The sequence below is a fragment of the Falco cherrug genome, chromosome 8 (genome assembly GCF_023634085.1).
Source record: "Falco cherrug isolate bFalChe1 chromosome 8, bFalChe1.pri, whole genome shotgun sequence".
NCBI classification, from domain to species: Eukaryota; Metazoa; Chordata; class Aves; order Falconiformes; family Falconidae; genus Falco; species Falco cherrug.
The window spans coordinates 24,009,536-25,090,692 of NC_073704.1; the positions used below are offsets into that span (position 1 = coordinate 24,009,536).

The 1,081,157-nt window shown below is 38.0% G+C and overlaps 10 protein-coding genes and 2 long non-coding RNA genes across 33 annotated transcripts; 6 read left to right on the top strand and 6 right to left on the bottom strand.

Annotated features, from left to right (window-relative positions):
* The first annotated feature begins 32,686 nt into the window (after positions 1 to 32,686).
* Positions 32,687 to 269,284, top strand: KCNH7 (potassium voltage-gated channel subfamily H member 7). Its single transcript, XM_027810781.2, has 16 exons — positions 32,687 to 33,538; positions 35,572 to 35,802; positions 170,765 to 170,920; positions 178,918 to 178,950; positions 185,049 to 185,477; positions 193,330 to 193,544; positions 213,715 to 214,140; positions 224,366 to 224,765; positions 225,482 to 225,681; positions 236,198 to 236,450; positions 239,909 to 240,114; positions 242,782 to 242,881; positions 254,086 to 254,349; positions 259,340 to 259,508; positions 262,718 to 262,910; positions 264,261 to 269,284. Exons 1-16 carry the CDS (start codon positions 33,463 to 33,465, stop codon positions 264,525 to 264,527), a joined length of 3,618 nt encoding a protein of 1,205 aa, XP_027666582.1. The 5' UTR covers positions 32,687 to 33,462; the 3' UTR covers positions 264,528 to 269,284.
* Positions 269,285 to 272,508: 3,224 nt separating this feature from the next.
* On the bottom strand, positions 272,509 to 280,870 carry LOC106631415 (uncharacterized). 4 transcript variants are annotated; one of them, XR_008733410.1, is made up of 6 exons: positions 280,731 to 280,870; positions 277,219 to 279,980; positions 275,666 to 275,744; positions 274,438 to 274,586; positions 273,289 to 273,391; positions 272,509 to 272,721 (listed from the first exon to the last, which is right to left on the bottom strand). It is a non-coding gene; the product is annotated as an uncharacterized LOC106631415 (long non-coding RNA). The 4 variants fall into 4 exon arrangements; XR_008733409.1 differs by having other exon boundaries at positions 275,645 to 275,744; XR_008733407.1 differs by having other exon boundaries at positions 275,590 to 275,744.
* Positions 280,421 to 309,253, top strand: IFIH1 (interferon induced with helicase C domain 1). Of its 3 annotated transcripts, none has more exons than XM_055717519.1 (16): positions 280,421 to 281,144; positions 282,941 to 283,097; positions 285,332 to 285,508; positions 290,777 to 290,857; positions 294,254 to 294,474; positions 295,322 to 295,532; positions 298,585 to 298,802; positions 300,352 to 300,468; positions 300,945 to 301,068; positions 301,158 to 301,391; positions 303,499 to 303,755; positions 305,197 to 305,346; positions 306,034 to 306,195; positions 306,521 to 306,711; positions 307,806 to 307,922; positions 308,130 to 308,223. In XM_055717519.1, the coding sequence occupies exons 1-15, from the start codon at positions 280,695 to 280,697 to the stop codon at positions 307,876 to 307,878; spliced, it is 2,823 nt and encodes a 940-aa protein (XP_055573494.1). In that variant the 5' UTR covers positions 280,421 to 280,694; the 3' UTR covers positions 307,879 to 307,922; positions 308,130 to 308,223. The 3 variants fall into 3 exon arrangements, with proteins under 3 accessions (XP_055573494.1, XP_055573493.1, XP_014138480.2); XM_055717518.1 differs by lacking the exon at positions 307,806 to 307,922 and adding an exon at positions 308,332 to 309,253 and having other exon boundaries at positions 280,427 to 281,144; XM_014283005.3 differs by lacking the exons at positions 280,421 to 281,144; positions 282,941 to 283,097; positions 307,806 to 307,922 and adding exons at positions 283,931 to 284,081; positions 308,332 to 309,253.
* A 145-nt stretch (positions 309,254 to 309,398) lies between these two features.
* Positions 309,399 to 354,544, top strand: FAP (fibroblast activation protein alpha). Of its 3 annotated transcripts, XM_027810675.2 has the most exons (28): positions 309,399 to 311,118; positions 312,230 to 312,891; positions 314,118 to 314,180; positions 314,453 to 314,537; positions 321,866 to 321,961; positions 323,820 to 323,914; positions 324,062 to 324,136; positions 324,321 to 324,373; positions 325,480 to 325,552; positions 327,146 to 327,266; positions 327,813 to 327,967; positions 329,067 to 329,170; positions 329,498 to 329,633; positions 333,104 to 333,148; positions 334,802 to 334,906; positions 334,997 to 335,067; positions 335,662 to 335,715; positions 336,050 to 336,174; positions 337,396 to 337,443; positions 340,315 to 340,413; positions 341,140 to 341,209; positions 342,408 to 342,602; positions 345,190 to 345,244; positions 348,395 to 348,494; positions 351,519 to 351,583; positions 352,461 to 352,533; positions 352,794 to 352,867; positions 354,213 to 354,544. In XM_027810675.2, exons 3-28 carry the CDS (start codon positions 314,175 to 314,177, stop codon positions 354,312 to 354,314), a joined length of 2,280 nt encoding a protein of 759 aa, XP_027666476.1. In that variant the 5' UTR covers positions 309,399 to 311,118; positions 312,230 to 312,891; positions 314,118 to 314,174; the 3' UTR covers positions 354,315 to 354,544. The 3 variants fall into 3 exon arrangements, with proteins under 3 accessions (XP_027666476.1, XP_027666475.1, XP_005442907.2); XM_005442850.4 differs by lacking the exons at positions 309,399 to 311,118; positions 312,230 to 312,891 and adding an exon at positions 313,865 to 314,026; XM_027810674.2 differs by lacking the exons at positions 309,399 to 311,118; positions 312,230 to 312,891; positions 333,104 to 333,148 and adding an exon at positions 313,863 to 314,026.
* A 140-nt stretch (positions 354,545 to 354,684) lies between these two features.
* GCG (glucagon) lies at positions 354,685 to 374,409 on the top strand. Of its 2 annotated transcripts, none has more exons than XM_055717520.1 (8): positions 354,685 to 358,139; positions 359,110 to 362,588; positions 367,517 to 367,617; positions 367,995 to 368,156; positions 368,981 to 369,034; positions 370,609 to 370,746; positions 372,810 to 372,953; positions 373,923 to 374,409. In XM_055717520.1, the coding sequence occupies exons 3-8, from the start codon at positions 367,526 to 367,528 to the stop codon at positions 373,945 to 373,947; spliced, it is 615 nt and encodes a 204-aa protein (XP_055573495.1). In that variant the 5' UTR covers positions 354,685 to 358,139; positions 359,110 to 362,588; positions 367,517 to 367,525; the 3' UTR covers positions 373,948 to 374,409. The 2 variants fall into 2 exon arrangements, with proteins under 2 accessions (XP_055573495.1, XP_027666479.2); XM_027810678.2 differs by having other exon boundaries at positions 359,110 to 359,254.
* Positions 374,410 to 380,156: 5,747 nt separating this feature from the next.
* Positions 380,157 to 421,194, top strand: DPP4 (dipeptidyl peptidase 4). Its single transcript, XM_055718251.1, has 26 exons — positions 380,157 to 380,632; positions 380,712 to 380,796; positions 387,936 to 388,034; positions 388,610 to 388,704; positions 388,823 to 388,897; positions 390,819 to 390,871; positions 390,967 to 391,039; positions 392,216 to 392,336; positions 392,758 to 392,918; positions 394,843 to 394,946; positions 398,444 to 398,579; positions 398,723 to 398,767; positions 401,888 to 401,992; positions 402,100 to 402,167; positions 402,363 to 402,416; positions 402,895 to 403,019; positions 403,967 to 404,014; positions 404,527 to 404,625; positions 406,660 to 406,729; positions 408,361 to 408,555; positions 409,478 to 409,532; positions 411,635 to 411,734; positions 413,445 to 413,509; positions 418,733 to 418,805; positions 419,055 to 419,128; positions 419,952 to 421,194. The coding sequence occupies exons 1-26, from the start codon at positions 380,627 to 380,629 to the stop codon at positions 420,048 to 420,050; spliced, it is 2,283 nt and encodes a 760-aa protein (XP_055574226.1). The 5' UTR covers positions 380,157 to 380,626; the 3' UTR covers positions 420,051 to 421,194.
* Positions 421,195 to 423,198: 2,004 nt separating this feature from the next.
* Positions 423,199 to 585,492, bottom strand: SLC4A10 (solute carrier family 4 member 10). 7 transcript variants are annotated; one of them, XR_008733516.1, is made up of 26 exons: positions 550,265 to 550,622; positions 526,283 to 526,364; positions 514,098 to 514,244; positions 504,364 to 504,502; positions 496,517 to 496,677; positions 485,654 to 485,842; positions 474,330 to 474,421; positions 469,769 to 469,926; positions 467,458 to 467,545; positions 466,797 to 466,943; positions 466,110 to 466,210; positions 464,553 to 464,727; positions 464,234 to 464,367; positions 462,846 to 463,091; positions 448,063 to 448,168; positions 445,038 to 445,199; positions 444,680 to 444,793; positions 444,025 to 444,186; positions 441,007 to 441,258; positions 439,029 to 439,097; positions 436,137 to 436,310; positions 435,364 to 435,486; positions 431,866 to 431,933; positions 430,128 to 430,244; positions 426,629 to 426,718; positions 423,199 to 425,514 (listed from the first exon to the last, which is right to left on the bottom strand). XR_008733516.1 is itself a non-coding variant. In XM_055718249.1 (26 exons), the coding sequence occupies exons 2-26, from the start codon at positions 529,216 to 529,218 to the stop codon at positions 425,448 to 425,450; spliced, it is 3,300 nt and encodes a 1,099-aa protein (XP_055574224.1). In that variant the 5' UTR covers positions 529,219 to 529,384; positions 585,269 to 585,492; the 3' UTR covers positions 423,199 to 425,447. The 7 variants fall into 7 exon arrangements, 6 of the variants coding, with proteins under 6 accessions (XP_055574224.1, XP_055574225.1, XP_055574223.1 ...); XM_055718249.1 differs by lacking the exons at positions 426,629 to 426,718; positions 550,265 to 550,622 and adding exons at positions 529,192 to 529,384; positions 585,269 to 585,492; XM_055718250.1 differs by lacking the exon at positions 426,629 to 426,718 and adding an exon at positions 426,442 to 426,467.
* A 40,065-nt stretch (positions 585,493 to 625,557) lies between these two features.
* On the bottom strand, positions 625,558 to 631,791 carry TBR1 (T-box brain transcription factor 1). The gene is made up of 6 exons (XM_055718973.1): positions 630,910 to 631,791; positions 630,357 to 630,511; positions 629,904 to 630,025; positions 629,368 to 629,526; positions 628,459 to 628,520; positions 625,558 to 626,410 (listed from the first exon to the last, which is right to left on the bottom strand). The coding sequence occupies exons 1-6, from the start codon at positions 631,599 to 631,601 to the stop codon at positions 625,567 to 625,569; spliced, it is 2,034 nt and encodes a 677-aa protein (XP_055574948.1). The 5' UTR covers positions 631,602 to 631,791; the 3' UTR covers positions 625,558 to 625,566.
* A 3,987-nt stretch (positions 631,792 to 635,778) lies between these two features.
* On the bottom strand, positions 635,779 to 684,747 carry PSMD14 (proteasome 26S subunit, non-ATPase 14). Of its 3 annotated transcripts, XM_055718006.1 has the most exons (12): positions 684,612 to 684,747; positions 679,601 to 679,688; positions 676,506 to 676,558; positions 661,112 to 661,183; positions 660,679 to 660,798; positions 659,510 to 659,580; positions 658,394 to 658,544; positions 645,561 to 645,668; positions 642,150 to 642,224; positions 639,727 to 639,852; positions 638,412 to 638,474; positions 635,779 to 636,200 (listed from the first exon to the last, which is right to left on the bottom strand). In XM_055718006.1, the coding sequence occupies exons 3-12, from the start codon at positions 676,551 to 676,553 to the stop codon at positions 636,102 to 636,104; spliced, it is 933 nt and encodes a 310-aa protein (XP_055573981.1). In that variant the 5' UTR covers positions 676,554 to 676,558; positions 679,601 to 679,688; positions 684,612 to 684,747; the 3' UTR covers positions 635,779 to 636,101. The 3 variants fall into 3 exon arrangements, with proteins under 3 accessions (XP_055573981.1, XP_055573983.1, XP_027666391.1); XM_055718008.1 differs by lacking the exons at positions 676,506 to 676,558; positions 679,601 to 679,688 and having other exon boundaries at positions 684,612 to 684,705; XM_027810590.2 differs by lacking the exons at positions 679,601 to 679,688; positions 684,612 to 684,747 and having other exon boundaries at positions 676,506 to 676,560.
* Positions 637,452 to 638,405, bottom strand: LOC129736614 (uncharacterized). The gene is made up of 2 exons (XR_008733492.1): positions 638,235 to 638,405; positions 637,452 to 638,140 (listed from the first exon to the last, which is right to left on the bottom strand). It is a non-coding gene; the product is annotated as an uncharacterized LOC129736614 (long non-coding RNA).
* A 31,300-nt stretch (positions 684,748 to 716,047) lies between the features above and the next one.
* TANK (TRAF family member associated NFKB activator) lies at positions 716,048 to 745,948 on the bottom strand. 3 transcript variants are annotated; one of them, XM_055718574.1, is made up of 10 exons: positions 745,712 to 745,944; positions 745,002 to 745,129; positions 740,996 to 741,142; positions 737,683 to 737,791; positions 736,725 to 736,837; positions 727,771 to 727,950; positions 726,426 to 726,502; positions 724,089 to 724,207; positions 721,883 to 722,466; positions 716,048 to 717,545 (listed from the first exon to the last, which is right to left on the bottom strand). In XM_055718574.1, the coding sequence occupies exons 3-10, from the start codon at positions 741,092 to 741,094 to the stop codon at positions 717,378 to 717,380; spliced, it is 1,449 nt and encodes a 482-aa protein (XP_055574549.1). In that variant the 5' UTR covers positions 741,095 to 741,142; positions 745,002 to 745,129; positions 745,712 to 745,944; the 3' UTR covers positions 716,048 to 717,377. The 3 variants fall into 3 exon arrangements, with proteins under 3 accessions (XP_055574549.1, XP_055574550.1, XP_027666481.1); XM_055718575.1 differs by lacking the exon at positions 745,002 to 745,129 and having other exon boundaries at positions 745,712 to 745,948; XM_027810680.2 differs by lacking the exons at positions 745,002 to 745,129; positions 745,712 to 745,944 and adding an exon at positions 741,303 to 741,388.
* Positions 745,949 to 902,293: 156,345 nt separating this feature from the next.
* RBMS1 (RNA binding motif single stranded interacting protein 1) lies at positions 902,294 to 1,051,278 on the top strand. Of its 4 annotated transcripts, none has more exons than XM_055717851.1 (14): positions 902,294 to 902,704; positions 983,116 to 983,291; positions 1,010,372 to 1,010,430; positions 1,013,305 to 1,013,396; positions 1,025,385 to 1,025,542; positions 1,028,768 to 1,028,847; positions 1,037,082 to 1,037,197; positions 1,038,068 to 1,038,117; positions 1,038,210 to 1,038,303; positions 1,041,528 to 1,041,578; positions 1,043,725 to 1,043,835; positions 1,044,509 to 1,044,589; positions 1,045,822 to 1,045,906; positions 1,048,763 to 1,051,278. In XM_055717851.1, the coding sequence occupies exons 1-13, from the start codon at positions 902,630 to 902,632 to the stop codon at positions 1,045,897 to 1,045,899; spliced, it is 1,221 nt and encodes a 406-aa protein (XP_055573826.1). In that variant the 5' UTR covers positions 902,294 to 902,629; the 3' UTR covers positions 1,045,900 to 1,045,906; positions 1,048,763 to 1,051,278. The 4 variants fall into 4 exon arrangements, with proteins under 4 accessions (XP_055573826.1, XP_055573827.1, XP_005442900.2 ...); XM_055717852.1 differs by having other exon boundaries at positions 902,309 to 902,704; positions 1,037,082 to 1,037,188; XM_005442843.4 differs by lacking the exon at positions 902,294 to 902,704 and adding an exon at positions 955,245 to 955,738.
* Positions 1,051,279 to 1,081,157: the final 29,879 nt, after the last annotated feature.

A 1,081,157-nucleotide genomic window follows, 5' to 3' on the forward strand; every position in this document is an offset into this window, starting at 1 on the left:
GTGAAAAAATAACTTTTTTTTAATGCTGCCTAATCTTAGCATATATGTGTTTTGCCTGGAGGTGAACGTGGCTTAGTCTCAGAGTCTAACTGGTAGAACACATACATAACACAAGCTTTTGGGAAAGGGAGAGGCAAAGAAGTCATCCAGAAGTTACACTGGGGCTTAACTTAAGCACAAAGCAAGTTGAATAGGAACCTTGGAGCTGGGTGTCCCTCTGGCAGCATACCAGGCACAGAAAACATTAATTCAGTGCCCTTTCACACTCACCTGGGAGTAGATTTTGAAGTGAAACAAAACCAGTGGTTTCATCTTCCTCCCTCCCACCCAGAAAAGGAGCCCAAATGATCTGTGTGGTCCATATTTGTGTGTAGTGATACCAATCTTCGGTATTGCTCAAAGTAGGCACCGGTGGGAAGCATGCATTCAGACTCAATGGAGAAACATTATCCCAGTAAAGGCTATCTGTAACCTCATTTCCAGGGAGTTATATTTTGTTTCAAATCTTTAAGCACGGGTGGGGGTGAGAACACCCAGAGTCAGGCAGAGGGATATGACACTTTTTTCAAATAAAGAGGTCAGAAATTCTTCAACATCAGTTTCTGTGTACTCAACACCCTCTTTTCTATTTTTAAGCACCAGCCAGGCAGGCACTTTTACTGGTAACACATCCACACAGGTTTCCTTGGCATCCCTCAAATCCTGGCAGCACTATTATATGTGAATGTTGCACTCTTCCATCAATGGACAAACTACTCTGTTTCCACTCCTTGTAATATTACACCCTCAGCCTCAGAAGACACCTTTGTTGACTGACAGACATCTCTTTCTTCTTCTCCTTCCTTTTTACTGCACTGCGATTAGAAGCCTGTGCCTCACGAGGGTTAACATTTCTGATTTTCCCACTTACACAATTAAAAAGCAGTTCCATGGAAGAACAACTTTATGCAAGGGAAGACTAGTTTAAAAATACAAAATCCCAGGAAAGAGGAATATGGAGAAATACTTCAGCACCTTAGTTTAAATTCAGCCCTGCAAAAAGCTCACATGAAATATTCATACTTTAATGTCCACAAAGTAGTTTAATCTGATCTGCAGAATCACAACTCTGGCAATATAATATGTCCCATGGCCATACAAAATGCTGAAGTGAGCAGAACATGTCCATATTCCTCTGCCACAAAAGTTCTGACCTGCAGGCTCTGGTGAAAGCACTCACTAAACGCCCTACATAACTATTTAATATATATGCCCTCTGGAAATGCTGAAGGCTTTTCTCCTTTGGTGTCTGCCTCTGATCCTAGCAATGGACACTGTTTCTTTGTTCAGTGACCTTATGAACAGAAGCGTTAAGATCCAGAAAAATTGCTAGAAGCATCACAGTCTTTCATGAAGGCCAGTGATTCTCCAGATTTCACCCTAAACACAACTGTGTGGAGAAATCCAACTACAGAACTTTTGAGTTCCTCAGAACACTTTGTCTGTCATCACTCCATTGAACCAACACTATTTATTTGCTTTTGAAAGCAACTGTAATTGATTTATCTGTTGCTTGGAATAACACAATGATAAATAAATTATCACTTAAACACGATGGATTACTAACATTTCCTTTTCTAATTATATTTATGACATATTACTAGGTCTTGCTTCGTTTAAAAGCTTACATATGTTTTCCTCATCCCTGTAATCTAATCTAAGGTGCAAAGCCTGGATCTGTGCCAGTGAACCCCTTTGTTAATATACTGCTGCACCAGCAGAGTCCATCTGGAGTTACTGTTCTGCTTGATGTCACATGGCAGATCCTACCTGCACAGAAGATGAAAGGACATTCAAAGCACATATCTAGGGATGACAGTTTTCTTTGTGATGAACCACAGAGTCACAGCTTGTTAAGTAAGGCTGCGACAGTGATAAAAGACAAAGCCATCATTTTATAGCAGAATATGGCCTATCTGTACATGACAAGCCATGCTATCTCTGCTCACACATGCTGACATCTCATAATGCATTCTCCCAAGTGCCGGACAGAAATAGTCCCTGAAGACAGCACCACTAGAGAGTAATAGCATACTGCTTATCTAGGAGCAAATGAATGGAAAAAACCTGAAGTGTACAATGTGTCCCTATTAACATCACAGATAAAGGCAGCTTGCAGTTTAAAGTATTTTCTATTTTCATTAGAGGTTCAATAGTTTAGAAACAAACAATAAGGACAATTAAGTTCCCTTCATTGCAAATTATTTTGGCTCTTTCGATTACTTTTTGGTTTTTTAAATGTTGATGGTAAATTTACAAAAACCTGCTGGTGACCCTCTTTTGGAGGGCTGTGCACCCATACTCTGCGTGCAGTCTTACACTGTACTTAACATTCTTCACACTTGACATCTTCCCAGACTGTCCAAACATCACTAGTTGGTGCTCACAGGCTCCCAAGCTGCCCTGCAGGGTGAAAGCCCATGGGAATATAGGTTATGGCAAGAAGTTAACTGCCAGCCACCTCCCAGAGCATGTGGCACAGGGGGACAGGGAGGGGACACTGTCGGCAGTGGTGGCAGTAGGGAACTTCAGGCTGGTACCTTGCTGGGAGGAATGGGAAGGCCTGGTGACTTCCTGAGAAGGAAACATCAGGGAAGAGACATTAAGAAAGCAAAGATTTAGCTTGAAAGAAGAGGGAAACATGTAAAAGGACTAAAAACCAGCAGGGGAGCACAGAGAAAATCCCTTTTGCCTCTTAGGGTACTTCTCAGTTAAGTCAGGCCCTTTTCTTGGATTTAGCCCAAGGTTTTTTATAGTCCACACACAAAATCCTAAATGATATATTGACCCTGCTATTGGCAGAAATCGCAACCCACCTGAATCTGGGCAGAAATTAACCCATCTGCTGCAGTGATCCATATGAAAATCTCTGGCTTCCTACACTCCCACAAGGACAGAATAGCTCTCCTGCAAGTACGGCTCACAGGGGGCAAAAACCCGTGTGACATCATAAAAGAATAGAGATAATCCCAGAGATAACCCTGGGTGGCTGTGAAATCAGTGATGATTCCATGATGCAAGTGCTGCCTATCAGCAAGATGCTGTAAATGGGGTTAATGTGGATGTTCAGGCTGAGTACCGATCACATGGGCTAACCTGAGAAGTGTGCCTAGTGCTGTCGTACATTTGAGATGCACTGGCCACCTTGGCCAAGGGTTGTAAGTCAGTGAAAGTGACAGTGAAAACCTGCCTGCCACTCTCAAGTTGCGTGGTGCACACATCTCCCTTTCCTACTGTACATGCAATCACCCCCCTCGCTGAATCCTTCCACCTAGCACAGCCAAACATCCTATTCTCACTTGCACTGTAACCCCCTGGGAAATACCTGCAAAAGTCACTGGCTAATCACCTTCAATATTTTCCTCAGTGACACCTACAAAATGTTGACAAAGGTTAAGTAGCTCGTGCCTTAAAACTGCTGCCTATCATACTGACCAGCATTTACTGTTTGCTTGTGCCCTCCCCATCTGTTGACTGAATGTCTCTTGTCTTCACATGTAAATACTAAATTTTTTGCTATAGTTGTAATATAAGTAAGCAGAATTAATAACAGCAACATTAACCAAAGTATTCAATAGTAAGCCTCTTGATGGCCATTTATATTGCTGATACAGTTGGCTCAGCATTTCTGATTTGTGTCAAAACTTTCATTATGTAGATTAATTGATTATTTTTTTCTCCCATAATTGACATAACTGAATAGACACTTTTTCAAATTTCCCCTCTTCTGGGCTCTGGACTTTAAAACCTGTATTGGCACTCAGGTCTCAGTGCCTTTACCTCCGTTTATGTATTTACAGTACCTTACTCACTTATCCTCCTGAACACTTCCTGAAGCATGCTCCTTCCATTCTCCTTTCTATGCCTTCCTTTATGGGGCTTCTCACTCCTGGAACCCTTCTGTCCCTCCTCTGATTTTGTTTTGCAGGAATCTCTCTCTGCTAAAGGAAGCACCAAAATTATATTCAAAACCTAAATGTTTCAGAAATAAACAACTCCTAAACCATTTTGGGCACCTCACTTGCTATTTGGACATCACAGAATCATAGAATAGCAAGCTGGAAGGGACCTTGAGGATCATCTGGTCCAACCTTTCTTGGCATAAGCACAGTCTAGACAAGGTGGTCCCAGCACCTTGTCCAGCCAAATCTTAAAAGTGTCCAGTATCAGGGAAGGTGTCTAATGCTGGCAAAAAAATGTATACTTGAGTCATAGAGAATACGTATACATGACGTAATGGATGTAGTACACAGAGTTGTCACGATAACAGATTAGAAAGCTCACATAATATAGTGCTGTTGCATCTGGAGTCCCACAGTATGCTACACCTCAAATAAATGCTGTGTCTCAGCTTCATATGAGCTTGGACAGACAGTTTCCAGTTCCAGACCTACCACCACTCACAACTGATTTGATACCTCAGCTCCTTCACTGGTGCAGGACAGATACAGCCATAGTCAGTCTGATGTACATCTCCATCCTGTAAAGCCTCAAGTATGCATTTACCTGGCTAGTAAGGCTATGCAATGTTTTATCTCTTCTAATTTTACTGTGGTTAATAACCACGTTTTTGGAAGTTCTTAATCCTAAAATTGTATGATTGTGTGAGAGGTAGTTTTCATTTGAAGAGAAACTCTTTAACCTTTAAAGAATGTTAAAAACCTGCATTCATATAGAGAGAACTCACTTTTTCTAGTTCTTGATTTTTTTCCTGACTTTTCAGCCATTTTAATGATTTTTTGATACCTTGGTCTTGATGTTTCACAATTGGAGTTAGCTTTACTGAAGTACTTTGTTGACTTCAAGCAGACTGAATTTTTAGCTTGTAAATTCATTACAAAGATCATTTTTTTTCACGCATTCTAAGCATAGATATAAATTGAAAAAAATGTCTTCCAAACATTAAATTCTCAAGAATATGAGGGGGTTTGATAATCCATTTTGAAATTTTATAGCTTATTTGTTTTCTTCTAGCCAAGCCATCATATGATTTTGAAATTGGAATGGACAAATTGTTTTATAAAGACATCCATAATTTCACCTGAAAAAGAACTTTTTTTGGAGATTCATAAAATATAGCTAGCTTTTCCCTGAAGTTTTTAAGCTTTCTGCACACCATGGTTCCAGTCTGGATAAGAAGTGCCAAATGCCACAAAAAAGACTATTCTCTCAGTATTTTTGGCATAGTGAAAGACAGAAAGTGCTGAAAAATCTGTAAGAAAAAAGCCATAGTGAGAATTCACACTCAGCTTTTAGACCAAAAAAGCTGATTAAGCACGGCGGGGGGGGGGGGGGGGGTGGGGGGGGGGGGGTGGGGTGGCGGGAGAGGTAGGGAAGTTTTTTGAACTGAACTGACCCTATTAGTCTTCTGAATTTTGCTGACGGGTTTAGTAAACTGATTGAATACTCTTTCACGTGTGAGCAGCTTTTGGGAGGGCTTTGCATGTATTTAGAATGGGATACCCTGAAGTCCAAATCTGTCCTCGGTGACCTTTGCTGTTCAGCAAGTAAGAACATGCGGAAAATATGCCTATTGATGACTGAACCTTGCAACTGCCATCGTTGTTAGCTATGCATTTGTTTATCTTTTTAAGAAGTTTCTGAAGTTACATGGGAGAGTGACACAAGTTAGGGATGTTTCCCATGCTGGGCAGGAGCTCCAGGCTGTTTCTGTGGTCCTTGGTGAGGCAGAGGTTGCCACGGCAGTCAGGTTTCACTCCGCCTGACACAGGATAGGATCTGGGGGTCTGAATTTGCCATACCTTCTATGGCAGGGCATGAGGAAGCAATCTGTAGCACCAGCCCACTTTGTTTAACAGAGACATAGGAGCAAAGAAAAGCATGTACTAGAAGCAGTGAAGGACTAGAGTTGGATGTCAAATCAGTCCAAAATTTCCCAGTTTTCTGTTTCTCTATACAAGGTGTTTGGGGTTCACTGCTGCCTTGGAGCAGGTACAACGTTGAATCTCAGGAAGACTTGCTGCATGCCTCAGGAGCAACCACTGGAATATTTTGAAGGCTACTCTCATCAGTCCTTTACCTTGACCCTGATCACACAGGTTTTCTTTCCAAAACATGTCTGAATACTCCAAAATGCACACAAGGAGTTTTTTTTATGCAGCAACATTGATCAGAGTGTGCATTTGCAACACACTAGTTACTCATGTAGGCACTCAATGCACAGAGAATATGAGAGAACCTCCTCCACGTCAAAGCTAAGAGGTGTGAACTTTCAAATGCTTTTCGGAAGTGGAGTAAATTACTTCACACATTGCTAGCTAAGAGGATCAGTAAAAGGGGTTAGTATGGAGTAGATTCTGAGCTTTGAATTCACACCTCATTTTTTTTCTTTATGGTAACTTTTCATTTAGAACAAGATTCAGACATTTTACTTTTGAGAGTCTTAGTTCACAAAGCGTTCAGTCTTTTAAAAAATGTAGTGTAGTGCTCTTGTATTTTCTTCTGCAATCCTGCTCCTCCATAAACCTAATTACACACTTTTCAGGTAGTTCTGATACTAAATAACAGATAGAAATAATACATCTATTCAGAGGTGATAAGATGAGACAGTTCTCTTGAAAATTAAATATAGTGTTAATATGGATCGTTAAGATATCTTACAGACAGTTGAAATATAAAGTTTAGTTTTAGTATATTAATAATACAGAAAGTCTTGTGAAACTTCTTATAGTTTAGGTCTTGCATCTTGCCTGGCTTCCAGCCTTTTAATAAGTTCAAAACTAAGGGAAACCTGCCCCTTGAAAAGCAGGAGCTTCTGAAGCCAGCCCTCCCTGGCACACTGGGAAGAACACAGCAAGAGAAGCAGTTCCCACCAAATCCTGCTGTCATCCTAGATGCATGAGAAGTTTTAAAAGCAAGAATCTTGAGCCACAGAACAATTCAGATCAGGATGGACCTCAGAAGGTCTTTGGTTGAATCTCTTGCTCAAAGCAGGGTCAACTGTGTGATCAGATCAGGTTTCTCAGGGCTTTATCCAGTCTGGTCCTGACACCCTCCTGGGATGGAGACTGCACAAAATCATCTGCAAAGAGGCAGGCTTGTAGCAATATTTTAAATTGGTTTTGTTCAAATTTCCACTTCATTTGAAGTGCTCAAGGAGATGGAGTGCCAGTGAACTTACCAATCTTTTTGATACAAAATGTGCTGAAGCACAGGGGAAATGAGGACGCTTACATAGAGAAAGTGTCCTGGGATAGAAAGCACAAATAATAGTAAACTAGGTAAAACAAAACTTTTTTAGAGTCTTCAAAGGATCGAGAAAAAGGTAGCTTCATCCCTTTCCACAAGGTCCCAATACAAAGCATTTTATCCAAAATTCCAGGCTTTTCATCTAGCAATAATCTTCCTGTAAAAACTAATTTCTATAGACACAGACTTTGGTTAAAGATAAAAGATCTGCCAATTGGATAGGCTGCAGTGACTCTAAGCAGAAAATAAGAAATAAAAGACTGTATTAAAAAATTACTTTGAATCTCTTGCAACACTTTCTTTCAATTACAGTGTTATATTGGGTTGGTGTAAGTATGAAGTCCTTTAAATATGATCACATACAGCACGATCTGAGGTGTTTAACTGAATATTAATTAACTGGTATTTCTTTAAAAAACATTCTTTGCAAGTTCAGCTTTGTTACTTGATACCTGATTTTCCAAAGCGCTGAGCACCTGCAGCTCCCACTGGCTTCATTTGCAGTTACCGAGGAAATCAGGTCAGATCACACTCGTACTCACATGGCAAGTCCACAGTTTTCAGTAGAAAACTATACATTTTGAAGACTAAGGTGTTTTTTACTTTGCTACACCTTCTGCTAAGAAGTGTCTATTTGCCCATAGCAGATGCTGGAGCCACGTCCTTTTAAGCTGCCAACATCCTAGATCAGTTCCCAAGGTCATCTAGTGAGAGAAGAATGAGGGCTGTCACGCAGGAAAGTACCTTAAAATAGGGGTCTGGTGCAGGGCCTCGCCCAGGCTCCCCATTTATTCCCTTCTGTAAGCTGGTAGCAAGGAAAATTAAAGTATGAACAGATGCTTGCTTCTGCCCTTCTGGCTTCTGGCCAGACAATCTGAGAAGGTGTAATATAAGCAACCACCCCTTTCTAGGGGTACAGACATACAGGAACAGGGGGAATGAAAGAAAGAGGTAAAAGAATTAGGACTCTGAAAAGTACAGTTTGTTAGAGCTGCCTACAAGGTGATGCAGCATCTCACCTATCCATATGAAGAGGCACCATCTAAAAACCCACAATTGTGCGACATAATCTAAGGCACTTGGGCAAACCAGGGAATTCACAGAGGTCCTTGTTTCAGAGGCTCTGCAGAGCGTAACTGGGGATTAGGAAAATAATTATACATTGTAAAAAGAGTGTATATGGCATAAATTGAGATTATAAAAAGCTAACTACATCTGGGGATAAAAAATGGTGTTATCCCAAAATCTCATTAATAGCATCCAATTACTGTCTGTGGTTATGTAACTGTTCATCTCACTATGTGGCCACTTATTGCTGAAGTCTGTTGTTGCTCAGCATAAATTGCGCAGAGCACAGTGTGTAAAGGCACTAATGGCATTTACTTTGCATTCTGCAGTACAAGGGTAAACAAAAGCATATTCTAAAACAAAATCAAAGATGGGGGAAGGGGTTATTCCAAGTGAGTTTTCTTAATTCTGTATGTTGTAAAATTTGTTCAGTTTTGTTTCTGTAGCAAAAACTTTTCACTGTCATGGGGTATAAAAGAAAGTAAATGTTTTATGTTTTAAATATGTAGTACAAACATTGCAGTGTCACATAAATCATATCAGTAATTTTAGAGGGTTTTTCCCCCCTGAATGCTGTACAAATCAGAAAACCTTACAGAGATCAAAGTTCCCATCACCAGAATACGGGAACTTTTACTGAGAAGTCTATGCGGGCATCGACCAAACAAAATCAAAATGTCAATGAGCCTCTGCTGATAAGGGCTAAAGTAGGCAGAAGGATCTGTGAGTCAGTAAATACTGCAAACAGTCATCATAGCAGGTCAGGCAATTACCAGAAGAAGAAAACACCAGTAAGTCCAGCAAATAAAATGTGATCCCCTCATAAGCCATGGACACGAGAGGCAATGGCAGTAGACTAAAGCTGGAGCTCACAGGATATTAACCTTCCTGAATGGAGGGCTGGCGATTGCTGTTGCACCAAATCCAACAAACAACCTGTCTGTACAGCAAAATGCCTATTTCCTTTGTAGAAAGGAAAAGAGTGTTTGAGTAGTAAAGCTACTGTGAGAACCAAGGAAGCAAAGTCAATGAGCCAAAACATGAGGGAACAGTGGCAAACTGAAACAATAAACAGAAGAGTTATGAAAGACCAAAAACATAAACTAAAGCAGCAGGAGAAAGGCTGTAATGATTTCTGAGGGCATGGTTTTTCATTTCCTTCATGGTTAATGGTAAGACTTCATTGACCCCTGCTGAAGGAGGATCAGGCTTCTTAAGATGGAAACAAAAACGGCTGAAAAGGGACAAAAAGTAGAACAAGCAGTGAAAGGATTCAGCATGAAAAAAGAGCTGATAAGGAACTCTAATTCTGCCACCATTATAGGTAGAATTTCTGCCTATGTTGGAATGGAGATTTCAATTTGCTGTTATTTACTGAAAAATAATAATTTAACAAGTAGACACCACAGTGATTTCTCTCATAAAGAACAAAACATCCAACTCATTCTCACAGTAAGAACAGTTCTTAAGCCACAACACACGGTCTGCAGTCTGAAGGTACATCGCTCGTTCTCACTCCTCTGAAGTGTTTATGAAACACAAACAACTCCTCAGGACGTAGTGCATAAAGGTGGTCCTAAGGAAATAGACACTATAATATAACACTGGTATTTGCTGGCACTAAGCTTAACTTCTGAAGTTATCTGCATCTGGAAAAATAAATGTCTTCTGCTTTATGAAAAATGAGTATATATAATGGGTAACAATAAATAGATAGTCAAACTAAGATTTCTGGAAATAACCCAGACACTCTATTTTAATTATTCAAAATCTTTGTTTGATGAGACCTGACAAAGTAATAGCATAGTTTACTGGGACAAAAGCAGTATTCTAAAATCAGAATTAAGCTTGTAACCTAGCTACTATTCTGCTTTTCCCAACAAAACCCCAATGCACGAGTCAGTCTTTTTCATCAAATATTCAGCACGTGTCTTTCAAAATGCATATTAGCTTAACAAGGATACTATGTTATGAGCCATATCCAACATGTGCTTGCAAACAACAGCTTTTATCAACATTGATTACTTTCTTGATTGAATTACAAAATCAATAGAGGGAAGTGAGGTAGTAGATTTAATATATTTAAATTTATAATATATTTCTATTTAATTTTTAGAAAGCCCTTTATAAAGTACTTCAGCATGTGTTACAAATAAAATGACCTAAAGTGGCTAGCATGAAAAGATTCTGACAGATTAAAGTCATAAGTGAGGGTTATCAATGTGTGTAAATGCATGAGAATAGCGTAAGAGGTTAGCCAGGAGAAGACTACATTTACTAATAAAACTATTATAAATAAATTTAAATATTACAAGTTAATAGTCTCAAGAAAAAATTTCAAAAATGTGCATGTCAGAAAAAGGAGAAATCTGTGAAGACAGGCATTTGGCAAGACAGTAGCAATTCAAACATAAATACTTAGTGTAATACAGGGATAAAATAAACAGGTACATACTGCTCAATTGCTGTTCAAACTCAGTACTAAATAGATGTAGAAAGGGAAGAAATGCCCCAGAAAAAGATATCTAAATGTGATCAAAGGCTCAAAAAGAAAAAACCTGCTGTGTAATGCTAGCTGAAATGTTCAGGAAAAAAACCTGAAACATAAATCCAGAGTAGAACTTAAAAAAATAAAAAAAAAATTAAAAAAAAAGAAAGAGAATGTTTCTTATATGAATTTCTCCCAACCCTACAGTTACCTTCATAAAATCTGAGGTATTTCCAGAGGAAAAATAAGTATGGGTAAGGAGCTAGAGTAGCTTGAGGACAGAGGCTAACCACACAGATATCACATACATTTTGGCTACCTGAAACTAACAATGGACCCCCAAGATCACAAATTGCTTTCCCAGGCTTCTGCAGGGAACAGGCTGGAATTATTTGCAGATGTTGGGTCTGGAACACTGCAGGCTACAACACGGCAGCGTCTCTCCTTGGGCAGCGACCCTGGCACACCTGGTCACGGGCGGCACAGCCGCTGCCGAAGTTACCAGGGTTTCTCCTCTCGCTCCTGACAATGCAGCTAATGGCCTGAAGAGTGGTGCAAGCACTTGAGGCAGAAGCTGTGTATTTCATGCTCTCTGACTGAGGAAGAAATTGAACTCAGACCCTAATTTGTGAGCTGCAGAATTCTAGAACCTGACAGAAAAAGTGAACAACATTGTTATTTTCTCCTTTAACGTAAAGAAAGGAAGACTGCAGAAAGAGTCAGCCTGTTCTGTAGACATGCTTTTGGCTTGCTGCAAAGAAACCTCTTAGGTTAAGTCTTGGAGTAGATTCAAGCAAAGGAATGTCTGCTGCTAAGGCTCCAGGTGTACTTAGAAGGAAAATAAGTAATAAAATGACTACATAGATGTCATTTGGCCTGAGCACCCATAGACGCACAAGCCTAGGTGCTTAGGGATTTTAAGATAGAATAGGGAGCTGCTTATCAGATTTAGGCTTCCCAAAGGTTAAATAGTGGCTGAACGAATTTAGATAATTTGTATCTACCCAGCTGTTGTCTTAGGTGTCTAAATCCTTTCCTGGATCTGGCCCAGGAGAGAGCAGAGTGTTGTGCAGTTAAGTGCTCTGCTTTTATGGAAAATCAATGCCGACCTCCCATATTTTCATTTAGAAGATCCTCCCCCAGTGTTTGTATAGCTTGCCATTATACAACTAATTGGACACATTACAAATGCTTGAAGATATCTAAGGGCGTTAAGGAGAAAAATGCAATTTAGTCTAGTACAAAAGAGTATGAAAATCAGAAGAAAGTTCATGTCTGTAGGAATTATTTGAAAGTGAACTGTATTCAGGTGAGGAACTGTCTCCTGACTAAAATGGCAGAAGCTTCGGCATTTCCATTATCTAAAATGAGAATAAACATGGCACAGGTAAGTAGAAGAAACATGGTATTGATGGGCAGGCTGATGCAGTGTGTCATCTCTTCCTCTAATTGATGTCAATCTATGAAATCAGCTCTGTTTTGAATATATGATTTTGGAGCAATTGGTGATTATCAGAGAAGCCTGTGGGAGCATGACCTGACATGGGGCTGCTGTTTGCTTGCCAACGACTTCTGAACTATCAGGTTTTACTCATTTGATTCAGGATGATAAATCCTGCCTAGGACCTTCTGAAGTTAATATTTTTCTCAGAAGTAAATAGAATAATGAACATAGAATTACATGAGGAAACGACATTTTGTAGAACAGTGATAAAGCTTACTGGACAATCAATAGCACAGATGCTTTAAAAGGGAACATCCATTATCCTGCCTGTAAGATCCAAGGGAGAGGAAATGTGGAGTTCCGGTGTTCTTCAGAAGCATCTCTTCATACCTTGGGAAGGTTTTACAGTGCTGCAGGTTGACCCCAGGCACCGAACTGTCCTTTGTTCACAAGTTTGCATTACACAGCTCAGGAACCTCTGTCCTTTCCACAGGGCCAGTGCTTTGTCCCATGGAACACAAATCACTGAGGTCTAGTTCACTGTGGAATTTCATTTCCCTTATTTCTTTGTGGGATGAAGGAGCAGAAGGACTTCTGGATTGGGGGTCCTGACTCTAGAAAACAGATGTAACAATTAAACACAGGACAGAAAAATTGTCATGCAGACAGGGAAAGTTACTCACCTCTGGAGGTACATACTCTTTTCTTCAGGGTAACTTATTCAAATTAAGAAAGTTATCCTACAGCCACTTCGTCCAGCAAAGTGAATTTTAGAATACATTCATATACTTAGGTACAAATACCAACAATAATGTAGGGAAAAACAATGGGCAGGTGTTACATACAAGGCTGACTGACCTGTTTCACTCACAATATTTCCCTAATTAATAACAATCTTATGAAAAAGAGAAAAGGTTCTAGAAGTTATTGATGTTATTAAGACTTCCTTTCTTCTCTTTTTTCCTGTATTTTCTTCAGTACATTTTACATATTTTTAAAATGTTTGCTTACTGAAATCTTATCTTTTTACTGAAATGCGTGGCTTTTCATTAAACAAAAATTAAAAATGTGGAATTGATATGGATAAAACAGAAAACAGAAGGAAAAATGGGAAATGGGTCAATCTTGAACTCCATGAAAAGCAAAGAGCTTTAAAATGTCAGAACACCAGATGCATTTTGACAGGTAAATGCAGTTAACTGTATCAGTAGTGAAAAGTTCATTGCATAGACTTCCAAAAAGATAAGCAAATAAAAGAAACATAAAGCTATTTTTCACTTAACTTCTCCTTTTTTTTAAGACAAACTTACCTTTTTTTGGACCCTGGCTTGGTCTTTTTGAATGCTTGGAGATGGGCAAGCTGTAATCAGTTTGCATTTCAGATGTAGAGTTCACTGTGACACTGATAATAAAATATTTAAATGAAAATTACTTCTCTTTCCAAGAGATCTTAGAAATGTGGTGAATACAAGTCTACACAGGAGTGTTTCAAAGTTTCTATTTATTCTCATCACAGCAAAGGCTTTAAAAAACATTGAATAATAATAGTCCAAAATGTTGATTCTCTGACCTTGTATAACTATTATATCAGTAGCTTATTAAGCAGTATAAAGGATGGTATTTCCTTTGTCACAGCTGCTAAAAGACATCAGAATCACTTCACGAAGGCAATACATATCACTTTCAGACAGGGAGTATTTCACTTGAAAGATGCTATATTAATTTTCCAGGTAATTACCAAGCTTTTAGAAAAAGAAAAATAAAATCAATCTCTAGGATTTGCATAGACCCTTTAACTGTGATATCTGAATGCCTCCTTATTTTTTAAATACATATTTTTTACTAATAGGAGAAAGAAACTCACAAAAACATAACTAGCCTTTGGTTTCACTGGCTGTGGACAACCAAATGCCAGTCTGTCAAATCCAGAGCCAGTGCCTTAAAAGGCCTGAACCCAGCCGCAATACAAATGAGAGGGTGCACAGCAGCACAGCCACCCCCCCACCCCCCATATTATATATTGCATGTGCTGCATCACAGAAGTTTAGGTGTGGTGGCCACATCTTCTTCACCTATTCCATTCCATCTTTCATCTAAAGGCAGAGTCTTCTCCTTAGAAGAGCATTTGACACAGAGGTGACTGGCAGACTACACTGTAATACATGCCTGTTTTTTGACCTCATCACATTTCTTCTTCACTATTAATGGGAGGAAGACTGAGGCCTGTGCCTACAAACAGTGCTGTTTTCTGCTCTGCCATTAAGGAATAAAGATTTCTCAACAAAACATTAGATGGGTAAATGCCTGGTATAGCCGACTTTTCGTTATCCCTCCTTCATTCTTGAAACGCAATAAAAAAGAGCAAGATGGACATGAGGCACCAGAGCATCTATGGCTGCAGAAGCTGTCTCAGATGCTCTTGTGCTCAGACAGCCGGTGCAGTTGGAGTTAAAAGTCCCAAGGGAATGAGAACATAAACTTCCACCTGGAGAACAGTCTATCTCTTGTCATCATAAGCACATGACATGTCCATACTTCTTTATTGCTGAATAAATGTGTTTCCTGATGAGTTTTGAATATATTACATAAATTTGTGTGAATTCTGCCAATTCTTAGGGCTTTGTGTTCACTGCATCATTGCACATCTTATGACAGATGTAAGATTGTGTGTAAAATACACATTATCTGAACTAATGTCCTCTAAAGAAAGAGTCAAGAAAAAACACCCACAGGATTCTTTGGATTAGAAACCAAATATTTTGGGGGTTATATATACACTTGTTTTTATTTATTTTTTTTTCATGGCTATACATAGTTTATTCTATGTTAGTGATAACCAAGACCTTTGAAAGATTATTCATTATCTGTCAGAGCTAGTTAAATAAAAATGTCCATTAATATAATCCGTAATTATATCTCCCACCAATCACTGGGTAAACTATTCGTAATTTCCCCTGTTCCATAAACTTGCTGTACATAATAATCATCAAATAAAAAAGGAATCAAGATCTTTTTCTAACAATCTCAGCTAAATTATCCACAAATATTTGTTTAATTAACCAACTTGACTACCTGTCATGTCTCCAAGCAGATGTTAAGAATTCCCCTGTCTCCTTTCCTAAGCAAATTAATATCTAGTTACACAATTTTTTTCTATGTGCCACAGTTAAATGATTTTAATCTCATTTTCTTACCTGAGGTCAGGTAGTGGTTCAGAGCAGGTGACCTGCAGTCACATTTCTTTATTCTTATCCAAATAAACTTGCTCCAACCAGGAACAAAGAATTATTCTTGCGCTTCCCTTAGTTCCTTTCTAGCTTAATTCCCATTAAAAATACCACCTGTAAACATATCTTGCAAGGCAAAAACAGCCAGACACCTGATCTGTTTAACTACTTTGTCAGATGAGTTATTCACTTTCTCTGCTGAAAGGTGATTAGTAGGTGTTTTCCAGCTTGCTGTATTGTTATCTTATATGCAGCTCTTTAAAGAGAACATCCTAAACTGTTTTCAAACCTAAGACAATCAAGGCTAGGTCAAGTTAGCTCAGGATATTCTGTGTTGTATTTCCAACTTCTAATGCAGGTAGCACCTCTTTGTTGTATTGGTGTAATAAAGACAGAAAGACTTCATCCTTTCCTGTAAATACATGGGCATTTTTATTCCTTTTATAATAATACAAACCCTTCTTCTCTGAGGAACTGGGGGAATAAACAAGGGTTTCTAGTTCTAAGCAGAACCAACTAGCTTACCCCAAGGAGATACTCAGGGAGTCAGGGAAACAGGACAGGCGATGAGGCTTTTCCTGGTCTTGTACCCTCCGCTGGGCTGGTAATAGCAGGGCTCCCCGGTGTCTTACATTTCTTCAGTAGCGTGGTTGGTTTAAGTGTACATAACCTGGCATTCCTGCTGAAAGAGAAAGTTTTGTCCTCCACCACCTCTGTTTTCTAGGTTGATTTCAACCTGGACTGTAAGAACATCAACACTTGTGCTGGCATACGGGAGTAGGCGGCACAGGAGCAAAACAAGGAGACAGAGATGGGAAAGGCTCGTTTTTTTGGAAGCAAATATACTTAGTGCCAGCTTCTGAAGATGTTAAAGTCAGCACGCCAAGGTAGTGGTGCCCTGGAATCATTTCTTAGAGCTACGACATAAAACTGTCATCAAACTCAAGGATTAAGCTTTGTTTGAGAATGAAATATTTATACGGATTTAATGAAGGAAGAGACAGTTAAGTACTCTTCGATGGTTCCCAAATCTGATGACTTTCAAGTCTGAAAATTGCTTTGCCTTAATCCAAAACTGGATATTATAAAGACACTGTTGTAATGATCTGACTGGAATCACTCATGTCGCAGTGTCAACAGAGAGATTTCCACCTTCTGATGCTTCATATGGCAGGTGTATGCCTATGTATCTTAGGCCACCAACTTGTTTCAGTCTCTTTGTGAAAGTCAATGTCAGCTTTCATGTGGCCACATTTCCAAAGTTTTATTTTTTAGTAAGGATTAAAAAACTGGGCCAGGTACATGAATAATACAAACTGGCACAGCCCTGTTCAAATTAGTGCACCCGTGATCTTTTATTCCAGACAAGAACACTCTTTATAAAATTATTCTTTAAGTATCTTGTGAAGTTTAGGGATTTAAAGTAGTAAGAAATGGATTTTCTGTCAAATTGGGTTGCCATAGAAGAAAGAAAAGCACGAATAATGATTATAATCCCTTTAAATTCCTAACTGGTCACGGTTTTCAATTGATTGTTATGGTCTTGGAGATTCCAGAGGTATCAGACACCACTGACTAACACAGAATTGCTTAGAACTTATGCCAGACTGATTCAAAAAGTCCCTTAATTTGTTTACCTGCCCATGTTCATAATGTTCTGTCTGGCAATATTATTCTTTTTCCCCTTATTCTTTTCACATAGCCAGGGAATTCCCATTTTGCCTATTTTCATCCAGTGTTTCTAAGCTTCCATTGTGTGAAATACTCTGACTGCACAGTTTGACTTTCACTTACTCAACAGCCACAATTCATTTCATGATCAAAGTTCAGGTCTATTTATTTTGCCTATATGTTTTAATCTCATGCTAGCTAATATTTAACTCTACAGGTCAGATAAAACTTTCCTGTTTAATGTTGTGTCACTATGAGAAATTCAGATGATAATTAGGGAACATGTATTTATAAGGAGCATCTTGTTTGTATTCTGCTCTGCTATTTACTATAGTATTTTCATTGTAGTTAGCATGATTGTGAACTCTTAATGCTCTTATTGAAAATTGAGTATTTGATCCATTTCTTTAAGACTGTTCATAGAATGAAATGTGATCAATGCCATAGAATAGCATTTTCATAGGCCCAAACGTTTGCACTTTATACATAGCGATGTATAATAATATCTTACAAATAATTTTCAAGTTCTTACCTACTTAAACACCAAATGATTTGTCTATTCAGAAATGAAGAAAAAAAATGGAGCAGAAATTATTTTTCAATTTGCTCTACACTGATATGAACCAAGAACCAAGGCAGTGCAGTACTGACATAAAAACAGAAGAAATCTGGGTCATACTTAAATACCTGGTGACAAATACCTGAAAGTTTTAACTTATGCTCGCCCAAGTAAGCGGTACAAATAACGTGGCCAGCCCTATCAGCTTGTTGGGGTTTTTTTCCTTGACAATTTAAATAACGAGAATAATGGCATGAAATCTAAAATATGCAAACCCTACATAGCAGTACTGTTCTTGTTGCTGCTACTTGTTTAGTGAGTCTATTCACAAGCAAGATGAGTATAAAAACTACATTCTTCACATTCGCCATTTACTCATTCCTCTTTATTTCTAATGGCTTTGGTTGGTTGCTGACTGAATTGGCAGTAGCCTTGCTTTTAAGTGCAGATTCTATGTCATTCATTCCGAAATGTTAAATTACCACCACCTAGTTTCTTTTTAGGTTCCTGGGTACATGCCATTTAAGAATGTAAATACCCAGCAGATATGATGTAGACATGCAAGGATTTTAGTCAACACGCTTTTCGGGATTCCCTTCACATTAGCAAGGACAGCACAGGCAACTGCCAGCTCCAGCTGTTTAGATCTTTCAAAATCTGTAATACATGCAAGAAAAATATGTTTCTCTCAAACTAAACATTTTGTATTAGAGCTTTCTTACCTAGACTTGCACAGCACATTTATTTCCCTGGGTCATTTTCCATTTCACAGTAAATAGATCATACCAACAGCATAGCAATCTGATAGCAGCTTTCCCCTCCATCAATAATATTTCTATTTAAAGATGAGGATTCAAAATCCATGTTGCAGGTACGTGCTCTCTCTTCTCAGGGGAGTCAGTGTACCTGGACATAACTCACCGCCTCTGTTGCTCTAGTGAGGCTGAGTCTAAAATTCAAGGAAAACTTGGTACTAAGTCTTTTAAACTAAATCTCTACTGCTCTGCGTGTGTGGCTCCAAAGGTGCACTTAAATCCTGCTCTACTGTCTGACCACTATCGTAAAATACACTGGAGTGCAATTTAATTTCCCTGATAAAACTTCATACTGTTTCCTGACATTCTTGATTGATTGATTTAAATTATGCAGCCTTTACATTATTTTAAGATATTAGAGATTATATTTTAGTATTGTAAAATACTGTATTTAGGTTTCAGAGCTGCAAAGATTTATGCACATACTGCAGTTCAAGTTGTGGTTTAAATCCAGGTTATTTAAAGTTAAATTTGGGTATGGGAAGTTGTAGGACTTGGTGAGAACTTGTAGTGTAATCTACATGAAATATCTGTGAGTAACACTTAAAAATGAACAGTTTATTTTAATATAGAAAACTGAAAAAAAATCAGCAAAGGGATGAATCGATGCAGCTGCTAGGCATTCGTAACCGGCAGAAACCCCTATAAATCAGTTATGACCTAAAGTAGTAAGACGGAGCAGGAGAATATTTATGTTGCTTCCCATCTTCTTCTGTTCTGCAAATAAAGAGGAATCACCAGCTTCTATCACTTCTCAAACTAGAACTATTATTTCAGAAAGAACAGGTATATATTGAGAAGACTGTAACTAAACTTGGCCGAACAGTTACACCACAGTATAGTATATGCAAGTATTATGCATTTATATAAACAAATATATTAGAGCGTGTAGTATAGACAGTAGATGCATGTGTATATACATATATATGCACACACATGTATATATAATGTGAACTGGAGCTCATAAGCTGTCCCTGAGATAGGTTATTTTGTCAGTGGGACACATTAGGGACTGTTGACTTAGGCAAAGGTTTGGATGGGAGACAGATGCCTTTACTGTGGCCAGGTGTACATGTTTAGCATGTGGCTGTGCAAAAGGTGAGGAAAAAAGATACAAAGCTGTCCAAGCTCAAATGAATAGCCTGTCCGAGCCATGATCCATGCCCTTCAGTAGCTGCCGTGGGCCTTCATGGATGATTTCTGAAGAACACAGCCTAGAGTAATCTCATTCTTGTAGATTACTTGTTCCTGTGCTCATAATTATAGGTATTCTGTAATCCAAGGTTTAATTACTGTGTAACTTGGACGGGTTTTGTTTTTATAATGTACTTAACTTGGAAGTAAATACAAATATAATAGTGACGTTGTGATTGTGAGGACACTGAATTAACCATGTGATTTTATGTCCAAAAGTAGGCAGAATTTACATGGAAAATACTGTCCTTGAGGCAGACATCTGTATCTAAATATAACCTTCAATGTTTGAGCTATGAAGGTAGAGGGCTGAGGCTGCTATTAATAAACTGCTATATGTTTCATGTAATTGTGAAAGAAAATACCACAACAGCAACAAGTTGAATACGTAGGTAACTGATAAGAAAAAAATTAATCAAAACAGAACCTTCAGGTCTTATTCAGCATTTTTATCAGCCTCTCACTGCCACTTCTGATACTTTAGTTCTTTTACTTTTTCCTCCACCTCATTTTAAAGAGAGAAATAGAATTCCCTTGGAACAGATAATGATTTTATTACACTTACTCAGCACCTAAAAAATAGGTATCCAAACATTGCTACCAAGATCCTCAGTAAAACTGGCTTGTGCTCCACTAAAAGGCAAAGTTTTTAGAAACAGGGCTAGATGTCAGAAATCTTACTTTTTGTAAACCCAGATGCCTAATAACTGCTGTAAGCTAAAAAAAAAAAAAAGCATTTGTGTATCTTTTTATTAATTTTGGTATGTATAATCCAGTTAATCTCTAATCCCACAGCATCTTTTCATTTCAACAGAGAATCAGGCAGCAATTGCTCCCCTTTATGACCCTAATTCTGTACTATATGGCAGTATTGACTTCAGTGGAATTACTCTTAATTCACAGAGCTCTCTAGAGAGAAAGAGTATAATCAGGTCCCTTACAAATTACTAGAAGTGGGAGAGTAATGTGAGCTTTTAAATAGAGCAAATCAGCAATTTTAATGTTTTAATAGCAGTAGGTGCAGGGAAGTCTATTGTCATGTGCTGCTTATGTTTTAGGCATTATTCTGCTTAAAGCATATTGGCTGAGGATTTTCTTAGTAGGGAAATAGAAGTTGCATTAATATATATAAAAAAGCAGGATAGTGTTTAGAAAAAAGAATGAGAATAAAAGAACTCCCTCCTAAAAATAAACAGTCTGCAAAAGGCTACATGAGCACAAGCTAGGCAAAAAGTGGAGTGGTGCTTGTTCGAATCCGACTGACCTATCAAATCCATGGGAAGAGAGGAAGAAGGGGGATATTTATCCATGGGAAATTAAGAGTTCTGGAGAGATTTATAAGAGGTTAAGAACCCCTAAGAAAAGTATATATCTTTCCTCTCTTTTTATGAAACTCCAGCCCTATAATTATCTTTTGTTTTACTGTATCAGTCTCACAATAATTTAGCTAATAGAAACAAAGGGGGGAAAAAATCAATCATTACAGACTGAATCTTTTGATATCTCTCAAAAATTTCCTACCATTGAAGAACATCCTAAAACTACATATCTGGATCCCAGCTATTCCATCATGTAAATGTAAAATGTGATTTACATAGGAAATAGAAACTATAGAGGGGCATTATATAGCATAGAGAATAAAAAGGCAAAATAAATTGGCTAGTAGTGTTAAAGACAGCAGACATTAAAAATGTCTTTTAATCACTAAACACAGAAGTGATTCCCAATTCTTTATTTATCCAGACATACAAAAGATCTAAAACTAAATAAGAAATAAAATGTAATTAATGACAAAACTGATCATATATAATGCTATACAGTTTTTTTAAAATTCAATATACTTTTAGGCAGAAATAATAATTATTATTTTCTCCCCTAATCTAACTTCTTCTTTTCCTTTTATGTTCTCAAATAATGTATTTCAGTTTGAACCAGATGTGTTGTTTGGCAGTGATTGTCATATATTATTATAATACTACCATCCTTCCCGAGGTATTTTTGCATAGGAAAAGCAGATGGTGTTATAGCCAGGGCTCCACTATCAGATTATCATATCCCATGATCCGTACAAGTGTGAACTATTTCAGAAGGATTTCAATGCTGTATACGTGCTTAGATTCATAAATTGATAAAGGTTCCCACGACCCACAGCTGTCCACTTTCTTGTGGGGTAAAAAAACTTGTAGTTTTTTTGGCTAAGAAGGTATGTTCTGCTAACTGTTATTAATTGGCTTGTCTGAAATTCACCCAGGAATGTGTGCATTCCAGCAGCAGCAGCTGTAAGCCTATCAATATTAATATAAAACAGAATATTGATAATTCTGTCTTCCTTTTTCACTTTCAGGGGTTCTTTCTGGCAGTAAAATGTCCATTACAAAACCAACAGGAAAGACCATAACATACAAAACACACTCCTGATGTTAATCAGGCCTAAAGCAAGTGACAAAAATGACACATCACAGAAAGTGCTGGATGACAGAGGCTGGATCTTAACTTAGTTCCTGAGAACAGATAGGAATAAATTGTTCCTTTATGACTATTTAGTCCTTTAAACATGACTATTCTAAAGTATTATGAAGTACACGCTTTGGCTACCACACGTCCACACACCCAACTCTTGAGCATTGGCTGGTGCATCCACCTTCACTGCCCAGCATAGCAACTGAACTAGAAATAAGTCAGTTTATGAACTAATTAACTCATCAAGAGCAACATTGCAATTTTTTTTTACTCTGAGATTAAGGAAGGCCAATTAAAACTATAGAAGGCAGACAGTGCTCAATTGATGCAGGTAATAATATCTGCCTAACACTTTCCATCTACATGGTGATTCTACTACTCCCTACAAAATTATATTTCATATAAAAAATTAAAACAAATTTGAATCAAACTCCTTCTGCCTTTATCTCTATAGCAGTTATTCAAACTACCTTGCTCACATGACTACTGGAAAGGAAAATGGGTCAGTGCTGAGAATAGAGAGACCCAATAAAAAGAAAGAGGGAATTCTGTTAACCAAGGAATGACGTCACAAGCTTCCACTTGTAAGAAGGATCAGTGAAGTTCCTGTGTTATGCTAGCACAAGGGAGCTATACAGGAAATAAAAGTCTTATCCCTGAATGTAAGGAAAGAATTATAGGACTGGAAATACTTTATGGCAGGTTAACAAATAACACTGTAAAACACATAACTCTCATTAGTAAAAACCAATGCTGACACAAAGGAGCTCTGAGATCCAGGAGAAATGAGGCTTCTGCCTAGATAGTTAAGAAAGAAGTACAAAGGGTACAATCAAAGGCTGCGGTTTTATATTTAATGTTTAGTCTGAAAAGGTTTCAGATATCACAGACAAAGTGTTGTGCTAGCATATACACGTATGACCGCCTTTTAATACGTCAATCAATAATGTATCACTTATGGAACATCTCAAGCCTCAGGAACTATGTTCATACAATTGGTAACTTGGTAGAAATGGATCCATGTGCTCCAGGGAGCCATAGGAGGCCAGCATGTAGATATTATAGGCAGAAAACAGAAGTAGCAGAATTTGTACTTCGTCTGCACATTCTGGACAGTCAGAAATCAAGTCTCGGTATATCTAAAAATATCAAACATACCATTATAGAATCATATGATAATACAGTTGTGAGCAACCTCAGGAGGTATCTGGTGTACCTTCCTGCCCAAAGCAGTGTCAGCGATGAGGAATGAGACCAGGTTGCTTAGGGCTTGATCCAGTTCAGTCTTGAGAACTTCCACAGGAGACTGCACAGCTTCTTTCAGCCATCATCATGTCTATAGGGAATTAGCAGAGAAATGACTACTGCAGCACCAAATGGGATTATATTTTTGTCCTAAACTGAAGATGTATTTGGCACCCCCTAGCCTCAAAGGATGTATACCCATAGACCGGGACCTTTGACATGGTCTGAAAATTGATGCTCACTTTCAAGTGAATCATAGCAGCTTTGAGTTTTCAGGAGCTAATGCAATGAAGTCATTATTTGAGATGATCACAATTTCTCCCTCAGAAGAGAAATCAACCCTCTCATTTCAAATGTCCACTTCCCAAAATGTCACTATTCCCCAGAATAAAAAACCAAAAACCTTTTAAAAAAACCCCAAACCCCACAGTATTACTAAGAAAAATCCAAAATGCCATTCAGAAATATTTCCTATTAATAGTTAATATAACTTCATTGTTTTGGGGTTTTTTTCATGATAAATTGGGACTGAAGAGAAAAACAAGGCCTATTTTTTCAGCAGTAGAGTTTCACTTCTGAATCTGGCCCTGGATCTGCCAGGATGTGGAAGTTCTGGAAGTCTGCGGGCCAGTTTGGATGGGCAGTCATCAGAGTTGCACATTACTGCCTTAATGACACAAGAACAAGGTGGGTTTTTTTTAAATCCCAGATGTGCTCTCTCTCCAGCTATCAACCCAGCACATGAGGAAAATAAGTAAATGAATATTTGTCTAGCTCAAATGGCATAAAAGTTAGTGCATGTTTGCACTGATATTTTTTTCCAAGAACTATGAAATTAGGCTTTCAAAACCACCTGTGAGCAGCCTGATTACCAAGCTAAAGCATAGTTTCTGAGTGACTGCTTTAGGTGCTAAAGAATGTACAGAAGATCTCTTTTAAAAAGCATACCAGAATAGTGGCTATTACACTGTGAAAATAAGTAATATATATATAATAAAAATGATCACCATTATCAACAGAATAAATCTCTGCTGTGATCTAATATGCACCTGTCTTAAATAACAAAGAATGATAAACAGAAAAGATGCAAAATAAAAAAATGTTTAATGATGAGGAAATCTTGCTACTTCTGAATATATCTTTGGGTATAGCACTGATTTTATTACTCCTTACAGCCAAAAATGTTTACTTTTGTCTGAAATTATTATTCATCCTGTCAAACAACTTGCACTGGATGGTAGACAAGAGCAGGAAGAACAAGAAGGGGGAGACTGACAACATATATCTTACTTGTATTGCAATGAAATAGACATAATGGGAGAGATAGGAAATCCAGGAGAGATTATTTAAATAAATTCCCTGTTAGGCAGCAAAAGACCCTTTCACAAAACAACATATGTCATTTGAGTACTCTTTCTGTCATCATAGATTATAAGCAGAACTCTCATTTGCCAAGTACCTGCAGTTCATATTGGCTTCAGCAGGGTTATTGAATACAGTCCTTAGCACTGATGAGAAATCCAGCCATTCATTTGCAGCTGCATCGATATAATTCTGGAGATGCAAGCTTCAGATAGGCACCTGGCTTTGAAAATGTGGCCCATATTACATGTATTTTATCTGCAGAGACAGCAGATCAGTTTATACACTAGCTTTGTGGTGGAAAATGCTGTTTCAGGATATGGGTATCTCTTGAAATGAATTAGCCAAACACCAATTTTTGTAACATAATTAGCCATGATCTCATGCTATGATACTATGAAAGAGAAGTGGGAATACCGAAAGAGGAATATGTGACCTGGATATTTGCAGATTATTGTTGACAGCAATGTGAACAACAGCACTGATAAGTACAGTGTCAGGAATAATTATTCTATAAGATTCTGGACTCTACACAGTTACAGAGAAGTATTATTACTGTGAGAATAATACTGAAAAATTAGATGTGGAAAAATACAGTTGTAGGGGGAAAATATACATGCCAGGTGGAGAAAGCTTCGCCTACAGAACTGAGTGTTGGAATATGCTAATAATAAAATTGTTAATGACTAAGTGAGCGCAGTGTAGAAACTGCAGTTACCTTATTTAGATGAAGTGACTGTGTAAAGTATGTTAACAGAATGCAGAAAGAGCAAAGAAGGTATAGAACACTAAAAATGAAAAAGCATACTCTGCTTGCCAGAGCTTTCTGATTAACATAGAAACACAATGTACTACTACTACGATATTTAGGGGGAAAAAAATAAATATCACCTTCATCAAGCCAGTACAGAGCCATTGGCACTAAAGGCTCACACTGTTTTCATGGGTTTTTCTCTTCTGAGCGAAATAGGAATGTTTTTGCTATGCTGCGTTCTGGGACACCATATCCAAATTCTTCAAGGTTACTGCTCTCTGATTGAGGTCTACAAGGTCTTTGGGGATATATAACAATCATTCTGGAATAGTGGAAACATCATTCTCAGGAGACACATAAGCTAGACTAAACATCTGAAACTGTATTTAGAGTTGGTGGAAGTAAATACCACCCCACCCCCCAAACTGTTTGAATTTATATTTAAGTTTGGCTACTAAAGTTTACTGCAAGTTATAATTTCTGGCAAGTTTCAGTCTTTTCTCTTGCATCCTTTGACCCTGGATTATGAAACTGTCTCTCCACATCTCTTCTGCATATCAGATGGTTAATTTCTAGTCCATTTCCATCTACCTGTTCTCTCTCCTTCTCCGAGGCTGAAAACCACAAATAACTAACCATAACCAGTAGGTAAGAGTCAAGCCGGGAAGACAGAAAGCTGAAATCAATGGGAAACATGGCACAAAGCGTTCAAGGTGGAAGGGAATGAAATTTAACCAAAACTATGAAAGATCAGGCCAAGGAAAGGAAGCAAAGAAAAATCCATATTTATCTATTAAAATAATAATAAAAAAAACCCTGCTTAGATTATTTGTACTACCAGGACACTGGTGCCCAAAAGTAACCACTTTATACACTTCAAACCTGCATTTTATTGATCTTAAAGTGAACCTGTGGTGGGAGAAAATGTATATACAATTACTGATTGAAAATAAATCTAATCTAATTTTCTCCAAAGGAAATAACAGTTCTTGCACTCTCAGGAAAAATGTCTCACATGAACCAAGCTCCTTCAGAGCAGCTGCTGTCCTTTTCGCCCCTACAGCTGTTCAGCAGTGCCTCACTGTCAGTTGCTGCAGGGCAAAGGGAAGGAAAAGAGATGCTCAGACTACCTACTGCTTGCTAAGCTGGAAGCATATGGAAGCGCTATCAGAGCAGGAATTCAGCTCCTATGGCCTGATACAAGGAGAAAGGCCAAGGAATAGAAATAACCTTCTTCGTCTTGTGACCTCTCTGAAGTTAGCCCCACCAGCAGGCAGGTACCATGTCTACAGAGCTGGTTGGGAACAGTGATTGCATTTTGGGAAAGACTGTGATATGGCACATTTTTATTTATTATTGCTTAGAAACAAAACAGTTTAAAATTCTCTGTGAAAGGAAACTTGCCTGCACAGAATTTGCTGGAGCTACACCCTGAAGATCCTAGTTCTGGCTAGCTCAGCTCATGGCTCTCTCTGAGGACACAAGCACTGGAACCCTGCTGCAGTTGAACTAGGAGAAACTTCAGCAAAACCAGAAACCTTGAAACCTCAGGAAGCTCTACACCACTGCTGTACCTTCATTGGCATCAAGATTAGAGCCAGAAATCACCATAAACCTGCTCCAAATACAAGGTGCAGGTTTTTGTTGTTTACTGATAAAGACACATGCAGAATGTGCAGATGTAGAAGAAATCCTAGCTACACAGTTTACTGAAGGGAGAAGCTAAGAAAAGGAATGAACTTCACCTGACAGATGGCAGTCCTATCACTTAATGTTTGAACACGCTGTGGAGAAGGCAGTGGGAACTTCGGTACAAAGAGAGTTAGTTTTAGAATTACATGGATCTAGTTAAATAAATAACTTACATGTAATAATTTACTTTGTTTTTATGCTCTAGCAATGAATTTACTCCTTTTTCCAGCTCACTCCATATTTGTTAGGCATATGCTTCTGAAGAGACCAAATTTAAGACATGTGATTCAGTCATAATAGCTCTTGCATGAACTATTATTCTAAAATATCATCACTGAATTTTTTTTATGATGGAAGGCGGATTACAGAGAATGCATATATTTATCTTCAATTACATTTCCGGCGTTACAGGATTACTCACAAATATATGGAGCAGGATGCTGCTTTTGTATATACCATAAAAGTCCTTCTATACATAGTATGAGGAAAAGAATTAATTAATAGGAGTATGTTTCATGTCTTGCCTAATTATAATCAACGTTCTTTCTGGAACGATGGCTGCCAGAATGACGGACATAGCACTGCAGTTTAGCTAGAAAAACTTCACGAGGCGCAGCACATGCTGGGGTCATTTCTGTCACTCTTAATTGGCCAGAGGGGGTCAGCACAGAGTAGTCTGAGCACCCATTACTGGCCGAGAACCCAGGGAAAAAAGATGTGCATCTAAATAATGTAAACCCCCAAAGCAAGAGCCCACACCAAAACTGTGGCTTAATATGAGGGAATTAAACCCTGTGGTGAGACTGAGAGATATTGAAAGACTCTCGCAGAGGAAGAAGTGGAAGCCTCATTGCTTGAATAATTTAAATCCTAAATGAATAATACAAACACAAATATACTGAAGGGAACAATCCACTGGCAGGTCATCGAGTAGATGGATATATTGATGTTTTTTGTAATTCTGTTTTCATGACCAGTACATACTACTTCCAAAATGATCCTAAGTCATGAGGATTTGAATCCCTAGGCATTCTAACATAGCATGTAATAAGAGTGATTATACTGTAGAATAATAAACTTAACTTTTTATGAATCCTTCCAGAAAAAGTTAAGTTGCCTGCTGTCTTACTGTTTTGCCACATGATGTTACCTTTATCAGCCTAGGAAATTTAGGTCACAGAAGTTCTGTAATTGTAGCTTTTGCATATATAATTCATATTCTTGTCATCAAATTACAGTCCCTCAAAAAGAATTACATGTAAACTATACAATGAACAAAATCCAAAATAAGTATAACATAATTTATTGTGAGTGTGTGTTACTGAAGAACTAAAATAGCTGTAAGATTAACTAGAAGTTTGTAATCACTTCTTAGAGCATAATTTAGTGCGGACACTTCTTTTGTAATACTAAAATCTTGATAGCCTTTCTCCCATTTGGATATCTGAAGTCCTGAATACTAATAAGACCCATATGCAGACACAATGAAGAAGTAAACCTTAAGGCCAAATACAATAATCACCTCTGTGCATTCTCATTGACATCAATGACCTTGCTCAAAACAGGAGCCTTTCTTTTTCCAAGAGCAACAGTGAAGCACAAAGTAACCATAATCAGACATAATTTGAGGTGAATTTTGCAGCCACAGTAACTAAGTATTCCCATTTTCCTATGTAGGAAGCTATGTAGACTATGTGGCTCTAGGATTAGGAAAGACTTACCAGGGCATCAAAGCAGTGCAAGCAAAAAGAAGTTCCTGCTAGAAGGAGCCAGCTCTGGCAACACTAACCCCCACACCTCTTTCAGTAGCATCAGCAGAGATTTGCTGTTTGGCTGCTCATGGTGTTCAAACAGCTGATTTCTATCTTCTCCAGCAGAGGTAATTTGGCAGTCTATTGTCCCAGGCAACTGCATACTTTGCCTATGCCTAAAGCCCAGCCAGTCATAATCTAATTGACGATCATTATTATTGTGAAGGATTAAAACAAAATCTGGATCTATACCTTGAAATTTTGGAAAGACATTAAACAGAATAAGGACAAGCAAGCAAGAGTGATAAAAACCAAAAGGTAATGAGAAGAGACATAAATCTGCCAAAAAATCGCAAATGCACACTGGTATTCAAAATAAAGTTTCAGTATTTTACTTGACAACTCTCAGGACACTCCCAGTCTTATTTAAAATTGGAAGCATATATACCATAGATGGGTGAATAAATGACAGGCCACACAGGATATATATGGTAAAAGCAACACAGAAATTCTATGCAGCTGGAACAATGTGGGGGTAGGGGGTGGGTTGCAGGGAAGAAAGAAGAAATAAGCTAAGAACTATCAAGACTTAAGAGTATCTTGTCCCAGTACAAAAAGATTTATTCAAATAGGAATGCACTAGCAAACTTCTGTCTACAGGAGAGCAAACCCTAGAATCAAGATAATTATGAAATGGAAAACATAACACTGTGAAAAATAACAACATATGGTTAAAGATTATTCAGGTTGGAAGACGAAAGTAATTTCTCTTAGGGAGAGTCTCCTGGAGCATCAAAGAGTAAAAGGCACAGCCAAGAGTGGTAAGAATGCTGGACTAAAACTGATTGTCTCCTTTATATATTTTTTTTCCACCAAAAATATGATGGGAAATTTGATTAGAGCCATTTCCCCAGAGTTATCTTTTCTTAACGATAACAAGTTTAATTGCTAAAGCCAAGATGTTGAAAGACATCAACAATGCATCTCTGGGCACATGTTCCTCTAAATTCTCTTAAGGAACTTGAGAAAGAAGTGGTTAAAATGCTGGGGAAAGCCCTAAAACCATTGTTTCAAAATCAGCGGCTGTCCTTGAGGCCAGGAAATGCCATCTATAATTTTGCTGTGGAGCCGCAGCGTTCACTGGGGAGCTGGGGCTCTGCTGTGGCCAGGGCAGTGACACGAGGGGCCAGGGGACAAGGGATCAGTTGTGCTGGATGGATTTGAGCTCTGAAGACACCCTACCTCAGTATTTTGGTCTCTTGCAGAGCTGGGAACTGTACAACTTTATAGATAAAACATCTATCTCCATAGAATTCTCCATTTCTTTCATCACATTAAAGAGGCACATTTATGATGAATTCAAACTTTCCCACTTGCCTGCATATTTTCTCAATGAAATGCAAATTCTTTCACATTACTTTCTCTGTATTAGTGGTAAATTGTCCGGGTTTAATATATTTTCCTCTTGCACTTCTCTCACTCTTGGCTTGCTACAGAAAATTATAAAGCATTATGCACAATTAGTATTAAGCACTTCAGGAGCAACAGATCATCAACAAGACTGCGGGGGTATAAATCAATGAGATAAAAGATCTTCTGAAGACACCTATTGCTCATGTAGTTATTAAATCCCATCATTCTTGTGAATTCATCCCCTGCTAAAAAACACATCTCACATTTTGACTTTCAGCAGCAGTTACCTTGTTTTGACTGGGGTTATCTTGATCAGGTTCTAAACTAACCAAGGTGGGGGGGGGGGGGGGGAAGTGGACTCTGTTTAATGTATATTCACATAATCAACATCAAACTTCAAACTACCATCATAAGACGGAACAGAAAAGGTCTTCCAGGGTCATGGAGTCCTAGCCCTTTGTATTTCGGTTTTCAGGCAAGCATAGTGTGCTTTCCAAACTTAACATGAAAAGATAGGGCTTCAGTGAGATTTGAATTCTTTAAATATTTTTTACCATTTTCTTTTCTTTCTAGCCAGGCACCTAAAGCACTGGACTCTGGACTCTACTGGCCTGTAGTTGATCCAGTTTGCTTATAACTGTGGAATACTAGAAACAAACACCTGTGGTTCAGTACAGGTCACAATTTTGTTGTGTTTGTTTTCTATTGCTGTTATAGAACCATCAAAGTGACATTATTAGTGTAAAAACGGGACCGAAGTCACTGCTGGCCATTATGACTTGACTAGATGTTAGGTATTATGTAAAGTGTTAAAATAAATAAGGTCCTCTCGTGTTGTGTACCCTAGTTCCACTGCTGTCCATGAGAACTTGAATACATTTTCAGGACAATATATGTTCTTGGTTAAGACAAAGAGCAGAAAGAGAAAAGTTCAACCTGCAGCCTTACCCACTGTCCAAACCACATGGAAAGTGGGTAAAAATATTGCAAGAGTTTTATTCTCTAGTATTGATTGAAGTCACAAAAATGTTATACTTCTCCAAATATTGTGATTGCAAAGAATATATGGCTGTTATTTTTTTGATTCATGCCTCTCAGTATAGATATTGAAACATTTGCTTCTGTAAATAAGCAACACTCGCTTCCTAAGATTGATTATGTACTATTATACATCACTTAATGTAGCTGAGGCTTCATAATTAGTATACAGTCAATTACCATGCAGCCTCCTAAATACAATTTATGCATATATATAAATGAAATTTTCAGACAACGTTTAAAGTGGTGTCAAGCCAGAACAATTCCACTGAGATCAAACGAAATTAGGCCAGAAACGTAGCCACACAGCCCACGGAGCATGTCCCCCCTTGATAAACACAGAGGATGACGCACAGTAACAGGGAAACAAAGGCCACACCTGAGAAAAGCCCACGGGAACAAGGGAACACCTGTTTGTGGTGCGGAAGAACAGGTGGGAGGCGGTGGTGTGCCGGCTCAATATCCTGCGTTTGCGATTACAAAGAACGGTGAGCAGGTGCTCCTCTCTTTTTTTCCCCCCTGTGAGTTTATTAAGAAGCTGCTGCTGCTTCGCGCTCCCCTGGAGACGCCTTTCCCGCACCGCATGGCTGCCCCCGGCTCCCTCCCCGTGTCACCCCCCGAGGTCCCCCGGCTCTCGCCGCGCCCGCTCTGCGCGCTGGGTGCTGCGGGAAGCCTTAATTACAGCGGGCCAGCAACGCCCGCTCCCCCGGGAGCTCTCCCGGCCGCTCCTGCGGGTGGCAGAAGCGGAGTGGGGCGGGGGCGGCGGGCGGGCGCTCGCCCGGCCCGACCGCGGGCGGCGGCGCCTCCGTGCGCGCCGGCGGGGCGGCTTCAGCACCGCGGCCAGCTCCGAGCGGGCGGCCCCGGCCCCGAGCGGCGGGGCGGAGCCGGCCCGGGGACGCGGCTCCCGCGGCGGGGCGGCCTCGGTGCCCGCCGGGTCCCCCCCCGGCCGGGCGGGGGCGGCCTCTGCCCGCTGCCGCTCGCATCCCCGCGCCCCCTCCCGGCCCCCGGGCGGAGGCTCGCACCTGCTCGGCACCCGGGGAGCAGCGCCCGGCACCGGGGGGAACCCCCTTCCCCGGCGGGAGGGGTGCGTGGGGCGGGGGAAGTCCTCGCAGGGCCACGCTGCGGGAGGAGGGGGCGATCCCTTCCGTCGGGGCGGGGAAGGATGCCGAGGGCTCCGGTGGTCCCTTCCCCGCCCATCGCTCAAAATCGCCCCCGCTCGCGCCTCCCCCCGCCGGACGGGGCGTGTACAAAACTGCCTCCCTCCCCCGGCCTCGCAGCGCTGGGGCTCCCCGGCGGGCCGCGCTCGGGGGCCGCGCAAGGGCCGGCGGTGCCGGGAGGACGGAGGAGCGGGGGCGGCCGGAGGTGGCGGGGCCCCCCCGCCGCTAGCGCCCTGGCTGCCCGCTGCCCCCCTGTAGCCGCAGCGCGGGGGATGTGGCACGTCGCGGTGCCGCCGGGGTGTAGCTCGTTCCTGATGCCGCTGCTTGTCGCCGAGTTTTGAAGAGATTTATTGGCTGGCTCCTGCTAAGCCACGCTTGAGTAATCCGAGCTGCCGCGCGCCGTGGTGAAGCCCGGAGGGGGGAACGTCACTCCCTCTGGCAGCGGAGCAACATTAGTCTTCCAGCCCTCTAACCATCACTACAGCGTCGGAAACTGCCGGGTCACAGCCATTTGCTTTGGAAAATTGGCGATGTTTGGTGGTAGAGATCGATTACCCTTGTAATCTTCCCCCCACCACCTCCTCCTGCTTACCCCACCCCTACCCACCCCAGACAATAGCATCCGAGCTCCTCCAGGAAAAAAAAAAAATAGAAAAGAAAGCAAGGAAAGAAAGAAAAAGAAAGAAACTGGGGGATGGATCTGACTCCGCTAGGAAAAGCGTGTGTCTAGAAGTGGTGCTAATGGGAAGAGATTTCCGAGCTCCAGAGGACGATGATTTGTCACAAAGGGTAGCGGGCTCGGTGCTTTGGGCTGGAGCCGTGTAGGAGATCCTTGGAGAAGTCATTGTGCACAGCAAACCGAAGACCTGTACAAACATGCCTGTTCGCAGAGGTCATGTGGCACCACAAAATACATTTTTGGGTACAATCATACGAAAATTTGAAGGGCAAAGTAAGTTCTCTCTTTCTCTCTATTTTGCTACAGTAGTTTGATTCTGCTTGTGACTAAATGGACAGCAGCTCCAGACTATTTTAAGTTTGTAGCTTGGAAAGAAAACCCCAGAGGTAAGGAGGGGATCCCTGGCAGGAGTAACATTGGGTTTCATCTAGAATACAGATTACCGACTTGAATTGTTGGGATTTTTTTTCCCCCACTATTTCAAGAGATAGTTTTTATCTTTGACTGTATCCGTGTTGTATAGCTATAGAAGTTATATCTCTTACCTTCTGAATTGGTGAGATGGCAGTGTGCGATCTTGCTGCCTGTGCATGTCTAAAAAATAAGCTAGATTTATTATTATTACTGTTACAATTGTTACTGTTATTATTAATTATAATTGTCTTTTCAAAATAAAGCAGAACTGTTCAGAGGAAACAGATTTAGAGGCAACAGATAATATGCAGAGGAGTTATTAAAGGGAAAATACTCTCTTACCTTGTTGTCATGACTGCATTTTAACATAGCTGTCAAATATTTCTGCTATGTTTGTGAAAGCCTAAAATATCTATCAAACCGGAGCAAATGCATCCTCGGGGAGAGTCTGTGAGATCTTTTCCAATGCAGCAGTTTACTACCTGTCGAGGAGGCTGAAGCTGAAGTGTTTTTCTGGCTGGAACACAGGTTTGCTGTTAACACTAAGAAGGAACACTTGATGCTTAAAATGAATTTCATTTAGAAACAGTAGTTTTGATATATGTACATTTATTTAAATATTTAGCATAGTTTTAGTATCAGTCGGGTGCAAACGCTTACAGCTAACTCCCTTTGATATACTTCCTTACACTTAAGCCCATGTTTAATATTTATAATATTTGAGGGGGGAAAAAATAAAGACAGTATTTGTAGTCCTAATTTATCTAAATGCTGAGTCAGTGTTGCTACTCAAGTAAAGTTTTTGTGCAGTAAAGTGTATATATTTTGAAGAGATAAAGCAGTATCTACTAAATAAGCAAGCAATAAGTTAAAGTTCAGCATGATTGAAAGACAGTAGAAAAAGCAAGAATGAAATCTATATTTTTCTCTCCAAATATTTCACTGTGTTCAAAGACAGGTTATCTTTAAAATTTTTAAGACTTGTACTGCAAACTTGGTGTCACGTAAAAAGTCTTTTATAAAGTAAGGGACATCCTAGTGTGATTAAGTAAGCAGAAATTCATGTTATTAACAGTAAATGTATCAAAGCTGCACATTTATAATTACAATACCAATAGTTTGTTATATATAGAAATAAATGAAGTAACAGTTGAAAACTTTTGAACCTTTCTGTCAGGTGAGCATTTGGGGAAGGATGATGGACTGAAGCACAGAATGTCAGTGCACTGCACAAAATGCTTCCATCATAGTCTTTAGTTTTCATGTACCTTTGTACCTTTATGGTCCTTTTTTTTTTTTTTTTCTTTTTCCCCTAAGGAATATTTTCCTTTACAAAAGTAACTTTTAAAACAATCACAGAGGGGAAAAAAATTATCATGTTCTATGTTCTTTTCTAGATACTGTTGTTGAAATACTGACTATAAACTTGCTGTTATTCACCTCAATGAAAATCCCTACAGATAGACTGGGCTGGTTGGACCGTATTCCAGGATGCTGTTCACTTGTGTAGAGCCCCCAGTTTCCCCCCAAAACAAGCTACTAACTTTTCAAGGACTTTCCTGGAGTTACGGCTGATGGGTTGGCACTCATCACCTGGGCTCCAGTGAAGCTAAAAAAGACAAAATTTTGAAGTCAAAAGGAGTTTTGCAGAAGACTTGCATAATCTGGGGGTTTTTATCCTTAAAACAAGTATCATAATCTTTAATGTATTCTAAATTGATTGAAGTTTCTTTAAAAGCTATGAATCAAATTAGCTGCATTAAATGACTGAAAAATCTCTGCATTTCAGGCATCCCAGTGAAAAGAAGGGCTGTTTAGCATCCATCCATGCAATCGTCACTTTATGAAATGTTGAAAGAGTACTAAAAAATGCATCACTTTCTTTATTGCAGATAAAAAATTCATCATTGCTAATGCTAGAGTGCAGAATTGTGCTATCATCTACTGCAATGATGGGTTCTGTGAGATGACTGGGTTCTCCAGGCCAGATGTCATGCAGAAACCTTGCACCTGTGACTTTCTTCATGGGCCAGAGACCAAAAGACATCATATTGCCCAAATAGCTCAAGCGCTGCTGGGATCAGAGGAGAGGAAAGTTGAAGTCACCTATTATCACAAAGACGGTAAAGTCTGGTTTTATTTTCAAGACTTTTTGTTTGTCTGGTTATCAGTTGATTGGTAAAGGAAGTGTTTAGCATCTGCTTGGCCAGACCCTTTGCTGGAGTAATATTGTAATTTTACTGAAGTCCAGTGAAGTACACTTATGTATACCAGTAGGGGAATCTGCTCTGAAAGTAGTGGGTGTATAGAGTATATCACTGTATGCTGACTCTAACAGCTGAATGAAGCTAGCACTGTGTTTGCAACTGTTGGAACAAAAGTTCCCCTCTCAGCTGGTTCAATCTCCTAAAGTAAACACTCCTACAACAATGAACAGATAACACAAGCACAGGGGGGTCATCCTGTGAATGTGATTTTTTTTTTTTTTTTAACTGTTTCATCTCACAGGACATAGGAATGGTGTATCATTTTCAGGGGCTTAACTCTGCCTGCCTCACACAATTGGAACCATGCCTTGACTTAAATACAGTATTTTCCTGGAAAAAGTACAACAAAGTTAAATGTAGCAAAAATTGGCCTGTCACGAAGAAAGCATTAGCTTGTAAAGAAAGGGAGGAGTCTCTTTCAGAGATGAGGTATTGTGAAGTTGGAGTACCTGCAACTGAGCCACAGAAGTTGTCTTAGAATTATGTTGTCAGAGTAAAAATTTTGGCATGGCAAAGCTATGAAGAGTTTCCCTGTTATTCGCTGAAAACTCAATATATGAAGAACGGCTAAATCTGCTATGCTGATGCATTTTTCCTGTTCAGAGCATAAAATGAATAAATGACTGTATTTGCAGATTAAAAAATGCATACCAAGAAAACTAAATATGATACATTATAGCAAAAAACCTAAATATGATACACCATAGTTATATGTAGAGATATGGGTTTGTGGTTTTATTTTTTAATTACCCAGGGTTATTTACAGAAACATCTGTCTCTCAGACAAATCCAAGTAATGGGTAAGTGTGGTGTACCTTATTCTCTCTCTTGCTGTGTAGACTCTTGGGAGAAGGAAAAGGAAATTTGTATTCAAATGCTGAGCTTAAATTAGTTCTGGAAGTGCCAGTGCGGTGTTTGCATCAATTTTAGAATCACATGCAATGGATGCTCTTGAATTTTAAAGTCACAGAGTTAAATCCTGTTCTCAATAATTCTGTTGTTATCTCAGGGAGACTTAAGTAATATTATTTTTAGCTGAGGCTGGTATAATTCAGATAGGACTCGGGCCAACCATTCTACCCACGCTACCAATATTTAAGCATGTTCTTAGCACGTTCTCAGTAGAGTTCTTTAATTTTAGATCTGGTTCAGTGGTCTGGAGCAGGTTTTGGTCAAGATTGTTGTTGTAGCTGTGCCTCAAACATAGATTTCTCAGAATACCTGACACCGTGTGTCTTTTGCACATCTAGCCTGTGTTTGGCGTGTGTTAAAAATAATATTGCAAAAGGAGAATGTCATTGCTAACTTTCACAGCCATCAGCCTCAAGCACTGTTTTGAGATCTGGGTTTTTAAAAGTGTTTCAGTTTCCCGAGACATTACGAGGGAGGGAAAGGTGCTTATCTAAAGTATTGCTGATCTGTCAATTACCTTAAGGATATATTTTTTCCAAAATGCTGAATTCTGGCATCATGCAACACACCATAATCTGTTTGAGGCAAGCCAAAGTAAAACTCTCCATAAAAATTGCCATATATTTTGAAAATAGTTTTGAATTTTGAAGTGCATTATAAATGAGAGTTATGGATTATTCAGTGTAAACAACCTTATGCATAAGGGTTCTCAGTAACTTCACTTCTGTGAACAGTTTCTTTAAATTACTAGACCATATGTTTGAAGGTTAAGGAATTTCAAAAGCTACAGACAACAGTTCTAGAGAAATCTGGGTTGAATTCCTTAGAATTATACTGGTCAAAATGTAAATAGGATTTACCATGTGCACTGATATGAACTGCTAAACTTAAAAAAATACAGATGAATTATTTTGAATTGTAAATATAATTTAAAATATCCTGTCACTGATTACAGGCAAAAATTGACGAAATACAAGATAGGTCTGACACTCGAATATGTAAATGTCTGACAGTTTGATCATTTGTATATGCAGACTTTTTTGTTTCTTTCCACATAATATTCAATTCCTTTACAAAATGTGATTAAAACATCTGTTTAAGTGGCATCATAAAATTGAAACTACCAATATGATGGATATAACAAATGTCAGCAAACATATTCTATAGTTATTCTAAATTACTAAAAACAAATATTACACTTTTCATCTTCACTTCTTCACTTACGCCACTTCTCAAAATTGCAAATTTGTTTTTGCAATATAGACAGCGTATATATATATACACCATATATAACATACTCTGCATATAATAACAATATACAGAGTGGTGATACTAACAAGGACTTCCACCAGGTTCTGAAAAAAAATTATTTTAAAGAATTTTCAAAAAATCTGAGAGTTTAGTGCCTGGTTAGTGGCTTATTTTTTACTGTGTGCTGTGGGTAAATATGAGAATATTTTCAGTCAATACAGTACAGTTAGAAATGTAACTTTCTCCATGTGAGTAACCCAAGTTACTAGAATGAACTATCAGTTGCTTAAAAATATGATTTTACAATACGTTTCATAGCTACTCATTGTATAATATTTAACATAATATTAAGCATATGGAGGAGGAAGACAGCTTAAAAACATGTGAATTGCTTGAGGTTCCACTGACAGAAGTTTCTGAGGACCATTTGTAAATAAAACCTTACTCCACATCATGCTATCATTTACTCTACATAAGGCACTGATTATATTAAAAATTTTAATATTTCAAAGTAAAGCAAATGTCAGTGGGATCATACATCCCCTCACTTATAAAGGTAATCTGTCATCGGATGTCCAGTAATGCAGATATCAGAAAGGGAATCACTCTACAACTAATGCTTTTTCTTTTTAATTCTAAATACCACCTCACACTTTTAAAATGTCACAGCCTTAAAGTTCAACTTAAAAGGAAAATCTTGTACTAGAAAAATGGTGTTGCATATGTACTAGGAATTAGGATTCTGATGTTCTCAACTGGTCTATAGTCTTTTTCTAGATGAAAGTGCAAGATCCTGAGTTTTAAACATCTTGTTGATGCAAGACTGAATGCTGCTGTTTGTTCACTGCTTTAATCTTTAGGCCAGATTACACACTTGAAGAAAAGGGGGCAGAAGGATGGGAGATATTTTGTAGCAGGTTGATTTTCAGAAAATGGCAGTTGCTTGAATCTACACTTCCCTAAACACAGCAGACAGAAGATACACTGGTCAAAGGAGAACACAAATTCTATGTAGTATGGTTTTATAAACGTGTTATCTAGACTGGGCATGTTTTCCTTTTCATTGTGCCATGTGTGGATGGGGTGGGGCGGGGGCGGGGGGAATACTTGTGATAGCTTTGTGTAATTGTTTAGATGGCATGGAGGTGGGATGCCAGCATTACTTACACACCCAGCAGGTCTTGTCCCAACCACACCAGTGCCCTGTCTTCGCAGTTTTTAACATTCACAGCTAAAAGCCTTACTCGCTCCTCTTGCAGTATTTGTATCAGAATAAGATTAATATAGCCTACATTTGGTTTTAATTTCTTCTCACTCCTTTTTCCTTTTAGAAGAGTATTTACACAATCCAGGCGAAGTTCTAGTCCTCTGGCCTGTTGTTAGTAGTGCCACAGTAGGCAATTACAGAGTTATCAATAGTAATTTATTCTTTTGAGAAAAATGGTTAATGGGAACAGATGGATGCCAAAACTAAGGGTTTGTATTTAGAGGTTCCCATCACACAAGAAGCTCCACAAATGTCACTGGATGTACTCACGGGATTACACTCAGTCAACTTCTTTTTAAATGTAAATATCCCTTTTTAAAAAGAATGATAGACAATACAGAAATCAACAATACAGACAAATCACAAGAACTATTATTTTGAAACAGTTTTTTTTAAAGTCTTGCCCATTAGGCATTAACATCTGCTTAATTAAAAAATTACACTCTGATATCAAAGTAGCAGCATAGTATACTCCTTGCTATCTCACAACTTCATTTTCACAAATCGTATATCTATTATGATCATTATTATAGTTGAAGGTAAGATATTGTTTATAGAGAATATAAATTCTTATTTTAATAAAATTATTTGTGGTGAAAATGTTTGACAGCTCTTCTTCTGAGGACTCCATTTTGCAGTTTAAGCTATTATTGCATAAATCATTCTTGACAGATGTAAAATATTGCTTGAGGTGGTAAAGCTGTAAAGCTTTTGACATAAAAAGTATAATTATTTTGGGATTGAGAATGGATATGTGATAATCTGAAAGGATTGTATCACACTGAATGCTTTTTTACTTCTTTACGCTTTGTGGACAACAATGGGCTACAGAGTATACCTGTTAAAGGGAGGTAAGGCGATCATTTAAGCTTGCACTGTATACATCGGATATTTTTTAGAGATAAGAAGCACTACAGAAGAGTATAGATTTGAGTAAAAATAAGATTAAGCAATTATTTGCAGAGTTTTTACAAGCCTCACAAATTACTTGTCACTTACCCAGTTTGAGAAATGTAATTTGCCACAATTCTTTCCAAATTAAACATATTTGTGTTTTCAAAACACACTAAGATTCCAAAATAATATTTTAAGGCCCTTTAAGCTCTTTTTTGAGGATAAGAAAATAAAAAAATGCGTAAACATATGTAAAACTACTGACAAAATAAAGTGAAAATTATATTAAATGTTCTTAAATAGAAATATCAGGGTGTCATTTAGAAGGTCAGCACCTAGACTTCAGTCAGCATAGGCATTTTATCACCTGTTTGTGTTCTGTAAATGCTGTGAACCTACCAATCAGTTAACAATACAGCTGAAAAGAAAGACCCTTGCATGTGTGTCAGGTCCCCTTAGATTAGGTCTAATGTGAGGGTCAGCAAGTACAGTCTTGACTGTAGATTCAGTGCCTTTACCAGAGCTGATGAGAAATGTCGATTAATCAAGTCACTCTCTAATACCCTGATACCGTAGGAGGTTTTGGTGTAAGAATACTATCTGACTGCATTTTGGCAAAGCAAGTGTTACCCCCCCACCAAAAAGCTGTCCAAGCCCTCTGTCTTAATGCAAACTTCTTTCAAACATCCTTATAAAAATCAAATTTGATCAACTCCAGAATGTGACTGAAGGTGTTGAGCTATTGGAAATGGAGGACTCTTTCTTATGCCTGTAGTGTCATGGTTTTACCTTAGCTTTTAACACTTGACCGAAGAGACAAGACCGTTCCTCATCCCAATCAGTATTGCTCTTTTTGCAATAGGGAGCACTATCAGCAGCGAGCTGATACCTCAATGGTAAGAATATCTCATTTAGCCATCCCTGCTTAGTTATGGCTCCTGTGCCTGCCTAGAGCCATGGGTCACTTATGCACGCTTCACATGGGATACCTAATAATTATTATAAAGCTGTTCTCAGATATACTAAGCATGTTTATTTATGGGCCAGTTTCAACAATATTTTTCAGTTCCTTGGCTTTCCAATGTATTCTTTTTTCTTCCCAGGTTAAGATGAATTTATTTTCAATAAGAAGAGGGCTTTCACAGAAGGTAATTTTTTTCCCATTCGCATATTCCTGCTAATGAGAGACGGTGTCTGAATAAAAAGGAACACCAATTAAATTGCCTTTAAAGTTATTCTCTTTGTCAGTGTTTAAGGTCCAAAAGGTATGATTAGATATGTCTAATTTCAACAAACAATGAAAAATACAACTGCTATTATTATAGCTGCTGCATCTTTAACAGAAAAAAAACCCCAACTTACTCAGTTTGGAAAAATCCCTTCTGACAGTTTTAAGTTCCTCCATGGCACAAATAAAAATACCTGCAGGCTAGGAGGAGTCTTTCATTTTCAGTAGTGTCCAGAGGGAACTTTTCTGCCATTGGACTCTCACAGTACAGTTTTACAGCAGGATTCAGAAATTCATAGGGTCAACTTACACTAAGCAAGGGACCCAAATTTCCCTTGTGACAGCTACAAAAAATCAATGACTACTGACTTTCAAAAAGAGTCCCACAGGGGTATGAAAGGTGTCACATTCTGGTGTCAAATGGGACTAGAAGTTTACAGTACAATACACGTGCTCAAAATTGAAGTTTTCTAAGCTGTTTAGAATGATAACATCATAGAATCATTTAGGTTGGAAAAGACCTTTAAGATCAAGTCCAACTGTTAACTCAGGACTGCCAAGTCCATTGCTAAACCATGTCCCTAAAGCACCACATCTACATGTGTTTTAAATGCCTCCAGGGATTCCACCACCTCCCTGGGCAGCCTGTTCCAATGCTTGACCATCCTTTCAGTGAAGAAATTTTTCCTAATATCCAATCTAAACCTCCCCTGGCACAACTTGAGGACGTTTCCTCTTGTTCTACTGCTAGTTATCTGTGAGAAGAGACCTACCTCCACGCACCTACAACCTCCTTTCAGGCAGTTGTAGAGAGCAATAAGGTTCCCCTCTGAGTTTCCTCTTCTCCAGACTAAACCACCCCAGTTCCCTCAGCCCCCTCTGATAAAACTTGTGATCCAGACCCTTCACCAGTTTTGTTGCCCTTCTCTGGACATGCACCAGCACCTCAATGTCCCTTTTGAGGTGAGGGGCACAAAACTGACGACAATATTCAAGGTGCAGCCTCACCAGTGCCGAGCAGAGTTTCATCTTTTAATTAGGCATTGCCTGACAAAGTTTTTTTATCTGTTTTGAATATGTTCCTTACAGTTTTAGTGAAAGCTATTTTGGTTTTGGGTTATGAGACAAAAAGAACAGAAGCTGTTAGTCTATTTTTTGGTATGGTTTCACATGATATTATTGTGTCCTCTTTCCATCTGCAGCGTGCATCCTTTCTAATGTTACAATCTGATAAGGGAGCTATTCCATACTCCTAATATGTGTTATTGATTTGTTCGTTCTTTTCTCCACCTAACTGGCCCGTATTTCAAGAGGAGATGCAGAGAGGAAATCAGACATCATACCTTGCAATAGACATGGGGGAAGAGCAACTGCTTTTCTAATAGCAGCCTTAGGCTTATTTGCTGTTATACAAACTTCAGAACATGGCACTGTGAATAGTCCCGATGTGGACATTGGTGCTGTTCCCTCTGGTTTCAAGCAATGGAAGACAATAGTGGTATGCATCAGATTTGATCTGAGTGGTTTCATGTCCAGTTTTAAAGGGTTCCCTAAATATTTAACTTAGTGTATGACTCAGTCTATGTGCTAGACAGTCCATATTCTTCTCAGCTTCCCAGCTAAGTATGGAAAAAGCTTAATCAAGCAGTATAGGATTCAGAGCAAGACCAAGCTGACTATGGAAATTGCTAACTGACTGTGGAAACCATTTCTATCTCAAAAGCAATCAGAACTGTAGCTGTGAACCTAGATCTAGGCAGAGCAGATGCATGACAATGACAGTGGGGTATCTTGGCTCTATAGTTACAGCTGGTTTCACACAGTCTGCATCTCTGAAAGTTCATCTCAGAGGTGAGAGGTATTGATGTTATAATTTTGTATACCTTGAACCTTTTAGTCTAGTATACTGTTTTTGTTTTAAGGAAATAACATTCACATTTGAATTATTTCTTAGAAATTAAATTAAAATTTCATTTGGAAAGCAGAATTACAGCCATAACTAGTCACAAAATGCTTTTTGACCTCCAGCATTTCCATAGATACGCCATTTTAAGCTGCCCCACCAGCTTTCTGGTACAGTATAGCATTTTAGTTTCTATTTTTCTTAATTCTTTAATTCTGTAATCACAGTGAAATCTCATGAGTAAAGATCACCATAAAGGATACCAAAATTCAATCTGAAATACAAAGTAAATAGTATACAGGGAAGGCCCTGTTTTCTTTTTCTGTTTCATTACCAGACTAGTTATACATTTAATTTTACCTAGTTTTGATAATGCCCTTGATTATAGCACGGAAGTGTTATCCACAAAAAGAATATATTCCAGCTTCATTCTTAACAAAGATCATCACAACCTAAAGGTGGTGTTTAAATGTAAACATTAGTAACTAATTAATTGCTATAGTTGAGTAGAAATGTCCAGAAGAAAGGTTAGGCCAGAAATCACAGCTGCCCTCAGTACTTCCTTACCTGCTGAAATTTTTTACATTCCTGTCCTTGTTCCTCCATAGTACCACAATCAATTAAAATCCTTTCTTTTACATGTTGCTATGACCTCATTTAATTCACTGATTTGCCACATGAGACTGCAGTGGAAACCAGAAAGTTTTGCCTAAACGTTCAATTCAGTTCAGAGAAACACAGCAAGAGTTTACTTCAAATACCGGGAAATCAGGATTTATCACAATACCCAAATATACTGATCTTGACAGTATCAACTTATGAAATGTTGGCATTTTTAGAGCAAATGCATGGGACTATATAGTAAATGATTGTTTCTGCTCCCAGAAACACTCTTAAAGGCCTGAGAGCAAGATATCAATACCTACAGACACAGGACTTGGCTTGTGCACCCACAGTTTTCACAGAATTAAACTGCAAAGTTTAATTTTTGCAGCACTAACAATCCTGATCTTTAGGTATTAGAGCACTGCTGGTAGAGGCATATTATGCCATTGCTAACTAGTATTAGCTGGATCTGAGATACTACATACAAAGACAGAAAGTTATAAAAGAAACATGCAAAACGCAGACAAAACCTTCCTCCATTTTAATCCACAGGGGACACAGAGATGACTTCAGAACAAGATGAGATTTCTATCAGATTTTTTGCCTTTGTATTATACCTAGGCTGCTTGAAAAGCAGCTAATCATCATGTAAATACATTTCATCACTAACACACATGTTCTAAAGCACTTATTCCCAGCTGTTCTCAGACTTTGGCATCTGTGCCCTTTTGCGATTGTTTCTTAGAGCATTCTCTGCTAATTTTCATTCAAATCAATGCAAGTGTATCTCTGAAAATAGCTTGCAAATTTCCTTCTTTCAAAACTCATTCGTGCCAATCTGCTTTACTCCCTCCTTTCTGGAAAAAATGCCAGATAATCTCATTAGTATTTTGCATGTTTATGGCTGTTGTTCAAGAAAGCATTTCTTTTTATACTTTCAAAAAACCATGAAACTCAGTAGTCCATATATCCTATTGTCATGGTATTTAAGGTAAAATACTGCTGCAGTTCTGTCTGCTTGCTTGGAAAATGGCTTTCAATTCACAAATGGAAAAAAGAAAGAAAACCTGAAGTCTATGTAATTTTAAATAATGGTAATAAAAGAAAGGAAAATGGGTTCTTTTTATTTTCCCCATGATAAGTGCCCAGCATTATTTTTGCATGATAGAATGTACCAGGAATCAATTTAACACCGAAGTCCAACAGCAGAAAAGTCAGCACTTCCCAAAAGGACTATTTCTGGAGTCATGGACAACATACCTTATTATTCAAGAGAATAACAGCCTTGAAGTACAAAACCAGGTACCTATGAATCAATATCTGAGCCTTTTTTGTGGCTTAATGGAGCAGCTCATGAACTGGTGTGAAAGACAGCCTATGGGTAATGTCAGTCCTGAGCCGGTCTGTGCTGCTGCACAGTTCAGAGCATCCTTAGTGCTTCTGTAAGTTATACTGATTGTTTATGGCAATGAGAATATGAGGTGGCACAGAAACAGCTTTTGTGTTTTACCCACAAAGAAAAGTTTTGTAGATGGATAAAGCAGAATTTGAGTCCTGTTTGTGGGTGACCACAAAATTGTACTAAGACGTTGTTTCTCTTTATCCTGAAACTTGCAAATCACTTCTCTCACTTCAGTAGAGCCGGGGTCTAAGGAGCTGCTCCTAAATGTTTAAAAAGTTAATTATAAACTATGCATTACTGCTGGAGCTACAAGCAGAGTTAGTTTCTGATATGTTTGTAGATGAGGCACTCAGTGCAGGTGACATCAGACTCCTCACTCCTCTGCTTATTTTTTATTTAAAGAGGAGGAAAAAGGAAGGAATACATGGTTTGCAGACAACTCTTCTTCCTAGCTGACAGGTATGAAATTTTGTTTTATAGAAACAACTACACAAACCAATAATATTACAGCTGAGGGAGCTTTTCAATAGACCATGCAGGCCTATTTACATTCATTTCTGGTTGTCTTTTGACTTCATTTATAAAGAAACAGATCCTGCAGAAGCAGAATTGCCAGTAGCATCACTGTCTCTGCAGAACCTGACAAATACAAAACATAATTATTAGCCAAATAAATACATTCTGTATGGCTGCTTGCATTTCAAACATGATTTCTCTCACATTTGAATGAACAAGAGCATTTGTCCCTGCTTTATGGGAACTGAGTGAATTGTTTTTCTTCTCACCTTGGGATCATCTTTCTGTACATAAAAAAAGTTGTGCATAAAGCACTTTATTTCCATTTTCTGATGAATTTAAGAAAATAGATCAACTGGTTTAGTCTTGATGTGTACCTGTGAAGTAGATTATCCAAACTATTTTTTGCCTCTTAGGGGCCACAGGCACTGAAATATCAGACATAATGGAAGTTTCATAGTCACAAAGATCACACTGAGGTTCAATTACTCCAAGGGAAACGACTGACCTGAACTTTTACATGTAAAAGCAATTTTTAGGACTAGATTTTAAAGTATATATATATATATGTATTATATAAAGGCATTTCTCTTCTCAAAAGGTTTAACAACCACTTTGAGGAGCTGCCAGAATTACCTCCTACCCCATCATAGACTATTGATGTTTTATAGTTCACAACAGTTTTACTAATAAAGCAAGATTTTTATAAAATACATTCAGTCACAGGAAGTCTGAACTGAACAGCAAATTAAAGTGACTCCTAATGAGCTGATAGACTAATGCAGTAAGACTCTTACCTTGAAAGACAGATTATTCTTGAAAAACTCACAGTTCCAAGCCTTCAGTCTCTACCATAATTTTTGCACTATCCTCTCTTTTCTAAGACTGTACCAAGTGCATTGTAACACTGTATAGACTAGAGCACTGTATATGTATAAATGCTACAAAAAACACCAACCCCAACATGATCCAAGAAATGGATAACAGAGTGAGAATATGAAACGATATTCAACAAGGAATAGTTCTATAAAACAATCTTCCGTAGGGATTGCACTGAATAGGAATTATTCTTAAATTAGTATCTCAGACCACAGGCCAAGTCCAAGAAAAGACACACCCTAGGATGATACAGATGTGTACATGTCTCTGTCCTGTCTGTAATAAAAAGATAATTTATAGGGAAACAACATCTTCTGATAGAGAGAATACATACTGTAATGACCCTCAAGTGCTAGAATGGGGTTAGAGACAGCTGGGGCTATTCTGAATGGCAGAAGGTGCCAAACTGTTTACTTCCCTTACCACAGGGTTAAAGAATGCAAGGGTGAAATCAAGTCCTGCTCATCTTTTTCCCATGTAAGCCCTGTATCAAGTTCAGCCTTCAGGTTTTCCAAATTTAATACAGAAAATAGAACTGCCAAATAAATGACAAAGAAAAAATATGAGGTGTGGTTAATAAAGTTCAGTGGCTGGTAAGCTCACGCTTTTTCCAAACAGAAAAAGTTTATCATTTGCAGTTCTCACAATGGACTTTTTTTGTGACAGTCATAGCACTTATTCAGGAGAACTGTGAATCAGTCATACAGAGCCTATGCATCATTCTTAAACCACATCAATATTTTAAAAGAAAGAAAATCTATATTTTATCTGAGCATTATTTGTCTTTAACTGGTGCTGCTTGTATTATAGAATGAACAAGGCTTTACTTCCTCCCCAAAATAAAAAACTCCCACTCTCCAAATAGTCAAATAACTGAAATTTCATCATTCTCTAGCTTGATTCAGCTTTTTAGGTGTGCATAATGGAGTCTGTCCACAATGATCCTGAATACTTGTGAGAATTATGTAAACTTACCAATAAGAAAATGGACATTTCTGCAGGATATAGTACATCTGTTTAGATTCAGCTGGCTCATCTCTAAACTTGATATATTAACCACAGATATCCTCATTTACATAGTTGAGATTGTAACTTTTTTCCTCTCTTGGATTTCACCCTTTGTTTGTATCTTGTTTTTTAGAAACTGGCACAATCTGTATAACAAGTAATGCTTTGTTTCACATAGGAATCTTTAAATAGCAATAACTCAGCCGTGTTTGCTTTCAGAAAGCATTCTGTTAGCATGGCACATATTCTAGCCAATATATAACATTTTACCATTCCGGTATTGCCAAGAAGTCCTTTTGTTAGATTGGTCTTTTATAGCCATCATAGTTTCACAGAATCAAGAAGAATTTAGGTCAGGAGGAGACTCAGGAGGTTGTCCACTCCAGCCTCCAGCTGAAAGCAGGAACAACACAAAATTCAGACTAGGTTGTTTAGGGCTTAGTCCAGCTGAGGCCACGATGGAGACCACACAGACTCTCTGGGCAACCTGTTCCAGTGCTCAGTTACCCTCATAGTGAAACTGGTTTCTCCTTACACCAGGTCAGGACCTCACCCATTTTAATTTAAAGCTTTGTCTATCATTCTTCTGCCATGCACCTCAGTAAAGAACCTGCCTCCATCTCCTAGTAATCTCATAGCTACTGAAAGGCTGTTATCGCATCCCTCAAAGCTGTCTCTTTAGGCTCCTGGCCAAGGCCAATTTCCTCAGCCTCTCCTCACAGGACATGTGCTCTAGGTTCATATCAATTTGGTGGCCTCTACTGGCCTCACTCAAGCTTATCAGCACCTCTCTTGTACTAGGGGTCCAAAGCTAGATGCACTACTCCAGGTGTGACCTAATGAGCACTGAGGAAAGAGGAAGTATCAAATTCCTCGATCTACTGGCTACGCTCCTGATGATACAGCCCAGTATGCTTTGTCCTGGACACAGCTGAACTCGAATTTCTCAAGGGATCCCTGACTCCATCCTCTTCTACTCCCTTGAACCCTGTCTCAAGATTCATATGGGTCCCAGACTGAGGCAGTGAATGTATAGAGTACCTCAGCCTTATCTGCATCCACTGTCACTAAATCACCCTCCCCGCTCAGCAGCAGGCTCATGTTTTGTTTATTCTTTTGCTGCTAACAGCTAGCAACAGAAGCTCTTCTTGTTGCTCTTGATGTCCCTAGAGTTTCAAGTCTAGCTCAGCCTTTCCTTTCCTAAAACCATCCTAGCACATCTGGACAGTGTTTCTGTATTCCTCCTTTGTAACCTGCCCTTGCTCCTTGCTCCCATGCCCTTTATATCCTGAAACCAGGACAATGTTTGGGCTTTTTTTATCACACTGGAGATCAGTCATGAGTTCCTTGCTAAGCCAGCTGGTATTCTGATACATCTTGTTAGTTACCTTTTTTTTCTTTCTCAATTCAGTAGCACATATATAGGTATTTTGCACATCTTTTATTGTACTAATTGGCATTCTGTACTACTTTTACAGATTCCTCTTCACTATTCACTATTATGGCAAGTTTTATACATGACATTTTATGTAACTTAGGTACACTTACACATACATTACAAAATCCTGTTTACATTGTGTATTAAAGACAGTTGAAATGGCGTAACCTAGATACTGTTCGCCAGAAGATCTTTTTCCAAGTGTCATTACTGATGTGCTACATGGTATAAATTCCATGTTGCTACCCATTTTATTATAAGGAACTATATGCTCAGCGTTTTTCCATCTTGGAGGCCAATCTGCCAGGCCTGTTAGGCATCTGCCCAGTTGTCTTTGGGAGATTTTTTATAATAACATGTTTGAATTAAGAAGAAAATAGACATTCTAATGCTTATTTTGCCATGGATTACAGTCATCCAAACAGCTTAATGCTAAAGATAATTGCAATGGAGTTCTTCTTGTAAGTTTTAGAAGCAGGTAATCAATTGCCTTTTATTGGGAGATAAATGCAACTGCCACTGGGAATTAAATGCAACTGTCACTAGCAAACAACTAGGGCATCCCTGGCACACATTATTCAGCACTCCATTTCTGTCATTAAAGATGTGAAAAAAACAGATCTTCTAAGGGAGAAATATTTTTCACATCGTGTGGAATTCTTGTAGTGACTTTCAGTAGTGAGGTAATCTCACTGAAACACTGTCTCATCACAGAAGAAAATGTTTGTTGCTAACATTTCCTTATATAGGTCATGGCAAAAGACAGCGCTTTCTTCTCCATTTATCTTCTGCCACTTTTTATTTCACATTTTCTTCAAGAAATGATAGATACAGTGATTTGTTGTATGCTCTTTCTTCTAGGTTAATCACTAGGGGAGACAGAAATCTGCTGTTTCCTTCAAGGGTTAATACTGCCCTTTTCCTTCAAGCCAATGCCAACTAGCCTTCCCCTACCCTGTCAAACAACACAATCAATATTGAAGTGTGCTTACCACCTCCTGAGAGGAGCTCAGCACATTCGGCTGCCAGCACTGGTGGTACTCAGCACCCTGCTGGAGCTGGCCCCTAACAGCTGGAGCACAATGTGTCAGCAGCAGAGCACCGGGAATCCTGCAGCTTTTGTGGTACTGCAGTGATGTCAGATCCATGGGTTTAAGCACTGTCCCTTCAAACACCCATCATTTAGGGATGTGATTCCATGTGAGGATATTAAAAAACACAACTGAGACATGATCTCACTGGTTTAAGTCACCCCAGCTGGGTGGCCTGACAGCCTATTCAGATTTGTAACCCATTCCATGTTTTCTTTCAGTTCTTTATAAATAGACAGGAACTGTTAAACAAACAGAATGTGGCAATTAAAGCATATTTAATGAATATTCTTAATGAGTTCAACTGCTGTTTGAAGGTGTTGATAAGCTCCATTAAATATACTTCCACTGACTAAAACAGCATTGACAATATTTGTAATGTTATTATTAAAATAATTTTTCTCCCTACTGCATGCATGTTTGACATATCTGTTTGTTTCATGCTGGATTTTATTTTTAATCATCCTAATGTGATGTTAAAAAGTTCATCAATAAAACCTGCTTTACTGATGGTCTAAAATAAACTGTCTTTCAGTGTTTCCCTGAGTGACAGATAAAAGAATCCTGGTGGTGTACAACAGCAGTTCCTGGCATTACACTACCGGTGCTGGTTGCCCTACAATCAATTTGATGATGCATACAAGTTACAATATAGTATTATGTAAGGATTTCTGATTTGGTAATTTTTTTCTTTGAAGCGTGTTTTTTATTTCAACTCAGATGCAAAGCCATTCCTACTTCTTGAGTAGTCAATGAGAGATTCACACATTGGCAGTATAATCGCAGTCATTTCTGCATGTAACAGATATAGCGTAGTATGCGGGGTAGCTACTTGTACGTGCTTCATTTCTGCATAGGGTTAATTTAGGGCACATAGCACTGTGACATATGTCTTATGTTTAATTTAAAGGAAAGAGGATATACAAATTATTTCTCATTCTCGGACTGGACCAAATTGTCATTGTCAGATTGCCCATTAATAGCCAATTACAACTGTTGACTTGTTTTTGTCACAGAGAGTGGTTAAAGATACTTGGCCATACAAGCTTCGTGTAAAGTCAGAATGTGACCAAGAGCCAAAAGGATGGCTTTTCTAAGCCTTGTTTCTGATATTGTGCTTTGCAGAGGAATACAGTTCTCTTTACAAGTAGGTATTACAAAACAACTTTCCCTTATGACTAACAACTTCAGAAATGGTGTTTACTTCCCAGTTATTTATGTTCTTTATGTAAAACTAAAGAAACAGAAACCCAACTTCCCAAACCAAATAGGTATAACTTCTAAGAAGGTTTTTGAATAACTGAAATCCTTGTGTGTTTCTATTTGGATGTGAAATTCTTGAAAATATTTGTTAATTACATATTTGATACTCAGATACTTGATAAAGGCTTTACAAGCATATGCTTTTTTGAGACCTTGTTGAAGAGATCACCCTTCTAATGATCAGTGAGTCATTCTTTTTTAGATACACATTATAACATACATTTTGCAAGCAATTATAAAAGCAAAATAACTTAAGAGATATTTTCAAATTGAAGTAATTTCATGCTAACTACAGCCCTAATCTGTAGGGTTATGGCATTTTTATTATTGCTTGAAATTACCATTTTCTCCCTGGAACCCAAGATAATAAAATGGAATATAATAGGAAATTTTAGAGATCAGGGCAGTAAGTTCACAACCATGGAACTGCCCAGGTCTATTGGCTGGGAAAAAGAATTATATTATTTTAAAGTGCTAATGGTAAATATAAACCCTTTTTTTGAGTACAGGGCTGGCAATTCCATTAAGCCTACCTAATTGGCCTTTCTGAAGTGCAGCAAAAAGCATAAGGAAAATGTCAGGCTAAAGGCTTCTGTGCATAGCTCCAAACCCTGCAATGGTAAATTCAGCTTTCCTTTCAATATCTTAGGTACTGTAGAGGCCCTCCTGCATACCTGTGTTGGAGGTTGATAGTATCTTATGTTTTATGGGAATAAAACCCAGGTCAGTGATAAAAGTTAACACACTATCTTTTAGATATTATCTGCAAAGGATCTCAGGGCTGCAATCTTAAGAGTCATTGAGGAGTTTCCATGTTTAAGCAAGCGGAAAAAAAGCATGCAAAATCCTGCTGGAGAAGTTCCTAGTTAGGTCCATACATAAAGCTCATTTCACCACTACAGCTTTCAGTGGGGAGAGGAACGGATGTGGATTCTTAAGCATACATAGAATTGTCTTTTTTCTTCCATTGAAATTCTCTTTCAGCTCAACATAAGCAAAGCAGCTGGTGTGGTCATACGCTGAACACGAATCAGCTGAGCACACCTGGCAAGTAGCTGTTTACTCAGTTCTGTAGTTTGCTAGGAATCATACTGTCTTTTTTTACAAAGGTGCCCACAATTTTAACCCTGTATTTTTTTTCGGATTATGAGATATGTTCACTTTTCCTTCAGGCCAGACATTACAATGCATGGTAAGATTTTTCAAGAAAAGTTAAGTGAACTAGAATACTCAGCTCTTCCTTTCGTGAAGATTTTAATTTTGGTTGTTTATGGGGTATGAAAACAATGGCCTGCATTCTATACCTAAATGAGATCTGATCTTTTCTCAAAATCTAGCCTAAGCTGCAAATTTAGGGAAGTTATACATCTGATTTGCTGAATAGTTCACTGTTATTTTTCTTTTCGTTATATCATAAAGGATCTATCTTCTGCAATATTAGAGCTCAGTAATAATATACCGTATCCATTAATATCTACAAATAATAATATGGAAATAAGTGTAGTAAAGTTGTCTTTTTCCTTGCTGCCACTTATGCTTATTTGCACATCTTTTTCATGTTATTTGTAAAATAAATATCACACAGTAAAACACAGAAGGGACAAATTACAAATTCACTAATATTCTACACATTACTTCTTCAGAGCAACTGGCAATATCCAGCAGTGTATACTCATTGGTTTGGGTACCAATGTGGATTTTTAGCTTTAATACAGTTTATGGGAAATATAGTAAATAGCTTCAGATATATTTACTATGGTAGTTTTAATTACTCCTAATTACATAATTATAATTAAATTGGGTACCTAACAGTATTTATCAAACAAGGATATAGTTGATATTACCATATTAAATTGGCTTGGCTCTGTATTAAATCAAAGTGCAAAAGTCAAGCAGAAAGCTTGATGTAGCACTTGAGTTGGAGCTCTTTTCAGACTTCAGGTGAGGATCCTCTGGAGAAGCTGGATATTACAGATCATTCCAAAAGGAAAGAAAGCATGTATAAGCACTGTAGGAAACATACAAGCACAATAAGAAAGCATGTGCATAAATGACTGTATGAGACTGTATGAAATATTTCAGTCCTTGGCAGAAGTGTGGGATAGCAACAACAGAAATATTTCCTTTCAGGCTCCACCCTGCTAACTTTTCATGTCATGTTTCAACTGAGTCATTTCTGCAAATGCTGAATTTCTCTGTACCCAGATTTAAAATAGCTGAATTTAAAAGCAGGAAGACTGGCTTGGACATTTTTACGCTACCGTGAGAAAACCACATCCGAGGTTTGTTGGAAATTCAAATACCTAACATCTCCGTAACTGAACTTTCAGGGTAGGTTTGGGCTTGTGCCAGTAAACAGCATCTTCATTACAATGAATATTCCAAACATACAAGGCTTATAACCTACTTACAAAATAGCCCAAAGTAGGCAGGAAACATGCCAAAGGGCCATACAAGCAAATCTTGGATTTCATGTATCCACCAGGTGGGAAGAGAGCATGAACAGGGCACAGCGACCTTACAGTAATATTAACACATTGATTCCACGGGAAGTGTTGCAAATGCCATAATTCAAGTTGGAGCTGGTTTTGGTTTTTGTCAGGCTTACAAGAAGAGTAGGAAGGTGAGCTAACACCCCTTTCCCTGATCTACCTTAACTGAAACAAGCAAACACTACACAGAGCAGAGGACTGAAAGTCAAGACTCTCTTGGAAGTGTTTTAAACTGTTTTTCTTTCTCTTTAACCTTGATAAAAGCATGGTTATTTATAGGATAGCAAAATGTCAATTGATTTTTTATGTAGCAGAGTAAAGATATAATGTAAGGCAGTGTGGTGAGAAGATGTTCTATGGAGATAATTTGAATGCTAGGTTTTCTTGGTGTGCTTTTGTTTCACTATATTTAATCTGTTTTCTAAAGTACTCAATTAGAAATAAATGTGATTAAAATAACAGAGAAATTATCCAGAACTTTTTGATGCTACCTATATATTTTTGAAGATCTGACTGATTATATGTACAGTGCAGAGATACTGTAATCTGGGCCAGGCCTCTTATTTACTCTGTTAACTACACTGCCAGGTCTGTATAGTTTTTATTGAATGCTCATGCATCTCATTCTGCATGAAAAGTTCACAAAACAGTAACAAGCACTTCTGCAGGAAGCCAGGGAGCTGTGCAGAAGGGTCTTTGTGGATAAGCATCCTCTTCCAGTCGTAAGAAGTAATCACCAAATAATGTCCAGGGATTTCTAGTGCCAAGAATGAAAAGCAGGGTAGTGAGTAACGCCTGAAAATTCAGTTCAATTCAGAGGACAGTTCGTGATCTTCTCTTTCCTCCTTCTTCTTCATCATGAGCAGGACACAATTCATCATCTTTGGTACGGGACGGGGACTTCCAGGAGAGGGTAAAGCAAGGTGTGCTGGAGAGCATGCTAACAGCTGGTTCAGGAATCAACTGTAATTTTCACAGCTGGTTTTTGTGAACCAGCCTGAACTACTTTGAGTGGTGCCCCTGGCTGTGCAGCTGTGTCCACAGCATACAGGTGCTAATATGACCCAGATTCCCAGCACAGATTCATACATGTAGATGTAATGTGAAGGACTATATCTGAGTTAATGCAGCTGGCAGTAAACTTAACTCCTAAGAACTCACCTTACTACTTAGAAAATTTTTAGAGTTCCAGTGTGTGGCAATGGAAAGAGGAACTTACAGCAGCCCGGGCCCAAGAAAACTCAGAGATTTCAAGGGTCTCAAACCTTGTGTTAAGCCTTGGGTCCTCTGAAACTGGAAGATGGTCAGAGACTCACACCACTTCTAAGAGCAGAAGCACTCTTGCTTCACTATTCCTGTCAGCCCAACTGGAGAATAAGTCTATGGAAAAACTCCAAGAGATCTTTTAACCCTTCTCACCATACCCATCTCAGGGGTATTTCATTGGAAAAGTTCTTTCCCTGAAAGACCATTTTATTTCTTCATATTAAAAATGAACTATATTTTACTGTCATCCCTCTGATGCATCAAGGTAATAAAGTTGTCCAATTGATGTAAATTGAAGAGCATCTCCTCCTTTGGATTGCTCCCAAGTGCAGAATAAATATTCTTAAAATCACCAACATAAACAAATTATTTCCAGATACTTGTTAAAATGTTGTTTTGACTATTGCCATTTAAAGGACTCATCTTTGCCTGTTTGTTAACGATACAGCTTTATTGGCCATACATTATTTACAAACTTATTTCAAATACAGGTATTACCTAACTGAGGTACATAATTCTATAGGGTACCTAAGGCAGTTTCTGCAAAGAGAGCTACAGAGAGGCACATGCCCTGCAATGGAAATGTAATAAAATAAACAGTTCAACTACCTGCATATAAAGTGAAGACCTCCTCCCACTAAACTGCTGCAAAAGCTTTCAAGCAAAGTATGGCCCTCTGCAAAAACATCTCTGAAGACAGTAAAAAGGGCAGAAGAAAACACAGGAGGCAAAATGCAAGCCTGGAAAAAAGCAAGCATTATTTCAGCACACAGAGAAGGCTGCTGTATCAACCAAGTGAAAACGCTGGGCTTCAAACTGCCAAAACAAGAACTGAATATGACTAAAATATCAAAAACTAAGGGTGAAAGTGATCTAAGGTCAGGTTTTACTTAAAAATGCTTGATCTTCTAGGGGAAAAAACAATCAGACAACAGAAGAAGGTGGGACACATGTATGATTACAATTTTATTTTAATTGCATTAATTCCTAATGGGAAAATGTGATTAGTCCCATTACATAATTCTCATTAATATCAGCAATTAATAAGGCTTTATGAAATGTGCAAAGAGGAGAACAAATAATGTCTGAACTCAAATACCGATCCCAAACATCTCATAATCCAGAAAAATATGGGCATAGAGTTTCTTCAACAAAACCTTCTTACAAATTCTCAAGTTTTAAACTTACAATAGTTTTGAAATCTGAAATGTTGTTAAAAGTGAGCTCACCCTTAGATCTGCATTATATTCTTAGAATGTTCACTCTGAACCAATTGGAGCATTTTTGTGGGTGACAAAGAAAAACAGGTAAAAAAAGGTTTTTAATATGTTTAACCTCTTAGATTCTCTGAAATTCAGTAATTATAATGGCTGATACAGAATTAAAGGAGAGTCAACATCTGCATATTTGGGCTGTATTTTATTATGCATAATATAATATCTTCATATGATTTTAATATATTTTATAAGGAATACTAAAAATACTTATAAAATAGGCCTACGATGTACTTACTGTAGGATGCTGTTGTAGCCCTTTGTGTTACATAAAAATCTAGAAAAAAATGTTTTCATTTAATACACATATTTATACAAGTTGACAGCCAAATAAAAATTTAAGAATTACCCATCATTATTTTATGGTTTAATTCTATAAATTTTATAATTACATCCATAAAATTTTACAAAACTGAAATATCTGCCTGGCTTCCTCAGAAACACCATTCTGTTTTTATAATTCCTCAATGCCTAGGCTGTATTTTTAAATTGCTCTTTATCTAAGTGAAGGTACTGATACTATTTCTAAAGGCATTGTTAGAGCTGCAAACAGGAGACTGATTCCCAACTAGCTTTTCTAGTTCCCTCTGCTCTGTTTAACGCTCTCCTCTCCAGTCTGTCTTTCATTCTTGTCATTTGTTTAGCTGTTTTTCATTTTAATCCTTGGCAGAAACACCAGCATTTTCCTAACTGTAGAGCCGTGCAAGCAAACACAGGGCAAATGTCAGACACTTGAAAGTTTCATGGAAAAATATTCCCATTGTGAAAGTGTTTTTTGTTGTTTAAAGGGCTGTTTCTGCCCCTGCCCCTTAACTGTATGCTCCCAAGCACAGTATAAATCAGTCTATCAGGGAAGCAGAAGCTCAGGACAAATCTCTGACTTTTCAATTAATACTGAAGATATCACTTAGTCCTCACACAGTTTTTAGCTATAAGCTGCAGAAACCAAATATGCCAAGACCAACAGTAAAGTCATGATCAGCTGCCATCCTTGTGTCAAGGTTATACACAGAAACCGAAGACTGAGCATAGGTTCCAATGGAGAAGCTTATAATCAGAACTTCAAAGAACAGTCATTTTTTTGGAAAAAACCACCAAAATAACTAACGTTTGCACATATCCTTGTTATTACAAAATTTCAGACACTTTTTCACTAACAACTAAAAATAGGTAAATTGTAGTTCCAAACGTAAATTTCCTTAGATACTAAGTTACCCATTATGCCCTGAATTATTTCACTGAATAAAAATATTTCACTTCATGCTTAGGCAAACAAGCAGGTGGTGGAAGTTGAGCAGAAAGCAGGCTGAGAAACAAGGTCTGTATGAAGCATTCAGATACGTCAGCGACCAGGGCGAAATCTAACTAGGTACCTATATTTATTTAATTAATTGCTTTTCCAGTCTTCTACTTGTGTAAAATGAGTAGATGGAAAATTCAAGAATCTTTATCCTTTGTAGCTTTATGCAAAGAGTTGGTGGATGGTAATACAAGCTTGCCTATTTGTTGGCACAGTGTTACATGTACCCATTTAAAAGATGGCAGGGCTTTTACTGCAGTGCCCCAGATCACCAGGATGCTAACAGTTGCTTCAGTACACATTTTTTCTTAAAAACTCTACAGCCCAAAGAGAGTGTTAGAAGTGCAAAACTAGAATGTGACCTGATACATTCATGCTCATCTCTAAGTGCTTCCCAAAATAGTGACATACCTATCAGATGTGTAAAAGAACAACTACTGTTTGCTCACTAACAGCTTGTAAGAGAATTTTTAAATATTGAGTAGGAGGAGAAATGACAGCTGACCAGGAAATAGGGTTATTATACATTCTTTTTTAAAAAGCAGCATTTTGAACCACTTCCACAAAACCACTACTCAAGGTTAATGAAGCAAACACAAGCTTAACGTTTTATCCTAAAGAATGGACATCAAAGGCAGTATTATCTCTAATACTGCATTGCGGTATCACTTCTGGGTTTCTGTCCAAGTCTTGGTGTGGGACTTGAACTCATGGCTTCCCAGCCAGCTTAGAAACTTAGTATGAACTCAACCATAAAGGCGTTCACTGTGCTTTGAATTATGCAGCAGAATACACACTGTTATAGCACAAATGATAGAAGTGTTAGGCAAATAATCAAGGGCCTAAATAGCACAGAAAGCCAATTTAAAGACTAAGATATACTGCATTAAGTATTTTTCATTTAAAAATATTTGTGGCATTGCTGCAACAATATACATAGATACTAAATTACAGTGGACCAGACTCTCATTTATCCTGTTTTTGCATCAATATAACACCTAAGCAATTTCTTCCAGCCTATTGCAGACATAGGATGACCCCACTAAGCTTAAGAGTTACTAATCATGTTATTGAAGTTGCATGACTAATATTTAATTTAATGTTTCTTTTAAAATGTAACAGCCCTCCTTCAAGAGCTAAATATTCATGTGGATGGCATAACTAATGTGTTAACCTAGGACTGCAGTTGTGGGGTGTGGCTAATAATGCTCTCTTTGCAGTAAAAGTGACTATTTTGAATTATACAGAGATTGTGACGACTGCTAACAGCTACTTAAATCCAGAGGTGTAATTTGGCTCTGCATCCCAGGATCCAAATGAAAATAAGAGATAAATCTGAGGAATGCACTTTTTACAAAGGCTACAGATGTCACAGTGGCTTATTTGAACGTGGTCTCAGAACGTATAGGGCCCAGTATAGCTGATGAAGGAGCAGCACAGACTAATGTCATCTTAGTGTGCTCTGTCTCACAAAAGCTAGCATTGGCAACTCTAATCATCACTCCTCTTTGAAGGCTGCCCCAGAAGTGCAAGCCACAGCCAAAAGCCCCATGATACACACAGCATTAGTAAGAAACACCCTGCTTCTACTGGATACCAGTTAAGCGCTAACCAGTCAAAACAGATGGAGTACAGGTCACAAGCTACAAAGGCATTGCAGAAGCAGCAGAAACAGGTTGATAATCAATTGCTAAACAGGTAAAAAGAGAACTTGTGGAGTTTTTATCTCGAAACCTTTTCTGCTCTTCCTAAGCTTTCTCAGGTAGAAGAGGATGGTGTAGCTTGCTTTCATTTGCATTCCTACCTGCTTTTCAGGCTCATGCATACAAGAATGGGAAGCATTTGGTTTGCGCTCAGGGAGTGAACCACTTGTTTTGCTTTTGGCTTTCATTATGAAAGAGTGTGAAGAATGGTGTGAACCAGAATTTGGTGTTTTTTTCTATTTGGTGAACTGAAAACTGGACAGAAAAAAAAGCTGCTCTGGGTCAAACCAAAACAGGACTGTTGGGCTGGAGGGTAAAGATTCAATAGAGTGAATGAGACAAAAAAATCCAAAACTACTGCTCCAAGATGGAAAAGTTGAAAACTTCTTTCTACTTTGAAACTGTCAAAAGAAATCTTTTCAGCCACAAAATACCTCATCAGTGGTGCAATTCACAATTGCACACCATGAAGCTGTCTGAAGAAAATGTACTAACCTTTTAAAATTTACATCTATTCTCTTTGATAGAAAATTTCCCCACATCAATCCAAAGTCATAGTTTCTGGTTTGCTTTTGCTTTTACTGCAAATTTACTTTTTTTTTTTTTTAATAATAGATTTCTCAAAGTTAATTTAAAAGCTTCTTACATTGATCCTTAGAAATACTGTTGGCTTAAGCAATATATATAATCACTGCTTGTTATTATATATGTCTATTTTATAATACCAAAACAGACAGCCTGATAGTCTTTCTGCTTTTGAAAGTCTAGGTGCAACAAAAATGAATAAAGAAGCCCTTTCCTACAATGTATTTGGCAAAAATTAAAATTACAAAGCTATTTGTAATGCTGCTATAATTGACAGGAATCCTTAGGACAAAACAGTTGGCCAGATTCTGTAGAAGCACCTTGCATTATGCATTATGCACGTAGAAAGTGCCAGCCAAAAAGGGGAGGTGGATAGAGCTTATACAGCTGGATACCAGGTTTCTGGCAGCTCTGAGAGTCAGAGCAGTCCCTGATATAACCCAATGTGATGGAGAAATCTGTAGGGATAACATTTTTGTACGCATGCATGAATTCATGTAGTTAAACTCCTGAATTAACTGTCTTTGTTTCCTTGCTAATCCTGACCAATACTTGTTAACTAGGTCTTTAGATACGAGGATTTAAAATGCGAAGTGTTAGGGATGTTATGCCAGCAGGGAGTCAGGAAGATCAGAGGAATAACAGCAAAAGTACTTCCATGTAGGAGTCTGGTTCCTTACTCATTAACTACAACTGTGATGAAAATAACTTGTCTTGAACAAATCTCTTCACATTTCTTCTTTCAAATTTCCTGGAAAACTTGTTTCATGACAGACTTTGTTAGCATGAAGAAACACACACAACTAGAGTCTAACTGCTAGGCTGATGAAAGGATTAGTCTCGTCCAACACAGATTCAAGTCATTCAGGCGAGTGACCTTTCACCACGACAGGATAAACCCGGAATAAAACTTTTAACACCTTTCAAGCTTTTAAGCAAGAGCTAAAAATCATTTTCTATCAGTTACAATCAAAGCCTGAAAAGTTCTGATTATTTTATTGCAAATGATAGAGTATATTTTAAAATAGTCTTCTGCAATCTAACCCCCAAACTAAAGTTATCCAGTTATAGGCCTATTTCAGTCAGCATTTCTCTGATTTGAATGTACTTTGCAATAACTCCACTAAAATTGTTTCAGATGTGTGCATCAGTTTAACTGGAATTAGAACTTGGGCTAAAACCTGCATACAAGTGCATTTTAAGTTAACCTGGCTTGGTATTTAAAAGTTGGAAAGAGAGGTCAGGAGAGGGCTTGCCACAACTGAGACTGACACATCTCTTCCTTTGTTTTAACTTTGGGATTAGAAGAATAAAGGAGATGCTTTGGTTTGGAATTCCCATATTTGGTTTTGCTTAGTGTGGTGAAGAGTCACTGATCAAAATGTAACTGAACTCTTACAATATCTAAGGTGCTATCCTTTGCTGATGTTGCCAGCAAGTTATTACTTGTATCTTTGTGGTACAGTTCACTACTGAAATACCTTTGCCCTGTATTCTGATTTTTAAAAGAATTCTGTTGTACTTTGCAGTGAAAGATTTGGGAGGCAATGAAAAGGAATTGCTATAGTAATCTTTACGCATCTAAAAATAAGAAAGAAAAGAAACATGTTGATGAAGCTATTCAAGTATTCAAGACAGCTTCAATTCAAGGAAACTGTGGCAAGTCATATACCACCTTCTCTTTTAGTGGTATAGGTTCCTAGCTGTATCATCTGTAATAGATTCTTGTGCTGTTATAATAAGCATAGCTGTATGTTTTCCTTTATTTATGTTGCTCGGTTACAGAAAAAATACTTTTTTTTTTTAAACTGCAGCATAATTGTATTGCCTAATGAATAAATTATATAACACATTTAATCCTGATTGATATTGCAGTAAAGCACAAATTATTCCTGCTACTAATTAATGAGCACTTCTGTATCTACAAAAGATGATTTAACTAATCCAATGTATAGATTTTCTGGAGGCTAATTGTTCAGTTTAATGAAGCAGATAGCTCCCACTGAAGCAAGTGTCATGTGCCCTTACACCAAGCAGCTAAAAGAGCTGTAAATCCCCTTGCACAACAGCAGTAGTTACGGGTCAAAGCCTGTTCTGAACTGTCTTCTGCTTGTGCAGTCTCCTTGACTTTAACAGGAAGGTGCATGCAGAACAGAGCACTTTTCTACTATGTTTTGACTTGAGATTTGATTTTTTTTTTTTCTGAATTTGTGCTTTGTTCAACTGTACATCACTTTCAGTACCATGAGGAAGATCAGCTATGAAAGAGTCTATCTCAAGAAAAGCCCCAGTTAGGAAGGCAGTAGTGAGGGTCTGTTACAAGGAATGCATGGATTACTGGCTAGCAAGCACGACTCACAATAAAAGCCGTCTGGATACACGGTATCTGTGGATCATTCCCATTTCGAGCCACTGACAAATTCAGCAGGAAAGAAATCCATTAGTGAAACAAAATATAGCAAAGCAACTGAATACAACTGAAGTCCCAGATAGACCTTCTATCAGTTTCTGTTATTGACGTGTGGGATGGGATAAGTTAAAGACAACTGATACTGAATTGTAATGACATGGTGGAATGGAGTAGAGGCACTCATCCATGAACAGCAGGGTGAAAACAAGATAAAAAGGGCAGTTATTTTGCTTAGTCATTTTCTGCTTCCCATTACTGATTGGAGTGCTAGATCATCCCATCCAGATGTTATTTATGACATTCAGGTTTTTTTCTATATCTTAGTCAAAATTTCATATATCTGGAAAAGAAAGAAAGAAAAAAAAAAAAAAAAAAAGAACAACCAAAAAACCCCCAAACAAGTAAGCAGACTAATTTGAAATAAAACTTCAAGTCTGGGAAAACTGGCAAGTTAGGAATTTGATGTTACCAAATTAGTGATTTATCATGACAGTTGTGTTTGGAGGATTCCCTGTCATATCTTTGCTCTTGTGCAGTAAAGATATTGCTGCATAACTTCTCATCTGTGTCACCATCATTAACAACAGCATTAATAAGAAGGGAATATAATGACCGTTTTTCTTAAGTCTTTGCCTAAAACCTGTTGAAATCTATGGATTTTTCCTCTTGGCATCAATAGATTAATGATTCAGGGCATTTATGCTTTTTAAACTGTAATTTGTTGTCGGATAAATTTTTATTTATATTCACTGCTCCTAATTTTTTAAAAGCATTCCCAGGTACCTTTGAAAGACATTTCTGTAACTATGAAATGCACCATGAGCTAAAAATTTGCCATGCTCTGTGGTATTAAACTTTCTACCAAAACCTTTCTCTCTAGGATTTTTATTATTAATATTATTGTTCATTATTTACCGTGAACCCACTCAAACTGGCTTAAATAAAGGAGGTAAAATTTTCTGTTAGATTTTACTGGCAACTTCTGTTTCTCCCTCGCAGTCTAATCCATGTGGAAAGTACTGAAAATATTTGAGTTGTGGAGTAAGAACTTTCTTTAAATAAGAATTTTAAAAAAGAAAAATTTTATTCCTCTGACTCTCAAGCAGTATTTCCTGAGTTAAACCAGAAAATGTATTTATTTAGCCAGCTTCTGTGAGACCTTGCTTTACCTTTGTTTTCTTCACTTGCCACCTCGATGCACCAGCTCATTTTCATCCTTTTTGAGGTTTAGACACTGAAACATTATTCTCTCATACCTTAACCTTGGCCATATCTCTGATCTTTTATATTTTCCCATTCACATTATGCAACATCAAGCAAAACATACACCAAATATTCTATGACAGCCAGAGGATTACTGTTTCCATGTCACATAAAAAATTATATAAAAAGCAAGCAGATTACTACCTAACTGTAAGTTTCATAACATAGCAATGTTGCCAGTATTCTTGTGCCTGGGTATTTAAGAGGCATCTGAATGATTTTTACAAGCTATTTCTATGTTTATGTCAAGGAACACATCCCTACTACAGGAAAGCTTAGAAAAAACTTTCTTTCAGTGTGTGGTTGGGCATAGCCAGGCTTGCGGATCAGTTGAGAAGAAATTAGAAATAAAGCACATCTGTTTTTTTCTGATATTTTGAGAGGCTAGCTCATAATTTTCTCTTTCAGTATCAGTGTCAATGATAATTAGCCCAAGACAGGGATCTTGGAAAGTAAGCCACAAATTTGTGGCAATCTAAGCACAATGAAACTCAGAAATGCAAAACCTAACTTTACTTCCAAAAGCTTTTACTTAGTGGACAGTAAGATAACCAAATGTGTTTTCTCAATAACAGCTGATTAATTTTAATAATCACGTACTCTGTCTGCTGCTTTCCTTCTCATCTGTGTATTTTCACATGCAATAGTTTGCCATAATATATAGCTTAACGCTGGTGAACTCAGCCCGTGTACCTTCTTCATCCTGAGTAACAGCCCTCCTGCATCATTGTCCAACTTCCCAAAAACTTGGCATATGATATAGTAAACTGAGATACCACAGTGTTAATGAAAGGTTTGAGCTCTGCCAGCACTCATGGTTACTACTGACTTATCAGAACAATGTAGGGCCACCCACTGGATTCTTCACAGATTTTAACTAGATTATTTTCATTCAATTCAGGAGGCCATTCTGAGCTGAGCAGCTGACCTTTTATTTCTATTTGGATATACTATTAACAGATTTTTAATGCAACCTGGCAATGCCACTTGTCTCTAGCAAAATACACATTTCCCGTGTCCTCTGTTATATTCAGATAACCATATTGCAGTGGGTGAATTGCTTGTAAATAGCACTTGAGGGTGGGTGTGAGAAGATTGGTTCCAGGCTGTCGTGCCATACTGTTTCCTTGCAAACAGCTTTTCAGTATCTATGTGTAGCAAACTTCACCTTTCAGATCCCAACGGCTTCATAGCAAGTGACTTTTCATAAACAAAGTGGTAGAAGAGCTATTCCTATGGTTCACTGGTTGTCATTGCTCTCCTGTCAATGATGCATACATTGCACTTTGAAAGTGTGCTGCTCTTCCTACAACTTCTGCAATGTGTTTGCTGCTCCCACATTACTGTTCCATTTTGTATGGAACAGTATTTTCCCATTTTCCCTTAGCAGGATCATAGGTATTCCTCCCATGGTCTCAATATTATCTGCCATAAATTGCAAAAATTATATTCTTGACCCATCATATTTATGGTTAAACTACCTACCAAGGGTCATTTGGGAGACATTAGAAATGTTTTGAATACTTATCCCCGAGTTCAGCATTAGTGGATGTTATTTTTGGTCACTAAGGCTGTTTTCTCTTTCCCTCTCCCACCTATTCTTCCCTGAACCTGCAGTCATAGTGCCAGCAGTTTCCCCGTTTCACCTCAATTTTCAGTACATTTGATTGTTGATCCAAGTGGGAAATAGGAGAGAAGGAGTTTTATTTAAAATACGTAAGATGTGATCTTTTCAATGAGCCACTAGTTTCTTTTACAACTACTGCAGTGAAGTATATTTCCATGCATAAAAATAAATTTAATTCAGAGAATTACTGCAGCAATTATAAATGTTTAATGAAACTCTAGAAAGCTCTTTCCTCTTTTATGTATTTGGGTTTGATGAAGTACAAACCAGAGTTCTTTTAGTGATGTTGTCACACTCTGAAACTAGGATCAGATATAAAAACAGAGCAAATTTTCAAGTTAAAACACACATCTGTTTCTGGGATATGTCAGAGGGAGAAAAAAAATGTTACAATTTTGTTTTGAAGTATTCTCTCCCCTACAACTTCAGTGCCTTAAAACAGAGTGACACAAAGATAAGATCAATCTTGGTACCTCCCCCAGATTTTTTTTCATACATTTCCTTATTTACCCTAAGAACAGCTTTTCAGACAGTGGTTGTTCTGCAGGCAGAATAAGAAAAAAGAAGAAAAAAAAATTGTTTTGACAGATTATCAAAGGGCGGTATATTTGGCATTCTTATCTGAAGTCTTCACTTTGAAGAAAGGCAGCAGGAGCAGGTGATTTCCCCTCACTGCTTCAAACACAAGCAAAACAAATTAAAATAGGTCAAAATACATACACTACTCACATCTATATACACTAGAAGTTTTTCAGTCAAACATCTAGTCTTTATGCCCCACCATCCTTTTTTAAGGATTGCTAGGACCAGTTACAACCAGCTGAGTAAAACAGTCCTCTGCCTATGTTAAGTGTTATTTAAGAGACCATTCACTGCAGGTGGAAATAACAACTGTATCTTCTGGGAATTGCACAGCAAATTATGTACACATGAAATTGGTTGGGTCCCCAACTAACTGTATCAAGTCCCAAATCAATTAGTGATTGTGGCATTCACGCATGGTTGTTTTTTTTTTTTTTTGCCAATACAAGTTTTCCTTGCTATCTATTGTGATACACTAGCTGATTTTTCCATCCAAGCATTAATTAGCATTACCTTAGCACATAAAGTAAGGAGATAAAGGTGAGAGAAATGACAGAGTCCTGATGTTCCTTCAGGATAAGAAATTCAACCTTTTAACCAATGAAATATGTATAAAACGCTCTTCAAACATTGTAACCTTCCCCTCGCGACATGATCACAACTGCATCGGATCTGTTGCCACTTTTTCCAGCCATCGCACCATTCAGAAAATTAGTTAGAACTAACCCTGTTTAGCAGTGGAGAAGCCACGTGGATTCCTAGAAGGTCACAGTACCCAGCACTGCCCTCTCTTCATCCTACACTAGAACTGCAAAACTCAAAACATCTTCACAAGAGGCATAGCCCAACATGCTGTTTCAAGCATACGCGCATGGGCTGCAGCACGCCAGGGGAATTGTATGCTTTATATGTCTTCATTATCTATTTTTGGATCCCTGTACGATTACTGCAAAGACCTCACAGTTTTTCCTTTTTAAATATTTGTTTATGCAACCTTCCCCCTGCAGGCAACTGGGTTCATGTGATCCTTACTTTATAAGGAATTTCAGTCCCATATGTTGCTCCTGGCGCTTTTTGCTGCTCTACTGGCACCTCTGCTGCTTGCCCTTTAACTCAAGTGGCAATTAAATCATAGAAAAACAAATCTTAAGCTGTAATAGCAATCTCTCCAAGCCTGAGGCTAAAGCAACCAAGACCCCTTGTAGATTGTATTTAAAAGTTATAGACTGCATCTGGCCATCTGACAATAATGACATAAATCCCAAAATTCCATCAGAATTTCAAGACTGACTTACTGCAGCTCAAGGAAAGCAGGTTTTGCCTGATGTACAGAATTGCTTTGATGTTAACAGAAGTGTAAAACCTTCAAGATTAATTAGAGCTCGAAGTATAAATGCAACAAAGGGAATTCCCTTCCCTTCTGTTCTTTCCCAATGGAGAGAGGGAATTCCCTTCCCCTTCTGTCTCCTCTCTGCGCAGGGAGGGAATCCCTTTGCTATTATTACTCATGATGAAACTTCTTTTCCCTCCCCAAAAACAATGGCAACTTCTTTTTTTCCCTTGTTTCCCCTTTTCCCATAAGGGGGTTGAGGACTCCCCTTTCTTCCCATCATCTTTCTCCCAGAGGTGAAGAGACATTCCTTTGCCTGCTATTTTCTGTGGACACTCACTGTACCAGTTTTGTGCTTTAATATTTCAGTATGGCAACTATTTATTTTTTTTAACTGTCTTTCTTTCACCTCTCTGAGTGCAGCATTTTATCCTACAAATATATGAAACCAGACACCCACTTCAAATTTGGTTACTGGCAGCTGTGATCTAAATATAACTGTATCCACTTAGTACTGGTCTCTCTACTTTTAAGTGCTAATTAATAATTAATACAGGGAATGGAGTTTTAAAACAAAGCAGAAAACCAGAACCTGTATTTCATTAAAGAGTTTTCTCTTCAATCTGAAGCACACCCTCTACAGCATTTAGGGCAAGAATTTAGCTTTTTGCTAGAACTGACTGGGATAATGTGCCCCCCAGGAATTACTGAATACTGTGAATTAGCAAATTATTTCAAGTTCGCTTTGATGGAGTTTGATGGCCCAAAGAAACCACCACTAATGTACAGATTAAATTCCATTTCAGTTGTATGCCACTGAAGCAAGCTTTTTGTTTCCCTTCACAGGGTAATGAGTTTCACCTGTGTGATTAAAACCAAAGAATAATGGATGATGACATGAACTTAGTTCATTTACTGTAGTACTTGTTGTTCAGTTTTAATAATTTAGAGTATTACAGATCATAGAGGTAACTGTTCTGTGTTACCTTTGGTAAAAAATAATGAGGTATTATTAATGTGAAACCTTATTGTCATGTATGTCCTGGGCTAATCTCTGTTAGGATGTGGCCAGTATAATCTCCCTAAGAATTCACTATTCTCCTTGCCAAAAAATGAAGTGAGCTGCCAAAGAATTGCTGAGCTTGTAACATAGAATGCATTTTCTCTGGTTTTAAATGAAACACATCTTTTTTTCCCTGACTGGTTTTCCATATCAAGGGCACAGTCAAGAAATGTTAAAAGGAAATTTCTAAAAACCAAAGAAAAGTGTAGTAATAATTAAAAGTAAAATAAATAAGGGAAATAATTTAAAACCCATAGAATATCAGTACTAATACAGCCTTTTCTCCTCAAAGTTTTCTTCTCCTGATTGACTGTTCACTGTTTCTTTCTGTAGCCATGGAAAAGACTGTGATATTACTAAAAATATCACTAATATTTCACTTTAAATGTTTACAAGAAAAGATGGTTTCATAGGAGAAAAACCTTGTTTAAATGAAATTACAAGCCTGTTGATTCCATCCACTTTCTGCCTGGATTAGTTAGTTAGGGTTTCCAGTCTCAGAGAGTAATCACCATTAGTGTCACAAAACCCCTGCTCCATAGTCCTCTTACTTTAAAGACTTCTATCAGAAAGAAAAAAAAATGAATTGTGACAATGTTGTCTTCAGATATGTTGACATCAGCTACTCATTCATCTTATATCTTTAGAAAGGCACTGTAGGAGGTGTATCACAAATACAGTAAAGAGCAGATTGATAAAACAAGTAGAGCGAGTGTGATCAGACTATTTTGAACAGTCTCATCTTAAAAATATATTTCATTTTGTGAAGGTAAATAGATAGGAATCTTGCGCTATTGAAACCTAGGATCCTCTGTGCAAAAAAACCCCATTTGTAACTCAACCAGGTTCAGAGAAACCAGTAATCTCAAAGTGACAGCAAGCACCATCAAAGAACTGGGAGCAAGGCAGAAGCCAGGTACATCTGAGTGCTAACTTCCTCCGGCAGTTTACTAATTTTGATTTTCACAGTTTCAGTTCCTCCACTTGAGACAGAGTTCACTGTGAGATCCTCAATACATTTTAAGCATCTGCCTGAGCCAGCCTCAGCTGGCTAGAATTTAAGGCTCAAATGATTTCAGTTCTGAGTAGGCTATCTGAGTCAATGTGTTACTCACAAAAGTTAGGATTTGCAGTGAAACCTAGGCTAAATTACCATCTTTCCCTGTGCTGTTACATTCACATTTGTGAGATCTCAAACATTTTTATAGCTGAAACAGTGTCACTTCAGTAAAGTGGTACACTATCCTCTACCGTAAGCGGTTGTAATGAAATCATAGTAGGAAACATTTAATGTAATTTTAACTTGGCTAAGTAGCTCTGTTTTTGAAAATGAGAAGAGTCTTAGAAGTTATTAGTTGGGCTTTCCATTTACTGTTAAGATACCATGGCTTTGAAAGGCTTTTATTTAAAGAAACATTCATAATCTGTATGTCTTTTGGTGTCAAGTCCTCAGACTTTCCCACTGCTGTCTCCAGCTTTTAAAACTGAGCAAAATCAACAATCATTCTTTTTTCTGGTGCATCATACAGTGAAGAAAGGTGAAAATATGTGAAGGTTTCATGGGTATTATGTCTCTAGGGAAACCCAGGATAAAGTTGTCCAAATATTGTACATGCAAGTATTCTGTAAATTTTCAGCAAACTGGGTATCATTGTCAGCCCTCTAAGGACTGCTGAACTAACCCTAATGCTTTGAGTCATTTACTAAGATCGTGCCATGAAAAAGGCAGTCCCAACCAGGAACTAATGTGCTATGCATTTGTAAATGGAAATATGTAAAAATACGCATATTTTTATGTATTCATTTTTTTTTTAACAGACTCTTAACAAGAGCATTCTGTCAACGGATACAGGTACCCACGTTATGCCAGGGCACTCAGCTCTGCTACCCTCAAGTCTGCCTTCAAGAACAGCTCTGTGAGGGCTCTGTGAATGAAAATTAGCTGAAAGTTCATCTTTTATGACCAAATATTACTGGGTTTTTTACTTATTAGTCAGCTGTTCTTAAATTATGTGAAGGTACAGGGAAAAGGGCCGAATTAAAGACACAGCGTCTTCAGAGCTATTTCCAGGATGAGGAAACTGGACATTAGGTTCTGCTAAGCCCAAGGGGTGAGCTGTGCCCGCAGGGATGCCCGAGGGGCGAGCGGGCGCTCTCGGGCGTCAGGCTGGTGACAGCGCTCCCTCGGCCGGGCAGCCAGGTGAGCGGCTAGCCCCGACTGCTGGGACACCGCCGCTGTCCCCACGGCCTGCGGTTTCCTTCAGCAGGACTCCGGTACCCCCAGGGATCAGCCGTATCCTTCCGAACCGACCTCCCGCTGCAGAAATCACACGCCCAAGGGCGAAACCCCCAGGAAGAAGGAGGCGAAGCGCACGCAAGCGGCAGGGCCCGCGCCGAGCGCAGCGGCGTCGGGTGAGGCCAGCGCTGCCCTCCCGCAGCCGCAGCCGCGCAGGGCCCGCAGGGGCGGCAGCTGCGCTCAGTATGTACAAACAAAGGCCCCGGTTCCCGTAGCAACCCGGCAGCCCGGCGAGCGCTGTCCGGCACGGCCCCCGGTCCCCCGCCCCGGCACCCCCTGGGGCCGCCACGCCGGTGCTGCCCACCCGGCGGGGGACGCCGCGGGGTCCCGCCCGGTGCCGCAGGCGCAGGGCCCCGCAGAGGTGCCAGCGGCGCCGCTTGCCGCGGAAGCCATCATAAAATACTGTCCTAGCGGTGGAACGTCCTTAAACGTATACATTTCACATGTACATTAGTAGGGTAAACAGTAATTTACGTGGTGATACAGAATAATAAAAAAAAATACAGAAAACTAAATACCCTTTGAAATCAGAGATGGACTGTAGATAACAGCATGCTGCAAATTTAAATCCTTTTTTTTTTTTTTTTTTTGGTCTTAATCCAGTGCCTGCAAATTAGATTTTGTCCCCAACCTTATTCCTATGCTCACTGGGGGGAGATGCAATATCAGTACAGCATCCCTGGACCCACAATAGCTAATATTGGTGTCAGCTTTTAGTGGTAAGAAGCCAAAAAGAGATGAATGTCACATTATCATTGACAAATACATAGGACCCATTAAAAAGATCCTCTTGGACTCAATTTCCAAAATGTGGAGGTTTTTTATTACAATTATAATCACATTATACAGATTATTATAATTAGCATTAGGTGTTTCATATATAAAAGATATGTTTCCATGAATCATATTAAAAAAAACCCAGAACAATGTGCTTCATTGTGATTAGCTCGGGAGATAATGCTTTCTGCAAGATGAAGAAGACAGATCTCACGTGCTCAATTGGATTCTCACAGCTAAGTGGAAACCCCACATTATACTCAATTCATTGTGAACAGATAATCATATCATGTCACTGGCAAGGACTTTTTTAATTCATTGTCCCCTTTCAATTGATAGTTCCTGTCAGTGACAAACTCATGTAAAAATATTCAGAACATGAGTTCACCACAAGTTACTTCACTATACTAGTGTTAGCACATGGGAGGAATCATAACTTTTACTGAACCATGTTTTTGCAGTGTAACAAGACATGAACATTGCACTGGAAAAAAAAAAAGAAGAAAAGAGTGGTAACATTTCCACTGATATTTAAAAGTTTGTCCAGCCCATCATGAGAGACCTATTGGTAGGAAGAGTGCTAATACCATGTCAAAACTTGGCATCTAGGAAAACTGATACTCTGAGCAGCATACATATTTTTCTTTATATTTCTTTGGACTGATGTCTGATGGCTGGCTCTGTTTATATCAGGAAGCACCGAAACAAAAATGGATATTATCGGTTGAGTATAAGTGAGTTCTCTGTACCATTGTTGCTCTACAAGTTCTCATGTACTCAGTCATGATATTTTTTTAGACATTCAATGTGTCTGATATCCTGAGCTAGAAATTAGATGCCTAGCCTCTAATGAAGGCAATAATACATGGATCCCTTACTTCTTAAGTACCAGCAAAAGCTGGTACTTATAAAAGACATCCTCAAATGTAGTTAGCTCCAGTTTGATTACACAGCATTAAGTTCAACAGTGTTTCCACAGTTAGACTTTTTTTAACATGGCTTACCCATCCAAATTTTCTTCAACCCTTTGGCATTTGTTCTCAACACACAGTAAGATAAAATTTAGATAATCAAATATATCCTTACCATCAGGATCAGTTTCAGCAATTGGAGCTGCTGTAACCAAAATGTTCTTGACTGTGCAACAAACAACATCGTAGCCTGGCTCCTTACACCACTAGAAAACACTCAGCTCTGCTAATGCCTTATGTTGAGGAGAAGAAGAGTTTGTTCTTAAAATCAAGATATCTAACACACATCCTGGCCACTGAAATACAGTATGAGGCACCATAAAAGCTTCACTTTATTATGCATCAGTATGTTTGATCTAAGGGATCGTTGACCTTTAAAAAGAAATTACAGTGCTTATGGAAAATGACACAGAGTTCAAATCCTTTTAGTGCATTTGAAGACCTGAGTGAAATGGATCTTGCAGGAACAGAGAAATCTTTAACTTACTTCACATAGACCGTCAAGTCTATGAGCACAATTGTAAGAAAAATGTGTTACTCCCATCCCACCCAGATGTAAACCAATGAACTAGAAGTGAACACTCCAATTTTCCATTACTATTCTCCTGAGCTACATGACCACCCTGTTAGTATATAAGACTGTTTAGGGATCTAATGAAATTAATTTCATTCTCATGCATTCCAATAGTGCCTTTTGTGAGAAATCTTTGTAGGCTGAAAAACTTCCAAAAGTTCACTCAGTAGGATTCAATGACAAAGTGGAATCAGAGCTAACGTTTGCATTCAGCTTTCAGCTGCCATTCCTAACATTTTCTTAGATAGTTTTACTGTGATACAGCTAAATACTACCATAGAGTAGCTTTACCTAGAAATAAAGTGATAAAAATTGACTTTGTACTGAGGTATACCTCATTTAAATAACTTATATACCTATATAGAAAAAAACAGAGAGCATGATTTTAGTAACCCTATTAATTAGCCGGTATTATTTTCTCTATTACCATCTTGAATTTAGAACAGATCTGGGTCATAGAAATGTAATTTTAGAGAGCACTAAGGTTATGGAGAGCACTAAGGTTATGGAGCCTCCTGAGCCCCACACCTCAAAAATAGTTACGAGATTCATATGTGCGGCTTCAGCTTTGCAATCTGTGAATACACAGTCACCAGTCATCCCTTCTAAGCATGCCATCAGTGATGGCATCTCTAGCTAGATATCAAAGCTTGCTTTTCAGTGAGATGCATTTCTAACTTTAGACTTTATCAGCAAGTTCTCTAAAAATATGACATATTTCAAACATATGCAGAATGAATACAGAAATATAGAGTGCACATGCAGAAATAGCATAAGCATAAAGGAAAAACCTTAAACCTTGCATCACTACTTTTGGTGCTGAAAACTGTACCCAATTTAGGGGGCTTACAGCCACTAAACAACATTTCACCTAAGGTAGCCCATTATGTTATTTATTCTTATTCATTATTCTAATACCTTCCTGTTCAGATTTACAAAATACACATCAGCTTCCTACAGTGAAGCTTACAGTGAATAGGTGACAGTCTCCCACTCACGCTCTGTTACTGGCCAACCAAACAGGTCACAGATGCTTTGATAGCACTTTAGCTGGACCAGAATTTTTGACTGTGACCAAGGATTCACTTAAAGTATAAAACTATCATGTGTACTCACCCATACCAGTAAGAGATTAATATTATTCCAAACCGGAAAGTCATATAGAGCCTCATAATCAAACTGATTCACCAAGGTTCAGAAGATCTTCCTAAGATTTCTCCTGTCATACTATAGCTGACTACAGTACCAAAGAAACACTTATTTTTGAAAAATCAAAAGATCTAGTACTTTTTACAGTTTACTTTCACATATTTTACTTCCATGGTAAGCATCATGAAGGATCCCCTCAGCTGAAAAGACAGGATGTCCCCTTGATATACTGATAGTCAGACAGAACAGCTTGAATTTGCACTCACTCCTATGAGCTCATGGGAACATTGCTCACAAGTATGCCTCTCTATCAAAGTAGGGAGAATCTCATGCATTTCTAGTTTTAAAGCACATTGATATAAAGAGATCAGGAGCCACATTCTACTCTTATTTACACTCTGCAGCTTCTTTTGGTGCTGGGTTCATATCAAAGTCACGGTGAGCACCATTTCCCTTGGTAAGGTAAATCAAACATTTTTAGTGAGTCTTATAATGCCACATGCTATGGAAGCTTCTCTCTCTGGAGACATTTTAAATGTGTTTAGTAGGAATACCATATTTATATCTTCAGGGAAGCCTGTATATAAAAGGGAAAAACCTTGTAGGGCAGATGTTGCAATTAGCTAAAAGATTGAAACTGAGCTTTGTTTTATGCAAACTAGAGCGTGAACATTTATCATGTAACTGGGATTTAAAGGAGCAGAATGAAAGAATAAAAGGATAAAATTTGAACACCTCTTTATGCCCCAGTACTACATTATGAAAGCATGGAGAATGTTTCAATTGACTATTTCCCAATATATTTTATTCTTGCTGGTCAATGATAGCTTTTAAAACCTTCTCCAAAGCTGGTTCAGTAAGCTATATTTAAACTTATTATTTAATGGCACACACCAACATTTCACCTACATTAAATGTCATGAAATTGTACTTTGTCCAATATAACTAATCAATCACATTCATTCAGCTAGCATGGCCTGCAGGACAATGGTGGCTGCTGTTGGAACTTCATGTACAGATGGATAAAAAGCAAAATTCTAGCATGTCACTAATGTGTTCTCCAGATAACCTAACGTTAATATCCCATGTTGTGTGAAAGACTTCTGGATCATTCACTCTTGGAAATAGTGATGACCCATTAAATTCCAAAGCCCTGGAAAAGAAATTTAATTGCTATATATGTGTATTTCCTTGTAGTTTAACATAACAGGACACCCAAGTTAACTCTGAATTTCATCTATCATTTTCCAGATATGCTGGACACCTATTTGCAATGGCTATGAAACAAACAGCTGTCCTATATTTGGGGTCTGTAGCATCCAAATAGCCTGTCATAGTACTTTTAGGCTCCAGTTCTGAGATCTGTTATCTTGTTGAGACCATTTTAGGGTGGGGGCAAGACTGAAGACAAAAACAAGGTGAAAAGAGGTATTTGCCATAAAATTGACCCCATGTCATCAGCAAGATTTTGCAGAGCTGCAGCCACCCAGCTTTCACTTCAGTGAAAGGAAAGTAAAATAAAACACAGGGTTCTCAATCTATAAGATCTGAGACAATAAGGCCCACACAGCCACCACCAGCTCAGGGTTTCATATTTACCCAGCGGAGGCAAACTGGTAAACATTAACAGCAATCAGCATAATATATTTGTCATTGAAAACCATGTACAGCTCTGTAGCTTCCTATTTAGGTCAGAAATGCACCTGCTCTTAACTTCCCTGTTCCAGACCTTTTGAAAGGGCCTTTTCTTCATCAGTGAGACAGAGCGAAAGGAGGTTGTTTTTATTGTTGTCATCATTTGTCACACCTTAGCTGTGTAGGCAGATGATGCTTGATTTCTTTAGTAATGTAAGCAAAGAAAAAAACCTGGTGTGTCTGCTTTTGATTTGCCCACAGGTGAGATACAAAGGGCCAAACTGACACTCAACATTTAAGTCAGTTATATTGCAAGAGTGTTTACAGTAGCAATGACAGCTGTGACCGCCAGCACTCAAAATCACAGCACTGGGAAGACTAGGTCATGCAAATGACATTTTTTGGCATATCAATATATCTCATTATCTCTCATGCACTACTTCAACTAGACATGAAGACAACTGTAGAATACATAGTTTTAATACATAAGCAGTTCAAACAGTTCAGTTTGTGGGCACACTGTTCATTATTTAAGAAAGTTTAAACTCCTCTGTCAAAATGTCTTACTCACTCTTCAGGGTGGAAGTCACTTGTGGTATTGTTATGATACAGCATGCAATGTAAGATTTGGGTTTCCCCCTTCTAAATGGCGATGCTGAGTAAGGAAATTAAGTCTGCAATCAGTATGCTTTAGCATTATGCTAACTGATGATTTGCTTTTGTTGGGTAACACAGCTAAAGTTTTAAATGGAACTATTTGTTTGGGAGTAGGATATGCGACACTGACAAAACCTGAAATGTTAAATTTGACAGTCAGGAAGATCTCAGTGAAATAAAAGAACTGCATTATATTCACTATATTCTACAACATACTAAATAGAGAGATTAATGGCTCGACATAGGCATTTTCAGTACTTATATTCCGATAAAAGGGTCATAATAAGGTCATTCTGGTTTCTAATAAAAAACCCATAAATATTAGAATAGTAACATAGATGACAGCAAAATGACTTTACGTGGCCTGTGAGACAATTTTGGTGTGTATTCAAGTCACCAAAACACACCTCAGGACATCACAGTGGGCACCTTTTAGCATGGCCATTGACCATTTTTAATGATATTCCAAACAATGAAATGGGTACTTCGGATGAATATTGAGGGACAAGGACCAAGTATATGACATTGACATATAAGTCCATAGTGCGGCTATTTATATTGGAACCCCTCTACCAAGAGTCAAGGCTGCCAAGCCTAACCAGTTCAACTAGTAGTATTCAGAAGCAATAAAATAAAACAAAAAAAGATGCAATCAGAAGGATGTATATGAAACATTAAATCATTATGTTTCCAAGTTTCTTGGCTTTCTAAACTGTGAAACACATCAAAGGATCTTTTACTTCAGTCTGGTTTCTTTTCTGTGATCACCACCTTCAACCCCATCATTACGACTATCTTGCAGAGAATTTCAGAATACCCAATGAGCATCACAGAAATTATTCTACCAGTGTAGAAACAGGTCTTCAAGCAGACAAAACCTCGGGGGAAAAAAAGAGAAGATATACCACTAATCATAAACTTATTTGGCCTTTGACATATTTTAATGCACCGAGTTGGACAGATGAGGGAGCTGTATTCCATAATGTAAAGCTGGGCAGTACTTTTAACATACAGTTTATATATAGAAGAAGTGTGAAGAACCATTACTCCACAGGAAAAATATTTGGCTGTATTAGAGAGAAGTAAATTGTTCCTTCCAATTTCAGCAATTTATATACATTTCTCACATGACCCTTCAGTTCTGCAAGCCTGAACGGGAGTAGAAAAGGAAGATAGACTTTAGCCAACTGTCCGTCATTCCTTGACTTGTTCCTGAAAGGACACGATGGCATATCACACTTGGAACAAAATGCACAGAAGAGCAGGGAGAAGGCATACACATACTCTACAGGACACTAATCTAGATCTTAAAGCCAAACTGTAGTCACATATAGAATGACCACTATAAAGAGTATTATGAGCTCATCTTTGCTTGAGGTAGTGGATGTTGCCTAGATTATAGCCTTACAGGTATGTATGTTTGCATATTTGCCCTCACCCAAAACTCTCTATCAATACCTCAATTTATTTATTTGTAAGTTCTATCAAAAGTTGCATTATCATTAAACAAATGCTCAGCTGCTTAATTATCACTAATTTCTCTGGTATTTGCTAGATTGCTAGTGCAAGTTCCTTAAAAACTTATTTAATACTAACTATAGAAAGGGGGCTTTGGTTGATTATGGGTTCACACCACACACACCCACACATGCTCCATTGTGAACAGAAACCATGTGCTGTATACTTCATATCAGATGCTGTTTTCAGTCCAAGTCAGTATGTTCTTACCCTTCTTTTTACCGAGGAAGTAGCAGCTAAGCTGTTCTGGTTCTGGCACTAAAAGCTCCAACTCCTTAGCTGAAATATTCTTTAGCAGTCTTGTGTTACCCCTAACAGAAATATATTTATATGTATCAGTCAATATTGTATTTAATGAGTACATTCATTTAATGTTTACATTCATTTAATGAGTACATATCAGTCAATATTGTACAAATGAGACTGACTTTGTTCTTTTCTCTGAGACTGTGTCCTGCTGCAAGTGTGCTCTAAGTTTGCCCCCCTTTTCCTTGCACTCAGTGGGATTCACTAGTCTGGGATTTTTGTTTTCTTTTAAGACATCTGAAGAGAAAGAGGACCTAGTCTCTTGAGCATTTATGACAGCAAGTTGGCATCCATGACAGGAAGCTTCAACCTCAGTATTATTGGAATCTAGAGAGAAGAGCGCTACTAAATCTGTCCATCCACTGTAACAGGAGTAACATTCAGAACATGCAGTGATTTGGTTTTCTTTTCTCCCAAAAGAAGAAAGCAAATTGTTAATAGTTTAGCTGGGTGATAAATGCACTTTTCTTATTATGCATTTTTCCCTTCCCTTTCATTTGTGTTTATTATCTGAGTACTCAGGTTATATTGCATTTGCCATTACTTTGGGAAAAGCTTCAAAGTAAAGGCAATGTCAGGTGCTTGCCTCATTATGAGTCATTATGATCCATACATTTTTTCATCTCAGATATTTTCTTCTACACACTGATCTTCTTTTCCATTGTATTGAAAAACAATATCAGCTTTTTAAATACTATCTTCAGGGAACCTTAACCCTTGAATGTATTGCATCTCTGCCTATCAGGACCTTTAACCAACTCAGAATCTCTTAGTGTACACAGGAGAAAATGAAACATAGAATATCTGATTAATACCAAAATTCTTATAATATAGATAAACAGCACCAGAATAACTCTCAGAAAATATACCCTTCTTTTTATACTGACACTCAAACATGTGTGGGAACGCTATTCTGTCTCTATCTGGACCCATATGTAGTCAAAGTGTCCTAAAGATTTCCTTCAAAGATCACTTTCCTGGGTCACTGACAGATTTATATTTCTTCTCATTCTCAACCCAGAGGTAACCCTGAGTTCAAGTTAAAATCTTACCAATTACAGCAGATGCCATCTGATCTCCCTACCAGTTTGTTACAGTCAATAGTCTTTATTCTAGGATTCAGTTCTGTATCTACAGAGTATAGCCAGTCCTGAGAGGTTATACAGCAAACTGCAAACCCCATTTTAAAGTGGCTTCAGGCTGCATTTCCAAGGTATGTGGCTGACTGACTTTTCTGCAAATCAATTTATTTAACTTTCTTGGAATAATTTCAATAATCCAATATTTTTATTCCAAATACATGATAGTTTTTTGTATTTATGTTTTATTTTCATTAGTATCTCCACTTGCCTTTTAAATGTGAATAAATAGAACAGAATGTGATTCAGAGGAAAACCAGTGATTTCATGAGTTCTTTCTGTTCTTTCCCCCATATATTTATCTTCATCTTTAAAAGCTTTCCCCAAAGCTGCTAAAGTAAATCTTCCAAGCTGCAGATTCTATCTATTAATTCTTATATTTTTGGACATAGGGACAAGTTTATTCCTTTCCTTTGTTCCATCATAGTTCATATACGTAAATAATTGGGTTTCCTGTTAGTTTTCCAGGTTAACAAACTCAGTTTGCTATTTCTTCAGAAGTCATGCTTCTCTACCACTAATTATCTTTAACCTGTCTCATCTAGACTACCTTCAGCTGATCCACATCTTTCTTGAAGTATATGAATTTGAACACTGCTTCCTACATCAGACTCACAGCACTGCAAGAGAGACCCTAAAAGTCCTATACGGAGCAGGCAAATCTCACGTTTTACAGTGATGCTCCCCCTCCCAACACACTGCTCCTAGGACAGACCTCTGTACTCATTCCCAGTGAACTGCACCCTATTTTGTCAGACCATTTTATATAATATTGCCAGGGTAATTTTTAAATTCTAATTCTGGTGTTCTGCAGCCCCTACCAGCCTAGTATTGTCTGCAAATTGAAGTGGACTTTTCAAACCATTAATTAATAAAGTTGGATAGATTATTCATATATTATTTACCATAAGGCATTTTGACTTCTGGTCTCACTAGATAAGAGAACATTATGCATTGACCAAACTTCTGCCCTGTAATTCATTTGAAAATTAGTGTAGTTTTCAATGACCTTGAGGTTGTGTGAATTCTAATGTTCTGTTGCAGTCTCAAATGCTGGTACAATCTACCATAATGCCTTTTTTTCCCCTTCTTGAGCCCTTGGATGCAAGTATAAGTTTAGAATCAAATGATAGCTTAGCTGAGTTTCCACATAATTGGACATTAATAAAAGTTTGTGAGACTTGGTAGTTTTTCTTCCTTATATACATGTTTACATATGTACTTCCAAGCCCTCCCTAAGACAATACATGTTTTCTAGAATAATCAAACTCCCAATGCCAGTTAAACTATTTGACCAATTTAAAGCATTTTTCTATATGCATTTTATTTTCTGCAAATGTTTCTTGGCTATCTATATATATTTCAATTGGTTTTCATTGTTTATTTGTTATTTAGTCTTGCTGTAAGTAATTGGTCTCATCAGTCACATGGCATAGCTCTTAGCTGCATGTCTTAATGACTGCAACTTTGCAAACAGGCAAGTAATGAATAACCAGTACTGAATGCTGATGAATGAAGACATGCTGAATCACTGCATAAATATTATGCATTTAAGACAAATACGGGAATTCCTAAGGGCTAGGTATTCTTGAAGCATTGCTGCAAGAAAACATCTTTAGGTGAATAATTGAAAATATCCAAACCCAGAGGAACAATATCATGACTGAGCCATCCAGCTATTTGCTTTTTGAATTCATGCTTGCAAATAGTAACCTTCAGCTTCCCCTAGCTCTAAAACATATCCCCTGTGTTATTAACATTTAAAAAGTTTAGTATACTAGAAATGTTGTAGCTTCTTTAGTAAATGAACAAGCAATTAATTAAAAAAATAAAATAATTTAGAAAGGTTCATCAGTAACAGTGTCATTAATCTGAAGCATACTACCAGAGCCTTGAGTTTCTGATGGAAGGCAAAATACCACTCTAGCCATCACAATCAAAACCAGGTTCTTCAAGTTTGGATAATTAAAAGGTTGACATGGGCATTTACTACTTAACTATCCAATTCGACCTTATTAGGAACAAGTGGCCAGTATGAAAACAAAAACAAAGGTGAAGTCTCCCAATAAGGCCTAAATTCTAAGTATGCTTTTCCCATTACTCATAGAATAAGGTTAAAACTAATATTCTAGCGTTCCAGACAAATATAATAAAGGATTTCACTTTTTTTTCTCTCCTATACCTTAGCTTGCCATCTACTCACTTCAGTGAAAGTGACAAAACTTTTGTCAACATTTACAGGTGCAGGAACAGACCCAAATTTTTGCAAATCTCAGTTAGACCAACAGAGGGGAAAAAAACACCCAAAAAAAGCTCAGTACTCAGTCATGTATTAAATAAATACCAGAACAAGTGATTCTTGGCTGGGGATTAAGTTGTAATTTTTGTCCCATGGTAAGCTTCTTTATTTCATGCCCTGTACGATACAGGTAAGCTAAACATTTTGTATTCCTGTCCTTGCTGTCAGACAGACAATAAGTGACATCTAAGGACAGAGGTGTACTGAGAAAAACCGAGAAGGCTTACCTTCTAATTTCATACCCAGAAAAAACAAAACAGATGTAACAGAAGAATTAAATATTCCTCTCTACTACAACCCTACTCCAGTAGATAAGTCAGTCATTCAAAAATTAACCAAAAAGTCAGTTCTAAAGGATTTCCAAAATTCTTAGATCCAGACCTTATTGATACGAGTGTTGCTCCATACACATGTTGTTTGTTTGTTTCGTCTTGTTTTAGATTTCTCAAGTAATGGGAGTTCCAGCTTGCCTAAAGCTGTTGTTCTGTGGTCTAGCAGATGTCAAAGAACACTTCTAGCTATGGGCACTGTTAGAATGAAGCGATGGGAAAAGAACATCCTAGAGCATGAGCTCTGAGAAAAGCAGATTAGAGTGAAGAAGAAAAGTGATGAAATATACTGTATGTTGGAAATAGAAACATGCACCAGGAAAAATGGAGATTAATGAAATATTCCAATAAACAAACATAATCTGTATAAACTACAAAAAGTCATGAGGAAGAACCTATACATGAGAAACAAGAAAGCTGTTCTTATGAAATCTTTGTTAAATATAAAATTAAATAGAAGATTCCATGCATTCATGAATTCTAAAGCATGGTATTCACCCCCTGGGAAGGGGGGGGGGGGGTGAAAAAAAAAAAATCACAGTTGCTCTGATCTCTCTTTGCTCCAGGTATGAACAGTTATTGTTCTGTCTGTTATACAACTTCATTCCTTTACAAATGAAGAAAAGATGACCCAATGCAAAGCAGGAATTAATCCCTATTTTCTAGCAAATATACTTTGGGTTTCCTTACTATGAGGTTTATTATCTGAGAAGTGGAATGTTTAAAACTTTTACTAGATAAAAAAAGCTGTCTCCACAGTTGGGTACTTCTTGATATTCAGTGCAAACTAGTACATTTTTCTTAAATTTTAAGTTTCAGTAATGTGTGAAATCATGTTTTAAATACAAAACAGTCTTCATGACTACATTTTCTCATCAAATAGAGCAAGAATGCTGCTCTATGCCAGCTTGTTATTTTTATGGTATGTATGTTTGCTCCATTGAAGACAAATCCAAAAATACAGTGTCTGTAAGAGGTAGCACAGAGAGATGTAAATATGTTAATTGAAAGGCAGAAACAATGCATGTATTTAGCATAAGTAATACATTTTCATGGATAATGTATTTCATTGTTGTAGTAATATATGCCAAAACACTGCTTTTGCTGCAAGTGTATTAGTTATTAGAGATATAAAGGCATCCTTAATCCATTTTAGCAGGGCTCTGTTGGAGAACTGGATTTTTAAAAAGGAAGCTAAGGTATTAGATCAAGGTACATGACATTCTGAAAGGAGAAAAAAAAATACAGCTGTGGCAGTGTAATTTAAGCTACTTTTGGGAATGGACCAGAAATGAGTTTCAAGTGGGATTATGTGAGTATCATGGGGTAGAAAGGAAGGTTGTCTCAAAGATTAGTCATTAGTTCAAAAGGCTTTTTGGAAGCTGGTGATGAAAAAATTATGCTTGTCTAACAGTCTAGATCATTCAACTTGTTAATGTGACTTAATTATCCAGTGGACAGCAATCCCCAAGAAAAAAGTAAACTATATTGCTGTCTGTATTAAGACTTTGTAGCTTGACTCAGAAAAAGGACAAAAGATCAATGAGGATTATGAACCTCCCCTGGCCCTTAAAATTATATGACAAAATTAAAGATACTCTCGGGTACATAACACTTGTGCATTACAGTCTTTTGAACATGGAATGACTGTGTCTGTCCCTGCAATACTGGCAGATCTAATTCCACATCTGTCAGCCCCTGGAGGGAGGATCACTGCTTTCCTCAGAGAAAAGAAAGTAAAATCGAAAATATTGCAAAATAACACTGACTTTTTTCAAAATTAAGGGATATTCTGTCTTTTGTTTACATTTCCTTCCCCCTTTTCCAACACAAACTTAGATTATTTTTAAAAAGGGAAGTTCTGTCCATATTTTAAAATATAGAGAATATTTTCACTTTAAACACTCTGTCAGGAAAAAATGGGAACATATGCCGATAACTTTAAATTGGTGTAACTTGGTTTCCCTTGTAGACTGAGGTAGAGCCAGTTCACATCAGTGGTCTTCATGATCTGTGCTTTGGAAAAGCTTGACTTCTGGCACGTAGAAAAGCTCTACTTTGTCTAGAACTGGGATATCACAAAACTGAATGTTGCAGAATAAATGCATAAATTTATTATCTACTTGGCACAGTTCCCATTGATCTTGGGAGGAGCAAAATATTGTGTTAATGAGTCACAGAAGGCACTGAAAACTACTGCTAGCTAAATAAGTTACTGCAGTTGCACTTACAAGTTCATGTTGCACATGTTCAAACTCATACTTAAAAATCCAACTTCAGCACTGTAAAGGCCTGCAAAAAGCACAGTATTTTGTATTTAAAGTGTATGATACTACTTATCCACAGGGATAAAATCAGTAGATTTTTAAAATAAAACTGAATAGGAACATTAACATGTTTCCTAGGCAGAAAAGTCACTGTCTCTAAGACAGCTTGAAACAATGAAATGCTGTTCAGATGCTCACATAAAAGAGTACACAGCAGGCTAGAAAGGTCAGAGGTAGAGTACAGTCCACAAATCGTAGTTTGTTTCAGCAAGATTTGATGTGTTTGTCTCAAATATTTGACTGGATCATTAGCATTACTGCAAATGCAAGGACAAGCCTTTGTGTTTAAATAACCAAGATGCACAGCCTAGTTTCTCATGTATTTTCCTGATTTATGTTATTATCCCAGACTTTCTGGTGCATTTTCTTAACAGGGTAACTTGCTGAGATCTCAAATTCTAAACATATACTCTAAGCACCTGAGCACAATTTATTTCCTTACATGATAATAAGGAAATGATATTCTTCTAGTGAAAGCATATATTCATGCATCAATGTATGCTTCAAGAGTGGAGTGATTTTCCATGCCATTTGACCTAAGGTTTTTAACCTACAGCCTATCTAGAAATGTGAAAAGGCAAAGTTTTTAAATCAAGAAGAAAACCCCAACAAAAAGTAAATAAAAAAATGTGAAAGGCAAGTCTATTGACAGTTATATTATTATAGAAGGCTAAAGTTTTCCACGGAGGGCTTCAAGTACAAATATTATTGACAATGAATGAAGTTTCTTACTCTATGTTTGACAACTCATTTTCTATCATAAAAAAAGAAATATTCTGACCATCCTCACAGGAAGTCCAGTGTATAGTGTCATTTTGAACTTGATGCTGTCATATGATGCACTCCAGTTCCCCTGTCCAGGGTACATCCTTCTTAAGAGGATTCCTGTGCTGCTCCACACTTTAGTCAAGTGACAATCCGTGGTATATTTTAGAAAACTTAACTCTTAAAGGTGATGGCTTCAGAAGTATAAAATGGAGTTCAACTCCTGTGAAGACCAGGAAATATGTGGCTTTCTTTTACTGAATGAAAAGCTATTTGTGGTGAACTTGGAGTGAAATGCAAAAGGAAGAGTTTGACTTTGGTCAGTATTGCAGTCACTACAATGGAAACAAATTCAGTAACCATTTATAACATCTAACCTTGCTCTCCCTGCAGTCTCTCTATCTAAACAATACAAGACGATATTTGAAGCTCCTTTTCTCATCAATTTGTATAATCCCACTGATTCCTTCACAATTAATTCTTAATTAAAAATATAAAAATCAGAAGAATCAAGATCCTCACTGAAATGTTTGAGAACCATCTGACAAGGATCATTTTTGACCATTAGACCCTCCATGGATTCCCCTCCCTCCCAGTTCCCTCTTCCCCCTTTAGCCAAAATGCTCATTTTATAGATGGGAATCCCAGGCTTCTAATTTCTGCCATGCTTAGCCTAGAAGAAAGTCTTTAATATGGTATTCAGTGCTAGTGAATAGCTTAACTACTGTTATTAGTTGTTCAGTGATGGGTTTCTCTTGCTTCATTTTGCATCTTGCTTGAATCCTTCCTCCACATTTTCTTTCAGAAACATCGACAACTTTCCAGCCCCTACTCTATAGAAAAGACCCTCTACAGGGAGCTTTCTGAAATAAGAACATTACAGGACAACTACATTGTTTTCATTGTTTTCTTCACTAACCAAATTATGTTTTTACCAAGAATATTTTCATTGAATTTTTGTTTTCCCCTTGATAATGTCTTCTCACATTGTAGCAGCTTTTCTGAGTCTAAGATTTTTGTCAGCTTGACCTTTCCAGCTTACTAGGCCCAAATGTTTTTGTAATAAATGACTTCGCTTCCATACTTCCAAGGCCTTTTACAGCCTTTATTAAAGTGGCAAAGGGTCAGTCTGAGCCATAGATTCCCAATACTAAATCACACATTTTAAAAAGACAAATATTTTACAATCAGCATTTGTAAGAGAAGAAAGTTTACTAAGGTTGTTCTCAAATTTCCACGTAACTCCAAAAATGTCAAACTTTGAAAACATATAATCAAATCATAAGGTTAATCAAAACATGGAAAACAATATAAGAAGTTCTAACAGTTCATGGTAGCATTGGTAAAATTCAGGTTTTCCTTACCTGAATGAGATAGACTACAAGTCCTTTGGTTTCTTATCAACATATATATGCTTAAGTATCACCGATAGAACTATTAAGAAGTGTATTATCTCAGTCTACAGCTTTTAAACAGTCACTGAGTCACTGGATTTACTGAACTGAATTAATCTTTGATGTATTCACACTATTTACAGAAGTATTCCAGCTTTTGATGCACCTGCTTGTGCAGCACATCTCTACTCCAGGTACTATACTAGAGAATCCTGCCTCACAGCAGAAAATACCCACAAGTATAGCTTTGGATCCTGAAGTGCAGATACCCTTTCTCCTGGCAAAGAGTGGATCCTTCAAAGTAGTTTTAACTAGTGCCAGAAGTAAACAAAAGTTATCACAGCAAAGCTCTTTTCAGCTCCTGTAGGTACAGCTATACTAGGCCTTCTGCCAGTAGGCAGTTATGTAATCAAAAGCCTAACCTAAAATTCTCCTGGCAAAAATTTAACACAATTTTGACCTAAGAAAAGCATCAAGTTCCTGTTCTCAAGAACAGAAGGCACAATGCTATAAAGTTTCTATAAAAAGGAAGGTCAGCTTCCAGTAAAAGGAGTCCCAGAATCTCAGCCAGGAGAATTGGTGCACAAAGACCCATTAAGGAAAAAGCGTTCTTCCCCAAACTCTTCTATATACGATCGTTAGAAGGGCACACTACCATATATTCTCCTGAACACGCATGAGATGAAAAGACCAGCCAGCAGAAGCTTGGGCCACTTAGCTGTGGTCCAAATGGGTGAAAGCAGGACACCTATGTCGGCATTCACTGCCTTCATGCCTTCACCACCGTTTTTGCCAGTTCTTGGCATACAGAGGAGAAATGGGCAGATGACACATTTCTAGCTGAGCCTTTGGGGATTCAGTTACTAAGGAAATGGTACAAGCAGCGACACAGTACAGACTTGGCCCTTGGTCCTTCCACATAGGCTCAGAAACACAAGACTGAAAATTTTCACCTAGTCAGTTTTCACTTAGCTGGCGACTTTGCTACTGGATTAGCTAGGCTGCTTTATCAGCTTCTGTCTGCTAGTTTATCAATGACAGTTTGAAAAGTCTATATTGCCAACATAACATTAGCATCCACAAGCCTCAGATTTATTTCAAGTTATTTAGATTAACATCCATGTGTCCTAGATGTGAGATTTCAGAATGGCAAGCCGATCTAAACCAGATTTCTCCCTGCCCCCAAATGTAAAGTGTAGATCTGTCAAAGAAATGAAGATAAAGAATGCAGGTCAGCACAGAGTGTTGATATATTAAGAAGCCTCAAAGAGTGTAAAATGCATATACATTTCCCTAAGGGAATTACAGAAAATAAAAATGCAGAAAAATTTATGCAGAGAGCCAACAAAAGCCATTGAGACTAAGAATAAATCTTAGACGCGCTGAACTTACATTGCATGCACCCAAAAATAAGTCAGAGTTCGTTCAAAAGAAAGGCTGAAGACTTACGCTTGCAGTGCTTACAACAGCGCATGTAAATATTAAAATCATATTAGCAGGAGTTGAAACAGTGAAAACTCTTAAAATCCATGTGCATGCTAGGTGCAGAAAGAAGAGTTGTCGGAAGAGGCAAGATAATTAACATGGTGTGAATTTCTGAATAACTGCCTCATATAGGAATACTGCTGACTTAGGGAGAACTTAATTCCAAAGTATGGGAAAATTAGGACAAGACACACATGCACACACCCCGCCATGGAAGTATTAGAGAAAGCAGAGTTGTTTCCTGTAACTCTAATGCTTCTCTGTAGGATCTTTCTTATAACCTGTTTTAAAGGTACACAGACTATCTGTTTAGACTCCAAAGGATATTGCTCACAAGCAAGGGTAACATGAATCCCAGGCAGTTACTATCTTGATGTGATGTTTTATGTACTAGAACAGAGCCAAACTGTAAAATTAATTTCAGTGTTAACTCCCAGTTCATGAACATTCAAATTGATTTTGAGGACTTCCAGAGCATAGCTATTTGGGGGTCCTACCCAATTTGATTATATCACCAGTGATATAGGCTACATGTATCTAAAATAGTTGTTCACATCTTTTCAAGAACTGAAAATACTGCAACATGCCCTACAACATTCTATCAATGTCAGAAACATGGTATGCCCTACAATATTCTATCAATGTCAGAAACATGGTAGTATACAAAGAAATTAGATTTATACACAAGGAATAAAAATGTAGCAAAGGTAATTGTCATGTAACAAGGTCCAAATATTCAGCAGTATTTCATTAACTTTCCAACTAGAAATGTGTCTGTAAATCCAGTTGTAATACTTGCACAAAACATAAGCTGCATTTAGTATCTGTGGATCACAAGAGCCATCCTGAAGATCTGGCCACAAATTCCTCCTCCTCTCTCTCCTCATTTCAAAATTTCAGTTATACTTTGATAGAAAACGCATATCGTCACCAAAAAAAAAAAAAAAGAGTATACAAACAGAAAAAAAGCATACACTAACAGGTAGACATACAAAAGCCATCACAAATGTTAGAGTTTAAGAGAAGCAATGAACAGGCAGACAGTTCCATGAGAACAACAACTCTGTAGATGGCTGACCAGCTGGAGGTCTGTTTAATTTATGACATACAGATGTTTGATTACACACTTGTTATGTAGGAGACCATTGTGTAACCCTGTGTTCACGGGGTCAGGTAATCAAGCATTCTTTGATTATGAAGAATTCATTAAGAGTTATCACAGTGCTAAAGCAAGTACTATTTTTCTTAGTTTTATTTGTCTGACTAATTGGAGCTCATTTCCCTTGAATTGCCACCATCACAACAATCAAAATCCTCTTTAAACATTGTGGCATAGGCATATTTCACACACTGAACTTACTATACATCCTTATTACATAATATTTATAATCACTATAGAAAAGACAAAGGAAGAATGTGAGTTAATGGCATTAAGTAGGATCTTTTGCTTTTCTTCAGCTGAGAACTGGGAGGTCACCTTGGTGGAGGTTTTTCTGCAGATGGCTTAATTCCTCAGGGACAACATATGTAATAGCATCTTACTTCATATCTCAGACCTTCACTGAAACAAAACTCACATTTCACTTGAATTCTAGACAATAAAATGGGCTACTGCAGTAAAATATGTTTAACAATAGGTAACTATAGAAATGTAACACAGCAGATGTAATGCTGCCTTATGACTAGGCATTGTATAACTACTGCAATGATAACACCAGTCTAAAGATCTATCACCTTTTCAGTTAACCGTCTTTTCTTAGGATTCAATCTTCCATAAAGGTTTGTGGATGCTATCTTAAAAAACAGCATTCAGGATTTTGTCCACAGCAAAGCTAAAAAAAAATAAAAATAAAAATACTGTAAACATTGTTGAACCCTAATTTTAAATATAAACCTTTTTTGCTATTTTAGATTCCATTTTCCCTTAAAACCTGTCATGATCTGCTGGGCCCTCTCCCTGAAACCACTTGCCACTTTTCTAATGTTAAGAATACAAAGAAAACGCTATTAACTCACAGGAATTTAACCTCCTGCTGATCTGACTTTTCATCTTCAGCCTGAGTTTTTCCCAGACTTGCTGACACTCCATAAGAACATGAAAGCTCACTCCCTTACACGCTGTCCTTTGCAGGAGGGTCCCACTAACCATACTCTCCCTCTGCAACCAAAACTTCTATTCCCTGCCCAAAAACCAGCTACCCTTCTGTGGTCTTTTAAAACAAAAGCCTGACTCTTTCCAGGTGGTCCTGATAACCAAATTTACTGGCACAGTTCCAGGTACACTTGTTAGGACTTACTAAGCCTTTTGGTTCCTTGCACTCTTTTTAAATGGAGATTTATTCACCTTACTACTGAAGTTACTAATTGGAAGTTACTGTTGGCTCACTAAGAATGTGAGACAGGAAAGAATTAGGAAAGGAATCAAGCAGCAAATAAAGCGGTAAAAATTATTGATCTCAATTTGTCAGTCTACACAAAATGCATAGAATAACTACATATATATATATATATATATTTAATTAGACCGTGATACAAGGACAATTATTGTCTTTTCTTTAAAAATTTCAGAAACCTTTAGACATCATGGAATACTGTGCACAGTTCTGGGCTCCTCAGTGCAGGAAAGATACAGGCATACTGAAGCTTGTCCAGAGAAGGGCCACAAAGATTAAGGATTGAAGGATCTGACATACAGGAGAGGCTGAGAAATCTGAAACCACTTAGCCTGAATAAAAGATCTTATCAACATGCATCTTATCAAATACCTGAGGGGTGGAGTAAAAGCAAGCTAGCCAAACTGTTCTCAGTGATGCCCAGTGATAAGACAAGAGGCAATAAACACAAATTGAAACACATTACATCCCATCTGAACTTTTCTACTGGGATGGAAATGAAGCACAGAGGGGGATGCCCAGAGGGACTGTGGGGTTTCCTTCATGTTTGGAGATATCCAAAACCAAAATCCAACTAGGTAATGTCCTGAGCAACCTGCTCTTGCTGATCCTGCTCGAGCAGAGGAGTTGGACTAGAGGATCTTGTGTGTTCCTTTCCAACCTTGTGTCCTGTAATTCTGTGGTTTTGTCATTCTCTGATCACGTACCACCAAACACTGAGAGGCTGTGGAGGTAATTCCCCGGAATCACCACCTATTTAATTAGTCCTTCCAAGTTCTTCCCCTAAATATACACACTTTTCACACAGTGACTAGGCACATTATCTAGTTCTCCACAGCAAGTATTTTTTCTGGCATTTCAAATCATGCTACAGGTCCACTGGAGCACCAGAGACTGGTGTGTAAAATCAGCTTGTGTGCTACTGTGCTGACAACAGTAAGAATAGTGACCAATGGGAAAATAATGTATTTATTCCATTGTCTTTTCCTTTCTTGTCATATCTATGCACATATGTGAATCTAAGTTAAAACACTGCATCCAACCAAAGAACACTCATATCCATAGAATAATATTTAATAAATATAAACATCTCACATGCAAATACAGCTTCAAGAACAAAAGCACGTTATGCTAAGGATTCAAAGGCATTTTGGTAATCCAGCTTGAACCAAAGTTTTTATCTCCCTATTCTTAATGACAAAGAGTCACTGGTCCAAAGTCCACTGAAGTCACTATCTTTTGATTTGACTCCAGCAAGTATTACAGAATTGAGAAAGATCTTTTAAAAAAACACCTAGCATACAAATGACTACCATAGACAACCAGAGAAAATGTTAAGTAGGTATCAAAAAAGGAATCAGAAATTCTGCAAACTCTCTGCAAGGAAGCCTTTGTAATCATTGTACTACTTCTGTTTCAAGGGTTGGTCTGTGACATGTATAAGACATAATTATGAAAGTAACAAAAATGCTCTCAAGTAAGTACTTTGGTAGGATTAAGTACATGAGGTAGAAAAACCTGGTACAAAATGGAACCATTAACAAGATCAGTGTAATAGCTTCTGTTGACGTAAAAGTCTGTCATTTCTTATGGCACCCAAATATTTTAATCATGTGTTAACTTACTGATCTCATAGCTTGTTGGTTCCCACCACTTCTGGAATCATGGAGGTGGGAGATAAGGTCTAAAAAGAAGTTGCCTAACAGGAAGACATAAAACCTATAAGTAGAGTGCTTATTACTAATGTAATAGTGTTCAGTTTAGATCCTAAACTTACTTAGTAAGTAACCCACCTAACTTAGTAACCTAAAAGTCACTACAAGTATCGAAGTTTGTTAAGTACTCAAGGCTGGATGGAGAATCTCATGAGATGGAATATTCTAGGAAAATCCTGATACTTCTGATTTCACTAAGAAAATGAACTATAAAGACATTTTTTCTTGACAGAACTGCTTTGCATTTTTCTGTCAGTTTATGGACCAAAATTAGAAGTGAAAATTAATTTACCAGATAGACAGATCATTGAAAGGTTTGATGTTCATGTTTTAAGAAAAAAAAAAAAAAAGAAAAAAAAGGTGATTCTTGCGACCCTCAAAGGGCAGTAATTTATAGTATGCTGTTTTCCCATGTCTCTAGTTCTATTTTTGTACTACAATACATTTTTGCTATTGAGATCAGAAGGCATTTGCTTTCAGATCTCTTTAACTTTGAAGAATATAGTCATGCTTCACTAATGAGCAGTAACTAGCTAACTGATTTGAAGTTAGCTAGTTGCAGCCTGGCATTTTATGTATCTTTGACAGTAGGATGATGTAGAAGCCAACTGCTTCCATGTAGTTTCCATACATTCTCAGTGTGGAATAAGGCTTGTCAGAACAGTCGCCTTCAAGGTACTCATAAGAAAAGGCTTTATCAGCATGCCAAGATTAGGGAATTGTTAGTGGGGTGTGAATGAATCGGTTTTGTGACCAAACTACTTAGTCATTTCTAAGGGCTGTTGGTCTATCAAAGTAAAATAGGCATGACTTTGCTGAGTTTTCATTCATTCACGGTTTATCATTCCAATACAGCAATTCTGTGCATCACAGAGAATTACCAGGTTACAGCTCACTTTTTCAATCACCTCTTATGAAACTAGAACAAGAATCAATTTTTACAGTTTCCTTCCAATCTATGAGCTTGAAATTTAAGCTCTGCATCCATTTTATTGTGGTGTTTGCTGGTATACAATCTGCCTCCTGTTATAACAAACTGTATTGACAGCCTTCAGATCACTTGAAACATCACCTGCACACCACTCCTTTTAGATTATATTCCTCCATGGACACTAGGGAAACTTTCTTCTTCTGCAGGATCTCTATTGGGCAGAACTGGGCTCCATGGGGAAACACTGAAGACAGTATGGGATATGCTGTTCTAATACTCCAAAAATGAGCAGCATATGCCTCTGGCAAGCTTGTGCTGCCAGTCTGGGGAGTGGATAGGTCTCATGGCCAAGAAAGCTGCTGTTATGTTTTATTTTTGAGCACTAAACAGTGTCTTCCCTGTAAGACAAAGGGAAATATGCTATACAGGCATAACTCTTGAGTAAGCAATAGCTTCAATTGCTCTAGGTTAGGTATGATTTTAAATTAGAAGCTGGAATAAAAAAATTGGCAGGATAATTTCTTCCATTTTTTGGAACCAGTGCTTATGGCTATGCTGTTATTAATACCATTTTTGATCCCCTTTTCTAAAATCGGTAGTACTGTTTCTACAGTAGTTATCCGTTCACTGTTCTGTAGTTTAGTTTTTGAGTAAGTGTAGAAAAGATTTCATAGCTTTACATATGAGCTTTTCTGAAGAGCCCAAACATTATGATTAGTGCAAAAGTGATTTAAATCTCCATTCTTTTGTCCTTTTTTATGCAAGTAATCTAAACTACATGACAACCCTCCTTATAGTTGTCAAGAGTAGCAGTGAAGCCCTGTCAATCAGTGCATGACTTGTGACTGTTTCCTAAGCAGCAACAGACAAAGCAAACCCTACAGTGACAGTATTCTCTGCTTACTTATCTTGGCAGTAGCCAACAGCCCTTAGTATTTTAAACACGACTAAAAATACCCACCAATTCAGAGAATGATATAAACGGCCTTGCAATAGACCACATAAGCTGACATTATTTATCACTAACAGATATAGAGAGGGGAAGCACTGAAAGCAGATTCAGGCAGGATGTATCTGTAAGCTTAGTTAAAAACAAGCAAATAATTAAAAGAAGTAGACTGCTTTAATGTTTTGTTACTAAGTGACTAACCTGCAGATTTCTATTTGAAAATAAACTGCAAACATTTGGTTAATGGCTGTCCTCTGGACAAATGTGCTTATATCTTTCAGGGGTATGCTGAGCTATAATTGTCATGAAAGATTTATTGTAAAAACCTTCACTACACCTTTATGTTCTCTAAATTAGAGAGAATTTATTCTCTGCTATAAATCAGAAAGAAAGCATGATCATATTCACCTCATTTGAAGATTTTACAAGGAAACAGGAAAAAGTTCTACATGACGAGTTTCATACTTGTTAACATTTTGCTTTCTGAAACCAGCCTTAGATTACAGTATCTCATTCACAAAGAGATTCCAGGAGCTTGCAATTAGGGCAAGAAAGATACATGTCTAATTTATATTCCTGAAAATGTGCTGCTTGGGAAGACTAAAATAACAATATTGCAGTATATAATGCAATCAAGAGTAAACAATATAAGATTCATTCCTGGTATTGGTATTGTAAAATATGTGAGACTATGCAGTCAAAAGTCAGTAAAAACCTCTTTTTGCTGCAGCCTCTGAGAAAAGACAAGCAGCAAAGGCAGTTCACTCTAAAAATTTTCTGTAAAGAGAAAGTAGGAATAAGGACATATCTGGACAAAAATATGCAGAAAGAAATTTTGGTTTCTGTATTGTTTTTAATTTATTCTCTACATAGCTTTTAAATAGTCTTCTACAACCAGAAAACGTAGGTATTTCATCAAAGTCACACCACTTCATAGTCACACCTTTCATATTCTATGCAGATACATTCAATATTGTCCCCATTTTAGAAGTGGAGAAATGAGACAAAAGGGTGAATATGGACATACTTATTTTAAAGACCTGATTTTTTAAAAGGACTGGCACCATACTTAATCACGAACATTTGTTGTGTTGCTTCATAAAAATCTGACTCTCTAGCTTTTGAACTGCTCTGAAAATCTAGCTCTTGTCAGGTCATAAAATGAGAGAAGAGTCCTGTAAGAAGCCTGACTTCAGTCTGGACACTTTCAGGACACTGTGGAAGGCTTGATTTAAAGTAATTGATCTAATCTCACACAAGAAACCTACTACAGTGACAGGAAGCTCCAATCACTGATTGCAGAAATGTAACTACAAGATCACTGCCTATATTGCTGTAATAACTTACCAGGGAGAGACCAAATTACCTTCCTGCTATCAGTATAGCTTACACAATGAAATACTTGCCATTTTCAGCTTCACCTAAAGAACTTGCTACAGAGCAGTAACACACATAAATTTGTAATGCTATAAAATATTATTTTTGCAAAGCAAAATGAAATACAGTAGAAAACTTCTGTTTATTGATCATCATGCACATTCGGAATACTATTGTTAGCATGGCTAGTATACACTGACTGTTCAGGGTAAGAGCTCTGTCCTACATCATTTTACAATACAGAACTCCCATTTTCAAGCTACTGTTTTAATTCAACCAGATTTTGCTTCTGGCTAAGCTATTATGTGACCAGTCATTGATGAAATGATGTATCTTATACCTTGAAAGATTAAAATTACAGGAGGAGTATAAACCAGAAATATTTTAATGATACTGTACTGAACACAGGTTTACAGTCTAAGCCTGCTGTCATTAAAGACCCCTTTTATTTTTTTAAGGTAATATTATTGTAAGGTTGAAGAGTCGAAGGCTGGAAACTTGCACTGTTTGTTGTTTTGAAAATAGAAGATATAAAAAGAACACAGCATTCTTTTTATACTGGCAACATCACTGCTTTGTGCAGTCAAGCCCACAATCAAAATGTTTGCTTTGCTTGTTGAATAAACTGTACATCTGTCAGTATTGCTGTTAAAACAGACTGTGAGGGAAAGGGTGGTATTTCAAATATACACCACCCTTTAGCCTTCAAAATTTCTGCTTTGAAACAGGAGAAAATAGTATTTTTATGACATGCTTAATTATTTTGCATCAGTACCTAAAGGATCTGTCATCTTTTTTCCGGTTACCATCTTTCATATTCCTCTGTTCACTCAAGAAGTATATCAGTGTAGTACTTGTTACAGATCATGCAATATCACTGAATGAGGCGCTTCTGTACTTTGGAGCAGGGTCACTCTTTTAGCGGGTTTCTCTGCCCCCACTTACTTACCTTGCTGAAAGACTAAGTGGGTGCATGCTCCTGACATAATCACAGTTGGATATATGTTTACCCTAATAAGTTTTCTTTCCATGGCTCTACTCATTTATTTATTTTTTTACCGGTTACTACCTTTGCTTGTTTCCTATTTATGCATTAATCTACTCTTCCAGTATCTTTCAGATTCTAAAGGTCTTCCTAGATTCTACTACCTTTAGTTCTTTTTTTTTTCATATTAATAACACTGTTACCATATGCTTATTTCAAACTGAAATTTTGAAATTGCTGTTTTATTATAAAGATTCAAGTCAGAATCTCCCAGTTATCTGCCAATTTCTCGCTTCAGTTCCAGACCCAAATCAAAATCTTACCGGTGTTTGTACACTCATTTTCATTTTTATATGCTCAGAAAATTAGGATAATGAGGTATATGTCCCTTGTGTATTCTTCTTTTATGCAGACTGTGTTTTTATAATAGTATAAGTTCACAGTCATCTTCCCTGCCTAGACTAACTGAAAAACATGAACCTCATTAAACTTTATTACAGACTAACTTCAGTTTTTCTGTCTGAATAACCGTACGCTGTCTGCAAATGGAGAATGACAGGGCTGTCTGAATCTCTTTCATTTGGTCTCCCATATTTAGGGTTTAAATTTGATCTCCCAGATTAAGAGTTTCTTGGAGTTTTTAGCTCTTCCATTCTTTCTTTCAGGTTATTTTCTTCAGCCTGGTTTTATTCCTGGTACTATGTGCTGTTATCAGGTTGCACCAAAGCGTACGGAAGACCGAAGCAGCTCTAATTGCTTCACCTTTCTATGGTCTCTGCAGTGTTCTTTCTGAGTCTGCCTGGATGTTGAACCGCCTGCAGGTTCAGATCCAGTACCCTACGTATGGAGTCACTCTCAGTATGACGTGTGTAGAAGACGCCTGACTACATTCCTACACTACCTACTTCAGTGTTGCTAAGATCATTAGAAAACTTAAACTCGTGGAGCTGAACTCCATGACTTGAATGAGACACAGTCAGACTGTGACTGGGTTCATAGGGCATGTTGTCTGTGTTTCCTATGTCAGTGTACTTGTAAAACAGAAGGGGAAGTACTCATCTGCAGGATAAAGCAAAGCTGCTGAATAAGTCAGCAAAAATGAACTTAGGCAACACACTGCTACTTTTAAATAATATGAATGCTCAAAAGCATCCTGCTAAGTTTCCCAAAGGGAATCATATCCTAAAGAGTCAATGTGCTATTAGATATGTTGTGGATTTGCAATGTTAATTAGAAAAATACAAATAATGAGCAAATCCCAGGCTCAGTATAAGAACTGGGAAACTGAGCTGAGCACATATAATTGTTCAAGGTTGAAGAACAGTGAGAAAGGACATAGCATTAAGAATTCATTTTGCATTTGAAGACTGTCTTTCCCAGTCTGTGAAGTGAATCACGCACCCAACCTGTCTACCTATCACCAGCTAACAAATAGGGCATCACAGAATCAGGCTAGTGCGCTATGTTCTTCCTGTTCTCAAATAAAAAAGCTAAGTCAATAATTACTCTGCCTCTGCTTCTACGTGTATTTTTTTCTTTCACAGCAAGCTGAATGCATGTAGCCGTGCTGATGTCAGTCCTACTGCTAAATGCTTAATCTCTGTGTACTCACTTTGTTTCATGCAGTGCCAAAGAGATCCACCCTGCAGCCAGTTCTGAGGCATATAGGTGGTACAGACTTGTGGTTAGGACCCTGGCCCTAGCCCTGGCTCTTCTGTCTTTTTCTGACAGAGCTGTACTCATTTGTTAGCTGTCAAAGTCCTCACCAGTGACAGAATCACAGAATCATAGAATCACAGAATGGTCAGGATCAGGTGGGACCTCTGGAGATCATATAGTCCAACTCCCCTACTAAAGTGGGTTCATGTTGAGCAGGTTGCACAGAATCACATTCAGGCGGGTTTTGAATATCTCCAGAGGAGACCTCACTGCCTCTTTGGGCAGTCTGTCCCAGTGCTCTGTCACACTAAAAGTAAAGAAGTTCTTCCTCATATTCAGATGGAACTTCTAGTGTTGCAGTTTGTGCCCATTGCCCCTTGTCCTGTCACTGGGCACTACTGAAAGGAGCCTGGCCCCATCCTCCTGACACTTACCATTCAGATATTTGTAGACATTGGTAAGATCCCCTCTCACTTTTATCCAGGCTGAACAGGCCCAGCTCCCTCAGCCTTTCCTCATCAGGGAGGTGCTCCAGCCCCCTAATCGCAGCCCTCTGCTGGGCCCTCTCCAGTAGTTCCCTGTCTCTTTTGAACTGGGGAGCCCAGAACTGGACACAGCACTCCAGATGCAGCCAGATGCAGTCCCAGTCAAAAAAAGCTGGGTTGGAACATTTCAAGTTACTCATGGTCTCTCTAAGGAATATTTTGCAGACCAGCAAATAAGATCTGCTTTTTTTTTTTTTTTTTTTTTTATAGTGGGGACTCTTCATAAGTGGTAAATGTCATTGTCATCTCAAAAAATCTTGTTTCTGCATTTCTAAAAACAGCTATGTAGTAAGTCAGCATCGGTCTCCATTCAGCAAGTACTCAGACTCACGAGTGTGACAGACACTGGGGAAATTTGCAAAGGGCGAACAGATTTGCAAAAGAATAGTTCTCCTTCCTTTGTATCAGTTTTTCAAAAGTTTGAATACACGCCAAACTCAACAAAAATGGTTTTTAGAGAATGCTCCATCTGATCTGTAGGAGGCTATATTGAAAGACATTATGTCTTTGTCAACATTCTATAAATGTTAGAAATGTTTTGGTCAAAACCTCTGTCCAGTTTTATCAGGAACATCTGATCTGTTTCTGCCCTTGTACTCACAGCAGTAAAAGTATGCCATGAAGCATCTGGGGAGGAATAACCCCAGGCACCAGTACATGCTGGGGACTGACCAGCTTGAAAGCAGCTCTGCAGTGAAGGACCTTGGGGTCTTAGTGGAGAATGAGCTGAACATGAGCCAACAACATATCCTCACAGCAAAAAAAGTCCAACTGCATTAGGAAGAAGACTGCTAACAGGTTGAGGCAGGTGATCCTTGCCCTCCACTCAGCACCGGTGAGACTCATGTGAAGTGCTGTGTTCAGTTCTGGGCTCCCCGATACAAGGAAGATATGGGCTTACTGGAGTCCAGCAAAGAGTCACAAAAATGATTAAGGGACTATAGCATCTGACATACAAGGAGAAAGTTGACTGTTCAGCCTTGAAGAGAGAAGGCTCAGTTGTGTCTTACAGCTGTGTATAAATACTCCATTGCAGATCGTGAAGAAGAGTTACCCGGGCTCTTCAGAGTGGTGCCCAGTGACAGGACAAGAGGCAATGGGCATAAATTTAAACACATTTACATCCCATCTGAACCGAAGAAAAAAACTTTTTTGCTGTGAGGATAGTTGAACAGATTTCCCAGAGAGTTTCCATCCATGGAGATATTCAAAATGTACCTGGACATTGTCCTTGGCAACCTGCTGTAGTTGACCCTGCTTGAGCAGAGGGCTTGGGCTAAATGACTTCATGAGGTCTTTTCCAAACTCAACAGTTCTGTGACTATGTAAAGCACACAAGTCTGTCTTCCAAAGCACCTTTGACTGGATACTCCCACCTATACCAGAATTCAAAAGGCAGTGGGAGCTTTGGGGAGCTCTCATGAAGCAGCGCTGCTTCCATATTTTTTTTGCCTAACTCCAGCCACATGACCTGAATGTTAAGAAGGCTAAACATCATCCGTAGGTGATGGGTGAAGACCTCTTGAGAAACTTAATTGTAATCTCTTGCTACAGCAAATGTTCCACTCCTCAGCCAAATCGTAACCTACAATATTGTTATCTGACTTATGGGTCCAGTTGTCAAACTAGAAATACCTACTTTACTAGGTGTCACTGAGAGCAGGATTTTGTTCTCTTCTTACATATTTGAAATTTTAAGAATTATACAAATGCCATGGTAGAGAATAACAAAAATGATTACTTTCTTCAAACACTGAATGGTGAATTTTACTAGAAGATGGAAATTGTTTTCTTTACTTCCCTATATCCCTGTTAAATTTTTTCCAGTAGTCATTCCAATTCCATTTTCTAATAGAGACTTAAAAAAAATATGCTTATATCCAAGCGCATAATATGTATTCTGAAATAGGTAACAGTGCAATTAAAGGCAGGTTTTAGAAACACACAGAATAGAGACTAAATTAAGAGAACAGACAAGAAAAGTGGTGAAGATATTAAAAAGTCTTTAGAATTGTTTTCTTTTAGGTGTTTTCTTCAATCTCTTTTTTAGAACCTCAGTATTTTTACCTAAAAAACCTTTCTTCGCAGATTATTTTACTCTAATTGTTCTCCATGTTTTTCTCATACCTCTGCTTTGTGTGTGTATATGTTTATAGCTTGATGACTTTTATTCATGTACAATAATTAATCTCTCAACTCTGTTATTGCCTCCAAGTGTTTAATTTCTGGCCTATCTTTAATGTACATAAGCATCAAGATCATAATTTTCTAACCGAAGTCCATTACTACATCATTAGTCTAAGGAAATTGCATTAATTTAGATACAGCAGCAAATCCTTACAGATTTATAGATTCATTTAAGTTCTGTGAGCATTAATGTGATTCTTTTTATGCAAAATTGCAAATGATCATGTTGAAATTTATATCTAGTTTCTGTTTTTCTTATAACTTGGCCCCAAACCCATCTTTGGTACTTCAGAATGTGATTCTCTTCCTCCTGTGAAAGGAATGACCTCTCCCTCCCCTACATTTGCCCACATTGAATATCTTGCAACTATTGTTAGAGGTGTATAGATGAGATGTTTCAAGGAGTTCTAGATGAGAGCTTAGAGGACATTCTAGATGTGGTGGCAAGCATAAGGAACCTCTGTCCAGACATGTGCTTAAAGATCACAAATGTGAAAGCAAGCAAGTCTTATCTATGCCCCTGCATGACACAGCTGCAGAGGAAGGTAGTGACAATGCAGGTCACATATAACTAGAAGAAAATGAGACTGGCTAGCACAGCAGAAAGCGTGGAGCAGGGTTCTGCCCCTATGTGGAAGGAGCTTCCCTAATGATGCTTTTACTACAAGAAGTAGAGTGTTTATCTAGGTTTCATTAAGAACTTTAGAAATTGCCATGTTTCATTAACTGAAAGGTATTTTTACCAACTGGCTCTAAGTTAGATAAAACAGATGATCAACTGAAATAAAGACTGTTAGTAGCTTTCAATAGGGTTTTCATGTGACAGCTGGAAAGAGATCTGTGCTGATCTTTGTGAAGCTTTCAAGACAGGCCAGAGGTGGAACCGCTTGCAATTAGAGTGCTCTGTACGGCACCTTCTGTCTTTCAGTCCTCCCTCTCTAAGCCGTAAATAAGACTTCTTCATGAGTATTATGAAAACTTAACTACACAGAGTAAGGAGAAAGAAATTAAAGTTATTAAGATTCTATCTTATTTTACTTTTTATGTTAAACTTTTTTTGTAAAAGTCACAGTCTGATAGTATGCTGGAACAGCACAACATACTTTCCTTGAGCCACATTTTTTCTTACAGTTTATACCACAATGAACAGTTTGATTCCATCAAGCTCTGTGAATTTATGGCTTTTTAAGAGCTCTTTTACTCTAGTCCCTCCATAATTGTGCCCCCACTTGTTTAAAGAACCACAACAATGTTGCATGAAAAGCTAAGTGGAAAGATAAAGTGAGGGAGAGTCTTCAAGATGGGATCATGTTTTTTCTTTCGGAAGTGGCAGAAGTTATAGCCAAGGCTGCGGTATGCTAACAGGGTACTTGCTCAGGAATAGTAAAACTTTCCTGCTAATATGGTAGTGGTCTAAGCTACAAAACAAAGTGCAGACTAGAATGTTCCCAAGCTCAGAAACTGTCCCAGACTTATGGTGCAGAAATTCTAGTAGTTACAAGAGAATATTGATCCAGAACTGATTCTCCATTCATTTGCTGTGTTTACACCAGCATAATTTACCTGACTACAACGTTAATATTTTTACTTTCACCATTACAAGTCAAGTGATTCTTGTATGGTGGCCTGAAGAATGAGATACCATAGATGAAAATACCTTTTCTTGATGAGCCACAATGAATGGAAACACATTGTCATCAGCTCTAGTCAAATAGGTGAGAAATATATATGAAAAGTAGATAATTTGTTGAGTTTGAAGACATTTATAAAGCGGTCCAGACTGCTGTTTGAGATCAACTTCAAAAGATGGAATTGCCTCAAAGTAGAAAAGTAGAAACAGTGGTTGATTGCAGTCTAATTTCTCCATATACACTGACCCTGTCAGGCATGCCACATGAATTGTTTTGTGTCAAGTTATTCTGGAGATATAAGCCCTGCAGTTTCATTCTCTGCACTGCTGAGAGTAACCCACTGTATGTATTAAAAATCATTACTTTCAGATAATATCATCATATTGTGCTAGAGCTCTGCCTTGCATATTTCCTGAAAGATTATTATTAATGGTTAAGTAATTTAATTTAGGGATTCATTTTTCCTTATCCATGCTGTCCTAAATGGCAGTAAAATCAGATTCTCTGTTGGTGATGCATAGTCAGAGAACTGTTCTTTTTAAAGCAGTTCTGGGCAAATAGTATGTAACGTTATTCCAATAATCTGAGTCAAAGACTAATGTTTGGTGCTTTGAGAGCTTCTGAGACAAACTTCAGAATTTTCTTTTGATCTGAAGATTTCTTACCAATGACCGTTGTCTGTACTCAGAAGCACAGACTCACACATAGATGTACCACAGTCTGTCTCTGTCTTTCCACAGCTGAACATTTGCAGGACTGATGAAAAAATAAGTCATGACAATTTTCAAAATTTGAAAGCATTTTTATACAACTTGTTTGTTGATTTTTAAATTGCAGAGTAGATTATGCAACACAGGTAGACACCACAGCAAAAGTTTGTAACACTCATAGGAATTGTAACATTCCTAGGAAACACCACAACACAATCTTGACATTCAGAACTATTTAAGCCTTAAAATCCTCCATAAATATTGTCCTTAAAATTTTTATGAGAACCTTGGCTGAGCAGGACTACAATTATTCTGTTCTGAGTTAAAAATAAAACAAGATTTCCTCAAATCAACTGTCAGACATTGCTTCCAGCTGGAGTATTCATGATGTGACAAAATTAGAATGCTAAGAAAACACACTCAACACAAATGGGATTGATTTAAAAGTCAGACTTCACATTTCAGCATCTCTGATGATATCAGCTGTTCTTCTGGTGTGTGATATCTGCATGCGGCAAAGCATGCTTGTCATAGTGGGACTATGTGCCAAGCAGAAAACCTTTCTGTGGAGCAGGACAGACCCCAGGACATATGCCTACAGATGAGTAAGCCTGGTGTTTCCTTAAGCTCTTTCAGTGTTCACTAGATTTGGACTAGGCTACAGGACATTGGGCAATTGTCAGTGGTGAAGCTTCAGTAGAGGGAAAAATGAATGCAGCAAGGAAAACAAACACTGGAATTAAACCATTAAATTCGCAAATTGATGCCCTCCTTAAGAAAGAAAAGGAGAGCTGATTCTTCTCCTCACTGACTCATAATCAATTATCTCAGTCTTCAAATGTATAAAAGGCTGTTACAAAAAGAAATGTAATAAACTATTCTCTGTGTAGACTAGAAATAGTATAACATGGAATAGCAGAATATATAATAGACTTCAACAATAGTAAGGAAGAACTAGACTAGATATTTAAAAAAAAAAAAGTCTAGCAATACATTTTGTGAGAGATTACCCTGGGAAAGAAACTCCTTGGGAGACTAAATCCCTCAGCACTGGAGAAGCTCACAAACAGGTTATACAAACAATTGTCAGGAATGATTTGATACAGCTGATCCTGCCCTCAGCAGGGAGCTGGACTAGACAAGCTCTTAAATACCCTCAGACTGTGCTTTTATGTATAACATACGGAAACCAGGGACAAACAAAATTATTTATCTAGCATTTGCTGGTCTAATATATAGGCATACAGACAAATAGGGTAAGTTTTTCAAAACATTTTTTCTCCTAGTAGAAATATAAACAGCTGGAATTTGATAGAACATGGCACACAGAGCAATAAACTTTTGCAAATCCAGTGCTAATTTATTGGTTATGAGACCTTGAAAATGGAGACTGACTCCATTCCAATGGAATGATGGTGATTGGACTTCCAGCACTAACATTTACCAACATGAAGCCCAAGCCTAGCAGGATCTTAGCACTGCTTATAAGGGTAAGTAACCTAAGTAATTTTAATCTCATAGGGTATGATTGTCAGCAATGTGTCTTAACTAATTTCAGGGGAAATCTCTGGGCTTTTCATGGTTTGCAGTAAGTCACTGTCATGTCAGGGTATAACAGATCAAAAATTATCACCTTCCACAAACAAGTTGAATTCAATAAAATATGACACAACCACAAAATGAGCAAAATTCCTACTCAATGCTGGGCAGACAGGGACACAGCTGTGGCAAGAAAAAGAGGCAGTATAAAAGTTTAGTTAGATTTTTAAAAGAATATGGTATATTTCTCATAGTATGCATTACTCACCAGTTATGCAGAATGCTAAAAATTCAGATTCACTGAGGAACCCTAAGAAGTGCATATCGGATTCTACATATATTTGAAGTTCTGCTATCTTGGGATTTTGCCATAATTACTTGCTCATTAACAAATGAAACTTCATAATAGGACTAAAGGAATAACCAAATCCCTTCATTAGTTTTTGTAAAAAATGTTTGACAACTGGCTAGTGCAATATTAAGAATGAAATCCATTCTTGAAGAGATGTCCAGGGCAGTGAGGCCCTGGTCCATGGCTAGGTCTCCTATTATACAACTTCTAGAGTATAGCGCTTTCAAAACTGTCACAGACTTTAGCATGACTGGCATTTAAATGTGGCTTCTTAAATCATTTTTCTCGAGTCCACTTTTCATTTGATATCAACGTTCTTCATAACATTAAAACCCTGCTCCAGGTAGCAGGCATGGTGATCAGTGAGACGGAACTAGCTTGTACACTGTGATCTTCACCCCTCCTGGAGCCTATCTTTGCCTCTGTCTCAGTAAGAAATGGGAGAGAGGCTCGTCCAGTCTGGTAGTCAAAGATTCTTGTATAATTTGTTCTGAGACCTAAGCATCCTTAGCTAAGTGAGACAATCCTCGCCAAGCATATTCTGAAAGAACATTTTTTTAGTGATCCAGTCTAGGTTTCCCTGGCGCACCACACATACATGCAAGAAAGTCAGGTACCCAGCACATTTTAGAACAGAAATTAGAAACAAATACAGGGGAAAAAAAAAAAAAAAAAAAAAAAAAAAAAAAAAGAGCTGTCACAGAAAGTGTGTGTTTGACAACCAGTCTTTCACATGGGTCTCATATGAATATACTTGGGTTTGTTCTATTGCCCAATTATCTGCAAGTTTCTTCTCCCAGTACAAGATTTTTCAGATAAATTCAACTGGAATACTTTATTCTTTACAAAGAGAGGAATTCTGAGCCTGCAAAAATTACCATGTGCACTAGCCAGCAGAATTAATCTTTTTATAGATGCTTTAATGTATTTATGAAATATATATTATTAAGATGATTCTGCTGACAAACAGAAGCCCAAAATCCTGTTAAAAATCGCTTCATGACACTTAAAAGCAAGTTCTAGATTAATGTTACTGCACTGGATTACTATTGCACAAATGCACTGAGTCATTTGTACTTTAAAAATGATTTTTGTTCAAACTCTGAATGTGCACGTGTGATGATCAGAGATGCATATATTATGATGAGATTTTTCTAAGAATTTTCTTACAGTGATTTTGTCTGATAAGGGAATTGTAATACCTTGGACCCCAAATTATAAGATTCATGTACCTTAGAAAAAATGTAGGTACTAATAGACAATCACACAGAGTTTTAAATCTTTTAAGTAATTTTCTCAGTGAGCTTAAAGAGAGCAACAGATCTTTGAGCATTTTGACAAGAAAACCCACCATGCTGAAAGAGAGGAACAGATTTGTTTGAATATATACAACCCATAAAAAATGAAACCTGCTTAGATGAGCAAGAGTTTAATTTATTTTTTCCCCCAAAGTCTTTGACAGAGTCAAAAAAGAAACAGGTTTTAAAATGTTACAAAAAAAATTGAGAGCAACAGTTTTCTTTTTTATGTTTAAATACTTCAGATACAAGGAAACAGATTTTGTTAGCTTAAAAAGAGAAGCTGGAAAGGTTTGTTTTCGCTCTCACACAGATACACAAGTAGACACCAACAACCAAAGGAGCCAGAGTTTGTGTTTAATTTTTTAAGTTCCCTAACCAAATTCTTTTATTCCTTAATTCTGCCATAACTCAATCTTTTCTGACCTTCTGGAGCAGATAGTGACAGTGGATCTGGACTGGACTGACACTTTCCAGAGTTGGAGGCACAAGAGCATTCTCTGTTTCATGCATCCCCTTTTTTAACCGCTCAGTTCCCACAACTACAGCCACAAAACCAGGAATAGCTACTGTAATGTAAGAGCCCCATTGTGTCTCAACGATACAACCTTGATTAAAAATGCTCAGCAACCAGCTACCTCTTCAATTTGCCAGTGACGTCACCATCTTCCTTCTGAAAACATTCTGTGCTCCCCACTGGGTGCAGGCAATTCCAAAATCTTCAGGGAGGGGCTAGGCTAGGGGTCTACTTTAACAGTCATTTTAGAAAATATCCAACTCAGTCTAAGGGGCAAAGTAACCTTCAGTCCTCTCTGGCTGATGGGGAACAATTCACTGACTGTGAGTTTATTCTATTCATATAGTTTTCTGGTGCACTTATACAAGACCCAGGCATTTTAAGAACTTGAGGTAGGTTACCCTGATTTAACTGTTGGCAAAGCACTCAGATACAGTAGGTTTGAAAGCACAGCCCACACAAACATGCTATTATTAGAACCAGGTGGGAAATAATTTTCCCAATTTGAGAACACTTTTAAAATTAGAAAACTTCTTTCCACTATAAATTGGGACAAAAAGTCAAAATATTCACAAAAGCTGCAAGTCGTAAATCAGTGGAAATTAGTGGAAACATTTTAGCTACATTTAAACTGCTTCAGTTTAACCTCAAGCTTTTGATTTACATATTCTTTACTATAATTCATTAAAAGTTTGAGATGAAAAGTAATTCTGGAATATTAGATGTAACATTTAGTTTAGAAAATATTGAAATGAGAAACTTTCTAATGGTTAATTTAACAAAACTTACTTCATCCTACTTGAAGAAAATTTCTAATTCAATTAAAATTTTTTCTCAATAGAAGTTTTACATCTGTAGATTCTGTTCAGCTCTTTTCACTGTTGCTATATTCTATTGAGGATGGAATGCCAAAAAATGGGACAAACAAACTGGGAAAAAGGATTCAGAAGATGTAGATGTGGTAAAAACACACTGTGAAAGAAAGGCTTTGGTGAAATCATTGTCCTTATAATGATAATAATAATTATTCCTCAGGATAGATAATGTATTAGTGAAGAGCTTCCACATTTTTTGAAAGCATCAGACTTCTGAAGTTCTCATTTACTTTTTCCTTTATCATTCATGTGCTTGCTTAGAGAAACAGGTCACAAGATGATATGCTTCTAACATGGCGTAGTTTTGATTTTAGAAATAGCAACAGCAGAATCTTCAGCATTTCAGACTCAAATTGTTTCATAAATCCCTGAACAAAGAGGGTGAAGCTGTATAGGTTCATGTGCTTACTTTTCAGTTTCAAAAAGTACAATATATCACAAAGCCTATGAGAGACTGTGGAAAGAAGTGTCACCCTTGAAATGTGCCTATAAATGCATGAATGTGAAGGAGAATTTCAGTTCAGAAAATCAGATATCAGGTTAATTCCATACTGCTGATGAGTGTGGAACTTTCCCCATGACCATCACCTTCTGCGCTAGTGAATTGAATAAATATCCATACAAATACAACAACTTCCATTAAAAAAAAAAATTCTGAAAGTTTTCCAGCAAAACCTCAACATGGCTATTTCATGAGCATCTTGTGATTATTTGCTTGGCTGCACAATGCCACATAGTGAATACAGGGTCAAATTCACCTGTGACTTTGGAGGAAAAACTTGACTGAGATCAATAGATTATGATCATCTGTTCTAGTGGTAAAGCTACACTCCCAGTTCATGCGCTTGTTATAGAAAAGACAGAGATACTGTAAAAATCAGGGGGGTTAGCTTCTCCAGCTTTTATGTTATTGTTCTTTCAAACACTCCACAGATATTTATGAGATGTATATTTAAAAATAGTATGTTTCACTGGGCAATGAAGTTTCATCGCCAAGACAGGATAGCCTTATGGCAGAAATTGTAACATGCTTTCAAGTCTGATGGTATATGATGAGGTCTTGTGATGAACCTTGTTTACATTTTTCTAGTTCTTCATAACACCACTACAAGAGCAGCAGAGCAGGATACCCTAACTCAGCTTTCAGTGGTACTAAGATCTAATGGGTGTGTGCTCCAGTATTAAATTGATTTTTGCCCCAGGGATATGGTTGCGATGTCAAGAATAGAGTTAGAACAAACAAGTTGGAATCAAGAGCATAATCAACCCCACAAATGCAAAGGTAGGTATTAACTAAACCAGCTAAAGTTAAATGTACTGTCTCATTATAAGCACTGTCTCTTTTCTTTCATGTTGAAGAAAGGAAGACAGAAGGGTTTAGTATAATACCAGGTTAAGAAAGCTGGCTTTAAAAAATCATTTTCTGAACATTTTTCCATCAGACATTTCTAGGAAGACAAAAGATTTCACAACAACAGTTGAAAAATAACAGATAGATATTTTTCATCATACTTATTTGGCACTTAAATACAGTGACTCCTGTCAATATATCTTAAAAAAGACAAATTAATCTGATATGCCATAAATACCACCATTTCTGTATTTTTAGGCAGTCACCTCAGTTCTGGAAAATCTACATCCTTTTAAGCAACAAAAGATTCTGGTTTTATATGCAGTAACTCTAATGTGGTTCTTTACTGTTATTCTGCTAACATCCTGATTTTTCTATGCTGCAATAATCAATCATTCCCTGCTAGATAGAAACGTGCTATTTCTAACATTTTATTTTTAACAGCATGTTTCATAATAGATCACATTCAATTCCATTTGTGAGCTCCCCAAAGCCCAAAATAGCTGTAAAAGATGGACAGTTTCTGGGTAAGAAAAATACTTTGGCTGAGCATGTTTACAACTTGGAAATATTAATCCTTAACAAAATAAAGGCTAACTGCTGTGAAACTGATTATTAGAGCTCAGAATCACTGAAGCTGCCTAAAAAATACTGGAATATAGGTACAGAAGTTCCTCTATTTTTTAACAAATCTTATTCAGTTCTCTGAATGATGATTTAAACTAGGAGGCTAGGACTGAAAGCATGAAAAGCTATTTTTAGCTCTCATTCCCTGGGTGAGGACCAAAGCAGGGGCTACATAGACCCCAGTAAACGGGCTTTATAAAAAATTAGGATTGGGATAGTCATGAAGTCCAGAAGTACATATCTAACATGGAAGCCTCTGCTCAGTAGACATATGGTTCTTAAATGGTCCTAAGCAGCTTAGATGGCTACTGCAATAATCTTAAATTACACTAAATGTATTGTGAGAACAAGAAAAAAGGATATAATACTATTTGAGTTCGCTGAAAGTTCATCAACATGACAGGCCATATTCATATTTTATATGTGTTTAATAACACCACAGAGATGATCCAATATAGCTGGACTATCTAAGATTCAATGAACCCTTGATTCACACGGTCATCCTGTATTTCAGTATGTTTTTTGACAAAATACAGAGGCCAAAGAACAATTCACTATTAGAACTTTAGAGTCAGTTTCAAGTCTCCATGCTTGAGCACATAAATCAGGTTCAGGTTTTCAAAAAGGCTCATTCTGTCTGGGAGCAGAATAGTTTTGAATTCTGATCACTTAATTTGGTGCTAAAAGTGAGCTTAGCTGAGTTTTATTGATCAGCAATGACCTTTTATTAGGGATTGAATGAGAAAAAGAAAAATGACAGTGTATGTGGAAAATTATACCTAAGTACTGGTAATCTAAAGGTCTGAAGTGTCCAAAGTAATGTGTGCTTCCACTGGAACATATTACAATTAAACAAAAGGTGATTAATTATATAGAAATGTTGAAATTAACATATCTGCCAGAATATTAGTTAATCAGAATAATAAAAAAGGGGGATGAAAACTTTAACCCTCTCTTAGAATTACATAATGCAATTGCACCCTGTACAGGCTTTTTAAAACTAAAATAAGCATGTGTCTGATAGAAGCAGGTGGAGTCTTGAATATTCATATTACAGCCCCACCAGATAAAAAAAATTGCACCATCTAAAATTAAACAGAAAAAAATTGTGTCATTTTAAATAAACTTGTAATGGGTAAATAGACTTTTTTTTTTTTTTTACTTTATTTTTTTACTTCTCCAAAGCTTTCTAAAGGATACTTGATAGCGACTGGCTCTATTTTCATTGGCGAGTCTATAGGTATACTTTTGGAACTTGTGTAACAGTATGAAGTACATTTGAAAATCCCATCTTCCAAATTTATAGTTATGGAGGTGAATTTTCTGTAGATGTTCAGCACTTACAGTATAAAAACGCTTTATTTCTACTTTTCAAGTTTTGTTTGTTTTTTTTTTTTTAGAAGTGATGAGGAAAGGAAAACGTAAAGCACACATTTCTGACTGATTTCTTTCGTGCCTCACTGCTCCACTCTCCCCCCTCTTATTTGCAGCTCTTTAAATGTGTATTTGGCCATATATTTTCCCACTGCTTAACACCCCTGCAATATTTTTTTCTTGATAGAGTGATCAGATATTTCACAAAAGTACTTCAGCAGAGTAAATAAAATTCTTTTCCCCAGAGCTGTCTGCAGGACTCGTCAATGGCAAAGCGTCATGTTGTTAGCAATTTTTCCATGTGATCGTAACAACTCTAAAGCACTTAGCAAACTAGTCTTCATTTACCAATGAAGCACTCAATGGAATGTTTTAGATGCATGCATGTCTTTGATAAAGATTTTGGATGATTACAGCAGTCTTAAAAGTTAAAAGTACTTCCATGTTTTTTATGGGACTTTACAGATCTAGAAAATCCTCCTGGAAAAGTCAGCTCTGAGCATTTTAATGAAACAGGAAAACTAGACTTTTTATTTCCCTCTGACAAAGAAGTAGTCCATGTCTCCCTGTTTTATACATACGAAATGACATAATAAATTGTATATATCAAACCAGCAGAGACTGACAGAGCACAGAGTAGGTTTATGAATGTAATATGCGAGTTGTAGGATATAATGAGCAGCCAAAAGCTCAGTGTATTCTGAAAACCAGAATATGTCAATTGGAGGTTATTGAAATGCGTCTGAGTGCAGACTATCTAATCTTTCTACTGTAATATCAAGGGATGTTAAGGCTTTTCTAGAAAGGACCTAGAACATATCTGCTTCTTTTTGCCCTTCTGAGCATTGTGGCAGGTAGGTTAGACAGGAGCTTGCATCATTTTACCAGTGGTGCAAGTGAAATTATACAGTTAATACATGATCCGGTTGGAGCCCCCTACATTGTGTCTCACTGTTTTCAAACACATCACACCTCTGCAGGAACAGGTAACATGTCCCTTTGAAAGTCAAGTTGACATACATTTGATTGAGTATGAACGTGTGTTTATGGCATGTTTCCCGTGTAGGAAAACACACTGGCCTCTTCTGAGAGGCACCTGACTCAGGACTCCTAATTCCAATATTTTGACAACAGTGGTCATACAGATCACACAGCCGCCTCATATTGATTCTATAATTTTTTTTTTTACATTTCCATGAATCCGTAATATTGTTTCAGGATTTCTCTTAAGCTTGCTTCAGATAAACTAATGAACTTGTTTTGGTTTTTTGCTAAGATTTTCTTTCCAGTGACCATAGTTAAACTCCTTCTAAGTTTACAAAGTGAGAATGAAAATCATACTTTAAATCCCCTTAGCCAGCACATCAAGTTAGTTTCAAATACAGTGCGCTGTTACATTACTTTGTTTCTTTTTTTTTTTTTAATGCTGTATAATGCTTTAACACAGACCTAAGGAAAATATTTTTATGGTCTTTAAAGATAAATTATGAAATCATGCATCAGAATGGTGCTCATACTCCCACAACATTGCAAACTATATGCACAACAGCAGTGCGTAGGTAAAAGCAGTTATTATACACTTTGTAACCTTTTCTCAGTTTAGAAAATAGAGATTAGCAAGTAAGGAAAAGAGCAAGCACAGCAGTTTCCTCTTCTGTTGATTCACTGTCATTACTGTGTCAGATTCTTTGTTTTTCAAGACTGCCTTATTTCAGCAAAGTGAAATGCCAAATTGCTCAAACCATGAAAAATAATCACAAAGAACTACATTAATTTTGAAGCACTGAATCAATTTGTAGTAGAAAGTGAGAAAAAAGGGCAACCTGTTCCCTCTCCAATGTAAATAATGTGACTGATTTTTATCTCAATTACATCACTAAGGGTAAGTTCTGCTGGAGTCTTCCACACCATCAGTAATGTGTCACTTTCTTGGGACTGAGAAGACAAAATGCAAACACGTTTTACTCTTGCATTAATCGAAGAATAAAGTTGTCTTCATGATTAGATATGTAGCAATAATCCAAAACTAAAGCATATCCTTATTGCTACCAAAGTTTCTATGAGATTAATGTCTTAATTTCCTTTTATATAGCAAGCAGTTAGGTACCTGTAGTGGATACAGATGACACACCATGCACAATGCTACTAGTAAGAAGCTTGATTATTAGAAACTATTATTACAGTTTCACTTTGAAAATCACAAGAAAAGACAAGTTCAAAATACACTTGACACTCAACCAATATAATTTTTTTCCAGGTTAGTTCATCCATACCGTTAAAATAAACTTGCTAGAACAAAGAGGCTATACGGGGAACTTAGGATATCATTCTCTGCAAAGCGAAGGGGAAACATATTTAAGAAGAAATTCTTCCTCGTAACGTATGCAACAAGAAGAGTAGCCACACAGACTTTGTGTCTCACCTAACACACGTGTGAAAATAGTTCTAACCAAGATTTTGGGGCAAGAGCTTTCTTCTGTGAGTATGAAATTATAAAGTGACAGGGCAGAAGACTCAAAATTAATGCCTTTTTATTCCCCACTACAGCATATTTGCAATTGTTTACAACCTAGTTAATGTCAATCTGATTAAATAAGAACATATCAATGACTCAGATGTACATAGCCTACATAACCTTGTCTGGAATGTTTACATTGTCACTGTTGCAGCTAAAGCATGAGCTACAAAAATTTGACTAATTAAAACCTTGGCTAAATCTATGTGTCTTTTAATGTCAACGAAGACTGTACCTTTTATATTTCTTTAAAGTGTCTCTATTATATCAATTAACCATAAGGATGTAATTCAGAATAAAATCTTACTGCAAGTGTAATCCTGCCAAATGTCAACTCTTTTCTTGGTTAAAGCTATTCCTTGTACTGGACTTGCCACTGTGCAAACAAAGTCTTGATCAATACCACAAGAAATCTTAGCCAGAGAGGTCAACCTGCCAAAGATAACACAGCATTAATTAGTGCTGTGAACATTTTTCCTTTAAATATTTTATTTCCATTCAGCTTGAAAATAATCTGATCCAAACTTGAAATTAATTTGGATAAACAACTGCTTACATCACCAAAGTATTATTGTTGGTTTGGAAATTATATTAGCAGAAATGTTAAGCTGAAAATCTTTTAGATGTTGGTGGAAGCAAGATTCCCTCCCCTTTAGATCAAGATGAAATTCAAGAACAGCTGTAAGTGAAATGCTATATTGCTGCTCTGTGATTCTCCTTCACTCCAAATATTCAGGTTGCTGATTTCACCATACATGATAAAATGTATATTTTTAAAATGTTAATTGCTTGGAAATTAAACTAGAATCTAAAATTTCAAAGCACTACAGATAGTACTGATGACCTAATATTTGTATAGTACCTCAGACCGAGATTAGTCTTGATGGTTTAAAAAACACTTTTTGATTTCTCTGTCCACAGTTTCAGGGCAGAGCCTTGATACTGAAAAAACCTAATGTTTTAGGCCATCCAAAATACAGATTAATTGTGTGGCTTTAACTGATTTACCTAGACCAAAAGAAGGTTAGATGAACTAGAAGTGTTTCTTCCAACCTGCCTAGCAATGAGAATAATTCCCATATAGTGTCACTATCCATCTTGATTGCATTCCTTCACATGAAATTAATATGCAGAGTGAGCGCTCATGTTCACTTCCTCAGTTTTAATGCCCATGATTGTTACTTGAAGAATTTTTGCCCAGCCTCTGGAAACCATACTGTGTCATTACGTGTTACAGCTGGCTACATCGTCATTATTTCTCACAGTAGTTTATGTTCATGCTGCACTTTTCCAAGCAGCTCCATCCACTCAGTTTTCTTGGGAAGCCTATTTTTGCTCTCTAGCTGTACAGGGACAGGAAAACAGCAGTCTCAAGATATTGCAGATAGCCTGCTTAATGTATTCCATGGGCACTGGTATAGTTGGTGAATAACCGGGAGCAAGTAGGTACCTTCCTGAATAATCAAGTTCAGTGATGGTGTCCTGTTTGGTGTTAGACCCAAAGGACTGAGCCAAACTAGCAGAGGAACTACTTTCACTACAGGAAAGTAAATTCTTGAATTGTCCATAAATCTCCAGAGAACACATATGCAATTATTTCAGTATTCACAGCCATATTCTGCCCTCAGAGTATGTGGGCAGCTCTATTCAATTACAAAGCATGCAGATGAAGGGTATGATGTGTCCTGAAGTGATGACAATTTGATGATTATTGTGTTTGATTTGTAACTCTAGCCTTATCATTGAACTTACATTTCTTTTATAAGGCCTATATTAATGTGGTTATAGAAAACTTTGCCTCATTTCACCAAAGGCAGAAAATAGTATGTAAACCTAAAAGCAGTATTTTCCTTTTTTTCCACCAAAATTAGAGGCAGCACATAAGAAAAACACAGACATGTCTATAGTCTGTCCTCCATTCCCTAGTAAGTCCTTATATTGTGAGATACTGAGACTGCAGTTTAGTAGGTCAGGAAATAAATATCATCATGTAATCCTCTTCAGCCTGAAAAGATATTTCATGAAGGTAGATTATTTTTCACATAAAAGTTTGGCCAGCAAAATATTTTAAATTCAGTTATGATGGAACGACATATCAGTTTGAAGAAAATCTGTTCATTTGAGGAAGAGCGAAACATCCTCCCTTTTCCTCCAAATCTGAAAGTTTTATTTTCAGCTTTGAAGGCAAATGATTGGTTCCTCCACTCTCAAATGGCATTTTATTTCAAATTTTTCACTGATTTAGCTTTAATAACTGAAATAGTCCCAAAACATTTTCTTAGGTTCAATCAAAAGTTTTGTTTCAATATTAAGACACAATCTTTCTTTTTCTGACTTTTTGAGATTACCAGTGATTGGTGCCCCTTTTTTCCCCAGACTGCTACAAAATATTCAGCAATTTAGCCAAATGTTGTCATAATTTCCAGCTGAATTTTTATTAACTTGAAATCAGCCTGATGGGGTTCCTGGGAAACTTTCTATCTGGAGTTCCTACTCCACAGTAGCTCAATGAAATAGAAATATGCTATTCTGGACATCAAGTGTCCCTGGAAAGCAGAGAGACAGAACTAGACAACTTTGTAAACATCTTTTCCCTCCTGAGCTTTCTGAAAAACTCAAGGGGTACCTCTATGGACTTTGGATGGGCTTGGTGACCCATCTTTGCTGAAAGGACTACATTATTTAAACAGAAAAATTAGAGGAAAGCAAACAAACCATAGGTGAAGCAGCCAAAAAAAGTGCTTAATATAAATACATGGTAAAAACTCTGTGGAATCTTCTCTCCCACAAGCATGACATTTGGGGCTCTATGAAGCATGTCTGCAAAACTGAAGTTCACTCATAGAACATTTACCTTTTAAAATTTTGTGGGGTTTTGTTTTCTAAAAAGCCAGCTGTTTTGCTTTACCATTTGAAAACAGCCAGCTACTTTTTACTTTTAATTTTGAAACCATATCTGTAGCTAACCATTTTAAATATTTCCAAACCCCATATACTTTGTTCTGAATTGAAAAACAATTTTTTTTGCCCAAAATTTTTATTGTTTTTAACATTAAAATTTCTCTGGAACTTTGGGGTAGATGCAGCACAACTCATCCTCACCCTTCATTCAGCCAAAGAACCACACACCAAAAAGTCAAGGTGTACCTTGTTGGTGAAATGTGTCTATCTCTGATCAGTGATGCTGATTTTTAATTTAATATGTACTTTTACCCATGAAAAGAAGAGCTTAATTGTTCTCATTATGCATGGAAAACATTTACTGAGTGTTATGCCTAAGCAGTGTTTTAAATGAAGTACACATAAAGGATCTGTCTCATATGGCAATTCCTATCTGAATATTTTAGTAGTTTGTAGCAAAATTTATGTCACACAATACAATAAATTTACAATTCCCATAAAAAAATGTAATTTAAACTGAATCAGAAGCTGTAGCTGATTTCCTGGCATGAATAGACTGGCATTAATGTGTTCTTTAAAACTAAAATAAATAAACCCCCTCAAACATATAAAACAAAGTAGCTGTAAAATTCAATCTTATCAGCACTGACTTATGAAATTAATTTCTTCCATCAAATTATGAGATAAATTTTGGATAACTGACCTTTGGTACTTTTGTACAGAAGAACATTGCAGTAAAAATAGAATAGTTAGACATTAAAAAAGGAAATATCCATATATTACATTTCATTGGGAAACTTCAATGACACGTACAGGACTGAGAAGAAAGCACTGTTAGGCTGTGTACGAAAAGGCATTCTGTCCTGCCGTTTCTTTCCAGAACCCTCACATGTACCTCTTTGGTTTACAGTAACCTTCTGATTTCATTACCAAGTTTGAGACTTTTCTTTGTATGATGCTTAGTTACATTACATGCAACAGACAAGATATTTTTAGCATATACAAATATAAAAGATAAACTGAGCAGACAGTACAATTCAAGCAATGTTTGATAAACTTCAATATAAATATACTGATCTTACCTCCGCAAAATTTCACACAGATTTGAATCCTAAAAAAATTGCACCTTCTCTTTGGTTAAGAAGCAGCTTTTATAGGTAATCAAGGCTTTTTAATAGAAACCACCATTCAGGCAGTGGTTTACCAGGAGAATTACATAAAACAGTAAACCTCTATGGGCATATGTAGGAAGTGTTGAAGGGAGAACCCTCTCCTTCACATATTTACAAACTCAAGGCCAAGAACTTGCCAGTTAGGAACACATTTTCAAAAGGAACTAACAGTTTGGGATTCTTCCATTTTTTCAACGTTCAATTTTAGAAACTGAAAGGCTCATTAAATCCCACAAAGTAGTAACTACTTATCTTGTGAAAATCCTTCACCAAGATACTCAAAATTTCATGTGCTTATAAGAATCGTTGCTCTATAAAATTTTGGGTCCTAAATTACAGGACATTTCTCAGTAAAGAGCAGATGTCTTGTATATGATGGCTTATTTTTTCTTCTGAAATTATAGTCCTTGTTACAGAGGTATACACAAATCCCTACCCAATTATGATTAAAGTAGATTAAGAATGTAAAGAATCATTAATTGTAAATCTCAAATGACAGGAAAATAACGGGCATGACTGGACTTTTTTTTATGCATCCACTTGACTTCAGAAGCAAAAATCTCAGGGATTATTTTGGGCCTTTCAGTTTCTCTAGCCTTTTGTTCCTGTATGTGTTTGCATAATTATAGGGAAATTTCCAATTGTTTTGTAGATTTAACTGCAGAACAAAAAATTGCTTGCATTTTGTTTTGCTTTTTCATTTCCTTGGAGCATTCATTTGACATTATTTTCTTGTCCCTATAATCTATTTTCATTTTCTTTAACATAGATAACATCCTGTTCCTGAATGATTTGCTTTGTTCAGTGGGTTCTCTGACAGATATGCATCCTAACATTCTTTTAATTTGCTTCACATTTTTATTCTGGCAATTGGTCTTTCACTACTCTTCAAGATTTTCCAAGTTGTGCAAATAATTTGCCACTTAACAGTGGAACTGCAGTACCTGATCTTTCCTTGTTTTCCTAAAGAGCAAAAGAATTACTCTTATAGTCAAAACTGCCTTCATTTATTAGAAACTGAAGTGATTTGCAATCAGAGAGGCGAGGATAAAGAATTGTAGAATAAAATGAGAGTTAAATTCCAGCTCATGAATCATTTAGAAACAATACATCTTTCCCAAATAATCAGCAATCTTCACTGTCAAAACATAGATTTGCCAGGCTTTCCATCTGAAATACTGTTTAAAATGAGACAAATTTTATGATCTCATTTTCTGGTTCCTTTGAAAACTCTTCATTTGAGTGAGACAAAATAAGTTATTCACACTTTCCTCATCTTCGTTTGGGAAGTAAAAATGAAAGTAGGCACTGTGTTGCTTGGTTATAACAATCACCAGTCTTTGTTCAGCGGCTAAGTGGCTGTTCTCCTGTTTTCACTTGGTATATACAGAATTTGATACAATGGAGCAGACCATTTCTATAGTTATCTCCTTTATAAACCAAAGCCAATTGCATTAAAAGTACAATAAACAGTGTCCCCTTTTGATATGTATTACCTTATTTTCTCCAACAGGTATCGTAGCCTGTTGAGACAATTTCAGAATTCAGCTCTTCTTCGTAAGCAGATAAGGTTAACCAAGGAGCTGCAGATGGCAAAAGCTATTACTTTTTAACAAAACCTGGTGAACTAAGTTCCACAGTGCTAAAAGACTACAGAGCTCAACTATAAATAATTTTCCTTGAGCAGTTGCTCTTGCTGTGTTTTCCTTTATGCAAGTGCACTGATTATTTAGCAGAGCTAGTATCTTTTTTTCCTACAGCGGGCTAAAGAGAAAAGTTTTCCTCACTTCAGTAAAACTACAAAAAAGAACCAATGCAGCTTTCTCCCAAGGCAAACTCATTACTCAAGGAGGTCTGGATGGAGGATAAGTCCAGAACAGAACAGATTTGACAGACAACAATCATACTCTGCCAAGTGGCACTAACATACTAACAGCAGATAACATATTAACAACAAGCAGCATGATGATGAAATGGGAGGAGCAGGGTAATTCACATCCAGTCAAATCAGCTAAAATGCTCCCAATGACTTCAGAGGTTACCATCATCATGAAGTGTCTGATGATTGTCATATTCCATCAGAGAGAAAAGAGGTGAGATCAAGACAAACTTCAGATGGTTTTGAGTCCATTCTTCCATAATCTAGCACCCCAAAGTAACATTACAATGGGCAGTGTTATAGAGGAAATTGAGTAGATATATAACAAGACTGTAAGTTCTTAAATGCTAGGAGGGATGTTATTACTAAATATAAGGCTTTACCCACTTGGAAAACAGGGATTTTAATTTTGAGGCTGAAGATATAAAACCATAGATCTTTGCCACATTAATTAATCACAATTCAGGATCTGCTGCAGCAATTCATTATAGTCCACATATATTAAAAACTTCAGCATGCTCCAAACTCATTTGAAAACTATCTGTAGATTATACAGGAATTCTTAAAAAAGGTAGTGTCATGGTTTAAACCCAGCTGGCAACTAAGCACCACACAGCCATTCACTCACTTCCAGGCCCAGCAGGACGAGGGGAAGAGAATTGGAAGGGTAAAAGTGAGAAAACTTGTGGGCTGGGTTAAGAAGAGTCTAATAATCAAAATATAATAGTGATAATGATGATAATAACAATGAAGAGTAAAATAACAGAGAGAATTAAAACCAAAAAAAAGACAAGTAATGCAAATGAAAACAATTTCTCACCACCAACCAACCAACACCCAGCCAGTTCCCAGGCAGCAAACCCCAGTTTAAAAAATAAAATTTAATAAAGAAATAGTTTTATTGCTGAGCATGGGGTCATACGGTACAGAATATCTCTCTGGTCTGTTGGGGTCAGCTGTCCTGGCTGTGTCCCCTCCCCACCTTTCATGCACCCCCAGTCTATTCACTTGTGGGGTGAGGTGAGGAGCAGAAAAGACCTTGACTCTTTGTAAGCGCCGCTCAGCAGTAATCAAAACATCCCTGTATTATCAATGCTGTTTCCAGAACAAATAAAAAAATGCAGCCCCATGCTAGCTACTAGGAAGAAAATTAACTCTATCCCAGCCAAAATCAGCACACAGAGTAGTAACACTGTAGTGCAGGGGTCCTCAAACTACGGTCCGCAGGCCGGATACGGCCCCCCAGGGTCCTCAATCCAGCCCCCGGTATTTACAGAACCCCCTGCTGAGGGCTGGGGGGGGGGGAACCGAGCAGCCACAGATGACTGCCTGCCACTTAATCTGCATGCCAGCCCCCTGTTTAAAAAGTTTGAGGACCCCTGCTGTAGTGCCTACATACCAGTCTAGACAGTTCACACAGAAATATTTGATTATTATATATAGAGCAATCCTATAAATGAAAGTCCCATCCATGTTGCTTCCAGCTGAAAAGATCCTCTATACAGCTGGTGAATATTTGCAAATATAGCTCTCCATCTATTGCCACAAATATTGTTTTGCAACTGCACAGATAGCTCAAAAGATTCTGCAGTCACAGGATTTCCCAATGGCTATTATAGGAACTTTTAACCCTTTAGTCCGGCAAGGTCAGAACAAAGTAAGTGGAGTCCTGCAAGACAAGAGTGGATGTATGAGCAGAGTTCTGTTCCTCATTCCAAATCAAACTATCCCTAGCTCCAGTTGATGTAGCCAGTGCCAGGTTTCTACTAGTGTCAGCCAATTGCTGTTTTAAGAGACAAAGCAAGGAAATAAATATCACAGGTGAAAGGTATGTATTATCTTAAGCATATGTAAATATGTTGAAGAAGGAAAAGCAAACTGTGTAGAGGAATGAGGGCAGTGGGTTGATTAGCATTGATAACATGCAGCTGTGGCCTTGACTGCATGAATCAGGTCATAGTTGAGAATCAGATGGCACCGAAGGTAACTTATTGGGCACCATCTCTGCAACCAGGGATGTGGCTATTTCAAGTGCAGCCTTTGTCTCCTTGTCTGCTTCTGATTGGTCTAGTAAATTGAAGGCCAATCTCCATGTTGTCAATGATGTTGTAGCGACTTTGTCCCCTCTCATGGCAACCCCAAAAAGTAACAATCCAGCACTTTGCCATATATGAATGCTGGAGACATTTTTTACTGTAATGGGCAAATTATTCCTTTTACACCACCCTAGCAGAGTTCTTATTGCCATTTCATCATACTTTATGCCTTTATTTTCAAATATTTCTATTAGCATCTTTAATATAGGGTTTATTTCTCTGTCCACATCTGATTGCTCTAGCAAATCTACGACCAATCTCCATGCTGTTAATGAAGCTGTGGCAATTTTGTCTCCTCTCAAGGCAGCCTCAAAAAGTACCTTTCCAATGCTTTGCCATGTCTGAATGCTGAAAACCTTTTTCACTGTAACTGGCAAACCATACTTTTTACACCACACTAGCAGAATTCTTATTGCCATTTTGTCATATTTTACACCTCTTTCTCAAATATATCCATAAGCATTGCAAATATAGAATTTGTCTCCCTGTCCACATTTAATTGTTCTAGTAGGTCTAAGACTAATCTCCATGTTGTTAGAGATGTTGCAATTTTATCACCCCTCAAGGCAGCCTCAAAAAGAAATTTTCCAGCATTTTGCCATGTCTGAACACTGGAGATATTTTTCAGCATAACTAGCACATCATTTACTTTGCACCATCCTAGCAAAGTTCTTATTGCCTTTTTGTTATACTTTACACTTCTTTTTTCACATATATCTAAAGCATTGTTAAAATGGAATTTTTCTTCTTCTGTACCCATATCAATTAGCCCCCATCTATGTTGGGTACCAAAATTTGCAAGTTGAGTCAAGATGGACAACAAATATTGCAATATACCCATATGGATTAGTTGCAACGGCTCACCTCTCATGGTGTCTGTTACAGGTCACAGGTTCTCCCACTTGTCTCAGCTATATTGGGCACCAGTTGTTGTAGTCTGAGTCCAACTCAGTCAGACTCACACATGGCACCAATTGCTGCTGCATAATCAAACTAGTAGACTGCAACAAGGCTTTACTGTTGGTCAGATTCTATCTGTGCTGTATCTCCTTCCCCCAGAGACCAAACCATACCACTCCCACTTCGCCTAACCCCTGCTCCCTCAATCCTCAGAGATATTTAACCACTTAGTGGGACGAGCTACACCTGCACATCATCCATGTCAATCAACCCACTGCCTCTGAGGCAAGGTCACAGCTGCATGTTATCAATGCTAATCAACCCACTGCCTTCATTCCTCTACAAAACTGGACGTTTCTTTTCCCATCTATGGCTGTTTCTCTAGATTGCACCTTAAAACTTCACTCCCAAATAGCAACAGTCTCAGTAGTATTAGTGACCTTTGGTAACAGCATTTCTGTCTTTTGGGGCTACATTGATTTTTCTCTGGCTTCCATGTAGCAGTTTGGCATCTTATTGACCCAGAGACACAAAGTAGGCAGTATCACTAGCAGCAGGGGACTTTGAGAGATTTTTTTTTAGGACAACTAACTAGAACATGAGCTAGTGCAGGCTACAGTGAAAAAAGCATCCATGTTACTCTCTGGGTACAGGCAGCTCTGTTGGACTGACAACCACATTTAGTGGATGGTAGCATTCGTTGACTTATCTCAAGGTCAGTTTTTTAGCCACAGACAGTACTTGGCTTGCTTGTCTTCAAGTGTGTGTCCAGGCTCCAAGGGCTTTTGTTTCAGTTTGCAAAAATCCAAATGAGTAAATGCACAGGTGTTTGCAGAGTGTATTTAACATGTTAACTCATAAGAGTACAGAAAGTAAGAGAACCCTCTCAGTTTAGCTTGTTTTCTAGTAATTGTTGAAACATTTCAGGGAATTCCTAGGATCTCCTTTGTACATGGACCATGTACACCCTATACATTTGCTGGAGTTTGTTTAGTAACTGTTAGTGTATATTCCTTTTTTCCTATGGAATACAATAATTTTCACAGCAGTACATGTTTGGAATTCTTGCATGGGTTTACTCTTATAGTGAATTTCTCCTATATTCCCATTTAAAACTGTGTGATGTACCAGCTTGCTAAAGACTTTAAATGGATTGTTTTGAAGGAGAGTATACAGTCATCCAGCCTAGCGCCTCAGCCTTGATGATTTTAATCCTGCTGATCTCTATAAGTCAGTAATTACAAATTAATACTGCTCTAAAACTGAATGGTTCTACAGCCTTCAGAAGACCTACACTGATACTTCCCAGGAGAACAGTGGAAACCAAAGCTGGTTTGTAGACTATTTGTGAGACAACTTTCTAACTGCTTACCTTTGCAGTGTTGTAAAGCACAGCATGAGTCAGGAGCAAATCACCTTGAGTTAACTCCCCTAGATATTTACCATCACAGCAGGTAATGGGTTCAGTCCTAGAGTACTGTTTCTTTCTTTCACAGCTGTTTTTTTAGTTACATTAGCTCTACAGCTGTTAGCTGACTGCATTAAGGGTTATAGCTGAGCACAATATTCAAAAACTGTGCTAAGAAGAAATAAATAAATTAAGAAATGGAATGACTAACCTCAATGAGAAAATAGCATGGAACAACATGAGCTCTCTTTCAAAAGAATGACTTATTCTAACTAAAAAAATCTAGGTATGAATATTTCAGTTGAGGGTAAATTTTTATCCTGAAATTTACTTATCATATAAGGCCTAGTTCTGAAGTCTTTTTGTATGGACTCAGGAAGACAGAAAGAAAAGGACATAGGGCCTGAGGGTTGCACAGAAAGCATCTGAAAGTTTCATTTTTGTGTTAATATTCTCCTTTCAATTAGGCAGTAAAATTGCTGGAACACCCAATATCAGAGAATGCTATATATTTAAATCCCCAATTTCATATCCCTTACTCAGTTGCACTTCTCTCAGATGTCTGCCTGGGTTTAAGAATTTGCCACTCCCCACTAACCATTTTGTAATTCTTTTTTGAATGTTTAATACAGTTTTGTATTCCTTTGACATCAGGCCATTCCTGAAAAGCACAAACACCTGACAGAATTTTAGTGAGGCACTCCAGGAAATCCCCAGAGCACAAAAGGGATATAATACATCTTATTTCCAAATCTGCTCATGCATAACAAGGGTTAGCAGACGCTTCCTCAGAGTATATTTGTCTTTAGTAAGGCAAGAAAGGAAAAGACTCCAGTGAGTTTATTTAATAATTGATAGTGGAAATAGACTCTAATGAAATTTCCATCATCCAGAAACATGAACTCTATATATACTGTCATTCATTTGTCTGCTAATAGCTGACTTGGCAGCTTCCTTGAATTCCCTACTTGGATATAAATGGCCGATCCACTCCTCCTGTGATAAAGCTCTGCAGATCCCAAGCGAACCAGAGAAGTGCTAGGGCTGTATGCATATGCATAGAGGCCATACCTCCACATCAGCACAAAGAAGAAGCTTCTGGAGAAGCCCCATTAGAGATGAAACCTGATGTGGAAGAAAAATCACAATGTTTCAAAGCATATTTATCTTTTTCTTTGTAAATCCTTTATGAGTTAGGGTTAGCAGAGGACTGTAGAAGCACTCCAGACAAGCATGGAACCTAGGTCTTCTGTCCAAACTCCCCACAGCCCTTTTACTCCCTGCCATTCACACTTGGAAGATTTGTGGGCTGGAAAGTGGATGTATTGAGAGAGAAGCTCATATGATGGCAAACTATGTTCTCCATAGTACCCATCCTTTACTCTTTGTATATCAAGTGGGAAGTGTCCTGTCACCTGCTGTTTCTTCTTAAGGCACTGACAGGCACCTGTAAGTACCTTGACTAAAAGTGCATGTATTGTGTAGATGCCATGACAAAGATGAAAAAAAAAATGCTTCTGACTGTCAACAATCAAATGTTTGGAGAAAATAGTAATAACCAATACTAGGCTGCTTAATGAAATACATTTTGCAAGAAAACTGCTCTTGAATCTCCTGTTTAACCATGTATAAAACTGTAAGACTTCCACTGCTTCTATGAGTGAAAAAGCAAAAGACATATAAAAGTCAGTGCATTATTAAAATAAAAATATATTTTTATTACCACTATAATAATTTCTTCTTTGAATCAGGTATTTCCTAACTCAACATTCCATTAGTATACCATCTTTCTAGAAATAAGTTAAGTGAGAAGAACAAAAGAGGAAAAGAAATCTGTTGTTTCCTTAAAAATTATCTGTTGTCTGATTTCAGGCCTCAGATATGTCATCATCTTACTAGATATACAGAATTTCTCTTTGATTTTAGTAGGATTAATATTATATTAATATTAATAAGGCTGTGTCCAGAACCAGGATCTTTTAAAGCAGTCACATCAAATACTTTCAGAAGACTTGTCGAATGATAACTTTTGTACCAGCTTTGTCATACAAAAAGTAGTTTCATGTGGTTTAAAGCAGTGCAGCTGTGACTACAGGTACGCGATTTATGGTGAATATTTTATTCTTTACCAGCAGGTGTTCAATCCAAACTTTATACGCTTAGACAGGGAGAGAGAGGGCTCAGTTTAATTTTCCATGACAGCTAAGCTCTTCCGTGGCTGACTACACAAGATTGCCATTGAAATAATTCTTCACCTGTTACCCTCAGTAATCAATAGTCTACTCTAATATTTCTGCTAAGTCAAACACCTCTTGCAGTTATTGTAGCTTTTATATTACCTGTATGTCAACAACATGTACATGTCCATGTATAAATGTCATAAAATAATAGTTTTTATAATCTCTGATCATTTGGTCTGTTTAAATAATTTATATTCCAAAATAGGGAAGAGGTTTTTTTCAATATCTGTTACTGCTTTTGAAGCACTTGTAAGAGCTCCTAAGATCAGAAGGCTCTGGGGAATATAAATATTTCTTAAGCTAGAATTAGGAACCCTAGAGGAGCATTCCATGTGGAAAATACACTGTGCAGCACTTGCATTTACTGCAGTACTGTAATGCAACACATTACTGTCAGGTTGGTAGCAAGTATTTTCAAGGTCAGAAGCAAAGTGAGCAAATTGGAAATGTGAGCTTTCTGAACACAAAAGCAAAGTGAAAACTTCAGTAACACTTAAAAGAAACAGAACTACAGCCAAAACCAAAGGAACTCAATCGCCTCCACATATTCATACAACACTATGTTGATTTGGTTGTCTCCCTGGGTTTTTTCTCAGAGTGAATAGAAGTCTACTAAGTCCAATTCTTTTAGACACAGGTCCACTGAAGTAAATTTAGAATAGCATTTCATATAAAACGTTAACACGAATAAAGGTCATTTTTCCTTCCTTGAATGATACACTAAATAAAATTCAATATCTAGTAAATGCTACAGAAGCAGCAGCACTGCTATCCTTACCCAGCATCATAAACTGGAAAAGAAAGAAGCGGTCTAGATTGAAATTGTCATTGAAACGACAAATCAAAAATGATAAGTGCATCTGATAAACTATTAATAGTAGGTGAAATATTTAATCAATTGCTGACTTTACATAAACAGCATGATAATTTTTTTTTCCACTGAAAGGCGCTCACTGTATTTATAAAGTATAGTTACAATATTTTCAGCAATACTTGAAAAAACTTAACTGCAATTTCTCATTTCAAGCCTTTGAGGAAAGCTTTAATTATTAAAAAATGTTACAGACTGAAAACAGAACTATCCTGGTGAGAATTCCTTTCCATTTTCCCCATTCCAAATCATTAATAAATGTCATCAGTTTAGGGTACCAAAAAGATCTTACTTTTACATATGCATGAAGATGATGTTTCATTGTGCCTAAGAAGGACTGACTTTACATGGCCTTGTTCAATTTACTTTGGCCAAGGTTCCTCTGATTTGACAATTACCTGGAGAAGTGGTAGTTCCAACTTCCTTAGCCAAAAATGGTGAATGTTTAAAAGGATGAGATGAGTGGGCAAATGATGAGATCACAAAACGGCAGAACAACCAAACATCATTTTTTTGATGCCTAGGTAGATTTTTCATGAGGAAGTTAAGTAAGCAATAGGGAATTTAAAGAAAAGCCAAACATGTTTAAAGTAATGTTTTAAGAGAACTAGAATATCTACTATGTGATCATAGCACATATCAAGACTCTGAATGAATTTATTTCAGAATAAACTTGTGATTTGCTACATTTATTGGTATGTTTACAGACCTGCAACTGTTCTGGTTACAGCTGAATTTTTACACTGCCCTTTGCAATGTAATCTGATAAACATATATGGAGAACTGGCAGGATACGTCTCAGCAAAGCAGCCTTGTACCAAAACCAGGGGAAATGGTCTTTATTTATTAAGGGTTTAGGTATGGAGCCCTCAATAATCATTTTTTCTTGGACTTATCAATCTTAAAAAAATTGAAACAAAAGGTGACTAGAATAATGGTACACTGTAGATTAGAATAGAAATCTTGTAGATTGGAACAATAGTTCTAATGTACAAGAAAAAAATTGTTAATTCTATTAACACTTACTGCACAGAGTAAAGGTGGGAGAGGACGTGAAGAAGCAAGCACTTTAGCTAATAGTATTATGCTTTTTCTCTAGTGAAAAGAGAAACCTTGCCCTATACAGATTTTTTTTTTACTTGTCTTCAGTGTGACAGTATCCTAGGTATATAGATTGTTACGATCATTTGTGATATATGCAATAGGTCTGAAATAGTTTAACAATCATAAAAAGACATATAATTCAGATATGACACTGGAAGGCCAGGATGTGCACAAAGCAAGCATGTAAGAGCTATGAGCTAGACACCATGAAGGTGGAATGTAAGACTCAACAAAGTGTGGTATCATGAAGACTGTGAGCAAACAGAGTGTCTGAGTGACAAAGACGACAACAGCCTTCAACATACAGGTGACTTTGCAAGTGACAGACACTTAGCAGGTGCAACAAATACCCTACAAGCAGGCAGTATTATCCAGCTGAAATTTTCAGCACTACAGTGAAACAATTGATTCAGTCAATGATCTCAGCAAAACAGCAGAAGAAAATCAGGACAGAAATAAAATACAGGAAATGAAGCACAAATAGAAGTGTTTACCTATTTATTTTCAGTGAATATTTCTAAATTATTCTGTAGCTAGTGGAAAATAAACTTCAGAATGCAGACCATAAACATTTTATTTTGCCACTATGCAAATACATTTTGGAGTCACTGAATATTTGCTCTGTAACTAAGAGGTAAGGGGACTCCAGCCACAAACCAGGTTCTGTCCCTTGCTGTCACTGCTAAATGGAAAGCTTTATCTAATCAGAAACTCCTCTGGTATAAACCAGAGTAGCCCCCTTTATTAATGGCATTATAATGATTTATTCCTCAACAGGTTGATGCACTGAATATTTGAAAATGCTAGACAAAGAATATCTTTTCCTAGGAATAAGCATGACTGAGTAGTTCAAGCACTTCCAGATCCTACAGATGAATCTGCATGTCTGCAGAGGCTTTAAAATACTTTGTACAGTGTAACAGGGGTAAAGAATTAAACACAGTGCAGAGCAGTGGCTGTGGTTATATATCTCTGGTTGGTGCATATACACTTTCAAGACTATATCTCTTTCTCTCTTCAATTCATAACCCAATCAGCTGACAAGGCATCTGTCAAGAATACATACAGCAAGTGGTGAATGCTGTGACATGCTCTCATGGAAATAAGATTAAGTTTCAGAATACAATCAATAGAAAAAAATAGAATAGAATACAGTCATTGTGCATGCTTCCTACCAGGATGTTTTGCCAGCCAGGTCTTTCCACTTGGCTTTGACCACCTCTGTGTAGCTGAATAGTGTCTCATAGCATGACAGCTGAGCTCTGAATATTACTGAGCAGAGGGGCACCATTACAGACACTTTCCTTCTGTTGGTAAGGTAATGGAAGTCCATAGACATCTGAAATACTTAGTACAGGATGGGCTTTTCAGTTTTGGGGACAAGGCAATAGAACGGGAATGGGCCAAATGTTCAGCGGCTGGTAAAAACAGACTTATTCACCCCATTTGGCCAAAGGTATAGCTGAGCAGGCTATATCTCTCAATACATGTAGCAGTTAAAAGTCCCGAGAAGATGAATAGGAAAGACTTCCCTCAAAAAAGGAAAAGAGAAGTGGGTACACTTTCCTCAAATAAAAACAAATCTTATACACTTAAAAGAGAAACAGTTAGAAAAGACCTAGTAATAACTCAGAGCTCTAACTGATGGTATCCTGACAAAGAAAACTGCAGAGCAGAGAGCCTATTCAGGGGCTATTTGGCTGCATTTCATTAGATCAGGAAAGGTAATGTTCTAAACAAAGCATCAAATCAATATAGATGTATCTCAATTTTATCCATAAAAGGATGAGTCACATTCAGCTACTTGAATGGGCTGGTAGAAGTTGGAGTTAACAGTTTCCAGACTGTGTTCAGGACTAACTGAAGGTCTGAAAGTGACAGTAGAATCTGCCAAGATTTCAGATTATCTAGGACAGGAACTGTAGTTCTGTGTGTAACACAGAGCCTAATCCTGCTGCTAAAACCAATGTGTTTGTGACTTTGGAAACTGCTCAGACTATAAATATGAAAGAAACTATATGAACTTAGAGGATCGATTTTCACCTAATTTCAATATAATTTTATGAACTCCTTTAAATATTAGAAAAAAACAGCCTAAAAAAATTCCTAATTGAAAGCTGGGAACAACAATGTTTAAGCAGAAATTATTTTTCAGTTAATAATCCCACTGGTTTGGGGGTTTTGTTTGTTTGTGGTGTTCTGATGAATGATGAAGAACAGGAGAATATCAGTGTTTGGCATTATTATTAGAGAGAGAAATAAGAAAAACAGCAACTGCAAGACTAATTTCTGCTATTGTTCCAAAAAAAATTTTAAATTATCACAGAACTAGTGATAGTTTAGTTGATTAGAATTATAGGTATTCTGACTTCTATTTCTAGCCATTATTTAGTAAAACTTCTGTCATTTTGTCTTTGTAAAGGAACAGATTTATAGTTTAGGAGAAGATAAATTGACATAAAGATTTGAGAAGTAAAATTTAAAAGAGGATTAATTCCATTGACATTTTCGGGTATGATAAGAGACAATGCTGTAAAATTTCAGACATAATTTTCATGACAGCAATTGGTGATGAAAATAAATAACAGTTAATGACCTCGAGAATATTCCACCCACAATTGTCTTTTTTAGAGCTTTTTCTATATGCTTTCTAATAGAATGTGCAATCAAATAATAAGCAACTGTTTACATATGGATCATTACTATGTACAAAAATGCATCTTAGGAAAAAAGTTATTGGAACTAGTATGCATACACCACATCATAGGCTATACAATGAAAAAATGCATGCTCTGAAAAACTTGAAAGGGTTAACCTTTGAGGGGGATGAATTTACTTGCAAAACTGAAATGATGACAATATTCTAACCATTATAAATTCTTTTAAAAACAGGTAATAAAAGATTTATTTTAATTGTAAATTTTATATTTTATGCAAATTTTAATTAACATTAATTATGGTTGTAAATTAAAATTGTAATGTGAACTATGAACTATAACAGGAAGGTATGGAGTAAAAATTAGAAAGTGTATGGTGGAAATCTTTAAGTTTCTCAGTGGAAACAACATTATGAGCAATGCTTTTATTATTGCCCTAACCAAATTCTGTAGCATTTCAATTTCAAAATAATAGTTTATATGGAAATTAAGTAAAACGATTTTTTTCATGTAAAAAAGTAAAGTTCAAAATTACAGTCTGGTATGTAAAAGGTATTTTAAAAGAATATTTAAGGACACATAATGGAAACTGTGGCAGAATCAATCAAAAATTGACATTTTCTGCCTTTGAAAATCTTGAAAGCTATTTTGGAATTAATTTGTTCATTTATTTCCCTTATCCATTTAAATAGTACGGCAGAGTGAGTATATTTATCATACTATATCATTCAGAAAATATTATTTGCACAGAAGTAATATCTGGCTGAGTAGTTAAGCATGTTAAATACTTCTGTGTTTATTATTTATTTATTATAATCTTTGAAGGATGATCATGAGATTCAGATTTCATAATCATTCTTCAAAGAGAGTAGTTAAGCAGAAGTACCCTTCAAATATCATAATATCATAATCATAAGAGCAGGCTTTGTACTTCCTAATAGTAAGCAAACTAGTTTTATTCACAACTAATGTTTGGAAAATTTATATTCTACAAAGGATTGCATCCATATAAGCCAGTATTGATATTTAGTTTCAAATAAGAACATTTATTATTCATTGCTCATTAATCTTTATTTGCTGTTTAAAATTCATTACTCTCCAAAGCTAATGATTACTTTCATCTGAGCAGGAAGGGAAAAAAATAATATCATACAACATCATTCAGTCATGAGAAATAAGAATTATTCAATACATTAAACAAGTAGTTCATCATCTATTAATTTATAGATAATTTACTTGTCAATATTGAAGCATTACACATCTTCCAAAAAATAAAACCGAAATAAAATAAAAATCAGAAGTTCATGTACTGAAAAAAGAGGGGAGTCAATTGTTTTGTAGTGATCTGCAGTGATACGAGCTGAGATGTCAAGGTGAGAAACTGGTTTTAATTTCACTCCCAAAGTGGTGGTAGGTAGTAGAGGTATAAAAAGGAAGCATTAAAAAATCAATTGTGTGGCAGAAATAACATTTGGGGAGGGGCAGGAAAGTTCCCTAATTTTTTTACAGTGGTTGGAACAGAATTTCTCAATATTTTAACTCAACTAGTTTAAACTCCATTCCAAATGGTTTAAAAAAGAAAAAAAAAATCTTATTTAATTTGATGGCTTCTATTCCAGATACTGGACAAAACCTAGCATTGAAATGTTCATTTGAAAGTATCTAAAATAGAGTTATATTTTCAAATCCTGCTTTGTCTGCCCAACAAGCCTTTTATAGTTCATGCATACATTTGTCTATACAAAGTCCTTTTCAGCAAATCAGAATGTAAGGTAATACACTGGGAAGAAAGAAACACAAATAATAAGTTGTCTACTCAAAACTTCTCTGTCCCCTGCTAGTCCACTCCTACTAAATATTTTTATTTTGGTTTCCCTGGTGGTCACGTGCCACTCAGCCAGCACTGAATGGCTTCATGGGTGTTTTGCTTATGAATTAACTGCAAAGAGACCCCCTCTGTGGAGACATGACTGATAGTCCATAATAGTTCCATAAGCAGAGATATATTAGACAACTACATTGGCTTGCTTTTGTGATACTCCATCTGTTCAGATCTGTTTATTTTGCTGACAGCAAAAAGCAATTTCCACCAGCATTGTGCTGTAACTTTGAGAAATAAATTGGAAGACCACAGTGGTAGGCAAAGGCAGCACATTACGATCTCCAAATTTGTTCCAACTTCATGACTGCATTCTGTTTAGATGTGGCATGGAAAAGATTTGGCAATTTAATAGGGAAATTGCTCTGTACATCTTCCTGAGGAGAGGAAATGGAGAGGGCAGTGTTGATGTCTTCTGCCTGGTATCCAGCAATAGGACATGTGGGAATGGTTCAAAGCTGTGCCAGGAGAGGTTTAGACTGGACATTAGGAAGCATTTCTTTACCAAGAGGGCTGTTAAACACTGGAACAGGCTTCCTAGAGCGGTGGCTGATGCCCCAAGCCTGTCAGTGTTTAATAAGCTATTCTATTCTATTCGATTCTGCCACTGTAGGACACATGCCCAGACACAATATTAATCAGCTCTTAAGCTTCTGCTGTAGAAACACAATCTTCCATTGTTAGAACTTACTTTTTTTTTTTTTTTTTTTTCTATGAGCTTTAGATCCTTAGTAAAAAACAGCTTTTCTTCAGCATTTCAACATGACTGGAGAGATGTCTACACTGCAGCACATCCTCTCTTACACATGCATTTCCCCACTGGAGCAAGGGTCTTCCTGAATTCTAATGAGAACTACATTTTAGAGTTTATCCACGTTATTTTCCATTATTGAGGATAACTCTGGACAATGAAAAGTCTTCTTAGTAGTTCCCATGACAACAGCCTTTCAGTTACTAATCCTGAACATACGGCTGGAGTAAAAGGATGTTTCAGGGAGGTGCAGCACCAGTTACAGGAAGCCAAACTCACCTTGGGGGTGGCCTGATAAAACTCCTCCAGTCAGTGGAGTGTCCCTAAAGTTGGGGGGGACTTCAAGCCTATTAATTAGTGCAAAACCTTTTCCCATTTAGTCTAGCTGACAGACTACTCCAAAACTATTTTCCGCATGCAAGAAATTGACATTGCTTCAGTAGTCTTCTAAAATAAATATACCAGAGAGTCCAGTGCAAGGAATTTTTGAGAAGAGGTTGGCCAAAAGAACATGTTTCAAGAATGACTAACATAATTGTTGTCACAGTTAGCTTCATCTAAAGATACAAGCAAATTATGGTTTGCATGGAACAGCAACGTTATGTATTAGAGCAACTACTACAGCTGGGGAAAAAAAAAAAAAAAGTAAGCTATTGGTGCACAAACTCTTTTAGAAGATTAAAGTGAGTCTGTCCTAAGTATGCAAAAGGTGTCCTGGCCCTGCCTGTGACTCTGCAGTTCAACTGCCTTAAGAAAACTCTTCATAAAGTTACACCTTTCTCATTATGAGTATAGAAGCTGTCACGTGGACTGCAAACTGAACAGAGCATTTATTAAAATACAAACTGTTAAGCCTGAAATAAAAAATCTTGGGTTTTAGCCAAAAATTGTAGCAGACCAGTATCCTCAGTGATTCAGGCATCTAACGCTGATCAAGGAGTTACATAAGCTTATCTTTATCTAGAGGATTTGATGATTTAATACGTGGGTGAAAGGGGATCTGAAGTTGAATGTTACCCAAAACAGTACTCTTAAAAAAACATTATATCCAATCTTTAAATGTGTATTGAGGGAACAGAAATACTTTCAACACACCCTCATTCCTACAAGGTTATTTTCTAATTGATGATCATCACCTGTAATTCACAGTGAGATCACTGTCAATAAAAATTTTTAGCATCTTGGGACTTACACCTGAAGTAGTGAAAAGTCTGAAATGTTATTGAATTAAATGATTGTCCTGGATTTCTCATGATCATCCAACCTTCCATTGTGATGGAATACCTGAATACATGAGACGTTCCTGCACTCAGCATTGCATTACATTTTTCAAACAGCAGACACAAGAGAGTTGTATACAGAAAACATTGGCTGAGAATACAATAAATTATATTAGTGGATTTGTACCTTTTATATTCTTTTTTATTATTATTTAAGAGGGAGCAAGCATAAAGCACAATATTCTTGCTTATATTTTTTGTTGCAGAAATAAAACTGCCACACATTTTTCTGAAAATGTTTGGAACCCTATTTGCAAAGGTGAGAATAAGCAATGAAAAGAACAATAGCGCATGACTGCCTGTGTAGCCAGACACTAGCTATGATGATGCAAGATGCCCTTCCAAAACTGTTTTAGATGTATTTATCCTAATTGAAACACCTTAATTGCATAACAGTACCTTTATTTCATTAAAAATAAGAAATAATGAGTAGCTACCTACATTAGTAGATATACTTTTTTGTACATATGAAATATAAAATGCTTTATCCTGTTGCTTTAATTATGACTTTCCTTAAGGAAAATAGAAGGTTCTTTTATCATTTTTTAATGTAGTATACTCAGTCCTTAAATATAATGAGCTAGTGCCAGTGGTACGGAGTTAATAACCCTGTTAACTTATACTAGCTTATTGCAGAATATTATCATGTTAAAATTCTGTGTAATATTAAGCCTATGGACTAAATCTATTCTTACGTTTTTATTTAATCAGCTCCAGCTCCAGACGGGTTAGATTGTCCTTACCACTTAGGTCAAACAGAAAAGGTAGAAGGTCTCTGTTAGCATCCAAAGCCAGCACATGTATATGCTTATCTACATCACTTGCCTACATCTGACTTTCAAGACAAACCTAACAACTCTGACAAAGTACTTGGTATAACTATAGCTAAATGGATCCATTATTTACAAAGCACTCATGGGATGTGATAATTAGAAACATAATTTATTTCTATACAAGCTCTTTGAAGTTACCTTATCTACAAGAAAATTTTGGAAACATTTTCCTGTGCAATGTCAATTCCAAAGTTTGAATACAGAAGACCATATGGTTGAGTAGATTGAAAAGAATGGTCCATCCTTTGCTTCCCAGACTCACAACAGTCTTTTCTTTTTTTAATCTTCAACAGTTTAGATTACAGGAAAATCTTGATGTAACCTGACTGTAAATTATGCAGCTGTGTCTTCCTGAATCCACAAAGAGTATAAAGCAATAGCCAAGAGAGTAAACTACTGTCATTTACTTCAACAGGTGCTGACACAGAGGCCAGTGATGGTAATTTAAATGTCATTATTCATCCAGGTACATATTGTGAAAAAGAGAAAATATTGCAGAGAACTACAGTAGAGAACTATACAAAAGCTAAAGATCATCCCAGATTAAAACAGAGAACATCAGATATGTTCTGAATATTGATTAATGTTATTCAATCACATTAAGCTAACTCAGATGAGCTATGATTGAAATATACATCCAATTCTAACTGTCAACACAAGAATACAGACAAGTTCATTGTGAGCGCTAATTCTGAGTAGCTTTTTGATATCAACTAATACGTTACACAGGCAGGAAAGGGGTATGATGGGTATGTTTTCCTGAAGGACAAAGTGGGTTGCCAGATTTGATGAAATGTTACTGTAATTGCCTTTGATGGAGTAGGTTTTTCACATTCCAGAATAAAAATCTGAATTTACACCATATTCTATCGAGCAATAGTGCCAAAATGGGTTTGCATTCAAGTTATCAGAAAGTGCATACAGAAACAAGATTTGTCAAAACATTTTGAAATGTGTGATGATGCCTTTAATACATGTCAAAGAGGTATTGAACTATGACAAATTAATTTAAAAAACATGGGCACTGTTTGATGTGCTAAAATGCTGCATACATATCTAAATGGATCTTTCTATTAAGCTGTTTCTCTGCATGACTGTCACAAGCAAATATAATGTAAATAGCAGTTGTAAAAATAAATCTTTAAAAATAAATAAAAGCCAAGATTTGTTAATAATAAAACCAGAATGTTGGGATTTAAAAGTATCTTTTCTTTTTATTCAGTCACAAAGATTCCCCATTTTAAAAGTTTAAAGTTAATAACAACTGTACTTTACAGAGTTAATTTGGAAACTAATGGACCGTCTTTGCCACTTATTCAACATTTCCCTGTTCATAGTGTTGTCTTTTTAAGGTGGCAAGATGTGGTAACAGTATCTGAATGCCTTGTCATTTACATCTGGTCTTGAGATACAATTACAAATAGTATTCTATGTCTATTTTAAAAGTGTGCATTTGGCACGTTTGACTAATCTTTCTCATACTCCTTTCTGGTCAGAAAGGTCACCAACATGTAATGATGTCTTTTTTCTACCATCAAGATAGAAAGCAGTTGGAAGAACTTTTTATTTTCTTCTGCAACTAAAAAAATACATCCAATTGCAAATTATTCTTTTTTATGATGCAGAATTTAGACTGTTTCTTACATACAAACAGTGAACCAATAATGTTAATATATGACATATCAGAGAAAAGTTTATATAACACCTGCATGGAAATTAGAAGTCTATAGAGGATCAGAATCCCTGAGGATATAATTCTAATTTTTCAATGGAAAAAGTAGAAAAAGAAAATTTGAGTCAAGACAGACTTGCATATGAAGACTAATGATCAGAGAAGGAATATATTTATAAACTGACAGAAAAATAAATTTGAGCCAAGTGCTGAATACCTACAAGAATGTACTGAGGCTATATTCCTAAAGAGACCCTCTAAGAGCAATGGTGCTTCTGATATCTTAGTGTTGGTCCCCAGGACCCAAGGGATCTGCTTGTTCTGTCCCAACATGATATAAACCTGATATAAAGTATTATTTTCCTGAAGATAATGACTCTTGCTATGGATATATTGGGCTAGATTGAACTCTGGTCTGATGTTTTGTGACTATCTCACACTATTTTCCTTATGTTCTCTATCTCTGCATCTCTCTTGGATGCATCCTGGCATAATATTGCGTCATGAATTCTTGAGGGCAGATCCTCAGCCACATGACATGTTTCTTATGCTCTTGCAGCTATCAAGAAGTAAATCACACTACCAGGGAAGCTATAGCTTCCTCTTGTACAAGAAATTCCTGAGTAGCGTAAAAGCCAGGCAAGTACCCACCCAACATGAATTCAAAATAAAGCACATGAATAGACTATTCTAAGAGCAAATGGAACTGATTGCACTTGCCAAGGGAAGTGTACGTTTGATTTCCAACACACAGCTGTTTTTCCATACTACTTTGTGCATGGAGGCTCCATAAACTGATTACATCTGTATTACCTATTACAGCCATAACAAACTGAGCCCAGATGAAAAAATATGTTTTGAAGCCTAAAGTAAAAATTTAATTCTAAATGTATCATTCTTCCTGGGATGTCACTGATGCAGATACACTGCACTGAATTTCTGGTATCAATAGTGACTTATAGTTCATGTTGAATCACTTCACTGAAACAGGATTTCATCAATAACAGACACAAGACTTTTGAACTGAAATTCTTCCTAATAACTGCTAGCATGAAAATTTGTCATTAAAGAAAACCTTAATTAAAATTTTCATTTTGTTCTACTTTTCATTTATTTTTACTCACATTTCATTTCATTTTACATTGTAGATGACATTTACTTGTCACCTACAACATCCCTAAATTTTTGGTTCATATATACTCATCAGTTTTTCAAAGACTGCCATTATAGAAGGCATTTGGTACTGGGTCTTTTTTAATTCTTCCACTTCAGCCAAAACCAGAAAAGGACAATATCAGAGGTCAAGATAAAATTCAAGAAAAAAAACAAAAGCCCAACAGAACTGTGAAGAGAAATCTGGCCCCACTGAGAAAAGTATCAAAATGTCTGCTTACCTGAATGAAGCCAGAATTTCATATTTTCTAACATGCATGTTCTGTTTTTGAACCTTGTTTGTCAGATACATAGAAAGCACATCTGGCTCTCTATTAACATCTTACAAAGGTGTGAATGGGAATGTGACAGATAGTAGGAATAGATTTTAAATTCCAGAAAAATTAGTCACCATATTCCTTAATGAACAAGACTTTCTGTACCTTTCTGGGATAAATATTTCACCAGTCTTTTGGAATGAGTTTGAATAAATCAAAGCAGACTTGTGAATAACTTGGGCAGAATGATTTGCTCAAGCCTGTCTACAGCATTGCTGGACAACCTGTAATTAAAACAAGGAATCTTCTGTTAAGTCCTTGATATTACTACTAGGAATATTGGGAAAACTTCAATGCAAATTTCACTTTAAAAATAAGATTCTTTAGGGCAGGGTGTTACTGAATATTCCATTTATCAATTAGAAGAGTAGTCAGACTTATCTCTATTGTTGGCATGGATCTTCAGAAAACAGACATTTCTGATTAAGATATCATTGTCTCTTGGAGGAGCTGGAGCAAGAGATGTTACCCCATAATGTGTTTCTTTCATATATATTAATGTTAAACTGCCATGTGTTTTCAAGATGAATAGACAGGAATTTCCCTGAAAACAAGTCTGCATTTGGTTAGATTGTGAAAATGTTTAATCACCTGTAAGTGTTTTCATTTCAAACTGCACTAGAATCTGGCCATAACTGTTATATGATTCTCCTTAAGGTCCAATTAGAACTTTGTACTGAAGCTGTCTGAAACCATTTGAGAACCACTGTAAATTATTAACAAAAGAAATTGCTGCCAAAGAACACACAAACCAGGTTCACCACAAAGGTAAATTCTCAGACTTTGAAGATGGCCATGCTTGTGAGCTGAGTCCCTTGAGTTATGTATTTTTAACGGAAATGCAAAATTCTTTTGTGTATGGGGTCAGGAAAGTGCAGTGTCTGCCTATCTTATTTACAAGTAATATCTTTTGTAAGAAAAGAGATTTTGCTTCAACAAGATATAACGTTTTCAGAAGATAGAGAAAATCTTTTTAGTATGCATGTGTATTTTTTGTTTCCTTATCTTTTCCACATGTAGACAGTTGTGAGCAACTGCTCTGTGTATAGTAAATATGTTTTATTGTTATAAAATACACAATCACAAGATAATTCAGCTTTGGAATTGGTTGTCAAAGCTTTGAAAGATTACAAGCGGTTATTTCTAATTTATAATTAATTAAATAATTCTATTTTATAATTTATTTTTTCTAAATTTATAAACTCTGGATCTAGAACCTGGCTCAGGGCTATCTTGTGCTTCTTCTCTGTCATCAATTCCAATCAAAATGCTACACCCTACAAAGCCATACGATATGATATACGATAGATGATTTTACTCAGAAAATTTCGCAAGACTTTTAAAGCAAGTATATTCTGTATTGGCTCACTTAAAAGTTTTAAAGGCTGTCACAAAATGATAACCGTGTGATGAGGCTACTGACGGACAAGAAGTATTCTTGAAAATTTGTATTCCACTCTAACACAGAGCTTTGTTTCTATTTTTTCTAAAGTTTTAAACAGTTATGGAGATATGACACATTTACAGCCAGCAAGCTTAGCACATAGGTCAAGTCAGCCCTAGAGGCAAGTATGTCTTGCTGTTTATGATGTACTAAATCTAAGAAAGTGAACATGTTGGGAGCCTTTTTGATGATTAATGAGCCTTGCCTTTCTCAATTAGAACAATACTGCATAGCTGAAGGAGAGTGGTATATTTTTATTTTCACAGGTCCTTCCAGTAAGAATAAGGTATTTCCTTTTCAAAAGAGGAGCAGCAGCCAGATACAAGCTGCAAATGTTTCACTTACCATAGAAAGAATAGGCAAAAAAGTATACACCCAAGCAGGCACATACCATTTTGAAACAACAAGCAAAATAGGCAATTATGTGACGATGCCTTCTTCCTAAATCCAGTAAAAGTATGGAATATGAGATTAGGAATAGATTACTTTTAGAATAACATTTACCACATCTGCTTGCAAACAAAGCATGCTTTTCCGTAACTGAAACCTTTTACTTCAATGAGCAGGATAGGGAGACCAAGGACCTGGAGCTCTTTTACAAAGGTCTGTCGGGTAAAACACTATATATAGGTCTGATTATTGAAGAGTAAAGGTCAGGCTTTGAAGTACCTTCTGGCTTTTCTCCCAAAGCTAAAAATACAACCTGTCCCAGGTGACAGAAGAGATTTTCAATTGTGATACTAATTTATTTCTTCTAAGCCTCTGATATTTTCTTCAAATCAATAAATCTAGATTTAGTGTCCTAAAGTAGAGAATATGTGTTCACTGGAAAATAGTTGCATTTAAATGCTTAACTAAAATTGGCAATCAGATACATTCAAGCTACCATAAAGATAGTACATACACAGGAGCATGAGCCTATTTCTGTGCAGAACAACCTTACCAGCTCCACTTAGCATTACAAGTAATTTAGGATATGACACTATGACTCTAATGACATAGGCATTGTTACATTCTTGACAAATTTCCAATGTATGAGACAATTAACAGTTAATGACTGTCTATCCCTTGCCCAGTAGCAACTGCTGCTAGAAAATATTCTTAGTTTATAGTGTAAAATGCAAAAGAAACATAATTTTTTTAAATTTAGCAGTGCTGTTTGTGACAGATTTGTTAATAATTTAGGCTGCAGTAGTTCCCAAGTACTGTATTACTCACTTGTTCACAGATTATTTTATTTACATATCTATCTATTACATAGTTATGATTATCTGACTGAGAAATCATTTATGAACTAAAAAGAGCAATTAAAAATCGTAAGTTGTGATTAATAATTTAAAATATACTGATGTATGTTTAAAATATTCTGATGAAAAATAAAACTAAAAAATCTGCAATAATTCTCCATATTCCAGAATTTCTAAGCATATTCACTTTAGATATCCCACAGACTGGGAGCTTCATACCATGGTATCTTGTAGTTCTGCAGACTGAGAGTACACTCTTCAATAAGGAATATATAATTCCTTGCTGTGCATCAAGAGAATTATTCTATAACTAGTCTGTGTCAGGCATAGCTTAGTTCTATTTATTCCATTCTAAATGGTGCCATGGCTTTAGCTACTCTTATGCCCTTATTTGTAGAAAGGGAAGCTCTGGATTTAAGAGAGGCTGGCCTTCTAACCATATATAATGTGTAGCTTCCAAATAACATCAGATTTTCCATGACACTCCCAAAGACTGTAGACATGAAAAGAAATTTCTTCTCAGTTTTTCAATTCTTTTAATTTTTTTAGTCAAATTGTTGCAGCAGAGAAGGATTCTCCAGTCTGAACAGCGATGATACTGCGTAATGCAATGCAGCTACATTTAATCATCATTGACATACTGATGAGGAGATTGATGGAAATAACCATTGACTTGCTATTAATACCATAGGGAAGGATAAAAATAATCCCTTGAGTTTATAAAATGTATTGGAAGGGATGGGAAACCTGACTGAAAAGCAGATTTTAGAAGGTAATTCAGTTGCAACAGAAAAGTTAAAGCTGAAAGAACTTCAATAACATCAAGTCCCATCTGCTTCTATTGCAATCACACCAAATAATCTGTTTACTAAACTTACTAAGTTCCAACCTAAATTCAATCAGGATTTTTGGACCAACTGCTTGAAAGGCTGGTTCAGAACCTGATTATTTCAAGATTATGTACATTTATTAAATTTCCAGCTGATGCATACACCTAAGCCATTAATAACGATTTCTTTCACTGCTGGTTTTGACTTTGGCTCAAATATTTCTTATCTCATCCCCATGTGTTTCCATACAGGACTTGTCTGTCCCCTTAACCTTCACTTTATAAGACTACATATCAGCTTTTCTTAGCAAGATAAGCCTCTAATTCTCTTAGCTACCCTTCTCTGTATCTATGATGATTTCAGTTAAATTTTCTTGAACTTGAGTGCCCAGAATGGTACTTAACATTTCAGATGAAGTGTCAACAGTGTCTTGTAAAGTGGCATTCATGTATACTTTATGAAATGCTTTTCAGGATCTCATTTGTCTTTTACCTAGCTTGTTTCCTAGTTAGCTGTCAGATTTGGTGTCACCATCATAAGTTTGTGTTGGAAGATATTATTTACTCTGGAGGAACTGATCAAAACTATTTTACAGATCTAAAAGCTGTTACAAGGTCACAAAATCCACTTTCAAACACCACTCATTCCATAGGTTAGTACTGCACCAGTGTATGTTTGTGAATAGATCTCCAGTGTTAGATACCCGTTTAACTGAAGGATTAGTAGTAGTAGCACTCCTCTTTACACTGCTATATCTACTTCATTGATCAATGCAGAAAGCTTCATAAATGTAGATAAGGTATTTTCCAGACATTTTGCAATTAGCATTGCAAGATGAGCTATCATAATTGCTTGCCTGACAGTAGTTTCTCATAATTTATAATGTCTTGATATATAATGCATATCTTGTAATGCATTTCAACCAATCTGTAACTATCACAGTCAATCATCTTGGAACAGTGTCACAGTATGAGCTGCTTTTAAGACTATAGTAAGTGTTTTATTTCAAAAATGTGTTGTATTACAGTAGGTAGGATTGTTACAACCAGACCTGATTAAACCCTACAGGATTTCGCTGAATAACCTGTTTGTCTCTGACAGGTTTCAGTCCTTAAAGGCTAGGCATCAATGAAAGTAATCACATAGTAATTTGAAGTATACACTTTTCTCCTGTTAGTGAAACATGACTGATGTCAACAGCTTTCTTATAAAATGAAAGTTCTACACTTGTCAAGTTCAGGTTTTCAGCTGAAACTTTCGGACACCTATGAATTGTATTATTCTGTCTTGGTGAAAAGATAACCATATTGTAAGCACACGTGATATACACAGCTGAGGCAAAATTTAAGTTGGAGCTTTCTATTGTTTGATACTGCCAAAGAAGTGCCCAGTGCTGGCAAAAGAATTGACGCTATATAATCTATTTAATAAGGTAATTAGGACTAACTGTTTCTGAAAATGAGTCTGTAACCATAAACAGCTTGTCATTGATGCTGAAAGAATGGGTCTTGTCTTCAGTTTGTTTCAAGTGCTTATTCTTGACCCTGTGTTACCTCCTTACACAAAGGGATATTTGTCTATAGTGAACTGGAATAGGAGGAGAACTGAGTTAATATTAGCCAGATAAAAACCAGTTTAATTTTAGTTCACTATGGTTTCACATAGTCACACAATCATTTGTACTTCCACAAAGGAAGGGGTTGCATAGCGTGAAAATTAGCAGTCCAAAACAGGCCAGGACTGCTTTTGTTTGCAGCAACATTGGATTATGCTGATGTATAGCTTCTGTGAAATTTAGCCTTTAGCTGCACTGCCTCAAACTGCTATTCATATAGATAGTGAGTGCTCTTTAAAACTGTTAACACTGTAAAGTAGACAAAAAAATTAATTATGAGAAAACTTTTAGTAATGAAGATACTTCTGAAGATGAAAAACTGTATTAACTACCAGCAATTTCTAAGCAAGTACTCACATGTAATGATTGTAATTATAGTATGCAATACTTTAAAAGCTTTTTACATATAATTTACAAAAACCTCACAAATGTGCAGAACTTACAAATTTCACCAAATGTAATTCCTTTCCTGTCAAATATTGTATAAATGTGACATAAAGAATTCTCTTATACCAACCACCAGAAAGAGCATGTGATACACATTTCTGCACTGCAAGAATAATTTATGTTCTGAGAAGCAGCAGCCTGAAGAACTCAGTGCTTACTTTCCTAGCCCAAAGGAAACACAGTCAGTCAAACACTCCAATGCTGCAACTCCCTGGAACATATTGCATACAACCTTTTTCTCATTACCAGAATTGTTGGGGAGAGAAATTCCATTCCAGTCAGGACTGTAAAGCTTTGGAATTTAAATTTATTCTGAAGGGGGAAAAAAAAAAAAAAAAAAAAAAAAAAAGCAGCAGCTTGAAAACATACTTTCTAGGAATAAAAGTAAAAAAGTGTCCCTCAAAATTTTCAGCAGTCTATCCAAAACTTTTTCCTTGCTTTGTAATGGTTTTCTATGGTGCATTCTATTGTATTTTGTATATGCTTCTCTTCCTTCTGAGTAGAAAAATTCTCATCATGGACCCAACAGTACCCACCTGTCATTAGAGAAAAACAACTTTATGATCTGATCTAGAAGGGATCTCGAAGGGAAATTTCCCTCACTGAAATTGACTGGACCAGGGCCTTCTAAAGTTGTAACTCTAAATAATTACAGTCTTAGATGCCTAATTATCTAAATAACAATATGAATCTGAGCTTTGAGAAGAACAGTTACAACTGTTGTGACTTCTTTCTCTGAAATCTTTTCTTATCTCTTTGTCCTATGCAATTCAACCTACTTCCATTATTTAATACCTTTTCAAGGTGAAGCATGGAACAAAAATATGGGATTGATCAAACTTTCAAATATTGGCTGCTATCTTCAAAATCTCCCAAACTTGCACTGAAACTAAACAAATCTGCACAGCTTTCACATGCCTCTGTTTCACAGACAGGCTCACGCAGTTGAGTGAATTTGATAACTGGGTATTCCTATGCTTTGCCAGTATATATAAACAGCTTGTGTAGACAGGCAACCTGAAGTTTCTCTCCTCCTTCTTTCACTATCACCAGTATGCCTAGTCCTGAATGGCTGCAATTTGTACTGGCTGACACTGTGTACTGGCTTCATCCATCTGTACCTAAAATTGTCCCTCCACTTTTAAATGTAGCAGAGGAGACAAACAGGCTGTCTAAGAGTTGCCCTGGCATTTTGTGGTACAAAATTGAAGCCAAAACATTTTTTAAAGAGAGCAAAAATGACACTGGATGGAAAAATGCAAATCCAAGCTAAGGTGTGGTGGTAATAACATAAGATAAAACAGTTATGGGTTAAAAATCTTGATTAAAAAAAAATAAATCCTTACAGTCTTAGTTTGTGCATCTCCGTCTATTTGCCTTACAAACAGACAACTCTCTCTCACACACAGTCCTGCAGTGTCAGTTTCAGCAGCAGCTCCTTCAATCACCGATTTTTCTCTGAAAATTCCCACCAATCTAGCACCTTGTCAGCTTTAGCTGGTGTAGCAATTGTAGCCATGGGGTTTCTCATTTTGCTATACAGAGTAGTTCTGAGTACTGAGATAAATCACAGTGATAAGCTGCAGGCTGCTGCTTTTCAGTAGCATCTCACTGATGGAGCTGCTCTGGCATTACAGCAAAGGTTAAACAGAAAAAAGTTAAAGAAACATCTTTCTCCCAACTATGCAGCCTGGGTTATTTTTATGTTTCGGCAGAAAAATCATTCATTTCCATTCCACACAGAAAACTACTGTGATTCATATTAAAACAACCAAAAAATATTTCAGTTTAAATAACTGACTTTATTCTTTCTTGCACAATATCCACAGTGTTTATTTTCAAATAAAACTTAATATATTTCAGTTGGGTCATTATTTTTCATTATTCTTCATTTGACAAGAAAATAAATGTTCTTACTCTGGTTTTGTGCAACATTTAAATAAAATAATGTCCATTTACGTTAATTTTCTTGTGACGAACTAGTGTATTGGTTTCTTCAGTATTGTGCTGCATTTTGTAAGCCTCTTCCCCCTAAATATCTCTGTAATTGCTGCTGTTGAAAATATTTTTTGTTTTAGTTGAAGTCATTATAACCAATTGTCTGTATATTAAATTGAGTAATCTTACGGTTTATAAAACTTTATTACAATAGGCTTTTTAACGCTACTATATGTTAAAGGAATTCTAGTGAAAATGTGGCATTTAATTTGTTAGCCTGATTGAGTTTGCGTTTTCACTGAAGCAGTATACTAATAGGCAGGAACAGCTATAAATACATAGTAGTTTGGCATCCAATTTTCTTCAGTTTCTATAGACAAATAATTGAGACTCAGATACTTAACTGCCATTTCTGTCATTTAATTTCTCATTGTATTTAGAAACCAGGGCAGGTGTGAAGGTGGACAGAGACAGGCAGATGTTAAATGGGATTTCCTTCTGTTATTCAGCACCAATGGTTTCTGAGTAGTAATATGGACAGCCTAAAAGGATTATAAATTCCACTTAGTTTACTAACACTACTAGAGTGAGTTTTTTTACACTCCTCTAGTGTTGTTCTCTTTCTGTACAGGCTTTTACAGTTAATGAATATGCAAACAAAGTCAGATATATTTCATAAAAAGTACAAAGCTGGGTTTTTTAAAAGCAGCAGCTCCTAGATGCAAGCAGCTAGTCATTCTGGTATTAAAAACCTTCCGTGTTTTTAATAACTGGCTACACTTCATCCATCATCAGTACTTTAGGGGCTAAAGATGATTGCTTTGGTGAAAGCTATTTGTATATTTTAACTATATTGCAAAACTAATATTTAGCAAGTAGTTATTACTTCCTCAAATATTGTAAACAAAACCAGCTAATGCAAACATATAGTTACAGAAAAACATACATTGGAAAGTAATTCCTAATGTACAAAACTGAAAAGAAAATGTCACAGATTAACAGCTGGACTCAGGGATCTTAAAGGTCTTTTCCAACTTAAATGATTCTGTGATTCTGTCATCACTGTGTAATGCAAGTCTTCCAGTGAGTTACTGCAAGTTTGAGCTGTTGCATTTGTAGACAGATCAGCTAACAGTGGATCTTTTTCCACATAAAATTGCATTTGCCTTTATTCCTACTCCACTAGGAGCTATTTAAATTCAGGCCCTAATCAGAGCCTCATCAGTTTTCATCTAGACTAAGTGACGTAATGGGTAGAAAGCAATACATTTTCTTGCTTGAACTATAGAAGCCAAAGCATTAATAAGGAGGTAGGACAAGCTACAGCATGTCTGGCTATCATCCCAAAATACAGGAGTAGGTTGCAATCAAGATAAGTATCTGCCTAGGAAGGCAGTGGTGATACCAAATACATTTTAGAAATGTTTTCAAGCCATGTGCTGATATGGCTTAAAAGCCTAGAGTTCAAGGAGAGAAGCAAAATTGCACATTCTAGTTTATACTGTAGTTAAAGATAGATCTACCCTAAGTTATGTCCCAACCTACTATGTCCCACATTGCATGAAAAGGGCTGTTGTGGAGCACCCCAACCACGGAAGCATCACAAGGCTTGGAGGCAATTCCTCTTCCATGCTCGTATCCTTTAGAGGAAATCTGGTCAGCTGCAATCTTCCTGAGAGGCAGAAAGCAGGTGCATATATACTCATATTTGTCACTAAGCACTCAGCTTCTGTAGGTCATGACTGTTTCTGACAATTTAAATAATTACATGAGACATGAAGCAATGTCAAAACCATCCAATAAAAGTCTTTTGATAAGAAGAATGTAGAACACTTCTATATTTCTAAGTAAAATGACTCAGAGCACACACACACACACAAAATTGCTAGTTAATCAACACCAGAACACTAGACTTTCCTGTTGTTGCATAAAACAGAAAGAGAAAATAAAAACAAACCAAAGTGTAATAGAATCCTAAAAATGAACAAAATTATGATTGGTAAGTGGCTGGAAGGAGTGTCTCACAAATTATGTGTTGCGTCTTTTACCAAATCATACTTTCCCATGTCTGTCTGCTGTTAAACACAGAGGAGCTGTAAGCAGATGAAAACTAAACAGACTTTCATCTCCACTGACCAGTCAAGCAGATTATTCTTATCTGTCACAATAATATAAAAATCACTAGTGTAAGCAGGAAAAAATATACATGTTTTCACAGTCTGAATTCCTTCCCATTTCCGAACTAGACTTAAAAATCAAAGGCCAAGAGCTGCTGAAGGGTTAAACAGAACTAAAGAATGGCAACATGCAGTCACATATGCTTATGTATACTCAGCTCAAATCATCTGCTGTTGATATGGGGAAGCTATTAAATATGATATTGCATCATAGCAGAAATTCTTGGGGGCAGGATATTGCCTGTTCAAGACCAATCTGTTAGAAGAGGGTCAAGCTGTATAACTAATAAGGAAAAAATATTCCACAGCACATTTAAGAATTTAAGACAACAGAAAGATGAAAAGGCAGTCAGATGATTTTATCAGTTAACTACCAGTCACTGAACTGTCATTACTCAATTGTAATGAGGTGTTCGAGCAAATTTTCCTTAGCTATTTACACCACTCATAAAAATACCACTTCTAATTAATTTCTAAGTTTTATACATCAGACTGTAATCCCTTTCACTGATATGATATTTTTTAACTTTCAAAATTATCTATACAGTTAGCAGTGATATGATTTTAAGTATTTTGCTAGTATCGTGTACTTTGTACATATAGGATTTTGAGAAACTAAGTACTGTTACTAGTTCTATGAATATTTTATTTCCTAACACGTCTCCAGCCTTTCTGGGAGAAGAACCAGTATCTACTTTTGTTCTAAAATTCTCCCTTCAGTCAAGGTCTAGGACTTAATCTGATAGCTGGAGAGCTATCAAGGAAATTGTTCCTAACTCCATCTCATCTAACAGATAAGAAAATCTGTTAGTGCAACTGATTTGCAAGATAATTTTCATTTCTTTGTTTAGCAGCAGGGAAAAGATTGAAGGACAAGGTAGACTCCCTGTGCCACCATTGTTGCTTTTCAGTAGCATGACCAGTTTTCTCACATTGGCAGAAAGCACAGATGTTATGCTGTCCCTTAGGGAATATTCTGTCCATATAAGAGGTAAAATTTCAATGTATCTTGACGGTATAGAAGAGTCTTCTTGTGTTTCCTGGGGGTGTGAATAAGGCTGAATATTTCTGGCAGATGAGAGTTGCAAAGGAAAAATAACATACAATGGTATATTAAATAGTGCTGGACAACATAAAATAGCCCTGTGCGATTCAGAAAAGGAATGTAGACGGTTATTCTCATTTTGTATTTTACTGCATGACAAGCACAGATATGCAGTATTCTGCTCTAATGCAGGCACAAAATTATGAAGAGCTCAAGACTAGAAGGAACTCTACATAATTGAATGTTTACTATGTAATGCAAAATTTAAAATGTAAAATGTAAATTTGTCCTTCTCTGCATTAAGTACCACACCAGCTCTCACAAAATTAGGTAGCTGTCTAAGCCATTTCAAGGGTGCATTTTAGTTTCACATCCACAATATTGTAAGAAAATAGAAAGAACTCTGCCTCTGCCATGTGAAAATAAATATACATCAGATGATATGAGTCCAAAGCATTCTACCCGCAAACTGGAACAGAGCCAATACACTGGAGCGGAGCTCTGACAGTAACACTGTATTTGTAACCAAAAACCAGTGATACTAACTCTTCATGTGGTTGGGAAATGTAAGCAACAGTGAAACAGAAAAAAATTACTTATGAATTTTGCAGGGAGTAGGATAGGATTAGTGAGATGGACAAAGTTTGCAAAAGCCCTTTAATGACATATTATTTTCCTGACTTCATTTCTTCATGTTCTAGAGTATTGCATCAAGACATAACCTATGTGAAATTTCTGTAAGAACAGGTCTGAAGATCACAGTCTAGCAAAATTAGTCATGTTACATACTGTTCTCAGCATTTCTGAACTGCAACAGTGCTGTATATCAGAGTTATAGGGCTCCTAGATCAGATCTGAAGCTATATAAATGTTTTCTCAAACAATACAATATTAATTTAATACACAATTTCACTAATAAATTATTGCCAGAGATGTTACAGAATGCTGTATATATGGCCTCCATTACAAAGTTTATATTTTCCAGTTTATAAATACATAAATATATAATAATCTGTAATGTACTAAAATAATCAATCTTGTATATAAATCTTACTGATAGTAACTTATAAATTATTAGAAAAAGTAATTTCTTTTATATTTTATAAGTTATTATAAATATTCCATTTAAATTGTTTTTAGATTTTCAAAATTTGCACTGACAATATATGCATGTATGTTAGTTTAGACCACACATTAATTTAGACTGTGCAAGAAATACAGCTCCTAATTTTCTAATTCATAGGTTTCTAATATTAGTCTTCAGCTTATGTCACTTGTTTTTATCAACTTCAGTATTTTATGGTATCCTTTCAACTGCAAGTGTGTTCCAACAGTGTAGTTCAGATAGAAAAAACAGTGGAATTAAAGAATCTTCCCCCCTTTCCCCTGCCCCAAGGTGAGTTTAGCTTTAATCTACACTGTGGACAACATATAGTGGTCCTGGTCTTCTGACATAGTTTGACTTCTAATGTTATATACCACTGTCTTTACAAGACATAAATACACACTCCCATCAAGTCAGGTAGACAGGTGAAAAGAATGAAGCTTTCATGACAATTTTCAGTATCAGTGCCAAAACCAGAACCATTCAATGGACTTCACCAGGCTTTGCTAATGGGGTCTAAGGGTCCATCTACATAGTCATTACGGTTTCAATGCTAAAAATTTGCCTTTAGTTTGCTTTCTATGTGCATGAAATTCATCCTTGTCCAGCTGTTCAAAACATAGATATCTCATCTGTACAGAGATGAATTTCACATATCATTTCAATGGTTATGGCTAAGATAAGAATTACCAAACAGTGATGTTTGTGTCCTGAGTAGAGAAACTGTGAAGGAAAATTGGGCAAGATGCAACTGAAGACCTCTACCATAAACCATTGGAAGAGAACAACTGTATAACAGTCTAATTAACGTGCTGATAATTAAAAACTTGCCATTAAACAAGAAAATTATTATTTTAAAATACTATTTAACAAGTGAATGCCAGCAAGTGCCTAAGTAAGGATTTTACTACCTGTTTTCTAACATCTTAAGGGAATAACATCTTAAGGGAAGCCTCACAGGCAAATAATATCCTTTTCAGATTCTCTCTTTAGAGAGGAGTAACCATGAAGGCATTGCTATGGTCTATTGTACCACCCCTCAAATACTTCTGTAATGGGAGTTTAAGCCGGGGGGGGGGGTGGGGGGGTGGGGAGCAGGGAGAAGCTACAAAATGCTGCATTAAAGTAACATTAATTTGGAATAGCAAATTCCAGCAAAGCATAGAAATTGAGGGTTGGCCATGCTAGCATGCTACCATGACTTATGAATGGGGTCGCAGAATATATTCCTAACTGGATATGAACTGACTTTTTTTTATTTTTCAAACACACTTTAATATTGATTAGTGCTTACCTTATTTCAGGCAATAGGTTTTAGCAGGGAAGCAAGAGAAATTTCTTTCCCACTGACTTTAACAGACATCTCAATCTGGAATGCTTGCTATACTTCCCTTCAAGCTTGAAAACTGCTGGCTTACAGGACATGTAGTGTTCCTACTCTTTTTTTCTCATGTCAGATTAATTTCTGCTTCCATCCACCTCTTCAGTTTCCTTGCCAGTTATGATTTAGTGAGGTTAGCTCCTCTGCTTTTCTTGGGTGTCAAACGTCAACACAAGGCTGAAAGCGAGGTTCAGAATTCCATTACATATAGCGCAAGATTAGCCAGAACACAAAACAAACCTGAACACAAGAACAATATTACACAACTTCAAAAGTACACGGACAAAGTGCATTCTCTGAAGTGAAAATAATTTGTTCCTTCCAAATCATATATGTGCTTATTCTAGAGGCATGCTGCAGTTGAGTCTTTCTGACTTCAGAGTTGCCTAAGAAAGGGGAACAGCCTGAGAGTTGTACAGTGAGAGAATTTTCACTGCCACCAAAACTGTTTCCGTAATTGACGGATGTGAATTTGGACACCTTTCTTACAACTGTACAGTACGGGTACAACCTATTAAAATTACTATCTTGTAGCTAGTCTCAGGTGTGCAAACTTAATAAACCTGAAGGAGACCCAAAGGCACGGTGCAACTGTGAAATATAGTCAATCTAAATCAATCTCATTTAAAACCTTTTTTGAGAGGAGAAAATTAATGGAAAAAATATTATTAATAAATAAACTCCAAACTATATCTTCCCTTTAACAATAAATGAAAACAAATCTTTAGATTCATAGCAAATTTATGTAGATGGAATGATTTTAGTTTTCTCAGCCATAGGAAGTTTGGTTGGCTTGGTATTTTTTTTGAAAGATTCCTACAGTACTTTGCCTATTCTAAGAGTTACTCACTTATAAGGTAACATGGGAGACACAACATGGCCAGAGAATCCAGCAAATACAGGGAAGATATGCTATAAATGAACTACGACTTACACCTTGCACTGTAGCCATTTAGTATTTCCCATGTGAAAGATCAAGCTTCCACAAAAAATATTTATATTTGTTATTTCATTTGGTTCTTTTTCGAAGAAAAAGTCAAAATTTCTCCCCAGATAACGTTATGAAAATTCTACATTAGTCAAAACTCTCACAGGAATGTATTTCTGTAACAATTTTTCAATCAGTCCTTAGCTCAATTTGGAATCTCCAAAGTGAGCTACAAAACAATTGTGAAATTGATTTTGAAAACGCACAGCATGGGTATAAAATCCTCTCTCACATTTACACAGGCCAAGAGCAACTCATTCAAGATCTGTTAGTGAAAAGAAAATCAAGCGTGTATTTTGGACACTGAAATTAATTTCAAAAGACCTTGAGCTGAATTAAATTTTCTGCCGCATAGACAGCAGCAGACTTGCTTTGATATCTCTTTGCCCAGGGGCACAAAGCCTGCTTTGCTTCTGAGTCAAGAGAACACTACAGTTTCCTTATACCCAGATTTATAGGGATATATCGAATGTCCTGTAAAAATAAGCAATAATCAAAGCACATGGAGCTGTATGCTGAAACACAAAGTACTCTGCTAATCAACATGACATAATGCCATTCAGAGGGGGTAAAGCCATGAGTGAGAGAGTGTGCCTCACAGGGCTACGGTGCTGCAACAAAAAGGTGGAGGGCTTCAGCTACCTTTCTCTGCCTCTCTCAGAGTCAATGCCTGATGTAAGTAGAAGTGAAATACGAGGAGACAGCTCCTGACAAGAAATTTTTCAAAAGCAGAAAAAAGCCAGGGCAGGAATTCAGATTTGACTTCAAATTACATGTTTCTGTGGATAGATTTTTTTCCTAAAAATTTTTTTTCAAGCTTTAGTTAATTTCTCTTACACACAAGAGGCTTAGTAAATATTTCGGTTCCTGTGCTGTCATTTCAGATACCTCTACAAAGCATAAGATTTTATCTGTAATTGCTAAGCAATATAAAGATAAATAAAGTAGTATGCAAAGTATACCTTACTGACAATACTCAGCAGGACACTTAAGTCAATGGGACTTCTCACAAGCTAAAAAATTGTCATCTACTTAAGTGTCTAGTTGAATCCTAGCCAATGGGCTTCATTATACTCTTTATGAGGTTTATCATTTTGACCTTTACCGCACAGTAAATTTTGCCCTTCTTGTGGTATTTATAACATGTTCTATGCCATACTTGCAAAGGAGATTATCACAGATTTATCCACTGCAATTAGAAAAGGGTGAGCTTACAGTGGACTGTAGTGGTTGCACTCTGCAGAAAAATGCATAGTGTATATATTAAAAAAAAATTAACTTTAAATAAATAGACTTAAAATTTGTGGTATTGTCATAAATGACATGAATAGAATGCAATTTACACATTTTAATTTCTTGAAGTAAAGGTCAATCAGCACGTAAAATCTGTAAGACTCATTAAGTCTTTCACAAAAATAATAACATACCAGGCATTTAAGAAAATAAAAGTGGATTTTTAGGTCTGATCATTCATTTTCCTTCTACCAAACTTTAATGTTATAACGAAGCTACAGTGTGCAGTTTTGAGTGTTATTTTCTGCACTCATGTTTCTTATTATTATTTTACTATTCTTCTTTTTTTTCAACTGCTCAGTCCCGCATAACATGAATGAATTATTCAAGAAACCATATAGCGTATTTAACTATTGCCTGTTAAGACCAGTTTCCCTAAGATGCATTTATAACCTGTAAAAGAAGATAACTCAGAACACTTGAAGTTAAGTTTCATTTCCAGTCCCTTGCCAGAAATATGCACTTGTCTTATTTTCATTAATAACTTATAGATTCTGTGCAAAATTCCCATAAAGTTATAGCTTTGGACGAAAACATTCAACACAAAAAATCAAGCTGAACAATTCAACTGTAAACTTTGGAAAAATACAGTTTTACAATAAAACATGTCAGACAAACTTGACCATTGATTACAGTGTTTCATGTATAGAACAGATATATAGATATATATATATATATATATATTCAGTATGTGTAAGTTCAAGTGGACCGTACAACTAAGACACCAAAGCACTTAATATTGCCAGGCACCAATTTACATGAGTAACTGGTCAACTAGTTACCTGTAAGTCACATATCCATACATTTTACACAGTTCCATAGAAGCAACAAATCTAAATGAAATGCTTGGATAATACTAGTAAGATGTATGTTACTCAGTTGCTGAGGGTCATTGATTTAGCAAGCTGAAAGATAATCAATGCCTAGAGTTATTAAACTTCAGAATCAATAAGGACTAAATGCAGCAAACAGATGATTATGAGAGAAATATGCTTTGACTTGTATTTGACAGGGTTCTGCTAATGGATGTTTTCAAGGCTGGATACATGATGACACAGCATCAACCCTTTTTATTCTTGATTATTACCCAGGATTTCATTGCAATTCAGCCCATACAAACAGAGCGAAATTATACGCAGAGTTTATTTCCCATATTGGTACCTAAATAATTTATTAAAGTTGTCTTAAGAAGCAGAACATGGAACATGCAGTTTGAAAGAGTAGGCTGTGGCTGTGAACACTGCATCATTTTGTATTATGAATTCCATTTTGCACTATGCCTGAAGCAGGTTATGTCTCAAACAGGTTACTGTAATGCATTTGAAACAGATGTCCAAGGAAGGGTGATGGACTATTGTAGGAAACTGAAAGCCAAGATGGCAAGTAAAAGGCCTTAAACTCAGAGCCTTATTCACTAGTTTTTCTACAAAAAGTGGGGTGAATGTGCCAAAGCCTCCCAGCAGAGCACATAAACCAGAACACAGTGTTTATCTGAGCGCACACCAAATTTTCATCTTCTAGGAAACATTAGGAAACATATTTCATTTGCAAAAGTACTCATTTGTTTTTGAAGTGATTTTGCCATAGAAATTCCTTTACTACATCTATATTTCTTCCTTTCCTATGTTGTCCTCAAGGAGTAAATCAGAAGCCAAGAGTATGAGTGCTTACTTTATAGTAACATTTGCCAAGAGATGCTAAGAGATCTGTAGCCTAACAGGAGCTCTAAGGAAGCACTCATAAGTGATAGAAAGGAAAAGCAGCAGGCGAAGCATTTCATGGGGGAGAGCCTTAGTCACTAGCTGTAGGGTCTGTAGCGACAGGACTTTGGAATTACCCGTTTTGATGAAGTGGATTGAGCCTGGATGTGTGCTCTGATTTAGATGCCACCCAGAAGCCGTTGATAAGAGAAGCACAATTTTATTTAGCTATTTAGTCAACAATTTTGTTCAACTTGAAAAACAAATCTGGCAAAATAAAATCACACTAAGCAAGCTGGAACACTATGTGAAGACTTTAAAAAATCTGGCCCTCTAGAAAGGATACCTTTCCTATCCTCTTCCATATAGTGTTTAGCACATGAAAACTTTATTTTGGGGTCTCATTAATATTACTCACCACTGACCCTTTTTTGTAGAATTTGCACTATTTCCTAACAAAAAAAAGCAATGTTTTGCTATTAAACTGTTCAGATTTAGATAGCTTAGAAAATCCAATTCACTCCATGGAATTGCTTGCCATCTTTCTAGCAAAACCCTGAAAAAATCAGAAGCTGAAGATGTTCTGATCTGCACATAGACTATTTTATCTGAAGTGATTCAGGCAAATACCTTCCACCCCATCCGTTACAGCCATGAGGGTTATAGCACACACATGCACATCCACAGTGACAGGAAGTCACATGAAGTATTAAGTAAGCATTCAGTCCTCAGCCATGTCCTAGGGCAAGAGTCCAGCAACTTGTGGGAGGGCACCATGCCAGCCTAACAGATGGACATACATATGGGTAGTCAGGACATCATGTGTAGCCATCAAGTATGGATACTAAGGGCATGATTCCAAGCTAAGAACATGAGCTTTCTGTGAAGGTTAAGGGGATGTTAAGCTGGATTTACTTTCAAAAATAAAGAATAAATTCCACTGCCATGTCTGGTAACAGTTACGCTCTTAGTTAATCAGGTGGAGTTGTTGGTAGCTAAAAAGAGCTTTTTTCTAACAGAATTATTATGAGGTAAAATTTTAACATTTCACAAGGAAGATTTCATTCTGACAAATAAACGTATTATTTGTGGGGAGATGTAGTTAATGATAATGATTTTGCACTGGCAGTGCTTTCACCCTGCATAACCATCTGGCCTGTGCCTTTTCCCTAGAGGAGACAGGATACAGCTATTTGAGCAGCGAACACAGCCCAAATAGCCAAATGCACCCTCCAGCAACCGTTACTGGTAGAGTCAGAGCTGGGAACCACTGCCCTTTCCTGATGAGGAGGCAATGAAAAGAACAGAGGCACAACACCTCCACACACGTTGCCCCGGAGAGTACCGAGCTAGCATGGCTGATGCATCTGAGTGCAAAACAGGCATGTGTATCCCACAGTCGTCTGCTGCTGTGTCCATCAGCAGGAGAGAGAAAGAGGTTAGGAGTCATGCCATGTGGATTTAATTCACTGCTACACCACCTTAACACAAGGATGGGCCAAAGCCTGCTGCTGAAATGTGATCCCACCGATTACTAAGGTCAGAATATTAAAACCTGACTAGGTCATGAAGGGCTTTTGACATTTTACCAGTTGACTCAGCAGAGCACATGAAATTTTGTTCCCTAGTACAGGGAAGAGCAGTTTATTGCTTCATGGAACACTGTGTATGCAGAGCAAAGTTGAACCAGGAAGCACTAAATTTTTCTATAATTGAAATGAGATATTCAGAAGAAACATTAGAACTTTATGAAGATGGGTAGTACATAGGTTTTGTTGATTAAAAAGATCTGTCTGCTTCTTCCAGTCTTGATCTAAAAACATAAAGAGAGGGAAAACAGAGTGGTTCATTCCAGAGGATATAGCTTGAATTATCTGCTTTCAGCTTCCAGACATTTACGTTCTTTCTTCTAGACTCAACAGCTCCTTAGTATTCAGCACTCTTTTCCATGAAGTTACTGCTTGCAATGCAAGTCACTTCTCAAACTACTTTTCTCTAAACAACAAAGATTGACATGTTTAAGATTCACACCAAAGGAATTTTCTGAGGAATGCTATTCCTCTGCTCTTTTTTATGCCTTCTCCAGTTTTTCAATGTCCTTTCAGAATTCTGATGTAGAGAAAGGTTGACTTCTTACTCTACCTCATTATGCAGGCTATGCTCGCCATTCTTACTTCTTATCCTATTATTTATTTTGTGAGACAGTGCATTTTAGGATATAGCTACCATTTTTTAGTTTCAGCCTACATGCCCTGGTTCTGTAACTGTATGGTTAGATTTATCACTTCAGAATGCATTTGTTTGCATTTAATGTCTCACTTACAGAATAATCCAAATTCTTCTATTTTGACTCATTACCATGTCATTAGCCACTTCACAACTAGTTTTTGAAGCATCCATATATTTCATAGAAGTGATCTGATATTTTCTCCAGATCTTTTCAAAACAAATTAATGCTATTGTGGTCATTTCTGTGGACTTTCACTAGAAACTGGCCCTGAATTGTGATCATTCATTAATTTTTTGGAAGTTTTCAGTCAAATTGTAAACCATGTAATGAGCTTTCTATAAGTATACTGTTTTTACTTTATTAGCATATTGTATAGCAATCAGTACAATACCTCACAAAAGCATATGTCTGTAGTGGCTACTTGCTTGGGTTATTATACAAAGAATATAATCACCAAATCAGATTTCTTGTCCATTAATATCTGCATTACCATACTGAGTGATAATTATTATGTTCCTTTCAGATATTCTTTATTAAATTAATCTAATATCACAAGTTCCATTATTTTGTTTAGAACTGATGTCAGGCTCGCTGCCATACATTCCAACCACTATATCCCTTCTATGAATGCTGGCACAATATTAGCATTGTTGCAACCTTCCGGAACTTTGCCCAGCAAGATTTGTTAAGAGGTTACATCAGAGTTGTAGACTGCTGAGTTGTAGACCTAGACCTTTGACTACAATTTTTCTAGCAAATTTGTATCTAGCAAAGACTAATCACAATTCAGAAATATTTCTTAAAGGATCCATCTGGTTGTTACATAATTATTATCCGTACATATTAACAATTATGCCACAACTGTTATTGGGATTTTTATGGATTTTCACTATATTATTGGAATTTTTTTTTTGCTTAATGCAGTTACATACTTACTTATTCTTCTTACTCTTGCATTGTTGTCACAGTCCTCTGTCAATTTTCTATATTTCATAGCTCTCGGCTTCCACAAATGTTTATTAACTCTCTTCTTTCTCCATTCACCATATGCCTGTTAATTCCTGTTTGTTACCTTTACTTACAGATGCACTTGCAGCTAAAATTTTGAGCATCCTGGAATCATCATTCTTTTTTTATCTAACAATTTCATTAAGAATTCCAATTTTTCATTGATATATTTCTCTGATTTCTTCTCCCACTTATTTCCACTTACATTTTTCTCAACCATAGAAAATTACCCATTTAGAAGAATCACCATTTTAATGCTTAGGATTGTTCTTTGTTTGTCTACATTGATTGCAATCAGGTCATGAAAAACACCCCTAGAACAGTCATGAACTTCTAATCCAGTAAGTTATTCATATTTATCAATTCTAATGAGATCTTAAATCAAAATTACATCATGTTGGGCATGGAGACTTTCCGTTAGAAAACTTTTTTTTCTTTTTACAAATATTTAGTATTTTACTAATGTGTTTGACGCACTCCCAGTACCTAGGCCTCCCACCACATTTATTAACATGCATTTAAGATCCCACAATTTTGTGTTATCAAGAGCTTCAGAATACATGTCTCTTTTAGCTACTTTGTTTGTCCTGGAAGGTTACACCCACTTGTTTTACATCCCAGTAGCCTGACTATTCCCATCAGCTTTCAGGATTGGCTTTCTCACTGATGAGGGCTTCCAGATTATCATCATTGTTACCAAGACCCCATGATGGCTACTGCATACAAGGCCCCCTTGTTTTGCATCTGTCTGTTCTCTCCCTTAAGATACATTTTGCTGGATTACAGTTAAGTACTTAAAAACATATACTCGGACTTTACACCTGACATTGTCTATGATGACTCTTAATTTTTTTCTACAAGTTTGGGGTTTGCGTATTTCTATGCAGTCATGATCAATTTTCTTATGGAACATCAGGAAGGATGTTTCCATGAGCATAATTTTCTAAGCTTATGATTTCCATATTTAGAAAATGGTACTCTTTCCACTTGGCCAACAGAGCTGGATGTACATTGCACCTGTGAAAGTTTGCAGCAATGACAGCATTTCTCTTTTACCTCAGGGGACCTACTGTTGATCTGTTTTCCTATATCACCTTTCACACTGTATGGTCATTTAGTGCCTTCTTTTTGACAGCTATTAAGAACTGTATCACCAAAAAAACCCTTAGTCTGCCTGAAATGGCACAGTGTGAGAACAGAATCTGGATCACTCTTTTACTTCATAGTATATTCTGGACCATGAAGGAATGAAACAAATTACTGAAATAGAGTCCAAGCTTTTTTTTTTTTTTGCTTTTTGCTTTTTTTTTTCCTTCCATTCTGCTTTGTGAGGTTATTCAATTAGTTCTTAAAATAGTTTATGCAGTTTAATTTGGAAAAATAAATGAGGCTACTTTCACCAAAATGTCTTAATCTGCACTTTTTCTGCAAGGTGGACAATATTCAACAAACCTGATATCCCTTTCTCATGAACATAATAAGACATTTCTCAGCTGAATGCCCAGAGTTGCATAGCTTCTAATGAGGGTTTAGAAAAGAATAGCTAGGGGGGGAAAAGAGAAAGAGAGAAAGAGAAAGAAGGTGGGGGTGGCGGGTGGGGGGGGGGTGGGAGAGAGAAAGGAAGAGAGAGGGAAAGAAGATGAAGGAAAAAGGCATCTTCAATTTTAGCACATACAATTAAATACATCTTGGCTCTTAGACAGCTAGCTAAAAAATAAGAAATTAGAACGATGATTTGTTAGCTATTGCGGTTTTTTAAAAGATTTGTGTTTAAGGCGTAATTAACTTTAAAATCATCATGTTTGTAAACAGACACTAAAGCTCTGTAGTTCTTAATTTTTCTGTTAAAAATATGTGAGAGAAAATGTTTCCAACCATTGTTTTTTGCCTTGAGCTATACATCTAGTATTTGCTGAGTGCTACACTTTAAATAAAATTGCTGAAAATGTGAATGAAAAGAGTCAAAGCATTTTCACAATGAAATCCAGTTGTTTTCAAAACTTCTAATTACATGTAATTCCACTGAATTAATGTAATCCCTACTGCTATGACCCTTCCTAATTCAAAATTCTCTTGACACAGCCTGAAAAATGAATGAAAATAATTTACCCTAATATGTAAATGTCTGTTGATACAGCTGAAAACATAGTATAACAAACTCCTTTTCATAGCTTTTCATTATTATTACTTGGGCTGTTACTACATTTTTTCCACCCAACTCTTCAATTTCAGCAAAGAATCTGATATTAATCACTGACCCTTCTCAAGTGGTATTGATCTGTGTCCAATGATATTGGACATTGGTAATTTTTTATTGTCTACTGCCACATATCGGGATATTGTGTTTTACAGCATTACATTCTGGGTTCTCTTTTGTTAGCAGACATAAAACTCTAGTCAATGATATCCACATTTTAGTATCTAATAAAAAGCTCTTATTTTAATATGTCCTCAGTTCAAGTGTATCATACAGCTGAGCAAACAATGGATTTTCTATTCGCTGTTAATCCTGACAATTATTTTTATATATTTTCAATTAAATTAACATTTCAAAATATTAATTTTGCCTCACAGGAATATCTTGTGCAGTGTAGAAAAAAATTACTTTTAAATATTGTCCTTTAAAAATAATAAAAATTTCAGTTTGAAAATGTTTAAGTGAAACATTTCAGTTTTTCTAAAATACCACTGCTGCTTGCAATGTTTCCCAGTTAAAAAGTTCAGTTATGATATTTGTCAAGTGTAGCGTATCCTGCATTCCCCACAACTACATTACAAGAGTTCATAAAATCAAGCATTTATGCTAAGAAAACAAGATGAAAATCATTGGGCTTGCCTCATTCACATAGTATGTAACATTTATAACACAAAAGCGTGAAAAATCCTCCTCAGTTATTTGTCAATTTGCAAAGAGTTTACAGACTTAACAGTTACTTTTTTTTTTCAGAGATGTAGCCCTTTGCGCAATCTGCACTGACCTTCCATGTGTGACTGCTTAGCATCTGGTAATATGCAGTGTGTGGTGCACTCAGAGGCTTTACATAGGTGTAAGGAACCAGGCACAAGATACTTAACCGCATATGAAGAGACAGAAATATTCTCATTAACAAGCCAGATACACTGCTTCTTAGAAGCAGCACTACTTGCTGAATTCATCTGGAAGAAAAAGACAATGTATAATAGAGATTTTAGACTAACCTTAGGACCTGAATGTTGCCAAGTAACACTCATGTTTGAATACACCAGCTTTGCAAAGTGCCAGCAATGAGAATCCATCCAGAAAACCATTTCATACCCAGCTTTCACCCCACTATGCATGTACCAGAGCACATCTCTCAGAAAGATCAGTTTGAGAGGATGTTCAAGACTGACTGTAGGAACTGGGCCTTCTGACTTCAGTCTGTGCTCTAGAAAAAAACCCTTTGACAAAACTCAAATATAGTTTTAAGTTGAACTGAAACAGAAAGGAAAAAGCCTATCTTGCAATTTCTCCGCCAGCTGGGGTTTCCTAAAAATCATTCTACGTGTAGCCTGGGAGCTACAGAAGTCTTTACCCTTCCATGTACAGTTTTTAAACATTTTTTCATGCTATACTCTTTTCTTGGTCTCTACTTCATAGACATATAGTATCACTGCTTGTTCAATTTTTTTTTCCTTGCCAAATATTTCATTGCTCTACATCTTCTGTACATGTTTATATATGCTTAAACAACAAAGCACTAGGAAACTCTCTTCCCATATAAAATGTGTTCGGCATTACAATTAATCACCATATTTCTATTACAGTAGGTATAGATATTATAATTAGGAGGTCAGCAATAATTGTGTCAATGCAGTAGCATAAGAAACAGTGGAGTGAGCAGTTAAATTGTATTTATTTAGCTATTCAATTATTTTATACCTGGGAATAAAGGGAGAGAAAATTAGATATTTATATAGGCAAGTCCAATAGTGAACTTGTCCACAGCCTCCAGAGGACAATTTTTTTCTTAGTTTGGTAGTTTAAAAATTCTTCCCTCAACTCTAAACACTGTAAGTTAATACATTACAAAACCTACATCAGTCCTATAAATCAACTCTTTAGTGTTCGGCAACCATTTCAGTGACAGACTGAATATCTATTTGATATGGAGGGTGGAGTGAAATGTCAAAGGAAACAGGTCCCAGTTAATCACTGTAAGATCCCTAATAAATATCAGCCAAATACACTCTTCTTGTCTCTACCCACCCCTCTTAAAAATAGCTATTCAATTGGAAAGGTACATAATACATTTCAACCTGCCATCTATTTTCAGTTGTTCTCTGCAATGAATCTTTTAAAAGAGACAGTCATAAAGATACATCTGCAGCATGTTTAATGGGAAGCTTGTGAATTCCCCATTCTTGCCACACAAGTAGCTCATTTTCAGTCAGACGGAATTGGAAAATAATGACATAAAAACACAGTTCAGAAGATACAGGTAAGAGGTGGAAGGAATTGTACAACTTATTGCTCAAAGTTCTGTGTGGATAAGTACTAGACACATTTTAATAGTTATCTATTAAGTTATTTACTAAGTCAATTGTGAAAATGGGATCAAGAGTTTCTTTGTGTTACCCTTAGTTTCTTCATTCATTTTTGATGCAGCTTTGGACAAAACACTTCTCCTCATTATGCCTTAGTCCTACCGCCTTTAGAAGAAAGTAAAGTAATACCTGTACATTTTGAAGGGCAGCAACAGGCAGCATTTATAATGCAGCCTGAGATTCCTGGAATAGATGCACTTTATGACTACAAACATTATCATCTTCAGTTTTAGCGTCAAGTTTCCTCCTATTCCTCATGTGTACAGCTACATAACAAATGGTAGGCTGGGAGAAATGGAACATCCAAGGGTAATTCTTTCCTTTAGAGCCAAAGTTTTGACAAAACTTAAATAGGTCTTTACAGATCAGATGTCTTCAAAGATCTGAATAAATGGCATCAAGTGCAAAGATGCAGAGCTGCAGGTAAAAACAGACAGAAATATTTGTCCGATATTTCTTTCATGGGGTTGTTACTGAACTGAGCAAGTAGCTATGTGGTACATGTCTCCACTGATCTGATTCTACGCCACTGAGGGCTGGGCAATTTTTTCAGGGCAGATTCAGTCACTTTTCCACTCGTTTTTATTATATAAGCAGGCAGACTAAGTTGTGAAAATCTGTTAGCAGTTAGTTTTAATTGACATATAAATGGGCTGGCAAAGACATTTTTAACATTCTGCAGGATCTTCACATGACTATTTTCAATATAACACTACAGGAACAGAGTTCTTAGTATGATTTGGGAAAGAAAGCAAACCTTTCTGATAAGTCCACTGAAGACTAGATTCCTTGTGACATGCTGCATTGTTCTGGCTTGTGCTTGAACAGAAACACAAAGCAATAGATTTTCAGCCCTTAACTTGTCATGGTGACTTCCCACATCACAATACAAAACATCGGTCAATATTTGGCAAACTGGTTTTCTCTTGAATATTCAACACACATCCATAGTGCAATTCTCCTTAAATGCCAACAAAGCTCAACTAAGTACCCTATTTGCTTAGAGTGGACCTGAAACCAGAGGTAAACTGGCTTCTGAATTTTAAGCGTAAAGAAAAAGGACTTTCTTCAGTGATAAGTCACAGAAATAACACAAGGAGAGCAAATATTCACTGGGTACTATTTTTCTTCCAATTTCCTTTTCTTTTTTTATAACTCTTCAAGGATACAAGATGCTTTGTTTTACAGGTTTCATTAGTAAATGACAACCAGACATTTTCAGGCTTCATTCTTCTGCACCATTCATAGTTTGATGAAAGCACTTGCTTGCTACAAGTTTTTAACCTGTTTGTTACCAGAATCTTGACAAGATATAGAAAAAAGTGTTGACTTGCTTCCTTTTTTTTTTTTTTTTTTTTTTTTTTTAAAGTTTGATTGAAAGCAGATAAGAACAACAGGGAATAAAGTCACAATTCCTGAAGATCACGTATGAAACTGCTTGGAGTAAGGGTATTCTGTTAATCCTTAGGGCATTTCAAGAATGCAAAAGTTTTATCAGCAGGGTGCAAGAGAGAGCCTTACGTCACAAGAAATTGTGTGCCTCTTCCCACATTGTCTTCCATGTAATTCATCTAACACACAGCCCCTGTGACCCTACCACACTGGTCCATACAAGGAGCATGTCCATGTCCTTTATCTGCCAGCATGTGGCAACAAAATAGATTATATACAGCAGTCCAGGCCAGAGAACAAGACTTGAGTTTTCAGCATTTCATATGTTCCTAAGTTACTCATATTTGCCATGCTGGGCATGTGGACAAGATCCGCAGCCTTAGCCTTCCAAAGGTCCACGCAAATTAGGGCAGCCTTTTTCTTTCTAAGACCAGGGCATACATTCCATGTAATTAAATTCCCTTTACTTTCTGCCTGCACAAGTATCATCCTGGACCTGAGTAAACAGAGTAACCAGCTTTCTGAGACTTGTCCCAGTCTGGAAGATGTAGAGAGAGATGTTTCTTTTGTCCGTTAGGGAGGAAGAGACTATTGAATTTGGAGAGTTAAGGAGTTAGTAGAAAGCCATGCCTTGGCTTCTCATCCCAAACAAAGACTCCGTGAAGGATGGGCAAAGTCAAGAGAAGGTGTTCTGATCTTCCACATTAATTGTCCCTTAGATTCTCTCTTTTCTTTCCCCAAAGAAGTTCTTATTAACATTGGCCAAACTCCATGAGTCATGATATGTTGAAAGGACAGATAAGACTGTAAATATGAACACAAGATAACAAAATGCCATTGGTTATGTTTTATGACATGATGTTCTTTGTACTTTGTGTTTGTGGAAGTCCACTTTTTCTGAACAGAGGAATATTAATTTTCTACTTATTGTAACAGTGATCAGAATCTAATGTCAGAGTAACTGGTCAAAAATGAACCTGTGAAAACAACACACATTTCACCTCATTACTAACAAAATGGGAACTATGCAGACTTTTCTGAGCTCCTTTTCTGTAAAATGCTGATAGAATTAAGACTAAGCTTAGGACATAATTTAATACGAAACATACTTAGTTGCCTTTCTAGTATAATTGATAGTTTCAGATTATAAATTAAAATGTAAGGTATAAACTCTGTGTTTGTAACTAATATGTTCTAAGTTTATGCCTCTGAGAGAAGGCATTTTGAGCATTTCTTAACATGACAAAATGTGAATCATATCAAGGGAAGTGATGGGTAGTTATCTCCACAATAAGTGCAGTGATTATTTAATAAAAGTGCAAAGAATACTCAGCTTCTTTCTCTTGTCCCTCTATTATCATAATATGGTCACATTGCAGAATTGTCTCATTTAGATATGTCTTTAAAGAAAAAACAGGATTGCCTAGCTCTCGAAACATGTACAGTATCTCTACGTCTAACTTTTAACTGCCCTTGGTCTTGTTCTAGTAGGCATGGGGTTGTTGGCTCTTCATTTGTTCTGTTTTGGTTTTGTTCCTTCTCACCTTCAATTTTAAATGAGCAGAAGTGGCTATGGATTGTACAGATATCTACACTGGAATACTTGTATGTTGCCATGGTGAAAAATTATCATAATCCTAGAAAACTCTTTTATGAGGTCAACCTGTCCAGAAATTTATATATGCACACAGATGACATACTCAACATCTTTCTTTCTACACCCTTAGTTAGTTGTCCACACCAGCACTAGCAACATCTGAGAAAATGTTGCTAGAATATCTAAGAAGTCATAAATGCATTGGTGCAGGGAGCCAAGACTGATACCAAAATATGTCTGAACAAGTCTCAGCCCCAGCAAAGGCAGTCCTCAAATTTGTATTGAGGTGGATGAGTTTGAATGTTTTAATGGTGAAATGCAGATAGCAACTGTCAGACTTATTCAGGGCAACAGGGCTGCAGAGCCATTCTGTAGAACCACAATGGATTTTCAAGTGTCACTGTTGTGTGAAACATGGGGCTTCTGAAGAATTAGGACAAATATCTAAATGCCACAGTGTCTCAGTTTTCAGAGATCCTCTGAGCTTGGCATATGTAATGGCCTCTGAAAATTTCTTCCAAGGAAGACTGAATCAACATAGTTGTTTGGAACGTGTCATTTTTCAAAGTTTGCTTGTCAGAGTTTTTCACAGGAGAATGGAGGCTCTTGTAATTTGGAGTGCCTTCACTGTTGTATTAAAATTAATGTCCTCTCCCAATTGCTCATAAACAGAGCTATTACAGTTCAAATAAGTGACTGCAGTTGTATCTAGGATGCAGCCTGATAAAAATCTGTCCTAAAATCCTCTCTAGAAAATCACTGAAAAGGTTAATAGATTTTATGAACCGAATTAATTGGTTTGATGTGCCTGCTTTGTGCTGGTCTCACGAAGACAGTAAACTGTAAATACTATGCAGCCAGATATTTAAATAGACTTTGCTTCACCAGGATTGCTCAAATGGTGCAATATAGCCTTACATAATCCTATTATATCCTAAAACTTTATTTCTTAAATATTTATTGTCATTTATGCATAGATTTTGGCAGTTATTTGTTTCACACCAGCCTGTCTCGTCTTGTGAAATCATACTGTTGAATACATAACCACAGAATTATACATCATATCCACACAGCATACAGGGGAGTAGAATTTTTTCACATATGGGTTTTTGCCACTAATTTAACTAGATGAAAAAGTAGGCTTTAAAATGCCATAGACAGAAGAAAACAAGCCCTTATAACTATGTAATTCAAGCTGAAAAGAAAATATCCAGGTTTTCCTCTTTATCACCTCCAATGATGATAACAAGAGAGCACAACAGGTATATTTCATGATTACTCCTCAATAGTAATCTTTATAAAATCCAGATATATCCCTGGATATTGCATCTATTAATTACAAAGGTATAATTTTCATAATTATTCTGATTATATCATCCACTTGCCTTGTGCTGTTAGATGAGAAATGTAAATTCCAGAAACCTCATTAGAATTTTTATTGCTCATGAGAAGCATTTCTTACTCTCAAAGTAAGAGAGACAGTATAGAGACAAAACAGGGAAAACGTTGAGTGCAATGAAGAGCAGTGGAATGCCAGAGTGCAAATACTGAAGAAGATTGTTTATAAACAAGCTACTTCTTAATATTTATTTATTTATTGCCATCAAATCCAACAACTGAATGCTTGATTTAGTTTTGCTAGTATTCTTTCTTTGTACCCAACTCTTATTTTCCAGTCACACTGGGGTCTTTCCTGTTATTTTGTATTTTGTATTTCCTTATGGCTGTTTCAATACAGATAGATACTGATAATTGTATAGCAGGTAACTCTTTCTGTATTAAAGACAGTGACAGTAACTGTGACAGGCATTATCTTTTGATCAAGTTGCAGAATTCCAATTCCAGTCATTCACATAAAGTAAAAATTCTATGCCTCTAAAATAAGCTCAGGTATCTTGGAAAAACTTCAAACTAAGGAACTACACTGGAGTCATTAGCCTGCTGGTGCAATTTGTCCTCAAAGGAACTATGATGAATTATATGAAATATGAATCTTTCCCATTTTTTATTCCCAAAATATTTCTACATACAGCTTAAATTTTTTAACCCTGTGCTCTCTTTGCCAGGTTTTTAATCTGTGGCCCGTTAAACATCTTCTGCATCTCCCAAGAGATGCAAATCCCTAGCTCCAGTACAAATGAGGTTTGTACGTGCTTGAGGGTGGAATGTTCCACATAAACGGGAGATAGTGTCATTACTTAACATTGTGGGAAGCATTTCAAAAGCTGAAACACCCTTGCCTTCAAAAACAGGAAAGTTTTTAAAGAAGTCAGGCTTCTTGTCATCCTTGTTTGCATAAACTGATAAATATTAGATCCACTGGAGTTCAGTGTTTTTCAAAGCCACGCACCCCTCAGCCTAGCCCCACTTCCAGTCCTCTGTGTTAAAGGTGTCTAGTTGGGGGATATCTGCTCAATCTAGAAATCTGCATGTCAAAGCATAGTCTATAGCATGAAATAGTAAGTCTTTTCTTCCAAACAAATCAATAAATATAATTCTGACCGTTTAAAATCAATATGTATTGTTATTAACTAAAAACACAAAGATTATTTCTAAATTATGTTCAGACCCTCTGTTTAACCGTCTAAGTTGCAATGCTTGGCCTGCAGCACTTCTATTTTTAGCTCTAATGGAACAGTCTTAAATTGCTTATTTTCTGTTTACTAAAGTCATTGAGCTTGTAACCATGGCAACTTTGGCAAGTGCCACAGCTTAACTGTTTTATTAAATGGATTGAAGGTACAGCTGCAAAACTTGAAAAGCCAGCATGTCAATTTTATACATAGCTCATACTGCCATATATACCACATTATAGAAAATACTACTTTAAATATGAGGATCCAGAATCTGATCTTGGTTATAATGATATCAATCTTTACTATCTCTGTCCTCAATGGAAAAAAAAAATAATCTTGTGTAACCTAGATCAGGATCTGTTTTTGTCAAATTGCACAGCCTGTCAAGTTTCAGTGATTACTGCATTTGAATGCATAAATTGCAGATGATGTACATTAAACCAGTCCCTAGCTATCATAGAAAGACACCATCTCACAGTTGTGTTTGCATGAAGCTTTTAGCACATTATTGTATTGTTTACAGCAATCACATAATTTTTTGGAACCACTAGAAGGAATTAAGTCAAAACTAATGACCTTGTCAATTTAAACTTCTTCAGAGTCATACTGGAACAATTAGCACAAAGAATTCTTTAAATCTGTAATTAGGCTTTGGAACAACACCCTGAGTACTAGAGGTGTTGTGGAATTACACCTTCTATATCAGTACAAGCTGGGTATGGCCCATATATATGAAAAACTAGGGTGCTTTTAAATTTATCCTTTAAATTGTATATATCAGTTAAGTCAAATACTGATTAAGATTATTGAAAAATATTACCACAGTTTATAAGTTCTTTTGTGATAGAATATAAAACTCCATAGGATCAGGTAACAAATATAATTTTAACACAAACCTAAACAATACTATATAGCCCCCAAAAGACTGAGAGCTAAAATAAGAATAGTCATATATTTACACCCATAAATATTTAATGCATGATTCATCCTGTTGTAATAGAACCAAAAGCTTGAAGAATGTTTGACATTTATAAGAATGGGGTTCTGCTTTCTTTGCTAGTGTTATGGTTGGAACAGTGTTCGCATTGCTGCTTTTGGTGCTAAATGTCTCCATATCACAAGTCTGTCTATATAGGTACTTCCAGTGAATAAAAACCAAAAAGTAAAATTGACATTTTAAAGGAGAGATCTTTTGGAAGAGGTAATAATCTAATAAATTATAAAAAGATGTATTTCTTTCTATGAAAATGTTCCTGTTTAAATTAAATAGTGTGTCTGAATGTTAAATCATTAAATTCAAAGAAATATGCTTCACTATCTGTTGGTATAACTGTAATTACTGGAGGGAAAAAATAATGACGTTTCCTTTCATTTATGTATTTCTTTTTTTCTCCATCTGCAGGATCTACCTTCATTTGCAACACCCACATAATTCCAGTAAAAAATCAAGAGGGAGTAGCAATGATGTTTATTATTAACTTTGAGTATGTAACAGATGAAGAGAATGTGGCATCTCCTGAGAAGTGCAAGCCAATACTGCCATCCAAACTTGTAAATCGTAAGTTACTCATTGAAAGTTCTCTGCTTACCTCTACTTTTAGCTGGGAGAGTAACTAACCTGTGCAATAATGATACCAAAGAACTGATGCAATCCCCATTGCCTGACTCACTTAAGATAGAGTTTAAAACAATAAGAAATTAAACATGGCAAACCTGTTACAATGTTGGCGAGATAATCTATCCGATCTCTGATAGTACTAATAGCGTAGATCTGCTAAGTACTGCTAGGAAATGTAAATTCATTAAAAGTAGAACATTTCACAGAAGTGCATTGCCTTGACAAAAATTGATTATGAACGAAAACCTGCAAAGTATTATGATATAGGCCTACTATTTCACCTTAACTAGTCAAAATTGAACATTTTTATTTCCTTTCCAAATGAAAAATTGTTGGTTGAAGGTTTGATTAAATTACACTAGAAAATACAAAACATGGGGGGAAAAGTTGAAGCATAATTAAACATCCTGGTTTTATCAAATTTTAGTACTTAGATTGGCTTGAAGGATGGGATTTGGGTTTTTTTGTTATACAGGAAATGCTTTTGTTTTCATCCCACTGGAACATAAGTATTGCCGAAATCAGAAAACTACACAGAAGTCCACTTCTTATACAGCTAGAATGTGTGGATTTCTGTCCTTCTACCTGCAGAATGTGTGCTCTTCTCCTGACCTTCACTCTGTGCAACAACAGCATCTTCTGTTTTTGCTGTTCTGTTTGCCAAATCCTTCTGCTTTGCTTCTGCACTCAGTAATCTGCTTTTACGACAAGATCTCCCAGAACACGTCCCCATTTGTACAAACTCTTAGTAAAGCACCGCATACTCTAACACTGAGCATTAACACTGTCCCCTCATTGGCTCAGCGACAGTTGGAAAATACCTTTCCACAGTGTAATAATCTTTAATGTTAGCACAATAAAGGGACCTGGAACCTAAGTTTTCTGACCATTAAATCAACACTTCAGCTTTCTTTAGATAGGAGATAAAGAAGGTATGATATCCACTGCCAGAAGCGGGGGAAGAACTTTCCCAATGTAAGCACCGTGCACTACCTGAAGTGATGACATGCTGCATTATTTTTTCTGCTAGTTATGTTGAGAAGATTGTAAGGAGCAAGTCTGTAACTATACATATAACGGCATTACCAGGCTCCTTCTGATGAAAGCAGTCTTTGCCATTCTTCATAATCTAGACTTTCTGCGCTGTATCTTCTTGACGAGATGCATAGGATCTCACCCAAAGCTCTGTGACTATCAAAAAATAAATACATAACCAACCCCCCCCCTTAATATTGCCAAACCATTCACATTTTTAAAAGATTGAAATTTATTTCTATAATTAATTGGGAAAATAAAAAATACTATTTTCATTAAGCATGGAGAAAGAGCTCTGACTGAATCATTCTAGATAGGCCAAAGTCTTTATACTTATGTCTGTATAACCCTACAATGGCAATAAATACAAGACTGTGGAAAGGAAAATTCCCATTGCTGGAAATTAGCAGTCTGCAGATAATTATTGTTCACCAAATATCACATTTTTTTAAAAATAACCTTTGTAAATATTCTTTACAATACATATTTTAAAACTTGTGCTTTTATACTTTCCTGTCTTATTCTGTTTTGCAGGGTTTTTTAAAAATAACTAATACAGCGGTATTTTTCATTTTTCTTGAGATACCAAGAAAACACTTTTATTTTTTTAGTAATGTTATGGTAAAAATACTGTTAAGGGATATCAGAAAAAAAATTTAAAATTGCATCAGAAAAAAATAAAATAATGTATTAAATTTACATCAAGTAAACCCCACTTACATTCTGTTTCAATTTCAGGATGACATGATTTTGTGAAATTTGAACATTTTACTTCCTGGCTTTAAAAACCAGTTTTATAACATAAGTAAATTTATTTAGCTGGTTCACGCTTAATGTGGTTTTATTGACAAAACAGAAGGTAAAATACTAACAGGGGGTGGGGGATGTGGAAGCTTCATGTCCTGAAAAAGAGCTTTTTGTTCTCATATCTGCAATCCATCACTGTATGTCTTGAAGTGTTGGCACCTGCCATATTTTAAAGTGAAAAGCCACTAAAGAGGAAATCTACAAAAAAATCACTTAGTCAAAACATCCTTCTTTTGTTTTACAGTATTTATGCCTGACATACACTGGGGATTTCCTTGCTGAGAGTTCTTGAAAAATGAATGTGTGGCTCCAAATTCATTACATAATAAAGAAAGATCAAGGTGAAAAGGAGACAGAGAAAGATGACTTGAAACATTTTTCAGCTAGTTGGTACAGCCAGATGCCAGAAACTGGCAGAAACTAGAGCAGGCACATGGCTGCTTTTACTCCTATCATTTCCACTGCTTGTGGTTTCAGAGTAGAGTGTTATGTGGGCAGGATGGGAAGAATGGTGATATAAAATATGCTACATAGCCAGAAAATTCCTCTTGGCAGAAAGAATTCTCAAGAAAGAGGCCAACCTCTGCAAAAAATCCAGAAATAACTACAAGATATTGTGTACAGTCCAGTGGTGGATTTGAATTAAAACAAACAAAAGCCTTGAAATTTAGAAAAGGCAGAAAGACACCAATAAGCAACAAAAGAAGTCACAGAAAAGGTCGAGTGTTTACCAGTAAAAATATCTTTTTTAAGTCATGTTACCATCATAATAAAGGCAAACAGCAGATTCTCTAAGAGGAAGTTATTTTTTCATCGTCTTACTCTATTTAGAACATACATCAACAGGTAAAGCAGCTGATCTATTTTCATTGGATCACACACATACTGGACAGTAAAGGGTACCGGTTCAGGAAAAAAAAAAAGCAAATAAACAAAATCCCCTCAAATCCAGTGACCAATTTAGAGAATGAAAGAGGAGGAACCAGCCATATAACAAGTGCAATACAATTCTGACAAACCACCAAGATAAGCAACAGCTAATGACAAAAGATTTCAGATTGCATTAACATCTACTACCCAGAAGTACACAGATCATGAGAGATTTCTTTCCAGAGCTCCTTAGATTGAGTTCTGTCATATTAGAATGTCTTTTCAACATGAGAGCAAAAAAAATGATTGAGTCAGGTTGTAGAAGAACTAAAAGTGAATAGGAAATAAAAGATTCTAGTTATTTTCCTGACCCTATAGAAAATAAGATAACACTTCCATACTATCATTTTTCCTCTAATTGATTTATTAGGAGTTGACATCAAATTTATTACCTGTGACTTTGTAAAACCTTTCCTTTTTCTAAAAGCATCTTTTCTGCTAGCTGCAGCCAACAGTTTTGAAGAAGACTGCTTACTACAGTGGCCCCCACAACTGTAATCTAACACAATATGAAAAAAAAGCATTTCATGCTGCACACACAGCCCATTGTGTTTTCAAAAGCTGTAGCAGGAAAGAAGGATTCCAATCTGTTAAAGGACTGAGGGCCTTCTGAAAAAATTAAAGACCTACGGAAGGCAACTGACATTTGCAAAGTTGAGCTTAGAGACTACATTTAGTTCTGGATAGGCAGAAAATTTTAAACTTTCCAGCTAAATACTGACAGAACTTGAACTTTTAAACAGTGTTTGTAAGCTATTTGACAGGGATCCTGTCTTTTGTACCCATTACGATGGTTAACGCAGGTTCTGATTCAGCATCGGGCTTGGCAGATTATGATAATAATAGATTATTTTTTTAAAAATACAGTATGTTGCCAGGAGATTGATGACCACATTTGAGTATAAATACAATTCTTTCTAGTCTGGTGCTCAAAAGCTTCTATCTCATATGCAGCAGAAAACTGAATAGGCACTAATGCGAAAAGTGAAGATACTGGCTTCACAATAGCAGTGTAAAAATCCTTTCAGCTGATCCTTTTGTTCCCTTTACTCTTCCTTGCAAGAATTTATCATCAGTTCTCTATGGCAGTCTGACCAGTGTTCGTGTAATCACATAGCTAATTTTTGGGAAATCCTAGCATGCACCAAATCTGTAAAGAACTACCAAATCATAGCCAACTGATTTTTCACTAGTTTCTGTTTCATTGCTTTTGTGTTTTGCCACAATTATATTTTTCAATATATGCCATTTCACTAGTGAAACAAAGGAAATCTTTGTTCATATATAACTCTTTCCATTTGGGAAAAAAAAGTAATCCCAAAACATTTGTCATATCTTTTTGTTTAAACTTCCAACCAAATTTATTTAATACTATATCTGTCCCATCTTTATATTCAGAAAGGTGAGGAAATTTCTTCTGTAAGCACTTATTTCATGACTGGGTCTCATCCTCCACTCCATTGAGAATGTCTTTGTACAATGTGCAGTTAAAGTGAGACATACAAACTGATTTCTGCTATAGATGTCCATTCATCATCCAATCACTCTTTCTAAACTTTGTCTCATTTCCAGATATGACAATTCTATTCATTCTTATTTCACATCTTTTCTGATTGTTTGCTTTTTGCATTGCCATTTCTTAGGTCATGTAAATGTTTTATAATTCCAGAAATTAACTTCTATACCCAAATATAAAAACACTTAATAACTTTATCCCATCTCACTTTATCTGAAATGCTTGAAGACATAAATACCTGCTTTTTAAGTGAAAGGATATTTGTTTAGGTTATTAAAGTGTTGAGATCAAAAGTTTTGAGCTATATAGGCCCTAAAAATGAATTTTACTCGTAATATAAAAGTTCCTATGGACTATTCTCTTACACATCTGATAAGACACTAACATTTGCTTGGTTGTCACTATGATGATAAAAAATTATTTCCAAAAGTCTTGTTCAGAAATTTTCATGAATCTAATCATTTGCCAAAGTTATATAAAATTTTCAAGTCCAACTGAAATAATGCATGAATAATGTATAGACAGATTAAGACAACTCCTTCCTGTTAGGCTCACCGTAAAAGAAAATCTTTATGTAGACTTCTACAATGAACTAAATTAAGAAGATATGTGATTTTATACCAGTTTCACAAAATAACTCTATGAACACTACTAAATTATTATTTAAATTTGTCTACTAGTAACAGTTGTAAACCAAAATAAAATAAGAATTCCTGTACATTGTGTTGTACAAAATTCATTGTATTCTTTATTATAAAGTGTTAAGGTACTATAACTTCTGTATATAAAAATGGCTTATAAATCATCTGTTGAGGAAAGGGAACGTATGTGTCCGGTTTTTCCCAGATCTGTCAAACATTCCAATCTAGCATGTTCATCCACTCCACCAAATCACTGAGAACTTTTTACAGAAATTTACAGAATTAGTGGCATAAATTAATATTTGATTCTGGCACCTGATTCTGTTCTTCAGAGCTGTCAAGTACTTTGTGTCTGTAAAGCTAGTACATGCAAATTATCAAAATAATCATGACACAGATTGAACACAGAGAAAATCAGCTGCCATTTCACACTAACAAAAGATCATAGATTTGACATTACTGACTGCACTATGAAGAATGTAGCTATAATTTTTCTACTCAAAGTAGACCATTTGTGGGATTGTAATGTACATGCATGCACAAAATGAGAAATACCTCTCAGAACTTTAATTCTGAGTTGTTTTCATTTTCTGCCCCACCTGCTGCTTTTTTATTGAATATAAGTGCTTTTTCTAATATTTACTCCAGTCCTGTCAAAAGCAAAACTCCTATTAATATGTAAGCTAAAATAGCTAAATCTTTCAAGCAAAGAGATTCTTCAGGGTGTTTACACTTCACTAAGTTTGCCTCCCTCCTGGTCCTAGCAATACAGTTACATCTCAGGAGCAGAGATCACTGCATCCACTGAAGTTAAAAATGAACCAAACATAACTGAAATTCAAATCAGGCCTTTTCTTTAAGTCAAAGAATTGACTCAAAAAACGGTATTTGTTTTCCTCTTTGCGGTACACTTTGCTATAAAGGTAAACATAGCAGTTAGTGAAAGGCAAGCATATATTTTTTTCTAAATATATCTGGACAACAAGATTGTCATGAAATATTGTAAACCATTTGAGGCACACAAGTTTGCCACATAGAACATGGCACTTAGAAGCAATAGCAACCCTCTGAATTTGCCCTAAATGTAATGAGAAATTTTTCCAAGGTCTTATTTTTAGCTGCAACACTAGGAGCAAATCCATCATAAGTGAGGGCTAGTCAAGAAAAATTGTGTCCAGGAGGACAAAGGTTTCTATCTAGTCAACCAGCAGCATAGTTCTGACAACCCTAATGTCAGTATGTGTACTTGTCTCCAAGGTAAATTACAGTGAATGTTAGGTAAACTGAGACAGCTTTGAACTCGTAGCAGAGGAATATAGCCAAACAGTGAAAGACAGAAGAACCTCTGTTACTTTCACCTTGAGTGCTCCACAAATACCTAGCTGCCTAATTAACAGAACAAAATTAAGATAAATAAATTCTACTACTCTTCTTTTACAGACAGAGAAATACAAGTGGGGTGGCTATACCTCTGTTTCCTCATGACAGTTATGGCTGGGGCTTAGATTAGAAAGGAAGCCTCCCTGGATTCTAGCCACTGTAATTAGCTGTTTGCATTACTGAGTCTCCCAGCTAGGATCACAGGGCTATTGTGCTATATCTTGTACAAACATTCAATAAAAAAGGCAATCTCTGCTTAAAGAGATTACAAACCAAACAGAGGGAATGACACAGCTTTCAGTAGCTTTCAGTGGAGGTGACTTGTGCACGCTGGACAGGAGAAGGAACACAAACTGACAATACTCGCTCTGCAGAGACCCTGCAAATTTTCCTTTTGCTATTTAAACAAATACACAGTATGAGAAATTAGTTTGAAAAGGATTCTTGGCTTGAACTAGATCCAGAAGTTTATTTCAGTCCTATATTTTTACTCATTTTTAACAGCTCTCCTATCTAATTGTTCTTTTCAGGACATTTAAAACAGATGGGTTCTGTGAGGTAACTTGAAGGCTAGGATAATGGTTTTGCAAAGTCATCCCACATTGTAATACTTATCACCAGGGAAGTATAAAGGCAGTGAGTTTTTCATCATTCTTTGATGGAAGACAGAGTCCTGTGCCTCTTATTCATAATAACAACTATCCCAGAGAACTTAACACATCTGTGCACTTGTTAAATTAAATTAGATTTTAACTTTAAGAGGGAGAAATCAAAACTTTCAGCATATCTCAAGCTTAGACAAAGAGGATTCTACTAGACATCAGGAAAAAAAATGGATTTGAGAAGCTTTGAGATGGACACTGGTCATAAGGAATATGTTTTGTTATTTATATCATTCAACATGGAGTAGGCATTATCTTAAGGTAAGCAAACAAAATAGATCTATAGATAAAAATAAGGAGATTTACCACAACTGTGTCCTACTTGACTATGTTAAGAAGCATAGCACCCAGGCAAGCTGGGCATTTCAAAGACCTGAAAGCAACTGGCAGAGACACATAACCTGAAGAGTTCTTCCCATGAAGACATGAGATAAGTGAGCTCTATCAGGAATATGAAACTTCTCTAATGTCATACTCTGAATAAGTGTCAGTGAATAAAGCCTATTCTTCCTAAGGAGATTATGAATTCTTCAACTTTTCAATAAGTTTCTTCCAGACAAAACTGGCATTTCCTAGCAAAGAAATGATCACTAAGAAATTAGAAGAGGTTCCATTTCATGAGAAATACCACATTAGTCTGCATCCACCTACTTTAGTTTTCTGTCTGAAACATTAGCCAACTTCAAAACTTGGTAATTGGAAACATATATTGATCTATGTGACAAATTTAGCAATTACCAAAGTACTTCTTAATGGAATAGTTCTGAAACTTTCCAAACAAAAAGGCAATGTACTTTTAAACAATTCTTCTGCAAATTATATATATTGTATATGAATTCAAGCTACCTTCTAAAACGTTTGGAAATTTGATATTTTACTTTCTTTTCTTAACAGTCTGTTTAATTTTTTTTAGCTATTTCTTTTTAAGCTAAAGCTTTTTGTAAATCCAGTTTAATTGTATTTCAGATGGTAACAACCTTTCCAGTGGCTCTGCTTCAGGTAAATCTATCTTCTAAAATTCTATCTACTAAAGTCCTTTAATTGCTTTGTTCTGATTCTATTATTTCAAGATATCATTACATTTTATATAATTCTAGACGAGTGCAAGTCAAAATAAGGATCTTGCTCCCACTCTCTGAATACTTATTTCTGCAAAACTGTAGATATAACAGCTAAACTATTAACTTTAGTATAATTATATGACATATAAAATCCAAATGTAATGATACTTTTCATCTTATTATCACTGGAAGTTCTCATATGCAGATCATAAAATATTCCAATTGCTATATGAGACAAAACACACCGTGTTTGATAGTAGTATATAAAATCAGTGTTAAAACATAAAGAGAAGTTCTTCAGCCTTTTTGTCTCAGACAAAAGAAAGATTTTTTTTATTCTATGGAGTCTGTCAACCAAGGTGATAAAGGGTTGAGAAATTCTTAGGAACTTGATTTAATAGATATAATTATTTTTTCTAGTTACTAAACAACCAACCATATTTGTCAGCAAGACAGCAAAATATTGTGCTAGTTGATTAATTCTTTGCAAATAATGTTTGTTGTGATGGTTGCTATGTTATTTCACTGAAGTTATTTACTGTTTTCTTCTTTTCCACTTTTAATTAAGTCTAAGAAATAAAACTACAAAAAGCAAAATCTCATTCTAAGAGGATCAAATATTTTTTTTCTTATGGCTTTTTCACAAAGACACTGTAACTCCTATAATGTTAACATAATGAAAAAGATCTAAAAAAAAGGACATCTCTATCAACAAATGGGAAGAAAACAAGACAGGTAAATGTACAAGTTCATATTAACATCCAAAGATATAACCATTCTGTCTTTTGAGGGAGACCCTGAGAACATTCTTCAGACTAAATTCCTGGTCAACCACACACAGCACAGCCCTACACGTAGGCAGAGATTTCATTTCCTTCCTTTCATGTTTTGACAGGCTACCTCAGAGGCCTATGTGTAGACAGGAGGATCTGGAACCGTATTATTCTCCTAGCCATTCTCAGTAGTACCTACTAGGAGAACTATAGACAACAATACGCCATCACCAGCAAAAAGATAAAACAACTTTCCCACTAACAAGGCAACATAAAGGAGATTGCTGTTACCAATACTGATGGAACTCAAGCGCAACCTTAATTTTAGAGAAAACTAAAAGAAGAACTGCCAAAATTAAAGTAGACCATACTAAAGCATTAAAAAAATGTGCGTATGCAGTATCTGAGAACTATACATTTGAACTTCTGAAGTTAATAATTGGATATGCCTTCTTTTCCTGCCTGAAAAGAAATTAAGATCATTTAATAAGCAGAGCAAGAAAATTATCCACTTATGTATACTTCTCTGTATTTGAGGGAAAAGGACTGAAAAAAACCCCATAATTGACACTTGCTGTAATTCTCTGTCTTAAGACCTACTGACCCCAGACTGAAAATGAGGCAGCATCACATGCCTCAGTGTTTGCATAGAGTACGTTCAAGTATTGGCCGCTATTTTAGACTGTCAGTGTTTAGGGATTCCTTTTCTCAAAAGCAATTGTATCCTTTAGTCTGTTGTGTGAGTTGTTAGATCGTTTTGAGCAGCAATTCAATAATTGCCTGTGTCTGTATTTCTGATAACCTAGATCCTGAAATTCATTGGTAGTAGACATTCAGTTATCAGAAAATCTTTCTGCAAAGAACCAACTTGTGCTCCTTTTGTGAAAGTAATTTTGCTTATTGTTTGGGGAAGTTTCAGAACAAAAGTATTGTTGAATTAACCCATGCTCTGGAAGATATCCTGTCATAATCAACCTACCTTACCTGCCCTTGTCGAGAAAGTCTCTCTCTGTTTGGAATAGGTCAACCTATATATATATACTGAAAAATGACATAGGTTTCATATTCTAGCCAGACCAGTCATCTACTACGATAAAACTATTCAAGATTTTATTTTCTTCAATACTCTAAGATAGTTAACAGGTTGTACTAGAACATGGGCAGTTCAGAGCTTGGTTTAACTTGTAGCCTAAGACAGGTTGGTATGTCACACCAGGAAACAGTTCTGACAGTTTCTACACCTCACTTAATTTCTCTCGTGCAAACTCCTTGTGCATTTGAGCTCCTTTGATTTGATTTTGCAGTCTAAATCTAGAGAAGATTGAGTGTAACAGAGTAAATCTAGCTCACAGCTAGGGAGCCTGAGAGCAGCTACCACTTTTTTTCTTTGGCTAATGCATCTTAAAGCAGCTTCAGATGCTGATTTCTGCATAACTACTTCATCAGCATGAAAGTGACAATGCTACCAGAGATGCTATAAAAACTGGCTAATCAATTCTTTGAGAAGCCATCATGACCTCCAAGTTGCTGTCTCTTAGGGTTGCCCTTCCACAGTGCTCAGGATAGGAAACTAGGAATCCCATGTGCATTGACATGGATAAATAAACTTCAGGATAGCACATAACACCTACCAGTAATCCCAAAGCCGCTAAAGAAATTGTAGTTAGAGTAAAGATCTCTCAGTTGTAGGCATTTCTCTGACTTTACCACTGTGTCTAGTATGTAAATATACCTTTTCATTACTAGATATATAAGAGTACGTTCACCGTGGCAAAGCAATATTCAAGCCAAATATCATTTCCCTTCCGTGTTATAGAATGCTTGCACAGAACAAATAGGGGAATTACTTGCCAGGCAAGTGTATTGGGTTATTAAATAAATCCTTATTCAGATATGTTTTTGCTGGAATACCCCATTTTCAAAATCAAATTTATATTGATGGGGCAGGAAATTTGCAACCATGATCGTAACTGTTAATAAAGTCTTTTTGGAACCATTCTTTTTGGGTATTTTTTCCCTGCCACAAAATTCTATATGATGGTACTTAGTGTTTGAGAATTGCAATTTTCTATTAAGATTTCCCATCTCAATACTTATAGAAAAGCAAGGCTATTAATTATTCTTACCAAGCAAGGCTATTAATTATTCTTACCAAGATAGGCTTTTTCCTATACTTTTTCCACAACACTATTAACCAAAACATTTAATTTTCATGAATTCTAAATATTTTCTTCTTTGATCTCTCAAAATATGAGACAGAATTTAAAAAGGCTTTCAGAGGGCAAGAACAGTCAATCTGAATTTGGGACTTTGAAGATAACTACATCTGCAAATAGTTTAGAAGTGTCCTTTCTCATCTGTAGTATATTTTTGGATGAGGGTTAGCTGAGATGGCACAGAGAATAAATGCAACCAACAGATTAACTCATTTGCAAATTACTTATTCAGTGAAGCAAGGCTTGAAAGGAGGAAACGGAATGTAAGCCTGGAATTGTGACTAAGACTCAACTGCTTTCCTCAGTTGCTCTTGGCAAGCCACAATCATACAAATCTCTGACTCAGCATTAAGAAGAATTTGGCAATGTAGTCTTCAAATTCAATAAACCATGAGTATTTTAATGTAACATTACCTGTATATTTATAGTAAATTGCTAGTTACATCTCTAAAAATGTTTTAGTATTATAAGCCAAGATAAATCTGCTCTAACATCGTACCTACACAAATCAGGGGTTGTTAATTTTCAAATAAACATAAATTTTCAAGTGTGTCAGGAAAGCTTCCACTGACCATTCTAGTCTATATCAGGACAGCAGGCCTGGGACCCTGAATTTTGCTTTATCACAAATGGTATTGTTACTGAGCTGAGTAAGGAAGTGTAATGTAAACCAGACAAATTCTGAATGGGTCTCCTGATAGCTTTAACTGTAGTACTGCAGGGGAGTGTTGAATGTCCAACACAACATATAGCTCATTATCTATACACTGAAGAAGAAAATATTGCTACTCTAAAGTATTCAAATTAAAAAGCAGGAAATAAGGATTCTAACTTTGAGTCCATTTATTGTATATTTATAGAAGAATAGCAAAAAGCTACTCATTTAAGTTTTCTAATTCATACCCAAGAGTCTTAGCAAGAAGCAAAATTCTGAGTATTCTTTCCAGCTGAACTGCAGTTAGACATCTAAATCAGTAATGCAGTGTAACATGGACATATTAAATTGGTGAAGCAGAAAAGACCATCTGGACCACCATGAATATGGCTAAAATAGAGTGCCAGCAAAAAGCCTTTAACAGTGTCTAATGCCAGAAAACCTTATGAATGGTATTTTTAAGTTCAATGTAATTTGTGAAAAATAAATTATAGTATGTTTCACTTTTGATGCAATAAGCTTTCAAAATTTATTTATAAACTGCTTTACAACCCAATTTATGTGCATTTAAAAAAAAATATTTTTTTATGTACATCACTAATTTCAACTGTAAGTAATGTGTTCAAATATAATGTTAGGCAAAACATGCATGTTCCCAAGGTGCACTCTGCTGAATATCACTATACAGATTGAAAACTGGCACCTCTAGCTGCTGTTTAGAACATGCATGACTCTGGTTTTATGTAATAGAGTTATCTGTCTACTGTACTGTTGTGTGCATATATGCATTAGAGCAATAGACTGAACACTAAATAGTTTGAATTCAACAAGCTTTTTCAGAAACTTTCAAGGAAAAATAAAGGAAGATCGTTACGTGGATTTATATTTCAAAGAAAGGAAAAAAAGGTTGAAACAAAGGGCCAGATTTCTAAATACTGAGATGTTATCAACAGTCTCACATTTACTTTATTATTTAATACATTTAAAATTAGTTGGATCAAAAAGGTGCAAAAGTGAGATGAGAATGTTTGCGGATGTCACAAAATTATTGAGAATATGATATGAGATTTACAGACATATGATACTGAGTGGCCACGTGATAAAACAACAAATAATTTTTTTTACAGAAATAACAATAGAGACTAAACTATCTGCTACCAACCAAGAAATCCCTCAGCTATTAAGAAAATATTTTAAGTATAGCACAGGCTAGGAATAGAACTCAAAAAGGCAATAAAATATAACAAGACATATCAAGATGACTTCTGAGAAATCATTTTGCTATTGATTCACTGTGGAAAACACGTAGCAAAGTGAAGGGTGACAAGGAGCTATTAGATAAATAGAACCATTTATGCAAGACATCTGATCTTTCAATTATTTTGTTAATTTTTTTTAAAAAAAAATCTTTTTCTAAACTATTTACTCTGTTTTCTGTATATCTGTCCCTGTGCCCCCACCTATGAGTTGTATTGCACAATACCTTAAAATATTTACTAACTGGATTTGGTTTTATTAGAAGGACAGTTTGTAAATTTTACAGTTCTTCCTCTGTTTTCTTTATTTGCACCACATTTTACACTTCCTCTCAGCTACTGGTATTTCTCACCATTACACAAAATTGTTAGTTTTACACACACTCAGAATAGCCTAACCAGCCACTCAATATACCAAGCCCAACTAAGCACACACCCATGCAACTGTACAAAAAATAATTGCATTGAAATAGGTGCAACTAAGGCTCAAGACCTGTGTTGCTGCTGCTGCTTCTGGCATGTTCTTTTACTTTTCATTTTAAACTCATTCAAAATAAGTGTTTCATTTAACAGTGAGATGTAAGTATTGGAAAGGATTTTGGAAAAACTGATACACAACTTATTTTTCTTTCCTGAATGATTAGCACTGGTATCTTCCTGTTTAATTTGTAGCCAATAAATCAATAAATCAGCAGCACACTTTTAAGCGTAAGGAGTTCCACTAATAATAGAATCCACAAATAGCTATTTCAGAATAACAGCTACAAAGCAGCTTGATGTGTTCTAGCAGTCTTTTATAGATGCATAAATTTTTTATTTAGAAAGGACCATCAGAACAGATAAACCTTAACTCTTTTAAGACAGACTGTAAAATCAATGCTGCTATCCCTATTCTGGGCTAAATAATTTATGTCTGACTGAAGTATGAAATCCTGAAACACCATAACTATAACAAACTTACAGCTATATAATATTTCCATATTTCCACATTCCATTGTTAAGTATTGCAGTTTATTGGGGATAGGTCAATTATTTACAGCTATTATTATGCCCTCTGACTGTGTGTGAAAAAGCAGGTTTTCATGACAAGAAACTAATATGTAATATTTTCTTCTTTTGTATGTATTTACCTGTAGGCAGACTTTTTGGGTTCCGGTTACCTGGATTGAGACTTTTAACATACAGAAAGCAGTCCTTACCACAGGAAGATCCTGATGCAGTGATAGTCGATTCATCTAAGCACAGCGATGACTCAGTGGCAATGAAGCACTTTAAATCACCTACAAAAGAAAGCTGTAGTCCTTCAGAAGTGGATGATACAAAAGCACTGATTCAACCCAGTAAATGTTCACCTTTGGTTAATATATCAGGACCTCTTGACCATTCATCACCTAAACAGCAATGGGACAGACTTTACCCTGACATGGTAGAGACAAGCAATCCACTAACCCATTCCAGATCAAAGGAAAGCATTTGTAGTATACGGAGAGCATCTTCAGTACATGACATAGAAGGCTTTAATGTCCATCCCAAGAACATTTTTAGGGACCGTCATGCAAGTGAAGGTATGGTAGAAAGTCAATCTGTATTCTCTGGTGTATTAAGAAAGGAATTATTGCAATTTTTCATAGTACTTATCATCTCTTTCTAAGCAAAACTAAATATAATGAGCTTTATAAATTCAAAGGCACACTAAAAATATTAAAGGCCCAAATACGTCAGGCTTATTTACACTAAATACTGCTTTGCATGTTTAAGCAAACCAATGAAATCATGAGGTTGCTTTTAGAGAAGATTATATAGAATAAGACAGAAAAATTGAGCCCAACATTCCTAAAGCTAATAAGTGAATATTAGTAGCGGGGGGTGGGGGTGGGGGTGGGGGGAAATCAGGTGATCAAGCTACAATTATGTGCACAATTTTGTCCCACACTCACATATATTATATTGTTTTTGACTGTATGAAATCCTACTTCAGAAATGGATCAGTTTATTTTTTTAAATCTGTAAAGTGTACATTGTATATTCACTGATCCAACACTGAGACATGCCTTTTTTCTCACACTGGAGAAAATATCCTCAGCAATTCCATTGAAATGCTTTCTGATTACTTAGTGAAATACTTGGTGAAATGGTGAAATGTTTAGTGTAAAATTCATTTAAGTGTGATTTTTTTCTTTGTGTTAGCATATTCTTGCAAACAGAAAAATTTAAGATGTTTTCTCTGTCTTCCTTTTCTACTGTCTCTCCTAATTACGCAAAGTCATGGGGTGTGGTCTATGATTTCCTGTTGAAGAAAGGGAGTTTGAGAAAACTGGGAAACAGCTTAGCAAACAGAGGTTTGAAAGCCCTGTGAATGGAAACTGGCTTTCAAAGAAAAGCACCACATACACAAAGCTTTTGCAGCTACTGATGATCTAATGCCTTGAATTGCATCCTTTTTATTCAAACAAGATGTCAAAGAATGTATGGGGAGTATGTTAAGATTTCAAGAACATATGTTATGTAAGACTGTACAGATTCATAAATTAGCAAAAAATTAATTTTCATTTTCAGTGATTGCCTGTTTTCCTGCTATTCATTGGCCACAAGTGTAAAATTCCTACAAGTTCTCCTGCCTTTTGGAAGGTCTATATCAAGGGCTCTTTGCTTCTGTACATGTCCTAAAATATAAATCTGTATGCTCTGTCACCCAGATTAACTCCTAGAATAGCAGAACTAATTGTTCCTTCCAGTTATTCTTCCTGTATTAAATACAATGGCTAAATACTTATTTTCTCATTTCTGTTTAGAATCATAGAATCATTTAGGTTGGAAAAGACCTTAATGACCATCAGGTCCAACTGTTAACCCAGCACTTCCAAGTTCACCACTAAACCAGGTCCCTAAGCACCACACCTCGTATTTTTTAAACACCTCCAGGGATGGTCATTCCACCACCTCCCTGAGCAGCCTATTCCAATGCTTGACCACCCTTTCAGTAAAGAATTTTTTCCTAGTATCCAGTGTAAACCTCCTCTGGTGCAACTTGAGGCCATTTCCTCTCTTGTTACCTGGGAGAAGACCTACCCCCACCTGCCTACAGTCTACTTTCAGATAGTTGTAAAGAGTGATAAGGTCTCCCCCTGAACCTCCTCCTCTCCAGGCTAAACAACCCCCGTTCCCTCAGGTACTCATCATAAAACTTGTGCTCCAGACCCTTCACCTTTCTCTGGACACGCTCCAACACCTCAACATCCCTCTTGGAGTGAGGGCCCCAAAACTGAACACAGGATTTGAGGTGCAGCCTCACCAGTGCCAAGTACAGGGGGACTATCACTTCCCTTGTCCTGCTGGTCACACTGTTTCCAATACACACCAAGATGCTATTGGCCTTCTGCTGGCTCATGTTCAGCCAGCTGTCAACCAGCACTCCCAGGTTGTTTTCCACCAGCCAGCTCTCCAGCCACTCTTTCCCAAGCCTGTAGCATTGTATGGGGTTGTTGTGATCCAAGTGCAGGACCCAGCACTTCTTGTTGAACCTCATAGAATTGGCCTCAGTCCATCTATCCAGCATATCCAGATCCCTCTACAGAGCCTTCCTGCCCTCAAGCAGATCAACACCCCTGGCCAGCTTGGTGGGAAACCAACTTGATTTCTTCTGGTTCTGATATTTTTCAGTTCAAATAAACCTGAAAAATCAATTAGATCCATCCTAAACCATACCATTTTGCTGTATTTCATGTTCACATTCAAGCCAAGATTTCAAGATCAGGATGTGGAGGCAAAAATGCTAGGGTTGAACATTGGCATGTCTTTTGGACCATTGCATAAGCTTCATCTTGATTTCAGCTTCCCTAGATATTTAAACTAACCTTTCAAATAAAACACATTTAAAGGTATCTGTTTTGTCAGTTTCTATTTTCAGAACTGATTTTCATTAAAGCACTTCCCAATTGGTGATTCTTCATATAGTTATATGATAAAAGTGTGTAAAAATGTTTGAATATTGTCTATAGTGATAGTGGTATAAAGCTCATGCAGAAATCACCTCATAATTTAATACTTGCTGTGTGAAGGAGCAAAGATTTCTAGCTCCATTTCACTAAATAATATTTTTCAGATGTTAAATACTAAGGAAAATGAATCTTACTCTGAGGATTTAATAAGCTATTTGAATTCCTATGGCCTCTCACATGATTTGATCATTTACAGTTTAAATAGATAAAACACTGCCAGTCTCATTTCATTCTGCATAAGCTACAAAATAGTAGGGAATCTAGCCTTAAGTTAGGTCATACATAGACATTCTAAAAAAGTACAGCAGAACAGAGGAAGGCTTTCAGAATTGCATTAGAATTAGTAACTATCCTTGATGCCATCTGCTTCCAAGCATATTAGAATTTGACACCTTATGCTGAAAAGATGTTTAAATTTAGCCAACAAGTCCTGCTTGCCTTACTCACTAGTGAGCCATAAAACCCTATTGTTGCTATAAAATTATCCATACAAGTTAGGCAACCAGAATTCAGCCTAAATCATCTTCTCTGGGCTCACAGATTCTGAGCAGAAGCTGTAGATACTGTAAAGCCCTATGTAAAAGTACAATAAGTAAAAGTAAATTAAGGTCTCAATGGTTAAATTATTACCCGAGGAAGCATAAGGTTTAATATATTTCTCAGTCCTTTTTTTTTTTTTGATCCTAATACTTCTGAATTTTTCTGAATCCACTAAAAAACTACCAGTGTCTGAAATGCAATTCAGTATTCAAACTTTATTTCTTTCCACTTCTTCCAGTCCAAATAATATTAATTGCATCAGCATAACAGAATTCTGACAGGCGAGAAGAGTATTATTTATACTAACTACAGTAATTCACCCACAGTGATTTTATTTTTTTTTTTGGAAGATAATACAATTGAGAATATAAATGATTTCATGTGTTAAATTAATTTATGCATCCTAGTTGCTTATAATTTTAAAATTATCATAGCTGTGGCCATTATATGCTGAAAGGCATTACAGTAGAAGTGACAATTTAGGATTTTAAATTAGTTTCAGTGTACTCTACTGAGCTCCATTCTAAATTTGCCTATTTGACAACAAAAGCAGCAGGGCAGGAGCTGTGTCTGCCACCCACACTCCAGCCAAGCCCTTCTCACCTGAAATGCCAGCAACCCAGACTTCGCAGGTGGGTACAGGTTCACAGGGACTCCAGCAATTTTACTGTCTTCAGAAAGTGACCTTAGCAACATCGCTGCAGTCTTCTGAAAAAACAGCAGGCTTTTTAGCCTAACCCAGCCTACAAAGTCTGCGTTACTGCTACAGAGGCCCAGCACAGAAAGGCCGAGAGGAACTAAACACTCCCCCACACCCACGGTCCTGAGGGCCCAGCTCAATGTCCTGTGCTCCCCAGTCCTCGGAAAGCTGAGAAAAAGCCGGAGAGGCAGCAGGTGTGACATGACACCATAGACAAGACCCAATGCCACCTCCCATTCCCCTCACAGTAGGAGACCAACGCCTTTCTCCAGAGTGGGGCTGGAGCAGGGCCCTCTGCAGCGACAGCTGCCACTGGGGCAGAGAGGGCACAGGCACCTCATCTTCAGAGGTGGTCTGTCAGCAGGAGACAACTGCAGGTGAATATCAGTTTGAGCCTAATGCTTCTTTGAAAGCTGATCATGGTGGCCAGCAGCACACAGGGGGCAGGGCTGCATCCTGAGCCTGGCCCCTCACCCCTTGCCTGCCCCGGGGCTGCTGCCCACCCTCATACCCCCTCCGAGCTGCCACAGATGGGCAGGGGCATGACACAAAGGGAGGGTGGCCTGTGGGTTGTGTTGTGCACCCATAAATAGGGGTGGCATCTACCTATCCACCCAAGTGGCTTCTTTAAAATAATACTAAATAATAATAAAACCAACAATACTAACAGCAACAATATAAATATTCTCCCTAAAGAAGTTTGACCTCATGAGGGGATTTGGGCTGGGTGTGCCTGAGAGGACAGAGAGCTTTGCCACTGTTACCTTGCAGAAAGGTACCTAAGAGATGAAGAAACATTTAAGGTATATCTTTGTCCTCAGTGTTTCTCTAGTACTCACTCAGAAAGGCGCTGCTCAGCTTGCTGCCGTAGTAAAAGCTTTTCCTCCTGTGAGGCCTGGGCAGGCACGGGAGTCCATGCAGGGCTGCCCGCGCAGCCCACACCCCCTGCAGCCGGCTGGCCCATGCCGCCACCCGCAGCTATGCACGCCTCGGCCTCAATTACATGTGACTAATTACTGCTTCATGGGTTACCACTTTTGACCTCCAACCCAGCACTGGACATGTTACTATTAAGGCAAGTTAGCTAAAGGCAGTCCTACTACCTGCTGATCCACTCCTAACAGTTTCACAGAGTCTCTCTCAATTGTCAAAGTGACTTCGTCTTTACTGAAAGTCTACATAATATAATCAAAGTGGTGCAAAAGTATTTTGATTCAAGCCACACGCATATTTTGAAGCAGTATTTTCTGCTTTTTCTGATGCAGATTTTAGTTGTCTTTTTTCTCTCTTTTTCTTCACTTTTACTATGCTGAAAACCAGACAATGGTCGCAATATCAAAGGTAAAGTATACATCTAGACTATACCTTCCAGTGTCTCAAACAGCCGCACTTTTTGGCATGTTACTTTGCCTGCTGTACGAAATGTTCAAATGCAACATTCTCATGCTGGCCTCTCTAGGGCCAGGTGCATTACTGAAATTATATTTGTTAAACACAGTTATTCCCTTAACTATTTTCTCAAAGCACTAACTACCAGTCCCTGGAAAAAGTGAAGGCATAGTTAAACAGTCTTTTTAGTTAATCATCTGTTAATTCAAAAAAAGAAGGGAGGGAGATAGAACATACCACAGTTATTTAACTCAGTCCTGTTGTCCCTAAGCAGGCAAAACTTCTACTGAAGCTACTACCAGGAGTTTTACCTGTGAAAGGTAGTATAATTGGGTGGGGCCACTAACAAACGATCTATTATTATAAGGTGCTTAGTTTTCAGTTAACTATCTCAAAAATAAAATAATTGGTAATCAGGAGCCTTGTGGAAGTATCTTCACTTATTCCTCTTTTGTCTCTTTAACACTAGTTTCACGTTCCTGGATGGCAGGGGGTATGGTTTCAAGCTTCCTGTAGTATTAAAATGTGCATGCATGAACTTCATTGCCAATTTCATCTTTAAATAACATTTAGTGCAGTTACAAAGTTGTTTCTATTCACCAGCACTGACCTACATCTTTTAAAAGCAATTTGGACATAATTCTTAAGTGACTTCCTCCATTTCTAGAAAAACAATTACTAAAGCGTTCAGTTTAATTACAACATTTCTCGCTATGTCTGAAAACTGGTTTGTGACTTCATGCATGATGCAAAAAGTGTGTGTACCTGGTAAAGTCTTCTCTCCAAACTGCATGCAGTGCATGACCTAAATTCTGTAAAGCGATCCATGGACTATGAAATCATTGCATTTGCGTCATGTGTATGTTGGCAAGATCTTGGCGGGGGGGGGGTGGGTGGGTGGGAAATGCAGTCTCTGGTCTCTGTACTGTAAACCAACTTTTATAAATGTATTTCCTGCTGGTGAAAGATGATGATTTGATAGCTCAGGAGAGTGAAATCATTTCTCAATGCATTATGTAAGCAGGGGCAATGGAATCCTACCATAAAAATGGGCAACTCAACCTTAAGGAATTTCCTTTGTAGGGTAGGCAGAAGTGTGTCATTCTCCCTGGTTATTCAGTTCTTGGCCACTCTGCTGAAACTGTCAATCATGGTGCCAATTAGTGTCAATTATGATTTTTTATGGCCCTGTTTTTCTGCTTCCTGCTATGAGAGTATAGCAAAGATCACCTAGCTGTCAAGTATCTGCTCAATTGCTGCCAGCCTAGGCTGTACTTAAGCTAATAATATCTTTCAATTAATTACCAATATCAATGAGGTACATACATACCTGCCAACACTTTTTAAAGCAAAAGAAAGTGGTTAAAAGAAGCAAGTTTGGTTTTTTTTCTCATGTGCAATTAACTTAAGCCAGGTGTGAGGGAAGACCAGGCCTCACTTCAAGAATTCTACAAACAACAACAACAAATAGAATTCAGCACTGTCTGAAGCATTTCCCCACAGCCACCTCCAGGCAGCCAGTTGCTTCAGGTTTCGCTCCTTCACACATTGCAAATACAATCCAGCTGTCCCACTGTTAACTCTGCAATTTACCCCATAGGCCTAATCCTGTCCCATTGGCTGTTCCTGAATCGTAGCACCCGTTCTTGTTCCCCTCCCAGGAAGACAACAAAAAAACCAACACAAAAAAACAGTAGAAGAAAAAACTTCAGAGTGTTCCCCATAATAGAATTAGGATGCAGTAAGGTTCTCATGTGGATCTGAGAAATACCTGTTGATGCCACACCTTAGATACATTGCAAGACTGGGATTTTGTCTTAAATCCATAACTGCATTTAGCTCTCACTGTCTAAACATCTTTAGAGTTCTGTTTTCCACTGTCATTCTCAAAAGCAAATTTTCCTTACCATGAATATTTTTGGTTTCTGAACTAACTATGATGACAGTACAAAACACATATACTAATCGTTTATATTGCTTTCTTGTTGTACAAAAAACTCTGTCCAATATTGAAAAGAATAATTGTAATGGATATGTACCTCATGAAGCATACAAACTCCGTATTTTTTATCTATTGTGGTTCACTGAAGTAGTACAAGATGTTTAAGTATAAATTCAATACTCCTTTAATATTCTACATATGTGTATCCCTATTGTTTTCAATATTTTGTGGTAATGACAACTGAAGAAATACATTTTTTAAGTTTGTGATACTCCAAAATTACAGGGTTTTAGGACAATGTTAGTTTAATATTTCCATTTATTAAGTATGGAGTTACTGGATAAATACACAGGGATAGAGCAGGGATCTACTCAATCTTGCATCTACCAGAAGGTGGTTTTGAACTATCATGTATGCATGGGCAATGGTATGGATGTGATAACAGCCTTTGCTCAGTCCAGTCAATCATGTAATTGTGCATCTTTTCTCCACTTTTATAAACAAATGAGTATATAGTCTTTATATTCAGCCAGAATTATAATGGCGAATACCAGCATACCCATTAACATGAAAACAAGAATGGATGCATTTTGTACTTTGCAATCCATTGACTTTATAAAAAACATTGGGGGCTATATGTAAAGGAAATTTCATGTTTACATCCAATAATAGATTTGATTCTCGTTAACACTAGAGTTATTTTTAAAATGTAGGTAATTTTTACTACTAACAAACAGTATAGTGAAAAATAGCTTTTAACTACCCCTTTAACATATCCTACTTTAACATTAATGATAACTTATTTCTCTGCATTTGTCAAATACTAAATATCTGTTCTGATTTTTCAGGGCCTTTTAATCATATCAAGTCAAGTCTGTTGGGATCCACATCGGATTCAAATCTCAACAAATACAGTACAATCAACAAAATTCCTCAACTCACACTGAACTTTTCAGATATCAAAAGTGAAAAAAAATCTTCATCTCCTCCTTCTTCGGAGAAAGCAATTATTGCACCTAAGGTGAAAGACCGAACGCACAATGTAACAGAGAAGGTTACCCAGGTAAGGTAATACCCATTATTCTGGTTCCTTTCCAGTTTTGTGGAGGCAACTATCAGTGCATTCAGTAGATTGTTACTCTTTTCATGAATGGTTTGGATATCTCCAAGACAATCTGAAGTATTTGAGCCATTAGATAATACTGCTAACAATTAAAATTTTTCAGTTCTCCCTTTTCCAATGGAAAAAAGCTGTAGTATGCACCAAGTGCACAAGTCAGTCCACTAGTTCCAGTGATTCCTGTCAGTTATAAATGTTAGTTTCATTTTCTTTTCTTTTTCTCAGCTTCATGAATTACTGATTAGTACAAGGCACAACATGATAACAAATGGTAGGTGATTGTGCCACTGGTAAAAATATCATAGTTACACGTTGTAATTTCTGTTCCAGTTTTTTGGGTTTTCATAATGCTCTTTCATGTGAGTATCTTTTTCATATGTGTATGTCAAAAAGGCTGTCAAAATGAACCAAAATGAAAAGCAGATACCTTTACACTGGATGCATGATATATTCTGTCATACTTGGGAATGAGGCATACAGTTGAAACAAAACTGAAAACAATTCAAGATAGCATATTTCTTCACTCTAAGACAGACACAATGTCCTCTGAAGACAACAGAATTTTTCAGCTAAATTCAGTATCATTGTTATTTGTGTTGTAATGTCAAATGGAGATTGGTGAGGACAGGTTACCTATGTGCAACATACTGAAAAAAATACTAAGACGTGACACTATCCCAAATATCTTCTATGATCTTAGTAAGCAGACCATTGGCCCTTAAATGCCAATCCACTGACAGATGGAAAGAGGTTAGAAGTGCTTTACATTAGACTGCAGAGATTCCGCAAGGAAGATACTGCCAAGAGTAGCCTTTGACTTACTGCTGACCTGCCTTCCATAGACTGGACTGCCGCTTCTCTGCCTTGGCACTATGCCAGACATTGACCATGCTCCTACTCCCTTTGACAGTTATAAAAAGGAAATGTACACCCTCCTAGAGAAACAGAGATAAAAGTTCTATCAGTTCTATCTTGAGATTAGTTAGTGCCTAAAGAGTAATTGGATTTTATCTTTCATATATTTTGTCTTTGATAGCTAACTTGAGTCTGCAACCATTGTACTTTCTTCCATGGTCAGTTGTGAAAGATTTAATCTCTTCCAGATCCATTTTGATATGTTCTAAATAATTCACAATAGTTATACATAGAAATCTTTTCACAGATAATATGGCAAAAATATGGCAAAAAGTCAAGTTACATTAAAAAGACTAATTTCTATAAGTTATGTAAGCATAAATCAAGCCTGATTGTGGTGGGTTTTTTTCCCCCGAGATTATGACTATTTAATGCCAGAGTGCCAAATTTCTATGTACTAATGACACTGTTACAGGGTGGGGGGGTGTGAGGGGTGGACAGGTTGTTGGTGGTGATGGTGGTGGTATGAATTTTAAAAAAATCTGTTTATTCTCTAAACAACTTAGATGTTATGAAAAGGTCCAATAGAAATGGCTTGGACCAGCTAAACCTTCCAGGAACATTGATACTAACGAAATTCAAAATTAAATTTGAACTGCTCTATAAAATCTTTACACTTCACAAAAGACTTCCAAATTAGTTCAACATTGGTTTATGTCCTTTTCTAGAACTATCTCAACCAATGTGCAGAATACATTTTGTTTAGCAAGTGCTGATAACATAGCATTCATCATAATTGGAAAGAATTCATCACAGCTGTTCCTTTTTCTCTTATATTCAGTTATCAATGTTTTTAGTTGCTGTTGCAGCCTAAACTCTAGGATTAGGAACAGGGAGAATCTCCTAGGAGGTATAAATGTAGGTCTACTGAATTTGATAGTCAAAGATCTAGTTAGCTAGTTATTCATGAATTAGATTAGAAACAGACGTTTAGAAGACAAAAGAGGCTAGTTTTAGTTCTGTTTATGTTTTTAATCCCCAGTGATTTCAATATGTTTTATAAGAGCAATTTGAAGGTTCCATTGCATGTCTGCCTGTAAGTACCTTTGTAAAGCTTTTCATAGGCCCATAGATCCATTTTGTATCTGCAGAATAGTGCAAACATGGTTATGGAAAGTTTGAACACAGTGTTTAGAATAGAATATGGCAGGAACATCAGATGAGCTAATTAGGATATGCTCATGCTGGCACAGTCCTCTGATACCTAAATCTGTGAAATAGCATTAAAAATGTACAGAGAGCAATATGACCTATTTAATCTATGGGACAATATAAGTAAAAGAGCAAATGAGTATAAAATGGGCATGGTAAGTTAAAAGGTCATCCTTAATCAGAGTAGTGACATTCTGAAATAGTCTTCTAATAAAAGAAGTTAGGGCAGGAATTCCAAATGTCATTAGACAGAGTGTGAGAAATGTAGTAAAGGGATAGATAACACAATGTGCTTTTCTGGGATTGCAGGATTTAGTGACATGGAAGGCCACTTCCACTCACATATTGCACCATTGAAACACCCATCCATCTCTTTCTTTTTATTCCTTATTGTGTATCTCTCTCCCTTTCCTTTCCTCAACTTTTATGACAAATGTGGTCATATAACTGCTATAACCTGACATCTTGCAACTCAAAATACAGAGACATGGGTTTTGCTATGCAGCACACTGAAGTATCAATATCAAACTATGTATCAGCGTCATAGCACGCAAGTTTTTCTTTCCAGAGATAACAGCTGTATGACTTCTATCATATCCACAAGCTGGAGAAGGAATTCTGGTAGTGCATACAGTAAAAGAGGATGGGATGGCACATAGGTAGAGGAATAATAATGAATAAAATGAAATTGCTGTGGCCATTGTGTTTAGAGGAAGTTATACAGTTTCAGAAAGCAGTTAAAGAGGAGTAAGATGCTTTAGAGTAAGATTTTAGTGGAATAAATTAGGAGCAGACAGGAGAATAAAGTTTAGAAAATAATTTCAGAAGGAACAGAAGATATTGTGGGACAGTGGTTGATACTTTGAATGAAAACTATGAACTTTGAAATACAGTGGAGAAAACAAGATTTCAGTGCAAAATTTAATAAATAAGCAAATAAATATACAAATTCAATCCTCAGCATGTTATTTTTTTAAGTATTACGAATAAATGGATCGTTTCAAAAAGTGCTAGGTTATACATTCTACTGCATAGTCCCTTCCAATATTGTCTTACTACTTAATAGGAGTGTTAGGACATTATGTAGAGAAGAAAATTGCCTTAAGATAAAGCTTGCAGTGAAGTGCTGCACATGTGTGGTCCTGAATAAGTAGATACTGCGATCGCTTGGCCTTTCACTTGGGTCTTTGGTGATCAAAACTCCTTGTGCAGGGTAGCATAACATCTTCTGGATGCCTGTTTCTGTATAAAATTGACTTTTACTCAGAGGAATACCTCAGTAGTATCCAGATAGTCCTTATTGAAAAAATGGCATTGTCAAGTTCCAATACTTTTTTTTTTGTCATTTGTCACTAGAATTAAATTTACATTTCCATTCCACTTTATTATTTTTTTTCCTTTTGATGTTTCACATTCTAATTTCCAGAGGTGCTAAGCTAGACTCTCTTCTAGAAGAGTCTCCACTTACTTTTTTTCTTATTCATTTTTTTGTCAGTCTGCTTAGGGGGACAGTCTGTTCAGGGGGACAGTCTACTTTCTGCACTCTTTTGCACTAATAGGTTTAGTTGGGGTCCTGCCACTGATCGTTAGGAAGAGACAAGTCTTCCCAGAGACACAAAAAGTAGACTTTTATTAAAGAAAGCAGTGGGGCAAAACTTTTACATCTGTCCCATAACATTTTTGATGAATTCATAAAGGAGAATTCCGGCCTTAAAATTACAGTAAGTAGAAAGCGTAACAGTAAGCAATTTCATCTTTTGTTTAAATACTGATTTATTTTAAATATTCTCACACATCCATTTCCCACTGATGCATGGCTCCAAAGCTCTAACCTCTGTTGTGAACAGACTCAGGGCAGTGTGAAGATTAGAATAGTCAGTTCCTATGCTTATTTTCAAATAAAAGAGAGAATTCCGGAATACTCACAGATTAACATTGGCAACAAACAATAGCTGGCCCCGTTAATAAACTTTTAAATTACTGGTCTTTTTATTGTATTGTTTAAGAAAAACTGTTTTGTGGCCCCTAATCTTTAATGTTCAGAGATTATTGATCCCTTGAAATTCTTCAGTCTGTTGAGATACATCATGTGGTTTCAAGACCGAACACATATCTGTTGTTTATGATTTGTCTCAATAACTAACTTACCAGAAAGTAAAACTCTATGACCTTTAAACTTCTCATAAATAATAGTTTTCACAACAGTTTCATCATCCACCCACCTGTAGGAAATATATACACCCAAACTGGTTATATGGCTGATCAAATGACAAATACACACTTCGATGGGCTACATTTTAATTGGGAGATTGTAATCTGATTTTCAGACCCACAGCTTTTTTGAAAGTGGAGCTCTCAGTGAAGGGGGGGTTCACATATGAAGTGATAAAGCTTGTAGTTTCACTGCACATTTTTGTAATCTGGCCAGACTCTATTCTGCTCCCCAAAAGATTAAGAAATAAGTAACAATATCCCCTAAAGCCAATCTCAGCTGTTGATATAAAAAGAACTATTATATGATCATGACTTCAAACTGACCTTCAGGTTTTCAGGCTAAAAGAAGACCAGCATGTAGGACAGAGAGGGGCCATATAAGACCTAAAAATAAACCAGATTATTGATCTATACATTTTCAGCAGTCTGATTCAGCTGACACACTGTGCTGTTTACAACTTACACACAAACAACATTTCAAGGCTGTTCATTTTGGAACACAAGCTGATATAAAGCAGCAAATTGTGAATTAAGGAGAAAAATCTTGATATGTCTTCCAATTACACAGCAAGGCATACATATAATAATGAAACTGGGGGATAAGCAGAGGCAATATTCCCTAGTTACTATACAGAAAGTTTAAGTTATTGGTTTCTGCTGATGTGAGAATCTTCTTTTTTTTATAATTTGCTATTCCTGTTCTCAATGATCAAATGACATAGCTCATACAGGAATTATTCCCTTTGTTTGCAGTCATACTTAGCACCCTCATGCAATAAAATTTCATCTTTTATTGTCATTATAATTAGGCTTCATAATTACTATAGACATAATTATAGAAATAGTATAAATGTGTTTATCATCATTTAGAAGTGTGACAACACACTGTATGTGAAAAGAAAAAAAGCAGAGAACATCATGGTGATGGCAAAAGCAGTAAAAATAACCATCTCAGGATTAATCATTTACACCTGTGCAAAGAGGTCACCAAAACTGGAGTAGGCTTCTTTGCACCAGAGCAAGTAGCTATACAAAGTGCATGGAAGCAGAAGAGAAAGTCCACTGTTTTGATCAGTTTCAGAAGAAAACATAGTATTTTCCTGGGAATTACCTGCTATTGCATCAAGTAATAAAATGGCCAATATAGTTACAGATTCACAACAATTTGGAAAGATAAAATATTCATTCCTTCCAGTAGAGCCTCTTCTCTTTGTGACAGCTGAATAGGCTAAGGCATCTGAACTGCTGCAGTGTTTTGGGAAGATTTCACAACATATGGTAGAAATGGAGCAGTCGGAAAGCCCAGCTGCTTTGAAGCATGTAACCTGGATGCATCCTTAATTAGTCCATGTCCTTCCTCCACGATCTATTCTTATGAAAAACATATTGCCTGATTTTGCTGAGTTGGGAAAAAGTATCCAGTATCTTCTATGAATAACACTTTTGAGTAACCAATGTTTTGTGTTATCTCTTTGTTGTTACTGTCTTGAACCAAATGATCAGTGATCTGTTGTGTGATGCTAACATGAAATGGGGAATGGAGGATATGATTTTTTTTTAATAACAGATCATTTTCCAAAGCAATATTCTTCTTTTGATACTAATAAGTGGAGGGTGATAGGCAGACACAGGCTTTTAGACTGCACTGTAGTTTGTTCTGAAAATAATGAATTTGATGAATATGTTGAGGGTGTAAAAACCAGTGCCCTACAAAGCAAGTAAAACTGATCAAAACCAAGCTGCAGGCAGCACTTAGGCAAACCTCATTTCTCTAGACCAGAGCTCTAAACCTCCAAACTTCCACCTCATGGTGCATTGACCTTGGTATTTTCTAAACTCGGCAGGTTACTCAGTTGAAACCAACAGTTCTGACACCCACCAGAACTGTCCCACTATGAACTACAAGAAGTCAAGACCCTGCTTAGCTCCTGTCATGCCCCACTGAGATCCAGAGAACTGGCAGAGTCTTCAGACCCACTTGGTGTTCACAGCCTGAAAGAATACCTTTCACACGTGCAGTTAGAGTTGCCTTAAAACAGCCATGAAAGAAGTCACAGGCTCTTTCACATAACCATAGAACCATACAAAAATGTAGTGTGGAAGAGACCTCTAGAGGCCATCTAGCCCAGCCTCCTACTCAAAACAGCATAACATCAGAGTTAGATCTGAGCCAGGTGATTAGTGTGTTAACTCAAGAAACAGTTTCTATGTTTAGGTCAGCATAAGCATATATTTTCCTGGAGAATATCACCCAGCAATAGAAAGCAATAGCAGCTAGTAAGCAGAAAGAGGGAGTGGAAAGGGCAGAAAGCTGTGGATATCATGGACCAGAGAGACCTGGCATTTTACAAGGAAGATTGCTGGTATAGCTAATGCTTAGAGTACTCACTTAGAAAGAAGCAGTCCTCAGTTGTGGTCCCAGAGTATTTTGCCTGATACTTATCTTGGATAAATGGCCATCTGTTAAAAAATCTACAAAAATAACCCTGGGTACCAGGGACTCAGACTCAGGATTCATTCCCTCCCTGTCTGAGTGCCCTTACCCTCAAACAGTCTGAATTCTGAACTCTGTTCTAATGCCAGACGCCTCACATCCTCACATGCACGCTCTGTAGTACCAAAGTTGGATATAGCCACAGATTGTCATAACCTGGACAGACAATATTTAGCATTTCCCTGAAATTACATATTTAACTATGTTAAGAATCATTTTCATTAGAAAGAAAATGCAGATATGTTCAGCTAGCAATTTAATATTAATTTCTTGCAAGTAACGAGTTTCCTTTTTAACATAATACTAGCTAATATGCAAAGTGAAAAACTGGTGGATAATTTGAAAGATTAACTTTTTCAATGAACGAATTAAATTCCCACACAATACTGAGTTAAACTGATGAATAAACTAAATATGAGAGCAGAAAGTTCCTGCAATTTGCAGCTAGTAATGCGACGATATAACTGGATAATTATAAAGCAGTTCTACTACTGATTAGAAACCAGATGGCCTCAAGCATATAAAGGAGAAACAGCAGCAAGACTATTATCTATTATTCTTTTGGCTTGGGCAGAGGATAGAAGAGAAGCATGTGGATTGGTTGGTTTTGATGTATTGACAGCTGAGGAAAATATTTTGTGGTTAGGGTTTGTTAGGGTTTGAGATTTTTTGCATAGGATTAGAAACAGAAAAAAAATGCAAAGACCATTAAACCCAGTCAGCACAGTACATTGTTTGATGAATTCTGAATGCCCTCAAAATTAATAAGCCAAACAAGGCCATTCTTCTCATCTATTATCTACCATGTGTTAGAACCTGGATGATGCTTTCAGCTTGTAACTGAGAAGTGCATACCCAGAACAGGTCAGAGATAATGCTTTTTTAAAAAAAAAACAACAACAACAACAACCAAAGAACGCTTCTTAAATTATATTGAAATATCAATAAAACCACAGTAAAGGAAAAATCAGGAACCAGTTGTATGAATAAAAACTCAAAGGGTCATTGAATCCCTAATACTATGTTTATGAAATAATGTGCTAATCAGTGTGGTAACATATAGTTTCAAAGCATTTATTGGGCTTTATAGGTGGTATAGGTGATAATAAGCACAAAAATAATGAGCATAGCACAATAAATTTCTCTAGAAAATATTTACTAAAAATGCCGAGGTCAGGCCCTCTAAGATGTAAAAATATACTATAAAATTCAAATCTATCTGAAATAAAATACTGAAATTGCATGAATATTTGGTTGATATTCGTAGTACATAGAGAATTCAAAAAGTTTCTTCTTCCTGATATTAGGGTGGCCTTGTATTAATTTATCATGGAAGCTGCCATGAGAAGGTATGTTCAGCTCCAGACAGGCTGTTCAGAATACTACTACTGCTAAATGAGAAACATTTATTACATAGGAAGAAAAGTTCTTCATTTCAGTTTTGCATTTTTTTCTAATCTAAGTATCCATCTTCTTTGAAAATACTTCCACTTTATAAATTAATTCTATTAATTATGAAGAAACCTACTTTCTTGTGAAACAAAAGAACTGCTGTATGGTATGATCTTACATCTGTACCAATCTGTTCTGTTCAGAGAAGTTTAGTTTCACTGGGTTTATAGGTGGGTTAACAATGGAAGACTATAAAAGTATGTTATGAACATTATGAGAGTAACAACTTTCACTGCAGCTTAGTCTCTAAACTTGTTAATTCCCAGGTTTGGAAGTGAACAAGAATCAGTGCCTGTGGCTCATGCTTATCCTGTAGAACTTGTTAGAGGCCTGTTAATATATTTTGATGGATTTTGTTAGGACAGGATGTAGACTGCAGCCTCCTTCCAGGTTTTCAAGCAAAGCTTGAAAAGTTTTGGATACGATAGTAATTTTGACATATATTATGCTGTTTTCTCTCTTCTTTACACCTATAATATCAAGTAAGCTAAGGAAACTGCAATAGTGAATGATCCATTCAGCAGTTTACACAGTGTGATAAATTAGTTGATATATCTAGAAAACAAAGAACATTAAGAACGTTAAGGCTTACACTCGGGCTTCTGTAACACTGGGTTGATATTTTGATGCCAGCAATCATACATGTGATAAACCATAGTACCAAAAAGATTCCCATATGTACCTGGTCAAATCCATAAATAAAAGGTCCTGTTCTCTCCTGAACACGAGCTTCATTTAGCATAACATAGGCGAGGTAGAGCTTTTCAAGGAGTTACATTTGGCTCACTTAATTCTGTGCTAGCACAAAAATTTTGTTAGAGTACCAGAGAAGCTCATGGAGAATCATCACGAACATCCTACCATGTCTTACCAGAAATCCCCAAAACCAATATGTGTTTTTACATCAGAAAAAAAGAAAAATGTCCAATGTAAGATCCAGCTACTGACCCAGGAAAGGCAGCTTTTTATTGCACAGTTCTCCATGGTTACAACTCCACTGTTTTTCTCTGCCTAACCAGTATGAATTGAATGGATAGCTCTAGAAATCTGGATTGTGCTTTAATAGGTTGGTTTTGCTAGTGAAATGTGATTTGTGTCATCATATTGTGTGTACACATGTATGCAATCTGTTCCACCTCCCCTTGCCAAATGGCTTTTTGGTTGGAATGTTACTGATCAAATGTGGTAGAAGAATGGGTAATGCACTAAACTTTACACTACAAGTGATGTGAAGAGAGGAACCTGAGCAGAATACTTAAGACTAAACGACTCCTTTAAGTGAACCAAGTTGGCATACGCTCATTAGGCATAAACACTGGAGAGCCACAGGGGAGATGGATGTTTCTAAATTAAGCTTTTCCCCAGCTACCAGAGCAGTTTCAATTGCAGTTTACACCTTTTTAAACACTAAGGGGTCTAATTAAAAAATGCAAGTCTTCTAGAAACTAAAGTTTGCTTATTTTGCTGTTTATGGAAAAAATATTTACCATGAAACTGAAGGTTAAACTTAAATATGAATGTATGCATAAGGATCTTTTCTCCTTTTCTCCTTTACTCCTGACAGTTACATCAGTAAGTACTGTAATCATAGAAGCAAACTATGAATCTAGCTGCTTCATTTTCACTCCACGCATTTCAGATATTCTTACAGCTTTTATGCTTTTCTTAAGCTGCATCAAAATGTTTGGCGCATAGTAAACCAGTCTAAATGGATCATAATGAAAGATACCTTTTTTATAAATATTGTGAGAAAGACAAGATAACATCAACAAGCACAAAATTTACTTTGTTTTGTTGTCATGCCATGAATAAATGATATAAAATCTTTTAAGTGACTGAAACCCAAAGCAATAATTTAAGCCATTATTACAAATGTGACCCTTTACGTTTTCTTGTCAGACATAAAAAATGCTTGTTAACAGCTTAGCATTGCCAGAAGAGCAACAAATAACTCACAATCTTTAGCATTTTGAGGGACAGCATTTTCTGTCTTCTTAAATAACACCTCATAGTGAACTTTAAGGAAGTAGGTTACACAACTTTTAATACTTATTCCGGCATTAACATTTGCTAAACATAGTCAGGTTTTAATATCTTCTTCTTTGATAATCTTTATATCACTAATTTAAAATTTAAAGTTCAATCAAGTGCATCTAATAAATCTGTATGCTTCTAAGTGTTGTTCTGATGATGCATTATCCACTAATATGAAAGTAATTACATACTGACTGGCAGAAAGAGGCTCCTGAGGTTTAGGATCTATAAGGCATTTCTTAATTTTATCTTGGAAAATAATGGATGGAATATGAACTATGAAAATGCTTCTTCTATATTAATATCTATCTTCATGAGAAACTAAATTATAGGTTAGAGATAGAGATTTTTCTAAATTAATACATGTATTCAAAATTGGTGAAGCAATTTTGTTTGACAGTACCATCCACATAAATATTATTTCCATGAAACCTGCAAAATTTCACTGAAATCAATCATGAGAAGGTTGTTTTATTGCTTTAATGCCATGGCATACATAATGTTTCTTGAAAATTTGAAGATTTTTGGTTACTGTGTATTTAAATATATTTAGCTGAATAGATTTACCTAATTATTTGATAGTCTTATGAAAAAGTGGTACTTCATGGCCTCAGTCCTGTAAGGTGCTCAGCACTCTCAGGAAGTCCCAGTGCTCTCAAATCCAAGTCAGATTTGAGAGCTTTTGTCATCAATGAGGAAGTGTGCTGCCCTATCAAATGGAGACTAATTGGATGACATTTCTTGAGGAATCTTTGTAAATCTGTAAGACGAGGAATAGTTTTGTAATTCTTTTCAAATGAAAGGTCAAATTACTTGATAATAAGGCCTGCCTCTTTGCTTTGTATTGCACTATTGCTCGAGTTCTCTGATGAACTATTACATTTCTGGAGTTTTCAGTGTGCAGGAAAATCATTATATTTATATAGTGCAAGCATTAGTGACAGTCCAGTAATTGTTCTGTACAGCTGCTACACTTTCAAGGCATCAACCCAGTCACTGTAGGCAGATGAGTCATGTCACTGATGGATACGTATACTGTGTGGGTGTGGGATTCAGCCATGGGACCAGATCTTAAACTGGTTCTCTGTTTCATCATATGTTTTAGATGACATGATGTAAGATATTATTATTGCTTATCTAAACACCACATTCATGAGAATAATGAAGACCTAAATAGAAAATATGGAGACCAGATGAGAAAGATAAACATAGATCTGTATTTTTAATTCTAAAAATACTGTGTGTGTGTGTGTGTGTGTGTGTGTGTGTGTATACACATATATATACACACACACAAATTTAAGATACATAGTAGGAGAAACATCAAGTAAAAGCTTTTCTGCTGTTCAGGCTGTTCCTTATATATCTACCCCAGTTTACAATTATACACTCCAATTCATATATTGGTATCACCTTTGAAAAGTGTCTTTTAAAAGACATTCCATTTCCAGCTTAAATGCAACTTGCTATCACAGTACCATTAACATTGAAGCTACAGAAGGCTTAAAAGTCAAAACTTCAGCCAACAAGGACAGCAAAGAGCTGTTGGCAACATATTATTTGCTCAATGTTATTCCCACAAGATTTCCCAACAAAGGCTGGAAAACAGCATTTCTTTCCTCTTTTGGACAAAACAAGCAATTTGAAACAGGTGTTTTGAGGTAGACTTGAGATGACAGTCTTTCCATCTAAAAAGGCTTGCAGTTTCAGCTACACAAATTGTACACATTACAGTGCAGGAGATTAAAGAGGAATCAGAGCACCAGAAAGCAGGCATGCAGACAGCAAAATATTCACCTGTACCAGTGAATACATATCAAAAACTTCAAAGATTAAATTGTAACTAAAGTACCAAAGCCAGAGATAGAATGATTCAACCAATGTAACTTGAACAGTGACAGCAGCAGTGTTACACTCATAGGCGCACAAGACCTTTATAAATCAAAGTTGGTCTTTATTGCTAGTGGATTTTCCAATATCAAACTAGCAATTTTATGACAATATATTAAGAAGTTATGTCTAGGTATCAGAAATTTTCTTTTTCTTAAATTTTACCATCAAACAATGTTAATGTTTAACTTCACTGAATTTTTTTGGATATTTATTATAAAAATTACTTAACATTAAATCAAATAGATTCCACATACCACTTGAAACTTACACCTTTTTTTTCTTTCGCGTTTCTCTTTGCCTACCAAATTGCAGCTTCTCCAGAATATTAATTTACTGAACACCCAAAAACCCTTCCACTGTTTCTGTGTTTCAGTTAGGTTGAGAGTGCCATGAAGTCTGTCTTGACTAACTTAAAAAAGCTTTATTTAGTGACAGATTGACTTCTAGAATAAAAATTATTAAAATATGCTTAGATAAGCTTTGAGTTTTTGAGATTCAGCCATTAATAACAAAAGTCCTGTTTCAATACCTACCTAACATTACACTTGGTGAATATTTGGGCATAGTCAAAAAAAAAAATAATCTATTGTGCTATTTCTGGCCCTGCAAACAAAGAAATATTGAGTCCGTTGTTTAAATAAGAAAGGTTTGTGTCCTTTTGTATCTAAAGTCCCAAATGGGAAACATACAGGACAGGCAAGGACAAGTCATATTTTAACACAGCAGCAGATTTTCTTTAACAAAAGCTTAAAAAATATGGAGGCCATTAAAACACTGCGTTATAAGACCTCATGATTATACTTCAAACTGTCTGATAGAGAAATTTCAGTATCAGCTTTATATACAAATTGTCATACTACATAATTTTAAAGCATTTAATACAGAAAAAAGAGTAAAATAAGTATTAACATTCCCCACTGTCAGTATTTCTTGGTTAAGAAGATGTTTTTAATAGCTATCCTTTGAAAAACTTGTAAAAATATCTTTTACATGAAAAAAGGCTTTTTAATGCTGATGTGTGAAAGCAGTATATAATGCTGTGTTTTAAGGATGCACTAACTCAAAAGCACTTCAGCTTTCTTCCATACTGGTGTAATTTTATTAGTTGTTCCTGTCAGCATCAAGGAAGACAATCACCAGGTTGACTGAAATATGTAAGACCATTATAGTCTTCTGGGAAATTAGGTAATGCCTACTCTCAGGGAGAAAATGTTGATTTAATTTCCATTTGCTCATTAGTATTTGTGTAATATTTCTTTTTAGGTCTTTTTAAATTCAGAGATCTCTTTAGCTGGTCCAGTCTGTAGGGGTCTCACAGTAATGGTATGAACAGAGAAGAAAAGGGAAGAGATGCCCTTGCTAGTTATAGTTTGGCAGCTCCAGTAGAGCTAATACACAGGAGGAAAAGAGAGCTAGGAGAGGCTACATCAAAAGAAGGAAGTTCCACAAATCTAATAAAATCTCCAATGCAAAATCATGTCTTCTTTTAAAGCTGAAGTAATACCGCTTCATTTTTTGAACTGTGCTATCATTCTGATTTAAGGTCTATGGTCATGATAAAAAGGGTTAATTATTAAAGGAATATGGCTTTAGCTTCTGTGTCTGCTTCACATTTCTCATTCTGTTGTCCCAGTTTTTTCTGTTCAATACTATTATTGGCCTTATTAATAAAGCTCTGAAAATGAGTTCAAAACTACCTGTTAAAAGGAAGGGACTGTACTGAATATCTAAGAGGTTTTGGATAATAGCGCCAATGTTCATTGTGCATCATGAGCTGCATCAAGGAGCAAACAGCAATAGTAATTTAGCTTTACTCAAACTTAGAAGATGCTACCTTCCAACCATAAACTTGTACAGAGTTTAAAATTCTGCTGCAAAATATTTTAAATCCAAATAGCTTTCCTTTTTTTGTGAAATTACTTAGAGGTCATTGAGATTAACCTAGCCTAATAACCTATGGAAACCTCCTATAAAAATTATAAGGATACAAATGTTCTCGTCACCTCTTGCTTATGTTCTTTGAGAACATAACGTGTTTTATATTTCATTAATGTAGTCACTTTCCAGTGTTACACTCAGATAATAAGTACAGCTGATTTTGGTTTTCTGATTCAATTTTGAAGCGTATTTGGATTAGAAACTCTGAACAGTCAAAAGCTCTTCTGATTTCCTCCCTTTATTTTCAGCTGGCTACAATAATGTCTATAATAGAGTTATCCTGGTTCAGTTACCATCTTGTTTGCATTTTCATGTAAATTTCATGTCTTGGCTGCTGAATACACTTTATGCAATGAGAAATTTTAAAGTTTCTTCAATCTCTACTCATAATAAACATATTCAATCTCTCAGCATACAAGAAGCTGACATGTTGCTAGATTTGCTACAGCTTCCCTGAATAAAGATGCAGGTCTGATCATCCATCTATGCCTAGCACTGGACTGAGCCCAGCAAGATATTGGCAAAATAATGTTTGTTCATGTCGTATAGTATTTCCTATAAATAACTAATTTTAACATTGTATTTCAATGAGTGGACTGGTAGTACCTTCCATAGCTTTACACAAGATGTTTTATGGGTAAGGTAAATGTTTATTTTAAAGTTCCCAAGTAATTTGGGACTATATTTATAGTTTGACATTTATTAAATGGTTATGAAATTCTCTTAACATGAAAGATGCTATGTAAGAACTAACCTTGTTAGTACAAGCTTTACTTGAATTCATCTGTGGCAAAAGCAGCAGTGATAAAACAGTATTCAGTACTCAATATGACTACATCATTTAAATATACAGTACATAGGAGATACACTTTCTCATAAGACATGAAAAAGTACCTTTCTGAAAAGCTAATTTATTAAGCTTTACACCCATCAAACTTCCACATCTACCTTTTGCACAGATATACTCAGTATCATCTACCTTACAACTGCTGCATTTTCCCCCAACCCGTATGACTCATTTTGCCAGCTGTAAGCATTGCACTTTGTTCAAATTTTCCAGATGTGCATTAGTTCTGTCCATGATGAAAGGACTTACCTAGACTGCGAATATGCTACATATTGTTTGTGTGAGTGTACATTATTCATGTATTTGCTGTGTGTTTGGAAATACACAGCACAAAAATATTGTGAATTCTTAGCAAACGTGCAAAAGGCCCAATGCTTTCTGAATAACTTGTTTATAGTGTCTGGTCCGTGCAATCACAATATGCTCATAGAATTTCAAATCTTTTTGAAAGCATCAGGCATGCTTTCTGGTTGTTCTCCATGTTCATGTGCTTTACGTAGCTCTACAGTTGCTTGAGGAGCCATAGTCCAGCATGTAACAATCCTACGCCACAACTGCTTTCATGCAGTTCTAGAATAGCTAGGAAACCATACTCCAAATAAATGCAGTGGTTTGACAGAAATATTTCTTTAACAGTTCATGGTGGTATTCATAACAGATGGTTTATCGCTTATTATTTCTGTTAAGATTTATTAACACACTATTATGCTTCTTTACTTTGTTTCTAGTTCTTTAGTTTTTACTGTATGCATTTGCATTCTTTAATAAATTTAGATTGAAAATGCCTCAGAACAAAACTTATGAATATACATGTGATACATAGCAATATCGGTCTCTCAGAGTCTCTTGAAACTGTACAGTTTGCATAATAGGTAACAAAAATAAAGTGTTTTCATGCAGGAAATAAAAATAATCTGGAAAGTGTCCCCATTAAGTTATAAATTCAAAATTAAAAGGAGAAGAGCACAAGTATTTGTGTGAATTAATCCTAAAAATAAAAAGAATCAACTAAATTTAGAGGAGTAAGAATGATGATAACTCATTGCTGTTGCATAACAGCTTCTATGTATGCTTTCCACTCATTATCCTTTGCAGGATGCTTTCAGATTAGTGGGTAAATATTATTCTCTCTACTTGACAGAAGTTAGAGAGGTTAAATGTCAGCTTGCCTAAGATCACCGAGAAACTCAATGGCAGAGACAAGCACATAATTCCCAGGTCATCCAACATTTCGCCTAGCATTTTGCCTACATATTCTATTTTATAAAAGAAGTTATACAGCGAAGAATCTTTGTGTTTCTCCAAGAAATGTCAAACATTGCTGCTGCATGTGGTGCTCCAGAGCCTATAACAAGAGTCCCCTACACAAACCAGTTTTCCCATGAAGCATATGGCCAATGTGCTGCAAAGCACATCAGCCCAGTTTGCCTCCTTGACACTTCACCAAGAAACACTGTGCAAAACATCTGTTGAACACAACACAAGGCAGAAATGTTATCCAGTACCAAGCAGGTTTTCTTGAGGAGAAAGATGTAAGAACTGTCAAAAAAGAGATAGCACCACAAACAGTTCAACCCAGTTTAAAATGATAAAGGCTTACTGAATCTCTCTCTCTCTTTTTTTTTTTTTTTTTTTTTTAATTAGTTGTTATCTGATAGTACCTCTGGTACATACAGTTCCTACTCCTTTTCCTTAACAGAACAGCAGCCATTGATAAATTTTCATTCTTCTTAAATATCTTTTCTTTCCATTTCAGTGAACTACTGTTATCTTTGAGAAACTAACAGCTACCAAACACTTCAGAAAGATAAATCTCTCTAAAACCGTGTGAATTTATGACAGCTACTTTGATCTCACTCCATATTTTTCCAGGTATCTGATGGCAGCCCTTCTATAATAAGTGCCCCCTTGAACTTGTGATCTTAGCAAGTGAACACATGAACCTAAAAAGAGCAAAAGATGTTCACCAGCCCTATCTGTGTGAAACACCTGAAGCAAGATTCTCAGAGTCAAAAAATGTGTTTGAACGGAGAGTCTTCAAGCTTGCAGCAGCACTGGTTTAACAGTAAATGGAATAAACAGGAACACACAGGAAAAGCTGAATTTTAGATCAAAATTCTTTATTCAAAGGCAAAATACAATACAGTTTATTTAAATTTGACATTTTCTCATTTTAAACAGAATAAATCTTATCACCTAATACTGCTTGTAAAACACACTAGTTAAAAATGCATTCCCACTTTCTTCAAGCAAAACCAGCATGAGATGGAATTTCATCGAGGATGAACAGCCTTCAATTATTTTTTTATCATTTTAATTGATTAATTGTAGCTAGTATGACTTTTGCTACTTAGTATTATAGTCTTCTCTTTAGTAAGATGGAAGGAAGCTTGGTTTCCCCATCATGTCATGTCCCAAGGTTCAGAAATTTTTTAAGTGTAAAGCTTTAGTCTTGTCCCAGTGGTGCTCCTTACTCTTAAACACATTTCATTCCCTAAGCCACCTATTTTACAATCCAAACTATAAGGAGAGTTTCACTGTCCAGAAGAGATAGGTTAATAAAATGACTTTGCACTAACAGTGTATTTGTCAACATCTATTTTAAGCAAGTGGAAGCAGTAAAGTTCTTCTGAGTGGATTGCTAAGTACACTGAAGTCTTCCATCTAGCCAAGATTGTGAAGATTGGCCAATGCCAACACTAAAGCCTTGCAAGGCGGTCACACAACAGGATAAAAAAAGGATAAATTCACATGTTCAGTCAGTCTCTATTGTAACTGCCAACATGAAACCAAATAATTTGTTTTCTCTTTTGTATCTATGTGCAACTCTACATAGTCCCATCTTTTTTCTCTTAATCCAGCCAACAAAAATAGTTAACAGTGTTTGTTTTCACTTCCTGTTACATGGGAATAAGCAATACAGCATATAAGTTCTTTATCACATTATGAGTATGAAACTCACAACCAACAGTCAGCCTCTCCTCTTGTGTGTGTCTAAGAAACTACCATTAAAATGTCGGTTCCATTTCTGCTATGATCACTTTGATACTTCTGTTCTCTCATCTTGCCTAATAGGCAGGGGTTTTTTTTACTCTTCAGTTTCACCTAACTTGGTCTAGACCAGCCTAGGAATAAATTTAACTGAAATGAGAATAGGAGCCAGATTTCAGGCAAAAGAAATCCAATTTACATTATGTGTTGCTCTAAGTGAAGCACACTGGCTGGAATTTTCAAGCAACTGCAAGAAACATGTAGAGTGAGCTTTGCTTTTCTTGTTGTCTAATCCATTTTCTTCATTGTCTGAAAATCCAGCAGAAAAACACTGATATAAATTTCACAAATAGCAGTTTTCTTGCCACATATAGCCACAGTGCTCTCATCTACTAGGAAAACATTCTTGTCAACTCACCAGGTGGGGGTCTGAAAGTATTAAGACTGCTTAAAAGACTAAGTAATGCCTATGCTTCAGCTTGCTGTCAGCTAGTGTGTTTAATGCACAAAAAATAGCTAGCATCATTACTTAACTGCAAGTCCTAGTTACAATACAAAAAATAGATGAACAGCCTCTACCATCACCTCAGTCTGGTGCTTAATGGCTGCTTGAAGGTACCATATAATCTTTTGGATGGCTTAATTGTTTCTTTCTTCATAGTTCAAAGAAGAGCAGTTATTAACCCTGGTGTTCTCACAACATTTTCAAAGTAGAACCTCACTGAATAAGAAGTGCCACTTAGATTACTAAGGATAGGATCTAAGGTTTATACACACTTGCTGCTGGAAAGTTAAACAGAAAGGAGTGTGCTGACCATTATAATCTTCTAAGATTATGTTCAAGGAGCATTAAATTCCTCGATCTTGAACAAGCTGAAAACTCAAATCCCTAACTACTTACTACCAAACAAAAAGGAAATAAAAGTTGGCAATGTTGCTGACAAGGTATTTCTCCTTCCAGGCATCATTTAATTTCAGTATAATTATTCATTTTTATTATTTTTGAAAGATCTGATTTTTTAAACAAACAGTTTTTAAGTACCAGGGGAATATGGAATAAGTAGAAGTAACTGGTGGAAAATGGGTAGAAGATTTCTTGAATATGTCACTTGCCCAAATAGGTAGTAACTGGAGGTAGTCACCATCTGATGTTTGTTCATTGGTCTGTGTAAAATGAAGTGGTGATCTGAGTCCCGTAGGATTTGGAGAGCACTTGCAGCACAGAAGGCAATAATTAACATCACTACTGACAGTCTTGTAACTATGCCAAGCATTGAATTGGGATGAAAATGTAATCTACCTTCATATCTTTAGAAGTTTTGTTCCTTCATATCAAATTGGAGGAGCAGCCAAAGGAAATTTGTTTTATCGGGTGCCCACACTATGCTTTTTCTTTGCAAGAAAGTAAATGTCAGCTTCTAGACCCAGCAAATCAAGCACTGCTTACAAACATAATCCCTTCCAAATAAAATTTAAATCCAACTTGGATAACACCAACAGATAACAAATCCATACTTTTAAAGGAAAGATAACAAGCTTTAGACATTGACAAAAGTAGCAGTGAAGCAAAAGGAAATATTTCTGTGATAAGCTTCTTTGTCACACCTTTAGCTGTACTATAGCCTCAGTGAAATTTGTCTGTGTGAAAGTTTTCCACACCACAAAACTGAAAGTGGCAATAGCTGTCAAGGACACTCATAGATCTTTCTCTAACTTTTTTTATTTCTGGTTGCCTAAACATCTTCTAAAGAGAGTAGACTCTTGTGCAGTGAACTTGAGCAGATGATAATAGATTTGCTTTGGGAGAAAAACACTGTATCACTGCATCACTGCAAAAAGTCATTCACTGGCCGTGAACAGGCTGGCAAGGTTACCATGTGGTAGATAAATGAATTTGATGACATGCTTAATTATGCAGATTTTATGGACCAGATATGCCACTTAAAGGTTGCTAGAGGGAACAAGAATCAACTAGCTGTGTAAAATTGTCAATGAATTTATTGGACCTGGCAGAGATTAGGAATTTCACAGAAGTTTATTTTGCCAAAACACCAAGTAATTGAAGCTTAATGCTCAAAATTACAATAAAGTATTCTTTAAGTTAGCTCTGTATTTGCTAAGTTTACTGAAAGTAGATATATATACACTGCCTGATTATTGACATGGTATATTTCTTATTCTAGGTTCTATCCTTAGGGGCTGACGTTCTACCAGAATATAAACTCCAGACACCTCGCATCAACAAGTTTACTATATTGCACTATAGTCCTTTCAAAGCCGTCTGGGACTGGCTCATTTTGTTGCTGGTAATATACACTGCCATATTCACCCCTTACTCTGCTGCCTTCCTTCTGAATGATAGTGAGGAACGGAAGAGGAGAGAATGTGGATATTCTTGCAGCCCACTGAATGTTGTAGACTTAATTGTGGATATTATGTTTATCATTGACATTCTAATAAACTTCAGAACAACATATGTAAACCAGAATGAAGAAGTGGTAAGTGACCCAGCAAAAATAGCAATTCACTACTTCAAAGGCTGGTTCCTAATTGACATGGTTGCTGCAATACCTTTTGACCTCCTGATTTTTGGCTCTGGCTCTGAAGAGGTAAGGTTAAATGAGTAAAAAATCTTAAATCTTAAGCTTTGACTTTACTATAATAATCTGTATATTCTAGTATATTTTTTGCTTGTCAGTTAATAGGCTATTTAGTAGTTCCACCCCATCTTCTCAAGTTAAACTAAAAATAAATCTTCCTTGGTAGAATAATGTAGAGTATTAGCTTTCATTGATAGGAGAACAAGCTGAATGATTCAGCTAGTATTTTTCAATTATACCATATATGATACTGCTTTTATAAATAATGAAATAAATATATCATGCATGAAGGATTTGTTCAAACACTTTTATTTAAGTTCTCCTTTGATTTGCTGCTTGCTTTGTAAAAACTGCTCTTAATGCATATAAGTGTTGTGTTGGCATGAAAGCATTAGAATAAATTTTCTCTGTACAAAATCTTCAGATCATATCTTTACTCAGTGTAAAACATTAGTTGTAGTGTGAACTATACCAGTTAACAAAAAAATTTGGCTGTTGCCTATTTTATCAAGAATATGGACTACCAAAAGAAAGGAAAAAATATTATATGGGGATAACCTTGCCAGACGTGACTAATGTCCTTACCCTATCTGTACAGTAGGTTACAAAAGAGTTCAATATATGCATCTGTAAATTGCCCCAAGGTGTACAAAATATACACTATGTTCTGGATGCCTGACCTAGTTCTATCTCCTTCCAAAGAATTTTATTTAATTTAAGAAATGCTAAAGTTATATTTGTTGATGAAAAGTGAACTGACAAGTAGAGATTGGGGGGGGGGGGGGCGGGGGGGGCGAGTGTGATGCATAGAATACAGCAGGGTTTGGTTTTTTTTCATTAAAAAAAGCAGCAAACCAAGCAAAATATGATTCATTCACTTTTCAAAGGACACAAATCCATTTATTAAAAATACCATTTTGCACATATTGACATAAGAGAAACAGACAGTTTTGTCAACCATATGTGCATCTCATTAATTGAGAAGAGAAAGGTGAAAACTGCATATTAATCAGCAACTTTTAGCATGAAAATTTACTGATCTGACTGTGTGTCTCCATGTTATGATACAGAGAATGCAAAAATGTTTTTGTTTTAAAATTATATCCTTTTTGTTAATTTGCTGTGACAGCAAAAATTGTTACGTCCACCCCAAAAGCCTGATCTGAATTCTGATACCCTAGCTATCCTCACAAATTACATGTAAACTTAATTAAGTATGCCTTTAAGGGTCAGTATAAAACAACTGGCACATACCTACATGGCCTTGAGAGTCTTGTGAGCATATTCAACCTTAAAACTTTCATAAGTAGGATGATTATAAGTCATCCTTTTCTTAAACTTATTTTCATACATTTTATGTAATGAGAAGGTTTCCTGTCTCGTACTTCTGAAAAATTATTATAATAATGTGGTCTTATTCAGCAGTCATAGAAATCAATGTAACATTCCTAATCCATAGTGATAGCCCTACTAATTTGAATATGAGCATACACACTCAAGGTACATAAGGAATCTGGAGAAACATGTAGGTAAGAGCATGCAGAAGAAATAAATTTTCTTAAAGGAATGCAGTAAGAAGAGAGTAAGAAAAAAGCACAGATGGAACGTGTTAATAGTTCTCTTACCAAAAGAAAGCTTTTCTACTCAGATTGTGACTAAAAAGCCCAGAAATTTAAGGAAACTTTAATCAACTTTTGCACTCATTATCGGTGGTAGGTCTCAGTCTTTCTGCAGATTTTTTTTCTGTAGTTTTGATAGTATAGACACATGAAAGACAAACATTTTGACAATGGCATTACTTCTAACTTGGACCACATCATTTCCCTTCAGGTGTGTCTGCATCCCTTTCCAATCACTGAGAACTAATCAATGTCAAAAATTATGTTCAGTGATTGGAAGCGTGGAACACCAAGAATTACAATGGGGACCAATTCCAGAGTTCATTAAAGGAGTGCTGTTTGGATTTGACCCTGAACATCATTCTTCCACACCTCCCCTATTACAGACGTTCTTAATAATAAAGTGCCAGGTGCTAAAGCGATATTAAAAGGATAACTTTAACATAAAATAATGGTACAAATTAGTAGCAAACAAGTGCATTGTGGCAGCTGAGTACACAAATACAAAAACACAGAACTTGGAACATAAATTATTGCACCATGTAATGACTTTTGCAGTGTTTCAGATATGAGTGAATTAATTCTTTATTCCCTCAAAACCTAGTAATTGAACAGTTTCATGATCTGTAAAAACTAGTTAGTTTACCTAAGCAGCAATGAAATATACAGATTATGACCCCTTCACCATGCCATCATGATTTCTCTCTCATTCGTGGTACTGAATATGTCAATCACTTTTTCTAAGCTGCTACTTACTGTAGTTTTGCTTCCTATGTTGCTAACTGTAATATTTCTCCAATGATCCCTTTTTCATAGTTTAGCAAGAAGCAGAAAAGGTATAACTGTTAGAATAGAGCACGTTTCATCTAATAGATTTTTTTCAGTCATAAGGGTTATCTTTTTTATGAAATGGTTCTTTTTTGTTATCTAGAGATTCTTTAAATAAGAACTCCTACAAACAATTGTATAGAATAGTCTTTTTATTAAACAACATAAGCTCCAAAGAGAGCTCCATGTGTGCTCACCCAGCTTTAAAACACCTTGATATCAAACCGAGTCTAGAAAGGGCAGCAGATAATAATCCAAATACCACATACAGCAATTTCTGAATGCTTCTGTTTGAGTCATTCTTTTCCAACCATAGGAAAGCAACAGAGTAAGACAGTTAACTTCCAAATTTCTAAAATAGGGAACTAATCTAATTTTAAATTATTGTTTCCTGTTTAAGCAGACTCAACACAAAATTATTATGGCTGGTAGTAAACTATTCTCTTTTTTTGGGTGTGTATCATAAATGTTAAGTGGCATCCCTGATACTTGGGAAGATAAAAATAATGAGTAGATGGACTTTTTACTTTCTATTCTTTTGATAGTTTTTAATCATTATGCTCAGCTGAGGAATCTGGTTTGGTTTTTAAACAAATAACAGTTGCAGTGGCACAGCTCCTTAAAGCACACTTATAGATGGTGTGCATATACAAGTAGAATGCTGCTTAAGATTACTAGATATTTATATATATATGCATTTAAAATAATGTGCCTTTTAATGTATTGATCAGCTTTTCACTTCAAAGACAGATATGTTGTAGGGAAAAATCACATGGATATATAGATAACCAAAGCTTCTTCCCTTTCATCTAGAACCTACTGCAATAAAACATACAAACAAGTGATGGTAACAGCTTCAGAAAGAATATTTTCATATTTATAGTTTTATTAAATTGACACCAAAGAGAACACTCAGCTGAAATATGCAGAAAAGCATGAAGGCTTTTCCTTTTACTGTTTACAAATAGTAGTGACCAGAGCTATTTTACAGAACATAATTTAATAGCATTATCAGCAGGAAAAATGCTGCCTTAGAGAATTAAAATAAATACACCATGATGTATGTATCCAGCATACTCACAAAACATAAGAGTGAATGTGTCTTCTATTTGTAGCAATAAATCAAGAAAATAGATGAGTTTGGGCTAAAATGAAGACATACAAGTAAAAGTACCCTTGTTCTCTTGGTTTTGATGTCTTCACTCTGTTACACAGCCTATCTGGTAAAGCAAACTGAAAAGAAGAATCTCACATTTCTAGAATTAGAGATTGAGTCTCGTAGTCCTGACTGCATCTCTGCTGATGGAATCAGTACTTTACCCTCTTCCAAATTAAAATATATTTCAAAATCAAGCTCAGAAAACATCTCAAGAAGAGAGTAATATAGTTTCCTGTACTCAATTTAGCAATTTACTTGGAAAACCTATTCCAATGAATTTCAAATCTTTTACACTGAAGACTGCATAGCTGATGGTACAGGCAGTCTGCCTTTGTATTAGCAGCTCTGTGAAATGAGTACAGACCAGGATGATACAGCATTAGGGTAAAGTCTCTGGAAATTATTTAGGTGGCTGGCTAATCTCAGAGAATCATTTAGTATCAAGTTTTTCTTCCTTTAATTGTTTTTCAAGATGAAGCAAAGAGGAACCCCAGCACTGCTTGAGCAGACATTTATCAACAGCAGTTGAAGTACCAGTACCCTGCTATAAATAAGATTTGGTTAGTTGAAGTATTTTTGTTTAATTGGTGTTTGTACTAACATTTTCAGCAGTATCATGATGCATACAGCATAAAGATCTTCAACAATGACACAGTGCTCAGAAGAGGCTATTAAGGTAATGGAGCATAGTCTGAAAGGCCAAATTCTGGCATGTATTGGAGATTTTTCTGAGAGAGAAAAGAGTTAACTGTGCTTGATGCTATAGTACTTGTATTTAATAGATTTACTTACAGGCTGCAAAAAAGGTTGATGATGGTTTTAACACAAAATGTAGGTGACAGGAAATTATTGAGAAACTGAGGGCTTTATAATACCAAGAAGCTGGAAAGGACCCTATAGTAAATGAAATACTGTGTAAGCAAGTGACATTAATGCACATTGGAAGAGACAGTTTGAGCTACTCGTACACATCAGTGGGTTATTTGGTTTAAAAAAGAGACAAATAAGAGATGGAAATATAGATTTATACATTAACAGTAATGGAAGTTATGAAGAAATAAAAAAAAAAGAAATTTAAAAAATATCTAGAGAAAACCTAAGGATTTGGCCATCAGTGACAAAGTCATGAGTTGTAAATGGCTTTTTACACAGGCAGAATACCCCTTATGCAGATAATGAATCAGTTGATACCAGCTTCCTCTTCCAGCATTATACAATAATAACTAATGAATGACACCCTCTTTAATCAGATAGACTGATGCCCTCCTCTTTCAAATCATGCTGTAATCAGTTGCTGTCCATCAAAATAGCTCCCTGCTGTGGTCATTTCAGCACCAGGGCTTGAGAAATTGAGGGTATAAACCAATCTCACTATTAAAGGAGAGGACTAATCAGAGTTAAGGATACCCCATTGTAATTATGTAAGGATTTGGTTAAAAAAAAAAATCAGCGGCCTGGCGAAAAAACAATTGACAAACATTACCCTTTCTCAAGCTTCTTACTAGAAGAACTGAATAATTATTCCAAAACAACTAAAAATGCCTTCTATGTGGTTCTATCCATCAGCTCATCGTCCTGAGGGATACGGGTCATGCAAGGAGTAAGGTCAGGACCCTGAATTTTAGAAAGCAAACTTCCAGCTCTTCAAGGAGTTACTAATACACCCTGGGAGACTGCCCTCAGAGACAAGGGAGCAGAAAAGAGCTGGCAGACCTTTAAGGATACTTTCCATAAAGTGCAAGAGCTCTCGATTCCCAGGTGTAAGAAATCTAGAAAGGAAGGCAAGATTGCAGCATGGATTAGCTGAGACTTGCTGGTCAAAGTGAAGGGCACAAAGGAGACGCACAGGCAGTGAAAACAGGGACAGGTATCTTGGGAAGAGTATAGGGATCCTACCCAGTTTTGTAGGGATGGGGTCATGAAGGCCAAGGTGCAGATGGAGCTGAACCTGGCAAGGGATGCAAAGAATAACAAGAAGGGCTTCCACAGGTATGTCAGCCAGAAAAGGAAGGTCAAAGAAAGTGTACCTCCCCAATGAGCAAGACTGGCAAATAGGTAACTCAACAGTACTTCAGTCTTCACTGGCAATCTCTCTTCCCACACCTCTCAAGTGGATGGACCACAAGATGGTGACTGGAGGAGCAAAGTTTCTCCCATTGTAAGAGATCATGTTTGTGACCACCTGAGGAACCTGAACATACATAAGTCTACGGGACCTGATGAGATGCATCCCAGAGTCCCAAGGGAATAGGCTGATGTAGTTGCCAAGCCACCCTCCATTTTTTGTTTTGAATTTTTGATATTTGAAAAGTCATGGCAGTCTTGTCAGCCTCACCTTTGGGCCTGGAAAGATCATGGAACAGATCCTCCTAGAAGTTATACTAAGCCACATGGAGAACAGGGAGGTGATTTGATATAGCCAGCATGGCTTCACCAAGGGCAAGTCCTGCCTGGCCAACCTGATGGCATTCTATGATGGAATGACTACATCAGTGGACAAGGTAAGAGCTACAGATGTCATCTATCTGGACTTCTGAAATGCCTTTGACACAGTCCCCCACATCATCCTTCTCTCTAAATTGGAGAGGTATTTATTTGATGGGTGGACTGTTTGGTGGATGAGGAACTGATTGGATGGTCACATCCAGGCAGTAGAGGTCAACAGCTCAATGTCCAGGTGGAGATCAGTGACAAGTGGTGTCCTTCAGGTGTTTGTATTGGGACCAGTACTGTTTAATATCTTCCTCAATGACATAGAGGGCTCAAGTGCACCGTCAACAAGTCTGTGGACAGCACCAAGCTAAGTGGTGCGGTTGACATGCCTGAAGGACAGGATGCCCTCTAGAGGAACCTGAACAAGCTCAAGAAAGGGGACCCACGGGAACCTTACAGGGTTCAACAAGGTCAAATGCAGGGTCCTGCATCTGGATTGTGGCAACCCCCAGTATCAATTCAGGCTGGGGGACGAAGGAATTGAGAGCAGTCCTGCTGAAAAGAACCTTGGGGTACTGGTGGACAAAAAGCTGGACATGGGCTGGCAATGTGCACTTGCAGCCCACAAGACCAACCATATCCTAGGCTGCATCAGAAGAAGAGTGGCCAGCAGGTCGAAGGAGGTGATTTTGCCGCTCTACTCCACTCTGGTGAGACCCTACCTGGAGTACTTTGGAGTAGCTTTGGAGCCCTCAGCACAGGAAAGACATGGACCTGTTGAAGCACATCCAGAGGAGGGCCAAAAAAAGGATGGAACACCTATCCCATGAAGAAAGGCTGAGAGAGTTGGAGCTGGCCAGTGTGGAGAACTGAAGGCTCTGGGGAGAGATTATTGCAGTACTTAGAAGGGGCATATGAGAAAGATGGGGACAAGCTTTTTAGCAGGGCCTGTTGCAATAGGACAAGGGGTAATGGTTTTAAACTGAAGGAGGTTAAATTTAGACTAGATACAAGGAAGAAATTTTTTACGGTGAGGGTGGTGAAACACTGGAACAGGTTGCCCAGAGAGGTGGTAGATGCCCCATCCCTGCAAACATACTAGGTCAGGTTGGACGGGGCTCTGAGCAACCTGATCTAGTTGAAGATGTCCCTGCTTATTGCGGGGGGCAGGGGGGTGGACTAGATGACCTTTAAGTTCCCTTCCAACCCAGACTGTGTGATTCTACAATTCTACTTAGCTCATGGAGAGAACCATGTAAGCAATAAAGAACCATTGTAGGCATGTATTGGTGAGGGGGTTTTGTGCTTTTACTAAAGTCAAAACTGAAGAAAATAATACACTTTTACTCCAAGCCCCCTCCTGTACTATAGCTAGAAAAAATCAAAAGGCTTTTTCAAAGGTCAAATTGCATAATAACCAAACAAGGCAAAAATATCAAAATTACATTGGCTATACTGGTTAGCAAAATGTTAGATTGGCAGATTGGAATATATAATAGTGCAATGGAGAAATCTAAGATAATCTATTTTACTTTTCTCTGTAACTTTGGTTTTGTGCAATGAACAAGTAAATTTGAAGAAATGGAATGTATGTTTTGGCAGAATCTATTTAAAATGGGTGTTAGCTTAAGACCTTTATCTTTTTAATAAATTTTACCAATTAAGACAGGTATCTTCAATGTATTGTAGAGATTTTAGATTCTGAAAGTACTTATGTGCTATGATCCTAATGAATTCCAGTTTAGGCAAACAGTTAAGTGTTTCATAAGTGTTTCATAAATGGAACACTTTGCACTTAATATACTGTAGTGAGGGAAAATGATCCTGTACCTATCTTCTGCTAATCCAGATTCACAGTTTCTGTAGCTATGAGATTCCTATGTGCTTCTGGCTCACAGTAAATGTTGCTACTGTTAAAAAAAAAAAATTAAAAAAAAAAATACTGATGTGAGTGTTCAGCAACTCTTGAACTTGTAGTCCAGCTGATAAAGCCAGGTATGATGAGTACAGAGCAGCAAGCAATTCAGAGAAAAGAGTAGTCTCTATCAGATTGCTATTTACAGACATTAATCATTGGCACCAGATGTGATAAGGTGGGTAACAGACAGAGTAGGACCTTTGCTTCCTTGGGTGCAGTGCTGAGCAGAGATAGTTCTGATCCCAGGTACTGTCCCTGGCCAAGTGACATATGGGAGGTGGACTGTTACTGTATGAAAGCTACATCTCCACTGAGAAGTGGACAACATGTAAAGCATACACATCATGCTTTTCACCACTACTGCTAACTATATTTTAGTGTCAAAGCCTCTAGCCTCTCCACTTTGTTAAAGAAAAATCAAACTCGGGATGAGTTTCTTGATGCTTTAAAGCTTATCTAAACTTACTCATGCTGATTCTACCCTGAAGAGATGGGGTCTGCTTGTATTATACACTTCCCGCATACTCCAGAGCTCACACTGATGCAGTATCTAAGCATGGGATTGGCACTGAGGATGCATAATATTAGCAAGTCTTATCTTAAGAATGGGGTGGAACACTGCTGACATATTTTGCAATCACAATGTACCTTCTGATCTATTTAAAGGGCACTGTAAGAATATGCTGCCTCTTGCATGGTGTACAGATATAACTACATCTCTAATAGAATGGTTTCGACACACCACTAAGAACAAATGTTAGCTTTTCTTAAGATTGCTCTTTTCCTTAAGTGATCAAAATATTTAAGCCTGATCTACCTTACCAGAAAAAGTACCTGATGGCAATAGTCATATGCTGAAGCTCAGCTTTTTGTAGTACATCATCTTTCAGAGTCTTGAGGTCACATTCAATGAAACAGCCTTCTTTATGTGGCAATAAGATTCACCTTGAAATTATTCTCTGTGATGTTAAGTTGAACCAAGGAGTGTTACCCACTGTTACCTTACATTATCTTGTTGTTCATTTACTCAGAAAATATGAACAATATATTGAGTTGTCCACTGACAACTGGGATTTTACTCAAAAACACGGTAAATGCAAGAATTTAATAAAACATAAGGACTAGTCTAGTACTTGTTGAAAGAAAGCTAACGTGACACATACTACCATCAGAGTGGTTTGTAGGGCTCAGAAAACTTTTCCAGTTAAGTGTTATGTAATATACATGCACATTAAAAAAAAAAGGAAGAAAAAATTATTGAAAACTTATTCAGGCTTGACATTTACTGAATACTTTTATATATGTTCAGACTTAATGGAGGAGAAAAGGTAGCTGAGTTGGTTTTGAAATTGAGTACTCACTATTTACAATCTTGTCAATCTCTTTAACAAGGAATGAACAAGTATGCAAACAATTTACATATTGAAAATTGTAAATTTACATTAATAAACTTTAGATTACTTTAAAAAGATCAGAGCCTCAAAAAGTCTGCAATGAATCATAGTGCAGGGATGCACTAAATATCTTGGAATAAATCCCTGGTTTATAACAGACCCTTTTTTTCTTTTAATGGTATAGTACCTTTATTAGTCACCTCTACCACTATGCCTGCAAAATTCAGGATGAAAGATGCAAAAAGAAGATTAATCTTGAGTCTGGCAAAAGGAACTTTTCCATGATTTTCTATTCTCAGTGGTTCATCTTCTTTTACCTGTATAGTGTTCTGGCCATTACAAACAGGAAGAATATTTGCAGAGTAAGTTACTTACTCTTTGAGACATTTTCTGCTTTATTCCTTCACACTTCACATATGTGCCAGAGCATTGCAAGGAGTCTCTAAGTTAAAGTCAAATATAGTCACACAGCTTTGTTCAAATGTCATAAATGCTTGTTAACTGCAAGGCCAGTCATATAATTATGTTCCAATAACTTACAGACTTTATCATGCCAAAACATCATGAATCTAATGGATCATTTAAGTCCATTAATGTGGAATGAAGAGTCCAGATAAAGAAGTATATTCAAAATGAAAGAGCATTCAGCAGAAAATGACAACTTCTGTATCTTAAGATGTGCATTTCTTATTGTTTTCTTCACTGTTTTTATAATAAAATTGATAGTTTAAAGAAAATTAGAATAAGGTTACATTGAAATGGGTTAATCTACTGGGTTTGTTGATTCCAGAAAATAATGGAATTTGCAGTGGTTTGTTCATGCTGACTATTATGACAGTACATTTGTTAACAGAGAAAATTAATTTCTATCTTATTTTTACAGACGACAACATTAATAGGTCTTCTGAAGACAGCTAGACTGCTGCGTTTGGTGAGGGTAGCACGGAAATTGGACAGATATTCAGAATATGGTGCTGCAGTTCTTATGCTCCTTATGTGCATATTTGCATTAATTGCGCACTGGCTTGCTTGCATTTGGTACGCCATTGGAAACGTAGAAAGACCTTACTTGTCTCAAAAGATTGGCTGGTTGGATTCTTTAGGAGAACAATTAGGAAAGCATTACAATAATAGTGATGCAAGTTCTGGACCATCCATCAAGGACAAATACGTCACTGCACTTTATTTTACCTTCAGCAGTCTAACAAGTGTAGGATTTGGAAATGTGTCTCCAAACACCAACTCAGAGAAGATCTTTTCCATCTGTGTCATGCTGATTGGCTGTAAGTAGTTCTACCATATTCTTTCTTTTTTTCTTCATTGTTTAAGCAAATGACTTAACAGTCTAAGCTAATAAGATTACAAGCATGCAGCCAGAAGGGCAGATTCCCAGGGAAAACAATGTTATATGCAAAAATATGTTGTGACTCGTGCAGTCAGGAAGTAAAGTTGCTTGACTACTCCAAATCTGTTATCCAAACTGTCAGAAATTTTGTGTTGTGTATCAGTGTCTGCAGTGTCCTGTAGGGTAGAAAGTCGAGTTTTGAGTGGATTTAGGAAACTATAGCCCATCATTTTTGGATAATCATAACTAAATTTAATTTGTTGATTTAAACCCCAAACCTATAAATGTATGTGTACCTCCTTAACTCTACCCTTTGTTCAGAACTTGTACATAACCTTAGTTCCTAGTTCTTAGTTCTACCAAAGTCCTTAAAATTAGATAAACCAAACTTAAAATGCTCAATTCAGGACTACAAACTCCAAAGATAAATATTACCAACTTGATTATAAATTAATATTTAAGCCTCATCTGCTAACTGAGTTGGAACTGATACAATCAAATCAATAAAAAGGTTCAGGTAAATCAATTTCACATCTCTGAAAATGTTACTAGTCTCACCTGAGCTCTTTAACATTAAAAGTACATTATAAGAACTGTTGCATCATCTGCAAAACCCAATATGACTTAAGTAAATTTTGTTTCTATTTAATCCAGCATTAATGTATGCTAGCATTTTTGGAAACGTATCTGCAATAATCCAAAGACTCTACTCAGGAACTGCACGGTATCACATGCAGATGCTGCGAGTAAAGGAGTTTATACGCTTTCATCAAATCCCCAACCCTCTGCGGCAGCGACTTGAGGAATATTTCCAGCATGCATGGACATACACCAACGGCATTGACATGAACATGGTATGTTGTTCAGTTTTTCAGGCACGGATGCTGGGGAATAGATAAATGCGTGAGAATTTAGAAACAGATTGTAAGTCTTCATTATTTATGAGCCATAAAAGTACAAGCTTAAGATGGTGGATATATAGCAATTATTGAAAACCAAGCCATTACAAGTTTGTCATCCAAACATTTAACTCCCTAGATTATTACCTATATATAATAAGCTATACCAGAAACCTGAACACTCACTGTGCATAGGAAAGCTTGAGAACTGCCGTTGACTACTATAAGCTTAAGCCAATTAAAAAAAAAAAAAGTGATGGGTTTCTTATTTCAGGCATAGCTGTTCCAGAGTTTTGTTTGTTCTTTGGCCTGATTTTCCACTTCCAGTATCAAACAAGAGTACCTTTTTTGGTGTCTATAGATTTACTTTTCTATAAAACCTGTGGAGATCAATTCTTTTTTAAAATCCTATCATGTAATCTAGAACAAGTACGTTGAGGGTGGGTGGAAGAGAGGACCAGGCAGGAGGATTAGCTGATCTTTTCAGAGTGAAATATTCTAATCATAACATAATCTGAACAATAGTTCACTTGCATTCGCAACTACATAATTCAGCACTGAAAGTCAACACAGTACTACCAACTGTTTAGCAGTCCACAAAATCTCATTTCTAGGAAATGACAAGGTACAACACTCATAATTTCTGTTTTTAATAAAAAAACTGTAAATGTTTCTTGTATAAAAATATATTCTGTGGCCAGCTAAAAAAGAATAACAATCTGCTAATGAGCAAAAATAAGCATTTATATTTCTGGCTTATTTTCTGGAGACAGAAACATTTTTTCTCAAAAGCTGACATAGGTTTGAAGACACTGAGAGCATTGTATATCTTAAGAATCTGTGAATCTGTGTCTCTAGAGAGATGTTTTCCAGAGCTATTCTGAGTTATAGATTAGAGACTGCAGAGGTCTCCATAAAGCTGGCAAGACAAGAAAATCTATACATTTTTGTAACAATTTAACTAGACATCAACATCAAAATTTGGACATAAATTCAAACATCTTCCATGTGGTATCTATACATATATTTGTGAATGACTGTCAGAGTGGTACACTTTTATGCAGTAAACAGAAACAACGGTCTCAATCAAAAGATTTTATAAAGCTGAATCACTGACAGCTTGACTTTATGGTTACCATTAAGTAAAGCAGATTTTAAAACTAAGACAGCAAATTAAATATACTGGGCTTCACCTGCCACTTCCACGCATCCCCTCCAGAGGGATACTTGTATAAACCTTTGCTGGGGATTACTGCAGTGGAAGGCAACATCAGTAGCTTCATCCTGCGTGGCACTGAATGGCCTTAATCCCCCTCTGATGGCAATGAGGTTGTGGGATACTCAGCACTTTGCGGGATCAGGCCCTTAAACTGCAGGTGGGTGGAGCCTAAGCCTAAAGTAACTCACTGAATTATTTCTGAAGATATTACAAAATCATGTACACCTTAACTAATTCATTACCACTAATGGATGTACTAAGAACACCTGTTTCACTTGAAATAACTTGAAGTAACTGAAACTGGATGTTGTCAGGTTAAATTTTGCATAATGCAGGAACTGCTGTACTGGAATTAGTCCTGGACTTGTCATTAATGTGAAATAATAAATAAATGGATTAAACAGCCCATATTCTGCAATATGATTGTGAGGCAGTTTGGAGGCTTTGTTTTAAATAAAATGTGGAAAAAAAAAATCAAGCTTAGTACCTTGTTTTGTTATATTTTATTTCTTATTCTGTTCACATTTTTATCCCTCAAATTTTATGGCAGTCGCTTAATTTTCTTAAAAAGGGAGTTTGAATATATTACACTTAGTGCAAGGATAATAAAAGAATTGTGTGATTTACGTTGTACTTATGAAAGATTTATCTCTTTCCTGTCTGCTTCATACCTAAATACATGGAATAACACCACCCACTGGTAAGAGCAGGAGGTATTTATATCAAATTTAATTCCAGTATAAAGTGTGGAGAATATCCATGTTATCTGTCGGGTTTAGAGCTTGTTCAATGCTTTCTAATTTTAATTGTAACTCTTTGCATGATGAAGGGGTAGATAGCAAACAGAAATAATCCAAGTAGAATCAGATGTGGGGCAAAATGGTTACTAAAAATTAGACATTAAAATTGCTAACCTAACCACATTTATTAATTGCTGTTTTACCCCACAACTTAAATCATGCTTCTCTGCCCAAAAAAGGTCATGTGCATATTGGTTTGCATTAGGTAGTTGCTCTGTAGGAATGTCACTCTGACAAAGTTGCCATGCTGATCATTCTGCATTTTCCCTTGCGTGAATGCTCTTGGTTCAAACCATATATGCATGTTAGCACAAGCACCAATGAAGTTTTCTTGGCTGTAAGCCATGTGCATATGAGATGGACTTGCATGTGGTATTAACTTAATTTTGCATGAAATATTTGCATTTACATACCAACAGGCTAATACTGTCCTCAGACAAATACGTTTGACTCCTGCCAATATTTACTGGGAGTTTTTTGCAAATATCTGAAGGCAGAATTTGATCCAATGTGTCTTTCTTTCTAATTTCATTACAGAAAACTGAATAAAATTCAAAACCTCAGTCTTCTTTCTCCTTTGCAATTTGAAATGCATGAAAAATTTACATTTATATATATATATGTACATGCATTGTATACACACACACATATATATATAAAAATAATATTAGACATATATTTCAAAAGATGCTTTTAATTATCATCAGTAATATACTTAAGAATTCAGGAACAGTAAAAAAAAATAAAAAACCAACCAACTTTTAACCTCAGGAATAATACTGTACTGAGACTAAATAAACTTGATTTCCTAAACAAAATCCTACACTTAATATTGTAAACCAGAATTTGGTACTTTACACTCATTTGAAATGGCTGAACTTAAAATTAGCTTTAAAGATCTGCAGGTGAAATATGCTGTGAACATTGTTCATTTGTTCCCTTCTGTTTCGTTTCTACATCTCTTTGATTATGTTTCATTGCATAATGTATTTTGGCAAAAACAGTTCCACATAATTACGCATGGACTGGATAAACAGGATTTGGGATTTATTTTAATCTGGATAAAAATATTGAGTCTATAGAATAAGCATAATTTAAATCATATCCCTGTGGTATACACTGGCAAAGTTAAATTACAAATATTTTACAATGTATATTGTTTCATGAAAGGTGTCACCAGTCCCAAAGATTCAGACATTATTTTAATTTTTTAAACTATCCTGTTCTGTTTTTCCTAAACTCTCTTTGCCTTCTTTTCCCCCTTCATTTCAATGTTATCAGTCCAGCGCTGATAATAGCATGTCTGTGATGCTTACCCCACAAAGATGACATATTTAGTGTTTGAGATCCTTTTTTAAGTTATGCATGTGTTTTTTACAATCCCCACCCCCTTCTTTCCATGGATCTTCTGTGCATCTGAACAGCTTTATTGGTTTATTTTATCTTTTAAAAGAGTTCTAAGAAGTAAATAAGTGGGACAAGCATTGGAAAGTGTTTTTAGTCAAATGTACACATTAATTAAAATTTTGGATATGGGAAAGATGTGTTTTTATCTTGCATTTTACTCAGTACCATGAAAGGAGAGAGCAAGTCAGAATTTTTATGCATAAATTTATGGAACCTTCTGCAAGTATCGAAGCAAATGGCCGGTTTTACACTTGTGATAAGTTGTCTTGGCTACAGTGATCATGCAAGTACAGCAGAGAACATAGCAATCTTGAAGGTTCAGAGCCAGTAATGCTACTGTATCAAATAAAAGGCAGGTTCACCATTGCTTTGGTAGGGCTTCCTTTGCGAGAAATTAGCCACTGGTCACGGGATGACAGCACTACATTTGTTATTCTTGTTTTTGCCCCCACGATGATCACTTCTCATGACTAAAATGATTCTGCCAATGGAACTAGTGCCAGCAATATCTTTGAACCAGAGAATTAGAAATGTAAATTAAAATTTAAAAAAAAGCAAGGAGAAGTTCCTTATACCATCAGAAGATTAATCCAAATTAGAAGCGTTTGGAGCAAAAACTATTAGTAATCAGTTAAACAGAGGGACTATGTAATCATGGTGGAAAGTGATACTGCTATTTGTCTATATTCACAATGGAAATCATAAGATGTATAAGCCTGTCAGAAAGTAGCTCAGATATGGTTAGCTGTAAAGCTGTTCTTTCATTTTCTGTAACAAGACCACTTAAAAACATGAATGCCTTTGTTTAATCAAGTTACAGAAAATAAGACATCATAGGAAAATAAAAAAAGAAATGTTTCTAGAATGTTAATCTATTTGCAAAGCGATCCTTTACAGTTTCTAACTGCAATGTATTTTGTGGTCTAACATCTCAAAAACAAGAGCAATTAACAGTTTTTCAACTATCATTATATTTTTGGAAAGACATGTATCAGGTCATCTTCCAGCTTCTACAGATATTAAACTTTTCTGTTGATGAAGGGGTCAACAGTCAAAGAAACTGCAATAATTTTCTGTCCTTCTCACCCAGCAATGTATCATTTCTCAGAGATCACCTTTCAGATGTATTCAGAAATTGTAATAAGATTATAGATGAAGAATGATCCACTGCAGTTCCAGTAATTTCAACATAAAAATGTCACATAAATCTGTGTCATGGCAATAATTCTTGATAAGGTTGTTAGACTTCAAATCTCACTGAAAGGTGAGTTAGCTCATCATCACACACTGATTCTCTTCTCTCTCAACTGTTGTAAGGAACTCCTTCATATCCTGGGGAAAAAAATAAAAATTAAATCTGACTTTGCAACATTTTCCTGTATGAAGATGAGGAATCAGCAGAAATAATGCTTATTCTGTGTGGACCCCAGGAGCTGCTGGAATAGAATTATTGCCACGTGTGACCTTGTTCATTCTTTTCTAACAGGTGAAACCTCTTTGAAAGGTTTTGGCCTTCTGCTTATAAAAATAGTTCCTCTGTAATTAACTATCACAGAAATAGTAAAGTCTAAATTCTTTCTAGAAATAGATACTAGGCTGAATTACAGAAATGTTTAGCTTAGATGAAGATGTTATTAAAATCAGATATTTGTGACAGAACTAAATCCCACACTACTCTTTCCGTCAGAGGGAACAGCTACTGGGAGACAGAGATCCTAATACAACATAAGCACGGTGCAATTTGTGCAGCTAAAGAGTCTCAGATTAGTGCTAAAATTATGTGGCAGAAAGATAAAAATTAAAGACATAGGTTATTTCACCAAACATATGAATTAATTTCACTCATTCCTACAGAACAAACAAAGACAAAATGTTAATTTTGAATATAAATTCCCACTAGACTGAACCCTTCAAGGCATGGGGGTGCTCCCTGTAATTAGTTCAAAACTTATTATTTTATAATATATATATTGTTCAAGAACTTTATTCAGCAATGTGAACATATCCTGAGATTACATAGATGAGATCCAAAGAGAGACTAAGTATGTGTAGTCTATGACACAAAGTATATTTATTCCCACTTCTTTGTAGCTTTAGCTGCTCAATATTTTTTGCTGGGTTAATTCTTGTGTGGATCAGTTTCTCAAACCATTTCACAAGGAGAGATCAAGACAGGGCAGGAATAAACAGATAATGCAGGAAGGACCAGAATTCCTCTTTCAGTTTATGCCATCTTAAATTGTCAGATGAACCTGAGAGTTTACCTTTATCTTTCCCTCTATAAGCTGGATACTTGCCACTCATAAAAAGTCTGACTGATTCTAGAACAAGAAAACCTTAGTCAAAATGAGTTTCAACACACTCCGAGAAGACCCAAAATACACCAGAGCCCTCTTCTGCTCTCTTCAGCTGCTGCCTGGCATTTAATGTTTGATCCCACTTATATTTCACAGAGCAAATGTATGACAGAGCATTATATGCAGAATTAAAGGAATATCTTTGCCAGACTGCAGGGACTGGAGCTTAGACTAGGAAAGGCTGAGAGAGCTGGGACTGTTCAGCCTGGAGAAGTGAAGGCTCACAGGGAATCTCATCAATGTGAAAAAATACTTGAAGGAAGACTGTAAAAAAGATGGAATCAGGTGCTTTTCAGGGGTGCCCAGTGACAGGACCAGAGACAATGAGCACAAACTGAAACAGGAGGTTCCATTCCAACATCAGGAGACACTTTTTTATGGTGAGGATGACTGAGCACTGGCACAAGCTGCCCAGAGAAGTTTTGGAGTTTCTGTCCTTGGAGATACTCAAAAGCCATCTGGACATCATCCTGGGCTACCAGCTCTAGGCAGCCCTGCTTGAGCAGGGAGGCTGGACAAGATGAACTCCAGAGATGCCTTCCAACCATTCTGTGATTCTGTTGGTGTAGAATGTGATATTTCTACATTTAATGACAATTATTGTCACTAATATCCTGATATCTTTCAGCTTCGATGCTTTCTAAATATTTTTTTTGTGGGATAGATGTTAATACTTGTTCCAGAGTATATAATACTGAGGGCAGAAAATCTAAACATTCTCATCAATCTTATCATGTCTCCAGACAAAAAAAAGTTATCATTGCCCCAAACATTTACTAGTTGTTGGAAGTTAGAGCACATAAATGTCTCCAATTCTGTTGTCACAAAGATGTCTGATACATGTATGACCGATACTTTGTTGTCATCTTGAAAAAGACAAATTAATGAAGCTGGACTTCCCCTCCACTTATGAAAGACCACATTCTTCAAGACAACATGAATCACGTCCCGCTATCCTCACCAGACTTCAGTCACTCATTCCACATTTATGCTTCACTTCTGTCTGAATGACACTTTCCTCCTCTCTAAGCATGCCAAGTAGATAAACCAACATTATTTGATGTGGAATAAGTTTTATTCCAGACAGGAAGAAACAACTGAACAACTTGGACTTGATCAGCTATCAATGGGAGACAACCGGAGTCTATGTCACAGAAGCATCACAATTGCTTTTCCTTTTTTTTTTTTTTTTGGTTTTTTGTTTGTTTTTTGTTTTGGGGAGGGTGCGGACACTGGTTTTATAACTTGTTACATGTGTTTTTTAGAAGATCTGTGTCTTTTGAAATATGCTTGAGTTCTGATTCCAAATATGAGAATCCAAGATTTTTCTCCCCAGAGCCCAGTGGAATCACTGTGGAGGAGATATTGAGTGTAATAGAAACATGTTAGGAAAGACAGAACAATTGAAATCCAAAATTGTACTCAATTGATTTATTAGTTTTGGATTTGTCATTGAAAATAATGCTATTTAAAGAGCAATTCTAGCTTTATCATTTTCAAAAAATTATTTTGAAATTTATTTTCACACTACCTAGCCCTGTATTCATGTAATTTCAATATTATGTTGGGTTTTAGTGGTTTAGAAAAGTGTATGTTAATTTTTTTTCTGTTACATTGGAGTGTGACTTCAATGTGTTTAAAGACTCCAAAAGCTCACAGCAAATGAAAAGAAGTGAAACGCAATATTTAGACTTTTATTATTTTAAGATAATCTCATGACTTTGAAGACTGCATGGATGATTTTCTAATATTTAGAATTGTCAGGACGCATACACGTAATGTATTGATGTTGATTGCCACATTGTAAGAATGTAATTTTCAACACAACTGTTCCTGCTCTACACAGACAATCAAAGGTCTCTGTGAAAACCAGATACTTCCTTATTAACACAAGCTAAAAACTGATGAATAAGAAATATTTTCTCAAAGTAATGAAACCCTGAATATTAGGAAGGTACATGTAAGCTTGGGTTGGCAAGATGTTGCCTGTACTGCACAACATAAAACTTAGTTTGAAAACATCAAATTCTGTATGGTGTCAGCTACTGGACTTGGATTAAATACTTCACTATATACAATGTGTGTGATATGGTAAGCTTCTTTTAGTAACGTAGTATATAGCAATATTTTAACAAATTTATCTTGAATGCAGCTTCTTTATTGCATTTCTAAACTTGTGTTAGTGGAGTAATCTCCAAAACTTTGTTGGAAAATAATGTTATTTGGGCACTTGTCTTCCTTCTAGACATTTGACAACTGTGGTGTTAAAGAGTGAGTGTTCTTCCTCTCTGATGTATAACAATTTTAGAGTGTAAGCTCCATGGGGCAGGGACTTTTTAATCACAGGCACTTGAACAGAGGCTAGTATCTTTCAGAGCTTATTGGCATATAAATAACTATTAACTAATATGCAAAGATTTTAGAACAGTTTCATGTAAGTATAAACAAATTATCAAAATAATGTTTTCTTTAAAGAAATACCCAAAGTATCTTCAGAAATATAAACCAACACACATGGTCTGCACGGTTTTTGCTTAATGGTAAAGTACAATCCCTTGATAAATGAGATAAGTGGAAGCTGATGTGAAAAATTAATACCATTTACACTAAGGCTGTGCTCCTGTCTTTCTAACAGTTCAAATACCTTTTCCTGTAAGTAACTCTGAATTGAAAATATATTTCCTCTTTTGCATTCTATAAAAAAATGGAGCTCTTTTATATTATAGATAGATACATAGCAAATTAATTCAAAATAGGTCTTTTTTACTCAAGTGACTAGAGAACAATTTCAGCATAAAGACTTGCACTTCTTCTGCACCTTTATCGCTGACCAGATTTATTTGGTTATCAGTATATCAATCTTTTTTCAACACAATTACATTAAAGTAAAAAGAGTAATTGCATACTAAGCTATTTCTAGTGGGGTGATAGATACTGGAAACAGACTGGCACCACAGAAATTTTTCATAAATCATATTTTCTTTTGCTTATTGTTAATGCTGGCTTTTTCTGAGGATGTATAACTTTCATGTGGTGATGCCCTATAGCTCATAAAATTTTTGTACCTATGTGTGTTAAAACATTGTTTGTTATTTCACAGCACTGATTTCCATTAGCAATCATAGAAACATTTCAACTCAGTTAAAGGTACTAATACTTCATTTGTAAATCATAGCCTGGCTTGTGTGGACAGAAGCTTCATATCAGATATGTGTTCATCTTCTCCATTAACAAGGGATTTGAGTTGTGAATATCTTTATGCAATAAGAGTAAGCGCACAGACCTTTATTGTGCTGAAGTAAGAATTAATATAGCAACAAGTGATGCATTTTGTATATATTTTTTTCTGTGCAGAAATATTTACTTGTTTGTAGAAAAACAGTGGAGAGGATAAATATGAATGAATGAATAGGCTGGTCCAATAATGAGAAGACACATCCTGATCACATATTCACAAGACTGGTAGAATCAGTTCCTGTTTTCTTCTTAGAAATATGCAACAGATGTAGGCAGTACCAGGGAAAGCACATGACCCAATAACATCACTGAGAGTAGATTTAAAGGATTTAAAGCAGGGGTCCTCAAACTTTTTAAACAGGGGGCCGACACACAGATGAAGTGGCAGGCAGTCATCTGCGGCTGCTTCATTTCCCCCCCCAACCCCTGCCGGGGGTGGGGGTGGGGGGGGTCTATAAATACCAGGGGCCGGATTGAGGACCCTGGGGGGCTGTATCTGGTCCGCGGGCCGTAGTTTGAGGACCCCTGATTTAAAGGGAAGAAAGGGTGGTGCACAATAATATATCACCCATTCCTTAACACAGCAGGCAGAGTCACAAGGTGGGCAGTACTCCCATAGAAGCCAGTAGCAGAAATATTTATAGATTCTAAAAGAATCAGAAATAATATGATCCTAAACAATTTAGAAAAGCTCACACATAATGACCATGTTGTAAGTAGCTCACTTTTCTTCTTCTAAACAAAATTAACATGTTACCATGGTACCCAAGAGGAATCCCATGGTTCTACTTCAGGCAAGCTCCCATTGTTCTGAGTAAGAAATGAGCAAGGACCATAGCAACTAGCCCTGTGGTTTGCTGAACTAATCATCTGCCTATGTAAATCTGCATAACATCATTGTTTCAGTAGCATGTGTTGCTTTTTCTGATAAAAATCTAAGTCCTACACTTATAAAGCAGAATAACATGAAAATCCCATTAAAATGCTGTCTTTTTGAAAAGTATCTGATCTTGTTCAGAAAGCTCTCATTTTACAAATGTCATGGTTATTTCAGCAAAAACTTCTTTTATATTAAATGTGGTACTTTTATGATTGATAAGAAGGAAATAGACATATTAGTCCAAATAGGTGAAACTCGGTCAAGACTCTCCCCTTACCTGCCTTGCTATTTTACTGCAGTATATTCATTCATATACCTTGGTACCATTTCTTGAAATGAAAGAAATCTTAATAATTAATTTTGTAACCACCACATACATTAGTATTCACATTGCATAAGCTTCACAATATAGATTACACTATGCACTTGTTGAATTGCAGTACTCCGACAGCTCTTAAGGCCACCTCTATTTCTATGCCACTTCTTTCTTTCCGTCCAGGAAGAAAACATAAAAATTATATAAAGCAACTTTCATAACATTCACATTAAATCTTTATGCTTGTATTTCCAGGTCTTGAAGGGGTTTCCAGAATGCTTACAAGCTGACATTTGTCTGCACCTCAACCAAAACTTGCTTCAGAATTGCAAAGCTTTCCGGGGGGCCAGCAAAGGCTGTCTTCGAGCTTTGGCTATGAAATTTAAGACAACACATGCACCTCCTGGAGATACTTTAGTGCACTGTGGAGATGTTCTCACTGCTCTTTACTTTGTGTCAAGAGGCTCCATTGAAATCCTTAAGAGTGACATTGTTGTAGCCATTCTTGGTAAGTAGATTACTACAAGGCATGTTAAAAGAGTCATGAGATAAAAAAGAAATATCCATTGTTGTTCCTGGGGAAGGAAATTTGTTAACATTTTGCTGACTGTTATTTAAAAGCAAGAAGAGAAATATTTGTTTAAGGAGCAAAGTCTACATTATTGCAATAATTGATGGGAAACAAAGAACCCATGTCCTTGGATACCTAAAATACAAGAGCAGCAGTGAGTCAGATTTATCCCTAGGAAAGTGGTAAAGCAGATATCCAATTACTCCAGTTCTTATTATGCTGCAAGAACCAAAGTCAAGGACACCCTTTTCTTGAAGAGTGTATGAGGGTACTGAGGCACACAGATGCCCTATATGCTAACCAGAGAAAAACGTATCTACTTTAGGCATTCGAAATGTCTCCCAGAGGTTTTCAGGAATGTCTGCTTCTGCCCACTGAACATATAGAAAAGGAAGGGAATAACAGATTAAACTGATCTAGATTGATATTTAAGTGTAATAACACCAGCGTTTCCTCTGTATTTCTTATAACTTGTTCATGTTTGCATAGTATGTGGAGTTACTTGTTTTCTTTCCCAGTGAACATGGCTCAGAGCAATGTTCAATCCAGCTGGGAGCTCACCTGCAGCTGGTGATGATTCTTCTGTGGAACTAACAAGACTGCATCAGCTACAGCAATTTTTAAAGTAAAATAACTAAAACCCTACCTAAACAAGCTACCGTTTTGTTTCTCCAATTTAATATCAGGTAACAAGAATGCAAAGAATAATTGAATAGATGAGTAAGGATTTTAGTGTATGGAAATGTACACCAGCTGTAACATCATTCATATGTTCTCCTTTATGTTTATGATCCACTGTAGGAACTTACAGCCAGAAAAGTAGCTGGAGCAAAATGTGGACAGATAGCATATGTTGCTATTAATCCACCTGTTACTGATTATTCTGCTAGTCCTTTGCAGGCTGGATACATGAGCAGAGGTACAAAGGTGTGCCTACAGAAATCCTTCCCCAGGTTAAGATGATGTTACCATGATGATTTGTCACCTCTTGCTGTTGCATCTCATCATCTGGGCCAGCTTTAGACTCAAGAAAAGTAGGGACCATGCAAGTATAACACTGAGATTTTTACTTGCCTGTGTGGAGTGTCTTCCCCTGATTATGAACAGTGTGGTTCATCGAGGATTTCATCTCTTACATCAAAAACACAAATTTCTGTAGCACTCACAATCAAGAAAAGCTGACAAATTTATGAACTCATTAATTTCTTCCTGAACCAAAGATGCAGACTGGTCTTTTGCAGCAGAAACCCAGGTATTTGCAGGACGATATCTCTATATTTCTTCCAGCCCGCGGCTCCTCACACCAGGTGCCACAGTCTGGAGTCCTGCTCTTCCAGGGAAAGGTGGTCCAGACAGAGAGAAAGAGACAGTTGGGCACAACTGCTTTGCGGGCCCACATCTGTTGCACAACCCATGAGGCAGGAGCCTGCCTGGTAGCTGGCTCCCGTTAGTGAGTCTGTGGTAGCTTGAAGAATCTGCTAAAAAAGAATAAAGGATGATAGAAATGAAAATTACTCTGCAATTAAATCACACAGACACCTAATAAAGAATATCAATACTTAGCAAAACATTTTTACTTAATTCCTCTTTCTGAAAAACCTACACACAGAGATTGACATAGAAAACACTCAGAGTTTTGTCTCTGGGGTTGAAAAGACTTCAGTCAGATAGATCTACAATGGATGAAGTTTCCACCCTTAGCAAGTATTGCAACTTCATCACAGAAATCAGAGAGTTCTGAGAAATGTTGGTTTTGTCCCCCAGTTTTCCTCAACTCATCAAGCACTGTCTGATGCTTCTGAGTAAGGTCTGATCAGTACTGACCTGACAACAGCAATTCTGGGCCAGATTCTTAGGAAATACAGTGCCTGTGGACCTCATAGAATCTACCACCTCTCTGAGCTTTGCAGGCAAGATACAATAATACTGTAATCGTGTCAACAGTTGTGTTGTGGAGAAGGTATTAATGTGCCTTGAATAGGAGCTCTGCATTCATAAGCATTAAGGCCAGAAGGACTATTAGATTATATGGGGTAACCTCTGTTACATCACTGATGCCTGTTACATTTCATACCTTTAACCATCTGTTGTGCTTAATGAACTGTGTTTGATGAAAGAAAAGGGTTTTGGTCTGAAGACGTAATGAGATGAAGAAGTCATCACTTTTCTTAGCAGTTTATTTCCATAGTTAATGATTTTTATTGTTAAAGATATGTACTTTATTTCCAGTATAAAATTATCTTGCTTCAGTTTCTTTCTATTGATTCTTACTATGCATTCCTTATCATATTCTAGAGGCTTTTAGTACCAAGTAATTTTTTCTCTATATAAGGATATATGCAATATGACCTTACCTCTTAATCTTCCCACTGATAAGCTAAACAGACAGTGTTCTTTAGGATTCTCACTGTAAACCAGCCCTTAAATTATTTTTTGCATCTTTTAGTTGTTTGCTTACTCAGTTTTCAGCTTCCTTTTCAGAAAATGGAGAAATCAGAAATACTTGTAGTAACCTAATGCAAAAGCCACAAATGTTTAACAGAGGCAAAATCACCCCTGTATTCTTTTTTACAAGTCTATCGTTTCTCAGTTGCTATGACCACTGTTCTTTTCCACACGTGTTTTCCTAGTTCCCCCACCAAACCCCATTTCACAGCTAAGCCCTGCAGCCCCTGGTTTGGAGCTTATTTTCACCAGTCTCTGGCTGCAGCTGTTCTGCATTTATGAAGGTTAGGTGCAGATTTGGGGAAAACAAGCAATTAAGTAGAGATAACAATTTTATAAAACAGGTACTGCGAATGTGTCAACATTGATGGAAAGAGTTGTAATAGTATCAAAACAGAGGCAGCTATATTTAAACAGCTTCTTCAAAATAAGTTCTGCATCTTGGAAGTTTTGCATTCTCCCTGCAAATATAAAAGCTAAGTCATTTTCTACTAAAATATATTTAAAGTATGTTCTGTTTCTTCATGCAATTCTTACAAAATGAGATTCCAGGCCAGACAGCTCCTGGACTCCAGTGAACAACAAAAATCACACCTTCATGATCATAACAACAGGATTTAAATCAGCAAATGTTTTTTACAAGAAAGGACAAAGGAAACTGCTCTAGTCATGCTGTTTTGATGGAACTGAAGAAAAACTGTGATGGAACTAGATTTTCTGTTCACTTAATTCTGTTTTATGCTTATGTAACTTCATTGGCTTACATAATTTTACTATTAATATTAATAATACTTTTGATTTACAATAACATGTGCAATGGTAATCTGATTGTGAAACTTCATGTAAAATCACATAGTGATATTATACACCATTATCATAAAGAAATATATCATTCAATTCAATGGCTTATGTTTAAAATAATAATATCCATCTATTTTTTTTTTCTGCAGGCAAAAATGATATTTTTGGAGAGATGGTACATCTTTATGCAAAACCAGGGAAGTCAAATGCCGATGTGCGAGCTTTAACTTACTGTGACTTACATAAGATCCAGCGAGAAGATCTACTGGAAGTTTTGGATATGTATCCTGAATTTTCTGATCTCTTTCTCACCAATCTAGAACTGACTTTTAATCTGAGAGATGAAACTGCGAAGGTATGTGCAATAACTGATTCTTTTCCTTACTATTGGGCTGAATCTGAATCCCACAGTAACAAAACTTGAAAATAGCAATCGAAAAAACAAGGTTAGCAAAATTAAAAGCTAAAAGCCTGAGGCTAAATCCTATTTTTAACAAATATACTCACCTGATTGCTCCTACTGAAGTCGGTTTAACTCAGCAGAAGTCAATGAAATTATTCAGATGATGTTAATCTAACAGGATTTGCTTCTATATTTAAATAGTATTAAAGTTTCAGCCAGGGGGATTTCAGATGTTTTGTTAAAGTCATGGAAAATATGTTTTTTTCAGATGACTGTAGCCTGGGTCACCACAAGGGGAACTTTTGATACTGAATTTAATTCTACACCCATAAAATAAAGACAAATCAGCTTATCCAGATTCATTCTGTGTCTAACAATAGAAAATATTTAATTGTCTTTCAAACACGAATTGCTAATTCTCTTATTTTGTACCCTACCTTGGAGGAGACTAAAAGCATACAAGGGACTTCTCAAATGTCATTCAGTCTTCAGATTTGCAGGGATTTCTTGGTCTCTTTTTCCCCCAGCAACTGTCCTAAGTGTCCCCTTTTGCACACATTGCATCTTCAGGAAATCAGAAAAATTACCAGCGTTTCCTTATTTCAGACTGCCCGGGTCTGTCTGAGTTGGAAAAGAAAGGGGAGGTTCAGCCAGAAGGGGAGAGGGGAAAGGCTATTGCCCAGCTGGTGCTACTGGGGTTAACGCTGTCCCTGGAAAGCTGCGGCGTACACCAGCACTAGCCATCAGACATGGACTGCACTGCCCACAGAATGACTAGTTTACATTTCATTATTTCTGAGATAGTGCTGTTCTGTGGGTTCTGTCTAAACTTTTAAGAAAAAATGGAGGTTCCGTGAGAAGGCACTAGCATAATTCGCCCTTCTGAGAAACAAGGAGACAAAGAAAATTAAGTTTGGGGCTGTAAATCATAGGGACATCTTTGCTAATCACATGTGGATCTTTAATTTAACAAATTAAAACAAATATAAATTCTGACAAGACATGTCACTTCCTTTTATACTGAGCTTTTTTTTTAATAAAAGAGCATTCTGAAAATAAAAGACCAATTACATTCCTTACTTTGAAAGTCATTCTTTTGTATTTATTGAAAAGGTCATCATTATTAATTGCATGTGAAATACAAAACAGTGACTTTATAGTCTAGTGATAAATTTAAAACTGAAAGTCCACATATTTGAAAAAATCCTTGAGGTTAAATTCACATTAATGATTTTAGTCTGAGCAGTTATTTCCTGCAATTATATTATCATCAATGTTTTATCATTATTTTTTCCTTACATCTGAGAAAATTGAAACAAATATCCATCTTCTGTGTGGTGGCGTAGAATACACAAAGCAAGTCCTCACTGTTCATGTTCCTTAGAAATTTTTCAGTTGTTACTTGTTACTGCTGTACCAGCCACTAAGAAAAAATCACTAGACTTCCCAGAGACAGGGAAGGGAGGATAGGCTCTCCCATGCCTCTGAGCTTACAAAATCACAGTTTTCTCTAGCAATTCCACTTGCTTTCCACTGTCTATTGCACTCCAGAAAATCATCCCCTAAAAGAAGTGATGAGCACATTCTGATCTTCAAAACATCACTCAGATCCACATTTCTTATCTGAATATGTGCTTCTGCCTCCACTTCTGCTCCTGTCCTCCTATTAATGTAAAAGTGCCTCTATCCTCCTGCAGTTGCTCTACCAGTGAGCCACCACTGAAGCACCTTAGCCACCAGGTTTACAATGAAGGGAATAGAGAAAACGTAAACACTTCCTCCTTCTTTCCCTCTGCCCTTCTCCCACATGCAAAACTGCTTACTTGAGTGGTATGGGAAACCTCACTAGCACAGGGAAGGGAAGTAGGTTGAAGCCAGTGCCATGGGTATGTACACCAAGAGCATAACTGGTTTTATATCTGCTTATTTGTAAATTTCTCAGTTTTAAATTAGTAGAAAGACAAGTTAAATGTATTATGTATTTATTACGGCAAAAAAAGCACATCCATCTTCTGTAAGATGGATAGAAAAAGACAACATTTTGTTCTGGTATGGAAATAAGTAACTGAATGAACAGAATCCTATAGAGAGGAAGGGAGGGTGTAGAAAGAGAAAATAATGAGGGGTAAAGTGTCTGTTGTTAGTCAGTCATATTTATTGTTGTAAAATGTAACCTTTATAACCATTACCATGTAGTTAAATATAAATGTAATTATAATCAGTTACCACATTACTTCTTGCAATACTATGCATTCTGTGCCAGAGGTTATTTAATATTTTTTTTCATTTATTTCTCTAAGATCACTTAAACCACATTTGTGCAAGTTCAGGAAGCTGATAACACATGAACCCATGTCTTTCTATGTAAACTTCTTATCAGGATACTTTTGTTTCATCATCAAGCTGTGACATTTTTGGGTTTGCTCAATCTGCATGAAGTTTTTAATGTTAGCATTGAACAATACCTTTAGCTGGGCATGGAGAGCTTGATGCAGACTGACTTGTGTAATATTGCCTTTCTTAAAGCTTGAACATGATTAACAGTCAATCATCTATTGAAAACCTGCTTTCTTCAGATGGGACTAATCTGTCATTATGTTTCATATTTCATTAATCAAGTCTGACCTCGTAATAAGATCACAAACTACTAATGACACAGATGGAGATAACTGCAAACTTCGAAGACGGAAATTGTCCTTTCAAAGCGAAATAGAGAAAGGTAATTAACTTCATTTCTTACATTAGGCAGCACTGCATTATTCATTGGTATTTCACTTTGTAATGTGGGCTACATTAGGGTCCCATGTTGGCTGTTACTGTAGCAGCTCTTGAGAACAGCTGAGCAGCAAAAACACTCTGTGCATTGTCCCCTAAATGGTTATGAGGATACTAGGTAATCTAGGATTATTGTGGTCCATTGTTATTAATGATTGTTGTTGTTGTTATGATTGATCAATTATTATTGATCTAGGATACTAGAGGATATGAGTTTCACCATTTCATGACTTCACACCTATCAGTGCAGAGCTGTTCAAACACTAAGCTACCTTATTGCCATTGGTATATATATGTATATTATCTCTTAAACAATATCTGTTTTCTGAGACACCATGTTTTAAGCTGTCTGGAGAAGCTAGTCTATTGGGTTCCTTATTAGCAGCATTGATTTTATTTTCTCAGCGAAGGTCTTTGTTGAGCTTGATGTGTTTCTCCCTAGAATAAAAATATTTTGTTTTCTGGACACAGTAGATTCATCGTAGTGAGATTTTGATTCATGTGGTAATGTGTAAATGGTTGTCCTGGCAACAGTTCAGGTAACATTTTCTGTGCTTATGTTTACCTTAGAGGCTTTGGGGAGTAATCCTAATGAAGGAAAATTCAGTGAAATATTAAACTATGTCACCAGTATTCAGTACTGCTAAATACCAGGAATATAGATAGTACCTGTGGTCAGACAGCAACAGTCATGAAGACAGCTAAACTGATACTCACAGGATTTTCATTTTTATGTAGGGAAAGCACAATTCCTTGAATAACATCACAGTTTTATGGTCCAGTGGTTTGTCTGACAAATTAATGCTTCTGGTATGCCTGTCTTTCACACTCCGCAGTAAAACACCACTCCTAAATACAGCATAATACCAATTTATAGGGTTGCAGAGTAGCTGATAATAAATGGGAACACTTTAAACTTACATAGGAGGCATAACGCTCCATGAAGGAATACTTTAATCCAGAGTGTGGCTACTCAGAACAATGACATTGCTGTTTGATCAAAGAAGCGTCTTTAGGGCAGGAAGCCAAGACTGACAACAAATCTGTCACGAAAATGTCCCAATGAAATATTCAATCTGCTCTTTACAAAGAACCTGTTGACAGAGGCACTTTGCCTGAATAACCTTATTTCTTATGAAAAAACATATGCTGCCACCTAAAAATTTACAGAATTTCAATGTAATTGAATGTAATTCAGAATTACAAATAGGCTTGTCAGGTGTCAATGTGGTACCAAGCCCCCTAGGTGTTTATGGTTCTTGCCCAGTAGATTACACTGAACATCCTGTTGGAGACATTTATTTGCATTACTTTTGAAAGAACATAATTTCCCACAGTTTTGTCTTTGAAAAGAAAAGACTTTGCACCATTGGGGAAGAAGAGACAAGACTGACAAAAGCTCCTTAGTCTTGGTAATGACTGGATAGTATGTGGTAATGTCTAAGTTAAACAGAATGCAGTACATTGGAAGTGCATCTGAAGAGAAGATGCAATCATAAGAGCCCTTTGCTGAGAACTGAGTACACTTTTGCCCCACTGGCTTACTGGCCCTCTCCGGTCTCTGTTCAGATTCTTTGTATGTCACCATAGCCGCAACAGACACCTCATAGTCACAGACCTTCAATTCACTTTTCTATGGCCCATCCTACATCCTGCATGAGGTTGTAGAGCACTAGAGGTTACTACTGGCTTGTAAAGTAATATTCTATTGATTTCAACACTACTTACAAGGGGGTGTGGCATCATATTTTGATTCAGCATAATTAATCTATAATCATAAATATTTGGGGATGATCCTGCAGGGTGCCTGAGAAGAACTGGAGTAGAAAAGACAGAGTTCCTGAACACACAGCTGGCAAATGCATTTCTGGTCGCTGTATTCTCACAGATAAAAAAAAAAAAATGTTTTAACCTTCATATTTTGATTTCAGGACTACATTTTGAACAGGATCGACACACACAGCTTTCTCACTCCTATATTTTGATATTTTGATATTTTAAATGTCTCTAAATTCTTACTGATTTGTAATTATTAAGAGGTGGGAATTGCTCATGAAATGGCCTTCTTGCTGGCATTCTTTACTTTCAGCTGTTGAACCACTAGCATATTATGCAGCTTGAAATTATATTGTTTCCATCTTTAGTGTGATCATCAGCGATTTTCTCCCTTTTGGAGTGCTAAAAATGGGATTGTGTTATCTCAGCCTTTAGTTCATGCTAGCCTGATTTGGACCTTGTTGCCATGGTAACTCTTCCTGCACGAGTTTTATCAGGGGTTAAACAAAATCAACACAGCTCTCCATTATGCATCTGCAGTTAGTACCACTAGTTTTCCAATTCCATGCAAGACCTTGTCACTCCACCTATTCATATTTTCACCATTTCTCACCTGTGTCAACAAAACTGATCTTAGCTATTACATTGGGATCTGCTATAATATGATTTTAAAGGGTACAAGGCTACTTGAGGGACCAGATGGTTCTCTGGTTTCCAGAAAGGACTGCAATACCACAAGAGGTCCCCTGCAAAAAAATAACACACACACACACTACGTAGATGCTTATTCTTGCTCTCGCCCAAAAGAAATTCATCACAAGTCTTTGAGAATACTGGATGATATACCTTGCACAGGGGCAGGTGCAGCCGTAGCCAGTTGCCATAGATGCTTGACAGTCAGCCAAGAAACATTCCATGACTGCTTAAAGCAAGCAGTATTCCTGCCTGGCGGCTCCAAACAAAGCTTTCAGCTGGGCTGGCAAGTTAGTCTCCTGCTGAAAAATGAGGGACAATGAGCTGCTGCATCTACATTCAATTGTCTCTTCCAGCAGTTCAGAATACAATCCTTTCTTGCCCATTTCTCCTTTTCCTCCAGTATTTCTGTGGAAGTTAGCTAATTTCAAGGGAAATACATATGAGCAAGAAGTTTCTTCTGCTCTGTTAGTTCTGAGTGCAGATCTATTATCCCATGGTGAATGGGGCATCACTAGAGTTGATTACATCCATCTGAAATCCATACACATGAAAAATACAAAAGTTACAGGCAGAATATAAGTAAGCTCACTGAGAGCTTCAAAACTTGAGGCTTTGAAAAGTCTTTTCTGGAGTTCAAGCGTTATTACTTTTGCTAGTATCTTGTTTAACTTTTTTTTAATGTTGGCTCTAAACCTTAACATTCTTGGGACTGTTCCTGTGTCCAATTATTCTCATTAAAAGATCTTCTTTGCATTTAACTCACGTAACCCATAGCTGAAGTTCTGGACCTGTTCTGGGTACTCACATATAATTTTCTTGAAGCCCTAGAAGCAATCAGGTATAAAACCTTTTCCAAGGAAAAAATTGATTTTGGGCCAAAACTGCATTTGTTACATAACCAAATCATAGCCACCCTTTCTTCTTTTGACAGGGTATATAGGATCTTTCCATCATTTCCAGGCTCATAAAATACTGGCTAAATAAACCAGCATGGACATAATAACTGGGAATGTAATGATGATGTCACTGAAATAAATCTTTATTCTGCATTTTTAGCTGTGATACAAAAACAATAACATCATCACGTGGACCCTGGCTTAGAAGATGATAAAAACTCCAACGGAGTTATATTTTTAAATTAATAACCAGAGATTCAGGCAGCTAGTGATACTTAATCTTTAACATTTTCCAGCTCTCATGTCAGTTTGTCAGAATTCATAACAATGAATTCTTATTTCCATGGATGTGATTTTAAAAGGCCACAAAATAAAGTTCTTATGAAATCTTGTTACACAATTATTGCATGCACTAACCCAGATTGACACAGACTGTAACAATCAAGTGGGATACAAAATGTGCTTTGCGGTGTTTCATTTTTAGGATATTGTTAACTAAGTAAACTTATATAGTTCTTAATTTTAATTTGAAGGGTCATGCTTTTTGACCAGACTTTTCCTAAAGTAGCTACTGATCTATTCTCAAAGCAAGCACAGAAGCCAGAGTTCTAATAAACTTTTAATTGAATCTTGATTAGTATAGCTACCTTAAGTATAGAGTGCTTGTCGTTACTATCCAGGCTAAGAAGCCAAACCATATTAACATAGCTTTATTACAAGGTACCCAGGGGCCATGGCTGGCAATTACAGAAGAACAGGAAATCTTTCAGGAACTGGTTCTCCTGCCTAAAAGTATAAGGTGAAGCAGTACTGAGAGAATGGGGAAACATCCCTCTGCCCCTGCTCTCTCCCATCCTTGTCCCCTTCCCTCAGCTTTATTTAAACAATTATTTTATAAATAGATGACTCAGCTGAGCACTGTGCTGTGTCCCCAGCAAGAAAGTAGGATAAGAGTCTGGACAAAACTTGAAGCTCTTACCTAACTGTGTTAAACTGTTAATATTATGCTGATGAAGTTTGCTTGGGCTTAATTAGAAAAGAGTTTCTAATATTCAGCCAGAGTGTCAGGTGGCTAAATGACCAGCAAACAACTAATATCTTGGCAGGCAGCATATGGCCTGAAACAAGACCTCATGTCTCCAAAATCTTAACCTTCAGCATGAAACCCCTAAGAGAAAGTACGTGGTCATCAGAGAGCCCATCACTGCCATGTTCCATCTGCTCCTATTATCATTATCGTTACTGCTGTTACACAGTGCCTAGGAGCCCCCTCAGTGCGTAGGAGCCCCCTCGGGGAGCTTCCAAAGAAGAGACTTGTTTCCAGAAGCTGCTCCTAGAGAGGCTGTTTCCAGAGGCCAAAACTGATTGAAACGTTGTATGCAGTCACACATACACATAGCTATCCTTTGGGGAAAAAAAAAAAAAAAAAGAAAAAAAAAAAAAGAAAAAAAAAAAAGTAGTAATAGTACTACAGTGAAAGCTGAATTCCTTGTAAAAGATAGGAGAATTCTAAATGTGATAGGAGAACTACTTTGGCCTTTTCCCTGAATCCCTTCTGAGATGCATGTTTATAATTCTTTGTTTCTGAGTTTTTAAGTATAGTATTATTTCCTGAAGTATAAATCAAGATTTGTCCTTCCATTATTATCTGATTAGCATTAAAGTTGATACGAAGCCAGACAGAGCAAAGAAAACTCAGAGATAAGTCTGTCACTCCACCCCTAACTTATGTCATTGTACTGAAGATGGCATAAAATAATTACAAATGAAGGACTGCATATTCACTTCAATTTTGAAATTCTTGGCTTTTAAAATATGTCTCAAATTTAGTTATTCAAAACTAGCTTCTTTCTTACTCCATTAAAAAAAAAAAGGAACATGGATCCTTACGGAAAAGTTACCCACTCTTTAGTCCAGGCTGGCAAGGGGAGGTTTCAGCATCTTCTGCTGTTCCCTATTTCCAGAATGATCCAAACCTTCACAGCTCAGAGAGGAAACACAGCAGAAGACACATTAACTTACCGAACTCTCATAAGCAGCACTGAGACAGAACAGTAATTCAAACAGGTCACTCCTTCATTTCCTCCACCATCACTACCCAACCTACCGGAACCTTTCCTCAAAATTACCAGGACTTGCTCTAACAATGCAGTTTGACTAGTTTGTAACTTTAGGTTCCCCAGTGATGACTTAGAACCTCCCAAATTCTGAATGAAATTGGAATTAAAGGAATCTTGTATCATTAAAAACAGTCACAGAAAAATAAGAACTTAAAACTTTTTTACTACAGAGAGGGGAAAATGTTTTAACTTCCCTAAAATACAACCAGTAACATACTTTTCCTAGGAACAGGAATCTTCCTGCATCAGGTTCTAGACAGACATTGTTTTTCCTGACTGCCCTGACAACGGACAATTTTCTCTTCAGCTGAAAAATGGTAGAATGTTTTGTTCAAGTTGTTCATCTTCTGGAATGGACTTTCAGAAGACCTTTCCTGGGACATGTTCCTTGTCAGGACATGAGTTGAGGCTGTTTTGATGAACATCCAGACATCACGATGCAGGGTCAGGACTCTGAGGCTAAGTGTAGGCCAGGTTGATTCTGAGAGACAAGAGTTCAAGCACTAAAATTCAAGATTCATAAATGTCTTAGCTTTGTTTAAATGAATTCATGTTAAGTTATAGTACTTTCTAATGTTTCATAATGGTTAAATATCTCTATAGACAAAGCCAAAATCACTCTTCAAATTTTCGGGTAGCAAAGGTGGAGGAGTAGCTCTCATTTTAAATGTTACATACCAAATGAAGTCCAGAATTTTACTATTGCTCATTATGAGTTTGTAAAGATTGTGGGGATCATATCCTTCTCCCATGAAAAATAAATCTACTAGTTCTTCTTACTGCTTCCCATAAGACTGTTTGAAAATCAGTACAGTTTTCTTTCTGAAGGTTTTAAATTCACTAAAATTAAGCAATTAAGAGTTAATAGAACTTACGAATTAAAAATCCACTCAAGTCTGTCATTGGAAGGTCCTATATGAATGTAATTTTCAAGTAACAATATTAATTGCAGACTGCATTAAGAGATCAAATCTAAAAGACCCAAGTCAAAGAAAGGATGGCAACAGGAATAAAGCTGTCAGGCATCTTGCCTGTGGATTTCATTGATATAGCAATATATCTTAAAGGAATAAAAATTACTTTAACTTTTTTCTTTTATTCTTAGATACATGAAAAATATGGCCAAAAGATGTATCTTCACCATAGCAACAGTTATCTACTGAATGACCGTCTGGGTTGCTTTTTATTTTCATGTTTACAAGCAGACAGATTCCTCCTTTTTGATATTCTTCTTTACCCAGTCCGTCAGAAGACACTCCTTTATATTTAGCAATGTACTCCATAACACTCACATTCAACTAAGTATGAAGCAAACCGCAAGGAGAAAGAATTAGAAGCATTTTAATTAGCAGTTTAATAATCTTAATGTTCCTGATTGGCATTCCGTAGAGCTGTTTAGCCTGCATAAAACTTGAGTAGACATCTCTGGAATCACCCCTCGTTATATATTTTTGATGTTACAGTTAATTTATATTACCAGTAATTTTTTATATTACAGAAATATTATGTATCAATTATATTGTTCTTACATGACTAAGTGAAAAAACAGCTTTTGATTTTTTTACATCTTTGAGATTTTGCACTTTTTCGACCCTTTTTGTGGTGTTATATATAACATACTATTTGAAATGCTTGGTCACTGACTTTTCATTCCAAATATTTGCTGCCTGTGGTGCACAGGTGGGCACATAAGGCATTTTTCTGCGCTCTGGCAAGGTAACTGATATTTTTCAATTAAACAACAGATAACAAGCAGTCACGATGACTAGCAAATATTTTGTTCATGTGTAGGAAGGACAGATTGACCACCGCAGGAATATTTGTGAATATCACTAAGAAAGAACTAATAACAGTTGAACCAAAATATTTGCTGGGGATCTGAAGATCTGCAGACCTTTTGAGCAATCAACCATCCCTCCTCCCAAGTTACAGTGTGCATTTCTCCTTACCAAGGGACATACTTGGTGTAGTGTAAAATAACATAGCAGGTTTTTTTAAAGGAGAGGGAAGATGTCATGTCTGCTGAACAGATCTATAGTTATGCAGATCATAATGATAAGGATTATCTGTTTAATAGTTTGGGATATAAATTGCTTTCTTCAGGGGTGAAGAAGACATTCACCTCATTTCCTGCACAAAATTGAATTTTTCTAGGCATATTATGAGACTTTATAGTGGATGGCTGAAAAAGGGAGTAAATATTTGCTACCTTCTGAAACACTAGGCTACATAGCTAGCCTAAGTATGACAAATTCCAGTTAATGAAATTACAGTAATATTAAACAATGCTGCTCCACATGTAATATATTACTGACACTTTCACCAATACTGTTTACAGCAGACTAATATGTTATTGAGAAAATATGCCTAGATCACGCTGGCTGCCACTGTCCGAATAACGGAAAACTTCAGCAATACAGGCTGACAATGGCACACAAAAGAAATTTGTTTGATCTCTGGTGACCATTCCACCAAGCTGGATTTTATGCAGTATTTCTGTGAGTCCCTGTCATAGCTATATTTCTTTGCCCTCAGGACAACCCCATTTCTTCCCTTCCTTTGCCAGTGCAATTGCGAAAAGCAGGACACAAACCTTCTGATAATTACTATGAAGGTTTTGGAATTTCCAGACAGCAAATGTCAGAGGACATTCCCTGTAAACTTGGCAGGCAACCAAAATACATAGTAGGCTAAAATGAGACTCATAAATAGTGTAAAAAATGTTTGTATGTGTTTGGTAAAGGAGGAAGTTACAAAACAATAGTCAGCAAAACAGTTTCTAACAGTCAGAATCAGAGTGTGAAACTTGTCTTACTGGAAAAGGAAGTAGGAAGCACTAAGATGAGGGTGGGTTTTTAATGATTACATTTATTTTGGAAACAGAAGAGAAAAGAGAAGAAAAGTCTATTGAAACCTGGAGTCTGTGTGATAGAAAGTGAACTCATCCATACACACACATACACAGAAAACTCTTCTGTTCTGGAAAATTCATTGCAAACCGGTGACTGGATTTCATTACAGAGGGAAGGACAAATTCATACTCTGAATAAGGCACTACCTAGATATTCTTTGTAATACATTTCCACTGAGCTACAGAGGCACTGCTAAGCCGTTGATCTGAGGTACAGAGCTTGCACCATTGTCAGGTCCTGCAGAGCCAAAAAAAAAAATGCAGTTTCCATTTAAATTCCTTCTTTAGGTGAAGGGTATCACAGGATTGTTCTCCAGACAGACGAATCTTTAGCATTACATGAGTCTCTTAAAAGGAAAACAACTTTGGACTCTCTGAATGTAGCCAGATGGCTAGCAAATAAAGCAACAGCAGTAAAGCCAAAGATGCATATTTTGAAATAGATCAGCTGATGAAAAAATCTTCCCAGATCTCAATAGGCAGAACCCTACATTCAACAGATCTCCACTTTCCTTCTAATGACAGTGAGTTCATTATACCAGGACAGCATTTGGAAAAGTGTTCTGTTATTCTGACGTAGATGGAGGGATATCGCTTGAATTACCCTGGTTTTACAGCAATGTAATTGTTAGCAGAATCTGGCTTCTGGTTCCTAGATGTTTTAGTATTCCATGATTATGACAGATAAGACAGTCTGCTATACTTCAGCTTCTATACAATTTTTTCATTAGTTTCAATGACCTCCTCTTAAAATTAGTCCACTGATTGATTTGTATTCCACAGGGTGCTCATTACAGTCACCGTTAGTGCACAAAATCCCATGAACATAAAAAATTACCCTAAAAAATGGCAATTTCAAGCTTTCATTAGAAGGTCTTTTTCACAGGTTGAAGTCAGCCAAGCAGTAAGTAATTAAGACAATTTGCTGTAGTGTGACTGTATGCATTTTACTGTATATTCCCACAAGAAAAGCCACAGGAGACATCCACATTAGAATTTTCTTATGAAGCTTTCTTTTGGTTTTGTACTATTTTGGAGATGGGATTGTAGACAACGTGGTACTTGACTATCCAGTCTGAGCATTCCTCACGCTTTACACTGCCAGTCCATTTGCATCTGTATTGATGCCTTTGCAGTGTTAGATATCCTCAGTATCACCCAAAACTAGCGATGCTGCTTACCAGGAGCCAAATAAAGTCACCTCAGTCCAGGGCTGTGTTAATTGCCCTGGGAGACTCTAGAGGGTACAGTTAGAGGGGGCAGTTACAGGAGACCTGCTTTGGCATTGGTGTTACTGTGGTCACCGTTACCTGCCTTCGCTGCTCAGGCTGCCTGGCCTCCTGTGCTCTGTATGGATGCTGCATTCTCTTTACATGCAGATCAAGAGGATTAGATGAGGCCACAGTTTCATTTCCTTATAGTGACCAGAAAACAGAGAAGAAATCTAGGGAATATACTAAATGTTGTATTAACCACTGCTCTAGGCTGTAAAGACTACAGACATTCCAGAGTTATGTTGATTAGTAATTAGCACAAAGCAGATGGGAAATCATGCTGTCTCCTCAGAAGTTAATGCAAACTAGTTACAGTATTTATATGTTGTTGAGACTACCCTGCTAAAACGTGTTTTAAATAAATAGCAGAACTGGAATTATCTTGACATTTCAGTTAAAAATAGGTAAAACCAAATACTGAATTGGAAATTGGCTTCAAGTTTATGTTGAAAAGAGATCAGGAGTTCTCTGTGTTTCATAAATGATCATTCTTGGGTTTAAAACCCATTTTATTTTTACAGTGTGTTTTTAAAGGCATCTAGTTTTTATGTGTCACTTCTTAAGAGGACTGAATCTGCTCACTTAGAGCTACAGGTCTCACTATAGACCCTGAATATGATTAATGAAAGAGTCATTCTCAACTCCATTGGTATTCTGCTGCCATATATATCACAGCATGTTGGGTACTTTTCTTATTTAAAAGATTGGATGTTCAGAGAATCACAATTAATTCTAAAAGCTAAGGAATTTAGGCTGCTTTGGAAAGTTGTTTTGAGATCATCCCTCAAAGACAGACAAGGAACTCACTTCTTTCTGTACCCAGGGCTTCTCTCTACTGTATCAATCCTAAATATAGGTTTGACAGTACTGACCATGGAGAAATATGCTCTCTGTTTCGGTGGGCATAGACATTTTGAGGTTGAGTGGTTGATTAATGCATTTGCCTTTTCTGGGAAAAGAATAATCAGCAAAAATGCTCTTATGTGGGCATAACTTAAATGAGTAGTTCTGATACTGACTCTGACATCCATGACTGTTAGCTTGTCAAGACTGTGAAAAATGCCCAAGAATGTGAGAAATTGGAATAGGGAACGAAATAATAAATTATTTTTTTAAAACTTTGGAATATAAGGCTTTCTCAAATCTCATCCTCACCTGAAAAAAACAGTGAGTAAACAGGAGGGCTATGTTGGATAAAACTTTGCTTATACCAAAACGGCAAATGTTTTCCATCATGAGTTATGTTTTAGGGACTATGAATCCTTGCTATATACATACAGATGTCTTCTAGGACTTCAAAAGAAATATAGATCTCCTCTGATACAGGAAAGAAAAAAGGCTTTACAGTAATTTATTCTAGTAGATGGTGAACTTCCTAACTGGTACAATAATCATCTCCGTCCTCAGACCAGAATAAACTAGAACATAATCTCATGAACTGCGCATTATTGTACACAATTATTTATGTTTAACAGATTATTTTAAAGAGGATGATCAGAGTGATCCTGAACCCTCAGAAGACACCACCAGATACTATCAATCTACTAAGAAACACTTTGAGGAGAAAAAAAGTGGCTCATCATCTTTTGTGTCCTCCATTGAAGATGAGCAAAAGCCGCTGTTCTCTGGGATAGCTGATTATCCATCTGTAACAGAGAAGACCACAGAAGTGGACTTTGAAGAAATGGTTCATGCCACAGAAGAAATTCTTCTTGACAAAAGAAGCAGTTCTTGCAAAGGTAATCTAGCTGTTACTGTTTTGTAAAGTTTGAGTAGACATCTATTTTAGCCTGACTATCAAAAATAATATTCTGAATGGCACTATTGATTCTTTAAATAATATTTACTTTTGTATTTCCTGAAATTTTAACAAGAAAAAATATTTTAGATCAAAAATTATTATTATTCAAGAAGATTAATGCAGTTTAATACCCTAGCTTTGGGACTGGATTACAGAATCTCCAAAAGGCTATGCCAGGTTTTATTCATAAATTATCTTGTAACTCAGCTGCGTTAGGAAAGTCATTTAAACTCTAAAATTGCCGATTAGACCTGGACTTCATTGAGTGACCATGGATGAAAACTGTACTCAAAGCAGAAAAGAATCTCTCAGAGGGTGTTTGATATACCAGGGTTGGGTGACAGTAAAAAATCCTAGACAGCGAGAGCTAGATAAACCTAGTGATGATTGCACATGACATGCACCAAAAAAAAATAAAAAATAATGTTGTCAGGGAACTAGTTTCATTCCTTGCATTGACAAGGCACAATGAATATTAAGTGACAAAAATCCATAATAGCTTGAAAGAATACTATCCCATTTTGCTGCATGTGTTGCTTAAAAGGAGTACCATTACCTCACACAGAACAAATCCTGACTTCCATAAGTAAAACACAAGAACAAAGATTTGAGCTTTTGTATATGACAAACGATCAGAAACTATTAAGTAATTGCAGTTACTTTTACATAAAGATAAATCACATAATTAAAGTTACATCTAATATACTAAAATATTAATTTTCTCAGTGATATCAAGGGAAATTAATGAAAAGCTCCAGATTAATATACAATTTAAATATTGCTGAAAGTTCATTTATAATTGGTTTAGTCTGAAGGGAAGAATTACGTATTTACTATTTAATGCTGTTTTCCCCAGCAGTTTGTTTTCATTTAGGCAATTTAACCTTTTAACCATCATTCAATAAATTTCAGGCTTTTAGGCTATAATTTTAAACAAATGTAATGACTAATCAGGCCAAACAATGTTATTTTTACATTTCAAAGGTATGAATATTTGAAGTTTGGGCTTCTCAGGTTGTCTATATAAATCCGCAGCACATAAACTTGTTGCATACATACTGCAATTTGAAAGCTTACCTTTCCCCTACCAATAGCCAGAAATGTGTCCTTGCAGCTATAGCAACGTTTTCCAAGGCAACCTATTGCAGATTTTATGTGAGCTAAATTTAGCATGTCTAAAGGTTATATATTTTGATTAAGACCACATTCCTTTTTTTCCACTTTGTAATCTAGCACTTCTGGTAATGTGTATGAAAGCTCATTACCTTTCTTGCAACTTTCATAAAAACTTCAAGGTCAATAGAATAAAATCAGCTTTGATTGATATGTGTTTAAAATGAAATTCTTACTCCTGCTATTAATTAGAGATTGATCATAACTTACGATAAATGTAGTTATAAGCATAATGAAATTTTGAAATAAACTCTGTTTGTATGTATGTATGTTTATAATCCTCATATAGTATGGTACCTTATAAATCTTGAATGCAAAAGCACTTTATAAAGCCACTGCAGTTCATTACCACTGTGACTGATACTTATTTAATTATCTTTAGTTCTGTCTTAAGTTTTGGTCATTACTGTCGATGAATGGAAAGACTATTAATAATAGATTGTATAATGTGGGCAGAAAATGCCTAAACTTCTTCCTCACAATCCTAAAATGCACCTTTTAATGTTAAAACATGACTCTCTTGAGAAGACCTAATATTTTTTCTGTAGCTGCTTAATCTATATATTGTGGAAAAATGCTATTTTTTATTTTCACTTGGTCATTAACTGGGCTATGAGACTGGTTCTTAAAGTGAACCTAGTTATACATTGGTTGATTTAGTTCCCAGTTTAGGATTCTTCAGCCCCTGGAAGACCATAGTTGGTTATAAAGTTGTAACTGCTGTTGGGCTTTTCTGGGGTTACTCGTGTATGTGGAAGTACCTGAAAAGATGATTAGAACAGTACAATACTGTATATTAACTTGCTTATAGTGTCTGAACTTATTTTATAAATCAAGAGCCAATTCATTGGCTTCGTCACAAATTAAATGTTTATTGTAATGGTCTACAAATACATATTCTGGGACAAGAAACAGCTGTGATTTCCCTAGGATAATCCACAGGATTGAAAAAATACATGATTTTATTTAATGATTTATTGTGTAAAATTATGAACAACTTGGTTTTTACAGGACATTAAAAAGCAGTGAAATGTATGGCCTATGTTTTCAGTTTCTACTCCTGAAATTCACTGCTTAAAAATAAGTCCACTGGATTTACAGCACCCACTGCACCCATACCCATAGTTTAAAATTTACACCTGAATTTGTCAGTCTGCTCCACTCACTTTCCTGAGAGCTTTCCAGCTTCCTGGGCACTGCAAATTGTGCCATGTGTGCCAACTAAAACCAAATTACATGTTTCTGTGACAGTTTTGCCTCTTTCCTTCTGTTGGCTTAAGTGGCTGAGGAGCTGAACAGGTTTCCGTGTGGCCAAGATGAAAACTCTTTCCCCTTCCTCTTCTGCCTGGTGCATAAAATCAGTTATAGGTCATGCCACATGAAATTCAGACACTCTCTACTGCTCCAGGAAACCTTCTACCACCTGCTAACCAAAGATCAGATAATGCAGTAAGCACCTTTCTGAGATAAAAAATGACAAGAAAGTCTCTTCCTCCACTTGAAGTCTTGTAGTGAGAGCTCCCCTTCCTGGCTAAATCTACTTGAAATATTAAATCTGAACAGGATTATTTTTTTTTTTAATTTCTTTAGTTGGACCAACACTGCTCAAAGATGTGTTTGAAAGGATTAGCTAATAGCATTTGGACAAACCTCTCACATGTCACCCACACTGTTTTTTTCTTTTCTTCGAAACGTGGCTCTGGCTGCTGTGGTTTCTTAGAAAAATGTCACAAGTGTGAAATGAATGTAACCTGTGCTGAGTTGTCAGCATGCAGTGCCAAGAGGAGTGTTAGGAGATGCTCTGAGCAAACCATTCAGGACTGCTGGGCGGTGTGGGATTCAAATCCAACTGCTCACACAGCAGAGGCTGACACCTTACAGACAGTCAAGGATTTTGTCCAGCTGCATGTTGAAGCAGCAGCCTGAATGCAGTAAGAACTTTTAATAAATTCTGCAACTTCACGTAGTTAAATAATTACAGATACAACCCTAATGGGAGTTGTATTGAGCAAGTGTTAAAGTTTTAACAGCCTTTTTTTAACACAGGAGAGGAGAATCTGAGCAGTACTGAGCAATTTTTGACTGCATAACAGGTTCACTCAGTAACAAAGGCTTGGGGCAGAGCAGGGGGGAGATGTGAGAGCACTGTCAACCTAAATGTGTCACCTGTAGGCGCTGCAAAACTCACAGCAAGATCTTCATTCTGTATCTAATAAGGATACATGCAACTAGTATATCCTGTGATAAATTATTTTTAAACTTTCACCAGCTTAGTGAACAGGAGAAACTCCCTGGAGCCAAGCATGTATACTAATTAACAAATCCAAAGAAGTGTAAATTAAGTAAATTGAAAAAGGAAGGAGAAATAGCTCAAACCAGAAATCCAAGCAAAAGGAAGGAAGACCCTTGAGTTCTGTTTCAGTGCTAAGGTGCAATGTCTGATCACAGAGATCCTAGAATCGGGAGGTACAAGAAGGATGGAATTTGGGCACAGCAGGTACAGAGCAGAACTGGAGAAATTATTTTTTTTTTTTTTTTTTCCACAAAGGACTGGGCATGAAGAAATAAGTATAAACAACTCATATAAAGAGTGTTTTTAAATACTTTAGTATTGTATATACCATACATGAGGATTAGAAGGGTAACTAAATTCAGCAAGATAGTTGAAACTCTGCAGTAAGATCCTAATAATGTAACTGGGCTATTTTTAGCTTGAAATAAAATTATTTTCTCTCTCTTAATCCAAAATTTTATCTGCAGCTCAAACAGGGGGGAAAAAAAGGGGGGGGGGGGGGGGGGGAGGGGGAGGAATAATTACCAATTATCATTAAAGTGATCTCTGACTGACCCAACAATGTTGAATATTTCATTCTTTTAGGACTCACAAATTATTAAACAAAATGAACTGGCACCTTTCACCCTACCGTACTGTAAATGTCTCTGAGACATGCTTTACATAATGATGTAAGGGTTGGGTTGGAGATTAGTGATGCTAAAAGGCACATCAATGAAAATCAATTTCCTTTTTGAAAATAATAACCAGTATCCTTTTTCAAGCAGTATGAGCTGCGTTAAACTGCCTCTGTCTCAGACAAAACACATTACACTCCACCAACCTTGTTAAGACAAGCAGTGTTAGAATTATTGGTAAGAAAGGCAGCTAGCTGAGGTCTGGCAGCTTTCTCTAGAGTGGATGTTCCAATGCACTGTAATGCATGCCTAGTGCTGTAAATGCAATGCATCTACTCCTCCTTTGCACCAAAAACCTAAACAGTAGATACACTTCAACAGCATGTTCAAGGGCAAGACGTCTTAGCCAGGTGTCTGAAACACACAAAGACAATCAAATACATCAATTAATGTTTTTAGCTTAGAAAAAATACATCTAATTTCAACGAATATTGGCTTGCTAAAAAAACACCTTGAGAAAATTGGAGGTTCATTAGTAAAATGATAGAAAGAAAATTGAAAAAATAGGAGCCATTTAGTGGCAGAACTCCGATGATTCTGAATAGACAAAGCTGCCTGTTTATCTACAGCTTCAAAATGTTAGCATGGATGGAGCCGCTTTTATCTTCTCTTAAATAGTAGTAAGGAGAGGAAGTAAGGAAAGTTGTTCAGGCAGTGTGCCCATGTACCAATTTGACTTTCAAGGTTTTGAGAAATATGAGTAAGTGGGAGGCTTGAGGGGTGCCAACCTCTCTCTAAAAGCATGTATATAAATCTATACTTTTATACGTTTTGTTTTTCAACAGATATCACTGATAAAAGAAACTGGAAGCAGGAGACTATCCAGGAGTACCAGGACTCCCCAATTCAGTCAGCGTTACCTCATGTTACATGGGGGATCTGTGAAACTGAAAGTGAGTTTATATATGGAGAAGTGGAGAATCGATTAGATTTACTTCAAGAACAACTCAACAGGTAAAAACAGATATGATCAGAAAAAACATATGTGTGAAAGTATACATAATACAACTGATATTAATGATGCTTACAGAAGGAATGAATTTGTGCAGGAAGTTTCCAAAAGCATCCAGATCTTCAGAAGCCCAAAATACACTTTAGGATTATCACTTTGTTTTCTACATGTATTCTGAGGAGCCTAAATATCACCTAAGTGCAGTCTTCCAGAATCTTGGAAAAACCTGTCCTGGGAATGCTGGGTACAAATTTTTTAATGCATTGCCATAATATTCACATCACTTACCCCTAGGTACCCACATTAGCTACTCTGAATTGCCTTGCAGAAGAGCCTTTCTCCTTGACTGTTTAGGAGACCAGCTATTTAACCAGGAAACTGTATTGAGGCACCTAAACTTATTAAATTTAAATCTCAGCTCACCCAGAATGCTATTCTTAGATATTTACATGCCCACAAAATCGCAGTTTTCAGTATCTTCAATATCTGAAGTACTTTTTCTTTCTTAGACACCCAAAGTAAATCAGCTGCCTTCTTTCAAAAAATATTGCAGAAAAATTCCCTTTTTGATGCATTAACTTATTCTGCAACTTTATCTATAATAAGACATGGGAGTATGCCAAGGCAAAACACTTATACCTGTTACAACAGAAAGCAGATGTTTTCTTTGTCAGAATCCATTATTACCTTTACTTAATAAAATGTCTCTTCCTTCTCTCTTTTGCTCTCTGATATGCTACTCTTTGCTGGCAGCTAAGCAGAATAGCTTACAGCATTTTAAAAATATGGTTACAGAATTTTGATCCATCCAACACTATAATTTACCATGTAATTTTACTTAATTTTAAATTGCCCTATGCTCAGGTCTGTGGCTTTTTTATTTTTTTCACTCTGCAGTTCCATTACTTTTAATATTTTCCATGACAAATACTATGACATGCACTCAGCCTTAATTATACTTTAGTAGCTCTTCATTGGCATTTTCTGCTGTATATTTTAGCAAGCAGTTTAAAGTCAGGTTAAATGCGTGTTGCTTCCTTCACCTACCATAAGCCAATCAAACCACAGTTTTTTTCATTTCTGAATACTATATGGTACATTTAAATGACATTTTTAACATGTAAGCCTAAATTGCTGTAATTTCTAATTGCAGTAGTCACATTCCATTCATTTCTTTTCCTGAAATCTCAAGTTCTTGAAACTGAAGTTATATCTCAAATTTACCCATAGTTTTATCAAATTCTTTTCCAAGTTCTCAGTATTTTCTTGAGTTAGAAACGATCATTGCTACTGATAATCTAAGATTTAAATTGTTATGGATTTTATTAGATCATTTTATTCTTTTACTTTTCTCATGGTTTTAAAGCTTTTCATGCTTTCGGACCTTGCTGGGTCTTCTATGAATGTAACAGCCAGTATTCTTTCCTGCTTATGTCAGACCTGACCTGCTGGACTAAAAAGCATGGTCAATTCTTCCTGAACTTTTCCATGCCATATTAGAGGCTCAGCATAACAACTCAAATTATTAAATGGATATAGAAGGCTGGAAAGCCACTGTATGAGGAATATGTCCCTAGAGCTCTCTCTCTTTCTCCTCTTCAAGCAATTGGAATTTCATGGAGGCTGTGGGCCAAGCATCTAAGGTTTTCCTGTTTGTTCCTCCTTGTGTGGCATGACATGGACTTGTTTTAAATTTTGGAGAAAGAAGGGAGAAGTTATATATGCAGTGATGATGAATAAAGACTACCAGAGGTACTGTTTGACTTGAAGTACCAGGAAACCCATCAAGCGCTAAAAAAGTAAGAAGGGAACAATTTTAGAGTTAATTCAAAGCCAAAGACAATCATTGATGCAAGTCCTCCAGTGCTAAATCCCTTTTATTGACTGAGATGTTAAAGTCCAGGTTTAGCAGATGGAGTCTCTCTGGATGGTGGCATGCTGCTGCTGCTGCAGTGTTTTCCCCTGTGGCGTCAGCATCACGTTTGTGTGAAATCAGCACATTTGCAAGTTGCAAAGAATCCAGGAAAGCTGAACAAGAGAGCAAGTAGGGCATGACTGACTGCAACATCCAAGTTTGGGCCTTTGTGAGACCTGATGCCACAAAACCAGCTTCTGCTGATAAAGGAAGAAACAGCATCCTAAATACCCTTTGAGCATACCTTCAGATTAATTTCATAGATGCATTTAGAAATAAATGACACGGGCAATGGACAACTCCAACATGACAAAAAATAATATCAGTGAAACACCTGGTAAAAGTGAAAATCTGTCAGCACAGGATCAATTCTGCTGCTGTAGGCAGCCCAGGTAGTAACATTCACAACATTAAAGGCTGCTGACAAGAATTTGTTTACTCTGTCAGAAGATGAGTTGCAATAGAGAAGGCTGCATGTCTGTATTACAGTCTGTCATAGCATGTCCCGTAACCTTCCAGCAGCTGGGGAGGCTCAGCAGGCACTGCCTATTCCTGAGTTTGTCATGGATCTTGGCAAAACCATTTGAAAAACATTTCAGTACAATGGAATTGTAAGTATAAACAACAGAAGCAGCTCAGGTGTTTCAGAAGTCATATACAAATTTATGAAAAGGGGAAAAAAAAGAGAAAAAAACTACTAATCTTGAGCATCAGAAATGTTGACTCTAATTCTGAGGCTCGATAAGCCTAATAAATTTTCACAGTAAGGAGACTTGGGCTGTTGGTTTTTTTAATGATCTTGAGAGCATCTTTCATTTTCTAACTGTGGAAAAACACAAACATGTTTTTCTCTTTATTTCAGTACATTGTATTAGCATTGGGAATGTCAGAATTGTCAGATGCATCAGAAATAGCATCCCATCCTCAGCCAGTACAAATCAATTTATTTACAACGAAAAGACTACTTTTATTCCAGTTCATTTCAACCAAAGACCGGTCCCCCGTGTTACTTTTTGTTGCAAACATAAGGAATAGCAATGAACACAATCTTAATGTAGCAAAAAGATCAGAGGCGAGCATACAGCTACCTTCTGCAAAGCAAAGGGAGCGCCAGCAAGCTTTGGAAGGGCTCACTACTCCCTCTTCTGTTCTTTCCCATTAAGACACGGTCATGTCAACAAGCAATAGTTCGCTTTATTAATAAGCTGCAGTCCCTCTTGATTGTATCTGCAAACAGTACGTTAAAATATACCTATTCCTGAACATGAGTTAACTTATTTTGTGTTACTTCCCTAGGCTTGAATCCCAAATGACTGCTGATATCCAAACCATCCTGCAGCTTCTGCAAAGGCAGTCAACACTCATTCCGCCTGCCTACAGCATGGTGACTGCAGGTGCAGAGTATCCACAGCCAGCAATCAGGGTGATACAAAAGCTTCAGCCCGCAGCATCCATTAAAACAGACAGAAGTTTCAGTCCTTCATCTCAGGTATGTACAGCTGCAATAAGATCATGAGAGATTTGCTAATCTTTTTAGCTAATGATAGAAGAAATGCATACCAATCTAGGTGCTTGTTAACAAGTTTAACAAATATGAAATTATGATTTTGGTTTAGCATCTCCACAGTGGACTTAGATATAGTAGATATCTTGGAGATCCATACAACGATCTTATAATCAGACTGATATACTTTGTCATCATGCTTTCAACAAAAGTTAGCAGAAATGACAAATACTAGACTGGGCTGTAAACCACAAACACTTTCCAAGCACGAGACCTGCCTGCACGGGTGCATCTGCCACAGGTCCCATTTATGAAGTCCTGAGAAGAACCATGACTATGTTTTCCTCAAGGTACAGGCCAGACAAGCCCAGCTGGTCATACACATATGGAAGTGGGGGGGGCTAAAACCTTTCTTATGTTCAGTCCCTTGTTACTGCTGGAAATATAAACATACAGAGCTGTGACATACCTGTGTCTCCCAACACACATCTTCTACCCCAGTTCTGTTCAGGCAAAATTGGATGACTTTCCAAATTTATTTGGGATCTCTGGAGTTTAACAGCTTGGGCAGGGATGTGGCATGTTATTTCCAAACAGGCTGCTGCATGTCTAGGAATCCCAAATCAGTTGTGCACCACACAATTAGTAAATCCAGCATGCTTGCCTGTGTCAGATCACTCATGTGTACGCTGGAACACATATGGGCACAGTAAGTCCAACACATCCGAAGGCATCAGTTTGCATGCATAAAGATTATCAGGACAGCAAATGTGCAGCCGTAGCTTTCAGAAGTGTAAGCCCACAGCGCATATATACCTGCATAAAACATACAAACACATCTCTGAACAGAAATATGGCCACTCCCTGAAAACATCAGCAGGTGCCCTGCAAACTTCACATGAACTCCGTGTTTAAAAGTAAGGAAGTGCTGCGTACTGAAACTGGAATCCAAATGGTTATAATGTACAGAATGATGCGCTTCCTCCAGAGTTATGTTCTGAAACAAAACTGTAAATTTGAGAATGTTGAAATGCGTACTCTTAGATCTTGAGAATATTCTGTCCTTCAGAAAGGGCTGTTCATATGTGTGTGTTGATGTCATATAAGCAAGTCCAAGGAGGGACAAGATATCCAGGCTTCTACTATTAATCAACAGAATTGCATTCAATTACATTAAATCAAGTGTAGTACCGTGTAAAAATATCTCAGTACACTGCTTAATTTTCAAACAAAATTTTCCAGCAGCTATCTGAATGTGCTAATTTTGGGCAGAACAAGAGTCTGGAAGAGAAAAATTTAATTATTTACCATCTTGTTTCTTCTCCTCCCTTCCAGTGTCCTGAATTTCTAGACCTTGAAAAATCAAAACTTAAATCCAAAGAATCCCTCTCAAGTGGAGTGCATCTTAACACAGCCTCAGAAGACAACCTGGCTTCTTTTTTAGATCAAGAAAGTGACCAGTCTGTAGAGTGTCCCCCACAGCGTTGTAAAACTTATCTCCAGCCTGTTCGGCACCCTTCCTTGCCAGAACCTTCACTAAGCACTGTAGGAATCTTGAGTCTTCATAGGCATGTTTCTGATCCCGGTCTTCCTGGGAAATAATACTTTTATACTATTACTTCACATAAAAATGTAAGTGCTTTTAATGGCTGAATTTCCCTTTTTTTGTATTTAAATCTCTATACTTGACTCAGGGGCTACAAGGAATATACCATTATATGCAAAAGTACTGTATATTTTCCTAAATATGAAGCTTGTAAGGTAAAGTTGAGATGTTCTGATGTAAATATATATATATATATATACACACACACACACTAACTGTATGTTCCAAATGTAAAACTGCCAGCATTCTCAAGGCACCTTATATTTTTATTTTTTTAAAAAAACATGCATGTTCTGAAGTTACAGTTAACGTTGCATGGAGATTACCATTTACCCATTTACTACTGTCATGGAAATAGTATTTTATTGTGGATATGTCTCCAGAGCAAAAAGGAGACCAATAATGATAATTGACATAGAAAAAACTCCTACCTGACCAAGCCAAAATTCAAGCGAAATCTTCTAGCTCACTTTTGAAAATTGATTTATCTTTCTTGTAGTGAGCTTTTTATGATAAATCACAATGATTCTGAATCTAGAGAAAGAATAAGGTAACAAAGTCTTCTGGATCTGAAACAATTCGGACAGAGAAACCAGCCTCCTTCTAAACCAGCTGAAGTAGGGCAGTATTTTAACAGGCAGGAAAACTGCCACATGGTGGAAAGTATCACCATAGGTTGCATCCACAAAACTGCATTAAATAAATAATTTGTTTCCACTACTTTAAAAAAAAAATAAAAATTGCATCATGGACGTTAGCTGTCATGAGCAGGCAGGCACCCTTCATCTGTCACACAAACATAATCAAATGCAATAAATCTGATTTCTATATAATACAGAAGACTGTGTTCCTTTTGTTCAATACAAATTATTAACAACCTGTTTAATTGAAAAATACTTTACACATTTTTGTTCTATAATTATTAGGATGGTTGTTTGCAGTTATCTGTTTTTACTGACTGGCCCCTCTACAATGATCCTAGATAGGGCACATATGTATGTAGACACACACACACACCACGCACACATTCCTGTATGTGTGCATGTGTGTATTTTATATATGTACATATGTGTGTATGTATGTGTGTATGTATTTATATACACACATACACACAAGTGTGTGTATATACCTACACTTACATGTAGGAGTATAGATATATATATAGATAGATATATATATGTATATATGTAAAATCACTTTCAGGAACAATTGTAAACTTTCTTATTACAAAACGAGTAAGCTTAGCTTGTGTCTAAAGCTGACTACATTAGAATAAAATGATTTAAGGTCTGTAGGCTTTAAATACAGTATGTACTGTATGTGCATAATGCTTTGTGAATACTTAGATTTAATTTTATTAAAATATTATTCTGCTTCCAATGTTGTGTTTATTTTAGAAGAAACTGACATTTTTATTACTGTTTTTAAATATTTAAAAATGTTCACATGATTTTCTAATCTTAAAGCTTTAATGTGAAATTCCTCTAGGAAGAGAACCGGTTTCAGAAAAGCACGTAACCCAGTTAGTGGGGGAGCAGTAAAATATTAACTAAAAACAAACTAAACCCTCTGTTCTAAACCAGTGCTACAGGGTAATGCAATAGTGGTAAAACCTCACATTAATAGATTTTATACCTATATATATATATATATATGTAGTATGTTGGGGTTAGAATGATGCACAACAGTTTTAGTCATACACTGCCAGCAGATAAACCCAAGGTGGCTGAATCTTCTCTCATTTAAAATTAGTGTGAGTGTTGAGCTGCTAAGCAAGGCTCTGCTTTACATTTGCATATAAAGATACAAAGATTAATTAACTGAATACCTTTGTAAGTGCAAAGAGAAACCAACCCTTCCCACACAAGATCAAATTTTCTTCTGCCTCATGCTACTGTTGATTGCTGAGAGGTCCAAATGCTACAACAGGCTGACTGTTCTTTCTTCTACCATGATGACAGGAGGTCTGCACTGCTTAGTGCCTTGCAGGATCAGGTCCTAGGTAACAGCATCATTGTGCCAGTCAGAATCTTTACCTGCATAAACTCCATTGAAACAGGAGTGCCGAGTAACAAAGTGAAATAGCTTCTGCTTTTATTTTTTTTTTTAAGTAGCAAGCATTAACAATTTCTGCTCTATCTCAGTCTAGTAACTAATATTGTCTGTTACAAAGAACAAGGTAGCACATTTTCTAAAAAAGTATTTGTGGTTATGCTACATTTAAAAAAGTCTGGTATAAATTAAAAATAAAATTAATTTTAAAAGTATAATGCATGAGCATTGCTTTACAAAATGCCTGTTGTCCAATTTCATCACTTCGTATTTCACATTACTGCAAAGAGACTGAGCAAAACAGGTGGACTGGGGAAGGAGTACTGGTGAAGAAGAAAAGCAACAACTATTTCAATTAGCCCAAGTGAAGGAAAAGCTCCATCTCTTTCTCCTTTTCCTGGCTCAGAGAGGCTTTGTTCCTTCCCTTCTCTTCATCTGTATTTGTCAAGAAGAAAAATCTCAAATGGGGGCAACTAAGATAAGACTTTGTGAAGTTATGGAGATTCTAAGCTCCCTAGACATCTGCCAATGAATGAAGACACAAAACGTGAAAGATGACAACATATCTGGCAATACTCTAGCTGCCCCTTCCCTGCCACAGAAAGATCTGCCTTCTCAGATACCTTCTTTTCTTGTTGACGTACACTGAAGCGCATGAAGATCCACTGCTTCAAGCTTTCTTCTTCCAAAGACAGGTACAAATCAATGTTTTTTGAAATGCATTAATTTTTTAAACAGCAAAAATTGTCTCTCATTTTGTTTTTTTTTTGGGGGGCACAGCTCCCTTTAAGCCCAGTCGGTTTTTGGCTTAATAGAAATGGGTCTGTGTTATCCAAATCAATCTGGGAAAACGTAGGGGTTGTGTACCCACACATCACAAAACACAGCTGCAACGTATCCACAGAGGCTTTCAGGACTTTGGGAGATAAGTTCTCATCTTGCTTGAGCTTAGTAACGCTCATCTTGGCTATTCACATTTAAAACTTGTGACTAAACATACCTATCAATTATAAGCTGCAGATACAGAGAAGTATCCTGGAAATTCAAGAACAGCTGATAGAGCTGAAGTATCAAAGCAACTGGGATAATCACTCCAAATATAAGAGGTGAGACAGTACAAATCAGCAGAGGTCTTCATGAAGTTCGTTAGCTTCCACCAGCTATGGGTCTAGTTCAGTGTTCAAAGCAAACAACAGATTTTGTTCAGATTAGATGCTTTTCGATATTTAAACCGTGCAGCAACCTGCACCTACATGTTCATGTACATGCACAAATTCACAGTAATACAGATAAGTCAGTGTCTTGACCTACTTCATTCTGCTGTTTCCAGGAAGCATGTGACCAAGCGCACATCTTTCTTTTCGCGTTCCCACACTGTTCACTCCCCAAACGCACGTTTTCTGGCCTCCCATCTCACAGTGGCTGCCCATGGATGACTCCATCTTCCCTTTTCCTGCTGCAGGAATTGTGCCCTAGAAATCTCCTCTCTCTGGTGAGCACAGGTCACTCATCAGAGCATCTGCGTGACCCACCAAACACACAAAATGCTGCAAAGCACTGCTTCGTATGGCCTCTGGCTGCCTGTTCAGGTGAAGCAACATGAGTTTTGCCCACAGACAAATTGTGTGTCTGTCCTCCCACCTGGGAGCTGCCAAGCTAACCTGGGCACAAACAGTCCTGGGAGGCTGCACCAGCAGCGCAGCGGAAGGCATGGTTCCTCACCTGAAAGTGGGGTGTGACATCACACGTGCAGATTAGCAGCTTTGGTGTTTCTATAGTCTTCTCTTAAATAGTCTCACACTGCAAACAGGTGTCTACGCCAGCATTTAAGGTTGGACTCTTCATCCCTTGGGTTAATTCCAATGGACCCAGCAGTTACATGTTATTGTATTTTTTCCTCAGATTGAGAATTGGGTCTAGTGGGCACCTCCTCCCCATTCATCTACAGGCTCTCTGTATTTACATACAGAAATTATGTGGCTTCAATAGTATAGTGGCATTTTCAATATCACTGAGAGACTGCAAAAATTGACTTTAATAAAGAAAACCTAAGAATTTTTCTCCACCAAAATATCTGCACAGACTCCTCAAATGCACCACAAGTGTAATACATTCCGCGCTAGTTGTTCCGAGAAATAACACATAGTAATTTGGAACATTGCCAACATTAAATAACTGTTGTTAAATACTTTTTACATTTTGGGGGTAGTATGATAGACGTCATTTTCCTCCCTCTTACATTTTTCAGAATCTCAAATTGATGGTATTTTGTCACAGCAAAAACAAATAGCTTCTAAAATGCTACAGTTCCCAGATTTCCTAGTTCCTGTAGAGCAATATAATTATATTGAGTCACCTGGAATTGACTAAAATCCATTACAATTTTGACAATGAGAGAAATGAAGGAAATGAACAGACAGTCTTTTTTGAAAAAGCATTATTAATTATGCTGGCATTGTACACAATTTTAGTATCCTGACTGTTCTATGTGAAGTTGTGCTGCGTTTTGTTAATTAAGATATTAGGCACAATTAATTTCTCAATAGCAAAGATTTAACTGATCAAAACCCAAAAAACTGAAAGCTGCCACTTCAAATCAAACTCACTGTTTCTAGGAACAGCAAAGCTATTGTAAGACAGTTGTCTTTGGAAAAAACTGTTAGATTAACTTCATCTATGGTCACTCCAAGCATGATTTGTGCTTTCTAGTTATTCAAGGTTAAAAAAAAAAAAAAAAAAGCCTGCATAGTTAAACTAACATCAAATGCTGATGCATGCAGCAGAAAAGTCTGTTCTGCTCAATGAAACCAGGTTTTTAGTTTTTTTCATTCAGACAGGCTTCTAGAACAGGGTAAATCTATTCTTTTAACAGTTCTTCAACCTACATGAAACCAAGCTATTTTAAAAGTTTTTAACAAAATGTAGGATATCCACAAGAGCTCAAGCATAAGCCTCATAGCCAGAATTAAACAGTAGGTATAAAAATTTAGTGTCTTTTTAACATCCTAATCCTTCTCAGAAGTTTCTCAGGGTTTAATCTTCTCTTTCACAGAGACTGCTGCGGCTCAGCACCCACAGCACTGAGCCCTTCTGAGAAGGAAGCAATGCTTTACCATGCCCCGCTACCACACAGCCTGTACACGCGCTGCACTACTCCTGTTGCAGAATAATGCACTTTGCTTGTAGGAAATGGCTGTCAAATTATTCTTGGCCAAGTCCAGGTGAATTCTGCTCAAGTCAAAGAGACAGCTGCCCTCCTCTTCTTTACAAACACAGGTTCCAGACATGGTATGAGCCAACACTCCGGCACTACGGACAGCAGCCAACAAAGCAGGAAACGCTGACCTGGTGCCTGTACTTATATTCACTAACAAGAGCAACTATAAAGTGAATTAAAATGGGTCTGATAAGCAAGGTCTGTGTGCTGAAGGTACTAGCTTGTCAGTTTGGTTGTTTTGATTTTCAGTTGTTTTTTTTAATTTTGGTTTGGTTTTAAGCTGTAATCTGTGATACCTTATTCAGACCCACACCATTACTTGCAGCTGTTCCAAATGGTTGCAGTCATGCATTTAGTAAAGTTACTAAAGAGCGGGGTGGCAACTTTTTCCCCCTCTTCTTTTGCACACAAATGAAAATGCAACCTCGATGCTCCCTGTTACGTTACACTTACCTCATTATCATAAATGCAAACCCCACTAAAATACAGGGGAAAGCACTTGTTTGATCTGCAGTATCTGGCAGCTGTGCACAAACAGCAAGGGACCTAGTCTCACTTCTAAATTTAACATCAAATTTTTAATGAAAATACTGGCAAATTGTAAAATTGGTTCAGATTGGAGACACATTTGGTTTGCAGCTATTGGCATATTTTCAACAGCTGTCCAGACACAGAAATAATCTTTAAGTAGCTTCTTTCTTACTTGGAATAAAAAGAGCATGTGGAAGGTCCATTAACATGATTACTCTGAACCTAACATTTTCTTCAGTTTTATTAGGAATGATATGTACTTATACAGCAGTCCTGGTGTCACTTATATACTACCATCTAATCTATACATCTTTTTTTTCTACACTTGAAAAACAGTATATTAGAAGCTAACCAGCAAATAGCTTAATGGGAAAAAAAACAAACCAGATCCACAGAATAGATGGCATATGAAAATCAAGACAACGCTGGGGTTTATCAATGCTACTAAAGGAGCATGTCCCAGAGTCTGTAACTGCATGAAGGCACTGCTATGTCAAGCTTACTTTTTCCTCACTGTATCTTTATGTATGAGTAGTAGATAGAGCTGCATTATTAATGAAGAAACATTTTTCTTCATCTAGCTATTTGGAGTTTTTTGAATACCCGCTTGGGAAGTTATTTGATTATTAATGAATGCAGAATACGGCTATTCTCTTTGAAATGGAAATTAGATGGACCAAATTAAAGCCTCCCACAGGAAGTACTTGCCCCTTTTATGCATTATTTACATTTTCTATACTGAAACTTTATGACAAAGTTGGAAAGGCAAAAGGAAGTTTTGGAAATTTAGTCTAGATATATACTTCACTACTATGAGCTCTAGCAAATCCTGTTTGTATAACAGTTTTTTGTATAATGATGTGGCTAAAGTAAGTTACTATTTTCCTTTCAGAAAAGATCTCTTGGAAAATGTTTTACTGTACAAATAAAAGCACTTGTACACTTCACATATTCAGTATTTTATATCAACATGAAAATGTATTTGCAAGAAATCTAAATATGCACAAATAAAGGCAATGCACTTATTTCGGTCATAAGAAACAGGATGTGAACATTTCATTTGTGGTTGACTTGAATTTAGTTACTAAAATGCAATCACTAACAGGGCTTCAAAAAGGATCTATACCAAAACATTGAGGGGGGAAAAAAATTGCATTTATTATACTCGTAGCACCATGGGAATAAACGTAAATGCACTGGATTACACAGGACACCACTCACTGGCTTGAAGCACACAGAACAGAGACACAAAATTAGAGCTTTTTGGAAAATCACACACACACAGCAATCTCCATGTATCATTTTGACCTCCATCCCTCAAGCAGAGCTGGAAGTAATATCCATGTCTACTCCTTCTAACTTCACTGACTAAGGAACTGAAAAATCTAAGATAACTTCTGGTTAGTAAATCCTAAGATAAATCTGGGTAATAAAGCTGGTCATTTCTCTCCATTGATGCCCAAGTTTTCACAAAATATTTTGATCAAAAGTGCTGTCTAAATATCTATCATCAAGCCAGACACTTCTTTGCTTGAATCATTTTCTTTTAGAGATTTTATAGTGAATCATGGAATCGGTTTATCACGTAAGACCTATTCAGCAAGTGATTTTACTGACCCAGATGAACAGCCATTGAAAACTTCTGCAACAAACTGAGCTCTTTAAAAGGAAATTAAAAATATCAAAAGAAAACAAACAAAAAAACCACACACAAAAAACAGAACACCACACCTGCAGATTCCCCTGGGGAAGAACCTTAGGTGAAATTTAAAAAAATGCAATCAGCTGAAAGCCATTCCAGCTTATTCAAATAATATTATCTGAGCTTGACTCACAAAAAGAACCACATTATACTGCAACAAGCTGGGGCAGTAAGGAAGTTTTACCTAGAACATTTTGGGTTTTTAATGGAATCCACTGATCTAGTTTCTCCAAACCAGCAGAATTTTTCAGAGTATGTCATCTGAACGTATGTTGTTACTAATGAAAACAATGTATATAGCATTTAAGGCATCTGATGTTTTATTTGTGTAGGCAAGCTACCCATTTATAAGGCACAACCTATTATGTGTGACCATAAGCTTTTCCTTTATGCTAAGCTCTTGAAAGAAATTTACATTTCTGGAACGATACATGTACAGATTAAAAAAAAAAAAAAAAAAGAAAAAGCTTCTAAATATGGTAACATGCAAAAAATATTTATTTCTGTGAATTGTGCCCTTAAAAATTGAAGTATTCATTCAGAGTGCATTGTCTTATCAAGTGGGAAGGTTAAAAACTACAACAGCTTCCATCCACAGCAGTTCTTCCAAACATGAACTTTGACAGGTCGGTGATCCTCTTTTCCTCCAGCAGTTCAGCACTCAGAACGCCATGGTGCACTGCAAGAACTAAAAGAGGAAGTAATAGGCAAGTCAGTTTAGAGATTTTGGAAGTGTGACAAGTACAGTTACACTAACCATCAGTGAGATTCAAGAGGAATGACCTACTTCCATCCTGACAGGTCAAAGGATCCATAAGTATAAATACTAGAAATAACTTATCTACTAGATGAACAGCACTCACAGAATTGAAGAGATAGTCAAGTATGTTTCTGCTTTTGGATTTTTAGCAACAAAACTGATTCCTCAATCTCATTTCATAGTCTTATTTTGAGCACATCCAAAAATTATTTAGTCAGCTGAACAGTTCACACCTTACTACCTGCATTCTACTGGTAACTAACTTTGCATAGCAATGAAGTAGTGACACCACTAACTAGCAGGACTATTCACAGTAATAACCTGCAGCAGAATAGAAGAGCAGTGGATATCAAGTAAAGAATTTTGCTTTCAATATTAAGATGCAAATTGAATTATATGTTAATACTAAGGTAAATGATTTTTACAGATATTTTGATGATTTTGTTACAGTTGCATGCATTAAGCTAAACACACCTTCAGGAATGATGACCATACCTTTATCTTAATTTTCCTTTCAAGAAACTGTGAAAGCTTAATGGAAGCTCCAGTTTCTAATGCTCATACTGCTCATGGTCAGCTTCACATCAACGAAGCCACTCTGTAAAATTGCAAAGTGCAAATCAAATAAGCAGTTACACAAATAATACACCTCCATAACCAATATCTAAACCCCATTGTATGTGCTCAAAGAAAACTAGTATTAAAAGTTAGCATTTTAAGAGAATTAAAAATTCAAATTTCTTATCATCAACAACAGATACAAAGCAACACCAAGATTCAACTGAAGGCCTAATATGTACAAGGGTATATCCTACATGGATATCATAACTGCAAGTTTCTAACCTGAATGCTGAAAGGGTAATTAAAAAAAAAAGGAATCAGAAGTTGTCATTAGTATTATTTTTAATAATTAGTTTCAGCAGCGACAGTGACCATGAATTCATTTTTTAAATCAATTTTTAAAAGAAACAAAAAAAATATGAAACTAAAATAAATAATTAAAAAAATAAATAATAAAAACATGTTTTAATTTAGTCTGTCTACTACAGAACCAACCGATACTTTAACTATCTTGACGTAGCCTCCTAAACATCATAATTTAATTTTGAAGGGTGACAGAATTTGATTAGGCATAAAAGCCCAGTCTTCTGGATTTTGCACCTCAGAAGGCAAGGCAGCGGTCATAACCTCTCTTTAATAGGCAGCTACACCTGCCTGGCTGCCATAGCAAAACACTCGGTATTTTACAATAATAGGTTCCACTGATTCCAGACTACATTAGATATCTCTGCAGTTTTTCAGCATTTACTTCTTCATCCTGCAGAACAAATGCATGCTTTTGTCACAGTTGACAATTCACATTTAACTTGTAAAAAAATCATTGATTTTCAATGCATGAGATTACCTGTAGCGATACCTAAAACGTTCTTACGTTGTTAAATAGTCACCATAAGGAAGAGCACCTGACCTGAACTGAAGCAGTAAGCAGCATTCTCTGTTTAAAGCACATCAATGGCAGTGAGAAGGTAAACAGTTAATTAAACATCCATTAAACATATTCAAAAACTCTATCAAAGTTATAGCACTTCCTAATGTAGAATTTACATATGAAGATAATCAGCAAGTTGATTAAAATTACAACACCTTTGTTTTCAATGCTTAGTATCCACATTGTCAGCATTTCCACTTTGAAATAATTAATAGATGCTTTTCCCTTTGTCCATCAAATCTCCTCCTGTTCCTCACCTGGTGCGGAGATATGAAGCCGAGAGAGCAGCACTGCGGTCCACAGCCTATACAATTTAAAACACAAAGAGAAAAAAAGAAGCCCCTCATCTAAAAAAAGACAGTTGCTTACCTGTCACTGGAGATCTTCCAATACATTGCTTCTGCAAACCCACGTTCTTGGAAAGCGCATGTCAGCTCCACAGAGACAGAACCGTCTAGTAGCCCATGGAGCTGCACACAGGACCTCTGTGAAGCCTTGCCACCTTCCATTGGTCTTTTTCCCCATACTGAACTACTGAATTCCCTGACTATTACTCCTACACATGAAATTGCAGTGTTCATATTCCTGTCTGTAAATCATATGAATGCTAATGCAGACTCTTGGAATACAAAAGCTCCCATCACTATCCATTAACAACATTATAAAAATATCTACAGTACTTAATACTTCCTTTTTCAAAAAGACCATGTTGCATCCCATACATATCTACAAAAAAATAAGTTTAGTCTCACAACATTTATAAGCCTGCCCTCCACTCTAAATTCTATGATCTTAAAGAACGTAAATGTCAGATTTAGGGCCTCGTGCCAGAAGAAATACCTTGCAAACCATGCATCAACCATTCTGAAGACTCCAGTCTTCAGTCTGCATTATACTTTCCTGTCCAAGTTCCATATGCGGTACAGAACAAAGTTAATCAAAATCCCAGTCTCCAAAGTTTCACAACTGGCTTTTAAGGTACAGTGAACCTAAAGAAGAACTATTATTTCGAAATGGCAGTGAGAATCTGACTGTGAACTGCCAACATATTTTGGTTAATTATATCTTATTAAACAGCAGCACATCTATCAAGTCTGTAGTACTGTAAACCCTGCTGTCAGCTATAATTACAATTACAGTTGAAAACTACATTTTACCTGAAGAAAAATGATTTATCACTGGGAACATTATGTTAAGGTACTTCTACTGGGGGGGGGGGGGGGGGGGGGGGCGGGGCTGGGGGGGCATGAAAAGAAACTACTAGGGTTGTTCACAGCTGATTATATAGTTATATTGTTCATATATACCCATCCCACAACAGCACTGAAGTCAACACCGGGTCAGCAGCAACGGAGTAAGTACCAGCATACACAGAACACCCACAGCATGCACCATCAGGCATATTTGGTACTGCTCCTGGCACTGCCTGTCCCACTGTCACTGGAATCCCAGGCATCTATAACTGCAATATGTTGGGAGAAAAAAAAAGAAAAAAGGAAAATATATCAGTATCTTCACCTTGATAGCATGTAGTACTTCAATTTTACAAAGAAAATGTACCTTATGCATGATTAAGAAATACCTGTTGAACTGTATATTCAAAAAAATAAATCAATTTCAGACTCAATCCTACAACTGGATTTATTTCTAGATTTCCTCCATTTAAAGGAGTTTCGATAACATTTGGTGACAAAACAGAATAGCACAACTCCAGAAACAGTTCCACATGCCTTTAACTGCACTACCAAGGAAACTAAGACCAAAAAAAAAAAAAAGAAAAAAGTTACTATTATAGTGCTAGATTTAGTTTTGCTTTGGGAGTGTGGGGGTAGAGGTGGTTTTACTCTTAAACAGATACCTTATGGGCATTAGTGACAGTGCCTGCAGGACACTGTAGTCATTACTTCAGATACCCTTGATCATTTTTTTTTTAATGTAGTTCTCAACATTAAGCTCTAATCATCTAATTTTCCCTGCATTTGCTATTGGTTCAGTCTTTCATTTTCAGTGTTAAACTGTTTATTCAGTCATTTATTTATGCCAGGATTTCCAAGTATTTCCTTTTTATGCAGGTACCACAACTGGTGGCAGGAGCTCCCTTCTTCAGGCTGGGCCACCTACAATTTGAAGTGACTTTGACTATCTGAGAACTACAATTTTACAAGCGGGTTATATATTTTACTGTGCCTTCACTTATAACAGCAAAGTAAAGCTCAATTTACCTATATTTAAACATGGGTTGTTTTACCCAAGCATTTAAGTGACTAAGAAAAATAAAATACAATCACAGAGTTGAAGTTTTCCAGTTACAATAATGCAAGGCTTGCCAAGCCATACAACCACCTGAGCGGAACAACCCGCTTACAGCAACCAAGAAGTGACAGAAAAGGCAACCCATGGCCTTGGAACAATAAATGTTACACTGAAGTAGTTAGATCAGAAAGTCTTTGCAAAAAAAAAGAGAGAAGTGTGGTTTTTGTTCCAAGTTGCCAGCATTACTCCTTTACACAGCGGCGAAGGGCTCCTGTAGAGCACAGATCCCAGTGACATCCCAACCACTGATCCGGTGACATCCCAGCCACAGTCCCGGTGGCACCGCAGTCTCAGGTCTGCAGTCCTGAAACAAGCGAAGCCCAACAAGCCCCGACTGCCACCAGCATCACCTGCGCCAGTTTCACAACAGGGATAATTTTCAGCTACAGCATGGTGAGGCAATTTCAAAGGAGCATGCAAGGGATCCTCAAACACAGTGTCAATATTTAAATACTTAATTGTAACAAACAGTGACAGAGCAGAAGCACGCAGAGGTTGGGTACGCTCAAGCAGTAGGGAAGCTGCTGAACATCAGTGCCATGAGACCTCAGCAAAAAGCCTCTGTAATGCCTGTATTTGCATCAGGGAGCTTAACAATTTAGCAAAATATTTTCATCTCTTACGCAGCAACCAAAAGCCCCTGAACACCCTGCCTTTTGCTCAAGGGCGCGGAATGCGAACAGCATCCGATTCCTACAATCTTTCCTCTTCCCGCCGCAGCGGCGCCACCGGGCACAAGCAGCACCACGCACGATGCAGCCCCGCCTGCAAGCGGCCACGGCCGCCCCCGAGCCGTGATCCGCGCTCCGGGCAGCCCGGAGGGCAGCGGCTCACGGCTCCTTCGGGTGGGCTGCGCCCAGCGCACGGCGCCTGCGCCACCCACCGGCTCCAGCCCTGCGACCGCCCGCCCCCGGGCACCCCCGCCTCACCGCTCCGGCGGGTGAGGGCGCCGGGCGCCGCGGGCCCCGGGAAGGCGCACCTTGTGCGCGGCACACAGGGGCGGCCGCAGCGCCCCCCAGCGGGCGCGGAGAGCCGCGACGAGCCCCGCCCCGGCGCCGTCAGCGCGCGGGCCGCCCCGTCCCGCCATTGGCCCGCCGAACCCCGGGCGGGGGCGGGGCCGCTGCGCTGCCTCAGGCGCTGCCTCAGGCGCTGCCTCAGGCGCTCCCGTGGCCTCGGGCCCCGCCAGCGGCGGCCGCTGCCCCGTGGTACCGGTGACCCGACGCGTCACCCCTGCGGGCGCTGCGACACCCGCGCCGAGTGCGGCTGAGCCGCCCCGATGAGCTGTAGGCGCGCGCTGCTCCCGAGCGGGGCGGGGAGGCGGCACCGGGCAGCCCCGCGGCGCGGCCGCCCCCGTGGGAGGGCCCGTGCGTCTGCCCCGCCCCGGCCTGTGAATCCCGTCGCTTTACTGGAGTCACGCGTGGAACAGAGGGGTTTGAAAGTCACTCGTTTTGCAAGGGGTGTAAGTACCTAGCTGGAGGAGAGCGGGAGTGTCACCGAAATCTCGGAATGAGGAACTTACCAACACCAGTGTGATGCAGATAAGCAGACACTTCTTCATTAACGGCCGGGTGCGTGAGCGAGTCCTCTCACGATCAACGCACACCAAGTTTCAAAGTCATACACCATATATAGAACTTATTCGTGCGTATTCATTAAGTATTCATGCATATTCATAGTATTTCCCAAAAATCATTAACATACTCTCCTCCCATATCCGATTCTGTGCAGTAAAGGTTAGAAAGGTCCAGAAATGGGTCCGGGGTACGATTTGGGTAGGCGGCATATGAGTCAGTAGTCGCGATCTCCCCCTGCCAAAATTACCTTTTACTAAAGTTCACGGTTTCTTAGCAGGTAACTACAAGTTGTTCCAGTCGACTCTCCCCAGTTCCCATTAATTCTATATACTGACATTTCAATACGCTTTCTACATACAGAAGACTAGTCAAATACAAAGAGATCTGTAAAATCCCAGATTTGTTACCTAAGTTTTAAACAATGATTCTAGCCCATTCTTCTGGCCTTGGTACAGGGCTGTACAAAGGATTTCATAGCAGCTTTTGCTGTGCAACTACAAGTTTCATTAAAATATATTTCTTATTCCAAATGATTTTATAAAATAAAATAAAGTCAATTAATTCTAACTTATTAGCAGATCTGTAACAGGAAAGCCAGAATATTTGTGTCATCGGTGGGTAGAGGAGGCGCTCAGCAATCATGTGCAACCTAGAAGTAGCTAGAATAACCAAGCAGTGGGTTTTGTACCCCCTCCATGAGTGACAAGTGTCCTTTTAATGTCTGCAAAGTCTTTGAACCTGTAAAGGATTGTTTAGTATGAACACACTGGGCCTGATTTACTACCACTGGAAACCAAGCAAACATAAAGCTGCCTACACATGCACCGCACCCGAGGAACTCCTGCAAGCTCCCGAGGCCTTACAGGAAAGACCGATGTGTCATCCAAATGATGTACTGAAGACAAAAGGAAAAGTAGGAGGGGAAAAAAGCAGTCAGATCTTTGAAAGGAAACTTGCATAAAGCAGTAATAAAGTAATGAAATAAAAGTGAAACCTGAAATAAGCAGAAAGTACAACAATGAAATGAAAGTAAAACAAATTAAATTCTTCTACAGAAGAAGCCTCCAAATGAAGGAAGCTCCACTGAAAGCAGAATGCTGTAGCATATCTCAGCATGACAAGGAGCTGAGGGTGTGATTTGAATTAAAGGAAATTTCAGGCTGGGAAAGGATCTCTGGAGATACCTGGTTCTCTTTAAGAGCAAGGCATTAAATCAAGGGCCCTGTCAAGCCAAGACTTGAATACTGAGAAAAACCTCCACTACTGCTCTGGGCAATATATTCCAGTGTCTGATTGTTTTTACAGTGGAGCGTATTTTTTCTTATACTTGGACATAATTTCCCCTGAAAAAATTGTTCCTTGTCCTGTGTACCCCTGTGAAGAGGGATCCAACTTTTGGGAGCTGGAAAACTGGCTGGCTCTCCCCTGAGCCTTCTTTTCTTCAGGCTGAATAAACCCAGCTCCTTCAAATATGTGCCATACTCTCCAATCCTGTAACCATCGTGCTGGCCCTCTGCTGGCCCCTCTCCAGTTTTTCACTCTCTTGAACTGTTCAGGACCAAAACTGAACACATTAATCCAGATCCTATTTGCTCCTATCATTTTCCTACAAAACATGAAATTGAGTCAAGGATCACCAGAATCACACTGAGGTTCCCTAAAACCTTCTGAGGCTCGGTGACATGCACCGTATGGGTGAAACCGCATCTCAGGGATAGACTGTTCCAACAATCTCAGCTTATACAATTCCCCTTGGAAGTTTATCACGCATCATAGCCTCTTCCTCTGTATGCAAGGTGCAATTCTTCAAACTAAAAAAAAAAAAAAAAAAAAAAAAAGAAAGAAAAAGCAAAAAAAATCCACCTTTAAGACATGCCCAAAGCAAACCATTACAACATGCAAATCAGCTTTACTTCCCTGATGGCCTTTTGTGGGTCTGTGTTCTGCAAAAAGGTTTACCCTGCGAGTGTCGGCCCGCCCCGGCCGCCCGGGGTGCCGCACCGAAGTGCCATCGCTGCCCGCCTGGGAAGCCCCCAGGCAGGAAACCCTGACGCAGCAGTGACCGGCCCGAGACACCCGTGAGCTGGACACGGACGGGTACGCTTCGGTTTACGTTTGGGTTTTTAAACTCATTGTTCTTGTTACAGGTTTCCTTTCAAGCATTCAGGACTAACGCCGCGTCGCACCCCGCCTCGAGGTGCCGGATGCGGCCCCCCGCCCCCCCCCCCCCCAGTGCTGCCCCGCCCCGGCGGGCCGCGCCGTTACGCACCGAACTCGCAAACGAAACCGAAAGCGGCGCTGGGCCCGGGATAAAGCGGGGCCGGCCCCGGTGGCGGCTGCGTGAAGGACCCCGGAGCGGAGGACGCGCTCCTCGCTGACACCCAGCCGGACCCCCACCCCCCTCCAGAGCCCCCCGGCGCCGCGGCGGCTGGGCTGCCTCGGCCGCCCCCGCAGCCCCCCGCGCCCACCACCCGCCTCCAGAGGCAGCGGGCGCGGCCCGGAGGCCCGGCGCCGCCAGCGCGGCCATGGCAGGGGAGTCCCGGGACGAGCGGTTCCTCTACCTCATCTCCTGCTTCAGGCCGCGGCTGAAGCAGTTCATCCGGGTGCAGCCGGTGCTGGACCAGCTGCCCTCGCTGAGCGCGGAGGAGAGGGAGAAGGTGCGGGCGGCCGCGCTGCAGCGGGGCGAGGTGGCGGGGGCGGAGGAGCTGCTGCGGGCCGTGGAGCGGGGCCCCCGCGGTTGCGGCTGGTTTCACGAGTTCCTGCAGGCGCTGGAGCACGGCGGCTGCAGCCTGGCCGCCTGCTACGTGAACCCCAGCCTCAGCCACCTGCCGTCGCCGGCCGAGGAGGCCGACCACGACCTCTGCGTGCACTTGGTGCAGCTGCTCCACGGCACGCTGGTGGATAGAATGCAGACCATGCAGGTGGCCGAGAAGTGCCTGCAGAAGGGCATCTTCCAGGATGAGGACCTGGATCGGGTAAGTGGCCCTCTGGCTAGGCCGAGCCCCAGGCAGTGTCACAGACACTGGACACCCCCCGGAGCTGTGGGGCAGATAGTAAGCCACAACTAGAAATGGTCTTGCAAGTGCTAAAAATAAAGGGGCGTACTCAAAACTTGGGGGAAAAGGGCAGTGGTGCTCCCAGTAGGCCTATGAAGACTGTTGCTAATGGGCCAGCAGGTGGGATGCCAGCTAAGAACCGGGGAAAGAAAAATGCCATAAACAGAGGGTTAGACTAAGCTCATGTCTAAGTGGAAAGAATACAGCTGGCTTTACTGTCACTTATCATTTCACCACAGACCTTGGGCTCAGAAAGTCATTGTCTTCTGGCCCCTGATCCATACCAGGAAATAGTAATGACTTATAAAGTCCTAGAGAATACTTGAATTAAAATAAAGCAAGACCTTCACCCCCTTTTTTGCCATAGGTTCACTAAGATGTATTGTACTAGACAATGATGCTGAGCAGAAATTACAGTGTGACAAGAAAGAGCAAGTGTTAACCTTTAATGAAAACATGTACTAGTGTTTACTCCACTTGGGTAAGAATTACTTGCTTGGACTGGTGTGAAATTTATTTGGAATGCAAAAAAATGGATACCCTGAAACAGTGTTAGAAGAAGAAATTAAATAATACTTGCCATAGCAGTAAGGGGGAAACTGGCAAACAAAGGGTGGAACTACATCATAGTTTCACTCTGAGCTCTGGCATCCCCTTTTTAGGTAGTTTAATGCTCCATCTCACTTAAATGACAGTTATGTACATAATTTTGTCTGGTGACTGTCAGGTAGGGGCTGGCTGCACCCTAACGGAGGGTAACGCAGCAGGCAGAGGCAGGGTCCTTTTAGGAGGTTACGGGCTCCATTCCCTGCTAAGGGGTCTATATGTTCCCATAGGCCATCTTTTTGCTGCTGGTATGTGTATTAAGCCCTTCACTACCGTCACAATCTTGTTTCAACTCCAGCAGTGCCTAGGTTAATGTGCTTCTATATTCCGTTTTGTTTACCTCTCCCTACTTCCACTTCCCATGTATTTCCTTTCAGCGTTCAGTCGCAGTCAGGGGTTCCCACTGCTATGCCTGCCCATTTTCTTGTGTGTCAGGATGGGTCATTCTTGAGCCTCAAAAAAATTGCACTTGAGGACTGAAAACTCTAGCTGCTTTGCTTTTGGGGTGGTCATTTTGTTCCTCATGTGGTCACATGTCAAGTTCTGCTTGTGACAGCCTTGCAACACATTTCCATAGCTTCTTTGAGGGCAGCAGCCACTATGTAGAGGCTTAGGCTTAGCTGTTGTACCTTTTAAGTGGTAATGGAGATGGTGAAAACAGAGTTTAAGGGAAGTGTTCCATTTTATATGTATGAGGTCATGTTACAGATTAAGTCTGAGCTCTGGTAAACAGTATGACATCACGTCTTAATCAAGGTTGGCTATTCCCTAAACCAGTGTGAACACCAATTATTATTCCATGATAATAATTATTATTATTATATAGTGGTTATTATTATAGCCATTATCCTGTACTACCAACCTCTCTGCAATTAAATTTCAGGTCTCATAAGTTTTATATGTCCTGCCCAAACCTATATGGGATAAACAAGAGGTTGGACAAAACTGCAGTGAATCGCTTCTGATGAGTGGCAGGCCCACTCTCTATTTTTAAGTATGTTTTAATGATGATAGGGAAATACTTTTGTACCTATACTATTCTTACTGACTTTCCTGAACTACTCCCAAAGTCTGTCTCAGGATTGTTTTGGGTTTTTTATTTTCACCAGATCCAGACTGTTACTGACAATCGTGGGAACAGAGATGGTGCAAGGGAGCTACTGAGCAGAATAGTGCAGAAGAAAGATTGGTTCTCACCTTTTTTGGTTGCTCTGCGTGAAACCCAACATGGAGACCTTGCAGATGATTTAAGCGGAAATACAGGAGGTAATCATGGTACTTAACTAGTATTAATATGGGGGGTTTAATACCTCTGGTTTTTTGTACCGTTACCTAGGAAACAATGCAGGGTTCTCACTGTATTTATTTCACTGTGACGAGACTAATGTTTTCACTTGTCTAGGGATTTCAAAATCAAGTTATTTAACAGCTTATTCGATAGATTCTTAAACACTAAAAATCCTTATTAAGCAATACCAGAATTACGATAATGTGTATGTAGTTGTAGTTAAACTGAATCCTTACCTTCTGTAACCCATTGTTTTTCAATATGGTGTTTTTATAATAATTCATAAAAAATATTATGAAGATTAATTTGAACATACAAAACAAACCTTTTCTGGATTTCTTCTTCAACACAGGGATTAGTGTTTCCTTTATAGAATGGTTTACATGTATATGCAGCATTTTAAAGTACGCTCTAGTATGTCTTCTTGGGGATAAGACATTCATAAGTCTCAAAATATTGTATAAAATTTACTATAAATAACAAACTAGTAAAGAGATTACTTACAGAAATGAAACTAAATGTGTTACAGGTTTTTGGCAATACTTTTTATGCCTGTACAATGATTATAATACTGTAAAATTATCCCAGTGCTCCCCTGGATTCTAAAATAATAAAAAGGAAGCAGCCCCAAATAACCTATCCTGCATTTTTTACCAGGCTCCACATATGTTTTGTAAGATTTTATAAAGTTTTATAAACTTTATAAAGTTTTTAAACAGATTTCCCATTTAGCAGCTTCAGCCTTCTCACTTGAGGAGCTTATTAGAACTATGTCTCTGTACTTTTAGTTGCTGCATATGGGACAATGCCTTAAGATTTTGATAAGAGGTGCATGAAGATGTCCCTTCCAGACAAGGACAGGAATCAACCTGTCTTCTGCCAGACAGATAAGCAGCTGCCATATTTGAGCATGCAGTTCAAAGGTGATTGCGTGTTCCAGTCTGCAGGACAAGACCAACCAGGTCAGAGCTTCAGAAGATAGTTCTGAGTGAAAGTTGCATGCTGGGAATAGCTCAGCGGTTACTGCCATCTTAATTTTAGTTTTGTGTTGCAGCCTTGTCAGGCTTAAATTCTTGTCTTCATTAATTTGCTATCAGTAAGGTAAACAATAATATTTAGCAATTATACAAATTATTAACATTATTTTAAATTTTTTTTCCAGTGCTTTCAAACTTTGCATTTTTGAATTTTCAGTATAGTGCAGACCATATAGCGTAAATCTTACGTTTAATTCAGTTGTTTGATGCAATACTGAATGAATGCATTTATTCCACAGGTTCTCAGTAATCTTGGGTAATGTAGGCCCTAGAAGAAACTGTGTATGTAAAGCATAAACTGTCTGGCTTTTAGCAGAGGATAAGAAATCTTCCATGTACATAGTCCTGTACATGTGTAGATATGTAAAGTGTTTGTAGCATCCACTGATACAAGGTCATAGACGGAAAACACTAAGAACACGTTCACTGGGTATCTTGGAAGGAGAATGGTGGTGCTACATTTTGTCACTCCAGGTTGATCCTCAATGATTTGTTACAGTAAAATATGTTATTATCAGACACCTACACATAGAAATTGTGAACTTTATAATTATTTTTTTTAAAAATAAATCTAACAGTTTTTTAAAATTTAATTTCTAATTGCAGAGTAACTGAGTTCCGAATATGGAAAACCCTGAAATGCAGTCTTACGCAGCTTTTGTAAAAAATGTTTATAATTTATTGAACAGCATTTTTTTGCCTTTGGGGCATGCATAGTTCTGCATGAGTAAAAAAAAAAAAAAGAATGGAGAAGTCAAAGGGAAATTATTTTCCTATTTGAAGTAAGACAAAGAAGTGGAAGAAGGAAAAATATTTTCTAAAAGCTCTCTTAGCTTTTCTGTTTTATGGGCAAGTTTTGAAGTCCTGCTGTAAGGTACATCTATCTATGAGCTTACAGGACTAATGGAACTGAGAAGGTAGGAAATGTGGTCCAGTCCACAAGTTCCATTTTCAGATCTTTACAGTGGCCACAAATATGTGAGATTTATGACCAACAACTTCCTTAATAAATATTTATAAAAATGTCAAAATTCCAAACTGTAATGTTTAAGTCAAGACCATATGTTATGTCATTATGTGCATGATGGATACAGGTTAGTTCTATGTTTTCTTTGCTCCACACTAAAAGAAATTGAATGTTTTATAGTGCCTTAGAATTTCTATTTGGTTTTTAGGAAGAGAGAATAGACAAAATGAGATGAAAAGCAGTACAAATGAAGAAATGGAAATTAAAAGCCAACCAGGATATGCTGAAATGGAGAATCTGAAACAGCAAGAAAATACGAATGATAGTTTCAGCAGTGAGAACTGTGTATTGGAAACATCCATTGGAAAGGATTCTGTAGTTTCAGGTATGTCCACTAACTGTTACTTTGTGCTGGTAACAGTTAAACTTTAGTAACTGCAATAACTGAGAAGCTTTAGTAACTGCAGTAAGAAGGTTCTTGGTGCATTAGCTCCCATCTTGCTCAAAAGTCCAGGAACATATGGTACTGTTGGGGTGACAGGAATAAATGGAAAAAGTAAATCCTAATTTTCTGGAAGCAGTAAATTCTGTTTCTTCCTATGAATTACAGCAGTAGCAATTTTAAGGGTCAGATCTACAAATATGTTCAGTTCAAACAGTTGTTTAGGACAAGAGTATGTTGTCATACTTGAAGCAATTAATCTGAAAGGTAGGTAAGAGCTGGTTCAGAAACCAGTTTGCTAGCACAGTACAGAATGGCTTAGGAGGACATGGCCAAAAAATCTGTAGCACACTATGTGCAGCCTTCACTTAGACATTTTTTTCTATCCTGGTTTTAGTGCTGATGTTTTATCTACCATGGGCTACTTGGTTTTCTTATAACTGAGCTACATTAATGATCTTCCTTTCTTCTAAAATAGCACCTTTTTTGTTTTGGTTTTTTTTGTACATATATTGTACTGTGTGAAGAAATGAGTCCTTTTCAAACATATTTAATATTGTTTATTAAAAATATTAATATTATTGAGTACTTTCCTTCCAACCTGCTCATGGTGGGTTTATACTATCCAATGAAAACATCAGGTTTACATTGACAACTCCTCACAGTGTTGACAAAGTTTAAATCAAGAGGAATGTTTCTGTATCACTGTAACTGCAGCTGTATTAAGTACTTCTTTCTAGAAGACTGGTAATTCTATATTGGAACACATTTTTGGTTTTGGTAAGTCATTTAGTTCTGTCCAAGAAGTAATTTTTTTGTTTACTTTAAAGGTTTATATTTACAGAGCATCAAACCTTTGTCACATCACATGCTCAGAAGTACATTTTTTTAGTACAATTTTTTTGAAATTGTGGCCTGTTGTTCGTATGGATCCACTTACAAACATGCCTTGGGAGTTGATTATAAGCAACAGCAATTACCAGCAACAGTTCCCAGACATAGCTGGGAACCAATGATTCAGACATATGCTACATGGTTAAGGAACCATTCATATGTGTTACAAGTTCAGATGTAGCTCAAACAATAGTTACAACTGAGATAAATTCTGCCTGAAATTATTTTAGTGGGCTTACTCAGCCAAAGGAGTAAGATAGCTAAGGCTGCTCTTTTTTTTTATCAAACATGAATAAATAAATAAAAAAAAATTGGCTCTGGAAACTGTAGCCTTTCAGTGTGCAGCAGTAGTAGACTATTTCTCATTTAGCATGGTATTAACAGCATATCACAGTGTTTTGTAGCAAGTAGTGAACTATTAACTACAGCAAAAACATCAACTTGGTTTTCCTGGATTAGAACATAATTTGTTTGTATGAAGAAGAGGTGCCAAATATTTGATGATGATTCAGAATGGACCAGACTGAGTTATCCTCATTCTTACTTAGGATCCGTTCAGGACAAGGCTAAGGCTCTTAATTGTAGCCTCACTGATTTTCATTGCTGATCTGTTAGCCTGGTCTTTTACCTGACTCTTGTCAAGTTGAGGGTTACAGATAACTAGATCTATTAACTAGCCTGGCACAAGCTAATTCTAGCCTGAAAACTATGGTCTCCTCAGCACTGAACTATACTGAAATTAATAGGCAGTGGGTCTTAGCAGTTTGTGCAGTTGGGTGGACCTGTTCAGTGAAATGGTGGTGAGGGTGTACATACTACACGAGTTCTGGCAGTTTGGTTCAGATTGACTTCAATCTGATGTGGACTGTGTGCCTGCAAGTGGCTGGAGCACATCTCTTTTGGTTTCAGCTGACAGGAGCTCATTTCTTCGGATCAGAACCAGCTCTGTGATACGAGCCAAAGTGGGGACAATTGACATTCACTGTAAACATGCACTTCCAAGCTGGAACTAAAACAAGCAGTGTAGATGCAACGTAGCAAGGGCTGCCAGGAGACAGTGCTGTATGAATATGGCTGTAGGGGAACTGGCTCACATTCAGCTCTCTTGAAGTGCAATAAGCTTTGATCTCTATGGACTTGTACGTACAGACTTAACTGTACTCAATCAAGTCTTTTTCCATTTCCACCCTTTCTCATGGTCTCGTAAGACTGTATTTATAGACCAAGCAGCTGAAAATACAACTGGAGTCCAGATTCTACTTCCAAGTAGGCTGGGAACCCACCTAATTTGCAATTTGATGCTGTCAAGTGTTGCCAGTTTTGCAGTACACTGCCACCATTCCTCATGTACGTATTCTCATGTATTGAGAAGGACAGATTTCAAGAAGAAAGAAGCTTTTATCAAGTCACTTGAAATTACTGAAATTTGCGTTGTATGTAAAGCCTCATCTGACCCTTTTGTGGGAGTAGCTGAGATGGAGCCAGAAGGTATGAGGGCAACAGGGTCATAAGAGAAAGTAGAAATAGATCATTTGACCTAAGAGAAAGGTAGAGAGAAATTGTATATGCAAAACCACAGATAGTAAAATGCACACACAAAAAACAACACAAAAGCAGTGAGTCAAGGTCAGAAGTAAAACACTTGGGTTAAGGCTACAGTTACCTGTATAAACAACAATTTAAATAAATAGCAGCTCTGTTTTTCAAGGACTGTTTCATAAAAAAAGGTTGATTGGAACAAATAATTACACTGTAATTAACTGAAGATTTTAATAATTTCTCACAAAATGTCCCTTAAAACTTCAGTTTATAAAAACTGCCCATTAATTTGAAAGTAGGACCAGTTTAATAGCCTGTTTATATTTTGGTCCTTCATTTATATTTTCTGATGTTTGAAACTTATTCTATGATATAATGTAGCACAGGCCAGGAGGGGAAGGCTTTTTTCGTTAATATTGCATAGATCCTTTTCTTTTTCCATTGCATGCCATTATTAATTAGTGCAAAGTGACTGAAAATCTTTCTGTGGAATATGATGTGTTACAATGTGCAAGTAGCACTGTAAGGGAAGACTAGTAAAAGTGGTGAAAACAGCTGTTAGAATATAGATTTGTTTGCTTTCATTGTTTTGGAAAGGCTTACTGTTGTTGGGGGTTTTTTGAATTTTATTTTTAAATAATGCAAGAAAGTTGCCACAGTTGAAAAAGGAGAATATCACTCCATTCACCTTTCATTTGCAAGATGAGGACTTTGCATTTCACTTTGCCACTGTCGTTTTCTGTTGAGAGGTTATTGTGTAATGCGTGCTGAACACTGTAATTCAGATAATTATGTACAAAACACTTTGTGAATGCATATTCTCTACTGCATATACATCTTTCAGTAGGTCATTTTAGATGGGAGACCACATGGAATAGATACATAGAATTTTAATTTTGTCCTCTCTTTCCTACCTGCATGGATTCCTAGAGAGTGAAAACAAGAGATAGCAGTGTCGTCTTCGTAGCTGGGATTCCCACTAATGCTGCTTCATAGTTTGTTGCAGGTCTTTCAACAGGTATTATAACTGGTGGAGCCTTCTTTTTTTCAGGACAATGCTGTCTTTTAATGTGATAATAAATGTATGCTATTATGTAATAATAGGGACATTTTATATTAATCAGGTTTCTGCTGTGAATATATGTTTTTAAGTGTCTTTCTGTTGATTGCATTGATTTCTAGGAGTCTAGGCTTTTAATTCGGGTGCTTTAAGTCTTTAATGCCCTTGCCCATTATAATACTCCTACGGATGGTGGTGATTCATAGTTGGATCAGATTCTGAGGTCTGAATGGAATAAATGATGAAAACTGTAGGACAGCAAGACAGATGTTTGCATCACTTCTCATGGTTATGTTAGAAAAACTGAAAATAAAGACTTAAACAAATACCTGACTCCTAGTGGTAGCTTCACCCCAAAGGTAGCTTCTTTTCAGTTGTCTGTATTATACTTGTTCTGTGAAATAGCTGGTTTGTTTCTGTTATTCATTCATGTTTCAAGGAGAGCAAAACTTGCATAAAGGAAAGTCAAAGCTTCATATTTTCACTGAATGCAGACTATGTTTAATATTCACCTCATTTACCAGAATTTTGTTATGTATATTTCAGGAGTACCATTCTAAGACACAGTAACTCCCATTCGGTTCTACACTCTCGTTCACAGCATCTGTTCTGCTATATGAATTATTTATTAGGGACAATATGGATATGAGCCATAATGGGATATTCACTGGAAATAACTATGAAAAACTTAATAGGACACAAGTTCATGACATAATTAAGAGAAATCTTATAGCATACAAGTTCACTAGCTAATTAAGCAAGGCATAGGTCAATGCCATTGTTCTGTCGGATTTCTTAAACATACTGTGAGCTGAGCTGCAGAGTGCTGCAGGTAATCTGACAATTCAGGATGAGGCTGTTTGCAGCAGATTTTTTTCAGATTAGCTGTGTATCTCTTTAGATATTAAAAGTACTATGTTTTGGAAAATACAGCTATATAAATTACACTTCTGACTGAAAAAAAGTTAGCGTAATACACTGATTGCCCAGCAGAGGGAGAGCTTAACATTAGAATGTCTACAGTAAATTTGCCAGGTTTCTGTGGCAGTGTCCAAGTCTTCTATTGGGTGTAATGGTTTTGTCTGTCTCGCTTTTACTTGCATAATTTGGAAGATTGAATAATTCACCTCTACTTTTATTTACACAGGAACCACGATTTACTCTTTTCGTGTTACATGGAAAAAGCCATAAAAAACCCCCAAACAAACAAATCATAGTTCTGGTTTTGATTTCCTACTACTACAGATACAACTCACGTGGCTTACAGGGAGTGAGAGAATGTCTTCAGTTTGCCAGCAGTGCAGTATATCCAGTAAACTAACATGTTTTTCTTGCTTTTGACTCTTCACCCCTCTGAAAAGATACAGTAAAATATGACTAGAGGGGATCATGCAGGCAGTCATGTTTGGACCCTTGCTTTCAAGCAAACAGAATGTAGATGCCTGAACAGAAAATCATGACCCACATTGCCTTACCTCTGTTATGTTTTGGGTTTTTCTCTTCCACTTCATATTTTCTTCCATTAAAAAATGAATTTTATTGTTCATAGTTTTTTCTTTACCTAAGAAAAAGTTTAATAAAGGAAATAATACCTCAGCTATCCCTGCCAGACATTTCTCTAGTTTAACAACTTTGGGAGAGAGCAAACAGTATGCTTTTGCAATTTATATTTGTATAGCAAATATACTACACTGCCTTTGTTTGTGTTTTTGGTTTAGAGTCCGATGTCTCCATAGGAGATGGAAGGTTCGGTAACTTGAATGAAAACCTGGGACAGAGCTGTACAACCAGTGATTCAGGTAAGTTTCCCTTCTGTTACTTAGTAATTGCAAAATAAGCCCTGGAGGGTAAGTACTCTGTGAATGGGCTAAAACAAAGAGTTCACAGTATTTAGATGCCAGACTTCCTCTTATTTTGTCAGAAAATCGATGCTATTTTTATGGGTCTGGACTTAAGCCCCTGCCCCAAAAGATGTGATTTACTGAGATTGTCTGAATAGGTCTCTAGACATCATCATCATACAAAATGGTCAGTGACGCAGAATGGTAGAATCACATAGGCTGGAAGGGGCTTCCAGAAGTCATCCAGTGCAGTCACCTGTGCAGGTATTGATAATGCTGCCACATACACGTGCTTCTTGTTCTCAGAGAGGAGCTAGTTTGTGCCTGGCCCCTGCATAGGGTGACAGGGAACAGGACATGCTTTAGAGGCATTAAAGGGTGAGGAAAAGCATTTCCAGGGTACTTGCAGAACAGTAATGAAGGTCCACTTTGGACCTAAGTAATTGAGTAGCCCTGTTTTCAAAAACAACCTAATCAATGGAGGTTACTACCTCCATTTGCAAATCTCACATTTATACATATGTGCAAGTTCTAAACAAAGTTTTAAAATAAATATCAGATTGTATTTACATAATACTTTGCAGACAGGTATGAACTTCCTATGTATATACTCTGAGCCCAATTAAACACTGCTGTTGTAAAAGACATCCCCTTTTTCTTTTTTTCCTTCTTTTTTTTAAACTTAGACCTGAGGCAGAACAAATTTGGAGTTGTCCATTATGGTGGACAGTCTGTGTTTGCCTACACAGAATTCAAGAGGAACTATTTACCTTCTGGAATCTAGCCTTTATAAAATTTGTGCTGGGACTGTGTCTTGTACAAGGGCTAGAAACAGCAATATGGGTACCTTTCAGGCCAGCTCTGCCTAATAAAGCTAATGTTAGATCAGTAAAGTCAATGTAAATGTTAAATATGATATACCTGCAAAGTTTTTACTATAAATGCTTTTAAATTAGTTTCAAGCTTTTCAAATATTGAAATCCATGTGTTTTGTAAATACACAGAAAATTCAGGGTATCTGAGATATAAGTTGCTACCCTGTAGCTAGGATTTTAGTCTGCGTGTTGTTAACTCTGAAGAATTTACTTTGTACTTCTGCATCAACTGAAGTGACTCATCAGTCACATTGTATTTTTTTCTTACTGTGTCATGTTAAATGTCTGGGCACAGAAACTTCTCTGTTTTGTGGACAGTCATACTGCATCAGTTAGTACAGGCTGGTGGTATGTGGCAGCACATATATATGTATGGCTTCATCATTTAAGATTCCTGAAAAATCTCCTGTTAAGTAAATTGGGCATTGGCTATGTCCAGTAGTCCAGCAGAAAAAAAAAAAAAATACCTACAGTTATGTGAAGAATGCAGAATAGATTTTTTTTTTTCCCAGAGTTTACTTGCCATATGTTATGTTTACATGTGGGCTTTAAAAACAACTAGTTAAAATGTTGCAAAAAAAAAAAAAATCCATGCTTTTTAATCGTGCCTAGTAACCTCAGTGAGAGAAACTATAAGGAAAAAAAAGAAGGCGATACAGATGGACTTTGTGATATTTATGGATTTTATAATTTGAAATTTTGCAGTAAGGCTGTTGTATTAACAGAGATGTTTGGATAGCATCTTAACGCACCAACATGATTCAGATTTTGATGCAAAGTATCATGTGGATTTAGTCGCAGCTTTTTGTGCAAGGATCATTTTACATTTAAGAAAAATCGTGGAAGTAGGACAATAGAATAATTATCATGTTTCTTTTAGCCCAGAGCAGCATTTCTTGTGAGCCTTATACAAAGGCAGACAACTTCCCTGAAGTTATACTGTGCACAATGAAAATTCTTTAATGGAATCGTACCCTATGAAAAGATTCCTGTATTAGCCATTTTCTAAACAGGGGCTGAGGAAGCTAGGAGAGAGCCAAGTTAAATATTTTTCAGGCCTGGACAGTTAATTGAGGATGTTAAGGAACTGAAATTTAACCAAACAGATGGGTGATAAAGTGCTAGCTTCGATATGAGTGAACCATTGAATTTAGCCAACCAGAAAGCAAACAGTGTTCTTCCTCAGAAGAGAGTAGTAGAAGTCAGATAAGTAACAGCAAGTACTCTCTGGTGTGAATTTCCCTGTGTTCCAGGTAGTAGTACTGCACTCACATTAAAAGGCAAAACAAGCAAAAAACACTTAAGAATGGCATTCAGATGTTTCCATCAGCAGTATTTTACCAAGCTTCATTAATTTTTGTTAGTTTAATTTTATTTAATGGAATCAGGGACACTAGAAAAATACACTTATTTTGTGTGTAATGCATCAGTGATAATAAAATCCTCATGATTCTTCATTTAATGATATAATCAGGAAATAAAACTTTAGGGTTTTTTCCCCTCATTTTTAGTCTAGTACAATGAATTTGTGCCTTCACTGAAGACAGTTAAATGCTTGGAGGGTGATTTAAACATACCTGTAGGGGTCAAAAAACAAGCCCAAACCTCCACTGAAATAAATCCTTCTGATTATTAATATATATAGTTTCTGACTTCCTAATTATATGTAAGCTCAAGAGACTTGATATGCTTTTCTTTCTGTCTGAAACAATACAACAGCGTTTTCCACTTTTAAAAAGACTTTTGAAAGTTGGTGTTTCACCTGTGAGCCATAAATCTGAACTCTGTGCCATTGCATTTTATATGATAGATGGAAGGTTTTGGCCTTCAGGTGGCAAATGTATATGGCTTTTTAGTGAACAGCTCAATTGCATTATGTATGAGTCAGTCTGGAAGCAGCGCAATCTACCATGAATAGGTGTGATGCACTCTGCAGTTAGCTCTATCTTGTATGGGCAATTGAATTTTCTTATCTATTTGATCTTTATACTTTATAACTCCCTTCATCATTTTTTAAGTGGTCCCTATCTCTTTTTCTTTCTATGGCTCCATTCTTTTTTTCATCCTCTGGGAAGTATTTAAAAAGGTAGCTCACTTGCAACCAAATAAATTTCGGAACTGATGAAGGAGAGCGTCACATAAGATTGGCTAGATTATAAATACTGCAGCTCTGAACACAACCTTCAGTGCAACTGAACTGTATCATTTGAATTCATACGTAATAATAGTCATGCCAACATCGATGGGTGAAGGCATACTGTGGCTTATTCCACCTACCCTAGTTGGTGACTGGATGTAAGCAGTTCTGATCCAGAGTTGCACAGGTCCACAGAGCAGCATTGCCTATGCTAATATGCCCCATTTCTATTTATTCAGAAGATGCTTCTGACAGTAAATTAGTATTTTTCCCTTTGACATTTGTTCAGTATTCTGACATTTTATGGCTCCTGTTTGATACTTATATTTCTTTGTGTCTTAGATGAAGATGAAATGGAGAGCAGAGCTTCACCTGAGCCAGAAATGATCCTGAGAGATTACCAGATGGAAGTTGCAAAGCCAGCACTGAATGGGGAGAATATTATAATATGTCTCCCTACAGGCAGTGGTAAAACCAGAGTGGCTGTTTACATTACCAAAGATCACTTGGATAAGAAGAAAAGAGCATCAGAGCTTGGAAAAGTTATAGTACTTGTTAATAAGGTATGTTGGTCCATTTATTAAAAAACGGTATTTTTCAAACATCATGCACTGTTGATATAGAACTTGTAAAATGAATATGAACACATTTCTCAGCTCCTCCAGATGTAGCTATGTTTAAAGGCTTACAACTCTAGATGTCATCTCCACTGCACCATCATCATGGTGCAAGCATGAATGATTTTATTTTACCTAGTGGAAGTGCAAATTTAGATGTGCCCTAATAAATACATTATTGAAAAAAGTACAATTTCACGTTAGAATGAAAAGAACTGAAATCATATTTTAAATAAAACTATTTTTCATATTCCGTGTTTGTATTTGGTAATGAAGGCCACCTAATGAGTCTTACAGTAGTTAGGAAATATTCTGACAGATTTTCTGATAATAGCTGCAATTTTTACAGTTAAATTTAGGACATGTAATCTTCTATTGTAATATTAAAATACAGAAATTTAAGAATTTTATTAAAAAAATAAGATACCCGTATCATCTAATACAAATAAGATTGTTAGCATGTTATAAGCTCAGTTAAAGAGCCAGAGCATGCATGGTTTGTTCCTTTTTTCTAAGGCACAGTTAAGTCCAAGTTCTTGGGCAAAAAGGTTTTGCAGGAGCAGTTGGAAGGGAGGGGTTGGTTCGGGGACTTCTCGTGCTTGGTTTTGGTTTTTGTGTTTGGTGTGGGTGGTTTTTTAATCTTAGCCTGCAGTGAATAAGGGGATTTTTGCTTTTTTAAAAAGGCATATTTTGCACAAGATTTATGTTCACCTAGCAACATTTCGGGCAAATAGGCATGTATTTTTAATCCTATGTATGCTCTGGTTTAAATTCTTTGGAAACTTTTATTCAGGTACCATTGGTAGAACAGCATTTACGAAAGGAGTTTAATCCATTCCTGAAGCGTTGGTATCAGGTTATTGGTTTAAGTGGTGATTCTCAGCTGAAAATCTCATTTCCTGAAGTTGTCAGAAGGAATGATGTCATCATCAGTACAGCACAGATCCTTGAGAATTCACTGTTAAATGCAGCTGAAGAAGATGAAGAAGGTGTTCACTTATCAGGCAAGCTTTTAATTTTGAAATTTTTACAGAAGGGCTAAAATTATGTCTCTTTTCTGGAAAACTGCAGAGTAAAATGTGCCACGTTCAGTAGTTAATGTTTTTTCAATAGACTGGTTTTATAAATGCAAGCTGAGAGTCAAAACCAGATCTTAGTTAATGAGCATGCAATTTTTTCAAGCCAAATTAAGCTCTAACAGTTCATTTGTACTAAATATTTGTTATGCTTCCTATTTTTATCTAGTTCAAGCACAACTTCATTCAAATGCAGCTGTACTGGTTCCATTTCCAAGCTTGGTGCAACATTAAGCCATAAACAGGTTGAGAAAAAAAAATATGAAAACTCAAATGTAGTTGGGAGTTTATGAAATACAATGGAACACAAGATAAAAGCCAGTCTGTTATATAAGTTTTATTCTTCAAACTCTTATAATTTTGCTAACGTACAGAGAGAATGGTTACCTATAACTGCCTCTCTGAGTTTGGCAGATATCATGGTCTCCTACATCAGATGAAGGAAGTTGAAGAAAACAAAAGATACAAGATGAGATGAGGTAAAATTGTTTGCCCGGAACAATAGTGGCAAGTATCTTATGGGATCAGAAAGGAAAGGTGTTACCTGCCGGTGATGTACAAGTAACGGAACAGCTCATGACTTCAGCTCCAAGATTTGGGCTGCAGTGACCCTTCTTTGTGAGATGTTAACTTCTCCCTCTACCTGCATGGAGTTAACTCTTTTTCAGATGGGGTAGGATGTAGCTGAGGGGAGAACTATGATATTCAAAATAAGGGATCTGAGATAAAGGAGTACTTGTCTAGGTATTACAAAGACAGCAGAAAAAACTGAGGGGTCAGTGTGTCTTACCAGTGTGTAGTGCTGACTGGAGTATTGCTTGATGTAAACTAACTCCTGCAGAGTCACTTGGGTACCTCAGAATTGTCTCCCCTCCTTCAGAATTGCCTTTTTATTAACCTAGGCAGAGCACCAGAGATTTTCTTGTACTTATTTCCTTTCCACTGCACCAAAGTTGTTAAAGCTTACTGAATCATTTGGGAATGCCTTATAGAGGCACCTGAACATTTCTACAGGAACTGCTGACCTGATTAGAATTGGGCTGAGTCCCAATCATCTTGTGTAATGAAGTGTTTTTTTCAATGGCTTTCACACCTTGCAAAGTTTCCTTCATAAAGAGCTATATTTTTTCCAGAACTGAGGTGGGCCTGCAAACAGGGCTGTGTTTCCTTGCTATTACACCTGTGCTAGTAAGCTCAGCTGGACCAAAGCCAAGCAAGCCTGAACAGAACCAGTTCCATCTTCTATGGCTATAACTATGTTAACTCACAACCTATATAAACCCTCCAAATTACTTAGAAGTCTTTTATTCCTAATATCTGTTCATAGTTTTTTCATGTTTCCACAGAGGTTTGCATTACACGTAACATGGAATTCCAACCTCAGAGCTGGAAGTCCCCTCTCTTAATTGCATTTTACCAAGTGTTTAGCCTCTTCACCAAGGGCTGAAGTCACTGTTTGGACTTTCTAAAAGCTGTGTATCACTTCTTAGTAGAAGCACATCTCTTCTGGTGGGTTAGGTTCTTCCTGAGTAATGATAAGAATATACATTACAGAGTTGATGGTCAAAATCAAAGGGAGTAGTTTCATGTTGGCAACATAACTGAGAAACTGCCAGCACTGCTTCTGAAGTCTTGCAATATGTAGAAAACTTAGAAATAAATAGAAATTTAGGCTTGAAACCACATCACTCCGGTCCAAACTGGCTTCCTGAACCCCTTGTGTAAAGACAATCACATTTCCCCAGTGACATGGAGCACTAGTTTGCTTTCCTACTGGTAGTCTTTTCTTTAGCTTTTAAATAAAATTTCCCTTGTTCAGTCTCCGCCTTTTCTTAGGTTCTTGAAAGATTAAGTTACGTGGTATTTTCTCCAGATGAAAGGCCAACTGAGCATGTTCTAGCTCTCTGTTAGTTTCCAACTTCTGCTGCCAGTTGTTGCAAACTCATTTGTAGTGATGCAACAATTTAAGCACACTAATGTGTAAACAAGACCATGGAAATTGTCCAAATGAAAGAAAGAAAAAAGTTTAACCCTGATCATTTCAGTGATCTGCTTTATAGTAATTTCCACAAACATCTGCTGACTTGTAGAAAACAATGTCAAATTAGATAGTTACTGGGCAGCTACAGGAAGAATAGGAGCTCCATAAACCAGTTTTGCTGTTAGAGAAACAAAGAAATGTTCATGAGTCTTTCAAATCAGAACCTTGAAATATATGTCACAGGCTGCATATGCAGATAGATTAAAGAGTTGTTTTCTATGTTGGTAAGAAATATAAAACAAAAAAATCCTAATTTTCCTTATCATATTGTACTTGTTGCATGTAAATATGATCTGACTGAAAAACACATAATACCTGTCTGAATCTTCATCAGTTTCCTCTGCTACAAGAGATGGTTGGTGTGCTCCCACCATCTGTTTAGTCTTTCCAGTGACGCATCCATAAAGTAATATAAATCTTTTAATTGGATGGGAATAGAGAGGAAATCTCTGTGTTGCTATAAAATGGAAGCATGTTTTGATCATGACAGGCCTTTTTAGAATATCAGAATGGCTTCTAACATGTTCTGTTTCTCATAAACAAACAGTATGCAGTTTGTTAGATACAATTGTGGATATAAAAGATAGAATTGAGTTAGTATGGTATGTTCTTACCACTGGTTATTAAAAATCTCTGATGTTCTTTATACCATCAAACTGGTTTTGCAAAAATAGAAAAACTTTTTACATTATGAGAAATGTAAAACTACTTGACACATCAGGACTGCAGCAAAGATTCCGAAGTCCATTAAATATATACAGCTTCCATCCACGCCTTCCTCCAGCACTACAAATTTCCTAATACATTAGGGATCAAACTGATGCATTCTCTTCAACAGTCACCTCACCTGTGAGAAGGTTTAGTCACACAAATTCTACATTTGAAAGAAAATTAATAATAATAGGGATTTGTTGTTTTTTGTTTTTTTTTTGTCCCCAGATTTTTCACTCATCATTATTGATGAGTGTCATCATACTCAAAAGGAGGGTGTCTACAACAATATAATGCGACGTTACTTAAAAGAAAAGATGAAGAACAGGAAGCTGGCAAAAGAAAACAAACCACTGATCCCACAGCCTCAGATTCTGGGACTTACAGCCTCACCTGGTGTAGGAGGTGCAACATCCTACTCAAAAGCTGAAGAGCATATTCTGAAAGTAAATAGCCTGCACACTTACAAACCATCAAAGGGATATTTTCTTCTTCGAGTAAAACCTTTAAAGTCAGTGTTAGGCTCCAAATATATAATCTGATTTATTTTTTTCATGTGTACATGGCTGTTCAGCTCACAACCCATTCAGCAAATTGACCCACTACAAATTAATGGAAAACCATGTACAAAAAAAAATTACTTCACAGAGGAATAGGGTTACTAAAAGCAAAGTAAAAAGATTGCCTCACTTGAAAAAAAGTCTCAAGATCAGAGGCAAGAAATCCACAAGCGTGAGGTTTTACAGTTAATAAAAATCTTATTTTTCCATTGATTAATTAGAATTACTGTGTATTCCTAAATCTTAGAGAGATCATGGTACTTTATATCTCTGTTTATAGAGTGACTAAGCTGGGCTTTTGTTTGGAACCAAGAAAATGAAAAACAAAGTTGAATACTTAAGCAGAAACCACTTGTGAGGTACAGGTAGCAAACAAATGTTTTTCTTTACAGCAATTAGAGTTGCTTGTTAAGAGGGGAATATTCTGTAGTTGCTTAAACACCTGACTGAAGATAATTGGTTAAATTCTATACTTAAAGAAACTTTATTTTACTTGAAATTCAGTGGATTTATGTTAGTAATACAAAAGTAGAATTTAGCCAAATACTCTGGTGAAAACTCCTAACTAGCAAATAGGACAAGAACAGAATGTGATATTGAATATTGAGGCCTGCAAGAAGCTTTTATGCTGTGTGGAGGTAGATACAATTGCGAGGTATTTTGAGAGAAAAACTTTCTGGCAATAGGAAAAGCAGAGAATTCTTTTTCATCAGCTCTGAAATCTTAATGATAGAGTGCTGGGGTTTTATCTAAAGAAATGTAATCCAAATATGCAAGCTCAAATAGGTAACTACTGCTGAAGACGTTAGAAAGGTTGCCTACTAGACTTCCTTTCCTGTTTTTTCTGCTCATAAAAATCTTAAGGTTTCTGCTTATTACTTTAAACTTACTGAACAGAAACGTACATATTTTCTTCTCGGAGGACATCAAAAGCAGGAAAGGTCAGTTCAGTTGTGCAGGTAGCACAGAATTTTTTTCAATCTGTTCTTGTTCCAAGAAAGATAATTTCAAATTATTTTCTACTCATGACCAGCTCTTACTTTTATAATTAATCCCTAACTTTTATTTTCTTTTTTTTTTTCTATTTCACTGGGGGAGTTTGTTCATTTGTTTTGTGCTCCAAAATCTACTCTTCCAAAGTATCGATGGTGTATTTTTCTATCCAAAATACCTGTTTTGCACCCTGATTTACCTAATTTTTCCCTGTGTGCAAGGATCACTTCTGGTCTAAAAAGTAACTTGTTCAGCTTATCTCACATGCCTTTCAAAGACTTGGCCTTTCTTATACTGATAGTGTTTGTATCCAATTTTGTAGAAAGAAAATAAAGTTATATAAAAGCCAATACCTAAATGAGAAGCTCTGTTGCATTAATTCAGTTTTCATGTAGAGTAAGTCATTAAATGTTAAAAGAAATAATGTTTTGTTTTTTCCCAGATCTGTGCCAACCTTGATGCATGCAGAATCATGACTGTTGAAGAGCATGTCTCCCAGTTGAAGAATCAGGTGAAGGAACCATATAAGAAGACTGTGATTGCAGATGACAAAAGAAGGGTATGTTTTTTCAAACAAATCAGTGTTAAAAGTTATATTGCCCTTCAAAAGTGTGTTGTATGGTATCAAAAACTTTTGGCTAATGCTCTTTTTCTGTAGATTTATGGTGATCTGTAGTGCTAATTTGATCATGTGTTTTTTATCTGCTGCTTTTCTCTGTATGGAAAAATATCAGTAAAGTCGAATAGCACTAAATTTTTACTTATGTGAGTATATTTTTGAGGTAACTTGTCAAAAGACTTTCTGAACCATAGTTGAAATGTCTGTATTGGAGTGACATTGTATTCACTAAAAAATGTTACTTCACAGTGTAATTTTTGTAATATTCTGAACTATTTAATTTCTATAACTCTAAACGCACTACTTCTTTTTTTTATTATTTAAAGTTTAATGCTTTAAAAAATTACTCAGTGTGGTACTAGCCAGTGTTTTTTTGTTGCTAGAAGATGCTTACTTACTTTGATAATCATTTCTAGGATCCATTTAGAGAGAGAATTACTGAGATCATGACAGACATTCAAAACTATTGCCAGCTCTATCCAAAATCTGAGTTTGGAACTCAGCCATATGAACAGTGGGTGGTTAGAGAAGAGAAAAAAGGTAACTGCACAGCAAAAATATCCCAACTTTGGATTTCTTTGGGTCATTCTATATACAGGCATAATTTTGCATCTTTTGTTCACTTTTAGCTGCAAAAGAAGAAAAACGTAAGGAGCGTGTCTGTGCAGAGCACTTGAAGAAATACAATGATGCTCTCCAGATAAATGACACTATCCGAATGGTAGATGCGTACAATCATCTAAATAACTTCTATAAGGAGGAGAAAAGTAAGAAGACAGTAAGGAGCGATGATGATGATGATGATGAACCAGCAGTATCAAAACAGGATGAAACAGATGAATTTCTAATAGGTTTATTTCATGGTAAGTTTGAAATCCATTATGGTATTTAATATTTGAAATCCATAGATTATGCACTAATGTGATTTGTGGGCCCATTAATTATTACATCCTCAAGATTGCTGTGTTGTTTATTATAATAGTATCTGGATGTCCCAGTTCATACAGGATGGAATATGTTAATAATATTAATATATGTTAATAACATCATAGTGTGATCATGTCCCAACATGTAGTAGTTCTTCAGCTTTGGCCCAGCAGCACTTTCTTTTTGCTGATAGTTTCTCTGCTTTTCTCCAATGAAGTGTCCCTGAGGACACTCTGATAGATAAATAGAATGTGTCTTCCAGTAGACACTCTTCAGGGGCAAAAAGTTGAGCAAATGGAATACAAAAGTAATGAAATTATGGGGGTTTAACCAACCCTTTCTACCAGTTTGTTCGTCTGTATACTAAGAGATGGAAGTGATGACCCTAAGTAAGTTTCAGGTAAAGACTGATTAGTGAGAGATTTAAACAGAGGATTAAATTGCAAAGACCAAAGTTATTTGCCTTTTTTTCATATCATTCACCTTGGGACTAGGATTCATTCAGTCCTTGACACACTAATCTTTTTCCTCTTTTTTTTTTTTTCCCTTGCTGCCTTTACAATGACTAATTTGTTTGCATTGTCTACAGCTCCTGGGCAATGCAAAAGAAATTAGATTTTACTGCAGCATGTCTGTACTTAGAATGCCATCATTAAGAAATTCAGGAAATGTAAAAAAATAAACTTTTAGAAAAAGAGATTAGGTTAGTTAATGTCATTGTGGTTTTTAATGACTCTTCATACCTGTCTTTATGCCCCCTTATTTAGAATTTCAGTGTTGAGCTGTTGCTGAAAACCAAAATGTTAAACTAACTAAAAACCAAAATGAGTTGTCTAGATTGCTTTCTTTTCCACAGGTAAATGCAGTTCAAAGAACCTGATGGTGAAAAAGAAATTATATTCCAATTTGTTTTATTTTTACCACTGAAGGTGCCAGGAGTAATGGAAAAAAATTTGTAACTTCATTTCCCAGCTTTTAAAAGTGGAGTGCATCTTTGAGTGATAAACTCACTGCAGCCCTTAGTGTGGGTTTAACTAGGGGGGAAAATTGTGGGAGTTTATTACATCTACATATACATTTTTTATGTATTTGTATATGTTTGATTACATTCTAATGTGACTGTAGTCAGAAAGCCACTGCCTAAGGCAGGGGTCCTCAAACTACGGCCCGCGGGCCAGATACGGCCCCCCAGGGTCCTCAATCCGGCCCCTAAGTGGTTTAGTAGTTTGTGATACATTGACTACCATTGCACTGGACAAGGTGCCGTGCAATAATCTGCACAGAGTGATGAGATCGGACTATAATATCTTAACATACAAGGCCACCACCTTGAAGTGTTACTGTATTTGCGTGATCATCTGTCAATGACATAGGCTTTTAAAATTAGAAGTTTTGTAAAAAAAAAATAAAAATGAAAAAAATAAAGCATGTGAGGAGTCCTCCCTGGTCATGGTCAATAGAGCCTGTTGAAGAGAGTCATTCATTTAACATTTTGCTGAGTGTATTTAAATGTCTTTAAAAGCTGCAGTGCCAATAACAATGCACCCATTCTGGTGTCTATCACATTGCATGTTTCTAGTGAGGATTCCCACTTCACTGAATGTCCCAAGGTCAATTTTTGTCTAAACTTATAAAAACATCAGCTCTGAGAGCAGTGCATACCAATCTGTTTCTCCTTGTAAGACTTTCCCTGTTATTTTAAAACTGTTCTGCAAATACTGTAAGCTGTGATTTAACTCTTTAATACAGTGCATGTAACTGTACCACTTAGGGTGTGTAGACAGTTTTTTTCTTTTGCTTATTCCCACCATGAAATATGGGCAAAGTTAAAAACTTAATGGTGATTTGTTTTGATAGATTAGTGTGTTTTTAATGAATGTAAACCCACTTGAAATAATTGGCATGCCATAACTCTTCAAACTGGATGTGAATTAGCCATGCTGTGGGAATTATATAGGAAGCTGCTCTTTGCTTTGTTTTTTTCTAGAGCTGTTATATTACATGGTTACTTTTTTTTTTAATTTACATCTGCTATTTTTAAAGCAAAAAAGAAACAGCTGAAAGAGTTGGCTAGAAAGCCAGAATATGAAAATGAGAAGCTAATACAGTTGCGAAACACTTTAATGGAGGAGTTCACGAAGACTAAGGAACCTAGAGGAATTATTTTCACAAAGACTCGGCTAAGTGCCGTTGCTCTGTTCCAGTGGATTAAGGATAACCCAAAATTTGAAGAAGTGGGAATTAAAGCCCATTACCTTATTGGTGCTGGACATAACAGTGAAATGAAACCCATGACTCAGGTACAGCATGCAAATATTGTACATGATTTGAGAAAATAGCTTGTTTTAATACTAGAACAACGGACTGAAGTTTGGAGCCCAGAGTTCTGGTTTCATACCTGCCAACAATTTACCTTCATAAGGTGCAGAATATGTCAGAATAATTTTATTTCCACAACAAACAAGCTTTTTTGGTTTTGGATTCTATGGCGATAGGAGTAACAGGCAGATGTTTCTTAGAGAAGTATATAGTCAAAAGGGGCACAAGTTGTAGTGAGGCATAGAAAGAAAAAGTGAACAAAATACAAATAGCAAAAATGTGATAATTAAATGAGTTTATACTTATCAGGACAACAGTAATTCAAATTATATTTTAGTTGCTGAATTGAAAAATAAAATTACAGTGTTGATTATGCATGTCTTTTCTTGATATAATTGCTTAATCAACTTATACCGATTTATATGCATACTTCACACTGATGCATAAGAGAAAGAGAATTTGCCAAAATGTGCAATGAAAATATCACAATTGATCACTCAACAGTCTGTCTCGTACTGTTGTGTTGACTTCATACACAACATCTCTCTCATGATTTATACCTCCAAATTAAACATTTTCAAAACAAAGTACTTCAGTATCCTAAAACCTCTCTTCTCTTCTGCTTTTTACTCCCCATAAAAACTGCCATTTCAGCATTTAAACAAAAATGGCGTGGATTATTGCTGGGCACAGTCCATTTCCTTCAGCTGCTTTTAGTTTCAAAAAAAAGTTAGGAATTGTTCCCTCAAAAAGTTGCTCGTTTTCTATGAAAATTTGGTATTTAATATGTGTACCACATCGCACAAACAAAACAATAGCCTCTTGATTTTGAAACTGAATATAGCAAATCAGAAGTTTCTGTCCCTCCGTTCAAGCTCATTTGAAATACCCAGCTACTTCAGAAGTCCATGTTTTGGATGCTTTATTTTTATAAGTGTATCATTGCTGTGCTTTTATTGCTCCCCAAAATTATGGTCCCCACTTATTATGGGGAATTTTAAGTGCTTTGGAACTTGACTTGGAAGTGCTGAAGTCTATACTTTAAACTGAAATTACTGAAGTAGTAGAAATCCAGAACCTCTGAATAACTGCTGAAAGAATTTGAAAATAATAGAACAACTGTATTACTAAAACTCCTAGTGCCTATGAAACAGGCTACAAAGTTCCAAGCTCAGTTATCTTTAAAAGATTGACTTCAGCTCCCTTCCCACTTAAAAAAGGTGCTGAACACCTATTATATTCAATAGGAATTCCTTGTTTGTGATCTTAAGGATGCTTAAATATAGTTGTTGAAGCCACTTGACATTTGGCATTCCACTCTGAAATGACTGGACTATAATTCCTTCAACCTCTTCATTAGAAGAAACTTGACAGAAACTAATACTGAAAGTTAGTATACTGATATTTTTTTTCCATTTACAGAATGAGCAAAGGGAAGTTATTGATAAATTCCGAGGTGGAAATGTAAATTTACTTATTGCTACTACTGTAGCTGAGGAGGGCCTAGACATCAAAGAGTGTAACATCGTTATTCGCTATGGCCTTGTCACCAATGAAATTGCTATGGTGCAGGTATGAGTTTACTGCATACATAACTTATTTTTAACAGTCTTTTTCTGTCTGGAATATGCAAATGGTGAATCATATACCTGGGGTTGAGATAATTTTTAAATACTTGCATGCTAAAAGAGAAAATGCTCTTGCAGCAAGGTTAATTTCCTGTTGCCATCCTCAGTTCGCGTGCAATATAAAATTTTCCTCAGTTTGTAATGGCGTAACACACATTTAAAGCTCTACACCAACAGTAAGCTCTTTTAATAAAAAAGGTATGAGAATATGATCAGCAGACTGGTTGATGTAAAAGACATTTGTACCACCAACAGCTGAAAAGAGATAATATCAGAATACCAGTTTGTCCATGTTCTCACATAATTTGTGAATACAAATATTTCTATATTTAATATCTAAATGCGTGCTTATTTTTTGGTGACTAAATACAGTTTCTGTTTTGAAAAATATTGTGCTAGTCACAGATCTCCTAAGCACTATTTTCACAGGTATCTTTGATGATAATGCAGAAACAGTAAGTGTTATTCACTGATTCTTTATCTGTCTGAGTTAAGTGGGGAAAAAAATGCTCGATGGAGACACTGTGTAAGGAACACTACATGTCTTCCATTACAAAACTAAGAAAAAAATGTTGTGTGGTGTTATAAGGGAACATGGTGCTGTTTATGTTGTATTGCTTGCAAATTGTAGGCTCGTGGTCGAGCTCGAGCTGATGAGAGCACCTATGCACTTGTGGCTTCCAGTGGCTCAGGAGCTGCTGAACGTGAAGATGTTAATATTTTCCGTGAGAAAATGATGTATAAGGCCATTCAGCGTGTCCAGAAGATGCCACAGGAGGAGTATTTGAATAAGGTATTTATTGCAACTCTGCACTTTCCCTTTGAAGGAGACTGATTTGTACTGTAAGAAATACTTTCTATTTGAAATCTACTTAGGGGAGGAAAACTTAAAATAATACTGGTTACTACATATGGCCTTGAATCCTTCTGCCAGTATTCGTTTTAATAATCTGTGTTTTCTGAGCCTTTAGAAAAATCTCCTTTTCTGTTGGTAAGGAGGGAAACACAAGTTGGGAAAACTGACTAGAAGTCATGTTGTCAGTGAACTCAGTAAAATAACTGAAAAAAACCTGTCATTCCACCACAACGTTACAGTGTTCTTACCGATCTATTTCCAGATTCAGAATTTCCAGTTGCAAAGTATAGTGGAAAAACAAATGAAGGCAAAAAGAGATCAGTGCAAAATATACAAGAAAAATCCTTCACTAATAACATTCCTATGCAAAAATTGCCACAAGCTGATATGTTCTGGAGAAGACATCCAAGTTATTGAAAAAATGCATCATGTCAGTGTGAAAAATGATTTCCAGTAAGTGTTCATGAACTACTCTATCTCTTTCAGGCAGAAACAGATTTTCTTTTCGGCAGGGCTGTACAGGGCATGTAACCCTGTAGGTCCTGTGAGGAAAGAAAGATTGTTTAATATTATCAAGTCCTAATCTGTATGGAATTTACAGTTAATGAGTTTGAAGGTAACGTTGATTCTTACCCCTGATTTCAAGGTGACCAGAGTTTAAAACTTTGGAAAAAAATACAGCTTCTGCAGTAATATTAATTGGGTCACATTATATAATACAGTATGTATTCCACAGTGTAAATGTAACCAGAGATGAACACCAGTTACTCAAATACTTACACCAGTAACAGACCCAGGATAAGAGTTTGACTATAACCAGTGACTCAAACAACATACTGGCCATGAGCTGTGCATTGACAATTTAAATTTAGAAGATGTATATTTATATATTTAGAGGATGATGCACACCCCTTTTAGTTCTCCCAGTGTTCTTACTCCTCCATTGCAAGAGATGCCAACTAGTTTGGTAAACATTTGTGTTAAACTGTGTTTAACTTTTCAGTGCCATGATGGCAGATGACTTCTTTTCCCACTTGTAATGGAAATTAAGAGTACAAGAAAATGTTTTAATTCAACTTGAGTTGTATTTGCTTATTGCAGTAGATTTGTAAGGATATTGTACATTATAGATCAGTCCTGTTTGACTAATTAAATAACAGACACCATCCTACCAAGGTACTGCCCTCCAAAGTTGTTTCTTTGAGACATATCACTGGTATAATTTGCGAAGTCTTTTTGAAGAGTTAGCAAGAAATTAGTACCCATATGTTGAAAAAATTAAAATTGCACTGCAACCCTGAACATTGAACTGCTTTTATTGTGAAATTGTCTTGTCGGCATAACATTATCAGTGAATTTGAATAGCCCCTCTGGACAGGTTAATAGTAACCCTCAAGATCAACTGCTCCCTAAAGTAATGTAAGAATGTGCACATACTCTGCAGCTCTGGATAGTCAGGAACAAATGATTCTGTTAAGGAGTAAGCAACGTTGAACTACAGGCAATAAAAAGAAAGCTCTAACTAGCAGGTACCATTTCTTTGACAGCTCCATGGCATCTGAAAAAAACAAGCTAGGTCTATCCCCTATTATAACAGAGAGCCTGCTGTTCCTGCTTTAAGATGTGTGAGGGACAATGCAGCTCCTGAAATGCTGTGAAAGGAGGTATGGAGTGCACTTGTATTTCACGTTACTTAGGAGCATGAAATATGACCTTGCATTTTCTCCAACTCCTGAATGTGCGTAATGGTCAGAGAGGGTTTTTTAGGTTTTGTATCTGACTTCAGCAATTGTAGTCACTGTGTGTTTAAGTCTGTATGTAGCATTGAATGACCAATGTATTCTAATGCACGCTGTCTGACTGTTTTTCAGAAGTCTTTACGATACAAGAGAAAATAAGACACTGCAAGATAAGCATGCCGATTACCAGACAAATGGGGAAATAATATGTAAAGATTGTGGACAAGTGAGGAACAACTTATTTTCACACTTCTATGTTGTTGTTTGTTTGTATTCATTTCTGTCTAATGATCCTGTCTATTTTATCTGAAAAGTAATTTTCTTATACTTGCAGGCTTGGGGAAATATGATGGTTCACCGAGGTCTTGACCTACCTTGTCTAAAGATTAGAAATTTTGTGGTTGTGTTTGAAGACAAGAAAACAACAAAGAACATTTTTAAGAAATGGGGAGAACTGCCTGTCACATTCCCTACTTTTGATTATGCAGCTCATTGTCCTTCAAGTGATGAAGATTAAGGACTTGAATATGAATGAATGAAAATAAAAGCCCTTTTCAACTGTTCTCTGACTGCTGATTTAGAAGCTCCTGTGTCCCATAGAGAGTGCTCTGCATCATAAATGCTGTGAAAGCTCCTAGGCATGAAGAAACTGTCTTGAAGAGGAAAAAAAAACAAGGAAGGAGAAGGATGAAGTCAAACGGCTGCTGTCTGCGCTCTGATTTGCAGTGGTACTCCGGGACATAGAAGATAACCAAATACATTGTAGTCATGTATCCATGGAACAAATTCCCATCTCTACTCACTACAGTCCATCATGGAGTGACAACACTATCAAAACTGCGTTAAGATGACCTGTCTGTCAAGCACAGAACATAGGACAGACATCTTGAGATGTGCCGTGGTGATTATTTTCTGGTTTTCTTCCTGCTATACCCCTTTTGAAGACAGCATTTCAACAGAGGAGCCACGTAAAGAGAACAGATTAGCTGAGTGCTATCTCTGAATCGTTGCTTCGTCAGTGTTTTCGTGACTCAGTTTTTCCCCTCTTATGAGCTCATACATTTTGACAGACTAAAATTGTTTCCATTAAAAGACATTTCAAAAAATCAAGCCCTTAACCTGACTGGAAATTGATTATTTTAATGTCAAAGAAGGACAATGCCAAGTAACTTTCTGTGTGTTAGTTTCGTAGGGTTGTTAAACTGCTTATATAATGAGGTATATAATTTTTTTCAATAAATTACTATAATGATTAACTTCTGTGACACTGTTTATTGTCTTTCACTGTAAGTATTTTGACAATAATAATACCACAGTTTCACCCTGGAAATTTAAAGGATAGTGGTACTCTGACTGTAAAAATAGCATACTGTGTCTTCATATTTATCTCGTTGACAGATCCTGCACCCCACCCCACCCCTCCATTTGCAAGCAAGAAACTGGAGAGTGGAAAGAAGGTCTGTTTGTTGTTTTAACAGTCAGCTTTGCAAATTCAGGATAATGTGGTATGTTTACTGGCACGGACATGTAAACACTTCAGTAGCCCCAGTTCCTAAGTTACAACATAGCTGAAAAATATATCCCAGCAAAACAGAATCTTATTATGGCTGGATCTGTAATTGTTCTACATTTTAAAAAGAACTATAAATACTATGAACATTTTTTTAATTCAGATTTGATTTCAGTTTTGCATTAGGACTGGATTTGGGTGGCTCTTTTTTCTTTCTCATATTGTATTTTACTTAATACTGTGGCTTGTGGCTACTTCTAGAATCTGCTGATTTAGCATTAAGTGCAGGATTAATTTTATACTTTTTACACATTGATCTGAGAATCCGACTATTAAAAAATATTGAAGATTGATAAATCACACATGATTATAATTTAAGATGTGTTTTATTCATGTGCTCAGTATCTGATGAGATGCTATGAAATATACTAAAAACTAGTTATTAAAATACTCTGCCTGGGTATCTTCACCCAGATCATATCTGTATTAAAGAGTTGCTACAATTACATAAATGTAATATAATACACTGTACATAGCATTTTCAAGTGTCTGAAGTAATCTATTCAGTACTTTTAAGGAAGTGTAAAACCCTGGTGAAAAGATGGTATCATTACATAGGTTGCTGCTGGGTCTTCAATCAATTTTCCATGCTGACTAGATTTTCTGAAATCTAAGCTTTTGATAGTTCCCTTTATTGAAGCAACAAGAGCATATGCAGCTGGATTTCTTTGTTCTTTTATAGTTGAGTTCAACAGGGGCATATCACAAACATGCTTGGGCTTCTTGTAGTTCATCTGTGTGCTGCTGTTACACACCCAGTTCCTAGCATTACTCAGCCATGTTGTCACCAAAGCTTAGAGTGTTTGCACAATCGCACTTCAGCATAATGCGTAATGAACCTCAAATGAATCCTGCTGGCTGTAGGATAATGAATCTCCACTTCAAGTGATTGTCTCTGAATGGGGTTGTAAAACGTGCCTATATTGTTCATCCAGGAAGTGTGAAGTTGTAAAACACAAGCTAAATTGCTGTATTTTATCTGCTAGTTACTTCTACATTTATTGCCTTTATGGACCCAAAGTCCTCCAGGGAGTGTGACAAGTCCTGATTGTATTTTCTACTTAGAGCTTTTATTTGTTCACAAATGTGGAAAGAAGAAAAATTGTTATTCACTGGGGATTTGTCTAGCTACGTGTGTGGCTACTTAAGAACTGGTTCAGCTTTACTTGCTTTTTCATTATTCTATCTTTTGGTCTGATGTCATGCACAACCTACATCTTTAAAACTGCGTTTCCTCATCTGGGAATGTAAATGCTTTAGTGCCCTAGAGTAGTTGCGTAACTGGTTAGATAGTTGCTGTACAAACTGAGTATGTTTTCTGTTCTGTGATCTGTCCATTTTCCCGATTCACCCTCTTTCTAGCTTCCTTACGCTTTTCTTTCTAATCTTGTATTATGGGATTCTGATGTTGCAAAATTTAGGAAGAGCTTTGGCGGTTGAAATAATTGTTGTTTGCTTCTTTGCTGGTACTGGTATAAACAGTCCACAGAAGGGAGTTCTGGTGTTAGAAGCAATAGGTCTACAAAGCTTGTAAAGGTCATTCTCTGACAGGTAAATTTTGTTTTGCTTCTAATACTGCAACCTTTCTGAATCTTATTACAGCAGATGCCTAAATAATTAGACTTCCAAATCAGAAAAATACATAGTATGCAGCATAGAGGCATTTTGCAAAGTCTTTTAGATCACGTGAATTTGAATAATTTACTTTGAGACGTTCTCTAAATAAGCATTAATTAGAGGAAGCTATCTATTTGGAAATTAAAACTAGCCTGATCAAAACCTGCATTTGCAATTTTGTGGTGTTCTGGTTGTCAGAAATGACCAATGGATTTCTCTGAACTGTGTTACTGAAAACACATATGGCATTAACCACAGAATGCGAGGAAATAAGTAACGGTTTGGAAATACGAATAAGAAGCATGAGTTACATGGGGAAAAATAATTTGTCATAATTCTTTTCTGTTTTGGAAATTTTGAATAGCTGCGGTTTTATCTTGTTAGGAAACTTGGTTTTGAGCTCAGTTCTGCTCTTCATAATGCACTGTATCAGGAACAATGTATTTTAGCCTTCTCAGCCTTTTTTTCCTGCGTTGGTTTATGTCAACAGGATCAATCTTACTCAGAAACTTTACCTTGTATAACTTGTACTTCACTGTTGTGACAAGAACTGGGGAGAGAGAGGAACTGAGTTAATGGGAGAATAAGACATGTTTCATATAACTGTTTCTTTCAGACAATTGATTTGAATCTCTTTTCAAAACACCCCCCCACAAAGAGTTCTGTAAGGCACATTGCCAAAAGACTGCCCAAATCAGCTGCTGCCTCGCCAAGTGTAATGGTTAGGGTTCAAATTCCAGCCCATACTGTTAGGATAAGGTGGTAATTTAACTACCTTTGGTGGTACATTGAACTCTTTTTTTTTTTTTTCTCTGTAAAACATTAGCCCAAGTTCTGCTGGACAGTTTGGTGTGACAGGAAACCTGTCTCATCTAGCACATTTTCAATTTTTCAAAGAAGCCAGCTGGGATGATTAAGATTTGGGTACTCTGTCCTCGTTAACCTCCTCTGAAAAACCATAGTCCCTGTGCCTGTCTTCTACAGAGAGGCACCACCGTTCAGGACTCCTTTCCTCACTCTTATTTTTTCCCTTTTTGGTGTTTAGCATGTGAGAGAGGTACAAGACCAGGGCAGGGAGAAAGAAGAGATGATTTAGCAGACTTCACATGCAAAATCAACAATGCCTGAGCCCAACCTGCAGCTTCCAGTCACTGCTCTCACGTCAGACCTAGTGAATATTGTCAGCTCATGGCTGCCTCTGGCAGTTGACATTTACCACACCGGCTGAGGCGGCGGCTGAGCCAGGTCTGGGGCTGCAGCCAGGCCTGGCCACCCCCAGCAGGCGATGGAGGCCGAGCAGAGGAAGGTGCCAAGCACCGCCGTCCCCTCCAGCATGGACACCGGGTGAAATGGCTGGGGAGCTACAGGCCGCAGTCTTTGTTTTGTAGCTCACTTCAGCTGCTGCCATGCCTGGTGCCTTTCCATGCATAACACAGAGCCTAACGCACGGCTGTGGAGCAGAGCAGTCCGCACAGGTCTTTGGTTCGTGTTTTCTCCCAGCACAATGTCCGAATGATGAGCAGGGTGCAAGGCTGACCTTTTATTTTTGCTCCCTCCCACCCCCCATAACAGCACGTGGAATGCCTGGCCCAGTCGCATGCTCAGGTTGATCATCTGACAGAATGACTGCTGGCTCTGCGGCGGGAGCGCGGGATGGATTTCCTTTTTGAGATCATCCTTCTGAGACCTGGGCATTGCTCATAAGCAGTTGAGTGTCACAGGGTGTGTGGAGATGCACTAAAGAGCATCCAGCCTCCCGGAACGGTGCTAGCAAGCCTGGAAGCGGGGGGCTGGGGGGTGCTGGCACAGAGCAACGCGCAGCGAAGAAAGGGGGCGACAGCGCGGAGCGCTGCTGGGAGCGCCCGGCTCCTGCGGGACAGCGGGCGGCGCCGGGGCGGGCCGGCGAGCGCTGCCGCTGCCTCCTGCAGCCCGCCTTTCGCCGCCAGGGGGCGCGCGGCCGCAGGCCGGCGGCGGGCCCGTGCCCCTCCGACCGTTATTCCCCTCCCGCCCGCCCCGCGCGCCCGGCCGTTATCCCCTCACGGCGGCAGCGCCCCTGGCCGCTGTGGAGACCCGCCTGAAGCACCGGGCAGGGTGCGGGCTGCCTGCCTGTACCCCGCCTTCGCCGGCGCTCCCCGGAGCGGCTCTGAAGCAGAGCAGTAGTAAGAGTATTTGGGTGAAGTCAGTCTAACGAGCACGACATACTTTTACTTCCATTTTCGAGCCTCTCCTCTCTGCTGAGGGCTCCCTTATGTAACTTGACGCTGCGGTCTCAAAGAGTTTTCCCTGTTTTCAGTTGACCTCATTTCAGTGAGCTAAATAAAATACATGCAATTGGTGGTTTAAGCACTATTTCAGAATTTGCAGTGGGCCTGTAGATATTTACTTCTTTTAGTTCTCTTACACAGCCTGTAGAGTTTTATGGTTTTCTGAGGAAAAAAAGTAATTCTCACATGTGGAAGACATTAAACAGTATCTATTTCTGCTTCTTGTTTTGCATTCTTACATGGTCATTTATTATTTCAAAAAGTAAATATATGTGAAGTATATATAAACAATAAAGCTACTGGATTTTCCTTTACATTCTCTGTAGAGTAGAAACAAGGTCACAACTATGTCCTGAGAACATGACGATTGCCAAAATACACAGTACATATCAAGTAACTGTTGTGTCATAAAACTCTGAAGTTAATGTAAGCAGATGTTGGTTACAGCTCACATTGATGGGAAGTATATAATCACCACCCCTACAGCCACCCACTGTCCATTTCTGGTCCAAGAACTTCCCCAAAAGCATGTTTCTAATTTTATGGAAACCCTTCGAAATTTGGCACAGTTTTCAAAAGTATGTAGGAAAAAAAAAAAAAAAAAAGTCTGCCAGAGGTTTGGCCTCCAACTGTGAAAACAGACACTGCCTTTTCAAACTTCTCTCCTAGATCACTGACCAACACCCAGAAGAGAGAATTTACATTCTTTTAGAATACAGCAGGAAAATGAAGGTCTGTATGCTGCTTTCAGCTTTTGGTAAATTTACATCTGTGGTTTTTAAACTGTCAGCTACTGCACCAGCCCAGGCTCCGATGTGAAAGTATTTGTTTTAAAGAAAATGGAAAGGGAAGTCTTTTCAAATGTACTGCAGGGACATTTTTGCTTGTTGCTTGGATGGATTACAGCAGTTAGAGAGAGTGGGAGGATTTAATTATTTACCAGCTATAGAAGTGTGTCTCAGGCAATATTAGAAATGTAATTATTGTTTGTTTCTGTCCTGCAGACCCGGCTAAAAATCATATTTGGCGTGGTTATATGCCTTTTGCTTTCTTTATTACTTATGTGTATTATACTGCTTCCATCAAGAGGTAAGGCATTTGTAATCTAATGTAGTGTAAAACAACATCTTTAGCTACTATGGCTTCTAAAGTTCACAAAAGTTTGTCAGATCATTTTTCTTGTCAGAATTGTTACGGCTTTATCACTTTACAGAATTGTACTGACAGCTGAAATATCCTGAAGGTAGGATTGAAATGCCAGCAGATGTTGAAACAAGGAACTCCTTGAAGTGAAAAGCACCTGAATTAACTTTATTGTGCATGACATAGAATGTTCTTAGACAGAATTGCAAAAATAATTCTTAGATCTCCTCATATTATGTTATTTTTTTGTGTGTTAGGGTTTAGGAGATTCACAAACTGTTAGTAATTTTCTTTAGCTTCATGAACTTGTATTTGGTTTTGAACGGTTATGTAATAATTACAGAAGTTCTCTATCCAATTACAAATTAAACATGTTGTTGTAGGTTGGGTATGATAACTTTTTTGTGAACATATTTACAACTGCATTTTAAAATTAAAGTCAGCATTGTATAAAACAGGGTACATAGTTTGCTCTAGTAGCATTATGCCAGCTGCAGTTAAATCAACACAATGTGTTCTGCTGAGTCCTCTGGTAAAGTTTGAAATGAGTGTGGTTTGAAATTTACAGCCCAGGCAACACTGACTTGATGGTAATTTTTTTTCTGAGAGGTATAATAAGGTCAATGTAAGTATTTACATGGCCCTTTCAAAATAGCAGAGTAACTGAATGTCTTTGAAATTATTAAAATAATAATAAAAAAACCCTATTCCAGTAACAGTTTCAATTTAAAGGGATTTTTATTCTATTATTATTCTTTGTTCATACGTTGGCAGGGTGTCTGAGATGAAGAAATCAGTTTTGCATTTACAACTAAGTTATAAAATCAGCTATCTGCTGAAGTCTGAAATTTAAGTCCTGTAGTCAATATGCAAGTTTTGTGAAAGGTGAAATCTCTTTCCTACCTGATACTTCTGTGGAATATGCTTATCCTGAGTTGTTTCATTGAGAGAAGGGTGGAGGTTTCTGAAGGAGTTAGGGTTGATTCTGTTATGCAGCATGTGAATATGAGGATAGATTATATCAAGGTGGGAGGCAGTGCTGTAAAGAGTGCTGTAAACACCTCAGAGTGACAAGTTTGATTTTACTGTCAATGATAGGGTGCCAGATTTTTTGGCTAGCTTAAGCATGGTCAGATCTGAGCTTTTATTATTAGGTAAATGTATGGTATTAAGTCAGACTTCTCATACCAAGTCTGCATGTTAAGACAGGGCAGAATATTTTTATGAGATTTAAATAAATAAAAAAAGAGGAAACAAAGAGGCTGGAGACTGAGGATTGGTTTGGCAGTCTGAAGAAGCTGCTAAAGATCATGGAAGATACTGCAGGAGTGAGTGTATTTTTCACTTCTGAAGTTATCACATACCAGCCCACTGGTCTTATTCTGAGCCTTTTCAGTACCTGAGCCATTACAAAGAACTCTCTATAGTTTCTTGGAATAGCAACTTGGTAATCAGTCATATCAGGCATCACTTTTAGATCCACTAATGATAAAGAATTTATCTTACTTTACAGAATGCTTTTGAAGGAGCATTTTAGACAATTGTGGAATACACAGTTATGTTGACACACAATTATGCTAAACACATCTGATTATGGCTTCTTATTCTCAAGTGGAACTGCAAGTGGTGCAGTTATCTGTTCGAATGGCTAAACCTTTCTGAATTCTTAGTAGTCTACTGATCAGTTTTAAATGAAAGAAATACAAATTTATTTTGCAGTTACAAATTGTGCAAGTCGAAGACAGACAGGAAATAGCTATAGAGAAGGAATGTTGTTTGTACATTCCACCTTTATTACTGCTTAACTGAAAGGATGTGGCAATCTAGGAAGAAAATTAATTGCATATGTTAAATGTATAGGCACAGACCGACTAAATTTCTGCTTAAAAAAAACAGGAAAGAAAAATGTTATCTTTAATTCTGAAAGTAGAAGTAATATTTAGTTCTCATTTTGTCTGCTAAGTTTCTAGCAATTTCATGTTCTTCAAACTTCTCAAAAAGTGATAGCTGGTTTTGGTTTACACATGGAGGAGTATGAAAAATTCTCAGAAGTTATACTGGAATATAATTTTCTGTTTGGAGACGATAGTAAGGACTAAATACTTAGTTGCAGTTATTACACAGTTTCTGTGGGGTTCAGAAGAGCAAGGTGGATAATCTCAATATAGTGAATGCCATCTATGCCTAAGAAATTAGTGACAGTTTTTTGACATTTCTTTGAGTTAGGAATGTGCTGTGTTGTTTACCTAACTATGATAACCTAGTTACAATAACCCAATGCAGAATAGTTCAGAAAGGTTCTTTTCACTTGTACACTGGTGTACCCAGTCCTGTTTTTCTGCAGCATAAACCAGAAAGGAAATACCTGTCTGCAGTTGAAAAGCAATAGTGAAACTGCAGGCAGAGTTACAGATAACTGAAGGTATTGCTTAGGCTCCAAGTTAATTTTTTCTTGTGCTATTTGTAATGAATATCCAGAATCTTGCTTGTCAATGTGTCTGTCCCCATTGTACATTTGACCTATGCCTGAGACCAAGACCATTGCAGTTTAGTCACAGGGCATGCTTCTCAGCCAGGAACTGGTGAGCAACCTGTTTCTTAGGAACTGGTGGTGTTCTTTGCTGCGCCCCGGCCAAATCCATTTTCTGATTCAGTAAATGCCTCCCTGTGTTCCAATGCAAAGTCAAACAAGCGTGGCTTCCATCACTGTGGCGTGGAAGAAGAATGGTTCTGGTCAAGGATTCAGTTGCTGGCACTGAGTTCAGCTGGAGCTGGTGCTGTTAGTTGCTGCTTTGTAATTGACATGTGTGCCTGGATATTTGACTTAGAAATAAAGAGAAATTCTGATCTTCTTGGCCATCTATCAAAATTGGCAAGTGGCAATTAGAGAGTGTAGACTCTCAGCTGTTGATGAAGTTCTGTGTAATTCAAAATCAATACATTAACTGTGACAGTGTGCTTCCACCAGAATCTGGTGGTTCAGTCTGAGCTATGAGTTCAGGCTCAGATCTAAGCCATAGTGTAAACCTAGCTACAGTGCTCTGTATGCTGGTGGCAGAAAGCTATTATAAGGTTAGTAGAACAGAGTAATAAAACCCAATATTATGATGGATTAGACTAATTCATACCCATTCTGTACTTAGACTGCATAAAAATTGATAGGAATTCATACTAAAATTTTTCTAGAAAAGTTCTCAAAAACCAGTATGCTCCTTTAGTTTGTATTCCCTTAACAGGGTTCAGTCTGCTGCACATGTGCAGCTGTGGTCTGTGACAATACTCCTAGGACTGTGGGGCTGGGTGGGCCTTTTCTTTCCAAAACTGACTAGTGCTTTGATGAAACTCTTTGTTGCTTAAGTTCTTATATCATCATTAAATGCTTAGCCAAAACAGGCTCTATTAATTTTCTGTCCTTGTTTACATGCTGGTGGCAGAATAAATACTCTGGTTTAGGACTAATTTAAAGGGATCACCATAACAATCTTGCCTCTCCAAGTCTGTGCTTAGAAATGATGTATGATGGCTGTGATCTAAGATAATTTTTATTAGCTTTTCTTTATAAATATATTTTCTGAAAACTTTATTTTCCATAACTGGAAGGGATTATAATTATTCTTCCTCAGTGTATAGTTAGTTTCCTTTCCCGGACTCTTATGCAGTAGAGATGTTGGAATCAGTAGTAAACAAAACCATTCTCATTCTAGTATGTTCTAGATTTCTGTACAGTTTCCGTTCCTACCAGTAACGAGCTGGATCATACTCTGGAGCATGACTTCTTCAGACTTCGTCTTTTCTTCTCATTCCAAAGGGTGGTTTTGAAGTAACCTTCACTGAGAAAGCAGTGGCACACCTCACAAAAAATGACTGAATGTAATGCAGGTAGGGAAAAGCAGATTCAGCTGATGTGGAGCTGAGGGTGACCAGAAGTTCTGGAGCAAGAGCAGGAGCGTTGGAGTTAATTTCTGATGCTGAATGGGCTATGGTTTCCTCAAGTGGAAGGCTGGCTTCCTGCACGTATTGAAGGAACTTGTGCTTTAGCTATTCAGCATCAGCCCACAGAGATAGGATTGGACATTATAGTCCGGAAGCAGAATATAATACCATACTTTTTTGACACATCATCTATTTGCTGTGTAGCAGTGGTTGCTAAATAAAATACATATAGAGCTACATATATGATAAATACATATAAACATATATATATATATAAAACAAATACAGAAACCAGAATACTTTCTGATTATTACAAATGCTTGCTTTAATTTGGCAGGAGTAGACACAATTTACATGCATGCACATTAGACCATGTTGTTGAATAAGCCAACAAGACTTTGAAATTTAAAGCAAGGGTTGTGTTCATCTACATACATCCAGGCTTTGAAAGAGAATAATCCTGATAATTTCACAGTGATGGAATGGTGTGTATAAAGTTAATCTGAGTTTAACATAATTGAAAGTTCTGTTTTCTGTGGTTTGTTAAGCTTTCTCACAACAGTGAACAGAACAGTAAAGAAGAAGGTGTCTGCATAAAGCCAGTGACAGTTAATAGGTGCTTACAGGATTTTATCACCACAATTATACATGTACACTGAATACACTCAAACGCATGAGTGAGTAATTGTGATCATGAAATATATAAAGCAAGTTACACTGTGAAGCAAATTAGCCAATTTAGCGCACAAAGAAATACAGAACTGCACCCTGTAAATGAATGCAAATAGACCACAAAGAATTAAAACTGAGACATTGGGGTGGTGAAGGAAAAAGAGCAAAGCTGAAATTTGGTAAGCTTTCATTTCTGTGGCTGGCTCTGGTATTTGCTTCCTGTTTTGTCCCTGGGCATCTTTTTTAATCTTTGTTATTTCGTAGAGAAACAAAACACAATGAAAGAATTTACCAAGCCTACCAGCAGCGGTCCAAATCAATGTCTGTATAGTGCTGCAGACATGTAAAGTGCTTTTCATGTTACAGTCTGTTCTGTGAGCAGAGATTTTGAATACCATTATTGAACCAGCCTTTAGTTACAGAAGAAAGAACCAGCAACAATTATAGGAACTATTAAAGATGCTGCTTTTAATTAAAGTGTTTAAAGATATCTTCTGTTGCCTAGAAACAAGCATTCAAAATTTTAAGTAGTCAAGTAAGAAATAGTTGTGTTCATATTTTTTGCAGTGCACTGGTAGAAATTCAGATAGGAGTGGACATATTTTGAAAATCATTAGCAGTCATAATAAATTATCACATAATATTAAGTATGTAAGGGTGAAATAACTAACAGAGTAAAGGTTCGAGTTAGAGCTGTGAAAATTAGACCAGAGATGAGACATTCGTGATATTGCTTGTCTTTTTAGTAAAAAATCCTTTAGTAAAAAAAAAGTGGAGTGAAGAACCAGGAAATTTTACCAGATTAAGGTATCAAACAGGACTGCAAATTTAAACTTTCTATACACACACCCATGGAAACAGATCTTAACAGTGCATTTCTTTTGCTAATAGGCATATTCACTTAAAAAATTTAAACTGAAAGCTAGTGGTAAGTAATCAGCAGTCAATCTAAATAGAAATGGATTCTTCTTTGGAATTATTTTCCATGCATTTTTTTAAAAGTTTGCCATCTTCTGTGTTTATCATTAACTTACCAAAGATCTCTAATATACAGTTATGATATTAGCAAGAGGAATTAACCTCTTATTGAACTTCTTGGGATAATTTCTGGACATATTGCTAGCTCAGAGTTTGAGTTTATACGGGTAGGTTTTTGCCTATGGATTGGCATTCAGTTTTATTTCTCATGACAGCTCTCTTCTGCATTAGTGCAGGCAAGGCTAGTGTCAACAGTCAACCTGACATGTGTATTCTACAGTAAGTAATAGTCACTTAGCAGAAAAAACATATTTTCATTACAAAGTACCATAGAAGAGAATATGAAGAAACATTTCCCAGGAAGTCAGTGTGATCTTAACAGAGAGGGCAGCTGTAATGAGGAAGTGATGGAGCATGATATGAAACCTGAGGGCAACGAGTCATCTTGATTATCTGGCTGTCATCTGAGAGCTCTGAAGGAACAAACAGGGGAAGTGGCAGAGCTCTACTAGGCTGTAGTGTGACATCCTCACTACCTCTGAAGACAATGGCAAAAGTTCCCTTGATTTTAAAGCAGAAAAGTATAGAATCCAGAATGCCTAGACTTAAAACCTGCCATTATTATGGTACTGAACTTTAAAAACTGGCCTTTATCAGAAATGTTCCTGTGTCTTTTTGAGGATTAACTGTTTTGAGTACTCTTTCTCTTGTGAACTGCACAGTTTTCCTTTTTTGCCTTTTTTTACATTTTTGTAATGGAATTTTTCATTTCCATGCACTTAGCAAGCCTGCATTTTCAACATTACCCTCTTCTCAACCAATTGGTTGTCCTTAAATTTTGTTTTTAAAATCTGCCCTATCTTAAGTTGTTTAGCTTTGAGAAGAAACATTTGATAAGAGCCAAAAAAGCAGCTACAACTTTGTGCATTATTTTTATGCAGCTCTCTGATCTGCTTAGAAATCAAATATTAGAGTACCTGTCTTCTCTCCAGAGTCATTGCCAATTTTCTTTTGCAGCATTAAATAAAAACTTGAAGTTTGGGTTCACTCATTCATTACTTTTCAGCAGTATTTTTACCTGCCTACCTTCATCTATTTTTTTCATGTGGCTACTAAGAAATATATGTGGGTGGTGATTAATTTGCAAACCTTATATCCATCTTCTAACACTAGTTGATGAGGCATTTATGAAATTTTGCAGTAGGGAATTGTATGCACATCCTGTTGTTTGACTCTGCTGAATATGTGCAGGTCCCTATGAAAATAGTTGTCTCTACATACCACACAAGTTCATGGCACCCATGCTTTGGAAAAATTTGTCACAAAAGATTTGTCTTTTTTGTGGAAAAGGCTTTTCTTGGACTTACAGGGTCTACAAGTAAATATGTCTGAGTGAATAAATGACTGGGTGAAATAAATTAGTTTGTCTGGTTTCTCATTTTGTATTCCTAAAGGTGAGTCCTTCAGAGGCTAAAGGACCTTATCAGAACTGTGACAAAGAACCTTCCTTCCTGCTGTGCCTACTCTCTGCATACCTCCAGGATTATGCTATCTTCACTGTTCCCTGGTGCTAAATATTGAAAAAAGGAAATACTGGACTAGTAATTACTTCTTTCCTGTGCCCCCCATCCCACACACACACACACTTTTCACAGCATTGCATTAACAGAAACTGCCTATCTTCCTCTTAGCTGTCAACACAGATGATGGTCTCCGAGCTCTTACACTGGAGGATTATTTGAATGGAAATTTCCAATATAAAACATTTTTTCCATATTGGGTGTCAGGTAGGTAAAACCTTTTCTCAAATGTACATAAGCCTTTCTAATATCTATTTCCAGACTGGTTCAGACTCAGAAATGCAATTTCTTTCCAGCTTTACTGTGAATGAATGCTAACTATGAAATTAAACAATCTGCTACTCGAAACTTACAGTTAAAATTTACTATTCTATCAGTCATTCTAGAAATGCCAGGTATTTGATGTTTCAGCAGGCATGTTTGAGTCAATATAAGCTATAATTTTACGGAGGTCCTCAGTGTTTTATTTCTTTTACTATCATATTCATTGCAGCAAGTGAAAGAAATATGTCAATGTGTCAGTCATTTCTTAAACAGTCTCCTTTTTTGTGTTTGTCACAGCACTTTTTCATTTACCATTTGTAATAATTGAGGTAGCCTGCGTTACAGACCTCATTCTTTTTTTTCAGTAGTACGTAGCTCCACAATGAGTCCAGCTGTTCTTATCTCATTTAAGAGCTGAAATTCCTGAGTTTCAATGCATTGCATAAAAAATAAGGTTGAGTTTCTAAGCAAGTTCCTTAAGGTAGAAGTTAAAGATGTGAGGTTAATTGCTGGTGATATATGTGTCTGTATGTGGCTGAAACACTAGTCTTGCTATCATTGAATGGCAGCAGCATCAAAAGGCTTGTGCTAGATCAGGGTGCATTCTAGTTCACACACTACTACCACTCCCATCTATGCACTGCCTCAAGCAAGTTATAAAACTATACCAAGTTAGTTTTATAGTTAGTTTTAACTCACAATTTTAGAACTGAACTGAAGCTTTCCAGGACATTGCTAACAGGAGTTAAAGTTTTACAACTAACAATTTGAAGTATGTTGACATCACTTGTATGATTTAAAAATTAGGTCACCATTTGTTAGAATTCTGTCTGAATGTCTGAAGTATGTAGGCAGCATATCACCTAAACCTAATATTCCCTTCCCTCTTTATATCCTTCTCACTTAGACTTGTCTTTTCTCTTGACAGTCACAAAGCTCACGCAAAAGCCATGCCATAGATTCCATAGATAGTCATGCCTACAGCATCCCATATGTCTACTTTTCTACTGAAGCAAGGAGTTAAAACTGAGCCTCTCTTCCTAAGGGTGCCTAAGATCACCACAAATGCTGTTACACAAATCAGAGAAACGTGCTCAAAAGATCCAAGGGTGATCTAATTTCCTAAAAATGAACACCTTATACACTGTTTCAGGCTGCTTTTAAACTGTTAATGTCTCACTCTCTCTCAAGCTACACCAAGTATGTAATTCCTTCTCTGTTCATAGCAGTGAAAATAATGATGTGAAACTAAAATTCTGATCTCATTGTCTACCGAACTAAGGCTCAGGTCTTGAGCACAGGTAGGGTTAAATTCCATTCTCATTGAAGGCCACTCACCCTCACTTTCTAGGACCTGTGTGAGTAAGAGCAGTATCATTTATGTAGTGTCAGTTACATGGTACTGCTGTTATCTGCAGAATCTGTACAAATGAGGAAGTTCTGGTGGAATTATAAGCAAAGTTCTTAAATGTTTTGTTTAAAACATTGTGATACTGACCTTCTAACAGGTTTGTACCTGGTATTCTTGATCAGACATGACAGAATAAAATCTGGCATTTAATTATAAGATTAACTAGTTGATCTGTGTGCAGTGTGTAATCTTGAAAATGTACTCAAGAACCCTGAAGACAGTTTGTGGGTAATGCTGTGCCTTCACATCATTAGAAAAAAATATGTAGATGCCAAAAGATATTTGCTCAAAATCTACTCATTGACAGGGGTGTGAATACTTTGATAGAACAGATCTGTTCTATAGTATCTTCTTGTGCAAGGTAACAGCCCTTTTATCTTGTTTATAAAGATAACGAATATCTTCATCAGTCTGCAGAAGATGATATTATTCTTTACAATGTTGAAATGAACTACCCAACTACCATCATGACTAACAGCACAATGGTACGTACCATTTCAAGTAATAAAAAGGCAGCAAAATACAGTTGTGTTTCAAGTGCCAGTTTAAAAATGAGTGGATTAAAACCTTACTCATCAAATCGTTATTTAAAGGTTTTTTACTAGAATCTAATCTATTTCTTAATCTTTCAGAAACAAGTTAATGCTTCAAATTATGTGTTGTCATCAGACAAATATTTCATAGCTCTGGAAAGCAATTATTCAAAGGTAATTAATATATCATTTAATGAAATGTTTGGTTTTCTTGAGTATGTTGTTCATTGCGATTGCCATAGATAAATATTTCTTGGTACTTGAGAAAGGGGTAGGTTGTGAAAAGACAGCTGATTTTTTTTAATTAGATTGTCTTTTTTCAAGTGAATAATATTATTTTCTTGCTTAATTTTTGCAGCTGTGGAGATACTCTTATACAGCATCATACCACATTTATGATCTCATATATGGGTAAGGCCTGGTATTTCTTACAGAGAGATATGGCGAATACTCTTTAGTGATGTGCTTGCAAGCATTTCAACTGAAAAACTCCACAGTAGTGTGACTACCACTTGGCTTTGCTCTTGCCTGCCTGAATCTGTCAGGTTACTTGTTAGCTTGAAAAAGGTGGCCTCTAAGAATATCATACAGTCCTTTCATCTACTCTTCCAGGTATCTGGACTAATTAATATTTCATGCCCTCAAACTTTTACTGCCCAGGATTCTCATCGGGTTTTTTTCTTCTTTGCATAATTTTCTCCCACCCTATCTTGGCTGCTTCAGTCCACTTCAGTCTCACACATGATGTCTCCATGCCCTTCCGTTTACTAATTCATCCTTTTTATTGTTGATCTAATATTTAGCTTCCCTAAAACTCTCACATGTCTTTTAGCACTCCAGTGAACTTGTAACTATCCATCCTGGGTTCCTGAAAAGTTTACAGCTTCTCCCATGGCATTTGGTCTCCTTCCCAAGATCTTCCCCAAACCAATCCTCTTTCTACCCAAGTTTGAATGCGGCAATCTTCCTCCCCAGTCACCTTTTTATGCCATAAGCAGCTGCGTGACCAAATGCTTTTTAGTTCTGAGCACAGGGGCTGCACTGAGCTGCTCTACTCTTGGGAAATTGTTGGCTCAAGGTGACAGGCAAAGATTGCTGCAAGCTAATGTGAGTAGAGAGGTACTGCATGTGGGTCATGATCCTTAATAAATGTTGTAACTGCTGCTGTTATGCTTGCCTCAGTGTGCTGTATCCTGAGTTCACATTTCCCAATAACTTGCTGAGACTGCAGATAGAGCAAATAACTATAGATGCTTGTGCAGTATTTAGGAAGAGATACAGCTGCCTTCATAGGCTGTTGGATATGTTTTCATAGGGTTGAGTTGCAAGCCTTTACCAGCACTGATGGAAAACATCACATTACTGCATGTCTCACTGCCTGCCTTAATTTTGCATTGCTCAAGAAACAATAAGCTGTTAGAAAATCTAGCCATTCATGAATTTTATATGAATGTACAATATAATGATGCATTTGCACTGTGCACAAAAAGCCATCTCAACTTCTTTCCTTTTTTTAGTGGTTTTGTAACAGAAAATCAGCTTCCACATAAAATTCAGTATATATCCTGGTCACCCGTTGGACACAAATTGGTCAGTAAAGATAACCAAGCACTAGAATGATTTTGCTTTGTGTGGCTAGAAGACATTTATGTGCCTTTGGTTATTATTTTGTTAGGCTGTATTTTTGACAGGCCTGTGTGTATTAACCTTGGTTGTGAGCAAGAATGACAAAACAGTTCTAACTTGTTAAAATTTAACTTGTCTGTGTCTCAGTAGAAGAATCCATGTTCTCAGCTACATTATGTGTTGCAGTTCACTAACCAGTCTTTTTTCAAGAATTACCAACATCATTGTATATAGTAGTTTCAAGATCTGAAAACCAAAGTGTTTTCCTTTGGCACTGTATAACACATGAATTTACTATGGAGATTTAGAGATGCAGTATTTAAAATCTTTTCTAGAATTTTTACTCTAGGAAATGGCTGCCATATTCTTATTATAAAAAATGTTATTTTCATCTTTTTAATAGCTACTTCATAGCCATGTATGTATTTCTCAGTAATTATAATAGACATATTGCAAATAGTAACAAGTTCAGAAACTTCTTTTATTAACAGTTCCAAAGCATCAGCCCAATAATAGTGGTTTTTTAACTACTTATCCGGTATTGACAAAATATCTGTGCAAGAAAAAAAATTTAAACACCATACTCATTTCTGAAAACACTCAGGGAGTGGGCTAAACACGAATGGACAATTTATTAGATTTTTTCTGTGTTCTAAGAGAATATTAGTTCTCTTAATTAAGTTAAATATTGTTATTTCTTTATCAAGAATTCTGAACATAGAACAAAATGAATATAGTCTCCTGTCTTGCTAGTACTAATAGCCTGTGATGCTTTAATACAATAGTCCTTGTATTGTATCTGAGAGTTTTAGGAGTTGCTTTGGGTTTTTTTCAAAGCATAAAGTAGTTAAAATGTTACACTGATGTTGCTAACAAATGCTTATAGCTTCAAAAGGCCTGATTTTCTAAGAAAGCTATGTTTCTAGTGCTGGCTTCTTAACCATATGTCCATTCATTTGATTGACATTTAGAGATACCCAAGGCCTGCAAGTATTTCTTGCAAGAAGTCTCTTTTGGTAACTAATTTACTAGAAAGGAACAAACCAGCCCAGACAAAGTAAAACCTTTTTTTGTCCCATCTCACATCACCTAGGCCTTTTGACAGGTTTAGAAAAAGTCCAATTATTTTCTTTTTAGTTGTTACATACTTGTTTTTATCTTCTACTTTTGGTGGAACCAGAAGGAAAAGTCATGAAACATTTTGTCTGAGGGTCTCGTAAAAAATGCAGCAATTTGAATAAGTTTCAAAGACATTTTTTTTATGATTTTCCACACCTAAGCTAGCCACAGAATCCTCTGAAGTTTGTTAAAATCAAAGGAGTTGTTCAGGATTTGTTGTGACATAGTTGAACATAGAATTTGGTTTGTAATGTATAATTTATTTACTGAGGTACCTACTCTTGCAGAATTTGCAAGGACTTTTAGCAAAGCATTTATTTCCTATTTTGTATTTATTATGTCTTCTTGCTGCTATAATGTAGGAGCATTGACTGCAGATCTTACTGTAACCCTTGTAATTGGTGCCTATACTCGTAAGAAGTACTTTCTCGTCTTTAGGTATATGTGTATCAGAATAATATCTATTTGAAACAAAGTCCAAGAGAGGCACCAATTAAAATAACTAGTGATGGGAAACAGAATACAATATTTAATGGGATTCCTGATTGGGTCTATGAAGGTAAGTAAATTTTGAAGGGCAACAACTAACATGTTAATTGCTTTGTTTACCTGGTTCTCCCAATCCATTCTAAAATATCTGTGATGATACATTATTTATAGATCCCTAAGGAATACTTCATTTCCATATTTTATCTGTTATACAATGACTGCATTTTGTATTCATAGTGTGTAATCTAAATTCCGGGTCTTTGTTACTGAAACTATATCAGAATTTTGCAGATTGGGCGCAGTGGTTGGGAATTAAGCTTTAATGGAAGTTTTAATTTTGGTGAAAATCTGGCACATCAGTGATTGAAAAAGAATTAAAAAAATGCATGCACACAGGAGAAACGCAAGTGAGTTAAATGGGATCTGTGTGCCTGTTTTGAGAGTTTTTAAGGCCTTTCAGAATTGAGATGTATTCCAATGTGTTTGGTGTTGCTTATTTAATATAACTCTCTATACATGACTATGTTGCTAAGAATAGAATGCTAAAATAGATTAGAAGACATAATATTAGATTACAATGATACACTGTTATGAATGATTATTTTCTTTTTCTCAGAGGAAATGCTGGCAACCAAGTATGCACTGTGGTGGTCTCCAAGTGGAAAATATTTAGCATACGTACAATTTAATGATTCTGACATACCAGTTATTGAATATTCATATTTTGGTGAGGACCAGTATCCTAGAAAAATAATTATCCCATACCCAAAGGTATGTTTTGTCATTCTTTGGACTTACTTTCTGCTGATAAATGAGTTATGACAATGATAAAATTAACTCTGCTTAAAAATTATTGTATTACAGTGGTTAAATCCATTGTGGTCTAAATTAATGAAAGAAAACAAACTTAGGCCAAGTTCTGAAAAAGGTATAGGTATGTTCAAGATTGTAGATATTTAATAGTATCAGTGAAATAAATGAAATTACTCATGTGAGTAAAAAGCATAAAAAGCATGTGCAAAAGTGCATGCTTGCAAGATCAAGCCTTCCTTTTTTCAGTTCAGTTTACTTATTGTGTTATGTTAACTATGCAGTTGTTATTTTTCATTACAGTAAATGAATTATGAGACATTTTTTATTTGGCAAAATAAAGGCTATGACAGCTTCAGGTTATTTGCACACTTCATAGGGCTTTTTGTTCTCAAGGGGCTTTGGATTTTAACTTCTTTCAAGTGCCAGATCTAAGGCAAGAAGGTTTGGGTTTGCATTTCTTCAGCATGTATTAGAGAGCTCTCCTGACTCTTGTCATGTTCATATGATGGCAAGTGATCATGTTAATGTGCCTTAAGAAGTTACTTACCTGTCATCTGGGTTACAGTTCTAAAGTAAAGCCGGGTGGCTTAGACCACACATAGAGGAGAATTAAAAAAATAATAATGTATGCAATGAATAAGCAAGCAGGAAATCAGTTTAAGCTAAACCATTTTATTTCACTGCTGGGATGTCAAAGAACACGTGCAATCGTGTGCATATACTTCTGGAATTTTGTGCCAAAGTGTAGTGTGTGCTGCAAAGTTCCACATTGCAAATAGAACACTGCTTCCCACTCAAGTATGTTTTCTGTATAGAAAGGCACTACATTTGACTGTTTAAAAGGTGGTCGTCTTTATATACAAAGTGTTGCAAAGTTAAGTAACATACTCTTGCTGTAGTGTGTCTCTGAGGTGTTACAAGACCACATTTGCCCTATTATATTCAACTGAATACATATTTTGTAACCTATCTCCTTTCCTGCAAAAAGCATTGTAATTTTCCTTGATCTGAATTGTTCAGAGCCTGATTTGAATAACCTAAAACATTTTCTTTGAAGGCTGGGGCTAAAAATCCTACGATTAAGGTGTTTATTGTAGACACTACTAACGCTGAAGCATCTGGTCCCAAGGAGGTGCCAGTTCCTGCAGTCATAGCATCCAGGTAATGTGCCCTCAAATGTCTCCTCTTTTTTTAAAAAAAGGATCTGTCTGTTTTAAATGCTTGAACCTTGGAGTTGTTTTCTGTTTCTAATAGCGGAGTGATATATTCATCTCTTAAAGGGATCAGAAGCTAATTAGAAATGTTGTAACTTGATTCTGTCTGTCCGTATGATACATTGTTACAAAGGACAAAAAAAAATTCCTAAGACAGTAGAAACTTTGCAATTGTCTTCCACGCAGCAATATGGGGGACATAATCTGTAGCAATGCTTCTATATTCGTGTTCTTTAATAACCACCATTTTTCTTTTTTTCCTTTTATTTTTTAGTGATCATTATTTTACTTGGCTTACTTGGGTAACAGATAGTCGAATCTGTGTGCAATGGCTAAAGAGAATCCAGAATTTTTCAGTCTTAGCTATTTGTGACTTCAAAGGAGACTCAAATACTTGGGACTGTCCAGAGGTAATAAAGGTGGAAATACAAATTTAACATTGCTGAAATGAACATTTGCTAATATTTGCTAAATGAAAATTTGCTAATACTGGCCATGCACAGGTTGCTCTGACTTCCTTGCAGAAGTATATTTAATCTTGCCCTGAAAGTAATTTGGAAATAATAATTTATAATAAATAATTTGGAAGTAATTTCAGAAATAATTCTGTACCTGCCATAATTGTATTTTCCAATGTTTGATCACATTAATCTTTTAGCTACTAGTGATATAATATCTTCTTCAATATTCTAATTGCTGGGAGAGGGATGAAAAAAATTAACTGCATCAACAAGAAATAAAATCACCAAAATATTTTTAGTGACACCTAAATAACAATCAAAGCAAACAAAGCAACAAAAGTAAGAAGAATGCTATTGAGCAGCTTTCAGTAGTGTTTTTTAGTTCATTCTTGCTTCCTTATCTGCAAAAGTAGAACCGTATAGGATCTTTATATTTTTAAACAAAATATTATACTATATTGAAATTTCATACTAAATCTGACTAAATCATGTCCTTTACGATTAATGATAAATTAGTTAAAAGAACATACAGATTAAAAGCAAGGCAGGTTTTCAAGGGGGAGAAATTCTTCTGTCTTATGAAATCATGTAGTTGGAGAAAGCAAACAAGTTTTCAGAAAAACTATCCCTTTTTCAGATCTGAAAAGAGAACTTCAGGCTAGTTGCAACAGTAGCACTATGTTTTGTTTAGACATGTCATTCTATCATTAAGACAGTTTAGAGGGAAAATCATGCTCTGTTGAGCAGGATAGCTTAGATAGCTGAGGTATCTATACCTATATGTAGATACTTATAAATCTTATGTACAGAAGCCTTTTTGAAAAAAACATTTCTTTAAAAGACCCTGTAAAGCCTGAAGACTGAACACTGATAAATTCATATAGATCCTGAAGGAAAGGATTACCCTGAATTTCAGTAACTCTAGCACAGAAGTCTCATTTGTTGTCTTTTAATATTGATGCTGTTTGCATGTCTTGTTTTTAGAGTTTATGGTATAGAACACCTATAAAAACTAGCATTAGGCTAAGAAATTCAACTAGTGGGAAATAAAAGGCAACAATACTTATAAAAGTGTTTTGTATAATTCATAAATTATAAATTCAAAGTTTATTGACACAACCTTTCCAAGCTGAAAATGTTTATTACTCTATGATATGACAATTGTTGCAAATTTAAAAGGAAGTTAAGGTCATGTTCTTTAAAAAATACTATCATTTAGGTAATTTTCCACAGAGAAATATCTTAATTCATTAGGAAAGAATACATATTTACTGCAGCATTTGATGTGTTTCCTAAGTAATTGTTCCACTTTTAAAGTACATTAACATTTTTCTATCTCCCCTCTAAGTAGCCTACATTTTAATAACTAAATATTTTAATGTACTGAAAAAAATAATCAAGCATTCTAGAATTCTATCACAGTCCACCAAAGTACTTTAACACAAGCTTAACTTTTATTTATTTCAGTAGGTCTATTTATGTGTTTAAAATTAAGCATGTGCTTAATTGCTTTGCTGGAACTAGACCAGAACAATTAACATATTGCAGAACTGTGTTCATGATCCCTGTTTAATCGCATTTCTCCATAAAACCTTATTTATGGAGTCACTAGTGACGTTTCTATAATCCTATATTTATACAGTGATACAATGCTTTTATCACATTAAAGTTTGCACAAATGGCCAATTGAAGGAGTGTGAACAGATGGGAGTGCTGCATTAGCTCTATTTGCCGTTAGAAAGTATATCTTTGTACGTTTCCATTGGCAAAAATAGTTCTCTTGTTGATTTTATATTAAATTGAGACTCCAATGTACAATAAATGTGCTAGGCTTTATGTACTTGAAAATAATAACAAAATGTAATCTACAAGATGTTCCTAAAACATTGATTCATCAAAAATGTTCACGTGTTCAAGGCTTGCTCATGTGAATAGACCATAGAAACCAATATTTTGGTGAAACTATTCATGTGGTTAAAAGCTAGGCATGTGTTTATGAAACTGGGATTTCCTATAAAGATGCCAGTTCTCTAATTAAATTCTGTAAATAATTTAATACACAGAAAAATCCCATAGAAGTCAATGGGACTACTCATATGAGAGAAGTTAAAAATATACTTAATATACTACTTCATCAGGATCTGAGCCTTATTTTAAAGAAAGGAAGAGAAATTCAGGAAGCAGATACAAAACAATACATCCCAATTTTCTTTCTTAAAAAGAAGTAAAATCCATATTCTCAGTGGAGCCCTTGCAAAGTACTAAACAGTCTTCTAAGGGCCAAGTACCTGCAACTTGTGCTCAAAATAGTCACTTTGCAAGGAGTAAGGTGAAAGGGAGAAAGCATAGTTCTGAATGCTAATGAGATTACACTGAGGATAACAAATACAAACCATATTCTTTAGAAAGCAAATTTGTTGAATTTATTTCAGTCTTTGAAGAAATAATGTATTAAATGAACAGTATAAAGAAAGATTTGCAAGGTAAAAAAACCCCACATCGTTGAATGCGGAATTGTTAAATATTAAATCACTTGCTTCATCCACCAAGCAAGATATTACACCCTTCAATGAAAAACTCTTAGGAAAGTATTGAAAATGCAGTAGAAGCTCTAGAAGTAAAACATAAAATAAAAATGTAAAAGCATCTTTAGCTGCAGGAGGCACTGATCCATTTATGCTCAGTATAAGGTGTTTTTTTTTTCAAAATGAGCTTTAGTAATGTTACAAGGAGTTATGACCTGCTAAACTTATATCCATAGTCTCAGGATATGATAACCTGGGTGATTTTTGCTCTCAACATTATCTTTGCCAATCCTTAATTCTTCTTTCTAAATATATATTTGTGAGATCTTTTAAAAGTGTTGAAAATCAAGCCCTTTAATATCTCTGTCAAGCACCAAATATGGAGACCCTTCATTTTCCTGTACTTTCCTTAGTTAAAGTGTTTTTAAGATTTCCAAGGTTTACATATGAAAGATGTACCTTGTAGTCACATTATCTGCTGTTATAAATCAACACCACAGCTTTGAAATGAAAGGAAATATGTCAAATGAACTAGCTGAAAATCTGACACAGATTTTTAATATTATTATTCCTGAAAATTATTTTACCTGTTGTTTAACTGAAAAATTAATGAGATTAAGTAGTTGTTAATTCTTGCTTTCAGTGGAAATTTGCATAAGGTTAAAACAATTACTTTACGTGTTATTTAGCTCTGATGATAGCTGTTAAAAAGTAATATCTTAACTAACATATTGGTATTAATACAGTAATATTATTTACTCAGACAAACTTCAAGTCCCAAGTATTCTAAAATTCTCTTTTACAGGCAGCTACAGATTTTTTATTTGATGATACTGAACTTTTATAAACTCCATCTTGATCTTCTTAAAGAGTGTGTTTGATTTTGTTTTTCAGAATCAACAGCACATAGAAGAGAGTCAAACAGGATGGGCAGGCGGAGTAGGTTTTCATAATGTATTCAATTTTGATTTAATTAAAAGCTAAGCTTTCTGCATCTTCACAGGAGTGTTTTGAAACATGAAGCACCATTCTGAGTCATGTACCTCTACTGCTTAAACCTACTCCACTTTAGGTCTGAGACTTTTAATGCTGTGCTAGGCATAGTATCTGGCTACCTGCTTTCTGAGTTTAAAAACCCTTTCACTGTCTCGTTTTGCAAATCTTTAGACCAACTGATTAGACACTATACTGAAGGAATGGATGTCATGAAAAGAGGTAGGTTCATACTGCAGTGTAATTCTTAAAAGCATCCTGGAGGCAAAGAACAGATGTAGAATTCCTCTGATGTCACTAGGGCAAGAGATAATATCAGCCATACCATAGCATTTTAAGAATAAAACCTGTTCATTCAGAATAGTTTTAGTGCCAAGTGCTGCACATCTTCAGCTAGGGAGGAACCTTCAAAGATACCCCACTTACAGTGGTGGTTGATACTTCTCCACAGTTACCCCTAAGCAAAAGAAATTTTCTCTACCCAGTAACCTTTATCTCGAAAGAGACATAACACCTATATTTGGGAACTCACATTAAAAACAAACCTGCAAGAAAACTTTAAGAGCATGAGATCAGTATTTACAATCATATATTCTAACAGTGAATATGTATTATTGCTTATGTCTGCTCCTCAGGCAGGTGAAGTGACCAGAATTCAATGTGGGGATTCACATTGTGAAGGCTCACACTGTGCCTGAATATCCTTATTTGAAGATTACACATTTACAAGGATTAGTTATTTTACTTGGTCCCTTTCTTTTTTTGCCACTTCTCTTGAGGTTGTGATAATGGATTTTTATTAGAGCTAAAGAAATTGCACACATGCATAAATCCCTGCATTAGCCCTTATGGGATTTCAAGCATTAGCAATATTAGAAGCAGGCTCTGGAACAATTCAGCTTGTGGTCACAGGTTTAGTTGAGCTTGCGTTAGTATTATTCAAGAGTCACGTTCACTCAGGAATGCTTGGTGCTATGTTTGAAGTTCTTGGAGGTCATTCTGTAGTCAAGTTTTGAAAATAAAACTCACAGTAGCAGTAGCTCATCCTTGACTGACAATTTTAGTAAAGAGGTGATGGTTTGAAAGGAAGCAAAAGTTGAGTGGTGTTATCTGGGGTAATCTGCTCTTTAACGTTAGTGGGATAGTATGGGAACTTCAGATATCCATTTACTGAGTGCTGTATTTTCTCAGTGAATCAGCCAAACTCTATGGTCCACAGGATTTTCAGCCTGGCACCATTTGTGCACATTAGGTTTATTCATCAACTTTTTTTTAAAATCATCTCTACCTATTCTTAAATAACTAAAGAAAGGTCATTCAGAATATACAGAAAAAATATTCCACTTATAAGTAGACCTTGCATTTGTGGGGTACTTGAGCTATCTATATCATCAGCTTAAGAAATCTGACATGTCAGGGTAGAAACTGTAATGTGTACTGACTGGGAGGTTGAATATCACAGGTAAACGTGCAAACTACTTTCTCCCATCTGAACCGATGAAGTAATCTTGTTTCTTTCAGTATGTGTATTATAATCTGCTAAATAGCTTGGACAGTCTTACTTACTTCTTGTCTACCATTTTTCTTCCATTGTTTCAGTTCTTTGTTTCTACACCATATTTTACATCAGACAGCAGTTCATACTACAAAATTTTTAGTGACAAAAATGGTTATAAGCATATTCATTACATCAATGGCTCTGTGGTAAGTCAAGCAAAGTGTTCTACATTGATCTACTGTAAGTTCTTGAAATAATTCTACAATATTCAGCAACATCTATGTCTTGCTTCACAGGAGAATGCAATTCAAATTACAAGGGGAAAATGGGAGGCAATATACATCTTCAGAGTAACAAATGATGCACTGTAAGTATCATGAAGAAGAGAACATGTTGTAAGTGTTGTCAGTAAAAGCGACAATTATTTGAACATCATTTGTTAACTCAAGTTATAACTAGGTATAATTTGTTTTTAATCTGAGTGCATACACAACAAATTTGTATGCGAACGCACTGCACAGGTTTCCAAACTTGGCTTACTTATGGGAGATGCTTTGCAAATTGCCCTCATTTTTCTGTTTTTTTCGATCACCCATCTTAGAGACACTTACTTAGAGATACTTAAATTTAATCATGTGGTTGATGCTCATACAAATTGCAGTTACTTCTCTTTTTATGGTCTCTCTCTCAGTTTACTGTATAGATAGATACACTTTACATAATTGGAGTGATTAGATCATGAGAATTAAGATAGAACTCCTAGTTATATGGTTTACTGGTCATCTAATAATTTGTGCAAAGATTTAGTAAGATGAAAGGTATATAAGTTTAACTTACTCTTCCATCACATGCAGAAATCTCAAAAATTCTAAATTAACTTCCAAGACAGCTTTTCATCTTGATGCTGGTTCATAGTTCATCACTTTATGGATTATTTATTAACATATACATGAATTTGCAGTTTCTATTCAAGCAATGAATTCGAAGGATATCCAGGAAGAAGGAATATTTACAAGTAAGTGTTATCAACATTATCCTAATGATACTAGGTTGATAGAAGATAGTTCTGGATTTGTCAATAAAATAATTTAGTTTGAGGATGATTAAAGTGTAATTTAACAAGCTATTTTAACTAAATCTTGACCTCAGATCATATCTGAGAATTAAGGAGAAACAGCATCTAAAGTTTAAATATACTCTGGGGGGAAAAAAATTATAAAAAGGGAAAACATTTGTTTTTAAATTTACCTGCTTTGAAAGTACAGTGCCTGAGCTTTAGAATGTGAGACAGACACATGTGAAGTTAGTTGTAGCAAAGTAAATATTGCTTTATGTTATTTTTCTCCTAGAATCAGTATTGGAAGTAAACCTATCAGAAAACAATGCATTACTTGCAATTTAAGGAAAGAGAGATGCCAGTACTATACAGCAAGGTTCAGCGAACGTTCTAAGTATTATGCCTTGATCTGTTATGGTATGTATAGCATGGGGGCAAACATATGATCAGTCGTTCTTTCAAATATATCAGAGGTATAGATAATGCTGATTATCCCAAATGATAGCTAGATGAATTATAGGAATTTCACAATAACCAGGAGAGATTTCCAGAAATAAACTGTTCCATGTCCAAAAACCTTGGGAAGATGTTTCAGAAAGTACAAATATTTTCACTCTACATTTTTTTTTTTACTTTTTCAACAAAAATCTTAGGATTTTTAGAATTAAAAACAGGTTTGTGGAAGTCCTTCATGGCACAAAACAGATTATAATCTGGCTCGTCAAAGTCATGCTTTTTCTTGCAGCAGCAAGAGAAGGATTTGGAAACACACACTGATTTCCAATTCATGTGATCAAAGTTAGCTGTAAGAAACTACAATGTGTCTCCCAATTTAAATTATTAAAACCTGTGTCAGCCGCAAAATGTTGGATATTTAGTAACTGAGAACATTTTTAATAACTGAACTAAGAAAAATTCAATTCATCAAGCTGTGTGATCATTGAAACCATTTGTAACACAGAAGTATTAAATGACATCTTAGCTTTTTTGAAATGTTAGGTGATTTCAGTGACCTGAGGTTTCATCCATTGCTGTAATCAAAGAACAGTGAAGTCATGATCTAAAAAAGAGGAAAGAAAAATATCCAAGGTTTTCCTTTTATGTTTCATATAAAGTTTACTGTTCTTCTGATTCTGCACTGCCGTATCAGATAAAGAGTTCCTTAGAACTTCCATTGAGCAGAGAAGCAAATGTAGCAAATAATAACACCTTTCAATCATTCTTGCACAAAATAGTCAGTAAGGTCGTCACCATATGAAAGCAACTCACCTTCACAAATATGATGTGACATGTTCTCAGAAGAATGTTTCACATTGTTAATTCTGCATTCACCTTATGTAATCACATCTAAGGTATTAACTAGATGTCACTTCATCTCTAGGGAGGAAGAGTTTGTCAGTAAAGTTACTTCTATTATGTTTGCTAAGCAATGCCTGTATGTAAACAAGTCTATGTACACATAGTACCTTATGTATTAAGTGCAGGAGGGACTAGTGGGTTATACAGCAAAGATTCAGATTTGCATATCAACTTCGAGCTCTTTAACACCTGTCAGTTACCAATGTTAATGTAATACACACTCTATCACCAAATTCTAGCTTCAGACTATAACCTGCCTTCTCATCATTCTTATGACAGGTCCCGGGATTCCCATTTCTACTCTCTTTGAGAACCATGGTGACAGAGGTACTGAAAATACCCTGCCTGTTTCTGAGCAATTGTTTTTCTCATTTATCTTCACTATGCACATCCTCTAATACAATATTCAGGAGTGTGATCAAGAACCCGTTCATCTTGTTTGTTATTAAAATACCTTGTGTCTTTCTAGATTTGTTAAATAGTAAAATCTAAATATCAATGAAGACACTGATGTCTTTAATTTCGTTCCTGAGTATAGCACTTTTATAGAAAAACATGCAGATGGTTTTCCTGTTTACACACTAAGATGCAATGAACATTGGCAACTCTTTGTCTACCAAATATTGAGTCAAACTTTGTAGAAAACAGTACTGTGATTTCCAAACTATTTCTTTTCACATTTGGATGAACACAGGACTTTTTTTGCATGAAGCAACCCTACCCTATACAAAAGGCAACAATGTACTATTTAGAGTTTTCAGTTTGAGCTATTGTACTGTACTAATTAGAATTTGGATCAGGGACTTACTCTTCAGCCATCAGTAGAAATGTCAGGGAAGAGCAGAAGATCTTTCAGATGATCAGTTCAAATAACTGCTTCAGACAAGGTGTAATTATTGACACAAAATGGGAACTCCAGCATGAAACATAAAGAGCCCTCGTTTTTAAGTAGCCTGTTAGTGAGGACTGTTTGCAACCAGGCCAAGCAGGAATTTGCTAACCATGAAAATATTAATTGCTCTCTTTCTCTCAGAGAGTTTCTCAGAGAGGTTTCTCTCTCTGTCCCTTGTTTTTCCCTAAAAGTTCTCCAACTCAAAGACCTTGGTCCTGAAATGTTATGAAAACTAGCATGGTCCTGTAAAAAAATTCAGTGATTTGGCATTCTTCTTTCCTTTCCCAATAATCAGTGGAAATGTACTGGTAGCTCTAATGCTAGGGTCTTTACAGTTCAGCTCATATTGATAACCCACTATTAACTGAGTGTTGTCTGACCAGAAGACACATAAAACCATGAGGAAGACAAATGCTGCAGTGTTGTTAAGCTAAATTATTCAGTATTGGTTCACGTGGAAGTCAATGAATTGCAGCATAAAATTATTTTTTCTTCTGTAGGAGTTTTTACATCTTGGTTTTTAACCACTTTAAAATGCTTCCAGATAGGGAAGATTGGTCAACATGTCTGTTGCAATGGTGCTATAAAACCAGTGTGTTCTTCCAGTATTTCTTTTTCAGAAGGTTTAAAGGTTTAAATACAGCTAATGTATGGATGTTTTCATATTTAATCCATTGTCATAGCTCTCTGTTTTCCATGATTCTATTATGATCTTGTGTATCTAGGGCCCCTACTCTTTCCTTGTCAAATACAAACTGCATGAAATGTAGCTGTAAAGAACATGTTCCTTAACCCCTCTGCAGAAGAGAACAATTTCATTTAATGGATCTTCACCACGGTTTCATGATGCCTTACTCTTCTGTGCTATTATTCTTCAGGAATAAAACAAATTCAGACTTGTCTTTGACTTTTTCATGACCTTTTTTGGTTTCATTTTCCTTCAGTCCTTTGCTTTCATAATCTCTTCTGCAGTGCAAAACTATTTTTAGTAGATCCATTTTCACTGCAGTTGGCCGCATTTTGAAAATACATCACCCATGAATTTTAGTAGGAGGCATGCAGTTAAACTAACATACACCAGTTTGGAAGCTTCTTCCAGCATGCCTACAATTCATTTGTGATAATGGGCAAGTTTCAGGAGTTTTGAGGGGAAGGATGGAAATGTTTCAGCTGCATTTGGGTGGGTATCTAAAGCTAGGATGATCTTTCAGCCATAAAAACCCACTTGAATCTGCAAAACTTGTCGATTACTTTGAGAGAACAAATTCCAGAGTTATAATTCTGGCATGTCCTGAGCACTGTCTAGCTCAAGACAGGATGAGAGAAGGACTTATTGTATTTTTTTTTAACATTTTCAGAAACAGGAAGTGGTTGCCATTAAAGAAAGAGAGAAAAAAAAAAAAAAGTAAGCTAACAAAAATCTCCTACGATTTTAAAAGGTTCTTTCCTTTTGAAACAAGATAAAAGTCACAGATGTTGATTCTGTACAATATTCTTCATCCATCACTACTCATGGGAAGACACATAAATAAGCAAGTAATACCCAGTGGATTCATAATACATGTAGTTCTGCAATCTATGCTAGAAATTAACTCAATTTTAAATATTAATTTTTAAATTATAGAACTGCAAATGGGGTTTAAAGCTAATTTAAAAAATTAATACTTTTTAGATTTAAAAAAATAACAACTAAAGAGGTTTATAAAGTATACGGTAATATATTTCCAAGGACAGTTATATGGTAAGTCTAGTGCCTTTGTGTAGGATTATACCATACAGTGGTTAAGCAAGGGTTTGCCACAACTCCTTAAGAAGTGGAATTTCCTGCATTATCCCAGAAATATTTCCAAACATCTGTTCACTTAACCACACTGCCCAAGGGTCTCAGACGTTAAACTGATGTTACTGTGGTAAGCAGGAGAGGAGATATAGGACTGTGTTTTTCATGATGGGATGAATTTTGCATTTCCAGCACCTGCTGTATTACGAAACTGGGATGAGGGCTCTGCAGGAGAAAGTAATTTCTTCATAACATCCAGGACTCTAACATTTAGAGGCCACAAAGGAAATTATTTGCATTCAAAAATGTAAAAATCTTAATATTTGTGCACTATAATGCCAGTGCCTTGCTTTTATTTAGCTATATGATCAAACCCAATTAGAAGTGTCTGTGTTGATGTCATTACTCTGCTTGTAAAATTCACAGGTTTCCTTTCTGTTCTAATACCACAAAATAAAGGAATCTCAGTTAATGAAGAGGAATTAATAATAAATTAGTTAATAATTGAAGCATTTCTTTTACTTAGAGCTCAGAGTATTGGAAGACAATTGGGAATTGCAGTCTGCTTTGCAGGAGATCAAACTGCCAAAAGAAGAAATTAAAAAACTTGAAGTGGATGGTATAAGTAAGAATTGCACATCTTTATTATACTCTTCATTTCTACCATTTTAATATTTTGCCTTTCATTTTGTTACAGTACATATTGTCTTTCTGTAGAACTAACTTGTTAGCCTGTCAGATTGGGAAGAAAAGGCTTGGCTCTGCCCTGTTTGACAACCAATTTGTGCCTCAGGGTGACTCTCAGTAAAGTAGTAGTTAAAATACATCTCTGCTTCGCTATGCAATTTTTTAAAAAAACCTTTTATACTATTGGTAAAGTGTTTAAATATTGTGTAAAAACATTATAGTATGGTGGTAATAAAATGTGAAATGTAAACCACTGTTCATGTGTTACACATTATATTGACTTGCATACACTTGTTTTCCCTAGTGACTTCAAAAACAATATTCCATGGTAATGAATCAGTCTAAAGTTTCCAAAATTCATTTCTCATAATCTTAACAACAGGTATATTCCTGCTTGTGTTTTTCTAGGCACCTGGAAAACTGAAAACCTAGAGTTAGTGAAATAATAATTTTATGCATAGCTAGATTAAGAGTGGGAACTTTATTTCTTCAAAGCTTTCTTCAGCTCAATATAAACAGTTACTTGCATCAGTTCTGATTCACGGTTCATACATTGTGTAGTTTGCGTTAATTCATTTCCATATACTCTTACATCAAACTTTGTATTATGCTTGGAGAAATAATTTTAACTATAAACAATATAATTTTAATATGTCTTTTCTAGCTTTGTGGTACAAAATGCTTCTACCCCCCCAGTTTGATAGAACCAAGAAGTATCCTCTGCTTATTCAGGTGTATGTAACACTTCCTTTCTTTGAACATTGTTGTTTTGTCAGAAAACATAGTTTAACAAAACCTAGGACATTTGCAATATTTTAAGAAGGAAAAGCAAAACTACTTAGTTCTGTTTATTTTGTTGTGGTGGACATTTTAATATTTTTCTGGAATAGGAGTTCAACCTAATGGAAATCAATGAGGTTTTTAATGTTAATTTTAGCATGGCAAGAACTAGTTCCTCAGAGAAAGAAAAAGAGTAAAAGCATGTGAGCTATTTCTTGGAGTTTTTAGCTCTGATGCAGCTTCTGTTTATCATGAGGCAGTCTGAAATTACTGATTCCAGCTTTGTTAATAAGAAAAAAACCCAAACACCCCTAAACCATGTGGACTGGCTTCTTTGATCAAATGTTACTTCTAAAGAGCATTTGACATGAATTTAACTTATTGCAGGCAGGAAAAGAGCATAAATTGCAGTGGTGCAAAAAAAATGAGAGGCAGAAAGGAGAGCTGAGTGGGTCTAATAAACCTTACATCATTTTTTATTAACCAGTGATTATCCAAAGGTCCAAGAATGCTAAGTACGTTTGAATGAAGTTTAGAATAGAAGATTAAGTCAGTTGTGTCCTTCAGGCCAAATGTGTAATTTGCATTAGGCCATTTTCATGAGGAGTGTCTCTCTGTATTGCTCAGCTATGTGGGGTGTGTTCTGCCCACAGTTCCAACACCAATTGATATTCCCTACTGAAACAAAGAAGGTCTGGGGATGGCCAGAAAGTGTAAGGAGCTGTACTTTTTTCTTCTGTTTTCTTTGGCATTGCTGACTGCATGTGGAGATCAAATGCAGAAAAGCACCAAAATGGGCTGTTACACCTAAAGAATTTGGAGAGAGGAAGAATTGAGTCTTTGAGTCATGATTCTTCCAAGGATTCCCCTTAGGACAGGCATCTGATGCTGCACCCCTTAATCTGAGCTGAAACTAGTGATTTGCCTTAGGCATAAGACCTAAAGGATTGAAACGTGTTTTAGATAGCAAAATCTCATAAATATATGAAAATGGTAGTTGAACTGTTTGTCTACTGAGCTTTCTGAACCACAGCCATATAGCAAAATACTTGTGGAGAAAATATTAGAATACCTATAGCTATAGTCCAGTATCCAGTAATCATTTTTAAATTTCTAAATATGAGTTGAAAATGTGTGAAATTTCATCCTCAGGTACGGAGGACCTTGCAGTCAGAATGTAAAGGAAACATTTAGCATTAGCTGGATAACCTATCTTGCAAGCAAAGAGGAAATTATTGTTGCTCTAGTGGATGGCAGAGGCACAGCTTATCAAGGTGACAAGATTTTGCATGCAGTATATCGAAGACTAGGAGTCTATGAAGTTGAGGACCAAATCTCAGCAGTGAAGTAAGTGGAGTATCTCCCTGTATAACTGTTTTATTTACATAATTACAAGAAGTAATGTGAAAAAAATATTAAATGTACTTCTCAACCTTTCTCCTGGAGAGCTGAGGTCTCCAGGAAATAAGACGAGAAGACTTGTAGAGTTAAATTATTACTGAGGTGTTTGATGTCAGCAAGGTTTTGTGTGGCGTATTAAGTCCATATACTACTAAGTACACATTTGGACCTCACTACTTCCATTTTATGAGATCATCATCAGAGGCTTCAGACCTAGGTCTAAGGAAATACAAGTGTCAGTGGTGAGAAATAAGCCCATGTATTCTCTATTATTGTGAAGTTTTCCCTGTAGGGGAAACCCACCTCAGTGATCATAGCAATTAGCCAAAGATCCATAGTGATTATAGTGATTAGCTAAAGGTCAAATGTTAAGTTTGTGGCAAAACTGAATCCTGACACAAGCCTTCTAGAGTTCAGTTAGTCATAAATTTGCCTTCCATGCTTTTTTAGGATAGTTATGTACAACAGAAAGTGTCTGAGGTCCTCCCATAACTGTTCCCCAACAGTTGCTCCTTTGCATCAAAACAGTGTTCCAAGGGAAAATAATTCCCTAAGCAGAAGCTTTGGAAAGGAGTGAAAACAGATTTTGTAAAGAAAGGCTGCCTATTAAGCTTACAGATGCAGCAGCATTGCTAAAGTGAGCATTTAAAGAAGTGTTAGTTTGAACCCCGCCGAGATGAGTGCAAGGCAGGAATAGGGAATTTAGTCTAGCCTCTTGAATTTGGCCCATCAGAGCATGGATAGATTTCCAGGTGCAACCGTAAATTCCCTCTTTCCCCCAGTAACAGACCTGACTCTGAGCAGCTTAGCTAGAAATTGGATGTAGCAATCCAGGTTTCCACATCTTTCTCTACTTATTTGACAACACTGCCTGTATTTACAAGTGTGTGTGTGAGGAGGGTATCTGTTCCGTCCTCTTTCTGCTTTGTGATATTTCATTTCCTTCACAATGATATAAACACACCGTTATCCTTTTCATGATAAATGAAACAGAATAGCCATGTATCATCAGATTTTTCTATTAATCTATTATCTGGGTTTTTTCTTGAAACTTTTAGCAGCAACAGCGTACTTTATCTCAAGAGAAAGAATGTTCTTTTATTACTCTGAATTGTCACTCAGACATAAAATGTCAGAGACAGAGGGAACTTAAACTGATTCTGCAGTTGCAAAATGTGCTGAGACAGAATGTGAAGAAATGACCTCAGACTTCACACTTTCCAGTTTTCTGTCAGCACCTAGACTAAGTTTTTATTCAGTTAAACGTATTGCATTCCATCTTCCTGACCTAACACATGATTTAAGTTGTATGATTTTTAGAGAGTATCCTATACTCCAGTGGGAAGTCCTTGGAGGGGCTTTTATGGGGTTTTAGGGATTAAGACAGCAATATAACAAAGCTGAATAATTTTTTAACTTTTCTAATTTGTTCCACCCTGATAGTATCCCTCATTTTGGGTGTTGTCAGTTGCTTGTGTTTGTCCTAGTGAAATAAGGCTAATATGTGTCCTGGGATATATCTGAACCTATTTTGTTTATCACTCTCAAACCTTTGTAGTCTTTTGCTTCATCCTCTGCTTTTTGCTATTGCTAATACAGCTCTGGAAATAGTCTTCAGACTGATGCAGGAGTTTTTGTATGAGACCTAATATTTATGCTTCTCTTTGACCTGCTTGACTACTGAGTGCATAAGCAAGGTGCACCTTTCATCCATTGCAATCTTATTACTTACTTGGAACATTAGAAGATGTTTTCCTCATTATTATTTTTTATTATAGTAGCAGTATATGCTCTTCACTTTTCAGGCACATAAAAAAAGAAAGCTTATTGCTCCAGGGAATCCCTAATCTCAGAGGTTGATACTGTGCCTCTTGAGAGATGAGAGTATCAACTCATAAAATTATTATGTTGAGTATCTTGGAGGATAAGGTCTGAATGTTAATGGTAATCCAGCACCTTTGGCATTAAAACAATGGAAACTATACTAGCCTGTGGGAAGGCAGAACTATGGGAAATGAAATGTGGTTATTAGTAGAAGTATACTTTTTGAACCTTTTTTTCTGCATATATGTGAGTATATGTCTGCACATATGCATGAACACACACACAGATAGATAGATAGATAGATAGATAGATAGATGCACGCACATGTCAAACATGGTATAATGTATGTTTAACCTAGTCTGGACTAAATATCCAGGTGGATTCTAAGTATAATAAAAAAACCCCAACTTTTTGCCAGGAAGCCAGTTGGCCAGAGTCCTTATCCACTAGAAAAAAAATTATTATGAAAAAAGAATCAATTTCAGCATCTTTTACTTTTTCAAGAAAAATTCTTTCTTTTTGTCTGCAGTATCTATTAATTTAATAACCGATGCTTTGTAGAAATCAGACATGCTATGCTCATTTTCAGTTTGCTTAAATTGGTGCAATGTGTGGAAGAAACATGAAAAAACAAATTTGTGCTAATTTGTTATAATATTACCAATCTTTTGTAACAATGCATTTATTCCTGTGATTTTCTGTTCCACAGGAAATTTATAGAAATGGGTTTTATTGATGAGAAACGAATAGCAATATGGGGCTGGGTAAGTGGTTGGATTTTTGTATCTATCTTTAATCCTGCAGTATAATATTTTAATTCATCCTTGTTCTGTCCTAAATCTGTATGAAGTTTCTTCTGCCAGTGTTTGATGGTAATTCCAAAGGGGATAGTTCCTGTTGGTGCCTATATACATGTAATTGCAACAGTGCAAGCACCTGGAAAGGGATCTTTGACAGCTCAAGACAGAATTTGGGAAGTTTATGTCTAATACATTGTTTGGACTTCAAGTTAAATAAACTAAATTGGTTTAATTGGCTTTACTTTTAACTTAGGGACTTATTGGCATGGTGTCAATCTTCAAGTATTGTCCTTTCTCATCTGAGATTAAAATAATGAGAAAAGTCCTATGAAACTCATTGGAAAATGTGACCCTTGCATCGTTCTGAATCACTGCATACTTGGCTGGCTTAGAAATGGTCAGTAGGGATTAATCTGGGTCTAAGGGCTGTACATTGACTGCTTCACCGAGTAGAAAAATAGGACACTATAGGGGTCATTCCAATAATTAGCCAGTCTATTTTTCATTTTTTATTTTTTCATGTATTTTGCTTTGTAACACTCCCAGAACCTTTTATAGCCAGATGTATTGCAAGTCTTTATTATTAAATGGCCAGATTTCACTTTCTTACACACTGAGAAATAGAGTAGCATACCCAAAGTACAAATTTTAGGATAGTACTGTATTCTAAGAGGAGAAAAATAAATTATTGGCATAGTTAAGGTTATTTTTCCTGTGCTGTCAGCTTCAAAGTAGGACCATTCATGGAAATGAGATGCAGTCCTGCTAGTGGTGTTATGGGAGAGCTGAAGCAGACTTCAGTGGCAGCACAAATGCTGCATGGCCCCTTTATAGAGATTTTTAAGATGTTTACGCCACCTGACTCAATTGCTTATGTTCGTCATGAATGGCTACATCAAGAATGCATAGACAGAACTGGAGCCCTGTGTCCTACCCAGCTTCAGCATAACAGAATTACACTATGCGGGAGAATGAGCTAATAAAAAAAACCTGAGGGTCTCATCGATTAGTGACAGTACTGTAAGGAATGCTGAAGGGCACTGGAGACCAGACCTGCATTAGCTACCCTTACTCCTCTGAGTAAATCAGTATCAGCTATCCAAGAGGAGCAGCCAGCACTAACTAAAAAAGCATACAGAATAAACCAGCACGTTAGCCGCTCATTAACATTTTCTCATGTTTTTCTCTTTATACATGTTCATTTTTCTCTGATTATCATTCAGAAAGACTTTATATTTCGTTCTCTTTAACTGCCTGTCTTTGCCAGGAAAAGTCTTCTGATCTTTCACTGTTTGTTTTGTTATTGTTTTGCTGGGTTTTGTTTGTTTGTTAGTTTTCATTGGCCACTGTAAGAGGCTTGACCAGAAACAGTTCAACTGTAACTATAGAAGTTGCCTGATCTTAGATAGAACATGAGCAGGGTTGCTAAAATCTTTCTATGAAGCTTCTACCAACTAATATTTAATGTAATTTGGTCAGACACTGCTATAACACCAGGATAAAATGGGGTACCGCACAGTGAAATTAAGTGATATGGACACTTAGAAGTGAGTAATTCTAAAGTGACATTAAGTAAGTTAAGGCCAAATTAAATTATTTCACCACAGTGTTTCCAGAACCAATTGAGATTTCACATATCTAAAGTTTTGTATCCCAATAGCAGATATAATATTCAAATAGCAGCAAAATTGCCAAACCTGTCAGTCTTTTTTCCCATTTTTTTCTCTTTATTATACCATTTCCTGGTCCATAACCTTTGAAAGCAGTTGAAAAGCATTTCCTTATTTATAGCCTGCATTTTGGCAGGTATGCATGAACTATGCAGCGCTTCATACTCTCAGACTCACTAAACTCTTCTTGATGGCAAAAGCTCTTAAATAACCAGTAAAGCAATTCAGGTTTTTAATACTCTCTCTGCCTGTTACAGTGCATAGGTTTATCTGCCTGATCTTAATCCTTTAGTTTTTAGCCTTGTTTGTGGTCTGATTTTTTAAAAGATCAAATGAGCTGTAAAAATTGTGTATGAATTATTGTTTCATTCGGCATATCCCTCATTGTCATTTAAAGCTGGAATGTCTAAGGGGGTGGGACTAACTTACTTTTATATAAAAAAATATTTAATATTTTTGCTTATCTCCCTTAGTTTTTCATGTGCTACTAATGAGGTTGATAATCCTTAGAATTCTTCATGACAGACACCATATTTTTATACCTCCCTCCATTCCAAAGTAAACAGTAACCCGTTATTTCCCAAAGACCTTATACAAGTATTATTTCCACATCCTATGGACATCCAAACAAAATGCTTTTTATTTACAGTATTTTCCTGTCTCAGCAACTAGCCCTGCACAGTTGCACAGATCTATTCTGATATCTGGGTTTACTTACTGCTTCACCTAACTTCCAGCTATGAATTTATTCTTCCTTGCTGGGTCCCAGTTTGAGGAATCAAGCCAGAAAATAACAGGAGCCGTGGCAGGCAGTAGGGAGGAATTGCTCCAACCTAAAGTTCTCACAATTTAAAGATTATAGGGTTGATTCAATATGCCAGTCATTAGCAAAAGCTAAATTGTTTGCTAAGGGAGGGAAAATCCTATAACTCTATTTGGAAGTGCACACTGAAAGGATGAAAGGCAATGGACACAAGAGAAGTTTTTAAGTTTTAGGGAAAAAAATTGACAACAGTGATCAGTGTTGAAACAGATTGAGTAGAGGCTGTGTAATGTGGATGTGACTCTGATTGACCTCATTATAATCTGAAGTTAGCCCTGATTTGAGATAATCTGCACTAGATTACCTTGAAGGACCCTACCAACTTAATTTTTTCTATGATTCTAACTGGTAAAAGAGCAGTATCCTGTGATAAGTGTTGGAGAAGTAACAAAAAAAAAGTGATACAATAAAATCATCCAATCTGTCTCACAACAAATCATATTGGATCCATTCAAAATGAATAATTTAAAAAAAAAAAAGAAAAAGAAAAAGCTTTTGTTGCTTTGTCCTCCATGCATTCAAAGAAAAATATTTACTTTGGAATTAATTTATGTGAGTTTGATTCAGAAAACAAAGTGATAATTCACTAATAATTTTAAACTGTCTGTGATTTTTCCCTAGTCCTATGGCGGGTATGTAACTTCTTTGGCACTTGGATCTGGCAGTGGAGTATTTAAATGTGGAATGGCTGTGGCTCCTGTTTCCAGCTGGGAATATTATGGTATGGAAACTTGTCATAAATACTGACTTGGAAAGCAAGATGTAGCATTTAATGACTTTCTAAATGAAATCATTGCAGGAGACTGGCAATATGAAACTTAAAGACATTGCAGTTACCTAGACTGCAAGGTAAACTCTTAAGACCTTAAGTTTAATGTTTTCCTTGCTGAAAATCACTGACTGCAACTGGCAGTTGGAACAGACTTTGTCCTGCAGAAGAAGGTATGCCCAGATAATTTCATATGCACATCTGTAACAGCAAGTGTATAAAGTCCCCTTGATAAACTGCTATCACTCAGGAGTGATCTCCTAAAAATCCTGTTAAAATGCTATCACTGAATTCAGAAACAGCTAAAATTATTTTTCTGCCAGTAATGGAATCACAGTGCGCTTCAACTTCAGATACTGCAGATGATCTCTGTCATGAACCAGTATCTCTGATGACTGCAAAGTTATCTCCCAACAGCAGTGGAAAAGAGAGGGACTCGGTTGTGGCTAATACAATTTTTATTTTAACGAAATATTTTTCCCTTTAGATGTTTCTCAGCCACACCTCCTGTGTTATTCTGTTATAAGACATATTTTTATTTATGTTTATTGACTTAAGTTCCAAACTGTTCAGAGGAAACAACTCCAGGAGTCTACTCCCAGGGCCTTACTGTGTGAATAAGGGAGGCACACACTCATACTTGCTTGCAGACCCGTTAAGCTTTTGGCATGGTGTAAAGGAAACTTAGTGTAAAAAAGAATCATGGTATGCATGTTTTCAATGAGCAAAATGTAGCACTTTGAACACATTTACTTAGCATATGGTCGTTCGCTAAGAAGTCTTGGTTATGAGAAATTTTTTTGGTTAAATGGGAAAGATTCCTTCCCTGACTGTTAGGACAGACATTCCTTGTATTTATGGTGTTTTGCAAACAAAGGGAAAACATCTGTATGAACAGGAAGCACAGTCTTCATGTTTTCACTGGCATCAAGATTTTTTTAAGACATTTTCACTCATGATCACAAAATTATTTCCAGAATGCAGGCATAAAGCACTATTTTTGCTTTCCTTTTATTCCTTCAATTAAAAAAGAGTTATAAACATTTGTCCAAGCATTAAAAATTGAATGAAGTTGTAAGTTAAAGTAGATTATACTCACACAATTTCAGTCTTTAGCTGAATTAAAGAAATCTTGCTAAAAACACATTGTAAAATCCAAACAGACAAATGTACCTCCACTAAGGAGGGAAGGAAGGAAATAGAAGGAAGTCATGAGTCGTAAGTTTTGGCAAACAGATCATGTTAACATCGGGGTGAACTGTGTTAGGGGCAAAAGTACAGGATGCTATATATTTGAGTCTTTAAGTAGTCCCAGTATGTCAGAGGATGTACTGGCCTCTAGAGCTTCTAAATTCTGCCCCACCCTCTTTTAGATGCACAGATTAGAGTCTGGACCATAATCTTTTCTCTGAAACCCTCTCGCTCACTTCCATTTTGTGTCAGAGTTAATAACAGCTGATCAGTTAGGGTGGCAAGGCAAATTGCATTCATGGACAATGTATAGTTAAAACCACTAGATCTGTGACTGTTTTATTAAAATTTGCAACTTATCACTTTTTTCTTTCTCAGTAATTGACAAGCCGAATCTTCTCCTTAGTCATTATAATGCAATTCTGCTGACCTCTGTGGACTTGTTGTAGCTATACAACTAGAAGAGAGTGGAGAATTTGGCTCAGAATACTGTAGAAATGCCAGCCATTCAGAAAGACTCTATTTTATTGAAAACTTAAGCCCAATATGGTTGTTTGACACTGTGTTGACAACAGATATTGCACATTTTCTGTTTCATTGAATGATAAAGGATTTTGATATAAGATAGGCTACTTAGATTTGTTGTTACTTAGTTTATTATAAATTATCTTCAGGAACCTTACTTGGCTGATCTGGGAGATATAGTACACATCTTTAGCACACAGTGCTAACATATGTAAAGGATGTATAATAAACCATGGGAACATGAGTATATTGAGTCATTTTCCTTTCCTGGGAGGATTGTCATTTCTACTTTTTAACAAAATTATTCTAATGCAGCATACCAAACTGGACAACAAGGTAAATAATCCCAATTCCTTACTGATTAGAATGGCCATCACCTCTCTTGCAGGAGGGAAAGATGCTAGCTCTTCTTTGTCAGAAAGCCCTGACTCTGTTAAAAAAATAACATTCTTGTAATACTGCAGCTTGACTGCTCAATATGTGTCAGTTACTCTTTCCAGGAAAGGTCATAAAGAAAGTAATGTTCTGGTAGTGACAGCTGCTGCGTCAGTTTTCCACAAATTTTCATAACAGCTCTTAGTTAAATTACAAATACCCAGGCAGCTCAAAGATAGCTGTTCCTACTGATTTCTTGGTGATAGATACTGTTCAGTTATTCACATTTGTTTTGTCAAAACTGTTAACAGTCTTTGTTGTAGTTAGAAAAAAGCATTGCACAGAGACCTGAACAGCAATTGCACCACTTTTTCAGTGCAAGCCTATATCATTTCATGCTCCCCTAACTGTTGCATATATCCATTCCATAGGAAAAAAAAATCATATATATCCATATTTACTGTATGTACACATACACATCACAGGTTGGAATTCTGCTCAGCTTCCCTTTTTAAGGTGTCAAAAATAGTCTGTGTCATCTTTCTACCATGTACCTTTATTGGTTCATTGGCTCATTCAGCTGACTTCTGGAGTTCAACCCAATAGCATAAAGCACTATCAGTGAATTATCTTTATCCACAAAACCTTCAGCTTGTTCCACAGATGAGTATCAAACCACTATTTCTGCAAGGATGGTTTGGAGGACATTTATTATTTAACCATCACAGCTGATTTTTAAAAATATGTTTAAATTTGGTGTATTATGAGGAAACCAAGTAGAATGGGTACAGTTAAAATAAGAATTTAATTTGCTGCATGTCATCGAAAGCACAAAGATATCTGTACATTCTTTACCTATAGCTTTTTTCTACTTTAATATTGCAGCATCTATCTACACAGAACGATTTATGGGTCTTCCTGTAGAGTCTGATAATCTTGAGCACTACAAGGTGAGAATTCTCTTTCTGTGTTGATCTGCCCTAAACTTGAATCACACTTCCATGGACAAATAGAACTGTGAAGAAAGAAAATGACCCACCAGCCCCACCAGCTCTCATAGTGGCAGTCCTGTGGCAGCTAAATTACTGCTGTGAAATTCATATCTCCATAGTTACTTGTGGATTTGTATTTATAAATCCTAAAAAGACCAAATTGAAGGATCCTTATTTTCTCACTTGGACAAGTCAGACGGTTCAGCCAGTGCAAACCATTAGCCTAGGAAAGAACTTATATGGGAGAGGTTAAAATGCTAAGAAGGTTTTGGTTGGTACTGTTAGCTGTGGTATGCAAACTGCTTTATGCAAATTTAGCTCTCTAATAATAACATCATATGCACACTAACCAGTCAGAACAGCTTCCCCTACCTGGAGCAAGTTTTTTCGCATCCATAGGAAGTCTATAGCTTCCTCTAAGAGCACACATACCAGTTCTGGATATAGAGAGGCCTGAATTAATGCCCAGGTAGAGGAAAGATTCCTGTTAAAGATTTTCAATCATGTTCTCTGCACCTATCCTCCATCCCAACTCAAAGAACAGAAATGCCCGATACCAAACTGCCTTGGTAGAGCTGCCTGGGTAGCCAGGAATTACAGTGTTCAGGGAATGACACATGGCTATTGCTGTGCTTTTTGTGAACTGGCCCTTAGAAAAGGCACTAAGTATGTATGTCTTCTATTATAATCTCGGACTGATATGAAGTCACTGCTGTCATTATTATGCTGGTCCAACTGTTTGACTGTTGTTCTATTAAGTAATGAAAGCTTTTCAGCTCTGTGACTGAGTAGTTTAAATTGAAGCTGCTGAACTGTTCATTTTTGCGCTCAACAGAATTCAACTGTGATGGCAAGAGCAAAGAATTTCCAAAACGTAGAGTATCTTCTCATCCATGGAACAGCAGATGGTGAGGTTTACAAATGGCAGTACAAATACAGAGCCAGAACCACTTTGTTTGAAAAACATTAAGCATCTTTCTATGCCTTTGATTAGGGTCAGTACTTAGATCTTTGGTAGATTTCCATATGACATATTATAAGATGCTTACTCATTCTTAGTAATGTCAACTGTATCACTTGATAATTAGTGGTCACAACTTAATGCACTATAACTTCATGCTTTGTGGTATTTACACATTTCAACAGCCAATCTTTTTTCCTTTTTCAGATAATGTACATTTTCAGAACTCAGCACAAATTGCAAAAGCTCTGGTTAATGCACAGGTGGATTTCCAGGCAATGGTAAATAACAGACTATTTTTCATTTTGAACAGTGGTTTATAGCTTTATCAGTAAGCTTATCTGACATTTGGCAATGTTTTTAAAAATGCAGTTCAACTGAATATGCTTTAAAATCTGGCAGTTACTAGTGAGTTTGTTACTCTTCATGAACAATTTCTTCCTCAAAGGACTTGCCTGCTCTTTTTTTTCTTCTTGCCCTTTGGATGCTAGCAGGGTTTCTGTCTTGTCAAGAATAACTTAGAGGCTTTTAAAATGAGCCAGGGAGAAGAATGAGAATCCAGCCTCCTTATGAAAGTTACTGATAGCTAGTAAGAGAGAAAGATGAAGGAGCTGGCTTCTGGGGCCAAAACCATCACTGGTTTTGATGAATTCTACCTTGAAATGGACATGCCTGCCACAGGCATGAGGTGAAATATGCAAAAAGAGTATATGGTTCCCAAATAATATATCCAGGATCAGAAAAAAACTAAAAGTTTTCCACAAAACTTGCTTGGGGTAACAGGTGCAGGCAAAGAGAGAAACACATAGGCATGATGTTAGAAGACAAAAATGAGGAACGAACAGGGGAAAAGTAGTTCTGAATTATGTGCTAAGCTCTGCTTCTTCCCCTTTTTCCTTGGGGCTAATGACCAAAGCATTTGCCTGCTATCAAATGTACTGGCCTTCTGCCTCAGTCCACTTTTCCAAGGCCATGAACTCCCCAACAACGGATCACACAGGGATTACCCTGTACTTGGGGTTGGTAGGCCCTTTTGTTCATGCCACATTTTCTGCCTCCTTCACTGATGTTATAGCAAACCTGGGTTATTTCTCAAGTATCTGGAAATAGTGTATGCAGTTGTACTCATCTTAGTTCATCTACTGGGGAATGTCAGTTATTTCTAAGAGTTAGCATAATTCATATGTGTATTTTATTTGCAGTCCATCATTCATAATGTTCATGGTCCTGCTGTAATGCGGGATGTTTTGAATAAAATTCCACAACATTTACCTGAAAGCTGGTTGCTTAGAGTCCAGTATTCCTAAGCAAGGTTGTGACCCCCATTGCCAGGGCCATGCAACAGGTCAAGGGCATTTCACCCCTAAGGGCATCTCAAAGCTTTTGCATTGTCAGTACTGAGATAGTAATGCTTACTCCTGGATTACAGAAGGTTTAGAAACTTTTTTCAGCAAGAATATCAACATATTGGAAACTGATTAAAAGAAAAAAGATGAACAAGCCACTCTGTTTTCTTGAGGCATCCACTTTCTTCTATATGGTAATGAAGTTCTTGTATTGTGTAACTATTACAGTATTGAAATCATAACATAGGGGTTTTATGGCCTTTTTTATTTTCTTTTTCAGTGGTATACAGACCAGAACCATGGGATTCCAGGCCTTTCCAGCAAACATCTCTATACACATATGACCCACTTCCTCAAACAATGTTTTTCTTTGTCAGAATAAGTAGGCTATTCAGAGCATGCTAAGGCATCTGATACATCTCTGGGAAAATGCAATGATAACAGTGCCCAGGCTATATAGTTTTCAAGTGAATTGATAACGGGAATTTGAAGTTTTAAATTTGATGTTTACATCCACTTTTTTATTGAATTATAACAAATGTTATGCTAATACATGTTTTGGCACATTTAACACCTGTTTGATAGAAGAAATAAAATCAGAACGTAAAATGCCATGTGCATTTATTGCCATCTTGCTTAAACTTACATTCTGCAATCTGAAGATAGGTGGTCTATTGCAAAGGCACACTGCCAGATGGATATGCTTGCATTTCTTAACTACAACGGTAAAATGACAAAGGACAAAGAAAGCAGATCAAGTACCTAATTAGCATCCTAACAAGAACCGGTTTCTCAAAATTTATTTCCAATTTCTTGGAAAGAATCCAAGCAGGGACAGGAACATACAGTATTTAAAGCTGAAGTTTGGATAATTATCAAGAATATTGAATGCTGTGTTCAATCTTTTTTTTACTCTTATTTGAAACCTTGACTCTGCAAAACTCTCAGCGTTCAGGTTTAAATATGAAAGCAGGACATTCATGATAGCGGTTTTATCTCAGTGTTTTTTCTTCCTGTATTCAGAATACTTGAGCTGCATCAGCCTGTTTCTAAGCTCTAATCATCACCTCAGCATTCAAATTAATCTCAGTGTCATTCATCCCAGACTGGAGGGGAAGAATCAAAGGATTATGCAGGCTTTCTTTGCTTTGTTTCCAGTGAAACTATTTTAGGGGGTCTTGTAAAAATGCTACAGGCTAATAATGATTGGAATACTTGTGTTCTTTTGATTAGTAATTAAGTCAGTCCTGTCATAATATAAGAATATGAACAAGATAATTGACAAGAGACCCATTGTAGATTAAATGATTCTCTGGTCACGTGTTTAAAAAATTCTGAGTTAGCCTACCACACAAGAGCCACGGTCTGTCTAACACAGTATCTTATCTCTGGCATTAGCCAATGAGAGTACAAAATAACCTGAAAAAGGTTGTGGATTAGCCTCCTCAAAAAGCAAGCTGCATCTTAACTCAGTCAGGGATCAGTTGCTGCTGCTTTGAGGAAAAGCAAGGGATTTGACCCTCTTGACAAAAACATGAGGTTTAGCCAAAATCATTAAAATGTGGAGGTGATTTGCTATGTAACAGCTTCCTTCATTTTGTTAATGGCATTATCAAATCTGATTTTCCACACATGAGAACATTCCTCAGTCACATCTTTATGTAAATGTAGTTGCCAAGCTGTTTGTAATGGTTAAATTATACTTTGATGGGAACTCTTCAGAAAATACTCAATTAGTTCAGGTTTTTTTTGAAAATGCTGCCAATTACATGATGTTAATGAGCTTTTTGTTGGTAATGTAATTAAATTTCAACTGCTATAATGGTTAAAGGAAAAAATTATAGCTCTAAGAAAGTTAACATTAAGCAAATATAACATGAAGTGGGTCTAATTAGATGTTGATTACATGGTCCTATGTGCATTTGCTGCACACAACAGTAGTCTCAGTAACGCAGTTATTTTACAAATAAGGAATACAATTCCTTATATGAGATTTAACTCTCAATTTCTATATATTAATACAACACCACAGAAACCATTGCAAAGTCGTGGTGAAAGAGATAAAAATCAGGCTCTTATCCCAGATGCTTAGAGGGTTTAGATAGCTGAATATGTCAATGGGAACCTAAAGCAGTTGTCAAAAAATCACGGTATCAATCTCACATAAATATCAATATGTTAAGGTCTCTTTAAATTTCTGCACCTTTATTTTTACTTATAGTTTTGAAAATCCTATGAGCTCTGGAAATTTGGCCAGATAATTTTTGTGCATACTATAAGTAATAAAGTGATGCAATATGTTGTTCACACCCTGCCCACAGGTCTGTAGTAAGAAGCTTCTGGAAGTATTTGGAACAAGGGACATTTCAGGAAAATGTGTCAAAATAACAGAAGATACCTCTTTCCCAAGGGATGCATTAGTTGTTTCATTGTTAATCTGCCCTTATGTCTGTTTGTTTCCTAAGGCAATCAGAGTATGCATCTTGTGAACTGTCCACCATTCACCTTGGCTTGTAGGAAGCAGCTGTGGGGATAAAACATGAAAAAAATAAGTGCACCATGCTGCTGTCAGTTTTACTTCATTGTTTTTCATGCTGTTAATTTATTTGCCTTACACAATGTTCTTGCCAAAGAATGGGAATATGTCTTCAGCAGAGTGTAACATTTACAGAGTTGCTGGAATAATGTCTAACCTGAAAGCTTTATGTTTGAGCAACCATGGATTTTGATGACCTGGAGGAAAATGTCCTAGGATGATGTAAGTGTCAGAAAACCCCTCTTAAAAACATACAAAACATCAAATTGCTAGCGTGTGCTAATACCAGGTAACCTTGCAGTCATTCACTAGAAATGGTGCAGAGCACTTCAAACCTACCGTTGCAGTATCACAGAATCACAGAATAGTTGGGATTGGACAGGAACTTTGGAGGTCACTTTATCCCACCCCTCTATTCAAGAAGGTCACCTACAGCTGGTAGCACAGCACTATGTCCACATGGCTTTTGAGTATCTAAAAAGATGGAGACTCTACAATCTCTCTGGGGCACCTCTGCCTGTGCTTGTTCACCTTCATCATAAAAAAAGCATTTCCTTATGTTCAGACAGAACCTTCTATGTTTCAGTTTGTGTCTGCTGCCTCTTGTTCTGTCACTGGGCACCACTGAAAAGAGCTTGACTCTATCTTCTTTACACCGTTCCTTCAGATACTGATCCTCCCAAGCCTTTTCTTCTTTAGAAAGAGAACTCCTTCCATTCTGCATTGCTGTGTACGAGCACAGTCCATGATCACCACAAACATTCACTGGACAGCTATTTCCTCTATTCCTTTTTTATCTAGCCTACAGTGTAGGCTTTTCTGTAACAGAGCTTCAATGCAGTTCAAACTTAAAGGGCTTGTCCTGAGCAATCAAGTTGAAGCGAACAAAAATATATTTAAGGATTAGCCTTATATATGAATAAAAAGTATATATATCTATACTGCAGACATAGAATATGGTATGTAAGAGCCAACACTGGGAAACAACTTACTATGAAACTAAGAAGCGATAGCTTTTATAACAAGGTTTTCGAAGCTGATGAATGAATATCCTTAAAATTTTGCTTTCCACTTTCAAATGCTTTAGAGGATCCAGTCTTCAGGAAATGCTGAGCACTTTCTGCTTTTCTTTTCTCTTTTGAATAAAAATCTTACACTTTAGATACCCCAAAAAGACCACTTCAGATAATGAAACTTAGTCTTCAAGTATCTGTCATCTAAACAAAGTACACAAGCCTCTGAAGATGGGACATAGTTGTTCTGATTTAAGTAGACAGGCCCTTGATAAATAGCCACAGATACAGCTGTTTACAAGACAGTTTGCACTATAAATCCTGTTCAGCTTTTTTTTAAAAAAAAAAAATAAAGTTATAGAGCTGCAAAGCAAAATCTGCTTTTTCTAGGAACTGAAATATACATAAATAGTAGAAAACTACTGGTTCCACTCTAAACCATTCATTCCCCAACACCTATTTTCATCATCTACCTCAATTCATGCTGTGTGATTTGTACATATCAATGCATATGCAGTCCTCATACCTTAAATGTGGAGCTACGTGCTTTCCTTCATTTAGGATTACTGCCTACTGCAGCTGCAAAGAAGAAAAGGCCTGAAGAGAAAACAGCATTAGCAGAAAACCAAGCATAACCCCAGCCAGGCTCCAGAATATGGTTAGTACTCATTTTATTCAGATATCAAGTCAAATTCAGACTACATTCAATACTTTACAGTTTGCCAGTCAGTTCCAATTACAAGGGACAGCTGTTTAGAACATTTTATAGAGCCATTTGAAGGCTCTATATTTAATCTGAATAATTCATAGTATTTGCTAAGAGCATTTGGTATTACTTTCAATTATGAACATTGTCTTCTCAGAATGTAAAGTAACTAGTACATACTTGGCCAGCTCTTCTGCTTGCGCAAATTGGTGCAGCTCCATTGACTTCAAATGGATTCCAATTTATGTGAGTAGACCATGTGGGCTACAGCAGTTACAATAGCTCTCTTTCCTGAGGTACAAACCCATCAGCATCCACAGCAGCAAGCATGAAGTTGAATGCTGTGGAAAGGCTTAGAAACCCTAAACTACTCCTCTGTTTCAAAAAGCCACTCTTGCTCTCCAAAATATTCCCATGGAGTTGTATACATACATATGTACACATTTGTGTGTGTTATGTATATGTACCCATGTATGTATGTAACGTATATTTTATGTATGTATATGTTTTTGCATATGTTTTCCCAATATGTTGCACTAATTCATTCTCAGGAGGGGAATGCAGAACTCTTTTGGTGGATTATCGTGTAGCAAGGATAGGAAAACAAAAGGGGCTGCACAGCCTCTGAACTCATGGTTGACAAGGTTACGGAGAGAATGTTTTCTGTGCAATGTAAGAAAGAAAAGGGTGTGTGCCTGTAGTCATACCCCATGGTATGTAGTGAATAATAGTATTTTTAAAAAAATAACAATAAATATGTAATGAAATAATACACAGAAAAATGTGGGGGGTTCATTTTTTTGAAAGCATTTGTTGGGGATCTTTTTTTTTACTTTCAAAAGTCAGCAACTTCCTAATTCATTAAAATGTTCAAATCTTGAAAACTCAAATGTTTTTAAATATTTTTTTCTTTTACCAACAGTTAAAGAGTTGAGAGAAACATCTTAGAAAATTATTATATTCAGAGTATGCTAGCCAGTTATAAGAAATACATTGGTCCTATTTTTCTGAAAAGCCGTGCCAACTGGAATTGTCACTGCTAAAGCATCAGGTTCAGTGTGCAGCCGGTAAGAATTCTGCTTCCATTTTTACCTCTTCTATAACTTTCCCCACAGATTTTTTGTCCAGTGAGTTACACTGTCCTTTATAGCACCTGTTACCTGGTGCTGAGATGATGGTGCAGAAAACTTTGATCAACTCCAAATATGGTGAAACCCAGATACAGATTTTCAATGACTCCAAGTGAATCGTGAAAAACATTAAGATTAAACTTTCCTGAAGGCAGGTCACTTTCGTGTTCTGTCTCTGAGAAAGCTCTCAGGAGTCTGACTCAGTTAAGTACTGTCTGATATGTGAACTATAATACAGAGGAAAGTAAGGTTGCCGTTGATTTTTGCCAAAAGGTACCGCCTAACCATTGTGTTTTACAATGTGAGAGGAAAAAACCTGAGTACATATGTATATTTCATACACTTGTAACAGTTTCCTACTTCTGTTTGGTAATTCTTTTTTGCTGTATTCTTGAAATATATATTATATATAATGATATATATATATATATAAAATTCAGTTATGGCAACTGAAGTTTTCATGGTTCATGATGGCAGTTCATTTCTTTCCTGTACTTTTTATCACCTGTGTATCACTTGAGAAACAAATAATCAGTCACCTTCTAGATGCTAGATGACCTGCTAGATGATATAGTCAGTGTAACAACCTGCCCAACCAGGTGCACTGAGCTGCTCTCTCTCATATTTTTTTCTGAAATCATCCTACTGTGAACGAGGAACTTTATCTGACACAAGAAAATAAACAGAGCTAAACAAAAAGAAAAGAACTGCCTGTTTCCTGGAGGAGATTATATTGTTTTACATTCTGTGTTGCCTGTTTAGAAAGCAATGTATCTTAACTCAGCATGCGGTGAGAGAATTGTCGGTAGCAATCCATTTCAGCAACATCCTGGTGTACGAAAGGTCTAAACGGCCCTTTGATCACCATCTGCTGTCCTGTCGGGGTACTGCAGGGCTGGGCAGCCGGTCCTCGCCCGCAGGAGCCACAAAGGACCGACTTCATGCAGAGAGTGCCTTATATTAGTGCTGGGCTTACCATTTAAACTGTGATTTTGCATTGCCTATATAAAACTAATACAGTTTAAATAGGAAGTAGAATAAAAATAATTCTGACATAAAGACAACGTATCTCAGTGAAATCGTCATGTTATGAAAATCAGTAGATTTGGGGTATAAGGTTTTTTGCAGGTTCCTTTTGGCTCCTTTGGCACCATGTCTTAGATGTTACACAGTTGTTTGCCTAGGGAAGGCTGGTACATGGAGGTGATAATTCTGGTTGTTTTAAACAAAAAAAAAATGAAAAGCCAAGTTTGATGAATATGTATGGAAGGCTGTATATCCTCTGCCAATCCATGACTTTGAATGGATGTGAAAAATACAGTTAGGAGCAGGAAGAAGGACATGGGGAAAAGAATGTGGAATAGAGGGGAAAAGAAGTAGTAATTAAAAAGGAAAGTAACAAAAAGGCAAAATAAGGCTCTCAGAAATGACTGAAAGTAGAAACAGAAGGCAAAGATGAGAGGAACAGAAACTGCTCTTAAGTTTTCAGCAGTAGCATTAGTAGACACTTGCACGGTAGCTAGTAGTGACAAAAATGGACCATGAATCTCAGTAGATGGATCCAAAAGCAGAGAAATATTCTACTCACACACAAAAAGTATTTGATTATGTGGACTGTGTAATGAGAGTTAATGTTTCCCTAAACCCATACTATGGTACCACAGCACAGTATTTAGGACCGAGCTCAAGGAAGGATCCATTAAATTTTGTTTGCCTCCCTAACATTAGGGTAACTAAGTTTATACACTGCCTCAATTGTAGAATATGGGCTATGCCAATCTCGCTGTGGTCAGCCAGCAGAAAATTACCTCACTAAAGAAGATTCTTTGCTGACTTCATGGAGCAGTATTAAGGGAAATAAGAGGGGGGGGGTGCAATATATGGGCTTTGTACCACAAATTAGACCATGGGGCACTTCAGACTGGAGCACAAGCTGTCATTAATGTTAAGTGATATGTCCACTGTGATTCCAGACCCTTCCCTTTACTCAGCAGAACTGCAATTCAAGGTGAAGTGCTTCATAACTGATGTGTCCCCTGGACTGCCTGGCACCTTACATATGTAATAATCATATTTCATTTTTGGTTCTCTTTTGTATTTTACAAAGTATTATCATTATGTGTGAACAAGTATGTAAAGGAAAACTTCTCCAGGAATTTCTTGAAGGGGAGTATCCTACTTGTTGCTTCATAGACAGGACAAAAGACCCATATTCCTGACTGGCAGGTTTTTCCAGATGCCAAGGCCATTGACAAGCTTTGTGTCAATCTCTCCTACTTGTGATCACCAGATGGCTGAACAGTCTTCTTTGGCAATGTTGCCCCACCCACCACAGCTATAAAATTGCCCCTATCACTGAATGGTTTAGGACCTTGGTAATAGTTGCACAGAACGTACACAGCCACAAAGATCAAATCTGTTTTGGTTTTAGGATTTTTTTCCCTGTAGGGAATGGAGATGTGAGCGAAAGTCTTACCTTGCATAAATCTGTAGGCCACAGTGTGAAACTCAATTTATAACGAATGTTTGGCACACGGTTCTCAAGTGAGTATGAATTTTCATACAGTAGCATTTACAGAGTTGGCCTTTTACATCTAAGGGTAATGAAATCTTTTTGTTAAATTTGACCTGTGCTAGCCTTTGCATAGTGGGTAGCTAGCTATCACTGCAGTACTTCACATCTCTTCAGGTTCATGGTATTGGCACATGATTGCTTGAAGAATCATTCAAGGGCTTTGAGGGAGCTGCGCTGGTTATTGCTAATAATGTATTAAGTTTATAAACCTTGATTTAAAATTGATAGGTGAAGCTGATGCTATTGATGTCAACAGGATCAGGATTCTAAATGTTAAATGTGGCAAATCTGAATTTGGAGAAATTGCTGTCTTAATCCCAGGCACCTTTAGCCCACTGTTTGTCATCCTAATGCCCTTCTGTTTTATATTTACTTCTTTGGACATTGCTACCTCACTCCTCTTGCAAATCCATGTTAGCATTGATGTCATAAAGTAAGCAGAATGAATGTGTGAAATTGCTTGTAAAATTATCAAATGAAATGAATAGCAAATATGATGACTTTTTTTTAAAGTTGAATAAGGAAACTGTCAGCAATGATGCACTCCCGTAATGCTTACTAGAGCTGAACAGTATATATATAAGTCTGTGCAAAAGAGGCAGCTAGGCAGATCTCTGGATCCTCAAGGCTTGCCATAGTTCCAGGAGAGCAGCAGCTCTTTCTGCAACTGCTACATATCACTTCAAATATAAAAAGGTAAGATTTACATGAACTAACAGTACAGTTTGTTTGAGAAAGCTGAGTGCATTATCTGGATTGTATTGCCCAAAGTTTGCAATAGAGGTGCAGGATCTTTCAGTAAATTGATGTTTTCCTCTATGGTTATAGTCACTGATGTTTGGAGTTAATGACATCATAATTAAAATATTTTAATGTCTTGAATTAGTTCAACAGAGAATGATCCAAAAAAAGGAAAATCAACTGTTTGGGTTGCAGAAGCATTTGAAAGAAGGAAGATTAACCATGAGAACATGAAAGACATGCATTGTAGTAAGAATTTAAATGTGAGATGCATCATTATTGATTTTTATATTTTTATCTCCTTTACTATCTTCTCTAGAGATATTTAATGAACATGAATTTAAAAATATTCACTACTTATACATACTAATTATGAATCAACGGGGATTAAATTAGCAGAACACAAACAAATTAAGTGGGTTTATATAGCCACTGAATTAAAACTGTCCAATACAGATTGCCACTCCACTGCCCTACTTGTAAATTATTTTGTTTCAAGCAGCTATTATTTTCAGATCACTGGAAGATTTGAAAAGGAAATTTTATAGCACAGAAGTAAAAATTAAAGCCTTTCAATTGTGGTTATTGTATAAAATTTAATTTAGTCTTCCATCCTACAATGGATTTCCTTAGACTAGAATTGTTATATTTTACAAAACTTTCCACGAGGCATTATAGCATGGTAAGTAAATTAGATGTAAATAACATCTACCTGAAAACATATTTTATTTATTATTAGAAATATTTGCTATTTGCACACAGTTTAATGTCAATAGAAATCTATTTTGATCATTCATACATTTTCATATGAAAATATTCCCTTTTGTACTACTGTAACTCCATAATTTGTATTTTTAAACTGGAAATAGATACAAATCTGACTTTTGAAAGATTATTTTTTGAAAACTCAATGAAATTAAGCTAGTTAAAATTGTACATAGGTACCAAAGACATCAGCAGTAAAATATATTAGGAAAACTAGCAAAATCAGGTTGATCAAGGAAATAATATTGAAGTAAGTTTCTGATCAAGATTTGAGAGACATATTTGTTACACACTTTCTGGTGGTTCAAACTGAGATGTGTTAAGTTTTTCATGTCAAATCTGAAATTAAAACATTTCCATTGGTCTCATATGCATAGGAACAAAAATTTTCTGTATAAGATTAGCCTTAGTTTTCCTGCACTTTGACAATAAGATTGCATGGGTTTTAGCAGTATCTACTGGTGACCTAAATAACTCAGAGCAAATAAAACCTTTCTTCTGATAGGGAAATTAATTGATTAGCAGGAATAAACTAAACAAACACTATTCTGCTGATCATCTCTTTTTCTCTACAAAACGTTTGTCTTCCCAAGTATAACATAACAATTTCTTCTTTAAAAACTGTACCTTCTTTAGCTTGTCAAAAAACTGCTGTTGCTCGTTCGGATTACCAATAGCAAGTACTAAATGTTGAACAAACAAAACTAATTCTGAATTTTTTTAAGAAGATACTTGACAGAAGATTAATAGCTTTTGAAAATGTTTATTTTCTTAATAAGGATTTTCTTACTTGAAAACTGTATTACTTTCAAAAAGATGCATTTATATACCTTTCTTTTTAGTAATGTCCCCAGATTTTGATTCTAAAAAATTTAGAAAAAAGCTGACCATGTATTTAACTTCAAATATATTCTGAAGGCATAAAGTTGCCAGTGGGACTGTTCACATCTGAAAGCTCCATAGGCCTGAGGCATGAGTTAGATCAAGATATATTGAAGTCACTGAAAATCTGTTTACTGACTACAATGAGCTTTGAATTTGGTATTTCTTATAAGTTTTATATAAAAGAATAGCTTTTGGTGTCTAATATTACTATAAGGAGGCTGAATTAAGGACTACACTACTTCTTTCATTCCACCTCAGTCACTTAGTTTTATGTTTAATCTGTATCACAGTTTAACAAAGCTACAGGCAGCTGTAAACTATTTTTCTTTAGTTTTTCAGGTTAAATAAAAGTATACCAAACTGCTATCATACCATTAAGCAGGACAAATTTACTTATGTATGGTACAATAGCCAGACTTCATTTGGTGTCTAAGCTAACTCATTTACAGCCATATGAGCTAGCATGGGGGTCACTACACTACTATCAAACGATTTTTGTGACCACAGCAGAGTCATCTCTCAGAGAACAGGCAGAGCTTTTGTTCCATTGTTGGAAGCCTATGAAATGTGAAATTATGCATTCTTTGGGATAAACATTGGATGTCAGTGTTGCACCACCAAATTTCAGCTCCAAATGAAATGGTGAAAAGAGACATCGATACTATAATTAAGGTTATAATCGGACTGACTACGTGGCCACTATGGTATTTGTTGGTATTATAGCAGTGTATGTGCAACTGTAGGAATCAAATCTCATATATCAGGACATATAGAAGGCAGAAAAGAGTCTCCATGCACACTGATGAAAAAAGGAGCAACCCTGGCAGTGGCTTCTGGTGGAAAGAGGGAAATTGACTCCTTTGCTTGATAGTACAATCCACCAGAAAAAAATATATTTATCAATTTATTTTCCCAGTTTTGATTAACATTTGATGAAGATTTTGATTGCCTTACATATTTTGATACTGACAGTGAGGTATTCTAGTAAAATATTTATATTTTTCATTAAGATTCTCTTAAAAATAAGGCTTCACAGAGTAGCAGAAGCAATACATTCTTCCTAACCATAGGTAAAATAGTCAAGCTTTGCATCTCCACCTATAAGTTATTTTATAATAGACGGAAGAAACAGTCTTCATAAAAAATCTGCTCTGAAGCCAGGCAGACTACTGGGGCAGAATGGAAATCCTACAGCAGTAAGGTTTTTGATGGAGGAGTTTACTTTTTCAGAGATGTTCATATGCCCCCCACTGCCCCAGTCTGCACTGGTCAGTGCAGAGCCAACTCTAAATCTCAAGACAGAGTAAGCTGCACCTTCTTTACACATCATTCCTTCATAATTCTCTGATGGCTTCCTCCAGGCCATAGTATATTTAAATTCAGCCTACTGTGACAAGGCATTACAATAGAGAATAGTTACATTTTCACTTAGGCTGCCTTACTTCATAAATCATTGGATTTCAATAAATGATTCCTCCAGTGGAGCCAGAGGAGTTCAGCGCAGCTCACATTTAGTGGGGAAGGTATTTTTTGGCTGGGTCTTTGCCACCTACCACTTTACTTCAGTGCACTCATCTCTCCAATCTCCCTTTGTTTTTCAGAGTGTAACATAAACTTCCGTAGGAAAGTGTCACGGATGGCAGAAGGGCTCTTTCAAATACACAAGTATCAGTCCAAGTACAGGATGAAATTATTTCCAGTGACATTTTACTGATGTGAACTCATTGCAACTTCTGTTGCTTTACAGCAGATTAATATTGTGATCCATACTGACTTTAAGGTTGGAATGAATGAGCATCATTCCATGAATGAGCATTTAACTATTGAATGAATGGCATATTCAATTTCTTTGTCAAGGTCAAAAGTATCTAACAAAATTTTAAATTTGTTTCCTTTTCTATACACTCATTCCATAAATTTAAGTGATCCAAAATAATTGAAAATAAACAATATATACTAGTGATTGTGTAAGTAGATTTCCTCTTATTTCCTGTTCATGCAAAGCATTTTTGAGTCTATTAGTCATTAGCTACTCATTGTTCCTTTTGCACAGGGTTTCTTTCATGAGTCTAAAATGAATTTGTTCAACAGTTTGTCCTATAGGGGACCATGTGTCTACAGACATTAAATAACAAAAATTGTAGCACACAATTAGGGGATTAGAGAATGCCTTATTCCCATTGGTGAATATTCACTAGAAGTTGTAACTGTACTCCTTGTATGAGTAAACCAGTCATTAATGCAAGTAAGGGAATCAGCTTGGCTGTGGATTACCAAAGCATTTGTACAGGCTGCAATACTCTAGTTTACATTGCTTGATCTCATATAAAAGTCAGCGGAACTGGTTAAGTTATTACAGTGCACATGATGAAGACATATAATAATGTGGTCACTTCTGTTACATGGTTGAAGTCAACAGAATGACCTGTAACAGTAAGAATTACATCTGGGATACAGTATTTTCTGCTTTAGTTTATTACCATTAATATGAAGTATATACCTCATATCTTGTATATCCCACATAGCCCCATAATGGAAGCCCTTAAGCTGAAATAAGGTATTATGTCAGTAGTGCAACAAGCAAAACTTGACATAATAGGTCATGAACTGAAGACAAGACAGTGTGTGGTTTGGTGGTTGGTATTTTTTTTTCTAAGGAGTCACACCTATTAATAAGTCGTTATTAAGTCCAGAGGCCTACGGCTGCAATACCTGTTATTTCAAAAAAAAAAAAAAATGTTAAAAGGAAGGTGGAGGACCAGAAGGAAAGAATGAAGAGCTGCTAATGTGGCAGTATTCTTGACAAAAATTTGCTTGGTTTTTTCTCTAGTGAATGAGCTGGAAAAAAATTAAAAGTCACACCAATACCCTAGTTTTGCAACAAAACAGTATTATAGAAACAGATTTAATGCTTGCCATCAGCAGAACATGAAGCAGAAGAGATACAGACCTTTATCCTTGTATTACAAAAGTGAGGATGCAGCTGCTTACAGCTCACCTTGCATTCTAGAATAGAGACTAGAGCCTAAACACTCTTAACAGGAACTGCATCTTTTGAATGCCTACCCAAGGCATTACAGTCTCCATCCACTGGACATGGACCCCATCCACACAGGGTCTCAATATCTTCAAGTTTAGATCAGCATTAAGGATGTCTCCTTTTGATGTAATTGATTCAGACGTATATAAAGATCATTCCATTTTTCTTTGTTGTCTTACTTCTGTTTTGACAGGCAGTGAAAATGAAAAGTGTTTATTTTGTTGCTGGGCTTCTTTTAATGATAGTTCAAGGCAGCTGGCAAAATCCTCTTCAGGATACAGAGGAAAAATCAAGGTAAATTCTTTAGATCAACTTCTAGAAACACTTGGCCTGAACTTTGTGAAGAAAAACATACTATAACTCAAAGATATTTTTTTATATACTATTACACAGTACTTAATCTACCATCAGAACTGGCAATAGTTTTTAATTTTGCAAAGTATAGCACAGAAGGTTTTGGTATTACAATAGCTGCCTTATTTATCCAAGACTTTGTAACTGTGCAGTATCAAATCTGCTATGCTGATTCATTTTACTAGACAGCTAGTGATCAATATGCCACTAGCTTTCACTTTGTGAGAGTATAAAATAATATCTTTAAAATAAAAGTCAATGCACCTATAGAATGTACTATAACTATTGCCAATTAACAAGTACTAAACTTTTCACAGATCATTCAAAGCTTCCCAGTCTGAACCATTAGATGAATCTAGACAGCTGAATGAAGTGAAACGTCACTCACAAGGCACATTCACCAGCGATTACAGCAAGTATTTGGACACTAGACGAGCTCAGGACTTCGTGCAATGGTTAATGAGCACTAAGAGAAATGGGTAAGCATTTTGGTCACATTGCTATAGATCTACAGAAACAGCCAAAAATCTACCTGAATTCACTTTCTTGATTTCAGCTTCCCATCACAGACCATGTAGAATCCTCAAATAAATAAAATACTTAAGGAAAATGTATTACATTATTAGAAATAGGGAATATGTGCAAAATCAGCCCAAAAGATTTGTATAAATCAAGTGTAGTATCAGTATATTACTTGATATGCCATCTAAAAAGACTATCTCAGCCTCTTTAGGACAGATTGTTTCAGTGAATGAATTAAGTTCAATAGGAATAAGATATGTTAATATAATGTAAAAGTCTGGGATATAAGGCCATAATAAAACTTTCTTATCTATGCGTACTCTAATTCTGCAGTTCCATTTGGGAAAAGGGAGCTAAGTTTTAATTATTGTATACCACTGGCTACTTCACCAGTATCACAAGTATACTGTTAAGGCCTGAGCTGACATGAATTTTGAAAATACACTTTGATTAAACACAAGCTACCAAGCTGAGAGCAAGGATAATGTAAAATCATGTAAGTGTATGCTCTGTGTTCTAGAGAAGATCTGTCCCCAGAATCTAAAAATCTATGCTATTAATGCTTTTAAACCCCTGTGGAAATCTTTAAAGTACAAAGTAACAATTTCTAGATATTGTATTAATTTAAATTCATCCTGAAATTATTTATGATATTAATTTATCAGTTGTTTTTGTTGTTTATCATAATACTTAAATAATAACCAATAAAATGTTATCAGTTTATGCATGCCCTGCAATGTACTGGTAATAATGATCTAATAATTGTGGAATTCCACTACAGCCAACAAGGTCAAGAGGACAAAGAAAATGACAAATTCCCGGACCAGCTCTCAAGGTATTCTAGTTGCCACAATTTGTTAGTCAAAAACAGTTTGAGCTTATTTCCTGTTAAACAAGAAAAACAACAATTAATATTCCTCACAATGTTACCATAATCCAAGAAATACATATCAAAAGAAATTATCTCACACCTGCTTATTACAGGGAAAGAGGAAATGTCTCTGTATTATTTATTCCTGTACCTGTGTTCTACAGCTATGTGCAGTGGCCTCAAGGAATGGAACGGTATGAGAATAGATTTCAGGAAAGGATATTTCAAGTAATAAAGTAGAGACTAAGATAAAAATAAAAATTTGGTATAGAAAAAGGCTGAAGCAAAAAAACCCCAAAATATTATGTGTAGGAAAAGAAAATCAGTGAGAAGACCAATGAAATTAAAATGGCCAGGCACCAATTTGCAGAGAGCTGATAAAACACATACAATGCTCAGACCTAAGCACTCAGTTCATGTTACACAAACAGCTCATTACAGGAAAAGAGAACACAAAACCTGTTGGAGGCCAGAATTCTGTTCCTTGACAATGTTTTTGGGAAAGGGTTGGGGGAATTGGAAATTCGAAAAAATAAAACAAAAAAACCCTGTAAGTATTTTTGCAAAACAGATTGAAATACCTATATTAGTTCTTCCCTTCGTCAGAAATTCCAAAGAGGATAGCCCAGAACACAAAGATCCTTCCATTCATAACACTGTCAATATCAGTAACAAATCTGTAATAATGTTTCAGCTTCAATTAAACAGCATATCTCAACAAAAGTAACGTTTCATTAAAAATGTTCCAAACAACTCTAGTTAGCATGCTGATGAAAAGTGCAGATGGTACTAAATTAGGAGGAATGGTGAAATCCCAAGAAGATAAAAAATAATAGAAAGAGCTAGAGGCCCTGAAAATTGGGCAGCAATTAGCAAATTCTGAAATAGAAATGCTATGGAACTTTGTGGAAAATATTCCATAATATGTCTACTTCCAAGTGCAGCCTGTCTTCCTAAGGGCCAGTGTGACATAATTTTGTGCTCTATCAAAGAAAGAGGCACAATGAGGTGTAGAGAGGGAGAAGGTCCTTATTAAGCTGAAGGTGATCAGGCTTGAAATTGTTCCAAGTTTATCACTTGGTCAGAATGACAAAAGGGTGTTCACAAAAAAAATTCAAAAAGTAAAGTTTGGCTAAGAAATAATGAAGATTAAGGTAGGAGGAGTAGCTTAATAGAAATTCTTAGGTTAACCAAGGAGTAACAAAAAGTATGTCTGTATAGTACAATACAGTTTGTTGATAGCTAATTAATCTAGCAGAAGACCGTTCCAATGCAGCTATAATTGCTTTCAGGATGTGATCTGATTTGTTCAGAACTAGTTCAGGCATCTCTGCACAGAACTATATTGCATAGCACAGACAATGCCTACAGAACTGAAAGCTACCAAGAAAAAAAAATCAAGAGCAACTTCAGAAGCAAAAAAAACCCTCTCCCTAATAAGAAAAGCTAGTCTGGTGGGTGGGAAATATAAATCAATAAAGGTTAAAAAAAAAAAAGTCCTTATGTAGTCTGCTCCTACAGTATTGCTCTTCTTTCAGCAATGCGATCTCCAAGCGTCATGCTGAATTCGAGAGACATGCTGAAGGCACCTATACCAGTGATATCACCTCTTATTTGGAAGGTCAAGCTGCCAAAGAGTTCATTGCTTGGTTAGTGAATGGACGAGGAAGAAGAGAGTAAGAATCCATCCATTCCTATTACTAAATTTTGCCTTGCTTTTGGGGTTAGAAATCAAGTCTGATGAAACCTTGATGTGTTTTTGATCATTCTTGCTGTACTTCATGTTTTTCTTTTGTAATACCTGTTCAGTATACTGTTACATTCTAAAAGGTCAAGTTATATCTAAGGTAAACATATCTAAAACTAAACCAGACCTTCCTCTAACTGTCACCTTTTCCCCCTTCACATAACATTTGCTTAAAGTCTCCTTAACTATCATTGAGATGATTCTAGCCAGTGTCATCTTAAATTACTTTCTGTTTTTTTCCCTTTCACTGTCAAATCTTCTCCTCTGCAATATTTCCAAGATAAAATTTTTACCAACGTCATCATCTGCACTTCATGTGCTAGTGATTATTCTGAGCAGTAACTTTTCCTCTTCCCATGCTCCACAAAGTTGCTGCTGCCAAAATAACTATCATTTCCTACAACTGAGACTTACTCTCCTTTTTAAGACACCTCTACTTCTTTTGCTGTGGTTCATGATTTTCTGGATGCAGTGCTCCACAGTTTTGACCTATATCTCTGATTTCTTTCATTAATATCTTGTTCTCCCCATACTCATTGCAGATTTCTCAAGCTTATTCACTTCATGTACTCACTCATGACTGCATCTTTTTCCACTATAGTCTTACGCTTAGAATGGCATTGCCTTCAATCTCCTGCAGGCACCTTCTATCTCATCTGTTCCCAACTCTGCATGGTTAGGAGCTACACCATGCACATGCCACTCCCCACCTTTTAACTGTTCTGTACTTATTTGTGCCTTTAGACTGTAAGCTCTTCGGGGCAGGGATTTCAGTTCATCCTCTGATTATATATTCTACCAGCTGTAAAGTACTATGTAAGTCTCTCGCACTATATAAATATAATAAACAATAATAATAATAAAATACAATCTGTAAGACAAGATTGTGTGTTGTAGTAAAGGAAGACTAAATAGGTAAAAGTAATTTTTTTAAATAATGACAATTTCCTGAAAAAAGAGTTAAATAAATTAGATTAGCTATATAGAGAAGGGAAAGACTTATGCCATTTCATAAAGTTCAAATTTGCAGTTATTCTGCTGTCATGTTTTATTTTCATGAGCAGAAATAGGATATTTCAGAATCTTTAAGAAAGAAATACAACCTAGTTGTGCTGAACTGAGTTTAGAAACCTAGATGGACAATTAAACGTAGACCACCCTTCCGCTTTCCAATATCCAGTATTACTTGTGGTCAAACTTGTATACGGCCTTCCTTGAAATTATTGCATGAAAATAACCAGTCTGCCTGTCACTGGTCCGAGAGCTCAGTGTGCTTCAGCATCAGCCCACCTTAATGGAACCCACTGAAATCTTCCTATATTTAATAGCATGAAGCAAGAGAGGAAAGTTTTCTAAATCGGGCTCTTGGCATAATGGTTTTTCAGCTGTCAAAATAGGACAGAGGAAGAATTGGGATCTGATTCCAAATATAAAATGCTATTGTACAGCAAAGAAGCACATACGTTTTATACAGGTGTTGCAATTTAGTTATGTGCCCAGAGAAGTTCCTGCTCTTAATATCTAAATACTTTACGCAATATAATTGTGAATAGGCAACTAGGACTGAAGTCCAATTGAAACAGAAAAAATTGTTTGAAAATTTGACTATAATGTTTTAGTAGTGGTATTTCTTAAATAACAATTCTTAGTAAATCTAGTGTGTTTTACTAGTGCCTAATCTACTTGGCATAGACACTGAAGCCTGAGGTATGTTTTTGCATGTATGGCTTTTTCAAAAATACTAGAGAGGAATTTAGACTCACCTGACAGAACAGCTCTCATCTGGTAAAGTGATACTTCCACGCATATGCTATTGTGAAAATAATGTCTCAAAAGATGTTCTGAAATACATTATGCTATACTGAGCCATAACATGAGGGTCAGCCCTTAACTCCTTAAAAACACAGGGTATTAGATTCCTGTAATGAGGCCCTTTTAAATGGTTTGTTAATTTTGATCTGCAAATTGTTTGATAATTTCTTCCCTTTGAAGTTTCCCAGAAAAAGCTCTTGTGGCCGAAGAAATGGGCCGAAGACATGCAGATGGCACTTTTACAAGTGATATCAACAAAGTCCTTGATGACATGGCTGCCAAAGAGTTCCTAAAATGGCTGATTAACACAAAAGTTACCCAAAGGTGCCTGAATTTTGATTGTGTTACTCTTAATATACTGGGGGTTTAAATGTATTTGTCACACATAGGAAAATACTGCTAATTTTTAACCATTGACATATCTGTAACTTACAGACAGTGCTGAACAAGGATAAGATGCTAAACAGAACTCACTCCACATGTAATTTGTAATTTGCACCAGTGGTGAACCTTCTAAAGAGTTTCCTATTTCACTTGAGGGGAGTTTTGTCACTGGATATAATCAGAAGTAAACTACTGAAAAACAATAATCACCTTTGCATGGGCATTATAAAATCAGAAACACTTATTGGTAAAATTACATCAAATTGATTATTCTTTAAAGACTGTGATATAAAACACTGCCTTAAATTATGGCTTGTCATTAGGGAATACGGTACTGTAATCTGAGTTCTTGATAGTGACCTACTTCAGAACCCTGCTATAGTTTGCCTTATATAGGCAAATGCTGTCGGCAAAGCAATATTTTCTGTGAGCTCTGTGAACAGGTTAATATTTAAGAATTATTTGTGAACATTAACAAAGCATTTAAAAAGTAATAAAATGCAAACTCAAGGCACATGTGAGTGGCCAGATTTTTTTAAATGTTGGATATTTGCATTGGACTACTGAAGCACCAAAGCACGGAGTTAGTTGATCATGGAAATCTGAAATAACCAATACTGTCTCAAAAAATTTAGAAGCTAGTTAAAATAAAGGTTTTATTAACATTTTTATAATTTTGTGTTTGTTTGTAGTTCAGCATTGAAACAATTTAGGAAAATAATCTATTAGAAACTACTAAAAAGCTTTTCCTCTAGGAAAAAATGTTTTCAATCTGTTGTTAGAGAGAGGCATTGAGGGGTCTGTGGAACTGACATCTGCTACCTCTTCAACAGAAAAAATATGTTCCACACATATTTCATAAATCTTGGGAGATTTATATGTCCTAATTGCTGCCGCTTTTTTTTCCAGGGACCTTTTGGGAGAATACCAGTAAAAATGCAGGATAAAAATGGGATAAATGAAGATCTTCGTTGCATCAGCTGCCAGTTATTAAGATTCTGAAATCTGTATTCTGTCATTTACATTAGGTGTAACAAAGCTACATCACCTTGCATGCCAGGAAACAATCATACTATAGTTTAGTGTTGCCATAGGTTTATATATGAAAAACCTACTGTCTAAGGGATGGTTATCTTAACAGCTTTAAGACTGAAAGTTCCGTATCTTCATATTTTCCATTTATTAGTAACTCCATTTATATTTAATGATACAATTATTTTTCTAAAAAGTTGACTTATACACACAAAGAATTCAATCACCAATTATATATGTTATTTGTAAGGGGCTGGCAGTTACAAATGCCTGAGGAGTGAATATCCCTCTTAAAACCTTTGTTATAAAAAGGCTAAGCTTTAAGGATATTAAATGACAGCCTTAAATAAATTTTTTCAAGCTTCTTTTCTGTTGACTTTTCATGTGTATATCCCTAATGCCTCTTTGCATTTTGTTTCATTATATTCTAATATTTCAGTGTCACTGAGATGTTGGGAGTGGTTTGTTTGGAATGATAAAACAAACTCAATACTTTGTTTTGTCACATTTTCTCCATAATGATTCTCAGAAAAGAGCTGTGTGAACTTTGAATTATCTTTAGTTGAAAGAAGAAATCATGTAAAATGAAGCTAGAGGGGGAAATAAGACTGAGTAGACAAGTAGTCTTCATTAACATAAATTCTGGTTTCTCAGCAAAAGCAGGGGGACAACTTTGAAAAATGTTAAGTGCAATATATTCCAACAGTAGTGGAAACTACCACATAATTTCTTCAAATTTTACAAGGTTGCCAAGTAAAGCCGACTCAAATGGCCTTGAGGTCAGGGGTCACTAATCTGTGTTGCATTCTTTTCTTCCTTCTTCCTCTGAGAACCGATCTGTCCATCATCTCTTGCATTTACAACATTGTTCTGTAGCTTACAAGCACAATTGTCATTTCAGTAACCTGTGCCTTCTCCATTATGGTGGCAGAACATATTGCTTGCAGGTCTCAGTGTTTCTAGCAATCCAAACTTATTACACTCTCAGCTGGCCAGGGCATGTTTTTGCAGGTATCATGGCAACTGCAAATCTAAAATAGCCACAGGTGCTGTTATGTACCTTTTACTTCTGATGACTACCCAAACCCCCTTTTCTCCCCTTGCTATAATAGCAGTATGCCAGATATCTATATTAAAATGTCCTAAAGGGCAAGTGGTTTAAAAGAAAGCCAGTTGGCTTAGCAAGTATCCTGTAGAAGTTGATGTGAAGCAGGAGCATTGTTGAATTAGAATTAGCACCTATAGCTTTGGTAGGAATCAATAGTACTGTTTTGTGTCTCATTTGTTTTCTAAAGGCATCTGAAACTTCCACTGACAGTCTAGAATTTCTGGAAAAAAAGATTATTGTCATCCCAAAGTGCTTCAGGAACCAGTATTCTGTAATTTCAGATCAGGACTGATGACACCTAACTTGGCATCTAGAACAGCTCCCTGAGAGCAACAGAAAGCTCTTCTAACATCCCAAATTTAAACAATTAAAACAATAGAACTTTGCACTAAAAAAGAAATCATAGCATCTCAAATACCACTGGAGATTAAAAAAGGTGAGAAAAAAACAATGTATACATATTTGTTATTTATTTAATCCCATTTGTTTACAGTGGTTTGCTTCCAAGTGCTTCTGGAACTGAAAAAAGATTCAATTATATGCAGTTGGATCCATATTGTCCAGGCTGCAATGGTACAAACAGTTAACTCTTCTATTTCCATAGATTGAGCAGCTGTCTTTAAAATGTTTTATTCCAATGTCTAGGATATTTAGTGCTCTGAAGGACAGGATTCTTGAGTTACAAATCCATTTTCCTGTGGTGCCTATCACCAGTGTGTTTGAGCACCTCCTGATGATGGCTTTGTCAGCTATGAAAATAGTTTTCCCACAATATAAAAAATTATATATTTTTAGAAACAGAGGGGTATAAATTATTTTCTAAAAGTTATGCAGCTTGTCTGGAACACAGCAAAAATATTTAACCTCTAATTTTCTAAGTCCCAATCTAGAGCATGAATCAAAAGACACCCTTTCTTCAGAACTGAGATGAAGTTGAGTATGTCCCAGAAGTTCCAAAACACATGTTTTAGCTCAACAGGACTAGGATTTATATATCCTGCAATCACAGAGCATGTCCATATGGGATCAAAAATGAGGTATGTGCTGGATATTTCTTATACATGCTACATGAAATTCAGTGAATGGTACAAACATAAGGAGAAATAAGTAACAGTCACTTTTTTTAAAAAAGTGTCTTTACTGGGTGATAGCTACCCAGATCTGCAGACTGACAGAGGGCAGAATAGCTGCAGCATTCAGGCCTAGAAAGAAATGCTTTTTATGTTTTAATTTTAATTTTGTATCCTAATAAGGGACAGACATAATTCTAGGGCTTACATGCTGTAAGGGATGCATTGGTAGAGAAATTCAGGAACAGAGCGGTCTGAAGATTCCTTTTAAATAATAGATGGTTTTCAAAGGCTTCAGGCAATGGAGCAACAGCTGTCAGTTATAATGTTGATTGCATTGCCTGTGGTGCCGCTGCTTGTATGAGGGGGCTTCAATTTGCTCTTGGCAAATAAAGGAATGGGACTGCTTCAGGGAATCATGCCCGGGAGCATGTTTCAGCGTTACCTATATGGCTACAGCCTCATTCACTCTCAGAAACATTAATCCTTCCAGTCAAGGACACAGACTGTGTATGGCTTATTAAAATCATATGCCCTGGTGTGTATGACAGGTCTTGACTGGCATGCTATAAAAGATGGCACTGTTGCAATGTCCTTCTGCACCCGATAGGAGTTTTTAAATCTACAAAAGGGTATGGGTCCCATCTTATTTAAAATATATTGTAAATGTATCATAGATGCAGTTTATGATGCATAAATTTATTATTTTGTTTTCATTCACTCTGTGCTGACTTCTTCACTCTAGTAAAAAACTGAACCTTATACCTTCAAGTTCTATGAAAACAGTACCGCTGGCCCAGATGTCTTGACTGCATTGTGTATGCGCACCTTCATGTGTGTATCTGCACATGTGCTGCCTAGAGCTTCCAGGTAGCCTTATATTAAAAGGTGTTTCCAATATTATCTCATTTATTAACTGTATTTTATATTCTCAGTGTGCAGCATCCTTCCTCTTTACTAATTTTTACTATTTACTAAGTATGTGGAAAAATAAGCATACTGAAGCAAAACAAGACAACTAACTGGAATTAATACAACAAAAATGAACAGGAACCTGAGATACTGTAACTATTCAACTGTGCTCTGAGGACACAGCAAGAATCTTCAGTTGTCTGGAAATTGATTTTATAAAGAAAAATACATAAACTTGAAAGAACTGAATGAGAGTTGCTATTAGACACATTAAAACAATTGTCCCAATGGCTTAATCACAGATCATGGTTTTTTTCTCATTTGCTTTCCTGATTTACAGTTAACACTCTCTTCACAGTACTCTCAAACAGAACCAGTGTAATGATGAATTGCAAAACTGTCATTATGCCATTTCAGTCTCCAAATGCAAAGAAACAAAAAGAAATTATTTCTGGAAAAAACTTGGTATCAAAAGACACACTTGGTCAAGTAGAATTCGAACACTCCTCAGTGTTAATAGCACTTTTTCCTTCTCTTCCTCACAGCACATGTGAAGTGAACCACTGAATTGGTTTAAAACTTTCTCCAGCCCATATTTTGTCTGCCATTGTCCTCGCACTGAGACATCTGGAAAATATTATTGTACCTGTAAACTATATACAAAAAACAATAATTCTTTTTTATTCTGCAGAAAGCATATGTTTTCAATTTTTCCTGTTTGACTTCACCAAATATTTCTGGAGGAAAGAAATATATAAACAGACTTATTAAAAAGCCTTGAATTTCACTGAAGCTAGAAGTCTGAACAATACATCACATCTGGCAGGCCTACCAAGTGTTTGGGAAAGCCAGCCTTCAGGCTGAAAGCTGCATTTTGGTTCTTTCTAGTAAGTAGTTGTTCTTAATCATACAACTTCTTTATGAATACTTTTGTGTTTGGCATACAACACAAGGAAAAACTATGGCTTCTCAAATTTCATTGTTTAGCAGCCACTGCTGGATATTCACTCCTTTAATCTCTTGGCATCATATTAAGACATATCTGATTGCAAAAGAACACATTGGTATGAAGTAATTTGAAATATTTAGCTGAAGCAACTTTTTAAGTCTCTACTATCACAAAAGACAATGTGACAGAGCACCAGAAGCATTGTTTTTGGGACCACAGGTACTCTGGTCAGACAGGAGGTTTTTTGAGGGTGTAGAGAATCACTCTAGGAACTACTGCAACTAAATGGAAAACATATTCTGCTATATGGACTCTTACTGCATCACTCAGGTGGTTCTGCGTACAGAATCAGTTCCCATAAGCCTCTCTGGCATGACCAGTCAGAAGCACTGTAGATTATTAGACATTTTGGTCCAGATACAAGAATCCAGATTTCCAAAGCTAAAAATTCTGTACTCACTTGAAACTAGCAGAAGCTTGGCATATACTTTGTCAGTGTAGGCCTTTTTTTCTTTTTAGAACTACCCATTGAGAAGCATTAAAACCTTGCAGATAAACTCTTAAAACATTATTAAACTGCAACTTGGCTTTGAAATGTTTGGTAGCATTCAGGTATATTTTATCACAAGATAGATTCTAACATGACTGTACTATACGACACAGTGACAATCACTAGTTAAATGTTTACAAAACAAAGCACAGATTGGCTGAATTATGTGTATGTTGTGATTCCTACTCACCGGGAAAAGGAAAATTCACCCCAGGGGTGGGGTGGTGGTGTAGGGTGTTTTGTTTTTCTTTTTTATTTTTGTTGGTAAGACAAGCGAGTGCACAGTATACCAGGTAGGTATTTAAGTGGAGCTGTAAGGCACTCTGAAACTCTGGTCATGCATCTCACAGCATATACAGGATACATATATGGATATAATTTGAAAAGTAATATAAAAGACTGCCATTTCACTATGATTATACTTCATATAAGTGGATTTATCTATATACAGAAATCAGTGTTAAGCAAGCTGTGAATTTGCAGCACCTTAGATCCTCCATTGTAAACTTACACTGAGCTGCATACCTCAACTATCAGGGCACATTGATGGTAGCCCTAAGGTAAACTGATATAGCTATCTCAGTGTAAATTCATAATTAGTAATTCTAAACTAGTAAATTAATAAATAATAATCATTCCCCTCAAGGAGAATGGTATACAACAGTGAGCAGAGCATAACTTTATATCTAAATGAAGTCTATTACCTTCCATACAGACAAACCCTTAATGTTTGTAAATACTTTAAGTTACTTTAAAGGAGCTATATCTATCATAAAAAGTTACTGACTCACTTCCAGGTACAGATTACGTATGAAACAGCAGCAGAATGCTGTGCTCAGCCTGCAGAAGTGGAACGAAAGAAAAAGCATCACAACTTTAATGAAAGCTCTGACGAGTATTTTGAAGGCAAGACTAAGAATATTTGCTGTCCCCCTTGGCCTCAAGTCTCTTCTTTCTTTAGTGGACCACATACTTTTTCTGTTCCATTTCTCAATTTGTAAAGTACCTCTGTCTCTCTCTGATAACTGCTAATATTCTGCAAATAGAGGGGGAAAAAAGCTAAGATGGACCAAACTGAAAGCACAGACCACACCACTCAACAGTTAGTTTTTTGAGGCCAGAATTCTTCTCTTAAAATAATTCCAGAAACTCCCACAGCTTTCTCACTACTTGTTGATGCTCAGCTTTTTAAACCAAAGTGCTTTATAGCTTTGATTTACAAGTTATTCTGTCTTTTCAACCAATTAGTCCTACTATATCAACACATAATAAAAATTCCCCTTGGAAATGGAATTGTCTGATGTTACAAACCACGGTCATCTCTAGCACTAAATTTTTAAACTTTTATCTCACACTTCCACGTTCTGGTCTTAATATAAAATTCCCTTTTGTAAACAGATCCATCTCTTTTATGCCAGGAACCAGTGCCAAAGAAATAAATATAAGCCCTTCCTGCAATTTAATCAGTCTTTCTTGATTTCCAGAGAAGGAAGTTCAAAGAGCAGAAACTTTACAAGAAATGCTGATGTTATCAACGCACTAGGAGCTTTGACAGGAGCGTTTGAAGGCGTTTCACTTCTGGGACCTCTGCGGGGCAGTTATCTGATTTCCTACAGAAATCCTGTCAGTGTCAAAGGTCCCTTCTCTTCAACGTACAGCTGTGTCACCGCGCTCCAAGCGCCTCAACCGAAGGACAAACCGCAGCTCAAAATACACGCGAAGCCGCTAAGCCAGCCGGAAAACCCGAGGTTTTCCACCGCCCCGCGGTGCCTGCCGCTGCTTGCTCCCTGCGGGCGGCAGCCGCCCCCGGCCCCCGGCCCGGCCCCCCGCCCGCTCACCGCGGCAGCCCGGAGCGCGGCGGCAGGACCGCAGAGCCGCGAGGCGGCGGCTCCCCTCCGCTCGGCTCCTGCGCCCGGGGCAGCGACAGCGGCCCCCGCCGGCCCCGCTCCGCCCCGCCCCGCCTCGTCCCGCCCAGCGCCGCGCCGCTCCGCCATGCAGGTGGGCTAGGGACGGGGGGCGGCATGGGGCTGGGCGGGGGGCTGCGGCTGCTGCCGCCTGACCGGACTTCTCCTTGCAGACCTGCCTGAAGTGGCTGCTGGGGATCCTGGGGGTCGCCGCCGTCATCACGGTCATCGCCGTGCCCCTGGCGCTGCTCACCGGCGGTGAGTCCGCGGCCGGGCCGGGCGGGGAGGGGGCCGGGGCTCCCTGCGGCCACCGGGGCTCGGGCTCTGCCGGGCTCGGGGATCCGCAGCCGCGACCCCCGCTGCACTGGGGGGAAAGTTTTGCGGGAAGTTTGTGCTTTAGGGAACGGGGTTGATAGAGCTGGAGCTCCTGGGTCCTGGGAAACCGGGAGGTACTTCATCAGGGTGGCTTACCTGGGAGGAAGGGGGTGGTGTGTGTGTTACAACGTCCCTTGATTCCCACGTGAGCTGAGAAAATCTAGTTATAAACGTTATCATTTTCAGCGTTTTCGGTGCAGCCGAAAGCTGTACAACCAGCAGTAAAAATCCAGTTAGTCAATTTCTAAAATTATACTTCCTCTTAATTTGCAGAACTTTTGTTAACGTTATTGTGTGAAACAATACATACAGCACAGTTACAAAGGTCAGAAAAGTAGGAAAAGGTCTAGAATGCATTTTCGGACTCTGATCGGTTTGTACTTTCCAGATGATCCTTGTAGCTCTGGACGTTAATGTGAAACACATTAAATCTTCATCAAGCAATGTATTGCTTCCAGCTGGTAGGACAGCTGCAGGTTAATCTTTTTTTCGGTGTTCTTACAATTAACAGCTGAGTAGTTGTGATACGTAGAATTCAGCTCTGCAAACTCTGCAGAAGCAAAGTGTTTTCTAGGGTAGACCCTCGGTGGTCTTCTGTGAGGTACACCCCGAGAAACGTGAAGAAGTTATGTTGATCTTGACAGTGTGTTCAGAAATTGAGACAGCAATTGCTTATGTGCACAGAAAGTTCTGGTGGGTTTTCTGTATGTCAGTTAAAAGAGGAAAAGCTTGTGGCACTGGTGTTCATATTGCATAGTTTTCATCAAACTTTTTGCAGTTCAGTTCTATCATTATTAACATCACAGTCATTAACTGGACTTTGAAAAATTTAGGTTTTATCTGAATTACATACCTTCTGGGCTAAAACTTGCGTCAGTGAATGCTCCCTCTCTTTTCTGTTATTTTTGGGCAGCTTTTTGCCACTTATTAAAAAAAAATCAGATTTTTGACATCACAAAGTACTTTTAGTTTCAGAAGTTGGAAAGAGCAGAGGAAAGGATCTTGATAGCTTACCAGATGCATGTGTGCAGGCGTAACACCTAGCAAAAGAATTCGGTATGTAGGCCTGAACTCTGCTGCAGAGTTGGTGCTGGTCTACCTTAACGCCAGTCCTATGTCTTACTGAAAATGAAATGTGTTTTCTGATTTCATGAATTGTAGCATAGGAGTCCTTTTGCTGTAGAAGTGGCTGCAATTCAGAATCAGTCATCGAGTTATATAGTAAATAGATTTTCACTTTAAAGAAACTTAGGTTGGGTGACATACAGAATATCACCATGCTGTCAGCCTTGGCTTGCATCATTTTGGTTGTAAAAGAGTAGGGCAACGTGTCAGTCTTTTTACTGGTGTCTCAAAGTAATGCATGGCAAATGACCTGGCACACCCAGGTAGTTCTCCAGGTCCCTCTGGATAAAACAGGGATTGAGATGGAGAGCTTCCAGTTCAAAAACTGGAATTCCTGTCTCTTCCCAGGTCAGGCCAGCAGTAACATCTGAATAACAACTGTGACCGTTATTGTTTGGAAACTGAAGGGTGCTTTTGAATTTTTAACTGAAGGGTGCTAAACAAATGTTTTCTGTTAGCTGAGTGCGTACAGGTGGTGCGCTTGTAAGTACAGGTTAGAGCATTTAATCACTGACAGTTTGATTATATAGCTTTTATGAACAACCTCAGGGCATGCAAGTCAGCTGAGGATATCTCCTGGGTCAACACAGGTGCTGACCTGAGTACAAAATGAGAGGTGGCAAAACTAAGGGGCAGTGGCCAGGAGGAGGAGCAGCAGCTTACATGAATATGAGTGTGAAGTTGAAGTCTGCTCCAATAAATTTGTAATTGCAATCAAGTCTTTATTTTATCCCAATAGTTCAAGCATTGTGCAGTGAGTGAAAATCATGATTATTGATATATACAGATAATTTTGAGTTTGGATATCTTACCTTTGGCCTGGTGTTTTTCTCCCTGCGGTGCTTCTCATTGTACTTTCATTTCATAAGCTAGTAGTCATGCAGCATAGAATTAGTTTAATAAATGGTTTCCAGTGCTGTGAAAGGATGTGAAATCTTGCCACACCGGAGGAATTTTGGCTTGTTTGCTGGACTGTAGGCCTGGCAAGTGGAATTTCTACTGTTTCTCTGGCAGTTATTTAGCATGGACAAATACTGTAGACTTAAAAGTTTCCCTAATTTGGGTGCAGCCCTTCACTGTTTACTTTGGGGGTCTTCTGCCAGAACTGTGTACAAAATTCTATACTTTTTGTTTATACCCACTGCCTATTTTGCCACCTTATTTTATATTTAATACCACATGGGGCTACTTCAATCACAGAATCATTTAGGTTGGAAAAGACCTTTAAGATCATCAGTCCAACTGTTAACCCAGCACTGCCAAGTCCACCGCTAAACCATGTCTCTAAGCTCCACATCTACACATTTTTTAAACACCTCCAGGGATGGTGATTCTACCACTTCCCTGGGCAGCCTGTTCCAATGCTTGACCACCATTTCAGTAAAGAATTTTTTCCTAATATCCAATCTAAACCTCCCCTGGCACAACTTGAGGCCATTGCCTCTCATCCTATCACTTGTTACTTGGGAGAAAGAGACCTACCCCCACCTGCCTACATCCTCCTTCCGGGTAGTTGTAGAGAGTGATAAGGTCCCCCCTGAGCCTTTTCCTCTCCAGGCTAAACAACCCCGGTTCCCTCAGGCACTCGTCATAAGACTTGTGCTCCAGACCCTTCACCAGCTTCGTTGCCTTTCTCTGGACACGCTGCAGCACTTCAGTGCCTTTCTTGTAGCCAAGGGCCCAGAACTGAACACAGAATTTGAGGTGCAGCCTCACCAGTGCTACTCAGGTACAGGGGGACAGTTGCTTCCCTTGTCCTTCTGGCCACACTGTTTTGGATACAGCCCTTGTATTTGCCTGTGACACAAGATGAATTAATCTAGCAGCTGTGATCTGGCACAGTTTTCTTGGGAATAAGGGGTCCTGTGTTATGCCAGTTACTGAAAGGTGTTAGGTTTAAGTGTGTTTAGGGAGAAAGCTAGAAAATCTGTAAGGGAATTTAAATCTATGGATCAGAAATTGATCTTTGAAGTAGAATCTCTTTGAATCTAGATTCAGAAATTTAAGGTTTAGATAAGAATCTTGACTATGTGTGGGTTTTTTTAGAGAACTGTTATATAAGCAGCGAGCGATAGTTAATTACAGTAACCTAACTTCAAAGGACTTCATTCAAAATCATGGCTGAAATTCTCTCCAGAGTTGTATGGGAGATACTCACAACACGGCAATTAACCTGCTGTATTCTGTAGAATTGTCTGACCGGTCTTTTGGCTTGAATCTGACTGTTCTAACTAATCTCTTTTCCCCATGTATTCATGCACCTTGCTCTGCGTTACAGGGTCCTTGTAGTCTTCATGTCACGTGTGGATATGTAACTGCTCTAGCCAGTGAAAGAAAAGATAGCGAATGGAAGTGTTTCCCTGCTATATGACCTTGACTTCTGTAACTGTCATTTAACTTGGTTATCTACCTTAATTCAAACGTTGGGGCAAATTTGAGAGGGACTCCAGAGTTAATGATTACCTCCCCCTGGGGAAGTCTCTGCATTCCCAGAGTGTGATGCCTGGGTGAACCGCCCTGATGCTCACCTGGTAGTTCTAGTCTCTCCTGGATGCCCAGTAGCAACCCCTGGGTATCAGGTGGAATTCTGAGTTAAGTGACCCTTTGGCCTGACTCAGCACAGTCAATTTTACTTTCTTCTTTGCCAGAAATTCATTTCTGTGCTGTAACTGTCACATATGTCAGGCACTAACTGGGGGCTTGAGTGTAGGGAGGAAGGTTTTTGAGTGCTTTTTTACACACGTTGGAAGAGAAACAGGGAAGAAGAAGGTTTAGAAAAAATAGCCTAAAATGTCACTTACTTTTCTGACTAACTACTGAATCAGTCAGGTTTCCCTTCTTGCATCTCTCATGCTGCTCCTAAATTACATTCTTAGGTTGCAGATGATTCTTGCTCTTGTTCTGCTGTCACTAAAAAATGGCAATACTCATTCACCTTTTTCTGATTTTTATCATTTCTCTGTCCTTTCTTTTCTCATTATTGCCGAGTATCATGCTTGTAGTCATCTTTCCCTTGTCGTTCTTCTAGTCTCCCTTGGTAGTGGTGAGCACGCACTAAAGCTTCTGTTATTACTGGCTTTATAGTTTTCCGTGTCTTTTGACTTGGTTACATAATTTCTTGCTCTTTTTGTATTACATATGGAAATTAGTAAAATGTGGGTTGACACTGGGGAATATACAATATATATACCAAAAGTAATTTGTCAATAACTTTAGATTTTGGTATGATGATGTGTCATACTATAAACCTGAGAATAGGGTAGAGATGAAGAGCTAGTCATTTGGAATTTAGAAAAATAAGTCTGTTTCTGGAATAGTCAGAAAAGAAAGATAGCAAGAAAATTCAACCTTCTTAGCCTCTTTGAGGAACCTGAGACTGAAAGAAGCTGTTTTGCTAAAATATGAACATATATTGATCCATATCGAATCTTCAAAGCCAATAAAATGCTCTTGAATGTCAACAACTGCTTTATTTCATCAAAATTAACCTGTTTGACACTTTTTTTTTCAAATGGAATCTGGACAAGAACTGAAATACAGAATTCAATGTATGTTGACTATCTTTGGTCAGTGGCATAATGTGGCTACGTAAGAATATCTGGTAGTGGCCTGTCTCGCAAATTAAAAAAATACTTCAGCTAGAACTTTTATGACTATATCCTTACAGCTTGACGTATGTTTTCATATTCAGTTACTATGTGGAAGGTGTTGACAGAAAATGAAATTTTAATTTTATACACAGCCAACAAATCTTAATAGTGGCCTGATTTTTAGTAATGAGACCTCAGCAAAATATGTATGTCACCAGGGGGAAAAACATTCATCAGTTTGGAAAAATCCCTAAACCTGTTCATCAGCCACCTGTCTGGGTGCTCCTCCTTTTCCAAGAGAGAATTTTGTTGCTTTCTGAAGCCCCTCTAATTGAAAATGACACTCAATTAGGAAGGAGAGAAGTGATATTCCCAACTAGACAACTGTGCATGAATATCAAATACACACTTGTTCATAATCCATCAAATTAAATATTCAGTTAATATAGAATAATTAACCTGAGAAATTAATATTCTCACGGAAACTTCATAAGCAAGAATTCTAGACTAGTAATATTTTAGAACAGGCAAATTTGAAATGGAACTGAGCACGCAATTTTTTTTAACCTTTACTGAGCTTCTTACACTAAAATCATTGTTATGGCTCTTGACTTTTATTGCAGTAATGGCTGTACAGTCTGTGCTGTATATATGCAATGTGCTTATTGTTTGGAAATAAGAGTAAAACTATAATATCTAATAGAAATATCTTCTTGCCATGTTCGAGATGTCACATTCATTTAACCTGCAGAAAGACAATCTGCAAAAATTATTGAGGTGCTTTTCTATGTGTATGTCCCTAAAGACTTTGCACTCTGGTTTTTTCAGTGTAATGAAAGAAGAGGCCGTCTGTTTTAAAGTATCTGAAAGACTGGGACTCTCAGAATTGATAGGGGCAGGTTATTATCTCAGTTGTTCAGTCGCCACTTCTGTACTTGAGTGTCTTTGTCAATTGGTTTTATCCTAGGTCTTTCGATTTGTACAGGTATTAACCAAAAAGGAATGATTTAGCCAGTTGAAATAAAAATTATTTTTTTCTTGGACTGTGTAGATTTGTATGAAGGTAGTTTTCAGGTTTAGGTTTCGATAAAAACCAAAGAGCAGTGAAGGAAGCAGGGAGAGAATTACACACCTGAATTCAAGAATTGTAGCCTTTGTTCTCAGTGGAAAAAGATCACAAAGACTCACAAACCATTTATTATCATCATCATCATCATTATTTGAACCTTTAGACTTTGGAAAGAGTAGCTTATGCACTGCAGCCGGTAAGAAAGGAATATTTTTCATAGAAGTTGACTGCAGTGTGCTGGAGCTGATGACCAAACTCATTAGCTTAACTGTATTCAAAGTTTCACTTTAGTCTTTTCATAGTAACACAGTTACTTGGCTTTAATTTTGCAGTCAAAATAGTAATGTTGCAGTAAACATGATATTTGGTTAAAAACACATCAAGAGTGGGATAAATATTTAACCAGTTATTTCTGAATAAGTTTATCAGTAAGTGTTTGTGATTTAATATTTTTTTTCTAAATTAGACCTTCTCTGAAAATTTTACTGCTCCTCAGATGTTTTATTTGAGACATTTCTTAAATTTTAGTTTAATGATAAGCAGATGATTCACAATTGAAGGGTTCGTGAAAAGGAGCAGCAGTATTATGGAATATGTGATAAAGTACAGTAGCTGCTTTAATTTTAGGGTGTGTTTCAAGGTTTGTACATCTAATCACATGGATGCCACATTTCATTCATCTGGACAACCTTACCCATCCACTGCTCTCAAACATGAGCACGTATACCTCTGCTTTGCATGATCCACCCCACAATTGATGTCTGATGCAAATATTAGCAGTCAGGGCTCTGCAGTGAGGTTCCCAGAGTGAGCATAGGGGGGAAAGGCACTAAGATCACTTCTTTTCAATTTTTGAGGAGTACAAGTATGCGTTTCCTGAGATAAGAAGCCTAGAGGTCTTCTGCTTATTTTTGTCACTGTCAAAAAGGTATTTTCATTTGCTCAAAAGATAACAGCTCTTATATACCTTAAAGTAAAAAAGCAGCAGAGAAAAGTCATCTGTATTTTTTACATGAGTTCGTTGAGTGCTCTCACTGATACTCCTTTTATTTGGTGCTTGTTGAATTTATCTTGCAGTAAAGCTTTAGCGCCTTTTCACTTCTAGTACTTTAGAGCTGGTTAGCTAAAACACATCAATAACCAACAACAAAACCTCGCTTATTTTAGTATCAGGTTAGGAAGCTGGGTGGAAGAATTTGCAGCAATATCAAAGTATCTCTTCTGTCTCTTTCTTTCAGAAAGTACCTCTGAGCCTGATTCACGAAGAACATATACTCTACAGAATTACTTGAACAATGACTATAAGTACAGAACACATAATTTGCAGTGGATTTCAGGTAATTCATTCTACATTCAGCATGAATGTCAAGAAAATGTATTGCCTTCAGTAAATGTGTATCTTCATGCTAAGGTGACTATTGTATCCTGAAAAAAAAAAAAAATTATTTAACGATGCCATTATAGAAGGGTGCATAGCTCAAAGACTTGTGATTTTTTTATTTTTTTTTTTTCCTCTTAGATACGTGTTCACATTCATGGTGAGCTATATTCTCCTACTGCTGAAAAAGCATGCTTACTTCTGTGCTTTTTTGTAGAAGCGTGTTATCCTCAAGTGTGTCAGCTTCCTGTGCATCAGGCTATTGGGGAGCAGGAGGATACTGGGTGCTTTTCCTTTTGAATATGCCTGCTGCCCCAAGGGAAGGAGATGCCAGAAGGTGGGGGCTGCGAGCCCCAGGACTACATTTTGTCAATGTTCTTGTGCTATAAGTGTTCTTTCATTACAGAAGTAGGAAACACAACATTGACCAGATTTTTTTAAATTTTATTTCCTGCTTAAAAACTTAAGGGGAAAAGAGAAGTGTCTGGTGAGCATTTTACTTATTGTTTATTAGCAGCTCTCTTGTTCTTCTAGGAAATCAGTATCTGCACAAAACTGCTAATGGGGACGTGCTGCGTTTCAACGCTGACACCGGAACACCCTCAGTAATCTTGGCGAATACAACATTAGTATGTTGATTTATATATTATATATGCAGACATTGGGAAAGGTATTGCATTTAACATTTTGTTCTATGCCTTTTTTTGGAATCAGTGTTTAATGTGTTCCTTCTTTCTTTTGTTGAAGGATAAATACAAGGCAACCACAGTTATATTGTCTCCTGACCAAAAGTTTGCTCTTCTGCAGTACAGCTATACAAAGGTATAAGTGCACTTTACTTCTCCGAGGGTGAAACTGGGAAATAAAGGTTTGGGAATAACTGAGAGGCTGAGAGAATGTGAGTGAAATGCAGGAGTATGGATGAATGAGATTGATGACTGCAAGGGAACAGTGAAGTTGAGCAGGCAGGAGGAGGAAAGAGGCTGATATTGTCTGCGAGCCTGGCAGAAGAGATATGGTTGCTTGAGAAAAGAAGCTGGATGAACAGTGGGTGGAGAGATATCACAGGAAGAGTGAGGCTGGATGGTTTATCTGGGAAGACAAGCTAGAAAGGTAGATAGGCATTACTGCCCAAGGAGTTGTGTGGGTAAGGAGGAGTGATGAGTAGATATGCTTGTATACTTGTGCATACATGCTATGTATATATATGGTGACGTTAGGACATAAGAATTTAAAACAGAGGTGAATGAAAGGCAACATGTGTTTACAAGAGAAGCTGTCCTCTTGTGCTTGGAGCGGACTTGGGTGTCTTGTTCCTCTTGTGCCTTGTCAGCAAGCACATGAAAAGCCTCCAGCGTGATGCCTTATCCTGGCTTGGTGCTGAGCTATGCAGCAAAGGTCATCCTGTCTTTATGCCAGGTGGTGTGAAAATCTGGCTCTGTGCGCCAGCTGAGGACAGTTTCAGAAACCTAATGGAGGTGATAATTTGACCTGTGTGTGCACTGAGAAGCCAGTAACTTTGTTGTTGTTTGTTTCTAGAAAGCTGCTTGTTTTGTTTGTAAAAAAAAACTTAGTGCCGACTTGTGCAGTGTACAAACACGCGAGCACGGTGTCACTGAGCTCAGTCTACACGTTCTGGCTCTGCAGTCCAAGAACGGCTCACGCTGTGCCAGCCACAATCCATGCACTCAGTCATCACTTTCTGCCAGTTTTAGCTTCCTTGTTAGGTACTACTAAGCCAGTTACCTGTTGTCTTTCTGAATTGTTCAGAATTATTTCACTGCATCATTAGTGGCCACAAAATGGCTTACATTTTTACAGTCACCCTAGACATCCCCTCTGCTCATGATTTATTGCCCTATAGTATTTTACTTGTTGCAGTCATAAGAGTTAATTTTATTTTCATGCTGAAGCAAGAAATTTATATAATAGTTTGATTGAAAGTTATGTTGTTATTAATTTTTATTGCAAGAAAACAGAGCAACAAAATGAATCATGAGGATGTAGACACTTCTTATGTAATAGCCATCTGGTTGTGTAGTACTAAGTTATTGTTTTATATCTTTATACAAATCTTCAAGAACCATTGTAGAAGGTAGCATTATTGTAACATGTCAACACCGTGGGCTAACTCAAACCTATTCAGCCCCACGTAGTGAATACATTTAAATGTGTCTACATTATCGTCATCATCTTTCTCTCTGTAAGTGCCCACAGAGTGATACAGACTTTAAGGCAGATTTCTGAGAGAAAGGCTTTATTTCTGTGATAATATAAATGGGAATAGGTCACCCTGGAACTGGAGGAACTGCTAGAGAAACGCTGCTGGGACTTGCGGGGACTACTAAACAATATGATGCCAAGTTAAATAATAGAGCACAGAAAATGAGATAGAAAACGGCAAGTGCGCCAGTAAGGCAGAAGGAGGAGGATGAGCTGTGCATAGCTACAATAGTCTGCCATGTAGCTACAAGGATTTCTGAAAACCTGCAGCATCTCTAGCCTCTGTATCTCTGTCCTTAATCAGTCAGTGGCTTCTGTCATAGTGTTTAAGTGATGACCACAGAGGGGTGGCAGTTCCTCAGTTTTCCCTTAGACCTTGCAGAGATTTGTTACTGTTGTACGTCCATTGTGTTTTGTCTTAAGCAAAAGCGTGAGGAGGGTTTCAGAGGTAGTCCAAACTGTAAGAGATGTGAATCCTGGTGAAATTTGTTTTCTTAATATCAAAATAATTCTTTTGCAGTTGTGGAGGCATTCCTATACAGCTTCATATCACATCTATGATTTCAATACCAGGTCAGTAATTTTTGCACGCAAGACATAGTTTTAACATTATTTTGAATGAAATGACATTTCAGTGATTTAGCTGCATTCTGGTTTTGTTTTTCCAGTGCTATCTTAGATGACGGACTACTACATAAAGATATACAGTATATATCCTGGTCACCTGTTGGTCACAAACTGGTTAGTAAAGATAAATGAAACATATAAACAGTCATTTGTTGTACACATGACATGGATGCTCATGTTGCTGTACCCTAGAGGTTTTGGGACTTTCTTACTGCTAGATAAAAGTAGCTGAACTAGCTTCCAAATTGGCTACTGTTGCTGGAAAGACTCCAGAACTCCTCTGTGTGTTTTGTTTTGTTCTTTAATGAAAATGTGTTCCCGAAAGTAAAGTAATAGTGATCCCAGAAGTCATGAAATGCACAAATGCACAGGAACTTCATGTTGTTACAGTTGCAGACAGTTGCTCACCCTTTTCAAAGGCAGCAGCATTACAATTGTCTACTTAATCATCACTGTGATTTTTATCTCCTAATTACACCATGATCAATGAAGTTTTATTTGATGGATGCATGTAACAGGGATTAGAGGATCAAAATCTCTCTTGTACTCTTTCCCCCTGCTATTTTCCTCCTCCTCTCCTCCTAATCCATTGCAGTGGTGACAACCACTGTGTCTGCAAGGCTTGTGCGTTCCCTATGGTGATCATTGGAAATGACCAAAGAACTATCACAGGAGAATGTGGTGTTTATTTATTCTTATTGCTTGTAGTGTAGCAATTATAGAGCCCAGCCACAGAAGCGAAGGATGTTGAAAAGAGCTTTCCACATCTCTGAGGGAAGCTGTGGAATAAAACTGTGTTGTTAAGTTGTTGGCAAGGAAAAACAGGGGTGACTAGAGAGGCAGGCAGGTGCCAAAAACTAGAGGAGTTCTGAGCACTACTGGAGAAATGCACCATCTTAGCAGCTCTATTGGCAATGCTGAGACCCCCATCGATGTCTTACCAAAGTAGATAGTTTTCTTTGAAAGGCAATTAATGGAAAACAACTCCTAGTGAAGGAAGATAAACTTGTATCTCAGCAGAAAACAAATAGCAAGGTTTTCAAAACTTGATACGGTACTTATTCATCATAGTTGATTGTTTTTTTGCATCTAGGCCTGAAGTTAGGTTGCTACACATGATTTGTATGAGTGATTCAGGTTTGTTAAGCATCGGTGATGTTTTGGTGAAATATAGCTTTCAAAGACAATTTTTGTCATCTGGTGTAAAAAGTAAATTTCCCAGTAGATGAGGCAAAGAAAGGAAGTAGGATTTACTCTAATAATAATTGTAATCACAGTGATGTTTTGCAGGCATATGTTTGGAAGAATAATGTTTATATAAAAGCTTCACCAATGGCAGAATCTGTGCAAATCACTAAAAATGGAGAAGAAAATAAAATTTTCAATGGAATACCAGATTGGGTTTATGAAGGTAACTATGTCAAGCATATTTTACTTTGTATTACATTGTCAAAACTTTTTTCTATTGTAATTATTATTATAACTGTTATTTCTTATCATTAAGAAGTTCAAAATAATCCAAGTCTGTATTTTAATAGAAGCATGTATCCTTACCTGAGCTTAACACCTGGCTAGTGTGAGGATCTAAGAACAGAAATGAGTTCGCCTAACTGGCAGTACATCACTGGAAATCATAGTGCATGAATTGGTTTCATATGAATGATTACAAGAATTGATCTAATGTCTTATTTCAGAACCCCAATAAACAGTCTGCACTTCGGTATCTGAAATTAAATTTAAAAAAAAATCCTACTAAAAACAATGAGAACAGTAGCTAGGATAGAAGAACCTATTTATCAATTATAACTTAAACATATTTGCATCTCTTTCAGAGGAAATGTTTGGCACCCATTCTGCTCTGTGGTGGTCTCCAAATGGCAATTTTGTGGCATATGCAGCATTTAATGATACAGAAGTTCCTGTTATAGAGTATTCCTTTTACTCTGAAGACACCTTGCAGTATCCAAAGACAATTAGAATCCCATATCCTAAGGTTTGTGTTATTTGTTAGTCATGGCTGTTCTGCAGTTTCATTAAGAGAGTAGTCTCATTTAATCAGTTTCTGCTAATGAAAATATTGTCTGTCTTTCCTCAACAGCTTGCTGTGATTACTCTTTCTGAAGTCAACAGCATCTGGCAATGTTAAAGTATTTGATTATCTCCAGGGGAAAGCAAAAAGGAAAAAAAATTATTTAAGGTTTTGTTGTTTCACCAGAAAATTTTGAGGTAGCAAGTAGATGTTGAGCCAAAAAAGCTTTTCAGAGTTGAAGTTGGTATAAAGCATTTGGAAGGTGTGCATTGTGTTTGGGTTGTGCATGGTCCATTGATAATGGAATCTTTTTCAACTAATGTAGCATTTTTAGTTGTTGCATACCCAATATAGGTATTGGGATGAAGGGGAGGAATTTGCTGATGGAGTTTCTTTGCCCCCACCAAAAGCTCTTTCAGTTTTAGCTATGAGAGTGAAGCCTTTAGTGCATACAGCTCCTTCTCCTCCCCCTTCCTCTCCACATGACTTTGTGCCCACTGCATGTGGCACAGTTGGCACTGGACTAGATGATGTGAGAGTCAGAGTCCAGTATGCACCAAACAGGTTCTTTCAGATACTCCACATGTGGAGGGTTTCGTGTTTAATACAGGATTTACCTGTGTGAAGTTATTTGACATTACAGAGGATTTTGAGTTAGCAGAGCAGTGCAGCAGTGCACTTAAGACACAAGTACAAATTACGCTTAGAGTACAGCAATCGCACTATACCGCTGAATCACAATACAAACGTGGTTCTCGTTGCTGTCTCCAGAATATGTTCGCTGCCACAATGCTGGGCATCCCCATTGCTGGGAAGGAATATGTGGGCTGAAACCATCTCCAGCACATCACTTCAGTTCTTTCTGTTCATTGTTTGGTTTTTATACTCTGTGTTGGGCTGAGACACCTATATCTTCCCCCCCCCCATCCCTGCTGGTCTGGCCAGCTCAGGAGGATAATTTCACTCTTCTGATTAACTGGGGCAGAACAGCTGATACAGCTGTCTGATTGCTCAACTGCTAGAGCTGTTTGTCTGGTTGAGAAGCTGCCCCCAGTCCTCTTTGTGTCGAGTTCAGCTTTCTCTGCAGCAGCTGTGGCCAGTCACTCCCTACACTTCCCAAAGCTTCAGGAGCACATGGCCTTTGCCTATCGCCTTCGAGCCACCCCCAAAAGGTCACTAATGCTCACAGTGAGCTGCTGGGCTCATTGGCAGCTGCAGGTGCTCTGCCCTGAGCATGGTGCCATGAGGAGATGTAGGTGTGGAATAAACTGCCAATTTAAATTGCACCTTCTATTACAAACTGCTTTTGTTTGGAATATTGCTGACTTCTGGAGGCAGGTCAACTACAGGTACCTAACCTTATGATGAGGATTTGGCTAGTTAACTTCTAGAGAAGAAGCCCTTACTGACACAGTTATATTGCTGTCAGTAGCGCTACTAAAATAGCGGGGTAAGTGCTGCAGTCACAGCTTTGGTGGTGGTATAGGCAGCTATTATACGATCATTTAATGTGAAGTGTCTGTTTCTGTGAAGTGCTTTTCTGTCTGTTAGCAATGGATTTGATTCACTGTTAGGTACTGTGTGTGGCACGTGGGACGAGATATGGTCAAATACTGCTTTGGGTACAGTGAGCCCTGTGTAGTTATGAACGTTTCTAAATGTAGTAGTCTTTCTTATCTAGAAACACATAACTAACACTTTCATAGGGAAAAAAATACAAAGGATAATTTATGTATCAATCTTAAGAACTGCATTTAGGAACTTGTCTTTTCACGTGTTTGGAGTTGGCTGGTTCTACCTGTCTGTAGTAATTTCTTCATCTATAGTTTCACTTATTTCACCAAGAATATTCTCTCTTCAAAAATACAATGAAAAATTTTATTTTTAGGCAGGAGCTACAAATCCAACTGTGCAGTTCTTTATTGTGGATACCAAATTGCTTCCTACTATCCACTCTGCTGAAATTTCTCCACCTGCAGAAATAATATCAGGGTAAGAAATTTTGGTGAAATATTTGCTTGTTTCTTTTGGTGGGAGAGGAGGAGCTTTCATGTGTGACCACCCTATATTCAGTGTATATGGCAGTTTTTCCCAGTCATGCAGCTCTGGTAGCAACAAGATTTACCAGAGAAAATCTGCACAGAGATTATCCTCCTAGTGATTATATATAGATGGCATATTCCATGTATGTTATATTCAGAATGTGACAAGTTCTTGGCTCATCACATTCAGTGGAGTCTAACTATGGTGAAGTCATTTCACAGTACAACTTTAATATGAGCAAGTTTTGGTATAATCAAATTATAATATATGTATTCCAATTCCACTGGGGAGAAAAAACCCAAAGCCTTAATGGTAAGTGAAGATTTGATTTCATTGGAAGCAGACTCCTTGCTAAGGCAAGGTATCATGGTTGTCTTCAGATTTATACTTAAAATGTTTGTTTTCTTTGGAAACATGGTGAAAACCAGCACCTCTCACAGTAAATGGAAAATTTTATTTCTCAAAATGCCACTGGAAATGCACAACATGGTATAAACGTATTTTGTAAAGAGCAGCTAAATTGATTTAAAATGCATGCACACAGAATTTAGTATCCCAGATCTTGGGGTTTGTTTTTTTCTTTTTAACAGTATTGTGGAAATTTTTTAGAGGTTTGCACTTACAAGCATGATGGGTGTGGAAGCACAGGTTATACCGATAAACTTCAGAAAAAACAAAAGAGGTCTGTTAGCTAATGCATAAACCCAGCATTTTGTACGTGGTGGCCAAAAAACTGTAACTGGAATATCAGTGTTACTCTGTTTCAGTCTTCACCACAGTTTGACTAACATGTCTGTGTTAACAGAGATACGCAAGTTTTTTGTGAATGTGTTGTTCTTTATGCTTTCTCTACATACAGTAACACTGCTGTAGCTAGATGTTATATACTGTTGTGCACTGCTTTTCTCCAGAATTTCAGTGCCTTTTTTTCAGTTTTAAAAGCCCTTTATGTTGTGGCCAATCCAGCTAAGATCTCTGCTGTCTCAGAGTTACATTTTACCTTTTGTTACCACCTAATGAAAGCTAACAATGCTGCTGTGTGACCTGGGGAGAATAACTATGATCTATCTCCATTCCAGCCTTGTACCCATCTAGCTAAGACAGGCTTGAGTTACATGGAGTTAGTAATCCATTTTTGAATGAATGTAGCACTCTGTAAATCAGGATTAATACAAAGATAAAGTCTTGGATGAGTGCAAAGATGGAAACTTATTCTTTCTCCCAACAGCTGATGCAAATAATAGTTAAGCCTCAACATATGCGTCCTGCAAACATTGTGGTGGCCAGAACAAGTCTTAGGGAATTTTGCAAGAGCAGAAAGTACACGAGTAGGAAAGGGCAAGGCATGTGTAATGTTGCTGTTGGGTAGTTTTGCTCCGCGAAGCACAAAGTAGTGAATATTTGCACAGTATGTCTATTTATACCACTATAAGACAGGAAAGGTTAATTTTTGTGGTGAAAAAGTCTATTTTTACTTCCTTGGAGCTAACTTCTGAGTAAAAAGAAGTTTGAATTGGTGTCATACTGCACCACCCCACCTGCCTGGGTGGGGATTTCAAGGGGCAGTGCCCCTGCAAATGGTTGTCTGTTGCAGCGCTATCCAGAGCTTGTTTGCACAGCAGCTGTACGGCCACATTTGAAGGCGACACAGTACACTTCTGTTTCAGAGGAAAAGTTTTATTATTTGTCAAGGAAAGCTGCCAAAATCTAGAATGGCGGTGCTTTGCCGCATAAGATGGTAGATGAAACCTGACATGTTTTGCACAAATGACCGGCGTGAAATCCATAGAGTGTTTAAACACCACTTTTAGCATCATGGGTATAGGGGACTCCTCTTGGCTAACAGGACGATGAAGGCAACGGATGCTTCTTGTCTGAAATGATCTGTCCTAAGGATATGTCATCTCCAGAGCAGAGAGCTCCAGACAGTGATTGTAGGAATAGCCCTTCTCAGCAGCAAATAAGGAAGGGAATGCAAAACTACTGTACTCTATGCGTGAGTTAATTGGAGTTTAGTTAACGTTTCTCAAGCTGTTGGAAACTGCAGGTGCATTTTTAATCTGTATGATAACTGTAAAATATTTTTTGTTATAATAATAGCATAATAAATAATATTTTTTTATTTTTTCCTTGTACTGTCCATCTTGTGTGATGGATGATTTAGTCTCTAGAATTGTTAACTTTGTTTCTTCAAAGTGAGAAAGTGAGAAAAAAACTGTGGGGCTAAATTCCTCGTCTGCAGAACCAGGGAGACCACTATTATAGGTACCTGAAAACCTGCAGTTTCTTTTTTTTTTTTTTTTTTTTTTTTTTCCAAACAAGCTTCTGCAGAGTGCTTTTCTAATATTGTTGGTCTAAAATATTCTGTTTGAAGCCAGTGAAAGTAGCAGTTAAATGACCTACCAACTTCCCAGTCAAATATGAATGCAAAAATAGAGCTTTTTCAAACATGATTTCTAAACTGCAATCTAGAAATAAACTTGAAAGTGGTCGGTAACCAGTTGGCATATATTTTTAATCCATCCACAATAATTGTAATGTTTTCCTTTTTCTTTCTTCTTTCTCCCTGCTCCCCACCAATGATCACGAAGATACTCTCATCACAAAACTTCCCACACATTTTTGTTAACTAACTTTGGGGAAAGAGGGAACATGAACTTGGAACTAAGTCAAATGTGCAAATTCCGGTTAAAAATGTATACTTGCCTTGGAGGGGAGGTTTGTTTTATTTTAGTTCATAAGGCTTCTAGGAGATAGGAGAGATCTAAAATAGGAAAAGACAAGTACATCTAACAGATCGTAAATGGTAAACAAAACCACGAAATTTTATGTGGTGCCTTTTTAAAATTAATATACAGGAATATTTATGAAAATTATATTTTCTTCAGATACTCCAATTCTTCATGTCAACTACTTGGTATTCTGAAGGTGAAAGTAAAATATTCTAATAGTAATATCTGTTCTTGTTATGATCTCTCCCTCTATTCTAAGTAATGGGCATAAGTACTAAATTGAACAAAGATATGTATCACTCAGAGAGTGCTTACAAGCAACCAACTTCATGCAGCTAAGGATAAAATTTTAAAAACATACAGCTTAATATTCAGAAGAATTTCCTCTAGATGCATACAGTGCAAGATTTATGAACAGTCTGAAGCAGCCATTATTTTATGCATTATAGTGACCTGGCTGTTAGAATTTAATTGCAGTCTTTCTAGAATTTGTATGTACAAATCATCTAATTCTTTATTGTATGAATGAAGATAACCAAGGCATCTATTAGCAGCAAAAACAATTGACAGAAAAAAGGCTCAGATAGGTTTGCATCATTGTTTATTGTTGAAGAGTAGATTGAACTGAAAATAGCCAGATGAGTCCTGTTTAATGAATTGCTGAATGCTATTACAGAGAGTATTTTAAATACCTAGTGCTGTTGCTGTTTTCAGGGATCATTATTTGAGTGTTGTAACATGGGTGACAGATGAAAGGATCTGTCTGCAGTGGCTCAGAAGAATTCAGAATTTTTCAGTCCTCACGGTCTGCGACTTTGAAAGTACTACCGGAAATTGGTTATGTCCACAGGTAAGAAAAATCAGTTGGGAGAGTCGCAATGCTCAATAAGTGAAACTAGAAAGGAGTATCTCTGTATGTTTATCTTTGTAGAAACATAGGCTGATGTAAAATAAACATAATTGTTGTGGGATTGTTTGTTTTTTCTTTCTTAGGAAAAACAACTTAAGGAAGAAAGTAAAACTGGCTGGATTGGCAGAGTGAGTGTTCAATTTCTAAAACTGCTGCATGCTAAATAACACTGATAATTAGGAAAATTTCATGTGAGCCTCTCACTGGTTGCAATGCCTCTTGTGTGCAGGTCTGATCCATTCACTTGTTGCATTTTACAGGTGTAGGAGAAAAATGGTCTCAAATGGAGCTGCTATGCCACCTTGCTCCTAGCTTTAAGCTTTTGCGGGTATGGCATTCTGAACTCCTAGGCTAGGCTGACAGTGCAGCATGGGCTGGAGCTGTAACTGTGTCCTCTGTGACCCCGTGCATCATGTTCAGCTTGCCAAAAATCAAAGTGCTCCTTCCAGACTCCTTTTTAATTCTGACTACTGCTTTGGTAGCGGTAGGTAGGGGAGTGCAGGAGCCAGGATTCAGAATTCCCTTTGTTCTGGGGGAGTTGTCAGCTATGCTGGTTTGGCTGCTCTCCAGTCTTCCTGCCACCTCCAGAATGATCTAGGGGATAAAATGTATTAAGAAGTGTATCCTATAACCTTTGAATTGTACTGGAGGAAAGGCACAGAGGAAAAAAGTAATTTTTAGTATTTCAGGTCGTAACAAACCATTCCAGGTTCTCTTTTTTTTTATTATTTATTTAGTTATTCCCCACACACACCTGAAATATCCATTGAAGAGAACTGGGGATAAGATGCATATAGCTGACCAGATAAAAATTTTCATATGCTTCTACCAAACTAATCGCTACTGTCTGAATGATGCTTTCCAAGCTGCCTCTCAGTCCTTTTGTACATGGTAGAGAGTAGGCACCTAATGAACTACACAGAAGATCTGGGGGAAGTGAAGCAGAGATGCAAAAGTTCAGACTTGGAGGGAGAAATGAGTTTCAGAGTTTTTGATGAGAACACAGAGTACACTTTCCACTCCCGCATTTTCCACACACTGATTATGCTTTAGTCACTAATTCACTTTTGAAGTCAAAAATGAAAGTTTAAAGAAATGCAAAGAGGGAGGCAACAGCAGGGATGAAATCATCCACAGTATGAAGATGAGAGATCAACCCACCTGCTGTCAAATTTGATATGGAAAGGAAGGCCTTAACGCTGACACATTTTGCTTCTCTGCAGCAAAGGCTTCACAATTAGACAATGTGATGATCAAGCTGCAGACTTTGTAAACAGTTGTGCAAAATGAGAGGGCAAAATGCAAGTCTGTGCCATTAAACTAGGTTGTTGGTTTTTTGTTTCTTTTAAAGAGACAACCCACATCTTAGGAGCTGTTGGATGAAAAAGATAATTTCACTGTATGATTCTTGGATTTGAGAAGGGATTGGAAAGTAGGGAGGATTGAAGAGAGGATAGGAGAAGTATATATATTCCTTTTTTATATTCTCATCTAATTCAGAATGATAAAATGACATTTGACTGATATGGGATATATATTTTTATATATACATATGAGATGTATGTATACACATATATAGGTATATACAATTCATATAAGTGTATATGCAAGCTTAAGTAAACTATATATGTGTGTAAAATAAAGACATATCGTTCTCTCTTTGTATACCTCTCTTGTGTTTTTTTTTTCTTATTATCAAAATTGGAGATTAAATTATACTTAATCTAAGAATGCTTAGAACAGCCTGTGTTTCTGCATGAGGCTTCCAGGTCATGAGCTAAGTTAGAGCTTGCCAGTTGAGTTGAAGGGAAGTCACACTTTGAAAAAGCAAGACTGTGATAAGGGAGAAGCTAGCAAAATATTTGCCAGGTTATTTTTTTGCAAAAATCCTGCTAGGGAAGAAGGAGAGATTATCTGGAGCACATGGGTTAGGAAGACTTGAGGTCTGTCATTGCTTGCTGAGTGACTGGAGGCGAGTCGCTTCATCTTTCTGTTTCACTTTCCCTTTCAACAACAGGTATATTATCTAAGAGGTAATTCCATTGTGTCAGTTGCCTAATTAACATTTAGATGTTCTGGACATGTATCACAGAAATAATTTTTATTACATTCAGCTCAATTTCATTCCTCTGTTTTTCTCTTTACCATGTGGAGGACATCCAAGTGACAGTCAGCAGAAGGAATCCATTCATTTCCATCACTTCCAATTGGTAAATAGGAGAGGCTGGAGCACCTCTGCTATGAAGACAGGTTGAGATAGTTGGGGTTGTTCAGCCTGGAGGGGAGAAGACTTTGGGAAGACCTTATAGCAACCTTCAGTACCTAAACAGGGCCTACAAGAAAGCTGGAGAGGGACTTTTTACAAGGACATGTAGTGACAGAACAAGGGGTAATGGCTTTAAGCTGAAAAAGGATAGATTTAGATTAGATATTAGGAAAAAAGTCTTTACTGTGAGCATGGTGAGGCACTGGAACAGGTGCCCAGAGAAGCTGTGGATGCCCCATCCCTGGAAGTGTTCAAGGCCAGGCTGGATGGGGCTTTGAGCAACCTGGTCTAGTGGAAGGTGTCCCTGCCCATGACAAGGGGTTTGGAACTAGGTGATCTTTAAGGTCTCTTCCAACCCAAACCATTCTATGATTCTGTGATAAATGGATAGTTCCTTCATGAAAATGTAATTTGATTTGGGTTCTCTGGCATTCTATAATCACCTACTTACTAGCAAAATTTCCCCTTGGAAAGCAGCTTGTTTTCTTTGAATAAAGGGAGACACTTTTCACTGTCAAGCTTAAAAGAAAAAAATCAATTAATTTGTTCACAAATACATGTTAAAATGAAAAATTGAAGGAAAGCTTGTATTTGCAATGTTTACATTGCTACAGGTTACAGCTGCATGTTTGCATTGGACAGGATAAAACAGTGACTTTAAAAGCAGATGCACATATTGTTTCCTAAAATGGTAGGAAAGTAGGAACACCTGTAGGACTTCAAACTGAAGGGAGGTAAGAGGGAATGTCAACCATTACCAGGGCTCAGGAAGTTCTGCTGCTTAAGGAGCAGTATTTTAAGCATGTTTAGTCTTAGGGTAATGGCTACAGGTTCTACCTACTACTAAGTCAGCAGGCAAAAAATTGTGCAGTATGTTCAGTGATTGTTTTAAGTATTGAAACTTTTGTTTAGAAATATCAAAACCTAAATTTATCGTTTTGGAGCTTTGTTTGCTTTAATAGACGTCTCTCTTGTGTTCAAGTTTCAGCCATCTGTCCCTCACTTTGCACCCGACAATGCTACGTACTACAAAGTCTTCAGTGACGCAGTAGGTTACAAGCACATCCATTACATAAATGGCTCACAAGTAAGTAGTAAGGTGTAGGACAGTCACTGCTAACTCCTGTTTTCTCATGGTGATTGAGGAGCTTCACATTCTACTTTTTGCCTTGCCTCTCCCATCTCTCCTCTCAGGCTCCAGTACCTATTACTGCAGGAAAATGGGAAGTAATCAGCATAGAAGCTGTAACCAATAACTTTTTGTAAGTATTGTCATTAAGCTATTGGTTCCTGTCAGGAGGGCTTGTAACAAGGGTCTAAGCAAGCAGGGAGGGAGAACAGCAGTGAAGGTGTCATTTAACTCATTAAAAACGTGATCTAAACATGTAAAATAAGCCTTTAAATATTGTAACATACTGCAGATACTTTACCAAAAGTGGTATGTTTTGCTTTTATAGGTACTACATTAGTAATGAAAATGGTGGAATGCCAGGAGGAAGAAATCTTTATAAGTAAGATTATTTTTTTTTTTTCTACAATATGAGTAAAATAGTTGTTAATGAACAAGAAACTTTAAGGAAAAACATTGCAAAATAACAGATGAGGATGCTCACAGTCTAATGTTGGACCCTGTATAGGATATTCAATGAAAATCAGTGTAGGAGTATAAACTGTAAAAATAACTCAATTTACAGAAAAATATTTTAGTTAATAAGGGAAAATTGTGAAAAGAAACAACTAATACTCAAGCAACAAACCCCTAAAGAAAACCCCTCGTGCCTTTTTTGCTATTATTATAATTCCAATATTAATTGAACTCAAAAGTTTAAAGTCTGTTTTCTCTAATTTTTACATCAGTAAGGGCTTTACTACTGAATTTTAATATACCTAATTCGGTTATCTTATTTAAAAAGCATACATTTGTGTAGCAGAGCTTAAAAAAAAAAAAAAAGTCTTTGATCTCTGAAATGAAACTCGTCTACTTTGCAGAGTGCTCTTGGAAAGCAGTCCAAATTCTGCTAGATGCGTTAGCTGTGATCTGAATCAAGAAAGATGCCAGTATTATTCTGTGTCCTTCAGCAAAGATGCACAGTATTATCAACTAAATTGTCGTGGTGAGTATATCCAGAACTAATTGACATAAACATGACTCACTGATTAGTTGAGTGGGGAAGTTCAGTTTGTCAAGATCTTGATATGCACTGCGTAACAATGATATGTGTTGATATCATTGGATAAATGTATTGGAAGCAGAAAAACATACCCCCTTCCTAGGCTAAAAAGCACCTTGACAAAAATTACAAAGATAAAATGAGATAGTTCTGTCTGTCAGAGGACCTCAAAGAGGTGCAAAACGCTCCTGTCTGCTGTGCATGTCCTCAAGATCTGCATAGGAGCTCTGTCTGTAGAAGGAATTTGGAGGATCTGGGAGCAAGACGAGCAATAAGCTGGATGAAGAGAAGTGTTCTGTGGGGGGGGAATAAAATTAAGATAGATAGTGCCATTTAAAAAAATTCAAGCAGTGCGACTGTAGTCTGTCTCTGATGTGTAAATGCTTGTGCTAAATAGTACAAGGGATAAGTTAATCAAAGGGCGAGAAACATAGTATCTTCTCTAAAATTTGCCTTAAAATGAAATGTATGTTGTTGTTTTAAGATGCCGAGATCTTCCTTGATCTATGGGCTTAGAAGGACAAACGGACATCAGAGGGAATTGTACTGTCAGGTTGTAAAAATGGTTGTTTGAAGATGACTGCTGTTGTCTCTGTGACAAGACTTACTGATTTCCACACCATGGTCTACAACCAATGGGTAGCCTTTGCTAAAGAGTGGAAGTTTAACTCTTTAGTACTTTACAATCATGTGGTTCACCTGCGAGACAGTCTGAATATTATATGCAATCCTGTGGCTTGAGTTTGGGCCATACTAACTTAAAATCCAGCTTGTGCAGACTGGAGGGAAACAAGTTCTGAGCTTTTATGATTCACCTACTTCCAGTTACTTTACGAGGGTTGTGTTTTGAGACAGCATGCAAACGTGAAGGTATGGTGCTCTGTTAACAGGTCCTGGCCTGCCCATATCTACTTTGCACAGAAGCAGTGATGATAAAGGTATGGGATTGTCTTAAAATATAATTGCGGTGCGCCAGAACATGGCACTGTAAATTTATTTTAATTTTGTTCTCATTGCTTAGTATAATAATTAAAATGTCAGTTATAAAGGGCAAATTTAATTTCAGATAATGACTCTAGCATAGTTAACCAGAAGAATAAATTATATAGCTTGGCATATGTTTACGCATAGTTTATTTAATATTATTTTATATTGTGCTAGAAAACAGTGAGTAATGTATGACTTTTCTACTGGATAATTGTTCAGTTTTTCTGAAATTACATTTAGATGAAAAACAGGGAAACCAGCTTTCTGGTTACTAAATTACTGAAGGAAAACTGTATTGTAAACATTACATCTGAGAGGAAAAACAAAAACTGCAGTACACTAAGACTGCAGTGTAGGTTGCCATCATCTCAGAATGAATTTTTTAAGTGGCTCATAATTAAGGAGCAATGCATTTGAAAATAATGTATTTAATCTTTGACTCTTACTAACTCTTGTTATTTAGTCCTCAGATACTTGGAAAATAACACTGAACTGGAAAATTCATTGAAAGATATTCAGATGCCTTCAAAAAAATTTGGCTCCATTAGTGTAGGTGGATACAGTAAGTTCAAAACCATGTTTTACCTTTCTTTACCTCTTTCACCAAGTGCTTCAAGGTCTTCTGCGAAAAGCAGGACAGAAAAGATGGGTGCAGTGGGGATTATTGTAGTTACTCAGCACTTAGAGGCAAGACAAGATTTTAATTTTTTTTAACATCTCCAAACATTCTGTGTTTTTTTCTGAAGTCCCAAAATATTACCTAAAATAAGCTTTTTCCCTAGTGTTATATCTTGATGGTTTCATGATGAAGTGGCTTAGCTCCTTTTTCCTTGATAATTACCTGAAAAACAGAAGTCCCTAACACCGCATTAAATAAATAAGAGGAACTGGTGTGGGGCAGAAGGCTCCTAAGCACTGTTGAATTTAAATTAAATTATAAATTCAGGTAGGTCTTTGTTCACAGGTACGAGTCCCTTTGGTTTGTGTTAGCAGGTTGTGAATTGGGACAGTGGAGGAGAAGTTCTTATCAAAAAATGGACACAATCTAAATGGAAAAGCTCGCAAAATCATTTAGGCTACATTTCAAGAAGATCACCTTGGACTTTGTGTAGGGAAATATTTGTATTGAAAACGTTCTTAAAAGCATGTTCACGCTCCAAGACTACATTAACCTCTGAATACAAACTAGAACAATCTCCTAGAAAATGAACTGCTAATGCTTTGCTCGTGGTGCTCCTCTGAATTTGCATGTCTGGGTACAGGAGCTTTCTTGGTGTGCTCCTAGGCTGAGGAACATCAGATGGACTGGCAGCGGGAGGCCTGGCACCTGTCTAAACTGTTCTTGCTCCAGCCTTTGCTACTAACTTTTCTCTTCATGACAAACTTCCTCCTGACAAAATGAATGAATATTCTTAATGGAATTATGTTTTACAAACTGTATTGAGTTCTGTCAGTCATTGTTAACTGTTCTTTTTGATGCCTCTCTCCTTCCACTGTTACTTAGATAATAACTGTCTTTATCTTTGTGTTTTCTGTCTTTTATTGCTGTCACATTTTTACTAGGGCTAAAGATGAAATCTTCCAGGCAAGATGGAGGTTTCAAGATGCTCTTCGTGCTATCAGTTGTATATTGATTTTTATATTCCTCTTTGTTCTTACTACTTCATCTCTTCAGGGTAAAGGCTTTTGGGTAAGGGGAATCTATTTTTAATGTCACAAATAAAAGAAATAAATCCGTTTATGTAGTCCTACATCAAGTTCCAGGCCTGCTCACAAATCTGTGTGTTATCAAAGAAGAAATCTGTTCCCATGACTATAGAGTACGCAAAAAATTAAAATTAGTGTTTTCATGTGTTCAGTTGAGATTGTTAATTTTTCAGTCTTTTAATGTCTTGCATGTTCACATCTGGACAAATTTCTGTAAGACTTGCACTTGGCTATTACTGCAGTGCAATCCATCAGCCTTGCATCATGCTTCCTTTGCAGTGTCAGTTCTCTTAAAATTCGTAAGCGGATCAGTTTGTAAAACTTACATGGGGTGCTTTTAAAATGTTCAGCTAACTCGTAGCCGACTTGGGTGGAAAGAGTAACATGGATGGAACCAGAATCAGTGTTGCTTGAAAAATGATAGATATTTGGATATGTTTCCGGAATGCTCTACATGCCATCATGCAAAGCCTGTCTGGCAGGTTCAAAATATTTAAAACTTCTTTTTTAGGGGCTGGGAGAGATATTTGGGTAGAGAAACACTTGAGCTAGTGTCAGTTTTACTACTATAGAGACTTACCAGGTTTTGCATGTAAGCTTATAATGTAGAGTAATGTTACAAGACAGAATGTTGAGTCCCCAGATTTTATTATTGTAGACATTCCAGTTCCAGACTTTCTGCTATTTTAGCTGTAAAACGTTTTTTTTATTATTATTTATATTAGCTAAGAACACTTACCTATATATATGCATATATATAAGGACAGTTCAGATGAAACTACTTTTTAATTTATAAGGGGTAACTCAAATGTGCTCTTACATGAATTGCAGTGCATGTCAAATTATTTCATTGGAGAACTGACCTAAGTCAAACTCTTCTCACTTTTAGACCTGTGGTACCAAATGATATTGCCTCCCCATTTTGATTCATCAAAGAAGTACCCTCTGCTCCTTGATGTGTAAGTCTTCAAGTTACATGGCAATGTTGTGTTAATAATCACTTTCATCTACTTCAAATGCTCCTAATAAGTTTGGGAAAGACAAAACTGGCTTATTTTCTAATTACTACTTGAAGTAGTTTTAAGAGGGAATGAAAAAAAATTAGGTGTATCCCAATTTGTGATAGATTCCTGTACGGTAAGGTGATGTAATGCTTAACAAGCACCTATTTAGCTGGTGGCGGTGAGGCAGATATATTCTGTGTCTGATTTACAAGCCCAGGGTGTTAGTGTTAGCTTACCTCCTTCTCTGCTCTAAGAGTTCATTAGGAATAACATTTAATGAAATTACATTCCAGAATGAAACTTTGAATAAGCTGTGTATCCTAAAGCTGAAGTAGTGAGTGTGATGTGGCATTTTCTCGGTGCTATTTGGCTGCCAGCTGGTGTTGGCAAACTGCATCTTGTGGTCAGGAGTGCGTTTGCTTGTTTTTTCATAAATTCAAGACTGTGAGCACGTGCTGTTTGGTCCATTCTTCCTCAGGCACTTCTGTTCATGCTGATATTTTTTTTTTTCTAACTAGAAATTACTGAAATTTAACTGTTCATCAAAATAGAAATGTTAACCTTTTACTCTTTTTATGAAAAGCTGACTCCACAAGGAAACCAGCTTTTAACTGTTGCATTTTTATATGACATAATTTGGTAGCACTGTAATACTTTTTGATATGCCTCATTTTAATGGGCAGTCGGTGCTCTTTACTTCTTAAGGCTTATTTTGGTTTTTATTCTATTTTTATTGACTTACCTGGGTGTTTGTCAGGATCACCTCTGCTTCATGGTGATCTCTGTATCAGAAATTCTTTCTGAAGAATAAGGATCCATAGCATATGGAAACAAAGTCTGATATAGAGAATTCCTAATAATTTTTTTCTTTGCTTTTAAATCTGATAAAAATGGGTTGTAAAGCCATAAGAGCCACTCTTGCATTTCTTACTCTCTTGACAGTGGCTAGAGAAGTGCACTGCAAACAGAATTTTGCATCCAGGCACTCACAGAGTGTGATTTCATAATGTTCAACTGCTTCCAAATACTTTAAAATAAAAAGCTATGATTACAGTTTTGCTTGCTTTTTTTCAGCCTGCACAAGAAATAGTTTAGACTGTAGGGAATACTGATGAGACACTAAAAATGCAGGAAAAGATCTTTATCATTTTCCCAAATGAAGGCTATTTGTTGATTTCAGACTTTAACCAAATAAATTAGGGGTAAATGGAACAGAAGTAGTTAAAGAGCATTGCTTTGAAACTCAGATGACTAGATACGCCAACAGGAAAAAGAATTTGATTCGAATTTCTGATAAGCTACTTAAATTCAAAATAAGTATCTTATTAGAGCAGAAAGCAATAAAACAAAATCCAGTCTGCTTGCTTGATTAACATAACACTTGACATCCTAAAAAAACATGTTGCTTTTAGTGTCCAGGCAAAGCAGCAGTTTGGAGTTAGTGATGCTTTTCTTGTTTGCTCAGTTTAATTTAAAAGTTTTTCCTTCTTTAGCGGCTGAAAATTATCAGTAATAATTGTATTTTAAATGCTGGATGAGAGTACACGGAGAGTAAATGCCTGAATTCTGTGGCACTTTTCACCCAGGTATGCAGGACCGTGTAGTCAGAAAGTAGATAAAGTCTTCCAGATCAGCTGGGCTACTTACCTTGCAAGCACAGAGCAGATCATTGTGGCCAGCTTCGATGGCAGAGGAAGTGGATACCAAGGGGATCAAATCATGCATGCAATAAACCGAAGGCTGGGAACATATGAAGTGGAAGATCAGATAGCAGCAGCCAGGTGAGCTACAGTGAAATGGTCAACACCTGCTCCTTCTTCTCTGTGTTTCTTGTGCAGTTGAAGGTTTTGAATTGTCATCTTGAAATTACTGGCAAAAACTTAACTAAATTTTCCATTAATTTTGCATGCTGAAGTGTGTCATTTATGGGACAACCATCATTGTATGCTTAAAAAGAATGAAGAGAATGCTGTAATACAAATCTACCGTATTTCTGGTTTTATAGAGATGATAGCTGTCAGATTAGTAGAAGAGCATGCTACTAAGTCACTTGGAGCTGGAGGTTTTACTCCAAGCTTGTTGCAAGTTTTCGTTGTGACAGTGTTATTTGTATGAACTGCTCAGCCTTTGCCTCATACTTCATGTTCATCACTTGATTTATGCTTGTAGAACCTCACTAAACCAAACGATGTCAGTATGAATCTCTCAGAATCACAAAGAAGTGATACAGGTTTTGCTTTTTAGGTTTTTAAAATGTTGAGGAATTTGAAAAAATAGCATCTCAGAATCCGTTTGTGGTTTTGTTTTTTTTTTAACCCCCTGACTGAATTTACGGGTATTGGCCTGTCCCTTACTGCTGCAATTTGAGTGTTGCTCCTCTTTTTAAAAAAAAAAATAAAAATTAAAATGGCAAAGGCAGGTGGTGAAGTCTGACCTAATACAATACAAATGTCAGTGAATGTGGTTTGAGTGAGGGCTTTTACAGAGCATCCAGGTTTTGTCTTTTCACATGCACAGATGTTTTTCTGAATTTCTGAGACACATGTGCCTAAATCGTATGTTTTCATATACAGTCACTGTGATGAAGTGGGAAATACTGATTTGTACAACAGAAAGAGGCAGACATAATGGCAAATAGGCACATCTGTATAATGGCAGATACCTGCAATCCATTAAGCATTTAATTATTCTGTTTGCTTTTAGAACATTCTCTGAAATGAGCTTTGTTGATAAGGACAGAATCGCTATCTGGGGTTGGGTAAGTACTCAAAGTTTGGTGGGCGTGTTATTTCAGTGTAACAACTATTTGTTGTGCTGCCGTGTGTGTGAGGTGCTGGAGTACTTGGTGTAAGGCACCTTTGGGGTCATGGCACAGTGCAGTAACTGCTGATGAAGTGCATCTTAAAAGTGCCTGTATATGTTGTCCCTTTGCAACTGTTCAGGAGCCTTTGAAACAGAAATTAGGACTACTAGAGATACTAAAAACAATTTAAAGGGATACTGCCAAGTTCCTGTGTACAAGATGAACCAATATTTAAAAAAAAAAATCCAAGTATATATTCACTAGTGTGTCTTTATATTATTCTAATTATCTATTCTAATAGATATTAACTATCTAATATTCTAATATTGAATTATTCTAATTTAAAAAAAAAAGTAAAATTACATATGAACCAGCTGCATGGCATGGTTGTCATGTTTTTGCTAGCAGCCTGAAAATATCTAAATCTGCTATATTGTTGTGCTTGGCTGTATTTTATTTCAGCAGTACTTCCAAACAGAGGCCAGATTTCTCTGACTTGATGTGTCTTTAAAACCTGTCACAGTAGAGGGGAGTGTTTAATAGCATATACATACCCACCCCCTCAGCTGCAAGGCTAAGTGCATATGTAGTGTTAGCCATATCTATTTGATTCAAACTCTGAATATCTCTCTGTCCCAGGCTGCCGTGTCACTGCTTTTATCTGGTGTCACAGGTATTCTTGCGTGCTCTGTTTAAGCATATTATGTTTAAGTATATGCAGGATCGCATGCAGGATCTTGAATTAAATTGCTAGCTGAAATTTGGTCACTGCTGGTGACAGGCACCAGTGAATAAATTGCTTGATGGCAAGATGATGATGGTGGTGCCTTTAGTGGCTTTCCTTGGGATAAACATCTCTGTTGTATCAAGTCAAGTGTAGCAGTATTAACTTTAGTGGGAGGGAAATGCTTTTTGCAGAAATGGAGGACGTAATGCATTCCCATCTTACTTTTAATGAGCCTCGGGATGAATAGTTGAAGAGCTCTTTGGAGCTAGGTTGGGGTTATGCATCCTGGATACTGAACCTGTGGGCAAACAGATTTTTTTTTTTTTTTTTATCTCTTGAGTTTTCAGATTGTCAGCCTGTCACTACATACGTTAATTTTGTTTCCATAGGTTCAGCAGTCATACCTTTACTGTGGCCAGGTTAGGCAACATATTTGTATGTGTGTTTAATTACTAAGTACACGCATTACTTTGCCGATCTCATCGGGAGGGCCTAAGTGTTGAATTTGGAGCAAACATGGAAGGGCTTTGAGCTGTGATACAGTTTCATTTGCCTGCAATCTGGTTTCAGGATGGGAATGAGATCCAGAAATTGCTCCTCTTTTTGGATGTGGGTGGGCTCATTTTCCCAAATAACCCCTTCAAACTATAGTGAGGGCAGTTGTTTGGGCGGTCGGTGACACTGTTTAGGTATCTTGCTGCCTGGATGCTCAAGTGTGTCAGATATTTACTCATCTGTGTTATCGGGCTAGGCTGCGAAGGATTTTTTCCCTGTGCATAGCAAGGAGCGTGTTGCTGCACAGTTCCTCCCACAGACTCAGCAGAAGATCCTTCGCTCCCCAGTCACAGTCTTGCTCTTGACGCTTTGGAGGAGACTTAGCAAGTGAGCTGCCGTAGGCCTGCTCTGAGGGAGTTGTAAATTTTCGGGTGCCCTGGTGCAACTACTCATCAGGCGCGTTGTGGGCCCCAGCTCTGCTTCCACCCACGCCCCCAGCACGGAGAGGGACACAGCGGTTCAGCAGTGTCTTGTTTCCTGTCTTTCGCTGCTGCCTACGGTGCTACCAAACACTGTCATCCTTCGCTGAGTCACAGTTCAGCAGCGCTCGCGCCCTTTTTCCCCAACAAGTTCTCATTCATCAGTGCCACAGCTGCCACGCACTGTTTGATGCCTGTTTCCCCAACGGAGCAGGCTGGGTGAGATCTGACCCAAATTCAGAATGGAGTTCATTAATATGAAAAACACTGAGCCTATAAAAGTCTGATGAACCGTTTAGCAGATGGGCCCCATCCTTTTCTTTCCGACTAAAATAACAGCAATGTTTTCTTCTCAGTCGTATGGGGGATATGTGACCTCCATGGTGCTTGGCTCTGGAAGCGGCGTGTTCAAGTGTGGAATAGCGGTTGCCCCCGTGTCACGTTGGCAATATTATGGTATGTGATGGCTTCCTTGTTACAAGGATTCCCATATGTCTTGCAGTGCACATGCTGCAAAGTGTTGATTCATAGTGCAGAACTTTGATTATCTACTAGATGCCATGTAAATGTCACTTGGTCTGTTTTTATGAACTCGTGGGTACTCTGTTTCAGAATTAAACCAATTCCCTAAATCTTACTTCCCATTTTAAAAAGTCAGATCCGCAATTCCAGGTAATGTCTTTAACCATTAACGAGGGGTAAATTATTGTAGTATTTGTATTTGTACTATTACTGTAATGTGTCTGTGTTTGCTTTCCAAAGCTGCCACATGTTCTGAGACCGATCTTGCATGTCAGAAATCCATTGCTATTAAACATTGTTTCTTCAAAATGCTACTTCACTTATAAGAATGAACTGCTAGGCTTCGCGTCAAACTTGCATTGTAATTTTCTCTCTCAAAGTAAAAGATTAGGATTTGAATTGCCTTTGTTTTGTTTTTCCTTTTAGAGTATAAAATTTTGATTTTATAAATCTAATTAATCTTAGGAATAGCCTGATGTGAGGAAAACCTGAACAAGCAGACGAGTCTGTACGTGCTTCTTATTGTATAAGATTGTAGTTGCTTGAGGCTGTAAATACAGTTACAGGGGCCCTCCTCCCAGGTTAAAAAAATTATACACAGTTAAAACTAGAATTCGTGCTGATACAATGTTACCACATTTTGACATTTTCCCGGTTTCAATTTGTCCAAAAACACTCAAGGGACAGCTTTTCCTAGCACACCTCTGCCAGGAGGCAGAGGCGTAATTTATCATTCTGTAACTAGCACAGGGGCTGTATAATAGCATATTATGTGTTGTGGCTCATTCAACAGATCAAACCATGCTGCCAGGTATTAGCAGCAGTCTGTTGAGGACATAGGGATGTTTTCATAATGTTTTAGACATGAGTATTACATTATGGCAGGAAATACTTTTTTTAATGATGATGACGATCTCTAAAATTCCACTTTTAGATGATTAGATAAAGGAAAGGGTTATGGAGGCATGCATACTCAACATTACAAAGAACACCCAAACAACCCCACAGTGTGACAACACTGATGAGAAGTCAAATGGGCATTAGAATGCAGCAACAGAGAATTGATCTGTATGGCTTAAAATAAAGCAGCAAATCTGCAAAAAAGGTAATATGTTACCATGCTGAAAAATCTGTGGAAAATCAGAGATACTTAATTTTTACTATATATAACATAGATCCAAGCAGAGTCCTAATCTACTACTACATTTTCATTTGACAGATTATTAGTAATAAACATTTAGATAGAATTGCTAAGATTTTTTTTAAATGCTAGTCATTTGCTGCAAGATTTTCAGTAATTTTATTTGGATTACTGAAAGAATAACAATAAGGTAACATTGACACAAAGTACTTTATTAATATTCAGCATTCAGGTGGCCATGGCAACAAGAAGATTAAATATTCTGAATAATGATGGTTACCTACACGCCTCATTGTGGAAAACCTGTTTCTAATCTTTTTTTTTTTCTTTTTTCTTTTTTTTGGTGGGTTGTTTTTTTTTTGGGGGGGGGGGGTGTTTGATTTGGGGTTTTTTGTTAATATCCAGTATGCATTTTTATTATTGTTTGTGTCAGCAGGTAAAATTTCTGGTAGACAGACTGAAAATTAAGCAGCAGTTTCTGATTTTCTTTTTCGTAATTACAGATTCAATATACACGGAGCGATACATGGGCCTTCCTATAGCAAGTGACAATCTGAACAACTATAACGTAAGAAAGAAATCACTTTATTTCATGTTTTGAAGTGTGTTGTTTCTTTTCTAAATCACTCTGTTTTTCTGTATACAGTCTAGTTCCTTCACCCTAGGAAGAAATAAGTTTGTTTGTTCTTTCCAGCTATAACTGTTGCATTGTGCTTGCTGAGACTGTAGTCTCATGCATTTGGATTTGCATGAGGCAGTTACTCCTTGCTGTATGGTGTGGGTTTTCTGTTGTTTGTTTGATGTGTTGTGGTTTTCTTTTTTTTTTTACATTCAGTTCCATTTGGCTACTTTGCAGACTGTAAAACAAGCTGTAAAAACTGTTTTATTTTAATCACCGAGAAAAAAATTTGTTTTAAAAATGAATATGCTCGTGGGCAAACTATACTTTATCTTAAAAAAACATTTCCACCAAAACAAATGTACTCCAGTCCTTTCTGAAATATAATTTAAAAAAAAAAAAAGGGTATTGTGTGGACTTTCTTGTTTCAGGAATCTGCCAGCTTTTTTCAGGGAAATCAAAATCTCCTAAATATTGGGAAACTTTGACAGGTAGGCAAGTCGGTCTTTACTGTCATCATATCAAACGAATTGCAGACCAACTGAGAGCCAGCAGTGTTGGGGATGGAATTTTGGCCCCATCTCCATGAACACAGGGTGTTCAAGGTTTGGTCTAAAATGACTAATGTTGCCCAGCAGTGAGGGAATTTCCAGGTGTTCTAATGGGAGCAAAATAGCTGTAGGTCTTCTGTCCTCATTATGGCATCATTAATTGCTTGACTTGCTCTTCCATGTGCCAGCTGCTTTTTGTTGACTCAGAGGCTTTTTGAAGTCACAGGTAGCTGGGCACAGGGCAGAGCAGCCCAAGCCCTCTGTAAGGTTTAGTTAAATTTCAGACCTAGGTGGGAATACCATGGCTGTTGGAGAACTGTGAGGGATTGGGGTGGTGCTTTTTGCCCTCATTATTGGCGTGTTTCACAGAGGTGTTCAGCCATAGTGATGCTGGAACCAAACGTGGGTGTTAGAGGAAGAGATGGGGCGTTGTCTGTTTTGGGTTGGTAAATAGGTGAGAAGACAGTTTAGCACTGATTGTGTCTTGATGCATTAAATGTCGTGGGGGAGAAGAAAGGGTGGGGGTTGTTGCGTTGATGTAAAAATATGGTAAAACATATAAATACACACATATATGGACAGAAACGTCTGTTTTGACTTATCGCTACAGTAATCTAGTTTTGCAACTGACGTTCTGGTCAAAACTGAGGACAATGGTAGTGACTGCTGGAAGACTTGGTACTGTCTGTGCCTCTTCTAGCCAGCGAGCTGCTCAGGCCCACTGGGGACTGACCAGCAGCCTGCAGCCGCCTGCCTGCCTTGTTCCAAAAGCGTTTCTTTAAGGCAGTGGGAACAGTAGGAGGTCTGCGAGGTAGCAGTGTAAATAGAAGTTATTGTCGTCGTGCAGAACGAACGTTAACGCTCTGGGTGCACAAAGTCATTCACCAGCTTCACGGCACAGATGGCAACAGAGGACTGTTTAATCCTTTCAAGCCAGGAGTCGGATTTTCTTGGCATAGTATTCATTGCTGGCAATGGCCACGTTGAAACTGCCAGTATCAAAGAGCTAAAGGTTTCAAATGTGTTACTCAGAGGACTAATTGGGGAGAATGGTGGCTAGATGGAGGAGGGGTAATTGCACAGATCAGATTGTCACACTTCACTGCTGCTTCTAGAGATAGGAAAATGCAACTTGAGTCCTTATTTGTTGTTGAAAGCCCCAAATAATGTATTACTCGGAATTTATTTTTCCATATAAACCTGGAGGGGTGGGGTAGCTCAAGAAATGAGTTGCTTTTCATGTAGCATTAATGGAAGGGTTGTGGGATTTTGTTGTTGCTGAAGACCTTTACTGACTTTAGCCCAGCACGTTCCTGGCTTACAGCCCCTTTGTTCAATGTCCCAGTCGCAATAGCCAGCCTCCTGGCCCCTTGTCGCTGATGGGAGCTGTTTTCTGAACCGAGTATTTTTTAGCAAGTAAATGCAAAACATGCACGGAAAGCTCTCCTAGCTGAAGCTGTTAAAGCATTTTTGAACTGTTAACTTGGTACTGTCAGGTTTGCACGCTGCATCATATATTCTCTATCCTACTGCATCCGCTGTAAAGCTGGCTTGAAAAGTGAAAGGTTGCATAAACTCTGTACCGGGCGCCCTAATTCAAAAGAAATGAGACTGTGTACACACCTGCTTAGAAAAGATGCGTGCTGCTAACGCACAGAGTATTAATGAATGGGAATATATAGTCTCAAGAAACTAGTTGTGGTAAGCGGGGTACACCCTACCTTTGCATTACTGTGACAGTAGGTTTCACTTTATTGAAAGAGGAGAGTCTTGACGTTTTAAATACTCTTTGTCAAGAGTCAAGTCTGAAGGATGGCTCATACTAAGTAGGCTAATAGGTGTGATCGGTGCCTTTTAAGGTAATTGTGGACAAATAAACATTAGAGCTTTGTCAAAGAAGGGAGCAAGCGTGGGTGGAGCTCCCATAAAATTCCGTAGGGATCCTAGGCAGAATGGCAAGGGAGCTGTCTGCCCGGGAAGAAATGTCCCTGATGTAAAAGACTGGAGACTAAATGAGGGCAGAGCTTGGGAGGTCAGATGCAGTAGCCATGTAAAGCATACCGAAGAGACTGTTCAACTTGTGAGAAGATTATTTTGCAGTTCGCTCTGAATTTGATATGCTTTTGGCAAGTGTTTGAAACAGTCATAGATTTGGCAATCTTTTTCTAGCAGATTTGAAATGTTCAGTCCTTAAGAACTGCTGCATCATTAGGTTATGCAAAACAGGGTACAATTTTGTAAATATGCCATCTTGTACTGATTTGACATTTGTTCTATTATCTGAGAATATGCTAAAGGGAGAGAGACCTTCAGTTTCAGCCAAACCTTAACTTGTTTGTGGAGTGCTGATAAAATGTTGACTGCTGTGTGATCTTTAGAAAAGCCAATTACACTCAGCAGGGCCTAATTCTTAGTACTTGTACACGTTACCTTTTGAGAACCTTTGTCCCGGCGGTGCAACTGTGAAACAGAAGGGCTAAATGAAGTTGTATTTATTTGCTGTCCACTTGAGGTTTGTTCAGCTGATTGCAGCTGTCTGTTGCTTTGTGCTGTAACTGTGCCTGACTTGAGGCTGCTCCCTATCTTGCAGCCACCTTCTTTGGCAGCAGTGGTGTCCTTAAAGCACGTTTTCGGGAAGGGACTCTTCCTGTTGAGTATGGGTACAGCAAGTGAGACATCACTGGCAAGTGATAAAAAAACTGAGAAAGTATTTCTCATGTGTGTTCCTTCTGTCTGAAGTATTTTACAAATAGCTTTATTTTGTTTAATGCTTGGAGAGGAAAAATAGTGACATCCTTTTTCTAAAACTGCTTTTGGGAAGTCTAGTTCTCAGAAGTGTAGTTCAAGTCAGGCTTCCACTTGCAGAAGGTTTGCTGTCCCTTAAGCCAGCACTGATTTGCTGGAAGAAAGCTTATAAAGCCGCGCTATCAAGTTTCCCTCTCCACATGTGGAAAACGATTCACTGAAAGGATACTGCTTGATTTTTTTTTCATTATTTTTTTTTAATATCACTAGGCCATTACTTTCTGAATCATTCTTTTGATCAGCTGCTGTACCCGTGCTCCTCACTGAATCTAAGCCCTCCCTGCAGGTTTTGGTGCACTCATAACTATCTGTTCTTATTCTATGATACCAACTCATTTCAAATGGATAGTGTCATGCTTCCAGTGTGCATGGATATCCATATGTTCAATGGGATCTCTGGTGCTCTGCAGCCTCTCACTATCAAGACGGCAGTTGCCGTGTTATGGACTGGAGGGTGGCTTTTTCTCTCAACTTGTTTTTTAAAATTGGTTGAGTAACTACAAAATCTCATTTCACTTATGAGAGCGCTGTGGTACGCTATTCTGCCGTGACAAAAGGAATATTTATGCTTGCTTTAAAGATTCATGAGTGTACAAGAGACATAAGGAAATTAAACCCTTCTGTGTCTTGGTAGTGTAATGTATTTGACTTTTTGGGGGTACTAAATGCAAATCCCTGTGCAAGAATACAGCCTTACTACAAGGTGGGGAAGAAATAAACCAAAACCTAACCCCCACATTATTTTGTTCCTAATTTTTACTGGTTTTTTCCTTGCCATAGAGGCTTTTAGGCTGCTGTAACAGAGGGAAAACTTCCACAGGAATTCAGTCATTTTCAGCAGAGAACCCCTATAATGTTGCTAATAGAAGGAAATTTGATTCAACGCATTTTTGCCCCATTATGCTGGTTGTCTTACCAAGCCTAAAACATCTTGTTGCTAGTCCCTTTTCTTCTTCCTACTCTCATGGCAGAGCGCTATCCTATTCCATTTCCTTGCCCAAATTAAAGATCCTACCTGCAATCCTTACTTTCCTCATTCTTTATTACCTAGTCACAGTAGCAAGTCATGTGGTTAATATGTTCTAGGGAATATGCTGTTACTGTGTTTTAAGTTTCTTGATTAGCCTTAGTTGATTATTTTTTTCATCACTGTATTGTTTTTCTATTCCTAAAATATAGCTTGACTTCCATTTATAGATTTGGTCTCATGGTTTTTACCTTCAGGTGTTTCTCTGCCATATTTGGGGAAAGCATCATTTTCAAATTGTTGTCACCCATTTTTACTTGAGACTGTTGCAGTATTAGCTCTGTTGACTTACCTACAGGTAAACTAGTGTACGTTTTGGTGGGGAGGATAATGCATGTGGTCTCTACAATATCTACTCCTTGCTATCATAGGGTGTGCTGTTGCCATGGCAACATTTTTTAACTTGTCTGCAGTCGCACAGGAAACCTATGGCAAGTGGTGTGCTGCAGGCTAACAACATGTTAGCAATGCATTAAATGTGTGTCTCACTCACAAAACTCTTCCCCTCTGGAATTGCCTGTTAACTTTGCAGACATAACCCTTGGTAATAATTGCAGATCGGTGCAGAATGGTTTGAGTACAAGCACAGTGTTGTTTGATATGTGAACATGCTACTTGGGGGTGCGGGGCCAGGGGGGGAACAGGGGTTGTTGTTTTTATCTGAAGGACCCCAGACTGTCAACAGGAATCAAAGTCAGTTGGTAGCAAATCATCTTCTAATAAATAGCACTTCTTTTCTTTTCTTTTTTCTTTTCTCTTTTTTTCTTTTCTCTTTTTCTTTAATTTCAGAGTTCAACAGTAATGGCCAGAGCTGAAAAATTCAAGGAAGTTGAGTATCTCCTTATTCATGGAACAGCAGATGGTGAGTTGCAGTTAATTAGACATTTTAGTATTACAGACAGGTTTGCAATTCTACTACTGACAAAACAAAAGCATGAAGGGGCAAGGCTGTTACATTTACATCAATAAAATAATACTGCTTTCTGCAGCTAATTTGTGTTTCAGTCAGAAGTGTTGGGGAGTCTACTGTGTTAGTTGCTTTGCTTTTCCCCCAGAGTAGTACAGAAGCAATTTTTTGTTTACCTTTTTCCTCTTTTCTTCCACTTTTCAGATAATGTTCACTTCCAGCAAGCAGCGCAGATTTCCAAAGCTCTTGTTGATGCTGAAGTGGATTTTCAAGCAATGGTATGGTTCGGTTTTGTTTATCATCATACATAATGGATTTGTATTATGAGAATAATAGCAAAAGCTCCCTGTTGTTAGGTGTAAATCAATTGCCATCTTAAATGAAAGTTCACATACTTGTATTTCATGTGCAGTAACTGAAATCTTAATGTAAAGCACCCATGTATCTTGTGTACAAGAAAAAATGTAAAGCAACTCCTCTTATTTCATTCTGTTCAGCTAATCTTTCATTGTGTTAATTTTTTTGTGTTCTCAGACAACCAACTAATCCCAATTTCTGCATATACCCAAAGTCCAATGAATTGTATCTTACAGATAGGATATAAGGAAAGGTTAACTTCAGCTAAGTCCAAGATAACCTGTCCATCATGTTTGGTGTTTCTCTATTAACTTGTAAGACAAGTAGTTCTTTGCTCTTTCTTATGCTGTGCATGGCCACTCAAGCATATCATGAACAAGCAGTAGTGCTGAAAAGGATGAAGCATAGAAGGAGGCCAAGTGCACCAGTGCGTGGTTGTCCTTCAGCCAAACTTGCGGGGCTTACAGGGTGCACAGGTCAGGCACCACTCTGAACTGAGGAGCTGCACCTGCCCTCCGTGTGGAGAAGCCATGTACTCATTTTGTACTTTTAGCATGAATAGATGGTGTATCCCACACAAAGCAGGGACACAAGTATCATAGCAGCTTCCTACCACCATTATGTCTTTGCCTCCATACTGGGGTAACTGTAAATGCCTGCACATGTTTCTATGTCTATCATGTTTGGTTTCTACCATTCAGATGTAGCTGGAACTAACATTCTCTGTATTTTTCCTTCCCACAGTGGTATACTGACAAAGACCATGCCATCACCGGTCAAGCACATAAGCATATTTATACCCATATGAGCCATTTCATCAAGCAGTGTTTCTCACTGCCCTAGCACCAGCGTTTTGAGGGTTAGCGATGGTACTTCTCCACAAAACTCTCTAGCTAATGGACACTGAGCCTGTGTAAACTTCTATGAATCAAGATCAGATAAGGGTCAGCTCTTGGGATACCTGTGTACACAATGAAATGCTAATCTTTATAATGACTTCTGTTGCCAAGCAACTATTGCATTTTTATTGATTGTGTTTAATCAGGTCTTAACATCACCAGAACGTAAGTATATTGCAGAATTCTAGATAGCGCGGTACTTGCTTGAATCAGGACCTTTTGATATTTCAGTCTAAAAGAGAAACAGTCCAGTTTCTAATTAGGATAATAAATGATGAAATTGTCAGAAAAGCCAGTGTAGAGATCAGTTGAGGAATAAAAATAATAGTGTTTCTAATAGAAAATAAAACTAACCCTGTGATCATTTCTGTGAAAATACTGATACAATTCATAAACAGATTTTGCAGAAATTACCTAATGCTTGATCAATTATTTTAGAAACAATATCAGGAATATTGCAATGATAATATTTTCTGTGCAGAATGAAATGCTTTGTTTACTGCGGTTTCTTGAGTTATTTTTTGCTGCAATCTCCTAGATTACAATTGTGTAAGTTTTGCAAGGAGCACATGTAACCAGCTTTCACCAAAGATTTTGAATGAGACCTATTCAAACCAACAGCACTGAATGTCTTTTTTTCCTATTGTACTTCTGTGATTGGGGCTTACTTTATAATCAAAAAGGCGCCTACTGTAGGAATCTGCACTGGTAAAATCTTATCTGGAAGCTGTAGCAGCCCACCATTGTTTCTCCATGGGACAAAAATTATATTTTTTTCCAGAAGCTAACTATTTGCTGCTGAAGAGGGTATATTCCTTGCACTCTTGACATAACTACATTACAATGCAAACTAGCCATTACTTAAAGCAAGGGCTGGACTGTAACTTTCATGTGAACATGCTATTTAGAAAACCTGCTTTTCCTTGTAGCCAACCAGTAAACTTCTGCTTTATCTTGAGCACTCCAGGTAGGCTTCTCCATCTGAAGATAAGATTAGTTTTCTTAATTTCACATAGATAGAAAAAATGCAACTCACTTGTACTACAAACTGTGCTGCTTTAAAATAATAAAGGCATTAAGTTATGAAAGGAGGTGTAGTCCTTATCATTGAAAATGTTGCTCAAAGAATGGTCTCCTAGAATTTTACAAAAATCCATTAATTTTAAGAGAGACTTACAGTGAAATTTCTGGTTTTAATGGTATGTGTAATGGAGTGTGACATGATTATCTAATACTTAGCTTCGTGATATTACATGCCAGCACGTGATTATGTATGTATTGTGGGTTATTAGTGACAATTAGGTATGAATGTAAATGTACTCATACAGACAGATAAAGCATGGGGGAGAATGTCAGGACTCTGCAGCTTGTCCTTAAAGGAGAAAAAGAAGGGGGCCTGAAGTGGAAGGTAAGATTTTGGCTTCATAGACTAACCAAAAGCTCCTTGACTCACACAATAAGTTTTTTTGGGAAAAAAATTGAAGACAGGTATTGCAAATGTAATATTGGGGTCAATGTATGAGTGGTTCTGATGTAGGCTGGCACCACTGTTAAAAGTTTTGTAGGATACAGGCTGTCAGTTGTCTCCAAGAGCTTATAGTATCCATGTCTCTGATTCTTTTGACTCAAGGGAAAGAAACATAAATCAGCATAAAGGTAAGTCATAGCTATGCAGATAGGTTATAGAAGAAAATTATCATTGTAAATTTCTGGATGGCTTGTGTATGCAAAGGGCAAATAGTGGCAGTTGGGTTTTTTTTAAATGTTATCACTCACACTGTCATAGAGACAAAAGTATTACTGTAATCCAAAAACTACATTAACCAGGCTCTTGTATTTATTTAAGAACTGCAGGAATTCCCTTCGTGTAATCAGAGAAGCATTAACAAAACCCAACAACTTTTTATTTAAAACTAAAAATTATAGGGATTGGGCAAGTCTTTCATTAAGTAAAGCTGCAGTTCTTTGTGTCTGATCTACCTTACTGATGTTAGCATTTCACTGGGGAACTTTTCTGTATTCTTAATACCTAGTCCTGTTTTCACTGTCTTATCTGCAAGGCATAACAAAGTATAATGTTAATTATATTAGACTTCTTTGTCTGGAAGGCAGCTTCTAAGATAATGCTGTTAATAGAGCATGATGCAACTTTTGTGACAAAGCAAGTTTTATTACTACAGAAATGTCCTCTACTAAACATCAATTTAGTCTAATTTTCTCTCTGTTAGATCTCCTTCGGTTCCAAAAATAATGCAGACAATAGGACGATAGATAGAGCTGCCTCCAGGAACTGATAACTTACTTGAAATGCATGAGCACAGGTAAATCCTCTACCAAGAGCTGTGCACAGGCTGGGCTGTGGCCAGGTGTGTGAGGTTCAACAAGGAGAAGTACCGGGTCCTGCACTTGGGTCACAACAACCCCACGCAATGCTATGGGCTTGGGGAAGAGCGGCTGAAGAGCTGCCTGGTGGAAAGGGACCTGGGGGTGCTGGTTGACAGCTGGCTGAACATGAGCCAGCAGTGTGCCCAGGTGGCCAAGGCAGCCAACAGCATCCTGGGTTGGGTTTTGGCAGTAGTATTAGGCTTTAAGGCCTGCAAGTTTTTCAGTAGCAGAAATTTAGGGTCCTGAGAAGAGCAGTAGGCCAAGCCGCTATTTGGCTATTAAGACACTTTAAGTATTGTAGCACTGCAGAATTTTAAATTGTATGACCTTCCCTATTGATCTGTAAAAAAACCCCAGCTACTGCTGCTTGGCCCACATCACCTCTCCCAGGAGCAAGAGGAACCTACTCATGACCAATAAATCAGAATTTAATTCCCAATCTCTTCCTGGAACAGGTCAGTTACGCACCATCTCTGACAGCCCACTTACTGTTAGTCAGACCAAGTACACCACCATCAGCTACGTACAGCAAGCCAGCACTGACAGCATTGCATGTTTCATTGAGATTCCACTTGGAAATGGAGCAGGACTGGGCTCTGCAACTCATTAATCTGTGAAGCACATTCAAGTTTCAGGTAGACATTTAAAATACTGTACCACATTGCATACTTTTTCTGGGTTTTGCGGTGTAAAAATAAAATTGAAAATTAGTTAGGATAAATATTTATTTTCACATAACATTTCTCAATTGTGAAAAACACAATAGTCTATTCACATGTACACATAAACTTTTGTAATAAATTACATCCAAGAAATTGAGTAATTTTGACCTGGAATATGAAATTAGAAGTAAATATAGCACTACATTTGCTTTATATTGTGTGTGATTTCAGAATGTTAAGATTAACATTGGAATAGCATTTAAATTCACACAAGAACAGAGTGACCGTTTTAAAATAAAACCACTCTGAAATACTGAACAGAAATACAGAATGCCATTGAATACACTGATTTCTTAATATTCTAAGAGTTGGTCAAGTGAAACTAATACATTTTGATTGTATATGTTATCTGTAACAAAGTCGGCAACATATTAAAACGCCACCAGGCTGCTTTCGGGACAAACAGAAGTACTGAACTTCTATACTAACCTTAAAACAATTGGAATCTTACATTTCATCATCAAGTACACAAAACAAAGCATTTAACTTTAATGCATCAGCATTTTTTTTCCTAAATTTACAAATACAAACATTGAATTAAATGTAAATCCTTCTTTGTAACCATTAGGTTTGGGTTTTTTCTCTCCATAAAAATGGCCTTTTAATGGGCTTCAATAATGCCAAGTCCAATTTAGAACAGTGACCCTATTAGTTTGCAGCAAAATGCAATTATCATGTATGGCTAAAGTAGTAAAACATACACACACTCACACGCACACAGACACTTAGAAGGATACTTTAAATGTACTGGATGTGAAAAGTTGTTTATGTAAGGTCTATGGAAAGATTATCACGTTTTGGGAAGCTGGGGAATGTAAGAGCCCTGTAGATGAGTTGTTATAAATATTAAAAGACTGTAATTTGTATTTGTAGGATTCAAAGTAATAGTGTAATAATAAGAGTTAGCTTTCATTTAATAATTTAAAAAATTATCTTTAAAAAGAAATAAAAATTAGTGAATTCCAAATAACAATAAAACTTTTGTTTGACATTTCTATTAATTTAATGTTATTCTTGCAGTCTTTGTTTTACACAAAAGAACCTGCTGAAGGATCAGGCAGTAACAATATCCATTATGAAAAATGTCTTTGTAATGGCTCTAAAGCCACATTTTACTTAGCAATGTTGTTTTCATCTTTTAATCACTATGCACTTGATGGAATAGTGAAGAGCTGTAGCAAAATCAACAGCAGGATACCCATTTAAGTATGATACACAGTCTCCGAAATGAAGAAGTTTACAGTTGTTAGTAGAGAGAGGACAATACAAATATGCCCTTTATGTGGCTGTATTTTAGGCAATAAAGAGGAAAATCATTGGGCAGATAATATAACTGTATGTGGGGTATATTTAGTATCTACAAACTTTTTCCTATTATAAAATAATGGATGGATTAATGACATAATGCAATTTAGCCTACCACAGCAACATTCATACAATACAAGATACTGTAATCACAGATTGCATCTTAAGAAATACTGTACCCATGTTTCACATCAAGGGGTGTAATTTTGTTTTTCAGCTAAGGTGAGAGAATGTTTTAATATATATTTTTGTATTTTTATATATATATATATATATACATATATGACTATGTTCCAGTTACATACAAATTTGAATATTAAATACACTGTATTAAATCAAGGAAAATCTCACAAATACAGAATCTGACCCTGCAATCCTCACGGCAAGAGTAATCCATGACTTCAAAGGGACAGCTTCAGAAGGAAAGGATTATCCTTGTTAGTTTGTTCACAGGGTCAGATCAGTTGTTACTTTAAAAACTTCTTTAATGTTTGCTTGTCAGTTTGGGTCTCCTGAAGTCATTTACTCAGGTGATTTAAAAAAAATAATAATAATTGGAACAAGTGTTTTCAAGTTCATCATGAATGAAGATTGTTAAGTATTTTCACACAGAAAAAGTAGCAAAATACAGTACAAACCTATTAACAGGAAAATTGAATTTGAAAGAAAATTTGTTTGTTAAATTTATGATACGAATACTGATAAATGGCCAATATCAGCAAAGAACATGAAGATTTTTTGCATTGGCTACTGCAGACTTTCACACAGATACTAGACAATGTAGACATTGATGAAATGAGACTAATATTGCACTACATTACCTGTGCTAGTTTGAGATGAAAGACAAAAGTTACAAGCTCAAATCATTTATATTTAGTGGTTGTGGCACTCCTTTCATTCATTTGTAAAAAAATTAATTGAAGTACACATCATAGACAAGTCTCCCGGTCAACACCTTTCCCTGAGTCAGCTTTCTTCTCTTTTCTGATTTCAGCACTAGGAAAAGAAGCAAAAATAGTTACAGTAGCACAATCATATATATTAATGATCTACCTGCAAACCAACACTGCACTGATATTTTAACAATTTTTCATGCTGCATAGCACAAACTGGAAAGCAAGTGAAAGTTTCTGTGCTGAATGGTGCAGAAGACATCAGACAGCATTTTAGTGACGAAGGACAAAGAAAACATAAGATGTACAGACACACAAGTCAGCCAGCATGCAAGCAAAGATACCCACTTTTTCATCTTTTTGGCAAATACAACTGTTAATTGATTAAATAATGGTAACGATAGAGTTCTCAGACAATACCAGCATTTTCTTAAATGGCACAAACAAGTGGTCGCAGCACGTATTTCTTGTCTTTAAAATGTAGTCTGTTGCTTGATGTACATTTAGAAGGAATGTTTCCGAACTAGAGCTGTGCAAGCCAATTTCCAACTGTAATATTTGGCTTTCAGTCTTGACTGGAGAGAGCAGGAGAAGGCTGCAGGGGCGGGGAGTGACAGTATTCCCCACTTCCAGCTTAATACATACTTCCTCGTGGACACATTTTAAGGAAGTAACTTTTTTTAAAAAAAAAAAAAGCTTGAAAGATCATACAAAAGCCATTATCACTAAGAACTCTGCTTCAGAGTTCTAATTTGGATTCACTTTTTTCCAGTTAAAACATGGTTGATTTGCCTACAGAAAGTAATATATGTGCAAAGCAGATGATTATTAATTTTTTTTGTGAAAAGGGTCCTAATTTATAACAGTATAAATAAATAAAAAGTCATGTTCTTGCAATGAGTTTGTATCACAATACAAAAATGCAAAGAGGCTTCCACAACACAGGCAAATCAAGCCTTCAACAAAGAGTGGCAGGGTATTTAAAAAAAGATGGTTCTGAGAACAAACCTGTATCAAGCACATAACCTACCAGGTTTCATGGGAATAATTCCTTAACTAGAATGAATGAGAAATAGGCTGAGTTACACAAGGCTTAAAGAAAGCAAGATCAATTCTCAAATTCTTAAGGTGATTCATGCACAATTTTACAATCATCTGACATTTTTCTTCACATAAAAATTGCTTTAAGGATACAATTCAGTGCAGCCAAAGCTTACTTCTATGCCTATGGCAGCTTCCAGAGGTGTTAATGGAAATAGCTAAAGAATACCAACTTCTGCTGCTTCAACTGCCGAATCTGTCACCTTCTGTAGAACAGTGATAGAATTGGGTATGTTACATTTTCTGCACACAAAGGGTATGCAAACAAATTCTGGGGGCAGGGGGAAGGGTGGGGGGAAGTGAACTTAAAGTGCAGCAGCACAGCAGACAGAGAGTTACCTGTGCTTAGTAAAAGCAAACACTGAGGATGTGTCGTGCGCTTTACAGTCTATAGTATTTCCATGTTTTAGGTGCCTCTGTGATAACCAGGAAAGTCTTGCTTCTATTCAGGATTCAAATCTCTGAGTACCTCCTGCAGATGTAGGCTTTAATGCCTTGAGCAATTTGGCCGGGGGAAGGACAAGTCCAGTCTTTTAGCGGTACAACATATTAACCGGTGGATCTGTATGGGACTTGGGAGCTCTCTTCCTCCCTGCCAAGGGAGTAGTCTTAACGAGCCTGAGAAGGAAGGTTTGGGATGCAGGACTTGCATATTTTCAGGTAAAGTAAGGAACTCACACCATCTACAAAGTAGTAGATGCCTCTTTCTCCAGTACTTTAAAAGACCAGCTCTGACTACATTCTATACATGGTCAGATCTTGAAATTGCTATCTGAAGGGCTTAACACATTGTAAGCAAAGACAGGAATATTTAATCACATGTACCAAAGAGAGCTATGTTTCAGACAGGTGCCTTGGTGTTAAATTCTCCCAAGAGAGGCTCAGAAGCAGACCTTGAGGACCCTAGGAATTTTAATAATGAAAAATAAAGGTTGGAAAACTGTAAAGTTCAGGGGCCTCTATGGTTAGGCAACAGTTGACTAAGTAAATCCCATTTATAGTAAGTCCCCTCTTTAGATGCTTGAATGCTGTTATGAGTCTGGGATGGAACAACTGTCATGCACTGTGCTGCTTCACAGAGCCAGGGGCAGGGCAGAGCTTATGACAGATATTATCTATGCATCAGGCTGAGAAGTCATTTGTATAAACTTTCCTGCCAAAACTCTCTTTGGAGATGATCTTAGTTTATTATTGGCCAGTATTTGATTGCCAAGTCATTTCAGGATTTAATTAGTAAAACGAACTTCCAGATTTTATACATTCCAAAAATCACCCTATGCTGTTAATTGATCATTGCCTTACATAAAAGGCACTACATGAAATAATAGTACAGTATCATAATTTAATTGTCCCATTTAATAATATTTTGGGATATTAGTATAAGAAAGTAGACCTGACAACAGGAAAAGGAGTACTAAACACTTCTCTAGTTGAACTTCTAAAGGCATCAGTAAAATTAATTTCAAAACGAAGTGATTTCCCTCCCACCCACCCACCCCTATGGTAAGGTACCCTTCACTGAAGGGAGCTGACTAATGTAATACTGGTGACCTTGATCATTTGCAAAAATTATCCTTACAACTGCTACCATTCCAAGCTTTCTTTTTTCTCAGTACTTACCTAGGATTGAATTGTATCTTCATGTAATGATACATATCTTTAGGAATGTAATGTTTAACTATGTCTTTAATGTGATTTAAGATTAATGTTGTCTATGGTTTTGCTTCTCAGAAAGCAAGCCTTCCAGGTTTAAAGTTCTTTGAATCTACTTCTGTCTGAGAAACTGAGACAAGCTAAAGCACATGAAAAAGCACAATTTCAGATTCTTTAAGGAGTTGTTCCTTTACAACAGGACACTCCTACCTGAATTGGTAAAACCCGTGATCCCTTAGTGCCTTTTTGCCAGAGTTTTTGTTTTCATGAGCAAAGATACAAGAACAGATTGAAAATGACCTTCTCAGAAAATGCGTTTCTATTTTACTGCAGGGGAAAGGCAGAATCATCTTTTACCAATGCTGTCTGAGCCACAGTCTATGCGGATGCTCTTTGCTCAATGGATCTTTGAAAATTTCAGGTTAAAACAGTAAACATTAGCATAATCTGTCATACGATTAAAGAAAGCAACATCCATCAGAAAAATGGAACTACTGCACACCCCGTATGCAGTGGCTGTGAATGTACCATATCTGCTGCTTCTCTTTCTCCAGGCTTTCACAGGCTGGACAGCAGTAGGCACATAAGGTAAGAAAACCCGACTGTACATCCTTCTGCCATGCACCACACTGATTTCACTATGACAGTGACACTTTTCAGCCCATGTGTAGGTTGGAAGGCAAATAAGAACTACACTGCTATTTTGACTGTCAGTGAAATAGCATTAAAGTGATCACATTAGTGGGCTGCTCCATGGGTGTCTGAAATTAAGATTCTCTGGTCATGAGCTGTTCATCTTGTTTATGCTGTTTAGGGAAAGAAACAGCACTGAAAGGCAGCATGCCATTTTGAGGGGATAAAATAAAAAAATGTATTTCACTACATTTTTTCTCTAACTGCATCTTTTCACCATAAAACAACAACTAGCTGTTTCAAACATGGAGCTCGTTATAAAACTAGATTTAGAAATGGGCAGAATATAATTTTAGGTTTTGAAAATGTCAAAGAATTAATGAAAAAGAATTCTAGGAATAAATTCAGTTTAACATTTATATATACTACATCTACAATTTCTATTTTTAATACACAATAAATTCCAAATTTTAATACTAAGGATTTTATTCCTACCTGCAATTTTTTTTCATTGTTTCCCAAAAGACTACGCAGAGTCAAGTCATTTGGGTTCCTAGGTGGCACCACTTTGAATTGGAAGATACAATCAAGGGAAAAATTGAGGGACAGGGTCTTACCTTTGGGGAATCAGGTTCTAGAGTGATTGGGGAAGAGGAGCTTATGACAGAATGTGATATGAAACAATTAAGTTGAAAATAGTTAAATTTAAAATTTATGGAAACAGGAAAATTCCTCTTGCAATCACACTGTGCTTGTATTTAACATTTTCTTATTCCCATAACAACTCTTTAGCACACATAAAACTTTGTTGCTTCATTTTACATTTGTCTGGACTAAAATTTAGAAGTATTTAACTGTTTTGAGTACAAGTGAAGTAGACAGAAAAATGAAAAGAAGTGATGCAATCTGAAAATTATATTCACTCCAAATATTAGTAGATTGCATTCAGAGTACTGGGTTCTTCATATAGGTATTTCCAGAGTAGTGATGACTACTTCTTTTTCAAGAGGAAAGAACAAAAGCAAGCAGAACAAACACAACAGCTGTTGTGCAATATCCAGGGGTAGGGTGGTGGTTCATTACACAAGCATCAGGCATGCTGAACTTTACTTTCCATGGTAGCACAGCTAACTAGCATGCAAATATTTGCAGTGGGGTTTTTTTTTCTGAATTTGTGTTTTGAGCTCCAAATACTGTGACTGGACATAAATAAAAGGAAATTTCAAGAAATAAAACTGCAAGATGTTAGAAATCTTTGTAATCCTTAGCAAAATATTCCAATACTGGTTTGACAACACCAATATATAAAGTATATAAAAGAATTCAAACCTTTTAGAAGGAAAGCTTGACTCCTTATCTTTTGCATTGTCTGAGGATATCAACAATGTCTTCCACACAGCAGTTTTTGCCATTTCATCAGAAATGTTTATCACAGATGGGTCATCTCTAGGCAAGAATAAAAGTAAATGCGCAGTAAAACAATGAGCGATCAGTCTTTGTCACTTATTAACTCTACAAAAGTCCATGAAAATGGATATGATGACAATAAGTAAGTGCAATGTTAAGAAATGTTAGTCTCTTAAAATGTCTTAGCACTTTAGTATTTTCCTCCTCCAACAGCAATTAATCAGAGTAACATCAATAAAATATATTGTGTCACTTCCAACTAACAGACAGAGAAAAATGAGGAACTGTGAACTTAAGTATCGCCCAAGATCTCACAACATGCCAGTGACATCATTGGACTAAACAAGAGTCCTAAGAGCTCTAACAGTTCTCAGGGTGCTTAATGCTCTGAAACTCCACCTGCTTTTAAAACAATTTTAAAAGCAATCAAAAGCCTTGACAAAGTCAAAGATTTAAGAGTTCTAATAAAAACACCCCAATTAAACAAGCTAATCGGTAGCTTTAAGCAGCATTTTGTAGCCATTATGCCCTTTGCTTTGCCTGGACTGCTCCAAATATGTATTCATACACTTAAGAAAAATAAAGTCTTAAAAGTTTTAAGGGCCTGCCTATACATTATTCCTGACCTCATGGTTTACATATGGCTTGACATTCAGCAAGCCCTCAGTAAACTTGTTTTCAGAGTGTTTTGGGGCACCGCTTTATCAACCAATGTCTTGACTCTTCTTTTTAGCTGTAGGACTGTGACTCTTACAGTACAGGAGGTCAGATATTATCCACACAACTCTACTTAAGTAAACACGCTATAGATAATAGAGATCATACCTCAAGATAAATTAAGCTAAGTATTGCTAATATAAAATAGAACAAAAAAGGTATGGACAGAAGATGAAAAGAACAGACCATTAGAAGTGTGATGAATCAAAATAAGAAATAGGCTGGGATTTTTCAGAGACAGTTACTTGCCTTAGGAGACATAAGGGTAACCATGTTAAAAATATAAGGATGCCACTCTAAGATAGTGTTCCTATGAACTCAAATTAATACTATCACCAGGTATGTCAAATCTTGATTAAGAACTTCCTTTCTGAAAACTGTAAATGAAAGTAAGTCCTTATGGGCCGGCCACATGCATTATTACTATCTATAAACATAGGTTTACATGGGGTTTTTAAGTCGTGCCAGCCCTGCATTATGCCTCACCTACCCTGGACAGCTTCTGATCCACTTACTATGTCACACAGATAGGATCTTAATCAGAATGTTTTAAAATGTAATACTGTAAGAATCTAGTTTTCCTGGGGTGTGTTCAAAACCTTTCTTGGGTCCCTGCTAGCATTGGGGTGAAGGATTTGACCTGCTCTACGTCTTCCTTTTGCACTGTGCATGTCAGAAGCAAAGGTTCATTATGAACAGCCTGATCCTGCAGGCTTGCCCAAGGGAAAACTTCAGCTTGTCCCTTGGGTGTCCTTTTCCTATCGGCTGTGAGATCACATCAAAAAACTAGAAAAGGGCTGAGCTTGTTAAATGCTGCAGTATATGGTTCAGTTCATCTATCTGTACCCTACTACCAAACATCCTCCAAGCATTAAGAATAAATATTGTGGCATGTGTATTTGTTTAATTGCAACTCACCTAAAAGAGGAAAGGTATATTTTACCTGTAATGTCCTTCTAGTGGTAACTGAACAGTCCCTTCCTCTTCCATTGCTAACATACTTTGTTCTTCCTAGAAGGAAAGCATTTAGACATGAGACAGGATATGGTGTTGTGAAAAGTGAAATTTATGTGCTTTGGTCCTCTTTCCATTTTCTTTAAGTATTTATTTGAATTTCTGAAGATACTTTTCAACTCTTTTAATTTAACATTTAAAACCTTCTATTTTAAAAGAAGTATCTTCACTTAATGGTATTTTTCAGTGTCAAATAAAGGAGACACCTGTAACAATAAAGACGTAAAATTAGTAACACTGAGTGAGCAGCTGTATGGTGAATTTAAAATATCATGCATAACAGGATATATATATTGCAATGTTAATACCCAAAAACTAAAGAAGTAAAATTTAAGTTTGCACATATACTTTTAATACTGATAAAGTTTTATTGCAGTGAAAGGTAGGGAAACAAGACACCAAAATTAGTTTTAGCTTGAACAGGGAAACACCTTTTGAGAGTAGCAGGAAGTGAACTAAGAGATATATCTATCAAAAATCTTCTTGTGAAATAGTTACAAATTTTGAAATTCTATCTTAAGGGGAGGGGAGAATGAAACAACACCCCTCGAGCACCATGTCCTGCTTGAACAAAGAAAAACAAGTCTCTGTCTTTCAGACATCATTGCAAGGCTCCGCAGGAGGATTCTCAAGGTTCACACCCCTGTTAGGTAAGGAAAGCCACAGCCAGGAGGTTAACATGCCTTCACATGAATGTAACCATCAAATCCTGCCCTAAACTGATGCACTGTGCGTATGTGAGCGTAACGGGCACACCAAGACCTCCACATCTTTCCTCCCTTTATTAGATGGCTTTGTAACAGTTTACCCTGGTGCCTGTTTGAAAGTGTGAGCTGGCTCTCCCAAAAAGAGGGCTTACCATTTTCTGGCAGGTGAACCAAAACCCCATATGCATCACACACACTGGTGAGATGGTACTAGCTAGAAGAGCCAGTACAATTTTCCAAAACAGTAGAATTTGAATCCTCTCTGCACAGCAATTTGCTTCTTAAATGTTTTACTATTACAACTATTTTAAAAGTCACAACATTTTTTCCTCCAATTGGGTGAAGTCACTTTGTTCATTCCAGTCTCAGAAAGACTTAATTGATTAACATCAAAGTGGCTTCCAAAAGAGGTCTGTGAGGAGAAGGCATATATAATATCTGCTATAAATGTACAAAGCCTTGGAAAAACATGGCCTAAAAATATAAAAACAACTTAAGTGATGAAATTAGGATCCAATCAAATAAGTTTCAGATCTTGTCAACTGTATTTCTGAATATTCTTGTGGGTAGAATACTTCTATTTTTAAAAGCCGTGTGATAGCAACTCTCCAATTAATTCCTCAGGCTACATGTCAGAAGTTTTATTACTAGTTAATTTTGTCATTTCCAGGCTTCACAGCTTCATAAGTTTTTGACAGTTGAACAGTTTTAATAATAGCTCCAAATATTTAGAAATGCCAAAATATGTAAAAATAACCTCTCAAAACAGACAGTGAATGAAATAAGGTAACACCAGTAGATTTTCCCATTTTTGTTTTCTGATGCCATCCTATCAAGCATGGGAAGGAAAGTGACATATAACCAAAACATAAGGATAACAAGGAATTCTTTCCAATAACCAGACCCACAAGAAGAGAGCTACCTTGGTTACTTTTGGTTACTCTGAGTTGTGATGACAACAGATACTGTGCTGAAATGACTCTCCAGTTGTCTGCTTTGATTCAAGGGGAAAAACAATGACTCACGTATTTTGATTTCAGCCTGGTAGTTTTACAGGCACATAATAAATAGAAAATAATCACCATGATATTTATCACCTAGGTAAAACCTTTTCCCCCAAACTTATTCTATGAAATAAGTTGAACGTGTCAAGGAAAGCAAAGTTACAGTTCTCCAGGTTACAGACGAGGCAGTGAGTTGTCAAAGGTCACATATGAATCCTAAAGACAGAGAAATCTAGTTTTCATAGTTACATGTTCAAATTGTTAGCTCATGTCCTACTTCTGCAAATAGACTTACCAATGAGAATCCTCACACACACCATTTCACTGGTCTCAGATTGCATCTCAGGGCATCCCCAAGGATAAATTGCTGATTTATCCATTCACATTTCCTAGTTTTTGCAGTACCCTTGTACCACCAAAAGGTTATGTCTCACAGGTCCTGGACTTTTCTGCAAAGGTCTTCAGGGCATCTTAAAGGTCATATGCACAACTGTCTCAGAGCACTCCTGCCTAAAAGTGACCACAGCCTACCAAACCCACATGGCATTACCTGCACCTTCACCTCCCAGTGCCGCCACAGCCTCACACCACACTACTATTCAAAAGTGCTGATGGAGGGCACACAACTGCCATTGAAAATAACCCGGCACCAACATATGCTACCTACTGCTCCTGCAGTTAGTGTTTCTCCGTCAAGACTTGTCCCTCATTTATTTGGGCCCAGTGCTGAGGTTCCATAACACCTGACACTGATCAGGTGGCTGATACCAGGGACAAAGGACAAAGACCTCAGTCCCTTACACATAAAGTTACTTTGTATTCCCACAGTTTTATATGTAATTCAACAAGCAATTCATGAAGCAGAGATTGGATAAAACCACTATCAAATAGATGCAAAACTGGTTAGAAAGCTACAATCAGAAAGATCAGTGTTTCGCTGTCAAAATACAGGAACGTTTTGAGTGGAAATGTGTAAGAATCTGTCCTGTATCAAGTTTATTAGAAATGATCTGAAATGCATGTTCTTTGAAAGGAGACAAGGAACCCAGATCCAAAACAATCAACTGGGTGGTAATGCCACAGGCTGTAAGTAGAAGTCTGAGGATTTGGTTAACAGGGGTGAGCAGTGTCACTGACCTTCTCATTAGAAAGTGGAAGTAAATTGTTTCTGCAGTAGCAGAAGGAAAATGCCAGCCCAGTGTGTAATAGGGATACTGCACAGGTTTAGGACACTGCTGAGCGGAGAGGGCACAGGGTGATGGCATGTGACCCATGTATGGCTCATATATAGCTGGGACATGCCATGCCCCTTAAATTCTGCACTGCTCTCTTCAGCATCTCCAGCAGGGATGAGACCAGGCCCAACGCAGCATCAAAGTGCCCCCGGCATCTGTGGGCCTTCCTACAGACAGGCTCATCCCTGCACATCATCACCATCTGAGTGGGTCTCTGGAACAATCCCCAAGAGCACTGCAGATACTATGTTACATGACAGTATGACAGCATAAGAATCTTCATAGACATTCCCCCCAAGCCTATTAAATTCGTAACCTTAAAAGGACTTACATAAAATACAACAATATTACACTTTGCATACTGTTAACAAGGCTGTCTGTTGCATGGAATATGCCTTGTTTACAGAATTTTCTCTAAATGTCTAAAGGAAAAACTGATAAAGTGCTACACACCAAAAAAACCCCTGAAACCATGACCCACCTCTTTCTCAGCATCTTCCAGTTTCTTTTTCTTGCTCTCAGGCATCAAATCATCTAACCAGCTGAGCTCCCGCTTAGTAAAAAAGAAATCCATGAGTTTTCGGACAAATACCAAAGCTAGAACCTGTAAAGATATAAATTCAATTAATTCAGGAAGTTATTTTCTGCTTAATTAATTGAAGCAAGTAAAACTGACAAATATGCTTGTAGAGGAATCAAAAGTGACTACAGTTTAAAGCTAGAACTTTAGCCTTTAATTTGGGTAGGCCAACAGCCGGTTTTCCTTTGTCCAGATAAGTACAGCTTGAAGCATTTAACAATCACTGAGGTATCTTTTCAGGTAGTGAAATAATGAGTGAGATCACTTAAGCAGCAGAACAGATTCTTCTTTTATTTCCAGCAAGACACAGATCAGTCAAGCTCCTCAGTACAATGAAAAATCTTCCTTAATGAATGAATGTTCTTTCTGTAAAAGGATTATGCACTACTCCTTAAATAAAAACATAAAATATTTATTTTAATATTTTTTAAAGAATTTTCCCTAAGACAATATACAATTGGGCTATCCACACATATAAACAGAATGCAACCTAGACTCAAACCAGAGGTCTATGTAAAATTTTTCCTTACTTAATATAGTATGAATTGTCCTTGAACACTGAATCAAAGCTATATTGTAACTACCTGCCCACAATTATTTTTTTTCCTTCAGTAATAATTATCCACAAGTGAAAAGAGATTAAATTTTAGAGGAAATAAAAAAAAAATTCATACCATCATAGGAAAGACAATGGCAGCTCTTGAAACCTTTATAATCCACAGAAGCACAAGACAACTCAGCTGAATTACAGTGAAGAGATGGACCTTTCTAAGAGGAACATGCCTCAGATAAATAAAATCTGGCTGATGCTTTGCAGGCATCCAGAATAACTTTATCCTGTCAAAAAGCTGAAAGAGGAATTTTAAAAAGTTTGCATCAAAATGAGCTGTAGGTTCATCTATGCTGACATTCACGCACTGCCTAAGAGATCCTGAATATCCTAAGAATCTGACTTGTTATTCTAAAGGCAAAAACTGCAGAAGTTCAGGAGCACAGAAAAAGACTACCTGGGTTAGAACCACGAGCCTATACTAGTCCAACAGTGGTAAAGGACTCATCTGATCTCTGGTTGAGCCACCAGATTAAGAATGAAAATCCTATTAAGTCAAGTTTAATTATTTGGTTAGTCATACTTCTTATGTTCCTTTCAATTTTAATACAGATTTGTCTCCCTAGGTATTTCTATTGCAGATGTGCCGAGATGCTAAATTACATTCTGTATAGTCATACTCCTGGAAACATTCTGCTTGTAACTGCTTAATATGTTACACACAAAGAAAATAGTTACTTTAAAATAGCACTGCTAAGATTCAAGTGAAGAACTCTTGAAGTTTGGTGAAGCCAGGCTTCAAAGTAAGACTTCAAAGCAGATGTGAATCAACCATGAATCAACCTGAATGGAAGCCGGTTGAGCCTATCGGGCACGTGCACTATTACACTGCCTCTCTGATACACTCTGAGCTTTGTTTTTCAACAACTGAGCTATGCTTCCTTTAGCACACAAAAAGCTGATCATGGAGCGATCTCTTCAGTTTTATCTCCTGTGGATGAGGATGAAACACTTCTTTTTTTCCTTTTTTCTTCCCCAGTTTACTTCACCAGACACTTTATCCCAGGCTGTTTTCTTTTCCCTATTGCGCTTTCTTCACAAAAGCAGGAACAGCAAAACAAAAGCAAAACAAAAGCAAAACAAAAGCAAAACAAAAGCAAAACAAAAGCAAAACAAAAGCAAAACAAAAGCAAAACAAAAGCAAAACAAAAGCAAAACAAAAGCAAAACAAAAGCAAAACAAAAGCAAAACAAAAGCAAAACAAAAGCAAAACAAAAGCAAAACAAAAGCAAAACAAAAGCAAAACAAAAGCAAAACAAAAGCAAAACAAAAGCAAAACAAAAGCAAAACAAAAGCAAAACAAAAGCAAAACAAAAGCAAAACAAAAGCAAAAACAAAAGCAAAACAAAAGCAAAAACAAAAGCAAAAACAAAAGCAAAACAAACCCAAAACTAAAGGAACCAAAAACTCCACAAAGAATGCCAGAAAGCCAACTGCCATACCATTCGGAATGTACCTGAGAGGTTTTTGTTTTTCAGACCTGTTTGGGCACATACTGACCTGAGACATTGCGTAAGCTGCTATGGCACAGTGATGATGGTGATGCACCATTTCTCCCTGCATGGATGAGCCATGCTATATTCACACAGTCTTCAGGAATTTCAAGTTTCAGGAATTTTTATTGAGCATGTGCAAACTGCATTTTTTTAAAGGCTTATAATTTGGCCAGATTTGAGCAGTTTTCTTTTTCACAGAAACAGCAAAAAGCACATCCTCCCACAAAAGCCATCTTATCAAATCTCAATTCCTTGTCCCAGCTTGGGGGAGGGAGGAAGGGAGGGGGATGCTATCACTTTTCCAAGTCAAGATAGCCAGATTTTAGCATGCCTTAAAAACACTCCTCAATAGTGTACTTTCTCATACCCTCGTTCTAAGAAACAGCTGAACCATATTAAGTTGAAATTATCTAAACCTCAGTAAAAGACAAACTACACTTCTGAGAATATCAACCCAAATGGTAAGAGTTAGGCAGAATTATGAGTCTCTTAATAGAAAACATCAGTCAAAAAATAAGAGATGTTGCCAGCTTTGCCTATACATAATAGAGGTAAAAAAACCCCACAACATTTTTAACTCACAATCAAAAATTTAAACATAATGAAAGAAACAATCAGGCATTTTCTTTGCTCTTTCACAACCTTTTGTGCAGTGTAATTCACATTTTCATCATGTGGTTGTTCTTTCCCAGCTGTGTTGGAAGATGTATCAATACCTCAACTATCAATAACAAAGGCACGCTTGAAAATCTGAGCGTTTGTGTCAGATGGGCTATAAGATTTGACACCATGCCATTTAACATTGCAGTCATCCAGCAGAACTGGTACACGGGGTATCGTTACCAACCTGACCTGAACGCTGGAGCGCCTGGCTTCCGCTGGGGGCTCCTATTGCAGGCCACTGCAGGGGTGCTGCCCTTCCACTAGACATGCCCTTCATCCCTCAGGCCAGAAATGAAGTAGCATGTGACTTCCCAGCAGTTCCACTTCCCTGCCTGGGGCATTTATTTGCACAGGAAGTATCTTTACATCTCATCTTCGTTAATTTTAGGGCATGTTAGCCAACAGCCTCATATAGGCAAAGTTCAAGATCAACCTTACCACTACAAAGGCACTAATTTGGAAGCTAAAAAGGCAGCAGGCAAACAAGTGAATGGGGAGGCAGGGGAGAGGGAAGAGCTCCTGCTAGTTGTTACTCAGTTTTTAGGCTCAGCCAAAATTCCCTTGTTAACAAGGGAGACCAGAAAAATCGGCACCTAAAAAATAAAAAATTGGAGCACATTACCTAAAGGGAATACTCGATTTAGACAGAATCCATTTTCATTTTTAAGCCAGTCACTTTCAAGAATGTAAGGTTGCCAACATTCCTTTAAGATTATACACAAAAGATAATATAATAAGAATAGCTACACGTTTTATAGAAAGCATCATCATTAACACACTTCATAAATCCATTTTACCTGAATTCCCTTTAGAGATGAAGCACCCATGTAAAGAAATACTCCATAAAGTACTGGCATTGGAATAAACTGCACAAACAAGCAGAGAAAGGGAAGAGCATATTAAATACCATTTAACAATTTTAAATGCTTCTAGAAAGACATTCTAAACAGTTGAAATTCAAAGTGCCATATGCCTGCATTAATCAGACAAGTTGTAAATTCAGAGTCACTCAATTACAAATTAATAATTTACTCAGAGTATAAAGCAAAAGAAGAATCTGGCTCTACAATTTTGTTTTCCTCACAAAAACATTGCCAGTTATTACAATATACTTTATTCACTATTAATAAAATTAACAGAACTACATGAAAAATGAAAGTGTTTGATATATACTTAAATTCTTTACTTGAAAGAATGTTCAGGAGAGCATCTGAATAGTAAAGCTATAATCCTCAGAGAAATGTTCAAGACATACACAAAATACTTCATACTGCTAAAAGAAATGTTCTGTTCTGTAAGCATTTAAAAACGGGTGAATTACTTTTATGGAATTATTTTGTAAGACACTATTTTAAATGTTCAGGCTCCCAGTATACAGTGTGTAGGTAAAGGATATTTCCATAGATAAATACCTATTCTAAATACCAAATACACAAAACGCGTGTTCTGTGTGTTTTCAAACCATGCTGGTTTTGGCTGGGGTAGAGTTAATTTTCTTCCTTTTTACTAGCATGGGGCTATGATTTGGATTTGTGCTGGAAACGGTGTTGATAATACAGGGATGTTTTAGTTTCTGCTGAGCAGCACTTACACAGAGCCAAGGCCTTTATCTGCTCCTCACCCCACCCCACCAGGCAAGCAGGCTGGGGGTGCACAAGAAGCTGGGAGGGGACACAGCCGGGACAGCTGACCCCGACTGACCAAAGGGATATTCCATACCATGTGATGTCATGTTCAGCATATAAAGCTGGGGGAAGAGGGAAGGGGGGGACGTTCGGAGTGATGGCATGTGTCCTCCCCAGTAACTGTCATGCATGACAGAGCCCTGCTTTCCTGGAGGTGGCTGAACATCTGCCTGCCGGTGGGAAGTAGCGAATGAATTCCTTGTTTTGCTTTGCTTGCCTGTGCAGCTATTAATTACCTATTAAACTGTCTTTATCTCAGCCCATGAGTTTTCTCGCTTTTACTCTTCTGATTCTCTCTGCCATCCCAGCTGGGGGGAGTGAGCAAGCAGCTGTGTGGTGCTCAGTTGCCAGTTGGGCTAAACCATGACATAAAGTGAAGGTTTTATGGTATATGTATTATGCATAATACAATACTACTGGGAAGTACAAGTTCTAAGGGCTTATTGCCTTCACTGTGAATGAAATCTATATTCTTATCCTACTGAAGCTAGTGGCAAAACTCTCATTGATTTCACAGAGGCCAGATAATTCTTAAAAAGAGTAAGTATTATGTCTATAGATGGTATTAATAATGCATATAACTGGACACCCAGTTTCAGGACACTGGTGAGCTGTCGTAAGTATGCAGGGAGCATGAGAGTATCTTCATGTTCATTTCCAAGAAAGGAACCATAGAACTTCTCCAGCCACTGTGAAAATATTTTTAAATAACACAGAAATCACAAAATGTTTTTAAATTTTCTCAATAGATTTACTTACAGGTGTAATTTAGCAAGACTATTTCATAATAATTTGCTTTGGGCCCAAATTGTAGACAAAGGGTCAATCTTCATATACTACAGGCCAATGACAGAATACCCTTTGACTTCAGTCAGGCCAGATCTCCATTAGAAGGTTTTTGTTTTAAAAATATTAGATATCCCTAGCAATTTTATTATGCAAAATTAGAATTCTGCTTTAGATTATCATTGTGTAACATTATGCTAGTTAGTAACGTGCCTGGAAAGGGCACTCATTAAATAATACAGTAACAACAGTGAAATGTTCGGTGCAGTGCAGTATTTAGCTTTTCCTTACTTCCCCAAATTACCTTCAGGATACTTGTCAAAAAGACGGATGAGCCCATAAGGATAAAAATCATGAGCCCCGTGACTCTCTGCTCCCGGATTCCAAGAAATTTTGGCTGCTCCCCGGGAGCGGAACACTCAGATTCCAGTTTTAAGCTATTCACGTGTGAAATGGAGAGGACAGTGGCTGCAACAAACCACGGCAATCCCATGATAGAGCACACTCCAAGCATGACTGCCACCATGAGTAGGTCGAGATGGTATCCGCATCCTTTCTGTTAAAGAAAGTAATGACAGCAAGAAGATACAAAATGGCATCTGAATTAAGGAGAACGCTCCTGGCAGGCATTCCTAATGAACCATTAGAGACTTTTTTTAAAAAAAAAAAATCCTTTTAAAAAAAGGACTTGTAGCAAAAAATAGCTTTCTCCTATGTGTTACACATAGGTTGGGTCAGCAGTGATGGCAAACTGGTTATCTAAGGGGAATTCCTCCTAGTTCACAAGAAATGCTTCACTTCTTGCTTAGACTCATTCCAGTTATGAGTTAAGTGTATGTATCATAAATCTACTTTAAAATGGGCACCAAATATCTTTTTTTACTTTTAGAGATACTAGTAGGACATTGGAAACTACACACATTTTCTGTTTTAACTAAATCTCTTCTGTGGATAACAGTAAGCAGAACATCCAGCTGCAGTGCCAGCTTTCCGCTGCACTAATCTTAATAGACACTCCATCCATCCTTACACAGGAGGCAGAAAAATATGTATTTTGATTCTTTCCTACACAAAAATTTTTAAGTTAACATTTGCAAAGTCAGTTTATGCTATAAACGGCCATAAAACCACATCAATCCTTGTAAAATTTTTATGGATGGTTAAATTTTCACTAACATACTTTCGTCTTAGAACAGAGGCCTATAGATTAATAGAAATTAAATTATAATTAAGTTATACATTAAACTATAATATTCATCATCATGTACTGTTTTACTGGTTTCCCTATTCAATACTTAAAAGCAGTATCAGAAAAAAAATTATATGAACAGTCAGTACAAAACCTTTGGGTCTGGATCATCTCTGTAGTAGTCAAATACCCTGTAAATTTACCTACAGGAGGATGTTCTTTGCTTTTGTAGTAGTTGAGAAAACTCCCTGGTAAAATCTCAAGATATATGTAAAAACCTGCAAATACAACCTGTGTTTGGAAACGCCCAATGTTCTGTATCAATTGTGGTCATATAGATATCTGTTACCATAGCTGAGAGGGAAATTTCTTTTCAATTTTTGGAAAGTATCCAGGATCACTGTGCAGCTGCAAGCAGGGGCTCAAGCTATTTTCCTTTAAAAAGTCAGGTAATTAGTCATCTCCACAAAATTTTGCAATACAACAACAAATCCACTGTCACGGTCTGATGAAACAGTGATGCTCATGCAAACAATGTGAATATGTTGAACTGTAATTTTGCCTGTAAACCCATGCAAATGCCTTTTGACATAAAAAAAGTAACTAAACTAAACTTGGAAGGGTTTGCTACAGAGACTGCCAAAAGCTGAAATGTGCACTATTCAGAATTTGCTATGGGAAGTATAAAAAAAGAGGGGAAAACGAGTTGGAAGCAAACAAATCATTTCTTTCTGAAGACAACTTTTACTTCTAAAATGGGAAGCGTCTGGGTTTATGAAAATGTAAGCCACATATCAAAATGAAAATGCCATCTTATTTGCTTACATTATTTAAAAAGGGGAATTCATATAAAGTCAAGAAAACTGAAAGAATCGACTCTAGCAACCTTCCCTCACTCCCCAAAAGTGCTTGAGTCTTATCTCCAAGGCACATCTTGACAAACTCAGAGATGTGTTAAACACAGATATTAGTTACATGCACAATGCACTCAGAGAAAGAGTTTAATTCTAAATCTTAACAGAGACACCTTTTTTTACCTTCTGACACATTTATGAGGAATGTATCTGCTAATGCATACAGAATCCGAGAGCATTTCCTCACATTCATACATGATCTGAGGAACCTGACATATGGGAAGAAAAGGAAGCATAGCAACAGGTGATGCTACACCAGACCCCAGCAAAACTAAAATGCAGCAAGACAAGGGGGCAGCCAGGAGGACCATCTGACTCCCAGATGCCAGTGCTGAAAAAACACATTCCAAAGCTTGGCAGCAAATTCCTGCATCTGTCAAGTTAACCACATGCAATGCTATGGATTGACATGAAGAGCCAGGCTGACAAAGAGGGCAAAAAAAGAACATATCAAATGTCACAATCATCCAAGAAGAGGCAGTGCAAAGTGAAGGTTGTAAATGCATTTGCTAAAGTGACTTGGGATTGGATTGCTGCTTATTAAAAGTATGTCAAAAAAAGCCTAAGCTCGCTGCATATACATGTACAGAAACCTGCTGCTAGATTTTGCCCAACAGTTTTTCAGAGGGGTGATGTCCCTTTTTCTCTCTCCATCTGTAGGCAACTAAAGTGTTAGAGAGCAGAGCAGGATGTTGTCCTATGTTGTTTTAGGAACCCATTGTGCCTCTAAAGCTCAGTTTTATTCTGTTCCCTTCTTCAAGATAGGAAGGGCATTAAAAAGAAAAATGTGTAGAACCACAGAGAAGGATCAAGAGAGGAAAAAACAATCTTAAATACACGGTAACCTCTGAATAGTTTTGCAAAATCAAAAAATCCAGTCCAGTAGAACAACACTGTCAGTATCTGAAGAGGCAATTAATATTACGGTACTTAAGGTAATTGTTAACTTCCAGATTTTTTTATTTAAGTGAATGGGTATCATACTTCTAATAAAGCATAGAGAATAAGCATTTTCTTGATTCAGAATCTCTGTTCCAAATTACATTCATAAAGACTTCTGCAAGGCAGCAAATGACTGACACAGGGCTCAGATACTCCACAGACTAGTAGAGGAAAAGCATAACAATTTAAAGGGGTGCTACATAAGGTGTAATAAACCAGCATACTCTAGTAGATGAAGCAGAAAAAGACAGTAAAAATGTAACTTTTGATGGAATACCTTTAGTTTGTGTTCTTTCCTATTGATAATGACAGCCGTGATCTGCTGGTCCATAAAGATAAGGATAGTACAAAGCAGGGCTGGAATTACAGCAGCTATCACTGTCCACCAAGGATTTGGCCCCAAAGGAGTAATAAACCAGCCACGATCATCTCTGGTGGGCTATAAAAAGTCATGCATAACCAGTCAGAACTCTAAGGATTATTTACAGTTCAACTGTACAAGAATACATAAGAAAACATTACTAGATTATGTTTTCCTTTAAAATCAATCTATGTAAGAGCACAGAAAAATGCTAGAACTTCCTATGATAGCAGAAAGAGAAATTACATATAATAAAATCATCTGGGATATTACAGACTTGGCTGTATTTGATACAATGAGCCCAGAATTTGGAAGGAGCCCCCCAGAACATTACATTAGTCTAGGATTTGGGTAATTGGAGCTGTGTTCATCCTCACACAGAAGACATTAGGAAGCATGAAAGAGCCTGACGGGAGAGGCTCACTTACATGGGCCACTAATCAGAGGTTGTACTTGGTGAGCATGAAAAATTCAGAATACTATCACTATTTCCTGATGATAAAAAAAATAATAAACCCACTATAGCACCTACTTTGTCAAAATAATAAGGCAGTACAACTTATCAAATTACCTTAAAAGCATTTGGAACCTGAAGTTTTGGTGATGGAATCCCAATGGCATAGTCAATTAAGACCATGGACAAAATAGTGAGAAAGACAGCAAAATCGCTGACAACAGATCGTACCTGCAATTATTGAAACAAAAATTTTAAATAAAACATTCATGTATGACTTAGGATTTCTTTTTTCTTCACTGTTTCAAGCCACTTTGTGCTTACAGCTAAAATCATGCTTATTCTGATACAATTTTCTAACAGAGAAAAGATGCAGTGTCCACTTCACCAGCAGTTAATTAAATTTGCAAGGCAGATGGGATTCATGCTTACACATGACTAATGACAACTTCTGACTTAAAAAAACAGCACACACCTTTGTTGGGAAGTATCGACTAGTTTTGAACTGCTTCAGTGTGGATGACAGCGTTACTGTAGAAAAGAATAAGATGACAGACCAGAAGAGGACGTCGGGAACATAAGGGCCGTGATGACCGCAGGCTCGTCCAACAAACTCTCCATGGAACTTTTTACATTCCTATCAGGGAGAGCAAAGTAGTAGTGTTCTAAAAAATATCTATGCTTACACATATTTTCTTTCAAATTGCTTCCTTAAATTGCAAGCAGATTGTATTACTAGAAATAGTAAAATCATTTTTCTATATTCATTCTTTTAAAAATTAAAACTCCTAATATTTGTATCTAGTCTGCATGCAAAACTCTCAAACCCTCAAAACAATCTCTTTTTTAACCCGTATTAAATTATGAAGTCGCTAAGACATACCATAAAGGCATTAATATAAAACCAAATTTATTTCAAACTGAACAAGTAAACATACTTACTTTCTGTTTACAAACACAGATTTGCACTTCTAATTCCTTCGAAGAGAGGAAAGTGAGGTTCAAAAGCTACCAAGAGAAAGGCTGCTCCTGGTGCATTCTCAGTAACTGATTTTTTGTTTTACCTTCGCAGCCAAGCAATTCAAGAAAAAGCTACTTAGAATGTACACTATTAGCCTAAAAGGAGACCAACACATTTAATACCACATGGGGGCAGCACATTCCACAAATTATCTTTTTCTTAAAAAAAGTGATCAGCTAAAATGCACCAAAATTCAAAATCCATAATATTAATTCTACCCAACATACTATATGATCAAATATGCACATATACTAGAAAACATGTCTAGTAATTCTCCAGTACTAGTAATTCTCCAGTACCATCCTTAGTTGTCTAAAATCAATCGTGTTCCAAGGTAACAAGCAGAGAAATAAACAGCTCTAAAAATGTGAGCTGCGAGCTCTGGACTCACAGTCCTTTCTTTCTCCTTCCCAAATCCCTCCACACTTACTAAGTAAAAACAAACATAGCACTCAGAATCAAGAGATTCCAGGCAGCAATATCCTGCCAGATCAGGATCTTTTAGTATCAAATGATCTGGGTCATTAGCTCATCAGACTTACGTCACAATACTGTGGCTTGACATGTTATGAGAAACTTTGGCTTTGAACAAAAGCTGGCTTGGAAAAAAACCAGTTGCTACTTGATGACTCTGACACAAAGGAGTGCGAAACTTTTAATACTGATATAGCAGTAAATCTGGGATAAATATCATGCACTTTGACATGAAATATAGGTTTCAGGTGGGGAAAAAATTTTTCAGGAAATTCCCAAGATTCTGGGACATCAAACAGAGAACTAGTCCTGGCCTAAGCTAGACCTTGATGTTGGTACAGCACAAGCATGACTTTCATCATACACCTACTGAAAATTATTTTGTCACCATCAGAATAAACACTTTGCTCACATTGATTTGGTCCTAGATAGGGGAAAAAAAAAAAAAAAGTTGGTCCTACTGTTGTTTCAAAGAGAGAGCGCCAATCTAGATCTTCAGAAACTTGAAACTTTTAAATCAGACACATGAAACAACAGGAAGAAATGAGCAGTAAAAAAGGCAGTGGGCTGAGACTGACCAAATATGTATAGACAACTAGGTCTAACCTTTTACTGCAGTTCTCTAGAACAGGAGAATTGAAGTTTCCTGATGATGTTTGCAAGAACTAAATACAAGAACGTATGAAAAATTGCAGTTATTTCTTTGACAACTGTAGGCATTCATGGGAAAAGTTGGTCAGTTATACTGCTACCCGTGTAAACCCAAGTTTCAGTAATAAGCTTTCACAGAAGTTTTAAAGGGTTTTATATAATGCAGCTGATCTTTTACATTTATAGTTAAAACAAAATCTGTTATTTTAAATCTCCTCGGCTGCAAATGTACTCTGAAAAACACTGTCAGAGATCTGAGAAAGTGAGAGGAGGAGTCTGCCCCTGCACAGATGCTCTTAGAGTGTGCTGCAGTTTTGAGAATATTCATTCTGGACTGCTGGAATCACTCAGGCCAGCAGTTCTCAACTTTCTCTCTGCTGTTGCCACACCAACAGAGTTGAGCAATCCTTGATACCAAGACAGAGCAGCCATGGAAGGCATCTCTAGCTTAACTCATGGTAGGAGGACACCAGTTCTGCATTCCTGCCTTTGAAAGAAAAAACAGTATCTGCTAGAGGTGGTCCACTCAATCGACTTCTAAGCATTTCATCTGGTTACATCTACAATGAGGTTAATTCAGCTGTAGTTTTAAAGGATGCCTTCAGTTTGGTGTCTTTTGCACTCAGTTGTCTTTGACTGTGCAATGTGAGAAAAAGTGATAGCCTGATCTCGATGTGGCATTTTAATCAAGTTGTAAGTGTTCCTTTAAGGAAGGCAAACCTGAAGTAATAAATCCTTTAAACACAGAAAAGTGTACTGTTTAGAAACAAATTATATATCCATGCAAGCTCCCCAAACTGTTTGTAGCTTGCTCCCCAATCCTCCAGAAGAAAATTACACAACTAAGACATACTTAACACTGAAGGTCTACACAAGAGAGAAATTCGGTCACTGAAGAGAAATAGTTACAAAATTCTCCCCTTCCTTTCCCCTTTATAGCCCCAACAGCTGTAGGAATGTTTTAGGGGAAATAAACATTTCTGAGTCTTTCTACACGAGGGAATTTTGGTTTTGCCGTCTGGCAGAATTTAGGACAAATCCATTGTCATTTGACATGTTTAGACTTAATCTCAGTCAAACTCTTGTGCTAGGGTGTCAAGAAGTTTCCAAAGCAGGGCACAAAATACCCATACTTGCTTTAATGTGTACTACCAAAGGCTGCAAAATGCTTACAAAAGGAGATAATGCTACAAAGTCTATGTTAATCTTTTTTCAGTTAAGTATATTATATGCCTTATTTGAACAGATACGATCAGAAAAAAATGGTATTTTTTTCAATATATTTGCTGCAGTAGGATAGACAACATTATTTATGCTTATGCCTTTATCTATTAAGTTCCAATATTCCACTTACTGACACAGTTAGGTTCCCCCATGGCACATCGGACGCAGATATATTGTAGTCCTGCCAGTATTGTAAGGTTTTATTGCTAGGATGTTCTGGTTCCATACAATTACATCTGAAGAGACAAAATAATATTTGTTCCTTAATAATAAAAGATGTATCAGATACCAATCCTAATTATCAATTTTATGACATATTGAAATTGTGCTTTACTTTGCCAGATAATTTTAGTTCAAATGAATCTAGTAAATGCATGCTTTGAAGCAGTTCATATTTCAGTAGCTAGTGCTATTACTACAGTATAATTTGCCGTGAAGTGCATATGCATATATAGTACGTAATGTGACATAATTAAACCACTGTCCACAGCATGTTTTTCCACTTATTTTCCTCCTGTTCTATTGACACTTCTGAGCACAGTTTGTAATACCGAGAATGTGCCAGTCCTGTTCCACCCCCTTATACCTAACACTTCCCTACGTGGGGATCAGATGCTATGCACAGTTCCAGGCTGATCCATTTCTCAAATGCAAACTCCCTGTATCCTCTTTCTTTCTCTTTACCAGAATGCCTTTGCGTGCAAATCTGCCAAACGGCCTGGTCAACTGTCAGGGCTCTGCAAGATCACCAGCACCAAAGGCTCTGTGAACTTCTGCGTCCATTGTTTTTCCTTTCCCCACAGCTGCTTTAAAAGCATGCTTTTCATTTTAAATTGTGTATTTTAACATATAAAACGTGATGAGGCAGTGTGGGAGGACAGTACTGCAAATAGGTAATTTAAAATCAAAATTAAGTCTTTAAGGCATCTGAAGCAACTGTGGGAGGTTTTTTCTTTGACAAAGCCTTCAAAATATGCAGGATACGCTGCAGGTTCCAAGATGTCAAGTGTGCTTTGCAGTTCTCTTTAAACTAATCCCACTTTAAAAATCCATAGTACTATCTATCCTACTAGTATTTTAACATGCTTATGTTGTCTGTAAATGAATTCTATGCTCTCCTCTCTGATAAAGTTTTCAGGAGCACTTGGGGACAGGGATAACACCTGGCTATAGAGCAGAGAGCCACTAAGCATACATTTGCATTCCAGTTCTAGAAGAGTATGAAATTTATTCACTTACCTACACCATCTATTTTCTCTGTGGCTGTTTATCTTTCCATAAAATGAGAATTCTCATCTCGTTTTGTAAACATTTTCTACATAAGTTCTACCATCTACATTATGAGTACAGAATAGTGCCACTGTATTTCAATTACAATACTATACATGTGACAACAGCTGCATTTAATATATACAGAGAGATATGCAGGTTGTCTTTGTGCAACTCCTAGCTTGAACAAAAAGCAAACAAAAAACAAAAAACCAACAGCATTCAGAGAAACAGAGGGCCTGAGCCAAAAGTCCTTGAAGTAGACTGAATTTTTCAAACATATTTCACGTGCTTTGGATCAGGCCCCTAGTGCAGGATGAATGTGTGTTTAATGTGTAGTTTAAAATACTACGAGATGGGTTAAATGAAGCACATTACTACTAGTGAGCTACAGTAGCATAATTAAGTCAGCAAACAGTACGTCTGTTATCGCAAGGGATTATTTGATGTTCATGCAACAATACAGAGGTGGCTATTTCAGGTTACTACTGTTTCCTGTGAGCACAGGAGCTCCCTGGCCCCTGCCGTCCATCGCTGATCGCAGACTGGCCAGACGCTGGGCGATGGCCCACTGGGGTTTGAATACAGTAGGCCAAGGTGACGTGGGCTGTTCAATCACAGTCACTTTCTCACTAGAAGGGAAGACTGTGCATGTCACCAACACTACATGGTACAGCTACGCTTGCTGCAAACTGCAAAGTTACATTTAAAAGTTAGAGGAGCCACAAGTTCTATTTTCTTACTCAGAAACATGACAATTGAAGCTACAGTTTAATACAGCTCAAGTAATTCACCTTCAGATAAGATCATTGCCCTGTTTATTTCCATATCAATACCACTTTCCCCCTTCACAGTGTTCCAGTCTGGCCTTTACAAGTTCATCAGCAATGGACTTGTGCAAACACCACCCACGCAGACCAAAATCACCCTGCACCTAGCTTTTGTCACCGAATGGGTGCAGAATTAGGCCCTAACCATAAAGATCAGATCCTGCATTCTCTTGAGAAGATCATCCAAACAATAATCTCATTGTTTTGATCTATGCATAACATTACATTTGTTTTGGTACTCTATGCTGATATTTTGATGTGAGATTGTATCATGGTGTAACCGTCTCCAGCATCACACTAATTGCTTAACATTATGGAAATATGAGATAGTAAGACACTCCATGTCCAGCCCAGAAAACACAACGGGAGGCACCATTCAGTGCCAGAACATACAAGATTATCTACCAAAATGTGACATTTCATAACAGATGTAATTGCTTCAGTGATAACTATTTCCTGACACAAGTGACCTGCAAGAAGAAACTCACTTATTAGTGAAATAAGGATTTCTACCTTAATCTTTTAAAACTTTTAGTCTCTTTGTCATTTTTAACTCTGAGAGGTCAGCTCTCAGGAGAAAATACACTGAACTGTTAATTACTAACAACATCTTTCTACTTTCCTGATAAAATATTACTCAGAAGGTTGAAATAAGTAAAAATGTATTGCCTCTTGGAGGTTCAAATGCTCTTAAGTTATTGTAAAATTGTTTAAAGTGCTGAGCACTTGCCCCCTACAAGAGAGTGTGGAGTTTATGTTATTATCAATGAGCGAGAGACTATACATACACCTATAAACACATTTTTTAAGCAACATATTCAGCTCTGAATACAGTACCAACTTAGCAACATACGCCCGTGCCTTTTAGCAATAAGGAGCCAGCAATCATCTCCATTATGCTAAAAGGCACAAAATTATTCCTTTGATTCTCTTTCATTACGGCTAGGAAGAAGCTGTTTTCATGGCAAGAATATAGGCAGGGAAGAACCTGACACTGGTTGTGGTAGCAAGAGCATAAGTGCCACTATAGTGGAAAAAAAAAAAAATCTCTGCTGCTAATCTCAACAATATACCCATTTCATCACACTGATGACAGAAGAATTCTTTTTGCATCTTTACACTTCGAGCTGCTGCCAGACATTTTGATCTCCCAGGAGCAATCCAGGGTGTCTAAACATGGGTGCCTATGTACCCCATAGTTATGTGTGACATCCATGATGGGTTGGCACATATGTCAGGCAGTCTATGGTGACTCATGCCTTTGTTTTCACAGCAGCTGGAGGCGCTAAGAGAACTAAAATGGCACGAGATACCCAGTCACCCTCCCTCCCTCCTGTATTTAAAATGTCTGTATTTTGCAACTAAGCAGAAATCAGTGGAGCTTACTTTCTTCTAGGGTATTTAAACATAATACAGCCTATTACAAGGTGGCTTATACATTTGAGGTAGACTAAAAAACTATTTCAGATGAGACAGTCTTCAGGAAACTGCAGGAGAACTGCCCTAAGATCAGAACTGACAGAAGAAGAAAGTAACAGAAGAATAACGGCCTGAGCCTGCTACCTAGAAAAATAACCAGAGCAAGGAGTCTTTATTGCCTTCACATCTTCCAAGGTGCTCAAAAACTCTTCGCAAAATGGGATGGGGAACAAAGGTAGGTTGGTAGGTTAGAAATAATACATTTTAGGACTGGCTGACAAACTGGTATCCTCTTGAGCCTGTAGCTCTCTCCCTTTTACAGGAGGATCAAGGCTTCAGCTAAATCTTTAGCACTAATCCAGCTGTAACAGTATAGGTCACTGATAACAGCCTCCCCCTTCTCTTCTTTGTCCTCTGAACCACCCCACATTTTTTCTAGTTCTTTTTGCTTTTGTTTCACAAGTCTCAATTTCATAAATTTCATTAACTTGAGGCAGCTATCATAACTAATGCTAATATTCAAGCATCACTTCCTCCAAGCTCAATACAGGTGCATCCCCTTAAGAAAGAAATCAAGCAAAAGGCGCAGAAGGCCTGCAAGGATGAGCAAGACACTTCTGACAAATCTCAAACAGAAGGAGGAAGTTTATGGGATATGGAAAAAGGGACAGGCCACTTGAGAGGAATATAGGGACGTTATCAGGATGTGCAGGGAGGCAATGAGGAAGGCTAAGGTTCATTTGGAATTAAATCTGGTGAGGGAGGTCAAGGACAAGAAAGGCTTCTTCAAGTGCATCAGCAGGAAAATGGTGATTAGGGAAAACATGGGCCCACTGCTGAATGAGGTGGTGCCCTGGTGACGAAGGACACAGAGAAGGCAGAGTTACTGAATGTCTTCTTTGCTTCAGTCTTCACTGCCAAGGCCGGCCCTCTCGTTTCCCAGAGAGGAAGTCTGGAGAAAGGAAAACTCTCCCTTGGTCAAGGAGGATCAGTTTAGAGATCACTTAAACAAACCTGACACCCACAAATCCATGAGCCCTGATAGCATGCACCCCCCGAGCGCTGAGGAAGCTGGCAGGTGTTATTGCCAAGCCACTCTCCATCATCTCTGAAAGGTCACAGAGGACAGGAAGGTGCCTGAGGACTGGAGGAAATGTCACTCCAGGCTTTAAAAAGGGTAAGGGGGACTCAGCTCATCTTGAAGTGTGTGGAGGAGGCAGCCAGCAGGAACAGTCAACAGGTTCACCAAAGGGAAATCATGCCTCACCAACCTGATAGCCTTCTAATGATGGGAATGACTGCTTGGGTAGACAAGGGGAGAGTGGTAGATGTTGTCTACATTGATCTCTGCAAGGCTTTTGACACTGTCTTCCATAACATCCTCATATGTAAACTCAGGAAGCATGGACTAGATGAGTGGACAGCAAGGTGGATTGAGAACTGGCTGAATGGCAAAGCTCAGAGTTATGACCAATGACGCAGAGTCAGGCTGGAGGACTGTAGTCAGCAGTGTTCCTCAGGGGTCAGTACTGGCTCCATCCTGTTCAACATGTTCATCAATGACCTGGATGATGGGACTGAGTGCACCCTCAGCAAGTCTGCTGATACAAAACTCGACAGAGTGCCTGGTACCCCAGGAGGCTGCACTGCCATTCAGCAAGACTTGGACAGGCTGGAGAGTTGAGCAGAGAGGAACCTAATGAAGTTCAACAAAGGCAGGTGTAAGGTCCTGCACCTAGAGAGGAACAACCCCACGCACCAGTACAGGCTGGGGCTGACCTGCTGGAAGGCAGCTCTGGACAGCAAGCTGCCCATGAGCCAGCAGTGTGCCTGTGTGGCCAAGGAGGCCAATGGGATCCTGGGGCGCGTTGGGAAAAGCATGGCCAGCAGGTCGAGGGAGGTGATCCTCCCCCTTTGCTCTGCCCTGGAGAGGGCACAATCTGGAGCGCTGTGTCCAGTTCTGGGCTCTCCAGTTCAAGGGAGACAGGGAACCACTGGAGAGGGTCCAGCGGAGGGTTACAATTAGGGGGCTGGAGCACCTCCCTTCTGAGGAAAGGCTGAGGGAGCTGGGCCTGTTCAGCCTGGAGAAGAGAAAACTGAGAGGGGATCTTACCGATGTCTAAAATATCTGAAGGGTGAGTGTCAGGAGGATGGGGCCAGGTTCAGTAGTACCCAGCAACAGGACAAGGGGCAATGGTCAAAAACTGAAGCACAAGTTCCATCTGAATATGAGGAAGAACTTATTTACCTTGAGGGTGACAAAGCATGGGAGCAGGCTGCCCAGAGAGGGGGTGGAGTCTCCTTCTCTGGAGACATTCAAAACCCACCTGGACATGACTCCGTGCAACCTGATCTAGGTGAACCTGCTTTAGCTGGACCAGATGATCTCCAGAGGTCCCTACCAACCCTGACCATTCTGTGATAACTTCACTGTGCACAACATTTCCTACAACTTATCCTGTTTTTAAAGAACAGAGTTAGGATTTGACAACAGCAACTTCAGGACATCTCAGACAACTAGTGGTGGTCTTTGTTCCATGAAAGGAATAGTTATTACTGTCCTTACTAGCACCAAAAAGACTATCACTCTTTCTCTTGACAATCGGAAAGGGAACATGGCTTAGTAAACTAGAAACCTCTTATTTTATACGTAAATTTGGGGAATATTTTCCCTCTCCTTTGCAGATCAGCACTAGAAGATAAACATTGTTGCTCAACAACTAGTCAAGTGAAAGGTTTTGTACTAAAACCAGTTTCATCCTGACCATAACATTTTGTTTACTACACAACAAGAAATTTATTCCCTAGGCCTATCTGTTCAATTGAAGTTAACCTGGGTCTGGTGGGGGAACCCCTCTAATTTCCATCTCTTACCCCTGATTCTTCAGACTTGTTCTTCACCATTTTCTTTTCTTTAACCTGTCAATGTGTGCTCTCCTCCCCACACAGATTTAAAACATGCAGCATGGTGCTAGTCCATTCTGCTGCCATTACAGCCAACATAAGACCTTTAGACAAGAGCCTTGCACAGTGTTTCCATGAGTAAATAAAAGATATTTCAATGGTGCAGCTCCTTTGAAAGCCTCATGGCCATTCATCCCTAGGCAGGTGCCATTTTTCAGTATGCTGTTTTCAAGACTAGGAGGGGCACTCGCATTGATGATTTTATCCAATTCATAAGGCACTGTTTTGGAGCTCCTATTTTTCCACCATGCACACATTGCAAGCTACATCTATTTATACTAGCTAAGGATCTGACCTATAAAAGATGCAACTGCAGCTTCTTCATGATTAACCAATGTAGCATTTCCCCTTCCTAGAAGGGCAAAATCTCTTTCTGGCTCACTTAAGATAGAGAATGAGATTTCCTCAATATGAGTATTTATGTTATTAAAAAAATAACAGGCAAGTATGACAAATAAATTACAAAATATGCTTGTTTAAACAATACGTCTCACTGAATATTAGAGCACATATTTGGTAATATGAGGAGGAAGTTACAGAGTATGCTCTGCAAGTGTGCTGATCACATAATAGAGACAGAAAGAGAAGATGGAATGGAAGATAACATCACTAATTTTGTTTTTAAAGTAAGGTATTAGAATATATGCACAAGTATTCTTTATGTTGCATTTACAAGGCTAAAGGAAACTGTATCAATAGCAGAATGCTATGCCTGTTTAGGTTGTCTCCAAATATACCATCTTCATGTGAATTATGGACATTCAAAGTCCTTCTGTTTGTCTAACAAGTGCTATGGGAAGGGGACAACAGTATTGTACATGACAACTTCTCTGCTGTCTCACACCTACGACACCTGTATATCCCTGGCATTATATTTACTATAATCCTTCTCATGTCAACATTCATAACAATGAAATCAAAGTCTCAGTGGAGAAGAGACTGGAAACAAAATAATTAATACTGGTGGGAAATGGGCTTGTCAGTTAAGTTCTATTCTCAGTATCATGAAACCCTTTCAAAGCACAGCTGTCATTGCAAGACAAAAATTTTTCTTCATTTATTCATGAGATCTGCCATCCTGAATTAGACCATTGAGTCATTATGTTAAGTAGCCCATCTCTGATAATCATGAACATCAGTAGGCACCCACGTATATTCTCCAAAGCTGGAAGTCTATATAGTTTAGCTGGTGAAGCTGAGGAGGAAAACAGAAAGCAATGCACTCAGCGGCACAACAATTTCTCACACACACATAGAAATGAATCTGAGGGAGGGAAAATGATGTTAGAGTGAAAAAATCTCAGATAATAGGGTTTCTTTGGATAGTACGTCAGGAGGATAACATTCTGTCAAGAGGAAAGTCTAGAAAATAGATTTATATTCACATTGTAGTTTTGTCAGCCTCAACTGTTACTCATAAAGGTTGGTCTTTACTAGCTGCCTGTGCAGTATACAGTCCATACATTCTTAGCAGTACTACAATATGTAACTGCCATACGTAGAGCTTAACGTGCAGAAAAGTAATGTAACCACACAGGATATTAACAATTTAAATTAAAGTTTTCACTGAGAAATAGTTCTAGGATGTCACTTCACCCTGCTTCCAAAGTTAAAAAAGCATACAGCCAAGGAAAGGACTCAGTATAACACTGGTACGGAAATAATATACTATAATATACTATAACGCTATATGGTCAGCTTAAGTTTTGATTGTTCAGGTGTAGTGTATCAATACACATAAATTTACTGTAACAGAACCACCCAAGGATTTCACGTAAGCCATTCTAGATTTTGAAGACCTTGTGTAGACCAGCTATCAACTACAAACGGAGTGCTGTGGAGAATCACTTAACAAGGAGATCTCTTTCAAAGTGGAGGGGATGAGTAGTAGGACAGAATGAAGCCAGGCGGGTACTCCCTGGACTCAAAAGAGAGAGAAAGATAAAAATGAGTCAATTGGGTTGGGCAGACATAGGGAAATCCTAGAATAAATGGAATAAAGAAAAATAATTTCTGGGTTCCAGGGTTTATCAAGAAGCAAAAGGGAACCAGCAGTTAAACTCAATGATGGTGGTTCTATGGTTCTGAGAAGATGCGGGACATCCATAGGGGAGGACACCCAGGATATGGCACAGCTACTTAATTGTAGAAAAAACCCTATAAAATTCATATTCATATCTAAGTTCAAAGAAATCATTACAGAAATCAGAATTCAATGACATGTCTGGGATCCTAATGAGAAATTCTGTGCTTATCACCACTGACTTCTCATTCCACCTGCACCTTAAGTAATACAGGGTATAAAACAACATAATTTGCATCCTATAATAATATATTTGATTAAGTTACAGAGATAATTAAAGATTTAAAACTTGCTTGTGCAAACAGTGGTATGCACAAAACTAATCTTCACAATGCCTTCTAGAGGCAATGGTTTCTATAGCCTGCGAAAGATACTGAGATTGACATGATCTTGGCTCCTTAATTACATCAGAGTGGGATTTTCTACTCCTAATGCTTAAGTGCATGTCAATACCAAGACAGATTGTAATATGCATATTACTATGCCAAGAAATCACTTTAAAATTATTCAATGTAATCTGTTAATAATTGAGTCACTTCTGGTAAAGAATTATTAAAAACAACATGAACTCATCAGTCTGAAACAAGAATTTGTAAAAAACAAAAGGTATATAAAGTCCCAAGACCTAAGCAGCCTCACACTGAGAAATAACTCATCTTCTGTTTTCCAAGACAACTATCTTAAAATGCTCATATATTAAAGAATACTGGATTGCTTTCTATATTACATTCCTTTCACACACGACGCTTATTTTGTTTTCCTATTGAGAACCTCTGTTTTTAATCCAGCCAGTTGTAGGGTTCTCCTTTCCTAGGAAAAATTATATCCTAATATTTCATACACACATTAAAACTGATGTGCATTGCTGTTACAGACAGGATTCACTAACTGGAGATATATTTGCTACAGCAGTAGGAAAAAGCAGGAGGAGGAGAATGCAGAAATAAGGGAGTTGCTATGCCAACCTGCAAATGCTAATGGCATTTCAAATACAAAAAGGTCACAGGAGGGAGAAAGGAGGGAGAAAGGAGGGAGAAAGGAGGGAGAAAGGAGGGAGAAAGGAGGGAGAAAGGAGGGAGAAAGGAGGGAGAAAGGAGGGAGAAAGGAGGGAGAAAGGAGGGAGAAAGGAGGGAGAAAGGAGGGAGAAAGGAGGGAGAAAGGAGGGAGAAAGGAGGGAGAAAGGAGGGAGAAAGGAGGGAGAAAGGAGGGAGAAAGGAGGGAGAAAGGAGGGAGAAAGGAGGGAGAAAGGAGGGAGAAAGGAGGGAGAAAGGAGGGAGAAAGGAGGGAGAAAGGAGGGAGAAAGGAGGGAGAAAGGAGGGAGAAAGGAGGGAGAAAGGAGGGAGAAAGGAGGGAGAAAGGAGGGAGAAAGGAGGGAGAAAGGAGGGAGAAAGGAGGGAGAAAGGAGGGAGAAAGGAGGGAGAAAGGAGGGAGAAAGGAGGGAGAAAGGAGGGAGAAAGGAGGGAGAAAGGAGGGAGAAAGGAGGGAGAAAGGAGGGAGAAAGGAGGGAGAAAGGAGGGAGAAAGGAGGGAGAAAGGAGGGAGAAAGGAGGGAGAAAGGAGGGAGAAAGGAGGGAGAAAGGAGGGAGAAAGGAGGGAGAAAGGAGGGAGAAAGGAGGGAGAAAGGAGGGAGAAAGGAGGGAGAAAGGAGGGAGAAAGGAGGGAGAAAGGAGGGAGAAAGGAGGGAGAAAGGAGGGAGAAAGGAGGGAGAAAGGAGGGAGAAAGGAGGGAGAAAGGAGGGAGAAAGGAGGGAGAAAGGAGGGAGAAAGGAGGGAGAAAGGAGGGAGAAAGGAGGGAGAAAGGAGGGAGAAAGGAGGGAGAAAGGAGGGAGAAAGGAGGGAGAAAGGAGGGAGAAAGGAGGGAGAAAGGAGGGAGAAAGGAGGGAGAAAGGAGGGAGAAAGGAGGGAGAAAGGAGGGAGAAAGGAGGGAGAAAGGAGGGAGAAAGGAGGGAGAAAGGAGGGAGAAAGGAGGGAGAAAGGAGGGAGAAAGGAGGGAGAAAGGAGGGAGAAAGGAGGGAGAAAGGAGGGAGAAAGGAGGGAGAAAGGAGGGAGAAAGGAGGGAGAAAGGAGGGAGAAAGGAGGGAGAAAGGAGGGAGAAAGGAGGGAGAAAGGAGGGAGAAAGGAGGGAGAAAGGAGGGAGAAAGGAGGGAGAGCCCAGATCAAAAAATACATGTATTTTACTTAATAAACAATGCAGCTGCTATATTTAAATTCCTTCAAAACTATGCAGTTTAAAAAGAAAAAATTGCAACACAGTAGCACACTGAAAATCACATTGTCTTTGCCCTTCTTTTGATTTAGCTCATAAATGCCTTAGTTTTTATTGTCCATGTCATAAAGGTGGTGTTTTAAGAAAAAGTCACAAATGAATGCTGCATGGATTTGCCCTCAAGTAGATCACCTGACGATTAGGGCCAATATTTCAACACAAGAGTAAGAAACAATTATAATAAAGAAAATGAGTAAAAAGTGCATTAGGACTAGTTCTACATTAATTAGGACATGCAAGTAAAGATATTTTTGGCTTTTTTAAATGCAAATCTATAACAAACTCAAACTCGTATCTTCTACCTCAAATGGTAAAATGGTAAATACAATTTTTTTTAAGAATTTTTTTAGGAGGGCTTTCAGCTGATTTTCAAATATTTGGGTCCACTTGATTTTTAAAAAAGAAAAAAAAAATTCCCAACTGTTCTGAATATTCTTTCTATATCTCTAAGGCTTGTTATGGCAGATACCCCTATACTCATTTAAATGTAGGAGGAGGTGCATGCAGTACAGTATTTCACATCAAACTCCTGCAACAGAGACTGTTTATGACAGAATCCAAACCCACCCAAAATACAGAATGGGTTTTCTTTCCCACTTGAAATATGGTTCCAATCTGGCGAAATACATCAACCATTTTAAATTACTATTTTCTTTGTCTTTCTGGTACTCCAAAGGACAGTACTAACAGCATGCCGATGACTTTTCCTGGGTCAAACTCACCAGGGCAAAGGCAACAGTACTGGGATGTAGACCGACTACTTGTGGACATCAGATGATCCTCAGAAAGCCCATGGGAGAAGAGAGGGGGGCTGGGCCACAGCATACACTGAAAGCTTCAAATGTAAAATGTTCCTGACCTATTTATCATCTAACTTTTTTAGTTGGCAACAGGCAGAACACAGATAACACAGAAATTTTAGAGTATAACCTGAGTTTTCTAGCACAGAATTGCAGATCCAAGATAAAGTTTTACATTAGCTTTGGCTGAGCATTCAAAGAGAAATGAGTTACTCAACCTTTTGAAGTTCACCCATTGCTAATTAAAGAACTGCCAAGGCTTTACTAACAATTAAAAACTTGTCTTTAAAATCCCCGAAGAGGAAAATGCAAACAGCTGTTTTAATTAGCAAAACAGCAGATACTAATTAGCTTCTGTAACAGAGTATGCTGGTCCTTTAAGGACAGGACCAGTTTCAGCCCAAGTTTGTTACCCATTTAAACTACAAGTAGAAGAACTGGAGTCAGATGCTGCAGAAGCAGCTTCTAATTCCTTATGAACGTAATATTCCCCAATTTCAAGTACACAAAAATGAGATTTTTATTTCAAGTAAGCTTTTATGCTTTTTCATCTTCTGGTTTCTGAACCTTCTGGAACTGAGATGTGTACAGATGTTTGAGGAGGAACCGAGAGTTATTTGAAATGTTTTATCTTATGATGATCCCATGGAGATGGATGATAATTGTGGTATCTTCATGTTCTGGGCAAATGGCCACTGTGTCTGGACAGAATAATTAATACATATGTATCTGCCCAGCAAGCCCGTGGAGTTCAGGTTGCATGAAGCCTGCTGTGAAAGCACTGGGGAACTGATTGTAGAGTTGCTCCAACAGGCCACACCACTTTCCCAACCTGTTGGGGCTGGTTCTAAACAACAAACAAAAACTTGGATAAAGGAGAAGGGAGGAGCGAGAACAGAAAAGGCTGGAATTACTGTTTTGCTGCGTTCAGAGCACAGATCCTTGGAATCGGCAGATGTACTCTTGCAAGACAATCAATATGCATACTGATGTTTCCAACAATCAGTTTTAAGGTTAAAAAAAAAATATATATAAACCACATCCCATAACAGCTATGCTGCTGATAACTATGTCTACAACTAGTCATTTTGGTATTAGTGGGGTCAGTTGCCATGGACATGATATCGATAATAAATAGTATAGTGATGCAAGTAGAAGATACAACTTAAATGCCAACAGTGAAATGTAATGCAAGAGTTTAAAAGTCAGTTTATTTGTACTATCTACACAGAGTGAAAGAATAACTGAGAATATAGGTATGAAATGATAACCACATAAATAACTACATAACTATTATATCAAATAATTTTTATAGCTATATATGTGTTTGAAACAACCAGGCAATGGTTAATTCTTCCTTCCAAACACCTGGAAGACACTTCTTCAGGAACTGTGTTTGTAAAATCTAACACCATAGGACAGGTCAAGTAAATATCTCTAATTGCAGGACAACAATTGCTGCTGGTTTACCATTCTGCGTGCTCCACATATGTGACATTCAGTGAAGACAGTTAGAAAAGGCAGGCAGCAAGTAAAAAACACCCTTCAAAAATCAATTTGGGATTCTGATCAATGACTGGAATTTTAAATAAAACCAAAAACGTTTATTTGTAAACATAAGGATTATGATGATAAAACACTTTCATAAAATATAGAGATACCTACCACTGTACCCCTATGCAAGCAAGACTGTTAATCTTACTTCTTTGAAATCTCAAGCGACATCATGGGATTCAGCTAACCACAAATAGAGTTAGCTACCCAGAAATCCATATCTCTATTTGTGTTTATGCTTTCCATTACATATCTTAACCTCTCAGCTCCGCCCGCTAAATGGTTTCTGAATGTTTTTTTGTCTTTGCAGAGTATTTCAACATCTGTTTTTCAAAACCATATGAGAACATCATATTCTCTTTCCCTTTGAGATGACTACTTTGAAGTGGAAAAAAAATTAATCCATAAACACTGTGCTATATGAGGCTCTTTAGAGTAAAATACCAACTTCAAACAAGTGAAGTTAAATAAGATCAGCATATAACCTCAGTTGCATGCATGGTCTACTCTTGAAGCTTATTGGTTTCTCTTCAAATTAATATTCTTTTGTCTACTGATTAAACTATCGGAGAGGAATATTTTTTCAGTATGATGAGAGAGTATATCACATCAGAACTACAGTTTCTATAATTTAACTTCTGCGTATTAAGGTGTATAACATGCATTCAGATTCAGGACTTGCTAACTATTTTTCCAGTGATAACATACACAAAGCTCAAATGTTTTCGCAGTTGCTGTGTTTTGTTTTCCCAGCTTAAAATGCAAATGAGACATTTGGTTGAGACGCTCTTGTTTTTCCAGTGAACAGAAGATGTGGCACTGTTCAAGCATTGTTCCTTTTGGGCTCCACCCTGCTCATGCACAAGGTTCAAATAGGTTCAGTTAAATAATAAAAACATTTCTGGAGGGCAATCTTCTCTGAAAATGCTTTTTAATGACATTTTAGTTGCTGAGGTGACCAGGTGTAATTGGCCTCAGGACAGACTAGGATCTTGTCTAAACGAAACTATATTGATTAAAGCCATTCCCTTTTTTATTCCCTAAGTAGAATATTACCTGTCAAAACTCCACAATAATGTAAAGATGCTCAAACGGAGTCATTAAAAATCTTGTTATTAAGAACAAATTGACTACAACAAAATCAATCACCAATGAGAAGCACCTAACAATTCCAAATCTACTTCAGTTCCTGAAGCTTAAACCTTAATTGCCAGAGAGGTTAAAATAAAAGAGGTACATCAAATTACATCTTTTTTAGATAGGTCAATGTTTCAATTTGGAAAGAAAAAAACTCAAACCATATAAATATGATATTAAAATGTTGCCTGAAGACCCAATAAAATACTATAAATCATCAGAACAAGGTTATAGCAAAACATCATTGAGCTACACCTCATTAAATAAAAATGTGAATACAGAGCTAAAGCTGAGGTCCCTTCAAGTCCTATTTTTTATTCCAGGACTCCCTAAGTTGCATGTGTGTAAACTTTTCAAAGCTCCAAGATATTTTTTTTTACTTATCTTAAGTAAATGTGTACTGCTTGTACATATACCCTCAGTAACTACTACCTTCATATGCCAGCATCATGCCTAACTCAATAGCTTCCACATGTTAAGCTTGCAGCTGCTGCAAACTTTTCCTGCTGTGCACTGGTTTGTGTTCTTTACAGAGAAAACATAACCTATGAAAAAAAAACCAACCCAGTGTTAACAGAAGAAATCTTACTTACGAGTACTTTGTCAGCAGATCCAAATCATTATGCATGTTGATTGGATATGTCTCACTGAGATGAAAGAGCTTCTCTAAGGCCTCATAAATGAAAATTATGCAGATAAGAGAAGCAAAAGCTTCTTCAGTAAACCGGGTAATGTAGCAGACTAGGGAGCTTGCATCAGTTGCAACAAGGATGATGCACAGGATTGCAGTCCACAGACCAATGCTAGCTCTCAGAGAAAGGTACGACAACCCATACTCTCTAAAAAAAAAAAACCAAAAAATTAAACAGTTTCTCTTTTGTCCAACCATAGTAAATGGAGAAGAGGCAGCTCAAAAATTTCCTTTCACTAGGGATGTGCAATTCTGGGGACAGTCTAAATCAGAAATTATTTACATATTGTGAACTGAAGATACTGTCAAATCACCTCCTGACTTGAACTGTCCTCCCAATTAATGGGACGCAAAGATCTCTGTCTCTACTAAAGTGAGCAAGCAACTCTGAGAGTAATCACACACATGAAGTGTGTAAGGTCCACCCACTTTTTATCCCATATCCTGCCTCGCGAACAGCCAACATCTGCCAATTTCTTAAGCTGCAAGAATAGCTATAACAACAACTGTCATCGATGTCCTGTGTGCTTATTGTATATGATTATAGAGCTCCAAACACATTGGGTGACATTAATCACAGAGAACTGAAAGGTCTACCTGAAGGTGACAAAAGAGTTTTTGGGCTGTTAGGCAGGGTCTCCTACTCTATGTTGCTCAGGAGGTTCAAGAGATCTTGGTGCAGAAGTCACAGCAATGAGACAGAAAAGCAGAGAAGATCAGAGAGAAGCATGATGGTTGCCAAGATGCAGACATAATTTTTACCCACACTGTGGCAGAGGCATGTCATGTATAGCACATTAACATAAATGTGGGGATATGCTGTTCTGGCATGATGCTTCACTCCTCTGCTTGGGGGGAGGAAGGGCAGGGCCTATATTAGTGACCACTGAAAGATGGCACCACTGCTACTGCACTGACTTCCTGGGTGAGAAGTAACACTTTTTGCATGAGTTAGGGATGAGGTAAACCACAGGTTTAAAAGTATTGTCTCAGAGTAGAAAACGTTACCAAAAAACTCCACCAAAACAAAAAGCATCCTGAAGCTTGCACTCCCTTCAAAACAGTTGTGTTTTTCTAAACAAACAAAAACCAATTTAAAAAACCCATCAATCTTTCTGCATTACCAATCACTCGTCTCATTCACTGCGTAATCTTCAGGCTCTGAAAGCCTAAGCAGTGCACTCCAAAACAAACTGTTGATATTCTACGGATGTTGGAACTTTGGGGTCAGTGTCTCTACTTTTACCTAACACCACCCAAGGGATGATGCATATCATGACCTTCACTTACTTGCAAAATTTGAACAAGATCTTCTCAAACACTAAAACTGGTCCAGTGCTGCCAAGTATAGTGAGAGGCTGTCCACCAAAGAGAGAGTAGGCAATTCCAGTCATGGATGCTCCAAACAGTGATTCTATCGCACTCTAAATGTGATACAGAGAGATGTGTCCATACATTTTCAAACAGGTTCTTTTTGCAATGTCTTAGTCTGTAGCCTTCTAAACATTGAAACACCAATATTTAAAGGTGATTCACACAACGGTAAGAAAATACTAACCACAACCCTAGGAATGTAAGTTTGTTTTAAAAGTTCAGGTTTAACACATACTATACGACCTTCAGTTGCTTCTCCCAGCAGACCACCAAACGTGATGACAGGGGACATGCAAGCACAGTAGAGAAATAAAAATGATGCCAGACACTGCAGACTGAGAGCATCCCTGAAGTCACTCCAGAAGAAGGGAGCTTTTCTTTTTATATCTAAAATCAATCCTCCAAAAAATCTGAGAGAGAGAGAGAGAGAGATATCAAATTGATTAAAAAGGCATACCAAGGTTTCTTCCACAGTACTGCTTTAAATATACTGCAGAGAAGCTACTGTCTCTTGATCAAACAATACATCATCTTATAATTCATCCTTCCCAGAAAAAAAGTCTCTGGGAACACTGTCTTCATAACTTTAATCAGAAAGTTGTGTTTTTTAAAAAAAACTAATTTGTATGTTTCTTTTATAAAATCTTCATCTGATCATCCAGGCCCAAAACTCCTGAACAGTTGTTAGCCCCCACACATAAAATCCCATTTATTGTGTGAAATTATTCTTTGCATTTGTTTAATCAGAGAGCTACCACAGTGCCCCTCTGCCCACACGTCTACATATACAGCTTCACATTTTTTATTTGAGAACCTGTTCCTAAATACACTTGATGATAGAACTGAATGTAGGCCACAATTTTCCAAGGACAAGAACTGTCATCTTTTGTCATTTACACTATGCTAAATATAATCAAACACTTAGGAACAGACGCTCCCTAACAATATACCATACAGTTAAAGTATATATCCCCACAGTGCTCTTTTCTAACAGGCATGCAATGTATCAGATGTTGCTGGGGTAAAGAGGAAGACAAAGTGCCACTGCCTCCCAAATATCAGAAAAATTCTTCAAGCTGTCAATCACCAGGTTCACCAGTGAGGGAACGGCTTACAGCCAGACTAGCCATCACCTCCTCTGCCCCACTGTGTACACCAACAGTTCAGCTGAATCTTTAGCCTTATGCAGGTAGGAACGATGTTTAAATATCAAGAGGCAGCAAGGTAAAAGAAAAGTCTGTCGCACAACTGCAGTGCACTAAGGCAACCACTGACAGCTGATGCACTTACACCACACAATAATAGTCAAGAGAACATAAGTGTTCCTTGGGGCAAATTCTTCCAATGTGTGTATATTGCAGCCATCATGGCAATCATTGCTTCACGTACCAGGACATACTATGTTTTTTTGAGGTAAAAAAGAAATGCTAGAGCTGCACAACCCAGAAACTTCAACTACAAAATAGTTGAAAGCTTTCATAATATCCCCAACTTTTCCTTTGTGCTGTACAAAAGAAACATTAATTAAGTTTAACAGAGGTCTGACCTTTATAAATAATGGAGAAAGGAGCCTGCAATAAACACAATGTGAAAATTCAAATTCTCTTTCCCTCCCCGCCTCTCTGCAAATTAGCATGTATTGCTTTTTTCCAACTGTGTTATGCAAATCAGGAAAAAAGTCTGAAACAATCATATGCCAAAGTCAGTCATTTGAGAGAAAACCAGACCATTATGATTCCTTTGGAAGTGCATCACTTATAACACTGAAGATTTTGCATATGTTTTCACTAACTTTCCAGTGCGTTGCAGTTCTGGTCCAGAGTGTCCTCCAGGTTGTTCTGCATCCCCATGGGCTGCTGTTCCATTTGGCACTCCTGGGATCTTACGCTTCTCCTGCCAGGAGGAAAAGATACTTCTCATGGGTCTTACCAACCAAAATATAATTTTAGCAGAGGAAACAAGCTTTGAGAGTTGAAAGACTAAACATGTACATTTTATTGTAAGATTCATCAACGTAACTGCTTCATAGCTCTCGAGGAGTTCTATAACAGAAAACAGTAAAAGGAATTGTGGTCCAAGAAATCTAAAGAATTGAATGCAGAAAATATTTAAAAGAGCAGTAAGCCAGGCTGCTTTGATCAATTCCTGCAATAGTCTTAGAAGAAAAGCAAACCATGGATGTTCAGATTAATCAAAGATGTTTATGACCAATCACCCCTGAATTTAAGACCTTCAGATAAAACTATCTGTCTTTATTCAGGAAAGAATCAGTATTGAAGTACACAAAATGCCATCACCATAATGTATGCTTGCAAGACAAGTGTTGTCTTAAAGCAAATTAACCGAAAAAAATGAGAGAGCGCGCATGCAAAATGTCTACATAGTAACTCTGCTAAATGCTAAATTAGTGAGACTTAATTCTACATAGTAAAAATTCGTCACAACATTTAAAAGCATCTAAATTTTACAGTGTACAAACCTGAGAGGGAACATTTTTAGGTGGTTCTATTCGAATTGTTGGGTCCCACTCTCCAGGAGGAAGAACAGTAACCTGATCAAGAAACTCATCTATTCCAGACACCAAGTCATTGCGGTCTTTTGCTTTGTAAGCAACATCATGGAACACCTGTGAAAAATGGAGAAGTGTATGCGGAAGAAAAAAAGAGATGGGCAAAGGAATGCTCTCATAGCATTTTTCATGATGACTCCTCTTCTCTGAAATAGAACGCACTTCATGCATTTCCCACCAAACAATCAATCTCAGGTTCAACTGACCAGAGCTTCTGGTATATAGTTTTCATAGAAGCTCTGGCTGCTATGGAAAAACATCCTTATGGGTGCTAAATGTTCTAGAGATTTTACAGTTTAGAACACAATTAATTCCACTGGAACGTAACTGTGTAAAATGGAATATTATCAGCAGAGACATCTTTGCTTGGGAATATTGTTTCTCATTTTGTTACCTCCTCACAGCAGCATAATCTGGGCTGTTACAGGATCATGAAATGAACTAAAATGCTAATTGTGCATCATAAGCGTGATTAGCTACATTTCATCTGAACGACTCCACACTGGAGATTCCCTATTAAACCTCTTCAGTCAGTACAAAATTACTAAAACCAAGCCATGAATAAAAATACCTCATCAGTCATTAATGTTGCAATTGATCTTCCAATCTCATGGTACTGTTGCCCTTTACCCAGTGGTCCAAGAAGAATAAACAAAAATCTGAAAATAAAAGGTAAATTAGAAAACCTGTAGAGGATAAATGGTTGAAAGTAGCTATACATACTACAGAAATACTTATTTAAAAATTGGACTAGAAGAACCTCTAAGACAAATATTATATATAATCTCCTTCAAGATTCTCACACATGCATTTAAACATGAAGCTCTGGTTAGAAAAAATGTGAAAAAACCTTCCAAAAATACATCCTAAGCTTCACAGTCAGACTTGATTGAGACTATCAAAACCTCCTTACATAACAAACCTTATCTTACATAATAAATATATGCAATTATAAGCTATGCACAGAACACATTAACGTTAACATGGGGTTGTTCAGCCTGGAGAAAAGGAGGCTCAGGGGAGACCTTACTTGCTGTCTACAACTATCCGAAAGGAGGTTGTAGCACGGTGGGGGTAGGTCTCTTTCTCCCAAGTAACAAGTGATAGGATGAGAGGAAATGGCCTCAAGTTGCACCAGGGGAGGTTTAGATTGGATATTAGGAAAACTTTCTTCACCAAAAGGGTGGTCAAGCATTGGAACAGGCTGCCCAGGGAAGGGGTAGGATCACCATCCCTGGAAGTACTTAAAAAAAGCATAGATGCGGTGCTTAGGGACACCGTTTAGTGGTGGACTTGGTAGTGCTGGGTACTGACTGAACTTGATGATCTTAAAGGTCTTTTCCAACCTAAATGATTCTATGATGATGAAGTTACTTAATTCTGTTAATTCAATGGAATCAACTATGGTATGGTAGTAGTCATAGCATTATTGAAATACTGGGGAAGTTAAATTACCCCAAATAAAAATGATTTTAAATTGTTCTTACTCCCATTAAGGCTCTAGAGAACCTCTACTCTAGGCTTGGGGCTAGTAAAGGCTGTGAAATGCAAAAGGCAGGCTCAAATGAGATAACTGAAGTTCTTAGTATTGTTAAAATGCAAAAGACACATTTTTTTTACTGACAGTATCATTTTTTTTAAATAAACATTTTTGCAGAAATTCTTAATTATCCTAATTTCTAATGATTTAATTTTCTTTTGTCCAAACATAAAGAAATCTGTTGTTTTCCTTTTGATGTTTTGGTTGGGGTTTTTTTTGTGGGAAGCTGGGGGAAGTTATGAGGAAAGGCTTCTGAAGCTTTTTTTCCAAAGCCTGCTCAGTTCCTCAGTGTTCCTTATACACATGCAAAAATTAGAAAAGGAGAAAAAAAAAGTCATGTCCAAAGCAGCTACAAAGTAACTACAATTTAAAGAAAATTTTTTACTGTTTATCGGACTAGGAGCAAGGATCTGAGTGTCAGCATTGCATTCCATATCATAACACTCCTTCCTGAGTGTCCCAAACAACTGGAACAAACTACTGTCTTCAGCTGGAATTCTACTTTTATAGAAACTAAAAGAGGGAAGGGGAAAGAGAGACAGAATATATGTACAAACACATGCACAATACCAAAAAACAGTGAGAGACTGTAAAAGTTAAGTCGGTGAACTCATATGGAAGAAGCACTTTGGAGTTTTGATCTGAATCAACCTAGCAGAAAACAATATATATGCAGATCTACTTAAATGCTTTTTATTTGACTATAAAATATACTTTACTTTTTTTTTTTTTAATTCCTCATCATTTGTTCTCAGAACCAAAATACCTCATCAGAAAAAGTTTCAATTTAGAAAAAAAATATCTAATAAAAATTTATGGGTAAAAATCACATTCATTACCATGCAAGTATCTACAAAGTAACTTTTAGAGGAGTGTGACATTTACAGCATATTCTTAATCCATTCACTATCCCTAGTCAATCAAATCACATTGTTTGTTTCTTCCCTTTACTCAATTCCTTCTTCATTTTTTTTCTTCTGGACATAATTAATGCAGTGTCACACAAGTAGTTCCAGTTCCAGATGAAATATTCTAAGCTGAATATTTCACCTTAGTATTCCATCTGCAGTATTACCAGTTTGTATAGGATAAACTGTGTTGTAACCTAACAAACCACCATTTCTACTTCTGCCAAATATTATCATCTGCACACACAAATGGCATGTTTCTGAAAATACCCATACATCCATTTAAAGGATTACTGGAAAGATGTCTCTAAGAGATGGTTCTGTTAAAGAAAGAAGCAAATTCATAACATAATAAATTACAAAGCTGAAGGTCACATCACCCTGTCTCCACAAGGCTGTCAGGAAAACATGAAAAGAAATAAATACAACTGTACCTTGTTGGGATTGGAACTTCAGCTAGCCCCGTAAGCAGCACTGCAGGAGATAACCTAACAAAAGCAACAACCGCACGGTCCAGGAACTCCAGTTCACCAACTAAGATGTTTGATGCTTCAGCTCCAGGTGGTATCTTTTTCATGAAGTGTAGGTCAACCTGGGAAAAGTATATTAAATTAAATTCTAAAAGCTATTCACAGGGATTATTTTCCCCTGATTTATTGACAGACACTTTCTGGTCACTGCACTATAATCAGTTATTTCAATTATACAGTTTCCACTATTCTTGTCTGTTGAATTATATTTTTAAAAAATAAAGTTTCTCAGAACCAAACAACTATTCTGCAATTATTTGACTAATTTTTCTTAGAAACATACTTAAAAGCACTGCAGTATTTATTTATAAAGACAAAAAAAAATCACATTCAAAATCTTAAGAATACAGTATTAATTTTCTAGTCATATTTTTATCAATAATCATAACATCAATAATTCATAACAGAATCAGTAAAGTCATAACAGTAGAAGAAATTCAGATGCCTTATTTTTCATAATTAGTTCTGGAAGTCAGAACTTCATAGTTGCTGTATTATAATCTCAATAAGAAGGTTCTACTACATGTAATTCTCTTTCTACTACTCTAACTGGGACGTGGTTTTGGTTTTGGATTTGATGGAAGAAAGTTGCCCTTCTGCTGAAATTAACAGAAAAAAAGCTATGGCCATGACTGTCCCCAGAGTAAATTAAAAGAACAAAGCAGAATAAAAACTCTGGAGTTTTAAGGCAGTGATGCTGACTTTTGCAGGGATGATAGGAAAAGACAGAGAAACAGCTCCATCATGACATGGCTCAAGGTATTTGCCCAGGAATATGTTCATTTGTATTTATTCAGTATCAGTCTAGAGGTTACTCTGTAACAAAGACTGACACGGAGTAATAGAGTATATAATGTATGTTTGATTTCATTATGCACCAGTATTGTCTAGATTTCAAAATGCATGAATTTTTGTCATTTGCTTTCCTTTTATTAATCTAAACACAACAACAGCAACCAAATCCAATATAAACTGTTAAAGTGGACCATTTTAATGTCTATCTTACAGCCATCTGTCAATACTAGTTTGCATAGTTTTTGGTAATATTTAGAAAATTGTTTTCTTGCAAATGGCTCTGGCACTAAATCAGAATTCAGATATAACACAGTTGCCTGTGTAACGAAATCCTCTTTCACTGAGATCACAAAATGTCTAATGTTACCCTAAGCTAATCAAGGATGATGACTAAACACCTCCCAGTTAAACAAGCATCAAATCAGCCTGGAAGGTTGGAGAACAAGTACTTTTTCAAGGTGAAGTATCAGTAAGGTAAATTCTATTCCCCACTCAAATTACAAAATAGCTTTTCAGAATTAAGCACAAAACCCAAACAGACTCATTTTACACCTACTTTTGGTGTCATAGGTCATTTATAGTTGAGAAAAAGGAAACAGTCTTTCAGGCACATAGCAATGTGCATTCCGTACCGCTTTTACCTTGTGAAAGGATTTAACATTTAATGACTAATGTCTCATGTAGAACATGCTACAGTTGTCACCTTAAGGTCCCACTAACATACAGATCACAGGATCAAGATTCATGTCTGAAAGAAACACTCAGTCTCCCGTCTACCAGAAAGTATTTCCAGATATGTCTCTTGTACTATTTATCAGCTGGAGATTCCAAAGGCTATTAGGTAGTGAACAGAGCCCCAGTTAAAAGGGAAGTAGCTGGCAGAGAAGCATCAAACTGAGCAAACCTCTGGTGTTGCTTCTGCTACATAATGAGAGCAGAGATGGCCCTGGAGTGAATTTGGGTCAATGGCAGAAGCTACATCTTTCGAATGTTTCATCTAACCTATCCCTTATACATCTCTTATCCCAAGAGGTATGTAGCTGGAAAGACTTCATGTGCATCCTAATCTGCACCCTAACCTGAGTCACATTCATGATCTTGCACTAAATAGTGCCAGTAAGCTCTGATTAAACATAAACCAAAGTAACTCATTTGGAGGCCATTCCCCTCCAGGGCAACTCAAGAACTGAAAAGAATGGTAGTGGTCTCTCCCAGAACCAAACATAAATTGACATGAAGACAAACAGAAAATACACAACATCACTTCTTAGGAAAGCCATGACACATATTAATCCAATTTATGTATAAGCAGGGCTACCCAGTATTCAAAAACAAGTTAATTATTTCACATGGTATTTGAAAGATCAAACTCTGTCAGTATGGGACTGGTGATTGATTCAGAAACACACGTGGAGCACAGGAATATTGCCATGAAAAGGTATGTGGGTGCAGTTTCTATGCATTTCAGGACGACTAGGGTTCCCTTCAGCCTCTGCCATAAGACGCAGAAGACCAGTCAGATGCAGTTGTTAAACTGCCATCCCATCCTGCTCAGACACAGGACAAAGTGGTGCTGTGATGGATCACTTCCACATCACCCCGGAATACAAAGTCCTCGTGGTGTCCCCAGAGGAAGAGGAGTGAAACATTCACAAGTACAAACATCAGAAACTACGTCTGCCTCTTTATGATATTGAAGCAACATTCGACAGCTTTTAGTGCCATGTCTCATATTATTCACAAATAAATACCAATACAATCAACACCGTCTCAGTACTGTATTCAGATTAAGTTAGCTTTTTGAATCCACTCCAAAATTTGGAATATTAGAAGTAGCCCAAGGGAGATAGATTAGCAAGCAGAGGATATCCGAGGTAGTCAAAGGTGCTTTTTTGTAAAGACAAATGAAATTAATACATGGAAGAAAATTAGAGCAAGAAATCACAACACTCAAGAGAAAATTAGTGTACTACTCTACTTTTCTCTCAATATGTGCATATAATTCCAATTATAACTGTTGGGAGTTATTGCAATAGCACATTTCAAGGGGAAATTGTAGTTATGCAACTTCAAAAGGATAAATGGATCTATTTAAAGGTAGTCAAAAAAGGTATTTAGTTTACAATCCTTTGCTGTTATTTCATTCCTGAAAACAAAAGTCATTCCTTCATATTCCTGACATCCTTGTTGGTATCTAATGCTGCTAAGGCTAGCCAAAAGATGACATGCTGATCTCTTCCCAGGCCAGTTTGAATAGGAAGAGCTCTTTCTATCAGCAAAAGCTGCAGCACTGCACGAATTGTGAACGAAGGATAAATGACGCAGCCTCCATTCCTTATTAATACAAACATCTTGCAGCTAGATAATGGACTGGGACTTTGATCCTACAACACTCAAAGCAGTTGGGGAACCATGCAAGAAAAGCATTCCTGAGAGTCATGTAATTCCCTTTGGATTGTTAGAAGCTTCACCTCTGTACCTTATAATATTTTACATGTTGATATTAGAATGCTAGCAAAAACAATTTGTTTTAGTTAACATTTAATATAAATATCAGGAAACCGAAATCATACTTGACTTTTTAAAGCATTATAATCTTGGTTGGAAATATTTTTAAAGTATTAGCATTAAATTTTTAAAACTTGTCACTATTTATAGATCTCCTTGCTACCTCTATATAAAATTGGTCCATAATACATCCCCAGCCAGCCTCCTTTCTTCTTGCTGTTTTTGACAAAAAGATCTGTTTCCCGTCTTTATTTCAGCCACATACCATTCCTAGTCTGGCATGTTCAGTCAAGAATTCAAATGGTGCAAATAGCTACTGCTGCTAGGAAATAAGTCTGGCACCAGATGGAGCAATCACATAACTCTACTTTTAGCTCAGTTGCACTAACATTAAGATTTAACAGACTCAAAGTGCTGTTCTTCAGAATTTTGGTTTAAAATCACCTTTCTTCACTTACTCAACCTTTGTTGTATTAATGTGTCAGCTGAAGTCATCTATCCCTGTCAGGTCTGCCATCTGTATCTAATGTGACAGTTTGTTTTAGGTACATACAGACTTTTAAACAAATTAGGATTCTCCTTTAAATTAAAGCTGAGAAGCTGTTTGCTTTTCTTTGCTATCTAACATTGAACTGTCATTGCAATCCCCACTACTGAACAGTTAACATCTTTTGTGAAGTGTACTGAAATATCTTGGCTTGCCAGAAGAATTAAGTTATAGGTTTACAGAAACACATTCTGTTTGAGACATCTGGAATCCACGAGTTCAGGTTATAAAAAGCATAGTTTGCATTCATGCATTACTTATAAAAAAAGTAAAAATCTGAGAGGTAAACCTGAATTATAAAAATTCTGAATTACTTTCCTATTTAGAGAATTTTCTGCTAATTTGTAAAAATCCCCTCCATAAATATACACCTATGATAATCATGCAATAAATTTATGTTCCTAATATGTGATTTCCTGTTACAAGTAATTTGTCATGAAAATGAAAAATTCTTTTTTATTATATACAGATTGTGTTTCAGCACACACAAAACTTTAATGCTGAAGTAAAATTTGCACTTCACAGCTTTTCCTGATTCACATGGGTTCATTTTATTTAATTTAATAGATCTATTTGTTAGTCAGGAAGCTCTCTTCACCATGAGTGAACACTTACCTTGCTGAAGTCAACAGTGCTGTTTTCTCTGCTCACATCATTTTTGTTTTCAATACAGGCTGGAGCAGACTGTGGGGAAACAACCTGACCTGCTAAAAAAAGTACCATTATTACAGAATACTAACAATTACTTCTATAATAAAGCAACACCTAATGAAAGAGACATTAAAGAACTACAGATATTTCACATCATACATACATGAAGCATCTAAACATGGCATTTTAATTAAAGACTTATTTAGAATAGCACATCCTCAAGAGACAGAACATTTATCATGTGCAGTTAGGAATGGGAGAACATAATTTAGAAAATGTAAAAGATACCCTTCAATATGAGAAGACAAACTTCCTGTGCCAATTAAAGCTTACGATTTTTAAGATACTACATTTGAGTAAAGTCCTGCATTCACATAGTTTTTGTAAGTACTCTGAGGAGCCGCCAATTTTGGGCAATGTCTGTCTACAAGAATACTCACTGAATAAAACAGGATTACTAATTTTCATAAATTTACTCACTCGTGTGTATAAGAATGTTCCAATTATAACAACTACAAAACCCAGCATAAAAGTGGGCTGCTATAAAAATAGATGTATTGAAAATTAAGATTATTTTAAAACTCAGTATTGAACAATTTGATTATTAACATGTGTAGAACAAATGTTTCAGCAAACACCGTTTTAAAAAATTCCAGTGAGGATTTAGTAAAGTATTTTATAGAAGCTTTTAAAATATCTTGAGATGAGAAGTGTTTAAACATGCCTCAGTCTCATATAAGCAAACAGTAAGCCTTGTGACCAACAAAATTTTGCCAACAAAAGCTCAAAAAGAAAAACAAGCTCAAAAAGTAACAAATATATGTCACATAAAGCATATTTTTACTTAATGCCAACACTGACCCTGTGCATAGCCAGAGGCCACCACGCACACACTGAGGGTGTGGGGCTGGTGATAGGGCAGCACACAAACCCACAGCGTGGTGGGCCATTCCCTGCTTGCCTTCACTTTTCCTCCTTCTCTGGCATGGCAGGAGTCACGCACAGCTCTGAACACCACAACAAAGTAGAGGAAAAAGTACCAAATATATGAGCCAACTATCTCTTACTGCCCTAACACATACCCAGAAATAACTACAGAGTCCAACTGGCCCAGAGTCAGCATCTTGTGCCCAGCATATATTTGTTTCCATAGCAAATAAAGTCTCTCATATGACTGAGAAATGATGATGTGAAAACATTGGTTCTGGTGAAAATCAACCTAAACTTGCACAGTAACAAAGACCATATGTTCACGATACTTGAAGACAGTCAGAAAGTCCTAAGCTAGGCACATTGTCTGGGCAATTCAAAAAGCCATGGCGTGTCCCCTTCACACCATTGTTACACATGCTTGCGGTCCAAGCGTGTCCTCAGCCACAGCCAGGAAACAGAGCACTTCCCAGGATCCAGTCTGAACAGGACCAGAGACTTGCAAGAGTATCTCAACCACTGCCAAAATACTGAAGTATCCAGCTTCTGTCACAGCTAAGCATTACAGTATCCCTATTTAAGTCTGGTCATAAATTCCCAGTTGAAACACTTGCTCAAGGAAAAGGTTGGGTTTCATGAAAATCAACGTCTCATTTTCCAGTAGGCAAATCTCCCAAGACACAAACCAGATTTTAGACTCTTGTGCTGCATCCTGGTAGCATAGCCAGAAAGATTTCACTTTGATTAAGTACAGGAACAGAATGTTTTAAACTGTCTTCCTAGATATCTTATTATTAAATGTATCAATCTTAAAAATGTAAGTATTTCCATTTTCTCTCTGATTCAGGACAAGGACAGATCAAAACACGAATAGAAATCAGGGCTTTTGTTCAGCACTACAGTGAAATAAACAGGGAATGGCAAAACAACAAAACATGACAGGCATGTTAACCTAACCAAGTAGATAAAAATAAGTCAGGATTAGAATTTACATATGACAAGAATAAAGGATTGATTTCACAAAGCAACATGTTAAACAAACTCATATTAAAAAAAAACCTATGAATTAGTGTAATAATTAAATATGCAAGATGCTTATAAAACATCATTCAATTTGTCTTTATTTAGAACTTAAAGAAAAAACACTGAGTCCATCATTGTTACACCATCACCTTCATACTATGTATCCCCCATACACTATTTCACACTGTATTTTTCTGTATTGTTTATTTAGCAGTCTTAGAATTATTTTTACAGGAATCATCCTGTAGCTTTATAACTATTAAATATAAATAACATATAGATTTGAATTGTGTACTGTTCTGGAGATTTTAATAATCTCCAAATAACAAAAAAACCTTTCACTAATTCTAACTGAGAAGTCATAAAGCACTCGGGGAAAAATTTCTGCCCTAACTTACTTCCAGAAAACTTTAAATCTAGTAATGTTAGACCTTCTTAACTCTTAATTTCTTCCTTTTAGACACTCCTCTATATTCTATAGGATATATATAAAGGCACATAAATTCCAATAATTACTCACACTAATATACATACTATGTTATAAAGACGTTACAGGAAAGCAACAGAAATAGTAATCTTTCTGTTGCTAATTAGGGATTTACATTTATACTACTTCTCCTGGACCCAAAAATTCAAGAAAATAACAGCAGGGATATCTGCCAGGGAGATAAAATTACTGACCAACAAAAGAATCAGAGCATGGACCACCTGTTAAAAATACTTAAGTTTTAACATCATAATTGGAGGTGTCAAAAGCCTCTAAGCAATTAGCATAAGAGTCCAAAGGCTAACTTTTAAACATTGTGTCCACTTTTCTTTTAGGAGAAAAATATGTAAAAATATACATAGTAGGAAATAAAAGCCACAACCAGTAAGTATGTGAAGTTTGTAAGAATAGCATATGTTCTTTTTCCGTGCCAACAGAAGACCTCAAACTTTGATTTACCCATATGCTGGAGTAATCTGAAAGAACACAAGTTTTACCTTGAGGCAGTAAGAGATGTTTAAATAGCTCTGCAACTTAAGACAGCTTTCTGGATCTTGGAACAAGAAGTTTGGTTTTTTTACTGTATTAAATAACAATCAAAGGCACAAGGTAGAGAATTCAGGTAATTTCACTTTTCACATGACAGTCATAGGGAATATTTTTTAAAGAGCATCTTAAACACACTGTAGGAACATGTGTTTCTTATGGAACAATACAGTTACTAAAATGCCAGTTTGGAACTTGGTCTCTGTGTGGCCCTTTAACAGAAAAGTAAGACAAAAAGTACTGGGTTTGGGGGAGATTTTTTGCTGTTATACACATTTACTTTGTGAAATGCCTGTGGTTTTTGCAATAGATAGTAGGTAGATGCAGTGCTATGGTGGCTTTCTCCCTAGGAGCAGGACTGCAAAGCTACATGGTTATCTTTATATTTGGTAGCTTCCTATACTTCTGAGCTATGAAGCTGCAAAAATTCATAAATTAATTTCATTTTCAGTATAATTTCATGTTGATTTAAAGGAAATTTCTTTGGGGTGAATACTGTTAAGCACATGAGCAATTCCTAATAGGACCAAAAGCATACCCATAGCAACCTAGTGAACACTGGTGTCACTATACTACACTGGTGTTCTAACATCATTAAAAATATTCAGTCTGCTAAAGCACGTTGGCAACTATACATGTGCTTTATCCCCAAGCCACTTATCATTTCAGCAGCTGATTGTTTTCTCTGAATGAAGGACACAGTTATTGGCACCATGATAGTCCCATGAAGCAGCAATCACTTAAAGAGCTATACGAATGAAGAGAGGAGCTGTCACTTCATACCCAGACTAAAACAAACAAACAAACATAAGCATTTCCTCTTTGATTTCCACCAAAGCATCAGCACTCACCACTGTATCAAACTGTGCCTGGAATACAGGTACACTAAACTCAATTTTTTTCCTTTTTTTAAATATATTTTATTTATTAAATATATAAATATACGTATATATATTATATATTGTTGCTATTTATTTAAAAAAAAAAAATCTTTATCATATGGGAGCCTTCAAAGCATCATGTAAAAAAAGAGGAGAGGGACTAGAAGTACGGGAAAAACCCCACACCAAACTAACACCAAACCCTAGCCAGGTTTTAAACATCTGCTCTGAGAAAAACACTTGCAATTGTTTATTACTACTTTGAGTTGGCAATATTGGGTTTAGGATGGTAAGAATAGTGAAATCCCTATAAGAGAGAATAAGAGCAGCAATAGCCTTGCCATTTATTCAGCTCTTCCATGCCCTGCCCTTGACAGTTCCATTTCAGATCTCTCAAGCAAAATGATTATTTTTGTATCGTTAAATATAGTATTTTATTTTTTGAATGCAGTGTACGGTTTTGAATCCTTATAAATCTGATGTTTCAAGGCCTTTAATTATCCTGCAGACCATCTACATAAAGCACCTGAAAAGATGCATTCTTTGAGAATTCATCAGAATGCCATTCAGATTTTTTAAAGTATCAGTCAAACAAATGCATAACATGGTATCATTGAAATATTTAGCCTACATACAAAGGAACTTAATAACGAACAGATAAAACCATATTCAAATGGGTGCCAAGGTTTATCTATGTATTAAAAGCCAATATCAGCAGTTTTAAAATTATATTTTAAATTGGTGTACATAAAAAATGAATGGGATTTTTTTCAGATAATGCAAAATTGCCAGAGCTTTGAATAGAGCAAGAATTCACACAAAAATGTCATGCAAAGCCAAGCCACTCAAAAATCAAAATCCATCAAAATAAGGTCCATATTTGTTACACTAACAGAAGTTTGCATTTGCAGATAAAGCTCAGCATTTTGAGACTATTAGTCCTGCTAAATTAAAAATAATAATAATAATCCCAGTAAATTAATGTCATACACAACATACTTACTCCCTAAAATTCAAAGCCCAAGACATTTTACTGTGTATTTATTAATCAAAAACCAAGAGTTCTCTAGAATGCCAATGACAGAAACCAAGAACAATGTGTTCAGATACAAATCACAAAACAAACGATGCAAATGACACGTCAAAGGAAACTGCATCAGAAAAGAAATTGCTTATTTTCCTAGGCCATATAGATTTCTTCCCATTCAAAAAAAATTCTGATTTGCAAGCCAGCTATACCGATCATGAGGCTTTTCACTGCAACTACTCACCAATTTTCCAAATCTAAATGAACACACTGTTCAGATCAAAAATTCAGGATTGAACAGTAAGTTTTCCTAAATATATATATTAAAATTCTAATATAACAGAGCAGTGATACCATCTTTGCAGGCTGTATTGTATATGTATGTTTAGGCCTCTTGATAACATTTTAAATCAGTGGAGAAGCATGACATTCCCATTGTACCTGCATAAGTACAAGCAGATTTGATGCTTGCTAATGATACATACATTTCAGAGGATGAGGAAGTCACTTTATTTGTTTTTCCAATGCTAGGCCTGAATCTCAAGCATAATTCACATGAAGTCATGCAGTTTTAACTAAAATGCTATGATTTGCAGTTTTACAAATTGATGTTAAGAAAATGAACTTATGAGGAAATGGCACATCTTTTTCCCCCAAAACAACAGCATTCCACACAATCTTCTCTTAAGTGTGCCGTAGCTGCTGACAAAGGCCTGAGGTATTTTTTAAATCACTATAGCAAGGAGTTGCATGCTGTCAAGAAACTGAGATGAAGACATGGGTGTACATTTGAAATGATCTGAAGCCCAAGCAAGAATAGGTATTTATACTACCTCTGAACCTTCAGGGAGTTTACAGAACCCAAAGGATAGGAGATGAGGAAGATACAGAGATGAGATGAGCCTGTTAGAGACAGACACAACAAAGACAGAGCAAAATAAAGAAATACAAAGATGAATGATACAGTTTTATACATATAGATTACACATTTTATCATGGGTACAAGGAAACGTGGATAAAGAAAAAATATCAGATGAAAATGTTTGTAAATACAAGTCATATTTTAGTAATATAAAAACCTGTGGATAATACAAATTGATTAAAAGATATACATTTGAGAAGAATATAAAACAAGAAATAGAGCATTAGCTAATTTAAGCTAGAATTAATTATCTTTGAGTTTGCCTTCTCTTCAAGGAAAGCTGGAGTAATCTACCCAATCCAGACCCAATACTGCCAGAATACTTGGGTATATACATGGCATTCATTGTGACTTATTCCCAAAATGAAGGAACACGGTCACATACCCAGGAATGCTTTCTACCCTTTTCATGTGGCTCCAAGTGATGTCCGTCTTTCTCCACGTGGTAGTATTGACATCAGTTTCACAAGCTGTAAACTAGCTCTGAGTTACGGCATAAATGTTTGAACTGATGTTTAAGAGAGATTGCAAAACTAAGGAAAGTAACAAACACCTTCACATAAGTGGTAATTTAGACTTAATGGGATACTAAAGCAGACTGTCCTAAATTAGACACTCAAGCATAGTCTCAAACACCTTCACTTGTGCTCAAACTGCCATAAACCCATGAAGTCGTCCAAACCAGCCCATCATGCTAACAAAAGTAACTGGGAAAAGGCTTGAGAAATAACATGTCAAAATGAACTTCTCCAGCAGCTCATGCTGTTAACTCTGAAGATGTCAAATTTAATATGTTGTTCCTTTCTCAAAGCTCTTTCACATATTGATAAACCTCTCCTTGGAATTTCAGAATTTTTCAAAATCAGACATGATGTGTGGTGTAATGCAATTTTTTACACTAATACTATGTCTGCTCTGGCATCAAGGGAGAAGAAGCAGTTATAAATAGCATATGTATGGAACAGAAAACAGACACAAGATCATGTTATGGATTAAAAACGCTTCAGCAAGGTGCATGGAAATACAATTTACAAGTCGCACTCCTCTCCCCCTAGTTCTCTCCTCTTTGATTTTAATCAGCAGAAGGTCTGTTAGGTCTCATTACAGATACACACACACAGACATAGATAGATACACACACACACGTACTCTGAAGTCTAGACTAAAAGTGAAACAGCTAGTCAAAAAAACCTAAAATGTTTACATGACAAGAACTTCTATTCCTAACTACATTTTTGTCAAATCAGCTACTTCTCCATGCCACGCACATTTAAATTCTGAATTGCAGAACCCTTTATAAAAAGGGGACATGCTTATGAAATTATTTTAGCATTTCTATAACAACAGAAAGGTATTGTATATTTGCAATTGTCTTGGGGTCTTTAGACCATGTTAGAGGAATTTACCAACACAGCTCTCTGGTATCAGAGTGAAAAACCTACTCATCTCAACAAAAAGAAGTTAAATTGCTTTACAAACCAAACTTTCTCAGGATGATTTACTAATAACAAAGATTCTTATTTCTACCTGCCTTTTACAGTATTTATGCTAAAATTACTTGCCACTCTGTATTTTGGGTATTCAATATCAAATTAGACTTTAAAAAAAAAATAATCATTTTTTCCTGCTCTTATGCCAAATTTGACTGTCGGTTTTTATTGGAACATCAAAAGCAGGCTTTTAATTCTCACAGTTTTGATGCCTAATGAAAAGTGAAAGTTAAACACAGCATGGCAGCATTAAAAATGCATGGTAAATCCATAGCACCCTGACATCTTAGCCCCGCAGAGGATGTGAAGAAAAGCCATTGTAAACAAAAGATAATACTACTAAATACAAAGCAAATTAATTAGATGGTCTGACAGGCTCTTAAACAAAGAAAAAATTGAGGGAAAACATATGTACAACTATCTTCCAGCAAAGATATCACAGTGGTCTGTCAGCAGCACAGCCATATATTGAATTTAAGTTTATGTCTTCATTTTCAGCCTTTGCTCCCGAGTATCTGAAAACTGATACATTGATAAGATAGCATAGTCAAGAACTTGGACAAAGAAGTGGTTTTACAGACAGCCGTACACGTAACCCAGATGGCAAAGACTTACGGCTCTCAACCACCTATTTTACAAACTGCAGACTGCTAAAGAGTGTTATCAGTTAAACCGTCTACACTAAACCCAAATTCAACCAAACTGAGAATTTCCTTTTGTGCAGAAAAAGTGTCCAAGTTCCCCTACCTCATTTCAACAGGAACAAATAAATGGCCTTTCTAAAGCTCTTGGCCCTTGCTGTTCCTGAAAACTCTGATCTCTGACCCTGAGAGGAACTGGTTTTCTCCCTGCAGTCTTCTAGGAATTAAGCTTCTTACCCAAAAAATGAAAGCAATAATAAAATATTTTACTACTTTAATACATTTTTTGTATTAAAAAGAGAGATATTAATGCTTCTACACTGTGTTTGTGCACAAATAGGAATAAGCAGACTAAAGTGATGCCTTGATTGCATTTTACCAGTTTGTCCTCAGGAAACAAAGATATGTCTCACAACACACTCTGGACAATAATATAAGGTGTTCACATCCCTCAATTTTGCTTTCTTTCATACACATGTAGCTGATTTTTCTTTTGCTTTCATCTAATCCAAAGTTGTATTTTAACAACTCATTTTTGTATTATGAGAAGCTTGTACAAAAGCTCCATGGCAGCTGCAGTGAGCATAACACTGTAGCTGAACTCTAGCATTTGGGTCATGAGGCAACAGCAGAAGAAAACAACCAGAAACCTTGCTGCCACCCCTGGTCAAGCTTCTAAGGACAGCAGAGTTCCTAAAAGCTGAGCATTTCAGTGTAGATTCCTGCATAATTTACACACCACATACTATGGCAAGTTGCCCAGGGTAAAGAAATGACTAAAAGTATGCCAGAAGAGGCAGCAGTCAGTGTGCCTAAAATTAGGCAGCTCTCCAGAATCACCTCTTCCCTAACGCCTGTAATCCTGGAGTATTGGGGCAATAGCCACTGAAGCCCACGAGCCGCTTATTTGCTGTTGTCTTGAAAAGGGAAAAAATTGTGAATCCTTTTAGAACCAAAACCTTAGACTGAATTTCCCCTCTTCTAAATCTAATACTAATTTTAGTATAATTCAGGCAATAAGGATTCAGACTTTATAATGTAACAGGGTAATGGATAGTAAGAGAAACTTTAAATAAACCAGTTCCTCTTTTTTTTTTTTTATCACAGGGCCATCATCTTTTTTGAAGAGGTCAATGCAGGAGATTGCCAAACATGCGTTAGGGCTTAAAGGATGCAAGTAGAAGAGCAATGCTTCTAAAAGACATCTGTGTCCAAAAAGACTGGGGTTTGAACTCTTCACAGTAATTTAGATAAAAAGATGATTTACCTTCACATAAATGTTCTTAAAATTATAGAGAATTGTATTGTTTATGGTGCATTTAACTTAATCTAAACATAGTAAAAGTGACTAAGTGGGTTTTTTAACCAGGGGTTACAGTGCTCAGAGGCATCAATAAGCACAGACAAATGAAAACCTTTAAGAATGTGATTCCCTACTTACAGAATCACTTAACCACTGGGCACATGAAATGAGTGTGTTTAATATGGACTTAGATGGTGTCCTGACCAGAATTTCTCTTTGGGGGATTTAGACATATGAAGGTTCTTAGAAGAAACTTAGGCAGAAGTGAGATGTTTCTGGTGCAAGTTACTGCATCAGTTCCACTAACAGACAGAAAGTTACTGAAATTGAGCTTATGATACATTCACAGCTTACCCTGAGGTGTCTTTTTAAGCAGACCTACTGCTTATTTGTTATACAAGATCTAGTGTAAAAAAGCTGATGCAAAAGCAAAAGCTGCAATCTTGCATCCTGTGGAAACTGAGGAACAGGAACATTATAACATTAACTTTCTTAAGTGTCTCCTGAATATGTGTTTAAAGTCATCAGCAAGAGTTGCATAAATCAACAGGAAAGTTGCCTTAAAAAGGATGGACAGTCATCCTACTTATTTTACTCATGTGCATCCATATGCATAATCACAAACACCTTCATAAATATTATTTTAAATTATGTTTTAGTATAATTAATATGTTTCTATTTAATATGCTCTTCAGAAGAAATTATATGCTGCCTTTTAGGTCTGAGTCTCTTCCCCAGGGAAGTGGCTAGATTTAAAAGTACTTATTAAAACATTATATGGCAATGATTCAAACAAAAGGTCCTTCCTTGAAATCAAAGTTAAGCTTTATACTAACAGCCCCATCTTTCCAGATCAGCTGCCCTGCTACTCTTTCCCCTTCTGCCCTATGCCTCACAGCACTGCACCCTGTACCTTCCCTGTCCTACAGCCGTTTCCTCGGTGTCCACTTCCCAGGGTGACAGGGGAGCTCAGTAGGGCCCTGAACCAGGGACAGCAGATGGGAGAGAGATTTCACGTAAGCTAAGGTGACTTCTGGAATAAGAGTCACTATAGTCCAATGGTGTTCACACAGAAATGTTGTGGGTATTGTGATGATAGTGGATACAGAGGCTCAGTAATTCTGCAATGTATAATTCTAGTGAATCAACTGTAAATATTTGTAAAATTTGGCTACATGTTTCATAACACAGGCCTGTGTTTATGTAAATAAGGAAGGGGCAATAAGAAATTATCTTTCATTATGATTAACCTATAACAACAGTACAGCTTAGAAAGACTTTCTGTAAAAGCAAGAAAGAAAAAAAGTTAAGCCAACCACTGCAAACATGCTCTCTCTTTTTCATGAACACAATTTTCCAAAAAGCGGTTTTCTGAAAGAACAAGGTACAGTTCTTGCAGCATCTCTCCAATAGTGTCATCTTGAAAATCTGTTTCTCATTTTCCAGCCCCTCAAACTCAACTACGAAATCTGAAGCACCAGTTGAACACTAGCTAATGCATGCACTGTCATAGACTTAGAAACTATTCCAACAATCCATTACATTTTAACTAAATGGGCCCTGGATAGTCAACTGAAGTCAGAAATAGTCTTATGATATTTCCGGCACTAATGGAGCGTGTCCACAGTGCAGAGTAACACTGTGCAAAAATGCACAAGTTCAGTATGAAGGATCACAGAGAGTGCCTGAAGCACCCCAAGTGTATTTGAGCTGTACTGCACCAGGGATAATGTGCCACGCCGCTTACCCAGGACAGAATGGCACACTAACACAGCTAGCCTGCTTCCAACATCTGAGCCAGTTCCTTTGAATACCCTGCATAGTCCTGAATTGTGCAGGATGCCTGAATTTCAAATTTAAACTGGTGTGTTATTGAATGCAGAAGAGGAAACACTCTCATGTAAAAGGTACCACTTTTACACAGTAGCTTTTTAGAGCAGCATCACATTCAGTTCAAGCTGTGGGTACAAAGAACATGCAATACTGAACAGGCAGATGTTACTGAAAGCTCAAAACGCAAAATAAAGCGATGCATTACCATTTTTATCCATGGAATGGGGCTCAGACTGCTTCTTTCCAATATCAGCAAAGGATCTTACAATTGGGATCCTGTTGCTCAGCTTCTTTTGGTTCTGATGGTGATGCTGTTTCAGCAATGCCTCATGCACTCTGTGACGAACATCCTCACTGAGCTGCCCAGAACCCACCTGTTGGTCCAGAATCATATCTGAAAATATAAACATAATAAAAGAGAGGAAAGAGGAAGTTTTTTTATTTTTTAAATTGCAATAATAAGAATTAGTTCCCTACAGGATTACAAATGAAAGTCATCAGTTTCTTTAACACTACAGAAACAAATGGTAAGTTTTTCAGTCTCAGGGGGGGGGAAAAATCAAAAAGGATGTTAATGTAAAAAAAGCCAACCCCTCAAAAGATACGCAGTTCCCAAATTAAGGTGACCTATGTAATTCTGAAGTCAGTCCCTATGCACTCCCCATACATAAAGCATTTAAACCCAGGATTACGATGTGTATAAAATGTCTTTTTTTTTTTTTCCCAAATAACTCCTACCCTATTTGCTACAAAGGACTGGCATGTTGTAAGGAAACAATTTTTTTACTCCCTATATACTTACCACAGGAGATCACAGTCTAGCTCTTTATTTTTTGTAACTATAATTACAATACTTTCAATACAATATAAAGAAATTTGAGATAATACAATACAGGAAAATTTGCCTCATTATTTGCAAATACTTAATAGGATCTCATTCTACTGCTGGATGTACATGTTCTTCAAGAGAATCATTACATGGAGGTGTGAGTGAAACTGATCCCCCTGCTAAGAAATTACAACCATTTTTTCAGTCCACTGGCAGAAAATATTCATATTCAAAACTATTTACAAATACATGCATTGTTTATTTCAAATGGGAAAGAACTGTTGACAATTTTGTGGGCTTTTTTAAATTATTATTTTGGGAAATCCTGCTAGCAACGGTAATAATGCTTAACAGAAAAAGGAAGGGGGAAAAAAGCATTGAAGTACACACTGTCCTTGTATATCTATTGGAAGAAACTGTACTGCACAAAAATAGTGAGTTAATAAGCTGAGTCAATAACTCCTTGTACTGAAAATTCAGACAGCTCATGATTCTGTGCTGGAGTCAGATTCCTATCTGCCAGCAAACTCAGTGGAAAGGCAAGCAGAGCAGAAAAAATACAAAGCAGCTGCATCATCAGTAAAGACATAATTTTTCAGGTCTTGATAATTGCCAAGAGCAAGAGAAAAGAAGAGACATAATAAAAGGCCTTAAATAATTATGTTGGTTAAAAGCAGAGTTTAATTGCTCACCGTCAGCTGTGCACTCTATATATCTTTAAAAAACACAACAGTTTTTCCGAAGTTCTCAATATCCACATAACAATCCAATGTATCATATACATAGTTGGTAACAACAAATGACCTGCACATTTCACTTGCTGTGAAGAGCCTAGCAACAAATCTAAATCCCTGTGATGACACACACACACAAAAAGACAAGGCTAGATACACAGGTAAATGCAGCTGCCAACAGATGCAAGCATGAAAGGTGTATCTGCATCTTGCAACGAATAGTGATGCAGAGGTTTTCAACGTTGCCTTTGACCCTCTCCAGCAACTACATTCTGCGCAGTGTTAACAACAGCGTTGACTGAACAGCTCGTACCAAAGAGTAATACTGCCTGCTGGTGTACCTAAATTAATAAAACTTGCCTTTGGGATGCTTCACCTGACTGTGAAGGGAACTTTTAACTCTAGGGTTAACTCAAACACCACCAGGTCAGTTATCTCTGCACTCCCAGTCTAGACAAACACAGTTTGTTTCTAGAGACTAATGGAAGAGATGGAAAGTTATAGCAGCAAGATGAGTGGCAGAAGGGCAAAAGAGGATGTAATACAAGTTCAAGAGAAAGTCTTCAGCAGATTTTTTTCAGAAGGTGCCAAGAATTTTCAATACATGAGGAAAAGAAAAGAAAGCTCCAGCTTCAAGAAAAATATTCATTTTCCTGTTCAACTCTACCGCCTTTTGAGGAACTGCCTCTACCTTGAGGATAAGACTATCTTCCTTTTAGATACCCTTAGCACATGAATTTGCATGTCACAGTTCCCAGAACAGGCCAGTACATTCTGTAACATGACTTGGGATCTTCAAAGAAATATATCTTAGGGCATATGTGCTAAAGCACAATTGAAATGATCCTCTCTCCCCTCCTTTTTAATTCTGCTAACCAAAAGACAAATTATAGTAGATGCAAAATCAAAGATTACCTTCTTTGAATTGCTCTAAGACAGAAATCAAAAGGAAGAGCTGAAAAAAAAGGACTCCTTTAGAACAGGCAAATTTAGGGTTGTGGTCATCACCTTGCTTTACAGATCTCTTGCTTTACAGAAACTCCACTTGTATGGTGTCATTCCTGGAATTACAGTATTTTCCATATTAAATATTAAAATATATTAACTGCTGAGGATGATACCAATATTTAAGATGATCCACTTGAGGAGAGAAAATGCCAGGAAAAAGAAAATTAGATCCTTATCCTCTTCCTTGCTAGACTTATTAACAGTCACACAATCCATAGAATTAGTGCCAGTGTGATGACTAACAATTTTTATTTCCTGCCAAACTGAGAAGAAAGTGGCTTACCTTGAGTTTTCTTTTTTTATAACAACTTCCCCTTTACTGGAGCACCTCTGCCACATGTAAAATGGGAAGATGCATTCACATTTGGAAAGAGTGAAGACGTGTTTTCTTGCCTTGATACTACCCTCCAGTAGTCATTCCTTCAATACAGACCCACTTGCAGTAGCATCTGTAAATACAGTCAAATTACTGCCAGATTGCTGTATTTTGACAGCTTTTTCAAGACCTGAACAGATTTGAATAGTAGTAAGAAAGACTGCCTCTATCAGCACCTATCATTATGGGATTCCACTGCTGTTTCTTCCCAAGTTTTTCAACATATCTTTTAAAAGCCCAGGTCTCTGGAATGTCAGTGATAACACTCTTGATTGCAAAGATAAGCTTGAGAGCAAGAGCAACATGGTTAAAGTCCAGAAGTAAATGGCAAACAGGAGCATTTTAAACATCTCATTTTCAAAACAGATTCTATTTTGTTAATCCTGTGAGAAGATCCTACATGCTTCCACCAGCTGAAGCTGCACATACTTTTCAAAGCCCTGTTTTTCACTTTTGTATCTACAGTGCACAGCCATTTCTCCAAACTCCATATGACAAAACAAAGTAAAGAATACAGACCTGAAACTTCACAGCACTATAACTTAGCTACACTCCTGTGTAACAGCAGAGATTCTTCAAGGTTTCTATGCTCAGCAGCAAAGGTTTGGGGGTGGGGTTTTTGTTTGTTTGCTCTAAAGAATTTTCCTCTTGAATGACCTTTCAAATTCTACAGACCCCCCTTCTAGATAAAGGCACAGTCTACCATTAAATTTTTCAAGGATGCTTCGCAACCTTACGAAGCTTGCAGCAAGATGCAATGTGTGGAAAATCCACCAGCATAGTGTTACTCATTCTATTAATTGCTCACACCATGTAATTTCTGCTGACATCAGAAGACTGAAGTAGGATGTTTCTTCAGTAAGGAGTCTTGATTGATACTGGAACCATGAAATCATTTTTTCAAGCTGTTAAAGGCAGACATTCTTCCTGCCCTGGTTGTTTAAAAAGATTCAAAGAAACCTGAGTTTCATATCGTATAAAGAATGTTTTCTCCATTCAGATTCAGTTACATCATTTACATAAAACGTAAAGAGACAACCAAGCATGGCCAGAGCTCATTGCCCATTGCTCCAGGTTCACAGTGTGCCCAACACCTCATATGCAAGACTACATGAAGCTCCCAGGTGAAACATAGAATAAATATACAGAACATACACTGCATTTGCACCAAAATACCTGTGAAATCTGAAAAGAAATTACTAACAGGTAAACAGGCTAAAGTGGGACTGACTTTTGCAGTGGTGAGTAAAGAAACAAGATCCAGAGGTTTTGGGCTTTTTGTGGTTGGGGGTAGGGGGTGGGTTTTCATTTGTTTTGTTTTTTTTAGCTGAGTCCCAAATGAAATACAAGGTTTGAATTGTTGGGCTCATATTTTCCTGATATAGGTTGGCACAGACAGCTTACAGCAGAACAAGCTGAACTCAGTATATACCAGCAAAGTTGCCGGTAGGTACACCTCTCAGTCTTTCCAATTTTATAACTGTGCAACTGCAGGACAAAATGAGAGATTAATGACAAAAAATAGAACACATGGGCTTTCGTGTGCGTCACGATTGCAGTGACAGCTGACTACAAAACCTAATTTAAAAGGTACGGTTTGTTTGGTTTGTGGATGTTTTCTTTCCCTTAAAGACAGGGCAGAAGTAAACACAAGCGATCCTAAAGCAGTGTTTTATGGAAGACATTCAGTTGAAATGCTGTCTTTTATCTTAACCTGTCTCTAATAGGAACTTGAATATATACTTCCCAAGTGAGTTAGGCACTAGGAGCAACAGAAAACTAACAAATTAGGATTCTTGAGCTGCATTTGTGAACCGAAACCCATTTACAGTGTTTACAATGGTGATTATAAACAAGCTATCTAAACCAGCAGATTTAGCCCGCTCATCCAAGGAGGCAGAGCATTCCATTGCACTGAGACAGATTCTATTTCCAGCTCTACCTGAAATTATTTTGTTCAACTTCTCAGATTAATTACCTGAAAAGGAAAGATGGAGAGTGAAAAATGTCTGCTTTTTAAAGTAACAGCATGCAATTTTACTGAAGAACAAGAGCAAGCATTTCACAAAACTGTAAATAGTAAAGACACAGGCTAAAATTCCCAGCTCACAGCTCAGAGAGCAAGTACAGTTTTAAGACCAAGCTACGCTAGCCTGCCACAGTGGATGCTACCAAAAGAAAAATGGGGACCTCATAAAAAAATACATTTTGCATCTCTAAACACAAGAAGAGCCATGAGTGACATTGGTTCTGTCTTTACACACAAAATGAAAGTGGAGATTGACTTGTGCAATCTAAAAAACTCCCAGGTTTGTAGTAAACATGGAAAAATACAAAACAAACAAAAAAATGCTGTGCTACTTAGAAGCTGGTATGAGATTTACAGTTTACCCACAAAGGAACAAAACCTGATAGAGATTTCTCTGTAGAAGTAATGACCGCATGGTAAGTTGTAAATAAAGCAAATGCACGCAAAAACCTGGGTGAGAAGGTGAAAGCTGAAAAAAAGACAGGTGTAGGGGTCAAACAGAGAAGCAGATTGCTCACAAGCATTCCCATGCTTTGTTACAGCGTTTGTAATAAATGTTAAATTTACCATAAACATAGCACAATGTGAGAGTCACAGCATCACAGTTGAAGCAAAAGGCTCCAGTGAAGTAAAATCTAAACTGAAGACAACTTAAATATATCATTACTATGGAGTAACATAGCTTAAAACAAACCAAGGCAAAACACTTGTTCAGAATGAAAGCTTAACATGATATTACCGAAATCAATAAAATTGCACACTTGGGATGTAATACCCTGAGTTGTTCAGCACAGAGTCCAGTGACCTCAATCACAAGATTAAGCTGTTACACAGATTGAAAATTCGATCGTGAGGAACATACGAAAGACTGCTTGGGAAAAAAAAAAATGTCAGATCGCTGGATTGGAAAGCATGGGAATATGTAAAATTTCATTTAAAAAATAAACCATTATTACATTTAAGCTATTTAAAATAAACGGGACTGTTTAATATTTCAAACATGGGCAAGTCGCCAAAGCACCACTGTGCAACACAGGCCACAGTTTGTATCTGACAAGGTTTGACATGTGTGCAGAGCACACTCTGCACAGCTATGAGAAAATGCGAGATCTGTGATTCATGTTGTAAAGAAAGTATTGCCATTAAAGGCTGGACTGAACAGTTTTTGAACCAAACAGCAGAAAATGGCATCATATGTTAAGTAGAAGAACCTTTTGAGTTCCTTCAGTCGTTACAATCAAAAAACCAGATGGTAATCTGAGAATCTACATGGTTTCAAAGGAACTAAATGAAAATATCAAAAGAGAATATTTTCCTCTGCCAACTTGAACAACACAGTGAAGCTGCTCTCTAATGGTGCAGCCAGATTCTGGCAAATACCTCCTCAAGAGGCAAGTTCCAAAATAAATTGTTTTGATTACATAGATTTTTCAGACTTCCTTTTAGCATATGTTCTATATAGAAGTGATCGATAAAATATTATTACATTAAACGTTCAAAGGAATTCCTTGTGCATGGACTGCTAACTTACTGATATAGGAACAACTGCAAAGATACATGAAAAAAGAATGTCACACAGTAAAAATAGTAATAACACCCCCTAAAATATGTTTAACAAAAAAATGCATTTTTAAACAGGATAAAGTTCAGCAGCCAAACTGAGCTCTTTTCAAGGGAAATGTAAAATCCATCTTACAGAATTTAAAAACAATTTGAGAAACTTCAGGAATAAACATGCTGTTTCTCTGCATGATGACAATGTTAGAAATTCATCTTGGAAGTCTCTATTACAGTAAGATATTGTCTGCAAATTCAGCATCATAGGTATGAATAAGCTCTTTATCAACAAAGAAAATTGGGTGCTTGTCCAAAGAAATTTACAGTCTTGCAGATCAAGTCACTTTTTAATAAGACAGCTGGAATCAAAAAGAATCTAATAAAGAATGGACATGCTGGAAGACAGGATGATTTAAAAATTCTCACCACATCTCTGGTGGCAAAGTATTTTTATGCAGAATTATCAGAGTTTCCAGGGATTAAATACAAAATGTTCTGAAAGCCATGCAAACAGTATAAAAGATGTTTTTCATCTGCAGGTTTTACCACAAGCCCAGTAAGGTCTTAAAACACTGACTTCAATAAAAGAAATTTTCAAGGGCTACGTGCTAAGAGTTTAATGCCTTAGTGAATAAGTGCTTATGGATTAAAAGCCTCGACTAAAACAAATCATAATTCTTTGTCTTGATTTAGCAACGAAGATTAAGTATACCTCTTTCAAGGAGACAAAGACTGGCACTGCATTTACAGAAATATCATTTGATATTGGAATATAGCCCAGATAGCAAAACATTACCAACAAATACACCACACGCATTTCTCCGTAACAAAGTGTTAATGCAAGTAGAAAGAAAGTACATGTGCACAATTTATTCGTTCTCAAAAGATATGATGCGTTATAGCAATGCAGTAAAATTTGATTGCATTAAAAAACATAACCCATAGCAATAAACTATGCATCAGAAGTACAAGGACCAAAGCTAATTTAGGAGTACCACTTAAGACCACAGGGTATCATCTATTTTTGCAAATTCTCCTACATGTGGTATACACAGTAGCATTGAAAAGAACAACCAAAAGTAACCATTGGATCACTGGACTAGTCAAGTATGAGAATGGCTAGCAAGAAACAGAAGAAGAGAGTTAAATGTTGAAAAAATTGAAGCCAACAGGTGAGAGCAACCATTTCCTTAAAATCTAAAGTGTCAGGACTGTCAGATACAACTGGAATACATACCAACTCCAAGGTGAAAACAATGTTTGCATTGTATAGCACAGTAAGTAGGACTGTAACTACTGACAGTGTATAGCAGCCAAGTAGAACAGACAAGAAAGGATTTCCTGAGAGATGCAAGTTCCGTCTAATCTTCAGGTCCAGCAGTTGTTTATAAGGAAAAAAAGAGAAGCCTGTCTTACTGGGAATTATCAAAATTCTAACATACCTAGCATACGTGTTGGTGGCATGCTTGTCACCACTATTATTGCTCCTTCCCCCTCCCAGCACTGCCTAATGTGTCCCACACTCTTTGTACATTTTTCTAAGTACTGGAGAGCAGAAATTACAGACGTAGTATTAGAGTAACAAATTCCAAAGGAATTCGATTGAGGAAGACAAACACAGCAGTACTACAACATAAATAATAATAAAGCAAATGGAATATCAACTTTATTTTGGGGGGCGGGCGGGTGTCTTCAAAGAAATCTGACACAAAACATGGGTAATTTACAGAATTACTCTCTTGCCAGAAGAACCTGCTGCAAAAGTTGTTTAAAAAAAACACCTACCTCATTGCTTATTGAATCTGCAGAGTGGGAAAAAAAAAAATCCTCTAACAGACAAAGCAAGACTCATGCAAACCTTACCATGTGTCAGATCACCTTCTCAGGCAGGGATACAAAATACAAATGAAATACACCCAAATCTTCCACAAAAGGTACTTTTTAAAGTGAAAATGGTACATGCCAATAATTCGTGAAAGTCATCCTAAAGCCACCTCTTAGAAAAAACAATTTTTCCTAATCGACAAATCAAGATAACCTGAAAGTAGGACTGATTCAAAATAGCATTACAGTAACTCATCAAATTCTCCACAGAAGAACAACTTACATCTGTGATGAGTTTCAAAACAAAATTAGTATTGTGTACAGTCAAATCTTTGGACACGTTACCTAAACAAACAACAACAACAAAAAAAGACTACAACTAACTAAGGATTAAGAGATTATAAACATAAATCCATTGTGGTTTCACTATATAATATCTTCCAAAAACAGGGGGAAAAAGCTGAAGTTATTTTTATTGCGTTAATCCTTACTTTTTTACCTACTTAAATAAAAACAATTCTGGAAGGGATCTCTTAGCTGACTATGGAAGAAGTTGAGTGATTTCTGGATTAAATATGTAAAGCTCAAGCTTTAAAATCCTAGTGTACTATTTAAGCAAAAAAGCAATAAAAGAACATCAAGCAGATGATCTAAGTACTCCTTGATTATTTTAAAACTAAATAAAAGCAGCATACTGATAAACAGTCTTGTTCTTTCAAATCAGCTGATTTTTATTCTTCATGTTTATCTTTTATCATTATCAAGACAAATTTTGAAGCTCTGATTCAGACCATGATTCATGAGATAATCAGATCTCAGCACAGAGAAACCCACACAAGTTTCTGCAGATTTTGATTAATAATATCTTGCGTCAATTTGACATACACAATTTGGGAAAGGTAAACGCAAAAAGCAGCTACCACTGCCTGAGCCGATCTTAATTCCACTGTTAACTGTAGCCCACTGAACAGTATCCCACTTACCTGACAAGGTAAATAATTAAAATAAATTTTATCTGGCCCTTACACAGGCTTGCATATCACCCATAAAGCAGTTTCCTTGACAATCTTGAGTGTTAGAAAAACTTCTTGCTCTGTCTTTAGTACCTTTACCTAAACAAAACTTCTCTATTAGTGTATTTTACATTTCCTGTTAACAAGCTACTTTGCATCTGTGACAAGGCAACAAAAAGGCCTCAACAACTACTCATGCACCATTTCTCTATGCATGTGCTATTTTCCCAAATTTACAGCTTCTGCATCGTGTTTGATCTTCAGGCAAAATTTGCAATATGGAGAATATCACAAAATCTAATACAATATTTGTATAAAATATCAAGTATATGATTTACAGAACGGCACCATTTTCAGTAATGTTGTGAAATAGTGAGGTAGAAGCAAAGTAAAACTTTTAAGCAGATGTAAGATATGCAAGGATATTAGTCCAATAACCACCATGAGCATGAGACTAGCTCTTACTAAGTGTAGATAAACAGAAAATTAGAGACCCCAGATTACAAAATAGTATAGCTCTTTTCTCTGTTTCCTCTCTGCTGGAAGGGACAGAGATTTTTAAACAACAGAAGTACACAGCACTAGAAACTCTCTAGGGCACATGAGTCCTTGGACAGGGTGTTATCATTGTAATGATGAGTTTTAAAGTCTAATGTAAATATAGTTATATTATGATACATACATCATCCCTGTCTGCATAGACCAGAAAAATTTACTTTATCTTCAGTTCTCATCTTCTAACAAATTTATTTACAAATAATCTAATTCAAATTAGCTGCCCTATTTGAGAAGGGAATAAGCATACTAGACTGTACTGTACGATTCTAGCATGACCATGTAACTTTTGTAGTTTTAGGACTCCTTGAGGCCGTGCATTACAGTTCTGTACTATAAAGCAGGTTGTTAGGGACTGTATTACAGTAACAACTGCACCAACAACAAAAAAAAAGAAAGTCCCCTGCAGTAAATAGTTATAGCCTTTATGGGAAACCAGGAATGCAGAAAATGGCATTCAGCCTCAATCTCACTTATATTTTTGGGAGACAAGACTCATCCATTATGTTCTCTCTTGCCTCCTGCTTCTGCTGTTCTCTAGAATTGCAACTGCCAGATACACCTTTACTAGAAAAAAATGCAACTATACTTTAGTTAAAATTAAATTACCTTTGAAGTTTTGAAAAATTTACCCTTAATATTATTGTTCCTGTTTTCATTCTTGACTCAGAGACATGTTTTTTAAACTGGTCTGTTTTCATGTTACATAATTATGATGAATACTTCCCTATAATTTAATGTATTTTTAAGCTAGATTGTCTGCAATTAGCATAGTCTGCAGTAGATTCAGTTTGTAGAAGTTCACACACACATCATTCACAATGTGAAGTGTCACAGCGGGAGCAGAGAACATGCCAGTTTTAATGAAATATTTCCAAACCATCCTCTCTGCTCCATTATTATTTTCTCTTTTACTTAAAAATCGATTCTGAAAATAGCAAAATCTATAAAATATATATATATATATATATTTATCAGTTGTGTCAAACATTAGATTCTTTTCTAATACATTAAGTAAAATAGTTCCTATAATTTTCTAAACTTAAGTGATTATTATGCAATAGCTTTCTTCTAAGCAAACTTGCAAGCACTTGATTTTTATGATTAATTTTCATAACTAATAAACGCAACATCAATACATACCTGCAATTTCTTCTATGGAGTTGGCTCTCATGTCCAAAAGAACTGTGCCATTCAGGATACAGCTTCTCAGCTCAAACAAGCTATGAAGTGACAGTGTGGCGACGTATGGTTTGCTCCATCTCTCTCCACCATCCTCTACATCTTCTTCAAACTTCAACCACCTATAAAAACAACTAATTTTATAACTCCATTGTGCATAAGAAACAAAAAATAAATTACCTTAATGGATATTGAAAGATCACTGTTAAACATGTCTTTGGATTTCACTTTAATCTTTCTTTGTAGGAAATATGAGAAACTTCCCTTGCCCACTTCTTCCCATATAATGCTGTATTATACTATTTTTTAACATTAATTCTGACCACAGAGTTGAAAAGAGAAACTTATTAAGTAATCATTGTACTTTACATAAACTCCGAGTAATCCTTTGGCATACAATGATATTTCAACAAATAGTTGTAGATATAGAACAAGTAGGATGGAAAGGATAGAAAAGAATTTATGGTAGAGAAAAAGAAAAGCTATATATAATAAGAACACAGGAGATAACTTTCTCTAGTTAGTAGTCACTTTGAACTAAACACAACAGGGAAGAGACATTTTTCATTTAAAGTAAATATACTGATATGTTCACACATGCAGAATCTGCATCCATTATCACCACCATAATATTTTCACAAAACACACTGTTACTAACTTTGCTAGTTTAAGTTTTTAGTTACTTAACTACACTAAGCTACTGAAAAAGGCAGTAAAACATTACACAAAATTTAGGCTATTTTTCATTTAAAAGTTCAGTCAATTAAAACGAAAAACCTCACAGATGCATACGTGCACACACAAGTAATGTGTAAAAACTTGTGAACAGTCTTTCAAGCCCCAACATACAGGCCTTAATCAAGTATCTCTCATTATTTTGAGTCTCATTTGCCTGTTCTCAGGTTCAGTGTATATCTGGAGAGACTTCAGTAAAGTTAAAGGAGACTTGAAACTGGCAGAGATGACCAAGTCTTTTGTTACTAGCCAACCGGATGAACTTTCTTGTGCAACTTTTTAATTGTTCACTGATAAAAATTACATTAAAAACAGTAAAATAATACTAAAAAACCAAAAAAAAAGTCTGGTGACATATGCAGAAGTGTTTTACATTAAAGTTATTAAGTCTTTCAAGCATACGCAGATGTTGCTGCATGAAGCCATGCATCCTGCCAGCTTGGCAAGGTTTGAACAGCTGCAGGCACACAACAAGCCTCCATCACTTGACTCAGCAGCATGCAGCTATATTGCATGGACCAGGCAGCAGAGAAGTCAAGCAGAGCCTCACACCTTGACAGCACCTTCACGCTTATTTCCAGACAGCATGGAAGCGTAGAGCCTTAAGATCTCTAAAGCCAAGCAATTTCCAGTTCTACCAAGCCTCGCAGCTCAGTAACACAGCAAACAGCTGTCCTCTTCTGCTCTTGGCCCACCTGCTTAGCTCTGCTCTTATTTGTAAAATATGCCTGTACACACATATTTTAGATACTTTCCTCCTTCCGGTCCCTGTGTACCAGATTCTTCCCCTTCTGATGCCACCCTGCAAGCAGCCACCACTTCAGTGACCCACTCATCACCATCATCTTTTCCTGATGCATTCCATTTCTTCTAACTGTACCACCTAATCACTCTCCCATTTTTCACATACACAATTTGCCCCCCCGATTCCTTAGCTCCTCCAAAGTCTACTGTCTCCTGTGCCTAGCCTTCTCCTCCTCTTTGCATTTAAACAATTCTCCCTCTGTTTCCTCTGTCCTGGTCCGTTTCCATATCTCATCTTTGCCCATGAGACCTCCTTCCTCTCCATCAGATTTCTGTTCTCTACTCCCTTCACTGGAAGTTCTCTTCCCAGCCCAGCCAGGCTATCTCCTGTACTTTTTCATTCTTCCAGAGAAGCAGCAAGAACATAGCACACAAAAATTTGCTTCCACATAGCTGAACCAGGAAAATGAATTTGAATAGGCAAATGAGTTTTCCCAAATATATTTTCAAAACAATATCCAAATGGACATCAAACACAAAATTAACATAACCTATGCCCACCAAATTCAAAGCTAACTCAGGAAAGTTATCAAGAAGCATGAAAAGGGAAAAAATGTGGAGCTTTTTTTTCATTTTACAGTTGCACTTGAACTCGAAGAGGCTGCTTCGAGCTTTAATGGCACTCACACTCATGTTTCCAAACTAAAAATATGCAAGACCTATTTGTGGCCATAACATCACAAACGTGGTGCATTAATTTTCCTGCTTAAACTATTACCTCCTAAGACTGCAACATACCTACATTTTTACCTTCTCATACCTCCATTTTTGTGCGTGTTTCTAATCTCTTTAGAAGCTTTACAAGATTGCAGGGTTTGTGCTTGGGTATTCCCAATTATTTCTGATGTACTATCATCTTGTTTTATGCTGATTCAAAAAGAGATTAAAAATCAAGCTACATATATCCTTAAACCAATGATCCAAGCATAGATTCTTACAGAATATCATCAGAAATCTCATACTGTCACTACATGCTGTTCGCATAAATACTCTTCAGCATCACTTATCTGATTATACTGCTGCAGTCTGTCCATGGCACTACCTACTTTGAATATACTGACCAGTTCTAAACAGATTTTAAATTTGTGATAGAAGACAACTATGGTCTTAGAAGTTTCATTAAGACAGGTGACTGGACAGAGGCAGGCACATAACCACAGTTCATAACTTATTAGGGACATGTGGACAAGAAAAGTCTAAATCATGGAAACAGCCTTAGAGTTTACGGTGTCAATCAAATATCAAAGCTCACACACAAAATAAAAATCCATAAGAAACTATTGCTACTGCTCAAATAATCATACCTGCCATTGTGATCATCTCCACCTGAGTTTCAATCAATTTGGATAGTATAATTCTGTGGGTTGCATCCAATTTCCTACTGTTACTAAAACGTATGTGTTTAAACACATTATCATATACTGTCACTTAATGAGCAAAGAGGCTGGTGCATAAACATAAACCATACCCAACTGAGAGAATTCTACATTTGGAATAAACTTCTATTTTTATTTTAATAGGCATTACATGAGTTTACTTATCAAGGGAGAATCATGTTTATCACCTCTTATGTTTTCAGAAATATTCCTCTGTTATGTCAAATAATCCTTATTTAACATATCAAATCAGAAACAGCAGCAGAAAACATAAAACAAACAAATTTCTACTCTTATACAGTTGTTTAATTCTAAGTGCTTAAGTGTTTTTAAAAATCCTAATACCATTTCAACAATGCTCTGAGTTCAGGTAGAAGATTCAGATTCAAGAATAGAAATGCCTTTGAAATCCAGATTCAAGCATGGACCCCAAGTTTGCCAATTTTTTACTCTCTTCAGTTGCTCAGAGAAAAAGACAAATGATAATGTATTTACTTGTGCAGTTTAACCCCTTAAACTGACACTGTTGGTAAGTAAAAGCCTTTCATAATTTCACACCAACCCCATTTGTATATCGAGCTCATGTATCACATGTATCCCATGTGCCTGGAATCTATTTGGAGCCATCTTAGTTGTGTCTGACCACACAGAGCAGCAGCTTCATTCATATGGTTTTCTTTTACTGGTAAAGACTAGCACAGGTGTATCAATCATACAGTTCAGTTCCTCTGATGGCATACTTGCTGGAACAAAATATGCCAACAGGTTTCAGCAAGGTGTTACTATAGGAAAAATACTACTCAGATGCGTGTGTGTGCATGTGTACAAGTCAGCTCCATCCATTTTTCAGGAGTCAATAAAAGTGTGCATGCCTCATTATAGACTCAGTACCACATTTTGGTGCACACTATGAAGCAGGTGATTTGAACAGTATTTATTTTATAGTCTGTTATATCTGCAGCAGAGAGCTGGGGTACGTGCTCACAACCTGCTCGAGAGTCAGTGTTATTAATGTAATCTTGCAATCAGTATGGATCTCCACATGAGCTTTTGCCTACCTACGCTGATTAGAAAATGAACCAAAGTAAACAAAGCATGTCAGAAAAAAAGAGGTGACAAACCTACATTTTTTGTGACCTAGTTTCTTTGGAAGAAAGCTTTGATCCAGGGGAGATGCATTTTCACTTCATATTCATATTTTTTCCCCAGTACATGCATTTTCTAGTCACTATTAACAGTTTACTTTCTAAACTATGAACAGAGTTTCAGAGTTTCTGTTCCAGAAACATAGTGATATTCTGCCAAAATTTTCATTTCATATTAGCAGATATATGAATCCCAACAGTTTGGGTAAAACTTGCTACAAATCAGGTACTACTTTCCAGCCATGACCACAAGAGGATATTAGGGTATATTTGAACATGAATTGCTTTCCTACTAGTTGCAGTTTGCAACTATACTGTTGTGTGCATAAAACAAACCCTGCCTCAGTGTGTTTCTCCACAGACTCAGTGGAAATATTTTTTCAAAATAGAAACTATACATCTTGCATTCTCTACACAATTGTATAGCTGAGCCACATACAAAATTATTATAAAACTGAATGTTGATTTTAAAAGGTACACGTTTCATCTGGCTTGAAATCAATTAATGGGGGAAAAATAATTATTTTTTTCATTATATAAACTACGTTTTTCCATTCTGCTCCCTAATTAATTCCATGGATGGGACAGCCTAAATCAGATCCTGGAATGGCATAGGCTGTAAACAGCAATGCACTTTCTTGCTCCTACTAATTAGTCTGCAGGAATGCTTTTGCTCATGAGAAATATTATGGGAACTGGAGAATGGCAAACCTTGAAGCCTCCTAACTGCTGGGAGGGAGGCAGACACCATCTAAAAAAAAAACACCTAGAAAAGGACTTACTCTTCCAAGCAAATGAAATAGGAATAGAGGAGATTTACCTAAAGGACACCAAGCTTTAGAAGCTTCAGTCACATCTTAATCCATGACTCCCTCTGATATTTTACTCTTTTGATCAACCAAGAACAAAATGTCTCAAATATATCTTGTACAAACTGTGTAAAACTTTTAAAAAAATTTAAGGCTGAACTGTGCATGCACTTTCAATCAAACTGAGAACACAAAGATTTACTGTATCAGAGTCAACCCAACCCTTTAGCACATGCAGAGCTTGGTGACATGAATACAGAACCACCTAGTGCCATCACTCTCTTTAAATGCAAATAATGACCGAGTAGTCCTCTTAATTGTTTGCATTTAAATTATTCTACGTGGAACTAGGTCCAAAGCCAGACAAGAACATTTACAAATACTTCCAGTGGCATTTTCCACACAGATGGAAAACATATAATGGAACAGCAACAAACTCAGGGTGTATCCTCTCCATATCATGCTTTTAATCAAATCAGTGTTTTTGAAGTCCTGAATCAACCACCAGTATTGAAAGTGATCTATCGTATCAGTTTGTAAGTATAATGAACTTGCATATTAAACACCATCCCATTTCTATTACTCTACTCAAAGTCACCTTGTTCTTTGGGTACGATATGCTTATCTATTTCTACAGTAACAATACCTCCTAATTTCTTGCCATCAGCAAGTTTCATTATTATAATAGTACTTTTCGTGATTCAATAATAAAGCTATTTACTAAGACTAATTCTTCAGAAGTTAGTTGTCACTACCTTTCACACTAACAGTTTAATCTTTCATCATGACCTGCTGTACCTCTTCAATTAGTTTCTTACCCACTAATACAATTTTTACACTACAGCAGAGTTTAGAGTAATAAATTCCCACTGTGATATAATATCAAATGCTTTACTAAAAAGAAAAAAAATTAGATCCACTGTTTTTTCTTTGTCAGAAAAACAGAAATTAATTACCTGATTAAATAGCATTATTAAGTTAGTCTGACATGATACACCACTGTATTGCATTTTATCCGATTTTCCACTTAGCTCCAAGTCTACACTCACTCTTCAAATATTGTTCTAAGCCTTCCATAGCTCTGAAATCTATCAGGCCTCTGTTTGTTCTGATCATTTTTATCCTTTCTAGAACAGTTTTGCTATGTCTGCTATAGTACAGCAACAACCCACCTGAGAGATTCACAGAAAGATGGGATTTACCACACACATGAAACACACGTTCTTTCAGCTTTCTAGGGCGGGAATTATTGCACTCTCTTATTTGCACAGATCAAGCACTTTGCCTATTGACTGCATTTTTTATTTGGTCATTTCACTGCCACCTCCTCCTTTTCTAACAGCCAGCCACCCCAAGTCAAATGCTGTCTGAAATTTTTGGATCCAAATTGAAAAATATCACTTCTCTTGACCAGCTCTTTCTGCATGACAGCCCTTCTTTCTTTGCTTTCATCTTAACTTCTAAAGCTAAAGGAATTTTTACTATTAGCTATTATATTTTATTCTTGTATTTTCTAAACTCAAAAAATTTCATTTTCTTTGCTGTTTTTTCCTGTCCTTCAACAATCTATCTTGTTTCTGTTAAACATTTTTGATTCATTAGTTCCCAAATGACAATTGGAAAGGCTGTATATACAGATAGATGAATCTAAATAGAAATTTATTTTACCTATTTATTTCAAATTATGCCTTGATTAAGTACTTATATTGATAAAAATAGTTGTAATTTTTCAGAAACAATTTGGTGATTTGCAAAGGGATATTTTCTTGTTGAAGAAGCTGCTATTTCCCTGCTTAAAAGTAATATCAGCCACAGTGATTTTTATTTTTATTCACAATAGAAACTGATAACCTTCCTAGAAGAGGTTCTATATATTCCTAATCAGTATAAGAACACTGCAGATGATTAACTTGATTAGATTTTTCTCTCTCTGAATATTAATAAGATTATTTAGGAACACTACTACATTCATTTTGCAGCACAATCCCCATATGAGAATTTCCTACATGTAAAGATCTATATTTAGCATCTATGCCTCCTATGGACAGATGAGGGAGGGGAAGGTCATAGAAAATTCTGTGGCCCTCTGGGAAAACAGGAATTTGCAGTAAAATTAAAGGGAAAGCTAACAGCTACATTCATGCCAAACAGCCCACATATGTAGTTCCCCACAAAATCCTTTCCAAAATTCCATAATTTTTAAACTACTGACACCAAAAATGTGGTCCACAGACTTCTGGGCACCATTGAGGAACACTGTCAACAAATACCAGCAGATGAAGAGAAAGTTCTAAGATGAAAAATTAAGCAATGATTGCTGAGAAATGTAAAGTCTTAATGAAACTAAGCAAGTCACCTCCCATTTAGGTGCTCAAGAAACTAGTATGCAAAAATAAAAAAAAATATTTTCCAATATTATTTTTTCAGCAGAAATGCAATCTAAACAGCCTTTTCACGCTGATTCACAGAGACAAAATAATCCAACATTGAATACTCAGTCTCAAAATCAACTGTTCATTGATCGAATATGTAAAAGTTTTATTGTTCCAAAAGTAATCTTATTCCTTGCTTTAATCTTTTTATAATAATAATTTTATCATTCTTGAGGATTCAAACAGAATACAAAGTTTTAAAGTTTCTTAAAATTATGAGCTAAAATAGGAATAAAACCAGTATTTTTTTATTAATATATTTACTTTGATTTTTTTCCCTTGATATTTATTTTGACCTATATTTCATAAGTCCACATGAAAACATTTGGCTTTAGAAACGACAAATGCTGTTGTAATACTAGCAGTCTAAGGATTAAAACTGTGGTTTTATTTAAGCTTTATATCCAAAATCTGTTTCTGAGCTTGCCACAGCTTTGAAAACATTTCTCAGTACACCAGCAACCAATATCTACAGATAAGTTTTTTAAAACTCATGAAAACACTCACCTTGCTGTCTCCCTCCATTCCGCATCCTCTCCTTCACGCCAACAAATTTCGTCAAGCTCAGTAAAGAGATCATGAGGAATGTGTTCCTCGTCATCATCTTCTGTTCCAAGAATAAACTGCACCCTTTGTGATGGGGTATCTGGGGAAAAATAAAAATATCAAGTCCAGAACAGCAATTCTTTTGCCATGAGCAAGAAAATACCTAAAATTTCATGAGATTATCCAGATTCTTTCATCCATATCACTTACTGCCACACAGAAAACATGATTATAGTTATACTGTAAGAACATTTATACACAAACACCTTCAGACTGAGACCTCTTTATATACTGTAGTTGTCTAGGCTGCTAATAACTTCTCTAAAGATAGAATGTGTTGTACAGAAGTAGTGACTATTGGAAGCTGGAAAGGTATCTCAGAAAAAAGGCAGCACGGACAGCATCATAGATAGAGCTTAGAGAAGTCTTTTATGCCAGTATTATAAAAACCACTTTGCCACATCCTAAGCCTAAACCTACAGATCTAGCTCAGATCACAAAGCTGGTATACTAAATGTGCATTCTTTGTTTTACCTAGCAGGAGAAAGAAACCTCTCTAATATCAATACACAACTGGGAACTCCAAAAAGAGTATGCCACCACACCTACCATCCTCTGCCCCCTTGTAAACCATTTCTACATGGCTAAGACTGTTCCAGATGAACAAGTCCCAACTTCCCCATTTTATTCTGTCTTCCCTTTACATTCTTACTACCAGTCATTTTTCTTCATAACCTTTCAGTGCAGACCACTAAATATATTCTGGAGACATACTATTCTTTTTTCATGTTACTCAGAAAATTTCTAGAATTCACAAAGCACCTGAACATACATTTATATTCAGTGTTCATAGCTCAAATGTTATTGTCTTACCAAAAAAAAAATTAAAAAACCCTATTTTCTTATTTAAATGCAGATCTCCAATGAACAAACTTTTGATGAAACCCAGTCTATCTAGAAATACATAGCTATTTTTTCTGCTAATGTACTTTAGATTTCTGAGAGAAACCAAAAGTCCTTTGTGAGAGCTGATAGGGGCCAGGCTGCCAGTCAACTGAAAAATTGATTATCCAGCAGAACAGCTCAGCGATTCCTTGAACACTGTCTAAATTAAGTTCTGTTCTACAACTGTATTTGTAAGACAAACTACAGCTTTTTCCGCGTAGCAGGGAAGAGCATCACTGCATAGGATACTCAAGCTCGCTGAATTTTGAAAAAAACAAGATGATGGCACTCATTGAATGCTTAAGAGAAAATACAGCACTGATCAAAAATAATTAAATGGGCCACTGACACAGGAGATTAAAATCAGCAGTAGTGATGCCTTTTTTGGCAGTGGTAGCAAACTTGCTGTAGCAATGAAAGACAAACAATACATGACAGTTTTTACCTGTGGTCTATTTGCTTAAACAGAGTGTAAAGATAATAGTGCAGTCAAGCCTATTTACTACTTCACAAAGCAAGGAAATCCAGGAAGAAATATAGGAGAGGAGAGAGAGGTATTACTAAGGTATTATTATTATTTTAAATTACTAAGCTCAGGTATTACTAATCTCTAGAGAATGGAACTGCAGGGGGACAGCTAAGGGGATAGAACTATTAGAGAACAGCATCAACCTCGCCCACTTTCCCTTTCTTTTATTATTCTTCTCTCTCACTGTTTAGTCCCCTTATCCTTTAAGAACATTTCAACCTTGCTTTTAGACACACACACACGATCTTTCTCTACCTTTTTTTTTTTTTTCCTCCTTCTTTTTGTTCCTCAGAGACACATGCTGGTACATTCTAGAGACGGATAAAGTAAATGCAAACATCAAGGTTTAATCTGAGACTGGAAAATACATTCTGGTCAAGAAGCGTGCAACTTGTTAAGACAATTTCCCAGAAGGACAAAATTCAGAGAGATACAAACTTGCAAAGGACAAGTGCAAATGACTAGTGACAGAACGTGGAAAACAAGCTACTTTGGTAGAGAGCTGGACTGAAGTAAGAATGTGAGAATAAGCATTGCCAGGAACATCCTGTACCGATTTACAGCAACAGCTATTGTTAAGTAACAAATGAGTAGTGTTGTACAGCAGAGTTGCAGTTTATGACAGTTATGATACTCATGCAAATGCACACTTTGAGTGTGGAAACAACAGCAGAGGATCAGAAATCTCTTGAAGTCAGGTGAGTAGTAACAAGGAAACATGTTACTGCTGTGAATTGCTCTTACTGGGTCTTCTGCATAACATACAGCTACCTGACCAACCACAGTGAAGAATCTATATAAATGACCAAACACGCATTAAATTCTCTTCTTCCTTGTTAACACACCAGTAAAACTAGCTGCTAGATTCTGGCTATCTTTCTTTGCTGCTGTAATTGTATTGGTGCAAACACCTTGATTTTCAGACACCAAGCTGGAAAGTGGGGGAGTGGAAGAGTTATTGTTTGCTCTATATAGTACAATAATTTTATTCCAAGGAAAAAACTCTAAAATAATTAAGCAATAGGAAAACAATTTAAAAAAAAAAATCAGATCTGCTGGTTCTACTTATAAAACTGAGTTAACAGGATTACGCATGTGAGCAATGCCAGATGGATTTGGCTTATTCATAGCAGTAATAAATACCAAATATGTCATTAATGTGTTATATGGAAAATGAGTAATATGTGATTCAAAAACAGTATGAAAGAATACTTCAATTGCTGACTGTCAAACTGTGATAACTTAATCCTCAGTGTAGAAGCATAATATTTGCAAACTAGGACACTCAATGTTTTTTGAAGTCTAGGAAAACAGAAATTGGCTTGAATATGATCTGTGTCTATCCCTACTTCAAGTAGCACAGCCAGTGTAAAAAAAAATCCTTCCTATTATCACTGCTATTTCTAAAAAGTAATGACAGTAATCTAGATTAAGCTAAAAAAATTAAATGAATGGAACTAACTTGTTCCATTAGTATTTCTGTCACTGAACACAGAGATATATGTGAATAAAGTTCCACAATAAACAGCTGACAATTCTCCCAAGTAAATGGCTCATCACCAGTTCAGGAAATCCTCCAGGACCAGCTGGGACTGGGCAGAAAGTCTGATACACAACAGGAGTGGGAGTAGCATCAACCACCACCCGTGCTTGGCTAGTAAACCATCTCAGCCAGGAAGAGCTGAAGCAGCTTTCTGTTTGCTGTGGCTCTACCAGCCCATGGGAGCCTCCTGCCAGACTCCGTGTTATAGCTGGGTTTCTCTGAGCTTGGGCTCGCATCGTCCGTGCAGCACTCATTCAGACATTCAAACTACCTCTGATACCTCAAATTCATTGCATGCATGGCAAAACTGAGTATTCCAGGTTTACAAATCTGTATAACTGCTGCACTTTTTAAAAACTAAGACCTGACAGATAAGCTATGTTGAAAGCACAAATTCACACTGCGATTCAGTGCTACAGAAAGGAAGTGACCCTGCAGCAACCTGACATACTGCTTACTACTGTGACTCTTTGTAAAGTCATTAACATCCCTAAAACATAAGCAAGATACAGGTATAGACATGCCAAAACAGCAGAACTGAAAGACAGAACTGCTAATAATGTAATTCCCAGAGGGGAACACAAAGAGCTGCTCCCTGGAACAGCACTGAGTGCAGGTAGGGAGGTAACAGTGGCCTACATCACTATCTCACCTTGCAAAACACATGTAGGAAAAAATTATAACTGGCATTTCTCTCATTTAAAACACCCCCACGTGCAACCACAAATCTGGGCCAGGACTGGTCCTTCTTGCGTAAGGTGGCAAGGTGAAATCAAGACTTGTGCTGGGATAAGAAAGCAGGATCGTTCTCAGTACCTCCATGTAAACTCAGCCCAGCAAACGACCTGCATCCATTCAGAGTGATCCATATCTTCTCCCCAGTGCATGCCAGGATTTCTCCTGGGAGAAACCACCCTGCTACCATCAGGCAGAATGGCACACAATCTGCCCAAGCCATACCACAAGCAAGAAACACCACCTTCGGTATGTATAAAATGTATCTAAATTTTGTCCTCTGCTCTTGATAAACTCTAGAAAGAGTGCAAAAATACATTTATGGTAAAGCTCTATTAGCTCAATTGTCAGAACAGGGTTTTTTATTTCTAAGCCTGTTGAGAACCTGCATTTAAGGGTAGCATTAGTAGGCTAATACCTCTTATGGGGTCAATAGATGTAGGGGTGAAAAATTACTTTTTCCTCATTAGAAAATATGCTAAACATTAAAAATTATATAACAGAAGTTTACATGATAAACAAGATTTAATCCCTGCCTCATGCTCTTGTACCTTCACATTAAAGTAATATTAATATATAAACTTTTTTTTTTTGATTGCTTACTGCACAGGACAGGCTGCAGACAGGCAGTGAGGTAGTGTAATGCAGTTGACATCTGTAACACTCCTTTCAAACAAATGGGAAATCATGAAAAATTCACAGGATCACAGAACAGAAAGTATCATTTCACACACAGACACACATTCATCATCCTCCTGCTTGCCCTCACCAAGACAGTGGTGGATAGGGCTTCTCCCCCAACCTCCTTCCTGTGGAGGCTGGACTTTGCCCTTTCCGCTTAGCTAATCAGTAAAGGTAGGGATTATAAATTACTTCTGGTTTTAGTTAGAAAACATGATAAAAATTAAAAAAAAAATTACATTACTAAAGTCCACATAAAACAGTAAACAGCCATATAGCACAGTTCTGAATATCTCCTTCACAGATCTTAGAAACCGTGTATTACATTGGGAGAAAGAAATCCTTTGCTTGCTCCTCTGAAAATTTACCCCTGTATGAATAAACTTGTTTTCAGGAAGCTCTCTCTGCATTTTATTCACACGAATTGTTTCCAACACCTCAGGACTGTGACAAATAATCTTATCTTTTGGTTCTGACAATATGGACAATTCCCAAGCTTCAATTGTCTCCTTTTTGTTAGACTCTTACAACTGCAGTTATGATACATCATTTTAATCCAGATTTGCTGAAAACTGTTCCACAGCTGCCCAGAGATTCAAATTTCCAAGTTCATCCTTCAGCAGACAAGGGAGATAGAATTCTCTTAACAGCTGTACTCTTTACAAATAACTAAATTTGCCCCATTAATATCCCTTTGACATTTGAGGTTAGCCACCAAGTAGTCAGCGGAGACCTTTCTTTATACTTTCTTCAAGCCCCTCTAGTAACCAAGTGAAGTCCCCCTTCATAAGTCGCTTTTTCGCTTGTACTACCTTCAGGGAGCCTTTCCTGAACCGTGCATGCAGTGCTCTGTTAGGCTTACCTCCAGGGCTGTTCAGCTTCCCTTGCTGCATCCAGTATCATGAGTTACAAATTTAAGCCTCTTTAAACCTACATATTATTAAAGCCAGATTTCTTAAAAGAATAAAGCAAACCTTGCACAAGCCCCACCAGTGTGCAGTCCTGGAAGACACCACAGGTGGCTGAAATCAAACCCCTGCCCTCACAGCTGAGTTCAATTCACCCTCACAGCTGAGTTCAATTCACCCTCACAAAACCTGTCCTTAAAGAGACCCTGCTGAAAGCTAAAGTCTTCCTATTCCATCCCATTTTAAAACAGAAACATAAGTATTTCTACCCTGTAAGTGCAAACACAAGAAAGCGGTTTCACTGGTTACAGAAAAAAAACAGACATTAAAAAAACCACTGAAAATTGCCACTAAAATCCACATGCATACCAAGCAAGTGCAACCCTACCAGCCAAAGGGAATCGGTGCCACCATGATCTGCAGTGCTGATGGAGTGAGTGGTCCCTGCCAGCCTGTGGCCCGGCAGCCCCTGGGGCTGGCACCCATCACCCTCTCAGCCAGCAGCACCAAGGAGCTGCTCTAGGCTAGAAACATCTTTTTTGCCAAACTAGTTTTTATTTGCACCGATTCCCTAATTTTATTCATAGAGCAGCCATAATACTTGCCCCATAAGGAAAGCTGTGGAGGAGAGGAGCCCAAAGAAGGCATGAAACTAGGGGCTTAATTACAACAGCAGCATTTCAGCTGGGAACAGTAAACCTCTTCAATAAAGCAAACAGCATTACTGCATTTTTGAACTAGAGTGGGTAATTTCACTGGATTTCCTCCTTTTCTTCCAAACTTATGAGGCAAGATGGTGGAAATCAGTATCTTAACATCACTTAGCTTAGAAATTTTACTACCCAAAACAGCCTCTCCATGAGCAAGCCATGTAATCTACAAATTACGCAGCTCAAAGGCACATCATTACAGCAAAACAGAAACAGCTTGTGCAACCTCATCTCATCAAGAGGCAGACAAACAGACAGAGAGAATCAGGTGTGGGGAAAACAAAAATCAAATTTGAGTAACTGATCTGTGCCCCCAAACAACAGGACTCCTTGTTATTCCACTAACCACATATTCTACATATTATTTGTCTACAATCTCTGAATCTGCACACTAAGAACACTTGGGTTATTTTTGAAAATGATAGTAGGAGATCAAAAAAAGAAAAAAAAGAAAACTTATAGGCTGCCATCAGAATGTTCTAAAAAATCTACTCAAGAAGAAACCTTCCCTCAGAAAGTAACTAGTACAGCTTTCCCAGACAGGATTCAGAGATTACCAAGAAGCTTCCACCTATGGGCATTACACTGAATACAAGTGTTTTCTAGCCATGCTGATACAAAGAAAACCATTTAAGAAATTATTTTTCACTGGATAGGAACTAGGTAGCACCTGTCCACTCAGACGTGAGCCTGCACAGCCCCACAGTACTATCTGTACTATCCAGCTCTCTGAAACAGTGATAGCAGAGCAAGGTCTGCACCTAATGGCACTTCTCAGATGAAGTTATATATGGTTATAAATTATGACAAAAAACAATGCTTCATCCCATGCTTGGTTAACTGAGCAGTCTGGAACACTTCATGTCTGAATATTTCAGGCCTTTACTTGTTCTAGCATCTCTATTCTTCAGTTGTTGCATCTTTGGCTTTTATTACACCTCCTTTCACACTTCACTGCTTCAAAACACTGCTAATTTATTCTCTTGTACCATAAAAATCCTAATGTATTTTTCCAACTTACTTCAAAGCACTGTTTTCTATCAGCTGGTCTCACAGTGCTTATTTTCTCTATCTTTCTTCTTGCACCTGCTTGTTAAAGCGTTTTTTCTTTCCCCTCCACCCTCCCAGTTCCCAAGAATACAGCCTCCTACTATTCAGCAGAAATGCATTAAAAGCTGTCTGTAGAGAGAAGGAGCTAAGCACTTCTGCGTGTTCAATTAAATCAGAATGATTCATAACTTAAAGGACTATTTTGGATCTGCTCTCTTAGGTAGCGCAGTCCCTCATATTGACTTATTCATTAGCATCTTCCTTAAAACTTCCTTCAGCCTCTGGGTACTGTTATAACCTTGTGGTCACTGGGTATGAAAGCTAAGAAGCATTACTGAGGTTTAGTGGATTCAGATGTAGTGTGGTCAGTTATCTGTTGCTCTCTCTGTGTAAATAAAGCACAGAAAAACTATGCTTATCTTGTCTCCAAAAGCAATGCTTCTCCCCAGGCAGCAAAACCACCTGTCTGAAACTCCTGTAAGGAAAATCCATAGTAAAAGCCAGGATGTGGATATATGATTAATCCCTGTATAATTTTGTCTGCCTGCTCTGACTGTGCTTATAACCCCTCCATCACTGTAAAATTTCAGATATGCCTTCATAAGGCAAACCCTTTTCACTGTTGGTTATGTGATGCCACATTTCTGCCTGGATGGACAAATGTCAAGGCTCAGCCAAAGTCTGGTTGTCTGGCCAGACTTCCAGCAATCACATAGCCAAGAGGGAAAGTCCTCAAATTTTACTACTTACATGTTATTTCAGGGTGGAAAAATTGGGTATGTCCAAATTTTTCTGAGTATTTGGTAGTTCTGTCTTTGGCTCCTTTGAATCATCATCAGCCAAGCATTTTGAAGAGTATCTTCGGCAGGCTGGATCCAAAGGTGACCTGCGTGTTTCTGGCCTATATCTTCTCTATTCTGGGCTTTATTAAAGTAATAATTTATGTGACATGACCTACACATCCTTTAATGGGTAGTTATAACACCTTTAGAAAAGAAATTGTGACCTACAAAAGTGCAGTCCTGCACTTATTTCAAACAAGTACACCCGTAGAAAAGTGCTGTGAGCATCAACTTACAAATACACTTCAAAACTCTCTTTTTCACATTACTGCCTTTCCACTCTTGGAGCTCCCTTGAACATTGGCTGATTTTCAGTTAACTGGAGGTGTTGAACAGTGCATTTTAATGTGTGCACAACTGTTAAAGACTGTTAAGGACAGAATCAGCCAGTTAATTTCTTTTTATTTTTTTACTTTTGACATTAGGAAGGACACAAGCCTAGGTCTCCAGAAGCTGAAAGAACAGAGCTAAGTTCTCAGCCAAAATGTGTCATATACTGGCACTTACACAAAACCAGATGACTCAACAGAAGACACTGCTTCATAGTTTAAGATATCTCACTTCTTGGCTAACGTAACTTTCAATTGTTTCTTTTTCATCTGATACTATATGTATATATGCGTATTTTTTGAAAACTATTTTAATAATTTATGAACTTTGTTGTTTTTCAAGAAACCGGTTTCAATACAGTATTGGGTCCACACATTTGAAATACATTATAGACAGAACCACCACAGCCAATTTTTTCTTCACTGTTCAGTCTTCAAACATAACTCATATCTACTAAGTTTGAAAAAGTCTTGACTTTGTTTCATTCTCAGTATAATTCATTGTGAAAGATTTGAGTATTTCAAGCTCTTTACAATATATTTAACCATCTGCACTTATATTCAACTTGCTCCATAGCTTTCCACATATAATACAAATTTTGGATTAAAAGAAAGCCTTACATTTACTATTCTGTAACCTGGAATTATATAAATTCTTCCGTTACATACCGACAAATTGTTTTCTATACATGCTTCCATTTTATTTTCAACACTTACCATATAGCCTTGGACATTTCAGCACATGCATTTTTTATTTTTGAACACCAAATAATATTCTCATGTGTTTTGAGACACATTTATTCATGGTAATAAATTAACCAATTTATTCATGACTACCTTTTTTTGTTCTATGTAATGGTTTTTAATTTAAAATTTGGGCAATTTTAGGAGTTTATTGAATAGTATTTTTTCCTGTTTGCTCTGAAGACCTCAGTTAGCAGACTCATCACACAATGGCACATTATAGTATCATGTAAGGAAAAAGGCAAACATTATCTGGATCACAGTTGACATCTGATAAAACACTGCAGCTTCAGCAACATCAACATTATTACAAAGCTAATTGTAAGGAACCATAACTCCTCTACATTATGTTTTAGGAGCAAATACTCCAGTGGCTTCACTGAAGGCTGGTGGTGCCATAAAGCACCTACCCCTCTCAGTGGTGGTGGCAGTCTACCTTTATCAGAACGCTTAATGACAGCCGCTTACAGCGGTAGAAATTACAGAGATTTCTCATGTATTGACTGCTGCCTTTCATCAGAGGACTAAATCTTAGCTCTCCAGTAGAGACTGGAGAGGCTCTGGTGGGTTCTCCAAAATCCCGCTGTTAATCATGTCCAAGCCATAACAGGACGGAGTATGCATTATCATTCAGATGTTTATTATTCAAATATCTATGAAAAAATAGAATTTATCTTACCAAAAGGAGGAGACTCTCTCCCATCTTCTAATCCTGAATCTCGTTCTCTGTCTCTCTTTCTGTGTTTATGTCCACGGTGCCTATGGCGTCGGTGACTTTTTCTTCCACCCAGTGGCACATGAACTCCAATGAACAATGTTCGATGGCCTATATGTATAAAAAAAATATTTTTTTTTAAAATGGGCTGTGGCAACATAAGAACAATATTAATAACTATAATAGCATTAATGATGTAATAATTATTATAATTGTGTATTGTAGAATATTGATTATTCTAATGTTAATAGTCATAACATTATTGATTACAATATTGATAATGCAGCATCACAGACATAGAACCCCTTGATACAGGACAAATCCCAGTATTGAAGTCCTTATGTTGCAGTGCCAGATTCTTTTTTTTTTCTTCAGATTTGCATCTCTGTGCATGAACTTTCATTAAAGCCAGACAGGTGTTCTGTAAAATGTCTTCCAAAACAGTAACATGAAGAGACACATGGATCTCTTTGCATTGAACATTTGGTAAAATTGCTGTTTGCTATGTGTGTACAGGAACTTTACAAAACTCATTGCTATTTATGAGCCAAACCTTGACAGAATTCTTGTAGGACTGAAGGGAAAAGGAAAAAAAGAAAAGAAGAAAAAAAAGAGACCAAAAACCCAATAAAACACTATGGAAGTTAGACTGAAAAATTCCTACACAATTTTATGTGCTTGCATCATAAATATGTTGCTGGTAGCTTATTGTACTTGCATTCCTTCTACTTTATTTAATAAAATACATAAGAAGGTACACATTGCCATGCCTGCCACCATCTTTGAGCCTGAGGGATTTTATGTTGCTGATCAAGCCCAAAAGATTTAGCTCTCTTAGCTCTGTGGGCTAACAGGATCAGAGCACAGTAAAGCATTTAGAAGGGGGAGAGCCCGGGAAATGTGCAGAAAGTACAACACAACAGAACAAATGGGAAAGGAATCATGACTCACTACAGGCAGGTCTCCTACATTTACTCAGCAGAAAGACACAGTCCAGATTAACCATCTCAAATAACATTTATTTTCTCCTTGAAATGAGCATAACACAGCTAGTGGATAATTGCTGCTTTGCTGTAATCATTCGGCAGTGTCAATCATCTGAAAAAGGTCAAGAACATTAAGCTAAGTTAGCACGTGATCTCTAATCCCACGGGGACTCCATCGGGGGCAGAAAACACAGCAAGGCAGCATTTGTCACAATACATCAAAGAAATTCAAGCCTGACAGGAATTCTCTGCAGAGGCAGGGCTACAAAAGCTGGAGAAAGGCTCTGGATACCACACTAGTTACTTCAACTTTGATTCATGTAGTGGAGACAAGAAAACAGAGGCATCAATTTTTGGGAGACTATTCCTGTAAAGTCAGGAGATTTTTCTGAAGCAAAGGCCACGAGTTGAAAAAAAAAATATATTTTTTTTTTAGATACCTCGTTCTTCTTGCTTATTACATTTAACCCAAGAAATGCTTTAAAGAGAACTGCTGCCTTTGGAGTATTCCAAATGCACTGCAGTCAGTGGTGCATGAAACAAGGGAAAATGTATTCCATAGAAAGAATTTATTAAAAAGATACTGAAGGACAGCAGTAACGTAGTACTCAGCACTTCCTTGTCCTGTTCCTTGGGTAGAAAAAAACACAAAACATTTTGAAAGGAAGGGAGTTACCTTTCTAAGACTTTAATCACATCCAGAGGTACAAATAGATAGCTTTTTTCATTTAGTAATTTAATACATTCCTGCTGCTTTGTGATAGAAGTGGCCATGCTTATCCTAGTTTTGTGCCACTTCAATGCTCAGTTAGTGCCTGCCTCAGGAAACGCAGGTTCTGGTTCACACTTCAATTAATTTCCAGGACTTGAGTCCAGACTGTTTTTTATTCAGTAAACTGGGAAAAAGTCCCTAAAATGCCAGAACATTCGTGTGTGTCTGAATGCCACAACAATTATTCTTATACAGGCAGAATCAGTTCACACTGAAAAGAAAAGAAGCACCTGGAAACTGAAAGAGATGATCAGGAAAAAGCAAAATTCATTTTATCCCTTCTGTGTGAACCTACTGAGCGTAACAGATTTCTACCAAGGCATAATTTCAATAAACACAGAGAAGATTCTAAGTCCTTGTAACAAGGTTCAGGCAAATGAGAGGGAAAAAAAGAAACTGACAGGGGAAAAGGAATAGTTTTCTATAGAAAAATGATAAGATCAAAAAGCAAAAGTAAAAAATCTGAAAGAGTTAAGAAGTTCTGGTTTATTAAAAGAGCATAAGTGTTAAGCAAAAAAAAGACCAGCTGGGAACAAAGGAAAAATTAATGAAATCTAAATGACAGTGGAATAAAAGAAATCCAACGAGTAAAATGACCTTTACTCCAAGTAACTTTTTAAAGTAAAGATAACAAACTAGTGCCCAGAATGTAGAGGACTTTTTCCTGTACAAATTGACTGAGACATGACTAAAGAAGAGTTTCCAGTGAGGTCTAACTTTCCCAGGCCCAGAATGCCAGCCCCAAGGCTCCCCTGCAGTCTCCAGGGCAGAGCAGGGCAGAAGCACCATGCTTTCTCTAACAGACAGTTTCTTGCTGCCTTACTCTGGAGGGGAGCACCCACACCTGTTCCAATGAAGTTCTTCAACATAGATTTCTTTTTTCCCTAAAGACTTACATTATTTAAACATGAGAATAATTTGAAGATGAGAATAAAGAAGAACTCTGCTTAATATAAAACTTCTAACAGAAGTATCAAATGAACCCTTAAACCACAATTCCAAAACAAGGATTTTTGCAAAACATTTGTCCAAAAATGCTACATTTCAAGATCTAAAGAGGATTTTTTTTTATTCCTGTTGCTATAAGCAAGTCCCAAAAATCAGTCAGACTCTGTCATTTTAATGTGGTGCACAAAAGCAGTTATCATAAGATTTCTGTCCCAGCATACCAGAAATAGAGATTGCTGATAGCTCCTGAACATCACTGACATCAACAGTAAAATTCCAAGTGACACCAACAGAAGCACGTTTCCTCCCCAAAAATGCAAAACTGGGTAAAGAGAACTGGGTTTTTAAACAGACAATTTTATACCCCCAGCACCTATATTTACTATAAGATCTTGGTTAAACAGACTAAAATTTCCAAAGAAAACACATCTATAATTTTAATTTGGCCAGAGTCAATTGCAGGATATCATACAGAATTCAGATTTGTTCTTTTACAGTTTATAACTAATTGTACAAAGGCATTTCTTTCATTTATATTTAAGACATTTTTGTGTGTTTTATTATTTACTTCATCGGGATGCCATCTAAAAATGCCTGAATATTGCTTAAATATTTTAAAACAATTCTGCTCTGTTGTACATTTGCACAGTGTCTAACTCAATTAGATCATAATTTCTTAATCTTTTTGCAAGGCTAAAAAGGCACTACAGTATAGGAAATAGTAACAACTGTAAGTTACACAAGAGCACATACTGTTTACAACAGGTACAGCCTAACAACCATTCTCACACAGAAATTACAGTTTTAAGAGGTGAGCGTAACAATGGATTTTAACTCTTTAAAATGAAGTCTTCAAAAATACTATGCTGAGCATCACTTTCAGACAGTTTTATCACCTGCACCGTATACTGTATGCTGTAGAGTCCCATCACCTAAGAAAGGGCTAAAGTTGTAAGTCAAAAAACTACAAACGCATTCATGTTTTATGATTTGTTGCACAATTACAGAACGGGTTTTTTCAATTTTATTTTTCCAGTGGCTGTGTTTTCCTGCAAAAAATGTTAACAGCCAAAGTGGCCAATTACGGTTTATTTTATTATTACTACAGTCAGTCAGTTAGTTTGGTTTGCTTCTCCACTCTTCCAAAGAACCATCCTGTAACGGGAAAAAGCATACAGGAAAGATTTCTTTATTCTGCATCTCTCAGCCAAGGACTATGGTAGATACTTCGTGCATGCATGCACAGCCACATGTAATCATGTCCATGGAAACATATATAGATAAAATGCACACAGGTACATGCATGCAGATTTAGGGTTCTGGACACGCTTTAGAGTTTGGCCTGTTATCCTTTCTTAGAAAAATATGTACAGCTAATAGATCAAAAAGGATTTCTCATGCTAATTCTTCCTTCAGAGTAAATGAAAGAATTTCTATGCTGAGAGAGATTTATTCCTCTCCACTGTTTATATTATGTTTGATTTATGTTATAATTTTAAAAATCAGAACTAATTTAGGTATCAGTGAGCCACAGCATTTATCTGGTCTTCCCAAGCTTTTTCAAGTAACCTTACATTAACATCAATAGAGTTTTATCATGGAAAGACTATGATTCTGTTCCTGCAAAAACATACTCCAAACTAAAATGTTGATTTACTCCAGATGTGCTGCTAGGAAAGCTAAACATGGGCACATGCATATTTTCAGTATTAGGATTTAGAGGTGAATCATTTTTAAAAACTAAAACTCTGCGAAAATACATTAATACACAAAGATCATTGACAATCTGAAAGCTTATTAAAGAAATGCAATACACTGATCTGCTCTGCAACGTCATCTTTATACAATGTCGCACATCTACTTTTAAATTATATAAATATTGTTTTTAACAAAAGACTATTCTTAATTAAACTTGACATAGCTGGGGAACAAAACCCAGAATATAAAGTTAGTTCAAATTATGCATTTACAGCATGAGAGGCTTTGTCTCCTTGTAGTTTACCTTCAAAACATTAAAACACTCCTTAAGTAAAAATATTTTAAGGATTAAATTAATAATTACCCTTGTTATAAAGTGTTTTTTAATTCTTACAGGATTACATTAATAAATCCAAACTGTATTATAAAAGGTTGAAAAGGGACCCTCTTAATTATATTTAATTTTCAGACAGAAGAAAGCTTATGTAGAAATCAGGATTTCCCCTAAACTCTTGAAGAAAAAGTGTATTGTGTAAATATCTCCACTTTGTGGAGGTATGAATTCTTTACCCCCAAAAAGACAGACATGAAATACACAGTAGTAATATGAATGCATCTTGCAGAAACCTTTCTCAGATTAAAATCTAAGTAGACAGGTTGCTTAGAGTTGTCGTATTCCAAAAAAAGAAATTCTTCCTTAAATCTAAATCTTATTTTAAGAACCCAATGGCAAATTAACCATCTAAAAAGACAACCTCAGAAAAGCAAATATTTTCTGCACTTTCCACCTCTTGGAAATGACAGATGTAACATCTAGAAATGATTTTCAGAACCTGGCAGTCTGGGTCTTTAAAGCAGAAGCTTGTCCTAGCTATCTGTCTTACTCATTAAATAAATGGAAAGGAAGAGAAGCGTAGTTCGATTGCTAAAGCTTTGAAAACATATATCTCATTATAATTTACGGTGCTTAACAACTTAGGAATTTCTGGAAATCCCACTACAACTGTCTGAAATGGATGTGACATTGCAAGGGAAAATGGAGATGGAGAGAAAGTAATTGTAAATGTTTCCCCTAATTTAGAGGAATTAAGATCTTTTTAATAGACCTCTAAGAGTATGGGTATTTTTGCCCCAGTGCCTCACATTTTAACACAGAAAACACACACCCATTTGGCTGGGAGAAAAACATACGAAGCACCTTCACCTCCCCACTTCCCCATCAATAGAGGCTCTACAGGTTTCCGTGTTACAGCAGGCATGTGGGACTCGAGTGCTTAGTGAACCAGCCAAGCTGGTGCCTGTTGCACAAAAAGTGACTGTCCTCGATTTGAAGATCCATGAGCGCCAGGTGCCCATGGTACATCTGCCTGTGCTGCCTTCCACTCAGAATGATCTGAATCTGCCTTAGGCACCTACTGAGACAAAGGCTTTCAAATTCCTGCTCACCAGCATGACGGACAGAAGGACAGGGGCAGCTAACAAAACAGATGGGTCTTGAAAAAGCAAAGGCAGGCTTCTATAACCTACTAAGGAAACACACTGCAAAGTCAAGATGCCTCGAGGGTGAATATTTTGCCAGTGGTTCAAGCCAAGTCCTAAATGATTGCTGACCTCAGCAGGACTGGAGGGGTTTCTCCCTCTCCTGGAAAACACTCAACGCCTTGAAGCCTCTTTCGTGTATTGCCAGCTAGAGCTGAACCAAATGCAATTTTCCATCCCCTCAAAAATGAACAGTGATGTAGAGAGAGGAAACCAGCAGCCCATGTAGAGTTAAAAAAAATTGCTTTTTTCCTTATAGGAGAAAAAATTATTATGGTGGATTGTGTAGGAGTAGAGAGTACATGACTCATGATTCGTTATTGTGGTGCAGCAGGGAGGCAGAGCTAAAGAGAAAGCAGAAAGGACAAAAGCAATGCTTCCTAAACCAACAGTTTATATTGCTGTTTGTGGCTATGGCTTGCTGGGGTACATTTTTCACCTTTTTGCCATGCTGTAATTTGGAAGAACTGACAAGAAAGCCTTCACAAATTTTTCAGATCATACATGTAACTTATGTTCTAGGTTAATTTACAATAGAAATTATGTAGAAAAAAAAAATTAAAGCAATATCCCTGGCCCAAGAAAGCATTGAGGACATACTAAATATGGAGGACAAGAGCATCTCACTGAAGTCATTAAAGTTAAGTACCTTTTAAAGAGCCCCTGATCAATCACTGCCCTCCCAACAAATCTCTCCTTTTAACAAAACATTTTTCCAGGTTGCAGCTGGGCAAAAAGTCTTTTTAACTGCACTTATGTTCATTCCTGATTTCCCCCACGTTGCTCCAGGAATCCAGAGGTGGTCTATGCACAGTCCTAGCATGAGATTAGGTCTCAGACCTTGCCAGCCAATAGCAAAAAAAGTCAGCAGACACAGAACTTAGAAGGACCATCTCAGACAGACACACACACATTCCAGTGATGGAAGGTGAAGCTGGGGTTACTGGAGAGAAGAATTTGACCTATATTTCTAAATTAGCAACTAGCAAAAAATTCGGTACTAGCACAACTGTATGTATGTTAAAAATGGAATGGTTTTGTCTTCTGATTGTTTTGCAGCTTTCACCAATAATGACAAGTTGGTTTATGCCAATTTCATTTATCAGAATTTCACAAGGTGAAACATTTGGAAATATTAGTCGTCACAAATACTGAAAAGGTTTCTTGTCAGTAAAGCTCAAAGTCAAACTTCAAAACCCAAAGCTTATGACTTTGGCATTCAGCCAATGCTATGTGATAACTTCTTTGCTTTCATTATTTCATTATTCTTCATGTGAACTTTCAATGAGATTTTGTGAAAATGTCCTGCAGAGTTACTAACAAATCTTCAAGGTGAACCACCTTCCCACAAACATGGGACTACCTGGGAAGAGACAACAGACCCATGCAAAGGGACCAAACCAGGCGATTGCCAAGGCAAGAGAGCAAGCATAGCTCAGGGGAAAAGCAAGTGAGATTTCAAGGAATATTGAGACACAGGAAAAAGGCGACAAAACTCAATGAGGGGCACTACAGAAAGATGTGCCTTAGAAATTACATGTAGAACAAGCTAGGGCATGTAATACCTGGTAGGCAACACGATAAAAGAATTCAGTGCTTGCAAAGGCACAATGGTTCTTTTTGAGAGCCTTTTGCAAAGACCTACAGCTGTACAACTACATCTGACATTACAGGCATAGACTAACACACATCTCCCTCCAGGTCTTTACTTCCACAGTTTATATTCTACCCCTCTAAGTCTAACGAACATCAGAATGAATGGGGGACCCAAGGGAAGCAGAGGCAAGGAAGCTCCAAGCCAGGGATCTGTACTGACAGGGTAACTAATTTTTGCAATAGGCTGTAGCATCCTGGCAGCCAAAGGGAGGGGAGACCTTGGTCAATGTTCCTGTCTGGCCAAGCAGAACTAGTAAGCTGACTTGTTTCTACATGGAGGCAAAGCTGAATCAAGGCCAGCAGGTTAGTAAGATTTATCTTCTTTCAGTCCTGTGAGCTGCTAGGTTCTATTAATTTTCAGGTAAATAATGTCAGTGGCAGACAGGTCCACTATTATGTTCTTTCTATAAAAAACATCCAGTCTTTGAGAATAAAAGCCTACTTCAATATCTGGAGCTACTCAGATTCTTACTAAAAAATATATGAAGATTAGAGCTCAATCACAATGAGTTTTTCATATATTAACCCTAACTGTATAAAATGAAAATTTTGTTAAAATATTTTTTAAACTACTATGACAGGCTAGAACAGATGTAAAAAGAAGTAATAACTAAAATAACTGTTTTTTTAAAAAGAATAATTAAATACTCTGGGATTTTTTTTTTTTTGGTCAGCAGGACATCTACTATCAAAATTAATCTTAACGCAGGTTGTTAAATAGAAAACATCTCTATAAGCATAAAACATTCTAAATTAATTTTTTATTTATTAAGTTTAAATCTTCAGCTTCTGCATCATATTTAGAGTTGTACTAGCGATGTTTATTTCCTAATTTAGCTTTAAGTCTTTTGTGACTTTCATTAATCAGTACACATCACCTAAATTTTGTCAAAAGTATCAGAATGCATATTCTAATGTATGGTGATTTATATACTGGATATGGTGTTTTATGTGTCCTGAGAGATGTGAAAGATGGGAAACAATTTCCCATGAAACAAATTTTTCCCACAGCACTTAGGCAGGTAAAATGTTATGAAACAAAAAAAGCTTAAGCAAAATCTTGACTTTTCTGAATCAAGGATCATTTTGTGATTTCCTTTAACAGAGCCAGAATTCATCCCCAATTCATGCCTGGATCTCCACGTAACAACCTTATCTCCAGCCACTGCTCTACCAAAGCTGCTTCTCAAGCCACGCCACAGTAATACCCACAGCAGTTCTGAAATCCTGCCACAGAAACCTAGGATCTGCAGCTGACCGCCTCCAGCAAGGACAGCCATGGAACAGTCATTTTCATTCTCAACTAATATTCTGGGCACAAGCAAAAGACCTTAGAGTGTACTTTGTGCCAATCCTGTTGCGTATCTATATAGTCCAAAATTCTCAGTGCAGAGAGAATCTGAGGTCTCCAGACACCTACAGATCAATCCAAATATTTTTAATCTATGAGAGAAAAAGTAGGTGTATCCATTTTGTCAGAAACTTACTACTGAATGTGCATTGAAGCAACAGCAATCAGTGACAACATCACAGAGTATGCTGAGTGCAACTGTTGTTGACGTGCACATCTGTTTATGAATACTTGACTACCTGCTCCCAGTCCTTTTGCAATTAAGTACTTTAGTATCCAGAATCAGTGCCCAATTCTCATCTAGGAATACCACCACTGATAAAGAATATATTTCAGTAGTAATTTTGTCTGTACACACAATGAAAGATAACATGCAAAAAATATGATTATAACCAGGGAGATAGGGTTCTTGGTTTGCTTTTAGAAATGCTTTCTTTGCCCCCTCATTAATGCAATGGTCAGACAAATGACCTGTTTAGTATTACTGACTGATCCCGACCTTACAACTCAGGAAAAATTAATTATGTGAAAAATCATTCATGCTGAAAATCTGCATGCCAAAGTTCTGCTAACAATCCACCTCTGAAGTACTGCAAAGCTTAAGTAAAAAGACACAATTAGCAGTACACATTGCAAGTATCATTACTGACACCAAGACAAGCACCACATCTCTTCTGTTCCCATAAGTACTGCAGTTCCCATCCTATCTCCCCAAATTTTTACTATACTGCACAGGGAAAGAAAACACAGATCTAGAGAGATTGAGGCAAAATTCTGGTCTTGCAGTTGTTCTTCCAGGCAGCATTAATCACCATGATATTTTCATGCTTTCAGCAAGATATGTACTTGCAATGTATTTGCACAATGGCTGCCCCAAAATACACAAATACAAGTATTTGCTGGGCCAAGAAATTTCAGATGGAAATTTTAGTACACATTTAAATCAGTATTTCAGACATTTGAATGCTGATAATCTAAAATTAAAAAATAGCAAAATACTTACAATTTTAAGATTCAGAAGAAATTGAATACTGTTTTTCATATTTCAACAACCTTTAGTTCTTCATATGAATTGTGAGTTTTGAAGTGTTGCTGATACAGTGCTACTAAAACTCTGTCAAAACTAGTCTTTGCTAGAATATTCACTAACTAGCTATTGACATTTTTAAAACAAACCCAATTAAATGTCTGTCAAAGAGCTAATTACATAACACATATTAATTATCTAATTATATGATTTTTACAAAGCTATGCAATTAGCACCTGATTATATAATTTCATATTTTACACTTGTTATGTCATTAGGAAAAGGTAAGTTTTCAGCAAAACCCAACACAGTGTACGTTGGTTAAGAATAGGACAGTGACATTTGTGAGTCACATCCACTGTTTCCAGATGGAAAAGTGCCTAGATGTGCTGTGAAACAAATGGACATGCTATTAACAGCAACTCGATATTAAAATTTATAATCTATTCAGATATTTTTATGTCACTTGGTATTTCTGGATGCAGTGTATTTAAGATACACTGATCTCTTAGAGTGGACATGAAATTTATCTGAGAAAGCTAACTGCATTATGTCAGATTCTACATTGAATAATTATTTGGTTAGACTATTATGAAGCATGTGATTTTATTTTAAAGAAAAGACAACTATGGCTAACTACAGAATTTTTCAGTGTTCCAAACAATTTAAATTGATGGAAAGGTGGGGGGTCACCATCATGTTGCAATTTCTATTTCTGATTCTAGAAGCAGATTTTTGAAATAATATTTTCACTGATATTTCAAAGGAGCAACCCTATACATTTAGGATGGTGGGGGTAAATAGTAATTAAATACAATTTTTAAATTACGCACTTGTTCAGATTTTGAGATGAGGCTTTAGGTTGTGTGTAGTCACACACAAAGCATCATAGTAATTTTGATTGCCTTAACACTTGAGTCTACAACTGAGCTTAAAGATGTGATTTTCCAGAAAACTGTCCATTTTTAAAATGCTACCTTACCTTCATCAGTAAAATGACTCAGCAAAAGGACATTTTTCTGGGTAGGCTCACCCCAAAAGAAACTCTGGGAGTCAGTATCATGGAGAAGGGAAGGCAGGGAATTCTTCTGTCAGATGTTCTAAGGATACCAGATAGAATAGTTTCACTTTGTCCACGGATGCGATCAAGGGACTGAAGACTACAGAAGACTAAATGCGAGATTCAAAAAAGGGGGCTGTGTGCCTAAGTCCAAAACTGTCACTGCTAGCCTGATCCACTGGCTGCCACTTATCCCTAGAGACACCAAAACCCTACATGCCACCCCAGAAACATCTTACCTGAGATCTACCCTTGCACATGCTCAGACTTGCTCCAGATTGAGCAGAGAGATACCTACCTCATACATGCTACACTGCATTACATTTTACATCCTTTGTGACTATCTCATACCCACTGACACATCCAGGCCCCTTTCAAAATGCAGCCATGTCTGCATCTTTTTGAGGCACTGCTGAAGGAAGCAGGAACAAGGAGTTCCTGTGTATCATGTTGGTATTCACATTAAATCATCAATATGGCCATCATGCACCAGAAAACACGAAAGTCATAGAGTCACACAGCCAGAGAGAAAGGGCGGGGGGGCAGAGATCAAGGGTAGGCATTTAGAAAGCTCAGGTTCATGCACCTGATGGATGGAGATACATCTCTTTGGAGATACATCTCTTTAGACCAGAGGCAGTTAACTTTTCAGATGTAGGATGTTCAAATACACCCCAGATCTCAGTATTTCTTTTTGGCTAGTTCCTGTGGCCTTTATGACAAAAGAACCTTCCATGTCCCACCACTATCAATTAAAATCTGCAAGTTTCAGTCTCAAGGATGGGATATCATATGTGAAACAGAAACTCAGTTTTGTCCAATCATTATGACTTGGGGGGTCACACAACTCAATGCAGGTGTGTAAATACGGTAGTAACCAGAATAAGTTTGGGATCCACCAAACAAACTGAAATGGGCCTCTTTCAGAGACTGAATTATCAGGCCAATATCATAAGACAGTTCTCACAATTTCTCAATTTCTTCTACATGGTGGTGTTTGGTGGTTTCTGCAGTGTATATTATCAAGTGTCAGTAAGTTTACACATTGGAATTGCATTTCAATAGTTTTAGAAGAAAGAGACAATGAAATGCACAGAAAAATAATCTCTCACCTTCTAGATCTTCCTTTTCAAAATGTGTTTTTAGAATGGAGCGAGTTCCACCTCTGTCCACAACAGCCTCTTCATCATTTCGCTGCAAAACAGAAAAAAGGACAGGTAAGCTGCTTCTCATTTGGAAATTATTTGCAAGACTGTGCACTACTATGAAGTAAAGATGGTTTTAATATTCATTTACTTTTCTTACTCAGGAACAAAAAACTTTTTAATCTTCCTTATTAAAATCTATTCCTTATGCACCAGTTTTTATTGAGGTATGATTACAGCTAAGTTCTCCTTTTAAAACCCGCAAGATGATGAGTAAACACTGGTTACTGAGAATTAAGAAAAATGTGAGTCAATAGGACATTGAAAGAGCTGAGAGAAGAAATGTCTGATTGAGGCAGCTTTATTCTTGTACTCTTGAAGAACAGGACTGCACACATATTTTTGTCTTTATACAAGGATCCTGAGCTACATACAGAATTCCCAGATTATTAGCACTAACACTCATACTTTGGCAAAGCTAGAGAATGATACTCAGTGACAATATGATATGAAAGAAAACTTAAATACCATGAAAACAAGTGTCTTCGCTTACAAGTGAATTGCAAAGCTTTTGCTTTTCTGTACAAACACCAAGCTGTAATTTCAATAAAGGCAGATAGCACATACTAATAGCAGAAAACAGAAAAGCTATTCTTCCTCAGGAACATATGTTTCATGTTTAATTTTATACTATAGTCATACATGCCTTTTAACTGTATTCTTTGCTGCACTGTGAAAGTACTATGTGATGAATTAGTGTAATGTGCTTAGGCTAAAAAAGCCACAGAAATTAGTGATTTCAGTCACTTCTGACACGGGGGGGGCAGGGGGGGGTGGGAAATAATATCAAATTTCCCTAAGATAATTATTTTGAGAGTTCAGCAAAAAGGCACTGGATGCTGTGCTAAAATGAATATTGGCTTCACTATGAGTTTGACATCACCAATTGTAAAAAAACAGTTGCTAAATACAACCTGTATTTCACAACATGATTTAGAGTGGTTTCCAGTAAATGATGAAGAAGAAAAAAGGATGAATTATACAAAAACATCAGTTACTATATCATGAATATATATTTACTTGTCGTTAGTGGAAGGGTTTTAGTAAGTGATATTAGAACTAGAACTGCTTGATTTTGATACATAAAATTGGTATCTTAAAGGAAGTCTGAAGCAGGGGAATTTGAATAGCAATGTTACATGTTCAATATATATCTATATATAGAACGCAATAGAATATAACAAAAAATTAAACTACATCAGCACCCTCCTTAAAGAGCAGATGCCCCAGGCAAAAAGATTCACATCTAGAGCTGGATGCCGTACATTCTGGATGTAAGTTTTTGTTTCAAGCTCCTCTCTTTTTTAAAAATAGCTGTCATGCTGTAGCTATCTTATATAGAAAAATCCTAGGAATGTGTCACACCAAGCATCTGGGCTGTTAAAGAGAGACTGAGAGTGTTACAGTGTCTTTATTAGAGCTTTCCCGCAGATAATAGTATGTAACTAAAATCTCACAATAAGAAAAGGTCTTCCATTGAAACTGTTTTGTCTTTTAATAATTTAGAATTAGCTAATAATCTATTAAGATATACCAGGGCAGTATAATTTTGCACAAATCATTCGATCATCTTAGGTAAAATGAATCCATTATTTTAAGCAGTTAGACATAACTGGGCATCTTTGTCATGCTGGCATGATGCCACGCTCCTGGGTGAGTGGTTAGGCAGAATGCCAAAGCCCAGGTATTACAGCCACAGCAGTAGTGCTATTCTGGCAGAAGACATAGCCATCAGTATTTTACTGGTCCTGAAAAGGCCTTATGGAAGCAATGTTAGGGAAAATTTACAATGGGGAAAATACTACATTGCTGGACAGTTTAAAACCCTTACAGATCCTCTAAGTAAATTAAAAATAAATTAATTAATAATCTATCAAAATATGCTCACACACTTTGACTTCTCCTTTCCTATGTGTTTAGTTTTCAGCTTCTGGCAATCTTTTTCTTCCCTGCCTCCTCTTCTTGTAATGTCATAGCAAGTCTTGGCCTTGCCTCATTCTCAGAAGTGGGTTTATTCCATTAATATTACAGGGAAAAACAGCTTAATTGGGAGTATTGTGTTGTTGCCAATTCACTTGTCAAACTGAGCAAAGTCCAATTAAACAGGCCTTGCACTGTACACTCTCACTTCCCGGGGAGCAGTATGAAAGCCACCTTGCATCTACCAGTGCAAGAGTCACACTATATTTAGTGTAGAAGTAATTTCTGTGATTCCTGTAATGCCTCCTTGGAGGAGGGGAGAAGAGAAGGGCTAACCAGTAGTTTAGTGCAATTAGGTCTTAATCTTATTTGAAGGTAAGTACTGTCACAATAGAAGTAAAAACAGTGGGAGACTGCTCTGCTTTCCCATGAAGACTAGAGAGAGAAACTTAATTTCAGTTGGTAACGTTCTGCATATTAGCTTTTCAGGAAAATTATTGAATTATTATTTTTAAGTGTTGCAATACATTGCAGTTTCAAACGGAAAGTATAGGCAAGACTAAGCATAAGACAGTCATGGAAGACAGAATTCATGCTCTGGATGACTTTTAACATACCAAGCAGCCACCAACCTCCACACTAACATCCTCAAAGCCAGGAATCAACTGCAGTTCTGCCCATCAGTTTCAGCAGGATCAGAATAAGGCAGGAAAACTAGATGTTTTTCACAACCATGCCATGTTTATGTCAGAATTCTACTGCTTTTTCCTTTCACCCCATTTGAAGATGAAGAAGGTCAGAAATTTTACATAGTGCATAAATCTGCTAGGACTGGGGTATTCAAACCATACTGACTTACTGCAGCAGTCTGCAAACAAATGTGTGGGCACACTGACCAGGTATGAGTCCTTGGAACTGTCCATTATTGCAATGAGTTGCTTGCTGAGTCCAGTGAACACTGTGGTCTACTGCTTAAAGCATGGGAGAGGGATCCAGGAAGTTCTCGAGTGCTAATCCTGGATCTGCCACCACTGACTTGCTGTGTGGCCTTGGGAAAGTCACTTAATCTCTGTGCCTCAGCTTCCCCATCTGTAAAATAGGGATAATAATACTTACTTATCTACCTTCCTCACCGGGCTGCTCTGCCATAATTAATATTCACACAGCATTTCAGAACTGTAAAGCACTACAGAAGTGCTAAGTCATTCAATTTAGGAAAGTTTACCCATGTGAAGAGATGATGATAGGAAACAACAGATTGATAAAAATCAACATTTAGGCATAAAATGTTTTTTTGACATCAAACCAACATATATTAATACCTTGTAGTAGTTTTACAGTGCACAGCTTTGACAACTTCAGTGGACAAAGTTTACATAAAAATAAACTTGTCATATATTTGTAAACAACCTAACATTTCTCTCTCTTTTTAATTGTATTTGTTAATATTTTATGGTTTTATATAGTTATCACACAATGATTTGCCTGAAATATAGGCACAAAACTATTCCCCTAAAGCAATAAAATATCAGCAAACACATGGCAGAAGAAATAATATATCCAGAATTAAAAAAGTAAGAAAAAGCCAAGGCTTTCACATGGAAACCACAAGTTCCTTAGAGATCAGGGGTCAGCAACTCTACTCAGTCCATGACTGCACCTCTTACGTTTTCAAAATGACTGCTGAAATGACCTTCACACAGCAGCATCTGCTGTATAAATTTCACAGGAAAAAAATCTATTTTAGTGAAAGAGTCTTATAAACAGTTGTTACTATTTTTATCCCTTCTTACTAGAAGTTTAAACAAAGCAGTGAGTATAGAAAAGCAGACAGTAGAGTCATCCTCTGCATCTTCTACAGTGCAACTGCATGTTATAACATTGAAATATGTATTTGAAATTGAACAAAATTAAAAGGAAATAAACCACCTTCAAAGACGTCTGGCTTCTACTTTTTGGTATGCAGTCGTGAAGGAAGAAGGTCGCCATGAGTGCTAGGAGTACTGATTTTTCAACCCTTATATCAACAACCTACTTATCAGAGTATAAAGTGAGGCTGCAACTCTTGCCAGGAATTGTGTGTGTCTTGGTTAGAAGGAATAAAAGGCCCATGGCTTAGAAACTGAAAACAAACATGGGAAGTGTGCTTTCCACCAATGTACTAATAAAGCTCACTACCCAGGATATTCCAAAGCGAGATAAATGACCTCCCAGAAAGCTTCCAAACATGACCCTCTTTAGCTATGATACAGCCCTAACTGCAATTCATAATGTGTTGCAAAGACGTTGATCCTTAAACCTGTCTGTCACCTCCCAGAACTGTGCACTGCCCTTCCACACCTCAGTTCAATTTAATTATTGGAGAAAATACACATTTAGAAAAGCTGAGAAACATCATTTTATGACAGCTGGGTTTGGGTGGTTTTAGTTACAGCACTTATAATTGTCTATGCTTTCATCATGTGGTAGATGATTGAGTGGAAAGAAGTGGATCTGTACAAAGGCATATGAAACAGATTTTTAAATATGTATGTGCTAGCGTAGACACATACACTTGTAGAATTTCAGTATATTTCTGGATGATGGAATTAGGACATATTCCTCATATTTTGGATGACAAGAAGGTAGATTAAAGTCTAGGTGACAATACACAGATCTGAAGTTATGTATACATTTATTATATGTATTCACTAAAAAAGGAAAACCAATACATGAGCTTAAAATATACTGTTGCATGTATCTTAAAAGCTACCTGAACAGTGCACATTCACTGAAGATCATCTGTGCTGATCGCTACAGTAAATGAAATAATAGTATAACAATAATATGTATTAGAAAATAGGAAATTGTTAGGACAATAGGAAATTACTATGCAGTTGCAATGAATACATCTCGCTGTCCTTCCTTTGGTAAGTACTCTGCTCCACTGGTATGATATTTGGTGCTAACCTATTTTGAACAGACAAGTAAAAATGGGTAACACTAGATTTTTCATTTTACATGGAAAACTAGAAATTTCTTTTCTTACTCCTTATTATCTAATTTTCATCACACTTGGCTACTTTTATTTTCTGCCTCCAATATTTGGTCAGTGTTTTCAATAAACTGGATGATTGCTTTCCTTTGAAATACAACACAAAAATCAGCTACAAAGAGTATTCATATTCCAGAATTTTTTTCAAAGTTTTTAAACCTTCAGTTAAAATCCTTTCCCTTTTTATTTAAATTCTTAATGCACCCACAGCACAAATCATAACATAACCAAAAAGAATCCTTTTTCAGCATCTTCCTTTCTGTAAAACACATAGCAGAGCAGAAGCCATTTTGATTTTTTCTGCACTAGAAATAACGAGTATGACACACCTGCTGACTCATAAGGAAAATAATCATGGTATTAATTGCTTCTCCATATAAGCCACTTATTGATGATTAGACAACCTACATAATTCTCAAATACCATCTGGAACTCAGGAACGTCTGTCAGCATAAAACATTAAATACTGCATTCCTATAAACGATAGAAAGCTGTAATATAAAATTAATTTAGTTACTTTGTATTATCAATAATGACATGACTTAAAAGATGGAACTCTGTAATATATTCATTTCAGTTTATATAATTTATCATTAAGTCAGTGTTATAAACCCTGTGTATTCAACTTTCAAATGGTCTGTAATGAAATTCTGAACATTTATCTAGTCATCACATACATATCATGACTGCCTTCTCAGTCTGAAGATACTCCAGCATTATCACTTTGTGTTGTATTTATTTCACAGACCCATTACATGATATTTGTATTTTTAAGATCATTTTGATTAAGTTCAGCTTAACTTTTCATTAAAATGGCATTATTAAAGATACAGAAAAGTGAGCTTTTTGAACCTATGAGCTGCCAAGAGCATATTGGAAATATCTTGTAAAGGCAATTATCCTAAATGGCTAAAAAACTGTTTGCATGTAGATGGATGCGTCCCTGTTGTAGGAGGCAAATCAGTTCTGACTGCCATGTTCAACCTTGTCCTTTAAACTGTCCTTGAACAGACAGTCACACAAAACTGATTTAGTGCACCATGTGTATGCCCACAATTTAAATGCTATAATTCTTTTCTCTTTCTGAACACAAGCACAGGGGAAAAAGAAAAAAAACAACTTTTTGAATATTATTGTGTTTAATTGCTTGTATTACATGTAATCATATTTAGCAATCTTTTGAGGTAGAAAATACAGTTAATTTTATCTTTCTGATGAAATTTAATTGCTTTTCCATTCCACTAGCTATACTATATTCCTTTCCCCTCTACCAAAAAAGATCCATCAAAACACATTTATAATGCAACAAGGTCTGTTCTGTATTGTTTTTAAAACTGTCCCTTTAATTGTACTGGTTTTGTGGCAGCTTTCTGCAGTAATCACTACTAGTTAACATAAAGCACATATTCTTCTTGGTCAGCCCTGCTCCACATAGTTCAGGCTATGCAACAGTGTAGAAAGCAATTAGTTTTCATTCCAGATTTGCATCTTCCTCAGGGTTGCATGTCATATGCATAAAAGCATCCTTCTCTGTCTTTTCCCCCTCTTTTCTCTTTTTATAGCAAAAGCCAAGATACTGTTTAGCGTAACTCAATAAAGAAATACCATCTTCTGCAACACTGCTAAAAATTGCACTAATCAGCATTGGCTTCAAAGAACTGATTTGCCACTGACCTGAGACTGAGCACACATTTAATGAAATAATACAACTCCTGTAATATATAAACATACATAATCATTGCAGACATTAAATCTAGACACATAATATTGTTATAAATGTAATGAGATGGAACACAAGCAGAAAATGCATGCACTAATAACACAAAGCAGTTTTACAAACAAGTGAATGCTCATGTAATATGCTAATACACGTAATTCCTGTGTTTATCTACATTGAAGCATCCTGTGCTGGTTTCATACCATTATGCACAATACAGCCACTATGAACTGATGCATAAATTAATTCACAATTACTAGAATATTTCCTTATCATTTGATAAGGAACCTTCTTTCTTAGAAAAGCCATTTTAGGTAGAAACAATATGTTTCTTACATTTGCAAGACAAATATGTTACTTTATCTATTCTTCATGCACCTATTCAACTGAATACAAGATTTCTATCTAAAGAATATAAAACGGAAAATCAAAACAAAATAGTAGCTTAATTTCATGCTGTAGATGCCCCACTTTCTCTCTCTGCACTTTCCCACCAGAAAAGGACTCTGTTGTACTAATAGGTGCAGCAACAAAATATGGGGGGACAACACACGGACATGACAGACACCACAAACAAACCAACGTTCCCACTCAAAAGGCTTAATAAACCTGATGGAGCATTGGATATAACAATGAAATAATGTTGTTACATTCTTTCTGGATTCTGGTACCTGTTTTAAGCACCTACATTTAATTGCAACTATGCTTGCCATGTTTTGCATGCCTCGGAGTAAAATTATCAGGAATGCCTAAATTATTTGAGCACCTTACAAAACCCGAACAAGGCACTTAAGCTATTATATTCCTTTGAACATTTTCAGTCATATTATGAACATTTTCAGTCATATTAAAATTCTTGAAACTTCTTCCCTTCCTTCTTATCGTATCACATCTGCTGGAGTTGTAACCTCATCTTTATTCAATTGCTAGTCTCAGTCAGACCCCTGAACAAATGTGTGTTCCTTGCTAGTATTTAAGGGATGTAGAAGTTGGGTCACATCCATATGGGATTTTACTCCCTTTGCTTCATATTTTTCTTTACTACACTGTCAAATACTTAAAAGTTACGGAGGTGAGAACAGCACAGATTTCAATCTGAGGCATGGTTATTTTTTCCTCTGTGGTTATAATTCTAATGTCTTGTGTCATCCTAGTGTAGTCCCATTAGCTGAAATCCTCTTTTCTCACTTCATAGAAATGGCTATGTCAGACTACTATGGTGGTCCAAGAGCATGAAGATGGATGTGAAGGCTTTATTCAAAGCCCAAATGAGATTTACTTTTAGCTAGTCTGGGCTCTCTCGGCCCAATACCAGGTGAGGACAGATCCAGGATAGCAGCATTATTTGGTGTAGTTAGAAGTTAAACGTGCTGAGTTTAGCCCACTATGCAATAGGGTATTAGCTTCTGGGCAGCAAATGGACAAGTAAATTATGTTAATTGGCAGTTTCTTAATCAGCAGTATGATATATTGGGGTTTAAGTTGGATACACTTCCCATCTCAAAGGATCTGCTTTCAGTCTCAGAAAAGATTACATGCTTCCAGCTTTCTTTGCCTAGAAATAGGGTCAGGGAGAAGAATCATAGAAGGCAGTCTTCTTGCAACAGCTACTCATGTGGAAATAGCAAGTGCAAAGAAGAAAAGAGGTCACGAGCAACTAATTAGAACCTTTTAACAGCAGCTACAACACAGGAAAGATAACTTTTTCTCTTCCCTTACAGCCACAAAAATAATGTAGTGTAGAGTCCGCACCTCTTACATACAAATGTATGCCAACCATAGTTCAAAACGCTACCTTTTTTTCTTTTTACATTACAAGCCAGCATAATCAAGATTAACTCCCTCTCAGAAACACTGATATTATTTTCAGTGATTCTACTGTTTCTCAGACATACCCACAATTTTCAGTTTATTTGACAAACACTCTCCACAAGCACAATCCAAGAATTAATCAAAGCAGCAAGGAGGATGTTCCAGGACAGAGATATTCTAAATTCAGATTAATTTGATAAAACTTCTGGTACCTAACTAAAGTTGCCTTAATTAGACATGACCACCATCAACTTTTCTAATAGTCTGTGCAAAGAGATCGGCACTTCCACAGGATAAGCAAGATCTTAGGTAGATTGTCACTGAATATGGGCTGAAAATTGGTGAGACTTAGGAGACTCCAATTTGGGCTGTCTGGAGAGACAGCATAGTAAACTAAACAGACTGCTAGTTTGATTAAGTGTGATCATTTCTGAATAGCCAAACTCATTGCTAACCTTCCAAGTAAGTTTGCCAACACTAGTAATATCATTGCTCTACTAGCTGTGAACATACCCTGACTGAAACAAATTAACTGAAGTGTTAAAAAAATAGTATGACCCTTTTGTCATCCATTGACAGGGAAAAATCAGCTTAGAATACCATACATTTTTCTGTTGCATGCCCAAAGATTAAATTGTATTCCTTGGGGTCCTTCAGAGTTGTCTTCTATATGATCTATTATCCTCCAGAAGAGAAAAGAAGATTGTGTTTGGTTTGTTTGGGTTTTTTAAACTGAAACTTGTAAATAACTTCTTTGAAGACAACTGACAAGTCTTTTGCCTGGCCAAAATGTATAAATTTGAATGTAGGGTTTAGCCTGAAGAGTTCCCCAATCACCTATATCTTCAGTGAGTAACTTCAGCAGAAAATCTAGAATAGATGACCCAGCACTTCTTATGTCCAAAGACTTAGGTTGATCTATATGATTTTGTTATCAAGGCACCTGTAATTCATGTGATTGAAAAACACAGATTTGAACCACCCAGAAATGTTCTGCTGCATGCAAATGAACAGTTGCCCTAATGGAAATTAAGAGATCTTTTGCACTGTCTGTAAGTCACAGCATAAGACAAGAAAAATTCTCCATCTCATAATTAGACAATGACATTCTGATTATCTTGGCTCTCACCCTTTATCTGCCTCAGATCATCAGTAAGCCATGATGACTGCAGAGGGCAATGCCTGAGAAAGCAGCTAGCAGCCACTCTATTCACCAAGATAAAAAAAATAATTATGTCCTCCAAGCCACTGATTATATTATCTCCTATCTGAAAGTTCAGGTAGTTTAATTAATTCACACAGGGATTAAGAAAAGCAGTAAACAATGCAACAGCAATGGAGGAAAATAAAAGGAAAGGCAGAAAAGAAGTGAGAGAATAAAACTGATAATGTGTTCTGAGAAATAAACAGATTTCAGACACCAAGTTTGAAGCTGCATCATTTCTGCCCAGGGAATGAAATACTGCACTGTAAAGAGAATTTTCATATCAAAGACCCACTCAAAATATATTGGGAAAGTGAGTGATCATGACAGTGGACTAGATAACAAGGGATCTGTATAGTTTAAAAATCTTGACAGTGCAAGCACACAAGATAATCAGGAATTTGAAATGCACTGCCAAAGAATCAAAGGTAAATATGAATTATAAACTGGTTCAAATTGGTCTTTCTACCTCTCAGAGATCTAAGAATTAGACTTGTACAAACTGCTTGTCTGCTGTAATCTGAAAACTTTAAACATCATCACTTCCATGACCTTGTTGTCCTACACTATCAAGATATTTGACCACAAAAACAAGCTAAAAGTTAGAAACAACTGATAGGACTTTAACAGCACTTTCTATTGAAGTTACAGAACATGACTTTTGGAAGGAAAAAGGGACAAGTATTACTAGAATAGAAAGTAAATGTGAACATGGCATTACCAGTTTATACATGTTTTGTCAGTGCTTCTATATGACAGGATTTTATTGTTTAAAAAAAAAGCATTATTATTTTCACTGTCAGTTTTCTCATAATGCCCATATGCAATAGAGAACAGCAAGGGAGGATACAATGATCTCCATCAGAGCTTTGAAGAGTATTAGCTAACCTTTAACTATTGTCTATTTTAGGAATTTGGGAGTCTTTTTGGTGATGGAAGCTATGATATTTGAAATAGAAAGGCTGTCAGGATTGCATTCCTGTTTTGGTAGGGAAACTTTTCCAAAGCAAAATTGTTTTTCAATCCTTCTCACAGGCATAGTATTTACCTGTTTATGTATCTATTTACTAGATAACAAGTATCACATTAAATTTCATCTTTCAGACTCCATCTCCTTGACTTAAATGTCCCCAGTGTTCACTATTTTGAGAAAATGGCAGAAATTACTAGATGTCAAGTTTTACTGACACAACACAAGTAATGATTTCTTTTTAATTACATATCGTTACTTGTATTTCACTATACTGCTCTAAAGTGAAAACAATTACAGGCACAATGTTGAAAAATAATATACAGCAGATGCTCTTCATACCCTTCCTTGCCAAGACACCACCATCTCCTTTTGTTAAAGAATGGATTTCATTCATGGATTCAAGAAAGAAAAATTCTTATAATTTAAACATTATGCCACAAGCTACATGGATCAGTGGTTCATTTATTAGAAGTTTGTACCAGGCTTAGAACTACTCCTCTTCTGTCATGTTGTCAATGTAGGCACTAAACAAAAAATAATAATCTGCTGATCTGTATTTGATCTTTTAAGTATCCTTCCTTACATATGCAAATTCTGCCCACCTTTTCTTTAATTGCATTGTTATTAAATATGTACAAGTATGCATGTGTGGAGAAAGATAATAGTGTCTGTGAGCTCCATTGACATACACATTGCAAATATATGCGTGATATGACCATCAATAATTCAAATAAAGGACCTTTACATTATATAACTATTGAAATAGTTGTAAATAATAGTACATTATAGCTTGTAGGTATACAAACAATAAATACCCTCAGGTTAAGAATACTTGGCAACCTAAGTATAATAAGATGTGCACAATTAACACGCCTGCCCAGTCATTAACAGGTTATACTTAACTTTATAGACTACAGAAGGAGTTTAAAGGAAGAGCTTGAACAAAGACCGGGCACAGTAAGAGAAAATGCACTTGTAAGATGAATAGCAACTGGGAAATCAAAACCGATGCTGCCAGTACAGCAAACACAAAATTCAACTTCGTGGTAAAATACCTCTCTCTTGGAAGGGAAAGGAGAATGCAAGTTGTAAAGCTTTTAAAAGAAGGACTATAAGGTTGTGTTTGTGAAGATGGGCATATAAACTTTAAAAAACAAGTGGTGCAGGCAGAGTGATAAGCAAGGGTGGTATTAACACCAGTAATCAAGTGAAGCAAAGCTGTAGAGCATTAACGCCAGACAGGCAGATGAGATGCTAACAGTCACAGTGTTAAGAAAAGCAGGCCTTCAATCTGATTTACGGCTATATGGACAAACAGGAGCTGTCAGACCTCAGAGCTGCATAGACCAAGAATAGCACATCAGGAAAGAAAAGAAAACCCAGGAGTTTTTTCTGACATGATCATATTTTTTGTGACCACTGAAGACCAAGAAAATTTCTGAGATGGGTAGAGTTTAACCAGAGTAAGGCAAGACTACTAAAAAATAAAGTAGCAATGCCTTCATAAAGATTATGTTTATGACTACATTATCTGAAGTAAGGTGTGGAGGAGGATGCAAAGGCTGAGGACGGATTCCTGAGAGATCTAAATACACACCTACATACATGAGGAGGAGGAGGAGGAGAGGGAGACCCACCCAATAAGAAACTAAGTCTGAAAAGAGAGAGAATCAACAAGGACAAAATTACAAATGTCTAAGAACAACAAAATTTAGTGAAGACTATAACATAGCATTGCAGAGAGATGACAGATGGAGTGGAGGAGAATAAAGGACTAGCCTGGAATTCCTCCAGGAAGAAGTCAAGTGGAACATTAGTGAGATACATTTCAGCACAAAGGACAGAAACCAGAAGTGAGCAGTTCTAGAAAGGCATTAGAAGACAAGAAATTAAGACAATGGTGCAAAGCCTACTAAAGGGGTGGAAACATGAAGGAGGTCTAGGGATAGGACAGTAATCTGGTGAATAGAAACTTCTGAAGACGAAGAATGTTTCATGTTGGGCATATTTCTTGTATATGAGAAGGAATTCAAGGAGAGAAACAGAAATTTAAAAAAGAACAGCAGAAGGCGGTTAGGGACAGGGATAGGTTCATTGGAAGAAGTTCAAAGAGTACAAAACAAATTCTTAATGCCTGTTTCAGTAAACAAGGAGAAAGCTTGAATTTTTACCTTAGTTGGCTAGTTAAAGAAATTCACATGGAGAGAGGGAGGAACAGATCGGCTGAATGGAGGGCTACACAGCTAATAAAAAATATACAACATGCAAAACTGCAAGCAAAGATACTCATAATAGATGACAAAAACTAAGAAATACAAAAACTCAGCAGAATCAAAATATTTCCACCAGGGATAGTCAGCAGTATCTCTGAAGCATGGCAGATGGCATTAGGAACTGAGAAAGTGGATACTGGGAGTCAGCCAGGACCATGAATTGTCAGAAGGGTTTGGAACTGTATGAGAAGAACAAAACCACAGAGCCTAAAGGGAACGGATAAACTGGTAAAGGGAAGTATAGAGGAATAAAGGAGATAGCAGGAAAGAAGTCATCCAAGATCAACAGAACAGAAGTTTTACAAAGTCCCATTCTTGGAGAAAGAGAGAGACAATAAAAATTGGAAAAGTTCAATTCATTACCACTGAAAATTAACTCAGGGAACACGGCACATAGAGAAGACCAACTCAAGTATGTAGCTCTGATTTGGCACATGGTACACAATTCAAATGAGAAACAGCAGCACCAGGGCAGCTACAGAGTTGGATGGTTATCCATATGGATGGAAACTGAAGTGTGAGAAATTATAAATGGAAGAAAGTTGCAAGTCAAAGTCAGAGAGAGATGGGAATAGGTAAAGCTGTGTGCATGCAGACCATAAAAACATCAGAAAGACAGGCAGGAAAAAAAATACTGTTAAAAAAAAATAAGGATAAAAAGCTAGGAGCAGGCAGAGCTTAAGAACACCAGCACAAAAGTACCACCTCTTCTGACCCAAATTCAAAGTGGATATTGTTGGAGATAACAGTCTCCACAGAAAGCACCATAGATGAGGCAGTGTTGCTAAACAAGGGAACAAAGTTCTGTGGGCTGGAGGGAACAGCAAGAGGTAAAAAGACAACCTCCAGTTCTCTGAGACCTGTAACATTCCAGTAACTTCAAGAAAATAAAAGGAAGACCAGATAATGGAGGCGATGAGTTTTACACCTGAAGGAAAAAAGGAAGTGACAGAAATGGCACAAAGAAGAGGCAGATGTAATTTAAGGGAAGAAGGAAAGGACAGAAAATACCAAAAGAAGTGTAATAAAAGTGTAATCCAGACATGGGTTGATAAAAGAGCATGAAAAGCATCAAAAAGCAAAGAGATAAACAAGCACCAATAAAGCAATCAAAAATAACAAGAGAAAGGAAACAGTACCATCCTGATTGTTGCTCTTTCATATATCTTGGAACTTCTGTTATCTGAAGCTGTTACATATGTGCTCTCTGACACACATTAGTTGTTTTAACAAATCACATTTGATTTAAAATGCTAGTTGATAAGGATGATTTGCTATGACATAGTTATATTTGGAAAAGACTCAACCCACTGAAGCTTACATTGCACGCCAAGTCCATACAAGCAGCATTGGTCAAGGCATTTTGTACTCATACACTGTAACTATATTAAAGTTCATGTCAACATATGCTAATAAATCTTTTGTAATGTAAAACTGGACTGACCTGAGCCCTATTCTCTCAGGAATTTTGACCATATTTATGGATCATTTGCCAGAAAAGCATACCGATTACTTAATTCTTCTTAAGGTATAGTACATGAGAGTAAATAGTACAACTGGTCAAATGTTCTGCATCCTTGGATGTATAAATGTCTGTGTTATTGGGGAGGGAGTGTTTGGGTTTTTTTAAAGGAGCTTGTTTTGTTATTTAAGCCTAGTTATTATTTTCCAAGCCCAACATCACAGCTAATATGTCTAATACTTAATTTTACCAACAAATGTTTTCAAGTAGAAGATTTCTGAAGGCAAAGGGCTGTAAACAAAACAAGGCCAGCTAATGTATTCTAAATCATACCTATCCCAGGAAGTTACACTTTTGTCCCCAAACGAAGGTGCAATCAGGTCTGTCATATAAGGGAACCACAGATTTCAGCTAACATATTAAAGCTCTAAGAGTTGATTTGCCTGAGAAGAAAAGAAATGAAGGACAGACAGAAGGAAGGTCCAATGGAAGGAAGAAAGAAAAAAACAAACAAAGAAAAAAGGTAACTGAAATCCACTCCTTCCCTGTCACTGATATGCTAAAGTCACAAATATGCACACTTAAAAACCAAAGGGGCACCAACATTTAGAAAAGGATTAAGAGTTATGTGTAATAATTTTATTTTCTTCAAAACATTTATGCTGTAATATAATTTCATCTCTTTATGTAAATAAGGCAGAATTCAAAACTCAAGGAAGAAGATTTCCATCAGGATTACAAATCCATTTCCAAGTGGTAGAATTCTCAGCAGACTGGATCATGACACACAAAGATATTGCTCCCCAAAATGTATGTGAAATCCTACAGTAACTTGCTCCTTGCACAGCTCCTGTGTAGTCAACGGGAACCCAGCAGAATGGGAGCTAGATAAGATTCCAGATAATTTTTATTTTAAATTATAGCATCGCCATGGACCACAACAGAACACTTTAAAATGTGCATATCATAAAGAGCTTTCCTCTGCTTAGAAACAGAATGAGCATATTTTAAACTGGGACACAGCATAGAAAAAAAAATGAGAGACTAGAAGCAATAGTAGGAAGTCAGAAGAACAGAACTGAAATCTCCCTTGAAACTTTGTCTAGCCTTCAAACAAAAAAGGCTCGAAATTTTTATAAGACCACAAAAGACTGAAACTGCATCTTCCTGTACAGCTTACATTTAAACTGAAATTCTTCATAGAGAGCTAAGTGATGAAAGAACCAGTAAAAGCAAATGTCCCCACTTCTCCCTTTAGCAGTGGATCTGCCTGGCCCAGGGCAGTCACGAAGCCTGCCCATCCACCTCACAATTGCTGGAATGGCCAGTTTAGCTCAACCAGCACTCTGTCGATCCTGTTTGTTATTCACCCACTAAAAATATAATGGAGAGGGGCAAGCAGCAAGTGACATATTTAATTACTAAGCAAAAGATAAGAAATGTCTTCTTTTCAGTAGCATAAAGTCAATAAATCCTGTGCATAGTTTCATTAATAGATACTGCTATTATTCCACTGAAAATTTTATTTATGATTATTCTCAATCTTGTTCACTTTTCATCACCCTGAATCACAAAAGTAATACTCATGCCAACATGCCAAAGAATTACAACTTTTTTAATCTGTCCATGAAAAAAAGGAAACTCTATATGATATTATTGTCTTGTATTTGTCCACCTTGTTTTTTAAATACGTTCTTAAACACGTGTGTAACATCCTTGCTTGAAACCACCTCTCATACCTTTGAACTGGATTACTTGAACTCAGCTTGGAACTGGAATACGACACATATGATGTAAACTTCTAAAAAGATTTCCAGTGTTTGTAAAAAATCAACCAGTAAGCCTGTAGAATGTTCCAGGGAAAGACATGGCAACTGAGGTGTCTGAAGGAGATATGCAGTCCTGTGCTGATATTGATCAAGAGGTCCTCAGGCAAGAGACTAGGAAGTTATAAATACATGTAAGTTCAAACTGAGCAGAACCGCACTAGGAATGAAGCCGCAAAGAAAACCCTGCCTTCATTAACACACACAGTCTCCCAGAGTGAGGGATACTGAGCACGGGGTGCTTCTTCCCTTGGAAGTGATGTAACTTTCTGCTGTTTTCTGAGAAGAGCAGTGTTGTTCCACAATTGCCTGCTACATTAGTGTAAATCATTATGCCTACCCCAAATGGGTAAACCGTAAACCAAGAGAGGAAGATATATGGTGATGAACATACTGTTCCCATAATGGATGCCTCTGCCTTCCCAGTATCAGCTCCAGGGCTTAACCAATTTACTTTATAGGAACCCTGCTGCCCAGCTCTGTATAGAACCGGGCACCAAAAGTCTCCAAAGCCAAAGAGCCTGATTCTTGTTTGCTATGACTGAATTAAGAGTATAAAAGATTCTTCAAGTGAAGAAATTTTATGCTGTGCATAGTAGAAGACGAAGGTGCTATTCTTTACATTCCTGTACTAAATTATAGATCTATAGGTGCGTACAAGAGTAGCCAAGCAAAGACAGGAAAATTAAAAGGAAACTAAACTAGAAATTGATAATGACATTTTTATGGACATAAAAGGAGGCCCATGAGGGAAATAAAATCTAAGCAATTATGAGGGAAATTTGTTTATGGCTGATGATACAGACATTGCTAAAAATGTAAATTTAATCCCTGTCTCAGCAATTGCAAAGGATACTAAAAAGGAAACAATTTAACGCTTCTTATCTGTTGGAGCAAACAAGAAAAGGACCCAGAGCATGTCTCAGATCTGTGCTGAGGTTGCTGCTACTGTAGATGTTCAGGACACAAGGCAATGCTAGTAACTACTTTTGACAGCACAGATTACATCTCTCACTGGCATCCACAGCAAATATACATCTTTGCATTAGAAGTTAGATGGCTGAGAAATTTCAGCACATCTGCACCCTACAAAATAGAAAACCACTCAGGAAAGACGAGGAGGAGAGCAGAAGGCAAACCGGGCAATAACCAAGCCCAGTGAGTCACTGCAACACACTCACTAAATGAGAAATTCACTCGTGACTATGTGCAGAAGGACTGGTAACAGTACATTGAGATCTAGCACAGAGGGGACAAGTCTGGTGAAGGCAACAAGGCAACCAAGTTCCTGTAGAACAAGGTCATCGCTTCCTTCTGGGACAAAAGAACAACATCAAAATAGCTTTTCATTTCTGTATGTTTCACATTTTGTACGTTAGGTAATTTTACTGGCAATATCCAGCCACCTCCATTAAATCCTGTGTCCTGGTGATTTAAAAAATCGCCACCTCAATTGATACCCTAAACATCCACCTCACAGTTACCAGACACTGACTTTCTTCTTTAGTAGCACTCACAGAACAAGGTCTACGCTTGCCATGTGGAATCTAAGCACCCAGGAATAACCTTCAGCAGAATATACAACACCATAAGAAATCACTATATTACTGTCATTGTTACAAAACTATCATCTTGAATTTTCTATATGTATTAGATTTTCCTAACGTTCATTCAGTATACTCCATTACACATGTTACATGGCAGTCAACACTGTGGTAACACCAACCAACTTCCTCTTTATTATACACTAAGATTTAAATTTTAAAGAGAAGCTGTGCATATCACAACTTAGGACACACACACACATGAAGTCTAACATTTTATATTCACCAAAATTTATTCCTGGAACAGGAATAGAAAAGTTAGATGAACAATGGGGAGAAGAAAAGGGGAAAGAGAAGTCTGATTTTTTTTTTTTCAAATTTAAAGTATTTCAGACAAACTTACCAGGAAAATAGAAAATAAAAACTTAAACACCTTTAAAAACTGAACTAAAGAGTGACATCAGCTGGTATAACTGGCCTGGCATGGCTAACTCTTAGACAGAACCCCCCCCTAAAGCATAATTAACCCCCTAATATAATGAGCTTGCCATGAGGTCTCCACTGTGCAAATTCCTATTGTCAAACAGGCTCCACATCCAAACGGAATTATTCAGCTGCAGCTCCCCTTACTCATGCAAGGACAAGGTATCTCTCTACTGTTTCACTTGCAGGATTCAGGCTTAAAAGCAACACTGCTTTTCCTGGAAAAATTTAATCGCAGGACTGGGACATAAAACTGATATTGCTTTTGTTAAAATACTTTTAATTGCATTAAATGTGGATGTAAACCATATGGGTATGATTTCTTGCATGTATTTTAATGACTGCATGCCTGCATAAAATCTTTAATAAAGATAATTTAAACAAGTGAACTCATTAAGTTATTAGGAGAGAAACAGATGAATCTTGAAGTACTGAAGGCTCCTACAGACATTTTTGTTTTATTTAAGCAGCCTGGGGGAAAAGGGGAAAGCTGTTATAAAAACGAGCAAATTCTGACAATGCCTCAACACTCCCTCATGTCACTTAATGCCTGTTTTACATTTTCATTCAATGCACCTAGCTAAATATTTCGTATCAGTTGATGGTTGCTGCATCAGTTGAGAACATTTGAGAGCTCTGTGCATGCTCTGGGTTTCCACTAGCAATTAACAAATCATTTTTGGTGAGTTGACTAAAAACACAACTTATGAATCCCTGGAGTTCATGTTGCCCATAGTTTACATTTTGTACTAGATGATATCTGTTTATTCAGTTACTTTAAAATGTGCTTGGCTCAAAATATTAAAGCGTAACCTTTCCCTGTAGGAGTTATTCTCTGCTTTTATCAGTTGGCATTGGGGGACATAGATTCCATATAAGACATTTCAAAACAACAGGAGGTTTCATCACTAAAATAGCAGCTATGAATTAAGCAAAGCTATTTTCAAAGCTTTTCTCCTCCATAACATTAATAACAAACATTAGTATTTATAATTTTTGGTGCATTTAGTCCTCATTTTAGAAGGACTTTTGTCCAAACTTTCCCATATTTGATTGACTAGTTAACACACAAGCCAAATTTCCTTACCAGATAATGTGATTCTGCCCCTCTGCTCAGCCCTGTTGAGACATAACTGTATCACTCTCTCCAGTTCTAGGCTCCCTTCTTACAAAAGAGACATGGACATACTGGAGTAAGCCAGTGTGGGGCCACAAAGGTCATCGAAGGAGAGGCTGAGAGTGCTGGGACTGTTTCAATCTTGAGAAGAGAAGGCTCAGAGGAGTCTTACCAGAGCGTACAAATACCTGACTGGGGAGGGAAGCAGCGAATGCTTAGCCAGACTCTTCTCAGTGGTGCCCAGTGACAGGTAAAGAGGAAATGGGCACAAATTAAAATATGAGAAGTATCACCCAAACATAAGAAAAAACTCGATCCCCTTAATAAAATGGGAATAGCACTATCTCCCCACCTTATCAGTCACATCTTGTAACCTCTTACTGGTATATACATTTCTTAAATGATTCAGGATAGTGATGCTCTCCTTTTTAGGCTCACACTGAAATCAGTATGGCACAATGGAAAGCATTATGTAGCTTACTCTGTAGTCTATATTCATTTTACTAATTAAGCCATCTATTGGAATCTACCAGAATTATGGATCAGCTTCTACTTAGTGTTTACTGAAAGAAATTATCATGAGACCAAAGACTCTGATCACAGTAGTTGAACAGCACTCATATTAATGATTTTTTATTAATAACTTCTATTGAAAAGTTAAGAAAAAAAAATGGTCTTGCAAGGAAACAAGAAACAATCTGAACAAATCATACTATTTATAGGACTCATTACAACAGAGACAAAGGAGAAAAGAGAGAGAGAGAGAGAGGACAAACCATAGTTGGGATTGCTGCTTCTCTCTAAAATGCCATTTTAAAGTAATGCATAACCATTCTCTGTTACTGCACTACTATGGTCACCTTCTCTACTACTCCCTTGTAGGTGGTCTCACCTCTACAGGAATTGGCTGGGAGTAATTATGACTATTTTAATTTTTTTTAAGACATTTCTGTGGCATTATTGTTGTGATTTATTCACATTTGCATACCAGCAAAACTCCTTCAAATAAGTATTCAGAATGAACACATGGTAATATTCTTGGAACACTAAATGGCACAGAACATTCCTGGAACACTAGCCATTTAGCTATATATTTTGTGACCCTGCAGTTAACTATTACCTATTTATGCTATGTTACTTTACATTTTAGACCTTTCTGACATGCTTATACTAACCCTTCCCTAATTCAGGTCATTAGGCCCACTGACTTGGTATATGAATAAAAGTACTAAATGAGGAGAACTTGACCAGCGAATAGGATCATCTCATGGGAGGGAGACTAATGTAGGACAAAAGGACCCGAATTCCTTCAACTCCCTCTAAAAGGACTTTTTGCTTCTAGTGTTGTTTAGCTATTTGTGAATGTTTGGTCATGATCACAGAATCATAGAATCGGGAAAGACCTCTAAGATCATCGGGTCCAACCATAACCATTAACTATAACCACTGCCAAGTCCCCCATTAAACCATGTCCCTAAAAGCCACATCTACACGTCTTATAAATAACTCCAGGGATAGGAACTCAATCACTTCCCTGGGCAGCCTGTTCCAAAGCTTAATGATCTCCTATTTGTCCTACGTGTTGCCATTTCCTTAAAAACTGGCACTACAACATACAAAAATGTCAGTAGTGTGGAATCAGAATGGCAATCAGTAAGCAAAAGCACTACACAACTAAGTATGTGCATGAGAATGAGCATTGGTAAATGACACAAATACTGGGCTTCTTGACCAACTTGCTAGTTAATGCTGTTCCTAAAACATCCACAAGGAGCTTTGTTTCTTTATATGATCTTTATCATCAAGTTCCATAAATAGGGATGTTTAAAGATAGGGGAACACACATTAAAGGATATTCGTTATGCACAGTAATGGGGAAAGAATTCTTTAGTTAGAGAGACCCTTCTTTACATTACATTCTTCAAATACTGACAGTTGTTATCAACTTGGTTTGAAGAGGGATGGTATCATTTTAAAGAAGGCATAAAAAACCTTCTTGTTAAGTTGATACCAACACATTGCCACTGGATTCAATGACTCCAAATTTGTGCAGTATGCCCAAATATCAGCAAGTATATTTTAAACCTGGTTGGGTTTTAAGGATTTGTTTGTTTGTTTTGTTGTGTTGTTTGTGTTTTGGTTGGTTGGTGGGCATTTTGGTTTTTGGGTGTTTTTTTTTTTTTGGGGGGGGGGGGGGAGGGAGAGGTGGGTTAAACAAGCAAAATAGTTTGTAGTTCTAAGCTGTAAGATCACTTCAGTCCAATTTCATGCTCCCATACGTACATCTCTACCTTGCTGCAATTCCTTCTCTCACAAAAGAACTTTGCTTCCTTAGTACATTCCTTCGTAGTCCCTCCAAATGAAGAAGGACCTATAATGGGACTATATCCTCTGAGTATAAAAACATATTCAAACTCATTTGCAACAGTTAGTAACATCATTTCAAAATGGAATGAGCTAAACACACATTTCCTCAAGCAAGCATTCTTCACCATTTTCCACTGTAGATATAGTTTCTTTCCTAAACTGGCTGCAATAGATGTCTGTTGCACTATTTGGAGATTATTATCAATGATACATTTCCAAAATGTCCACAGAACACAGTTTGTGGAATTAACATAATGACATACCGCTATAGTTTCCAGTTACACAAAATTCCATGGAGACCTAATTATTTTAAATGAGCAGGAGAGCTCAGAAACAACTTCAAAATACAGGTAAGTCAAGATTTTAAATTACACTTGAATAAGGAAAACAAAGCAGCTGGGGCAAGGGTTGGTCCTATTAAAAAGTCCATGAATACCCAGCAAAGCACCAGAATACCATGAAACGAATGCTTTCAGGAATTTCATTCCAATGCCAAGGAACAGAATGTACTCATTGTGACTAATGCATTAAAATACTGAAAATAAATTCTAACAGATTAAAAAGATCTTGTAGCAAGTGAAAGGTATAGTTAAATCATTCCAAACCTAATCAAGCTTAAGAGCAGGGCAGTCTTTTCCCATTATTAATAAGAATGTAAGCTGGATAAATGGACTGGGAAACTATAAATTATAGCCAGTAAAAGTATTACAACATTTTTTACAAATATGTTTTTAATTAAAAATGAAAAGACTGACACTTGTACTGAAGCAATTTGCCACACATTCTTAAGTTGCGTCTGCTGTGGTCTCACACACAAGTTTCCAACAAAATGTTACTAAATGGGAGTGAAACCAGTATACAGTTCTAAATGCAAAATCAATCCATGTTTGATATGTTTACATTTCTAGGTAGAAATAGGAAAATATTTCAAAATCTTGGTCACTTAATCCTGTGCTTTGGGGTCAGAAAATACTGCTCACCCCTGCCAATCTGCAGTCCAGTTAATATGTGAAAATTGTTGCTCCACAAGGGTAAGGCAAGCAACAGAAAAACTGCACACTACTTTCAGGTTTCAGCTGAGCTTTTAAAACACATGGCCAAACACGTTGCCATGGAAATGTTCTGCAAATACATCTAGAATTTCTTAAGATGGAGCTGAATATAATTTTTAAAAATAAACTTCTCCTACAATTTCAAAAATAATTGCTCTATTATGTATTCAAGGGAAACAATAGCTATTATCTAGCATTTATAACACTTGAAGTGGTAACAGTCTCTTTAATTCCATTTTGTGCTCCGTACATGAAATTAGGCCACTGCCTTCCTGTGTAAAATACTCTTGTACTTGTTTTCTTTTATATACTCTGACTTTCCTATCCATTGCCACAACACATTGGCAGATACAAAAGTATCAGCCTCGCAATAAAGTTGGCAACAGTTTAAAAAAAAAGGCTGAGACATGCTTCAGTAAAAAGAATATGGTTTCAAACAACATTCTAAATATTTAAGGTTTTAACCTTCTCTTTTACAACCCATTAGTATATGTCACAAAGTGTAACAATTAAAAAGGGGAGAGTTATCTTGCCACACTTTCACTGATATGTTCAGTGAGCTATTTTTAAAACTGATTTGAAATGAAGCACACACACAAAAAAATCTACTACTGCAAAATGAAGCAAGATCTGTGCCTGCAGAACAGCTCAGTCCTGTTACACAATGCGATACGTTGTTTTAAATAACCTGCCGCTGTAGGTAGACAGTTGCCTGCCTTATACTGCATTTCATACAAGAAAAACATTCACAATAGCTTTGTGTGCCATCTAAAGATAAAGCAAAATAAAAATGCAATACAATCTTGTCATTTTACTTTACAGCAAAGGTTTAACCTTTTACCATGAATTAGTTAAAAGAAAGCATGTTCACAATAAAAAAAGGTTGAAAATACATATGGAATAACCTTATATTGTTCAAATAGCAATAAACACCACATTAGATTTCCAAGATATACCTTGCTCTGCTTATGTAAACAGTCTACCCTATAAATCCTGTAGCAAATCCAACATGAAGCAATTACACAGACAAAGAGATTGCAAATGACCTAAAACTGTAAAACAAACTCTTCCGTTATAAATAATAGTATAAACTATGAGGTCATACCTGATGACTTAGAGACTGTAATGTCTCACCGGTTCCAAGCTGCATGACCTTTTTATTTCCAGAGACCCCCAAAAATTGCATTTCCTGTCTTACAAAAGTACATCACATCTTTCAAAATCTTCTGAGCTAGTGAAGAAAGCATTAACAGCCATTCTGTCCATCAGTAAGTGCTGGAGTCATTACCCTCAAGATAGCAGATCTTAAATATAGTTTCCTCTGTGCGATTACAGACATCCAGTAGTCAAGGAGGCTGACACAGCTATATCACTGATGCTGCTAATGCCATCTGAAAACAGTAAGCTTACTGCTTAAAGCAATCCTGCATCATCCAAACAGAACAAGCCACATCCTTCAACTCCTCACTTGCATTTTTTATAAAATCTAGAGCTGCCATTATAGATTTTGTTTTCATCTGTGGTCAGCTAAAGGAGAAATTAGATATTATGCAACCAGCTTTGCATTAACAAAAGAAAAACAGCAGATGAAGTGACATATCGAGGTTATCAAATTTTGCTTGCATGACCACTCCTCAACAAGCACTATGACCATTCAGAAGGAGCATCACAATCTGATCCAAAGGAAAATTACCAGAAAGAAATTATAAACAATTAACAAGCAGCAAGGCATTTAAATACCTCTGTGGTACTGAAACAGCTTTTTTTATGCAGCCTTATGAATCCTAGTCCCTATTAAATTAAAAACATTGCTTGCCTAAGTATTTTTAGTGCTTAATTTCAATGAATTGCATGATCACTGCATTGTTTCCATTATTCCCTGCTAGCAGCCAGAAAACAGCATGCCTTGAAAATGTGCCAGTATTATGACAGCAAAAATGTGTTTTGATATCAAACAAAACAATCATGCATGGGTTTTTTCTGATATGAGAGACCTTTCAAGCTAACAAATGTACAGTATCCTCCTTAGTAATTTTTAAATTCAGACTACAAAGTAATAACTGGACTTTTTATTAAAACATATACTTTATGCAACTGAATTTTATTATTATAAATCATTATTTATATTTATTGTTGCTATCATTATGGCAACAAACTTACACAAACAGACAAACAAAAAATCACTTCACCAAACTAAGACAAAACAGTGCCACCAACAAACTGCGAGAAGTTAACATTTAATAATTCCTCTGAATTCTAGACCCACAGGAAAATTAGTCATGTTCACAGAGTAAGAAAGTCGTACTGAGGCACTCAGTCCATATCCTTAAACACACAGGAACATCCCCTCAACACATATTGAAATATATTGCTACCAGTCATATTTTATAGACAAAATAAAACTTGGAGAAAAAAAATCGTCCCTAATTTAACTACAAGCTTGTATGTTATTAAAATGAATTTGGACGTCCTTCTTTACTTTGAAATATAAGCAGAAGCTGAAACTAGATGTAAACAGTTCTAAATTAATTCACCCAGATCCTATTCTGTCAGTTTAACATTATTATTATACAGTTGTAGTAATTGCTTTTTTGAGTAACTTAATCAAATTTGGCTTATAGTTGTTCACATTATGGCACTGATAAAAGCAAACTGGCCTCACCAATGAATACCACATATTTCCCTTTAGAGAGAGAAACTGCTATCAATTTTTAATTGATTCACTTTCTACAGTGCAACTGCCTCAACGTAAGGACACTACATCTACAAGGAAAGGGAACTCAGCCACACATTCATACATGGTCTCCAGTGGTGCGTCTGGCTAGCAGAGGCCAGTCACTGAAGGCCTAGCAGGCCTTGAAGTGCACTAGGAAACCAGATCAGGCCAGACCTGACACCCCTTTTTATATTCTCCAAGAGAGTTAATCTCGAGGGCCAACAACCTGACACTGTCTTTTTACTGCTGCTGATAGTGGCAGTCAGGGGGCCGCTTTGAACATTGTGAGTGATCTTGAAAGCTGCCACTTTTGAAGTTTTTCCAGAATAACTTAAGAATTTTCAACCTAGCAAATATTACTATATCTCTGTGCACAGGATAAAAATACACACACATAAGGAGACAAAAGACTCGTCAAAAATAGACAGGTGATTCAGCAGTAAAAGAAGGGGAAAACAGCTTTCTCTGCATCAGTATGAAATAGGAGTATCTACAAGGTAGTATTTTTATTTCCAAAGGTAACTTAAAAAATAATAATACATCAACACCAAATATTGTTTTTTACACCTATGCAAACACTCAGTTCTGCAAACTATATTCTGAGAAGTAGCTATTAAAAATTATGTAAGGGGATACAACCTTGCATCTATAAATTGCTGTCAACCACTTCCAAGTCCTCACAAGCCACCTAGCTAGGATATGAAGGCCAGCAAAACAGTAAGTGATCAAATAAAAAATGTATGTTGTCAAGCCACCTTTCATAAATATTATGTAGGCTTTCTCTCTGCAAATCTTGTACTACATGATGATCTCCACTCACAGTGAAAAACACAAAGCTAGGAGCTATAACCACAGCTGTCAGAAACATCACTTAACAGCTTCTGCTCACAAAGAGTACATAACCTCTCCCCCAGCTGGACATTTGAAGAATTCAAGAGCTAGCAAAAGACAAAACAGGAGACTATTTTCCTGAGTTAGGTTAAGATCTCAGTACAAATTCTAAATGCCCTCAGAAATATACAGGTATTTCTTCACGCATATTGTCCCAGCTAGTGGAATCTTTTCCCAGAAGTTATTCCACATTTTTCCTCATGGCAATACAATTACTATTTTGAAAAACTGAAAATTTTAACATTTCATTAGCAACATTAAAACAGAGAGAGGGCATAAATACAATACTATTTTATAAAGTATAGATATTTATTCTGACAGATGTTAAAGCAAAAATCTGGTAATCCATTCCTTTAGAATATCAACAAGTATTACTTTATACCGTACAAAAGCATTATTCACAAATATAGTTTGCTTTTATTTTATTTTTCTTGGAAAAAAGAAAGAATAAAAAAAGACAAAAGCAAATTCAGAGTTCCTGTAGATTATGCAAGGTTAAATAATGGTCACTTTGAATCTATCACACACTTCATATCCAAAAGACATGACCTAAGCAGTCAGTGAGCAAACAACAGAAGCTCTGTCACTCAACTTTTTAAAATAAAGTCATGTTTGCTAGTACTAATGATCATGATAGAGAACATTTGACATCACTGAAAGATATTGCAGACTGTAAAAGTAAGGTGAGGTGATGTTGCACTATACCAGAAGAGCTGAAAGAACAATACTAACGCATAGTCCTCAGCAGCACTTTTTTTTTTTTTTTTTTTTTTTTGGGGGGGGGGGGGGGCAGTGTTGCTATATATTATTATTAATGACCAGAGCATAAGTAGTATGAATGATACCAAAAATCACAGTTTGGATTTGTTTAAAAATTTCTGATATTGGAAAGCACTGCTAATATATAAGGAATGAAACATCACCAGGAAGACATGGATTACCTTTAGGAGCACAAGAATAAAACTGGCGTAAAATAATGCAAAATGCAAAGACGTGAACTTATAGATTATGAAGTTTCTGGTAAGAATTGAGAGCTCAGCAGGTGAAAATTACAATAGATGAAACTGTGGGGACAAAGCTGATCAGAGTAATTATGAGCTACTAACATGATGTCCCTATGGAAATGGAAATTAAATTTTAAAATTATCAGGGAAGATGCCTCTAGCACATAGACATTACCATTAATGCAGTAACATGAAGCTCTGTTAACATCTTATTGTTCTTGATTCTGATCATCTACACCTAAAAAAGGAATTCAAACTGCAAGAGATAAAGGTTTCTACAATGGTCAGGGAAATTTTGAGATGAAACTGAAAACATCTACTTTGTTTAGCTTAACAAACAAAAGACTAAGGAGGAGATCTGTGTACATATCAAAACAGAATTGCCAAGGAAAAAGAAAAAATATTCAAGTAAAAGAACAATTCTGGAACAGGCAGAAATCCATGCTAAGTAGTCATTAATGTTTGGAGTGTTTTAATTATCAGAGGTTGAAGATTTGCAAGAGCAGGAAATCAACCTCAAAGACCAACAGTGTGCCTTTCACTCCTATATTTCTACATGAGACAATTGTAAAAATATAGGAAAGTGAAGAGGAAAAAAGCAGAAACTTAAGGTACTGCAAAACTGGTACCAAAAGCAGGACCCAAGGAAAACCAGGACATTGCCCTGGGGCTCAACAGTGATTGGAAATAAGTTTAGAACTCTGAATCAAAAAAAAAAAAAAGCAAAAAAACCCAACTCTATAATCGTTGGTTTCTCCTATTCTGAAGACACTAAGCTTTTGTCTCAATACATAGAACAATATTAACAATATAAATAGCTCAGAAACTTAACCAGAATAATTCATCAGTTTCAGCTGATTGCTCAGATCAACACAGATTAAAAAATATATTTGTACTTGAGTGGAATAAGCTCAAAAGTAATTAACGATAGCCCACTCTCCTTTAATCCTAATGACAGGACTGTTTCTATTACCTTTCTGTAGTCTACATACATATCTTTTATTTAATTCTCCCATGAAATCATTGAAGAGGCAGGGGGGTGGGGGGTTGTTACTAAGTGTAAATACCCTTCTCTAGACAAAAAGGGAAACCGTTCAAAAAACAGAAGTTTAAATTTATTAATTCAGCAAAAACTTGTTATAATTTATGGACATACTACATTCTCTCAAATGAGATACTGTTCAAAGACTCCTTTTGTGATTATTTCAACAGGCGTTACGTAAGTCTAATCAGCTCATCTGTGGATAACCATGACTGTAGTTAAAGGAAACTCAAAACATTTATAAAACACAATAGGAAATGAGCAGAGGCAGACATGAGCAATGGCTGCATAGTCAAAATTTGCAAATCAACTACTTGGTTCCAATTCTGCCTAACGGTTAATGTAGCTGTATCAAAACCCACCTTTCCAAATACCCTACTGTCAGTGTTGCTGTATCCTAGCACTAAAACTCAAGCTTGTACCTCAGGCTGGGCCCTGACAATTCAGATCACCGCACTACATGTTGCCAACAAATCAGAATAAATGCATAATAAACAGTTTTAAAACAATGTAAAGAAAGGAAGATTTCTATCCAGTATTTTACCTTCAAAAATCTGGCAATCCATTTCCCAGAAGATAATGTAGGAGAAGGCAGACATCTCCTTTCTCTCAGACTGTTGAGGAACAATCCTACACTTACAGAGCACGTAAGAAATGGTTGCTTATGTTTGTTCTTGGAAAAGTACAGAAGAGTATAATATCTCCTCAAAGTTTGAAATTGTACATTTATTATTTTTTTTTTTAGCAAAACTGTACTTATCTAAATCATGTATTCTACAAAAGGTAAAATCAGACTGAAATGATAAATTTTAGATGTGTGTCCAGAAGGTGAAATAGTTATATTTAAAATGACGATGCCTTCCTTTTCTGACTTCAAAGAAAGCAAAGCTTTCTATCTTTTTAAGCATCTCAACAGTACTGTAACTAGTGCCATGGGCTGGGAAAACCTTCCTCCTTTCATGAACTGACTAAGGACATGGCTAACTAAGAGCTTAACTTGCAACCATCAGGGACACATGATTGTAGGAAAACATTTTCCCTTCCTCAAAAAGGTGATGATGGAATTTGGACTCCATGTTGTACAGCACAACATAAATTTATTTTCCTAATAAAAAAAGAATTATCAATTTAATCAAAAATGCTGGAATACTGCAGCAAAGCAAGTGCTACCAGCCTTAACACAGAAGGAACAGCAGGACAGCCGATGCTGCTACTGAAGGATCTCCCAAATATTACACAATACTAAAGTTGCAGCCTAGTTATATTGCACACCTCATACCTTTCTTTCTTTCCATCCTTTTCACCTCTCCCTTGGCCCTGAAGGGGAAGAAAAACTCCCTTTTCTTAAGAAAAACTTGACAGTTCACTAATCCTAGCTTCTTACCCGCCTCAGAATACAGCTGACTTTTCTAAATATTTTGCATTAAAAAGTTCCCTTTCAAAGAAGAGAAATGTTACATTTTGACATATAATTACCATTATCCTCCCTGCTAGCAGAAAATGATGGCAAAATGCCAGCTTGCTTGTCTGCTACAGATAAGACATTTCCAAGCTTCCATCCTTCCTTTTAGAGAAAACAGAAGGGGAAGACCAGCCAGGAGAAAGCCTACCCTGTCAGCTGATCCTGTAGGAAATAAAATTAATATTCTCCTAGCAGAAATCGTTTTCCTCCGAGCCTGAGGTAAATGATATGCCTTACCATATGTTATGATGGTCCTTTCAAGAATGACAAATTTGATGAATTTTTCCTGGATGGTCTTTCTCTCATCCAATCTCTTCTCATCACCTCCAGCTTCTGCTGCAGGCAAACTCTCAAGAGGCATAAATCAGCATAGCATCACCAGATTATATAACTTCTACCCACTGGGGATTTAGACCCTTCTATTTCAGACTTAGCACAAAAAAGTGCCTGTGCATTCTTCAATAATCTTTTCAATCTGTGTAGAGCTGTAGAGAATTACCCTGACACATTGCTGAGCTTCGACACGGATACATCCATTGTGAGCAGAGAACCCAGCCATTTTTCTTAAAGGAAGAACTCTAAAAAGATTATGTCCAATTACAACATATTCAGAACTAGCTCTAAATCAGACAAAACTCTACTTCAATTCAAACAAGGGAAAAAAAAGGCAGAAGACAGGTTCAGGCAAGTTTCTTCACTGTATATAAAAATATTGGCATACTGTTACTTTGAATACAAACTCAGCTGTACACTCCTCATTAGTTTACCTATACTTCTAAGCAGGCAGAACATCTGAATAACTTTGCGAACCCCCAGATACCAGCTGATTTGCATATCATTTGTGCATCATGGTCCTCTGAAAGTTTTATTTTCATGAATATAATACAGACAGGTAAGATAGATACAAATACAGATATTTTTAAAATCCATCTACACCTACACTTAAAAATTTATTATTTGCTATAAAATATACTGATTCTGAATGAAAATTACAATAAATAAAAATCAGTTTCAGCCAACATTACTCAGTCAAAACTCATCCAAAAGGAAAACTACCCCAATATTTTCCAGGCTGTTTTACCTGCTTATTTCAGTCATGTATAACAAGTGGGTTTGTATGCATCAGAGCACAAACCTGACATTGGTCCTATTACCCTTTGGAGTCTGTAATGTGGGATAAGAATTTCAGTGGTTGGGAGGGAAAGCCACTGCTCTGAAGGGAGGAAATGGAGGGAAAAAAGAGCTGTTAAAAGAATATAACTTAGGATCAGGTTAGCAGTCTTTACAAAAACCATATGATGGGAAGAAAGCAAGATAGTACAAAGTGCTTTACAAACACAACTTATCACATAAAATTAGATAGTAATCTGTCTGGTATATTACATTTTTACCACCCCTACAGCTCCAAATATAAATAATAAATAAAATTATCAATTACTTGATTCCAAAATCAATTATGAAATGTGAGCTCTGAAACAAACATTTGCTTTCTTGCAAAGTTAACAAAATGGTGCACATGGAGAGAAAACAGGCTAAGATTAACTGCACCAGCTCTGTCTTGTCATCCTTCCTCTGGGAAGGGACACAGAAAAGCTATTCAAGCAGCACACATTTCACTAAAAGCTAGATTTTTTTATTTATGACCGTGCAAGGTCAGGCATCCACAGCCTGAACAGGCACTGAGTTGAGGACAGCCCCCCTCTGGTTGATGTAGGAAGAACACAGAAAGGAGAGAAGAAAAAAAGTCCCCCCCAAACCAAGAACAGGCCCCAAAGCTGCTCTGGATTAAATTATAAAATTGGAGATATGAACTATATAAACTAGACAAATCCACAGATATTCATGGATAAAAATGGGGAAGAGGTATCATTTCCTAGAACAATTCAAAATGCTTTAAAAATTTCTTTGGCATATATATATATATATATATAAAACACAATTTGACACCCAATAATGCAAGGACATAGATAAAAATATTAAGATCTCAAGAAAAAAAAAAAGCTAATGATGGTTCAAAGATAGAAAACTGGGACAAAATGCCCATTGGAACATACAGAGTCTCCTGCAAGACCTTCGAAACTCAGACACTGCCTTCTTTCATATTGAAACTGCCTTTCACCTAACTACTTCAGTACAAGACACTCGTGAAAGAGTAAAAGTGTAAAGACCAAAGAAAGATAAAAGAACACTGAAATGAAATAAATGTAATGCTTAAATACATTCCAGTCATAGGGACTTTCCTGGTTTTGAAAGGGGTTTAGTGTTTTTGTATATGCTTGTCTTATAATGATAAACAGATTTTAAAAAATATAGTCAATTCTTGTGAATACTAGTTCTATTTAAGTAAAGTTCTATTTACTTTAAGTAAAGAGAACATTGCAAACACCAGAGTGAAATTATCATACCTGAAGTGCAATAGCAGGTCTTCTGGAATAGCTCCATTGTAAAGACTCTTTACCCTTAAATAAAACTATTCATTGTGGTGCTGTGTAACTGTTACCTTTTGTTTTGGAGGGTTTTTTGTGCCAAAGGTGCAAAGACTTTTATTTCCATGATTCTTCATAGTCACTCTCTCTTAGAGATATATATATACCATATATACATACACACACAAGGAAAGTAAATCATTTATCAACCTAAACTATGGCATGAACTTGGACTGCCTGACAGATTTTGTGTGCATTACGCACAAAATGTAGCTACTGTTTGACAGTCTAAAACCTAAATGATCAGATCTATCACAGCTAAATATATCCAGAATAATAAACCTCCTCTTTTGTCCTGAAAGAGAAATTCAGCAGCAGCTAATTTCACCTTTTCTTTTTCCTCTACCTTGGAGAGGGAGAAAAACAGTGATGGGACCACCTCCCCAGAAAGTGACAATGGCAGACAAGATTCCTGTATTAGACAATTTTTTTCCTATTCTCATCTGCCTCCAGTGACCATCAGTGTAGCCATCACTAGCATGGCCGTTTCAGGCCCTCCTGCTCTCTTAAAGAGAGCTTAAACTGTTTTCCAAGTTGGTGAGAAAAAAAAAAAAAAAAAAAAAAAAAAAAAAAGCAGATGAGTTTGGAGGGAAACCCAAGGCTAAGTGAAAAAGTCCTATGTATCAGACAACGTAAATCTTAAAACATAACTTACATGAATATGGGACCACAACACTGTAACACCACCAACCCAGATAAATCTAAATTATTTGGTACTTGGATTGGCTTAAGGTATAAAGTCTTTTAGGTAAAAATAATAAATGCAGTTTACTATGAAAAAGCTCTTAGAGAACTAATGCAAATTGTAACTGCCTGCAGTTTGCAATTTTGTAACAAGATAACAATATCATGAAGACATTAGTCACAGTAGCATTTAATATTGTAATTTTCTAGCTTGTTTTATATAAATTGTTTGAATTCTAACAGATGACCTCCAAGTTTTGGATTTTTTTCTACTTTTATTACATCAGAACAAAAGGTAATGAAATGTTAAAGGACACACCCATTAATTTGAAGAGATTTCAAATAAATTACTAGAAGTCAGGGTTTTCAGAAGTGAAGCAGAAGATACAAAAACACACATGAAGATTTGAGTTAATTTTAAATAACTAGAATTCTAACTTCATTAAGGACATGTAAGGAATAATATTTTTGTTAGCTTCTCCCAAATCTGTTTTTCAAGTTTTTGACTGCCTTCAAGATAATATATGACACTACAAATTTCACCTCAGATATAATCCAAGATCACCTGTGTTATTTCAATCGTCTAATTATTCTCAAATCCCTATACAGTACTTCTACATAATGATTCCTCATCAAGTCACCAACCCAATTTTTGTTTTTAAGAATAAGTTCTGCAGTTTAACATGCTCACCGTTGTGTGCAAACTCAAAGGAGAATAGTATGTAAAAGGAGAATCATGAAAAGAATCATTCAAATATGGTACCTGACACACACTACTGGTAAAAGTTTTGAACATTTCAACTATCAACAGTATTTTCCAATTGCTGGCCAGGAACAATATAAGTCTCAATTTCAGCCTCCTCCCTACCCTACAAAGAAAACAAAATTATTTTGAAAACAAATATATGGCAGCCAGAACCCACCTGGTAGCAAAGTGATGAAAGACATCTATTATTTCATAAATTCTTCCTCATTATTACAATTCTTACTCACACAACTCACGCAAAGCCAGTTTACCTCAAATTGTTTCAAATACCACAGCTATAAAATGAATTCCTATAAATAACTCATTCAAGAAAGTAATTGGCAACAAAAGATTACAAAACTCGCACTTGATAGCAGAAGTATTTAAAATAAATGCAATAGAAATAGTTCATGCTAATGTAAAGACAGTAATTTGCATTCTGAGCCAAGAAAAGCAGTTCAGACCATATCATAAAAATTCTCATACATGTTTCATTTTTTTAAAAATACTTTCCTACTTCACTTAGCCTCCAGCAGTCAATAGACTATAGACTTATATCTAGTCTGTTCTAACTCATCAGAAACCACTCATTCACTTGACAAGGAAGAGAGAAAGGTGACTAGGGAAACCAAACCAGAGCTTGAATTTAAGGTAGTGTTGTATCTGGGCCTGTTGCCTCTTTCTCACCTTAAAAACCAAAAAACATGTTCACCATTAGGAGAAACAGAATTAGTCTGACCAGAAAAAATTAACTCTCTGTTCAGTCAGATGTTCCATGTACTCACCTCATTACGTCTCCCAAGGCTACAATGCCTAAAAATGCATTGTAAGTAAAAACCTGAATGTCTCACTCCTAGCACCATCATAATCTATTTCCAGAAAATGCATTGCTCTTCCTTGCTTATGCTCTCAAGCCCCTCTACCAACTTGACATTCCAAAGTCTAAGCCTATTTTCTAGGTTGTCAGTATGACCTTGGAGCAAAGCCTTACAGTCACTGGTGTTAATAGCTAGATGGCATTCTGCCCACATGGAAACTTATACCGTCTACCACTTTTGGTACCAGAAAAGTACCTTGGGTCTTCTAAAAAGAAGTTCTAGACAATTTCAAGCTTTGTAGAGACATTTTCATGTGTCGCCATCATACAGGATACTTTGTAGCAGTGGGCAGTCCACACAAATAGTGCACAGGGCAATGCCAAAGGCTGACCACCAGCCTCTCAGATGTTCAGAAAGCCAAAAATTCTCATATGTTACCAAGCACAAAAGGCCATTCTGGTCAGAGAAAACAGAAAATACATTGACATGACAAGAGAAAGATCTATTTCCATTCAACTCAACCTTTTTTGCAGTTTCATACTTACTCTCACAAATGATTTTATTTCTCATACCCCAAGACATACAGAAGTTCAGGCAGAAGTATTAAAATAGCAGGTTCTTTTTAAAATTCATTTTTCAAGCAGCTTAAAAAATAAGTATTCAACAGTTATTCTCCTGATTTTAATAGCTCAAGTGCAGGGGTTTTTTAAAGAAATACATTACTGTGTTTTAAATGAACTATTACTGTTGCTATTGTTATTATGCACTTCTGATTTGAACCAGTGCTACCAGCAAAGCAATGAAAGGAGGTGAAAGGCACAAAAAGCAGAAGTCAGGGATTTATTTTGCTTCGTCCCAGTGCAGGACCTTGGACAGGGTCAAGGACACCTGGCATCAGCAGGGTCCCCATTTCTGTTCAGGGTCACCCTTTCTTTTCCCCACAGGCCAGCCCTCCCAGGGTGCTCCTCCAGCTCCTTTCCCAGCACGCTACTGCCTGACCCCCCACGTAGAGCACCACCCCTCCACCCAGTATGTCAAGCTAGTCCGTACGCTACATTAATAAATACAGATTGCATTAATTATTCATACAGTCCAGTCTGACACATGAGATTGAATGTCATGGTTATCCTGAAGGTAGAAAATGTTGAGTTTTACATAATACGTTCGTTAAATGTAGTGAACTAATTAAAGTACATTAATTAGGTAATAGAAAGAACTTAGTATTTGGTAGAGACTGGTCACTGTTAATACCTTGTATTGTGTTAATACCTTGGCTGTATTTTTATGCTTAATGAGCAAAAGGAAAAGCTGATTATTCAGAAAGCAGAAAAAAAATCACATGTGGTACGTGTTGGAAAAACAGCCTCAGGTGACAGAGGAAATACATACCAAAGGAACTGGCCCTCTGACAAAGAAAGTATCATTTCAAAGCCCACAAACAATGTGCTGTCACAGGGCATTTTACATATTCAGATTGTAGGAAGCAATTGATGTTGTTATTAACAACACAACAAAATGGCAAAAATCTGATTTTATTTGCACAAGTTATCTGTTCTCCCTGTACTAGGTAAAGATTCTTCCCAGGTTTTTACATTTATTTTATGCAAATTGAGAGTAAGTCTTTTATATTAAATGTTTTGGTTAGAAAAACAACTGAGAAGCAAGAAATTATTAATTAAACTTCTACTTACATGGGGCAAATATTGGTAGGAAATACACATACATAGGTATGGTGCTGAGAATAAAGCCCATGTAATGTTCTACAAACAATTAAAACATGCTATAAGCTTACGTTAAAACTTCTTTTTTTTCATTTAATATCCTATCCCTCCACTTTTCACTTAATTTGAAAGGGCATGACCAAACCAAGAAAGCATTTTGATGTACATGTTATTAGAAAGAAAAAAGAAAACCTAGTTAGTGCTCTCAATAAAACAAAGGCACGTACCTTTTTCAGAATACAACTGCAATAATTATATCACAAAGATGACAGATGTTGGCAATAGCAAACTACTCAGGACAAATGCAACCACTTTATTTTTTAAGCTCAGCAGCACACGTTTTGGATATTATTACTCAGTCATTAAAAAATGAAACCTAGTAGAAAAGACTAAGGAAGATAGACTCAGAAAGGGAATCTTGTACTCACAATCAAAATTTAGATGAATTCAAAGCAAGTCTTAAGCTTTAAAAAAAAACCCACACACACAAACATACAAACAGATAACAATCCAGACACATCAGCAGCCACCAAGGCCTAGAGTCATCATGTGTCCCCCCTTTTTTTATATATATATTAAAGTTCCATTTGTGACTAAAATTCTGCTGTGAGACATCAACAGGGCAAAGTCAGTCAATGCCTAACCAAAGCCTAAACCAGCCAGGACCTGGCCTCAGGTGTTGGTCTCACCTCACATGGGTCTCCTCACCTTTCTCTGAAAAACGCACATCCAATGCCATCTGAAATAGAGATGACCGCTGCTCTGTTTTCTAGCAATACTGTAATGCCATACACCCTTGTTTTTTCCACTTTAATACGGGAAATATAGGTCTCCTTCTTCTCTCCACCTGAAAGGATTTGGACACTTTCTTCCCACACCTCTACAAAATGGCTGCAATGGGAGAGGAGAGAGCCGCTTCACAGTTGCAACACTTTACAGGGATGGCAGAAACAGGGGTTTATCCTTTTCAAAAAGGGGCAAGAGTAGAACCCGAGACTCCTCATGTCCTGCATAATTGTATTAACCATTGAACCACAGACACAATGAAAGCCATGAGTATGGCCACTGTTTTCCCACAGGAGAGGGTCAGGGAGCTGTGGGAGGAGGCCAGCACTCAGGCACCCAACGCAGACCCTTGGCACTGAGCACCAGTACCTTCACCAAGGTCAGGAGTCTGCACTTGAAAATGAAGGCCAAAACCTTCACACAAATGCCCAGACAACCTGGAAGCTTTAGTCCTGTCAAATGTCAGACACATGGGTGATTTTAGATGAGCCAATGCACCAGCTGCTGGCCCAGGCAGTGTATGCGTGCCCTGGCCTACTCCGGCCAGGCAGAGCTTCCCCTGAGCAGACACAGTCAGCAGAGGCACAGTGTCATGCTGCTGTGGCAAAACTGCCTTCAGTTCTGGGTGTATTTTATCCACACACCGTCAAAAACACGCACATCAAATTTGCAAATTTTGCCCTACCACATTTTTCCACAACAAGATGGCAACCACCCTTCACGCAAGGCCTGAAGAGAGCCGCTGGAAACGGCTCAAACTCACAAGGGGCCACGAGGTTCACAAACATTATTATCCCTAATGCTCACCGCTTAAGTGTAAGCTTATTAACACCAACTTCTGAGTACTCAGTTTGCAAGGTCTTTCACCTCTCCCTAGTTATGACCTTTCTGAGAAAATTTAGTCTCCAGTAAACTTCCTTCAAGAACATACCATGCCACTGCCCAGCACTAACAAATACCTGCTTAGAGAGGATAACACACTAAGTATGCAGGGCAGACCATATTAACGTAAGTTACACTCAAACTCACAAGAACCACAACCATTGTTTAAAGTTTCTTACCCTAAAAATTAACTGAGGTGTCTAAAGAACCAGCTTTTTTTATTATTATTATTATGGTTTGCCCTCCAGAAGAATTCACAGCATTGGAACTGCAGAGCTTTTGTCAGGAGAAAGTTGCAACATTTCCTGTAACACGTTTCTGTAACGCACGAATACCAAACACAAGTAACTGCTCTACCAAGGGTTCATGTAGCTCTACAGGCCCAGCATTTCCCTGGGCGTACACACCCTTTCCAGTCCTTTCTCCCTGCACTTTACACAGTTAACTGCAAAGGATTCATTACTAGCAAGACCAATTATGCATACAGTTATTTTCAAACAAGGGCATTGACTTAATAAAGCACTGTAGATACACAAAAAGTGGAATCTGAACCAATTCCATTGGTTACACCCTGGTGCGTTTTCTGTGATACAGAAACTAAAATGCAATGAGTGGTCATTTTACTGCTCAGCTGTGCAAAATAATTGTTGTTTCATTTTCAAAATCACCTTAACGAGAAGAACCCAGGAAATCCAACAAGGAGTGTGTCTTCACCATTACGTAGCATACTTTCTGCAACAAATTAAACAGATGAAAGAACAATGATGATTCTACTTTTGAGAAACAATAACATAACATTACCCTTGCAAGGAGCTCAGGTACTAAGAAGAAAAGCATTACAGTATTTCTTCAAAAATTCAAAATGTAGCAAATACTCTTTCAGGGAAAGGACAGATCATTCCCACTTCCATTTCTGTCCGTGTTTTACCAATACCTGTGGTTTTGACAGCTAACTGGTTTTAAGTGTCCTAAAAGCATTTTACAAATCTGAATAATTTAGACTGTAGGTCAGGATTTAATTTCTTAAAATTCATCTTTTGAATATGGCTTAAAGAGCTTAAGCAGGCAAACAGATGTATATTCAAATGCTCCCCATAAGTTTCATGAAATCCAGACAGTTAAGTTCAACAAATAGTTCATTTATAAAAGAAGAGATGACAAACATAAAGCTTAAAAGGTTTAAGGAGAGATGATGACAAAGTACTATTTAAACTGAGGGTTGAGGAGAATGATTTAGGGTGGTTTAAGCAGGCATAATTCAAAACAACTTTAATAAGTTTTCCATTTTAAAATTCAAGTTAAGCTTCACCAAGAATTTTCAAACAAGAATATTAAACACTGTGGAACCCATCAATTAGTTTCATTTAATACAAAATTGAAAACGCAACTTTCCAGACACCAGAAATGCCAGAACAAAATACAAGGTAACAGCTGACTCTTTGCTAGTACAATTGCTAGAAACAATAAAGAAATCCCCTGCACTGCCAGGAAGTAAATATCCTCTTTAATCTTATCTATTTCCCAGATAATGGTTCACAGCTAAATTAGCTTTTAATTGTAAAGGGTAAGAACATTTCTGGCCTAAAGGAATCAGGTAAAAAGACTCAGTCAAATAATAATCAAGCAGGTGTTTCTTTGTTTATTCCTTAGCAGGAGATAACCACATAAGAAGAGAAACATCTTCCTTGATAGGTGACACGACTTAGAAAACAAACCTAATCTTGTCAGTAAGACAAGAAAATGGAAATTGAAAAAAACTGCTACAAGGATTTACATGAGGCTTCACAACTTCAGGAAAAAAATTAAATTAGGAAGTATTTTTGAATGGTCATAAATAAAATGTAAAAATAAGGGAATAAATTTATATATTCTGGAGATTTTCAGATGTCATTAAATTAATAAGCATCAAAACCACTTAGGCAACATTAAAAAAAATCTCCATCTTCATATTTCATCACCTAGATTTTATAACAGGGTGCTGGGGAATATGCCAAAATCTCTGTTACTGGTGTATCAGAACAATTACTGCTGTTATTATTCTACTGAAAAATTACAACTGTGATATTTATAACACATAGACTAAATATAAGTAAGCCTCCAAGCAAAAATACATTATTCAGATGATATATGTCTTTCACTACATTTTTTGTCATTTATTCTAACAAGACTTGCCCTATTTTCAGAAACGTTATATCATTCAGCTTTAACAAGTCTTTTCCAGAGGGAGAAAGACTATCAATCCATTTTCCAATCATAACTAGTGGAAGAAAATTCTGACTCCTTAAGTGAACGTAATCCTTCAGTATGTGAAGGTTTTTTCTTAGAAAGCCTTGGTATTTATGCTAGGAAAATGACCAAATTTTCCCTATGTAAATGCCAATGTTTCATTCCTAATTTGAAACTACAGTCAATAAACTGGTGTCAAATTATGAACAGCAAAAAAACTGTATCAGTTAAAAAAATAAACCTAGGAACATGATAAGCATGTAAAAGGTATATACTAGTAACTTCAAAATACTTCCTCTTCCTTCCATTTAAAAATTTGACTACAAAGTATTACATTTTCTCTATCTAGATAGGTTACCGTAATTCAATGCAACTGATGATGCATGGGTGCAATCCCCTTTTTTTGCCAGCTGTCTGTGATTATCCTCATTTAGGCCATTCTGAGCATCCCCAGCCCATGATCCAAGTTCTTCAAAAATATTTACAGACAACTCTAACTGAAGACTGTGATCCTAATCAAATCAAGTGTATGTAGATCAAAGATCCCCCAGTAGATCAGCAAAACCATGCACTGTTACAAAATTCTGCAACGTGGTCTTGTTTAACTAAAGCCTCTCTACTCTAAAAATTACAGTTACACTATTACACCTCCCTTATGTAACAAAAACCTGCCAACAAGAAACATAACAAAAAACTCAGTAAACACAAAATAAATTTAAAAAAAAAAACATTAAAAAAACCACCTTACAGGTTGATATGTACAGAAAGCACTCAATTATACTCTAAGATTTCAGTGAAGGAAGATTCCTTCCATTATGACAGTAATTGGATGAAGTTCTATGAATTACAAAGAAACTAACTGGGCAAATTAACAAGAACCTGAACTCTGATGTAATCTATGATGCAACTTTTTCAACACATTACACAACAACATGAAACCTTTGCAATGCACCAGTTATCCCCATCTTCTGCATGGTCCCATAAAGGTCCACTAGCAGGTCCAGCTGCAATTCACTGCTGTGGGTCAGTTATTCACCTTGGAAGCAGGAGACACATGTTCAAATGCTCTCACAGCCACTGAAGAGAAACTGTGGCTACATCACTTGTGCTTTAAGGGAATACTGTGAGGTAAAAAACAGAGTCCTTCTACTTTTTTTCCTGTTCGTTTTTAGAAATCCCCAAAATAAGTTTTAGAAACACCAGTACAAATTATAGCAGCAATTCAGATATTATATTTCAGCAATATGATCTGTAATTTCCCTGCATTCTGCAAATAATAAGAACTATGAGATGCAGGTGCTAATTACCTAGAATTTTAAGTCTGTCATATTGATCTATTCTGGTTATAGTGATCCAGAAGATGTTCTCAAGCCACAAATGGACGATCAAGACTGCACTCCTATTTTAGTCTACGCTTGTCTTTGCTCCCTCTGACTTATACCTCTTAATATACAAAGAAGTAAATGAGAGAAAATATTAATTTTTTTCCAAATGAAAACCAGTAGCAGAAAGTATCTCATTAGAGGGATCCCAAAGAAAATAGTATGAGAACAGACTTGTCATTGCTGAAGGGGATGGAAGCTAAAAGGTACCTAGAAAAACAAGCATCTTTAAGCATTTGAGTAACCACGTGTACAGCAGACTGTGCCACAGGCATCTTGCCTGTGTAGCACTCTGTCCAGGTTCTGTCCTTCTGTACTGTGCCATACACAAAGCAGATCTATTTAAAACAAAATTGATACAAACATTACTTAAATGACCTTGTAGGTCATTTTAGTTAAATAGTCTATTTTAATCTTGGTTTGCAGTTAAATGTTTAGATATTTTCCAAGAGACCTATTCTCATTCATTAGTATAACACTGCAAGTATACTGAAGCAGAAACCAAGACATATTCGATCTGGTCAGTTTTTAAAAGCCAGGAGGATTCAATGTATGTTTATATAGTTCCTTAAGTGACTGTATATTTATTAATATATCATTTGTTCAGTGTTAATTTCACATTATTTTGTCAGAAACAGCATTTAATTGCTAGTTGGTTGTCTGGGTTTTGGTTTTTTTAGTCAGGTAAGTCGCCCGAGCCTAGTTCCATGAAAATACTACACCAAACATAGTTACACACTTTTCTGAAATCTCAGTAGGAACTTCCATGTATTTTTGATGTCTAAATGTCTTTGAAAAATTGTGTATATATCCTTTACATTTCAAGAGTTAGATCTCATCTTCTGCAATATATTTCATGCATATATGTGGAAGAAAGGTTTTCTTGCCTTTTCAACTCCCAGCTGGGTTCTCAGCTTTGAATGAATCCTGAATTGACCCATCAATCAGCTCTATCACACTTGCACATCTGCAAGTAATGCAGTCTTGGTTTAGCTGGCTGAAAGCACAGACAGCTGAAGTAGCACAAAACCCAGTGATTAGGATCCTGAGTTTCTAAGTTAATTTCATACTGCTGCAGTTGTAGCTTTCAGCTGTTAAGATTAGAAAACCAGTATTGTACAGAACCATACACACAATCACACTGAGTGATAATCTACTCCTGATGGTGAGGCACAATGGACAAAGAAGAGAACCAAAGAAGAGGAGAAAAACAGAAAACAAAATGAAAAAGATGATGTTAGCATATGAAAACAGGATGCTATTACATGTTTGTGTAAACTGTAAAAATACTACAGAAATACCCTGAGAGAGGGAGAAATCCCATTTTCAGCTTTTACTATTAATCTTGAGCAACTCCACTGGTTTCAATCAAGTTAAACTGCACTGCACATTCCTGAATAAAATTTGGCCAAGTCTTACCATCAAATGAACAAAAAATACGTATGGAAAAATTTCTGTATCTGTACATTTCTTTATTATAGATCAGATCCCAACTCAGAGACTGAGATTGAAATATCGATAAAAAAATGAGACCTTTTAAAGCCTAAACTTCTGAACCTGAGCCCTAACCTTTAAAATAGAGTTCAGGCTTCATTTCTCAGGAATAACACAATCCAAAATGGAGAACTTAATTTCTTAATCCTGACAGAAAATATTTTCTTAGATTTCTACCTCAAGAATGTTTCAATATGGCATCTAGTCTTACCCAGTTCTGCAAGGAAACTGCTTCATAAACATCTCTTTTCCACAGATCAATGCATTCAATTTTTATTCTAGCAGCCCTGCACACTGTTTTAAATGCTATTTTAAAATATTTGCAGTGGTGTAAATTAGAAACCTGGTTTTATGTCTCTCCTGATCCATCTGAAGATGTGTATGAAACAACAACCACAAATTTTATGCAGTGATACTGTCAAAACAATCAGGGAAAAAAATTTCCAACATAATGAGCATTTATGCATCTGAAAAACAGATGTTACTAAGAGCATGTAGGACTATATACCTTGATTCTAGAGACCAAGACTCTCTTATATGAAATTGCACAGTAAATGGAGACAAAACTTTATCTCCATTTCAGTATCCAAAGACTGAAACACCAAAACTAGTGGGGACTTTTGAAACCAACAAGTTTTGTAACTCCCAGAAATGCTATGATGTTGTACAACTGTCATGTGTTGCTGTCATCCAGGCAATGAGCTCTCTTTGTTTGCCAAAGCACACAATAAAGATGCAAAGAAAGTATGCAGAGCAGCAGCAGAGAGACAAACAAGATACCATCTAGGGCCCATCAGTTGAATTACACACAGCTGGTAACCAAATGAATCAACCAAGCAAAATCCAAATCTGTCATTAATACAATTAAATTGAAAGCACTTGGCATCCATCATCAGCTCCTTCAATGACTTCCTGGCTCAGTGGCAGCCTTGTGGCCTCCTCTGAAGTTCGTAATTGAATCTGTAAAAGAAGATACAACTATTTGCCCATTGTAAAAAGCAAGTACTAGGCATGTCCTGCCAAGATGTAGCCTACAAATTGCTGGGCAACACACTCACAATGATCATTGAAACTTCTTGAAAGCAATCTGGATTAAACAAATCAGACCTGTGATGACATCCAGAGATAGGACATTAACAGAACTCCAGAAATTCAGCAAAGGGAGGTGCTCTGGGGAAGGACCGCAGTTCACAAGCCTGTGAGATGTCCACATATAGATGGCTCATTGCTTGCAAGAAAACAGGAATGCATGGGCAGAGCAGAACAAGGTTCCTCTTCCTTTGCTACTGAATTCAGCAGGAACATAGTCTGACAGATCTCTCCCAGGTCATTGTTGCCCACCACTAAAACAGCAAATGTTTGACAAGTGCTATGTTTTCCTACACTTGGGACCCCTCTCTGTCAGGAACATCTTTCTCCTGAAGTATCCAATCCAACAAAAAATGTAACTGATCAGAAAGAAAATCAACTCTTTGCCACAAGTAAATACAGTGCATGGGCAACTCCAACTCATTTTGGATCAGCTGCTATTTTTAAATGATCCCATCTACAGATGAACAAGTCATTGGTAAGACCAAAGAGAATTATTTCTCTTTCCACAAAAACATCTGAGACTTAACCTGTCACTGTGAAGCTAACAATGATAAACCCTATTTCATAGACCCCAGGAAGCAAAGCAAAAGCAGAACTGCAGAAGTCTTTGAAATCCAGTATCTTGTCTCAGGCTGCCCCACTATTTGGTTCTTACAGTACAAGGAAAAAAAAGGGAACTAGCAAATGGTCTTTCCTCTGCTATTCAGTCCCAGTTTCTGGTAATCAGCAGTTTAAAGTTTTCCTAAGCTGATGATTGCATCTGTTGAATTAGGACCATTGTGCTTAGTTACCTAATTCCTTTTTAACCTATTTACACTTACAGCTTCCACAATATCCCACATCACTTTAAGATTTGCACTTGAACTCTATACTTTGTGGAAAAAGTGTTTCTCTCTTGTTCTTAACTTAGTGCTTGTTAATTTTATTGAAAATTACTATTTCTGCTATAATGAAATAGTTAGGATTTATTCTGTATTCACTTTTTTCTTTGTTTTTCATGGTATCACATCTTCTGTCTCCTAAATCGCCACATTTCCAGAGCAACTCCTTATCTACATAGCTTCAATTTGAACAGAAACTATTTCCCCACTAGTCAAGAAATGCCGAATGGGATAACCTCAAAATATGATCCAGACTTTACAGTCCTGAAACTGAAAGCTTAGGGAAAGCTCAATCTCAGACTGCCAGCACATCAGTGACCTTATCTGAGACCATTCCAGATGGTGACTGTCACTACCACATGAAAGCTGCGGACGCGTCAGATAACATTTAGTATTCCTCATATTTTCTTGAAGAAAGAAAAAAATATGCAGAAGCTCTGAAAGGATTGTTTTATATTGAGTCTACATCAGCAGCCACTTAACTCTCTCTTCCCTGTAAACACAGGCACACACTTGTGTGAAACAAGCAACAGAAGTGCAGGAGGAAGTGTCTGTGTAGAGCAGAGCACCAAAAAGGAGCACAACCTGGACAACGAGCATCCTAAACAACATAGAGAAAACCATGCTAGGGAGAGATGGAATTTGTTACAGAAAAAGGATACTGAGAGCCAGCAATAGCATGTAAAAATCAAAAGACTGGCTCAAAAGATGAGATTTTAAAAGCAGCACACAAAGGATGATTTCTGCTTCCCGGATTATCAGGTCTGATGTTTCCATATTTTCCATCCCCACCATGACAGCTAAACGCTTGCCTATTTTATTTATACCTTTTAAATAAAGATCTAGAATACAGGGTTTTTTCTTGGTGTTGAAGCTACAAGATTACAGGATTACAGCAGAAACATAAAAGTTGACAATAATCATTTGATACTGAATTTTCTTTTTAATTTTGTGTATTCTCAATTTACATGCACATCTTGGATCGCTCATGTTCCTAACACATCGGTAATCTTAGCACTTCCAATTGATAGAAACTTTCCCAGCACTTGTATTCCTATCCCTACAATCAAGACACCTAAAATGAAAAGCTTGAAAATTGAGACTTGGTGAAGGAATCCCACTGCTGACTGGGTTGAGTTGCCTTACTATTGCAAACAAGCAAAGGAAAAAGACTGGAGTTTGGTTTTTTTCTAACACTGCAAACATTTTTAAACACTTGTTGGAAGCCGCATTAATGCCTAAAATATTGTAATAGATCTCAGCGTGATTTTAGTGCCTTGAAGTTTGGTCATTAGGAAATACTGAGCACCTGCCATCTCAGAACAAAGCCTAGGTTTAAATACTAGTTCTAAACCACAGTATTGATAATAAAACCAAAGGAAAATTTACTTAGTCTTGTATTTCTTGAAAGCTGAAAACATTTAATGGAAATGAGTATTTGCCACCACGCAGAAGTTTTAAAAAATATTCTTGTTAGAATGAAATAATTTTAATATTTGCATATATACAGGCACAAAAACCACACCCTTTCTTAACATACAAGAAAGCCTGCTGGAAAAATACTAAATGTTAGCAGGAAAATAATCAGTTACATTATGGACTGAAAAAAACAAAAGAAAACAAAAAAACCCAACCCTATATTACTCAATTATAAATCATGGTTTATATAGGGAAATAATACTATTAGTAGCAGAAATAAACCCACTCTTAGTAGTGAGTTATTAAAACCTGTACTATAACTATAAAGCATTAATAATACTGTATTACAGTTTGCACAGACCATTTATCAGTTCTTTTGGTTTTGCTCAAGACAATCTTGCCAAACTCATTTTAATGACTTTTTTTACTCTTAAATGAACATTCATAATGGAAGTACTATATAAATAGTTATTTCTGCAATCATTGTGAAATGAAAATTTTCATACTCAAAGATTAAAGTATAGCAGATAGAAGAATAACAGTCTCTGGGTTACAGTATTTGAGTGAGATTAATCATAATCCTCTACGATTTTTTAATTTCATATCCATAAAACAGCACTTCCCCCGTGCATAAGATTTGTTATTTGTTGTGTCAAGAAAATTAAAACTTTTATTAGTCTTTTAAAAAGCCACACCAAATTCAGAATATAAGCACAAACTAAGAGGTATTTTTAATTCTGTCCGTTCACAATTTATTACTATTTGCACTCTTACAGCAAGCACTTTATGTGATTACAGTCATAACTGTTATGCTGCAGTAGCTCAGTAATTTCCATGAGCAATCAGGAGTGTAACAAACTAGAGAAAAGAAGTAGACTCTATTGGGTTTGCATTGCCAGAAATCTATTTGTTTGCAATCAAGCCACTAAACAAGTTTGTTATTCATATGTGTACTGTCCGAGCTCCAGAACGTGGAGCAGGACCCATTCACAACAGACCCTGCATCCACCAGAACAAAAATACGGTCCTCATCTCAAAAGATTCACACAATTTTTTGCCTAAACACATGAACAAAAAATACAACCACCTAAAATTGGTGGCTTGTTTACAGCATCTTATCCATGCTGTAATAAACTACCGTTGTTTATTCTTACATGATGCAGAGCACAAAGCAGATTATCCCAATTTTATCAAGCTACCCTTTGTGTAAGGTCAGCACAAGCAACTGAGGAATCAGCAGAGAAAGCTCTTACACTACCTACCTCACAGCAGTTTTTTGTATACGGCCATCCTTTGTATGCAAGTCAAGGGAGAACAGATAGACACAAATAAATAAGCATGAAATAATTAATAACTTCTGATGACTGCCACAGTTAGCAATTTGAGTAGCCTAAGAGTCCCTAAGGACTGGTTTTGTAGAGATCACCTTTTCCTGACATTGTCATTGAAACATTACTCCAAATTTCTACACAAGTTGTTCTAAAAACCAGACCGTTTCTGGAATCATAATTTCTAAACTTTAAGATCAAAACAATGGTTTCAAGACAAGAGCACTACTTTCCCACCAGATTTTCTGTGATCCTACATTAGATACTTCATCAAAACCTACGTTATTTGCGTTGAACTAGCCAAGACATAGAAGTGGCATGAATGTGCAAAAGACCGGAGACATTCAGTTCTCAAAACAACTCTTTACCTCTACAAACCAGCTTCTGTCGGCAGCACGCCTTGTTAACACATGAATAGTCTTCAATGACTTAGTGTTTTGCAAGGCAACAAAGTTCTTGCTGCTTCTTTTTGCCCAAATATGGCTAATGTAGAAGCACTGGACAGAGAAGTGGGAAAAAATCACAGTTCACAAAACATTCAGTGGAGAGTTACTAGGATTTTGCACATTTATTTCTTAAGTTTCTCTTCAGTGGGTCTTTTACACTCCAGAGGTAACTGCAGTTTTCTGTTACCTTGCGTAATACTGCCTTGTGTTTAGAAACCTCTCAACTACTCTTAGTTAGGGCTCGATGAATAGAAAAATATTTTCCTGTATTTGCTGGCCAAACAAAGTAAATCAATTCAGATACAGGAGACACAGAACTCTAAACTTGCAGGCAAGACGAAATGAAACGAGCACAAAGTATGCAAAATATAGATCACTGAAAAACATTTCATCCTCTCTAAAACTGAATGTGGCTTTTCCTTTAAAAGTTCCTTTAAAAGTCTTCAACCTTTTATTCCCATGTCACGTTACAGCAAAGTTCTGCGAGTTACATGAGGTTTCAGTGGGTACTACACAGCTGCATTTTTCTCAATCCGTTCCCCTTGAAGGGGCCACAGGGGTTATTCCAAAAGCAAGAAGTACGTTTGATGTTAATGAGGGGTGCCAGCTGGATAGCTACAGAAAAAACTCCATTCTACAAAACTGGTGGGGATAAGCACGAAGGCTTCTGCACCACTTCATACTATTTTTGAGAACGTGTTCACCTATTCTGGATTTATTCAGATACTTCTTTCAGGAAGAGATATGGAATTCACCTATTATTAGAATTTTCACGTGAGAAGATTCTCAGATGAGTATGGAACACAGCTTTATGAGTGCTTTTACAGCTCATTGCCACATTTAATTTCAAAATCTATTATAATGTTGCAACAAAAACAAGTGGATGTAGTTAAGCATTTCACTATAACACCATCATTAAGAGGAAAACTAGAATAAAGCAGAAGCTTTCTAAAAGACAATTATTTAGTCAGGCAGGTCTTATTTTTGAGCATTTCTGTCTTCTCTTCAAATAAAGGGAAAGGATGACAGTAACTGAAGGACATGGATAATATAGGTTACAATCTAAGTTACAAAATTTTCTGCAAAAAAGTAAATCATGGGAAAGTCTCAGAACAGCAGGCTTGCAGAGCCTGCATGAACATTTGTACAGGTGATGATACTTCTGGAATTTATATGAGTCTCAAACAAGGTAGCAGTAGCCTCAAAAGAACTGGAAAGTTGTTTCTGAAGACAGCATTAAGATAGCTGGCAGCAACTGCTGCATAGATTTGGAAGTGAGGGGATAGAAGGGAACACTACTTTTATTCCATAAATTCATTTAAAACACTGATACATATAATATGCCTTCTGTCGGCACAATAATGTACTGTTCTGGGACACTGGTTCTATTTTGATACTTACCTAAATAGGTCACAACAATTATTACAAGAAATTCTTAAAGCATGCTGATTTTTTCTGAAAAAGGAGGTTATCCAAATTTCCATGAAATCAAAGGCAGAATACCAACTCTTCAACAGGCAATATGAAATTATAATTTTTGTTACATTCTTCATATTATAACGCATATGAGAATATATCCTCTTCCTTACAAATTTTCAGATCACAAATTTCCAATCTTTTCAGTTTTGCATCAATATACTTGAGATGCTGGTGGTGCAATCTCATAAAAAACTGTTCTGTTCTGCATTCCTAGTAGATGATACCAAATTTTATCCATTTTCTACTTGGGCAGAACAGGTGAGAAATTTTTTGTTAATAGGGACAATAGAGGTTCAACCACTTCTGCATGGGTATTTAGCAGTCCTTGGGAACAGTGTATGTATAAGCTCAACCTCAGGTCCCAAAGTAAAGAACAAATGTCCAGAGTAAATGAGGCACTAATACTTGCCATTCAAATTCTCATCTTATCACCACTTAACTGCAGTTCAAATGAAAAATATGAGCTTCCTACATTTAGCTGAACGTATAATTTATGGATTTAGCTAAAAGCTCAAGATTCACTTTTGTGTTACAGCTATTGTAATAGGCTTTGTCTTATGAGATAAGCAGATTAAATAATTAAACAAGAATGAGAATGATGTCTTCAACTCTACTTTGGGCCTTGGAAAAAGATGCACATTTCTGGATCTGCAGTTAGACTTCATTGATTGTCAGATGGGAACAGTAGCAACTTCCTCAAGCTCATTTTAGACATCATTATGCTGCTTAATTCCAAATAGAAAGCTTTCATGCTTTTCTGTATGTTTTCAGGATACATTTCCCAAAAAAAAAGGTCAACATCTTAATTTGGGAGGAAGCACGTCAATAGTTTTCTTAGTTGAATTTTAACAATATGACTGATCACGTTCCTGTTTGGCTCTTGGGAAACTGTAAAAGATACAGATGGATGGATGGATGTTGAAAACAAAATCCTCTTTCTAGAAATACACTCTAACACAAATTTATCAATTGCATCTTTGGTCCGAGCAGATCTAGGAGAGCCTGTAGGATCTTATTCTGGAATTACATTTTTCTTTCTGCTTCATTTTACAACAGAAATACAGCTTTACAGAATGAAATAGTTCCACCTCAGTATTCAGAAGCTTGATGTTTCAGTCCACTAACAAAACTGAAAATTTTACGGAATCTTACAGATACTGAGCACATCAATATAATGCAGTCCTTTTTATTTCTAATTTGTATTTTACAATCATAAATCCAATTATTCAGATTTACCAGTAGCATTCTCCTGAACCCCAAAAGAAGAAAGAACAATCCTCAAGTTATTTTTATCTTCCTGTGGATTTATTCTTTGATTCTATAAAGAAAAAATTTGAAAACTACTAATAGGTACCAATAAAAACAATCCAAAGCACTTATAATTTGATATACAATCTCCCTGACTGTACATTTATTTCCTATTGATGTTTACAACACTATAAACATCCTTAACACCATAAAACCATCACAGAGTTTTCCGTGTTTCACTAGGAAAGATCTGACATGAAATCACATCCCTGCAGATGGCTGCTTCCTTCTAAAATAAAACCCTTGAACACATTCATATGTTGAAAAGGAAGTTTATATGTACATATCATCTTCCTCTCCAGAAATGACATGGCATTTTGCTATTGAATTTAATGACATAGTTTGACAGACTAATTACAGTTTCAGTATCTATTTTCTATTTTTGCCAGAATCTAATAGCAGGGTTTGGGGGCTTTTTTCCCCATTTTTACATAGTTTCAGTGACTATGAATGCCTCTAGAGAGAATCCAGCACAATTATTGGTGAATGGTATCTGTAACAATTACTCATAACAATGGCTTTGGATCACTTTTTCTTAATTTACAGCATTTTGACTACTTTTAATACAAGTTTCCAGAAATAGGTGCAAAACAATCCTAATCTCTTTCCAAAAAGCGACACGAATGTGCAATACTTTCTGGCATTTTTGAGTGTGACAGTTACAGAGTGATTGCTCCCAGTGAAACTCGTCCTGGAACTTCTTGCAGCCCCACTGATGCAGACAGACTCCCATACTCCTTAAAAGTCAACAGGACTCCACAAAGGCTTAAAAATCTACATTTAAGATTATCATTTTGCAGATACAAATCCATAACGTTACATTTTATATTTTTGTATTTTAAAACCTGCTTGCAATCACAAAAATTGGATGAATGATAAGCATCTCTTTTTAATATACACATTGAATGTGTTTATAGCAAATGTAAATGTTTACACTAAATTTAAGATTCAGGTGGACTTAACTGAAGGTATCAACATTCATAATCCAGATAAACTGCTCCTTTCTCCTCAGTTTATAATATATCATCCCTTTGTAAAATATTTTTTCCAAAAAGACAAGAGTAAGCCCTTGTCACAGAATGATAGGATTGGAAAAGATCTCGCGAGGTCTTCAATCCATCACTGAGCCCTGAAGCAACAGTAACTGTATGTGTGTCTTTCCTGTCAGATTTCTGTTCTCACTTGTTCTTACAGATGGGTAATGAAGATTCCACAAACACACCAGACAATTTGTTCCACTGCTTCATTATCCTTAGCATCAGACAGCTTAACATGCTTTTAATATTGTCCCATAACCATTTCCTCTTTTCCTATTGAGCAGAGATAGAAGAAACAAGCTCATCTTTTTGCAGTAGCAGCCTTTTTTACATACTAAACATGCACATGGTCAGGCTAAGGGATCCCAGTTTCCTCAAATCTTTCATATTCTTTAGGCCCATGCTGATTTCTGTTGCTGTTCTTGAACTGCTCTACAATCGTTGCTCTTTTCTCGAGACACAGCACATAATACTGTGCTAATCAGCTAATACCTTACAAATGCCAAATGTTACCTCATATATCTTGAGGACTTCATTTCTCCTAAACATGCTTCTGTGCCTGTCTCTTCGCAGCTCTGTTTGATTAAAACTGAGAACTTGTAAACCTTGACATATCTTTCACATCTCCACTGGATTCCAAAATCTATTTATAATCAACTTTGCAATGTCTCATAAACAGCTAATCAAACAAAGTGAAAAGGCTGCAGCAGGTGAACAGGGAAATCAGCAAAGGTATGGAAGAATCAGGATTCCAGACCCAGTTTTGCCCCAGCTGTGCAAGGGCATGGGCTGGCTTTCCTGCTTCTGTTCCTCCATTTCTTTCCCACGCCATAACCAAACCAATTCTTCCCGATGCAACTTAATCAGCTCCCTCTTTCCCTTCATACCACAGCCAGCCATAATGTCCTCAATTCTCCAAATCTGCACAAATCCCTCAACACTCACAATTTTACCCTCATTTCACCCTGCAACTTCTTTCCCCGCCCCCCCCCCCCCCCCCCGCCCCAGACACTTCTTTCCTTCTGTTTTTAGGAATTGCATTTATCATCTTGTCCAGCTTTCACCTTGCTTATCCTAATCAACATTCTTTTAGAAGCAAGGTGGATTTTAATCACCTTTAAATATGCTAAGCTTATTTTTCATTTCATGAGAATAACTTAAACTTCAACAATGCTGAAAATTGTGTTGAACACATTCAGTCCTCCACTAATTTGAACAACGTAAAAATGGCTTTATTATTGCAAAGGAAGTCACAACGGCACAATTCTTTGAAAGTCACGGGGTTTTACAGTGCAGACCTGAACACATATATGTTACCGTGTATTACAGAAATGAAAGAAACATGCTATGCCTTTGGCTTTCTCTTCTCATATCAGATACACACCTAATTGTTCAAGACGATTTACAGTGGATTAAGTTTTCCCTCACCTGCTTAAACCCTCTCATCCTCTGAGGTTGTAAACATTACTTATTTAAGAAGCATTAAAGTATTTTGTTTTAGAATTGATTCTGTAGTTCTTCCAAAGGAGAAAGTAGAAAGGGAAGATACAATTATTAGCAGAGGAAATTGAAAGCATGTATTCAACAAGTAGGAATTATGGGAAGAACTCAAACCAGACACAGGTGCATTAAAGCAGGATGGTTTCCACACAGTAGTCATACTGTTTCTTCATTTTGAACAAATATGTATTAGGCTGCCGATTATTCTTAAACAGTAACACCACAGCAGACCGTATGATGCAGGGAAATCTCTTTTAATCATGACATTGGCAAATATAAGGGAGGAAATTGTTGGGTTTTTTAAATAAACTAGTGCTCCTGTTGGCCCAGAAAGCCAGCCGAATCCTGGGCTGTATCGAAAGAAGTGTGGCCAGCAGGCTGAGGGAGGTGACTCTTCCCCTCTGCTCTGCTCCTGTGAGACCCCACCTGGAGTGCTGCATTCAGCTCTGGGGCCCCCAACATAAGCAGGACACGGACCTGCTGAAGCAAGCCCAGAGGAGGGCCACAAAGTGATCAGAGGGCTGGAGCACCTCTCCTGTGAAGACAGGCTGAGAGAGCTGGGGTTGTTCAGCCTGGAGAAGAGAAGATTCCAGGGAGACCTTATTGCAGCCTTCCAGTACCTTGAGGGGGCCCACAGGAAAGCTGGAGGGGGACTTTTTACAATGGCATGTCATGACAGGACTAGGGGGACTGGCTTTAAGCTGAAAATACATAGATTTAAATTAGGTATTAGGAAGATGTCCTCTAATGTGAGGGTGGTGAGACACTGGAACAGGTTGCCCAGAGAAGCTGTGGATGCCCCATCCCTTAAAGTGTTCAAGGCCAGGCTGGATGGGGCTTTGAGCAACCTGGTCTAGAGGAAGGTGTCCCTGTCCGTGGCAGGGCGCTGGAACTAGGTGATCTTCAAGCTCTTTTCCAACCCAAATCGTTCTATGATTCTGTGATTGTTGCTTCCTTTCATTCTAGCATTTTCCTGGAAAAAGATTCCTTTTTATATTTCACTGAGAACTTGGGATCAGGTAGTAAAAAAGAAAACACCCAAAGCAGCAATTCAATCCTAAATTTATATTTATAATTAGGTTTTGGGGTTGTATTTTCAGTGGAGCCATTATCTCAGTACTCTTGTCTTGAAAATGTAATACTGCCTCTTTATTTTTCCAAAAGTATCACAACATTCCTGTAGTCTCTATAAACTTGCCTTGCTATAAACTGTTGCTATAACGCTAAATTTTGGTGAAGTGAACTGGGAATTAGTACTGTTACACAAACTGTGGGGTTAGGCTCTGCCATCCATTCTCATAATGAGCAATACATTTCATCTGTGAGACTCATCGGAGGTCCCACTCAGCATTAACAAAAGCAAAAGAATTTGGCCTGTTAGTATGAGCAGCTTCCCACACTCACCTGCTACATTAAAAATAGTTACTACCCAAGATCTCGCTATGCTGTTCTCCCACATAGAGGCCTCAGTAGTAATAACTGCGTGCCATTTGCAGCAACGACAAGAATACTTCATATAAACAATATCTTACCTACCGCACAGATATCACATCGTACCATAGCGCATACATATGCATCTTACATACATATACATCTGTGGACATATATCAGCAACGTCATGCTTTAAGGTCTTGTATGTACCAAGATTTTAAAAATAAACAAACAAATGCATAAAACAAAACAGCTTTTGAATTTTAAGACTGAATGAGGAAGGCAAGAGAATACAAACTCAGAGAGGAAGAGTTAATTTGGCTTTACATACGTGGGTTTTAATGTTACCTTCAGAAAACAGGAAACCAACATGTCAAGCATAAACATAGTTAACAAAAATATCTACACTTTGCCTATACATGTTCCTTACATCTGAAATACCAAACCTCTGTCAGATAACAATCCTGGTTTGAAAGCCAGTTTTGACTTGCATACAAGAGATCCAGAACAGACAGAAACAAATACTCTATGAATAAATTTTGCTATGAATACACTGCCATAAGTGAAAATTTGCAAAATAATTTACATGCAATGAGGTATACATGCATACTGACAAACTAACAATATGTGGTCCTTTGATTAGAAATCAATAAAAGATCTTTGTAGAGAAGACCTGCAGATTGCTTCTCCCATTCTGTAAACAAATGATGACTCCTCAGCAATCTTTCAATTACTCACAACTATTTTAAAGCACTCTGAATAAACACACTGAAAAAATACACTTGATGACTGATAAATAAAACATTAGATGATACAGAAAGCATACAAGTCTGCATTTTGTTACCATATTAGTATATGTATTGAAAAATAAAAATAAGACTTTATTTGCATTTTCAAGAGTAGTTTGAACAAATTGTTTCCAGGCGAAAAATTGCCGCCTTCATTTATTTCTAGAATACTGCACTTACAGACAATTTGCAATAGATTTCTAATAAAAATTGAGAAGCAGTAGCCTGTTAACAAAGCTTCTGTCACTATGTAAGAACTGTTTCCAAAAGGAGTTCGTGAAAAGAAACAGATAAGGAAATTATTTAACTCCTCAAAACCACAGGCAACAATGTATTTTATCATTTTTCAAATTGCTACGGATTGGGGGTTTTAATTAAAAGCTTGTATAATAAAGCAATACCAACATATGACTAACACTACCACAAAAATAGATTCCACTCTGTACAGATTGTGGCATTTTGGTGGGAAATTATATTGAGGCTTCACAATCTTTGAGCACCATTAGAAGATAAAATTAATCAAAGACTACCCTCGCTATCTTTTTACTATAAATAGCAATTATAATGTATCATTTTACAGTTGCAGCAAAAAAAAAAAAAAATATTAACTGTGTTGCATACACCAAAGTTGTAAGACTATGCCCTTGAAGGAAACAAGCTCAGCTAGGAGCCTTTTTCTTCATACCCAGAGTCCACTGAACCGGGATGACACTTGGGAAGAGAACTGCATCCATTTTACAGCTTGCATTCCTGTTTGTTTGTTTCCAGTCAATATGAGGATTGATCCCTAAACAGAAGTACTCTAAAGGTAACTGCTACGCCACAGCGTTACCTCCCAGGCTAACGGTGCTGAAGTTGGCACCAATTCCTGCTCCTTACACTCTGCCATGACTCCAGGTACAAGACTCCCACCATGCAAAAGGCATTTCTGCCTTTTGGCAGAACCATCATCAGCCAGGTGGAGACTGCCAGAGCACATACACACACTTTATTGCTTGCTGCACAGAGAAAATGCCACCAGGACAGAGAAATCTCAAAGACAGAAGGAGCTGTGCCTTTACCATCATTGTGGCAGGAAAGCAACATTGCCTTGTTGCTTTGCAGAGCCCCTCAGAAACAGCAAGAGCAAGAGAGGCCTTAGAAAGAGGACGTGCCACAGTATATATTACATGAAATATAGAAGTCTCCCTTCCCAACTTGAAGCAAACACAACAGCTGTCAAACTAGTTCGCTGTAGTAAACAGAGGTGGGAACCAGGCCATAAGCTAAACAAGCAATGGCACTGATGGGGACGTGCAGCTCTGCGGACAGGTACTGCACCAGGGCAGGGCTCTGCCAACCAGGGCTGCACGGGGAACCACAGGCAATTCTCCCCTCACCAGCACACCAGAAATGCTATTTTCTTTGGTCCTTTCAAACACAGCAACAGCCCTTTTTTCTGTCCACAGCCCTGGAGGAACAAAACTTAAAAGCCAGACAGCAGAAGGCAATCCTGTATATTGTACCTTCTGAAAGCTGACTCCTTAGAGTCCCTGCGCAGTGGCCGTTGCACCACCAGAGACAACAAACATTGACAAAGCAAGACCAGCGCGTAGGCTAGCAAGGTATGAGCGAGAGCGAGACTGCTACGGACTGCAAACTATAGCACTGGCATGAAACACTGAGGACTAAACCTTCCACAGAATCAGTTATCATGAGCTACATGGAAACTGGATTTACACTGAATTGTCTCTCTAAGGAAAGGAACTGGGCAGGCAGTCTGTCAGTCAAAAAGACAGGACCTTATTCTACTCCTGTGTCAGAAACTGCAAGAGCAGCAAGTAACAGGAATCGGGATCCACAAAAGGCATCCAGAGAGCAACAGGAAAAACTGTCCCCGCCACAAGGAGAAAGGAGATGCCAGAGATAACCCCACACTGTTTAGCAACCTGCCACCTGATTGCAAAACGGACCACATCAACAGATGATGGGAACAGATACTACAAAAAATGGGCTTGCCACGAGCGCATCTCATCAACCTGCGGCAGGCGAGACTCGTCTCTTTCAAGCTCTGCCAACGTTGTGCTGCTCGCTATGCTAACACAGAGCCATTTCAGGAGCCAGCAAAGCCTCTGCAGACCTATGCGGTGTGTTCCCAGGGATGCGTACACACAGTCAGACACTCGTGGACACACGTGACAGACTTCTCCCTGCCCCAGACAGACAGATTCCCAGTGCAAGGCAGGAACCACCACTCCTAAACAGAATCAAGATCGACTCCCACACTTACACCTCGTGCATGGGGGCAAACCCTGTGTCTCGGGGAGGCCAGGCAGGAAAGAGGGTCCCCGCTGATCTAACAGCGCGAGAAGTCCCCCACCAAGGGACCCCTTCCTATCTGCCGGGAAACACTGCCCGGCCGCGGCTGTGCAGTCGCAGCGTGCTCGGGGGCAAGGGTATCCAGATGACAGCGAGCCCCAGGTGACCAGCTCCACGCCTGGGCACAGGAAACTGCGACACCGCGGCGCGGAGCCCGGAGCGCGGCACCCGGCGGGATCCGGGCGCTGCCGTGCGAGGCCAGACCGCGGCAGGCTCCCCCGCGGGCTGCGAGGCAGGGGGGGCCGGGGACCCGCGGGGCAGCCCCAGCTCCGGAGCGGGACCCCCACGGAGCAGCCCACCGGTGCTGCGCCCCCAGCACTGCCCCACCGCCGGGGAGCAGGGGGCCAAGGGGGCACCGGAGAACGGAGATGTCGGAGGCAGAGCGATGCGGAGAGAGGGCACCGAGGGGAAAGGGGCGGGTGAAACGGGGGGAGCCGGCGGGCAGGGTGCCAGCCCCGGCGGGACACACACACACGCGCGCAGATACACGCCGCTCCATCCCCGAGCGCCTCCGCCGCATCGCCCGGCGCCGGGGCGAGCCAACCTGTTTCCCCACGCATCGAGAAACCGACCCCGGCCCCCGGCACCGGCGGGCAGGAGGGCGGCCCCCCGCGCCCCCCCCCCCCCCCCCCGGCCTCGGCTGCCTCCCCTGCGGGGCGCGTCGCATCCCCCCGCGGCCGGGGCCGCGCTGCGGCAGCCGTACCGTGGGCAGCAGCGGCTCCATCTGCGCCCCTTGGTCCTGGGTCTCCATGCGGCGGCGGGGCCGCGGCGGCGCCCTCCCGCCGCCCGCCCGCCGGGGCGCGCTCCCCGGGCGCTGCGGGAGCCGCTGGGCTGCGCTGGGCTCCGCGCGCCGCCGCGGACCGGGTGGCGCGGAGGCAGGAAGCGCGCGCAGTCACATGGCCCCGCGCACCGCCGGGCCCGGCGCGGGGGGGCAGCGGCCGGATCCACCTGCGGGATGCGCCCGGATCCTGCCGCCGCCCCCGGCGGGGCGGTGAAGGCGGGCGGGCCTCGCCCCCGCACGGCCGCCACGGCCAAGCGGCGCGGGAGCTCCTCCCCGCACGGCACCGCTACGCCGGCGGGCGCCGTCCGGTCCCCGCGGCCGAGCGGGAGCGGACCCGCGGAGCCCCTGGCGCCGCTGCGGCAAGCGGCAAGGGGCGGCTCGGCGGCGGGTCGCTTTACGGTTCGGCCGCGGACCCCAGGGCCGCTGCTGCGGCGAGGTCTCGGCCAAGCCGCGTTTCCATGTAATCGGCGTCAGAAGAGCGCCGAGAGCAGCGACCGCCCGCGCGGTCCTGCCAGGCTTTGACCCTGAGACACAGGCAGCACCCTCAAACCAGAGGTCTGTCCCACCGCCCACCAGAACAACCCCACCGTTCCCTTTTACCTGCAGGTGATAAACACGCATCCGATTGCCACATCCTTCTGGCTACAATTACTTTAATGGGGGTCTTACCCCCTTCTTCACCCAGCTTTTCCGTTCGAGCCTGCTAACACATTTAGATTCCCCTAGGCTACCTGGCCCTGCAACTCAGTGGTCACATTCAGCCACGGCAAGTCTAAACGTGGCTACCGGCGGGAGCATAAGGGTAGCTTCCCCCCCTGGTACTTGTGTTATTAAGGACACAATCACAATGCTACCTACCAAGACAGCCAAGCCACAGAAGTTCTCATGCACATCACTTCCCGGCACATCTCCCAAAAGAAACGTGCCCATCCAAACCTGTGTGCATAAGAATCAACACAAACAGACACCTGACTAGGAAAAATAAGCTCACAACTAAACCTCTGTCTCCCTTTTAACATTGATTTCCTTGCCAAAGCACCAGGCCATCTCCTACACCTTGGATGTCCTTTGCAGTCTGAAAGTAGATCAATAAGCAGTTTTGCTAACTCTGATTTAATGTCATCTGCCATGAGGCATGTTCTTCGAGTGTCCTAAAGATCTTCCAGGTTGATTTATTTGTACGTCAGCCAAGCAAGACATAGAGCTGGGGAGGCAGTATAAAGGAAAGGGGAGTCAAAGCTGGTTCTTGCAAAGAAAGGAGCTACTGTTCTGAGTCACAACTGAGAATTTGGTCTTTGTACAAAGCGATACATACATGTAACACTGTACAGAAAGACAGACAACACTGTGGTCCAGATTCTGGGACAGAAGCCAGATGCATATTTTTATAACATGATTACGGATCTACAGTAATTATCACAGGAGGCCATTCAGGTCACCAGAGGTAAGGCTGTGTCAGCATTTGTGCAGTAAACCCCTATTTGTAGGAGCTTATAATTAAGCTATAAAAGTCATGATGAAGCTGGAAAAGGACTTTGTTTAGAAATTATTTTCCTTCTTTAAAGAAAAAAAGATTTAAAGCGAATATACTACTTCTGAAACTGGGAAAACCAAAACCCTTCAGTCTACAGAGAGCTATTTCAACGCACACTAGTGTAAGCATCCTTAGTTTTCTCTGCCTAAATATCTCAAGCTTGTCCAAGAGCATTTTTTAATATGGTACTGCAATACATCCAGCTCGATAGCATTTATGCATATTCCAGTCCCCAAAAGGTTCCCCCAATTCTCGCATACACATCTAAAAGCAAAGCCCAAAACCAAATCAAATTCTACAAAGACTGTGTGGAAGAGTATCTGCTTACTGTGTACATGATGCTATTCCCCAGCATTTCACAGTGAGAAACAGGATCAAGACCACAAGCACCATTCGCACAAGCTACAAATGAGTTACTGAATGGGCCACCGAAAGACAATTAGGATCAGTCGTGTAATTGTTTTTGCAAAGGTTCTTCGCAGAGTGCTTTACAGTCAGGAGTTTGCCATTATTGAATCATAGGTGAAATACGGGAAAACCCTGTGAAATAACAAACCTCCCAAAATCATTCCGTATAGTCCTGCTCCAGTCACACAAAAATATCACACCTCCACAGCTACAAAGCCACAAATTTACAGCCAAAGTCAAAGTGCAAGTCACTCTTTCGACAGCTGTGAGAAACATGCTTCAATATGAAGATCCAAAACTTTGAACCCAAAAGCAACAAAGGCTTTCCATATACAAAAGCAGGCAAACATAAAGGACTGAGCTGAAAGTTCTATTTTTAATCAAACATAACTAAACTACTAATTTATTTTTAGTAACATCCTAGCAGCACATCACACCAAAGAGAGAATGAAGAGAAAGTAGCATTTATTCTATTTACTCTATTACTGCTTTGTAATTAAACCTGAATTGTTTTCCCTTTCTTCAAGTTGGCCCTTTCCACTATGCACGATGTGAGCCATACTCCCAGACATGTCCAGCAATTTTCTCTTGCAGTATTACTCTACTAAAGTAGTAATGCCATTTCTCATTCCAAGAGAATTAGCTTTAAAATTATGAGACAGAACAGGCTTTGGTATCAAGTTTGAACTTTTAGTACACAACTTGGTAATATTTTCAAGCTTTTGTACATGAAGGCTAAGGAAAAGAGAGGAAGTTCTCAAGTCATCAATAATTTGAGAAACTTGAACACAAGAGCAGGTGTTATGAAATAACGACGTGCAAATACACTTAAGATTTTAAGAATACCTCGGGTATGCGATTGAAATAAATACTTTTCTGACATACGTCAGACTCTGATTTTATCTTTACACATATTTCAAGTGCAGTACATAAATGAAATAGCAAGGACTTCTACATTTAGTTTTATAAAAATAAAACTCCTAAAGCAAACTTCAATGGGAAAAAGGGAAAATACTTTTCTCGATCAATAACATTCTGAATTTTGGTCAGAAACTGACCTGATCCCTGTCCGATGTCATCTTTCAGAAGAGAATAAAGGCAGCAAAAGTTGACTTCTACTCTTCTTCTTCCTAAAATTGCCTGCAGCCTGAAGCAAGCCAGTAACTCAGATGTTCTCCTGAGTCACAGCCAATGTTTAAAACCCCACCAAACACAGGTTTCATTCCTTAAAATCTGCTCGCAAGGAGTATGTTTTATATATAAGGGGAAACACACTCAGAGGGCTCAGCCCATTGTCCGAGTACTTTGGAGATATATAGCATAGACCTTGGAGGCATATGGCATAACCTACCTATCTGGGTTTGACATAAAAATGGTCAGGGATATAAATAATTCCCACTGGCTTGAACATCATTGACATAGTTCTGTGTATACAAAACAGATGCAAGGTAAGATTCAGCTCCAAAAGAAAAACCTAAAAATCACATAGTGCAAGCTCATGAGAGGTGCTACAGTACTTCTCTTATTATGTCTTTGTAATAAAAGTTCTGGGTTTCTACCTGAAGAGTAGTCCCTAATTATCAAGAGTGAAGGTACTTTCTCCTCCACCTAAGTCCCAAAAAGGTATTTTGATATAATAAACAATGCTATTTGTACAGGTATATTTTCATATATGCATAAAAGCTGTCACAGCAACCTAGCGTCACTTACTGGCCCAGTACCGCTCACATTTTTACTGTCATACCTTTCTGTCAGTTTTCATTTTGTGATCAAAATACAGCTATAATTTAAAACAAATGCTTTATTTAAACCATTTCTCCAAATACAATTCCTGTTCTAGGAAGATATCCTGGGTGTATTGGCTCTTCTCCCAGTTTAGCCTTAAAATATGTCACTCTACCAGGATAGAGAGGGAGTTGGAATTGCTACTAAGCAAGAGTGAACTCTTGATTTCCACACAGTTGTTAGTTACAAAACTGAACATGAGCACTACTTATTTTAAAATGTCCCCATAGTAGAAATAAGCTTGAAACCTAGTTCACTCATTTACATCTATGTCCAATACTCTCACAATGTTCTTAATTCCAAAAAGAACCTGCACTCTGTCAGACCTAACAAGTTTGCCAGTAGATTTTAGCAACATAATGAAAAATTTCACACAATATTCAAAATTAGGAAGGACTAGGGTTAGATCAGTTTGCCTGCTCTTAATTCCTGCCTAAGCTCGAGCCTCAAATACACTAGTAAATAAGATGCACGCACAATACACAGTAGTTGGAATGTTCATCTTGTGCATATTTATTACAAAAATATTTCTTTAATGAAGAGAAACCTTTTTTAAAAAAATGCAGGTTATTTTCAGCTTGCTACAGGTATTTCTATTTCAAGTAAAATTGCAAATTAATTTCTAAGCTTCAAAGGGGAAGAGAAATCACTACCAAGCAGCCAAAATCCTTTTCATTCTATTTTTGTCTTACTGATCATACAAGATGAAATAGTAATGGGTGGACCTCAAACTGCATTTCACGCCAATAAAAATAAGTGAACTACCTTTAGGTATCAAAAGGAACATCCCATCAATACAACCCATTCCTAAGAAAAAAATTTTCCCTGTAATTAGAGAAACTATTCTGACAAGAAGGTAACAAAGGGGAGGGGAAAAAAACCATAAATTCTGGCAGCAGTTTTTCCTCTCTCCATTTTTCTTCTCTATCTGAAAATAAATAACCATCTGGATCATTGTACTGCCTTTGTGACAGGTGGTACTCAGTTATGTTTCTCATTTCATTGGAATGCAGTAACAGCTCTTTCCTTTTGCTAATATACTCTGTATGAAATTATTTGACTCTAAGTTAATTCATTTGAAATATGATCCAAAAAGGTTCAGTGCTGATTGGGATATATTCTTCGATTGCAACATAATCTCTTTTTTTCTATTGGCATCAGAACTGGAAGAAAGTATTCTAATAATTGTCTCACTAATATAACTTCTCACATTCTTCAGCCAAAAAAAGTAATGCCAATTAAATATGTCTGTGTCCACAAGCCCGATCCTACCACTCCTGTAACACAGTGAGACAATCTGTGTTGGTAAAGAGCACCAAATATTTTTTACTTCCTTAATTTTCCTCAAAATGGATCACCTACCAAGGGTTATGATTTTTATGGCATTCTGACTCTAAGCTGGGCCTTTGATTGTCGCTATTTGCTAAGTTAGTATTAGAGAACGCTATTTTAAAATCTAAAATCAAATCAAGAGGTTTTAAAGACTCTTTACCTCATAAAATACAATAATACATTGAATGAATCAATACATTAGCTTGCTAATTGTTAAGATAGCTAGCCTTTCTGGGCTTATTTTTCAAATGAAAGAAATTCCTCGGACTTATCATCCATTTAATCCGACTTTCTAAATAAAATGTGTTGAATCAGGCCCTGATTAGTCACTGACCTAAATAATCCTTCAGAAAGATTAAGCTATCTTACTTTGAAACCTGCAGGGGAGGGATAATACACTGTTTCTTGCAAAGTTATTCTAACAGCAAACTACAAATAAACATGTATCTTAAAAATGTAAGACAACATTTGTCTAGATTGAGCTTCAAGTCATTGGATCTTGCTACATCTTTTATTCCAGGGCCAGGAAGTCCTCTAACATCAGGAACTTCTTCTTTATGTAGGTAGGCACTGTATTGTTACTTCTCTTCCTTTAGAGTGCTTCTAATTCCTTACTCCAAGAGAAGACCGCATCATCTTCATGGCTCCTCTGACCTATTCCCGTTTGCACTGAAACATCACAATATTTAAAAACTTGGCTTAACAATGTAGTATTCGGAAGCCAGACCATAGACCTTTGACCTCTGGATCATCCCATGTTTTCCACATCATGAAACATGATTATTCCCTTGAGCATTGCACCACAAGGACAGTTCCTAACAAGGGCATCTACAGGGACTGATGATGGCTATTGGGAAAGATGGATGAGGCTGGCTGTGGTTTTATTTGTTTGTAATATTTCAAATTTGTGCATACACACTAAAGTAAATATTATGAAGTGCATGTACCTACTTTCACCTTCTAAATCCTAATCATATCTTTTGTCTGTCACTTGCCTTAGACTATAAGCATTTCTGCAGGGTGTCTGTCAGCTTCTCTGATGGAACACACTGATCACATGGCCTTACTGTGATCAAGCATAAGTCATAAAACTTCAGCCAGAAGCTTTTCCATAGGTATTCACATAACTCAAAAGAGCTATGCTTTGAGATGTGTACAGTTTATGAACAGTAATATTTTGCATGTATACCTAAGACACTAAAGCTATCTGTGTTGATCCCAGAGACAGAAGCTCTCAGCCATGAGAGCTAGACTCATCTTCACCCAAGCCACATGGGCCTTTGAAGCAGCGCAGAGCTTGCATGGCGTCATGCCTGAGCTGTTAGATTTGGACAGGGAATTTACACAGATATTTGGCTTTGTCTTACCCAGCTAGGAAGTTAAGATTGCACATGAAAGGAATACCAGAACAGTGTTTATTTAATGTGGTGTCGTCGTCATCACGCCTTCAGGGAGTCTCAAGCATGGGTTCCCTTCACCCTTCCTAACACATACACATAGGATGAGTTGCTTCCTTTAACTTAGCATGGTCCCAGGCCAGGGGCTCCCCTATTTGCTCCAAAATCAGATTAACAGGGAATTAACAATGACATTCACACCAAAGGCATAGTTCATAGCTTCTGTACATCAAAGTCCAGATTTCCACACAGTTTCAGCAAAAATGGTACCCAAACTCTTGCAGTTGAGATCCAATTCTCAAAAACCCATCAAATATTCACAGCTAAGCTTCCTTAGCTACAAAACTGAATAAAAGAACTGCCTACACATTTTAAAGTGTTGCCATAGTAGAAATGCTTGAAGTCTACCTAGTTCAGTCATTTATGTCCTTCTGATGCTCTCTCCACCTTCATAATTCAAAAATCAAAATGCACTCAAAAGGCTGTCAGCAGATTTTAGCAGCAGAGTGAACACTTTCACACAATATTAAAAAGTGGACAATGAGGACGACTGGGATTAGTGCAAATTTATGAGAAAAATATTCCTGTAATAAAGAGTAACCTTTAAAAGGTGGTTTATTTGCAACCTTTTACTGGTATTTGTATTTCAAGTAAAACGCAAATTAATTTCCAAGCTTCAGGCACAAGAAAACAATGAAATAGAATATTTCTGTAAAATGTACTTACGCTGTTGTAAACCCAGACAAGCCTAACACCACCAAATGAAAGATGAAGTATTAACTCTGTGGAGTCTATGGAAATTCTGCTACCAACTTCTGTGGCAGTAAGATCTCACCTTAGAATTTTCACCTGTTTAAGTTTGTACTGATTACATTTTTTCCTCATACATTAAAAAAATACCGCATGACATGTGCTTTGGTATAGAAAACAAGTAAAGCCTGAACTAATTTTTGTTTCCTTGTAATGTTGATGGACCAACTAAACTCATGTTTAATCAAAGAGCTACTGACACGAAGCTTTTCTAGCCTGGTCACATATTAAGGAAGGTACTTTTTCACCCAGTTGTAGGTTAGACTGAAACGAAGGGAACCTGTGTTTACTTTTGATCATGCCACTGATGAGCTTAGACCCTCATGTACTAATGCAGGTATTTCCCCAAACCATTAACTTTGCAACATATATTCTGCTTGTCAGACACTACAGAGTCCCCTCCAGAGGGGGCTGAAATATTGTATCCATTTTTCTCATTACAACTTGGGTAAGAAGCATTATTCCAGCTGCTGGGATTCTGAACCTTATTTTGATTTGCAGGCAACCCAGGGGTTTGTTTGCAACACCACTTGGGCTACATCAATTACCCCGGCAGCAAAAGCACCCACCTCCCTCCGCCTCAAACTTTCAATATACAAACTTAATTCAACACAGACCAAATCTAAAGGGGCAGGAGGGACACTGAACCACAGAAAGAAATTTCTTAACTAAAAGTTTGAAAACAAAGCTACTACAGTTACAAATATTCGAATAAAAATCCCACTCTAGATTGTATGTAGTACTGAAGTTTGTCAATAATCAGACCAGTGCTACAGGTAATTTATGGAGCTGGCAATCTAGCTACTCTCCCCATCGCCTCTGGTAGGAACCTGATCCTAGTATCATATACCGAGTTCTTCTAGCAGATGCGATTATTTTCTCCTCCTTTGGGTGCGTAGTCTGAGCTACCAAATAAAAATGCATGAACACTCTTACTGTATTTTCTAATCACACATTCCTTCCAGCTTGAGCAACTTTTTTGCCATACACAAGATTTTTACAACAAATACTTTAGAAATCATATAACATGGGAAATGTTCATTTTAACCACGTTTTATTAGTTTCATCATTTCTAGCTCTCTACTGGCTTTTCACAAAAACTATATCCACCTGTAACACACCACTGACAAAGATGACAGTGTTGGCTTTAAAAACGCTTCCTGTCTTTCAAACTACCACTTTTGTCAGTTTCGCTGCTCTAACCACTACATGCAGGTAAAACATTTGCTGTGTTAATGCTGACCTGCTAGCAAAATAGAAATGCATGTCCTTTTTATTTTTTCACATGCTACATTTCCAGAAAAAATATCTTACCTGAAATCCAGACTCCAGGATCCTGACTGGCTTGTGATTTCACAAGCCCGACAGCTGCTATAAACTGGCACAGCTCCAATACAGTCCAATGGGCTTTAGGAGATGAAAGTGCGTTCCTTACTGAAGTAGCCAACTCAAATCAAAAATGGGGATTTGAAAAGAATTGCAATTGCTTTCATACAGAGTGCAAAAGTTACTGCAAAGTAGTTAACTATTCTCTTTAAAGAGAAATACTTTTCACTTGAGCTTTTAAATTCTGCAAGGAGAACACACTCATCCATGTTCCCCAATTAGCAGGTAATTAGGACACAGAAAGTGAAGTTTTTACTGAATTGCTGGCCTCACAGAAGTCAATGATAACAATTCCTTGGGTTTGTAAGAATTTCACCACATTGGGTTTCCCTTAGGAAGACGACACAGTATGTGGTAGAGCCCTGTTTCACTGTGTTTGATAAGAGTGACAATAATATAAAAATTCATCAGGGATCCCAATACTCAGCTATTAGTAACACACGTTCTCTAAGCTGCAACCATACTTCAAAGTCTTTGTCCTAAAGCTCAGAACTAAACCAAGCATGCTGGGCCTGATCAACCTGATTGTCTTCCATAATGAAGCAGCTGTATTTGCAGGCAAAAGGGCAAGCACTGTCATCTACCTTGACATTACCAAGGCTTTCAACACAGTCCCCTCATAGCGTCCTTGCAGAGAAACTAGAGAGGTGTGAACCAGATGGGTGAAACACAAAAGCGGTGAGAAGCTGGATGGGCCTTTTGGTCCAAAGGCTAGTGGTCAATGGCTCAAAATCTAAATGCAGCCAGCTACAAGTGGTGCCCATCTCCAGTCAGTCAATTTTGGGGTTGATCCTGTCTAACACCTCAAGTGTTTAACATCAGTGGCCCACGTAACAGAACAGAACGAGCCCTCCTGAAGCCCATGGAGAGGCACCCAGCTGGGGCAAGTGGTTGGTACACTGGAGGACCAGGCAGCCATTCATGAAGATCTCAGCAAACTGGAGGAGTGGGCCGACAGAAACCTCAAGAAGCTTAGCAAGAAGTGCAGAGTTCTGTACCAAGACGGGTCAGCTCTATGGGCTGAATTAATAAGATCACAGCCAGCAAGTACAAGGATGTGATTATTCCCCTCTGCTCAGCACTCGCAAAGCCACATCTGAAATAACATGGCCCTGGTTTTGGGCCCCAAATAGGCAGAGGAAGATCAACAAATTGGAGGCTGTTCAAATCATATATTTACAGCATTGACAGCCTAAATTTCCATACAATCTAGATTCATTTTATAGTCTATGGAGAGAAAAAGGCATTTGTCAGCTATAATTCATCTCACCCTAAGGTAAACATTTAAGGTGAATCATGATCTAGGAGTACCTTTTCCTCTCCAATGACTTCAAAAGGATTTCACACAAATTGCTCAGATATCAATAGCCACGTTTAACACATCTAACGCTGTCAGAGTACCCCGCCAAGGTGTCTTGCATTACAACTGAAAAGAGAGACATCATTTATAGGGTAAATATCAGCAGTCTGAACTTCACTTTCATCCAGTTTTGACCAAAAATAAAACACACTAACCACAGGACTGAGCTCAAAACTTTTGTCTGGGTGAAGAAGCAAAAATTAAGCTCAAATACAATTGTACTTTCTTCCTTGAGATGAAAAACTGTAAGATTAAAATTCCAGGTATAAAGAGAAAAATGAGAAGTACTAATAGGGCAGTATTACAGGAATTATTTTTGTAATGTTAAACACACAGATAAAATGATTTGTACGAATTCTTACCAGAGCAGTAGAGAACTCTGCTAAGAGTTCTCAACAAACCTTATCTGCATGTCTGTGGATCTCTAAGACAGTGAGTGTAGGGTTTCTGTATCTCGTCTATTTATAGGGTCTTTAAGCCCATTAAGAGATTAAAAAAAAGACACACAAGCCATTTAGTACATGTAATCTCTTTGCCATTTCTGCAAATACCACATTATTTGTAGATTTGTAAGTGTAAGGACACATGTAAATCCACTCCCTAGCCATTGCACTACACCCAGCAAGCCTGTACTCATGGCTTTACTCTAAGGAATCACTGCCTCTTCCTAAAAAACACAATGTGTTGACACAGGTAAAGTATGTTACCACCTGCTGGCAGGACCAGAAGCTGCCAAAGCCTCCCGAATTCCTCTAAGACTCTCCCTGCACACATGAAAACACATTAGAGTGCAAGTATGAGGTTATCAGGATCACCAGAAGCATCAAACATAAACATCACACTGACTGAACTGCACTGCTGGAAATGCACCTTTGGGCACTGCTCGGAGCATAATTTGATGGTGGCGTCAGGTTGCATGTCTTGAAAATAGTGATGAACTGATTAAAACCTTTACCAAAATTAAGTCATAAACTGTGCTCAATTTCGCAAACACCTCAGACTGTAGCATACTAATGTCTAAACTGTCTAAAGGACCAAAGACCTTCTCAGCCCCCATGGTTCCCACTCTGACATATCCATATCAAAACAAGACCACTGTACCATTTCTCCCCCAGTGCCCTGGTCCCCACAAAGAGGAAACTGTGACATGGGGAAGCCATAGTGTGCTGCAGCCGAGACAAGGGTGACACCAAGAGCACAGGGTTTGTCCCAGGTACTTCAAGAAGCACTCAAAACACAGAGACTGGAAAGTGTGCAGAGGCCAGGGCCTCCTCACAAGAACAAACTCCTCCGCCCTACCCCAGGAAACAATGGTTATCAGGATAATGTTACAGGTCTCAGCTACAAGAAACCCCTATCTCAAATGTCTCGCATCATACCTGAACTACTTCTGTAAAACCTATATTTTGCTTGAATTTTGTTGCCTCTTGCTAGATCTAGTGAAAAGATACAAGTTCAGAAGAATATCCATTTTTTCCCAGCACACTAAGACAGGTGTTTCCCTTCCATACGGACTTCAGTTTCTCTCACATCCTTAGGCGAAGCTACAACTGGAATATATTAAGTCATTTGAATTCTATTCAGGGTTAGCAGAAAGTTAACCTGTTTAGAGGAAAGAGCACTTATTTGCATGTCAATGTTCCTAGCATTGGAGATAACATAAATATAATAAAATATAAAGTATTTCAGAGAATATAACCATATTCCTACCACTACAGCACATACATTCATATCTGAGCCGTGCCTAAATTACTAAGCTATGATAATGCTGGCAGCAGAACTGCAGTAGCACCAAGTACACTGCAAGTTTGTTCAATAGCTCTTCCTCTGGAGGAATTGTTAGTGTTGGAAGTCTAACTTCCATTTGCCTAATAACAACTATGACAGCCTAACAGATGCAAGATATGCTGAGCGTAACTGAGGAGTACCTCCCTGTAAGATCTTTCAGGATGCTCTATGTTTTGAGATCATTCAAAATGAGCAAACAAAATGAAGATCGTACCAATGCATTTCCATATAATTCCATAGGTCATCTTCAAAAACTTCAAAAATTAGTGAAAGGGGGTTTAACAAATTCAGTATGGAAACTCTGCCATTTCCCCATGACAAAAATAATTGTAAATATATGATTATACATGATTACTAATATTGTATTTAATACTAAATTCTGTTAACAAAATTTAAACATTTTCTAATAATGAAAATGGTAAAGTCCAGGCCAAAATACCCTTGTGCGTACTATTGTCCCAAGTTCTGCCATTTCTTTTTAGCTCATGAACAAACCCTTGGGTGAGAGGAGTACATTTTCACCTTAGCTGATTGCTGCTGTTTGTCCAAATCACAAGGCTACCATCAATCAGAAAAGAATATAATTTAATGCCTAGAGGTAGTAAAAAACAATTTAATGGAGGACATTTTTCTCTTTCTTGTGAAACTTCTGTAATAAATTACCCCTTTTCCAGGCAGAACTATTCAGGAATGATAACGTATCACCAGGCTGACTTAAATATGAGAAAACCTTTTCACACTGTAGAACAGTAAATACCTGTTGGGGGATATTAAATAGAAGGAAGATAAAGAAGATTCTCCAACTACTAATAAATTTGCAGAATTTGCTGTCAGGAAAGAAGGAATTCAGCATCCAAATTTTATCTGTAGAAAGAGCATGAAGAACCTCTGAGACACAAGGGATACTGCCACAGTCTACAGTCATTTAAAGCAATCATCATTACATGACAAGAACAGCTTGTCCAAATTTGCAAGACACATTTTGCACAGCTTTCGGTAACTGTGCAAAGCCACAAGCCTTCAAGCAAGGAGCATTAGAGTCATGTGAAAAGGCAATTCCACATTTGTCTGAAACTCTATACGCTGGTGAATTATCTGAAGTCTGACACACAGAGCTACAAGAATACGTTAGTCATGTAACCACAGACAGAGGCCTGACGAGTTCATCAAAATACTTGACGCAAGGGATTTTGGAGTAACTCTCAGCTGCCACTGCAGAAGAAGCAAATATCAAAAATATTCCCCATTTTGAATAGGCACTCACTAATTGTCGTGCATAGAATGACATGAAGAAGAACATATGAATGAGTTTTTCCATCATACATGACTGATCCTGAAACTTTACCTGGAGAGTAACTTTAAAATAGGAACCTTGTCTGACATTCCTCTAATATCCAGACCCCCTGTTTGACAGGAACTATGCATCAATATTATTTTTGTATTTATTTATTTATAATAAATACTAGAGGAAGCAAGAAGCGACATTCAACATACATGCAAGTGAGAGAAGGACCAAGTGAACCCAAAAAGAACAGGACAAGGAAACAAGCTATTAGGAAACAAGCTATTAGTTCTTTCATCCCAGCAAAATGCAACAAAAACATACAATCTTTGGAGTGTATGAATATGAGGCATCAAGCTATTAACTGTTCTTTTTCCATGACACTATTACAGGGATATTTTCAACAGAATATATGTTGGTCATTGGTTGTGCTTATGGTACTTGCTAGCTAGTGGCCAGACACTGCAAAAGAGGTGGTCAGCTTGCAGAAGGCCCAGCCCTTTCCATACTGCTCAGCAAGGTTCAGATGGGAAATGAGCATAAGTCTTCTCAAAATTCTGAAGTCTCACCTTCCCATATCTCAAATACAGAGCCAGTGAGAAAGTTAATGCAAACCACAGAGCTGGAAGACCCTGCGGTAGATTGAAGCTGATTTACCCTTCTCTGCTCAGGACACAGCAGCCTTTCGTAATTACAATTCCTCCTTAAGCATTGCTTGGACACAAAGTTAAGGTTTTTCCCCCTCCAAGTGTAAGCAGATCATTATGGAAACTGTTAACTTTGCCAGGTGATGCCAGACCTTGTCCAGCTGGCTCAGTTTCACTTAACTGGAAAAAGTCTTTACGTGCCCCAAAGTGGTGTGAAGAAGCAAGGCAGTGCCACTGTGCACAGATGAAAGGTGGCAAAAAGTAATGCGTGCCAGTAAACTCCCCTCTCGCCCACTTAAAATCCTTCTGTACCTAACAACCATCTGCCAGCTGTGAAGAGAAATAAGGTACTACTCAGATCAGTAACGTATAGTCTGATCAGTGGCTAAATAAATAGGCCATGCCACTTGTATACACAATTCAATGGCTGAAGTCAAATTGATCAAGTAAGAAAAAGAGTAAGATGCTGATATTACCATGTGTCCTGTCACTCTCCAGAAAAAATTAAAAGCCAAAGCCAGCTCTGTGGCAAACTCAGAAACTGATTTAGTGCACTGAGTTTAAATGTTTCAACAGTTGCAGTGTCATAGGGAAAGATGGAAAATAAATAAGGAGGGGAATGGAAGTGATTTTTATAGTCAGCTTCATTTGCCTGATGTGTTTGCTGGATCTAAGTCAACTTTGAAACAGGACGACCATGCTATGCCTGAAATTGGTGGCTTTCCCCACAGTTTCACTTTCATCACATACTACAGCTATACACTTCTAGCATTTCAGGTCAGAGTCAGGAGTACGATCTTGTCCTCAGCACAGCGAACAAGGGCAATGTGCCAAATCTGGCCCAGACTTGAGCTCCAGTAAAAGCTGTCAAACACAAAGTACAACTGTCCAAGGTCAAGTCCCAGGTGTTTTGTTCAAGTAAAGCATGAACGATCTTGAGAAAACCAAATGCAACATTCATATCATGAACTAGCCACAAAAACAGTGCTCCTACAATAAAAGCAGGAGCTATTTTTTTTTTTTGGAGGAAGATTAAAAGCCTTGGATCAAACTGTACCTTTTGAATAAGTAGCAGCTGGGTTTCACTAACTTTAAATTGTACAAAATAGCACCAGAACAATGGGGTATTGCAAAACATTAATTACTGCTCACAAATAATTTTTAAAAATGACATTAATGTTGTTCAATTGCTCTTACAGCACTGGGCATTTCTCCACACCTTCTCTGAGCTAAACAAACTGAGACATTTTTTTGAACTTCGCATTTATGTAGGTCTGCCAGAAGAATGGCTTGCTTTTAACATGTTGAACCTGCTTAAAAGCTAAGGATTAAAGTAAATGAATTAGAAAAGTCAATATTATGGTCAGAAGAATTCTTCAACCATTTCAGAATTAGCAAAACATAAGATAAATTCCTCCACAAAGATATCTGGATAGGCAACATGTCCAAGATAATGTAAAGCCTCTTACGGGTTTGCATCTATAAAACATTTATCGCTCTTTCAGCGATACAAAAACCTGTTACCTAGTCGTTTGCATCCGGAGTTAAAGGCCCTGTTTTGGAAAGCCTTGTGCTGTCAGTGACATGGGCTTTAGTGCCACTCAGTGTTCAAATGACACAACTGCAGGGAGCTGCTGTACCAGAGCACCCAGTGGCACGATACGCAGAGGAATGATACTTCATTAATTCGTCGAAAACAGCTGAATTTTAGAAGACAGGATGATGCTGATCCTTCACTTGATCTCGTCCTCAGCCTCAATAATTCCATTTTGGAAAAGCAAAAAAATCACAGTGGAGTTTTCAGAGGAACTGGATGTTCAGCTTGAAATTGCGCGTGGACTGGTAAACTGCCACGGCTGTAAGAAGTAAAGAAATCAGCAGCACAGGGGAAGGGACAGTGAAAGAAGTTTGCAAGACACAGGAAACAAGAGAATTTCAGAGGGAACAAGAAGCAACATTGAGCATACATGCAAGTGAAAGAAGGACAAAGTAAACCCAAAAAGAACAGGACAATGAAACAAGCTGTTAGGAAAAGCCAGGCAGGCTCACTGTCTTTTGGCTCACCTGGGGAAAAACTCATCTTCACCAAAATGCAAATCTTGAATTCAGAGACATTGCAGCCTAAGGGATGAGAAGCAATCCCATGTACTATATATATTCCTTTATTCTCCTTCTTTCTCCTTCCTGATTCCATGATTTTTGTTATTTTGGGGTGGTGGGTTTGATTTTAACCTAAAAACTCCCTCAAAGAATACACTTTTGAAACATCTTGCCAAAATGAGGGTTCTGCTATCAATGTCCTTTGAAAGGTCAAGGTAAACAAACAACCCACAGACACAAAAAAAGGTAGTATGTTATCCATTCTATCCACAGTAATTCCCACAAAGAGAAATCTCTTACAAGAGCTTTAATACATAGTACATACATACATAATACACACAGGAGTTACAATCAGACCAAGCAAGATATCCTCCCAGGCCAATAAATGTCAAAATTAAAAACCCTAACCAGAAACAAAAATAGAGTAAGAGATACCGCTTACTGTGAAAGAAAATATTATTTGCCAAACCAGATTAAGATGAAGCTAATAAGTATACTGAGAATCAAGCACGCCAAGAAGATCATCAAATACCAGAAACAGAGACCATATTTTACATGGGGATGCTAAGACCATCTGTAGTTGGACACTGTCACCCCCTGTCCTGCCAGCCTCACCTGACCCACACAAACACTAATTCTGATGAACAGAGAAACACCAAAGGGCCATATTATGAAAACTGTTTATAATACACCAAGATATCACTATCACACACAACAACTAGCATGCACATTGCAATAAAGACAATTCCTTCAGCAGATTAAGCCCTCACATAAATTACCAATCTCAGAAATACAGAAGAGCACAAGAGAGTTCCCCTTGGCTGGCCTGAGGACAACGCATGTCTACTGGAGGAGACGGGTTGCTGCAGTATGGCATCACAAAAGGGTGCTGAAACTGTTTGGGGCTTGTATTCTCTTTTCGGCTTGAATTTATGTAAAATCCCTAATGAATAGAAGTTAATTAGCTACACTTAAGACTGATACACAGCTACAGCCATAGGGAATAAACAGGTTCACCAGCTGCTGTATTACCCCAACTACACTGTAAAATGCTGCATGCTATTAACATGCTCTCCTGGCTTCAATAAAGAAAATCTTACTGAAATCAGTAGCACACATTTCCTATTTCAGTGAGACATTGCAAAATTAAAATGATATGTAGTAAAAACAATATGTGTGAGCCACCTGCTTACTGTATGATAGAATAGATTGGCATAGAATGACAGCTGCTGCACAGCCAACATTTCAGATACTGTACTACCTTGCCAACTGGACTTAAATTCACACATGATTTCCTTGACTAGCACTGAATGAATTTTTGCTGCTATAAATATGCATTGGCAATTGTGATGAATCATCCTGGATACTAAGGGTCACTTAATTCAAATACATCAAGAACTGTATTCAGTGCAAAAAGCCACCAGTGCAAGTATCGGTAAGTCAGGACTGTTTTAATGATCTACACATAAAGAACTTGCCTTGACCTATGATAAAGGGTTGCCAATAACAAAGATAGCCCTTGCAGGGCTTGCTGGACACTCAGACAAAAACGCTAGATGTTAAAACCACAAAGCTGATTAATCATTGCATGCCTCCTCACGCTAGCCTGGATTCTGTGAGAATTACCATGACCAACACCTTACAGCATTATTTAGGCACCTAGATCCAGGTAGCCTAAACTCCACTAAGTTCTTACACGTATCCTAGGCCTATTCTACATCTGCATTTTGGTTTTAACAGACTCGAGGTAGGTCACAGCTCCATCCCTCAGCCCTGGGCTTTCTGAATCCCTCTCCAGGCTCACGTGGTTCTTGGCACTGCTCAGTCACAGAAGTTTAGTGAAGGCAGGCTATTTGATATTGCTTCAGAATCCCATTGATTTCAATTAGAGCCATGTGCCCAATTATGTTTGCAGATCTATTTTTACTGGTTTTATACTAAGGGGATGCCTAGAAACAGTAATTTCTTTTAATCTTACTTTCTATGCTAGCATCTTGTGTCCAATCTCAGTCCTGACAGGAACTTTAACAAGGAATCACTGCTTTAGATTTCCCTTATAATAAAATATTATTTGCATATGTAAGAATAAATATTCTGCGACAGCAATGGGAAACAATTTTATAAGGATGAATATGATTTACAGTTCTTCAACAAGCAACAATACTGTAGTGTTCATAGAAGGGCAGGTTTGGGGTAAAATCAGGAATCTATTTTAACCAATTCAAATGCCAATATCCCATCTGCTAAGTCTCTTTATTTTATATCAGTCTGCCATTTTCTCTTAGTGGTAGCATCAATAAACATTGTTGGTAATCATCTGCTTGTGCTCTAATGTGGGATATTCAGTTTCATTGAACAAAGCCAGGCTGAAGATCCCAAAAAAAAAAAAAAAAACCACCCAACTTGTTTAGCTGTGATTCAGACCCGTGTCTCTGATATAAGAATGACTCAAAGTTGCATCATCACCAAACCTGAACACAAATAGTTTTTATCATATACAAAGCTAAATGCTAACAGCAGCTTTGTTTTCTTTATCCCAAAGAAATTTTCAGTTACATGGTTTATTTCCTTATTTTGCCAAGTGCAATGGAAGATTTCAACAAAGCCATCAATTTCAGGAGTTCACTAAAAACAGTATTTGTATCTGATGATGTGTAACAGGATTCTGGCTGAAGAATTCCACTTTGATTTAAGAAAGGGTTTGTTTTGCTTTCTCTCAGATAGATTTGGAATTCACAGACTTGAAAGGCTACATAACAAAGCCTAGATTCAGGCTTCCCTTAGCCAGTATTTTCCATAAAATTCTCAAATACATCTAGCACATTCACAGTCTACAGCCAGAGACAACCTAAAACACTATTATAAAGGCAGGTTTTGCTTCTCTGGCATTGCAAAACTACAGTTATAGTAATTTGATTAATCACAGCCATTCATAGTTAAAACAGGCCTGATAATCAGTGGTAAAAGGAATTATAATAGGCCACAATCTGAAAAACTTGCAGATGACAAGTCCTGGCTTGCACAGTGACTTCAAAGCCTCACCGTTTTTGAGTTCCCATCAGGCTTCTTGGGCTTCTAACAGGAACAAAGCAAAAAGAAAGTTGCGTCCTTCAGCCTCGAGAGGCTTATCAGTAAGACAGGGAAGATCTGAAACTGTCCTGTTGTGAGATCAACCTGATACACAGGTTACCAAAAAGGTGGAAGCTGGAATACCAGGCTGGCAAGCTAAGTTTCTTGACTTCTGCAAACAATCTCTCTCCATTAAAAATGCTATTTTCAAAAAATACGCATTCTCTGATGTGAAAACGTTCCATTGCAGATTATTGTCAGGACAGGCAGTTTGCCTCATGGGTCACCAGTCCCTGAACAGCCCCATGCTCTTGGAGATCCTCTACAAGCAGAGGTAGAGGACAGAGCTCAGCACCACTGCGGACCAGGAGCTCTAGAGCAGCTGGAGCAGGCTGTAACCTGCCTGCTCGCAGGGTGTGAATTAGGCTAGTTCTGCCATCAGGACATACCCTGTAAAACACAACGTTCCCATGCCTGTCAGCTAATACTGTACCCTGCCCTGGCATCATAATGGAAACAGCTATGCTTTCTGAAGGCATCATCTTTGACATGAGATGTGAAACCACACATGTTTGTTGTTTCTATATTTGACATACCAGTCTTGAGTTGGGGGAGGAAACAGTAGCTTCTGCTAACAGAGATCAGAAATGTCTTTTGGGAGGTGGCATGTAAAACCATGTCCTCAGAAAAGAAGTTTAGCTTTTAGCAAAAACCCTGATGTTATCAGCACTGTCCTCCCAAGTGCCTAGAGCCCACTTTTCAAAGGAAACACTGCAAAAGTACAAATACACCAAGTTTACAAATTACATTCGTGTACATTTGAATCATCTGTGTAGTCACTGATGACAAAAAAGCCCTGACCTCAGCACAGAACTGCTCTTAAGGTATCAAATCACCTAAACAATCTATGACATTTATTCTTCAAATAATACCATTTTCTATAACATTTATGCTGTGAATTATGCTTATATTTTAGACAATGGCACACATAAAAAGCAAAACAAATACCAACCACTGGGAAAAAAGCAAATTGATTTGAAATTTTGCAGTCAAAATGTTCAAATATTGTTGATATTATGCAATTAATTCTGTAGGCGTGGCTTGACAATATACAACATAACAGATTATTTAGGGCACAGGCACTGGCAGGCCTGCTGCGGTCCCAGCTGGCCTGCTGCCTGCAGCCTGGGCTGTACACTTTTGATGCGAGAAACAAATCCTGCTTTAAAATATTACATGGGTATGAGATTTACTACCCAGCAGCATCACCTACATGGATGTTCGCACACAGGGGCGCGCCCCTACCAAACACAGTGGCAGCCAGAGCAGGGTTTACCTGCAAGACCCTCGAGAGAGCCCCCCGCCGCCCAGGGAGGGGCCAGGAGCCACAAAAGGGAACGGCAGTTCATGTGAGAAAAACAGCAGTAGCACATTTTCCCCATCACCTCCCCAGCGAAGTGAATGTATCATTAGAAACCAAAAAAGAAATCTATATTAAGATACTGCTAATGTTCTAACAAAGTGACACAAACAAGCTACACCGCTAACAACTCACCTTCTTCCTACTCTAGGTATTTATAGCAATCTCTGAAATTTTACTGATATACGACAGTCTATTAATTCTGCTGTTCCCCCCCCAAAAAAAAAAAAAAGTAGGATAAACAAGGGACAAAGTGAACTTTTTAAAATAGAATTTCCTCCCCGTGTCTTATTTAAGTTAGATATTTAGGACTGAGCTTATCAAGCCAACTGGTAGGCATCCTGCACATGGCATAGCACCTAGCACCAGTTCTCTGCATGCGCTGAATCATGGTGACTTATTTTACAGGAGCCAGTGGTATGTTCACATATTACAGAGCAGCAACAAACCTTTCATTATAACAATCTCTTAAATAGTAAACTGTTAATAAACAAAGTTAAAAACCAATTGACCAAATATTAAATTACCTCAGAATGAATGTGCCGTTACTGTACTTGAACTAGCCCAGCACAAGTAAATATCTGAAAGAAACAGCAAAGTCTTCTATGACAGAAACCAATTTGATATGGAAATGGGTCAACAGTTGCTTAAGATGTAGCACAGTTTTGATTTGATCTGCTATATTTGGACTCTGTATGAGGCGCTTCCAGTAACATCGGTATTGCTTATACATGAGACTTTTGCATAATCACTGTATGAAGCATTATAATTCTTCAAACCGAGAATGATTTTCAAAATGACTATACATATCTATGTTAATAATGTGGATATAACAGTATTTGCTGAAGAAAAAGAACAACTGTTTTCTAAAACAATTAGGATTCATGATACATTGCTTGGCAGACTATTGTTCAAAAGCCCACACAGTCCTTATCCCAGAGAAGCCCAAACGCATCCATGGGCACCAAGTTATGCCTAAGACTGAGCTCAGAATACACATCGTTCAAACAAGGAAAAATGAGCATGCATTGATTTTACAAATTAAATCCCATATTTGTAGCGAACTGGTTTTTACATTGTTGCTTTCAGACATGATCGCAGTTTGAGTTGCTCTTGTCTTAAGGAACAACGAGATTCCATTTTAAGATTTTTCTTTCAAGGGTATTGTATAACCTTGTACTTCCAAGTACCTTAGCTGTTAGCTTTCCAGTCTGTCTGCACTGTTATTCCGATGCAGTCCCTATTAATCCTTGTATCATCACAGGGATTAAGCTAATTTCACTCCTGAAAACTATAAAAGATCATTTTACCGTGCTTACCACCACGTTAGGGAACCTCCCCCAGCCAGAAGTGAATTCTCCTCCTGTTTACTTGCTTGGCCTCCACTCATATATGCTACCGATAGAATGGCATCAGTTCTTCTTTGCCCTTGTGTTCTGCTGTCTGACCTTGGGAAGAAAAACACACACACGTAATATTTTCCTTTAAATATGTAATAACAATTAATATAAGCATTCACATCCTAAAAGCCATGTGCAGGCATTGAAGATCAGCTATTGACTCCTCCAGAGTGATCATACAAAGGAACATGACCTTGGTTGTGGAGGAGGTCCTGGTAGCCCTCACAGCATAGAGCCGTGATTAGCTGCTGGGCACAGGCAACCTTAAAAAACAAAAATTGTAGTGACCATTTTCACACAACCTCTGTATGTTGTCTGACCTTGAAAGAGAACGCATTCAGATTACAGTAACGTAGGTCATAACATTAGCATATTATCTCTGCAGAGACATCAATGAGTGAGTGTAGCCATGGTAAGCCAGAGGTTTGCTGGAATCTAGGGAAGTGGGAATGCTAGGTCTTCACACAGAGAACAAAATGAGGAAGAAATGCATCAGGCTATTTGTGATTAATACCAATTAAGACAGTCTATCTGGGATTAACAATAATTACTTTAAAACCAACATGAATTTTAAATGACAGGGGTTACTAACCCTTATAGAGTTCACATGAACATCTGTTGGACTCTACTGTCCATTCTGTGCCTTACATATGCCAATAAAGGTGATATTCTGAGAACAAATGTCTCTATAATACATGTCTCTACAAGGGTACAGCCCATTCAGTTGAGGCATATTTTAACCTAATAATTCCTATAGCATATTGCAATTATTAGACTATCTGCTATTAGTGAAAACCAAACTACTCAATCCTATGTCTGGCTCCGTAACAGATGTCATACATAATGTTTAACAAGTAGTTCATGTCTCTTGACACCATTTTACCACTTGTAAAATAAGAATGCTTTGAGATTGTTGAATGGTAGACATTATAGAAGCAGGAAGCATTGACTATTATTTGTTGTATTATTATTATTATTATTTAATGTAGCATATGGATGCAAAATTCTGGCTTGTTTGACCAGGAAGACAGCCCTATATGTTTAAAATTAAATTAGCATAGAAAAAATTAAGCAAACAGACTATCTCAAATAGGAAATGAAATAAACAGTATGGAGCTCTTTAAATACATAACAAGTAATCAGCGAAAGGGCTGTGAACGGAACCTGAGTGGGATGCTTGTGACCAGTGAGGCTGATACTGCTGGAAGCCTGAATGAAAGTTAAAAGGCTCCATGACTAGGCCAGACTATACAGGCAATTAGAAGTGCTGAATGTTGCCAAGGCATCAGGCCAACAAGAATTACAACTCAACAAACTGAATGAAGGAGAGTGGAGGGAGGAAAAAAAAAAGAAAAAAGAAAAAAAAAAAAAAAGGAAAGGCTTTAATTAAATATTTGAGATCTCACAAGGGATGGGGAAAGTGCCAGGTAGCTGGAAGATGGTTAACTAAACAGAGGGGGTCTGTTCGCTCATTAATGCGTGGGGGAATTTACAAGTGTAACTTCTACTACCATTAATTGGAGCTACAGTAAATGAGTGATGCCAGAGTATACTGATGGGGAAAGGCTCTTGCTACCTAGACTGATCTTACCTGGTAAGGGTTTATTGGAGGAATATGGGATGGTTTTTGGATCTGAATGAAAAAGGTCACCAAGGTGGAACTTCTTGAAATCGAAGTTTGTGCTACTTTAAATGCAGGGTGATCCCAGAATAAAGCAATATTTTCATAAGGACATTCCTTAGCCGCACTTTTTCAGAATTGTGCAAACATTTACTTCTCTCTGCCCCGCACCCCAGAAATCCCAAAATAACTCTGTGGGACACGCGTCAGATTCAAAGTGGATAAAGTAACTTCATTTCTGCAGTTCCTTGTCAGAAGGGTCACCAGTTGGGATGATTTGATCATGCCTGTGCCAAAATGAGATAGGGAAATGAAGCCAACAGGTCACTCACCCGCAAAGAAACAGCAGGAAAGAGGAGAACAGAAGTACTTGTGAAAGGACCTAACGTTGGCGAGGGTAGGAGAAGAACTGCAAGTGTACTGTGTCACTGGACCCAATTAGAAACTCTATAGATGCAATTATGTGAGATAGGCATATATACATTTTTATGCAGCTCCAAATTCCACAGTTTCCACAACATCTATCACATGTCAAATTTTAAATGCATGTTAGTTATAAAATACCATTTTGCTACCCAGTGTTTCTCCATTAAATTCAAAGTTTGCTTCAAAACAAAATTTTAAGCTTCATTGTTCCTATAGCACTACAACGAAGTCAAAAATTATTTACAGGCTAAAAAGAGTGTCATGTCTTTTTCAGCTGCAATCAGAAAAATTCTGGAATATGTAAAATATGCTGTCTTTTAAAAGCCCATGGCTGCAAAGCAGAAATAATAGCTTTAGTAACTCTTTCAGGTACATGAAATGAAGTAAGGGCCAGGAAGCTTTTATCAAGGTCCCACATGGGTTATTTTATCAGTATTTCTAACTGAAAAGGAGAAACCATTAGAGTTTCAGAGCATGGCATTAAAAAAAGGGCAGAATTCAGCATCTGTTCTCCACATGACTATATATCATGAGATGGTTTAGAATAAGGAATCCATTTTTTAAAAAAAAATTAAAAACTAATGAAGAAAAAGGCTGTAAGCCTTCACAGTCTTGAGGCCATATAAAACCTTTTTAAAACTCAAACTGCCCTCAATATTCAAGAACTTTGTCTCTCAAGTGGAATGTATCTATACAAGTACATTTTTAAAGACTATTCTCAGCTTTTACTAATGTTTTGCCAGAAAAGTGGCCAGGTAGCCACATCAACAAGCCCAGCATTTTTGAAACTGATAGACCAGTTTGGACTTGGACCATTATTTCATTACAGGAATAATACAATATACCTTAAAGAGTAAAGGAGAGCATAAGCAAAATAAATTAAAATTTTGGCTACACCTAGCAGTAAATGAGAGAGATATCCATTACAGTATTTATTGTTTCTGAAGACACAAATCATTTCATGACATCATCACAGGATTACCTTATAAAAAGTAGCTGCTAAGAATGATTTGCTTTCTTCTCTTGCCTATCTTCATGAAAATATGGACATCTGTAAAGGACAGAACAAATCCACATCTACACTTGCCATGAAAAAAAGTTTATTTCAAAAGTACATCCTCTACAGCCATAACAGACAACAAACAATTCAGCCACTATTTTTATATAGAACTTAAATGCTGACACAAAAGCCAAAGTCAGTATTACTAGCCAAATCTGTTAAATTTCTTAAGATTAAGATGGCAAAAAATGGAGAATTTTCACATTAAGGTGGTGGGCTATAGTGTAGCTTAATTTATAATTTCCAGGCATATAAGGCAAGCATAGACAGACCATATGTCTTTTCTTGGCCTTTAAATGCTCCTATTTTCCACTAGACTTGCCTTTTTCTCCATCTATTGGCAGCCATACCATTTGCTGTTCAGGTGATCAGCTGTAATGAGCCAACTCCTGTTTCCATATGAATAACCACTTTTTTCCCCAATTACTTAAGCTGCCAGCAAGTCACTGGTGTCATGTTCTTTGATGCAAATCTGACTGTCAATAGAGAACAGGACTACAGAAAGAGAGAATTTACGATGATACCCTTAGCTTAATATTTTTTGTAAATGTTATTCAGTTTAGCTTCCAGGGAACATGGGGAAGGCAGCAACAGTCCACACTAAGAAGTAAGAATATCTCTAATTGGCTTTGTGCTCCACATGCCCTTGTAATCAGCCTTCCCATATGGTAGTCTGAAATAAATTTATCAATCTCCATTTATGTATTTATGTCACTTTAAAAGGTCCATTTTTGTCAATACCAAAATCTATAAAAATGTCACATTTAATTTTAAAATTGTATTTAAAAACTTAGAACACTGAATACATAGTCTGATATTTACAATTTTTGGAAATAAGCACACATGGAAAAGTATTGGTGGGGGAGCTTCTGAGGCCAGTGAGCACCAGTTATTAACAATATGAGAACTAAATATATCATTTTAACTCACTTTTTTTGAAAGGTCATTTTTTATTAATCTTTCTTAAATGGGCTCAGATATTTTTCACTTAAATGGAACAGCTTACATTTTGCAAGCCAAGAGGCCTTCTTCCTGGAATGCACCATGGTAAGCGTGCCCATGGGGCAAGGGGCAGGTTCCTTCCCAGTGTAGGCACTCCTGATGGCAAGTACCACATTTGACAGTAAATAGCTACAGAACAAAACTAGTTTCCATTGGAAAATTGCTACATTAAAATTATAATACAAAACAATAAAAGCAATGCTACCCAGTATTCAGGACCTACCTTCAAACCGGTATCATTTCAGGAAGCCTCCCCAGATCTCCATCAAGTTGATTTTCCAACTGTTGCCCATTTTCTCCAGGTGATTCCAATTAAACGCCATTTCAAGCCTCTGAGTAATTTCTTGAACATCTGCTTTTGCAACATAAATTCCAGCAGCCAATCTAAAGAGAAAGACATTTTCAGCACATACTGAAAATGGCTGTTGGCGATCCCAAACTCAGCGTTGGTTCTGCGTGTTCCCAGGTGTTTTCAATTGGGACTTTACCTATGAACTCATTAGTTCCTGTAGGAAGATCTCCCATAACAGCAGGTGCCCCAAACAACCACTGCTCTTTTGCTAAAAGGATTTCTGGGTTGCTTTTTTTATCACTAAAAACAAAATCATAAATTATTGTTTACATGAGGTTGACAGCACTTTTCACAGAGCTGAGACAAAACAAGAAGGCAGCAAAGGGAAGGCAGGTGAAAAGCAAAGTTATTTCTTTAGCAGTCTGCTAAGAATTATACATCATCTTTGACTGTGCTGACTTACAACAGGAAAGGTCCTGTCTAATCTTTGCAAGGGAAAAGGAAGAAAAAATAGCTGCTAAGCCTGAAATTCATTAGTGAAATGCACTTAATATCTAACTGAAACAGAACAGTGATGTTAAATGCAGCATGCCTAATGAACCTGCAAAAACACAAGTATCTTTTTAAGTTTGAAGCTGCTGTTTAATGACAACCTGGGTTTATTATTATTACTGGGCTAAAATCTGTTTTTAGATGCACATGTATAAACAGAGCAGCTCACAGGTTTCTCTGATGACTCAAGATCGGTACTAGATTTGACTCTGTACTAAGCAGGGTTTTCTCCCTGCATGTTGAAATAGCACTTAAATAAAAATAAATTACTGTTATAATTCATTAACTTTGATGCAGGAGTTAACTAGAATCTCTACAAATAATTTTATACAGGTTTTTTCACCAGTGCATTTTAAACGGTGCTTTAAGACCATTGCCCATTATAAAGTATATACACTCAAGCAAAACCGGCTGCCACAACCTCTAAAGGAGCATTGCTGATCAGGTACCAGGTTGAAGGCATTTAGGCTCTGAAAGGCACAAATAGATGCCTGACTGGATTTCCAAAAGTGAAGGTACCTGCCAGCTCTCTAGTTGCCTAAACGCTTTCAAATCTCTTAATAAATACTAACGGACTGATACAAGGCATAGACTAGCTGGAGCCTACATTTGAAATCTGCTCTCAAACCTCATTTGCAGATTGGCCAGATGGTAATTAGTGTGGAGGTGTTCTCTAGGCAGACTTGCTTTCAGGGCATTTTTTAAATTTTATTGGGGCTGGGGGAGGAGAAAAGGAAGACTTTTTTTTTTTTTTTTTCCAGTCAAGATTAGTAACAGCTAGGAAAGGGTGAATAAAAGCTAAGCTACAACAGAATATTCTCTAGTTTGTTATATTTAAGAAAGTGCTTGCAATTTAATCCAGAGAGACCAATAAACAGAAGACTAAAATAAAAAGGCAGAAGGCTGCAGTGTCAAAGTGCTGTTAAAGTACATGAGAAAAGCAATCCACTTGGGGTTCATTGTAACACTTCTAATAATGAGTTTCCCATATTTAGACACAAGAGATAGCAAATTCAAACCCCCTGGAAAGGATACAATACAGTTATACAACAACATAGCAAACTGTATTTGTTTTGTTATTACTACCTATGCACCCTATGGTTTCTTTAGGGAAGATGATATGATATCTTTATACCGTGGTGTGTAAAATAGTCTGAAATCTCTCTTTGACACCACTAACGTAACAAAATCCTTCCCAAATAATGAAAGACCTCCAACTTGACGCTAAGCATCACTAAAAAAATAATGTTTTGTTACTGCATTTCTCTCTGAGAGGTTTTCAAAATCCTTCCAGTCAGTACATGAGATAGGATACATATTGTCGGGGATAAGTTGTTAAAGTGAATTTGAAATGTGCTTCTCAAAATATCGTTTACACATTTACCAGATGGTAAAATAAACATGTAAATTGTTATCGAGTATACACCAACTTTATACTACAATTTTACCCACTGTAGAAATGGTGTAAAAATGTTGAATATAGTGTTACTTGTTCATTTAATAGTTTATTAACATTTTAAATACATTTGGAGAATAGGTTTACTTTCAAAGAAAAAAATTACTTACAAAAGCATCACTTTAAGCCATAGATCAGGCCAAATTAACCTACTTGCTTCTACAGTTATCATTTACCTTATCAATAATATGATTAGCGTAATTATAGTTGGTTTCTAAGTATTTGCCTATGCATGGCCATTACACATGTTTAACAGGATGGGTTTTAAAAGATAAATTTAAGCTGAGCAACGCATTAAAGTAAGTTTAAGAATGTAGCTGCCAACAACTTGGTAAAAGTAGCTGCTGTTGGAACAACAGGTCACTGCCACTGGAATTTATTCTTTCAAGAGCCACCATACACGTTCAGAAATATGAAGATGTCAATGCTTTATGTATGACAACATAGAAGGTATATGCTAACAGACCCCTGTATCCAAAGAAGAGCCTAATGCATGCACTATTTAGCAATACGCAGGAATTAAAAACTTCCAGCTCAAAGAGTAACCTTTGTCCTTCCCTAAAATAACAGGTCCCATACATGTAATCACTTGTTAATGATCCTGGTAGAAGGCAACAGATGAAGGATTTTGAGGGAAGACTGTTGCTTGTACTACCTATGATTGGTCTCTCCTTTTGCAGTTCTGTTTCTACCAATCCAGCACATGTGCTATAGGATTTTCTTTCCCACCTTTCAGACTATGCCAGCTCTTTTTTTTTTTTTAAAGAACTTCATTACTTTGCTGTCTTAGATTTAGGAACTTTCCTCATCTGTGAGGACATGTATTCACTCAGCATATTTTATTTTTAGTCTTACACGCCCAGCAGACTCTGAACTAGTTACTCCTTAGAAATGAGCATATCAACCAGTCTTCAAAATATCCAAGGACTTCTTTGGTCAATCCACAATAGGGTCTCTGATTCTCACCTGAGTTTTGTCTGAATTATTTTTTTCCAGAGGCTTTTCACAGCATCTAAATTCAATCTTATGCCAGCCATTAAGCTCCTATTTACTATTACATTGCAGCCTTACTGTCATATGCCCTTGGCAGTAAGGTGTTATCACATAGATACAAATAATACATGATTCCCAAAAGTAATAGCACAGAGTTAACTTAGGAGATAATTTTATTGTTTAGGGAATTCTGGAGGAGCTTGCATATCCAACAAATATCCTAGTATATTTGTACTAGTAGGTGCCACAACATAAAAAACTCCTGACCAAAATTATCTTTAAAGAATATTCCCCCTATACAGGGAGGTAGCACAAAAGTAATAGACAATAAGCTTTAAAAACATGTCTGGTTTCTCTGACTCAGACTATGGAAGCTTGTAATTTAAGATTCAGAAGTCCTGCTGAAAAACAAAGTGCCACAAGCTGCTTCACACCAGGTGCTGCTCAGGGCTCCAGCAGGATCTTCTAGGAAAAGATTAAAAACAAACGAATTTGCATGTGAGCACTTTTAAAACACCACTTGGAATCTGCTGTTTTACCACCCCACCTTTTGGATTACACTCTGCAGCTGAAGCATTTTGCAAAAAGGCAGACACAGAAATATTTGATGATAGTGAAGAGATTGCAATAATAAGTTTTTCATATGGGAATAATAATAACGTAACATAATTATATACCCCTAAAATCTCTGGAAAGGGCTGGTTTAGAAATCATTAGGCAGAAACACAAGTTTAAACTCAAAGAAATAACCTAAGTGGAAAGGGGGAAGATTGACTGAGGTATGCAGACATGAGGTGTCCAATAGCACATCTACCATTACCAGCATACTTCAACATACGAAACAAGAAAAATGTGGGGAAGCTTAGAATTTTGACTACCAAAATCCCTAGAGCATTCAAGTCATGTATTGGCTTTGGTGTACAAACATGTACTACAGACTAAAACACCAAACACAAGAGGGAACTGATGAAGAAGGCATTGTCTTCAGAGCCTGAGCCATGGAGCACCAAACACCTGCCAACCAACTTCAAAGCAGAGCCTGAGCCAACACTTCTATAAAGGCAGGGTGAGTACTGGAAACTTGTAGCATATGCTGCTATTTACATAACTAATTGTAGCATGCACAGTCAAAAAACAGCCTCTAGCTTTAGCATATACGTGCAAAATAATTGATTTTATTATGTACAGAAAATTAGAAACTGTCAGAAACAAAGCCACTAGTAACAACCATAAGGAAGAATTTAGAAGATGCATCTCCTAGATTGCAGAGGCTAGTCTTCACACAGTTATGTGGTTTACAGCTAGAATATAAATCTAGAAAAGATTGAATAACAGCTGATACCCTATCCAAGCTTTCAGTAAAACTGACATACGCACACCATAGTCTCATGGTGGAGATGCTCGAGAAAAATCTTCCCGGTCTCAGACAAGCTGTGGTTTGTCATTTCAGACACTGTTAATACAAGATGAAACTTTGCAAAAGATATGGCAAATATAGTAATAATCTAATCTTACACCAAAATAATGGGAGAAAAATGTGATGGTGTAGAATAAAAGCACTAGCTGAGTTGCTCCTAAATCTCCAGTGAAAAACAGGGGGACACCAAGACATGGGAAAATACAGAAGATGGACTAAAGATGCATTATACTGGCTACTTTTCTGTGAAAAACAAGACAAACACAAAAAAAAAAAAAAAAAAAAACACCACACAACAACCAAATGCATAAAACTCTGGGTTTCACATGCAAAACAGTGTGTTTGTGTAACCCAGAAAAAAATGCATATTGGTTCTAGAATGTTCTATTAATCAGAAATAACATTATTTGAGACAACATTTAATCCTACAGATTAAATCTATATCAGTTAAACATGACATACTTATTCTTGCAATTACAGATAGACTAGAATTTGTTACAAGTTTAGATATTTTTATCAAAGAATAAATTTTAAGCAGGTTATTTTAAGATATCCTCTGGCCGTTAGTCTTCTAGAAAATGGTGTTAAAATTAAAAAAGCTATAAAGAATCAAGCTCAGATCAGCAAATGCCTCATAAATTATAATGCAACACCCCAAAAACTAGGAGTTCACCTGTTACATGTTACTTAAGAAAAAATTCAGAAACAGACGCCCTGGTTATGCAAATACAAATGCTAAAAATATTTACATTGTAGATTCTTATAAAATGTGTCATGTTAAATGTTTTATATGAGTTAAACCTTTACAGTCACAGGAAACTGTATATAAATGTAAATTTAAAATTTTGGGTAGAAAGAGGAAGAGCCTTCCATGGATCTTGTCCTCATCACTAATCCTGAGCAAGGCCTTCTTTCTTTGAGCATCCTCCACAGGAGTTGAACACTTGTGTATGTGCTCAAGCTCTAAACAGAACAAGCCATGCAGAAGACAGTGCAGTGCCCCACCCTCCCCTGCCCTCCCTACAGGAAAGGATGGAGGAGAGCAATGCAGAGGCTGGACTTCATGGTATGCTTTGGAGATCTACCAGGGAAGAGACCAAAGGCTGCCTGGGGACCACCAGTGTCCTTGCATCAGCTCACAGCTCTGCTGCTTCACCACCCGGGAACACAGTGCTGCATGCATTATCCTGAGCAACTCGCTGAGGGCAGGTTTCAGGTTACAGATAAGCCGATCTCATACCTGCCAGCCTGTGAAAGGGACCACCAGCTTCCTGCTGTCCTGCCGTCGCACCCACCAGCCTGGCAGCCTCTCCCATGCAATAGCACCATCACCATGCAAGTGACTTCAGAGAGCTGAACTGCTTGACAGCAAGCCAACTCGTGAAAAGGGTTGGGTACACAGAACTAAGACTTCCTAGATCCTTATCCTGAGGCAGCTGTAGACATCAAAATAAAGGCAGAATTAAATATAATCACTGTTTAGCGCTGTACGTATTTAGTACAGGCATTACCCTTGTCCATCCATAGCTGGGAAATGTGACCACAGTGACAGAAACGTATTTTCATTACCAAGGGGAAAAAAAAAAAACACCCCAAACCCCCGCAACAGATAACACTGCTAACGCAAAATGGGCTTGGGCCCTGATCCTGCGAAGGCTTACACGCATGTGAATGCTCAACTTTACACCGTCACAGGACAATTACTTGTGTTGTTTCTCTAGTTATATTTGGAAAATAAGCCTATACTGCTAACAGACTACCGTGGGGTTTGGCCTTTTAGGTTATATCTGTCTATATGGTGCACAGGGAAATATATTCCTGAAGCAATCTTATATCCACATGTTGTTATGGAATTTTTTTTTTTTTTCATTTTTAAAGGCCTCTTTTTCATTTCTGTCATTACACTTCACATTAGTTTACATCTACTTATACAAATTAACCAGTTTGTGATTAAAAAAACATTTTGTAAATAATTTTCGTTTCTATCAATGATCACAGATAACTTTTAAGTGAACAATACATGAAACAAAACAACCGAAACATTGAAACATTTTAAAATACAATACTGAATGTTAACATCAGAGGGGGTTTATAGTATTTAACACAAAAGGGAAAAAAAGAGCTACACTAGATAAGACTGCATAGAATGTAAAAAAGATTTGGACATTACAAAAGTCTCTGACACGTAAAAGAAGGACTGAGACTATCTGCTTAATTTCCTTCCATTCATCTTCTGAACATCTCTTTTATATTGAAACAATACAGTTGGCTAAATATTGCCCCCAAAAAGGGACAAATTCTTGTATAACACTCACCAAGCAAACTGCTTTTAATTCAATTTTGAAGATAATTAAAGCATCAAAATCAAACTTGACAATAAGCAGAAATGAAGAATAAATAATTCTTATCATCTAAACAGAGAAAAATAAAAATCTAAGTACAGTAAGATATCAGTTAATGTCTTCATAATTATTTTAACATAGGAGAAACAAATATGTATACCAAATTAATACTTGGCCCTATTCATTCCATCAAACAGCACCTGCTTTGTATAGTATCTAAACCACAAGAGGAAACAATCCGATGATACAAATCAGTATTGAACCACTGAAGCCGATGAAATGACATAATTGTACATCAGTTGAGGATTTAATCCACACTATTCTGACCCAAACTCTGCAACTAATACCAGTCCTCAATGAATATCTAAAATAACTGCTCAACTGCTCGATAATGCACCCAAGAATAAAACTGTAGAAAGTGTGGAAATCATTTAGAACCACAAGCACTGGAGATTTTTCAGTGAGATTTTCATCATTTCTAAACACGGCTACTAAACCACTTGGAGACCTGTGAAAAATGCCCCTATTCCTCATCGCTTATGCATGGTGGGTTTCATAGGAAACTCAGGAACTGTCAATAGAAAACAAAACTTTTAACCTCTTATTCAATACCTTGCATCTAATTCAAGTGAAATGCACCCTTCTCCTAATGCAAGAGTAAACTGAGCTACCAGAAGAGAGCTTACACCAAGCTTCAAGGAATACCTATATACAAACCATCGTGCTTTAGAAGTACAGGGTTAAGGCAGTGGCAACATGGGGAGGTGGGAGATGCTTTAAGGGTCTGCTGAACGAGGATATATGTAGCGTGGTGAGCAGTTATTTCTCTGTGTTATTGCACCACAGATCTAATTTAGTAAAACTTAGGCACTGATCACAGAGCAACCAGCAAGACGGGAGGTGTTGCTGCCCGGCCCTTGGGTGGGATTCCCAGACAATACGGGGTGAGCCCCGACTTCCCGCAGGGCCAGAGAGCAACCACCGTACCTCCTCAGTGTCTCCAGCAGGAGGTCTATGGAAGATGGAGATGTGACAGTCTAGTTGTAGTTGACTCCAGATAAATAACGCCTCCCCTTCAGCAAACACTTCCACAAAGGTAAATAAACTGTAAACAGGGTGTTGATCAATCACCAAAAGCATTTGTTAGCTTACATTTACCATTTAAGTTTAATTCTCAGTGGGTGGGTGGTCTCCATCTAAACTAGGACACCTTTCGGCAACTTGCAATTTCTCTCCACTCAAAGTATGAGTGTTGCTCTCTCACCCTCACTCACCCTTCAGTCCCAGACCAATACTATCTGCTTCCTGGATAAACAAAAGCAGTCAATGCTTAATTAGATACAGTTCAAGGAAGAAGCCGACTTACAAAATTACTTTCATAGCACGACCCATAGAAATTAAGATATGATTTTTAGAAAGTTTAGATTACGTGTCAGTGCTGTCACTAAAAAAAAAAAAGAAATAATAATAAAAAAAAAAAAAAGGGAAAAAAGGAAATTACCCAAACAGGCAAAAAAATATGTTACAAATGATTGAAGTGGAAGCTTGTATGATGCACTTTTGTAACTCATCAATGCAGTGTTTCTACTATATTAAAAACTGAAATTATTAAGTGTATTCTAAATCAGTCAGTCACTTCAAGGTACACAACTATCACAATTATTGAAAAAGGCCTTGATCCTGAAAACATTTATGTCTGTGAATTTTTAGACAAGTGAATAGTCTTTGTAGGGCTGACCTCTTACTTTACGTTGTTCACACATATGAACTTGCATGCACGATCAGAGACTAAGGCAGGAATACACATTTACAAGCTATCAACATTTTACCTAAAATGTCTCTTAAAACAGATTCAAAGCCATTACCAGCTGTTTTTTATTTAAAGCTTAAGAAATAAATGCTTGTTAATAACAACGCAATAGTATAGATAGTTTTACACAGAAGTAACATACCTGAGGTTTTCATCCGTTCTGCCTTCAGTTTTGAAAAATAAAAAATTAAAATTCACCTAAAAAGTCAACTCAAGACCAACAAGATCATTTGTACTCGTATCAGCCCCTTGGTGTTAGAAACGCTGCAACTATGAGAAACTGCAGTGATAGCATGAATAAAACATCACAGATTTTATTGTGTAATACATTTTATAAGGCCAAAAGTTACATCTGATCAGCCACGGCAGCCTTGGATCTTTATGAATTAATGATTATTTTACATCTGTAAGAAGGAAAATATTACATATGCTCAAAAATATCTGTGTTTTATATACATATATATTTCAACCACTTTTTTTTTTCAGATACACATATTTGAAGAAACGGGCAGCTTTCAATTGATCACGCTCTGAAATAAGCAGTGCTTTTGTTTGTGCATTCCCAGATTAATATGCATTCTGATAAATGCATGAAATGTTATCACTAAGCTGTGTGGCTCTGCAGACCTACCACAAATATAATACATCTATGTAGCTGGAAAGAACAGGGTACTGAACGCACAGTCTGCTGCCTTCCGTCTACTTATCACTCCGCTATTTCAATTTTTTTTCTTTGACTTTGCCCATGTATCTTAGCAAGTTGCACATTCCCCACTGGAGACCACATTCATGACAAGTTTTAACACTTAAAATGAAAACTTATGTCCATTCTGCACAGAAACAGTACCTGGGAAACATACTTGCATGCAAAATCCTTTTTTCTGCTTTTCCCAGTACACATGCATTCTTTTTTTGTATTGCAGTAATTTTAAAATTGTTCTAGGAAATTTAAGTAAGACTTCCAAAACCAGTAACATTTTACAGGGATAAATCAGAATATTTCCAGTTGACAAAGTAATTTGTGAAGGACATACAAAGCACCTGAAAACAAGACTGCAAAGAAAACCGTTTTAACTATAGCAACAGTACTCACTGCATAATGTTATAAGGAAAATTATGCAATTAGGTCTCTTATCAGTCTTATGAAAATTCAGATTTATGCCAGTTGGGGGGGGGGGGGGGAATCATTGTTCACCACATCTCCCTTGAGCACTACCTAGGGGAGGGGAGTGATGACCAGACAGCGAAAATTAAGAAGAACGTGTCCCACCTTACGCCTATTCTGCCAATCTGTCGTGGTTGTTCTTCTAGCTCCATAGGTTTACATGATTTTTTTTTCTTATTTTTTTCCCCCCCCTTTTTTTTTTTTTTTCTGACAAGTAATACAAGAAAGATTCTTGCCTTCTTAGGATCTTGCAATCTAGTTTAGACATAGCACGTCAAGTGGTGATGAAAGAAGGTTAGGGTGGGTTTGAAAAGATGAGGATTCCAACAGTAAACGATGCAGAGACATCAGTTTGGTAATGTACACATGTTTTGCATGATTCATTGGACCAAAATGGCCAAAGGAACTTAAAAAGCTGTCAAAGGCATCTTTACCTCTGACCTACCTAGTCATCCATCTGCTTCCTCGTGCTGTCAATCAAAACCCTCCCATCCTTATCACTGTTCTATTACACATTTTCCACAACCATTTCTCCTCCAGCTCTTAAAAAATATCTTAGCAAACATTTCAATCAGTCATTAAAAACCTTGTTAAAATATGCAATGTGTCATCAAATATGCATAGCGTACTCGTGCAAAATCTGCAGAGCGTAAATCACTGTATTACATTTGATACAGTATTAATGTGAAACATCGTAGCAAGTATTACCAATAAGAACTTTGAATTACTTTCTATGGGTCGGAGCTTGAATTTGTGTTATATCAAATAAAGCAAAGAAAGGGCAACCGTGTAGATTATTTTACACAATAATTAAGTTAAAAGCCCGTTCAGCATGCCTAGAATGATAACACAAATTATACTTCATGCAAAATTCATGCAATTAGTTGCTGGTCTAACAAATTCGTACACGGGGTTTTGCTTCGACTAAACTGAGTGCGCTGCAAATATACCATCAGCTACACACACCGGGTCAGAACCTGCGTGTTCCATCCCAGGCGCAGGCAAACACTGCAATGTGTCAGCAAACATATGTTTAGCAGACACACAGGTGCACCTCTAGTAATAATAATAATAATCTAAAAAATTATAACAGCAATGAAGTGACCTACCGACGGGAAATAGCCTTTTTTACTTCTGCAGCCCTGATCTCCTCCATTCTCCCGCAGAAATAGTTATGGAATTATCCTGTCGAAATAGTTACGGAAAACATCAACCACTCACGCACAGGGAAGGATGTTGGTCAGACCTGCCACGCGTTACGTGCTGGCTCCAGACCCGCTGGATAACCCCCGCTACGCTAACGCCCGCACACCCGCGTCCGGCGAGCGGCGCGCCCGGGGTGGCCGCCCCGGCACGAGCCCCCGCACCCCGCCGCGGCACCGGGGAGGCGGGCGGCAGCGGCTGTCCTCGGCGCTGCCCGCGGGGCTCCCGCCGCGCTCGGCCCCGGCCCCGTGCCCTCCCGGGGGGCAACGCCGCGGCAGGAGGGGCGGGCAGGGCGGCTTTCGCTGGCCGGGAGCGGGGAACGGGGGCCGGGAGCGCTCCGGGCTCTACAGGCTGGCTGCCGCGGGCAGGGGAAGCCCCGGGGAGGGCGCCGGGACAGCCCCACACCGCGCCGCCGAGGGGCGGCCGGGGTCCGCGGGAGGCGGGGGGCTGCGGCGGGGCGCGGGCGGCGCCTCGGCCTCCGCCGCTGGGTGCGGGGCGGCCGGGGAAGGGCGCGCACCCCCCGCTTCTCCGAGGGGCCTCTCCCGCCCCTCCCGGGGGCGCTGCCCTGGCCGCCCCGCTGCGGGCGAGGGGTCCCGCCACACGAGGGCCGAGGGCGCCCCGCAGCCGCCGCCCTGGGGCCGCAACGTGAGCCCGACGGCTGCCGCGGGGCGGCCGCCGCTGCCGCCTCAGGCCGGGTCCCCCCGGCGCAGCGCGGCGCGGGCCCTGCAGCCAGCGGCGGCGTTGGGGGCGCTGGGGCCGGGCTCAGGTAGAGCCACGCACCTGGGGGAGGGGGTGTGCAGTCGGGCTGCTCGGGTGCCCCCCCCCCGTCACTGCCACGACAGGACACAGTCCCCGGGGCGGCTCCGCACCCGCGCTTACCCCGCCGAGGAACCGAGGATAAAACTGGCCCCTGCCCCCCGCACCTGCGCAGCCGGCCCACGACGGTGCCGGGGGATGGCGCCTTCCCCACAGCCCACAGACGGGCGCTCTGGAGAGGGGGCAGCGTCTCCGGGAGGGCGGCAGGGGGACAGGTGTCGGCACGGAGCGGGGGCTCCGCTGTCGGTCCCGCCCCTGCGCGCCCGCGGTGGCCCGCGCAGCAAGGAAGGCCGCTCCCCCGAAAGGGCGCCCGCCCCGGGGGGCCCGGCCGGGCACGGCGCTGAACACCGCGGGGGCTCCGGCAGCGCGGCCCCCGCCCCGGGGGGGCGAGGCGAGGCGAAGCGAAGGGGGGCCTGCGGGCGGGCAGCGCTGCGCCCCGCGCCTCTGCGGCGCGGCAAAGGCGGCCCCCCGGCCCCCGCCAGCCACCTCTCCCGCCTGCAAAATGCTGTCAGGGGGCTTAAGCGTCAGAGACGGGGATAATTATAAACCTCTCAAACCCGACGGGGTTTCATCTCCCTCCGACCGCAAACCTCCGCTCTCGGCCGCGCGGCGTGCGCAGTGTCCGCGGCGCTCGCCCCCCCAAAAGACAAGCGCGGGGCGAGGGGGGCGGCTGCGGCAGTCCGGGGGGGCCGTGGGACCCCCCCTCCGAGCCAGCCGGCCGCCCCCCTCGGCCTCACCAGGTTCCGCGCCCGCGGAACGGCACAGCGCTTTCCCACACGACGTTAACTTTTTACCAGGTTTATTTTACTTGTTATACACAGACGATACAAACGGGCAAAACCCGAAACATTTCTCAATGGAGCATGTACTGGTATAAATTATTCAGTTCCACAGACGTAACAGAACAAATATAAAAATCACAACATTCGATTTACATAAGAGTCAAAAATATACACACGTTTATGACCCTGAATTTCTATTAGGAAATTTCCCCGTCGAGTGTAATCTAGACTGAATATTTAGCCTGATGCATATTTCAGCTTGTAATTGTTTGTTTGTTTTCCATATAAAAATGCGTTAATTGTATAGATTTGCTACTCAAAATTCGAAGACTTACTATTCTGCTTCGCCGGGGGGAGGAGACCTGGAGGGGTATTAGTTCTCCTTCATTAATATAATAAGAGGTTTACAGGAAAGATCGCTCTTACTTTCGATGTGCATTTGATTCCCCAGGAAGTCAGATCTCGGTTAGCTACTTTATGAAAAAGTCAATTCCAAAACTAAATGCAGTAAAATATACAACTCACAATTCATCTTCACTGGACTACACTATGGTTACCAACAATTCAGTCGTCTATATCTTTTTTTTTTTTTTTTTTAGATTATTCATTACAAAGATTTACAGCAATATAAAGAAAGAGGGGGAAACTGCAAAGAAATTTGAAAAGAGTTTGTCAGCATATTTGGCACCTGTGGGGACCAGTAATGGATTTGGCACTTGGGGGCGGGGGGGGTGGGGGGGAATACCACAAAAATACTAATATTGCTGATGTCGAGCTATTCCTTTTAGAGAAAAATACAGAGGCAGTTAATTTTGCTTTTGGAAGGCGTCATGCTACTTTAATCGACTTTCCTACGAGACGTATTTCTGTTCTTTTGAAGGGAAAGCTGAGCTATTCCTTAGCTGTGTTAGCCCAGGGCACAGCGTAATTATTTCATGCGAGGAGCTGCAGAGAAAGTGAGAAACCCATTACTCGCTGCTACAGCTATGGACCACTCTACATTTCCAGAGGCATTTAGAAAGAGTGTTTACCTGGGGAGGGGCAAGGGGAAGAGGGAGCAAAGGTGGAAGGCGGGTAAAGAAATTTAAACAGGATCTAAGTTTTGTGACTTAACAATGAAAACAAAAAAAAAAAAATCCGAACAAATAAGAAAGAAACGGAACCAAAGAAAAGTAATCGGTTACAATAAATTAAATACTATGTACAGGCATTTCACAGGCTCTTTTTTTTCCCCCACTGTTACTGTTATCCCCTAGTATCCATCCGTGGTGAAAGGAAGGAAGCGCTGTACGGTGTGAGAGTCTAAGCATCCTACTTATCAGTGGGTCTCGGAGCGGCGGTGCCCGCCGCACCCCCGGGGCGCCGCCGGGCCGGGCGGGGAGCGGGGCGGGGGGGCGGCGGCAGCCGCGGCTCTGCCTCCCTGCCTGCCTGCCGGGCCGGAGCCGGGGCCGGGGCCGGGGCCGGGCCGGGCCGGGGGTGCGGATGGGTCAGCTAGGGGCGGGGGTCAGTGCGCTAGCGCGGAGGAGTTATTGTGCAAAAGGACGGCGGGGCCGGGCGGGCCGCGCCTAGCTGTGCGAGTAGAAGCCGTAGTAGCCGATGTCCTTGGCGCAGGTCTTTTCGCAGTCCCGCTGGGTGAGCACCTCGCTCTTGAGGGGCGAGGAGCTCTCGGACACTGGGGTGTCCGAGGGGGAGATTCGCCTCCTTTTGGCCTGCTCGTAAATCCCAGAATCGGTGGAGTCGATGGACTTAATGGACGACGGCGTCTCGATCCAGCTGGAGTCGGACAAATCTTTGGGCTTGGAGTCCTCGGCGCCCGGCAAGGGGGACCGCTCGGGGGCCAGGCTCTCCGCCTCCTCCCCCAGGTAGGGGTTGCCGGCGGCCATGCGCGCCGCCGCCGCGCTGTTGGGCCAGCAGGAGAGCACGGAGCCCGACTTGCTGCAGTACTGCGGGGGGCTGCGGGCTCCCCAGCCCGAGGGGTCGGCGTAGTAGCCCAGCGGCCGCCCTGCGCAGCCGGCCGCCTGCAGGGGCAGCGCCTTGACGCCGGCGGCCGCGTAGGAAAGCAGCGTGGCCGCGTTGCCGGCGAAGTCGGTGGCCGTGTCGTAGGCGGAGGCGGCGAAGTCGAGGCGGTTGTTGGCGGGGGCGACGAACCAGCGCTGCGGCGAGGGGGCCCCCGGGTCCTCGGCTTGCTGTGGGGAGAGCAGCCCGTTGGTGTGGGGCACGCTGCGGTCGGCGCCGGGCCCCGGGCCGGCTCCTGCCCCGGGGTGGAAGCGGGACTTGGCGTAGTTACTCACGAACTGGTCCTGGAGGAAGGAGCCGGCCATGGCGTAGCGGGCCCCGGGCACGATCTGCGAGCGGGGCGAGTCGTTGGGGGAAGGCGTCAGCCGGTCCATGTCGCAGCCCGTGTAGATCCTGCCCAAGAGAAGGGGAGAGAGCTGGGTGTCCGCCGCAGCCCGGCGCGGCACCCGGCCGGCCGCAGCCCCGGGGGGGTTCGGGCCGGGCCAGCGGCCGCCCCATGGCGCTGCTGCCTGCCCGGGGGCCCGCGCTCCGCTCCGGGCTCGGCCTCTGCCGAGAGCCTTAACGGGGGAGGAGGATGGGGGTCGGCACGGAGAGCGAATCTTTGGGGACCGGCTGGCCGTTCGCTGGCAGGGCCGAGCGAGGGCCTCCGCTCCGGGCCGAGCCCGGCCTCCCAACGGCACGACATCCCGCGCCGTGACACAGCGACCGGTCCCGCCATATGCGCAACAGGCAACCCGGTCATCTGCCGCGCACGGCGTGAATGGCAGACTGCGGAATTATATCGGCTGTTTAACACTTATTATTGGGAGTCACAGACGAACCATCAACATCTTACCGAGTTTAAATTAAGCTAATCTTTAAACACCTACTGTAGGAAATGTAAAACCAGACACATCCAGTGTTCCCTGCGTGGCCTATATATAATTCTCCCATGCTGGGCTGCAATTTGCGATTATAAAAACTTTAATGGATGAATAACTACTATCTGTATTTAATTCAGGCTAAAACTGTGCTTTAATTAACCCTCCACGCCTCCTGGAATTTCTTATCCAAAATAAACTTGGCCCTTAAACAAATTCAACGTGCTAGACAACATTGAAGCTTCCCCCTCCCCCCGTCTCCTTTCAAGTGACGCCCTATAAAGTTGGGGTTTTCCTATTAAAAAGAGAAAAGCACTTGCGGCTGGGGGCGAAGGCCACGTGGCCTTCCCAAAGGCCATGCATCCTCCTGGCAGAGCTACCAGGAGAGGGGGCAGGGGCGGCTGCCGCCCTCCGGGGCACCACGGGCCGCCGGCCCGGCTCCCCCGCCACGGCCGCCGCGACCTCCACCCGTCGAGGGGGACCGGGCACAGCACAACTCGCTCCCCGAGGAGGGCCGGTGCTCGGGCCCCGGCCCCTTTCGCACGATTTCAGGCCTCGGCGTCGTTTCCACCCCTGGGCCAAGATGCCGCTGCTGGGGGTGGCCGGGCCGCTGTCGGAGCCAAGGGGGGGCTTGAGCAGGGGCTGAAGCTACGCGCGAGCACAGCCGCTGCCGGCCGCAGTTTGCAGGGGAAGCAGCGGGTTTCCCCTCTGGAAACCGCAGTCCCGTCCCGCAGTCCGAAGCCCGCAGCGGGGGCAGGAGGCGCTCTGAGGCCGCCCGCCCCCCCGGGCGTGGGGGCCGCCCTGTACCGCCACCCCACGCTGGTCCGGCCCGGCCCGGTCTGGGCAGGGGCAGGGGGCGCCGGGCCGGCCGTACCCCGGGCCGGGGGAAGCCGCAGCCGCCGACGCCTGCGGGCCGGTATGTCGCCGTTGGGCTCCCGAGGGCCGGTAGAGGCGGCGGGGGGTGTCGGGGGCTGTGCCCCCCACGGAGCCGCACTCGGGGCGGCACCAGCCGCAGCTTCCGCCGCCGGCCGGGTCCAACGGCCGCACCGGGGCGCAGGGGGCCAAGGCGGGGGGGGGCAGCGGCCGCGCGGGGACAGACCGCGATCAAAACTTCGGAGGCTTTAAGCTCCACCCAGAAGGAAGAGCTGGGGGGGGGGAAATCCAGCCCCAGACAAGAAAGACAACGACGAAATTTTCCTGGGGACACGGGCTGCGCGGAGCCCGGGGTGACGCACACCCGGCGGGCTGCTGGGGGACCGAGCCCCGGCTGCTCGGGCGCTGCTCCGGGAGCCCTGGCGCGCAAGCAAGGGGGAAACTTGGAAAGGGGCGCAGGGGTATGGGCCAACAACAGAACGGCCGCAAGTGCCAAAGCGGGATGTGGGCTCAGGTGCGGGCAGCGCGGCCCCGGGTGCGGAGGTGGCCGCAGGCTGCGCAGAGCTGCGCGGAGCCAGCCGGAGGGCTCGGGAAAAGCCTGGCGTGCCACGGTTCGGTGTGAAATGCAGCCAGCCCGCACCCCAAGGCTTCCCTCTTTGACATGTGTGTGCAGCCGGCAGAAGGGTAACAAAAATGCTGTTTACTTACGTGTCATAATTGTCTCGGAAGCCTTTTGCGAAGGGGTTGTGGTCTATTTTCAGCTGTGTGATCTGGGGAAAGAGGACCAGAGCGCACGTTGTGAAAGCCTGGAAAACACACTCTGCTGCAGCCAACACGTTTCTAAAAGGATCAAGCTTTACTCTAGTCGATCAAATTGCCTTTAAAGCGTAAAAAATAAAGCTTTGCCATGCTCATAGACATCACGGTCTAATTTTAAGATTTACTTTATTGTTGTAAGGAGAGCGATAAGAATTAACATTTAACCCCAAGTTTTAAGGCGTGTTAGTAGTATTCCTGCTGCATGGGCATGAATACTGAAATCCAGAAATTAGGCAAATCGTACCGCAGAACGGTAGCTAAGAGTTTACATTTGCATCGAGCAAAATAATTAAAGCAGGAATGCAGAGTGAACATATGTCATTTGAAAGAGGGGGCACCAGTCTGTAGCAAAGCCAGACCACTCCGAAACGTAGCCAGGCATTAACGAGCTTTTAATTTGAGGAAGTTGCTCCGTCACCCCCGGCGCAATCAATGAGGTTGTTAATTGATCTTTGCAGACTTAAAGCTTAAGCTAACAGCTTAACGGCTAACCGAGCCGTTTCCGACTGGAAGACAAATGCCGCGGAGAAGCGCCCAGCTGCGGGCGGAGCGGCACCGCTGCCGGCGGGACTCCTGTCCGGCCCAGGGGGGCAGCGCCGCTGCGGGCGGGCGAGCGGCCGCCCGGGGGTCCCGGGGCACAGGCGCCGCGGGGAGGGCCAGGGGCACGACGGCTCAAAGCGGGGAGCCGGGGAGCCCCGTCCCCCGGCGCCGGAGAGCCGCGGGGGGCAGCGGGCCGGGCCGGCCTCGGCGGGGTGCCCTGCAGGGAGCGCGGGCGGAATGAAGCGGGGAGCTCTTTACATCGGTGTTCTGGTAGGCGGTGACTGCTATGAACTGCGTCTCGGGGAAGGTGAAGGTCTGCACTCTGCCCGGCTGGTTGGTGTCCTCCGTCCCGTCTTCGTTCACCTCCACCACATGCAAGCGGGGCTGGTACTTGTGGAGGGACTGCAAAACCACCATCTGTCGGGCAGAGGAAAAGGAGGGAGGGGGCCGCGGGAAGAGGAGGAAATGAGAGCGAGAAGGACCGGTAGAGCGATGCCCGCGGGCTGCTGGGCTCGGCCGCCGGCTCCCCGGGACGGCTGCGGACGCCGCGGCGGGCGTCGTCGTCAGCCCGGGTAGCGCGCTCGGGGTCGGTGAGGCCCGTGGCAAAATAAACGGGAGGGCTTCCTCCACCCCCACCTCCCCTTTTATTTTCACCTAACGACACGATCTAAAAAAAAAAACAAACCAACCAACAAAAAAACCCTAAAAACGCGCCCTTTCGAAAAACGGCAGGATTTTGCCCGAAGCAATAAAAAAAAAAAGTCTGGCAGAGCGTCTGCGTCTCCCCCACTGACCTGCCCGTTGTTGTTTGATGCTCCTTTATTGTTTGTAAGTTTTAGTTTCCCAAAGGAGATTTCCTGGCGCATCCAGTGGGCTCCCGTGTTGGGGGAGTCGGGGTGCATGTACACCCGGTTGCCTAAGCAAAACAACAAAAAACACAACCACATCACAGTTCTCGCGTGTACCCCGGCTCTGCCACTGCGGCGGCACACGAGGTCGAAGGACCCCGTTAAGTCAGCGGTATGTCACTGGCGAAACTCCCCTCCTTTTAACCGAGAAACATTAAAACAGCGTTTTCCGAACGCCTTTTACTTTCTCCTTCCACCCTCCTTTTTTTTTTTTTTTTTTTTTTTAAAAGCATCATTGGCCTGTTCTCCTTTAAGTCGCCAGAGCCAGTCCACAAAGGCTGTAATTAATCATTCTCACCTACATATGTGTCGGGAAAAGTGTTAATTGGAGGAACTTGCCTTGTACATTGGTGTCCGCCTTGCCGCAAGGAACCCATTTGCCTCCCTGAAATCTCCAGTGGTTGGGATCCGCCAAAATTACATCCACAAAAATATTGTAGTGAGCCGTGGGGTCGAGACCAGAAATATTAAAACTTAGGAAAGGGAACATTCGCCTATAAAAAAGGAAAGAAAAAAAAAAAGGAAAGAAGGAAAGCAAGCCACCGGCAGCGACAAGCACACGCGGGGGAACCAGCCCGTTGTGCTTCATCCTCGCGGCTCCCGGTAGCGAGAAATAAAAATCCAAAGGAACTCCCTCCCGGAACGCCGGGCTCTCCGCGGGGAAGGGACGAGGACCGCGGGCACGGGGACCCGCGGGGGGGCAGGGAGGGCTGCCCGGCGGCGACCGGCACGGCGGGGACCGGCACGGCGGGGACCGGCACCGCCGCTCCCGGTGCCCGGCGCAGGGGCCCCGGCGGCGGGCGGGCGACTCCCCCCGGGGCGGCGGAGGCTCCGGGCGGCTCCCCCGGCGGCTCAGCCCCGACCCGCGGCGCGGGTCCGCGCGGTGGCTTACCTCCCCTGCTTCGTGATGATCATCTCCGTCTGGTGCCGGTGAAATTTCAGCCAGAGTGGCCTGTTGCACAGGTAGACCTGAGCCTTGCCGGGAACTAGCCCCGGCTGGGTGGAGGAGAACTGGTAGAAAGGTGCCCCTTGGTAGGAATGGCCATACTGCTGGGGGTAAGGGTAGCCCGCCGTGGGGTAGCCTTGCGGAGAAGAGTTGGACAGGAGGCTGTTATAAGCTCCGTTGGTGATCACAGGATGGTGAGCCATGTAGCGGCTGGGGCTGGCGATGGAGAAGGCTGGGTGAGCAGGTCCATGCTGGCTGGGGTAAGGGAACATGGTACTAGGAGCAGAGGCAGCAGACTGGGGCTGGCTGGACTGAGAGAGCAGATAGCGATCTGCAGCAGATCCATCGAAACTGTGACGAAGCTCAGAGACCCCGTCCAAGACGGGAGAGAGTTTATTTCTCTGGACGTCCCCTGGTGTGTCCTTGGAGTCAGGAAAATTGTCTGTATCTGACTGATTCGTCATCCCCCTGGTAATTTTTTTCAAAGGTGAACTTCTCTCCAGGTTGTCAGTGGTCGAGATAATGGGATGATCATGCAAGGCAAGCTCAGATCCGCCTGCATGTGGGTAACTGCTGCTCACATTGAGAAATTTCTTGGAGAGCATGATAGAGGGAGAAAGACAATGCTCCAGCTGCATAGCTCTAGCACCACAGTAATAACCCTTCAGTCCCTGGATCTGAAAGGGCTCCTTAGTATCAGAAGCTAGACATCCTGGGACCCTCACTAGACAGAAAGCACTTCATCCACCAAATGCTTCCCAAACGTTTGATTTACTTTTTTTTTTTTTTTTTTTTTTTTTTCCTCCTTCCCTGGGAGAAGAGATTGGCCAATTGACACTATGCAGCAATCAGGAAAGACTCACTTTTGATCTTGCTGCTTGTGGAGAGGATGAAACGGCTTCTGCCATTGGTTAACCGCTGACAGTAATTTAATTAGATAGACATTAATTAGGATAATCACCTGGCTCCTGGTCGCGACGATCATGGCAAATTGAAGGAGATGATTTTATTGTGAGATAGAAGGAAGGCGAAGGGGGAAGGGAAGAGTGTGTTTGCTGTAAGAGCTCATTATTATGTGACCTTTCCAGCATCTTTTTTTTTGTTGTTTTTTTTTTGTTTTTCCCCGACTACGGCTGGAAAATAAATCACAAACCCCGCGGTTCCCCAAATCCTGCGCGCGTGCCCCCCGCCTTTGTGTGTCAGGCTGGCGAGCGGGTGCGGGGGTCTCCGGGGCCGGGCGGCCGCTGCCCTCAGCTCACCCCCGCCAGCTGCCTCCCCCCGCCCCCCCCCCCCCCCTCCCCGCCCCCGGCCCCTGCGAGCGGCCCCCCCGGCGCAACGCCCCCACCTTCCCGCCCGCGCCTGCTCCGCGGGGGCAGCGCGTCCCCCGTCCCCGCTGGCAGCGCCCGCGCAGCATCTCCCTCAAGTTCTGAAATAACCATCAGCCCCGCAGCCGAGGCGCCCTAACGTACTGGCCGCGGTGCTCACGGGTTCTTCAGCAAATAAATATTTTATCCGGGACCCGAACGCCGGAGATCATCAGCCAAACGACGCGGCAGGCAGCCCCCCGCCCGGCCCCGGGCTCCCGGCCGCCCGCTGCCTTCCCCCGCGGCCCCGGTCCCGCGGGCGGCGCCGCCAGGGGACCGCGCGTTTGTCGGGCGCTCGGCACCAGCCGCGCCCGGCCCGGCGGCAGCGCTCGGCCCCGGGGCGGCGACGGGGGAGCCCCCACGGCGGAGCCGCAGCCGCAGCCCCAGCACCCTCTGCCCGCGGGCGGCTCCGCAAGAGCCGCGGCCCCGGCCGAGCCCCGGCGCAGAGCGGCGGCGGCCCGGTGCGCGCTGCCGGCGGGACCAGGCCCGCGCTCCGGGAGGGGAGGGGGCCGGGGGGGCTGCGGCCGCCGGCGGCCCGGGAGCGGGAAGGGACCGGCCGATGGACAGCGGGACCCACCGCGGCGCGAAGACGCGCCCGGGGACGCTCCTGCCGCCCCACCGCTGCCAAGCACCGGCCTCAACTCCCCTTCCCGGGCCGGCTGCTGAGTGCCTAAGAGCCCCGGGTTTCTGCCCGGGGAGAAGCCCTCCTGTCCCACCTTCCCAGCATTTCCCTGAGCAGTTCGGACTTCAGGTGTTTTACAGATCGTGTCTCTTTCCAGGCGACAGCAGCAGCCGGCTTCAAATCCCGCTGATGGCTAAGGCAGCCCGGACCAACACCTACCAAGCCCGAGACTGGCATTGCATAACCCCCTGAAGCCAGGCTGAAACTTTGCAAACTCAAATCCAGAAACGCCTAGAACCAGGGTGACTTGTCAGAAGCGTATTTCAAGGCTCCTAACTCCCATGGCCATGTATTTTGCTGTTGCTTAACCGTGGGCTAGTGCGGTTAGTTGGTGTTTCATAGAAGCCAGCATAGACAGGCTCCCTGCAAAGAAATTATTGTAGCAAAATAACCAATAAAGCAAAAAAGCAAGCACTTCATGGTTACACTCGCAGTCGGGTGGCACAGCGCACACAACTTTCCATACTACACCTTCTCCTTTCAGTGCTCAGGAAATAGTTTTGTTAGTATCGGTTCTAACTAATGTTTCCGACGCTCATTTCACGAGCGTGCTCGCCCTTACCTTTCTGTTCATTTCAAGCAGGGAAAGGGAATGGACTTATATAGGCAGGAGATGGGTTGAAATGCAGATAAACCCTGGGAAACGTTGCCCTGAATTACAGAGCTACACCCATATAGATGCAGAACTGCAATGAATTCAGTGGTACGCTGCCAATCACATGGAAGTGCTAATATATGCCAAAAATCTTCAGCGCACAACTCCTAAACTGGTATAATAGGGGGATATGCAATGGCAGGTGGTGTTACAGAATCGTTATAGAAAGGAGAGAGGTTTGCTAATACAATATGCCCGTCCTTCATGCTGACAGGTGACGAGGGGTCAAGCTGCTAATGAAGGTCTGCTCCATTGCGGCTGGAGGCTCAGAAGGTGGCTGCTTGAAAACCTCTTTCTTTCTCCAAGATGGTACAGGGGCTGCTGTTTTTCAGGTTACTGCATGCACACATTCTTCCAAATCCTCTGTGTAGCTCCTAAAGCACTGGACAAAAAAGAGGAAAGATGCCCCGAACGGCAGCCTTTTGATTATTCATGAAACATCTTAGTAAATGGAAAATTGTGCCTCCAAGTCAAACCGAGGAGTGGAGAGAAAGCAGGGTACCACAGCACAAGCTCATACTAAAGGAGATCTGCATCTCCAGCAGATTCCCTTCAGCTGCCCTCTGCAAGATGCGCATTTGTCAAAATTGATTTAGAATATGCAGGACTCACTGGTTTGTCTCCCTGTTTATCCCGGCCTTTCAGGCATGTATACACTGCAGCATTGCAATAGCTTCTCTCCTGTTCTGCAATGCCATGTTACCCACGACCTGCCAAACTATGCCTCCCTCGTGGTGTTCCACGTGTGTGTGGGAGTAGATAGCGGCAGGGATGCAGAGCCCTGCTGGCAGACGAGCCCCAGGGCAGGTTCCCCTCTGCGCTCCTGCCCCATCTCACCTGGGGGTGCACACGGACACCAGCGAGGGTGGCCCGAAGGCAGCCTTCCTCAACCACACACAGGTTTTCAGTGCCAATCGCCAGAAAGCACTTCCATTTAACTATGCGCAGGCAAATGTGGTTTGGTATGTCTCCATTTTCCCAGTATGATATTCTACTGCCTACTGTGGGGGCAGAGGGAAGGCCATAAGGAGGGCAGCTGCAAAAATCTGCATGCTTCCCTCTGAAGTAAGTGCTTGCTAAATATACTTTGAAAAAGAGTTATTCTAAAATAGTAAATTAAAAAGCCTAAATAAGAAATTCCCAACAAAAGAAAAACCTTTGAATGGTAATGAATAAGTAAACAGAAAATTACTGGGCACAAAGTGGAAAATAAGACAATTTTATGGGCTATTTCTTCACTAAGCAAGTAAGAAATAAAATAAATCTAAAAAATAATCTTCAGCAAAAAAAGATGGTGTCTAGTTTAAAATATTTGCCAGCCACAATTGTTGCCATTTAAAAAAATAAAAAACAGTAAACAAAATATTGTGACACAGAATGAGAACATTTCTGCCCAGACAAAAGAATCAAATCAGCCTAAGTACCATCCAATACTTAAAAACCAATCAAACAAAAAATTGCAACCAGCCCCCTGCTCAAAACCCAAAGTCACTCCCCAAACCCAGTTATTTGGTTTTGCCTGCTTAAAACCAAGCAGCCAACCCCCCTTGCCCTCCTGTGAGTGTTTCCCTCTCTAGTCAGTGGAAACAGTTTTAAACGTCATATTCCAGTTGGGACTCTTTCCATGTATTTATATATATGGACATCTCGTGTACGTTCTCCTTCACAGGAGGGAGGGTTCATATAACCTAGAACAGCCTCTGTCACTTTAACGCTTATTCTCAGAATAGTGCTATTTATGACACCACTTGTGTGAGTTGTGTGATTCAGTTATCAGCATAACTGAATTCATTTTCTTAAGGTCAATTGTCTTCTGTGGATATTAGGGTCTGAATAGTATTGAAAGAGAGCTGGCAGAGGAATTTTCAGCATTTTGTTTTTTGTGCATCCTCAGAACTCAGCGCTACTACAATTTCTTATTTTATTTTTCATTTTTAATCTCAGTGAGAGTATCTGATAACCAATGGGAGCCATATTTCATTAGTTTTCGCTGTCCTAGCAATTAATATCTCAGTAGTTTTACAGTGGCTAGAAATAAACCTTTACCAGCACTCTTCCTGCACTGTTAATTCCCACCGTCCTTTCTCAAAAAAGACCTTCCAGAACGTAAGACATGTTTGTAAATGTATTTTTATTATGTTGCAACAATCAAAATATATATGTACTACTGATTTTTCCCCCAAATATTAAATGACAGTGTAATACATTTTTGCCCACATTGTGTTCTTGAATGCTTTGGAATCTGTAAAGACCCTGACATAAAGAAACTGAAGCAACTGCACAATTAGAGACTGAAAGGTGTTATAGTGCTGCACTTACACTGCAAATGAAGTCAGATGTCTCTGCTTAATCAAATATAGCCTCAACAGTCTCTGTATTGTGAGTATTAGAAACAATAAACAAATATACACAGAAAGCATCACAAACAGTAAATTGGTTATTTAAATACAACTGTATCCAACATAGCAGCTAAACACTGGACAATGTTTGAGGTCATCAGCACATCCACATGCTCTTCTAAATGACGTTTAGGGTCCTGAAATACAAAGGATGCCATGAGAGAAACACCTGAAACACCTCTCTGAAGGATTTAATTCACTTCTGATCTATTTAAGATGACTACAAGTTAAGGAACACAGGCCAGTAATGCTCCTAAATTTTCCATTCTAGCAAGACCTAGCAAATGAGAGAATTTTCATGAATAAGATTTTATGCTTTTTATTTTTATTGTATTTATCACTCAGTTAAGTTAAGGATAGGTTTAGGAAGTAAATTTCTGTCCAGCATCTGAACAGTAACCATGACAGCTGTGAGTTTTAAGGACAACACACAATATGTGGAATTTACTATACATCTCACTAAGGCCAATATTTTAATGTTGGTTTTGGTACATTTCAATTTGTTTTCAGATCTTTGTACAAATGTGTGTTCTAATCCTGTAAAGACTCAAGCATAATCTAAACGTCTTTGAATAGTTGTGTTGACTGCAAGAAAATTAGCATAGTTATACCCATTAAAAAAATGAAAAGAAAAAAAATGCACAATGCTGTGTTCAAATGTTCTGAAAAACTCAGTGTTCTGAAAATACACATCCCCACACACTATTACTCAATTAATATGAGCATTTGCATAGAACGATAAGATTATTTCTGGTTGAAAACCATACTTATGCACTTCTTCAGTTTCAGAATTGAGATTAACTAGTTAAACTCCAAATACTGCAAAATTACCAGGCACATTTAAAAAACACCTCTAAACTTTACTGTAGTAGTATTATAGCAGCCTTGTGTGTAAAGAAATAAAAATAAGGAAGACAACAATGTCTGGGAATTTTAACTTCTTAAAAAAAGAATTAGTCAAGATCTAATGAACCCATCTAAATTTACCTAAAATTGTAATAGAAAATCTGTGAGCTGTCCTTAAAGAACTCATTTTCAAAGATCATATAGTTCTCCAATATCCTCATCTGTTCCTAGCAAATTATGCAACCTAATAATGTAACATCCCTGTTGTAAGCTAAGCAGCTGTTTGTTTACAAAGCTTTTAATGTAAGTTGCATGCAAAATCCACATGGAAATTAACTGAACCATTTTGTAATTTTAAAGGAAACTTAATATTTTTATCAGGAAAAATAGGTTTGTTTTTTTCTTTAAGAACTGTATCAAAATAGATTTTTTTTATGTATACGTAATGATTTAAACAACTAGTAAAGCTCAAGTTCTGTTTGAGATGACATCAATAACCCTTAAAATACAACCCTACTTACACATTTTATTTCATATATATATTTATGTATGTGTAGGTGTGCATAAAGTCCATTGTTCTGAATGCTACAGAAACACCCGAGTGACTGAACAATAGTGCAGATGTGTTGTGACATAGCTGCTAGAAACTGACACATAAAAGCAATCCAGAATCCTTTGAATTCTTCTACTGCTACTAGCCATACAGTAAATACTGGTTCCTTAAGGACACAATGGACATTTTTAAAGCTGTTTCTTGTTCCCATTGCCCTTCTTGAATTTGAGCACAACCTCTTACAAACTTGCTTTGCTCTCTTCTCACTCACCAAAGCCCATTTCCTCAACCTTTATGTTCAGATCAAACACAGAAATAGTTTTTTGTGGAATCTTCAATAAAGACATCATATCCTGAACATTGCAAAGGAGTGGATGTTTTCAGTTTCAGCGATGGTCCTAAACTGTTTTCCTTCAACAGCAATACAAAGCAACGCAGCTTACTTGCATACGTGTGTATTGGAGGGTAAGCATTGCCAGTGTGTTCATGAACTGAGGATAGGGGTGAGCTGGCTCTTTAGCCATTGTATAAAGAACACTCCTACCTTTTTTCAAGTATTAATGTTCTTTAAAACTCTCCACAGTTTTGGCCTCTCTGACACAGCCTTGGATATCTTTATGCCTCTTCTTGAAAGCAGTTAAAAACAACAACAACACCCAAACAAACAAACAAAAGAACCTGAAAAAGGGAAAACTACCAAATCTTAACACTGCTCCTCAGCATGTAATACAAACATATGTGTAACACGACTTGCAGATATTCTGCTGATTACCTATAGTCAAAAGCCTTGTTCCTTACACAACAATCTTCAACAAAAATAAATTCACTATTGAAGTGTTGAGAATCTCTTGCAGATAGAACTAAAATCACCTACGCACATGTAAAAAAATTAATATTTAGAATGAACGAAGCATATAATTCCACCTCACTCTAATTCATCACACCTCACCTGCTTGCCAACATTTTTTATTGCCAGCTGTTCAGGTGTCATCTTATCTTCTTCTTCAACAGCCTGTGAAAGAAACACAGAAAAGGTCAGTGTTTCAGATTTCATTTACTTTTTCCCCAAGCCACAAGATTCTCAAAATAAAATTCTCTTTATAAAAAAAAAAAAATCAAACAGCAACACATTTCAGAAAGTCAAAAGGAAAGGTACTTCAGCTTTTCAGCCGACGTGGTTTTAATTACTAAGTGTTCGTGCAGAAGATCAAGGCAAATACTCATGAATGGTTTTATTTTCTTATATTCACAAAACTGTTTTTAAGCAAAAATCTTAATTGAGCGGTATCAATAAAGATAGTTGAAGACAGCTGAACTAGTAAAGCAGAACCAAAAATAACATTACCTACACTGTTTCAACTGCTGGAGATTTCATCTCAAATTTTTATACTGTTTAAAGTCACTTATATTAATACATTTTAATAATCTTCTGTTGCCTTCAAACACAGTGTTTTATAAAGTAAATCCGCTAACTTAACTAGAGAAGGCAATACTGAATTTTGTTTTTAAGGACTTTAAGAAGTTAAAAAAATAGCACTCATCAAGTATGACTGACATACTTACTACTCACAATGCCTGTTGAGATCTAGTATTTATAAAAAATATTTCTAAGTTTAAGTGCCAGTATTAAAACTGTACAAATAACTTTGATTCTTCTTTCTTACAACACCGATAATAATTTATCTTAAAAGATCACTGAATTGGGCTCTAGAATGCATTCCAAATATTATCTAGCTACTGGAATAATACAGGTAAATAACGTTTTTTCTACTATACTGGTTAAGTAGTCCTTAACTGAAGGAATGAATAATACAATTAACTACGTATTTTGATCTACAGGAATCTTCTATTCTCTTCACGAAGTAAAAATACAAAATTGATGTGATTACTTGCATTTCAAAGCAAAACAACTAATTCAATGCTTTGCCAGACCAAGGTAAAAGTCATGTGGCAAAACCTGAAGACTAACAGGGAACTTTACATAGAAATGATATATAGTTGAGTCTCCACAAGGCCATCAGAGCCACACTTGTGTCTAATTTAACCAAATTCCAAGAAACTCTTCGCTGAAAACCGATTATACAAATCAAATAACCACCCAGGTCCAAAAGAGCTCCTGCAACAATTGTTCTGTTCTTATAGTCTAGGCCTTTACAAGCCATCCTGAATAAAGCTTGTGATAATTAACTTCTTACTTCTGAAATTAAGTAATGGATTTCTTCACTTTATAAACACAGCTACATATCATTACGGAATATAAATACCTTGTTATAATTCTTAGCTAATTCTAACATCTCCTTCACTACTGTTTCATTGAGTTTGCAATGTTCACTGTAGTCCTGCAGTGTCAAACCTTCCATCCAACTCTTCTTATGCAAATTTAGCAACATCTGCAAAACAAAACCTCTTTAGAGCATTTATTGTACAATATATTCATAATACTATGAAGATATCTTTGACATAAAAACAATATAGAATAGCAAGAATGTAATAAAAAAATATTGATCTTAATGATGCTTAAATACAGAAAATACAATAATTGACTATTTTGCTAAAGCAGACCACAGACTTTGCATAACTTTTTAAAGGTCAAACTTCTTGAACCCTAAATATGAAAATGAGGCATGTAAATCAGGGTCATATTTACTTTGACAGGAATATTTAGATTTTTCTTCTGTAATTTTTTCTTTTTGGTGTGGGTTAAGAATGCACAATTGCACTGTAAAGAGAGCTAACAGAAAGGTGAATATTTTAGTTGTCAAGTAAGGAATGGTTGAAGCTTCTGGTCTCTGAAGAAGCTGAAAAATATTTTAATGCTTGGATTTAATGTATGAAGTAGTTACTTAGGCTTCACTGACTACCCTAAACTGTATGCAAGCAGCTGCCGCAGTTGCGATGAAGTGAACTTCAAAAGCAACCAAAGCATGACTTGTGTGGTTGTCCTTGTACAAAGTAAACAGCCCTAAAAACAACGTGATAAAGTGATGCAGAGTTTTGATGGTGATAAACGTGGGGAGTATTAGAAATATCTGAAGTGTTCTTACTTGACATTCTGATGCAATTTTTGAGAGTGAAGGAATAGCTATGAAGACAATTTCCTGATTCTCATGAATAAAGAAAGTATAATTTGTGGATCTTCTGCACACTTGAGGGCCCTTTCAGCAAACAGTTTGAGCTTGCCTTCAATTTGCAAACATTCACTACAGACATCTTTGAGAACCCAGAATTGCTATCACCTGAGGAAAAGTGCCCATTTCATCCCATGCACAGCTTCCAAAGAAACCTGGCTTTGGAACACACAAACCGAGTTGAAAGTTTGTGTCATAATTTGTATTAACAAGATCTTAGTTACTGACAGAAGGAGTTGTAGGCAAACTGCATATGGACATTTTAGCTAGGCTATCTGGATTGTAAAATTACAGTTTGGTGTGATGGGCTCCTCATCTAATACATGAAGCACATACTGTTGTTAGTACAGATGGAGATAACAGATCACCACCACCATGAAGGGGGTTTGAGATACATATGAACCTGCCTTATGAAAGATGTGTGGAGATAGCTGCTGCCTCACAGATGAAAGTTTCCTTAAATTGGTCAAGATTATTCTCCTACTTGCAAAGGCAGTAACATACATATGTAAAACAGTTAAAGAAAATACATACTTGGACCTTCTGAAAAGACTACATTGACCACACTGTTATATTTGAATGGGAACAATAACCTCTGGAGGCTTCACAGACATGTCCTGAGAGAGGTGGTTTATGCTGAATTAGTTACTTTTCTCAGTAACAGTGAAGCCTTGAAAGTCTGATATCATCCTAAAAAGGGTTATGCATTTCACAAATTCTTTTCAATTCCCTGATTTGCATGTACATTCTTCCATTATTCAAAACTGTTCTTTTTAATTGCTTCTTCTAGCCCTCTAGAAGTCAAAATTACCATTTCATCATAAACTTCAACTCTGAGATCAATTTATAATCCTAACAAGGCCATGAACATACAGAGGTAAACTGACAAGACTATGGCTTTTCAAGAATTAACTTCTGTAGGTGATAAATAAGTCTTTTTCTTCTGTTTGTTTTTCCTGGTTGAGACTGTCAAGCTAGAATTCACTTGTAACTGAGGAAGTCTGATACCAAAGAAACTGACAATATTTGTTGTCAGTAACGGAAACAGGATTTTTTCTGTAAATGCAGGACACTGATATTCAGTGAAGTCCTGGGGAGCTCCATTCATACCAACTGGAAGAACCTTCTGTCAAAGTGATATAGCCGATAAAAACTTGAAATTCCTTGGTTATACAATTCCGTTTTGGGAAATGTGGTCTTCTAGCCTCAGGAATTCCATCTTGAGAAAATCTAGTCTAGGTGTATGTCTTTCAGCTTTATCACTGAAAACTTGAAACTTTGCACAAACCTGCTAAGTGCAGAGAACAGCATGAGGACTTTGCATAAAACATGTGGACAAAAATGTTGTCAAACTATTCATCTGAATATTAGAATGTCGGTTTGGAAGGTTTCACCATCATGAGTACACATCTAAGTACTTTCTGGAAGAGAATCTGTCTACTCCAGGAGAGTTACAACAACTACCGAAATTACCAGCAGTTGAAATGAGAATATTCTCACAAATCTTACATAGTTTGTATAGTGGTTTTTTCCCTCTGAACAAAAGCTAAAACAATTACCTTTTGTTCTAGTTCATTCTTCCTGTAGTTGATGGTAATGGAATAGTAATGTCTGTTTAGCCCATGAATTAGTGCCTGTAAAATTCAGGAAAAATTTTGCATAAAAATTACCCACCACTGAAACGAAGAAATATTAGAAAAGAAGAGTTCATTTAAATACAGCCATCTTAAAACATTACTTAAACAAAAGAAAAACACAAAGAAACAAACACACAGAGACTGTAAGTAAGTATCAATTAAATACACCTGTTGCTGTTTCTCTTTCAGTGTTCATTAACTGACAGTTATACTTTCTATTTCTAAACCACAGATGTTCTCACACAGTCACAACTTTCATGGGAAAAAGTGGTAACTGCCTGCAAACATTTGACCGATACATATGCACAAACATATTTCTCTCAAATCCTTCCTCTCTCAATAGATTTGCTTACCACTTCTATTAAAATATAAGGCTTTTTATGTTATTAAAAAAACCAGTGTTGGCTATTTATTTATTTACAACCACTGCTGCCATTCCCAAGTTCATTCTCTAAGGTACAATACAGACAGCAGCTGAAGCAGCGATTAAACATGTCAGATATTGGTTAGACTATGTGCATCAAAGCAACCTTGGATATTAAGCTAATTTTCTTTTTTAAGTTTAAATGGAAAAAAAAAAAGTATTTCTCATTATAATTGCGTCCTTTGCAAATTTGTCCTTAAACTTCTATGTCACAATCTGATCGACTGAGATTAGGTTGACATCTATATGCGTGCATCTTCTCTTTTGCTCATGTGCATTACATTATTTTTGGTTTACATTTATGACTTAAAGGAGAGTTGGATTAATATTTGAGGGGTGTGTGGGGTTAAGAAAAATTCTATGATAAATTCTCATCACAACTAAAATTGTCTATTTTTCAAGTAAAAGTTTACATATGATGTATACATTTGGAAATGAGATATGATAAATCATATATAAAATATGCAGAATTGCTTGTAAATATTTCCTGTTTTAATCATTCCACCTATTTATGTTTAAATATATTCTTTAAAGCTACACAGAATGAATGTGTATTTGTATCTTATACAACTTAATTCCAAAATTATCTGTATGAAAGCTGAAAATGTTCTCATATATACATTTCAAACAGATTTATTCTGCAAATATACACAAAAATAAAAAACTACTTGAATGGTTACATTTACAAGAACCAGCCATTCAAGATAACCATTAATTGTGCCACATTGTAATTAAAATTGTAGAACATAGGTTTTACCATCAATAAAGTAATTTATGGTTGAAACTATTAGCAATAAGTAGCTTCCACTGCCATTTTCTTACCCCACTCAAAATGACTGCAGATCAGGTTGTGGGGTTTGTGTTTAAAGTTGCAGATATTTAGGGAGTTTTCTAAAGCTCCTAAAATTTGACAAATATCTTTGCCTTCCCCCACTATCCTCTCTCTTTCCTTTCCCCTTCCAAAGCCACTCTTTAAAAGAGCAGACAAATCTAAAAGGTAAACAACCATTTCACTTCAAACCTGAACAGTAATTGCAATTTAGCCACTGCAACAGGTTAAATTGAAACCCATAAAACAATTTAAAAGCAAAACTTGTTCTCTGTGCATTTTGTTCCCACAAGCTTTACAAATTAGATGCACAAAGAGCAAATAAAAAAAAGCTGTTGATAAGGGAACACAAGAAAAATCACCAAAAAAGGAATGAAGTCAAGCCACATACTACTATTATTCCTGAGATTTTAAGGAATGTCTTAAAGTTCTGCTTCTAGCCCAGCTGAAACCAATTATTAAGTTTGTTGCTAGCCTCAACTGGGTCAGAATTTTATTCACAAGCTTAGAATAAAAGCAAAACAATGCTGCAAGAGCCCTTTCAGTTTTAAGAACAGAGCATAATTTTAAACTATGATTTTTAGCTTAACAGCGACATTTGCAACAACTCACTGCCAGCTTGCAAAAAACTAACACAAACAAAAAATACCCACTCTAACATCAGAAACCCAAACCTCCCAAAACATGCCATGCTGTAGACCGTGATCTTAAAATAATGAAGTTGAACAATACTACAGAGGTTTACAAGGGAGGTCATTACAAATAGTCCAGAAAAGCTCTGTTAGAAAAGCCCTGAAACATGCAAGTATTGGCTTGCCTATATATCCAATCAAGAGTATTAGCTGCTTATTTCATATTCCCTTGTTACAGCCTCCAGTTTTTACTGATTCAAAAAATCAAAAGTAAACCACAACAACCTCCTGAAGCAGACCCTCTTTAATTGCCAGATTTCTTTGGCTAGCATTTTTATCACTAGTAAAGGGTTTCAATACATTAGTAATAAAAAACAACTGATCTTTTGAAAGATAGGGGTAGGGTGATCCAGTGACTCGCAAAGGACAGCTCTCTTACAGCAGAAGTTTAGCCCTTATTTCAGTTCTACTATGACTAGCATACAGTCTTTTTCTTGGATGTTTATCTAGAAAATACTACTTTTATTGTTCAAGAAATGGATCAAAAGAGCAGGAATCAGGCTTCACAGTTTCAAGTACACATGCCTTTTAGAATACATAGTAAGGGAAAAAAGTTTTCTGGAGAGAAAAAGGAAAAAACATTGAGGCAGAAGAATGACACAGATAAAAGCACTAATTACTCCAGAGGATACTTGTTTCAGGACAGAAGCTGTTTCTCAAAATAAAGGTTTGCTTCATCAAAGACCAACATTTTTGCTTTACTAGCACAAGTCAGCTTCAGAGATCAAACTGAACCCTTTGTTTCACAAATGCTTGCACAGAAATGTAAGACAACATACTCAAAAGAAACATTACAGTTGAAGCCAATGAAACATTTATCCATCGACTTTCCTACTCCACCATTTTATTCAGCAAATTACAGCATTATATAAAAATCAGAGATCAGTTATTTGAGACAGAATACAAGGTTAAATCTAGATTACATATTAAGCAAGAACTCACATAAGCATATAGTAGAAAGTCAAGATTATTAATAAAGATGGAACTTTTTCCATAATTTGCTTCAAAACAATTTATCTTTAGGAAAGGAGATATGTTAATAAGCAGCGTTTTTTTAATTGCAGTACTGATAACAGTACCTATCTTGCATCACATACTATGCCATCAATTGTCACTTTAAGTCTGTATTTCCATAAATCTGTACTTTAACCTTTGCGGTATATATTATACATGCATTCACACTTAGGTAGCTAATTTAGGGCTCAGTTTTAAACCCTTCACATATCTAACTCATTGATGAATCACATCAATTATAAATGCATACAGAAGCATGCTACAGAGAGAACAATAAACAATTTGTAGCTTACTGTGTTTAGGTACCTTTCCCAAAATTGCAATTGGGGATTGCAAAACCTTGCCATTTACAGGACTATCAACACTGGGTTTACCTGGATAGACGGCTTGTTTAAGTGACCCAGATTTGAAGTTGTTTGTCTTGGTTCGTGTCCCAAGACCATCATATTAGCATTGATCAATCTGAAGGCATCAATAACAACCTGTAAAAACAAGATGTCAAGTCAATTCTTTTTAGAAAATGCAACTAATACCACCAAGCAACAGCGGACAAGGCACAATCAAGTCTCATCTGGTTTTGGCCTTTATCCAGAAAATCATTTAATTATAATATTAATAAAAAAAAGCCTCCTGCTGGCTATGCTATCAGCTCACTACACTACCTTGTATTGTAAGGTGACACCAATTACTACCTTTTCTATGGAGCTCTAAGTTTTATATACATGATATCATCATATAACATTTTTTATGTACGCTTACCCTCAGCTTCAAAGGTATGCATATGTTTGTCACCTAAATCTTATCCCATCAAAATGAATGACAGAGAGAGACTAAAACTGAAAGTGAGCACAAGCTAAGGGACCAAGACTAAAGCCCAGTCCTGTCACATCAATTATACTACCACAATACTTGAAATGACAACAAAATTATAGCCAGCAAGGAACTTGCCCCATGTATTCCCTTCTAGTCAGATGCTTTTTGCTTCTTGTGACTACGAAAGGGTCTATAAACTGTCTGATGGATTAAAAAGTCCTTGTCAGTGTCATGCTCAAGAGTAAAAAATAGAGTAAAAGAAAACCAAGGTCATTTATGATTTAAAGGTACACGGTAGGTAGTATTCAGTGCTATTTCATTGCAAATAAAGTAAAAGAGTCACCGATTTTTAGTCTTTCCTGTGCTAAATTTCTCTACGAAAATGTTTGGAAATAAGATTTCACGACCTCATACAAACCTGTGTCGTCCCGTCCCGTTCCCCCCCCCCCCCCAACACCTATATGAGGTGAAGCAGAATGGAGAACATACCAACACCACGCTCAAACTCACTCTTACTGGGTACTCACCATTACAGAGTCATAACTGCAAGACAAGATTTCTCGTTTAGGCCCCAGTCTTTTACTTGGACCAGTGGACATACAGCCCGTGCATCCACAGAAGCAGAGCCAGGCATACTTTGCAGGCAGCTTGTCTGCATATGTTTGAAGTTATTCTATTTTATTAAACTAAATGGTTTAAATGTCCTTTTAACAGCTTTTCTAGTAATTTTTATTCTCTTCCTCTCCACACTACGGATTGCACAACAACAAATGCATTTATATGGCTTGTTTGGTATTTTGAGGAATCAGATCCGAACCAAATCTTTTATGTTGAACAACCAAGGAATCAACCACTGTCACAGAAAGGCTGAAGAGAAAGCAACATCCCAGTCTCCCACCTCGTTCTAGCATTTTCCTCTCCATTTACACAAATAATTAAATATATATGCAATTTCTTAGGAGTACAATATGAACATAGTGGTCATTCCTGTGGACATAAAATTAACTGGAAAGTACTTATAACAAAAAAAAAAACAAGCCAAGTGTAAACTGAAAAAGCCTAGTAACTTATCACCTGTTGTATTTACTATTGAGACCCAACTATTTCAGTCATGTTGAGTGACTCTGTGCCACTACGGGCCATTACCTGGACTCTCGGTTGACTGGCCAGACCCATCTACATAAGTTATGTCTTAAAACTGCGTGCAGAAAATGTTAAAAACCCCACTTCTTTATTAAAAATGCTAGGTTGTGACTCAAAGTGAGTTAGTTAACAGTGACAATTTTTTCTGAACAATAATAGGAACAAAACACAATTCAGACTTAATATGCAGAAACATGCCATCTGATACTAATGCTATAAAAAAAGGAACTGCATGTAAAAAACCTTAATTCTGAAAAAGATCGGGAATAGTTTGTATATATCCATACATTCTTTGTGGTAACATACAAAATTACTGTATTTTTTTCCTTTTTTATCACTATCAGATTTCTCCCCATCTCAAAACACTTGTGACAAGTTTTTTTATGTATCTCTCTGCATTCCATTTTAACCAGATGCTCTGATTTATGAACACCTGGAAATGCCTGACCATAACAAACAGGCAGTATAAATTAAAAAGTCAAGCAAAGCAAAAGAATTAGACAGCACAGGCTCTCCAGATACTAGCTAGGTAAGGAGAAAAAAAAATCCCAAGCAAATACAAATTTATCCGGAGGAGCAAGAAACATGAACTTGGCAGTAACTATAATCACAAGGAGCTGCTTTATAATGAACAGCCATGCTTCCAGATTCAAGTTTAAGTCAGAACTTTGCTATACAATGTTGAGCTTATCCAAATACAAATGGCAGTCCAGCATGTATTTGTTTTAGGACTTGAGTAATGTAAAATAAGAAGAAAACCCACAATAAAAAAACAATTAAACTTGGTTTTGATAATAAATTCAACATTTCAGTTGGTATTCTCAAGGTTATGTTTGGATAAATTTCACATTAAAATTTATCCATTGAGAACTAGCTGCTAAAATATTTCTGAGTGATACTGAGTATTACTCTACCATCTTAATTCTGACCAGAAGTTAATTTTCTTTACGTTTCAGGATTTCCTTCACTTTACCTGTGCAGGAAAGGAATGTCTTCTCTATCTGTTCTCCTGAAGGAATGAAATGCAAGTATTTCCTAAATGGAACAAATACCAATCTAATAGAAAGTGGTATGAAATATTAAGTTCACAAATATTATGCTTTTAAAAGGAATAAAATTGCAATTTCTACAATCTCAGAGAGGTACAAAAAGTATGCGTGTGCATATTTCTCATCTCAGTTGCACTGTGACGACGAATGGTAACTAAATACTTTAACTACACTAAGATTAAAGGAATTTACTGCCATCACTATAGCAACCATCTTAAAGAAACTAACATACTCAACAACCTGGAGGCTAAATTTAGATCTAATACGCAATAAAAACATAAATACAACAATAAATCCTACATATTCATTTCTATGAAATATAATTGCTTTTTTCACACCGAGCACAAATCAGTCCCTCCTTTAGAGGATTATATCAAAATAAATAGACTCATTAATGTCCAGTGTACTAATGAGCAATGGGTGAAGTAGGTGTTAATTATGCCACAGTAAGATTCAATAAAAAGCCCTGGTGAGCACTTGGAGGTGTGTACAAGCTGAAGTCTCCTCTCTACGTTTGTGTATTTTGAAGTACAGCATGATGCAATCAGATGACAGCAACATGGTCACCCCGTATTCTATGACAGAAACTTTAGACACAGCATTTTGAACAAAGAACCTCTAAAGATTAATTAAAAGCAGCACAAAACCCCACACTCAGTTACTTAGATTTTTGTTGTAAGCATTCAGTATTTCTCATCCCAGAATTTTAAGCTTTCATTGTACTTAAATTACCTAATGCAGTATGCACTGGTTTAGCAAAAACTAGTTTCCAAGCTTTCTGCTAAATTCTCTTTCTGTAAAGACATAAAAAAGTTAAAACAGAAGTCAATGCATTGGCCTATTTTCCAGAAATACAAAGGCAGAATATTTTTTTTGACTGCACTTCCATAGTGCAACTCTTTAACCACTCTGACCATTTAATTTTTCCCAGTATAAGTGTCTTCAGACTTCTCAGAGGTCATTTCAACAGCAGACAGCTTATAACAAAACCATTAGCAGTTTGGCTAGCTTAAGGAAACCTCTTACTTTCCTTTTTTGTTTATTATCACTGCATGAATCTGCAGCATATGAGAGTTTATAATTTCTCAGGCTTGTTAAATTCATGTTAAAGGTCTGTTTTCTTGTTGAATAAATTTTGTTCATATAATGCTGCCTATTTCATATACTGAGTCTTTAATAGCACCTTTGGTCTATGCGCAACTCACAGATCAAAACAGAGGACTAAAATAGGGGTTGATGATGCTATTTACATGTGTGATTCCTGCTGTCTTCTTGTTAGTAGCTTTAATATAATAGAAGACCTTGTCTGTTTTGTAATTAACACATCTTTACTGGAGAGATATTTGGAAGTGATTGCTGTGAATATACTGGTTAGTAAAATAAACACAATCACACACCACTTTCTGTTATCAGACAAATTTGTGAATTGTACACATTATACTCCAGATCAACAAACTGTGATATAACAGCCAAGTAGAAGACACATTTATATAACCCTTTATTTTTCTGAAAATATGTATTCAATCTGACCTTGCAAATATAATTAGCTTGTGGGATGTGTGGATTTCAGTACCATGGATGCTTTACTAATTGCAGCTCTTGGAAATAGATACTAAATATTTGGAAGCTGCCAATACAAAATAAAAACTGCATCTTTTTGTACATCTGTCTTAGCTTCAAAAAGCATAATAATCTTAAAAACAATAACTATACAGCATTTTTAAAGCATTTTCCTGGGGTCAACAACCCACAGTTGAGCCTGCATAATGTATCTCTAGAAACAAAATTTACAATTATCTTCAGTGTGCTTAATACATTTGAGAAAAGCTATAATTAATATGATTCATAGTAATTCACAATCTGAGAGAAGCACTGGACTCCTCAATTGCTAACTACATAAAAATCGGGCCTTTCATAATCTGCATAGTTAGTAAAAATAATGGCTTGATGAAAATGTAGGATCCTTAGTAGCCAGACTTATTTTAGCTTCTTCTGAGAGTGTGAATGCCATTGTATCTTTTACCACTTTTTCTAACACAATCTTTGTAACTCTGTGGGTATTTTTTACAAAAACATCAACAAAAAAATTAAGAGAATGTCCAGGATACTTTACACACTTTATTCTTAAATCCTTCCCATATTAAATCTATAAGCAATACTGAAAGAAACAGTTCTGTTTTGCAAAACCCACTATATTTTAATGGTAAACTTCAGTTAGAAATAACTCAGCCTTTTTTGTTTAAATTAAAAACATTTGTAACATCAATATTTTTTCCAGTGAAGAATCTATGGCATACGGTGACTATCTTTAAAAATGTATTGTGTCCTTGGAATTCAAATAGTGATGTATTGTTTATGCCATATGTTTATGAACAAACATACCAGTGCTTAAAGACAACTCTGTGAAGGATATAATGTGGTTATGCCAGGTGTGGAAAAAGAAGTAATGTCCCATCTAAAATCTCTTTTATCACCTGCAACTGACCTGTTATCAACTGCTTAGTTTGTTTCTAGATGCTTTAAAAATGAAATGGAACATGTGACCCGAGAAGTGCAGCTCAGGTTTATGACCATTTCGTTATTTATGCTGCCATGCACGGTTAGACAACTACAAGTGAAGAACATCTTCTGTCCCCTGCAAGCCCACAACATAAAAAATTCAAAGAAATCTTACTTTTTATGCCATTTCCAATGAAAAGCACTAAGAACTGAAACTGACTCATGCCAAATGCATATCACTGAATTGCCGTGATTGTGAGTTTGAAGTTTGCAACATGGAAATTATTTATAAAATGTCAATTTTAGCTCTAGAAAATATATTCCTAGGAGTATGTGCATTTTCCTTCTCTATCCTTAGAGAATTGCTTACTTGCGGTCAAATCCACAGTACAACTTGAATATCCATACTGGGAGGGGAGAGAACTACAGCATAATACATTTATTTTGACAAGTGAGGGCACGCATCCATAACTCCCAAATAGCAAACCCACAAGTTTTAAAGCTATATGCCTTAATGAAGATAAATGGACTATTCTACATCTACCATGGAAAAAAGGAAATTAAACATTTAATACTTTTCAACAAAAAGTCTTTTTGGAACTTTTGTTATTTAAGGGAAGGGCATGAACTGAAGTAACCTATGTAAATGGTTTAGTACATAAACATACATCACTTAAATCAGCGCAAGTTCAAAAGACGTTGCATAACAAATTTGAGAAGCCAGCATTAACAGATTTGTCATCCCATTTAAAAAAAAGTAAAATACACAAATTATGTTATTCTGAATATATGCAACTACTCTAAAAAATGCTGGGTTTTAAACAAAACAGTGATATACTGGCAATAATAGAACAGTTCAATAAACTGTAGTTTATGTCTAGGTTTAGAAAAACACATCCTGAACTAAAAACACAGAGTAACCTACACGGTAGTGCAGATGCAATAATCTCTTACAAATATGATTCTTCAGGAAAAAGTACATCAATCTTTATTGAATCAACAGTAATCAAGCCCACCACAAACACATCTACTTTCTTATTCTCCAAATCAGGCTTCTATCAAAACTCAGTTCTTGCCCAGATCAAATTAGGGGGTTTTTCGTCTTTGACATGCAGGTTACTGCACCAAACGCTCTGTTCAGTCAATGTTAAGAAATACCACAGTACTGTAAGAGTATCGGAATGTACTAGACATTATACAAAATGTACACAAATGTACCCTTGAATTTCAAACAGAATTACACATTGTGAAGTTATCTCCTGTATTTTAGAATTTTTCCCATTACAATAGAAAAGTGTTAGCAAGGCCAGTTCTAACAATGAAAGTTGTTCCTGGTATAAAAGATCCTGACATAAAATTGTAGGTATCACATGTTTTAAACCACATTTTCTTGTAAAATATTATCTTCCTAACAGTTCACAATGAAAACACCTGTCTCCAAAGCAGCAGTGACAATATAGCCAATTTACTGTTTTGTTTAGTTGTTTTTAATTAATACTTTCAAGCTGTACCCTAACGACAGTTGAATTCACTTGTATCTAGAGAAGATTTATTAAGGTAAAGGTTATTAAGACAAATACATGAAGCAGGGAGGGGGAGCTGGGTATATAAAGAACATCTTGTTAGATAGCTCCAATCTACTTAAAGTTCTCACAAACTTAATTCTTAATGGGGCTAATTTAGATTTCAAATTTCAGGCATTACAGTAGCGTCTCCACACATCTCATTTAAAAGGATTGCTTTTTTTCTGCCTTCTTAAAAAACAGTCACCATCTCCTAAATCCTGTGGTTGATTCAAACAAACAAGCAAAAAGGACAGCTTCAAAGGAAAAATAATACCACTCTGACAAAAGAGTGGAGGTCTGAAAACATGCAATCTTTCAGAAAACTAGTGTAAGACTTACGTTCATCTCAAGAAAATTTTTGAGGCTAGATGGTAATTCCAACATTCAGAAGGGTAACTGTTAAATCTCTGTCTGCTTTTGGCTTCACTCTTTTAAACTATCACGTAATTACCAAGTCATAAACCCATCCACATCCACATTTGTCTTGATAAGTTGGAAAGATTTGCAATACAAAAACTGTCTCAGAAAAGGAGTTCAGCTGTCTTTCTCCACGTAAGTCACTAGACTCAGTGTATGTATAGAAAATTTAATCTAAATTAGAATGCAGAAGCAGCAGATGAGATCAAAACTATTTGCAAATCACTATTCTCATGATCAGCACTCAACAAAATGCCATCTATTTCTCTGAAGAGTTAAAACCTGAAATCAGGTATTAACAAAACCATATTACTCATATAAATATCTAATTACACACAGGTTGTCACCAAGATTTAGAAGTACCAGCAGGCAAAAAAAAAAAAGAGGAAGAGGAGTGTTTTATGGAAGAGGTCACCAGAACAGGTCATCCAGCAAATGAAAAACAAAGCTCTGTTCAACTATATGATCCATTAATTTTGCAGTATCATATTGTCCTATGCCTACATACATTTTGTCCATTATGAAAAATGGACAAAATCTCATTAGCAAAATAAGAATTAAAAACATGCTGGAATACTACAAAATTACAAAGTATAGTATTTGAGCCACCACACTTTAATGACAGGTGTAGAATGCTTTATCATTCTAAATAGAAATGTGAACATTTAAAAATAACTATTTTTCTTTGTTAACAGCTCAAAAGGACTTTGAGACTTTCACCTTGCTCAGGATGACCTTGGCTTTGGACAGACACAACCCTGCTATATAACTTCAGCAGCAACTCAGCTCAGCTCTCTATTTGTACAAGGAGGATAATACCAGCATCTTTCTCTCTCTCTGTCTCCAGATAATAGCTATTTTAGGACAAATAGTATTTACCCCAGCCCACCCACCCCCAAACATACAGTATAACTCAGGGGTCCTCAAACTACAGCCCACAGGCCGGATACGGCCCCCCAGGGTCCTCAATCCGTCCCCCGGTATTCACAGAACCCCCCACTGGGGGTTGCGGGGGGAAACCGAGCAGCCGCAGATGACTGCCTGCCACTGCATCTGTGTGCCGGCCCCCTGTTTAAAAAGTTTGAGGCCGCCTGGTATAACTGCTTCTCTTTGGGACTTCTAAGAACATGATTAAGATTTTTTTCCCCACACTTTAAAAACGAGTAAAAGAACAAATGATAAAGTTCACCACATTTGTTACTTCTTTTAGAATAAAATTCTAAAGATTTCATAAATCGAACACAAGAAAGCAATTTACGACTTCCACTGAAAAGAAACTGCTTGAACAAAATGGTTTTAGACTACAAGCCCTCATTCTGGCTACTCTTTGAAGTATCAAACCTTCCAATTCCAGAAAAGGTTACTTGGACCACAGAACAAAGTTCTTCAATGATGTATGTGGCAGGAGTAATTAAATGAAATGGGGAGCTGCTGACTGTACACAAGAGGAAAAAAATAACCGTCAACCAACCGGCAAGAATAATAAAGTATTGGAACAGGAATGCCCATGAGGTTGTTGCATCTCAAGACTCAAGTGGACAAAACCCTAAGCAAGCTGGTCTGAACCCAATGCTGACGCTGTGCTCTGCACACAGTTGAACTAGGCGATCTCCTGAGGCCATTTACAACTGGAATTTTTTTGACTTACCTGGCTACTCGAATGAACATGTTTTTTTCCTCCTTGTACTCTTTGAATCAGATTAAGATAAGGATATAATACCATAGCAAAAACCTCCTTCATGAAGGTGGCGGGATATGGTTTAAGCACAAGATTAGGATGCATATCGTATTTGTTTTTATCTGTCAGGAAGTGATTAACATGCAAAGTAGAATTTATAAAAAGTTATTGCAAAGACAAGTCTTTTTCTCAGCAAACAATGAAAACAAAAGATTTTTGTCATAAACCAACAGATCTTCCTACAAATACTTCTGACAGTGCCATGCTAGGAAGAATTATGATATAACAACATGAAATTTTGCTGTGTGAATGAATAAGAGATTTTGCTACATATCCTACTAAACACCACAGGCACCAACAAACTTCTAAGATGTACAAAATGGACTTCTGACAATTTTGGATATTTTACTGATCCTTATTATATATATCCAATTATTAATCAAGGGAAACCAATGAACTGCCTCAGAAACACCATTTTAAATGGTGAATTTATTATAATAAAAATTTAAAGTTTAGAACAAGTCAAAAAGGAAAACAGCATTTTTTCCTTGATTTAATATATACGAGTGCAACACAGCAAGTTAATGCTTGTGAAGTTAAAGATACTATGTTACAATGGGTTTAGTGTAGTTATCTTTTCCTTAAGAGGTGAGGAACAGCTGCTAAGTTAAGGTCCAAAAAAAATTTTATTTTTAACATTTGGCAAAGGTATACAGTTCTCTGTGGAGCCATTTCAAAATATATGTTGGAAATAAATATGAAATGTCAATATTTAGCTTTATTCCAGATCTTTAATGAAATTACTGCTTCCGTGGACTAGTCTAAATATATATTACAACTCCCATTGCACAGACTGGAAAACTGGAGGGGGTAAAAGAAAGGTTTATTACTAAGTAATAAACTTACAAGATGAAGCAACAACTAGCCAAGTTGCTCCACTGGCCATATTTCAGCATGTTTACTTTGACTTCATTCACAGAAAAGCCAAAACAAAACCTTTTCTCTCTGGGTTCTGATAACATTAACCTTCAGTTAAAATTCACTGATCTGTTGGGGGGTTTGTTTTACAGGCAGCCAGAACATTATGAGCCTAAAAATCGCTATATACGGTACAGAGTCATGAGAAAGCATACGGCATGTGCAAGAATATGTATGTAAAGTAATAAGATCAGTATTTAGAATTACTTGTCCTTCATGTGCCCTACTATATTTATAATATCCCAGTCCTAAAATGGTCGTTAAAGCAGTTGGCATTTAATCCACAGATCTATATGAGAGTTTTATTTTAAATAAGGATTTTATATGGCTTTTTATTTTTCCTCATTGGCTTTAAGAAGACATTATTATTTTTTTTAAACTGGTGAGAATTATATGTGTTCTTATCTTTAAATCGCAATTATACTTCCCCATTCAATTAGGTGTTTGGAACATGTGTATCCAGATGAGGCCAGCTAACAAAGAAGTTAACAAGTTTTTGCTTACTACCAGTGACAGGGCAAAGTGCTTTTTAATGCTTTAGCTAGCCCAGGTGAACCTAAGCCTCCTCATCAGGATTCATTTCAACTTCCTGACACAAGAAAATAACCTCTGCCCCAGTTGTTCTTCACTAGCACAACCATGACTGCTTCACCGCCTATAAGCCACAGCAATTTGTATGGGCACAGACCCACCCTGAGGCAGGTTGAAAATTAGCTAATGTGTTATTTTGGACTTTGTTGTTAAATACATCTAATCTCAGTCTAAACACACCACATTAAAATCTTCTATGCCACATGTTCACTACAATTTTTTGCCAGACAGTTATGCTAGTAAAAAGGTATAATGCATAATGATCTTGGACGCACATTACTACATACACAAGCAGAAGCCCACCAGTACACTGGCCGTTACATCAGCAAAATTACCTCTACAAGTAGTTCTTTTGCTGGTGCTGAGAAAAAGCAAGCTCCCTGAAACAGGCTTAGCTTAAGCTGTCTAACATAGGAAGAGGCACTGGACACCATACTAAGACAGCCATGCACGTGAAGCAGTCAAAGCTCACCTAAGAAATCCCCCTGAGCTCTAATACGTCTGTTCTCAGTTCATCTAAAATCAAAATGCCTTTTAATACAAGTGATCTTGCCAACCAGGATCATAACAATCACACACATTCCATAGCCCAATCTCATCCTCAAAGACAATAACTTAATTAGAAGTGGAATTCAGAATTCGGGGGATTCTTTCTATTTCTAAGCTTTTAAGAATGCACTTGCCAGAAACATGACAGATGTAAACTTTTTTTTAATGTGAAACTTGAGAATGTAATTTAATCTGACTGTAGCAGCTAGACATGTATGAAAAACAAACATTACAAGACTTCCAGTGATCTCAAGTACTGGCAGCAATGCCATAAGAAGAGCTGTAATTGACAAATGTTTAGATGGACAAAAATTTATTCACATTCAAAATAAATATGCCAAAGATTATTTTCTTGAAGAGAACAAAGACCCTCAAAGATGACATCTGTGTCAAACAACAGCCGCAAAAATAATATTATTTTTTTTTAAAAAAAAAGGCACTTAGTGAGCAAGCATGGTATAACAGTAGTGTAATTTACTGGGAGGCTTTTCTCCTTAACAGATTTAATTGCTAGTGAGGTCTCTGTTAATTACTAGTATAGCCTACAAAATTGTATTTTGACAAAATAAAAAGAATCCTATTTCAACATTTCTATTGGAGTGGGAAAAAAAGAAATAGCAAAAAGAGAAAGTTCTAGAAAAAATAAGTCAGGAGTAATGAAATATTCTACTGCATCATTTCCCCCCCCAAAAAAAACTACCTAGATTTTCTTCTACTCTTTATGCAATTTAAAAGAGAGCAAAATTGATTCAGATGTCTAATAGCTGCCTAACAATCAGAACCTATTAATTTTTCAATTGCCTGTCACATAAACAAATTTGCTATAAAATCAGAATTAAAAAAAAAAAACCAACAACTGAAAACGCAACTGTGGCTTCAGAATATTCTATTATGAAATTAAGGGAACCCTTCGTGGAATTGCTTGGTTGCTTTATTACGATCTGTCTAACAGGATATAGGATACAACAGCTTTACAGAAGATGAACACTTACTTTTTAAATATTTATAAATTTACATTAATATCATCCATATATACCATGACGCATTTCAATAATTATTCTACAATACAATGGGAGTGCATGCTCAAACAAAACACCTCAGCAGTATTTTAAAGCAGTAAACCACCTAGCCAATTTCTGTACGTTCTGTAGTTTTTCTAATCCACTCTCCCTGTGGTTGAGCAAAATCGAATTGCCTCTCACATTTGCAGACAGCTCTGTGAAGGTGATAATAGAGCTGCTCCCTGCTGTCATGAGGCAGGAAATAGGAAAATGGCATATGGGGCTAGAAAGAAATAAAAAGAGAACTAAACAAGAACAAAAGAGATTTCAACAAAGGACAACTATAACCCAATATGCTTTGCAAGTTAATCTCCTTTCATAATCATTTAACATACTTAATCATTTATCTGCACCCTTCTCAAACTCAAACGCTTAATACCAAGTCTTCTGTAAAGTTTTATTGCCCAAAACATTTGGAATAGAAATGATACTAAAAGCCATCATATGCAACGCCTATAAATCAATGCCTTCTCAGTTAGTACCCACGTTAAGGGGCTGAACCTATTCCAATCTGTTAGTAATTGATCTTAGATTTTGTGGCTAAAATGTAATATCTGAAACAATGTATACTTGGATTATTAGTTGCCAACATGTTGAGTGACACCTGAATAGCAGAATATTAAGGGAGGATTATGATTGGTTAAGTGTACTGACAATATCAAAGACTTCCAGCCTGTTTAAGGACTACTGATGCAAGATGCAGAACAAACTAAAAATGATCTTTTTGTTTCCGATGAGAATTTTAAAATTTATTTCTTAATGCAGAATGGGCCTCCAGAAATGAAGAACTTACAGATATTTACAGTGCTTCTACAATAAATCTTACGAAGTACCTAAAAAAAAAAAAAAGGAAGCCTACTATACCTTTCCTTTTACACTCTGAATGGGATCCACCACCACAGCAACAGCTCTTTCTGATAAGGCTTCAAAGCTCTGCTGAGTATTGATATCTACACCAGACAACCAACAGCCAAAGCCAGGGTGACTGTGATACCAACCAACTACCATCTCAGGTCTGAAACAAAGAGGACATTGAGATTTTATGTTAAAAATAAAAACACGTAACGCAAGAAGAAATAGTAATGTATCAGGGCATAAATTAGGATGAGCTGTGAAAAAAACACCATCAGAAATATTTAAATTGCTCACCATAGTATGGTGAAAACATGGACATGAATAAATGCGACAAAAGAGGGCTATCATTAAGGGATGCACATTAGCAGTGGTAGATCATGCTTTCAGTTTTTCACCCTGTTACCACACCTTCCCTGAACCAGTTTTTACCCTTTCAGCACTTGAGTAAATATCTACTCTTTAACTCCTTTGGCGTCGAGGGTTGAATTTTCACGGCAGAAAGTCCATTTCAGATATGGACAACGGGAACCAACAGTGGGAAAGGATTAAATATCAATTAAACCAGCAGCAGAACTAGGAACTCAGTCAAAAAGCAATTTGCACTATTCTGTTCAGCTGCTGAGCCTTTTGCTAACATTAATTTTGAAGTTTTTCCCACAGTAAAAGAATTTGAGCAAGCAGATGACAACTGTTGAGAGGTAGGAGTGAAATAAATTTTTTTTTAAATACTAGGATCTTTTACAAAATTTTTTTCCCTTTCTTTTCATTAAAATTGCTCATAAATAAGCTACAAATTTATACATTTTTTAAAATTAAAAGAAACCAAAGAATGAATCTTTTAAGCAGGTACTGTCTAGTAACTGCCTATACTAAATAGAGCAGCATTCCAATTTTTCTGTGCAATGATCAAAGCTGCAAGTTTAATGTGACAATCTCCTGACAAATGAAATGCATGAGGTGGACTGAATTAAATGCTATGCTACTCACCTGATTTCTGGGCCAATTTTTTCTTTTTAAGCTTTATTAATAGCCCCTAGATCACTAGTTCTGCGGAAAGCCAGCTGCTTCTTCTAAACAACATACAGGGAGTACTTGTTACTGTCGGCCCTCTTTAGGGTGACTTACCTTCCCGTCTGTTTCAGCATATCCAACATTTTTGCTTGAAATACAGGATCAACTGCCTCCACACTGACACCCTGATGAGAACAGACAAAAACCGTCGTAGTTGTACATAAAGCAATATTATTTTTTAACTTCTTACTTCCCACAAACAAAAATTAAGCTCTGTTTAAAAGGGCAACCCAACTATTTTAGAACTACTTGACAGAACACCTTTAAATGTATAATACAATTTTTATAAATGTATTTCAATATGATTTTTAAAATGCTGAAATAAGTTTCTGAATTGCTATTTAAGCTAGCTTTACTATGACTAAATACGATTAAATAGGCATAGGAATTCATCTTTTCCTCCTCTTTTTGTTCTGCAAACTCTGGTCTGTTGTTTCTCACAAGTTCAGCTCTACAAGTTTTATCCAAGATAAGTATCACATACTGGCTTTTTGCAGATTCTACTTCTACTATGCACACGCACAGAATAAACTCAGGACAAAAGAATTAAATTATTTCATTGATGTGCAGCTCTGAGCTAGAAAGGGATCTGCGCTGATTTTGAGAACAATATTCCATTCAAGCTGCACAAAAAAAGCATCATAAATTCCAATTATACCCATTGGCTCATCATCTCTTTAAAATATCTCTTCATAACATGAATATTCTTAGTCAAAATTAAAATACACACTTTTTTTTCACATCACAAAAACATCATTTAAGAGACATGCCACCGTTAAGATCTGTCAAAGAGAGCAAGTTTGAAGTATATCTATAGCACCATCACAATTGAGGGCATGATACACTCATCAAATTTTTTTACATTTTGAAACCTTCCCCTGGCTCACAGTAAATGAGTTCTTGAAAGTTATCAATTTATGTAAGTCTTGTAAGTGATGTTTTACCAATATATACTTACGTAAAAACATAACATCTCCATATATTCATATACACACTTACATACTAGTGTTTGCTAACAAAATAAAACAAAAAATCTTTTTAACTTTTTTTTTTTCACTGAAACCCTTAAATCCATTAGAGATGTTTGAATTATACCTAGTAGGTTATACCTTAAGATTGCATAAACGAGGTAAAGCAGGAAAACCTTTTAAATAATGTTTACCATAAGGAAAAAAAACAAACCAGCACACAAAATTATCAAGGTCTAGGTGCAAAGAACTCACCGTTCCCGACTGTGGCATTGCAAAAACATCGATCACTCTCACAGTGTAATCATCAACAAATTCCCCGAGCATCAGACCCATAACTTCCATTGGGACACCAGCACGACCATGCTTCAACATCTGGAATTAAGACCAAATGACACTGTATGTTTGAGGTTCAAGTTTGACCTGGGATAGTTCTTTCAGCCTTTGTCGATCTATAAATAATTTGCAACTTGCAGCACTTTTGGAAACGGTAAGGAACTATAAAATGGTAAAAATGAAGCCAAAACCAGAGGAGTAATTAAAATAAGTTTCTTACTCTAAGCGTTCCAAATAGTAGCAATTTATTTTAAAAATTTGTCTGACCAGCACGAGTCATAAACTTTGGATAGGTGCCAGATGCTCTATTCTCCAGCACTATACACAGATGCAGTATACACAGAACACTTACTTTCAGCAGTGCAAGGGAAGAGATATAAACCTGTTCTGCTGTATCGACCGCAGGAGCATCTGTTGGTGGCCCCTATGAAAAGAATAAATAGTTATTTTCTCTACCATTGTTATTCTGCTGTTTCTAAACATTTTCTTTTGTTTTTCACATTACAAAACTTACAGAAAAATGCATATATAATTGTGACTTTGTGTTAGATGCAGTTCTTATAAACAAACAAACAAAAAAAGCAAACCAAAACACTTCTTTACAGCACCTTCCTTCACTAAACTACTCTGTAATACAAGTCACCTAGCCATCACCCCCTGTCTACCCCACCCACCTCAAAACCATACCAATCTAAAGAGCAATCTTACCAGAATCAGTCAAATAAAAAACTGGCAGGTAGTGCACTGGGTACTAACCTGCTACAAGACATGCAGGCTAAGAGTCAGGTAAGTTCCCATTAGTCAGCCTTGCTGCAATGCTAACCTTCGTCAGCTGTAAAATACGGCCAGTTCTCCAATTAACTATGTGTTTCTTGCAGTGGTGTGAATGTAAATGCTGCTGGGCTAGCATGATTAACTGGCACCAACACAAACAGCAATTTCCCTTTGCTTCATCAGCTTTCAGCTAAAGAGGACTTGCAGATAAAGGCTATGGGAGTACTTTGCAGATACACTGGTACAGTGAGAGAAAAAACGGACCTCCGATCCCTAGGTGGAAAAGCTGTGAACAAAATACTTTGCTCTTTGCCTTATGAGTAGTTATTCAAAAATTAGCACAACTGTCCCAGGTGTGAATGATTGGTTGAAACAGGTTCTGTGTACAGTTGAAAATGAAAAACACAGGAGGCAGCAGCTTAAACATCCCTTTCTCGAGGAACAAGAGACATATTGCTCTTACATACAGAATTCTGTATCAGCATACCTTATTACAGCCAATTAACAGTACAATCATTACTTTATTACCAAATTGTATACAACAAATTTCCACTGAAAAGACAAAAGGTTACTGCACTAAGTGATGTATACTCAGAAGGACAACAAAGCAACCCTGGAATACGATAAAAAAAGATACCCCACATTAAGTTGAGAGGGAAAAAATGGTCCCTTTACACAAACATTTTGTATATTCAGAACTTTGATTCTACAGTTGTAAGCAAAATCGGGCAAAGAAAGAAAAATCTTGAGTAAATTCTTAGTTTTTCTATTTAGAGTGGTAAAATTCAGTACAACATGCATCCACATGACATCAAACAAAGACATACCAATTGACACAAGCCATCACCTCCTGAAGATAAAACCAGGAACTTAAGTAATCAGCACGTTGAATTTGAATAGTAACTGTCCTTTCTGCATACTTTTACATTTACACACACAAAAACATCATCTAGTCTTCAGAACACTTTAAAGACAGTAAGAAAATCCAGCTGAGGTTTTTTTCCCCCAATGTCAATGAATTCCTTCTCTATTAGCTCCAGAATCAATCTTCGTATTTTAAATTCAATCTTTTTATTTTGAAACTCACATACATGCACAGATCTGTGTCAACCACAGCTGCTTCCTAACACCCTGAAAACTTTATTTCCAACTCTGATACTGCTGACCATCACCTCTTGGTATTTGTTGTCCCTCACTTTACTACTCATTGCTAATTCTTCTGTCACTTTGGCCTTCCCATCAGCAATCTTCCAGCAGGTTTAACTTTTCACCTTCCATAACATTCTTGCTGAATGTCCATTTTTCATCAATCGCACCTCTTCATCAAGTATTTCCCTGACTAGCCACAGCCCAACAGTGAGATGGTCCAGTGGAGAAGTGTTACCCCTACACTTAAGATGAAAACTCTACGAGCAGTTCTTCAGAACATTTCACAAACCAGATGCACAGAGCACCTGAATCACTTACTCCAAATTTACTACAACTAAATTGTATGACAAAGTGTCAAATGTCCAATCATTTTCTGATACTGTTACTATGTTTTTTTAATCCATAAACATGTTAAGTTTACCTTCTTAACTGTATCTCTCCTGCTTTAAGTCTATTCTAAATAATCTTCTTTATACTTAGAAATCTTAATAGTTTGGAAAGCACAAATACTTGTATTTCCACTTAATCACTGCTAAAAATAAAGCACAGATGAGTTGGGTTTTAATTAAAAAAACTTCTTAGTTTGATAACAACCCACTTCTCCATACATAAAGCTCTCTTTCAATTTACGACCAGTTCTAGACCAGAGAGGGTCTATAGTGAAGTAGAAGTACACACACAGTAACCTGCTTCAGAAAGAACCATAGCATCCACGCTGTTACCACCATACATATTCTACATTTGCCCCACATTTTGTTTAACATTTCACTGTAAGCAAGCATCCCACTACACTGCTCAGTATTTTTTAAAATAAAGAATAGCATTAAAAAAAATAATCTCCCCCAAATTAGCATAAGTAGTTCTGTGATTTCTGGCAGGCTAATGTTGATGTTTCATTGAGACTAGCTTCTCAAAAATCAGGAGCTTGAACTGGAGTTTATTCCACAGATTATGGTATGGCTCCTGAATAGGCTCTCCTACATGGAATCTCCAACATCCATTAAGATGGCAGATCGCAGTGACACCCTGCCTGCAGCCAACACTTTTATCACATCTCTGTCCCCCATGTAGACACCTATGTTCACAACTTGTAAGTTTATTCTTCATTAACCTTTCCCATTTTACAATCAGTCAGTAGATTCAACACTTACAGGGAGGGACAAACAGAATTACATTTTGTTTCTCTAACAATGCAACTAAATTACCTTTAGTTTAAGCAAAAGTAGGAACTAAAGCAGGGTGTTACCCTACCGTACTCATTGCTAATCTTTCCTTTTATTATTTCTATATTTCTTGGAGCTTTCAAATGCTCATTTACCTTTATGACGGTCCAGAAGATGGAATATTTAATATTATACTTTATCAATCTCTTAGGCATTCTATAAGATAAAGCAGTCTCTGTTTTCAAAACTTATATTAAAGTTCTCCTGCCAGCTGCCAGGACCCATAGCCAACAAGTCATTTTCATTGTTTCATAGGAAATGTTAATTCAGAAAGGAATGCTTCATTGGTGTAAACCAACTTGCTTAGCATCTTTTTTTTTTAAAGCCAAAGTATTCACCGTGAATAATTTTGCATACTAAATGCAAGTTTAAATATATATGTATGACTACACTAGAGCATTAGAAGATACTAGCTGCAAACTTCATTGTTTAAGCACATGCCCGAGACAGTAAAAATATTAAAGATTATCTTTAACTTTTAACACAGTTTAATCAATTTACCTGAACTCTTAAATACTAGCAAATGGCAGTAAACAATGCAAATATAGCATAGGTTTATTAATTCTCAGTCTTCCTATAAAATACAGCACATACTAAGTATCTCCTCAGTCACGGATACTTCTTCCATGAAGATCTCACCATCTCCTATCAGTCTGCTCTGTTCTCCTTATAGGTTATAATTACTAGCTAAATTATGAGAAAAAGAAACAAGTCATTGCACTGTACCAATTATGTGTATTAATTCTCATGCTAAAATTCCTTCCTTTGTTTTGAACATGGATTAGAATGAACTGCTCAAGAGTTCTGAAATTATTCTGATGTACCAATTCAGGAGTTTTGAGGAGAAAAGGATCCATAAGTCAAAGCCTGTCCAGAATCTACATCCACAACTGATTTAGGTTCATGTTATTTTTCTACCAGAGATAAAATACTATAAAATACTATTAAAATATACTATAAAATACTATAGGCACACACTTATCTTTCTACAGAAAACTATAAACTCAAAGTTTACCAAATCCTTAACCTAAAACTTTTGAAGATTTAACAGGTAAAACCAACAGAATAAATCTTGTGTCTTCCAAGTAGTTTACTTGGCAACTTTATACAACACCATTTGAAAAAAGACATTGGGAAAGTGGACCCAGTTTACCTCCATCTCTGACCACCTCCTTTTTCATAAATGACAGACAACTTAACAGAGCCTTGCAGTGGCAGCCGCAGCTCCTGCGTGCTAGTTACACAGTATGTGGGAGCTATGGGGTTACATGTTTGGGGATTTCTTTGGCCTGTTTCTGCTAGTCTTCCACAGAACTTTATGCATTTCTTTCATGAAGCAAAGAGGAAGAAAGACTTTATTAGCTAATCTCTACATGGAGGCAAAGTATTTTACACTGACCCTCCACAGCATGTGCTATTATCACTGTTCATAAACTTCAGTGCCTGCCAACTTTAACAAAGGAACACCATCCTCATGAAGCAGAGTACCAAATTAAATTAACTGGTGTCAGAAACCCAAAGAAGAAAGCATTTGTATCTGCAATGCAAAAGATATGCTGGTATTTTTGGTTACATTATGGTATTCAAAGAAGGTCAGACAGTTCTCCCACTGCACAGAGGTTTCTAAGACTGTCCATCTTGCTGCCGAGCAGTGAATACTGCCTCCGTTCTGCCTGCCCACGGCTTTATTGAATCATTTCTTAGGGAACTGGAGAAAAATGGGATTGGGAAACTGAACATTTTTTCCCAAACATTCCTGCGTAAGCGGGATCCAGTAATCATGAACATTCAAAAACTGTTCTAAAAAATACTGTTATTGTGCTACTTCCTGAAAACTGACATTTCATCTGAATCAACTATACATGCTGTCAGTCAGTGAAATGAGCTGCCTCATGGCCAGCCATCTCGTAATAACCCAACCACTTTTTTTGTTTTGAATGGCTGAATCTCTATTTCATTAATCGAGAAAATTAAGTTACCATTATTAAAATACATTTTTTTTTGCTTGATTTTTTTCAGTAAGACTTGTAGTAGAAAAATCCCATTCAAGTTATGAACGGAAGAAAACATTGTGATATTAAATTATGCATGATATTACTTCTGTTGCAGTTAGAGAGATGATCCAAGATACAAAGCAGCCCTTTACCTGGGCAGCCCTTGTTGACGAAGTGTTAAAGGCATTTGCCATTCTAACAGGATAAAAACTAACACCTTGAAGTGTTATCTACTCAGGCCTTTTAGCAAATTTGTTAACACTTTTAGGTATATTACTCCACCTTTCTCTTAGTGTGAACTGGTATCAATTATTTAGCCAATTTTATTATGTTATTAAAATACCTGCTGATTAAATGTGAACTAAAGTGTCATTTTAGAGCACTGCTCTTCATTTGTACTATTTTACATTTATTCAAATACGTATAGAAAGTGGACTCGACTAATTTCACAAGCAACTGAGAAATATTCCACAAATGGATACACTTTTATTGTTTAAATGGATCTTAAACACTGCTCTGGTGTCAGGCTTATAACACAAAACATGATTTTTGAAATCATAGCTGTTTCAACAAAGAAACTCAGTTTTGCAGTAGCAACTGTAATAAAAAAAGGCAATGAACTAAAGTGTGGTAGAGCAAATCTTAGCTTTATTGCACCAAACAACGTATTTCTGTATAAAAGATAAGTGCTACAATCATTACCACTTTTCATTTTTGCAATTGAAATAATTTAAATGGGAACATAGGACACACAAGCAAACACTGACTGCAATAGTGTTTATTTCTTTCCCAGTAAGGTAAGAAAGAACCTTTTAATAGTTTAATTTTGTGAGTATTAAACAACTAGTGTGAAAAACAAGCTGCATGTAAACTATTTCTACTGCCTCTGCTTCAATGACTAGCTGAGGCAACCTGTTATAGGAGGTGTTAATTGGCAATAGGAGTACAAGTCAGAAGCATGTTCCCCATCGTCCTAACCCAGCAAGGCTAGGTCATTAAAGTGGAAATGAATTCTTTCATGCCGACTTAACCCTTTCAGTACATATTTTCAGCTGTTGTGTTTAAAGACAATTGAGAAAGATTAACTAAAAAGAACAAGACAGAAAACACTTGCATTATTTTTTATTTTTAAAATGTATTCCCCTCCCTTTTTCTTCCCTTCTCTACCTCCTCCAAAACAGCACTTTAGATAATCAACACATTTACGGGGGGGGGGGGGGGGGGGGGGGGGGGGGGGGCAGGGGAGAAAGGCAAATGGGGTATAAATGCAACGACAGTCATTGCAATATAATAATTTACAATACTATAGGACATTTAGAAAGATCAGGCACTTAAAGGGAGCTTAAAAATACTACTTTGTGGAGACAAATCCAACAGCATATAGCTTGGTGAGAGGGGGAAAAAAAATTACAGAATACAACCTGCAGAGAGGACACAAACTCAAGCAAGTGTGCAGAGGTGCTGGTGATTATAAAAAGACCTTACAAGTTCAGAGTACCACTGCTCTCCTCTACTTACCCTTTGTCAGTAAGTGGTATAACCTGATAATATATTGACATAAAGAATAGAAGATTTCTTAGATTGGCACAGTGCTTTTTACACATTGCCAAGGCTAAAAACAAAACAAAATTGTGACTGTGGAGCAATTTTTCCTGTGCTGAAACGATACACTCATGGAAAACACCAACTCTTATTTCATCAGTGGGAGTGGGAAAGGGAGTAAGCCATATTCCCAGATCTCAATGGTTCTAGCAACATGGTAATGACAAGCACCAGAAGCCATGTATTGCATTTTCCACAGTACAGGAAGTTAATGTGATCAGTCATGACAGAGAAAATCATGCAGTTCATTAAAAAAATTGAAAAAAATCACAGATTTCATAAAAAGGGAAAAATATTACTTTGCACTGTGAATCACACACTAATTAGTAGCAATTTGAAATTTTATTGCAGTTTTCAAGCCAGTGCACATACAATTTTACAGTTAGCTCCACATCAACAGGATTATATTTTGAAGCTAGCATTATGTCTAAACAGTTTATACGTTTAAGCCCATTTTTATACCAATTATAATCAAGCATACATAACAGACCACAAAATACCATAAGTCTCAACAAACAGCCTAGATTTCTGAAAGGATCACATTGTCTTGTTACACCATATGTCAGATGAAATAAAAATTGTAGTAATATGTTTAGTCTCAGACTCCAAAATGGAGTAAGGCTACTAGGGAAACATTATGGCATCAATTCCTACTTTAAATTAAAAGTATCTGCAAAAAAACCCTCAACAGGCTACATAAAAACCTGCCTCAGTACATTTTACAAAATCCTGTCTCCTAAAAAAAGTTTATCCAGGTTCACATTTACAACAGAACTCCACAAACAGTAATATAGATGGACATGAAATAAATAACATTTCCCATCTCCTCTCCTTTTCAAAAACCAAAATTACAGAACACAGAATTTTGCATGGCTTTGAGTAGTTGGTTAAATGGGTTGGGAACACCAGTTGGCAAACAACTCTTCAGTGAAGAGTCAAAACTTCACTACTTACCATTTTTGTTTCTTTAGGTTTTTTGTTTCTGTGGGTTTCGGGTTTTTTTAAGTTAAGCAAAACTTCAAACAAAAATAATCTCTAGTTCACTGGGAGACTCTGAAGAGAACCTGGCCAGAATTTAGTTGAACAAAGAAAAAAAAGAAAGAAAGGAAACCACCAAAGTTTAGCTTATGTTTCCACCCTATCCATCTGTTGGCAATCTCTTTTGCACTAACAGTTCATGGAAGAGGTATAGTAACCTACTAATGTGGGCATATGCACAATGCCTCATACACCTGTAGAATGTAACATTTTGCTCACCTTAAAATTTTGAAAATTTGGGGCAATTAGGTCTTTTACAAAAAAAAAAAGCACTCCTGTTTTCCAATACTACCATTGAAAACCATTCTTCAAGACTGAGACTTAAAACTTACTAAGAAAAAAAAAGTATTTACCAAGATTTGGCATCAAATGATGCTAGTTGCATTTATTTTACGGTTAGATAAGCTTAATTTTACTACAATGTACTTCACAGAAAGACATTCTACTTGTCTAATTTGTATTAGAAATAAGTATTTATTACCCAATATCAACATGCATTCATGATATAAAATTATGTGCATCAAGATGATATATGTAATTTGCAATAGTCACGACTTTCTGCAGCATTCCAAACAACTGCTGCATGAAACAGCCACTTAAGTTTAATCTTTCCTGGTTCTAGTGCTTCCTCTCTCTTTACCCCATACAATCCACAAATTCATTGAGACACAAAAAAGCAACAGAAAGTATGCTGCATCACTGCAGTTAATATTCCTTATTATCAAGCATAAGGACAATCTGGACTAGATGACTTTTAAAGGTCCCTTCCAACCCAAACAATTCTATGATTCTGTGACAGCGTTACAGTGAGCAAAAAGCCGTAAGATCAGGGACATAAAACAAATCCTCAGTAACATCAGACATGTTTTTGAAAAGAACTACTATTTTTCACAACCTCAAGCTACTGGAAAAAAAGAAATACAACGGTCAGTTTCACCCCAGAATGAAGCCAGGAATAGATAACAGGTTATTCCCATCACCATTACAGAAGGTATTGGGATTTATAAATGAGAGCCTCAAAGCAGATAATGAGTTGGCATTTGTAGATTTTGTCTGCCTCCAGAAGTCTTGCTCTAATGCAGATTTTTAATTACCTTATTCTAGACACAGTTCTGCCAAGAGAGCAAGGTAGCCTTCAGCAGGTGCTGTCTGAGGTCACCCTAAAGTACACCCTGTGCAGCAGAGCAGTTAAGGGAATTACTCAATATGTGAAAGAATGCACTGGGTTCTATAGGTAGATAGGTCTCTGTTGTGACGAGCTGGTCCTCTGAACCCAAGCAGGTGAACTGGGAGACTCAGTGGCAGTATGTAGGAAGGTTTGTTGTCCTAACACTCTGAAGAAACGAACGAAAAAAAACCCCACAACAGCAGCGCCCGCCCCCCGCAAGAACACAACTTCAAACTTTCAGGAAAATCTGAAGGGGACTATTCTACACAGCAGGAAGAACACAGAGGCCTTTGTTCAAAGGTGCTGCATAGTAGCCCTGCAACTTCATACTCAATAGCATGGGATTTCAGAAAGAAGAAACAATTTCCAAGAGAAATAAACCAATCGCTGTAAGGGGAGGCTGTCTCCTGCTTACAGAAAGGATCATTACAAGTGAAGAGGTGTAATGCAGAAGGCACAAAGATGTCTGCTCTTGTTTAGTCTTTTTTCCCCCCTGTTCTTCCTCATTATGGCTACACTCATTTCCTTGTCCAAGCTCCTTTGTCTCTTCTGGGGAAAGTTGGCTGGACTACACTGGCAATTAAATTGAGAAGAGAGAAGCTAATTGCCTAATTATTAGAAATAAGGAAGTTTAAGATCCGAGGCCAAGAGGAGGCTGCTAAAAATGGTCTCCAGAGTTTATAGGAAAACAGTGTATCAAAGGAAACTGATAATGTCCTTATCAGGGGCAGGTTATTTTTAGTTTTATGTTTGTTTTCGATTAATACCTAAGATATGACTGTAGCACAGCCCACCTTACTTTAAAGCAGCTTTTAGAACACAGTGCATACTTTGTGTTATAAGTACAGTCACATGACAATTTCTAGCATGTTTCTCCCTCCATCTCCCATTAGCACTTTTGGATATAAATCACATTACAATCACTCAACTGTGTTTCAAATGTAGGAAAACTATACCCAGCCTCTAGCAACTCCCAACAACTTTCAAATAAGCCTGTGCTACCCATGGAGCTATCACCATCTCCAGCGTAAGCAGGCCCAGGCCATACTGGTGCCCTATATTTGATATGAAGCCATCAGCTGAACAGTCCTGTATTAAAACACCAACCAATGCCGTAAAATACTTATCCCAGACAATGAAAGTAAACAAGCACAATTTACCATATCTAAGGTGGTTTTTGCTTCTTAAAACAAAATCATCTATTTTGGCTATATAAAGTGACACAGACTTTCTACAGGAGATAACTCAGGCAATAAATAAAGTCTTTTGAACTTTTTATGGGAGCTGATGTTGGATGTTTTCAATGGATGAAAAATGTCACTGAGAAAGTTTTTCTGCTCTTTAAATGGGTTGATAGCCTCTGGGGGGAAAGTAGAACTGGAATAACCCACCTAAATTGTACACCATCTTACCTACTGGGAGGTATATTGGAATTTTAGAAATACTAGCATTCTCAGTACTTGAGAACTTTGCTGGAAAATGTCTCAGAACAAAGAGCACAAAAATTATGCACAATTTTAAGGAGCTAAAATTCAGATTTATTCTCCTGGCAGAGTATTCTCAAAAGGAGCATCTGAAGCTTCAAATACGCATGAGAAGCTAACAATAGTGTATCACCAGACTTCCAGCCACATAAAGCATATACATCAGGAGACACAGGAAGGAAAAAGTCATGCAGGTGCAACAGACACCAAGATACCAAAACACTCCACAGCCTTCCAAAGGAAAAAGCACTTCCATTGTGTTAAACAACACATTTGCACCCTTCAAACTAAAACCCAGCCAGTTTCAAGAATCAATTAACCAAAACAATTTTCAATAAGATTTTACAGTATTGGGGTTTTTTTCTGGTTGTTTTTGGGGTTGGGTTTGGTTTTTTGGGGTTTTTTTGGGGGGGAGGGGGGTGGGGGTGGGTGGGTCATGGTGGTGGTAGTGGATAAAGGTGTGTGTCTGGGTTTGTTTTGTTTTTGAGGGGTTTTGTTGAGGTTTGTTTTGGTTTTTTACATAGGGAATCCTCGGATGTAGATTAGCCAGCTAGAACATCTACTTCAAGGGACCCCTCAGCTTAATGAAGTAACTCAACAAAACTTGCATTTAATTGTTAGTTGGGAATGATCTATACTGAACCTGACCCTTCTTATTCTGAAGCCCCACAGAATACTGAGCCAGTAGTGCTCTTTAATAACCATCCTGGCTAGATCAACAGATGAAACAGAACTTTGGATCAGTGGCAGGTCTCTCAAGTTCCCACAGTGCCATAGATTTAGTAAATGGGATCAGCTTGTTCTAAAAACCCATGATAATATGGGGGAAAAAGGTTCCACAACATCAAGCAGTGCAATGCTTGAAACCTCATAATCAAAGTGACAGTTTTCAAGTGCCATTTACAATGCCCTAATCTGGAAACATCCCAGCTAACCCATCTGATCAACTATTTCACAGATGGAAGCACTTGATGGCTAATTGGCAAGTCCATTATTCAAATAAAATAGTTTTCTGCATTTGTATTTTCTATATTCCAAGTCAAGGTGTAAATACTCCTTTTAAGACACAGGTCACTTCTCTGTCTCTCCATCCCTTCCCATTTGGATTTTTTTTCTCCTTCCCCTCTGCCATCAAATATGTTAATTCAGAAATACAGGATCAGTTCTATTTTCCATTTATTGCACTAGAACAGTTGTCTGCACCAACACAGCAATGTAAATGAACATTTAAAAAATCCATCAAGCAATGAAAAATTATTTCAACACCATTTTAAAAGCATCATTATTTCACTGCTTCCTATCACATCTGGATTCAGAAAAATAAGACAGGATGTGTTAGCATGGACAAGAACTCATACAGCTTTGATTACTGTTCTGGAAGTGCTGGGGAGAGAGCTCTGCTAAAAAAGCATTTAATTTGCTCACATTCTTAAATAGTATCCAGTAGGATTGCCTAATAGAGGCATATGTGGAACCGAGTTCACTAGCAAACAATAGTTCAGCATACAAAATGAAGAGGAGTGTTGCTCCAAATTCCTGCCTGCCACAAAAGTAGAATGCTTTTACGCACCTCACAAAGCCTGTTATGTTGTCTGCAGCAAATGTACAATGCAAAATGAAGTACTAAATCACTAGTGAAATTCTGCGGCAGGCAGTATTCCAGGGGGGTGAACAGGGAGAGATGGACAAGAATGAACCAGGAAAGCTACTAACTAGAAAAATCCAACACAACAAGGGGCAGGAGGAGGAAGAGAGGAGACCACACAAGAGAAGAAAAACCAGAGCATTGACAAAATCCAAACTCCTATGAACTACAGAAGGGAAATTAAAATAATACACATTTTGAGACATCACAACACTTTCAAACTATAACCGTTCCCCTGCATCTTTTTTTTTTTAAAAAAAAAATCTTCAGTCTCTCATTCTTCCTTATGTGTATACCATAAGAGCAGAAATTCAAATGCCTACTATATCAGGCATGTAAGACAAATGATTTCCGCATGAAGCAGTGTTGCAAAGAAGGTCTTATTTACAGTATCAAGGTCAAAACTAAACACAGGTACCTTCCCATACAAACAATACAAACTTAATGACCAAGTTCATGGCCAGAAAATACTGTGCACGGCTTACGCGATGCCAAAAGCTATCAGATCCTCTTCCTCCTCTCCTGTCCACCTGCTGCCCAGGAAGACAGTCCTTTTCCTCTCTTTTAGTTTTAGATAGACAAAGGCTCAAAATTTGAGCCACAGGTCACTGGAGGGAATTTTTATTGTTGAAATATTAAAGATCAACTCCTTAAAGAGTTCATTAGCCATATGAAGACAGGCTTAACGTCAATGGAATTTAGCACTGACCACCTCTGACAATTCAACATTGAAGGCCAATCAGCCACTCAGCAGCATGCTGATGGAGCAAGCAGTAAGAAAAGTGAAGAAACACAAATTCACTGAAAGCAGTTTTCAAGTGGAATACAAGACACCAAAAGACTTGAAATTAAAATTGTAAAAACATGAATCCAAAGAGGACTTGGGACAACACATTTGAGTTTGGAAATTAAGAACATAAACAAGATAATGATCAGAAGAGGTGGTTTTACCAAGGGGAAAGAGCAGAGTAACTGCTGTTGAAGAAGCCAAGGCAAGCCAATGAGAAAGAATTCCATGGCAGAGATCCAACAGGAACTCATTTGCTGTTACTTGAACATAACATTACAGAATGATCAGGGTTGGAAGGGACCTCTGGAGACCACCTAGTCCAACCCCCTGATAAAGCAAGTTCACCTGCAGCAGGCTGCAGATTTGTGTCCAGGCAGGTTTTGAGCGTCTCCAGAGCAGGAGACTCCACAGCCTCTCTGGGCAGCCTGTTCCAGTGCTCTGTCACCCCTGAGGTAAAGAAGTTCTTCCTCATATCCAGATGGAACGGTGTCCATTTCCTCTTGTCCTGTTGCTTGGCACCACTGGAAAGAGCCTGGCCCCATGCTCCTGACACTAGCCCTTAAGATGCTTGTTTACATTGATAAGATCCCCTCTCATCTTCTCTTCTCCAGACTGAACAGGCCCAGCTCCCTCAGCCTTTCCTCAGCAGGGAGATGCTCCAGCCCCCTAATCATCTTCGTAGCCCTCTGCTGATGTTAAATCAGACAGACTGTTAGCAGACCTTATGTGATGCAGTCCTCTTACTAAACAAACCCTTAGCTACAGGAAAAAAAAATCCCCACATTCTGTTATAAAATTATTTTGAAAATGCTTCTCTTTTTCTACAAGACTATAGACAGATGATTCTTATGTTAGCAAGAATGACTCATTCAACAGATGTTTTTATTATGTTCAACCTTAAACGTAAAACCTCCAAAGACAGAACAACTGTAACACAGCAATATGAAAAGTAAAAAGCTTTGTGCAGTTGGTTAAAACACTCTAGTTCAAACAAATGGCAATAACTTTGTTTACTTTCCAGTGGGACAGAGTATGTCCAAGAAACACCCAACTTCCTCCTTCTACCTCAAAGCCATCTGATTCACTCTGGAATATCCCTCACACTCCATTATCAACCAATCGATATCCAGAACAAAGTGATCTTTCAAGGCCCATTGTAACACCGTATGTTAGGGAACATAAAATTACTCTTTTTGAAAAGCCTTCCTATTGATTCATTAAACCAAAAGGCTACAAAAGTAGTCAAGATATCCAATGCAAGCAGCAACTTGCATAAAGAGCAATTCAGTTTTCTGCCTTTTTTTTAAATCCAACACATATTCATCAATTCATTTAAGAGACAATTCCATATTTAAACAAACACAAAGCAGCTTTGCAGGCCAAAGCTGCCAGAGAAGTTCAGCAAGCTGCTTCTGAATGTTATGTTCTATTGTCTGCCACAATTTTCTAGCAAGCTTTAAGTTAAAGCTGAGAAATTCAGAAAGCAGAGAGAGTTAACTGTAAATTTGAAAAACAGCTTTGATATGCGTCAAGTTCAGAGAGGACTAAGAAGTGAAAGCTTGAGTGATTAGACTGCGCAGATGTTAAAAAATGAAGAGTCATGAAGCAGGCTGGCAGCTCAGGGGAAGAAGAGAAATAACTGTTTAAGAAAGTGAAACTAAAAATAACTGAGGGCTGCTTGAAGATTCACTAAGAGAGCGTGAATAGAATTTTAGCTATAAAAAGGAAAAAAATCATACACCAAAAGTTACAGCTTATTTGGCAAAACACCTAGAGGCTGTAAATCAGCCTGGAATATTTCACCAAATGCTTCAGTATTAAACCACTCCTTTCTCAGTAATACTGGACGCAAGCACACTACAACGAACTAAAGGAAGCTGTGTGTTTAGCAACTTCAGTCGTCCCAGAAGCAAACTTGCACACCTCATGAAGCCCGAGACAAACAGAACTTGTTTCTCCAGAAGAACAAGAGTCTGGATTCTCAATTTAGAACAGAGCCCCAGAGACAGATGAGGAAAGCAGAGAAAGGCCAGCTACTGCAGCCAGCCAAGACTGCAAAGGAAATTACACTGGAGCCATTTCCTTAAGGAAATAATCCTTCCTACAAGCCTCAGACAAAGAAGTTCCCAATTATTTTTTCCCCCCTTGTGTCCACAGTAATCAGCACAACGTAGTAAGATCAGCTTGGTTTTATTTTTGAAGACTGCTGGCCACACCACTTGGCCAAGGAAAAAAGCACTAGGATTTGCTCTAGTGGTAGGAGAGGCCATACAATGTGTGTAGGTCTCCCACTGCAACAGGACAGCTACCAGGGAGGCCTTTTTGCTGTGAGCAGAGTTACAGAAGTGAGGACAACAGTGAACATGAGAAAGCAAAATACACAATTACAGGTGCTAGAACTACCTGCAAGTGACAAATTCAACTCAACTACCTCCTGAAATTTACATATACTTCAGGACCTTATAATGTCCATTGCAATGTGATCCAAGGACTGGAACATTTCATTTATGAAGGAGCAGGTGGGTACGCTCACCCATTTAGAGCAATCTCCATGTTCTGAAAACTCGTATTATTCAAAATTGATTTTTGGATTTTATTCTGTGTTTCCGTTGCTTTTCAATCCAAACCTTAAAATGTTCAGACACCAAATGAAAAGTTTCTAAACATTCTGTAAACTCAGTGGCAACACAAGAGTTCATATTGACAACAAACAGTCAGGCTGCAACAATGATTTGCATAAACTTATATAGCATCTCTAGAATCAGAGATTATTACTATGAACTCTCTTTTTTGATGCTGTTTTTAACTATAATAAAAGGAATATTCTAGAACTGTTTAATATTAAAGAGAAGATACTGACAAGTTATATACATACTAACCTGTCCCAGCCCAGGCATACCTCCTCCAAGTCGCAGAAGTCTATCCATTATTTCTAGGAAAACAGAAACAAAAGGAAAAATGTTCCCAAGCTCTGAAGTGTTTACTCAATTGCTATCTATATAATTCACCTTCAGTCACTCAGTATGTCAAAAATATTGGTGGTAATTACAACACAACATCAGACTTCCTGTTAATTAACACCACATATTAATTCAAGAAGCTGTCTTCCATGCTAATTAACAGACTTTGTTTTATTGCTTTGGTTTTGGGTTATCCCCATTTCTGAAGATGAGCACTCTTGTCAAACTTTTCAAAACTTTCCTATCATTCAATTAACTGGGAGATTTTTGTTGCCCAAGAACAGCACCTACATCCAGGAAGCGACTAAAACTTATTAGGTATACAATGAAGTTTACTCCAATTTGTTTAAAAAGTATCAATAAAAATGTGAAAGTAAGGATTTTAGCATCCTCATTAGTAAGTTCTGCGCTAATTAACTTACTGCTTGTCAGTTATCATCAAAACTACATGTGAAAGACACTGAGCAGATTATGGATCTCTGAATTAGCATCAAAAGCTTTTTTTTAATGAACTCATTATACTAAAAGAAATACTGTAAAGTAAACACTTAATGTGTATATACTTAGAACACTAGTGACAGTACAGGCATTTAATACATTTCCAGTGTTGCGTGTGCCATTGCTTCAGTGCAAGATTCTTCCAATCAATGTAACCCTTTACTTGAAAAAAAAAAAAGCCAAGCAAACAAAACACACCAAGCCAAAAACAAAACTACAAAAAAACCACAAAAAATTAAAACTTAAAAAAACAAAACCTCAAAAGTTTTCTATCTTCTAACTTTCAAAGGAGTGATCTCCAGGAATAATTGTTAAGGTGCCCAAATAAAAAAGATTACACTGATGTTTATCTGCAGTTTATTCACTTTCTTTTGTTGAAAAGCAATCTACTAATTAACTGTGGATAGCTAAGTAAGGTTCTGTCCCAGCTGTAACAGACTTTTATCTTGCTTGCTTGGTTTTTTTCAGTGTCTTAGCTTTATTTTATCACTGAGATTTGTTGTATAAACAAAAACTACTGAATATTACCTTTTACAAAGCAAATCAAGCAATTTCCAAGGCTTACAGAAATTAGTAAGTTTTCATGACTTATTTGTGAAATAGAAGATACAAAGTAAAACATTCGAAACCATGATCTTAATTGCACAAGCTTTAATACAACAACAAAGCCTGTTCAGGTGATATAAGAGCAATTGAGAACAGCAAGTAATGGTATTTCCAAAATACATTCATCCTCCAAATGGATGTTAGATTACACATAAGAGAATTATTTACATAATTTCAATAGACTGCATTAACAATACTAATTCAAGAACCTTCTTTTAAAATTAATTATGAAAAGATATTTGAATTTATAATGAAAAATAAATCTGTTTTGTACATTAAAAATAAAAAAGCCTTTATGTTGACGGTGAACATCTCATTCCTTCTGAAATGTGCTAATATTTTTACTGCCTAGATACTAACAAGCTTTATTTCAGTTTAAGTTTAAAACAAAGAGTTTAAGCCTCCTGTTAACACACAAAGAGGCAGCACTTGAACCTACCACTAGACAAGATTATCTAACACCTTTTTTGATCGTGCATGGAATTTCACTTATTTCAAGCAACAATATCCAAGACATGCATCAACAACACTTGCTCTATTTGCTTATTTCACTTCCCTAGTTTAATACACTAGCAAACTATTAGCTTCATTTGATTCACTCCCTTGATTTTATAGAACATGCAAAACCAACAACTGCAGTTTCAACTAACAGTACTTTCTTAAAGCTACTTTGGCACTATATGAAATAAAAAGGAGTTTATTAAAGGGTCAGTGGTTATGCTTTTCTTTTCAGACAGTCATTGAAACCAAGCCTCTATTACAGGCAAAAGCTGCACACAAAGTGTACATACTTTTCTATTCTGCACTACAATAAATTCCAAATTAAGTTGTAGGATTTCCATGGAAAGGTTAAGTTGCTGTTTAAAGCTATTATGTAAGCACATGGTAAATGGCTTCAACAAAACAGTCACGAGCACAAATTAATGCCAACTACATTTCATTTTACCCTCTGTGGTAGATACTCCTCCATTGAAACCCGCAATGAATCATCTTTCATGACATTAATGAGGGCTGAAGAGTAGCTGAAAAGTAGACTTAAACTACTAAAATTATGATTTTAATCAATCATGGTTGTACATCTATTTTAAGAAACTCTTAGTCTCTACAACTGGTAACCATAAAACTGGTCTTTCCTACAACTGCATCAACTTCCATAAGCTTACGAAGTGTATTACCTATGTACATTTAAGAAATAACATTGAATAATGAATCTTACACCTATTTACATTTCACTTTAGCAAGTGAAAAGCAATAGTTATTCCTAGTTCATTAATATTTTATTCACATAATTTATTCCAGTTTCTAACCCAACAGAATAGTACATCACTTACAGAAGCATATTTTGCTGGTTTATATTTGGATTAGACTAATTAGTTACACAAACTATTTATCAGCATAACTTTCCAGGTTTTGAAACGACAAAATCTCATTGTCTTACAGAACTGGAGGGATGTAACATTTCCTACCTAACAACCGCAGACAAGTCACTGACCTGAACATGTTCAGATTCTCAAGACAGTAAGCAGAACAGAGCGGAATTTCTCCCAAAAAACAGTCTAGATGCGCTGTAAATTTTTTCACTAGCTCTGTGGCTTGACTCTGGTTAGAGTTTTGGCAATTAATGCTTTTCTTTCTTATTTGTAACTGAAGGCGTTTTAGTAGGTTATAGTATATTTAGATCTAAACATATTTGTTTACTCTCTATAAGCATCTGAAGAATTTCGTTTAGCTATGCAAATTAAAACAAATTTTAATTTTTGTTAATCCACTGTGCCCAAATATTATTTCAACCATAAATCCCATTTATGAAATAATGCTTTTGTAAACCTTAAAACATCTTGAGCAAAACTTTTAGACCTTAATTAAGATAACTTTAGCATTTACAAATAAAGCAAATACACATTTCTAACCTGGTGGTCTGCAAGAGGCGATCACAGAACAAACTCAGCAGCCGCTCTCACTTTTTCACTATAAAGATGATGCCAGTAGGTCTCTTTCCTATAGAAGGAAATAGAAAGGAGGCAAAAGGCAAAAAAAACCACCAGTAAAATTTAGAAACAGTAGCACATGTAAAAAGAAGGGTTACATCAAGGACCTACAAGTGGACAAAGTACCACTGAAGAATAACCCAAAGCATGCCTGCGTTTGTTTTTTTGCTGCTTGTACCATATAACGCCTAGAAGTGGTACATGCCATGTCTTGCCTAGGTATCTGTAACACTGAAAAATTTTCCAAGTTCGTCAAAATTACATGGAAGAGTAAGGTACTTCAATAACCTGTTCTTGATAAATAATAAATGGTCCTTTATTACTATTTTAGAAGATTCTGTCATAGCTAAAATGACCTAAGCACAAAGGTGAAGAGCAGTCTGCAGGTATAGATAGTTTTCCTGTTATTTCTGCAAGAGCAGTTGGCATGACTGGGAAAGTCACAGAGGCCTTTAGGTTTACCTGAATTCAGGCTGAGAAAGGCTGTGTCGTATTCAGTTTAGGAGTTAAAAGTCATGTTCTCCTCCCAGAGAACACTGCCCACTAATTGCATCACTCAATCATTTGTAGTGAGTGCAGTGTTTTAAAACAGATCTGTGGCCATGATTTGATAAGATGTTTTTTTCGATGTCAATGTTAACATAAGGAGCTGTGGGGAAGCTGCTGCTGCTGCTTACCAACTTGATGCTGCTTTCTCAGTACTGCCAGGACAGCCATTTGTGCAGCCTTGCAGTAAACTGATAGGCTAACAAAACCATTGGGTTTAACCCTGTTCACTTCTCAAAGGGTTCACACAGCATCTCAGAAACAGTTCTCTTGGCAAAACAGAAAAAGGTCTTGGGAGAGCTGATTGCTTCTAATGCTAACCTCGACTCCAGAAGGCATTTATTTTAAGTCACTCTTTAGGCTAAAGCTGCCCAAAGAAGGTCTTTGGGGTTTGGGGTTGGTTTTTTGGTTTTGTGTTGTTTAGCAACTGAGGTAACTTAACGAGGCTGTTCTAAACCATATCTCAAGAAGTACAAGAGGAAAGGAAGATGTGTTAAACTTCCTAGAAAGTTAAGAGGATAGAGAACAAGTCAGAGTTTCTCAGTGCTGACACGCTGCGGTGGATTTCCACTAACAAGTCAGAAAACAAGTTCCTGCATTTCTGCCAGCTTTGCACAAGGAAACAATCCAGGAGAGATCAGATGAGACAGGACCACAACAGCCAGCAGTTACGTTAGCACAGGCTGCAATAGAACTGCAACCAGCTCACAAGTGGGCTCCAGAGTTACAACCCAATTCGCTTTTAGTCAGCTGGCCACCCAAGGATCTTGCATTCTCTTCCTCACTCCTTACAAGGTCATTGAAGAAAACAGATCTCTGTGAGCTTGGTCAGTTCCCTGGAGGAAGCACACAACATGGTAACCTATAGTTGAGAATTTTTCCCCTCTGCTGCAAAGTGCAAAAGGCTAGTTTTGATTACACACTTACCTGTTGTTTTCTCCCCTACATACAGAGACACACACAAAACCGAAAGAAAAGTAAACAAACGGTCCACAATAAATCTCTCCTCCTTTCCTTCCAAAGTCAGTGAAATGTATTTTGATAGTATTTCCTTCTGTCTGCAAGGAAGAGTTAACAGTCTCCATTTAAACTTAATCTTTAAGGAAGCGAACACACATATCAAATAGTTCCATACCAGAAAATTACAGAAGGCCATTTATAATCATCATAAACTTGCATTTTGGTGCACTGCATTTGCATGACATGCACTCATCATTGAGATCAATGCGGTCACTGATGGCTTAAGAAAAAAAGAAGTTAAGTAGCTTCTTTGCTTGTGTATGTCCATGATTAAAACACCTCAGCTAAAAAATCTTGGTCACAGGATGGTATTTTAAAAACGTGAACTTCCATTATTGTAATTTTCTTTTAACTGTCTTGGTCTCAAAAAAAAAAATTGTGGTCAATAATAATGCAGTGGAAGTATACACACAGTATCTCAAACCTGATCTGAAACCCAAAATATCTTAACCTATGTCTAATATTTGTTCATAATACTACTGCTAGGTAACTGTAATAATTGGCAAGAGTTGCCCATTTGGAAAGCTCCGGTTCACCATGCAGTTGTTGGTTGCTACTTTCAAGTCACTTAAATGTGGACTTAAATGCTGACTTTTAATAATGAAAACATTTTTCTTCAGGTAATATAGGCATGAAATTATATAAATGCATTATGCACAAATATATATATACACACACACTGGTACAAACCAATAGCTACTGTGCTTATACTTGGCATGTTTCAGCATGTATTTTGAAATCAACTTGAAACACAGTTTTAAATTACTGTGCCTCTTTGCATGAGACTCACGAGTTTCACACTACAGTGCACTATTTTTATCTAGCATTATCGCTCCATGATGCAATCCCTCAACGAAAGAGGGTTCTCCTGGGTTAACAACTTTTGAGTTAGGAAGAAAAAAAATTTAAAAATCAAAATTAGCTTCAACATACATGGAAGAGAAAGCACTGGCTACTAAACTGCCCTATTACTGGAGAGAGTATCAGGCTAGACTCGGGTGACAGCAATTTACTCCACACTTTGCAATTTGTACACTGAGTGACCATGCAAATCATTCCATCTTTGATAACTCAGTTCCTCCACCTGAGACTGCATACTAAGCTTTGTATAAGAACTTCCAGTTCTCTTGTTGAGAAGTTCCATGGGGAGCAGACAGATTAACTATTTTATTAACAGCAACTAAGTAAGTGGTGTAAGGTTTTTGCTGCCACTACAACAATTTCAACTTCACTAGGGATGATAAACAGCTACGAAGGTAAATTAATTGAGAAATTGCATCTTGCAGACCAACACCATTTCACAGAGGCAAACAAAAACTCACTGCAGGTAAAGTCACCAGACACCGAATTAAAAGAAATCTGCACCAGAACAGAGACTTCACATGTGACAGTGTCAGGGGGGATTCTATCTTCCTATATGTTTTGTGTGAAAAGAGAACGAAAATAATTACCATCAGTTTTCAGTAATCTGTTCATTAAAGCTAAAGGTTAACCATACCATGAATGAATGTAGTTTCAGTGGTGCAAGTCCAGAGCTACATATGACCATTTTGCTTCCATAATGTGCTCAGCTCTGTCAACCCCATGTTTCTGCACCACCTAGACCTGAGCTGGGCTAGAAGGTATGCAGGTTAGCTTCTTGGATGCCGATTTCCAGCCCAGCAAACCTGGAGCTACTGAAGTAACCCAGACCCAAGCAAACTACTCTAAAGCTACTTAAGTGCATTCATACCAAACTTACAGATAAGAGAATATTCATTAACAAATCATACCACCACTGAAGTCCACAAAATAGTAATGAGCTTCTCTAGAATCTGTGGAAGGGCGAGCAGGCACACAACTGTTGTGGAACTGTCCACTGCAATCAGCTCCAGCAAGTACTCATCACACTGGTTTTCTATTTAACATATCCTAACTACCTGCCCTTTCCCATCACCCTAGATGTTTAGGAGATAGTAGTTGCTACTACTACAATAATGCCTGCCAGGATTGAATCACTTCCAAGAAAGTTTACAAACTATTATTTTTGTATTATTTAATGTTAATTTTGAAGCACGCTTTTAACTTCTCATTTTCTTACCCACAGAAAATTAATATACCTGATGTCGCATGTAATAACAGCTGACAGAACACAATTTTCCCATTAAGTTATGGACAAAACCTAGTTGCTCGAACTCACACTACAGAGGCAATTCATCTGCAAGCCCATTTCTGGATTTCTTCACAAATACAGGTCTCTTCCTTGCTTCCGTAACACAGGCTTATGGACAGTGCTCTCCTCAGCAGAGCCTTCTTCCTCGAGCACTCCCTATATTCCAAACATACCGTACACCTTGGACTGACAGAGGGTGGAAGCTTTACCATTAATATAAACCCAACAGGCCCTTCAGCTTGCCTGGTACCTTTACAGCTACACACAGCTTTCAGATAGGCTGGCGTACGAGTTTTTTTTAGAAAGTCCGTCTCCATCCCGGTCGTTTTCCCGGTTTCCCGAGCGTAGCGGAAAGGCTCACAGCTGCGGGGCCGGGCTGGCCATACAGCAGCGCTGCCGGCTGCCTGCCCGGGACCGGCGGCACCACCTCCCCCGGGAGAGCGGCGCGCCAGCCGGCTACACACCGGGCACGGCGCTGTCACCTGTGATTACCGCTTCTTTTCTACTGAGTCCTGCTTGGTCTTTCCCGTCACAGATTAAAGATCCCTTCTCCCTGGCGCACCCCCAGCCAGCTCTGCCCGCGCTCCCCCGCCACCACTCCAGCGGCCCGCAGCCGGGGCCGGCCGCAACGCCGCGCTCCGCAGGCTGCGGCGCTACCACCGCCGGGTCCCCGCGGTGGGACACGGGCTGCGGCCGCCCCCGGCCACTGCGCACCCGCCCGCCCCGCCTGCCGCCACGGAGGGGAAACACGGCGGCCGTTCCGGACAGGCAGGGAGGCCGGAGCGCCGCGGGCCCGTGAAGCGTCGAGGCCCGGGCGGCCCGCTCCGGCCGCAGGGCCCACGCCCGCGCCGCTCCCCGGGCCCGGCCGCCTCGTTCCGCCCGGGCACGGCCCCGCCGCCGCTCCAAAGCGCCCAAACTTTCTTCGGAGGCAAGCAGCACAAACACGGGCGGGCACCGCCAACTCCGCGGCGCCCAGCGCGCTCCCCGTTTAGGCCGGTGCCCCGCAGAGAGAAAACCACCCCCCCGGGGCCACCAGACCCAGCCCGGCCCCGCCGCCCGCCTCCCCCCCTTCCGGCGTTCGGGCCCGCTCCCCGCGGGCCCCAACGCCAACGCCGCCGCACAGAGGCCGCCCCGTGCCGCAGCGAAGCCCCCAGGAGCCGCGCCGTGCCCCCGAGGGCCCCCGTGAGAAGGCCACGCGCCCCGCCCGGCCCTCACCTCCGCACGGAGCCCTCCCCGGCCGCGCCGCCTCGGCCCGGGCCACCGTGAATCAGCCGGATTTCATTCAAACCGAGTCCGCCCCAGCCTCCGCGAGGACTTCCCGGTTCAAAGGGCACGCGGCAGGGGCTTCCGGTCCCGCGGCCCGGGGAGGGGGGGCCGGGAGCCATGGCAACGGCGCGCGCCGCTGGCAGGCCCGCGCTGGGCGCTTGAGCAGCTGCGGCCGTTAAACCGGCCCATGCCCCGCCGGGCCGCCTCAGGAGCCGGGGCTGAGCGGGGAAGCCTCTCCCGGGCGGCGGCGGGCGCGTAGGCCGCGGTTGGCCCCGGCGCTCCTCGGCGCTCCTACGCAGGCCAGCCCGAGGGACAGCGAGGATAGCGGGCGAGTTGCGGCCGGCTCGGGCCTGCGGCCGTGGAAGAACCTGGCGGCAGCAGCAAGAGGCCTGAGGAGCCCCTGAGGCGGCAGGATGCTGCGGTCGCACCCGCGTTGTCCTTTGTACTTGCTGGATTGGGCACTAGCAAATCCATAGCTGTTTACTGTTGCTTGGAGCCCTTGGGAGCAGAGACCCTCAGAGGGATGAGTTCTCTGGCACTGAGTAGAAGGTGGCATGTGCCGCGCTGAAGTGCTCAAACTGCTTTGCCCTAAAGTGCTGTGGGTTAAATTTGTCCGGAGCTCAGAATCAAACTGCAGCCAAACAGCATCTGTGCTCAAATAACTAGAAAATAGAATGGCAGAGGAACCTGCAATGTGTCATCAAATCAATAAAAGAATGTAATAGGACTAGTACCACATGTACTCCTCTCAAAAACAGTATTGCAGAAAATGAGAGGATTTAGAGAAGGGTAATAAGAATGGTCATGTGCATAAAAACAGCATAAGCAAAAGAAGATGAATAGGAGATAATCAGATAAAAGCATGCATACTGATGAATGATGTAGAGAAGCAAACTGGAATTTCTATTATCCTTATGTTAACACAGGAGCAAAAATTAATTTGTAAATTGCAAGAAAATACAAGGCCAAGGAAATACTTTTTCAGACAATATGTGAACTTGTGGAACTCAGTCCCTCAAGAACTTATTAAGGCTAAAACAATACAATTCTTAGAAGTTCATTTATTATCTAGTTACTGAAATACTACAGATGTTTTAGAAAGCATTGGATAGCTTAAGAACCTAAACCCCCAATTTATTAGGACTGTATATAAAGTTTCCACCATGAATGTCCAAGAAGAGCATTGTGGTTTGGTTTTGGAAGCTTCTTTAAGGATTGAGAATGTAGTGTTAAGAGATGGTCAGCATTTTCTGCTCCTGGACAACTACATGGAAGCAGGTGAAAAGGTACTATGTTATAAATTACACTAGAATAACCTCACATAGATCCAGTCACCTCTTTAATGACACTTTAGCAGACTTGGAAGTGTCAGGTTTTTGTACCACTGCACCCACAGCCAAATTATTCAGAAAAAAGAGTAGAGGAGGTGTATGGGGGGGTGGGGGGTGGGGGTGTGTGTGTGGGGGGAGTCTGTGTGTGTCTGTGTTTTTATCTATGTATGTTTATCTCATACAAAAGAAAACATGCACCCTGCTTCAAACAGGCTGTTAATGATCTTTCTTGCTTTATCCTGGCAAAACTTAGCTCCTACAGTCTTGAGACTTTATTTTAAGATTTTTGCATACTTTAATGTTCTCAAAAGTCATTAAAATAATTATGTGGTCAAAGGTTCTTTCCTTTTTTGAGATTATATTAAGGAGGTATTTTCCTGATTTCTACCACATTTTCAGTAGCAATGCTTTTACTCCTCCATGTTCACTGGAATTCTGACACCTTAATGAGAAATACTTACTATATTTTGATTCTCACTCTGCAGTCACATATCTTTAAAGAACTCTGCACTTCTGAAAAAAGAAATAAACAAATATTTATGAAAAGTGAGCATTCCTCTGGGTTAATGTGTGTAGTAAGGAAAATCAACATAGTTATGCCTTTGTAATTTACCTATACCCACTGACTTAAATGAACTGTGTCATTTCAAACCATGTGAAGATTTGGCCCTTCTGCTTTGAAATACAAAGTGAAACAGACTTTCATTGTTATTCCTAATTACATTTCAAGTCATAGTATTGACTTTTAAAATATATACATTTATTGAAATTTTATAAATAAATATAGTTACAGAAGAAGAAAAAAGGAGAAAATAGGAAAAATATTTACATTAGAAAGTATAGTGAATTAATTGGATCTATAGAGGCAGTATCATAGTTGGTACTTATGACAGATGGTATTTTATATTTTGATATAAAAAAGATATATTCTTAATCGTATATGTCAAAGAAAAGAGACCATATGTTGTTAAACACTTCCAAATTGTAATTTAGTCTGAAGGGCATTCTCTTCCATACTACTGAATCCCTCATTGTTTTGGTCTAACCAGTGCTAATCTGCAGACGATTTTTTTTCCCCTGTAGTGCAGTACTGAATGAAAATGTTCAAAATTTGTTCACTTTTTTATTACTTGGATGGCTGTCATGAGTGATAAAAACTTCTTTTGATTGGACCCTTACATTGTTCCAGTTTTCCCCATAATATCTTATTCTTGCTTGTAGTAAAGTGATCAGCCGGGATCAGACTTGCTAAAACATCACACCATTTTTTCCTGGCTTATCTAGTATATGGTTTTCCACAAAGACTGTTTGTGATTGGGTTAAAGCAGCAATATTCTTGCAGCTCTGTAATTAATGGGTTTAATTTTACAGAGCTAAGTAACAAAATTGAAGTGTTGTATGTAGAACACAAGAAATACACTGAAAGACTGACCGCAATGTTCTTGCAAATCATGTATGTAGACAAACAGAATGCTGTTTGTGCTAGGACAGGAGGAAGTGTCCAGGACTTTTTTATAATATTAAAAAAAAAAGGCAACCAAATAAACAGAAGATATAGTTTTAGAAAGCCTGGGATTAGAACACATGATGCATTGTGGATTGGACAAAACATTACAGTTGCAGACAGTTATATTTTCTGTGTTTAAGCATGTAGAACAGAGCATAGGGAATGAATATACTTTGGGTAGTCCAAGAGCTAACATCATCCTTGTGAAGGGATACTAGAGTCAGAAGCAGCACACTGTTGATTTTTTTTTTTTCCCCTTAGAACTTTGTTTCATAGTCAAACACTGAAAAAGTAAACGAGGAATAGTAGTTTCTTAAACTTAAATGCAGCCTTTTACCCTGGGAATGGACTGGAGCTCTGTCTCGGCAAACCTGTGATATGGGAAAATGGTTTCTTCTGTCATACTTGGCAAGTACTCAAAACAGTTAAAAGTGCTTACAATTACCTCTGTGACATCCCCAACAGCTTGTAAAATGCCTGATCATCTCTTTGCTGCATACAGACTAGTAACAGGTCTTGTCACAGACAATGAATACAATTTTACAAGATTAGTTAAAATAGTATGAGTGAGATTACTTTTTTTAGTCTTCTCAACAATTCTACGATCAGCTGCAGAAAGCTGTTAGAGGTTTGAGAAAGGCTTCATTAATTATGAAGCATATGATTATTGAAAACCTGCAAACAAAACTATTTTCATCTCTTCCAGAACATAGACCTACCCATTAAAGTATGACAAGTATAAACCCAGATTAATTTGGGTGAGAAGAATGATAACAATGTATTTGAATATAATCCATCCCAGTTTAAAAGGGAGAGCATCTTAAGAGAGCAAATGCTCCCTATAATAAGCCATAACACCACCACTCCCTCCCCAGCTGGAGCCAAAAGATCTCATTTATATTGAAAGTTTTAGTATTCACCAGCCAATAGAAGTTTCACATACAGTCTGAAAGGAAACTGGACTTTTGTCTTTTTATGTCTATTTAAAGTGATGGCTGAGTTGTGAGAACTATCTACAAACCATCAGGAGAAGATAAGGCCAAGAAAAAATCAGTCTTGCTGGAAATGCTTGTGTTGGGGGTGTCTGTGGAAAATTTTTATGAGGAAACAGAGAAGTGGGTTTGTATCCCTGGCAATTGCAAAGGTGCTACTCTGTGAGAGACGGATTATTTAAATAACTGTGTAGAAGACAGTAAATTGAAGACTGTAAATTAAGAGAAAGGTGGTATGTAAAGTGGACATACTGTGGTTTTTTTCTGGATTACTGTGGGATGGAACAATGTTCCACCTATTTCTTTTTTTTTCTTTATTCAGTGGGAGTTTCCCCCCTTATTTGTGACACAATAAAAATAAAATTTACACTTAGTACTTAAGATATTTCTGGGTTTGGACTGAAACATTCCTTTACAAAAGTGCTGTGTAACTGGTATAATGCTTCTCACCAATGTCAGGTAGTGACAGCCAAGGAATAAAGACAACTTCAATCATTTCTGGGGCTATGTCTGTTGTTAGGAAGTAGTACAGACTAGTAGGAACAAATCTGCAGGGTTAAACAGGTGATGACACTGCATTTCTTTAGGCATTTTTTACTTTGGATAGCTCTGAAAGACTGAATTCTCATTTGCAACTGAAGTGTATTAAGCATATTCCTGGTCTGCAGTTTTTTATATGAAAAAATCCACTTCCAGCACTCCCAGACAGATTCATGATGCAAACCAAAGCACCAAAGTACACCAGAACAGGGAGTTTTGCTTTAAAGGCACACTCTGGATCCAAACTTAAACATTCATGTAGATGTGTGATATGTATCGTCTTTTTTTTTGTGGCAAGAATGAACCCACAGTATGGAAAGAAAACGTGGCAGAAAGCTGGAGAAGAGTGAAATAAAACTGAAGAAGGTGAAGTCCTCTACATTGCTACACATGGCATGCCCAAAGCACTGGGTATATACAATATGTTCTATGGAGAGCCTGAGGGACCTGTAAACTGCTAGATAAAACCCGTTCAGTGAATATTTTGATCCTCACAAGAATGTCACTTGGGAAAAGCACATTTTTTACAAGAAACCAGCTGCCAGATGAGACCATTGACCATTGTTAAGATCTTTAAAATAAAGCCAAGTAATGTGAATTGGAGCAGTTAACAGATGGATGAATTACTTGTGATATAAGTGATAACCAAGTCAAAGCAAGGTGAGAAAAGGACTTGACATTGCAAAGAACAGCGGATATTTGCAGGGCTAGTAAAGACTTCTTCCCAAATAAAAGTGTTAGCTAGTGGTGAAAGAACTGGAGTGTATCTAATTAAAAATGCATACCAAAGCATAAAGAGAGAATACAAGAGTAAACAAATGGCAGAGACCAGACTTGTTTTCAATAGATGTAAAATCAATCACAACATGGTGAAAAGGTCCTGCACAAGAGGTTCAGTGTCCTGTATACAATGAAAGCAGCCATTTTGCAGAAAATAGATTGCTTTCAACTCCATTTGTAAAGATATGCTAAAGAAAAGCTATCCACAACTATATGGCTGGAGGACATAATGATGGTGACAACAGTGAAAGTAATTATAATGACTCATTAAAGGACTGGTAGGGATGATACTATTCTATAAAAAAAGATTTTATGCTCAGCCAGAACTCTTTCCTTTGAAATTGCCTCACAAACAGGCGGAAAAAACCCAAAACCCACATTTGCGGATTTTGGAAATTCTCTGATGACAAAACAGTAATGAAGAATTGCTACAAATCACTTTTGAAATAGCTTCATTCCACAGTGTTCTCCATAAATGAATTAAATCTGTAGAGATTACATTACTGTAATAATCACAGTGATACAGCAGAAAATAAGGTATTTGCAGTCTTGGTGCCTCTACAGAACAAGGTTGTGTTTATCATTTATGATTTATGCTTTTACTTAGGAAGTGGAAGAACCTGTACTCTATTTAAATAGAAACTGGAGCTAAATACAAAATAATGTATCTAGCTTACACGTGAAATTTCTGACTTCCATATGGTTTTTCTTTTCAGAGTTAGGTAAGCTATTGATCAGATCATGCTGCCTCTTCTCTTTTGGATGGTTTCAGTTCTTGCAGTCCACCAAGATACACCCAATGGTATTTTTCCCCTTCATTACCCTGACTCTTTCTTCCGTGACCTCCTTAGTAGAATTCTTTGCTATGCTTATAAACATTAAAGCCTTACTATGTTTGGAAGTTTTCTGAGATAATATGAAATATAAACAGCTTGCTAGATAAACTTAGATATTTCTCCTTGGTTGGTTTAGAAAATAGCTATTTTATTATTAAACATATATATCATACTTCAGTCAGTTCAGCTTTTTGTAATACGAGGCACTGGTCGAAGGAAAAGGAAAACAAAATATGGCATAATTGTTTCTTGACTGTGCACAATTTGTACAGTTGTGATCATGCTTTATTCTCTGTGTTGATCACAATAAAAATACTAGAAGCACATAGGAAAGGTTTGTTTCATTCTTGTAGTACCTGAATTGTCAGAAATATGGTTTTTCAGGGTTTTGTTCTACTGAGTAGGCAAGCTCCTTACAAACACAGATAGAAATGTTATTTGGTTAGGCAGAGTACTTGCAATTGGCAATAAACTATTCAGGTAAGGCAAGATCCTTATTTTAGTTATATTGGCTGTGTGCCATAAATAAATACAGTAGCAATTTATCTCATCTCACTAGCTATCTTGATTCAGTTGATTAAAGGCTATAAACTGACTTTAATTATGTGTTGTAACAGTTGGTATTTGGAGACCTAAATATTTGGGACCATGTGGTGACAGTTTGAATCTTCATTGTAGAAATGATCTGAAGAAACTCTTAATACTGCCCAGATTTCTATTTTCAGCCATTTTTTTTATTTCATATGCCTCTAGATTTTTTTCTGCATTTAGGGAGTCGTGATTCGTTTAGCTTGAACTACTAAATTTTTTTTTTTTTTTTTACTGTCTTATTCCAGGTCCAGAGCTCAGTCCAAGCACCCATTGAAGTTAAGCCTTTTCTCTGCAAAGGTAGGATGTGGAAAATGTGATCCATTTCAGATATATTTTGCTAAGGTAATCAAACAGTAGAGAAGGTAGATGCGAATGTTACAGTTGCACATAGTATTTTTTATAAAAAGATTTACATATTTGTCTTTTGAGTTCCTGAGAACTGATGAAGCAACTCTCGGTATCAGGTATTTAAGGCATCATTGATCTGCTTTGTGAAGAGTTTATGTGAATTCTAAATGAGAGTAATTTTGATTAAATTTAAACTTTATTTTATGATTTTATTTCCAATTTAGTTACTCTGCTAAGTAAATAGGACTCCCTTGTCTATTCTTGTTGTCAGTGCTAGTCGTTACAGCACTGTCTAAATTATTATATTTTGTTTCTCTGACAAAAATGAGTCCAAATCCAGATAAGCAGACTATCACACAGATAAGCAGAATGTTTGAGGCAAAAGTGAATAGAAAAGCTTGTAGTTAAATAAAAATATTGAAACCAGATGATGAAAAATGGATATTCAGTAAGTTTTTTAAATTATTGTATTGCTGGTATCTAAGTTGTTGGATTGTTGTGAATCTATAATTGTGGTTTGGAGCCTTTTTAAGATAATGGATATGAACTAATATAGTAGAGAAGCATCTTAACTTGTTTTGAGACCACAGATTTTTCTATCTCCCTGATTAAATCAATGTAACTGGTTTAATAGCCCAGAGAACTTAATGAACAGATGTAAATGGTCAGTTATTAAAGTCCAGGAAAAAGCTTCAGTAACTGCTACCAAGCTTTGTTAATATTCAAACTTTCTTGATACTAGCCCAAACTTTAAAGTTCGCTTTGGCTCTTATATGGCAGTAGCTTTCAATCGCTTTTGACTGGCAAAGTTATAAAGCATTTCAGTGGACTCCTGTAGATATGTTGTACATGTTGATTATACTGACATAGAGACATTTTTTGTTGTTAATTGCCTTTCACCAATTGCTTTAGTGGCAGAGCCTGAGAACTGAGGATTAGTCCACAGACACTTTTTTTTCCATAGTCCACAGATCACAAAGTTAACATCAGTGCTTTAAAAATGCTTTGGAGTCTTTGAGTAGCTTTCACAGATAGATCATGAAATTACAGTGTTTAAAATACCTGAAATATAGTGTGATAATTCATATGGCATGTATGCAACAGGGAATTTTGGGTAGAATAAATGCAATTGTTAGTCTCAAGAATCTTTTTATGAAAGTAATTATACTCCCTAGAAACTACCTTATGGCATCAAAGCCTTATAGTAGTATTTTTGTGCATTTTAGGAGCTCGGAGGTTTTGACTAGTGTTCGTATACTTAAGAATCCCACTGCGTTGTCCTTTCTGTGGTACCCTTCTCAGTATTTGTCCGACAAGCTGACAAAATTGTTTGCTCATTTCAGCTTAGCTTTATGCTCACTATTGGGAAGAAGCTTACCTTCTCCACAAAACTTGGACATAGAAATTAATTGACAGATATACAAGTTACCTGAAAAAAAGGTTTAAGCAAGAGCAATAATCTCATCTAGCTAGCAACTACTTTTTGTATTCAACATCCTTCACTTGCTGTTTTCAGCAACTGTGGATAGCCTCTAAAATCCTTTATTGCATCTTTCTTTATGCACACAGATGCTTACAACTTCTATTGAGTGACTGTAAATAACATAATTTTTGATTAGAAATGCAGTGATTTAAAACTGCCTGCTCATCTTAGCTCCATCTTTCAGGTAACTGGAGCTGCTAATTACTTCCAAAAGACCAGGTCAAATGGTCACTATCTGAATTCATTAACCACTCAGCAAAATATGTCTCCCTCTATAAAAACCAGGAAAACTTTACAATTATTTTTAAGCATCAAATTCTGTGCTCTGCTTTACCCATTGACTTTGTTCTTGGCAATAGATCTAGGATTTTATAATAGTAGTAATACATGAATAGTTAACATTCTTTAAATGAGTGGTAGGTAAACTAGCTCTGTTCTTTTGTAATGGAGGACAGCAAAATGTAGTCTTGATGGTATACGAAAGCAGTTACCTTAAGGATCTCCATCTCACTGAAAAACTTTCAAAACCAGTTCATTCAGATTTTCTCCATACAATCTTTTATATTTTTGTCTCTCAAGTAAGAGAAAAATAATCCCCAGTAGTGATTATCACATGTAGACTACCAAATGATCTGTTCAAATAATCATTAAAGTAATCATGAAAATAAATGTTTTTTAGTTTTAATTTTTGAGAAAAAATTTTGAAGCTATTATAACTTTTAATTTTGTTGACAGTATGATGTTGTCCAATCTAGATCTGTACTTTTGTGTGACTGATATTGTTAGAAACACAAATACTTCAGTAACAGACTTTTGTAAATGCAAACTACCCTTACTGTCTTGAAGCATAAGAATAGGCTGCTCACTGTGTGGATAGTAATCATGCTTCTAATTATTTGAAAATACCTTTGATATTGCAGTTAGTTTTCAAGCAATCATTAGACTTAAAGTTGGTGAGCTATTTACAGTATTAACATGGCATAGGCCTTTTAATTTTACAGTACTTTTTAATGCTCTTTTTCATTTCCTGAACATTTGTTACATTTCCTTCACTGCTTACCAGTGATATTCTAGTTAGCTTTGATATTTAACTTGTAATGTAAAATTGACTTTAGATATACTTGACTGATGTGGAAAATATATATGTGTCATGAATGAAGTAGTGTAAGGTTTTTCTTACTCATGTGTTGTTATAGTTATGTGCTGTTACAATGTAGGTAAGTTTTGTTCTTTGTTACTTCTAGCATTATGTTTTACCATACAAATAGAAAAAAACCCTTAAATAATACAAGGTCTTTTGTATGACAGAGAAAGCAGCTATCCTTTATATATTTTGAATGAATTGGTATTTTTAAGGAGGAAGAATCAACTCCATCTAAATCTGGGCATACAGATCTATTGCCTCTTGAGGTCTTTGTCATTTTGCCAGTTGAATAAGCAGGGTGCTTTTTTCGTAGAAGAAGCTAAGAGTGCTAAATATGCTGTTTCATAAAGCTTAGTAAAGAATGATGGGTTTATTTTATTTTAGGTTGACTGATGCCAGTAGGAGGGGAAGGCATGTATCATTATGTAGTATTGCACACAAATTTATTTCATGTTTGCATGAAGTATATGTTTATATTTCTTTAGAAAAAATGGTTAAGATAGATCCTCAAACAGAAGGAAATACTGTGAATAATGCTGTCTGTCCCTTATAACATGTTCTACATGACTCAGGCTGTCCTGGCATAAACCATTTTACATTGCCCAAGGAGTAAGATCAGTATTTGCTCTCATTGGTCTATATTTGGTCAATATTGGTATTTAAAGCTCAGAAATTCCAGAGTGGTATTATCAGCTCAGTTGGCAGTCCACTTATTTTAGACCAGAACTGCCACCACCTTTAAGAACAGCACGTAGTAAAGTTTGTGACTACAAATGGTCATCAGAATTCCATTGTATTTTGGATAATAGCTGAATGCTAGATTTTCCTTTAGGTATTTCTTCATCTCTTTCATGATATTGCAGTTAATGGGAATGCTATTACTAATATCAACTAACAGCAACAAGACCTTTTTGGATATGTTTTCCTTTTAGTACGTTAAACCATTGCAGATAGTGGCTATTGAACAGGTATGCTTCAGTATAGACTAAACCATTCCTCTGTAGTGCAGTATGTAACAAAATTGAAGTGATTAATTTTATCTTTGATTTGGATGAAAAAAAGTTAGGTCACAAGATCATTAGTATTTATTACCATTGATATTAAATATCTATGCTAGCTGCATGCATTTGATCTGCAAATGGTGGAAAATAAGGCCATGCATATTCCTACAACAAAGCTGTTCATTGTATAATTTAGTTTTCAGCTGAGTCTGAACTTACTGCAGGTGAAAATAAGATGATCCAGATCTGTCAGCACTGATATACATGTAGGTGGTTCCATTATTATAATTTGTGAAATGCTCACAAGCTGTCTTTGTGAGGGTGCTTATATAGAGTAATGTATTAAAAAGAAGCAAGATGTTCTACCTTATGATGGCATTGCAGTTGTGCAGTTTGTGTAAAGTGATCAAATGTTTCTAAAATACACATGAAAAGTTTTTCCAGAGAAAAATGAGTGTTGTTATTATATGATTGTGTGTGTAAGGTAAGACTATATACTTTAAGAAAGATTTTCCTGCTTTTTGCGTGACAGATACATTTCAGTCAAATGGAACTGAGAAGTATTTATAAACCAGATGCTCTTTTCATGAGCTGTGAGTTACTATAAGAATAACACAGCTGGTTTTACATGGAACAATGGTATTAGTTGCAGAACTGTCCCTCTTTCTTGAATAGAGTTGTTGCATTAATACCAATAGAATTTCTGGGCTTTTTTCACCGTTTTGAGAAGACGACTGTTTTTTTCAGTCTTTTCTTAAGTTGTACTTTCAGCTGTTGTTTAAATTTGCAGCGATGAGTGTATATAGTATGTAATAGGTGTTAGAACCAGTCTGCAACTCTGATTAAAATAAATGATTTGTGATTAAAAAAACCCCAACTTAGTTCAAATACCTAATTTTTATAAGCTTAGTAACAAAAAGTTTTAAAGTATAGTATGATAGTATGACTGGATATAATCCAGTACTTTATAAGCTGAATTTCAACCCTCTCCCCTACCCCCTGCTGTGTTCAGAACAGTAGTAAAACAGTGTTTATATTAAGAGATTTTATTGAGACTGGCTGATATACGTAGAAAAAACGGAGTAGTTTTGTAGTCATGTTTCTTTCATAGGGTCATTCTTCTTCATTTATTTCCAGTGAAGCAAAATGAAAAAAAAATCTGAAATGACACCACTTTAAGCTTGCAATCTTGTAAGTATATGGATGTGCCATTTTGGAGCTCTGCTTGGGATGTTTGGTCCACATATGAATCCATGTTTGAGCTTGAGTAAGGAAAATGGCCAGCTTTGTGATCCAGTAAATTGGTTACGAAAAGAGAATGAGCTGTAGTCACCGAAAAGGAGCTAATCCTGTGAATGCTTAACCTTATTTCCTACTTTTGTCACATGATTACAGACATCTTTGGATGAATAGAGCATTCCTAAACTGTAAGAAATTGCTTGATGGGCACCTAAATAAGCATGGTATTCCTCATTATGTGAAATTAAGGACAAAGTATATTTTATCTATCCCTGAAAACAAAATTCCTGCACTGACACATAGTCAACTATGTAAAAAATATTGAAAAATAGCTTTGAATTGTGTAGCCCTTTTTATCTACCTGAAATGTGAAAATTGGAGCCATCAAATTTTCATAGAAATAGCAGCTCTGCTTTTCTCCTCTTAAGTTCTGGCCAGTGTGCCATTTTTGAAATATTCAAACAAAGAAACCACAAACCGCTAGTCACACCACAATACCAGCTTGTGTTTACATTTTCAGCTCTCCAGATCATGATCCTATTGAGAGCACATAGAGCGAGTGCGTGTACACGCGCCCATCCACCATCAGGAGAAACGAAACTGTAAACACAAGCTGGTATTTTGGTGGGGGCACACTAATATGGCGATTGGTGGGGTCGGAAGGTGGAGGGTGAATTATGGATCCAGAATTTCCTTGTATTTTTCTCTTTAAGTCAGACTGCTTGCACAGTAGCTGCTTTTCAAACTGAAGTGGTTAGTTGTTTTAAAAGAGTAGGGCCTAGTTTCATTAATTTAAAACTACATGTTCAGACTTGAGTGAAGATGGATGAAAGCACTAATGCTTGAGGTACTTAAACTAGATAATGAATTACAAGCTGTATTAGAGGGAGTTCTTTTTGCATGAGTGGAGGGTAGGCAAGAATGATCTCACAATTTTTGCCATTTATGGAGTTGTTTGCTGAACTACCTAGCAAATCATCTTGCTTAATATTAAACTAAACATGAAATAAATTGTTAAAAACAATATGGTGAGGCAAAGTGACTAAATTTGGAGAATCTAAGATATATATTTGAATGTAAACTCTTACGGTATAGGGCACTTGATAGGTAGACTGAAGAGATGAAATGTATTTAATTAGATACCTTTAAGATCTTCTTTATGTTATCTATTACTTAATTGCTTAATTTAAATATGCCCACAAGTCCCTAATTATTTTTTTATTAATTAAATAGTATTATTTAACTAAAGCTAGAGTGCCTATCCAGTTTTTATCTGAAGAAGATGGGTTTGCTGCTTACAGATCGGCTGTTGCCATTAGTCTTTATAGAAACCTCATATTTGTAGCTATCTGAAGTTGGTACGTCTTCCTTACTGGCCATTTGTAGCCATTTTATCCTGCCTTCTCCAAGAAGAATAAAAAGGAGTATTGCTGGAAGAAGAATTATATTGCTATTTTGAGAGAACAGGACATGGAAATGCATGATAAGCCGTGGCTTCAAGGAGCAGAATAGAGGCGTGAACAAAAGGGAGACTGTTGTATTTAGAAGGAAAACAGTCTCCCTCTAAAACCTAACTAGTCTGATAGCTTCTCCTAGGGTGAGAGCAGCACATCCTAATTTTCAGTCCTGATATTATATTAGCATTTGTGTTAACAAAAGAATTTCTGAGCTCACTTCTTTAAATGCTGCATGTTGTCCTTAGTTCCATAATAGACATTTTAAAGCACTGCAAAATAAATCAGATTATAGATACTAAAAGAGCTGCTTTATAAATTAAATAAAAATTAAATAACCTTAAAAATTATTACATGCAGACATAATCTTTTTTTCTCAAAAACTGTAAATGCATTTTATTAGTTGCAAGTTTGATTACATACACAATGCCCATATTAATCTGATATTTAAAAAATAAATTAAATGTTAGAGTGAGCACAGGACTTCAAAAAACCCACAACCATAGGCTTCATTATGAACTGTCTACACTTTATGGAAATCACATAACATCTTGGTTCTGATTACGTGTCTGGTTAAATAGAGTGAAGAAGGCTGTTTACCTGCACTTAAAGGACTTGTGAAATTTGATATGTATATATTTTGAGCATTTGGAATTACTAAATGGAAGAGACTAAATATAAAAATTGCTTATCCTTATAATTATTGTGAGCCTTTTGGAACAATAATACTCAGAAGACTGTAATTCAGCCACAAGATCAAAAAGATACCACAAAGCTTTAAAAAAATCAAAATCAGACTGCTTAATGTAATTAAGTAAGTCTGAAACCAAGATATTTTTATCTGCACCTTTAGATAGTTCATAGAATTTCAGAGAGAGATTAGAGAAAGCTCCAAAAAGGGATACATTTTCCTTCTTACTGCTGTCACATTTGTGCTATTAAATCACTGATATTTTTTACAGGTAAGCTTTAAGTTATTTGTGGGAAAAATCGTGTTTTGATTTGATTTAATGGAAGCTGAGATTCTCAATGTAATCCATCACACAGTATCGGGAAATTTTCTGTAAAATCGTGAGAGTTAGAAAACTGCTGAAAGCTTAGTGAAGTAAAGCTGTAGTAAAATGAATTGGTAGTTGGAGGTCCCGTCTCACAGTCATCTTAATAAATGGTTGAGAATCTTTTGTTTTAGGAAGTTTCTTGTCTGACGTTTTTTTGAAATTCAGATCCCCTTTATTTCACGCTCATAGGCAACAAGATATGCCCCATTTTAGGGGTGACATCCATCCATCTAGATTTGCTCTTTTTTTCTGTGGCCCTTTAATCTCACTCTGATATCTCTATTCATGGCCAAGGAACCCATCCAACAGCAAGGAAGAATTAACTTTTCAAAGACTTACCTAGCCTTAAGATAAAACATTTCTTCTCTGGTAGGGCAGGGAAATAGAGATCCACCAGACAGCCCATCAATACTGCAAAGAGATGTAAGAGGTCTGCTCAGTGTTTTCCCAGACCTTAAGAGAAAACTAGTTAGCAAGAAGTGATGAATGTGAATCTTGCTGATGTTTCTCCCATACGCATGTTTTCTACTAGCAGCTATTTTACTACATTTTACTCTAAAATATTGTGTTTCTATTAAATCTTGTCCATCCTATCCATAATATTCTGATCTATGGCTTCATAAATTTCTCTTACAGATTTCTTACAGGGTTATTATGGTGTTGTATGAATAAACATTAGACTCACCCGTAAAAACAGTATAGCTGCAGTAGTAACTATGGTTGTGTAAATATTAGTAATATAAAGCTACAGCCCTGTTTTTTAGTATAAATTCCTTCTTTAATACAGAACAGGAAAAAATAAAATTGGGAAGATTGTATTTCTAAATGCCATAGCTGAAGGAATTGGCAGAGATCAGTCACTCTTTAATTCCTGTTTAAAATGCACCAAAGATAAAAGAACTAATACTGAACTAAGAAGAAGAAAATTCCTAGAGCTGGTGTGAAATTGAATGATTGGTATGAATAAGAACCATGTAGCCAGATCTCACCTGTACATACTTTTGCCTTCTGCCAATGCACTTTATCTATTAATAGAAATAATTATTATCATAATTTTTACTTGTCAAACTGTGGATTGTCTTTCATATTTATTATGTATATATTGCATTTGCAGTAGAAGATAACTGTTCTGAGGTTATATTTTGTTACATAATTTCAGATTTTATGTTTAAATTTAGAAATAGTATGGAAAACATTCACAAAGTATATAAATAGTGTATAGCAAATAGTTTCATAATGTAGAAACTGATTTTAACAGCTTAGCACCCAATAGAGGATTACTTTCAGAATTACTTCTTCTGAAAGAGCTATTCTTTTAAAAGACTTTTACTGACATTTCAAAATAATGTGATGTATATTTGCATATAATAAATGCTAAAACACTTAAAAATGCAGCGCATTACATTTACAATTAAATGTTTGTACAATATTTTTTAAAGGGTCCTATTAAACCTTGCATAGGTAAAACTCAGTTCAGCATCAAGTATAATCAATGGGTAGACTCACATGTGGTATGCCAAGTGGCTGAAATACATTAGATGGTGTAAGTTACTATTACTATTACTATCACTGTAATTGATGTGTTTGTCAGGTTTTTTTCTTGGGGGAGGAGTATGGAATGACTTGCCTTATGTTTGTTTTGGGGAAGTTCCTTCAGAATTAGATCTTATTTACAGTAAATCCAAGGCTGTGGTTCCACTGAAGCTGAAGCCAATCTAAATGTTGATTGCTGCAAACCCTACTTTTGGCCATATGTTACCACTGCTTTCCCTTGAGCTCTCTTTGCTGTGCTCTTCTCCAGCATTTTCACTGGCACCTTCATTCATCTGACTTTAAACGGAATCTCTTGTAGCTGAGTGGCCTGCTACTAACCCAGAGGAGTACATTTTATAAGATTGGTTTTCTGTCTTTTTGGCTTCCGTATGGGGTTGGATCAATACTCATGCCAGGAAGGCATGCAACCAGGTTTGGGAACAAAAAAGAAGCAGCATAATGTCTTTTGATAGAGGCTCGGTTTTAGACCAGCCTGGTTGTATTGTCAGGCTGTACCCTGAATACTGTTCTGCCGCGAAAAAGCTCACCTCTGTGGGAAGGCAGTGGGGGGACAAGGTCATCCAAACACTACTGCCAATGCAAGGGAGTAGGCAGAAACACTTGGCAGAAAGCATACTAGCAGCTCTGATGTAGAGCAGTTCAAAGTGTCATGAACTGCAGCTTTAACTAATGAAATTGTTTAGCTGGCTATGTGTTGCTTAGGAATTGTCAGAATATGTTATCTTTTAATTTAAAGCAACGTTATATTTATATTTATATTTAAACAGAAATAGTGTAGTAATGGGTTACATGTGTTGTTTTAGGATGGCACATTGGAACAGTTTGAAATTAGTTCTGTAAAATTATTCAGTTATTAAATTATTGTACAATAATTATTGTATAATTATTATAATTAATTTTAAGTAACTATTTAAGAATGAGACTCTGAACCTGATTTCTTTCAGAACCATGGAAGCTCTGTTTCTCAGTGCAGGATTAGACATACTCTCGAATTCCCTAAAACTCACAAGTGACGACATCTTACTACAAAACTGGCCACTCAGCTGTGTGTTATAGCAGTAGACCCCAATAGTTTTTAAACATTTAGATCTGTGTGCTGTCAAGGCTTTCTTCTTATGTCAGAATGTCCTGTTATTGCATTAATTGTTCCAAGACTACCAGTAGTTCTAAAGTGATACACAGAAGCTTTTTAAAATAAAGTAAATAAAGACTTATAGAAACTCAGTAGCTAAAATTGTGTCATATTAGATGTGCGGTATTGCATCATTTTAATTATCTTGAAGTGTTGTATCTAAATAGTATTAATGAGGTTAATATCCATAAGAAGACAGATTTAGAATCTCATTGCTAAAACTGGTCAAATAATTCATAATGAATTATTCACCTTGGTTTTTTCATGAACTCTTGGTGAACAGATTGTGATTTTCTCAGAAGGATTAATTATTCAAAGTTATTCACCAAAAAACTTAATAATTCTTGGGCTCAGTTTCTTGGTGAGCAATATATTGTGAACATCTGACCAGACCCATACTGCAGATTATACAAAAGTGTTTTTTTTTTCCTATAATGAACTTTCCCAATCAGTTCAGGTATCCCTGAGATGAAGTGTTTATAAGTTGTTTTTTCTCATACCGGCTAGGGAACTGTCCCTTTAAACCTGACACATACAGTAACAGTCCTAAAACTAATACAGTATTGTCTCTGCCTTTCGATTATTAAATATTGTGTGCTGTATTACACCTTTACCTAGTTTTCCATTCCTTACTTTTCCAGAGTTGTTTCATTGTTGGTTATGTATGAATGATCTGGATTTATATATTGAATTATACATTAAAGATTTTCATAGAACTATTGCTGAAGATGTTCTGTATAAGTGACTAATATTTTAAATTGCTTATCAAAATCAAGTGAATTAATTTTAATATGTTTTAATAGTATCTAGTTTGTGTACTATTCAGAACAAGACTTTTTTTCCTGTAGTTTATATCCATAGGCACATTGCTTTCTCCAGCTCTCAAATATGGAAGCTACCAATTTCCGCTCTGATCTCTTAGCTACAGTTGCTGCAATAGCCATGAGTTAACCAGGGCTATTAAGGTTTTGCAAATACTGTCTAGAAATGTTGGTTCAGTCCCAGCTTATACTACTTTGTTGTATAGTTCTTCCTTTCTTTCTCAAGAAAAACCCAATTCTGAAGCTCACTCTCTCACACAGAGGAGCAACTGTGTCTTCCAAAGAGGCAATATTCTTAGAGAATCCTCTTGTGGCTCTTTTTTCTGGAATTCTCCCTTCTTTTAATTTTTAACATTCATAAGCAATTTGGTCTACGATGTTCAAATCACATCCTTCAAATGCAACCATATAGCATCACCTTATAACGTTGGAAGGCTTCATATCACTAAAATGCTTAAAGGAGAACAAAAGGAAGAAAAAAAAGCCTTTTGTGTTGTTCTCATTAATCAAATGGAAATAACCAACATAGGTAGCCTACTGGCACTGTGAGTCTTCTATTACCATCACATTTAACCAGCTTGTTTTCTTCTTCAACCTTTGCTATTCACGGCTTCTCTTTAGTCATGTCAGGAGAATGTACTCGTAAAAGTGCATCCAGTTATCTTCTGCCCCAGTGTACTGCTGTAAAAGTGGAAGGGTTGCTTTTTGCAACATAAAAATCAGTACTGAATTGGTGGACAAAGTTCTGAAATTCACTGTGAATGATTTGGCATTCTTATCTGTTGTCTCAGGACCATGGAGAAGAGTCCAATAATGAAATATTAGAATAGCCAAAGTGTAAAGCTGTTCAATTAACATTAAAACTCTGTTGACTGTATTCCCCTATATCCTTTACTGATCTCTACTCCCATGCCCTCAGTATCCCAAGTAATCCTTAGATCACCTCTATATCTTAAAACCTCCAAGACATCCTCTGTTCCATTAATGAGATATCCCCAGAATATTTCTGGCTTTTCCCATAATCTTTAGGTTTGGCTTCTGGCCAGCTAGGTAAGAGACATCACATGGTGAGACTGGTTCAGGAGCTCATGTAGGTTTTTTGATCAACCAACTGCTACCTAATAGAGCAAATAATGGCTGGCTTCTTTGTGCATTTTTCCTAGTATTAACAGACTCATTGTTATTTATAACAATTTTAACAAGAAAAAACCCCAGTATCTTAGTATATATTTCTCAGTCAAAACTGGTTGAACTTTGCCAATAGATTTAACAATTGTTAGGAGATAGGCCATAAACCCCCCTTTTTCCTTATTTTCTCTGGAGACCAGAATCTACAAAAATATCACCACATTATGTCCTAATGTGAGATAAATGAACACATAAAAATGTCTGAGTAGCTTAGTACTCAGAAAAAAAAATATACTGTTTGCACAATTGTATATATAGCTATACCTGATGTAAAGGTTCCTAGATAACAATTATGTGAAAACCACACCTAAAGTTGAAAGAGATCACGTTCCACCACTGCAGATGTCACAGAACTCTCCAAGCAGTGTGTGCAGTTATACAGCACCACATGTTTTCCACTCTGCAGTTTTAATTAAGTGAACTGAAGATGAAGGCCCAAACCCTGTTCTCCTTGATAATGAAAATGATCCCATTATTTTTGTTCTGCATTTCCTGGATACAGTTGATTTACATGAAACTGTAAACATCAGTATTATTTTTATTAATTTATGCCTTACATTGTTTGAGATTATATGTTAAATACTAAGCCTCTTTTTTTTAAACTTAGCTGATTAAGGAGATTTGTGTCATCGTTAGAACAGAAGAAGCAAAGGAGTTGTGTGAATGCAAAATATTTTATTTATATATATATATATTCACAAGAAGGCTTGAAGGCCATTCTTTGCCCAAATTAAAACTTGAAAAGCAAATTCTCTAATGGGAGAAACTATCAGATCCTATGATATTTCATATTAACATTGGGATACTGATGTGGGTAAATAACGTGAAACTTTAAAACGTGCTTAATCTACAGCACTTTGAAAGAACAATTATGTTCTTTGTGTTTATGAGTTACTGGGGACAATAAAAGAGTGCATCAACCAAAGGTCTTGAAGAGGTGTTTGCAATCTGGAAAAAGGCATCATAAATAGTAATCCAGACAAGCTCAGAGATGGGAAACTCATCTGAATGTAAATCCTGCTTGTTGAATATCCTACCAGCAGATTTTCCTCTGTGTCCAGTGGAATTAATATTTCAGTCAAGCTAGACTTCCTTTTGCTGTAGTCGACTTTGGGTGAGGATTTACACCATTCTGCCTTTGGGACCCTAGTACGTCAAGAAAAATTGTCCCTCTCAAAGATCTGACTTTTTAAGGATCTGTGAAGATAAACGTATATATAGTTCCAGCTGAAAACCAGAACGTACGGATCTGTTTATATTCTCACTTTTCTCCAACTTGCGTGCGATATTGATTTGATGATGAAACAGAACGGTGAAGAATTACGTTCTAAATCTAAATGTATTTTCTTTGTCTGAATGAATTACCGGGTGCTGTTTAGAAAGCCGCCAATGGACTTGGGTAGGGAATGCCTGTTTTGAGGATAGAGAGGAGGGGGCAGTCAGATTTAGGGCTGTTGTGTGAGTGAGCAAGTAGTAGCGCGGGACCCCGCTGGCTGGTGCGGTAGCGGAGGCCGTTGCGAGAGGCAGGGCCGGTCCGAGCTGCTCCGCACCGGGCTGCTGCTCCGCACCGGGTTGCGGCGCGCTGCCGCGGCCGGCAGGGACACCCCGCCGCTCCGCATCGCCTTCCCAAGCAGCCTCCGTTTGTAACCGAAATGCAGCTCAAGTACAGGAACACAAAGGTGTTTCAACTAAAAATGTAATTACTGAGTAATGAAATGGAAAAGGATCGGCGAGGGGGTGTGAGTGACAGCGGGAAAAGGCGGCAGAAGCGGCGGCGGTCCGCGGCGGGCGCACGGCGGGCTCGGCACGGGCAGTGCCACGCAGCCTCTTCCCCAGGCACCTGCCCCTGCAGAGGGGCGAACTCCCTGGCCGGCCTCGTGGAGAACCCGCTTCTTCTTCCTAATCCGAAACACGATGAGATCTTATCTGTGGAAATAAGACTATTAAGAATTCACAGGCTATCGAAAACATTAGCTAATCACCCCACGCCTGTCCTGGAAGAAACAGACAGACATTGGGGAAAGCGCTGGGGACGGGCTGGTGTGAAACGCAGCAGCCTTGCAAAGCCTTTCCAGCTCCAGGCTGCTAGTACAAGAAAAGGATCATGTGAGGATCCTTTGAAAGGCTATGTTCTGACTAAAGCAAGCAACTGCATTAATTGGGAGTCTTGTATTCATACATGCTGGGCTAAATAAAGCAAGCTGGTTTGCTGCAGCAGGCTGAGGAAAATACATAAAACTAATCCTTTCAATTACTTTGTCGTTGATTAGAGTATCCGTAACAAATGGCACAATCCTGAGTTCCACGTAGCACGGAACATCTTTTCAGGGAAAGGATAAGCATCCTAAACTAAACAAAAATGTCCAAACTTTTCTTTTTTCTTTTTTCTTTTTTCTTTTTTTTTTTTTTTTTTTTTGTCATTTTGGGGGGCGCGAAGGCGGAGGAAGCGTGAATTGCCATGATCCCCTGCTTTCGAGAGCTGAAGCTACAAGGTATCCCCTTTTTTTAAGTCCCCTGAAGTTAACTTTCATGATGGAGACAAACTCGGCAGGACAACAAAGCTTTGATCTTTGTGTGAAGGAAGAAAGTAATAGAGTGAGTCTCTCCAGAGGGTAATTATTCTTTGGCCGCTCAGGCAAGAAGTTCCCTGTCACTGTTAAGGTTAATATTAAGGTAGCTCCGCTATACTTTCCCATATTAAAAAAAAAAATCCTCCCCAGAATGTTATACTATTAATTGCCAATTTGCATATGTGTGCAGCTGCTGTTTTGGCTCCGATCTTCCATCCGATAAGCTTGCTGGAGGTATCACAGAGCACTTGGCAGCTTTCCTATTTGAAAAGAAAGCCTTCCTAACTACAGAACAGCTGATAGTCTATCAGTGATAGACCCTGATGGCGTGAATTACAATTACACTACTTTTCACACTAAATCTGGGTGATAGCTACTTGGAAAGAAGTTTCATCATTTTTTACCACAAACTGGAAAAAGAATTACATGGTCATGCTGTGCTTTTAAAGGCAGTTTGGTTCACTTTTGTCTATTTAACACCTAATTCCGAGGAGTCCATAGGCATCTGGAGATCTGAACGTCGCGTAATGAATTCACTGTTTAGATGGGAGATTTTTTAAATCTACCTCAAATTACATTTATTAACAAGGCGAGCAGGAAGTGTTAGAGTTGTTAGACGCTTCATTTATTAAATAATTTGTGGATATTTTCAGTTGTCATATCCAGAGTCATGGGGGTTTACTTATTTTTTAATTAGCAATTCCAAAACAATGCTACTGCAATTTAACAATTCATCACGTAATCTGGGGCTGTTCAGTTCAGCCACTAATGCTAGATAATTCAGATTGTTATTTTGATCTGTTTATAACTCATTTTGTTGTGATAAGAAATTAAATGGCCTTGAAATAAAATGGCACGATTTCCTATGGACCTTGTTGCGACCTAGAAGCTAACTATATCGTCTTTGTCTACCTATTTCTTGCATTATACCTGGTATAGCAAAGCAATAGTAATTCAGAAATTTCACTTATTTGTTCTCTCACTTCGTGATTGGTCCCTATTTCGCCTTAGTGTGTTTTCATATACCACCGCGGAGGAGGAGGTGGGGAGAAATGCAAGTGTCAAAGTAAATTTAATTGTAAGAATAAGTCACCCACATTGCTGCCGGGGTCACGATGCCTAAACTTTTTCCTTTTTATGCCAGCAAGTTAATTTAGCGAGGTGCTGCCCTGATAGTTAAATGTAGCTGTTTAAATATCTTATAAAGGCATGGTGGAAAGCCTGACTCCTGACGTAGCTAACCTAACAGAAAATAGACTTTGTTTTCCTTTTTTAGTTGCTTGCTTTATTAGATTTCTCACTCTCGCAGATTATCCAAAAACTACCCATTGATTGATCGCCCGTAGAGCTGCATTTGGTGTAAAGAAAAACTTCACAGCTTTATTGGCTCCCAGGAGACAAAACAAACATAACAAGATATTCGTATTAATACAAACAATGCAGCAAATGAGAAAATCATCACATTTAAATAAGACGGTAAAGTCAGTCCAGTGTACATCCCAGCTTCTGATATACTAGACATGGCAGCTCAACTAATCACCGGCGCTCTCAGGCACGGGTCCCTATGGGAGCTGCGTTATTGCTCACAGCATCTCATAATCGCGAACACAGTTAACCTAAGAAAACACCATCAAATAAAACTTCAAGAACCCAGTTTAACGGTATTTTACTGCAGCTTTGCGACTCTAAACATAAAGGTTGAGATTAGCCTGTTTCTTAAAAAAGATTTTTGAGTGGTTTTTTTTGTGCATGCTTGGACCTGGCGGCTGTTGCTCATTTTTTAGGGCACCACACATCTAATCATAACAAGGCGTTTATTTTGGGAAGAGAATGCGAGAAGATTCGAACTTTCTGGCATTTCTTCTGAAGACAAAGAAGGGGACGTGTCCCTTTAGCCTTGGTTTAAAAAAAAAAAAAAAGTTCCAATTAACAATTTGGGTTTTTTTTAAGAAAGAAACTTCCCCACCCAACACAAACACCCACACACACCGCGAGCTTTCTCTTTAAAAGAAAGCTAATGCCCTCTTAGCTTCGTCTCGAAAACATCATAAAGGAAAGGGACCGTTTTCGAGGACTGCAAGCCAGTAAGTCCACTCTCTGTGTTATTTCCTACAAAGTCTTTATCCAGCGACACAACCAGCCTGTTACATAGTAATATTTTCTTCACCGGCATTGTCTTATAATAGCCATTTTCTTCACCCTTTAATGGAAAAGTCACTTAGGCCCAGTGGGAAATATGGACCTTCTGAAATGCCGTGGGAGTCTTATCATCCTTACCATCTTGTTACCCTCACGCAAAGGGCTAGGTAATTGCTGTTCTGCTGTTCTGGTAATCTCTTCTCTTTGATAGATTGAGGAAAATCAAAGTGAAGCTGGATTTGTTGGTCATACGATTCCCTCGAAGCCCACGAGAGATTTGACAGTTCTGAGAATCGCATCACGTTCCAGGTCTTGCATCCATTTTCCACCGGATGGTGAGGTCGAAGAGGTCTGAAGGGACTGCGTTTGCTCTGTGGTTGGAGCGTCTTCGGGCCAGACGGGCATTTCTTGGCGCTCCTGACATTCTCCATGAAATAAAAAGCAAGGCTAACTTACAAATGCTTACTGCAGTTACCCCCGTTACGCTTTAATGGGCTCGTGAGCTAGGATGCATGACTACAGGCTCTCTGCTAATAGCATCTGCGTTGGTCTTTTTTCACACTTGACCGTGGATCCCCGCACACGCCCGCCACGGCAGCGCTTTGTGTAAAACTTCGGGCGCACAGTATGGGGTCCTCTATGCGGGTATCACTTGCGTTGCCTCTTTCGTGAGTAGGTGGGTAAGACTTAGATGAAGGAGCAACACTCACGTTTTAAATAATGATAATACTAACAATAATAATAAAAAACCCCCAACATATGAAAACTAAACTAACTTTAAAAGAATTTGTAAAGCATACAGCATTTTGTTCTCTTAGAATAGGCATTCACGGATTACTACACGTGTCTTGCAATCATGGCATATAACGCCAAGTTATCATTACAGAAAGTAAATTTTAAAATGACGACTCTTAAAACCTTGCTAAGGTGTGGGAAGCTATTTCATGACCAACTGCTACAATACTTTAGATTACTTTCCAGCTACCTGTTCTTCTCAGATTTAGCTTGCCTGAAACGCGCGCGTGCGTGTGTATACAGAAAATTATATCAAATCAAAACTTCGGAAAAATGCAGGGAGTAGGGTGTTGAAGGAGATTTCAGAAATAATACAAAAGAATAAAAGGAAGGTTTAACGGTAGAAGGAAACTGGCTGTTCCCGTTTCCTGGGCAGAAGGAAGGCTAAACCTGGCGGCTTTATGCTGGAAGACTTTTATTATTCTTTGAATACTTAGGGACACTAAACTCCCTGAATAAAGAAATCAGATGAATCCGTTCTAGTTAGGGATATTCCTGTTGATACTGTCTTGTATCGCTTGAGGCAACTGGGAATCTGTAAGTAACAAGCTTATTTGATCTGTATCAACTGCAGTTAAATGGACACATGGATGAGAACTCTATTAAAAAATCAGTGTATGCGATTTTGGCTGCTGAGTCTCCGTGGGCTTTCACATCTCGGATGGCATGGAGCCCGAGGTTTCTCTCCCGTGCTCCTATTGAGCTTGGACGTGGCTTTTTTACGCCCCCACCCTTATGTCCAGAGTTATGTACATGTTTCTACGCATTAAAAATGTAGTCTACCCTGCTCGGATTGACAACACTATCAGAGCCTCTCCAGACGTATCCATCACCAGGTCTATGTGCGCTTGGAACGGTATCACTCAAGCCTGCTAGTTCCGTTGGTCTGGCTCTGTACTGGAAGAGAACTTGCCTAAGACTACAAGGATATTTTTCTCCTGCTCACTTCACATTCTGTACCTCCTCCTCCAACTACTGTAATCCCTTTAACCCAACAGAAACCTCCAACACTCGACTGTTGATAAATTGATGGGTCGGATGGCCTTTCACCTGGTTGTCACCGCTGGAAAAAGTGCTAATGGACTTTTGTAGATAGGATTCTCGCCCGACTGGAGGCTCAGTTTCTGCTGTGCAGGCACGGTCTTGTCACACAAAGGCTCGACTCCACACCCCGTCTGTACGTGTACTCTTTTGCATGCACACTGACCCCAGGAATAGTTTATGTGGTTTTTCAGGGCACCTGTTGTAAGCAGATGTTTTGACAGTCTCACAGTCCGCGATCTCAACGACTTGTTTCATTCCGTTATCCCGTATACGTGAGTAACCCGTGTACAGGAGCCTTGTGATGGCGAGGAGGGCAGTTAATCAATTAAAAAAAAAAAAAGATAGGGAAAAAAAAGAACACTATTTGTCACTCCTTTGCTGGCGGTCGATTATAAGGAGGAAACTTTCAATGGCAGCAGATCAGTAATGTCAGGAGGTGTGGCAGTGCAGCTGTATGGGCTGCCTTGGTTCATCCATCATTATCTAGCAAATGAGCCGACTAGCTTGTGGGCAGGTACAGAAGCCCTGGCAGGCAAGCAAGAGAAGAGATTATTTTTGCATATCTTCTGTGAATCTCCAGGGAATTCAGTGGCGTTCCTGATCTCAAATGCTTGTAATTAAGAGGATGGCATCTTTGGACTAGAGAATTCCGGAGAAAATCATTTTCACAGCACCTAGAGGGCTTGATGTCGCGCTTGATGACAGATGGAAAACCTTTATGAAGGCTCCATAACCTTTTGCCCTGAGAGACTATACTTTTTGACACTGCAGGATTGGGAGGATATAGATGTTTTTACTCGGGTGATAGTGTGGTAATTTTTTAAAACAACGAGTCATTTATTAAAGTATTTTAATGAACTATGCAAACAGTGAAAACCTGACAAAGCTTGTGTCACTGCTGAAAGTGAAAACATAACTATTAACCATAGAGTGTTTTGCTTATGGGGACTCTTATATTGCACAGGAATAAGATCTAGGAAAAGACTAGCAGATAAGATTTCATGTTTCATCTTTTCAGTTCATGACCTCAGGAATGTCATGCCACTTCCATTAATCCTTTTCTCGACTTAAAGATGCCTGTGAATATGAATAAGGTTGTATTTTAAAAACTATGGAAAGAAAGAGAAAGAGAAAACAAGACTCATTCACATTCCGAGTCTGCTTTCTGTCTCACACGTATTACATTTCACAAAACAGATAGAAACAATAGAGCTTACTAAGAAAAACTTGTTTTGAATGGCAAATTAAGCATAATGAAAATACACACGTTTTTACAAGTAGTTATTTTTTCACCAATTGAATATTTTAAACCTTTTTAAAGTATGTACTTGTCTCTGCAAAATGTTTTTCTTTTAGCTCATTTTCACCATATCACCCTGCTATATATATCTATTTTAAATTTGTAATTCGGTCAGCTTAGAGTCCTTGAAAAGCACAGCACCTGGTCTGCGCCCAGGCACTAACCGATAGGGGTGCCCTGCCCAAGCTATCTGTGGGCAATATCAGTGTTGGTTTCCAGGCTGAGCAGGCTGATGCACGGATCAGTCCACATTATAGCTTAGGCAGGAAAAAAAAGATAATTGTCTTCGAGAAAATATCTCAGCATTCGTCTTTGGCGCAAATACCTTTTCAGTGCAGCATAAATAATCAAAATAGATATAATAATTTGTTACCAGTTTGGAAAATCATGTGAAATCAAGAAATAATTCAGGAATCTTTTAATGAAGAGTAAACTTGACCTAATGAAAAGTCAGTTCCTCTTCTCATCCCTATGTACAGTTCAAAAAATCATTACAGATAATAGCAAAGAAAGGCAAGTTTTTATCTTCACCCCCATATTTCTAAATTCAGAAGCACAGAAAAAAATCTTTAAAAAGGGCACAGAGGTTATATTGAATTTTGCTTTATATTGTAAATCCATTAAATCAGCATTGCCGATTTGCACAAACTTGTGTATCTAGTGCTATAAAAACTCTTAAAATGTAAAGCACACTCGAATGTTGAGCGTTAAGGTGGACTGCATTTTTCTAGTTCTTAGGTATTGCAGTGATCTGGGAATTTATTTTTACAGCCTGAGATGTCAGTATGCCACAGAAGCATGAAAATCTCACCATCTGTATGCTCATGGACAATCTCATCAAGTACACTCAACGACAGACTTAGTATAACAAAATTTAAATGCTATTACTACCGCCCAGCCATACACGCAAATCTGTTTTAAATAGCATTCAACCTGATATCATGCTGCTTACCTCAGGCCTAAAGCACTTTAATCCCTTTCAGTGTTTGCTTACCCACATGAATCCTGTCGTAAAACAGGCACATGCTATTTGAAATAACACTCGTGAAATTACATGGGAGGTTACATAGAGATGCGTATCATTTAGTTTTGCCGGGCGCTGATCTATAACCCAGTGAAGGTTCAGGAGTCGAGCAATGGCTTCACCTGGCAGCTTACCTAATGTGCTGGGCAGCATCCTTCTGGATATGTGTTACTTGTCAGTGCCAGGAAACAAGGATATGTTTTAGTTGGAACTCTGTTATAGCAGACACTACATAGTTTAGATTAACTCCTTTCAGTGGTACAGCATCAATGTGTTATTCCCTTAACATAAAACATACAGATTATGTAAATCTGTAATAAATACTATTTTGAAGTGTATAGTAATCAGAAATCTTTCAGGGCAGGATGGAATGGAAGCTGAGAAATATTGGAGAGTAAACATTCCAATGCTCATTCCTCTGCTTCTCCCTGGCAGAGCGGAGCACTGGCTGTAGCTGGGCTGCTAATGCTCCAGCGCTAGGGTTTGCCCTGCGAGTCCTGCAGAGCGCAGGGGACTTGCTGGGAAAGCCAGGGCCAAAGCAATCCCGCCAAAGCATTTCTCCTTTCTCTGCAGACCCTGTCGCACTGTTTATAAACGGGAACGGTTGTTGCTGGTCCGCGGGAAGGCCAGTCCTTTTTGTCCCTCTTCACAGGGTGCAAACTGGGTAGGCGGTCATTCAGGCTTGCAAGACTAAGCAATCCGAGAGGCAAAAGGCGGCGTCGGAACAGGGGCCGTACAACTTGCTTACAACACGTTTAGCGTTCGGGACTCCAGTGACTGTGGAGAGCTAAGAGGGCAACGGAGCCCCCGGAGTCCATCAGTAATTGGCACAGCTCTGTGTCTCCCGCACCTTTGCGGGCCTGCTCTGGGGCTTCTGCGGGAGGGCGTCTCTTGCTGGGCACCACGGCTGCGCTGCCGGCGGGCGCCTGGCCCCGTGCGGGGAAGAGGGAGCCTGGGTATCGGTGTAAGGCACCCACAGGGCTCGTACGAGTTGCTCCTCGCATCTGCCCGTTGTGGGGACACATACTGACGGGCTCCTGGCAGCCTGGGCACCGAGGGCGAGGTCTGCAATCTACCACCGATATCCATCAGCCTGCCAGATCCCGCCGGGTGCCGCCTGCCCCGCCCGCGGTCCCGCCGGGACTCCCCCGGGTCACCACCTATGCCGGGTGCGGTACGGGTGCTGCGCAGGGGCCCGGTGATGCTGGGTTGCCGTGCGGACAGGGAGAAGGAGGGATCGCGGCAGGCAGGCGGAGGGAGGGAAGGAGGGAAGGAAGGAAGGAAGGAAGGAAGGAAGGAAGGAAGGAGGCCGGGCTGATTAGCATGCAGCAGCGCTCGCAAGCCCGGCTCCATTGTTTTAACACCTCCCCTCTCCTCCGCGCCAATCTGTCACCGTTCAGCAGGCGAACGCTGCTGCCTCGAATGCTGCTCTTCTCAAATGAGACGGATAATTAGCTGCCCCGCACGAATGGCGCACTCTTCTCACCCCTGATTGCTATCACCTTCTTGCTCCTGGCAGTTTTGACACCTCGTAATCAGCCTGCTGCTTTTTCTCTTTTCTTTCCCTATTTCTGATTTTTTTCTCCCCCTTCCTTCAGTTTTTTTTTTTTTTTTAAATGCAATCCCAGTTGCCATTTGGATTGAGACTCCTCTGTTGAGTTAACCTTGTATGATTGCGGGGGAAAGGGGAATGTACGGTAGGGAGGAAAAGAAATCGCCGCCTCTGAGTCTCATCTGCTGAGTGAACCATGGGTGGGGGGTAGGAGCATCTCGGCTTGATCCTCCGGTGCTTTTGTTCGTAAGGGGGAACAGCCCTCCTTGAGCATCCTCTGAATTAACATTATTTCGAATGAGTAAGGATCGTGTGTGGAGCGACTCCTCCGCTCACTTAATGGAGAAAAGTCTGCATTTCTATTGAGTTACCTGTTTAGTTAAATTCAGCAATATGAGGAGGGGGGTTTAAAAGTACGTTCATACGGCCGGGAAGCTCTCTCTTCCGCTTGGGCAGGCAGGGAAGGAAGGTAACTTCTCCTGAGCCTCCTCAGGGTGAATTCACCGTGTTTGATGGGAGTCGGAAGAGAGCTCTGATTGGAGTGCGAGGTGGCAGGGGGAACTTCTTCCCTGCTTATTTCCAGAGAAATAAGAGATCTCAGTTAATGCTCTGGTGATTTCTGTGAGATCTTAAAAAACAGAGGACTCGCGGAATCTGTCATAGGAGCATTTTCCTCTCCTCTAACAAGCACTGACAGTCTAATTACTGGAGCTACCAGCAGCTGTCGAGTTAGCCGGGGAGGCAGAGGAGCTACATGTGTTCTACCCGGCCGCCGGCACCGAGCCCTCGCAGCAGGCTGCGGGCTGCACACCCCCCCGACCAGGCAGGACAGCGGTTTGCTTCCTCGCTTTGGGGGCAGGACTAGCGCTGCCGCCGGCACGGGGCTCCGGGCGCCGCGCACCGTCCCCCCGCGCACGGCCTGGCAGCCCCTACGGGCGCGCTGGGCTCCGGGGGCGGCCCGCGGGCCCCGGCGGTGGCGGAGGCCGGTAGTGCACCTTGGCGCGGGTCTGCTGCGCCTTCTTCCAAGTTCCACCTCCTTCCTCCAGATTTATTATTATTTTTAATGAAATCCCCCTTCCCCTTTGGATTCATCCTCCTCTGCTGAGTGGAGCTCGTGTGGAAGGGGGAGCGGAGGAACACCGAGCCTCCTCTGGTGAGTGCGATAAAGCAGATGTCCCTGCTGGCAGCAGCAGCCTCCTCCAGGAAAGCTGTATGAGCGGGGCCCACTCAGGGACCGCACTCACCTCCCACTTCAGGTCGCTCGCAACTGCTTAGCATGAGATTTATTTACTTATTTTTAAACCAGACCGGTGCCCCTCGAAGTGGTCTCACCGGTGAGCTCATCTGCACGCCCTCAGGCAGCAACAGCGCGCAGAATTAAACAGCTTCCCAAGACGCCGCGCTAGGATGGAGCTCTCATAGTGGGAGATGGATGGGTTCTGCTGGTCAAGGCTTTGGATAAGCGCGTCCCCCCGCCGCCCCCCCCCCCCACCCCGGCTGCAGGGGCGGCCGCAGCTCCGCGGGGCCACCAGGCTGGCTCCAGCCACAAAGAGCCGTGCCCCATTGCGGGGTCGGGCTGGCACAGGGTCCCTGCTCTGCCCGCAGAATTGCTCCTGGGGAAAACACGTCCCTGCACGGGGAGGGGAGGGACAGATGACTTCATTTTCTTTAAAGGTGATTCGCAGTTTGTTAGCTCTTAATAACGTGAGCTCCTGAGCTCGAATTTCACGGTTGAGAGGACAAATCGGTTTTGTGTCGGGCTGGCTGGAGATGTGCGAATCCCCTTCTCTCCTCCCAATCCTGGAACTTCTGCCTCTCCCAGGAACCACCCCCAGCCGTGCTCTCTGGGGAGGTACTTCACACGCCTGTACTGCGAGTCCAGGGATGCACGCATCCTCCTCAGCGCTGGGTACCGGCGGGGGTTTAGAGCTGTTAATAGTAACAAACTCTTTCTCCAGGTCATAAAGCAGACATGCAGTGTACACTGCTGTTTATTACAGCACACTCTGTTGACAGGCAGTCAAAAACATGAGATATTTAAAATAGAGAAAATAATGGCAGAAAAATCAATTTCTAAAAAAATACAGGTGTTAATTCTTCCAGAGATTGCTCAACTGCAAACAAATCTTTAAAAAGAGAAACCTGTGCTTTGCTGCTATGAAAATATTAATGCTAATTATCAAATTCAAATATAAAAAGCGCCAAGTCACCCTTTCTCATTAATTTGCCTAGTAAGAACCCCCACTTTTTAATTTGATTCCAATGAATCCAGAAAATTATCAGAATGCAATGTTTCAACTAAACACAAATTTAAATTGCACTGAGAAAGCCACTGAGTATATCCAGGTTAAAAATGAAGCCACTGAGATTTGGGTGATTGGTTTTTCCCCTTTCCTTTCTAGGCTGTAACAGACTTGAGCAATCCTTCATAGCAGACCAGAAGGAAAGGTAAATAATCTTTGGTATTCTTAATTTTAGGGAAAGTTTAACCTTTTCTCACTATATCCTTCATACTAATATAACCTTTTCCATGAAAGTATTTTTAACGATTATTAATGCTAGAAAGGTATAAGAACAAAGTCATGACTTTTTAATAACACATAACAGATATCCAAAACATGGCCATCATTACATTTTGGCAAAAGGGTCACTTAGGTGCTGTCTTTCCTTACTCTCTCTAGTAAACAGTTCATCTGGGAAAGTCAACCATTTATGTCACTCATGAACAAGCCTGTCCTAATTTTGGCACACCTGGCAATTCAGTTACTGTGATGATTTTACAAGAATCTGAATTAAGAGGTTCACTATTGTAAGTTAAATTTGGAAATTTTGTAACAGAAATGAAAAATGAGAGCGTCCTTCTCTTCCTGTTTACTTCAAGGAGAACATAATCATACCGCTAGGTACTGAGAAAAAACATCCTAGCATTACACCAATTTTCCCAGCCAGATTAAGGCGTTAATCCTGCAGGTCTACACTCATAAATATAATCATGACTTTGGGCCTATTCAGGCAATGATTAATTGCAAAGAAAAAAGAAAAAGAAAAAGAAAGGTGTTTAACATCACTCTCAAAGGTAATATTGAAGCATAACAAGCAATAATGTGAATTACAGTACTGAGTGACTTACAGTTTCATTTTACCTTGTCAAAGACAATTAAAAATGTGCTTATCTGACAATTTCAGTCATGAATTCTTGTTACAAGAAATCTTAATTGTTAAATTCTTAGCATATATATTGAATAAAAAAATCAAATTGTGCAAAACCAATGAACTATTGAATTCTCATACATTAAGACTGTACTTTAAAGTGGGAATTCAGATGCCGAAGAAAATCTTCCTTAGATGTTATAGATGGTGGGAAAACTTCTCGACAGAATTCACATATTCCACACTGATTCAGTTCAGAGTCTGTATAAGCTTGTGCCAGCAAATCATTGTCTTGTGGCTGCCAAATGAGCTAAAAGAAACAGAAAATTATTATTGCTGTGGTTTATATTTATACAAAAGAATACCTGCCTCTTAAAACTAGATGTCCTTTACACCTGCCTGGCCAGAGACACTAACTAGAGAGTTCTCACTTAAGAAAAGCAGGATAGGACTTCAATTTTTTTAAGTTCTATAAACATACTATCCTTGCTAACACTTTAAATGCCTTGGTATTTGTTAACGATAAATATTGCTATGAGCAAAAGTCTGTAGTATCAGTCAGATATGTTTTAAAGCTTTCCTTTAACTTTGCATTTCAGTATTTTACTGTAGAAGTCATAGTACATAATAATCATTTAACAGAAATGAGAAAATGCATTTGTACCTTAGAATAAAATGTTTCTTGTACAGAGTTAATATGAATAATATTTTATTTATATTCGTATTGACACATAACTAGTTTTCAGTTTACTTACAAAATGACTAGAGCAATGTCATATGATTTAAGATACTTATTTGCTCTGACTGCCTTCTAGTGTAAATGTGTCTCAAAAAATCTGTTTTGGGATTCCTTCTGCTATGACAGCATTAATCGTAATGGACCATCTGAATATCTATCCATGTATTCAGGCAATTCTGTAAACTATGCTAAATTTGGTTCAGCAGCTATACTGCTCTTGGTCCCTGAACTAGTTAAAGCCAGCAAGTCTGTTTACCTGACATTGGAGTTCAAGGGACATCAGCCTGATACATACTTCAAATCAGAGCATATGCTAATTATTTAACATCATACAAACAAGGAATGAAAACGTCTTTATCAGTTTTCAAAGTAAAGTTAAAAATTAAATTTTATTACTTTAGTATTAGCAACACAAGATAAATACATGGTTATTTTACATGGCCAGGACAATTAGGTTTTGAGTAAATTGAAAACTAAATGCATACTGCTGTGACTGCGAAGTAGACAGAATGGCAGCAAGCTGGTATAAGCTCTATGTGGGGATGGAACCTAGAAGAGAAGAACGTCCCACAGTTTTTTTGGCTCAGTTTTCTCCTCTCTTGCTTCACTCACACATGGAAAAGCAAGCAAGAATACTTTAGAAAGTAGTTTCTTAGGAAGTTTTAAATTTCTTGCTATTGATACTTACCCAAGAGTTTTAATTTTCAGCTCTTATTCAAATTTAATCATGCCAAATAGTTAGAATCTATTGTTTATTCCTCCCACGGTAACTCACTGTACAACTAACCTGCTTTTCGTAGTGGTTAAACCTTCTTTTTAAACCAGCTAAACTTCCTGGAGTCAATTTACTGCCCATTCCCTATTTAAACAGTGTTTAGCTTATCAGATAGCAATAGCAGATTTACTGTCTTTCATTATGGTCAGCAATCCATATAATTAAATTGACTAATTAGTAATTAAGTGCAATCACACCACTTTTTTCAGCTCAAAGAGTCTACTTATTGTATGTTGCTGGTGTAAATTGCATATTAAATCTATCTAGACACTGACACACTTAAAACATCCCTACAGAAATGTGTTTAGAATTACTTGTTTCTAATACCCTATGATGTAAAGCACCATTTGCAAAAACATAAAATAGTATTGTAAAAACCCCACAAAGGACATGGTAAGATTTCTAATATTGGAAGCACAAGGGGAGGTTCTCATACAGCAACCCACTGAGGCAGGCACTTAACTTCCATTTCTTTCTCTGAGTGTTAGAGTACGTTCTTAACATGTCAGAATAGGGTATATTTAAGCACATGTTCCATTTCCAAAACATTAATATTCAGATTAAGATCAATAGACTATAATTTGCTTTTAAAATCATGAACATTCTTAGAAATATTTTTGGTGGAAACAACCCCCTCAAACTGTGAATACTGATAAACACATGCATCTATATGCAAGCCTTCATTAAACGTAGTCTGTAAAATCCTAAGTCCACTAATATCCATGTTTATTTTAATCTGCTGCTCTTTTCAGTCACATGTTTTTTAAAAAAGTTACATCCTAAGAAAACAGTACTGAGTTTTCACATTTAGTATCCACATAGAAGGAAAGAGCTAAATTTATTACAGCAACTGAGAGCAGTTCCAAGAACTTACTGTTGCCAAATCTATTGCATTTATGGGGTTTTCCATTTTATAAGTTAACATATGTAGTAAATACTTGAAAGTTTTATCTACACTAGGAAAAAAAAAATCAGGTATATAATTCCTCCCTATCAGAGCTTTACCAGTGGCAGGGATGATGTGAGCCATAAGCAGCGTAACTACTCCTTAGAAAGGTGGTAAAAATACTAAGAACAAGTTTAAGCATAAATTTTGCTGAAGTTAATGCAGTCAAAAGGCCATGTATGCAAGTAAGTTTAAAAAAAAATTAGTATTTTAACCTACATATACATTATCTGTGAATCAAATCTTTAGCACAATTAAGTCAGAAAAAACTATAAACCTGTGTCCAATTCATTGGGAAAAATACTTAAAAACCTCTTTTGAAGGCAGCTGAATAAAGGTGATGAATGTTTATGTATATTGATATACACAGATGTATATTTAATGGATTCTGAAGTAATATTGGCATCTTTCAAACAAGCTTTTGGATAAGATAGAACATTTTAATCAACGTCCTGTGTGTTCTACAGTGATATTGTAGATATGACTCACAAATACTGAAACAGTTCACCATGAGCTTTCTTTTCTCCAAGTGTTAGCATTAGTTAGCATTCTTCTCCACAAAGTAGATCATTTATATTTTAAATGGTGGCTCCAAATTAATTTCCTTATTTTGCAGAAATACCAATGATCAAACCAATTGCTATTCAACCACAATTCTTCTCTACTTTTTAAGCTGCATACTCCCCTATCAATTTATAATCACATACCAGCTGTTTCACTTGCTGTAATATACAATGCAGGGTGCCATCTATTGAAAAATGAATACACAGCCTAACTATTAAAAGAACAAGCTGGAGAGGGAATACAGAAAAAGAGGATAGTAACAACCAATGGAGTGAATGCTTCACAGCTCCACAGGAATTCTACCAGTGATAAAATAAATGGTTTAATTTGTTTAGCTCAGTCACAACTTCAACTGAGGATCCAATGAAAAATAAAGCACAACAAAAACTGTGATTAGTAACTTGGTATAGAATTGAGATCTCCTACATTACAAATAGATACTTAAAATATATTTTAAAAAATCATGCTTATAGTTTAAAATACAGTGATGAAGAACAACAAACTTCTCATGCTTTAAACTTTTCATCAAAATTGGTTTACAATAGAAAATTAAACTAGACTGGGTGCATTTTAGGAGAAGAAACATCAAAGCTATCATGTCTACAGCCATTTCCCAAATGCTAGTTTTGCATGTCATACATACAGTGGCCAAATTGAGAGGTAAAGCTCTTTGGCTGCATGCACCTTGCCATTAGCAAAGATCACAAAGGTACATCAATGTAAACAGTAAAAATACACCAAATCCACCCTCACAGATTTCCTAAATATCACTATTCGCTTTTCCTTGAAAAGCTGTCCTCTCGTAAGGTGTGAGAAAAGCCACAGAAATGTGAAAAAAATCAGTCTATAAAGGTGCATTGCTTTTGCCAGCAATTTCGGTTAGGACAGGCTGTTACACAAAAGAAACAAAGTATTCAGAGACCTGATTATCAGAACCTGCTGAAATGTTTTTCTGCATCTGGGCCTTGCTTTCAGAAACTCCCATGGACTTAAGTAGCTGTAAGTGAAATCCAAGGCCAAAGTACCTACAGAAACCTAAACCACAGTATTTTAGTGAACTTCCCTTAATCTGAAAAAATAAATATGCTTTCCTTCTTGACTGCATAAACTATGAACAAAAAATTTTAAGTTTTCTTAGAGGGGAGGAATAGGGTGCTATTTATACCTCAGATTGAGATAAAAAGTAGATAATTCTTCCTCAGGAAAGTATTTATCTGTTCAGCTTTTTAATTAGTCCATTTGTCATATTCCCTGCTGTACATTAAAAACAATTGAAACAATTATGTGACACATTCAACTGAGATCAAGGGTAGAAAGCAAGCAATCTAGGGGGCAACTTACGATTAATGACAGCTTTGAAATAGACACAGAAGCAATTAATATTTAAACATAATGAATATTGTGTGCAAGCATATCGAGTGCTTAAATTCCTGCCCTTTCACTGGAAAAGTGCCTTGTGCACATACTTCAGTATCAGGAAGAAGAACTCACAGGAGAGACTGTCTTAAAAAAAGACTGATGAGATACTCATGGAATATATTAAACCTATCTCAAAGATTTTTGCAAAGTGATTGTCTGAATCATTATCATTTTTTGAAATGTACAGTATTTATAGAAAGATACCTGATGAGGACCTCTGATGGTTGTCCCAGCAGCTTCTAAAGAAGAAAAGATTACTTCAGGTACACCCTGGTTTGTGTGCTTAGGTACGAAAGTGAAACCAGTGTCTGTTGTTTTTAAACACATTTTGTCATGGGTATTTTCTATGGGCATGTTTGCATGATCTGGGGCATTTGTTCTGTCAACAGTAGTTAAGCTTTGTAAAGCTGAGGTCATGAGATCAACTCCACGAGCTTCAAATGAGTTAGGTTCCAATTTACTGAGGTTAACAGCATGGTCTCTGTACTCCAGGTTAAAATGATGATCTTGAAGCATGTTTTCAGCTATACCAGTACAAGGAACTGTTGGTTTTTCCTGAGTGCTCTGCAAGAAAGCAGAGTCATTGTCTGTAGGTGGAAACTTGACATTAAATTTAGAAAGTGATTCTACAGAGTTGTTGTCCTCATCTTGGCCCACTCCTCTTGGTGTGATAGATGTGATGCATGATGCACCTCTATTTATATCCTTTATAACCCGAGGCTTAAAAAGCTCTTCTGCTTGTTCATCAGTTTTATCAGTACACTGTATCGGCATGGAAAACTGTATTTCTGTGAAGAAAGAATGAAGAAAACATTAAACAGTCCACTGAAGTATAGTTACTGAAGGTGTGGTATTGGGGTATTTTTCCTGAGAGGCTTTTGATCTTCCTTATTGGCTTTTTAACCTTTATTTTTTCTCTTTGAAAGCAGTTTGAGGCATAGCTCTCTTTCACAAACACTAGCTTTGACACCAAACCTGCCAGAATAGAAATAAAAGGAAATAATTCTGTTCTAATAATCCTATTTCTCTTTGGCTTATAGCTATAAACATTTTCATTTTATTGAAAATTATGTTGTCCCAAACTCTTAACACATACATGCATATATTTACTGAAGTGTTCTGGCAGAAACAGAAGCTGGAACCAACACCGTTTCACATGGTGCCAAGAACATGCTAGGTACCATGAACACAATTTTAGAAGGTATTCAGGTACCAAACTCCCACTGGTTTCCAAATTACGTAAATATTTAAACTGAATAACATTTGAGAAGTGGGACCATATTTTCCTTTTGTTTTGTCCCTTTCATTTTCAGCACTGTATTATGAAAAATTGTAATAATATACATGGTTACTCCTAATCAGGTGAGAGAATAACTTCAGTACAGATTTACTGTACAGCAGCCTTCTGACATCACTCAGATATTGTAGTAAAGAAGTAACAGAAATCAAGCAGATTAAATCTGTTATAATGTATAGCTTTTAACACAGTTGAGTTAGGCGCTTATTTAAGGAAAAAAAATCCATTCTGAAATAAGTTGCCAAGCACGCATCCTCCAAAATTCCCACCTAAACCCCTAACTAATCAAGTTTAGTAGTGTACAATCAGAATATAACAACAGAGTTCAGACATAGCAATTCAAAGCCACAAGCGACATATTAGCACTTCATGTAACAAACCTTCACTAATGGTATAACCTAAATTAGAAGTGAGTGCTGACATCAGTATCCTTTGCTTCAACTATATAAATCTGGCAGGTGTTTTTTGAAATCACTTGAGTCTGATCCTAATGTTAAGAAAAACTAATAGGGAATACCCACAGTAGCTTACATTATATTAAATGTAAGTAGAACTGGACATTCAGGATCTCTTCCAGTTGCAATAAAAATCAAACCTTTCTTTTGTTTTCAGGAAGTGTTGGATTAAGCTTTTGTCCCATATAACAAAACAGTATTCAAAAGTCTGCACAAGGAAGTCTAGAAAATAAGTTCTCTGACTCTCCTCAGTCCGGCAGTTTTCCTCTAACAGATATGGGTCTAGAGACATTCATAACAGACATCTTTTGAACTGACAGCTAAATTAAAAGCAAGCAAGTGCTGTCATTCACACAGTATGATGGGATATCACATGTAGTAAGTGCTTGCCTCTCACTCCAAGGGACAAAACAATTACAAGAGCCATTGATGTGATGACTGTCTTTTATAGCATGTGATTTGGAGCATTCGTCATAGAATGCCAAAACTGGCGGTGCATTTTCTTGGTGAAATACTGAGCACCATGTGAACAGACTTGAAAAAGGCAGATGGTAAACAGTGGAAGTACTTCTATGTATGTGTAATTTACAGTATTTTCAAATATAAAGCAAAGCTTTCAAACAGTTGAATCACAATAAGAGCTTAAGTATGATATTACCAGTTTCAGGTTCTGGCTTTATCTTAAATTTACTCAGTTGGTCTGTTTGTTCTTTGGCTAGCATACATATCCGATGACACTCTTCTTTCATGTCATGGAAAATAGTCTCCAGATTCTCCCTGGAAGATCAAAATTGTTAACGGAAGAGTCAACCAATTCAGCTTGTTGTGACCTTTAATCTAGTCACACCCACAAACAAGAGAAAAACAATAGTGTAAGCTACTTTTTTTGGATACCTTGTTCCTCAACATATGTATACATATTTTTGTCCTCCTCAGTAAAAGCAAGCAGAAAAGAGAACAGAAAATGTTGTCAAAAAGCTGTTTAGTCATACCATACACATACATACACACATACATTTGTGCTTAGGGCCTGACCCTGCAAGGACATCCCCCCCTGCCCACGTCCCCCCCCACCCCCTGCAATAAAAATAAAAATCCAGCCTTTACATTTCTTTCAGTTCCCTCAGGTATTTTATTGAACAGCTTATCTTTCACAAGGGTACTGTTTCTGTCTCATTCTAGGGAAAATAAGATGCTGCTGCTGTGAACATTAACTGTTCTCCATTGTTTTCTGTGTGCTTCAGACTTTGCAGGAGAAGGAACAAACAAGCATTCCTTCTCTGTCTACATGTCATTTTGGAGAGGGGATCATGAACTCATTTCTTCCCTGTTTATACAGTATCACTAGACTTTACCTTTTATTTTGAGGGATTTTAAAAATTATATATTTTCCAGAGTATCATATGGACATTTGGTATTTAGTTATGTACACTGACAATGGTAAAAACAGTTCTTCATACTGGTGTGAGTTTTGTTTGCCCAAAGGCACTACATTATTTAGTTACTGATGCACTCATAAAACTCCATTGTGAAATTCTGACAAACTTGCTGAGTAATTTATATTTCTACGCACAATATCATGGATTTTATAAAATGAACTTCAAGGATGAAAAAGTGAAGTTGGATTTGTGTTCTTTTTTGCATCTTTGTGTCAAAGGAACTCAAAAGAGATTTTTTTTACTCCAGTGAATTGTTTGCCCTTTCATTGCTTATTCATATAGCAAACAGCAACATCGTGAGCTGTGTTCCCTACTTCTGCTGTGTTCTTCTTTTTGAAGACACAAATGTCTATTGTATCTCATTTGAAAAAAAATATCTACAGGGAGTTAAAGTTGCTATTGTTAACACCTACATTCTGACCATTTTTTAGGTGTTTTGATAAATAAGAAATCAAAAAAGACTCAACACAAGTTTCTAATTGGAGCTTTAAAATATACATCTGATTAAATGAATGAATCAATCTCAATTTGCTAGATATTTGTGGTACTATCATCTTACTACTGTAAGATTACCAGTAATCTTACCAGTCACATACCTCTTTCCAAGAAAAGAGTAAAGTAAGGGAGCTATTTGAGAGCAGGAAGACAGAAGACAGGTCAAGGTTTTTAATTTTTTAGGTATAAATCAGTAAAGACAAAAAAGTGTTTATCCCATCACAGTCGTATTTCCTCTCTTTCTTATCATAAAGCAGTAATGAGTCAGACTAAACATCCACCTAGTTCACCTAGCTTATGTCTGAGAGTGGCCAAAAGCAGATACCTAGGCAAGAATATAAGAAGACAGCAAGAATTTATGATACTTCTCCCTACCCTAATACTCTCCTAGCCGCACCTAGAGAACCTTCTACTTGACCTCAGCAAAATGGTTAAAAGTGATATTACTGCCTATTCTGTGAAAAATGCAAACCTAAGACTTCGCTCAATATTCTTCCCAAAACACTGGCGGAAGAGGGAATACTTGCTTAGGAAATGTACTGCTTTTGGTCCCTTGGTCAGAGCAAGGGCTGGCTGGCTTCTGCTTACAGATAAACCTGTTTCAAACTGTCTCATTTAGGATGGATCAGGCCAAGAATTATTTCTTCATGCTGACTACCAGACCTCCTCCTGGCAGCGCAACAGGCTCCTCTGCTGTGCTGCCATCAGTTAATCCATTATGGTTGTACATTCCTGTTTTGAAGAGAGTTAATGCAATGGAGTTAATGCTTATCCAAAACTCAGCATTAACATCCACTGCTGTTTCCCACAGTTTAACCTCCTGCTGAAATAAGTGGCTATTTTTCTTCCAGCCTATCCTTACATACTTGCAAAGCCTCAGCTATGATTCCATATAGCTGCTGGCTGTATTATCTTCCCACACCAGCTCTTTGACCTCTGCTGCTCCCCCCTTCCCCATCCATCTTTTAAGGTACTGTGTAGAAAAGAGGGAAATAGCTGGTCTTACTTAACAGCAGAAAAGACAATTAAAAGCAAATAAAAAATGCTGCAAAGATATTTACCTTTCAGGCACAGCTGAAATACCAGAGATACCTGCAGATAATTCAGGCTTATCTGGAACAACTTTCTTACTTTTCACCTTGAAGTAATATATGAAAATATTGATCACAGGTTAGCATATTCATTTTGCTTTTCACTCCCAATATGAATAAGAATGTCATGGATTCCTTCACCTAGACCTTCTGGAAGCTCTTATAACATTCACAAAATTACAAAAGCAATTTTTTTACTGTTTGTATGAAATTCCTATTTTTAGTTTAACTTAGCAACTTAGTGCAGCATTCCTTTGCTAATACTCCCTTGAAAGAAAACTGGTTCTAAGAATATTGCTTGATGGTAATTCTGTATATAAAAATGTATAAGGTAAGATTATGTATTGTGTATATGCTTGTTAGTGAGGTATGCAGCTATTTTAGCTCTTAAAAATCAATTTATTCACTGAAATTTTCAATGAACACATCACAAGCTAGTATGTCAAGAGCGCTAGCGGGTTTTTAAGTAAGTTACTAACTTTGACTACCACCTTGTGGTTCCCTCTAGTATTACAGAGTTGTAAATCTGCCAGGCATTAAGGAAAGTTTTTATAATAACCAGACATTAAGCTGCAGTTCCACTAGATTTACATTACCAGATGGCCTAGGTAGTTCATATGTGCTCCAAATCAGACACAGGACTTGATCATATGTCTGCCAAATCAGCTGATTTCAATGATGATATATATCTTTATAATCAAAGACCCACAGCCGACCGGTTTTGCCTTTCCTTGCACTGAAGTGCAACTGCAGCTCCTTGTAGGAAGGTTTGAGCTGCCTTATACATAGCAACATGTGTTACAAAGGCTTGCCACAGCAGAACTCTAACAGCAACAAGCTATGTGTTGCTGCGCTCCTACCCTTACCTATGTTCACTCTAAATTAGCCAGCTAAAATATATTTCCATGATTAGAGACGCATCAGTAACTGCACTCTAACTATCCTGCAATGGCAGAGTAGCACTCTGGATGCTATTCTGTAACAAACGTGGGCTGGCATAAAAGTGAAAAAATCAACTCAATCTTGGTGAAAACTTCCAACTGAAAATTATAAAACAGAAATGCTAATCTGGAGTTTTCACAAATACTAACATTTTAATGACAAACTGTAAAATAATTTGCACACAAACCAACAAATATGTATTTAATAGTTTCGTGTTCCGCATGTGCTTGATATACTTTAACAATTTCCTAGTAATTATACAAAGCTGAAATTTAAAATCAGTTTCTTAATTAGCATAAACATGTTTGAAAGAAGTAATAATTTACAAATATTTGTTTTTTTCATTTTATCTCTACTTGGTTTCTTATCTTACCTCCCTTTTATACGTTGGCATCTGCATACCCTTTTGTGCTTCATTTAATTCTTTCAATTTGCTTTTCAGAGTTCTTATTTTATCTTCTTGGTTTGAAATAATAGATAAAAGCTTCCTTTCCTTTTGATTATTTTTGTCCTCGAGTTGCTTCAACTTCATGCTCTCACTTTCTAACTGTTCCTAAAAAATAATTTTAGAAACATCAGTACAATTAATAGAATTTAGGCTTGTGGAATATCACTATTCAGCAGTCTGGAATAAGCTAAATTAAGCTTTTGCAACATAAGTAAGGGTCAGTCTTATTTATTACATTATTAAACGGGTAAAGACCTTCTACCACTACACATAGATGTAACTCATCACAGAGGACGACTCAACTGTATGTTCTGCATTTCTGAAAGTCATATTAGTGCTTATAAAAAATTAAGTGTCTTCATTTACTGCATCATTTACATTAACATTTTATGTACAATATGTTGTATATACAATATATAAAATATTTCATTAATTTCAATCAATCTTAAACAATTTTGAAGATGATATTCTGAAGCTACCTTAATTGAGCAGACCCAAGAAGAGAATCACAGAATTACAGAATAATAGAACATCTAAAGTTGGAAGCAACCATAAAGATCATCGAGTCCAACTTTCAGTGAAGAACTTTTTATTAACGTCCAGCCTGCATCTCCCCTGATGCAGCTTCACTCTATCTTCTCATGTCCTGCCACTGGTAACCTGAGAGAGGACATCAGCACGTCCCTCTCCACTGCCCCCCTTGAGGAAGCTGTAGACTGCAATGAGGTAGCTCAGCCTTCTCCAAGCTGAACAAACCAAGTGCCCTCAGCTGCTCCTCGTAAGTTTGCCCTGGAGGCCTTTCACCATCTTGGTTGCCTTCCTCTGGACACACTCTAATAGTCTGATGTCCTTATATTGAGGTGCCCAAAACTGCACACAGTACTTGAGGTGGGGCTGTACCAGTACAGCGTTGGGTGGGACAATCATCTCCCTTGACTGGCTATGCTATGCTTGATGCACTCAAGGGCACAGCCCTTTTGGCTGCCAGCACACTGTTCGCTCATATTCAACTTGCCATCAACCCAAACACCCAGAACTCTTTCTCTGGGGCTGCTCTCCAGCCTCTTGTCCTCCAGTTTCTGTGTATAACCAGGATTACATTGCAAATATTGCAATGCTATGAAGACTTGTGAAATAAAAAGCAATGGCTTGCCCCACTTTAACTATCCATTTGGTAATTCATGGCATTTTTCTGTATGCAGGCTTTTTGGTGGAATGAAGAAGAATATAAGGAACAATTTTTTAAATATGCATATAGTTCTTGGATAATTTTCAAGAAACAACTTATGATTAAAACCAGTGGTTATAAAAACCTTACAGCTGTCAGTTTATGAAATCTATAGAAACATTGATCTTGAACTGTATCAACTGGCAAAAAAAGTGGCCTGAAGCCCTATGCCTCTCTGCAAGAGAAATAAGCTCAAAGGGTTAACTCTGCAGGAAGTAATGTAACTGAAATGCAGCAGACAAGTCTATAGACAGGTAAAGCAAGGTGAGGAGGAAGAAACAACAAATGAGTGCTTTTTCAAGAACATTTGTTTTATTTACAAATGGGACCTAAATAGGGTGAAGTTTTGCCTTTGGAGATTAGGTAGGTAGGGAGTACTCTATTAGACAATGATAGCCACATAGGGATGAGTCCAGGGCTGGTATACAGAGACACTGGGTGGTTAGGCGTAGATGTGTGTATCTGCAGCTGACACAACAGTTTAGCCTCAGAAAGTTACACTAGCTAGATAAAAAAATCACAGAAAAATGGGTTTGAAGGCATTGTTCTTTTTCTTTAGTTTCAATTGTGACTTTGAATAGTAAACCTTTGGTAAAAGCTTCAATGCAACTCTGGTCTTGGGTGGCATCTCAGGGATCCAGATTAAGCCTCTTCTGCTCAGTGGTTTCAAAATATTTTTGAATATATCAAAAGATGTTTATATCCCTGCAAAACTCCTTAATCCTAAACCTTCTTCCATGCTTTGCACTTCTGGCAGGTGGTGTGGGGAACGTATGCATAGTCCTACCACAGACCATGAAACACTTTCTATACTCTTCTAGTGCAGAATCTGTATACATCATGGTAGGTAAGAATCCAGGGAAGCAGATGAAAAAAACCCAACCAAACAGCAAAAGAGAAAAAAAGGAGAAAGATTTTTTGATACAGTTCTGGAAAAAACCCAACCAAACAAGATGACTGAAGATTTTAGGCTAAAGAACCTATACATCATCTTCTATAACTGATGCTGCAGCAGCTAGATATAATTTTCTCAAATGGCACAACATGAACACTAGGAAGAATTACAGTACTGTGAGGCACAGAAGGTTCAAAGCAAGTTAAGGAAGTATCTCATGGATGAGAAAAGACAACCATACCTAGTGACGTAGGGAAAAAAAACAATTTATGTTAAGAGGAGATGGAGACATGCATAGAAGTATTCTTAACAGATCTGAAAATACTTTGAAGAAAGTTATAGCAGGACCAGATGCTGAACATAATTTGAACTATACGCTGAACTATATACCTTTTCCATATTCTTTAAAGACTACAAAGTCACAGTAGCTTAGTATGGGAAACCGCTTTTTGCCATTCCAGGAATAGGAAGGCAGTGATATTCTATGGTGTGGGTTCACAGAACTGAAAAATCAAAGCTACCACTGAGCCATTACTTGGTCAGAGGATTCCCAAACATTAGAATCACAGAATACTTTGGGTTAGAAGGGAACTTTAAAGGTCATCTAGTCCAACCCCCCCCGCAATAAGCAGGGACATCTTCAACTAGATCAGGTTGCTCAGAGCCCCGTCCAACCTGACCTAGTATGTTTGCAGGGATGGGGCATCTACCACCTCTCTGGGCAACCTGTTCCAGTGTTTTACCACCCTCACTGTAAAAAATATATTCTTTGTATCTAGTCTGACCATCCCATGGTCAAATGCCATTTCCTATTTAAAAAGCCAATGGGATGCAGCTTCTCCTGTATTTTCCTTTGAAAATTATTTCCTGGAAATCCAGACACCTAGGAAAAAGCTTATGTCAAAGACAACACTTGCCCTTGAAGAACTTAATCTTAAGGACATTAAGATAACTCCTTCACTAAGCTTGTGATATAGCATCGGTCTACACACACATACTTTTATCTGTTTGGGACTATTACAGCCCCAAATAACATGTGGGTTTTCAAAACCTTCTAGATAACTGGGAGCACTGCAGTAATAAGTAGTTCTCTCCCATTTCTCCTACACTCTCCTGAGGAACTGGGGACAAGATTTAAGCAAGCCGTAAGAAAAGCCACATGGGAACCAATGTGAAAAAAGCCATACAACATGTTGCAACAAAGATGTATCAGTACACTGATGCAAATCATCATTCTTATGCACCGTCAGGGTACGACATCAGGAAAACCACTGCAGAAATGATTACACATTTGGGATCTTTCAATAATACAGCCCTTCACAGATTGACGATCTTACAGTTTCTAATACTGACTGAGTTTGGGTGTTTGCAACAATGTGGAAACATTTATAAACTAGTTGAAGTTTATAATACTAATGCCATGACAAATAAGTGTGTCACACAGGTCATACCTGCTCATTTAAGTACTTGGCCACACAGTGGATCTTTTACACATGCTGATATTAGGAGCCACCAAAGAGGTTACATCTGTATTATGAATAGATCAACATCTTTTCTTTTGGCAAGACTTTATAGGATCAGAGGACAATTCAAGCTGGAAGGAACCTCAAGGGTTCTCTAGCTCCTAATCAAAGCAGGGTCAGTTATGATGTCTGATCAGGTTACTCAGTTTCATCTTGAATTCCCAAAGGATGGAGACTGCACAGCCTCTCTGGGCAACCTTTTCCAATGCCTAGCTGTCCTCACAGTGAGAAGTTTTCTGTTATGCCCAGTTTGAACCTTTCATGTTTCAACTGCCCATTGTCTCTCATCCTCTTGCTATGCAGCACCATTAAAGAACTTGGCTCCACTTGCCTGATAACCTCAGTGTAGATACTGGAAAGCTATTAGCTTCCCCTGAAGGCTGGACAAGTCCAGTTTCTGCAGCTTCTTCGCATGGAGTATGTACTCAGGCCCCCGACTACCTTAGTGGGGCCTCTGCTGAACTCACTCTAGTTTATCAATGGCTTTCCTGTACTGGAGGTCCCCAAACTAGTGTTCTAGATGCAGTCCAATGAATGCTGAATAGAAGGAGATACTTGCTTGCCTGGGTGTGTGAGCTGTGTTCTGTTAATACAGCCCAGGAAGTTGTTGTCCCTTTTCTGCCAGGATACACTGCTGGCTTATGTTCAGCTTGCTGCCTAACAAGACCCCCGCTCATTTCCAGCAGAGCTGCTCCACAGCCAGCCAGTGCCCAGACTGTACTGCTGCAAAGGCAGGTCCCTTTATTTTTTCCTGAAGTGTGCTATAATGGCCTGTTTCACTGGCTTTCTGGAATAAACAAACTATCAGATGGTTTCAAGGAATAATACTGTTCAAGTGATGATCTACTACTATAAGTGGTCTCAGGGAATATTAACTGTAACTTTTAACAGTTTAACCACAAACTCTTCTGTATTATTGGGTAAAGATAGCTTAAACTGATGAAGCAACAAGAAAAAAGGCTACTGGTACCAGAATTTCTTTTATCAGGTAGCATGGCCTAACTAATCCTACTGCATACATCACACCAGCATCAAAGAACAGCTAAACGCATAAAATCGTCAGCTAGCATAAAATTGTGAAGTACTGCTTTCTTTGCATCAAAGATAGGAAACAAAGTGACATTAGAGAAGCTGGTATTGACTGGAACACACAACTCTACAAGACTGCTGCAGTAGCTTAGTTACCTAAGTCATTTTAGCACCATAATTTTGAGCACAAAGATGACTACTATACATCTGCTATTCCTCTGCTTCAAAAAAAGACCTAAACATTTATTGCAGAATGAAGTTTTGTATACAATATGGATCATTCATTCCTGACACTCAGTTTCCTCCTCTTTTTCATGGCACCAGAAATTCCAAGCAACGAATGCCACACAGTGTTTAATATTGAGGTTCTTGATTCAGGGAAACATGAACATGAGCATGTTTTCTTGTCACAGATACCGACTTTGGCTTCATGTTTTATGGCATTTACAAGGATTCTCATGTTTGACATACTAAAAACAGCATGCAGAAGCAGCTTTACTTGACATTGTCTAATTTCATTACTAAGGTTTTCTGTTTGCTGGTCAGCTTTGGCTCTGAAACAGTAACTGGAGCCACATTCTTCCTAGTTAATAAAGTTTAGCCAGGCTGTACTCAAAAACAGGCAGCAGTTTAGGTCCTCAAGCAGGGGACTGAAAAAAGCTCATAATCTTGTACATAGTTTGGTACTGACCACCAAGCCAATCTGGTCCACTCACCTCTTTCAGTGAAGAAGAATGTGAACAGAAAACCCCCACAAAACCCCAAAACATTTTATGACACACAGGCAACTGAGTTTGACAACAGCAAGTCAAACACACAAGTATGGCCACCCACTAGAAAACACAGAAAAGCTAACCCCTCCCTCATTATAAATCTCTGAAATTTAAGCTCTAACCATGCACCTATTACAATCAGTCTAGGATGTCTATTAACTTTACTGGAGGACAGAATATAGTCTACTGAGAAATCCCATTTGACTTACCTACTATAACTGTCTTTTGCTACCAATAGTCTAGGCACCTCCAGCCATGGGAGAGACTCTTGAGTTTTAAGGAAGGACAGGAAGAAACAGCAACATTTTAACTTAAAGACTGTAATCCTAATTTATTATCTGGAATACATTTTTCAAGCCTGAAAGTTTTGGTGGAGAAGTAGAATAAAGCAGTTAAACCAGTACAGGACAATGGCTGTAGACATAATTGGTTTAGAGCAGAATGTGGATGGAATATGGTTAGAAAAACACAGGCTTTCAAATAGAATATCCAAGCTCCCAAATAGCTGAAAAAGCCAGTACTTTATTATTGAATCAGATACAAGACAACTGTTCTGGGTCAGTGACAGGATGGATGATGGGTTTTCAGTCTAACACATGTCAAAATATGATGTCTGGGGAAGAGTACAAGAAAACAGGAGGCATTCATGATACATCCTTTGATAGAGTCCCAGACCTTCTTAGTAATAGTTTCTACGTATTTATTAACTCTCAACAGATTTCTCTTCCATGAAGTTGTCCAATTTTCCCTTGAAGCAGGAAGTTCCACTGGTTGAGTACCTATCCTTCGAAGAATCAGCTCCTTTTGCCTTATTTTTTTTAACACGGCACATCAATTTACTTTTTTTAAACTTTTTTTCAGGAGGACAGAGAAGTAGGAACTCATAGGTTAACTTGTGTGTTGTCCTGGTGATTTCACAGAATGGCTTGGATTGGAAAGGACCTTAAAGAACATCTAGTTCCAACCCCCCTGCCACGGACAGGGGCACCTTCCACTGGACCAGGCTGCTCAAAGCTCCATCCAGCCTGGCCTTGAACACTTCCAGGGATGGGTGGGGTATCCACAACTTCTCTGGGGAACCTGTTCCAGTGTCTCGCCACCCTTACAGTAATGAATTTCTTCCTCATATCTAATCTAAATCTATCCCCTTTCAGATCAAAAGAAGCCCCCCTTGTCCTATCACTACATGCCCTTGTAAAAAGTAAAATTTGCTAGTAAAATTTGCAACTGTTCATTTTCCCCAACTTGTTCTATACACTCATTCCATGCAGTTTACCTTTTTATCCATCATACATCAAAGTTCTGCATTTAAAAAGTACAAAAATTGGCAGCTGCCATAAAAGCATATAAAGCATTTACCACAATACTATTAATTTTCCATCATCTTCAACAGGAAGATGGGGTTATAGGGTTCTTCTCCCTGGAGTTGAGTGAATAAAATGGGAACCTGTGTACAGAAACTGCTGGGTATCTCCACTCATAGCCAGCCACTGAATGGCATGGCCAAGACACAGCCAGAACCAACAGAACTCTGTGTACCTCTGCTGTGCTGTCTGGACACCTTTGTATCACACTTGACAGGTTAGCAGAAGCTCACCAGGCACAATGCCAAACATTAGGGTCCTCCTTTTATCAGAAGCATGGTGCAAAGATACTCACACGCCTCTGCAGATGCCAGCCTTGGCCCAGTCAAACCTGTTTTCTTCAAGCTCTGTTCTCTCAGCACTTAAGAGCAAGAGGGCTACTATGCTCCCAGTAACAGGAACGTAGAGTAGGCTGGACCAGCCTGACTTTGCATGGGTTTAGACCTCTACTGATCCCCTCTGAGAAGGCCTTATCTGTGTAGCACTGTGCCTGGGTTTAAGTGTAGACAGACTGTATAGCTGATTCTGTATGAAGTTATATCAGAATTATTTCTGTTCATGGCAGAGATGACGCAAAGTCCAGATGAACTACCTATTGCTGAGAGGTAACTGCAATAACTGACCACACAAAGAAACAGCAGCTAAAGTCAAGTAACTACATTCCATTAAGAAAACAGCCTCTGAAATGATGATTCCAGCTTCTCACGTGTTGCCTGTAAACTTCTGGATAGATCACATCATTTATCAGTGTTTCCTCATGAGAAGAGCAGGTAGCACAGCTTCCTTTCTCCTACTCATCATATGACCAAGTTACTTAAAAATATTGTTCTTGAGCAAGCATTGAGAAATAAGAGTATGAAACATTAGACTTGGTCAGATCTTCATATACAACTGAAAGACATAATTTTTATCCAACTCAACTCAGATAAATGCAAAAATATGCAAAGATGTTCCACAAAAGAATTAACCCATCAGCTGTGTTGTATTCCAAATAAATGCAAAGATTAGGAAAGAAATGACATCTTGTGATTACAGATTCTAGTGTAGAAAAATTATATAAAAGACTCAAAACAAAAAAGGATAAAGGATATAAATCTTTGGTAACAGTAAGCTTAAAATGTTTGCAAAGGCTTAGTCTCAAAAGAGATTCCTTCAAGATAACGAAGCAAGCTTCAGTAATCCAATGAAATTATTTTTAAATTAACATTACTGACAAAAAATGCATTTCTGTGAATTCAGCATAATTAATTTGTTTATAGCTCAGGTTTAGGAAACAAACCTTGAAATCAATTATTTTTAAATCCAATGCCTGATTTCATATAAGGGTCTTTTTATGACTCTTACAGGGCCCCTGCTATGGAGATTCATATACAAAAATAAGAGATTTTATGTTACAAGACAGTTCTCAAAAAACACGGTAGGATGACTGAACAATGCAACTCTGTGCATCTCTGCCACTGTTTTTTCTCAACATGCAAAATCCATTCAAGGTATTACCCATCTGTTCTGCACTATTGCTTTACTCTTATATTGCTGTTACTCTCAACAGGCTGTAGTGAAAATCTCAGTGTTACTTCAGTGAAAAGGGGTAGAAGAGACATATTAAAACTGGCTATTTAAAAAACCAAATCATCAGCACCTCCAGAGCAATGGATAGCTCACTTTCCACTGTCACTTTCTGAGTGCAACTTTTCCATTTCTTTTAAAAATACACGGAGTAGTTGCAGTGTGAAAAGCTCTTGTGAGAGAAAGAGAAAGCTCCTTCTTGACCACTAGTTTTGGCAGGTTAAGAAACAGAAAAGCAAGCAAGTTCCTACTTTATGATCAAAGCTATTCTAGGGAGCCTGATGCCCAAACAGTGATTGCACTTGGAAGGATCAAAGACAGATGCCTAGTTCACCTAAGCAGACTGCAGCAGCACAGCGCTTACGCACTTCAGATGAGGATCTTGTATTAGAAGTGCAATTCAAAGGCACCAGTAAAAATCTCACTTATCTCTTTAGGTTCTCATAATATAATCACAACACAAATGTGATCTTACGTTAAACATACTGCAGACAATCATACCTTTAAGATTTTTTCCTTTTGCTTTGCTATGTTCAGTTTTTCAGAGAGCTGGCTGAAAGATAAATTGGAGGTTTCAATGTCTTCACGCATCAGAATGTATGGATGTGCATTGCCTCGAAAAACAAAAAAAATAAGCTGATTGTCACTGCATTTTTCCTCAGCTAACTTCTAAGTACAAGCAAAATTAAAAGAAGCTAGGCTTACATTGACTTTTTCATTTTACTTGAGCAAGCCTTCATATTAAACAAGCAAAAGAAGCCCAATTTTGAGCTTAGAGACAATGCAAGACTAAACCAGCGATAAAGAATGTACATGTACTCTTAAAAATAAAAGCCAACCACTTTGCTAGTATTTATGAAAACCAGGAGTGTTAGGCTAGTGTGAATAAATATTTAATGAGCATGGCAGATTAACACATGGTTACTTTGACTCTTTTCTCTTATTTGTGCAATACAGTCAAACAGTGGAAAATTATCCATCAATGACTATTTCATTTGAAAGAGAATTACCTGCTTATAAAGCATTGTTATCCAGTAAGATCAGCATCACAAGACTCATCTAACATAAAAGACATATAACCATAGCACTCACATCTAGAACAACCTGAGCTAAATTTATTAACAGATAATTGTAAAATTAAGATGTAACAATTTTGGTTTTAATTCTAGTGAATGACTTGAACCCATATTTTCATAACTTTTATTGGCTTCAGTGTAAGCAGGCTCTACCTCTAAAGAAAATCTCACCATTTCTTAAACAGGATAAAGAGAGACCTCAGATGTGTTGCATTTTATAAATAAATTTTGAAACGGCACATTTGTGTTAAATCTCATGTTCACAGAAAAGTATGATACTGCTTTGAGAGATGTATATTGTAAAAACTGAAGCAACGAAGTCAGAAGTACTCATCAATGCAACACAGCATGAGAAGAAATAATGTGCAAACTGCAGTACATACCTCTATTAGCATTCAGAGCGGCTAACTGCGATTTCAGTTTTGCAATAATGCTGTTTTGAAGCTCTATCTTTTCCTGCTGTTCATGTATTTGCTGCATGTAGTTTTCCGTCTGCAAATATAATTTAATTAGCATTAATCTTATTCTGTTTTGACTAGGGGTCTCCTATTTGGCATGTAAAAAGCAGCTCTGATTTTTAAAGATAATTGTAGTTGTGGACCTCTGCATGAAATTCCAACTACAGTTGCCTTTGGCAAGTCCTTATTTTTGAGACTGCACTGATTAGAAAAGGTATTATAGGAAATAGATCCTGATTTTCTGTACCTGTTTTAACTGTGACAGTTGTAAAGGATAAGATAACTTTTAAGTTAGGATTCTTCATTCATAACCATAGAATACATCAGGTTTAAAATTAGAATTTTAGTATTTTTTAGAATGCTGGTCAGTTACTTTATCTATGGAAAGATAAATTTTTCTTCCCTCATATTTTCTAACAAATAAATTATAAAAAAATAGGTTTTCAAAGAGATTTTTAATTGGAAAACCATGACATCGCCTATTCCATACAACAGGTATTTTGCAAGTAACTTTGCCTATGAACAGAGTTTTATCTGCTCCTTTGAATGTTGTAGGCTTGTTCTGCCTAACCTAGAAAACAGCAGGGCAAAGCAAGCAAGTGGCCCCATTCTTCACCTAGCTGTACTCAATCTCATGCTACAAACAGGCCACACAGAGCCTAGTAAGACTGCTGACATTTAACCAAAGTGCGTAAATATTGTTAGAAAGCCAGTTAATTAAACAAATGGTCAGGTGGCAGGAAGATACTAATATTAAAAACCCATTATTTCATCAGCACATGCCTAATGTTGCAGTTACAGCAGTGCTAAAAACAAGCAAGAAAACTTGTGAAGTCCCAGCAAGGAAACTTACAGGAATGCACTGAATTTTTCTGAAATAAAGAATATGTCTATTACTGAACAGGTCATGAGCTGGGACAAGACTAGGCATTGCTTTTATGTTTATTCATAGTTTATCCATACTGCTATCTAATTCTCAAATCTCAGTCACATTTAAATTCCACACACCCCTACTGTCCAATGTGTTTGTCTGTAAAGCAGGCAGGGAAAAAAAAATCTACAAGCAAAATTTATTTTAAAAGGCCAGGTAGTAGTTGTACTATGAGAGTTTATTAAAAAAAAAAAGTGATCAAAGAGCAGTACACTCCAGCAGCTATAAGAGACCTCATGAAGCAGAAAAATCACTGAGAACCAAATTGAAAATGTACAACAGCAATGTCTTGTCAACACTTCTGTACAGAGCACAGACATGACAGCTAAAACAGACAGAAGAGAAGATGCTTTTGACAGCCAGTGTGCACAAATTATTCCTTGAGTCAGATGGCAGCAACAAGTTACCAACTAGAAGATCTGCATGACAACCAACCATCCATCTGTATCAAACACCATCTGGCCGAGATGACTCTGGCTTCTGTGTGCTTGACATGGCTCCCAGCTCTAGAGACTGGCAAAACAAGTGGCCTGTCGGTAACTTAAGTAGTAAACTGTTAACAACAGAATGGTGGACAATCCAACAGTGTGTGAAGGCCACACAATGAACAGAAGAAGCTACCAGAGTAAAGCATGTACAAAGATAATTAAAACCCCAGGAGTTTGGTGCAAAAAACCTGAATAACACCACAAACAAAAACCACCCAACTAATTATAGTATCAACTCTTCTTGAAAAAATACTTTTGTTCTCTTTTGACGTCATGAAATCCAACTACTGGAAGTTTGATTAGGACAAAGAACTGAACTGGTAGTAATCCTTTATAAAAGGCTTTTGATTTTAATTTCTGAACCAGAGGCAATGTAGAGAAATCTTGCAAGCATTTAATTCAGTTAACACTAATGATTTCAAACACTTCTCTGGTTTTTCTTCCACAGACTTTAGAAGGGCTATCTGACCTTGTACTTGATGTCTTGTTTCTTGGGCAGAGGTTTCTTTCATGTACTGTTACATGACTCAGGAGTATTAACTTGACGGGCTTTCCTTCAAATAATTAATTGCTCATCCTAAGAGAAAAAATTTAAGCAATTCCCAAACATTCTAAAATGTGTTACCTTTTGTTAAGTCAGCTGCAATTTCAGCACAAAATGCGCTGACATGCTAGTGGCGCTTGCTAAGTACAGGAAATGCTACACGTGCACCAGCACTGCTGCAACAGACTATGAATGGAGACAGACTGCACAGTGGATGATTGCACCCATGACTGACTTGATACCTCTTCCATAGCACCTTAGCTAATTTATTTTGCCACACAAGGGGATGGTAAGATTGTGCCCACATATCAGAATATTCTCTAGTAGACCTTTCACTGCTTCCAATTCTACTGCTGCGCCCATAATGTGACACCGAGTATGGTTCATCTGCCTCTGAACAAACTCCTAGCCTACCAGTTCTATGGAAGTATCAGAAAGTCCTGTAGAATCAAAAACATTCAAGCCTTCCTATACCAGAGGTCTGTTACATTGCTGTGCAGAATATGCACAATAAAATTAGTATGACAAAGCCCAAAACTGATAGCTTTGCAATATGCTGGCATACATGATGGGAAGTTCTAGAAGAGTTTTGTCTGATGTATTCTACAACAGACTAAGTAAAAATTCAAAGGTGCTCCTTACTGCTCAGAATGCCTCCAGAATCTTTGTTACTTCATAATTAAAGAATTGTACAGATGATTATTTTTTAAAAATCAATACTTATTCTAATAATTTCAAGGTAAGTTTGCTGTAAGATTTTCAACATAGAAACTCTGTTGTCCTTGCACAGTGCTTAAGATATTAGAGTCTTTAACCTTTACATCAAGTAAACTAGTAATTCATATGGCATATCTTCCTATTAACACAAAAATTACTTAATTGAAGCCACTTACATTAATAATTTAAGAAGTAATTTTTCAATAAAGCAAATTAAATTTCAAGAAGAACTTGAAAAAGTACTTAAATCTAGGTGAATTTTATATACATCTTTGCTGTTTACATTAAAAGACTTCTTTAATCCTCCAAAACAGACAACACTTTTCTCACCTTTAAAACTACAAAGAAATTGAAGGTTGAAAACCTGAAACCCACCTACTACATTCCTAATGAGTTACTCTGTAATGTACTGGCCTGGTTTCATAATGGCCATTTCCAGCTTTAACAGATGCACTAAAGTGCGCACAGCTAAAGTGAAACTGAAATCTACACGTACCACAACCCTCCACCTAAAGGATGGCTTTAAAGACACAGTTCAGAACCCAACCCAACACATACTTTTTGCTGTAGTTCTTTCACAGCATGGTCCCTATCCATGCACGCTTGTCGATAGGCTTCATAAGCTTTGTTAAGCTGCTCTCCAATGTTTTTGTCCATAATTCCCAATGCTGTTTCATCACTGAAAAGATGGTCAAGTTAACAGACCTGAAAAGTAATCAGAAGGAAAAGGGAAGAATGCTAAGAAACAGAAGTACGTAACAAAAACATATATAACATGACTTGTATTGATATCAAATACAAGTAAAAGGTACAGTTATGTTTGAGCATTAACTCACACAATAGTTTGAACTATAGTTCTGCTCACCTCAATATTTAATTTTATGTCCAGGGACAGGTTTAAACAAAAGCCAAATAAAAGCAGGTTAACTCCAAATCAAATTCTGGATATGCAGAATGTGTAAAAGTTCGTGTAATTACAGAGCTTGAGGACTGAGACTTAAAATTGGTGCAGATCACCAGTTACCTGATTTTATGACATTTCCAACAGTTTAATGGTTACTGAATTGTGAAATAACAGGTAACATTAGCAAACAAACCAAAAGAAAACAGAGCTTTCGGCATTAAGCAATAAAGAGATAAACGATCAGTAATATAAGGTCACATAAACCTATCCTATTCTAGGCCATATTTGAAAATGGCAACATAAGCAACACTACAAGGTAAATCAAAACATTTTTATCTAAAAAATCAGTAATATCAGCTAGGAAGAATTAGCAAGACTCAGACCTTTTCACACAATACTATCAAATTTTTACAATCTGCGAACACTTTCAGTGACAATTCCTGAAACTACAGCTCATGAACTTTGACATGCAAGACTACAACACTATCAAATGTCACAGACTTCAATTTCAACACAGAGCGAACTTTGCAAACACAGGTCCTTTGCTTCTATAGTAATATGTTACATGAATTTTAAGACTAAAATTTATTGTAATGTAAGCACAGTAGAGGACAGGTCAGTGAAGTCTCAAAAACCCCCGAACCCCAACGTACCAGCATTAAGGAAAAAAAAAAAATATCAATAATTCACATCTCTCCTGATGGTTAGTTCACAGTACACAGTACGGACAGCCACTATCATCTCTCACTATCTTTTGGGATTACGCATAAACCACAGATACTATTAAGGAAAGTGGTGCAGTCAGAACAGGACAAGCCAAGCAAGAAGGGTAGGAGGATAACTTTTCTTGAACTCTGGTCAAAATTCTAAGGATTGCACCTTGAAGCTTTTATTCATGTTTTCTTGCTCTTAAATATCTTCCATATCATAGAGCTTGAATACAGAAATGTGGTTTGACTTTCGTAGAAGGTGCAACAGACTACTGTATGGATGTTGCACCTCTTTTGTCCCGCAAATTTTATTTTAATGATATGTGCATATTGCAAAAGCAATTGTATCTCAACTTCGGGATGGCTGTACTTTAATGGCGGCAAAGTGAATTCTTCAACAGCTTGGAATCACTTAGAGATCCTTTGATGTAACAAGTATTACTGAAATCCAAGTTTAGAAGTTTTGTGTAAAACACCTACACTGTTTCATTGGAAAGCTGTTTTTATTTTGTTTTGTTTGTTTTCCTAAACACCAGTTCAGTGGTTTATAATCTCAGGTCCATGCATACGGTCTCAAAGCACTGTTAGTAACACAGGCTACTTAATTCACCCCTTTCCTCCCCCAAAGAGTAACCTTCCACTAACTGGAATATCCATTCTAATACCTGGGCCACATCTTTAAACAAATGGGTAGGCTTTTCTTTCAGTTTCAAATGAAGGACTGTTTTATGTAGTTCAAGGAATAAAATCAGCTGACTGCAGGAGCTCCTATTAAACTGCACAAGAGTATTGCTATGGCTGAAAGTGATTGAAAGTGTGCTCTCACATTCTTTATAAACCTGCAGAGTTTGCACCTACTTTGATTTTGTACTTTTAATTCTCCAGAGACGCTTGTAACAATATACCTAGTAAATGGCAATGTCCTGTAAATATAAAAGGTTAACTTCAAAAAATGAGTGCAGTGGGATTTAAAAGAGGATGTTCAGCTTCTAATAGAGGGAATGGGGTTCAGCTCCATATGACTCACATTTCATAGCAAATGAAGGCATTAATTTCATTCACTCAAATTCAAATCTTGTTTTGAAAAACAGTATTTAAAATTTATACCCAGCTTCCAGCCTTTTACTTACTGATTGATTGAGACTGGGAGTATTAACAAAGAGTTCTGCTCTTATCTGGACTGCCAGTACCAAAAATAATTGATCCAACAAGCAGAACTGTAGCACTGTACCTGATTTTCTACTTGGTAGGGAAAAACAAGTAGAATGGTAACTAATTTGCTGGTAGGTCCCTAAAGTCCAGATTCCATGTAACAAGAAATGGGCAATAAAAGTCATTACTAGTGACACTTTAAGATGGAACTGCAACTAGAAGAGTTGGTCGTATATTCCCCCATATCCTAGACACTAATTTCTTCTTCTACCTCACCCTTCCCCTTCTTCCAGTGCAACCAGCCTTACTGTAAACTGTACGAGTAAACAAATCCAGCTTAAAACTACATGCTAAAGGTATTTTTGCTGCATTACTTTTAATGCAGATCAGCTTCACAGACCACTTCAAATGGCATGATAACACAGGGAAGCCAGCACCGGAGCAGAAACCATCAGCAAAAGGCGGAGAGAACTCCTGTGTTCCATGGCAGCGTTGGCCTTGGAATTGTAACATGGAGTCGGGTTATGTAACGGTGACGCAAGGCTGCACTGCCACGGAAAAGGATGCTCCTGCCTCCCCCCATCTCTGGCCATATATTTTTTCCACGTACTTGTACTGGTATTAGCATTTGTATGCTACACAGTTGAGTATGCCAAAGTAGCTCCCTACTTCCTCAAAAAAGCAACAAACCCCCTAAAAAAAACAACCCCCAAATTAAAACTGGAGCTAGCTCCCTGCGAGGCTGCTGGAGCCCTACTACCAACACAAGGAGGCAGTGGGAACATGAGACTAGCCGTGGGCAGGACTGCAGCAGTCTAGATTTAGATTGGATTAAACTACTCTGTAGTCACACCCAGAACTGCCTGCTGCTGGAATAAATAACTCTTCTTATGTTATCTCATATCCAGAACTCCTTGTAGTTAAGAAAAACTGGCTTCTTTTCCTGCTTCTCCTCCATAGGCATCAATATTTATCAGGGAATTTGACAACTGTTCCTTGTCATTTACTCTCCTCCTTATATCCAGTTAGGAGGAAAAAAGCCAATCCCCTAACAACTCCAAAATAAAAACCCCAACCCCCGAAACAAATATGCCCACTATTTTAATCAGGCTTAGCTATGCTGCATCCCATACAGCAGCTGGAACATATTCAGCCCAAGTTTGACAACCCTGATCTTTAGCAAACTGACACTCTAGATATTCTTCAGATCCTAAAGACTTTCAAAATTATTAACAGCAATATGTAGTCAGAACATATGCAGCAATAAAACCCGCTGCGTTTATGCTAACAGGGACAGAAATAGAGAAAGAGATTAGCTCCACAGTTTGTCTGATGGGGGTGTGTGGGGTGTGTGTCCTGCAAATGTGAGTACCTGTGAGCGCTGTGTTGCCAGAGCTCAGGCAATGAGAACTAGAATTTCATCTTTGAGTAAACACTTGGAACAGTGGAAAACAACTGGGTATAGCAAATGTAAGACAAACTTTTTAGTAAATAAACTCAATGAAACCCGCAGATGCTCTTAAAATACTTGCTTCAAATGAGAAACATTTTGCTGATGGGGGGGGGGGGGGGGGGGAAGCAGCAGTAATACCAGTTTCTGAGTCAAGTGCCAAAAAAGCCCCAACATAAAGATGAGCAACATACTGCTTCATACATCCTGAAATCCCAGCTCCACAGATCACTACAGAGGCACATTTTCAGCTTTCATAGTGCCTCAGAAACACCTTAAATTTTGAAAAAAACAAGGTTTTAGCTAATCATGTGTATACACACATTCATTCATACTACACATGCCTACCTCTCACAGGTTCATATAACACAGATGCCATCCAGAAGCAAGCACTTCTCTACATTCTACTTTCAAAACAATTTCTTCAGTGGAAATATTTTGTAAATTACACTGCCACCATCTCGGGAACTGGAAACCTGTTGAGGTAATCTTTTCTGAGACTGAGCGCTCACTGCACTTGTGTGGGTTTGTGTTTTGTTCTTTTTTGTCTAACGGACAAAATTCCTGCTTTGCCCGGCTGCGGGAAGAGCCGGAAACCCAGCAGGAGCCCGACGGCAGAGCAGGGCCGCTCGGGGCGCAGCTAGCCCCCGCGCTCCGGCACCGGGAGGGGATTACCGGGATTACCGGCCAGCGGGGTTCCACGCCCCCCCCCCGCCCCCCGCCCCTGCGGGTCCCCTCCTCCCGCTCCGCCGCTGGCCGCCGGCGATCGCCACCCGCGAGCGAGCTCCCCCCGCGGCCCGCCCGCAGCGGCGGGGGTGCGTCACCGCCCGGCCCTTCCGCGGGCACCGGGCGCGCCCCCTGCCCCGCTCCCGCAGCCGGGCCAGCGGCGCCGGGAGGGGGGCCGGCGTCCCCCGGAGCGGATGGCGGAAGCGCGGCAGGGCCGAGGGCAGGGGCGGGCGGGGAGCCCACCGCCAGGCGCCAGGGCCGGCACCCAGCCCCCGGGCCCGGCGCCCGCCGCGCAGGGGAGGGGAGCGGGGTTCAAAGCGGCTCAGACTTACGAGCGCCTCACGCAGCCCGCGGCCGCTCCCGGCACAGGGCGCTCGCTGCTGCCTGAGCGCCGCAACCCAGGAACCAGAACCGACTTCCTGCGGCGCCTCTCCCCGCCCCGTGACGGGGCGCCGTGCCGCCGGCCGGGCCGGGCCGGGCCGGGGCGGGGGCAGCGCCGGGCTGGCTGCCGGGCACGGTGCCGGCTGCCGGGCACGGTGCCTGCCCCGCCGCACGGAGCTGGCCGCCCCCGCGCCGGGCGGGTCTTTTCGGCGCTCTCCGTCCGCCTGGCGATGCCTGGTCTGCCTGGCCGCGGGCGGGCACCCCTCAAGCGGGGTCCCTGCGGCTGGTGGCTTCCGCGGGTCCCTTCCTGTCAGTGTTTCCGTGATTCGGCGTGATTTGTAAATACCAGGACTTGTATGTGTAACGTAATTATACTTTTCACGGCCAGACATTCTGTCTAAAGGGTCTCTTACTTCTGTAGGTTACCAAGGTGGCAATTTCCCCCCCACGCTTAATTCGTGCAGGCAATGAATTTTATGGGTAAGAATATAATGGAAACGCAGTTTTAGTTTAGCTGCTGCTACAAGCCCTTGTCTCTTTAGGTCACACGTACAAGTACGGCTATTTTCCTGAGGGTGTGTGGGAGGGTGGGAGAAAACGAGGTGTTCCTGACATCCATGCACAGGGCACAGCCACAGAGCTAGCAGCAGAGTAGCGTTACAGGTGTTGAACCAGCCTCGGCCGTCTCTGAACCCCCGTGAACACAGCCAGGCTGTGGTGGTCCTTCTGCTAGAGCAGAACCTTTCCCTTTGCACGCTCACAGATCCGAACCTGCATTTCCACTACAGCTGCCTTACCTACCCTGGGTGTGTGCACTCGGCAGCCCAGCACTGAGCTCCAACTTAGCCACAGCAAGAGTAGCCAGGTGTTGTTCTTTGTACTCTTTTGAATTTACCTTTCCTGCTAAGTCTGGAATCTGTTGTGGCCTGTACTAAGACTAAAGAAACTTACAGGTAGGTAGTTTAACGAGCCAATTAACATCCTGCCTGGTTAGCCACTTTAAAGAACTTCAGGTGAGGTTCTAATGAACTACTAAGGTTCAGAGAGGGTTTGCTTTGTTAACATTTTTCCAAGAAAGGGGCGTTGAATTTCCTCTTTCAGAGACAGAGTACTTGAGAAATCCAAGTTAAGGTTTCACTCAACCAGGCCTTTAAAAAACCCCCCAAAACAAGCTAACAAAAAACCCCCAGAAGGCAAAAAGAGGCTATTTTTTTTTTATTTTCTACATTTTTAATTTTTATTCAGTATTGCCAGTAGTTCTGCATTTAAAATGGTAATGGTTATCTCGGTAATAAAAATAAAACCTGCAATTCTTAAATTCAGATTAATGTATGTAAAAATAAATTAACTGATGCTATATTTGAGAAAGGATACTATGCAGAAAAGTACAAATAGGTGTTATTGTATTAACTAAGATTATGGCTACCTGGATTTGAATACAGCTGTAACATATAGACCGTTGTCGTGGTTTAGCCCCAGCCAGCAAGTGGGTACCACACAGCCACTCACTCGCCCCCTGCCCCCAACTCCACGGTGGGATGAGGAGGAGAATCAGAAAAAGGTAAAACCTGTGCACTGTGATAAGAACAACTGAATAATTAAGACAAAGTGAAATATACTACTACTGCTACTACTACTAGTTTTAATGAAAAGGGAGGTAACAATAAGAGAAAGAGAAGTAACACTTAAAAACCCCAACCAAACAAACAAAAAGCCAAGTGGTGCACAATTGCTTACGACCCACTGACTGATGCTCAGCCAGTTCCCCAGCAGCGATCTACCATGCCCCTGCTGCCAGCTCCCCCAGTTTATATACTGAGCATGAAGTCAGACGATACGAAATAGCACTTTGGCCAGTTTGGCTCAGCCGTCCTGGCTGTGTCCCCTCCCAAATTCTCGTGCCCCTTCAGCCTTCTCACTGGCAGGCATGAGAAGCTGAAAAGTCCTTGACTTAGTATAAACACTACTTAGCAACAACTAGAACATCAGTGTATCAACATTATTCTCATGCTAAATCCAAAACACAGCACTGTACTAGCTACTAGGAAGAAAATTAACTCCATCCCAGCCAAAACCAGGACAACCACCTCTGAAACACTATCATTGCATGTTAGTTGTTACGTGAAACAAAAGTTTGTTTATTAAATTCTAGAAATATACGTAATGTAAATGTGCTGTGAAGGTCTCAAACCCACAAAGCAAAACTGACAACCACCTACAAACGTAACTTTTCAGATCACATGTGTTTTTCTCTTAGTACTTTAACCAGTAATATTCTTTCACAATAAAGCACAAGACAAGCTGGTCTTCCCTCTAGTGTTTTTTCTTTACTACATTTCTTCCCCCAAAACAATAAGATGTATGTTACAAGTTTTACAGCAATACATCTTGACATTCTTAGAGACTTCTAACCCTTCGAATAAATTGTTAAATAGAAGAAAATAAAAATACCTGTAAAAATAACATAAAACCTGTATTGCGTAGCTAACTTGATCTCTAACTTTGGTCTTTTAGAGTTGTTTCTGCTTTACAGTCAAATGTTTTTTGCCCTTTCTTCCTCATCTTGCTTTCTTTTTCTGTTTTGCTGCTTCCTCCTCTTCAGTCTCTGTATTTCCTTCCCTACAGCTATTCCAGTAACGACTTTCTGTATTTCCATCCCACATCAATATTTCACATTTTCATGTAATTGTTAAGGCAGAATTGCTTTCCTGTATGTAGTCTTCACAAGATAACTGGGAAGAACAAATGTGTATCAGTATAGTTAAAAATGAATTAAGATTTTAGGAATCTACTAATCTTAAAACCAGTTGCAAACCACTTATATAGAATTTGGAAGCAGTGGTGAAGAGGTTCTTGTCTGTATTATTTTATTTCACTTTGTCTTCAAACTCAGAGAGAGTCTTATTTTGACTAATTATACTTAGAAACATTTTTTTGGGGGTGAGGGGGGGAATTAGCAAGGTGATACTTTTTCAGAGTCAAAACTCAGAGGTTTGCTCTGAGTGGATCAAGCAGTCTATTTAAATACCTCACATCATCTGTATGCAGTTTACTGTTTGGCATTACTTCCAAAACGGTATTTTAACAGGAATTTTACTTAGTCTTTGCTGATGTATCGACAGTGCGCTCCTTGGTTAAACTGCGCTGAAGTCTTGAGGGGAACTGATTGCTCTTAACGTAGGCTCGTGGTGCAGCAGTTGCCCAAAGGCTATATTTCAGTAAAGGTTTCAATTTGATTCCTTTGTACAATTTTAAGCTTATAAATACAAATTGGCTTCCACCAGCTGTCAGAAGTTACAATGTTCCTTGCAACTCCTTCATGTAGCCGTTCGTTCAGACACTAGGTGGCTCACGTCAGATGGTTAAACCTTTCCAGGACTTTAAACTGTGGTCCCAGGGGGATGCGTGGCGGGGTGCTGGGTGCTGAAAAAACCTGTGCTACTCTGTGGTGTTTCTCTGTTCTTTCAATTGTTTGTTGTTATTTTTTTTTTTTAAATAAAAAGCGTATTTTGCTCTTCACATGCCTTTCCTGGCCAGAAGAGGAGAATTGTGCATTAATTTAGGCTGAATGTTGTCATTCCATAGTAAGAAGGAAGGTGAGGTTGAATCTTTTTATTTTTTTTCCAACAGCAAGAGTAGTTAGTTGATGAACCTGTGGAAACCTTAGTATATGCAAAACCAACAGGGTATGTATTTTGCCTAGAGGTTTTAACCGACAAAACCCGGGTTCCAGAAGCTAACTAGGGAATATGTAATCCAAGTGCAGACATACAGACTTGGTGCACTATAAGCAACATAAAAGTAGTGTTAGTACAATTATAAACTTTGTAACTAATCTTGTACTTTTTCTATATATATGAATGTCGAAGTTGATAAGTGTAATTTACTCATTGTCTTTACAAAGTGCAGAAACCAAAGGTTTGGGTTTTCTTTTCTCATCTCTTTAGTAACAGTATAGGCAATTTTTATGTTGCCTGGGAGGAGTGTCGACAGGATTATGAAATGTGGTTCTGTACTTTAGTACTGCTTATGACTAATATTAGGTGGGAACTTCCACTGAGAAATACCCAACCAAAGAACTTCCTTGATTGCAGCTGCAAGCACTCGTTCTGTGAAGCAAAGACTTCAGCGGAATCAGCCTGCAAACTGGCTTTGGATTCAGTGCAGCATTCTTTATTTCCGTAGGTGATGTCAGTGATTTCTGGAGGCTCACTACCCTGGGAAAAGGTTACCTGGTATGAAAAGGGAGCAGTGCATGAACAGGCAACACTGCATGCTTGGTAACAGTTAATATACATAGCAACTATTGTGCCAAATGTAATACATACTTTTTAACCTGTTGTGAAGAAAAAGCCAGCGATGATAATGACACCAATAGAAAGTAGTGACAGCTTTGTAAAACTAATGCTATTCATCTATATAGAGTGTAACCAGTGTTACAGATAGAGAGAATGCAACAAGAAGGAGGGTGAAATACTTCTGAGAGAACAGCCAATCCGCTGATTCTTAGTTAAGCTCCAAAGGAACTTAATTGTGCAGACCCTTGAGCTCTGTTTAAGTTTTATCCTTATTGTCTTTCCCCCCTCCCCTCCAAACCATTGTACAGTGAAACTGACTCTGTAGAACAACGTAGGGAAAACGCTTACCTTGGAAATTTCATTTTCTCTAGTATCAGTGCCTTTTTGCCACAAGGACAAGTATTCAGGAGGTTTTGCACATAAGCATTAATTCCTTAGACCTGTCAATATGAAAAAGTGAGATATTTTGATATCAACTACATTACATAGGCCTTCGCCTTCTGTTCCTTTTTAAAATTCAGTAAATCTTGGTAGCTGATTTAGATAGAGCTACATTATATTCAGTATCCAATTTAAGAAAGCATGATTGATATAAAGAACCTTTGCACTATTTGTTGAATGTTTTCTGATCCCAAGCCTTTATTTAGTCTGTCAGTGCAGAGTAAGAGTGGAAGAAGTCAAAGAAGAGATGTATTTGAAATAACACATTTCATTTCTGGGATCTTATGACCTCTTTTCCTCTTCTGCAAAAAAGGGGAGCTATGTAGTGCAGCAAGATCACAGATTCCATGGTATTATTTTTGTTTCTGTAGTCTCATAAAATTCCAAAGTTTGTGGAAAAGGAAGAGACAGGTGTTGATGCAAAGCCATTAAGTTAATGGACCTGTGTTAGAATACCTACGGAACTTCTTGTCAAAACTGTTCAGGATGTGAAAATTTTGGATGTGTTCAAGGGGAGATTGGACAAGTAAATACTTGAGAGATTCACTGAGGGAAACTAAAGAGACAGGCAGCATCAATCTCAGGAAGTTCTCTGACCTGAAAATAGCTGGCAGCTGGGAGAAGACTCTGAGGAAGTATTACATATGCTTGCCCTGTTCTTACTCTTCCCAGGGCGTTGATTTCTAGCCACCACTGAAGAGAAGATGGGTCTGAACCAATGTGGCATATGTTCTTATGTTAATGACTTCATGCTGATACAAATGTGTAGGAATTTCTCTACATTAAACAATTATCTCCTGTAAAAGACAGGATACTGTAGAAGGATAGGGATCATTGCTATTGCAGAAGCTCCAAAAGATCTTGGAGAATCCATTCAGAATTTTTTCATATTATTTTAGAATATCCATTTGAAAGATGAAACCTTTGAACAGGTTTATTAGATAATCAGTGAATTTCATCTGGTTTCTGAAAAGACACTGTATATAGTTTGATGTGTTAACAGTTAAATTGTGATGACCAGCAGATCAGCTGCCTAATATCATGACTTTCATTGTTAGTAATCATTCTAACTGCACACAAAGCTTAACAGAAGGTATGTCTACGTAAATACACAGCAAGACAACCTTCTTGATTTGTGGATTATAAACAGATCTTGAGAAAAAGGCCTCACAAAGAGTAGCAGTTAGAGATTTTTTCCATTCTTTAGCTGGTGACAGCATCTAACCATCTAATGCAGTTTATTTAGTGCAGGAGTTTTGAACTGGCTCTCCATATATACCAGTTCATGTTGTCCTAGCTAGAAGCTGTACAATGGAATAAACTTTCCAGGTTTCCCCCTAAAGTAAAATTTATAGGAAAAGCTAGTAAAATGCTTTGATTCTGTTTAGTATTTTTAAGAAAAATACAAATCTCCTTTAATTATTTTTACAAGATGATAGAGGAATTGAAAATATATCTATAACTTCTCTGACACATGGAGTTGCTATATTTCAGCATTGTCTGATTGTATGTAATAGTGGAATTTGAAAAGAAACAGTTCTGTTTCTCTGCACAGTGAAAAAATAGTTCGGAATTATTAATCTTTGCAGTCTTTTTCTTGTTGATAGAGTTGTTCCAGCTCGTCACATTAATTTTTAAATTGTTGTATAAATGAAAAGATAGCTTTGTGACTTTTGTGACTTCCACAAAGTGCTTTTCTTGATTCTTACTTAGAGTTATTTTATGAGAGTTTAGTGGGTCTAAACTTCACTAATTAGAGTGTGTAAGACAAAATAAGATGCTCAGATGTGTGTTTCTGTAAATCTTACGATGTGCCATTGCAGAGAAGTTCTGTAACCAAGTAATCTAAAAAGATCTGAGCAGTTATTAAGCAGTCAGGCTGCTCAAGTTTTAACTAAAATTTCTTGATATCTCCACGCACCAAGGATAAATCAGCAGCTTTGCCTGCTGAATTCTATGATAAATCTTTCCCAACTTTAAGCAAAGAAAGCTTGAAGCTATGTGCTGTGTAGTAGCTTACACCATGTTGACACCATGCTTGGCTGAATACAGCCTCCTTGTCTGTAAAGCTAAGTGGACTAAATGATAAACAAAAACGCAGACCAGTTTCTTGCAAACGGTATTTGTTCTTACCATGCTGCACACAGGAATATGTGTAGAAAAAAAAAAAGGGTAGTTCATTGCATGTTCTCAGTTCTAATACAGCAAATACATCACTGGTAATAACTCTGACTTTCTGAAGGAGTTGTCACACTTTAAGATTTGTTCCTGGTGAAGTAGGGAGAGAAACACATGATCAGTGGGTTTGGACCTTTTTGCATAATTAGTGGCAAAACGCGCACGCGCGCGTACACACACACACACACACTCACTTCGTCTGGCACAGCTTCAGTCTTCTTATTCACCAGCTGCTAAGTCATTTTCATATCTGTAGCTGCTTCCTCTGAGTGAAAACACACCTGCTCTTCTAGCATTGTATCCATTTATTGTTGGCTTCCTGGAAGCAGAAGATGTAAGAGGATTTTGGCTTATACCAGAGATCTGAATAAGTGTGAGATAACTCAGAACTGCCACACTCTTGTAAGACTATTATATATTAATTTTTCTGTATTATTACCAATTCCCTTCAGCAGATACACATCAAGGGCCTAGAATTAAATGTTCTAAGTGGCATTTTGCTCACATCATTTTCTGTCTGTATCATTTGGAAATACACCTACTTGACTATGTTTACCCATTGCTATGGTGTTACCAAATACCTGCCAGTGCTCTTAAATTGCACTGTGATCAATTTATTGTGCATTAAATCAAATGGGAGAGTTCTACAAAGAACTGAAAAATTATTCCTTGCAGCAGGAAGTAACAACTGCATTTTAGATCACAAAAGGGAGACCAGGCAAAAATAACATTAAAGAAAGGCAACTTTTAGTATGGGGAACAAACCCAGGAAAGATAAAGTTTTAGATGTCAGGTTAGTTGGGAATGAGAAAATGATGAGAGGCCCTCCTTCCCTGGTTTTCCACTTCATCTTTCCATACATACTTTGAAGTACAGCCAAATTGATAGCTGTCTCTAGAGCCCTCTTTCAGAAGATTTGCTCTATACTATGGCCTGTACCTTGTAGAAGTGATCTTAAATTTCTTCTCCAAATTGTTCACAGGAAATGGGCTGATAAAGTATTGTTCTATCAGTTGTCCAACCCCTGATACATTTGTATCTTCCAACCTGTCTTCTCCTGTTTTGTTGGCAAATAGTGAGTAGCTAAAGACAAGAATCACAAAAGGAATTTAGGGTTACGGTACCAGCAGCTTCATGGAGGCTGTTGCAGCCTCTGGTACGTAATTTCTTTCCCACACAGAGTATGGGGCTTGCTGAAGAGCAATGCTTTAAGTAGAGCTGCTGTCTCTGGGTAATACTCTGTAGTCCTCAATCCTTTCTAGTCATGTCTCTTGGAGATGAAAATTCAATTTTGCATTGACTAATTAGGAAAGATCACAGAGATTATAATTCTCCAGTCTCATGGCTACAACAATCTTTGGGTTCCAGGCTCCATTCTAATAATGTTTGCATGTTTAATGGCACAGTAGGCAGTAGGTCATTTTCACTTTGCTGCTTTTGACAATTGGCTTTACTGACTGATTTTCTATTTTACTGGTGCCTAGAACCAGCCCTCGGAAGATACCATCCTTGCCAAAGGCAGCATCAGCTTTACCTAAACCATTTCTAACATATGTTTGCCTGTTTTGAAGATCTATATTGGTGATAAAGATTTCACAGCCTCCCAAGGGACCTTCTGTTCTTTCTTACAGATTTTTTTTCTAAATCTCTAATTATTCTTCAGTTGAACCACATTTCCCACAAGGTACAATGAACAAACTGGACAATATGCTCCAGCTGAGACTTTCCACCACAGTTTTCAACAAATACATGCTGACTGTTTTATATCCTTAAAACAGGACAAAAACTTAAGCTTTTAAACAAACTTGTTCAATTATTTGCTTCAGTATTTTTCTCAGAATGAAAGTACAGCAGAACAGTATGTAATTCCCTGGTTTCTTCTGTTCTCTCCTCTTAAGAATAAACATGATGTCTGTCCTTTTTCATTCTTTTAGAAGCTCATCTGTTCTCCACAAATTCTCAAAGATAATTGCTAATGGCTCTGAAATGTCTTTATTCTGTTCTCTGTGTATTCTGAGAGGAATTTCTTCAAGCCCAGCTGGTTTGAAAATATTTTATCTAAGTTATCAATTCTAGCCTGTATTTTCTCCCCTTGTCACTGATACTATTGTAGCTAGCTGATTGAGATTGACCCTTCTAGTGAAGAAAGTTAAAAAGGTATCAGCCTTTTCAATACCATCTCTAATCACCCTTCCTCTCCTCTGAGCAGCAGATCTCTCTTTCCTTTGTCTTGGTCTTTCTACAGATGTATTACCAGAATACATCTTTTTTCTGCCTTGCTCTTTGTCACATTTTGTGCCTTAACTTTTCTGATTATGCCATGCATTGTTGCATTATTCTTTTACACTCCTCAATAATTTAACTTAGCACATAGGAAGCAGAAAGTAGAAACTTTAATGAACTTTGGGGAGTTAAAAAAATTCTGACTGCTATTTAGCATGTTGGGATTTTTTAAAATGCATTTCTTATTTTGTCCCTAACTCTGGGGTGGTTTGTGTTATCTCCTCTTTTTCTAAAGGAGATGCAAAATCTCTTAAACACCTTGATTTATTTTTTTCAAGGATCATAATGATGTATGCATACTGGATTTATCTTATCATTATACCTAACATTTTAATTATTTTTATTGTATTATATATAAGAAAATTTTATTAATTTAATAATTATTATACTTAAAATATCTCTATAGATCTAGTCCTGACTGATTTGCCAGAAGTCACACTGTATGTTAGAAATGTCTTGTTCACATCAGTGGCTTCTGATTCCTGCCTGATTTTTGATCTGATTAGAGCAGGATTATTTGGTTGCTATCTTATTTGTGTAGGTTTATTTTATGCTAGCAAATTGCTTTACTTACCAGTCCTCCTTTGCGTGCCCTTCATTGTCCTTGTTTATTTCTACATTGTCTTGGGGGAAAAAAAGCTGAAAGAAAGAAAAAAGTTTCAGTATGTATTTTTCCCATCTGGTTAGTCCAGCACTCTTCTTAATTAGTAAAATGCCATCCTGTCAGATTCTCTCCTGCCAGGAAGTCATTCAGCTACCAAATCACTTCTTCACCTCCATCATGTATTTTAACATTTGAAAACAGCAAAACTGTAAGATATCATATTCTTCCTTACAACAGAAAAAGCAAAATCAACTACAGCAATGCTAATTACGTGTCATTTAGGATTAATTTGAATTTAAACCAGGTCTCATGGGATTTCAAAGCATGTACCCAGGGTGTCATAAAATATGTAACAGCACTTCTTCTCAATTAACATTCGTTTCTTTGGGAACAATAAAGCAGCAAAAATAAGCACAACCTGTTCCTTACTCTTTCCCAGCAGTTTATGCTCTGCCCAGACTACTTTCCCTACTCATTATTCCAAAGGCCAGCTTCTTCTTATATCTGGGCAATACCAAACTGGATCAAGTATCACTGTATTCCCTCTTGAGTCTTAAACCTCTTTCTCCATTATAAAGCCACTTAAAGAAAATGTTGTCTATTAAATCATAAGCTTTATATTTAAAAACATCAATTGTGTTGCAAAACCACAACTACTGTGTTTCTTTTCTGTTGTGCCAAATGGAATGCCAGCCATTTTAAGATTACTGTATGGTTTAACAAATTTATTTTTAAGCTTCTTGCAATATCAATACAAATATTTAAATCAGTCAATACCCTCATATAGAGTATAAATAACAGGGTTAATAACTCTAAAATCAAGTGTTCTTTCAAAAAAAAAAAAAAGAGGACAATCAAGGATAAACCTAAACTACATCTGTATTTGGAATATATAAACAGGTTTGAATAGTTTGTAAGGAATTAGGAAAGAGAGGAGAAAAATACAAAGTCACAAACCTTCATGGACAATATTTGTAGAAATTGCTGAGGACAATTTGAATAGGAGATAATTCTGTATAATCATATCATTAAAGAGATTATAGCATTTTTCTACCTTTGTTAATTTTTTGGTAACTGCTATAGAATATATAACAAAGATCTGTTTCTCTTAAATTCTGTAGGAATTTTTGCTTTTACATGGAAGCAATTTGAAAATAAATATTATTTATAATTACACCAGCTGGGTATTTCTCCCAAAATATTTCGGCTGTATTCTGACTCTTCGGTGGTATGGGCTTTTCTACATTTTCTGGTCACCTGGCAGGTGTGTCGAGGTGAGATTTAAATAACATGGAGCAGAAGTAAGAAGGGTGAAACAAACTACCTAGAGAATGTTCTGTGCATAGAAATCGCTTCCCCAGGCAAACATTTTTAGTTGGTGTTGGAGTCCCTGAATCAATGATGGCATTCTTAAACAGGAACTTCTACTTATGTGGAAGTAAGCAAGGAAAGACTAGGTGATTGTGGCTTAGCACTGGGTACTATTGGTTCTATAGATGATGACTGTTCCAAGGTGTGAGAAAGCCATGTAAGCTCATTGTATAGACATATCAGGTTTTAGGTTTTACCAGCAGAGGATGAAAGCAAGTTGAGTAGCCCAGGAGAGGGTGAAAGCAATGATGGTTTTTCTTCCATAGTGTAGCCTGTGTAAGTGTTTTGTGCTAACTGAATGGCACAAATACTCTTTGAGTAAAGGCCATGTCCATAGTGTGCTGCTGGGTTAAAATGTTGTGCAAATCTAATTCAAAAGGTAATGCTGCTTCACCATAATTCTTATTTATGCTTCAACCCCAACTAAAGAAACTGAAGATACTCAGGCATCACTTTAGTAACTGAGCAAATCTTTCTTCTTGCTTCCAGCAATGCAGCCACATAAGGTGTTGGCATTTCAGCCAGCAGGCAGAGACCCTGTGAACATTCCTTGGTTCCCAGAAGCTCTCCCTAGCAGACTTACACTGTTCTCTCAGGCTGGATTCACTCCAAGAAATTATAGCAAAGCCAGTATTTTAGAACATGGTAACAACCTCTTTATTAACCACTGTCTCTTTGAACAACATTTTGCCTCCCTAAGTGGTTGTCAGATTTGTGCCCCAGACATGCATACTTGAGAAATACAGTTTTATTTGGGTATTGAATAATGTAATACATCTCATTAGTAATAAGGTGCTTTTTCTGACAGAACATAAGACTTACTAAATGTGACTGTTGTGTTCATTCAGTGTCTAAACAGGACCTTGCTGCAAATCCCAGTCTACTTGAGCAGACATACAGTGATATGCCATGGGTAATACCTCATTATATCATTAGGAATAATGATAATAAACAGCAATAATGAATCTCTTGGCCTCTTTGATATTAAAAGAAAAGAGTGTAATGTCTCACACTACAGGAAAAAAACAGTAGTTGACGAGGTTAAGATGCATACACAGTATAATGAAAAATGTTAATTATGGAGAGATGTCAGACACCAATTATTTAATCCATAGTAATAGTGTTCTGTTACAGTATAAATACAGGTTTCATTCCTATTCCTACCTTTGGTGGCCAACTAACATGCAAATCATCTTACAAATGATCCTGTATATGGGGAATTTTTTGCAAGCAAAACAGGAATGCTAGGTAAAGCTTCCTTTCTTTCAGCCAGACATTGTCTGTCTTTCAGCATCCATTGGTTCTTTCTCCCCCAGAATAATTTCCATTACTTCTAGATCCTCTTGTCTTCATCCTCTGCTGCTTCTGTACAGCTTGTAAAAGTTTCTTGGTTTTTGTTCTGCCTTTGCCTAGGCTCCACCAGCTCTCTCTGTAACTTAGCTACTCCTTCCTTTTCTGCCTTTTGTATCTCAGAAACCTCCCAGACTTTGATTTCTGTGGCCACCACGACTTTTCCCAGTTAGATACTTCTTCACAATGGCTTGCATATGTTTCTGGCGTATGTATTCTGGCATAACAAACACCAGCCCCATAGACTGGCAGCATAAAGAAGTTTCCCCAGTGCCTGCGGTAAGAAAACAAGATTTTCTTCCTTTGCTGCCTTAATATTTCAGTAGAAAAATACAGGAAGTGGAAAAGAAGTGGCAAAAGTAGTATGGAAAGCAGGAATTCACTTGCCTTTAAAGAGATGACCAAAGAGGAAGAAAAATGATGAGATGAAGAAAACGTTGCTGTAACAAAGGGTGTGTAGGTGCAGCCTGAGATATATGTGACAAGATCATCTCTACCTAGATGACAAACCTGATTTTTCAGCTAGCAGCCTGGAAGGAACCATGACTATTGCCAGCTTTGAGTTAATTCTAGAGTGGCTACAGCTGTAAAAAGACAAATCTTACCTGCCGAGATGCAGGCTTGCTTATGACTGTAAGAATAACAAAGGACATAAAAAGGATTATGGAAAATAAAAAGAGAAGAGCCTCGAAGCAAATTCTAGCAGTGATAGAAGATAAAAAAGGAGGACTGCTTGGGTTCTAGCCTGCACAGAGCTAGTTGCTTTTCTGGCCATCCTCAGTTTTTCCAAGTCATGCAAATTTTTCACTGTCCAATCTCACCTCCTCCGCAACATTCAGGGTAATGTTCAGACTGAATCTTTAAATCCACTCAGTGTTCAGAGTATATTAGATTGGATTTTTAACCAAATTGTTGTTCTTGTTGTTTAAACCTGTAAGTTTTCAAAACAAATTGACTTGAAAGCAAACATCTATCTACGTTCTTTGGAAGGCCCTACAAATGTCAGCCTGGCAGCAAGGGTAATGAATGTACAATGATTGTATTACCAGATTTATTTATTTTATCGGATTTATTTCTCTTCCTTATCTCCACCCTATTTTTTTTTGACATCTGAATGTGTTTGGCATTAGGGTAATGTTAAAAAAAACACCCCAACAAACAGCTTGGCTAAGATTGATTGAACTGCTTCTGAGAAAACAAGAACTGACTTGAACTTTTTTTGTTTAATTAAAAATATGGCATTTACCTGAAGCTTATCCAGGTCTTTTGGGATTTTTCCCATCTGTGCTGCAGGTACCATTTCTCTATTATTTTAATTTTTTCTTTTGCTAATGCTTGAATCTGAGCATGCATGCATTGCTAGGAAGCATGTCTCAGCTAACAGCTAAATAAATAATACAAAGAATAAAAATAGGTTACTGGAAAATAAAAAAGCACTAAAAGATTTGAAATGCTGTCAAATACAAAAGGTGTTTTGGGAAATTACTAAAAATGCTGTTGTCTTATGACCTTCATTTTCATATTTTTTTATATATGTGTATAATAAAACAGCGCGATTCATTAAATACATAGTTTGGCATTTGAGTTCACCGTATGTTTTTTAATATCAAAATGATAGAGATTCCACCTCAACATTTTTTTCTTATAACGTACTTTGAATAGAACATTACAGATGGTGCTCCTTGATTGCTCACAAAATTTCGGGTTTGTATTTTTCCAAATAATTTCTTAAATTTAATATTCTTAAATAATGGATTTCAAGACTTTGTGTCAGGTCACTGAGGCAATGATGAATTTCCAGAAGCAACCCAGAGATATTTAATGGTGAGGAATCTGTGGAAGGTATTCTCAAATGAATTGGATTTTGCATCAATATGGTCTTGTAACTTGGATTGTATCTTGTCCATTCATAATTTTACAGATCGTTCCCGCCCATTCATGATCCTGTAACTTTCTTTTGGAAACTCAAGCACAAAAGGTAGTGTACAGAAAGTATGAGCATGGACAGGCTATCAAGGAGGAATATTGAAGCATTGCTTGGACATGCAACAATGGAATTAGGGAAACTGGTGCTGAGCTAGAGTTGAAACCGAAAGCGATGAGAACAGTAAAAAAACAAAAGTCAAACTTTTGTGGGTACACTAGCAGCAGTAGGAAGACCTGGGAAAATGTTGTCGCCTGATGAATGGGGCAAGCAATCTAATAATGAGGATGAAGGCTGACACCAGTGCTGTCTTTAGTTTCTGTCTTTATCGGCAAGGTCTGCTCTCAGGCCTCACAGGTCTCTGTTCCTGGTAGTAAAGTTTGGGAGAGAAAGTTACTGTCCACAGTAGACAACTGAATTGGAATCAGCTTGAGTAAACTGAGCATATGTAAGTCCATGGGACAGATAGGATTTATCTGGACCTTCTAAAGGAGTTGGTTGTTGTTGGTGTAAGGCTTCTTCCAAAAACCTTTTTAAAATTTTTGGTGATTAGGGAAAGTTCCTGATGACTAGCAAAAAGACAAATATTATGCCTATCTTCTGGAAAGACAAGGAGGAGGATGTGGTGAACTGCAGACCTGTATTCCTATCTAAAGTATAGGAACAAGGTATTTATAAACGTGTCATTTCTAAAGAGATAGGTTGATTTCTTCTAAACTGCAGATCTTCACAAGTCTTCATTATTGCATTTGAGTAAATAGGTTTGGGCTCTTGATTTTCTTTCTATCATACTTCTTCCTGCAAAAATTCCTTTGAAAATGTCTCCGCACAACTGCTGGCTTCCACACTGAGTCTTTTCCACAGAACATTGATGGCCAGGGACTACAGACTGAGAACTATTAGGTAGGCATTAGCTTGGATATAACTTGCCCTTTGAACTATGGATTCAACTTCTGGCAGTCTCAGCATCTGACTTCTCAGTTACTCCTTCTTCACAAAGTAGCTGCCTTGGCTCCCTTCTAAGGTCGAGCACATGACTGCCTCAGGCTTTGCTGGCCTTTTTTTTTTTTATCTTTTTAAAATCTTCAGCCACTTGAAAGAGGAACCTTGGATTATGGCATCACTGTTCATCAGATCTATGTACAATCTATGCCGTTTTTTTCTATGATAGTTTCTAGTGTCTCATTAAAATACTTCTTCCAGTTAGGGTAACCAATAATTACCTGACTCTAATTAGGGTTCTGTTTGCTTGCAGATCAAGCGCAGGCTTGATGGCTTTATGATTTCCAGTATAAATATATCCTAAACATTTCTAGTGCACAGAAATGTGCATAGGTTCCACTTCCCCCCAGCTAACAGAGAAGTTCTCTATTCCTCTTTGTTTTTTCCGGTTTGTTTTTTTTTACTCTTGTAATTTAATATGCAACAGTAGATGGGTATAATCCCTGCTTTGTACCAACTCTATCTTGATGCTTGCTACATTCCCTCTTTACCTATGCCCAGTATACCAATATTGATGACTATAACTTCTCCTGGGCATGCTGTGAAAGAAACGTCTGTAGTTTACTCACAAGGTAATCAAAACATTCTGAACATTCTGTTCACTATTTGTATCAGCTTGTTTGCCCTCTCAAAACCAGATAGTTTTTACCAAGTCCCCCCATCATCACTATCATCTGACCTGCACCTTTGGTGCAGGGAAGCCTTCAGGCAGGTGGCTTTCTGATTTGCTCAGGTCTTTTTCCCCTGTACCAGTGAAGCCTACTCAAAAGAATCCTCACCAAAATAGTGCTGTAAACAAATGTCCAAGCTAGAATGATTGACTTCACAAGACAGGTGATAATGGTGTTGTAAATTTATTGTATGATAAATTTGCCTGCTATGTGCAATCTCTTGCTGACTAATTAAGGTGCTTTTGAAAACATTTCCTTTACACTCATCAAGCTTCTGATTAATCTGTTAAATATAAATTATACTGTAGAGAGAATTCTACATGTCAATTTATAATTTCTCCTCAATGCAGCAATTCATTGTATCATTTTATATTTTGACATTTAGAGAACTTTTTAGTTCTTTGCAAATATCTTTCTATGCATGTTATAATACAAACTCTTACTGATTATTCATGGCATACCTTTGGATACTGCTGTTATTTCTGCCACCTACTCTTGAAGCCAAATCAGTTACTTAGAAGCCACGGGGATTGTGATATTAATTAAAATATTAAACAGCCTAGTGCTATCAGAGTGCTTGGTCCTGTGATCTTTCCTAGGTGAGTCATTTTTATTTATATGGTTAAGCTAAATGTAAAGAAAAGATACTACATTTACAAAGCTGTGAGCAATACACACATGTATATTTCTTTTCAGAGAGAAAAACACATGTATTACAAACCATATGGTATTCTTTTCTCATCTATCATTCACTAATTATGTTTGTAATGTTAAAACTTTATGTACAAGTTTTTCTTCATTTTCTTCAGCTTCAATGAACTAGAGATTATTAGGGCCCTCTATCAGAATAGTAACGAGGATGTTTTACAACTATGTCTGTGTGTTCTAACTCAGGAAACTCTGACATGTATCAGTATTTCAGAGACTAGACATCTCCTTTCTTTTTTGAAGTTTTACTGCTTCCATGAATCTTACTTTGCTGAAGCTTCTGTTCAGCTGTAGCAATATCCATTTTGCAGGTGAAAAAGTATTATTAGAAAAGTACTGTCAAGATTTGAGTTGTCTTTTTATATTAGTTTATAACTGGAAATAGGAAGAACTGTTCACTATACACTACATTATGATAAACTCTGCATGAAATAGTTAATATGTTATTTATTGGATTGGTCACAAATCTGAAAAATTTTTGGGAAGGATAAGGAAAGTTTTCAGATTTGAAATTAGTAAATATGGCCAATAAAGTTTAGCTGAAAATTCCTAACTGATACAATACAGAAATAAATAAACTGTCTTTTAACAGGTGGGGGTTTTTTAGTTTATTTTTTTCCCTCAGTCTAACACTGTGGTTTAGGTGCGGTGAGTATTTGAAAGAATGTTACTACCATTGCAAAAGTACCTTTTTTGGCACAAGTAACACAGAGGGTGGGTGACTACAGTGGGAAATCAGATGTGTGGGTATACGCTGAAAGGAACTTCTGCAGGAATAGGTGCAAAAGAAAGAAAACCTATAATCCAAACATACTTGCACAAAGGCAATAATTAATAGAGAAACGTTCTATTATAAATGATGGATTTTCATAAGAAGCTGCCCTATTTTTTCCAGAAATGGCAAGTCTCTAAGTACCTTTGTTTCTATACTTTGAGTGGGGAAAAAAAAGTTAATATCTTGAATACAAAAAAAATAAAAAGTAAACAGAAAGAGCAAAAAGAACTGAGGTCCTGTAAGATACAAGTCAGGAAAGGTTCCATGTCTGACAAAAAGGAGTGAAGAGAAAAAATATGGTATGTGGTTTGGTGGTGGTCAAGTTCCTTATGGTCAAGGTCCCTTTTTTCCCAGTGATGTGTTCAGGTCAGGCCAAAATATCTACATTTCTTGGTATTTCATTTGATACAACAAAATGCTGCAGGATCTTACCCCGTTTTTCCCATAGTACACTTACTAGATTAGTCCCAACTCATCTGCTCAGAGCTGGTAGATCTGGCATACGGGCTACCAGCTGCCTATAAAACACTGGTTATCTTCATTTTACAGCAGGAAGAAAGCCTTTCTAGTTAAGCATTATATATATATTCTATCAGCATGCCTATTTTTACTTGAGTTTCTCTTATCTCTCAACATATTTAGATTTTAGATCATGAGTTTTGAATTGTTTTGAACTAAACAAGCAAATGTCTTTGCAGCAGTATGCTGCAGCTTAAGAAGATGTCATGTTCTGACCTATGAGAGAGAGAGGAGAATGTCATACTTATTCCACAGCATTCATCTAAGGCAACTAACTAAGGGATGTGTCTCAAACATTGAGTGAGTGTGGGGTAAGTTCAGGAAAAACTGGCTGACCAGAAGCATTGACAGAAACTGAGGAATACTGGTTACTACTGCTATTTACACAATGCTTAAAAGCCACCTAGCCATGAAAGATTTTAAATTCCAGCAAATTTTTTGCTATTTCTTGCTAATGTGGTTCTTCTCTGACTTCTTCAGTGGTGATCATCCATACAGTCACTTAGAAGCTCTGTTACCATTTCTAGAACATACCTAACAGAATGAGTAATGCTAATACATTTTCATTCTTCCAGGACTGCAGGTTCATAGAATGGTTTGGGTTGGAAAGGAGCTTACAGATCATCTAGTTTCAGTCCCCCTGCCATGGGCAGGGATATTTCCCACTAGACTGGGCTGCTCAAAGCTCCATCCAACCTGGCCTTGAACACTTCCAGGGATGGGGCATCCACAGCTGCCCTGGGAAACCTGTTCCAGTGTCTTGCCACCTTCACAGTAAGAATTTCTTCCTCATATCTAACCTAAATTTATCCTCTTTCAGCTTAAAACCAGTCCCCCTTGTCCTTGTAAAAAGTCCCCCTCCAGCTTTCTTGTAGGCCCCCTCTAGGTACTGGAAGGCTGCAATAAGGTCTCCCTGGAATCTTCTCTCCTTCAGGCTGAACAACCCCAGCTCTCTCAGCCTGTCTTCACAGGAGAGGTGCTCCAGCCCTCTGATCACTTTGTGGCCCTCCTCTGGGCTTGCTTCAGCAGGTCCGTGTCCTGCTTATGTTGGGGGCCCCAGAGCTGAATGCAGCACTCCAGGTGGGGTCTCACAGGAGCAGAGCAGAGGGGAAGAGTCACCTCCCTCAGCCTGCTGGCCACACTTCTTTCGATACAGCCCAGGATTCGGCTGGCTTTCTGGGCTGCAAGCACACATTGCTGGGCCATGTTGAGCTTCTTGTCCACGACACCCCCAAGTCTTTCTCCTCAGGGATTCTTTCAATCCTTTCTCAGCTCAGCCTGTATTTGTGCTTGGCATTGCCCTGGCCCAGGTGTGGGATTTTCCACTTGGCCTTGTTGAACTTCACACGGGCCCGCTTCTCTAGCCTTTCAGGTTCCCTCTGGATGGCATTCCTTCCCTCCAGCTTCAACCACACCACACAGCTTGGTGTCATTGGCAGACTTGCTGAGAGTGCACTCAATCCCACTGTCCATGTTGCCTACAAAGATGTTGAACAGTGCCAGTCCCAATACAGAGCCCTGAGGAATGCCACTTGTAATTAGACATCGAGCCATTGACTACAACTCTTTGAGTGCAACCACCTGGCCAATTCCTTATCCACTGAGTACTCCATCTGTCAAATCCATGTCTCTCCAGTTTAGAGACAAGGATGTAATGCGGAACAATTCAAATGTTTTGCACAAGTCCAGGTAGATGACATGAGTTGCTCTTCCTTCATCCACCAATGTTGTAGCCTCATTGTAGAAGGCCACCAAGTTTGTTAGGCATAATTTGCCCTTAGTGAAGCCATGTGGGCTGTCACCAATCACCTCCTTATTTTCCATGTGCCTTAGCAGAGTTTCCAGAAGGATCTGTTCCATGATCTTGATGGGCACAGAGGTGAGACTGACTGGCCTATAGTTCCCTGGGTTTTCCTTATTACCTATCTCCGTGTATTTCTTATTTCATAATCTATGTACAACTTACTACAGATATAAAACTATGAAGCTTTGTGTTCTTTGGTAGTGTGATGCTATCATTTGTGCTATTTGATATAAAATTATTAGTTTTAGTTTAGTTTCCTGTTCAGAGAGTGTTTAAAGTTTCAGAATGGCAGATGGGTGCTTTTTTAGCCTTTCAATGAGAAGTAATAAGCAGCAGTACAACACTCACTAACAGGTTTCAGTATTTTTTTACTGAAATAACAACTATTGAAATATTAGTATCTATTCATTGAATTTGTTCATCTGCATCTCCACAGGCCATAGATGTCCTTGGCCTTTTTATTTTTTTTAGCAGATGGCAGTCACAACTGCTTTTTCGTCCACTTGTTCTGTATTTATATATTTCAAACAGATTTTTAAATGGATTTCATGGCCTAGTGTGATAATTGAAAACATTTTTATCAAAAACATCTTCCCCTCCCATGTTTTAAACATAGACAAATAAAACATTCTTCCTTAGCTAATACATTCTTATACTTTTTCTCTGTAATCCTACGGGATAGATTCTGCAGGAAATTATCCTCTGGATATCAGATCTTTAGACATACTTGGGCTGAAAATTAAGAACAGAACTGATCAAGTCAACTCTCAGATTTGAATTTTCTCCTCTAGTGGTGGGAATATTAACCAAGCAGACCTAGCCAGAAAGATGAGATATGAAGAAAAAGGACACACCTCTGTAGCGTTATACTTAGAATTACAGAGTAATTTAGGTTGGAAGAGGCCTTGGAAGATCATTTAACCCAACTTCATGCCCAAAGCTGTGTCAAATTCAAAGTTAGATCTGGTTCCTGAGGAACTCACCCATTTGAGTTTCAAAAATCTCAGAAAAAAAACCATTTCCACAAGTTCTCTGAGTAGCCTGTCCCAGTGTTAATCACTTCTCTAAACCTCCTGGCTATCTGGCTATGCCCTCACTAATACAGCCTTCATCACCACAAACGCACAACTGCTGACTTGTGTTCAACTTGCTCACCAGGACCCCAGGTCCTTTTCTGCATAGATGCTATCTAGCCAGTTGGTCTCCTGTTCTTTCTCCCCTCCACTCCCAACTTCTCCCTTCCTTTCCGCATAACATTTCAATCAGTTTTTTTTCTTTTTTTTTCTTTTTTTTTTTAGTAAGGGACTGTCTGCTGATTCTGTAAACATAAACTTATGCATGCCCTCTCTCTGCTATAAAATTTCCTATTACTGTGGGTCTGTGAAGGACTACAAGGACTATACATTTTGGTTTTCCTTGGTGAATCCTCCAAAAGCTGCTGATCTGAAGGAGCTCAACCACCTCCCTGAAGATGAAATGGAAGCCTTCATATCCTCATAAAGAAATACAGAGAAGTCTGCAGGTGTAAAATTTGTTTTTAATTTGAGATGTAAGAACTATTTCATTGGATTCTAGAAATGGTCCTTTGTTTCTTCTCTCACAATTCATCTGGTATATATTTCGTATCGGTAACTTCTAAAAGGGTTTAGGAGGTACCAGTAAAACATTCAAAATAGATTTACTTATGGGTAGTAAAATGGGAACAGTGAAAATATTGGAATAAGAGACTTCCATGTTGCAGTGGTAAAAAAGGAGCAGAAAGGCTATTGAACTAATTGTATAATAAGTTATTAAAAGCACTGCTGTGGTGACAGATGGAAATAAACACTGCTGCATGAATAATAATCATGTTTTTTCCTACCCAAAGATCAACTCTAGACATTCTGTCTGAATTAATTTTCCTTTAAATTAAGAGAAAAAAATAAACAGAAAACAAAAGAATTAATGAAATCCCTGCATATGTCTGCCCTGTAATATGCTGTATTAACTTTCCCTCAAAAATGGATGCTATCCCTGTGTACAAAACATTTAGAAATGTACATGTATATGACATAAAAAGCAGAAATACTTCATTACATCAATACAAATTCAAAGATTAAATGCAGCCTAAAAAACCCCTCCAAAATCTCAAACAAAAAACATCCCCAAAACCTGTAAAAAAATGGATTCCTCACAAGAAACAGAAGTGCATTCTGCATAGAAATTATGGTCATATGAAAATAGAAGTCACATACTGTTACCTTTATGTATACTAGTACTCCCCCTCTGTCTGTATAAATAAATGATCCTCTCTTTCATATTCTCTTCCTCTCTTCACAGTTTCTTCAAATCAAATTAAGATTTTCAGGATAGCCAGTATCATTTTCTGTGTATTTGTATAGTATGTGAACTCTCAAATGCCGAGACCTCTAGTGTGCTGTCATAACAGAAGTAAGAACTGAAGTAGTAATCATGCTAGTAAAGTAGGGGGTAATCTGTAATTTTTACATAAGTGTAGTTCACATACATTCTGAAAGATGTTCTGCCAAAAAGTGATGAGTACAGGATTAGAGGGGTGATACTTCAAATTTTCTCTGTCAGCTCTATTGTTTTCCAGCCACCAAGGTTTAGGGGTTGCTTATTTCAAAGTAGGAACTTTTTAATTTTCCATTTTGTAAAGCACTAAGCATATTCTTTGGCCTAAATAAAGAATGAGTTCTAAAATAATGTCCCTCAGACTTTGGCTGTCAGAGATATGCTTTTATCTTGTTTGCAGTGCTATATGGTTCAACTCTGATTTGTTGTATTGTCATGTCTTTAAGCCTGGAGGTTAAACACCTGAAACTATTTTAGTTTCTGAATTGAGCAAAGCTAGTCCTATTGCAAAAAAGCAGGTATTTCACATATTCAGAGGCCTGAAACATTTCTATATTTTTGCTAAATAATTAGCATGATTTTTCCTAAGTGTAGCATATGGCAGGCATGCTTGTAAACACACCCTAAATGCCCTTTTTATTGCTGAGTTCCGAACTGAGCTGCAGTTTCATATACATATATTATTTTTATATGATAGCCATTACAATGACATAAATATTTTCATATCACCTATGACAATACCAATTATTTGAATTTGCTCTGAAAATTTTGTCACAAGTATACCTTGTGTTCAGCTGTAGATGTGTACCCAGACAAGTTCAAGTTGGGCAAAACAGTTTTCTGAAAGCACAATGAATATAAAAGCTTCCCTGATCACTCTGTCATGGGGTAAAGATTCACATGGGCTCCACCTTCAGTGTCAGTATAGCAAGTAAGCAGGGTCTTTTCAGAGGTATGGCTGAAGGACAGTCGTGTATTAGAAGTCAAGGTGAGGATACCTCTGGGGACAGACTAAATAAGAACTGAATCCAGTACATGTAACTGACCCTCAGGAGAAATTTAGCACTGTGCTGAATGTCAGCTGGCACCTTGGCACTAAACTGTGAGAATTAGGTATTGAATAGATACAAGTATCTTATTAATCTTGCACAAGTCTTCCTCTTTATTGCAAGTTTCATTCAGCAAATAGCATGGAAGTGTCACATTGCTTTTGTGCATTCCAAGTTTCAAATGTTGACTTGGTTACTCAGTAGCTCTTACTTCAGTGAGCTTTTTTGGGAAAAAAAAAAGCAAGCTGTCTTCAACAAGATTCAGTTAGGTAGTCCCACAGAGTTTTGTGGGTAATTTTTATAGAGAGCTAGGCATGCTAGATATGTAATTTTGAGAAACCAAGAGCTTAAATAGTCATACTGTCACCACCACAAGGCTATAAATAACCTCTTTTTTTTTTAAATAGGAAAAGTATTCATTGCTATCCAGCACAAGGGTTAACTTTCCATGTGAACCTGTAAAAATTCTTTTTTCCTCCTCATCTTCTCCTTCTCCTGCTTTTCCTTTGGCTGATGTTTCATGTTTAAGCTCTCAATTTAATTTAGATAGATAATTCTTCAGTACCAAATAATTCAATCTGTACTGCAATGTTCTTGACACAGTTACAGCACATACAAATGACGAACAATACCATCATCTTTCAATGAACAACAGACTTCTAGTTTGTATACACAGTACAAATTGGCATTTACCTAGATTTTATATTAAAATCAGGGAGGAAAAATAAACTTTTAAATAGTTACTTTACAAAGTAAAGAGACAAACCTCCTACACCTGCAATAACTCTAGAACATAAAACGTTCTGGCTTGGCTCCAATTCCTGTCCTTGAGTATAGCTTTGAATGGTGGGAGATCAGTATATTTCAGAAGAATTGATTTACCTTTTCTCCAACTTTGGAAAAACCAAAATTGCAATCTCCCTTCAAAATGTAGTTTTGCACGTATATTTCAGGGGTAGTTCAGATAATCTTCAGACACATAGAAGCTCAAGAGAAGGTTGAACTGTAAGTAATTAATCAATTTGTTTGGGTTATTTTGTTTGATTGATTTTACCCATCTGTGAGAGGAAACTCCAGGGAACAAAAACCCCATCAGACAAGATCAGCTTGGTGACCACCATGATCTCTGTTAAAAAATAATGATCCCTTGACATCAAGCAGACACCCCTGACACCCACCCATTTGAGGATTGCCCCACATTTAGTAACACTGCTAGTTTCTGCAGTACATTAGCTCTCCCATTGCTGTTTTCTCCCCAATACAAAATTGCATATCTGTAAAGGCACCATGACTTGAATGATCCATTCGTATTTAAAGTAGAACTATAATGCATTTTCCCCACCTCCCACATACCTATTTTTACGACTTTCCTTGTTCTGACTCACAGAAGATGTGAAGGGAAGCGCTGAGGCCTTGCCTCACATACAGCGTCCCAGGAACCGCTCCCTTCCACTTGGTTTGCCTCTGCACTGGGAGTACAGGGCGAGCAAGCTACTGCCACCATGTCCTGCGGACCCGTGTGTGTCTTTGCCCAGGATCCACCTCCTGAAAGCACTATTGAGTCTTCAGGACTCGATATATTAGTAGTAATTCAGATGTTTATGCTAATGTATCATATCTACTAGCTAGCTCAATTCTCAGAGAGCTCTAAGAACTTGAAGTTGGGAAAACAGAGTTCCCACAATGGCAAACAATAGCTGGGACACTCTACATTTCGGAAGTAAAATAATGAGGAAGGGGACAGCACACATATAACTAAAAGTGCAAAAGGAGAAAAGTTGTCTAAAAATCTGTGTGTCTTTACATTTTAGGTGTTTCCCTCCTGTACCATGTTAGAAGCTTAGATACCACAAGTTCCTAGATTCCAAAGTTCCTCAAAGAAACCTTCCTTTCAATCCCACTCCTTACCCCTCCTCAAGAATTTATGCTCTATTTCTGTGTTTCACTGTGTGCAAACACTGGAAAAAGAAGTAGTCCTGCAGATTAGGGACCCTAGTGCAGGTCTCCCTTTTCCCAGAGAAATGTTCTTATCACTAGTCTCAAGCCACAGTCTTGCTTGTAAGTTTCTTTAGTGGCTCCCATAAACTTGTAGTCAGCAGGAATCACGCAGTAGCTCAAGCCTCTGTGCTCAAAACTCAGCTATTCAGTGGGAATGGAACTGGTTTAAAGAAAAACTCCTGGAGGGGAAGACCCACCATCTTGGTCCATTTCTGATTTCTCTTCAGCTCTGATCCTGGAATTTGAGCTCTGACCTTCTCATCTTTTAGCCTTGACTCCTACTGGAATCACCCTGCCTGGATCTATTCCATTTCTACCTCTCCTCACACCTTGGAATCTTCTGGTTGACTTGACTGACTCCTGTTTGCTTTTTCCATTTGGATCAATGGATGTGGACTCTCTAGCACCCAAACCTGGCCTTGTATTTGTCCTTGACCATTCTTTGCTTTGAACTGCTGCTTCTCTTGTTCTCTCTGGTTCTTGACTTTGGTTCACTCAGACTGTTTGTGCATGCTTTGTGCCTGGATATTAAATCCAGCTCAGGCCTAACCATGGAGTCCACGGCCTGTAACAGCTAAGTAGACAGGCTATGTGCTGCTAAAGTAATTCTGTGGACCTGGGCAAAGAGTCTTTTGCATTCACATACTAAGACAGCAAAAGAATATGCTCAAGTATATCTTTTTACAAAATTCTTATTGAGTCTGACAAATGGATGTCACTCTTATTGAGCCAATATATAGTCACATTACAGCCATTTCAGGCAACCCAAAAAGCATATGAAAGAATATCAGCCACTTCAAGCTAATAACACCTTTGAAGACCAAGTTTGTGGAAATGGGGTGAACTGTGTTCCAAAATATGATGTAAATTGAACCATGAAAAAAAGATTGCTATTTCATTAATTTGACTATTAATTAACTCGTCTTTCTTTCTAACTATGATATATCATTAATTCTAATTTAAGTATTTCTTCTCATTAACTGATATCCATATGTATAATATGACTACTCACAGGATTTTGGACAAGAGTATTTAATTGGTTTTCAGACATGATGCAGAAGACCACAGTGTTGCATTCATTCTAAATGTAATAAATGCAAAATACAAAAACAAATAACTAAGAATGCTCTGTATTAGAGGATGGTTTTGATCAGATAAAATATATTAAATTTATAATGTGGAATTTTTCTACAAAAAGTTGAAATTGAATTGTATTTGCTAATATGTTGTGTAAATACTGAACTTCAATGTTTTTTAAATTTAGCTCTTCTTAATTTTACAATGAAGTATCTTTGGTGGAATGTCCGGCTTCTGTACTTACAGAGCATAACATAACATATAACAAGTATGCCATGTTTTTCTCTCACTGAATGGGAAATACTATCACCCACATTAAGGTGCAAAACTATTCTGCTACTTGACAAAGTAAACCAGGATCACTGCGTCCTAATAGTTTCCTCTGAAGACTGGGAAAGTCCAGTTTTTTGAAAGTGAAGATGGGTAACTATCTCTGCACTTTTTGGAAGTGGAGAAAAATATCCTGGAAACAGCTGGTGCAGTAGAGAGCTATGTTAAGTTATCATAGAAGATTTTGAAATGTAGGGCTCTGGTGTTTGGCCCTGCTCATTAAAGAAATTGAAATAGCCTTAAAATTACAGAAAGGTATAAAAGCCAGTTTATGTTGTCACAGGGATTTCCATAGGAGCTGTTGTCATGTTTGCCCATTAAAATCTCAAGCCTTTTTTTTCCCCTCTTACATCCAAGACCTCATATAATGAAGTCATATGATTCCAGGCTGGATATAGGAGTTGTACCTGAGCAAGTCACCAAGGGGGAAAAGAGCTCTAATACTAGACTGCTGCTGTGAGATGTACCTTCTAGAATGACTTCATTGAGCACAGGGTCCTGCTAAGCAGCACAAACTCTTTTGTAGTTCAGTGAAGTACCACACCTCTAGGGATCTTACATCTGGTCACATCTGGTCGCAGAGCAGGGGAGTTCTGCAAATCATTGCTAACAAGGCTAGACGGAGTGGGATGTGACCAGCTCTCTGAACCTCTCTCTCTGGCAAATCTACAGCTCTCATTAAGGTCTTATTTTTTTGTGAAGCCTTGACACTGGAGAGACCAAGATCATGATTTCCTTCAAATATATGGGCCTGACAGAACTGGCCCGATAATAGCTTTCCTCCAGATCTTCCTGTGTATGATCTATTTCTGGTTGCTTATTATTTTTTGTAATCTTAACTGTTAGTGATTTAACTATGAGTCATTTAACTATTAGTCACTTAACTAGTGAGCATCTTCCTCATCCTAGATTTTCACAACTGTTTTGAAAAAAATTCCAAACAGCAGTGATTTCTTTGAAAAAATCAAGGGGTAAAGTACATATTTTTCTCTTTCTAAATTGAATGGAATAACCTTTATTTGAGATGCTGAAATGAACCATGAATTAAGGCAAGGACTGAGAATTTAACTGAAACCCTACTTTGTAACGTAGGTATGCTTTTGTCATCCCTCTGAAAATCCTCCTGATTCTGGTTTAGTTGTAAGCCCTTGAAGCATTCTGACAGGTTTAAATATTTGAATACATCTTAATGTAGAAATCTATTTCTTTAATGTAGAAATCAACTAAATCTGTGCTGATTCTGGCATCATGTCTTTTTGTGATGACCACACTACCATCCACACAAAATAACTATTTATCTTGCAAGCCAGTACACTCTGGACTGAGATGAGCATGCTTTCTTTGTACTGACTGCAGACAGCTTCCTTTTATGATGTTTTTGGTTCAGATATAACACCAACTATCCCTGTGAAAAATAGAGGAGAAAATACTGGATGAAAAATTGAATGAAAAAGAAAGCCATAGCTGGAGTAAGTGGGAGAATTGTGGACTGGAAAAGGAAATGTAATGAGATTAGAAGCAAAGGAAAGGTGAGACTAGGAGAAGGGGTAGGAAGCAGTCCACAGAAAGTTGTAGATATAACTCTGTGTTCCTTACTTAGTAGATATAATGATCTGCCAACATTTTTAATCACAAATCACGTTTGTTTATTTGAGGGATGAAAGTGACACTGCTTCCTCTTACTTGGTATGCTGTACATGGGTATTGGCCAAATTCTGTATGCAGTGTTGAAGAGAAGTTCAGAGCTTGCTGACATTAAATTCAAGTTGCTGGCTTGTTACACTTAGTAGTATCATTTGTTCCTCGTAGTTTTTGAGATTGCTGAGGCTTGAGTAAAGGCTTTGCTTCTCTGACATATCAAAGAAGTTAGACCGAAATGCTATTCCAACATACAGGATTTAAAATCTAATTATTAGTGAACATCTGATTTGTATGCATTACAATAGACAATTTAAAATTTAAATATTTTAAATAATGTCATTTGCTTATATCTGCCAAGACTTCAGTCCCATGTGCTTCCCCCTAGAATAAATGATGCCAGAGCTTTACATACAGTAACCTGCAAAGGAAAATGTAATCAAGCTTGCATGTATTACTGCCCATTAGACCCTAAAAATCTGAAAGTTTTCTTTGTATTAAGAATGTCAGTCTTCCCCCAAGGACTTGTTAGGAACTGGAGAACTGGTGACATGTTGGTATCACAGGAGAGTGATACTGGAACAATTAAATGAAGGAATTTTTAGATGCAATGTGTACTTTTTGGCCAGAGGGAGAGGTGTCACGTGAATGGTGTAGAGAGTAAGCAAATTTTGTAAGAAGTCCTCCAGCAAAATCAAAGATCAGGAGGTAGAAATACAAGGATCTTTTTTTCTCAACTTTTTTTCTTTGACACACACACACACACAAAAAAAGAAAAACAGAAAAAGAGCAATTTGAAATGCAGATTATAGTTACAGAATACAGCTTTCTTTTCTTGTTTTGCATATTAACAGCCTTCTAAGCTTTGGCAAGTGTCATCCTGAGCTTTGAAGTCAGGTTTTAGCAGAAAAATAAATAAAACCAAAATATCCCCAAGCACCTAATCTTTCAAACAATATGAGGGATATAGCTGTAAAGTTTCAGTATTTCAAAATTGCTTCCATCTGAGGTAGTTCAAATTCATGACTTTCAAGTGGACATAGGAAAGTACAGAGTGCCTCTTTCTTAATTCCCTTCAGTTTTGAAGTTTAGTTGCCCAGCTTTATCAAAGTAAAGCCTGAAATGCAAAGAGAATTTACTACATATACTGAAAAAATTGTCAGCACAGAGCCCATGTCTTCATTTGCCAACAGATTGACCTGAATTTTGCAGAGCTGTCCTATGTGCCTCTGGAATTCAACAAAAATAACTGCAATTAATATTTCTTCTCCCATATGCCATCTTGCAGTAGAAGAGTATTTTATTATTACCTTGTTTAAAATTAGGCTTTTAAATTGACAATCTTTTCGTAAATAAAACATTTTTCATGGCTGGCAGGAGGTGAATAAACAAATGTATGAAGACCAGTTGCATTCAATTTTAAGACTTTGTAACTCAGATAATTATGCAGAACTAATTAATTCAAAATCTGTTTATCAACAGTAGTCTGTATCTCCAGCATTTCGTCCCAGAGACATTAACAAAGGCTTATCACCTGCTTGCTTGTTGCCTTTTATCTCAAAGGCAAATCAATAGGCAGAGTATGGAAAAAATGCCATTCCCACAATTAACAGTTTACAAAACTTGCAAAAACTTTTAATATCTGTTCCCTATTAGTTTTTCTCTCTTAAACTAAAATAAACTCTACATGGAAATGAGATGTATTAAAACATCAGCATTTCTACTTCTAATACATAGAAAAACTATGCGAAAAGGAAATCTGAAATACAAATAAACATTTAAAGAATTTAAGTAATTGTTTAAGTATTAGGCTATGATTCTTGGCAAAACATTCACTGTGCAGTACTTGTACAGTGTTGTGGATGGTTTAAATGTACCTGTTGAAGAACTGTGCTGATTCTAGTGTTTTTATTATTCTGTCATTTCTGCTTCATATTCTGTTCTCTTCTTTTTTTTTTCTTATGTTGTGCTTTGAGGCCCAGGTTTTCATTCACTGTTACTTGTGCCACAGTAGAAAAATTAACTAGCAAAAGTAGAGGTATGCAATGTGCTTCCCACGGGTGTTTTTTCATGTTTTTCTCCAAGTTTGTGGTATATTCCAATATGGGAATAGCTTGATGTCTGTAGCATATTCAGTGTGTGCGGTCTCAAACATTCATCTAAGAAATATAAGTCTGCACCTGAGAGGTTTGTATCCAGTTCATGAATACGCCTAAAGCATTATTATATGAAAAAATATATAAATCCATATTTGTATAGATCTAAGCTGCAGAATATGAAAGTAAGCTGAACTCAAGATGTGCTTGTGGAGTCTCTTCACCAAACCCAGTTCCTAGTGTCTTTCTAAATGCTAAATTCTGATTGAACCAGCAGGTATGGCTACATAAGTACAATAGTTTCTTATGGAATCTGTAGATGAAATCCTGTTCCCAATGAAATGTTACATAAAATGATTCCAGCATGACTCAGATACCTGCAAAAGGTGGCTGCCATGCTTCTGCAGATATTCATAGGCTGTATTTACATACGTGTAAAATTAGCCATATACATAAATGTCGACAAGTTTTGAGCCACTGTCACAAGGCTATTGTTGTGCTCATGATTTATTATTTTTTTTTAACCACATCTTTCCCTACTATTTACACCTGTTGGTAATTGCTCCTTAGTAACTCATTCCCTTTCTTGGAATATACTTCCTCTCTAGAGAGATCAGTGCTTGTACATGTTTATTAACAAAATTTTGTGCTGACATACATTTCTATTAATATTGCTAAATCATATTTAACCAAAGTTTTGGAAAAAAATGTAATTGCTTCATCAGTGTATTTTAGTTATTGATCAGCAGCAGAGAAGACGGTCCAGTTCAAGGTGACAGGAATACAGAGTAGCTGGATTTGATTGCAGGTGTGAAGCACATTCCCTTTTCCAGCTAAACTATATTTACTTACATATTAAACTATATTTACTTACATGTTAGTCATACCTTTAAAATTTATGGAACAAAGCATAAGAAGAATTATAGCCTGTGCTCAGTGTAGTAAAACATGCAACAAATTCAGCAACAAAGAAATTAGTTAGTTCCAAAAATACACATTGTATTTCCTTCTCACAAGAAGCTATAGGTAAAAGAAGTGACAGTCAAGGGTTAAATCATGAAATTTTGCAATTTATTTCTTATCATTTATGAGATTGTTAAATGTCAGAAAGTGGATTTTTTTTTTACTATCAGTATAAAACTGAACATACTGTGAGACATAAGGTAGCAGGTGTCTTGGCTCTAAACTATCAAGTCTGTGGGCATTCTGTTATAACAGGTGCTCCAAAAATTTGAACAGATTTTAACAAGAGCTGTATGGGCTTTTTAATTAGCCTGGTTACTCAGCATGTGGAGAAAGCACTAGGTATGTGCTTAAAACATCATTGTATCTTGCAAACAAATGTTTCACATACCCATAGTCATTCTTTCGGTTGTTATCTAAAAATTCCCTTCCATTTGATGCTAAGATTTGATTCTTATATTCTTTCCTCTGATAATACATCCTACCTGAAAAGAATCATCATACTAAAAAAAGTGTTGATTAACATATATTCTCTTATTTGGAAGTAAGCATTTAGAAACTTGGATTTACCTGATATGAAGCTATGGTTTTACTTAGCATTATAGAACTATAAGAAGGCATACAGCAAAGAAATTCTCTGCTCTGAATCTCTCAGTGTGAACTACAAAGTGTCTTCTCTTGCAGTTATGCTTTTTCCATTATTGTTAAGTACATCACGAGATTTTTTAGAAGACACAATGCAATAAACTGTAAAATCAAAACAAAATAATTAAAAATGTTTGATTTTACAATCAATATGATTGATTAGATATGAATCCATAGATATGAAATTATTTTAGAAATTAATCTAAATGCATTACTATAGCATGTAACGTGAAAATAAAGCCTTATAAATTCATTCGTGTTTTAATGTTGGTTTAAAAAGAATAAGCCAAAGAATGTCACATAGCAGTGAGGGAGAAGAAAGTGATGGCTTACATAAGATATTTGGGCAAACTGTCCTGTGGTGAAAATTAAGATTTTAATATATAAATAGATTTATTTTCACACAAAAATTATTTCATTAGTTGTGTCTGTAATACCGACAGAAGTATCTGCTGGTGGTATTAATCTAGAGAATTTTGCATGTGTAATGATTTTATTTCTATAAAGTTTAATATTGCACATCTTAAATTACAGAAATAAATTTTTTAACTCAGTAGAAATTGTTGAGATGTTATGTGGAGGATTTCACACTTGAAACATTCGTGTCAAAATATCTTTAATCATTTGGCCTAAGATTAAAAATACCAAGACATATTTCAATCCATATAAAGTGCACACTTTAAAAAGTGTGTTTAATTTAGAAAATGCTTATATCTGCATTTTTTTAAAGGAACATCTTTCTTACATGAATTTATGTAAGAAATGTATATTTTATGATTTCACTGTGAATTCATTCCCTTTCCTTTTGCCATTATTTGTTACAAACCAAGACATGCTCAGCAGTAAGAAATACAAAAATAGTCAATGATCATTTATTGCCTGAAGTAATAATTATTACCACTTTTTAAAATTTAGAAATCCCAACCGATATATGAAAGTGATGGGAAAAAAGGTAGGGACATATTTATTGCAGTGAAATGAAGGTAGTACTTGTTACCATAGGTGCTAGTTTGCAGAGGTAACAATAGAGGTGAAACACAGCAGAACAAGTGTTAGTATGCGTTAGCCACTCAAAATCCCTATAGATTTTGTAATCTGCTTTCTGTTCAAGCATAGGACCCTTGCCATTGCATTTCTGTTAGGTAACATGGGTAACAAAAGCAGGTTACAGTAGTGCATATTACCATTGCAGCTGATACTGTGGCTTGAGCATCGGTTGCCTTGGCCACCAATACTAGCTTGATTTCTGACCCCACTAATTCCCATCACTTGCTTCTGTTTCTCTTCCTGTACTACATACCAATCTCTCAGTTGTGCCTATGCAGTGGCATTGTGGGTTATGTTAAAAGGTAAATTTGTGTGGTTTAGAAAATGGGCATGTTAAGCCCATAATGCTGCTGAATATAATGTATTATCAAACTATGGTCTCATTTTGCTGTGAAAGTATAACCTACATAGAAATTAAGTCTGCTGGGAGTTAGTACCAAACCTGAAAACAATTGAATGGACCCTGAGCTGACAGATACAGAGAAGACGACTCTGTCAGGGAGACTTTGAAGTGGTAATAACTTTGAAAATGTAGTTTTCCTCTTTATTACCATATTTTTTCCCTCAAGTAAGCACCTTTATTTCAGTCTTCCAAGGGCTAGAGAGCAGTGACCACTTTAGCATAGTTCTTTAGATTGATCATCTAACTACATTATCTGCATAATCATGAAAATTGAAATTAGAAGTATAACCCCTGCTGGAGGATGATTTGTGTTACTGAAGTGCCACATAGGGAAGTCTATGATGAGGTTCAGGTAGTAATGGATGAAAAATACAGAAATGAAACTGTAGGAGGATGGCAATCTAAAGTTAGAAATCATTACAGTAAGTAATGGGGGTTATGAGAGGGAGCCATATGGAGTTGCAGCAACCTATTTCTAAATTTGATAGGGCTAGTCAGTTAATGATTAGAACTACAACAAGCCATTCTGTTTAGATCTGGAGTTATAAACAAGAAGCCTATTTGTCAAAACCAAACTATGCCTTAATGCAATGTTTTTCTTGCAAATGTGGAAGTTCTAATGGATTGGATATTACATTAAGATAGATGCTAAGTAGACGTGATAAAGTAAAATGTTGTTGGAAGGTGATAAGTACATTTTTTAAACATTTCTAATTGCTGTTTTATGTTAAGATTTATTTTGTATGCTACAAATATTGATACTAGATATAAATAAATAGGTTAAATGCAGGGAGTGGGTCATACAGAGTAAAGCCAGCACTAAGGATTTAATCTGTAAGGCAGGATTTGAAAAAAGTTTTCAGCTTTTATAAGTTTTTCTGTGGACTAGCTATGGCAAATAGAGTTTTATAATAAAAACCATGAAACTGTGTGCATCATCTAGATGGCTAGAAATCTAACTAATCTATTTGCCAGTATAAATTCTGTTTATGGCAATTCTATTAATTAATATAAAAAATATTACAGGTGTAAAACTTCTAAAGATTTAGAACCCAGTCATGAAAATAATTACAATTCTTAGTGACATTAATAGTTCCATTAGTTTATATAAGCACAGGAGAGCAATATGGAATTAAATTAAGGCAGTCATTTAAATATATGCAGGATTACAGTCTTTGAGGCAGCTGTCTGAAATATCACTAAAAATTACCCAGTTGGGTAAGAAGATGCCATTTACAATGAAAAGTTAATAATTCCATAGATCACTGGAAGAGAGATTAAATTCTGTGCTCTACAGTCATCATTGTTTATTTCCCACTGAGTTTCACCATCCCACTGACTGCTCATTTTCAGGGACACATAATATAGACTTGCTAAAATGTGCCCAATTTTGGAAAATTTCAGCCTGAAAACAACTCTTAAGGAAAAAGTTGTGATTATGAAAAGCAGAAAAAAATTAAATGAAAACTGAAGAGTTAAGACACTAATTACAGTTTATTTTTTATTTTTTCAACATTTAGTTTGGCAGTTCTCACTATCTTTTATGTACTGTCTGAGGTCAATTAGGATTCAGCAGATCTTGGAGTCAGTTGACAATGCTGTTTATAATTAGATAGAGGAAAGGGAAAAGGTTGATATTTTCTCTCTCCTCCTCATTAGGGCTGGCTGACTGAGCCAATTTTATTGCTATCTTAAAGGCAGTTAAAAAGGTCATGTGACTGTTTCCTAAATGAATTGTTTTGCAAAATGCTGTTGTCTTTTTAAGGATACTCCATTGTTAGGATGGATAAACAGTTCTTACTAAAATTTTACCACAGTTCCTCACTTTGATAGACAGACAGAAGCATATGAGTTATTTTACCTTTCACACTCTAACCTATGAACTGCAAGGATTCAAATTTTAAACAGCTGTGTTGAATTTTGCAGAACCTGAACTAAAGGCGTCACAAAATCAAAACCAAATTTAGTCTCAAATTTTTATCTTTAACAGCTACTAAACAGCACTTTCTACAAAGTAATGCCATTGATATGAATAGGGCCAGACCTTTAAAATCTTGGACGGAAACTGTGCTGCTTGATGGTTGTTCAATAAATGTTCATGATAGCACTAACATAAATGTATTGAATTACTGTATAATGTTCTAAGGAAAAGCAGTTAGCAGGTAGAACTGATGTGTATTTTAACAGCCTTGAAACCAATTCTAAAAATTTACTGTGCGTACTGCAGTGATATAATAGAAACCATCTTAATTAATATCTTTGTAATTCTAGACATAGTTCTTCGGTTAATGCAGTATTTTTTTCATGATTTGTGCAGCATAGACTCCACTAATATTAATTTAAAGGTGAAATGTTTATTACTTTCAGAACATTTAGTACGATGATTTAATCGTAATCATGTTTTTAATTTGATAGCTATATTTGGATAATAAACAATGATTATACATTTATATAATGTGTATTATATACTATAATAATACTAATAGAAAATAAAAGAAAGCAACCCTCTAGAGATGTAATCTGAAATTAATATCAACTGACATTTGAGAGTTCATAAGAGAAAAAAGAAAAAAAAAACCAACAACAGAGAAAAGAAAGGAGAACCTGTAAACAAAACACAAGGGAAAGTCCCAACAGTTCTAATTAAAGATATTTCAACATTAGAACTACAGCATCCACCCACATGTCATTCCTGCATGACATGTAACAGATCACCAGTTCTGTCTTCCTTGTACAAAATAATTTGTTCTATAAATCTTTATCAGTAACAGCAAAAATGAGAGGTTTTGCATAATCATAATCATAAATTGTACAGAAAAGCAGTAACTATAGTAAATCTGCCTGTAATTAAAGTGATTGTTGAAATAAGTTTCAAGAAACTCTGCCAGCCGTGTATTATCCAGTATTTTACTGTCTACATTAGTTTCCTTCATCAAGTAGGGGATAATGTAGCAGCCTGGAGAAGGTGACTAGCTTATTGCATATGTAAAAAAAGTAAAATGCATGTTTCCTTTATTTCATTCAAAGAGGACAGAAGTGAGAACAAAAAGCCAAGCATATTCATGACAGTGGCAGATGGTGCCAACCTTGCACAGCTATTTTCTTTGATTATTGGCTACTTATTATACTTTTAAAAATTAGAGACAAAGCCAGAAAGCTGTGGTTCTAGAAGATAATGAAGTCACACTGACATAGGTCATCACCCTGAATATCACATACAGATTTGTTTTGGGTTTCTATACAATTTTCCTCAATTTCTCCTTCCACTTTGTATTTTCTCTAAGAAACCGCCTAAACTGAATACAGATCTCATTATGTTCACACCAATATTAGGCAGAGTTTGAGATGAGGTGGAATAAATTTGCGTGTGCCATTTTAGAACACATTTAGTTATTATAGTCTTTAAGACTATTTCTTAATAGAAAATGCCTTTTTCTTTTCAGAGAATAATTTTAACTCACAGTAGTTGGTATCTTATTTGTTTAACCACTGTCAAACAGTGAGTGTGGAGTTTTTTGAATCTCCAGTTCTGAGAACTACATTTACTGTGCTGAATCATATGGAACTTGGCACAGCTTTGAAAAAAAAATAATGCTGGATTCAGAATGGAGGCATTTTTCAAAGTGTCTAAGTAAACATCAGGAGGTTTCGGAGTACTTTTATTTTTTTCTTTCCTGCTCAGAAGATCCTATTGCATAGTATGGTCACAGTTAGATGCATGTTTAATGAAAATAAAAACTACAGCCAAGTTAGAATGAAAGAGAAAGGAAATTCTACCAGGCCTCATTTTTAATTATTGAATTTAACACTCTTTCAAGCGAGAAGAGGCCGGTGGAGAAAGTAACATCTTTTCCACTGAGTGAATGAATCACATTGCCTTTACAAAGGATCTGGAGAATGAATAGGAGAGTTTGGGGACCAAACACTGTGACCAAATGAGGTTTTTCCTACCCAGGAATGTGACCAGGCAGGCTCCTCTTAAAGAGTAAATCTATTTTGCCAGCAGTAGAAGAAAATTCAAGCAAACATGAAGTGGATGCTGAGCTCAGAGAGAGCCTTCACCAGTAGAGAAAAAATTGTCACTGTTGTTTCCAGAGCAGAGGAGACATTACAAACCAGTTAGGTTAGTCTAATAATGAGATCTGAAGGGATTTTTATTGCTGTGTATAGCCACTTAGACTTATAATTCTTCTGTTTGGAGCAGTGCTTTGATGCTAACCACATTCTAAACCTGTATCCTCATGCTGTCGTGACTGTGTTACAAAGGAGACTTTGTGAAGAGAAACATCAGGTCACTGAACTTATGATCCTTTAATATTTGTTTCAAATAATTATTTCAAAATTGGAAAGCTCTGTGACCTGTTCATGTTTTAGTCTCAGCCAGCTGCCGTTTTAGATCACCATGGTTAGGAGAATGAAACAGGGTCTTGGAAGTGATATGGCTTCTTGATAAATGATAAGCTTATCCCATGCCATGGATCACCCTATAAAAAATAGCTCTATTGTCATAATTCTAGTTTTAATAATCCCAGTTTCCCCCTTACTATAAGAAATACAGCAATGAGCTTTTAACATATAACAGAGATCCTTGTGCTACTCCCTTTCTTCGAAGTTCCTTTGAACTGTCTCTAATAGATCCTCAACGTACAAATGCCTTCTAGGAAAAAAATGTGATCAGGGATTCAGTTTCGTATTCCGTGGCTGTGGCTGTGCAGTGCTCTAATTTACTGTTGTGTCTCTCTTTCCTCAACTGTTCTCACTCTTAGTTATGAGAAGTACCACCTTCTTAAAGTAGGAGCGTATAGAGGTTCATACTGTTCAGCTTGCCCTTGCTATCCTAGTACTGCAGCAGTGTCTTTAGGTGCTTGCTGGTCTTTGATGGCACAGCAGAGAGAGTGGGTATGGATCACCTTTAGTTTACAGTGTTAGATATACTACAGCAATATGGGGCCCAACACGCAGTAGTTCTTATTTCTGGAGAATCAGAAAAGGTTAGCCGTACCTATTAATTATGTATCTGTTATTATGTTAGATTTTTTAATTATTACTATCACTACAGTATGTTTTATGCAATGCTATTGAAAGTGAATACATTAATTTTGAAAATTATTATCCTCCACTAAACCAATAGATGTACACATGCAAAGATACAGTATGGAAGAATTATCAGAAAACCTTGACAACAAATCTGCCAGCCTTCTCATCCCAAACCTATATAACATGTACTTGACTGAGATAGAAAAAGCAAGACAAATGACAGCCCAGACAGGGAGAAACATGAGTATCTGTTTTAAAAGTAAGCACACATGCAAGCCTTAACACTATCAGGAACCTGGTGCGTTTTTCTGCAGTTTCTCAAAATCAGTCATTTTATGCCTGCTTGTTTTTGTTTGTTTGTTTGTGCTATAGATTTCCTGATTCTGTCTTTTGGTATGTGATTGTACAAAGGCCAGTAAACTGACAGGAAGAATGCTTTTAAAGCATTTTTTATATATAGCGTTGTGTCGGGATTATAACACATTCTTCCTGAGCAAAATTATCAAATAGCTGTCCTTCAGCTATTAAATTTTAAAGGGATGCAATATTCACAGAATTACTTAAAACTGAAAATGTAAAATATCAGAGGGAAATAACAACAACAACAATAATAACAATAATAATGATGATGATGATAATAATAATAGTAATAGTAATAATAGTAGTAGTAATAATAATAATAATTTACTAAAGACTTCCAGAGAATACATTCTGGAATACAGGAAATCACTTGTGAATTCTGCTGATGAAAAAGGGAAGTATGTAGAATTAGGGTCATTTATATTGAAGAAAATGGGACAGAAAGTATGGTGATCCAAAATCCATGAATAGGACGTAGTGAAAAAAGATATATTCACTCGAAGAACAATGACTTTATATTAGACAGCACATGATGAAGTACATTTGCTGGGTTAGGACTTGTATTTTTGAGGTACCCAGATACTTACTGACTTGCATAAGTAAAAAAATGCAAATTTAGACCCTGTATTTTCCATCACCTTTGGTTTGTGTCAACTTTATGTTAATTACCAGTGTCTTTGGATAGGCAAACATATATCTCATTGAATCACAGAATCACACTATTCATGAGTACATAGCACCAGATGATGGATAAAGTAGCCCCAGTCTACAACACCAATAAAATCCATAACATTGCTGCTAAAAATTAATGAACTTCATCTGAAGAGCCATTCTTTCCTTCCAAAAAAAAAATGGTGGATCTAGCAAAAGATGAAACTCACAGAAGCTTTTATGTATTAAAACATAATACAACCAGTTGGCTGCCTCGGTTAGGGTGACCAGATGCCAGCAAAACCAAAATCTTAATTTGCTTTGGAGACCTCATGCTGAATGAGAAGCTGTTGTTGAGATAAAGATACTCTTTGCAAGCATTTTCATTTTCCTTGTTTTGGACTCTCAACAGAACAGAAAATTTAAGCAATAAAGTATGCCTGTCCTTTTGAGATCAGAAAAGCTCAGAATGTGCATAATTTGAACTGAAGTTCATCAGCCTAAAGCACTGAAGCTATGAAACTGTGGAGACATTTGATCCTGTGAAATACTGACTTCACTGAAAACTATACTAGGTATTTCCTATTGCAGAAAGTAATACAAAATTTCTTTTTATTGTATGAGTTCTATGCTATTTAGGAGGTTGCTCTGCAAAGTAGCTGACGGAGCTGTTGCTAGTAGCCCTTGACGGGTAACTCCTGTAAAACTCACAAAGCAGCATTTCTCAACATGCCTTACTAACCATCTTTGCTGAATACATGTGTTTAGACATCGAAAATCTAGCCAGAATAGAAAGAGATTTCTTTATTATGCAGAACTGTATCACTGGATAGGAATAAAAGAAACAAGACATGATTGTTCTTGGTAACTTGGTATGTAAAAATATTGCCAAAATTATGTATTGTTGCATGTATCTGTTAACTATAGCTACCTCTGTAAATATAGCTGTACTTTTTCTGCAACAGGAATTTATTCTAATACTTTTATACTTTTCCTTCCTTAGCGGTATAATAACTACTGTGCCATATATATAGAAATTACTCCCAAGAATGTAACAAGCAGGATTCACACATTTAAATGGATTTTTAAAAAAAAGCTGAACTGTTTCCAAATTCTTCTATCCAAGCATCACTTAAGAAACTGTTTGTTCAGTTCAGTTTCATCTCTGCAGCTGCCAAACCACTTCAGTTCTGCCAGCTCTGCTCTCTGATTGCAAAATAAAGGGTGGTCACTTCACAGTGTATGCAAGAAATATTATAATTTTGTGAAAATCATGACATTTAAGAAATCCTTTCAATAGTAAATTGCTAGGCTATCCTGCTACATGCCTATTTAGCAAAAAAAAAAAAGAATTTTTCATATTCACGTCTCCATGCCTTCCTATAACATTAGTGAATATACTATACTGCGTCTGCATTTTCTAAGACTGATGCACTTTGCTGCAGCTTACATTCATAAATATTTTTGTAGTATAATAGCCTGTCAAAACAAATCTGTTTTCCTCATTTGTGTGTGTGCAGAAGGGTGTCCTTACTGCTTTTTGTCCATCTCTAAAGATAACAATAGAATAATTGTAATTACACAACGTAGCAAAGCTTTTCTTTTCTTCCTTTTTTTTTTTTCCTTAAAAATCAGAGCACGTGTGAAAAAATGAAGCAAATAGCTCCTTATTATATGAAAAATATTGCTACATAAATGCATCAACCATTTTCTTAGCTCATGTCTGATGATGGGAGTCTCCTGTGTCCATACTGTGTGCAAAACCACAAAGACATAATGCATATGAAACTGCAACCTGTTTTATTAAGTTGAAATGCAGATAATTACATTTACTTAATACTTTGCTGAATACATTTTTTTAATTTTCAGAAAAATAATCTCAGTGGTTCACTAGTCTCTAAATGAAAGGTCCCCACTTGATGAAAAGTAAAATATTTAAACATATCACAGAGCTTTTAATCTCAAATATAATTTAAAGCAAAACAGAGAGGGAGAAAAAGTAGACTGCTTATTCATAATTTTGCTTAAGTTCCAAGCAATTTTCTTGTCAGGAAAATAATTTCTCTCAGCTGAAGAAGAAATTAAAGTGTACTTAGAAATAAAGAAGGAATGAAATATTAAAAGTTTTATTTTCGTAAGTTTTTTTCCCCTTGATAATAAAAATATTTGAATATAAGTGTGATACAGAAAATTTATTAGAAATAACAACATACCAGGATGTTAATTTCAGCAAGGCAGATAGAAAAAGGAAGGAACTTCTAGTGATTTTCTTTTTAATGGAAGAAATGTAAAAATGAAAACTATTACAGCATTCTGCTTTTTCCTGTGACTAGCGTTTTATCTTATTCAGGATACTGTTTCTATCAGATCATGTTTTGTGTTTTTCCCACGCTGCCCTGTATTTTACTTGGTGGGAAATCTCATTCTGCTCAGAGAGACTCATTATGGGGTGAGGAATCATTTAGGGGGCTGCTTTTTGTTCATCTGGCATTATCACTGTAAAGTGCTAAAACTGATTTTAAGGCAATACCAAATCATGCTGGTAGTCTTGCACCCATTTGCTGCTTAATGTGTATTGTAATTTACTTTAATCCTGAATTGGGTAAAAATATTGCATTTTTTCACTAAGAGATACTTTTGAGGGACAGTCAGTTTATTTTTTTTTTCATATTAGCCTCATAACTAGTACTTGATATAAGTACAGATACTGAGAATTAGAAATAATTCTAGCATGCCTCTTACATGGGGTATTATGTAAACGTTGGCTTTTGTTTGTCAAATGCTGGTTTTGCGCATACTTGTGCAGTCCCACTGAACTGTATATATGCACAGATATATGTCCTCTACCAAATTGTTAACCCAGAGAAATATATCCTTTGCAGCACAGCTTCATGCCAATCACCACTTCAGTAAACACTGCCACATCATGATGACTGCTCTCCAGGAATTAGCAATGAGTTTGTTTATAATCAAGTTTATCAATATTTATAAAGTACTGTACTTAAGGGGATAATATATTGATAAAATACAGTTCTAAAATGCATTACATTTCCACATTATATTTAATGGCTAAAAATACTTGTAGTGGGTGTGGAGTAATAGGGGCCATACCCCGCCCCCACAAACAGTTTCTTTATCACCCCATCTGCTACCCCAAATGCTAACTCTCAGGAACACCACTGCTTTGCAGCATGTTTTATTATTCAGGCTTTGGTGGGAGGAGAGCTGCAGAAAGAAAGTGTTAACTGTAGAGAAGGGGAGGGTCAAACCAAGACCCAGAATAAGCTGTATTGCTCCACTAATGCCAGGACAGTGGCACAAACTTCCGCTGGACCTGAACCGGCTCCTAAATACCATTAGATTAGACTAAAACCTGCTAGAAAAAAAGGAACAGTGAGAAGGAGGTCTAAACACATTTGTCAAAGAATTAATAAAGAGGCTAAAGGTATTTACGTAGGCAGGGAACATATGGAAGAGGAACAAGGCAGACTTTGAGAAGGAATTATTTAGCTTCATTAAAAAAAAAACACAACAGAACAAAGATAAGGCTAAGGAAAAAAAAGAAAGTTTACGCTGTTTTCATATTGCCTTTCTATTTTTCCAAAAGGAAGCAGGAGGTTGGGGCCTGATCCAAAGTGCACAGAAGTCAAGCAAAGGTTCCTATTGCTTTGGATCGGGTACTTTGGAAAGAAAGAAATGCTGCTAAATAAGTATCAAATACTGATCAGTGTTAATGGGGGTTTAAGAGACAAAGCGTCCGGTTTGAAGCACTTATTGGCGATGTCTACACTATCACCACTTGCCAAAAACATTTCCATCATTGTGCAATGGTTGGGCTTTGTAACTGACTTCCAGCATTTTAATCTAACCCAGCTCAGAGCAGGTGAGGAGCTGGCTAAATGCAATTTATTGAGATGATTTTTGGGCTGACAACATTAATCATAAATGTAAGTCAAATTCAGTAAGCAATTTCATTTGAAAAAAATCAGTTGGGGAAAAGGTAAAGGGGAAAGTGAGAAAATTGAAGCTTTTTAAAAATATATATTCAAAATTTAAAAAACTGATTTTTGATCTTAGCATTTTTCTTTTCTAATTGGTCTATTTTTAATAAAAAAATATTAAAACGGAAGTATCCTGAAAGGGAGCAAAATGTTTTGTTTTAGGACAATTGAAGTTGTTTAGGACAACACAAAATTAGTTATTTCTCTGTTTATGTGATGCATCTGTCAATCTGCAAATTCCATTATTCATACAGTTCTCAACTAGGTCATACACTTACACCCAAAAGGACTAGCCGGTATTCTGGGCTGCATTGGCTCATAGCTATTAGGATGTGAAGCTGACCATAGGAATCATGTTTTCTTTCAAAAAACCCAATTGATTCACAGTGGATACATAGAGATTGCCTGAAATTTAGGCAGAGCAAACAAGATACAATTTTCATATTCCCAGTTGCAAGCCAGAAATTGTTCCCTGAAGAGATACCCTATTTCTTGGCTAGTGGCTTGCCATGTGAAGTTTATTTGTTTGCTTTTGTTCCTGATCTTTAGAGGTTATTTAGGTGCTTATTAACCTTATTATAGGTTATATGTTTATAGACTAGACCAACCTTTATGCTAAAATGCACAGCATGCACCAATATACTCCAAAGTGTCTATGTTCAGTGAAAGGAAACTGTAGTTCCTGGCCCTGCAATAATTGTTCGTCAAGCTGGGATGGTGAGGAATGAAAGCATCATAGCAGAAGATGTATTAGTAACTTTCCCATATGTAGTTCTCTGTTCCTGTAGAGACTCTGGTGAGTCAGTGAGTCAGTCTCAGATGGTGAAGAGTCAAGGTGATGGTCTGTTTCTACTGAACTCTAACAGAACTCGGGATAAAATAGAAGATCTACATATGGAAAACCCACAGGTCACTATTAGGAAGTATGGAAGGTTGTGCCTTGATGTTATACTGAATAGTGTCCTGTTAATTTATACATGCCTCAGAACCTTTTAATTTTTATGGCACTGGATAATCAAATCCTAGTATAAGTCAGTTTTCAATTTTCCAAGCCAAAAGATTCCATGCAGTATACTCAGCAGTGATCCTTTATGAGGTACTATAAAAAGCCAAATTCTGTTTTATCTATGTGGCCTTTCCTCAAGAAAATTTATGCTCTCTTGCTGGTTGAAATGTGTTAGCTGACACTCTTCTTCACCAGAAATGGCTGTGGACTGAGTCATGATCAAAGATGGGATGTCTTATATTGGGATGGTTGCAGTAGTTCCCTACCCACACTGCAGGAACAGTTCAGGCACTGATGTAGCAGCTACAGAATTGCAAATAAGAGCTTGGCATTTGTGTAATAAACTTTAGCAGTTCAGCTACTGCTTTCCAAGAAGCAGAGCCAGCTCTAGTCAGGGTAGGAATCTCTAAGACAAGCAAGAAAAGGAGGGATGCGAAACACTGTAACTGCCCTAACTTAAGCCATCCCCACTTGTGAATCAGATCCCTATGGTGTCCTGGCTGTTGTGGTGTGTATCCGGCAGGACACTTTGGAATGAAAGATACAGTATGAAATATATTCTAGACCAGAAAGAATGAAAGCCTCCCTGGTTACCTGGAGTACTTAAGCGTGACATTCCCAACTCAGTAGGGAAGGACTGAGACTCACAATTTGTCTGCTATCTAATTGTCTCTTGGCTCAACTTGGAAAATGCAAATAGAACTAGACTGCAAAAATTGGTTCAAGAAGCCCTAACAAGATATCAGGCACTAAGCAGTATACAGCAGATGGTAAAAGATTTTTAAAAAGCAATCTTCTTGAAGTTCACAATAGTCTAGGGAGTTAGAAAACGGCAGGTGGAGCAGGAACTATAACAGGTTATGAATTGTCAATAATTTCATTTTCAGTGGCAATGAAACTGCTCTTGAAATCATCAAAAGGTTATAGAGATACACTGTAACTGGAAGACAAATACCTCAAGTGAGAACTGACACAAAGATGTAACAGCTACAAGAACTGCAGAGGAAGAATGCGATCTTCTGAATTAGAATTTATGCGTTAATACAGAATTATGGTCAGTCCAGAAAATCTTGGACCTAGATGCATTTAAAAGAATGTGCAAAAGGAACACAAGCTGTAAATCAAGGGAAGTAAAGAGCCTGAATACTTAGGAACATATTCAGTAGCAAAATGTTATTATTGAGATTGTCATTCTCCTTCATTACTGTACAAAGGACACAAAAACTGTGCCCCAAGATACTTGAAGTTTCCAATCAAAATAGGTATTAAAGCATAGAAGTAAAGAATATATATGGTAGGAGGCTACATTTGAAGAGCACATAGTGATGCAGCGAACAGTCATGTGTACATGAAAAGTTCTAGATTTTTACCCGCACCAGATGCATATTTTTTTTACCAGCTACTTCTGCTGACTTCTTCACTCCCCAATAGAATGCTAAGGAAATTAGAGACATGACTCTCACCAGCATACCAGTTGCAAAAATAAACAAATTTTGACAACAAATAATAACTGTTAAAAAGTTGTCAAATTTATTTTCCAACCCCCTATCCTCTCACTATGGTAGGGAACTGCCTACTTCCTCTATGCTTCAAGTTAGCCATTCTACCTTTGGTAGAACAAACATGCTGACAGCAGAAATTAAAAAAGAAAGTGAAATTACTGTTGTCAAGCTGATACAAAGTGAACGGAGGATGTCGTACAGTTTCAAGGAAATGGAAAAGAAAATTAGAGTGTAATTATCTTGGTTAGTCTGCATTTAGATAGCCTGAAACAGTGGCATCAAAGACAGATGTGAATTTTCACATTCATCTTAATGGAGCACTAACTGCAAAACATAATTATGACAACTTTAATGCTAATAGTGTTAACTGTTCCTTTTCTGAATCCATATACTAGATATATCCTTTATGGCACCACTTCATTACTGTTGAGTTTACTTGGTATGTACTAACGTTTCATTCATCTTAAATGATTACTTAGAAGAATGTCGCTGGAGCCCACAGAATGTCCAAAAGCAGAAGGGCACCAGGGATAATCTCAAAGTCAGAAGTGAAAATGCCGCTTTCAGATCTCATTCCTAGACTTTTAGCTAAACAGCTCATTGATCTCTGATGTCTGTTTGTCATAATATTTTTTTCCACTGCAAGAGAAGTCTGATAGCTTCAGACTTCCCTTCCCCCTCTCTGATCTTCTTATCAAGAACTCTTTAAACACTGATGTCAAAGTGTACCAGTAAGAAATCAGTTTGAGACATCTGAAAAAATCCAGCAAAACTGGATTGCTGCTAAGGAAGAATGTCACCCAGCTATAGCCTAGAGAGACAAGGTTGAAGAGACCACTGCCTCAGAAAACTGAGATTTGATAACTCTGTGGGGTATTAGCTTTCCAGAATGGCGATGTTTGGAATAGCGACAGTTATAACAGACATAAATCCAGTTCTCTTACCTCATCTCCTATAATTATAATAATAGTAATAATGTATTATTACTATTATAATATGTAAATTACATATTTAACATATAAAAATGTATTTTTTATATATAACATTATATAAACATATATAAACAGTTAAAGTCTTCCTGCTCAATTAGCTCATGCAGGGGAGATAGATTACTTATTTCTTATTATTTTACAGTTAGCTGCTTCTCTTACTCCCTTAGCAGGTGGCAGAGTCCAAATATACAGGTGGTTTTTCAACTTTCATTTAAAATGACTGATAATTTGGACAAAATTCCTGTAAGTCACATCAAAAGAACCTGTCCTGAAGCAACCTCAACATGACACATAAAAGAAAGCGAATAAGCACTGGTTATTTGGAGCACTGGAAGAAATCTCACTTATGTTTTTTTGCTGGTAGAGAAAGAGAGAATACTCTTCAGGAAGCAAGGTCTCTCCTGCCGATGTGAGTTGGCACAGAATGGGTGACAGGCCATGTCAGTGAAGAGAAAATCTGAGGTGATTCCTTTTTAAGTCAGTAGTTTTCTGTCCTTTCCACAATGTAGTGACTCCTTTAAAGACCACTTTGATATATATATGTGTGTGTATACATGTATATATGTATTTATACACACATATATAAGTACAAGGAAATGTGTATGTCTTGGAGATTCCTTGACTCCTCAAAAATTGCAGAAGAAAACCAAGGTGCTTGAATTTAGTGGGTGGGAAGTGGGTTAGAAATAGGACAGTTTACCAAATTATGGTGGTCCCATCCCACAGACTGTTGTCCTTGCTTTGCAAGCTGTATAAATTCAGCCTTCAGCTACATTTCCAACTTCGATTCCTTGTCACATTTCTCATTCCTGTCTCTCTGCTCAGCCAATGACAGCAGTGCCAATCCCCCAGTTGTTAAATCTATCTGAAAGCTTCCCCCCTCCTACTTTATATCACCCTAAAAGTGATTTTTGCAGCCTCTCCTCCAGAAAGAGTGAATTTGAACACAAAGACGGCATATTTGAGCCAACGAGAGAAGTAAAAAGAGAATCCTTGAAGTCTTTAACTCATGTTATCCTATGCACATTACAGGAAGAAGAATGTCCCTTTAAATAGTTTGGGAGCCCTCTAGTGATTTTTCCTGCCTTTCACTGAAGAAGCCATAAGATCCTCCCCCCTACCAGTCGGCATAGGTGGAGGGGCCTTTCAATATTGCTAATGGACCCAGTATTTGCCATCCCATGATGCCAATGGTAGTTCCACAAATCCTTAATGTGGCACAGAGAACCAGAATAAAGTGCTTTCCTTTCCGCAGTCGTCTCTGTTTGTCCATTTCATTCATCATTTCAATTCCTGTTTTGCAAAGTTGCAAACTCTGAGCCATCAGAGTCTTACATCTTGGCAGCATTTTGCCTTCGTTTGCAAAGGACCTTCAGGCCAGGATCTGCATGTGCTGCAGACCCTTCCTTCTGAGATGTCAACAATCAGAGTGTAAATCCCAACCCTTCAGATTATGGTGAGAGCTAAACCTTTTGCTATTCTACCATTACAAACCATAAGCTCTTATAAAATATATTTTTAGGAGTCCTATTGAATCACACAGTATGTAGCATAATGTAATCAATACAAGAAGCTGCATATAAATAATCTGTTTGGATTCTCACACATTTTAAGATGAGAGAGGGCACCATTCCCAGCAGTACTCCCCCCCCTCCCCCCCCCCCCCCCCCCCAGTTCACACCTTTTATGGGGGAAAATGATTGTAAAGTATTCATTTAAGCCAATAACCAAAGCTTATGTTATTCATTTCTCAGTGATATACATAGTGCTCTTTTTGTATACTATTAACTGTGGACATATGTTTTTCATTTGACTATGTTACTTACACACACAATTCTTTTAAAAAATATGTAAAATATAACAGCTGCTGTAAAAAAAAATATTTTTAGATCTCTGAAGTGCCTAACGAGCTGCAGTGCACAACAAAAATGGTTTGGTCTTTGTAACATGCCCATAGCAAAATACCATGGAAGAGTTTAATCCGCTTGGTCATCTTCCTGGAAGGGAGCAAACTGACACAGTTCTAACACAACAATGTGCTTCTGTGGGGTATATTCCTTGGCTATAACAGTGAGGTCTTGATCATTCACTGCATCAAAGCAACGATACAAACAATGGATCAGCCAACTTTTAAAACAGCAGTATAAAAGCAATTGTAAAGGCACCAACTGTATCATCTGAGCTCTGCTTTGACAGTGCTGTTTTCTGATGGCAAAAATATACCTATTCCCTGCCAGTGTAAGTGAGAGATTAAGGGGTAAATATAGAAAACCTAAAGTTTGCTTTGGATTAGAAGTTTTTTCTTTATGAATTATTGAATAAATCAAATATCCTTGGTTCTCATCCCAACAGAGTGTGATGATTGCTAGCTTGAAAAAATGTAGCAAGAGCAAACGTTGGCAAGAGTGAAGCATTATAATGTGATGTCTACAGAGATTTAGAGATAGGAAAGATTGTCAGTTATAGTCAATGCTATCAGTGTTGGTATAAGATATTTAAACTGTAATTCTACCTAGATTAAGGTACTTAAAAACAGTGTTCATGGCTTGAAAACAACCTGTGTGAGCTTCTTTTAAGAAACGAATTCCACCGTTGGGTAATACAAAGATACAGATTATTCCATTGCAACACTTTTGGCAGCTCCCATGTTAGGGAATGGCAAGTATGGAAAACTGCCAAAACTGAATGTCTTCTTCCTTCTCTTCCAGTTGATCAGACAGGAGAACTAAAATGCTTTTTTGAAACCAGTCATGTGGTATCTGGAGAGTAGGATGAGAAAACAAAATCTTTATGAAGATCCCAGTCGTACAGCGGTAGAGAACATACTGGGGAGGATCCTGCTCTCATAAGAGCTCTGACATTCTCTGCAGCAGCTGCAGGACCATTCTGCAGATTTTCTGCTGCCATTTGATGGAGAGCCATGTCCTTACTTGCACCAGGTCCTGCTCTGCCGCGTTCTGCTAAAGCACCTTACATTGTGTTTCTCATTTCTTTGTTTCTCATGCATTTTCATTGCTTTAGTCCTTAGGTTTCCAGAGCATTAAGTCCAATGTGTTCAAAGTAGTCCAGGGTGTTCAAAGCTGTGTAGACAGTGTCACTGAAGTGCTTCTATTCTGCTTCAAAGGTGTCCAGGGTTTACAAAGTGACATAATGTCCCTGAATCCCTTTCCAGTCAGCTTTTAGGTCACAGGAAGTTGCAGTAGTGGTATACAGCTGGCTTTTCATTGATTTTCAAAGGGCTGGTTTTACAGCAACAATTTTACAGTATTAACTTCAAAATTGTTGAGATTTAGCTAATTCCAAAGCTTTTGCTTAGTTTGATGTGAATGTGAGACTTTCCACAGATAGTTAATCTGACGTTTGAATCCTCCTCCCATAGACTGATGCTGATGTTGCCCTGGAAGTGGTGTAATCAATCGCTGCCAATTTTTAGAATGGGTATATATCTAGGGAATTTTGGTTTTACCTGGAATCTGAAGGCCTGGGATCATATTAAGTATATTTATTTAGGAACTGGTTTGCACTTTTCTTACTGTGTTTTTTAATAATACCAGCAATCTTGACAGTCTTCCTCAAAACAAGATTTGATGCCACCAGGATAATAATTACACTCTTCTTTGGTATCTGAGAACTTACACGTTCCATGTCTTTGCAGAAGTTCTCTCTTATCTTAGTTGTGTTTAAGTAGTATTTATTCAGTAATGATGGTAGCATAGCATTTCTTGTAAAGTAGCAATCTTGCTATGTACTAATTTTTGCCATTGGGCAATCTAGTTTATTGATCATTGCAGATGTAACAGTGAAAACACTGTCAGTTTCTCCATTATTGTGTCAGTAATTACACATCTACAGTACAGATAGCTGATCCAAGTTTCCTTAAAATTGCTTTCCTATTAAGAAAAATTCCATTTAGTGCTATTATATAAATTTTGTATCTGGTGACTGCATTGTTGGATGTGGCAGTTCTTCGCACTGGATGATAAAGTGGATGTCAGTAAGTGTCTTTATGATCCTGCTGTGTTCAAAGATGTACATTTAAAGGATTTAAAGGGAAGGGATGTTCCTCAGGGAATGCCTGTGCTGTGTAATTAAATGTAGTGAAGAAAGCCCTGAACAAGTGCTCACCCATTTACAAATTGACCAGCTGCATTAGCATGATTTTGCATTTCAGTAAAATCTTTGACTCCCAGTAGAAAGCCCTGGCTCCAGCTCAGTGCCATGGTGATGCAGACATACTGCTTTTGCTTCCAAGAGCAGGAGTTTGATCTGCTGTGCTCTGTTGTGTGGGAGTTGCTGAACTCTAGTATGGCTTCTAGCCGATGGAAAGTCATCTGTGATCCTGCATTCCATGTGAGCAGATTTTGCAATTGTAACTGCTCTTGAATCCGTACCTACAGCTCTGCTGATTTTTGTCATCTCAGAAGTCTGAAAGAGTAGCACATCAACTTGATTTCAATGCCAAACACGCATGCTAGAGCAGTACCGCTCATCCAGATTGAGTAATAAGACAGAGACAAAGAAGATGAGGTAAAGCTCGCTACCAATGTTTGGCTGTTATTCCTGTGGAATTTGATAAACCTCTATCAGTGATCTATTGTGTGTATGTAAACTGCATGGACAACTCCCTGCACTAAGTTAGGACTGGATCTAATTTGACCTCAAGCTTACACACTTGTCTGCTGGTGTCTATTTGCAACAGCAGCTCTGTGGAAGAGAGTTTAAGCCTAGCAGTGGAGATCAGGGATCAGGTTGTCCTTTGCACATTGCAGTTGACTCCTGAAGTAAGGAACTAGCACGATTGTGCTATGCTCAGAGGGATAATACAATTGGTATTGCGAAAATTGGCAGGTGGTATTCTGGTTTTTGTGCTGTTTTGGAGAAATACAAATTATCTTTAATTTTAAGTGGCTTTTAGATTTATGTAAGGGCAGCAGAAATGTAGGAGAGAAATACTTGTGTTCATGGGAGACTTCTCAGCTCTTCCATCTCATACATACAATATGCAATGAACTTTTTTGCTAGAATGAAGCAAGACAAAAGGAATTTGGGATGAATCACTCCCAACAAGCAAATGTGCTTTATTCTCAGTTTAGTTTAGAGGATCCGCAGTGGGTGTGAAAGTTGAGTTATGGTTTGAGGATTGAGAGTGTAGCGTAAAAATCTGCACTAGAGGGCAGCCGATAACTGATGTGTTGGATCAGTAACGCAATGTCCCTTGTCACTCACAGATTGGCCCAGAAGATGCCTGTACTGCGCAGCTTCTCTGGCAAGGCTTATGCTTGCAAAAACTGTTTAGTCAGCTCTGCCTCTCCTGCATAAAGACAAGAGTGAAAAGGTCTTGCATGTTGTTAGAAACCCTGCACGTGAGAGTGATGGTGAACTACAGTGGTACAGTGATACAGAAAGCTGGGACAAAGAAATATACTCTTAATTTTAGCAGTAGTATTGTTCTGACTGCAGGCTTTCTCAAGAGCTGCATTTTAAGGCAAGGTTGTTGATTTTATTTTATTTCTTTCATTTTAAAGTAATTTACTTTGGTTTAGATAGAGTACATTTTTCTGTGGAAGAGAAAAGATGAAATTTAGCTCATTGTCAAAATAAGCAGAAAAACTACAGTCAACAAGCAAACAAGAGAATTTTTGAAACCTTTTCCTTTTTTAAGTCACTTTAATATAAAATTATATTAAAGATTGTTGCTTATTGCTCAACTTTTCTGTCAGCAGTACATGCTCATGAAATGCCACTTCAGATTTCAAAGTGAATTTACCCAATTCAGCAGAACACTTAGATACAGGCCTGGAATGCCGGTAGGAATAGGAAGCTCTAAGGGCACTTCAGATTCAGAGGTTCAGAATTCTCACAGCACTAACGTTTATCTCAAGGAGGGAGGTTAGGTTCCATGACCATTTGGCAGACCTACCTGTGCTATGATTGCCAATCCAAGTGTTATTTAGGGAAACTGTGGTGGTTGCAAGCAAGGTGAGTTTTGGATCATAGTGAGGAATCAGAAGAAATCCTGGTCAGAAAGGAGTTGAGGACTACTGCATAAACATACTTGAAATCTGCATTGTGTTTACTTTGTCGAAGACAGCTTCAGCTCTCAGAAAGAAAAACTTATTTCCTGTTTTGCCAAATGAAGGAAGCTGAGGCAGGGGAATGAAGTTATGTTTCCAAAGTGTTACAACAAAGAAAACTTGAACTTTTTTGACAAAGGAAGATAGAAAAGTGCTAGAAGAAGCAAACATTCTAAAGGTAAAGTGTGCATCAAAGTGTGGAGCCTTTGCTAGGCTAATCCTGTTGGCTTTGCTATACAGACAGTGAGGAGACAAGCTCCTCTAGGATCAGAGAAAGAGCTTCACTTCTAAAGGCAGTTTTTAATTTTCCAATGATTAAAAGATCTGATTAAAAAATCAGGAAGATCTGACTAGCAAGGGTGAAGTTTGAGTCTTTATAGTGCAAGTGAATGATTTTATAATTTCCCATTTCTTTAACTTTCACTCTTTCTTTTTTTCCAGTATAACAGAATCGTAGAATGGTTTGGGCTGGAAGGGACCTTAAAGATCATCTAGTTCCAACATATCTTACAAAAGAACATATGAACTGCCTGCTGGATTTCCTTAGTAGGTAAATATATGGAAGTTTGTGAATGTCAGCTTTTCCCCACTTTTTAAAACCTCAGAAAGTTATGATAGTGCCCAAACCCACAAGTTCATGATATTATTACTTTTGAACTGATACACTCTAAGAAGAATAGATTTTGTGTCAATTTGCATGATTCATTTTAAAGTAGGGTCCTGATACACAAATGAGGTTTGGTGTTGCGACGGAGGGAAGACGCAGTCGCTCAATATGAGTGATCAGCAGACTTCGTTTATTGTACCTTACAGTCACCTTTTATGCCTTCTTATAATTAGCTCATACATATTACAAAAGTTAAGCTCATTATTGGTTAGTTGCCTAAATACCAAGCCCGCCCCTTGTTTCTCTTCTGTAGTTATCTGTTCCCACCTGCAACATTCTTTTCCCACCAAAATCTTCCTGTTACTGTGTAACAAGGACAGCCAAAGACAGTGTATTTTGCTTTACTTCAGATAAGCTGAGAGCGATGCGCATTTTTGTCCAGCCAGCTGGACTATGTCTATGTGACCCTTTTCAGCTAGCCAGTTATCCACAGTTTGGAAACTACCTTAGCGTGAAAAGTAATACATTTCTGCCCTGTGAACCAGAGAATTACACCTGCACCACGTTATCAACATTGTGTATTTTAACATGTAAAGCTGCAAATCATTTGCTGCTCATCTCCTTACTTCAGCTATTGCAGTTGTAATCCACTGAGACTGTCCTAATTGGAAATTTTCGTAATGGAGTTGATGGCTAGTAGGGAATTTTACATCTTTGACATTTGATTTCTTCCCATGCTTCTTGAGCTATATGTGCATTTGCTTGCTTGTGTATTGAAAATGTTGGTTTATTTATTCCCTCAACTTTGCACATCACTGATGTGCAATGTTGAGCAGTAAAGGTAAACTATTGTGTGGGGTTTCACATTTGATGCGTCATTTGTTATAGTATACTTAAGACTATGAAGTGCATTCGGAGATTTAGGCAAGCACTTTTATATCACGCAGCAGTAAAGACCCCGTTCTACCAAGTAAAAATACAGCAGTAGAAAACACGAGAAATATTAGCTGTATAAAGTATGAGAAACTTTAAAACCATTTCACAATTACTGTTTCTGCCTTTTCCGATCAGAATCCAGATAATGCATTTCATCTCTAGCTCCCCTGTATATTGTTTTTAGACTTATTACATGATATCACCATCTGTGCTACTCACATTTTGGGTATAATTCTAGATCTGCATATTTTAAGCCATGAATTTATAGCTGAAGCTGAAGTGCCTGCGAGTCTCAGAGTTACACAAACATTCTCTCTGGTCTGGTGCCATATCAGTATACATCAAGAAGATAGTCCTGGCCCCCCAAAGCTAAAAGTTCAAATTAGCAGAGAGGAAGATAAAAATGGGAAAACCACAGAAATAATAACATGACATGAATAAGTGAGATAGTTGTCCATTCACTAGTGCTGATCTGTTTATAGGCATCAAGACAAAGGAGAGATTGAAAGATGTGAAGCTAGTCAGGTGTTTTTATCAGTAAATAATAATCTATTATTAAATTTTAACTTTGCTCTGGTAGTAATGACTCTCATTTTACACATAATTAGAAACATAATCCCTGTCACTATTGTGTTTTCTGCATAAAGCACATTGCTATCTCACAACTGATTTGTGAAAATGAAAATTCAGTCCAATGCACTGGTCTGTATTTCTTGATTCTTAGTCTTTTCTGAAAAAAGTTAAGTCATGGTTGAATAACAGCAAAGATTTCTTCAATATTTTTTTTTTTTCTGAAATGGATCTTCTGGCTGATGAAAATGTTAGGAAAAGACCATGAGAGAGGGCAAGGAAACCTTAAATGAATTCATACATTTTTCATCAGAGAACATATTGAAATAGGCTATAGATTGCCAGAATTGGGCAATATTACCGGACATTGGTCTTAGAAATGTTTGTGACAACGTGATTCCCTCTCACATGCCAGATACATTAGAATCGAGCAAATATATTTTTAGTAACTACATCAGAATTGTTTAGTCTTTTTCTGGTAACAGAATCACTCTTTATGGGCCCTGATTTTGACAGTTTTATATAAACTAAACTGACCGGCAGTAACTTGCTTTGTACATTAATTACACTGATATTCCCTTTTTCTTTCTGGATAGCTGAATGATATACAAGAGTTCTCTTGATGAACCAATAAGACATCAGAAGAATGTGACCATCTTCCTTTCTGAGCCAGGGATGACCCAATCTTCATTCTTGAATGACAGATATGTTGCTCTAAGATTAGTTTTATGGACCATATTTAAACTTTCTCCTAAAATATTTTGTACATGGTTTTAGGTTTAACTTGTTTATGGTAGATTGAGGTCAAATGCAAGCATGAGTAACAAGCTCTTTGGACTCTCTACAAAGCAGAGTGACCACAGTAGTACAGCTCTGAGTTTGAGCTACTGGGCAATATGTAGCTTGGACTTGGCAACATATGGACAAGGCCACATGGCCTTTGGGTCTGACCTGCCTCCCGGTTTGCTGTGGAATACAATAACTATGCGTATGATGCATTTTCCAGATGACAATGAAAACTAATTCTGCTTCTGTTTCTATTCTCCTGCTCGGTGCTGTTGGTTTCATTCTCCAGTGCTGCTAGTATCACTCTTTTCTTTGCTTACTCCATTTCAGAAAGTCTTTAGTGAAAACTGAACCAAGGAGAAAACTCCACAACTGTCCAAGACACTTCTAACAAACCCAGTGCAGAAGGACTCTTCCAGTCCTGTCCATTTGAGTGAGTGAAAGGCTTGTTCTGGTTTATACTGTCATGAATACCTGCGAATTGTAGAAGGACAGCATGAGCTAACACCTTTTTTTTGGTTCTGTGTCCTGTTGGTGGTGAAAAAAAAACACCTTTGGCATTTTCTGTGCATGTGTAACCTTGCTCTTCAGGCTGCCTTTAGGGCTTTTGGTCTGTTGGAATGATGCGACACATTGCTTACATGAAAATCACGCCTATTTTGAACTTTTTGTACTATACTTACTGATTTGTACTCATTAAGGTCTGAGTGGTTAAAATTCCTCCTCTTTTTTTCCCCAGATATTGATATATAGTAACCAGTGTGAAAATTCAGGTAAAAACCAAAACTTGCAAGATTTCAAGGCTGCATTTAAAAGCAGAACATAATATTTTAACTGCCAGGCATGCCTGATTACTATCCTCCAAACATTCATAGCTCTACCATAAATATATAGATTTTCACATTTTACTAATAAATGAATGAAAATACCTTTTGGGGAATAAAGTGATATGTTTTAAAAGCATTTGTTTACTTTTTCTCTAAGCTCCTGAGATGGCTAACATACTAGTTGTTAATCACACCATCTGTTCAAGCAGTGTTTGACTAAATGAATCAATTCATACTTTTTCTTCTTAAAGCAGTTTTTTACAGAACAATATGTTTGTGTCTATTACCCCATCATTTGGCAATGTAATACGAGATATTTTAATTTTCCTATTTATTGTGCATGGATTTTCAATCTCCAAATATTTTTTTTAAATATGCATACAGCACAGAAAAGCTGTGTCTATTGATTTCTGTAGAATTGCAAACAGTGGAAAAATCTGTTCCATTCTGCTGTCAAATTTCAACCATCTGATTATATTTAAATGAGTTATTTCAACACGTTTCGTTTGAATGGCCGTCATAGGCGATTCCTCCTTTGTACCGAAGATGGCAGTGGTGCACAACCTACCCAGCCGCTGGGGTTCAGCCTGCACCAGTTTGGCTCAGAGTTTGGTTACTGGTTCCAGAAAACAGCAAATTAGGGGCGGGGGTGGTGGTAGTGCTGAGATTTTGCAAATGCGAATGTCAACCTTTTGTAGCCTTCCTTGTCTCAGTTGTCTCTGGTGAGTTTACATTTACGTAATTCCAACCAAAATTCAGGCTAAATACAGAAACTGCAGCTTGAAATAAATACAAAACCAAGTTTAGAAAGATTGTAACTGAACTGTTTTAAAATTTGTGTTCATGTGCACTTCCTAGCTTCAGCTGAAACAAAAAATCGTTGGTATCTGGGCAACAAAATTTGGTCATTCCTGAAACCTCATGTGAAAAGCTGCAAGTGTCAAGTGCTCATGGGTCATTTCTAACCCCACAAGAAGCATTGCAGAAATATGCTTGAATAAGTTCCTGACTTTTTGTTTACCTTAAACCAATGTTTTGAGGTTCACCCTCATGTAAATTCAGAGGAGGAATGCTGGGCTGAGCACCAGGGAGAATATGACAATTAGTAAAATAGTTTCTGAATAAAAATAATGATTGAAGCCATATTGGTATGACAAACAAATGAAATGAAAATAAGTAAGAAAATTCCTTCAGTATGCTGTAAAGAATAGTCCTGAAGGAAAATCGACTGAATGATTTCCTAATAATTTTTCTATTATCATGGACTCATGTATTCATACTCCATTTTTCAACCTGAATCTTATTTGTGCGAATTCATACACAGTCGGGTTAGCTGGCCAGACTAGTTTCTGAAGGACTGCATGCTATAATAGAAAAGTGTTTACTAAGTAATGAAGAATATTGCTAAGATGATATTAGTAGGGTCTTCATCACCTTTTGGAATGTCTGAATTTATTTATTGATGGTTTGGGGTTTTTTGTTAATAACAGAGAAAGAAAGTAAAAGAGCAAATGTGTCTGTGAGCGATGTCTCAGCATTTCCAGGCTGTAAATTGTGATCAGTATTGTGTTGTGCCAGTGGAACACAGTTGTCTTGCTGGATCGTAAATAGAGCAGGAGTCCATCAGTAATGCAGACGTCAAACAGGTGAATATATGAAGGAGTAGGTTCATGCCTTAAACTGGCACTAAATATGAACCGGAAGCCAGTGAAAGGTATGAAATAATACAAGTATTGTTTTCTCAAGTGTCCTGGTAAGGTGGTAAACTGCTGACTTAATTTACACAAGGTGGAGATTTTGTATTTCTTCTATTTTAATTACCAGCTAACTTTATTCTGCTCTGAACATGTCGCATGAGTCATTGTGAGGTGACTCCTTTGAGAAAAAGGATTATTTCTTGGCATCCCAAAGACAAAAGAAGGCATTCTTTCACCCTTCAAACCCTTTTTCAAATCTAAATAGTTAGCATTTAGCGAACTTGATCCACTGTGTTGCTCTGAACCACAAAACTTATTTGACAGTGGAGGGGCCCATCCCTTCAGGAAAAGAAAAGGACAGCCTCTTGATTAATCTCAGAGCTTCACTTAGGTCTTGCTGAAGTGAAGTTGAACCAGTCAACTATTCATTTCAATCCTGGTAGTGTTAACACATAATGGCGTTTATTTCACATCAATGATTTCTTCTACAGGAGATAAATCATCCTCATGTTGTTGACAACGAAGGCGTTTCCATGTCTCCACCATTCCTAACGGCTCATCTATAAATTTGGAAAAAAGAAGGGAGGAGGGAGAAAGGATGGTCATACGCTTTGTAGACCTTTGGAGGATGAAGGCAGTTGTTATAATGCTGCATAGTTCCCTTGTGCTCTTGGGGTAAACAAGACATTACCAAGTATATTAAAGTCGGCACAGAGGGCAATATTGAGACTGAGGTTTAGTTTACAGTTTACAGTCCTACTGGGTATTTCTTCCCTGAGTCTTGATCCATCTCCTTCAGAAGTATACGTGAGCTACATCCAAGTATTTTCATTTGTCTGTGTTATATTTTATTTATTTGATTATCAACCCCTTGATTTTTGATTTTTCAATAAAATTTAAAAATCTTTGAGTTCCCTCCATTTAAGGGGTTACGGAAGATGACTTTTTAAAGTATACTTTTAAATGTGGGTGTGAGGTAAAATTAGTAAGTCAGTTGTCACATCAGATCACTGAGAAGCTCAGGTAGAGGTATGGCATCAGTATGAAACTGCTCCTACACTGCTTTTATCTGTTAATTAAAAAGGATATCTGGGGGGTTCATGTCAACTTGAATAATGATACATTCTTTCTAGACATATTAGAATTCTCCTTGAAAAAGCTAGCAAATAGCATTGCTGTGTTGAGATTGTACATTTTATTCAGCAGATGGATCAGATCTGCCATTTTATAAGGGAAAGAGAGATGATTTTCTTCAAAATAAAAGCAATTCTACTGAGAGAATGACATTTACCTTCTTTACATTAATAGTCTGACAAATTTGACTTCCTTACCATTTGTATCTCATTTGCAATTTTCTTTTTCACTGGGTGGAGTTTTTCCTTTAGAGTTCAAAATGTTCCTGATCTTTTTGATTAGGCAGAACTTTTACAATTATCTAATCTTGAAAGCATAAAATCTTCCATAATGTAACCTGATCTTATTGCTTTTATACATTACAAGCTCAGTGTGTGCAGTCCTTAGTCGTATGGTCGACTACTAACTTACGTACAAATCCTAGTGACTTCTGTGGGATCGTTTTGTAAGTGCATGTAAGTAAAAAGTAGATAATATGTAATTTTTTTGTATGTAAAGAGATATGAGTGGTTACTTTTTTATTGCAGAAGGTCTGCTCTAAGTTTGTTACAGATTTTTTACGAAGATTTTACAATAATGATTAATTTTCTTCTCTAAAATGTTGATTTTCTTGAAGATGGCCATTTTGAGTCCATCAAAATACTTTAAAAGATTTTAAGGATTTTTTAAAATCAATTAAACCCCACAATTTTTCTGAAAATTGGATTGTACTAGATGACAACTTTAATTCTTCTGGTTTTTGTAAATACAGGCAAAATTGAAATGAATGACTTTAAGAAAAAAAGAAACAAAGGCCAAGCTGAGATCTTAAAATATTTTGAGAACTTGAGATTATTTATTATTATTTTGGGATTATTTATTATTATAGTTACAAGATTATTTGTTTTGGAGAAATTTTACTGTCAAGTTAGAAACTGAAATACATCTGATTATATATATTGCAATAATATTCCATTTGTATTGAAGAAAGTTGTCATAAGTCTATATAGGTAATAATTAGTTTTCAGTATATTTGTTTTCAGTTTTGTACTGTAGCTGATCGGGTAGTGCAGCCAAAAGAGAAAATACCATCGAGCTGCTTCCAGTGAAAGACAGCCAAACAGAAAAGGAATCTAAATTGTTGAGGTTGTATCTGCATTCAAAGCTAGAGGGTTGAAGTCTATTTCTATTACTCCACCTCCAAATTTCTAAAATTAAAGAGTTTGGAAGTCTGTGTAATTCTTTTTATGTTGGTGCAACAGCATGAGATGTCAGGAAATATGTTTGCTGTGAAGCATGCCGCAGGACTGATGGAGTGCCTGGTGTTGGAGCAGGAATAAGATAGAGTCAAACTGAAATTTACAATGTTCTCAACGATATTTTGATATTTCAAACTCTGGAATGTCAACAAATCTGAGTTGTTATTATTTGTGTGTTTAGCCATGGCTTTCTGTCCCATGTGACAGATGCAGCACTTTTTGTCAGTAGTAGGGTCATGGTTATTTTTACCCTGGATTTCTGGAAAATAACAACATTCTGAATCCCAAAATAAAGAAATTAATTTGTAGAAAGAGCCTAAATCCATTTTTGCAAAAACATTGCACCCTTTCTATCCACCAATACTAGGGACATATTTTAAAAAGTTTTAATATAATAGCTCCTAAGAATCATTTGATATCAGATCCTCTTTACCAGACATTGCACTCAGTGAAGAACTCACAAGTCCAGTGAGCTTTAAGATAGTGCGCTTATGCTACTTACTAGCATCATGCTGCTAATTCATTACAGGTCTTCCACTGACCTTTAACTGGTGCTTAGATGATAAACTAAAGTTGTTTGAATTATGTTTATGGCAAATTAGAGGGGAATAAGATGAAGGGAAGAAACTGAGTGAGACAGAGTACGCCACCGCTGCTTTGATGATGAAAATGGTTTATCAATTAGGTCCACGTAACGTCTGATTCTCTACCATCTTCAGGCCATACATACTCTGCTCTTCACTGAATCTCATATTTGTTCACTATATATCATTCTTTATGCTTTTGCTCCCCCAGTTGCTTTCCTCTGTGGTGGTGGCAATGCTCTAGCAGTTTAACAGTCTCTAATTTCCAGTTTTCTATTTTAAGGAAATTCTTGAAGTATTGTGGAAGAGAGAGGACTCAATAAAAAGCAGGTACTAACTGCTAGATACAGCCCCTACAGATATTGTTAATTCTGTAGACTTATTTTCATAACAAAAGGGACTACAATACAGTAATTCCACCTAGGATGGAAGCCTCACAATCAATGGGCTATGCAGAGGATTTTTTCAGTTAGTTGCTTATTCCTGTATTAGTTTGCATATAAACTTTCTTTATTTTTCCTTCTGTTACAGGACATTGAAGAGTCAAATCTTTCATACATTTTATTCAAACATTGTAGAAATATTCCATTTGCAATTTAAATTGATTACATCTCAAAGCAGGGAATAAGAGGAAATAATGATGACAGAAAGTCTTGTTAAAAAAAGTGCTGCAAATGTGGTGATGTATTATTCAAGGACAAACATTTCCTTTATGCAGTGCAAGAATCTGGTAAGTTCCAGAATACTGTCAAATTCCTGCAGCAACGGTGTTGCAGTTGTAGTAGAATCTCACCTCTTTTTGCTGCACTTGCTTTTGCCTCCTTATTCTCTTTCTTTATTTCTTAACACAGAAATGAAGTCTCTTGTGGACCTTAGCATATCACCCACTCCCCCCACCCCCCCACCCCCCCCAATTTTCAGGCTACTTGACAACACTTTCTAAGCACTGCAGTGAATCTTGTCCAGGAAATGCAACAGTGAACTCATCCAGGGTAGGCCAGATGACAAGACTTTTGATCCTAGATTCTTCCATTCTAGGCAAGAGTGAACACAAAAATAATGTTTCAGAAGCATAACAAACAAGGACATTTGGAAGCAGGTGTTGCAGTAAAGAGTTGTTATTTTCTGGGCCTGCTAACCATTTGTTAGAAAGGTAAGATATGACAATGGAGTAATTTTCACCAGGATGGAAGAAAATCCAGCTCCACTAGACTTAAAGGCACACTAACATGACTATCACGATCACCTGTGGCTGTTGGCTTTTCTGTTATCAAAATGCCTGTTATTGTGAAATACAACACGTCGTGCCATTCCAGGCAATGCTTCAGCATTCACTCTTTTCCTATGGAGCTCAGGGTAATCTGCTTTTATGTAGAGAACTGAGTGGAGAGGGACTAATGCTTTCTCACATGCTTACTGAAAGCTTCTCTTGTGGGGTTTATATGGTCTGTAAAAAATGAACACGAAATTCCACTTAGTTATCATTATGCATCATACAAGCAATATCCTCTAGGTCTTGATTTAGCCAGGCGTTATGATAATCTCTTCCTCAAAAGATAACCCAGAGATGGGGGTGTATCTACACTCAGGGTATGTGAATATAAATTACAGATGGCAAAGCACTATGTTTTCTGGAGTACAAGATGCACGTATTCTTTCTTTGTTGTTTTGTGCTTGCTTCAATTGTTTTAATAATGTGTTTCTAACTACTTTACGCTTCAGAATATACAATCTGCATGAGTTTTAAGAGCATATATTTTTGCTTCTGTTCTCTTCTAAGCAAAAATTTACAGTAAGCCAGTTTTGTATTATTACATCCTCACAAGGGACTTAAGTAAAAGAAAGGCTGGGAAACATTGTACTAAATCACCAGTCAATGAGGCCACTCACAGTACATAAACCTAACTGTGTTCGTAAGTCTTTTCTGGGTCAGGGACGAAGAATGTATTCATTTGCCAGTACTGCCTTAAAGACAATTTAACGAACAAAAGAATCAAGCACAGCAAGAAAAGCATCATTCTTATGAAGACACTTGACATTCCCTGAAGCATACACACCCAAAAAATCAGTCCACACCTGAAAAGCAGACTAAACTAAAAGCAGTTTAAGTATGTTCTAGTAGGAGAAGTTCAAATATTTGCAAATATTAAGCAATTGTTCAGTGTACTTCTAATTCATCTGATTGCATTAAACCTGAATATGCAAAGGTCTCTCAGTATCACTGAGAAAACTGAAAACTTGATAAGCTCTGAAACATGCTGTGTTCACTGAAAATGTGTAACTGTGCATTCAGTTGGTCTGTAGTAATTCTAAGATGTTGTCTTTTCATACTTCAGGTTCCTCGGGCTTCATACGCAGTGTAATTAACCCCCAGTGGGGAACAACCTTCATTGTTCATTCAATACATTAATTCTTTCAATACAGCTAACATACCAAGTGGATTGTGTTAAGAGTATTTGTATATTGTTACAAAACGCTTTTGTTTTGTACAGGTTTTTGCACTACAGAGCATACTAATTGGAAAAAAAATCTATGCACCGATGTTGCCAAGTTACATGTTGAAGTATTAAAGATATATAAAAAATTGATTTGTAATGGAAATGCTGAATCTAAAGAAAGGGGCTTAAATGGCTGCTTCTCTTTGTCATTTAAACAGTAACTACATCTATAAAACTCCATCTGTTTTGATAGAGCATTCCATACATTCAACTTAACCACTGAAATTTGTTATGCTGTATAGCTGTTTTCACCGTTGAGCTGAAGCTATACGTTCTTGTAATGCTTAGAATACTTTTTTCTGATTGTCTTTAATATTTCTTGTCGTGATACTGGAAGACAGATGAAAAAACTGGAAATCAGGATCTCTTGAGTTCTCTTTTCCATTCCTCAGCTCGCTTAAGTGGCTTCTCTGCAAATGACTATTTAGCTACCCACAATTTACAAGAACAGTTTTACAGATATCTGATTGATGACATGAGATTTGGAAAGGGTCTGTAAACTGCTTTGCAAGGCTTGCATGTTAGCTACAGCATTTTGAATGCAAAATACCTGTACAAAGTATTGGGAAACATTTTATTGTGTTTTATAAACTTTGTGCCATTTAAAAGAGCTGCTTCTGTTTCTGTTGTGGAAATGCCATGTAAAATCCATTGAAATGAATATAGGTGATATTTTTATATTTCACCTGTATAGGGATTTGGGAATTGTTTGATGGTTTCTTTTGTATTCAGATTATGTTTCCACTTGATTCTTTCCCTCCAACTGCCTGCCAATTATCTGTGATACAGGAACTCATGTTTATTGAAAAGTGGTGAGGAAAAGTTTATCTAGTGTGACAGAATCAGGATATAGTTGTGTTCTACTGTCACCTTTAAAATTCTGCTCTCATGGCTATCCATGGCCAGCAGCTGTGCCTGCGGAGCCAAATCCTCATTCCCATGTCTGCCTCTTTAGGGTAGGTTGGCAGACATATACGAACAGAATACATTTGAATAACTTTTGAAAAATATCTTTGCCACATTTATACATGTATTGTTGGAGAGGTGCTAGGGCTATTCCTACGTAGCTTTGTACCTAAAGCTACATCTTTCCCTACAGTATTTCAACATTTACTGTCTTGGATCAAGGTAAAACAAGATAAATATTTTAAATATTTTTCTTTTGGAGGGTGAAATATTCCATTTATCTTCTTTTATGTGGAAGAGGAAAAGAAATGTGAGATGTCTTAGTCAACATTTATAATTAATAGAAAGGTGAACGAATACTGGTTAAAATTGTATATGAATACAGTCACTTATTAGTAAGTTTTCTGCTACTTGCTGATACGATACTACTTTCTGCTAATGCTGATATGAACAATTCATTGATGGGCAATGACTGCATAATTTAATAAGAATACATAAATACCTAAATTAATTTTAAAGCTGTAAATGTGTGCATAAGCAGTTAATCTGGGTAGCATAAGAGAGAGCCCTGTGAGTGCTTCTCTGACAAAATATAAACGGTAGTTAATCTATATGCAAAACTGAATTTACCAGGAGAAGATACAGGTAACTTTGGCTATGATCATGGCTTGTTTAGGGAAAAGTAAACTAACTGATCATTACTCTTGGGAAATGCTTTAATGGAAACAAGAAAATATTAATTTGATCCTTCAAGAGTCATTCAGTTATTAGTTAACACAAGGGCTATCCAGTAATGTAGTATTTATCATTAGGTTATACATCAGAGCTTCCTGTCACTTAATGCCTGGTGTGGGAATGTAATTCAGATCATTTCACTTCAGAAGCAAAAGCCATTTACCCCCTTGAACAAAAGGAGGATGTTTATTAGTGGGTAGTAGCACAGATCCAAGGAGACTTGGCAAGGCATTAGAACAGCTAGAAACATGACAAATTTTGCTCAAAACTGCTTACATTTTCATTCCATGAGCTGTAAGGAGGAACAAATTTGTTGACAGCTTTTTGCTGAAAATTATTTTGCAGGTGTTCTTCATTGAGAATCAGGAAAGGGTACAATCCTTTTTTAAATTTTGCCATGGAAAGTGAGCGTTCTTATTTGATATATCAAGTTTAATCAACAATCTAAATGTTTTGAAAGAGTATCATTGCAAAATTTGAGCTAACATTTTTAAAGCAGTTGGTTTACACCTTTGAACAATGCACATTCAAGTGTGTTTTACTGTATTTTTCTCCTTTCAAAAGGAAAGATAATGAGAAGCTCACTCAATTCGATGTCTCTGATTAATAGGTGAGTGTTGTTTAAAATGATGCATGAATGAAAACACTCATTAAGTTTTATTCTATGAACAATGGTTGATGATGTAATGATCAGGATTTCTTCTTTTTCTATAAATCAGTATTTTAACAACTTCCAAAAGAAGAGGAAAACATGGAAGCCTCCAACTACTTTTCCACTAACTTCCATTTGAGGTCTCTTGAGGACTACAAAACTCTCCCAGGAAATTTGTGGCAAATTTTTTTCCTCTGTTTTAGCACGTCACTGAAGGTTTTCAGTTCAAATATCAAATATTGGGGACAGCTATTGATTGAGTTTAGACTTAACTCACCTCTTGAAATTATGTTTATGACTATTTCCCCAAACTCTGAAAATAATCTACTATGAGGTGCTTCTGGCATCTGTAAAGGACACAGAAAACTAGGCTGCATTCCTTATGGAGTTTTTGTTTGGCTGGTCCCTTTCCAGAGCTATTCCACAGGGTGAGATAAAGGAGGCCACACAGAACTGATACAGATTAAAAATTTTAGACCATTACCAATGACTGTGAGCAACTTCTGTGACATTCTGCACATCTTTTTATCTTTCCCATACCTTCTTTTTAAAATCTCTTACAGAATTATTGCAATTATGTTAATGAAATCACATGTGCTTCAGGAACAATGCATTGCATCTCCACAACTCATTAGAAAGTAAAAAAAAAGACACATTTAAAATAATGTGCAAGTAAAACTTGCATTTAAAACTGTATTGCTACATAATTATCCTGTTTACAGTCTTTCCTACAGCTTTTCTCACAGAAAAATGTAGATTTGGATTCTAACAGGAATAAAAATGCCAGAAAGCTTTGGCAAGAGGATGGTTGCTGCATACTTGGGGATATTGCATGGAGAAAGAAATGTGTTTGTAATTAGGGAAACACAGAACAGTTCTGATTACATTTAAGAAAAGCCAAATAGAGTGACTTTCTGAAGGACAGACCATGTAAGCATAAGTAGATGAAAACACAGCTTATGCTAAAATAGTTAAAGGAAGTACACAAGTCAAAGCTGCTTTAACAGACCAGCTATTTCGCAGTCTTCTATAATCTATTTCTAGATTTGTTCTTGAATTAAAATGTACACATAATTTGTCCTGCAAGTTTCCAAAAATTTGACCAGTTTTCCCTCAAAATATGTGAGTAATGGTTACAAAAAGCCAGAAAAACATTCTGCTGAAGATAGTGGTAATGTATCTACCAAACACAGTGGGCACTAAACAGACATAATTAACTATATTGTGTTTTTAAAAGTGTCCAAACACTGTTTGATTTTGAGAAAGATTTCAATGGAGAGTAAAATTCTGCTGCTTCTTCACAACAGAAGGTTTTCATATCTTCCTCACCGGTGGAATCCAGGCTCTTCTAAAAAGCATCACTTTAAAAATATTTTAAAACACTCAGTCTGACTAGTTAGTGTTGGGCTGTTTAATTTCTCACACTTCAACTCTGAGCCCAAAAAATTGTACAAGCTAAACTTGTGAGCTTGGAGAACTAAAGTGACTTGGATCTGCTGAACTAATGACGCCACAGAAATGTCTACATAAGGATTATCTTTGCAAAATACAAGTTCTGAGTAAATGATGTTGACCACTTGCCTTTTATATCTGACCAGCAGGCAGGTTGTATGGAATTTGAGACTGCACAGAAACCTGAATTTGGAAATGGTTTGAGAAAGCTAAAACTTCTGAGTGGTTCCTTGTAGCATTCTCTGCCTTGACATGAGACCACATTTTCATGGCACACAACACTAACAGATGTGGTACTACAGTTCAATTTACTATGAATAGCCAAGTTTCATCAGAACACTATTATTCTCAGAAAATGCCTGGAGAATGTTAAGACCTTGACTTTTCAAAACGTAGTCCTCGGGCCTGACCTCCTCCAGTTACCTATTTTTCTAATGATTATCTTAAATCATTAAGAATTTCAGATCCCTGTTCGTAAGGGTGGTGACCAGAAAGCTTCTGAGCCCTATGTCTGTTGTACCTAAGAGTCTCACTCACTGTCCAATGTGTAAATAAACAAAATCATTCTTTTTAGAAAGAATGACTAAGCCAAAGAAAAATGAAGATGTTTCAGTAAAAAGATAAATTAATAGAGCTAGAGTTCTTAAAACAGGTCCATGTCAGAACCTGTAACAGCTCTAGAATTTTAATTCATGTTCATAAGAAAAACAAATTCCATCATCTTTGTAATAAATATAGAAGAAACTTTCCAGAGCAAATGGCAGCGGAAGTGGAAAGGGAACTAGACCGAAATTCTCATCCAACACAGATGTTTGCTTTGTATATTTGTTGAAATCAAGAAGGTAGTATTTCTGTCCCTGGAACAAACTGTGCCTAAAAACTAGGTCTTGAAACACCTTCTTTTCCTCAGAATCTCCTTCAAAACCATAGTATATTCAATAGCATACCTAAAGGGACACACCAGTCCTAGATATTAACTCCCCAAATCTTGCATGCATTCTTGTGTGGATGTTACCTGTTTTAAGTCATTCTTGCTCCTGATTAAGGACTTACACATTGACATTAGGTACCAAACCAGCAATCATGTTTGCTAAGCACAGGAAACATTTCCTTCAGCAGGTAAATTGGTCACAAGTCCCTTGAGGAATGCCACGGTATGTCAGCATATAATTTCAAGAAAAAGCTATTATTCCTTAGGAATACTTCACACATTCTCCTGTGGTTTTCCTCTGGCATGACATACGCTTATGTCTCATTGCAAGTCCATCCAGCGTTGCTGGGCATGGAGTGCTCCCAGTTCTCCTCCGAGAAAGGAGAGTCACGGATGTAAGCACAGCCTTTATACTCCTGTTCAGGGTGCTGCAATCCAGAAAAAAGTTGTGGTATGTTGGGACTATTGTAGTTTAACCTCTATGTTGACAGAATCTTTTTGTACTCTATGTGATCACAACTTCCCTTTGGAAAAACATCTTACTTTTAGATTTTTTTGAGGGTTAACTGTACAATATATGGTATGCATTACTGATATTCTGTAGCAGCCCTAACATTCATTGGTGGAATTCTCACTATGTGATGTAAAGAACAATAGGTATAAAGTTTTCCAACAGTTGTGATTACTTTAAAGGATATACTGTAAAGCATTTCTCTGGAAGCAATTAAAAGCTAATATAAACTCACGGTTTATTTTAATCAGTCAATCATACTAATTTCTTTCAGTGTTTTTCTTCTGTTTCAATTTTTTGAATCTTAACTGTCAACAAAGGCTTTTGACTTTTACTCTTTCTTTTCCCTTCATAGATCAAGTCTTTTGGATCTTTCAGGGGTTTCAAGCAATTCTGACATACAATCAAAATTTCTTTACATCGCAGCCTTCCTATTTTCCTTTTTTCTTGATTCAAGTATAAGCAGTTAGATTCACTTTAGTTATTTACAATATATTTAAAAATAACTTCATGTGAGTGCAGTTAGTATATCTTTTTATTTTTTTCCTTCTCGCCCAGATCTTCACAGACTAAAACAATGCTCACAGTTTACTGAGAACTGAGTTGACACAGGTCCAGATTTAAATTCAGATGTACAAAGAAGAGTATCATTCAAATTAAAATCAGTCTAGTATTCTATGATGATGATGTTCTGATTTTCAAATGCATATATTGAGAACTGTTGACATAATGACTGAAATGCATGATCCTTTCTTAAAACATTTAATCTCTTCAGTATATGCTATTCCATTTTGTATTAGTTCTTTTTAATATTGTAAATGGATACATGCATAAAAGCAAAGTATAGGCAGACAGCTGAAATGGTTATTGCTATCATTATTCAGAAAAAATGTATACTCACCACTGTCTTTAATAGACCTTCACCTGAATAAAAGACAGAAAAATAAAATACTTTTTATTACAACTTGTAAAATCTTGGTCTAGTCCTTAAATCTTTCCCCATTTGCAAGAATAAGTACTAAGAATTTAAATTGCATCAAACCGAAGGATGCTGCAGAAATGTGTTTCTACTTGTTTCTTTAGTGCTATGAAAGAAAGTGAAAATACTGCCTCTAACTATTCCTAACAGTCTTTAGTGGCTGATTAAGTATCTGCATGGTTCAATAGCAGTTCTGTAGAATCAGGCGCAATGCTCAGAAATTCACTGGAGTGCAAGATAGAGTCATATCGTCCTGAATCGCTTTTGAATTCCGCTTATACATGAAAAGGCATGGAGCACTATGTGCTGAAGCACCACCTCTTAGATAAAGATATGATTTATTTTCACTAAGAATTTCTTAATTTGGAAATTCTCCATAAACAAAAACAAATCCGGTGTGTAAGCTTTTCACATTATTTTCTTCCCTCTGGATATGATTATCTGCATTATTTTTAACAATGTAGAAAAGCTCTATGAAGTCTATTTTTGCGGTGGGCAGTGTGCTTACCAGGAATGACTTACTGCTTACAAGATTACAGTCTACAGTGTAGACCAAGGAAGGCAAATGGATTCTAACTTGGAAATTTCAAGAAAAGCTGCACTGTTTTACTGTTTTATGACCTTCATTATGGCCTTAGAATTGAAAAATCTTTCTAAACTCCTACCCATCTGCTCTGAGTAAAGCAAATGTTTGTGCTGCTGCTCTCCATAATCCCCTTTTCCTTTCTCCCACATCCGCTGCTGACCAGGCCTTTTCTTGATTGCTATGGAGTGCTTAGTTTGAAAAGACACAACAACTTTAAAATGAGAAGATGTCATTGTTATTAAAACATTTTACTTGGACTCAAAATCAGGGTTCAGGAATCTTCAGATTTCCTCAATGATTTTGGGCAGCTGACTGAATCCCTCCATGCTTTGGTCTCCTATTTGTAAAGGGAATAATAAAGTTTATTTTTAGAAGAGTATTGTTGTTTATGTTGATGGAAATAATTTGTGCATTGCATAATATGAGGAAATAATATTATTTCTTGAGGCTTATACACTGTGTATAATGAAAATATTTTAAAAAGTAAAAATATTGCCTCAAAATGCTTTAAAATTACATTATATATGAATTACTATCTTTGGGTTTTGAGTGTATTGGGCATTCTGCTGTTTCAGTGTTCGTAGACAGTGAAATAGTAAAGTAGTTGAATAAAAAATACTAAAGCTTTTCTGCACTTCTGTTGAACACTAGTGAGCTCTATGTACCATAATCTGTAAGTGCTAAGCATAGGAACTCTCCTTGCTGTAATGTTCATTTGGAAGGCCAAGTGTCTGGAGAGAAAACTTACTGAAGCTTGCCCATGTACGGAAGCTTCTATTGGTTTAATTATATAAATCAGATCTATATGACATGTATAAACACCATGTTGTACTGTATCTTGGCAGGCACATGTTATTCAATTTGCTTCCAAGATTTCAGGTTGCTCAGTGTCACAAATTGCATGCCCCAAATACAATGAATAAAACAAAGGCAAAAAAATTGCAAACCGACCCCTGCTCCTGTAGGTCCAGTGGTACTGAACCCAAGCATATTCAGTTTTAGGATTTCTGGGATTTTCTTAGCACTTTGCCAAGTGAAGCAGCCTTAAAAAATGATTCAGAGGAGTATGTCAACCTAAACAAGCGTGTGCAGAAGTGGCTTAGCTTGTCAACGCCTGTTTTTGAAGCAGATCTTACACTGTACCTTTTTGCTTCAGTCTAATGAAGGAGAAAGCCACAGATCCTTTGAATTACTTGCTTCTGCTTTCAAAGGAGTTGTTTATACAGCAGAGTAGACATTCAGTGAGTTGTTTAGAGATACTTATGGTAAGGAGATACTACTTGTTGCAGAAGACAGGAGGACACAAAGGTCACTCGACTTCCAGAGGCCTGAACAGTTGTGTTGATAACAACATGCCATTCTAGGATTGTGTACAAATACAGGATGACCAGAACTGGCTGCAGAATTTCTACATTAAACTATTCTATCAACTTATTCTATCTACCATTTCAGAGCAAACTTTCAGAAGAACCAATGCCAGTATCAACGGGGTGAGGTGGCACTCACATCTCTGGGTGCTTCAGACACTTAGTGGAATTGCAAACCAATTTGGCTTCAGCATGTCATTTGGCAGGGTATGGTAGTGGTAGAAAATGTTTGTGAACTGACAGCTGGCCAGCGCATACTGTACCTCTAAAAATGTACTAGAAATAACATTTAATTTCAGGAAAGATTTCCAAATACGGTAGGATCAAACTGAACTGTGCTCATACTTCCCTCCTTCAGGTGGGCGGCCTGTATGACACCTATGAAGGGAACATTTGTAGGTCACCCACGATTGCAAGTGTATGAATATGGGCTGATATGGACAGCAACAGTAGCAGGCTGAGATCTTGTACCAACAAGGGCAAGCAAGTACTTTGTTTTCTCCCAGTAGCACAGCATGCAGAGTGTCTTATTGCCTGTGACTGTATGGATGGCAGGTGAGAGGAGTGTATCTGGAGTTTCCTGTTCCTGTAAAAAACGCATAGGTCCTGAACTAGCTGCAGGATGTGGAGAGTAGGAAGCTGTAGGAGTTAAATACTTGTGTTTGCAAGAAAAAAAAAAAAAAAAGTAGCTCATAAGATAAATGGAAGTGTTGATACAGAGGGTGCCTTCGTATCATAGTATCATATTACCACATCTTACATATTCCCTAGTTGCAGCTTGTTCCCTCTATTTACATGCATTGCAGTTAATTGTAGTTGAAAATAGAAATATCATCAGTCTGTATACTCAATACAAAATGTGATGGCTTTTATTTAGTGTAGATAATTTACTTGAGGTGTAAAATGTTTTCTGTGCCCCACCTCATAGTTGTTTTCATTTTAAGATTTATTTGTCTCAACTGAATGGATGTACTGAAATACAGGAGGCTGAAAAAGCTGGTTTTCATTTTGTTTAGTGACAGATTTTGCATTGTTTTAATTGATTGTTAAGACTAAATTCTGTGCATTTGGAATTAGGCCTATATTTTCTAGGAGGAGCTTTAACCTGCTCCAATTTAGTGTCATATAACAGATTCCAGCCTTCTAAAAACATGCCTGTTTCATGGTCATGATAAATCATTTTTTATTCTTGACTGCAGCACCTGCCAGGAGTTGAGAGCTGCAAGGAATGCTCTAATCTGTGATAAAATGTGTCGCTGCTTCTCATTCTTCTTTCCTTTTTGATTACAGTTTAAAAAAAAAAACACAACAGAACTTTCAAAGGGGAAAATATGAACACTTCATTTTCAGGGATATCCATCTATTGTAAATGTAATCATTCTTTGTATTGAAACCTTTGTATTTGTCACTGTGCAAATGCACAGAAATTAGTTACACATCTATGCATCAAGACTGAGGCACACACAAGACTAGCTAATTCCTTTTTGAAAAGTCCACAGGATTGTCTTTTGACACCATGTACAGAGCACGTTTACAAATGAAATCCTTTATCATTCTAGGCTTTTTCTTAAATATTTTTAGCTTATGCAACAGCATCTGGTTTAAAACAGGAAACAGGCTTATAGCTAAATGACTTTTGCACATAAATATTTAAGACTCTATATACTGAAATGTGACACCACAAGTTATCACTTCCCGGTATGCAGCCTCTTATGCTCAGTTTTATTTTGGCAGATATAAAATATCACAGAGACATGATAAATGCAAAGTCCTTCTCAGAAAACAAATTAAGTTCTAATATCACTTCAGAATGCTATAATCTTAAAGCAGTATTTTGGATTTTATTGAATTGCTGTTTTTTTTGGGGGGGTGGTTGTTTTTTTTTCCAAAGGTAATCTGTCTTCGCATTTACTTAGAAGTTTCACCTAGTCTGCTCTCGTTTCAGCCAGTGGGGTCTTTGCTGTAGATTTCAGCTGATAATTTTACAGGAATGTGTAATACAAATAGTGTAAACTCTCTTCTTTCATGCGATATCTACAAACTTCAGGAGATACATTAAGGAAAAGACATAGTTATGTTATTTTGGCATTCAGTGTTGGGGAGGAAGAGTTATAGCATGTAAGTACATGACCAGATTGGCGATGGACATGTTTACTCCATAAATGCCTTTTCATGAAGTAAAAAAATGTCCTTTCTCAGTTGTGTGTCCTTATCCCCTTCTTATATTTGTCTTTTTCTTCAGAATATGAAGTGCATAGGCCTGCTGTTCCATTTACTGTCCCTCTAGCTGGCCCATTTCAGCTGAGCAACCTGGGATGTTCTACTACCTTTCCACTGCTCTCAAATGGACTTCTGTCTTCAGAGCTTCGCAGTGGGTAGCAGCAGACATGGCAGAAGCCAGCTGCAAAGCGTGCAAAACCTTGTAGGTGTCAGGGCCTCCCAGCTGGCTCCTCCAGACTTTGGCGTGTCTTAAGACATGATCAGGTAATCACTTCTGGTTATTCATAATGAACGTTTTAGTAATAATGAATAATTTAATGACTAATAAGAACTTCATATTGTACTTGTTCAGCACAGGAGGGATTTTGAGTATTACACTCTGTTAAGTGGACATTATAAGACATTTATATAAAGAGATGTAGGCCTGCCATTGAAGTATCCCTAAGACACAGATATACCTCAGATAAGAAAATGGTTGAGAACAGTTGTCCACAGGCTGAGTGGGCTGCCTGAAAGGGAGCAAAGGGAAAAGGAGAGGCATGGACAGTTGGAAGGAGGTTGTGTGCACAGTGTGTCTGAGGCTAGGAGCAGTAAGGGGCAACATGCAACAGAGCAGAGTAAGCTCTGACATAGTAGGGCTCTCAGCTATGAGTAGCTTTACCCAGAGCTGCTCTTCTGCTCCAGCTTACTTAGACTGAGTCCCACCTGCCTCCCACAGACCTAAGAGAGGTGGAAATTGTGGGAAAAATTAATTTCTCTTTCCTCCACAGCCAGTAGGCATGATCAGAAGAGTCAGGGAGAGCACTACAGGATGGTATGGTCAGAAAGGAGGACTCTGATGACAATTCCCTCCAATTCCAGAAAGCTTTACAGCCCTGTCAGTTTGCAGTTTCAGTTTTGGGTAGTTTAAGATTAGGTACAAGTATTTTTGGGGTGAATATTTCCTTTATTTTATGCTGTTTCTAAAAAGCATCACTTATATAACCTAGGGAATACATGTTCTTAGCTCTGTACATGTAAGTACATTGATCATAGCAGATAGAGATGGACATGCAAGGTTACAAAATAGTGTCCAGATATCCTAATATTCTGATAAAACATTCTATTAGATTTATTCAAAACTACATGAAGAATTAGTGTGCATTTTGATTAAAAAGCGTAGCCTTTCTCTGTATTCTCTGTATATTTTATCGGTATTGATTTAAGCTGTAAGGAGCTCTGAAAAGTTTATAATATCTTACATTTTTTCTTATCAAAATCCAATGTTAACTGTCAGAATATTGGTTTGATTCTTAGTATGGCACAGTTTTGACCCAAATTTTGAGAATAAGTAATAAGTTCTATGAAAATTAACACTGAAAAAATAAATGTTCAACTGTCCTGTGTTTCTTCTCCAGACCAAACTTGATACATGAATCATGAAGTAGAATATTTTAAAATCACATTTACTTTTATCCACAAAGCAAATTTGTATGTCCAGCAACTGATGAGAAGAAAGAAGTCAGTGTCGTGGCTAATTGTTTTATACCTTTCCACTAAATTTTAGCAGATTTGAGCTTGAACGCTGCCCTTTTCTTGCTCCACACTGGTCAGATGATAAGGATTAATTTGCTGTGACCTATTTGTTTTGAACTTACTATGACCTTTAAGCTTTTTTATCCCTTTTCCTGACACTGTTTGTCATCTACCTTGGCCAGACAAGTATAACTTCAAAGCAGTGTTCTGTAGGATACTTAGTTTTATAGCATAGTCACGCATTCTAGCACATAAAAGATCATTTGCCTATAAACGTTCCTGAAAATAGGAGTAAAATCGGTCCGTCTTCAGCTTCCCAGGTTATGCCTCTGGGTGAACAGTCCAAAAGGAATAAAAGAGGTGGCACACACTGTTTTCAACTGTTAAGTTCATTATTTAGTTTAATTCCTTCAGGAATATTAGCAGAAGAACCTCTGTATATATGATACATAACATATCCATTGTGCTGTATTTCAAGAGACTAGGCTTCATGCAGTTTCCATTGTGTCTAATGTAATTTTACTGCTAAGTTTTCACAATCCATCTCTGATTATTACATATAAGCCAGAGATATCAAACCTGTAAAGTCCACATCTGGCTTGGGCACTTATATATATTCCAGATTGGGTTTGAACCATATTTTTTTCCCCCTCTTATCTCTAATGATCCCACATGCACTTTATAGGGCTGCTCTGACCACTCTGCTTGCACCTATTAATTATAGCTAGAATTGAGTATTTTCCAGTGGCTACAATTTGGCATGGTGATTTTTCTTTCCTTTCACTATGGCAGGTGACAGTTCTAACTTCTGCAAGCTCCATATCTTGCTATTCAAGAGGAACATAAATGAGAACTTCATGTTTCTAGTGAGGGAGACTCCTAACTTTCCAGTGACTGCAGTACTCTAAATATAACATCTCAGACTGGTGATCTTAAAAGTGTAATGTATGTGCAGAAGATCTATGCTGTAAGAATAGTGAGACAACGGCAGCGTGCTAGCGGCTAAATATCTTAATTCTCTCCAGGTTTCTATACCAAAATCACAATGATATAATACAACAACTCCTGCTAATGTCATTTTGGGACCGTGATCAATGCAGCTGTCCCAGACTCATGCAGATAAGATGTTTGTACACACATATGAAGTATGCTCTCCCATGCTCCTTCATACAATCCTTCATCGCAAACCCTTATCAACTTGTTTTACTCATCTCTCTATTAAGCTATAGATCGGAGGCCTTTTTATTCTAAAATTCCGATTTGTTTCACAAGGATTCCTGGCTGTACCAGGAATATAGGAACATCCTCTCAGGTCCCAGTGCAGCAGAACATTTAAGCATATGCTTAGCTGTAAGCACATGTTTTAAGTTCCAGGAAAGTAAGAATCTAATCATGTGTTGGATCCGAGCCAGAAAATACAGCACAAGGCATGTGTAAGTAAGTGCAAACAGTTTGCTCAGGTTTTAGGGGTATGTTGATTTTTTTTTTTTTATCGGGAAATGCCGTATAAACAGAGCCAGACTAAGTTTTGGGCATGGATAATCAGAACAATCTGCAACGGCTTCCCGTCTGTGGCTAATGGGATGTTTCTCCAAGCTTTGTCACCATGGCAAATACTTTTTAATACACAAACATTTGCTGCATTGAAAATCCACCCACTCTTGTTGAAAGATGGCCAGGTTTTGTAAAATTGCATTCCAGCTACCCTGCTGATTTTTAAGATAAGCCCTTTCAGTTAACATTCCATGTGTCTAACAAAAGATGTGTGAAAAGCACAGTTTATAAGAACACACATGGAATCTTTACAGTTTCACTGTTCTCTACTTTAATGAGAAAATGGAGTTAAAAAGTCTTCTCATATGTACATGCATGCAAGCATGCAAACAGTTTTATACACTGTTTTTTTCTTTTCCTTTCCTTCCCAACCCTCAAAGGGACAAGCCAGTAACTCCATGCCAAGTTTCCATCTAAACTTGACTTCCCAGTTCTGGCAGGCATTCTGCGAACATCTCACGTATTAATGAGAAATTAGTCCTTGAGGTTTCTTAGTTTTCACTGAGTGAGATGCATATGCTAGGTAATGAGGTATTCATTTAGTTTTTAAAAATAAGTGTTCTTAACATTTCTTCTAGCTTAAATATGAATATATAGTAGAATAGTAAAAATCTGTGATGCTCTTAAGTGCAACACAAAATAAATAAAATCTAGATAATTTCCCTCCCACTATGGCTCTGAGAAGAATGATCTGTCCAGCTTTCATTTCCAGTGCCATATGGGTGTTCGATACCAGTAGGGATGGTCCAAACACTTACATGAGATAGTACCATTTGAGAAGAGACTTCAGGGGACATTTGAGGGACAATATGAGCTATAGCAGCCCCAAGGAAAAGACAACCTGCATTTTTGCAGCTTGTGTGAAGTTTTGCAGCCTTTAACTTGATCAAAAAAGAAGGAAAAAAAAAAAGGGAGAGGGAAGAGGGAAGAGGGAAAGGAATCAAATGACATTCCACTAACTCAGGTCCATAAATAGACATACCATTTTGTTTTTCAGGTCTACACAGGGAATATTTTTTCAAAGTTTCTTTCTTTTGTTTTTTAGTCATAGAATCGTTTAGGTTGGAAAAGACCTTTGAGATCCAACTGCTAACCTAACACTGTCAAGTCCACCCCGAAACCCTGTCCCTAAGCACCACATCTACATGCCTTTTAAACACTTCCAGGGATGGTGACTCAACCCCCTCTCTGTGCAGCCTGTTCCAATGCTTAACAACCCTTTTGGTGAAGAAATTTTTCCTAACAGCCAATCTAAACCTCCCCTGACACAACTTGAGGCTGTTTCCTCTTGTCCTATCACTTGTTACCTGGGAGAACAGATCAATACTGCCCTCATTACAACCTCCTTACAGGTAGCTGTAGGGGCTAAGGTCTTCCCTGAGCCTCCTTTTATCCAGGCTAAAAAGTCCAGTTCCCTCAGCCGCTTCTCGTAAGACCTGTGCTCTAGATCCTTCACCAGCTTCTTTGTCCTTCTTGGGGACACACTAGCACCTCAAAGTCTTTCTTGTCATGAAGGCCCAAAACTGAACACAGTGTTTGAGATATGCCCTCACCAGGGGGTTGATCACTCCCCTAGTCCTTCTGGGCACACTGTTTCTGATACAAGCCAGGATGCTGATGGCCTTGGCTACCGGGGCACACTGCTGATTGGTATTCAGCCTGCTGTCAACAGACACCCCCAGGACCTTTTCCTCCGGGCAGCTTTCCAGCCGCTCTTGCCCCAGCCTGTAGCATTGCATTGGGTTGTTGTGACCCAGGCGCAGACCGGCACTGAGCCTTGTTGAGCATCAGCCCATCGATCTGCAGAGCCTTCCCACCCTCCAGCAGATCAACGCTCCCACCCAACTTGCTGTTGTCTGCAAACTTACTGAGAGTGCACACGATCTCCTTGTCCAGATCGCTGATAATTGTAATTAGTTTATGCTTTTTAGCAAAATCCCTTGGCAGTTTCTTGCTTTGTATCCTATTCTGCCCTTTTGTAAAGTTTACTTCAGGTCTGACTAAAGGGTAAGCCTCCCTTAATTTTGCAAAAAACAGGAGATAATCTGGCGCAGACCTCTTCACATTCAAATGCTTCATACTTCTTTCACAATAAAAAAAAATTAAAATTCACTAAGGCATCACTGGTACGTGAAAGGTACTATTCCTTACATGGTAAGCTTCTCCAAATTTCCACAAAATTACTTTCATAAAATTCATGGAAAATCTCCGAAAGAAGATGCCATGTGAATGTTAACATAAATCCACATAGCCCTTGGATATGGTGCTTGTTGTTATTGTCATCCTTTTGAAGTATTATCAGAAATGTCTCAGAAAATATAATAAATTACTCTGCTCACCCTATAAGGTCACTTCATAAACTCATACTACGTAGGAAATAGAATATGGAAGCCTGACACCCAGTTTTTAGGACTAATGTCATTTAAATTTTTATAGGAAACATGATACTATGTTTTCAAAGCTGTTGTATGGTTTCAGACCGATTGGTTTGAGATTAATATTCACTGAAAGGAAAAGAAATCAAAATTTCACTTGAAAATGGGGACGTATTTATAACTAACATCATGTTCTCAAATTTTGCCTGAATAGAAGCAGACATGGTCTAGAAGTGAGTTTAAAAAACCGATGTTTTCTACATGGGGTGGTTGTACTACAAAGTATTCGTAGTAAACTTTTAATTCCAAAAGCTGAGGTTGCTTTGGCAGGATCCTATATTTTACGAGCATGGCAGAGGGAGATTTGTTCATTAAAATAATATTCTCCCTTGGGTGTGCTACTTCTTCTCAGATGGCAGCTATAGTGTGTCCCTCATGCCCTAGGACCCCTACTTATTCTTCTGGGCTTCTTGGCAGCCCATTCACAGCCATTTTTGCTGCTACCAGTGAAGCGCCTTCAATGAAGTTACTTCATATGGTTTCAGCATCTATTAGTTACCTGCTGCACTGGGATGGAAAGAGAAAAGTAGAGCTGCACAAGTGATAAAAAATTGTGGATATTTTGAATTAAAGATACTCTGGAGCAGAAAAATATTTGCTGTTTGGCCAGGTCAGAGCACAAAGATCCTGATTCAAAGCCCATTTAAGTCAAAGCAAAGATTCTTGCTAAAACCAGTGGGCTCTGGATGCAAACCTAAATATGTAGGGAAAGGATTCTTGCTTTCTGATGTGCACACAAATGAATCAGGAACAGGAATAAACCCTCCTGGATTCAATTTTAGCCAGAACTTTAGTGGCAGAAAGGATTTTGAATGAAACACTGTTTCTTTGTGGAAAAAAGTTGATGCTCTAAATAAGGTAATTTAAAATATACTGAACTGATGACTTTACAGGTCATGTATGAGTTTATGCATATAGCCTAGATTTCTTAAGGTAGACTGCAAAGCGTCTGTGTTATTAGCTAGATGCTGGCAGGCTGGCTGCTGTGGCTAAATCCTGTATTAAAGCTTGTGAGAAGTTTACTTTCCCAATTCAGGATGGTGATTTCTTCCAAGAGAAAGACTATAAAAGTGTAACAGGAAGCAAGTCAGTGTAAAATATCGAAGTCTTTTAAAATATTTAAATAACATTAACACTGTGCTGAAATACTCATTTCCTAATTGCATAGCACACAAAATCTTGGTCTTGCTAAGGCCTCCAATAAATTGAAAGCAGACTAAAACAAGCTTTCATACAAGAAACATCTGGTTATTTAAGTTTCCTTCTTTTAATACTAATTTTAACAACTCCCAAACGTGGATAGAAATACTACCTTATACTTTTGTTTAAAGTTCATTTCCTGTCCCTGGGATATTCGCTGACCTTTTAATGCTGGCCATTTTGCTTTCCACTTTCTTATTCCTATTCTCATTGACTTCATTCCATTCTTGACCTCTCTTCCCCTCAAGAAAATTAAATGCAGTCCAAAACATGTTGGACACCAATTAGTTTTACAGCTCGTCTTACCTCCCCTCCTACTGCATTCTTCAGTTCATTGAGTCCACTCTGCTTTTATACTTCCAGTCTTCACAAAACTTATAGCCCCACTGCAAAATAAACACTGCTGGCATGAAATTAAAGCCTTTTTCTCTTCTGTTTTCCTCCTGCTAACCAATATCAACAAAAAGGCATCACTAGACAAACAACAAAAAATATGATTAGCTTCTACCTTTGGCTTTTGAAAAAAAACTTACTTTCTTTTCTTGTAATTATAATATAGCAGAGGTTTATGGCACTTCATAACATATCTTGAGTTAAAAAAAGTAAGAATAAAACTTTTTGTATACTGTAATTTACTTGTTTATCTTTTTATTATTGAGGTGTTGAAACAAGAAAGAACACATTTTTATTTGTTACGAGGAAGCATATACTCTCTTGTAATTTAAAAGCATACCATAAAATATAAACATACCAAATACAAACACAAATTACGAACCTACTTATATTTAAAGTGATTATTTAAAAATTAGATATATTTTGCACTCTTACACTGGTACAAATCTGCCACTTCAGTGTTGTTATCAGTAGGATCATGCCTAATAAATCTTTTGTTATTGGCTGACCCTCTGATTCAGCGAGGCACTTGCTGAGCATGTATATGGCAAGGTTCAGGACATTGTTGGTTGAATGGAAGCCACTTGTCAACTCCTGACATAAATTCCAAAGTAGAAGATAGGCATTTATTTAAGTATTTTTCTGATATTTCTGATATTAAGTATCTTTCTGACACTTAAATGTCACCACTTAGTGACAGCATGGCTGTCAGGCATAATATTGTAGATAGAATATCTGCAATTTTGTTTTTCTATATGCAGCCACAGATCTTACACACTCACCATCAGAGTTTTCCTTTGACTTCAGTATTGCAAGACTGGACATGAAACGTGTACATGTGAACTGTCCCATATTTTTAGATGTGTATTTTATATGTTAGGTTATGGATATATTTAGAAATATATATTGTACATATCTATATATGTACAATAATATTTCTGCCAGAAATAGCAATAGCTTTTTTTGAATCCCTCTTCTTAATGACACTTGAGAACAGTCTTGCAGCAGAGTTTATATCTAGCCTAAAGATACATCTATCTTGCTTTTTAGTAAGAAAAAAATCTATAAAACTACTGATGGTGGTTGTTCTTAAAACTCCTTGTTAAACTGAATAAGTTAATGATCTGTACTTCAGAGTTTTTATTAATTTATGACTATGTGATATTCAGTTACTTGGACTGATCCGAAGAGTGTGAGGAAAAACAAGAGTTCTCTTTTCTCTCTAAAATGTCATCATTCCTTTGGCTGTAAATAAATCTTATCACCATGAGCCAGAGAACACAGCTTTTATTGATTTATTTTCTTTTTTAGACATCTTGTAATGTCTAAACACTTATATCTAAGCCATAGATTATTCAGGATCTTTCAGTGTTGTTCACTGTATGAACTTTTCTTTGTCCACACTTGCAAGAACATTTTATGGCTCTTCAAACTAGATATTAGATCAGTATGTTTCTGACTGATATAATCTTTACAACATTTAAAAAAACAAACTAGTTTTGTTTTGTCTCTATGTAGTAGTGTTTCCAGTTTTACGGATATTTTATTTTGTTTTCAGCATTAATAATATCAGTGTCAAACTAAGAACTATAACTCACATGATTTTATAAATCTGCCTTTTAACTTTATATGCAAAGTGTGAGTTTCATGGATGAACCCTGACTATGTTTCAGAAAAAACCTTGAAATGCATGGTTCTTTCCTTTAACCACTTTTTGACCTGAAAAAGTGACAAGCATTAGGTATAGGTGGTATATAGTTCTGATAGAGACTACCCATTTTTGTTTCTTACTCTTCTAACTAAATGTAAGACAGTATTTTGACTTCATTATTTCTGATTTCTACCTATCCTGGTAGCTTAAGGAGAAATCTGCCTGAAATTCATATTACATATCTGAAATTCAGAAGATCAACTTTATAATTATATGCTTAAGGCAAAAACAATAACATATATTACGAAAAATCTCAATTTCAGTGTAATACAGCTTAGTCTGATTTTTTCTTGGAAACCACCAACCCCCCTCCCTGCTCCCCAGAGCTCAGTTTTTGGCTGTACATTGCAGGAGTTCCTTCACTGTCAATAAGCTGATTTCTGATACCTACGGTTCCGTTCACCCGTTGTTAGGCAAAATGAAATCTTTCAATCAGATGCAACCTACAAAGAAAAATTGAAGTGGTGAGAATTGAGCACAGAGAAGGAAGAACATGCCTCAGGAAAGGGTCAGTGCACCACATACAAATATTATTTATCTTTGGGGCATAAAGACAGTTATAACCATATTAACACTCACTGTGAACCTAACAGCACTTCTGTACTTTTGAATATAGAATTAATTTGACATAGATAACTGTGTTGATGTCTTACTAGAGGGTTATAACCACCTTTCTTTCTAAAAGCTTGTGAAGTCCTAATACCGTGTAGAAGGTTTATGGCGACTCACGATTCTGCTTAGGCACATTATCTTGTCAGCATGTTATTCAGATTGTTCAAAATTTGTACTATAGCCACTCAGTTTTGATTGTGCAGGGCAGTGGAGGGTGGAATAACTCAGTAATACAAAGGTGCAACTAACAGAGGAACACATGAAAATTAAACTGGGGAAAAATATTCTGTGCTGAATTTACTGCTGGGTCAGGAGCATGAGACCACATGACAGGGAAGAAGGCTGAGCTCTGTGCTGGACTCGGTGAACGTATCATATATCAGGTTCCCTTTCAGGGTGGCACAGTTAATCCACAACCCAGAAAATCCCCTACTGGTAATTGAGAGCTGATTATATTTGGTAACCTTCTCTACTAGCAGTGCTACTTCCTGCGTTCTGAAGTTTAGCTTTCCCGCGCTGCTGAAAGTTGGGGCACATAAATATCTCAAATCAGTCACGTGAATGGTAAAGGTAAGATCTGCAAAAAATGTGAACACACTGTCATAGGACAACAAAGATTTGAATGAACAGTAGACTCTCTGGATTCCCTGTGTTCACAGAGAAAGAAAGAAAAAAAGTTATTTTCAGAAATTGGGCTCCCAAAAACTACTCAGTTGTGGCATCAAATTAAGAAGTTTAATGGCTAGAACTGCATTTCTATATCCTACTGGTGAGACCATGCTAGAAATTAGACCAGATTGTATCTGTTGGTTCCTTTCTATATGGATAGGAAAAGTGTAAATATGAAAAAGTATAAAAGAGTATATGCACAGGTTGAACTCCTCCATTTTACTTTTTTAAACAATATGTTATGGTAAAAAAATTCAAAGCAATGATTTTATTAGATAGAGCTCAATGAAAACACTATAATTCTTCTTTAAATGTTTTCTGTTGAACTCAGAAAGTAGAGAACGAAGTTGTTGTGCAATCTCTTTTTTTATGGCTGGATTTTTACATGAAATTAAACCCTTCCCCATTTGACTTTGAAAATTAGGATACATTCCAAAAATATAAAATGTAGCCTAAGCTTCAGCATGGGGGTTGCAGTCTAAGATTAGCTGCTTATTTGTATTAACTCTTTCTTTGCACAGTAATTTTCTTTTTCTCATTTGGACAGCTCACCTCTGTTACTTTGTTTTTCGGAAGTTTTACTCTACTTCCACAACACTTTGAATTTTTCTTCTCTCTGGAGACTATGTTACATGAATGATCCATGAATCTAGGGTGCGCAGCTATATCTGAATGAATTCAGTCTAATTTCGAAGCAACAATAGAAAGGGGAGAGTTCAAAGGAGGATGTCTTTGCTCTCATGTCTTTGCTGCTGCATCTCCCCTGTATACACAGTCTGTCCAAGTTAAACCTCATACAAGTCTGGCCATCTGAACTGTGATCAGGCTTGGTTCATATGCTGTAGTCTTAAAGCGTCAGGGAATTAAAATTCTCTTTCTGTTGTCAGCCTCCATACATTTGTACCCATAAGGAGGAAACTATGCCATTCCAACTTCCCTAAGCACTGCTTGTCTTGTGGTTGCAGTGTAATAATATCCTCGTATCCCATAATACCCTCACTTCATAGAGTTATCACTTTTTGTTTCTCATGCCTTACAGTCCTAGAGAAAATATTTCTAGCTGACAGAGCCATGTTCTGAAGGAAAACATGTAGAATTCAGTTTTTATGTGGTAATGCAGTTGGAGAAGCAAACAGAACAGGAAAAAAGTATTTTGGTATGTGTTTTTTGAGAACCAGAAGTTTCACATAGGAGTGTTATCCATCTCACCTTGCTTCCTCCTCAGCAGAGCTTAGAATGTTCAGGCAGTATTTTAGTTGTTGGAAAAATACAGTTGTATTGGAATCAAATTGTTTCACACAAATGTCTCATTTAAAAAAAAAAGTTAGCCAAGAAAAATACAAAATATATTTGAAGCCTATCTCTGTACGTGTGTCAGTTTTTAATGTCAAACCCAAATTGACAGCATGAAAACAAATGTGTGACCATGCCAAACCCAAACATTTTCAGAATCCTTTTCAAAATAAATCTTATTATCTTGGCTTGAAAATAATTTTTAAATATGCCTGGCTAACTTTGTGGATAGGAGTTTTGCCTGAGATTGTACAAGAACATATTCCAAAATTAGGTGAAATATGTAAAATAAAAAGTACTTAATTAACTATCCATACATAAACACGTTTTTACAAGAAATCTATGTATATATTGGCATATTTTTCAAAATATCTGTAGAAACAGTGAAGGGGGCATTCAAGTGACAAATGTTAGTGTGATGCTGCACAGTGCTGCAGAACTTGTGGCTCACACCATTTAGCACTAATGGTGCTTTGTGGCTGTCTACAGTGTTTATCACAAACCTCCTAAAAAGCATCACCACACAATGTTTCTGGCTTGTGGGGTTGGTTTTTTTTGTTTGGGTTTTGGTTTGGTTTTTTTTTTGCATTTAACTGCTGTTTTAAAAGAGTGCTTGATCTGATAAGATCTAGCTAAAGTTTTCTTTCAGTTGAGGAAAAGTTGAGTACCACATACAGAAAACAAAACAGATCAGGAAAGCCAGAGATGGCTAAATTCTAGAAGATAGACTCTTAGCTGATTGCTAAAACCCGCATTTCTGAAAGATGCTGGAGAAATTCCTAATTCAGTGTTTAGGAAAAGATATCTGAGATCCATCAGCAAAGCAACAGTTGACCCTGTGATTGGAAGGGGGAGACAATTGAATTTCTAGTGAGAGGTTCACAGGGTTTAGCAAAAGGAATTCTAGCTCAGTGTTAAACCTGAGTTTAATACACAATATATTTGTAAATTTTGATACATTCATAAAATTTGTATGAATTTATGAGCCATATGAAGCATGATATAGCCAACATATTTGATACACATGCTCCTTAATTTAACCACAGGAACCAAGGGAGATACTCTGGTCCAGGGAACAGATTTAGAAGATTTAGGTTTGCTGCTGACTTGCCTTGTGACGATTCAGGTCATTTACCCTTCACAATGCTCCCACTTTAACACTCATGAGCTGGGGATAACATTGGTTAATTCTTTGCAATCGTGAGTTGAAGAATACTATAGAAATATAAAAAAGCTGATCTCCTTCCTTAAGTTCACTAAATAACATACTTGGTAAATGTAATTTGAAAAATGTTACAGATGTTTCATAAATTAAATTGCAAATCTTAGAACTGCATGCAATCATTAATTTACAATACTCATTAAGAAAACCTACTGAAAAACATTTTGATATTCTAATCGGTGATAGTTTTTATTTGTTATGAACTCCTACCAAATAATACAGGCTTGTGCCGACCAAGACACCATCTTTGAAGGGGAAAAATTAATGTTTCAAACTGACAGAAAGGAACCAAAATAAAGCCTCTTATTGAGAGATATAAACAAGAGTTTATAGCCTTTGCCATGCATTTTGTGGTTCAGTTGCAACAATCCCTGAACACTGAGGCAGATTGTCCTGGCATGTTCAGCAGCACCGTGTAACGGGAGCACAGATTTTTTAAAGTGTTTCAGCATCACTAACCAACTCCATTTAACAGGTAAAGTTCCATAATCAGACTGTTCAAACCCAGCAGTCTCTGCTTATTCCAAGATGCATTTAATACTGGCACTGTGGATAAGAAAAAAAAAGTAATAATTAAAACTATCTTACAGGCTAACATGCTATATAAAAAATTCCACTTTTCTAGAAGAAAACTTTTCTACACTTCAGTAGAGTGTTGTGTAATTATCTTAGGTGCTTGAACATGACATTAAAAGAGAATGTGGGTGAGATTACCTTCTGAAAGCTTGGATGAGAGGATGGAAATGTGCTTCATAATTATGAGCCTGTCAGCACTGCAGTTACCTCAGGTCACCGGTGGCACATAAGAGCACATTGACTAATTTTCTGAAGGTGTGAACCCTAAATTTATATCAAAGTTACTTTACATATAGGGTGTGCACCTGTGCATGTCACTGGGATTTCTGCAAGGATATACCATGTACCCTGACAAGGATAGCGACCTACATTTTAGAAAGTTTTCTACGTTTCCTTTGCCAATAAAGCTCTCGAATAGGTTCTCTGTTCCTTTGGGCAGGCAGGGTTGAACCGAGGGCAGGTACTTCATTGCTGTTCAGGCAGATCAGCCCACGTTCTGACTGCACCATGCTAGATCAAACGAAACCGTCTCTAATGAAAATCATAGTTTATGGCTGGTAGAAGCCACACCAAAGTAAGAATATGGATTTACTTTGAAACAAAAACATATTCTAAATTCTTACACGAATTGGATTTTGTCTTGAGAAAAATTAGCCATGATAATTCCAAAGGATTCAGTTGTGAACAGCATATCTGCCACACAAAATTGTGTGTGCATGGCTGTTCACTACAGCATTGATGACAGTGGCAATAGACAAACTCAATACTTAGGATAAGATTAGGCTTGCAAAATCACTTCACTTATATTTATGTTATGTCAATTAAAACATCAGAAACTCAAGCAAAAAAGCATAATTTTTTCTCTTAGTAGTCTATAGGGCTTGTTGCTTCTCTACTGGTTAAAAACTTTCAAAATAAAAATATTTACATGTCTATATTAATAAAAAGTTTAATGTCTTATTAAAATATATTAATATAAAATTTTACTAAATATGATGTGAGAACTCTCATGTCACATCTTGGCTTTTCAGCCTATGCTGCTTTGTCACTAAAAAAAGCTAAGGTACCTTTTCATATAAAATACATCAATGCTTATGTTTTCAATATTAAAGACCTTAAAAAAATTGTGATAGTTGTCACAGTTCTTTCATACTTTTATTCATTCTGTGCAAATTTACAAACTTAAATTAAATGCAAATAAAGTGTATGTAAATCAGAGTAAAATATGCTAGGTTCAAGCAAATAACATATTAACTTCCCTATATATATTTCAAACATCACATCAAAAGAAGAAGTTATCAGTTCCTTCTTGCCAGCCTGTGGTCTGCCTCTGGCTACTGCCATTTCTTAACCAAAGCTAAAGGAAATACAAGAAGTCCACATAGTATATGTTTCCCTCTTCTTCATGTATCCTATCCACTATGACCATGTTATTTGATATATAACTATTAACTTTATGGTATTAGCCAAGCCTGGCTGCAGTACTTTAAAATTCTAGAGTTATTTATAATCCAAGTTAAAACTTTGATTAGAATAAGCAGGAATGTGTGCGTGCATATTTTTAAGATTTTCAGCACACAGAACTGAGATTTTTCACAATGGTGCATAGCATCCATAAACCATCTTCAAAAACGTGAAAGCGATTTCCTCCTTGCCATGTTTTCTTTTTGACCTGGTGGCACAAATTTGTATATTTAGCTGTAACCGCTTGGATACATTCCACAGATGTTCACTGATAGGGAGTGTCTGCTATGGCAAGCATCTGATGTTGTAAATGTGCACAGTCTGAAACACAAGAATCCCTGAAAGATAATGGGTTTTATGTCACGTAAATTTGGAGGTTAGTTTGCAGACTTTTCAGAAGCTCCAGTTACTGCACATTTTTCCATACCCAACCCCTTTTAGAAAAAACGGGCCCCAAATATTTTGACTGAATTCCTTGCTCAATGAACCTACAAGGATACTTATGGAGCAATGGAATTAAAAGATTAAACCACAAGCCACTTGTACTAAGTCTTTAAATTACTTATGAAGCATAGAGTTTACATAGTAACTGAGTCTGCAGACTCAGTTGCTTTTGGAGAATTCTGAGGACTTTTGGGGTTTTTTTTTCTGCCTGACTTGGCTGCTTTGTTGCTGCGTGTCTGTTCCCATCTGGATGTTACAAAAGAACATGACAAAAGATAAGATTACAATAAAGTAACATTTATTTGTTTGGTGTTTTTTTTTTCTTCTTTGTTTAAACTGCTTCTTAATTAGAGAGAAAATCCCCTTTATTGTTAACCCACAGGGTAAGAATTGGAAACAGCAGTATCACATGGTCAAATTATTCACTCACATAACTACCTAAAGTCTTCTGTATATTTCAGGCATGCAATACCACACATGACAATCTTAAAAGACACAATGATTTGGTACACACATACATTTAAATGTCTCCAACAAAGTGGGTTTTGAAGTTTAAATATTAAATGTTAACAAGACTGAAAGCAATTTTTAGCAGTAACTTTTGTCTGTGGCTTTAAATCCATTAATTTCTGTGACATGGGGAAGGGAAAAATAAGCATTTTGCAAACACTACAGAAGACAAGTATTTTACCCTGGATTAGTAGAAATATAATCTAGAGGCAGATTAGTGGTTTGGTACAGGTACGAGGACACAGGTCATATTATTCTGTGGATGCCTTTCAGTTTGTCTTAAGAGTGTAAAGTAGTTAATTTTTAAATTTTGATTCCATAGCTGCAAGGCAGAAGCTGTGCCCTATAGGTGTGGTATCCTGTTTTTATTCAGTTACTCTAAGGGTGAGAGAGAAGGTAAGCTGATGTTTCTAGCAAAGACTGTGGGGGTCCCCTTCTATCAGGAATCGGAAGCTCTGTCTTAGACAGCTAGGATTACACATTTTGCCAGTGAAACAAATGAAAAGGAGAAACAGTTAACAGTGGTAGGAGCTTGTGGTTCTACTGATTGGCTATAAGCAATTTAATACTTCTAGAAGATCTAAAGAAATAATAGTGATGCAGTCTTCTAAACTGTTCCCATGGCTGGCGTTTGTGAACAGTGATGACTGGGTATCATTGTGGAGTGGGTAGAAATGGTCCCAGACTATGGGATCCCAGTATAGTCTTGGAGTTGTAAAATTTCTACCATTTCATTTTTGGTCTGCTTCCAACAATGCACCCTTAAGGAGACCCCCAGGTGCCAAAGTGGACACTATATATTTTATACCCATATATTTTTTCCATTTGCACCTAGATGACGATATGTTTTCACACCTGGTCACCTTGCTAAAAAATGAAGCTGGTCAGAACCTAGTACAAGGCTGAGAGCACACTAGAGAGGTGTAATTGGTCCCCAGAGAAACTCAAAAAAAAGTGGGGAGTCTCTGGCCTTTTGGGGTATTTTTTGTTTTGTAAACAAGCTCATTACAAGCATAAAATTAACCCTCCCAATATCCCAATTACCTTTTGTTTCCACATGTCACAAGAAGGATTGTGGGATTTTTTTTTTCTTACCTTGTGTGATGACTTCATCATTGGCAGCCTATCCAGATTGTGGTAGATGTGTAAAATTTTTTCTGCTTACTTGTCAGTAAAATTTGAGGTGAATTGAAGATTTAATAAATACCTTATTTTTCAATGGGACACTCTTGCAAATTAACATAAAACTGTTGAGTGAAACTTCATAAACACAGAGAGCAATGAATCTAGACACTGTGGGATTTCAAGACAGAACTTTCCTTTTTCATCTGTTTTAAAAACCTTATTTCTGCATAGTTTGGTTCTGTTTAATTCTTGCATATACACAATTTTCACTTAGGGATTTCTGAGGTGTCAGCAGGTGTAGAGGAATGAAGGCAGTGGGTTGATTAGCATTGATAACATGCAGCTGTGGCCTTGCTTCAACGGCAGTGGGTTGATTGACATGGATGATGTGCAGGTGTAGCTCGTCCCGCTAAGTGGTTAAATAGCCCTGAGGAGTGTAGGAGAGAGGCCAGATGAAGGAGGAGTCTGGAGAAGGAAGAGGAGTGTAGGAGAGAGGCCAGATGAAGGAGGAGTCTGGAGAAGGAAGAAGCTGGACCTAGTAGAGACAAGGAGGAAAATTATCTGGCCTCTGGAGGATGGCAAACCAGTGTGGACAGCAGAATCTGACTGGTGGTAAAGCCTTGTTGCAGTCTGCCAGTTTTGCTTGTGCTGTGACAAGCAGGAAACCTAGATATAGATAAACATGTTACTTGACTGACAGTGCAGCTGGCTGTAGCTCATTGAATAGCATTTTGTATTAATTTCTCAACAGGAGAAAGTCACATCTTACCAGAATGCATTCAGCAACAGAGACTGCAGTGAGCAACACTGTCTGTAGGGGACTTGGCGATAAATTGAAACACTTCTTTACAAAGTATTCCCAGAAGTAATTGGAATATTTACAAGTGCTTATTATTTTAAATTCCTTTCTGAAGCAGAATGTTTAGTGTTTTCCATTCCTGCAGCGCTATCTACCCAACTATTTTAACGGGTTGGCCTTACAAAGAAGGTACAGTTATTTTTCAGTAATAATTGAGGTATAGCAAATGAATGGAGAGCATGACAGTTCACCAGGAAGGACAGGAACACAACCAGTTGACCATTTTCCACTTTAGAAAAAAAAACCCCATGTGATGTGTTCTGTGTCTTATGCCTTAAGGTAAGTAGACCCTCAAAGGTCTTCTGTACAGCAGTGACAGAACGTTTCTTGTTATGCAGGGTATCAACACAGGGTAGCTGCAGAACCTGTTAAATCCAAAGTTACTCTTCAATATTGTTGGCAGCAGTCTGATGTGAAAAACGGGCCATACAAAACATTGTAGTTCTAAGTACTTATTATTGCTGTCTGAAGAGCAAAGTGGTCTTCACAGATTTTGAGATTTGCTAGAACAAATTGCATGTGATTCAGTGGGACAAATGTAAGGTAATGTCAAAGACTGTTCGATGCAAAAATACAAATTGAGAAAAGGATATTTAGGTGGCACTTGTATAGGAAAGCACTAGGGAGTTATTACCAATATTAGTCAACAGCATAATTTGGTTTTGAAAAAGGCAGATATCACGTTGGGATATAAAAACAGAATCCTGTGAAGTAGTTCTGCTCTGCTCAGGAGAAGAGCTGAAGGAAGTTAAAAGCAGAAAGCATTAGCAGAAAAGCCGGGGCTGAAATATGTCCACCTGCAGATATGACACTTGTAGACAAGACAGTGCCTAGTGAGCATCTAGAGAACAGAAATGAGGTGCTTGGGTCCAAGAAACTACCTAAAAGGATAACCAGAAAAATTTGAAGTTATTTGTCCAGAGACAAGAAATCGGAGAGACCTGGTAACAGCGCAACATGTCCAAGAACTGTTGTGTAGGAAAGGAAGAACCTATTCCCATGTTTGTGAAGAGCACTAAAAGAAGTAATGGTCTTCAGATAATATATTAGAATGTGATTATTTATTTTAATAATAGACAGGAATAGACAGCTTGGAGATGTAGTGGACCCTTTTACTAGAAGTTAGACAAGCATCTGTCAGAAATGATGTAACAACAGTTCTTTCTGTCTTGGGGCAGTGCAGTAGCTTCAATGATCCTAACATTTTACAGCCCTTCTAGATTTTGAGGTTCTGACCATCTGATAAGTACTTGGTGAATATTAACAAGCACTGAGGTATGGCTGATGTAAACTACCAGGCAAGCAAAAAGAGATATGAGCGTGGTATGCAATTTGTCTAATGTCTTCTGGCTTTAGTAAGAAGTCATGGAAGTGATGGTGGCAGGAATCAATTTCCATGTGTAACACTAAAACCAGCAATCAGAACAGAGCCATACTCCACCTCTCTTACTGCATCTGAATTTTTCAAACAATATAAATTCTAGTCTTAAACAGTATATGCAATTCATAATGAATCTGATAGAATGGATTTTAATAACATGCCCTAACGATACTAAGGATGCAAACTTCTGAGTTGCAAATACAAAATGCTCATGTCTACAAAACCTTTGCAACATGGATGCCGTATATATGATAATTTCTTTGTGTTTCTTCTGAGAAGCCAACCTATTAGCGTTAGTTCTGCAGTGGAATTACCCAAAAAGCAAAAAATGTCATTATATCACCTTGAATATTAATTTTTATTAATGTATTTACATAACCATTCAGAAAAAAACACAGACAATACATAATCTATCATGAAATTTAGCAGTTGTGCTTTATACAAAGGTTGATATCCTTCATCAAATAACAACTATGTACTTTGTATGCTTAGAAAAGCCTTCTGATCTGTGTTTGCCATTCTCAAACACAAAGATTGCATCTTTGATTTTGCTAGCACTAGTATTTGGAAGAATAATCAACACAAATGCTCAGGTTTGACAAGTGGTATAAGATTTCAGTAAACATGTCTTCTTGCAGAAAGATATTGGAACCAGATAATATTAAGGGAAATTATACTGCTCAGAACTTTGATCTTCAAAGAGAATATAAATATAGATTAAAATCAGAATGGACATTTAGGGATATTAAATGCAAATAAGGCTTCAGCAGAGGCTCAAAGATACAATTAGATTATGGAAATATGCACAAGTTCAACAAATGAAAACATAAAATACTTTGGGATGGAAGGTTGTATAAACATAAGCTTATTATTGCTGAATTAATATTTGGAGTTAGTTGGAATATTTTGGTTATATTTAAATTGAAAATTGTGATTTATCAGAAGTAGGATACTTTGTGAAAACTTTCAAGACTTTTAAGTTTCTTTAGAGAGAAAATTATTTTAAGAATTTAAATGAATTCTATCCCAGCTATTTCAAACCAGAAAATTCTGAAAGCATCTTGCATTGGTTTGCCTACTGGATATAAAGTTAAGATAGTCACATCAAAATGGAATATTTAGATTAATCTAAAGTATTTTTCTGCAGTTTCTTGTGATGGAACATTTCTGATATTTGTATTTGTTTCCTTTTCATTGCAACACTAAAAGAGATTAGAATTTATGATATTCCCCTCAAAGAAAAAATTTGAATCCCAGTTGATTGTTTAGAGTATCTTCCTTTAATGGTATTAAAAATGGGTCTTCTAATAAAAGTAATGGGTGGTTAAATTTAAATGCTTATTCTAAAATTAAAAAAAATAAACAAGTCACATGAATTATGAAAAAACTCTATTTTATCCTCAATCTTACCATTTCTAAGGCTAGAATATAAATGGGAAACAAGTAGACTGTGAGTTTAATAAGCACATGCATATGTATGTATTTATATTTATTTATATTTGTAAGTTAAATGTGAAAGTAGTTTTAAATACATATTTTCACGTACCTTAGAATATCATTAGGGTTCTGCCAGGTGGCATTTGTATACCTTAATGTAAAATATATCTAATGACATATATGTTTCACAGGCAGTTAAAGGATAACAGAATTTTACATTCAGTGATGACCTACAAATCTTTTTTAAAGACAGAGGTTAGACAGAGTGCATTAGCAGCCTAACCATGTATTTAGAAAATGAAAAAGATTAGGCTAACCCTTATCATGTGAGCTCAGAATGTACAGTTGTAGTTTTAGACTGCAGGACAGAGAAGTTTGGGTCCTTTTGCAGAGACAGAGAGGTGCAGAGAGTAGGATAAAGGTGAGGAAAAAAAGAAAAAATGTTAAGTACTCTCATATATTTCAGTTATTGTAAATACCATGAAATAAAACATGCCAGTTCTTGAGCCTCAACTTTTCTCTGCTTTCCCCTCCTGTTCCTCTTGAAGACTGTCCTCAAATCATTTCAAAATCCATTTCAGTTCTGCTTTCCACTGCTCCAGTTGTACAGTTTGGATGAGGAGCCCATAGCAAGTTTAAAGCTCTCTACCAGTAGATAGCAGCTATGGAGGTTAACTGCACATCTGTATGGCAACAAAAATGTGGAACTGGATGTTAATGCCACTAGGAACATTTCTGGTTCTAACACTGGAAATTAAATAACAGCTTAACAAGAATTTTGCCTGGAAGGTTCCAGCACCTCTCCAAACTACAGAGTTCAGCAAAACTCACATTTTTTTTTAACAATATGCTTTGAATATCTCAGTCTTGATTCTTTCTTCTTTAAGTTTTGTTCTGATAGTTCATTAGATGAATTCTTTCTACTTTTTCTTCTTACAGCAGTATACTTAAAACCGTCAAGGGCAAACTATCAGCAAATTGTTACTGGTGATACATCCCATCTAAACACATAGATGGTCTCCCAGAAACAACACTACATGTGCACTACACATATAACGTGCATTACACATATAACAGTTTACAATCCCTTTGCCTTTACAATCAAGACACTATATCTGTGGCTTTTAACACATATTAGTTTTTCTAATACACAAATGCAGCAGTAATGAATAATTGGTTGTATTTGATTTGACCTTAACTCTGTAACTCCTATCTTTTAGAGCTCTGAGCTTTGCTAAATATGATGTTCCCAAAGGATAATAGTGGGAAATCATGTTATCTCAACAAGTTATTTGTCAGGGTGTTTACTGGAGTAAAATGGGATGTTCCACCTGCTTTGATAAATCAAACAAGTATATGTGGCAAGAGGAAGTTGATTTTTATCCCTTTAATATTTTAGTTAAGGCAAGAGTCCAGTGTATCTCTCAGCTGTCCCTACACACTGTACTTTGGGTTGTGTTGCAGAGGAGTCTCAGAGTACAAATGAATTCCTTTTGAGTGAAACTAAACTGGAAGATGCAAAACAGGAACACATCTAATACACTCCAACTGCAAATGGACATTCAGCTAATGGGTCTAAACTATAGCTAGTCAAAAGAAAAGAAAAAAAAAAAGAAAAGAAAAATATAACGTAAATTTCAGATCTCCTTACCTCCAGCTATTTAACTCTTCACTGTTTGACCACAGTATTTGCCACTCTAAACATAGTCAGAGAGCAATCTACTCCCTATGTAAATGATGGTGTCCCCAGCTGAAGTTTGAGGTATGTTTTAAAGCTGCAGCCAGTATGAAGAAACAGCTGAAGGCAAATAGTTTTAAAGGATTGACCCAAATCTCATTAAAGTTGCTGGATGATTCCAATCAATTTTAGTGGGTTTTACACTAGACCCAGAAGCTCCAGGTCTTGCTGCCTACTGTTGTCTGATACCATTTGATAACCTTAAAAAAACCCAGAACATAGCAGAGCACATTCTCTGTATGGGTCAAAGTTATTTGAGTAGAGAATGTAGTCATAACTCTTACTTAAACATATTGTTTCATTTAACAGGATGTGAGTGAAGATTAACATATATTCCCTGATCTAGAGGAACATACAGCTTGGAAACATCTGAAAAAGTAAAATAATTCTTAAGAATCCCCAGAAGACTCATTAGACATGACTGACTTTGACTTAAACAAATTACTTCTAAGATAAAACCAAATATTTTGGTATAAATACATCTGATATACCAAATATTTACTTATTAGCATTTTTCCTTTTTACAAATTATCAGCATGCTACAATAATAATTCATAAAGAAAAGAAAAACAAATGAAAATATGATTATGCTTTGTGAAAGGTAAGGCATTTGAAAAAAATACTTTCGTTTTTCAGTCACCTTTGTACAAGAAATGTATTGAAATATTGTGTATATATATCTCTATATAGCTCAAACTGAGACAGAATTAAAGTAATCCATTGTTTGTAGTGCCTTTGAAAATAAATGGATGCTTTGATACTTAAGTGTCTTGATAGCATATTTTCTAGTAGCTCTCTGTTGCCATGTGCTAGATAATTTTCTGAGAATGAGATGAAAATAAAAAAAGTAAAATGCCTACTTATAGCTGTGTACCTAGTTTCATCTTATTTAGGAAAAGCAGGATATTGCTCCAGACTTTCACCAAATTAATATAGACATTAGCCTAAAACTTAATTTTGCATTCTCATTGCTGGAGTGGCATATAACTTTCTCTATTTTGGTCTCCAAGCAAACAATAAAATTCCAGTCTTCCCTGAATGAAAAAGGCAAGTAAGCAGCAGACATAACTGAAGAACTCCGTCATCTGCTCCTAAAAAGTTTTACCAGACTCTTCCATCTCTGGAAATTGGCATCCTCAAGCCAAATGAATTGTCTTTTCATTTTCCCCACCTTTAGCTCTACTGAAGTCCCTCATTTCCCTCTTGTAGTATATCTTTATCTTGGTTCTAAGCTAAAGAACACCCTTTTTCTTGACCTCTTTCATGTATAGACTTACTGTTTGAAGGAATTTTAGCTTTGGTTTTGCTTATTCCCCTGCCTAGTCCTCCAGTCCCAACTCAGACGCTCGATGAAAACCACTAATTTTAGAGCAATTTTTGCCTTGTGTGGTTCTGTCTTGAGACTCTTCTGCTTGTACCACTTACAGGGAACTGCCTCTCTTCCCTGAGAGCCACTGCCACAGTTTCTGTTATGGTAAACAGCTTTAGTGCTTCTTCTCCCCACTCTAGAGCGCCAGCCTCTGAAATGGCTTTACCAGCAGTGGAAATGTATGTTGTTAGATTGGTAACTACACTTCTTTCATCTGCTGCTGTGCTCAAAAGTCTTCTGATGAGAGCGCACTGGTGAAATCTCTCCAGAGTGCTAAGTTCTATGGTCAATTAGGATGAAGTTGGCAATTCATTCTTCCCAGTTCTACAGTTTCAAGGTTTTTGTAGACTCCTGGAATTATCACTACATTGATTAACCTTAACCTATGCTTTATATATTGTTGTTATAAGCTTTGGCCAGGAACTTAAAAAATCAGGTCAATGCAGTTGGTGAATTTAGCATGTGTGAGCTAAAGACATCAAGTCCCTTAACCTAACCATAGATCCCTCTGAGTATTTCTTCTTAGGGACAAAACCTGGTTTTATCCTTTGTCTTATTTTTCCCAGCAGTCCTAACTTCCCAGTCAGGTTTCTTAGCAGTGCTCTAAGCGGGAAGTCCCAGGTGTTTTGTCTTAAGAACCAGGTAGAATCAGCCATGCCATTAAGGCCTAGCATGTTATGTTAAATATGTATTATTTATTTACTGAGTGTAGCCCTTCCTTTTATTTGCATTCTTTACTAAAAGATGTTTCTCTGAACCCTCTGGTTCACCCTGTTTTGATCAAGGTGGAAGTGTCAGCCACTGATATTTGTTTAAATGTTCTGATTGAATAGGTGATACTCAGGCTGGTTTCTGTATTGTCACTGGCAGTACAAGGTCGGTAGCTAGCTGTTGCCAAAGTCTATATATGAAGTGTCTGTGTATAAGGCAGCTCTCTCAGTGATGAGGTCACATTCAGTCAGTCGTTTAGTATAAGCATAACCTTCCTGGTTCAGAGCCAGGTATCCCGGTGTTTTTTCTTTATTTTCAAATTACACAGGCCTGCTCTTTTTAACAGACTTGTTTCACTCTTCAATAACTGGCAGAACCACCATGCAGCAGAGTATTGTTTATAATGAATTAGAAACTGTCATTGCATCTTCTTTTCTTTTTTGCCATACACTGCTGGATTCCAGAATTCTCACTCCCATCAGTTGTGCCTCTGCAGTCAATAGATGTAATATACTGCTCAGGAAAAGTCAAAATATTAGAACTTGGCTTTCTTCCCCTCAGATTTCCAGTGTATTTTAGAGTTATTTGTATTATCATGAAGTAGGAAATAATTACAATTAAGATGCTTTGCCATTTAGCACTGAAACTTGGCTTCATTTAAATCAGTGGTGCAAGTTTGACTGCTTTCAGTGAGATGAGTTTCAGGACTTATATGGCATAAGAGCCTGAATTTGTGTTTTCTTCTGAATTTTGTGTGCATTTTTGTTCTTTCCAGTAAGGCAATATATTGCTCCTTCTGTTGCTGTTGGCGCACATTGGAAGTAAAAAGTGAAAGCAAATAACTTATTTTCATCCAAATAGTCTATTGCACCTTTTTAGCAAGATTATTTTACTATTTCTAAGAAAATATTCACAAAACGCTAAAGCATGCAGCAGACTCTGAAGATAGGAAGGCAGAAAATATTTTTTGGGGGAGGAATAGTGATGTATTCCAATGTCTTACTCATCTGTACAAATTACATCTAAATTTCTATGGCTATAAAGGAGAGCTCTTATACAAAATTCATATATAAAATACATAAGGAGTTAATTGTTCCTAAAATATTTCCAGCAAAAACTTTACAATATAAAGATGTTTCATATATAGAAAATATTACTGATAAGGTTTCAGTAATGTCTGAATGACATGAAAGTTTAAAGCCCTTTCAAAAAAATGGTTCAGGCATATATTGAAAGCATAAGTACCAGCAGCTTGCAGAAAACATGGCAGAATGTTCAGCTTACTGAATTAACGCTGCTAACTTCACCCAGCTTGATTAGGTGGCTAATCTCCCCAGGCTTCCTCTATAATTAATGGAGAGAAATAGCTTTCTTCCAGTGCCCAACTATGGCAAGAACGTAATTTAAGTGCTTTAATTGCCCAGTGAAAGAACCTGCCGCTCTTCACCAGCTATTAAGAAACCTGACTGACTATGAGGGGTGCATCAAGTTTGGTTAAAACCACTCTTCCATTTCCTAAGGGCTCAGGTTCCTGGAAGTGGACCTTTGGTCTTATTCCCACTTCCAGGGTTTTTGCATGCTTCTCCTTAGGGCTGATCAAACCATTTAGGCAGAATTCCTCTGTCTAAAGATTCCCCTGCTGGAGTCTTTCATTCTTTCCAAATTACCTGCATACAAATACACCGGTTTATATAGAATTATTTAAATGTTGAACATAATACATATTACCGGAATAGCTAGGAATTGCTTTCTGAGATGCACCATGTTTTCTTTAGCAAGTAGTATTGTAGCTGTCTCATCACTTAAGTCAAATATATTTTCCTGTTCCCTGGTGAACTAGGTGATATCTATCAACCATTTCTGCTGTGACCCTAATCGATTTTTTCTTGACAAAAATACACATGCTTTTTGTTATGCAAACATATGTTAAGACCCCAAAATTTAGTCTCCCAAAATGGATTTCAATAAAATGTTCATGAGAAATTGAGTGACATGAAGATGACTAGCCTAAAAGTGATATTTGTGAAAAATATTCCTATTGTTGTCCCCCTACATAAGAAATAGTAATTTGTACTGATTTGCCTGTTTATTACCTATTAATTTTCCTGCAAATGAAGATTTAGAGTCTGAAAGCACCAGAGATAATGCAAACACTAGGCAGGGATTTTGTTAATGCAGTAGCCCAAAGCACATTCTAGTGATCAGGTAGGTATTTCTGAGTTCTTACAAGAAAGTACAAATTCATTGGAGAAATGTGATTGTTAGAGTTTTGACTTCAGCAGCCAAATGAGTACTTAGAGGTGCTATCTCCTGTTATAGCTTCCAACTGAACAGACTCACTCTTTCTTTTCCTTTTAACCTATTTGTACTGATCACATCTAGTTTTCGTCATCCTTCAGATGATTCTTTGGAGGTAAAAAAAGTCATAGATCTTTCAAAACACCTGCATAAACTGCTTTCTACCTTGACCTCTAATTATTTTGTCCACTTAGCTTGAGAACAGACTTTTTTAAAGAGGACTGAAGCTTTATCAAAGGATTTTGAGAACTATTTCAGAATGATTAAGCTTATTTAACAGATATACATACCTATTTTAGGAAGCTTCCTTTTCAGTCACCATATATTACTACCAATGTCATTGGTAAGGCAACTATTGGTGTTAGTGGCTAGTAGGAATTCCAGATCCAGAAAGGATTTTTATGGAACTGGAATACCTATGCTGAAAATGGCTGCTTCTTTATTACTATTATCATCATCATCATTCCCAGTTTTCCCATGAAACAAGTGAAGCAGAATGATCCTGCCTTTATATAAACCCCTTCATAGTGCTTCTTTATTTTTACAATGTGGTGGTTAGTGTAAGGAAGAGTTTATCTTTTGATTCTGTGATTAGAAGACTTCCTTTTTGAGAAGAGAGAGGGAAGGTATGATGAGGAGGGAAGGAAAGTAGACAGCAAAATAAAGGGTGAAAATTCTCTCAGAACCCATTTCAGTGTCTTTAGTGGTGTGAGGGAGGCTGTGAAGCAGAACACAACACGCTGGTACTTCAGATGTCATGCCAAAAGTTACATTAAGTCACAACATTGCTGACTGAAAACACATCTGCTTGGTTTCAGATGTGCAGTGTGCATTTTGCTAAGTGCTTCTGCCTCCTCTCTAGCTCCATCTGATGGAAGCACTTCAGTATGTGAATCTCCAGATGTGACAGCATCACGATTTATGTTTATTCATATTTTGTATTTTCTGGAAGTCATAAGTGAGATCACATATACTATTAAAAATATGCGTATACTCATGCACTAAAGTATAAATATTAGGGAAACCTTGTAGAAGCATAAATAACAGCATTGGCAAATGACCAAAGCTTTGTTAATTCTTTTTCAAACAATATATTAATATAATAAGTAGTAAATGCTGTAGAAACCAGCACTGCAATAAGAAACTCATCTATAGAGTGTCAGCAATCTGATTTCATTCTCATAAAGTTGTTAAACATTACAGAAGAATATCTATTCTCTTCTTAGCTGCCTTTTTTTTTTGTCAAATATTTTGATTTGTCACTTAAGAAAGCGAACCTCTCGGAAAAATGCTAAACTAATTTAAAAGAAAATAAAGAAAAAGAAAACAGCAAAGTCATCTAGCTATTGGGTTCTCCTTCTCTGTTCCTTCTCTAGAATTTGGAGACTTTTTTTTTTTTTTTTGCTTCAAAATCAGTTTTCTTCTTTGCTACAGACTTGTTCTGTTTTTTCTTCCTGCATGGAACTGTCACCTTCTGGTATCAGTCAAAAAAACCTATCAAAATTCCATGCTTGTGATTATCCTATAAATTATGTGGCAATATTGAAGGGAAAATTAATCAAAAGCTGTGCAAACTCTGCTTTTTCTTTTGTTGCAGAATATCCTGTCCCCTCTGGCTTACAAAAAAAATTTGTGCCCAAAGCATCACCATGCTATGTTTCGTGTCTGACAGCAAAAAGTGTTAGTTTTGTGATTTGTTAGATTCAGAAAAGGACAGTGAAATTTCTTGAAGACAGCTTCTCTTTACAGAGATCCCAGGTCTCTCATGTTTAACGTGTTTCTTAAATGAGTATCAGCAGATATTTAACTGGTGTTTATGAAAGGAATGACCAGCTGGCTTATTGTCGGTGGACATATTCGGGTTGGCTATGCAAGTGAAGGCCCAAACGGGCCAGATGTTTTCCATCATAGCACACTCTGCCTGAATGAACCCCACACATCAAGCAGTAATCGTGCCCTGATTTCTGTTCTAATGCACATTGCAGCATGAAATAAGTTACATTCCATCTTGTTGACACAGCGTGCTTCAGCTGCTGGTGTGGCAAGTTGTTTCTTCACTGAAGCTGAACTAAGAAATATCTGGCTTTATTAGACAGATTATCTTATTACTGTTAGCCTGGCAGTTCCTCACAATGGTACTTGTATGGCACCATGAAAAAGTGAATATCCAGAGCATTGTAAGTGCATTAACAAAACAAATCACAAATATACGTGTGCTCCCAAGAAGTTATTTTGGGACATAATTCAGGGGTAATATCATCTGTTTGATAACAGAGGGTTAATTCACGTGACTACATTTAACTTCCCCAACAGTGGTAGAAACAGGAAACTGCTATAGGTCAGTTAAGCTTTCTGGACTGTGATAAAAGGACAGTCTACAGACATCCTCCTCAGATCTAATGCCTTATCCATGGTCTTATGTATGAGTACTTCCTAGTCCAACTTAGGTTAAGCAATTTTGCTTTCTCAATACCCTGTAGCTTAAACCTGTGGGAGCAACCAACCCACTTGGCTAGTTTGGCTGCCTCTTTTTTCTGCCTTTGGCCTCCAAATTTAGTGTTCCTTTTTATATATCAGCTTTAAGAGGAGGGCCACAAAATACTCGGTATCAGCTTAACATATGTAGCCTAAGAATTAGGCACTCTTAGAAGACAAACAATAATTTGAGCCTCCTCAGGATAAAGAAGCACTGAGTTTTCTGCTTTCTGGGCAAATTCTCCAGCTGTTCTCTGCACTGCTTTGTAAAAAATGTCTCCTTTCCCCTTCTCCTTTTTGTTTTTTTTTGTGTAAAGTGAAATACATCTCATATTTTATGCATCTAAACTACCGTTAGATTGGGTCATTGAAGAACTTGGATAGAGAACTTAAGACACAGGCATGCTTTATGAGTCCCAAATAGATCAGATGGGACGGATACCAAAACAAAAACAGTGTAGCCAAGTTATGGCCAAATGTTTGTAATATATAATAACAGAACTTCTTAAATTCTGATGGCAAACAGTGTTCTTTTGCTCTATATTTTTTATAGTTATGCTGTTGTTTAATGAACTGGTTGCTTGGTGTTATTTGCTTTAATCTGTATTTTCACATTTGTAATTTATTGGAAAGGAGAAGCATCTGAGGCAACCACTGGCCCTTTTTTGGATTAATTTATTCCTGCTGCAATATTGCAGTTGTATCACAGATACTGATGAGATGGAGGTAAAGAATCTTTACACTTGTATGCCGGTTATCTTGTACAAGTTCATGCAAAGTACATCTAAGCTGAGGCTCAAAATATTGGAGTTCTGTAAACAACACGCACTACAAGTCACTGCTTCCTACAGCATGCAGGAGAGCTGCAGAATCACTCAGATATTAAGGGGAAATTTATAAGCTTTGGTTTTCTCCTCTTGATGATGGCTAGAACCAAAGCTTTACACTGGTAACATTCTAAGAAACTGTGCATACCTGATAGAGTCTGGGTTTTTTTTGACTGTAAGGACATTTATTGCTAATAGGGCTAGAAAGTAGCTGATACTTCTATTGAAGCAATTGGAAACAGATTGTGGCACCTGAGACTGCTAGCTTTACCAGTACCTGGATGAATTGTCTCCATTTTCTATTTACATAGCCCTTCTTCCACTGCTGCTGGTAAGAGGGTAAGAAAATGTAAATGGAGATGGTCCCCCCTTCTGCAGTTACTGCTGCCGTCCTGGTAACTGCGGGAGCAGGGTGCCCACCTTTGCAGAGCTCTCTTCCTTTTTGCTCTTCTTTCTTTTCAGTAAGGATAGCAATAGGCTCAGGTCTAGTACAGCCGCTTCCCAAGAAGGTACAAAATTAAAAAAAAAACCAAACAAAACAGGAGGAAAGCAGAGGCTGCTTAGGGGGTGGAGAGTGGGAACTACATGGATTAAGGAATCTGAGGTGGGATTTCATATCCAGAGAACTGGGGAAACTGGAGGGGATCCCAGTTCAGGGTATAGTGAGAAAGTGAAAGAATCACTTACAGAGCCCTTAACCTCTATTGAAACGTTTCAACCCATCTGCTACGCAATCAACTCTCATCGCTCCCCCAAAGCACCTTCCTTCTGTCATTCCCCCACCAGATTCCAGCACCTGCTTCCATATCTTCTTTTAAAAGGTGCAGAAGCCTGATGCAATTGAATCCAACTGATGCAGAAGTTCCAGCCTCAGCAGTCTACACACATGGATCAGATTTCTGGATCAAGGCCTAAGGCTGAAACTGTAGCCAAATATTTCCTGCTTTACGTGAGACCCCACAGTGCATGGCTGTGTCCTGGAACAGTGCATTAACTTTGCAATGTTGCAAATAATTTCTCTTTAAAACTAATTTTCTCCTATGAAATAGCCATTGAAAATGGTACTAGCTTTTGATTTATTGTGGTAGAGAACGGCTGGTGGTAATCCTGCTTGGGTTTGTGTTCTTCATATTACTTTGGCAAAAAGTTAAAGAGAGACTACAGTTTCCATTACTACTATTTTCCAGCTGGTATTTCTGTGCTGATTAATTTCTGCAATCCAGAAATGGGCTATTCCATTTTACAATTTACAGCAAGTGCACTGCTCACACTGGGATTCAGACAACTTTCCTGAATTTGTATAAAATAACTCAGGAAATTTTGAGTGCTGCGGACACTGAAGGAATCCTTACTGCCTTCAAGAACTGACTATATATAAGAGCTTTTCATTATGTACAGTGGTTTCAAACTACCTTTAAATCTTGGAGATTCTTTCTTAGTCCGCAGAGTTTATTTTGTTCTATAAAACTGTTGCATGCCAGAGCAATCTCTCTCTTCTGCTTGACCTACTGTAACCATTAAAGACTTTGTGAATTAAGTTATTTGGGCCATTAGAGCCCAGAATTTCTTTTTCCCTCTGAGGTTGAGGAAAAAGAAGTATGGGCTTTCTAGACAGGGGGGAAATGGAGTGTAGAATAATGTGAGGGAGGTTCATGCCCTGCAGCACTCTTCAGTTATCATTACGTATGTTCACGTTACACAGGTAGACCTGAGAGAGGCATTAGGACTTTGGAGGTGGTGGCCAGTGAAGCCAACCACTCTGAAAGATTTTTCTAATCCAGTACAGCCAAATTTATGCAGTGGCCTAGTGAAGTGGTATTAAATATCAAGAGATATTAGAGAGACTAAGGAGATGGAACTGAAAGATAAGCAAGCCATAGCCTTTGCAGTTTGGGAGCCTTTTCCCTTAAATAACCTTACAGGAAATTTTTCATCTAGGTATGGTTACTTTATGGGATTGCCCTCATAAAAGAAAGAAATCAGTGGTCAGCTGGCTCATCAAAAATCCCTGGTGTTGTAAAGTTTGAGAAGCTTCTTCCAGATATCCTGCACTGGAAATATATTTGGACTTGCAAAAATCTCCATAATAACCTAAAATTTCAGAAAGAATTGATATTTGTTTGTCAGTTGCAAAGGATCAGCTTTACGTTTTGTTTTTTGTTGTTTTTTTTTTTAATTTAAAAATCTGTGCTAGTGCTACTGCCAGTCATTTCTGTTTTACTGCTATTTGTGTTGTTACATTATCCAGCATGTTTGAACACCACCAGGCTAGGCATTCAATCAAAGAACCTGGCCCTCAGTAATGATCGGAGAACTGATGAAACACTGTCCAGAAAGACCATGTTACTTAATCTTTGAGAATAGAGTGCAAATTTATTATTTTTTTCAAGTTGAAGCACTAAAATTAAGCAATCCACACTTTAAGTTATTCTGGTATTGGTTCTGACACAGAAGTCAATTACATTTATTTATAAACTAAAGTATATTTTCTAATTTAATATTTGTTTTCATTGAAATTAAAATTATTTGGGAAAACAAAGGGGGTTTAGGAATGATTAAAAGAAAAAATATAAGTTAATTTAACATGATAATTACTTTCTTTAAATCTGGAAAAATATATATATGAAGCAAAATCACTTTTTTTTTTACATACTTCAAAGTGGTAAGTAATATAAACCAGGGCTAATAAACATAAAACCCTAAATATTTTATATTTCAGGGTTAATCAAATTGAGACTTATTACAGTTATAATTCTAGTGGCTAAGAGATTTGACCTACCATATTATTCAAATTATTTAACCGCATAAAAGATTTAAAAGTGAATGTTGTGGGTTTTAAATATTCTTTTCTATCTTCATGTCCTAGAAATTAGTTATCAAGGTATCTCAGAAAACTTTACAGCTGTTTTGCTAGAATTAAAACTGAGGGTACTTGAGCACTTTAAGTACCCGTTTGGTGTTTTACGGCTATCAACCCAAGTTTATGAGGAAGTTGTTCCACTAATAAAAAGTTGACTTTCCTGATCTTTTCCCAGTTGAAAAAAGGCGAAAAGGAAATACCCCAGAGACTAGAAAGGAAGGCTGTAGCTCTGAGGATTTCTTCCTGAAGTTCCCAGAGTGGCCTCTAAATAAACCGAAAGCAAGTCTAGTTCCAGGAACAGCAAATAACTGCAAATTCCTTATGAATCAAAAGCTGCAGGATGAGTACAGTTATCCCCTCAACTCTGTTCACCCATCATAGCAGGTAGTAATGCCTGGTTTGTTTATGGAATCTAAAACTCTGTGGTTGTGGACCTTGGTAAAGTCAAACTTAAAATTGTGCTTAAGACCAAATTAAGATCACTATCCTTTCATGAATGTACATCTTTAAATAGATTTCACATTCCTGTGGCTAGATTCCCCAGACCAAATGAGCTGCCCTTGGCAAAGGACTGGAACATGGAAGAGGAAGGGAAGTCTTTAAAGCATTTGTGGTTCCCTCCTCTCTGAGCTGGCTGACAGTCAATCCAGTTCCAGTTCAGTGTGCTCGGGTGCCCCTGGCCTCCCGGAGCTCATCTGGCAGCCAGCAACTGGTGCAGACAAAGGCAAGAGCTGCTTGCTTTTGCCTGTGAAAACAGGGCATGAGAGGCAGACGTGGCCTTAGGTCCTGGCCTTCTGCCTAAAAGTTATCTCTGTCTCTAAAGGAACAGGACATTAAGAATCTCTTTGTATGCAGAGAGTGGATTAATACTACCATTAGGAGGATCTTACTGTAAACTGAACACAATTTTATGTCAGATTTATGAAGAAATTCAGAGGGACAGAAGATAAAAGGATTTGGGAAGGAACAGATCAGATATGAGGATGCTGGACACCAACTAAAACTGATCTTAATGTATAAGAGGGTTGTGTGGTTGACAATAACTTACATTGCTTATAACAATGTACAGAGAACTACAGCTCATATTTGACATAAGTGCTGACTATAACGTACTTCATTTTGAATCCCTTGGTTTCTAGGAGCATCTAAGAGGATAGGTGTTTAAATGTACGGAAAGTAATGACTCTGTAAGTTAATGGAAGCTTTCATCTTGTGAACCTATCAACAGCAAGGCTCCAGGGTCTAAGTCTGAAATGAAGTGGTGTCACATCTAAAAATCTCACCCTACCTGCCTCGGTGTCTGTGTTTAGACAGTAAATATTTTTCTATAGTTATATACTTTTATATGATTTATATACATTTTCAGTTGTATTTGAAAATACTTTAGGTATGTGCAGCAAAGAGAAAAAATTTGTGGTAAGTATGTGATAACAACTGCATACAGTTGTTTTTAACCTCCATCTGTTAAGCTGACAAAAATTGTGTAGTCTGTTGTGTACAAACTGTAACCAACACGTTAGTGCAGTGTTTATTGTCCAAATCGGGGTGCAGAATCTCACAACGAAACTTAACCCCCTTTTATCTGAAGAGAGAAAAAGGAATTAGACACAGCCCAATAGAACCCACGGATTTAAGTAAACTGAAACAAACCATGTAAATGCTTTTCAGTGGAAATTAGTATATACATTGACACAGAAGTTTCTTCTTATTTTGGAACATCTATCTCCAGAAAAGTTAAGGGGAAAAAAAAAAAAAAAAAGCTAGGTAAAAAATAATGTTTGAATTTAATAAAAAATGAATGAGCTTGTCAGAGCCACAACCATTCCCCTGTCCTTCATAGGCAGAATACAGACACAGAAAAACAATCTTGAAGCAAACTAAGTAGCTTCAGTCAGATTCATAGCCCTCTTCACTCTTTTTTCCTTTAAACTTGATTTATTCTTAGGTTTATCTTTCCAAAGGCTTTTAAAAAGTTTGAACTGTGATTTGAAAATGTAGAAGAGTCAATAGCTAAGTAAATGTCTTCTTGTGGTGGATGTAATTTTTCTTGAAGGTTAAAGCCAAAAGTACTATGATTTGTAAGTTAAATTCTTTGCTATTTTGGCTATACTTCTTATTTATTAGCTGGATTTTTAACAGCAATGACCAAGGGATTTTCAAAATAAAGGTATGAACACATAAAAATAGAAATAAAATACAACTTCTCTTTAAAGAAATCCTTCAAAAAATTTTTTGAAATGAAGGGTATCAAGTTTCTAGATTTCATACTTCAGAGCAAAAAGGTTAACAAAATATTGCAGGTAGGCCATTACAAAATGTTTTCTTCCCTCCACAAGGATTATTTTCTGCACACGCAGTGCATTGTGCAATGTTCCGTTGCAATGCAAACTATGGATTTCCGTGGGTATGGGGCCTCTAGTTGAGTAGGAGATCAAGAAAATTCTTCCTTGCTCTCTGATGATTTTTGAAGCAGGATCTGTTTCTTCTGAAACAAAAATGGCCTCTGCTCAAACTCTTCCCCACAAATCAAAAAGCATATGGACTTTTTTACATATTTCTGTTGTGTAGTAAGTTATTTTTCTGCTGAATTCTGCCATTCTTTCCTCTTCTGTGATTACGTATCTCAGCTCACATCCTTCTACCCCGTGATCTCAGTTTATTCCCACTCAGCTACCATCCACAAGATGCTTAGCATTTGCATGTTCTGTTTCCATCCTAGTAGTAGGAATGCATGGTCAGAGAGGAAACTACAGGCTTTGGGCCTCTGCCCAGAGCAATTTAGCCGGCAGAGTCATCACATAGCAGAGTTCATCACTATGGATGAAGAGAGCTGAGTGCTTTGAGTGGCTATGACTTCATAACTTGCAGTGCTGGCTGATCCACCTTCCACTGCACACATGGTCCAGTGAAATGCCTCTGAATAACTGCTTACCGTTATTTCCAAAACATGCTTAGGTCCCGTTAACACTCTCTAAATTCTTATTTTTTAAAACAAATTAAATTGGTGTTATCAGGGAAAAGAAACACAAAGTCTTTCAAACCACAACTTTTTCTATACTCCTTTAATATAGAGTTTACTAAAGCCATTTTACCAAATTAAACATTTAAAATAGGCTCATCAGCTGTTTATGCCAACATTGACTCTAAAATTAATTTTCATAGTTGAATCACACATCTTAAAGGAAATTGGAAGTGATGGAAACAGCACGACAAAAACAGTGGGGTTTGCAAGTCTAATTTGACTATATATTATATGAATTAATTCTCTCCACGTTCAACCCCTCCCCCCGCCCCCAGTGGAGTTTAAGTTCCACCAGCGTAAATCAGCATTGCTCTGGTGGTTTCATGAGAACTATATTGTCTTACTCCTATTCAACCTCAAATCTGAGAAAGTGTAGATAATTAGCTAATATAAAGTCACTTAGGTCCTTCCAGAGTTTTGTTTTAAACTGATGGACACCTTTCATTCCTGCTTCAGACTTTGGTTATTGTTGCAATTCACAAAATACTGGCATAGTTGGATAAAATGTTCAAGTTGCATTCCTAATTGTTAGTTGCATTTTAGAGAGATGCACAACGCCTAGTCTACAGTATGCCCACCTTTATGTAGGTACCTACTTCCTAGATCATGAAAATCCTTTACTAAAAAAGGAAAGATACTGCATTTATTTTATAACTTGCAGCTTGATGCAGACCTGGGAGACTCATTAGCAGAAATTAATTCATAAATTGTGGAGAGTTTTCTTGCCATTTCAGTCAGAATTAGACAAGAGTCTGACATCAAAGTAGGGCTATGAATATGTATTTTTCCCAGAGTTCTGTAACTGTTTGGACTGAAGGGTCTCTCACACAAACTCCAGTCCATAATTCTGGTAGTGGTTTCTACTATTATTAAATACTTTCAGCATAAACACAAATGTTTCACTCCAGTTTATTTTTAAATTTTTTAATCTGAAAGACTTCCTTAAATCTGATTATGTTTCAGATTAGTAACATTAGATGTTTATTGGCTTGAATGAATTAACAACTACTTTATTTGCTGAATTAAGTGGAATCAAAGAAACAATCCAGGCTTCTCATGCATTAGATCTGAAAGTATTTAACAGCATCACCATCACTGCGGTTTGCAAAATCATGTGAGGAAAGGACTGAGTTTATGGGATGAAAGTACTTGAAATTTTAGTAAAAAGTAGCAAATTTTCTGTCTTGGATGGGTTTAGATAATACATCTTAGACTATTGTCAGCAAAGGCTATGTGCCTCCTACAATATAAAATAATATTTCTACAAACAGCAAGCAAAAACCTCAGATATCATGCCTTACTTTTTGATGGCTTTGTCCTTAAAAAAGGTAATCGGATATGTAACTTTCCTAGGTGCAAATCCTATGAATGCGAAGCAAGCATCCATTCCTCTCCTTGGCTTTGTGATGAGTTGTCAAAACCACATATTTGAAGTCCTTAGAGAGGGCACACAGAAGTGTACACATGCTTTGAAAACCTGGCCCAAGCTATTTTATTTTTGTCTCTTTGCCAAAGAATGCTAGCTATTTTCAAAGGCTATTTACAAGCCAGAGGAAGTTCCCATCAGATTAGAACTGTTTTGAGGAAAGTTAAAACCTGGGCCAAACTATTCCACAGCACAGAATCTTTTTAATCTGCACATACGGTTCTTGCATCTATAAAAAGTTATTTTTTGATAAGGAAACCAAATGCATTGAACCTGCATAGTAACATGTCTTTGTCAAAGGCTGTTGTTACAGTCCCTGTGGTTGGTAATGTAAACAAAGTGCTGTAGGTCTGTTTTGATGAAAGATTGGTCAAATAACTATCCTTTTGCTGGATAGCGGGAAACACTTTGGAGAGCAGTTGTAAAGATTCTGGTATCATTTTACCGTGACCTGAGAAATTAAATGAACTGGCTAAATAAACTGTGAGTAAATTTGACCTAGCCTTAGTCGTAGGCAAAATGTTACATAGCGTAATTTTATTAATCTGACCATAACTTTAATTCTTTGTTCTCTGTGATTTTTTTCCCCTATGGTAAAAAACAAAGGCTCTGTGATTCATAAAACAAATTGAAAAAACAAACTGGAGACATGTTTTTGTGACTTGAGTGCTTGAACCTCCACTAATTTAGAGGAAGATACAGTCCTTCTCCCCATAGGACATCTTATAGTAAGGATGTTGAATGTATCTTGAACGTGTGACATGTGAGAAGAAAGAGTAATTCCAAAGATGAAGAGAATTTCTTATATAAATTGTATACTCTAGCCATCAAAAGAGCAATTACTTCTGCTTATATCTGATAAATAAAATTTTAACTTTGGTTGAATGTACAACAAAATAAAATGACACTGAAGTGTGTGTGTGTGTACTTAAATGCATATATATAAAAACACTGTATCAGGAAAGTGCAAACCAAAGTTTTTGACCAAATCCAGTTAAATGAAAAAACATAAATTCTTGGAGATCTGTGGAGCTCAAGAGCATGGGCTACTCAGTCTCAAGCTGTCTTCTCAAGCATCTTAATTTGAACACCTTGAAACCAAAGCATTCACATTTACTGTCTGTTCCTGAGCATTCTGCTCACTCTAGAAAGTCCTGTTGTTCTTGATTATCACAGAAATCTAGTGCACAAAACCTATTTAAACTGCAGATATTGAATACTCTTTTACTTTGGAGCTATTTCAATTCTGTGTCTAAACAGCACAGTGAAAGCTCATCTCTTGTTTCATCCTTTGGTTAAATATTAACAAATGACACAAATGTTGAAATTTCATGAAGAGGATGAGAAGTCTATACAAGTGTTCAAAGGAGGGTTTTCCAAAAGCCATCAATAAATGAATTCTGAATGTTGTAAAATTATTATGTTAGAAGACTATCTGAAAATGAAAAACTTGGAAATGTTTGGTAAGAAAATTGTGTTCTGTTATTTCTCTCACCACTCTCATTAAATACTCACCATCTCAAAGCTAGAAAGATACACTGAATATTTATCCACCACCTTCTTTTTTCATCTTGCTTTTATCTAATGGTTCGATCGCCATCATTTGATGTAAATGGCAAAGGGCTTCCCCTGCTTTTTAAAGTTTTTTTGAAAAATAATTTTATTCCATTGGGATTCTGTGTTCAACATTAATCTTAACTGAGGGAAAATACTGAATTCCACACCAATGCAAATTCAAGCTTGCAAATTAGTGATTAAGCAAGGGAAGTCTATTTATAATATATACAAGATCACTGGAAAAGGTTCTGTTTCAGGAAAGTGTACTTTTCTGAGAAAGCTGCCTAACACAGTAATTTTTACTTTTACACATTATGTAATTAACATGCATAATTTTAATTAAAATTGAGCAGAGAGAGTATAGCCTGGGATTATTATTTTGCTAATTTCTTGAGCTGTGAAAATGCAAACAGTAGAAGACTTTCAATACAATCAAAATATAAAATCTTTAAAACAGATGCATTGATGCGGGTCACATGGTTCATCATTTTCATGATTCTTTAGGCTAAATTCTGATTTGCAATTCTATTATATCACTATTGTAAGTTAAGGCACAAGGCCTTCAGGCTGTGTTGTCGTTACTAGGCTTAGATCAAAACTTAGCAGCTCAGGCAGAGCAATCCCGGCTGTCTGCTCTCCTCTAGAAACATCCTCTAGGTGTTTAGTAACTCTTTATCTCTCTTGCATTCCAAAGAGGGCTGCTTTTTACCTCTTTGAACCACACTAATCCAACAGGCTCATTCTCCATCATGAATCAAGATTTCTAATGGAGACTTTTGAATCTGGAAGAAAAAGCTGACTCTTGCAATGAGTACAAGGCAACACTCTAAAAAGATCTTGTCAGCATTTTGCCTGTATTTATCTGGCTAGTTATTCCAGAATGAACTATTTGTGTAAAGGAGTGCCTGTATATCTCTATGTACATATCTGTAAGGATGTATTTTTATTATGGACATTTACATTAGTGGAATCTGTATTTTTCATATCCTATTTACCTAATTACATGATAAAGCTAAATCGAAATAATGCATTTGTCGTTTTGCCACCAAGACTCACTGTCTGGCTCATCTTTGTGGGAGTTCCACAGTCAGAAGCAATTGTTACGCAGTCCTGATTCCCATGCTCGCAGGTCTCACCCTGAAGTGAGATAATGTTCTCAGACCGTCTGTGTTCCTGCATAACCACCTTAGCACTGTTTCCCCCCTATTATAACATGTCATGGAGATTACCTACTGCAAAAGGCACTGTTTCAGAAGTCACCATTCTTTCTCTACACAAAAGAAAACTTTTGTTTAAAAGCTGCTTTGCCCACTCAAATCATCTTCCACTGCAATGGAGGATAGTAAGCACAGAAAATCACTTGAACCACAACAAATTGTGAAAAAAGCAATCTAAACCACCAGGAAGCACAAGTGCTGTCTTTCTTTCTTTCTTATACTGTTAACTTATTTAGAATTTACAAATAAAGTTGCCTGAAAATATGACTGGGAGCCTTATGTGGCCATTTGCAAAATGAACAGTACCTGCTTCTGCCTAGGAATTATGTAGTGTATTCCTTAAAAAAACTATATGTTATGCAAATATTGAGCTTCTGTTGGCGGGAGTGGGATTAGAGGATGCTTGTGAAAAAAAATTAAATCACTCTACTATAGTAGGAAATCTTTTTAGACCCAGAAAGTTCATTTTCTAAAAAGGTTCACAAAGGAGAATGACTCCACAGATTCATGGCTCTTCATAATTAAATGCTATTTGCCAATGCAATGTCACATAGAATAGCTGAAGCATAAATAAGATTCCAATTTTAAATGTGTTTTCTATCTCCAAGTAAATACATTGTGCTCAGATGCTCACTAGGTTATGTTCTTATGTATTTCTCAAGAGACAGACATTAAAGTCAGGTCAAAGTCCAGCTTTTTAACTAGATAAGATACTAGTAGACATTTATCTTTGTGTCTTTCCTTCAGTAAGGAAAGAAAGGTTTAGCTGGATAACATTGTCTGTTCCTATCCCATCAGACTTTGAACCCCTGTAAAAAGTAAATTCCACATATGAGGAATATTTGGAACCACACTCAAGAAGCAAGAAGACCAGACTATAACAAGCTACGTACACACTGTATCGAGAGTGCCATTTTTAAAGAGAGTTCAAATAAATATCAGAACTGCCCCAGCTAATATTAACTGACTCTTAACTTTAGGTTAAAGAGTTCTATCTTCTTCAAGAATCAGCAGACATATCAATGACAACCATAACACTAACCCTGTCCTATGTCTTGTTGGATTAATTCTTGGAACTCCCCCAAGCCGCAGAAGACAGGCATAGTGGTGTTTCTACACTTTAACACTTGAAAAGGTTTTCCTTACACTATCCTCTAAAAGGTACATTTCCAAATTCAAAGATGTACATTCTGTACGCTTCATGTCCTTATGCCTGTTATCATAAGCTGAAAAAAAGAGGACCAATTGTTTTCTATTTACCCACAGCTGGCATGTAGCAGTTGTTGCCAATTGTTGAGCAATTGTTAGTGTGGCATCAACATGTGTTTTAAAAATGTTCATTTCTGGAGTCTTACACCAAGATCTTATCTTATCTGTAGTTGATCTATTTTCTCTGCTTGTTACCAAGATGATGAATATATTGAGCTGGGATTTTATCTAATTTTTTCCCTCAAAATAATAATAACACCATAGAAAACAGTATGTTAGACTTCCCATTATAAACCAGAGTTGCTGAAGCAAGAGGGGATTTTATTTGTAAAGTTCAATCATATGTTTTTATCAAATCCAAACTATAATAATGAAATGTTCCTATAAATGTCAGCACTTTATCATCCTTACACTCAAAATCCCTTAAAGAAAAAATAAAATTAAGAACACAAAGACAAATGTTGGGCTTAGCCAGATGTGAATTTGCAGTCAGCATTTTATGGACCAAACCCTGTTTGAACAGAACAGTAGAGAAAATATTTTAAGATTTTTTATTTAAACTAAATAAAATATTTATGCAGGAGAATTTCTGTGGAACATAAAGGCAAGCATTCATCAAGTCTTGCTGCCTGTTTTCCTAGCTCAGTATTATGGTAAGTCAAACTGTATGAATCATAGACCAAGAGCTTTATACGTGTTCAGTTATGTGTGTGTATCCTCACACTGACGTTGACTTGCCACGGCCAGCTGCTTCTGCAACCTGTGGAGTAATCACTGATAAACTCAAAACACAATATCCTTTACCTGCATTCCTGGGTAGAACTTGTGTATCATCTACTACAGTACAGAGTTCCTCTTCTTAGTGCAATAGAAAGTTTTCTAGAAATAACCTAGTAGTACTGAAGAACTGCAGTTCGAGGTAAGGAGGTTTGATTACAGACATGTTTTTCCCTGTAGGCAAAGGTCATGTATCCAACCTGCCTCTTCTAGCCCACTCCCCTCTCAGACTTTTGACAAGTGCTTGTCTATATTTGGTATTTTAAAAAATGTGAATGAAAAACAGATTTTGTGGAGGTCTGAATGCAAGTTGGGACATTACTCAGTCAAGACTGTTCAGATACTGTTTTTACTGTAGGACAATATTAATTTCCTTTACTAGCTGAAAAGACAGCCCATGTAAATTAAACTATTTTTTTAGACTGGGTCAGGGAATTCTTAGTATTGCTTCTATTAAGTTACATAATTTTTCTCACATATTATTTACTTATGTACTACATAATGTATTCTCAGATCCTTCCTGTTTATTTTCTTTTATTGTTTTCCCTCAGTTCTTCTTTCTCTCCACTATGTCCACCATTAAAAATAAAATTCCTGTGTTTTCTCTTATCTGCTACCTGTGCAAATCTTTTCCTCTTCCCCATCCTGTATTTCCTTTTCTATTTTCCTGGTTCTTAGATGTCACCCTGTTCTCTTCTTTTGCTTATTCTTTTAAGACTTTTCCTTTTTTCAAAGTCTCTTTGTCCACCTTCCCCGTATCTGTGCTATGAATCCCTTCTGCAATTCAGAAGGGACAGTGGGATTATTGCAGTTGGTGAGCTGCCTTTTCTTCCCATCCTGGCCCACTTAACCTTTTTTTTTAGTGTGAGCAGTTGTTACTTACCCAGTAAATCATAGGAAAGAAGAAACTGGACAATGGCTGTCAGGGTGCAGAAAACAGTTACCCATTCTTGGCAGTGTGCTGTATATATATACACAGTTAAGGATAACCCATACAAAAGGCGCACGTTTCAAAAAAAAAAAACCCACCAAAAATCCCAAAGGTAACTAAAGCTGTGTTCTTGGGTTCCAGTCCTCTTGCTAACTGGCATAACTTCACTTTCAGTGATGAATCCCAGGTTCACACCTGTTTGGGATCTGGCCTGAAATTTGTTCTACTGAGATTTTGCTAACTGCCTCCTTTCCTCCCGTGCACAGAGTGGGGTGAGCATAGGGCCTTTGACAACCCTCAGCAGTTCCTCCACAGGTGAGTTGTGACTGTGTAGGAGCTCTGATCACAAGAAAGTGCTTCTCAAAAGGGCGATAACCTTCACAGAGCTCCGTATTTCTCTGCTTTCAGGTAACCACCTAGCTAGTTCCTGGTTAGACAGTTTAGAAGGAGCGTAGATATTTCTTCTTGACAGCGCATTGCTCTCTATAAACTGGGGAAGCCAAGGTGCACTTTTTCCCCACTAATACCTGCTTCATGCCCTGGTTTCCATGGGAGGGAGATACAGGTGCTCTCGCCAGAAGGTGGTCAGGGCACAGCCACAGCTGCTTACACGCATGGTCTCTGAGTACTGTGGGAGGGTGGCAGGTTCTTCAGCATTAACAGTACTAACATTAGTCCCCAGAGTAAACGGCCTCCTTCTGTTACTCAGACACTGATCTCCAAAGGACTGTTCCTGCCTTTAAAGGTATGGAGAACCATCAACTCTTTTAAATAAGCACTGTCAAGATTTTTAACCCACTGAAATAACTAATATTGGGGATTTTCTGTTGCTACTTACTTTGGCAGTAAGTTTCTTTTAACAACAAAGTCTTACAAAGCCCAAAGCCTCATAACTGACTCCTATGGCACTCCTAAACCAAACTGTATGTGCGTATTCTTTCTACCACAAGCATTCACACAAGGCACTGTTTACTGTAGGGCACAAGTTGTGTTGTTTTTAAATGTTTTGGACAACTGAACTTTGCAAGTTATTTAGATCAGGGAAAGAAAAATGTACTTCCCAATGTCCTTGGTTTTTATACAGGCAGCAAAATCTGTTGTAAAAAGAACCGTTTTTTGCAGGTGAAAACAGTCCTTTGAAGTGTTTTAATAAGTCAAAAAAAAAAAGGTGGTTGGAGAGCTAGCAGGACCCGTGTGTAATACATTCCTGATCTGTGCATTTGTGACCTCCAGGGCTGATTATTATAATTTATTTTACCTAGCATGCTGCCAGGTGCTTGGGGAAAAAGCCCTCCAGCTAGTAAAAAAGTAGCAGCTTGTTTCCTCAGCAAAACTGGTCAAAATGAACCAGTCATCCCAATACTGTTCTGCCTGTGCAGGCTTCTTAGGGATAGATGCTAGCTGTATGTCTCTGTATTGGAAGATACATCTGAGCAATCTCTCCAGCCAGACTGTCACAGCAACTTTGGTTTTTGTAATAGTTAAATTGTAGATGAATGATGGGGAGAGGTTTGTGGATGTGAAAGACAGCTGCTATACAACATGGTGTCTCCTATTTTCTAGCATATTAGGAGATAGACTCCTCAGAAAGGGTCCGGCACATGTTTTTCTTTCTGTTTTTTACTACCCTGACAACATACACTCTGGAAAAATATATTAAAAAAAAATGTAGAAATGACAATAATGAGCACGCTATTGCTAATAATACTGAGCTTCATGCTGTAATCAGAGATGTCAGTGAGAAAGTTTGTTGTCATTTGCTAGTGACTACAGTCAAATGATGTTGTCTTTCTGTGTACTTGTATCATATAAGAAGGATGTTCCAGCAACATCAAAGCAACAGAGTTGATATTCAGCATGTGGCCGTTTAAAATAAAATTTATTCTTACAGTTTTTTGAGTTTATAGCAATGAACATTACGCACCAGGCTCATGTAAACTAGTGCCATTTTATCAATTTTAATATATTTATATACTGTGGGTAAAGTTTGCCAATTTATTCTAGGCAGAATTATTTCATTTCTTATAAGCTAATAATGCATTCTGATTTAGCTACAGTTATTTTATTAGTGCGAGTCATGTCTTTTTAAGGATCAAGGCCAAACCCACAATTATCATTTCTTCTTATCAACATTCAGCCTTCACAGGCAATTACAGCTTATGCATATTTTATAACAAGCATTTGGAACACATTCTGATTATGTAGTACTTGCTCAATGCCTTGCAATATCCAAGAACGCTTATGGCAGTATATGGTATTATGGGATCTTACAGTATGGAAGAATCCTTTTCCCTTTAATCACTTACATAAGCCAGCATTTTGTGCTTGGTGACCCTGCTATATCTTGTTTTTTTCAGTCATTAAAGATGAAAAGACAGGCAAAATATTCCTGCTTACATTTCTTATCTGTATGTTGGCACTGTGTCACTTTGTAAGAACCAAACTACAGCAGAGGAACTGCCATGTGGAAAGAGACCTGTGATCCCTCCAATATCCAAATGTGTAGCCTGCATCTGTTAATGACCAGTTCCAGATACCTGAGTGAACCAAGTAAGAAGCCATAGAATAAGAAAGTCTTCATCTTGATCTCCAACAGCTAACTAGCAGACAGCTTTTGCTTTGAAACATGAATGCTTGTATGTCTCAAAACAGTATGGTCCTATCTAATTTACCCCATCTAATCCTCATTTTTGTTATGCATATAAAAACCTTTTTCTTCACCAGTGCTCAGAACATCCCTAATATACTGTGAGAAAAGAAATATGACTACAAGGTGTGCCATGTGATACACAGCATCTGGGACAGCTGAGGATCATGTGGTACCACCTTCCTAGCCATCTTTCAATCCTAACCCATCTCTTACAATGAAAAATCAGAGTTGTGTGGCATTATTCCAATAATCTCCAACTTTGCCTCAGTGAAGGATTTTTCAGTGTCAGAAAATCCACATCTGCCCCTTTAAGACTTCTTTCCATCTTCTTTGCGCTGTCTCAGCAACATTCAACAGAAAGAACTGGAGCCAAGAACTTGGATCAAGATGTGTAATCGTGTTTTGAATTCTACTACACTATTGGCTTTGGTAGTAACTCACGGCTGTGGGTTCCACAGCTTAATCATAGAATTCATTGTCAAAGTCATCATGAAGATCAGTAATTTAATGAGAGTCTAGCCAAGCCTAGGAAGCATTTTAAAAGTGTCAGTGATTTTTGGGAAGGTTTTACTTAAGAATAGTTTTTCAAGGAAAGCTTTGCAGAGCTTTCATTTGTCTTTATCCAAATTCAGTTCAATGTTCTTCTTTCTTCTTATGAAAGTGCAGCTTAATATTAATGTAATGCTTTTGAAATGGGGAAACTCTGAATACAAATTAAGATGGTTTTATCATTACCTGGGCACAATGTAGTGTTTTGCCTGTTCTCTCCTGCTGCTTTCAGGGGCAAGGAGAAATCTGCAGTCCCTTGGAGGATGATGTCAAAGCTTTCAGGGACTTTAGTGGAAGTTTCCCAAGACTTAATTTATGTGACAGAGCTGTACATGAGTGACGAAAATGTTAGAGGTGGGTAAATGAAGCCATTGAGCTGAACACCTATGTATGCACATAAATGCCATAAACCTCAAGTTTTTGACATATGGCTTTCAAATTCAGTTACTCTGCAGAAGTTTATGGCAGTATATTTCTGCTCATCATGTGTTCTGTGGGAGTTTTCCTACGCAGCATTTTAGAACTTTTAATGTTAACAGTCTCCTATGAAAATGCTTCTTTTAAGACTGAGGTTTTCTTCCCTATCATGAAAAGCAAAAACTAGCAGACAAAATCTCCTGAATTCCTTCTTAACTCCAGAGAAATCTCCAAGTACATGGTCAACAGCTTCAAAATGTAAGCTGAAAATTTGCCTTGTCAATTAAGTAACAATCTGCTGTTTTTATCTTCTAAGGACACATCCTGAAGAAATTATAGATTTGGTTTCAAAATAGAACATTATACTTTCACACTGCATAGTGACTTTATGCCTTTATATATGACAGAGCTGCTGTATTAGAAAACTGTTTTTTTCAGATGGATTCCAAAGGGCAGAATTTCTGTATCCCTGTTACACTGGTGTTCTCCTGAAACATGGGTTAGTTTCACAATGTGATTATAAATTGTGGCTTTTTTTCTAACCTGTATTTTGGCATGTGTGATACAATTGAATCAACTTCTTTGTGAAAACCAGCCATTGGAATGCTGAAGCATTTGCTGCTTGCAGGGTTGTGTGAATGCAGTCACAGCCATTCAACATTCATGACAACACACAATTCTGGTATGGCACATATTACCAATCTGCTTCAGAAACAACTTTTCTCATCTGAAATCCTCACTGTAAAAAAGAACGTATGTGTTTATTAATTCATTGTCAAAGAGCAGACTTAGAATCTATATAAATTAAAGCATAACTTACAGTCTCTTGTGAATACCTGAATAACTCGGTTCAATGTTAGGTCACAGTGGAACATAGACTGTAACAGGAATATATAAAAGCTCTGAAGGGAGCAAAGAGACTTTATTCTGGAATGGTGAACATCGTTGCCAGAGTAACATAAACCTTGTGTGTTTTCACAAGGAAATGAGTCACTTGTTTCTGTTGGCCGGAACTCTGTTTTCTTTTAATTTCATATTTTAGCTGCCTAATATAGTTTGAAAGAGCCCTAGGATTGCAGTCTTTGGGCTAAGATACCTTGTTAATTAAAGCAGACTAGAAGGGTAGCATAGTAATTACACAGAATCAAGAAAAATTGGTAGTAAATAGGACATTAGCACGTTGTGTGAAGGAAGCCTTGATCCCTTTGTAGCACAGTTCTGTGAACTATTTACATAGTTGTGAAAAGAAGATTCATTTTCACATGTGTTAAGTGTATACCTGTATGTATACTTACATCTGTGGCTTGTGTTCTTTGTGAAACTAATTTGCAAGTTCCCCCCTGGCAACTGTGAGTCTCATAGTTAACATAAGGACATAAGCCTTCCTTGTCATCAATGAATAGACTATGCTAATCTTAAAGATGCTGGATCAGATCCATACACACAGTGAGGCAATATTTCCTTTCTTCGGACCATCAAGTCAGAACCAGTAAGGTTCTTCCCCATTTTCTTAGTGTTAAGGCAGCACCGAGCAGTCTCAGAGAGAATTCTTGCAGAGTGTCACCCCTTCTTGGTGAGGCGTCCTCACGAGACTTAAGATCAGCACAACTCATTCCTAAACCACTTTCTATTTTCTCTTCTTACAGCCCCAAGCTATGGAGATTATGCCAAGCAAAATAAGTAACACAGACTGTTTGAGCAATTCTCAGCTGCAGTGGAGTCTCTGAAGGAACATAGCTGGCTGGTACAACATAGACTACTTTATCCTGTATGTAATTTGGGCAGAAACTCCATATAGCCCCCTTCACTACCACAGCCTTAAATGGAAGTAGCAGAGAATGAGGGCCAAATATATTCAGTTGAGAATTTAAGTATATATTATGACTTTTTTTTGGTGGCATAAATCTATATGCATAAACATTGCACACCTGTGCATGTGTATGTGATAGTTTAGATATATGAACGTTTTTAAAGTTTAGTGTTTGCATTAGTTGTAGCAGATAATCATGCATTTATTGCATCATGAATACCAACAAAGCAAATTCCTATTCTCATTGGTAAAGATTATCAAAAATCAATGTTTTATGCTTAGATGTAAACACTGGGAAACACTGAAGAGATGCTTAATCTGGCCTATTCCAAAACTAGTGTTTGCATGCATATTCACACTCGCCTGAGAATCTCAAAACCAATGTTTATTCATTAAATACTGAGGCATGTTTTTAACAACTTGACTAAAACATAAGCAAGTATCTTTAAATAATTTTGGTGGGGAGCAAAGGAGAAATGGAGAAGCTAACTGAAACTTAACTGCGATTGACTCAGGGGAAAGAAAAAGTCCTGGCCTGAACCAGGACCTTGCATCAACAGTTTAGACACAGGTAGCTAGTTAGGACTTCCTGGGCATGTTCAAAATCCTATAAATTCCAAAAAGCACAGCAGATGATGAGCATGTATGTATAAGTGTAACTGAAGTGAATTGATGACTGCAGCATTAAGACTCCTGTTTAATTTGAAATGTATTATGCAGAGTAATTAGGGATTAGGGATAGGTTAGAGAGAAAGTGCAGAGAAAATAAAATATTTTGAATATATCAAAGTCCTTCTCACCCTTACACAGAAGACTTAATTCTCTTTTTCCTTGCCAAAAGGTGGTTTAGCATATAAAAACGGGTAAAGAATCAAACTGATGAAAAAACCACCTTGTGTACAAGTGCTGGAGATTGGCCTTCTCTAACAAAGGGTTATCACAGATGAATGTGGATGTTTGAGAGCAACATTAGCTTGTAGTCTTTGTGAAACATTCAACTACTACTTTCATTTTGTTTTCCATTCAATGACTCTGACCTACCTGATCTATCCAGTCGATATACTCAAGCATTTTGACAGCTGCAGGCATAGTAGAGTGTTTGTGTACCTTAAAAGGCAGAGGCCTCTGCCATAAATTTTAACAAGAGTTTTTACTCGTTAGTTCTCCCTCCCCCTCAGACAGGTGGAAGAGTGTAGAAAGTGTATAGCAAACGTCATCGTATGTTTACTAACCCTAATGAGTGTTGCTGTTCTGCTCATGATGTATGCCCTTACATTTTCCTTCTGTGTCTTCTAGCCACAGTTGTTTCACATTTGTGATTAATCTTATATTGTTTCTGAGGAACACTACTTTTGTGGAAATCCACAGAAATATGGAATCCATTTTTACAACGTGGTCAAATAGTTCCTTTGACCATTTCAAAACAGCAGGCCTAAAGGTCTTTGAAAATCAACACCAGAATCTTGCATCCAGCATGGATTCAGCGCAGGGGTGTTTTGTAAGATGGGTTTTTGGATTTTGGAAACATTTAAGAAAAATTAGGAAGAATAGGTACCGTTACTGATACTTATGTTTAGGATCAAATACGGTTTGGAAGCCAGTATTCCTAACTGAAAACCCTAAAAAAGAGACCTTACAGACTCACCCTTAAAATCTCCAGTGAAGACCTTCTACCTCAGGTCACAGTTGTCCCACCTGCTATATTCAATGTCCTTTATATGCTTATATAAGTGATGACTCATGAGCACTGACAAGAGAAATCTGTAAGAAATTTTTGCTTGGCTCTGTGAATGTTTTATCTTTCAACAGATACTCGTTTTGAGGATGATGAAAATACAAGGATTTTCTTTTCAGTATTTGGGGGGGGAGGTGGTATTTTAGTAACTGCAGTCCTAAAATAGGAAGGTAATTCTGAATAGTATCTGTTGGTTTTCTAGCCAATAGAAAACTAAATTAAGAAATTAACAAAACTTAACCCAGTGCTGGCCCCTGTACAAAGCACCATGTAATCTGAACACATTTTAGTAGAACATACTACACTAAAATTCTATGAAAGATGTTGCAAGCATTTACCTGCACGCACACAGCTAGTTATCTAAATATTTTATTTTTATTAGCATAATAACTTGGCTATTTAGTTACAGACTAGGTCACACCTTGGTAATTTCACTGCATTTTGTTATAGTCCCACTGTGTATTCTCAGTACAATATTATCTGCCTAGAAAGCTCATGATGCAAGTGAAAGGTGGGATCACAAACAGATACAGAATGATTATGAAGGAAACAGCTGTAAGTGAGATGGCAGAGGCTCCAGCACTGCCATTATAGGTGGTTTTGACTGTGCAAGACTGGGCTTAGAGCAAGCAGACCCAGAGCATAACAGTTATGTGACTTCGGAATGTCAAGGTTCATCAGCTGCAATTTTGGGGAATACAGTTCAGGCACTCTTGGGTTCTTTCCCATCCTGCTCTCAGTCATATTTTTCAAGGGATACTACTTCAGAAGGTTGTTTTTACCGTTTTCCTAGTATCAGCCTATAAAACTTCAAGCTAAAACCTGGTTTTGTAAGTTGGTCCCTGAAAAACGTTGCCAGCCTAGAGTGAAATTCTAAGTAGCCCTGCAGAAGAAACTGGTAAAACCTTGCCAAATTTCAGAAACAGATTGCCAGTTTCTTCTAGCCCTACTGGAAACTTGAGCTTACACTGTACAGTAACTTACACATGGTCTGTACTGAGAATCAATCATCCTTCATTCCAGTTCGTAATACAGCTAGAACAGACAACGCCGACATGGAGCACCATGCCTTTCCCTCCATAGTTTACCCTTACTAAAAACCTGAGTAAGCTCTCTGAGTACAAATTATTGTTTCAATCACCTAAACTAGGCATTTTGACTGGTGTAATCACCCAGCTGGCCAATAGCACGAAAATCGACAACTTTAAGCAAAGGAGTCTTTAGAAAAATCAAAAAGCCCCTTTAGAGAGTTTCACTTTCTCACAGCATGAAAATGTTTTCTCATTTCCAAATCATATTTTTTCTAGGACAGATGTAAAAATAGGTAAATGCAGCTTCCAGAAGGAACCTGGACTGAACAAGTTGTCAAAAAATGATATGGACTACAGTATGTTCCATGTAATCAGTCCTCTGTGAATAAAATGTAATGCTTCCTGTACATCCACATGTCACTTTTACATAGAGCTAAGCAATTACACTAAATCATCTTACAGGCTGGTATGTGTTTGCAGAATATGTTTTTTATGATGATTAGTCATTTACGAGAATGAGTGATAACTCGAAGGACACCAATGATGCGTTAAATTAATAAGGATCTCCCTTCTATGCTGTCCTAAGAATTTACTTTAATGTCTCCAGCTGTGTAGTTGGCATATACAATACTTCTGTTTTCTGAGCAAATCTGCAGTTTGATGATCAAACGGCAATGAGCAATCTGCGTATCTTTCTTTCTTCTTTCAATGAGAGTTAAATTTCTGTCTTTGTAAAATGTAATGTAAGACCAGCTATCAACTGGCACTTGAATATGAAGCCAGTATAAAGTGTGTGGGTTTAATTTCCACTCAGGATAAGCTACTGGATAAATTGCATCAGCTTGTTAGACCCAGCCTGGATTTAGCCTGTTGTCTGCGTACTTAGGTCTGCAGTATTAAGTAAAGGGTTCCAGTGAAAATCAGGACAGTTTATTCATTTACCCTTTTTACTCTGTCATGTTTTAATCTGGCAGTTTTGAAAAGGATGGAAGAAAAGATATTTAGGAAAATTCTTCAGTAAAATGAACTTATGTGAGAATGAAATGTTTTCTTTTTAGCCCTTGAGAACAGGCATGGGGTAAACACAGACAATCCTGAGCAAAGCCTGTTCTACGCTTACAGAATGAGGAAGCAGTGTATTTACCGTTATCATATAGTAGGCCTTTCACGTAACTAGAAGTTAGTCTTTCATACAATGTCTAAGGCAAAAGAGTGCTGTGAATGAGCTTCCTAAGTTACAAATTCAGATGCTGCACTCAGTGAAGTAACGAGCTGTTGAATTATTTTAAAAGAATGGCATTTCAGCAGAATGTAATACTTCATTCATGCACAGTACACTTTGTTTGCATGAAACTATACAAATATCAGTTAACTAACCATTTCAACACTTTGAGAGAAAGGAAAAGATTTACCAATCTAAAGTAATAAATAAATCTGGCACAGAGGTGTAAATGCTGGCATGTCAGAACTTTAATCAACACAATTCAAACTATTTTCTGACTTTACAAAATAAACTACGAAATCTTTATATGTATGTATCAAGTAGTCTTATATGCCTACATGTGTAAGAGTACTCTGACTCACTTACGTTACAAGAACCATGCCTATACCAAGATAGGAAATGTCATTTTAATGATGATAATAGTGCTTTATTTGTCACTGCTTACATGTACAAACCACATGGCAGGGATGCTTTCTTTTTCATCAGCTGTGGTGAGTTACATTTACTGCAGCATTTACCATTTGAGTATCTCTCAAAAAATTTTGCAGCTTCTGGCTTTGGTAGTATTCAGTCTGTCAAAAATGCAGGTCTGAAATTCCTAGTGCTGCCAGGTATACCCAACTGCTCTCTGCCTCAGCTGCGCTGGGTGCAGCAGGGGCTCTGTCCTGCCCTGAGATTCCTAAACAGCCTGTATTAAAACAGAAGAAAGAACAGCTTACTCTGGTACAGAGCTAGTTATGGGGATGCCAGGCCCAGATACCTCCTACCTTTGGGAAACTTTCCTCATGCAGTGTGAAATTACTGGGAGGAACTTCCAACTCCTGTGAAATCTTCCCTTAAGGTCAAGCACGTCCAGCAAAACTTCCCAGTCTCTGTAAGTCTGAATTCTCTCAGGATACTTTAGAAGAGGCTTCTCCTTTCATGACAAGTCGTAAGCAGGATAAACTGTGGATACCTTAATTCACATAGCACCTGGAAATAATCTGCATAGCACAGTTTGGATCCCTCCTGCTTTGTGCTAAGGGCTTATTGTGCAGTCTGTGGAACGTCAAAAGTAGTCTTTCCCTTGATGCTAAAGTGATTTTGGATAGGGACTGTCTACTTTCTCTCTAGAAAACTGTGTATCTTTCTCTCTAGAAAACTGAAAGATGCCAAAGAACTAAAGAAACTAATTCCAACTATGCTTCACCTCAGGAGACAGATAAATGCACTGTTCCTCTTCAATATGAGAGGAAGAAACATCGGAACGTGAGATGGAAAAGAGATTCCTAAGATACTAAGCCCAGCCTTGTATTGCCACTGGTCACATCACATACTGCGCTTCAGAAATGCACCTCTCTACTTGCAGAACAGCCCTAGAGGGGTGCTGCTCCACAATGTCACTCTACTGAAGGCTGAAGATATTCTTCTACTATTATTTATGACACCACTCATTTCATATAATAACTTTTATGTTAATCTGTATGGGGATTTCAAAAGAGGATATTACAACAACAAAACATAAACCAGGCAATTACTGGTGTAACACATTGTAAGACTTTAATGTTATGATAATTTCTATTGTTAGTAACTGTAAAGCTAAAGCTAGTTATTCACAATCTCTTATACATTGGTTTCAAGGGCCATCAGGATTTATGGCTTATCCAGGCCTTGAATTTTAAACTTAATTTGGAAATTCTGTGACTGATATGAGGTGAACTGTATGTTTTACACCCCTTTTTCTGTGTATTTCTTCTTCAAGATAACTGAGCCAACTCAGATCCAGGAGTAGGATGACAGGCAGTGCTGTGCCCCTGCTGGCTAGCTGTCCTTCACAGTTGTACCAATCCTGACATCCTACCTAATATCACTTCATGGTTATTTTACTCTGCCAGGTAGATAAACCAGCTTATATTCAGAATGAGTGCTAGTGTCTTTGCTTGTCACTTCATCGCATGATAAGGATGAATCTTTGTTGTCTTTCCATGCAGTATAAACGTCAGGCTTTTTTTCTAATCTCCTCCTTATCATCTTCAATCTCTGTACAAATTTATGTTTTAAACTCTGAAGTTTTTAACTTTGACCTGGTCCCTTAGACAGAATAATTCTACAGACTAAGGGAGCGTTATTATGAGGTTTTTTTTTTTCCTTATGGTCAATTCCACAATTGTTCATTTCAGGGCTTCTTCATCATTACTTAAGATGATGAAGTGCTAACCACTAAGATGGAATAGCTGAAGCACTGGACCACCGCTCTTAGATGGTGTGGCAATCCTCATGTTCCATATCTGTATATTTTTCAACATCAAAACGAAGTGTTTGCTACAATGTTCCTTCTGTATAATTATGCATATACTTATTGGGTAAAAAGCTAATTTCCACTAACTAGTGGGTATGATACAGAAGATGTTTTTACTAATTAGCTAGTTAGCTAGTGAGACTGCCATATCACATTTTGGATGTCAGCTCCAGTTCTTGGATTGGACTGGAGGGTGTATTTCTAGCTTTATGGAACAGGACAGAGTTACTAACATTCCAAAGATACTTTGAGCTGCCTACTGTCCTCAGTGACTTATCAGTGACCTCACCTGTAGGTTGTCAGGGGAAAAAAAGAGAACAAGAAGTCCAGGTGAAAGCACTCTGAGAAAGGTGTAGCTTGCTGGTTTGGTAAATTTGCTCAGCTGGGACTGGAACCACAAAGGGGCTGGGCTCAAAGGGGACTGAGTATTTCCTTTACTGGACGTGCTGAAAAAGCTAAAGAACAGGTACTAATAGCTCCTACCCTTGCTAAGGCTTTCAGGTGGAAATAGCAGCAGCTAGATAACTTGCATAAAGAGGGAAGCTGTTCCTTTTTCAAACAGCTTGTAACATGTAGTCTATGTCAGAAATTAAGTTTATTTTTTAACAAAGTGTTTTAGAAATAGGTGTGAGGCTTTCTAATTAGATGTGTCTGAACGTGCTGCATATTTCTGTGTTATTAGAGTGCTTTCTTTTATTTTTCAAGAAGGAAGCACTAATGAAAATAAGCAGATATGGTAGTACTTGTATGCTTCATAATTTCAGGAAGAGTCAGAGTAATGCTATACTAATTAATACTGAAGTTTACCAAGAACCACAAGTCTCGGGATGCCTGCAGACAAGGCTTGCAGGGGTTTCCTGCAGGGAGGGATGGTTTGAGTGTTTCTGCGTCCCAGCAATAGTCTGTCCCTGTACTGGAGTGAATACTGTCCATTGGAACAAAGAAGGTAAGAGCAAATAGCTGTTGCATGTCAGCCTGTAAGTCTTATCCACATTCACTATTTGGCATTATTTTAACCCAAGACCAATGGCAGCTGATGCTAGTATTTCTGACTGTGAACCTTGTCCATGAAGATTCAGCACGTATTTTTTACTGAGGCTAGTCTGGATGCTAACCTTGAGCAATGGAGGAGGGGAGGAAGGCAGGCAGACTGCTGGGAACACCCCATACTGGTGTCTTATATCATCCCAAAGGATCACCAGAGTTTTATGAAAGGAACTTTTGTGATCCTATTGGCAGTAACATGACCACTTTCAGAAGCAAGATGTAAGTCAAATTCTAATCAAAATTTACACAACTATTGATGCCAGGGTACCTTATCTGACTCAGCATCAGCTTAAGAGAATTAATTTCTTATGCTTGCTTTTTATGGAACATATTTCAAATTTTATTTGTAGAATACACTGCCTTTTAATTGCTTGTAGCTTTTTGAATACATTTTATTTTTATATTTATATAATGTCTCATTGCTGGTGTTATGGACTTCCTTGGGAAAAACCAAATCACAAAAATCAAAGGAGACATTTAATAACTTTTTTGATATGAGGCCTGATGAGAAATGCTATTTGTTTTCCAAAACCAGCAAGGTTTCTTTATTGGCCTGTCAGCATTCCAAAAACTCCATTTATGTGAGAGATTATGTCATAAAAAATGTATGCAACGGCTCTCTTCTGGAAATGTGAATTCTAAATAGCAAAGTGCAATAACCACGTTACCAGAAAGCATTTTCCTAAGAAAACGTTTTGTTCATTCTAAATAGCAAAGTGCAATAACCACGTTACCAGAAAGCATTTTCCTAAGAAAACGTTTTGTTCATTCTAAATAGCAAAGTGCAATAACCACGTTACCAGAAAGCATTTTCCTAAGAAAACGTTTTGTTCATTTCATGCAAGAAGCTTTCTCAACTGTTCAGAAAAGAGAGCATCTACCAGGTATTTTTCCCTGTCCTTTTCAAGCAACTGTTCAAGAGTAAGTGTAAGTGTTAAACATTGCTGGGTTCGTGCACTTGAAGAGCCCCCTAGGGTTAGATTCTAAAGCCCTTTCATGGCCTTTATACTCATAAATAAGGGATCTGCTGCATTTTAAAGCATATCAGATCACAGTGAAAGTTTAAATTAGCATTCACTCCAAGGAGAACACATTCCCCAACCCTTGTTAATGGTCACCTCTTGGGTACATGCAAAGATTGAAATGAGAGGCTTTCCAGACACTCTGGGTATTTCCCTCCTATTCTCTGTCCTGTTTTGTTCCTTCAAAACTGCAAAGCAGCAGGATAAATATGGGAGAGAGCCTGCTATATCGCTCAAAAATTATTTTCATGTTGCTGCAGCTATACCACATGGGTGTATTTTATCGATTTGTGCAATAACTTGATGGCAGCCAATCACAAAGCTATTCAAGTGTTCAAACACAGCTGCCAATTAGCAGCTGTAACAATAATCCATCCTAATAGCTATTAGCAGAGTCAGTGATGGCATGTACCTTTACAACCTGAGACTGAAGAAGTAACGGATATCTCTGAATCTTCTGTTTCTGAAAAATATAGTGGGCTGTTCTCATTCTTGCAGTTTTCCTTCTAAGGATTTTGTTAGTATGCAGTTGGAATAAAGTATGCAGTAGGGTGTATCTGATAAGAATATCTGGGGCTGGAATTTTCAATGGCTGCACAGTGAGGTACACAGATTAAGACTTAGACATGTAAGTGTTTTCATCCAAAACCAATTTTCAGACATGCAATTGAAGTAACTAACGCGGCTGAGAAGATTTGCCAGCCTATGCATCTATGACTGCACAATTCAGATATTGTTTTGGAAAGACTTACGTTAGTGGATAAAGTACAATAAGAATAAATAGATAGAAAAGCCTTTGCAGTGCTCTGCAGTCCGCTCCTCTGAGTACAAGCCCACCCAGACTGCAGCCTGGGGGACGCTGTGCAGGCAAGCAACACAAGGTTGTGCTGCAGAGTATTAGCTTGGCTGATGCTTTTTCTTTTTGGTGAAATGTTCTGAGGTTTTGTGTTTGGATGTCTCTGAAAGGGAGAGAGTAAATCTCCTTCTTCATAGTACCTCCTAACTACTTTTCTAGGTTAATGTTGTCATGAATTTTTTATTTTGGTTAACCTCAGGCTCTAAATACGTTCACTCCTACTCATAGGCAGGAAAATGGATAAAAGAGGAATCTATCACAATTCTCCCTTCTGGAGGCAGAGGAGGGGCAGGATAGAATAAGGTTGTGTTATCTTACTGCTAAATACTTGAAGGAGACTCATTTATTTTGATAAGGAGACACATAGGAACCTTAATAGATTGGATTCTTGCAGATACTGTTTTTCTGTTTTGGCTCATGTTAGTCTTGTATCTAAGTATTAGCAAAGGCTTACCCACTTTTATAGCACTTTTTCTATGGCTCCCTGTACCTGGAAACTGGCAAAGCCAGGTTGTGACATGAAGCAGATCTCGTGTATCTATCCAGTGGTTGGGGTTGTGTGGTTTTTTTTTTTTTTTTGTGGATCTCAAAAATGTTCAGGCTTCTCCTTTTTCAAGCACAGTAAAGCTAACAGCTTTAGGCTTGACTACCCATCCCTGGGACTTAAAATATTCTTTTGCCTCAAGATGGTAAAGTTAGAGAAATTAGCAAGGGAATTAGAAAATAATTATTCAACATGCTGTCACTGAAATGGTAATCTCCTTCTGCCACTCAGAGTTTTGTTGCTGTTTTGCTTTCTTCAGTTATAAATTTAATATAATCCAACCCAAGAGTTCTCTGCCACCATGAAGGGAATATTACAAGCAGTCCTGATTCTTTGCTGTGATAACAGAAAAATCCCATTCCTACTTAAGCTGCTGCAGTGCAACTTCTGATGCAGTGTTAGGAAGAAATCTCAAACCTGATTTTTGTCCAGAAAGGAGAGAAATTCTCATACCTTTGTGCTAAGAAAAAGCTGGAAAATGCTTCTATATGTTGGCTCCTCCTCTAAGGTGTAACTAAGAAAAATGATCGTTGTTAGATAGGAAATTGGGCAGTTTATAAAACGTTGTTAAGAACAGTAATCTGAATGATGGACTGCATCAAAAGAGATATTGTAACCGCAGTACATGGTGAATTAAATAGAAAGTGCTTGAGGGCTGAGAGTTGGAATTTAGTCTTGGAATATTAATTAAAATTATAAAAGTATGTGGCATTCCTATGAAACAGCTAAGTCTACTGGAAAAACTAATTCCCATTATAACTCTGCTGAAGACACATGAGTCACACAGAATAAATTTGGCTCACTGAGTTAAATGCTGCATCACTACTATGGGAGACAGAACTGCACCTATTGTGCCAGGTACAATTAAAGAACTCACAAGATGCCTAGTCTTACTATAATAATTACTTTTCTTTCAACAGTTAAAAAGATTGAGTCAGGTCTGTATATAGGACAGAAAAAAACCCTTATTTTCACATGGTTATCTTCCTCCCCCCCCTTGCATTGGGGCGGGGGAAAAAATAATTGTGTGAAATGGCTGTTTTCTTTTAAGGCAAATTTTACAGATTACCAGTCCAGGATGTTCATGCTTTATCCATTATATTGAGGATAATTTAAAAAATAATAAACTGTACTCTTTTCATTTTGTCATTATTTTTACAAAAAACCACAAAACGTCCACAGAGAGGACTTTCTGATCTTGATCAGCTTTGTGTTGATGCTAACCCATCTCCATAGTAATCACTCTGTTATAATTAACAATCTATTCTTATTTGCTTTTTTCTTACAATTGCCTTATGATAAGAAAGACAAAGGAGAAAAAAGTGTGGAAAGAAGCACAACCAGAATAATTTATTAGTAAGCAATAATCTCAGGTAAGAAATTGCATACATTTTCACAAGTCCCGAGTTATTTGGCACTGTGCGGTGAATGTGTAAGGAGGAAAAAAGTGTATTCTCTGACTAACATTAAGGTAGGGGGCTAGGCTTCAAACTCTGTCTTGGAAAACTGGTCCTAACATCCTTCAGTCCCATTATGGGGTACTCGACACTTCATATGTAAAAGTCTGTATTCAATGGTCCCTCCTCTGGCACACTCCCAAAAACTCTATCCAGAGCCCTATTCATGGTTAGCGTAGTGTAAAATGGGTCAATTTAACAGACTTTAATTGGATCAGTTTTCAAACATGTTACAAATACGCGTCTCTCCTTTTTTTACTTAACTCTAATTGCTGCTTGCTGTATACTACATGCCTGCATCAGCTTCAATGCTGAAGTACAAAGATGTTGCTGTAAACTGAGCACCTCATTCTGAAAAGGGAGGCCTGTGCTGGTTTCTCAGTAGAAAGCATAGAAAAGCCTTCAACAGTGGGTTACTTAGCCCATAGAAAGATTAATTTCTGCTTATACCGATCCTTATAAAACAGAATTCTCCTCTATTTCCCAGCTACTTTTTAAAGCCTCGTGTTAAATCAAGCCTACAAAGTCCTTGGTGGTGGGAAGGGGAAATAGCTGGAAGATTGCTGATTATCTGCTTTAGGGTGACTCATTGAACATGAGCAATTGTGAATCATGAACAAACTGTCTACAGGCAGCACACATAAGACTTAATATCTTCCATGTTACTAGATGCTTCTAATGTTTAGCATTAGTGTTGCTTTCTTCTTAAAATCGGAAAGGCTCACAATATGCTATTGAAGAATTACCCATTTAAAATTTGCACAGAAATATCTGTCACGCTAATTCTCCGCCAGTCACCATTGCATGAGGGTTTGGCCAATCTTTTCAGATTCTTGTGTATGTAACTTCAAAAGTCTTTAAAATGACAAAGAAAAATGTAAAAGTGTGTCCCTGGACAACATACTGTTATTCCTTGTGCACGTGGGTCGTTACAAGATTGAACTTGGTGATGCCCTGCTCAGCCGCTTCAGCTGGTGCAGCCAGTAGCAGGGTGCCCTGCTAGACAGTGAAGGGACAGTGGCAGCGTGGGGGAGTAGCTCGGTACGATGTACAAATCTTGCTAATAAGAGAGGGGTGGTGAGGTTTTAAACCCTGTGTGTTCATGCTGACTCCAGCACGGAGGAGCATCCAGTAATGAGTAACAGTCACAACGGTATACACGAATACTTGGTATGTATTGCTGCTCCAAACTCTCTTTGTCCCAGCATGATATACTTTGACATTCAAGCAATCCACTTCATTTCCCATCCTAGCTTTTACCTTTTAGTTCAGCCAGACCTATTTTTCCTGACGTTGCTTTCTGGCATTAATCCCATAGTTTCCTAACCCTTCTGGTACTACCTGTCTCTTTCCAGGCTCTTTTGTGTCATCTCTCTCTTCCCTTTTCAGTTTCTTCATTTAGATTTTTGTTCTGCTTTGTTCTTCTGCTTCTTCCTTCACATCTTTCTTTACTCTGGCTCCCCATCTCCCCCTTTCAGGTCTCATTTTCAGCCCTCACCTGACAATCAGCCTAGCTCACTGTCCTAGTCTACTAGTCCAGCCAGTCTTATCTCAACAGGCTGCATATTCTGGCTGTATACATAGGCTGAGTGGCCTATATTCTTGGCTCTTATCAAATCTGCCTAAGCTGTCCCACTGCTTTCCTATGTTCTTTACTTCCTATTTTCTGTTTACTTACCTAAGCAATCCTTTTTTGGTCGATTCTACCTTGAGGTCATTCTCTCGCAGCCCACCGATTCCCAGCCCTCCTCTATTTTTCTTCCAACTTCTTGTCTCTAGCTCAACCAGTCTTCCCATTTATTAATTCTTATTTCCATTTACCCACCCAGCCTCAGTATTACCAGATTCCTTGCTTCAAATTTTCTTCCCTCTTTACCTCCATGCGCTGCCTGATATTCTGCCTACATTTGAATCCCGCATCTTCTTGTGCATATTGTGAGTGCCAACGGGCCAGTCTCGGAGAAGGCAGCTCTGCTTACAAAGTTACTTTCTGCCGAGGATCCCTCTCCTGCTGTGTGCCCAGCTCAATTCATACAATTCTCAGCCCCTTCCCTGAACGCACACCTGTGTTACCTTGAATGAAGAGGGCAACCAGGAGGAGTGGGCTCCGTGAATTTCTTGAGTGACCTCTCACACAACCTTGGAGCACATGCTGTTCACCTCTGATGGATGCGCTCGCAATGCATATGCGATAAAGCTGATCTTTGTGCTCTGAAGATAGTGCACACAATCATTGTGTCAGATGCTCTCGGTCGCTGTGTGGCAGTGGCTGCGCTGTGCGGCTCCCTGATGCTGAGCGCAGCTGGCAACAAAAGGGTTGCCATAGTGCTTCGGAAATACTGTACATGGGTTTAGCTGCATAACTTCTTTATCTTAGGGAAACTTCAATTCTCTTAAGAAATAAAAGCTGTGGTTTCCTTCTATGTACCTAACTATTTATTTAAATTAGTGAAATGATTAACTTTAAATGCCCTCATCTGTGGTTACATAGTAAACACTTTGATTAGTAGGAGTGTGTACAGAACATGGGAAGGAAGAGGGAAGACCATTAGGAAAAATCATTTTCTTCAAAAGTAGAGCATATCTTCTCTGACATATCATAGGTAGTTAATTTCCCTTCATAAATTGGTAAGGCTTCCTATATTCTGTCTTCTAAAAATATACTCTCTGAACATCTTACGTTGCCAGTGGTCCTTTATGCAAGCATACCTAGATCAATCCTAAAACCTGCTCGTGTATAGCCCGGCACTACATGATAACTAAACATTTTGTTTCCGATGGTGCCCTTTTAATGAGTTGCAGGTGCCACAAACTTCATGCTCCCTATAGTGCTTTATTGCTTACTAGATGCAGTAAAACAGTTGGCACACTGTAAATTATCAAGTGATAATTATATTCATGGCCTCAATACAAGAAGAAAATCCTCTGTTAACAACATATTTCTTCCAAAATGTGGTAATGAGATGTGTTGCACCTCCTAAGAAGAGCTTGCAGGGTGACTCTCTATTTAGAATACTGCAATCACAGTTCTATTTTCGGCCAGCATCTCTATGGTCAGAACGGAGAGTGACTCTGTACTCCCAAACGTGTGTTTCTCATTCACTATACTTTTTAATTTTTACTCATCCACTAAAAGAAAGTAGTTATGTGGCCAGCATTGGGAAGATGTGATATTTATTTACCGGGAGATATGAATGTGAATTTTTCATACGATCCAATTTTTAAAAGTTGGGCTGTAAGCTACAGTAACCTGAAGGCTTAGCCAAGCTATTCTAGTATTTTTCCACTGTTCCAAATGTCTCCTGTATGTGAAGACTCCATGACAGCCACATCTCAAATGGTAATAGCGTCTCTGAATAGCATAGGGTGCTTCCTATCTCTAATAAGCTCCTTTAATATACCAGTCATATAATGATGCTCATCAGTACAAATTACCACTGCAAGGTCAATGAATGTTAATATGTTTCCTGCAACAGAACCTTGAAGAATAATATAACACCCCCCCACCCTCTCTAACTAAGATAATTCCAGGCTGAGTACTGTCCTACAGCATCCTACAGCAAAATAAATCAAGGAATACTGGAGTGTGTAGTTATGCTGACCATGATTTTGTAAAAAACAATCTCATCTTAGAATTCTCTTCAAGTGCTATAATAATTATTACTTTTTCATGGTTTGTATTAATCTGTCAAAATTCTGTGATAACTGTAAACAACTAGAATATTTAGGGAGCAATATTCACAGAAGATTTAATTTATATCATTTCAGTTTTAATGTTTGGAATCTTCCTCCAGGCTGCAATGCTCTATACAAGCAAACAGGCACGTGGGGTATATGTAATAGTTACACGCCATGAGAAAGCTGCAGTAAATTCTGGCTCAATCATTAAAGAATTCGGGTTTTGTTTTATAAATGCATGTTTTTTGTAAAACACCTGTTTACCACTTTTTAAACAAATTATCTGATTTCTTGAATATTTTTTGTTGCTTTTCGGAGAAATATAGATGTACGTTGAAACTAAATGTTAGTCATTCCTTATGCAGGCACTAATACAAGGAAAACATAAGGCTGTATTTTGCTGCATACCTGTTTAGGACAATATGTGAAAAACTAAAAAGTTCTGAACAGGAGACACAGGCAGACTAATTTTTAGTATTTGAAGCCTTAATTCAGTATTGTCACCAAAAGTTGCTTATCAAAGAAAAGGTTTTCTGAATATTCTGTTGTTTTCTTTCACAGCTAACGTAGCCACCTGACATCTTTGTAGCAGATAATTAATTTCAGAGCATACAATTAGTCTAGTGAAGAATAGCCTTTGCAGCATACTACCTTCTTATTATTTCTTTATCATGCTTCCCAGCCCATTGACTCATTACTTCTCAGCTACTACATTTACATTTTACTCTTGGGTGAATCCACAAAATAATAAAATGATAAGATAACACACTGACACTGCTCATTATGTATTGTAATAACCATAATAAGAGGGATAATCATATCACGCTTATAATTCATGCATACTTCATTGCCTTAAACTCTGGCCTGTACTCATTGATGATTTTGGTTTTTTTTCTTGGTGTTTGTTAGAATAATTTAATATTAAACAAAAAATATATTAAACAGTAATGAACAATTTATTGGAAAATGTAAGGGTAAAACCAGGATAAATAGCTATTTAGAAAACACTTCTGAAAAAAATATCTTTAATTAGAAAGATATGTCGTCATTAAGATGATAGACAAATTAATAAAAATCTGTTTTACTTTATAGCATATATTACAGTTAAAAAGGGACTCCCATGAGAACAAAAATGCATAAACCATAGTGTACTGCTTTTTTCCCAATACATAATTCATACATGCAAATGTTCTGCAGATATTTCACTATAAATATAATTAATTGCTGCAGATTCACAGATGAGGCTGTGTGACTCTGCATGCACACATTGCCAGGCACACTCGTTTATGTTGATTTCAGGCTAGAGACTCCTATGACAGGCATAATAGGTAGAGAGAGAGGGAAAAAAACCAGCATTTAGAGACACACAGAGTCATGTAACATCTATGTAGACAATTCCTTACAGAAATGACAGCTTCCACCAAGAAATGGATGAAAGTGGCCTGAGGTAAATGAGGAAAGGTCTCTCATAAATACATGTACCGTGTAATGCTGCATAACATTAGCATAATGCAATTTAGTTGAATTTATTTCATTGTCACTCAGCAATTATCTCTTTATGCTGTTGCTGATTATAACTATTGGGAAAACAATAAAAATGGGGCGGGGGAAGTTTTAATGATTATATTTGTTACTAGCTTTCCAGGGTAGAAACTCTGGTGCTTTTGTTACTGAAGCTTTTATAAAAAGCTACAGAAAAGTTTACAGATAGTCTTGCAAAATGGGGATTTCAGGTTGATAAACATAAACATAGGGGTCACCTGGAAAATTCCAAGCAGGGAGGAACTACTTGGCTTTGGAGGAGGGAAGCAGACACACTAGATGATCTAATAGCCCCCTCTCTTTTCTATTCTGTATGATTTCATCGCTGATAACACAAAGCAGCTGTTGGCACCAAGTAAAATAAATTATGTAGTAAACAGATTTTACTGTTATTTCATAATCTCAGTATCAACATTGTAAATATTTGATCATATTTTTGTGAAAAAGTCAGTAAGACTATGCATTGAGAAAGAGGTTCCCCATTTCTATCTGGATTTTGAAATTCCTGTTTAACATTGTGTAAAAAAAAAAAAAAGGAAAATTAGGAGATTGCATTTAGGGATTTATTTCCTATGGCATAGTCAGGTGTAGAGGATATGCTCTGAAATTTCATTGTAATTCTATCATCAATTTACATATCTGGTTAAACTCTGAACAAGATATTGAGTCCATACTCTCTAAAATCAAAATAAACACCTTCATTTTTTTAAAAGCTTCCAATGCCATCAGTAGGAAATCAGTTAATCCCTTTTGAATACTAACACATTCTCTTATATATTTAGACATCTTCTGTTACTACCCAGATTCTAATGAAACTCTAAATTTATGTTGGTGTCTAAAAATTGCTGCCCTAACATACTCCTAGGGTAGAATTCTTGTATTTTTCGTGATTGTTGTGCTCTGTCTTGTCAATTTCTGTAACATGAAGTTTACAAGAATTCTCAGATTTATGACTTCATTAGACTTCTACAACGTTCAGATAATTCCTTCAGCCTTCCTTTCTAGACCTTTTCTAATTAATTTGGTGGCTATATTTATTTTCTTAGGATTATCTTGTTTATTTGGAAATAGGTTCAGTAGAGCAGCATAAGCTTCGGTTCTTTCTATTTTGGTATTACCCACTAAATATCTGTTCAGAACACATTTGATTTTTCATGGTTTGTATTTGGTTCAACTTGATTTCCATTTTCAACTCGTAGAGATGGCACTCTAGGTTTCCGCATCTAGGGGTTCCCACACATCAAAAAAGAACTGTCACTTTTGAAAATCCCGTTGTTTTTCACATCAAATCAAGTCAAAAGAGAACTGGAAAAGGTGAATTTATGAAGTTTGCATACTAGTTTGGAGGGGTCTCCATGCCTAATGTGCTGCACAGAAGAAAGTGTAAGTATTTGTAGATGAATGGGAAATCTGATACATTAGAAAAGCCAAACAGCAACCAAAGAAGAAAATCAAGATTTACTTTAGTAAAGCATTTCTTCAAATACTTATGAATACCAGAAAGCTCTCTTTTTGTTGTGTGATTTAAAAGCCAACTCATAACTATTCCTCATTTGGGTTATATTGTTTGGATAGCAAGGGAGAAAGCTTCTTGAGGTTTTTGCTTTCCAACTTTTCTTCTTCCTGTTTTTACTTGACCATTTTTTTTTTTATATTCCAAGATTTTGACAGTGTCAGTGAGCCAACAGAGAGATGAAAAAAAATATGAATTAAGTAGCTCAGTATAAATAAGAAAAAGTAAATGGCCAAGATAAAAAGTTCATAGATTGAAATTTCCATTCAAATTTGAGTACTTGCTATTGACAGGGAATAGCAATTGACAGGAGCTGACAAATGATGGAACAGGACAAAAAAAAAAAAAACCTCCAAAAACCTACGTTAGTCACAAATTGCTTTCAGTAAAGAATGAAGTTTTTTTCTTCCTACCGAATTTGAATAAACACTATTTTCTTGAGTGACTTCTCTAAGTATGGAAGTTAACTACTGGAAATGCCTCAATTTTTATTTTTTTCTATACAATGTTTATACTATTGCTTGTTTTGCTTGATAGTTTCTCTGGTTTATGGGGTTATTGATGTTGTCTGCATCTTCAGCAGCTTAAACACAATTTCTCAAAAGTAAATAGGACACAGATTCAATGAATGCTCTGCTTACACTAATGTTTCCGACACAGTATCTTTTAGAAGAAAATCTCTGTTTCGGTGAATTGTTACTTAAAGGCAAAAAAACCTTTCAATCATTTCCCCATAGTCTATGCATCAAAAACTGTACAAAAAGCATCTAAAACAAATCTCAATTTTTGCTGACAAATCAATATAAAATTATTAAGTTCCCTTCTTCAATATTATTCCCTGAAAGGAAGGGGAAAAAAATCTTCAGTTTCCAGTGAAGTCAAAACCTACCCATTATTCTTCAACACTCAAAAGCTTATTGCAAGTGAAGATGTGTGGGAACATTTTTTGTCCAGCAACATCTCTGTTCTTGCCATAAAAAGTTGCTTACTATCATCTTTCTTTACAAATTGACACCCTGCAGGCTTTTCTTGTATATCCTCTGAAAAGCTGTAATACTTGCTCTTCTGCCTTTTCCAAGCTTGCAGAATTTGTAGACCAGTATCCTATTCATTATCTCAAAAGGTTTCCTAAGAACTGCTTAATTATTCACATCTTGTCATCTATTTTTTTCAGCTCTTTAATTGTGTCAAAAAAATCCATCCTACGTGTAAGCATGTGAAAATGCTACTGTTAGAAAAGAATCTTAACTCCACCCTCCCTTTCACGATAGTTTGTTCTTCTTTGGCCACTGCAGATCTCATTAAGATTCCAAGAGATCATTCCTCCTTTAAAAACACCATAACTAAGATACTGCAACTAGGAACCTTAGCAAAGACTTGAGGAGTGAATGGGCAGAAAGATAGATATGCTTCTCTTTAAAAATAGATCTTCTTCTGACTTGGGGTTCATCAGTTTGCTCTGTCAAAGTTAGTGCAGAGCAACCAATGGAGACTTTCCTCAAGAGGCATGAATGCCTGGAGAATCCACAGCAAACGTGAGAACAAAGGGCAGATTTAGCAAAGATTCACTGAACAAAATCTTAGATCTTATCCAGATAGATGCTAAAACAAGCTTGCTCAGGAAGTATAATTTTTCTTCAGTTTGACTTCATCAGTTTAGCTTGCTGCTGTGTTATGCTGAAGCTGAGCTGTTCCGCTGCATTAGAATATGGGTGGTAACTAGTGACAGAGGTTCATTGTTGTAAGATTGCTCTATAGAAGAACTGTCTTTGAATACACAAAAAATAATTTGGAGTATCACTAGTCACCTATGAGAATTTATCATGGTCTATATAACAGGTAGGTTCACTAAAGTTGCCCTACTGTTCTATAATATCCCTGAGTTATCACGGACTCATCACAAACTCAAAGGACAATTGAGAGGATCAGCACTAATCCCATCACACTGGGTGTGTGGTAGCGATGCTGGTGAGCAACATTCTCTCTGAAGAGCCTTTACACACCTTTCTAATGGTTTGAGTGTCGTCAGCAAATAAGGTTCTGCAGTTGCACCATGTGTGCATCCCCTAATAATTCTTGAAGCTGGTGCTGAAATTGTTGAAGATTACTTGAAACTAGGCAGAAAAGCAGAAATCTCACTGGTCGAGTTCCAGCAGGTTTTGTGAAAATCGTATGAATAGAAAGAGGAGAAGGAAAGAGACACCAGGCAGTGCTGCCAGGAAGGGAGAGGCTGCGTGATGAGCTCAGCAGTCCTGTTCAGCCTGTCGCTAGTCAGTCAGCACACAAATGCTGGCTGGCCAGCAAGCACTTTCTTGACTAGAAACCAGTGACTGCACATGCTGCCTCTGGCCGAAGCAGTAGTTGGGGGCTGAGGAGTGCTGTGGGGATAATGTCAGAGAAGTGTGTGTGGCTGGGAATGCAGTAGGAAATGGCTTTATTACAGGACTTGTGTAGTCATAAGGAATATGGAGCTGGGTAGCTGGTGAGGAGAGGCTTCCAGGGCACAAACACACAGCAAATTAAGCTTTGGTAGTTGTGCTTTTCATGGAATACTTCAAATTTGATTTGAATTTAGTTCCAATATGTGCAATAATAACTTTGCTTTGAAAAATTTCCCTGTTTTATCCTCTTTCTTTCTCCCTCATCGCTCTCAAATTCTTCCGCTTTGCAGAAAGACATAGAATTTGTTGGTTTTCTTTTATGTCTATATAGAGGTCTCTGTGTAGAAGTTGATCTGGACTTCATGGCTTTAATTCTTCCTACATTAATTAATTTATAGTTGGCTCTCTCCCATGTCTGAAAGCATTATGTGTACCTACTTTCACAGTGTGGTGTATAGCTTACTCTGCTCCAGGGCCTTCAGGAATTGCTTGACAAGGGAAATTGTCACTGCATAGTTTCTGAGGGCTGTAAGATGTTAGTAGAAGGAAATGAACCAAGGACAGCTAAGAGGATAACATGTGTTTTGGAGCTTGAACAAAGAGCCAGAGGAGCTGTAATAGATTTACACCCTCTGCGTCATTCATTGTCATTCATCTTAGTTGTTCTGATGGAGACAAACTAGCTTTGAGTTACTCTGGATTTTGCCTTCAATCAAAGCCAAGCACTTTTCAGCACTGAATGCTCAACCACTGTTAAAAGGGCCCTCTACAGCTGTGAAAAGAAGTCCACACCACATAGCTATAAGGTGCACTTATATATAAGCACTATAAGCACTGAAGTGCTGTTGCAAGCTAAAAAGAAAGTAAAGTACCTTAGGCTTTAACAGGAATTTCTCTCTGTCCTTGAGAGTGTAGATGCATTGCCCCTCTTCAGAAAGATTCCCATTGTGGTGGATGAATCTCTACAATTACTTCTTATACCTCATCATTGAATTATGCTCAGAATTTCTAGTGTGCTGGCCAGCATAATGCTATGGAGAGCAACTGCCGTTTCATCCTGTTCCCTCTTTACCTGCTTCTATGGAGATACCTGGGAATATATTTTTGTTGAAAGAAAACACGCTGCAGAGTCAGCATTTTTCCCTTCCAGCCCTGGACTTCCCTCTTGATCAGATGGAGATCTTAATTTTTGCCTGCAGCAAAATATGATGAAAGCATTCACATTAATTTTAAAAGGATGTTAGATGAGATATATATGTAGATTGGTTTTGTCTATTGTTCCTTGCTTTCACCTTCCCTGTTTATCCCATCTGTTCTATGTCTGTGTTAAGTTTAGATCATAAACCTTTTGGAGGCAGAAATAAAACATCTTCTACAAAGCATCACCAGTGTATAGCCAATAGTAATGATGATGTATCTGGGAGATCAATTAGTTCCTTACCACTACCGTTCCCTACATATTTTTCTTAATGTATGCCTTGTATGTAATACTGGGGGTTTTTTTCCCCACTAAGGCCACACATTTTTTGCATGTTTTCTGCTAAAATATTTGCAAGGCAAGTATTCCTCTGCAGTTTAATGCACACCACTATTGAAATTAAGGGGAAACACTACTGAGGATAGATGTGTTTTGGTGTGAATTTTCAAAAGGATCGTACTTTTACACTTGCTTTATATTCAGAGACTTCCAGCACTCTTGTGTGTGTTTGCGTTTGTAATTCCCTGGGACTTCTTGGGTTTTGCTGGCACTGGCAGCACCAAAATACCACAGTAAGGGTTGTTTATGCAATCCTTCCTGCCTTACCAGAGCCAGGAAGTGCCAGCACCCGAACAAAAACTTGACAGGCTTCAGAGTCCAAAGCTGTTCAACAAAGCTACTGAGCTAGCTGGATGCTAATGCTAACTGACCTTTTTTTTTTTTAAAAAAAAAAAATGTTTGCCTACCATTAGCACTGCTCCTAAAACGATGACAGTTTGTCCTCCTGAATTGTTGGCTGTCCTTGCAGACTGTACCCCTGTGCTTACTTTTTCAGTGGGACAACCATAGCTCACCAGCTTCTTTGCACTGTTTGTCCTATGTATCCCAACTCATTTCATGAATTGAATAGAATCCTCAGGAATTCTGAGGAAGTCATGCCTAGTTTAGGCTGGGCTAATTAATTCTTTATGGTGTGACCGATGGCCAGCCAGTTAGGATGTTGAGAATCTTCCACAAGTGTAAAAGGGAACTGTCTTGCACGATGGTTTGGAAAGAAAAATACTTCTGTGCATTTCCCCCCCCCTAGTTTGTACAAATAATGTACAACAAAGTATCTTCAATTGCTGTGAGTATATAGCTACTGAGAAAGGGACAGACATCCCAAGTAACTTCTTTTAAGGAAGAAATGGGTCGGGAGAATATGGAAGTCCATGGCAAATTACTGCTGCAAACACTAGTACTGAGTACCAGCATTGATCAATAGGACTTATTTTGACCTCTTATACTGACAGGGGTCTGGTGGAGTTACATGATATGCAAACTGCATGATGATCTAGTATTTTAGAGCAATGTTTTTTATCTCTGCATGTAAGACAAGACTTGATCATCAATGTAAGATCATTACATAACCTATCTGAGAGCACATATAGCAACTTCTTTTTATAACCTGGTAAGTTAGTGTTCCATCTCTCCACCTGAGAGTCAGGTCCAGTTCAGGTGGTTGTATGTTTGTGAGCATGTTTAAGTGAAAAGGGAAAGAAAGGATTCACAGGTGACAAACCTGCAAGGGAAAACTGTTCTTTCTTAATAAGCCTCTGCCCCCATCCCCACCTTTTCATCTATAACTATCAGAAACCAAACTCCAGAACCAGGAGCAGAAGAGCCCAATGGTATTCCTCTTGGAGGAGAGAGCCATTATAGCAACACAGGAGAATATAATAGCAAAGTGACGCAGAAGGAAAAAAAACAACACTTTTTTCCATCCTGTGTGGGCTAGGGCCATAAATTAGAAGCCTGCAGCTTGCTGGGATCTTGTGCTCTTTCTTCATGGTAGTCAATCTATTCCCAGAGGGATGGAGTCCCAAGTCTACTACCTCAGCTTCTTTATGAGTAAACTCTTTATAAGCTTTAAGGAGTTCTTCCACATGAAGGTGATACCTCTTTCACTTTTTTAATAAATTGCAAGCATCTGCTTTTTTAAGACCTAAAAAACTTTAGGATAGGTGACCCCATATCTCTGATCCCTCCGTGATTTAAACTAACCTAATAGGAATGGAGTTGAGGGCAAGGATTGGAGATGGGGACATAAACAGGGGCAGAGAGAACAGCATCTAAACAGTTGTGGAAGTAAAAATAATTAGGTGACCATCACACCCATGAAAAGGACTATTCGTAAGAATTGGATCATCAGACACAAGCCAAGGCCAAATGACCTACCAGTGTCAAAAAATGTGTAATGCTTACTTTTTAGCAATAAAATAGATCTTCCTGGTGAGAAGATGTGATCTTTCCTAAGCAATGTTCTCAGCTTCCTGAACATACAAAGTGAAGGAAAAATTGAGACATAAAAATTGACTTTTGGATTTGAATCATACCACAGTTGAACGGTAGACTGAAGAAAGGTCATTATCAAGGTCTTGTCTGTGAAGAGCTTTATGAGCAACTGTGACTGAAGCTGCATCTTCTCCTTCATTAACGGAAGAGGCTGAGCTTCAACATGAAGTCAAACAACAGCATTCTTCATGTAAATATGTAATCCCTGTAATTCTGCTCTGTTTTGAAAAAAAATAGAAAAAGCGCCTCCCTGTTTGGAGGCCTTTCAAATCCGTGGTCTTAGCCCAGACCCCCCTATCTGAGCTGAAGATGTCCGTGCCTACAAGTATGCTGTGCTCCCCCCCGCCCCCCAAAAGCGCCCACACGATCCCAGCTGAATTGGTGCATATATATGTTTTGCAAAAGGACTCTGTATTGGACATGCGCTCTTTTCAGAGTATCTTCGCCTCTAGTATCCTACTGAGAAATTACTTTAAATCTCTATCTTACTATATCCTGCTAAGAATGTTCTGTGACTGGAAAGAAAGAAAAAATTGTGTTTAGAAGTGTAAAAAAAGAAAAAAATCAAAAGAATTTTAGAATCTATATTTTAAAAATAGATTTTTTTTGGTAATTTTTTTATTTTTTGGCAGAAGCTACAACTGGTAACAAGAATCTGTGCATTATACTACGAATTTGCATTCCTGCTTAGAAGCTTGTAAAGATATATTAAAGGTAAATGATGAATCTGCATTAGTCCTGTTAAATGCTCATGTAAATATATTATTACCGATGATTAGTTTTAGTTATTTTAATTATTCACTTTTTAATTTTACTTCTAATTTTTTAAATTTTTTATTATTAATTTTTTAATTAATTTTACTTCTTTTGTGGGTGTTTGGAAAACCTGATTGGATTCTGAGATGGGGAATATGTTCAGAGCTTGTCAGCAAATGCACAGTCTGTGGTCAAAGAAACTTCTGAAAGGTGTGATGCTCCGCGACAGCAGGTAAAATAATCTCAAAAAAAATATGCAAAGAGAGAAGGGCTTGATAGCCAGCAAATACGTCAGGAACCTTCCAATACGGTGTGTCGTCTCTTTAGGTAACAGACCAGAGAACAAAAAGAGCGCATTTTGTGTTATTTATCAGGCAGAGATGACGTTGGAACAAGCTTTAACTCATCCCTAATGTAACGACCAGCGCGGCGGGGTGGGGAAAGGCCGAAACCGAGAAGGACTTGCGGGGAGCGCTACGGCGGGGCGCTGCCCGCACCCGGCGGCTCGGGCGCTGCCGCAGGGCGCTCCGCGGGGTGCGGGAACCGCAGCGCTGCCGCAGGGCGCTCCGCGGGGTGCGGGAACCGCAGCGCTGCCGCAGGGCGTTGCGGGATGCGGCGGCGGCATCGCTCGGGCGCGTCCCCGTGCCTGGGGCGGGAGCGGCGGCGGCGCAGCGTGGCGGGCCGGGAGCCCCGCGCCGCCAGGTGGCGCCGTGACCCGCCGTGCTCCGCCGGCCCCACCCGCCCCTCCCCGGCCCGGCCCGGCCGCCAGCGCGGCGGGGGGGCGGCCGTGAGCGGCCCGTTCTCTCGGCGGGGGCGGCAGCCGGCCGGGAGCGGGGCTGTCCCCTGCGCCGCCGCTCGGGCCCGGGTGTCCGCGGCAGGCGCGGGGCTGGCCGGGCGGCCCCGGCGCTTGGGTCGGCTGGCACACCTGCCCAGCGGCATCTCCTGCGGGGCTTCGCTCCGGGAACCGGGGCTTGTCTGGGGTTCCCTGGGAGAGAAAACAACAAAAAAAAAAAGCGCTTCCCCGCGTGCGGCTTTGCTGCTCCTGCCGGGCAGGCGGGACCCACCCGCGGAACCGTACGCCCATCTCCCCAGAACCCCGCACTGCGGCTGCTGCCGCCCGCACTCGTGCTCCGCGGGCTGGGGAGGGAGCCAGGCTGAGGCTGCAGATGGGCTGGAAGCGACAACAAACTAAAACTTCAAAAACTTGGTGAATTCCGAGCATATTTAATCAGCTAGCATAAAAAAATGCAAATCCCAAACTATAAATCCAAAAGGTGGTCGCAGGGTTTAGAAAGCGCTCGCCATTCTCTCAGTCCTCTGAGAAAAAATGATTAACACCCTTCATTACTAAAAGCGCAGCGTGGGCTTGGGTATTTACGGGTTTTTAGGTCCCCTAGGAACATGTGTTTGGAGGTTTGATGTCTTTGTGCCTCCCCTAGTGAAAATGGAAGCAACAGTGCTTTATAAACATCAAATTATACAAAAATGAATCAGAATTCATAAAACGATGCAATAAATACCGCTAACATATGATAGAAATATTATCCCACGATCAGTGAGTACTTTCCAAAGTTTCTCAGTGGATTAAAGCCCCAGAGACCAGAACTGGAGAGGCAGTATTTTCATTTGGGTAACTTTCCAGCAAAATAAATACACATCGGTTTATAAAGAGTTGTTGTGAAACGCAAGATCTGGGAAGTATTTTAAATGTGTGAATGTTTTGGTGTTTATCTGAAACCCTTTTTTGGCATTACAATGTTTCTGACACGCATGAAATCCTAAGGAAGGGAAGAATGATAGGGACTCTGATCATTTTGGAAACAAGAAGTATACAAACCGGTTAACTATACCTGTGAGAATTCAAAGCTTTTATTGGTGTATTATCTCGTTTCTCTCAGGAACAACAAAAAACATTAAGCCGGCCCAAAACTGGAGAGCTAGCCTTGGAACCATAAAATCCAAAATTATTTATGTGTGGGTTTTATTTTTTTATTTTTAAATTTTATGCTATTCGCAACAAAATGTACGTCCTGTATGATCTTGTGAAAGTTGTATAGTCCCTTTGCATCTCAGTTTTGTGTCTGTGAATGGGATCAAAATAATGGGCTCAGAAAAATTGTTGTGAAGATGAATTAAAAAAATACCGTGATGTTATCACATTGCAGTAAAAGGACAGGATATAAACATCCTAACATTTCTAACTAAATAAATAAAGGGTTTGTCTTCTTAGTCCCACTAGCATGTGAATTGCCGTGTCTTGAAACAGCACAAAATGGACCCACAAGAATCTCAGTTTATCAGATTGACACTTTTCCAGTATCGATTTTCAGAAATAAGAAAAAACCTTTTCATCTCCTAAGAAAGACACTGTAACTGGGACATCCAGCTGGGCCTCGCTCTGAATTCCACAAAGTCACATCAGCATTAGCATTGCTCTCTGTGCTGAACAGAGAAAAAGAATTGAAGTTGCTCGACTCCGCTTTGTCAGTGTTGCATGACTTGAGGACTATTTTAGTAGGAAACGCTGGGGCTTCCACAGAAGGCCATCAGCTAGAATGAATCACCCCAGCTCAACTGAGGATCTGACTTTTCATCTAGAAGTCAGAAACAGATTCAAAGCCAAGGAGGAAGCTTCCATTTTTACAGCAGATCAAGGGTGATGACACTTCAATGTTTTTTTTTTAATTATGCAGTAGAGACACAACACCTCTTAGTTCTGATGATGTGTTGCACTGTGTTAATTTGCATGTGCGTGGGTCTGGTCTGAGTGTCCAGCATTTACAAATAGTTTGTGATACATTGTGAATGAAGCTTAAATACATGAAATAATCCAAAATGGCAATGAGTCGTGATCCTTTCCTGAGAAAGACTTTTTTCTCTGTCTAAAGAAAATCAGATAAAAATAGCACTGATAGGTGTCTGTTGATATATATATATATATATAGTTTAAAGGTTTGGTTCATATGGCAAAGGATTTTTTAAAATTCATTAATATGACTTCTGGTTCTATTAAATTACAAATTTAGGACATCAAAAGTGTAGAACTCTAATATTGTATACTAGATTACAGGTAAAAGAGGCTATGCTCTTTGACTTATGTGCTTTCCTAAGGAAATAAGACTCATGTAATTCTTTTGCTTTCCCACCTCCTCCTTCTTCATCCCATATGCCATTACAACTTTTGAAGCCTTTGGCCAATTTCAATCAAAGGTGATGGTGGAGCAGAGGTGTCATAGGTAGGATGGCCTGAAAAGTTGCATGCAAATCAGTAACTGAGAAAAGGTGAGAAAGCTGGTGTTCTGCTTGAGAGCCCAGTGGCTGGGGTTCAGCCTGGGCCATTTGGCCAGGCAGCGTGGGATCAAATCCGCTCACCCACACGCACAGCACACACAGGGCGCAGAGGCTCTGTGACAGCTGGAGTTGTTGCTCTGGGTGAGGGATGGAGTAGGAGGAGTTTGAGATGTTGGAAGGACTTGTTAGATATTTCATAAGCTGCAGAACTTGCCTAAAATACAACTGAGTGTGGATTGGGAGGTTGACATTTCATAGTTGGGAATAGTTTTATTCCAAAAATAGGAAAATTTAGGGGCATTTTAGAATAGAAGCCTGAATGATGTATCCTTCACCCTTTATTCAGAACTTGCTTACAATATGCTTGAAGACTGTGCAATGTGGCCCTGAAGTCTGTAGAAATAAGCTGTCTGTTGCCTATGCAAATTAAACTTTTAATTTTTGTTTGCATGGCAAAAAAAAATATTTATTCTGAATTATCCACAAATATTTTAAAATCAATGGTTTGAATTTGATCAGGACCAACCACAGCTGGTTGGTCAAGCTGGTAAAAAGACACCTGCAAGAATTCTTACTGCACTGCAGCCAAAACAGGCTGCGGTTGGTGTTTTCCTCACCTCTTTGTGGAGAATGGGAAGGAATGGCAAAAACTGCCCCAAAACTGAGATAAGAACATTGAAAGGAATGTCCTAATAAAAGAACTGTAGCTGGTCAATATTTTTTAGAGGTACAATTATCCTTTTCCTTGCTCATCTGCTTGCGCAGTGAAGACTGTATTGGTAGATCCAGGGTGGTTAGGAACTGCATAGGATGCAAGTTCCTGATAAAAAAATGTATGAAAAGAAGCTGGATTCTTAATTACCTCCACCTTAGAATGAACATACTCCTATAATTCAGCTATTTTTTTGCCATCAGTGAGAAGACCATTTAAATAAAATGTACACGTACTAAATGGATCTGTAGAGCTGGACCAAAAAGAGGTGCCTCAAAGGTTTTACGAAGAATGCCGAAAAAACCTGTCACTGCTGTTAGTATGCAGTCATCTTCATTAGCTGGACATCTTAGGGTAAACTAAACTAGAATATAGAAAACTCAGAAAATACAGTGCTTATGTGGGAAAGGATTCTCTCAGACCTATCTAAACAAGAAGAAAAGGTTATTGCTGGCACTCTACTCAAATTCATGGTGATATGTTTAGCTGCAAACACAGAAAATGTTTTTATGAGCAGTCTGGCCGCATCTTTTGTTGACATCCATTAACAATAGTGGGAGCATTGCCTGGTACATGTGAAGCTTTGTGAGAGGGGAAGGCCAGATACAGAAGTATGTTAAATTCCTATATGTTAATGTCAGTGGACAATCTTAGAATAGTGTATAGCCCTGTAGATTCTACAAAAGTGAATCACACTGAGCGCAGCTGTCGGGAGCAGCTGAGCCAGTGCAGTATATGGCTCAGCTGTAAGGATGAACAAGGGCACGCCACATTCAGCTATGTTTCAGTGGAGCGTTGTTACACCAGGAGAGCTACTGTAAAAATACAGAATTGTAGTAATTCTGCTGAAATAAATATTTAAGAATTTGCTGAAAGGGTTAATAGCCACTAAATCTAGAGTTGATTTAATTGATGAAAACAATCAAGTGCTTTTCATCTTGGTGGCCCATTAACAATGCCCGTTTATTTAGCCTTTGTGTTTAAGAGTGTGGCCTACTGCGACCTGAATTGAAGAGTCTTTCATTTGTGTTGCAAAGCAGTCAAGGCCATATGATGGGGCTAAGGGTGGTTACAACAAGGAGGTTTTGCAAGTAATTGGAACAGTGCGTGTTGGGGGTGAGGGGAAGAGCAAAGAAGTTACTGTTTGAGAGCTTAAGCCTAGTCCCATTTCTGTAGTCCTAACACCCTGTTTGGGGGCATAAACCAGGTCTTTGGTTTGTTAACGTTTGTATGTGAATCAGGATGCAGTACCTAGCTTCTCAGCATCCACAGGTGATGCGCTGCCGCTGCTTCTATTTATTTTTGTTGTTTCATGTGAATCACACTAGGCAGATTCCTAGCAAATGGTTGTGGTGCCTTGCATTGCCTACAGACTGACCGCACAAGGCAGGCAAAGAACAGAAGAGAGTGAATGTTTGACACAGTTTTCAAACTGGGGAAGTAAGGCACAGGGTAATCCAGCCTCACTCACCCTCTTGCCCACATTCTGTGGTGGATCTGGTATTGGACAAAGATCTCCCAAGACTCAAGCTAGTATCTTAACCCCCCAAAAAAATCCTTGTTCAAATATTCCTGACTGTGTCAAAGTAATAAGAATTTCAGCAAAACCATGTCTGTCTCTCAGTTTAAACCAGTGCAAAGACCCCAAGTGGTGCAGACTACAGCAGTCTGCTTGGTTCTTCAGGTGAGGTGGATTAAATATATTTCCCTCCTATTCTGCATTGCATTTGATTTTTTCTGCCTTAGGGTAGAACTCCTAATGTCTAAATTAATCTGTAAAGTTTAAACAGGATTTCTCTTCCAACCCTCTGTGTCAGTGGACAACCATTGACTGGGTTTAACTGAATTGCCCTGAAACTCCTCTGACATGGCAGCACATACAGTGCTTCTCAGGCTTTTGCAGCAGTAGCCCAACTGTGTTTTCATCCTGTTTTAGTCAGTCCTGACCACTGAGAGTATACCTATGATAAGGAAATAATGTAAAAAAAAAAAGAAAAAAAGAAGTAGAAATTAATATTGTTCCATCAATAGTCAGTGAAATCTATGACCATGGGCAAAATTATGGATTACTGCTTTCCCTAACATCCACAAAGCCACAGTATCTAGATTTGTACTGGTGCATGTGTAGGAAGTCAGCTTTGAAAGAAGAAAAATAAATCTTTTTGTTACTTTGTTGGGTATCTACTAGCCTTCAGAACAGAATTCAATGTTTACCTTCCTTCTTAATCCTCTACTTTGTGTAGTGCATAAATGAAGGAAGCATTTTTAACTTTGTATTTAGTTAGTACCGCCAGACAGCACAAGTAGTTTCAGTTTAAAAGTGTTTGTATGCCCTTGCTATGAACACAGAATAAGCAATTCAAAACAAACATTTCCATCAGTATGAAAAGTTATTAGTCATTCAGTTTAAAGTTTCTTCTGCAATGCCATCCTGTCTGTATTGCACAACTTGCGCTCATATTACTAAGTTGGCTGAATATTCAATGTATTAAAAAGATAAAAGCAGAGACTGCCCTGAGTGATGCTGATTTAAGATTTTTTTCCCTAAGAATTCTTCATTGATTCATTCTGAATACAGTAAATGCCTTCAATACAATTTTTAAAAATGAAAAAAAAAATTATCGTAACTGAGGCTTATGTAAAATATTCAAATAAAATAATTATATTTTTGAAACTCATTTTAATAAAAACTGAGCATCATTTGCAAATTCTCATGAATTGTTGGTGGGATCACTGCACTGTAAAAGTTTGTAGTATTAAATTGCAGGCTTGTTTTTTAAATTTAATTATAAAGTATCAATTTTGACCTTCTGCAATGTCAGCTTTGCTAAACAAATTAGAGCAGATATTCCAATGGAAGTAGATCTTTAATTAGAAAATATTCTGGTTGCAAATGGAATCAAATCGGTTTCAACCTTACATTAACAGTGGCACATGTTTGGGGATGACATTAAGCTTTAGAGCAAAAGACCTTGTTTGGGAAAGTTCTAAGCCTCTGCAAGGAGAGACTGGGAAGGAACTTGGAGATCAGCTGTAGCTGTTGCAGTTGTAATCAAACACTGTCTTAGCCAGATTTCTTCTTTCATCACTTTCAGGAACCGTCGTGGCAGAGTGCATTGCTGCTCGTCTTGCTGGCAGTCATCAGCCGTTCTCAGTAACTTGACACAACTAAGCTGGAGACTGTTGCAGTTGTAAATGCTGGAATGATACAGGCCCCTCTCCTCATTTCCTAGAGATTTTTTTCTTCTGGATGCTTCTCTCCCCATTCATGACTGCACAACCTACTTGTACCAACCACAGTAGCTGTTTACATGAAGATGGGTACACTCTTGTATTTCTAGCTGTCTTCAGTATGATATGCGTTTTCTTTCAGATCTCATTCTTTCCTTATCCTCAGGCAAATCTCCACAAAATCCCCCCATTAGCTACCAGTCTTTATTTCTTCTTCTTGCTTGTTCTGGGCTTTTTTTTCAGAAAGAAACTAAGTGTGCTAGTACCCGTAACCTGTCAGCTTAAGAGAGGCCAGCACCACATTCTTTGTAGTTGAACCATGAACTTCAGACCACAATTTGGCAGTTCTCAAAGCAAACTGTAACAGTACCATCACGTATCTGGGCCGTAGCAACACATTTCCCCGCAAAGCTCTGAAATTTCATTTCTACTATCCTCTGACCATGCACTACCCTGGAGCCGTATTACCTTGCATTCTTCAGATATAAGTGCAGCCTGTATGCTTTTTCCACTGCGTAAACGCCAGTACAGTCAACAGAAGGCAGCTGATTTTGGCCATGGCCATTTCAGCTTTTCCAGATGCACATTCTTAACCCCCTCAAATACCTGATATTTCTGTTCTGCTCAGCTTTTCCTCTAACTTTAATCTTCGTCCCTCCCACAGAAAGTTACCATTGTGGACACAAAAATATTACGAACGCATGTGCTTTCTGTGTTCATCCATAGTCATTCTAGCTCTGCATTAACCAAAAAAAAAAAAAAAAAAGCCAAATCAATGTAAACAATTCCCCCCCCCCCCCCCAACCCCAACCAAAATTCAGGAGCTCCCATGCCTCTTTCCTGGAGTAAAAGCTGTCCCCTAAAGATGCAACTACTCTTTCAATCTGTGTGGACCATAAAGCATGTACAAATGTCTTCCCCAGAAAAAAACTTCTGAAGAGATCTTAACAGCTAGCCAGCAGAGCTGCAATGTCATTTGCATAATTGTCCTCTGCTCGGTTGGAAGTTGGAAGAGCATCTGCAGTTACCTCCCATCACTCAGCCTGCACCAGGGATTCATGGCTGTACAAAGTCTGCCTTTGCTATTGCACTGGGATGCTTGTAAATCCTCAAGTTTTGAAATCTTTCTTTCCACTATTATCACCTTTAGCTTAGCTGATGCTAGTACACTGAGGAGTTTTGGTGGACCTTACATGTATGTTTTATTAATAAAACAGTGCTGAGAGTCAAAAATGCTTGTGATTAGTGTGACAAAGAAATGGCATCTGCTTTAATGCTCTGAGGATCAGTTCATCCGTGGGTGGAGAAGAGACACATTTGTCAGAGGCAAGCCCACTGGGCTGAGCGTTTTGTTTTTTTTTTTTTTTTACAAACAAGAGTGGATTATAGTGTGCTGCTGATACCTACCTCTAGCATTTGGGAAATTATCTTTCAGAGAGAAAATATTCAAGTGGAAAAATGATAACTACTATCGACTAGAACGGGAATGGTTCCTGCTTAAGAACGAAGTGTACTCGGCACTGCTGGCAAAAAGTACAAATCTAAGGATGTACGATGGGCCAGACAGGGAATTTGGTCTGGTTTTGTGGTTGCTGTTCTGTAGGGCGATTTTAGCACTGCAGTGCCTCCTGCTCCTACCAGATAAATGGACCCTCCACCGCCAGGCAGAACCGAAGCCAAACGTAGTTTTCCAAAATTGTATCCCCGTCTCCCCTACAGCCCGCACCACTGCTCGGCGCCGAGAGGCACAAAGAGCAGAGGCGATAACAAAGCACCACCCGGCTAATTAGGTCAGAGCCGAGCCGTGCGCGGATGCGACCACTGCAGCCCTCCTCCTCCTCCTCCTCCTCCTCCGGAACGTGGAACCCCCCGCTCATCTCTCCGCTCCGCTCCGCTCCCGCCGGGCACCGCTGCCCTTCCCGGCGCCGCAGCGGCCCCCGGCCGAGCGGCGCCGCTCGCTGCCCGCCGCGGAGGCTCCCCCTGCCCCGCGGGGCTGCCCCGCCGCCCGGGCCGGCCCGGGGCTCGCACGGCGGGGCCAAGCGCCGCCCCTCGCCCCCTCTCTCCCGCCTCCCTCCACCCTCCCTCCCTCCGCCGGCCCTGCCCCGCTGCCTGGCACCGCCGCCGCCGCGCCGGCCCCGAGCGCTCCTCGCTCCGCCAGCCGGCCCGCCGCCGCCGCTGCTCGGCCCCGGCCGGGCGGGGACTTGGCAGGAACTCCCGGGGAGAGAGCGAGAGTGCCTGCCCCCGCCGCCGCCGCTCCGTGTGGCTTCTGGGTGGAGGAGGAGGAAGGTCTGGGCTCGGCCGAGGAGCAGCAGCAGCAGCAGCCGCCGCCGCCGGAGAGGAAGAGACAGGAGGGAGAGAGAGACGGAGAGGCGGCTGGAGCCCCCCAAAGTGCCCCCCCGTCCCTGCACTGCAGGCTACATTTCCAGCTTCATGGGCAAAGTGTGGAAACAGCAGATGTACCCCCAGTACACCACCTACTACTACCCCCAGTATCTGCAGGCGAAGGTAGGGTACGGCACGCCGGGCGGCGCGGCGGGGCTGCGGCTGGCCCCGCTCCAGGGCGGCGGGCCGGGGCCGAGCCCGGACGGGGGCTGCGCGACGCGGGGCACGGCCCGGGGGAGGCGGTCAGGTTGCACCGGGGGACGGAGACAGGAAAGAGGCGGCAGCCCCTTCCTGCCGCCCGCCGCCGCCCCGGGAGCCGCCGGGCGCCCACCCCTTCCCCGGCTGCCGCCCGTGCCGGCTGCGACCTGTCTCCTTCCCCCTCGCCTCCCCCCGCCCGCGGTCCCTCCTCCTCCCCGGGGCTCTCGGCGTGTCTCCTCCTTCCCCGCCGCGTCCCCGGCCACCCCGCCGCACGGCGGAGCGCTGTGGGGCCCCGCGCCCGCTGCCGGCACCGGGCGCAGCCGCCTCGGGCGCTGGGAGCGACCCGCAGTCGGGGCCCGGCCGGGTCCCCCGCCGCGCCGGCTGGGCCGGGGGTGGCGGGGCGTCCCGGGGGTGGCGGGGCCGCGCTGGGCATGGCCGTAATGCGCTGAACCGCGGGCGCTGGGCAGGCTGCAGGGCTCGGCTGGGTACTCGTTGTCTGTGGAGTTGGACCTTTGTGAGCTGCCGCCTTGCAGTTTACAAACTGGATTAAAAAGGCGTTAAGGGTCCAGCTCCTGACGGCCAGTTGTCCACGGGGAGCTGCCGTGTGTGGGAAAACTGATTCAGTAGTTCTTGCGGTGGTGGATCTCCACCTTTCCGCCCCCCCCCCCCCCCCCCCCCCCTTTCTCCTTCAAGTCTGTAAGGGCAGCCAGCCCCACTGCTCTAGAAGCATCACGCTGCACACTGGCAGATGCAGAGGTGGTTGCATCAGCTGTCTGGAACATCTCGCGTAAGCCTCTCCAACCCCAGTGTCACTCCTCGCAAGGCAAAACAGACCCATATGAGGCTTCAATGTGTGAACTTTTTTTAGAGGTCATAATCGTGTGTTGTGTTTTTGGGTTTTTTTTTTGTGTGGTTTTTTTTGTGTGTGTGCTGTTGTTGGGCTTTGTTTGTTGTTTTTTTTTCTTTTTTTTTTTTTCTTTTGCTATGGAAGTGTCCTGCCTGTGTGGCAATGACAGGACAAGAATTCCCTTCTCTTTATCCGCACACTTGATAGGCTCTTCTTTTTATTGTGTTCTGTGTTACTATATTGTGAAATGTAATTTATGCTGCTTGGCTGAAAAATAAATTCAGTTTGACAGTCATGAGACATTTTACAAGTCAGCAATGAGGAAGCTTTGAAATGTGCTTTCACATATACAGAAATTGATAGAAATATGATGAAGGTCTTGAGGTGATTTGAAATGACTAATCTCTCATATGTGTAATCGACATCAGGCTAGATAGTACAGTCTAGCTATTTAAAGATTATGCTGCAGAGTAATCACTTCAGTACTGTTTGGATATATATTTTTAATGCATTATTTTGAAGAAAGGTAGAGTGCCTAGAGGACAGCCTTTTGCATCACTTAGCTGTATGACTCTGAAGATTTTCAAAAGAAAAAATATCTTTGTTCAGAAACTTTCACCTTCATGATTCTGTGTGACATTGGTAAGTTATGAACCAAAACCATAACACTGAATATGTATAAAGCAATGTCACTTGGCTTTTTCGACCTGTAAATAATTGAAGAGGGAGGTAAACTGTAATAGCTTACTGTAGTTATTAGAGTATGATCCTAGAAATCCATGATCCTATGAGAAAGCCTGATGGACCATCTTTTGAAAACGTTTCCTGTACAGATAATTTAATATTGATTTGTATTACAGTCAATGACATCTTCAAAACATCTTGCAGTCTTTGCTATAAAATTATACAGCCTTAAATTACATTACTCTGTTTCAGCAGAGAAAGCACACAGCCATTTGACCTGCACACATGAAATCAAATATCAGTGATCTAGTGAAGGCTTCCTGTTTTCAGAGATCTTGATTTTGTAAAAGAAATAAAAGAAAAAAGGTGGCTTTTTGGTGTAGATAAATGGAGTGGTAACTGTAAGTTTCAATATTCGGGTATGCAGAATTCAGTAATATAAGCAACCTTCTTGCTATGGATCCTCTCTTAACATGCAGAAAAATTATTAAATTCATAATTTTCGGCTGTTCTGTTCTTTGGGCCCTAACACAACACACTGTCCGCTACATGAACTATTTCAGTAATTCTGGAGAAATCTTTAAGACAAATTATAGTAGAGTTGAATAGCCTTTGCTGAACGTATGATGGGTAATGACACATGATTGCACTGGGGGAGGTAAGAGATTTTGAAACTAGAAGTTTAGCTTCCCATCTTATCTTTACTTAAGTAATGATGGAAAATCTGCTGACTAATAAACTGCAAATCGATAATTAGGAGATGACAGGAATTGCTTGAAGATGGATTTTTCTGTAGAGAGCTCAGAAATACTCATTAGAAGTCACATGTATTCCTAATGGCTCTTTAGGTTAAAATGTTGATGTGGTCAGCTATTTTATTTGCTACAAAATATGTTACAGATTTTAAAAACAGATTTTGTATTTGTCTGTTATGATCTTCACAGTCTTACTCGTGAAGTGTTCAGGCTGGTTCAGTCATATATTCTGGGAGGAAATACAAACGTTTGCTGTGATTCAGCACCTCCCTCGCCCTAATCTTAGGGAGCTCAGCATCAAAAGAGATCAGTGAAACCGTGGACTTACACCTGCTTCCAGTGTTTACTTTGTTCATTTGATTTAAGGCTTTTAATATGAAAAATCATTATGGCAATGAAAATAGTTTGAAACGGTTTCAAGTTGAAACTTGTAAAACCTGCGTTTTTGGGACTGCTACAGTTGTTCTGGCAAATGATGTGTTTGATGTATCTGTTAAATTTTTGTGTCTTCCAATGAATGTATGTTTTAGGACAGTTCCTACACTGCAGCACTGCATGATGTGTCAGAGAGCATCAAAAATATTTTCCAAGTTCAATGGGTGTTTCTAAAGATTTAGATACTTTCTTTAACAATATTTCTGTAACATTGCTTTTCAAATTTCAACTCCATTGTATTTGATTTCCTTACTTAATATTTTATTTGTAATGAAGATATGCTGTATTTCAACATTTTAGAAAATGATTTTAATTAAGATTGTATGCATTTAACTAATGCTGAAGGCCCCTCTGACCAGGAGTAAAATATGACTGTGCTAGGCGAAGTGTTGAAAGGTTTAACAAGACAGAGTACACATAAAAAAATACAAATGTATAATGTATATATATACATCTCTAGGCCACTAATCTGTTTGCTTTGGTCAAGTGAAGAAATAAGTGAAGAAATAAAAGTGAATTTATGTTTTGTTTTCCTTTACGTAAATATCAGATGGAATTCAGGGACATGATACACACAACAATCTACAAATAAATTGTGATAACTAGGTGTGTTACTGGGTTTTCCTTGGGTGGTAATGCAACAATATGACTAATTTTACTGATAGGTTTCTGTATCATACAGAAAAGTTCTTTGTATGAGAGAGTTAGTAGAAATCTGCAACATTTCCTGTAGATAGCATGGTTTATTTAATGTGCAAGCATTTAATAGTAATAGATAATATTTATGTGATACTCAAATTCTATTTCTTTTGTGTGGTATTAGGTAACAAGAACCCAGCAGAAATGAAATCTCATGAATCTTGCTAAATTACCTTTGAGTGGGCTTCCAACTGTATAATTTGGGAGCTGCAAAATGAGTACCCTGGCAGATATGAAAAGAACTAATATTTCTAGAAGTTTGTGTAGGTTCATAGGCAGGAGTATAGATTGATGTAAACTTGTAGCGAACAGGGAGATTCTGCCATGTCAAAAACTTATTTTCAGGTTGTTGATAGCAAACTTTTAAATGGGAACATTTAATTTTTCTCCAAGCCTGTTGATGGCACAGTAAGTAGGAAATGGGTTAACAGGGAGCTTACTGCAGTGTTAAACAAAACAGATATCAAACTTTCTTATTAGGAGACACTGGATAACCCACAGTTTAGTGTCAGTGTATGAAGTTAACAGACTGATATAGAACCTTCTGGTTTAGATGCTTCTAAAGCAGAAGTGGTAGGACTCTAATGATTTGTTATTGATGAATACCTTTACTCACCACATTCTGTGCCAAGCAGAGGTCTATTACCCTTTAAAATTTTTTACTAGCTTATGAGCCGATTTTAATCAGAGTAAATGATTACTAATTCTAGTGACCTTAGTTGTATTTATTCCATAGGCACTATGACTGCAAAATCTGTACATAGTAAAAGACAAGTCTACAGTTACATGGAGTATGCGTCTTTATAAGGTTGGATAGAAATAATTTGCACGCTTCTTGTTGTGGGAAGTTATATTAATTGTCCGTAATTGTGATGTCACTGGTTCTTGACTGGGCTTAGAAATCCATTAAAAACAAAACCAAATAAAAGCACAGTTAGCTGCAGGCTAACTTTTTGTCTCTGTGCAGTTACCTGATCCTGTTAGCCTCCTCAACCTCTTGAATGTGTTCTTTCCCATTCTGGTCAGGCTGGGATTTTATTGTGCAACTATCCAAAGAATTCCTTCAAAAAGTGTACCACATTGTGGAAGGGAAAGAAGTATAAAAATTACCCAATTTTAAGAAAAACACGAGAGTGCTGATGGTGAAGTGATCCCTCCAGTTGTATAAAATAATCTCAAGGGATGTAAAATTTGGAGAATTGAAGAATGTTCTCTAGAAAGAGCATTTACTCATCTTCCAAACATCTCTGTCCAAAACTGGGAATGCCTGTTTGCATGTGCATGCATGGATGCGTCTATCCGTCAGACAGGCTAGTGACTTTTTGTCACTGATCACAATGATTTTTTAATGTAATTGTTCAGGCTAGCTTATTTTGTGTGGGGCGTCTCTCTCCTTGTCCCAGTTAGAGCTCCTTTTAACTTTTGAAGTTTAGTTCAGGTGGCTTGCTATGAACTAGAAATTGTCCTTCAGAAAGTGTTTCTAGAAAGCATTACTCGAATAATTCTTGTATATGCAAAAGTTGAAGGTTTTCTAGAAATGGATTGAACTAAGTTCATACAAAGCTCTGCAAATGTTCATCCTCCTTGCCTTGAATTACTCTGGTTTTGCATCATTCTCTCAGGGCCTCTCTTGAGAACTATGGACAAATCTGCATTAGAAGCAGGATGTACCCAGATAGATGGTCAGCAGCAGTGACTGCAGGAAGGTTTAAACCTGGATATTCCATGCTGGAAGCACTGCATTGTTTGGTGGAGTCAAGAAGGACATAAGTTAATGTATTGTGTATGTTAATGTACATTATTGTGACTATATAAATAACCGATGAAGATAAAGGTACATGAAATATAGAAATGCTTCACAACATCATCATCTTGAAGGCTGGCTTCATTGAAGTTAACATGAGTTTTGCCTTTGATTTCATTTCAGATGAGCGACATTTTATTTACTAGAAACTCGATTCACACTTGGGTTATACTGACCATGCATAATTTGGAGGTGATCTGCAATGACATGTTATTCATAATCTTCACTTTGGAGGATCAAAAGTTAGGCAGTGCAAGACATAGATTGTGTGATGAGCGCTGGAATCAAGGACAAGTAGCAATGGCATTGATTTTGTACTTTTTCTAGGGAATTTTTTAAAAAGAGTTTTTAAGAAACCACAACTTTTGTCTCTTAATCCAACCTCTCTAAAGAGAGGAATGGTATAAATACACATGCACTAGAAGCTGAATTTGCAAATGACAAAATAAAAAATATTTCCCCTACTGCATTAATGGTAGAAATGACAGGTTCTTATAAGCATTGTAATTTCTAGAAGTTTGAGACTAAACTCATCCCTAGAGTACACTGTGCTTGGGGCTTAATTTGATACTGTGTGATTGGCCTCATTTAACACGTCAACGGAATCTTGGTCCCTCTTCTTGATTCAGTAGTAACTTTACTGCTGACATACAAGTCAGATTCTGAGTCTGATAGTCTTACGGGACTGACTTTTACAGAAAAGTGATAAACCAATATATGACTTGAAAAAACCTTGAAAAATTTATTCAGTACTGTTTGCCTTTTGTGTTTGATTATTAACACCCCCAGGCACTGGGTATGGTCCAAAACCATGTCTATGAATTTTATATCCAGTAGGTAGCAGCAGCTGTAGAGACTAGAATTGCACAATATGTCTGATTTGTACTGGTGTATTTTCTAGCTTTACCTTCAACGCAGGATCCCAAGGCAGTCATGAAAGGTGTACGATAAATTTGTGGGGGGAGAAGTTAATTTTCTTTGTATAAAACAGTTCTTTGAAGTATGTTTTCTTTCACAACTCAACTGTTACTCTTGGTAATGACGGTAGTTTTTTCTCATTACTTTTAAACCAGAGCTGAGCATGCTGTTTAGATTCTTAACCTTATTTGTAAAGGGAACTCTATACTTCAAAATATTTTTCTTCTAGTTAAGAGCATAAACTTCAGGTCTCAGTCTTAAGGATGAAATTTCCTGGGAGTAATTTTTGGATCTTACACTTCGTATTGAAGGAACAAAGAAAAGATAGATAAAATTATTGACATTTTGCAATGGGGAATAATACAATGTAGTAAAGCATTGCTTTCTAAATCTGTTTCCCAATAAGACAATGCCATTCAGAAACATATCTCTCTAGGATATACATAAAAAAACCATCTTGGACCCAATTTTTAAGCTGCTTCAAAGTCCAAGCAGCAGTTTGAGCTGTCAGTGTTGATAGTAGATGCATCACTCTTACTCAGAAAGGTAATTGATGCTACTAATCCAGTGCTTCTAATGAAGGACACTTGATGCAAAGTGAAGTATACTAGCAGTAAAGAAGTTTGAACAAAGGTGTAATCATAAACGGGAAAATATAGCTTGGTACAGTTATGTATTTCAGTTTCAGTCTTCCAAGTAGTCATAATGAACAGCAAATAATGATGGTGTAAATAATAAATTGTTTTTCATGAAATTACGCTTTTGGTTTGAGAAATAGTCCTTTGAAGAGATATGCTCAGATTTAGCCCAAAATATGCTACAACTTATGTACTATTTTTTGTTGTATTGTATAGATGTCCTATGGTCTGTGCAAAGTACAGATCACAACTGTTTGTACTGGAAAATCACCTGCTTTGTTAAAGATGTGAAAAATTTTTGAAAAACATGCTGATAAAAATCTGTTCTGTGTGAATTAATTCATTTCAGTCAAAACACAGGCACACAACAGATTCAGATTGTATTTACTGTGTGGTTAATAGGTGATTATTATTATCTGACTTCATGTGTTTTCTTAGTCTTCCTCAGCTGAAAATACTGAGACCTGTGTTTAAATGTAATTTCATTAAGTTCTAAGCTGAATTATCTCAGAATTGAGGAAGGATGAGGTCTTGGACATGGGTATTGTGAGGTACCATGGCTCACTTGTTTCATGGTAGCTTTTGAAACCACTGTGCTCTGTTTGTGGTCTGAAACTGTAGGAATACATTTAGTCTCAGTTACTCTGACTTGATGAAAACATTTCAAATTATATTTAAGCTAAATTTCTGAAATCTCAGTGTACACATAAGGCCTGTGAAAAGTGTTTCAGAATCAGTCCGGGTAGATAACCCGAGCTTACTGATGCAAAATGCAACTCAAAGTGTTTTGTGACTCTTGAGCATTGGGAGGAAAGTATTGATCTTCTGTAGAGACGTAGAGCGAATGGGCTTTACTTTGTGGATTTTTACTACAGGTTAAGAACAGAATTCCCTTGCTTGTCTCTTGGCAACACACACTGACACAATTTCTATAGCAGTTTATAGGCTGCCGTAGTATCTGTGACCTCTTCTACCCCTCAGGCCATAGCTACATAATCACTTTAATTTTACATAACTATGCACAGCAGCCAAAAAGGGCAGTCTTGTCTTTCCCCATTGCCCCCAGCAACTCATTCCTGTCCCTGCCTCTATGCTGGCACGAGCATTTGTATGATCGATCAGTAAGCTGAATCAAGAAACCAGTCTGGCTGAAAGCTGACCCCCCCAAACCCCAACTGTAATACTTTTCTACAGTGGAGCAACTAATGAGGCACTTAAGGAGTTTGAGATTTGTGTAATTGTGGGTGAAGTTGACTCTGAGAAAAGTACACCCTCTTGGGTCTCACTTTTGTACAACAAAAGGGTGGTGCTTAACTTTTCTAAATAAAAGGTTTTCCATGTCCTTGCCCAAGAGGGCAAAAGATCCAAGCCAAAGGAAGATAGAACAGAGCTGTTAGGTTACCAAAACCTGTTGATGGCATACAAATGCAGATAACAGCTAGCATCATTCTTCTATGACTGTTTTCTCTGTTACTGTTTTAAATTGCGTTAGATGTTGGTGCACAAAGTGTTAAAACCCCAATTTGAATCTGTCTTTCATTCTTGTAACCAATGAGTGTGGAAGAAAGTGTGAAGTAACTTGCTGAGAGGGCTTAAGTTAGGTATAGGCCTAGGAGGAAAGAAAGAATCAAATGTAAATGGGACTTCCAGAGGCCTTGTAGTATAGTGTTACATCTAACTTTCCATTTTCAGCACAGTGCAACATTGATATTTTATTTCATTCTGGGGAAAGAGGGGAGAAGGCTGGCACTTCAAATTAGCAGCAGCTGCAGAATTAAGACAAGGGTGTTAGTGACTCATTTGGAAAAGTACTAGCTAAAACATTCTGTCTCCTAGAAAAAACATTTAAGAAGGGTTTATGATATAAACTTTGAATTTCATGAATAGTGCCTGTGACCTTCTGGTTTCCTCTGGGTAGCTTTTCTGATTAGTGACCATTTGCTTTTGACAATTGCATGTTAAAGTGAGGAGAATACATAGGGACGTTTTGGAGGGGGAAGCATCTCTGTTAACTGGGGCAAAGACTCTAGAATGCCTCCTGCGTCTTCTGATCCAGTCAGTTATCCAAAAAACTCAGATTCTTATTGTGCCAGGTAGAATGAAGAAATGTTGATACTTAGCTGCTTCTTTGGTGTAGCTGAATTACTGAAAAAGAATAGTCAAACTCCCGTTTCTCTGAACACAGGGATCAAATCATAGAAGCAGTTCATTTGTTCTCAGTCCCGAATTCCTTTTCCCAGTTCACTACTCTCTCTGTTTAGGCCTTTTACAGGACCATATACTCAGTGCTTACGTTTAGGTTGTTCTCTGTGCTTTCCATATCTGCATTTGGGTGATTTCTGCCCCGCCCCCCCCCCCCCCCCCCCCCCCGATGAATGTGTGTATTTCCCTGCTTTATTTCCATGTCCTACAAGTGGCTTCATTTAACTTTTAAGAACAGAAGGCTAAGGGGAGATCTACTTGCTGTCTAAATGTACCAAATGAGCATGTATAGACAAGGTGGACCCAGACACTTCTTGGAGGTGCTCTAGGATAGGATCACAGAATAATTCAAGTTGGAAGAGACTTCAGGAGCTCTCTGATCTAACTTTCTGCTCAAAGCAGGCTCACATGGAAGATCAGAACAGGTTGCTCAGTCTGGTCTTGAAAGCCTCCAAGGATGGAGGTGCACAGCCTCTCTGCACAACCTGTTCCAATGCTGGCTGTCCTCATGGAGATTTTTTCACCCCTTATTTCCAGTCTGAGACTCTCTTGTTTCAACTTAACACTCATTGTCATACCATGCACCACTGTAAGAACATGACTCCTTCTCCTTGCTAACCTCCTCAGAGGTGTTCATTCTAGAAATAAAAAGCTGCTGTTACATCCCGCCAAAGCCTTCTTTCCAGGCTGAACAAGCCTGGTTCCTTCAGCTTTTCACAGAGCGTGTGAGCCAGCCCCCAGCCGTCTTGATGGTCCTCCACTGAACTTGCTCCAGCTTATCAATGTCTGTCTGTTACTGGGGGCCCCATGCTGCTGCGTGTAGTGTTGTACATGGGGGTCTATCAAATGGGGGGATAGTCACTTCCCTCACCCAAATGAAGCCCAGGAGGCATACCTTACTGCCAGAGCATGCTGCTGGCTTATGCCTGGCTTGCTGTCTGCCCCCCCCCCCCCCCCGCCCCCCCCCCAGTGCTGTTCCAGCAGAGCTGTTCCCCAGCCAGTCAGTCCCCTGTTTATATCATTGCAAGGGAGTCTTCCTTCCCAGATGCAAAACTTTGCACTTCTTTGATATAAAAATGTTAAAAATACCAGTAGCAGGATAGACCTTTGTAGTGCTCCACTTGGTACTGGCCTCCAGGCAGAGTATAACCCATTAACTGTGATTCTCTGAGCCTGACCATCCTGTTAGTTTCATTCTAATCTAGTTTTCCACTCATCCAGACTATAATGTCTTTACCTTGGGTCCAAGAATATAGTGGGACACAATGTCAAAGTCCTGGCTAAAATCAGTGTGAATGACATTCACTGCTCTCCCCTTGTCTACAGATCTGGTAGTTTTATCATAGAAGCGTATAGGCAATAGGATGCAACACAACAGATACAAGCTGGACATAAGAAAATTGTAATTAGGGATGAATAATTTTTTTTTCACTGTAAGAGTGGGTAAGCACCTGAACAGGTGCCAAGAGAGGTTCTGGATCTCTTGGAGAGCGTGAAGACTCAACTGAACAAGGTCCTGAGGAACCTGATCTAGTTGAACCTGCTCTTGGAGGGAAGTTGGACTGCATGGCCTCCAGATGTCTTTACCAAACCGGTGGTGTGTGATTCTGTAAGCACCATCACCATGCCATCAGTGTAAGAGGCTCTAAAGTAACTGTTACTGTTCCTTCTGTGTTTCATCATTGTAAGCTGTGATACGCTATTTGGAAAGGAAAGGTGTAGAAGGAATTCTCTTTTTCTATTTAATAGAACACGCATTCTACAAATATGTAAATGACATTTCAATAATCTCTTTATCATGCAAATTCCCTTATCCCATTTTAGCAAAAGTCTTGTTTAAGCTGCTTAAAATTTAAGGTTTTAGGTTTGTCTATTTGTTTTCCTCCTGGCAGAACATTATAGTGCTACAAAACTGCTGTAAATCGTGACAGATGTATGCATTCTCATACCAAACCACTTCTTTAGGCTGACATTTCTTGTTCCTGCATCAAATCTGAATTTGTTGATAAGTTTTTGTCCCGAACATGGATTAAAAATTAAATAAAACAATAATTAACCCCAAATTAAGTCTTGTTTCTTTCCAAGCAGACATTATTCAGAGGAGCAGCAGACAGTACTGTAGAAGGCAGTGTTCTGACTTTCTAGTAGAAAACATAGGAAGAATTAGCATGTTCCTGTTGCTTTTCACTGACAGTTCTGCTGTATCTCAAGTGACTTTTCTTCCAAATTACAGGAAGTTCATCAGCTGCAGAAGCTATGGCTATGTTAAGGGCTTCCAAACCCACCCACCCAGCTTCTTTAGCTGGCTCTGCTTTTATTAGCACTTTTTTCTAGTGTCTATTATATACTCTCTCCCCCATATTTTCTAAGGATTTTCCATGGCAGGTATAATAACAGGAAGCTCTCATGTTCTGAAACCCTGAAGTTAATTTTAAAGATGCTGCTTTTACTAGATCTTAAAAAAAAAAAATAAAAAAAAATCACAGCTATAGTTGCCAGCCAGATTGATGATGAGAAAAACATGTAAAATCCACCAAATGTCAGTTCATTTTTACATCGCTAAATAATGTGATCGTGGTTGTTCATTAATTCTGAAAATCACGTTTCTGTTAGGTGCCAGAATTTATATATTTAGGGACCTAAGACAGGATTAAGTTGACCTTAAGATGAATTCCTCATGGCCAGAAAGTTGCAGAGGCAGCAGCAGTATCACTCCAAGTCATTATTACAGAAAAGAAATTTTCTAATTAAACACTACTTTATTTCCTTCTTTATCCTGGAGTGTTTACCTTGATGGTGACTGGGCTATCTGAACATAAATAGAAGTGAAGATTTCAACAAAAATACAGAATTGGGAAGAAATTAAGATATATTTGTGCACTGGGGGTGTTTCTGCTGTTAGGAATTTTAAATGCTATTCTTGGACCTTTCTTTAGTTGAGGGCCTGGGACTAGGGAGGAGTGTTGTCCAGCATCTCACACTTACATACCAAGTAGCCATGCATCTTTCTGGGGGAAATAACAAAAAAGTGTGGTAAAATGAAAGAAGAATGACAGAAGTTTACTTTGCCATGTTGCCCCAAAAGAGTCAGAAAAGCAACTATGCATATTTTATATCTTCTACCACTTCCCTACTTTTAAAACTGAAAGTGGAATTCCATGTCAGATGAATAATTGAGTGATGAACAAATGAATAATAAATACTTTTTTGTTTTTACTCGTATGAAATATAATGGGTCATTTTCCATGCTTACTTACAATTCATTCAGCTCTGTCAAGGTTAGTGTAAATGGCTCCTCCTTTACTGATATTTATATGAGATTTAGAAACATATATAGGTTGAACAACAGAACTCTTGGCATTTCTGCAGCACCCCTTTTTAAGAGCAGGGATTTATCTGAGTGTTATCTTCCCAAGTGTATTGCATCTTTCTTATTGATGGGAAGTGTGCTGCATCTCACCCAACTGCTTTTGTCATCCAGGGAGGATGCTGCGGATCCCTGTGCTGTGGTGGTGGTTGCTAATACTTGCATATGCACATTTTAAAAATGTGTTGGATATGTAGTTTAGTTTAGATTTACCTACCAGCTGTTAGAAAACATCCACTATTGATTCAGTTTCCTTGACTGACTAGTTATTGTTATTCTTAGATTTTTGACAGTGTGGTATCTACTTTGCAGGACAGCCTGTGCTTCAGGTAACTTAGATATTGGGCAATCTAGTGAAGTGTGCATGTGCGTGTATTTTTTATGAAATATTCTTGCTTGCTGTCTGTATAATGAAGGCATTCATGCATAAAATGGGCACTAGCTGTGATTTTTTCATAAATTAAGACCTCGGTCCTTCTCTTGACCCATGTGTTCTGTAATTTAAATGGCCGTAGCATCTAGTCTTTGCAGAAGAGTTATGCACCAGAATCTTTTATCTCAATAATAAGCATTATAGCATTAATTTCCATAGTTACGTCATTACAGCCCCCATTTTTCAATTTAAACGACCTACAAAATCTCCAGACCATACCAGCCTATTGTTCATGCCAGCCTATAGCTTAAAGCAGAATTAAGGAGCCACTTGCTCTGGATCCCTTGGAGACAGCGGAAAGAAGGCTTGCTGCTATCAAGGGTTGTATACAAGTCTCAGAATCTCCGCTTGCCTAATTACTGGAGGATGTCAGGAGACTGAGCTGGGAGAGTAGAAAGCTGAGCACCATGTCTGGGAATGACAAATATTTCGCAGTTTTAGTGAGAATCTTTTGATAATTGATACTTATAGGAATAACATCTGGAAAAGAGGAAGGGAAAGCATGGCTCAGGATACCAAGGAGATAACAACAGAGTAGTAGTCTGGTTTCTATAATTTTGTGTAATCTTGTCTTCACTGAAGCAATAGACAACTTTGGAAGAACTACCTACTTAGTCCTTACTCCCACATGGAGACCCGGAGCAGCTGCTTTCAGGAGCGCTGGGTTTGGACAGAAGGGAGGTAGTTCCATGGGGCTGATCCACTTTGCTTTCTTTGTCCCCTGGCATTAGCATATCTCTGAAAGTGGCTTAAACAGGCATTTAAAAGCTGGCCATAGACCTGTCTCTTGAGCCTCGTCTTGTCATTTGAGATAGGAAAAGAGGAAAAGGTAAGTGAAAACTATGAAGCTGAACAGAGGGAAAATATAAGGAAAACGAATTTTGCAAGAGGAGAATTGCTGTAGAGAACAGATAAGAGAGAAGAATGAAAGAGAAAAAGCACAGTTCAGTGGAGAGGCTGTGGCATGTGTGCCAGTGCATGGCACAAGAAGACATCTCCAGCTGCCAGGCCATCCATGGGGAGTTGCATCTCCAACAAAGGGAGACTGAAGGCAGTATTCTGCAAGAACTCTGTTTGGGGACTGCTAAAGTTCAGCAAGAATTAAAGGTTATATTTACAAAACAGTGGAGGGGTTTGGGGAACAGACAGGCAAGACCTTTGGGAAGGGCCTTGCTTTGTATAGATTGTGAGGGGACAAAAGGTGCTCATGGGGCAAATTTGGCAGTTGTCTTCGCCTTTTAACTGGGGCAGCCGTATTGTGATACTGTAGATAGAGGTAAACTCCTCAGAACTGAAGACTGCCGTTTCTTTTTATTTTTGTAGGTTATACATCTGTTTTCTTATTACACTGAAGCTACAGTAAGTGCAAGGACTTCCTGAACACAGCCTTTAAGTGATGTGGTGATGTTGCTATTCTTTTTGATATTTTATATGTTCAGAAATTCTGTTATCTTGATAGGTCTGGCATGAATCTGAATCCAAGAAAATATACAGTATAGCAAAGACTAAATGGAGTTAGCATCCACCTAACAGCCAAAATATCATTATACCGTGTCGCACACTACTTCTGGCAAAAGCAGCTAAACAGAAAAAAAAATCAGAAGGCATCCATCTCAATATAAAAGATTAGAAGAGTATGCATGGAAAATAGTGTTCTGTTGAAATTACACAGTATAGCAGCCAGAGTGAAACTCAGAATTTATAGCAACATATTTTCTTGTCTTTAAGCTTTACACATACAGAGACGTGCTTTCTTATGTTAAAGTTTTCATTGTTCGTTTGTGCTGTTTGTACTATGCCAGAACACTTAATGTGTCCAAGCACGCTGTTCTGGTCATGTGTCAGCCAGCTCAGAGGCTGAGGTCCATCCTGGCCGCCTGAGCAGATCTGGTGTTTGGACTAGAAATACCATTCCAGCCTGCTCAGGTGGGCGGAGAGGTGGGCTTTTTATGCAGGTCAAGATCACTTGGAGGGAAAAGCAAGACCAAGGGAAGGTTTAAAGTGCTGAAGTCACCACCAAAGAATAGAATTTTCAGTTCCTGTAACTGAGGTGGGGTGATTTGTGTATTTTAATTCAAAATGTTTTTTTAAGAGGGCAGAATGACTCTCAATGGTACTGTGGCCTTTGGAGGTGGTGAAGATCATGGTATTACAAAGGGGTAACACAGAGTGTGGATTTTTCTGCCACAGTCTACCACTGTAGAGCAACACAGCCCAAAAAAGGGCTTTAGTTTTATGGAGAAGGAATCAGAAATAATAAATAGTGATTTTGCACTTTGAGTATGCTATCTTGAAGCCATAACTACATCTGACCAAGAGAAGATCTTTATTTTGTTCAGGTTTAATGTCTCTTTTTTGTAGCTTTTGGTTTTGTTTTCTTTTGTCTTTAAATCATTGGTTGTATTAGTGATGTTAGCCCTAAAAAAATTATGAAATCTCAGAGTTTTGCAGCATATAGTTTCATCCTGCATCTCTCATGTGCAGTGATCCTCTGAGAATGGTATTTGGCATCTAGTTCCTTTATTCTGACAGCAGGGATCTTTGAGAAGTAACTGCTGTGCAAGCACTGTGCACAATACTAGCACAGCGAGCACTGGTGGAAGGCCAGGCATAAGGATTTATTAGGTATTCTGGAATAATTATCCCCAGATAATTTCAAGTGAGCAGAGCTTTCTTCTTAAATAAGAGTACCGTTGTCCAAAACAGCTCAATCCACTTTCAAACCCAGCCAAACAAGAAGAGGCATTCTTATTCTGAAATGTGATTGCCTTCTCCTGGAGTTACTTATAAATGTTGTTATATTTTAAACTGTTAATCTGATACAATTTTTATGCATACAGGAGGCTTCTGTTCCTACTGCTTTCCAGGATGAAGCCTTAAAGGTTTGACGATGCTGAAGTAAACACACTGGAGCGTCAGAGAGTAAAAGCTATCAAAGGTGCAGAATACTGATGCTAACAAGATTTAGAGCTTGTCTACACTTAAAAATATAATGGAATTTGTAAGGAAATACTTTACTGGAATTATTGAGTGTTATAAATTCCCATATAGATATTCACATATCTACACGTCTGTATCAGGGGTTATTTCAGAGTAGTTCTGGTAAATTTCCAAATGTAGACAGGACATAATTAAGCTTACTTGATGTGCTAAACTTGTGTCAACTAAAACTCTATTAACTGTATTGTCCTCTAATTAATACTTTTAATGGTTTTAATTATATGACTAAATCCAGTAATACCAGAAGTAAATAAATGCACAATGAATATTTATTTACTTCACTAAGTGAGCATTTTGCCTGCATGCAGTATTCAAGAATGGGCTCTGGAGTACTTGGCAGAGCACAGATGAGGTTTCTCTGCGTTCTTTTTGATGTCTCCTTTCTTGAAAATTCTAAGTGCTGAAGTTATACAGGTATCTTGAATTTAATTTTAAATTGAAAGGTTTCTAAGATATGCAGTAATGCAAAACGCAAATAATTACATGAAAGTGTGTATAATCATTACATTAAAACATTTATATTAAATAGTAGTAGTTCTATAAATAGAACTACTATTAGTGTTGCACAAAACAATGGATATGAAGTTGCTTAGTTTTATAAAACCCACATTCACAAGAATGTATACGTATATGTACATTTAATTGAATTACGCTAAGTGTTGGCATGAGAGACCAACTCTTCTCGGTTAGAGCCCTCCAAATAAAATTGGAGGGGAATGGAGTTAAGTGTAACGCTGAGTAGAATTTGACCCTAAATACAGAAAAAATTCAGTTGCAGACTGTAGCATGTTCTACTTTTGTGACTATTATAGACTTCAAAGAGAATTGTACGTTTGCATCCCAGGACAGAAATGGGCTGTGTGCTGGGAAGCATGAAATCTCTCAAGGTAATACTTCATAACTATGGAATGTATCCCATGACTGATATGTGCTAAGAACTGAGAATCAAATTACACATTCGAAATACTTGAAATTAAATATTTTTCTAGTAAAAGAGGGCATTATGCTGGGTAAACAATATATGTTTTCTTTTTCTAGAGATGCATAAATACACAAATAATTTAAATATGTTTGTTTGTATTTCCTGCTTTTTATTTAAGAAATAAGAATTATTTTCTTGAGTTCATTTATTATAGTTTTATGTTTGACTTTTGTAAGTATTTTTAATTTCTTTTTACATTTTTTTCATCAATTACGTTTGGAATTGCTTATCTTAAGCAATTGATTTCCAAACATACAGACTTGTTTCAGCAAGGAAGGAGCAAGCATCCCTAAATTCTTATTGGCATCTGCACAGAAGCATCCACTAAGATGCCCTCAGTGGCCTGTTATTAAAAAAGAAAAGTTACTGAAAACAAAAACCAAATTGGTGAATTTTGTTCTCCATATTAGTGCATCTAAGATCAACAAGAATTACCTGACTATTCATTTATTCATTTCATAGCCCAGACGCTTGCAGTTACAAACTGTTTTGTTTGCAAGCAGGTGTACCTTCTGGAGTGTCAACTCCACTCACTTTCCTGCATCCTTTCCCAGGACAAACTGAAGCCCTATAGTGGTCAGGTTTAATGGGGGTATTGGACTCCATCCATCTCATCTTCTTCCCATGATACTCCTGCCTGCCTGGAGTGTTGTTGTGCCAGGTGGGGAAGGGGATGATCATGATTTTGGCTAAACAGCTCCCATTGTTGGGGGGACCCCTCTTGTTGCCTTTGATCAAAGTAAGGAATGGCTGAGGATCCAGCCAAACATGCAGAGAGCAAATTCTTGTGGGAAACAGAAAAGGATGTTTATCTGAAATAAAATAAATAGTAAGGGCAATGCAGATTTTCTTGTATTTGTTGTTTTACCTGAGGTTCTAGCCACAGAGTCCCAGGTGGTCAGGAGGGTTGTCTCTGGAAGCCGGGTTTGCTACTGCACGAGATAGACTGTGATGTACTTGGTAATTGATTTACCTTATCAGTCGTTACTCTATATGTTATTGAAGCACCCTGGCAGCCCTCCAAACAGGTCAGGAAGCCTTTGCACAAGGTGTGTGACTGCCACGGAGGGCTTTCATGTCTCAGTGAAACACAGGAGAGAAAATGGACTTAGGGAGGGTATGAACAAACCGGGTAGTAGTAGTGTTTTGTGTGATAATCCTTGAGTTTAAGATAGACTACAACTTTTAAAAAAACTTTGTTACATAATGTGCATTCAATATCCTGTGAGTAATGGGTACTATTAGGAAAAGCTCAATAGTTAAGGAGATAATGTCAGACTTATGTCAGTTGGAGACCTGATAAAGAACAAAGCAACACATTAATCTAATTGTCAAATGAACTATATATACACACCCCAGTTCCAACAAAGTGAGGTGTTATTTTTTGCTAATACTTAATTTCTATCAGCTTTAACAACCTTCATCTCTGTGTCACAATTCTTAAAATGCTTGATCATGGGAACAGCATTTGAAACTATTCATGTAGTTAAGAATATTCACATGATTAAAAATTCGAAGTTCTGTCTGACCTCTGCAGATCCAGTCTGAAATATTTTGCCTGTCTTTACCATAGCTCTGAATTGTCCAGATTCTGACAAACACATTGATAAAAATGTAGGTATGTTGAACTTTGCGAAGCTTTTAGACATAATAGTTAGGGTTGGAGAAATACTATACTGGCTGTTCTGTTATGTCGCAAAATAAAAGCCAGTTACAAAAAGCACATCTTGAAGTACTCATCCCCAAAACGGGATTTCACATGAAGATGATGCATTTGTATGAAATCTAATGGCCATTTCTTGAGTGAAATTTCACTGTCTTGCTGAGCATAAAATACAGAAGCACTTATATAACAGAAACTTGGAGCACTGTAAATTATGCCCTTTGAACAATAAACAAACTTTCTTCTTATGTTGAACTGAAGTTTAAGAATGTAGTATTTGTCTTGTAATTGTCTGCCTACACACCCTCAGTCTGCACTTCTAATAACAACTCAACATTGAAGGAGCACACATGTCCTATATTTTTGACCTCAACTGTATGTTTTTGTAGTGGAAGATGTATTTACGTTAACAAAAATAACTTCATAATGGTTATACATTTGAGTTCATGGTGCTGGTTTTACATTATTATGTGCATACATACTTGTTAGAACATGAATGATATTTTCAGAGTAACCGTACAGTTTGTGGACCTATTAAGTGCTTTTGGCTCTATTCAAATATTCAACAACATATTTGTTGAATATGCACTTTTTTTTCTTATTAATCTAATATTGCCATTTGTTAGGCTGTGATGAATATGTTATCCAAACAAGCTAACAAAAGGTAACAGAGCAGTTCTCTGTTCAGAAAATGACATGATGTAAACAGAGTATTAGACCAGGGCTTTAGAGGACAACGCATCATTCTGTAAAAGAAAAAGGTCAGCCCGGTATGATGTCTCTAACTGTGCTTCAGTACAGTTAAATATAAAACCATAAAGAAAAGCAATTGTCATTTAAAGCTAAGCGTAAACAGCATAAGCTTCATTATCACGCTGATCTGGATGAACCTTAAACAATGTTTACAGTAAGGTTTGGAGAGTTGCCTAGCACTGGGGTATACACAATTAAACAACATAGCTGAACTTTTCTTTCATGTCAGCATACTGCTAAAAAGACTTCCATTGTACTCATATGATAGTAATTCTTGGAACTTAAAACATAAACAGGAATAGAGAACATTCACTTGTAATTCTATCCCATGGGAGCTGAGTGCATCAAGGAGCATAACTGCATTTTCACCTATACAGCTAAAGTAGTAAATTAGATATATAAAGTAATGCTAAAGGCATAGCAAAACATTAACTAAATTCTGACATATGAATGTGTACCTGAATTTGGTAGTTGCAAGTACAGACTAATAGTTATTTAACATATTGCAAAATTAATTTTGATTCATTTTGTGCACCCTTATTTCTGTGAGTAATAACCATCTATATACTCATCCTTGCTTTGGTCTAGTAACCCAAGGAAAGCAAACACAGATTGCTGAAGGAATACAGGAAAGCTAAAGCAACAAGCCAGTTAGTAGACTTTGAAAGTGGATGATCTGAATTGGAACTGCAGTTTGGCATTTCAATAGTCTCCAAAATACTTGTGTTTCACATTACAGCAGTAGGAATTTCCAGAATCACCTATATAATTTCATTTTTTTTCTAGTTATTTTTAATTTTTATTTTAAAAGAGATTATTTTGGATACCACTTTTGCATATATATAAATCATAATAGTTCTTGTAACTAATATTATTTCATTAACTTGCTGCACTCACTTTCTATTAAGCTGTTTATTTTTATGTAGAGACTATACCTGAATGAACATTTTAAATTAAACACTGTTAATATTAATGGCTGTATATAAAAATGGAAGTTAATGTAGGATATGAATTTAAATGTGCAGTATATGACTAGTTTAAATCTAGGACAAATAACTAGGCTGTATGCAGTTGATGACACTGCAGAAAGATGAATGCTAATTGTGTAGTATATGAAAAACACTCTGAACTTTCATCAGCATCCAGAAGAGAAGAACAGTTCAAAGCTTATGAACAAATTATAAACATAAATGCTTCAAATAAGACAATGCTTTCTTTTAAATATTTTTTTTTAATCAAGACCTCTTGACCTTTGCTTTCTGTAGGAATAATACTAATCCTGTGCAATTTTAGTTAATAACAACACTCACTCATCAGAGATTAAAACAGGTTTTTGTACTATTTGTGGACTTAAAATGTTTAAACTATACATTCTCTTCACTTTCACTGACCAGTTTTTGCTGCTCATTGACCAAAAATTATTCATGCTATTGTCTGAAATTGCAGTTTATTACAGTTATGATAGAATAATTATATTCTACTTTATACTAGAGCTGATAGCAAGAGGAATAATCATCATTTTTATGCTGTGAGACCCTCAGTCCCTCAGTGGTGTCTATTCTGTAGTAATTTCTTCAGTTTTGAAAAAATGACATCTTGTTTGTCTGGATGCATATTCAGCTGCAGAATAGTGACACACCAGTATTGGTGCTTTAAAAATACCAAATTTAGGAACAGTGTATGGGCTTTTGCGTGAGAGAGAAACAATTTCATTAGCAATCCTGCAGCATGTTTGCTAATACTGTTAGAAAGTGCTCTGCCAAGCCGCCCCATCAAGAAGTCTTTTTGTCTGTGAATGTACCACAACTTTATTACCTTTGAAATACATTTTCTCAAACTACAATCCTTTGAATTACACCTTTCTGCTGGATGCAATTGATATTACACGGCCACCTACTGCCCGTACGTTCCCTCATAATTTTAATACAAAAAAGTTCTTTCAATATCTAATGAGTTCTTGCTTTTAAATTAAGATGGCGTTTGTATGCCCTGGGAATCCAAAGGAAGTCCCTGGCTTGCAAAGTCAAATATGTTGGTGCTTTTAAGTACGTAAATCAATGGATAGTAACTGCGTAGGCTATGAGCGGAATTCACCGTTTGCTAAACGCACTTGGTACACAGCTTTGTGCCTGTAGGCTGGAAACAAGCACCCTATGGGGATGCTCTGAGTTTAGGTGGTGGCTGGTATTTAGGCATGCAAGAATTGTAGGGTGAGGAGAGTAAAGGGAAATGCTAAACCTAAAGGCATATGGCTGCTGTGAATCAGTGAAGTCACAGCTGTGACCCGTGTGGACTAGAGAGGCTTGCCTGCTAGCTTAGGTGGGGAAATTGTTTGTTGATTATCTAAGGGTAACTTCACCAGTATTTCCACCAGTTTGAATGGGCTTATGCCTAATGAATAAAGAGAGAAACTCTGAAAGCCATTACAGTTAACGTTCACTCTCAATTGCAATTATTGCATTTACTTTAAGGCTGTAAGAATATTGCACTACTGTGCATGTCTTATGGCTGTAAATAATTCTGTCTTAATAAAATTTTAATGTCTACTAATATAAATCTACCTTCTCACTGGCAGCAGAGTTTTAGTTTAATAATACCTAATGGCATGCATTTGTAGCTATTCCCTCTGTGTACTGCTGCCAGCCATCCCTGTGCAGATAAGGGTTGTCACTGCTTCCACGATAAATTTGTATTAGCTAGGTTTAGCTAGACTGTATTTTATTATGTTAACTTATAAACCGGGACTTTGCTCCAAGTGAGTTTTTAGAAAATAGTTTGTACAAAACGTGTTTCTCTGATTATTATTTTTAATTGTGAAGGGAAGGTAGCATCTTATTTGAGTGATACTTTTCTTTCAACTTTGACTTAAATTAGCTTTACAAAGTAAGCAAGAAAACATTACCTGATATTTCAAAATGTGTGTCTTTATGTTATAATGATAATATGGCTGGTTGAATTATGGCATTCACTCAAACATTAGTAAAGTAAGTGTTAAAAACAGTTATCAAAACATAAACAACAAACAAACTGCATCTGGTATACTTTTGGATTCAAATCATGTCAGTGTAAGGTGCTACACAAAGATGAGGTCCTATTTATGTCCCAAAATAGGCCTAAAGTGATACATGAGTAATGCCCAAGCACTGTGTTGGTCCCCAGTCCATATCCATGAAGCAGTTTCACAGCTATTATGCTTATCTCAGTAGACTTGAAACACCCAATTGATATACATCCACATCAAGCTCACTTCAGCTACACAAATCATTATTTCAGTGGAACTGATGGTCCCATGTTGTAAACCAGAAAGTCAGTGATACATTCACTCAGTCTCATTCACTGTTTCCAGGGAAAACTAAAAAGCATTTGTAGACTTTTCTGCCCAGATGTTCAGGTTTAATTTTGTGCAGCTATTCTTTATTTGCACAGTCCCTAGCCACTGATGTGATTTGAATTAGATAAATGAGGAATCCAGATAGAAATCATATGATAGGTTTCCCACCTAGTCATTGTCCCCGTGAAATCTTGACGCTTAACCTATAAATTGTTTGAATAGTTTTGGAGGGGTTTTTTATGATAAATTCTAGGTATGTATTGCCAGAATATTGCTGTCGTAATGTCTCACTGTTTACTGAATTTCCATGTCTTCGTAAATTCTTCCAGAAATTTGTTGTTGTTGATTTTTTCGTGACACAAAACCCATGACAAAAACGGCACGAGCTGGTTCAGCTTGTAGACATAATACAAACCACTGTAACCTATTAAGATAATTATGGTATTAAAAATTAACATCACCAGACTCCATGCTTCCTTTTTTAACTTCTGCACAAGGACAAAAATGGATGTTGTGTGCATGTGAAGCAACATGAATTTGCAGTCAGAAAAAAGGACTGTTAACAATAAACCTCCATGGACGCAGTCCTGAAGGACTTTCTGTCCAAATGTGTCCTGTTGTAAAGCACGGGGATTACTCATAGTAGTAAGGGTTTGTTCTGGGACTTTACAGGGTTGCCACCCAACCATTTTGTGGCTCCCAAGATATGCAGACCTTTTATAAAACACAGAGGAGCCCAAGAGCAAATGGAAAGTACTTTTTTATATGTAGCCTTGCCACTTCAGAGGCGCCAGGATGTTCAAGCCTTATGGTGCCATCACATTTTAAGCAGTCGTCTCCGGTGCTTTCACTAGCAAGTTCTACTTGAGAATTGATGGCAAGAATATGACCCCGGTGTGGTGTGTGCTTGCAGGCTGAACGGTGGTGGGAGGCCAGCTGTGGAATGTGGGAAAGCGGCTGAACTGCTGAAGTCATGCAGGGAATGTTAAATGTGTCTCCAGCTGGCAGGGAGCTGCAGCTTAAACGCAAGCTCCAGGTCCTGGGTATTGCTGAGTGTTCTCGGCACCCTCAGGTCCTGCTGCCCTCAGCACCGCAACAATAAGTGTCGCAAACAGATAGAGATGAAAATGAAACACCCGTCATCGTTTAGGGGAGTTTTAATGGCAAATGAAGTGAGGCAGTGAAGGCTTAAACTTTTTTGTTATCAACTAAACTGTTCAAGTAGCCCTACCCAGGCAGTGAGAAGTGCTGTTGAGAAAAGTTAACTCTGCAGCTCTCAGCAGAGAGAAAAATGTTCTCGTATTTTTCTTTAATTCCTTGGGATATGTTTCTCTTAGATAAAATGCAGTTCATCCTTCTTTAACAACCCTTTATAAATTAGTGGCGGTGTTCTTCAGCTGCTTAGCCAATGAGTTCCAGTTTCACAGTAAAACCAAGAGGGGCAGGGACTGACGCCCACCTGGCACGGAAGAGAGCAGAGGGAGAGTAAGGGGGAAATGTGTTGCAGCCCTTCTTCTGGGTGGGCGTTTAGAATTTCCTCGGGTCCCCCAGTGTTCCTCGATTAGTGGGGCAGCTGCTGTGAATACCCCTAAGGGATACCTGCAGGTATTTTCACATGATTTTTTTATCATGCTGACATGAGCTCACTTTGTCTCGGCCCTGAGCTAATGGGAAACCCTGTTGGGGCAATGCTTAACCTGAGCTAAAATATCCTGCTGAGGTGTCAGCGAGGTGACTGCTGGTCTAAGGGCACAGGCCATGTAATCCTAAGTCTATTGGAAGAAGACTCTGCAGACATACCCTGGGTTGTCTAAAGGTATACTGAGGAAAGGGTTTAGAAAGCATGACAGTGAAAGTCAGGTAGCAACTGTGTTACAAATAACATCGGAGTTTATAGAGTACTATCTATTAAATATGATATAATCAACAGTAGCAAATGGGTTATTACAAACCGCAGCCTACAACTGCGAAACCGTGTAAGACCCTAGCAACAGTCCTCATCTGGGAATTCCTTGATGCCTTCCTAAGGTTAATTTTCATAATAAGATTATAACTTTAGATCATCAAGAGAAAGCATTGATGGGCTGTTTTTCAGCTTTTGTTTAGCTAAAGGCTCCACCCAAGTAACTCTGGTTGCAAGACACTTTCTTCTAGCAGAGTCATAACTTGGGATGTGTCACAAATGCCATTAACATGGAAACAGCAATGGGCTGTGCCTCCTTATTTATCATCCTGACCACAAACCTCTTGACTCTGGATCAGTAACAGAATGGAGGAACATGAAGAAAATGAATTTTTAAACTTTTCCTATGCAAGCAATAATTTAAGGGATTTTAGAGATTAACTGTAGTGAATCTTGCTGCACAGATTTCTGATGTTACTTTCCCCAGCTAACCACATTCCCTCCACCGCCTAGCCTCTCCCTGCTCATAGACCGTCTCAGCGGAGGCAGCAAGAGGACATCTGCCCATGCCTCTGCTGTATCCTTGCAGAGTTTGACACTACGACTCAAGTTCACTTTCCTTGCTTGTACCGCATCATGAACACTGCTTCCTGAAGCAAGGTGTCCCCACCTTGGTAACTACAGAAGGCCACCTGGGAGAAGAGATGAAAGTTTGCTGTAGGCAGTAGATGAAAAAGGGATACATCTGGACTGAAACAGCTTCACTGAAAACAAAACGAGTTGGGAAAGGGGGTGGGGACACAGCAGCCAAGGGAATACAGAAGAGCAGAAACAGAAAGAGCGCTTTGCAAGCACATGAAAAAGCTTCCCTTCCAACCTCCTCCTCAGTCTGTCCTATGGGAATAAAATGTTTCTCACAGTCAGGAGGTGGAGTGCTTGGAAAGTAACCCTAGTGGTGCAGGAGAGTGAGGAGATGTGGGAAAAAAGGTGCTGAGCTAAGATACCACACGCTGTATTGCAGCAGCTGAGGCTCAAGCATTCCCTTCTGCTCACTCTGCTAGTCAGGCATTTTTGGCAGAAGAGCAAAAAGGACACCTGGAGGCAGCAATACCTCAAACTACTAGAGGACGGCTTGCAAATGCTTGTCTGCCAAAGCCTAACTTGTAGTAAGAACATTCACTGCTCTCCAACAGTCAACAAACAAAGTTGTTGCTGTATGGTATCAATGGAAGCAGCTGGTGCAAGTAGCGGATCTAAAGGAGATGAACGGGAGATGAACGTTAAGGGCTCGTAATTTGTGCTCCAAGGTCTGCAGCTCAATTCAGATCAGCATCTTATAACACAGAAGATGCATTGTAAAACTAAAGCTGTGTTTTCAGATGTGTTCTTTTGTAGCAGCACCGACTTTAAGCATCCCTCTTTGTCTCCAGCCATTCTTTCTCCCCACATTACCCCATCAACAATGCCAGCATAGCTGTTAGTGGGGCCATACAATGAATTAGATCTGGGAACTGGTCCAGGTTAAAAATAACCAGCAAAAATGAATACCAGGAACAAGCAGGATAAGGGGGGGAAATGTTTATGCTAGCACTGTTGCTGAAAGAAAAGTATAAGAAACTTTGCACTAGTGAATTTTCATTTACTATTGGAGAAATCAACAACTGGTAATGTGCAAAGTAAAGCATCAGATCCGTGTCCTGGCAATCAGAGAAGAGCAATCGTGATTATCAACCTGTGAAAGGGATTATATTAATGTGAACTAGTATTCATGTATTACATAAATATTATTGCCATGGAGAATATGGTCTAGTCAGGCCCCCCTGTAACCTATAAGTAAAAATGGGGTTACATAACTTAAATATGAAAAATTGCTTTTGAGGTACAGTGGAGGAAAAAGTAATCGTGAAACTTTAACTAGAATTAGGGAGTTGCAAGAGAAAATTCTGTGCTATAGTATTAAGAGTATTTCAATACTAGATTTTGTGGTCTTTCATACAAAGCAGACCAACAGTCATGATAAAAGGCTAATTGAAATACATAAAGAACGGATATTTATTTTCATTATTGCAAATGAAAGGAAATTAAATTAATCTCGAAGTATGGAAATAGGGGAAAATGAGCTACCTTTTCTGAGTAAAGATTAATGACTGCTGTTGTACAGCATAAAAAAATAATCCAGTCAGTTCTTACTGGTGAAATAATCTTCATGCTACAGGACATGAATTAAACTCATGAAGTGAAAATGAAATGAGAAAAGCATGCTATATGGGGAGATACCAGATTTACAAAGGCTAGGATACCCTATCTGATGTATTTGTGGACAGGTCTTCGATGCATGTAAATAGGGCATGGCATGCCATATTTCATATCTGCAATTAGTTAAAAACAAGCAAGAAAAACAGATGTACAGGTGTTGAGACACTGGCATTCCCTGGGTATGTGGTGATGCAGGGCGCCACAGGCAGAAAGGTCTTTCCACACCCAAGGAGCTGTACCAGCCTCTTCTAACATCCCAACACCCTGAAGAAACATATTTTGCATTAAAACAGTTAGTTAGTTTGAAACACACTCGTATATTATATGTCTGGGTTTTATGCCTTATAAAGTGGATCAAAAGACTAGATAGTTTGGGGGACTAATATTTATCTGATAAGACAAGAACAATCTGAAGAAAATTTTTTAGAGTTGTTGAAATTTGAAAACTGGTGGTGGAAGGCAATATATTTAGAGTCTACCTGAACTGGAACATATTTAGAGATTTCAGTGAAGCAAGAAGTTGAGAGCATTCTGCTTCAGGCTGAGTCAAGTGTTTCTTTGCCCTAGTTAATTTTCAAGATTTTAAAAGTTAATTTAAAATTAAGTAAAGATCATTTTGAAATGTTACATTTAATCATTTAGTAAGAAGAAGGCTAGAATGAAATAAATGGGCATATTGTCAATAACTTTTGTGAGGTTTATTGTTGTTGCTGCATGGTTGTCATTCCTGATGCCACTGTAGAGATTAGTTCAGATTTGTTGGTGTATTGTCTGTTTGTCTGTGGACCCTCCTTATCTATCTATCTTTCAGATCAAATGCCTCCTTATATATTTAAGGCTCTGGCCTTATTTCCATGCCCTGAGTTCTGGAAGATAGGGCTATATCCTTTATCTTCTTCATGGCTAATGAAAGGGTTGATTGAACTACATTGCTGTAAGATAAATAATTTTTAATCAACTTCTGCCTCTGTGGCCTGCTTGCCTATGCTTTTGCTTTTCATAGATTTCGCAAGTAACTTCAGCAAAAGTGACATGATTTCTGAGAGTTCAGTTTTCACTTATTTTACATCTGGTAAATTGTCTCACTGCTTATAATGCTTAAGATTTTAAGGTGAGAATGTAGTCTATAAAGGCATGAATGATGTTGACATGTCTTTATTCCATCCGCAAGGGATTTAAAAAATCCTTATCTCCCCAAAACATATGCGATTTCTAATCTGATATTACTGTCTAAAGTCATAGTAGCTAGCAGGAAGTGAACAAATTTGTCAGCATTCAATGGCTGTTTGTTGGTAATGTGAAATGAGATGCTGGTCTCAGCCCTGTGTTTGTTGTAGTTACAGAGGCCACTGTCTCAGTTGTCACCCTTACTCATATGCTCTGCAGAGAATTAAAAAAGAGAAGAATTGCATACTCGTTCCTTTTTGAAGGCAAACCTCCAAGAGCAGGATTGAAGTAAACCCACGGGGCAGTCTGGGGAAGCTTGCTATCCCACTGCCCACGTTGTACCTCCTTTTGTGGAAAATGGGATCTTGTAATTTCCAGAGATACTAAACTAGCTTTGAGGTAGAGAAGGAAGGGACTTGATGTTTGACTTCAAGATGAATTTAAGTTTTAATTTGGAGATAAATGTCTTAATGCAAATTTAAGCAAGTCCTTAACTGCAAAAACCCAAACCTTTTGAGATGTAATGTGAAAATCATGCGATGCTAACTGGGGGGCAATAACTAAGGGCCCTGGCCAAATGAAGAACCCCTTTTCTGTGAACATCTTGCCACCAGTCACTAAGATTTCAAAGGCAGTAAGTAGGATCATGTCTAGTGAAAAACAATGAAAAATTGGGTCATCAGGTAGGTTTTAAGATTGTAAAAGGGCTGAGAATAACAGACCGCTTCAGTACCACTGGTGCCCTGGAAGGATCCACTACAGCTAATTTGGGAACTGTTCGTTATTCCTTATTTAATCAGGGAAGTTTAAGACTAGATTACATTTATCTGCTGACCCTTGCCAGTGAGGCTGAACATGGCATAGATGAGCAGCAGATTTGAATGTGAAGGTGTTCAGACACTGAGTATTTAACTTGATGCAGAGCTAGTGAACAGGCTTTTAAACACTGATGCACAAATGGGGAAAAGTCTTTATAGCCTGCTGTCTTCTGTTTACTCCAGAGGATAGCCCCTAAAATGGTTACAAATGTTCCACCATCTGTAAATAAAGAGTTTAGTAGTAGTAAACAATAATAATGTATATTAATCAGTAATAATAGTGTTGAGAAGATTCATTATTTGTGCAGTGCTTTGAGAATGAAAAGTGTTAAATAAATCCAATTAGTAATTAAAGTTTGTGTGTGTAATAGAAAAATATACTCAATGAGTTAGATTGGAAAATAATTAGCCAAAAATGTCATTTCCTATTTGATCTGTCTTTTTTGGAAAGATGAAACCCAGGACTGTTATTTCATACACTGTGAGAACTGAGTAAGAATTAATGGGTGTTTTATAATTAAATGACAACACATCATGTTCATTAGCATGTAGTTATGGAACTACAATATTCCCACATGTGACTGTAATATATTTTAATTTTTCTAAAATATTTATGTACTTATATACTTGACTGCTGCACACAAGCACAACTTCTGTAAAGCACAGCTTCTAGTTGCATGGTGAGATCTGACATTTCAAATACTGAGAAAACAAATTGCTGTCTGACAGAGCAGACAACAGGCTTGCAGAACTTTGTACTTGAAAATAATGAATTCAGGAAATACCTTGTGCCTGACTCCAGCAACAATCCCTTCCTCCCTAAGAGCAATCCCTGCTCTGTGCTCCAGAGTGATGGCAAACACACAGGCTGGGACAGGGGGAAATGGAAAAAGAATCTATAGCTAATGCGAATGTCTTCTTTTTGTATGGATCCATGTCACCGTTTTTGCTAACATGAGGCAAAGTTCTTCTCTCAGGAAAGCTCTGAGTTCTGCAACTGAGGGCACCAGTTTCTTCTCAAAGAACAGGCAAATGCCTCCTAAAGCCATCTAGGATAGCAGCAACTGTAGGATAACATTTTAAATCCAATCTGTCTCTGCTATTCAGCCAGCATTTCCAATTCAGTATTGAATTATTTCCCTAATTCTCCTCTTCTCTGACCCAACTTCTGCTCTTTATAACTAAGTGAGCAAGGAATCTATACATAGATCAACAGAATCAGCATTATTTTATGCTGTGGACTTGTCTATGAATTTGGAAGAAAGTGATACTGTGGAGTTGTTAATTTTATCCCTAAAATTGGTTACATCTGTTGTTATACCTCTGAAAGAAAAAAAGAAACGAAGATATGAACATGTGTTTAAAAAAGCAATGCTTTGTGTTGGTGACCGTCCCCCCCGTCCCCCGCCCCCCTGCCCCTGAGAGGGCTGAACCAGATATACAAGAAGACAAGGAATGTACTTATTATTGTTTGCTGAACATCATGGTTTTTCTGCGTGTTCCTAACCAGGACAGACAGAGGCTGTGATTCTTTATTGCTTCGCCCATCGTGAAAGTATTCATAGCAAAACAAAGCGGGCACAAGGTATCAGAGTCTTCAAAAAAATTTAAAGCTAAATCAAATCTTCAATAGTCTTCTAACACTAGAATAAATGACTAGCCAGAGCATGGGAATTTCATGAGTCAGATCCCAGATCTCCCCTATCCCAGACTACCTGCTTGTCATCAGCTTGCCAGTAATGGATAGCTTAGGCAGTCTGCAGATAATCAAGACAAAGGGTTGGTCCAGGAGTACCCAAGACAGTAGAAAGTCTGCCAGCAGGGACACCTGCTAGAACATTGCAATTCCTAAGTCGTCTCTTAGTTGACTGACTTCTGCATTTGGAAGAACAATACTGCAACTGTGTAATTCCCTATTACAGGTGAAGAAAGTCCTTATTTGCTTTCAAACATGGGTAGGTGTTACTGTTGCACGGCTGACCTGTCACACAATATCTAGTTCTCTTGTCTGAAACAAAAATCTGGATTGGTCCAGCAATACATATTTTTTTGTCAAATCAGGTGCTTAAATCAGATCTAATCCCCATTATGAATGTTTGCAGGCTGCAAATCCACAGCTTTCTGTCTGAAGACTGCCTCCATATTTCCATTTTCTGTATTTCATATAGCCATTATCTATTTCATAATATTTGCCGTAGCCTGCCAGATCACTTCAGCAAGGTAGATGGAAAAATGTCACTTTTCCCTATGTGACTCTCACGGTTTCTGTTCGTCTCCCTTTATTTCTGCTAGTTAAAATCAGCAACAATTAAACATGAATTAACAGGTCACCATCATTTTAATTTGCTTATGTATTTTCTCTGTAATCTTTTAGATTCTTCTGTTGGCTTTTAGGTCATAAACAAAATCATCCCAATTCATCTGCATATAAAAGTTTGAAGAGTAATCTGTGCAAAGGGAACGGTATTCTCTCCAGTTTGCAACTCAGCTCTGCAGTGCAAGGAACTTTTTACTGTTCCACTGAATGTATCTATGTTCCACTGAGTGTATCTTGTGTCTCCCATGTTGACTACAGAGGTTTAAGGATGCCACAGTAAGGACTAGGCAACAGCAATCAGTAGGGGTGCTGTGCATTCTGCCATGATCACCGAAAGAGTATTATTCACCTACTTTGTGCTCCGTTTATAGCTGCTTTATGCACTGTTTTGATGTTCTTAAATGACAAAGATAATCAAGAACTGAGGTAAAAAAAAGAATTGCAACATCATCCCACCTAGTGGCTTTCTTGACCCTGCCTAAACCAGTGCTTGTCAAATAACTATGGATTGCATGTTTAGTAACATTTTATTTTATTTAGATGTATTTTTCTTTAATAGGAAGTGATGTTTTTGAAATACTGTAAGTATTCTACTCCTCTGTGTTATGAAGAGATCAAAAGCAGTACTAGGCTGAGAAAAAGACTGTATCAGGTGTCCCAAATATTGTATGAGTCAACTATTTTAAAAAAGATTGGAATAAACATCAAGATTCCAAACAGGTAACAAGAAACATGGGCAAAACCATCAGCTGTTAAAACTGTTTGGGTCACGCTACAAGTGTACAAGTAGAACGGCTTTGAAGTCAGTATTAATAACCAATATTGGACCGAATAAAAGGTCAAAGTATGTAAAATCTTTCTTGAATTCCAGGGGTACAAAAAGTGTTGCTAGAAGTATTTGCACTAATGTTTTTTTTTTTTAAATGTCCAAATACGAATGGAAAAGTAACAGTAGATAAAAAAGTAACCACAGCTCTGATACCACAGCATTAACGCCTCCTTTTGCATTGACAGGTTCAAAGTAGCTTTGAAGTACAATCCCAGGATTATCAGTATATTTTACTGTGGAGGAATGAATGCACAGTGGAGGAATCACACAGTGGCAGAAGTAGAATAGAACCTATATACATCTCTTGCATCCTAGACCCCTTTACCATGAGTGTAATTTTTTGCTGGGGGCTCAAAAGGACAAACTGTGTATGATTTCATCTCCCCTTTGTATTTGATTTGGATGCTTGGATAATTGTACTGTAGTCCTTTTGTTGAAACTGTTCAAAATTAGTGTACAAGTTAGAATCTGAGTCGTAGTAAACTGTAATGGTGGGGTAACAGATACTTGATTAAAATGATAAATTATATTCCAAGCATATCAGCAATCTGCTACTTAAGTTTTAAGCAAATCTGTAATAAAATGGATTTCAGTGGATGATGAAATAAAAGCACGTTGGTTCATTTGGTAAAGGTGCAACACATCTGCACAAAACCCACTTTGTGAAGCTGCTGAAGAGTGTTTTGGATGGATGGACATTAACTGCCAAATACATCGTAGGCCTGTACCCATCTCTAACAGCTTTTTTAGCTGATGGCCTGGCCCAAGGATGGCCCCGTTCCTGCAGATTTTGTGAAACCTTAGAGCCCGTGGTTTGCAGAAGTGTGTAGGGACACCTCTGGTTCGGTGCCTCTAGAGCTAAATCTGCTCCCACTGGATTCAGAGACAAAATACCTGATGATTTTAACAAAACCAGAACATACTCCCTATTCCAGGGGAGCCTTGATAGGGTTGAAAAAATGGGTGTGTGTGTGATCTGCGTTCTGCCTGCGTGCGTGCACGTCTGCCTGCCTTTCAGACTAAGCATACGTATACAGAAAGTATTTTAGGGAGAGTTTTGACTTCCATGCTATTTTTGAAGCGCATTATGAACTGTTGAGTTTATATAAATACTGCGTAACAGTGATAGCCTCAAAACTTCAAGGTTGCTTTATATATTACGGTGAGTCAGTGAGGCTGCTGGCAGTGTAGGGAGGCAGCTCCCTGCAGCACTGAAGGCTGAGGGTGGGTGGTGAAGCGTTCGAAATACATCACACACAAACTTTCCGAATAAGTAAAAATGCAATTTCCTTAATTGAATAGACTTTTCCTATCACGGGGATTTATGGACTCCCTCTAGCGGGCAATGCCAGCGTGCGAGCTTTTCTTAGGGGCTTGTTCTTCTCGGAGAGTTTACAACTGATAAACAAGATGGCTGACAGGCTGCCAGAGCCGCGGGGTTTCAGAGTCCCTCCGTTCCTTCTGCCCGGCCTGTTGCTGCCGCCAAGCCAGGGGCGGTTACAGGGGGCGGCCCGCCGCCTCCCGGCGCGTTTCAGAGGCCAGGCTCCGGCAGCATTGGCTTCCCGGCTGCTGCCGCCGCCTCCTCAGCCAGCGCCTGCCCGGGCAGGCGGCGGGGCCCTGCCGCGGCCGGGCCTGCGGAGCGGGGCGCGCCACCGCGCTGCAGAGCTTTTCCCGCCCGCCCCGCTCCCTCACAGCCGGGGCGCCGGGCGGGGCCGCCCGCCCCCAGCCCCCGCCGCCCCGCCCGCCGCGCCGCTGCCCGCCGCGGGGGGGCACGTCCAGGCCGCTGTAGGAAGCGCAGGGCGCGAACGATAAGCGGGTCGGCGCGGTGCGCCCAGAGCCCCGCCGAGGGGCCGCGCCGTGGGGCCATCGCGCTCGCCGGCCCGGCCGCGGGTGGCTTAGGCCGGCTATTAAAACCACTTTTAATTTAAAAGTCTTAAGCGGTGAATACCGTTTATTGTTAAAAGTGGGAGCGTTTCAGGGACCTCGCTTAGTCTCGATCGCTTTAGAGAAAACATTTTGCCGTAGAAAAGAAAGCGTTTTGTTCAGCTGGCGTCAGTTTTGCAGCCCGTGTTACTCCCTGGCTCACTCCGGGAGCGCCGGGCTGCAGGGTGGCAGGATTGCTACCGGGCACTTCTACTCTTGGCCTAATTTTTAGTTTGCATAGTAGTATTTTTTTTTTAAGTTTTGCAGTTGTTTTTTTTTTTATTATTTTAATAGAATTTTTAATTATGCATTTGGGACTAATTTGGGCAGATAGTGCCCTGCGAAAGCTTGTGTTGCAGGAATATGTGCTTGTCATCTGAGATGGGCGTAAAACAAATGGTGGGTTGCTTCAAGGAGAAATGAACGGCTGGACTCTCGAATGCTGAATCCTGCAGTTATCTGAGCTGCAAAAGTAATTAAATCTCGTTATTTTTCTTCTCATTATACTGGCACAAAATAAGAGTGGGAAAATGTCACTAAAACAATTAAAACTGGCAGTGAAAAATAAGTTTTTTTTTTTACTCTTTCCCATACCTCCAGCATAGTTTCATTTATAACTGAGTATGTGTCTCTTGTGGTCTCGATTACATCCTGTGTTTTTAGCTGGCAGCGTTTCCTCTGCAGAGGCCCTGCTCTGTATGCCAGCATACATTTCTGTGTATATTAAAAGAACAGAATCAAGATGAAATAGTAAATGAAACTACACCACCACCATCCCCCCCACCAGTAAGTGGGTTTTTAATACCAATGCTTGGAACAAAACAAGAAGCGGTGTATCTGTCATCGCATTTCTTTTTTTGTAAAACCAGCGAGTGTGCTAGCCCTGCCTTGTCAAAGAAGATTGAGCAATTCATTTAAGCCATCAAACGCATTACACAGACCTTTCTCCCTCAAACGTGTTGCACAGACCTTTCACCTATTCTTTAATATTTAAATATATGAAGACTGTATTTCTTCAGTAACATTTTCTGGAACTGGAGCTTGGCTTCTCCGAAGTATTTTGTGTTTCAGAATCAGGGTGCAAATCCTCACCTCCAAAAATGTCTCTTTTTTTCAGTTTGCATAGAAGCATTTTTGGAACGGTGAACTCGGCTAACAGCTGTATTCAATCTTGAGTAAAATCACTTCCTGAAAAAAGTGAAATTAGACTTAATATACAAGCTTGCTTGGAATACAATACCATGGAGTTAGGGAACTTTGCGATTATGAAACCAAATCCATTCACCCTGCTGAGGTAATTTCTTGTAAATTGTACACTATGGAAATCTTTAATCAATGTAAATTTTTTTAAAGCTAAAATTCATACATTTCAAATGTGCTTTTTATTTCCCCTCACCCAGAGAGTGCATTAGTTTGCTGGGTTTTTGTTGTGTTGTTTTTTTTTTTAAAGTATCTTCTGCTGTGGTTGTATGAGGTGGAAGAGGACAGGAGTTAAGGCACAAAGAATAGCACTCTTACTTGCCCTAAGTGTTTGGCATCGTAAGTCCAGTCATGAAAATCATGAGACTAATTGAAAAAAGACAGGTATTTAAAAGCTACATCTGATTTTGTAAAAAATATATAAATAAAAAAAAATTAAATCAGGCTGTTCTTCAGTTTAACACTGCAACATTACACAGAAGGGGTGGGAGGTATTCTGTAATTTTTTTATATATTTAAGAAGACATGTGAGATTCTAGTTATATTCATACTGCATTCCAAAGGTAGAAACAGAGCTAGCCTGCATACTGGTAATGTCACTCTTGTGGTACAGACTAAAACCACGGAATAATTCTCAGCTCTCAGCCAGACTTATGCCACTGAAGCTGAAGCTCACCTTGTGGTGACCACACTGCGTAGGGTACATGAGCTTCAAAATGCAAAACAAAACCAAAAGCATCCACCCACTGAAGCTGCACGTTAGAATTGACATGTCTATTGTTCATCTGACTTCATGGTCCAGCACTTCAAAACAAGACCAAAAAGACCAACACACCAAGCCCCAATTGCTCAGCTGTATTTATGTTTTAAATAAATGAAAAGAATGTTTAAATCCTTATAGGGGCTGAGCAGCTGGGTCAGTCACTGGGGCACTCCAGTGAAGTCCTGCCTTAGCTGGTACCTAATTTTATATGTACCTAAGGATCTAAATGTATTTTGCATATGTTTCCGCATTCAGTAGCTTGAAAGCAGAATATAAGGGCAAAGATTCGAATGTGGTTTTCATATATTTGGGATGAGTGCCATCATAGCCATAGGTTACAGAGTCTGTTCCTCTTCTGCCGTATTAGCATGTCATTATTTTACGTAAAACTGTGACCATGTTGATAGCAGAAATGGAGAAATTGAGAGAGATCCACTCCTGAGTGCTCAAGGCAGCAGGCGTGAGGATGGGGTGTGAGTGCCAGCTCCAGGTTGAATTTGGGCCTCTCATTTCTAGTGGGATGTTCCAAATGTGTTTCTTCTGCAACTCTTCACGTGTACGGTTTTCTTCTGAAGCATGTGTGGTTTCTACTCCCTTGCCCTTTACTCATGGCATGAGTAACCTAAGGGCCTACCTTGGAGCAGGAAATTCCAGGAGGGGGAAGGCCACCAACCATGTGCTACAATAGCTAGCCAAGTGACTGACAAACTGCCATTTAACTTCTCATGCTGTCAGCTTTAAAGAGAAGCCCTCCTTTCAGCAGGAGTTTTGCTGTAAAATCAAGTTTCACTTCCTGATTTACCAGGCGAGAAAAGAAAAAAAGTAACTTGGAATATTGTAAAATACTCTAAATTGTAAGAAAAGTTAAATTTTGTGTAAGCACTGACTTTTTGGTTGTATTTAGCTAACAAAACATATGCAAAATTTTTCCTATGTGTCATTGTGGATTCTGGAAAGGAAAAAAGGTAACTGTTTTAACCTGTATGTTGATATGCACATTTCCCATTTGCTAAGGACAGTCTTTAACTTTAGTAATATTTGCTGTTTTTATGATTCATCAGTCTAGAGAACTTTCAGGGCAAGTTAATGACCTAGTGTGAAGTGGTGGAGTTCTCTTGTTGCTTTATATGCTATTTTACTTTATTTTTGGATTATGGGTATTTTCCTGTGGAAAAGATAGGTGTAAATTGCAGTAATGCAATAGACTACTCATTGCAGCACAAATACTTTTGTATAAAGATATACATTGGAAGTTTTCTTTTAATGCAAATAAAAATAATTGCTTTCACCCCACTTGAGCTCGGTTATGGCTCTTAGGGAAGCAGAGTATAGCTTAGGGCTTTGGCTGCTTTATGATCGTAACACCGTATTTTAGTTGGTTTTCTTGTAAAATATAGATTATATACTCATCTGTTGGATGATAAAGCCCTCATGGGAACAAAATTACTTTCTTTCTGAGCATGATTTCTCTTTATTTTATCCAAATTCATATAACTGAAATTAAAATTCTGCCCACCCCAACTGTTTTTTTTTCTTTTTACTGCCGACAAAAGAGCTGAGCATTTTTTCCATTCCTTGTCCAAATTGTTAAGATGCCCCTGAGGACCTTTGTTTACAGTGTCTTCTCATTCTTTTTTTCCTTGACATTCTCCCCTCCCTCCAGCAGTGAGATACTAATTAAAGAGAGGACACAGTGACCCTAGGTTGTTCAGAAGTCACAGGGGAGGGGTGGTGGCACAATGACAAAACCATCCCTGCAGGAAGTAATCAGGCCGGAGATCCAGCACAATACTGGCTTCCATCACCTGAAAAACCCTTTCAATTTGGAGGTCCTGCCCAGAAGCAGATTTATTTTCCCCTTAATAAAGTATCTTCGTTACAAACAAAGCCTCAGTATCTCTGTGTGTCAGTCTGTTTGTTTAACAGCGTTATTATACAAGTACCGCAAATACTGTTTTTTCTTAAACAATTGCTGAAAAATATTTCGCTTAAAAGAGCTTGTAAAGTAAAAGCAATATTAATAATAGCATGTTACCAAATATCATCTGCATTTGTCTTTATTTTCAAGGGGAAAATAGTTGGTTAGCATGATATCATCCAGCAGGTTTATGATCCTATCTAGTATATATGAATTTCACAATATTGTTATGGCTATTATTACTTAATTACTAGCTCATCGATACTTGTGGTGCTTTGCAAGCACCTAGTGACAGAAATCCCGGATTCATTCCAAATTTGATTTTGTAAACTGGACCAAAAAGTCATCACTTTGGATTTACACCTGTGAAAATACAATTTGTTTATCCAGCAATCTCCACTGCAGGGCATTTCCAGCGGAAGGTGACGGCAGGGTCCTGCAGCATGCGCTGGGGCACCTCCTGCTCCTGTTGCAGCATTCTGCTGGCAGAGCCAGGGAGACTGTTGATATGGTAGTGCAGCCAATTAGATAAATCAGCAGGCTCTAGCCCTAGCATTCAATCTTCGGTGTTATCTGTACAGTTTTATCTTGTACCCATAAAAGAATCCAGCTGATTTCAGTAGCTATCCACTTGGGTTGGCCTGCGTAAATTAGATTGCAGTGTTGAAGTTAGCAACATGATACCTACCATTCCTGTTGAATACATGGAAAAAAAATCCCACTGTCTGGGAGCTGGATCAAACTGCAGACAATGTGCACTTTAAAATGCATAATTAAGGGACTTTTTTGATTGTTATCTTCATGGATTTATTATTTTTTTTTTAGCAGTTAAGGATAAAATCAGGTAGGAGAAACATTTAGAAGAGCCCTGTCTGAAGCAGAGGAGAGAATGCCATTGTGTCCCACTCTACAGCCTGAAATTGTCTTCTTGAAAATAATCTCTTAACTCTGAGGTTTTGTCTGGGTTTTTTTTCCTTTTCTTTTTCTTTTTCTTTTTCTTTTTCTTTTTCTTTTTCTTTTTCTTTTTCTTTTTCTTTTTCTTTTTCTTTTTCTTTTTCTTTTTCTTTTTCTTTTTCTTTTTCTTTTTCTTTTTCTTTTTCTTTTTCTTTTTCTTTTTCTTTTTCTTTTTCTTTTTCTTTTCCTTTTTCTTTTCTTTTTCTTTTTCTTTTCTTTTTCTTTTTCTTTTTCTTTTTCTTTTCCTTTTTCTTTTTCTTTTTCTTTTTCTTTTTCTTTTTCTTTTTCTTTTTCTTTTTCTTTTTCTTTCTTTTTCTTTTTCTTTTTCTTTTGTGTGTGTCTGGTTGGTTGATTGGTTTTGTTTTGTGTTTTTTGTTGGGGTTTTTTTGTTGGTTTGTTTTTTTGTTTTGGTTTGGTTTTTTTTTTATTATTGGTGGCATGGTAATACCTGGAAAATTACGTTTTCCTATGTCTGTGTTACTAAGTATCAATCTGTGCAACAATGTTTTCACTTAACAAATAAACATTGTCTCTTCAGCCCAATTTACAGCCTAAACTATGGTAGACATGTATCCATTGAATGTCAGTTCCACATCCCTAACGTGCCTTTCACTTTCAGTGTTAAGGTGTGTAAAATATGTAAGACAAAAAAAAAAAAAAAAAAAAGTCAGTGTATATGTATTTTCAATTATTTTTCAAAATCTTTGTTTATACCAATCAAAAATATCCTGATCAAATGTAGGGATTTATGTCAGAGTATCTGTATTCTAGATAGCAGCCACCAGAAAAACTAAGGTGCTGTCAGTTTTGATCAGCTGGTGAGTGGCCTTGCGTCTTCAGAAAGACGCTATGCCCCTGCACCCTAAACCAGCCTGAAAAACAGATCATGTCCTTCCCTGCAGTGATGCTGTGACCCTTCGCGCCTACCCGGTGTGTGAGCTGGCTGTGTAACAAGAGACCCACCCGCAAAGTTATTGCTGTTTGGACAGCAGAAAAGGGCTAATAGTATCAAAACCTAATACTGTGGTCCCAGGATCATTAATGCCAGGTCTGTGCGCTGTGGGACTGCTCGGCTGCGCAGACGTGATCCAGATCAGGTACGAGCACACGCGAGCTGCACTGCTGCTGGTGAGGCAGGGTGGAGGTGGAGTGGTGCTGTGCCCTTTCCTCGCTGAATGCAGGCAGGGTATCACCAACTCCAGAGCCAGGCGAGGATCCTGGCACCGCCAAGGGAACAGACTCACTGTCTCCGGTGCGGCAGACGCTGCCCTGGGTTGAGCAGTGGTGACCAGCGTCCTCCAAGGTGTTGACTTTTCGGGTGTCTGGATCATGTGTGGGAGGCAAAGACAGGCATGAATGCAGTGACTGTCCAAGGGAAAGAACCTGCTTAAAGTGAGAACACTGGCATTTTGGGCACCGCTGGGGACTGGGATGTTGGAGTAGAAAGGAGACAAAAAGGGACTGAAAAACACCTCTGTCTGTGTAATCTTCAGTTACAGAGCAGTACTGATGTCTGAGACCATAATGAGGCATACCTTTCAAAAATCTGGAGAAAAAATGACATAGCATTGCTTTTTAAATAACTTTTACCAAGGAGAGCCCATCTGTACTGAGTATTCACTGCATCTTATCGTATGGCTAGTGCGGCTTTGATCCAGTACAGAGTTTCCTAGGACTTGAGTTAGTATCTCACGGAATCACAACATAATTGATTCAGACCAAAAAGTAACGGCCAGTGTTCCTGACATCACTGTTGGTTATTGCACTGCCCATTTGACTAGATTGTTATTGTTCAGATTCCTTTCTGGTTTTGTAATGGCTGTATTTCACATTAAAGTTCAATGCTTTAATTAAGGAAATGACTGAATAGGAAGTTACTGTAACCATGATTTCAGCTTTTAAAGAAAGATTTGCTATACACGTGAGGAAATTTGTGAACTTAAGCTTTTTGTTAAATGTGCAACGCCTCCACTTTGTTTTTTAAACCACTGATACTCAGCTGGATAATCACATCATTTTCTTTCTCTTTGTGGGGCTTTATTAATTTGTTTCCAGGCATATAGTATATTACAGTGTCTTTCCCTAAAGTATGGCTTCAAACAAAGATGATTTCATTTGCAAGTTTAATTGAGATCTAAAGAAAAAAATTAGGAAATTCTGTGTTTGCAAATGTCTCTTGAAATGAAAATATTTTATGTGCTGCTATGTAAAACCCTAGGTAGCTGCTTGCTTTTAGGTTTGAGTCTGTTCAGGGCTCTGCAGTCAGACTGCATCTCGACATCGCTGTTTTCCCTCAGCAGTTGGGTGGGATTTAGAAGTTCCTGCCTCTGTGCCTGGGTCTAGCCAAGCCTGTTATGTGTTACAGCTGCTCTCTACATCAGAACTGGGAAATCAACCCATTAGGAAAAATACATATGTATATCTGTAGATTTAAACTATATCAGTTTACTTTTGCACTCCATAGCACACCCACAGGAACAGTTGATTCAGTCCAGCTAAGGAGTGTGGTAATGTCTGCTCCGAAGGGTGGAATAAGTGGCTGGCATGGATGCGGAGAGGGAATGCTGCGGCAGGGAGAGGCATCTCCTAAATCAGGTCTGATTGGAAAGGAGTAGCAAAGTCTCAGTGAAGAAGAAAAAAAAAAAAAAAAAAAAAAAGAGCTCACATCTACTCACTACAACAAGTACCCACTCTGCCAAATGGTATGTTTATTAGTTTGATCAGCTACCAAGTAATTACAGTGGTACAGTAAATAGCGTTAAGTACTATGTGTCATCTGAAGCCTGGAGTTTCTCAGCATGAAAAGGCATGACTTCTTTTTTTTTTTTTTTCCTTCTTTTCAGTTTGTTTGCTTTATAGTTTACAGTTCTTGAAAGGAGCAAGGAGCAGTGTAGTATAGTAGTCCAGCACGAACTAAGGTCCATAGGTAGGTATCATAAAATAATTTCCATTGTAGGGTGAGCTGCCTAGCAGGCGACAGGCACTGAGAATCAAAAAGTAGCTGGTAGTTAATGAGAGGCACGTTGCCTGACTGTTTTAACATTTTAATAAAGGACTTCTACCACATTTTTTATTCAATTCTTGAATTTTATCAGCCAAACACAATAGAAAATCAGTAAGGAGACAGTTTCAAGCATTTAAACCAACTGTAGCTGAGGAATCTAGGATATATATTATAAGAGGATCTATTATTTCAAATGGAAATGTTATGGTAATGCATTCTAGAATTAACCTTTTAGTTAATTTAAAACTGCCTTTTGTTTTGTTAAAGAAATTAAAGGTTGCCTACATTGGTGACATTTCAAAGACTTAACCTGATTTTTAAAGGAAAATAAACATTTTTTCTGTATTCTGCAATGACACTTGTAAAAACTACAGTAGGGAAGCTCAACATGGGTTACTTGTTTTGTGTGATTCTGCCTGAATGGATTTTTTATACACAGTATGTGATATATTGTTTAAATCTTTTTAATGAAGATTCAGATTGGACTTTCTTTTGCATTTTAAGTCATTTATATCTCAAAGTTTTAGCATCTCCTATTTTTCTTTTCTATTCTGTGAGTAAGAGCAGTTGGGTCAAATCTGCCAGTGTAGCCAATGCATAGTCCACTGAATATAGTCACCAAGGGATTAATACAGCACTCTGGCTTTTTTTCACTCTGGCCTAGTTCCTGCAAAATCATGTGCCTACATGATTTACTCACATGAACCGTCATATTGTATGTTCTCAGTAGGAAAAAGGGTTTATTCTTTCTCAAGTTACTGAATACTGAAGTAGATAAAAAGAAAAAAAAAAAGCTGAAGACCTAGCAATGTCAAAAAAGTTAGTAGCTTTCACAGGTTTTAGTGACTGGTGTCAGGAGCCTGCAGTTGAAATTAGTATTGCAACATAAGGATTTTTTTGTACTCGTACCTCTTGTCAGTACGTTTGTACGTCGAATGCTCCTTTTCCTCCAGGTAATGTCACTAGATCGTACGTGCAAGCACAGAAGTTAATGCGTAAGCTTAGCTGGGCTGAGGCAGTGTTGGGAACAACCCTTCTGTGGAACGAAGTAGCAGCTTTTGTGGAAATAAAATGAACAAGGGAATTAAAATGGAAGCATTTAGGCATATTTAGATTTTCAACTTTCTTTTCATGTCTTTTAAATGGCGTCTGTAATTCTGATAAAAATTCTGAGTTGTGAAACAGTGGGCTCTACTCAGAAAACAATCTGAATTTTCTTGGATGCAAAATGTATTTTTTCACTTTGTGCAGAATGTGATTTATATAACATCTCAGCTGACATGATCTGACATGTTTTTATGAATTCCTTTGCAAGGCAAAAACGCCTCTAGTTGCAATTTATAGTAATGAGACTGTCTGCTGTAAAGTAACTGATTACAATGAAGGTATAAGAAGCAAGCATGTTTGCCTTTCCAAGCCATTACCCTCTCCTCCCTTCTAGAGTATCTAAGCCCATGTTCTGCAGCAATGTTATCTGGGGGTCTCCAAAATCCACCTGTTTGTCCAAGCGTAATCCTGTGTGTGCTTCACCAAATATAGTTGGATGGTATTTTGGACTGGAGTTTGGGTAATCAGGTTAAATAATGTATCTGACAGATAACTGTGAAAAATACAACAAAGCTCCATCTATAATTATGTCAACAAATATTCACGTGAAAACTTTTCAGTGGTCTTTAGAATAGTGAAGGGTAAATTGTGTCTTAGGATCAACAGCGATGGTGTGATAGAACCCAGTTGTCTTTATTATGTACTTGTGGGTCACATTGGGGGACAACTGGATCAGGCCCTGAAATGGGTCGTTGTTTATTTGGCAATTTTGATGGATAGGTAACAAAACCCTGATGTATATGCAAGGGCACATTTTCACATAGATTCATGTTAAAATACTATAGAGAAAACTACCCAAATTTGCTTCCCGCTAGAAGAAAATCATCAATTTCCTCCTAGTAATCAGTCCTCCAAGGTTCCCACGGCTGTTTGCTGAAATCCTTTTTGCCTTAGACCCCCATTTCGGCAGACACTGCTGGGAGGTTTGCTCTGCTCAAAAGTGCAGCAAGCTGTGCTGCAAGCACTGAAACACTGTGAAGATCTGGTCCCCGGGAAGCTTAGTGCAAAATTCTTTTTGAAGATCCCAGAATGGAGAAAATCCTGGCTATGCAGATCTGGCCTCTGACAGAAGCTGCAATAGCGGAAGATAGGGGAAGGAGTTGCCAAGGCAGTGAAGAACTTCAAAGAATGCTGGAACTAGGGGCGAAAGTTCAACCTAATTCTTGTGTTATCCGAACTCGCTCACCCAACTCTGTTGCAGCACATCTGCACAAAATGGCTGGGCTCTGGGGTTGTTGCAATAACCTCATTTTTCTGGAATCTGACTGGAAATGTATGGTTAAAAAAAAGGTCACCAGTGAAAAATGTTCTGAGTAAAATTCCATGAGGGAGCCCTAGACTGAGAAAAGCCACTCAGCCAGCAGCCCCTCTTCCCAGGGCGGGACGCACACCTTCCTTGCCTTGCCTTCTCCCAGCAGCGTGCTCCTGCTGCTTACCTTGTGATTGTCTTGTTGGACATCTCAGTGACCCAACTCAGCTCCCTGGCATGGCAAAAAAAAAAAAAAAAAGAAAAAAAAAAAGTGGCAAGATTTCTGCTGGGTTAGTGAGTTGAATCAGCAAGAGAAAGAAACAGACCCACAAACCCACAAAGCTCAGAGCAGGAAGGGGGAAAAGAGCAGAAGATTTCCTCCTTATCGCCATCCCTGAGCAGTTAAATTCACTAAGCAGGTCACAAAAACCCAGTTTAAGTGCTTTCATTCTGGGTAAAACCTGGGACCCACTGGTAAACCTCCAGTTGGCCAGGCCATGATTTCATTCCAGGTTTTATCTTTGATTTATGTGCATTGATATTGATGAACAGACCTGTGAAATATGGTTGTGCAGTATCTGATAGATACTTTGAATCTAACTCGAGAGAATGTGTTGAAAACAACTTTAAAAGTCTATTTACCTAAATAAATATGAAGCTTAATTATGATGCAATGAAATATTTTCCTACCATGATTTGTGCTGCTGCCAGCCCGTGACACTTGGTATAGAACAATTAGTAAATAACTCTGTGAATTACTCCCTGAAATAAATTGTCCTAGCCATCTTGATTAATTTACTGATTACTGAACATAAATATTCAGTTCATCTCTGAATTTAAAATTACAGGAACTGAAATGATGAAAAGACACAGGCTCGGGACAGCAGTGCAGCATGTTGCTAGGTAAGCTCTGAGGGGACGTGGCAGAACCCCCCATTTGCAGTCAATGCTGTAGTGTGTCAGAAGATGGCTTTGGTGTTCTGCTCCCGCTTTTTACCTGTCTGTGGTGCATCAGCCACATCCCCTGCCTTCAGGTTCAGGATCCTATAGCCTGTTGGGGAAGGGCTGGATCAGCAGGGGCTACACTCTTCTTTCACCTGCGAGACTGGGCTCTGCAGGGTGCAGACAACCCCAAGGCACGGGGAACCTTCCACTGCAGATGCCCAGTGCCTTGCTGGTGGAGGTCTTTTGACCACCAGGCGTGTGACATCTGTGAGTGCTGAATTTACATGGTTGGAAGAATTTTCGTATTCTGGAGATGTATCTGTTGATCATTTTGTTCTGTGTTTTATTGGTGTTGTGCAGGTGCCACAAATGTAAGTAGTATGCAATTTCAAAACTCAGAAGGGTAGAGCATGCCTTTCTAGGGGAAAAAAACCCCACAGTTTGTAGCTTCTTTGGCAGACTGAAGCCCACAGTGCCTGTCAGAGATGTGAGCTGCACCAGGTACTTCAGGAACAATTCTATCAAGGTTTATGTGGATACTTTTATTTTAAATATACTGAAAATGAGATAAGATTCAGACTCATTATTAAATATTTGCTTAACTTCTGCCACATGATCTTGTTTCTTCTCTTCATACTCTAAATCAGGTCATTATAATCAGACTGTGTATTATAAACAAATGTATTTCTGTTTATATGTGATTATAAAACAAACTTGGAGGGTAAAGGCTGTAATTTTGAAACAGATAAAATGTATATGCCCCTTTGAAATCTATATGGAAATTAGTTTCTCACACTCCAACTGAGATGATGTAAATGGACACCAGAGAGCCAGTACAGTGTTGTCAGTGTACTCAGGGGAGTTTGAGCACTGTAAAGACATTTGCAGGTCAGAAATGAGGTTAATTGACAGGGATGTGTGTGAGGACAGGAAAAATTTGCACAGTGCTTGTCAGTAGGTAGGGCTGTCAGTTCTTCACTTGACCACTTACTAGTATTTGTCGAACAAACACAACAGGACTTCGTTCCAGAAAAAAAAAAAAAAAAAAAAAAAAGGCAAGAAGAGTCATCTTAGGGCAATAACATCGTTTGGAAAGAGTGGTGGTGTGAGGTTTTTTCCAAGATACCCACACGTACACACCTACTGTACACAGCCTCCGGTCTGGCTTGTCGCTCCTGCCTCTGTGACTGCTGTCTGCAGCAGAGGTTTGCAGAGCAGTACCTGGTCTGGTTTTTTTCCTCAGGTGCTCTTCAAGCCCATAGCTTGAGTATGAAAGCCTGGTTTTGCGTTAGTGACAATAACTCTATCTTTTTTGGCATATCATATTTTAAATTACTTTTTCTACTTTTTTCCTCTTTTGCCATAGCGAGCATTTATATATAAATATACATAGCATGTGTTGCGATTCCAGCCTGCACGTCATTGCTCTAGTACAAAACTTGCTTATAATGCAAATAGTGCTTGTTTCTTTCAAGGTTTCAAAGTATACGTCCCATTTTATAGATGTGGAAAGACCAGGTAAAGGCCTGAATTTATTTTTTTTTCCATAACTACAGAGCACTGACAAAACTGAAACTATTTCATGGACTTAGATACCATGAAAACAACACACAGAGGAATAAAATTATGACTGGCTGATTTTCAGTCAGACATTCTACTCTAACCACTGTGCAATAATTTATCTTTTCAGTGTCATTAACTGTTCTCAATCTTTAAACATATTTTAATTCATTTCTTTACTTTCTTATTTCTAAGATTCTAGTAAAACAGTTACCATTCAAGCCTGTCCCGCACAATGAAAAATTTTGTCCAAGAAAACCCAGCATACCAAAATTGAACAAATTATGGCTAGAAAAAGCCTTTTTTCTATTGGAAAACCAGAAGATTATAACCCTACTTTAGAACCGTATTAATTCAGAAGCTTTAGAAAAAAAATGTGTGTGTTTCCAGGTTTTACTTAATCTTTTATTAATATTCATATTAAAATGTAAATGTGTAAAATATATAAAAAATCAAATAGCTGCATAGAATCATTATTTCCTAGAAAATACTTAGCAAATATTTTTGCTTTCTTCTTCTACTGTTCCATAAATTTATTCTGCATAAAGTGTAAAAAATACACAGTCAAGAAAGCATGTTGAAACAGTGAGCTCTTCTTAGTAGTCTCACTTAAAATATAAATATGTTTTAATGTAATGATGAACTTCCTACATAGTTAATAACAAAGCAGAAAAAAACAATATACTTTGTCATTTCAGACAGACTTTATTATTTTGTTCTACAATAAATCTGGCAACTGTTTACAGACTTTGACTGCTTTATAGTCTCAAACAAGTGTCTGGCAACATTATCTAGCTAATGGCAGAACTGAGATCTTTTAGTCATTTGAGTTAATTCCACAAATCAAGATTGGATTTTGTCCTGTGTTTTAATTACTGATTACGAGCAGCCTCCTTAAATTCCTGTTGCATAGTAATCCTTTACAGTAATTCTGCTTCGTACTTGTGCTTCCCACAATACACAGGGTATATGTAGGAAGAGGGTGTTTGTTTGACGGTGGAAACACTTCTACAAGGAAGTATCTTGTCGTGGCTTTCAAAGAATAAATAATGCATTCCATAATATAAAATGCTGGCAGGGCATTAACAAGAGATTGTGTTGCTCTCTGTGTTCATGTTCTTAGCACCAGTCATCAGTGAAGGAATGGCAACAATTACTTATAATTGTGCAATTTATGAAGTGTCTTTCCAAGAACATTTAAGAAAGCATGGAAGGAATGAACTGCAAACTAAAATGAATAGGAGGAGTCAAAACATGTCATGGGAGGCACAAACCCAGTGGCCACAGCAGAGGCATTCTGTGTGCGCTGAAGGGAGCAGAGGGCTGGTCTTTTTTTCGGAGAGAGCTCTGGGATTTAAGGGAAAAAAACCTCCACAGTAAAGGTGAAGGGAAAATCAGAGACCGGTTGGAGGATTCCCAGAGAGAATGAGTTGATGGGTTCGAATCAAAAGAGATCTATTGTAGTGACTGTGCATGTGTATTTTATAATGAGTGATAAAATGGCATTTATTTTTTTGGTTCTAATCTAAAACATAAGTAATTTGGTATCTTGGTACTAGTATTTGAAAAAGTACAGCTGGAGGTTATTTGTCTTCCTCTTTTGGTTGTGATCATCATGGAGATTCTTGTTGAAAATATTCCAGTGATTATTTTGAAGACTGCATTCTTAAACAATGGCTTCTCATTGTGAGTGCAATACCTCACTCATAGTAGGTCATATACTTCTGCAGAATTCATTGTTTCTTAATGATTTTCTCCTTCTTAAAAAAAGAAAATTTACAGATGTTTTTATATGTAAGAATTTTGCATGTTCATGGCATTACTATGTCCCATCTGTACTGACTTCTCATCCTCACTTAGCAAGATACAGATATTTTTTTTTTCATTACCTGCATACTGGGGATACTTAAATAATAAGAAAACCAATTTATTATGAAATTATTTATCTCTAAAGGAGCTTCCCATGTAATGAAGTTTACTTTATTCCTTTGGTTCTTATAAATGCTTTCCTTGCTTTTGGTTCTGAATAGATGAACTTAGGCCTAAAATTAAAAATCTGCCTCTGTGCGATACTTAGCTTCCCATACCCCATTATTAACACTTCTCAGGAAATGCTTAATATCTCTCAAAGTTCAGCCCTGCATATTGTTTCCTTGGCTTGCATAGGGTATTTCAAAGTATTTTTGCATTGTTGTGGCTCAGCCTCCCGCCTACTGTGGTTTGTGTCTTTTTACATATGACTGGGTGTGATGAGAGGATGGATCCTCCAGCCAGTGAGCATTGTGATGGAAAGCCCATAGGTCTTCTAGCTCCGGTCAAGGTGGGGAAGTGAGTTGCCCACAATCACACCTCCACTGACAGGTCTTCAGGAGGCCCTGAAGTGCCCAGGAGGGCAGGGTTGTGAGGAAATTCAGGAGGATCCAGTCTGGACTCACAGAGTCTTGCAATAGACCGAAAGTTTCCCTTTTAAAGCAGATCCAGGGCTGAGGGACCATCTGTCCTACAGAGGCACCGAATGCCCTGAGGGGAACTAGCTACTTCAGTTGAATTTTGAGATAAATAAGGGAAGCCATGGATTTGATTTAGAACAGAAATGGTAAAGTAGCAGCTTAAATGTGTAGAACTGTTTTTAAAATAATGGCTTAGTTTTGTCAGTCTACTATTTGTTTAGATTGATAAACATTACTGGAAATATTCTTGAGGACTTACAGTTGTCTCCAGGTTTTCAGAGAAATCTTTCTTTCTGTATTTACCCAGCCTCTCTGCAAACCTGAATTTCTGAACTGTATGTAAAAATAACTCCAAAGAAAACAGAACATGTAATTACAACACTGTAGCTCCAAAACGCACCAGATCTGCTCAGCAAGTTTTCCTTATTTCTGAATAAGAAACTCTGGGTAATTTAAAGAAGCTTTGAACATGATGTATATACACACTTAGATATTCTTAGAACCTATGGTCACCTTTTTCCCTCAGGATCAAAATTAATTGCTCATTTATAACTTTAAGGAGCAAGATGCCTGAGTACCTGCAAATCTGTTCATACCTGTTACACACAGTAATAAAGTCCTTGAAAATATGATTTAAATTATCACATCTGTATACATTTTATAGATTATGTGTCTCAGTTTGAGGATTGCTAAATGAGTGAGACTGAAACTGTTCTTTGCAATCAAGGCATGCTTCTTGCATCCCAGGAAATACGTAGGGGAACGGTTTTCAGTATCTTGAACTGATATATCACTGGACATGTATTGAAAAATCTAGGGAATTATCTTAAGCCTTTATCAACTTCATCTCAGTTACAGGGTTTTACACTGAAATAATTTTGCCTATGTTCCAGAGCAAAAGCGAAGCATCTTTTTCATGCAAGCATAGGTTCAGATTGGAAGGGACCTCGGGGCATCTCTAGTGCAACCTCCAGCCCCAAGCAGCATCAGTGAAGCTGAGGCCAGGCTGCTTAGGGCTGTACGCGGTCTGGTCTTGAAAACGTTCAAGGACGGAGACCGCACAGCCTCTCTGGGCAATGCCTGGCTGTCCTTACGTGCAGTCAGAAACTCTCATTTCAATTTAGGTCTGCTGTCCCCTTCCCTCCAGCCACACTGCTGTAAGGCGTCTGGCTCTGTATTCTTGATAACCTCATCACAGCTCTTGGAAGGCAGCTATTTCCCCGCCTGAAACAGAAGTGGAGACACATCACTCAAGCCTTTTAAAAAGAACAGAAAATGCTGATAGGTAGGTTAGCACTTAGGATAGGACATCAAGGTTTTCTTCTGAGAAAATTATGTAATAAGTTTTTATTTAACAACAATAAATAAGCAGATACCATTTGATCGTGGTCTAGTAGATGTTTACAGGGTTATATTTTTTGTTGTCTGTTTTCCTGGTATGTTAGGAAAAAGAGTAATGGTGACCGAGGGAGATGCGTCACATAGATGTGAGGGGAATCCGTGTCCGAATCACAGCAAGCTGTGGGACATGTGGTGGCAGAGAGGGCAGGGCAGCGGCCTTTCAGATACTGCTTTGGAATATTCTTGGGTGCCTTCCCTGGTATGACAGTGACTGAGAATAGGCCCAATCGAACATGTAGTGTTTACATCCCTCCAGCCTCTTCCCTGGGGGATGGGGCAGGAAGAGGAGAGGGAAGGAAGCAAGGGATGATTGATGGGTTTTGAAAAGCTTTTCCCCGAGAGGGGAAGGTGTGGTCGCTCTACACATCTCCAGCTAACAAAGCCCTCCTGTAGGTGCAGCAGATGTAAGCTTTGTCACCCCTTTGGTGACTAGAACACTGCAAAAAAATAGGGTTCCTATTTTTCATATAGGAAATATCATATAGGGAATACAAATCTGAGCAGGAGAAGTAGCCTGTCACCATTACCGTTTATATGGCTTTAAGACAGTGTTTCAGCACTGCATCTGTGTCATCTGTGACCGTGGGTCTGTAATAATCAAGACCGGAGCACAGATCGCCTACTGTATGTAGTACCCCTCGGGAAGGCATGAGCACACAGCTATGTTTCTGTCAGATCAAGCCACAGGTACATGAACATATTAAGCCAATATAATCTGATGCTGCTGCCAAAACAAGCAGCCATATCCACCCTCTCGGTCCTGCCTGTTTTTGCTCCCATGCTACCTCCTCCATTATGCTGGCACAAGCGGTAGCACAGCCACATGCTGAACCAGACAAAGGAAATGAGCTGGAAGAACACTAACCTGATCAGAGGGTGGGGGGCGTGGGGGGGGAAGGGGAAAGGTTTCACTCTGAATCAGTTGCTTTTTTTCAGCAGCGATGCCAGCTGCTGTTGTTGTAAAGCTGGCGTGAAGCTATAGCCTTAACCAGACCAGGGAACATGAATTTATCCTAGCTCTAAGCTTCTGTGCTAACTTTATGCCAGCAGTGGGAATGCAAATGATCTGCCATCCAGCATGGAGTTAGGGTGGCACAGGCAGACGGTACCTGATCCGGCATAAAGTCTGCTAGCACAAATTTACTCCATCAAACTTTTTTTCAGTGGCGGTGATTGCCATGTGGCTGCAGTGCTTTTTGTCCAATACTAGCAGCCCTTAAACCCGTGTTATAAAATCAAGGCCAAACTGAATAAGATCCATTTTAGGACTTGAAAGAGGGAAAAAAAGGAAAGTTATGCAGAACCTAGTTCTGCCAAGTGACGGTGCTTTCTGACCGCCGCTGTACTCCGATGGGCTCTGAGCTGTGGTGGCAATGTATCAGGATACCAAAATACTCGGTGATTATTTCTGGGGAACTGATTAACTGAAGATCACGGCTTTTGTAGGTACTGGCGTTGTCAGCTGGCACTGCGTTACTTGGCCTTTCCGTAATGAACTACCTTGCTATTTTTTCTTCCATGCCAGCTGTTTCCCACCGCCACGTTTGTGCGTGCGAGGTGAGGGCTGTGGTATTATCAGAAAGAGGAAGAGAAACCTAAAGGTGCCCGATGGTGCATGTCCGTACCAGAAGGTCTGCTGCAGTGTCACCAATCAGGAGCTCAGTGGCTTAACAGGACCGTAACTTTGGGACTTCTTAAAAACTAGATTATCAGCGTCACTGGGTATTGTAAACGTAATAATGTAAACGGTGCAGAGGGATAGCGAGTGAAGCTGGCGACCCCTTTTCTCCATGTGTCACACTCGAATTGCCCAAGACCCGTAACGTTTCCTGGGCCCAAATTTTGTGAAGAAAATCAGAATTTCCACCCGCTTCCCAGATACTGCCCTGAGGCATCGGTGAGGGCTGTGACCATTCGTGCCTCCCCCTCTCCCCACCGCGAACCGAGGGAAACTGCAGAGTTAAACCCCGCAGCGTCTGTTGCACTCGGAGCAGCCAGCGCGGCAGGCAAGGGGGGGGGGCGGAGGGCGGGTGTTACGCACAAATCGTGTGTCCCTGCGTGAGCCGGGGAGTTGCGGGGTGTCCCCAGCCGCCTCGGGGGGCCGGGACCGAGCCGGGCGCGCCCCGCGTGCCGCGCATTCCGCCGCGGGCCCGCCGCCCCGCTCAGGCGCAACCATTGCGGGCCGCGGGGGCGCCCGCCGCCCCGCTCCGCGCCCTCCCCCGGCGCCGCGCCCCGCTCCGCGCCGCCCCGCGCAGCACGAGGGCGGGGCAGGGCCGCCGTGGCCGCTCCGCGCTCCCCCGCCGCGGCTGGGCGCGCGCGCTGCCTCCCCGTTCCTGGGCGGTGGTTGGGGCCGGCGGGAGGTGGGGCCGGCCGGGCCGGGCAGGGCCGGGGAAGCCGTCGGCGGTCAATGAGAGCCCGTTGATGGCAGCCTGGGCGGCCGCGGCGGGGTAGGGTCGGCGCGGAGCGGGGCGGGGCGGGGGGCCGCGGGGGCCCGGCGAGGAGCCGCAGCCGGCGGCGAAGGCACGGAGGCGGGGAGCGCCCTGCAGCCCCGCCGCGCCGCAGCCCGGCGGCCGCCGAAGTTGCTCCCCATCCCGAGGGGAAGCCGGGGATCAGGCGGGGCGATGATCTTCCCCAGCAGCAACAGCAGCGCGGCGGGCAGCAGCCGGACCCCGTATCGGAAGCAGGTAAGAGCTCGGGGTGGGCTGGGGGGGCTCTGGTGGCTCCCCCACCCCTCCTTTCCCCCCGCACCCCGCGAGGGGCTGGGGGAGGAGCGGGGAGGCGACTTGGGTGAGTTGCAACTTGCAGCCTATTAGCTTCCCGGGAGCTGCGGTTGACAAAAAGAAACTCTTTCTGCCTTTTTCTGCCGCCCCCTCCCCGCCCAGTTGCGCCGTGACCTTGCCGAGCGCCCGGGCGGCGGGCGGCCTCCCCCGGGTGACCTTAGCGGCCGGGCCGGGCGGTGCGGGGCGGTGCGGGCGGCCCCGCTCAGCTCGGCAACAAGTTAGAGCGGCCCCGGCGTTGCCACACGGTGCTGCCGCAGAGCGAAGCCGCGGGCTGGGTTTGTCCGTCGGCGTGAACGGGCGAGGGGGCCGCGGCGCCCTGTTGCTCTCAGCCAGCCCCCGGCCCCCCCGCCTCCGGCTTGCCCCTTCTCCCCCCCCGCAAGTGCACAAGGGAAATCCTGTGACATTTTACGGGCAGGCAGATCGCTCCGATAAGCTCGGAGCAGTCGCATCTATGGAGCTGTACTGAAAGAGGAGGTATTTCTTTGTTTGTTTAGTCGCTGGAAATAAAATAGTTGAAATAGTTGAGTTACAACCTTGCTGGGCCGCCGTCTCTTTGGCTGCGCTTTTTACTCCCCCCCCAATAAAATAATAATAATAAAAAAGTTGGCATTAATGTTACGCTATTTACTGCAAAAAGTGTTATTTTTTTATCGACCCTTTGATAAAAAAAAATAAATATATATATTTAACTTTTTAAGTTCACCGGAAAGTGTGTGTGCGCGTGTGTGTGTGCCGGTGGGTAAATGGAGCAGAGGTCCCTGACAGGCTCCCGGCCCGACGAGCCGTGTCAAAGACACTGGCAGGCCCCTTCCCAGGTGAGGAAAAACCTGGCCGTGCCGCTGCTCTTTGCAGCTGGAACAAGGGCTCCGGCGGGTTCGGCTGGCAGCGCTGCGGAGTCGCCCCGTTTTGCTCGGAGTCAGAATTCATAAAGGGCAGGAACAGCAGCTTGGATCTGGCTGCCCCGCACACTGAGGGGTTTTGCAGAAGCCACAGGGAAATTTTGAACTCGGGGCGTTGTTGGGGCGGCGTGTGATCTGTGTGGCTAGCTTGCTCGACAGTGAAAGTTTGTCTTTCGTGTTTTCTTGAAGCTTTCACAAAAAAATTGCCGTTTCCTTTCTCCTCCCCCCGTATTTTATAGAAATATGTCTTCAATGTGAATCGCTGGTGTGTTACCTCAACAGCACTCTGCAGATGCTGCCTAATAGTGCGTGGAGTTATCTTTGTATCTTGTGCTTCAAGTGTTCAAGTCCGTGCATAATAAAACACGCTTATTGTGTGTGCTGGTTTTGGTTTGTTTTTAATAAATGCCCTGGCTACACCCACGCTGATGATCTTGTCTGGTGCTCCTGCATACTTTGTAAATGAAGCCAATGTATTAGGTACTGTTTTCTTACTCCACCTGAAGGGGCCCGGGACTGGGCCAGCCCGGTGGGGTGCTGGGTGCTGGGCGCTGGCTGGAGCGGGGGGCGCTGGCCAGGCCGGCGGCTGGCAGGGCTGTGCTTCACGTGCGGGTGTGAGTTCGCCTGCTGGCCTGGAGCAGGCTGATAAGATGCTCTTCTTTTCACAGTGCACTCCTTAGATTCAAAGAGCTAAAAGGGCCGACTGAATCAGAAAAACAAACAGACCCTTTTTTCCCCAACAGGCAGAGAAAGAAATGAATGCAGGGGTATTATGTAGGCTTAAGACCCTGGGTACCAAAGGTTTCTTTTGTTGGTGTGTAGCTATTCTCTGCTCAAACACTTCCTACATAAGGAGCCAGGGCCTGTGCCTTTCTCCATTTAAGTCCATGGAAAACTCCTATTAACTTCATTCATGTAGGCTGAGGTCGTTTAAAGATTGACTTTCTGATCTCCCTTTCATTCAGACTTCACCTGCAGGGGTAAGCTGATGTCAAATGGTGCTGAAGAGGGTTAGGAGCCTAATTCTTCAACTTGTGATAATTAAGAATAGTCCAGATTAAGCCTCTGCATGTTCTGTGTAACCCATATTCAGACAATTGAATTATAATTGTGCTTTAGCTGGAGACACTAGGTGCTGTTAGTGTAGGAAAAGTAGTCTTCCATCGACTCTAAAAGGAGAAACTGTATTTCCTATGCTAACAGCATGTAGTGTATGAAGCTGAAAAAAATTAAGTAACTTAAAAATGAAACTAAAATCTTTTGAGTGTCTTGTATGTGTAATATTGTAACATACGTGATTTCAGAACAGTGTAAGAGCACTTCAGTCTTAGTATTCCATTTTTAAGAGTCTGTAACGGATTCGGGTGGAAAGATGAGTGAGTTAGTGGTAAAAGGCAAGGCGATATGCTCAATTTATTTTTAAGGCACTGTAATATAATGTGAAATTCTGTCTTCATTTAAAACATTGACAAAATACCAGTTAGCTACAGTAGGTCCAGAGCTTTACCCATAATCTCTCTTTGTTTCCCCAAAGAGCTATGTTTTGTTTTATAAACAAATCTGTGCTTATAGTGTTATGCTTGCTATCTGCTGTATCTATTTCGGTGTGTAACTCAGGCATGTAGGAGCCAGTTGACGTCCCCAGTTTCAGGTCAGTTTCAACTGGGTGGTACCTAATCTTTTTCTCTGTCTTGGAGTACTTTTAAGAATACTAAAATATGGTCTCTGAAGTTGTACTTTCAAAAGCATTTCCTGTGTTGCGGGGAGACGGGCATATTAAAAATATCCCTACCAGGCTTAGAAGTTAGATGTTGCTTAAATGAGTGGCAACTCATCTGAGAATTGGCTTGAAATGCAGATTCAGGTCTGGTTAGAGAATGAAAGACATACCGTATCTGCAGTAATAACCTATCACAACGCTCATGGCCGTGCATCCTATCTGAAAAAGGTAGGCATAAGCTAATATTTTCACTAACTAGGTTTCCTCGAGCTATGCAAAGAATGCACATGTGTGCATCCGTAATGTGAGGGAAACAAAATGACATACAGTATCTTGCTTAATGCAGCCTTTCTTAGCCTTTGGTTTGTGTGTGCTGAGAATGTGGTGATTCTCTGTCCCTCCTCCCACTTTTGTTATTCTAATGTAAATCAGGAGGCGCTCCTCCGAAGTAAATATTTCTGCACTCTGTAAAATTATCGTAAATGGAAAATTAGGCTTTCTCCTGCCATCTGCTCCTTGAATCTACAGAGCTAGTGCAGCTATTTGATTAGGGATTTTAAATTGCTTTTGTGCAGGGAGCTTTCTCTGCTCTCAGGTTTCTCGAAGAGGAAGCCAGAAGCAGCTCTGGAGGCCTGGGATGGAGGCGAGCAGCGGGTCCCACCTACCACAGCCTGGGTGCTCAGGGAGCCCAGCGTGTCTGTGCCTTGCAACAGCTTTGCCCAGTAACACTGGTTCTTGTTACCTTTTGATGAGTGTAATGTTTATCACGCCAGCGTAAAGAGATTTACATAGTTTGCTGCTTTCAAGCAGATTAACTGGGCGTAGCTGCACGTGAGGAATTTAACACTGATTTGGTGTTTGGCCTGGGTAAGGAGAGACATACAAAGCTTTTGATTAATCTTTTCATGCAGCTCTGCTAACATCAAGGGCCATGTCGCAGGCTGGGTTTTGTTAAAAATTGAAGATTAAGGTGGGTTTTAGAAACTGGAAATAATTTAGAAACAGTTTAGAAATAGTAACCATTGCTTAGAAAAATGATGGTTGAATGAAGAAAGCTTTTGCAGATCTTGGGCTAAAAATGTCGATCAGCTTTTCACTCTATCTATAGGTTTAGCGTATCAAGGAGCTACACCTGTAATCCTACTTTATTATTTCCCAGTTGGCACTGTGTGTGGTGTCTGTGTGTGCGAGAAGGAACCTCATTAAACTTGCAAGACCTGGGCATGGTCATAACTCAAACCATGCAGCTCCGCAGAGCAGTCTGCGCCCAGACCGATTTGACATTGCGTCGTGTGTGTATACGCGGTGCTGCGGGGGGAGGCTGAGAAGCCTAGGAAGGGAAGGATAACCTTGGTTACCTCAATAAATGGGATTAGTTTATTTTTATTTCTTTGTTTCAGAACTATAAGAATTATGTAATTTTGTATCATCAGCTTGCACTGACACAGTCTATTTCCCTTTACCTTGTATACTATGTTAAAGAGCGTACCTGGGTTTAACAAGAATCAGCTCTACATTAAGTACCAGCTATTTTAAATTTTTAAGTGCATCTGTAAGACTGTTTGTGAAGTTCTGCTTTATTCTCAAGGGAGCAGAACTGCTCAGTCAGTGAATTTCTATACTTGTAACACCAGAAGTGAATAAAAGAAAAGGAAGCATCTTATCTTGTCAGGCATGATGTTATAGATTATAAAAAGAGATATGATTGTCTTATCTGTATTTAGCAATGTAAAGTTTTTGTTTAGTATTTCTAACAGGGTGAACAATATATTTTCATCTCTTTGGAAGTGTTATTGTTTAAAGTATCTATCTTTGTCATTAAGCTTCACATGGAAGGGAAAATAGAAGTCTGTGTCTTGAACATCTGCTGTTTTGTTTTGGGTTCTTTTTTTTTTTTTTTTTTTTTCCTCCCCTGAAACTTTCAACTATTAAAAAATTTTGCTTGAGTTGACGCATTTCAGAGGGGTTAGGTCCTTTAAACTAGGATTACTGGCAGGGAGGAGAGGGGAAGGAAGGAAGGGAGGGGAAAATCCTTTCCTGCGAGCTTGAGATGGCTCCTAAAACATCCGCACAGTGCTGCAACCAAGTAAATAAAAATAATGGGTGCTTGACATGATAGGTGTTTTAGTCTGCATTTTATTTTTTTTCATCCCTGAAGTCTTCATTAAAGTTTATCTTTGCTTGTTGCGTGAGGCGGTGTATAACAAAAGAAGTCAGTGGAGAATAGGAACTTTTTATAAGCCTCATGGCTCTGTTTCCGGCTTCTTATGAACGTTTTTCTCTGTTTCTACATCAGATTATTTTTAAAACAGCTTATTTAAGGGACACTGTGAAAGCTTATGAAGCCGTAGTTGTATTGAAGAGGTGCACGGAGGTGTTTTGGTCTTGGATGAGGCATGTTTGTTGCAAGTTTTCTAGAAAGCCAACAGAACCATGTTTAAATGCTCTCAGAAGTCTTGTTGAAGTAGTTGTTAGTTATTTGGCATATGTTTCAGAACTGCAGTGTACTGTGGTAATTAGAACAGCCCTGCAGAAGCCACTGTATTTGCAGTTTCCTGATGCAACAGGAAAGGGAAGGGATGAGTTACAGAGGAGAAACGTGAGGGGGAACCACGGGTTAGATAGGCACAAACCTCCTAACCCAGCAACGTACACACAACAACAAAATCATGTGCTGTAGGAGCTGGTGGCTGTGATTAGCACAGGTTTAGCTCTGTTGTCCTAAGAGACTGCAGTTAAAGCAGTGTAGCCGCATGTGTGTGTTGACACACAAAGTAGTTTTAAACTGCAGTTGAAGTAGTTGAATGCTGGTGAGGGACTGCTTTAAACGGATTCAAGATGAACTAGGCTTGTGTCAGTTTCAGTTAAGTTTATTTATAGCCGTTTGAATTTAGTAACATTTGTTACAGCTTAAGTAAATTGATTTATAACAATAAAACTTTATACCAGTTTTAAGGCCTCACCCATACACTAAGTTGCACTAGCTTAAAAATATGTAGCAAATAGAAAAAAGAGCTTATAACGCTTCAAAACAAATATGGTTACAACACTTCAAAAATGTCTTTTTCTGAATTTATGATCTAGTATTAAGATATATCAGCTCTATGATCTGTTGCAAAATAAAAGCTGATAATTACAGATATGTACAAATATATAATAGTATAATACATAACAGTACCTTTTTGTTCGTGTGTTCTCATAAAAGCCGTGTTGTACGCTTAACCATAATAGTTTAGGAAATCACTGGCGTGTGTCTTATTTGTTTAAAGTATTCTGCTTTAGAAAAATGATGTGTCAAATAGAGTGAGTGTTTTGATTTTACTTCCTTGGTTGGTAGAACTGTAGAACTTTGTGAGGTTGCAGTGGAAACAAATAATGCATTGTTCTGGGGAGCCTCACTTGGGCTTCGTTTTCCTGGGGTGAAGAACAGCAGAAACAGCAGGGCAAGGTGAGCATCGGACTTAGTCTAGCCTGACCTTTACCTGTTTATGAAACGAAATGCTTCTTTACAGCAACTAAATATATGTAACTTTTTATTTTGTTGTTGATTCTGTTACTTGACAGTGCCTCTTATTGACAATGGCACTTTCACACCTTATTCTAAGTGTTTTTTCTGTTTCTCCACTCAGATGAGAAGGGGATTTATTTCTTTGCTTGCCTTCTATTGTTTTTGGTTCTTTTATATGTGAATCTCCTCTACCATATGGTTCTTTGCTTCAAAAAAGTGGAAACATGACTCTGTAGGTTAACTACAGCTCATATATTCTGTCATCTGGGTACTACAGCGTAACAATGTTAGAATTCAGTCCTTTAGGATACGCGAGATACATGTGTGGCACTACCATTTTTAGTGTGCTTGGGGAGTGAAGTCTAGGATTCAGGTGTGAGTCTGGGTGAGCATTATGGGGAGCTTTTCTGAGGATTGTTAGTCACTGCATGGCACCTCTTTCATGCCTGAGGTGTTACCAGCTCCCAGGAAGGCTGCTGCGGCTTAGTGGAGGAGTATCCAGTTATCTTTGACAATCTGAAGCAATGTTCGTAGATGCTTGACTCCTCCAAGGTGACTCAGGTGATTCAGAATCCTGTTTTAGGGTTTGTCTGACTCACAGGAACATCATCAGGTTGTGCTTGTGCTACAGCAACAATCTGAAATCACTCAAAATACCAGGCAGGCAAGGGTAAAATCAAATGTAGATCCTTGTTTACAAATCCAGAAACAACAAAATAAAATTCTGAAAAATGAGGAATGAAAAAAACCCAAAATAGTAGTACAGGACCTGAAAGTTTCCTTTACCTTGTATGCAGCCCTGTAGCAGACAACCTCCAGCCTTCTCAGGGAGACTGTGGTTATTGTACAACCCTGTTGCCTCAGGTTGTGTTCAGAGAAGAGGTGCTGATGGAAGGCTTCATATTTCCTCTTATACTTAACCTATTTGGAGGCTAAAGGGTAGAGGGTTTTTTAATTTTTTTTTTTTTAAGCCAGTGATGCCTCTTTCACTCAGCTGCCTTCCACCAGACCATATAATTGTTTTTTTCCTGCTTTGGAAATAGTAATGTCTCTTGGGCATCACCAGGTGCAATGCTGCCTGTCCAGGCTTTGGAGTGCGCTTCAGCTAAGCACTGAAGAGATGGCTGGTGTGTTGCAAAGGAAATTTTACGCTATGATGGATGAATCTCAACTCTTGTGCTCCTCTTTCTCTTCTACCTATACGTATAATTTGCTCATAATGCTTTAAACAGTTGTGTAAGAGAATTTTCTCTGGGCTGCTATTGGAGTGCGAAGGCTCTGTTATTCTAGCTGCTGCAGGTTGTGTGCCCATCTTTGAAGATGGCAATGGTGGCCCGTTTTGAACCATTTGTATTGCTGCACCGTAGTGCACGTGTTTGTTCTGGCTTAGCTTAGCTATTCACTTAGCTAAGGTTTAAAATAACCTATTATGACATGCAAAGCTTTGAAGTATGTAGTGTCAAAGTAGCGTACAGTACAAATTGGTGCTAACCTGGGCTGCCGTGGCTGTGCTGTGGGAGGGGGTGTGCCACGCATCTGTAAACACATTGTCTGGCCAGGACGTACCTCCTGCGAGCCTGGGAAGGCAGCACCCACACCTGATGAACCTGGGCTGGGGCAGAGCTGGGCACACAGTTCCACAGATTTCTGTCCGGTAGGAAAGCAACCACCAGCAGGACAGGATCCTTTGAAGTGTTTAGCGGTGTGTCTTCCAGATGAGTTCAAGAAGAGTTCTAAAAATGTGGCTCTGAATTGTGAGACTCTTGTTTATGCCAGTGCATATTTACATACTCGATGGTGCCACTGCCTGTGGTGAGACTACTGATATGAATAAGCACTTATTGAGACAGAGAACCAGAAGACTTTTGAATTTCCCCAGTGAGAAACCTGAGATGGATAGTTGTTGTTTCCTAGGTTTGGTATTGGACTGACATGCAGCAAAATCAAATGGTATTTAAATTGCTTTAATATTATTCCATCCAATCTACTTGGCTTACGTGATCCTCACTATGACAGTACTTGTGCTTATTAAAAAATACTTCTGTGTAATTTGGGAAGAACATTTGAGTGGGTTATTAAATACTACTGCTTAGCTACTAACCTTTGAAAAGGGGACAGTTTTTGGCTTTTCTTCAGCATTCCAGGAGAGAGCGCTCTGGATGCTACTTATGAGAAACACTTATCAAACCTGGATTTTTAAAAAAGCATTTCTGCAGTATTTAGTTTAAAAAGGTAAATGATAACTGTTCCTTTATTGTCGTAGGGCAGCAGTGCTTCCAGTGCACATATATACATGTAAATATTCCAGAATTCAGGGCAATTTTTGAAAGGAGAAAACTGGCAGTATCCTGTAGTGCTGAGGAGCTATACAACGTGTTGGAAAGTTTGAGTAACTTTTATGGTGAAGAATATGAAGATGTAATTCACTATGGAGAATTTCAGTTGGTTGAAGGTGCTAGTGAAATTTAGGGCACACCGTGGCACCGATGGAAGAATGCAGTGGCTTTTTGGTTGTCTGAAGTGCCTAGGAGCTGCCTACATTCCCTGTTACAATATTCCAGTATCCAATGGAGGTTAATGAAAGATGGAAATTAAGGAAGCGGTTCATTGTTTCAGTGTTATGTTGATATTTTAATTGCTATATTGACAAAATCAGGTGAATTTTTGAAGCAGACTTTGCCAGATTGCCCACATTCATAGTGTTCTTAGATCTGTTAGGTATGGAGCATCGTGGCCTCTGGGATGTCATGAATTGCTGAAGACTGGCTTAGGCTAGAAAAGGCACTTCGCCTTTTCATGCAGCTCTTCTTTACATATTCTGAAGAGTTGCTGGGAGTTCCCTGCTCTGAAGCTCCTGACGATTTTGGGCTTTCTGTTTGCAGTTGCAAGTGAAGCATTGATTGTTTTAGTATTATTAATGTATGGGTTTGTATTCCAGTATATAAGATGATGGAATGGAAGATCTAGTTTATCTGCATCTTTTATCTTTCTATCAAAAGACCTTTTTTGGAGTGACGCGTCTCTGCTGACTCTCTTTCAAAATTACTGAATCCGCAAAGCTGGCTTCTACCTTCACCTTCTTTGCCCCCTGAAATAAGTTCTGTGTTGAGTCACTGTCTTGGGTGACAATGAAAGTCCGAGATCAGCCACACCTATAAAGTTTATACAAGGACAGTACAGGGATTAAGATGGTGACATAAAGTTAAAATTGTCCTGTCAGTGATATTTTGGATAATCTTAGGTAAATTGTTTAGGTTTGGATCTTCAAAAGATATTTATTAATAGTTGTTTCCTACCTCCTGTAGATTTTGTACAGAAATTTACTAACATCCGGAAGTGGGTCAGACATTACAGCAATTAGAACTAAATTTCTTAAATATCTTTATGCACTTCTAGAAATTTATGTTTAAGTCTGTTTTCTAAAGCTTAGCATAGAGCAGACTATTCAAAATTATAAACTTTGTGTTCAAATTCTGCCTGCCATTTACTGTGTGAGTAGTTACTTTACAGTCTATGGGAATGTTCACATGAATACTATTATTTATATTTCCGGATTAATACCAATGGCAGAGTTCATTTTGTCAAGAAACCGGACTGGTAAAACTATCTAGAACTCTAGTTTTAGAAAGGAGTAGATGTTTTTTTTTTTTCCTAGCGGTAGTTGTCTGTATTTCTAAATGGAAGTTTAGTGTGCAGAAAGGCAGAATTCAACCATTAAAATATTACTCAGGACAGGAATAACTCCGTTAAGTGCCATGGACTAGGTTTTGCAGAGTTTTTATCTAGATAGCTTTAGTGGTTTTGTGGCCTTATCTTTCCTACTAAATTAACTCCTTGTGTTTTTTCTTTTCTGGGAGGTCCTTATTCCAATATTCTGTTGTCCCATTTTATTTTTTGCAATCCAATTAAATTGCATACATTTACATATTTGGTTTATTCGTTTAGGAAATGCAATGCATGGTCTTTCGACTTCAGTTTACTGTGTTGTAGCAAATTAATGATGATTTACAAGACCATTAGCGTTAAACATCCAACGGTTGCATAGATTGATAAGCTGCAAAGGTAGGATTGCTAAGAAAAGTGGAGCTGAATGTTTTTATTAAAAATATAATTCCTTGAAATGGCCCACAGTGTAGGGCGAACCTGAAAGCAGTTGCTTGTGACTGTAGTTCTACGATAAGGAGGGGCCAGTGGTTAATTAATCTTAAAATGTTAGCCATTAGCTGGGCAGATTCCTTTTCACTGTGGTGTTTTAATTATCAATTCTAAGTGTACTTGTCAAAAGTGTTTTCCTTTATCTGTAACTTTCTGATGTATTCAGAGGTATGATTCCTTAGCTGAATCCTTGTACCAAGGACAAGAAGGTGGCTAATAAAGCTGTGGATGAGCTGGACTCTGTGCCCAAATGAACTGGTTTATTCCTGACTAGTGTTTGATGTGGTGTTCATCTCCAGCCATACACAGCACCACACATGGTTCAAGGGAACTGTCCCTTCCCTTTCCAGAGATGGAGGCTTTCTCACACTGCAGCAATGTGCCAGCTGTGCTGATGCATGGCCTCCTGACTGCACGGGCTTCTACATACGTTGGTGACTGCTGCAAGCACTACTTGTATCACTTCTGTGGTTTTTAGCTATAATTGTTTGTACGTCTGAGTTAGACTATACTGCGCTGCCAGGACCAGTTCATCTTGGCAGTTTAATTCCTCATATATTTGAAGTGTTGTATTAGCAGTATATCTGGAAGCTTTCCTAGGTGTTAATCTGATTCTTGTATTTTTTCATTTCAGAATTAACAATGCTCTATAGTGTCTATGAAAATGATTCATGGTGTAGTCAGACATTTACCCCAGCAGCTATTTGGAGTGTTGCTTCTTTTAACTTTTAAGATGCACCTAGGAACATCATCCTACATTTGCTCAGCATACTGTTGCTAAACACCTGTAACAACTTCAGAACTAAGTTTCTGAATGTAAAGGAATCAATTATCATGCACCGTGAAGCCACCAACATTTGAATTTTAGAATAAGTCATATAGTGTTGTTTGAATTTCAGACATCTGAATTATATTCTTAACCACTTAAAACCGCTTTTCTCTCAGAATTAAAAATCTCTTAGTTAACAACTAGCTGCATGAGTTAAAACTGTACTTTACAAAAAAAAATGGTTATCTCTTGGTTCAAACTGAGACTGAAGTTTCAAATTAGAAGGCAAAATGCTAGGGAAACTGATGAGTACTATGGAAATGAGTTAGAATAGCTCTTCTGTTTGCATTACTACAATACAAATTACAAATGTCAATAAAAACAGGAAATTATAAATAAAACAGATGTAAGTACATATGGTTTTTTTGGAAGTGCCTGGACAAGGATTTTGGAAAAGATTGTTATTTGTAAAGAGAAAATAGAATGTTTTCAACAGCCAGAGTGTTGGATCTAATAAGTGATAAGCATCTACCAAAACATCATCCTTTAAAGAATGAGAAAAGACTGGCTCAGGTTTGTTTCAGATAAGATTCTAAGGAAAAACTGACCCTAAGGCCAGAGCAGCATTGCTGCATGTGGCATGTACACAGAATTTCACTGAAGTTTTAGCAGACAGGTTTCTGCATGCTGCTTGTTGCCCTACTATGTGAGGCTTAGTTACAGACTGTGTACCACATGTATTTGCTGAAGTTGTCTTAGTTTGTGTGTGAAAACCCAAAGTTGGTTAAATTCTTGATTGTTTGGCAGCCTAATGCTGTTTTGTTACCATTTTCATGAGTCAGCACCGCTGGTAAAAGCAGCAGTCTGAACTTCCTTTTTCTTTGTGTGTTGTTTTTTTCTCGGTGTCTTTGTTTGTTTGATATTTTGGGTTTTTTTTGTTTTTGTGGGGTTTTTTTTGGTTTTTTTTGGTTTGGTTTTTTTTTTTTTGTTAGAGAGGGGGACACCCCTGGAAAGGGAGAGAACAGTTATGGGGGCAAGGCTTAGGCTTTTGGCAGTAGTGCCAGCTCAAGCTATTCCTTGAACTGCCATCTCAGTTTGTGGGTCCACAGTTGTCCTCAGCCTGACATCAGTCACGCTTCTCCCTTGTTCCTGTACCTTCTGCTTTTCATACTGGTGGCTCTGGGGCAATCCAGATTGCAGAGCTGATTGAGCTGAGATACACAGCACCAGCAATTGCCTCTATTGCACTTCAGTCTTCTCAGCCAAACCGAGGGAAAAGTTGGCTGGAAAGCCGAGCTGCCAACAGGGCCAGCAAAGTCATCTTTGTTCTTTATTTGGTTCTGCACCAAAGTCAGCTTATCGGACCAGCAGCTATGACAACCAGTGTTAAAGCTCTTTGACTTCCTTACACCGCCCTTTTCCTTTTCCCTATCTGCACATCCTAGATCTCTCCGAAAGTGCAGTTTCTACTTCACACTTTATCAGGAGTTGACTTTCCATGCTAAAACACCTTATCAGTAACATTTGAAAGATTTCAGCTTTCTGTGCGGTTCTTTGTTGACCCAATGCCACGTTCAGACCATCAAAGGTCAGTACAGACATCCCTAATGTGTCACTAGACACCTACTGGGGAGCTCCACCAGTAGTTACCTACCATTGGAAATCTTGCCCTAGTTTTTATGGATGAATCTTCGGTTTTAATCTCGCCTACAGCTTTGAGAATTTCATCCTACTGAAGGAGTACTGGATTCCTTATTTATAGAGAAGCAAACTACTATTTATAAAAGCAGGCTCATGTGCTGGATTTTGCTATGCTGATTTTAGCAAACTCCTTGCCATGTTTCATCAAGTCCCCAGATTTGTTGTGTTCGCAGAATTGTGGTGATTTGCCTTAACATATGAAAGGACTCCTTCTCATCTGTGCACCCTTGATCACTTACATTTAGGAATACACTAACGTTTTTAATAACTTTGCATAAAGAGGATTAGATTTACTAATTGGTTAGATTCCCTAACTACTACTTTTAAATGTCTCATGCTTCTATTTGTTATGGCTTAAAATTAAAAGAGTTCCCTCACAGATTGTCTCGAATTGGTGCTCAGCAACTCTGTGCTTTAAATAGACATACGAAGTCAACTTCTCTGGGCTATAGAGGTAGACGTGCTGCCCAAGTTGGCTTTCATCAAATAACAACGGAACAGTTTTGCTAGAAACAGCCTGGATCTGTTGAGACTGATGCTGAGCAAATGCTAACAAGCGCTGGTTGATCCAAGTTGAATGGGATTGAATACTATTTGTACTATACTAAGCATTGTGTTCTGGAGTATCCTAGTCCCTGTTTCCTCAAACGGTGCTGGAAAAGCGACCTCTGCATTAAGTATGCTGGTAATCAAACAAGTCATATGCATATTAATGTTACATCTGAAACTAGCCTTAAAGAAACAAGGTACGTGCTCTTTTTCTACTCATGTGCATAAAAATTGCCTATCTGGAGAGAGGAAAAAGGTGTGGGAGGGCGTAATCGCTCAGTATTGTGAGATGCAAGAAGTGTACTGACTGGAAATGTGAGAAGAAAATGCTTCCCTTTAACTTCTAGGAAGCTAAACCAAGCTACAGTTGCAGGTTAGGAATTTGGAGACATCTAGAGACAAAAATTGATACTTCCCTGTCTTTTCCAGGAGAAAATTGTCTAAATGTCAACATTTTCCTTGTACTCTTCATAGCACGTAGTTTCAAAAAAGCAGGTCATAAAAGCTTGTGGAAGGAAGAAGTAGAAAGTGCATCATACTGTCTTAGTCCTCAAAGTTCAAACAACCTGTAGTCTGTATGATACACAAATCTAAAAGAATGTAGCTATAACTGCTTTATGTGTGTGCACTCGCACAAACACACACACACCCACCCCTTTTTATGGGCAAAGGGGCAGGATGGTGATAACAAATCAGAGAAACATTCATAGTTTCTTGCTGGTTGTCAAGCTACATTTTCTGCTGCTGGTGTTTCCTGATGGGGTGGGGCCATCTGAAGTTGTCTGTACAGTTTTAGCAGCATTTTCTGTAGTAACAGCAGCCGCAGAGTAACTCTTGTTTGGTATCTGTCTGAACCATTCATCAGCCAGATGAGCAGTTCTTGTTTCTGTCTGTCCCAGGAGTTAACATAGGTGCTTTCATCATGCTAAACTGATTGTTATTTGTTCTGTGGTGCCTGTGCATGGGTAAACCTCCATGTGCTACGTAGGAGGAAGTTGTGAAGATCGTTCTGGGCATGACAGACTGCTCTTTTTTTTTTTTTTTCCTGAAGAGCAGAGGGTATCCTGTGTGTAACTGTGTTGTGTCATACATCTGTAGAAAATGGATCTTTTATGCTGCTTATGCTGAATATGCTGTAGTGAACATTTGGCCAAAAAGGTTCAATGTGGTGGCTGTTGGTATGGCTGTGGAGCAGTGCAAGATCATCTCTGAGAAATGTCAGAAGTTGCTTGGTGCCCACTGCCCCCCAACATTTAGGAACAGTTGTCCTTAGCTCTTCCTTTCAATCACTTTTGCTGGGTATAAAGCATACTTAAAACATTGCGGTATTCATCACCTTCCATGAGAATACAACTAACAGCTTGTCCGTCCTGGAGTTGTTAGCATGCATGTAACTGCACTGATATAGTTGTGTTAATGAAAGTCTTTGGTAAGTGCTACTGCCATGTCACACCCACGCTGCGGGCAGAGCAGCTAGGTGCCTGCACTGAAGTTTGCATGGGGTTTGCAACAGTCCCCTCCCTAATGGGAAATTATGCAAAAGGCAAATGTGTTAAAAGCAGTGAAGTTCAAGACTAGCTCTCTTCTAATGAGATTTCAGCTCCTGTGTTTTATTTTAAGAAGCCATGTAAGTCTTGAGAGTAGTTTAGACCATGTAAGTCTTGAGAGTAGTTTAGAAGGCTTTGGGAATTTCATTTGCAGTCTCGTACAGTACGCTACACACAGTCCCGTTAAAATCCAAACAAAATTGGTATACCTGTTGCAGCGTGCAAACCAAGCAGAGTTTGCTCCCTGGTACTCTATAGAAAAGCCCTGCGTTGAAAAGTTTTGCCAACATTTGACATTTGTGTCTTCTGGTCTGCCAGTTCTATGCAATATTGAGATGTATAAAACTCTTGGACAGATTTCCAGTTTGTGCATATGAATGCAGAACCACTGGGTGAGAGTGGAACTAGGCTGATGTGTGCAAGTGCAGAAAACCAACTACTCCTTAGATCATGAGTCCGACGATTTTAAAAGTTGCTACTGATCTCACCCCATTCTAAAAATGGCTACATTGCTAATTTATTACTACAGGGCTGCCTCTGTTTAGTTTGGTGTTTTTGCATTTATGAGGGTGTGGTCACCCTGCCATGAAGAATTGCAAGTTCAGTGTCACACTATATGTGTGTGTGTGTGTATACATACCCCAGTTACAGCAATGTGGACTCTTTGAATGTCAAATACCATGACAAACTTAGCGCAAACTCTTAGTTCCATTTCTGTTGAAATTTAGTTGATAGTTACTTAAACCTGTGCTGAAATAATTGTAAAAGTGTCTTATACTTCCTTTTTATGTGATAGCAGTGGGGTATAAATCCTAAAGTATTTAATCTGCACTAATAGTGTTTCTCAAATTAGGTCTGTGCTCTCCTAGTTATACTTGAGACTAATTTTAATACTTTACCAGCAATATTGTGTATTTCCTCTAATGAGCGTTGATTATAATGAATTGGATCTATTGCAGAATGTAAGGATCATAAGGGCACTTTCTGAAATTTCAGAAATGGGTAACAAGAAGATGAAAGGAACTTCCAGCTCAGCACAGATCATGCTGACCTCTCTTCTGCGGCAAATACTATAAAGGACTATGGAAATACTTGCAGTGGAGTAACTAGGAAAGGCCGTGATGCTCAGAGTATGTTTTCCCGTTGTCCAGCCCCTGGACGAGTCATTCATTCCCATGGAAAGTGATGTAAGACGCTACCATTCTCACTGAAGTTGGTTTAACTGTAACTTAGCATAGGCACATAACAAGCTGCTGAGCAACAGAATTGGACCTTCTTGGTATTAGTGTTAGAATAACTTTGTGTTGTACTTGTGCAGGGTATCTACACTGGCTTCTTCTTTGCTGATACCTCTACATTAGTTAGGCTTGGAGACACAGAAATGCATTAGACAACTAGAAAAGGAAAAAGATTTGCAAACTGAGTAGGAAGGATAAAATATCTAAACTGATCTCTACTTTAAAGCACAAATTGTGCAACTCAAAAGAGCCTTTTCATGGGGTCATCTGGATTCAGTCTTGATGTTGAAGTCTCACAAAACTGGGTTCTTTTTCTACAGTTTTTTTTTCTGACATGCCACCTTTCCTCCAGCTGGAGATGCTGGCTGCGGTGAAGTGGGTGTAGTCTGTCAGAGAACGATTAAGATTTGGGAACGTAGAAGAAAAGGCGTGAGCCAGCTGCCTGCACTGTCCCATCTATGTTGTCAGAGAATGCAGCAGGAGAAGCAGGAACAGGCTGGGGTGTACTGCGCGGGGCTACCTATTAAATACTGGCATAACAGAAAGGCAGCCTTGCTGAAAAGAACGTGTGTTCTCTTCTTTAAAATAGAGCAGAGGGATGCACAGTGACAATGCTGCTGCTGGGCAGGGTGTCGTATACCGCCCATAAGGAACCATCAATTGTAGACAAAGGGATTTTGATAGGAACTGAATCCCTCATACATGGTCGGGCACAAGTTCTTCAATTTATTTTTTAACTTGAATAAACAGAAAATGACATAGCGGATCCCATGTCAGCCAAAAGAGCCATCTGTGGTCTAACCCTGTGACAAACAGTATAGCAATAATTCCAGTGCCACCAACAGTACGGAGTTTGCCAAAAAAGCAGATGCTTCTTTTGACATGCATCTTCAATGCAGTGCTGTTTCTATCCTATAATTGCTGTCAGTGGAGGGAGGGTGGATAGGATAGCCAGATGAGCAGAATGATGAAATTGTAATTTTGGGGGGAACAGCCAAGAGTTTGGAAAATAATAACAAAAAATAAAAAAGAAGCACTATAAAAATAATTTTAAAGAAAGCTGAAATAAAACCCCACAGAATTCTCCTATGGGCTACGTGAAACCTGTGACGCTTTTTAAGAGGCAATACTTGCAAAAGCTTATCAGAAATTTTAAGTCTAATACAATACGGAAGGACAGTAAATAATACTTCAGAAACTTCAGAGTTTTTAACTTTTGAGAAAAAATATTTCCTTCTCTATTATTTTAAAGAACTAAAGGTTGGCCAAACTTTTTTCTTCCCCCTGCGCCCCCCCCCCCCCCCCCCCCGCTAGTCTTTGTAATACATATATTTAAGCAGTTCTCTGAATAAGCCAAGGAGAGTATCTACATGTCTGTACCTGTGCTACTTTTTAACGTGGTACTTGGAGTCAACCAATCATGGATGACATTCTTAATTGTTAAGAAAAGAGGATGGCCTCATGAATGTTGCATATTTACTACTTTATGAAATTAAAACCATAATTGCCTACAGCCTTAAAATTGTGCATTTTAACATATCATAAATAGAAGTACTTGAAAACAGTAAGTTTTTGATCACATTGAATATTGCCTGTGACCCCATTTGCTGGCACTGGAGGTAAAAGTTCACAACAGGTAATGACAAAAAATGTGACCAAAATAGCAGCTGAGCTGGAGATCTGCGAAGAGTCTGTCCTATGAACAGGAGTAACTGCCTTGTGTGATGCAGGACACCCTCACTGCCAGAGCTTAGTTTTACAGGATTCATTTAAAGAAATGGTTACCTGCTGTCTCTTATATTCCTGCAAGGCAGTAAAAAATACTCAGGATAAATCCAGGTCTCATTTTCCATACATTCAAATCCCACCTGGTGGTGCTGCTTTTGGTATGTTAGTTCTTCCCATTACGCTATAAATGCAGTAAGAAGATAATACATATTTATTTTCAGATCTCAGTAGCCTTGTTTCCGGATTCAATGAAGAAGAAAAAACAATTGCATTTTTTTATTATGGGAGCTGACTGACTGTTTTTAATTTTTCTTTTTTAAAATTTTTTTACAATTATAGGGACATTGTATTATCCTAATCAGAGCACTATTTTATACTTCAAGGTACGCACCTTCTGATCTTCAGTCTTGTTTAGGGCAACTTCACTTGTTAAGTGGTGGTTAAAAACCAAAAAGTTTCAGAAGCATCATGAATTTGAGGACTGGAGAGGAGGAGAAAGTGATAGGGTCGATGATGCCTTTCAGCATGCCTTTTGCTGTGCTTCCTCCCCTCCCAGGACACTACACACTGAGAAGCTAACGAGTTTATTAGCTTGTGTTCCACTCCAGTCCACACCTCTGCTTCTGCTACAGAGAGCCTTAGAAAGGAAACTGCTGATCTGGGCAATATTTCCTTATTTTGCTGATGAAAATATCACGTGGGATGGTGTCAGAAGTCTTCGGTCAAGATCTCTAGATTTTACAGCTTCTGCCTTACCCTCTAAGCTGGTTGCACTTGCAGTGAAGAAAATCAGATTGTTTTGATGTTTTTGACAGACCAGTCTGCTTTTTTTTTTGTCATTTGGTTTTGTCTTCTAGATTCTCGTAAGCTGGTTGTTCCATAATCTGTTCCAGAATATTTCTACAAATTGAAGTTGGGCTGACTGCTGTGAAATTCCCTGTGTTTTCCTCTTTCCCTTTTAAAAATGAAAATAAATTAAAAATTGCCAGACATTTTACGGCTGACAGAGAATTGAAACTATTAATGGGAGTTCTGTATGTGCCAGCTGCAGTTTGGCTGGCGTTTTTTTTCATGTCCTGGGAATTCAACAGCTTTCATGAAGTAGAACAATTGCCTGAACACTTGTTCTTTTCTTTGATTCCCTCCCCACCATCTGTTTTGGGCTGACACCTGAGTTTTTAAATAGTGGTAGTGAGTAGGGGTTTCCTGTTTACTGAATGGTTAAGCAGAGTCCTGTATACAGTGAGAAGCGACCACTATGACCTTCTAGTTTAGGGAACGCTGAACCTCTTAACGCTGTGAGTACTGTAACGGTCACCTGTCCAAGAGGCATATGCAAACGCTACGTTTCTGCACTTTTCCTCTCATAGCTGCTGCCTTCACTGCTCTAGGAAACCTTGCATGTGCTAATTGCTGGCATTTCATGGACACCGCTGCAAATATGGCCCGTGTCGCTATGTAGGATTTCCCTGCTAGCTATGACAGTGCGATCCCTCTCCTGTCACACAACCCGAGACATGAAAAGCTTACTGAGTAATTTTTGACTTGGAGTCTGTAAGTACTGTCTTCTGAGCTGACACTGAAGTGCTTGTGAGCTATACGCGATTTGCCAGCTCTGATGTGGCCATGCCTGGTCTGGTGTCGTCTACTGCATGACACAGGAGTTTCTAAGTTAATTGCTGTTTCAGTTAAAGCATTTGTCCTACCAGTGATCCCTTGGATGTTTCCTGTTGTGGAGAACTTTGTAAAACTTCATACTCTGCTATTAACATGTACCAACAGATGTGTAATGCAAGGGAGGAATTATTTTTATTATTTGTATTCGGTGTCATGTGTTGGACTTGCTACCTTTCAGAGGCTTTGCATGAACTCATTAGTATGTGAGTTTAGTCTTTGTGAAAATGGATGTGTTTTCTTCAAATTGTAATTGGAATCCTCAGACTGGAACAAAAAATTTTAACAGTCTGGAGACTCAGTACCATTTTCTCTCTGGAATCCTGAGCGAAAGCCTTGGCTGGTTTCACTGAAGGAAATAGGTTTGCGTATTTACTAGAGTCAAGAAGGAAGCTGGCAGTGAATTCTTTAGTGTCTATTGCTCAATGAAGGACTAACCACAAAAACACGTACATGCTTTTTTGTCTGGTAGATGTTAGTACCAAGCTCTCTTTCTTCAGGTACTTCAGTGTCTTAACTTTCTTTTTATATTCCTTTGATGTAGACTAGCTGTTGGATTGCTGCAGCCTGGTCAGATTTCAGAAACTAAAACTCCAATATTTTGCTTTCGATGTGCCTGTAATTCTGTCATGCCTAGGGCATAGTACCAATGTATTGTTTCAGAGAATTGTCCAGGGAATCCAGGTACATAACTGAGGGAAAAGGGATGCTGTGATTCATGATGAGCAAGTAGAGGGGAGAACATATCATAGCATCTGCAAAGGAGCAGCCCAGTTAGGCACTCCTGTCTCTCGCCTTTGTGACACCTTCTGTGCCGTGGTGTGGCTGGTTTCATGTATTTAGCACCTTTTATCAGTCTCTGGACTAGGGGAGTCAGTCCATGGAGCACTTAAAAATCCCTGACAGGGGATAAAGTCATGGAGTAGGTGAGCTCCTGGGAACTTTGAAGCTTTTTCATTATCACTGAGATTTTAGAAGAGCTACCTGAACCAGGAGGAGCTTCCTGCATCCATTGCTTGCTCTGTTGTTGAAAGCTCTCCTGCTGTCTCAAAGTTAGAGACTTTATTTTTCAGTAATAATTATTATAATAATGAAAAAACCCTCCCATTCTTGGAGAAAAAAACTGGTCGCATCAGCATGGAGCTTGTCATATATTTCAAGGTGGCCAGGATTATGCTCCCACTTTTTCAAGTGTTTTCATAAAATGGGATTACATAGATTTGGAGCTTTGTTTCATTACTAGCAGGGATAGCTGTTGCATTAAGTTTTGATATGTATAATTTAAATAACATCGGTTCTATCTCCTGTAAAAATATAGGAATGTGATATTTTGTGACAACCTGGCATGATGTACTTCAGTACTTTCTGTTGTTAGTAGTTGTTGCTTTCTGGTGAGAACAAGTTTAGTCCTGCTGTGTTACTGTGCAGGATGGTTTGTCCTCTCACCATCCTGTGGAAAAGGAAGCAAAATAGCTTGTCAGTGGGGAGAGAGCTTGGGTTATGATCAGAATAATCTAGGGGTGAAATTATTAGGAGTGTCTGAGCTGTGACTAAGGGTTTATGATAGTTTTTGTCTTGTTTTATTGCTGATAGAGCCATAGAGCCACTCTCCATGAAGATCTTTTTAAAAGGAAGCTGAGAAAAGCACTTACTCATTCCTGCATTTCTGTATTTCAAGGAAGGGCTTCTTAAATGGCTCAGAAAAAAAGGTGTATTGACTGCTTTCCCGGATTTTGCTGGAAATGTTTCTTGTTCTTATTGGCAAGATGTTTCAAATTGGTTATAACACAATGGATTTGAGAAGAAAGACAATATTAAGTCAAAGTGAAAATAACATTCTTCTTCACTTTCATAGATACATGATATCTATATATTTGTTTCTTTTTATTTCCTTTTAGTATGAAGAAGACTGTCATCTGTGTGTAGAAAAATAGTTTTCGTAGGACTTGGCTATAACATAGAGGCAAGAAAAAGGGCATAACTGTTTTGATCTTGCAAAGCTCCTCTTAAAATTTATGAGTTAAGGAATAAAATTAAAGCTGAGGGGCTTCCACCCCCCTGTCCCCTGTTCAGTGCGGTGTGTTTTTGGTTTGGGAGGTTATTTTTTTAGTACTTGATTTTCAACCTGTTTATTGCAGTCCATCATTGTTGTGATGCCACCTGTAGTATTTTGGGCATAGTTCTGTCATGCCAAGGTGTGGAAGGTTTAGAGAGGTTTTTGGGAGAAACCCACGGCTGGATCTCCAGGTGCTCCTGGGCTGTCTTGTGGTATTTTGTAACAGGGAGAGTCTCTGCTTGATGCCAGCCTCCACCCACGGGGTCCTGCCTCTTCCCAGCACCTAGTTGTTTCTGCTCCATGTGGCTGGAGCACCAACACCGCCATCTTCACCATCTAAAGGAAGATGTAATAGGCTTGGATCCTGGGTGTGCAAATAGCTCTGTATGATCATGAGACACAATATCCATGGTCTCAGCCTTGTGCAGTAAAACAGCCCTTGCTGGAATAGTTCTGTTGACTCTTGTGGTGTCACTGTTAGACAATCTTTTTCACCCGTGCAAAGAGAAGGTCAGTGGTTTAAAGAAGAAAGAAGGGGCAGGTCTCAGGGCTTTTTCTTCCTGAGGAGATTTTCAACAGGAGTCTGGAGGACCCAGCTTCTGAGGTGCTCTCTACACTTTATACTGGTATCATCCTGGAAACGATTAGACAGAGCTGACTTGCTGAATCCTCCTCTGACAAGTGCCAACAGAATGAAAAACAACAGTCAGAGAACCTACCCTATGGCAGGAGATCTTTCTACTGCTTGACTTGTGGCCACTGAGAACTGGACTTGGGGAGGGCTCCAGAAGTTCGGTTTTGCTTGCCATAACATTTCAGACATGGTGATGGAAACTGTGAAATAGGACAGGGCAGGACGCTCAAAATGGCATCTCCACTACAGCTGTCAATTTGCAGGCTTAGACTGGATGATCAGGGTTTAATGCTTCTTTATCTAAAGGAAGGTGACAGTCCTTTCTGTTAAACATAAGGACTTTGGACTTCTTACTGTTTGGGACGTGATTTTATTCCAAACAGCCTCCTATTTCCTAAGTTGTGCACTAACTGGCAGCGTCTTGCTTCACTAGATGTGGCAGCTTCTATTTTGCTGAGCCCTCTCTTTCATTGTACAGGTAAATCTCTGTGTTAAGTAGATTGATAAATAAAAAAATCAACCCCCAATTTAATCCAGAAATTTTCCAGATTCATGTAACTTAATACTTTTTATCAATGTTGCACACAACTATAAAAACTTGCGGTAATTCTTCTATCAATGCCAGTTACTGGAGGTGTTTCAAAATGCTGTTTAGTGAAATTGGGGAGGTTAGGCAAAGTCAGGCAGGGTAAGCAGGTACTTGGGAGCTTAATCACCTGAACAAAGCTAGGCAAACACTAGTGACAAGATTTTGAAACTATGAGGTGATCCAAGTAGCAGTTCAGGCTAAATCAGATAGTTAATGTATGCTGTAATTTATGGTTCGAATTTAGAGTAGATGTGTGAGAACTAATTCTGTTGTTAAAAGTCATGGTACTTTTACCATCAGGACTTTTAGCTGAGCGAAGAAGCTCATAATTAAACACTAGTGTGTAATATAACTTCATAGATGTGCTTTTATAACACAGAGTTAGAGACTTAAATGGATTGCTACTGTAATAATAACACTCTGAGTTGGGACAGTTGTTATCCAAATGATCTGTTTGAGTTTCCTTGGACTTCTGTAGTCTGAAGGCAGCAAGGATCAGTATCTCTCAACTCCCAGGTCAACAGGATTTATCAGAGCTGTTCTGGTTTGTTTTGGGTGGATGGTTTTTTGTGTGTTTTTTTTTTCCTGTTGACAGTGAAGAGATTCTTCTCCTTGGCAGGCAAAATCCTGCTCTGACTCATTTCTCATCCTTAAGCATAAAGTGGTTTATAAGAATGACAGGAATGGTTCATATAAAGATGAGTATATTCTCCAGTTGTTTTTCAATACTTGTGATTATTCCCAGTTGGGTTTTATATTGAGAAGAAAACACAGGCAGGCACTTTTCCTTGGTTTAGGGCACTCCATGGGCACTGTTCTGTTGCTAAGCTTTTCCTTTTTGTAACAAGTACCTGTGGTTTTCCCACTGCTGTGGTCAGGCTGTGCAGGGCTGGAGGGAAGGTCCCTCTGGGATCAGGCAAGGCTGTTGGGAGCTCCTCACAGCTGGCTCCAAAATGGGATGGGGTGATCATACAGCATATGGGATGGTTATTCTGTCACTGGCCTTTCTTGCTTAGATGTTTGCTGAAGATGACAGGAAGGAAACTGCTGTGGAGGAACAACAATCGCTAATTACCTTTGGGAGTGAAGACTAAGGAGGAAACTGCAAACCAGTGTGATAATGATGTTTCTTGTGACCGGGAATATTGTCATAAAAAATAATGGGCTGTTAGTTAGATTCATTCATCTTCTACTAGCATTCAGTGTTTTAATTTAAAATGCAATGATTAAAAAGAAAAAATAATGTGTTTTAATGTATGTTACATTATTGCGAACTGTTGTGAAGTCCATGCGATAAAATATTAAGAAGAGCTTTTGATACGAATTTGCAGCAGAGACTACAGTTCGTAAAACAAAACTTTTCAAAATTGATTTCAGGTTTTAAAGTTTGTGAAAGCTGTTTCTAAACAAACAACCCCAAACTTTGGCCAGGTGTCCACTGCAGAATGTCTTGCCAGCGAGCACTGTATCAGCCAGGGGTGTGGAAAAAAGTCATACATCCTCACTGACATGGATATATTGGCAAAAGTCCAGGCATGGATGCAGCTGTGCCAGCAGAAGAGAACTTTTATCAGCTTAGCTTATGTCGTCTGGGGAGGTGATGCAACTACGCCAACAGAAAAACTCTTCTCTTGGCGCAGGCTGTCGGTGTAGAGGCTCTGCCAGCACAGCTACAGCAGTGGGGCTCCGCACTGCCGACAAGCCTGTTGCAGCAAATGGAAAAGAAAAGCCCCTTTGAACAAAACGGGGACTTTTACAATTTAGTTTTTACAAGTAGTCATCGATGACAAACAGAGCAGAAAGAGTGATTCAGATTTAAAAATTTTTAATGTAAAAAATGTGTTAGTTGTATGGCTTTAAGATGTCCCTGGCCCTTTAATGGTTATCTGTGTCTCATTGGGTTGCAGAGTTTGAAAGTTGCAGTACGCCCAGTATCTGTGTTTTGTAAAGCCTTTAAGGCTGGTCAGGGTATGCATTTCTGTGGAAGCAATGGAAAAGGTTGTCTGTAAACAACTGTAGTTGTCTGAAGGCAACTAATCACATTTACGTTCCCATCATAATTAGATGTGACCACTAGCACTGTAGCGTCTTCATATTTAAATAAAAGCTTAAATTTCTTAGAATGGAGCGTTTATGTTTTACAGGAAGACAGAGTTAGGATTCCTGCTGTCTTTACACACACACACACATTTTCCTTTGGCCAGCTGGTGACAAGATTTTACAAAACCCCAGTTCTTCATAACAGAAAGATTTTAAGGGAAAAACATTGTAAGAAGTAAAAGCAAAACCAAGCCAAAAATATTGGAAGGTAAGAAAGAGGCTCTTAGTCTCCAATGGTAAACACTGGTTAAGATGAAGACTGGTATGTGTATGTTGACTTTCATGGCAGCTTACATGCATGTACAAGGGGAGAGCGCGTTTTGAAACCTGGAAGTGAGCAGTTGTTTGTTTGATCACCGTGTGCATTTTGAGGACTCTGCTGAAGGTTTTTTGAAGAGAGGAATAGCACCATGCCAGGCTAAGTTTGTTCAGTTATTTGTGAAAATGTATTGAAACTAGTTGCTTTGTCATTCTGCGTTGCTTGTAACCCTAAAAATAATTGCTTGGCATTACTGGAAGCAGGTCTGACAGCCTGACTTGCGCTGCTATAGTTAAAATCCGTCAATGTTTCCATTACAAACTTGGAGGGAGGGTTTACTATTTTTCCCATTTTAAAACGTGTGTGGAAGAAATTCTAGATCAGTGCTTCAGCTCCAAGTATAAATATTTTGGAGGGGATTTGATGTTTCTAAAAATCTTTATTTGAAAACAAACAAAAAAAATCCTCCAACCTTATGACAATGAAATACTGATACTTAGTTTGGAAACGTTAAATCATCAGGAATATATTTATTTCTTTTTGGTAATTTTCAGTTCAGTTAAATTAGGCAACATTTCTACATATAGATGTTGACTTTGTAGCGAGTGTTGCAGATTGCTGTTCCAGGCTATTATTGCTGCAGAATACACTTTGCAATATGTGAGATTAGAAGATTTCAAAACCTTCCTAGGGAAACAGAAAAAACCCACATAGGTATTGTGAAGTATCTGATGTAAAGTGTGCCTTTGTACTTTCCTCCCATTCACAATTTCATTCTAATTTCCCAAGGTTATCTCCAAAATCGTTTCACTTTTCTTGTGTACTAAGGCTGTAGTTTCATGGATGCTTTAAACCGAGGTAGACTGTAATCCCCTCCTCTCTGCCTACACGCTCCTGTTCCCTGCCCTGTGACAGCCGGAGCTTTTTGCGAAGCACAAAACCACATGTGGTGTACCAGATCGGGGGAGATAATTTTTTTGGTTCAGGCTGTGGCTGCACAACTCTTTGTACTAGTCCAAAGAAGAGGGTGGCACCGGGGCGGGAACAAGCGAGTCTGCACTGACATCTCACTTCATATTCCACTTTTTTCCTCCTCCCTCCCCTCCTGCTGTGCCTTTCCTCCTGTTCACAGGGTGGTTCTTCGCTATGAGCTTCTCAGGCCGTGGAGGCTCAGGCTTTTGCAGGAAAGGGGCAGCGTGCAGCCAGTTCTTTGTCAGTGAAAACCTTGTAGTCACAAGACTTCACTGGCAACTTTACTTCTCTAGTATATTCATTAAAGCGTTCCTCTCTTACAACAACACAGACCTGTTCATAATACATTCTGTACAGTGTCCTGCCATACTGGTGTTAATGCAAGTGATTGAGACCGCTGTACTGCAGATTTTCTCAAGGACGTTTTTATGTGCCATTAGGGTCTGGTTTTAAAAACAATACTGTTAAATACCTTGAGGACCAGGTAAGCTTGTGTGCTTATCTCCTTTTGAAACTTGATTCTTTTTTTTTTTTCCCCCATTATATAGAATCATTTTCTTGACACTCTGGAAATAATCCACAAATAGAGAGATCAGTGGCAGTGTGAAAGTTCTGCCAAGGCACGCAGTTAATTTGAAGTCTGGTCCTTAAGCTGTCTCTGCTCTCTCTCTATCTTAAAAAATCAATAGCAGTATTGTGTGAAGTACTAAAAGCCAGAAGAGATACAAAAGAGGCTTTAATTATTTTTGTATTTCTGGATAGATTAAGGAAATAGCATAGTCTTCGTGTCAGCCACAATAGATAATTTATGACATCTGAAATAGTTGTAGTGATGTAAACTTAGTTTATACCTGCTGGAACCTAGGGGTACATTTCATTTTCACATCAAATGCCACAATGAAGAGTGATAAAATCCTATGAGTAACTTTCAGCAGCGGTTGTATATAATTTGAACCTGTGGCATGCACTGAGCATGCTTCACGTGGTGGTTGGGTATATTAGAACGTGCCTGTGAATCCTATCCCAAATGTGCTATGAAAGCAGGTGTATTTAAAATCCAGGAATAATTATGGACAGATTTAACACAACACTCCAAATAGTAAACAGGCTACTGTAGGCTGAGCTAATGCGCATGCAGCGATTGCTATCTGTAGTTCACTCTGATGTGCTTTTTCCTTTGCAGCAGTCCATTGTACCAGCCCACCCGATGGCTCCTCCTAGTCCCAGTACCACCAGCAGTAATAACAACAGCAGTAGCAGCAGCAACTCAGGATGGGATCAATTAAGTAAAACAAACCTTTACATCAGAGCACTGCCTCCAAACACCACTGATCAGGACCTGGTAAAATTATGCCAACCGTAAGTATTATGTTCAAATAAAAATTATAATGTCATACCTTATAAGATTACAGCAGGTATACAAAATGGGTGTTTGGATTATGAGGGAAGAAAAATAGATTGATAAATAAAAATCCTCGTGTTGTAGTACAATGGCAAGTTTCAACTTCCTGGGCAATCAGAGGGAAAAGAATGTGTTTGGCTCTTTGGAGAAGCAAAGAAAGTTGAAATATAGTGGTGAACGGAAGCAACCTATTGCTTTAGTAAAAACTGTGATCACCCACATTGCTGCCCGATGTTGTTGAAATCAAAGATAAATAAAAATGAACACCTGCATGTGAAACTTGCTATTAAGAACCTGCAATAGTGTGTCTCCTCTGTTCATTACTAAAATAATCTGTTGATACAAATTCTTCAAGTAATTCTTCTGCATCAGTGTGCATATGCATACTTATCCTAGTTTCAGATTTATTTATGTTGGCTGTCTATTACTGCACTATTATATTTATGATTAGAAATAGTCTATCTGTGTAAGAATCCTCTTTAGCGACTGGAGTTTCAGGTAGACTTGCCTTAACAACACTGTCTGAAAACCTCCTGCTAACATGAGATTTTTTGCTTGTGTGGGTTTTTGGTTTTATTAATTTTTACAGCAGCATATGCCTTTTAGTTACTTTCAAATATGGGTTAGATGTCAAGAGACTGTGCAGTTATGTTGGCTATACACTGTTTAAAATCACCTTTCTTAAATGTTTTATTGCATTTTTAAAATCCTTAGTATTTCCAAAATTCATAGTATACTTTCTGCATTATTTTGAAATGAAAAGTACTTGGCTAAATTTTCAATACTACCTGTAAGAAAACACCTAAATCTCTCTTGAATGAATGGAGAATCATTGAGATTTGTATATACTACAACTGTCTAAGGTTCTCATAGTAATTCTGTGTTCAATTTAGCAGATAAGTAACTAGGAATATACAAAAATAAATGCCCCGGATTACAACTTAAGTTACCAAAAGGACTAGGAAACCCTGTAAGTCTTGGATCTCAGCTTATATGAGGTGCCTTTTTTTTTTAATACTGAAAAAAATCTGATACCTTGTTTATGGAGAAGAATTTGTATTTTTTTTTCTTTTTTAAACAAAACTTGGACTTTCAGCATAGTAGTCACATATCAGTCATCTTAGTATTAAAATAAAAACAACTCGCTCTTTGGTCTTTAAAGAAAAGAAATAATCCATTTGGTCATTCTCCCAACAGCAAATGAAATCCATGTGTTTCGCAGAAAGGAGAACAGATTATCAGTCTGTGAAAAGTTGGATTGATATGCTTCCCATGTGACAGTGACTCCTTGTCACTTGAGTTTTAGTTGCAAATACATGTTTTACAGAAGTGGATTTTTCCTTCCCATTTTTGTCTTTTGAACTTGTGAAGAAACTTTGGCTGCGCGCTCATGTTATGTTAGGACAGAGTTGTGAGGCTGTTTTGCACTGGAGCCGCCCAGTAACTACTATTTGTGCAGTATTTACTATAGCTCCTTAATCTCTTTCTGAAGACGTTTTGGTTTTCACAGTCTTAATGTCATCGGTCTGTGAACATCCTAGAAAAAATGTTAAATACTTTGCTGTTACTGGTCCTTTTCCTCTTGGGTAGCCAAAGATTCTGTTTTTGTTGTTGCTGTTCAGTATATAATTGTAGTTGGAACAGCATAAATTTTGCAAATAGAGGAAAGGCAAGAACTGACGCCATGAAGTTATTAAATAAATTCTGACATGGATTTACAGACTTGGAAGGTTGTGGCATTTCTTCCTGTGAGATATTTCTCTCCTAAACGTTTTACTTGAGAGGAAAGGAAGCCCTGTCTCAAAATTATCCATTTCTGCTGAGGAACCAAGAGAGATGTCCAGAAATTTTAGGCTTGGAACATGTCTTTCAGAAATCTGGGTTATCTATTAAGAGCCTTAGGCTTCTCTGCCAGCATAGCCCCTTAGCAACTAACTCGATGGTGCCGTAAAATAGAAACAACACTTTCTCCTTCTTCACGGAAGCTCAGTAGTCCACTTTTATAGACCATGGAAAGTTTCAGATGCAAAATGTTTCCTTCCTATAAATCTGCCTAAACTTCCAGGACACAGAGGGCCAGATATTCTTGAAAGTGAACCTGCCATGTTCATAGTTTAAGCAGATACAATACAAAATAAATCGAAAATAAGATCTTGGACATATAGCAGTCAATGAGGAGACTGCTGTTTACTCCAGATCTCTGAAATTTTTTCATTAGCTCTTTCTGAATGTCTTAGATCTTACTGGGAGGCTTTAGAGTAATTTTAGCTCCTCTTCCCCGTACAGAGTGGATCTTGCCGTCCTAAGAGGGTGTCTGCAGGAGTGCTTGATGCTAAGAATGGATAGAAAGGCAGCTCTTCATATAGCAGAAATGATCTTGCTAGTTGGCAAGAAGCAGTTTTCAGTGGATGTACAGAAAAAGGTCACTGGCTTTTGTTTTATATCTTCTGGCTGTTGTCAGACAAGACACAAAACCACCTGTGGGTTGAGGAAATAATGGCTGAAAAATATCATTGCCACTACAAATGTCAGAAACATTCCATCTGCACAGATTTTCCCTCTGATCATCACGGACTTGTATCATATACCCTGTACTGAAAAGTTATTTTCAGTGATGGTTATTACAGAGAAATACTGCTTTCAATATAATCCCTCAGAATACAAGGTAGAAGATACCTACAGAATTCTTGTGTGGGGCTCTGCTTATACAGTGACTTTTACTTGCTTTAGTTCTTGCTCATGGCAGCTAACGGTGCTAATTTTGGCCATGTTTTTATTTTGAGTAATTATTTTTGGTGAATCATTAGAGAAACCTTTTATCAAATTATAGAAGTATTGGGCTTGCTTTCCTGTAGTAGCACAGCTGTGCAGTATTTACGAATACAGTTAGCAAATGTTCACCAGTTTTGTGGAAAAGTACTTTCCTGGCAAGACCACAATTTGCCAGTACGCATCTCTACAAATCTGCTCTCCACCTTCATCTGCTTGGTTCTTTCTAGTTTTCTATTAGATGAAGCTTTCTCCTCTTTTCTCAGATGAAAAGAGGGTATTACAATTTTGTTGTGAAGGTTTACCTGGGCGTACAGCTATTTTCAGACAGTATTACTGGCTTTTGTGTGGGAAGTGAAGCTGCCACGTTTCTGAATAGTTCATTCAAACTCAAGCCTGCTACTCCAGTTCTGCATTGGGAAAACACATTTCTTCACATCAGTTGTGCCAGAGGCAGAAGTGTGGCGAAGAATAAGGTAGGTATTATGTTTGTCGCAAGGATGTTGTAACAGCCAGCTCGGAACCAGAGCCTGGGGTGTTGGGGGGTTACCACATGAGTCAGCCTGGGCCATAAGAGTTTTCAATCATATACATATACATAAGGGTAGACAAAGCAATCGATGCAATGGCCCACAGATACTATCGTTTCTGTGGGAGGCTAGACAGGAGTGATCAGTTAAATAGAAGGACAAGAGCAGAGGAAAGGAGAAATTAGAGTAAGGAGCTGATGAGCATGGTTTGGGGAGCCTGCAAGAAGCTGCCTCACTCCACTGTGCACTTTATTTTCCCAAACCACATAGTGCCATTGCACGAGATCTGCTGTACTGAGCAAACTTCTGCCACGAAGAGCTGGTTTTACAAAGGGTTGCTGCAGCAATGTAGCCTCAGCCATAGAATCATGGAATCATAGCCGCCATCAGCTGCTGTGTTGCATTTCTTAATACAATTATTTAGGCTTTAATTGTAATTTCTTCTTTGGTGACTTAGACAATCATTTCTTGTAGCCTATTTAGTATCTAGATCTGAAGATGCAAGATTAAATTCATTCCAGTTACACGCTGGAATTGTTGAGACTCCTTAGGTGATTAGGAACTTAGGCAACTGGGTCATAGGAGATTCAGCCAGGAGTTTGTAACTTGCTTTGACACATTTTCTAGGTGCTTTCTAGACTCTCACTAAGCATGGTGCTCACTGCGGATGACCGTTATGCCCACACCACATGGTTCCAAAGCCCTGTGCTTTCCACCATCTTGCTTATGATTTACTTGCTAGCCTGCAGAATGGCATCTCTGTAACACTGAGTTTCCTCAGAGGCCTCCTTTTGTGCCATTTACGTCATTAAATGAGGGAGCTGCAGCAGACCCTTCATTCTCCTGACAATCCCCAGTCCCAGGGTGAGATTTTAAGCTTTAAGGCTTAACAAGGGTCTTCTGCATTCAGTTTGGCATAAATCATCATGCCAGCCCACCCCTTGGTGTGCTCCCTTCCAGGCTGTTTGCTCGTACCGTGCTGCCTGTATCAAGCTGCTTGTATTCTATGCGACATTTTTGAAATCTGTTTTTTGCTCTGGACAGCTTCACTTAGGCCTCCCCCCTTCCATTATCACTGTATGGTTATAATGTGGGTTTTTAATGGGATTACAATTAGGAAAGCAGCTGGTTTATGGTAACTAAAGTATATAATAACCACGACAGACCATTGTTCTGCACCAGGGTGGTCGGAACACAAAACCAGAACCTTGCAGGAGCCTGTGTGCATTGGGAAATCACATATCTTATTGAGAGGGTATTTTAAGGATTCTTTCCTAAATAGTCAGCGTCATGAACACAGGCAGAGCTAAAATGAATGGCAGGCTAATAGTCGTTTTGAAACATTTGAGCCAGACTTGCTATACAGCTTTGTTTCCACAGCATGGGAACTTTTATTTTTTACAGCTGCATACTCTAATATTTCCCTGTTTTGAGGCAAGAGCACCCAAAAGTTGTTTCAATTCCCTGCTCTTAATAAAATGCATGTTTTCATTAAGTTATGTGACAGCCATTAGCATATTAATGTTTCCATGTTCTTTGCTTGCCACGTAATTGTGACCTCTCCCTGTGCTGCCATTTCCCATCTCCTTCAAGCACACTCAGGACTGAAGTGGTGAACTGGAGCTCAAACATTTATTGTAGCGGGGAGCTGTCATCGCTGCGGTCAGTTAAGAGCAAGAAATCTGCTAATTTTACCCAGCATATCTCATTAGCAAAAGGACATATCTGAACTTCAGGAGTTCATTCCAAGGAAATGTCTGTAGCACATGAGTACAGCCTCGTTAAATAGATGGTGTGGGTAAAGGAAAGTGGAATGGAAGATTTCAAAGCTAACTTATCCAATTTTTTAAGAGTATTTTCTCTTCATTCCTCTCTCCTTTATTCTCCATATTTCTTGCATTTTGCTTTCATGGTTTGTCAGCTGCAGTGAAATATTGCATTCATAATTATGTGGAATATGATTTCATGTCATGTAATTAAGTGTGATACATCAGTGTCTCTGAAACTGTTCCCTTTGAGATCAGTATTAATACTGATTATATTGGAGAAGGAGTCTATCTATTGTTCTTGCCTTTTTAGGGTTGAAATAAGTCCTCTACAAATTGGTTCTTTTAGAGGTTTACGTACGTATTTTTTCAAATAGTATTATTGCATACATCTCTGAATAAATAACACCAGGTTTACAGAATATCATTTGGGTGGAGGAGGAGGTAGATTGTTTAGCAGTTGAGCAATACGTGATTTGCAATGTTCATCTCTATGTTGTATAGTACCAGCATAATTTTTTTCTTTATTCCTTCTTCAAGGACTGTAGCGTGGTTTGGGTTTTGTATAATCTGAAGTAAATTTCCCCTGACTACACTTTTTCATCCAGTTTTGCTCATCAGAGCAAACATAACACCAAGAATGGTGAAGGTATGATCCCTAGAGGGAATACCTGATTGTGCCAGTGCTGTGTTGCCTGTGCAGGCACGTGGTGGTGTGGAAGACAGTGCAGCACTGCAGGAGAACACCCTCAGTAACCTCAGGACCAGGATTTAGATAATCTCACTTGTGTTCTGCCCAGCTGATGCACCCGGTTTCCCAGCAAGACAATCTGCCAGAAGAGGAGTTGCATTGCCAGTATGGTGTCAACTGGTTCTGCTAGCGTCTCTCTTAGCTGATGGTCTTGTAAGAGCTTACTGTCAAAAGTAAGTATCCCATTTCTACAGCTGAGAAGAAATAGTATTCAGTTTTGTATGTTTCCTTTGCCAGATGCACTGGAGAGATATAGGCCTGACACAGAGACTGAAATGCTCCTTCTGTTAGGGCTTGGCTTCCGCAGTCCGTGGTGAGGCAATTGTGTGATGTGCCATGGGAATTGTGACTGACCTGGAGATGTGATGGTTGGTTTAAATAGTAATTTCCTTTATTTTTTTAGCAACTGCTTTCAGCAGTCGTGTTATGAAGTGTCTAACCTAGCATGGTGTGAAGGAAGACTATCTTCCTCTCAATATCTGCACTTTAATTGGACAGAAATAAAATTCAGATAGCTTTACATTCATGTGCAAATGAAATCCATGCTGAAATCTTCTCTGAGGAAGTGCCAGGGTGTGTGGGGGTGTGTGTGCGTGTGTATATATATATATATATATTTTTTTTTTTAAATAATGACATGTAGAATGTCATTAGGGACCCATATGTATTTTTGGGGAAATTGTAATTGACAAAAGTTTTTTTTTTAAGAAAAAAAAAAAAAGAGGTGGTGATACCAAAAAATTGGAGACAAAACTCTCTAATACTTGGTTTGGGGTTTCAGAAAGCAGCCGTTCTTGATTTTTGGTGCCAGATGCACTGGGGATAAGTTCCGTCCAACACGCATACTGACTTTGTTCACTGTTTATCTTTATATGGCCAATCTATATATATATTAATGATGTTTATCAGAAACTATTAGCATATTCATTACAGCTCCATGAACTATTTATCATATCTACACTCTTACTACATGTGTGTGGCCTAATGGGTCGGGGGTCCTCTGGTGGTCGTTTGGGACATCTTCATCCTTTCTTCACCCTCTTCCTCATCATCTTCCTCTTCTCATCCTTTTCATGATCTTCTTTTCTTCTGGCCCTGTTTCAGCACTCTTGGCTCATGTCTTGGTTTCGGACTGGTTCTTACTTACTCAGTAGCTAAACTATACAATGCAGTGTTCCACTAGTAGCTAAAATACATAATACAGTGTTGTAGAGCTCGGCTGTGTCAGGGATACATAGTTGCAACATTTACAGTTAAGCACACTGGTAAGATTCCTCCGGTATCAGTTGTCTTCTGGAGTCCTATGCCCTGGATGCAGACAGTCTCTTGAGATGCCTTGAATTTAAAACGAATATAGTTTTAATTTTCTCTTCTGGTTTTGTGACTAAGCAAAGATTGGAATTTTTCGAGCTCAGTATTTCTTGTAGCCTAACAGTATTCAGCAGTTCCCCTCAGCACACTGTCTTAAGAAAACAAGCAGTCTGAATACAAACACACCGAGGAGCTGTGTCTGCACCGTGGTTGCAGATGCAGGGACCCAGCAATTGCACAAGCTCCGTCTCCCCCAGGAAATGAGAATTTTGTTGCAGTGTGGGGCCGTAGGGGAGGTGATCCCATGGAATTTCCTTTAGGAAGTGCGGGTGAGGGAGAAGAGTGGAAGGAATGTTTCAGCCACAGCTGCTTGTAAAAGAAGTACTAGGAAAACTGACTGGTCAGAGTTACCGCCATTGAAAATCTCTTGTTGGAAAACAAAAACCTGATTTGGTAGTGTGGGGCGTGTAAAGTCTGTGAGCGCTTGCAAGCCTTGCAGGTGTTTGTTGCACAGAGGTGCAACCCTCGTTTGGTATTAAAGAGCCACAGGAAAGAAATGTCTGGTGGCAGCTGGTGGAATGGTCAGGGTCCTGGTCCCAGGCTTCCCCGGTGGCAGGGGCCAGCTCAGATGGGAGGTGATAGCAGCTCAGTTATTCATCAGAATAACCAGTAATTCAGGAACGTTAAGGGAATTGTTTAATTTCAGTGCACTACTGAAAACGTTAACAAGTACTAAGCAGGCTTTTTAGTGGGTTCCATGATGACAAAAACTGTCCCTTGTGTTAGAGACGACTCACTCAGGCAGGCATCTCAGAAGCCAGTTCAGAACTGAATTAGCTCAGAGCACAAGCCGATTTCTGCCCCAGCATGCTTACATTAAGCTTGCCCTTTTTTCTCAGGATACCATTCAGTGTAGAAGGCAGGATCAGTATTTGCAAGCAGATTCTTACATCTAATGTCTGATATCTCATGTGGTTTCACATAACTCATAGAAATCTCATGAAGCCTTGAGTTTGTTTGCTAAAGGTTAGTTCTGCTTAGCTCTGATTTCTGTAATGTTAACCCTTTGAAATGAAAAAAAATGGGCCATTTGAATTACAACTTTTTTTTTTTTTTGTAACCTTTCAACCCTTCCCCCCCCATATTACCAAGCTGTGTTTAGGGTGGAGAAACTAACACCCCCAGATCGTATGAAATCCAGATAAAATATGTGTATTTATTATTTGCAGAGTGAAAGCAGTAGCAAATATAGGTAAATGAGTTAATTCAGATCCTGGTAACTCTAATGAAACTTGTGATTAAGGAAATAGGGAGAAAAAAGAGTGTTCATCCTTAAAAAAACCTCCACAAAATGTTAAGCCTTGATCCTCAATTGTTATCCCACAACTTCTAAAATTCTACCCTCTTTTGACATTCAAAAAATGTCAGCTGCCTCAGTTGCGTTTGAGCAGTGCCTTACTTAAGACTTAGGCCAACCCTGTAGAAAATTAAATTACTGAAGGGCTGCTGAGAGAAGAATTAACATTTAAATATTTAATCTTTGCAGATAGATGTGCAGTACCTGGGGAAAAAAGTAAAATTTTAATTTGAATGTTGGTAATGTTATGATAAATCGACATAGAGCGAAAAACAGCAATGAAAACACAAAAAGAGAAGACTTTGATTTGGGGTCTGTTTTGACACTGTTACTAGTACAAATATTCCACTTGAAATAACCTGTGTGAGTTGAGTTAATCATTAACAGAATCAATTTCAGTGGAAAAAGTATGTTCTCATTTGTACTCCTATCCTGCCCCTTACATTTCCATTTCTTCTCTTACTTGCTTCAGTCTTTTGTTTTCCCAAAAGAGGAAAAATGTGTAATCTGTCGCTTTGCTGCCACAAGATAAACTTTGTGGGTAATTTCACTTTTTGGGTATTAATAATTAATTTAATTGATCATTTTGGCTGTCTTAATTGAAATAACCCAAAATGTGTGTTCTTTTTAAATGTTTGTTTCTCTATTCTGTGGAGTTGTGTATTTTACATAGTATCTTTATGGATCAGTATTTTTGCCTAGGAGAACGTTGTGGACTTGGGCCTTACATGTGACCAGTATTTCAAATCCTAGTGCTGCTTTTTGGCTTAGATATAGCCACTAAAAAGCTTTCACAAGTCTACCAAAATATCAGCAATTATTCTGTGCATTAGTAATGACTTTAGTGTCTGAGTGAGTGCAGTAGTGATATAAGCATTATGTTAATAGTTAAGATCTAAAACAAAGAGGAAAAAAATGCTTCATAGAGGGTGATGCAAATACTGGCGAAATCTCAAATCCTTTGTTTACAGACCCTGAATGTCAGAAATAAAAGGATCTAAACACCTGAAAAAGAGCTAAGCAACTTATTTCTGGTTTCAAGGACTTTGCTGAAAGGGTAACTGAAGAGCTTTTGGAGCCTGGAGGCTAGCAGAGTTTTACAGTTCAGTACATAGCTTTATTTAGCATGTATGTAAAAACACCAAGGAACTGGCGTGTTAAAAAACCTGGTATAAAACAGAAATGCTTACCTGTGCCCCTAAGAGGATGGCAAGCTTGCCATCCTGTTTGCAGTGTGCTCACAAAGGTCTGATCCTAGAGAGTGTGGAGTACCTGCAGCACCCATAGCTCCTATCGCCAGTCATTAGCTCATAGCAGGGACTCAGGATTTGTTCTAGTGAAGGCTGAGCTTTTCAGCTGTGTAATTGCACAGTGCTCGATAAACTCTGTGGCCTCTAGTTCTTTCTTTTGCTGTTGAGGTTTTTCTAAGGGTTTTGGTGTTTTGGTTTTTTTTTTTTTTTGGTTGTTTGGTTGTTTGGTTTTTTTTATTTGCTTTGTTTTGTGTGTTTGGTTGGGTTTTTTTTTATTTGTTTTGTTTTTGTTTTGGGTTTTTTTTGTTTCTTTGGGTTTTGTTTTTGTTTTTCTTCTTTTTTTCAACCTGTAGCTGTGTGGTATGCCAAGACAGAGATCTCCCCCATGTTGAGTCTGAATGCCTTGGAGCTGAATGTCTGAATGCCCTCTGAGTACTGGAGAAGCAGTCTGGCAGAGAGGAGAGAGACACTTTCCCTTGGAGGCTGGAGGGTATCAGCATGGTGGGGTATCCAGTGGAGCTGACATAGCACTGTCCATTTCCTTCCCCACATCGCTGTTTGTAGTACTGTGATCTGAAAAGGAATGTTTGTAAATGATTTGCTTTTTTTTTTTTTTTTTCTTTCTCCAGAGATCATGTATTCAGCCCCCTACATTTCCCTCACTGGAAGCTATTTGTTTTTATTGTGCAGCAGGCTTCATCTTAACTTTATTGTTAAAGCTTTTTTGTTTGTTACTAAAAGTCTGTTTGCTATATGCAGAAGATCTCAAACACTGGAGGGCATGTGTTGCTCCATGCTTTTTTTCCTCAGTGGCAGCTTACAGGGCTTCCCTGTCCCAGTACCAGAGGTACAATACTAGGGGGGAAAGGAAGACCATCAGCCAGGACTGCTGCTGAAAAAAAGTCCCATCATCATACCAAGGCCTCAGCATGAATGTACTTTTTATTCTGTAAATTAGGATCAATTCTTTTCGAACATTTTCCAAATATTCAGAGCTATGACATTATAAAAATAGACAATAATCTGTCCCAGTCTTTTGTTCTTCCCAAGTGAATTTCATGTTACTTTGTTCCATGAGAAATTCTGAAGTTTTTTCCACCCATTCTATTAATTGCTTATTCAGTGAAATACTTGTTAATTCTTTTTGAAGCCTAGGACACTTACTCTGAATTGTGCAGTTTTGAAAATGTCATTAAGTATTTTGAAAAGGGTGGCCCTCCCAGGAAAAGGACGCAGCACTGACCGGCACCGATCAACTGTTTCCCATCCTGAGTGGAGGCTGGCGTTGAAGTGGCAGTCAAAGGAGCACAGGCTTGCGGTTTTGGACAACTGAATTGGGTAGAATTGATAAGGTGCAAACAGTAGATAGGTTTCAGTAGATCACAGAAAGTTGGTGTTTGTGCGTAGATAGTAAGAAAAGTTTTTGAGTCTGATTCCTTTTTGAAAAACAGGAAAGACTTAATTTTTTTTCCTCTTAAGTTTCTGTGTAAGCAATAAATTGTGCTTTTTGAAGCAATGACCTGAAGCAGAACCCTGTGTTGGTCTAAATCAGTATGGAACATGGGACTTCTGCTTCATTTCTGGTAATGTTTTTTGGTCTTTTTTTATCAAAGGTGTTGCCTTTGTAATTGTTACTAACAATTCATTGATCAAGTGACACTCTCAAGAGAGAGCCCTCCACCTGAACTCATTTGGGTCTAAACCCCTGACTTAGAGGAGATTAGGGTTATGTAAGGATATGTACTCCTCCATGGTTGTAGCTGAAAGGTGAGCAGCAGCAAGAATTTTAACTGGTTACTGACCAAGCATCCTAGTGATGCTTATATGGTGGATACAGGTTTTGGGAACATAGTAGTTTCTTTATTTCATGGGATAAAAAATGGATAATTAATTAGAAACAGAGCAGAATACATCTAAATACATAGCTGTAAAGGCAGATGTTCAGTTCTTTATAATTGGCTTTCCATATACTTACAAAAAAAAAATCCCTTCTGAAAAAGGGATCCACTGCTGTTTAAATCACCACAACAAAACTAGTTGAATCTTTGCCATGAAAAAGGGGAAATTAGTTTCTGTTTCTCTGGATGAAACTTCACGAGTTCCTGTGATAGAAGACATTTTAGTGCCGTTAGGACATTTTAACTTTGCTTTTCTTTTTGTGGTAGTTAGTGTGCTTTTTTTTGTCCTTTCCTGAAGTGAAGGGGAGAGAGGCAGCTTTGGAGGGCAGAGGAAAAACTACATTTTCATGATTTTATATTGTAGTCAGGAAGGAGTATTTCTGAGGGCAATGTTTTCTTCTGCTCATTAGTGTCTTTCCCAAACTTCTGCTTTGTTCAGTGGGACAGAATTTTCAGAAATAGTAATTGTTCCTCAGGGATTTGGCTGGATTTGTGTTTAGACCTGGGTCACTGGTGTTTGCCTTCTCCGGGATCTCATAGTTGTCTTCTGCTTATGCTTGTGCTGAACGTATTTGACAACTCTTTGGTTCTGCTTCTGCTGTGGTGGCGGAAATGTGAGGCTGTTTCTCTCAAGTTGCTTTCCTCTAGTGGTGTAGGTCAGCATTTGGCTGTGACAGCTCTCCTTTAATTTTTTGGCAAGCAGTTCTCTGACATTCTTGTTGCTGAGATCATCCCCACTAGGGCTTTCAGAAGAACATCTGACTGGGACTCAAATTCTTCACCTTCTGCTGTTCTGACCATAAAGTATGTTATAGGAAAGGTCTCAGTCCTTTACCATTAATAATTAATTTGCTTCTGGATACCTTCTTTTGACTGAAAGGTCTGCGAATTTGTGGTTTCTTCCTTTTGCTGTGATTTGGTTTCATGTTGAGGGTGTGGATTCTTTTAATCCCAAGGATAATTTAGGAGAAAAAAAGTATCATTAAATTGCTGCAGTCTGAGTCATACTTGGTCTGTGAGTTTAGTTCCCTGGCCTTCCCACACAGCATTTCCGATACGCGGTGAGCTGAGGGTGTGCAGGAAAGACTGTAGGGTGACCTAGATACTGTTTAACTCTTTACTGATGAGTGGCTTTCTGACACTGGATATAGCCATTGCCTCTTTGGATTCCCAGTCCTTTTTTGTGTGATAGCTGTATGCATTATATTTTCCTGCTTCTGAGTGGTTTTCATAAAAAATATTTTAAGATTCCTATTTGGATTGGTTTAAACATCTTGTTAAAATAAATTGATTGGAAAAATTAGTAAATGAACTATTTTAGACTCTGAAGTGTAGGTATTGAGATTGATTCTTAAGTAGAAGTTACAGCTTCTTTTGCATAACACTTCTAAGAAAAGTTCTGTGGTATCACTTCCAAGGGAAAGGTTCATTCTGCTGCCCTCTTGCAGGCAAAGAAATAGTCATCTCAGGCTCTCGATGATAAAAAAGGTCTGTAAAGCCCAGAAGCACTGTGACCATGTCAGACAAGCTCCTTTGTTGGCGTACGTTGTTGAATCTGTTCAAGAAAGGTAGTGATACAGAACTAACTGCACTGACTTTCTGCTTGCCTGCCAGCTTTGCTGTCGTGCAGTGGTTGATTGGATTTCTTGGCTCTGTATGAGAATGTGTGTTTTTTTGAAGAGTCCCTTCTGTGGCTGCTGATGTTCTGGGTTTGTGAAACCACCACAGCTGCTCCTTTTAAGAAACTTTGAATCTATGTTTTACTCTGTTTAATGTAGATGCCATCCAAGCTTGCAGGTGATACAGCCAACTGGAGGATCCTAATTTTCTTTGAGCCCAGTCAACTCACTCTTGAGTCACCCCTTATGCACAGATGGTCATGGGTTGGATTTTCCCTGCTAGGCCAGGATTAACCTCTGTTGTCAGTGTTCTTCACTGTGAAGCCTGAAGATCCAAGTGTTTCCTCAGGCACACCAGCCAAAGCACAGTCTGGGACTTGCCTGGGATTTGGCCTTCCATGGTGGCACTTGACATAGTCATTATACAGAAGTCACTGGAAATGAGGGTCTGGGGGGGGGATCACGTTCATTCAGCCACCTCAGGTATATTTTATGTGACCATCTGGTAGCGTGCAGTATGCTGTGACTGCAGGTCTGTCTGCAGCTCAGGGCTCACAGTAGGTTGAATGTGGTTCCAGACTACAGTTGTACTCACTAGCTGTTGTCGTGATGGGATCAGAACAGATTAATGCTTTTTTTAAAGAATATTTAAGCCACCAAAAGCAAATTTCCATATAAGTATCTATTACGCTCTCTTTGCAAAACTGCAGAAATCAAGCTCTGCCTCCTGCTTGCTTCAATCAATATTCAAAAGACTGTCTATCTGAAGCAGTGTGAAACTGAGGAAGTGTCACTGAGCATGATCCTGACACATCAGCCACAAAGGTTGCACTTTAGATTTTGTCATACAGCTTGTGATTGCTTATGTATCTAAAATTTTGGCAACAGACAGATAGTATTTTTTTTTAGTGCATAACACTCCTCTGTCCCTATCGCAGCACTTAATACTACTGTAGACATCTTTTCAACAGAGCCATGCAGTTATAATCAATAATATGTGAACTGATGCTTCTGCTCAATAACATAGAGCCATTTAAATGCCCTTCTGAAGTATTTTGACCCCTGGAGAGAACTACTTTAGTACAACCATTTTCCCTATTGAAATGGAGATATTTGCTATTGAGCACAGCTGGGACTTGAGACTAGAGAAGCAGAATCAAATAGGGCTAAAGTCCACATGCCGTGCTATTAAGGGGGCAAGGCCTCTGGAAGGCTTAGCAGTGATATTTGAATAATTTGTCCATTTAGTTCTTTCCTAGTATGATTTTCATTAACTTAGCAGAAATTAAAGGAGATCAGGCTCTGATATTAATTGTACACTTCATCATGAGGTGTTAATTCCAGTATAGAATAGCTATTGAAAGCAGGATGTTACTATGAGTATTTCATAAAAGAACCACTGTTCAAATGCAGTCCAGAGATACTGGAAGCTATTTGAATGTATTGGTTTTTTTCCTCTTTGCATTCCAGACAGAAAAGAGGCAGTCAGCACTTTCCAGGATGGGTTGTTCAATTAGTGCAAGATGCAGGTAATAACTAATAGGTATTTTTGCATTTTAAGCCATCAGGGCAGGTCTTGGATTCATCCTGTTGGCTTTGTGTTGTCTTAGTATTACAGAAACAGAAGGAGAACATTCAAAATGTGCTGACATATTTTTTAAAAGTTATCAATGACAGGCATTACTCCAGTGACCATGAATCTTCCATCCAAGATAAATGCAAGAAAAAGCATTATGTGTGTGTGTGTACATATATATGTATGTATCTTTAAAATATTTTTTTATATATAATTTACACAATACCTGAGACAGTCTTTTGTAGTTCAGAGTTGACAGATGGGTCAGGGCTTAGGAAACAGGTTGTGGCTGAAAGTGCCCTTGTACTTTGGCAATCTCCAGTCTCATGGTTTTCAAGACTTTGCCAACATATTCCTCAGGGCATCATTAAATTTAAACCGAGGATATAAGACTTGGTTAGCAGCCTTCACTAGAAGTGAAATTAATGGGCAAGAATAATGTGAAGAGTAATCTTCTGAAGTACACAGGCTTACAGCATTAATAGGTGTCTTTCTATCTATCCAGATAGGAGGTAATCTCACACTAGCTAGGACTGTAGCCAGAATAACACCTTTTGATTTATACTGTTCTGACTAAAACAAGGGGGAAAAAGGATTGGGAAGTGTTGATAAATAATTTTATTTTCCCCTTGCCTTGTCCTTAATTTCCTCCCACAAGAAAAAGAAATATGCTTAGGAAAAGCCAAAATAAAGGACAATGCATCATACGCTGACAATGACTGAATGTGGCTTCCTTGGATGAAGGAGGAGGAATAGAAAAATAAAAGGTCTTCAGGTAGAGAGACTAGTTTATGCTCCCAAGCTGATCTGTACTGTTTAGCTCAGGGAAGAAAAAGGAGCTATGAATAACGAGAACCACTCTGTTATGTCTTCATATTTTTATTCTTTCAAGCTGTTAGTGTAGGCTCTGCAAAATTGGTGAGGCTGCAATTTGCCAAGATTTATGGTGGAATGTAGAAATACTGCCTTACTTTCAGATTAAAACAGCTAGCAGTGGTAAATCAATACATGCACATCTGCAGACCTGCCACGAGCTTGGCTTATAAATACATATTAGCATTCATCTGGTTTAATTTCTCATCTTCCCAAATCATTGTCTTGATTAGTGATGATTTCTCAGTATGAAAAAAAGGATAAAAGAAATTGCTAGACCTTAGAAATAATATTCCAGACTTGTAATTTGAACCTGTTTGGAACTTTATTATTTCACTTGCAAATGAATTATGATTTTCAAAAAAACTCCTGTATCTTTTATGGATATGTGAAACTCTCTGCTTTCATGTGTTTTTTATATTCTTCCTGGGAGCCACAGTAACTATGATAGTTTATTTCCAAAAAATATTGCATCAGTTTTTGCTTTCAGTTGTGTATAAAGTGCAGGTTGGCTGTTATTTTTTCCCCCAGTGCTTTACTCTTAACCCAGGCGTAATTTGTGTCCATCCTGTAGTGTTAGGGTAAGAGAAAATAGGGTGAGACCATTTGCTTTCTTAAAATAATGTGGCTTTGTTCTCCCATCTTGTAGCTGTAGGAAACTGTAAGCCCTTCCCATATACCTGAATAGCTTTGTCAGCAGATGCACAGGCAAATTCCTGCAGAAAATGTAAATTGTCTGATGTTTTCTTGAGTAGAGTAAGAATGATTTTAGTACTAAAAAGTGGGTTAACAAAGAATTCCAAATATCTTTTAAATTAATTATCTCTTTTTGTAAAAGAAGGATTCTCCAAAGTTTGCTCTGCTAAACTGGATGCTGAATGATACAGGTTAGAAAATGCAGCCTGCTTTGTGAGGCAGGAATTGAGAGGCAGATCTCTTGATTCTTTTCTAAATGTAGCATTTACTGGTAACTTCCTGTGTGAATGTCTTAATGTATGTTAGTTGATTTATGATAATTCTGAGATTTATTGTTTGTGACTGCCTGAATAACTGCACAAACCATGTTCATATGAATGATCCTCAGTTCGGTGTCTTATGGTAAAACTTTCTGTAATGCTTTCAGTGTAAAAGTACTTCAAATAAGTTACAATATACTGTATTAGAAGTAGAATAGTAGCGAACCAGTTTCTAAGTCATTCAATCAAACTTACGCACATCAATTTCGATCCAACTCCAAAATATTTCTTTTAAAGAACAATGCCACGTAATTTATAAGAAAAATACAGAGTGGTCTTTCACAAGCGTTGGTCATCAAGCTCTGTAGAAGATTGGCAGGAAACAACACTTTTAATGTCAACCAGCATTTGTGTCCCTGCAAACAGATGTTTGAAAACATAATGTAACTCTATGTAGTTCACGTTTTAAAGTACTTCAAATGTGAGTTTAAGTGGGTAAACAGAAAAAAATCTCCTGAAAGTGCAGGCAAAAATAAGTTGCAAAGTATTCACTTAGCTCTGCTGAACTGTTGATTTCATAAATGAGACAGATGATGATAAACAACTTCCTTTTCCGGAAGAGCAGACATTTTGGTCTTTACTGTGATTTTTTTTTCTTTCTTTTTTTTTTTCCCCCCCCATTTAGGAGAAAGCAAGCTATATTTCCTTAGACAATAGTTGCACTTCAAAATGTGTCAGAGACAAATCTGTTTGTGTTTCTGATAGGTTATTTATCCTGCTTAACCCATAAACTGTAAGTAACAAGGCTACTGAACTGATAGGTAGCCTAGCAGATGGTTCAGAGATTATGTTAAATCACCTCAGCTTTTCAGAAGTTAGGCTGGGTTACTGCAGGGGCAGTGGCTGCAAGAAACACTGAACGAGATCGTTTTTCTCAGTTTGTTGCTAGAAATTCCATTTTTTCTCACAGCATGTGACATCTTGTGTGTCTATCGAGAAAAAGGATATGTAATCAACAAATTTAGGACCAGCATGTTAGTATCCCGGCTTTGATAAGAATTGTTAGGACGATGAGAATCTTTACGTGTCTATGAAATATGAAGGATGATCTCCTGTGGAGGGCAGGAGGTTGCCTCTGCCACTTTTGCTGCTGTTGCGCTCTCCTTTTTCAGTGTCTGGAGTTGTTGCTCTGGTCTCTCCCTACCATCAGTCGAGCATTATTATCTTGCTAGCCTGTGAAAGATTGAAAAGAAATTAAATTCCGTGTGTTTGGTAGTAAAAATCATGTTGCAATAGACCAAGGATAGGCCAAAATTCAGGGCATTGGAAAAAACCTCACCCTGAAGAGTGGGTGATTATTAATCATCGTTCTGCCACGTATCTGTATTCGCATCCTCAGCGGAGTGACTGAGGCAGCTGATGCTGATAAACTTGTCAGAGCCTAGGATAGAAATTACAGGATCATTCTTCAGAATTTGCCTTTTTTTTTTTCCTTATAAATTAACACACCCCCCCACCCCACCCCCCCAAAAACCCCTACTGTAAAGATTTTATACTTGGGTTTTTAAATGTCATCTTATTTTGGTTCTGCTGCTTTTGTGTTTTCCTCAAAGTAGCATCAGCTGAATTCTTTTCAATGCCTACAAGGGAAGAATGTGAGAGCCTTCCTCTGCAACTCCAGACTCTTTGTGGGACCAGTCTTCATGGATTATTTCCCTTCCCCTCATGATTGTGTCATCATAGTACTGAAGAATAACTGTTTTTTTCACATATTACGACATTCTTAACCTTATAAAGTAAAACTAAATAAACATGCCATTACTTTGTTGTTGTTGTTGATTTAAGATTGACAGAGAAAATACCTCTGTAAGGCAATTGTTGGAAATCTGGTCATTTACTACAGACTAGAATGCCACATTAGGAATGCTGTTTTAGTGCCAGCTGTAGTAAGTCTTAAATGTTTAAAATACCCAGAGATACTAAAAAACTCCCAGCTTTCCTTAGTTGAGGAGACAACATTGTACAGTGGGTCATGCTTTTAATAACCAATTTGTTGTGCAAAAAGGAGCATACTAATTGAAAAACCTTTGCAAAAATAGCTGTAGGATGCCAACAGGACTTTTTCCCCTTGACTTTCGGACAGCTTCTAAGGAAGGGGTAGAGATTATTCACATCTCTGCAAAGCAAGAGGAAGCAAACATTTCCTGAGTCTGAAAACATTTCTTCCCTATCCCTACAGCTCATCCTTGGCTAAACCAGGAAATAACTACTCTTAAGAAAAACAAAATGAGTAGCTGAAAAATAATAATCTCCAAAATTTTACTGTGTGCGCCACTTTGCTATTCATTAGGGTTTTCGATTCCTGGTTTTTTTGAGCTATTAGGAGTACTTACTGTACACAGTAAACCAAATACCTATTCATAATATACTGCTTTTTATCTGTTAAAGTTAATATTGTCCAAGAAACTAAGATGGTATTTGTTCACACATCAGCAAATTGTGTATGTCTGGTATGCTAAGCATCTGCTCTTCTAAGGACAGATAACTGTAAGAGCTGATAGTATCTGTGTATATGTATACGTGGGGGTGTATATATATCTTTATATATATATCTTTATATATATATAAATCTGGGTTTGCTAATTCTCATTACTTCTGAGTGAAATCTGGAATTGTAACCTACTGAGTCTGAAGAAAAGATTGCTTGTAATTAAGTAATACTAGTTTGTACTGTGCTGATATTGGTAAATGCATCAGTAATGAAGATGATCTCTATGGCTCAATGTCCAAGTAGAGACCAGTGCTGAGTGGTGTTCCTCAGGGCTCTGTACTGGGACCAGCACTGTTCAACACCTTTGTCGGTGACATGGGCAATGGGACTGAGTGCACCCTCAGCAAGTTTGCCCATGACACCAAGCTGTGTGGTGTGGGCGACACGCTGGAGGGAAGGGATGCCATCCAGAGGGACCTTGACAGGCTTGAGAGATGGGCCTGTGTGAACCTCATGAAATTCAACAAGGCCAAGTGTAAGGTCCTGCACATGGGTTGGGGCAATGCCAAGCCCAAGCCACGGGCTTCTGGAGAATGGATTGAAAGCAGCCCTGAGGAGAAAGACTTGAGTCTGTGGATGAGGAGCTCAACGTGGCCTGGCAATGTGCACTTGCAGACCAGAAAGCCAACCGAATCCTGCGCTGCATCAAAAGAAGCGTGGCCAGCAGGTCTTGTGAGACCCCACCTGGAGTACTGCGTTCAGCTCTGGAGCTTCCAGCATGAGAAGGACACGGACCTGCTGAAGCAAGCCCAGAGGAGGGCCACAAAGGTGATCAGGGGGCTGGAGCACCTCTCCTATGAAGACAGGCTGAGAGAGTTGGGGTTCTTCAGCCTGGAGAAGAAAAGGCTCCAAGGAGACCTTACTGCAGCCTTCCGGGGGACTTTACAAGGCCATGTAGTAATAGGACAAGGGGGAATGGCTTTAAGCTGAATGGCAATAGATTGATATTAGATAATAGGAAAAAATTCTTTACTGTGAGGGTGGCAAGACACTGGAAGAGGTTGCCCAGGGCAGTTGTGGATGCCCCGTCCCTGGAAGTGTTCAAGGCCAGGTTGGATGGAGCTTTGAGCAACCGGGTCTGGTGGAAGATGTCCCTGTCCATGGCAGGGAGTGTGGAACAAGAGGATCTTTAAGGTCCCTTCCAACCCAACCCATTCTATGATTCTGATATATGCTTTTATCCACTGACTCATTGAAAGCACAAATGTGCAAAACTTAAATGAAGAATTAAAGGTGGAGGAGTTGTGAAGAAAGCTTTCTTGATCTTGTGAAGAATTTACAGTAGCATGTAAGAGTATTGACTTGTCAGTAAAGCCAAGGATCTGTGGTGGTGTTTTATTTGGTTGTGGGTTTGATTCTTTTTTTGTGGAGGGTGTTGTTTTGTATTTTTTTTACTCGGAACCTAATTCCTTAAAATAGTCTTTTTACATTAATGGACACAATGTAATTTTAGTAATTTTGTAAAGACAATCAAAACAGTAGTTTTGGAGGTATTATTTATCTCTCAAGTAAAATAATATAAAGAGCCGATGAGAACTACTTGGGTATTTGGATATTTTGAAAAGACAATCTTTTTCTCTGATGTATGAGAGAGTCCAAGGGACAATTAATAAGAAAGAAAGAAATTAGCCTTATGTCAAAACCACGTGACGATTTAACAGCGTGTCATCAAAGCAGTGCTCCAACTTTAATTCAGGTTCACAAGGAAGTCCTATTTTGCACATAGGGGAAAATACGATCCAATGGCTGAAACAGGGCACGTATGGCTGCACTGATTTAACCCAGTGCTTGAGTATCTGAAGCTGGTAAAGGAAATTTTGCTGAACCAAACAAATTAGCCAAATCGTAACACAATTTATTCTAAGCTAGGTTATGCATATCCATTAACTGTGCAAATCAAAGAAAGAAAAATATAATTGTAACTTTTTATGTAATGTTTAATTATTCACTAAAAATGATTGGTCCAGCTTTTGCTGGTACCTACTCATTATATTCTGGTAGCAAATCTTTAGGTCCATGATGGCCATAAAGCAACTGAATGATTCCAAAGAATTTTTCAAAGAACAGTGTGTCTTCCAACAACAGAAAACAAAATACGAACAAAATGTTCTCAGCAATGTCTCCTTCTACACTAGGCCATAGATGTGGTGAAGAAGAATTTAAAAATGGAAACCATATGGTTTGATTCTGTTCTCCAAACTCAGTATTCTGCTGGATTGAAAAACTTCTTTATCAAGTTTTTGTAAGAGAACATATTTACCCATAAGTAAACAAGCAGGATTGAAGTAGGCTATCACAAGGACTAGCAGTATTGTATTGACAGTTATTTCCTGAAATTCCCCGTATCGAGAAATTTAAAAATTTGGTATATGGAGAAACTAAAACTCCCTGTGTTTATCTAAGCTTAAAAAGGAGCAAGAACTTAAGGTTCACTACACCATTTTCCCAAGATGCAGCAGAGAGGGAAGTGTGGGAGCCAGATAAAACCTTTTGTACTGCTCAGAGACTGCTCTGAGCTTGCATTTTGGATCCAAGAGAAAAGATTGCTGGGGCTGATTATGTTCCCTTGGCCGTGCTGTTGGCTTGGAAAAGCCCTGAACACTGGAATAGTAGTGAGGAATGGGAGCCAGCTGTACCAAGTCAGGTCTTGCTGACAACTCCCTTGATGCTTTTCCTCAGTTACAGGGAATTTTCTTTGCTCTTTTTGCACCAGGTGGTCTAGAGAAGCTGAGCCTAGATGAGGCCTTTCCATGGACTGCTCAGGTTTCTTCTCTTCAGGTCTCAGTTGAGATGAATGGGTTGGGGCTTCCACATACTCCACAAGTGAGATAGACTGGTGTGGTCTTGGCTGTTAAGACCGTTAGTTTCATGTAAATGTTCTGAGTTGTACTGTTCAAAATAGAAAACTCTGTGTTTGGGGAGGTGAGGATGCTGTCTTAAAAGTTGCACATCACTGATTTGCAAAAGTCAGTGTTTGTTACATGCATTTTTTAGGGTCATATTGAAGGATAATATTATTCCTTTTTAAGCAGGAGTTTACTGCATTTATAACACGTGCAAGGTGCCCACTAACCATGTTGTGCGCTGAATAAGGCCATGTTTGTATAAGAAAGTTCATTTTTTTATTTATTTAAAACCTTATGTACAGACCAAGCACCTCTACATACATGTTCTCTTTAGTGTTACCGTTAATATACAGGACTTGCTTTGGAAGTATTTTCTTTATCCATTTTGTTCTAGTTATTTACCCTAGTCTAAAGTAAGATTTATTTTGATGTGGATCCATTCAGCAGCTGCAACATATTTTAGGATTAACTGATCTGCTCTCCCACATGGCCACCCTCCTTGCTGGATCTGCCCATTTGTTGTGCTGTCTCTTTTCTTTGGGTCACCTGGTGAGAGTATTGGCTCCCTGCCAAAATTTTTGTGTTCAGCCAAATTCTCTTTCATTTCACAGTTCCACCTTACAGTGATTTCATGTACTCAAAGCCACTTCTATGTTAGAAATCCATGCCTGGTTTTACCACGTGATTCTGGCTCTTAGAAATAAAGAGCATTCCATGAAGGGCAGCAATAAGATGCTAAGATGTAAAAATTAATCTAGAATAAACACAAAAGATATGTAGTGTTGTTCCTGCATAGCAGAGGAGTTCTGACAGCACTGCAGCAATGCAAGGTGTAACAGCAGGATCTCTGGGAATGCTCTTTTACAGCTGAAATGGACTTAGGCAAAGGGAGAGCACTGTCCATCTTCAACACAAAGTTCTGGACAGGTCAGAATGGAGGCCCTAAGCAGCTCTAAAAGGCAAGGACTTTCCACGGTGGCAGAGATACTTCTGGTGTGTTAGTTTCCAAGTCAGCGTCAGGGGATAGAGAAACCTTTCACAGGACAAGCTGGAAGAGGGTTTGACAGTACTGCACGTGGAAGCACTGTGAGCTTGATGTTGAGCTATTGTGGGCAAAGACTTGAACAGTTCATTCCAGACAGCCCCTGTCAAGCCTCTCACTGCCTGTTGTTGCTACCTCCCCTAATGCACAAACAGTTAAGTTCTTTCAACACTCAAAATAGCACTTGTGGCAGAGACTTCAAGCCACTTCATTCGCCATTCTTTGTCATTCTCATGATGGCATCTTATCGCCCTCACATTTGCAAGTATGTTATCTTAGCAGATGTACAAAGCGAGAAAAGTAAACAGTGGTTCAGTTTGATCCATGTCCTTAGTTTTTTAAGGACCCATTTCTTTCAACATCAGAGGTATTTTGAATGTTGCAAGTATTCCTAGCTATTTGTAATAAATCTGTTAGTGTGATGATTTGCACTGTGTTTGACTGTGTTGCTGTACAATATGATTTTTAAAAGGTATATGGTGATGCTTCACTTCAAGTCTTCCACTTCAAAAGTTTCTAAGACAAAGGTATAGTGCTGTGTTTAGACCTTCACCTTGCCTGGCAGTAGATCTTCTTTGGTGGGTAGGTGTGGGTTACCCTTTCATTTCGGCACAGAGTGTGTACTGGGCATTGGTGAGCATTATCCTACTAAGCAGCAGTACTGAGTATCTTCCTAACTTGGTTTTTGAACAAGTTTCTTCTTCATCTCCTATGCAAATATACATTTGTATTGGTGTTCTGTACTATAATGATAGCTTGTGCACTGGTGCACAGATTTGTAACTGAACATACCCCTTTAATCCCATAACCAGTGCACACTGGCAATTATTTACCTGCCTCTTACCCAGGCCCTCTCTTCCTTAATACGTTAGTTGACACTGGTGCGGTATAGAAAAGAGATGCAAAGCTGAAAACATCTTGCTATCTACAAAGGTAATTCAAGACCAAACAGCGAATGTTTTAATAGCACTAAGTAAAAAAGGAAAAAAAAAAAAAAAAGAGGCTATTGCTTCTGAACATTCATTTAATATTAATTCTGGGAGAAAAATAGCCTACTTAATAAGGAATACCTAGTTGTTTGTCATCAGCCAGATCAGCAGTAATTTCTCAAGATTTGAATTTAATACAAAAGAAAGCATATTTTTTAAAATTGCTTCAGAGGAGAGGGAAAGAGCAATCACCAGTCATTGTAGAAGTGATTCTGCCAACCATGAGAGATGTGCTCTGCCACGTGGTGGGAGCAAGGAGGGGATGTATCCCTCTGCCCAGGCTCAGATGGAGTAAGTGCATTTCTGTGCTTCATGGCATCTGTGGGAGCTAGTACTTGGGAGGAGTATTCACAGGGAAAATCGTAGGAGAAATCCTGGTGATAGCTGCTATTGTGGCACTGGTTCTCCAAATCATTCTTAGACACACACTTCTGAAACTTCTTGGCAGTATTCTGTGGCAGTTAGTTCTTTGCAGGAGCTGTGCTATCTAGGACAGTGAACTAAATCACAGGTGGTCTTGCACAGTGGAAGATGGTCCCTGAACAGACATGCAGACACCTTTTTATGGGCTGGTGTGCATCAGCATAGGTGGGCCAGCACAGTCCATAGCCAGCCCCTGACTCCCCTCCGTGACCAAACTGGCTGAGGGTTGCAGTTACTGTGCTTACATAGATACCCAGCCCTGTAGTTTTTTACTACTGCCACTTGCTACGCTTTCAAGAACTGAAGCAGTAGCAGGGACAAGATCATCCTTCAAAGACTTTTTTCCCCCAAAAGGTTATGCAGCCCTTCACTTTAAGAAGCTTAGGGAAGCTGATAGGATATGGAGAATGCGGGCTGTTAAATGTAATGCTGAGTGCAGTCAACTTGGGCCACAAGAGTTCAGCGGATCTTGAAGAGCTCTGTCCCTGAAGTTTGCCTCTCTCATTTATAATGTGTGCTCTTACTCTGCACTCAGAAAAATTCTAGAGAAAGTTTAAGAAGTTTTGACTTATGGACTGTAGAGCTTTCTAAATGGAATGATGTATTTGGAAAATAAGTGGCACTAATAGGGAAGCACCTGCTCCAACTACTATTTCTATTTCTAATTTCTATTGTTTTATTACAGCTTCTAGTATGGTATATTTAGGTATGCCCTGATTTTCATTGTTGCTTGTACATTTTAATGCTATAGATGGATAGTTCTATTTTATATTAGTGTAGATGCTCACGATTTCAGATACAATAAGGAAGCCAACACTTAGTGGCTAGTGTCCCAGATTTACCCCCTTGCCACTGTTTGAAGTCACATAATAAGTCATTGAATAAACAGAAGGTGCTTAAAACTGGTCACAGAGAGTGGTAACTACACTGAAACGTGTATTTAAATGTTCTATAGGGGGAAAGTACTTTGTAAATAGGCTTCATCCTTGAATAACTATCACTTTGCAAGTGAGTACTCTTAACTAAGCTTAATTTTATTTATTAGGCTTCATACATATTTTGAAATAGTTTAAGACTAATACAGCTGCTGCAGAAAGTGAGTTGTATTTTGAAATAATAACTTTTTAAAATTATATTTGCTCTCTTCAAGTTACATTTAGCAAGGGAACTGGCAAAATTCCATTCTTCCCCAGATTCTGCTTTCTCATGCTGATAACTTTTGTCATCATTTTCAGTTCATTTTGTGTTCTTATACAATGATAGAGAACCTCTTAGCACATAGTGCTCAGGTATGGCTGTTAATGTAATAAGTTACATTAGTTTTATTTTTTATATATTTATTTTATATTATATATAAAAAATTATATATTTATTTTATATTATATATAAATAATTTATTACATAATGTAATAAGTTACATAGTTACATAGTCTCATGTGAAAAGAAACTCAGGTTGCATTGTTTCTCTCCTGTGTACTCACAGCACTGTATCAAATGTGGTTCACAAGCAAACAGAGAAGGTTGTGGTAAGGTACTTGGGAAACCTGTGCTCCATTTCTGATTCCGCTGCTGATGCTGGCCAAGGGAGTTGCTTTTTCTTAAATTGAAACTGGGATTTGACTTCCAGGGAAAATTGCAAGTTTTCATTAGCAGCAACAAATTCTCCTCTAAATTTGATCAAAACCCCTAATACTGATAAACTTTGCAGAGCACTTCAGAAACAGCAATTGTTCCTGTAGCAGGGGTTGCTGTCCACTTGTTTCCCAAGCTTAATTGCTCTTAGGTCTCTGGGTGCTCACCTTTGGACTGTGTAGCAGATTTGCATCTGGGCTGCCCGGTTATTGAGAAGCTGAGGAACAGGCAATGAGAAAAAGAAAACTGAAAATTTCTCAAGGGGCATTTTTGTTTTAGTTGAAATTGTTTACATTTCAATTTTCCATTTTAAAAATACAGAACATTTTTTACCACCTTTGCTGATCAGCTTTCATAAATCTGACTTGTACTTGTCACCTTCCAGAACAGAGTGTTTAATCTTCCTGTGTTTGTCAGTGTTGGGGGGAAGAGATAGCTAAGTTTTTTATTATTGGTGGTTTTTTGGGGTTTTATTTTGTTTGTTTGTTTTTCACCCGTACCATGTTAGTTAGCAAGCCAAGCACTGACAAGGTATCTTGTCTGCTTTATCTGGTATATATACTGAGGGAGTCCAAGCTTAGGTCTAAAATGTGGTTTCTCACATGCACCAGGATTTTAACTGAATTGTATTCTTTTCTAAAAGCACTTTTTCTCTTGCTTGTTTTGTGATTCTGCTGTGCTACTGAGGACATTGGGAGAATAGAACAAGATCATGCTTGAAATTGTTGATCTTTTTCTTCACTTCCATCTATGTATGAGTTTTCATTATATACTTATATAGTTATATATTACTCCATTTCGTTAAAGGGTAATAGGACATAAAATAATATGAACTGGGTATCTGTTGTAGTAGGGTGTTCTTTTCTCACTTTCCTTACATATGTGTAATACATTTTAGGTATGGGAAAATTGTATCCACAAAGGCTATTTTGGATAAGACGACAAACAAATGCAAAGGTATGTATATTTGCCTTTACATTACATTTGCCTGAAAGTCTTGATTCTATAAAATATGCTAATGTTGTATTTTAAGTGTTTAACTTTTTTTTGTTTGTTTTGCCATTGTTATTCCTAAACTAGTCTTATTCTTGCCCATGGTCAGTGTATTCAATACATTTGTTTCCGTCAGAGCTGGCAGACAGCCTGTGTCAGTGGTGCAGCCAAACTGGAGTGAAGCTGATATGCACAGTACTGGCTGGCAATTTGTCTCTATTTTAAAAACAAAAATGGAGTTAAAAGCAGCTTTTCCTCTTTTGCCTTGAGAAACTAAGGAAGCTTACAGAAGACCATTCAACTGTATGAAGCATCTGAAAAAATTGCATATTGTGGAAGTCAGCTCCATTGCTTAGAGTAGTTTAAAGCAGCACTTAATTATATGTTCCAATACTCTAATTGTGTTTTGTTATATGCTATTGAATGTATTTGGAGCAAAGAGAGGGTTCGTTTTCACCAAAGTAATTGCAGCTGGAAAAAAATTAGACCTCCTTTAGATAAGCTGGATCCATCAGTTCCCTGATTTTTCGTCACTCATTGCAATGGCACTGAGATAATATCCCAGCAGTGTGCATGGTGGGAGAAGGTGTGGTAGCAGACACTGAAATACCAGATTTCAGACTTTCTTTTTTACAATTAAGAGGATAATTTCTACGCAAAGTGAAGAATTAAGTCAGCTGATTTAGCAATGTTAATAAGCACAAAGGTCATGAATGAGCATAAAGCTGATAAGCAGAGGCAAGAGAGAAGAATTCATTATTAATAAAGACAGTTTTTGTGCAGAACTTGGAATCAGTGCAGGTGCATGGCTTCTTGGCTCCCCACCTTGAGCATTTAAAGGGGTGCTGACAGTTCAGAAACCGAAATTTTTAGAAAATTTCTTCTTAGCTTGTATGCAGAAGTCACCTGCGTATATTGTGCCTAGGAAAGAGGAGATGCCCTTTTCAGTTATTTCAATTAATTAATACCTATGACAGCACTCAACTGATTTAGTCTGTCCATTCCCCAAGTTCCTAAAGACTTCAGTAGCTCTGTCAGTGATACAGTACAGTCATTTAAATGTTTTAAGAGACTTAAGCTGACTTTTCCAATACAGTTTTTAAATCTCACTGGTGAAAAGCAGTAACTAACCGTGTGCTATAACAATATACAGCAAGTTAAGGCTGTGGGGAAGCTCACTGCTTGTCATTGAAATTGCAGTAGGAATATAAGTAGGCAGAATGTAGATATCTAACTGGAATTTAACCAAAAGACTGACAGCATCTCTGGCTCTTGCCAAAGAAAACCCCCACCAAACCATACCATGGGATTTAAACTAACTGGAACAAGGAGCAATTGAGTTTATGTATCATCTAGAAGATGGCAAAGCCAGCTTTCATGGCATGCTTGGTATCAGTATGTAACTTTGTCTGTATTGCACCCTGCAGTGTGGTGGTGTTGATAACCTAGGCTGACATGGGCATGAAAAGCTAGTTTTGGGTGAGGAAAGTTAGTTTTGCCTTGGCAGCACAAAACTTGATATGAGCTAATTTACTCTGTTTCATGTCAGGATTTAAGTCCACAACACCACGTGTTACACGGAACAATATGCAGCTTTCTTCAGCTTCTTGGCAGGTTAAATAAGCTTGCACTGATGTACAAGGCTGCTCGAGTTGTTTTTCCGAAGTTAAGGACTTTAAAGCTGGTTCAGTTATATCTTTACACAGACTTTTTGTCCTCAGTATACACATATTGTAAAAGAATACTATTACCTTCTGAAGAAATAATTCCATTTTCTACTCCTTTAGTGCTTTGGGGTTTTTTAATTGTTGCGGGGTTGGTTTGTTGTCTTTTAACCCAGCTTAGACATTGGGGAGGGTTTTCATTAATATTTGAGGTGGTTCACTGGTGGGAAGGAAAGGGGTTGAAAAATTCAGAATGAGGTTTGCAATAACATGTAGGGGAAGTAGCTTCCAAACTCTGACTGCCTTTCGATGAGACTTGAGCATCCAGCTCCCAGGTTGCATTAGAAATCTTAGCCTTGTAAGGTCAGTGTCTGTAAAGGCCAAGATATATTGCTGTTCAGATGTCCTGGAATCCATTACCTGTATGTTGCTGTTCAGAATAAGAAAAGAAGTTATTGCAAATATATGGAAATAGTTATAATTAACTTTGAGTTTACTTTGACATTTAAAGATGGTATTATATGGCATAGGAAATGCTTTCAGGACAATGTTGTTTACATTCTGGTTTCAGTAACAGTAATGGGGAAAAACTCACTTGCTTTCAGTGAAGCTGTGTTTTTAATCACTTTTTAAATCTAACTGTCTTTTATGTTTATACAATGAAGTAACTAATTCACCAAGAATTGGGTTATGATGCAGTAGATATGTGTCTTTTAAACTAAATTCCTCTCCCACTTTTAAGTAAATTATGTGTAACTTAAAGGCTTATTCACACTTATTCGAACTGGACTAAGAATTTAGTTTTGAAAAATTAAAAGATTATGCTTTACTTGGTGATCTCTATGAAATAAGCTGATGATGTCACATTTGTTCTTAGAAGATACATACCAAATAACACGAAGCAAAGCACCATACTACTTGTTAGCAATTTGGACAAAGTCCTGATAACGAGTGGGCATGGAAATTGATTTGTTCCGCTAGGGTAGGTCCCCACCAGTTCAAGGTTGAAGGACTTTGGTAGATTGGATTTTTGGGACCACATGAAGAACTCTAGAGGTCAAGCTGGCCATCTTCACCATCAGGAAAATTGTATTAAATAGCTGCTAGTAGCATGTGAACTGTTTGATTATAAGCTGGTTGCTGTCTCATTAATGAAATAAGTTTTGTATTTCAGGTTACGGTTTTGTTGACTTTGACAGCCCAGCAGCTGCTCAGAAGGCGGTTTCTGCTTTAAAGGCTAGTGGAGTCCAGGCACAGATGGCAAAGGTGTGTTAAAATAACTGACTAACTTTTGCAATGGCTTATGAACATGCACAAGTTTGCACATTAGCAGAGTGTTGGCAATGTGAATTTTCAAGTTGCAGACCCTTTACAGACAGCACAGTCCTCCAGCCACATGATATATTAAAGTAACAAAATGGGGACTTTTAACTGCCATATCCTAAAACATCTCCACTAATGAAATAAAGAAACATAGTATTGTAAAGTCTCCAAACTGATCTGGTTGGATTTATCAATGTATTCATGATACTGCTATTCCATTGGCTTCACAGAAGGAAGATTAGCAATAGATTGTAAGAACTACAGCAGGCTTAACGGTTTTAATACAACATGAATTCCTGGAACAAGTCAATAGCCGAAGTAATTTACAGCACAAAAGTATGAAAGGTTTTATACATTGACTGTTACTGAGGTTAGCAGCCTTGCAATTTGGGGATGAATTTTTAAGCACAGCATGGCAAAATTTAACCTTATGACTTTGTCTTCAGCCTTTCTAGTATATTTTCTGTTAAGGTAAGTAAAACTTAAATCTGGGTATTCATGATAGATGTCTTGAAATTCTTAGCCAACCCTTTGACAACCTATTTCTGCATCAGGGCAAACCCAAGCGTTATTAAAAATAAATATGATCTTTCTTCTTTTTCTCGCATTTTTACTGATCCTTGCCTCTGAATCAGCTTATGAGCCAGAAGTGATCTTCAGAGCAGTGCTTTTTTGGCATAAGATAAGTTTCTCAAATCTATAAAATCAAGGGGATGATACATTAGTAATGATTTTGTCATGTGTTAGGTCAGATGGCCTGGGTCCAATAGAGTGCCATAAACACCAGTACAATTTTATTAAATAAAGAAAATATTACCATCATAATCTGTTAATATTTTTGTGGTACCTCTTAAAGCAGATTTTTCAGTTTGAAAATTTTATTCTGATATATAAAAAGTAATAATCTAGTAATTAATTAATAATCTCAGAGGCTTTTTTTAATAAAGCAGTCTGCTGCAGATCTAGCAAATCTTTTATAGCTATCCATTAGGTAGAGATTTTTTTCAGATGAGATATTTTCCACAGCTCCTCAGCTGAGGAGAACAGTTAAGCTAACAACATAAAATGTCTTTGGATGGATTCCAGGGCAGCAAAATGGAAACCATATGTTTCATACTTAATGCATGTTTCATTACAGCCATGACACAAACATACACGCTTACTGGAAAACACTTTCCCCCCCCCCCCTTTTTAGAAGGTCTTACATATGCTTAATCAATAACTTTTAATTAATCTTTAGTTTTTAGGTGATTGCTTTAAAATAAACACCAGATTTTTCAAAACTTCTGTCTGCTGTCTTATGGATATGATATCTAGGTAGGAGGGGAGAAAAGAGAATGTGAAGTCATGTAAATTAATTTTGCTAATGAAATTTGATGTCTGATTTAGCTGTCTTGAGTAGATGGTTCTAATAATTCACTATAGTAATCCAATGAATACTTCCTTAATTTTTCCCATAAGTATATTTTGACTCATTTCCTCTGACAGTTAGTTGCAATATTGCTGATATTTCTTTCTGTTAGGATTAATGAAAAAATGTGCACCCTGGTACCCGACAGTTTTGATTGATTTGTCTGACACTGTGTCAGTCCTGGCGACCTGTGGGAAATCCGTAACTGTGAAGTTTGCATTCCAGTGAAACTTGCTCTGCTTCTTAACATGGAAAGGGTGTTTGAATTTATAAAAAAAAACAACCCCAAAGCCAACCCAATGAACAGGACCGCAACAGTCACAAGTGACTAAGAGTTTGAGTGCTTTGGTTTTTGTCGATTTTGAGCCATTAGATTATTTTTTTTCTGGACAGTGCTGCTCTTCTTTTGCCTGAAAAATCCTATCCTTGCTTGGATGCTCCAAACTGGAAATTGCCAGTCACTTACAGTTGTTCTGGCAAGATTAGCAAATCAGACTCTTCACATGCAAGACGCTATGGAAGTTTACTTGTGTTTACGTATTTATTATTTTATCTTTTTGCACATTACCACCTGTGCCGTGAAGTGGTCTTTTTGCAGTGAAATTGTCCAGACCTTAGCCTGAATATCACAGAGAAAGATTTGAAGAGCGTTTCTTGGCTGTCTGGCCGATGGATTTCCTTTACTGATCACCACAACTGCTTCAGTTTCAAAGAGAAATAAATGCCTGCTGGCAGGATTTGTCCGTGGAAATGTGTTGTTGAGGTGCTGTGCCCGGGGTGTCAGCCAGCAGCAGGGGTCCCGGGTGTTCGTGCCCTCCTCCCAGAGGCGCTGGTAGTCCCTGACCCGCAGCAGCTGACAGGGAAGTTATTGCTGAAGCCTTGTTCTAACTCTGGCTGCTGTAACCCCCTTTTTGCGGTGTCCTGCTGTAGCTATATGCTGGTGCGTTAAAAACTATATCAGCAAGTTGATCTACAAATCCCAGTTTAGTAGAAGTGGTTCAGATTATAAGTGTTAAAACCTTTGTCATTTGTTCTGTAGAGATGACTTCAAATATTTGACTTTGTGAGCTTTTCCTGTCCGTGGGGTAAGATCATCATGTACTTGGCAGTCTGCTTCCAAGTTGATGTGACTCCAGAAAAATTAGCCTCACCTGCTATGTTTTGGCCAGCGCGGAGCAGGGCGGGAGGGCCTGGGGCCCGAGGCATGGCGGCGGGCTGCATCCTGCCACCTCTGTCCCGCAGAGGTCACTGCCAGAGAGGTGGTGGCCGCCGCTCAGGAGGTGTCACGATGTTGGTGTCAGCGAAGGAACCTGGTGTCAGACCATTGCTCAGGAAACGTTATGTCTTCAGTTATTATTCTGCTCTCTCCGAGATCTGAATTTGGGAGTGCTTGGCTGAGACGAAGCGACTGGGGAGGTGTTTTACTCTGGTGAACAGTATCGTCTGGTCACTGCTGAAACAGAAATGCCTCCAACGTTTACGTAAGATGATATTGCATTGCCAGGGGACGGGATTAGCTTTTGGATGGGTATTTAGAATAGCAGAGGTAATGGGCTGGTGTCCCTCTCCTCTCTTCCAACTGAGTATTACCAGTGTTCAGTCTTGTCGGTCGTCTTTTTTGAGGGTGTACAGGTGGCTGTGGAAAGGGCTCAGGAGATGATGTGAGCTGCAGCGGTAACCAGCTTGTTTCAGGATCTGGTACAAAACCGACAGCTTATCTCTTGCTCTAAAGTACAGAAAGAGCAGATACATGTCTTGCAAGTTGGTAACTGGTGTCTAATTTATATTTTCAGTCAGCTTAGTTTCTTGGAAGTTCTTTAGTGTAATTAGTTTATTGTCCTTGATCCTAGAGGAGTGCTTTGATAATAAACCAGTAAATAATAATAATAATAATAATAACAACAACAACAACTATAATAATAACGATAATAATAATAATTTCAAAAGCTCAGATTTTGCAGAGTTGTGTATTCTTAGCTAAGATTAGTAGAAGCATTGAAAAGCTCTGCCTATTTTCTTTGTTAGAAAAGTTGTTACAGTTGCTGTCAGAGTGAATTTTCTGAGAATTGTCTCTTCTCTTCCCCCCACCCCACAGGTAAAATCAGTGAGGTAACTACATTTCTGTGCTGTTCAGAGCAGATAGCAAATGACTTTGTATGGGAAGATATATAGATGCACACATAAAATCTACTCTATGTTGGCATTTTGAACAGAGATTTAAAAACCTGGGAATCTGTAAGGAATGTTTTAGAGATGGTGAGGTCTAAATGCTGTGGAGATATGAGTCACCTAAATTCTCATAAGTTTTTGACCTTAAACTTAATATAAAACATTTGAGTCAGTGCTCAGACAAAGTTCTGTCTCATCAAATGGTGTGCAACTGAGTTCAGCTGTAGTTACTGAAGTAACTGTGTGAAACGATTGGAAAACTGGCCCCTTTAAATGGAAAGTTGAATTTAATTCTCTGTTCTTTAGGATGTAAACTAATGTGTAAATATGAAAGATAAAGAACTACTGAATAAGAATGGTTAATAAAAAACACAGTTCTCATCTTTCTATCTAGCAAACTGAAGCCAGAAGGAGAACGATTGTATTTACAGCCCAGATAAAGTCAACTAGCGAATATCTGTGTGTACCGCCAGCAATGTAGAGATACATAGGCCAGCTAGAATAGCAGCGTGACTGTGACAGCAGAGTGGTAGCTCGAGTGCTAAACAGCTTCTTTCCTGGTGTGGCAGTGACATTTGTATAGCCATATTGTCTAGCTCATGGTAGGTTTACAGGTTCCTGAGATGATATAAGTGAAAGACCTACATCTACTAAAACTGTTCTATGTATGGAGGTACCATTTTTTTGTAAAGAGCTTCTAATGTACTTCAGGCATCACAAGAAGGATTAACATACGTTCCAGTATTCTCCCAATTGTATTTCAGACCTGTCCCTAAAATGAGTGTAGTGTCCTCTCTTTAAAATGATTTAACCATCCAAGTCCAACACAGTTGCTATAGACTCAATGAACCTGATCCTCCAGACTTTACGTTGTTGAAAACCATGCCTTCCTTCATCTCTCCTCTATTCTCTCTCTCTGTTCATGAGATTTTTAGTTCCCATATGTACAGCTTTGATGTAAGATTGATTGTCAAGATCATTTTTAACTTAAACAAGTGATACCCATTTTTTTCCAGTTTGTGTTTTCCTAAGTTTTTTTTCCTATGGAAGCACAAACTTACCTTTAGTAAATGTATGCCACTTGTAACAGAACCCATGAAAGTAGTCCGTGGACATGGAAGATTTCTGTGGTCAATGAAACTTGTTAATTTGAGCCAAGGAATGCTGTTCCATGTAGTAATGTGCATTTTTGGGGGAAGACTTGTTTATCCATTCAAAGATTTCCCCACAGTTGCACATTTTTAGGACTTCAGGCTTCAGATTCTTAATGTTATAATTTCCTCCTTCTTAAAATCTTCAATTCCACTTGAGTTGCTCACTCAACAAAATGAATTGAGTGTGCTCCTGCTTATATTGTATTAACACTCATGTTAACAAATCACTAAATATTTTCAGATATTTTAGGCTTGTGCAAAAAATTAGGGCCATCTTCAGAATTGTTTCTTACTCAAATTGTGTCAGAAGGGTGCCTGTGATAACAATGCGAAGTCATATACTGACTTTTCTACCATTCTTAAGATACAGTTTCTGTTTTTTTGAGCAGTCTGTTGGCCCTCAAAGCACCAGACCAAACTCTCTAAAACTCATTATGTGGGGTTGGTTTTTAGTTTGTGATTAAATATTAGCTCATTGTCTGAGTTCACGTTGATCCTCCAGAACCCAGAGATTACATGAATTTGTAATCTTTGTATTTCTTACTAATGGTTACAAAGGTAGAACTGTGAAGCACTCCCCATGTGCTGGCAGCTTTATCTCTTTCCAACTAAGTTTAATGCAGGATTAATTCTATTTTATATTCTAACCTTAACTTTAGGTGTCTTTTTTTCCAAGCATATTTGGAAAGGATGAACTGTCACACTATATAAAAGTGGATTTTGGGAGGGAAAGGCTGCTCGGCCCCTTGTCCTCATCTCTGTAACAGAAATCAAGGCTTTTCCACAGCTTTTAAACACAATCTATTAAAGTCTCTCTTCCTTTATGTTGCTGATGAAGAACATGGTTTTGAGTTAGCAAAAATGAGAAACAGGTAACTTTTATGACTTTTAATAATGTATTGCTTTTTGCACTTGTCTTCACTGTGGCAAACTTCTGGAGAATTATATCAGTTTTCTTTCCTACACAGTAAAGTAAGAAAGTAAGTTTAAGTTACCATGGTAGCTAGCGCACTTAATTTAACTAGGGAAGGTAGGCATATTGCAATTTTTTTAATTCTTTATCTGGGCTTCTGAATGCCAAAGAACAGATGACAAGCAAAGAGGAGCTAACTCAAGCAGTTTGTTTTTACAGCAGCTTTTAGCAACTGTCTTGTAAGAGAAGTTTTCTTTTTACCTAGTTTGTAGTACTTTCTGTAGGTAACACCATAAAATCCTACTGTAACAGACTATTTTAAGTAAATACAATCAATTTTCCTCCTTTTATTCATAAAAGTTCTTAAAAGTCATTATAAAATGAATTGAAGGTAAGCCAAATTTTGCTTACCTGGGTGCTAGATGTCCGTAATTTCAGGAATTGCATGTGCATAAAGTAAGACTGTTAACAACCACTTCCCTTGAGGACACAGCTTCAGCCCACAAAAGTCTTATCTCAGCTGCTGAGCAGCACTGTGGTTTGTTCGGACAAGGGTCCAGTGCCCTGCTATGAACCATAGTGGGCTTATTCAGCTTTCTATTGAAAACAGTGGCATCCGTGAGCAACATGCAGAGCTCCCAGGGAGCACCCTGGTGCCCTTCTAGCAAAGGGAAAGCAAGAATGCCAGGGAATAAAAAGGGAACGTATGATTGCAGTGATAGCCTGATTGCACACTTGAACACAGGCCTTATTGTAGTTAAAAATTCCTTTTCATACCATTCTTATTCCTCTTTGTAACACAGATGTGCCTTTGAAAATGAATTAGAATGTTTAGCTTATTATATATATATATCGTATATAGTGTTTATGCAGTTCTGGAGAACAAGTGAGTTCTGGAGAACAAGTGAAGATTATGGTAGTGATTTCTCCCCTGAATTGTCTTGTTAACAGTCTGTGGTCAGACAGTATTAAAACTGTGGCTAAACCAGACATATTTCAGTGAGACACAGGCCAATTGTAAATTTTAAAGTAGTTTCTATACGAAGGCAGACAAGCATTTAATCCCTTCCCTATCAGCCAGAGGATCTTCCATGCTGTGAGCAGTGCCTAGTCACATGTTTCTGAATGGCTATCTGTTCGCTCTGACCTTACACAGAGCAAGAGAAAACAGATGTCTTATCGTTTTGCCAAGTTTCTTGTTTGCAATTTAGGAACGGTTCCACACGCACAGGGAGGTTTTTGTTAATTTCTTTCAGATGATGGTAGAGCATTCGCATTATGTAGGACTCCTCATCACCTCTTTCTACAGAAATTAGTATTAGCAGTTGATTATTTCTGTCCCTTTTATGAGAAATACTGTGTCTTGTAGTCAGCTTATTAAGTTAGTGCTGTAAGTGCTTTTCAGGAAGAAGTACATTAATCTGCAAGAGCACTGTTCTGCATCTTTGTATTGTTATGTTCTGCTAGAGAAGTTCTGGAGATGCAGCTAAAGGAATTTGGTGAAAAAAGACTGATAGAAACTTGCTGACGTGAATTGTTAAAAATAAGATTTCCTAGTTTTCTCAATAATAGAGATACTTACAGTAGCCCACAAATTCCCAGACAGTGCCCATAGTCCACAAATATTGACCACTTTCAATGTCTTTCAGGACTTGCTGAAAGTTCTGGTAACTGAGGAGACATGGCATGAGATATGAAGGTTTCCAAATTAAGCAGTTTTTCTAAATAGTCTAAATTAAAAAAAAAAACAAAACCAAAAAACTACAACTCAGTTGTTCAGGGGTTTATATTTTAATGTTAGCTTGCTACCCTAAAGTAGGAAGCTTTTCACTGACTTTAATTCTTTTTCATGGTTCCCATAAAGTGATACAAATAACTTAAAGAGATTTAAGATTTCTAAGGTGAAAGCAGCTCACATGATGTCATGGATTTTAAGCACCAGAAAAAGCCGTACGTTTGAAAGCACTTAGAACGGTTACAGTGTACAGGCAAGGTTTGAGCTGAGTTGTTATGTTTACAGATATTTTTGCCAGTTTCACTTTTTTGCTGACTTCCAGAATAAAAGTTAGAAACTTGAATATCAAAGGAATTATTTTTCTCTTCTGAAACAGAACTGTAATAACCATGTGAATCAAACCATGGTGAGACAGGTTTTGGTAAGGAGGGAAGTCACATAACTTAATATATTAAACTGCTGTTTGCCAGGGAGACAGAGGGATGAGTTTAAAAGTTTGTCTTTCTCCTAACTTCCTGAATTTTTAACTGTTTAACCATTTTCCATGCCAAAAGCTTGTTTAAAAGCAAACATCTGTTTGCACAGTGCCTTTTGTCTAAGGCAGGATAAAGATGGATGGGGAGTCCTAGTTGCGGTTGCCATTTGGAACTTAGCTTGGAAATCTAGCGTGTTCTAAGGGGAAGGAAATGACTTGCTACTTATGATCTCCCAAAACGTACCCAGATAGCTGTTTTAAGGTTTAATAGTGTTGTGGAGATGACAGAAGCTGAACGGTGATGTAAGTAATAAATAGGAGGAGAGGAGATGTTTTGCACGCTAATAGGTATAATGTTTGTGCTGCCAAACTGTGTAAAATTCCAAATGGACTCTAGAAAGAGTTCAGTCTTGCTTTAGGTCTATCCCAACAGTATTACCTTAGTAATGTAAATGAGCTTTTTTGAGAACCCATGGCCAGTGTTCCCCATCCATCCAAAGTGAAGTGGATTAACTGAATCTATCCTGACCTAGTCGGACTCAATGGTCCGTATGGGTCCCTTCCGACTTGAGATATTCTGTGCTTCTATGATTTGTCCTTACAGCTGACCTGCTGCTGCTCCCCAGGGCGGCTGTGGGTTTGCACCTGCAGTGCAGATTCAGCCCTGGTGCACTGTGGAATGTGCTGGCATTTCAACTATTTTTTTTCTGGAATTACAGATGAATGACATTTCAACCCATATTCCAGGATGTCAGTGTGACATCCTCACCTGTTGGCCACTTTTTTGCTCTTCCTCTCCCATGTCTGCCGTCTTTACCAGTTCTAGCCATGGGCATATGTAGAAGTATATTCAAACTCCCCTTTTTCCACTGTGGTTAGTATGTCCTGTTGAAGGATCAAAAGCCGAAATAACCGAATCCCTGGGAGTATTCAGGCTGTAATAGACTGTGACATAGACAAGGAGTCAAGAAAGCAGAAGTGAGTCCTTTCCAGTCACCCATTCAGCATGCAGCTGACTAAAACACAATAGTTACTAATGCAAAATACAGATTGTTTCAAGGGCCACAAGTCAGATTTTTCCGTCACAAAATGCTCTCTGTTCAGAGAAAGCAATTTCCTTAGAACAATTTCCTCAGATGCACTTTTTTCCCTCCACTCCATTCCTAAGGGATTTGCAATGTGGGTTAGTGGTAAAGTCACTAATACTCTGTCAAAGTTGAGCATTCCCTTCTCTAACAACATCACGTGCTTTTATGGTATGAAGTTTTCTCTGCTAGGTGTATGGGTACAAGAACCGAGCTTCCCAACAGGGAGGAAGATCTTCATGTGTTACAGTGAATTGCAGCGGCTCTTTGTGTCCCTTTTGGAAACGAAAGCTCATGGTGTCTCATCCTGAATGCATTGCCTGTAGAACGCAAAAGTGTTGTAACCCCCTAGGCTGCAACAGGAGCCCAGGAGAAGAGGAATGTGATCTACCCAGTTGCTTGAACAAAACAGATTGCTCTGACATTCTGCAGTTGACTAAATTTCTTTCTCTGTTAGGTGTTTCTCAATATAAGCATTTCTTTTTTGCATGCAGATTAAATTTTTTTTGTGTGTACAAAATAGGAACTTTTTTTATCTTTCCAAATGTTGTTAGGCTTTTTAATGAGAACATTTTTATAATTTAATTCAGACTTTCTGTTATTGTAGAATAAAAACATTAGCAAATCAGATGAAAATATGTAAAGAGTCTGATCATCCATCTTGTATACTGTTTTATGTTATTTGGGGAAATTTTCAGGTCCTTGTATGCAATATATTCTACAGTTTATAATAAGAAATCCAAATTTTTTCCTTTCAGATATTATTCAGAGTTTCAGGTAATTATCCTATAGCTACAAATGCAATCTTGTAATGCCTGTGGCTGAAACCTCCTGTAAAGCTTTTGCTAATAGTGCTCATTAAAGAAGGAAGTAAGCCTACATATTTCAAGGGACAAAAAGATTAAAATTGGGTAATATAATCTAAGTAACAAAATAATTTCAAAAATGTGAAAACTGTCTCATCTCACATTCCTACCTGAAGAAAATTGAACCGTATGTCAACTATGGTAACATAGGTTTTCCCTCATGGTTGAGCTCTGCCCAGCAATGAATATTAATGTCAGCTCTGACCTCTCATTGAATCCATTTTCTTGCCTTCTCTTTCTACTGATTTTTCTAGTATGAAAAAGAAATCAGGTATTCTAAGATAATTTAAATTGTACTGTAGAGATTCAGTATTATTTGGAAGGGGGGATATTTCCACTAGATAACAAAAGGGAAAACATAGATGGTAGTCAGATGCCGTTTGTAATAGACTGTAGAGGGATGGGCAAGAACAACACTTGGGCACTTGGAAAAGTTTTTGTAAGGTCTGGGATTTCATTGTGGCTAGGAATTACAGTCATATCTGTGGTATAGCATGCAGACCAGGAGGATGTAATGGGAGCACATTTCCCTTTTATAGGTCCTTTGATGCTGAAATTCCTTAAAAACCCTTACAGAAAACTTTAAACCTTAGCTCTTTCTAACTGAATGTGAGGGGTAAAAAGGCAAATAGTGAAGGTCCATAAGCATAGAATTTGCTTCCCCAGTTTTTGGAACAGGGTAATTCATTTCTGTGCCTAAAAAACGTGACCTCCCTCCCCTCCCTAGCCCCAAGTCCTTTTCCTTTTTTGTCCTAGAGAAAACCAGCCGCAACTGAGGGGTGATACCCAGGCCAGCAAGCTATTAAAATATGCAGTATGCTACCCACAGTACCAAGATATTGTTAATACAGGGGCAGCTTAGGGACAAACTGATGCCTAACCTGCATAATAAGGTATCACCACCTATACAGCTATAATCACTTTAATAAATGCTTTAATTCTAGTAGGGCAAGTGTTATGGTTTTGGGTTTTGTTTCTGGTTTAATTCAAGCTTCCCTGTAAGTCAGTTAGCCCTCTTGTACAGGATGAAAATATGCTGAGGACTATGCCCACAAAATTGTATTTGTTTTGGATCATATCACTCCTAAAACCAAAAAAATTCTACGGAGTATAATGCGTCCTGCAGAGACTTAGGTCTGTACAGGGGGCCATAATGACACCATCAATGTTTTGCGCAAGTATAAGAGCAAGTCATGTAGATTTGTGTAGGTTAAGAAAGTATATCATCACAGAGCATGGCCAGCAATTAGCAGCATGAGAGAGATGCTCCCTAACGGCAGCTGGAGAATCTGTAGACAAACACTGGAAATGATCAATTTCAACAAAAATGTTTCTTTGATCGAGATGGAATTTCGGGGTACATACATAGATCACACAAAACAGAGTCTAAGGTCAGGAGAGTGGCAGAGACGTGACTACATTTGTCTCCTCTCAAATTGCTCATCTCCTGGCTGCCCTCCTCTTTCATTTGGTTTGTTTCTAGTGAAAGTTTTTGGAAGACTTTTGTACTGTCTGAATGCATAATATAAAAAGTTTGGTGAAAACTCAAAAACATTCATGTGTGGGAGAAGACGACAGTATCCCACCCACTTCTGTGTGTATCAGCCTATCCTTGTGGTAATTTTTTGGCAATGTACATACTCTTAAATGCTTAGTTTCCCTTCCGCCGCCCCCCCCCCCCCCCCCCCCCCCCGTATTATTTTCAAATTGTCATTCCAATCTTTTGTCTTTTTGATTTACATCTGGTTATTCTTATCTTCCCACCAGTCTTGTATTTCCTTGTCTGCTAATGTCCTTCCTTTTTTTGTTTTTGCTTTTTGTTTTCTTTCAGAAAAATCTGAAACATGAAGTTGTAATACAGAGTATAAACTGGTCAATTATTCACCTTTATCTCCGCTTAAAAATGTTGCTGTCAGCAGTAACAGGAGGAGGGGAGCTTTCTCAGGATTGCTGTAAACAGTGACTGAAGTCGGAGGTCACTGATACTAGGGAAGAGCAGCCTTTAGAAAGGGGCCTGAGAAGTAAAAATCGGTACCAATAGTTATAGACAATTGTTGGTTTTTATATTCAAAAAGTCTTTCCAGTGGTGGCAACAATAACAACTGTTTTTAATTCTTTTTCAGCAACAAGAACAAGACCCAACTAACTTATACATTTCCAATTTGCCCCTTTCAATGGATGAGCAGGAGCTTGAGAACATGCTGAAACCGTTTGGGCAGGTTATCTCTACAAGGATACTGCGGGACTCGAGTGGGACAAGCCGTGGTGTTGGCTTTGCAAGGTACTTCAGTGGCTTTACCTATGCTGACAGCTTTTTTTTTTTTTTAATTGAAAAGGCAGGAATAGAAGGAAAAGGCAGAAGTTACTGAAAAGGGAGATCTAGATGGAGATACCAGCAGCGTTTTCTTAATTCTTCCTTTCATAAAGCAAATATGGCTGTCTCATCTCGCTTATATGGCTAAATCTGAATCCATTGCCCTTATCAGACAACTATCTAAAGTAGGAGTTCACGCCTCTTCTCTGTATGTCTCCTTTCTCCTCTGTCCCTGAACCAGTAAGCAACAGTTACGTAATGCTTCACAGAGACTTCTGTGACTTTTCTGGCTTTTGAGGTTTGAATTCAAGACAGGAGACCATAAGGAAGACACCTCCACACCCTCTTTTTTTTTTTCTTTTTACTTCATTAGTTCCTCTGAGAAAATCAACTCATCATTGCCCTTTGAATGTCAGCCCTTTGAATTTTCTGGCTCATTAACGTGATGTCATCTGGGAAAGAAAATATTTTTATTCACTCTACAGTAAATCTCACCTTAGAATATTTGTCAGCGCAGTGAAATGTCTTTCCCAAATCAACAGGAATAAATATTTTCCATAAATTAGTAGACACTTCCCAAGTATTCTATCCATGTGAGTTTTTCTCTAGATAATTCAGTTATTTGCTTTGGGGTCTCATCATCAAAGCCTTTTCTGTGTCTTTCTAATATTTGTCTCTCTCTCATTAAGTCCTGCTTTAAACCTTGTATGGCAGTCAAAATTTGGAGTCTAGATTGGAGATTTCTATCATCAAAAATAGGGGCATGCCTTGAGCAAGGAGTTGAGATTCTCAAAATATGTTGTAAAAGCTCTGTTAACGGTCAAATTCCAGTAATTCAGATGTTCAGCCAATATTACAATAACTCTGTATTTGAACAAATAGCAGGATCTAAAGTTAGTGTGCAGAAAAGAACTGAACAAAGTATATCTCCTCATGAAACTGAAAGTTTTAGGGATTGGTTTCCTGAGTTGGCTATGGGTGGCTGACAGCACTTTGAGTTTTATTTTTATTTTTCTAACATCCCCCATGCCCCACTGGCTTTATTTGCTCGGCAGACTGTCCAGTCTCGAGAAGATACAACAAAAGAACAAAATTAGAAACAATGAGATTTATATTCCTATATTTAAGAGTGCAAAACCAGCAAGTTTGTTTCCACCAAAATTTCTTCCTGTCCCCTTTAAATAAATCAATAAGTATTTGTAATATTTATGGTGTAAATTTAATTTGGCATTTTTAGTCCATTCATACACTTGTATTTTTTCGTATAAGTATATGCACAAGTATTTGAGTGTGAACTCCGTACAGGTACACACAGAATGTGTGTATGTGTTTTTGGATGATGTACAAAGCAGTATATATCCAAAAATTATATTTTCTAATTTTGAAAAAAAACCAACCCACTAATACGTGCTTAAATACAGCTTTCACTTCTTGGTACTATGAAGAGCAGAATCCAGTAACACCCAAGCTAAAATTCAGTAGGCATTATGGATTTATTCAGTCTTTTCTCCCTGAATTTGCTTACCCAACTCTACCTTGAATCAGTGGTATCTTAGGAATGCTGTTATTCAAATATAGCTGGAAGAGTTTTAGAATTGTATGTAAAAGTCCAAAAGACTTGTGTATATCCAAAACCTTGCTTGTATTGAAGACATTAGAAGAGATTAGTTTTAAAGTATTTTCTCCTTAGGTTCTGTATTATACATTACATGTTTTGTATATATATACACATAAACTTAAAGTTATTTTTATATGCATATTAATTTATACACATATATTATACATGAGTTATAGAATAAGCTATTGCTGTCATATCTGATAAAAAATTTTCCAGTTCTGCAAGGTAGGTATTGGAACATTTTTGGATAAATATTAGTTAAAGTTAAAATTGTCCAAGAAACATGTAGACGTTAAATAAAGATTTTAATTTCTTGCCTTTGGTAGCATTTTATTAGGTTAATAAGGGCTAATACATTTTATCAAGTCCAGACTTGAGTCTGAAACTAAATTATATTGTTTCTTTCATGTGAGACAAAAAATTTAGATTTCTTTGATGGAGATCCAACAATCCAGAACTTCTGAAAATTCTCTAGAAGGTATTTTTGAAACCATGAGGAAAGCTTGTGGTTCAGTCTTGCATTTTGATGATTTTGGTTGCTGTCTGTGACTGTATTTTGTTGGCCTGTGCAGAAAGGCTATCAGAATTAAGAAGGTACCAAGAGTTAGTAATTTTTACTACTGCTTCATTGCTGCCGAGGCCATTGACCTAATATATGGATTTGAATTACAGAACTTGATGAGCAAATAGAAAGCAAATATTTGTTCAACATTATCCAAACATCATCTTGCAGACAGCTGCAAAAGATATTCTTTTACAATTATTAACAAAATTAATTTTATGTCTCGGTCATCCATTGCAACTTGGTCCAAGCTGGCAGTTAGAGCCGCCACATCTACATTGTAATGTAAGGAGGTAGCTGCAACCTGCGGAGCTGCTCCCCGACTGGCATTAGCTCACAGGTAGTCCACACAGTCTATGAAGTCTAGTTTTGACAACATCAGTGCACAAACCTGTTCAGGATGCTGGATAAATTCTCAGTAGCCACCATAGCTATTCTGTCATTGGTTCCTGTTTCAAAAGTAACTTGGAGACAATTAAATAGGAGATGGGTACATCATTTAGTTGGTATGATAAGTGTAATCTAAAAGTTGCAAAGGCAGTTTGGGCCATGGTCAGGCATGTTTATATTTGAGTTTTATGACTCTTAAAACTGTACAAACACTTCAGAAACCTCTATGAAAAGTGGCATTAACATTGGTTGTATATATCATGGACACTAAGAGTTGTTGAGAATGACTGTGGATCAGTCTTTCTGCTTCCTTTAAGACAGCATAGGTACTTTGTACTGTAGCTGGCCAAGCAATGTTGTGCCTAATTTCTAAGTAAATAAGGGTATTGTGTTTGCAGTTTGGCACTGACTTTGGCCTCAGAGTGCCTAAAATGTTGACTGAGTTTAGTTTTACCTTTCTGAGTTGTCTGTTCTTAGAAAACATCTTCTCTATTGCTCACACATGGGAAAGCAAGCCACAAAAGCAAAGCGAGAAAAAGCAAGAAACATGCTTTAAAAAGATCACAAACATGGGAATCTGGATAAGTGTTTAATTTATGTAAATTATTCTTTATTTTCTTAGGATGGAGTCAACAGAAAAATGTGAAGCAGTGATTGCTCATTTTAATGGAAAATTCATAAAGACACCAGCAGGAGTTTCTGGTATGTTGGATATATTTCTAACAAGATGTATGAATGGGTTATTGCTTACATAGTGGAAGCCTGTTACACTGATTGTTGTATCTGGCTTCTCGTTCAGAGGCAGGCTTATTAAAATTAAACTGTGTCTTGTTGGATGACTGTAATACTTGCTCACTTGGAACACAGTATATCACTTTCCTACTGTAAGCCTTTTCTAGGAATCTAGTAGTGTTCTCTCCGAGCAGACAGACAAGCAGCTAAAATGCCTTAAGCCAGCTATGCACAAATTTACATCCCACATAATCCCAGTTGAAGTGAGGAGACAAATATGTGTTGTATGTGTATCAAAACAAAATTTCGCTGATTGTCCAGGGACAGTTCTGAGAGGCAAAAAATGGACTACTTTTGCCATCTGTTGATGATTTTTTCGACATAATTTTCAACAAGAGATCTGATTAGTAAAAAATATGTTCCGCAGCAGTACCTTAATGCCAGGCACTTTCATTCATTGGGAGAGCTGTGTCTGTTAAGTCAATGTAGGCTTTGAGGTTCTTCAGGAAGATGGAAAGAGGTCAACAAAGAATGCTACTTCCAGAAATGTTGTGTAAGTCAAAATGCAGAGAAGCTATGTAGTGCCGTTTTGTTGTTGTCACACCACGTTCCTCATCAGTTTGCCTGCTTTGTCAGCACTGTTTCTAAGAGACAAAATGCATATTCCATAAACATGTAAAAACAAGGAAAGGCAAGTCAGAGCAGCAAAGTAAAATAGAAAGAAAAGAGGACAATAAAGGAGGAAAGAACACATGCCTGACATTCCAGGCAGCTTTTGGTAATCATTTTATTGAGAATCCCAAGTGGGAGTTTTACAAATTACATTGTTGATGTGGTTGCTGAAGCCACCTTTATCCTGCTGGTGAAATGTTCTCTGCAGCCAGATCCTGACACTGAGGAGGAGGAAAGCAGCCCTCGGCAGGCGGACAAGAATGTGGCTTGTTTAGTAAAACTACATACATGCTTCATCCCTCAAAGATTACTCCAGTTTGAGGCAGTCTGTGCTGCAGTAGGGATGGAAAGCTGCTTCAGAGCACAGGAAACCACTCCCTTCACCAGCACTAATCGAATGCAGGGTTTTGACTTCCCTGGCTTGGCTTTTGCAGACCCTTTGCTTTGGGGTTGATTGCCAAGATTATTTAGTTAAAACTTTGTTATACTTAGGGGCTGTAATATTTATTTTTCTATTTCATATATTTAGAAATCTGTTTTTTTTATGAGGTGGAAAATCCCTTTAGGGGCAAGGAGATCACGGAACGGTTTTCTCTGAATGCTGACTGTGCTCTGATCCACCCTCCATGATTAGTTTTATAGTGCTGCTATGGCTTGGACATAAATAAAAGTAAAAAGTATGGAGAAACCAAGAGTTTTCTAAATTAACATATAAGGATTTCTATTCAGTTAGAGTCAGTAAAAAAGCTGTAACAGAACCTCCTATTAGTGCTATTTAGTTTACTTATTTTTATTTTCACTCGCATTACCGTGTTCTCAATGAACAAGCCACCAAGTATGTCATTGCTGTCATTGCTAATCATGCTCTGTGTCGGGTGGGCTGTTGCTGAAGCTGGAGTTGCACCCTTATACGATCAGGTTCAACCAGGTAGGAATAAAAATTGCTGCATGGAATTTTAAGAACAATTTCTGCAGTGTGGAGGAAACATTTACCAGAAAAGTGTGATGAATTAGGGACAAGAAATTTGCACAGAACTGCTGAGTGTCAGAAAATGGAAACTAAAGAAGGGTCTCAAGACATAATCCTTCTCAGGAACTTTAACTTCTTATGCTTACTTGGCAAAGTAGTCGGCTAGGCTCTCTGTCTAGGATAGGTAAAGAGGCAAACACCTCCAGAGACTGATGTATCTTTGCTGTCAGCTGTCTTTGTTACAAAGAGTGTCTAGATGAGTTGCTCAGAAATAGATAACTAAATGTCTGAAAGTCCGTTAAGTAAGATGTTGTACCTTCCATGATGCTGAAAAATATGACAGATAATTAGGTTCCTAAGAAAGTTGTGAGAACCTTGAAGACCCTAAATTTTATTGTATATGGTACAGCCCCAACTCTACTTTTCCATGATGATGCTGTGAAGTTGTATTGCTTCTTGGAAGGGTTTTTTATGGAGTTAAAATTCTTCCTGGAGTTCCTTACCATATAGTAAGCACATGCCCAATAATGCAGTCTGATTAGAGGATGCAGTTTATGCATTATAATACACTTCAGTCGGCCAAAAAGTGGGGCAGAGTCATGGGGCAACTGTGGTCTTGGACTACCTGCACAGAGAAAAGTGGATCTTGGACAAACAAAAGTTAGGAAAATGTTTTGAAATACATTAGCATCCTTTGAGGTTATAGAGGAAGAAGTTCGAATACATGCAAAATAAAATTGTAGAACTGGAACTATGTTTAAATTAAAACATTGTGTCCTAGAAACTTGGCTAAAATCGGCAAAGGGAGCTGGCTATAAAAACACCGTTATCAGGATGAGGAAGGTAGGAGAGACAGGCCTGTAATAAAATTGGTGTGGGAGGAAGAACATGTGTTCAACAAAAACATGCTTTGATGACACAGCTTTGTTATTTTAATGAAATTTGGGTTTAAATGGAAGAATGGGTTAAACAGTTATAGGAAGCATAGATGAAACCTCTGGAGCATGAGAAGACAGAACAGAAACGCCTCTTTAGAATCTGAGCGGGCCAAGGGTAGCACAGGGTGGTCACAAAAGTGTTGACTGTAGATTTGAGCGAGTGGCTGGGTGTTGATGGTACTGAGCAAGCTGAACCCAGATGTAACAAGCTATTCAGGCTTTATTTCCCTGCTCCATATTAGCTTATCAAATATATTCAATAGCTAGTGTGTCCTTGTTTTTCTTCAGTGAGTGAGAAGGAAGGTTAGCTCAGAGAGCAATTTCAAATGCACCACAAGGTTGTATAACCCTAAAACTCCTAGAAGTTGCATACCAGTTTTAACATTTGTTCTAGTTGGAGTTTATACTTCTGTTACATGTTTTTGTAATAGCTTGTTCTGATTTTTGGGCTATGACTTCCTGTCCATTTCTCTCAGGACTTCGATTTTTGTATTTCATTCTGTTTTCAGCTGTGTGTTTATTACATGATTGCTATAATCTTGAAATTACTTTTGCATGTAGTTTTAATTTCCTTTTTAAAGAATTATTATTTTAGTGAATAATGTGATATTTAAACCTTCTCCTGCAAAACACCAACTCCATGACATGAGCCGGAGGAAACAGAGACTACACTAATATAAGGAACCAGGGCACAGAAGATGAGTAGTGAGGACAGAGCAGCATACTTAGCCTCCCTCCCCTAAAGATGATTCTTAAATGTTTGCTCGCTTTTTGTCTTGTGTTGGACCTGTAACAGTAGTAGAAATGATCTGCTGGGCAAAATCATGAAAAGTATCTCCTCCCTATCACAGCAGCATGCAGCTGCTTGATGATACATGAGGATAATTATATAAATAATTGCATAAAGCAGTTGTGCTGTAGAATACATAAGGTGTGTGTAAGTCCGAGTGTATTTGTGTCTCTTACATTTAAAATGAAAAATATAGAAGCTAAAAAGTTACGTAAGTTTTATGCCTGTTATATAGGCTTTATGGATTATTTATTACTTCTTTTACTGAAAATAACTTAGGTGATTTTGTTTTAATGGGTGTAAAGGTAGAGAGCATTTTTGCTGAGCAGCCCATACCGTTTTTACTTCAGGAATGGTGGGTTGTGGCGATGGTCCAAAAATCATAGGTGATCCATGACCCACCCTCCTCTTCCCACTAACGGTGAAGATATTGGTCACTCAGATTCTGTTTTAGGGAGGAAACTGAAGACAGGTGTGAGCGCCCTGCTCCTGCCTGTGTTCGTGGTTGTAGACTAGGAAGAGGTCTACCAGGTATGGTAGACAATACTGTTTGGAGTGATTCTGATCATGGACATCTTTGTAGTGCAGGACAGGAGTGAAAATGGAGCCTTGAAGTAGTTACTTTGTGGCAGGTTTTTTTGAGAGTTTTCTATTTGCTTACCTTCACAAAATGTTCAGCACTGAATATCTCTATATAGTGAATTTGAGCTGCTTGACCATAAACTCACATTTCTTAGTTATCTGTCACAGATCCTTTAGAAATAATCCGTGAACCACAGTCTGGAAATCACTGCTAAGGGGTATCAAGAGGTCACAGTGCTGGTATTAACCCTGATTGTCACACTGAAGGCAGAAGGAACCAAGATTTTACACATTAGATCAAAGATTAGAGGCTTTTTACTGCTCTAATTCCCATCATTTGTAACTGCTGCTTAGTTTTAAGTAGCAACATTGGAATAGAAAAGAAAAATACTACTTACAACCACTCAAAAACATACTCCTGTGACAAATTGTTAAACCTTGTGTAAGTTATTAAATAAATGTAACCCTGAGCACTGCATTTAAGTGAAGGTTAGGATGGTGAAGAGTATATATTTTGTTTCGCTTTAAAACATATAAAGCTACTGAGATCTTGTGTGACACAACTTTTTTTTTTAATTTTCACAGCTCTGGGTAAAAGTTTCTAGCTGTACAGGTTTGCTCTATCATTAAAGTGATGTTTTAATGTGAGATTTTTTTAGTCCCATATGCCTTGTCATATTGCTAGAAAATAAGCAATGAATGTAACTAAAAGGTGCGGTTTAATTGAAAATAGATTAAAAAATAGTATTTTAAAACTATTTTGTTGTATTTTTTAATATCTGAAAGCAAGGTTTATTGAAAAGTTGATAAAATTAACCATGTAAAGTCAAGTGTGTAAACACAAAGTCCAATGTAAGACCATCAATTTTGTTCTTGCATTTATAGTATCACCTGGTACACATTTGGGTAGACGCTGAGTAAATGAAGACTGAATTCTAATGTACACATGTGCACAATGCATGTACAACAAGGAATTATTTACTTTCTGGACTAATACTGCATTCACAGCTTTCTTCTGTAAAAACGTTAGCCCTAGAGGAGGGTGATTCAGGGCAGGAGGAGATGGTCAACACTTTTCGCAGTCAGGTTTTAAAGCACTGACCTGTTAAAGCACGGGAAGGCTCATGGTTACAGAATGTCTCCATAGCAGCAGCTCAACAGGCATCTACAGACCATTGAGAGTGTCTGCTGGTTTTCATTAAGTGTCAGTAACATGGGCTTTTTAAACGTGGTGTCTTAGCTGCAGAAGCGTAAGTCCACTGTAAATTGTAGCCTTTTACATCAGCTTGCTCTTAGCTGTGAATGCAACTCTGAATAGTTACGCTGTGCCACTCTGTCTTGCACATACAGACAAGTCAGTGAATGATTAATGATCCCCTTCATCACTGGCCCTGCACACTTCCCAACAATTAAACAGTAAAAATTACTCTCCCTTTCTTCTGGACCAGAAAAAAGATTGCCTGACTGAAAAAGATTGCTTCACTGGTCTGTAGGGCTTGTTGGAGTGTTTTGGTTTGATAGATATATATGCACACACGTTTGTATGTACAAGAGAGAGAATATCTTACGTATTTGTGAAAAATATGAGGAAAGGTAAGCTGAAGAAATAAATTTCAGATTTGATTTTGAAGAGAGGGCTACATTCATTCTTTGAGGGGGGGATCAAAAGATCATACTTGGCTCCCATGAAGGTTTATCTCCTTCTCATGACCCTCCCTCTGATGACCATCAGTCATTGTGTTCTTGAAGCCGCGAATGCAGTACTCCTCAGGTCACATGTATGGAAGAGCAGCCAAAAATTGCAGTTAGGCTTTCAATTGTGGCAGTCCCCACTATCAGCATTCAGATCTTGAACTGGAATCAAGGAAGGCAAATGCTACAGAGCCTTCTCACAGCAGTTGGCAGTATTAAATAGACGGTCAGCTTCAGGGTTTTTAACGTGAGTTGGAGCTTTCACAGCATTTGGCTTCATTTATGGACACAGTGAGGAGCAAGAGAAGCTGGAAGGTCAGAAAAACAAGGATTCCCATGACCAGATCTGTGTTCAGTAAGATAGAGCACTAACTTCAGGCAAATCACAAATTAATGCCCTTTGAAAATTTTTTTTCATTGCTGCAGGTTTTGGATATTGCATATGAAAATCCAATACATGTGAATAGTTCTTGTTCCATTTTTTCTTCCTTTTTAAATTTGTCAGGAGAACATTTCCAATGCACCACAGATGTTTCATCATTTAAAATTAAGTTGTTTTCAGTTACCTACTGACAAAAAAAATCCTACTTATTCTTAAAGTAGATTTTAATGAACATTTTACTGACAGTTGGACAGGTTTACTCTGACTTTTTAAAAAAACAATCACTGTCTTGAGGCAATAATAGGAAATGTAAGCATAAATAATGCTTTCAGAAAAGTTTTGTGCAATTCACTATGGTGATTTTTGATGAAAGTATAATGCAGCTTTAAATAAAGTATTTACGACCGATGAGTGCTATAATACAGAATCACAGGGTTAGAAATGTTTTGGTATTTTCTGATGTCTTTATAAGCAGTTCTCATGCCAGTTTCTTTTGACTTCATCCAAAAATTTCTGGTGTATATTTTGGAAGTCACACATGCTTCCCACAATACTAGATGGTTTGAAATAGTTTATAAGTAGCCAGAGATAGTCAACGTGGGGAACAACCTTTATTTTCCATTTAAGACAGTTCTGTGTTTGGATCTCAGCTTTCCCTTTCTGATGATTTTTTTTCTTTTCCTCACTGTGTAAAGTCAGTCAAAACAATTTCAGACCAGAACCTGACAGTTTTACCCATATTGACTAACAACATCCGATATTAACTCCTCTTCTTTCAACAGAACTGAATGATTAAAATGTTGTGTGATATGACCAAAGTTGTTGAGATCTATCTTATATAAAGTAATGTCAAATTGTCCATCAGCAAATTGGTATAATAGCTTTTTTTTCAGTAGAACCGGAGCTAGTGTTTTAGGTATGCCACCCAAAGCCAGGGATGACTTGGCCATTAGTGCTAGTTTTGTGCCAGTTTCAAAAGTCAAGCTTTTTGCCAGGTTATAAGTCTCTGAGGTTTTCAATACCAATCACCTTTCGTAAATGCAGACAGAGTAAAGAGCATGTCAGCACTGGCCATGGTTATACTATTAGATTTTGTTGCACGATACCGATACGCTAAAATTTTTCTTGGGGTTATTTTTTTGCGGGTGTCCCTCCCACTCCGTGTGTTTACTCTGCAGTTGGCAACTTGCATGTTTTCAGATCCAGCCGTGTCTCATGAAGGTGTTTCTAAACAGAGAATGACTGGAGGAGTATCATGGTAAAGCTTGGACAGCTCATGTGTCAGGAATTATTGGCAGATGAGTGTTCACATCCAAGTCGTAACAGTGCTTCCACCCTGTGATTAGGGAGGGTGTGGTTGATGTAGCAGAGCTGTGCTTCAGCCATAGGTACTCAGAAACTATTGCAGTTGAAGGTAGTACCATGGAAAGAATACTGTGCAAACTTCTCTTTTTCGTTGGTTCAATTTTTGCATTAAAAATCAGACTCATGGTCAGGATTATGTTATGCAAAAAAAACCCCCAAGTACAGTATCATACTATTTCATGACCGTATGCAAAAAACAAGATAAAAATCTTGAAGAATTTCTGGTTGCATTGTGTGCTCTTTTTAGAACAGAGATAAAAAAGGAACGGACAGCTGTGGCGTTTTTTCAGTGCAAGGTGGCAGGAGAAAAAGGTTCCTGCTCCACCCTGCTGTCCTGCTGGTTAAAGTAAGTGGAGGTATTGTGCCAGCTCTTCTGGCTATTCTGGATGAGCAGAGAAGTTTAAGATTTGGGACAATACTGAAACCCTCACAGGGTGGGGGGAATATATTAAAGACTTTTGGCCAGATTTATTCTCGACTCTCCTTAGATGTGCTTCCTAAGAGGCTCAGAATTCAGATGGCACTTCTCATTCATCCCCAGACCAACAGACATATACTTGGGATATGCAGACCATGTTTCTTTCCAACAGGTTTTACAGCAGTAGTTTAAAATCAAAGATATAAGGCATTCCAGATGCTCTGTTCGTGTGTGGCAGCTGTCTTTGTGCTATGCAGAACAGCCGTTGATGCTGTAGTATGAGTCCGTGTTATTTAAAAGTCATATTGGGAATATAATTTAAAACATGTACTTCATTTGGAGCACTCAGCACCTGTGTATAAATGCTACTTCAACTAATGTTTCTTTCTTCTCAGTTCCTGCAGAACCTTTATTGTGCAAGTTTGCCGATGGAGGACAGAAAAAGAGACAGAATCAGAATAAATATATACAGAATGGAAGAGCATGGCACAGAGAAGGCGAGGTGAGACTTGTAAGTCCTCCCTTCAAGCTTTAGTGTGGGTGTACAATAATGAATAGTTACGAAAATGATAGGCATTGAGACTTCTTGGCTTGGCTCTTTGGCATATTAAAAATGTGCAAGCAACTCTTACCTGACAGTTTGCAACTCTGTGAAATACTTAACTGTATCTTTCTTAAGAGGAAAAAAGACAAAATGCAAAACACAAAATCCTGTCTCGTTCATGTGAACAGTAAAAGCTCCTTCAACTTAGTCAGGAATACGCCTGAGATATTTCTCATATTATAAAACTACCTGAACCATAACTTTATTTACATGTAGTAAATAATCCTTTGAGTTATGCAGCACTGAAATGCACATCATTTTCATAACGTTGCAATGTTATACTAATGCAGTGCAGCATTAATTTTTTTTAGTCACAGCTTTTTGAATCTTTAATGTTCAAGATAATAGTTTTGTAGGCTTACTGTGGTTGGCAAGCCTAGACACCTCATCTAGATGAGAGAAGAAAATTTGAATGTGTCTTCTGAAAAACAGCACTCCCCATTCATTCTTACAGTTAATATATTGTAGGCAACACCCTAACAGAATCATCTTCATGCTCTGCCTCTCCGACATACACATGTTCTCTTAGCCAGGTATTTCATAGATTGCATTTTGTTCCTCATAATGGGGACTTGGAAACGTGTGTTCATAGCCAGTATTGGTGACTCTTTTCACTATATAATTACTTCTGTCAATTAACCTTTCCATAACTTATAGTAATAAAGTATTTCAATACGGATTTTCATTTAAAAATAATACAACTAAAGAAAGAGTAAGAGAAATTTACAATCCAAATGAATTTTGCCAACTCTTTCTTTGCACTTTTTTTTTTTAAAGGCTGGAATGACACTCACATATGATCCAACCACAGCTGCTTTGCAAAATGGGTATGTTAAATAATGGCACACTAAGAGAAAAATGTTTACATTATGAAAGACGCACGGAACTGACATTTAATAAATATTTCTGCATTTTTTAGATTTTATCCATCACCCTACAGTATTACAGCAAACAGAATGATCACTCAGACATCTATTACGCCATATATTGCTTCTCCGGTTTCCACATACCAGGTTTGTATTTAGAACTTAGTAGCTGAAATGGTTCATCAGAGCTTATGTTTATTTATCAATGGCTACATCTGGTTTTATGAATTCTCCAATAATGTTTCATTTTAATGAAGTGGCCTCTTCATGCTGAACAGCATGAAAATGACAGCCTTAAAAACTAAGAGTGTGTTTGTTTCGGGAAGCACAGCAATTAAATAAGTGGTGTCTTGCAAAACAGTCTCTAGCTTGTGCTGATGGCTAAGTTATTTGTAACCACTTCTGCATTTCATGTATCATTTTTCATTTTCCCACAGTCAAGTTCTTTTAATGTCAATAATATATCTTTAAAATTATTATTCTTTATTTAAAACCCTCTTGACACAATGAAATTCTGTTTCAAAGCTCTTTCTCCATGCTTTTTGAACTTTTCTCCAGATTGTTTCAGGGCAGGAGGGAAGCTCAACAATATTGTGTTATGTAGTTGTACTAAGAAGGACGCAAAAACTTGCTTGACATTAGAGAAGGAAATTTGAAAAAGAGTTCAAATTACATTGGCATTCAAATTCAGTGTTTTTGCATTAGGAATAAAGCATTTAATAGTCTAGAACAGTGTTTCTAACCCAAAAGTTACTTTATTTTGAACAATAAATTAAAACATGAATCATGCACGGTTTTTTTTTGTTTTTAGAGCCCAGTCCAAAGCTTCCTGAAAAGGAATTTTGATAGGTGTCATCTTGAGTCCCCACTAAAGGTTATTGACAAACAGTTCAACATGCTGCAAAATGATGTGGAACAGTTTTTGTACTTTGAAATAAATCTCTTAGGAATGCTCGGTTTTAGGGCATCATACGTTTCGGTTTACAAACAACTTGCATTTAATGCAACTAGTATGGCAGTCTCAGATGTATGCACTATAATTACTACTTGAGATGTGGCAATTATCTCAGCGTAAGCTAAATGATCATCTCTTTTGGCATTTTACTGTTTAACACATAGATGAAGTAAACATCGGTGATTCGGGTCATAAATAACCCAAAGTAAATTTGGAAAATTCTTACCTCTGTATGTCAGAGAAAGGAGAAGAGGCTGTTTGCTTTTTAGTGAGAGAGACGTGCTGAGTTTTCTAGCCTACTGCGGGTGAAAATGAATACAGAAGGCTATGCAGAAAGCATAGGGAAGGCTAACAGAGCATTCCCTCGCAGAAATTTCCACGTACCCTCCCGTTCCAGGTGAGAAGAATGAGGAAGAATTGTCTAATATTAGTTTGGAGGTCTAACACCTTCTTGCACAAAGAAAGCATTATATAGGAGTTAAAACAGTGTACTCTGGAGTAAAGGGCAGCTGGAATAATTTTGTATTAATTTCAGAGGTGACTTATGCAATACAGTGTTTGCTCTTGGCAGACAGTGCTACTACTCTGTTTTTCAGTATATTGGATCATTCCGCTCTGTACAGCAATACCTCAAAAATTACAAGTTCCTACCCAGAAAAATATTCCAGTAAATTAGCTGCTATTCTTTATTAAAATATAAATTATTTATCAATATAAGACTTTCAGATATTCAGAATCCAAGTAAAAGTTGGAAGTTGGCATGGAAACATACTTAGGAATATAGTAACATTTTTCTGGGCTTATTGAGATAGGCAGACCACAAAATTATATGTTTCCAGGAATGTTGTTACCAGGATTTCAATATACGTGGCATGGAGCTTAAATTATTGTGGATGGAGTTATTAACATCATTATGCTTAAAGTGCTACAGTAATAGAAGTTGAAAATTAAATTGAAGTATTCTGTACTGGAGAGGAAGGAGGTTCTTGGCCAGAAGAGTTTCACAATTTGGATATTTGTCACATCATCATTACTGATCCCTTCTCACTGAAACCTGCAGCGTTCTGTCATCTGCACAACAGGACATATCACAAGAGCATGATTTATTTATTTTTTCTTTGAGGCATGGTATAACCTGTTCCTAGATTTATTCTTATTAAAGGTAAACAAATTTAATAAAGTTTTGGCTAGAGTTTGTTTCTGCAACTCCTGTATACCTAAATGACAGTACAAAGCCAGTTACTATCTTAGTATGAGTAGATTAGCCAAAGCTTTAGTCAGGCTGTACCAGTATTTTTGCCAATAAGGTTTTGCCTGAGGAAAGGGAGGGTTCAAGTGTTTTCCATTTGTTAATTCCTGTTTGCTCCTTTTCTGATTGAAAAAGAGAAAAAAAAATTACTCTGACTTGAAAGTCAGTAGCAAAAGGAGGGAAGAAATATTTCTATTTTGCACAAAGTACCTCACCTGGATTTTTTTCAGGACTGTTTACCTGTCTTGTTCACAGGACTCTGGGAATGATGGTAGAGGTGTTTAAGGGACTTTAAATGTCCGGCAGCAGCAGTGAGTCAGTTCTGTATGTGCGGTACAGGTCAGAATCCTCCCTTATCCTATACACCTACAGGAGGTGGGGAGAAAATGTTTTCATTCTTTTAATATTTCTTGCAGCACGCTTTTACAAAGAGCTGATGCAACCAGGTCTTTTTAACTAGGGTAACCAGATAACCTATGAGTTTACCTTTTACTCTTTTTACTTTACCTTGTCATGCAAAGTTAGGCATCCTACCTCAGTTTAAGTATTTGGGTAGTCAGTGTTTTTGGAGAGAAAACATGCTAGTTGCAAGAGCAGGAACAGTCTTCGCAACCTTCTGCTCTTCCTATGCTTTGGGAATCATGTACTGCAATGTCTTGGAGAAGAACTATTCTCCTAAATCTTCCCCTTGTTCCTGGAACAAGATTACAGCAGAATTCTTGGTTTCTTTTTCCCTTGTGAAAATTCTATAATTTATTTTATTCCAGTCACACTAGAAGGCAAATGACACTATACCTTCTGAGATTCCAATTTTCCTCAAAGGATTTTCAAAGGCAGAAGGAGATGCCTCCTTTTTCAACACAGCAGAAATCTGTCATGCATCTGTTTGAACTCTTTCAGTGTACTCAGACCTGACCTAAAAACATAGTGTACTGTTCTTGAAGGTATATGTGATATATTGTCTCCAAATCTCATTTCTGATTTACAGGTAAATACCCTTTTCACAAAAATCAATGTTGCTTCACAGAGTGAAGTAATTGCATTTAAAAGTGAATAAATAAGGAGTGTGCTTGTAAACATGATTTGTTAAGGTATTACTATATCTCAGTTGGAGTATTCAGGACAAGAATGACAAAAATGAAAAATAAAATACTGATTTTGTTCTAGGTTCAGAGTCCTTCTTGGATGCAGCCTCAACCATATATAATGCAGCACCCAGTAAGTTTTTATTCTTCTCCATTGTTGTGTTACTGATTGTATAAACACTTCACAAACTTTAAACAACAGGAAATAGGCCAGTTCCTGCCCAATTACTTCCAGAGTTTTGACAATTACATCATGATTAAGTCATGGATCAAAATTTAAAAAAGAAACAAAGATAGTAACCTGAATTGGGGCCTTATTTTATTAGGGAAAAAAGAAAGCTGCCTTCAGGGTATCGAGGTGATGAGGACGGTTACCTTAGTTACCCAGTCAGCATCCTGAGGAAACTTTTTTTTCTTTTTTTTTACCCTCCTCTTTATTTATTTTATTGAAATGAAAAGCTCTTTGCAAACACCAATGTTTTACATACTGTTTACCCATCAGGGGCTGGAACTGAAGACCCAAGGTTTTAGAATGGACCTAGAATAGTTCAGACTGGGTAATTTGTGAAAGACAGATGTATATAGTGATATAAATGACATTATGGGCACTGACTTGAGAAAACCTGCATAGCTTGTTCTGGCTTCTCTGCTCATTAGTAATGCTAGTCTCCCTACACTTCTGTCTGTGGCATCTGTACCAGACTGTCAGGCATTCTAATCTATACTCTCCCATGATATTTTGCTTCTTATCTGTGTCATTTACCAATTAAGTACCATTATATCTGAGACTTACTAGGTTTCTTGAGATCAGCATTACAAATAATAACAAGTGCTTTAATATATGGGCTCCTATAGTTAACAAACAAGTCTGTTTCCAGATATAGAAAGGATATTGTCTTGACTTTAATTAACCTCTCCATGCAGATTATAGAATGTAAATCTTCCTGGCAGAACATTTTCTTCTTGTGCATGCAGAGAAGGTGATACTGAAGGCGCTCTCACACACTTAATTGTTGTTGTATATGTTTTTCAATGTTAAACACACACACGCTACAGGTTTTAACTTTTCTCTCTGTCGAGACAGGCTTTCGTAAAAAATCATCTTGCAAATCATGCTGTGAAGGACACAGGTTGATATGTTACAATGCTATAAGGTGCATTAGTTTCACAGGTGTACAAGATGAGATTTCACAGCTGAAAAAGAGCCTCTAGATTCCTGACTTAAGTTCAGTTTTGACCTGTGTGAAGACTTGTGCTGTCTTCCTCATTTGCTTTGCAGAGAAGCCTGCAGTCTGCAGACAGGAAATTCTTTTAGTGTTTGATGTGCCTGTGACTCATTTCATCTACGCTGATCACATGGTTGTTTTTCCAACTATATTCTGTACGGGTTTTTTCTTTTCTTTTTAAGGATTATTTATTGATCCAAAATACTGGCTTTTAGTACACTGCAATTATTTCTGTTAGTTTTGAGCTTCCATCAATTTTAGTTGACACTTCTGCAAGCATAAGTCATACAAAGTATTTGGAAAAGAAAAGGGTTTTTGTAGAACATGGTTGGTAAAATGAAATTTGTTGATAACCTTCCATTTCAGATAACATAAAAAACCTTGCAAGTGTGCCCTCCATATTTAGCAATCTGAAGTGTTTAAACATTTGATATATACTTTTAATGAAGTTAACAGAATGGTACAGGAGTAATAGAAGGGTCGTCACAGTAGCCAGCATTTAGACAAAGAATCAGCATTGCTACCCATTCTTCTAAAATCTGTGTGCTAATGAAACCAGCCATTAGGTGGGGCAGCTGTCTTGGGTGTGAACATCACATGTGACAGGTAGAATTCTCCTAAGACAAATGTTCCTCCAAAGCTTCCATTCCTAAAGGTGAGATAAAAGTTTCTTCCTGAAGCCTGAAATTCCAAAGCTTAAGGAAATGAATTGATACCTGGTAACATGTGCAGGTTTTTGCTTTAAAATTAGCATTTGGTTCAACTCATGGTTTATGAAGTGTCTTCAGCAGGTGTCTTAAGTGCATTGTACGTCAGCATATTCAGTAGGAGGTCAGTGCAGTTCTTACCCCATTACCAAACTGTGCAAAATGCATCTGCTCGAGCAGAATATTCAGAATGCCCCAGACCTGCTTCCTGAGTCAGTGCCTGGGATCGAGGAGGGGTTTTGTGGTGTATCGCTCAGAAGGACAGCCCATACTTAGGCTCTTGAATCAAAAATGTAATTAAAATCTGCGTGTTGCCGCAACCATTTCTTTCTTTCTGTTTTAATAGGGTGCTGTACTGACTCCCTCCATGGACCACACCATGTCACTACAGCCTGCATCAATGATAAGCCCTCTGACACAGCAGATGAGTCATCTTTCATTAGGCAGTACTGGAACAGTATGTAGCAATTTAATACAAAATAGAACTTACACAAGTAGAAAAAACTGTGTGTAGATCACAGTACGCATGTGCAGCTTGCAGGGAGAAAATAAGTAATCCTTTAAGTAGTCTTTCATCCAATAAAATATTAAAACCTATCTCTTTTTAAATCATACTCAGAAGTTTTATTCAGTCTGTTAGCTGATCAGAACTTGGAAATGAGTAAATAAAAATAGATCAAAGTAAATGAAAGGAACCCAGGAGGTAACTCCAGAGTTGTATTGAAAAAGAAAAAATAGTTGTTTTAACTCTTCAGGAGATCAGAGTTGCAGAAAATTATACAAAGTGTGGAACAGAAACTAAACCAGAAGACATGCAAGCTAGCTTCTAAATGGAAATACTCTTCTTCCCTGAGCAAATAGAAATAAAAGAAAGAAAAGGTGACGATTGAGATTTACAGAGAAGTAAATCCCATTACCTAGTCTTTGAAGTCTAAATTTGAGTTTTGTCAAAACAGGTATCTCACTTTTCCAAAAAGACTATTGATTTCAGACACAAAGGTCTTTCCCTCATATACATTGCTTTAGGGAAACAGTCACTATCTATTAAACAATATCATGATAGATATTTTGAGTACTCTTGAATTTACATTGGGCTTTAACTCAATTTAACGGACTCTCTGTCTTTCTAGTACATGCCAGCCACAACAGCTATGCAAGGAGCCTACATACCCCAATATACACATGTTCAGACAGCAGCGGTTCCTGTTGAGGTCAGTATATTTTATAAAAGACCAGAGGTAAGAGACATGAATAGGATATTAGATATTTTTTTTCCTAGGAAAACCACTTTTGAAAGCCTAACATTGTAACTGTGAATTTTCTGTGGATACAAAGTATATTAAAACTATAAAGTGTCATTATTGTAAACTAACATAACTAGTACTATAACAAAGAATGACATGTAGTTGTAGCACTACAGTACTTGGAGCGCTTGGAGCAGTCTTCGTAAGAGTGTAGCTCAGGTGAACTTTGTGGTTTTTGAAACCTAACTTCTAATAGGAACAAGTTGGTCTTTCATTTAGTTCTCCTGTGAGCAAAGTTCTCTGCAAACAGACCATGATTGTAACTTTTTGAAGAGGATCCCAATTTTACCCTGGCGTCTCAGGATACCATGCACATTTGCCTAATAAACCCCTCTACAAGTCCAGTTGAAGAGCATAACTAAATGGTAGACAATAGTTTGTCTGCTGTTTTGACTTACCTTACACCCTTTCATAGATCAGTATTTCCTTAACAGAGGAGTTGGACAAGGTATGCTGCAGCTCTTGTGTGCAGAATGAGTGCGAGACAGGCTCTGGAAGAGACTGTAGGAAAAAACATTTTGTTTCAAAGTCTATTTGTCCAGAAACTCCAGAAATTGTTTGGTCCAGTTCATGCATCTGCCCGTGTGGGTTGGAAAAGGAATTTAGTAATTAGCTGATTGCACTGTTGATCAGAGCACCGTCAGCTGAATGAATTCCTTGGTTTCTGGGCAGGCTGCATGTGAAGTCCCAGCTACAATTCTTTGTGCTGCAGTAGTGCCAGTCGCAGCATGGTACTCAAATTGATAGTGTTTGTACATGTGGTCAGTAGATCTTGTTCTTCTCCCTGCCCCTCAAAAGGACAGGGGCAGAATGCTCTTCTGCATTTGCAGGTAGAAAATACACTAGCAGTTATTTGCTCACTCTGCATATTTATTTCTATAATGTCAAAGGTTTGTGGTTTTTTTTAGTTGTCATCAAAGTAGCTGAGGAAATACAAGGTTTTATTTCTCTGTTTGCTGAAATTTATTATTTAAATCATTGTGAAGTTAACACCTCAAGTTTGGAATACCCCACTTGAGAAATGTTAGAAAGACTTCAGATTTGAAGACTGTTAATTGCATGGGTCACACGGAAACACAGATTGCAGATAATGCTGCCTGATTTTGTGTCTCACATCTTGTCTTAATTTTTGTTTTCAGGAAGCCAGTGGTCAACAGCAGGTTACGGTAGAGACGTCCAGTGACCATTCTCCATATACGTATCAGCAAAATAAGTAACTGTGAGGTAGGGTTCATCCTGTCACATGAAAGATGTGAATTCAAAGATGTTTTATTTCATAACTTACAGTACTCTGTATTGAAAATTTTTTTATGTCCTATAAATATAACACTGATAATATCTGGGGACAGACAGTGAAGTTAATTTGAACTTGGCCAGGAAAGGAAGCACAGGTTCCAAAAGTGAGTTAATGAATTATGAGTAATAGTGTTTTAATAATTTCTCTATAGCATAACTGGATTATGTTGGATTTTAATTTGTTCATCTTGGCAGCATGCTGTATACAAGAATAACAATGAATTAGTGCAAAAATATGAGAATCACAATGGTAAAGGGAGCTGTATTTATAGGTATAATATCCTCTAGTTCTGTGGTACATGTAAGATTTGGAAGCAGCTTTGCAACTGACTTACAGACCACAGGCAGGGGGGTGGTCTGGTAGGAATCCTTGCTGACCTTTTCCCCTGAAAACTTGCCTGCTCATCTTTTTTTCGAGGAAAAGGCTATTTGGTCCAGAATTTTATCTATTAATTTTTAATCCATGTCCTTGTTCAGCTCTAATTCCAGACTTCTACTTTCCTCCTTTAGGTTTCCTCCGGCTTTGCTTGCATGGCCTTTCTTTGCTAATGACTCATTAGTTTTACCCGAACTCCTTCCATGCAGAATTTTTGCTTTCTGTAGATTGCCATCCTTAAAATATTGTTTGCAGTAACCATTCCCTTTTCCATCCTCCATGTTTTATAATTCTGGAATTTAATTCTTCCTTTAACTCATCTTTTTCCGAGTGATTTGTAAGCCAGGTAACTTGACTAAATAGTTTTTTTTATCAGATTTTGTAAGACCTCATACTGAAAAATTCCATTCAGCTGCAATAACGTGCTAGAGGCCATCCTAAAAGGCTTTTTCTACAGCCCTCACAGCATTTATTAGATACTCAAAAATCATAATCGGTTATGTGCGAAGAATTCCTAATTGTATCATATTCTCCCTAAAATGTATAGATCTACCAGTACACACATTTTGGCATTACCTTTGATTTTGCAGGTCCGCTGTGCTGTTTGACGGCACGGCTCTCATCCCCGTTATTGGCATAACAACTTCTTACATGTTCAAGGATGTAAAGATAGAAACAAACCAATGGGGAAACTTTGCACGTTCAACAGATGGCACAGTCTGCATGGCATGACATATGACCTGTGTTTATTATTGTAGTCTGGCCAAATGCTGGTATCTAGAGAAAGCCCACATCCTTGATTTGCTTCCAGGGCAAGGAGAAAGCAAAGCCACAGACCCTTCTTGTTACTCATCTCCTAGTGTTAAAATCATGGCTACCACTCGTTTCCCATGCCAAGGCTGTTGGCTGGTGTTAACCGCTTTTCAAGGAATTATTTGTTTTGCCCTAAGTCTTCCTTGTGGGCACATAAAACCTCCTTACCAATAGAGATCTGTGATAGACAGCAAAGTGTAATCCGGCGTGTCATCTCCCTGTCCTGCCTTTCTCTCCCAGCCTGTCTACATCTTTCCCATAGACTGGGGACAGGGAGGAGGAGCAGCGTTTAGTCTCCTGAAAGGATGAGATGTGCTGCCACGTGAGACACATTTTGTAATGATGAGACTGTGTAGAATACCCAGCTCTGTGAGCAACTCTGTCCGTTTGCTGTAAGCCAATCCTCCACATATTTTATGCTGCAGAGAAGTACCTTTACCTGTATTGATATGCAGGAGGAGCCAGCGAAATCTATGTCAGCAGTGGCTGTGGCAGTGGGCACGTGGGGAGAGTTAATATTACTCAGTTGATTTCAGCCTCAGAGTATGGCATTTGGTATTTCTGTCCTTGGAATATGTTGGTACTTGTCATTTTTCAGACAGGTGAAGGGGAGGGAATTGATTTACTTCTTGCCCTAAATACAGGGAACAGTGCAACCTCTTAATTATTATCGCTTTGTGACTATTGTCAAACTGAAACTTCTTTATAAATACACATGCGGCACTTTTGGGAGCGTCTTATTAAAAGTTGGTATGCATATTGCCATAAATAACAGTAAATGACAACTAGCACATTTGTGTAAGTGAACGCAGTCAATCAGAAATACCCAGCATCTTTCCTTTAGTGTCTACATTTAATAACTTCATAGTTTCTTTTCAGAAAGTTGCTACTATGTGAAAATAGTCAAAGGGACTTGAAAAGTAGCCCATTATAATTCTTCAAGCCTTAAAATACCAGACTTTGTCTTGCCTTGAGAAATTAAAAAATTGTCTTAACTTTTTTTCATTAGCTGGATGTTTTTTTAAACCCATATGGCAATGTAAGTCTATACAGTAAATTCAGAAGTCTTCCTTCAAATTTGATGAGCCCTGAATTGCTGTTAAGTATTAGCCATGGTGGAGGTACAGTAGCTGTCTCTGCATTAGGCGTTGCACATAGCCTGCCCGAGGCTGCACCAAAAGAAAGTTGTGTTCCTTTTCCAGAGATCAAAAGCCTTGGAGATGCCTCAGGATTAAGCTCATACACTCACCCACTTTTGGTCATTTAAAACGAAACAATAATAACAGAACGACAAAGAAGGGAATAGCTTTGAATGCAGTCGCACGGTTCCCCAGTGGGAGCTCTGCACGCTGCACGGGAATGAGAGAGAGTGGGGGAAAATAGAACACAGGCTGTATCCTGGCGGAGAGCCTTATCCTGGGAAGGGCCAAGCACCTGTACTGCTGCCTGTGTTACTTTGCAGATTTGTACTCAGAGTCACTTGGTCTTCTCGCAGCTGTCTAAAATAGGAAATGATTTAGTTTTATGGACAGCTACATTAGAAAAAAAGCGCGCAATTGTAACTCTGCTCTAGCTCTGACCTTTCTGTGTTACAGATGTCCAGTGTTGACCTGGCCTGGAGAAGGGTGCAAAGGCTGAAACAATCATGGATTTTACTGATCAATTGTGCTTTAGGAATTATTGACAGTTTTGCACAGGTTCTTGAAAATGTTATTTATAATGAAATCAACTAAAACTATTTTTGCTATAAGTTCTATAAGGTGCATAAGAAAAACCTTAAATTCATCTAGTAGCTGTTCCCATGAACAGGTTTATTTTAGTAAAAAAAAAAAATTTTTATCAAGTGTTATGACGCAAAAAAAAATATTCAAATTTCTGGGTATGCACAGATGACCACGAAGATTTATTCATGTGCATGACAGAATTTGTGTTTTGGTTTATTTTTATTTTGTTTATTTCTTTTTTTTTTTTTTAATTGTATGAAATGGGTTTTCTGAAGTTTAAAAATAGTAAAACATCTAAGATGATGTTCTGTGCTTGCAGTGTGTGAGTGTTGCTTTAGTGCAGTGTTGCAGTTATAGTGTCTGGTCTTTTAGCTTTCTGTTTTTCTTTTAATGTAGTGTGAAGTGTCTTATCCTTTTCTATGAATTCCAATTTGCCTTAAATCTTTCAATGCTGTAGCTGTTTCAGTAAGTAGTCCAAACTAATGGTGTAGAATGCTTTGACCAAATGAGCTGGTCTATTATGCCTTGTAAAACAGCAGCATAGGGCTTTTAAAGGTAGTCAATAAAAGTTGCTGAAAATTTGGCTTTTTTAATGTGTAGTAAGTGTTTTTAATGATTTTTCACATAATATGTAAGGTAGTGAAATGCAAGAGGGGAAAAAAATGTTTTGTGTGAAACACATTTTCTGACTGGGGAAATTTTAATAGGATAAATTGTTTGTAAGGCCATATGCCAATAGTTCCCTCTGGTAGTTTGAATGATTTAGGAACTCTGCTGTATGATGCCATGTAAAATCTTTTTTTGCCTTTTTTCAGAAACTAACTTGATGTTCTAGTTTTAGCATAGGTAAAGTAGGGAGTTTGGGGTGGAGATATCACCGAATGTTTTTGTCCTTCCTTTATACTAATGATAGTGCTTTAGGATGAGGATTGTGCTGAGACTTAGCAAACAGAAAAGTTGCTATTACAGCAAAATGGCAAAAGCTAAAGGACTCGTTTTCAAACATACGCTGAGATGTAAGTAGAAGCATAATTGATTGGGTACTAGCTCTCTATAGTAGGTAAATAAAAATAAAAAGACTTGGCACTTTTAAAAGGTAACTTTACCAAAGAACAAAGAGCCAGTAACCAATAATTCTGATTTGTCTCAGCATTACGTCTTCTGTACTCTTTATTTTTGCCGGACCAGTTTGCGGTTAGGAGAATGTGCCTTTTTTGTACATTTGCATTTAGGTTTTATAATTTTAATTGATGTATGGACACAAAAGCATGAAGGAAGACTTGGATCCAAGCAGTGCCACACTTTACATCATCACTACAAGTGTTAAGTGTAAAGAAAACCAATTTTGAAACTATGAAATTCCTGATTCATAAATACACAGTTATTTGTACTTCACATATTAGATAATTCACTGCTACTAAAGCTCTTTATTACAATTGCATATGTTTTAAATCGAACGATGAATTAAGTTGTCTTCCAAAACTGTGTACTTCTCTGGTCAGCTGTATATGATCAGTTATCTACCTCAAAGTTTATTTCCTTTTGTATTGGGACAGGTTGCTGGCCCTCCCTGTTTCCACAGACCAAATCATCCTAGCTCAGGAGCTAGGGCTAAGCAGTTGTTTCTTTCAAGTATTTTTTAGTTTTTAAATTTTGTGTGAGTATTGGAGTATAGATGTCGGTGACATTTCATAGTTTCAAAAGTAAATTGCTGCTCTGAGAAGTGTAGATTCTAGTGAAATACATAGTCATAAGAGATGTGTTTTTGTTTTTTCTTTTTTTAAAAAGTTGTGGTATTATTGGTTCTATGCTCCCTGGAATATTACTGCTTTGTAAAAAGTCCAGACTTCCTGCAGCACCTTGCCTGTATCTGGTAACTTTCCAAGCCTGGATCTCTCACTACTTGATATTTTTGCGTTAATTAAAACTGCAGTATGATAGCTGTGTTAGAGGGAGGGAAGAGCTGCTGCCAGAAATGTCTGAACTAAGTGCCATACTCATTGTCTGGGTAAGATTTGGGAAATTTAACCTCTGTACATAAAGAAATAATCAGTTACTTAAACATCACATAGTAGACAGCCATTAAATTATAAAAAATTAATTTATGAAGAAAGACCTTTTGTACAGATTGAAAAAAAAAAGATTTTCATAGAGATATCTATATGATCAAGAGAGTTAATTTTTTATTTTTGTTTTACTAGTGCCACAAACTTGCCAGTGGTAACTTATTTGTCCGGTTCAAGATAACTCTGTAGTTTTGTTTCCTAGGACTTGTTGTTAAACGCCAAAAGACATTTTTGAACTGTAAATTTGATTAGATTGTTAGCTTTTTTCTGTTTTATTTCTTTGAAAACTTTTGAATAAAAAAGATCCAAAAAAATGAAAAAGTATTGTCTTTTTCCTTCAGCCCTTCCTCAAGGGAAAACCCAAACAGGTTGTGGTAAAACCTTTGCATTTATTTTGAATTAGCCAGAGTTACTTTCTGCTTTACAGTCTGGGTTTTTCCCTCCTCTGTGTTTCGTTAAAATTAAATTTTAATTCTTTCAAACTACATTACAAAGTCACTTATTCTTTTAGACAAAACGGGAAAAGACGTGCGGAAAATAGATGGTGAAATGTCCGATTAGAATGCAAAAAGTCTCTTGTCCTCTGTGTCAGCCTGCACAGAGAGTTGTACGTCACCAGGCCTGCATGCTGTGGTTGTAAATGCAAGCCAGTTTTCTAGAAGTAACGGTGGAGATGGAGGGTCACTTTGGTAGTTCGTGCGTTGAACATCTGCTGCGTAAAAGTGCTTTTGTCTGCCCACATGCCGTGGTGTTGGCTGGCACACCCGGTTCGGGAGAGCAGAGGTGATACTTCACTGGAATTCAAAACGATTCCGAGTTTTGCTTTCCAGCTGCTATCTTTAAGCGCTTTATTTCTTTAAAGATAATCTCTGGGTTTATTATCCTTTTGGCAGGATCACTACTGCTGATGGTGCATGTCAGTTAGAGGACTTCTCCGCCCAAAGTGAGGCTTGGGAAAGAAAGAGGAAAATACAAACTATTGTGTCTCCTCAGCCAAATGCTTTACCGATTGCATGGTCCTCGATGTGGTTTTGTATTGATGTGTGTGGCATGAGAGGGGCTCTGACCTAGTTGTGGGCACCCAATCCAGTGACAGGGAGCAGTGGCTGGGTGACCCAGCGGGCCCCTGCACCTCGCCGCGGGTACCGGGGAGGCAAAGGGGAGGCTTGGTTGCTGCAGGCGGTGCCCCCCTGGAGAAGCCTCCCCCCCTGGGGAGACAGCCCTTGACATGACACAGCTGGTTGTGACATATGCCAAGGGCTCCACCACAGCTGCGGGCGGCCGGGCAGCCTGCGGGCTGGGTGTGCTGGGCTCCGCTGCAGGCACTGCGCGGCCCAAGCTTTCGGGCGCATGGTACTAATGCAAGATACCGACCGTAAACGTGTTTGCAGTGGAGCTAGCAAAAGGGACTCGCCTAGAGGTTAGGAACTTGATTTGCATTAGCTTATGCAATAAAGACATCCTTGACAATGGTGGCTGTTATTATTAACAAAGAGGGGAAAAAACCTTGCGCTGTGTGCTACTAAACACATTTATAATCCTGTAACTGAAAAAAATAGCATTTAACCATTCTGGGGTAGTTTAAATACTGGCGCAGTATGTTGCCTGTCTAAAATGCAATGGATGAGGGGATGAATACGGAACTTTCAAAGGGTTTTGTTACTTTATTCCTGTTCACCACCATACTGAATTAATAACTCAGATTAATAAACAGTCTTTTTGAATTAAGTGAGAATACTACCTCACAAAAATTATATGTCATAGACTCAGAATAATTGAGGTTGGAAAGGCTTTTTGCTATCTATTTGCTTTTCTAATTAGCCCTATGGTAAACTTGGCTCTCTTACTGTAACTCCAAATATATTTGATAAGAATGAATGTTTTCAGATTAGTACCTTTTGCCTGATATAATAAGGTTGTGTGTATCATTTCTATCAGGCAATCTGCAATAATGCAATGTCTTTATGTAATATACTTTTATTATATATAATAAAATTCATATTTATTACCAAGCGGCTTGTTCAAATGTTGACTCCATCCTCTTGCACACAACCTGTTGTGAACTCTACTAACAAACGTGATGTTAATATATTTTTTGACCTGTTAACAAATACTGATAAGCATCATATTCATGTTGGGTGATTTTGTACAGGCACAAATGTTTTGTGCAAGGCCATGCACAGACCCTATTGTTTGTTGGTTGTTAGTGATTAGAAAGTAGCCTTTCTTTAGGCCCTGAATAAAATCTTATTTTTCTTCGTTTTCTAAACTAGCTACACTGGGCAGGTGCAAGACAAGTGTAATCAATGCATTAGCAACAACGTAACAAAGTACTGTTATCAGCTGAGCCCTGCTAATAACTGTTTGCATCTATTGGGCTAGAAAATTCGTGGAGTAGGTCAGAGCAGTCTAGAGCACTCTTCCTTGTACTCTTGTCAGTTTTTCTCAGGAAAAGGAAAAATATGTAAAAAGTGATGCTTTGCTCTCCTCTTCTAGTTTTAATTTATGCTGTGGTACATCCACCATACCAGACAAACTTGGTGATTGACAAAAACTGTGCCACCTTACTTTCTGCAGCAACATGATATGAGAAATGCATTTTATGTGTCAGAATATTTATATGAGTTTGTACTCCTGCTCCTCCTGTGCACACTTTGCTGCACTTGTTCTTTTTGCTTTGATCAACCACTCCAAAATTATTTGCAAACTTTCACATGCTTTGGAATAGGATACTCAATCCTATCCTGTCCAGCAGCGTCTTACTGCAAAAACCAATGTGTTATTTGGTGGCATTTAAGATGTGTATGCTGTTACCTTCCAAACACTTGCAACACTGACGTACTCTTTCAACTGTGAAAGATCATCTGTATCATTCCCTAGCCAACAAATTCTGGCATTGATTAACCCAAACAAATCTGAGGCTTTTGGCTTTCAGACTTGGTCCATTAATTCTATCCAGAATAGGGATTAGGATAAAAAAACCTATTCTGTTTGGCAACTTCTCTTTCAGCTACTAAGAAAAGCCAAGCTGATGTCAGAACAGCAAAGATTTACAGTGCAGTGACCAGAGGGAGTGTGTAAAAGCCTGCGTGTGGAATGAGTCAGTCTTTCCTTTTCAGGACAGCTCTAACTGCATCTACCATCTGAGAAACCTGTGCAGCCCGTTTCTGCAGTAAAGAAGGAATCATATCACGGGAAAATACTACTGGATTTTTTTTTCCATGTCCAAGAAGAAAGGACAGCATGTCAACAGGCAAGCTTTAACTGTTAAAGTTACCTTGCCTTTTTCAACAGTATCCCCTCACTCAGTGCTCAGAATCTGTGGTGTTCTGAATTCTGCTGTGTTTCATCAGTCTCCCTGCAGCTGAATAAACTTATCTCTTTTGACAGCTTCACTGGGATAGAAAGAGATTTTTGGAGAACTTAAAGAATGAAGGTATGTGGCACCCTAAAGACTTCTCACATGCACACATGTTCAGATCAACCTGCTCAGGCAGCTTTCTAAGTAGCTTTATTGTTTTAGAGGCTAGCCTGCTAGTGTTACCAAGGGAGAAAACATTTGGAAAATTATTTCTGTGTGTACGCTCTGCTGATCCTAAAGAAGTCATCTTCAGTAGGAATTCTCCCCACCGGAAATTCACACGCAGGGTTGATGTTTTTAAGCAATATCTGTGAAGCACTTAAGGGTAATGGAATAAAACAATGTTTTAAAAGGCAGCCAGGAGAAAATTTACTAATCAATAGAATGTTTTGGTAAATAGTGTTAGCTTTTTTCAGGCACAAACAGAAAACGACTTGTCTTTCCATGATAAGAAATAGTTTTCCACCAATGAGAAAACACTCTGCTAATTGTTTTTTGCCTTCCAGTGAATGTAAAAGATAGGAAAATGTATTTACTGCTATTTGTTACAGCTTGGCTTTTGTATCAGTTTGTTCGGGTACCTTTACCCAATCTCAAAGATAATCTGTAAGCAGAATATCCATAACTAGGCACATGGAGTAGTTATTTATTGACTAGCCCACAGAAAAGCGAGGTAGGATTTCACAAGCCATTAGGCTGAGCATCGCCGTGCTCAGCCAGCAAGGTACGCGGGGCGGCTTTGCTGGCCAGGCAGGCATGGGGCAGGAGGGGAACGGTCAGTCCCTGCAGCGCTCCAGAGCAAACCCTCAGCATTGTCACTTCCATCGCCTGCCAGGCTCCGTCAGTGCCCCCAGCAATGACGGCTTGCCCCAACGCACCGACCTGATGCTTCCTGACTAGCCTTGCTCTTTTCCTCCTTTGGATTTTAAACCTTTCCATGTTGCTGCTTTTCCTCCTGAATCATTGAGCTACTGGCAATCCTGTCCCAACAGCTCTACCTCTGTCTGTAATTTTACCTTTCTTCTCTCTCCACAGACTTTCTCACAGCTTTTTTTCAGCAGTCTGAAGCCGGGTTATGCAGCTGGGCTGGATCAGAGCTGGGCCTTCGTGCACAGGCAGCTACAGCACTGGGAGAGGGGAGGGAGGCGCGTGGCAGGGGCTGCAGCGAGGTGACATACTCCAGGTCTTCCTCATGTCCAAAAAACATCGTTCAAGTGCAGCTGGAGGAGTGGGTATTCACAGAGCTCCAAGGGTTGCAGTCTTTGCCAGAAGAGAATGAAAACCAGGTTTCAACCAGCTTTAAGAGAGGCCAGCGTAGCTAGGTAGAATAAAACGCTCTGGAAGTTACCAGCTGCGTATATCGCGAGTTCATGACCTCCTTCAGCCCTGCCCTGTGCACGTCCTGTAGTTCCACGAGTTCCAGCTGTCAGTAGGCAGAGGGTTCATACGGGAGTGGGAAGGAGGCAGCTCATCGGCAAGTCGCAGGCTCCACGTAGTAAAAGGCGCATTGCCACTTGTGCAGCCCCTGTGCTGTGAGCCCCTGAGCCACAGAAGTTACTGAACAAAGACAGCAGCAGGGAAGTAAGCTTGCGTTCGGGAGTGCGAACCCTTGGGGTTTAATTTGTTGCTTAGTAAACTGTATTTAAGAGAGTGGCCTGGCTCCATCTTCTGTGGTGTCTCTAGAAACGGCAAAGCTTTACCGTCCATTCTAGGGCAAGTTTTGTATTAAGTGTTGAAAATCCAGATTTCAGTTATTAAAAAAAAAGAGAATTAAGCAGTTCCAGGAATTCCTCTCCTGAAAATATTTTGCAGATGAAACTAGCCAGTCATCTCTGGGAAAGCAATTTAGGACAAACCATACCATTGCGTGTATTACAGTAAGCATATGTGCAGCTCATCTATTCCAGATGGTGATCATCTGATCAGCCCTGCAGTGCGTGGCGCTGCCCTGTTTCAAGGCTGCAATTAATTTCCTAGGCAATGTTGTGTGCATCAGCAAACGCAGCTGTTGGGACCCATCCTTTTTCAATCGGACTCGTGCAGGTGGGTGAGCAGTGCAGAGCCCGGGGCTCAGAGGGTGCTGGCCCGGGCTCAGGCTGCCTCCCTGGTGCTGCCTTGGCTGCTAGTGCTGTCAGAGGGACAGAGCGGGGAGACCCCCGCACCCCAGCTGTCCCACTGCTGCTGCTCTTACCCTAGAGCTTAAATCACATCTTATCTTGCAGCCACCAGGGGGCATCTTCGTTATAAACTGAAATAATTAAAAATGTGAACTCCCATTCATAGTAGGTAATTAGGGTGCATTTATGATACCTGTTATTAAAAGCAAAACCTCATCCTGCCTTTGCATAATAAAATGCAAGTGCTCACATTCTAATAATGTTTCTACTCATCATTAAGACAGTGATAGGGTTGTCTTTATCAGAGGAAAAAAAAAAGCTGTAATTTTCCTTTGGTTAATGAAATGCATAAGGGTGCCTTCACTGCACAGCAGGCGGGGAAGGGAAAAAAAAAATCTAATCAAAACCACAGCATCACCAAAAACACAAGTGCTCCAGGCAGGGTCAGGGAGAATTGACAAGTAGCTTGTATGTGACAGACGAACACAAGAGAAGCCAAACAGCAAGGAAATGCTGGAGAAGTCAAACAGTCTGCAAAGATTCAACCCAGGCCAGAGCGAGAAACCTTTTTCCCATTAACTCAAAGCCAGTCTATTTGCATATACTCTTGGGAGCTTCCTTATTATTATTCTATCTTCATAAGAGCCAAGACAATTGAAAATGTATTCATTCAAAACACAGCATAAAAGAAACAAATACCTTTTCAGGAAGTAAATAAAGCTCTGAAAATAAATTAATATCTTGGGGGCTAAATGAAAAATCTATGCTACAAAACCATGCAAAGTATTTGGGGTGATGTGGAAAAGGCTGCTCATTTTTGGAAAGTTAAAAAAAGAAAATCTTTTAGTGGTCATTAAAGATGACACTTCTTATGTATCTATCCAGATTACTAGTACAGATGGGCAAGGTGAGAGGAGCGGACAACAGAAACAGTTATTTTTACTGTCTTGTCTCTATCTGTAATACGGCTTGAATTTAACAAATAAATCAAGCATAACCCACAGAGGATGTTGGTGCATCAAGTCTCGGAAGCTTTTTGTAGCATCCTTTTTGGTGAAGGGGAATCGGCTTGTCCATGCGTTTCAGACAGTTGTGTTCACCTCTGGTTCTGCTGGACACTCAGCCTTACACTGCATCATCAGTGCCCCAGGCAAGGCCAGAGACTCTGACCTGCACAATCTGGCTTTTAGATGTGGACTACAAGAAGCGTTTGTTAATCTCTGCCAGGGATTTTGTCACTCTTCAAAGTAATTAGATGAATTACTTCTGGACCAGGCCAAATTGCAGTATCGGGCACAATAAAAGACCCAAAGAGCAACCGGAACAAATAGGACAGTTCATAGACAGTCATGAATAAAAATACTGTAAGTCTGGAAATATAAAGTATTTCTCTGTTTTGCATACGCCCTAGCCTTAGGCTAAACAGTGCACAGACACAGACTTGAATTTCTGGAAAAGGATCTGATCCAGGCGTGTGTTTGCAATTTTTGAGTATTGCTTTTTATGTTGTATGCAATTCAGGGAGAAAAAGACGCAAATCCAAATTTATTTTTTTTTCTCCAAATTTCAGACCCGAAAGCCTTCCTTCTCTGTGTTTTTTTCTTTTTTCTTTGCAGTCTTGAGTACTTGTGATTATCTTCTTTTGGCATCCACCTCAATATCAGCATGACTATGTTTGTCACAGGTTTTATATGCTGCTGCAAGCAGGACTCAAATTAGGATTGGTGTGACCAAAGGACAATAGCTCTGCCAACAAGACAGACTTTTTTTGATCTAACTAGCAGATGCTCTGCTAGCGTCTCTCACTTTTTTGCCTCTCTCTTGCCTAAAGGACTGAAACCAGCCTGTCAGTGTGATTGTACTCACAGGAGCTACAACTGTTTGCACAAGATCCGAATCTAGCCTAATACCTACTTTAATAACTGCTTCCAACAGCTACTTGTGGCGGCTCAGATGGTAAATTCCATTCAATATATCATAGCTTTAAAAAGCAGAGATTTTTCCAGAAATGGCTACTCTTTTTATAGAGGCTATTTTGCACCCTAGTGGATTGTTTTAGATAGTAACAAATTGTTCCTGCATGTCCCTGGTCATCAATCGCTTGCAAGAATAATATTGCAGGGGAACAAGGCTAGAAAAAGACCCTGCTGTGATTCAAACCTTGAATTCCTTTTTGTTCCCTCCCCTGGTACTTGGCAGTAGCTTTGGAAGAAGAAGAAACTACCAGACATATTAAAGACCTGGCATAAAATATTGGACCAGCTTTTCAGGTGTCACTGAGGGGCAGCAGGTCTAGAGGTGTCTCTCCAGTCCAGACTTAAGAAGATCTTAACTAGATTTAGCTTTTCAAGCAAGCCTGAAGGCTACTGACTGCCAGTCATCCTGACAAGGTGATGACTAATGGGGACAATTAGCTCCCTCCCCTAACATGCTGTCTGTCATGGCGATTTGAAAAGGAATAAGAACACTTTTCCCTAAGGAAACAGGTTGGCAAATGGGTTTGGGTCTGTTAAAGCTTTAGCGTAGTTTCATATTAACAAAATGTCAAAAAGTTGTTCCAAGGAAGAGCAGGTTCAAGCCCATATTGTCTGCTCTGTAAATTCCTATTTAATTCATGTTCACATATTGAAAAAATCACTCTATAACCAACCTGTATTTCCACAGAAGTAAGCTGCAGGATTTCCATTAACTCCAAAAGGAGGAAGATACATTTTGTGTTGTCCACTTCATAAGTAACAGCTTTTTGATTTTTAAGGGGTAACTAGCTAAGCTGTATAGGAGGAGTTAAAAACTAGCGGCTTTCAGTGATTAAGCTTGTTTCTGTCTCTTTCAGAACAGTATTTCCAGCTCATAGACAAAACTGAGGCACATCTGACTAGTTGTCATTCATTATCAATATTATCCGGCTGCTAATCATTAAAGCTAATGCTTACAGAAGTGTCTTGCATCTCTGACATTGATTTTAAGCATCCATCTCTCATAGAACTTTATTTTCAGATCTGCTGAGTGTCCAGAGCATGAAGGTCAGTTTGTGATGCGTGTTCACTGCTGAATTTTAAGAACCAAAAGCACCTTAGTTGTGCCAGTTAAATTTTTTCCGTAGTTCACACTCCTTATTGAACGAGTTTTGGTATAGCTGACTGCATGATCTCAGGAGAACTTGCTGAAAAGAAAGGAGAAAGGCAAAGGAGTTACCACCACTGAACTAGGCTACTCTTTACAGTGAACAAGAAGCAATCAGACTATAATCTAAGAGCCACTGTGAAAAGCTACATGACTAATCTGTATTTTCATTGTGTGACTGGTAGGAGAAGGAGGATGTAGCACAATAACCAATTGATTGGGAAGGCAATGTAGTCATTCAACAGGGCATTATTCTGAACCGATTTAAATGACAGTAGAGCAGCCCACTCTTGTCTTAAGGAAACACGAGTCATTCAAACGCCATATCTAATGATGAAATTATTCCACTGAGTTATTTGTTGACATGTATTACATATAGCTAATATGTTCCTGCTGCAGACCCTGAGGACTCTTTGTTTATGCTAAACGTGAATGTATTCTAGCACATGAATTACTATCCTCCTGCTTGCTTCTTGGGCGCCTCCAGAATAAGTAATACGTTGGCATAACTTTGCCATTTGTCAGCCAGCAGTCTGGTAGCACATTTGCTCGTCAATCTAATTTTAACCTTTTCTCATACGAGCACTTGGTATTTCATGTAAATCAACCAGTCAGTCTGTCATTCAGTAGGATACAATCTTCATAGTCTTCTAAACTATGCGCTCTATCGTATGTGTTCATTTTCTCAGTAGCAGAGGAAAAGTAAAACTAATATATTACTTCTGGTTTCTTAATACCAGAATGCCAGGAATCTCTTTATTACTGCAACAGAGACAAGTGACAGGTCTAGCAGAGGTTTTGGACAATGGGCCTGGTAATGCATTCAGCACCTCCTGAATTGCAAGGTCTGGCCTGAATGGTAAGTAGCACAATGTGGCTTAAATGCTTCGTAGCACATATTCAAGGTCTGTTCCTATCATCACTGTAATTTGCAGCTAAGAATGCAGAAAAATACATGCAACTGATGAATTAAAAGTTTATTTATCAATAATTTCTCTGTGGTTCCAAGTTTCTTGATAAAATACTGATGCTGGCTGCAAAAGAGAACGTAATTCATTCTGAAATACAGGTAAGTTTGTGAATGCACATTTCTTTTGATAATTTCTGTAAATAACATGAAAAGTTTGCTGGGATATCCTTTACTTTGTGAGGGTTTTCGGAAATTGATTTGGCTATGAAAGTAGTATGCTTGAACTTCGGCTGTTTTGTCAGGGTTGCTGTAAACATGCATCACTTTAATACCTTTATTTTCCAAACATGAGTGAGGGTCACAGTCCATTTATGCAGCCTAAAACCCATTCTGGCTTTTTCAGATACTTTACTGCGTTAAGAATGTTTTAAAAAAGCAATTGTAAAATTCTACTGAAACAATCTGTGATGTCTGCTAAGAATTCAGTCCCACACGACATCATTCACTACATGGTACAAAGTTAACTGTTTTAATAATTATGAAAATTATAGTTTGACTGATCTAAATTTTCCTTATTAATACTTTGAGACTATCAACACTGCATTGTATTTCACTCCACTCAGGCTTATGATTGATAAAATAAAGCTACATATATTTAATACTAGGTTCAGTTCTGAATAGTGATTGATGACACTGTACTGCACTTCTCCCCAGCACAGTGCTTAGTAGTCCCCTTGTCAAAGAGCAGAAGTGAAGCTCATTCACTCCTGCAGCATCACGAAGCCCCTCCTCAGTTCATACTCTCTTGTGCTGCTGTTTACTTACAGACTCCATCACACTTTGAGCCCATCCCCATTGCCATGCCCCCTTTCTAGCAACTTCTGTGCATGGTATGCACCCCAAAATTTACCTCTGGTGCTGTGGAATTAATTCACCTGTGTTGAGTTTCTGGGTGTAAGTTGTATCTAATGATATTTGTGCAGTTTCTACCACAGAGATATGTTTCTGATTGATGTAGTACTGTAATAGGAGTAATAACACGTAAACTGCTTCCATCACCACATCCAGCATCTTTTATATCTATGTACAGATCAAGTACAGGCAATATTTGCCCATCGTGATCTAAAGTGATATAAGACTTAATTTAGCACTAGTTTGACCCAAAGTTTTAGCCACAGATTAAGTAAATATCTTCAGAAACACAGGCCTGAGATTTCTGGCCGTTTTGAATAAACATACATCAGAAGAATTTGTCCCATAAAATATTCAGACACTTCTATTACTTAATTTTGCATAGCAGGGGTATACATGAGTTTATCCTCCGTGCTTTGATGGAGTTCTCGTATGCCAGGCAGCTGCAGTTTTTGCCTGTATCTCGGAGTGTGTCTAGGCAAATTCAATACAGTTGGTGAGGTGGACTGTCATAACTGGCGACAGCATTTGGTTTCACTGAGCATGTGAAAAGTAATTTTACGTGTAATTTGTTCATTGCATATTAGAGCCTCTGGTATCCCACCACTGTTCTTGCAGCTGCAAGCTCTATCTAGTCCAGGGAAGTGTGTATTACCAATAAATGATTGCTCTGAAGAAAAGCAGTGAATTTCTGGGAATGGGTTGGCAGGGGGACTAACTGTTATTACAGGAAAAATATATTCTGGTCTTACTTATTGTTTGTTCATTAAGGCACATGTAGCTGTGTTTAACAAACATCCTCTTCCCCTTCAAATTTTTCGTGACGCTTGATCCTTATGGATTACTGAAGAATTACAATCTAGCAACAGGATCAGAAGTTACAGAATTATATATGTGGTGAATCTAGACTCAGATCTTTATTTAAGAAATAAATTAATCTTTTAATTCTGTGCCTGTATAAAGAAAAAAGAAAAATTATTGTAATGAGTTACTACCACCACAGACAACTTGGGTAATTTTTTCCCTGGGGTACATATCTCAGTTCTAGTTTTTTAGCAGTGTATTCCTCCAGGAATCCAAGGCAATATCCAACCATCTCTATTGGAAGGTGTGGTGGGCAAACCCAATACAGAAGGACTCAGTCTTTCTCTTTTCATGTGAATTTTGTATATAATTCAAAAAATCCTTAAATGCATTTTCAGGTACTGCTAATGAGACAGCTTTAAAAATTACTTCTCTAGAGCCGTGAGTCATACTAATTCTGTTAATGTCCATTGCTTTTTTAATCTTGACTCAGTCCCACCTATTAGATGGCAAATCTAGGTATCAAAGTCTAAATTCGGCTCACTTCATTGTTCGTGTCATGTTTCCCCCCAAAAGGGAGAGCAGATGCCACCCATGGGATGAGTACAGCTCATGGTTACCATTTGCAGCAATCTTGGTATTAAATGGATGCACAAAAGGTAAGTGCCATAACAACGTCCTGTCAACATGAGTTGCGCATGTGTGGGCCCCATATGAAAACTAATGAGCAACGAGGATATTCTGTCCTCCCCAGCATGTGTCTGGCATCCCGGCTGCTCAGAGTTTGCATACCTGTCCTCCTTGAATCATCAGGTTAAAAAAAGAAAGTGAAAGAATAATGTGCTAAATATGTAGCTAGAAACACTTCTGAAAAGGAGGATTTGGCAAGCTGCATTTAGGGAGAGACTACACTTATTTCAGTAAACAGAAATACTAAAAACAAGAAAAAAAACCCCTCTCAGACCTAATAAATTACCTGAAACCTACACGTTTTGGTCCAACACCTTTTGACAGATTAAAAATACTTTTATGCTAAAACAATCATAATGGTATATTGTACTTTTCCACTGTAGTGACCACGGCCCAGAAGTTCAATGGAGAAGTTTTATTGCCAATTACTATTAGAAAGTCATTCTGTAGACATTTAAATTCCATCTTTAAGGGCACGTAATAGGATTGCCTAGTGTGTCACAGTCCTACCACCACATCAATGGTAAAAGCCCAGGGAAATGGTCTTTATGATTTGTATTATATAAATACAGATAAATGCATATCAGCTCCTGTTGCATGGAGCTGGGCTGCTGGGTGTGTGTGAGGCCTGGGGAGATCTCCAGTGCTGCCCACACGCCAGGTCTCGCCCACCGCCCGCGGCACGGCTCAGCCCCCCCTTGCCTCATGCTCCTCAGCTGCCGCCAGCAGCTTGTGCTTTCAGCACATCGTGGACACACTGCTCGGTGACCTGTGCGTCGGACATAGCTTGCCAAGGTGATTTATGACTCCCTGTATCTGACTCACGGCAGCTGACAGCCAGAAATGGGGGAAAGCAGGGAAGTGCCACCTACCCCACGTGGCCCCTGGCTGGAGGGGTGTGGTGGGCTTTCTTGCTGTGTCCTTCCACATCCATGTTCTCCATGAGCTTCTGGCCTCCTAATCAACTGCCAATTTACAACTAAGTGTAAATTAGTCCCTAGTGTAAATGTCCCTAATTAGCTTCAAGGGACATATCAATGAAAAGCCATGATGTGGGCTTATGGGGGCAACAAGCATTACTGTTCCTTCAGAGCAAAATCTGTCTTCTGCTAGTTTTTCCATCCAATTCTAAAGGACTCTTCTCTTAAGTATAACCTACTACTCCTACTCTGACCTTCCTGACCCTCCTGTCAGTTCTGCTTTGGGTTCAGGCCTGGCTTCCCACAGCTCTTCTGCCTGTTTGTTTCCCTTCTCCCTCCCCTCTGAAACACCTCCACAGTTTGGATGCTCTTGAAGGAAATTGCCTTCCACCACTGTCCTTTCACACCCCAGCACAGGCTGGACTGAATACAGGGCCATCTATGTCAAAATGCAGACACAGGCATGGGTGACACTAACATTAAAGAAGTAACCTCCAGCAGTCCCCACAGCACAGCTCCCTGGGATCTGCTCTCTAGGCACAGTCCTGACCCAGTCACAGAATCACAGAATGGTCAGGGTTGGAAGGGACCTCTGGAGATCCTAGTGCAACCCCCTGCTACTAAAGCAGGTTCACTGAGAGTGGATTGTGCAGGATTGTGTCCAGGCAGGTTTTGAACATCTCCAGAGCAGGAGATTCTACAGCCTCTCTGGGCAGCCTGTTCCAGTGCTCTGTCACCCTCAAGGTAAAGAAGTTCTTCCTCATATCCAGATGGAACTTCTTGTGTTGCAGCTTGTGCCCATTGCCCCTTGTCCTGTTGTTGGGCACCACTGAAAAGAACCTGGCCCCATCCTCCTGACACTCACCGTTCAGGTATTTGTAGGCATTGATAAGATCCCCTCTCATCTCTTCTCCAGGCTGAACAGGACCAGCTCCCTCAGCCTTTCCTCATAAGGGAGATGTCCCCGTCCCCTAATTATCTTCATATCCCATATCATATCTCTCTTGAACCGGGGAGCCCAGCACTGGACACAGCGCTCCAGATGTGGCCTCACCAGGGCAGAGCAGAGGGGCAGGGTCACCTCCCTCCGCCTGCCGGCCACGGTCCTCCTCATGCACCCCAGGATCCCACTGGCCGCCTTGGCCACAGGGCACACCGCTGGCCCGTGGGCAACTTACTGTCCCCCAGCACTCCCAGGGCCTTCTCCCAGCAGGTCACCCCCAGCCTGTGCTGGTGCCTGGGGCTGTCCCTCCCCAGGGCAGGGCCCTGCACCGGCCTTGGCTGCACACATTGCAGCGCCACATTGCAGCTCAGCTGGCCCCATCTGAGGGGGGCTCAGGACGCGGGCAGGCTGAGCAGAGCTGGAGCGGGGCAAAGCTGTGTGAGGGTGCCCCGCAGCACCCCACATCACCCACGCTCCAAGGGACCCCGCAGCTGCCACAGGAGCTGTGCTGCCAGCTCGCTGGTGAGAGTCACCCGCAGGCATGAGGTGGGTGAAGACTGCTGAGGAATTTCATGTCTTTGAAGGCAGGGAGCGGGAGAGGAAGGTCCGAGATGTTTATTCTGTAGCAGCACACCCGCACGCTGGCAGCGTGGGGAGAGCCAGCTCAGGGACCCACTGCCTCCCCTGCTGTGTGCACCAGCCCAAAGGGCTGTGCCCTGGCTGGGGGGTGCTATGAGGGAGGGGAGAGCATGAGCTGCTTGTTGTCTTCCTACTTGGGTCTTGCAGAGATGGGGGTGGCTTTATTTATTATTAGGTAGAGGGAAAGTGGCAACAGTGGTGGCGAGGGGTCCCTAGCTGGGGCTGAGGCCCATGGGGTCTGCATTAGGCTCCTCTGCTCCTATGGCCAGGCAGCCTGGCCATGGGGAAGGGGCCAGTGGGCTGCTGACCCACTGTGCCACCACAGAGTGCCCCAGGCACTGCAGCTCCCAGCCCTGCTCAAAGTAATGCCCTTTCCCTGCCCTTTCACAGGTTTTGCAAATCCTTCACTAAGTGCCCCCTTAACCCCACATAACCTCACCCCTGCCTGCTTTCTGTGTGCTTTCCCTTTCCTTACAGTGCTCCCCCTGCTCCTCATCTCCTACCCAGGAAAATGGTGTATTCACCAGGATGCTTCTGCTCTTTGGGCCCAGCTTCCCATTTGGTACCTTAGAAGAGAGTGTTACAGCTGTTTGCTGCTCCAATTCGCAACCTGGCTGGTATGGATGTTTCTTTGCTCATTCCCTAAGGTAATTCTGCCTCCTTGCCATTTCTGGGTTTGTCTGGGATTCATCTGTTTATCCCAAACTAATTGTATTCTGCTACTCAGATCAAAGAACCTAGTTTTATGTCTGTTAAGATAAACCTGCAACGCAGTTTATGGGGAAGAAGCACCTTCAGAAAGTGTGTGTGACCTGGGCAGAAAGCAAGTGTGGAAGCACTGCATTGCAGAAGGAGAGTGGATTAGGATTATAACAAGCATAAAACTTCTGAAGATTAGAATAGCTTCAACATTACTCTTTAAAATAATGGATTAATTATTCCAGTGACATTGTGCTGTGTGTCCATGTGCTAACAGGGCTTTTATTTTTTCCCTCTGGAGTGGGGAAAGAAAGTGGTTGCTTAAATCTCTATTGACATATAGCGCATGAATTCCAGTTTTAACTTTATGAAAGCCTCTATCATCATTCTTGTGTGGACTGTCTCATGCTCATTGTACTGTGGGGTTAGACACGCTGTCACTATTCCTATAAATAGCCTGCTTGGTTATGAAGGACTGTTAGTGTTTCCTCTGGGAAGAACAGGACTTTTGACTAATGGCATTTTAGGCCAGTTTTCTTTAAACTTTCTAGAGAAGATAGGGTTTAGAGAGTAGAAAACTTGCTAAAGCAAGCCAATAATCAAGGTATTAATGTTTGAAACACAGATGCTCAGTGAGCCTGGAAAATTCACAGAGAAAATCAAAGTTAGATGGAGCAGGATGGTGGTGTGCTTTTAAAAAAGGAGGCTTGGCTTCAGGGCTGGCAAGGAGCAAGGCAGCTGCCATGTGGAGAAAGAGAAGCTCCCTGTGATCCAGCGGAAAGCTGAGCTGCGGCGCAAGGACGGCTGCAATGGCAGAGAGTTTGCTCTGTACCTGAAAAATACTCAAGTGTACTGGGGAATGGCAGGTAAGGCAATGTGGTTTTCTGTGTTTTTTTGGAGCAAAGCAGGAAGTAGTTGCGTGTAGAAAACTTTGTTTCAGCTATTAGCTCTTCAGTTGTTAGTCATCTTTAGAGTGTGGAGAGCACCTGCAGGCAAACACCCTCAAGGTTGGTTTGGTAGGGGTGGATGTTTTAAAGTTTGTGGAGCGAGTGAGGATTGCTGGTTCTAAGGATATAGGTCATTTGGGCTGTGTGACCCCGTTTCTGTGTGTAAAGGTGCTGGAGACACCAAAGAGAGCCACACGTCCCCTGGCCATGCAGTGTGAGAGGTCAAACGCAGCATGGTACTGAATGACGGGTAACAAGGCTTGGTAGGTGGCTTCCCCTGACTAGTAGGAGTAACAAATGCCAAGATATACTTACAAGTAGCAACTGATCTGGAATTCAGACCTCACCTTCCACAGCCTGGGAAGTTTCCCAGAGCACATTGAATTGATAGCAGTATCCTTTGTGCAAACAGCGAGTCTATACACAACAAGATTGCCCTACCAAAAGAAAAGGAATAGAGCATTACATTTAGGGATGGGACTAACTTCTTCTGAACAGTGAGGAAAGCGCTACACTTGCCAGTTATCTCTTCTGTGCATTTCCTCAGTTGTGGCTGGGGACATCTGATGAGTGTTTCCCTTTCACTCCCAGCGCAGCGCAGTCTGTCTGCTGTCAGCAGTTAATGAAGTCACTCGCAAGACGCCATCCCCTGGGGAAAAGCAGTGCTATGAATAGACCTGTTACTTGCGTCTCTAGCTGCAATGCTCTCAGCGCCTCTTTTGCTGTGCCACCATCTCCGACGATTGTGCCGTTTTCAAACAATGGTCTTTCACTCCAGAGCTACTGCTATTCAGGATGCCAAAACCCGGTCCTCTTCCTTCTGGCAGAGCTGTAGAGCTCAGTGAGTGCTTCTGTGCTGTCCCCAGTGACAGATGCAGGTTCTGAGGTACCACAGTCTTACCAAAAATGTGCAGAAAGTGAATGAGTAATCTTACTGCAGCAAGTATTAACAGCCTACAATGAACATTGACATCAAATACTTCATCAATGCACATCCTACAATAAGGAGGAAAAAATAAAGCTTTTTTTCTGCAAAAAAAATGTTTCAGTAGCATGGAAATATTTTGTTTGTAGAAAATCTGATGAATCTGTATCAGAGAACATCAACTATTTGCCCAGCTGAGCTTGCATGTCTCAGTATAATTAAGCTTGTCTTTACAAGGAATTGTCTGTAGTCTAGACAGAGGTGAGCTGTAAAAGAAAAAAATACGGCAAAAATAAGAAAAGATAAAGAATGATGAATTGTGATAACATGTTATCCAAAGTATATAAGATTATGTAAATACTTATTACTATTTGTAGGGCATACAGTCCTTATTAATGCCAGTAAAGTCAAGGACTATTCAATGCAGTAAGTCACTTTAGTGACTGAGTTTGTGGTTGAGATCTAGAGCAAAATAATTTTACAGTTGAATATCTTTGTAAGAAAATGTAGCTAACAATGCCAATAAATAGTCAAGAGGAGAAGAAATGAGTAAAGTAGCATTCAGTTTGAACATTACCTGTTCCCTCTTAGAGGGGTGTGGGGGACAACATTTTTAAAAAGTTTTCATATATATATTTATATATATATATATTATTTATTTTTTTTACCAGACTTGATCATCTTAACAGGCTCCCCCCAAATCAAGTTGTCAAAAATTTTAGTTCTCGGAAAGCTATGACAAGGTCTTCAACAAATATTCTGCATTGTGTTCTAAATGTCTGAACCATTCCTACAGGAGCAGAGTAAAAGTTGTTGTCTCATATGAACATTTGTTCAGGTGTCTCATCCTCCCGCTTATGTGAAAACAAAAAACCCCTTGTTACTCATACTTTTTATATTAATCCTGGATGGCTGAATAAGTTTGAGTGATTCATGATCTATGTTAAAATTTAACATCAGCCTTTAATGTGTTCAGCTTCACACATGGTGTGTCTTATAATATTGATATATCTCATCGACCTAGCAATCTGCATCAGCTTGCTGAAGCATGCTGTGAAAGGAAAATGATACAGTAGGCCTGATCTACTTCTCTGTCAAAGCTTTAATTAAAACATTCACACTATCTGTTAAGAGTGAAGGGGCTGGGGAAAACTCATAAGATGCCTTGTGCTGTCAGTAACAATATTTCATTTTGAAAGTTTAGGGAGACAAGAATATGCCTCCTAAGTCAAACTTTTTTTACCTGGTCAGCATCTCACTGGCATTCAAAACTCTCATCCAACTTGCTGTCTGGTATCCTATATATAAACTCCCACAAATTAATGCGTTGGATCTTCCTGTACAATTGCTCAGCGCTTTTTTCTAATAACAACCAAAGCAACTGGGCTGAGTTCAGCAGACCAGCAGAGCTGGAGCAGCATTGCTCTTGCAGCAGTTCTCATCCTTTTCTCGGGGGTACAGAGGTGCAAACCTGAGTGTAGGTTTCTCCTTTAGGGTTTGTTTCCCCTTGCTGGCACCCAGGCAGCCTGAAGCCATCTGCAGGCTTGTCAGCCGGGAGGTGGGGTCTGATCAAAATGAGGTTTCATTTAGCACTAGCTGCCCCTGAAATGAGACCCTGCCAGACTACCTAGGAATAGCACTCACATGATAGAGCCTCCTGGCTGTGTCTGTAGAGGTGTCTTATTAAGGTCATGTAGAGATTGTTTTTATTTCCCTTAGTAGAACCATCTAGGGTGTAGGACTGCAAATGCCGCCATCTATTTCAGGGCCGAAAATGTACTTGTAACAATGATCCTTATCATCCCTAGAAGATGCTTCTTGCCCCCTTCAGTCCCAAAGTGCCATGCTAGCAGCAATTCATCTCATCCAGAAGCAATGGATACTAAACCCACAGCAATACCTCAAACACTTGTTTAAAATCAGCTTCAGCAAGCTTTGCTCCCTTTCTGACCTTTTCCTGGCTTCCACATCTCCTGTGTTTGGCTGTCCTTCACCCAGGCTTTCAGGCTCAAATTTGGAAATCTGAGTTCCCAATACTGGACTCTTATTTTTCTGACAATATTTACCTGCTGTCCTTGTAGAATAAAATCAAGGCCTCTGTGGTGCCTGTGCTGTTATTCAGAATATTAGTAGACATTATAAACAGAAAGAGATTGACAGATTTCCCCCACAAGAGCTGCACTAAGGAATTTCTCCAGCTAGGAAGCCTGCCTAGGTTGGAGCTGGTGATGCTCTGTTTGATCCTGAGTCTCGATCAGTTCTGGTTGCAAGAGGCAAGCAATTTCTTCCAAGGAACAATCTTCCTCAAGCATCACTGTAACAACAGAAGAAGCACGGTACCAAGATCGTAAAGAAAGCAATACGTTATGAATGCTGAACTTAGAAGAATATAAGCAAAAGTTCAAGTCTTGAAAGATTTGTGCAGAAGCATGAGAGAAATCAAACTACCATTGCTCAACACACAAGCAGATCAAATAAACCTAAGAGGGGGTTTTTGAAGCAGCAGAGGAAGAAAAATACTCCTATAAAAGTGGTAAGGATGAATCAGATGGTAATGCGTGAGAACATAAAAATCAGTTCAGGATGAAGGAAAAATAGGCTTTATTACTGTACGTGAGCAAACTGATGATGAAGGAGGCCTCATAAAAATGAGTGGTTTTATCAGTAATGTGACTGCTCAGGCATTGTGATTAGTATGTCAGCACAGTCTGGAAAAATAACTGCAATGGTTTTGTTTGCTTTTGTATATGTTTAAAACCATAAATATTGAGCAACTTTCATAAAATGAGACAGAAAATGATGACAGCATGAAAACATGATGAATATGCACTTTCCACAAGATATTACTAGTATATTCAGTCCACTGCTGTCACTATTAGACAATCTTGCTTGAAATTGTTATGATGATTTTGACCTGTAGGTCATGTACCCATACCCTTTTATATTCAGGTTTACATAACACAGGCAGAAGAGGGCGTTTGTGTTTTTCCTACATGCAAGAAAGTTCACCGACTACAGAGCAAGAGAGGAACTTGCCCCAGCTTCAAACTTCAGCTGAAAAATAAATCAACCAAACGATATGTGGATTGGCTTTTTTTCTGGCAAGATTTCTTCTGGCAAGCAGTAAGCACCTGATGTGTCCAAGTTAGGAATCACTTTGTTCTTGATTGTGCCTATAGAAAACACAGTGAGGCACCTCCCGTGTGTCAGTCTAAGACCTGTGTTTGCTGTTCCCTGGAGCTTTGCTTATAACCAGGTGCTTGGCTTGGCACAGTCCCCAGGTGCTGTCACAGGACCACTGTTTGACCTGTTTGAATTCTTCCTTGGTTTCTCCTGTTGCTCTCAGACATTACTGAGCACAGCTGTCATTCTCCAATGTAAAAGGGCATTCAGATGCCTCTTCCCAATTAATGTTAACTCGTTAACCTCTTGAACCTTATGTATATTTTTTATAGAGCTACAAAATTTTGTAGGGACATCATGGTAGTCAAACACTCAAATGTCTCTCCTGATTAGGGTGGGCAGGGTCTTGCTCCAACTGAGTGTCTCATCCACCAGATCAGTATCTTACCGTAAATCAAATGGAAGAATAATATTGGAAAGAATCACATCATAACAGACTGAAGTATAATAAATAACTGACAGCTATGACTCAATGTCTGCATTTCTGCTCAAACACAATACTGTATTTTAGACTGGCTTTGAATAGGTTTTTCACATAATATCAGGTAGTGATTAACTCCCAATGACTAAAATATCTCCAGGAGAACTGATGAGACATCTTACATAGTTACTCAAGTTTTTCACTTTACCTCTCTCATTCAAAAATAAATTTATTTTAACTGAAGCTATTTGAAAACAGCCCCACAAATGTAAAGTCAGCAATACTGTTACAGCGTAATTTCAAGCTAAAATGATTGTATTCCAGGCAGATGCACACAGTATGTGCATGCAATTTTATTATTTATTCCATTTATAAAACAGAAGCCATTTTAGCATCTGTGGCAATGCAATCATCTCTGGGATGAAATATAACTTTGTATCAGCTCACGTTGTAGGACGAAAGTCTGAAGGAGGGAGCACTGAGAAGATCACAAAATTGGAAATCTGCTTGAGTAGGTTTATCCTGAAGGAAAAGCTCCCACTGCAGCATTTCATTCCTGAAGAGGGTGTGTTAAAGCATGCAAGATAATAAAGAGCAGCAGATGTCTTAAGAATTGATGTTATGAGGAGTGTTGTAAGGCATTTAACTTTTGCGAAGAAAGAGGGTTTTTCATGCATACTAGATAAACTCTGTCAGAGAAAACTGGGTATTAGTTTTCTGGAACCGAGATTACTATATTCGATATCAATATAGTATAATATGAATACATCGTGTAGCATACTACAAAATAATACACGATAACAATAGATAATTATGTATCAATATAACCAGTAAAAGAATTGTAAGCTGGGAAATAGGAGAGGAGGTTGAGGAACACTTGTAAATAACTTTCATACCTGGTTCTGAAAAACAGAAAGCATCAAATATATGGGGGGAAAAAATATCAGATGGGAGCAAAATGGATGGGAAAAATCAGCACTGACGCAGGTGGGAATGTGATGTGAATGGCCTGGATGTCAGGAATGAAAGAGATGTGAGCAACATAATTAAAATATTTGCACAATATCATAGAAGATGAGCCATGATGTTTGTGTACAAAAACTGTGTGCAAACAGATGCAGGCCAGAACTGCTGCACCCAGGAGGACCCCGAACCTCCTGAGTATAGCAAAGTATGGTGGATGGGTAATCTAGGACCGAAATCCAGTGTGTAGACTGTTAGGAAAATCAGAAATAAAAGCATCATTCTGTAACAATAAAGTTGCCCACAGAGGCAGAGAGAGGCAGCATGGGCAGAATGGAATTTGTCAAACTAGTGGTCTTCTGAAGGATCGCTGAGGGACTGTTACACATAGATCTGACACAGAGGACTACAAGCGTGAAAGAGAAACTTGCAAGCATTGTCTCATTGCAGGAGATTTTAACTGCTCAGAAATAGAGTGTAAAGCAAATGTTACTGATAACGGTAGAGCCGGTTATTCCAGGGTGTAATAGCTGGCAGATTTCATCACTAGAGCAGTCACTGGACTACCATGATGCTATTCTAGGTGGTCTTTGTTAGGTAGTGATGACATAGAGCAGCTGGTTGTAGAAAATAACCTAGCTAAAGTTATCTCAACTTGATTAAATTGAAAATAAGTGAAAGAATAAACAAGAATAGGCCTGTTAGTTTCTCCAAATTTGTCCTTCTGAACTGTTGTACCTAAAGAAACTAGTTAGTGGTGTCAAGTAGATAAAAGTTCCAAATCTGAATATTAGGATTTCTTTAATTCAAATAGGATTTTTAAAATCTGCACTTTGCACTGTAAGTGCAGCGAAGAGAAGGGTGTTAGCACCTTAGTATATGAATAAAACCTTAAAAAAACCAAAACAATAATAATATTAGGAGTAAGCAAAGATAGTGAAAGTCATAGCGGAAGAAAACCCCACCATACCAGATCATCAGTGAAAATGGTATCTTGGGAATCAAGAATCAGAGGGTATAGTGAGATTAGTCAAGTTTGCAGACTTACCATCTGTAAACAAAATTTGAAAGACTGACAATTTCTTCTGCCACACAAATAACAGGGGGTCTGGTATGTGGCAAGGTAGGGGTAGAGATTTAAAAGTTATCTATGTACTGCCCAAAGTAAATAAATTATTTTCCTTCTTTTCTGTGAAAAGGATGGTACAGATAATGGGGAAAAATAAAATCAGGGTGGGAAGAATCTGTAGAAATAAAAGAAATTTACATTGTAAAAAATTTGTAAATTTCATTTACAAACTTGAGAAATAAATCCAGTGTACAGTAGGCCCATAGTGGAATGATGTCTGTTATCTATCCTGAAATGCTGAAAGAATGAGCAAATTAAATTTCAAGTACAGAAAAAAGTTTTTCTTAAAAGATCTGCCAAAACCAAAGAAGAGCAAAGGAAAAAGCAACCTCACATCTACAGCTTCATTAATCTGACCTTAGTAATAGGGATATTTGTACACAATGTACACATTTTTGCAAAAAAGAATAAATAAGGATGTGGAGATAAAATGCAGGAAATAGGACGAAGGCAATAAATGTTTAATACAATGTGTTAGGGCTGAGGAAATGTATGTATGATATCATCCACTCTGGAAAGGGAATCATTTGACTACCTAAAGGTTGGGTAGAGATTTTCAAGCATGACAGTTTCAGCTAGCCTCTGAAAGTTTTAATACTTCCACTGCTGTTAAAAGTGGCATGGTCAGATGAGAAAAATATCCATACCATTACATACACGTTGCGGAGGAACCTGAGGGCTGGAGGTATGGAGTAGAATTTAACAGCACAAGTGCCTGGTCACGCATGAACTGAGGTAGAAACAATTTCTGTTATAAATTGTGGCTAGTTGGGCAAGAGAAAGAACATAATGTCTTGGTCAGTCATGGAAGAATGCTGAGAGAGCTGGGATGGAGCCAATGGAAAGGCAAAACCGATCCTCCTTAGATACAATGCAGGAGACTTAAGAAGCGATATGTAAGTACGGACACCGTTGTAGGAAGCACCGGTGAAAGCTCTGCTGGAGTACTGCGAACCGTCTGTCACCCATAATTACGAGAGCATTGAAAGAAATGCAGAGAAGCAGCACTGGACCAAACAAAGAATGAGGGATATATGATTGCTGTCTATAAATACATGAAGGGGAGGGGAAAGAAGGGCAGGGCAAATACTAGGAAAGGAAAGAAGTTATTTAAGTTACCAGACAATGTTGTCATTGAAACAAATGGATATAAATTGAAAGTTAGTCCACCCAGACTGGAGCTAAGGAGGTTTCCAGCCATGAGAAGAGTGAACTCTTTGAAACCATCTTCTAGTAAGAGTGACAGGAACAAGCCACTGTAGGTGAGGGTATCACAGTAAAATGGAAATTATTGGCTTGCAAATTGGATAATACTGAATTCACGTAGTTCTTGTATATACCATAAAGGTGAGTAGAGCCACTTTCTATTTGCCTCTCTGCCAGAGTGTTGAACAGTCTGAGTAGTCTAATGATGGATTTTTCATAAGTTTATTAACACGGTTGTGTAAGGTGAAAGGACACATCTTCAGTATCTATGAGATCCTTTGCAGTGTTGTGCCCTCTGCTTTGTACTATTGGAGTGATAGTATTTTTTGAAATTTCTGTTAACTTATTGGTTCAGATAGAAAGCATGCCTCTGTGGCCTCCTGTGGCATATTGATGTGCTACAAAATGTGAAGAATTACATTCTTTTTTAAAATCTGTTTAAAATTATGGTTATTCTGTGTGCTAAGTATCCAACTGAAGCACAGCAAAGCAGTTACAAATGTATAAGAAGCATAAGGTATCAGTGGGACAAATATTATTGACAGGGTTTACTTGGTTTTGAACTCCCAGAGAAAGTCATTAGGGAAAATCTGCCCTGCCTTATCCTTTTGGTATTTTTCAGCCAAAATACATGGAATCTATTTAGTAGATTTTATTTTTATTTAGAGATGGTTCTATTTACATGTTTTCAGTCTTGCATGGTTTTAATAGACACATAGTATCGACAGTTCTTACCAGTTCTTTAAGAATTACGAAGCACTGATCATTCTATATAATGTTATTTTTCCAGTATTTCTGTTTACATGTGAGTGGACACTGTTGGTTTAAATTTCCTTCCTATTTCCATAAGAAACACACAGATAACAATAATGCAAGATTTTCAAAATACTGTAATAACTTATACCAACAAAGATATTAGAAACAACTTCTGACATTTCAGAATCATGTATCTGAGCTTGTAACAAAGACACTAGAAGTAATGTTCTGTTTACTGTGACAGATGGAACAGGAATTTAGAAAAAGCACGCTAACAAACCATTATAACGCTAACATAAATGGCAAAATTCTTTAATAAAGACATGAACATCTCCAATGGTTCCTACATAAGAAGCAAGGCAAAATATTGGTAGCAGGGCTGTTAGTATCTGAAGACTTTTATTCTGTGTAAGTTTTAAAGTAATCTTTTCTTTACTCCAGGGTAGCAGAGTAGCCATAAGATGGCAGCACTCTGTACAAAAGGCTCCTGAAGCCCTAAATCCTGTTATTTTCCCAGAAAGCACGAGTGGCCCAAACACAGCGTGTCTGGAAATAGAAACCGTGCTGGCCAAGTTCAGAATAGCTGCTGGAAAGCTTCAGAGGCGTAGCTGGTTCCAGGCACTGCCCGAGCCCGTTCGCCGCAGGTTTTAGCAGCTGTTTGGGTGCCGAGCTAAACATGCTTATCTGTTTCAGTTATTCTAGATTAACCTTATTCAAACCCTACGTGTCAGCAAAGCGCTGGACTTCTGTAGGTCTAAGTACAGCAAGGTCAACTATAAGATAAATTTATTTTCTGCGTGTAAGACCAGCGGGGAATCACTTCTTACGAATGATTTAATCCCAGCTCAGCACTTTAGAATTTACATCTTTTACATGAATCAGGCCTGAATACATTGCGTTTACACAACCCTACTGGCTTTTTCAAAAGCAAGCCTTCCCTCTGCGATGCCTCCCCGCCAGCCTGCTGCAGGGCTGCACTACAGCTTCGATTTCCTTTTGGTGCTGCTGCAACCCGCCTGTCTCAGGGCTCACTTTGGCCCTTCTGTAATGGGTCCAGCGGGTCCAGTTTGCACTTAGCATGGATCTGGATGGACTAAGTTACAGAAAACTCTTCAGCTAAAGTGCAGGAGGTCTGAGGCGTGGTGGAGCTGGTGCTCAGCATGGTTGCTGCCACCAGCGTGCACCAGCACCGAACAGGGGTGCTTGCTCTGTTGCCCAGCGCCAGGCTTTTATAACACAGGGAGGACAAGGTGTGCCATGTAACTGTGAAAACCAAACAGAAACTGCAGCCAGGTTCAATAGGCTGTGTGGAAATCCCTGGCGTGTTCTGAGCGCCGTGGGCTGGCTGGCAGTCCCAATCGAATGCCACGTGATTGTCCCACTGGTTCTACCTGAGTTCTTCTGCAATTCGGAGGTTTAATTACTTCTCTTTGAGTCTGAGAGTGTATTCAAATCTGAAAAGCAAACAAATCTTTCAGGGTGCTCACCCATGTGAAGGAAACCGAGGGCAAAGGTTTGCTCACACCCTTGGCTGGAACCAGCCAGGTCAGAGCTGCCGGCAAATAAATAGGAGTTGAAAACACCCTGGCTTGCCCGCCTGCTGTTCATTGGTGAGCAATTCCTCCTCCTCCCTCCTCTTCCTCTGTTTGCTCAGAGGTAGGTTGTTGATTTCGCTCCCTGCCCTCACCTAACAGCAGCACGCTGCTTGGGAAACGAGAGGAGACCGGAGCATGAATCATGGCTTGAGTCACCCCCACACACACCCCGCTTTGCTCAGAGCTGGCGGGGAAAAACACCTTTCCTTTGGGTGGCCCTTTGGCCCCTGCCACCGGCTGGAAGGAGCGACAGACGCCCCTCATCTCTGAAAGCCGCTCCCCGTTGTGTGTGGGGAGGGGAGCGAGAGGGGCCTTTGCCCTCCCACACCCCTGCCCGCGCCTGGGGGGCTCTGTGCCTCACCCCGCACAGCCGGGCAGGACATGAGTACACATGGGAGCAGCCCATGCGTACTAATTAGTACACAAAACAGGGGAGCAGCCCAGCCACTGTATGTTCAGATCTTTGTTAACCACAGGCTCCGTGTCATTTTCAAAAGACCCGAATGTATAAGGTGGTTTCTTTGGATTGATGCCGTTTTTGTTGGAGCAATACCCGTCTCTCACCATGCTGATTAACAAAGAAGGAGGTAGAAAATAGTATCAAGCGGCATTTAAAATGTGTAAACCCAGACGCATTTATTTATTTTACCCCGTGATTTGATAGGTGATACTATTATTTTGTATCTAGGAAAAAAATAAAGTAAAAAAAGGTAAAAATTATTGATTAGTCACATTCACCATTACTGTGAATTTCCCCATTAAATGCAACTGTTCATTAGGGATCGTTGCTTCCTCTTTAAATGTTGCCAGCTCTCCCTGAAGTATTGCCAGGAGTTATGCTGCAGTAGAGGTAGCAAGAAGACAAGTTCCAGCACCGCTACAGTGTCTGTGTGTGGCTTCTGTCTATGCTGGATTGACGTGCTTGCAGGACGTTCACACCACTGTGTGGCTACTTGAATCACCCCTAGTTCCTCAGAGATAAATCTAAGTTTCAAGTCTGGAAACTCTTTTTCAGGCTTCATTGCTTAGCTAATTGTCAGGAATCCTCTGAAACATCTGTCATTGCTGTTCTTTGGAACTGGGTCTGTCAGGCTGCTGAGGCATATATTTCTGGGTAGACTTTTTCTGAAGAAAATGCCTTCCATTTCTGCTGGCCCAAGAGTCCAGAAGCACTTGATTGCAGCTACAGAACATACGTCTTCTTTGGGAAAGAAGTATTTTAACCACTCACTCTGCAGATTTTTGCATATTCTTCAGTTGCTATCTTCTAGGTTAAAAATTTTGACCAAAACTTTCAAAGTCTGCTTTTGATTCCCCATTAAAGATCATCAGGAACTTTCTAGACAGATTTGATTTGGAAACCAACAAAGGAGAGAAAAGTCACCCAATGTTTCGGACACGAAGCAGCCTGCCTCTTACCTAAGGAGTGTAGCCCTTTGCCTCTTACAGACATGTTGGGGAGATGAATGTCGCTGTATATGATGGAGAGAAGGGACACCTCACTGCTTTCAGTTCCACAAAATTCTCTGATGAAGGGCAAGAAGAGTGAAATGTTTTCTGAAGTGCAGGAGACACTTCCCTTCACCTTTGTAAATATTCTGAGAACATTCTTAGCCTATGGGACAGAGTGACTTTAAATTGTTCCGCATTTTTCCAGGCCTTCAGTGTGAGAGTGTGTATGAGAAGAGCATGGACCTAACATGCCTCCTCTTCCAGGTTTTGCCTAGCACAAAAGGAGCTACTTGTTTTCTCTTGGGCTGGTCTTCCTCTGTGTGTAATTATGCTATATCAGTTTATACCCTATTTACAGGAGAGGCTGGTATTTTTTCTAAAATTAAGTATCTTTTAGATTTGAATGAGCCAATGGTGAGAACGTGCTTCTGTAGGTGAATACTTCTCATTCTGGAACTTTTACAGACCCATCACCAAGGTCACTTGTGGATTTAGCTCAGTGCACCAGAAAAGATACACCATTGTTCTAGAGGATAAAAAGCCCACTATTATTAGTGAAATGCATCTTGAAACTGATGCTTTATTTCTTATTCCCTGTCCCCAACATCAGCTTTCTTTCTTTCTGTACCTTGATATTTGATGTTTGTTTCTTGCCAGTGATTTTGTTAAAGGTTGACTGGATGAACAGAATATCTTTCTGTGCTGTCTTCATGTATTGGAAGTGCCAGGTATGAGGGAAAATGTGCTAAAGATTTTGTCATATACAAATTTTATTGACTTTTAAGGAACCACAGACTTGCATTGTTCAACACTGCCCATACTAAAAGATAAACAGCGGGTTTTTGTTCCAATGTTTCACTATAAAACTGTAACCCTGATTTGAGACGAGAATTTGCTCCCAAATTAATATGCAGGGGCTGATGAAAACAATAATAATTGTGTTCTGTCTGTACTATGAACTACTTTTTTGTTACTGCTCATTGAACTGATGCCTCTAATTTGGATGAATGAAACAAGACTTTCTTTTACAAACCTTATGAAGAAGGGGAGCCTTGCTGTCAAACAAAGCACTGCCAGGGCCCCAAAGGCTTTTGCTCATCCTTGCCACATCAGCGTGGCTACTCTGGATTATGCTTCTGCTTTTCTAGCATATATGATAAAGCCAATAAAGCACTAAATTAGTAGAGGAATTTCCTGGTTGACTTATCTTTAGATACTGCACAAGATATTTGGTGACACTTCAAAACAAGAATCATCTCTCAGCTTCCTGCATAGGTTTTCTTGTCTTGCCCAAGATCTACTCTTGGTACATGTGGTCTCCGTTCCTGGACCTCCCGTAACCTCCTGTGCCCCTGTCAGTGAGGTTTTTATTCCCACTCTGTCCAGTCTTGTGAGTTTCTCATTGTGTGAGTTTTTAAACCAAAACTGACCTTGGTTTCTCTCTCTTTTTCCCCTGTGTGCTTTTGTTGTTTGTTCTGCTACCTTCTTTTCCTTCTCTGCTCCCTCCAGACAATCTGGGGAGGTCTGTTCTTAATAATTTGCAGAAACTTGGTTATTTCATTCAGGCAAGACTTATTCAGATAGTCTTTGGCAGCCATCCCATTCAGAGGCAGGCATTTAGCCTCCAGTCATGCTGTCCTTGCCAAGACCTATATAAAATATTACCACACAAGCAAATGGGGAACTGATACTATCAAACAGAATTTGTAAGTTTTATGTAGGCTGTATTATTCAATCTCTCCACATTAAAAAGTTTGGTATCTTGAATCTAAGAATAAGCATTTGCCAATTACCAGCGCTTCAGCTGGCTTGTCCTTCATCTGGGACACTGCTGGTGTTTGGCACCTTTCGGTGGCTGAAGGACTGCCACCAAGTCCTTTGAGCACATGCTTTGAAGTGTCGCTATATTATCAGGGGCTCGTAAGAGCTACAAAGTGACCTTCTGTGTTGAAAGTACTGGGTTTTGCAGCTCCACAAGGCTATAGACATAGCAACAACATTAAAGGACACGTACACAAATGTAAATTAAAAACAGGGAAATAAGATGTTTTGGGCAGCACAGGAGGATTTTTTTTCTTAGTATGAGCAAACATTTTGCCTTTACTTAGTTACAGACGATGTCCTCGCAGAGCTGCATCTTCACCAGCCTAGGGAACATAATCTAATCAATGCTTTCTTTGTGTCACAGGAAACTGCTGTAGCTAAACAAGCCTCTTGCAAAGGAAACTCCAAGGTATAGAAAGCAGTTGAAGGAGACTTAGGAATGTTGTTGTAAATAGAAATGTTAAGATATGGTTCCACAACAGCCTAAATTGGATTAATTTCAGCCCAATGTTTTCCTGCCAACTCTGCCTGTCTTCCCTGCTCCCTCCCCTGACCTGGGCACTCTGCACTGGGCAGCCCCGCGGCTCAAGGGACCCACCCAGGTGAAATGTAGCCCCCCACCTTCTGCACAGAAGGTGACTGGATTTTAATTGGATCCATTTGAATCAGCTCACTGTTTGT

Coding starts and splice junctions, on each gene's coding strand:
- KCNH7 (XM_027810781.2), top strand. CDS start 33,463: ATGCCTGTTCGCAGAGGTCATGTGGCACCACAAAATACATTTTTGGGT. Junction 33,539..35,571: donor ACGAAAATTTGAAGGGCAAA/GTAAGTTCTCTC, acceptor TCTTTATTGCAG/ATAAAAAATTCATCATTGCT. Junction 254,350..259,339: donor AAGAAGCAGTTCTTGCAAAG/GTAATCTAGCTG, acceptor GTTTTTCAACAG/ATATCACTGATAAAAGAAAC.
- IFIH1 (XM_055717518.1), top strand. CDS start 280,695: ATGGCAGGGGAGTCCCGGGACGAGCGGTTCCTCTACCTCATCTCCTGC. Junction 281,145..282,940: donor AGGATGAGGACCTGGATCGG/GTAAGTGGCCCT, acceptor TATTTTCACCAG/ATCCAGACTGTTACTGACAA. Junction 303,756..305,196: donor AAATGAAACCCATGACTCAG/GTACAGCATGCA, acceptor TTCCATTTACAG/AATGAGCAAAGGGAAGTTAT.
- FAP (XM_005442850.4), top strand. CDS start 313,883: ATGTTGGTTACAGCTCACATTGATGGGAAGTATATAATCACCACCCCT. Junction 323,915..324,061: donor TCATGACTAACAGCACAATG/GTACGTACCATT, acceptor TTAATCTTTCAG/AAACAAGTTAATGCTTCAAA. Junction 325,553..327,145: donor CACCCGTTGGACACAAATTG/GTCAGTAAAGAT, acceptor TCTCGTCTTTAG/GTATATGTGTATCAGAATAA.
- GCG (XM_055717520.1), top strand. CDS start 367,526: ATGAAAAGTGTTTATTTTGTTGCTGGGCTTCTTTTAATGATAGTTCAA. Junction 367,618..367,994: donor GATACAGAGGAAAAATCAAG/GTAAATTCTTTA, acceptor AACTTTTCACAG/ATCATTCAAAGCTTCCCAGT. Junction 369,035..370,608: donor TTCCCGGACCAGCTCTCAAG/GTATTCTAGTTG, acceptor CTCTTCTTTCAG/CAATGCGATCTCCAAGCGTC.
- DPP4 (XM_055718251.1), top strand. Junction 388,035..388,609: donor TAATTTGCAGTGGATTTCAG/GTAATTCATTCT, acceptor TTGTTCTTCTAG/GAAATCAGTATCTGCACAAA. Junction 403,020..403,966: donor TTATCAACTAAATTGTCGTG/GTGAGTATATCC, acceptor CTCTGTTAACAG/GTCCTGGCCTGCCCATATCT.
- SLC4A10 (XM_055718246.1), bottom strand. CDS start 550,345: ATGCAATTTTTGGGGGTCTCTGGAAATAAAAAGGTCATGCAGCTTGGA. Junction 469,927..474,329: donor GCACTGTTGACTTCAGCAAG/GTAAGTGTTCAC, acceptor TACTTTTCCCAG/GTTGACCTACACTTCATGAA. Junction 463,092..464,233: donor ATCTTGTTCAAATTTTGCAA/GTAAGTGAAGGT, acceptor TTTTTTTTTTAG/AGAGTATGGGTTGTCGTACC.
- TBR1 (XM_055718973.1), bottom strand. CDS start 631,601: ATGCAGCTGGAGCATTGTCTTTCTCCCTCTATCATGCTCTCCAAGAAA. Junction 630,512..630,909: donor ATCATCACGAAGCAGGGGAG/GTAAGCCACCGC, acceptor CCTTTTTTATAG/GCGAATGTTCCCTTTCCTAA. Junction 628,521..629,367: donor CCGCCTACCAGAACACCGAT/GTAAAGAGCTCC, acceptor CTCTTTCCCCAG/ATCACACAGCTGAAAATAGA.
- PSMD14 (XM_055718006.1), bottom strand. CDS start 676,553: ATGGATAGACTTCTGCGACTTGGAGGAGGTATGCCTGGGCTGGGACAG. Junction 659,581..660,678: donor CAATGCCACAGTCGGGAACG/GTGAGTTCTTTG, acceptor TGTTCTCATCAG/GGTGTCAGTGTGGAGGCAGT. Junction 638,475..639,726: donor TAGCTAAGAATTATAACAAG/GTATTTATATTC, acceptor TTTCTTTCACAG/GCTGTTGAAGAAGAAGATAA.
- TANK (XM_055718575.1), bottom strand. CDS start 741,094: ATGGACAAAAACATTGGAGAGCAGCTTAACAAAGCTTATGAAGCCTAT. Junction 737,792..740,995: donor TGAAAGAACTACAGCAAAAA/GTATGTGTTGGG, acceptor TTATATTTGCAG/ACGGAAAACTACATGCAGCA. Junction 724,208..726,425: donor ATTTCAGCTGTGCCTGAAAG/GTAAATATCTTT, acceptor TTGATCTTCCAG/GGAGAATCTGGAGACTATTT.
- RBMS1 (XM_055717851.1), top strand. CDS start 902,630: ATGGGCAAAGTGTGGAAACAGCAGATGTACCCCCAGTACACCACCTAC. Junction 1,028,848..1,037,081: donor GACACCAGCAGGAGTTTCTG/GTATGTTGGATA, acceptor CTTTCTTCTCAG/TTCCTGCAGAACCTTTATTG. Junction 1,038,118..1,038,209: donor ACAGCTGCTTTGCAAAATGG/GTATGTTAAATA, acceptor TGCATTTTTTAG/ATTTTATCCATCACCCTACA.